At 39.7% G+C, this 1,057,500-nt stretch overlaps 11 protein-coding genes, 4 long non-coding RNA genes and 1 pseudogene across 31 annotated transcripts in view; 5 read left to right on the plus strand and 11 right to left on the minus strand.

Annotated features, from left to right (window-relative positions):
• Window positions 1-26,533, minus strand: part of Ahrr (aryl-hydrocarbon receptor repressor) — an 87,594-nt gene extending 61,061 nt beyond the window's left edge. For 2 of the 3 annotated variants that reach the window (XM_013123832.3, XM_040757748.1), the window contains exons 1-3: window positions 26,448-26,533; window positions 15,712-15,784; window positions 7,329-7,510 (exon numbers count right to left, since the gene is read on the minus strand). In XM_013123832.3, the coding sequence (XP_012979286.1) occupies window positions 7,329-7,510; window positions 15,712-15,776 (247 nt within the window). In that variant the 5' untranslated portion in view covers window positions 15,777-15,784; window positions 26,448-26,533. Of the gene's footprint in view, window positions 1-7,328; window positions 7,511-15,711; window positions 15,785-26,447 lie in introns of those variants that run through there. The other variant, XM_040757750.1, reaches the window with a different exon arrangement.
• An 11,022-nt stretch (window positions 26,534-37,555) lies between these two features.
• On the minus strand, window positions 37,556-54,046 carry Pdcd6 (programmed cell death 6). Of its 2 annotated transcripts, none has more exons than XM_005065425.4 (6): window positions 53,852-54,046; window positions 53,157-53,218; window positions 48,516-48,560; window positions 46,909-47,061; window positions 42,086-42,195; window positions 37,556-38,099 (listed from the first exon to the last, which is right to left on the minus strand). In XM_005065425.4, exons 1-6 carry the CDS (start codon window positions 53,950-53,952, stop codon window positions 38,001-38,003), a joined length of 570 nt encoding a protein of 189 aa, XP_005065482.1. In that variant the 5' UTR covers window positions 53,953-54,046; the 3' UTR covers window positions 37,556-38,000. The 2 variants fall into 2 exon arrangements, with proteins under 2 accessions (XP_005065482.1, XP_005065481.1); XM_005065424.4 differs by having other exon boundaries at window positions 46,903-47,061; window positions 53,852-54,045.
• A 38-nt stretch (window positions 54,047-54,084) lies between these two features.
• On the plus strand, window positions 54,085-56,061 carry LOC121144303. The gene is made up of 3 exons (XR_005881628.1): window positions 54,085-54,529; window positions 55,207-55,363; window positions 55,835-56,061. It is a non-coding gene; the product is annotated as an uncharacterized LOC121144303 (long non-coding RNA).
• Window positions 56,062-58,369: 2,308 nt separating this feature from the next.
• Window positions 58,370-85,676, minus strand: Sdha (succinate dehydrogenase complex flavoprotein subunit A). 2 transcript variants are annotated; one of them, XM_005065423.4, is made up of 15 exons: window positions 85,544-85,676; window positions 80,148-80,228; window positions 78,010-78,171; window positions 75,224-75,367; window positions 74,736-74,900; window positions 72,139-72,287; window positions 69,013-69,137; window positions 67,570-67,738; window positions 66,593-66,788; window positions 65,751-65,922; window positions 62,881-62,999; window positions 61,728-61,839; window positions 61,423-61,553; window positions 59,913-60,026; window positions 58,370-59,315 (listed from the first exon to the last, which is right to left on the minus strand). In XM_005065423.4, the coding sequence occupies exons 1-15, from the start codon at window positions 85,604-85,606 to the stop codon at window positions 59,229-59,231; spliced, it is 1,989 nt and encodes a 662-aa protein (XP_005065480.1). In that variant the 5' UTR covers window positions 85,607-85,676; the 3' UTR covers window positions 58,370-59,228. The 2 variants fall into 2 exon arrangements, with proteins under 2 accessions (XP_005065480.1, XP_040613686.1); XM_040757752.1 differs by lacking the exon at window positions 85,544-85,676 and adding an exon at window positions 82,635-82,655.
• Window positions 85,663-93,542, plus strand: Ccdc127 (coiled-coil domain containing 127). Its single transcript, XM_005065422.4, has 3 exons — window positions 85,663-85,786; window positions 87,230-87,360; window positions 90,917-93,542. Exons 2-3 carry the CDS (start codon window positions 87,240-87,242, stop codon window positions 91,576-91,578), a joined length of 783 nt encoding a protein of 260 aa, XP_005065479.1. The 5' UTR covers window positions 85,663-85,786; window positions 87,230-87,239; the 3' UTR covers window positions 91,579-93,542.
• A 635-nt stretch (window positions 93,543-94,177) lies between these two features.
• On the minus strand, window positions 94,178-99,078 carry Lrrc14b (leucine rich repeat containing 14B). Of its 2 annotated transcripts, none has more exons than XM_021235406.2 (2): window positions 97,576-99,078; window positions 94,178-95,836 (listed from the first exon to the last, which is right to left on the minus strand). In XM_021235406.2, the coding sequence occupies exons 1-2, from the start codon at window positions 98,460-98,462 to the stop codon at window positions 95,350-95,352; spliced, it is 1,374 nt and encodes a 457-aa protein (XP_021091065.1). In that variant the 5' UTR covers window positions 98,463-99,078; the 3' UTR covers window positions 94,178-95,349. The 2 variants fall into 2 exon arrangements, with proteins under 2 accessions (XP_021091065.1, XP_005065478.1); XM_005065421.4 differs by having other exon boundaries at window positions 94,178-95,995; window positions 97,576-99,072.
• An 8,686-nt stretch (window positions 99,079-107,764) lies between these two features.
• On the minus strand, window positions 107,765-127,219 carry LOC101826488 (zinc finger protein 420). 2 transcript variants are annotated; one of them, XM_040757754.1, is made up of 5 exons: window positions 127,034-127,219; window positions 119,990-120,147; window positions 113,216-113,342; window positions 112,616-112,711; window positions 107,765-109,783 (listed from the first exon to the last, which is right to left on the minus strand). In XM_040757754.1, the coding sequence occupies exons 2-5, from the start codon at window positions 120,002-120,004 to the stop codon at window positions 108,543-108,545; spliced, it is 1,479 nt and encodes a 492-aa protein (XP_040613688.1). In that variant the 5' UTR covers window positions 120,005-120,147; window positions 127,034-127,219; the 3' UTR covers window positions 107,765-108,542. The 2 variants fall into 2 exon arrangements, with proteins under 2 accessions (XP_040613688.1, XP_005065477.2); XM_005065420.4 differs by having other exon boundaries at window positions 119,990-120,258.
• Window positions 127,220-141,689: 14,470 nt separating this feature from the next.
• Window positions 141,690-144,245, minus strand: LOC121144368. The gene is made up of 2 exons (XR_005881721.1): window positions 143,230-144,245; window positions 141,690-142,975 (listed from the first exon to the last, which is right to left on the minus strand). It is a non-coding gene; the product is annotated as an uncharacterized LOC121144368 (long non-coding RNA).
• A 7,762-nt stretch (window positions 144,246-152,007) lies between these two features.
• On the plus strand, window positions 152,008-181,910 carry Tmx3 (thioredoxin related transmembrane protein 3). The gene is made up of 16 exons (XM_005065419.4): window positions 152,008-152,234; window positions 153,093-153,147; window positions 156,251-156,290; window positions 157,774-157,897; window positions 159,650-159,695; window positions 161,471-161,551; window positions 164,368-164,467; window positions 165,084-165,161; window positions 167,326-167,392; window positions 170,203-170,301; window positions 172,036-172,093; window positions 172,237-172,290; window positions 173,443-173,499; window positions 176,507-176,636; window positions 178,031-178,099; window positions 178,694-181,910. Exons 1-16 carry the CDS (start codon window positions 152,168-152,170, stop codon window positions 178,949-178,951), a joined length of 1,383 nt encoding a protein of 460 aa, XP_005065476.3. The 5' UTR covers window positions 152,008-152,167; the 3' UTR covers window positions 178,952-181,910.
• A 41,080-nt stretch (window positions 181,911-222,990) lies between these two features.
• On the plus strand, window positions 222,991-756,415 carry Sntg1 (syntrophin gamma 1). 10 transcript variants are annotated; one of them, XM_040757759.1, is made up of 21 exons: window positions 222,991-223,853; window positions 335,791-335,948; window positions 385,759-385,839; window positions 429,832-429,913; window positions 455,875-455,927; window positions 473,280-473,414; window positions 530,677-530,733; window positions 533,696-533,753; window positions 534,751-534,794; window positions 534,883-534,924; window positions 554,934-555,036; window positions 591,917-591,999; window positions 601,275-601,405; window positions 611,623-611,752; window positions 634,839-634,877; window positions 678,193-678,309; window positions 693,174-693,245; window positions 724,964-725,116; window positions 728,877-728,972; window positions 739,832-739,942; window positions 755,479-756,415. In XM_040757759.1, the coding sequence occupies exons 5-21, from the start codon at window positions 455,901-455,903 to the stop codon at window positions 755,635-755,637; spliced, it is 1,557 nt and encodes a 518-aa protein (XP_040613693.1). In that variant the 5' UTR covers window positions 222,991-223,853; window positions 335,791-335,948; window positions 385,759-385,839; window positions 429,832-429,913; window positions 455,875-455,900; the 3' UTR covers window positions 755,638-756,415. The 10 variants fall into 10 exon arrangements, with proteins under 10 accessions (XP_040613693.1, XP_040613689.1, XP_012979918.1 ...); XM_040757755.1 differs by lacking the exon at window positions 429,832-429,913; XM_013124464.3 differs by lacking the exon at window positions 429,832-429,913 and having other exon boundaries at window positions 728,877-728,969.
• LOC101825969 (calmodulin-1-like) lies at window positions 275,230-276,295 on the minus strand. Its single transcript, XM_021235385.2, has one exon. It carries the CDS (start codon window positions 276,227-276,229, stop codon window positions 275,801-275,803), a length of 429 nt encoding a protein of 142 aa, XP_021091044.1. The 5' UTR covers window positions 276,230-276,295; the 3' UTR covers window positions 275,230-275,800.
• Window positions 604,496-605,976, minus strand: LOC101825445 (annotated as a pseudogene).
• A 166,636-nt stretch (window positions 756,416-923,051) lies between the features above and the next one.
• On the minus strand, window positions 923,052-930,022 carry LOC121144372. The gene is made up of 2 exons (XR_005881727.1): window positions 929,663-930,022; window positions 923,052-923,367 (listed from the first exon to the last, which is right to left on the minus strand). It is a non-coding gene; the product is annotated as an uncharacterized LOC121144372 (long non-coding RNA).
• Window positions 930,023-951,327: 21,305 nt separating this feature from the next.
• Pard6g (par-6 family cell polarity regulator gamma) lies at window positions 951,328-1,014,803 on the plus strand. The gene is made up of 3 exons (XM_005065416.4): window positions 951,328-951,563; window positions 979,733-979,955; window positions 1,012,120-1,014,803. The coding sequence occupies exons 1-3, from the start codon at window positions 951,492-951,494 to the stop codon at window positions 1,012,974-1,012,976; spliced, it is 1,152 nt and encodes a 383-aa protein (XP_005065473.1). The 5' UTR covers window positions 951,328-951,491; the 3' UTR covers window positions 1,012,977-1,014,803.
• LOC121144305 lies at window positions 973,089-979,840 on the minus strand. Its single transcript, XR_005881630.1, has 2 exons — window positions 979,714-979,840; window positions 973,089-973,353 (listed from the first exon to the last, which is right to left on the minus strand). It is a non-coding gene; the product is annotated as an uncharacterized LOC121144305 (long non-coding RNA).
• A 7,772-nt stretch (window positions 1,014,804-1,022,575) lies between the features above and the next one.
• Window positions 1,022,576-1,047,070, minus strand: Adnp2 (ADNP homeobox 2). 2 transcript variants are annotated; one of them, XM_040757765.1, is made up of 4 exons: window positions 1,046,746-1,047,070; window positions 1,038,777-1,038,897; window positions 1,032,257-1,032,346; window positions 1,022,576-1,027,341 (listed from the first exon to the last, which is right to left on the minus strand). In XM_040757765.1, exons 1-4 carry the CDS (start codon window positions 1,046,904-1,046,906, stop codon window positions 1,024,063-1,024,065), a joined length of 3,651 nt encoding a protein of 1,216 aa, XP_040613699.1. In that variant the 5' UTR covers window positions 1,046,907-1,047,070; the 3' UTR covers window positions 1,022,576-1,024,062. The 2 variants fall into 2 exon arrangements, with proteins under 2 accessions (XP_040613699.1, XP_040613700.1); XM_040757766.1 differs by lacking the exon at window positions 1,046,746-1,047,070 and adding an exon at window positions 1,040,581-1,041,800.
• Window positions 1,047,071-1,057,500: the final 10,430 nt, after the last annotated feature.

Consider the following 1,057,500-nt stretch of genomic DNA (forward strand, 5'->3'; position numbering starts at 1 on the left):
TTCTCATTCCTTCTACATCTTAAAATACTCCATCTGGAATTTCTTCTCTTCTGTAGGACATATATCTGTTCAAATCTTCATTTAGTACTGTTACCTCTTGGTTCTTAATTTTTGGGTTGATTTCTTTCATTTTTGTCCTCGAAGTGTTTCTTAATTTCCTGTTAGCTCATTGATTCATTTTTATAATACTAAATCTTGCTGGGTTTGATAGTGCACATCTTTAATCTGAACACTTAAGAGACAGAAGCAGGTGGATCCTTACAAGTTCAAGGCCAATCTGATCTACATAATGAATTCTAGTCAGACAAGGTTACATAATAAGACCTTGTCTCAAAAATAAATAAGTAAAATACTTTATCTTGTGCTTGTGTCTGTCATCAGCAGAAGAGAAGATTGATTACCTACTGAAATGAAAGAGGTTGTTTAAAAGATTTCCCACAGTATACTATAAATGTTAAAAAGGCATGTCCATGACACCTTCCCCCACTCACATTATAAAGAATACTACAATGAATTATTTCCATATAAATTTTAACTGAGACCTCAAGACAGCTGACAATGACCATTCCCAGGTTCCACGGGGGAGATCCAGAGTGATGGCATAGGGGCACTGGTTAAAAGTTCAGGAAGGGGGCATGCTCTAAATCTCTCTCCACCAATACCACCAGAGAGTAGGGTTTCTTCTCCCCTTGTGCGCAGTCAGAGGTGCTTCAGAAGGACTCTGTGACAGTACTGTGCCTTCTGGGACCAGTATGGACTAAAGGCTGCTGTTCCTCTACTTAGAAATCTAAGAGGAAACGACTTTGGGAGCTCCTGTCAGGCAACAAGCCTCAGGTAAAAAGGACTATTCAGCAATGAGGTCAAAAGTATACAATTCCCATGGACCAAGTAGATCATGCTGTCTGTTTACTAGCCTGTGGTAGTAGGGTATAAAACCTGCCCAAAAGGAGACATGAAAGCAGACCACAGCAAAAGGGTGATCTGCCACCTGCGTGAAGGAAAGACATACAGTACCAGTTCTAGGGGAAGGACCACCTGTGCTCACCTCCAGAGTATGGGGGGTCTTTCATGAAATCTGATCCCATCCCAAGAGTCCCCCGGTATCGCATGCCTGCTCACAGACACGCCAGACACACGGGACAGTTATTGGCCTTCTTTCTTCTCTCCTTCTACTCCTACTAAGGGGACCGGGAACACCAGCATGCAGAGATGTAGGATTGGGGTCCAGCCTCCCACTTGAAGCTCTTTCCTTAGAGAGTTATGTTATGTTTTAATTATGTCACTAGATGTGTGCAGATATCCAAGCTAGCCTGCTTGAACAGCAAGATAGAAATACTAATATACCCTGCCTAGAAGTGACCAGCAAGGTCCAAGGCTGTCCCCGATCCTCTCAGAGGCAGAGGGAGAACCATATACAGAGGAGGTCTGCTGGGAAAGCAAGAAGGGAAGCCAAACCTCAGTTCCTTATGTCCTGGGAAGGAATCCAGAGACACGAGAGAAGGAAAGGAAAGAGGAATTGATCAAGGCTGTCTCTAATTGGTCAGGTTGATATTTTGAAATCAACGAAAAGAGGTAGGAAAATCATAAAATGATCAGAGTGATCTTTTCATACACTAACAATGTGATTGTGGAAGCTATTTGATCCCAAGTGTTAAGTCTTATCAACATGGACTGGAGAGATGGCTCAGCCATTAAGGGCTTGGCTCAAACCAAAAATATAAGTCCTATCAACATTTACTCTAACATCTAAAACTAAAGCCTCATCTCAGCATCTTCTGTTCACATGGGGAGATACCTAGATATGATAGGCCCACACACACACAGATTCCCCAGCTGTGAGTCTGTGGCTCAAATCAGGTGTGGGCATCTGAGACACAGTGGCAGAGTGCCTTGAAGAGGGATTCCAGTTTCAGAAGGGAGACATCAAGAAAAGAAAGGTGTTTATGCCACAAAAGGCTAAATCCCAGGAAGGTAAATCCAATTAGATATTGTATTTGAGAAATATCTTGGTTTCAAAGGTCTAGGTGGGCATCCTCAACCCACAGAAACTTTGAACTCTCTCTTCAGGTCATGCTGCCCCTTTATTTGTGGTAAATGCATGTTGCTAGCAGAATAACTCTGTTGTACTGCCCTGCCTCCTTTTGCTGAGATGGAAGCATCTTCTGATATACCCCTTCCCTCTTCCTCCTTCTGTGGTGGCTGATTAAATTCGTGGTTCATACCACACAGTTTCTTTAACAAGTGGTTGTTCAGCTGTATCCTCTCTTATTTGTCACAGTATGAGTAGACCAAGGATTTTCAACTCTTTACATTGGTTCCTTTTCTCTTAATTTCTTCAATTCATCCCTCCACATATTTTATAATGTGTAGCAAGGGAAAGCATCAAGGATCTTTTACTGAATGTCTGGCCTCATCTTTTTGCGGGCTCTACTCTGGTCAAAACACTAGGGCACAGGCTGCATTTTTGACAGCTTATGAAGAAGAATCCCATTTTTGTTGGTTTCTAGAACCATCTCTTTGCTCCTGCTGAGTTCTTAACAGAATAACTCATTAATGCTCACATTTCAGCTCTGTTCAATATAACATTTATTTTCTGAGATATCAAGAGACTGCCCTACACCGTCTCTTTTCTTTCTTAACATTCTAGAATCACCGTTAACAGCCATATTACAGCAAATAGATGCCCCTGCCAGTTGGCTCTTCCCAGCCCACATCTTAGAGCTCTGGCATCATCCATCCTCCATCATCCATTCCAGAGCTTTCCTCACACATCTCAGTGTTTGTCTCAATGGCATTCCACTTCTAGTATTTAGACAACTAAGCCTCCTTATAGCAAAATACCACTGACTGGGCGGGTTAGACCATGGAGACTTAGTTCTAGAGACTAAATGGTCAAAATGATAGCAAATTTGGGTTGCTTAAGGGGCCTTTCTGGCTTATAAACACACACCTTTCTGTGTCCTCAAATGGGTGGCTATTCTGGGTATGTGTCTAGAGAGGGTTTTTGTGTTCCTTTCATAAGGGCAATAACCCTGAAGGATCACAGCCACACCTTGGGATCCTCTTTAACTTTGATTACTTTACTTAGAGGCCCCATCTTCAAAAGCCATCACGCAGCAGGTTTGGGTTTCAAGATATGAATTTTGGAAGGACACAAATATTAACGCACAACAAAGACCATCAGGAAAAAGGTAATCCTTCAATGAGAACAGAAAAATGACACAGCTTAGTTTAATAATTGTTCACATCAGTCCTAATTATCCAAAATCATTAACAGTCTCAAGGTAACCTGATTTTCATATGCTAATGGATGTTGTATTCCCAAGTTCTGGGTCCCAGGTCGTACCTAGTGATGTCAAGGTGTGTTGTATTTGTACATCTGGGATTAACATGAAGCAGAGGAGCCTGTTCAGTTCAAGTAAACATGGTGGCCTGGACTGACCTTGGGCAGGAACTCTGGGATGGCCAGAAGTGTGTGTGGAGGTATGGCAGCCTGAGGAAAAAACAAAACAAATGAGCCAAAGGTCCCAGACACCATCCCAGGTGTGTATGGACCATGGAGGGGGGGGGACAGCAACAGCAGCAGAAGCCCAGCCATGAAAAACTCTCTAGGTTTTCATGAGAGGTGAAGCTAGGCCTCTCTGTCTCTTTTTGTTTTGGTTTTTAGAATTATCTCTCCTTTGTGTGGCTCTCCACACAAAAAAAACACATTTGCTTTCCTGATGGGTGTTGTCATCCTAGTGACTCATTGGATAGATGTTGCCCATGGGCCAGGCCTGGGCATGATTTTTACTGTCAGTGCCTGAGAATCTCTATTCCTAGTAGGTCTTCCTGGGCCTTGTCCTGGTGACAGCAAGGAGTCCCTGGGGAGGCACGGAACAAGCCAACCTATGATGCTTCTACACTGTACTAATGGCGCCAGGGTGTCTTGGACTTTTCTCGTTGGTTCTCAGTGCTATGTATCCAGAGATCCAGCCTAGTGTGAGCATGGGAGGAACCAACTCTGCTCCCTGCCCTGTAAAAGGACAAGATGGTCTCTTCTAAACACTCCCCAACTTTTTTCTTCACCCAAATTTCCCCTTTTGTGGATAGCAAAATTTATAAAAGTGGAAAATCCCAGCCCTGACCATTACCCACATAAGACGGTGGAAGTAAAGAACTGTGAAAATGTGAGGCCTCGCACACACACAGATGAATAACTGAAATAGTCCACTGCCTCGTACACACACAGATGAATAACTGAAATAGTCCACTGCCTTTTAACAACCCATGAAAGGCAACCCCAGATGTTCCAAACAGATTCTCATGCCACTGTCACCCTCTGAGTTTGGAGTTTCCAGTTCATGTCCTTTTTCAGGGGTGATGTTTTATAGCAATGTTAATGAAATTAGCTCATTCATTTGGGTCAACAAGCATAAACTAAAATCCAATTTTCGTAGCTTCACTTTTGTTTCCAGCCACACAGTTGGAAATGAGTTCAGGAAATTTTTTAGAATCCTTTCTCTATGTACAGCTTAAAGGGAATCATAGAATTCAGAAGCTTTGGTGAGAAGTGTGTAGTATAGAAATTCAAAAGGTTGTTTTCTTGCCCCCAGAAGCCACAGTGCTCCCAGGAAGCCTGTGGACCCTGAGAATTCACTTCATTCAGCACGGTGGATCCTCAGGCTGCAGTGATGTGGGGGCTGGCCAGCCACAAAGTACTGCTGCTTCATCCACAGAACCTTAAAAATGGTGACGAGACTGGCAGACCACTTCACTTGTAAGTTAGCACCTGGGCATTTACACGGACTCTTGGACTGTCTTTGGAATCAGCCAGAAACATTAGGAGCAGATCTGTGGGCCAACCAGCTCTGGCCTGGCTGGGTACATCTAGACCTGTCCAGGGAAGAAGTGAGTTGGCCTTGTTCTCTGATCTAATTAGCTTTACCTGTCAATTTGACACATCCTAGAGTCATCTGAAAAGAAAGCCTCGGTTGTCAGATTGGCCAGCGGGCATATCTGTGAGGGATCCTCGTGATTGTTAACTATATTGAGAGGACAAGCCCACTGTGGCTGGTACCATCACTAGGCTGATGATCCTGAAGTGTACACTAGCTGAGTACAGGCCAGTCTTCAAGCCAGCCATCCAGCAGCATCCTCCATGATTCCTACCATGCTTCCTTGGCTGTAAAATGAGTTGCTTGGTTGAAGGCAATGTTATGTGGAAGAGTAAGAGGACCTGCCTTCACATTCCCGCCTTAAGTTCCTGCTTGGTCTTCCCTCAAGGATGGGCTGTGACCTGGAATTATAAGCTGAATACACTTTGCTGTCCTCAGTTACTTTTGTCACAGCAACAGAAGGAAATTAGACCACTCCTCATCTCTGTCCCAAGGCCAAGTGTGTGTGTATGTGTGGTCATGTCAGTGGGAGGTCAGAAAACAACGCCATTTTTAGTTCTGGACAGGGTCTCAGGGCAGCAGCCCCAGTCTGATCTGAGTGTTCTAGACATGGGGGCTGCCCGTGAGGTTTGCTAACAGTGCCCATGAGAGCTGGGAGCTGACTTAGTCACACTACTCACTTTCAGGAACTTCGTAGAAAACAAACTCAGAGGCTTCGATTCCCTCCTAGCTTCCCACACCCATACAAGATCAGGATGACACAGCATGTTTTGAAAGATCTTCTCAATTTCTTCCCACCCTGATGCCCTGGAAAAGCACCCAAACCTCAGAGGCAAACTGAATGCAGCACCATGAGAACTAAGAGTTGCCCAGCAGGCAGCTCAAGTCTGAACCCCCAAAGTGATAGGGGTTCTATGGGAGAGAGCACTAGGGTGAAGGAAAAATCCATAAAAGCTGTTTGTGTGTAAAATTAGAAACCCTAGGGAGTGAAATGAAAATGTGTTGTCACAGCTCCACTGTGATATGGTATTCAAGGACTTAAGGGTACCTGTGGAAGACCTCAGGTAAGGGTGTCAGGGTGATCAGACATCAGGCACTATGTAAAATTTTCACTTAGCATCCTTCTGGTCTGGAATGCAAAACTTCACCAGGGCTCTGGGGATGTGCTAAGGGCAGCAGGGCTCTATGCTGAGAACACCCCACATGCCAAGAAAGACCCCTCTTGCCAACAGGACACTGAGGCGCGCAATCAGAGCCTAGCAGTACCGCCTACTCCATGAGAACATGTAACCCTGCTGTACCCAAAAACTAACCTGAGAAACCAGCAACTGGAAACCATACCATTTGGATTTCAGCCCTCTTTAAGACTATCACCTTGGGCTGCCACACAATGCAGAAGCCGGGAGAGTGTCACCCCCACCTTCTAACAAAGGGAGCTGCCCAGTCTTGTTTATGTCTTCAAGCCCTATGCGTTTATTCTTTAGTCCGTCTGATACCCAAGATTCCAAGAAAACCAAAACCTGGACATCGAAGGAAACAAGATGATGTGACAGAACATGGATATAATTCTCAATGCAGACCAAAGGGAGAAGCCATGGTCAACACAGAGAAGGGCTCTGTCCCTGACCACCCACCCCAATCCTTGGGCACTTTTCCCAATCCTTCACCCACAGGACAAAGCCAAATATGTCATGAAGGCCAGAATCCTGCTGCCCCTGAGGATTCAGTACAGTTAGTAGGAAGATACAAGATATCCCTAAACCATTGTGGACTGGAGCTTCAGGAGGCAGGGAGCCCAAAAGACAAGGTTTCATAAGTTTCAGGGGGCAGAAAGACTGCTAGAGCATGGTGGTAGGGGATCAGCCTGGCTGCCAAAACACACAAAGTTATCTCTGAGCCACCCTGTGATACCCAAGGTAGCACTATACAGAAAACGAGGTTAACTGTGGACACTAGGCCTCCTCCCTGCGGCAATCCTCCTCTCTCTCAAAACAGATCCCCTTAATCCCTGGATCCCCTACAGAGCTGTCCTATCACTGGGCATGGCCCCCATATTCCCTGAAGCCCCCCTTTGCCAGAGCTATCCTGGATCTGGCACTTAGAGAACCCAGGACCATCCTGGTAAAATGAACAGAAACCCTGAAGCAAGTATGTTTCTGTTGACCTGGAGCCAGAGGAGTCCCACAGACTGGTCAGCCCAGGCTAGCATAGGCACGGAAAGCTGCATGGTGGTATAACACATTATGCACATGTCATCACAGCTGGGCCAAAGTCAGACCTATCAGGTGGACCCAGGTAAGACCCACAAGAGCACAGGAGATACCCAGCTAGACTGGGAAGACCCAGATCAGACCTAGCAGGGCACAAACTGGACTCAGGTGGACCCATACGGCACAAGGGAGATTTAGTCAGGCTTAGATGGAGACAGTGTCCACAGGTTTAGAGTCCTACCTTGGAAGAAGCTCTTCACCCTGAGGTAACTAACGCTGAGGCGCAGGACCGAAAGCTTGTCCAGCTTGGAGATGATGTCAGGTGGAAATGGTAGCAGGCTGGCCAGGTGGTCCAGCTCTGTGTTGAGGCGGTCCCGGTGCCGTTTGGAAGGATTTGATTTCTCAGCCCCCATGGTAAGCCTCCTGTGGGAAAAAGGCCTTAGTCATATAGGGTCCCACCAGGAGCCACTGGCCCAGCAGGCAAGCAACCATTCTCTGTGGTGACCTTACTGGGACATTGAAGCTGCTGCCCAGACAGAAAATGTTTAAAGAATCAAAGATCACTCCTTGGTTGTGGGACAATGTTTTTGTGAAGATGTGTTGCTCTCATTGGTTTAATAAAGATCTAAATGACCACTAGCTAGGCATGAAGAGGTTAAGCTTCACTTGCAGACAGGGAGAGAGCTCTCTGGGATGCAGAAGGGTAGAGTTGCCAGCCAGACACAGGGCATGTACAAGATGAGGAAACAAGCCATGAGCCACATGGAAACAAGTAGATGGATAGAAATGGGTTAATTTAAGCCATAAGCACTAGTTAGAAACCAGCCTAAGCTATCAGTAGAGCATTTGTAATTAGTAATAAGTCTCTGTGTGTTTTTTGGGAGCTGGCTGGTGGAACAGAATAGTCTGCCTACACTCCTTCTGGAAGATGCATACCGAGGAACTGAAAAGACACACTAGTTAGCTATAAGCTAATATTTAGAGGGACGTGTGAAAAGTCTCAGTCAAGGATGAAGGACAAGGCTACTGCTGCATTTCTCAACCCTTCTGTGACAGGTTTCCTGAGAAGGGAGAATACCTGGCTAGGGCTGTCTGGACAAGAATGTGCATGGAAAAATATACTTTTATTTAACGTCCTTCAAAATCTCACAGCACCTAGCCCAAACCTAATATACCACAGGAAAAATACAAGTTCCCAGGCTAGAGTGGTGATAGCTTCCTGATCCATCAGCAATCCAAACAGTTCTTGGTCTATTTTTTTTTTTTTTGGTTCCCGGAACAATGAATTGTAGTTCAAAATTCAGACCTGAGAGTCCACACGTCTAGAAGAGGACACCAAGACCAGCCAGACATCACAGACAAGTTCTCAAAGTCAAAGCCTCCAGAGCCCCACCATCCTTTGTCCACCAGTTCACATAGCTCAGGGAACCTGCCGACTCGTAGATAGTTTCACCTGGCCTCAACTACCTGCCTGGAGAGGGGGCCTTCAGCGTCCCTTCACCTAACCTCTTAGGTCTCCCTCTTCTGACCCTCTTAATTGTGGCACAGAATAACCAAACCTTCCTAATTCTTTGTTGTCAGTGTCACCCACACTATGTCTCTAGAAGAGACAGCAGCAGCCAGAGTGGATCCAATGTCGGAAAGGTTAGGAGAGCAAAAAGGCTCCGTACTGGCAGATCTGCAAAAAGCAGCCATCTGCTTCAGCAGCCTAACACTTTCCGGGGTCTCAGGGAATCTCAGATTAGAGGCCCCTCTGGGTTTGAGAAGTTGTCCAATAGCCCAAATTCCCCAGTTTTCTGACAGTGTCTGGCAGCATCAAAGCCAGGAGCTGTTGCTTTTTAAAAGTGAGATCTATCTAGCACAACATAGTCAGTCCTTTAAAAGCAGCCAGCCTCCTTCATTTGCCGGTCATGACACTGCACATCTCTCCTTGGCCTAAAGATTTTTACTGATCAAAGGGAAGTTCCTCCCTCATGTGTGTTTTTCTCCTAAGCTCCTTACTTTTGTGTTTGAAACTGCTGACCTGCTTGCTACCCACGTGGGCTGACCTGTAATGGGTATTTCATCCGAATGTGCAGAAACACGAGTAACGGTGCTCCCACCCGACTAACCGCCTCCACAAAACAGGGTGCTTCCACGATGCGTTCACGTTGCAACGTGCATTTTGCTTCTTCATTCTTTTTTCATGGCTGAATAACATTCAGTACATAAATGGACCGCATCTTGCTGATCTTGCAACAACTAACCACTCTGGTGGTTTTCCACTGACGATCCCTGTGAATATGGCGGCTCTGAGCAGTCACTCAGGAGACTCTGCCTGAACACGTGCGACCGGAATTGCTGGACCTGTGTGACTCTTTGCTTTGCATTTTGAGGAGTCACTGGGCTGTATTCTGCACGTCTGCACCATTTCACAGACTCACCAGTTTCTCCACGTGCTTGTCTACACTGTACCGTTCCATTTTTACTACAGTCAGTGGATACAAGGTACTAGCTATGATTTGCACTTCCCTGGTGATTTGCCGTGCTGTGAATCTTCTCCTGTGCCTGCTCATTCACAAATCGTCTTTGAGAAGTGGCTATCCAGTCCTTTGACGCTCTTCAATTGGGCTGCCTTTGGTTTTGAGTTGTAAGAGTTATTTGTATGTGTGTTAGGTCTTCATCTGATACATGACTCACAAATATTCTTTCCTCTCTAGGGTTGTTCTTAGTTGTCTGTCTACTTCCATATTATTTTAAATTGCCAGCCAAAACTGAAATAGACTGGCAGAGAAGGCCTGCCACAAACTAGCAAGGAGTCCACTCTGTGAATGACAGATACCTGAGGACTCCCCACAAAACCAAGGGGACACCTGATGGGCAGATAGGGGTATGGTTAGAACCATGGAGGTGCTGAGTAGTGAGGAGACAGCAAAATCGTGGTGGGCTGGGGCATGTATAGGCACTTGGAAGAGAGATTTAGGATCCAAAGCAGTGTCTCTATGTAGTAGAATCTTGCCTAGCCAGTGAACTTATAGCAATGGCCACACCCTTTGGGTGTGGTTTCAGGTGCAGATGTGACCCATAGTAAGGTAGAGGAAAGGCTGGCTCGCACTCTCTTGGGTTCTGAGAGCATCGGAAGGGCAGAGACTTCATCTTCTGCAGCAGGAAGACCACGGAGGTTATTTACTCTTGTCTGTGTAAATTCTTCCCCAGTAAACACCTATTCATCATTTTTCTCAGGTCTGGTGAACTCATGTAAACCCCTGCCTTTATCTCTATCTGGGTGTTGGGTCCACATGGTGCTGTGTGCTCAGAGATCAGGTCTGTCCCCTTTACCATGGCTCTGGGCTCACTCAAGGACCTACCCAGCCTCAGGCATGTGTCTTTCCATTCACATTCTCCAACTCCAGTTATTTCCGCATACTGGGAATTTCTCAGCTGAGCAGAGACTCCCTAAGACATAAACCCAGCTTACTTTAAACCTCCATCTAGATCTACGGTAGAGGTGTCCTTGTCTCTCCATGCAGGATGCCTACACTAGCTCCAGCCATGACAATCAGGTCTTTCTATACAGAGCACATGAAGGGTGCAGCTTGCAGTAAGCTGGGTCCTTGCACTCCAAGCCTCTCTATCAGGCTCAGGGTGATGTTGTGCCAAGATCACAGTATACTTTGCTTTCTTCCTCTGGCTTTTAGGATACCAAGACACCCCTCACTGCTACCTATACTCTGCACTCTACTTCTCAATATCAGCTCCATGAAGCAGATGGTAGCCTAAGAAAGGATAGATGGTCAGGAGGGACAGTCCATGTAGAAAGAAAACAGTCCTCGTGGCTTGTGGTAAGTTCAAACCCAGGGCAAATGTGGAGTCCAGGGTAGAATTCTCACTGACTCCAGGGAGAGAAACAGCAAGACGTGAGTAGTGGCTCACTCAAGATGACCAGCAGCACAGAAGTAAGAAGTAACAAGGGAAAGAAGCAGTAAGTCAGCTCCGCTGAACAAAGTCACAAGTTAATTGTGGATTAACTTAACAAGAGATATCCAGGACATGCAGACAAAACTATAAAGTGTCACTGATAAAAATGTAATGAACCTAAGTAAATGGAAAGATATATCAAGTTCTTAGGTTGGAAAATAAAATATTGTTAAGATGTAACTCTTCACCAAATTGATCTACAGATTCCACTAAAATTCCAACATAGATGTTAATATGATTATAAAATTGATTCTCACATTTATATGGAAATCAAAGAACCTAGAATAGTCAATTAAAAAGATCACACCAGGAGGACTTACCTCCTGCTTTTAAGCCTTCCATAAAGCTCCAACATTAAGATGTATTAGTATTAGAGAAATCAGAAATACAAATCAGTGGAAAAGAATAGAGAATCTACAAATAGACCCGCATATTCTTCATCAAGTCAATTAACTAGCCCAAGATACTAAGTGCTTCTGGATCCACTGGGTAACCATAAAAACAGTAAATGCCAGCACTTACCTCCCACAGTACCTCAAGATGAACTCTAAATGAATCACAGACCCAAATGTAAAACCGAATATGAAACTTTATGGGAAAACATGTGCAAGAATCTTTGGGTAGTCGTGGGCCTCTTACAATAACACACACACACACACACACACACACACACACTAAACTTGTCTTCATCAAAAGTTCTTTAGATTACTTTTCTTTGAGACAGAGAATCATTATGTAACTAACCTAGGCTGGTCTCATACTCATGTCCCTGCTTCAGCCTTTTGAGTATAGTAATTATAGGTATACCACTATGCTCAGCTTAAAATGTCTGGTGAATGTATAGATGTGTATATTTGTGTGTGTGTGTGTGTGCGTGCGTGTTTATTAACTGGTGCAAATGTAAGGAGAAGACAGAGATTGATAATCAGGCTTGTCTACCTTAATTTTTGTGACATAGTCTCTTGCTGAGCTTGAAACTTACTGTTTGGACTAGACTGCCTGGCCAGGAAGCCTCTGAGATATAACTGCTTCCCTGCCTGCAGCTCTGAGGTTACAGATGAGTATTGCCATGATCAGATTTTATGCAGGTGCTAGGGAAATGGAGTCATGTCCTCATTGCCATTTCCCCAGCCTCCAAAATATCCTTTGAAAATCAGTATTAGAAAGATGAAAAAGTTATCAAAGGCTGGAATAAAATAACCACAAGTACTTGCTAGAGTATATAAAGAGTTCTCATGACATAATGAAACAACCACAAAAGAAAATAGGCAAATTATTTGAACGCTTTACCACAGAAACTGTGTGGATGAAAAGAAAGCCCATAAATATATATATATATGCAACATCATTATTCCTGAAGTCAATACAGAGAAACCCTGAAACTCTACCAACCCATGAAAGTGGCTGAAACAAAAAACTGGCAATGCAAGCACTGGAGAGAATATGGAGGGGTCTATGCCATGCTTCACTGTAGCTGGAACATAAGAGAATGCAAAGACTATAGAAAATGGACTGAGGTTTCTGGGAAAGATAAGTACACTGTTATGCAGCAACTGCCTCTTTAGGTGTTTACCCAAGAAGAACAGAAGTACCCAGCTCTCAAAGAATCGCTGTAGAACATCCACAAAAATTTTAACAGTCCCCAAACAGGGGACAATTCAGATGTCCACCTAACTTGGAATATCCCCACAGCAGAGAATATAAAAAAAATAAAGGAATCAGCTATTGATGCACAAACTCAGAGGAATCCCAGAGTCATTATGCAAGTCAAAAGCTCCAAAAAATGTCATTCCATTATACAAGACACAAGAAGAGAAAATCTACAGTGACAGGAAGTGGGGCAGAGGCTGCCTGGGGACAGAGGTGGTAGGGACAGCTAAGTTCAAAAGGAGACTTTTGGAGTGGCAGAATGTTTGGGTCTTGGCTACTGACGATTTCATGGGCAAAAGCTGATCAAGCTGTAAACTTTGTCAGTGTAACTGACATGCGTGTACTTCAATTATACTCCAGTAAAGGAAAAGCTGATGTGGACCAGTGAGATAGCTCAGTTGGTAAAGACACTTGATGCCAAGCCTATTGGCCTGAGTTTGATCCTGGGGACCTATATAATGGAAGGACAGAACTGAATTCCATACGTTGTTCTCTCTCTCTTACACACACACACACACAGACACATAAACACACATGTACACACACATACACAAACACACACACATATGCATACACAGACATATACACATACACCATACACTCACACAGATATACACACACATACATACACACACTCACACAGACATACACACACACAGACACACATACACATACACACACACACACACACACACACACACCTATTTTAGTGGGGGAGGAAAAGAAAAACAGATAAAGAACCAGGGGCTTGAGTACCACAACCTCCTCATTGTCATGAGATGAAGACATTGTTCCTGGGAAAGACTCAGGGATCCTACAGGATGAGATGGGGAACAAAACATGGTTCTGGTAACACCAGGTATTCGTTCCTGGGAAAAGTTATGGATTCAGAAATACCCATAGCTACTAGGTAGAACTTAGGGTTGTGAAGAAAAGAACACTCATACAAAATTACTTGCCACTTACAGCATGCAGGTGACACCAACATCAGGCTGCCTGTGTTTACCCACATTCCTTTGCTCCCTGGATAAAGGTGGAAAGGTGTTGACTGACGACATGTGTGCTGCAAACCTATGCTGCAGCTGGAGAACACCACAGAGTTAATGGACAGCAGAGGTCCGAGATAACACCTTGTAAAGCACACTGCACATCCTCAGGGTGTACAGCAGGGAAAGCGCCTGAGCACAGAAGAAAGACACACCCACCGCAAGGATGTCCCAGGAAGCATTCACAGACAGTGCTAAAAGCAGATGCTTCTTGAAAGAGGGCAGGGTGTGGACACAGTCCCTGGGTTGTGAACCAGACGCGCTTTCTATCTTTCCAGAGCATCCATAAATCAAAATGCCAACTGGATATGGTGGTGCTTGCCTTTACTCTTAGCACTCAGGAGGCAGAAGCAGGCAGATCTCTGTGAGTTCAAGGCCAGTCTGGTGTACATAGTGAATTCTGGACCAATCATGGCTACATAGTGAGACCCTGTCTCAAAAACAAATGAAACAAAATAAAATGTAAGTATCCAATGCCTCAAACATGGCCTCACTTTTGCTTTGGAGTAAGAATATTATGTAGACAAAAAAAAAACTCAGTCTCTTTCTGCAGATACTACTGCTTCAGCTAAGTGACAAAGTTATTTTCTTATTTATATGATCAATATTATGTAAACAAAATCCCTGTCACAGAGGAGCACATTTCTTCTTCTTTTTTTTTCTTGGTTTTCCAAGACAGGGTTCTCTGTGGCTTTGGAGGCTGTCCTGGAACTAGCTCTCGTAGACCAGGCTGGCCTCGAACTTACAGAGATCCGCCTGCCTCTGCCTCCCGAGTGCTGGGGTTAAAGCCGTGCGCTGCCTGGCTGAGGAGCTCATTCCTATGCTAATCTCATGGGCCTTACCCTCTCTTGAGTGTACTCAGCTTTCCTCCCAGCACTCACTTCTAATCAAAGACCCATACCCCAGCCTATCTCCAGCCTCACTGTTCGGTGGCTCCAGTCTCCAAATAACCACCTTCAAAGTCCAGCCTCACACTCAGAGCAACCTCAGCTTCTTGTCAGTGCTTGGATCCACATGGTCTTAAATCTACACAGGATCTTGTAGCCCTGGAGGCCAGCAGGGGTAGCTCTATCACAACAAAGAGGGTACACCTGGAAAGAGCTGCTGAGGGGTGTTCCATCAACACTCTGTTGAGTCCCAGTCTCACGTATAGCTGTATCATACACCAGCAGTGTCACATATCCACAACATCTAAACCCCTCTCGGTCTCTGTCTCTGTCTCTGTCTCTGTCTCTGTCTCTGTCTCTGTCTCTCTCTCTCTCTCTCTCTCTCTCACACACACACACACACACACACACACAACCACAGCCCACAGATGATGATGCACACAGCAGATTCTGCACCAGTGGCCAGAGGCAGCCTGTGGACTTCTTGTGGAAGCTGTAACTCAGCTGGTTTCCTGGAAAGTGTGCTAAGCCCTGGTTTTGCTGGAGCCGCCACACACCTCTCACTTTGACCACTCTGTGGGCTGCAGGTTAAGCCCAGGACTGGCAGAAAGACCACAGACAAGGATGACTGTATACCTGAGGGGCGGTGGGTCTGAGCCCTGAGCCCCCCATCTCTATACCTTCAGAGACCTTCGGTGGGGACAATGCACCCCAAGGAGGCTCTGTCATTTGCAGTGTGAGACCTAAACCTTAGGACACTTCCCACAGACAGAATGACTCATTGCTGAAGAGAACAAAGGTTCCAAACATACTAGTGACATATGCCTCACCCAGAAGAGACCTCCACCAATTCCAGCCAGTGCTTTGTGTCTAAGTCAGAAAAGCTACCTAAAGTAAACTTGCCTGCTAAAGGAAGCCACTCACACTTGCATGAGACCTATAGGCCACAGTGACCACGCCTCTCAGGAAGGTTCTCCAAAGCCTACCTTATACTGTGTTTGCCTATAACATCCCCTCTCCTCGGGAAGGCACAGTGTGTCCCTTACTCCCCAGGGATATCAGGATGGAGGGCATGATACTCTACCGCTTCTGAATGGGTTTCTTTCTCTTTCTACCGGCATATGTACACTCTCCAGATGGAATCATCATCTTTGATCCTAAAAAAGAAGGGGACATTGAGTTAATCACACAAAGAGACCCTGTGTGACATCCCATGTGCCTACTATAATGACCCAAAGCAGGAAGGGGGTCTGTCAAGGCCCGCTGGCCCTCGTGCAGGTTAGCCCTGCAGGCTGGAGTACTCACATAGTATTAGAGCACTATTGAAAACAAGGTGATGGCCTGTAAAGACCTCTATCATTTTTACTCTGAGCAGAATTGTTGCACAGGTTGTGGAGCAGGGTGCATGCTACTGAGCCTCAAGGAGCTGTTGTTTTCAGGATCATACGATCTACTTATCTGGGCAGTCCATCCTGCACCCACAGGCCCACATGGTTAACACCCTCCACACTCGTGTGTATTATTTCTTCTCAGTTCTATGCACTGGACTTCCACTATGGTCACTCATGCTCAGCCAACTCCAGCCCAACCAAAAGTGTCCTGTGGTGCTAAACACACACTTATGCCTCCCACAGAAGTCACTGAAGCATCCCAGTACATGCACCTCATCAAATGTAAGTACCCACTTTCATGTCGTAGAATCTTGATATTTCTAGTAGTGAGGACATCCGAGCCTTCACAAATTCCCTTAGACCCCTGTTGCAGCCCCATGCCTCAGTCGCCTGAGAATGTAAATAGATAGCCCTGATTTGACCTCCTGTGTGTATCATCTGGAAGAGGCACCATTTCTATACTTGGAAGTGACAGTGAAGCCGTCAGAACTGTGCAACTGATATCCTTTGAGGACTAAGAGGGGCAGGCAAAGAAAAAGAAAACTCATAGGAAGGATCTTCCACACAAACACTAACCACACACCTGGAGTAGCAACCAAGGCGTAAGACAAAAGAATGTCACTAGGGACAAAGAAAAACTAACAAAGTTGCCAAGTTTTAGAACATGGTTTATCACAGGTACTGATAAGATTCTCTAGGTGATCAGTTGTGGTGAGAGATCTATGATCAGCGCCACAGGTGCCTCTGGTAGATCTCTCACTGCAATCAATAGAAATAAATAGGACATCAGTACAGAATTCACAAACGATAGCTGACTGTAACTCAGGAGAGTACAAAACATATCCTTCAGCACCATCAAAATACACATTAGTCCTGTGCCCATGGGACATATACCCAGACACACTTTACTGTAAAATTTATGTACTCCTAATGAATCCTAAAATGACAGATACCTTACAAAGTGTGTTTTCTGGTGTAGTGGAATTAAGCTTGGAAAACTTGCAAGTATTTGGAAAGCAAAGAATTCATTATTTTAAAAACATATTTAGAAATTTGGCTCTATTTTCTAAATATTAAGCAACCTAGATGCCCCTCAACTGAAGAGTGGATAGAGAAAATGTGGTACATTTACACAATGGAGTATTACTCAGCAGAAAAAAACAATGGAATCTTGAAATTCACAGATAAATGGATAGCACTGGAAGAAACCATCCTGAGTGAGGTAACCCAGTCACAAAAAGACAAACATGGTATGTACTCACTCATATATGGATTTTAAACATGGATCAGGAGAGTGCCAGTCTGCACTTCCACTGACAGAGAGTCTGGGAAACAGGAAAGAACCTAAAAGACATAAATGGTACCCAAGAGAAGAGAAATGAGGCAAGATCCTCTGAACAGATGGGGAACACGGCGAGGGGTGGCGGGGGGGGACGGGGACCTGGGAAATAGAGAGATGGAGAAGTGGAAGAGAGAGTAGGACGTGGAGGAACAGGAAGGTGGACTGGGGGGGTTGGATAGAGGGAAGAGGGAATCATAGGTTAGAAGACAGATCAGGCACCATTGTGACCTCTAGTGATCTAAACGGATGACACCAATTGACAAGCTAAGCAATAGTGTAGAGACCACCTCGAACGCCTATTCCTGATAGTGAACTTGATGTCTATAACCATCCTGGAGCCTTCATCCAGTGACTGATGGAAGCAGAGGCAAACACCCACAGTTAAATACTGAACAGAACCCAAGGAACCCAGCGACAGAGAGAGAGGAGCGAAGAGCAAATTGGCAAAGAATGGGCTGGCAAAACCAGCAGAGACAGCTGATCTGAACAGGGGAGAGCTCTTGGACCCCAGACCGACAGCTGGGAGGCCAGCATGAGACCGATCCAGACCCCCTGAATGTGAGAGTCAATGAGGAGGCCTGGGCTACCTATGGGGTCCTGAGCTGTGGATCAGCGTTTATCCCTCGAATACTAACAGACATCGTGTGTTCATAACACAAAGAGGGTTGCTCTCTCTGCCTGGACTCTTAGGGAAGTGCCTGGACCCTACCCTAATGAAATGATAGACTCTAGATATCCCCTATGCGGAAGGAATTGGCAATAGGGTGGGAGGATGGGGGGGATGGTTGGGGGGGTGCGGGAGGAGGGGAGGGAGAGGGAACTGGGATTGACATGTAAAACAAGCTAATTAAAATAAAAAAATTTTAATTAAAAAATATATTTAGAAATTAATGAAAACACAAACATATCAAACTTCGTGAGACAGAGCAGAAAGTGCTTGTTAGAAAAAATAAAATGTATCAAATAAATAAACTGAGCTTTTAACTGAAATAGCTAGAATAGAAAATAAACTTAAATCAAGCAGGGTAGAGACAAGGTAGAAAAGGTATGAAACTTTTTTTTTTTTTTTTGGTTTTTCGAGACAGGGTTTCTCTGTTATGTTTTGGAGGCTATCGGTCCAGCCCAGCCTCGAACTCACAGAGATCCACCTGCCTCTGCCTCCCGGGTGCTGTGATTAAAGGCATGCGCCACCACCGCCTGGCTAAGGTATGAAACTTAAAACATAAAAATGAAGAAAAAATAATGAAACTAACAGTTGGTTCTTAAAAGATCAACAAAATTGGCAAACTTTTATCCAGAATGATCAGAAATATAAAAGATATAGACTACCAGAATCAGAAAGGAAACATTTCTATAGATCCCCAGCATTGAGAAGGCTAGAAGGGGATACTGCTATGTGCTGCACTGTGTCCCCCGAGATTCATATGTTAAAGTTACGACTCTCCACATGGACTTGGGCATGAGTGGGGGTGACTAAGGAAGTGAGGTCATTGGGTGTATCCTGTAGTTCCACGGAGTTGTGCTCTTAGGAGAGGAGCAAAGGACACTGGGACTCTTTCTCTCGCCACTTCAAGAAGACACAGGGAGAGCAAGGCTGTGCACCAGCCAGGAAGATACTCTCACCAGAAACTGAATTGAATAGCATCTTGGTTTTCCATGTCCATTCTCCAGGACTGTGAGGTCTGCTCTTTAATCTGCCCAGTCTGTGACATTTTGCCAAGCACACACCAGGACAAATAATTTCCCCATAAATTCTACAATTTAAATGAAATGCAGCAATTCCTTCAAGGACACGAATTATTAAAACTCACTCGAGAAAAATAAATAACTTAGATAGTTCTATGTCCCAATAAAGAAAACTCAAGCCCAAATAAACTCCCTGATATAATCCACTAATTTAAAATATAAATAAGACCAACTCCATTGCTTCTGGTAGAAAAACTAAACAATATTCGTGTGTGAGTTCAGCCTTGCTCTGCTATCAAAGCAAAGACATTAGAAAATAAGAAAATGTTAAGTCAGTAACCTTTGTGAACATAGATACAGAAATCCTCAAGTAAATATTAGCAAACAGAGTCCAGCAATACAAAATACATCAGGCCTCAATGGAATTTATCCAAAAAAGTCAATGTTTTTTTTAATTCTCAAGAATAAATCGCTACAATTCATTATATTAATATTAGTAAACTAAAGAAAATATGATCATCTTAATACCTACAAAAATCATCTGGTAAAACCCAAATCCAATTATGATCACTAAAAACCTCACCTGAAACTATGGATAGAAGGAATGCAAGGAACTCGATGAAGACCATTACCAAAATGCCTTCAGTTAACATCCTACCTAGTGGTGAAAGATCCAGTCGTCCCCCACAATCAGGAGCAAGCACATTTGTTGTATTTCTCTACTCTTATTACACATCGCATGTGTACTAGCCAGAGAAATAAGGTAAGAAAAACTATAAAAGTTATAAAACTTGGAAGAAGTAATTCAAACTTCATCTCATCACAGGCAATGTGATAGTATATATAGAAAATCCTCCAAAAAACAAAAAACACTTTTGAAAAACCTCCTGCAATCTGGCTTTGGTGGCACATGCCTTTAACCCCAGCACTGGGGAATCAGAGGTAGGCAGTTCTCTATGAGTTCAAGGCCAGCCTGGCATGCATAGCAAGGTCTAGGCAAGCCAAAGTTATGTAGTGAAATCCTGTCTCAAAACAAACAAGCAAACAAACAACAAAAAAACCCTTCATATAATTGACTATAAGTTAAGCAACATCAAAGAGCAAAAGTACAATATACAAAAGTTAATCATACAACTATATCCTGGCAATAAATCAATGGAATTTAGGGTTTTTTAAAGCTATAACCTTTAAAATAACACACAAGTGAAAATTAAATAGATATTTCTAAAGTCCTGATGTGTAAGTGGGCCTCTAAAGAACAGCAAAAGTTAAAGGGTTATCAGAAAAAATTAATAACTACAGATCCAAGAGGCTCAGTGAATCCCAAGGACAAATAACACAAGGAATATTACAATGAAGTATCCAAATTGCTTCATAGTCAAATAGATGCTCATAATCTGTGACAAATAGAATAATTTGGGGGGGTTCAAGACAGGGTTTCTCTGTGGCTTTGGAGGCTGTCCTGGAACTCGCACTGTAGAACAGGCTGGCCTCGAACTCAGAGATCCACCTGCCTCTGCCTACAGAGTTCTGGGATTAAAGGCGTGCGCCACCAACGCCCGGCTCAAATAGAATAATTTTAAGAACCAAATGCTACAGTATTTGATACAGTAAAGCTCAACAATAAAAGATAGCAACCGATTCCTCGCCTGAGAGAAGACAAGTGGAAAGATCCAGAAGCAACCAAGTTAAAGCTCTTAAAGAAAAGATGATAGAACTTAGACTTCTACATAGTGTAAGAATGCCTTTCAACATCTTTTCTTAATTTTTGAAATGAGATGCTGGAGAGGTAGATTAGCACTTAAGAAAAACCTTGCTGATCTTTCAAGAGGACCAGAGTTCAGTTAGCTCCCAGTACCCATGTCAGGGAATGTGTTACCACCTGTATTCCTAGTTCCAAGGGATCCAGTGTCCTCTTCTGGCCTCTGTTGGCTAGCATGCCCATGCATGCATGTATACACACACACACACACACACACACACACACACACACCTTAAAACTAAATAAATAAACAATAGTTGATAATTTAAACAGCAATCATGATAGTATATTGTGAAGTTTATGAGTTGTGTACACCAAAAGCCAACATGGAAGAAACCATCCATGAGGTGGTATAGAAATACCGGCAAACAATACTGCCTGTCCACCTGCTGTTTTTAGGTTCCAAGTCACCTTTGCCTGCTCTGCATGGAGTACTTCCTTTTAGAGTAAACATGATGTTACACCTGCTAGAAGAGGACACCAGAGGGACCCTGGAAGACAAGGGGTCCTGTTTTCGTTCTGGAACTAATTGTTCTCTTAGCTCTTGCTTAGCCACACAGAGGCTAGAAAACCCAGCAACTTCCTCTGCCATCTGGAGGGTTGAACCATTTATCCCAAAAGGCTTGAATACCATCTCTTCAAAAGTAACCTCCTTAGCTACTCTCTTGCTACACCAGGGTACTCTTCTGAGTTTGCTTGTCACCTTTATAGTTACTCTAGTGTTAGTTAACACTTTGTTAAAGTTAACCAAATTAAAGTTGAAAATTAAGTCAAACTAAGAAATGATCATACAAATACACATATTCTAGAAACACACACGGCATGCAAAGGATTCACTTCTACACAACTCTTTGGGATAGAAGTGGAGTCTAGATGGCTTGATTGGCAGAATAAGGCTCAAATGAAGCCACATCTGCCAGTATTGATGATTAGCCACTTGTGCTGGTTTGTATGCAAAGTGGGTTCATCATACAATTCTTTTCACCTTTGTAAAAGGCTTGAACATTTCTTTAATAAAGGGTGCAGAAGGGGCCACAGAAATGGTTAGGAGTGCTTACTCCTCTTGCAGAGGACCCAAGTTTGATTCCCAGCAACCACATCAGGTGAGTTACAAGCACTTGTAACCCCAACCCCAAGGAAACTGATTTTAAAAAGATATAGGAGCTGGCCTGGTCATTCACATCTGTAACCCCAGAACTTGGGATGGTAAGATAGAAAGAACCTGATCAAGGTCAGCCTCACCTATATAACAAGACCCTGTGCAGAACATAAGTAAGTTAACAAGCGAATTTTTTAAGTTTTAAGAAGAGAGAACATCCCTAAGAGAGATATGCATGGTGCCCCAGAGAAGGGGAATGAGGCAAGATCTCCTGAGCAGATTGGGAACATGGGGGGAGAAGGGAGAGGGAGTCTGGAAAAAGAGAGGGGAAGAAAAGGAAGGGAGAGGAGGACATAGGGGAGCAGAAAGGTTGAGTCGGGGGAAGAATAGAGGAGAGCAGGGTGAGACATACCATAACAGAGAGAGCCATTATAAGTTTGAGGAGAGATCTGGCACTAGTGAGATTTACAGAGATCTACAAGGATGACACCAACTGGCAAACTAAGCAATAATGGATAGGCTACCTTAAATGCTCCTCCCTGATAATGAGTTTGACGACTACCTTATATGCCATCCTAGAACCTTCATCCAATGACGGATGGAAGCAGAGGCAGAGATCCACAGCTAAACACTGAACTGAAGTCCTGGAACCCAATGACAGAACGGGAGGAGTGATGAGCCAAGGGGTCAAGACTGGGCTGGTGAAACCCAGAGAAACAGCTGACTTGAACAAGGCTGAGATCTTGGACCCCAGACTGATGGCTGGGAGGCCAGCGTGGGACTGATCTAGATCCCCTGAATGTGGGTGTCAGTGAGGAGACCTAGGCAATCAGTATTTATCCCTGGCACACAAATGGACTTTGGGAGCCCATCCCACAATAAGGGACGCTCTCTCAGCCTGGACTCTTGGGGGAGGGCCTAGGCCCTGCCCTGAAAAAAATGACAGACTCTGGATATCCCCCATGGAGGGCCTCACCCTCCCTCGGGAAAGGAGTGGGGATTGAGTGGGGGCTGGGGGAGCTGGGGGGGCGGGGGGAGGAGGGGAGGGAGAGCGAGCTGGGATTGACATGTAAAGCAGGCTTGTTTCTAATTTAAATGAAAAAACATTTTAAAAAAGAAAGAAGGGAGAGCATGTGGCCCAAGAATGGTCATACTGTGGTCAGCTGACTTCCAACTGTAGCTCCAAGCTTCCCCAATGAGGAAGACATAGTCTCTTCAAGAAATGAATACCCACACGCTAAAGAGTGAGACTGAGCCCCTACTTCACACCACTTGGGAAAAAAAATCACTCAGTATTCATTAAAGACCTAAATGTAAGAGCTAAAGCTTCAACAGTCTCAGAAACATAAGGATTACAACAAACAAAACCAATATAAGCCTTCATGGCCTTAAATGTGACAATATTCTTAGTTTCAGCATTAAAAGCAGAAGTAAAAAATTAAAAAATAGAGGATAAATTTGATTTCACCACAAAGAAAACTTTTGTCTCAAAATACCCCGGTAAGAAAGTAAAAGGAAGTGCTAAAGAGATGTTTCACTGGTTAAGGGCATTTGCGGTGCTAGCAGAGGACCTGGGTTTGGTTTCCAATACCACACGGTAGCTTACAACCATTGGTAGGCATGCATGCGGTGCTCATAAGTAACTACAGACAAAACATCCATCCACACAAAGGATAAAATAAAATACTCGTTTAACTTAAAAAGAAAGTAAAAGGATAATCACAGAATGGCAGTCAGCTGTGACAAGATGTATCACATATGGGCCTAGAAACTATGCTACAGCTTAACAACAAAACAAGCAGGGAGGGGAGAAAGCTGAAGGAGTGATGAGATCGGAGGAAAGTCTGCGGGCTGAATGGGAGCATATCTAAAGACGTGGGGATGGAGCAACAGGAAGGTTTGGACGGGTGGGTGGTGAGCAGTGGCTGTGAGCTGGAACACGACAGATACCCATGGGATGGGGTGAGGGTGTGAAATGTCATTCAGAAGGTTCACCTTCCCAGGAAGGCCTGTGAGATGCTGGCCTCAGCCTATGTCCAGGCACATGCCTAGTCAGGGGAACTCTCCAAGAAAACAGGTTGGGTAAGCAGTAGCTGGAGTCCAGCATGTAAAGCCATCTCACTGGGTCTGCAAAGGACTTCCAACTCATACAGGAAATTTCCAAGCCACACCCAGGCCTGGCCCCAGAGAACAGGCCAGGGATGCTTCCTGACACCCTCAGAGGACCACACACCACACACCCACCATCCACTAGACCACCCTCCAAGTCAAATAATGCAAAGGACAGGGATTACTCTTACATCCTAGAAGAGCCCAAGCCCCTGCACCACAAGCTTGACTAACCAACCTCATGGCCAAATGAGTCTCCGGGCAGGAAGAAAACTAGAAAGTTTGTATACGGAGCAACCAACAATGTGTAGGAGCCCAGAGGCCAGAGCGGAAGGCCACTATGAGCCATCCTTACTCTCCTACTTCATACAGCAGAAACTACAACAAGGGCTACAATCTGGGTGTGGCATGAGCTTGTCTAGACTAGTCTCAAATAGCCACTAGTTGGAGATCACTGCAGCCTAGGATATGTTCCTAGATGTCTCCACTGAAATGCGAGAAACAGTCCTGTGATGCAGGTTCTTGCAAAAAGTACCAGGAGTTGGTAAATGCTGCTTTATGCCCCTACAGCAGGGGGAGCAATAAGCAACTTGCTGGCATCCACAACCAGTCTCCTCAAGTCTTTCCAAACAACTGCTTTGAGTTTTGTCTTGCACTTGATTCTGCCTGGGTCCCCTGCACAGTGTTGGCATCACTGCAGCTGGCCGCTCTATTTTACCAAATGCTGTGTACCCTTCTCTAAAGGATCAGACCAACGTCACCCAAATGTCCCTTGTGGCCAACTACATCTCCTTTCCATATTTTAGGGGTAGATAGGAGCCATCTCTTCGATGAAGGCTGGTTGGGGAGACCCTCCACAATGAACTCTTGGTGGCCCAGAACAGGGCCTTTTTGGTAGCCAGGGCTGATCCATGGGGCCATCGGCAGCAGACATGTGAGTGCTCTTCATAGGAAAGCCCTATGCTGACATAGACCTGTGGACCTTCTACCCACTAAGACATGAGCTGACCAAATTTCTCAGGCAATAGTAACAGCCGTTCATTTTATATAACAGATAAGTAGAACGTAGAAATAAAAGCAGTCCCTGTGTGCATGGTGGCAATATTTCAGTCTTCTTTCTAGTCTTGCACTCACGATAATCCTGAGACCACGTTCAGACCACTGGGAAGGCAGGGCGGAAAGGACATACTTGTTTTGAACACAAACACTGCCCATCCTGCCAAGGCACAGGCAAATTGTCTTTTCCCACACCTTTTTCGGTAAGACGGTTGGCAACAACGGGGTGCTTTATTAAGCTGAACATGGAGCCCAGTCTGGAATAATCAGCACCTGCCGATGACAAAGACAGCCACTGCATACTGCAGCAGGGTCTCATACCAAGGCAGGGCACCTCCCCATGATAGGCAAAAGTGAACCAGGCTCTGAGGCCCAGAGTGTCTCCTACTATGGGTCCACTGACCAGACCAGGAGGAATCCAACAACACTGTCCAGTACCCTACACTCTGGGGTATAACCCCCAAAGTGCACACACAAGATTCTCCTAGAGCCGAGCCTTTAAGTTGAGCTGGACACAGACCTGAGGAGCCAAGCTACGTCTCCCACCCTTGGCAAGAGGTAACCACGTCTAGAAAGATCTCATGAACCCAACCCCTGGAAACAGCTGCAAAATAGAGCCTTTGTAGAGGGACCCATGTCAGAACTGTGCAAAGCCTGGACGTCCTCCAAGAGACTCCCTGAGGCAGTGGAGGGTGGGGGGCCATCGTCATCTCCAATGGGGAAAGGGCTCCGCAACTGGGATTACAACAACACAAGGGCCGAGGATTTCAGGGTTGGTGCCACTCAGATTTCCAGTAACACCAGGGCTCCTGCCCTTTTCTGAAAGAAGCCACACTCTGGAATTTTCTTCCACCCAAGATTAGAGGGAACAAATATTTCTGAAGCCACTAACTGGTGAATTCTTGGAATGGTGGAATTTCCTCCAAAGTGTGAGTCCCAGGTTACTGCCCTCTGATCTCCATGAAGGAGCTGGCTGCGCCACTTCCTCAGGCAGTGCCTGTGGTACCCCAGTCCTGCGGATGGCTGAGGCGGACTGTGGAGCGCCCCTTGCCAGCCTCTGCAAAAGAAACTTCTAAAAGATATTGGGTCCAGGGCAAAGAACTCCCTAACGTGGGACAGGTACATGCTTATTTGCATTCCAAGAGTGTAGGGGACCCGAATTGGGGAAATTGAGGTCCTCAAACCATGGGACCCTCGAAGATTCGGGTGTCAAACGGGACATCCCTGGAGTTTCCACCACTTCCAGCAATTCTGGGTCCTCCAGACGCCAACAATGAGTGGGAGAAGGGGCCCCGGACCAAGTAGGACAATCTCAGAGTGGCTGCTGCAGAGGCAAAGACCAGACAGAAATCCCTTGAATCCCAGGAGCACTTACCCGGGGCAGGCGGGGCGCGGAAGATCGGGCGCGCCCGCTGGGGGAGCCGCAGAGGCCAGGAGCTGTCAGCTCTCTCATCTCGGGGACCTGGCCTCGGGACTAAAGAAGGAAAGCCCCACCCCGGCACGCGAGCCGCCCTGCCCCGCCCGGAGTGGCAGGAGCAAGGGAAAAGCGGCAGGGGGCGCACGCACATCCTCGTTCCGGTCTGCCCCGTGCCCCTTGAATATCTGGAGTCCTCAGGTCTGAGTGCCTGGACAGGGTGGCACCGAGTGCCCTTTGAGTCCCCACGATCCTCCGAGGTCTTTCTTTGTACCTGGGCCTCTCGAATTCCCAGAGCAAGCCTCCAGTTTGTGCACCAAATCTCGCCTAGGCTTGAGGAGGTCCAGATAATCTCCTCCCTTTTGCAGAGTTGTGGGTTGGGGCTTTTTGACCCCTAAGGCTTGACGGTGAGAAAGAATAAGTAACCTGGATTTAGCTTGACTCTCCTCACCTGCTCTATGGAGTTGTCTGAAGAATCAAAAAGATTATTTACTTTCTGACACATAACTTACCTAATGAGATATATTAGGCACATGGGGGACATTCTCATCTGAAGCCTTTCAGGATACCACATGGTGATAGGTTCAGTCCTTAACATACATGTTCTGCTGTCCCGCCTGGCCTAGGTATCAGGACTCCTGCTAACAAGCACAAAGTACCTTTCATGGAGTCCCGGAAGTTCTCCATGTGGGCCATCTGCCCTCCGTGTTCCAGTCCCCATCCGGTCTTCCACTTAAGCAACCAGTCCTGATTTTGACCCTGCCCCTGTTTCCAGCTCCTGGGACACGCTGTCCCACTTAATGTCACTGCCCATTGACTAAGGTTTCCCGGTTACCCTTGCTTGCTTTTTTTTTTTAATTATTGATTATATCTTGATCTTTTTGTAATGTAAACTTTGCATAGAAAAAAATCAGTTTGCTAGAACTGGGATGATTTTGTCAATCCGAAGAAAGCAGAAGTCCAGGTATAATGGAGTGTCGGTGGCATCTGAGAGGATGAGGAGAGAGGCTCTGCTGTGCACAGCCTGGTGATGGGGAACTGGCATCCATAGGCATGCTAAGAATTTGAGCTTTGCTGACCCTTTCAGGACCTTTGGAACTTTCTAGAAAGAACTTCACTCCTCTTTCATGGGAAGACAACCTTTACATCTCAAGACAAATACAAGTCCCACCAAACTAACTTGTCCCCTCAGAACCAACAGAAAGGGGGCACTTCACTATTTCCTGGACTGGCACGGTAACTGAGGGTTGCTCTACCCAGGTACAGCAGAACACTTGGTCTTTGATACCTTCAGAAGTATAGGTCCTTGATCTCAGATTTTCCTCATATCATTCTCACAATCTCAAGTCTCTGTAGAGATGACCCTTCAAATGGAAGTACTACCTTTAAAGCCAAGGTCACAGCAGACAGAGAACCCATGTTAGGAGCCCCAGCTTTTAGGGTATCCCACATCAAGATGACTCAGGTCTCCTCAGCAGTGTTTCCTGGACACAGGGACTAGTCTGAATTTGCAACTTCCATTCATCTGACTATCCCGGGTCCCTGCATCCTTGAAGATATGACCACCTACCCCTTACCACAATGGCCAAAATCAAATGGATGCCCCCCAACCAAAGCGTCTTCTTTCTGCCTTGCAAAAAAAAAAAAAAAACACTATTGGGAGCCTTCTGCTCAGAACTCTTCCCTGTCCTCTCTCTAGTCGGGACCCCCAACTGGAATCAGAGATGCCATGCTACTGAGCTATCCCCACTCTAGTTTCTACCTGTTGGGTTCTAGCCCCTTTCATTGGACCACTTCCTGTTCCCTGGCTCTGTACGTGAGGGTTTGAGTACTGAGGGCTTGGGACTATAATGATCCACAGGTACCACAGCCATCCCTAGGAACTCTGCTCTGGATGTTTCAATTCCAGAGAGTTGCTGCCACACCACCCAGAGTTTGGCCACTGTACGATACCCAAGGTCAAACCCAAATCCTAGACCTGATGGAGGCATTTGGAAGTGCAGAGGAACAAAACTGCTTTCTCTATAGCTGAGTTTCAGTGGCAGTTGACTTCAACTGTCCCTGGCCTCTCCCATTCATACACTTCTAAACTGGGCAGACAGGACTGTGCTTTACCCTCTCTGGTGGTTTGGATGAAAATGGCCTCCATAGCCCCTGGCAGTAGGATCACGATACAAACCTGGTGCATGAGCTAGCTTGTTGGAGCCCATTCCCTAGGGTGGGATGTCATGCTCAGCCTTAATACATGGGAGAGGGGCTTGGCCCTGCCTCAACCTGTTGTACCACACTTTGTTGACTCCTCATGAGAGCCCTTACCTGTGAGGAGGAGTGGTGGACTGGGGGTGGGCTGGGGAGGAGGCAAGGGAGGGGGGAGGAAGGATGGGAGGAGGGGGAAGGGAGAATGATGGTTGGAATGTAAATTAAAATTTTAAAAAATAAATTAATTTTTTTAAAAAGCCACAAGACTGAGCCCATCTCTTATACTGCCTGTAGTGCCAGGATCCCGAGGTTGGGTGACCCAGAGACTAAGGAGAGCATGAGACACAAATGTTCAAAAAAAAGTCAACATAATGATGCCTAATCATATTCAGCTACACTCATAGATCAGTGGCTACCCCAATTGTCATCAGCCTTCACCCAGTAACTGATGAAAACAGATGCCTAGACCCACAATCAGACATCAGGCTGAGCTTTGGTAATCCTGCTGCAGAGAGGGAGGAAGGATTGTAGGAGCCGAGGAGTCAAGGACACCACAAGAAAACCCACAGAAACAACAAGCTGGGCTCATAGGAGCTCACAGAGTCTGAACTGACAAGCAGGGAGACTGTATGGGACTGACGTAGACCCTCTGCATATATGTGACAGTTGTGTATCTTGGTCTACTTGTGGGATTCCTAACAGTGGAAGCAGAGGATGTTCCTAATGCTTTGGCTGACTCATACTGGGTTACCTTGCACAGCCTTAATACATGGCGAGGTGCTTAATCCTATGGCAACTTGACATGACTATGCCTTGGTCCCAATGGGAGGCCTGAACAGAACAGAAACAGAAGAGGAGTGGATGGTGGATAGAGAGAGGGTATGGGAGGAGAGAAGAGAGGAGAAACTGTGGCCAGGATGTAAAATAAATTAATTTAAAAAGAAAAGAAAAGAAAATGGCTCCGTAGACTCTTCTATTTGAATGCTTGGTCCACAATTGGCAGAACTTTTGGGGAAGGATTAGGAGTTGTGGCCTTGTCAGAGGGGTGTCACATGGGGTGGGCTCTGACGTTTCAAAAACCCATACTGTTACCAATTAGCTTCCTCTCTCTGCCTACACCTTCTGCAAGATATAAACTCTCAGCCTCTGCTCCAGTGCTATGCCTGCCTGCTGCCATGCTCTCTGCAATGATCATGGACTCCCCTGTTGAAAACTCTAGACAAGCCCCCAATTCAATGCTTTTATTTGTAAGTCATCTTGGTCATGGTGTTTCTTCACAGTCGTAGAAGTAATAAGACACTTCTGAAGCCAGGTCAGGACCCTGCACAGAGTCCTGCAGCGGCATAGACAGCTCTCTTCACCGCGGTCACTTAGTGTCAGGCTTCTCCATTATGACTGTCATCTCCAACCCTTTTCTCTGCAGGACAGCAAAGGATCCGAGCATCGCTTGGAAAGCCTCTGGGAGGCCCCTGCTAGCCAGTGGCTGTGAAGTCTGTCCCTCCCAACCAACCCACCTGCGTCACAAACTGCCTCCAGCTAGGTGTGCACTGGGGAAGGCTATGCGGCTTCCTACTCCGTGGACACGCTTCCTGCCCTTGCAGCTCTCTGGGACTCTGCAACTGCAACCTGGAAGATGTAGAGACTACCCAGGGAAGGCTGCAGGAAGTATCCGAGAGACAGAGCAGTACAAGAGGCTCCACTGGATAGGACACTGCCTGCTGCCATGCTGTCTGTGTAAAATGTAGCTAAACTCTCAAGACCTTGGCTGGGACTGCTTGGCAGTGAGCATAACCTAAACTCAATGTACAAGTTCACCGCCCCTAGTCCTTTTATTTTTGCTTGTTTCTTTTTGTTTGTTTGTTTATTTGTTTTTGTTTGGTTTTTCCAGACAGGGTTTCTCTGAGGCTTTGGAGGCTGTCCTGGAACTAGTTCTTGTAGACCAGGTTGGTCTCAAACTCACAGAGATCCGCCTGCCTCTGCCTCCCTAGTGCTGGGATTAAAGATGTGCCCCACCAATGCCAGGCCCCTAGTCCTTTTCATTTCTCTTTCATACACACCAACATCTATCTCAATGAACATTATCTCTGTGACAAGAACAGAATTTTTTCAATTTCCTATATTTGAATCCAGCAGGAATAGAAACTAGTAGAAAGCTTGAGGTATGAGATGCCCATAGGGTGTAAAAGGTGCCCTTCACTCCATCTTCTGAAAGGGGTCAGATGAATCAGAAATACACGTTGTCTCAACTCCCCCAAACCTCTGAAGACTTTAACTACATCTGGGGTACTCTAGCTATGATAGGAGATGTCATCCAGTAAATCTGTCTCTTATTGGTTGTTGAATAAAGCACTGTTGGCCAATAGGGAAGCAAGATAGGTGGGACTAGGAGTTGAGGAGGATTCTGGGAAAGAGAGACACAAGCAGACACCATGTAGCCCACCAGAGGAGTAAAAGGTCTGAGACCCTTTTCTCCAGTAAGAGAAATACTTAGATTAACAATTATGGGTTAAATACTTAAGTCAGAGATAGCCAGTAAGAAGCCAAGTAAACGGCCAACAGCTTCATAATTAATACAGTGTCTTGTGTGTTATTTGGGGCTTCAGACAGCGCAGCAGGCAAGAAAAAACTACACTCTACACTAGCTGTGCAGCTGATTCTGGCAACCCTACCCACAGTCTTGACATTGCCTTAATCTAAAGACCCATTCCTGTGAGCTGAAACCAAGCAGTGGGCTGCAGCCGTGTGCTATAACATACTAGCGTGATAACCCTGCTGAGGAAGGAGGACTCCACACCCGATGGACAACAGGTACCAGAAGGGAGACAGGCACTGTTCACTATGGTAACGATGTCAAACACCGCTCATTCCAGTATGGCCTGACTCCATCATGACCTCCGATATCCTTTCTAGCATGCTTTTGACATGGCTCCCACTCTGACCACTGGCATTAGCTGGCTTCTGGAGCTTCTATTTTCCTCTTGTTTTCTTGGGATGCTGTTTCTATGACTGAAAGCTTCCTCTTCGCAAACCTTTTCTATCTTTATTGATTTCAGTGCAAAAGTTCCCCTATCAGAAGTCTTATTGGATTTATGCTTTGCCCCAGGACAAAATCTTGTGCACTTTAAGCCAAAGCTGAAGACAGAACATTGTGGGCACAGCACAGAGAGGGGAAAGCCAGCAGTTGAGGGGAATGTTGGGAGTGGAGAGAGGAGTGATGAGTTTTCTGTGATTTGTTTCCTCTCACAGGCCCTGCAGACTGAGCAGTGACTCATTTGCTTATTTTTCTGAGTCATTCTTTGTCCTCCCACATCTCAGACTCTGCAAGTGCTTCTCAGTGAATCTCCATTGTCCAGCACTGGGTTCTGCCTTAGCCCCACCCAATGCTTTCCCTCCAATGCTCACCCTGATTCCTGGCTATCTAACCTGTCCTCCTGCTCTATTATCTGAAGCATAGGGTTGGTTGTTTGTTTTGTGTTCTCACTGGATTTTTCTGGTGCATGCCTTCCAGAAGTTACCTAGATAAACAAGTAACAGAAAAGTTTTCAGGAAAGTCAGTGGTTCATATGTCTGACAAGGACGGGGCCCAGGGTAGAAAACAATTCGCTTGCATATACCTTAGACTAACTCTGGTGTTAATGCTGGGAAATGCAGCTGTTCCAAGTCTTGGTCTCCCATGACCTCTGCTGCCCTTGGAAGCCTTGGGAGTTTTTTCTACCCCAGGGATCAAAGGGCCCTAGTGTGACCATTATCTATAAACTGCCCCTCAAAATCATACTCTCACTGAGTTCTGAAAAAAAATCCCTCTTTTTTCAACCCATTCCCCCCAAATATTGTTCTACATCTGATTCCTGAGTTATTTCCTATTCTGTGACTCTAGAAGCTGATTCTGTTTCATGGATTACTAACTATCTTTTTCCACCTCTCTGAGACAATTATAGATTAAATGGGCTTTACAGTATCTTCTTGGTTCCAAAATTACCTCTTTTGCAAGTATAAGTTAAACCTTTCCAACTTGGGGGGGAAGGCGGTATCAGCGAGGCTTGCACCATAGAGGAGAGTGTTGGGGCTAGGCGATATGGAGTAGCATCTAATTCCCCAGAAGGAGGCCCTAAGAATCCGTCCTGTGAACGTGAAGTCTGGATTGTAGTGGAGTAGCAGAATACTGGAGATGCCAGAAATGTGGAACATTTGCTAAGGAAAGCTATAGCTGAGTGGGTCACGTGTCCCACAGGCAAACGGATCTAAAAGCACAGTGCTATCCAAAGCTACTAGGGCGCAAACAATGCCAAACAGACCTCCAGATGCTGAACACGAAGCTGCAGGACTCCCGGCATTTGCACTGCTGTATTTAAGCATAGATGTTCCAACTGCTAGAGGCATAGTGACAGCTTCCTGACGCTTGCGGTGGAGAATCAGACATTCATCAAATTCTCTTGCAATTTTCCCGGCACACTCACAGACACAAGCTGCATCCACATTGGAAAGAAGAAGCCCAGTACCACGGCACTTGCCCTCATCCAGCACTCTGTCAGGCTGTGAGAAGAGGAGAAGGTTATAACAGGAAGCCCCCACTCCTAGCTCCTCCTATGTTGGCAGGGAAGCCCAGGCTGCTTGGGTTGCCTGAAGATGTGGAGTCACAAAGGAGAACTACGGCAGATGCATCCTAGGTACTGAGCCCACAACAGGTAGAGCAAATCCCACATGCATTGCCCTGGAGCCCCCATCCTCCAGAAAATACCCCCACATATTTCCCACTGTACCTGCTCACATGTATCGGGGCAGGGGAGTGTACCTGGCTGAAAGGCTCTAGGGGTGCCTTTGTTTGTATGGTATGTATGGATGCACAACTAAGTGTGTGGGGATGCCTATCTCTGTGTGTGTGTGTGTGTGTGTGTGTGTGTGTGTGTGTGTGTGTGTGTGTGTGTGTAGGCCAGAAGTTGACGTGAGCTTTCTTCCTCCATTATTCTCCACCTCGTATTTCCTCTGGTGAACCTGAAGCTCACTGGTTGCTTTCACTGGATGGTCAGCGAGCCTTGGAGGCCTTCCTGTTCTTTCCTCTCAGCGTTTGGAGTCCTGATCCGCCACATACAGCCTTTTGTGTGGATGTTGGGGATCCAAACCCAGATCCTCAGGCACGGATGGCAAGCGCTTGATCCACCGAGCCGTCTCCCCGACCTCAAGGCAAAGCTGCACCAGAATCTTCTCAAGCAAACGGTGGACAGCATTGATGGTGGAGAACAGGCTGCCCCCGACAGAAGAGAGGGAAAACCTTTTGGGATTCTTCTGGGAAACTGCTGGGAAGTGAAAGGGACAAGTAACTTTCCCAAGGTATGGTGTTTTCCTAGAAACTCTTTCTTGTAAGTCATGGGCTAACGGCCATTTTGTCCTGGTGGACATGATGGTATTCCCAGTCTTTACAATGGGTAGAAGGAGGAGAGGGAAAGACATCTTTCCCATAGGTTAACCTGTTGTAACTTCTTGTCACCAGAGTGGTCACTCACTGTCTCGTCTGGAGGATAGGCGACCTTAGCCATTCTTCGTGTAGGATCCTCTGAAGTTTGAATCTGAGTGACAGATCAAGGGTCTCAAGCAGTTTCTTACCACGCAAAGCTGTGTAGTGTTTAACCCTGCATATACTGTTCATATGACGGGTCAGCGTGGGTGGAGGGTGGGTATCCTGGCCTCTTGCTTTCTAAGGCCGCCTCCTCCTTAGCAGGGCTTTGTCTACACTACGGCCAGCTCCTCATTCGTGCTCTCCTCTCCACTGTCCACTCACCACATCCTAACAAACCTGCAGGAAACTCCCTCCCGACACCCTCCCTTTAGCCAGCCCTAGGACTTCCGTTGCTTCTGCAAATGCCCTGGATGGCCGGGGCCTGTCTGTGATGTGACAGCACTGCCCCCATGTGGCTGGGCTGAGCAAACCCATGGGGGTTCGGAAAATAAACACTCTTCAGCTCAGTGGTTTCCCTACAGCAGGCTTCCTTGCTGTCTATGCCAAGGGCTGAGCCTGTGCTGGGCAGTTGGGTGTACTAGAGGCACAGAGCACCGCTTCTCTTACGGTGGGCACCCGACTTGCCATTGATGACCCCACACCCCACACCTAGCCACTTCCTTTCCTGGCCTTTGAAAGAACAAGGTCCTCACTCCACAAACAGCCCCCAGGACACTCATCACTCTGCCTCCCTGTTAGAACCCTGTGGTGATATCCACCTCCACACCTGTATCATTGGCCACACCTCTTTGGGCGTGGTCACAGATGCGGACATGGTGGCGGAGAGCATCTGGGTGGCAGGGTCTGCATGCTTGAAGCAGGAGCCTGCGACCGTCATTCGTTTCCTGTATAAGTTTTCTCCTAATAAAGTCCACTTCATCTTACTGGTCAAGCATCCTGATTTCCACGCGTAATACCTAGCTCCAAGCCCATTTTGAATTTCTGAAAGCAACCAGGCCAAATCATACCCAGCGCAGGTCAAGAATCAAAGCCTAGGCCTTCCTAACGACAGCACTGGGCCCTAGCTGGTACTCCACTCAGGGTTACGGCACAGACACACCCAGATAGGTGGCACAGGAGTGCTTCATTCTGAGGTGTGGCACACTCCTAGGTGTGTGGTACAAGCTCACACAAGTGCGATCAGGGCTCTCCATTCTCGGCATGTGGAGCAGGTAACCAGATGGGCAGAGCCAGTTCTCAGGCATGTAATGAAGGTATTCAGATACTTAACACAGAAACTCAGGCTTTCAGGTGTGCAGCACATGAAGCAGGTACTCAAGTTCTGCCGTGTGAATTCTCAGGCGGTGCGAGTACTCAGATGTGTGCAGCAGATCCACAGGTGTCTATGGGTGGGCGCTCAGACATACAGTACAGGTACTCAGCTATAGGGATCAGACACTGGGATGTGTAGAGCAGTTTCTCATTGTGTGGTGTGAGGGTACTCAGGACTATTGAGCAGGACTTAAGGTGTATTGTTGGTGCAGGTACTCCAACGGGTTTTTATTACTGTGGAGAGGCACCATGACCACAGCACCTCTTATGAAGAAAACACGTAATTGGGGTGACTCACTTAGTTTCAGACGTTCAGTCCATTGTCATGACGACAGGGAGCACGGCCACGAGCAGGCAGATGTGGTGCTGGAGCTGAGTGTTACGTCTTGCAGGCAACAGGAAGTCAACTGAGACACTGGGTGGTATCCTTAGCATAGGAAAACCCCAAAGCCTGCTCCCACAGTGGCACACTTACTTCAACAAAGCCATACCCACCCCAACAAAAACCACACCTAATAATCCCACTCGCTATGAGATTATGGGGGCCAATTACATTCAAACTACCACATACAGGTACTCAAGTATGCAATGCAGGTATTAAGGTACGCCAAGAAAATGTTAAGGTGTAAATGCCGGTACTCAGATATGTGGTACTCATATGTGGTGCATGTATACAGGAACAGGTGAACACAGGGAGACAACACTGTGGTCCTGCTGGAGGCTGTAGGAGAAAGGTTGCAGACAGGGCTGGGAGAGGCCAGCAATGACTGGTGGCTATAAGTGGCAGATGAACCCAGTCAGTAGCCTTTACACAGATGGAGGCATCATACACCACTGAACCCATGGACTTCACTGAGTATTGGTTGACCTCACTGAATAGGGTCATTTGCTAGTGCGGGTCGATGTCTGGGAGGTGACCAACATAGATGGATCCTCAGAGCACACCCAGAGACTCCCATAATGGGGGGGTCACAAGGTCAAAGCCCAAGAGGCAATACAACTCTGGCACCACAGAATATAGCCCCTTCCTTTTGCGGTCCCATAAGCCAGAAAGCACAGGAAACAAACTTTCAGTGGCATCCTCGGCCAGGAGAGAACCTCTCTGTGATGGGGGAAGTTCTGTGTATATGTCAATAAAGCACTGTTGGCCAATAGGGAACCAAGATAGGTGGAACTAGGAGTCCAGGAGGACTCTGGGAAGGAGAAACACAGGGAGTCAAGATGTAGCTACCATAGGGGTCAGAAGTCCGAACCCCTTTCTCCCGTAAGAAAAATACTTACATGGGTTAAATACTTAAGTCAGAGCTAGCCAGTAAGAAACAAGCAAGGCCAACAGCTTCATAATACAGTGTCCTGTGTGTTTATTTGGGACTGATGCGGCTCTGGAAGCAGGCTGGCGGGAAGGCTTCTCTCAAGGAAAAGGCTTCCCTTTACATCTCTGGATCTGTTTCTCATCCCTGACATCTCCCCAGTTGTCTTGTGCACCTTCCCTGAAGCACAATCTACTTCCTTCAGGCAGCGTTGACAGGCAGGGTACATGAAGGTGGAGGGCGTGGCTCCTATCTCCAGAGCTGGTGTAAGGGAATGTAATATGGTTCCTATCTCTGGTTGGTTAAAGTCACCTTCCTAGCCCATCCGTCCTGGTTGTCTGTCGGACATAATTTCATGTAGGAGAGTACATGTGAGACAATGAATTTAGGAGCCTAAGTGTTGAAACACAGTACATGATATGTGAGAATTCTGAGTGCCTGTAAGAAAACTCCAAAACAAAACAAGGGCCTTGTGATCTCAGTTTCTTCAAAACACCGGATTGTTCTTGAATGTGTCTTCGTGCTCCTCCCAAGTGTGGCAGAAAGGAGTGGAAAACATGTTTTTGCCGCATGTGGCTTGTCCTTGTGATTGAGCATCTTGCTCGTGTGATTCTTAACCTCAGAGTAAGTTGTCTGACGCTCTGAATAAAGTTGGCTATTGCATTAGACTTTAGTTCACCTCACTTTAGGCCCCAATCTCCTAGGTTCACATCCCTAAATAGAGCAGCAACAATGTGTACATTTCTTCCACCTGTTGGATTAAAAAAAAAAAAAAGCCAAAAGCAGGCCACCAGTCTGTATCATTACTTTATTGCTTATGTTACATATTCCAATGAATACATAAACTCTTTTTAAAAAAGTAAGGCACATGAAAAGCCTTCTGTGCAAGTTCCATATTATTTTAAAATTGTATTGGCTAATAAAAGCATTTTCAACTACAGAATTAGAGACATCTAGAAAACAACATGATAGCTTGAGAGCAGAATCCTGAACCAATATTAGGTTTCACCTCATGGCACAATTAGTCAGCAAACCCAGGGTTTGTATTATATAACAGTGTGGTGCCATTACAGAATCACAGTCAGCATATTCACATATGTACAGCCAGGTCCCCGAGTATAATTATACAGCCTACATGGAGAGCAGCTCTAACTGTACTTGTGCCCTGCTTTACCACAGCTAAGGGATTTGGCATTTTCAGTCTTTTTGCATGCTGTGCTTGTTGTTCACAGGGCCTGGTTATACGATGCTGAAGACCATGGAGAGATACTGCTCATAAGACACCTGAATCCAGCCATCCTGATCCGTGTCATAGCGTCTGAATATGTCTGTCAACCTCTGGGAGAAGCAGAGACATTGAGAATTTACTTGATAGAACAGTAAACTTAGATAAAAGACATCTGGAGACCCAATCTCAGAAGCACATGCATTTCCTTCATCTCTTAGGACACTGTAGTGGCATTCACACAGGAAAGCACAGGATAGTCTTGAGCACTAGTCAGTGCCTCTACGGGTAAAAAAAGCCTCTATGACAACAGAACGTATGACAGGCCTAGCAAACTATAACCCACATATGCCCTTCATCACATTTCATATCCATTTCATGGACCTGGTCTGGGTAGCCCAGAACAGAGACACTACAGTTTGGATCCTGACTACATGCCCAAAGGGCCCATGTGCTGAGGGTCGGGTGGGGGGGAGTCCAACTACATGCAGTGTATAAGCATCACGCAGGGCTCAGCCTCCCCAGCCCACCGCCTCTCCAGCAGACTTTGGACCCAGACAGGTCAGAAGTAGATGAGCAAGACCATTCTATTCCATTCATTTGGTTGTTGTTCGTTATATGTTTTTGAGACAGGGTCCCACTATGTAACCCTGGCTGGCCTGGGACTAGGTCTACAGACCAGGAGGCCCTTGAACTCAGAGATCCATCCACCTGCCTCTGCCTCCAGAGTTCTAGGAGCTGGGATTGAAGGCATGGTGCTACCATGCCCAGATTCCCTCATATTTTCTAAGACTAGGTTACATACAGACCAGGTCTGAATGAAAACCAAACCAAGGGAATTCCATGTTTCAACAGAAATCAACAGCCCCAGCACATCAAGACTCATGCCTACCTCCTGCTTTAGACATAAGTGTGGTAGCACACATTTGAATCTCAGCACTGAGGCCGAGGGAAGACTGCTTAAGACCATCCTGGCCTACATAGCAAGAGCTTGTCCCAGCTCCCTACTCTCCACAAAATACTATTATCATGCCGGGCAGTGGTGGTGCAGCCTTTAATCCCAGCACTTGGGAGGCAGAGGCAGGTGGATCTCTGTGAGTTCGAGACCAGCCTGGTCTACAAGACGTGGTTCCAGAACAGCCTCCAAAGCCACAGAGAAACCCTGTCTTGAACCCCCCACCCCCCAAAAAAATATTATTATCATAAACAAACTACAGTCATGTGGCCATAAAACTATGTCTTGGTCACTACAATCTGGACACTACAATCTGAATCTTAAATATCTACCAAAAAGGCCCATGTTTTGGAAGCTCTGTCTAAATGCACATTAGGGAAGTGGTGCCTTTTGGAATGTAATTACACCACTAGCGGTGTGCCCATGAAAGGGGGGTATCAAGACTCCAATCACCTTCTTCTCTGCCTGTCATAATCCTCAAAACAAAAGACCATGTCTGGACTAAGATCTCTAAAATTGTCAACCTAAATCTTATTTCTAATTGATTTATGTCATTTTTTAACATTAAGGAAAAGAGCTGACACAGTGGCTGTCGCACACAGCTCACGTGTGTAACTGGTTCTGCCGTCCAGAAAAGCACACTCACGTTTGCACAATAACCTCATCTAATAACACATCCTCCAAAACAAAACACATCTGTCAGGGACAAATGACTACAGAAAAGACTAAATTTGCCTAACCTGTGCAAGGCTCTGGTTTCAATTCCAGCACCATAAAACAAAATACAAAGAATAAGTGAATTACTGAGAGCACTAGTTCAAACCTGTAATCCCAGAACTTGGGATGGAGGTAGAAAGACCAGGAGTTCAAGGCCACCCTCAGGTACAGAAGGGAAAAAACTCAAAGCCAGCCAGGGCTTTTTAGAAAAAAAGAAACATTTCTGAGGCAACTTTTACCCATACTGCACATTGTTCTCTTTTCTTTTAGATTCTCCACCTTTCTAACATTTTCAGTCATTTTCCAAAGGTAAAATGATCCAAGAAACTGGCTGTCATCGCCACAGAGGTAGGGGGTGGGGGCACCCCTCCCCACCAGAGACAATACCAACAGAGTACAGAGTGTACAGAGTGGAGAGCTACTTCTGGAGTTGACTAGGTTACCCAGGAGACTGGGGAAAAAAAACCTTTGCATATCCAGAAATGTAAGGATCAGAACTTTACTTACAAATGTGAACTCTGACTGTAAAATAATTCAAACACAGTCTATGAGATTTCACATCAGATCTCTTTGTAAAGTGTTCATTCAGAGAACACTGCAGCATCCCTAACCTCATGGGAACTCACAGTGGCAGAGGTCGCCTCTTTCAGAGACTTGAAGCTTGAACTCTAACAGACCCATTCTCTCACAGCATGAAACACAGGGGTGGCATGCCAAGGTCTTTGCTTGCTTATTTAAGACAGGGCACTGTTATATAGCCAGGCTTGCCTAGAACTCATGAATCTTATTGCTTTAGGCTCCTGGGAAGCTAGGACTATAGGCCTACATCATATTAGGACCAGAATGATTTTTTTTAAGACTTATTTTTATTTTATGTGTAAGGGTGTTTTGCCAAAATGTATGTCTGTGTGCCAAGTGCATTCATTCCTCGTGGAGGCCAGAAGAGGGTACTAGATCCTCTGGACCTGGAGTCAGATGGCTGTTAGCCACCATTTGGGAACTGGGAATTGAACCTGGGACATCCAAAAGAACAGTCAGTGCTCTTTTTTGCTAAGTTATCTCTCTAGGCGCACACCTTTAATCCCAGGACTCGGGAGGCAGAGGCAGGCAAATTTCTATAAGTTCCAGGCCAGCCTGGTCTACAGAGCGAGTTCCAGGACAGCCCCCAAAATAATATAGAGAAACCCTGTCTCAAAAAACAAAACAAAACCCCAAAACAAAACAAAAACAGAAATGATAGAATACTGTAATTAGCAGTCCACTCAGAGGAGATGCACTTTTATTGACTTTTTTTGAACTAGAACACTAGGAGAATATTTACCAAAATTCTACATCGTATCTCAAGACTTAACACTGTCCACATCTCTCAATGGTTCTCCAACCAACACAACTGACCTAGATTCAATCTCTAAGGACTTACTCTTAGAGACAGGATCTACTGAAGTAATAATGAAGAAAACATTTGCTTTCTATGAACTGAATCTACTTTACATAAAGGGACTGGAGCATGGAAGTGTCACATTAAACCCACTTTGGACTAACAGCTGTTAGGTATGATCATTATACTGTTTACCTCTGTTGCTGATTTTTGTTTGAAATTTTCCATAGCAAAAATCTTAATATATGTAAGTGCTTATCAATGCACCTTATTTCCAAAGCTTAAACCTAGAGGCAATAGTAGAACCTGCTTCTTTGACAGAAACACGCACTGAGAAATCAATGGGTGTCTGCATACCCTTGAATTTGCTTATCATGCCCAGATAGCATAGGCCATCAAATGCTTAGCTGCTTGGCACAATCAAAGGGTCACAGCAAGGAAGGAAGGAATGTAGGAGACTTGTTGGTAGAGCGATGAGTGCTCTTTCCAGTACTTTTCAGTATTGTTTTAGTAAGTAGAAAGTATATATACTTTAGTGATTAAAAGGAAAGCATATGGTTCACAGCTATAATTCTATTATTTTGAAGGGTGAGCTCAAAGCCAGCATAGGCTACATAGTGAATTTAAGGCAAGGCAGAGGTATAGAGACCTTGTTTCTCAAAATAAGAAGCATAATATTACAGAGTAGTTCAATTATGTAAGCCAATTATTATTGCCAAGGATTATGTACTATATATAATCAAAGTGCTAGACTTATATATAGCATCCAAGTTCATCATACCAGCTTTACCATAAAAACGCAATGTCTTATGGTATGATGTAATAACAACCGTGACATCAAGAGGGAACAGGCATTTTCCAGGTCATTATAATCTTATGGGACAACTTTGCCTCACAGTGAGGCAAATGATCCTAGTTCAAGGGTTTAAAAAAAAGTTTCTTCTACCTCCAAAACTTGAACAGAAGGGAAGTACTCGCTCTGACGCTACCTCACTGCTACCCCCCACCTCTGCATGCCACAGCAAAGCCACATGGAGCTACTTGGTTACCTGCAAGACGATGCAGCCCTGGATGAAGTCATCAAATGCGATCTGCCCGCGTCCTTGTCTATCAAATTTGCGGATGAGGATGTCATGGAACTGATCAGAGAGCCGGTAGCCTTGGAGAGGGAAGATAAGAGTCAATACGAGCTAGGAGAGGAATAAAGCATGAATTACACTTTATACTGTCAAAACTTTCCTTTCTAAGACCCTAAGGCCTCAGCTCAAACAGTGACTGGGTGGGAATAAGAGAGAAAAAAGTACAAACTTACTGAAAGGCACTCTAAGTAAACATAGTATTCTGGAATAAATGTGTTGTCACACCTGTGAAGTGATCTTATATACCAGTATCAACTTGCAAGTCTGAGTAGTGACAGAATGTGCTGCTTGCCATCTTGCTTCCTAGGAGCTCAATGGTTTAAGTCAGCTAACTGTACTCATTCTGTCCGTGCCTAAGAAGACACCCACAAGGTCTGGTATTCCTGATACCTCACTTTGTTAACTCATCTAGACACGAATGTTCTCAGTGACTTGCTGTCCTTGGTCACTCGTCATTAGAAGATGCTATGAAAGCTAAACTGTCACTAAAGGTTCTAGTTACATGGGTCTCAACTTAAAGATGGGAGGCAACTGATGGGGACCCTACACAAATTAGTTCATTTGGGATCAGGGTTCTGAAAATACAGCTGGTCAGCCTCATAAAGGTTAGAATCAATAATGTGTCACTAGGCATTATGATTCTAAGTTTCTGAGACTACAGCTAATCAGCCTCATTGGAAGTTCAGGATCAGTAACAAATCACCTGGCATTATAATTTCATTTCCAAATTATTAGGTGTGTTTGAAAAGCAGGAGATGAGAGCTGTGAAGATGTGTGGGCACACCAGACATACTGACATGACCAGAAGCCATGTTTAAGGTCATGTCATCTGCTTCCTGCCCTTATCACCTTTGTGATCAGGGTATCCTTATTGATTCAGGAGACAAAATCCAGGTGCCCAAGTAATTTTACTGATTTTCAGTCTTGTTGGGAGCTTTGTAAGTACACCTATTGTCTGAATTCCACAGTAAATTCCTGTTTGAAGCATATATACTGATAAATGTTCAAACAAATAAACAAACAAACAAAAAAACGTTCACAGCACCTTCCAGAGTAGTTATGGGAAGTGGAGACAGGAACCTTATATTCTGCAACCATAAGCAAATGTGTAACACTGAAACTGCTACAGAAGCCTCCTTTCTTACAGATCAAGCAGAAGACAGGACAACCCCTCCCCCCATTAAAATCCGAAAGAGACAGCCCGTAGGAAACAGCCGACATGCCTCACTTCCTTATACCTAGTATGTTAAGCGCTGACCCTCTGAAAACAGAGCTTGGGCCCAGGTATAGACAGAGCAAGACAGGTACTGTTGGTCTCCTGCTAGGATAAGGAAAGGACCAATGAAATGAGAACAAATATATAAGAATTCTAGTTTGCGCACGGAAGCAACTCCATTGCTGCTAGAATTACCTTGCAATTTCTCTGACTATTGGCATTCCTGTAGGGAAAGCAAAGACGACAGGCAGACTAACAAAGTAAACTACGAAGAAATAAACCACAAAAAAAAAAAAAAAGCTCCCCAGAGGGGCTAAAATTTGGCAGAAAACTGTCCTCCAAAGACCTCCTTCAATACAAGGTCACGCAAGAATAGAGCTGCCTTAGCACCTAAGTGCTTTGTGTTCAGTCCTGAGGCCTGGTTAGGACTGACCAGTGAGATACACATAGACCCTGCCTGCTAACTGCCAGGCTGCACACCAACTTGTTTCTATCTAATAGGATAAGGTCACCTAGAGGCCTCCACTCTTGCACAAGCAGCAAGATCAGATTGTAATTCTCAACCAGGGAAGTGCCCTGGAGTCAGACTTGACCATCTCAGGACAGACCAGGTAGAATGCCATCACAAGAGGGCTGAAGGAACTGAGAGAGGTAGTATGAAGACATACCTAATCTTAACTCTGCCCCGAGTGTGTCAGGAATGTTCTTCTGAAGCCCCAGAGGTGAAACTCTCACTGAATGGAAATAGAAATACTCTATCTACTTCCAACAGCCAACACCCTTGGTGAGAGGCAAGTCCTTTTCTACCTAGAAACCAATAGAAGGTATGATGCCACCAGACAGATAACTCTATTGACACCACTGGTCAGGGCCACTGATCTGTGGCTAGGTTGGTCAGCACCAGGAAGTGAGCACCTGGACAAAAACATTCCACTACTAGAAGCAATATAGCCCCGTGCTTCCTGAGGAATCCCAATGCATTCACACACAGCCTGACTGAAATTTGTGACCTCTAATGGACAGGAATGATCTGCCTGGTACTAATATCTTTCCCCCAACCAGCAAATGGCATGAGAAAGGTATGTGGGCCTCACCCAATCTTAACTTAGGCAAAGCATTTTTAAAAACCAGTAACTTTGTGAAATGAGTCAATGATAAGCAACCATATTACTTGGAGGTCATGCTAGAGGCTTCAGATTTGCCTAAGCCTCCACCATATAGGAGATGAGCAGATGTAACAAGATTGAACATGGCTGGAAATATACTTTCATAAGTTTTTCTGATTAAAACAACAAAAACCAAACAAACACAAAAACCCAAACTACATAAGTTGCCAGAGGCTACACGGAAAAGTGTTGCTCAAAGATGTGCGGAGTTTGGGGTAAGGGATTATTCACTCCAAGTGTGCTGCCCACCAGAACAGATGGCTTAGCTGCAGGTGAAGTAACTAACAAGGAACCAAAGCCACACCTACAGGGCAGTGTACATGCCCATCCAGATCTCTGGACCTGGCCACAGAACTTTGCAGCAATGGTTTCAGCGAACAGAGAATCATCAGACTCACATGGGGTCCCATTAGAGCCAATAGGTATCACTGGGTTAGCCTGAAACACCACAGATTCTCTTATTCCCTACTAAGCTCCTGTTACCCAACAGCAACAACCATTTTGGGAGTCAGAATAGGAACTTTTGCTTCTAAAGCCAACTTCCTAATAGCTGCCACCAAAAATATTCTGATGGGGGGTGGATATCCTTCTTTATGCTATAAATATATGTTTTCCTCATTGGTTGGTGAATAAATGCTGACTGGACAGTCACCAGGCAGGAAGTATAAGCGGGGCTACCAGACAAGGAAGACTGGGAAGAGGAACACAGAGAGGGGGCCACCAGAGAAGGAGTAATATGCCTGAACATTACCAGTAAGCCAAAGCTTCATGGCAATACAGTCTAATATTAAGAAAGAACTAGTCAATAAGAAGCCTGAGCCATCGGCCAAACAGTTTATAATTAATATAAGCCTCTGTGTGTTTATTTGGGACTGAAGGGCAGCAGGATGGGGCAGGACAGAAAAAGCACAATAGGGCAGGACAGAAACTCTGTCTAAAATATTCCAAATTAGCATGCAAACAGAAAGACATTTCTTTTTCCTGGACACTTATGAGAAATGTATCAGGACAGCAGGAACAATCATGGCAGAACTACCACGAGAGTTCACAGGGGATTGTTGAGCTGAAAAAGGTTTGGAAAGTGAGGGAGATGCTGGCACTGTCCAAGATGGCCCACTGGCCCCTGACAAACACGCTTTCCTGGAGAAGACTCTGAAAGCCCATGGTCTGATCAAGACTCAGAGGGCGCTTATGCTTCTAACTGCCCCAGGACAAAGTGAGAAGAAAGAAGATGAAAGAAAAGGGGTGGTCATGGTCATGCTGGAAGGAGAAACGGCAGAATTATAGAAGCCATATTAGTAGGAAATAAAATACTTTAGGAAAGTGAAAGTCAAGATATTCACAATACATTAGATTATAATTCACTTTTTAATGAAACTTTTCTAGAAGACATCTATTATCAATCTTTTAAAAAATAAAATACTGAGCCGGGTGTAGGTGGCACATGCCTTTAATCCCAACACTCAGGAGGCAAAGGCAGGCGGATCTCTGTGAGTTCGAGACCATCCTTCCTGGTCTACAGATCAAGTTCCAGGACAGCCTCCAAAACAACACAGAGAAACCGTCTCGAAAAACCAATAAATAAATTAACAAATAAATAAATAAAACACAGAAGAGTTTGGTAAGGGCAAAAGAACAGAGAGTACTAAATGAAACTGTTCCATATTCGAATCTTGGCATAATCATGACAAGTTACAGATGGGATGCAAACATTTCAGTGATTCAGTTTTCTCTTGGGGCTCCAAGCTAGTTCTGGGAGCCTCTAATTATACTCTGGACAGGTACTATGAACATTTGTGAGAAACACAACACACTTTGCATGCCTAAGCCCACGCCAAACACACTCGTGCTAAACGCATTTGAGAATGGGTAAGCATACTTTATAATTTCCCACTGAAGCAAAATTTGGATGGACTGATAAATTTTATCATTAAGGAATTATTTCTAAGTGTTATTTTATCACTGTGTCTATGTACTTTGACAAACCACTATTTATAAGCTGTCAACTACTCCATACCACTGTATTTTCATTTTTCTACTTTAAATTTGTTCCAAAAGCCACATTCTCAATCTTGCTCATGACACCATCTCATTTCACAAAAAGTAAATGATTTGCATAGCCCTTATCTCATTTTGGATGAAACACTGTGTGAAAGACTCCATGTCACATATAAATCTTCATGACAAAAATAGAATCAAAATATGAACCTGTACAACATAAACAGAAATTTCACATGGACTGGGTTAAAAACAAAAATCAATAAACCAAACAAAGTAAAAGAAAGCTTGAGGGACTCCTATATTCCAAAATGAAATATGCTATACAATTAATACAAGTGAATTACCAAAACCTGAGAGTGCTTGCTTGAGCTCGTTCTTGTCAATCATCCCAGAGTTGTCCCTGTCATAGGTTCGGAAGACGTTCTGCCAGTCTGTGATGTACTTCCACACACCTGTAAATTCACTGAAGTTCACTCCAGCCTTGTTTTCCCGGTCAAACATAGCTGAGATGCAGAGGAACACCAGACACACATTACGATTGTATGTTCAACAGCAAAAGTGCAGAACTAACAGTTCCCACACCTCTGCGGCCTTCAGGTGCTGGCTTGGAGATACCAGCTGGCTAGTAAAAGTTAGTTTGTTGAACAAATTACTAGATTTCTAACAGTCTAGTCACCCCTGCCTGGGGTGAAGGGAAGTGTGGGGGACAGTAACCCAATACAGGTCCTAAGTAATGACAACCAGAACACACACTCACAGCGGTGTACATGGTAGATAATTATGAAAAAACAATGTTTTACACTTCAGAAAGTTCTGGAAAACAGAAGCACTAGAAGTACTCTTACCTTATCTGAAGGAAAATGGTATGCAAAAGTTAAAGCCCCCAATATCCTAGCTCCTAGTCCTGAGAGTAAATCCTTTCTCTATACTGCCCAGGCACATACCTCCAGAGGGAGGCTCAGAGGAGTTCTCCTAGGGCAAGAAATGCCTGTTTTAATTAGAAGATGTCCTAGTCTACGATCCTATTAACTTTGGATTTTATTTTTAAGACCTGAATTTTCATTTCTTAAAAAATCTGTTTAATTCTTTATGTGAGCTCTCAGCTTCCTGTTCATGCTCCCAGGCCTGCTGCCTACTGCCAGGCTTCCCACTATGAAGACCTTTAATCTCCTGAAACTGTAAGCCCTAGTAAGCTCTTTCTTCTATAAGTTGTCTTACTCATAGTGTTTTAACATAGCAATGGAAAAGAAACTAATACACAGGGAGAACCCAAACTGATAACCCATATCCTGGTAAGAAAGACATAATGAAGTCCTTCCTGGAGGACCCAAACACTAGCTTGCAAAACAAAGAAAAATTACTAAAACATGAAGGAAATCAATTACAGGCAGGAAGAATTATTAGATGTAGCCTGCCTTCCTACAGATTACTGAAGTCATCAGTAACACAAGGTAAAGTAGATATGAGTCAATATATGTAATATTTCTAAAAGCTTAGAAGACTATCACAAATAACATTTAAATAAAAGCCACTTTGAAAATGAATTTTTTGCCAGGCGGTGGTGGCGCATGCCTTTAATCCCAGCACTTGGGAGGCAGAGGCAGGCGGATCTCTGTGAGTTCGAGACCAGCCTGGTCTACAGAGTGAGTTCCAGGACAGCCTCCAAAACAATACAGAGAAACCCTGTCTCGAAAAAAAAAAAAATGAATTTTTAAAAAAGATACTACCAAAATAAGGCTTAAAGGGAACTCTAATGTGGAAATCTTATACATCTATAACCTCAGAATTAGAACTGGAAAGGACAGACTTAAGATGTAAATTTAAACTAACAAATAAGTAAAAGCATCTAGAAATAACAGAAGCAGGGAGGATAAAACCCAAGAGCCCACTTGATATGACTGGGGCTATAGTAGCACCCACAGAAACAACCACTTAGCTTGTCTGTATGGATACTTACAAATGATTGACCTAACAGTCACTGGATTAAATGGAGTCCAAGTACCTGAAAACAAATGACATAGTAGCAATCAGACAAAAGAAGATAAACTTACAAGGCGTTGTAAGTGCCTGGTCTATGACAGTCCATGAGACTCAGTAGTCTGCTCTGGAATAGAGACTGCAAGCAGGGGCCTGTACCTCAGGACACCAGAAGATCTGTTTGCCTTAGCCTGTAAGGAGCCCTGGACACTTCCATCAGCAGCTAGTCTGTACTTCCAATTTTAAAATATTTGTAATTATCAGAGGCTGGATGCTGTTTCTCTGTAGAACTTCAGTAGTGCAAATATTTGGGAAGAGCAGATATGTTAGGCTGTGCCCAGGGTCGCAAAGACCACCTTCAGACTTGACAACTCTCTAGGACAACACTCACCATAACAGCTCCTTACACAGAGGGGACAGAGTAAAAGTGGCAAGGGATAATTGGGTGGAAAACCAGGAATGGGCTCCTAGAATCAGTTAGAGACATACTCTACTAAATACACAGGCTACCAGCAGGGCAACTGTCCTGAGCTTGAGAGTCTTATCATTTTTCAGTAGTTAGCCACTAAGCTCCAGCCGTCCTGTGGAAAATAATGCTCTTTGTCACAAATCACATCTTTGCTGTAAACTGCCCATGCAAAGAAGTCAGACATGATGGTACATGCCTGTGATGCCAGTACTCAGGAGGCAGAGGCAGGAAGATAGAGAGTTGAGACCAACCTGGGCTACAGTGAGACCGTGTATCAAAAACCAAAAAGACAAACAAAAAACAACTTTTGGTGCTCCCGGAAATCCAGCTTTTGAGATACTCTCCCTGTCCAACTGTCAAAGCCACAAGTAGATCTCAAACTCCCTCTGTACCAACACAGGGCAACCCATGTAACTAGGCCAGTGGCGGGGAAAAGACATACAGCGACTGAATAATAATTTTACAGGGAATCATCTTGCTTATATAGGTGTGATTTCCCACAGCTCTTTTTTATCCTAAACTAGAATTCTATTAATAAAAATGTCTCCAAAAGAAAAAAAATTTAAAAGAAAAAAAAGAGACTATTTTCAAAGTATAATTAAAAACATTCATCTCAGCTGGGCGGTGGTGGAGCACACCTTTAATCCCAGCACTCAGGAGGCAGATGCAGGCGGATCTTTGTGAGTTCGAAACCAGCCTGGCCTACAAGAGCTAATTCCAGAACAGCCTCCAAAGCCACAGAGAAACCCTGTCTTGAAAAACCAAAAAGAAAACAAACAAAAATCCCAGCACTTGAGAAGCAGATGCTGGAAAATTACAATTTCAAAATCATCCTCAGCTAAACAGAAGTTTTAATTAAAGTCAGTCTGGGCTACACTTTACAAAAGACTACCCAACAAATAAGCAAACCAAAAAGGAGCCTGAGAAAAATTAATTTTTAATATATAACCCACGAAGTCCCAAAAAAGTTTGTGGCACATCATTTCATATAGGTAAGAGAAATCCTGTGATAGTTATCTTCATTGCCAGCTTGATTGATTGGATTTAAAAATCAAACACCTAGGAAATTAATAAGATATTAATAAGCCCAGCTAAAGGAACACCAGCAACCCCCTTTTTAGGCTCCCTAGCTGCCACGAAGTGAATGGTTCTGCCCTACCAAATGCCCGGCTTCTGGATGGATTGAACCCAAACTGTGTACCAAAACAAATTTTTCTTTCCATGAGTTTCTTCTAGCAGGTACTGTGGTTGCAGAGATGAAAAAACAAACCCTGTTCTGTGTTCTTTCTGTCCACTGACCACACTTCTACGTAAACAAGTCTCATGTCAACAAGTCTCACAGAGGCCCAGTGTACCCATAAACACTCCAAGCATGTTGTCAACTACACAGCAACCAAGAGGTCTTAGAAATGACTAAACTGAAGTGAGAAACCATGCTGTTTTTGATTTCACATTTCCTTCCATAACATATTAGTTAAATTTCCTAAAATAGTTTAACCTGATTCCAAAATCAAAGCAGAAAACCAATCCTAGAAGACTGACTGGAGCTCAAAATAGTTTAAATTCACAAGAACATAGCATAGTAGTGAGAATTCATATGCAACTATTCAATGATAAATGTCCCTGCACAATACAGCTGTAAACTTTCTTTATGAAGCTTATAATCTAAAAGCCAGAAAACGCTGAAGTTGGAAAGTTATTTCCTCTGAAACTGAAGGCAACATTTATTTGCTGTGGTTAACAGTATTAAAAGGCAGGTCCTTTATGGAGTGGTTAGGTCCTAAAAGCACCAGCCTTAGGAACAGGAGCCTACTTGAGAGAGAAAATGCCTAACAGTTGCCAGAAAGACACTAAGCCCTAATTCACGTCAGAATCACTTTGATTCCGTGCTCAAGATAAACAGGGAAAACCCTTGGCTCATGTTGGGAGTATAAGAACTGGCCCCATTCGTGCTGCACAGACCACAGCTTAACAATCTGTGTGTCCCAAGAAGCTTTGGTGACTGTTTTTGTTTGTTCCTTGGAAAAACCAAGATCATATTTACTGAATAGAATGCATGTTCCTCTTCACATTAGCTACTAAAATTTTTGAAATCAAATTTATGGCTTATTGTTGACTTTTCATCTTTACTGTCCATTTTCTACCTCTCAGCTATCATAATTAAATTTTACTCTATTTTGTTTTCTGATTATTTGGAAATACAGCAGATTGTCAATGAGCATAAACTCCGGTTCTTTCACAGCCTCACAGAGCAGGTGATAGTGATACCAGGGTTTTTGCCCTCATACCTGAGGTACTGTCACTTCCCTTCACTCTGAAGCTTCTGGGCTTTTCTACCTTGTTTGTATCCACCGGAGGTCACTAAACACATAAGCCAAACCACTAGGTACCCATTTTGCTGCCTACATGCTGCCATGGGCCCTAGGCTCCCCTGCTTCTCTTCATTGGAAGATGTACTTCATAACACACGGTTGTGGCTGCTCCTGCAAACTTTGCTTTTCCCCTGATAACCCCCCCTTTTTAAATCAATCAATCTATCTATCTATAATTTTATGTGCACTGGTGTTTTGCCATGGATATTGGATCCCCTGGAACTGGAGTTAGACTGTTATGAGCTGCCATGTGGGTGCTGGGAATTGGACCTCCTGAAGAGCAGTCTATGCTCTTTAACCACTGAGCCATCTCTCCAGTGCAGAGAACGATTCCCTTTATAACAAAAATAAGTCTTTTAAAATTTTCATATCTTGAAACTAATCCCTTCCCAAACTTATATAGCACACCTAGGGAGAAACAAGCTCTAAAATAAGCCTGGCGTTAGTGGCGCACACCTTTAATCCCAGCATTCGGGAAGCAGAGGCAGTTGAATCTCTGTGAGTTCAAGGCCAGGCCAGCCTGGTCTACAGAGCGAGTGCCAAGATATGCTACAAAGCTACACAGAGAAACCCTGTCTCGGAAAACTTTGTTGGTAAGGTGCTTGCCACTGTGCATGTAGTTCTAGGTTCTATTCTCAGTATGGAATAAACCAGCACTTAGTATTCAGGAGTTACAGGCAAGAGGATATCCAAGTTCAAGGTCATCCTTGGCTACACAGATGTTCCAGACCAGCCTAGAACACACGAGACTGTCAAAGAAAAAGAGAAAGAGAGAGAGGGAGAATGAGGGAGGGAGGGGGGGAGATGTTGGGGCTGGAGAGACTGTTCAGAAGTTTAGAGCACTTGCTGCCATTGCAGAGGACCCAGGATGATTCTCAGCAACTACATGGTAGCTCACAAGCATCTGTAACTCCAGTTCCAGAGGATCAGATGCCCTCTTCTATCCTCTGTGGGCAGCAGACATACATACACTTGCTTCACACACATACAAGCAGGTAAAATATTCACACAAATAAATACATCTTAAAATTAAAAAAAATTTTTTTTCAAGACAGGGTTTCTCTGTGTAGCCCTAGCTGTTCTGGAACTAGCTCTGTAGAACAGGCTGACCTTGAAGTCACAGAGATCCGCCTACCTCTGCCTCCCGTGTACTGGGATTAAAGATGTGTGCCAGCATTGCCCAGCTTAGATAATTTTTTTTTAAAGAAAAAAATCGTCTGTAATAGCTACCACTAAAGATTAATGATAGTGACGACTCCAGGGAGAGCTCCACACAGAGGCCACACTCCTCTTGATTCTGCTGGGACAGAGTTTCCTCACATTTATATAACTACCTCTCCATGATCCTGCTGACAGACTTGCCATATGTCTAGTTCCAAATCAGCCCGAGTTTTAGCTTACAGCAAACGTATTTCCACATAAGTACTTACGGACCATCTGGAAACTAAACAATTACTTCTAAATCTCACCTGACAATGCTTCAGAGTCCCTGAAGTAGGTCAAAGGCCTTCTAGATGACTAAGGGACCTCTGTCGAAGAGGTAGCCTTTTACCTCTCCCCCAAGGCTACCCTGTAGAGCCCATTTCTCAGAAAGCATTTTCTGAGGCTCCTCACATACATTTGTTCTGGAGCTTGGGGAGGCAACAATAATGATAATCAAGAAAATGTGGGCATGGCAGCTTAGAAACACCTTTACCTTATGCTGGTAATGGCAGGACCTTCCTGGAAATAATTCCAGGAAAGAAACTGCTTACTGTGAGTGGATCAGGCTTCAACTCACCATTGGATAATGCTTGCTGAAGCTCATTGTCTGAAATCACCCCACTTCTGTCTTTATCAACCCTACAAAAAAAAAAAAAAAAAGACCGGGTGAGTTGGTGATGAAAAATAAAGGAAAAATAAAACATCATTTCTATCAAATCTACATTAGGTCTGGAGCGTTACTCTGGCCAGACCTTTCTTTCTCTGAGGTCACATACCCCCAGGTGTGCCAGAGATTAAGGACCACTTTCTCTTAGTTCTTCAGGTCCGTCTAAATCTATACCTGCACCCGTTCATATTTTTCAGGTTAGGTAAGGATTCTCTAGGACAAATAAGTCAGTCATTCCTTGGCTACGTGTCAGTGGAGTGACAATCAGGCAATTCAGAAGGACGGCCAGCGACAAAAGACGCTGCAGTAGTAACCAGCTCTTTTTTACCGATGCTGTTTTCCTGACTCAAGATTTTTGCCCCATTCTTAAAGCAAGCACACCAGACCCTGTGGGGCGGCTGCTCCGCGCCCCTCAGCCCTGAGCCAAAGGAAGTGCCAACATGACCCTGAGCCTTGTGCCACTGAGAGGAAGCCGGGGATGCAGGGGGGTAGGGAGGGCTGCCAAGGAGGTCGGAGAGAAAGAAGGCAAGAGAGAACCGGCGAGTGGGCCCTGGAAACCGAGGACCCGCCCAAGGGCCGGAGGAGCCGGGCGGCGCCGGCCTCACCGCTGGAAGACGTTCCACAGGAAGCTCTGGTCTGGCAGCGCAGCTCCAGCAGCAGGCCCAGGGCCGGCGCCCGAGCCTGGGCGGTAGGAGTAAGCCGCCATGGGCTGATGCACAGCGGTAACGAGGACCAGCTCCAAACGCGGTGCTTCCGCCTCCGTCCCGGGCAAGACCAGGAGCCCACAACTTCCTGGGAACAACGGAAGCGCGTGCCTTTGAGTCACTCGGCAGGCGTGGTCAGTTGCCATGCAACGTCTGGAGGGCGGTGCAGCTAGTCTGGGCCCGGCCTCGTTCTCTTACTAGCGGTGTCCAGTGCCTTTCTGTCCGACCCTGCCCCGCCCTCCTTCCCAGCCTAGGTGCAGGTCTTGTCCGGAGCAGACCGCCCGGGGCCAACCCAAGCTTACACAACTACCTCGACCTGGGATGGGAAGTGGTGAAAGTTTCACTTGAGTTGATGACCTGCCGCATAGATGAGGATTGGTGCAAACGTGATGTATATCAACTGCGTGAAGTCCTTGGCGGAAACTTAAAGTGACATTTTAGGCGCCCTGGAGTGTGTCCACCCTCCCGCCTTATATCGGTTGAACCCCAGCCTCCCTGGGTTTACACAGTGACTTCATTTGTGAATGGTCCCTATAAGGTTTCATTTGTCTGTGACCTCTACCTGGACTTCTGTACTTGGTAACACTTTTGGTGCTAACTCCCATCATTCTGGATACTAATTCTATGATGTTTTGATAGTTGGAATGCCCCTGAATGGGGGGATGCACAGCACTGGGGCAACTATCAACCTGTCATGTCCACATTAACATGCTGCCAGGCCATCCTTCCACCTAGATCTGTGTGCTGTGTACAGGTCAAGATACTAACTACAGTTTTCCCAGTTCTGCCAAAGGGTTGTTCCAGCTTTCCTATTCCTCACCCAGTGAAGACTAATTATCATTATAACCGTTATGCTGTCTTTGTGGGTTTTTAGTTTACTTGCTAAGGCCGAAAAGTTCAAGGGCCAAGAATATGCCCTCGTATACCTGAAACTTGCTTCCATGTGGACAATCATCCATTATTTAGCACAGCTCTAGATCTGATTACCTCCCAACTGTATCCTTTTCTGTCCCATTTTTCTTGTTCTTGTCCATGAGATTTTCAAATTCTTCAAAGAAACTATCTCATAGCTTTGGTGTTTACTTCAAAATCTACCAAGTTCTCTAAGGTGGATATTCTTCCATGATTTAGTGAATTCTTTTTTTAAAATTTCTCATAAACTGTTCCATTCTCACTTGTTGAATAATCTTTCAGACTTTTCCAATTCTTTTATTTAGATTCTGAAATCGATCTCTGGTTCCTTTTCTCTTTTCCAGAAGTAAGAAAGTATTGAAAAGCATAGTTTTGCTACTTGATCTTGGAATTTTCTAGTACAAACTTCAGCTAGAAGCTGTTACTTCTGCAGACCTGAGGCCCCTACCTACAGAAGCCGGGACTCTACTGTTTACTGATGAGTCTCCAGCTTGGAATGAGGTAAAGGTCCAGTCCCAAGGAGATTACCTTCTCCAACAGCTTACAGACAGCTAGCTAGCTGTCTTCCAGGCACCATCATTTATCTCCTTACCCTATCTCAGATTCAGTTTCCTCCTAACTAGGCCTGTTCTAAGCTTTCCAGGAGTTGAGAATCAATGAGATAACACTGTCCTCCCCACTGTAATGTTAATCATATCCTGTGTCTGCATATTGAGCCAGTCTTTCCTTTAGCCTAATTTCTCTGAGCTACTGTGAAAGTTCTTGTTTTCCTTTAGAACTTTTCCAAACATTGCCCTTTTCTGGGAGCTGGGGAGCCTGATGCATTCTACAATGTCCACCCATGAAATGGGTGAGCCATTGTCTGTTCTATCCTTTACATAGATATTTTTGTGTATGCATGCATGTTTTTATACATATCTAACTTAGCAGTGTACCTCTAAGCCACACTGATGCCTGTGTTTACTTTCATAGGTTCATTGCAGCACTGGCCATTTGCACAGGGAAGATAAGTCCTTTTACCGTAACTTTTCCTGGGACAGAGCCACACGTGCTCAGCACATCCTTCTCTTTCTCAGATTAACGATGAAACTTCAGTCACTTGGCTCCGATACTCTTTGTATTTAGTTTGAAAGAGAACAACTAACACTTTTTATGTAACTCAGACTTCTTAGTGAGTATTGTTTTGTTTGTTTGTTTGTTTGCTTGTTTCAAGACAGGGTTTTCCTGTATAGCTTTGGAGCCTATCCTGACACTCACTCTGTAGACTAGGTTGGCCTCGAACTCACAGAGATCCACCGCCTGCCTCTGCCTCCCAAGTGCTGGGATTAAGGGCACGAGCCACTAATGCCCAGCCTTAGTGAGTATTGTTGAGTCTATCAAATGTGTGCTAGTTGGTGTGAGGACAGAAGCAAATACCCACACCTCACCATTGGCCAAGGATGGACTTGTTCTGATCTGCTTGGTCTGATAGCCACTTGCCACATGAGGCTACAGAACACTGAGATGGACCAGTGGAAATGAAGTAGTTTTAAATTTCAAGTTACTTTAATTAGTTAAAATGTAACTAGCTGCATTGCTCCTTTTTGTTTCTTTCAAGAAGCCATCACATCTGGCACCCAACTTATTTTATACATGATCTGTGTTTCATTTTGAAATTCCGAGACCTGCATTTTGAAAGATTCTGGTCCATGGCTCATTAGTGGAGTATAGACATTTACATTTGTAATCACGAGGAAGCCATCATTCAATTATGCTGCAGGTGACTCTTGCATTTTTAATTCCAGGACTAACTTTGAATACTGCTCTGACTCTAGCACTCTCACAGAGCTTTGCACATTCATTAAACCTTCTGAATGGGGCCAAGTTACTGAGTAGTCACCACTTTCTACTTGCTATCCTGTCTTTTGGTTGGACCATGTCATTCATCATTCTAGTCTTCAAATTCCCTTACATTCTACAAATGTAAATTCTTGGGTGTGACTAGAACCTTAGGAATTGCGGGTCCTGGTTGGAATGCTGCAGGCAAGGCCAATCTTCTGTTTCTCATTTCCTTTTTGTTTTTCCGAAGCAAGCAAACAAGCATACTCTTACACTGTATGAAGTATAATGCTGTGTGTGTTTCCTATACAGCACAAGCTGGGCTTAAACTTTCTTGTGTGTTTTCATTATTATGTGTCTATGTAGGTGTGCACCTGAGTGCAGGTGCCCAAGGAGAACAGAGGGGTCAGATACCCCTGGAAAAGGTAAAGTTATAAGCTACCCAATATGAGTGCTGGAGATTCAACTTTTAACCTCTGAGTCATTTCTCCAGTTCCCATGCCTCAAACATTTGACCCTCATACATTAGCCTCCAGTATACTGGGAAGACAGGCAAACACCACAACTAAGATCAAAATCTTCCTCATTCTTTCCTCTCAGCTGTAAGTACTTCCACCTTAGATGAATGCACCTATCCCTCAGCAATGAGCTGTTGTTTTTAATATTTAAAAGGCAAATTGTTTTCAGCTTTGTGATCATTTAAGACAGGTCCTCAAACTAAGATTCTAGGTTATAGGTATGTACCACCATGCCCTGCTTATCCTGTCTGAAGTCTCATCCTCCCCTCTAACTGCATCATGAAAAATATGAGCTCTACTTCCATTATCCTAAAGACTTGATTTTAAAGTTCATTTCATTTCTTAAGTAGAGCACTAGAGCTGTTGGGTCAAAGAGCAAATGCCTAAGTAGTTTTGTCAGATACTGCCAAATTCTATTCTACCATAGATGTAATGCTCTGTATCCCATTGGTTATTAACAAGAGTTCTTGCAGATCGTTACTTTGTGTGGTATGTAGGAAACAAACTCCAGGATGTTCACCAATTTTATAGGTGAGGAATTTTCTTTTCTTATTGTTTTCTAGTAACAGGGTCTTGCTATATAGACTTGGCTGGCCTCCAAGACGTGGCAATCCTTCTGCCTCAGCTTCCCAAGTGCTGGGATTTTAGGCAAGCAGTACTAAGTCTGGCTCTGAAAAATTCTTAGTGTATTTTTCTGTATTTTTTACTTTTTTTTTTAAAGTTTTGAGGTATAATGTGAGGAAAATAACAAATATAACCAGCACACAAAACTTCCCCCTTCTCCAAGTCTGAACAGAACTGCTGATCTGTTGTTACATGTTAGCTTGCAGTTTCAAGACCTCAAGTGTTATCAGTGTAAATGTTGACTTTCTACCATTGTCGGTAACACTGGGATCCATCCACGCTGCTGTGTACTCCAACAGCCCATCCTTTCTCACACTGATGAACACTGTGTGGACACAATACAACCATCTTTTCCTGCAGGTCAAAGCAACTTTCTGTGGCTACTTTTTGTAGCAAACACAAAACTAGGTCATTTTCAGTGACTAGATTTCTATCACCTTTCTTTTAGTTCTGGTCTGACAACCACAATATAAAGCTCTAGTCTCCACATAACAATGCACTATGCTAGCTTCATTTTGTTGTGATAAAACACTCTGACCAAAGCAACTTGGAGAAAGGGTTTATTTAGCTTACAACTTTTGGCTAACGTCCTTCATTTCAAGGAAGTCTTAGCAGGAACTTGAAGCAACCAGTTGCATCCACAGTGAAAAGTAGAGCAATGAATGAATGCACAAATCTTGAGTGCTCAGCTTGCACTTATACAGTCCAGGATTCACTACCTAAGGAATGGTGGTACCCACAGTAGGCTGTCTTCCCATTTCAATTAGCATAATCAAGATAATCCCTCAAAAACATGCCCAAGCAATTCTTTATTGAGACTCTCCTCCTAGGTGATGCTAGACTACGTCAAGCTGACAAAGCTAACCAGCACATAACCCCTCACATATACATGAACATATATATGTATATATGTCTTCCCACCAGGAACCTAAACGAGGCACTGGTTCTATACTTACACATTCAAAACTTTCTTCCCAATTATTAAGGGCCCCCCTACTTCTCAATTTTATTTACCATTACATCTTACATTCCCTAAAGTCTAGTTTAGTATATAGCACAAGAAACTTGGTACTTGATGCAACTGCTGGGACTAGACAGGGAAGAAAATTAATTTCCTTTTTCAGACAAATAGATATGCATAAAACCAAACACATGACTTTACTTAGAAATAAAGACTGCTCGTTTGTATTTAAGAATTATGCCGGTTTTATCACTGCACCAAAAAAGGGGGGAGGGGATGGACAAAATCTGGTGCAGCCGTCCGTCACAACAAGTACTAGCAAGCTTTGGTTAATCTATGAAGTGACTCATGAGAGTAGAATTTTAACACGACAAGTATGAGAGGAAAATCTATGTAAGCTATGATAAACAACCACATAAGCTGATCCTGTAGCTGCTAGGTTTTATCAGTAGGAACGGATAGCAGGGGGTACGGTGGCACAGTCAGCTTCATTCAAGGTCTTGTCAATGACAGGTCTGTACTCCAAAGTAACCTTAGAGAAAAGGGTCAGAGTGAATCAAAGCATGAAAATTCACAGTCATTTCTTCTGTGTCTTTTGTTATTCCTCCTACCTCATCTCCCTCTATAGTCTATTCTGACCTCCAACTCAAGTTCCTCCTGCCTTAGCCTCCTGCTATGAGGTGAACAGCTAGCTAGCTGCCTCTGTCATGACATTCTGCTTAAGTGAATGAGTCCAAGCAACCATGAACTTTCTGTAAATGGGTGAAAAAATAAACCTGTGATCCTTTATGTTATTCACATCAGGTATTTCATCACGTGATGCAAATGTACTAATAATTAGTCACCACTTCTTCCCTAACAGAGGCCTCAAACATCTATTCATTGCTCAGTACTCTTTATCTGGTACAGAAGATTAGAGAGAGCTGGCTCTAAACTAAAGGTCCCCCTGAACCACCCAGGCATTGGATTCTGTTTCCAACAAGAAACAAGACTCACATTATTCTATTTGGTGACATCTCAGATCTGTTAATAGCTGGTCTAAAACTAGGTTGTTTCCCAAACTAGTCAACTACCAAAGGCCAAATAAGAGTGGTTTGGCACATCCCTGGGCTGATGCATGCCCACATACCTTCCCAGTTTTGGTGTCCACATATGAAAGGGTGTGTTTCCTCCAGTGTTCCTCAAATGGCTTCTTCTGCTGCCCCTGGATTGGCTTGGAGTAATCATACTCATCAACTCGCACCTGAGTTAAAAATATACCTCGTCTGTCACCATAGAACATCAAAAAACACAGAGATTATTAACAGATGCACAGGAGACCAGCCCAGGAGGTAGGTGCCCTGGCAAAGAAAGGGCTTTTGGAGTCAGAAGTATAAGTATAGAACATCCATTTCTGCATATTCTCTTACAACTTTATAGACAGATATTAGAATTAAGTATCATTTATGCAATTTTTCCTTTGGCTCCATGCACTGAGATTTCCTCAACTTTTTTTTTTTAGCATTTTTAATTCAAATGGGCTTTTGTTTTGTTTTGAGACAGGGCGCACCACCACACCCATATTAATTTAGCTGTTTTCTAAGGTAGACTCAGTGCATGTGGGAATATGTTATATGAGCAAGAGGCTCTTTAAATAAAAACCAAGATCAGATACCTTGCTGTTTCTACTGAAAGCAAGTAAGGAGGAATGGTAGATAGGAGGTTCCTTACCTGTACCAGTGGGTTAAAGCACAGCCCTAGGTATACATTCCTAACTACAGCATAAGCCCGCCAAGAATCTACTTCAGCTGGGCGGTGGTGGTGCACGCCTTTAATCCCAGCACTCGGAAAGCAGACGCAGGTGAATCTCTGTAAGTTCAAGGCCAGCCTGGTCTTCAAAGAGAGTTCCAGGACAGTCTCCAAACCTACAGAGAAACCCTGTCTCAAAAACCAACAACAAAAAAGAATCTACTTCAAATCTTCAAGGCCTTATTTATCTCAGCTCCTAACAGTTAACGTTTAAGAAGCATCTAGTCTTTGGTACATATTGGGGATGTGCTTTCTCAGGTTTCTTTCCATCTACTTGACTACTGCAGGTTAAATCAATACATGTTCATAGCAAATGAAAACTTCTGCTTAGCTCACTTTCCTATTTACTCACCACCCTATAACTGTCCAGAACCAGTGTACTCATCATGGGAAGTCTTTGGTTGATGTATTCATCATGAACTTGGAGCTACACCCAAGCTTCTCCTCGTGTTTTCTACCATCATATGCAGAATTCAACATGTGTGCTCTGTACAGATAATAGTCTGCATAAAAACCAAGGTCAGGGCAGATCTCTAAGTCTTCTTCCAAGCCTCGGGATGTGTCTGAGCTGATGACTCACAAACAGTCTAACTGGTTATGGATGTACTTTACCCTTAACCCTGCTAAGATCCAGGCCTGTTCGGCTTACAGATGTTGTGTGGGCTGACTCAAAGCAAGAAAAAGATGCAGGGTTCTGAGAGTGAGAATATGGATTAAAAAAAAATTGAAGGAGAGCATGTTTTCCTTGGTTTACTTTTGGGAAAGAGTAAATGAAACAGAGAAAGTGAGTAGGAATGAGTAGAATCAGGTGTGAAAATGTCAGGTTAGTGTGATGTATCTTGAAGGCATACTTTATAATCTTCCCTGGCATGAGCTCCCCGTGATTCCTTTCGTGCCTCTGCACCATATATGGTCTGCAGTGCGCACAACATCAGGTTCTGCAGCTCCAGGGTCTCCACCAGGTCTGTGTTCCAAACCATTCCTGGGGATACACAAAAAACCCATGAAAGACAGATCGAATCCAGTCATGTAGGTACTGTGGACTTACTAAGAACACACGGCTATGAGGGAGAGACGGATGGACAGCAGACATGGAATAAGGTAATCCAGCATACCCCAAAGGAAACAGTGTCCCCTCAGAACACTAGTGACTCACCTCTGTCGAATGTCTTTAGATGCTTCAGTTCTCCATATAGCTGGCTAATTTTTTCACAGCCTTCTTGTAATACACTTCCCACACGGAACACTGCAGCATGACTCTGCATCGACTATCATAAAGTACCATTATTAACTTTTTTTTTGTTTTTGTTTTTTTCGAGACAGGGTTTCTCTGTATTGTTTTGGATGCTGTCCTGGAACTCGCTCTGTAGACCAGGTTGGCCTCGAACTCACAGAGATTCACCTGCCTCTGCCTCCCGAGTGCTGGGATTAAAGGCGTGCGCCACCAAAGCCCGACCATTATTAACTTTTAATTCACAGAAAAAGACAGGCAAAAACTCTCCAATCTTTAGTTTTTCAAAATTGTATATATTTACAAAATTTAAATAAAGTAGGAAAATCGGAGTATGAGTTAAATTTAAACGTAACGTAATTTTTTCCTAGAGAAAGGGTCTTATATGCATGTGATCCTCCTACTATAGTCTCTCCCAAGTATGCCGCTTTAAATTTTGATTAAACTTAAAAGATGTTTCCATACGCTTCATTATGTATGTATCTCACAACAATCTGTATACATCACATAACTATTTTACTTCTCTGGCAGCATCTGGAACACAAGTGTCCCTGAGTGCAAGTGGGTGCAGTGGTGGGTGCAGTGGAAGATCAGGAAGCTAAGAGGAGGAAAGCAGGGCCTGAGACGCCTTGGCTAGGCACTGCCCCACTGTCACAGGGTCTAGAGGTTAGCTCCTGCCCACTTCCCTCTCCCACTTTCTGATTTTGTTACAGTACAGTTCAGTCTGAGGACATCTCTTAATGAGAGCTGAGAGAAGCTAATAAAGTAACACTAGTTCTGGGCAATGAAAGGTGAGCAGGGTGCCCTGCTGGCTCCCAAGTGACCTGGGACTCAGTGCCGGATGCTCTTCTCCTTCCTACTGGCTGCAAGACACACACGCAGCACTGGCCTGAGGATGAGTGCCAAGCTCACACACAGGAAGGAGTGCTAGAGAAGCACTCCAATGCTCCATGCGGTTTAAAGAAACACAGTTAAGGCTCCCAATCACTCTTAACTCTGTCTGGGAAAATGAGGAACAGGTCTCCTGCTGTCAACCCCCAAGCACCCATGCAGGGTGGCTGTGGCTGTCTTCTCCTACCTTCTGCATGCTGAGGCGTAGTTCTGATGTTCTTATGCTTCCATCAGCAAATCTTAACTTGTCAAGATTCATAACTGACTCTTCTCCAGCATTTGCTTTAATTGGAGGAACTTTATCTCCTAAAAAAAAAAAAAAAAAAGCCAGAATTTAACTTTCAAAATCACTTGGGGCAGTTTAAATACCACTCCAATTACACCATTATTCCAGGAGTCTGAGAAGCACAGAAGTAATCTAACACAGCATTGTCTGGGCACCAATCTAAGGTATAAGATATTGACCAGAGTCAATTTTGTTGTTGTTTTTCCGAGACAGGGATTCTCTGTGCAATACCCCTAGCTGTACTGGAACTCACTCAGTAGACCAGGCTGGCCTCAAGTCACAGAGATCCATCTGCCTTGCCTCCCGAGTGCTGGGATTAAGGGCATGGGTCATTCCAAGAGTCAAGTTTTAAGAACATATACAGAAACAAAAACAACACAGCAGGCAATCATTTTTGAATCTAAGAGACCTATATGTAATCAGAATTGTTATTCTAATAAGGAAGCTGGACACCCTTGAGATAGTGAAGGGTCAGCTTCATACTTTTTCTCATGAAAGGATTAACAGATGGCTCTCCTGTGTGTCTTGAAAAGCTGCCTGTTGGTCTTGACTCTTGTGTCCTCTTAACTAAACCTCAAGATGATAACTTTTAGGCAGGGGGTACAACTTAGAAGTAGAGTACTGGCTAGCATTGGTAACGCCCCAAGTTTGATCCCCTATACTACACTGTCCTCTGCAAAAATGAAAGAATCCTCTCCACTTAAATAATAAAAAAAGTTCTGAAGTATTTAGAAAGTTGTTTTAGGTGGCATAGGCATTTTCTAATGAGAAAGCAGACAACAACTGCTTCTAGATACCTCCTCTCCAAGGAAACTAGGGAACTGGTTCTATGTGTCCTCCCAGGCATGTAACTAGTTCATTTCCCTTCCTCTTGAGATAACCCTGAACTTACTATATAGTCCAGATCAGCCTTGAACTAACAATCTTCTTACCTCCGTCTTCTGAGTATTTAAATCACAAGTGCATGAGTGCCTGGCTCCTTTTTAGTGTTTAAAAAAATAATCACTCAGTAAAACTGATTTTTTTGTGCTACACATTTTTACAAATTTCAACACTACTATAAACAGGATACCCTAGACTTAAACTTTAGAAATATTAGGCCATTACCATCTGGGGGAAAATATTATAAGTGTTTACATTTTTAAAATTAAAGAATTAAAGACATAGTGAATTTTGCTGGCTTTTTGTTGTTTTTTCTAGTAGGGCTTTTCAGGTTTTGGCAAGCAGAATTGTATTTAAGTACAATCAGAACTTGGACAGCCTAGCAACCATTACCTGTTTCTTCCTTACAGTTTGCTCTTTTCAGAATTAAAATCATATGCAGCCTTCTGATCTTACTCTAAGTACCCTGTCTGAGAACTTGCTGAGTACTACTTGTTCATAACTGAGTAAAAAAAAAATCTTAACATGTATTTGTAGAACCTTTGCATATAAGTATTTTTATAAAATGTTCTTTTTTTCACTCTCAAAGCAGGGCACTTGAATTTCTACTTTGCTCTAGAAGTGATTTTGATCCTCACTGCTAAGTACAAGGCTAGCAAAAAGCTACTTTTGGTGTCACAGAGGATACTCTGAACCCCTCCTGTGCAGCTGGCCAGCACTAAGGACCAGGACTTGTCTTCACATTTGAGCTTATACTGTGGCATGACTAGAAGTGAAGATGCAATATGTAAAACTGATGACCCACACCTTTCTACGTATCAGTGAGGCAAGAAGATGCAGAGTTTCTGTGTCATCATTACTGTTCATTAATAAAACATCCACTCTACATAAACTGTACAACTGACATCCACAGTTAACAAGAGGAAGAGTAACGGATGGACAGGAAGAGTCTCTATCCTCTTCCTCATGAGACATTCTCATACCACTATTCTAAGAAGATAGACACAACAGCTACCATGAAGTCTCCTTGGAGGTTGGAGCTCCAGTAACCTCCTGGTTCTGGTCTGTGTAAGCAGAACTACACTCCAACACAAGGCACATTTTTCTTTTACATGTTATTTTAAGCTACCATAAGTAGACATCAACTGAAATTAATTCTGCCTCTGAGGGGTAGCGGTTCATGTCATTCCTTTTTAAATGAAATTCTATTATACCTTGTTTTTAAAACAGGCTAACATTTTTCTATAATTACCAAAAAGTGACAGATTTCTTTTTACTATTAAAAATATTTCCCTGCAAAAGTAATTTATAATAGGTAAATAATATAAAATCAGCTTCCCCTCAAAACACCAATTTCTTAGTAGTGTCTTTTAAGGACACAATGACTGTTAAAAAAAAAAAAAAAAAGCAACCAAGCCATACATGATGGTATACACAATACTCAGAAAGCAGAGGCAGCTGGATCTCTCTGAGTTCAAGGCCAGCCTGGCTGATAGGCTGAGTTCTGGGCCAACCAGAGCTTTAAAAAAACATTTATGTCTTTAAAAAAAAAAAAAAGGAGCTGGGCATTGGTGGCACACCTTTAATCGCATCACTCGGGAGGCAGAGGCAGGCGGATCTCTGTGAGTTCAAGGCCAGGCTGGTCTACAGAGCTTCCGGGACAGCCTCCAAAACAATATAGAGAAACCCTGTCCCGAAACAAACAAACAAACAAAAAACCCTTACCTTCTTGACTGTTAAGATTTCCAAGAGTCTAGTCTCAACATTAATACTACACAATCTGTTTCTATGGGAAAAGCAGATTTCCTCTATGATCACTACACAAATTTCCAGTAACAAGACTATACGGTCTCCTAAAATAGCTTGAGGTTTGAAAAGAAAACACATACCAGGCCTGCAAGATTCTGCAATGCTCAGGGCACAGGCTCGGCCAAAGACTACGAGGTCCAACAGAGAATTTGCTCCAAGCCGGTTGGCACCATGCACCGAGGCACAGGCAGCCTCCCCACAAGCATACAGGCCAGGCACAACCTGATCCTGTCCATTCACATGCTTCAGCACCTGCAGGAAATATTTCAGATGAGGCATCAAAACATCTGTGGTTCCATGTGCCCGCTTCCCTACCGTACACCCCATGCCTGTGTAGAAAAAGTAAGGACTGCATCTTCTGTTTCACTCCTTAGTATACCCCAGGTCTCCATTTGCTCCTCAACTCTTGCTGTCTGTTACAAGCAGGTCAAAGATGGTTCCGGGTTCCTGAGTCTCAGTCCCTGGCTGATTTGACTAAGGAATGTTACAGGTCATGGAACATTAAAAGGAAGAGAAAAACTGAGGATCATCTGTGAAGTGGGGTAGCAATTCCTACCCTTGGTCCTGACAGGAGTTCAAAGCAGAAGGACCAGCAGATGAGCACCTGTGAACTGCTCATAACCCAAGTACCAATTATATATAGAGGTCACTAATTTATAAGGTCACTGTAAAAGTATCAAATTATATAGAAAAGCAATTGTAAAATGGAAAAGATATACAGTATTATAACCATGTAGAATTAACATTCTATTGGTTATTACCAAGTAGATGCAAACCCAAGACTATAATCTAGCGTCTCACTGCCTAGCAGAAATGGCATTTGATAATTAACTACCAAACGCACTGCAGTTTTGGAGGGAAAAATGCCTGTTTTTGCTTCTATGCCTCTAAGCCCTTTGTAAGGTGGGCTAGTCATCATCACCTGCCCTTTGTAGTTAGTGGGAATCCCACCCATGTTGTAATGCACAGTGGGGAGAACAGGGATGGGCTCCTTAGTGACATCCACGCCAGCGAAGATCATGGCTGTCTCTGAAATCCCAGGTAGACGTGTGGCCAGCTGCTCAGGGGGCAGATGGTGCAACTGCAGATAGACGTGATCTTTCTCTGGGCCACAGCCTCTGCAAATACAACACTGTAGCATGAGGCAAAGAACAGTAAGAGCCAACTAAAATCTCTGAAGTATGTGAGCCTGAACAATCTTTGATTGTGAGGAAAATTTCACCTTGTCTATGGTCTGTGTCTCATTAATTTTTTTTTCCTTCAAGTATTTTTGACTGTGTGTCAGGAACATTTCTATGCAGGGACACAAGCAAGAATACAAACCTGTACTCACCAAAGTCACATACTTATCTTGGATATCATGAGTTCCTGTTTTCCTTGGTAGATGTGTTACAAAGTCTCCTATAACCCACCAGACTCCTCTGTTTTAAATCAAAGTGTCAAACCCACCTAAGTCTCTGCATTAAATAACGGGGACAGGCCCTGGGAGCCTAAAGCAATCTCACTAAAGGACAAGTGACACACAAGCCCTGAAGGTTACCTGCCAAGACGCCTGTAGATATTGACTAAAACATAACTCCTAAGGTTCATGAGTATTAGCTGGGTGTGTGAATCTGATTCTCATACTGTGAGCACAAGATATGCTTACTCTTACACATTCACTGATGAGAAAGATTCTCAAAACGCAGGTCCTTAGGGAAATATCACAAACTAACAGATGTTAGCCAGAAAACAATGGGGTAGCTTTATTTTTGTAGGTGGGTGCAGGAGCACCTGCTGACAAAGGTAAACGGCTAAAATACAAAGATGTGACCTAATGACTACTAAAGAGAAGAGAAAAGCAGACACCAATTTGTCCACCTGCCTACACTCATGTATCCCTGGAGGAGAACCACAAACCTTCCTTCACGGATCTCAAGAGTCATGGATCGAGACACAACATCTCTGGATGCCAGGTCCTTGGCAACAGGGGCATATCTCTCCATGAACCTTTCACCTTGACTGTTGATGAGAATACCTCCCTCTCCACGGCATCCTTCTGTGATGAGACAGCCAGCACCATATATACCTGTAAAAATCCAGGTGATTAAATGCTTATAAAAGAATGATGACTAGGAAGCTATTTCAAATGACTAAATCCTTTTTTATAAACCACTCTTTGGAGGAAAGGAAAAGAGACACAAAGAGCATTAAACTCAAAATAATAAGAGAAGTCAAGTAGGAGGTACGTATGACAAGCAGGAGTGAAAATTAGAAAGCACACAAACAGATCCAGGCAGAAGCTCATCCACAAGGTTCTAACCCACATCTGAATAAACATCATGTATGTTTAGCAGACTTAATTTTTTAAATATACCTTTAAACCAAGTTTAGGCAGGAATAAACCAGCTTGGAGAATTTCTATCTAAAATATCCAAACAGCAAAACTGACAAATAATTTTAGTGGTTAATATTTATGTTTGTACCAATTCTAAGCATTCACTCATTTAAGCTCCATGATGGCCCCAGGGAATAAGCCTATCCTTACAGACAAGAAAGCTGAAGCTCAGTAACTCACCTAGTCACAGAGCTACTAAAAGGCAAAGCCCACATTCAAACCTGAGGAGCATGATGTAGTTGGGGTTTTTTTTTTCTTTTCTCTTCCTTTTTTTTTTAAAATTTAAATTAGAACCAAACTTGTTTAACATGTCAATCCCAGCTTGTAATCTGGGTTTTTATATGTTCCCTCAATATAAGGAAAAACAAAGTATATGTCAAGTACTGAATTTTAACAGAAGAGGCTAAATAAGTACTATTTTAAAGCTAAAATTTTCTTTCATTTGCCAAAGGGTTATATGCTCTAAAAGAATATAAGTTCTTATATTTCACCTGCTTTTCACTTTTCATAGCTTCAGAAACATCCTTTGAGAGTGTACTTCTTATACATTGTGAAGGAAGCATAAAAAAATGGGAGTGCTAAACAGTGTGTGACAGGAAATCCAGAGGCTCCGTGACACTTGACAAAAACTGAAGTAAGAAAACTAACACATTTATTTTTCTTCTCTATCTCATTCCATCTCTCTACTCTGGCTCAAGGCTCTGACAGGCACCGTGAGCTAATTTCTCCCACAATTAGCTCTTTCCCTCTTCCAAATTCAAACCCTAACTTTGGCATCAGGTAGAGTCTGGTCTGTTCTAACTTCACATTCCTCTAACCATGAGTACCTGAAACCAAATCTATACGAACTGCTTAAACTCTCCTTGAGTACTCAAGACAGGAGAAGTACACTAAAGTGCACTAATAGGTTTTGCATGCTTATAAGACACAGAAGAGCCCAGAGCCAGACAGGTACCCCATCCTACCTGTGGGGTGGAACTGAATAAACTCTAAGTCCTGGCAAGGCAAGCCAGCCCTGGTGACCATGGCTGTGCCGTCCCCTGTGCTGGTATGGGCAGATGTGCAGCTGAAGTAGGTCCGCCCATAGCCCCTGAAAACAGAAAAGTGACTATAAGCATATGTCAACACCAAACCTCTTCTTATGGAATCAAAGATTATATATATCGTGTAGCCTCTGGGGCACCAACCTTTAATCGCCTGTATTCTGACCCATGCATATGTATAAATGGCACACAATAAATACTGCGATGCTACATGTGTGATGCTGCTACCATGGATGGATGGAAGTTGGGAGACAGAAAACAGGAATTTTGTGGGGTTTTTTTTTTTGTAATTGGTACTCTGTGCTTTATCTTCAAAGAATTTTCCTGATATGGATATATTACTTTTATTATGAAAAAATGTTAAGTATTTATTGATTTGTTACTTTCTTTTATTATTTCTTCCCCAGCCTCACTGTTCATTTACAAGATGTCTACGTGATCTGATAAATGTATACCAATTTCAACAATCAATTTCATTAACACATCCATAACCTTACAAAATTATCCTTTCTTTGTGGTGCTGACATTTAAGACTCTTAGCAACTGTATCATTACTGTGCACAACATGCTATTTATCAAGTTTCAGAAACTGCTCATCTCATGACTCAAGCTGTTGTCTGAATACAGCTGTCCCTCATAGGCTCATGTGTTGAAAGGCTTGGTTCACAGCTAGTTGAATTGTTTGGGAGATTTATGAAAACTTTAGGACATGGAACTTTACTGGAGGAAGTAGATCTCTGGAGATATGTCCTTAGACCATATACAACCCTGGATTAATGTCTTTTCCTCTTTGCCAAACCATACTTATCACTAAAATATCCTGCTTAAACACATGAATCCATGTCACCATGCACTGAACCTGCTGAAACCATAAGTCAAAATAAACCCTTCCCTGTATAAACTGTGTTTGGTCACAGTGACAGTCTGGCTAATACAATCCCTGTATCTTGGCCACTGTGAATAATATTGCAGCAAACATTTGTATTGATGATATATTCATAATGTGATTATGCTGACTTTATGTTCTTTGCATAAGCAGTCACAGTGAGACTACTGCATCATGTCTGTTTTACTCTTAGGGTACATTTTTTTTAATAGTCTAAGTTTGATGTGACTGCTTGTCTATGAGTGTCTGTGTAGGCCTGATGTTGACACTGGGTATCTTTCTTGATTGTTATTTTATGGAAGCAGGGTCTCTTAATTAGGCCAAAAGCTCATCAACTATCTAGTCTGTGCTCTGGAATACCGACTCTGCCTCTTAAGTCATGGGGATACAGACAGGGCCATACTTGGGCTCTGGGTACCCAAGCTCGGACTGTCATGTGTGGGTGGCAAGTACCTTGTCTACTAAGCCATCTCTTCAGTCTTTAGTTTTCTGAGGAACCTTCACAATGACTACCAATTTATACTCATAGTCTTTAGACTTTTGGGCCACTTTTCTTTCTATCTTTTTTAAGATTTATTTTATTTATGTGTATGTGTTTGTGTGAATTATGCAATATGTGTGGTAATGCCCAAAGAAGCTACCTCAGAGCTGGAGGTACAGGCAGTTGTGAGTCTTTTGAAGTGAGTGCGGGGACCAGAATTCAGGTCCTCTGCAAGAGTAGCAACTCTTAATTCTGAACCATCTCTCCAGGCCATTGTTTTTGTTTAAATATATGTACATATATAAAATTATTGAGTATATATGGTAAGTGTGGGCACAGGCATTGTCGTGGCACATGTATGGGGATTCAGGGAAAAACTTTAAGAAGTTTGTTTTGTTCTTCTATCGTAAGTTCTAAAGATTGGACTCAGGTAGACTGTCACACTTCTGTGCTGTTTTTACCCAGTGTGATGGTTTGAATAAAAACGGCCACGACAGGCTCATATATTTGAATGCTTAGTTCCCAGTTGGTGGAGCCGGCTGAGAAGGATCAGGAGGTGTGTTACTGGGGGTGGGCTTTGATGCTTCTCTGGACTCTCTCTGCCTTATGGTAGTAGATCAAGATTGAACATTCAGCTACTCCTTTATTCAGCCATCACAGACTCTAGTCCTCTGAAACCAGAGCGCAGATTTAACACTTTCCTTTGTGAGTTGCCTTGGTAATGGTGTTTTATCAAGCCACAGAAAAGTAACTAAGACAGTTGGCCCCCTTTTCTCTACATCTTCATCAACACTATTATTTGTATCTTTACATTAACCATCCTCACAAGTGCAGCTGTTACTTGAACGTGCCAGATGTTTAATGGTGCTAAGCACCTTGTATAAACCTGCTGGCCATGTGTATATGCCCCCACTCTGGGAAAAACATTTATTCAGGTTCTATACCATTTAAAAACATTTAAACTTTTTCTTTTCTTTTCCTTTTTTGGGGGAGGATGGTGGTGGTAATGGAGACTGAATCTAGGACCACGTGCATTCTAGACAAGCAAATACTCTACAACTGAGTTATACCCTCAGCTCTTTTTAAAACGGTAAAAATGAAGTCATATCAAGTGAAAGTTACTTATTTTCATCATGTAAACAGTATTTCTTCATTCTAAGAATCATTATACATAGTAAATAAGAAAGCGGGAAAGTTTATTTGAAAATGCCATGTGACTATCCAGGCTTATTCTTTATGTAAGAACAGGCAGGGTGAGCTTTATATTCCCCAATTTTGCCCTATAATGCTTAGAGAACATCTATATTGTGATGAAGGTACCTTCCACATGATGTGACGCAAAGGCCTATGTCTGACCCATTGTTCTGAATTAGTTTTTTGTTTTTGGGTTTTTTTGTTTTGTTTTGTTTTGTTTTTTGAGACAAAGTTTCTCTGTATTGTTTAGGAGGCTGTCCTGGAACTTGCTCTTGCTCTACAGACTAGGCTGGTCTTGAACTCACAGAGATCCGCCTGCCTCTGCCTCCTGAGTGCTGGGATTAAAGGTGTGCGCCACCAATGCCTGGCTCTGTATTAGTTTTATTTAAGAAAAAAAGCAAATAAACCCTCCCTCCCCCTAATTGCTGAAACTCGATTTTTCTGTAAGAAATTAAACAAACAAATAAATAAATAAATCGGATCCTACCCAGTAGCAATGACAGTGTTCTTTGCTCTTATTCTGTGTATGGACCCATCTTCTATGCACAGTGCAATGACACCACGGCATTCCCCATTTTCCATCAAAAGATCCAAGGCAAAATACTCCACAAAATAGCTGGTGTCATATCGCAGAGACTGTAAGAAAGAAAGCCCACATTTCAAACGGTTTAAGATTAAGATTAAACCAACAACACTCAAAGTGTGAATGAAAACAGTCTAAAGGACTTGATCCAACCCTGTTAAGAAATGAAGTTTAAAAAATACTATGGTTTGTAATGAAGTTACATGAACTTATATTAGCATCAATAATGATAACAGTACAAAGCACAAAAAGTCACCCTATGTTTAGCAGTATATCCACAACAAAAAATGCAGAGAATAGAATGCAACAGGCCCTGAGCTGCTCACTTTTTAGTAACACCACTCTTATTTCTACAAAAGCTTAGGAGGCACTCTGGTTTCTCTGATGGCCATGTAATACTGAACACCTCTCAAGAATTTGGCACCCTCTATGAGGCCCATAGATGGGTCACAGAGTCATGATCCAGAAGAGTTACTAGCTATATGTGGACATCTGATTAATAAAAATAAAACACCCATCTCCTCCATTATTATCAACCACATCTGTACCTGTAGTGGCTACTTGGGGCTGGTAGTATGCAGTGCAGGTAAGCCCATTTCCATGCTTATAGGGCAATTGGCCCTGGATGCCACCAAGAGTGAATTTGATAGTCTTGATGGTGAATGCAAGGAGCTCTAGAGAGCTTAGGCAAACTCTCAAAATGACCATAGAACAAGCACACGCTGTTACATTTTCTCTGTGTACTTCGCCTAAAGGAAGCTACTGGTGTTCTGATATTTTCATGTTAATTAACCACTTGTCACTATTTTCTGAAAACAGAGTTCGGATTGTTGATTATCTGGACATGCCAAAGTAGGCTGACTATCTAGTGCAGTTGTCTTCAACCTTCCTAATGCTGCAACCCTTTAATACAGTTCCCCAACCATAAAATTATTTTTGTTGCTACCTCATAACTATAATTTTCTACTGTTATGAATCATAATGCAAATATGTGGTTTCCAGTGATCTTTTACGGGTCTCGACCCAGAGGTTAAGAACCACTGAGCCAGTGACTCCTGTCCCTCAAGGCTTCATCCAGTTTAACAGTGAAGTATTAAAACATACCACTCAGTTCAGGAACTCAGAGAAGATAAAAGCATGCTAAAATACTTCCTCTCTTCTTGGTATGTGATCACAAATGCAAGATAAGCAATGACTACCAATTCAACTTTCCAAAACAGACACAAGGAATAACATACTATAGATAGTTTTTCACAATATCTATTCAATACTTCAGATTAATAATTACTTAGGACACCTTACTATTTGTGTTAGTCAGTTTTTTGTCAATTTGGTACAGGCAAAAACTATTAAAGAGGGAACCTCAACTGAGAAAATGTTCCCATCTGACTGGACTAGCAGCAAGCCTGTGGGGGCTTTTTCTTTACTGATGATATGAAGGGGCCCAGCTCACTGGGGATGGTGCCATGGCTGTGTAAGTGATCCAGAGGTGTATAAAAAAGTAGGCTGAATAGCCAGGCGTTAGTGGCACACACCTTTAATCCCAACCCTCGGGAGGCAGAGACAGGTGGATCTCTGTGAGTTCAAGGCCAGCCTGGTCTACAAGAGCTAGTTCCAGGACAGCCTCCAAAGCTACCTAGAGAAACTCTGTCTCGAAAAACAAAGAAATAAAATAAAGTAGGCTGAGCAAGCCATAGGGAACAAATGCAGTGTTCCTCCAAGGGTTCCACAGCAGTCTGTAGCACAAATTCTAACTGGTCTTAATAAAAACTCAGATTGACTTATCATGGCGTGAAGTATCAGAGACGCAGAGCATTGAGTCACTAGAGTTCTTACCTCTACCAATGCTCAGACCAAAGGGGCGATCCTGTCCTCAGACTGCATCCTCACACTGACTGCTGTCTCTATGAAACCTGACTGCATCTACTCTCCTGTCTCCTCCCGCCTTATATTTCTCTCTCCGCACAGCCATATCACCCGTCTTCACCTTCCTAGTGCTGGGATTAAAGGCGCGTGATTCCAAATGCTGGGATCACATGTGTGAGCTCTAGTTCTCTTTTAGACAGATTCAATCTTGTGTGGCCCAGGGTGGCCTTGAACTCACAGAGATTCCTCCTGAACTCTGGGATTAAGGTATGTGCCACCGCTGGCTTCTATGGCTAACTAGTGTGGTTAGCTCTACATTCTGATTTTCAGGGAAATTTTATTTAATTGTACTTGTTAAATAAAAGCAAAACATCACTACAGCAGTCCTTGCCTCAAGTTCTTGCTCTCACTTCCCCTCATAATGAAGTAAAACTATAACGTGAAATAAGCCCTTTCCTTCCCTAAGCTGCTCTTGGTTATGCTCTTTGTCACAGCAATCAAAGGAGAACATTATTGTCTTGCTTTTTTTTAAGGTGCCCATGCGGTGATTGCCTCCTGTCCTATGCCATTCCCACTGTTAATCCCAACCCTAACCATCTATGTGTTCCATTCCTTTACCACCAAGTCAGCCTCACCCTTCCATACAAAGTGTGCAAGAGTGAGTGGCCTGTCCGATCAGCCACGCAGCAACACCGATGAGCCTGCCCGCCTTTCCCAAACTTGAGACTTTGTCCACCAAATGCACGCTGATAAATCTTCCCATCTTCAGTTCTGCTAAATGGCATGCCGTAATTTTCTAGCTGTGAAATACAAAACAAGAAAAAAATATGTTGCTTTAAACAAGTAAAAATATTCATGGTTAATTTGCACCAAACCTGAAATCTAAAATTTCCATACTAGCATACTCCATGAAAACACTGACAATTCAGGGGGAACTATGAAATGAACTGAACAGTTACAGAAAAAACTTCTTTATTACCAGGGATAGGATCCTAGAGCTTAACTGCTAGGCACAAACTCTCCAAGAGCCATATCTCCAGCCCCTTCTTTTATTTTTACATTGGTTCTTTTGTAATACAAGCAGAGCACATGCACAATGAACCAAGAGTTTCCCTTTAGTTACCTCGACCACGGAGGCAGGGGCTTGCTCTGTCATGTAATGGATGGCATCCTGATCCCCCAGCCAGTCAGATCCTTTCACGGTGTCGTAGAAATGCCACCTCCAGTTGTCCTCTTCCATGTTCCCCAGAGCAGCATTGATGCCTCCCTGGAAACACCATGCCAACTGCTTACTTGCTGTAACTGAGAGTCCCCAATTGTTTCTGCAGCCCATCTCCCCACTGAGGTCTGATTCACAGAAAGTCAACTCCTGACTCTTCATGAGGGTTAAGGAACAGTAAGACAGGCCCCAAGTCATGAAACTTCCCCTGACTACATGGACTAGACAGGTGACTTAATCTGTACCTGCGATGGGGATGTTGCTTAACCTTCATGCCTGTAAAGGAAAAATGTCCTTATACCTTATCCATTGCTTATCTAACTGACAGATACAGGCACTCAACGAGACTGTCTAGAAATGGTATGGTATAAGATGTTCTCAATGGCACTTGTATGTGAATTGAAGTACCCCCTATCAAGTAATGTGCTCCTCATTCAGTTAGATAATCCAGCACTACGGTTTCTTCAACTATTATATGACTATCACTCTATCTAACCTCTCAGAATCACAAAATAGGGCAGCACTTGGACCAATCTCTTTCCTTCTTTCAACTTATATGTCTTTTTTTGGAAACAGAAACAGGGTCTTGCTGTAATCCTTATCAGCTTGGAACTTTCTATATAGACCAGGTAGGCAGTCCTTGAACTTACAGAGATCTCCCTGCCTCTGTTTCTGCCTCCTTTGGTGCTGAGATTAAAGGCATGCACCACCACACCCAGCCTCCAACTTTCAAGTCATCCTTTTTAGGTAATCTTTTCATAAGAGAAAGCACCCTAGTATGACTTAATTGTCTCTCAATGGTTCATATACTGGAGGGAGACACAATCCACAGTGTAATGGTATTAAAAGATGGTGGAACCTTAGAGAATATGTTAGGCTTTGAGGGATGTATACCCTTGAGAGGAATTAAAGTAGTTTTTACTGGACTTTTGATAGTTTCTGGTTGTATTCCTGAAAAAAAGCAAGACTAACCCCTCCCATTTCCTGGTTTCTTCTATGGTCACATGACTTCTTCTCCTAAGAGCCCATGATACAATCTACCATGTTGTAGGCAAGGGAACCCTTACTGAAGACCAAATGAATAAGGCTACCCAATTTTTGGACTTTAAAATACTTTTTCTTCATATAGTACCAAACACTGGACATTGTTTTACAGCAATGGGAAATAAATACACATATCTTATTTCCTTCTCTTCTTGCCAACTGCTGTTCGGTAAGGTTTGAGCAGCGGACCTAAACTAAATTCCTTCCCTTCTCATTACTGTTGTGCTCTGGTATTCCTAGTTATGGTATTTTTAAGTTTGGATGAGGCACTAGGAAGAACTAAGAACCTTGTGGTAACTGAATAATGGTTAGTTACTTTCTTTTCTTTTTTATCCAACACCTCCAACTGTAAAGCCAAGATAATCCTGATAACAACCCTTAAGTTACATATTTGTAGCAGGATATAACAGCTACTTTGAAAAAAATGTGTAACTGATAGTAGCCATCACTTTACTGCTACATGAAAACCAGGGTCACAAATGCTGGTCCTCTGAGAACTCTCAAATCTTTTGAAACCTCTACAACTATAGTCTTACTCTACCTCCATTATCCTTAGTAACCAATAGCCAAACTTCTCCTTTCTCCTACTCTGTTACTACCACACTACCTTAACTTGACACTGTAACTTCTGTTCGGGTCTCCTTTTCCTACTAGATCATGACTTCTCCCAATGTGTTTTAATTCTTTAGCTTATAAACCACCTATTCAACTCAGTGCCCAAAGTATGTCCTACAGGCTGTTTTAGCAACAACAGAGATAAAGGTGGCTTTTCCAAGCTCCTAGAAGTCATCGAACTTTGCTGTTGGCTTAGAAAACAAAACAAAACAAAAACACCCCAGATACGAGGAAAGAGAGTCAAACACGAATTTGCTAACCATACAAAGATTAATATTACTTAGTGAGCCTAGAATAAAAATTATTCCAATTTTTCTCAACTTGAGAGTATGAAAGGCCAATATTTTCCTATTCTTCACATCCATACCATCAGAGTTCACTGTAATACACATTTAGCAAGGATACTAAGTGTGAATTTTGGAGGTCCCCCAGAAGGCACATGTGCTAAGGAAGTTATGGTACTACTGGTGGATGGAAGAACTTCTAGGAGCAGGTCTAACGAAGAGAATTTAAGCCATTGGACATGCCCTGGAAGGGGATTTGGCACCCTGTCTTCTCCCCATTTTTACTTCCCGGCTGCCTTGAGACGAGGTGATCAGCATCTTCTGCCACAAGCCCTTCCAGTATAATATATGCTGTCATATGCCCAAACAGCACAGCCAAATTACCAAGGCTGAAATCTCTGAAAGCATAAATCAAATCTCTCAGGTATTTGTCTCAGTGATTAAAAAAAAGCTGACTAAACTTAAGATCTGGCTTTTGCAAACATATTTTATACCAGGAAGAACTGTGGAGGAAACAAAACCATTATGGGAAAACCGGTAGGAGGCAGGAGAGCTGGAAAAGACCCACAGGTGAGAATAACAATGAGGTGCTGACCCCACAATGGTCCCGAGGAAGAAAGGGAGAATGAATGACTGATTAGATGATGGTAACTATGACTGGAGCTTGATGAGGCAAGAATTTGTCTTATAGGAGGAGTGGTGCTGTGCAAGATATGTAGGTATTGAAAAGAGGACTTTTTTTCTTACCTGTGCTGCAACAGTATGTGATCTGGTAGGAAAGAGTTTTGTAACGCATGCAGTATTAAACCCTGCCTCAGAAAGGCCAAATGCAGCTCGCAAGCCTGCCCCTCCAGCGCCTACCACCACAGCATCAAATTCATGATCCACAACTGGGTATTGAGTAGAAATCTGAAAAGGAAATTCATCTATTCATTACACATTCAACCTCATAAAACACTAATACTATAATTACACAATAATAAAAGGAAAGAACAGCTGCTGTACACAGAAGGCCTCAATCCTGTTCTGGGATGAGTATGTATTCTTGGTGTTCCCAGTGTGGTAGGAACAATGGACCAGCAATCAGATTTTATGGTCAAAAGAAGGTCTGTTCCCCTAACCCACCCCCCACCCCCTCCACAAAATTAATTACTTTTTGTTTTGTTTTCAGACATTGTACTGGGTGGTTTTATCTGTCAAAACACAAGCTGTTTAGACACAAGCTAGAGTGATCAGAGGAAGTAGTCTCAGCTGAGGAAATGCCTCTTTGAGATCCAGCTGTAAGGCATTTTCACAATTAGTAATCAATGGGGGAAGGTCCAGTCCATGGTGGGTGGTGCCATCTCTGGGATGCTGGTCCTGGGTTCTAGAAAAAGGTATGCTGAGCAAGTCAGTAGGCAGTTCCTTTCCATGGCCTCTGCATCAGCCCCGGCCTCCAAGATCCTGCCCCGTTTTGAGTTTCTGTCTGACTTCCTTCAGTGATGAACAGCTAACTGAAGTGTAAGTCTAAAAATCCTTTCCTTCCCAACTTACTCTCTGGTCATAGTGTTTTGTCGCAGCAATAGAAACACTAAGACAGGAATCTTACTCAGACTGGCTCAAAATTCACCATCTTCCTGCCTCTGCTTCCCAACACTTAGCTTTAAAAAAACAAAATGAAAGAGAAAACAAAAGTGTTTTGGGAGACACTTAAGATTCCAAAGCAAGGAAGTATTAAAGCAGATGAAAACATCAGTACAATGAGCTCTAATTATATCTTTTACTCAATGCTTTTACTCCTGTCCATACCATATCCATTTATCTGTAGGAGATTAAACATGCGCTAATAATGCTTCTCCACCTGTGGTGCACAAGTCTCTCTTGAAAACAATGTTGGCAAGGAGTTGGTAGTGCACACCTTTAATCCCAGCACTTGGGAGGCAGAGGCAGGCGGATCTCTATGAGTTCAAGGCCACCCTGGTCTACAGAGCAAGTTCCAGGACAGCCTCCTAAACAATACAGAGAAACCCTGTCTCGAAAAACAAAAGAAAAAGAAAAGAAAACAATGTTGTTTTTGTTGAAATCAGCATATTTCAGTTTTCCTGGGTACAGACACAACTATATTTCAGGTCTATAGGAACAGGCCCTATGTGGGTAGACTAATCACTGAGAAACTGTCAAGCAGTATTCTGTAACTCCTGCTAGCTCATATGATAAGAATTTGTAAGCAATGTACAGTTTTTAAAACAGAAAGCAAAATAGGCTAAATACAAAGGAACTTCAACTCCAGTAGCTACAGTCTTACTTTGTGCAGAGATTCCACTCTCCATCACAGTACATACAGTGTATTTTCTTTTCTTTTTTTAGTTTTTCGAGACAGGGTTTCTCTGTGGCTTTAGAGGCTGTCCTGGAACTAGCTTTTGTAGACCAGGCTAGTCTGGAACTCACAGAGATCCTCCTGTGTCTGCCTCCCAAGTGCTGGGGTTAAACGCGTGTGACACCACCGCCCAGTAGTGTATTTTCTTATATTGTTAGTTTACTGGCATTTAGAGGTTAGTTTAGATAGTTTTGCCAGCAAGAACATCAGTATCTATCTATGTAAGTATTTTTGTAAGGATTGTACTACACATATTTAAGCATATAGTCAATACCCAAGAAAACCTTTTTTAAAAAATGTACAATAGTCAAATATAGTAGAATGACTATAGATTACTATCCTTCAAAGCAAGAAAAGTTTACAAGCTGGGCATAATTGCACACACCTTTAATCCCAGCAGAGTCAGGTGAATCTCTGAGCTCAAGGCCAGCCTGGTCTACATACTGAGTTCCAGGATAGCCAGAACTACATAGTGAGACCTTACAAAAACAAAACAGAAAGGTTGTTTGCATTTGGGCAATGAACTTACCGAATCTGAAACTTTGGCAGATGCCTTCTTGCTCTCACCAACAGTGAAGTGAAAGCCACAGGTCTGTGTTTGGAATGGCCGCTGCAGAAATATGAATGGTGTTAAGGTCTTGAAGGAATACAAACAGAGGGAATTAATTAAAACTTTCTTTATAAATTGATAAGCTTCCTAGGTATCCAGTTGCTCTCATTCTTCTAAAAGTTCACCTGGGACCCTGAAAGACAGACCTAGGGGGCAAGGACTCAGGTCTCACCCCTTCTACTCTGAATTGGCATTCTAGGAAAAGCTTTTTCCAAAAAAGCCTGTTTCTCAGCAGAATACTACCACCGACACTTGCTTTGCACTATGTAACTCATTGAAGAATAGCAAAGAAACCTGTGTTGCTATTTATTTTGCAAATAATGAAACACGTCTACTGGATCCATCTTAACACTTTGCACACTGGCTCTCTGAATGGCCTTCAAGAATTCTAGTTCTTAAAAAAAAATGAGACTTATACTCTAGAACAGGCTACTGCTTATTGAAACAAGGTTAAGCCTATGCTTAGGAATGAATTAATTATCTCTTTATCCTATATACCAAGACTTTACCCATACCTCCTCTCATGGGTCAGGTCTGTTCTCCATGACTGGTTGTCCCTGGCCTTCCTCTGAAAACCTATATAAAATTCCCCACATCCAAGATTAAGATAAACATATACCCAGGAAGCCTAGTGTCAGTGAAATCAGTCTAGTGTGAATCAAGTCAGCCATTAAAAATGCATTTCCCATTTTACTTGCTCTATTTTAAAAGATCATTATATAATGAAGAGATTTGGACATATCCTAAGTAACAGTTCTAGGTAGTTAAGTTCACTTAGCAATTAAAAAGGGCAGCTCACAAATGATCTTAAGAATTCCATGATTTTGAAGAGATGTTATTACGTGACATGAAAAATATCTGTAAGACAAGTAAAGGGGAACTAGGGGAAAATTTGGCAACATAAAATGAATGACTTCTTTTTAAGTTGGAGGGCCTCAAGTCAGGGTAAGTCCTAACATTTACACCTATTTACTTAGTTTTTGATACAGGGTCTTACTGTGTAGCCTGGCTGGCCTTGAACTCAAGAGATCCACCTGCTTCTGCCTCAAGAGCGCTGATAGTAAAGGAATGTACTACTGGGGAAGACACATTTTTTAACCTTTTTTTTTTAAGCATTATTTCATAGTTGGTTAAGAGTGTGTGCATGCGCACGAGTGCTCCCAAATACATATACAAAAACCAGAGAAAGACGCTGTGTCTTTCTTGATCACTCTCTACCTCCCGTCTACCATGGGTTCTAGGAACCAAACTTTAGGCCATCAGGCTTATGCAGCAAGCACCTTTCTCCACAGAACCACCTTACTGGGTTTCCACCTTACTTTTTGAAACTGTCTCAATTAAGCTGAAGCTCATGATTTCAGCTAGGCTGACCAGCCAGTGAACTCCCAAGATACACTTGTCTCCATGTCCCAGCACAGGATCTACAGACACAAGAGGCTACATCTAGCTCTTATATGGGTACTAGAGATTGGAACTCAGGTCCTCTTGCTTCTCACAAGTGTTCTTATTCACCAAGACATTTTTTTAATTTTGAAACATGAATGTGAATGAGGAAATTTACCTACACTGTAACAAAAAGTCCACTTATGCCTCTGTCTAGTAGGACAGATGTTCTCATCAAGGAAGTTGGGGAAACAATGAGAAGAGCAGAGACTATTAATTATCTCCAAGAAGCAAAATGCCTCAATAACTAAGTCTAGTCAGTTGAAGACTGGTATAAATCATCTTCTGCACAAACCTTGCAATTATAAAATCACCCAATGAAGACCTAAAAATGGATGATACTAGGAAGGAAGGAAGTGGTTTAAGTGCATTGAAGTCTCCTATCATTCAGAAAACATAGAAATGGAGATAAATACTAGTGCACAATGACACAATTTAAAAATTGTTTCCATTACTGAACAGAATAGCTTATGACTTTAAAAAAAAACACGTGAAATCATTTTCATTAAGAATTTTCGTTTTTAAGGCCAGTCAATGACTCAATGGGGCATAGATGCTTCCTGTTGGGCTTGAAGACCCAAGCTTGATTCCCCAGGATGAACACTGTAGGAGAAGTTGTCTACTGACTTCTATATAGTGAGTGAACACACGCATATAAATGTAATAAGATTTCAAATTTTCAGTATTTTTTAAGTAGAGATGCTTAAAATACAGTTCACAGGGATAGGTATCCCTAACTTAGATGACTACAGTTCAAACTTTCAGAGGTTGCCCCACAAAATTCTCACAAACCACAGAGAAAAACTGAAGGTCAGTGGAGACTATGGACCCAGATCATGTACTTAGGAAAATCCCTGAGAAACTACAAATCCAGATTAAAATGCTGGTCATGAGTAAATGCTAAGTCACAAGTCTACAAATAACATACAGGAATAACATAACAAAGGAGGCGGTTGGACTTACCACCATTAGGCCCATTTGTCTATCAGAGAACATTCCTTTAAATAGGCAATTCTAGGAGGTAGCCCTGGGAGACAACCATCGTAAAGTGTGGTGAAAGGTGTAAACTAAACTCAAGGGTTCACCTCTAGAAGTAAAGGGACCAGTCTCTCACTCAGCCAGCTTTAGCAGCCATGACAGGTACAGAAAAGACACACAGGCCTCTGACACAAGGAAACTCCAGATTCTCTGGCCTCTTGGAGCCTAGGTTCAAAACTGAACACAAAGAAACTCCAGAGCACTCCCAGCCTCCTAGATACTTGGCTCCTAGGAACTGTTTGACCATAAAAGAAACTCCAGGGGAGACCAAAAACTTCCCTATAGTATCCAGGATATAGTTCTGAAAACTATTGGTATCTATGTACAACAGGCCTCCTGCAAGTAACAAGACAATGCCATAGAAACCACAGAATGTTCCCTCTCAGCATTGACCAATAAGAATAATTGGTACACAAGTATTTCATGCCAAAATATGGCTTTGAGAAATTCTCCTAATTGTTCCCAAATGTTAACCAATCAGAAACCAACCTGTACCTCCTGATGTAATCCTGTAACTTTTGTCTATAAAACCTATCAGAGACAGGGAACTTCACTCCCTTTGGAGGCCTGCTGCATCAGCTTGCTAGAAGGGGTCCCTGTTATGGTTGGATGAACAATTAAAACCTTGCTTTTGCAGTTTAGTGGGTCTACCTCCCTGGTGGTCTCTGGGGATCTTTGTGGCTTGGGCACAACAGTGGTATGCCATAAAGCCCCATTTCTCTTCTTAAGAAAAGCCTAATTCTGCCAGCTAGACAAAATGGCCATAAGTAACTAATTGGAAAAGAACAATGAAAGTATACTTAAAAATAATTCAGGCAACATGGATTATCTTTGCTGTATATGTGGCCAGAGTTATACAGTTTCCTGTCTCTGTCTAAATTGGTCAAAGTGTAAACTGGATCTGGGACCTGAAAGGAATTTAAGGATAACAACATACATGGAATGCATAAACCTAAGGTGTATGCAAGTTAGCAAAATCTTATTCTCTTTTCTTTTTTAAGATTTATTTACCTGCTGGGTGGTGGTAGTACATACCTTTAATCCCAGCACTCAGGAGGCAGAGTGCAGAAGGATCTCTGTGAGTTGGAGACCAGCCTGGTCTACAAGAGCTAGTTCCAGGACAGCCTCCAAAGCCAGAGAAACCCTGTCTCTGGGGAAAAAAAATGTATTTACTTATTATGTATACAGTGTTCTGCCTGCATGTATGCCTGCAGCCAGAAGAGGGCACTAGATCTCATTAGAGATGGTTGTGAGCCAACATGTGGTGGTTGCTGGGCATTGAACTCAGGACCTCTGGAAGAGCAGTCAGTGCTCTTAACTTCTGAGCCATCTCTCCAGGCCCAAAATCTTCTATTCTTGACTATCCTTGACTATCCTTGTTGGGGCCCCTTAAAGATGGCTCCGATTCATCTTGGCTCAAGGTCAGAGAGTTAAAAACTGTCCTTAGTAAGTCATAAAACCTTAAGGTCTAAGGTGTGACTACAGTAGGATGTTTGATCTTGGCCTTGGGTGTCTTATATAAATGTCAACAAACTTGGTATGAGGTGTGGTTATTTCTGACCCTCAAGGCCAGATAACGAGAAATTGAATCTAAGGTGTGGTTACCAAATCCTTGGAGAACTGAGGATGAATGTCTGTTCCATATACATGATACCATGTTCTGCTTTTTGGTTAAGGTATTTAAGAATGGTGAAGAATAAACTTCGGGTGTTCAGTATTCACTGGATTTGCTATCCTGACTCTATCCTGTGTCTTAACCTCTTTACCTACCCTTTCTCTATCCACACTCCCCTCTCAGATATGAACCGGGCAAGTCGGCTGACTCTGACGGTAGCCCCACAAACACAGCCTTCCCACATATCCTTTTTGAGCATTAGCCAGAGCTGGACTCAGACCATCATTAAAAGGTTTTTTTCTTTATTTTTTCCTGATCATGTGGACTAAATCCTGGGGGTGGGGTGGATTTACATATTTCTAATACAATACAATTCTATTATAATTGTAGGTTGTTAATCTGTTATTTACTGTAAAAGGCTTCAGTAATCAGTACTTAAAACCCTTGTAATTTAAGAACCCAAGGGATAGAGGTGGAGGTGGGAGTCTATGGCTTTAAATACAAATCATATAATTTATCAGTGTTTGAAAATGCCTTCTGGTCTTGCAAGGATAGCTGCCAACTAACCCTTGAACATTTAATTGAGCCTAATTTTTAATATCTATTTCAGAAAGGAGACAATTGCAGCCATAATTATAGGCACAATGCAAGTCAATACTGTTCAATGTCTTGAGGCTTTTATTTCATAATTAAATTATTAGGTGGGTAGGTGGGCCAGTTCATTTAGTGTGCTTTAATAAAACCCTAGAAATCTGACATATTAATTTATGCCATCGTCATTGTCAGACACAATCTGGCAATCTGTGAAAGTCAACAAGGACCTCTGCAGCCCGGGGGCATCCTGTGTCCCTCTTCCACTCCTAAGCAAAATAGGGGTCCCAAGGCCGGATGAACACAGAGAAAGGTCACCTGGTATTTAAAAACAGCAGCTGAGGCCTCTACACAAAACCTATAAGCTCATCACTTACAATGCTTAGGGTCAACATCCCCAAGCTACCAACTGTTACTGCAGACCTGGCCGCAAACACAGGCGGGTCCGCCCGTTGACCTTGGAGAACTTAGCCGGGCCAAGACAGGGAAGGCCCGGCTCCACTCCCGCGGCCGTGGGGTCGTGACCTTCGCCGGGAAGCCGTCCGCTCTGGCACAAACAGGGTGGGATAGCGGGATTAGGAGTACGCTCGGCATCCCTGGTGCCCGCCACCCCGAGGCACTGACTCACCGCCCCAGCTAGCGCCAAGCGCCGCCCGCGAAGAAGTCGCGAAACTGCTCCAATGCCGGCCATGTCTCCGCAGTCCCACAAGCCTCAGCGACAACTGCGCTTGCGCACCACGCTACGCCGGCTTTGAAAACGCTGCGCCTGCGCACCACGTCGGGCTCCCGGGAGAGGCGGTGCGCTCTGCAGACGCCCCTGGAGCGTCTTTGAGCTAAGGTGTCAGCTTCGCCGATGTGCTCTGCTCCAGGGGTAAGTGGGTACCGCTGTCTTTAAAGTGCTTCCGCGGGTAGTTCTTCGAGTCGGAGGATCTGGACAGATGGAAGTGGGGCCCTCGGGGCAGCGACCTCAGCGGGGTCTCAAGGAATGGGCGGGAGCTGCCGCCCTGGGCTTTTGGAGTGGGTAGGAAGGATCCCTTGGTGGCTGGACCAGGGGCTGCTGGGCTGGGCAGCGCAGAAGCCGGGCAAACAGTGCCAAAAGCTTCCGTCTCCATTTCAGATGCTGGGAACTCGGGGCCTGTCCTGTTGTCATCCCGAAAGCTACTTAGATCGTGTCTGGGACTAGCATTCCTTCTTGCAAACTCGGTCTGATTTGACCAGATTCAGATAGTATTTCTGTTTTCCTAGTGAAATAGCTGAGAATTTCGGCATAATTAAATGCTATAAAAAGTAAACCAAGCCTGGCGTTGGTGGCGCACGCCTTTAATCCCAGCACTCGGGAGGCAGAGGCAGGCAGATCTCTTGAGTTCGAGGCCAACATGGGCTATAGCGCGACTGCCAGGATAGGCTCCAAAGCTACACAGAGAAACCCTGTCTCGAAAAAACAAAAACAAACAAGCAAAAAAGTAAAACAATAATCGCAATCATTTTCTGAATTTTCACTTGATATTAGATTAAGTTCTTCCTCTTGATACGCAATGTTATGAACATAATTTTGTATTATTTTATTAAGTTTACAATGACTCGTTCCCATTTTATTTCTTATAATTGTTTTTATTAATGAACAAGGAAATGTGGACTGTATTTCTGTACAACACTTTATATATAGCCCAGAAATGGATGATATTTTTGTGGAGGGAATAAGTAATACAGCTGGCCCTCCAAGGGTGGGTTCAACCAATTGTGTCTGTTCTGAGTATGTGCAGACTTTTTTTTGTTGTTTTTTTGGTTTTTCGAGATAGGGTTTCTCTGTATTGTTTAGGAGGCTGTCCTGGAACTCACTCTGTAGACCAGGCTGGCCTCGAACTCACAGATCCACTTGCCTCTGCCTCCCCAGTGCTGGAATTAAAGGCATGTGCCAGCAACGCCCGTCCCAGAGTTGTTTGTTTGTTTTTCGAGACAGGGTTTCTCAATGGAACTTCCTCTTGTAGACCAGGCTGGTCTCGAACTCACAGAGATACTCCTGCCTCTGCCTCCCTAGTGCTGGGATGAAAGGCGTGTGCCACCAATGCTGGACTTGGTTTACTTTATAGCATTTAATTATTTTTTTTTCAACAAGAGGGGAATAAATCATGTCAACTACTTAAGTTCCTTTAAACCGTATTAGGTATTGATGATTTAGAGATAATCCAAAGTATTGAGCAGATTACATTCAAATATGCCGTTTTATGTGGGAATCTTGACTGTCTTCAAGGCCTCCCCCACAGATATCTGAGGTATGACTTATACAATTTATATCTTTTTCCTTTTCTTCAAGGAATAGCTCCATGAATAACTTAAATGACCCCCCACATTGGAACATCCTGCCCAATCCCAGGGCTGATGGAGGTGATGGAAGCAAGTGGAATTATGCCCTGTTGGTGCCAATGCTGGGATTGGCAGCGTTTCGTAAGTTATGATTGTATTGACATCTCTGTTTCCTGATCCAGAAGTAGGTTGCTGCAGGGGCTGGACACCCTAAAGATTATCTTTAGGACTTGACCAACACAGTGTAGTTTTACCCTTACAGCAGCTCTGACAGGGTTAGTGTAGTTGGGTTTTCTTTGGATCGCCAGTCCCCAAATAACAGCACAGAGACTTTTAATTATGAAGCTTGGCCTGAGCTTAGGCTTGTTCCCAGCCAGCTCTTCTAACTTAACCTGTTTCTATTAATCTGCATTTTACCATGTGGCTCTGTACTTGTACTCTGTTCTGTACGTCTGATGTGGGTGAAATCCTCAAGCCTAGATTCGTACTCTGAGTCCCTCTCTGCCCAAAAGTCCTGCCTAAACTCTCCTGCCTAGCTATTGGCCATTCAGCTTTGTATTAAAACAATCACGAAGATATAAATCCTCACACAGTGTAAGCAAAATATCCCGCAACAAATTGGCTTCTCTGATCCTGTTTACCAGTTCCTAGAAAGTAACCGACAAAAGCATTTGACATGGGTTAGTGATATAAGACAGAAACAACAACAACAACAATAAAAAATATATATATATAGGGACTGTCATCTGTGTATATTTGATTCTTTTCTAAAACTCTAATCTCCTTCATGTGTATTATCTTCCTTAGGATCGCCTTTCCCAGTATTCATACACATAGAAGTTTTAATAAGCTTCTGCTTTCTCTCAGTGCTTCACTGTTCTATGGTTACCCTTCTCAGGACTGACAGAAAAATTGACCTAAAAGAAAACCAGTTAGGCTTTCTTTCTATGCCTATATCGCTCCCACCAGCATGATGAACGTTCCTCAGACCCGCCGGATGTTCTGGAAGAAATGTGGCAAGCACCAGCCCCATAAAGTGTGGCCCAGTACAAGAAGGGCAAGGTCTCTTTGTACTGTACGCCCAGGGAAAGCAGCGCTGTGACCAGAAACAGAGTGGCTATGGTGGGCAGACTAAGCCTGTTTTCTGCAAAAAAAAAAAAAAAAAAAAAAAAAAAAGGCTAAAACTAAAGATTGTGCTGAGACTTAAGTGTGTTGAGCGCAACTGCAGATCTAAGAGGATGCTGGCATTTTTCTTTTGTTTTGTTTTTCAAGGCAGGTATTGTTTTGGAGGCTGGCCTCAAACTCACAGAGATCCTCCTGCCTCTGCCTCCGTGTGCCACCAATGCCTGGCTGAGATATAAGCATTTTGAATTGGGAGGCAATAAGAAGAGAAAGGGCCAAGTGGTCCAGTTCTAAGTTGATCTTGTTATGAAGACAATAAAATCACAATAAAAGAAACTCAAAAAGAAAAGAAAACCAGTTAGGATGCATATTTAGTATTTTAAAAGTCAGGTATTTGGGTGAGTTTGCCCAGGAAAACTACTTTGCAGGCTAGAAATCCTCATGTTTAAATTGACTAAACACCACTGAGACTCTTACCAGTCATGGACTACAATATATATGGGCATATGTGTGTTTGTGGGTGTAGTGAAAGAAAATTTGAGAAAACCCGAGCCCTTAACTGTGTTCCCACCTATGATTGATGATGTGGAAGAGTTGCTTTACATTTCTTCATGCCTTGTTCTGGTTGACCTCTAAAAATACGAGAAGCTGATGATTCAATAAATGAAAAGCAAGTACTGTGCTATATGTATAGTGATCATTTTTATACAGTAGCTTTTTATGTCTGCCATGGAGGAAGAAGAGGGATCTAAACGTTGTTGGTGCCAGTCTAGATCATCCCAGAGGGCACTGTATAAAAGCTCTTGCTTGTCACCCTCTTTCAGCGAACTGTTCACCATAAAAGGCATCTATTGCTGTGGTTCTTGAGTGGCTTGGAAGCCTTAAAAGTACACCTATTACAAGTAGACTCTCATCCAATAGTGGTGTTAGTCACTTTGAGTTAGCTTTGAGAACGGGAGAGGCCCTTTCATTTTCCATGTATTTTTCAGATTTGTTTGTAGCTTCCAAGATTCTTGCTTTTTCTTTTTTGATGTTCAAGTTGGTACTTTTTGCCCTGAGAAGGATTGAAAATTGTTTTATGTTTCTATATTGATTATCCTGGTTAAATAATGTATCCTGGTTAAATAAGGGATAATGTGTTTGTTTTTTGTTTGTTTGTTTGTATTTTTTGTTTGCTGTTGTTGTTGTTACCTTTAAATCAGGGTTTCACTGCCTATATTCACAACCCTCATGCCTCAGTTTAGGTGTGTGCAAGGACAGCCTAGCCTGGAGGTAATTTTTAACTTTGCATTCTTAGAAGGATTGTCTAAAAGTAAGTTGCTGCATGTTTGAGAAGGTGTGTTGTGACATGCTTGTGTTAACTATCCTCCATCATGATCTGGGAGTAACAGCAGATGGATGAATGCTTTACTTGATAACCTCTGAATGAGATCTACTGTAGTCTCTGAAGGTTTAAATCTCGTGGCCAACCCTCCCTTCTTCCTTTCTTCCTTCTTTTCATAGCTTTCAATACAATTCAGAACTGGTAAAGTTGTGCTTACCTTGAAGAATATCTGTCACTCTTTGGCAGGCTTAGATCTCCTTGTCTGTGTTGTGCCTTCTTTCTCATTCCCTATTTCTCTGTTCATTCTTCCCTTCTTCCTTTACCCCTCTCCCTCCCTCACCTTCTCTTGAATAGAAAAGAAACTGTCTTAGATCTAAAGTGAAGTGTCTGCAATACTGAGCTTAATCGCTTAGTACAACTCAGTTTAGTCAAAAGAGATGGTATTGAGACCACGTATAGTTGTAATAAGTGACACAGAGAGATTGGGTAGCCTTTTACTCAGTTCCCCCTAGTGGTTACCTCATGCAGACTCATGTGAGACATGGATCTTTATGGTTGACACAGGCAAGATAAGGATAACATCACATTATGACGGAACACCTGTTATTTCATAGCCAATTGATCCTTAAGGTTATATAACTGGAGGTATGAAGTCTCTGTTAGATAAATCTAAAATATCTGATCTTCCTGGGCTTTGGTATGACTATTGTGCTTTGAAACCTGCAAGTTTTGGATGTCCAAGCTGGCCTTGAGCATGGAATCCTCCTTTCTCTTAGCCTCCCAAGTACTAGAATTACAAGTGCTTGCTACCAGGTCCAACCTAAGTTGAACTTCATCTTATTTGTGTAAAACATAATAGCAAACCCACCAGACTTAGGCTATATACAGAAGAAAAGTAAACCCAAGTGTGACTTCGAACAGTATTTGAAGCCTACCCATATTAATTTTTTTAAACATTGGCAATAAGCCAATGGAGCACTGAGGCAGAGCAGTGATAAATTTTTCCAGCCATGGAAGTTAGACACCAGAACATGGACATTGAATGTGCTGCTTTAGGTTCCCAGCACTAGTGAGTTTAGGATAAGAACTTTGCCTACTTTGCTATCTATGAAATTTCAATGACTTAGTACCTTTGAAGTCTTGGGCTTTTACTGAAATGCTGTCATTACTGTGTTATAATTTTTTCTTAGATAGCCATAGGATTTTAATTGTGTCTCTAAATATGTCTTCCTTATCTCTTCCTCATGTCAGGTTGGATTTGGTCTAGGGAATCCCAAAAAGAAATAGAGAAAGTAAGAGAAGCATGTCATCAGAGAACAGCTGCTTTCCAACAGGATCTTGAAGCTAAATACCACGCCGTGATCTCAGAACATCGACGTGCAGTTGCTCAACTGTCTTTGGAACTGGAAAAGGAGCAAAACAGAACAACTAGTTTTCGAGAAGCCCTTATTTCTCAGGGCCGGAAGTTGGCAGAAGAGAGGAAGCTTCTTGAACAGGAACGCACTCAGCTGATGCAAGAAAAAAGCCAGTTGCAGCCTCTGAGAAGTGTCTACCTGAGCTGCCTGGAAGGAGAGGATGACTGGCAGAGCAGAGCCCGGGCTGTGCTGAAGGATGTGGGAGAAGCTTTAGTGGAACGCCAAAATATCTACTGCAGCCCGATCCTTCCCCGGAGTAAAAGGCTGGAGCTGGAGAAGAAGTTACTGGTGCGCTCGTCTGTTGATCCGGTGGCTGCTGACCTAGACATGGCAGCTGGCTTATATGACATATTTAAGCATGATAAGCATTGTGGAGATGTCTGGAACACCAACAAATGTAAAAATGGGAAGCTCATGTGGATGTATCTCAAATATTGGGAACTACTTATTGAACTTAAAAAGTTCAAGAGAGTAGAGAAAGTCATACTAGAAAAATAAGAGTGAAATGAAACTTAAGACCAGGTGGGGGCCATTCACCGTGGCAATCAACCTGCATTCTGGGCTCTCTGATATTTACTCTGTTCCTTTACCACCAGGTGTGACTTGGTGCAGCTACCGTTTTGCGAGAACTCAAGTCTTTGCACCCTTTGAACAGTGCAGTAGGGACTTAGCAGATGAGGTTTTTCTGTGATGCTCTGCAGACATCAGAGATTCACTTTTTCTGAAGCATTTTTGAGCTGCTAATATTTAGCAGAACAAGTACAACCATATATTTTAGTTCTAGGGTAAAGAAATAATTTAAAGCTCAAATATATTACTCTTAAGAAATGCTTTATCAGCCGGGCGGTGGTGGCGCACGCCTTTAATCCCAGCACTCGGGAGGCAGAGGCAGGCGGATCTCTGAGTTCAAGGCCAGGCTGGACCGACAGCCTCCAAAACAATACAGAGAAACCCTGTCTCGTAAAAACCAAAAAAAAAAAAAAAATGTTTTATCAGTTTTTACCTCTACTCCAATTACTGTCCTCCCTTCCCTGATTTCATCTAAAAGTTTTATTACCAAGATTTATCTTGTTTGGACCATTTTTTCCCCACAAAGAAAAAAACCACCAAGTGTTATGCTCAGCTGGTGTCCCAGTGAATGCTTAGAACTCAGTAAGCATGTTTATTAGCAATGGCACGCAGTCAGTAATATTTGTCATTTAAAATTGATGGCCTCACTTTTTATTTGTGTGATTCTTTACTGTTCTTTTGAGACAATGTTGCTACATAGTCCAGGCAGACCTCATATGTGCCATCTTCCTGCCTCAGGCTCCCAAGTGCTGGGATTACAAATGTGCGTCTTGGGTTGGTAATTTCACATGTATTGTCTCAGTTTTTAGCATTATTTGAAAAGTAGACAAGTACTTATAGCTTATTTACATACAGCTTATATGAGTTGCTCCTATGTATATAACTTATATAATCCTTACTCTGGTTTTATGAGCTAAGTGCTATTATTTATCTTTTAAGTGGTTATTTCCCAAGATACCCAGATTCTATGACTTACTCTGGTTTTATGAGCTAAGTGCTATTATTTTGTAAATGGTAGTTTCCCAAGATATCCAGAGTCTATGACTTGCCATGGTTTTCTAAGCTTTTACCTGTGATTGCTCTCAGGGCTAATATTTGTTGTAGCAAGAAATATAAAATTAGCAATGGCATGTTGAGCAAGTCTAGAGGGAACCAGATGGAGCCCCCAGGGTCAAATTCTATGGAATTACAGGGAATATTTTCTAGTTTAGGGGCAAGCTGTGACATGACAGGTTTCCAGGAAAGCTCACTGGTAACTTTTGATGGGTTAAGGGCTATTTATGTAACCCCTCTGACATATAGCAGTTCCATTCCTAGTGGAAGGAAAGTGGCAGACATCACTCATATTCTGCAAGCAGTTTAGGTGTGGTAATCCAGGTTCCCAGACACCTGTTAGGTACTAGCCTTGTGAGAGGATGCAGTCAGTATGAAGACTGTTAAGTGAGCTCTTCTACATAGCTTTATTTCCTGGAGGACAGAATCTGGAGCCATGATAGAGAGATGGTAATCTGCCGAGGTGATGGTTAGAATTTTATGGAGTGAGTCTGAACTGGGTGTTTGATTTCTAAAACTAGGAGCCTAGGTTTGCTTGTTTGTCAGTGGCCATGCAGGAAGTGAATGAAGTGGTTAGTTTGTGTATGGATCCTATATTCCACCATGTACATATCTTTCAGAATAAAAAATATGACAAACTTAAAAATGCTTATACAGAAGACAGTTCAGCTATGGAATGATTGAGGAACACTGGCGCTCATGTTTTTATCCCACATTAAGTTCTCAGAACCATCTTGGCAGAATTGGCAGCGGGCTCTGTCAGCTAAATCCAGCTGATTCCAGCTTCAGTTAAAGCTCTTCTCAATAAATACTTACCATGTCTTTCTGCTGTATTACCAGCACTGTCTCTGAGAAGTGATTTGTTCTAGTAATCTAAAAACCAGTTTTCTCAGGTTGTTTCCTATGTGTTAGATCCTTGAAGGAAGCCCCATAGTCTCTGGTTTCTGTTAACTCCACTGATCTGTCCGGTGATCTTGGACAGACCACTTCATGGCTTTCTCTAAGGTTTATCTTTTTGTTTGTTTGGTTTGGATTTTTCTGTCTAGCCTTGTCCTGGAACTCTGTAGACCAGGCTGGCCTTGAACTCACAGACATCCACTCTGCCTCTAGGGTGCTGGAATAAAGGCGTGCACCACCCCCACCCTAAGGTTTACCTTTTAAAATGAGGACACGCTTTCCATGGGAACCACATCAACTGTTTGTGTCTGCCATGGCCACTTTCCATCCTAAGTCTGCTCTCTCTCTTTAAACTGAGATTGTTAGTAGCATATTTTTATTGCTGTGGGGGGGGGTCAAAAGGAAGTACTCTGAAGTGGGAGCTTACCCAGGGGAGGAGATAGCATGGCAGACCCTTGGGCTGGCACATGGCATAGAAGGTTATGGAGTTAAGCTTTCATTTCTGTCCCAAGAAAATTTTTTTCATACTCTGAATTTTAAAATTCAGAATATCAATGAAATAAAAGCTGTACATAAGTTAAGCCACATTCCTATTTTATTAGCATTTAATTACATTAATAATTTTGCAAAGCAGATGCTGGAAATGAAGTCCAGGCAGGGTCTTCATCATTTGGTGATTTGCTCCTGAGAGGAGTTGCAAAGCTCCAGGTCTCAGCCACTCTGAAGAGCAGTGATTTGCACGCTATCATATACAAAGTGCATGCTTGAAAACTATAACTGAGTCAACAAATTTCATAAGCATAATCTGTCTTAGATAAGGTTATGGTTTTGTGGTGGGCAGCATTCATAGCTATCCTCTGACACCATGGCTACATGGACTGTTCAGGTTGGGCATGCCTGTCTTTTTTTGGGGGGGGGAGGTGTTCGAGACAGGGTTTCTCTGTATTGTTTTGGAGCCTGTCCTGGAACTCGCTCAGTAGACCAGGCTGGTCTCCAACTCACAGAGATCTGCCTGCCTCTGCCTCCTGAGTACTGGGATTAAAAGCGTGCGCCACCAACACCCGGCTGGGCATGCCTGTCTTAAGGTCTGTATGCAAAGCGGAAAACAGGGTCAGAATATTCCAAGAATACTAAGGACTATTTTAGTAGCTAGATGTCCTCAGTCACCAAACCATGGTGCAAACACGCTAAGATTGGAAACAAAGCCAAGACAGCTAAGGGCAAAAAAAAAAAGATAATCCCCTCTCCCTCACCTTTCTGTGTAGGCGGATCTCATCTGGTTAAAAAGTACAACAGACAGAACATAGCTAAGCTTCTCCTAGGCTCGGGTCCAGTTCACTTTTATTCTGTGTCTTTCTTTCTCTGGTTATGTTGTATGAGCTGCTGCTCTTACACATTTTCTGTGATGAGTTTTCTCACTTCCTCCTCACTGCATCAGGGCCAAGTTGACCCTGCCCCCACTACATCCCTGGTGTCCACATTCCCCCCCACTTTCTACCTTGGTGACAGGTCTGTCGCTCTAGGTGGCGTCCCCTTTATTTTAGGACTCTGCCGTGCTGACACACACCCATTTATATAGCTGGGCTTCCTCTCCGAGCATGTAATGAGTATGACTGCAGTTTTCACTAAAGAATTCTGTGGCAGTGATACTGCTGGTGACAAATGGCTGGGCCTGACCTGACCCAGGACTGACCTCAGGGCACCATGCTAGTTAGAATGCACAGCCTCTTGTGGTATGATTTACAGGGCCTACTCCATTTCTTCTAGTGCTCTGGAAAAGTTTTCCAAAGCGGTTTTGAAAGCTTGCAGCAAGAAAGTCCCGAGTTCATTGCTGGTTTCATGAATGTCTGGGTCGAAACTTCCAAAAAGGGGGGTGGAGGCTTGGATGTCCTCCCGGCTAGCTCGAAGCAGTACAGCTCGCAGATCCTCTGCAATCATGTCGTATTTCTGTTGGTCAAATTTGGACACAGACATCTCATCCTGTGGGTAGGCGGTGCCCTCAGGGTAGCAGTCCTTTGGCACTGGAAACTCAATGTGGCGGAGCCTAGGGAGTTCGCACAGTGCAGCAAATAGGCGCTGGAGAGCACTGGCTGACAGTGGGTTTCCAAGGAACTTGAACTCCTGGAGCTGGCTGCAAGGGCTGAGGCCCAGAATCATCATGCCAACATGGTTGTCTGTGATGTTGCATTCTTCAAGGGTGAGTACTCTCAGTGTTTGGGCAGCCTGGCTCAGCAGCCTGAAGAAGGAAGAAGGGTACAGATGGACCAGGTTGTGTCCACTGAGGTCCAGCACCTCCAAGTGGGCAGTGTGCTTACAATCTGCTAAGAAGGACATATCTTCATGATTAAGGGCACAGTTGGCCAGGTCCAGCACTCTTAGTGGAGTCTTCAAGGGGCTGTAAGGTAGGCAAAAACATCACAGATGTTATGAGGGTCCCCAAGTAAGATGGAGTTTGGGCGGAGGTGGACAATATATCCACTTTTCTATCTTAGGGACCACAGACCACAGCCAGCCAGGAACTCCAGCTGGCACTTCATGTCACATGGCTTCTAAGAAGGAATGATATTTTTAAGCAATTGGGAAAAAATCAGAATAATTTGTGACATGTAAAAGCCCTGTGTTTCTACTGGTAGTTTATAGCTGCTGGTTCTGCTGAACAGTCTATAATTGAACCTAAAATGGACCAACACCACCTTTCAAGTTGAGTGGGGATATTAAGCATATGGTCTCAGAATTGTCAGACTATGGACTGGGGACAGAAAAACACAGAATAAGTTTGAAAGAAGGCACTGTCACCCCGATGATAATAGGATCAATACAATTTCAGGGCTGGGAAGAAAAGCCCTGAATTTGGATTTCATATCCTGAATTCACTAGACATCCTGTATCAGATGGGGGAGGTGTGTCTCTGGAATAACATTTCCACCCAGGATTCATTAGAATATACATTTTCATGCCATCCCATATACATTTTCTGGGACCCTCCCTAGATCTTTCTGGGAACATACCCATCACTGCCCTTATTAAGCAAGGCAGTGTGTACTGGGGTCTTTTTCTTTGTCCCTTCTACTCTGTTCTTGCCTCCCTACGGCCTGACCACACATAGTCCCATGTGACAACCTACACTACTGGGACAGTACTCTTCACATGAAGCCACCTTGACTTTATCACTATGTCAGCTGCCCTTCTTCATAGCAGAGTGCTGAGGAGGCCATAGCAGTACCAGGATTTCAGGTGAGACTGTTTCACCTGACAGCTGACATGACATTCTCACTGTGCTTAGCGACATTCCCATTCCTGACCTAGGAAAAGGGTTTTTTGGGGGGGGGGTATTTTGTTGGTTAGTTTTTTGTTTGTTTTTTCCAAGCAGAGTTTCTCCATATTACTTTGGAGCCTGTCCTGGAACTCGCTCTGTAGACCAGGCTGGCTTCAAACTCAAAGAGATCCGCCTGCCTCTGTCTCTGAGTGCTGGGATAGGAAAATGTTTTAGGACACTAAAGGTTGGGTAGTTTGTTATACAACAATAGTCATCAGACGATCTAGTTGTGCCTCCTGTGTTGTTTACCTTCTAATTAATTAGTGCCCTCCTCCTCCTCCCTCCTTCTCTGGTGCTGGGAATTAAAACTAGGATCCTGCTGCTGCTTTATCACTGAACTATCCTATATGCTCAGCCCTTGTCTCTGCTCACTGAGATAAGGCCTCTTTGTAGTTGGCCTCATACATACAATGCCACTGCCTATGCCTCCTGAGTACTGGGATTATGGCCAAGCCCCCATGCTTGGCTTTTGTTAACTGAAAGGCGTCTTCTACATTGACTGAGTGCTCTGGTTCTTTCCTGGTGTCTTAACTCCTGTGGCCCTGACCAACACATCCCCAGAAAACGTTGCATAGACAGATCCCCTCTCTATTCCTATACCTCAGTGACTCCAGCCTGGTCTACTCCACCCAACCTGTGCCCAGTTATTTGAGACTTACCTAAGCAGTGTTTGGATCTTCCCAGTCAGTGTAGAGAAAGCTACACTTAGCTCGGTGAGCTTCTTCATCTGGCTGAGCTCCCAAGCAATAGAGTTGAGGAGGGGATCCTCACCCTCTGGAGTTGGGGCACAGGTGGGTGGTGCATCAAAGGCCTTGGTGGGTAAGGTGAGTGAGGTCAGCTGAGGGAAGCCCACCTGGGCAAGCAGCTGCTGTACATGGCCAACATGTAACCGTACATTGTGTACTACTTCCAACTTTCTCAGCTTGCTTGGCCCAGCTAGACCAAGCACTTGAAGGAGCTGCCCTGGACTCAGGCTATCTGCACGGAGGGAAGGGCAGCAGACTTGCAGAGGGGCTGGGCCTGTTGGCTTCAAGGCCTGCACCACCATGTCAAAGTTGCCTTCTGTGACAAAGAGGTCAGTGAAGACTTCAATAGGGTGCCTAGCTGTACAGGGCTGTGCTTGGAGCTGGCAGCAGATCCTGGCCAGCACCTTTGTGCGGCCCCACCTTCCCAGTGCCCTCCCACAAGGACATTGCTGCACCTGTACGTCCTGGATGCCTGTGAAATCAGCTACCCGAAGCCGGTGGCTCCCTCTTTGCAGCACATGGTCAGCAAGGCCCTGCATACAGGCCTCCAGGCAGGTCTTGCAGGCACGATCACGCAGGTCTTCAGGGTGGTCAGTGTTTGGTCCCAGCAGCGCAGCCAGCCGGAACTCCTCTAGTGGCCAGTGACTCAGCACAGCACGAGTTACTTCTGCCTGCTCTAGCAGGTAACTGGCCTTGAACACGAGTGGGTAGAGGTTGTAGGCTATATGGTCCAGGTTCTCCTGGGCCAGCTGGGGGTGGGACACCAAGGCTTCAGCAGAAATGAAACGGAGCGACCTCATTGTGTCCCTGGTGAGGATGGTGCCGTCCCTGTTGTTCCTCCCAAAGCATGTGGGTTTTGTGCCTACTTTTAGCTGCTGCTGCTTCTGGGCTCTGGACAGAATGTGGTAAACTCCCTTGTGGTCATCTGACTGCTATTTTGGTACTTGGACACTAGTTTGGCTGTGACTGTGCAGGCATCTGTTTCATGGCATCCTGCCGGTGAAACCAGAGCTGCTTGGTTTTGTTGCCCAATGTGGGACCGATAAGAGTTTGAGCTCAAGATACTTGCACAAATAGTCTAAGGCTTACAATACAAATGGATACTTGGCCCAGCCCTGGCCTATCCCAGTCAAAAGATGAGTGAAGCCAGATCCCGAGCTGCACTTGGATAGATGAGACAGTTGTCTTTGGATAAAGTGCATCTTTTCCTTATACCTCCGAGTCAGAGATGCAAGGGCCAGGATTATGGAGTCGGTATCTCATACAACTCTTCAAATTTTAAGAATACTGACCCATGAAGCTTCACCACCTCTTATTCCCAAGGTCCTTCTTTGCACAAGAGAAATAGTTTCCCTGTAGAACAGATATAGACTGGTGAAGTAGGTGGTGCTGCAAATGAATGCAGTTACCTATAGGCTGTGGATTTTCAGCCCTAGCACAGGTGGATGCTGAGTAACTGTTGATTGGTTAGATCCTGCCTCCTCATCTTCCCCATCACCAGGGCCAGGGCAGCACATCCTAGCTCGTAGGTCCCCATGGTGCCAGCTGTACAGGAGAGTCAGAGTAGAGAAAGAAAGGGAGAGGCAGGAGGCAGACAGTGAGCGTGCTGCATTCAAGTGTACCCCGGTTTCCCTGTGTGACCTTCTCTGACTTCTTCCTCCCGATCTAGAGTTTTATCTCTCCCAAGGGCTCCGCCATGGACATAGATGGGAGCATGCTACCATGGTGGAGCACCAGGCACTGCCAGGTGGGCAGGATCTCTATAGAGGGCAATCCATGACACAACTCAGTCCTAATGTCACCACTTGCCCCTGTCCCCAATCTTGGCTGTTGTTGGTTGTTTTTTACTCTTTACCCTTTGCTTTCTTGGGGTATCTGCCACCCAGCTCCCAAATAAATCACATGAAGGCTTCTTCTTTATGAATGCCCAGTCGTAGCTTTTTGGGGTTTTAAGGGCGTAGTGGAGGGTTAGCTTTTTTTTTTTTTTTTTTTTTTTTTGGTTTTTCGAGACAGGGTTTCTCTGTATTGTTTTGGAGTCTGTCCTGGAACTCGCTCTGTAGACCAGGCTGGTCTTGAACTCACAGAGATCCTCCTGCCTCTGCCTCCTGAGTGCTAGATTAAAGGCGTGTGCCACCACCACCTGGCAGCTTTTCTTAACTTAAACTATCCCAGCTACCTTTAGCCTCTGTGGTTTACCTTTCTCTATTTCTGTATATCTTTCCTTCTTATTCAGTGTCTGGCCGTGTGACTGGGTATCTGACCCCTTCTTTTCTTGATTCTTGATCTCTTATCCCCAGATTTCCTCTATGTATTCTCTCTGCCTGCCAGCCCCACCTGTTGTTTCTCTTGCCTTGCTGTTGGTCATTCAGATTAGACCAATTAGATGTTTTAGATGGACAAAGTAACACAGCTTCACATAGTTAAACTAATTCAACATTAAAGAATGCGACACGGGGCCTAGAGAGATTCAGAAGTTAAGAGCCCTGACTTGAGTTTAATTCCCAGCAACTACTTGGCAGCTCACAACCATCTATAATGAGATCTGGTGCCCTCTTCTGGCCAGCAGACATACATGCAGGCAGAATGCTGTATACATAATAAATCTTAATTTAAAAAAATGCAACACATGCTTGCATAATTAAACAAATATTGCACAGCATAGACAAATGTAACACAGCTTAATATTCTACAACATTTGCTTGGCCTCTTAACTGTTACCATGTCTGTTAAATGAGAATCCCAAACTAGTGATACCAACATCTATCCTTTAAGTGATGAGAGAGTTTTCTGTGATGGTGTGGATGTCCTTCTGAATGCTGTGAATATATGTTTCTCTTATTGGTTGATGAATAAATGCTGATTGGCCTGTAGCCAGGCAGGAAGTATAGGCGGGGCTACCAGAGCAGGAGAATAGAGAGAGAGAGAGAGAGAGAGAGAGAGAGAGAGAGAGAGAGAGAGAGAGAGAGAGAGAGCGCAGTGAGACGCCATGTAGCTTCCGGAAGATAGGATGCCTGGGCATTTTCCAGTAAGCCAAGATTATATGGAAATACTTAGACTAATAGAAAGAGCCATTAAGAAGCCTGAGGCATCAGCCAAACAGTTTATAATTAATATAAGCCTCAGTGTATTTATTTGGGACTAAGGGCTGCGAGACCAGGCAAGACAGAAACATCCATTTACAAATGGTGCCCCCAATGTGGGGCAAGAATTTCCACATAAAGCCTGACAAAGCTTAAAAAGAGATTCTAAAAGCAAAAGCATCTTGGTAGCAGCATTTTCTCAGGTGGGCTCTGTTTGCTAGAGGCAGGCAGAGACACAGCTGCTTTAAGAGGGCAAGCAGAGACACGGCTGCTTTAAGAGGGCAAGCAGAGACACGGCTGCTTTAAGAGGGCAAGCAGAGACACGGCTGCTTTAAGAGGGGCGTCCTGACTCAGCTTTAGCAGCAAAAACTGCAAGGCTCTTTCAAGAGCCCCCACCAAACAATTACATGGTGTTCATGAGCAGCCAGTGGGCATGCCTCTTGGTGCTGGCATGGACCTAGACACTCCACAGAGTTGTAGTAATGAGCATGACTTCAACCGCCATTAACCTAGACTATCAGAAAGCCAAGGAATAGGGTGGGGATAGCCACTGCTTTAATCTTAACCGTGCTGTTTAGCAGATTAAAGACTCATGGTTAGAAAAAGATAGATACAGCAAAGGCTGATTCAGATGAAGAAAAACCTCTAAAAACATATGTAGCCACGGGAAAGAAAAGAAAAAGGATCGAGAAAATCCTTAAAAAAGAAATAGAGTCACTGGGTGTGGTGGCACATGCCTTTAATCCCAGCTCTCAGAAGGCAGAGGCAGGCAGATCTCTGTGGTTTCAAGGCCAGCCTGGTTTACAGAGTGAATTCCAGGACAGACAAAAATACACAGAGAAACCCTGTTTCAAAAAAACAAAAAATAAAAATAAAAGAAATACATCAATTCAAAAAAAGCAATGTAGGCCAGACCCTTCTTGTCAATGAATACTCTAGAGGGACCTGGAGACTGCCATTCCTACCCTGCCCCTCCACCTTCCGGGGAGACGTGAGAGACAGGCCCTCCTCCAGCCATCCTCTCCCTCTTTGTTCCCTCTTTGTGTTCCCTGACATGCAGAGGCCACCAGACCCTTCCTGCCACCAAATCCTGCAGAGGGACCTGGGGGCTCCTATTCCTGCCATGTCCCTCCATACTCTTGGAGGACAGAGAGAGAGAGAGAGAGAGAGAGAGAGAGAGAGAGAGAGAGAGAGAGAGAGAGAGAGAGAGAGAGAGAGCGCTGAAGGCAACATCGGCTGCCATTCCTGTCTTGCCCCTGCACCATCTGGGAGAGAGGACAGATCCTTGAACCCATACCCACCAGAAGAGGGAGAGACCCCACCTATATCCACTGAAAGAAGAGATGGGTATACGACACTATAAGAACACATCTAACAACAGAAAGACTTATATGACATGGCCACAGTCTAGTCTAGGGACTCTAAACTAGCAAGACCTGAACATCCCAATGCAGATGAAGCAGAAGAGAATGACCTTAAAAACAACTTCATGAAAATGATAGAGGCCCTCAAAGAGGATATGGAGAAATCCCTTAAAGAAATGGAAGAAAAAACACATTTATACAACAAGGACATCTGTTCCACTATGTTCATAGCAGCATTATTTGTAATAACCAGAACCTGGAAGCAACCTAGATGCCCCTCAACTGAAGAGTAGGTAGAGAATATGTGGTACATTTACACAGTGGAGTATTACTCAGCAGAAAAAAACAATGGAATCTTGAAATTCCCAGGCAAATGGATGGTACAAAAAGACAAGCATGGTATGTACTCACTCGTATATGGATTTTAGACATAGAGCAAAGGATTACCAGCCTACAATCCATAACCCCAGAGAAGCTAGGAAATGAGGAGGACCCTAGGAGATATACATGGTCCCCTGGAGAATGGGAAAGGGACAAGATCTTCTGAGTAAATTGGGAGCATGGGGGAGGGGAGAGGAGAACATGAGGGAGCAGGAAGGTTGAGTTGGGGTAGGAATAGAGGAGAGCAAGATAAGAGATACCATAATAGAGGGAGCCATTATAGGTTTAAAGAGAAATCTGGCACTAGGCAAATTTCCAGAGATCTACAAAGATGACACCAACTAACAATATAAGTAATAGTGGAGAGGCTACCTTAAATGCCCTTCCCTGACAATGAGACTGATGACTACCTTATATGCCATCCTAGAGCCTTTATCCAGTGGTTGATGGAAGCAGAAGCAGACACCCACAAACACTGAACTGAACTCCTGGAATCCAGTTGCAGAGAGGGAGGAGTGATGAGCAAAGGGGTCAAGACCAGGCTGGTGAAACCCACGGAAACAGATGAACTGAACAAGGGGGAAACCAGCATAGGACTGATCCAGACTCCCTGAAAGTGGGTGTCAGTTAGAAGGCCTGGACAATCTATGGGGTCTCTGGTAGTGGATCAGTATTTATCCCTAGCATATAAAAGGACTTTGGGAGCCCATTCCACATGGAGAGATACTCTCTCAACCAAGATACATGGGAGAGGGCCTAGGATGGGGAACTGGGATTGACATGTGGAACAAGCTTGCTTCAAAATTAAAGAAAAACAATTTTAAAAAGAAAAAGAAAAAAAGGCCATGTAAAGATGGAAAATATACAGAGTCTAGATACTGCATTATTATGAAAATATCTTTTACATTATAACAGTAATAATATACTTTGAGGTCATTAAAGACTTAAAAGTTATATCCTACTCAGCTTGTTTTTTTTTAACCCACCTTTAAGAGAACAATGTAACAACAAACCTTACTTTGGTTGAATTTCCCATGTAAACGATTTTCACAACCTAAGGCAATGCATAACTATAATCTTAAAATACTCTTCCATTCCCTTGGCCTAGAGCAAGTGTGTGTGTTTATATGCACACTGTGATAATGATTTGCTGAATATATTGAGAGTAACATTTTAAAACAAATATCCACCAAGTGTTGGAAACAAAATATGGATATTGCTTGATAGCATTTATTTGTTAGCTAGGTCAATTGGAATCAACTTTTTTTTAAAAATGATTTTATTATGTATACAGTCTTATGCCTGCATGCCAGCAGAGGGCACCAGATCTCATTTAAGGTGTTTGTGAGCCACTATGTTGTTGCCAGGGATTGAATTTAGGGCCTGTGGAAGAGCATTCAGTGCTCTTAACCCCTGAATCATCTCTCTAGCCCTGGAATCAACTCTTAAAAATGTCTATAAAGAAATCTGTGCTGTTCAATAAAAGGGAGAGCCAAGCCTTTGTTAGGTACACAGAGACATAATGACAGACAAGATACCATTTAAGCAAGCACAGATGCAGATTCATACAACAGATGACATCATGGAAAACACAGGGAGAGAAAAAAAGGAAATGAAAATCTTGGCTCTCGCTTGGTTAAAATTACTACTCCAAGTGTAAATGCTTTTATTTCTTTTCTTAATGCAACCTTGATGCATTTGGGATATTCTGAGGTTACTACTAATGCATTCAAACCAATTCACATATTTTTATTAATCAAAATAGAAAAAGGAAATAATGACATTTGTAGGAAAATAGATGCAATTGGTATTCATCAAGGAAAATAAAGCAGTCTTAGAAAGGCAAGACATGTAGAAAAATGAAACTAGAGCCATACCTCTTACAGCACACCCCAGTTTAAAGTGGATCAAAGAGCTCAATGTGAGATCTGAAACTTGGGGACAGATGGATGAAATATAGGTAAAACACTTGAGAATATAGGCATAGGCAAGATTGTCTGAACAGAATCCTAATTCAGCATAAGAAATAATCCCTGAATTGGCAAATGGGATTATATGAAATTAAGAAACTCATGCACAGCAGAGCAAGCAATCACCAGGGCAAAAGGGCTCACATGACACCAGTAGCACAGACTCTGAGAGCAACAATGAATAAATGGGACCTCCTGAAACTGAGAAGCTTCTGTAAAGCAAAGAACAAGGTTAACAAGACAAAATGGCTCCCTACAGATTGGAAAAAGATCTCCACCAACCCCACATCTGACAGAGGGCTGATCTCCAAAATGTACAAAGAACTCAAGAAACTAGAAATCCAACTACCAAATAATCCAATTAAAAAGTGGGGTACTGATGCAGAAATATTAAACTACACAAAATATGGATGTCCTATGATGTTTTTGCTTTTGTTTTTGTTTTTTTTTTTTTTTGAGACAGGGTTTCTCTGTATTGTTTTAGAGGCTGTCCTGGATCTCCCTTTGTAGACCAGGCTGGCCTCGAACTCACAGAGATCCCCTGCCTCTGCCTTCTGAGTGCTGGGATTAAAGGTGTGCGCCACCAACGCCTGGCTGTTCTATGATATTTTATTGAAAGAGAAATCATTTACTTGAAAAGCCAAGAAAGCCAAAGGTCTGCACGCTGCTCTCTAGGTCGAAACTGAAACCCAAAGAGCAAGAGTATTCTCCCCCTAGCTCCATTTACCCCCATATATTCTACGTACCCGTGAACACACCCACATGGGGGTGGTTAGTGCTAAGGATATGTAAAATCTCTCCCTACAGGGTACAGATCGTAACAGAGAGTTCTCAACAGAACAATCTCAAATGGCAGAAAGACACTTAGGGAAATGCTCAACATCCTTAGCAATCAAGGAAATGCAAAATAAAACCACTCTGAAATTCCATCTTATACCTGTCAGAATGGTTAAAATCAAAATCTCCAATGTCAGTTTATGCTGGAGAGGAACACTCCTCCATTGCTGGTGGGAGTACAAATTTGTACAGCAGCTGTGGAAATCAGTATGGCAGATTTCTCAGAAAATTAGGGATCAATCTACTTCAAGGCCCTGCAATACCACTGTTGGGCATATACCCAAAGGAGGCACATTCACACCACAAGAACATTTGCTCAACTATGTTCATGGTAACATTGTTTGTAATAGCCAGATCTTGGAAATAGCCTACATGCCCCTCAACTGAAGAATGGATAAAGAAAATGTGGTATATTTACACAATGGAGTACTCGTTAGCAGTAAGAAACAATGACATCCTAAAATTCGCAGGCAAATGGACAGAACTACAAAAAGACCATCCTAAGTGAGGTAACCCAAAACCAGAAAGACAAATATAGTATGTACTCACTCACAAGTGGATACCAGACATAAAGGAAAAGATACCCAGCCTATAACCCCAGAGAAGCTTGGACCCTCTTCCAGAAACAGATGTAAGCAGATATAGAAATCAACAACTAATCAATGGGTCAAGCTCCTGGAGTACAATTGAAGTGAGGGAGGAGCGATAATATGAACAAAAGAGTGAAGACCACAATGGGGAAACCCACAGAGTCAGCTGACCCGAGCTAGTGAGAGATCACTGAGTCTGGTCTGACAAGTGGGAACCTGCATAAGACTGAACTAGACTCCCTGAATATAGGTGTGACTGGGACAATATATGAGGCCACTGGCAGTGGGTCCAAGATCTAACACTAATGCACAAACTGACTTAGTGGAGCCCATTCTATATGGAGAGACACCTTGTCCAGCCCAGACACAGGGGTGTGGGAGTGGAGAGGTGCCTTGGTCCTGCCTCAAGGAGACAATGGGCCAGATTTAGTAGATTTCCTAGGGGAGGCCTTACCCTCTCTGAGGAGCAGATGGGAGGAGGGAGGAGTGGGAGGAGAGGAAGGAGGTGGAACTGGGATTGGAATGTAAAAAATAAATTAATAAAAAAAGACTAAAAAAAAGGGCTCAAATGGGAAAAAATTGCCAATTGTGCACCAGACAAGTATGGATATACACTATACATGAAGAACTGCCAAAATTATCAAATAAGACAAAATCAAAAGAAAAAAATAAATCATCCAGTGGAAAAGGGGAGGGGCATCACTCGAACAGACAATTTCCAAAAAGAAATACAAATGACAAATACTTAAGTGTTCAACATCCTCAGTCATCAAAGAAATGCAAATTGAAAGTGCTTTGATATTTGACCTCATCTGAGGCAAAATGGCTATCTTCAAGAAATCTGACAAAATTAAGAGAGGATGTAAAGAAAAAGCTGGCCTTATTTACTACTGGTTACTACAAATTAACATAGCCATTATGGAAATCACTTTGTAGGTTCCTCAAAAGATTAAAAATTGAACTGTCATATAACTCAGTTATTTCGATCCTGGATGTATCTCCAGGGAAGTCTCTACCCTATCATAGAGACATCTATATCCCTATGTTCACTACTGTTTCATTATTATAGCAAGAAAATGGAACCAATCTAGTTGTCCACCAACAGATGACTGAATAATGAAAATATGGTACATAAATTTAATGCTATTCAGCTCTAAAGAAAAAAATGAAACCACAAAATTTCCTGGAAATGGATGAACTTAGAATGCATATTAATTGAAGTCACTCAGTCTCAGAAAGGAACTGTTTTCCCTAATATGTGGATCCTAGTTCACAATGTATACATGTATGTATGTAAGCAAATGTATATATGTACAACATGCAGAAATAAGAACAAAAAAGGATAATATTAGGTGACAAGAAAGGACAGAATACATGAATCATAAAAGATATAAAGTGAATTACTTTTCTAGATTTAGCTGTTAAGAAATTTTCTTGTGTGTCTAAGTAATGGATAAATGTATAAAAACTAATGTAATTTATAATGAAAGTGTAAAATCCAAAGCTAAAAGCCACCACTTCAGGAAGACTTGGGTCTGGGAAACTGCTTGCTTAAGTGGCTATGTTTTTTTACTTTTTTAAAGAACATGAAGTTAGGTAGGTAGAGAGGGAACTATCTCAGAGGAATAGAAAGAATAGGAAAGTAAAGAACAAAAAATGTCCAAGCAATTACAAAAACATTTGAAAAGATATATGCCATATAGAATAGTAACTTCCAAATTACTTGAAGGATATTAACTCTGGGCAAAGAATGACAAAATCATTCTACTAATTCCCAGCAATAGAGAATTAAAATGTGCTATCTGCATCTTTGAGTAAAGTGGACTATTTTAACTTGTGATAGAATCATATGTCATTCAATATACAGCAGAGACAATACATTAAGAAACACCTTTATTAAAACAACTAAATTTCACAATCTATGTTTCAAAATCTAACATGGTTTCTGAAAAAAAAATAACTTTCAAGAACCAGTTTTGTTCTTTTGATATAATCATTTGAGAGCTGTGTTTCATTCAGTTTAAAAAGTGAGATTATATAGTAAATTTGGTTTTACAACAAATTGATATCCTTACAAAGGTAAGTTATCTGCAGATTATGATGTCTGTGATATTTCTTTCATTATATCAAATAATGATGCCCTGTAAATTAAATTATGAGCAATCCTTCAAGGTTTTATTTTTCTTTTTCAGACAGTCTTTCTCTTTGTAGCTTGCTTTGTAGACCTCTGCCTCCCAAGTGCCAGGATTAAAGGCATGTACCATCATGTCTGTCTTCCTTCATGTTTTTGTGACATTCCATAAATTCATTGGCCTTATCTATTATAATAATTTCCTTATATTCGGTAAGATCTGAGTTGTCAGCAAAGGCTTGGCTATATTCTTATTATTTATGTTTTGTAGTATAAATACTTTGCTTTTCTGAAGTGTGAATATTATACTATACTCCTTCCAGTCATCACATGTATGAAGTTTCTACCTAATATGAATTCATTGATGGTTAATGGAAATCACATTTCAGCTGAAGGTTGTAAAACATTATATGTGCAAGCTTTCTCATCAAGACAAAAATCTCTGATGTTGTTTATGGCATGAAGAATTAAGGATTCGCCACATTATTCTAACTTGTAGGGTTTCTATTATATATAAGTTTTTGTTGCTATATAAGTGGGAAACAATTGTTAAATACTTTTCCACCCTGTTTGCATTTATAGGGTTCCTCTCCAGTTTGTATGGATTCTTTGGTATTAAGGGCTTTACAATTACTAAAAGCTTTGCCATAATCTTCATATTTGTAGAGTTTTTCTCTAGTATGAATTCTTTGGTGTTGTTTAAGATTTGAAGAACAGTTAAAACCCTGGCAACATTCTTTGCATTTGTAGGGTTTCTCCCCAGTATGAATTCTTTGGTGTTGACTAAGAGCTGAACAATTATTAAAGGCTTTGCCACATTTCTCACACTTATATGGTTTCTCTCCAGTATGAATTCTTTGGTGTTGAATAAGGGCTGAAAAATTATTAAAGGCTTTACTACATTCTTCACATTTGTAGGGTTTCTCTCCAGTATGAATTCTTTGATGATAATTAAGGTGTGAAGATGAGTTAAAGGCTTTGCCACAGTCTTTGCACTTGTAGGGTTTCTCTCCTGTGTGAATTCTTTGGTGATGAGTAAGGCTTGAACTATTATTAAAGGCTTTGCCACACTCTTCACATTTGTAGGGTTTCTCTCCAGTATGAATTCTTTGGTGTTGAATTAGGGCTGAACAATTATTAAAGGCTTTGTCACATTCTTTACATTTATAGGGTTTTTCTCCAGTATGAATTCTCTGGTGTCGAGTAAGATAAGAGACCATGGTAAAAGCTTTGCCACACTCTTGACATTTGTAGGGTTTATCTCCAGTATGAAGTATCTGATGATAATTAAGGTATGAAGAACAGTTAAAGGCCTTGCCACACTCCTTGCATTTGTAAAGTTTCTCACCTGTATGAATTCTCTGATGCCTATACAGGTGCGAAGAGCAGTTAAAGGCCAAGCCACATTCCTCACATTTGTAGGGTTTCTCTCCAGTGTGAATTCTCTGATGTTGGGTAAGGCTGGAAGACCAGTTAAAAGCTTTGCCACATTCTGTGCATTTATAGGGTCTCTCACCAGTATGAATCCGTTGATGCTTATACAGGTGTGAAGAACAGTTAAATGCCTGACCACATTGTCCACATTTGTAGGGTTTCTCTCCAGTATGAATTCTTTGATGTGGGGTGAGGCTTGAAGAACAGCTAAAAGTTTTGCCACATTGTTCACATCTGTAGGGTTTCTCTCCAGTATGAATTCTCTGGTGTTGAATAAGGAGTGAGTTCCGACCAAAGGCCTTGTCACATTCTTTACATTTATAAGGTTTTGATCCTGTTGAATAAATAATGAGGTATCAGTAAAAATGATAATCTATATTTATAATACTTATGGTTAACATTGTATATTTTTATTCAGTTACATTTTTATATGAAATTTACCCTCACAATGAACCATAAAATACAGTGTAAAAATATAATTCTACACCCCAAATCACTACAGCCTTACTCAGAAAATACCACAGGTGGAAAAAATTCTAAAATTCCATTGTACTGAAAGATGAAGACAACATGTAATACACAAAGGAATACTATTCAACCTTTAAAATGTAATCACATACTATCTACCATAAGGATAAGTCTTAAAGGTGCTATGATATTTGAAATAAAATCTATTACACAAAGACATATGACCTGAGTTAATTGAAGATTTTATAGTAATAAAACTTGTTAGACTGAAAGTAGAAAGCTGAATGGAATAGATTTATGGAGACAAAGGTACACAGTTTCCTTCATAAATATAGAGCTGTTTTCAAAAGTGAAAACATTTTCTAAAAAATACTGCATAACAATTTGAATAAACAACTCCATTGACTAGCATATTAAAAATATTCAAGATACTTTTATACAATTGAAATAAATTTAAATTATAAATTAATATATTTAAATTTATTTGTAAACCACTGAAGTTTCAGTAAAGGCAATGTGTCTTCATAAACAGATGATAAAATTAGCATTATTTCTATAAATTCTCATTTGGCAGGATAAAGCAACTATTGTGTATGATATGAAAACATGGAAATGGGTAAATAAAAATTAAATTATATTGGAAATATAGATATAGTTAACACATATTTTATTGTCTTATAGTGTCTTAACTGCAATCCAATCAGAATATGTCTAAACATATTATCAACTTATTTGTGAAAAACTAGACCAGAAAAAAAACACAGATAATGGGATTACAAATAAGACAAGGAGAATCTTGAACCCATGAAATCCTGAAAGAATACTTAAAAATTACTAAAAAAATTACTTCAATTATGTATCCTTTTTGGCTGGGACTATAGAAACATAAGCATTTTAGATACCATCTGACACCTGTCAGAATGGCTAAAATCAAAAACACCAATGACTGCTTATGTTGGAGAGGATGTGGAGAAAGGGGAACTCTCCTCCACTTTGGAAATCAGTATGGTGGTTTCTCAGGAAAATGGGAATCAGTCTATCACAAGATCCAGCAATTCCACTATTAGGCATATACCCAAAGGATGCACAGTCATACCACAAGGACATCTGTTCAACTATATCGATAGCAGCATTATTTGTGATAGCCAGAACCTGGAAACAACCTAGATGCCCCTCAACTGAAGAATGTGTAAAGAAAATGTGGTACATTTACACAATAGAGTACTACTCAGAGGAAAAAAAAAACAATGAAATCTTGACAGATGGCACTGGAAGAAACCATCCTGAGTGAGGTAACCCAGACACAGAAAGAAAAATATGGTATGTACTCACTCATAAGTAACTATTAGACATAGAGTAAAGGATTACCAGGCTACAATCTACAACCCCAGAGAAGTTAGGAAACAAGGAGGACCCTAAGAGAGACATGGACCTCCAAAAAAGCAGAAAGGGACAAAATCTCCTGAGTAAAATGGGAACATGGGGGGGGAGGGGAGGGAAGTAAGAGAAAGAGGAGTGGGGGAAGAGAACATGAGGGATCAGGAAGGTCAAGTTGGGGGAAGAACAGAGGAGAGTGGGGAAAGAGATATCTTAATAGAGGGAGCCATTATGGACTTTAACAGGAAATCTGCCACTAGGGAGGTCTCCTGGGATCCACAAGGATGATCCCAGCTAAGAATCTAAGCAATGGTGGAGAGGCTACCTTAAATGCCCTTCCCCTGTAAAGAGACTGATAACTACCTAAAATGCCATTATAGAGTCTTCATCCAATATCTGATGGAAGCTGAAGCAGAGATTCACAGCTAACCACTGAGCTGAACTCCTGGACTCCAGTTGCAGAAAGGGAGGAGTGATGAGCAAAGAGGTGAAGACCAGGCTGGAGAAACCCACAGAAACAACTGACCTGAGCAACTGCGAGCTCACGGACCCCAGTCTGACAGCTGGAGAACCAGCAGAAGACCGAATCAGGCCCCCTGAATGTGGGTATCAGTTAGGGGACCTGGGCAGTTTATGGGGCCTCTGGCAGTGGAACCAGTATTTATCCCTAGTGCACAAATGGGCTTTGCAAGCCCATTCCCTATGGAGGGATATTCTCTCAGCCTAGATACACAAGGGACGGCCTAGGTCCTGCCCCAAATGATGTGACAGACTTTGATGATCCTTATAGGAGGCTTTACCTTCCCTGAGGAGTGGATGGGGGGGTGGGATGGGTGGTTGGGGGGGGAATGGGAGGATAGAGAGAAATGGGATTAGTATGTAAAATAAGATTGTTTTTAATTTAAATGAAAATAATAAAAAAGAGTTTGAAAAAAATCATAAAAGTACATCCACAGAGAGCTCTGAGGAGACAATTTTAATCAATGAGCATATAGACAAATTAGAGAAACTCATTTGTGGCTATTATAAAGATTTAACACAGCAATGAAACATCTATCAGGATGTAGATCTTCATAGGCAAAAGAGATTATTTTGGTAGACTATGAATGCACGTAGAGATCACTGGAGGGGAAGAACATGACTCAGAGGATTTAAAAGTATGACAGACATTCACAAGAAATACCCTTGTTTGATAGTAAGAGAAATAAAGGAGACTCCTAAAAATTGTTTCCACCAAATAGCTTCTCGATCCACATTTTAAAAGCCTGGCATTCTGGTGGAGTTTTGGACCCCTCACCCGTGTCTTTTCATTCCTACATACCTGGGTATATGGCTACTGTTGCTTGTTGTTTCATATTCCAAGGCTGTTTTCTTTGTTCCAGAAATGTAATCAGATATGGCTTAGAGAAAGCAAGGCCTGTTTGTAGAAAAATGATGCTTTATGTTGGTCTCTGAGAAATCAGAATTTCTATCCTAGTATTTGCCTCTAAGAGATATAATAAAAGCTTGTAGGAAAAAAAAAACTATTTTCTCTAAGTCTTCCCTGATAAGTATATTAGAATATGAAAGAAGATTTTACAATTTGTATATCTTGAGCTTTACTTACAAATACAGAAAAGGGTGGTGTATTGTTTTGCTTTAAATGTGTATGGTATGTCTCATGCAACTGAATTTCTAAAATTACCACTAGAGTGAAGGATTCATAATTTAAAACAAAAGAGGTTAAAACAGGATAGAATAAGGCTTATCTAGTCTATTATTAACTAACCCCTATTTTTCCCTTAAAAGCAGAAATGTGAAATTTATTGACATAAAGCATAAGCTCCCATGAGATATTCTACAAAGGAAGGCAATTAAATGTTGAGAGTGAGTTAAGAATTGAGCAGGAAATGTTGACAGTGAGTTAAGAATTGATGCTCACCTAGAGAGACAAGGTTGCTGTAATTCTCTAGCATCACATCGCTATACAAATCCCACTGGGCAGGATCCAGGCATTCAGACTCCTCTGGAGAGAAATCAACGGCCACATCTCTGAATGACAACTGTCTCTGATATAGAAATAAATTAGTTGCATAAAGTAAGTAATTATCAATCAAATAGTTATCATATATTTCCTGACAGTTCTAATTTTACCAAAGATGAAAGGAGAGGTAGAAGTGGTTCTGATTTAAGTAATATATAATGTAAACTGAAGGATTCTACACTATACACAGTGTGGGCTAAATTTGTATTATACTATATAAATTGTTTATCTTTCCCATAGAGTATCATTAAGGATAAGTTAGAATACTATCAATCTTTTCAAATTTAATACAATTATGAATAGGAAATGTAATTAAAATGAATATTCAGATGCAATACCTCTGGGCTAAGTTCTGGGTTTCTGAGTATGTACAGATCTCAGTAGTGATGTCAATGACTGATCTGAATAGCCATTAAGTAGAACAATAAAGGAAGAATTCATAGATGCAATTGAATTTCAAGAATTTAAGTAAGTTACACATAAAAAATAGAAAGTACAGCAACAATACCTTTTGAATATTAAAATAAACTACATGTCGAGCCAGCTGCACTAGCCAGTCAGCAGAAAAGGCATCTGCAGGCAGGCTGCACCAACCCCCATATCAGACCCTGTAATCTACAAGTTCCACTCTGCCCCCAATCCCACCCATCACCTGTGACCTCAGTGTCTCCCTGAGACACAGACATCAACTGTTCAGAGAGGATCAAGAGAGAGGACCAAGAGACAGTGACTACATTGATTGGTCTAAGAGATGATCCCTGAGACAGACACCAACCACAACAATTGGACTAAGAGGCAAAGACATTGCCTGCACTGATTGGAGGAAGAGATAGGTAGTAACCAATGCAAGAATACATTCAACAACCTAACCTAAAGAGCAATATGGCACCACCAGAAACTAGCAGTCCTACAGGGAGACCTGAACATTCCAACACAGAAGAAGCAGAAGAAAATGACCTTTTAAAGATAACTTTATGACGTTGATAGAGACTCTTAAAAAGGAAATGAAAAATTCCCTTAAAGAAATTGAGGAAAAGACAAAAAATTCAAAGAAATCAATAAATCTCTTGCCTCTCTCTCCCCCCCTTTCTCCCTCCCTCTCTCCTCTCCTCTCCTCTCCTCTCTCTCTCTCTCTCTCTCTCTCTCTCTCTCTCTCTCTCTCTCTCTCTCTTGTTTTTGTTTTTTTGGTTTTTACGAGACAGGGGTTCTCTGTATTGTTTTGGAGGCTGTTGGTCCAGCCCGGCCTCAAACTCACAGAGATCCGCCTGCCTCTGCCTCCCGAGTGCTGGGATTAAAGGCGTGCGCCACCACCAATGCCCAGCCATCAATAAATATCTTAAAGAAAGCCAAGAAAAAGTGATCAAACAGGTGAAAGAAACAGTTAAAGGTGAAAATTGAAATAGAGGCAATAAAGAATACACAAACTAGGGGAATTCTGGAAATGGAAAACCTGGGTAAATGAACAGGAACTACAGATGCAAGCATAGCCAACAGAATGCAAGAGATGGAAGAGAGAATCTCAGGCATTGAAGATACAATATAGGAAATAGATTCATAGGCCAAAGAAAACATGAAAGTCAACAAAGTTACAACACAAAACGTCCAGGGAATCTAGGGCACCATAAAAAGACCAAACTTAAGAATAATAGGGATAGAAGGAGAAGAATACCAGCTCAAAGGCACAGAAAATATATCAGCAAAATCAAAGAAAAAACTTCCCCAATCTAAAGAAAGAAATGCCTACGAAGATACATGAAACTTACAGAACACCAAATAGACTAGACCCGCCCCCACAAAGTCTCCTTGCCACATAATAATTAAAACACAAAATATAAGAATAAATAAAGAATATTAAGAGTTGCAAAGGAAAAAGGCCAAGTAATATATAAAGGCAGGCCAATCAAAATAACACCAAACTCCTCAATGTAGACTCTGAAAGCCCAGAAAGTCCTGCACAGATGTTATGAAGACACTAAGGAACCATGGATACCAACCCAGACTACTATCCCTAGCAAAACTTTCAATCACCATAGATATTCCATGACAAAACAAGATATGAACACAATACCTATCCATAAATCCAGCCCTACCAAAAGCATTAGAAGGAAAACTCTAACCCAAGGATGTCAGTTGCACCCACGAAAGCACAGGTAGTAGATAATCCCACATCAGCAAATCCTAAAGAAGGGAAACACACCCACCACCACCCCCAAAAAAAGAATAACAGGAATCAACAATCACTTGTTATTAATATCCCTTAATATCCATGGACTCAACTCACCTATAAAAAGATACAGGCTTGTCAAGCAGTGGTGGTGCATGCCTTTAATCCAAGAACTTTGAAGGAAGAGGTAGGCGATCTCTGTGACTTTGAAGCCAGCCTGGGCTACAAACCAAGTGCCAGGACAGGCTCTAAAGCTACACAGAGAAACCTTATCTTGAAAAACCAAAAGAGAAAAAAGAAACAAACAAAAAAAGACAGACTAACAGAATGCATGAGAAAACAGAAACCCACCTCAACTTCAAAGACAGACATTACTTAGAGTAAGGTTGGGAAAAGACTTTCCAATCAACTGGCCCTAAGCAGTAAGCTGGTGTAGCTATCATAATATTTAACAAAATAGACTTCAAACTAACGATAGTCAAAAAAGATGAAGGACATTTCATATTCATCACAGGAAAAATCCATCAAGACTAAGTCTTAATCCTGAAACTATATGCCCCAAATACAAAGGCAGCCACATCTGTAAAAGAAACATTACTAGCTGGGCGGTGGTGGCGCATGCCTTTAATCCCAGCACTCGGGAGGCAGAGGCAGGTGGATCTCTGTGAGTTCGAGGCTGAGCTAGACCGACAGCCTCCAAAACAATACAGAGAAACCCTGTCTCGTAAAATCCAAAAAAAAAAAAAGAAAAGAAAAAAAGAAACATTACTAAAGCTTAAATTGCACATCAAACCCACATACTAATGGTGGGAGATTTTAACACTCCACTCTCACCAATGGATAGGTCTGCCAGACTTATTAAGAGAGAAAAAAGGGATCTAACAGATGTTGTAAGTCAAATGGGGTTAACAGACATCTATAGAACATTCATCCCAGCACACAGGAGGCAGAGGCAGGCGGATCTCTGTGAGTTCAAGGCCAGCCTGGTCTACAGAGAGAATTCCAGGACAACCTCCAAACCAATACAGAGAAACCCTGTCTCAAAAAAACAAAAAAACAAAAACAAAAAAAACCAGAAACAAACAAACAAAAAAAGAACATTCACCCAAATACAGAAAAATATACCTTCTTCTCAGCACTTCATGTTACCTTCTCTAAAATTGTCCACATACTTGGCCACAAAGCAAATCTCAATAGATACAAAAAAAATTGGAATAAACCCCTTTATCTTAGCAGATCACCATGGCTCAAAGTTAGAATTCAACAACACAAACTCTAGAGGAAAAAAGACATGTCATTTATCTCCTCAAACATTTATCATTATTTTTATGATCAAAAGCCTAAAACCCTATCTTCTAGCTTTCTGAAATGTATAGTGTATAACTTGTACCTGTGGTCACTATTCTGTATAATAGTATTCTTGTCTTGCTTCTCCCTAAATGTATAATACCACTAGCTCATTCCCTGATGTCATTATACCTCCAATTTCTGAGATCAAATTTTGATTGAGACCAAATAACATATTTTTCTCTGCCTGAATTATTTTCAGATTTTCCATCTTGTTATAAATGATAGAATTTCATTCTGTTTCACATCTGAATAATATTTCATTATAATGTATACCACAATTTCTTGGTTATTTTTTATTTTCTGACATACTTTTGTTACAAATCTAGACAATTATAGAAATAACATTTCAACTAAGTTTATGTAACCGCAAAAGTATAGAAAAAAGAATATTTTTAAAAAGAGCCAAAAATCAAGTGTTTGTGCTAAAATAATGTTTAAAATAGTTTCATAGCCAAAAAAAAAACTTTAGAGAAAACCTATTACAAAGTCAGCCAAACAAAATTGATCAAATAATATTTATATCTCATATATAATATGTAAAAATAGAGCTAAATATTAGGAAAAAGAAATTTTTCATTTCTTTGGAAATGAGGAATATGATAGTAAGGGCTGGTGAGTTTAGTCAGTAGATAAAGGACAGCTCGAGTTTCATCCCTGAGACCCACATGATGGAAGGAGAGAAAAAGTCTCTGGCATTATCCGTGGACCTCCAAATGTACTGCATTATCTCTCTCTCCCCTCTCTCATACACACGATAAACAAACAAACAAATAAATGTTAATAAAAAAGAAATATGAAAGGAGATAGAATGATAGGGGTACAAGGAAGAGGAGGAGAAAGGAGAATCAATAAATCAAATAATCCAATTATAAATGGGGTAGAGATTTAACAGAGAATTCTCAACAGAAGAATCCCAAATGGCCCAGAAACACTTAAGGAGATGTTCAACATCCTTAGCCATTAGGGAAATGAAAATCAAAACAACTATCTGATATTCCATCTTAAACTGGCTAACATCAAAAACACAAGTGACAGCTCATGCTGGAGAGGATGTGGAGAAAGGGGAACACTCCTCCATTGCTGCTGGGAGTGCAAACTTGTGTAGCCAGCCACTTTGGAAATCAGTGTGGTGGTTTCTCAGAAAATTGGGAATCAATCTACCACAAGACTCAGCTCCACCACTCTTAGGCATATACCCAAAGGATACACAATCACTCAAAAAGGACACTTGCTCAACTGTGTTCATAGCAGCTTTATTTGCAATAGCCAGAACCTGGAAACAACCTAGATGACCCTCAACTAAGGAAGGGATAAGAAAATGTAGTACATTTACACAAGGGAGTATTACTAGGCTTTTAAAACAATGACATCAGGAAATTTGAAGGAAAGTGGATGGAACTAGAAAAAAATCATCCCAAGTGAGGTAAAAAGACTGCTGGAAAAGGGGTACATTTCAGGGTCAGGTAAAAACCTGGTCGAGGGAATCTCCCACAAATCTACAAGGATGACCCCAGCTAGGACTCCTAGCAATAGCAGCTATGTAGCCTGAACTGGTCATCTCTTGTAACCAGATTGGTGCCTAGCTCAATGGTCATCAGAGAGGCTTCGTCTAGCAACTGGTGGAAATAGATGCTGACCCATAGCCCAACATTAGGCAGAATGTGGGGAATTCTGCAGTGGAAGGAAAGAGGATTGTAGGAGCCATAGGGATCAAGGACACCACAAAAAATCTCACAGAATCAACTAACTTGGCCTCACGGGAGCTCACGGAGATCAAACTGACAACCTGGGAGTCTGCATGGGACTGAACTAGGCACTCTGCATATATGTTACAGTTGTGTAACTTGGTCCTTGTGTGGGACTTGAAACAGTGGGAACAGTGGCTGTCTCTGACTCTTTTACTTGCTTTTAGGACCCTACTCCTCTGAAACAGGCCACCTTGCCCAGCCTTAACACATGGGGAAGTACTTAGTCTTCTGCAACTTGATATGCCATATTTTGTTGATATTTATGAACAGCTGCCTTTTCCTGAACAGAAAGGGAGGGGGAGTGTATTGAGGGGTGGGGACAGAGGGCCACAGGGAGACTGGAAGGAGAGGAGGGAGGGAAAGCTGTGGCCAGGATGTAAAATAAATAAATTTATTTAAAGAAGAAAATGCCAAAATGACACCCAATACTGTGTATGCTAATTAAAAAAGAATTGACTAATGTGAAAACATAAATGACACTAGACATATTTAAGAAAAGCAACCATAAATACTAAGTCATACATTCTTGATTATTTCATGTCATTTATTATTTATTTTGAGTTACATCTTACAATTTTTCTATTGTCAACTTGCTGATAACAATTTTTGCTTTAAACCTGGCATTGGTGGTGCACATCTTTAATTCCAGTACTCAAGAGGCAGAGGCAGGTGGATCTCTAAGTTCGAAACCAACCCGGTCTACAGAGTGAGTTCCAGGACAGGCTCCAAAGCTATACAGAGAAACTCTTGTCTTGAAAACCCAAAAAGAAAAGAAAAAAGAATTTTTGCTTTAATATTATGAATCACATTAGTATTTCACAGTACATTTATGAAGCCAAATATCACTGTTGTTTATAAAACTCAAAGCTGATACCCATTACATATTTTGTAAAACAATACATTTTTGGTTTTGATTTTTTTGTTTTGTTTTTTGAGACAGGGTTTCTCTATATTGTTTAGGAGGCTGTCCTGGAACTCGTTTTGTAGACCAGGCTGGCCTCGAACTCACAGAGATCCACCTGCTTCTGCCTCCCGAGTGCTGGGATTAAAGGCATGTGCCACCACCGCCCTGCTTTGATATTTTTTATAGTAAACTTTTAAATCACAAGCCTCAAGTATCTGAAAGGTGTTCCAAGGATAAATGTAACAGAATTGATAAAATCTAAACTAACTGTGAGGCTTCATGAGAGAAAGAGAAAGAATGGGAGAAGATTCTGCATACAGGAAAGATATTTTACAGAGATAACCTTGCCTGTCATAGGAATGGGAAATTCAGTCAGGAAGAACTGCAGAATAGAAAAATGATCAAAATTTTAGAGCAAATTGATAAAAGTACAGATCAGCATGTTTTAAATACAATGTATTTTGGGAGGAAAATTAAGACTATACCATGTCTTAGGCCATATTTACCTTAGAACTAGTCATTTCTTCTTCTTCTTCCTTCTGTGTTTCTTTCTGTTTTAACTCAAAAGACACCAGATCACGTAGACTTTCACGAACCTCTTTTTGTAGGTGCAAGACTGATGCTAGCTTTCATTCAGTTGAGGTATTTCTGCATCTCATTTTTACTAACAGTTTTAAATGAGACAGTATTCAGTTTAAATCCAGAAAAACACTCAAGATCAGCGTTTCTATCTATCTAAAGAAGGGAAAAATTATGAGGCATTGATATTTCATACCTAAAAAGGAACAAAAAGAAAATGTTATCTATAACTTTCAGAAAATATATGAATTTTATTTTTCAATGATAATAAATCAGTAAACCATATATGAATTGCCAATTCCCTCCCAAATGACTTACTATTAAACTTCAATGTCCAGGTAACAAGACAGAGGATCACCCATCAGAAGCTTTCAAAAGAGGATTCATTGTATTTTTGAATTATTGTAATAGAATTCAATTGTTACCTACTATATTTTCTTCAATTCTGCCCCTCCCCCCATTTTGCAGATAGAGATTCTCCCTATTTATTTTCTCTGGTGGCATTATCAGTAAAGCCACGAAATTCCATTCAAAGTCGCCTGCCAAGAAAAATAACCTGAGAGAGACATTCACTAATTGCTAAAGGAATGTAAAGTCAATGTTCTAGTTTGCTTTCTGCTGTTGTGATAAAAACCATGACTGATATCAACTTTGGCGGAGGAGAGTTTATATGGCTTATAGTTTACATTCCGTCACTGAGGGAAGTCGCAGCAGGAAATTGGGGGCAACAACCAAAGCAGAGATCACAGAGGAATGTTACACAAATATTGTGGGAGCAACCATCTACTCTGGTTGGATTTAAGGCCCACACCATGAAATGGAACCCAAACCTGACTCTGCTCTAGAGAAGAATCTAAGACTGGTTAGGACACGGGAAACCAAATATTGTCCTGTTAAAGGAACACAGCAATAAAATGACTCCTAATGGCATTGTCTAGCTCAACAATCATCAAAGAAGCTTCCTCTTCCAGTAAATAGGAACTAACACAAAGGCCCAAAACTGGACAAGGTGTAGAGTGTGAGAGACTTTGGAACACTCAGTCCTAAATGGGATGTCTTCACCAAACCCCGCTACTCTGGGCTCAAGGAACTGTATATGAAGAGGCTGAAAGACTATGAGAGCTAAAGGGAATGAATTACTCCAAGGAAACATTGTCTTCAGACACAACAGGACTGAGGCACATGTGAACTCAAAGGAACTGTACAGGGCCTGCACAAATTCAAGCCAGATAGTGTTCCAGTGTGGAGAAGGGTAGTGGACATGGGCTCCCACCCCAGCCAAGGAGATATCTCCAATTGGCATCGGCTTACAAAGGAAAATGGGCTTTCTTCAATGGACTCTCACTGTGTATATTAACTATACTTAAGGGGATGGCTAATACAAAACAAACTCAATGGTATTCTTGTAGACTTTTTCTCATATTGTTTTATTGGGGCATTATTTTGTCTTACTGGTCTTTTGCTTATCTATTATGGTTTCTGATTTTGTGTCTTTGTGGGATATGTATGTGTTCATTGTTCTTTTATTTTTGTCTATTTTTTCTAAAGAAAAGAGAAGAAATGGGGTGGACTTGGATGGGTGGGAGTATCTGGAATTGGTTGGAGAGGGGAAATTATGATCATAATATAATATATGAAATATTTTCCAATAAAAATAACTAAACATAAGTAAATAAAAGAAAAATTAAAGTATAATACACAAAAAAGTGCTTGTTGTTTAAATCCAGAGTTCTAAGCACGGGACCCACAGTGAAAGGAAAGAAACAACTTCCAAAAGTTGTCCTCTGACTTCCAACATGCAAGCCATGGCAAGTGCATGGCTGCACTCATACACAGACATCTTGTATGTACATGCATGCTCAAAAAACACTAACAATAATATGTAAGTTTTAATTTTAAAAAGGGCATCCAAGCGATAAAGAAATGGATAGAGATGCAAAATTAGAGGGCTGTTTCAGTCAGGAAGAACTGCAGAATAGAAAAATGATTGAAATTTTAGAGTAAATTGATAAGGAATACAAATGTGTACAATTCAGTTAAAAACAGAAAAAAGTGGTGGGATACACACACACACACACACACACACACACACACACACACACACAAACATGTAATGGGGAAAGGATCAGAAATTCAAGGTTATCCTCCACTACATACATACCCAACTAAGTGAGGTGGTACTTTCATTCCAGCACTCGGGGAGAGAGTTAGAAAGTAAGTTGTGAAGTTAATGCCAGCCTGGTCTACATAGAGAGTTCCAGATCAGCCAGGGCTAGATAATAAGGCCTTGTCTCAAAAACAAAAAGAAACCCAAGAACATTATAATAGAATGTCCTAGCCTTGTATGGTGGTTGTCTTAGTTAGGGTTTCTATTGTGATGAAACGCCAAGACTAAAAGCAAATTAGGAGGAAATGTGATTTTTTTTTTTTGTACACTAACAAATAAAGCTTTCCCAAAGACCAGAGAGCAAAGCTAGTCACTAGTTAGCCATAGAGTCTGGAGATGTGTTCAGATAGCCAGGAAGTGATACGACTGGGCGCAGAGAGTAAGGGAAGGCTGGAGGAGACAGGAACTCGGCCTCTCTTTGGCTGGGAAGTTGTCCAGGTACGGTGTGGCTGTGGCTTGCTCCTTTGTCTCTCTGATCTTTCAACATTCACCCCTATATCTGACTCCTGGCTTTTATTATTAACACCAATTAGAACTCATGCTACAAGGAAAGGATTTATTTGGCTTACACTTATACATCATAGTTCATCACTGAAGGAAGTCAGGATAGAAACTCAAACAAGGTTGGAGCCGGGAGGCAAGAGCTGATGCAGAGGCCATGGAGGAGTGCTGTTTACTGACTTGCTCATTTTGGCGTATTCAGCCTGTTTTAGTTACCCCGTACAAAGAACTCAGGACAACCACACAGAGATGACACCACCCACAATGCGCTTGGCCCTCCCTCATCAATCACTAATTAAGAAAATGTCCTATGCCCAGATCTTATGGGGCATTTTCTCAATCCAGATTCCTTCCTTTCAGATAACCCTAGCTTGTGTTAATTTTTGTGTGACAAGTTTATGTGACATAAAACTAGTGATCACAGTGTCTCGTGGCAAAAACTAATTAAGATAAGTATATAAAATGATAAATATATCATTAAATATGGCAGGAAATTCAAGCAAAGACTAGAAAGTAATCATTGGGTTTGAATATATTTTAGGCTATTGATAAGTCTTTAAAAAATAAACTAAATTAAATCACAAAGGAGAAGAATATATGATATTCTAGAACATATATATCCTAGTACTGTGCTGTGGGTTCTGCATGGAGAGATGAACTGAGAAAAATATGTGGAGATTATGTACTCGATGTTGACTCAGTTATCCAGATATTCTAAGTTTTCTTTAGTAAGTACTGCTGTACTTACTAGAGCTCAATCCACAATTTTTTAACAATCCTAGGAAATATAGTAGATAAGTTATGCTCTAGTAATAGGACAGGATTCTCACTATAAAACACTAAAGGTGTTTAATACCAAGTGAGTAATGATAAACATTCTACTATGTTGTATGTATAAACCAAGAAAATGTTATTTCAGACATTAGTGCTAGTGAGTCTTCATGTTCTATGAAAAGTTTGTAAGTGAACTCTCCTTTGGTTCATTTGCATCATGAAAAATTGTGCCTGCCATGACATCAAAAAGCCTAAGATAAATTTACAATCAATTTGAATAACTAGTTGTTACAATCTGCTATTGTATAGAAATTTGGAGTATTCTAAAGGGATGTAAAAACTTCCATTCTGGAGGGAAACTCCTTAAAGTCATTGAATTTTTGGTTATGAGATACTTTTTTTTACACTTATTGTATAAAGAAACAACAAAAATTTTGCTTGTTTAAAAATAAAAAACTAGAGCTGGAGAGATGGCTCAGAGGTTAAAAGCACTGACTGCTCATCCAGAGGTCCTGAGTTCAATTCCCAGCAACCACATGGTGGCTCCCAGCCATCTGTCATGAGATCTGGTGCCCTTTTCTGACCTGCAGGCATACATGCAGACAGAACACTGTATACATAATAAATAAATAAAATCTTTAAAAGAAGAAAACCAGGGCTGGAGAGATGGCTCAGCCATGAAAGGCTAAGTTAACAACCAAAACTAAAACCTATTTTATTCAGCATGCTGTGCACATTCTACAGTGCACTCATTTGACAGTTCCTGTCCTAGTGCGGGCTGGATCACAACTAAACCAGACGCTCTAGAGCCCTAACTGAGACTGGTTAGTTTAAGATGGCTCTCCTCGTGTGTGTAGTGGCTTGTGCCTACTCTTGCCTAGGGCATGTGTGTGGTGATATATTGTTTAAGATTTAATAAAGTCACTGAAGATCAGAATGCAAAGCTAGCCACAGTTGGAAGCTGGGCAGTGGTGGCACACACCTTTAATCCCAGGACTCAGGAGACAGAAGCAGATGGATCTCTCTGAGTTCAAGGCCACTCAGGGCTACATGAGAATGCATCAGTCTAAAAAAGTAACATAGTTCACGCCTTTAATCCTAGCACTAGAGAGGTATATAAGAAGCATAGTGTCTCATTGGAGATTTAATTTCCAGTCACAGGGAAGACAGGATCTCAGTTTCAGCCTTGGCAGAGGTAAGAGCTACTGGCTTAGCTGCTTTGCTTCTCTGATCTTCCAGCTTGAACCCCAATAACTGTCTCTGGGTTTATATTATTTGTGTTACACATGTTTCCTGACCATGGGTTTCTACATAGTCTATCTATGCCCAAAGTTATAACCAACAATGGAAGAATATATTTAAATCATATATTTTAATGCTTTTTGACCAAATCTAGTCAAAAGACAAAGTACAGTTCATTGTTGAAACATGTTGTGCAAGCATTCAGACAGTTTGTTCTAAGTAGAGGTGAAACAATCTACCCTGCAGGGAAGGAAGTTCCTTAACAAAAGCTTTAGGACAATCGTTCTCAACCTGAGGGTCACAATCCCTCGAGGTAGGGGTTGGGGGGGAGAATCAAACAATCCTTTCATATGGATTGCCTAAGACCATTGGAAAACACAGGTATTTATGACTCATAACAGCAAACTTACAGTTATGAAGTAGCAACAAAAGTAATTTATGGTTGGGGTCACCACAACATGAGGAACTATATTAAAGGGTTGTAGTATTAGGAAGTTTGAGAACCACTGCTTTAGGAATTCCTTCAAAGTGATCAGATACACTAGGCCCCTCTGTCTCAAGCATATATGTATGTATGTATGTATGTATGTATGTATGTATGTATGTATATACAGTAAGGACTGCTGAGAGACACTCTCGAACTAAACTGCCTAAAAGAGGCAGCTGAGCCACCTAGCCAGGAAGAAACAGAGACCATCTTAGCTACCTGAAATTGGCTCAGACCATCTGAGCTACCTGAACTGGGCTCAAGGTTTCCTGCTTTTATGGGGTTTTGGTGATGCAGCTGTCTCTGGGTTATTTCTGATCCTGTAAGTAACCCTTCACCCATACTCCAGTAACCAACCCTAGGGAAACTCATTGGTTCACCAAGTTGGGTTTCGGTGTTATTCTTTTTGATCTCTCATCAGTTCTCTATCTGGGGTAGGTAGGCACTTATTCAGTCTTCCCAGGAATACTGTGACACACACCTGCGTATGATTACATGTCAGGGCAGGTGGAGTGATAAAGAACTTGTTTGGTCCTAATCCCCTGCTCCTCCCATACATTAACTGGAAAGCACTAAAGTGCCCATGTGTGGGAAAATACAGCTGAAGTAGGTACAAAAAGGACTCACTGAAGATGCATCTATGAGTACAGTAATGGAGAATAGTATGTAATGCCACTTAAAGAGTTATTAGTTTAAGATGTTATATTAATTTATGATGTGGAATATTTGTTTAATGACACAAACGTGTTGCATTCTTTAATGCTGGAACTGTTTAACTCTATGAAACTGTGTTACTTTGCCACACCTGAATGGTCTAATAAATAGCCGAGTGGACGATAGCAAGGCAGGAGAGGGATAGGCAGGGCTGCCAGGTAGAGAGAATCTAGGCTGGAAAGAAAGAAGAGCTACGAGGGAGAAAAGGAGAGAAGAGGAGGATGCCAGGGGCGATTCACCCAGCCACGTGACCAGCCTTGGAGTAAGAAGGGAAGAAAGACCATGCCTATCTTTCTCAGTCCAACTCATCTCTCCTGAAAATTGGTTCAGAACTTCCAGCATCACACAGTCCCTGATAGGTATTGGACTATTTTTCACTCTAGAGTGTAGGAACAGTAAGTAATTCCTTGGACTAAGCAAATATAACGTGGTCCTCTTTCTGGAAGTTTTATTTCTATATGGAAGTGTTTCTATGAGAGTTCAGGTGAGAGGGGTAGTGTACTTGGGGGCTTTATCTTCAAAGGGGGCCCTTTTAAAATCTGTAATGATTTACTCCAAAGAAAATGGAACGACATTCCAATACATCAACTTCCCTCACAGAACTCAACCCCCAGAAACTGTTTTTATAAACTGCAACAAAGAGTATTAGGCAAGCTAGAGACTCCACTCAGTTAAATACGCCAAGAATCTCATAAGTACGACAGTCATGTAAGTCTCATTAAGCTGGTCAAATGACCTTCCCACGGCAAAGCTGGAAAACGATTTCATTTATACACCTCCCAAGACCAGGTAGTCAGCAGAAACAGCCCTGCCTGGAGCGGGAGGGGGATCAGTCTGGGATTCGGCTACCCGAGCCATCTTTCCAGTTCTTGGAAGCATACTGTAGACAACTGACAGCGCACTACATTCTAACAGCGATCTCTGAAAGCACTGTTCCGGTCATCTCCTCCCTAGACATGACCAACGCATCAAGACCCGGTAACCCAGCCTAGATCACCGCAAAACCCCCCACCCCAAAACGGGTTCTGTACGCTTTACATCCACCCACAATTCCGTTCTCGGTAAGCTTTGGACCCTCCCTCTGACCTGCAGAGTGCCTCCGGCTTGTAGAGCTCCTCTTTCCTCGCTAGCAGCTACCTGCAAGTCAAATAATCCAAACCCAAGCTTGTAGAACAGCAAACAGTGCATCCGCAGCACCGAAGTCGAGGGATGACCCTTGAGATGTGTATGCACACAAGGAATGCCAAAGCCGGGTTTCCATGGCCCTTGCTTGTGACGTCACACAAGGCGAGACTACATTTCCCACAAGTCTGTGGGGGGGATTTCAGCAACCCTTGAAAGGATTTGAATATTTCCTAGGTTTTTAGTTCTGTTTCCTGAGATTGAGGGTGTCATAGACACCCATGGCAAAACACCAATGCACATAAAATTAAGATGTTTCTTTTTAATTCCTTCAATGACTTCGGACATGGAAATGCCTACAGAAAGGATAACTATTCAGAAAGAACCATCAAACAAAGAAGAATTTGATTTATGGTACCAACATCTATTCTTAGTAAAAAATGTTTATATAAAAAATATATATCTCCTCCCTTCCTAGTACTCTGGTAGTCTCAATTTATGTAAAACAAATGCTGGTTTTGGAGTTGGATTTGGCTTTCCTTCTCTCAATTCAAGCATGTTGTTAACATTCAGAGTTTCTGTCTCATATTTTTAAAAAAAGCCAATTGCTGTAAGACAGAAGAAACAAAATCTAGGGACTGTTATTTGTCAAAAATCAACTAGCTTTTGTAGCAGGCTGGTCTGGAACTCCAGAGATCCACCTGCCTCTACCGCCTGAGTGCTGAGATTAATGGGATTAAAGGTGAGCGCCAACACCGACCAGCCTTTCTAAAATCCTAATTTGTCTCTATTTTCATCTTTATTGTTAACATTTTCAGTATGTATACCAATGAAAGTTAAACTTTCTGTGTTGATATTAATGTTTCAGTCTTCCACAGTGAACAATAAGATCTCCTAACCGCAATCATTGAAATCTCCGGAAAGAAGATTGGGTCCCAATTCATAAATTCCACTTGATTCAACTTGATGTCTTTGAACTAGTAAATACCACTCTAGGACCAGTTTGGAACTAATACTGCACTAGACAATTCCAAACTAGTTAGCTGTAATGGTGCACCTTCTTATAACACTCTGGTCAGAGCTTCAGATAAGAACTGCAGTCAAGCATCTACTGAAACTCAGAGACTAGTTACAAACGTTATAGTTAGTCCTCTTGAGACTTTCCGTTGCCTTATTTTTTCCCTTACAGGATCCCATCAAGTCACCATGGTCCAAATCCTAAGAAAAACAGGACCCCATTTCCCTACTGTAGGCATTAAGGGTATCATTAAGGGTATTCTCTCTCTCTCTCTCTCTCTCTCTCTCTCTCTCTCTCTCTCTCTCTCTCTCTCTCTCTCTCTCTCTCACCACTGAAATGGGGATAATTATCACCTACTTAGGGTTGGTTTTAAGTTGTGTAGACTTGGGTATGGAAGATGATGGTCAGAGTTGGGTATCCCTTTTAGAAAAGTTTAAGGCAATGGATGGGAAGAGTATGGTTAGGATGGGATATAGGTAAATTAACATTATTTTGGCAACTATTAGCTATAGATAACTTACATGATTAGATTCTTGTATGTTGACTGTGTAGTGTCTTCTCTCTGTTTACGATGTTTTGCACACAAATATAAAGCTATGTGTCTGTGTGTAGTATATTGATACAACATAGGATATTTTATCATGTTGCACTTTACAGTTCTACCTCTAGTCAAGACATTTCAGTTCTATCTCTGTTGTTGAGATTCATATATATATATATATGAATATTTATATGTCATATATATTTACAATTCTGAAGTCATTGTCCTTGAGCAACTATGTTTCTGAGAATTACAGATTATAGTTATCCATGCTTCTTATACCTATGATGTTAATCAGACATAGATATTTGATCTTTAAACATTTCAAAGCACTGAAGAATATGGCTTTTAAGTGTTTTAGTAACTAGTACTCTGTTGACACAAGACACAATTGCTCCTGACAGCATAGAGCTATTCCTGAGAGTATGTTGGGCACTGATGACACTCCATCTGGAGTTTATTCCCTCCTTGACTATGGGCCTTTTGAGCAAAGAACTGCTCCCACCTCTACTGCTGACCTTGGACATGCTGTCCTAACTGGGCTTGCAGGAGATAACCTTAAAGAAGACTGCTGAACCTTGCCAATTCAGGGTAAGACAGTTTTTCAATTTCCCTGCTTCTGAGATGATCCATCTGATACTTTAGATCTTAGACAAAGTTAGTTGCCCCCCGACATTGCTGTGAGACCTTGGGTGACTATCCAGGTAGCCTGCTGCTTCTGTCTCTGCTTGCACCTTTAGGAAGTTACACACTTGTACTTCCTGCCTACCCTACTATTTTTATTTTCCTTCTCAGGTCTTTGATGAGGTTGAAGACTAGACAGTCATAGCCATATCCTCTCTTATCTTAGATAGACAAGATTTAATCTGCCCATATTAGGACTGCTATCAGAGTAATCTCTGTTACGCCTTTGCCCTGACACTGGACATGTATACTGGACATGTAGTATATATGTATTGCTCAATGTTGCTCTCACTGCTAGTAAGTTTTAATTTGTGTATGTTTCCTTTTCCTGGAATATATTTGACATTTGTTATCACTGTATATAGTCTTTGCATCAGGCTTAAAACCTTCTTCTTTAGACTAAAAGGGGAATTGTTGTGGTCTTGCTGGTGAACCTGTAATGGTGGCCACACCTCTTTGGGCGTGGCTTCAGGTGGACAGAAGCAGAAAGAGGGAAGCTTGAGGCATGGCTTCTTTTGCACCATCTTTCTCTTGGGTCATCTGATCTGTTAGGAAGGGCAGAAAAGCACTCCTTCAGTTCTTTGTATTTTTCTGTGTAAGTGTTCCTCAATAAACACCCATTTTTCATTTATCTTGGGTCTAGTGAAATCATTACACCCACACCTTCACAAGACATAGCAAGCTATTTGGAAAGCAGAACAAGGCAAGGGATGGACATGCCAGTTGCCAGAGCAAGGTAAGGCAATGCATACCAATGGGCAGGCAATGCATGGCAAGGCAAGGCATGTGAATGACAAAGAAATGCAAGGAAAGCCTAGGAATGTACTTGACAAAGCAAGGCAAGGTATTCTGTCAAGTCAGGGTGTCAACTTCCCAGCTTCTGTGCTGGTCAGTCAGTGACAGTGCTAGGTCACAGCCAAAGCTGGTTGGCCCAATGCTGCTGTGAGACTTTGGGTGACTGTCCAGGTAGCCTGCTGTTTCTGTCTTCGCTGCAACTTTTGGAATCGCTCGCCTGCACTTCCTGCCTACCCGAGTATTGTTGTCCCCTTCTCAGGTCTCTGATGAAGTTGAAGATAAGACTGTCACAATTATTGTTCTCTCTTCCTAGATAGAAATATAAGGTACAAGACTTAAACTTTCCAGTTTAGGACAACTTCATAGTAATCTCTGTTATGCCTTTACCCCAGGACTGGACATGCGGTTCATGCCTATTGCTCTATGCTGCTTCACTGGCAGAAGGTCTTAAATTGTGTATGTTTTACCTTTGCTTCTCTTAGAGCACACTTGATATTTGCTATCATTGTATATAGTTTTGTATCAAGCCTAAACTTCTTTAGACTAAAAGAGGAATTACAGTGATATATTTGCCTGTGTACTTGTAACAGAGGCTATGCCTTTTGGGCATGGTTACAGGTGCGGCCATAACCAGTTAAAGAGAAAGAATCAGGGCTTGGTTGGGGGGGGGGCTTCAAGTCATGTAGAGCATCAGGGTGGCAGGTGTAATGGGAATGTTTCTGATCCCGCTGGGTCCCCCTGCCCTTACTTGATAACTGTTTTGTTATATATCATTTTACTACGTTAATGTTAAGACCATTCTTTTTATTTAGACAGAAAAGAGGAGATGATGGGGGAAGTCCTTCAGTGCATGTTTCTCTTATTGGTTAATGAATAAAACACTGATTGACTGATTGGTCAGGCAGGAAGTAACGTAGCTGGGCAGAATCAGATTATAAGCAGAGACAAACAGGAAATCGCTCTCTGCTCTTCTCTTCTCTGCGGATATGCTGAGCAGTTGACAAGTAGGACGCCAGAGGAGTAACAGGTCCCTGGACCTTTCTCAGGTAAGAGAAGAACAGGTGGAAATACTTAGATTAGCAGTTATGGGTTAACAATTAAGTCAGAGCTGGCTAATAAGAAACCATATCTAATGACCAACAGCTTTTATAATTAATATAGCATCTCAGTGTGCTTCTTTGGTGCAAAGAAAGGCAGTGGGACCTAGCCAGGTCAAGGAAACTCCCGTTACACTGCAAGGCATATAAGAAAAGTAAATCCAAGGAATGTAAATGTCAAGGCACGGCAATGCAAATAGTGAGCATTGCAAGCCAAGGCAAGGGATGACAAAGGAAGGCATTAACTTGGCATGGGAAAGCTAGGCAGGGATAGGAAATTCAATCACATGACAAGAAATGCAAGGCATGCAAATGAGATGGTGAGGCAAGGCAATGCACTCACATGGCAAGTCAAAGAAAGGCAAGCAGGTGCACAGCCAGACACGCCAAGGAAAGTCATAAGCATGGTAAAACACGCCAAGGGACGGCAAGGCAACGCATGTGTTTGACACGGGAATCCAAGGCATGGAAAGGAAAGGAAGAGAGGAATGCACATGGACACTCATCTATTTATCTAACCTTTAAAATATTCTTTGAAATGTACTGATTTACTTTTTACATTCCATCCAAGTTTCGCCTCCCACCCCTCCCCACTTTCCTGCACCCTATGTCCCATCTGCTCTTTGGAGAGGGTAAGGCCTCCCCTACTGGAAGTCTACAAAGTGTGTCCCATTATCTTCTTGAGGCAGGACCAAAGTGCACCCCCCCCGCGCCATATCTTGGCTGATTAAGGTATTTCTCCATTGTATCTATCATAAAGACAGGATCTTCTTTCTCCCCCCACAATGGATGGGGTTTCTCTGTGAAAGAGTCCTGGCTGTCCTGGAACTCACTCTGTAGACCAGGCCATAGATATGCCTGCCTCTACACCCCGATTGAGTGCTGATGGAACTAAAGATTTGCAGCACCATTGCCTAGCCTGATTCCACATGTTTCAATGAATTAGTTGGGAGAGGAGCCTCCGCACATAGCCTTGGAAATCACTACCTAGACCAGACCTGCCCGCAATTCAGAATTCCAAACCTGCCTCTGTCTCCTGAATGGCAGGGATTAAAGGCATGTTCTACCACACCCAACTTCCTTTAATTGTTGTGACTCCAGGAAGGTTTTTCTGTCTGCCTTTAATTTTTCTATTACTGCATTTTACATTAAATTTAGTTTCAAATTTTATTTATGTATCTCTGGGCATTCGTGTGTGCATGCATCTGTGTGTCTGTTTTGGCTAGGAACCTCACCGAGATGGAATCAAGCATGTGACGTACTTTTCAAGGTCCTTTTGTTCTCCGTTTCCTAGCCTCTAAAGGGTCAGAACTTAAAACCAATTTTCATGTGAAGAATTGTGAGGAGGTTCTTCTGATTGAGACAGCACACTCTTACATGAAAAGAAAAACACCATACAGGGTTAGCTTTCTCTCTGGGGTGAGGGTGAAATGAAAGAGAGAGAGAAAGAAAGAAAGAGAGACAGAAAGAAAAAGAAATGTGGATTTACAGATCAAGGGAAAGGGAAAGAAAAAAAAGAACAGGCTGGGTATTGGTGGCACAGGCCTTCAATCCCAGCAGCACTAGGGGGCGGACACAGGTGGATCTCTGTAAGTTCGAAGCCAGCCTGGCCTGCAGAGAGAGTTCCAGGACAGGGTCCAAAGCTACAGAGGAAACCCCTGTCTCAAAAAAAAACCCAAATAATAATAACAATAACAACAACAATAATAATGTTTACAAAGCTCATGTAATTATTTTATGCAAGTGCTCTGTCTGCACCTATGCCCTTTCACCAGAAGAGGGCACCAGATCCAACCATGTGGCTTCTGGAAAATGTAGAGACTGCGACCGTGTGTGTGTGTGTGTGTGTGTGTGTGTGTGTGTGTGTGTGTGTGTGTGTGTGTGTGTGTGTGTGTGTGTGCTGTGTGTGCGTGTATGTGTTGGTGAGAAAGTGAGCACCTGTATGATACTGCAGCATGGGCTGGGGGAAGAAGGCATCCAAACCCTGTGGGCCTGTGGTTCCTGCATTGAAAGCTCCATGCTGTTCAGGTCCCTTCTATTTTATTTATGAGAAAAAGGAAAGGGGAGAAAGAAAGACTCACTTTGCAGTCAGTCAGTATCCGGCATTCTTCTCATGCTGCCCCAAGTCCAGAACAACCTCCAGACTTGCTTTGTCCTGTGTATGTACTCACTGCTAGACTAGCTCAGCTTTCCAACCCATACCCAGGCCAGGTTCCCTTAGCTTTTATTCATTCCTTTTTCTTTTTTTTTTCTTTCTTTTTTTTTTTTTCTTTTTTTGGTTTTTCGAGACAGGGTTTCTCTGTTTTGTTTTGGAGGCTGTCCTGGAACTCGCTCTGTAGACCAAGCTGGCTTCGAACTCACAGAAATCTGCCTGCCTCTGCCTCCCGAGTGCTGGGATTAAAGGCGTGCGCCACCAACGCCCAGCTTTTATTTTTTTCCTTTTGCTGTTTTACTTCATTAATGGCAGGTTAATTATTTTAACTTTAATTATATTTTGTATTGTGTAGGGAGCAGAGGATTTGGATTCTTGGGAGTAGGCAGATATAATAGATAAATAAGATAATACATACATAGATTTGAAAGGTAAAATTACTGGGTGGTAGTGATGTATGCTTTTAATGCCAGCACTCAGGAGGGTTTGTCAAGGAGATCTCTGTGAGTTCCAGGTCAGCCTGGTCTTCAGAGCGAGTTCCAGGACAGCCTCCAAAACAATACAGAGAAACCATGTCTTGAAAAAACCAAAAAAAAAAAAAAAAGAAGAGAGGGAGGGGGAGGGAGGAAAGGAGGGAGAAAGAAAAGAAGGAAGGAAGGGACTAACGAAAATGCAGTTTGGAGTGGGGAACTTTGGCACACACCTTTAAAATTACCACTCTGGAGTCATGAAGATCTCTGGTTGATGGCCAGAGCAACACAGAGAAAACCTTTCTTGAAAAACTGAAGACTCTATCTCCTTGCACAAAATGGAACTCTAAATGGGAAGCCTTCCACACTGAAACTGTGAGCATCTAGGTAGGCAGGCAGGCAGGTGAGAGGCCCACACACAAAATAAATAATAAAGTAAAAAATAAAGAGATGACAAAAGTGCAGTGCTAAGCTAGAGAGAGACAAGTGGACTAACAACAGTTCAGCTGTTTAAAGATTCACAATAAATCCAGAATTACACACACAAGAGACTCAGCACCAATCTTTGTAAAGCTCCGCTGTCAGGGAAGTCCCCTTTGCTCTTTGACAGGACTGGATTTTCATGCATGTCTCTCCCTGTTTGTGCTATATAGTCACAGCAACAGCATCAGATAGATAAAGAGACAGACCCTGTCTTCAAAAACAAACAAACAAAAAAATCAAGTTAAAATATAAAGTCAACCAAATAAAGTTTTTTTTCTTTTTTATTCTCATCACAAACCTGAAAATGACTGAATTCATATGAGTAATGAGGCCTTCCCTACCTCCAACAACGTTTAACTGGAATGCAAGACTTATGCATATCTAAGTATTCCAGTGGAGCAGGGTGGTGGTGGTGGCCCACACCTTTAATCCCAGCAATCCAGAGGCAGAGGCAAGTGGATCTCTGTGACTTTGAGACCAGCCTGCTCTACAAAATGAGTTTCAGGACAAGCTCTCAAACTACATAGAGAAACCCAGTCTTGAACACGAAAGAATGAAAGAAAGAAAGAAAGAAAGAAAGAAAGAAAGAAAGAAAGAAGGAAAGAAGGAAAGAAGGAAAAGAAGGAAGGAAGTAAATGTGGATATAGAGACAGGAGAAAAAAAAAGACACAAAACAAAACAAAATGAACAAGATCACAGAGACCCTAAGGCAGAGCACCAACTGATTCCTGAGTTTGCTTTTTGTTACTATTTGATTTTGGTCCCATGGACTCAAGAACAAACAAATAACAAAGTCCCAACTTTGAGCCATAGATGTGTTCCAAGCATTCTGGAGGCTAAGAATTGACAGCCCACCTGGGCTACAGAGTGAGTTCTATCTGGTAAAGACATGGCTATGCAGAGAAACCCTGAAAAAAGAAGAAGACAGAAAGAAAGCCTGGCAGACTAGCAGTCAGCACCCAGGCTTCTCACCCTGCCCCGCCTTCCAACGACCACCAGAAATGACCCACTACCACTGGAATGGACAGCAGTGCTGGAGATCTGGTTTATGAGGGGACGGGTAAGCCCTGAGCCCCAGGCAGCTCCATGCCATTCAGGTCTCTTATATTTTATTTTTATTTGAGACTGTGTTCCTCAATGTGTAGAACTTACTGTCCAGGAATTATTTCAGTGTGCCAGAGAAAATGTGAACTCAGAGATCCAGCTGCCTCTGCTTCCCGAGTGCTGGGAATAAAGGTATGCAACACCACACCAGGGTTCCTTTTATTTCTTTAACCCCAGGAATGTTTAACATAAAAATAATGTAGGCACTGAGTCATGAACACACACACACACACACACACACACACACACAGAGGGGGAAGGAGGAGGGAGGGAGAGAAGGACATGCATAAAGAAGAGAAAGAAAAACGTGTGGGTTCACAGCTAATTTTTCTGAATTCCAGGGCTATGCAGAGAGACCCTGTCTCAAGCATAGGAGACAAGGTAGCTGCAGGTGTCAGTATTCAGTCATCTGTACTGGCCTGTCCTTGGGGTTCTGACAGAATACGTCCTCAGCTGCAGGCACTAAGAGCACAACCTGTGCACATTCATTAAGTTCCTTTTAAAAGGGCCCTGCCCACCTCCCATCTCTGTCTGTCTGTTTCTCTCTCTTTCTTTGATCTCTCCCCCTCTTTCCTTTATCCTCTCTCCTGCTGCTCCTGTCTCCAGAGGTCCCTCTTTCCCTTTCCCCTTTTTATGGTCCCTTTCCCCAATTTTTTTTATTTTTTTATTTTTTTTATTTTTTTGGTTTTACGAGACAGGGTTTCTCTGTATTGTTTTGGAGGCTGTTGGTCCAGCTCGGCCTCGAACTCACAGAGATCTGCCTGCCTCTTCCTCCCCAGTGCTGGGATTAAAGGCGTGCGCCACCACCGCCCAGCAACCCTCTGCTTGAACCCTGTCTCATGGCATCTTTTCCCCATGCGCTGCTTTTCCTAAGTTACAACAGCAGGGGCACAGTTTTTCTCATCCCTTGATGATTCCTATAGTTCTTTTTTGTATTTGAATTTGTTTATTTATGTATTTATTTATTTGTTCTTTGTTTAGGGATGAAAAATAAAAGTCTGTACTGCTGTATTTGACAAGAAAGACAGCCAGGACAAACTACAGCACTACATAGAGAAATCTTGTCTCAAGCAAACAAGGAGTCACATGTAAACGTAGAGTTAACCAAGTTTTAAAAAGAAAAAGAAAGGCTACAGAAAGGATACCTGTGGTAGAGATTTAAAAATGCAGTTTGACCCGTGGGTGATAGCACACACCTTTAATCCCAACACTGGGGAAGCAGGCAGATCTCTGTGACTTTGAGGCCAGTCTGGACTACAGAGCAAGTTCCAGGACAGCCAAGGCTACACAGAGAAACCTTATTTCAAACCACAAAAACAACAATAACAAAATAATCAGTTTTGAGCTGGGACTTTTGGCACATACCTTCAATGTCTGCGCTCTAGAGGCAGGAGGTCACTGAGTTGAAGGCCAGCCTGGTCTACAGATTGAGAGTGCTAGGGCTAGCTACACACAGAAAACCTGTCTTGAAAAACTGAAAGCGAGGAGGAGGAGGAGGAGGAGGAAGAGGAAGAGAGCCTCAGAGAAAGGACCAGGGCAGTGAATGTACAGAAGCCCAGTCATTCATCAATGAATAACCACTGTGGAGTGACTGACCAATTTTCCCTGGAAAGACAACTACACACACACATACACACACACACACACACACACACACACACACACACACACACACACCAATTTACCCTAGAAAGGGAACCCATAACCAACCAACAAACAAAAAATTCCTTTGCACCAGTGTCTAATTTGGAGGAACAATGCATTTTTCCTTGGTGTTATTAACAGTCCTATTGGTGAGGTGTTACAAGAAGCAAGGAGAAAGTGACTGTGTCCCTAGCAAGTGGCTTAGCAGCCAAATGTCTTTTTCTTTCTGGAGTCGTTCTCTGTTACCCACCACGATAATCCCCACTAGAGTTGGCTTCTTTTGGATAAGTGCAAATAGCTGTATGTTTATGCAGCCGACCACCAGCCTGTTGGCTAAGAGTCACCCTCTCTGTCGAAGAGACTCAAAGAGGATTAGGTGAACTTCCATCAGTCTCTCCAAATCTCCTTTTTCACCTGACAGATGGGGACAAAAAGTTGTCAGAGTTGTGTGATATCCCCTCCCCCAACCCACCTCAGTTTGATTCTTGGATCAATCCGAGCAAGTTAGACGCTTCTCCCCCACTCCCAGGGTGCTTAAGAAGAAAGCCTCAGTCAGTCTCTGTCTCAACCTAAGTAAATCATTGAAAGGAAATCAGACAGTTATCTATATCCCGTATAAAAATCGAACTCTAAATGTGAAACCTTCCACACTGGAGCTGTGAGCATGCATGCAGGCAGGCCAGCAAGCAGGTGAAACACCGACACACACACACAAGAAGTAATAAAGTCAAAAACTAACCAACAAACAAGAAAAATTCAGTGCCAAGATAGAGTGAGCCAAGAGGGCCAGCTAATAACAGACTCAGCATCACTCATCACACACTGAATGAGGAATGGGACAAAACAGAAATCTAGAATGTGTGTGTGTGTGTGTGTGTGTGTGTGTGTGTATGAGAGAGAGTGAGTGAGAAAGAGAGAGAGAGAGAGAATCCCTCAAGAAAATGAATAGAAAGCACTATGCAACTAGAAAATGAATAGAAAGCACTATGCAACTACTCCTGGCACACAGTAAAATCAGCCATATGTGGAAATTTATAGCTCTATTGCTCACCTTTAAAAATAATCTAAGTGCTCAAATAATTGACCTTAGTAACACCACATAAAAAATAACCAAATCAAACATTAGAAAGTACACCTTTCAAGAATTAGGAAAGCTGGGCAGTGATGGTGCAGGCCTTTAGTCCCAGCACTCACTTGGGAGGCAGAGGCAGGTGGATCTCTGTTAGTTTGAAGCCAGCCTGGTCTAAAGCTAGTTCCAGGACAGCTAGGGCTGTTACACGGAGAAATCCTGTCCTCAAAACAAAACAAAACAAAACCCAAACAAACAAATTAGGAAAAATATAAGCAAATCACACAGGTACCCACTACCCACTAGCAGGCAAGTAATAACAATCAAAGATGAAATATAAAATGTAGAAAGTGTTTGATGAAATCCAACAAGCCAGCACAGTGGTAATGGTGCACACCTTTTATTCCAGCACTTGAAAGGCAGAGGTAAGCTGATCTCAGTGAGTTCGAGGTGGCCTATGGGCTGAAGATGGATGCCCCAACGTTACAGAGGAACTTCGAGTGACTGTCCAGGTAGCTAGATGTCTCTGTCAACCCTAGTGTTTATATATTATCCTTCTGTGGTCTTTGATGGAGTTGAAGGCAGGTAGTTATCATCATAGTTTTCCTTAGTTATGATAAAAGATAAGCTACATATAAGACTTGAGACTCATACAGATAGGATAGATGATAAAATACTTTCTTTAAATCTTACTGTTAATGAACAAAATATTGTAACTTTATTCTTACTTGATGCCTTCTCTGTTATATATAATTTGATTTTGTTAAAGTTAAAACCTTTCTTTTTATTTGACAGAAAAGAGAAGATGATGGGAGATGCCATTCTGTAAATCTGTCTCTTATTGGTTGCTGAATAAAGCACTGTTGGCCAATAGGGAAGTAAGATAGGTGGGACTAGGAGTCGAGCAGGATTCTGAGAAAGAGAAATACAGGGAGTCATCATGTAGCCGCCATAGGGGTAAAAAGCCCGGACCCTTTCTCCAGTAAGAGAAATACTTAGATTATGAGTAAATACTTAAGTCAGAGCTAGCCAGTAAGAAACAAGCAAGGCCAACAGCTTCATTATTAACATAGCGTCCTGTGTGTTCATTTGGGACTGATGCAGCTCTTGGACCAGGCTGGCGGGAAAGCTTCTCTCTACAAGCCTAGTCTACAAAGTGAGCTCCCGGACACCTAGGATGGTTACACAGAGAAAATATGTCTGGAAAAACAGACAAAAAAATCCAACATCTTTAATCTCAGCACTTGGAAGGCAGAGGTTGGCAGATCTCAGTGAGTCTGAAGCCAGCCTGCTCTACAGAGTGAGCTCCAGGTCAGCTAGGATTGTTACACAGAGAAATCCTGTCTGGAAAAACAAAAAACAAACAAAAAATCCAACATGTCTTCATGATCAAAGTTGTACAGCTAGCTGGACTAGAGTGAACATATGTCTATCAAATAAAAGCTAGAATTTTAAAGCATTGTAAAAGATGAGACTCTTACAGTCAATATCATCCCAAATTGAGAAAAACTTGAAGCAACTCAGCAGGAGACAAACAGGTGCCCAGTGAACTCTTACTGTTCTTCACGCCCTCAGAGTGTCCCTGGGTATTTAGGGAACACCTAAAATAAAGTGTTTCTGTTTTTGACAACCATTCTATGCCCCTCAGAGGTCATTTGGACATTTGAAAGGATTTGTTTTTGTTTCAGGTAAGTAGGAGGCTTCTCTGACAGAACTCTGAAACAGTAATGTGGATTCTAGCCCATTTCTGTTCCCTCCTGTCTGTCATGTCTCTTGTCTTTTGTGGGGTCACCGTCCTACCAATAAGCAACTGACAGCCATCCATAATGCTAATTTCAGCAGACCCACTGCCTTTCTTCTGACTTGCAAAGGCACCAGGCACTGGCAGGGTTCACAGGTAGACTTGTGTATGTGTATGTATCGTAACAAGTATGTGTATACATGGATGTCACGTGTGTACATGGATGTTGCCCTCATCTTTCATGATGGGCCAATGGCACCATCACAGTGGGGTTGGACTCGGGAGTCTAAGACCCAAATCTCTGCTGGGTGGTGTGGTGAGCACAGGAAACCAGAGCCCTCCCCCGGAACACCCGTGCACCATCTCTCAGGCTCTCAGCTCCCCTGCCCAAGTCGTCTGGGTTCTCGGAGACAGTTTGGGATCTTTTGATTGTTGCTGCTCGGAGACAGTTTGGGATCTCTCTTTCTCTTGCTTGTTGCATATGAGGTGGACTGACCCTGGCGTTCCCTAAGATGGGAGCAAGTGGGCTGGAAGGACTGGCAGGTTGGGTGTACTCCCACCACTGCGGTCATCCAGTTCCTCTGTGCCCACGACTGGGACTGAGCCCTACACCTCTCTGCTTTTCAACAAGGGACCAGGTCCCTCGCTTGAGAATCTCCAGGAGGTGCCTAATTTTCTAGCTAGGGTGTGTCTAATGGCTTGCTGAACCTTGTGGAGAGGAAGAGGGCTGTCTGGGCAGCAGGAGGCAGGAGGAGCCTGTGAAGGCGAGCAGGCAAAGTGAGGATGAGGCTTTCATTTTCATCCCACCAAACCCCTTGCTTATAAATCAGATACTCCCAAGCACTGTTTCTGCTTGGTCCTTTGTTTTTTTCTATTCCAAGTTGCTTATATTGAGTTCACCTCCTCCTTCTCATTTTGAGACAGGGTTTTTCTGTGTAGCCTTGGCTGTCCTGCAACTCTGCCTTCTCCTCTTGAGTGCTGGGGTCAAAGGTATGCACCACCAACGCCTCTGCCACCACGCTTTATATTTCTATTCATTTATCTTATTGAGATGGGAGTAGGGGTGGGGATGGGGAACATCTCTGTACATAGCCCTTGAAATCATGACTCAGACCAGGCCTGCCTCCATTTCACAGACTTCCAGGCTCTGCCTAAGGGTGATGGATTAAACATGTGCATCTCCATGCCTGCCTGCCTGCCAGCTTCCTTTTATTGTACATTTAGTTTAATTTTAAATTTTGGTCAGGTCATGTGTTTCTCTTCTCTCTCTCTCTGTGTGTCTCTCTCTGTCTGTCTGTGTGTGTGTGTGTGTGTGTGTGTGAGAGAGAGAGAGAGAGAGAGAGAGAGAGAGAGAGAGAGAGAGTTAAGATATAAAGAAAGACACTTTCTAGGTCACAGTTCAAAAATTCTTTAGCAAAGGTGTGGTTGGCTCACCAAGGTGGAAGCAACCATGTGTAACCTCCAGGAAGATAAACCAGAAAGACATCACCATTTAAATAACCCGTATACCCACTGAACCCTTTATTGATCATAGTATCTCTCTCTTTTTAAAATTAGACCAAGGAGGCAATACCAGGCCTCTTAGATGGTCTGTTTCATTTTGTTTTTCTTAATATTCTCTTTGTGTCATGATACAGCAGTCCCTGAGTTCTTTTCAATGTCTGGGTCTGAGTGTATTAGCTTGTGTTTTTTGTTTCTTGTTTTTTTCCTCCAGTTAGTTGGCAGGCAGTCAGGCAGGGGCTGGCTGCCCTGAGTTGGAAGTGGCTGGGGATATGGCAGGGTGGGGGCCAGGATTTGAAATTAAAAGTCAATAAACAACCAGAAATTTTCATTCATTTATTTATCCATCCATCCATTTATTTATTTATTCACTTGTTTACATTATTGAGTATACAGTGAAAGAGGGCATATGAGTCAAGAGGAAGGAATGTGGCATGGACCACCACTTGGTGACCATTGCCATTTGACAAAGTTCCAACATTTCAACATTGCAAGCAGACCACACTTGTCCAGCACCTTTTTAACTTTCATTCCTAATCGTTCTTGATATCATCAATGCTTTTCCCTTTGGGAAATTTAGTGTGAGCTTTGGTAGAGGACAAAAATCGTGTATAGTGATAGCCTAGGCTCTCTAAACAAAATAATTCTTTGTGGGAAAAACAAAATCCCCGACACCAGGGGACCAGGAATTCCACTGTGCCCTCCTAATGAACAGGAATAGGAATGTTAGAAATTTACTAGACACGCCAGATGGCAGTGATGAAATGCCTACAGGGGTTAGAGTCCAAGGGAGCCTGAACCCATTAAAGGCAAGAATTCAGCTCACTGATAAACACAGTGAAATCAGAATGGTACATTATCCTAGTAGAAGACTGAGATGTCAGAACCTTCCCTTTTGGGTGAGTTAGCAGGGGAGAAACGGCAGTGTCATTAAGCGTCTGCTCCCCAGAAGTTATACTTCCCCGAGATCAGGCATTTGATAAGGGTCTCCATTCCTTCCTTCCCTAGGGAGGAACTCAATGGCCCTTCCATTAACATATGACTGGTGTTCCCAGGCAGGGGTGGTACAAGTCTTTAATCCCAGTGCTTGCTCACTGGGGAGGCAGAGCCAGGCATATCTCAGTGAGTCCTAGGCCAACCTGGTCAAACACAACCAAGTTGTTCCAGGACAGCCAAGGCTACACAGAGAAAATGAGTCTCAAAAACAAACAAACAAGCAAGCAAGCAAGCAAGCAAACAAACCCACAAGAAGCCAAAAATCAAAACAAACAACAACAAAGACAAAAATCTATGAAGACTGGTGCCTGTTGTTAGACCCTCAACCCCTGACGGCAAGCCACACCCACAGTACATATTCCCCTTGTCTCCCATTTAATCCTAGGTGCAACTATAATATAAGGTGGGATATTTTCTCAATGAAATGCTATTGGCAGAATCCTGACTCACCCTCAGATAGTGGCAGTCTCCTCCTCCACACAGTTTCTTAGGACCTGCCTGTATCCCCTGAGTGAAGCAGGAGTCTTCCTTCTTATGTTGAGGTGATGAAGTTCCTTCTTTTTTTGCATGTCACAGGCGGGCTGGTGTATAGTCCCAGAGGCAGGTGGATCTCTGATCAAACACAAGAAAAGAAAATGAATGAATTGCTTTATTTGAACAGTTTTAGGGAATATAGTGATTTAATAGTAGTCCTTTATTTACATTGGCTCACCAGGCAACATCTTCCTCACCACAATGCTATCGTGCGCGTGTGTGTGTGTGTGTGTGTGTGTGCCTGTCTATCTGTCCTGCCAGCACTGAAGGATACAAATAAACAAACAAACAACATCAAACAGAATGTTGAAGTGGGATGTGCCAACACTCACCTTTTAGCCCCAGCACGAGTGAGTTGGAGGCAAGCATGTTTTTCTCAGCCAGATGTTGCCAGGATAGCCAGGCAGGGCAAGAGAGATAGGAAAAATGAAAATAATTGACTCATATTACAAATAAATACATTTATAAATAAATAAATAAACAAGCTATACACAGGTTCAGGACTAGAAAAGCCCTGTCTGCTAGAAACCAAAATTCAAACAAGAGAGCAGGATATCCAGGAAAACCCTGCCTGTCTCGAAAGAAAAAAAAAAAAAAAGAAAAAGAAAAGAGAGAAAGAAAAAAATCCATCACTACCACCACCACTGATGAACAGACACATAGATTCAGAAGCAGAGCTGGTATAGTCTCATCTCATAATTCATGTGACCAAATCACAGGAAGCATAACCACAAATTTTGAATATCCCTAATATTCAAAAACAATAAAAAAATCCACAGGGTTAGTGTTAGAGGAAATCTGCCTCAACAAAAAAATAATAATAAAAGTAAAATAAAACTTAACAGAAGGAAGGAAAGAAGGAAGGAAGGAAAGAAGGAAGGAAGGAAAGAAGGAAGGAAGGAAAGACGATAAAGAGGAAATGGAAAAAGACAAAGCAGGCTGGTTGACAAGGCAGTTCCTGACAATTCCCTAGGATGTGATGCCCTCTTCTGGTATAAAGGTGTACATGCACATTGGTACACATCAAATAAATAAGTAAATGAATGAATGAATGAATGCATAGACAAAGACAGGAAAAGAAATAGATGAACAAAATTAATGAATGAGTGAAAAAACAAATAAATAAATAAATAAATGTGTGTGGGGTTCAGGACAACTGATGAAAGACCACCCCCCCAAAAAAAGAAGTAGGTGAAGTGTCTGTCCTTCCCCGTGATTTCATGCATTCACTCAATAAAGTTCAAAAGGTCAACTGGTCAACCTACATAAAAAAAAAATTCCACAGAGACAACTGGTCAACCTTCATAAATTTATATACATATATAATTATTTTTTTTAAAAAATGCACAGAGAAAACTGGTGGACCTCTCTCTCTCTCTCTCTCTCTCTCTCTCTCTCTCTCTCTCTCTCTCTCTCTCTCTCTCTCTCTCTCTCTTCTCTCTCCCCTGACCTATGGCCACCAGCCACCAGAACCTTCCTGCCACCGAATGCCCCAGAGAGACCTGGAGGCAGAACAAAACATCACCACCACCCTCCAGGAAAACAGTGAGTGCTGGGGGCTCTTGCAGCCCACCTTTCCCTCATTGAATTCTCTTACCTGTAGCCACCAAACCAATCCCACCACAGAATGCCCCAGAGATACCTGGAGGCAAAACAAAGCTTCCAGCATTGGCCGCAATCCCTGTCTTGCCCCTCCAGCCTCTGGGAAAGAGGAGAAGATAGAGCCTTGAGCCCATACCCACCAGGAGAGGGAGAGACTCCACCAATACCCACTGGAAGAAGAAATGGGAAGACGACAGTGTAAGAACACATTGAACAACAGAAAGACTTATATGACACCACCACAGTCTAGGGGTTCTACAGCAGCAAGACCTGAACATCTCACACAGATGAAGCAGAAGAAAATGACCTTAAAATCAACTTTATGAAAATGATAGAGGCCCTCAAAGAGGAAATGAGAAAATCCCTTAAAGAAATGGAAAAAATAAACAAAAAAATTGGAATAGAGGAAAAGGCAACCCCAAAATGAAAGAAATCAACAAATCTCTTAAAGAAAGCAAGGAAAACCAAGAAAAAACAATTGTCAGGGACCTCTGCCATAATCCTGCCAGAGCATTATCATGCTCTCCTCATAGAGAAGTATGACTCCAGGCCACACTGCAGAAATACCGCTTCTTAAGATAGGAAGCAAGTTCTGAGAAAACAGACTTGCGACTTATCCGCCTAGGGAAAATTACCAAGTCACTTGGGCGTAGGCTTGAGCAATAGAGGGTAGATTGTGAAAGACAAAGTTATAACCTGCAGTTAGGTTACCAGGCGACACAGGATGGCTTAACCCTCCCACTGACCTCGCTCCACCAGGCTCATCGCAGCTGCAGTTAACACCCCCATTCCCTCCCCTCCTCACTTCCCACCTACGGTCTTATAAAAATCCCTTTGGGATGAATAAAGGTTGTCCTGTTAATCAGAATCTTGTCTTGCTGTCCGTTTTGTACTCCCTGTCCATCATTTTCTCCTAGGTGTCCCCAGTCTTACGCTGACTGTTCCCCCCAGCATGGTCAAACAATCAAACAGATGAAGGAAACAATTCAAACAGTCCAAGACCTGAAAAATGAAATAGAGACAATAAAGAAAACACAAACTGAGGGAATGCTGGAAATAGAAAACATGGGTAAATGATCAGGAACTACAGATGCAAGCACACCCAACAGAATATAAGAGATGGAAGAGAGAATCTCAGGTGCTGAAGATAAACTAGAGGAAATAGATTCATTGACCAAAGAAAATCTTAAGTCCAACAAATCCTTAATACAAAATATCCAGGAAATATGGGACACCATGAAAAGACCAAACCTAAGAATAATAGGTACAGAAAAAGGCAAAGAAGCCTGGCTCAAAGGTGCAGAAAACATATTCAACAAAATCATAGAAGAAAACTTTCCCAAACTGAAGAAGGACATGCCAATGAAAGTACAAGAAGCTTACTGAACACCACGTAAAATGGACAAAAAAAAAAGTACACTCACCACATAATAAAGCACCAAACATAAAGAATAAAGAAAGAATATGAAGAGCAGCAAAAGAAAAAGGCAAATGACAGTGGGATGGGCACTGGGGGCAGTGTGGTGGACAAAGCAGACACTATGGTGGTACTGGGGGCACTGGGGTGGACACTGTGGATAGTGGGTTGGACACAGAGCACATTGGGGTTGACACTGGGGACAGTGGAGTGGACACGGGGGCAGTGGGGTGGACACTTGGGGCAGTGGGATGGACACTTGGGGTAGTGGGGTGGACACTGTGCATACTTTGATGGATACTGTGGACAGTGGGATGGACCCTGAAGACAATAGGGTTGACAATGGGGACATACAGGTGACACTGAGCACACCAAGCTGGAATCTGGGGACAGTAGGATGGACACTGGGGCAGTGGGTTGGAAACTTCGGACACTGTGGTGGAAACTGGGGACAGTGAGAACACTGGGGTGGACAATGGGGACAGTGGGTTGGACACTGTGAACATTGGGGTGGACACAGGACACTGTGTTGGAAACTGGGGAAAGTTGGGTGAACCCTGGGGGCAGTGAAGTGGACACTGGACGCAATGGGTGGACACTGCAGACACTGTGGTGGACACTGTTGGCAATGGGGCGGATCCTGGAGACAGTGGTGAGGACATTGGTAACAAGGGTGGACACTGGGCCCAGGTGGGTGGACATTGTGGACAGTGGGGTGGGGACAGAGGGGCTCAGTGGGTTGGACACAGGTGACAGTGTTGTGGGACACTGGAGTGACAGTGGTGTTGGGCACTTGGGACATTATGTTGGTATGCTGAGGGACGGTGGGTAGACACTAAGGATAGTGATATGGATACTGGGGACAGTGGTATGGACACTAAGGACAGTGGGATGGACACTGGGGATAGGGGTGGAAACTGAACAGTGTGGTAGGCACTGGGGACAGTGGGTGGATACTGGTGAAACTGACTTTGACACAGTGTCTCAGCACTCACATGCAGTGTCACAGCACTCACTCACATGCACAGTGTCACAGCACTCACATGCAGTGTCACAGCACTCACATACAGTGTCACAGCACTCACATGCAGTGTCACAGCACTCACATACAGTGTCACAGCACTCACATGCAGTGTCACAGAACTCACATGCAGTGTCACAGCACACACACAGTGTCACAGCACTCACATGCAGTGTCACAGCGCTCACATACAGTGCCACAGCACTCACATGCAGTGTCACAGCACACACACAGTGTCATAGCACACACATGCAGTGTCACAGCACTGACTCACATGCAGTGTCACAGCACTCACATACAGTGTCACAGCACTCACATGCAGTGTCACAGCACTCACATGCAGTGTCACAGCACACACATGCAGTGTCACAGCACTCACATGCAGTGTCACAGCACTCACATACAGTGTCACAGCACTCACATACAGTGTCACAGCACTCACATGCAGTGTCACAGCACTCACATACAGTGTCACAGCACTCACATGCAGTGTCACAGAACTCACATGCAGTGTCACAGCACACACACAGTGTCACAGCACTCACATGCAGTGTCACAGCGCTCACATACAGTGCCACAGCACTCACATGCAGTGTCACAGCACACACACAGTGTCATAGCACACACATGCAGTGTCACAGCACTGACTCACATGCAGTGTCACAGCACTCACTTGCACAGTGTCACAGCACTCACAGGCACAGTGTAAGAGATATTGTCCTTTTTCACAGAAAAGACAATGCACTTCATCTACGCATACTCACAATTTTACACTCATTGATAATTACAATAGCATTTGAACTAGCTTCTTTTCCGAGAGAAACAATGCATTTGTTTTAACTATTCTCACTACTCTACCGAAATTTCTATCTACAGTTCAAAGAGATTGTACTCTTTTCCTAGAAGAGACAATGCATTTCTTTCAGGATACATACTATTCTTTTTCAAGTTGATTGTATCAATGAAAGAGATGCTGCCTCCTTTCCTACAAAACAAAAAAGTGATTCTTGTGAACATACTCCCTCTTCCATTAACATTGCTAAATCAGTTTAAGAGTTATGGCCCTTTATCCCAGAAAATCTGTGCATTTCATTTAAGCCAGCTCACATTTATAGTCACATTGATAATTGCTGCAGAAGTTGAAGGGGGCCAATTTTCCAAGAAAGACAATGAATTTGTTTTCACCTTATTCACTATTGCATTCACCTATGCTCTCTATTGCTCTTATTCTTGGGAAGTTTGAAACAATTTGATAGCTACTTTGATGTGCCAAATTGCTGCATTAAAGCTTTTTCAGACAGGTATTAAAATGTTATTCTGCATGTGTCTGTGAAAATATTTCTGAAAGGATTTATTGACTGAGTAAGAAACTTAGGAAAGTGGGCAGCCTTCGCCAGGGTGGGTGGGCATCACTCACAAAAAGGTGATGGGAATGCAATTTGCAATGTCTTCAGGCCCTTGCCCAAATCCTTGAGAAGTGTTGTAGCCTGAGGTTGCTACAACATAAATCTGCTGCTACTGCCAGCCCTGAGTTTTTAGGATTCAGAATTATACTACTGGCTTACACTGATAAATAACATCATGTTACTTTTTTTAATCTTGTGAATCACCCTCAATAGATCTTCTCCTACTGGTTTTGTTTTGCTTGAAAATTATCAGTAATTACTGATTTTCTTAAATAAAAATAGAAAATACATCAGCACATTTTAGAAACTGAGTCTCCTGCTTTCTTTTTTTTATTTAAATTAGAAACAAGCTTGTTTTACATGTTAATCCCAGTTTCCTCTCCCTCCCCTCTTCCCCTGCCCTCTACCGACCCCCTATCCCATCCCCTTTCTGCTCCCCAGGGAGGGTGAGGCCTTCCATGTGGGATCTTCAAAGTCTGTCGTATCATTTGAAGAAGGGCCTAGACCCTCCCCTGTGTGTCTAGGCTGAGAGAGTATCCCTCTGTGTGGAGTGGGCTCATAAAGTCCATTCATGTACTAGAGATTAATAATGATCCACTACCATAGGTCCCATAGATTAACCAAATTGACATCCTTGTTCAGGGGTCTGGATCGGTCCTATGCTGGTTTCCCAGCTATCAGTCAGGGGTCCATGAGCTCCCCCTTGTTCAGGTCAGCTGTTTCTGTTGGTTTCTCCAGCCTGGTCTTGACCACTTTGCTCATTGATGGGGGCAGTCCTTCTGTGTATATGTTTGTTTTGTTGGTTGATAAATAAAGTACTGTTGGCCAATAGGGAAACAGATAGGTGGGACTAGGGGTAAAGGAGGATTCTGGGAAATGTAGTCAAGGGTAGAGGGTCGCCATGTGATCCTGGGAAGAGAGGATATGTCAGTATGGTGTCCTTGGAAAAATAGGTCCTTATAGAAATATATATATATATATATATATATATGTAGTCATGGGTTAATATTTAAGACAGAAGAAGCCTATGAGAAGCCATGGACATTGGCTGACATCATTGTAACTAATAGAGTCTCTGTGTGTTGTTTGGGGTTGACACAGCTCTGGGACCAGGCTGGTGGGAAGAATTCAGTAATAGCTCATCAATTCTCCCTCTCTGCAACTGGATTCCAAAGTTCAGCTCAGTATTTAGCTGTGGGTGTTTGTTCTGCTTCCATCAGCTACTGAATGAAGGTTCTAGGATGGCATATAAGGCATCTACTGCTTTCTTTATGGAATGATTTCAAATCTGAATTGATTTTTCTAAAGGCTAATTTTTAAATCTATTTCAATTTTGAATTTTTTCTTTACTTTTAATACCAGTTTTTAAGTTGTTCATCCTATTAATTTCTGCTACAAATACAGTTGTGTTAGTTACTTTCCTCTTAGCTGTGGTAAAATACTTGAAAGAGGCAACTGAATTAATATTTCTAATGCTTAGAGTGGGTATAGTATAACATAGCTGGGGAAGGTGCTGAGGCAGAGGCAGGTATAGGGCAACTGCTTACACTGGCAGTGAGAGAGCAGAGAGCTCACTTGCATGGAAACATGGAAGTCCTTATCCTGAGCCTCTGTTTCAGCTAGCTAGGCCCCATGTCCAAGTTTTAGAACTTCCCTAAGAAGCACTCCCAACTAAGGAATAATTGCTCAAATACATGAGCCTTTGAGGGACATTTCTCATATAAACTGAACAAAGGTAACTCGTGTTTATAAAATTTGAGAAGTAATATTTTACCTTTCCACTAAAAGTAAACATAGGTTTTTGTTTAATGTTTAGTTTCAAAAATTTTAAAACCCAATACTGAAATTTAAATTCATTTTTTACAAGATGAACACATTTTAGTAAGCAACACCAGAACAACAAAATATTTATCTGTATCCCTGAATTCTACTGCCCTTGTTTAACTTGTTTAAAGGTGTGGTGTGAAGCCGGGCGTTGGTGGCGCACGCCTTTAATCCCAGCACTCGGGAGGCAGAGGCAGGCGGATCTCTGTGAGTTCGAGGCCAGCCTGGTCTACAGAGCGAGTTCCAGGACAGCCTCCAAAGCCACAGAGAAACCCTGTCTCGAAAAACCAAAAAAAAAAAAAAAAAAAAAAAAAGGTGGTGTGTGTGTGTGTGTGTGTGTGTGTGTGTGTGTGTGTGTGTGTGGTGGGGTGGTTACAGGCATTCAGGGAACACAGAGCTTGTTACATGGTGGATGCTGGTATTTGTACTCTGGTCCTAATGTTAATCCAGAGAGCATTAAGGTCTTGGTTATTTTTGAGATTGTGAAAGTAATAGAGCAAGCACCATCTTTTTATTTGACTTCTCTTGCTCAACATTTATGACACACATCATCCAATAAATTTGCAAAAGTTAACTCATTGTTTTTGTTTTGTTCTTTATATGTATTTGTTTCTGAGCTTTTGGAACAGGGTCCTACAGTGTGGCCCAGCCTGACCTGGAATTCATGGCAGTCTTCCTTGCTCAGCCTCTTGGGTCCTGGAATCAAAAGCATGGGCTTACCTTTATGTCTCAGCCATTTCTTATTGCTATATAGTATTTTAGTCTAGGAAAACAACGCAAGTATTCTACTTTTAGACGTTGCAATCACTATCACTACAAACAGTTTTTATATGCTTTTCTGCTATATGTGTTTCTTATCCCCTCTCTCCCTCTTCTACTCCTCAGCCTTTGCATGCTCCGTTTCCATAACACAAATTCGAAGCAGTGGTTTAATCCAAATCCTCTGGTACCACATTCATATTTTTAAAATCCCATCTAACTCAGATGTAGTAACTGTCAAAGGGACCGACTATAAAAAGTCTATTATTTTATAAATCATTGTGTTGTAGGAAAGGATGCAGGCTACAACACATTTTATAGTAAGGATTTCAGTCTACAAATAATCAGGAAACAGCAAAAACATAACCAAGATGTTATAATTAACTTCCCTTTTTTAAAAAAAAAGTTTCAGAATAAGAGATTCTCTTATTTTTATTCTCACATTTTTAAACGTTATGATGAACTTGGGTAACTTTCACGACCCTCATCCTCCTCCTGTGTTACTGAAACTCTTGTTGAATACCTGAGTGTCCTTTGGTGTGGGGTGTGTGTGTGTGTGTGAGATCCACTGAGTTTCATTGTAACAGTTGCCTAAGCATGGCAACCTACCACTTAAAAAAAATGCCACACATCCCATCCGAGCAAGCATTAACTGTTGATAGCTTTCCCATCCATAATGCAATAGTAATGAACCAATTTATAATATTCTAAATAGGGTTTTACAGAGGTGTCAGAGCTCGGCAATCCAGTCTTTTATTTCAAAGCACGATCACAGTGTAAAAGTGTGTTCATCGAATTAACGCAGCAACCTTAACCCGTGACGAAACTCAAGCTCGCAGTGCAGGTCAGACCCTACCTCACCTCCAGCACTAAATTCACCGGACAGTGCCATACGTGCATTCCGGTAAGAGTCCCATGGCACACACGCGCCGTCTCAGGAAGAACCCCGCACGCGCGGACTACCACGCTCTTCAGAGCTCCGGGGGCGTGAAGGGTCCGTGGGAACCCGAATGCGCATGCGTACTGCCTGAGCGCATGCGTCGCAAAAGGCGCATGCTCAGAGGTTACAACCGCTGGGCTACCCGGGGCCTGAGAGAGGCCACCCCGCCCCGCCCGCCCGCTCGCTCGCCCGCTCCGGCCCGGAGCTCTTCTGCGTGCCGGGTCGTCCTCGCTTCCCTTCCAGCAGGCGGGCGCCCGGCGCCGGCGTTTCTGCGTCTCTGCTCGCGCTCATCGCGGGATCCATGCCGCGCTCCATGGCCAGGGCTGCGGGGCGGAGGAGCTGGGCGACCCTTCCGCTCTGCGCTGTGGGTGAGGAGCGAGCGGAGCGGCGGGGAGTGGCGGGAGGTTGTTCTGGGGATGGAGCCGAGTTGGGTTGGGGCCGCGCCGCGGGGTCCCTAGGGTACCCGCTAAGCCTCGGTGGGCCGGGCTTCCTCAGCGGGACTCTGCCTTCAGATGCCTAGAGGGTACTGCTGCCTTGGTTGCGAACAGGAAGTTTCTTTGACTCCACTGATGGACAAGGATGTGGAGCCCTCCTTGGTTGGTTCTGAGTCTTGTCACAGTGGTGGGCTTTCCTTGCATAAACCAAGAAAGAGATGACGCCCAAGGGTAGATCCTGGTCAGATAGCTATGTTATGAAGAGAGACCCCTTGTCTTTTAAACTGTCAGCACGGAGTATTTGGATTCTTCGTGGTTCACCCCCGACTGAGCCACCAACTTAGAGCCATGTGTGAACCAGGCACTGCCCTGTAATAAGTGTTAGAGCAGGAGCCCAGTTTTGCCTTGTTCTACCCATTTTGGGGAATTGCATTCGGACTTTGTACCGAAGGAATACATGCTACTGAGAAAAAAGAAAATTAAAATTATTTTTATCTCTAGGCCAGAAAATTAGGTTAGTGAAAAAGAAAACGAGAGCAGAAATATGTAGAACAGACAACTATGTATTATGTGTACTCACGTATTGCTCGCCCTTTGCAATATGATTATATACATTGCAGATTTTACTGAGTGGTTGAACTATGTTTGCTTTTGTGTTACTTAACACCGAGTAATGGATCATCAGCGAGCTTTTTGGTAAATTGTAAAAAATTCTAACATTTTATAGGCAATTTAAACCTAAGGTTAAAAACAATGACAAATCATTTATCTTCTACATTTTGTCCTTTCCAGTTGTTTTACTTGACCTGGCTGTCTGTAAAGGATTTGTAGAAGATCTAGATGAATCGTGAGTATACATACATGTGTAAAATACTATTTAACATCATCTAACTCTGATGCCATCCAAATATCTGCACAGAAATCTAATTTTTAATAATACGTGCAGTGGTGACTGATGTTAACATTGCCAATTTTCTTTCAGTTTTTTTTTTCTTTCGTTTTTCGAGGCAGAGTTTCTCTGTATTGTTTTTGAGGCTGTCCTGGAACTCGATCTGTAGACCAGGCTGGTCTCGAACTCACAGAGATCAGCCTGCCTCTGCCTCCTGAGTGCTGGGGTTAAAGGCATGCGCCACCGGCACCCCCTCTTTCAGTTGTTTTAAGTGCCATACACATGCAAAATGGAGGAATGCACCAGAGAATTATTTTGCTAATAGTTGTAAGGTGAAAATCCAGCAAACATTTCTATATTGTTTCTTTTGGTTTAATCATACTGAGTGAGTGCTGGAATTCAGTGTTTAATCTGTAGTATAACAGGTTTATTCACAAGAGCTTGCTCACAACAGGTTAGAAGTCTGTTCAATCTGTGTGCCTTGACTGCAGGGGATAGCAATCTTTTCTCCTGCAGGCCACATGGGTGCCTTTCCCACACCAGATTTGGTGTACAACGATTCTCTGGAGGGACTTGTAGTCAATGGCTCAGGCCTCCCATGACAACCAAGCTCATAAATATACCAGCACTACCAACCTATTTGTTGAATAATTGTTGGTGGCTTCACCTTTTTCATATACTTTACTACCAAAGTGTTGTTACTCAGATCTTTCATTTAATCGCTTTCCCACTTACAGAGAGGCAGAATTCTTTTCTTCTGTCTCCTCATCAGTGAGATGGATTTCCTTGTCTGTGCTACATCTGCCTGATGTTTCTATGGTACTGTTTCATAACAGAAGCAAACGACACCCATCCATACCTTTCACTGTTAACAGTAGATGAGTGAGGACTTGGTACCTCCAGTTTTGTGTGTGTGTGTGTGTGTGTGTGTGTGTGTGTGTGTGTGTGTGTGTGGCCTATGTAGGTGTTTGTAGTGTGTATGCACATGTGTGAGTACAACCTTTGCATGCGTGTTCAGAGGACAGATGATCACTCTGGAAGTACTGCTTTGCTGCTTTGTATCTTACTCCTTTGAGACAGGATCTTTCACTGAACCTGGTGCTGACCGGTATCTAACAAGCCCTAGAACTCTTCCTGTCTCTGTGTCTGTGAACTGAAATTGTGGGCATGGTGGCTGCTAGAATCTTAACCCAGGTCCTCTTGTTTGCACAGCAAACTCTCTTACTCACTGAACTGTTTCTTCAGACAGTTAATTTCAGTTTTGTTCCTTGTCCCCATCAACCATTTTGTCACCTGACTGTGTGATGGAATATTGCTGTAGGGAGTCAGTGATGATTGGAATACAGGTACTCCAGTGGATTAGCAACAAGTATGAACATCGCATGGGTCCTAGTCATAGCAGTGGGCCTTGAGAGTGTGTTTTAAGATTGCTCATAGAACGTGATTTTTGAGGAAAACTCATTGATAACCAGACACTAGGTTTATTTAACTCAGTGGTATCTTGGGGTATGTCACTATTAGCTACCTTTTCACACTGCTCTAATAATAGTAACTCTGCCTGAGGAGAGTTTCACTTCTATGTGGTTGCTTACCTGAAAGACTCTTCCCCTGGGGAATGGTAATGATAGGGTACCTTGCTTGCTGGCTAAATGAGAAAACTAAAATGTGTTTTGTAATGCAGATGTTGCCACTCAGATCCATAAATTTCAGACATGATCTCAGACTGAGCAGGGAATTCCATTGTGAAAAAGCATCAAAACAGTATGGAAAAAAAAGTCTCATTTTTTTTTCTTATCCCAGTGAAGGCTAAAGATACCTTACAGGGAGATTGCTGAAGCCCAAAGTCCTGCCATTTTCACCAGATGCCTGTAGGGCCCTGTGTGTTGTCTGTACTATTCCTCTGGCCCTGGCTGCCAGTGATGTGACACTGAGTTTGCTTAGTCATCCCCATGCTTTGTGCTGACTTGACCCATTCTGTCTTTGTCATTCATGGCATATTTGCTTCCTGTTGAGGTTATCTAAGAGCATTACATCTGATGGAGGCCCTGGAGTTTTGAATTAGCCTGTGCTCAGTGGGCTCCTTCAGGGGTATACAATTAATATTGTGCTGTGTCACACTGCTCCACAGGACGGGGTGTGTTAAGATGCAGAGTTAAAGGAGAAGCGTAGCTAGCTGATGCCATTTTAAAGGTTGATTATAGGCTGGAATATGAATCTCAGACCTTTGATCCCATTGTAGCAACTCTGTATTTGTTTCTTTTCATAAAAATTTTCAGGACTGCAAGTTCTTCACCAGGAAGTGATGGGACTCCTCCTAAAACCCATGCTCTTAATACAAACAAGGGGCCAATCTTGTAAGCAGAGTTTTCCAATAATAACCTTAGGTCACAGATTTAAAATGGAGTACAGGAGAGAAGAGCTTGGGAAATACACCATTGTTCCTCAGAACTCATGGAGATTAGTCCCAGGGTTTTCTGTAGCTAACCATTATATATATATATATATATATATATATATATATATATATATATATATATATATATATGATAACTTATTTACATGTGTCTTTACACATCTTCCTGTGTATTTTAACTCATCCCTAGGTTTTTTTTTTGGTAGCACCTAACAAAACATAATGTAAGTATGCTTTAACTGCATTGTTAATGTAAAATACAAGAGAAGTGAAAACCAATACTTGTTCAAAATAGAGAAGCCCCGTGCTCTAAGTGGAATACCAAATAAAGGAAGCATACTACATTTGTGGTTTCCCCCAAATAGTCTTCTTTCTTTTGCTGGACTTCTTAAATTCTTTGGACGGTTTTCAATTTTAATTCTCAAAGTGTTTAGGAAAAGGAATAGGAAAAGATTTAATAGTTACTGAGTAAAATTTTTATATAAAACTTTTATTCAGAGAATTTGTTCTGTGTTCTTGTATTGATCAGTTCAGTATTCTTAAGTTGCACATTTGCAAATTTTACTAGTTATGGTAATATACTGTTGTTTAGGATATTGTTTGTGAACATAGATATAAAAACATGTTTATTTTTCCTTTTGTTTTTAGATTTAAAGATAATCGAAAGGATGACATTTGGCTTGTTGATGTGAGTATGTAAATTTAAGTATCATTTTTAGTCACGTCTACGCAGAGAGACCGATTTGTTTTCTCAGATATAGCTACTTTTATTTCCATTGCATGTGTGTGCATGTGGTGTGTGTGCATGTATGCATGCATGTTTCCAAGTGTGCATTCACTTACATGTGCGAGTGTACATGGTGTTTATCTGGGCCCGTGAAGGCTGGAGGTTGACATTGTGTCTTCTTCAATTACTCAACACCTTATATAATCTGAGGCAGCTCTCTCACAGATCCCAGTTGGGACTCAAAATTTTCTCTCTTTTGGTTAAGTGTCTTACTCTGGGGATTCCCTGTCTCTTCCTCCTCTGAACTAAGATGTATGATCTTAGTTGCATATACCCACCTGGGCTGTACTTATGTTTTGGTGATCCAAATTCTGGTCCTTAGCAATGCATGGCAAGCTTGTTACCCTCTCGGCTATCTTCCTGTCCCTATTTAGACTTTTAGATTTAAATGACCCTGAGAACTTTCAAGCTTCTGGAAAAGGAATTTATTTTTGATGAAATTCTAGAAATAGGGTCACTCTGGGAAGAAGCTTGGACTATTTCTTATAATGAAGTTGTAGATTATATCTTAAGGAGATTGTTAAGATTTCAGTATAGACTTCACCCTTGTTTCTTTTTTTCTTTTTAAGAGATTGAGTTATATTAATATACAATAAAATAAAATATACTTTCATCTCAATACTGAGCAAAATTAAATTGGGGATGTTCTTTAACATGTATCAGAAAAAAAAAGTTTAACTCACAAAATGGAACAAGAGAGCAGAGTTGGTGACTGTTGAGAGTAGAAAATAGAGTCTGAGAATCTTCTGCTTAAGTCTTTCTCCTTCTATTTATGTTTTAACATTTCCATGGAATTACATTTAAAAATAAGTCTCATTTCATGAAAACATATAAATAATGTGTTAATACTATTAGAGTGCCTAATCAAACTCTGTTTGATGATTCAGAAATGTGAAGGGTTGTGGTTGTAATCAACCTGACTTGTTTCTATGTCAAATCTTTCAATGATCACCCAAAATCCTGCCAGTGAAAACAGTAGAACTCAGCAAATGTGCCTACCTCTGTGTTAAATTTTTGTGCTAGAATCAAATGTTTTCCATGAACACCATGGACACAGGTTGCATGTAGTATGGTGCATGCATTTATTTAGTGTTTTTTTTTTTCTTATTTAGAACATGAACACATTTGCACAAAATTAAAGACTTTGAATCCATCATGTTTCTATTCTAAATAGATATCAATAGTCATTTAAAATGAAATTAAAATACTAGTTTTGAGGTATGCCCTAAGAGGTAAACCATCTAGACATCTGTTTTATTTTGTTATATTGCCACTTAAAAACTATCGTGTCTGAAGTAGATCAACATTAGATTGCTTAAATAAATTTTTTGAATATTATGGTTGAGCTTCATAATAGTACAACATTTCTTTTCTTTTTGTGTAGTTTTATGCACCGTGGTGTGGCCATTGTAAAAAATTGGAACCGATTTGGAATGAAGTTGGACTTGAAATGAAAAGCATTGGCTCTCCAGTTAAAGTAGGAAAGATGGATGCTACTTCCTACTCTAGTAAGCTCATAGTTAATTATTTTGCTGTTCTAATAATGGAAATATTTATAACATTCAGGGTGAGTAGTAGAAGAGATGTCTATCATGTAAAGTTATCTTAAGTTACTTAATTCTAATAAGTATATTAAATTTTAACATACAGTGTGTGCTAATATTTTAAGCATGACATAGACATGCAAGCCATTGTTTGCTTCTAGGTGAGTTGAGTTGCTCCTTGTTGTACAGTCAGCATCCTCTGCATCATTGCATGAATAAACTTGGACTGGTTTGGCCAGTATCATTCCCATTCTTTGTTCTTGTTAAAGTATTAGTTTTGAAAATTTCCTTTCTAGATTACAAACTCTTTTTAATCTGTGACTATAATTCATGGTTTTTCAAACGTGTATTCTTGACATTTTGGACCAGCTATTTCTTTCTGACCTTATTTTCCCTTAGTGTGTGTGTGTGTGTGTGTGTGTGTGTGTGTGTGTTGCACGCGCGTGCGTGTGTGCTGTGCAGGTTATTTTCCATGTGTTCTTATCTCTAGATTGAAGAAAACCCCCTTGACAACTCAGTTCTTCCTCTGCCATGTGTAAATTAAAAGCATCTTTATCTACTCAAAAGTCATTATTTGTGCCATTTTCATGTTGGTCATATAGAGACAAAAAAATAGCAAGAAAAAAATACACACACACACACACACACACACATTTAGTTTCTAACTCTAACTCCCTTTTCAGTTCATAGATAGTTAGCAGAAAAGATAAATAAGATGAAAAGACTGATCTCACATGCTAAAATTGGAAGGCAAGTTAGGCCCAGAATCCAGGGTGATCACAAATGGCTTCTATGAAAGGATTGATACCAAGTTTGTATGTGAACCATTTTTCTTTAGTGTTAAAAGAAAAACAGGTCTATCAGACTGAGTTTCTATTTCACTCTTGCCTCCTAATTGATATTTTCACTCAAAGAAGATTCCAAGTGTTCCAAAGTTCTGTTTTATCTGAGATTGAGCCATTTTTTTTCTTCACACAGTATTATTTCGAACTCCATTTAAAGAGTATTAAAGCCGCCGGGTGTTGGTGGCGCACGCCTTTAATCCCATCACTCAGAAGGCAGAGGCAGGTGGATCTCTGTGAGTTCGAGGCCAGCCCAGTCTACAGAGTGAGTTCCAGAACAGCCTCCAAAACAATACAGAGAAGCCCTGTCTCGAAAAACAAAACAAAACAAAAAAGAATATTAAAGCCAGTTAAACTACTCCACCTCAGTACATATTAGCATCTGTACTGTGATGTGCAGTCAGATACCACTTAGCAGTGAGGTCAAAATCAGGGGTCAGGATTTGGATCTTCAGTTATGGAATTCTGTATGCTGAACTGTGATAGGTATTTTCCTATGTATGTATTCATTTAAAAATCCTTTTGCACACTTTCATGAGTCTTTAGAATTTTAATTTATATGTATGTATGTATGGGGATGTAGATCATAAAACTAGAAGACCATGAGAAGGAAAGAAGATAATAGAAGAGGGAGAACAACCAAGTATAGTCATTATTTTGACATTCACTTTTTGTCTTTTCAAAGTATTATCTCAGGTTCATATGTGAGATTATTAACTAATTATAGTAAAATTTCATGTTTTGTCTTCCTGAAATCTTAATACTTCACTCAGTTTTATATGAATACATTTTTCTCCTAAGTAAAAGGCTCATGTTAGCTAGTTTTCTCAGTTTAAAAAAAAACTTACCAATATTTATTCTTTTTCTTATCGAGGCATTGCTTCAGAGTTTGGAGTTCGAGGTTATCCAACAATTAAGCTGTAAGTTGTGTTGCATGTTTATGTGTGTGTTTTTAATCGCTCATTGTTCTAACGTTTATTTATGCTAGTACTTTCTTTGTAGGGTGATTGTGTAGTTTCAGCCATTGTTTTTTGTTTGTTTGTTTGTTTTTCAAGACAGGGTTTCTCTGTGGCTGTGGGGCCTGTCCTGGAACTCGCTTTGTAGACCAGGCTGGCCTCTAACTCAACAGTGATTCACCTGCCTCTGCCTTCCGAGTGCTGGAATTAAAGGTGTGCGCCACCAACACCTGGCTCAACCATTGTTTTTTTTTTTTTTTTTTTTTTTGGTTTTTTCGAGACAGGGTTTCTCTGTGGCTTTGGAGACTGTCCTGGAACTCGCTCTGTAGACCAGGCTGGCCTCGAACTCACAGTGATTCACCTGCCTCTGCCTCCCGAGTGCTGGGATTAAAGGCGTGTGCCACCAACGCCCGGCTTCAACCATTGTTTTTAATCCAAGTACGTGATCAAAGGTGAGATACTACACCTCTATGTCTTAATATTTTAGTGTGTAGTGTACAGGTAATTCAGTAAATGTGTTCTGAGTGCTTACAGTGAAGCATGCACTTACAGGACAAGGTATACATTCAAAAATTACAAAAGGTCTTCTCTGAAGGAGTCCCATTTTGTGTCCTACTTTGCAACTGCAAATCACATCTAACAGATTTCATTCTTGTATAATTAAAGAGACTTAACTTCATTAGCAAAAAAAGAAATCAAGAGAAGGAAAATTGATAGCTTAATTTTAATCAATGAGTATTGATCAAGTCTAGTAGAGCATTTACGTTGGAAAAATGGTATGGTGATTCTAAAGGGAATTGTTTTATAATGATTTTGCTGCATTTTCATTAACCTTACTTTGGCACTATTAGGAGCTATGCAGATTTTCTTTCTTTCTTTCTTTTTTTTTTTTTTTTTGAGACAGGGTTTCTCTGTATTGTTTTGGAGGTTGTCCTGGAACTCACTCTGTAGACCAGGCTGGCCTCAAACTCACAGAGATCCACCTGCCTCTGCGTTCCGAGTGCTGGGATTAAAGGCGTGCACCACCAATGTCCAGCGCATATTTTTTCAAATATTATTTTTAAATACGCTAGCCCCCACCCCAAGCTCCCCAAATTTTAAAATCCCAGATTTTACAGTGTTGAGTAAATAAATATATTATTCTGAGGTTTTGTATTGACATTTTTCCTTTGATTTTGAAAATGTTATACTTCTATTACAGTGTGGGTTAATGATCCTTTCTCTTTATTTTTAGGAGTTCTGTTTTTGCTTATTAATTATTTTTAAGTGTACAGTTGATGAGATAAATTTATTCATTAACAGATTTCTTAGATTATCTGTGTTTTAGGAAAGCTATGTTTATGTCTGATTCATGATGCATATTGGAGGTTTTATCAAGTAACTTGCATTATATTGCTGAAAATGAGCTTTGGCATCACCAAAATACTCTAGTTCCTAGTCCTTTTATTTACCACTTGATGGAGAGTCTAATTAAAACTACTCTGATTTAAGCCCTTGAATGTGAATATGTTCAGAGTAAAACTACACCACAGTGTAAAGCACATTCCTGTTGTGAGTGGAGTATAGCTTTTCTTACTCATCTGAAGGTGCTGTTCCTCTGAAGACAGTTGCCTACTGTTTTATAGTAAAGTTTCTCCTTATTTATTATATTATGCATTTTAAGCTTATATTTCATTAAAGGAAGATTGAGATTAAATATGAAGACAGTTAATTTCCAATTCTTATCTTTTATTTTTAAGATTAAAGGGGGACTTGGCATATAATTACAGAGGCCCTCGGACTAAAGATGATATAATTGAATTTGCTCACAGAGTGTCTGGGTAAGTTGAAAGAGCCTTTAATATATGATTTTAATATTTGAAAGAAAATATATTTTAACAGACACCATTGGACATACATATTTTAGTTATTAAATATGTTATATGCATTTATAAAAAATACAAGGTTATGTAGCATATGCAGTGAAATTCTGTAAAAACATACGTTGTAATATATGTTAATTTTGTGTTTAAGGACATTTTATGTGTTTTCATCCAATGAATTTTAAAACATTTTCAAAATTTTCATTATATAACAGCCTCTCCTGTTTATAAAGGACATCCTAAGCTTCCCACCTCCCACCTCACCCTCCACCCCAGCGATGCTTGAAACTATGCCTAGTGCCAGATCATATGAATGCGCTCTATTTCTTTCTCTCAGAATGTCTTGTACTTTTAACTTTTCACTTAAAAGAAGCACTTGATTTCCTTTCTTTGGTTTCTGGTATCACTAATTTCTGTACTTTGGGTCCATTGTTAAAGTAAGGATTGCTTTCACTTATATCCTGCAGTTCCTTCGTCAGTCAGTCTGGTAACTCGAAGGGCTATAATTGCTAATGGGCAGGTTGTGTGTACAACATTCATACACTGATCAAAGGTATGATTCACTGGCTTTCTAAGCACGCTTGAGGGATAATACTATACAGTAGGGTTTCATATTACTCAGAACAGTGTACAGTTTAACTAATGAACTGTTTCCTGTGAAAGTTCTATTTTTTTATTATCAGACAATAATTGTTATGGGTAATGGAAACATGGGGAATGAAATTAGGAGGATTTCTCTAGCAATTTTGTGAATCTTTTAAAAATATTTTCCTTATATTTCTTGCTCTCTAATTTTAGAGTCTTAAGAAAAGCCCAGAATATTCTTGTTCTGATAGACTTGGAATTCCATTCCTAGTTTGTGATTCTGAAAGTATTTTTATTTATTTATTTAATTTAATTTAATTTAGAAACAATCTTATTTTACATATCAATCTCAGTTCCCTCTCCCTTCCATCCTCCAATACCCCTCCCTTACCCCTCATCCCATCCCCCACCTACTCCCCAGGGAAGGTGAAGCTTTCCATGGAGGATCACCAAAGTCTGTCACATCATTTGATGGAGGGCCTAGGTCCTCCTCCATGTATCCAGTTTGAGAGAGTATCCCCCATGGGGAATGGGCTCCCAAAGTTCATTTGTGCACTAGGGATAAATGCTGGTTCCACTGTTAGAGGTGCCATAGACTGCCCAGACCTCCTAACTGGTACCCACATTCAGAGGGCTTGGTTTGGCCCAATGCTGGTTCCCCAGCTTTACGACTGGGGTCTGTGTGCTCTCACTAGGTCAGGTCAACTGTTTCTGTAGGTTTCTCAAGCACAGTCTTGACTGCTTTGCTCATCCCTCCTCCCACTCTACAACTGGATTCCAGGAGCGATACCCACAGCTGAAAATATTTCTTAGATACTCCTAGATTAATTTTTTTTACCATCACTTTTTTTTTAATGCCATCTGCAAAGTAATCTGTCAGTGTTTGGTTAGCAGATGACAGAGTTAGAGCCCAGTGAGCCATTTGCATTGGATGACATATCTTTGACTTATTGATGGTTGTGAAGTAGATCCTTCCACAAGCAGTTCATACTTATTTAAAAAAAAAAAAGCCTATGTCTTGCTAAGGGGTAGAGAATGTCAGTGTTTATAATTATATTTGTAATATGTTTGTGTGTATCTCTTTTGAAGGTTGTCAAGTTCAATTAATCTATAATGGCTTTAAAGTTCTAGGCACATCTTACTAGCTTGACAAGATATATTGGTAATTATGAATAGCTGTAAGTTAAACCAAGATAGTTTGTTGTGTAAAATGATGCCTCAAAATATTTGTGTAAATGCACAGAATTAGGGATAATCTTGGTTGAAATTTCTGATGCTTATATGTGTAATTTCCATTGGATTTTCTTGTTGTGTTTGGCAGTTCTAAGTTCATTTTTCTTTAACCCTAATAAGGAATTCTCTTGATGTGAGGTGCCTTTGGAGTAGGGGAGATTTCATGACTCAGTTCTAGAGTTGCATCACTTGTTGGTTAATTATGAAGGATTGAAGCGGAGGCTAGGGAGAGTGATGCAATGACCTAAGGAACTGTGTTGAAAGTGTTTGCCTTTGCTCAGTTTGTAGGGCTTGAGTGCTGGAAGTGTGATAATCTATAGCATATTTAAAAGAAGAAAGCATTTATTTTATTTCTTAACTGTATTTTATAAGTGATATGTTTTATAGTAACCTTTAGTATAATTGATTTATTTATTTTTGAAAAAAATGACTACAATAAATTTCATAGAATTGTTTTCTGTTTGTTCTAGTTTAAAAATTGCTTTGTTTTATGTTTCTGAAAATAAATAATAATATAAATTGGAAGTTTGGGGTTTTGATCTCCATAGGGTATTTAAGAAGAATGTGACATTTAAATTGACACATATTATATAAATACTAACTCTTGTTAACTCCTGGGATTCTGTTTCATGATCTGTTTCTGTAAATATGCTTTTGAAAAGAAAGTATCAGGTGAATTGTCTTTCTTTTAGCCAAGGACTGTGAATGAGTAGTCATTCTGTGTCTCACTAATTAAAAATATTATTGATGTTTTCTAAAGAGATGTATTTGAAACAGGCAGATTTAGTTCTGGGTACTACATAAAGTATTACTATGTACTACACAAGCACTATAGGCTGAAATTTTATTTGGGCAGATTATACATTGCTCACAGGTTAAACATCATCAGCTGTCATATAAATTGCAATGAATTGTGCACTGTCTTGTTCAGACCCATTTTTTTTCTTTTCAAATAGGGCTCTGATTCGGCCACTTCCAAGTCAACAAATGTTCGACCATGTACGGAAGAGGCATCGTGTATTTTTTGTTTATATTGGCGGAGAATCACCCTTGAAAGTATGAAATTATTTTTTTCTTCCACATAAATAGACATATTGTGATTTTATTTGCTGTACCACTATGATTTTACCAAAACTTTAAAGAAAATATTTTAGCTTATTTAAGTATTTTTGACAATGATGATACTTCCTTTAGTCTCCTTTTCTAAATTTGCCATTGTGAAATGGAAGTAAAATATTTGGGTAAATATTGCCTGCCATAGTAAATTTTATGTTACAGTTTAACACTTTTAAACACTTTAAGTGAAAGACTGGGAACTACAGTGATATGTTATCTTTTTAAAAGCAAAACACTGTGCCTAAGTTTACTTGATGTATATGGGTTTGTGCATACCTTCCCTACTATCATCACCATCTTCATCATTCATCATTGTTAATCCTCTGATAACTGGAATCGACTTTGAGTTATAACTCATCAATTCTCTTTGAAGGGGAAGATAGGAGCACTTGGTTGATGTGATTGTTTGCCTTCATAACAGTATATTTTGTTTGGTTATATTTTCTCCTTTCCCTAAAAGATAACAAGGTAGGAAATTCTTATACTGCTTATAAATGAGAACCAAATTTTGATCTTTGATATTCAAGATATCTTTTTTCTGTTTGTATTGCCATAGGAGAAATACATAGATGCTGCTTCAGAATTAATTGTGTATACATACTTCTTTTCGGCCTCAGAAGATGTGGTTCCTGAGGTAATATTTAGTATTTGCTTTAGGGACAAAAATTTACTTGTAAGAATTATTATTTGATTTTATGTATCTGGTTTATTTATAATGTTGTATAAGAAGAGAAATTTTTACTATTGTTATCATACTGTTTATAATTCATGAGGCAGTACATCCATGATCATGGTACATAGAGACTGCAGTTATTACATTAGTGACTTTTTTCTCTATCTGTGAGAACACTGGTGAGCAGTGTTACACATCAAACTCCGAAGATGCTTGTATGCTGCAAATGCAGCCTTCTCCTGGCCTGCCAAACCCAATAGTAAGTAAATATTACAGAAACACGTTTCCATCAATGCTAACAAAATAAATGGGCAGTTTGAGAGTTGGGATATGTAGGGATGGACAGCTGTTCTTCATTTTTGATTCAAAAAATAAAGGCAGGGAGGAAAGAAGAAGGGAGGTCAGTCTGAGTAGAAAATAATTGAACTGAAACCTGCCTGATGTGGAACAGCCTCACACAGGTCTGTGAACAGAATGTATCAGAAACAAGAAAGACATCGTACAGATACCCAAGGCAAGAGCATACCTTGCCTATTTGAGAAACAGCACAGCAGCCAGCGCACCTATAGTACTGTGAGAAGGGGATAGAAGCAATCAGAAAACAGTTCCTGCCTTGTACATCATAGTGTCTATAATGAGGTTGAAGCTTATTTGAAAATACTAAGAGCACAATGAATTGATCAAGTGTGGAAGTCGGTCCAGAGATAGGTTGACCTCTGAGCTTGAGAGTCAATAAGAAAGCAGGAGAATATGAAATAACTTAGGAGTCTTCACCTAATGCATTGCTTCTCAATTCCCTAATGCTGCAACCCTTTAATACAGTTCCTCATGTTGTAGTGACTCCCCACCATAAACCTATTTTCATTGCTACTTCATAACTGTAATTTTTCTACTGTTATGAATAGTAAATATCTGAAATGCAGGATATCTGATATGCTACCCCTGTGAAAGGGTACTTCAACCCCAAAGGGCCACAACCTATAGGTTGAGAACAACTGCTCTAGTAATATCTAGGTTCTTCTATTATAATGGGAACTCTGAAATGATTTGAGTTTGCAAACTGAAATCTACTCTAGTTTGCCTACTTTGTTGTATTTTTCAGAGCAGATAATGTTCATATCCTTAATTTGCAACCTCTCCTTTTTATATCCAAGTATTACTGTTTGTATTTTATAGTCAGATCCATTTTGGTGTTCAGTTGTATGAGAATGCAAATAGTTATATAACCACTACATCTTTGAAGCTGTTTAATTAGCTGGGCAGGATATTATATACCTGAAGATACAAGCAGGAGTTCAAGGCCAGCCTGGACTACATGAAACTTTGTAATTAAAAAACTAGCAAAAAATTAAAAGCTAGAGAACAGACCCAGTACCCCCAGCAATGTGATAGTGAACATCAGGGAATGTAGGAGACAGATGAACATGGGACTGGATTATCTGCTGCAGGTTCTTTCAGGAAGGGCAACTCTGTTGTTTGTAAGGAGGCAATGCCTTGTGCTGAAAATAGAACCTTTATGTCACTTTTGTGGAGGAGTTGCCAAGAACAGGTGGATCTACTCATGCTTGAAAGTTACTTTCATGTTTCATGGGTAATTGCTTAGCCAATTTTTGTCCTCTGATAGTCGTAATTTTATTCTTGAAATAAATAGAAGGAGGTACTTTTAGGTGGTTACTTATGAATGACAATTGTGTTTAAAAAGCAGTTTTGAGAGTTCTTCTTTCCTAATGTCATTCATAATTATCCTGTGAGGTAGATGTTGTCATAGGCTTTGTGTTTCTAGAATGAGGCAGTCGACCCCCTAGATAAAGTGGTTGCATATCATGTAACTGGTGAGTGGTGGGGAATGACATCCTTAGGTAGACTGTTGAAGTGTTGGTCCTGTTGTTTTCCTACCCAGAATGCTGTCTGTGGTCTTTTAGAAAGTCTTTAAGAGTAGTCTTTGGTTTTTCTTATGTTTTTGGTCAAACAGGGTGCTTCCAGGGAGGTATCTGAAAACATTCAGATAGAAAGTTGTACACATTTTAGTCTGTTGTTGTTGTTGTTGTGTGTTTCCTGATTTCTTTCAGTAGAAACTAATTTAATAGTTAGTGTTGAAACTTATACTTTTGATTTTTTTCTGCAGTATGTGACACTGAAAGAGATGCCCGCTGTGCTTGTTTTCAAAGATGATACTTACTTTGTTTATGATGGTAAGTTCCAAAGTTTTAATTCATATAAAGCCTTTCATGATTACAGCATTGTTACAATGAGGTATTTATAAAAGATTGTATAAATGCTGCCAGTGTCATAGTTCCTGGTGGTAAACTGTTTTTTTTTAACCATCAGTAGTTTTTCTATCAGTGTCCATTCATCCTTAGTTGCTTTCAGTGATTTTGTGTGTGTGTGTGTGTGTGTGTGTGTGTGTGTGTCTGTGTGAATTTATTTGCCAGTTTAAGAAATAAGATGTATGTGATTTCTATGCATTAAAATGTGCAGACTTAATTTTAAGAGGATAGTTAACATTTCACCACATACAGATAAAATAAAACATCTTCAGCAGAATGGCATCTGATACCCTCTCTAAGTCTTTCTCCCCCCTCTGTTTGAAAACACTTCCTTGAAGTGCATACTTAAGTTCAAATAAATTTTATCTTGCTATCACCCATATATCATAAAAAGAATGACATAAAACACCAGTACTCACAGTAATATTAGATGAGCAATTGTACCTTATGGTAGTTGCTTTGGTTTTATTGTTTCTCTTTTGAAGCATTTCAAAGCAAACTCTAAAGGCATTTTGTCACGATGTTTCATTATTCTTCTTCTTAAAACTGTTGAACTTTTTTTTTTTAAAAAACAGCCACTTGGTTGTGAATCACTAAAGACAAAGTTTTTTTTCATTGTTTCAATAAAAGAACATATTATTTTGATAATTGTGTTGATAAAGCTAAGCATCTCTATTTTTTTACTGTGTTTAATTGAATTAACTTTTAATTTCTTGATACATAGTTATCACTACTGTGCTTGCAGTTACTATACAGTAGGTGTACTGTGTTAATCCACTTAATGTTGCATTATTATTTTATCCTTTAAGGAATTTATGCAGTGGATTGTATAACAGATACATGAATGTCCTACATCATTAGAACATTAGATACCATGAAATACCAAGTCAGTTCATAGGCTCATTCATTCAAGGTTGGTTATTTAAAGTTTGCAGTTATCACCAAAAACCAGTCAAGTGTTTGCTGTCAAAGGAGCTTGAAAGGACCTTGCACACATAGAAGTGTGCAGTGTATACGCCACCATTGTTACTGTTTTATGTGCTTTTAAGTAGAGTATTTCTTTTTTTCTCCCAAGGTAGAATGCTTATTAGCAATATTTAAATTCAGCCTTCACATCTCTTAACTGTAGTTCTGCTAAGAGGTCCTTAATTCAGATAGCTTCCTTTTTTACTTTCTGGGGAAAAAAGTCATATATTTGTTTAGATTTTATATATTCTTTGCACCTACCTGAGAAAGTTCTTTTCCTTTTGTCTTGCTTCCTGCTTTGGATGTCTTTTGTGCTTGAGACTGAAGTAGTTGGTGCAGTTTCTGCAGGTGTTGTATTTTGAACCTGCCTGAAGTCTTCAGGTTGACAATAGGTTCCATAATGCCTCAGATATATACTCTGCTATGATTATTTGTGAATATGGAAGCATTAGTTTATCACTTGTAGTCTTTAGAAAATTTGCTCTGGGCGTGGAATTAAGATCCTTGCCCAGTAATCGACTGTAGTTCAGCAGCCTTTCCGTTCCAAATAAACACACAGAGACTTACATTAATTATAAACTGTTTGACCGGTGGCTAGTTCTCTCTTAATTATTAACCCATTTCTAATAATCTATGTATCTCTATGTGGTCTTGGCTTACCGGAGACTGCCTGGGCATCCTGTCTTCCTGGTAGTAGCTACGTGGCATCTTGCTGGCTACTCATTCTCTCCATTCTTCTTCCCAGAATTCTCCTAGTCTGGTAGCCCCTCCTATATTTCCTGCCTGGCTATGTCCTGTCTTTACATTGGCCAAAACGGCTTTATTCTTCAACCAATAAGAGAAACATACTCACAGCATACAGAACAACATTCCTCCATCAATTGACTTGTATTTTTAGGTTCAATTTTCTAATTTCTAAATTCAGCTCCATAAATATTTTCAAATTGAAATTTATTCTATCAGTTTGATTGCTAAAATAGTTTGTTTAGCTATGTAAGTGACAGGAAAAGCACACCTTTCAGTCAAGGGGTACATTTTGTCAAAACACTCTGATAGGCCTTTAAAGACCTATACTTTTTATGATTTCTTCATGCCATTATCATGTTCCCAAAAGTATTTCAAAACTCTACTTTTAAGGATGTAATAGTTCCCTTAAACACTGTAGTTCCTGTCAGTCTATAAAAGGAAGTATTTGATGTTGAAATAAAGCTCATGACCTATGTTTTATGTTTGTGTTTAAGTTGTTCATATGAGAAAGAATTGTAAACTAAGGTAAAATTTAATAAACAGAAGCAAAGAAATTACAATACAAATGATATGCAATGATAGGAACCAGGTTAATACCTTTGCCAGACTGTTATTGTATGAGTATATGTTTTCATTTGATCAGTCTGTAACTATCTTTTCCAAGTACATTTTTAAAATGAATATTCAAGGAGTAATTTCTGATTGCATCATAGTTTATGTATTATAAGTTATTTTTAAATTTATAAATGAAGTTTTTCAACACATTACAAAATGTATTCAGTTTTGACTTAGGGAATTTAAAATATTTCTTTTATTTGAATTATTCTTTGATAATTTTAGTGGTGCTATAGTAAATAATTGCATTGTTCATTAATTCTTTTCTTCATCTGATTGAATAGAATAAACAAAATAAGAACCAGCTTAACATTTTAAAATTATAAAAGTGTGTTAGTTACTTTATTCGCATTGCTGGATTCAGACAGTATAGTACTCTGGTGTATTTCATTTGCTTTGTTTTCAAGAGTATGAAGATGGTGATCTGTCTTCATGGATCAGTAGGGAGAGGTTTCAGAACTACCTTACTTTGGATGGCTTCCTTTTGTATGAACTTGGAGACACAGGTAACAAGCATATGGACATTCCTGTTTCATTACAGAATTTTTCTTTGATTGAATACTTAATTACTGGTTCTTTTAAAGCTGCATTTCCTAATTAAAGTATACTTGTGTTTACTAGGTCTGCTTTTAAGAATTTAGACTTATATATCCATGCCGCGTATATAAGTAAATATACTTACATATACATACTGTGGATATATACTTTCATATGAGGATCAGTGTAGCTAAAGAGAGGGTTTTTCTAACAGCTAATGGTGATGAGGAAGACAAGGAGCCTGGATGATTCAGGAATGAGGGGGGAAAAAACCAAAAACCATGAAGCTGCGAGTTAAAATGAAGATTTCTTACAGTCTTCTAAGGTCTGTTTTTACTTGTGAGTGGAATCAGTCATTTATTTCTTAAGACCATATAGAAAATGACAAATAAAGCAAGACAATAAATAGATATCAACTACACATAAATTGAAAGTTCAAAACTTGCAAGACACTTTTTTAGGAGAAAGTGTATATACTTAGACAATATTAAGGGGAACATCTATTTATTGTTACCACAATTTCATGGTCTTGTGTTGAAGTGCAGCTATAGAAAAGAGGCATTTGAAAATTAAATTAACACAGAATGAAAACTAAACATGCAATGTTTCAAGAAAAGAAATAATCATTATCGATTGATGTTTTCAACAAAAAGATAACATTGAGTTGAGAGTGTATCGATGTATTCTTCAGAGATGTGTTATGCAGGGCAAGATTAGGAAAAGTAGCAAAATAATATAGAATGATATACTTTGTTTTGTTTTATACTTAATCCTGCCCTTGTGAAATAATGCTCCAGTATGCTTAGGTATATAAGTTCGTTTAACTTCCCTCATAACTCTGAAAAAATGTTGCTTTCTTTCTTTCTTTTTTTTTTTTTTTGTTTGTTTTTTGAAACAGGGTTTCTTTGTGACTTTGACTTTGGATGCTGTCCTGGAACTAGCTATTATAGACCAGGCTAGTCTCGAACTCACAGATCCGTCTGCCTCTGCCTCCCCGAGTGCTGGGATTAAAGGTGTGCGCCACCACCGCCCCGGCTAAAACTGTTGCTCTCTTGAAGTTACGGTACTTAGTTAGTAAAAAGGTCCCTCATCTTTGTTTTCCCAAGGCTTGGTATAGTGCTGAGAATATGACCCCTTCAGCCCACATCAGCACCCCAGAGCACCACTGTCCTCTTATTCCTCATTTCACCTTCCCCAGCTCTGTCAGCATGCTTATCAGTACTGTTTTACTTCAGGAACAGTGTGGCGCTCAGTTTGATACTATGTGTCATTACTGGTGAATGGTGATCCATTGTAATTGAGAAAATTGCCATGCAAAAGCATCTTCTTCATGTTATAAACTATTGCTTTTTTTGCACCAACAATTTTTATTAATTTTTTTAAAATAAATGTTTTCTTTATGGTATAGTTTTTGACAAACTACTGTGCCAGTCTGTGGGTCACATAAAACATTTTAATAGAGAAATTACTACAAACTTATTATGATTTATCTCCTAGTGGAAGTTTACCATTTGCAGTTGATTATGTACCATAATATGTTGGCTTAATTTTGTGTAACATGTAAAGGATTGTTGGAATTAAAGTCTAGAACCATATTCTTATAGTCCCTAGTCACAGCAGAAGTAATATGTGATGAAGCATATGCAATGTGAGTGATGCCATTCTTAATCCCAGGAAATGAAAGCTGTCATTCTTAATTTCAGGCAAGCTTGTGGCCATTGCAGTTGTTGATGAGAAGAACACATCAGTTGAGCACACCAGGTACAGTTGCTGTGAAAAGATTTAAGCCTCAAATGTTATCCAGTTCTTGCTTTGTCTGTAGCCTTAGATAAGGTGACAAGTGTTAGAATGGGATAATTAAACTTTTTAACTGAAAGGTGAAATATTTACTTGTTCTTTTGCAGATTAAAGTCAGTTATTCAGGAAGTTGCTAGAGATTTCAGAGACCACTTCCATAGGTATGTGTCTGTTCTGAAAGGTTGTCTTTGTTTGAAAGGTTGTCTTTGTGTAACTTGGTGTTACAGTGAAGTAAATTTAAAACAGTAAGACAAGTTGAGTATCCCTAATCTCTAAATTTTAAATCTGGAATCCGAGATTCTCTAAAGTCTGAATGCATGGACTCTGATATCACACTCAGTGGAAAATTCCACAGCTACTTCACACGATAGTGGTCAGAGCACAAAGTCGCTTTTAAAGAATTGTATGAAATTCCTTCACGATCTGTGCATAAGGTATATGGGAAAAATGAATTTTGTACTTAACATTTGGGTTCTTGACCTAGGAAGCTTATTGTTTATGTGCAAATGTTCCAAATCATGAAAACTTTCAGAAATGTGAAGTACTTCTGGCTCCAGGCTTTTCAGAAAAGAGAATCCATCTCACATTTAGAAAGGTGAATCAGGAATTGCAGTAAATGACCTGGAGCTTCAGATTAGCATGAGGATAAATCTGTGTCACATCTGACAAGTTAGAGAAGCTGTATCCAGTCATTTTTAATTTATTCCATTCCTGCTTCCTGGGAGTGTTTGACATGTGTTTTATGATAGGCTAACTTGCCCATAGGCTTGCAAATTTGAAGTAGTTCAAAAGAACAGTCATGTGTCAGGTAGATGAGTATAACAAAAATTTAAATTAGCAGAATGTAAAAATTTACTTAGGAATGAGATTTTTTTTTTTTGCTGTATTCCAGATTTTTATGTTTGTTGCTTCCATTAGACACAGAAGTATAAACTTGCAGGATTCATTATTTTTTTCATATTTCAAATCTACTCTGAGTTCATTGTTCAGTTCTCATGTTATATGAGACCTTTACTGAGTGATCCTATCTCATGGTAAATTGGCTTTCCTTAAATGTATCATTTATTTTACTGGGAGCACATTTTAAACAAGATCATGAGGTGAAATGTCTTAAAATTTGTTGCCTCTGCTCATGTATTTGTTTATCAAAACACAGTAACACACATGCTTATGTATATATCATAGGGATTTCCATGTTAAGTATTGAAAGTTTATGTTCTTACCAAGTTCTCATTTGTGTTGGGTACCTTTTTTTTTTTTTAATCTAATATTGTGTTCTTTCTTTTCTCTCTGTTGCTGCTGGTGTCTGATAGAGATTTTCAGTTTGGTCATATGAATGGAAATGACTATATAAACACCTTGCTGATGGAGTAAGTAAAGTGTTAATGGTTTTACTAGCAGTTTTCCACTTTGGAATTTCGGATTTTGAGAGAAAGTAAAAGACTTAATTATCTGGGGAAAACATACCAAAAACAAACAAACAAACAAAAAAACCCCACATCATTTTCTGATGCTGACATTCTCTCACTAAATGTCTTAGTTTATAAATCCTTCATTTTTAATTTATTGAGATTCAGTTTTATTCTTCACTGTAGAAGATTATCTCCCACTTCTGCATTATAACATTCTCAAATCATTGTACAATATGTATACTTGTGGGATTTTATAATACATAATTTAATAATTATAACAGGTAATTATGGACTGGTAAGGTTGTTCACTGGGTAGAGGCAGTTGCACAAAGGCCTGACAACTTGAGTTTGACTCCAGTGTACCACAGAGTGGCTGGAGAGATTCCGTTCCTGAGTTGTTGGCTGGTTTACATATGTAGTTATGGAAGGCACATGAAGTATTTGACATTAGTATTTTAAAAATTCATTGACAGATTCATACTTGTGTAAAACACATTTTAATTATTTTCACCCCATTTCTTCCCTCTCTTCTCCACATTTCTTTCTGAAACCTTTCTTCCCAGCAGGTACCCCTTCTTTTTTATTACTAGCACCTGTCTAGTAGCTATAATCATCTATAACTCCAGGTCTAGGAGATCTGACACCATCCTCTGGCTTTCGTAGACACCAGGCATGCACATGGTGCGCAGACACATATGTAGGCCAATCACAAACAAAACATAAAGTAAAAACCTTTTTTTTTTTTTTTTTTTTTTTTAAGACTAGGCTGGCCTCAAACTCACAGAGATCTGCCTCTGCCACCCTGGTGTTGGGACTAAAGACATATGCTACCATGCCCAGCCCTTTTTTAAAATTTTATTTTACTTTTTTATTTTACCATTGTGGCTGTTTGTCTGTACATATGTCTGTGCAGTATGTGCATGCCTGATGCCCCTGGAGGTCAGAAGAGGGTGTCAAGATCCCCTGGAACTGGAGTGACAGATGGTGTGATCATCCATGTGGGTGTTGGGAATTGAACCCAGGTCCTTTGAGGAGAGCCAGTGCTTCTAACCACTGAACTATCTCTCAACCCTGAGCTTTCTTTTTCTTTTTCTTTTCAACTTAAATTAGAAACAAGCTTGCTTCACATGTCAATTCCAGCTCCCTCTCCCTCCCTTCCTCCCCCACCCATACCCCTCCTTTTATATCTTCTTTTAATGTGTGACCCAACTGAATTTAATGAGAGTTGTTTGCCTGAGTGTGTGGTAGATTGTTGACTGGAGCATTGGCAGCGTCGCTGAAGAAAATGATAACCTCCTGATCTGAAGGCTATTAACTGCCAGTAATCTCACAAGAAGGGATAGGACCTCATAGGCTCCTCCCCATTTGTGATGAAATGCTGACAAGCCCATGTTGTTCCCCAAGTGGCACTAAAGTTTTAATACCAAAAATAAAATATAGGGATGGAGAGATGGCTCAGCAGCTCTTCCAGAGGTCCTGAGTTCAATTCCCAGCACCCACATAGGGCTCACAACCATCTTTAGTGGGATCTGATGCCCTTTTGTGGCATAAAGTTGTACATATAGGTAGAGCACTCATTTACATAAAATAAATTTTAAAAATTTTACAAAAAATAGAAAAACAATTGTTTATATATTTCCTATTGCCCATAGAACAATTATTGTTTATAAAAATTGTAAGGGTGATCTTGTATAAAATAAAGAAGAAAAATATTCTGTATAATCTTTTAAAGAAGATACCCTATAATTGAAATATATATATATATATATCAAATGGACTTTGATAAGACCATTTCTTAAGTCTTTATCAGTGAATAGATAATGATTCATTAAGGAAAAAAATTGCCACATTACACAGCAATATTGTTCCAATAACTGGCATCATAATTCAAGATGATAGTATCAACAGTAGATAAACATTTCTAATACATAGTTTAATCGGTTGTGAGGTAGTAGAAAATCTGAGCTCAAACTAGACTCAGGAGAATATAATTAGCTTAAGTTGCTAGGTTTGAAGAGTATATTAGTTTCTTGTCTCTGACAATACCTGAGGGAATGATATTAAAGAAGGTAAGATTTATTTTGACTCTAGTTTATAGGTCTTAGTGTTGGTGGGCTCCATTGTTTTCAGTTTAAATTAGGCAGAGCATCATGGCAGTAAGTGTGTGTGGCTGATACTCCTTACCTTAGATGACTAAGATGCAAAAGAAAAGGGGACCAAAAAAAAAAAAACCCAAAAAACCAAAAGCAAAAACATTGAGAGCATGTTTCCAGTGACTGGTAAACATCTAGGTTTAGCTGTTGAAGAATCCCCTATATACCTAGATAATATCACCAGTTGCGGATTAAGCCTTCCACACATGAACCTGCCCAAGCCATTTCATATTCAAGCTATAATAACAGGACTTATGTGTTAAGATATGATCTGCTTTGATGAATGTTTAAGTATACTGGCAAAGATATATATCCTCTTGTTGGGTAGAATGACGAGACCACAGAGAATTCACAATACTGTTTATTCAACATGTTTAGTATGTATTTACTCAACTCTACAAGGTACCATGCTGAATGTTTAGCTTGAATTTTCTCATGTAATTGTTTAGAAAGTTAGGTACTATTGGTTTCCTTATTTTATAAGAAAAAAACTTCACATGTAAGAAGTTAACTTACTTGACTGACATCCTGTAATGTTGATAGAAAGCTCCAGATTCAAACACAGTGTGACTCCAGAGACTGTCCTCTTGCATGTGTGGGTGTTTGAGTGGCATATGAGGTAGAATTAGATGTTATTAGTACTTTATATAATACTGTGCAAGAAAAAATTGGAAAGGTTCTTGTAGACCACAGGGGTAAAGGTATTAAAAATCTCTTTTCTTCCCTAACTATAGTTACTAAGATCTAAATGAGCATTAGGGTATTTATTATTGCTGTGCTTAATATAAATTTTGATTCTAATTTTTTTTTAGTGAATTGACAGTCCCCACCATAGTTGTACTGAATACTTCAAATCAACAGTACTTTTTGCTGGATAGACACATCGAGGATGTCAGTGATATGGTCCAGTTCATTAACAGCATTTTGGATGGTTCAGTACCAGTAAGTACTTCAGATCCATTTTAGAGGGATGAAAGGGAGGAGGCAGAAGAGAAATTAGCAGATCTTTACCTCTGATCCTGAGAAAAATAGGTAGTCATTGCCTGGAAGGAAGAGGGAATCAGTTTCCACCCACTGCATTCTCTTGTCTCGTTCACTCAGTCTGTTATTAGAATGTTCTTCTAATAGAGGCTCATAGGTGCAAATGTCCTCCAAAGAGTTACCTGGAATACCTTTGTTTGTCACTGTGACAGGAAAAGTGCTCTTGACCTCTATTGTTGGATTAGAGATAGTAAGAGGTTTGTGATGTGGAATAATGCTCTTTAGAGAATTTTCATGGCACATAACACCCTTTTTGTTCAATTGAATTAAGGATAACTGGATTAAGTTAGCAGAAATAACTATTTCTTAAAAAGCTGTGAAAAACACTAGTTTACTAAGCAGTTCACAAATATTTTGAGAATCATAGCTCCAACAGGGAGTTCTAAAAATAATGTGAAGGAATAGTCATAAAAACTACATGATTAATTTTTCTAATTTTCTTTTTTGTTCTCTTTAATGTAAATCTTATTGAAGTATTTCTCAAACTAGATTGCAACTCATTAGCAGCTATGAAATCCTCAAGTGGAGTTCAGCTGTGATTAGCACACATCTTCATTTAGTGAAAATATCAGGAAGGATCTTGAAAATATCAGGAAGGATCTTTGTTGCTTCAGTGATATTTACTGTTTTCTTATATTTTTGTTTCAGTTTTACACAAACCTTGAAAAGTCAACATGCATACCCATCTTGGTTTAAAGCCAATAAGTTGGGGAAACTTTCTTAGTCACATAGTAGCAATATGATGTATGTAGAAATGATATTTATATTTGAACGAACTTATTTGTGGTAGTGAGAGCCCTTCTGTTTGTGATTTAGTGAGATCTGATCATACTTTTATAACTGAGATTGTGTTGGTCCTGTAGCTTAGGAATTTAAAGAGTGGGCCAGACTTCTGGGATGGCTAGATGCCCAGGTTTGATTTCCTCAAGTCTTTTCTGTTTCTCAACACTCCCTGTTGAGCTCCATCTGCGGGAGGGTGTCCCTACTTAGTGGGAAAGTGTTTTGCCACAGTGTGGCTAAGCCCAGAGAAATTCAAAGGTTGTACAAGTCTAGGGAGGGTTAGTCATCTTCCACTAAGATACAAGGATCATGAGTAAGGGAACAATGAGTTTTTAGGGTGTGTTAGCATAAGTAGGAATATAAGACATGAGGGGATGTAAATTTTTAACATAAATTTTGGGGTAATGTGGGTAATATTTTGTAAGTCAACTTTATGATCTCCAGGTACATGAGTATGTATCATAAAATTGATTACTAGTATGTGCATAACATATTTTATTCTTATTAAATTGAAGGCCCAAGGAGGTGATAGCATGTTGCAGAGATTGAAAAGAATAGTATTTGATGCCAAATCTACAATTGTGGTAAGTTCTGGCAGTTAATTTAGTATCCTGGGTAGCTGAAAAACTTGGGGTTCTCAGTCACCTCTCTTTCTTTGCACTTGCCTACCTTTCTTTTGTACTTTATTTCTTAGATGGCAGACTTAAATTAGAATTAAGTGTGACAGTGATTCTAACAATGTCTTCCTTCATGTATTCATCCCAGCTATCTTGCTAGCTGTTCCATGTGACTTTTCATTTGTTGAGCCCTAGGCCTCCATGAAAATGTAACTATCCTTCTTTATTGGTAAGGAGTTCAGATATAGACAATAATTATCTAAGAGATCTTCTTCATGGGAATGTGAGAAAAAGAAGGGTCTTTATTAAATACTCAGGCTGTTTGGTCCTTTTTCCTGTTGCCCCTAGCCAGTTCTGCATACATGTACATTCACATGTGCATGTAGGAGCATAGTTTTTATCTTAGAGTCTCTAACATGGTATGTATTGCTCAGGTATTGACATGTGTTTGTTGAAACTCCAAGTTCAGTAGCAGTGAGTGAAAATCTGTTGTGGCATAAATTTAAATCCTGCTTTGTATGTCAGAATTCTGTTCAAGTGCAACTGAATCTCTCCCCACAGTCTATATTCAAGAGCTCTCCACTTATGGGTTGCTTTCTCTTCGGCCTGCCACTTGGTGTCATCAGCATCATGTGCTATGGAATCTACACAGCTGACACAGATGGAGGCTATATAGAAGAGCGATATGAAATCTCCAAAAGCGAAATGGAAAATCAGGAGCAGATAGGAGAGAGCAAAGAGCAGGAGTCCATCAGTGGAGGATCTCAAGAGCCTACTGTGCAAGAGCCCAAGGATGTATTAGAAAAGAAGAAAGATTGAAACTTCACAGACAAAAACATATTTGATAGGATTTCAGATTATTAAAGAGTATTTATTGAATTTAGAGATTTAATCATGATCTATTTACAGAAGAGAACATGTTACTTGTATTTTGCTAATAACAACTGCATGAAATAAAGTAATCCTTCCGTAAGTGGGAAGATATTTGGAGCAGAGAGATGAAGAGTTTGTCCGAAACAAAGCCAGATCATTTTATCATTTACCTTGCCCATTGTGTGCACACTCCTGTGTGCATGTTTTTGTGACAAAGTTAAAAACTTGACAGAATGTTAACTTGACCATTGCGGTGGAAGATACGAGGATTAGCAAAGAGAAATAGTACTTTCACCTACTATATCAATTATCGTATTTTGGATAAAATTTATATAAACAAATTAAGTCTTTAAACTTTAGATGTTTTAAGAGAAACTAGTAGCTTTTCCATGTATAAAGTTTAAGATTCTGAGTTTAAAAATAGTGTGGTTTTTATATAGCATAGTGATTTTATTTTACTATCTGTTTTTAAAGGAGAAATGTTACTTTTTTACTTATATTCAGTTGCATTATTATGAGATTGGCTATGGTCCCATGAATTGGGACAAGAATCTTGTAATTGACCTTTGCAAAATGACCAGGGTATGCAGAGAGTGGTGACCTTAGTCCCTGCCTTATGCTGCTTAGCAGGGCACACTGTCCATCACTGCAGGAAGGAGAGGCCCTCTTAGTACACCTCACTTTTAGCCAAAGCAGCCTAGTATTTTGTTCTGCTTTATTTTTAGTTTATAGTTTGACATTACTTCTAAAATTTCTATTAGTTAAGAATGTTTTCAGAAGTAACATAAATCATGTTTTTATGATATGTAAACTAATAATTTAAAATTTACTGCCACACCTCTAGAGTGGGAGGCCATGTCATGTCAGTGATAGAATCAGCTCATTAAACTCAGATGTCATGAACAAAGGGAGAGATCCATGTTCCCTTCTCTAGCCTCTCAGCTTTGCCTCCATGACAGTCATGACCTCTCATCTTTCATCATAATGCAGTTGTGTCTATGAGTGGGTATTTTGTGATAACATGTTTCCTACACAGTAGTTAATTCTGAGGCCTTCATTTTAGCTAATTTCAGAATTTTTATTAGATAATGTTTAGGTGGCTATTTGCTGAGTAGTTTATGGGTTTATTGTAAGGATTTGATGAGCATTTGCAAATGTGACTGGCAGTTCTAACACTGATGTTACTTAGGGCTTCTGCTTTGGTTACCAGGGGAAGCTTCTGGTTTCTGACACAATACTAATCAGCACTGAATTGAAACTGTGTTTGTAGAGCCAGGGAATTGTTATTCATAGTTTGTGTCCAGGTGTTCTTTTCATAATTAAAAACATACTTAAAACATCCGTTTTTAATACTTAATCACCCATCATTACCTTTTTTGATAATGGTATAAATATACAGTCACGGGGAATTTCAGAAGATAAAAGAATACTTTCAAATGGAAATTGGAGACACACTGTTAATAGTTGCTGTGACAAGCAAACTCCTCCAAAGAATAAAGAAGACTCTTTGGGAAGGTTCATGATAGTTGTCCCAATGGTCAAGTTTTTTTGGCAGGAGGAAAGACTTGAAGTGCATATAGATGACTCATTCATGATACTGTATGGTAAGGAGAGAGACATGATGAAATAGGAAGTACCACTGATAATATTTTATTCATGTCACCACTATCAAATGTTATGTGTATTTTGTCTTATCAATCATAACTTGTAAATAGGTTCTCAGTAGGAAAAAAGAAAAAGCACAGCTTTCTATCAGTAAACAGAAACACAGAGGTAGTTTTTTGTATTTTGTTTTCTGGTTTTGTTTATTTGTTTGCAATACATTATGAACCAGTGCTTTGGTTCTCTGTTGTGAGACAACTTTATACTGATCCTCATTCTGTTTGTACTTGTAAAATGTGTTCATTGAGGGAAAAAAAAGCCCAAAGTGTGTAAGTGCTTTGTAAGTAAATACTTTTATTTCTTTTTGTACTAAACTTCTACTTTTTGCTTATTCTTGAGGATATTTTCATCTGCATTGTCAGGTTGCTCATATAACAAAATTTAAAGTTTGTTTACTCATATGCTTTTTAATGTGTTACCATTCTAAATGCTGTTTGCTTATTAGGAGAGCTTTAGAATCGAGGCAGCTCTCTTCATAATCTAGGAAAAGACTGAGCCTCTAATTCAATGGGAAGCCCCATGGTTAAATACCCACAACAATCCTTTCAGGAAATTGAAGTCCTCCTTTTCTTTGATGTGTAAAGTTCTGATTTCTGAAATTCAAAAATTTATCTGTTTGGTGCTCAAACAACATTTTAAGAGTATTCTAGAGAATGTTCATACTTAGTCCAGCATCCTTACCATCTCTGTCTGAAATCCTTCTTTGTTGTGTACATCAATATTTTTGTATCTTGTATTGTTTGAAATTTATTAGATGTATAAGTTTTGTTTTCTTCCTCACTTTAAAGGACTTCTGGGACCTGGTTTATAAATGCCAATTGAATCAAGGTGATGGAAAATGACTTTTGAAGAGCTTGAGCAATTGTGTCTGTTGTGTATGTTTAGTCAGTTTTATTGTCCATGATGTTTCTAATATTTTGAGTTGGTAGCTCTTGCTTTTAAAATGTTTTCATCAGTGTTTCCTGATGAAATGGACGGGAAAATGACTCAGCTATTCTTATGCAGAAATTGTTAAGCCAGTGTGAGATATAATATTTAAGTGGAGGGACTGAGTTTGCCATTTATTTTTACAAATTTATATTTTTTCTGAATGTTCCCAAGAATGAGCAAAATATTTTCTAGTTTGGAATTAGCTATAAAGGTTTTGAAAGTCTCTATTGCTACTAACTTGTTGAATTGTGATAATCTGCCCTGTGGCATCAATTGCACACCTTTGTTTTTCTAAAATAAAGTAATAAAAATATGATTGCTTAATTGTTACCTTTAATATGTATTTTTCAGAAGTTTGCCACATGACTAATTCTCTAAACAAAATCAGAAGCTACAACTAATATTTCATATATTTTCTTTTTCTTAAAACATTTTATTAATAATTATAGAAACACAATTTTAGATTTCAGCAGGCTTGGAAGTGAATGTAGCTTAATTCTTTATAGACTAAATCCCTAACACCCCATTTGTCTAATGTATTTTGATTTTCATAAAGCCTGTTTTTTTAATATTTTTTCCAAAAGAATACCTCAATTTTTCTACAAAAAGTTAGAACTGGGTTTGAATTTTGAATTATTAAGTTATAGTCCTGGACACAATACTCTCCTTACCTCTCATTTTCATTATCAGTGGACACAGAATGTAAAGTCTTTGGGGTGGGGGTGGTGTACTTTTTGTATTTGATTTTTAAGTATTTTGACATTGAGTAGAAAGCATATATTATAAAAACACAAATTTTATACAAAGTTATTTTTTAAATTTCTTACATCAAAGAGATGTGTTTTCATGGGGTAATAGGGACAAGAATAACAAGCGAGCCCAAAATGTGAGCTCACACTGATTCGCCAGTTATGAGCATAGACAGCCTACTGAGCTATGTGTGAGGGAGACATTCTCTGTTGGGGTTGGGGGGCATCATCTGTATGGGAGTCTAGTCTCACTTCATGCTTCTTTTTCTTGCTCCACCATTGTGAAGTTAGGAAAGCCAGTTAACCTCTCCCACTTCCGAATTACCTGTGATTTGATTGTAATGTTACCTATGTCTGAATTAGGAAGGTTAAATGGACCTGTGTCTGGTACAAGGTTATGAAAAGCCTGGCAGTTTCTTTCATATTAAGAGATGGCTGTGTGAATTAAATCACTAGTCTCTACTAAGAGCATCTTTCAGCTTGAGTTTAATGACTGAAGAGGAGCTGTGCAAATTAGATCTCATAGAAGTGTTTTCACTCTTATTATCACTCTGTTGCATTCCATAGGCTGGGTCCTGGATGGGGGTAAAACATATACATTTCATTCCAGAATACAAATCAGGTATTACTAAATGCATTGTCCTTGTCTTGACCAAGTCTTAAATCCAAGAAAGCTTAAAGAAGTTGAGAAATAATACAGCTTGATTATTCCCTTCAGGAATAAATAAATGAATATGCCACTGTGTTGCTGAGAATAAAAAATAAGCTAATAGTTATTGTACCAAGAGATGTGAAGTAACAGTCCAGTAAGTTTTTGTCATTTCCAGCTTAATTTTACTTGTCTTCTGGAACACTTAATATAGTTGATCTTGTTTTATATGTCTGTGTAAACATTTTGGTTGGTAACAAGTACACTAATATAAAACAAAGAAACATATTTTACACTTCTGTAATCCATTTAAAATATATTTGCAAATGGTCAAGTATTGAGTAGAGAGAATAGAAAGGATCAAGATAAATGGACAAAATTTTATTTGTTAGATGATATTTTTAGTGTGGGGTTTTTTGTTTCTTTTTTAAAATAATTTTTTTGTTTAAATTAAAAACAACCTTATTTTACATACCAGTCCCAATTCCCTCTCCCTCCAGCCCTCCCACTTTCCCCACCATTTTTCCCCCATCCACTTCTTAGAGAGGGTGAAGCCTCTCATAGGGGAATCATAAATGTCTGTCAGTCATTTGGAACAGGACTGAGGCCCTCCTCCCTGTATTCCTCTATAGGGAATGGGCTCCAAAAAGCCAGTTCATGCACTAGGGATAAATGCTGGTTCCCTGGCCAGTAGCCCCAGAGACAGCTGCCAATCTATAGTCTATGAGCTCCCCCTTGTTCAGGTCAACTGTTTCTGTGGGTTTCCCCAACATGGTCTTGACCCCTTTGCTCATCACTCCTCCCTCTCTACAACTGGATTCCAGGACTGTGTCTCAGGGAAGAGGGGAGAAGGGAGAGGAGAGGAGAACATGAGGGGTCAGGAAGGATAGAAAAGGAGAGCAAGGGAAGAGATATCTTGATAGCCATTGTCTGAGCTGGACCATAGCCGGTGAGACATTTTAGCAGATTCACTTTCTATATACGTAGATTTATTCTATAGTTGTGTTCCAGTAGAGGACCTTGACTAATACAGCTGGATTTTGTTTTTCTTTTGGTTTTTCATGTATTTGCCATGAAGACTATACTTTTCACTATTATTCATTAGTCAAGAATTTGACCTGAATTTAATGAATAAAAAGCCTAAAGCAATGGACCCCATCGGTCAGCCTTTTGGGGGGGGTGTCTAGAAAGCCCGGTTATCTTGCTAGTGATCTGATTTCTGCTTTTCTCTCATGGTTGTCTGAAGTCCGTGTGACAGCTGGGTTAAAATCGCATGCAGTGACCTCACCATGCAGTCACAGAACAAATATCTTTTGTGTCCTAAAAGTTGTCTAGTTTTTAATAATCTGGTCATCTGTCCACCCGGGAGAGGGGAATCACTCCACTCCACATTGAGTAAGCTGACTGGCCACGTAGTGTCCAGGAGGAAGAAGTGCCTATGAGGAGCAGGAACATAATAGGGTCTGCTATTAGATCCAGGGGCAAGTGCTGTTGAAAAGTGTATCTCTGCAGACCTGGAAAAAGTCTCTGTGTGGGTTATGCATGGCCAGAAAGTACAGCTTGTGCTGTAGTTGATGCACAGTGTAACCCTAAGGGAAGTGCTCTTGTCACTCAGGCCTCACTAGCTAGTCAGGCCCTCCAGGCCAGCTGCCTCCAGAGTGGTGCAGGGTCCTTCCAGTACTGCCTTTGAAGATGAGCTGGCACAGGCTTTTTTTTTTTTTTTTTTTTTTTTTTGGCTGTTGTTTTGCTGTGCTGCCATTGCTGCTACAGGGAGCTGAGTGGAGAGCTTGGGTGAGCTGGGAAACCACAACATGGTAAGTGGGGGGGGGGCGCGCTTCTGTTCCTGGATGGGAAGGAGGTGAGGTACTGGATCCAGTGTGGTGGGTCTTCCCAGGATCTGGGTTGGAACCTGCAGCCAGATTCCCTGTTCAGTGGGGTCCCTCGTGGTCCTTACAACTCCCTGGACTCAAGCGCAGGCCTGAATAACTTTGCTCTGTGGGCTAAATCTGCTCAGAGCATAGGGAGCAGGGAGCTGTGTGTAGAAACATCTTTCTAGTCAGCTTCAACATGCTTTTAATGCATCCTTGGAAATCGGGTTGCTAAACTCGGAGAGGCCTAGATTTTTCCAGTATCTTCTAGATGGTCTGCACTTTGCATGTAACCTGTAAGTTCCATTTGTAATCAATTTTGTGGAGGTTGTAAAAGGCATCTCCACTACAAAGCAGTGATGTAGAAGAGTAGAATTGGTGATATAAAGGATTTACCCTATGTTTAGTAGATAGTAAAGTCTTACAAAGTAGAATTTAGCAGAGGGAGGACTACCTCTAAAACAACCCAAAGATAAGTAAGTATATGCTAACCAGGCTGGTTAGAGATTAGGATGCTAGGACACACATTTTCTCACTGGGATTGTTCAGATGTTTGGCTACAAGCTATTACAAAGGAGCCACCCCTGATTTATAACCAGCCTCTAGGCCCAAAACTAAATCAACGAAAAGGCCTCTAGCAAGCTGCTCAAGGAATCATTGCAGGGTCACACCTAACCTTAAGTCCTGGTGTGTCATAAAGTTCCAGTTTTCTTCTGGAGAAAAGCATAGCTTTGGCAGATGGGCAATATGACACCAAGTGACAACTGTTTGAAAAATAAAACACTGTTGGGTTAAGGACTGGCCTGATCAAGCAAAGCTTTTGTTTAGGCCCTCAAGCAGGGAAGAGGAACATTCTTGGGAGAACTCATAATAGCCTAGGGCCTAGACATTGGGAAATTTCTCTAAGGGTTTTATGTATTGACAATAAAACAGCTCCTTCTCTAAAACCAGGAATATGCTTGGGAGTTCTGGTAATGGTCTGGGGTCAAGGCTTCTTCAGATCCTGAGAACCCAACTCTTCCCACCACCTGGAGCTATGGTTGTTGGTCCCAAGGCCACTATGGAGTTATTCAGTAATGATCTTGAGATAACCTGTGTTCTCCTTGTGCAGCATTGTTTGATTAGCCTCCTCCCTGAGTTTGTCCCACTGACTTTCTAGTGATTTCATAGAAGGTCCCCATTCCCTTCCATTTATCCCTGAAAGTAGTATACAAGATAGTCTTAGATAGTATTTTTCTTTCTTTCTTTTTTTTTTTTTTTTTTGGTTTCTTGAGACAAGGTTTCTCTGTGTTTTTGTAGCCTGCCCTGTAACTCTCTGTGTATACTATGCTGGCCTTGAAGTCACAGAGATCCATCCATCTGCCTCTGCCTTCTGAGCTGAGTGATGGGATCAAAGGTGTTCACTACCACAGCCCAGCTAAGATGCTATTTTTCCCAAGAAGCTAACTTGGCATAGGAAATAGCTTGTGCAAGATATCCCCAACCCAGCATTTATCTTTTATACCTTCTGCTTTTCCTGTCTTTCTCATCCCTGGCAGTTTCACCTCCTCATCCTGTCATTGAAGAATGTCCTGCTGTTTCTGGTCACTGGTGTACTTAAAGAGATAATTCTGGGAATATCTTTGCTGTGTAAGTCTCCCATCTGCCCAAATGGCTAGACATGCAGTTTCTAGTCTTTATTTAAATTGTTCAAAGTGTAACCTGGAGCATAATCCTAAAAGACACTTAAGGAATGGAAATCTGTGTAGGCTCTCTGTTTGAGCACTAGCTGGAGATGGATGCATTCTATCATTTAAAAGATTATTCTGTATTAATCTCCTAAGTGTGTGATTTCTCCCAGGCAAGGCATATTAATTCTAGAACAGTGGCATTTACAGCTTTTTAGATAAATGTTTCTGAGACAAGATCTCCTATGATGACTCAGGTAGCTTTGATTCCAATCTGTTGTTCTCCAGGGCAATGACCTTGTTGTTCTCTATACTGTACCTTCAAAATTCTTAAATTAATGACTGTACTAGCTCAGAATTTTAAAATTGTCCATTTGAGTCATGTAGTCAACTATCCATTGCAGTCACAGGGAAAGGACTCGAATGTGTACCATAGCTTCCGCCTTCAGACCAAAATAGGAGAACTATTTTATTGAGTACATTGCAAGGGGAAACAGGGTAGGCAATTAAATGTTGGAGTCACCATTAGGAAAAAAAGGACCTGATTTTGGTAGCAGGAGTAATTTTGTAATTTTCCAGCATGTTTTAACTCATGTCATATGAATGTTAACAGAGCAGATTGTGTGTGTGTGTGTGTGTGTGTGTGTGTGTGTGTGTGTGTGTGTGTGTACAGTTTGGGAAGATTAAATTGAGCCAGTGAATATTTAATTTTCAATTATGGAATTCTCCTATGCTGATATGTTCCATCCTGCTTGACACAGTTATGTCAGCTCAGAGATTTGAGAAAGAGGCCATTAACTGTAATTCTATGTGTCAGGTTACAGATCTCAGTAGCCAACATATGCATATGGGCAAATCAATCTATCTCTTATTAATGACATTCCTGCTACTAGGGAAGGGCCTACACTTTTTAAAAGCCTATATACCTAGGTTTGTTTTTATTTTAAAAATAATTATTTTATCTTTTAAAAGGTCACTAATTGATATCATTTTAAAATATTTTCTTTAATTGCATTCTTGCTCTTATCTATATTTCTGTTCTCCAGTGTTTCTAGGCCACTAATAGTTTGATTCTTTTTGAACTCCCAAGTGATGTTGATTATTGATTTCTGTGTAGATGAGTGTTTTCTGCTATGTAATTGAGAATTTTTGAAAACCTATCTTGCCTCTGCAACTCCTTCCATTCTAGGCCTTGACTAGTCAGTGAGAAGGAAAAATGGACCAGTTAATGAGTTCCTTCTCATCTCTTTGACTTTTAGTGGGAAATTATAAATGAAGAGGGACCTGTGCAAGAATTGAGTTCATTGGCCAACTTTGAAGTTGGTAGGGTCACAGTGCAGAAGGGGAGAGAAAGGACAGAGGGTGAGAGCTTTCCTGCTTCAACAGTAGTTGAGATTAGCATTGTAGAATTAGTCAATTTTAGATGCTTCATAAATGTCCTGATTACCATTCCTTGTGGTCCACAGACCAGGGCAATCAAGAATCTGGTTAAATCACTGACCTTATCATGAAACCAAATTGCTATAGTTACAGTAGTTCAACCAAAATAGATCTGAGTATAATGTTGTGGCCCTGCCTAACAGGATTGTTATTTCCTGGTTTAAGCTGTTAATCTTAAGAGAAAGGGTATGACAAATCTTTGATGTGCTCTAATACAAATCCCTAGACTCTGGAGCATATGGCCATAAAGCATGTTTCATCTTTTCAAAATAATTTTTGAGATTATAACTACATCAAAATGAACTCACACACAGGCACAGTGTCACAGCACTCACAGTGTTACAGCTTCCTCCCCCCCCCCCCAGGCCTGGCTCCAGTCATGGCTGGCCAGCTACACAGCAGCGCTCCCCTCCAGCCTAGGAAACCCCAGATCCTGCTGGCCCTGACATAGCTGGGCTCTTCCTGTAAGCCCTAAGAATCCCCAGAAGGGGCCACAGCCCTGCCCCTTTAATTATTTAGTTATTTAAATCGATGATGACATTATCCCTCATGAGTCAGGTTTGGGCGGGGTTGGAGTAAGGGGCGGGGTTAGTATTAGGGGCAGAGCTGGGATTAGGGGTGGGGTCAGTGTGGGAGTCAGTGATGATGAGGCAACATCAGGGAATGATTGACGTGGGAACCTCCGGCTGGGCCAAGCTCCCTCAGGTGTCCCACCGGGACATAGCAGGGCTCCCGCCAGGCCTACCAAACCCGGAAGAAACTACAGGCCTGCCTCTAGCCTGGCTCGGGACATAGCAGGGCACCTACCAGGCCTCGGAATGCCCAGAGGGAGCCTCAAGCCTGTCTCCAGCTATGTCCAGCTCAAGACAGCAGTGCTCCAGCTGACCTTAGCAAAGCCCAGATCAGCCACAGGCCCGCTCCAGCAGGAATAGTCTAGTCTGGTTCCCCCTTGTGGGAGTTAAGTATGTGACGACACCTCATTATTTAATTAGTTAGTTATTTAATTATTAGACTACATGGTTACATAATAGACAATGTCTTGAGTTTGGCGCCACCTTGTGGGAGTTAAGCATCCAAGATCATCTAATTGTTTAATTATTTAAATCTACCACTAAATAATTGATGATCGCTGGAGTTTGGCACCTCCTTGTGGGAGTCAAATATGACAGACCATCTAATTACTTAATGATTTAATTATTTAGCGAGGTGATGACCTCATCATATCCGGAGTTAATTATTTGACATCTCATTAATTATTCAAATAGATCATTACTTAATCGATGATCTCTGGAGTTTGGAGCCACCTACCTAATCAATTAAAATATTTATTTAAATCGATGATGACATCCTCCCTTGTGAATCAGGTTTGGGCCCAGCTCAAACACAGCAGGGTTCCCACAAGGCCTAGGAAACCCCAGAAGGAGCCAGCTACAGGCCTGGCTTCAGCCAGCAGGACCATGACATAGCAGGGCTCCCTCCCACAAGGCCTAATAAACCCCAGATCAGCCATAATGTGAGCTACCGCCCTTGGCCAGCCCAGGACACAGCAGTGTTATGCCAAGTTCACAAGACCCCCCCAAAAAATACTACCAAGGAGCCATCTTACTCACTGATGCAAACACATAAGGTTTAATGTTAAGTTACAACCCTCAGCAGGGACCCTGTCCAGAAAACTGGTGCAGCAGCTGCAGGGAAAGGGTGCCTGGCCTCATTGTAAGGGTTTTTTAAAGGAAAAAACTGCAGCAGGGTGGTATGCGCCTTGGCTGTTGGAGATTGGGTAAGAGTAGGAGTCATTGTCCTAGGGGCTAGGAAAATTTCAAAATTGTAACTAATGGTTGCCCAAGTAGACAGTTGTGATGAGAAGATGTCATTTACCAAAATTAGTCATTGCCTGACCACCTGGATGGGGTCACTTTGTCCAGGGTGGGCACAGTTTGGGTGCTCCTTGGAACTGTTTATGGTTCCTTGGCTGGCGCTGAATCAGCCTTGTGCCTGTTGTGCCCAAGTCGCAAAGAACCCCAGAGACCACCAGGGAGACAGACCCACCAAACTGCAAAAGCAAGGTTTTATTGTTCATCCAACCATGACAGGGACCCTGTCTAGCAAGCTGATGCAGCAGCCTTCAGAGGGAGTGAAGTTCCCTGTCTCCTGTTAGGTTTTAAAGACAAAAGTTACAGGATTTCATCAGTAGGTATGGGTTGTTTTCTGATTGGTTGACATTTGGGAACAATTAGGAGAATTTCTCAAAGTCATATTTTGGCATGAAAAACTTGTGTACCAATTATTCTTATTGGTCAATGCTGAGAGGGACCATTCTGGGGTTTTTATGGCTTTGTCTTGTTACATGAAGGTGGACTGTTGTTCATAGATACCAGTAGTTTTCAGAACTGTATCCTGGGGACTATAGGGAAGGTTTTGGTCTTTTGTAGCCAAACAGTTCCCAGGAACCAGTATCTAGGAGGCTGGGGGTGGTCCTGGAGTTTCTTTGTGTTCAGTTTTGGCCCTAGGCTCCAGGAGGCTAGGGGATCTGGAGTTTCTTAGTGTCATGTGCTGAGTCAGAGGTCTACATGTCTTTTCTGTAGCCTGTCATGGTTGCTAAAGCAGGGGACTGAGTGAGGGTCTGGTCCCTTCAGTGCCATGCAGGGAATTTCTCAAGATGGCTTTTTCTGAGGATGGAGTTAACTCTATCCTCTCCAGTTACCTTGCTCTTACAAACAGGGCTCAGGCCAGGCCTAGGAAATCACAGGGGGAGCAGCAAGCCCAGCTCTAGCCAGGGCCACTGTGGTTCTTTTGCTTCAGTTATAGGAGATGAAACATGAACCACAAGACTCAACAAACCTATGTGGAGTTTATTGGAGGGATAGGTGTTGGCTAACCAGGGAACAGAGATAAAAGGGGGGAAAGGTTGGGGGACCATGGTGGATTCCATGGAAGGCGAGGGTGACTGACGTGGAGGGACAAACACACCAGGCAAACAGAGTTTAAATGAGAAGTTTTATTAGAAAGGGGGAAGGAAAGAAAAGTAAAGAGACACAGAGAGAGGACAGAAGAGAAGAGGGAGACAGGAAAAGTCCTGTCTGTCCCAGGGGAACAGCGGGAAGTGATGGGGGAAATCTTCTGTACATATGGTTCTCTTATTGGTTGATGAATAAAACACTGTTGGCCAATAGGGAAGTAAGGTAGGCAGACTAGGAGACAAGTGGGATTCCGGGAAGTGTAGTAAATTTGCCGTGTGATCCTAGGAAGGGAGGACACATGAGTCTGGCATTCTTGGTAAGATAAGACTCTGTAGAAATACATATATTAGTAGTTATGGGTTACTACTTAAGACAGAGCTAGCCAATAGGAAATCCTAGCCAATGGCAAACAGCTTATAATTAGTATAGTGTCTTGTGTGTTATTTGGGGGCTCTGAGGCAGTTGCAGAATGGACGGGAATCTTGTCACAGAGAAGAAACAGTGGGAAGAGAGCTGGAAAAGAGCAGAAGGAGAGGGGAGTGGAGGGAGAGAAGAGCTGGAGAGAGAACAGAGCTGGAAAGAGAGCAGAAAGAGAAGAGAAGAGAAGAGGAGAGAGCAGAAAGAGAGCAGCTGGGAAGAGCAGAAAGAGAGCATGAGTGGGTGGAGGTCTTTCTTTTAAAGGGGTCCTTTGAAACTGCAGATGGACTAGTACTCATGGAACCCTGGGCTGACCAGGGTACTGCCTGAATGCATTCTGCCAGATGACGGGGCCAGATCAGCATAATGCCTGAATTGTTATATTCTCACCTTTGTTTATTATTAAAAAAGGTGAAAGCCGTGCGTTGGTGGCGTACGCTTTTAATCCCAGCATTTGGGAGGCAGAGGCAGGTGGGTACTATGAGTTAGAAACAGAGCGAGTTCCAGGATGGCCTCCACAACAGTACAGAGAAACCCTGTCTCGAAACTTCATAATTAATACAGTGTCTCGTGTGTTATTTGGGTGTTAAAGTGGCAGCAGGACCTAGGCGACTGTCGAGAAGAACACGTTACAAGAAAGTTTTAAGATTTTTTTTTGTTGGCTTTTTCTCCATGAGTGAGGCAGAAAGATGTGTGAAACCAACAGGACACCAGAGTCTAAGGGGCACAACATCCAGAAAGATCGCTGTAGGTCTGAGAAACTAATGCATCTGTTTATGGAAAGTGCTAGGGTACAAAACCCGAGAGACCCTTCATGGGTCTGAGAAATGAATGCCCTAGTCTGTATGAGCGGTGCTAGGGTACAAAACCTGAAAACCTCATTTGTGGGGAAAAACTGAAAAATAGAATCTCCAGAGCATCCTGAGCAGATGCTGCCTCAGGCCAGCCCACTGTGAGCCGCTGGCATCTGCACATAGAAGAAACAGGGAAGTAGCACAGCTGGATGGAAAAGAGGAACTCATCATCCCAGGCTGAATGGGTTGGCAGAGATAGGACAAAGAGGAGAGACAGAGAGAGAGAGAGAGAGAGAGAGAGAGAGAGAGAGAGAGAGAGAGAGAGAGAGGGAGAGAGGGAGAGAGGGAGGGAGGGAGGGAGGGAGAGAGAGAGAGAGAGAGAGAGAGAGAGAGAGAGAGAGAGAGAGAGAGAGAGAGAGAGAGAGAGAGAGAGACTTTGAACAGGAGTATAAGATGTCTAGCAGAACAGGACATTCTCAGGTGGAAGGAGGATCACGCCCTGAGAAAGGCCCGTGGGAGGCCGCAGGATGCCACTGTGGCAGATGGGAGAGTTTTAGCTTGCTGGGAAGAGGAGGGAAACAGAGCAGAGGTCACACTTGCAACTTTGGATCACTGGTAGAATGTAGGGTGCCAATAAGTAGGCACATGGTTTGATATGGGGGTCTCAGTTTTCATGAGTGAGGTAGAGAAGATCCAAAGCCTATAATCAAAACCAGAGACTAAGGGAGGATCAGATACGATTGGCACAGGCTGATTTTGTGGTCCATTGAGCACAAATCAGGGTCCAGGGCTCCTGGATCCCGAGAGATGTGTGGTCACCAAGTACTGGGACTTTCACCTGGCCAAAAAGGCGAGAGACCACAGTCTCCATACAAGCATGGGCAGAGGTAGAGAGGAAGGGGCGGCCTTTCCAGAGATGGTGGTGATGGATGAACGAATCCAGAGATCTTTAGCTGGAAAAGTGACCGAGTTGAAGGTTACAGGGTCCCGGCATATCTCAGACTGCCATGGGCAGGAGCAAATGCCAGGAAAACCTGTTGAGCCACTTTCACCAATGTTAGCAACTTTCTCAGGTTCCCCAAAAGATGGTCAACGCTCCCAGGTCAGATGGAAGCAGTCTTGATGATTTGAAGCCCATATTCCTGCCCTACCTGACACCCCCTGATTAATTTCTTAATAATTAAGAAATATTATTAAGAAAGGTGGGATTGCTGGTATCCTTGCATTATGCTGACCCTGTTCCCTGACAAAAGGCAGGGTATGCACACAGGCATTCAGGCAGAAACGTAGGCAGCTCAAAGGGCCCTGTGTTTTACTACGTCATTCATTACATGGCCTCATAAGGAGTCTGTACACGTGTGCAAGCTTCCCCTTTTAAGAGAGCATCTCCACCTATTTGCCCCCTCTTCTTCCTTCTTCTCCCTCCTTTCCTTCATCCCCCACCCCATACCCCTTCCATCTCTGTTCCCTGTTCCCCAACACTTATCACTCCAGTAAACTCCACATGGGTTTATTGGGTCATGTGGTTCATGTTTCATTGCTTATCACTGAAGCAATGGAACAACAGCCGCCCTGGTACACAGCAGGGCTCACCTCAGACACAAACCACAGACTTAGCAAACCTCAGACACAGCCACAGGCCCAGCTCTAGTCAGCAGGCTGGGCTCCCTCCCACCAGGCCTTGTTAGTGGCAAGATGCCTAGGGAGGCCATGAGCAGAGCTGCTGCTTCTGGTCTGGTCCTTCCATGCTGGCCCAGCCCAGATGACCCAGAGTTCCCTAGGCCAGATCAGCAGGGTTTGCTTGTGGGGAGATGGGAAGAGGCCTAGGCTGCCCCTCCCACACAGAGCCACAGGCCTGGCTGCCTCCTGCTGGGCCAAGGATATTGCAGGCAGTGCTAGTGCTGCCTCCTGGTGTGGAGATGAAGAGAGGCAGGGAGAGCCCAGGCAGTGCTGCAGGCCTGCTGCGGAGATGGGAAGGGACCCTTGGAGACCCAAGGCAGTGATGCTGGCCTTCTGGGGGGATGGTAAGAGACTCCTGGAGACCCAGCTCCAGGCCCTCCTGCCTCTCTCATTGCTTCCCCAGCATTGACACACAGTCCCAGGGGAGATCCCAGGCAGTGCTGCTGGCTGGGCGGGCAGATGGGAGACCCCAGGCCCAGCTCCAGTACCTCCTGCCCCTCTGCCTGCTGCTCCAGCACTGACGCATGAGCACAGATGTGGTAAATGCTGGTTGTGGTGGTGTTTTCAAGTGCTTTACCTTGTATGAATATTTCACATGGTGGTCATTTCTGATGGTTGTGGTAAAAGCGCTAGAGTGTTCTTGGGTTGTGGTACCCATCATTAGTGTTTTTCGTTGTAGGAGTATTCAACATGGTGGCCATCTTCTGATGGTTGTGTCATTAGTGCTAGTTGTGATGGGTGTGGTGGTGTTAGTGTTTAGGGTGGCCTTGCTGGTGTTATTTTCTTATTTTGGTAGTGATTTCTAGTACTTTGAATAGGACAGATATAAAAGTGGATATGGTTGTAAGATGATGGTGGTAGAAATTTATTTAATTATTTAATAAATCATTGTCTATTCCAGGAAGAGTCGAGTCTGGATTCACATTGTGAGAGTTAAGTATGCAGTATCATTTCATTATTTAATTATTTAATCGAACCTTCTTGTAGGAGTCAAGTATGCCAGACCATCCAACCAATTAATTATTTAATTATTTAAATAGATAATTATCTAATCGAGGAAGAGTCGAGTATAGAGAATCCTCTGAGGATTTAATAATTTAATTATATAACTATTTATATCGATCATTGCATCATCAACAATGTCTTGAGTTTGGCGCCTCCTCTGGGGAGTAAATTATGCGATATAATCTCTTTATTTAAGTATGTGATTATTCAAATCGATCATCAAGTAATTGATGATGATGACTAGAGTTTGGCACTACCTTGTGGGAGTTAATACGGAAGACTGTCTGATCATTTAATTATATGATAATTTAATTATTTAAATAGACCATTTTCTATTCCAGGAAAAGTCACGTTGTGCGAGTTAAGTATGTAATATCATCTCATTATTTAATTATTTAATTATTAGGATAGATGTATGCATAATCAACAATGAATTGAGTTTGGTGCCACCTTGTGGGAGTTGAGCATGCAAGAATATCTAATTAATTAATTTCTCAAATCTATCACTAAGTCACTAGAGTTTGGTGCCACTTTGTGGGAGTCAAGCATGCCAGACCATCTAATTACTTAACTGTTCGATGATGACGTCATCATCTCAGGAGTTAATCAGGCAACATTGCTGACCAGCCCAGACACAGCAGGGAGCTTGATGCCATGTACTTCTGAGCCAATTTTTCATCAAGAGTTCACAAGAAATCTTGATCACCTCCCAGACTCAACCCCTGGCTCTTCCCACACCTGAATGCCCGGCTTCAGGTGATCTTGGGTCCTTCTGGGGACCCATTCCCTACCCATCACCTGCTCCATTCCTCCTCCCACTCCTGGCATCGAGAGGACCTGCCCACACAAATAGGACTTGAGTTCTCCCAGACCCCACCCTCGGCTCTCCCCACACCTAAGTACCCAGCTTCAGGCCAGTTTGGGTCCTCCTGGGGACCCAATCCCCGTCCATCACCCACTCCCTTGATCTTCCAGGGCCTGCTCCTGGCATCGAGTGGACCTGTCCAGAGAGGAAGGAAATGAGTGTTGCCAAACCCCACCCTCAGCTCTCCACATATCCATACATCCAGCTTCAGGGAGACCAGTGGAGACAGAGAGACCCCACCTGCACCCACTCAAAGAAGGGATGGGAAGACGACAGTATATGACCACATTCGGCAATAGAAAGACCAATATGACTCCATCAGAATCTAGAGACTCCACACCAGCAAGACCTGAAAAGCACAACATAGATGAAGCAGAAGAGACAGACCTTAAAATTATTTTATGAAGATGATAGAGACCCTAAAGAAGAAATGAGGAAATCCCTTAAAGAAATACAAGAAAAAAACCAAAAAAATTGAAGAAATAAACAAATCTCTTAAAGAATCTAAGAAGAGTCAAGAAAAAACAAACAAGTGAAAGAAACAGCTCAAGCAGTCCAAGCCTTGAAAACCAAAATAGAAACAATAAAGAAGACACAGAATGAGGGGATGCTGGAAATAGAAAATCTGGGTAAATGATCAGGAACTACAGATGTAAGTATAACCAATAGAATACAAGAGATGGAAGAGAGACTCTCAAGTCCAACAAATCCCTAACACAAAATATCTGGGAAATATGGAACACTGTGAAGAGGCCAAACCTGAGAATAATAGGTGTAGAAGAAGGTGAAGAAATACAGCTCAAAGGTACAGAAAATATATTCAACAAAATCATAGAAGAAAACTTCCCTAACCTAAAGAAGATATGCCTATGAAAATACAAGAATCTTACAGAACACCAAATAGACTGGACTAGAAAAAGAAGTCCCCTTGCCACATAATAACCAAAACATCAAACCTACAGAATAAAGAGAAAATATTAAGAGCAGCTAAAGAAAAAGGCCAAGTAACATATAAAGGCAGACCTATCTGAATTACACCTGACTTCTTAATGGAAACTATGAAAGCCAGAAGATCCTGGACAGATGTCCTACAAACGCTAAGGGAACAAGGATGCCAGCCCAGACTACTGTACCCAGCAAAGCTTTCAATTACCATAGATGGAGAAAACAAGATATTCCACGACAAAACCAGATTTAAATAATACATATCCACAAATCCAGCCCTACAGAAAGTACTGGAAGGAAAACTTCAACCCAACAAAGATAACTACACTCACGAAGACAGAGGCAATAAATGATCCCACTTTACCAAACACACAAAAAAAGGGAGGGAAACCCACACACAATAACATCATCACCAATAAATCCAAAACAAACAAGAATCAACAATCAATCGTCATTAATATCCCTCAATGTCCATGGTCTCAACTTGCCTATAAAAAGACACAGACTAATAGAATGGATACGAAGACTGAACCCATCCTTCTGCTGCATACAAAAAACACATCTTAACATCAAAGACAGATGTTACCTCAGAGTAAAGGGTTGGGAAAAGTTTTTCCAATCAAATGGATCCAAGAAACAAGCTGGTTTAACAACCCTAGTATCTAACAAATTAGACTTTAAATTAAAATCAGTCAAAAGAGATGAAGAAAGACATTTCATATTAATCACAAGAAAAGCCAATCAAGATGAAGTCTCAATTCTGAACATTTATGCCCCAAATATAAAGGCACTCACATTCATGAAAGAAACATTACTAAAGCTCAAATTGCACATAAAATCTCACACACTAGTAGTAGGAGACTCTTCAAGGGAACTCTTACAGCTAACAAACACCTTCAGCAAAGTGGTAGGATACAAGGTTAATTAAAAAAATCAGTAGTCCTATTATATACAGATGATAAATGGGCTGAGAAAGAAATCAGAGAAACATCACCCTTTACAATAGCCACAAACAACATTAAATATCTGGGGATAATCCTAACCAAACAAGTGAAAGACCTGTATAGCAAGAACTTTGAGTCTCTAAAGAATGTAATTAAAGAAGATATCAGAAAATAGAAAGATCTCCCTTGGTCTTGGATGGGTAAGATCAACATAGTAAAAATGGCAGTCTTGTCAAAACCAATCTACAGATTCAATGCAATCTCCATCAAAACCTGTACAATTCTTCACAGACCCTGAAAGAACAATAATCAATTTTATATGGAAAACCAAAAGACCCAAGATAGCAAAATCAACTCTGTACAGTAAAGGAACTTTTGGAGGCATCACCATCCCTGGCCTCAAGCTCTTTTATAGAGCTATAGTCCTGAAAGTAGCTTGATATTGGCACAAAAATAGACAGGTAGAACAATGGAATTGAATTGAAAACCCTGATTTTAACACCCACACCTATGAACAATCGATTTTTGACAAAGAAGCTAAAATTACACAATGGACAAAAGAAATCATCTTCAACAAATAGTGCTGGCATAATTGAATGTTGGCATGTAAAAGACTGCAGATAGATCCATGTCTATCACCATGCAGAAAACTTAAGTCCAAATGGATCAAAGACCTCAACATACATCCAGCCACACTGAACCTCTTAGAAGAGAAAGTGGGAAGTACTCTTGAATAAATTGGTAAAGGAGACCACTTCCTGAACATAACAACAGTAGCAGAGACACTGTAGTAGAGATCAACAATTAATAAATGGGACCTCCTGAAGCTGAGAAGCTTCTGTAAGGCAAAGGACACAGTCAACAAGACAAAAAGGCAGCTCACAGAATGAGAAATGATATTCACTAAGCCCATATCTGACAGAGGGCTGATCTCCAAAATTTACAAAGAACTCAAGAAACAGGTGTCCAAAACACCAAAGGATCCAATTAAAAAGTGGGGTACAGAACTAAATAAAGAATTCTCAGTAGAGGAGTCTAAAATGGCTGAGAGACACTTGAGAAAGTGCTCAACATCCTTAGCCATCAAGGAAATGCAAATCAAAACAACTCTGAGATACCATCTCACTCCTGTCAGAATGGCTAAAATAAAAAACACCAATGACAATTTATGCTGGAGAGGATGTAGAGAGAGGGGAATCAGTCTATCACAAGACCCAGCAATTCTACCCTTAGGCATATACCCAAAAGATGCACATTCATACAATAAGGATGTCTGTTCCACTATGTTCATAGCAGCATTATTTGTACATACCAGAACCTGGAAGCAACCTAGATGCCCCTCAACTGAAGAGTGGATAGAGAAAATGTGGTACATTTACACAATGGAGTACTATTCAGCAGAAAAAAAACAATGGAATCTTGAAATTTGCATGCAAATGGATGGCACTAGAAGAAACCATATTGAGTGAGGTTACCCAGTCACAAAAAGACAAACATGGTATGTACTCACTCATATATGGATATTAGACATGGATCACCGGATTGCCAGACTCCAATCCCACTGCCAGAGAGTCTGGGAAACAGGAAAGAGCCTGAGAGAGACATGCATGGTACCCTAGAGAAGGGGAATGAGGCCAGATCTCCTGAGCAGATTGGGAGCATGGGGGGAGGGGAGTGGGAGCTGGGAAAAAGAGAGGGGGAGAAGAGGAGAGAGGAGATCATGGGGGAGCAAGAAGATTAAGTTGGGGAAGAATAGGGGAGAACAGAATGAGAAATAACATACTAGAGTGAGTCATTATAGGTTTGAGGAGATATCTGGCACCAGTGAGTTCTCTAGCGATCTACAAAGGTGACACCAACTGGTAATCTAAGCAATAGTGGAGAGACTACCTTAAACGCTTATCCCTGATAATGAGTTTAATGGCTACCTCATATGCCATCCTAGAACCTTCATCCAGTGACTGATGGAAGCAGAGGCAAACACCCACAGCTAAACACTGAACTGAATCCCTGGAACCCAGTGTTAGAGAGGGAGGAGTGATGAGCAAAGGGGTAAAGATATGGGCTGGTGAAACCAACAGAAACAGCTGACCTGAACAGGGGGAGCTCTTGTACCTTAGACCAACAGCTGGGAGGCCATCATGGGACTGATCCAGACCCCCTGAATGTGGGTGTCAGTGAAGATACCTTGACAATCCATGGGGCCCTGGGCAGTAGATCAGTATTTATCCCTGGCATACCAATGGACTTTGTGTGTCCATACCACAAAGAGGGATGCTCTCTCAGTCTGGACTCTTGGGGAAGGGCCTGGACCCTGCCCTTAGCGAAATGACAGACTCTGGATATCCCCTATTGGGAAGGGAGTGGTGATAGGGGTGGGAGGCTGGGGGGTCTATTGGGGGGCTGAGAAAGGAGGAGAGGGAGAGGGAGCTGGGATTGACATGTGAAGCAAGCTTGTTTCTAATAAAAATGTAATAAATAATAAAAAAGAAATCTTGATCATGCTAAGCAATGCTTTTGTGACTGCAACATCTCATACTAAAGGAATAAAGGATGACCAAGATAAAATGCCCTTTTAAAATTGGTCTAGGATGTCTCTCATAGTTTTAGATATATCAAAAACTAAATCTGTCTTCTTAATTACATTGTATCTAACCACTCATTAGCATCATGTCAAATTCCTATCAGAATAAGCTGATTTTTTCTCTCCATTAGCACTTAAATAGCATAGCAAAAGTTGCAAATAATAATCCTAGTATGATTATTAACAATAGACATATAATTGGCTAGATTAAAATTTCATTTCAATCAAAGGACAATAAAATGTTGTCGTGGTGGGTGAAATATGAGTAACTCCACAATTCTGAACCTTTTCTTTTTCCCTCTATTAAAGTCCAATGCATTGATGCTTCTGATTTCCACAGATAAGTTTGAGATAGTACAGTCCTTGAGTACTGAATACTAGCTGCAAAACTTTTGCCCATCTCCTCCTCACATACTGCACAGGTGCTTTAGCTACACATCACCTTCATAATATTGTTCCATTGTCCTAATGAGTTCTTTTCCCCCAAAGGGGAAGTCTCTGAGGCAACAGCAGAAATGAGTTTCGACTGGCAGCAATGAGTTCTATGTCCCAAGATGCAGTGTGGATAAAGTGATAGACACTCAGTCCTTGGCCGGACCCAGGATAAAATCTCACAGCGGTCTGGGAAGTTGACACAGGAGGTTTTTTGAGAAACTGGGAATCTCCAACCCTTCTCAGACTGTAGAATGATAACATCAGAGGGTCAGGAACCCGGCTATCACTTGATTCATTTGGGGGAGGGGCTCCAGCAGTCAGTATCATCAGGTCTGGCGTTCCTCTGCTCCACACATCTCACCAGTTGTTCTGGCAGCCATTGATCCTCATTTTCTTCCTTTGAGAAGACACAAACATGCCCTCGAACCGATATTAAAACAGGATCAGATCCTTTCTATAGTCCAGTGCAAAGATCTTTCCATTTGGCTTGAGCAAAAGTTGCTGGAGTACCATCATGTCAGAGTCTATCCATGGCAGTTGCTCATGGGCATCCACATTCTGAAAATTTAAAATGAAGAGCACATGATTTAATGCATTCTGTGGAGACAGGGGGTACAACTCCCTTTTACTTATTGTTTGAAGTTGTGTTTTCAAGGAGCTATGAGCACACTCCACAACTGCTTGTTCTTGAGGATTACAAGGAATTCCTGTTTTGTGTTCAATTTTTCATTGGGAATGAAATTGCTGAAATGCTTTATTAATGTATCCAGATCCATTGTCTGTTTTTATAATTTTAGGAATTCCCATGTAAGCAAAACGTTTTAAGTAGTGAGTTATCATATGCTAGTGACTTCTCCAATTTGTGCAATGGCAATTATGAAACCTGAATACGTTTCAACTGCCATAAGCACATATTTTAATTTGCCAAATTCTGCATTATGAGTAATATCCATTTGCCATAATGATTAGGAAGCAGGCCTCGAGGATTTATTTCTAAATTAGCCACAGGTAAATATTGTGGACACATAGCACATTGTGTGATAATTTCACAAGCAGTTTCTCTTGTTAAACCAAATTGTTTTCTTAGACTTCTATTATTTTGGTGATGAAAAGTATGTGACTGCTGAGCCAGTTCTACCTGGGATAAAGCGACCATCTTTGTTAATCTATCCGCTGATTCATTACCTTCAGCCAGTGGGCCAGGAAGGTTTGGATAAGCCCTTATATGACCCACAAAACATGGTGATTTTCTTTGATGAATGACATTTTGAATTTGCTGAAACAGTATTCTAACTTGACCAGGAGTAGAGGAGGATTCTGGGAAACAGAGGCACAGTCAGTCACAATGTAGGACACGGGAGAAGTAAGAGGTCCAGACCCTTTCTCCGGTAAGAGGAGATCACGTGGAAATACTTAGATTAGCAGTTATGGGTTAATAATTAAGCCAGAGCTAGCTGACAGGAAATCAAAGCAAATGGGCAACAGCTTCATAATGAATATAGTGTCTCATGTGTTATTTGGGGGCTGAGACAGCAGTGGGATCCAAGTGGCTGGTGGGAAGACTACACATTACACATTACACTTTTAAATAAGGCCATAACCATTGCATATTTTCCAAACCTCTGGACTTAATGCCCTATTTAAAGACTTCCAATCTTATCCACCTTTGCACTAAGAAATTTTCCCAATATACCTTAGGTAACCATTTAACATTGCCACCTGATGGTTAATTGGATCCTGACATTTTACAGGAACTTTCAAATTTCTGTCAGTGAATAGGCAAATAAGTTCCCCTACATTCAAACCTTTTCCTATCTTAGTTCTAAACCCGTTTGTCTGCCCACTCACATGCTCCTAGCTATCACCTGAAGTAGAGGAACCTCCTACAAGTACTCTGGATCCTTCTGATGAACCTCCACCTTTCCAATAACAGTAGACAACTGTCTTTGGCTCCTCTAGTCCATCCTGTCTCTCCAGCAACTGTTACTTTGGCTCCCCTGGCTCCTTCCTCCTCTCCAATATTGGTCCACTCCACCCAACTCTAGCACCCACTTTCACTCTTCCTGTCATGCGTTTAAATGTAGTCAGGGAAGTCACTGGTCCTGCGCTTGTCCTAATCCTCACCTCAGCCAATATCTGTCTGGCCAGGCTCTAGCTTCCAGCTTACTGTCTTTGTCTCTCCCTAAATCTAAACTCGTACAGCATGTAGATGATATTTTACTTTGTAGCACATCCTTTAAAATTAGCCAAATCAATACCTCTGCTCTTTTAAATTTCTTGTCCAGCCTGGGCTATTGGTTCTCACCCTTCCAAGGTTCAACAGTCTATTCCTCTGGTCACTTACTTGGGACTAACCATTACCCCAGCTCACAAGGCCATAACCTAATTCAGTCTCTTGCAGTCCCCTCTAGTAAAGAGGAGGTTTTATCATTTCTAGCAATAGCTGGCTTCTTATTCTCCTGTGTCTCCTATTTTTCTCTCCTTTCTTTCTTTCTTTTTTTTTTTTGGTTTTTACGAGACAGGGTCTCTCTGTATTCTTTCGGAGGCTATCGGTCCAGCCCGGCCTCGAACTCACAAAGATTCGCCTGCCTCTGCCTCCCGAGTGCTGGGATTAAAGGCGTGCGCCACCACCGCACGGCATTTTCTCTCCTTTTTTATCCCTTAGATGAGGCAGCTCTTGGCTCTCACCAATCTCTCCTTACTCCTGTTATTAAGCCCTTTCAGAGACTCCAACAGGCTCTTCTTCAGGCTCCAGCCCTTCATCTCCCAGACCTAACCCTCCCCCTCTCCCTCTATGTAGCAGAAAAAGAGAGATATGCTCTTGGAGTTCTAGGCCATCAGTTGGACTTTTTTTTGCTCCTATAGCATACCTGTCAAAAAAAGAACCTAGATTATACCACTCAACGATGAGCATACCACATATGTGCTTCAGCAGCTGCTGAGATCCTTATTTGTGAATCAAGGAAACTGACCTTTGGGTTACCCATCGCTATTTTCCTCTCACCCTAACCTGTCCCATCTCTTCACCTACACAGGCTTACAAACTCTACGTCCTTCCCAAGATCCTTCTCTGCATGTGACACTACTGGAAGAGGCCACACTTAGCTTCCAATTTTTTCCACACCTCCATAAATTCTGGCCTATTCACACCAGGCCTTTCATTCTAATAGTCAGAATCTGTCTCATTTTGTTAGTGCTCAACTCTAGCCCACCCCTGAGGACTTCAGTTCTGAAAAAATATCACTCTCTCTTGTAAACTTTGTCAAAGGTCAGACCCCAATTCCAAATATCATAGCTTCTCTTTTCCTAACCACAGGCCAGAGGATCCCTCCTGGAGTCTGACTGGCAAGTTTATTTTTTATTTTTTTAATATCATTTTTTATTTTAATTTTAAATAGCTTGTTTTACATGTCAATCCCAGTTCCCTCTCCCTCCCCTCCTGGCAAGTTTATTTTATTCATATGCCCACAGCTAAATATCTCCTGGTTCTAGTAGACATGCTCTTGTGCTGGATTGAGGGTCCACAACTATTCACAAAAGGGCTCAGTTTCTGACATCCTTCTCTGGGAAAATTTTCCCTGTTTTAGAATTCTGGCTTCTCATCAGTTAGACAATGGTCATGAATTCACCTGCCAGATTTCTCAAACCCTATCTAAAGTTCTCAACATCCTTTGGCATTTTCATATCCCATACTAGTCCTCAGGGAAGGTAGAATGAACTTACCTCTCCTTAAAAATCATTCTTGTTAAAATGTCACAGAAACTTCCCCTTGACTGTGTAAAGCTCTGCCTGTGTCTCTTTTCAGGTTCTGTGCTCTCTCCAAATGACCCTTTTCCATTTTTCTCTTTGAACTTATATATAGGCTACTGGTTCTAATGCTGTGTCTCTCGTCTGAACCCTCATCTCTCCCTGATTGTCTGCTTACATCCTTACTTTACACCTCTGTTCTCTCCTATGGAACTTTACTGATTACACGAGTTTGACCATGTGCCAATCCCTATCCATCTCCAATCAACATTGGGGGTCAGATCCTCCTCTTTCCTCCAGACCAATAAATCTCACTCTGTCCCCCTAAATGGAAAAGCCCCTGTTTCCCCCCTCAATATATGTTTTTACTTAAATTAGAAGCATGAATGCTTCACATGTCAATCCCAGCTCCCTCTCCCACCCCTCCTCCTGTGTCTCTCCACCAATCTCCCCAACCCCCCACCCAATCCCCACATCTTTCCCCAGGGAGGGTGAGGCTCTCCTTGGGGGGATCTCCAAAGTTTGTCATTTCATCCAGGGCAGGACCTAGGCCCTTTCCCATGTGTCCAGGCCGAGAGAGCATCCCTCCACGTGGAATGGGCTCCCAAAGTTCATTTGTACGCCATGGTAAACACTGATCTGCTACCTAAGGCCCCAGAGATTTCTGAGGCCTCCTCATTGGCACTACATTCATAGAGTCTGGATCAGTCCCTTGTTGGCCTCTCAGCCATCAGTCTGGGGTTCAAGAGCTCCCCCTTGTCCAGTCAGGTGTCTTTGTGGGTTTCACCAGCATGGTCTTGACCCCTTTGTTCATCACTCCTCCATCTCTATCACTGGGTTCCAGGAGTTCAGTTCAGTGTTTAACTGTGGGTATCTGTCTCTGCTTCCATCAGTCGTTGGATGAAGGTTCAAGGATGGCATATAAGGTAGTCATCAACCTTATCATCAGAGAAGGGCTATTAATGTAGTCTCTCTGCTATTGCTTAGTTTGCCAGTTGGTGTTATCCTTGTAGATCTCTGGAAATCTCACTAGTGTCAGCTCTCTCCTCAATCCTATAATGACTCGATCTATTATGGTATCTCTCATCCTGCTCTCCTCTATTCTCACCTCAACTCAACCTTCCTGCTCCCCCATGCCTTCTTCTTCCCTCCTCCTCTCCCCTTCTTTTTTTCCTGGTTCCCTCTTCCCTCCCCTGATGTTTCCAATGTGCTCAGGAGATCTTGCCTCATTCCACTTCTCTGGGGTATCATGCATATGGAAGAGCCCCTTTACAGCAATGTTTGTAACCCCCACAGCTGGTAAGCTTGAGGGTCATCCTCATTGCATTCAACTATCTCACCACAAATCCTGTACTTCCCCACCTCAGGATAATCTCCCCTCATTCACAGTGACTCAAATAGAATCCTGTTCTCTTAAGTTCCAGAGGACAACAAAATCAACTGCTCTGTCTCCAATTCCAGGAAAATGAGGTCTCACCCCACAATTGTAATTTAAAAAAAGTGGCTGACGAAAGAAAGACCCCATGTGACAGAGTTCAAGTGGAGTAGTCTTTAATTAGGGTAAAAGGGGAGTGGGGGACTGGTCTCTGGGGACAATAAGAGCAGGAGACAGGAGAGGCAGAAGAAGAAGAAGAAGAAGAAGAAAGAGAGAGAGAGAGAGAGAGAGAGAGAGAGAGAGAGAGAGAGAGAGAGAGAGAGAGAGAGAGAGAGAGAGAAAGGGACAGGAAGAAACATAGAGTGATGGAAGGTGGGCAGGCCCTTTTAAAAGGGAACAGCTGAGGGTGTACCTTGTCAGATCTCCAAAAGTAGGCCAATAAAAATGCCTAAATACTAACAACTGTACTCGATTCTACTGGGTTAAGAATTCCATATGTATTCTGATGTGGGATAATGCTCTTGTTCACTGTAAAGATTTGTCACCTATATTGGTTTAATAAAATGCTGATTGGCCAGTAGCCAGGCAGGAAGTAGATATGGGGCTTCCAGAGTAGGAGAATTCTGGGAAGAGGAAAGGCAGAGATGCAGTCAGTAGCCAGATGTAAATAAAGGCAGATGAGAATGCCTTACTGAAAAAGAGTACCAAGCCACATAGCTAAACATTGATAAGAATTGTGGGTTAAGGCTCTAGGATGACATATAAGGTAGTCATCAATCTCATTATAGCCTTCATCCAGTATCTGATGGAAGGAGAAGCAGAGACCCATAGCTAAGCACTGAGCCAAACTCCTGGAATACAGTTGTAGAGAGGGAGGAGTGATGAACAAAGGGGCCAAGACCATGCTGGGGAAACCCACAGAAACAGCTGACCTGAGCAAGTGGGAGCTCATGGACCATAGTCTGACAGCTGGGTAACCAAACCAGAACCCCTGAACATGGGTGTCACCTGGGAGGCCTGGATAGTCTATGGGGCCTCTGGCAGTGGAACCAGTATTTATCCATAGTGCATGAATGGACTTCAGGGGCCCATTTCCCATGGAGGGATACTGTCTTAGCCTAGATACATGAGTGAGGGCCTATGACCTGCCCCAAATGACTTGATAGACTTTGATGATCCTCATGGGAAACTCACCCTCCCTAGGGAGTGGATGGGGGATGAGATGGGGGTTGTCGGGGGACATAGGAGGTTGGGAGGGAGAGGGAACTGGGATAAGATTGTTTCTAATTTAAATAAAAAGAAAAAAAATTGTGGGTAAATTTAAGTTGGAAGAACTAGTTAGTAATGAGCCTGAACAATAGGCCAAACAGTTTATAATTAATATAAACTTCTGTGTGTATATTTGGAACTGAACAGCTACAGAATGGGGTGGGACAGAAACTTCCATCTACAATTTCCTTCCTGACTCCCCCTTCTGTTATCCTGCCTTTGCTGAACACACTCTGTTTCATCCATTTCTCCTCTGTGTCTCTAATAACACATTCAAATTTCTAACTACTCAGCTGTTGTTACAGGGACCAACATTAGCCACAGAACTGGGGGTGCAGAGACTATCATACATATGCAGAGATTCTTGTAAGCTCCAGGGAGCAGAATTGCACCTGCCCAAACAACATCTTATTGGGTCTAAGCTGTCAGGTCCAAGTAGCACTGGATGATTCTGCAGGGCTTAAACATCAGGAAAGACAACCAGGCACTTCAGAATAAGCCTGTTAGGGATGAAAAACACCCACCAAGTCAGCCTGAAGCCCTCCTACCTGCTATCCTTAACCCCTGGCTTTTATAATATAATAAAATCCTGGAGTTAGATATAGAGGAAAATGCTGATAGATCAGAGAGAAGGAGCAAGCCACCATCAGACCTTACCTCGTTAGTGTCTCGGCAGACAAAAAAGTGAGTTCCCTTTTCTCCCTGCTTATTGTTTCTCCCCAGGTAGCTCCATTCCTGTCTGTCTGTACAGACCTCCAGAAATCTATGGTTAGCTAGTAGCAAGCTCCATTCTCTGGCCCATTGGACAGGCTTTATTTGTACAAGCAAGATATCACTGTATATCCCACTTTTTTGTCTAAAATTATAAAAGGTTATAATTAATATAAGAAAAGCTATATACAAAATATACAGACAATAAGTACATCCAGAATGTCTGGTTCATTTGCATTTGACCAACTCAGACAAAATATTTCATTATCTATTCTTTCTTGATTAGTCCAAGGTCTTGTACCTAATTTACTTTCTATTCTAATTTGCATTATCAAATTATCTTTTAATGCCTTTCAAACCTTTTACGCTTAACACATCTTTATTGGGTTTCTTTACTGAGTCTTGCAAACAAAGAAAACTATAACTATACTATCTAGTCTTCAACTCCTTTAAAGACCCAAGAAGGAAATTATATTAACGGAGTAAATAAAAAGTGTGAGCAAGCCACTTTGAAAAAATGTGAGAAGTAATAGAAACAGCTGACTGCCTGCAAAGTCACACAAGATTTCTCTGCAACATTGGGGCATCCATCTTTGGCCTATAGCCCGCCATAGCTGATAGTTCAATTTCTGTGAACCAGTATATTATGAAGGACTGGCCCACCCCACCTTGTCTTGGCAAGGTTTGCAGTTACTCTTTCTGGTGTCCTGTTTGTCGAATTTGGACAGCATACAGTCAGCAGTTGAGGCAAGGGCACTTTCTTACACAGTGACTTACCTTTGCCACAAAGACAGTAAAGTACATATGGAGTTTCTTCAATCCCATAAGCTATCCCGATGTAGATTGGTGCTGCCAGGAGCAGACATGTCTCATTGTCATAAAAAAGAACCCATGTTATTAAAATATGTTAAGTGCCATATTCTTTAGATCTCTGAAGTGTTTGAAGATGACCTGTCTTTCAAAAATATCTGTTTGACCTTGTAAACATACCTAATGTGATTACAATTTGATTGTAATCATTGACTAATTATTGAACTACATTTTCTTTTCTTTTCTTTTTTTTTGGTTTTTTGAGACAGGGTGTCTCTGTGGCTTTGGAGGCTGTCCTGGAACTCGCTCTGTAGACCAGGCTGGTCTGGAACTCACAGAGATCCGCCTGCCTCTGCCTCCCGAGTGCTGGGATTAAAGGTGTGCGCCACCACCGCCCGGCTGAACTACATTTTCTTATTATCCCATATAGTTGATAATAAAAACTTTCAAGGACTAGAAATTTGTATTACATTATTAAATGAGCTGCATAGGTACAATACCTTGAACAATATTAGATAAATATGTATAGTATGCTTTAGCAAAATTAATCTCAAATTTGTATCAATATATAACATTTATAAATAGTATACAGAAGTCCAATCCAATGTAATATTTTTAAAACTAGTAGTTGATTTTCAAGAGTAGATTCAATGATCTACCTTTTCATCATATCATATCTATATCCTCCCTTTATTGTTTTCAGAGTAGACCCAATAATCTACCCTTTTTAATCCTATCATATCTGGATTTGCCTTTTTTCTTTCTTTTTTTTCAAAACAAAAAATCTTGATTATAATCCTTTTTGTTCAACTTTCTTCCTGATTGTAAGCAACAGCATTTTGTAATCAATCCTCTTAAACAATGAGAAATAACCATACTCAATGAGTGACCAAAAAACATCCATCCCACGTCTTGGGAATGTAGGTGAAGTATTCTTAAAGTTACTTCCTGCTGTTTGGGGGCAACCCCATCTATAGGGGATCCTGAAAAGAAAATTGGGGTTAATTGTCAAGCTGTATCATGTGTTGTCCAGTCTCTGAATAATGGGAAAGTATAGGACTTGTTTCAAAACCTGGCTAATGTAATATGTATGGCTGGATCACTTGTTAGCCACCTCAAACTAAGCAGTGTCTGTAAGGCTGTATCAGTTCAGCAAGTTGCCTTGAAATTGTTCTGAGCAATGTCTGTGAACATGTCATCATGATGTTGTGAGCAGTTTGTAGTCCAAAGTTTATCTTTAGTTGGTATTGTTCAGCATATTGGTGTTGTGATAGTCCTGGTGAAATGTCATTGTGAGGCCACATTCTCCTCTTGGAGACTTCAAAGGTCACTGTTAGGGATGGTCTTGTTTCCAATGTAGAAAAGGTGATACAGACTCAAATCAGAAATCAAGTACATGAAGGCATACAAAACATTTTTCTATAATTGGTAAGTACTGTATATGACCATTAGTATCATGAAAAAATTATGAAATTTGTAGTAATACAATAATCTGAAATACTAGTTTTTCTTCTGTTTCATATCAGATGACTCTTCTTACATGGGACAGAGAAATTGGATTTTACTTTAACAAGCATGCTTGGCTTTATAGAAGGAAAGAGCCGCAATCCAACTCCAAAGTCAGCTTTAATTTTTGATTGTACTAGAACTACAAAAAGACTATTTGTGTTATATTTCTGTATAGAAATAAGAAACATTTGGGAATATTTATGACAGTTTTCTTTGTTGTAAATGTGATAAACCAAAAGGCCAATTTATTCTTTCACTTGGGACTATTTTTCTAGATAATGTATCTATTTTCTTCAGATATCTCATTTGTCCAGTGGTCTCCAGATACCTTAGCTGGATACCTTTATCTTCCTGAAAATACAAAGAACACAAACCTTCCCCAATCCTAAATTTTGGGGAAGTTCTCCTTGGCAAGATATATCTGATCAAATCAAAAAAAATTTGTTAGTTTTATAGGTTAGTTAAGATTAAATGAGCATTCTGGTTGATGAACAATCTCTCTTCTAATTAATTGGTTCAAATCAATTCTTTATGAATTTTGATGGTATCCATATTTTTTCTTCATCTGTGGAAACAAAAGCAAAACATCTTCCCCAATGTAACACATGTCCTGGTTTTTATTTGGAGGTTAAGACTTCTTTGAAACATACTGATAAGTTTAATTCCATAGTGTTTTCTATTATCCAATTTCTCTCTGCAGCTATTGGTCCTTTCTCATTAGCATTCAGAAAATTCAAAGATAGTAAAGCACTAAGCAATTTATTGGGGTTTCTTTAAAAACCATTTTTCTATTTACTTAGCGTATCCTTTAGAGTTCAATTTGATATTTTTGTAACTGCCTGCCCTGTAGGATTGTGGGGTATACCTGTAATATTCTTTACATTATAATAGGCAAAAAACTGTTCCACTTTCTTAGAGAAATATGCCAGAACATTGCCTGTTTTTATTTGTGCAGGTATATCCATGATGCCTATAACATCTATTAAATGTGTACTCAATCAGCCTTTTCTGAATTCAAAGCAGGTGTCCACTGAAAACCTGAATAGGTACCACTTGTGTGGTGTACATATTTTATTTTGCCAAATTCTATAAAATGGGACACATTCATCTGCCAGATTTCATTCCTTTGGATTACTTCCTGCTGTAGTGGAGTTTGGTTGTATAAAGAACAAGTAGGATGTTTCCTTATAATTTCCTTGGCTTTTTGTCAAGTGATGGAAAGTCTTTTCTTGAAAAATTATGGTTTTTTAAATGAAATTCCGAAGCCTTTGGAACATTTCCTGCAAATAGTTGATCAATTTTTTAATTTAAATTAGAAACAAAGTTGCTTCACATGTCAATTCCAGCTCCCTCTCCCTCCCTTCCTCCTCTGCCCTCCTAATCCCCCTAACTTCCCACCCAATACCAGTTTCACTCTCCAGGGAGGGTGATCTCCAAAGTCTGTCATATTATCCCCGGGCAGAGCCTAGGCCCTCCCCTATGTGTCCAGGCTGAGAGAGCATCCCTCCATGTAGTATGGGCTCCCAAAGTTCATTTGTATGCCAGGGATAAATACTGATCTATTGCCCAAGGCCCCAAAGAATGCTGAGGCCTCCTCAGTGACACTCATGTTCAGGGGGTCTAGATCAGTCCCATGCTGGCCTCTCAGCTTTCAGTCTGGAGTTCCTGAGCTCCCCTTTGTTCAGATCAGCTGCTTCTGTGGGTTTTGCCAGCCCAGTCTTGACCCCTTTGCTCATCACTCCTCCCTCTCTGCAACTGGTTTCCAGGAATTCAGTTCAGTGTTTAGCTGCTTCTGTTTCCATCAGTCACTGGATGGAGGCTCTAGGATGGCATACAAGGTAGTCATCAATTACATTATTGGGGAAGGGTATTCAAGGTAGCCTCTTCACTATTGGTTAGATTGCCAGTTGGTGTCAACCTTGTAGATCTCTGTAAATCTCACTAGTGCCAGATCTCTCCTCAAACTTATAATGGCTCCCTCTATTATGGTATCTCTCACCCTGCTCTCCTCTATTTTTAACATTACCTTGTGCTAGAGGGCATGGCAAATCCATATGGGATTGGATGTGATATATATTATGTAAAACAACTCTTTCTGTATATTATGAGTCAGTGTCTATGTTGAGAGGTTCTTTGTGATCCATTAACACCATGAGAATGACATGTAATTGTGACCTTTGGAACCATAACTTGTCAATTTTATCATTAGTAAAAGGTACTAGAATTTCTGCCTTGTTGGAGAGTACAATTTGCTCCTGAAAAAATGCAGTCTCAATTTTCCTTTTAGAATCAACTCAGAGATCGTTTCCACATATGTTTTAAATTTTTTACTTGGTTTATGTGATAAAACATCCATTCAAAGATAATATCTTCCCTCTACATTAGAATTCCTGTAAGGGAATGCTTAGAGTGTAATATGACTGAAATGCTCTTAAGATTTGGATTCCCCATGACCCACATGTGAAATTTGTAATTGTCTTCCAATAATGCCAGTTCCTTCTTAGCTTCAGCTATTAGTTTCCTGGTATTATTTAAGTCCTTGTCTCCATCTAAGGTTTTGTTTAAATGAATCATTTGATCAATTTTTAATCCCAAAAAGTTTTGCCATAGATGGGAAACGTTTCCTAGAAATTTCTGTAGGTCATTAAGAATCTGCAATCAATCTCTCCTAATTTGCACCTTATGGAGTCTTTTTTTGTAAACCTATTTTATAGTCTAATTAGTTAATAGAAACCCCAGTTTGCATTTTTTCAGGAGCAGATTGTACTCTCCAACAAGGCAAAATTTTCTTTCCTTCTTCAAACATTCTTTCAAAATTATCTGTGGTGACATACTATTTATGATTTATTAAAGCTTGCCTGAGGATTCAGAAAGCAAAGACAGCCACAAGCTGTAGAAGTCAAGCACACACCTTTAAACCCAGCAGCCAGAATCTAGGAGGTGGTGGTACACACCTTTAATCCTAGGACTCAGGATCAAGAGATAGATGGATCTCTATGAGTCCAATGCCACCCAAATCTACACAAGATTGAATCAGTCTAAAAGAGAATTATAGCTCAACACCTTTAATCTCAACATTAGGGAAGTATCTAAGACAGAAGCAAGGTCTCAGAGAAGCATTCAGTTTTCAGCTACACTGAGGAAATGTTACAGTCTGAGGTTTAGTGAGAGCTCATGGAGACAGGATCAGCCCATTCAGCCTGAGGTAGAGTTAAGAAACTAGTGGCCAGCTCCTTTGCTTTTCTGATATTCAGATTGAAGCTTAAACCCCAATATCAGTCTCTGGGTCATTTATTCATTTGTGTTACAATTATCTACATTTGAATCAGATAATGAAATGTCATCCATGTAATGGTATATTATAGTTTGAGGAAATTACTTATGGATTCTTTCCAACAACTGCCTTATAAATATTGGCACTAGGTGGGGTTATTTAACATTCCCTGTGGGAGAATCTTCCACTGATATCTTTTTAGTACGTTGAGAATTATTGTAATTAGGCACCATGAAGTCAGTTTTTCCCCTATCATTTCCTTGTAAAGGCTTTTAAGTCAATAACTATAATAGGCCAATCTTTAGGTAATACAGAATGCAAGGGCATTTCAGGCTGTAAAGAACCCATTGGCTGAAGTACTTTATTAATAGCTCTCAGGTATGCAAGCATTCTTCATTTTCATCATTTCTTTTTGATAACAAATACAGGAGAATTCCAAGGGCTGATAGATTCTTCAGTATGTCCAGCATTTATCTGTTCCTGAACCAGCTGTTCTAGAGCCTCTGGATTCCATCCAGATAGAATTGTCAGTTAGCCATTATAAAGGTAGAACTTCTGGTCCCTCTATGAGGTCAACACTTGTTTCTTTCTGTTTTTGTACATCCTAGATAGTCAGTGTCTGTTTTATATATTGCCTTATATCATTTTTCCCCATAAACATGAGTTGGTTTATGAGTCATTTTTCATACTGGAGGAACGTTAACCTGGGTATTCCATCCTGCAACAGATCACAACTCCACAGATTTACTGCTATATTAGCCACATATGGCCTCAACCCTCTTTTCTGTCCTTCTGTCCCTATACATTCAACCCAACTTGTGCTTTGTTTTATCTGAGATATAGATCCAATTTCTAAAAATTGAACACCTACCTCCTGAAGAGGCCAACTTGGCTGCCTGGATTCTGGAGTGATAATGGTAACACCTGTACCTGTGCCTAGTAATCCTTTGAGTATAACATTATTTTTTTGTACTCTTAGTTTAGGTCTTTGGTTATTTATAGAAGTCTGCCAGAACATACATTTTGTTTGTTTCCTCACTGAATTTTTGATGCATCCTCCAAAGCTATTCTACCATCCAGACAAGTATGATTCCGTACAATAGGCACTGGATTTTCTAATTGTTCTGGGGAAGATTGTCTTCCACAGTGACTGGGAACAACTGAACCAATTTCAGCATGGGGGCCTTCAAGATGCCCCTGAAGGAGTTCCCAAGTGGTAAATTATTGCCTTGTTTGTCTCTTGTTGATCTACATTCATTGGTCCAATGTAAGCCTTTGCCACATCTTCTATATAATTCAGAAGTTTGGGGCCTTCTTTTTGGGTTATTCCCAGAAGAAGCATTATTTCTAGGAGTGCCTTGTCTACAGTTTCTTCTCAGATGGCCTATTCTACCACAATTAAAACATTTAGAATTTTGATGTCTCCTCATACCTTTGGAAATTGTTTCTCCTACCCAAGCCTCAGTGTTATAGTAAAAAGGTTCAACACAGGCTGTGTGCAGGATCCATTCATCCGTTGGTGCTGATCTGATCTTTAAGAGCTCAAGCACTTCTTTTGCATTCTAAGTTAGCATTTTCAAAAGGTGGAGATTCAATGAGTACTCATTCAGCTTTTGGATTTGCTACCACTATTTGTATAGCCTTATCAATCTTTGCAAAAAGTCACCACAGGGTTCTTTTTTGGACTTTATAGCCTTAGCATATGCCTCGAATCTTTTCCCTGCTTCTTGAATCTTTTCTTTTTTTTGGGGGGGGACAGGGTTTTTCTGTATTGTTTTGGAGGCTGTCCTGGAGCTCCCTCTGTAGACCAGGCTGGCCTCGAACTCAGAAATCCGCCTGCCTCTGCCTCCCGAGTGCTGGGATTAAAGGCTTGTGCCACCAATGCCCAGCTTGGTTCTTGAATCTTGTCCCAATCACTCAGGGCTACTGTACAGCATAGGGACAATTTGTGGTCATTGTATGTAGCTTGAGTATTTGCATTATCATAATGGCTCTCACCAAGATTTGGATCTTGGGAAGTTTCATAACCTTTGATTCTGCATGCATGTTCAAGGTCCTTGGCCTCTTCTCTCCAATATCGCCTTCACTGCAGCTGTGGACCAAGTTCTAGAACAGCTGAGAATAATCGAAGCCAGTTATTTGGAGTTATTCTATTTCTAGTAGCCCATGCATTTACTAACTTCTTTACAAATAGTGAACGCATGCTATAAGAAACTACTGCTTCCTTAATATCTTTTACATCTTTTATATGTATAGGCTCCCATATGAATTCTGTATATACTTCAGGGTGTTCATTATTTGCTGGCTTTTGAATAATAGTAACAGGATAGAACATAGCAGGTGATGGTGATGGTTAGTCATCTCTGACTCTGAAAGGTACTGGAGATGTTAAATATTTTTTATTCTGTTTAGTTTGTACCTTAATTCCTGGTGTATCAGTTTTAAGAGAGTCTTCTATGACCTGTAATCCACTCACAAGCTGAACTGTATAAACTTCCATTGATTTAATTAAATCAGCCAGTTTCTTGTTCTCATATTTCCATATGATTCCAGAGATTTAATATACTCAACCTTAGAGATTATTTGGATGGCATGCAGAGTGCCTTCCAAAAGCACTGTTCTATCTTCAAGCTCGTCATTACTATTAGACATGGAATGATTTTTTTTCTGTTAGGAGTTCACTACCATGTTTCATTTTGTGAATTCTGTTTGTCAAATTATGATTGTCATTTTCATTTGTATGAATTCTTTTTGCTAAGCTCTCATTATCAGTCTGTAAAGTCTGCAGCATTTCTACAAGTTCCTCATTCTTAGCTCTATTATTAATCCATTTCTCTAAGGATATGATATGGATTACCAAACTAAGAGTGTATACACTCCAGGTAGGTCATATACCTCTTTTACAATTCCATCCATAGAAGAAGCAAAAAGATTTTTAAATTTCTGGATGGTAATATTATCTACCATTGTAGTAGCAGTAGTTAATAATTTATAATACAATTTTTATTAATTAATTTATTTACTAGTCTAAAATGCAAAAATTTCCAGTAACTTACCTCAAATCAAGTCATCAGAAGTGGTCTTTGGGCTTACCTTTAAGTTTCAATGATGATGTTTGGCCAGCAGGTGTCATATGTGTATCACCAAAGCAAGTCCAAGGACACTGAAGCTCTGGTTTAACTTCTCCAATCTTTGGATTCTAAGCAAAATTCAAACAAGCTAAACCTAACGGATTTTTGTTAAAGAGAAAGGGAAAAAAGAAACATCCTGTGCGTGCTGATTGCCAATCACCAATCAGAATGCAGCGGGCTGGAACTGTGCAGCAGGCTGAAGCCGTGAGCTGGATGGATGTGCTGGTTCTGGGAAGTCTCAAGGTCTGGAGTGTGCCTTTTAAAGTCTGAATCAAAGCTGGGTCAAACCACCGAATTCAAAGAAAAGGTTATAGAGATTGCATCAGCAGCTGGCACGGGAGGAGGGGCGTGGCACAACCCACCTGACTGAGTGAGCCCATGGCAGCTGGCAGCTTTCTCAGGGCTGGACTGCGACCCTCGTGGGGGTGATTTACCCCTGTCTTGCAGCCAATGTTGTGGCCATGTGGGTGCCAAAATGTAAACGGAGTTTTTTAGCAGGTCTAGATAATAAACCCAGAGTCACACATAGAGGGAAATGCTGAGATATCAGAGAGAAGGAGTAAGCCACCCCCCACACCTTATTTCCTTAGTGTCTCTGCAGACAAGAGAGAGATTTCCTGTGTCTCCCTGCTTATATTCTGTCTCTGCTCAGCTATCTCTCTTCCTGTCTGTCTGCACAACCCTCCAGACCTCTATGGCAAGCTCCATTCTCTGTCCCTCACACAGGATTTATTTGTACAAGCAAGATATCAGTACACTTGGTAGTCCTTATCCTTTCCTTAAGGTTTAATCAAGTGAACACAGGGTGAGCAATATCTCAAAGTCATGTTGGTTTGTCACTTGAAAGCTACCCTAGAATGTGTGAGGTTCCACTTTAGAAAACAAACCAATACAAAAGCAATGGAATGGGAACAGATGAGATTTCTTTAGACAAAAAAATGTAGACTAGTAAAAGTAGAGGGTAAGGAGAAATTCTGGAGAAACCCAATGTTGAGAGGCTTTGACAATAAATTTTCAGCATGGTAGACAGAGGGAAACACGCTTGTGTATGAAAAGAATTATCTCAAAGAAGAGATGACTGATTCAGAGAGGAGGGAGTGACTGATAGACAACTCAAAAATAGATTAAAATCAGGAAGAATGCAGTGAACAGGTAAGACATAATAAGAGATAAAGTTTTTGAGCAACTGAAAACTGTTAGGGTCTATAACAGAGAGGTCAGATTAGAAAAGTATAAATAGGAAATGGAGTTCTAAGAGGCAAGGAAAAATAAAAGAATACAAGGCACCCTGTAGAAACCCTTTACCAAATTGTTTTTTCCCCTTTGAAATAAATCACTGTGACCTACCTGGAAATGTATCCCTAAATATTCACATGGCATTCACTTATTTTTGTTTATATGTATCTTCACAAACATTAGCATACATCCATGTATAGAAACACACATTTATGCATATACATGCTCACATACAGAAACACAAGAACCTTTTTTAAAAAGAAAGGATCTTTGGATAACAAATGATTACTTATTAGAATATAAACTGCTATTTATTCAAATAATTTAATAAGCATTTAATATAGCTTGGTAAAATTGGTAGTGTATGCTTTGACTAGAGATTTTTTATCAATTATTAGTAACTCATTGTTTATAATCTTTAAAGGCACTTCCATATTTCTTAAATCAATTCTATGTATGACATTTCTATCCATTTGTGCTTGGTGCTAAGGAATCCAAGATGTGCACGGAGGCATAGTTCCTGAAAAAGATTTGTGGAGAAATGCTTCTCTGCAGCAGTTTCCTCCACAATAAAGCCTTACATCTTGGAGGGAAACTTCGCAAGATATAGTACTTTCTAGAGTGGGAAACACATTCTACCTTGCATGATACATGATATATCTTTATGATTCAAGGTGCTCTAGTAGGAGGTGACATCCCTTCATTTGGGAAGGCTCAAGTATTACATAACTCAATGTCTGTAAGAATCCCTGGAACTGACAAAAATCATTCTCAAAGTTTATATAAGCAAGAGGACTATTGAGAGACACTTTCAGATAAATTTATCAGTCTACGAAACTCTCAGACAAGACAAACTGCCTGGAAGAGGCAGATCACCTGAGTTGCCTAGGAACTGCAGGGGATCAGCCGAGTTGCTTGGAAGAGGCTCAAACTAACAGATGTGCCTGTGAAAACTACTCTTCAAACTTTGAGATGCATACATGCTGAGCAGTGCATTCTGCTTCCAGCTTTTATGAAATGTTAGTCATGGTGGTTTGGGATTTTGGGGATACAACTTTTTTTCATCATTTCTGCTACTGTAACTCCTTATCCATGTTCCTGTAATTAAACCAAATAAAACTATTTGTTCATCAGTCAGGACTTGGATGTTATTCATACTTTGGTCTGTCCTCAGTTCCTTGCCTGGAGTGAGTAAACATTTGCTCATGTCTGCCCAGAAAGAGGCCAACATGCTAAAAGATACAGAATGTCCTACTGGCAGGTAGTTCATGGCATGGGCCCATGTGATATGTGATAACTGTATGAAGTAGGTTGCATTATTTCTATCTTAGGATAAAAATCACAGCTGACAAAACTGCTCTATGAGCAGTAAAGTGGCCATCACACAAGCCTAAGAACATGAAACCTCTACATTTGAAAAGATAGGCATTGCACTAGGCACCTTTAATCTTACCACTGGGGGTGCAGAGAATGGAGAACCAGGGAACACACTATCCAGCCAACTTATCTGACTAGGTCAGGACAAGGTTCAGTGAGAGAGTTTAAAACATTGGAGATGGATAAAAAAGGTCTGCTTGTCTACTTCTGGCTTCGTACACACACACACACGGTATTATGTACCTATAAACACATGCATATACATATGAAATACATCACATTAGAACAGGATTGATAGAGGTAACATGGAAATAAAAGAAGGCAGACAGTCTTCTACAGAAGCAGAATTGTTCTTTTAATCAAGACAACCGAAAGGACCAAGGGTTTCCTTGGAAGTGGAGACTGTGAGTGTGTGACATGCGCAGTCTTTGGGAACTTTGTAGATGGAAAAGTACATTTCAGGTCTGTTCCCCTGCAGTATATAAGTGGTGGGAACCAGTGAGTTTGGTATGTGGGTCTCCTTATCAGAAGCTACAAGAAGTGACATCAGTTAGGTCAATTTTCTTGTCTGAATCTTCTTACTCCACGTGAGGCTTTTAGGATATTAACTTATCACACACCAACGATAATAAAAAAAATGAAGAAAGAGACTAAAACATTTAAGCAACTTACTCAAGTGGTAGAAAATAGAATTATCTTTCAAGTGAATCAGCTCTCAAGTCAGAATTGTTTAAGAGAAAACATAAAAATAAGGTCATATGGAACGGGATCACATAGAGTTTGTTGGCAGCTGTAGTTTCATGCCTAATTTTCTCAGACTCACTGACTTTTACTTGTCACTTGCTCCCTTTCACACACAAACAACATTAAGCAAATTGGACTGAGTTTCATATCTCAGTCAAGGAGATGCTTTTGCCTTTATCTAAGACCAACTGTTATCACTGCTTCAAGCATAAGACTTCTTTTAGGCATACCTGATGATTGCTCAACAAAGAACATTTGATCTGATAAAAGGCAAAATCCCATGACCAGTCCTCACACAGAGAAGAAGCAAAGAATGCATCACACAACAACACTTTGTTAGAAAAACTTTGGGAGGACACTTTAAAATAATTGTTTCATTTGAGAAATAATTACCTATAGGTATTTTTAGTTGTATTTGATACAAGAGAAACAGACTATAATTAAAATGAAGACAATGAAACTGTAAGTTGAACATGTCGCCAAAGTAGACATTGTTCATTCGGCATCTACTCTAAATATGAAGTGAACACAGATACGTTTGCAAACATTTGTTGATGCAAATAAAGTCTCTAGTTTACCAATACTTGTGATCAAGTGTAGAAAAAACATGTAAAGGACGTGCCAAAGATAATATGTCTTTGCAAAAGTATGCAAAGTCTGAGAAGTTTTTACTTTTTACAAAATCAGTGGCTCTATATGGCCATGAAATCAAAATAGTGGAAAATATCACCCTTTCATCCTTGAAGCCAAGAAGACCAAAGGGTTAACACAGTTAGAAAACCTGTGCAGACACTAGCAAAGTCTATGGTATCATGTTCCATTTAACACTCACTTTGTACTGCCCATAAACTCCCTGATACAGATTCACATTGTTTCCAAAATGTGCGGAACTCTTCTGTTTCTAAGATCCTGGCTATGCAAAATGCAAAATGTGTGCTGGGTGAGGCTCTGTCTTAGTTTTGTAAATTGAGGATTGACTAGTTGAGGACTCTACTCAATGTGTGTGTGTGTGTATTCATACGTGTGTGTATTTATATGTATTATAGAAAGTTACTTTTAAATATATGTGTATATATACTTCTATGTAAGAACATTAAGAAAACAAAAGTAACTCTTAAGAATAAAAGTGATTGAAATTTTCTTCTTACAACTCTTATCCGATAGCAATTGTTTTAAAACTGATTTTCCCATCTGCCTCGGCCTCTCTATCCTTGTTTTATTTTCCTTACCCTGCATCTGCTCTTCGCCATCTTCAGGTCTACAATGCTTTGCACAGGTTAATAAGGAGAAACTTTCGACAGATTTGCTTCTTCAAGAAAAGACATCAAGCTGCCAAAATCTGTTAGTTCTGGCAGCTCCAGTTAATCCACCATTTCTTTTTACTTGGTGGTAACAGAGAGGGAGGAGGGAGGGTTTGAGAGGGAGGCTTTGTATTAGCCTCTGTGCTCTACAAGGAGCAAAGTGTCTCTGTGGTTGGATAATGAAATGCATACGCTTTCAATTAGTGGCATCTCTGTGCTTTATTTATAGGCTTTCATTTGCTGAGTTGATTCCCTGTGGTGATTCAAGTCTTTGCATGTACAAAAAAATTAAACAATTACTTGAATCAACTGAAATGAGCTTGTGACAGAGCAAAGAAAACAAACACAGACTGTAAATAAGTTGTTATCATCCTCTGACGAAAATAGGCTACCTTCTGAAATGTATTTGGGCAAACACGTGGTAGGAAGTGGAGAAAGAAATTTACCATAAGCTTTCCCCCCCAGGAACCGGAAAACAAAGGAATTCTTTAAATTAGCTCCCAAACTGCATTTTATCTATCCTGTGCTCAGGCACATCACCAGCTGCGCGACCTTGGGACTCCCAAATTGTAACGTGCCCCGGAGTCAGGTTACTTAAACTACCTGTAGTAAGCGAGCGCTGTCCTGGTCTTTTGTGCTTTTCCTCTGAGTGTACCCCGTGCAAGAATGAGGGCGGAGGTTGCCTGGTCCTTTCACATCTGGAACCAAGAGGAGCAGCGTGCAGGAGATGGGGCCCCAAGCCAGGAAAGCAGGCTTTGCGCTTAAGGAAGGACGCTCCGGTGCCTTTCTGCCGGACGCCATTTCCTCTCAGGGCAGCAGCCTAGTCCTTCGCGGTGCAGCCGCTTCCCGCCCTCATACAGCAGCCCAGAAAAGCCCGCAGAACGCCACCACCTGGTGACTCGGGACGACCCCTGGTCACCGAGCATCCAGCAATGGGGACTCGGAACCACACTGGGGGCGCGGGTGGAATCATCCCACGATTTCCCCGGTTTAGTCGGAGGTGGGGAGAAGCAAGAACCTGTGCGGGCCGGGAGCGGGCACCCAGCCACACCGGGTGAGTCCTAGTGCTTTCGCAGTGTTCCTGCCCTCGACCCGCCCAGCCCCCAGGATGGAACAAACTCCGGGTGCAGAAATGTGCGCTGCGCAGATCTTTGGCTGGAGCTAAGCACTTCCCTGGCTTGGGTCAGCGGACGCTTTGCAGCTTCACCATACCCCGAGCTCCGAGGGGTGCGGTTTTAAGCAGCTGACCCCATTTTCCATGCTGTAGATCCAGTTCCCCCGTCTCGCTCCATTGGTGGCAGCACCACTTGCCATGTGTGGGTGGCGAAGCCCTCAACCGCCTCCCATGAGGCCACGAACGCGAACCCGTGTCCAGTTCCACAGGAAGCTTCTCTGGTGGAGTAGAGTCTGCTCTGCACCTCCACGAGTCGGACTGCCGAGCTTAGAGGCCCGGGCATCTCGGGTCTGTGCCTAGGCCTTGCCTGTGTCTTTTAGGAATGGCTTAGCATCCGCTCTTACCAGATCAACTACCCTCATCCAGTCTTTTGTTCAGCGAGACTCCCCAGCTCCTGCGGGAGCCCAGGGAGTAGGCAATGTTGGACCGCAATCCCCTTGGGCTGTCCGCCGACGGGGCTTAGGCAGCCATAGTTAGAGCCCTGCTATAGCCCATAGGAAACACAGGTATCCCAAGCCTTTCCCTGTTCATTCCTCCTGTTTCCGCATTCTCTGGCAAGATTCTGTCTATGTGTGTGGGAACTGGGCATTCTTACTTTGTCATCTCGGTATTGCACTCAGGGCTTCAAAATGTGAATGTGTCACAGCCCTGGCTGGGAAGCAAGCTTGCTGGGCTTTCCAAAATAGATAGCCTTTCTCGTTTTACGTAATTAAAGACCCAGGATCTTTCCAAAGCACATCTACAGTTTCCACAGTGCTCAGTCCCCTCCTCCTCTCTCTTCTCCCTCCTCCTCCCCCATCTTTGCCCCATCTCTTTCTCTCTGCCGCCCACCCCGTGCGCGCCTGTGCGCGCGCCCATGTTGGTGCGTTCTTTTTCATTTCTACCATTAGGAAACCCTCTCAGAGCCACTGTGAACTCAGAAGAGGCTCAGGTCTAATTTCCCACGGATTCCTGACTCTCCGGAAACATTTATCTCATATACATAGGAGGGTATTATGCGGGAGAGACCGTTGATCCCTAAGAAATGAGATATGGAGGAAAAGCGGCAAGGCTGGAAGTCCTGGAAGAGGCCTTAGCAGGATCTGGGGTCGGCCACAGGGTCCTAGCAACCACGCGTCAGCACCGGAGGGAATGGACAGCGTCTCCCAGCTGGGCCGCAGCCTCGGGGACCCAGCTGTGCTGCTGCCTCTTCCTCCACGGCTGTCCTAGCTTCCACTGCCATGGACAAGAGGAGATCTTGGGAGCTAAAAGGCGGTGCCTCCAGTCCCCTTTCTTGATGAATGAAACCTCTTCATCCTCCTGTCAGTTATAGAAATCCGGCTCCACAGACTTTAAACTCTGGGTAGCAACTTCAAAACTTAATTTTCTGTACCGGTCTGGAAGGAATGCAAGCAGAAGAGTAGAGGTGAAGTTTTTAGAAGCACAAAGGAACCATGAGGGCTGCAGTACGAGCTGAAATGCTCAAAGGCCCACAGTTCTTTACATAAGAACTTCCCTGACTGGATTGCAGCTGTTGTGAAGACAGCTTTGTGAGAGGTTGGAAATCCTAAACTCCAACATTAGAGAAGCTGAAAAGATTTCAATTCCTCTGCTCATAAGGTATGTGATAATGGTATTATATCCATGTTTCATCCCACCCTAATGACTCTGAAAGATTTAACAGAAAAGGTACAAACATTATATGTTGAGGATTAAGGAAAATGAGTACTTCTGGTTGTTTAAAAATGATTATTCCTACATTAGTGCCTTAGAAAAATCCCTTCCTTGATAAACTCTGGAATTCTACTTTTCTGGAGTCTCTTATGTGATTGTGGTGACAACAATATGTAGGTGACTTACACTAGTATAGCAAACTTTTACTTTTATTTGGTCAATTTCTTACTGCTGTGTATGTCTTACTTAATATTATTTGTAAAACTAATGTGTACTGGTGTTTGGTGATCATATACATTCAGTTAAAAGTGATTCTGGTTGTGCTATATTGCATCTGAAACTCAAAAGTTGGAAAAGGCTCAATCACCTCTTCTAATATTTTTAGATGATGTTAATTTGATTAAATATTTACAGCCACAAAATTTGTACACATTAATATCTGATCCCTTTTATATTCAGAGATAGCTAGACCTGTATACTTATCAATAGATACCTCAATGCTATTCTGTCAGACTTGGCCCTCTAGAAGGCAGGAAGTGGGCAGTTTCTTGTGCCTCTTCAAGAGAGTGAGATTTTCTACATCATTCTGACTGATTATTTCTACAAGACACACTTGTTTCCAAATCAAGTAAGTGATAGAGACTAATCAGCTCACATGATAATTTTTTCTTGATACTTCTACCTAAACTCTTCTTCTAAAGCTTTAAAATTACAGCTTTTATAGTGACCTTGATAAGCATTGTGATTTTTTTGGAAAGGTTTTCAGTGTGAAAACAGTCATACATATGTATAGTCTATGCCTGGAATTTCCGGAAGGGCTCACCCAATTCCAGTGCTCACATTCTGCTCATCAGAGAGCTTTGACTCATAGGAAGAATTCACACAGGCATGATGGTATAAACTTACCCAAGCCTGTGGAATGAGTTTGTCTATTAGAAATACTGCAGGAGTTCAGAAGATTTTTTAAATTTTATAAACCATGGATAGCTGAAAATAAAATATCTTTACATCACAATCACACTACCTCCCACTTTCTCAATTTGAATACCTAATCCTCTGAGACAGGGTGCTGCTTGTTGGTGGACTAATGGCTGCCAGTTTTATATTGACTGAGATTAACAATTCTATTCCAAAGAACTGTCATGTAAGTATCACTGACCTCTCACCAAGAAGCAGCTTGTATCACAGATAGAAAGCAAAAACTCCTTGGGGGCACAGTTGCCCTAGATAGATAAGAAATGATCACTAGAAGACTAGAAGGCTGCATTAATTGATGTGTATTCCTTCATTGTACCCCTAAAGAATTGTTTTTTTCTAGCCCAAGAAAAATGAAATCAGATTGTCACATGGAAGATGTAATCACATTTTAGGAGAATTGCAGCATGTGATTAGACTAATTTTGGTTGTTAATTAATTAATATAAATGGACTCCCCCCATCAGTGGAGCATAAATGAAATGTGAGAATGTGTTCTGGAATGAAGCCTGTGTGTCTTATGACCGCAGTTCCCTTCTCAGTGGTGGAGGGGGCAGGCTTTCTCCATGTGGAGCAGAAACTGAATAAAGGAATAGTTACCTTTGCCTAATCCCTTTGCAGATTTGACCACCAAAGTAAATGACTCTAATTCACTACTACGGTATCAAGAAAATTGAAGCTCTTGCCAGCTTCTGTCTCTGGAGAAATGTAACACTGAATTACTCTGTAAGCCCATTTAATATCTGTCTAAAGGTTAATATCCAGTAACATCTAAATGAATAAATAAGTGTATGAACAAATATGTGAACCAATAAATGTAATTATAAATCAGCCTTCATTTTGATTCCACTCATCTCTGAAAAGAAATCAACACTATAATTGAGAAAGTGTCTCCAATGCATGCAAGCAGTGCCTGCATAGGTGGATATTTTGTTTTATATTGGAAAAAGGATGTCCAGGTTTTACAAGTATCAACACAAATAGTATCTTAATCTTAGAGATGAGTTGAATTTTCCTCTTTTTGTCTAAAGATGGAGTGATAAAAGGCTGTAAAGGAATTCTGACTCAAATCTTTACATTATTATAAAAACAGGACATGGATGCTGGAAATGATAAATAATAATTAAGATTTAAGCATTGAGAAGGATGAAACAGGAGGACAGTGTATAGTTGAGGCCCATATGTTATATGCAGTGAGCTACAAGTTTGCTTGGACAAAAACCTGAAAGCCAAACTCAAATACAAACTAAATCATAAGATCAAAAACTATTTGTCTAAATTTTTGTGTAGACTACCTAAATGTTAATTGACCTGCCAATTAATTATCATTAATTATAAGTCATTTACATTCGAGTATGTGGGGTTTGTCTTTGAAGTTGTTAATTTACTTCAGTTTTAACAAATTAAACATATTTAAAATATGAGATTATTAGTTTTGGAGTTAAGAAGGTCTTTTGATAGATTATTTTACTGCTTATAAACAATGAATCTACTCACTGCATTCTGATACATGAAGCAAAAGTTACTAATGAAGAAAAGAATATTGTTATCAAGAAATAGATCATCAGACCTCTCCCAATACCTATTCACGGAGCAAGAGTAGAACACTCAGATGGAAAGCACATTTACTTAGCACATTTCTTTCTTCATAGCTGAATGTGCTAAACATAGTATACTGAAGTATCAAACATGTTATATATTATGATGAAGAAAACAAGTGCTATTTGACATTAAAATGATCAGTCTTCCTAAAATGCTGATGTAAGATGAAGGATAAATCACTTTAATCATTGACCCTTGTGTTCTTCTCCCAAGTGGGGCAACTTTTCTCAGCCAATAAGAAGCAGATATTTCTTAAATGTTAACTGGTGAAATGATATGTATTTCCATATTTTATGGAAAATTATGAAGTGTAAATTTGATGATCTGAGAATCTCCTGGGAACTTCAGTGATATATCTGTTAATTCTTATGAGGAATTTCTAACACCATTCATTAACTTATGGAAAAGTTCCCTAAAAATTGCTGCACGTCAAGGATGTATATAAAAACTCTCTTGGTGACAATATGGAATTTCCCGATAATGTTTCCATTTTTTGCCTTGTTCTTGGTATAAAAATTCATACTAGGCAGATTTTTGTTTAAAAATATTTATCATTCAATGTTAGAGCCATGTTTTCTACAAGTTGGTCAAATTAAGGTCAACATGATCCCACTTCACTCTAATAACTTTCATTTTGACTGAAAAATTACCATCTTTGTGTCATGATTTTCTTTTCTATGAAGGATTAATATTTATCACTAATAGTATGGACTCTTATAAGACTATATAGAGTTTGAAACTATCTAAAAGCTCCTGAAGAAACCATTTAGTTTAACTTCTGATCAATGCTGATAGAGTGACATGCAGACTTTGTCAGGCTGATTGTTGGAAATAAATATCAGGTGCTGTGAAGGCACAGCATTCATGTACTCTGTATGTCTTTTCAAGAACTATCAATTTTCATCAAATATCACAATTTGTTTTTATCAGATGGAATTTTCTATAATGGCATACATTAATATTTTTACTTGTATAAGACTCTAAGCTACCACTAAGATATAGTGGTAGTAGGTATAAAAAAGAAATTATTTCTTGACATAACAGTCATTTCTAATAGGTTTTGTGTCAAAGTATTTGTTGATTGGTCCAGAACATAAAAAATGTAATTATTTGGGAGTAGAATTTTTAATTGTGACAATTGACTTGTTTCTTAGATAAAAGAGAAGGAATGGATGATAAAGATTTTAGGAAAAGAGTAGAAAGTAAGGATAGTTTCTTGTGCCTGAGAACTTTGTATTTTATCATTGTGAAGCTTGCACACACTTGTAAATATAATTAGAGATCATTCTTGTTTTTAATGACTTGACCTTCAACTTGCCAGCACACCTAGCGTACTGAAATTTATTAGACAGTAAAATCTTGATAATTATTTATCAACTGTAATGTACATACTTTCATACATTTAAAATAAAAATTGTAATGTAATTATAGGTATTTACTATATAATTATTAAGCTTAGTGAGTATATTGTTACCCATTCAGAATTTTAGCTAAGGATTTCCTTTTTTTAATGAATGAAAACTTAGTAATTATTCATAATAGATGAATAGGAGGGCAATCTTTTTGAAATTGTACCTGATCTTAATAGTAATGTGTTAAAAAGCTATAAAACATGTTGTAAAATGATTAAACAAATGAAAGAGGACAATGCATTTAAAAAATTTTATTTTTAAATTTAAATTAGAAACATGGTTGCTTCACATGTCAATCCCAGGTCACTCTCCCTTTCCCTTCCCTCCTCCCATACCCTCCCACCAATCCAATGCCCCCTCATTTCCCCAGGTCGGGTGAGGCCCTCCATGGGAGTGTCCATAGGCTGTCATTTCATCCAGGGCAGGGCCTAGATGCTCCCCCAAGAGTCCAGAGTGAGAGTGCATCTCTCATTGTTGGATGGGCACCCAAAGTCCATTGTATGCCAGGGATAAATACTGATCTACTACCCAAGGTCCCATAGATTGCGTAGGCATCCTCACTGACACCCACATTCAGGGGGTCTTGATCAGTTCCATGCTGGGTTCCCAGCCATCAGTCTGGGATTCAAGAGCTAACACTCGTTCAGGTCAGCTGTTTCTGGGGGTTAAACCAGCCCAGTCTTTAACCCCTTTGCCCATCAGTCCTCTCTTTCTGTCACTGGGTTCCCTGAGTTCAGCTCACTGTTTGGCTGTGGGAGTCTGCCTCTGCTTCCATCAGTCATTGGATGAAGGTTCTGTTTCCCAGACTCTCTGGCCATGGGATTGTAGGCTGGCACTCCCCAGATCTATGTCTAAAATCCATATATGAGAGAGTACATACTATGTCTTTTTGTGACTGGGTTACCTTACTCAGGATGGTTTCTAGTGCCATCCATTTGCCTGCAAATTTCAGGATTCCATTGTTTTTTTTTTCTGTTGAAGAGTACTCCATTGGAGGACAATGCATTTTATCATCAAAAATGTATGATAAGTAGTAAGTACCTAATATGAAGAAAATTTAATTATATAGGTGAGAAAAGAGTTTTTCATGATGGAAACTACATCAGGTACATACAACATCTGGTTCCCAACATGTTTTTATTCCATTCATGGTTATATAGTCTTGGGTGAATTAGTTTATCTGCTAGCTCATATGTCTTCTTGATCCTATAATAAAATCTCTACATGCCCATAAGGAAATTATATTAAAATCCATAGGTTTGTATGAAGTCACAACTCTTCCTCATACTCTAGTACTCCCATGCTGGGCAGATTGCAGGATTAAAACCTATCAGTCTATTCCTTACTATGCTATGCTATAGACAACTGGATTCAGGTGTAGACATCTTACAGTCTGGTCTTCATTTTAAACCAGAGCTTACCTTTACGACAAATTCCCTCACTCTTGTTTCTGCCTTTCTCTACCCCAGATTTGTCTTCTTTGGCTTTTTCTAGGTCACCATCACCTTTGTTTCAAATCCATGTCTCATGTTTTTTTTTTTGTTGTTGTTTTGTTTTGTCTTCTAATTGTCCAAGCCAGGGTACTTGCCTACCAAGACTTGAGTGAGGAAGGCTCCTCCAATACCATGCTGACTAAGAAGACCAGGTAATAATTAACTGACTACCCTGTACATTGGTCAGAAGAAAGCACAATATGAGATCTGGAACGATTGTGCCCTAAAATCCTGTTGATGACTCTAACAAATAGTTCATTTTGTTGCTATGTGAACACTCCACTGAATGCAATAAACTTAACATTGTTTTCTGTTTCTATCTACCAAGTTATTCCACAGTATTTGGCATAATGTTTATGACTACTAGAGTCTTTACAGAAGGACATTCATTACTGTTGTGCCCAAGTTGCAAAGTCCCCAGAGATCACTGAGATCACTAGGAAGACCCACTAAACTGCAAATGCAAGGTTTAATGATTGTTCATCCAACCATGACGGGGACCCTGTCTGGCTAGTTGTCACAGCAGCCTCCAGAGGGAGTGAAGTTCCCTGTCTACTGTTAGATTTTATAGACAAAAGTTACAGGATTACATCAGTAGGTATGGGTTGTTTTCTGATTGGTTGACATTTAGGAACAATCAGGAGAATTTCTCAAAGTCATATTTTGGCATGAAATACCTGTGTACCAATTACTTTCATTGTTCAGTGCTGAGAGGGAACATTCTGTGGTTTCTATGGCATTATCTTGTTACTTGCAGGCAACCTGTTGTATGTAGATACCAATAGTTTTCAGAGCTATATCCTGGAGACTACAGGGGAGGTTTTGGTCCCCCCTGGAGTTTCTTTTGTGGCCAAACAGTTCTCAGTAACCAAGTATCTAGGAAGGAGGGGGTCTGGAGTTTCTTTGTGTTCAGTTTTGGCCTTAGATTTCGGGAGGCCAGAGGATCTGGAGTTTCCTTGTGTCAGAGGCCTACATGTCTTTTCTGTAGCCTGTCATGTCTACTAATGCAGGGGACTAAGTGAGCGTCTGGTACCTTTATATCTAAATTATTATAAGTGAAGCTCTTGAGTTTAGTTTACCCCTTTCAATTACAAGTTTCAAATGGTATGACTGAAATTGAGTACAGGAAAATTATTCTAACACAGCAGTCAATATTGCAATTTAAGGATAAATTTTCATGTTTTTCTATTTTCTATTCGAAGCTTAAGACACACTCTCCCTTCCCTTATCTTGTTTACTACATTAGTCACTTTAAAATTATTTATATTGCTTTAATTGTGTATATATGTTTGTGAGGGATGTTGCGTATCTATGGGAATGCAAGCGCTTATGAAGGTCAAAAGTCTTATATTCTTTGAAACGGGAGTTACAAGAGATTGTGAGCTACACTTTGTGGTTGATGGGAAACCAAACCAGGTCCCTTGTAAGATTATTCTCTTCACTGCTCTGCCATATCTTCAGGTCACATGCTTACCATTTTCTGGTTGCGGTAATACTTTTTGTAATAAGCAAAACCAATGGCCACAAAAACCAATAATATTGTAACTGTATTTTACTGAGTTTACATTTTAGTGGTGAAATTGCTAGAGATATTGAGGTGTGCAAGGATCTTGAAAGAATCATGCACTATCCTGACTTTAACAACATGATCAAGTGTTGAAAGTCATAATTTAAGAACATCATACAGTCATGGTTGGCCAAGCTAAGTTCTTCTGCACAGCCCATGTCTGACAAGAGGACAACTACACACCATGAGGTGAAATTCAGAAGACTATTAATCAAAACCAGATGATTAGATGTCATCAGGTCACAAAAGAGAATCAAGAGTCAGAACCATCTGATACTTTGTATGCTTTGTACCTGCTAGGTCAATGCTAATATTTTAAACTTGCAAATATTTTAATCATTCAGAAGGATTTTAAAAAATTGGCAGGGATAGGAAGTTGCATTTCATCAGAAAGGGAAAATCAATACTTACAATACTGATGTCTGAATGGCAATACTACTGGATAGTGAGATTCTGTAAGCTATTTGATAAAATGTAAGAAAAACATGTGGATATATATCAATTTTTCATTAGATCATATATATAGCATATATATTATGCTGAATATATTTATATTGCATTGTATACTGATATATATATATATAAATACTGAATCACAAATATACACACACATACACAGAAAGGAATTTGTATTGTTTAATCCTAGTTATTAAATTCATTTTTAGATGATCATGTAAAATACACAGGAAAGATCTATAACTACAAATTTGTTTTGTCACTTCAGTGCTCACTTTAATAATAAGATGCAACATGGTATTGATTTGAGAGGTTGAAAGAAATATGAAAAAGTGATGTGTCTCTTTCTTATTACAGCTTCCCATTGTATATGCTATAGTTTTCTTCATTTTTGATGTGAAAAATTTAGAAAAATTCTGAACATACAGAATGAGCTCCAAAGGGGCTACCTATTAATTTTATTTCCTACATTTTTGCTTGTTTGCTTTAGAAATTTTACGGCTTTTATTTTATGTATTATTTGTGTGGGGACATGGGCATGCTCATGAATATATGTGCATGTACTGATGGAAACATGACACATGTTTCATTGGAAGTTAACGAACAACTTCACATGTCGCAACGGATTCTCTCCTGTCATTTGTATACCAATAACTGAAATGTATTGTTAGGTATGGTGCTAAACATATTTTCCCTGTTACCTGAAAGACCAAAAGAGGCTAATTTTATAGGGATAGGAAGGAATCCCCAGGTGGTTCAGGCAAAATGTTAATTTCTGCTTTCCAATGGTCAGGTTCATTCTCTGTGTAACTGCATGGCTTTATCATGTCTCCTGCAGGAGTAAATTATCTTCTTTTCTTAAGGCCAGTTATGTTTAATAAGTCAGCAAAGTACCATTTAGAAATTTACCTTATCAGCACACTAAAAGGCTCCCCAGTAATACACAGGAGTTAATTACCACGGATCAGTGGGCAATTCATTTCTTCTTTGCAGGGGGACAGACAGCTGAATGTAGAAATGGGAGCTGTTACAAAGTATCACTGTGGCGCACTAAGCCATTACCTAAGCCATGTAGACTGGAAAGGTCCTGATCAGTGTGAAATGGGCCAGGGAGGTGGTATGAGGTGCTGTGATCTGTATTTATCAGATCAGCAAGCAGCCAGTTCTCAGAGGCATCCCTATAGGTCATCTGTGCACATCACCTGTGCACATCTGCGTGTAGATAAGTAAAAATATCGGTGGCATCAAAGAATGATCTTTTTGTCGATTTACGTTCAAGTGGTTCTTTGAAATAACAGCACCCTTATTTTTCACATAGTGGCAATTGGCTATTAATGTCTTGACCATATTTGTGAAATGGAATAATTTATTCTTTCTGAATTAAAAATAATTACATGTAGATGATTGTACTAAATGTAATCCCTTTGAGTACAACCTTTTTATAAATTTATTTAAAAATGTAGTGACTTTATTATTTACTAATTTTTCTGATGGTATTGCCATTCTACCAGAAGAAGCTGGAAATCCAACTAGAAAAACGATTTTCAGTTAATTTTCCTTTTAAATATGGCTCTTAGTTAAAAAATGAACATAATATAAAGAATCTGACAATTGTAGGACATTGTCAGAATTATAAAGCAATGCTGAAAACATAATTTTTATGGCACAGGAACTTCTTATACTCAAAAGCTTTTTCTCAACAGTGAAATTTCTTTGGACTATCCTGCTTTCACTTTATTTGAAACTCTTTTGTGAGAGGATATGGGTACATAAGGTATATTCACAAAGAAGAAATTAATTAATTTCTAGAAACAATATACCTTGTACTTTTACAAGCTTATAAAGCTTTGAACCAGGGTATTTTTATGCTATAAACTAACAAAATTGCAAGTCACCTACTTTCCTCCTGTGCTATACTTTCCCAGAGCGTTTGCATAGGAGCTTCAGTTTAGTATGCTCAGATGAGACAATTACAATTCCTCTACCTGTAGAGCAAGATTGGTCCAAATGGGCAAAGTACATATTCAATAGGGAGAAGTATGATACTCTAAGACTTACACTTTTTAAAATCTGAATGCCATGTTGCTCCTAGGACTCAGCCTCTTAAAATGCAAGATGGCATTCAGATTAAAAAAAGTGTAAGTCCTAGAGTATCATACTTCTCCCTGTTGAATATGTACTTTGCCCATTTGGACCATGGAAATTAAACAAAGAAACAAACAAACAAAAAAAAAACGTTGGCACCTGATGAATTACCTAACATTTCTTTTTGTAAATAATAAAAGCTTCCTAGCTGGCAATGAAGCATTTGTGATCTGTATGGCAGTATTCATCTGTATGGCAAGTTTTTATAAATGCTGTTTTTGTATTTACAAAATGATTATGAGGTGCATTAACAGGTTTTAATGGCTTTTCTTAAAATATGGTACAAAATGCATTAGTGATATATGTCTAACAGATGAGAACCAAAGCATCATAAAACATCATTGTAAAGTATATATTAGTTTGTTAAAGTAGCATGTGTTCCTGGAATATTAGTAGTTTTGTAATTTTCTAAGGTATTTTGAAGAAAATTTCAACACAAATTTTATTGATTAAGACTAGTACAGAGATAAATCTGCTAAAAGCAACAGAGTTTTAAAGACATACAACAGATAAAGGGTTGAAGCACTCAAATTTAAATTATAGGTAGAATTATAAAATAATTTTCACATGTAATACACCAAAATATAATATTTTATCAGATTTTGCTTAATTAGTCTTTCATTAAGAAAAATGGATATGCTGCATAGGAGCAAATAACTTACATAAAATATCTGTTCAACACTTGTCTTGCATACATCCCAACAACTCTTGCTTTCAACACCAAGTGGCCAGAATAATAGTGAGATAGCAAGTGAAATTAATCATTGATAGATTTCCGTTTGTTATTTGTAGGTCACTGATCAAAAACTAAGCTTGGTCACCAACTTCAAAAAGACTAGAGTGTAATGAAGCTTAGCAAAGCCCAGATATCATTACCACGCAGAGCTAGAAATGTGCTTATTGATCGCTATTCAGTTGATCATCAGAAATACTCACTATTTGTTATGGTTTTAAAGTTTAGTTCATGCCTGGGTTTAAACAGAGCCATCTACTTAATGGTTATATTTGAAGAATGATGAGCGAATGCTACCTATGGGCACGTGATTTTAATTCTAGCATAGAAAAGGAAAATGAGTAAAGCAACTGGAGTAGAAGCAGGGCTGGGTTCAAGTTTTATTAAATGAGACACAGAAAGGTTGGATTTAGAATTGTGTGTGTCTCCCAAATAGTTTAGTTAGAGTTTATTTCAAGAACATAGGTGGGGCAAAGTATCAGTGGCTATACCACTGATGAAAATGACACCTCTTCCTCAACAACCATTAGGTGCCAATAGTCTCTAGAGAGGAGTGTATCCCCACAGGCTCCTCTTATGCCACGATGAACTATCAGCAGGCCCTGTGTGTTACAGATGTTGTACAGATAATGACTGCTAACAGCACTAGCCATGTCATGTCCAGAGACATTTTGCTGTACATCTCCCCATCATATGGTTCTTATAGTATTTCCACACCCTCTATCTCTAAGTTCCTTATACCTCAGAGGGAGTGATAAACTGCCCTGTTTAGTGAGGAGCACTTCATAATCATTTATACTTGGGTTGCTGCTTTAACTGTCTCCCACTGCAGGGGAAGAAACTTCTCTGGACCCTTAAAACAATGCAGTATATATCTATTGGTCTTGCTTGGTAAACAGAATTTTATAAGACCTTATTACTGAAAAGACTGCACATTTTGGTGATGAGACATTGAGAAATCAAGTTAGCTCTGAGCTGGAAATGTCTTCTTGACATGCATTTCATGACAGTATTCCCAGGAAAGCCAAATTCTATCACTCTATATAGGAAACAGACAACAACACATCAAAGTACAGATGTTATCAAAGTCCAACTTGGAATATTGGAGTTACTTACGTACAAGTACAGCAATTTCTTAAAGGCATCTTCATCACCAAGGCCCACCCCAGCAAGGGTAACAAAGTCTTGACAGCTGGAAAACATGAGAGTATTGCAAAACTTCCAGGCTCTCCATGTGTTTCAGTAGGTATCAGCCTCTTCCAGGCAGCTCAGCTAGTATTTCTTCTAGGTGGTTTGACTAATCTATTTCTTCCAGACTGCTTCACTATTATTTATTTCTTCCAGGTGACAGATTTGGGCCAGGCTTCTTTTAGGCAGTTCAGCTTGTCTGAAGGCATCACTCAGTAGCCCCAATTGTTTATATATACTTGGGGTGGAAGGACCTATTCAATCATCAGTTTCAGTGACTTTCTGAAGTGGTTTTACCTATTTACCTCCTGAGGATAAAAGGTTTCACTTTCCCCTAGGACATTTGGTATTTTACCTCACCAGTAAATATCCAGTCCTAAAATACTGTGTTTTCTCCTCTCTTTTCATACCCTTTGTCTTAAGGTGGGCTACTAAAAGATGTATGCCTTTAACCTTGGAGGGAACTGCTATGCCACCTTTATTGCCAGAGGGAGACATGTCACAGTCTTAACAAGCTGTGAACCCCTTTAAACATATGGCTGAGCATTGTGTGCCTTCTAGTACAATAGTGGCTTGACTATTGTGTCTTTGGTTTGGGGTCATTTATACCGAAATTTTGGTTTTAGTAAGTCAGAGGCTTTTTATTAAAAAGACGCTTGCCAGCACAAAACCAGAGGCAGTTCTCTAGGTAAATCCTCAGCTAATGTTATCCAAAGGATTATAAAAGGGAAGACCACAAGTTTTTTGGAGAGTCAAATTAACTCATCCTGTCTTGATGTTGGCAAGGCTTGATTTTGTAACAGATATCCAGAGAGGCCTCAATATCCAAGAAAGCAATCATTTTATGAAAAGGGAGATCTTAGCAATTAGCACGTTTAATCACCCTGAAGGAATATGGATGAGGCAGTGAAATATCTTGCAACCATCAGCAATTTTTTTAACATTTTTTATTTTAATTTTAAATAGCTTGTTTTACATGTCAATCCCAGTTCCCTCTCCCTCCCCCTCCTCCCGCACTCGCCTTACCCCCCACCCTCCCACCCTATTGCCAAATCCTTCCACATAGGGGATATCTAGAGTCTGTCATTTTACTCTGGGTAGGGTCCAGGCACTCCCCTAAGAGTCCAGGCTGAGAGAGCATCCCTCTTTGTGCTATAGGCACACGAAGACTGTTTGTATACCAGGGATAGACACTGATCCACAGCTCAGGGCCCCATAGGTTGCCCAGGCCTTCTCGCTGACACTCACTTTTGGGGGGTCCAGATCAGTCCCATGCTGGCCTCCCCACTGTCGGTCTGGGGTCCAAGAGCTCTCCCCTGTTCAGATCAGCTGTCTCTGCTGGTTTTGCCAGCCCATTCTTTGCCAATTTGCTCATCACTCCTCTCTCTCTGTCACTGGGTTCCTTGGGTTCAGTTCAGTGATTAATTGTGTGTTTGCCTCTGCTTCCATCAGTCACAGGATGAAGGCTCCCGGATGGTTATAGACATCAAGTTCATTATCAGGGATGGACATTCGAGGTGGTCTCTCCACTATTGCTTAGCTTGCCAATTGGTGTTATCCCTTTATATCACTCGAGGTCGCTCTGGTGCCTGATCTGTATTCGATCCTATGATTCCCTCTTCCCCCTATTCTACCCCCACCCCCTTAACTTCCTTTTCCCCCATGACCAACTCTCTTCCTCTTCACCCCCTCTCTTCTTCCCAGGTCCCACTCCCCCTCACCCCTCACCGTGTTCCCCATCTATTCAGGGGATCTTGTCTCCATCCTCTTCTCTTGGGTACTATGCATATATGCGTATCTTTTAGGTTCTTTCCTGTTTCCCAGACTCTCTATCAGTGGAAGTGCAGACTGGCACTATCCTGATCCATGTCTAAAATCCATATATGAGTGAGTACATACCATGTTTGTCTTTTTGCGACTGGGTTACCTCACTCAGGATGGTTTCTTCCAGTGCTATCCATTTCCCTGCGAATTTCAAGATTCCATTGTTTTTTTCTGCTGAGTAATACTCCATTGTGTAAATGTACCACATTTTCTCTATCCACTCTTCAGTTGAGGGGCATCTAGGTTGCTTCCAGGTTCTGGCTATTACAAACAATGCTGCTATGAACATAGTGGAGCAGATGCTCTTGTTGTATGAACTTGCCTCATTTGGATATATGCCTAAGAGTGGAATTGCTGGGTCTAGTGGTAGATTAATTCCCATTTTCCTGAGGAATCTCCATACTGCTTTCCAAAGTGGCTGTACGAGTTGGCACTCCCACCAGCAGTGGAGGAGTGTTCCTCTCTCTCCACATCCTCTCCAACATAAATTGTCTTCGGTGTTTTTGATTTTAGCCATTCTGACAGGAGTAAGATGGTATCTCAGAGTTGTTTTGATTTGCATTTCCCTGATGGCTAAGGATGTTGAGCACTTTCTTAAGTGTCTCTTGGCCATTTTAGCCTCCTCTACTGAGAATTCTCTATTTAGCTCTGTACCCCACCTTTCAAGTGGATCCTTTGGTGTTTTGGAGACTTGTTTCTTGAGTTCTTTGTAAATTTTGGAGATTAGCCCTCTGTCAGATGTAGGGTTAGTGAATATCTTTTCCCATTCTGTGGCCTGCCTTTTTGTCTTTTTGACTGTGTCCTTTGCCTTACAGAAGCTTTTTAGTTTCAGAAGGTCCCATTTGTTAATTGTCGATCTCAGTGCATGTGCCACTGGTGTTATGTTTAGGAAGTGGTCTCCTGTACCAACTCGTTGAAGAGTATCTCCCACTTTCTCTTCTAAACGTTTCAGTGTGGCTGGATTTATGTTGAGATCTTTGATCCATTTGGACTTAAGTTTTGTACGAGGCGATAAACCTGGATCTATCTGCAGTCTTCTGCATACCAGTACCCAGTTATGCCAGCACCATTTGTTGAAGATGCTTTCTTTTTTTCCATTGTACAGTTTTAGCTTCTTTGTCAAAAATCAAGTGCTCATAGGTGTGTGCGTTAAAATTAGGGCTTTCGATTCGGTTCCATTGGTCTACCTGCCTATTTTTGTGCCAATACCAAGCTGTTTTCAGGACTATAGCTCTATAATAGAGCTTGAAGTCAGGTATGGTGATGCCTCCTGAAGTTCCTTTATTGTATAGGGATGTTTTGGCTATCCTGGGCCTTTTGTTTTTCCATATAAAGTTGATTAATGTTCTTTCCAGGTCCTTGAAGAATTGTGATGGAATTTTGATAGGGATTGCATTGAATCTATAGACTGCTTTTGGCAAGATTGCCATTTTTATTATGTTGATCCTACCAATCCAAGAGCATGGGAGATCTTTCCATTTTCTGTTATCTTCTTTGATTTCTTTCTTTAAAGACACAAAGTTCTTGATATACAGGTCTTTCACTTCCTTGGTTAACATTATCCCCAGATATTTGATGCTGTTTTTGGCTATTGTAAAGGGTGATGTTTCTCTGATTTCTTTCTCAGTTACTTCATCATCTGTATATAATAGGGCCACTGATTTTTTGAGTTTACCTTGTATCCTGCCACATTGCTGAAGGTGTTTATCAGCTCTAGGAGTAACTTTGCGGAGTTTTTTTGGGTCACTTATGTAAACTATCATATCATCTGCAAATAGTGAAAGTTTGACTTCTTCTTTTCCTATTTGTATCCCCTTTATCTCCTTTTGTTGTCTTATTGCTGTAGCTAGAACTTCAAGTACAATATTGAAGAGATATGGAGAGAGTGGACAGCCTTGTCTTGTTCCTGATTTTAGAGGAATTGCTTTGAGTTTCTCTCTATTTAGTTTGATGTTAGCTGTTGGTTTACTGTATATTGCTTTTATTATATTCAGGTACGTTCCTGTTATCCCTGATCTCTCTAGGACCTTTATCATGAAGGGGTGCTGGATTTTGTCAAAGGCTTTTTCAGCATCTAGTGAGATGATCATGTGGTTTTTCTTTCGCAGATTGTTAATATGGTGGATTACATTGATAGATTTTCTAATGTTGAACCATCCCTGCATTCCTGGGATGAAGCCTACTTGATCATGGTGGATGATTTTTCTGATGTGTTCTTGAATCCGGTTTGTATTTTATTGAGTATTTTTGCATCAATGTTCATGAGGGAAATTGGTCTATAGTTCTCTTTCTTAGTTGTGTCTTTGTGTGGCTTGGGTATCAAGGTAATTGTAGCCTCGTAGAAAGAGTTTGGCAGTGAGCCTCCTGTTTCTATTGTGTGGAATACTTTGAGGAGTATTGGAATTCGCTCTTCTTTGAATTTCTGGTAGAATTCTGCACTGAAGCCATCTGGGCCTGGGCTTTTTTTGTTTGGGAGACTTTTGATGACTGCTTCTATTTCATTAGGGGTTATAGGGCTGTTTAGATTGTTTATCTGTTCTTGATTTAATTTTGGCAAGTGATATCTATCCAGGAAATTGTCCATTTCCTTTAAATTTTCAAATTTTGTGGAGTACAGATTTTCAAAGTATGCCCTGCTGATTCTCTTGATTTCCTCAGAGTCCGTTGTTATGTCCCCTTTTTCATCCCTGATTTTGTTAATTAGCATGCTCTCCCTCTGTCTTTTAGTTAGTTTGGACAGAGGTTTGTCTATTTTGTTGATTTTCTCAAAGAACCAACTCTTTGTTTCATTGATTCTTCTCAGTGTTTTCCTGGTTTCTACTTGGTGGATTTCAGCCCTCAATTTGATTATTTCCTGGCGTCTGCTCCTCCTGGGGGAGTTTGATTCTTTTTGTTCTAGAACATTCAGCTGTGCTATTAATTCTCTAGTATGACTGTTCTCCAGTTTTTTCATGTGGGCACTTAGTGCTATAAACTTTCCTCTCAGCACTGCTTTCAAAGTGTCCCATAAGTTTGTGTATGTTGTGTCTTCATTCTCATTGAAATCGAGGAAGTCTTTAATTTCTTTTTTTATTTGTTCCTTTACCCAGGGATGGTGCAATTGTGCATTGTTCAATCTCCATGAGTTTGTAGGGTTTCTGCGATTTGTGTTATTGTTGAATTCTAATGTTAATGCATGGTGGTCTGATAAGATGCAGGGGTTATTCCAATTTTTTTTGTATCTGTGGAGATTTGCTATGTTTCCTATTATGTGGTCAATTTTAGAGAAGGTTCCATGTGGTGCCGAGAAGAAGGTATATCCCTTTGTATTTGGGTGGAATGTTCTATAGATATCTGTTAAACCCAGTTGGGTCATAACTTCTATTAGTTCTTTTGTTTCTTTGTTAAGTTTCTGTCTGGAGGTCCTGCCTAGCGGTGAGAGCGGAGTGTTGAAGTCTCCTACTATTAGTGTGTGAGATTTTATGTGCATTTTGAGCTTTAGTAATGTTTCTTTCACGAATGTAGGTGCCTTTGTATTTGGGGCATAGATGTTTAAAATTGAGACTTCGTCTTGATGTATTTTTTCTTTGATGAATATGAAGTGTCCTTCTTCATCTCTTTTGATTGATTTTAATTTGAAGTCTAATTTGTTAGATATTAGGATTGCTTTGCCCACTTGTTTCTTGGTGCCGTTTGATTGGAAGATCTTTTCCCAGCCCTTTACTCTGAGATAACGTCTGTCTTTGATGTTGAGATGTGTTCCTTGTATGCAGCAGAAGGAAGGGTTCTGTCTTCGCATCCATTCTGCTAGTCTGTGTCTTTTTATAGGCAAGTTGAGGCCATTGACATTGAGGGATATTAATGACCATTGATTGGTGATCCTTGTTTGCGCTTGATTTATTGTTAGTGAAGTTATTTTGTGTAGTTTCTCCTCCCTTTTTCTTTTGGTGTTATAGGTCTATTTAAATTGCTTATCTGTTCTTGATTTAATTTTGGCAAGTGATATCTATTCAGAAAATTGTCCATTTCCTTTAGATTTTCAAATTGTGTGGAGTACAGGTTTTGAAAGTATGACCTGATGATTCTCTGGATTTCTCAGTGTCTGTTGTTATGTCCCCCTTTTCATTACTGATTTTGTTAATTTGCGTGTTCACACTATGTCGTTTGGTAAGTTTGGATAAAAGTTTGTCTATCTTGTTGATTTTCTCAAAGAACCAACTCTTCGTTACATTGATTTTTTTGTATTGTTTTCCTAGTTTCTGCTTTATTGATTTCAGCTCTCAATTTGATTATTTCCTGGCATCTGCTCCTCCTGGGTGAATTTGCCTCTTTTTGTTCTAAAACTTTCAGTTGTGCTGTTAATTCTCTAGTGTAACTATTCTCCAGTTTCTTCATGTGGGCACTTAGTGCTATGAACTTCCCTCTTAACACTGCTTTCAAAGTGTCCCTTAAGTTTGGGTATGTTGTGTCCTCATTCTCATTGAATTCTAGGAAGTCTTTAATTTCTTTTTTTTATTTCTTCCTTAACCCAGGAATGGTGCAATTGTGCATTATTCAACTTCCATGAGTTTGTAGGGTTTCTGCAATTTGTGTCGTTGTTGAATTCTAATTTTAACACATAGTGGTCTGATAAGGTGCATGGAGTTATTCTAATTTTTTGTATCTGTTGAGATTTGATATGTTGTCAAGCATGTGGTCAATTTTTGAGAAGGTTCCATGTTGTGCTGAGAAGAAGGTATATTCTTTTTTATGTGGATGGAATGTTCTATAGACGTCTGTTAATTCCTACTGGTTCATAACTTCTATTAGACCCTTTGCTTCTTTGTTAAGTTTCTGTATGGTATTCCTGTCTAGAAGTGAGAGTGGGGTGTTGAAGTCTCCCACTATAAGTGTGTGGGGCTTTATATGTGATATGAGTTAGTAATGTTTCTTTTATGAATGTGGGTGCCTTTGTATTTGGGGCATAGATATTCAGAATTGAAACTTCATCTTGGTAGATTTCTCCTGTGATGAGAATTAAATAACCTCCTTCATCTCTTTCAATTGATTTCATTTTAAAGTCTATTTTGTTAGATATTAGGATTTCTACCCCCGCTTGTTTCTTGGGTCCATTTGATTGGATAATTTTTTCCCAATCCTTAACTCTGACGTAGTGTCTGTCTTTGAGGTTGAGGTGTGTTTCTTGTACGCAGCAGAAGGATGGGTTCTGTCTTCGAATCCTTTCTGTTAGCCTGTGTCTCTTTATGGTTGAGTTAAGACCATTAATATTTAGGGATATTAATGGCCATTGATTGCTCATTCTTGTTTGTTTTGGAATAGTTGATAGTGGTGGAATTATATGTGGATTTCCACCTCTTTTTTCAGGCTGTTGGTAAGGTGGGATTATCTAATTTCTATATTTTTCTGGTTGTAGTTAACTCCCTTGAGTTGGGGTTTTCCTTCCAGGACTTTCTTTCGGGCTCGGTTAGTGGATATGTATTGTTTAAATCTGGTTCTATCATGGAATATCTTGTTTTCTCCATTTACAGTGATTGAAAGCTTTGCTGGGTATAGCAGTCTGGGCTGGCATCTGTGGTCTCTTAGTGTTGGTAGATTATCTATCCAGGACCTCCTGGCTTTCAGAGTTTCCATAGAGAAGTCAGTTGTGATTCTGATAGGTTTGCCTTTGTATGTTACTTCGCCTTTTTCCTTTGATGCTCTTAATATTCCTTCTTTATTCTGTATGTTCAGGGTTTTTACTATTATATGGCGAGGGGACTTCCTTTTGTGGTCCACTCTATTTGGTGTTCTGTATGCTTCTTGTAGTTTCATTGGCATGTCTTTCTTTAGGTTGGGAAAATTTTATTCTATGATTTTGTTAAATATGTTTTCTGTCCCTTTGAGTTAGATTTCTTCACCTTCTTCTATACCTATTATTCTTAGGTTTGGTGTTTTCATGGTGTCCCATATTTCCTGGATATTTTGTGTTAGGAATTTGTTGGACTTAAGATTTTCTTTGGTCGATAAATCTATTTCCCCTAGTGTATCTTCACTCCCCTGAGATTCTGTCTTCTGTCTCTTGTATTCTGTTGGTTTTGCTCGTATCTGTAGTACCTGACCATTTGCCCAGTTTCTATTTCCAGCATTCCTTCAGACTGTGTTTTTTTATTGTCTCTATTTCAGCTTTCAACACCTGCACTGTTTGAATTGTTTCTTGTAATTTTTTCTTTGTCTTTTCCTCTCTTTCTTGCATTTGTTTAATTTTTTGGTTTGTTGTCTCTTCCATTTCTTGCATTTTTTGGATCATTTTTTCCTACTTTTCTTGCATTTTTTGGATTGTTTTTTCCTTCATTTCTTGCATTTTTGGTGTGTTTTTTCTTCCATGTCTTTATGGTGTTTTCTCATATCTTCTTTGAGGGCCTCTATCATTTTCATGTAGTTGTTTTTAAGATGTTTCTCATCTGCTTCTTCTGCAATGGGCTGTTCAGGTCTTTCAGGTGTAGATTCTCTAGTTTCTGGTGGTGTCATATTGGTTTTTTTTGTTGGTGGTTTGCTTTATATTGTCTCCTTCCCATCTTTCTTCCTGTGGGTGCAGAAGGAGCGTCTTCTTTCTCTGGTGGTTATGCAACCACGGTTCCTTTGCATGGGTGGGAGCAGGTCCAATACCCTGGTGGCTTTCTTCTTGCGTGGATGGAGGCTGTCCTAGTATCGGGACCTTGGCAAACTCTGGGTAGGCTGGACCCTGGCCTTGCCTGCCCCTTGGGTATAGAATGGGACTTGGAAGCTGGCTGTCTCTGGGCTGGCTGAGTCCCATCGTGCTAGGATCTGGATCTGCTGTGTGCAGTACTCAGGTCTCCAGTGTTTCTTCACAGGCCACGAGAAGTTAGGCTTGCCTGTCCCGTGGGTGGAGAATGGGACTTGGAAGCTGGCAGTCTTTGGGCAGGTTAAATCCTTTCGGGCTGGGATCCGGATCCGATGTGCGCAGACCTCAGGTCTCAGTTGTTTCTGCTCATGTCACCGGAAGTTATGCTTCAGTTATTAGCTTTTATAAGATTAAGATTTAATAGCTTTATCTCTGTTGATTTTGAGCAGTAAAAATCACAATTTTTGCATTGAAGCTCCTTTTAGTATTAAAATAAAACTTTAAAGCATAGGGAGATTGGCAACTTTACTTTCTTGGTCCTTACATATTGTACTATTACAGATTATAACAATTTCTTATATGACTCACTTTGTCTAAATAGTTAAAGCTTAATAATGCTAGCAAAGACAAAGAGTTAGGAATTCTTTCTTAAACAAGTCTCTCTGTTAGACTGAATAGACGTTATGTTAGGAGAGACCCTCTGCCAGACTGTTTAGATTATTGTCTTGATGCATTTTAAGTTATGAATACCCCAGTTTCTGCTGTTTGGTTTTCTTTTTTAATTAATTAATTAATTTTTAAGTTAAGTTAGACACAAGCTTGTTTCACATGTCAATCCAAGTTCCCTCTCCCTACCCTCCTGCCCATCCTTCCCCACCAGGCCCCCCAGTCCCTCACCCAATCTCCACTCCAATCCCCAGGGAGGGTGAAGCCCTCCATGGTGGATGTCCAGAGTCTGTCATTTCATCCAGGGTAGGTCCTAGGCCATACCCCAAGATTCCATCCCCCTCATTGTGGGATGTGCACTCAAAGTCTATTTGTACACCAGGGATAAATACTACCCAAGGCTCCATAGATTACCTAGGCCTCCTAACTGACACCCACTTTCAGGTGCTGTTTGGTTTTCATAGCTGTGACCTTAATTTTTAGGCTGTATTTATTCATTTTTAAAGATGATATATCAACAAAAGCATTCTCTTAAGGTTTAAAATCTCTTACCTGTTCCCCGTAATTAAAAAAAGTAAGTATCCTTTTTTACTTAAAGAAGAAGGATACAGTGCACAACCACAACCTGGTAAAAGCAAAACAAGTTCCAAAAGTGGAAACAATTCAATGGTCAATATTTGGGATTCATTCATAAATTTCTGGGCTTTCCCAAGGGACTCAGTTTATTTATTTGGCCACATCCTTGGTTGCATAAATAATCTGTTTTACAGATCCCAGTCAGTTCAACCACATTGCAGCTGATGTTTCTGGTGACTATCTTGTGGCACCAGCATCTCCAAAATAGTTAGGCCATGTAGCACAAATAATACAAACCCAGAGACAGATATTGTGGTTCAAGTTGAAGATCAGAGAAACAAAGCAGCCAAGCTATGGAGTTTATTTTCTTAGTGGCAAAAGCAAACCACTGGATAAGAAGTGTCCTTGCCTCAATTCCTGACAATGTGCTGTCCAAATTGTACAAGCAGGACACAAATGAGAGTGACTGCTCTCTGGGGGCAATGGCATCTTTAGGGAATGCCTTGTTTACAACCCTTTTTAAGGTGACCTTGTTTGCCACAAATGAAATATTTGACATTTAGATTTTTCTGAAAACCTTTTGAAAAAAACCTCTCATATCCATGCAACATCATGAGCATTAGCTTAATATTAATTGTATCTTGGATCCATTCCTCCAAAGATGCTGACCTTGTCTTTAAAGGCCTAATAATGCTTTGACCTTGTGCATTAGCATTTTCAAAACCAGAGTTTCAATTATTTGTCTAGCTTGGGAATCTACTATTGTTGTATTTACTGCTGAATTCAATCTTTGTAAGAAATACTTGAAGGCTTCCTTTGGACCTTGTAAAACTTTAGTAAATGACTCAATTTTATTTCCCACTTCTCCAAGAATTCAAAGTTTCTGCATGGCATAAACTCAGGGCGCGGTCATCATATAGAGACCGCCTTTCTACATTAGCATAACCTCCTTCTCTAAGAATTTGATCTTGGGTGATTTCCATCCCTCTAGCTTTACAAAGTTCAGTGTCTTAGCCTATTCTCTAAACCAGGTACCCCATTGTATTTGTGGCCCGGGCTCTAAGATAACATTAATCAAGTCTATTAAAAATTGACCTCGAGTTTCACATCTGTTTCACAAATGATGAATGCATGCTATATGAGAATACAGCTTACTTGAATATCTTTAAATCTAACATTTCCACAGAAGTCCATTTAACTCTTTCTTTAACATCAGTCATTTGGCAGTTCCTGTAAGGTTATTGGGTATATTAAGGTAAATTGTCTAGAACCTTAGGCTGTTCCTCTCTAACCTTATAATGAAATGATGAAATTGGTTTTCCATTAAATTTCTCTGTCGGGATTAAAATATTTTTGTGATATGCTTTAATAAGTTTTTCTAAGGTCTGTATCTTGGCACTCACATCAACCAATTATTTTAGAGATAAACCAAGAATTATCACACTGACAACAAAGATTATCAAAATGACAATTAACAGTATGTCAACCATGGTTAAGTTATTTATCCCTTTGTTTAAGTGTTCCATTTTTAAATCTTGAATTGTATAATCATACAGAGACCTAAATCTCTTCATGGTAATAGTGTTTCCCATTTTTTATAGTGGGAAAAATTCTCTCTTTTAACTAATTCCTTCCTTTAAGAATTCCAAATTTTCTTAACAAATCTGGCGACAGTTATTAGTGAACTGTGAGGCATAGCATGGCAGCTAAGAGTGGAAGCCTGAGGAGAGGGGCTGTAGGGGAAAGAGAGAGAGAGAGAGAGAGAGAGAGAGAGAGAGAGAGAGAGAGAGAGAGAGAGAGAGAGAGAGAGGGAGAGGTGTCTTAAAAACCACACATGGGATTGTGTGGAAAGAAACCTGTGGTGGGTATGTCCTGAAGACAAATAGTTTAGAGCACAAAACTTCTGTGGCATTGGAGCTCAGGTTCTCCTAGCCGACCAGACAGGAACTCCAGCAGGAGCCCCACATGTAGCCCTGACCTAGGCTGGTGGCTTCAAAGCCATAGGTAAGTGCCTTTTTTTTGTGAATTTTTACCTTTACACTGGTGCTAATATACAGCCTGAATAATAAAAATCCAGTGAACGATATTGGTGTTCAAGCTGGGGAACAGAGAAGAAAAACATCCAAGTCAGCAGAGAGCTCTTATATCTACCAAGGATATAATGGGGATCCTGTCCTCAAGGTGAATGGAGATGAATTGCCAGAATCTGAGACCTTGCTTCTATCTTATACACCTCTCTAGAGCTGGGATTAAAGGAATGAGTTCTGATTCTCTTTTAGACTGATTCACTCTCATGTAGTCCTGGTTGAACTTGAACTCACAGAGATTTGTCCTGGGATTAAAGGTATGTGCCACAAATGCCCAGCTTTTATGGCTAAGTAGTGTAGCTGTCTTTGTATTAAGATCTCCAGGCAAGCTTTATTAGATCAAAAACAATATATCACCACAGGAGTCCTGATTTCAATTGGTCTTTCCTTAAGAACTCTAGCCAGGCTACGCATTGGCAAACCTCAGCTGTTCTTCATGACCCATTTATTTCTTTAAAATCAATACCATCCACATGATTCTAAGGTCCTAATCTTTGTCCACCAGCACAAAGTATGTTCTTGCTGATGAATGAGTGAAAGTACAGCTTAAAAACCTTATTAAGCAAGTATTGTCTTTTTACTCCATCATAATCCAAATTATCTTGAAACTTGTTGCTTATATCCCAAGACAGAGTCACACCTCATTGTTCCTTTTGATTACCTATGCATATATTTTAACCATCAGCCCCATATAACAAGTTTAAGTTAACTTTCCTTTTCACAGAATTTAAAAACTTTTAACCATAGTCAATAAATTTATAAGTCTTGAGGTACAGAAATTCATATAATCAACTAAATGATTAATAAGTTTTCACTTTTTTCTTTGAAAACTACATATTAGTCAACATACAATCAAGGGGATTAATATATACTTGTTGGCTAATTTTGGCCCATTTTGGAAGTGAAAGGACAGAGAATCACACCAAACAGAACATAAACGCCTTATCCTCCATGGGGAGCAGAAAGGGGATGGGATGGGAGTTGGCGGGGGGGGGCAGGGGAGGGAGAGGGAACTGGGATTGACATGTAAAACAAGATTGTTTCTAATTTAATTTAAACAAGAAAAAAATAGAAACAATCTCATTTACATATTAATCCCAGTTCCCTCTCCCTCCCATCCTCTCATGAACCCCTATCAATCCCAGTTCCCTCTCCCTCCTATCCTCCCATGCTTCCCCTCACATTCTCCATCTACTCCTTAGGGAGAGTGAGGCCTCCCATGAGGGATCATCAAAGTCTGTCAAGTCATTTGGAGCAGGGGCTAGGCCCTCCCCCATGTATCTAGGCTAAGAGAGTATCCTTCCATAGGGAATGGGCTCCCAAAGTCCATTTGTGCACTAGGGATAAATACTGTTCTACTGCCAGAGCCCCTATAGACTTCTTAGGCCTCCTAGTTGACACCCATGTCAGGGGGTCTGGTTCAGTTCTATGCTGGGTCCCCAGCTGTCTGGCTGGAGTCCATGAGCTCTTACTTGCTCAGGTCATCTGTTTCTGTAGGTTTCCTCAGCATGGTCTTGACCCCTTTGCTCATCACTCCTCTCTACAACTGGATTCCAGGAGTTTGGCTAAACAATGAAACCTTGAAATTCGAAGGCAAATGGATGGAACTAGAAGAAACCATCGAGAGTGAGGTAACCCAGTCACAAAAAGACAAATATGGTATGTGCTCACTCATATATGGATATAAGACATACAGCAAAGGTTAACAGTCTACAATCCACACTTCCAGAGAAGTTAAGAAATAAGGAGGACCCCAAGAGACATATATAGTTCCCCCAGAGAAGAGGAAAGGGACAAGAACTCCTGAATAAATTGGGAGCACAGGGGAGGGGGAAGGGGGAAGGGGGAAGGGGGAAGGATGGAAGCAGGTAGAAGAAAGAGGAGGGGAGAAGAGGAGAACATGAAGGATCATGAAGATTGAGTCAGATGAATAGAGGAGAACAAGAAAAGAGATACCTTAACAGAGGGAGCCATTATAGGTTTAAAGAGAAATGTAGCACTAGGGAAATGTCCAGAAAGCCACAAGGATGACCCCAACTAAGAATCTAAGCAATAGTGGAGAGGCTACCTTAAATGCCCTTCCCCTGTAATGAGATTGATGACTAACTTAAATGCCATCCTAGAGCCTTCAATCAGTAGTTAATGGAACCAGAAGCAGAGGTCCACAGCTAAGCACTGAGGTACAATACCTTAAACAAGAGTGGGTGCATATGTATAATATAACAAAAATAACATTAAATTTGTATCAATATATAAAAATCCATACAAATGGAAAGTATTTGAGATTATAGTTCAATGTAGAGTCAACAATCCATACTTTTTAAAATAAAGATTTATTTATTGTATACACACTGTTCTGCCTGTATATCAGAAGAGGGTTCCAGGTCTCATTACAGATGGTTGTGAGCCATCATGTGGTTGCCGGGAATTGAACTCAGGTCCTCTGGAAGAGTAGTCAGTGCTCTTAACCTCTGAACCATCTCTCCAGCCCAACAATCCATGCTTTTATCCTTTGATTCCTATACTATATCCCCTCTTTTTCCTTCATAAAGAGATCATTTCTTTTGTTTAGCTTTCTTTATAACTATGACCAATAACACCTTGTAACCAACCCATGTTAATGTGACAAACATCCATAACTCACCCACCCCAACTATTGGCAATATGGATGCCATGTTTTCTAGACTGTTTTCTTTCGTCTGGGGGCAATTGCATCTTTAGAAGACCCTGGGAAAATTGGGACAATGATCAAGTCCTGGGAGAGATAAGTGCATCATTTGTTGCCAGTCTCTGTGTGATGGGAAAGTGCAGGGCTTATCTGAAGTCCTACAGAGAGTAAGTAGTTTGTGAGGCTGGACCATCTCATCAAGCAGCTTTAAAGATGTTCTGCATGCAGAATCTGAAAAAAACGGCAAAAAAGGTATTCTGAGAGACTGGGTAACCTGGGCTACTTGTCATTTTTGGTATCTCATACTTTTTTTGAAAACGTACCTTAAAAAGTAACATATATATATTAACATGATTATGATATAGTATAACATATATATGTATATAGTGTGTACAAGTCAGTTAAAGATGAATCTGTTGTTTTAAAAGCCATCTTATGACCTTAAAAGTTTACTTGGACTTTATAACAAAATTATTATTTTTTTTTATTTTATTATTTTAATTTTAAATAGCTTGCTTCACATGTCAATCCCAGTTCCCTTTCCCTCCCCTCCTCCCGCACCCTCCCCACCATCCCCCCCAGCCTCCCACGCTATTGCCATTTCCTTCCACATAGGGGATATAGAGTCTGCCGTTTCACTCAGGGCAGGGTCCAGGCACTCCCCAAGAGTCCAGGCTGAGAGAACATTCCTCTTTGTGTTATGGACACATGAAGTCCATTTGTATGCCAGGGATAAACACTCATCCACTGCCCAGGGCCTCATAGGTTGCCCAGGCCTCCTCACTGACTCTCACACTCAGGGGGTCTGGATCAGTCCCATGCTGGCCTCCCAGCTGTTGGTCTGGGGTCCAAGAGCTCTCCCTTATTCAGATCAGCTGTCTCTGCTGGTTTTTAATAAAAATCCCTATTCATGCCATATGGGAATATGATATGTAATAGTAAGTCATGAGGACTCTGTAGCCAAGATTTACCATGTCCTGATCAGTCTTGGCACTGTGCTCACATCAAAGGATCAGCTTATATATCACCTGTCTTTAAGTTTATGTTTTGTTCCATTTTTATGTTTGTAGCCAAGATTTTTAGGTGGTCTCCCCCAGTCAAATATAATCACAATGAATTTTTAAGGAATCCATAACTTTTTATTTCCTGTGGAAACAAAAGCACAACCTCTTCCCTAACACAATACATTTTTAGACTTCCATTTTTAAATTAAGGCATTCCTGAAAAATCTCGGCTGGTTAAATTCAGCAGTCCTTCTAACAATTCCATGTCTCTCAGCATCTGCCATTTGTTCATCACCAAAATGTAAAGCCAACAAGACACCATACAGTATCCAGACTCCCTGCATATTTTCTATCTTTACACAGCTTATTATTATTATTATTATTATTATTATTATTATTATTTTTGGTTTTTCGAGACAGGGTTTCTCTGTGGCTTTGGAGGCTGTCCTGGAACTCGCTCTGTAGACCAGGCTAGCCTCGAACTCACAGAGATCCGCCTGCCTCTGCCTCCCGAGTGCTGGGATTAAAGGCGTGCGCCACCAACGCCCTGCACGGCTTATTATTTTATATTATTTCATTTTCTCTTTAAAGACTTGATTAAATTATTTTGAGCTGTTTATTGTAGCACGAGTTATAATTGGTATTATCAATATAACCCTGGAGTCAGAGGGGGGAAACTGAGAGATCAGAGAAACAAAGCAGCCAGCCAGTAAGCTTCTACCTCTACCTCAGACCAAATGGGTGATCCTGTCTCCGCAAGTCCTCAGACTGAATGCTCAGACTCACTGCCTCAGACCGACTGCCTAGACTTCCTAGGCTGCTCTCAGCCTGCTTTAGACCAACTGAGACTCAGACTGATGCCAGCTCTTGTCTCATCTCACCTTATTTCCCCCCTCTGCCCAGCCATTTGCCTTCCTGTCTCCACCTCCCCAGTGCTGGGATTGAAGAATTGTCACTCCAAGTACTGGGGTAACCTTTGTCTGTGATCTGTTTCTCTTTTAGACTGGATCAATTTTGTCTCACCCAAGGTGGCCTTGAAATATCAGAGATCTATCTGCCTCTATCTCCTGAGTGCTGGGATTAAAGGTGTGTACCACCACTGCCTGGCTTCTATGGCTAATTAGTGTGGCTTCTGGGATTAAAGGTGTGGCACCATTGTCTGACCTCTATGGCTAACTAGTGTGGCTAGGTTTGCACTATTATCTTCAGGTAAGCTTTATTTGTTAAATCACAAACTATCATCATAATTTATTTTTATGATTGTTTATACACATTTTCTTTGCTTCCGTTAGCATGTAAGCACATTTTTAAACATACTGTATTTGTTCAGAGGTTTACTCGGTCTAGACCTAAGCACCTGCAGCATTCTCTGGTGCATAAGCAAACCTTAAACTATTAACAGCTACTGTGTGTTAGGTGTCTCCCATTCCTCTGTTTTCTTAAGGTCTAGCTTGATGTTGGCCTTACCATGCCTGAATCACATTTATAACCCTAGCTCTGGGAATCTTCTGGGAACCACTAGCATGTGGTTTTTGCTAGTATACCTGCTGCTCAAGTGCTCTGATGCCTAGCAGGGCCTCTTAAATGATCCAAGCTTCTGTAAGTTTTGAGCATTGGGTATTGGTTTATGTGCTACATGGTGGGTGCCATATAGAGGTATTTTTCTTTGGGCCACAAGCTCACAAAAATGACATGGAGAATTATTATTAATTATGAGACCTTTTGACCTATAGCTTAGGTTTCTCACATGAGCTCTTGTAACTTAAAATAACCAACGTTTATTAATCTGTGTTTTACCTTGTGGCTTTTTACATATCTTCCAACTTGTACTTTCTCTTTCCTCTCCATGTCTTATGGCATTTCTCATACCTAGATCATCTATCCTTCTTCTCTCTCTGCCAAGAAGTACTGCCTAACTTCTTCATGCCTGGTTATTGGTCATTCAGCTATTTAGTAAAGAAGGTGTCTTAGCAAAGACATGTCATCACAGTGTACAAAAAGATTATTCCAGAATAACAAGATGTTGTAATTTTATATAAAAATCCATTTAAAATATCAATAATCTTGTTATCTGCCAATAAGAAACATTGTAGAAAAAGAGATCACAGAAAAATGCCATTCACAATAGCTTCAAATTTGTTTTGAAAATGTGGTAAAAGGTTTTAATTTTAAATTCTAGGAAGGAAGGGATTGAGGAAGACAATACAAGATGGAACAACTTTCATCCCTACTCATGGATTGGAAAAGTTAATAATTTGAAAATAACCATTATACTAAAAACAACTTAAAAATTCAGGATGTTCTCAACCAAAATTCTTGGAATATTCCTCACAGAAATAGAAACATTATAAAATTCTCAGGGAAGCACAAAATACCTTGTATAGCCAATGCAATCCCAAACAAAAGAACAATATTGGAGGAATCACTATATCAGATTTAAAGTTGTGTTAGTATATATCTATATACTAATAAGAACAGTATGGTACAGGCACAAAAACAGACACATAGATCAACTGAAGAAAACAGAAGACCTAAATAAATTTATATTATTTGTGGCTATAGGGAAGGTTGTCTTTCCCTGATGTATATAAAAATATATTGGAGAAATTCTACCCAAGCAAAGCAAAGACTTCTATGACAATAACGTCAAATCTTTGAAGAAGGAAGTTAAAGAAGATATAAAAAATGGTAAGACTTCCCATGCTCATGGGTCAGTAGGACTAATATACTAAAAAATGACTATCTTGCCAAAAACAATGTATAGATTCAGTGTAATCTCCATCTAAATTCCAATGCATTTCTTTACAGACATTGAAAGAACGATACTCAACTTCATATGGAAAAAGTAAAAAACAAGGATACCTAAAACAATCCTGTACAATAATAGAAATTAAGGTGGTAACACCATCCCTGATTTTAAGCTGAACTACAGAGCTATGGTAATAAAAATGCATGCTATTGACATAAAAGCAGACAGGTTGATTAATGGAGTCCAATGATAGACCTAAATTTAAGTCCACATAGCTATTGACACCTGATTTTTAAAAAATTTGTTTATTCCTCATATTTTTTGCATACAAACCAGTTTCCCCCTCATTATTTAATCCTGTTCTCTGCCAACACCTCCCTTCTACCCCCATCCACTCCTCCTCTGTGTCCATTCAGATTGGGTAAGGCCTGTCACGGGAATCAACAAAGCATGGCATATCAATTTGAGGCAGGACCAAGCTCCTTACCCTGCGTCAATGACAAAGAAGGCAACCCACCATAGGAAATAGGTTCCAAAGAGTTAGATCATTCATCAGGGACAGGTCCTAGTCTTAGTGCTAGGGGCTCCATGAAAGAGCACACTATACAACTGTCACTCAGAGGCAGAGGGCCTAAGTCAGGCACATGCCAGCTCACTAGCTGTCCATCCAGAATCTGTGAGCTCCCACAAGCTCAGGTCAACTGTCTCTGTGGGTTTCCCTGTCATGATATTGAGAACCCTTGTTCTCTCCCTCTCTTAAACTGGACTCATAGAGCTCTACCCAGAGTTTGGCTGTGGATTTCTGCATCTGTTTCCATAAGACACTGGATGAAGGCTGCATGATGACAATTAAGGTAGTCACCAGTCTGATTATAGGGGAAGACCAGTTCATTCACCCTCTCACTATTCCTAGGGGTCTTAGTTAGGTTCATCCTAATGTTTTCCTGGGAGCTTTTCTGGTACCAGGTTTCTTCCTAACCCCAAAATGACCCCTCTATCAAGATATCTTTTTCATTGTTCTCCCCTCTGTCCCATGCCCAACTCAAACATCTTGATGCTTAAAGGTCCCTTTCTCTCATCCCCTCCAAACTCATAGTTTACCCAGGGTGTCTCACCTATTTCTTCTTCTCAGGGAGTCCATGTGTCCCTCTTTTTTTTTACGAGACAGGGTTTCTTTGTATTATTTTGGAGGCTGTCGGTCCAGCCTAGCCATAACTCACAGAGATCCGCCTGCCTCTGCCTCCTGAGTGCTGGGATTAAAGGCATGCGCCACCACCGCCCAGCTCATGTGTCCCTCTTAGTGTCCTCCTTGTTACTAACTTATCTGGGACTGAGGACTGTAGTCTGGTTTTCCATTGCTTTACATCTAGTATTCACTTACGAGTGACTCCATACCATGTTTCTTTTTTTTGAATCTGAGTTACCTCACACAGAATGATTTTTTCTCTTTTTTTCATATATTTTTTATTTAACTTTTTTGTGACTTCAAGTTGGCAGTGTATTAAGAAGTATCTTTCCATGTTATTAATATTCTTTTTTCCATATATTTTTTATTTAACTTTTTGTGCATGTCACTTTCAGTTCCCTCTCCTCCTCCCCACCCCCAATCCTCCCAACCCATCACCCCCACTCCAAGGATGATTTTTTTTCTAGTTCCATCCATTTGTTTGCAAATTTCATGATGTTACTGTTTTTTTTTCTGTTGAAAAATATTCCATTGTGTAGATGTACATTTTATTTATCCATTCTTCAGTTAAGGGGCATGTAGGTTGTTTACAGGTTCCGGTATGAGCCTAGTTGAAGCTCCATGCTGGTATGAACATAGTTGATTAAGTGTACATGTGCTATGATTGAGCAACCTTTTATGTCCAAGAATTATGTAACTGGGTCTTGAGGTAAATTGAGTCCCAATTATCTGAGAAACTGCCATACTGATTTCTAAAGTGGCTGTACAATTTTTGCATTCCCACCAGCAGTGGAAGAGTGTTCCCCTTACTCCATATCCTCTCCAACATAGTTTGTCATTAGTATTTTTTAATTTGGCCATTCAGATAGGTATAAATGGCATCATACAGTTGCTTTGATTTGCATTTCCATGATAGCTAAGGTTGTTGAAAACTTTAATTGTATTTTGGCCACTTGAGATTCTTTGTTTAAATCTTTACTCCATTTCTATAGGGATTATTTAGTATTTTGATGCCTAGCTTCTTGAGTTCTTTGTATATTTTGGAGACAAGCCCTCTGTTAGATGTGGGGTTAATGAAGATACTTTCCCATGAGGTAGGCTGCTGTTTTCTCTTATTGGAAATGTCCTTTGCTTTACAGAAGCTTTTCAGTTTCAGGCAGTCCCAATTATTAACTGTCAATCTTAGTGTCTGTGCTATTGGTATTCTATTTAAGAGGTAGCCTCCTGTGCCAAAAGGCTACTCCCCAATTTCTCTTCTATCAGGTTGAGTGTAATTGGCTTTATATTGAGGTCTTTGATCCACTTGAACTTTCATTCTGTGTAGGGTGATACATATGGATCTATTTGTATTCTTCTACATGCAGACTTCCAGATATGCCACCACTATTTGTGGAAGATACTTTCTTTTTTCCATTGTATATTTTTGGTTTGTTTGTCAAAATGAGATAGATGTTCATAGGTGTGTGTGTTTATGTCAGGGTCTTCAACTCAATTTCATTGATATACTTGTCTACTTTTATGCAAATTCAAAACTTTTTTTGTTATTATAGAACTACAGTGGAGATTGAAGTCAGGAATGCTGCTACTTCTAGAATTCCTTTATTGTACAGGATTATTTTAGCTTTTCTAGTTTTTTTATATGAATTTGAGCATTACCTTTTTTCTTTTTATTATTTATTTTTAAATTTAAATTTAGATTAGAAACAAGGTTCCTTCACAAGTCAGTTCCAGGTCCCTTAGAAATTGTGTTTAGAATTTGATGGAGATTGCACTGAATCTGTAGATTGCTTTTGTAATATTTCCATATTTGCTATGTTAATCCTACTGTCAGTGTTCAGGCATCTGCACTGGCCTGTCCTTGTGTCATGGAAATCCTGTAGCTTTGGATCTGTAGGTCAAGGTCCCTCACATGCTCCCATAGTTCATAGATGAGTTAGGTGTTGGGGTTCTTGGTTTGGGTGGCAGCTGGGTTGGTCAGCATGCTGGCTTCCCCACATTGTCACCCAGGCATACTCTTCAGCACTGCTTTCACCCCATGAAACAGACAGCAAGAAGCAGGGCCAGTTCTATTCTCACACCCGCAGTTCCAGCTCACCGGCAGTCCCATCACCAGGGACAGCTCCACTCTTTTCCCCTTGCCAGATGCAGAGCCGGCTCTCTGGATTGCTGCACTTGGTGAGGGGCAGGATCAGGTCTTCCATTCTTATGCTCCTGGGAAAAGAAGCATTGGCTCTTCTGCCTGTTATAGGTGGCCATAGGTTGGGGCAAGGACTTATTGATGTCACCCTTGCCATCACATAGTTTACCGGGGAGGTGGCAGGGGCTACTCTCCTTCTCTTATGGCTATAGGCTTGGCATACCTGGGCCCCTGCCAACAGGGTCAGCTCTAATGTGCTGTCAAAGTAGATGTCATGCCTGCTATCCCATGTGCTGCAGCTGGTGAGGGGTAGGGCAGTTCTCCTATTCTCGTGGCTTTGGTGCTGACTTTCTCACATGCCACATGTGGCAAGGTGTGAGGAGATGGAGGACATTTTTCCTCACGCATCCTACCACATGGCACATGAAGGGGAAAAGGTCAGTCATTCTGTCTTCATTCCTCCCTGACCCTACTTAACCATGCCCCTGCCAACAGGGTCAACTCTACTGTGCTGCTCAGATAAAATGTAGGACCTGATCTACCAGTGCTACTGCTGGTGGGGAACAGCCAATTCTCCCACTCCAATGATCTCAGGGCCAGCTCTCCCACCCACAACAGACAGTGGGGATCAGGAGTGGCAGAGGTTATCTCTCCTTCTACCACTCCACCATATGACATAAGAAGGGTGAAGCCAGACCTCCTATGTGCATTCCAGGCACTGGATCATCTTTACTTCTGTCAACAGGGTCAGCTCTACTATGCTATTGGAGCTAGGTGCAGTGTGCACTCTCCCCTCTGCTACAGCCAGTGATTGGATCAGCTTACCTGTTGATATTACATTAGTTGTAGAAAATAGTATGTTTTCTACTGGTTTTGCAAATAATTAGTAGAAGTTACGACAGACTTGCTGGGATTTTGAAAATGGCATATAAAGGCATGGTGCCAGCAACTAGCCAGCACTTGGCAAGCCTGCTTTTTTCAGGAGCTCCAGTCCAGGGGATGTGCAGGAGAAAAGATAGTTTTATGGGGGTATTGTTGATACTGCTCAGGGAAGATGTTCAATGTGGCACAACATTCCACAGCTTTGACCAGAGGATGAGCTTAATTTCCTAATCAAAGTGGACTGGTTTGGGGACCCAAATGACAGCCTTCCTGGGACAATTGCAGTGGAAAAGAGGAAATTAATTCCAGACATCACAGGACACATTCACGTTAGACGCAGAGCAGGGTGGAACAGGAAGCAGCTTCTGTGCACTCTCTCTCTGTCACACACACTTCTGACACAACTGTGCAGGTAAAAGAGTCAGTGTAGTGTAAGTGGATGGGTAAATGACCTCGTCTCATGTTAGGGAATACCCTTCTTCCTCAGCCTTAAGTGCCCCCCTCAGGACACATGCCAAAAGAAACACTGTGAATACATTTGTGGAGCTTGAGTGACTGCTGGGAGGAGAATCAGTTAGGGAATACCCAATTCTTAGGCTCTTATCTTGGCAGTGATGATTTTGGTTTCATTTTATTATTGTACTTTTGATATTTATTTATTCATTAAAACATTTTAATTATTTGCATTGTGTGTTAGTGTGTTGGCACACACTATCACAGTTCATGTAGATGTCAGAAAGCAGTTTCTGTCTCTACCATATGAGCGGCAGGCGATAAACCCAGGTAGGTAGGCTTGGTACTGATAGTATTCAGGGATCTGTACTGTCCCACTCTTGGTTTTCTGACAGAATATGTCATCAACTGCAGCCATTAAGAACACTGACTGTGCACATTCACTCTGTTCCCTTTTAAAAGGGTAGGCAAATGGATGGCACTAGAAGAAACCATCCTGAGTGAGGTAACCCTGTCACAAAAAGACAAACATGGTATGTACTCACTCATATATGGATTTTAGACATGGATCAGGATAGTGCCAGTTTGCACTTCCACTGACAGAGAGTCTGGGAAACAGGAAAGAACCTAAGAGAGATATGCATGGTACTCCAGAGAAGAGGAATGAGGCAAGTTCTCCTGAACAGATTGGGAACACGGCGGGAGGTGGGGGGTGAGTGGGAGCTGGGAAGAAAAGAGGGGGAGAAGAGGAGGAGAGAGTAGGAGAAGAGGAACAGGAAGGTTGAGTGGGGGGTAGAATAGGAGGAGAACAGGATGAGAAATACCATAATAGAGGGAGTCATAGGTTTGAAGAGAGATCTGGCACCGGTGAGACCTCTAGTGATCTAAAAGGATGACACCAACTGGCAAGCTAAACAATAATGGAGAGACCACCTTAAATGCCCATTCCTGATAATGAACTTGATGTCTACCTTATATGCCATCCTAGAACCTTCATCCAGTAACTGATGGAAGCAGAGGCAAACACCCACAGTTAAACAATGAACTGAACTCATGGAACCCAGTGACAGAGAGAGAGGAACGATGAGCAAATTGGCAAAGAATGGGCTGGCAAAACCAGCAAGAGACAGCTGATCTGAACAAGGGGGAGCTCTTGGACCCTAGACCGACAGCTGGGAGGCCAGCATGGGACTGACCCAGACTCTCTGAGTGTGAGAGTCAGTGAGGAGGCCTGGGAAACCTATGGGGCCCTGGGCAGTAAATCAGTATTTATCCCTGGCATACAAATAGACTTTGTGTGTCCATAACACAAAGAGGGATGCTCTCTCAGCCTGGACTCTTAAGGGAGTGCCTGGACCCTGCCCTGAATGAAATGACAGATTCTGGATATCCCTTATGTGGAAGGAAGTGGGGATAGGGTGGGAGGCTGGGGGGGGGGGGGATAGTGGGTGGATGTGGGAGGAGGGGAGGGACAGGAAACTGGGATTGACATGTGAAGCAAGCTATTTAAAATTAAAGTAATAAAACAAAAATAAAAGGACCCTGCCCACCTTCCCTCCACCCTCTCTCTCTGCTTGTCTTTCTGTCTCCCCCTTTTCCCAATTAAAAAAAAACCCTCCACATGATTTCTGTCACATGGCATCTTTTTCTCTTATGCTACCTTTTAAAAGAAAATTACAAGATACCCTCTATGGGGTCTTGCTGGTCCTTGGTGTTTATTTTACTATTTTCATTCATGATCTTGTTTTCACTCTTAGTTTTCAAAGACAAGATTTATGTTGTGTCATTATTTGAATGCAGTAAACACTTGTGCCTCCCATCACCTCCCTCATTCCCTTGGGTTTCTGTTATTTAGTATGTTTTCTGAAAGAAATTAAGAGTAATCTACCTTGTTTATTTTCTGGAGAAAGTTTCTAAGTGACTTTTAATGTGAGAGAGGGACTCAGAGCCCAGGATTCAAGCTGGGGTTTCATTTGAGGTAGGTGTAGTTTCTGTGCTCTACTTTTGATGCTATTTGAGCTCACAGGCATGTCGTAGGGTTAAGAACAGATCACACTCTCTCAGTGATTCTAAAATCTCTGTAGTATGGTATCACAGCAACACTGTCTTCTACCCTCCTCCCCACAGGGAATATGAAACAAAATTTCATTTGTCAATTCTTTCAATAAAAAGTTGACTTCCCACAAATATTTAATTTCTAACAACGTATTTATGAAGATCAAAATGCTAAAACAATCTTCAGTTAAGTTAATTGCCAGGCTTTATGCCTCAGCATGGCTAAGTAGAACATGTGCTTCACATGTGCCATAGTACCGTGTTCACTGCTATGATACATCAGCCTGTCTGAGTGGCTTGAGCATTATTCCTAATATTTCCGTGAAGTTTTTTCCCTTTAACTCATTACTTTTTTGTCTCCTGACAACCTTTCATCATCTTTCCTGGGGACCAATATGAATCACTTTATTGAGATTTTATTCTGGCTTTTGTGGAGATTCTCAGCTTGAGTCTCTGTCCTCCTTACTCTTGCAGTTGAACTCCTGTGTGTTTTTGTATATCATTCCTCAGAATCTTCACCTCATCACATTCCCCTTAAATTATGTTGCAATTGTAAATTGGGTGGCTACTCACAATAGCAATTTTAATATTTAGCTGCCATTATCATGATTTCTTGTTGAAAAGCTTGTTTGCTCTTTATATGTTTAAATAATTTATTTTGTGGTTACTCCTGTGATAGATTTTGTGATAAATGAAGAGAATAAAGACTCTCAAAACTGTTTTTCTTACTACTTGGTCATGTTTTGTGTATGTTATTCTCTGTGAACCTAGCATACACTAAATGGTCAATGAACAAATGTGTTAAAATTATAGTTCATTGCAAAGAGATGAAATGTGGATTGTTTAAATTTAGTGTCACAACATGATAACAACAGATTCTGTTCATTATTTCTATAAACAATGCCAATGATTTATTGTGCTTCATTGAATATAGAGATGTACTTAGATGTTAAATGACCGGCTCCTATGCCACATACCTATTGAAATGGCGGAGACTGGCAGGAAGGATAATTGCCTTGCTTTAGTTCCATATTTTAAATGCTCAATCTATACTTCTGCCACATGCCACAGTGCACTCTTCTCATGCCCTGTTTTTTGTCGTTATACATCACAGCTGCTTATTTTTTTGTCATTTGTTCCACAATAAATATCTATTTTTTATTGCTATGATCCTGATAAACTGTCTTTGTTTAATTTTATTTCCAATAAAAATTCACTCATTGTTTGTTTTCATCGTTTTAAATTCATTATAATGTATGGACGTGTGTTTAAGATCGAAAGGGGTGAATGTAAGGATGCAATTTCATCAGATACAATTTCTGGGCATACTCATTCTTTCTTTGCCATGTTAGCAGAAGATGTTCTTAGTTCATCCTTTTCACTGGAATATCCTCCAGTGAGAACTGATACATGTTAATTACCACTGACAACAAGAATAGATCTCCTAAATGTTACATTCACCAAAAAAAATCACTGTGTTGGCATTTTGCTGAAAGGTTTTAAGCAAATACTATAAGAATCCTTTGTGGCATTTTACTATTAGTCCTTTGGCAGTTTGAAATAAAGTTCACCCATAGGCTAATAGGGAGTGGCACTATTAGGAAATGTGGCATGTTGTAGTAGATTTGGCACTGCTGGAGGAAGTGTATCACTGAGTGTGCGCTCTAAGGTTTCAGATGCTCAAGCCAGATCCAGTGTGGTATTCTCTTCCTGCTTCCTGCTGATCTGGATGTAGAGCTCTCACCTCCTTCTCCAGCATCATGTCTGGCTGCACACTACTATGCTTTCCATCATGATGGTAATGGAGTAAACCTTTGAAAGTGTAAGCCAGCTCCACTTCAATGTTTTTGTTGTAGTTTTTTGTTTTTTAGTGAATTGCCATGGTCAAGTTGTCTTCACAAATCAATAGAAACTGTAATCAAGACAGCATCTGTAGTTTATGAAGTGATAATTAAATTCTGGTTTGCACAGACACTTCCCTGCCATTGTCTATGTGGGAGGGCACTACTTTGCCTTTGTCTTTGTGTCACATGTGTCCTGTAGCACACACCCAAAATCATCCACTGATGGTTAAGTCTCTTGATATTCTTTATCTGTAAGAGAACATTCTTCATTTTATATGTAAAGAAATGATATGGTCCTGTCCCATGTGTATTTTCTTTTTCTTCTTTTTTTTTTTTTTACGAGACAGGGTTTCTCTGTTTTGGAGGCTGTCGGTCTAGCCTGGCCTCAAACTCACAGAGATCCACCTGCCTCTGCCTCCCAAGTGCTGAGATTAAAGGCGTGCGCCACCAACGCCCGGCTGTATTTTCTTTTTCTATCTGTAGCATTTTCTTTGGGAGCAAAAGTATCTCTGCCAAAAAATGGCTGATATACCCTTATTTATAGCTTATCTACATCTAGATCATATTTCATATACTCCTCATGAAACTGAAGATTTGAGATTTATTATTTATATTGGTGGCATTTAACAAAGCATTATATGCTAACTTCTAGAATGTCAGCACTATATTGTACCTACTCATCAAAGAATAGAGATTTTTCTTTTGTAACTTTTATAACTTTTTTCTTTTGTAACTTTTATAACTTAGCAATACCAATAAGACTCTCTCTCTCCCCCCCCACACCAACCAAACAAACAAACAATGAAAACAAAAACTTCCCCCATGGATGTAAACATAATCAGTGGCTCTAAATGATTTTCAATGGGAAAACAATGGCCATATCTTCATTCAAGACAACCTCCCACCATGGGAGAGCATCTTTATTCTTGTAATTTATAAGAATTTCATTCTTATTTAAGATTTATTGTAGCTGAGGATGAAAGGAGCTATTTGCGATTTTTAGATGACAATTCTTTGCAAGACAAGACTGACCTCAAATTTTATTATTCATTGTAATCAAATTGATATACATTTACTGATTCATGAGAACACTTGCAACAATCATGAGAATATTGCAGGATGGAAATGGGTGGTATAATGCATCATCTTATCTGTATAATGTCAAATTATGAAAAGGTTCATTGGTTTTGCCAACTCCAGTAATAACATCTCCATTTCTCACTTGAAAAAGTTCCCATGGCTGTTTGGTGAGGAGAAGAGTCTGCATGACATTGGGCAATTGTGAGCAACAAGAAAGAATTTCAACCACGTTTTACCCATCAGTTGATTCTATTGTAGGCTCTGGCGTGTGGCATCCTTTCAGAAGAATATACTTTCTGTTCCTTGTTTCTGCTTCATTACATATGCAAACCTTGGTGACTGTGCATGATATGAGTAGTGACTTCCTCTCAGGACACAAAAATTTGTGTGAGATGATTGTTTCTGTCCTCAAGCATCCAAAATAACCATTATCAGATTGTCTATGTTTTTAGAAACATAATATTCACATACATAAGTTCCAAATTTACACAGCTCTTCCATATCACTTGAGAACTTTTTGCTGCTCTAGATTCTGCACCTAGTGAGCACTGAGAAGAACTTATAAATGCTTATGGATCCAGTGTCCAACCTGTAAGAATTGGCAGCTGTGGTTAGGGAGTAATGCTAAGTAAAAGCAAAGTTGATTTAAAGGTACAAAAGATTCCCAGGATGCCAGTAGTACTGAGAAGGCATAGAAGATTCAGGTCCCAGCTTGCTGTAGAGGGGAAGAAACTGGCTGGGCATCAGAAGAAATAAAACTCCATGCATCATTTTTATGAGTCTCAGCTTTCATACAATATGCACCAATATATCATAAAGAATTCAAATAATTAAAGCAATGTCTTAAAATATATAAAACTTTGGAAACAAGAACATTCTTTCAAATGATTTAGCATTTATCAAATCACTTGAACTTAACACTTTAGAATATAAAATTTAGTGATGCAAAAGAACAAAGGAAAATTTATAGAAATTATAAATGCAAACACCATGATAATTCTGACCCCATTTGATAGCCTATGTGGATTTTGTGTTGCAGTCACTTCAGTATTTACATTGGCCCTCAGTTTTTTTTTATCTGAAATGTGAGAAGAATCTTGGCATTTATGTTGGTATCTGTAGCGCAATTTAGAAGAACCTGATTTCCTGAGAGCCTGCTTGGCTGCTTCTAGTTTGGATTCACTCATTTTATTTTCCAGTTCAAGCTTTTATGCTTACAATATTGTATATGATGCCCTCCAAAGTGACTGAATGTATGCTTCAAAATACCAATTGCCCTGCTTTTCTAACCCATAAGTACAACTCTATTGACAAGCAGAACAATAACTGTGGGTTGACAATGTTAATTACTGAAACTCATATTTTTATTTTTTTAAGGAGTGGAAGTAATTAAAACACTAGAGCCTTCAAATTTTCAGTGAGTGGACAGTAACACTTCCTGGGTTCATGCCATCAACAGGGCTGATATATTTTATTTACATCTTTGATCTTATTAAGAATTCTGAAAGATGCATGATTAAAACTCAAAAATTATTTGGCAGTCTGAAGAAGCTATATAACCAGTTTAATATACTTAACAAGGAGTAAAAATAACCTTAAATCTTTTGAGCTCAAATTCTGTATCTATTTCAGCAATGATGACCTGTAAAGTTAAAGGGTATAGACATCTGTATCAGATCAGCTCATCCAGCTGTGTGACATTTTGGTTATTCTTCATTGTAGAGTGAACATATTGAGCCAAATCTTTAATTATTTGCAGCTGTGGACTCCAATAATTCTACTCAAAATTGTTTCCAAAAATTGCAAATATATCATTAGAGTGTATTTCTCGAAGGCACAGTGTGCAAATATTGATATAAAAAGCAGAAAGGAATAGGAAGAGAAGTGGTTCTTCTGCTTTTAAGTGGTTTTTTATATAAACTTATTCAAGCCGAGCCACTTTCAAAAAGTAGACAGTTGGATGGCAAGTCTTACTGCTCATGATTTTGAGTTTATTTGTATTTCTAAGATATACATAAAGCATAGGTTATGGCAGTTAAGAAGGACGAGTAAGTCTATTTCCATTTCTTTGAAACGCACATCCTAGTGTATAGACTTGGGTAGATTTAATTAACCAGAAATAAACAGAGTTAGAATGCAGGTGATTAATGAGTATGTAGTATTATGTGGAGATTTTATAAATATTAGGCAAAAAAGAAGCAACTTAAAATTGTCGAGAAATCTGTATTTGAGGAGATGAATAAAAATTGTGATATAACTGACAGAACACAGCATCCATATGAGGCTTAGGGGAGAAATTAAGGTAACATAACACAAGCACCAAGGTGGTAGAGAGTCTATGGGTCAGAGGTAAAGGAGAGGCAACCTATGTCATGATCATCTGGGAAACTGAAAACCAAGAAAAGGAGCTGGACTTCAAGTCTTTTCCTATGTTGCCCTTATAATTCGACTTTGATCTTTCGGTCTCTTCCTTCCTTGCCCGTTTAGAGCTTCTCATCATACCTGTTGATTCAGAATCACTCGTTCTCTTATTATTGGGGAATCCAGTAAGTAGCTTTTCTTGATGCTTCTTGACTGTTACAGGATGGTCTGCTTACTCGCCTGTTTCCCATGTTTTCCTGTCTATAAATGGATGCTATGTTAGTTACATGGATGCTATATGTTCAGTCAGAGAAGCGTAAAGTATCCACATTCAGGTGAAGAGAGTGCAAGGAGAGGGGATCTTTCCATTTTCTGATATCTTCTTCAATTTGTTTCCTCAAATACTAAAAATTCTTTTCATACATGTCTTTCCCTTATTTAGTCAGTTACCCCAAGATACTTTATATTATATCATCTCTGCCAAGATAAGAACCTAAGAATTGCGCATTCCCTAACTGATTCTCCGCAGTCACTCAAACTCCACAAATGTATTCACAGTGTGCTGTTCTTTTGGCACGTGTCCTGAGTGTGTGTACCAAACAGGGAGGCACTTAAGGCTGAGGAAGAAGGATATTTCCTAACATGAGATTAGGTCATTTAACCATCCACTTATACTACACTGACTCTTTTACCTGCACAGTTGTGTTAGAAGTGTGTGTGACAGAGAGAGAGTGCATAGGTTTTTGAAGTATGACCTAAAGATTCTCTTTATTTCATCAGTGTTTGTTTTTATGTCCCTCTTTTCATTTCTGATTTTGTTAATTTGCATAATCTCTCTATGCTTTTTGATTAGTTAGGGTAAGGGTTAGTCTATCTTGTTTTTCTCCAAGAAACAACTCTTTGTTTCATGGATTCTTTCTATTGTTTTCTTTGTTTCAGTTTTTATTGATTTCAGCCCTGAGTTTGATTGCTTCCTGCAATCTACTCCTCTTGGGTGACTCTGCTTCTTTGACAGCAGTCACAGCTGGGACATGGACTCAGACATGCAAGGAGACACATTCCTAATACTGACTTGTCCTCTTCCATCTCCTGTTACTTGCCAATAGCTCTTTGATTAAGGTTATGTATCATATCCACCTCCCTTCTTTATGCTGAGGTTTTGTCTGATTTCCATTTACTCAGGTCTTGTACATGCCTTTATAGCTACTGTGAGTAGAAAAATTCCCTGTAAATTTCACTTGCTTCCTAGTGCAAGCTCCCCTGTTCTGTTCAGGGGGCACTGTTTTGTTCTTTTGGTTTTTTGTTTGTAGTCCTCTATCACCTCTGGCTCTTACAAACTTTTCAGCTGCACTCCCACAATTATCTGTGAGCCGCTGGAGGAAGAGATGAGATACAGATAGCCCATTTAGAGCTGACCATTTCGTAGTCGTATTTTATCTGGATTTTGGCCAGTTGTGAGCTTCTGCGTTGATTACCAACTGCTACAAACAGAACCTTCTCTGATGAGGATTGAGATATGTATCAATCTGAGTATAATGGTAAGTCACACGATCATGCTACTATTTCAGCAGTGGGAATGTCTTTCCAAGTTAGTCACTATTTCACTTAAAGGCTCATAACTGACAGACAGTTAGAATCTGAAATATAAAAATAACTCAAAAGTAATAGTCACCAAATTAACAACTCAGTTAAAAAGGCAGTATGGAGCTATAAACGGAATTTTCAGAGGATGAAATACAAAAGAACATTTTTAAATGTTCAGCATATTTAGCCATCAGTACAATGAAAATTGAAATTACTCTGAGAATTCATCTTACTACAAACAGAATGTTAACATAAACAAAACAAGTAGAAAACAATAACAAAAATTACAACAAGTAAAGGCCTTGGATATGAGGGAAGAGGCACACTTACTTACTGTTGGAGGGAATGCAAGTGGGTGCAGCCACTATGGAAATCAGTGTCGAGTTTCCTCAAAACACTGAGCACAAATCTAGCTGTATAATGTTCTTGAGCACACATCCAAAGTGTTTTGTATCTTCCTGCAGAGATGAGTTCTCATCCTGTCTGCTACTGTTTTATTCACAAATAGCCAGGAAATTTAAACAGCTCAGGTTCCTACCAACTGATGAATTAAAAAAATGACAGCATGGCTTATTTTGCCATGGAATATTATTTAGCTGTTACAAAAAACAAAATATGAAATTGATTGATTAGTTGATGGAGCTAGAAACAATCATTCAGAGTGGGGTAATCTAGAGTAAGGCACTTTGCAATTAAATTCTCCAGTCTCCTTATAGTCGTAACTCCTTTGTTGTTGTTGAATCTAGACCATTATGGTAGAACTTAAATCATGTTACTCATTTTATTTTCAACATTTAAAAAATTATACAAATAGAACCTCCTGACACAGGGAAGCTTCTGTAAGGCAAAAGACACAGTCAGCAAAACAAAATGGCAACTGACAGAATGGGATATTCTCCAACTCCACATCTGACAGAGGGCTGATTTCCAAAATATACAATGAACTCAAGAAGCTAGCCACCAAAACACCAAACAATCCAAATAAAAAGTGGGGTGCAGAACTAAATAGAGAATTTGCAATAGAGGAATCTAAAATAGCTAAAAGACACTTAAGAAAAAGCTCAACATCCTTAGCCATCAGGGAAATGCAACTCAAAACAACTCTGAGATATCATCTTACACCGGCCAGAATGGCTAAAGTAAAAAACACCAATGACAGTCTATGTTGGAGAATGGGGGACACTCCTCCATTGCTGGTGTGAGTGCAAACTTGTACAGCCACTCTGGAAATCAGTATGGTTATTTCTCAGGAAAATGGGAATCAGTCTACTTCAAGATCCATCAATTCCTCTCCTGGGCATATACTCAAAGAATGCACATTAATACAACAAGGACATATGTTCAACTATGTTTATAGCATCATTGTAATAGCCAGAACCTGTAAGCAACCTAGATGCCTTTCGATTGAAGAATGGATAGAGAAAATGTGGTACATTTACACAAGTGAGTACTACTCAGCTGTAAAAAAAACAATGGAATCTTGAATTTAGCAGGCAAATGAATGGAACTAGAAGAAACCATCCTGAGTGAGGTAACCCAGTCACAAAAAGAGAAACATGGTATGTACTCACTCATATATGGTTTTTAGGTATAGAGAAAAGGATTACCAACGTACAATCCCCACCACCAGAAGAGCTAGAAAACGAGGAGGACCCCAGGAGATAAACTCATGGTCCCCAGAAGGGAAGAGGGTCAAGAACCCCTGAGCAAATATGGAGCAAGGAGGAAGAGAGGAGGGAGATGGAAAGAAGAGAAGGGAAGAAGGGGGAGAAGAACTGAGACAGGGGAGAAATAGAAGAGGGCAAGAAAGGAGATGCCTTTATAAAGGGAGCCACTATAGGTTTGGAGAGAGATCTGGCACAGAAGAAATGGTAGGGGATCCACAGGAATAACCCCAACTAAGAATCTAGGCAGTGGTAGAGAGGCTGACCTTGATGCCCTTCCCCTATAATGAGGTTGATGACTACCTTGGTTACCATTCCTAGAGCCTTGACACAGTAGCTAACCCTAACCCTAGCCCTAACCCTAACCCTAACCCTAATCAAAGCAGAAACAGGCACCCATAGCTGAGCACAGAGCCATACTCCTGGAATTCAGTAGTGGAGAGGGAGGAGAGATGACCAAATGAACCAAGATGGAACTGGAGATAGCCACAGAAACAGTTGATCTGACCTAATGAGAGCACATAGACCCCAGTCATAAAGCAGGGGAACCAGCATTGGGCCAAACCAAGCCCTCTGAATGTGGGTACCAGCTAGGAGGCCAAGGCAGTCTATGGAACCTCTAACAGTGGAGCCAGGGTTTATTCCCAGGTCACAAATGGTCTTGGGGAGCCCATTCCCAATGGAAGGATTCTATTGCAGTCCAGATACAGAAAGGAGGGCCTTTGATGATCCCCTGTGGAGGGTCTCACTATCCCTGGGGAGTGGGTAGTGGGTGGGTTGGGGGTTGGTGGGGAGCAAGGGAGGATGGGAGGGTGAGGAAATGGGGGAATGGATATGTAAATAAGTGTTTCTAAAAATTAAAAAAATATTAAAAACAAACTATAGGGACACCATCTTGTTCAGGAATAGTTAGTTGACAAACAGACACACACAAAAGGAAAACACATACAAAGTAAAACTTACTGTCTGCATCATTTATGTGTCCTTTTAAGTGGTGTAATTATATTCAAATACCATACAAACAAATATTATCTCACATAAACCGGAGCACAATGAAGCATCAATTCTTCTTCTACCTTTTCCTGAGAAGCTCCTATAAATCTTGGTTCTGCTTTCTATCTCCATATATTTATTTTTGTAGGTAGTGCTCAGTGTGTGTGTGACTTCTTTTGGCCAAACAATCATTCTCTAATAAGCAATTGTACTCCAGGTACTACTAAGTTATTATTTCCCCCTGACAAATGCTCTTCTTCCCAAGTTCATGATCCCAGGTTTCATGCTTTGCCCTCTTTGCCTGGGCTTCTCTTGTCTATGTTAACACATGTTAAATTGAGTTCTTAGTCCATATGTGTGTTTCCTCTGCTCCTTGGCAATTGGACTCATAAAGCACAGCAAGTATGCTGGATTGTTCTTAGTAAAAAATAAAACTTACACTGATACACTTATTCCTGGAAGTTACTCATGCTTGCATATGGTTGAAATGGCACTAATTTCAGGAATTTATGAATGTAAAATGACTATGCATCTTACACCAAATAGGAAAGAGTCAATAAAAAATTATTTAGCAGAATGTGTTTCTGTACCATTTAGACAGACTTTACCTAATTTCTGGTGTTAGCTACCTATCCAGTATCCAAATATGGTAGACTCCTTATAAACATTGAATTAAGCTTCCCGTGTCTCTTTATCAAACCAGACTTCAGCACTGGAGGCAAATGTAACAAAAGTTCTAAAAATAAAGGGAAAAATAATCAACAGAGACCCCTCTTCATAACTGGAGGTGAACAGTGGCACAGAACCTTGCTTTAAACTGAAATCTTGGTCCCACAAGTTTTGAGCTCCAGAATTTTGCTCATTTCATTGCTGGACCTTAGAAGCGATCATTTTGTTTATATTACAGGTGGCTAGATTAAGATAATAGAGAAACAGAAGGGTAAATACACTTTCCTGGCTAGATTTATGTCAACTTGACACAAGATAAAGTCATCTGAGAGGAGGGAACCGCAATTTAGAAAATAATTCAATAAGATCAACTTGTAAGCAGGCCTGTAAGGCGTTTTCTTCATTGCTGATTGATGGGGAAGAACCCAGAAAGCATTGTTGGTGGTGACTTCTCTGGCCTGGTGGTTCACTCTATAATAAAGCAGGCTGGGAAAGCCATGATAAGCAAGCCAGTAAGTGGTTCTGCTCTACGCTTCTGCAGTATCTCTCACCTCCACATTCTAGCCCTGTTTGAGATCCTGTCCTGACTTCCTTTGATGATGAATATGGCAGTGTAAGGCAAAATCCCTTTCCTCTGCAAGTTGCTTTTGGCCATGGTATTTCATTACATCAATATAAAACACTTACTAAGGCAGACAATATAAACCAAATTTAGTACTCAGGGTTCTTTAGACATAAAACATAGTGAATTTTAATTTGGGATCTGGGTACAGCCTGATGCTTTATGTTCAAAAATATACATCAAGAAGTTCCTAAACTACAGGTGTATTGGTAGATATCTATAAATATTTTTCTAGAATTACTATTTTGCAGGGCTCTGATTCATATTTACTAGTTACTCCATTTCAGGCAAGGAATCTTATTTTATGTACCAACCACTTCTGCCTCCCATCCTCCCATGCTCCCTACTAACCCCCAACCTATCACCTTTCTGATCCCCAAAGAGGATAAGGCATTCCATGGGGGATCATCGAAGTCTGTCACATCATTTGGGGTAGGGTCTAGGCCCTCCCCACTATGTCTAGGTGAGAGATTATCTCTCTATGTAGAATGGGCTCCCAAAGCCCATTCTTATACTAGAGATAAATATTGGTCCACTACTAGAGGCCCTATAGATTGCCCAGGCCTCCTAACTGACACCCACATTCAGGGGGTCTGGGTCAGTCCTATGCTGACCTCTTAGCCATTAGTCTGGGGTCCATGAGCTCCCCCTTGTTCAAGTCAGATGTTTCTGTGCGTTTCTCCAGCCTGGTCTTGACCCCTTTGCTCATCACTCCTTCCTTTCTGCAACTGGATTCCAGGAGTTCATTCAGCTCAGAGTTTAGCTGTGAGTGTCTGCCTCTGCTTCCATCAAATACTAGATGAAGGCTTTAGGATGGCATTCTGATTAGTTATAATAATACATTTGATTTCTTATAAGATTTGAAGATAATTATGCTCAGGTTTGTGTATATGCACTGCTTAAATAAATGTATGCAGTTCTAGTTGTCAACTGGGCACATGTCCATAAACACAAAATTAAATCAGTGAATTAAAGAGACACCTTGGCAAATTATCGCATGTACATTCTTAGTTTAGATAATTTTCAAGTATCTTTGATTTTCATTTTTTCCTCCTCCACAACTTACCTCTAACAAAGAATCAATTTTCAGTTTTCACTTCAACTAATTATTAATTATTACAATTTGATTCAAGTAACAATTTAATATGTTAGACTACCAAATTGTTTTTTTTTCTTCCTTCACACCCCGAGTTTGTGTGGCTTGTGTATAAATTAACAAGGACTGACTCTGTGATGGCACATAGCTCCCATTTACCATTTGATTTGTTTGTCATGCTTTCTTATTTAGTATTGAAACTCCATAGAGTTTTGCTTTCTCATCCTCCATAGAATAAGAGAGGTTTTTCTGTGGTTAAGAGCACTTGCTGTTCTTCCAGAAGACCTGGGTTTTTATCTCAGCACCCACATGGCAGGTCACAGCCCTATAGTTCTCACTTTAGCCTGTGGCACCCGTTTCTGTAGCTGTGGACACTGCATGCATGTGCTACACAGACATACATGTAGGCAAAATTCATACATATTTAAGTCAAAAGTTAGAAAAATGAATCCTGTATAAGAACCATGCTAACCAGCTCTCTATGTCAAAAGTGCATGGTCATGTAAATTGGCAAATGTCTGTTGTCTTCCCCATAAACATACTGTTTAGGAAGTTGTGCAACCTGAGAATTGTCAGCATTTTGCTGGTAGTTTTGAGGTACCATTTCATTTCATTATGTTCTGGAGTCTGAGGACCACTTCTTGTTACAAATAATTGCCTATAGTTGATTTTTTAAATTAATTATTTTTCTAAAGAGTATGTATGGTGGGCATATGTACATCTGTATTTGTATGCAAACAGACACATGAATATGCATGTGTATGTTGAGGTGGAAGGTTGATTATTCCTTGATCAATTTCTGTTTTAGTCACTGACGAACACAAGACCTTACACTTGAAATAGAGCTCACTGATACAGCTGCTCTGGATGACTATCTTGCTCCAGGTATCCTCTTACTCTACTTTCTAAATATTTAGATTGCAGATGGCCACCATGATTGCCCAACATTTATATGGGTTTGAGCACCTTCCCTTGAATCATCATCTTGGCATCTGTTCTTGCATATATTTGCCTAAAAAACCATATGAACACTTTTTTGGTGTTATTTAATATTCAAAAATCCACAAAAGATTATTGAAGCCTACTATAAAATATATTACAGTATACTTGTCATTATTTTAAAAATAAGAGTATGTATAGCATACCGAAGCTATTTTATATTTCTTGATTCTCTTCCATTCCATTTATGCCAAATCTCTCAGGTAAGAGTACATTTATGATGATTTAAATGTTTTTACTATTTATATTTTATTCATTATTTGATAACTTCTTAGAAGGTATTTTGATCATGCTTACTCCCTAACTCCCTCCACATCCACACTCTGCACCATCACCCTCCTACCCAACCAAAAAGTTTTAGTTTCATTTTTCTTCCCTCATCTATGCCCATGCATTACAGTTGTGGCCTAACTCTTCTCTGTAGCGGAGATTGTCTTGGAATGTGGTCAACATATCTTGATTCATGCCATTGAAGAAACCCAACTCTTCCCCTTTCATCAATAGCTACTCAGCTGGTGGGAAAATTTACTACCCTGCTCACTCTATGCTTTGATTTTGTCTGGTTTGAGTTGTGCAGGTCTGGTAGGTAATTCCGTAATCACTCTGAGTTGTCATACGCAACTGCCCCATTATATACAGGAAAAAAACACTGTTCCTTCTTTAGTGATTTTATACTTTGTTTTACAGTTTTTCCACCCCTTTTCCACAAATTTCACTGAGACTGTGGAAAAGACTGCCCTATAGAGATGTAATTGAAATCTCTTATTCCCTACATACTAAGCAGCCAAGTGTCTCTATTGTTAATTGTAATCTGCTGGAAGATGATGAGGGCTAAGGGACATGCCTCTTCATGGGTGTAGCAATATGTCATTAGAAATAATTTTATTGATGTCTACATTTAGCAAAATAATAGTATTAAATTCTCCCCTAGTCTCATGACATATCTAGCCACAGATACTTGTCTCAATTAATACTGTCAGGAATAGGTTCAATTTCATGGAACAGGCCTTATAACCAATTGGAGAGTGATTAGTTACTTAAAGTTAGTGTCACTCTTGTACCAATGACCAGTGGTCATATGTTTCCAGGTAGGCAATTGTTATAGCTTGCAGGATTCAAAGCTAGGTAAAACTGAAGATTAGTTCCCCTCTTCTTAATCATCCTTAGCAAGTCCTACTACAATGATATGTATTCAGTAGGGATAATTACCAGTTTTATTTCTCTATGTTTAATACATCCATTATATTATATCATCAGTAATAAGATCTTATCTTCAATTTTGAAAGATAAACAGGAGCATTGAAAACAGCTTATATTGCTTGGGATTCTATGGAATCCCATTAGCCATCATTGTTTCTTTTGTTTGTTTCTTTATTAGCTATATCTTCATTTAGTTTTGTATCAGGGTAATACTAGTCTCATTCTAAAATTAGAACAATAACCCTGGAAAAATAGATAGCTTCGATTTGTCAGAATTTTGTTGTTTTTGCACCAACGTTCATGAGGGATATTGGTCTGTAGTTCTCTTTCTTAGTTGTGTCTTTTTGCGGTAAAAGGTAATTGTAGTCTTGTAAAAAGAGTTTGTCAATGACCCATCTGCTTCCATTGTGTGGAATAGTTTGAGGAGTACTTATATCAGTTCTTCTTTGAATTTCTGATAGAATTCTGCACTGAAACCATCTGGCCCTGGGCTTTTTTTGGTTGGGAGACTTTTGATGACTGCTTCTATTTTATTAGGAGTTATAATGTCTATTTAAATTGCTTATCTGTTCTTGATTTAATTTTGGTAAGGGTTATCTATCCAGAAAATTGTCCATTTCCTTTAAAATTTTGAATTTTGTGGAGTACAGGTTTTCAAAGTATGACCTGATGATTCTCTGGATTTCCCCAGTGTTTGTTGTTATGTCCCCCTTTTCATTTCTTTCCTTTTTTGGGGGGTAAATTGTAATTTCTTATTGGAAAACAAATATACAACTTTGAATGGATTTGAGGCAAATTGTGCTATAAGCAGATTTTCTTTAAGTGGCTAACCAAAGTTTAAAAAGCAAGTAACAATAAAAGAAAATGTTTCTGGTACAATACCAGCAGTGTACGAGTACCTGGATAAAACACCCGTTTTGCAATAGTGCAACTTTTAAGTACATATTGTTGACTGTCCACAGTCCATGCAGAGTTACAACTCCACACTTCAACAACAACATACTGACAGTTCCTAAAAACTACTTAAAAAAAGGCATAACCCAGATGTTCCCTCATTTGACCAAGTCCATCTAAGTTTAGATGTGCAGAAGGGCTTGGATATATCCAGAGTAAGGCACATGCAATATGCTACTTCATCAATTCTCTAAAATAAGGTTTGAGGACAATGACAGAAAATAATGGGAGAAAACATGGAGGAATCAAGTCCTAATTACTATACATGCATATTTTTGACAGTAGGGGAAACCTTTTACTGATAAGTTACAAAGAAAAGGCAAATAAACAATTTTGTACAAGAAATTTAACACATTCTGTACAATGTCTTCACTTTGCTGTCATCATTTGTACAAACTCTTCATAGTTTACCTGACTGTCGCCATCGATGTCCGCTTCCCTGATCATCTCATCGACCTCTTCATCTGTCAGCTTCTCTCTGAGGTCTGCTGCATTAATGTAGCCATTGCCATCCTTGTCAAATACACGGAATGCTTCTCTGATTTCCTCTTCACCGTCTGTATCTTTCATTTTTCTTGCCATCATTGTCAGAAATTCAGGGAAGTCAATTGTGTCATTATCATCTGCATCTACTTCATTAGTCATGTCCTGTAGCTCTGCTTCTGTGGGGTTCTGCCCAAGAGACCTCATCACAGCCCCCAGTTCCTTTGTTATTATAGTCCCATCACCATCCTTGGCCAATAGTGAAAAGGCTTCTTTGAATTCTGCAATCTGCTCTTCAGTCAGTTGGTCAGCCATGCTGCAAGGGCTACCGGTTTCCGAGACAAGACCACAAAACCACTTGGCTTGCCCGCTCCACTCGGACTCCCCCCTTTTCGTTTCTGATTTTGTTAATTTGCATGTTCTCTCTCTGCCTTTTGGTTAGGTTGGTTAAAGGTTTGCTTATCTTGTTGGTTTTTTTCAAAGAACCAACTCTTTGTTTCATCGATTGTATTGTTTTCTGTGTCTCTACTTTATTGATTATTTCCTGGAGTCTACTCCTCCTGGGTGAGTTTGCTTCTTTTTGTTCTAGATACAACTAAGATAGAGAATTATAGACCAATATCCCTCATGAACAATGATGCAAAAATACTCAACAAAGTACTTGCAAATTGAATCCAAGAACACATCAGAAAAATCATCCACCATGATGAAGTAGGCTTCATTCCAGGCATACAGGGATGGTTCAACATATGAAAATCTATCAATGTAATCCACCATATAAATAAACTGAAAAAGAAAAACCACCTGATCATTTCACTAGATGCTGAAAGAGTCTTTGGCAAAATCCAACACCTCTTCTTGATGAAGGTCTTGGAGAGATCAGGGATAACAGGAACATACCTAAACATATTAAAAGCAATATTCAGCAAACCAATAGCCAACATCAAACTAAATGGAGAGGAACTCAATGCCATTCCTCTAAAATCAGGAACAAGACAAGGCTGTCCACTCTCTCTGTATCTCTTCAATATTGTACTTCAAGTTCTAGATAGAGCAATAAGACAACATAAGGAGATCAAGGGGATACAAATTGGAAAGGAAGAAGTAAAACTTCCACTATTTGCAAATGATATGATAGTTTATGTAAGTGATCCGAGAAGCTTTACCAGGGAACTCCTACAGCTGACAAACACCTTCAGCAAAGTGGCAGGATACAAGATTAACTAAAAAAAAATCAGTAGCCCTACTATATATATATGATAAATAGGCTGAGAAAGAAATCAGAGAAACATCACCCTTTACAATAGCCACAAACAACATAAAATATATAGGAGGACTGAGACAGGGGAGGAATAGAGGAGGGCAAGAAAGGAGATGTCTTGATAGAGGGAGCCATTATAGATTTGGAGAGAGGTCTGGCACAAGAGAAAAGTTAGGGGATCAACATGGATGACCCCAACTAAGAATCTAGGCAATGGTGGAGAGGCTGCCTTTGAGGCCCTTCTCCTATAATGAATTTGATGACTACCTTGGTTGCCATTCATAGAACCTTTATCCAGTAGCTGATCAAAGCAGAAACAGGCACTCACAGCTAAACACTAAGCCATACTCCTGGAATCCAGTTGCAGAGAGGGATGAGCAAAGGAGCCAAGACTGTGCTCGAGAAACCTGTAGAAACAGTTGACCTGCCTAGTGAGAACATGGAGACCCTAGTCATTAAGCTGGGGAACCAGAATTGTACCGAACCAAACCCTCTGAATGTGGGTGCCAGCTAGGAGGCCAGGGCAGTTTATGGGATCTCTAACAGTTGAGCCAATATTTATCCCTAGAGCACAGATGGACTTTAGGAGCCCATTTCCCTATGGCGGGATATTATTGCAACCCAGCTACACGAAAGAGGGCCTAGGCCCTCCCCTAAATGATGTGAGGGACTTTGATGGTCCCCTGTGGAGAGTCTCACTATCCTTGGGAAGTCGTTGGTGGGGGGCATGGGAGGATGGGAGGTCGAGGGAATGGAGGATTGAGATGTAAAATAAGACTATTTCTAAAACAAAAATTTAAAAAAGAAAAAAATGGTACTGGTCAGACTGAATGACTGCATGTACAAGAATTTGAACAGATCATCAAAAAACTTAACTCCAAATGAATCAAAGACCTCAAGCAAAATAAAAATGATTTGCTGAACCTGAAGGAAAAGAAAGTAGGGATTAGTCTTGAATTTATTAGCACAATAAAAGACTTTTCTGAGTAGAAATCTGTTACACATGCATTTAGGTGAACAATTAATAAATGGGACTTCATGAAACTGAAACACTTCTGCATGGTCAACAACACAATAATTATAACCAACTGGCAGCTTACAGAATGGGGAAAAGATATTTTTTGCCAATTTCACATCTGATAGAATGCTAATATCCAAAATAATAATGAGAACTAAAAAACAGGATATCAAGAAAACAAATAATACAACTTAAAAATTGTATAGAGTAGTAGAGAATTCTCAAAAGAGGAAATTGAAATGGCTGAGAAATACTTAACGAAACATTCAATGTCCTTAGCCATCATGGAAATGCAGAAAATTATTTTGAAATTTTTTCTCATACCTGTCATAATGACTAAGATCAACAAAACATGTGAGTAATAAGGACTTGGTATAAGAGGAACAGTCCACTATTGCTGGTGGGAGGAAAAAGTTGTATAGCCACTAGGGAAATCAGTGTGGTAATTCCTTAGAAAGATAGGTTTCCATCTACTCTAAGATTCAATTATACTACTCCATGGCATATACCCAAAAGATGCTTCATCCCACCACAGAGACTTTTGCTCAAACATGTTCATTGCTGCTCTATTAATAATATTCAGAAATTGGAAACTGTCAAGATATACCTCAGTGGAAAATGCATAAAGAAAATATTGTACATTTACACAAAGATTTAAAAATAATGGCATCAATCAGACAATAAAAGGAAATCAAGGGGATACAAATTGGAAGAGATGAAGTCAAACTTTCACTATACACTGATATGATAGTATACATAAAAGACCCAAAAACTTCTATCAAGTAACTCCTACAACTGATAAAACATTCAGCAATGTGGCAGGACACAAGATGGACTAAAGAAAAACCAATAGCCCTCCTATATAGATGATAAAGTGGTTGAAAAAGAAATCAAGGAAATATCACACTTCACAATAGCCATAAACAACATAAAATATCTTGGGGGTAACTCTAACCAAACATGTGGAAGTCCTGTATGACAAGGACTTTAAGTCTTTGAATAAATAAATTGAAGAAGACATCAGAAAATTGAAAGATCTCCCATGCTCTTAGATAGGTAGGATTAACACAGTAAAAATGGAAATCTTACCAAAAGCAACCAATAGATTCATTGCAATACCCATCAAAATACTAGCAAAATGCTTCACAGACATCAACAGAACAACATTCAACTTCAAATGGAAAAGCAAAAACCCAGGATAGCCAAACAAACCTGTACACTAAAAGAACTTCTGGAGGTATCACCTTTCCTGATTTCAAACTCTAGAATTACAGTAATGAAAACAGCTTGGTATTGGCATAAAAACAGGCAGGTGGATGAATGGAACCAAATTGAAGACCCTGATATCAATCCACACACCTATGAACACATAACTTTTGACAAAGAAGCTAAAAGTATACAATGCAAAAAAGAAAGCATCTTCAACAAATGGAGGTGGCATCACTGGATGGCAACATGCAGAAGAATACAAATAGATCTATATATATTTCCATGCATAAAATTCAAGTTAAAGTTTATCAAAGACCTCAGCATAAATCCAAACTCACTGAACCTCAGAGAAGAGCAATTGGAAGTACATTGACTTCAATTGCAGAGGTGACCACTTTCTAAATATAACACCAATAGCTCGGACACTGAGAGCAACAACTAATAATTGGGACTTACTGAAACAGAGAAGCTTCTGTAAAGCAAAGGGCGTGGTCCACAAGACAAAACAACAGCCTAAACAATGGGAAAAGAACTTTGCCAACCCCACATCTGATAGAGGATTGACCTCCAAAATATGTAAATAACTCAGGACACTAGACATCAACATACAAAATAATTCAATTAAAAATGGGATATAGATCTAAACAGACAACTATCAACAGAGGAATCTCAGATGGCCAAAAGACATTTAAGAAGATTCTCAACAGTCTTAGCCATCAGATAATTGCAAATCAAAACAGCTCTGAGATACCATCTTACATTTTTTCAGAACAGTCAAGACCAAAAACACTGATGACAGCTCATTCTGGAGAGGATGAGGAGTAAGGGAGCACTCCTCCATTGCTGGTGGGAGTGCAAACTTGCATAGACATTTCAGAAATCAGTATGGTGGTTTCTCAGATCATTGGGAACCAATGAACCATAAGACCCAGCAATACCACTTTTGGTCATACTAATACCAGAAGGACATTTGCACAATTATGTTCATAGCAGCATTATTCATGATAGCCACAACCTGGGAATAACCTAGATGCCTCTCAATGGAAGAATGGATAAAGATCATGTGCTACATTTACACAATGGAATGCTACTTAGCAGCAAAAAGCAATGAAATCTTGAAATTTTCAGGAAAATGGACAGAACTAGGAAAAAACATCCTGATTGAGTTATTCCAGACCCAGAAAGTCAAGCATAATATGTATTCACTCATAAGCGGATCTTAGACATAAACCAAAGGATAACCTGCATACATTCCACAAGCCCAGAGAAACCTAGGCAACAAAGAGGATCCCAAGAGAGACACAAATGGATCCACCTAGGAATGAGATAAAAAGACAAAATATCCTGAGTGAATTGGGAATATACAGGGAATAGGGGAGGGTAGAAAGGGAGAGGGGAAGAGGAAAGGGAAGTGGGGAAAAGCATATAGATCAAGAAAAAGTTTAAGAAAAAGAAGTGGCATCATGAAATTTGCAAGTAAATGAATGCAAAGAGAAAAAAATCATCCTGAGTTAGGTAACCCAGATCCAGAGAGACAAATATGGTATGTATTCACTTGCATCTGTGCATTAAATATTGCATTTACACAGCACGGTTCATCACTGAAGGAATCAGGATAGGAACACAAATAGGACAGGAGCCAGGAGGCAGCAGTAGATGCAGAAACCATGGAGGCATGTTCTTACTGACCTGCTTCTTGTGTCTTGCTCAGCCTGATTTTGTGCAGAACGAGGACTACCAGCCTAGTGATGGCACTACCTACAACACGCTGTGCCTTCAGTCTCTAATTAAAAAAATTCTACTGGCTTGACTACAGCCTGATCTTATGGAGACAATTTCTCAATTGAGGTTCCCTCATCTCAAATGATTTTAGCTTATTATCACAAACTGACCAAACAATCCATCACAGCCACCGAGGCTGTTTAATCATACTATCTGTACTTCAAGAGTAGAATTTGAGGGCTAGGAATATGGTTCAGTGTTTAAGAGGACTTTTATATTCATAGTGGATTCAGGTTTTGTGTCTCAGAACCCACATGATAACTCCCAATCATCTGTACCTCCAGTTCCAGATGACACAAAGTCTATTCTGACCTCCATAGGCACTGCAGACATATAGTGCATAGACACACAAGCAAATAAAACATGCATACTCATGAAATAAAAAAATCTTTACAAAACAGGCATTGAGGTATCCTCTAGATGGAAATGATACCTTGTTATACAAATGCTCTTGCCCTTTTCTGTGGGTGGGAAATGTGGACAAACCAAGAAAGCTGTGGAGAAGGGGTGTTCAAAATATCTACAGTTATATGTACACAACGGTTACTGTTTCAGATGGGCTACTTATAATCACCATCTCATATTACTGCAGTGGCAATGAGGGTGATGAAACTGCTTTTTAACTTTATTGCAGAGATAGTCTCTGCTTAAAAATGTATACATTTTATTATAATTCATTTCTGGATAGGGCTGGTGATGCCCCAAATAGTTTTGATTGAAAACGTAGAGTGTTAGTCACCGTTAGGACCACATTCAGAAACACCAGGTTTGAACAGGGTGAAAGAGGATGAAAACTGTGGGTATATAAGTTCACTGAGATTTCTTCATGAAGGATCATGGAAGGAAGGACAGACCGCATCTGGGTCCACTCCTTCAGTCACTGAGCAAAGGAGCTTCACAGGTGTCAGGTATTGGGGCCTGGACCATTAGAGTAGGTGGGTGACCTTTCAGAGTATGAGTCTAGAAAGGAGGCAGTTGGCTGTGGAGCAGTTACTTTGCAAATGAAGAAGTGTTATCTCATGAATGGGTTGTTTATCATACGTGAACCCAGGGAGGACCTGGGCAGTCCTTTAAGCATTATTGCAGAGCCTCTGGTACTCTAGTATTCAATAGACAAACACAGACAACGTGGGCCCAAGAACTGTACCCCAGAAAGTAGATGTGGAATTAATTTGATTCATTAGTCACCATATTGCAACATTATAAATGTTTAATCCTGGAGGAGAAAAGCAGCAGTATTCTTTTTTTAATTTTATTTTCCAGTTTAAATTTAGATAAGAAACAAGGTTGCTTCACCAGTCAGTTCCAGGTCCCTCTCCCTTTCCCTCCCCTCCTCCCGTGCCCTCCCCCCATCCCCCCCCCGTTATCCCCTCATTCCCCCAGGGAGGGTGAGGCCCTCCATGGGGGTGTCCATAGTCTGTCATTTCATATAGGGCAGGGCCTAGACCCTTCCCCAAGAGTTCAGGGTGAGAGTGCACCTCACATTGTTCTATGGGAGTCCAAAGTCCGTGTGTATACTTGGGATGGGTACTGATCAGCAGCGGTATTCTTTAACAGAATGATGAAGTATTCAATAAGTGTACAAGTTGCAACTCTTAGGAAAAGATTTTCCTTCAATGAAGAAAACAGAGAATAGCAAATTGTATTTTGATTTATAAGAACATGTTATTTAAGAATATTTTTGACTTCTTTCAGCTTACTCATTTTTTCTTTTTTTTTAACTTTTTACACATTACTCTCAGTTCCCTCTCCCTCTCCCTCTCCCTCCCCTCCTCTCCTGACCTCCCAATCCTCATTTCTTTTTTAATTTGTAATTTTTTGTTTTAGTATATGTACAACTTTCAGAACATAGTAAAAATGGATAGTTATAGATTTTACGAAAATAATTCTCAAGATCAAACAAGTAAATATAATTTCTTGTAGTGGCATTTGTACTAAATTCCATAAAATGTTCCGATGTATTTGATATATTTTTCTGGAGCAATTATGAGCAGAAAAAGGTACATATTCATGAGGTCAAGTACTATATGGATATGCATACTAATGAAGGCAGGCACTGGGTCTAAAAATGCTTGCTTGAATGGTGAGGGAAGAAGGGTGTAGCAATTGACACACCAGTGGGGTGATAGATGTTATGACCAGATCATCCTCATGTCTGAAACTGCTTTGTGGAAACCTATCATTTAATGAACTAGTTCCAAGGTGTACTTGCCACCTATGCACATAACTGACACCAAAGAATTTGGACAGAATTATTCTGCATGGGTGAACAAAGATGCTTTCAGAAAACATGAGGTAAAAATTGAAAATTGCACTATAAGGCATGAAAGACTGCCCTATGTGTTTTGGTCAGGGAGGCTCCAGACGTGTCCAAAATAACCCAGCATATTACCATTGCCATTGATTACCTATTATAACTACGTGATATAAACATTACTGAAGACAGCACACATTTTGGCTTCATGTCATTGAGAAATAGATCTCTAATCCACAGGGAAACCTCTTTCTTTTTGTCTGAATTTCACAGTGCTGAAGATGCTGTGTGTGTGGGGGGGAGGTATCAATCATCATACCTAGTGCTTAAAACTACAAGCAGGAGAGATATGCCCTCTAGTGCAACAACGGCTTGGCTATTATGAAAATAATGACTTTTGGAGTTGTTATGATGCTAGCTCGATAGGAAAAACTACTGTATCTGATACTCTAGTCCTGTTCAAAGGCCTAAAGTTATGAAGGTCATAGACTCTAATTCATAAGTTCTTATTGTTATATTCTTAAATCACCATGATACTCAAATTTCTTCTAAATATTTGTGTTTATGCTCATGACATTGTCTGCTCTCGGCCTTATTCAGAAAAGTTTATTTGTTTTAGTTGTTTTTTCTGGAAGTGGACAAGTCAATGAAAAGATGTGTAGCTGATCAGAATGTTGAAAAAAAGGAGGTAGCATGTGTACCCCTGGATGAGACATTTTTATTGTTATCCTCACCACAAAATCTTAGGGGTTTGAAGAGGAAGAAAAGACAGCAAGATTGTTCATATCGAGGTTGGAGAGTAGTGCTGTGAAATTCTGTCTTCTGGAGATGATAAGACCTTAAACCATAAGCTCCCAGTAACTGTGGTTACCTGAAAAATAATAAGAATTCCAGCACAGATATGGGAAGTACTTTTTAGGCTCACCTCTTAGGAGAATTGATAGCTGCTGAAGAAGGAAGCACCAGCTTTTCTTGAATGTGTTCCAACTAGCAGCTTTCTATTGCTCCCCAATCCTTTCGCTCTTAGCATCCTCCTCTGTTCTTTCGTATCATATGTGTTCTATTATAATCCAGTCAAGTTACGGCATAGTAATCCTCCATAGATGTCCTTATTCAGCTTTCTTTTGGATTAGCTCTCCTCTCCACAGTCTGATTTTGTCCATATACTTGTCCTCTTTCTGTTTAAAGCTTTCTAGTCTCAGTATTCTACCTCTTTACTTTCATTTTACTTATGATCTGGTATCAAAGATTATCTTATGGGGGGGGCAAGATGGCATTACCCTTGTAAAAATGACTTATAAAATCATATATACTAGATTGCTTTTAGAAAATCTTATTTAACTGAGTGCAAAATACCTTCTTCTTGTGAATTATACCCTATTACTCTCCCCTGTTTCCCTTCCAAAGCCATCACTGTACATCTTACCTAGCAGAGCAAGTTGCATGTACTGGAATATAATATTTCATAACTTTTTCATGATATTGATTTAAAAAACAATTCAAATAATCAAAATCCAAACAAATATTTTATAAGTATTTGAAAATATAAAATACATTTATTGTTTATTTTCCCTGAAACAAAACAGAAGGCAATTTCAAATTAAAGAAGGCATATCCATGAATTTCATTATTTTATAATAACAAATTTTATCATTTATCTTAATCCTAGTTCTTGTAAACTTCTAACTCCTAGGTTTGCTTTTTTCACTACTCATTTTTGCTGTGCAATAATGTTTTTTGTCAAGTCATTCTATACTTAGAATTTAAATTTGTTTGAACAAAATTTATGGCGAGTAAAACATTTAGTTCTGTGAAATAGTTCTGAGCAAGAAGTGTGTTTTACCTTACTGATTACACTCACTAACATATAATATATTAATGTGGAGAACTATTAAATAAGGTTGTGGGAAGGAAGAAGGGGAGCACAGTCATACCAACAATAAGTCCTACAGATGGATAAAACTATCCAGATAGTTTTGAAGACTTAAGTAGCAATTGAAGCTTTCAAATAGTTTGCTAAACATTGTGTCTTTGTAAATCGTATCATATTAAAAATTACGCCAATTTCAGCATGGTTAAAGCAGTAAGTTCTCTCATCTCATTGGTGCTGTATGAAGCAACTTCCTCATTTATACATGGCACTCACTCCTATTCACAGGTTCCTGTTGTGCTGGGGAGAGGGCATGTCACTGGTTACACTGAAGTCACTAACTCCTTTTCCTACACTGACAAAATGACAGAATAGTGCTTATGTAAGTGAGCTTGCAGGCAGCCTGGGTTCCTCCCCAGAACTCTGTATTTAGGTTTCTGGCCCAGATTTTCTTGGCGTTTAGGCTTCTATATATTTAGAGTAGAATGCAAATGAGTTTCAGAATATAAATTTCCCAAAGTTGAACTGTACCAAAGTTCCACATATTTATTCTTGTATTTTACTTAATTCCTCCTTGTCATTTATAGTCAGCTTGGATTTTATTATGGGTTAATTAATTTAAAAACTCCATTACATTTTCCTGGTCTAATTTCAATTGTATTTTGATAGATGCATATTTTATCAAGTTTATTTTGCCTTATGTGTAGGATTTTATAAAAGCTTTTATGTGCAGAGGGTTGTAATATTGATTTTCTGTCTCTTGTCTCTGGGAAGATGTTTTCTATTTAATTTCACAGTGTCTTAAACTACTCGCTACGAATATGTGCAAAAGAACCTGACACATTTTCTTTTTCTAATTGAAACACCCTTGCCTGTCCCCAAAACTGCATTTGTGAAGCTTGTGCCAGAGTCAACATTGGACCCCCTGAAACTGGAAATGATTAAAATGTGCCAGAAATTGACTCTAAGTACTCTGGAAGAGCTGTCAGCGCTTATTCTTAACAGCTGATCCTTCTTTCCAGCTTCTTCCCACTCCCTTCAACAATAGAAGCTGTCCTACCTTTTCTATTTCTCCCTTTGTATCACTTATATACTATTTTCCTCTCTCTAGTCATCCCCCCGCCGTGCCCCAAGAATCCAGATTTTAAAGTTAAAACTTATGCTTCCCTGAATTTACTCAGCTTCTATTGACATGTGTCTTTTCCAACTTGAAAGTTCATGAATTTGAGTCCTGTCTTTCCTCTAGGCTTTTTGTTAGTTGGTTAGGGTGTGCCATACAACCTGAACAAAGGCACACACAGATGCATAGAGGAGAGTTTGTGATAATAGAGATACAGAATGGAGTAAAATATCCATAAACCAAGAAATGCCAAGGATATTTGGATGTTACCAGATTCTGGGAAAGATAAAGAAGGGCTTTTGTAGAGAATGTGTGTGTGTGTGTGTGTGTGTGTGTGTGTGTGAGAGAGAGAGAGAGAGAGAGAGACAGACAGACAGACAGAGACAGAAAGACCGAGAGACAGAGAGGCAGAGAGAGAGAGGCAGAGAGAGACAGAGACAGAGACAGACACAGAATGCCGTGTTATGCCCTGTTGATTATAGACTGTTAGCCTCCCTCTTTTTGAAGGGCTAAGGTTGCTGTATTGAAACTGAATGCAACTGTTAAATATTGAAATAGTGGGAACTTTAAAGTTCTATTTAGAGGTGAGATGCTTAAGAAGTAAATGGCTGGCCTCAAACTCGTGATTCTCCTGCCTCTGCCTCCTTCAGCAAATCCTCCCGGCATGCACCACCACAACTAGCAAAAGCTTAGCGAAAACCATCCTGAGTGAGGTAACCCAGTCACAAAAAGACAAAAATGGTATGTACTCACTCATATATGGATTTTAGACATGGGGCAGGGCATCCCCAGCCTGCAATCCCATCACTAGAGAGTCTGGGATGCAGGGAGGACCCTAAGAGAGAATGTATGCTAACTCGGAGAGGGGTTATGGGGTGAGATCTCCTAATTGGATGGGGCGGGGGAAGGTAGGGTAGAAGGAGATGGGAGAAAGAGAAGGGGAGAAGAGGAGGGGAGAGGAGGACATGGGAGAGCGGGAAGGTTGAGCCAGGGTAAGAATAGAGGAGAGAAGGATGGGAGACACCATAAAAGAGGGAGCCATTATAAGTTGGAGGAAAGATCTGGCACTAGTGAGATCTTCACAGATCTACAAGAATGACACCAACTGGCATTAAGGCTACCTTAAATGCCCTCCTATGATAATGAGAATGATGACTACCTTATATGCCATCCTAGAACTCCCATCCAGTGGCTGATGGAAGCAGAGGCAGACACTCATATCTGGGAACTGATTTGAACTTCTGGAACCTAATTGCAAAGAGGAGTGATGAGCAAAGAAATCAAGATCAGGCTGGCGAAACCCACAGAGGCAACTGACCTAAACAAGGGGGAATGCATGGACTCCAGACTGATGCCTGAGAGGCCAGCATGGGACTGATCCAGACACCGTCCCCCCCACCCCTGAACCTGGGTGTCAGAGAGGAGGCCTCGGCAATCTTTGGGACCTTGGAGATTAGAGCAGTATTTATTCCTGGCATACAGATGGATTCTGGGAGCCCATTCCACGTGGAGGTATGCTCTCTCAGCCTGGACACATGGGGGAGGACCTAGGCCCTGCCCGGGATGATGTGACAGACTCTGAAAATCCCTCATGGAAGCCCTTGCCCTCCCTGGGGAGCAGAAGGGGGATGGAGTGGGGGTAGGGATTTAGGAGGATTGGAGGGTGGGGAGGAGGTGAGGGAGGGGGAACTGAGAGTGACATGTGTAAAAAGTTAAATAAAAATATGAATAAAAAAGAAGTAAATGGAATTAGTCAAATCTTCAAGGTGGGATCCCCATCACTGAATCTTGTGGGATTTTTTTTAGTAGATCTATTTTTTTATTTAAATTAGAAACAAGCTTGCTTCATAGGTCAATCCCAGCTCCTCCACCCTCCCCTCCTCCCCCATCTCCCACTAAGCCCCCAAATCTCCCACTCAATTGCTACTCCCCTCGCCAGGGAGGGTGAGGTCCTCCATGGGGGATCTCCAAAGTCTGTTATATCATCTGGGGCAGGGCCTAGGCCCTCCCCAATGTGTCCAGAATGAGAGAGCATCCCTCTATGTGGAATGGGCTCCCAAAGGAAAAGACTGCCATGTAGACACACACATATTCAAATTCTCTGTCTCCTAACCTCTGGTGGCTTAGGACCTTGAGGTGCAAAAAGCCATCATGAAATACAATCCTTTGAAATCAGATGTTCAAAGCCAGGTAGAATGTAGTTAGCAATGAAATAAATGAATTTAAGGGAATATGGTTTTCTTTTGGTTTGTGGCCTTTGAGACAATAGACAAAATAGCTCTATATAACATTTTTCAAAAATAGAAAATTGAATTATTTGTTTCCCTATTCCCTACCTTCCTAATTCATCCGATCACACAACTAATCAATGTTGCATGTTCTAGTTTGATATAAATATAAAGTAAGAGAAAGTTACAAAACGAGTAGATATGTCTCCCATATCTTTCCCTTAGTTATTGTAATGGTTATAATTTAGAAATTGAGGTGTGAATTAACTATATCAAAAAGTCAATATAGCTCTTTGTTCTTTTCTTCTGTTGGTAAGTCTAACTATATACATCATTTTGTTGATACTTCTAAGGGAACAATTTAAATTTATTTTCTATTATTTCTCTTTCTCTACATATATATGTATAACAATTTTATTGTTATTTGTTCAGTTTAGTGCCTGTTGTACTGTTATTCTGATTAATTGTGCCAGGAGCTTAGAGCACGGGTTTGATGTTTCTCCTTTTAAATATTTAGGTACTACAAATTTCCCTCCCAGTGTTTCTTTAGCTGTGCATCACAGATTTTATTTGAGTGTTAGTTTTTCTTCAGTGTATCCATTGAATTATTTGAATTATACGTTTAATTTATAAGTATTTAGAGATTTTTCTCTTATTTTCTTGTTCTGGTGTATTTTTTTATTTTGAATCCACCTTTATCATATATTACTGCCTAATATTGAAACACTTCCAAATCTGTTTTATTAATTTTAAAAATATGGCTTACTTTGTTACATCTTTCACAAGTCCTTAAAATGGTTCTATTAAGAGGACATTTTTCAGATTATGCTACACTCATTTATCACATTCTGCTTCTTGATGACTTTGTCTCCAAACATAGATGTAATGACAGCTTGTCTATCAGGTTTTTAATACACTTCAGAGCAGTTGTTTGATGTGCACACAGAGGGAATGTCGTCTGTTTATTTTTTATGACACTGTCATTGGCAATTATTTTTATCTGTTGGTATCATAGTTACTTCTGTTCTATTTAAATTCCTGCTCTCATGACACCTCTTTTGGGGAATGGTCACAGTTTGGTAACTTTGTTGCTATCTTTAATTATACAACCTTACATTGTCTTTTGGTTTTGGAGAAATGGATTTATGTAATCCCATCTAGCTTCAAATTAGCAATGCAGCTAAGGATGAACTTTGCCTAAACCTTTACGTTTATCCTGTATTTTTTTATTATTAAAATTTTTTTATTTTTAAGTTTAAATTTAGATTAGAAACATGGTTGGTTCACAAGTCAGTTCCAGGTCCCTCTCCCTTTCCCTCCCTTCCTCTCATACCCTCCCCCCAGCTCCCCCATTATCCCCTCATTTCCCCAGGGAGGGTAAGGCTCTCCATGGGGGTGTCCATAGACTGTCATTTCATCCAGGGCAGGGCCTAGACCCTTCCCCCAAGATTTCAGGGTGAGAGTTCATCTTACATTGTTGGATGGGAGTCCAAAGTCCATGTGTATACTCGGGATGAATACTGATCTACTGCCCAAGGCTCAATAGATTACCTAGGCCTCCTCACTGACACCCACATTCAGGGGGTCTTGATCAGTCCTATGTTGGATTTCCAGGCTGATGCCTGGGATTCAAGAGTTAACCCTTGTCAGGTCAGCTGTTTCTGGGGTTAAACCAGCCCAGTCTTAACTCCTTTGGTCATCAGTCTTCCTGACTTTCTTGAGTTCAGCTCAGTATTTAGCCATGGGAGTCTGCCTCTTCTTCCATCAGCCACTGAATGAAGGTTCTGTTTCCCAGACTCTCTGGCCATAGGATTGTAGGCTGGCACTCCCCAGATCTATGTCTAAAATCCATATATGAGAGAGTACATGCCATGTTTCTCTTTTTGTTACTGGGTTACCTCACTCAGGATGGTTTCTTCTAATGTCATCCATTTGCCTGCAAATCTCAGGATTCCAGTGTTTTTTTTTCTGCTGAATAGTACTCCATTGTGTAAATGTACCACATTTTCTCTATCCACTCTTCGGTTGAGGGCATCTAGGTTGCTTCCAATTTCTGGCTATTACAAATAATGCTGCTATGAACATAGTGGAACAGACATCCTTGTATGAATGGGCATCTTTTGGATATATGCCTAAGAGTGGAGTTGCTGGGTCTTGTGGTAGGTTTATTCCCATTTTTCTGAGGAATCTCTATACTGATTTCCAAAGTGGCTGAACCAGTTGGCACTCCCACCAGCAATGGAGGAGTGTTCCCCTTTCACCACATCCTCTCCAGCATAAATTGTCATTGGTGTTTTTGATTTTAGCCATTCTGACAGGAGTGAGATGGTATCTCAGAGTTGTTTTGATTTGCATTTCCTGGATGGCTAAGGATGCTGAGCACTTTCTCAATTGCCTCTCAGCCATTTTAGACTCCTCTATTGAAAATTCTCTATTTAGTTCTGCAGCCCACTTCTTAATTGGGTCCTTTGGTGTTTTGGAGACTTGCTTCTTGAATTTTTGTAAATTTTGGAGATCAATCCTCTGTTAGATGTGGGATTAGTGAATATTTTTTTTCCCATTCTGTGGGCTGCAGATTTAAAGATTTTTAAAATTGTTTTTGTCAATCTTTATATATGGCATAAAATTTTGGTATTCAGCTGTAAATATTTAAATACAATATTGCATTAATTTTTCCTACTATAAATACTGAGAGCTAAATTTTAAGGCTTCATCAAATTTTCATATACAAAATAACAATTTTAACCCACATGTTAAAATGAAAATTGTGCCTTATCTGTAAGGTGTTAGCTGGCCTGTTGCATTCTTTTGAACAGAGGAAGTGATCATGATAATTCATGGTTTTATCCAGAGGCAACACCTTAAAGCCTTCTACAATCATTCATTGAATAGTAGGAAATTTTATTTACTGTTTTTGACAAAACATATTTAAATATACAAACTTTTAGCATGGAAAACCACCATTGGAAAGACAATAATTTTAAAACTAACAAAAACTCCTTACATTGTTTTGGGCATTTACTCATGTGAAGTTAATAAAAGTAACTCTATTAAATGATTTTCAAAGTTGTGTTATATGACAAAGTGGCTAGAGTGAAGTGTACTTTTTTATTTTTGATTTATTTTCAATTATGAGTTTGTGTTTCTGTGTGGGTGTGTCCATTTGGTACAAGTGCCCATGGAACCCAACAGAGCTCCTTGAGCTGAAGCTACAGGTAATAATGAACCACTCATCTTGGGTGTTGGGAACTGATGGCTCTCTCTCTGTAAGAACAGTATGTACTACAAATCTGATATTGAGGTTTTCTTTCCTGTTTATTTTAATTTTAAATGCTAATTTAGTGTTATTGAAGTTTTACATGGAAAGAAGTTCGTATTTACAGAAAACATGCAAGAAAAATGCTAGGAAACCCATATAGCCTATCCCTAACCTGGTTTACATAGTGCTAATATAGTTCAACATTGCTAACATTCATATACTGTCAACATTTGACAAGTGTAACATTTGCTTTTTCTTTTTCTCTTTCTCTTAGCCCTTCATTCTTCTGTGAGCACACACATACACAGTACCTTGTTATTTGAGAGTACTCCATAGACATTATTGTCTTAGTGTATCATGAAGTGTACTTTTGACTTAAGCTATTTCAACTGACCTGAGCAAAATTCCCAAATTCTAATTTTGTCCTTGCAGTTAAGACACTGAACAATCCCTAGATTAATTTATTGGCTGTCTCTTCAACAGCAGGTTTGAGGCTTCTATGGACCACACTGTAGAATGCTTATAGAATAGACTACAATATTCAGCGATAAGCACCAGTATGTTAATAGCATGCATTTGTGCACATTCCTCAGAGACCAGGACAGGACACCATCTTGAGCAAAGCAGATTTTCTACAGTCATGTAAGCCCAGGAAGACCTGCTGTGTCCTAGTTAGGGTTTCTATCATTGTGAAGAGACACTTTGACTATGGCAATGCTTATAAGGAAAACATTTAACCAGGGCTGCCTTACACTTTCAGAGATTCAGCACATTATCATCATGGCAAAGAGAATAGCAGCATGCAGACATATATGGTACTGGAAAAGAAGCTGAGAGTTCTACATCTTGATCCACAGGAAGTAAAAGGAAACTGTGTGTTATATTGGGTGTAGCTTGAGGTCAAAGCCTACCCCCATAGTGACACACTTCATCTTACCAGGCCACATTTACTCCAATAAGGCCATACCTCCTAACAGTGTCACTCCCTATGGGCCAAGCATTCAAACATACAAGTCTATGGGAGCCATACTTATTCAAACCACCATATTCCACTCCCTAGGCTTGTAGTCATGCATTTAGTGCAAATTCCAAAGTTTTCATAGCCTATCACAGTCTCAAGAATGTTTAAAAGTCCAAAGTTCAAAATCCCTTCTAATATTCACACAATCTCTTAATTGTAATATGTTGAAAATAAAAATGAAAAAAGAACAGATCATATACTTCTAACATATAATGGCACAGGATATATATTGCCATTCCAAAAGGGAGGAAAGGGAGTATAGTGAGGAAATACTGGACCAAAGCAAGACCAAAGACAGGTTGGACAAACTCTAAATTTTGCATCTCATTTCTGTTGCCAAAATGCTCTTCTGATTTCCAGTTCCTATTATCCTTGTTGACTGGAACATATTTCCTTTTCTTGGGCTGTTTGAACTTCCTGTTAGCAGATTTTCTAAGCAGACATCCCATGATTTGCATCTCCAACATCTTGTTGTTTCCAAGACAATTCCGTCTTCACCTTTACAACTTCAAGAAATGGGCTCTTTAGGCCTCTATTCAAGGATACTCCTGACACATGCCTGATGACAAGCAGCTTTCCTTAGTTATTAAGGAAAATTCAATGACTTCTTTCTTCTGTCCTTGACTCAAAATTCAGAACCTCATGAATAATTCTGCATACTTCTTCTTCTACCTGGGGCTGGAATTTGGCCCCCTATTTCAATTAAATCTTTACCGTCTTTTTGTTTCCAATGGTTTCCTTTTCCTTCACTGCCTAAGCTAGGCTGTCCTACACCTTACTTTGTATACCAGGCTGGTTTTGAACACAGAAATCTGTCATCTACTGTCTTCTGTGTTTTGAGATTAAGGCCATATACCATCACACCCAGTTCTAAGCTTTTCTTTAATTTCTTTTCACACATTAGCAGCTTAACTGGGTGGGGTCTTACCCAGAGCTTGTCACTCCCTTTATTCCATTTAATACTCTGCTCGTCTTTAAACTATTTATGTCCATGAACAAGGAATTTAGCTCCACTCACTTCCTGGTTCCCTTTGCTAGTTAATCTTTACATTGCTGAACTTGCTCCTTTTCATTATGAATCTTCATAAGAGTAAACACTAGTAATCACACGAGAGAGCCTATAGGAGGCTGCCCTGTGATTTCCTTTTCCAAAGCTGTTAATATAAAACTTTTAACTTTAGCCTCAGACAGACTTTTCAGACAAGGGAAAAAAGCAACCACATTCTTAGTAAAAAGTATCCCAAGAATAGTCTCTTATCCATATACTAGTAGACTCTCCTCTGAATCCTCCTGGACCAGGCCCTCATGGTTCAAATTGCCCTCCGCACCACTGTCTTCTATGGTCCTATTATTATGGCCCATTAAGACCTGCTTAAAGCATTCCACTGCTTTCCTAATCCAAAGTCCCCAAATCCACATTCTTCCAAACAAACACATGGCCAGGTCTAGCAGGGCACTACCCCATTCCCTCATACTAATTTCTGCCTTAGTTAGGGTTTGTTTTGATGAGAAGAGACACCATGGTCATGGCAGCTCTAAGAAAGGAAAATACGTAATTGGGACTGAAGGCTGAAGCCATATCTGATGGTAGCGGCAGATGTCCTAAAATCAGCACAACTGCTTGGCCAGGAGCTAGCAAAAATGAGCCACAAGATGGCCACTGCGTCACTTTTGGATTTGATTTCTGAATGTTCCGTACTTGGGGGAACTTTTAATTGTGCAATTTGGGATATTGGATTGATGGAAACTTCTGTATGAGTCATTTGTGCCTTCTCTCAGGAGTACTGCTTCTCAGTTTCTCCTGGAAATTCCTGAGCTTACTGCTCCTTCCACTTTTAGGGAGATATCCTTATCAATGTCAAGGTCTTACTTGTCACCATGTAGGTTGTGACCCACATAACGTTGCCTGCGATCTTTTTATGAGGCTCTGAGATATTTTTGAAATATATGCCCCTGTACTGACTCAAGAACAAAAAAAAAATCAAAAGGGAGTTTAAAATTGCCAATGTATTTCAGAGGGGTAGAGAACTTGGCTGCAGATAAGATTAAAAGCCTCTTCCCACTATATACTCAGAAGACTATGTGGCTTTTGTATGCCTCTATATTCTTAAAAGTTGGCGTCTGATCTTGATGAATAAACATGATTACAAAATACAACTCTTTACTAATGGCAACTGAACTTGAGGGAAAATGGTTGTAAAAGATAGTCTTTTCCAGAGGCAGGCGGATCTCTGTGAGTTCGAGGCCGTGCTGGACCGATAGCCTCCAAAACAATACAGAGAAACCCTGTCTCGTAAACCCCCCCCCCAAAAAAAGATAGTCTTTTCTCTTTTTTCCCCCCAAAGATTATTAAACTTATGACCCCAGATGTATAGGAAAAAAAGTTAAATAAATGTTGGAAGCAAAAATGATATGATTTATGTTTTGGAATAAAATAATCTATCCCTGCTTAGTGAATTCTTGTACAAGCAATGAAGCACTTTGACTGCAGTTAGTCAGACTGCTCAAGGATCTCAGCATTACTGTGCCCTGGCTCTCTTCTTGCATGTACACCTTGCCTCCTGTCTGGAACCTGTCGCCTGCTAGGGCTGGCCCGTGCAGCTAGCTGACATTTTCAGAGATTTAGTCCATTACCATTACTGTGAGAAACATGGCAGCATGCAGGTAGATATGGTGCCAGAACAGGAGCTGAGAATGCTATATCTTGATTCACAGACAGCAGAAGGAGAAACTGTTTTGCTTGGCATAGCTTGAGCATATGAGACCTGAAAGACGACCTCTACAGTTAAGGACTTCCTCCAAGGCCACACCTCCTGATAGTGCCACTCCTTATGGGCCAAGCTATCAATCACATGAGCTAATGGGGGTAATACCTATTCAAATCTTCACACCTGCTCTGTTTGAATTCATGAAGATTCCTTTCAGGCAGGCCTGAGGAACAGAAGCCATTTACCACAAATCTAGTTAAGTTAATTTTCTCATCCTGAGCACTGCCACCCCTATCTAACACTGAACTGACTTGTTAAAAAGTCAGTTTGAACCAGTATTTATCCCTAGTGCACAATGGACTTTGGGAACCCATTCCCCCATGGAGGGACACTCTCTCAGCCTAGATATGCCCTCCCCCAAATGATATGACAGATTTTGTTGATCTCCCAAGGAAGGCCTCACTCTCCCTTGGGAGTGGATGGAGGTGGGATGGGAGGTTGTGGGGGAGCACGGGAGGATGGGAGGGAGAGAGAACTGAGATTGATATGCAAAATAATATTGCTTATAATTTAAATAAAAATGACAAAAAATAAAATACCAAAAATAAAAAAGTCACTTTGAAAAGTTAAGGCAGGGCAAAGGACAACAATTCTGTATATCTCCTTATTAAGGAAAGAAATGGCTATAAGATTATATCAAGTTCATTGTTAATTTATTCAACTAATTAAGTTGGAAATGAGTACCTAAGTCTTGTTAATCCCAGAGCAAGAATAAGACCATTACCACAGTTTAAAGCCTAATTTGAAGTAAGCTTTAATTAAGTACTGTCCAAGTGGATTGGCTGTGGCCAGGTCCGTACCCAGGTTCCTGGGAAATGAACCAGAATCCGGTATGGCAAGGGCTTAAGAAGGAAAACAACAAATTCACTGCATTTCCCATCAGATCCAGTCAGGGACAAACATATATCCTGAATTATCTCCAGCCTGTGACCCTCCCATTCACGTGTAATCAACCACATCTGATGAATATGAGTCAAAGAAATTTGTTTATGGGAATGAAAAACATATGACTTGTTAGCTTCCATAAACAATAGCCTCGAGCATTTTATGAACTATCTGTCCTTGGGCAAGGGGTTTGCAGTTCATAGGCATTTTTGTTTCATGGATCTCTTAGGCAGAGTAATTAAAACTTAAAATGTAACTTTGGCTATCACAGTTTAAATGATCATAGAATTTTAAAGCAAGGAATCAGAGAATTCATGAAACCATCAAGAAGTAATAGCAATGCAAGAATTTATCCAGATAAACTTAAGGAAGAATCAACATCACCAACTGATACATTTTCCAGATAAAAATTCAATAATCGAGGACACTGGAGATCATACTTCTAATACCAGCTCTCAAGGGGAAGAGGCACAAATATCTCTAAGAATTCCACGCTCACCCGATTTCCAAACTGGTCAGGGCTACCAAGTAAGAACCAGTCTCAAAACAAAACAAAACAAAACTAAACAACAAACAAACACCAAAACTCAAAAAAGTCCTTACTTGTCTGAAAAGCACATAATAAAGTTACCTTGATACTCCCTAATGATGGACTGAGATAACAAAGTTAGACTGATAATTTGCTACTAGAGTTTGTGAGTGTTACTATTGCTTTGAATACAGCTCTCCATGACCTCCTACAGAATCACCCTATGATTCAGGGATTGTGATAAGCATTGAAGAATGTGCACTTATTAATAGTTTTGAAATACACCAAATGGACACTTATTTGAGAAACACAGGTTTATATAAAAGGGCTAGAATTATAGGCTTGAAAACTTTCTGCTGTCATAACATTAACCCTATTTATATTGAAGTATCCGATTTCTAAAATACAATCAACAAATTGTTCCATCATACTAGCCACTAAAGTATTTGATATTATAAACAGAGAAAGCACTGTTGAATTTTTAAGATCATCTGTATATTACAATTTAATAACGACTTTATGGCCATAAAACATTCTTATTTGATCATTTGACTAAATAAGAATATGCTTGTGAAAGAGAATACTTTCAAAACCAGACAGTATTATACTTTCAAAGAATGTTGCAAAGACATTACATAGACAGACAGATAGGTAATAAAAATGTAGGTAGATAGTCAGAGGATAAAATCTAGACTTCTGAAATAGTCCCAACAAATGGAGAGAAAAGGTGCAGAAGTGTTGAACACGAGAAGGCATTGAAGCCTCCAGCCAAACTTCTTACCTAGCTTGAGACTTCTTTTCATTTTGAAGCTGTTTTTTAATGACTTTTGCACAGAAAATAAAAATGATTATAATGCATATTATAATGATCAAGTTAGGCAAGTGACAAACTCCATTCCATGGCCCAGACAGTAGGATAAATACTGAGCAAGTTGCCACTTCAAGAATAACTTCTGTCACTAAGTTTCATTTCCGTGTGATTTTTTTTTCAGGACTAAAGAGATAAAGAGTTTACACAGTATGATAGAAGGTAGCTTTGGACAGCCAGGTTGGAAAGATTCTGACTCCAATCTTGGTAGCTATTGTTTGCATGATGTTTTCCCCATGGGCAAACAGCTTGGCAAGGATTCAACTTCATTTCTGGAAGTTGCAGCATGTTGGAAAGTTCAAGACATTTCTGAAAAATGAGGAATTTGGAAAAACTCCAGCCAAGGACCAAAGTGCTCATACTTTGAGTACAACAGAATATTTGTTGCAGTAATTTTAATTTACCACTCCTGGAAAAAGCAAGCCAGCATCCTGGGTTTCAACGAACTGCATAAATGAATGCTAAAATTTATGAAATATGTATTTTCATTAAATGGTTTCTTTTCATGTCCTTGGTCTTTAATATACAAATGTGTTGAAAAGTAAATAAATATGTTTTTAAAAAACACACAATAACAAAACCAAAAAAACCTTTCTTTACTTGCAGGCCATGAATAAAGTAGACAACACACTCCATTTGGTGTTGAAGCAGCAGTTAACTTAACTGAAGTACATAATTCTTCTTGTGTTCTAAATTCTGTTGTGACTTCAACTCATTCCAGCCTGATTTCTGCTTCTCATGACTACTTCAATATTTTACATATCTGTCTGGTATTTTTGTAAAAATCACCTGATGGTTGCAAGCTAATAATTTCCCAAGGGCAGTACACATTGCAGAATCACATTCTTCTATTTAACTCCTACACATTCATTAGATAACTGATGATCTTCATTGGAAAATTTTCCATAAATATAATCAAGCTCATGATAGAGTGAATATCAAAGATCACTTAAACAAGATAAAAGTAAATTATTGTTAAGTAAAATTCAATTAAGTAGTTAAAATCGATGCAATCAATATACACAAGCATCAAAGGTCAGATACACAGCATTTCTTTGGCTTAGATTTATCTTTTTATGTAAGCAGTTGGAATGCCTTTTTATCTCTTCCCGCACACCCCCACCAACCACAGACCCCCCAATCCACACTCTGCTCCCCAGGGAGGGTGAGGCCCTCCATGGGGGATCTCCAGAGTCTGTCATTTCATCCAGGGCAGGGTCTAGGCCTTCCACCATGTGTTCAGGCTGAGAGAGCATCCCTCAATGTGGGATGGGCACCCAAATTCCATTTGTATGCCAGGGATAGATACTGATCTACTACACAAGGCACTGTAGATTGCCTGGGCTTCCTAACTGACACCCACATTCAGGGGGTCTGGATCAGTCCCATGCTAGCCTCTCAGCCATCAGTCTTGGGTCCAAGAGCTCCCCCTTGTTTAGGTCAGCTGTTTCTGTGGGTTTCACCAACCTGGGCCTTGACCTCTTGCTTCAATACTCCTCCCTCTCTGCCTCTGGGTTCCAGGAGTTCAGTTCAGTGTCTGCCTATGCTTCCATCAGCCACTGGATGAAGGTTCTAGGATGGCATATAAGGTAGTCATCAAACTCATTATCAGGGAAGAGCATTTAAGGCAGCCTCTCCACTATTGCTTAGTTTGCCAGTTGGTGTCATCCTTGTAGATCTCTGGAAATCTCACTAGTGCCAGATCTCTCCTCAAACCTATAGTGACTCCCCCTATTACGGTAGGTATTTCTCATCCTATTCTTTCCTATTCTTCCCTCGACTCAACCTTCCTGCTCCCCCATGCCCTCCTCTCCCCTCCTCTTCTCCCCCTCTCTTTTTCCCAGCTTCCTCTCCCCTTTGCCATGCTTCCAATCAGCTCAGGAGGTCTTTCCCTATTCCCCTTCTCTGGGATACCATGCATATCTCTCTTAGGGTCTTCCCTGTTTCCCAAACTCTCTGGTAGTGGGATTGTAGGTTGGAATTCCCCTGATCCATGTCTAAAATCCATATATGAGTGAGTACATACCATATTTGTTTTTTGTGGCTGGGTTACTTTATTTTTTTTAACAGTCTCATTTTACATATCAATCCCAGTTCCCTCTCCCTCCTATCGTTCTCCCACATCCCCCAATGACGATTGTTTGAAAACCAATTTTCCAGCAGACTTCCACTTTCTCAGCTCTTACCATCCTTCTGTCTTATTTTCTGTGATGCTCACTAAGCTTTTGATGTAGGGGTAGTGTTGCAGATGTATTGATTAGGGCTTGACAACCCTAAATTGATCTCTGCATTTTGAGTGTTTTTTTCTGTGATGATCTCGATCTGTGGTAATGTGAAGCTTTATGAAGGACTACCCTTATTTATGGGTATAAGGATACATATTTAGAATGCATTTAAGTATTATATGGTGTTAGGAAAGTAACAGAAATAGGTTATCCTTGAATAGATTTCTGGTACCAGGGATTATTTCCCTCCTGCTGAGCAGTCTTTAAGTCAAATTAGACAGCTGTTGGTTACCACTAAGTTATAGGTGTCCCTATTTCACCCTTAGATATACCCTGTCCTGTTAGTCACAGTTGTGTCTCACTGGCATAATGCCTGGGTAAGACTATTCAAAGTCTTTCCTCCTTTACCTGCTTGTGTACTACTAGCTTAAATTCTCACAGTATTGTATCAGAAGTGTGTGCTATCTGAAGGAATAGAACTTACTTTGAACCTCTAGTAGTCAACCATGCGTAAAAACAATAGCCTATATTGTTTTTGGAGTAGCTTAGACTGTACTGTAATCGCATTTGTCATGCTTGGATTTTGTTACAGATTCTGACTGTTGCGGGTATCATTGTCAGTCCAAGTAGCATTAAGTCTGGGTTTTCTCACTCATATGATTTTTTCTAATTTTCCTCGAAATTTTGCAGTATAGTATTAAACTTGTGGGGGTAATATTGAGAGAGAAGCAATTATTATCACAAATACAGTACTACCTGGGCAAATTGCATGACATCTTCAGTATCAAATTTGGAATCTACGAAATGAGGATGTTCTTGAATGATGACAAATGCTTTAACAGATAAGTGATTAGGTATACTCTAGTCTTTGTCCTCAGCAATATTGCCATCTTGGGTGCTGTAATCATGTACTTCCTACTGTTCTGTTTTAGACTGAAGTTATTTTGTGGTGATACAGTGTCCTTACCTGCCGCCTTGCTCAGCAGCAATGCTTGTTCCTATCTACCTTGTGAATGTTGGGGAGCTATGATCCTATGCCAGTACCCATGATCACACCAGTTTAGGAAATAATTTATACAAAACACTTCTGATTGATGATGTGTCTGTCATTAAGATGATACCAACATATGTTGTTTCTTTCTAAACTGTAGGGTTGGATCAGCACATAATTTGATAATCACCTGCACATGTTGCAGAATGTGAGCCATAAGAAAATGCTGTTTGGAGACAGAATTATTATAATTATTATTGAACTCCTCATCCCAGAATTCTAGCTGTAAGAAAAACCTGTAAGATATTTCAGCCTATCTTATTAAATTTGCAAACAGTACATTGTGAGCACCAAGGAGTTGAAGAATTAGAGCAAGGAAGCCCTTGGCCACATGGAGCAGATGAGTAGTCCTTTTAAATCAAACACTATGCTTTATTAATATATCCATGTTTTTCGGGTCACTTATGTAAACTATCATATCATCTGCATATAGTGAAAGTTTGACTTCTTCTTTTCCTATTTGTATCCCCTTTATCTCCTTTTGTTGTCTTATTGCTGTAGCTAGAACTTCAAGTACAATATTGAAGAGATATGGAGAGAGTGGACAGCCTTGTCTTGTTCCTGATTTTAGAGGAATTGCTTTGAGTTTCTCTCCATTTAGTTTGATGTTAGCTGTTGGTTTACTGTATATTGCTTTTATTATATTCAGGTATGTTCCTGTTATCCCTGATCTCTCTAGGACCTTTATCATGAAGGGGTGCTGGATTTTATCAAAGGCTTTTCAGCATCTAGTGAGAGTTGCAAAAGACAAACATGGTAAGAAATATATGTCAATGTTTTCTTGTTATCAGAGAAGACTGAACATAGAACATCCAATGCTGTTTTAAATGAATTTGATAAGTGCAGAGACCCTTCCTTGCCTAATCCTTATTTATAGTGAGTCGGGCTGTATCTTTCACCATCGTGTAGATTGTTATCTTTTGGTTTTTGTATTTTTTCTTTCTTGCTTTAGTTGATTCAGCTTATTCCCATTAAAGATGTGATAAAAATTTTTTTGTAAAGACATCTTCTATTACATGAAATGATCATTTTTTTTCTTAGCCTGTTGACATAGTAGATATTTTATATGCAGAACCCATCTTGTAATACTGTAATAAATACCATAAATACCAATAAGCTTCACTTGTTGGTTCTATTTACATGTTGTTGGATTTAATTCAATTACACTTAGTTTAAACTTTATCTGAGGAAATTCATGGCACATATGTGCCAGATATGGGATATTACCTCTGAAGTCATTGGTCAAATATGTCTTAGCAACTCCCAAAATAATGCATTCTAACCCCGTTAACCTTTATTTTCCACTAGAACTTGTTAATAATCCTTGTTGTTAGGGTCACCTTGCACTTTGGGCACAAGACATGGATCATATAGAAAACTTCACTGGAAAAACTGAAAAATAAAATTAGCTTATATTTGTGCCTGCATGTAATGAATGGCAATAAGTAGCAGCAATGTTTGTGCGGGTTGTTTGCATATCTAATTTTTTAAAGACAAAGTCACTCTTGTGAGGTGTGTCCACTCTGCCTACTTGTCATTTTCCTTAGCCTCCCTCATAAAAATTCTCAGTGCCACCATACTTTGCATTCAGTGCCTTTTTTTCTTTCCTTTGTTTTCTGTTGTACTTCAGTGCTAGTCATTTGAAAGACATTTTACAGAGCTAAAAGCATTCCTATTTTCCATACACATGACTTTCATCAGTTTATTTCAAAATCCAAATTAATAACACTGCTTTAAAAAGACACCTAGTATTTTACACACATTTAATTTCCAACCATATTCTGAACCTATTTTAACATTAAATTTATCTTTAAGCAATTAAGTAAATAGATTAGAGTGAAAAATAATGAAGTTCCAGGTCTCTCTGTTTTGATACAGAATCCGATTTCAAAAAGGCTTGTTGGCTTAGCTCAGTGTGAATATAATCATTTTCCAAAACTACTCTCCCAGGCCTTACATTTTATAAAATCTTTTAAATCTTCTCTTTACCAATTTGCATTTTGTTTTTATTTTACTCTTTTATAAAAGCCATTTCTTTGTTCTTGACTCATGTTCTGTATTTCCTTGGTGGTATTCTTCAGAAGACAAACTTTCTGTCTCTGTCAGAGCTGAGTTTATCGCGTATGTCACCATGCAGTCTTGTATAGGTTCACCAACAATCTACTCACTGATGACTTTAGTTTGCACAATGTTCAGAGACCTCATTGACAATTGTGTATACTAGCCCACAGAGTTGTTCAAGGGATGGTGTGAACCACAAGTTATTGCATGAAAGTTAACTGGGATACCTCTAGAAATTTTCATCCTCTTCCCACATATAATGTCTGAGTACACCTAAATATTCCTGTCACTAAAGAAAGGCAAAAGTACATAGAAAAATATAAGGGACTAAATATTGGGGCTTTGTGTGACAAAAATTCAAAGCATTGATAAAGGTAATAAAGGTTTCAAAGAGATAGAAAATGCTCAACCATATCTCCAGGTACATTTTGACATGAGAATATTTCTGTATCCCAGTCATAGGTTTGATACAATTTGCACTGTGGTATCCATGGGGACAATGAGTATCATAGAGAAAGGTTTCATTCCTCTCCCATTTCTTTGGCATGGCCTAGGAGAAGCTCATGTGTGTCACATCACCCCGTATGACAGCTTCTCTTGACACTTGGCTTTGCAGCTTCTCTTAAATAGGAATGTGAAGCTCAGACCACTGCAGTCACAGTCCTGAGCAGAAGATTCTGTACAAACCCATCTAAGGAGTTTAGCATAGAGCAATTCTGAGGACTTGCTGTGTCTGTTATTAAAGTGTATGGATGCTCAGAACCCATCTCTGTCACCTTGGACAGGTTCTGGTCTCTTGCTTCTTATGTTTTTGCAGAAGCACAGATATTTCTTAACATGTTCTGTGCTACTTCATCATTTTTTGGTAGCTACACTCTCTCCCAGGAATGTTTGATCATTTTAGGTAGGTTCTCTGCAGTTTCTATAGTACCTGATGGTCATCACCTGGAAAATAAGTACACTTCTCCTGAAAGGCTGGCTTCTACTAACATCCACTGTCCCTTTCCCTCACTCCTTTCTGCCTTTCCTGAATGTATACATGAATATTGTAGTAGTTAATAATTGATACTTATATTTGTTCATTTTACAAAACCAATGCAATGCAGTTATTAGCAAAATAGAATATAGAGTACACATCTTATTTACTGATGGTGTAAATTTTTCCTGTTTTTTCCAATTGTCATCACATAATGTAAAGTTTTATCCATGCCTTCCTTCAAGCATCAGTTTTGAGGGAAAGTGTTGTATGGAATATATATGTAATGTTTGGGTATCAGTTTTCAATAAAAGAAACAAAGTTCGGGCTAACTTTAGAACTGACAATAACATCAATTCTGTGGGGCCTGGCTTGCATCAGTTCAGAAGAACAGTGATGCAGCATTCTCACTGAATTCTCAGGCTAATGGAACCCCATTGTTATTGAAATTAAGGAACACAACCCATGTTCCCAGTCACCTCTGGCAACTGGTCTTCATTAAGTTATCAAAAAGACCCAAATTAATAATGGAAGGAAGACAGTGACTTACATAATGTGGTTAAAATGTGCTGAAGAACAAAGAAATCCAACAAATATCTCAAATCAATTATGTGGTCTTAAAGTAAAACCAAATTATATATACAAGGTCAAAGATTTACACATCTAAGCAGTCCCAGCGAAAGTTCAATCATACCCACCTTTGACCCATTTCTATCCTGGCTTCAGTGTCCTGTATATGGTGGTATTAGAAGTTATTAGAACTGTTTGAAATCCTTTTCTGGAAGACAAGCTCATCCTCTGGCTGTTGCTCTTTTCTGCATGAGGTTCTTGGGGGAAATTACTACTTCTCAAGGGTCCATTCTTTAAATAGTCTGTAGACAGAGTTTTTGTCCTACATGGTTCCACAACAGTTTAGCCCCAAGTAAACACACATAGGTTTATATTAATTATAAACTGTTTGGTCAGTAGATTAGGCTTCTTACTGGCTAGCTATCTCTTAATTATTAATCTATGTATTTTTACATGGCCTTATTTTAACAGAGAATGCCTGTTGTCCTATCTTCCTGGTAGCTACATGGTGTCTCTCTGGAGGCTACTCTCTGCATCTTCTCCCCAGAATTCTCCTTGTTTGGTAGTCCTGCCTATACTTCCTGCCTGGCTACTGGCCAATCAATGTTTTTATTCATCAACCAGTAAGAGAAACGTATATTAATAGCATACAGAAGGACATTCACCCATCAATAATCTGATAGATTGGAAGAGTCAAGTGTTTCTTTATAATATCTTCATTTATGCCAGACCAGTTACAGATACTATGGCACAATTTCAATCACAAATATCACAAATGCTACAGATTAAGGGTCTGAATCCAGATATAGATGACCTTTTATTACTTTCCACTATTAATTTGGGTCTTACCTTGACTTTTTGAGGACGAATGGCCAGATATGACTGGAGTCATGATAAATTGTGAAATATTTACCACAAGGGTTTCCTGGATACCAATGAAATTAATTCAGTCTTTAGTTATTTTCATATACTATCAACTGTTGTAAAATTATTTTTTACTATAAAAATATTGTACAAAATTACACACTACTGAATTTGTATATAAAAACAAGTGCTTGCATTGTTGACTGTTTTTAAAAGTCAAAATCTTTCCCTTGGTTTCCCTGACAAGTCTGGGGCAATCATCGGGCCTCACCAGGACAATGAAGCAAAATCTAATAGTAAAAGCTGAACATAGAGAGGTGAGATTGGGTCTCCGGCAGGGACCGCCCACCCAACACCCATCCCCTTGATCTTCCGGGCCACTCCTGGCATCCAGAAGACCCGCCCACACAGGAAAGACATCAGCCATTCCAAGACCCCAATCCCAGCGAGTCCAGCTTCAGGAAAGACATCAGCCCTTCCAGGCCCCAAACTCCGTGTCAGCATCCCCAGCTTCAGCTGCAGGAAGGAAGGAGACCAGTGGAGATGGAAAGACCCCACCAGCACCCACTGGAAGAAGAGATGGGAAGAAGACAGAATAAGAGCTCACTCAGCAATAGAAACACCAACATGACCCCACCAGAATCTAGGGATCCAACACCAGCAAGACCAAAAAGCACTACATACACGAAGAGGAGACAGACCTTAAAAATTATTTCATGAAGATGATGGAGACCCTCAAAGAAGAAACGAGGAAATCCCTTAAAGAAATAGAAGAAAAAACAAACAAAAAATCCATGAAATGAGGGAAAAATTCAAGAAATAAACAAATCTCTCAAAGAATCTAAGGAGCACCAAGAAAAAACAACCAAAAAATTAAGGAAACAACTTAAACAGTTGAAGGATTGAAAGCTGAAATAGAAACGATAAAGAAAACACAGAATGAAGGGATGCTAGAAATAGAAAAGCTGGGTAAACGATCAGCAACTACAGATGCAAGTATCACCAATAGAATACAAGAGATAGAAGAGAGAATCTCAGGTGTTGAAGACTCATTAGAGGATATAGAGTCGTCAACCAAAGAAAATCTCAAAACCAACAAATCCTTAACACAAAATATCAAGGAAATATGGGACACCACGAAGAAGCCAATCCTGAGAATAATAGGTATAGAAGAAGGCGAAGAAATACAACTCAAAGGTACAGAAAACATATTCAACAAAATCATAGAAGAAAACTTCCCTAACCTAAAGAAAGATATGCCTATGAAACTACAAGAATCTTACAGAACACCAAATAGGCTGGACCAGAAAAAGAAGTCACCTCACCATATAATAATCAAAACATCAAACCTACAGAGTAAAGAGAAAATATTAAGAGCAGCTAAAGAAAAAGGCCAAGTAACATACAAAGGCAGACCTATCCGAATTACACCTGACTTCTCAATGGAAACGATGAAAGCCAGAAGATCCTGGACAGATGTCCTACAAACGCTAAGGGAATAAGGATGCCAGCCCAGACTACTATATCCAGCAAAGCTCTCAATTACCATAGATGCAGAAAACAAAATATTCCATGACAAAGCCAGATTTAAACAATACGTATCCATGAATCCAACTCTACAGAAAATGCTAGAAGGAAAACCTAGATCCAAGGAAGATAACTACATTCACAAAGACACAGGCAATATATAATCCCACTTTACAAAACACCAAAAGAAAAAGGGAGGAGAAACTACACAAAATAACTTCACTAACAACAAATCAAGCACAAACAAGGATCATCAATCAATGGTCATTAATATCCCTCAATGTCAACGGCCTCAACTTGCCTATAAAAAGACACAGACTAGCAGAATGGATACGAAGACAGAACCATTCCTTCTGCTGCATGCAAGAAACACATCTCAACATCAAAGACAGATGTTATCTCAGAGTAAAGGGTTGGGAAAAGATCTTCCAATCAAACGGTCCCAAGAAACAAGCTGGTGTAGCAACCCTAATATCTAACAAATTAGACTTCAAATTAAAATCAATCAAAAGAGATGAAGAAGGACACTTCATATTCATCAAAGGAAAAGTACATCAAGACGAAGTCTCAATTTTAAACATCTATGCCCCAAATACAAAGGCACATACATTCGTGAAAGAAACATTACTAAAGCTCAAAATGCACATAAAATCTCACACACTAATAGTAGGAGACTTCAACACTCTGCTCTCACCGCTAGACAGGACCTCCAGACAGAAACTTAACAAAGAAACAAAAGAACTAATAGAAGTTATGACCCAACTGGGTTTAACAGACATCTATAGAACATTCCACCCAAATACAAAGGGATATACCTTCTTCTCGGCACCACATGGAATCTTCTCTAAAATTGACCACATAATAGGAAACATAGCAAATCTTCACAGATACAAAAAAATTGGAATGACCCCCTGCATCTTATCAGACCACCATGCATTAACATTAGAATTCAACAATAACACAAATCGCAGAAACCCTACAAACTCATGGAGATTGAACAATGCACAATTGCACCATCCCTGGGTAAGGGAACAAATAAAAAAATTAAAGATTTCCTCGATTTCAATGAGAATGAAGACACAACATACACAAACTTATGGGACACTTTGAAAGCAGTGCTGAGAGGAAAGTTTGTAGCACTAAGTGCCCACATGAAAAAACTGGAGAACAGTCATAACTAGAGAATTAATAGCACAGCGGAATGTTCTAGAACAAAAAGAAGCAAACTCCCCCAGGAGGAGCAGACGCCAGGAAATAATCAAATTGAGGGCTGAAATCAATCAAGTAGAAACCAGGAAAACACTGATAAGAATCAATGAAACAAAGAGTTGGTTCTTTGAGAAAATCAACAAAATAGATAAACCTCTGTCCAAACTAACCAAAAGACAGAGAGAGCATGCTAATTAACAAAATCAGGGATGAAAAAGGGGACATAACAACGGACTCTGAGGAAATCCAGAGAATCATCAGGGCATACTTTGAAAATCTGTACTCCACAAAATTTGAAAATTTAAAGGAAATGGACAATTTCCTGGATAGATATCACTTGCCAAACTAAATCAAGAACAGATAAACAATCTAAACAGACCTATAACCCCTAATGAAATAGAGGCAGTCATCAAAAGTCTCCCAAACAAAAAAAGCCCAGGCCCAGATGGCTTCAGTGCAGAATTCTACCAGAAATTCAAAGAAGAGCTAATTCCAATACTCCTCAAAGTATTCCACACAATAGAAGCAGGAGGCTCACTGCCAAACTCTTTCTACGAGGCTACAATTACCTTGATACCCACGCCACACAAAGACACAACTAAGAAAGAGAACTATAGACCAATTTCCCTCATGAACATCGATGCAAAAATACTCAATAAAATACTCGCAAATCGGATTCAAGAACACATCAGAAAAATCATCCACCATGATCAAGTAGGCTTCATCCCAGGAATGCAGGGATGGTTCAACATTAGAAAAGCCATCAATGTAATCCACCATATTAACAAACTGCGAAAGAAAAACCACATGATCATCTCACTAGATGCTGAAAAAGCCTTTGACAAAATCCAGCACCCCTTCATGATAAAGGTCCTAGAGAGATCAGGGATAACAGGAACGTACCTGAATATAATAAAAGCAATATACAGTAAACCAACAGCTAACATCAAACTAAATGGAGAGAAACTCAAAGCAATTCCTCTAAAATCAGGAACAAGACAAGGCTGTCCACTCTCTCCATATCTCTTCAATATTGTACTTGAAGTTCTAGCTACAGCAATAAGACAACAAAAGGAGATAAAGGGGATACAAATAGGAAAAGAAGAAGTCAAACTTTCACTATTTGCAGATGATATGATAGTTTACATAAGTGACCCAAAAAACTCCGCAAGGTCACTCCTAGAGCTGATAAACACCTTCAGCAATGTGGCAGGATACAAGGTAAACTCAAAAGTCAGTGGCCCTATTATATACAGATGATGAAGTGACTGAGAAAGAAATCAGAGAAATATCAACCTTTACAATAGCCAAAAACAGCAACAAATGTCTGGGGATAATGTTAACCAAGGAAGTGAAAGACCTGTATATCAAGAACTTTGTGTCTTTAAAGAAAGAAATCAAAGAAGATACCAGAAAATGGAAAGATCTCCCATGCTCTTGGATTGGTAGGATCAACATAATAAAAATGGCAATCTTGCCAAAAGCAGTCTATAGATTCAATGCAATCCCTATCAAAATTCCATCACAATTCTTCATGGACCTGGAAAGAACAATAATCAACTTTATATGGGAAAACAAAAGGCCCAGGATAGCCAAAACAACCCTATGCAATAAAGGAACTTCAGGAGGCATCACCATACCTGACTTCAAGCTCTATTATAGAGCTATAGTCCTGAAAACAGCTTGGTATTGGCACAAAAATAGGCAGGTAGACCAATGGAACCGAATCGAAAGCCCTAATTTTAACCCACACACCTATGAACACTTGATTTTTGACAAAGAAGCTAAAACTGTACAATGGAAAAAAGAAAGCATCTTCAACAAATGGTGCTGGCATAACTGGGTACTGGTATGCAGAAGACTGCAGATAAATCCATGTTTATTGCCTTGTACAAAACTTAAGTCCAAATGGATCAAAGATCTCAACATAAATCCAGCCACACTGAAACTTTTAGAAGAGAAAGTGGGAGATACTCTTCAACGAGTTGGTACAGGAGACCACTTCCTAAAAAAACAACAGTGGCACATGCACTGAGATCGACAATTAACAAATGGGACCTTCTGAAACTAAAAAGCTTCTGTAAGGCAAAGGATACAGTCAAAAAGACAAAAAGGCAGTCCACAGAATGGGAAAAGATACTCACTAATCCTACATCTGACAGAGGGCTAATCTCCGAAATTTACAAAGAACTCAAGAAACAAGTCTCCAAAACACCAAAGGATCCAATTAAAAGGTGGGGTACAGAGCAAAATAGAGAATTCTCAATAGAGGAGGCTAAAATGGCCAAGAGACACTTAAGAAAGTGCTCAATATCCTTAGCCATCAGGGAAATGCAAATCAAAACAACTCTGAGATACCATCTTACTCCTGTCAGAATGGCTAGAATCAAAAACATCGAAGACAATTTATGCTGGAGAGGATGTGGAGAGAGAGGAACACTCCTCCACTGCTGGTGGGAGTGCCGACTCATACAGCCTCTTTGGAAATCAGTATGGAGATTCCTCAGGAAAATGGGAATTAATCTACCACTAGACCCAGCAATTCCACTCTTAGGCATATATCCAAATGAGGCAGGTTCATACAACAAGGGCATCTGCTCCACTATGTTCATAGCAGCATTGTTTGTAGTAGCCATAACCTGGAAGCAACCTAGATGCCCCTCAACTGAAGAGTGGATAGAGAAAATGTGGTACATTTACACAATGGAGTATTACTCAGCAGAAGAAAACAATGGAATCTTGAAATTTGCAGGGAAATGGATAGCACTGGAAGAAACCATCCTGATTGAGGTAACCCAGTCGTAAAAAGACAAACATGGTATGTACTCACTCATATATGGATGTTAGACATGGATCAGGAAAGTGCTAGTCTGCAGTTCCACTGATAGAGAGTCTGGGAAACAGGAAAGAACCTAAAAGATATGCATGTATGCATAGTATCCAAGAGTATAGGATTGAGACAAGATCCTCTGAATGGATGGGGAACACGCCGAGGGGTGGGGAAGAGTGGGAGCTGGGAAGAAGAGAGGGGGGTGAAGAAGAGGAGAGTTGGTCATGGGGGAACAGGAAGTTGAGTGGGTGGGGGTAGAATAGGGGGAAGAGGGAATCATAGGATAGAAGACAGATCAGGCACCAGAGTGACTTCGAGTGATCTAAAGGGATAACACCAATTGGCAAGCTAAGCAATAGTGGAGAGACCACCTCGAATGCCCATTCCTGATAATGAACTTGATGTCTATAACCATCCGGCAGCCTTCATCCTGTGACTGATGGAAGCAGAGGCAAACACACAATTAATCACTGAACTGAACCCAAGGAACCCAGTGACAGAGAGAGAGGACTGATGAGCAAATTGGCAAAGAATGGGCTGGCAAAACTAGCAGAGACAGCTGATCTGAACAGGGGAGAGCTCTTGTACCCCAGACCAACAGTGGGGAGGCCAGCATGGGACTGATCTGGACCCCCCCAAATGTGAGTGTCAGCGAGAAGGCCTGGGCAACCTATGGGGCCCTGAGCTGTGGATCAGTGTCTATCCCTGGAATACAAACAGTCATCGTGTGCCTATAGCACAAAGAGGGATGCTCTCTCTGCCTGGACTCTTAGGGGAGTGCCTGGACCCTACCCAGAGTGAAATGACAGACTCTAGATATCCCCTATGTGGAAGGATTTGGCAATAGGGTGGGAGGGTGTGGGGGAAGGGGAATGCGGGAGGAGGGGAGGGAGAGGGAACTGGTATTGACATGTAAAACAAGCTATTTAAAATTAAAATAAAAAATGATAAAAAAGCTGGACATAGAGATTAATTTAGATTTTTATTGTGTTAGGTTAAAGTAGAGGTTAAGTGTCTCCTTCTATCCATCTTTTTGGTGCTGGTATGAGTTTATGGTTGAATAGAAGACAGGAGATATGCATAATTAAGTAGTCTTCATCAGTGTGATGCTGCCAATCATTGCTCTATCATTGTATAGGCTAGGCTATATCCTGAAAGATAATTTGATAACGTGTAAGAATTGTTGTATAAGCTTCCTATCTTACTTTCTATGCCTTAGCCTTTTCTATTTCCGCCAAGATGGAAATTCCAAAGTTTTTGGTCCCATTTTTCTGGTCATTAGCTATCTAACCAAGGAGAAACAAGCATCTCTTTAGAATATCTTCACGTGAGTTCTAGGCCAATCAGGTCTACAGAATGAGCTCCAGGATAGCAAGAGAAAGAGAAACACTGTCTCAACAAATCAAAGAACAAAACAAAATGAAAATGCTTACTAAGACAGGTACACTCATGGGTCTCTTCAAAATTTGTAATTGGGTATGATGTTCAGTTTGTTTGTGCTGGTTTTGGTTTTCCTCTTTGTGCATATTCTCCTCCTTATTTATTTCTAGGATTCATTGTTGAACACCTCATTTGGCCTTGCCTGTCTTTTATCACTCACATACTATTTACTCCATGTATTGATTAGTGGATAATCCACTAGAACTCTTTTTGATGTGCTCAAGATTCTACATGCTGGCATAATACAACTTACCTCCTTATGTAAGTCTTCACTGGGGCTGCTCCTGCCTACACTCCCACAAGATCATGTGAAAACACACACACCACAAACACATGGAAATCATTTCAAAATTTGCTTTCCTGACAGTATTTATTGTTTTCCAACTTGTCAAGTTTTCCCCTCTGGTTGATAAGCATAAAGTTGAATCCTTGTATAGGATCAAAAATGCAAAGAATATTTGATAATGATTTTCAAAGTCATGAGCAATTAAAGGATGTGGTTGTAAGAATATACCTACTACAATAGTTAATGTTTTGTTCAAGTCTATTTTTTGAAAATAACATCAATCAGAATATAAAAATAGATATTGATACCCTGAAGTCACATCTGTGCCGGCGATTCTGCACCCTGACCAGAAATTTCACAATATGTAAATAAAATTCTACCAAACGAAAAACAAAATGATCCCACACTAGTATTGTATGGAAGGCCCATGATGTGATTGCCAAGTTCCATGTCTCTTAGCATCAGTTTGGGCAGAGACATGTAGATAGTAACAGACAAGGAGACAGTTTATTAAGGAAGATAAATGCTTTCAAGTTTAGAAACAAGATGGATCTAGGACAGAGTCAACCTCCAAAAGTTACGTGAGCTTTTTCCTGATCAGGGTCATTTAAATAATATGGATTTTTTTGTGCATGCTTTGCTTTCTTATATATAGTTTACAATGAGAGGGGTAGAGGACTCCAGTCTTGTTCTGCCGTTGTTGTTTTCATATCTTGATCTCTCTGAAATCTCCTTCTCCACCATGTTCTACCTCTCAAGTTTCAGTCTACTTAACAGCCTTTACAACTCTGTGTTGGTTCAAAAATCTGTATTAGTATCAAATAAAACCATTGTGGTGTGTTTACAGCAAAGACTAATGGCTTCCACAAATCCAAAAGCTAAGAAAGTCTTCTGGTAGAATATGAAACAAAAAAATGAAACCTACTTTGATTGAACCTAACTTTCTGACATCCCCAACAGCTTACTTTGTAAAATACATTGATTTGTGACATGGTTATTTTTTGACAATAGAAAGTTGATGTGAGTTTTTTCCTCACTTGAACATGTAGTTCATACTATTCTGAATCTATGTTCCTTTGGCCATAGTCACTCATTGTTTTCCTACTTTAAGCTAGAGCCCCCCTCTTTTTTTTTTACAAATAAATGTCTATCTAGCTATGAGAAAATAGTTAAGAGCCAGTTTTCCAAAATTCTAGGTAGATTTTGCTTTCCTTTCCATTTAGGAGTTGAGATGAGAAAACAAAATTACTTTTTTGCTGTTATCATCTGTAAATAATGACAATAATAAAATGCACCTCTTTAGTTGCTCAACATTTTTATGTTTTGAAAACTTAATTGAAAGTTAATCTGCACCCAAAGCATTTATAAGCTTCTTGTAAGCAAGTGAAATTATACATTCAATCCATTTTTCTAGTACTTATAACAGCATTAAATAAGACAATTGCACATCTAATCAGCCACAAATGACTGATATTGTAACATAAGCAGTCTCTTCAGTCAAAACCCAGGAATGCAGACTTGGTAGGAATTCCCAGTCAGAAAAAAACAACAAACCCCAAACAAACAGCACAATGTCTTTGGCTACATTCTGAAATTAACCTTTGAATATCCTAAGCAGTTTATATAATACTTTATAACAAGCTACATTTCCATGTTGCTTATCAAGACCTTCATCTACCAAAGTTGTGTGTCAGGAATTTAGGCAGGATATTGACAGTTTATTTCTGCTATCCTTTATTTTGTCAGTTACAATGAAAATAAGACAAGTTGGTGGCTGGCTATAGGTGTACTACAGCTTTGCTTTCATGTATGTGAGTCTACTAGAGAACCTGGAGTCTCCGTCTTTCTCTTTCTTTCTATGTTAATCTACCTCTGTGTCTCTTCCTCTCTGTCTCTGTCTCTCACTTTTCCTTGGAGATGCTGGTTTTCTTATTTAGCACACATAACTATAAGGGGGTGACATTTGAGAGATTGCAAGTGGAGAACATCTGTGTAGTCACTTTTATCACTCATGAATTTATCACTTATGATTGACTGCTTCCACAAATTTTAGAGCTGGGACAAATATATACCTGCCAGAACATTGTGCTCAACACAGCTGCTCACTTACATGGTATCTAGAATGGAAGAAGAATAAGGAGGAGGAGGAGGAGAAGGAGGAGGAGGAGGAGGAGGAGGAGGAGAAGAAGAAGAAGAAGAGGAGGAGGAGGAAGAAGAAGAAGAAGAAGAAGAGTCTGACAATATCCCAACAAGGGTTCACCAACAAAAAGTGTCTTCCTCAAAAAAGATCTTATATCCTAAAAATTAAAATAACACTCATAGACTACAGACTAACACCGGAGTACACGACTTTTGGAGAATATTTCATGTACAAATCATAACAATCATTAGTAGAACTTTGATGTTGTAGTAACTATTAAAACTTTCTTAGAGGAGTCTCAAACAGGCATTAAGAACCCTATATTGTACACGAGAGAAAAGATGAAGTATCCTGCTGCTTTGTGGAAAGCAGAGATTCTACAAGATTACTTGTATCTTCAGTTGAGAAGATGTCTAAGAAGATGAGCTTCATTTCTTGTTCCTTATAGGAAAAACGAAGAAATATGATAAATTGAGGATTAAACCTTTAGAAACATACCAGTGAAGATGAGTTGAGGAGTTCTCATCATAGCCAGAAATTCTCCTTGTATGTAGGAATTATTCCAAACTTGTGATTGGACTATGCCCTTCTAAATAGATTATATCAATAGTTTTATGATAAACCAGGAATGGAGACATAATTATCTGTAGAAGACTGTCTTTTTGATCTATTGAATTCCTGAGAATTGCAGTGGGGAACAAAAGAGTTCTGAGAATTTTGAACACGTGAAAATGCTTTGGCCTAGCTGAGGGATATACAAATTGAGGGTTAAATAAAGGGAAATAACTTGAGGGCCAAGTCACAAATGTGGAGTTCTGGATCAATGGGATTTATAGAGTTTAGAAATGCAGGACTACCTCCTAATGGACCAAGGATTGGTAAGTGCAATGAATCAAATTATTATTGTCATGCCTTGAAATCTAGAAGACGTTTAACTATGAGATGTTTATTAGACTTTCAGAGATATGTGACCTGTTTTATTTTTCTCAGTTCCTAATTTGAATATCAACTCCATTCAGCTCCACCATTCAGAAGCAAATTACTTGTCTAACTCTGTAAGGTCTCTGATAAAATATTTGTCTAGATTAAAGCACATTCCAAGTAACACTCAAAACTAATGAAAAGATTCCTGATCAAGTTTGATTTTATATTTTATGAGTTTAGTACATTTAGATGAATTTGCACACTTAGATTTAGTTTTGCATTGGAGGGACCTTTAGACTGGTTGACAAGAGTTTTCATGTAGGAGAGCATACATTTTGAGAAGCGGTGGGTGGCCATCCTCTAAAAGATTACTGAAGTCTCAACTCAGCTACATTTGGCATATAAAATTCAGAAAAATAAAACATGTATGTACCTTACTCAGCTCTCCATATCTGCCACTTCATAATAACTCTGTGACTCTGCTTCACACACATTTTTCCCTTAATGACAGAGAAGCTAATCACATTGGATTAATACTAAAGCAAATGACTTCATATTAACTAAGTTCCATATTCAAGATTCTATCTCCAAATAAGAAAATGTCTTATATACTATGGGTTGATCTTCAACTTATCTTTTTTGGATACACTCATAAATATTATGTCTTTATATGGAATGGAGTACTCTGGTTTATTAGGTCAAGTGCCAAGTTTATATTCCTTACCTGGTCTTTCTCCATCATAAGATAATCTCATCTTTCAGGACAATGTCCTTTGGATGACTGCTATCACATCTCCATATTATGGTACCTCAGACCTTAAGCACATAGAACAAACTGAAGAAAACCCTAACCCCATCACCTTCCATCACCCTCAGACTCACTAAAGACAATTTAAGTCATCAATATTCTCTCACTATCTCAATTTCACTTGTACAAACATTTTAGATTCTGCTCTTGGATTAGCTATTTTCTTGAAAAGGGATTTAGAACAGATCTGCTTGGACTGAACTGCTGATGTTTTAGAAAGTTATCCTTGACCAACGTAAAGATTCCCATATTGCTTTCTGAAATGTAAATAAATGCTCATCTATGAAGGCTCCTTGGGCCACTGCAGGCTGATGAATTTCCCTGAGACCTCAGTTCATGAAGCTACCATCAACCTGGGCTTGTGTTAGTTAGCAATATAGATCAATTGAGTTAGATCACCTGGCAATGAATGTTCATAAAAAGCATACAGAAAGGAGAAAATTTGGGGGATATTTGAATTTCGTGTCAATGCATTGAAATATTATCATTCTTGAATATTAGAAAACATGGCAAAATTTAAAATATACAAAACATGCTACCAGCAGTATAAAAATCAAGAACTGATTTTTGTCTATAGACAACTTTAAACTGATTTAAAACAGTCTACAAAATCATATTATCTTAATTACATTAAAATAGTAATAAAATTACAAGAAAAAATATAACACAAGAGTAGTGAGGAGGCCTGGGCAACCTATGGGGCCCTGGGCAGTGGATCAATGTTTATCCCTGGCATACAAACCAACTTCCTGTGTCCATAACACAAAGAGGGATGCTCTCTCAGCCTGGACTCTTAGGGGAGTGCCTGGACCCTGCCCTGAGTGAAATGACAGACTCTAGATATCCCCTATGTGGAAGGAAGTGGCGATAGGGTGGAAGGCTGTGGGGGATGGTGGGAGGTGCAGGAGGAGGGGAGGGAGAGGGAACTGGGATTGACATGTGAAGCAAACTATTTAAAATAAAATATTAAAAAAGGAAAAAAAGATTCAGTGTGGTAGAGGAGTTGACAACAACAACAACAACAAAGAATAAAAGTGAACCTAATTTTGGCTTACAAATTACATGACAAAATCACTAAAATTTCCAAATGTGTAATCAACCACCTTGAGACTATCATGGTCTTATTTGAAGAATCATTTCTTTTTTTTAGCACATTTTTTTTCTGGAAGCTATAGTATAAGTTCTCATTCACTTCTAGGGTACAATATTTGGGTCCCTTGGAAAATAAATTTTCATATAAGTGCTTAAATTATTAAGCTTTATTATGATATATTCTGTATTTAAATTTTAAGTTATTGTAATTCAGGAAATTTATACTACAACACTTTAGTGCTTTCTTTAAAATATTTAAATTAAAATTACCTTCACTCGATATCAGTCTTTAGGATGAAAATGTGAACTAGGTGATGTCCTCAGTTGAAGGTGGATTTTCTGTTCTGCCAGTACCATAAGCTGTTTAATTCCAAATAAACACACAGAGGCTTATATTAATTATAAACTGTTTGGCCAATGGCTCATGCTTCTTATTGTCCATGTCTGTCTCAGTTATTAACCCATGTCTATTAATCTTTGTATATCCTTGTAGCCTTGGTTTAGCAGTGATGCGGAACTGTTTCTTGGCAGCTACACTGAGTCTCTTGTGACTCACTCTCTGAGTTCCATTTCCCAGAATTCTCCTAGTCTGGCATCCCACAAATACTTCCTGCCTGGCTACTGATCAATCACTATTGATTCATCAACAAGTAAGAGAAACATATCTTCCCAGCATACAGAATGACATCCCTTATCATCTCCTCTTTTCTGTCTAAATAAAAAGGAAGGTTTTAATTTTAGCATAGTAAAATTATGTATAACAAAAGAGTTATCAAGCAAGAACTATAGTTTACAATATTTAGCTCACTAACATTTGGCATAATATAAAGAAAATATTTTATTATCTATATCATCTTTGTGAGTCTAAAGTTTTTTTTCATGATGTTCGGCAAACAGTAAGTGTTCAAATAAGTATTTATTTTTTTATTTTCCTTTTTTTAATTTAAGTTAGAAACAAGCTTGCTTCACCTGTCAATCCCAGCTCCCTCTCCCTCCCCTCCTCCCCTGCACTTCCCACCAGGCCCTCCAATCCTCCACCTAATATCCACTCCGATCCCCATGGAGGGTGAAGACTTCCATGGTGGATCTCCAGAGTCTGTCATTTCATCCAGGGCAGGGCGTAGGCCCTCCCGCAAGCGTCCAGGCTGAGAGAGCATCCCTCATTGTGGGATAGGCACTCAAAGTCTATTTGTACGCCAGGGTTAAGTACTACCCAAGGCCCAATAGATTACCTAGGCCTCCTCACTGACACCCACATTCAGGCGGTCTGGGTCAGTCCCATGCTGTCCACCAAGCCATCAATCTAGGGCCTAAGAGAGCTCCCCCTTGTTCAGGTCAACTGTTTCTGTGGGTTAAACCAGCCCAGTCTTAACTCCTTTGCTCATCAGTTCTCCCTTTCTGTCACTCACTGGATTCCAGGAGTTCAGTTCAGTGTTTAGCTGTGGGTGTCTGCCTCTGCTTCCATTAGTCCTGGGGGAAGATTGTATTTCCCAGAGTCTCTGGCAGTGGGATTGTATGCTGGTACTTACCTGATTCATGTCTAAAATCCATATATGAGTGACTAAATACCATGTTTGTCTTTTTGTGACTGGGTTACCTCACTCAGGATGGTTTCTTCTAGTACCATACATTTGCCTGCAAATTTCAACATTCCATTGTTTTTTTTTTACTGAATAGTACTCCATTGTATAAATGTACCACATTTTCTCTATCCACTCTTCAGTTGAAGGGCATCTAGGTTGTTTCCAGGTTCTGGCTATTACAAATAATTCTGCTATGAACATAGTGGAACAGATGTCTTTGTTGTATGAATGTGCATCTATTGGGTATATGCCTAAGAATGGAATTTCTGGATCTTGTGGTAGACTGATTCCCATTTTCCTGAGAAATGTCCATACTTATTTCCAAAGTGGCTGTACAAGTCATCACTTCCACCAGCAGTGGAGGAGTGTTCCCCTATCACCACAACCTCTCCAGCATAAATTGTCTTTGGAGCTTTTGATTTTAGCCATTCTGACAGGAGTAAGACAGTATCTCAGAGTTCTTTTGATTTGCATTTTCCCGATGGGTAGGGATGTTGAGCACTTTCTTAAGTGTCTCTAAGCCATTTTAGCCTCCTCTACTGAGAATTCTCTATTTAGTTCTGTACCCCACTTTTTGATTGGATTCTTTGTGTTTTGGAGATTTGCTTCTTGAGTTCTTTGTAAATTTTGGAGACCAGCCCTCTGTCAGATGTGGGGTTAGTGAATATCTTTTCCCACTATGTGGGTTGCCTTTTTGTCTTGCTGACTGTGTCCTTTGCCTTACAGAAGCTTCTCAGTTTCAGGAGGTCCCATTTATTAATTGTCAATCTCAGTGTCTGTGCTACTGGAGTTATGTTCAGGATGTGGTCTCCTATACCAATTCGTTCAAGAGTACCTCCCATTTTCTCTTCTAACAGGTTCAATGTGGCTGGATTTATGTTGAGGTCTTTCATCCATTTGGATTTAATTTTGTGCATGGCAATAGACATGGATCTATCTGCAGTCTTCTACATGCCAATATCCAGTTAGGCCAGCACCATTTGCTGAAGATGTTTTCTTTTTTCCATTGTAGAATTTTAGCTTCTTTGTCAAAGATCAGGTGTTCATACATGTATGGGTTAATGTCGGGGTGTTCAATTTGATTCCATTGTTCTATCTGTCTATTTTTGTGCCAATACCAAGCTGTTTTCAGGACTTTAGCTCTGTAATACAGCTTGAAGTCAAGGATGGTGATGCCTCCAGATGTTGCCTTGTTGAACAGGGTTGTTTTGGCTATCCTGGGTCTTTTGTTTTTCCATAAAATGTTGAGAATTGCTCTTTCAAGGTCTGTGAAGAATTGTGCTGGGATTTTAATGGGGATTGCTTTAAATCTGTATATTGCTTTCGGTAAGATTGCCATTTTTACTATGTTGATCCTACCTATCCAAGAGCATGGGAGATTTATCCATTTTCTTGTGTCTTCTTTAATTTCTTTCTTTAAAGACTCATAGTTCTTGTGATACAGGTCTTTCATTTGTTTGGTTAGAGTCATCCCAAGATATTTATGTTGTTTGTGGCTATTGTAAAGGATGATGTTTCTCTGATGTCTTTCTCAGCCCTGTTGTCATGTGTATATAGTAGGGCTACTGATTTTCTTGAGTTGATCTTGTATCCTGCCACTTTGCTCAAGGAATTTATCAGCTGTAGGAGTTCCCTGGTAGAGTTTTTTGGGTCACTTATGTAAACTATCATATCATCTGTAAATAGTGAAAGTTTGACTTCTGCTTTTTCATTTTGTATCCCCTTGATCTCCTTTTATTTTTGTATTGCTCTAGCTAGGACTTCAAGGACAATATTGAGCAGGTTTGGAGAGAGTGGACATCCTTGACTTGTCTCTGATTTTAGAGGAATCGTATTAAGTTTCTGTCCATTTAGGTTGATGTTGGCTGTTGGTTTGCTGTATATAGCTTTTATTATGTTTAGGTTTGTTCCTGTTATCCCGGATCTCTCCAAGACCTTTGTCATGAAGGGGTGTTGGATTTTGTCAAAGGCTTTTTCAGCATCTAGTGAGATGATCAAGTGATTTCTGTTTCTCAGCTTGTTTATATGGTGGATTACATTGATGGATTTTTCCTATATTGAACCATTCCTACATCCCTGGAATGAAGCCTACTTGATCATAGTGGATGATTTTTCTTATGTGTTCTTGGATCCAATTTGCTAGTATTTTATTGAGTATTTTTGCATCAATATTCCTGAAGGATATTGGTCTGAAGTCTCTTTCTTAGTTTTGTCTTTGTGTGGCTTGGATATCAATGTTATTAAAGCCTCATACAAATAGTTTGCCAAAGACCCTTCTGCTTCTATTGCATGGAATACTTAGGGAAGAATTTGTATAAGCTGTTCTTTGAATTTCTGGTAGAATTCTGCACTGAGACCATATGTCCCTGGACTTTTATTTTTGGTTGGGAGACTTTTGATGATGCTATTTCCTTAGGCGTTATAGGTCTATTTAAATTGTTTATTTGTTCTTGATTTAATTTCAGCAGGTGATATTTATTCAGGAAATTGTCCATTCCCTTTAGATTTTCAAATTGTGTGGAGTACAGGTTTTTGAAAGTATGACCTGATGATTCTCTGAATTTCCTCAGAGTCCATTGTTATGTCCCTCTTTCCATTTCTGATTTTGTTAATTTGCATGTTCACGCTCTGCTGTTTGGTAAGTTTGGACAAAGGATTGCCTACCTTGTTGATTTTCTCGAAGAACCAACTCTTCGTTGCATTGATTCTTTGTATTGTTTTCCTAGTTTCTACTTTATTAATTTCAGCCCTCAATTTGATTATTTCCTGGCATCTGCTCCTCCTGCCTTTGTATTTGGGGCATAGATGTTCAGAACTGAAACTTCATCTTGGTGGATTTCTCCTGTGATGAGTATGTAATGACCTCCTGTATGTCTTTTAATTGATTTCATTTTAAAGTCTAATTCGTTAGACATTAGGATTGCTACCCCTGATTGTTTCTTGGGTCCATTTGATTGGAAAATATTTCCCCAACCCTTAACTCTGAGGTAATGTCTGTCTTTGAGGCTGAGGTATGTTTCTTGTATGCAGCAGAATGATGGGTTCTGTCTTTGAATTCGTTATGTTAGCCTGTGTGTTTTTATGGAAAAGGTAAGTCCACTGATATTGAAAGATATAATGACCATTGATTGCTCACTTTTGTTTGTTTTGGAATGGTTGATGGTGGTGGAATTATATGTGGATTTCCACCTAATTTTCTTTTGTCTGTTGGTAAGGTGGAATTACCTATTGCCTTTGTTTTTCTGGTTGTAGTTAACTTCCTTTGGTTGGAGTTTTTGTTCCAGAACTTTCTGTATTGCTGAATTAGTGGATACATATTGTTTAAATCTGGTTTTGTCATGGAATATCTTGTTTTCTCCATCTATAATTATTGAAAGCTTTGCTGAGTATAGCAGTCTGGGCTAGTATCCATGGTCTCTTAGTGTTGGTAGAATATCTATCCAGGACCTTCTGGCTTTCAGAGTTTCCATGGAGAAATCAGGTGTGAGTCCGATAGGTTTGCTTTTGTATGTCACTTGGCCTTTTTCCTTTGCTGCTCTTTATATTCTTTCTTTATTTTGTATGTTTGGGGTTTTTACTATTATGTGCCGAGATAACTTCCTATTGTGGTCCACTCTATTTGTTCTATAGGCTCTTTGTACTTTCATTGGCATGTCTTTCTTTAGGTTGGGAAAGTTTTCTTCTATGATTTTGTTGAATATGTTTTCTGCCCCTTTGAGGGTGGTTTTCTTCAACTTCTCCCATACTTATTATTCTTAGATTTGGTCTTTTCATGGTGTCCTATATTTCCTGGATATTTTGTGTTAGGGATTTGTTGGACTTAAGGTTTTCTTTTGTTGGTGAATCTATTTCCCCTAGTGTATCTTCAACACCTGAGATTCTCTCTTCCATCTTTTGTATTTTGTTGGTTATGCTTGTATCTGCAGTACCTGATGGTCTACCCAGCTTTTCTATTTATGGCATTCCTTCCGATTGTGTGTGTGTGTTTTTAAAATTCTCTCTATTTCAGCTTTCAATCCTTGCACTGGTTGAATTTTTTCTTGTAATTTTTGCGTTTTCTTTTCCTCTCTTTCTTGCATTTGTTGGATTTTTTGTTTGTCTTTTCTTACATTTATTGCATCTATTTTTGTTTTTTCTTCCATTTCTTGTATTTTTTTGCATTTTTTGGTTTGTTTTTTCTTCTATTTCTTTAAGGGATTTTCTTGTATCCTCTTTGAGAGCCTCTATGATTTTCATGAAGTTGTTTTTAAGGTGTTTCTTATCTGCTTCATCTGCAATGGGCTGTTCAACTCTTGTGGGTGTTGAGTGTCTAGTCTTGGACGGTGTCATATTGGGTTTTATGTTGCTTTGTGTGTTTTTTATATTGTCTCCTTCCCATAATTTCTTCATTTGAGTGTAGAAGGAGTCTCTTCCTACCCTGGTGTGTGTGTGACTATGGTTCCTTTCCAGTGGGTGGGAGCAGCTCCAATACCTTGGTGGCTTTCCTCTTGCATGGATGGAGGCTGTCCTAGTTTCAGGACCTTGGCAATCTCTGGGTAGACTGGACCCTGGCCTGTCCTCACCTGTCCTGTGGGTAGAGAAAGGGACTGTGGTGCTGGCAGTCTTTGGGCAGGTTGAATCCTGTCATGATGGGTTCTGCCTTGAGCAATCCCCTGGTCTCTGGTGGTTCTGCTCAGTACCCTGGAAGGCAGGCTGAGACAGTCCCATGTTTACCTCACCTGCTCCATGGGTGGAGAATTGGACTTGGAAGCTGGCAGTGTTTGGGCTGAATCCAGTTGGGCTGGGATCTGCTGTGTGCAGTCCTCAGGTCTCCAGTCAAGTCTAAAGTTTTACATGTAACTTATCTTTATCAAAATTGACTTTAAATTTGTATCAATACACCAAAATCCATATCAATGTGTTAATTTTATCTCATATTCCCTTTTTCTTTAGAAAGAGATTGACTGTGATCATTAACTCTTCATAACCAATCCCATTTAAATGAAAAAAAGCATGTATAGACAATATTTTGGACTAAATATTTTAGTTGTAATTTGCCAGTAGCCAGGTGGGGATACCAAACTAGTATAATTCTGAGAAGCAGAAGGCAGAGAGAATGAGTCATGAAAGAGACTTCATGTAGATGCCAAGAAAGAGGCCTAGGTATCATCAGTAAGGCAAGACTACATGGCAATGCATAGATTGACAGAAATGGCTTAATAATTAAGAGTGAGCTAGACAATAAGGAACCTGAGTCATTGGCCAAACAGTTTATAATTAATAAAAGCCTCTGTCTCTTTATTTGGGACTAAATGGCTGAGGAACCAACAGGACAGAAACTCCTTCTTCACTCAAATATACTGAAGTTTTGTAAAAATAAGATGATCATTCTTCCTACATCTGGATTTAATTTGTACATTCTGCCTTACCCCATGCTTCTGGATTTCACCTATTGACAGATTACAAAAGCTCAGCTCAACAATCAGATACATACTTTGTCTACAAAGAAGTGGAGACCAGAATGAAGTATTGAAAACTCAACTTAGCCACCATGTATAGAATCATTCTTGAACTTTCTCTGGATTCTTTCCAGAACTGATAGGCTATGGCTATCATAGAACCAAACATTGTAATTAAAATATCCTGTTACTAACATTAATAGAATGTGGTATGCTTTGTAGTTTTCTATCCACAGACATGCTGATAGGAGCAGTTCTTTTTCTTGAGAAGAAGTGTTGTCACCCACCTCATACTTTGAGAAAAACAATTCTTATCAGCCTTAACCTTCTATGACATGATAAATTCCAGTATCATTGTTAGATTTTGCTACATGAAACATTCTGAGATACAGCTATTCAGTGTTTATAAGCTATATTTAATTTGAGATATTAATTACCTATTGCAGTGGTCAACTCATGAAATTAAATGATTTTGTATTGTGTTGTGAAAGAATGAGATTTGAGATTAATTCAATCATCTTTAGTTTACCTATGCCTATTCTTAGAAAATCTGTACTCACAATGCCAAGTCTTTGGTATATGTATAAGACTCTTTTCCTGGATAAACACTACATTTATTTCCTCTGTGTGTGTATATGTATTTATATGTGCATATGTGCTGTGTGTGTGGTACTGTATGTATGCTTTTTTCTCAAACTTTTATAAATTTAGCTCTCTTCTTTGTTATTATTTTTAAATGGATTGTACTTTGTGTGCATTGATTCAGAATGTTTTATATATTTGCAAGTGTGTGTGTGTGTGTGTGTGTGTGTGTACTGAAAGAATGAAAGAATTTATCTTCATGAAATCATCATTAAACCTTTGGAAAAAGGCATTTGAAAATAACCAAGAGATCATTGCTGAACTCAATTCTGATTACACACTTTTAATTTTAGAAGAGACCAGTTTCTGTTCCTACAGTGAGAGCAAGCTTAATAACTGAAGAATATGCATTCCATATTTATTCACCTCAAAATTGCTTTCAAGTTCTACTTCTCTGAAATCACTTTTACGTTTTCATTTCACAGTGCCAATGTCTGTGCTTGGAGTAGAAACTGCATTGGTTCTGAGGGTGCAATCGCTGAGGAATACACTCAGGAATCCTTCATGAACAGAGGAACATTTTGTGTTCATTTCAGTTTTTCTTGATCTGTGTATTTTAGTGTATAACTCTTATGCTTATTTCCTGGTATTTTGTAACTTTGTTGCTATGATCATTCATCACTGCAATTTGCAAATTACCTCTATGGTACTCTATGAAACTAAGACCTTACTAACAATGTTTACTAAAGTTTTATTGTGAATTCTATGGCATTTCCTGTATTCTTATGTCACACTAGCAATTAATGGTTATGAAATGTCCTGTTTTATCTTATCTTAAATACTTATTTGATATGGGTGAAACTGCTTCTGGTCTCCAACATCTGTACCACTTTCCATCCTTTCATCTTTAACCCTCAATCTGTTTATGCTCTTTGATATAAGCTGTGTCTCTCCTGTATGATATCTAATGACATCTTGCTTTTCTGATGGCAGCATCCATTCTGTGACCATGATCACTGATCCACTTAAAGTTAACATGTTTAATTCTACAATTTCTCCCTATTTTATAAAACCAAAACATGATTTTCCACCTGTAACTCTATTTCTCTGTTTCTGCCTTACTTTCTACTAAATTAGCACTTTCATTGTGTCATTTTAATTTCTCTACTTATAAAGCATACAAATTATTTTGGCTTGTTTTCTTTAATGTCTGTGGAGGATTGTCAACCATTTCTGTAAAGGAAATGTTGTTACAGAAACTTTAAATGTTGGAAGAGATGCTCATGTCTCCACTGATCAATTATATGGCTGTGGTAGGAAGAGTTCTCCAGAGAAGACAAGAGCAAGCCCTGCTCCCTCTTCCTGGTAAACATTTTGCAAAAGGCTGCAGACTATCTTTTTCTAAGAACCATGGTTTCCTGTCGTGTGGCACAATCTACTGCTGAATCATAATGACTTAATTTGGGTTACATACGCAAATTATGCTTCAAAATGGCTGCTTTTTCTTCTAACTTATTTGGGATAATATTGACATAAATAGAAAATTGTTATATTTCTATTATGTAATCTCCAATATATAGTGTTGTAAGTATTGACTTATATCACATTATTTATTTTAAATAAGTTAACAAAATATAAGAAAAATATAATATACTTTGTTTAGTTTACATTAAGGAGCAAGTGTATTCTGATTAACTTTTACCCTGAAAGGTTTCTTTTAGTATTTTTGTATGTTAACTATTAGCATTATTTTTTTGTGTTTCTTTGACTTTGATTTGTTCCCTTGACTACAAAATTCTTTACTGGTGATTCTTTTCTGCTGCCAATTTATTAGTGCACTATTTTCTGTTTTATTGTACAGATGTCAGACATCAATCATGTTGTATATGATTATCAGCATCTCCTAATACCCCTCTCTCTCTTTCACATTCCAGAAACTCTACTGTTGTGTGTGTGCATGTGTGTGCATAATTTCTTTATTTCAGTTTTATTTGGACCTATTGGGCTTTTCTGTCTTCAGCCAGAACATTCTGGTGAGATTTTACATATTTTCATTTCTTCACCTTCCTTTCCCTCTACTTTTTCCCTCTCTCTTTAGCTGTTTCATGATGTTGCTGTGCTTTGCATTTTCTCCTATGTCATGGAAGCTCTGTTGGATTTTCTTAAACTTTTCCTTGTTTCTGAGCTTAGGGATTCAAATTCATGCTAAACTTCCCTAAATTTAATTTATTTTTCCCATTATCTTCATTCTTCTTCTTTTTTTTTTTTTTTGGTTTTTATGAGACAAGGTTTCTCTGTGTTGTTTTGGAGGCTGTCGGTCCAGCCCAGCCTCGAACTCACAGAGATCCACCTGCCTCTGCCTCCTGAGTGCTGGGATTAAAGGTGTGTGCCACCACCGCCTGGCTCTTCATTATTATTTTAAACAAAGTATATACCTTTTGAGACTGCTGGATGAATCACAGTGATTTGCTGCCATTTAATCCCTTAGAAGTGTTTTACACTCTTTGAAATAGACATGTCTCTTCTCCCGTTTTGAATTCACCATTTGTTGAGAGAGATAGTATTTATGGACTTTATCTTTGCAAAGATCAACTATCCTTTCTTGTCTGCTTCTAGAATTTGGTATCAGGAACATTTCAGCGAATGAATTCTGAATTCAGACTTTATCTCTGCAGGTTGTCTCATTTATTGATTTATCTAAAACATTACAAAGCCTTTCCTTCCTTCCTTCCTTTCCTTCCTTCCTTCCTTTCCTTCCTTCCTTCCTTCCTTCTTCCCCATCTCTCTTTCTTCCTTCCCTCCCCTTTTCTTTCTTTTTGATTATTTGATTATTAGATATTATTATTTTGTGTGTAGTGGTGTTTTGTTCGCATGTATGTATGAACAACATGTTTTTGCAGTATTCTCATATGTAATAAGAGATCATCATATCCAGGAATTGGATTTACAGATGGTTGTGAGCCACCACATATGTGCTGAGAATCAATCCAAGCTCTCTGGAAGGGAGGCCAGTGCCTTTAACAACGACATTATTGCTTCAGTTCCACAAAAGTTTTCTTTACTGCAAAATGGGAGCTTGGATATTTCTCTATTTTCCCCAGGTTTGTTTGTGGGGGGTTATACAATGAGAGACCACAGTCTGTCTCTTAATGCCTTCTCTGCACATGCAGTCAGGCTTCCATTATCAGGGAACTTTGGACATGTAGGCTCTGATAGTTTCCACTAGGTATATAAATCAAGAATATATAGACAGCATACAAAACCCACTGTAGTTAGCTAGCTCTTGACATTGCTTCTATTAAATCTACACTGTTTCTGAAGTCTTCTGAGATGGTATGTACAAACTTAGCGTGACCAGCTCTCCTTATGTGGGGAATTGTGATTTCTCTTGCATCAGTGAGCATGAAGGTACTACTATGACAGAGTCACAATAGAATATGGGCTGTTCTTAATCAAAGCCCAGAATGTTGCATGGAATAGAACATTCCTTCACTGTGTGATACCAGAACAACTCCAGAATCAGGATGGTAACTGATTGTCCAGTTTGGCCACAATTTTTGAGGCCACAAATTTTGTCCTGTGTCAGAACATATATGAATGCTTATATGGAAAACCAAAGTCATTTAGATATCTTTTCAAACACACTGCTCAATAATAGGAGCCAACTTTGTACACACAAACTTATTAATGATAGCTACAAGAAACATAACTGAAACCTCTCAATAAAAACAAAACAAACAAAATGGGTTTTTTGTAATATAAAGGAAAGAAGGTAACTGGAAATTTGTGCAAATTAAGATTTGAAATTTGTGAATTGTGCACAAATCAACATGATATTCTAGTAACATTATGTTCATCAGAATTATTATATATGTATGAAAGGTTGATGAAAAGAATTATATCATTCATGTTTTTGACATAAAATTCAGTTCTATCCTGTGTATAACTTTGTCAAGATAAATTAATATTTCTGGTTTTCAAAACACATCAGTCCCTGGGAAGATGGAACTCTTTCGGTTCTCTTTTCAGTGTGCCACATTTTCTCATTACTTAAGTCAAAAGCTGTGCAATATCAGCTTTGTACGAGACATGAATATTTACCAGTGAAAATTGCTACAAAGATTTCTTGTTTGGTATTTTCTATAGAAATCAGCATAACAGATTTGTGAGATGGCTTAGGGGCTAAGATCACTGGTTGCTGTTCTGGAGGACACAGGTTTGAATCTCAGCACCCACATGGCAGATAATAACCTTCTGTAATGTCAGTCCCAGCAGGGTACTCCATACTACTCAGATTCTATAGACAGGTGGTACATAGATGTACACAAGGGAGAAATACTAATACACATAAACACAAAAATGGGAGTACTTTGATATATAGAATGGATTTTGATGTCAATTTATCCTGAACAAACTGCACTTTCAAATTTTGTTGAGGGTTCAGACAAACATCACAAGGCCACAAATGCAGAATAAGACCCAGGGTGAACGAACATTGGCAGTTCCACTTGGTTTGAAATAAGTAGGTGATGATTATGTGGCTTGATCTGTTTTGTGGTCACCTAGCAGTGGGACCAGAACTTTTTCTGGGTGCACGAACTGTCTTTTAGAACCCATTATCTATGGTGGGATTTGTTGTTCAACCTGATTTTTTTTGCGGGGTGTGGGCTTGGTCCTGCCCCAACTTGTTATCCCAGACTTTGGTGACTCTCCACTGGAGACCTGGTCCCCTCTGAGGAGTGCATGGAGTTGGACTGGAGGATGTAGGGAGGCAGGAGAAGGGGAGGGAAGGAGAACTGGGGTTGGAATGTAAAATGAAAACAATTTAAATTAAGTAAACCTAAATAAAAAATGTAATGGGAAGGTTTAAGGCAGTTTGTCAAAATCAGAACTCCAGTGTTTATCCTTTACACTAAGGTCAGGGGAGAAAAAGTTGTAAGTGGGAAGCTGTGGGTACAGATTTCATTATGAAGGACAATGCATTGAACTCATACATTGAGAAAAAAGTAAGAGGTTAGGCCGTATACAGGAAAGATGACTAGAAAAATGACCAATAATATATGCAATCATTGGGTAGTGTTACTGAACATGAATACAAAAACAAAGTTCATGAGAAGGTGGCAAATTTTCTCTTCAAATAGTCAAATGTGTACCCACGTCATTTGTGAAGACAGGAAGTATAAAGGTAGAGATGAGCCTGCAGGATAAAATCAAAGGTAGTGATTTTAGCTTAGATCAAGTTTTCGGGTCACTCTATGGGTCTGGGTCCAGAGGAAGTGTGGCGAGTCACGGACAGGAACTGAGCATAGAGAAGATGAAGACATCTCTGTTTTGTGCAGACATTGATGAAAATATGGGCATAATACCTAACAGTAGAATGAAAACAACCTGGTTTAAAAGAACCTGCAGGCTTATTGTACATCATAAGAAGTACGAAGGGCTAGGGAAAAAGTAAAAAAAAAAAACACTAATGGCAGGTTTTAATGTGGCTGTTGCTGGGACTGGATGGGATTATGAAACTGGAAATACGCAATGTGTTGAGAATACTCTGTTCTAAGTGTGCTGGATAGCTCACAGTTCCCAAGTGGGATCATTGGTGCTGGCTTTTTTCTATTTTTTAAATAATTTTTTTTATTTATCTTTTTACACATGTTACTTTCATTTCCCTCTCCCTCCCCTCCTCCCCCTGGCCCTCCAATCCTCCCAATCCCCCACCCCACCCTATCTCTGCTCCACTACCCAGGGAGGGTAATCCATGAGGGATTTTCGGAGTCTGTCATATCATCCTGGGCAGGGCCTAGGTCCTCCCCCATGTGTCCAGGCTGAGAGAGCATCCCTCCATGTGGAATGGGCTCCCAGAGTCTATTTGTATGCCAGGAACAAATACCGATCTACTCTCCAAGGTTGTATAGATTGCCGAGGCCTCTTTGACACCCGGGTTGCGGGGGTGGGGGCGGTGTCTGGATCAGTCCCATACTGGCCTCTCAGTCATCAGTCTGGGGTCCATGCGTTCCCCCTTGTTTAGGTCAACTGCCCCTGTGGGTTTTGCCAGCCTGATCTTGATTCCTTTGCTCATCACTCCTCTTTGCAACTGGGTTCCAGGAGTTTAGTTGGGATTTTAGCTGTGGACATCTGCCTCAGCTTCCCTATAAGGTAGTCATCAATCTTATTATCATGGGAGGGCATTTAAGGTAGCTTTAATGCCAGTTGGTGTCATTCTTGTAGATCTGTGAAGATCTCACTAGTGCCAGGTCTGTCCTCCAACTTACAATAGCTTCTGCTTTATGGTATCTCTCATCCTTCTCTCTTCTGTTCTTACCCTGGCTCAACCTTCCTGATGCCCCGTGCCCTTTTCTATTTTATTTTATTATTCAAAGCAATGTTTAAATTTAAATATCTTTGATCTTATTTTATCCCTTCCACAAATCTTTCTAGATCTGCTCCCTCTATCAACCCAATTTTAATTTTTTTCAAAAACCCAATACAAGCACAAAACTCCCCCAAACCAAGAAAAGAAAAAAATGACAAATAAAACAAACAAGCAAAACCCCCACCAAATTGTAAACAAATGAAAGTACATGTACAAAAAAACCGAGAAATCCATTATATGTTGGTCATTTTCTCCTTAACATGATGGTTACCCTGGGATGATTGACATACCTAGTGTCACTCCATTGTAGAAAACTGATTTTTCCATATGGTAACAGTTATAAATGACAGGTTGGTTATTATTCTTTACTGCAATGGTTATGTACTCTTCCATTCATTCATTTTAAAATATAAAACAAACTATAAAATAAATAAGATAAATCAAAAACTATCAAATTGAAGTTGCACAAATGAAAGTAATAGAAGGAAAAGTGTCCCAGGAGAAGGCACAAGACCCACTCATTTGCACTTCAGGAATACCATAAAAACACTAAGCTGGAAGTCATAACATATACACAGAAGACCTGGTACAGACCTGTGAAGGCCCTGTGCATGCTTCTTCAGTCTCTGTGAGTTCTAATGAGCTTTGATCATGTTCATTTAGAGGGCATTGTTTTCTTGGTGTTCTCTATCCTCTTTGGTTCTAATACTCATTTTGCCTTCTCTTCTGCAGGTTTCCTTGAGCTCTGAGGGGAGGGATTTGATGGAGATATCCATTTATGGTGGAGTGTATCAAGGTCACTCACTCTGCTCAATGCCTGACTGTTGGTTTCTATATTTTTCCCATCTGCTACAGTAGGATTCTTCTATGATGATAGCTGAACAAAGCACTGTTATATGAGTATAGAAGAATATTAGGAGTAATTTAATCACACTTTTTCCCCTTAGTTGACTGGTAATATTTAGTTTTACCCTAGGTCCCTGGACTATATAATCTCAAGTTCTTGGTTACTTAAGCAGAGTTGGTCTTAAGTCAAATCAGTTATTGGTTGGTCACTCTCTCAAGCATTGTGTCACCATTGCACTAGCCTATCATACAGGCAGTACACTATTGTAGATAAAAGGTTTGTGGCTAACTTATGTTTATATTTCTCTTTTGAGAGCATGCAGAGTATGTTTCTGTACCAAAGATGCATGAACATAATGTTGAAAGATCTAGGTAGGCACTAGCTCAGTCTTTCCATGTTCAATGAGTTGTGTAGGTATTAACTTTAGCAATGTGGACATGCTATCATTTCGTTGAGCTCAATCCAATTTATAGTCTTGCCAATAACCTGGGTTGTTGGGCAACTCCCTTGGAGCTCCTTTGATCAAAAACTGAATCAGATATAACTCAATCTAACTGATACTGGAACTGTCTTTTGTGACAACACATGGACAGCTGGGGCTATCTCCTCCATATTATTTGGGATTTCAATTAGATTGTCTTCACATATGTATATATTTATAACATTTCTACTCTACTAGGTTTACACATTATTCTTCAAATGGGCTGTAATATTAGTTGTCTCTCCTTGTATTCTCTTCTAAAACTTCTTTCTCCTTCTTTTCTTATTTGATCTTCCCACTCCATCACCTCCCCTTCCATTCGTTTCTATCCATTCTATTTATTCTATTTCCCTCTAGCTCCTTATCCTATACCTGCCCTCTGTGGTTTTGTGGGTTATTGGTTAGTTATCATTGACTTAATACACAATAACCACATATAAGTGAATATATGCCATATTTGCTTTTCTGAATCAGGGATACCTCACTCAAGGTAATTTTTTCCATTTTCATCCATTTACCTTCACATGGCATGATGTAATTTTTTAACATGGTAGTAATACTCATGTGTAAATGTGTTACATTTTCTCTATCATTATTCTGGTAAGAGACATCTAGATTATTTCCAATTTCTGGCTATTATGGGTGAATATAGCAACAATGAACATGGTTGAACAAGGGACTCTGATAAGCATGAAAAATTATTTGGATATATGCCCAATATACACAAGTGGTATAGTTGAATCTTGAGGTAGATTAATTCTCATCTTTCTGAGATAACTGATTTCCATCATGGAAAGTTTTCTGATATTGTTTTTTTAACCTCCATAGTAAAACTTTCCAAATCTTGTTCAGTGAAAGAGTACTTTGTTGTATTACACAATTATTTCCTAGGTAGCTTTTATAAAATAAGTGAGAAATTGTCATGTCTAATGTTTGTTTGTATTTGTATACTTTCCTCTGTGGTTGAACTATAGAACATGTTTAGAAAGACTCAAAAGTTCTTGTCTCAAAAGTTTCCATTGTGATCTTGTGGAGATTAGAATTTGCTCTAAAATAGAAAACTTTGCCTTTATTGCAAACCTGCTGATGGAACATCTCTCTATCCTCACCCCACTCTGGTATCCCTGGTAGATTACATCCCAGTCCTTGAAGGTTTGGAGGTTTTAGATACATTAGAGTTTCTACTATGGTATACTGATTTTTTTCTGATATATCCCAAACATCTCTACATGTCATCAAATAGTCAGGGTCTATTTTACATGTTTGGCTTCCTTAATATCTCTTCTTCTGTTTATTTTTCATTTTGTATGTGTTCATACACACAAACAAACACCCAAATACACAAGGGCCTGATAATCTTTTTTTTATTTAACTTTTTACACATGTCATTTTCAGTTCCCTCTCCCTCCCCTCCTCTCCGACCCCCCCAATCCTCTCAACCCTTCACCCCCACTCCGTCACCCCTCTCCTCCCCAGGGAGGGAAAGGGCCTCCATGAGGGACTTTCAGAGTCTGTCACATCATCCTGGGAAGGGCCCAGGTTCTTCCCCATGTGTCCAAGCTGAGAGAGCATCCCTCCACGTGGTATGGGTTCTCAGAGTCCTTCTGTATGCCAGGAATAAATTCTGTTCCCCTCTCCAAGGACCCACAGATTGCCAAGGCCTCCTCTCTGTCACCAATCACTTGTTTTTCAAGTTAAATGATATGAAAGAAAAGGGTTGAAGTATATATAACTTCTGAGTGTCTAAGAAAATACTCTAAATTATATAAATACATGTTGTAAAGGTTTAAGGAAATCATTTAAGGTATGTGAAAACTGAAAAACTTTATAAAATTTTTCCCTCTCTATGCTATTGTTGGATTAATTCTTCAAAAATTCAGAGTTTTAACATTAATCAACAAAGTTCTACTAACCGTAATGATACACTGACTCCTATGATTATAGCTGATGATCTCAGCATTTTTAATTTCCTATGTTGCTTTGTAAGTATAGACTTGAAAGTGCTTTTCATTGTCCTAAAACCATCTCTGTCCAATCTATTTATCCAGGCCTCCAGCCAGGGGGAAAAGAGCATTAATACTTTTAAACTAGAGTAATTTTTTGGCTCCCCAAGCTTTTACTATGACTCAAAGGTTTGAGTATAGTAATTTTTCTTCAATGTGGATTTCAGTATGGATTATAGACAATGGTGATACTAACATATCTAAAAGTTTAATCTTATTCTGTAAACTTTAACAATTCTTGTAACCTTCATGGAGTTGTGAGACTTGGATATGCTTCAAATAGGTCAAAAGAGCTCCATATAAGTACTCCTGTCAATCAACAGTATACGCTTTCCCCCATACTGCCTATCTCTGAGGGTGGACTCCTGCTTTCCCTGGTCTTGAGCCTTTTCTCATTCCCCATTCCCCAACTATCAGGACCATGGGCCTAAAAGTTTTAAGTGTGTACTCAAGATAAATTTTCCTCTAAGCTCCTTAACTATTCCTTTTGTCCATAGTCTTCATCTGTCCTCTCAGATCTCCAATCAACTGAAGACTGAAATCTGTTCCAAATGTGCCTTCCCTGGGTGCTTCTGATGGGATTTATGACTAGCCTGAGCCTCCGTGTCCCAGTCTGCTACAAATCAGCTAGCCACAGATGGTCCTTCAGAACCTGGTCAGTGAACAAAACATATGTACCTGAGCTTTCACTTCTCTCTCACTTCCTAGCTTTGACCAACATTTCAACCTTCTCCGCCCCAAGTACAACAGGAAGCAGTTACAGAACATGTTGTGTCACTCTTTATCATCTGAAAAAATAATGTTTGAAGTATCAGGTCTCCAAGAAACATGGAAAGCATATTTAATAATTATTTGAACCATTTTGCCCTTGGAGACTTTGTTTACTTACTCAACAATGAAGTCTGCAGAATGTAGGTTTGGCTATTGTGCAGAGCTGTTTAACATCTAAAAATAGATGAGGTTTTATTTGGAATTTAAGATAAAAATTGCAAAGTTTTAAGAAGCAAGTATGTCACAAACATTATTTGTTTACATACAATTAAAATATAACTAGTTATATTAAAATCTATCTATCATCACAATCATCATCAATCAACCATCTAAGTAACATATTGGGTCCAGTTAATATTTGCATGCATTTAATACTGACCACTGAGAATTGAGATCTCATCCCTGAAAAATAAAAGAAAAGTGACAAAAACAATACACAATGACTGTCTGTAGCTCTTCATTTAGGAGTGAAGCTTTGGTTAAATTTTTCTTCATCCATTTTGTCATGTCTATCTGGTATGGTATTGCCGGTCTATACAGGCAGTCTTTTTGCTGAAAGTTCAAGGAAGTAATATCCCAGTCCTGTCCAGAAAATCCTGTATCACACAAGTCATTGCATTCCTTAGGCTAATACAACTTTTCTAGCCCCCTTTCTGCAACTATCCGCAAGCACAAGATAAAAGTGTTGAGCCGTGGGTATCTCACTTGGGGCTAGACAACTAACAGTCTTTTTCAGACATTTTGTCCAACTGTTGACCCAATAGACTTAGTCTGCTATAAAAAGAAGGTGCTTTGGTGAGATGAGAGATCAGCACATATCTATGAGTATAAGGATGACTACTTAGAAGGTATTTGGAATTCATATAATTTAGTAATTTGCCAGTAGGTTCTACATTATGGCCTATGACATCTCCACCCATAGGTTTTAGGATAGGCTTACAGTACCAGGCATGAGTCCCAGCCTATTGATCTAACTTTAGCTCAGATTAGACAGTTGTTATTTGTTCTCTACATAAGTAATGCTATTGCACTCTTGGGGGAGTATCTGGCTCTTTCCATCATTGTTTCCATTTTCAGGCTTACCAGCTGGATGAAATATTGATAACATTTCTTACTTGGTAACTTACATAGCACCTTCTGATATTCTGTTACTATTATTCAAATAGACTAATGCATAAACTCCATTGAAATTTTAATAGTTAGAAGACGAATACAAGTATAAAATTCTAAATATAAAAATACTAGAATCTGAGATGACTCATGAGGTAAAAGTGCTTACCATACGTATGTGACTACCTGAGATAGATACTCAGAACTAATGGTGGAAAAAGAAATGCAACTCTATAAAATTGCCCTCTGACCTCCATACCTACAGACAGACAGACAGACAGACAGACAGACAGACAGAGACACACACACACACACACACACACACACTAATGTTTAGGAAAATTCAATTTTAAAGGTTATGTTCTCATTTCACAAGAACAGTGAAAGACATATTGTAATGTACATTCTTCCCACCAGTCGTCTGGGATATATCAGTTCCAAATGAACACTCAGGACACTACATTAATTATGAAGCTATTGACCTTTTGCTATGGTTTCTTAATGGCTAGCTCTGACTTAATTATTAACCTATAATTACTAATATATGTATATATATATTTATAAGGACTTATCTTTCTGAGGACATCCTCCTGATGTGTCCTCTCCTCCGAGGAGATCACATGGTGACTCCCTACTCTTGACGACATTTTCCAGAATCCTCCTCGACTCCTACTCTCACCTATTTTGCTTCCCTATTGGCCAACAGTGCTTTATTATCAACTAATAAGAGAGACATATTTACAGAATGGTATCTCCCATGAACATATTATACCATTCCAAGCAAAAATACTTCAAGAATTAAAAAATACAAGTGAAAGAAAGACTGGACAGAGAAGAAACTCTAAGATCAGATAACAGAAGTGAAAATGAAAAGCTAAAATTTTAAGGGAAAAATAAAACTATGGAAAAAATAAAATGCATATAGAAGGTAAAGTTTTTCAAAGAAAATAAGTTATAAGGGGTACTATAGCAATAAATTTAAAAAAGTATTATTCCTAGAAATAATATTCATCAAAATATATACTTCCAATGGTTTCTATTGATGCAATGAAACATCATGTAAAAAAGCAAGTTGTGAAGAAAATGGTTCATGAAGTTTAAACTTCCCAATCATAGGCCATCATTACAGGAAGTCAGAACAGGAATGTAACAGGACTGTAACCTGAAAGTAGGAGCTGATGTAGAGGCCATGGATGGGAGCTGCTTATTGGCTTGCTTTACATGGCTTTCTCAGCCTACATTTTTATAGAATCCAAGATCATCTGCCCAGGGATGGCACTACCCATCATGGTCTGGGCCCTACTCCATTGATGAGTAATTGAGAAAATGCTTTATACCTGGATCTCGTGTAGGCATTTCCATAACTGAGTCTCCTTTCCCTCTGATAACTCTAGCTTGTGTCAAGTTAACACACAAAAAAAGCCAGTACAACTGACCCCTGTCAACTTGACACACAAACACTTTACTACTAAGCCACAACCCTTCTATCTTATTTTGGGTTTCTATTTCTGTAGAGAAGCCATGGTTAAGCCTTATAAATGAAAAACAGGTAATTGGGTGGCTTATATTTCCATAGGTTTATTGCATTATTATCATGGTGAGACATGGTTACCTGTAGGCAAACATGGTTCTGAAGAAGTAGCCAAATGTACTCCATCTTAACATGCACACAACTGGAAGTGGTTTGAGGATTTGCTGTGGCTAGAACATTTATGAAACTTCAAATCTCACCTCCACAGTGACACACTTCCTCCAAAATTTCTGCACCTACCACAACCAGGCCTCCCCTCCCAATAATGCCACTGCCTTTAGGAGCCATTTTCTTTCAAAGGACCACATTCTACTCCCTGACCCCCCAAGACTTGTAACTAAGTCATAATGTAAAAATGCATTCATTCCAACTTTAATGCAGATTTTGTAGTTTGCTAACCTGGTTTTCAGTTTTGCTTTAGTCGAGTAGTTCCTCCACATGTTCTCTTTCCTATGTTTCTGTGAAGAAACAACAAATCTTATAAAAGGAAAAATTTTAATTGGGGTGGTTTACATTTTTAGAAGTTTAGTGCACTGTAGTCATGATGAGATATGGTGGCATGCAGGCAAACATGCTTCTCAGAAGTAGCTGAGTGTTCTACATCTTAATTTGCGTGTGACAGGAAGTGGTCTGAGACACCTGATGTGTCTTGAGCATTTATGAGACCTCAACACCCCCCCCTATAGTGACTCTATTCCTCCAGCATGGCCACACACACTCCAATACAGTCACACTTCCTAATAATGCCACTCCCTTTGGGGGCTATAATTTTTCAATCCACAACAATACATAAGGGAAGAAAACTTTCATAATAAAATAATGATCAGATATAAAAGATAAACATTGCTTTAAAAACACACATTTTCCAATGAATTTGATGTCACAGACGGACAGAATAAAATTTCCTTTATGTAACTAAGATATGTCTAAATGTGCACATTATTTAATGATATATGCAACAATTCTATTTTAATACAGTAAGTTAAAAGGATATGATATTACTCCTTGAAGGTTCATATGGATGATTCAGTAGTAAACATATTGAAAGATATATGCAAAGGTACTCCAATTCCCTGTATTCCAGAAAGCTAATATAATGTAAAAATACAAAACAAAGCAAAGAAACAAACAAACCAAACCAAACCTGAATACAGATCAGCTGTGGCCAGGAATAAAGAATAAAAATCTTAATTCAAAGACTGATTCATAAAAGAAAATGCTATCAAAATAATTTTAGAGAATTATCAAGTATTTAATTCTCAGTATTCACATTTGACTCAAGTATATAGATTGCATCATAGGAAAAGTCATAACATATAGTACAAAAATCTCCAATTGATGAAATTGCAGAAAACAGTGGGTCGTTTGTTGCCTCAATTTGCTGCGAGGTTGAATCTCTCAGAAGTGGCAGAGAACCTGTGAAGTCTCGTCAACATGACTGCTTAAATAAGGCCTAAACAATACAAACAGATATACTATTAATTCCTTTCCTTATCCTCTTCCTTTTATGTTTTACAATTTTAATGTAATATATTTTTATAATATTCTTTCATGTCACCAAATTCCTTAAACACTTTCCCCAGCCAACTTAGTAAGAAACCATGAAACAAAATTTGAAAAATTTGAAGAGTAGTTGATATATTGTCACTCAATTGGAGAAAACTGATTTTCACTTTCCCAGAAGATATCAATTACAAACATTTTTTTGATTATGGGTGGGACTTTATGCTCAGTTCCCCTTCTTAGTGTTAGAAATTTTGTCTAGTTTGAGCCTGTACAAGCCTTTTGATCAGTCTCTGCAAGTTCATATGTATATCAGTATGTCTGGAAGATGAGGTTTCGAGGATCTTATGGTCTTCCCACCTCTTTCTCTGCACAGATCCCTAAGCTTTCAAGGGAGAGCTTCATAATGACATCCTGTTAGCACCAAGTACCCCATGGTTTTTCACTCTGTACACTGTTCTGTGTCTCTGTGTCAATTTCCAGCTACTTTCAGAAAAAATTCCTTTGGTGAGTTTTGAGAGATGCAATGAGTACAACAATATATCATTAGGAGTCATTTTATTGCTATGTTCCCTTAGAAGAATAATGGCAGTAGGGTTTCCTCTAGGGCCATGACCTAGCTAGTCTCAGGTTCATTACATATCATTGTGTGGGCCAAGCAATTAAATCAGGAAGTACTTGGTTACTCCTATTACATTTGTGCCGATGTTACACCAGCAGACTTTTCAGACTGGATTCTGTTGTAGGCCATATTATATTGTCTTGGTAAATGGGCAATATTGATAGTTATCTTCCTCCTATGCTAATTTTCAGAAAACCTTCCAGCATCATAAACACTAGTGAAAAGGAGTAAAGCTTCTAGTTAGGTACCAGTTCAATTTCTCTATTTTTCACAACATAAGTAAGCATTGTGGTAATGATAGTAACCAATAGGCTTTATGGTAGTCTGTGAAATTTTAAGGGGTGATTGGGATCCCTTTGGTCAATGACTTAATGAGATATAACTCATTCCCAATCCTGGAGATTTTACTTAGTGGTATAAGATGTCTTGCTGAGGCATTGTATTCCACAAGTATAAAGTGATTACATTTAAATTCCTTTAATATATGTATATATTTTAGGACACTTCTAAAGTATTAGGTTTCTATGTGTATTTTCAGTAGTCCTTTAAAGTTAGTTGTCTATCTCCATATTTCCTCTTTTACCTGCCCTCTCATTTCCTGTCACCTTTAATCATCTTTTGCTAGTTTCCCATTTTCTTTCTCCTTATAATGCTGTGTTATGATTCCCCTTACTTTGAATATCTCTCCTCATCTGTGGTTCCAGACTAGCTACCTTACTTACCTCTGTGGCTATTTTGTCTTAGAATACACATAATGAAAGCTTAAAAGTTAACATCCACATATAAGTAATACCTCATTCAGGATTATGTTTCTAGTTCCTCCATCTAACCTGCAAATTTCAATGTTTAATTTTTCTTACCAGTTGAACAATATTCCATTGTGTAAGTACATCACGTTCTTATTATCCATTCAGTAATATTAAGACTTTCTATTTTGTGGCTATTCTGAATATAGCAGTCAATGACTGGGAATAGATTTGTTTTTTTCCTTTTATTATTATTACTTTTATTTAGAAACAATGTTATTTTACATTACAATCCCAGTACTCTCTCCCATCCTCCCATGTCCCCCACCTGTATCCCATCCCACCCTCTTTCCACTTCCCATGGAGGATGAGGCCTTTCGTGGGAGATGATCAAAGTCTGTCATATCATTTGGGGGAGTGCCTAACCTCCCCCATGTATCTAGGCTGAGAGAGTAGCCCTTCTTGGGGAATAGGCCCCCAAAGTCCATTTGTACAATAGGGATAAATACTGGTTCCATTGTCAGAGGTCCCTTTGACTGCCCAGACCTCCTAACTGACACACATATTCAGAAGGCTTGGTTTGGTCCAATGCTGGTTCCCCAGTTTTCCAGCTGGGATCCCTGTGCTACCACTTGGTCAGGTCAGCTGTTTCTACAGGTTTCTTCAGCATGCTCATCACTCCTCCTCTCTACAACTGGATTCCAGGAATTGGCTCAGTGCTTAGCTGTTGATGTCTGCTTCTGCTTCCATCAGCTACTGGATAAAAGCTCTATGATGGCATTTAAGGTAGTCATAAATATCATTATCAGAGAATGGCATTTAAGGTAGCCTCTCTACTATTGCTTAGATTCTTAGTTGGGGTCATCCTTGTGGATCTCAGGACGTTTCCCTAGTGCCAGATTTCTCTTTAAACCTATAATGACTCCCTCTATTATGGTATCTCTTTTCTTGCTCTCCTCCTTTCTTCCTCTGACTTAATCTTCCTGATCCCTCATGTCCTCCTCTCTCCTCCTCTTCTTCCCTTCTCTTTCTCCTCCCTCCTTCCCCCTCCCCCATGCTCCCAATTTGCTCAGGAGCTCTTGTCACTTCCCCTTCTAAGAGGGACCATATATGTCTCTCTCAGGATTCTATGGAGGTGTGGATTGTAGACTGATAATCCTTTGCTCGATGTCTAATATTCATATATGTGTGAGTACATACCTTGCTTGTCTTTATGTGAGTGTTACCTCATTCAGGATGGTTTCTTCTAGTTCCATCCATTTGACTGCGAATTTCAAGATTTCATTCTTGTTTTGTTTTTGTTTTCTGTTGAGTAGTACTCCATTGTGCCACATTTTCTTTATTCCATCTTTAGGTTGCTTCCAGGTTCTGGCTATTACAAATAATGCTGCTATGAATATAGTTAAACAGATGTCCTTGTTGTTTGAAAGTGCAACCTTTGGGTATAAGCCTAAAAGTGGAATTGCTGGATCCTGAGGTAGACTGATTTGTAATAGGCATTCTAAGTAGAGCTTTCCTAAAGCTAGTAGCTAAGGCGCTAAATGTCAAAAACACTTCAGTGATGCTACCAAAATTAGTTTGTTGTCAGGCAGGAGTTCTCAATGATACGAGACATAGGGAATCTTCTTTCTCACTGATAAAATAGCTAAATTTGAGGCAGAGATAAATGTGATGCCTGAAGGAAGCATTGAATACAACAGTTGAGAAGAAAGCTGCATTAAATGTTCACTAAAATGCTTAGTCTGGCCAATGGCAAGGAAGGAAGATCCCGTTTTGCTATTTTGCTGGAGTAGGTCCCGTAATTTTCCATTAGTCATTAAGATTCTATTTTTTATAACCAATGTTGTATCTTAAGAGATTTTTTTCTATTCTAAATGTTATAGAATAGCATCTGTTCATCTGTGAAAATTGCATGACATTACCCTTATCTAATTGTTTCCATCTTTGTGATTAAAAACAGGATATTGAAGAACATGTTTCATGTGTAGTTGATAAAACAAGGACTTTATTTTATTTGTTTTTATTTATTTATTTTAGAGCATTTACCTGTCTGTTTTCCCATGTTGACTTTATATGTAGTATGGGAAAACAATAAGGATGAGAACTAATGACAGTTATTCCTGAGTAATATTGAAAACACCATACTGAGGAAAAAAACTGTTACTTCTGTCATGTAATTGTATACCCAGAAAGTAAAAAACTCAATCAGAATTGTATTTGGTGATTTGAAAAAGTAGCTGTAAAGAACATAAATATTTAAATTATATAAATTAAATTATACACAGAGCTCACACAAGTTAACTGGGACAAGGAGATGGTTTAATCATGTAAATATGCTTTTCCTTAGAAGCCTTACCATTGGAGTTTGATCCCTGGAACTGGGGGTAGAAGTAGAAAGCCAACTCTATAGAGTCTACGATTGCTCAGGTAAACACACAACAATAATAATAATTGGAAAAAATCAAAAGACTAATTGTGTGGAATAATGAAGAATATATGGCATCTTTAATTCTTCCAAAATGACAACCACAGAGAAGCTATTTAAAAAACAAAGAAGTCCTGGTATTTAGGACAACATATAGCCCAAAGGGCATCATGCTAAATGTAATAAGCCCAATACGGAGAATATTTTATAGCCTCACTTAAGGCTTGGAAACAGGATAAGATTTGTAAAAGCAGTAGTTGTCAGGATCCAGCATGTAAGAAAGTGAGATGTTGAAGCGATTGTAGGAAAAGAGACAGATGTATTATTACCCTTTTGAGTACATTAGCAATGTACATAATTTATGTTGATATTTAAATCTTTACAAATTTAATATTTCAAAATCAAACAGGTCAACAAAAATAATAAAAGAGCAAAATAAAATTTTACTGGAAGTTTACCCTAACGATATTTTATGTCTATGTTTGAAATCTTGTATATGAAGTGAAATCTGTTATATTAGAGTTTGATTTTTTTTCCTGAAAAATTGAGGTAGTCAGCTGGAAAATATGAATGAGTTGTACTTTGTGGTTTTGTTACTGATGTGTCTGGGTTCTTCTGTAATGCAGTGCCCAGATTCTTTGAGTCTTGTGCAAATGGAGAAAAATCAGAAGAACAGCAATGTTTGTGTAGCTTTATTAAAAGTGAGAAAATGGAGAGGCTTACACAATGGAAGGGCCAGCAAGCATGTACATCTACAAATGTGCCTTCCTTTTTATTTTACTTTTCATGGCTGTATACAGAAGGAGGAGCAAATCTCAGGACCAAGGAGAGATGTACCCTTACCTCTTATCTAACTTTGGGTCATCTGTACAGGTGTGGGCCATATATCCCATGATCTTAAGCATATGAACCCCTCGTCATGCATAACTCTGAGATAGTAAATAGAAACTTTTTTAAAGAGGTCATTTAAAGGATAGACTTGCCTTGCATGCAAGCTATACTAGTGGGAAATGGATTTCCTCCCTCTTTCTGCCAGGATGTGTCTAAGCACTAACTATTGTCAGGAGAGAAAATGCTGGGTGTTGCTCTGGGGGAAGGAGTAAGTGAGTGAGTGTGTGTGTGTGTGTGTGTGTGTGTGTGTGTGTATGTGTGTGTGTTTTCAGGGGAGAAGAACTTAGAGGAGAGACCTCATTTGCTGTTCCTATATAACGATGAACAACAAGTTATTAAGGATTAAGGAAAAATGAATGCTGAGAGATAAAATGAAGCACGGGAAGGGTGTTGATATTTCCCATTTCTCTTTCCAGCCTCTTTGTAGAAAGTAGTTTCTGACAGTTTTAGACTTGTCATATTGTCTCTTTTTTCTTCTGTTTGAGTGTCAGCCTGGAAACAGAGGAGGATTGTATCTAGAGGAGGTAGTCAGGGAAGCTAGCATGAGTGGAGGGAGGGAGAACTGTGGTCATGATGTATTGTACAAGAGAAGGAACTTTTTTTTTTAATTAAAAAAACAAGTCATAGTGAAACAATAAAAAAATGAGTAGGGTTTAGTTTTTATTCTATCCATATCAAATTACTGTTTTTATTCCAAATTTTATGTCAGAGGAAGTACCATGAGAGCAAACATCAGTAATTACTAGTTAAATCTTGTTGATTTAAATTTTACATGTCTCTGTGAGTATACGGCACATAAGTACCAATGCTCACAGTAGGCAGAAGTGGGTATCAGTTCCTTTGGAGCTAGAGGTATGGGTATTCATGAGCCACCTAACTTGGATGCTGAGAACTGACTTGGTCCTTTGAAAGAACATCAAGTGCTCTTAACAATTGAGCCACGTCTCCATTTCAACTTCCAGTCTTAAATCGCTCAACTTCATTATAACAGTTTCCAGATCCCATGCTCATAATCAGTCTGATACTTGGTATCATTTTATACTTCGCAAGACACAGGTGAAACAATATTCTCCCCATGATGCCATGAAATTTAATTTCACTGCGTTCTTTTTAGTGCAGTATCAGTCTTTCTGACTGACCCTCCCAGATTGAATTTTCCAATCTTTACTCTTAGTTCTAGGAACTCTGGAATTCTTCTTGCCTTTCATTCTACATTGTTTAAAGCTAAAATGCTTAATTAACTCCCACAGGATGAGATTCTTACCCACATCTTTATCCTCACTCTGTAGCCACTTCTAAGTTTCAAAGCATATAAGGACTTTGGATTATCACTCCTTATAGAACAGGGATGCAACTGGAGTGTGTGCTGATTTAAAACTTTCAATTTTTAAATATTAGTGTGTGTTTACTTTTATTGTAAAGTTAGGTTGCCATTCCATGTTTTATTTAAGACTTAATTCCTCTTAGCATTTAGCCAGAGGATTAATATGACTGCTGCTCCTATTCCTACTCAGATGCCAATATCATATTTTATTATAAACAGAGCTCTAGGCAGCTCACTTTGGAAATTTATATTAGACCCTCCATGAGCATGCATTAGAATGATACTTTAGCAGTGTAAGTTATAAGCACTGGCATATTTCTTTTACAGAACACAGAGGTTTCTACATACTTCTTATTTTAATTTTCTACTTGGAGTAATTTTTTAGTGGTAGGTCAATGAAGTCTATGAAAAACACTGTATTTTGTGACTTTTTCATGAATTTCCACAGTATTTTTTCTTTTTTATGTTTTTTAATTATTTATTTTTAAATTTAAATTTAAATTACAAACAAGATTGCTTCACAAGTCAGTTCCAGGTCCCTCTCCATTTCCCTCCCCTCCCACCCCCCCGTGCTCTCCCCCAACTCCCCCCAATATCCCCTCATTTCCCCAGGGAGGGTGAGGCCCTCCTTGGGGGTATCCATAGTCTGTCATTTCATCCAGGGCAGGGCCTAGACCCTCCCCCAAGAGTTTAGGGTGAGAGTGCATCTCACATTGTTGGATGGGAGTACAAAGTCCATTTGTATACTCGGGATAAATTCTGATCTACTGCCCAAGGCTCAATAAATTACCTAGGCCTCCTCACTGACACCCACATTCAGGGAGTCTTGCTCAGTCCCATGCTGGATTCCCAGGCATCAGCCTGGAAGCCAAGAGTTAACCATAGTCAGGTCAGCTGTTTCTGGGGGTTAAACCAGCCTAGCCTTAATCCCTTTGGTCATCAGTCCTCCCTCTCTGTTACTGGCTTTCTTGAGTTCAGCTCAGTGCTTAGCTGTGGGAGTCTGCCTCTTTTCCATTAGCCGCTGAATGAAGGTTCTGTTTCCGAGACTCTCTGGCCATGGGATTGTAGGCTGGCACTCCCCATATCTATGTCTAAAATCCATATATGAGAGAGTACATGCCATGCTTCTCTTTTTTTGACTGCGTTACCTCACTCAGGATGGTTTCTTCTAGTGTCATCCATTTGCCTGCAAATCTCATGATTCCATTGTTTTTTTCTGCTGAATAGTACTCCATTGTGTAAATGTACCACATTTTCTCTATCCACTCTTCAGTTGAGGGACATCTAGGTTGCTTCCAAGTTCTGGCAATTACAAATAATGCTGCTATGAACATAGTGGAACAGACATCTTTGTTGTATGAATGTGCATCTTTTGGATATATGCCTACGAGTAGAGTTGCTGGGTCTTGTGGTAGGTTTATTCCCATTTTTCTGAGGAATCTCCATACTGATTTCCAAAGTGGCTGAACCAGCTGGCACTCCCACTAGCAATGGAGGAGTGTCCCCCTTTTACCACATCCTCTCCAGCATACATTGTTGTTGGTGTTTTTGATTTTAGCCATTCTGACAGGAGTGAGATGGTATCTCAGAGTTGTTTTGATTTGCATTTCCCAGATGACTAAGGATGTTGAGCACTTTCTCAAGTGCCTCTCAGCCATTTTAGACTCCTCTATTGAAAATTCTCTATTTAGTTCTGCAGCCCACTTTTTAATTGGATCCTTTGGTGTTTTGGAGACTTGCTTCTTGAATTCTTTGTAAATTTTGGAGATCAACCCTCTGTGAGATGTGGGGTTAGTGAATATCTTTTCCCATTCTGTGGGCTGCCTTTCAGTCATGCTGACTGTGTCCTTTGCCCTACAGAAGCTTCTCAGTTTCAGGAGGTCCCATTTATTAATTGTTGATCTCACTGTCTGTGCTAGTGGTGTTATGCTCAGGAAGCTGTCTCCTGTACCAATTCGTTCAAGGGTACCTCCCATTTTCTCTTCTAAGAGGTTCGTTGTGGCTGGATTTATATTGAGGTCTTTGATCCATTTGGACTTAAGTTTTGTACATGGTGATAAACATGGATCGATCCTCATTCTTCTACATGCCAGCCTCCAGTTATGCCAGCACCATTTGTTGAAGATGCTTTCTTTATTCCATTGTATATTTTCAGCTTCTTTGTCAAAGATTGGATGTTTGTAGGTGTGGGTTAATACCCAGGTTTTCAATTCGATTCCATTGGTCTACCTGTCTATTTTTGTGCCAATACCAAGCTGTTTTCAGGACTATAGCTCTATAATAGAGCTTGAGGTCAGGGATGGTGATGCCTCTGGACCTTGCCTTGTTGAACAGGGTTGTTTTTGCTATCCTGGGTCTTTTGTTTTTCCAAACAAAATTGATTATTGTTCTTTCAAGGTCTGTGAAGAATTGTGTTGGGATTTTAATGGGGATTGCATTGAATCTGTGGATTGCTTTTGGCAGGATTGCCATTTTTACTACATTGATCCTACCTATCCAAGAGCATGGGGGATCTTTCCATTTTCTGAGGGCTTCTTTAATTTCTTTCTTTAAAGATTCAAAGTTTTTACGATACAGGTGTTTCACTTGTTTGGTTAGCGTTACCCCAAGGTATTTTATGTTGTTTGTGGCAATTGTAAAGGGTGATATTTCTCTGATTTCTTTTTAAGCCCTTTTATCATCTGTATATAGTAGGGCTACTGATTTTCTTGAGGTGATCTTGTAGCCTGCCACTTTGCTGAAGGTGTTAATCAGCTGTAAGAGTTCCCTGGTAGAGTTCTTTGGGTCATTGATGTAAACTATCATATCATCTGCAAATAGTGAGTTTGACCTCTTCCTTACCAATTTGTACCCTCTTGATCTCCTTTTGTTGTTGTATGGCTCTGGCTAGAACTTCAAGTACCATGTTGAAAAGGTATGGAGAGAGTGGACAGCCTTGTCTTGTTCCTGGTTTTAGAGGAATTTCATTGAGTTTCTGTCCATTTAGTTTGATGTTGGCTTTTGGTTTACTGTTTATTGCTTTTATTATGTTTAGGTATGTTCCTGTTATCCCAGATCTTTCCAAGACCTTTATCATGAAGGGATGTTGTATTTTGTCAAAGGCTTTTTCAGCATCTAGTGAGATGATCATGTGATTTTTGTTTTCCAGCTTGTTTATATGCTGGATTATGTTGATGGATTTTTGTATGTTGAACCATCACTGCATCCCTGGGATGAAACCTACCTGATCGTGGTGAATGATTGTTTTGTTGTGTTCTTGGAATCCGATTTGCCAGTATTTTATTGAGTATTTTTGCATCAATGTTCATGAGGGATATTGGTCTGAAGTTCTCTTTCTTAGTTGTGTCTTTGTGTGGCTTGGTGATCAAAGTTATTGAAGTCTCATAGAAAGAGTTTGGCAAAGACCCTTCTGCTTCTATTGCATGGAATACTTTGAGAAGAATTGGTATAAGCTGTTCTTTGAATTTCTGGTAGAATTCTGCACTGAGGCCATCTGGACCTGGACTTTTTTTGGTTGGGAGATTTTGATGACTGCTTCTATTTCCATAGGGGTTATAGGTCTATTTAAATTGCTTATCTGTTCTTGATTTAATTTTGGCAAGTGATAGCTATCCAGGAAGTCATGCATTTCCTTTAAATTTTCGAATTTTGTGGAGTACAGGTTTTCTTTCTTTTTTTATCATTTTTTATTTTAATTTTAAATAGCTTGTTTTACCTGTCAACCCCAGTTCCCTCTCCCTCCCCTCCTCCCGCACTCCCCTTCCCCCCCCTCCCTCCCACCCTATTGCCAAATCCTTCCACATAGGGGATATCTAGAGTCTGTCATTTCACTCTGGGTAGGGTCAAGGCACTCCCCTAAGAGTCCAGGCTGAGAGAGCATCTCTCTTTGTGCTATAGGCACATGAAGACAGTTTGTATACCAGGGATAGACACTGATCCACAGCTCAGGGCCCCATAGGTTGCCCAGGCCTTCTCACTGACACTCACTTTTGGGGGGGTCCAGATCAGTCCCATGCTGGCCTCCCCACTGTCGGTCTGGGGTACAAGAGCACTCCGCTGTTCAGATCAGCTGTCTCTGCTGGTTTTGCCAGCTCATTCTTTGCCAATTTGCTCATCACTCCTCTCTCTCTGTCACTGGGTTCCTTGGGTTCAGTTCAGTGCTTAGTTGTGTGTTTGCCTCTGCTTCCATCAGTCACAGGATGAAGGCTCCCGGATGGTTATAGACATCAAGTTCATTATCAGGAATGGGCATTCGAGGTGGTCCCTCCACTATTGCTTAGCTTGCCAATTGATGTTATACCTTTAGATCACTCGAGGTCACTCTGGTGCCTGATCTGTCTTCGATCCTATGATTCCCTCTTCCCCCTATTCTACCCCCACCCACTCAACTTCCTGTTCCCCCATGACCAACTCCCTTCCTCTTTACCCCCTCTATTCTTCCCAGGTCCCACTCCCCCCACCCCTCGCCGTGTTCCCATCATCAGAGGATCTTGTCTCCATCCTCTTCTCTTGGGTACTATGCGTATATGCATATCTTTTAGGTTCTTTCCTATTTCCCAGACTCTCTATCTGTGGAAGTGCAGACTGGCACTATCCTGATCCATATCTAGAATCCATATATGAGTGAGTACATACCGTGTTTGTCTTTTTGCGACTGGGTTACCTCACTCAGGATGGTTTCTTCCAGTGCTATCCATTTCCCTGCGAATTTCAAGATTCCATTGTTTTTTTCTGCTGAGTAATACTCCATTGTGTAAATGTACCACATTTTCTCTATCCACTCTTCAGTTGAGGGGCATCTAGGTTGCTTCCAGGTTCTGGCTATTACAAACAATGCTGCTATGAACATAGTGGAGCAGATGCTCTTGTTGTATGAACTTGCCTCATTTGGATATATGCCTAAGAGTGGAATTGCTGGGTCTAGTGGTATATTAATTCCCATTTTCCTGAGGAATCTCCATACTGATTTCCAAAGAGGCTGTATGAGTCGGCATTCCCACCAGCAGTGGAGGAGTGTTCCTCTCTCTCCACATCCTCTCCAGCATAAATTGTCTTCGATGTTTTTGATTCTAGCCATTCTGACAGGAGTAAGATGGTATCTCAGAGTTGTTTTGATTTGCATTTCCCTGATGGCTAAGGATGTTGAGCACTTTCTTAAGTGTCTCTTGGCCATTTTAGCCTCCTCTACTGAGAATTCTCTATTTAGCTCTGTACCCCACCTTTCAAGTGGATCCTTTGGTGTTTTGGAGACTTGTTTCTTGAGTTCTTTGTAAATTTTGGAGATTAGCCCTCTGTCAGATGTAGGGTTAGTGAATATCTTTTCCCATTCTGTGGCCTGCCTTTTTGTCTTTTTGACTGTGTCCTTTGCCTTACAGAAGCTTTTTAGTTTCAGAAGGTCCCATTTGTTAATTGTCGATCTCAGTGCCTGTGCCACTGGTGTTATGTTTAGGAAGTGGTCTCCTGTACCAACTCGTTGAAGAGTATCTCCCACTTTCTCTTCTAAAAGTTTCAGTGTGGCTGGATGTATGTTGAGATCTTTGATCCATTTGGACTTAAGTTTTGTACAAGGCGATAAACATGGATCTATCTGCAGTCTTCTGCATACCAGTACCCAGTTATGCCAGCACCATTTGTTGAAGATGCTTTCTTTTTTCCACTGTACAGTTTTAGCTTCTTTGTCAAAAATCAGGTGTTCATAGGTGTGTGGGTTAAAATTAGGGCTTTCAATTCGGTTCCATTGGTCTACCTGCCTATTTTTGTGCCAATACCAAGCTGTTTTCAGGACTATAGCTCTATAATAGAGCTTGAAGTCAGGTATGGTGATGCCTCCTGAAGTTCCTTTATTGTATAGGGATGTTTTGGCTATCCTGGGCCTTTTGTTTTTCCATATAAAGTTGATTAATGTTCTTTCCAGGTCCTTGAAGAATTGTGATGGAATTTTGATAGGGATTGCATTGAATCTATAGACTGCTTTTGGCAAGATTGCCATTTTTATTATGTTGATCCTACCAATCCAAGAGCATGGGAGATCTTTCCATTTTCTGGTATCTTCTTTGATTTCTTTCTTCAAAGACACAAAGTTCTTGATATACAGGTCTTTCATTTCCTTGGTTAACATTATCCCCAGATATTTGATGCTGTTTTTGGCTATTGTAAAAGGTGATGTTTCTCTGATTTCTTCCTCAGTCACTTCATCATCTGTATATAATAGGGCCACTGATTTTTTTGAGTTTACCTTGTATCCTGCCACATTGCTGAAGGTGTTTATCAGCTCTAGGAGTGACCTTGCAGAGTTTTTTGGGTCACTTATGTAAACTATCATATCATCTGCAAATAATGAAAGTTTGACTTCTTCTTTTCCTATTTGTATCCCCTTTATCTCCTTTTGTTGTCTTATTGCTGTAGCTAGAACTTCAAGTACAATATTGAAGAGATATGGAGAGAGTGGACAGCCTTGTCTTGTTCCTGATTTTAGAGGAATTGCTTTGAGTTTCTCTCCATTTAGTTTGATGTTAGCTGTTGGTTTACTGTATATTGCTTTTATTATATTCAGGTACGTTCCTGTTATCCCTGATCTCTCTAGGACCTTTATCATGAAGGGGTGCTGGATTTTGTCAAAGGCTTTTTCAGCATCTAGTGAGATGATCATGTGGTTTTTCTTTCACAGTTTGTTAATATGGTGGATTACATTGATGGCTTTTCTAATGTTGAACCATCCCTGCATTCCTGGGATGAAGCCTACTTGATCATGGTGGATGATTTTTCTGATGTGTTCTTGAATCCGGTTTGCGAGTATTTTATTGAGTATTTTTGCATCGATGTTCATGAGGGAAATTGGTCTATAGTTCTCTTTCTTAGTTGTGTCTTTGTGTGGCTTGGGTATCAAGGTAATTGTAGCCTCGTAGAAAGAGTTTGGCAGTGAGCCTCCTGCTTCTATTGTGTGGAATACTTTGACGAGTATTGGAATGAGCTCTTCTTTGAATTTCTGGTAGAATTCTGTACTGAAGCCATCTGGGCCTGGGCTTTTTTTTGTTTGGGAGACTTTTGATGACTGCTTCTATTTCATTAGGGGTTATAGGTCTGTTTAGATTATTTATCTGTTCTTGATTTAGTTTTGGCAAGTGATATCTATCCAGGAAATTGTCCATTTCCTTTAAATTTTCAAATTTTGTGGAGTACAGATTTTCAAAGTATGCCCTGATGATTCTCTTGATTTCCTCAGAGTCGTTGTTATGTCCCCTTTTTCATCCCTGATTTTGTTAATTAGCATGTTCTCTCTCTGTCTTTTGGTTAGTTTGGACAGAGGTTTATCTATTTTGTTGATTTTCTCAAAGAACCAACTCTTTGTTTCATTGATTCTTCTCAGTGTTTTCCTGGTTTCTACTTGATTGATTTCAGCCCTCAATTTGATTATTTCCTGGCGTCTGCTCCTCCTGGGGGAGTTTGCTTCTTTTTGTTCTAGAACATTCAGCTGTGCTATTAATTCTCTAGTATGACTGTTCTCCAGTTTTTTCATGTGGGCACTTAGTGCTATAAACATCCTCTCAGCACTGCTTTCATAGTGTCCCATAAGTTTGTGTATGTTGTGTCTTCATTCTCATTGAAATCGAGGAAGTCTTTAATTTCTTTTTTTATTTGTTCCTTTACCCAGGGATGGTGCAATTGTGCATTGTTCAATCTCCATGAGTTTGTAGGGTTTCTGCGATTTGTGTTATTGTTGAATTCTAATGTTAATGCATGGTGGTCTGATAAGATGCAGGGAGTTATTCCAATTTTTTTGTATCTGTGGAGATTTGCTATGTTTCCTATTATGTGGTCAATTTTAGAGAAGGTTCCATGTGGTGCCGAGAAGAAGGTATATCCCTTTGTATTTGGGTGGAATGTTCTATAGATATCTGTTAAACCCAGTTGGGTCATAACTTCTATTAATTCTTTTGTTTCTTTGTTAAGTTTCTGTCTGGAGGTCCTGTCTAGCGGTGAGAGCAGAGTGTTGAAGTCTCCTACTATTAGTGTGTGAGATTTTATGTGCATTTTGAGCTTTAGTAATGTTTCTTTCACGAATGTAGGTGCCTTTGTATTTGGGGCGTAGATGTTTAAAATTGAGACTTCGTCTTGATGTATTTTTCTTTTGATGAATATGAAGTGCCCTTCTTCATCTCTTTTGATTGATTTTAATTTGAAGTCTAATTTGTTAGATATTAGGATTGCTACGCCCGCTTGTTTCTTGGGGCCGTTTGATTGGAAGATCTTTTCCCAGCCCTTTACTCTGAGATAACGTCTGTCTTTGTTGTTGAGATGTGTTTCTTGTATGCAGCAGAAGGAAGGGTTCTGTCTTCGTATCCATTCTGCTAGTCTGTGTCTTTTTATAGGCAAGTTGAGGCCGTTGACATTGAGGGATATTAATGACCATTGATTGGTGATCCTTGTTTGCGCTTGATTTATTGTTAGTGAAGTTATTTTGTGTTGTTTCTCCTCCCTTTTTCTTTTAGTGTTTTGTAAAGTATGATTATATATTGCCTGTGTCTTTGTGAATGTAGTTATCTTCCTTGGCTCTAGGTTTTCCTTCTAGCATTTTCTGTAGAGCTGGATTCATGGATACGTATTGTTTAAATCTGGCTTTGTCATGGAATATTTTGTTTTCTCCATCTATGGTAATTGAGAGCTTTGCTGGATATAGTAGTCTGGGCTGGCATCCTTGTTCCCTTAGCGTTTGTAGGACATCTGACCAGGATCTTCTGGCTTTCATCGTTTCCATTGAGAAGTCAGGTGTAATTCGGATAGGTCTGCCTTTGTATGTTACTTGGCCTTTTTCTTTAGCTGCTCTTAATATTTTCTCTTTGCTCTGTAGGTTTGATGTTTTGATTATTATATGGCGAGGTGACTTCTTTTTCTGGTCAAGCCTATTTGGTGTTCTGTAAGATTCTTGTACTTTCATAGGCATATCTTTCTTTAGGTTAGGGAAGTTTTCTTCTATGATTTTGTTGAATATGTTTTCTGTACCTTTAAGTTGAAGTTCTTCACCTTCTTCTATACCTATTATTCTCAGGTTTGGCTTCTTCATGGTGTCCCATATTTCCTGGATATTTTGTGTTAAGGATTTGTTGGTTTTGAGATTTTCTTTGGTTGACGACTCTATATCCTCTAATGAGTCTTCAACACCTGAGATTCTCTCTTCTATCTCTTGTATTCTATTGGTGATACTTGCATCTGTAGTTCCAGACCGTTTACCGAGCTTTTCTATTTCCAGCATCCCTTCATTCTGTGTTTTCTTTATCGTTTCTATTTCAGCTTTCAATCCTTCAACTGTTTGAGCTGTTTCCTTAATTTTCTTGGTTGTTTTTTCTTGGTGCTCTTTAGATTCTTTGAGAGATTTGTTTATTTCTTGAATTTTTCCCCCATTTCATGGATTTTTTTGTTTGTTTTTTCTTCTATTTCTTTAAGGGATTTCCTCGTTTCTTCTTTGAGGCTCTCCATCATCTTCATGAAATAATTTTTAAGGTCTGTCTCCTCTTCTTCATCTATGTAGTGCTTTTCGGGACTTGCTGGTGTTGGATCCCTGGATTCTGGTGGGGTCATGTTGGTGTTTCTATTGCTGAGTGATCTCTTATTCTGTCTTCTTCCCATCTCTTCTTCCAGTGGGTGCTGGTGGGGTCTTTCCGTCTCCACTGGTCTCCTTCCTTACTGCGGGCTGAAGCTGGGCTCCCTGGAGTTGGGGTCTTGGAGGGGCTGATCTCTTTCCTGTGTGGGCAGCTCTTCTGGAAGCCGGGAGCGGCCCCGAAGATGGAGGGGGATGGGTGATGGGCGGGCGGTCCCAGCTGGAGACCCAATCTCACCTGAAGCTGGGCTCGCTGGGTTGGGGTCTTGGAGGGGCTGATCTCTTTCCTGTGTGGGCGGCTCTTCTGGATGCCGGGAGCAGCCCAGAAGATCGTGGGGGGATGGGTGATGGGCAGGCGGTCCCCGCTGGAGACCCAATCCGAGTACAGGTTTTCAAAGTATGACTTGATGATTCTCTGGATTTCCTCAGAGTCTGTTGTTTTGTCCCCCTTTTCATTTCTGATTTTGTTAATTTGCATATTCACTCTCTGCTGTTTGGTAAGTTTGGACAAAGGTTTGTCTATCTTGTAGATTTTCTCAAAGATCCAACTCTTCATTGCATTGATTCTTTGTATTGTTTTCCTAGTTTCTACTTTATTGATTTCAGCCCTCAATTTGATTATTTCCTGGCATCTACTCCTCCTGGGGTAGTTTGCTTCTTTGTGTTCTCGAGCTTTCAGCTTTGCTGTTAAATCTTTAGTATAACTATTCTCCGGTTTCTTCAAGTGGGCACCTAGTGCTATGAACTCCCTTCCCCCGTAGCACTGCTTTCAAAGTGTCCCATAGGTTAGGGTAAGTTGTGTCTTCATTCTAATTGAATTTGAGCAAGTCTTTAATTTCTTTTTTTTGTTTCTTCTTTGACCCAGGAATGGTGCAGTTTTGCATTATTCAATTTCAATTAGATTGTAGGTTTTCTGCAATTTATATTGTTGTTGAATCCTAATTTTAAAGCATGGTGGTCTGATAAGATTCATGGAGTTATTCCATTTTTTTTGAAGCTGCTGAGGTTTGATATGTTGCCAAATATGTGGTCGATTTTTGAGAAGATTCCATGTGGTGGTGAGTTGAAGGTATATTCTTTTTTATGTGGATGAAATGTTCTATAGATATCTGTTAATCCCAGTTGGGTCATTACTTCTATTAGACCCTTTGCTTCTTTGTTGAGTTTCTGTCTGGTATTCCTGTCTAGTGGTGAGAGTGGTGTGTTGAAATCTCCCACTATAACTCTGTGGGGTTTTATATGTGATTTAAGTTTTAGTAATGATTCTATTACGAATGTGGATGCCTTTGTATTTGGGGCATATATGTTCAGGATAGACACTTCATCTTGGTGGATTTCACCTGTGATGAGTATGTAATGACCTCCTTCACCTCTTTTGATTGATTTTATTTTAAAGTCTAATTTGTTGAATATTAGGATTGCTTCCCCTGCTTGTTTCTTGTGCCCATTTGATTGGAAAATTTTTTCCCAACCTTTAACTCTGAGGTAATATCTGTCTTTGAGGGTATGGTGTGTTTCTTGTATGCAGCAGAAGGATGTGTTCTGTCTTCGAATCCATTCTGCTAGCCTGTGTCTTTTTATGGGTGAGTTAAGGCCATTAATGTTGAGGGATATTAATGACTATTGATTGCTCATTCTTCTTTGATTTGGAATGGTTGTTGTTGTTGGAATTATCTGTGGAATTTCACCCCTTTGTTCTTTTGGCTATTGGTAGAGAGGGATTCTCTAATGCCTATGTTTTTCTGGTTGTATTTAACTTCCTTGTGGTTTTCCTTCCAAAACTTTCTGTAGGGCTGAGTTAGTGGATACGTATTGCTTGAATCTAGTTTTGTAATGGAATATCTTGTTTTCTCCATCTATTGTGATTGAGAGCTTTGCCGGGTATAGTAGTCTGGGCTGGCATCCATGGTCTCTTAGTGTTGTTAGAATATCTATCCATGATCTTTGGCTTTCAGAGTTTCCATGGAGAAGTCAGGTGTAATTGTGATAGGTTTTCCTTTATATTTTACTTGGCCTTTTTCCTTAGCTGCTCTTAATATTCTTTCTTTATTCTGTATATTTGGGGTCTTGATTATTATGTGGCGAGGGTACTTTTTTTCTGATCCACTCTATTTGGTGTTCTGTAAGCTTCTTGTACCTTCATTGGCATGTCTTTCTTAGGGTTGGGAACGTTTTCTTCTATGATTTTGTTGAATATGTTTTCTTCCCCTTTGAGGTGGTTTTCTTCACCTTCTTCTATACCTATTATTCTTAGGTTTGGTCTTTTCATGGTGTCCCATATTTCCTGGATGTTTTGTGTAAATGATTTGTTGGACTTAAGATTTTCTTTGGTTGATGAATCCATTTCTCCTAGTGTATCTGCAACACCTGAGATTCTCTCTTCCATCTCTTATATTCTGTTGGTAATGCTTGTATCAGTAGTACCTGACCGTTTGCCCAGCTTTTCTATTTCCAGCCTTTCTTCAGATTGTGTTTTTTTTAATGTCTCTATTTCAGTTTTCAACTCTTGCACTGTTTGAATTGTATTTTGTAATTTTCGGTTTATCTTTTCATCCATTTGTTGCATTTTTTGAATTTTTGGTTTTTTTTTCTTCCATTTTTTGCATTTTTTGGTTTGCTTTTTCTTCCAGTTCTTGTATTTTTTGGTTTGTTTTGTCTTCCATTTCTTGCATATTTTGATATATTTTTTCTTCCATTTCTTTTAGGGATTTTCCTATATCTTCTTTTAGGGCCTGTATCATTTTCAGGAAGTTGTTTTTAAGGTCATTCTCTTCTGCTTCATTTGCATTGGAATGTTGGAATCTTGCTGATGTGGACTCTCTAGAATCTGGCGGTGTCATATTTGTTTTTCTGTTTTGCTGAGTGTTTTTGTATTTTCTCTTTCCCACCCCTTCTTCTAGTGGGTGTAGAAAGAAACCCTTACTGGTCTGGTGGTTATGGGACCAGAGTTCCCTTTCGGAGGGTGCAAGCAAGTCCAATACTCTGGTAGTTCTCCTCTTCTTGGTCCTGGCCCTGGTCCCGTGGGTGTAGAAGAAGACCAGGAATCTATGGTAGGTAGATAGGCTGCCACCTGTAGGGGAGACTCAGTGGCAGTCTCCAGGGGTTGGAGCACAGGGCCCAGAAACAGACCCCAAATTGCCTGGTCCCGTGGGTGGAGAAAAACACAAGGAAACTGATGTGTGTAGGCTCGCACTGGGAGGGAAGGCTCACTGGTGGTCTGCAGGCACTAGTCCAGTGGTTGGACAAGAAGTCCAGAAAACTGGGGTGCGTATGCTCCCACCGGGAGGGGGAGGCTCTCTGGCAGTCCCAAGGACTGGAAGGCAGGCCCAGAATCAATGCCTGGTTTACCTGGTCTCCTGTTCCTGTTGATGGAAGAGAAGACCAGGAATCTGGGGTGCATGGCTCCTGCCAGCATGGGAGGCCCTGTGGCAGTCCCCAGGCACTGGAAGAGGTTTATATTTTAATACATTTTAAACATAAATTTCAAGCACAAAGGTTTAGAGAAAGGGAGATGCTTTGGGAACGAATAAGACACATCCAACTATGAATATAATTTTTCTAAGGGAGATTTACAATTCAGTGATGTATAGCATTTGCTGTACACAACACTTTGGTTTCTCAAAAGATTGACAAGAAACTTCCCTGTCTCTGCCTCTCTATCTATTTCTCTCTTTCTCCTCGTAAATGAAATTATAGGATTGCTCTGGAGGTACACTGAGTATGATTGCAATCTGATAAAGAAAACACAGGATCCACCAGGGGTTTCTGGTGAAATTTCTACAACATTGCAGGTTGAACACTGGAAAGGGAGACGCCTTAAGCAAATGTGAATTGTGTGAAAGAATTCTTGTTTCTCACCTCAAGGGGGCCTTCACTCTAACTTCTGAGTCAAGAGTCCTTTCTCCCCCCATGCTCTTTTCATTTTCCCTGTCTCTCTTATCACCCCAAATCCTGTGCATCACTATTTCTTCTGATGCCAATGATTCTCAGATCATCAGTCTCACACTCATATTACCACTGCCGCCAAACTTCTGTCACTTTCGTGTCCAACACCACTGAGAGCAGCAGCACTGCCACACTGCAGTGACAGCCCATTCTGCTAGCATCCCAATCATACTGCTATGGCAGCCTCTTCCTTTGTTACTGCTAAAAGCTTGTACCCTGTTGACCGACTGCAACTGCTTCCCTTACTGTATTTCTCTCATATATATACTACTGGGCTATAACCGTCTCTGTTAATATAATGATGAGCTTCCTTCAGGCTTACCATATTCTAATAGGGCTTCATTTCCATTATGTTCTTATTTTTATCCCTGGAATTTCATGAAGTCTAAGAGCATCTGGCAATTTTGAGCATATTCAACAATGGTAGAGAAGTGACAGACAGATTACGTACACAGACTGCAGTAATTTTAACCAACTGCGTCCCTTCTGGTTTCATATGGATATATTACAGGGGAATTTGACCTTTTGGAAACACCGAGTTGCACCCTCATCCCTCACTGCCTCCCTTTCTGGCTTTGTTTCATGAACACATTGATCTCTACAAATTGAAATAATATGAATATTTTCACTTATTATAATCTGATGATATTTGACTATCCTCTGGTTTTATTATATCTATGATATATAAAGAATTTCCAATACTATTATTTCACTTGAATGTAAGCCTAGTGTAATACTTAGGTTTCTATTTCTGTGAGAAATCATCATGACTAAAAGCAACTTGGAGAAGAAATGATTTATTTGGATCATATGTTATAGTGCATCATCAGTATTAAAGTAGGAATTCATTATGATTGATATCTGAACCTCCATTTTAACTTCAGTGTACTATTTTTTTTGTGAAATTAAGTATGTTATAAGCTTATAGTCTTTGTTTCAAATCTATGAGAAAAGACTCTTCAACTTGATGTTTTTTAAAGCACACTGGACTCTCCCCTACATATAATGCACAAAAATAAATCATTCTTCTCATTATTTTATCAGATATTTTAGTACTTATTAGACATGAAATATATATGTATACATATTCATAAACACTATAAACTGGTTTCTATTTAAAGATAAAGCCACATATATGACTATGTCATATTAGCCTTATTTAGGCAACTTAAGAGAAGAAAGGTTTGTTTCAACTCCCAGTTTCAGAGAGGCTTTAGTCTAACATGTAAGAAGGCCTCCTTCAAATACAACATGATACAGGAGTCAGCCTGTGGTTAAGATTTCTAAAAACTTGGTGAACCAGGAATCAGAGTTCAGAGAAAAGAAAATGGGCTGGTTATAATTTTGAAGGCTGAACTCTAATGGACTACTTCCTGAAGCAAGGCTTTACCTAGTAAGTCTCCCCAACTCAATTTCCCTAACACACTTTAGCACTGTGTTAGTGGAACAAGCACTCAGAGCAAAGGCTTTTGTGATGAGTTTCATATTCAAACTCTAACAGAGACCTACCAACATTTTTATATTATGAATAAATGTTAATACACATTCATTACTAAATAATTAGAAGTCATAATAAACTCTTAAACTCTTAAATATTAATCCAGAAATATTTAGACATCTCTTTAATTTTGCTTTTCTCTGTTGCAATTGTCCAAATACTAGGCTCTTTGCACTAAACCAGTGTGACTGCAAAGGGAACACACTTGATGGGGATTATAAATGCTCTACTACTTGATAGCACATTATCTGTAAGCAAATGGAGGCCTTACCTCTGTTCTCAGACTTTTGATGATCTGGGTAGAAGCTAAAAGAAGCTACTCCATTTCAGTAGGTTAAAACTTAATCCAGAGTAGAACTCTCTCTCTCTCATTTCTGTGAAGCTGAGGGTCAGGAAACCAGTAGTATCTACTTACTGTATTCTTGTGTGGTGGAATGGATAATATTAAGGACAGTGACTCCATCTGAAAACAGCAACTCATTTACCTTTCCAATGGCCCAGTTTCTAGTGTCATTACCTTTTAAGCATAAACATTTTAGAAAAATGCAATTATTCAGAGAATTGCAGTCATCTAACACCCTCTGTTTTAACTCAGAGAAGCTATCTTTCTTACTGTCTGACATCATATTTTAAATTATGTTTTAGTATGCATATTTACAAAAAATAAGAATAGCATGTTCAAAGTATGGTACAATTCTCTGTGAATATGAATAAGAAAAAGATAGGTTTTTCTCTCTCATGTGCGTGTGCGTGTGTGCGTGCATGTGTGTGTGCGTGTATGTGTGTGTGTGTGTGTGTGTGTTCAAGACTTGCCATCATGACATTGATAAAGAAGAAAGAATAATGCCAAGAGTTCATTCTGGGGCTTACTACATAATTCTTTGCTGCCAAACTTTAAGAATTCTTGTGTGAGGATGACCCCAGCTAAGAATCTGAGCAGTACTGAAGAGGGTATCTTAACTGCTCTTCCCCTGTAATCATATTGATGACTATCTTAATTGTCATCCTAGAACCTTCAGTCAATAACTGATGGCAGCAGATGCAGAGATTCACATCTAAGCACTAAGCTAAACTCCACGAGTCCAGTCATAGAGAGGATGAAGGTATAATATGAGCAAGGAGCTCAAGAACATGATGGGGAAACTCACAGAAACAACTGACCAGAGCAAGTAGGAGCTCACTGACTCCAAATTGAGAGCTGGGGGATCTGCATAAGACCAAACTAAATTCTCTGAATGAGGGTAACAGTTGGTGGTTTGGGCAGTTTGTAGGACCATTAGCAGGGGAACCAGTATTTATTCCTACTGTATGAACTGATGTTTTAGAGCCCTTTACCTGTGGAAAGATAGCTTGCTCAGTCTAGATACAGTGGAGAGGGCTTTGGTCCTACTGCAAGTGATGTGATAATCTTTGTTGATTCCCCATGGGAGGTCTTACCCTCTCTGAAGAGTGGATGGGGAAAAGGTGGGGGGGGGGCTGTAGGAGGACAGGCAGGAGAGGGAACTGGGATTAGTATGTAAAGTAAGATTGTTTTAAAAATAATAAAAAGAAAAAGTCTTGTGTGAATTCACAAAAATGTGTTCTGTGGAAGCTAGCTTTGGTTAATAAACTGGATAAACACTAGAAGAAGAAAGAATTATAATAGTAAAAAAAGGCTTTAATCTTCAAGGCAGCTCACATATCTACATTACTCAACAAGGAAAATGATCTTAACGTTTGGAATGACAACATAAATAAATACTGAAGACTAAGAAGCAACATTTGTAGACTCACACTGATTAGCCTCAACAAACTACAATTTTATGAAATGATTTACAAAAGGAATTGCAATACAAGAATGGAGATAAAAATGGGAGATTTTTCTCAATAGTTCTTTAAAATGTATGTATTTAAAAATAGTAACAACTAATGAAATAATAGTAATTGTATTAGTGTATCATTTTTTAAAGTTTGGAATTGTTGCAAAAAGGATGGGAGTTAATAAGAGAGGACTGCCACGGCATCTATTATGGCATCTGTTACCTACGCTCTCCCTCTCCACCTTCTGCTCTTCTTTGCAAAGTGTCTTCCATCTGTTTTCTGTCTCTATATGTTTTACATATATCTCTTTAATAGATGACAATGTTGACAGTAAGACGGGTTATTGTAGAGAAGTTTATATAACAGACATTATTAATATTTCAGAATAAATAACAGAAGTATCATGTTTGATATAAAGTTGAGTGAAAACTAAACTATTCATAAACTAGCAGGACTGGAAAAATATAAAGTTTCATGATAAGTACAAAAGTCAGGCCATAAAATTTGAGACAGTAGAGCTCATATGGATAAGGTAGTTTTGAATTAATTACTATATTTTGTATCATGACTGTGTGTTAGAACATCTACATTGATAAAATTTAGGCATTAATGGATTGATAAAGTTAGAAGATGTTGACATAAAAATATCAGAGAGAATGTAATATGACTTGATTCATCACATGACAAATGCTTATAAAAGTTTGAGAGGGATCCTGGGAAACATGAAAGGAGTAATTTTTAAATACAAAAATGGGAACAGAAGTTCAATACCACTTCTCAGGTTTTGAGACCCATAATCTATTCAACTGAAGCAATTTGTAAATCTTTTTTTAAATTTTGTTTCCTTTTGCATACAGGTATAGACAATCTGTGAACTACTCCTAGAAGTGTATTCCATTTTCTCAGGCATCAATAGAGTTGGGCTTTAAGTGTGTGCCACTTTACCTGGCCTTGCCAATATTTTAATTGTAGTAAGATGGCACCAGTAATGACGTATAACAATGTAGTGAAATAACATATTCCACTAACTTCAACCTAAGTGTTGAAAAGAGAAACTATGTTAATTGTCTTGTTTATTCTTCAGCATTCCATGAGGTAGAATCAAAGAAGAAGAAATAAAATTCTTAATTTGTTCAAAGACAGAGTGCTATTGAGTCATAGTATAAAGTATTAGGGGGTGAATTATTGTAGGATAGTAATATTACATTAAACACATTTTAATGCTAGAGGTATATGTGCTTATCATGAATTCATGGTCTTAATTAGAAATTATAAACTCATTCAATATCTTAGGTGTAAGATTTTTAATAGAACAGTTTTTGCATTTGCAAGATAAGGAGGTATAGGATCAGCAACAGAAATCTCTGAGCTTTTCTCAGCAGTGAAATATATTTAGATTTCAGTTTCATTAGGTCTGTTGATAGCTCTGTGGTTTCTTCAGATAAGCCTCCTGAGTTTTTTGTGCTTCTTCAGATAGCAACAATTAAGGCATTTAATGAGCATATCCCTTTGTGAACAGAAAGGAGCAGAAATGGATTGGGATTTGGGAAGAGGGGAAATGGGGGAAGGAATGGGAGGATAGGAAGGAAGGGAAACTTCAGAAAATAACTAACTAGCCAAAAAATACTGACCACTAATGCTACATTTTAGTATTTAATAACACTCCCTAACTAAGCCTATAGTGAAAGACTATTTGTAGCTTCTTGAGTAGCCATAGTAAGATGATCATAATTCAAGGCTAGCTTGGGCTTCAAGGAACTTAAGGCCACCTGTAAAACTGTCTCAAAATAAGCAAAGTAAAAAGCAAGCTGAGATATAGTTCAGTAATTGTCTTAGAGTTTCTACTTGCTTCACTTGTCAATACCAGCTCCCTCTCCCTCCCCTCTTTCCCCGACCCCCATCAGCCCCCCTATACCCCAATCCATCCCCCTCTGCTCCCCAGGGAGGGTGAGACCCTCCATGGAGGATCTCCAAAGTCTGTCATGTCATCTGGGGCAGGGCCTAGGCCCTCCCACATGTGTCCGTGCTGAGAGAATATCCCTCCATGTGGAATGGGCTCCCCAAGTCCATTCATGTACTAGGGATAAATACTGATCTACTACCGGAGGCCCCATAGATTGCCAAGGCCTCCTCACTGACACCCAAATTTAGGGGGTCTGGATCAGTCCCATGCTGGCCTCTTAGTCATCAGTCTGGGGTCCATGAGCTCTCCCTTGTTCAGATGAACTGTTTCTGTGGGTTTCACCAGCCATGTCTTAACCCTTTTGCTCATCACTCCTCCCTCTCTGCAACTGGATTCCAGGAGTTCAGTTAGTGTTTAGCTGTGGGTGTCTGCTTCTGCTTCCATCAGCCACTGGATGAAGACTCTAGGATGGCATATAAGCATTTACCTTACACGTCCACATCATATTCCATTAAATAGGTCAGGGCAGGAACCTATTTGAATGGGACAGAAACCTGGGGGCAGTACTGATGCAGAAACCGTAGAAGGATGCTGCTTACTGGTTTCCTCCTCATGACCTGCCCAACCTGCTTCTTATATAATAAATAACCTGTGTGTTCAACTCAGGCATTATAACTTTGCCCCTTCTTCCTATATTTCTTTATTTGGTTATATGCCTAATATATGAACCTGCCTGCCAGGACATTTTTGGTATTCTCTCTCTCTGAACATCCCATCTTCTTTATAGCTGCTCACAGATTATTGTTGAGCCTCTCTTCCTCCTTGACATCTCTCTATATAAGAGAGCATCATTCCTTATCTTATCCATCTTTTAACTTGTGGCAATTGCCAACATCTCCAACTTGCCTGCTCTGTAGGTTTTTCTCTCTGCCGAACTTAATAAAATTTTTACTTGTGTTTCCTTCTGACCTCTCTTTTCATTCTCTTATCTGTATACTAAGAAATTGTTTCTTGGTAACAACTCTATTATGTTTCAACAGTAGGCAAGCTGGTGAACAGGCTTTCCAAGGAGAGACTATTTCAGATACAAACTGTAGCTTATTCTGAAGAAGTTACTCTTTTCTAGTGTCTTGCTATATTCCTTTGGCAGATCTGATTTCCATTTGTGTAATCCTATACTTCCTTAGTAAAGTTTGATGCTATATGTTCTAAATATTCTGGCAACCTCTCTCCTGCTCAATGTAGCAATCCCTCTGTGCCCCTGCTATGAGATGTATGTCAGTAAATCCTTGAACTTGAGATTATGTCATTTCAGACTTAAAAATAGCAATGCTCCATGGTGAGAATCTGGATAAATGTGGGTACAGACATTAAAGTGAAGGATAACAAAAGACAGAGAAAAGACATAGAAGACAGGGAAGGGAGAAGGAAGGGGGAATGGGTCCTCGCATTTCAATTATAGAATAATCCTTGCAGAAGAAAGAGATAATAAACAAGGGCTATGTAATTATCCTAGCCATATCAGAATAAGCAAAGCAGGAGGTACTGTCTATACACAGTGCAAACATGAGCCAGAATACTAGGGGCAGAGGAAGGACTCACTCACCAAGAAATAGAATCTCCATGGTCAGACATTATTTTTAAAGTACTCAGTATACTAATCTTTCTGAATAATAAAAGTTTCTGGATATCAGTTGTTATATTTTATAGTTTAGAGATAACTGTTGACTTTGAGAGTTGTAATTTTAACATAATATAGAGACTTCCTTTTCTGTGAGTTTTGTTTTTCTGTTATCTGAATAAAACATTAATAGCAATGAAAAATTTTAATTATTTTTTAATAAACTTTTATTTAAATTAAAACAATCTTGTTTCACATACCAATCCCAGTTCCCTTTCCCTCTCATCCTCCCATTCCACTCTCCAATCCCTCATTCCACCCCTCATCCACTCCTCAGGGAGAGTGAGGCTTCTCATGGGGGATCATCAAATTCTGTCACATCATTTGGGGCAGGGCCTAGACCTTCCTCCATGTATCTAGGCTAAGAGAATATCCCTCCATAGAGAATGGACTCCCAAAGCCTATTTGTGCATTAGGGATAAATACTGGTTCTACTGCCAGAGGCCCCACAGACTGCCCCAGCCTCCCAATTGACACCCACATTCAGGGGCCTGGTACATTCCTATGCTGGCTCCCAGATGTCTGGCTGGAGTCCATGAGCTCCCACTTGCTCAGGTCAGCTGTTTCTGTGGGTTTCAAGAGCATGGTCTTGACCCCTTTTCTCATCTCTCCTCCCTCTCTACAACTGGATTCCAGGAGTTTGACTCAATGCTTGCCTGAGGATCCCTGCTTCAGCTACTGGGTGAAGGCTCTATGATGGCATTTAAGGTAGTTATCAATCTCATTATAGGGAAAGGGTATTTAAGGTAGTCTTTCCCCTGTTGCTTAGAATCTTACTTGGGGTCATTCTTGTGGATCCCTGGACATTTTCCTAGTGCCAGATTTCTCTTTAAAACTACAATGACTCCCTCTATTAAGGATCTCTTTTCTTGCTCTCTCCTTTGCTATTCTTCCCCCTACTAGATCTTCCTGATCCCTCTTGTTCTCCTTCCCTGTCCCATTCTCCCCTCCTTTTTCTCCTATCTCCCCCATCCCTCCCCCATGCTCCCAATTTGCTCAGGAGATCTTTAAATATTTTTATTTTTAAATTAAAATTTAAATTAGAAACAAGGTTGCTTCACATGTCAATCCCAGGTCCCTCTCCCTTTCCCTCCCCTCCTCCTATGCCCTACCACCAACACCCCCAGTACTCCCTCATTTCCCAGGGAGGGTGAGGCCCTCCATGGGGTGTCCATGATCTGTTGTTTCATCCAGGGCAAGGCCTAGACCCTCCCCCAAGAGTTCAGAATGAGAGTGTATCTCTCATTGTGGTATGGGCACCCAAAGTCCATTTGTATGCCAGGAATAAATACTGATCTACTACCCAAGGCCCAATAGATTGCCTAGGCCTCCTCACTGATGCCTACATTCAGGAGTTCTTGATCAGTCCCATGGTGGATTCCCAGCCATCAGTCTGGGATTCAAGAGGTAACCCTTGTCAGGTCAGCTGTTTCTGGGGGTTAAACAAGCCCAGTCTTAACCCCTTCGCTCATCAGTCCTCCCTCTCTGTCACTGGGTTCCTTGCGTTCAGCTCAGTGTTTAACTGTAGGAGTCTGCCTCTGTTTCCATCAGCCATTGAATGAAGGTTTTGTTTCCCAGACTCTCTGGCAGTAGGATTTTAGGCTGGCACTCCCTAGATCTATGTCTAAAATTCATAAATGAGAGAGTACATATCATGTTTCTCTTTTTGTGACTGGGTTACCTCACTCAGGATGGTTTCTTCTAGTGCCATCCATTTGCCTGCAAATTTCAGGATTCCATTGTTTTTTTCTGCTGAATAGTACTCCATTGTGTAAATGTACCACATTTTCTCTATCCACTCTTCGGTTGAGGGGCATCTAGGTTGCTTCTAAGTTCTGGCTATTACAAATAATGCTGCTTGAACATAGTGGAACAGACATCCTTGTATGAATGTGCATCTTTTGGATATATGCCTAATAGTGGAATTGCTGGGTCTTGTGGTAGGCTTATTTCCATTTTTCTGAGAAATCTCCATACTGATTTCCAAAGTGGTTGTATGAGTTGGCACTCCCACCAGCAAAGGAGGAGTGTTCCCCTTTCTCCACATCCTCTCCAGCATAAACTGTCATTGGTGTTTTTGATTTTAGCCATTCTGACAGGAGTGAGATGGTATGTCAGAGTTGTTTTGATTTGCATTTCCGTGATGACTAGGGATGTTGATCACTTTCTCAAATGCCTCTCAGCCATTTAGACTCCTCTATTGAGAATTCTCTATGTAGTTCTGTAGCCCACTTTTTAATTGGATTGTTTGGTGTTTTAGAGACTTGCTTCTTGAGTTCTTTGTAAATTTTGGAGATCAGCCCTCTGTCAGATGTGGGGTTAGTGGATATTTTTTCCCATTTTGTGGGTTGCCTTTTTTGTCTTGTTGACTGTGTCCTTTGCCTTACAGAAGCTTCTCAGTTTCAGGAGGCCCCATTTATTAATTGTCAATCTCAGTGTCTGTGCTACTGGAGTTATGTTCAGGAAGTGGTCACTGTACCAATTCGTTCAAGGGTGCCCCCAACTTTCTCTTCTAACAGGTTCAGTGTGGCTGGATTTATTTCGACATTTCTGATCCATTTGGACTTAAGTTTTGTCCATGGTGATAGACATGGATCTAGCTGTAGTCTTCTACATGCTAGCATCCAGTTATGCAAACACTATTTGTTGAAGATGCTTTCTTTTTTTCTACTGTATATTTTTAAATCCCTTTTAAGCTTTTGTCATTCTACATGGAAATTCATGCCACATTTTGAGGGTGCCATTGTGTAGAGTGAATATTTCCAGCCCTGCTCTTTTTGCCACCTTTCTCTGCCCCTAAAGAAACACACAGATGTTATAGTAATTATAAAGTTGTTTGCCTTTAGCTATGGTTTATTGTTTGCTAGCTCTGACTTAATTATTAACCATAACTACTAATCCATGTATTTCCTCGTGGCTTTATTTTACTGGAAGAGATCTCATTACTGTGGTAAACACTATAGCCAAAGGCATTTGGACAGAAAAAAAACTGATTTCACCTTATGGCTTATATTCCATCATGAAGTGGGACTGAATAGAGAGCTCCCAGCTGTTACAGCTTAAGGTCCATAATCATCACGAAGGGAAGTCAGTGCAAGAACGAGAGGTGGAAAACTGGGTATGAGAACTGAAGCAGAGGCCACAGAGGAGGCCTGCTTGTGGGCTTTCTCCATTTGGCCTGCTCTCCCTCTTTTCTTATGTAGCCCAGAGCCATCTGCCTTGGGTTGGCACCACCCACATTTGTCTGGGCCATTCTACATCAGTCACTAATTAAGCTAAAAGCTGACAGACTTGCCTACAGGACAATATCACTAAAGATTTTTAGATACCTCTATTTCCAGATACCTCTAATTTATGTGAAGTTGAAATAAAATTAATCAGTACACGAAGTTAAGAACTATAGATAAATCTCATAGTTATTTTTAACATGGATAAATATCAAATACAGACACATGTCTCAGTGGAAGAAATTATTGACTTTAGTTCTATTTGTTTGTTCTATATTTTGGAGAAGAAAATTATAATTATTATTTTTGGAGAAGAGAAATGTTTAGTATGCTAAAAATTTACTTGTATAATAGTTCCCTCGTGGCTATTTATTATGCAAATAAATTAAAAGCAAGGCTAGTAAATATTTTCAAACCTTGTTGAAGTCAGGGTTGAGCAAGTGTAAACAAACATGAGTGTAAGCTTTCAGCACCAAAATGTGAGTGTGTTACAGCTCTGGAGCTGCAAAAGTGTCCTGACTTATCAGAAATCCAGGCCACCTAGAGGCAAAGTTCTGGAGGTGTAGAGATGCAATAGCACAGCTCATTTCTAGAAGAAAAGGTGTCTTGACTTGTCAGAAGCCAGGCTACCTAGGACAGCTCTGGAAGCTGGGCTGCAATGGACAGCTCAACCCTGGAGGGAAAGGAATCCTGAATTTTCAGGAAGCCAGGCTACCTGAGGATGGAGTAGAGTGGGTGATGGTCTCCTTGCAGGATGTAGCAATCCTGCTCCTCTCCTAGAGAGGGCCATTACAGCTGAGCTCTGCTCTGTTCCCCTACGGGAATGTCCCAGCTAGGTTTTTCTCTTCTGTGCCTGCAAATGAAGATCTTCCCCGAAGACTCTTTTGACAAAGAGACTGATTTGGGAAGGAGTCCATGAGAGTTGCTGCCTCTGCCAGGGTGGTGAAGGACAGCCCACAACTGAGCAGGCAGATGGGCTCATAACAGGGCTTCTTGGGGGCAGAGATTTCCCCAGGAGAGGATTTTCTGCCAGGAATTGGTTAGTTTTCCTGCTCTGGATTTGTTAGCCTAGTGTGTAAGGCTCAGAGATGGCTCTGATTTCAGGGCAAACTGTTTCTTTCACTGCTCCTTTTTAGTCTTTTGGGTCTAATTGTAGGGACATGATATATTTCTTTTACTGGCTCTGATTCTTGGTCAAAGTGTATTACTTTGGTACTGATTTTAAAGTCAGGGTGCTTTCCTTTGGTTCTGGGTCCAGGGATAAAGTGTTTTTTTCCCACTGGCTCAGGTTTCAAATCCTGGGTGTGTTTCTTTCACTAACTATGGGTTCAGAGTCAAGGCACTCAGGGATTGGTTGGTTTTGTGTTTCAGTTGGTTATGGACAGGTTTGGCTTTGGTGTCAGTTGGTCAAAGTGGATTTTTTTTGGTTGACCCTTTTACCCTACAGCAAGAATTTAATAAAAATGTTGGAACCCATTTACAAATGTACTGAGCTTGGACTTATAGGGGTGCAGCCTGAATACCTACACTACATTAAAGTCATTAGCTAAGGTACGGCTTTAGAATTTTATAGAGAAACTAGTGTTATGGCACTCCAGATAAGTGTATGGAAAGAATAATTGAAATATTCTGTTTTAATATTTTGTTGATTGAAAATATATTTTCTCATACAAAATATCTTGATTATATTTACTCCTCCTTCTAATTCTCCCAGTCTCCTCTCAACTTTCCTCCCTTCCAGAATCATTCCTTTTCTGTTTCTCATTAGAAAAAAAACAGGCTTCTGAGAGACAACAAAGATGAAAAATACAATATAATAAGATAAAGCAAATAGCATTGCACCAAATCTGGAGGAGGCAAACAAACAGAAGGAAAGGTGCCCACAACAAGCACTAGAATCAGAGATCCACTTGCTGACAAATTCAGGAGTCCCATAAAAATTCTAAACCAAAAGCTGTAATGCATACACAGAGAACTGAAGAAGAAGATCCAGTCTGTGCTTCGTATTTTAGTCTCTGTGAGTTCATATGAGGTTTCCTTAGTTGATTTAGAAGACCTGTTCTCCGGGTAACCATCTACTCCTCTGACTCTTAAACTAGTTTCCTCTTTTCTTCAGGTGTTTACTGAGCACTGAGGGGAGAGACATCATGGAGACAGCCCATTTAGATCTCTCTCTCTCTCTCTCTCTCTCTCTCTCTCTCTCTCTCTCTCCTTATCTCTCTCTCCCCTCTCTTTCTGTGTAATGTTTGGCAGTTGGTCTTTGAATATATTCCCATCTGCCTCAGGCAGAAGGCATTCAGATGATTGCTAAATGAGGCACCCATGGGTGTAGTAGATTATCAGAAAATTTCCAATTTGATGGCTCTAGATGACACTGTACTGCAAGCCTAGTGACTAATAAACATAGAACTTTTTGACATTATCACTGCGTTCTCCTTTCTCTGCTCTTATCTTGGGTCCATACTTTATTAGATTATTTGATTTTTTGTTATTTTCAGAGGGTTTTTGTTTATTTAAATGCTTCTGTCATTAAGTTGGCTTTATTGTATTTATTTTATATGACTTTATTGTTATCTACATTCAGTTTTGTTTGTTCAGTGTTTTCAGAGACATTAATTTCTGCATTTCCTAGCTTTATGGGAATTATATGTTGTAGTCATTTTGTTTCTGCTCTTAGCCAGCTGTGGCCCTAGGAAATATCTCAGCATCCTTCAGTTTCCTAGAGAAGATTTTCATAATTCACATGAGTTTAAAGTTCCAAAATTTTGTTCTACTATTTTGTGCCCTGTGAAATGTCTTACTGCATCTCAGAGACATTTTAAACAATGGTAAAAGAAGCTGTGTGAGTTCATTCTATAGTACCATACTTAGATGCAAAGCACTTACACTGCTCTGCATTTTCCCATGATTTCTAAGACATAAAGGGAAAAACCATGGCTCAAAAAACCCAACTGTCCTGATCTGAGATACTGCTACTCAAGAAGGCCCAAAAAAATGAAAGCAACTTTCAGCTGCTTCTCTCATTGAAAAAGTTGTTCTCACCTAAAATTATAAACTTCCCAATAATAGAAAATCAGCTGGGAGCAATTTTAATGAAAACAACAAAAACAATCTACAAAAATTGTGTATTTGACATTGACGAAGCACAGTGTGTTAAACGTTTTGCTTCAGTTTGCTCTTAGTAATTCGAGAATATTTATTAATCTTTAGAATTGTGAGACTTGTTTCTAGATACATGTAGTGTTATGAAATTGAATTCATTTGTTGACTTATAAACTTAGTTTCAGCAAATTGGCTTTCAATACTATATGAAATTTTTATGTGAAAGAAGTGACTTAAAATATCTGCTCTAAAGGGAACCACAAACATTTTGCTGACTTCTGAAACATATTTTCCAAGAAAGTCTATTTCTGTTCAATGAAAACATTACCTCCTTTCCAGGTGAAAATCTTCCTGCTTTCCTTAAGAGTCATAAAGATTACTCAATATTAGCCCCACTTAAACAGTTAGGTACTCTAATATGTATTGTTTTTCTTGTAACACTTAAATTTTACATTGCAGACTGAAGTGCTATTTAGACTTTATATCTCATGGAATGCGGAATGTGAATAAAATAGCATTCTATTTTTTTATTTCTAAAAAATGAAAAGTATTGTTGGTGATTTCTTTAATAACAGGGTGACTATCATATCTCCCTGACAAATGATTTATCTATCTTACAAAGACTGCTACTGAGTGGTCTTATGTGTTGAAGTATATATGAGCTTACTTTGTTGATACTTACTGAACTGTTGCAGAAGTACACACTAGATGAAGTATTTCGGAAATACAGCCTGAGAATGGGACATACTGAGTTCCTGGTGTAATTTTAAAGAACAAGTAGGAAGAAGCCCAAGTGAAGGAAATAAATCTGGAGGTGCAGGCACAAAGTTCAGGTAGACACACCAAAATTATAAAAAAGAGTCCTGATGCTAACAGGACTCTTAGCGGAAATGACCAGAGAAAAGTAAGGGAAAAAAGGAAGGGAAGAGGATGGGGAAGAGTAGGAGCGAGGGAACAGATGCCTGAGTGGTTGTTCTATGCTGTGGAAACAACAGGAAGGAAGGTGGGGAACAGCTGAGATATTTAGGATAGTTTTGTCAGAGAGTTAGTAAGTGTAGTTCTTATTGGGAAAGCTCAGTGAAGAACCTCACAGTGTGGAAAATGAGGATTCCCTGTAGTGGCCTCTACCCCTACTAGTTATTTAAAACCAGATGTTCACTAATAGAAATTTACCCATGTCACTGGTCTTCTCTAAAACATGTTCAGTTCCTAAGTTTCTATTGTGTAGGAAACCAGGAATGAGAAAGAGCATTAATATCCCATATATGAAATCAAATACTCACAATGTGATGAGGTGAGTCTGACCATTCCATATTACTGAAGCAGTTTCTGCCACCGGCCTCACTTCCCCAGAGGAAGAGACAATTGTGACAGCTCAAACACAGAATTTTTCTCACATACTCCACTACAAGAAACAGGCAAGTTCTTCAAAAATTTGTGATGACTGAGTTAAGGGGATGAGTAAAGGGAGTATATGAGTAGGCTACTTTAGGTTCTGTCATATCAGTCTCCATGTCATCAAGCTGATTACAGATTCAACTGCAAGATTCTTATGACTCAGTCCTCCTCGGAGTTTGCAATGCCTTTCCTTGTCTTTCAGTTTTTGATAGGTCAAATCATGGCAATAGAGAATAAAATTTTTCTCTGTGCAACCTACTATTGCCCTTCAGCTTTGAATCACACGTTCATTTTGGACAATAGACTTATATTTTATAGTTTTGCTTTTTAATGCATTTATACCTAGTTGTAAATTTTGTTTTCAAGGTGTTTTTCTCTGTGTTTCTTCTGTTATTAGTAGGATCCATAAGCAGAATTTTTCTGAAGCGTGAATCTTCATTTCTTAGAGATAAGTATACAAAGTTTGTTTTTCAGGTTTCCTTAAATTTGTTGGTCTTTTCTCTATTTTATATTTTTATGGGCTTTGGAGGCTTTAGTAGAGTCATACAGATTGTTTTTATTGCTGTATATGCTCACTGGCTTGCTGAATATGCTTAAATAGCATCAAAAGAAAAAAATCGTAGAACATGTGTCCCAGACAGATACTCCACATGAGTAATCCAAGGAAATGTTCCTTTGAAAAGAGTGCCATTGTGCAGTTACAGTGCTGTTCATCCAAATCCTTTGTCTAAAATATGTGTTTTGCTCAAAAAAGGCCCTTATCTTCAAGTCCTTGGAGGCAACCAAGGGCTATAACAATATTGTACCACTGGATATTATCTCAGTATTCACTCTGATCAATAAATCAAATGTAGGTTTCCTATGTCTTACATAAAGATGTGGTTAGTCTATAGATATTTGGGAAACACTGGTAGCTAGCTCTCTTAGTATACTAATCTAATAGACAAGCTGGCAATGGAAAAAAAATCCATCAATAGTCCTACCTATCTGAAGAGCCTATGAGCGGGTAAATATTTCCTGTGATGGAATAGGCACCTTTATCTTGAGGTTAACGAAGAGCTACCTAATTGGCTTTAAGTTTCATTCACTCAGTAGGAAGACATTCATGTCTGATGTTTATAATCATGGCTAAGAAAGGCACAGAGAAGTACCCACTACTGCGAAGGCTCAAATATAGGTTAAATATAATTTATTTCGGGAGAAGTCACTTACACAAGAAGCAGATGGCTGCTGCAGGTTACTGCTCTAAGGATCCGCACAGGCTGCTCCTTGTGACCCAACCAGCTGCAAGAGAGCCACCTGCCTGGACCCCAGACCTAAAACTCACTCTGTGTCATGTCCGCACTTGTGACCACGTCCAAACAGGCATGGTCAGAACTACGGGTGCGGGTGGGGTGGATATCTCACTACACACTACTGCCAGTTTTCTAAACAAAAATGATTTCTGTCTTTATTCTATGTACTTATTTTTATGCTTTTTTATTTTTAAATTTAAATTAGAAACAAGGTTGCTTCACATGTCAATCCTAGTTCCCTCTCCTTCTCCCTCCCCTCCTCCCAAGGTCTATTTGTATGCCAGGGATAAATACTGATCTACTACCCAAGGCCCCAAATTCAGGGGATCTGGATCAGTTCCATGCTGGATTCCCAGCCATCAGTGTGGTACATTTATACAATGGAGTACTGTTCAGTGGAAAAAAAAACAATGGAACCTTGAAATTTGCAGGCAAATCGATGGCACTAGAAGAAACAATTCTGAGTGAGGTAACGCAGTCACAAAAAGAGAAACATGGTATGTACTCACTCATATATGGACTTTCGACATGGATCAGGGGAGTGCCAGTCTACAATCCCACTGCCAGAGAGTCTGGGAAACAGAACCTTCAACCAATGACTGATGGAAGCAGAAGCAGACACCCACAGCTAAACACTGAGCTGACCTCAAGGAACCTAGAGACAGAGAGGGAGGACTGATGAGCCTAGGGCTCAAGACTGGGCTTGTTTAACCCACAGAAACAGCTGACCTGAACAAGGGGGAGCTCTTGAACTATGTGCTATTTTATACCTACATGTAAGCGTAGCTCTCATCCCTCATCAAATAAACATCATTTTACAACAGATGGAAGTGGTTAATGAGACCCACATCTGGTAAAAGTGCAGAAAATTTGTGACTATGGGATTCAGAACCTGAGTTAAGAAATCTACAATGAAACCTCAAAATTTAGGATAAGAGAAAATTAAAGAAGAAATTGTGGAAAGGTTGTCAAGAATCTTGGGAACAGGATATCTGCTTCTAGGTAGTATCTTCTCGACTTTCAAAACTATAGTTGCCTAGACAAAATCTGTATAGTTACAATACCAATTTACATGTCAACATGGATTGTGGAAATCGCATAAGGCCCAATACCTAAATAAATGAATAGTTACAGGAAAACAGTGGCTAATGAAGGAGCAAAAATTAATTTTCTACAGGGAAATTCTATCTGATTGGCTATCATTTCCCTAGTAGTCAATCCTAAATTCAAGGACATGCACACAGCAGCAAAGGGGCTCAGTAGATTGTGTATGTAAACAAAGAATAAATGGTCATGGAAATGACACAAGAAGATTTGGAAGTGAGAGAGGAAATAGTTAAAATGATTTAAATACAGTACTTGTATGAAATTCTCAGAGAACATAAAAATTTAAATAGAATAGATTATTACACATGGAGATTCTGCTTCAGTGTCAAGATGTTAAAGAGATGCCTGTCTATCATACAACAATAGTGGTAATCTACACTGGCAGGTGTCTATCTGCGTAAAGACATAATTTTCAGTCATTAAGAGAATTAAAACTGTTGCATTTTAACTGAACCACAGTGATCGATCGCATGTTAGTCACTGGGTGATATTTGGTTACAGTTTTCTTTATGGCATATCACATAATACATGCCACAAAATAAACCTTATATTTATTTTGTTCTTTGTCTCTTTTCTTTATCTGCCCCATCACAGAATCCCAGTTCCCCAGTAGACATGTTTGCCAGTGTGTAAGTAGAGAAAGCCATTCAAAGTACATAAAATATTTCATCTTTCATTCCTTGGCTGTATTAAAAGAATGGTGTTATGACATTAAGGATATACATTAATTTTCTGAGATTTTCCTATAGCATTTTGACCAAACAGTGAATCAACTTGCCTTCATGTATTTTTAATTTGCCTAGACCTCTTTCATGTGTGCCAGGAATTAAGAAATTAAAGATTTTTACAACTTACCAAATTACACACCCTTTTTAACCAGGAGAAAGTAATTATTTCCTTATTCTTAAATATATTGGAACACTGTGCAATTTATAATGTGTAGCATAAAAGAAAAATACATAAGGTTTTGCTCCAAGGAGCTTTACAGGTGTGGGGTTTACTGAAACGGAGGCAACTGGCTTAATATTGCAGATTTAATTAAAGAATTCCATTCATCAGTTCCTACTAAACCATGCAAATCTCACAGGGACAGGAATGAGGCTAAAGTGATTGATGAATGGATGGTATGAGAGCAATATGCAGGGTCTGATAACTCAAACAAGGGTCAGATCAGGATACTCTTGACTACTTTGCATGTAATAATTTATGTCTTTTTTATTACTACCTTAATAAATTTTACAAACAAAAATATCATATTTGGTTATGTAGAAAATATTATAGGTTTTGACAAGAAGAATGCTATTAAATTATCGATGGTATGGTGATTTACAGCAATATCTGTGGCACATTAATTTTCTTTTTTATTTATTTTTTATTTATTTTTAAGTTTAAATTGAGATTTGAAACAAGGTTGCTTCACAAGTGAGTTCCAGGTCCCTCTCCCTTTCCCTCCCCTCCTCCTGTGCCCTCCCCCCAGCCCCTCCATTATCCCCTCATTTCCCCAGGGAGGGTGAGGCCTTCCATGGGGGTGTCCATAGTCTGTCATTTCATCCAGGGCAGGGCCTAGACCCTCCCCCAAGAGTTCAGGGTGAGAGTGCATCTCACATTGTTGGATGGGAGTCCAAAGTCCGTGTGTATACTTGGGATGAGTACTGATCTACTGCCCAAGGCTCAATAGATTACCTAGGCCTCCTCACTGACACCCACATTCAGAGAGTCTTGATCAGTCCCATGCTGGATTCCCAGGCATCAGCCTGGGATTCAAGAGTTAACCCTTGTCAGGTCAGCTGTTTCTGGGGGTTAAACCAGCCCAGCCTTAATCCCTTTGGTCATCAATCCTCCCTCTCTGTTACTGGCTTTCTTGAGGTCAGCTCAGTGCTTAGCCATGGGAGTGTGCCTCTTCTTCCATCAGCCACTGAATGAAGGTTCTGTTTCCCAGACTCTCTGGCCATAGGATTGTAGGCTGGCACTCCCCAGATCTATGTCTAAAATCCATATATGAGAGAGTACATGCCATGTTTCTCTTTTTGTTACTGGGTTACCTCACTCAGGATGGTTTCTTCTAATGTCATCCATTTGCCTGCAAATCTCAGGATTCCAGTGTTTTTTTTTCTGCTGAATAGTACTCCATTGTGTAAATGTACCACATTTTCTCTATCCACTCTTTGGTTGAGGGGCATCTAGGTTGCTTCCAAGATCTGGCTATTACAAATAATGCTGCTATGAACATAGTGGAACAGACATCTTTGTTGTATGAATGTGCATCTTTTGGATATATGCTTAAGAGTGGAGTTGATGGGTCTTGTGGTAGGTTTATTCCCATTTTTCTGAGGAATCTCCATACTGATTTCCAAAGTGGCTGAACCAGTTGGCACTCCCATCAGCAATGGAGGAGTTTTCCCCTTTCACTACATCTTCTCCAGCATAAATTGTTGTTGGTGTTTTTGATTTTAGCCATTCTGACAGGAGTGAGATGGTATGTCAGAGTTGTTTTGATTTGCATTTCCCGGATGGCTAAGGATGTTGAGCACTTTCTCAAGTGCCTCTCAGCCATTTAGACTCCTTTATTGAAAATTCTCTATTTAGTTCTGCAGCCCACTTTTTAATAGGGTCCTTTGGTGTTTTGGAGACTTGCTTCTTGAATTCTTTGTAAATTTTGGAGATCAACCCTCTGTCAGATGTGGGATTAGTGAATATTTTTTCCCATTCTGTGGGCTGCCTTTTTGTCCTTTGCCTTACAGAAGCTTCTCATTTTCAGGAGGTCCCATTTATTAATTGTTGATCTCACTGTCTGTGCTAGTGGTGTTATGTTCAGGAAGCTGTCTGGCACATTAATTTTCTGAAGAAAAATGTTAATCCTTTTATGCTCCATAGGTTGAATATTACTTAGTTTTAGGAAGATCATGTCATGCTCCCATCATGCCAATAGCAGGTGCAAAGAATGAGCACTCAAACCTCCAATTGAAAACTAGAGAAGGACCGCAGTTCTGACAGAGTTGTTGTCTCTCCTTAACCTGTTGTCATGACAGTCCTTCCACAGTATGTGACAAGACTTTTTTAACATATGTTAATTCTTAGGAGTGATACCTCAAATCTAAACATTTTATGAATAATGTTCATAAGACTAACAATGTTACCATGTCTTCCCTTTCAGATTTCCCCATCATTTCTTTAGTCATTCATACATCCTATGGTGCTGGACTGGAGTCACTGTCCATTTCATTCAGTATTATGTAGAATAACATGGTAGATATTTACTAGTTCTCTTTTGCCGTTTAACAAATAAAATTAAGACTATTAAAACTACACATGCTTATTATATTACAGCCCCTGTGTTTCATACACTTGGAAGGATCTAACTGGTTAGCTTGGATTTGATGTCTCAAGACATTATAGTCATCGTTAGATAGATATTTAACAGAACTTCCAAATTTCCATGAGATGATGTTAGAAAGATTATTTTTTCAATAGATCTGATCTATAGACAGCATTTATTTGTCAAATAGGCCACTACAGGACAGCAATGAATCTCTTCAACACGGGCTGGCACGTGACAGGTAACTGATGAAAGAGAGAGGAGAGATACCACAGGTCGGAGAAGTGGTCTTTTCTTGCTTCTTGCTTTAGAAATCCATGTCATTGTGCCATATTCTATTTGATATTCTATTTTAGCTCCTTGGTACTACCATAACAAAGTGACACAGACCATATAACTCATAGTGAAGAAAGTTAACTCAAAATTTCATGCAAGACCAGGTGGCATACAGCAAATGCTTTCCTGCAATATGTAATTTGGCAGGGAGTGTGAAGGTGAGAGAGAGTGAATCCAAATTTTTCCTTTTGTGGGGCACAGTCATAAGTGCTAGCAACAATCCATTCATGTTAACAGCGTTACAGTCTCCATTAGTTTTCATAATTATATTTGAACGTACTGATGTTCAAATCTGTCTTTTTTTAGGAACTCTGGTTCATTGATGAAGGTGAAAGTCAGAAGATGAGGTTATCTTTGAGGGAAATCTTGAGGGGTTCTTGTGACCCTCTGCTATAACAGAACAAATTTCTATTTAAGCAAGTAATTCCATCAAAGGTAGAAGCATTATTATATCTCAGTTTCACTTGTTACAAAAATTTGTGACACTTGCGACTTTTGACACTAGTGAGTATTTATTTGACAGCCATTGAATTTAGCATAGGTTTTTTTTAAAGACAGCTATTTTTTTCAAACTAAAATTAATGAGTAAGAACTAGGAAGCCTAAGCTATCTTAGAGTTATACTTACTCTGTCAGTTTTCCTAAGAGTCAGTGATGCTGTAAAGTTACATACAGTAGAGTTATTAAGCACTGGCAGATCTTCCTTCTTGTTATGTGCATGGTTCCTGTTGGATCACTTTAAACCTCATCAGGCATTGTTTTTACATACTTTTTATATTTGTGAAACTGATTTTACTTTCCAACTTAGTCAGCACTTCAAAGGACACTGCCATGAACATAAGATTGATTGGACATTTGAGTTTTGTACTCAAACTAAATATTATTCAGTTAAAAAAGAAAAAACAGAAAGTGAGCCAGGTGATGGTCATGCACACCTTTACTCCCAGCACTTTGGAGGCTATGAGTTTGAGGTCAGCATGGTGTACGGAGAGAATTCCAGGACAGGCTCCAAAGCTACACAGAGAAAAACTGTCTCAAAAATTTTTTAAACGATGAAAAGAAAAAAGAAATAAAAACAGAACATGTGCAAATGTTTTGTTAATACCACACATATAATACATCTTAAATAAAGTAGCTATCATGACTTGTGTACTATCTTTCCAACAGAAGGTCAGCCAAATGAGCATAAATGAGAGAGCAATTTATGAAACCCCATTCCTAACTGAAGAGCTATTGACCATAGATAAACACTTGGGAAAGGATCATAATTATTCTTATAGTGTTACTGGCTCTTGCTAATCTCCATGATCTTATGCCTATGAACATATAGGCAACACTAAATTGACAATGTACTGTATTTTTTCTTTTAGATTGTTTTTATTCTTTAATTCAGATTTGCTTAAAAAGTTACATTGAGGTCACAAATTTGGGGATGCTAGGGCCTCAGGGGTGGATTTATGATGAATAAGGACTTGAGTTGAGGGTGGATACACTCAAAATACATTGTGTTAAATTGAAAATGTTTATATTTCAAAAATTAAAATGTAGTAAGATAAGACAAGTACCATTGCACAGAAGCTAGAGGAAACAACCCACAGAAGAAAAAAGGCCCCAAGAAAATTGACTAGAATCAGAGAATCACTTGTTGACAAACCCCATGGTCCCATAAAAATATTAAACCGAAAGCCATAGTATATATGGTTACTGGCCAGATACATACAAAGGACTTAGTGTAGACACGTGTTGGTCCAGTTCTTGCTGCTTTAGACTCAGTGAGTTCATATGAGCTTTGCTCAGTTGGTTTAGAGGATGTTCTCCTGGTCCCCTCCAAATCCTCTGGCGTTTACACTATTTTCACCTCCCTTTTACAGGTGTTCCCTTAGATCTGAGGGGAGGAATAGCATTGAGATATCTCATTTAGAGCTGTGTATTCTAAGGTTTCTCTCCTCTCTCTCTTTATCTCTCAGTCTTTGTCTCTGTCTCTTTCCATGCATCCATGGAATCTTTTCCATTGTGTTTTCCATTCCCTTAGAGATTCATATGTCCCTCCTAATCAATTTCTCTAAACATGACTTGTATGATACTATAGATTGCAATTTGTTTATCATTTATTTCAAAGCTAATAACCATATATAAGTGAATACCTACAATATCTTTCTCATTTGGGGTTATTTTTCTCAGGGTGATTTTTTTCTAATACTATCTATTTTCCTATAAATTTAATGATATCACTTTTTTTGAAGAGATGAGTAATACTGCAATGTGTAAATATATCATATTTTCTTTACCCATTCTTCTGTTGTGTGATATTTAGGTTATTTATAGATCAAGTGCCCATTTAATAGGATGAGTTGCCCTTTTAATATATGTACAAAAATGGTTTAGCTGGATCTTTAGGTAGATTGATTCTCAACTTTCTGAGGAATCACCATATTGATTTCCAAACAGGCTGTACAAGTTTGCATTTCCATCATCAATGGAGGAGTGTTCCCCTTATTCCACATGCTTGCCAGCATGAGACATCACATATGTTATTAATCTTAACCATTCTCACAGGGGTAAGATAAAATTTCAAAATACTTTTAATTTTCATCTTCCTGTTGACTAAGAATACATTTAAGTATTTCTTAGCCACTTGAGTTTCTTCTCTTGATAATCCTCTGTTTAGATCTGTACCCCATTTTTCAATGGGATTATTTAGTTTTTTGATATGAAGTTTCTTGAAATGTTTATGCATCTTGGATATTAGTCCTCTAGTGGATGTGGAGCTGGGATTGAGAGTATTGGGAGTGGAATAAAATGAGTGATGAACATCCACATTGGGACTGTTTCCCTGGCAGGATTGGCTTTTGCATTAACAGGGATTCCTGTTGAAATTCCATACTGGAATAAAACAAGGAATGGGGAACGGAAGTGAGGAGAGGAATAACAGTGGGATCCTCAGGAGACGAGTTTAAGGCAGAAGGAAAGGCTGAAGCAGATGTTTTGTTGCAGAGCTGTGAGTGAAACCAAAGGGCTGTGTCTGAAGGAGAGAAAGGTGAATATCTGGTCTACCCAGTTCTCTGGCAGAAGTCAAAGATAATTTTTTATTGTGTACCTAAGAGAATGGAAGTAGACCCTTTAAATGAGTATACATTGGGAACACATCTAGGGTTGAAACAAAATGCTGTATTTTATCGACAAAAGGCAGCCAGTCGCTTGTAACTTTTGACAAAGATGCTTTTGTGAGCTCAATACCTGGAGTAGTAAGCTAGATTCTAGTGAGACTATTTTAAATGAAAGCTACCAAAAACATAGAAAATCTGTGGTATCTTAGACATCCAATACTAATAAGCATAGATAAGGTACATTAATAGTCTTTGTTTACTTAACAGTGTTAAATTGCATATTAATTTTTATGTTATTATAGCAGATACATTGAGTTTTTTCCTTAGAAACTATATTTACTTTTTGCTGGTGTTGGCCATATCAACAAAAATATGGACTACTTCAAGAATTTGTACAGTATCCTTGCACAGGGACCATGAAATTTTCTCTGATTCAGTCCAGTTTTAGCATTCACTCATTTATAACTTCTTAAAACTATGAATTTCATGTATGGGGTATGTCTTCCTATAGGTATGTTGAAGTGTTAGAGCACAGAACTGCAAGAGTGAAGCACCAGACTTCAGTCCCAAGGGGAGCGTCTCTGGCCAGGAAGGAAACTGCTGCATTTCCAGTGCCCTAAATAATAATAATTTGCTATTGCAGAGTCATTGGGTCAGAGAAATGATCACAAATAAGTCCGTTTGCAGTATCTTATAAGGCTATACTTTCTGTGTCACCTAGGTATCTTATCACCTGGAGCTTGCGTTCTTTCTCAAAGTTTGAATTATCAACTGAATGTAGCTCTTTACTTTCATGAAGATGAGACACATTTTGTTCCTGTGTGATTAAAAAGAATTCTCTGAATATCTAGTTGCCAGCTTTTAAAATTGTTGGGTATGTGGTCATATCTAGAATATCTGCTTATCTCCTAAGTCTACAAAAGATTATATTTCCTCCTTCTCCTGGGAAGATTACCACCTGACTACTCATGATAATGTCCTATAAAATGATGGTCACAAAATTAGTATTCAGAGTTTACCATGCTATTTAAAATAGTGTGTATTCTTGCCCTCTGCATGAATCTGTTCAATAGTCCATTTCAGAATGTCTTTTCCATATGACAAATATTTTTGCAAGCCATAGAAGCAGTCTTCATGAAAAAAGAAAAACAATCCAAACTAATGCTCACCTGTGCTCTGTTGTGATATAGACATCTCCCATACCCATCATTTTACAAAGTAGTAGATTTTTCAAAAACTATAATTGATTTCAGGAAAATAAAATGCACAAATAGCAACATTAAAACTTATGTGTCAAAAGTAGAAACAGTTTTATTATCTGAAATGAGTAAGTTGTTGCCAATCCTTCAATTACATTACTGTGTGGGATCAATCCTTCTCCTTCCACAAGACTGAGTCAATACGTAAGTCTTACAAACACATCAGAAATGGCTGGCAGTATGTCAGCAAACCATTCTTTTTAATGAAACCTTAAAAATGTCACTGTGAATTTGAAATTGGGTGATCATTCTCAAGGTCTCTCTGTAGGTTGGCAGTTTAGATCCAAGAGCCTGTCCCTTGCAAAGAAAAATGTGGGCATGTTATAGTATATTTGCTTGTATTTTGTTTAAAGATAATTTCCCCAAATCTTGTTCTCCAGAACTTAACCTTATACTATTTTAGGGATACTATTGCTAAGATGAAACACTGTTATCAAAAAAAAAGTTTTGGTGGAACAGTTCACTTGATTTATACTTCTATAACACTATTTATCAATTAAAGAAGTCATTGCAGAAACTAAAACAGGACAATAATCTGAAGGCAGGAGCGGATGCAGAGGCCATGGAGGGGTGCTGCTAACTGGCCTGCTTAGCCTCCTTTCTTATATAAGACAGAACCACCAGCCCAGGGATGCCATAAGCCGAATGGATTTGCTTTCTCTCATCAACAATTAATTAAGAAAATTACTTATAGCCAGATCTTAAGGAGACATTTTTCTCAATTGAGATTCCTCCTTTTCCAATGATGACAGTGTGTGTCAAGTTAACATAAAACTATCCAATAGGCATTGATATATTGGAAATACTACATTTTTTTCTTGGTTATCTCAGGGACTTGGATTCTGATTGATGTGTATATCAATATATATGCTAACCTCTGGGAAATCTAGTATGTTCAATGCATGAATCCATTGCTTCTACTTTGAATGTCTTTGAAGACTTCTTCTTTATATTATTTTATTTTTCTATTTCAGCTTCTAGTGTGCTCTCCAGGATGCCGAGATTGCCCAAGAAGTAACCCTGCAAAGGATAGATATCATTCTATCTAAATTCAAGTAAGACATTACTTGTCAATAAAATATCATCAGTAAATTTGAGTTAATGAAAAAATTACTATTTTCTATGTCTCCACAAGACAGTTACTTCCTTAGATATTATACTTTTTGAAATGCCATTTGCTATTTTGGAAATATCTGGGGGTTTGGAGCCTTGTTCTGGTGTGGGAAAGAATGCAGTATTCTGAACATGACCAGATTTTAGTTGTAATGAACAATTGGATGAATCTCTTGAGAAAATGATATTGGTTACCTCTTGTTCTTCTTACATATCATTTAGTGTAAAAGAAATAACTGCTAGTTCTATATATGTGCATATATGTATGTAGCAGCAGTGCTCAACCTGTGACTTACAATAATTGTAAAACAAATTTCCAATGATGTTAGAAACTGAGACACTATTCAGTAGCAAAATTACAGTTATGAAGTAGCAATGAAAATAATTTTATGGCTGGGAATCACCACAATATGTGGAACTGTATTAAAGGGTCACAGCATTAGGAAGTCAAGAAACACAGAGGACAGAAAGCAGAGGCCACAGAGTATTGGATTTGCTTGCACTCACCAAAAGGGAACCCTGGTTGCCTACCCACCAGGAGAGGAAGAGACTCATTCTAAACCCACTGGAAGATGTGATGGGGAAGAGGCAATATAATAACACACTCGGCAACAGAAAAACAAACATGACACCACCAGAGTCTAGAGATTCTACACCAGTAAGACCTGAATGCCCCAATGCGGATGAAGCAGAAGGGAATGACCTTAAAAACAACTTCATGGAACCTCCAGAGATCCCAGCTTCAGGGGCCCACTCTTGGCACCCAGAAGACCCGCACATACAGGAAAGGCATCAGCCCTTCCAGGCCCCAACCTCCGGCGACCCCAGGTTCAGGAAAGGCATCAGCCCTTCCAGGCCCCAACCTCCAGTGACTCCAGATTCAGCTTCAGCTTCAGTGTCAGTGCCCCCATCTTCAGGTTCAGGAAGGAAGAAGAACAGTGGAGACAGAAAGACCCCACCTGCACCCACTGGAAGAGGAGATGGGAAGAAGACAGGATAAGAGCTCACTCAGCAATAGAAAGACCAACATGACTCCACCAGAATCTCGAGAACCAATGCCAGCAAGACCTGAAAAGCACTACATAGATGAAGCAGAGGAGACAGAATTTAAAAATTATTTTATGAAGATGATAGAGACCCTCAAAGAGGAAACGAGGAAATCTCCTAAAGAAATAGAAGAAAAACAAATAAAAAATCCATGAAATGGGGTAAAAATTCAAGAAATAAACAAATCTCTCAAAGAATCTAAAGAGTACCAAGAAAAAAACAACCAAATGAATGAAGCAACTCAAACAGTTGAAGGATTGAAAGCTGAAATAGAAACAATAAAGAAAACACAGAACAAGGGGATGCTGGAAATAGAAAAGCTGGGTAAATGATCAGGAACTACAAATGCAAGTATCACCAATAGAATACAAGGGATAGAAGAGAGAATCTCAGGTGTATAAGACTCATTAGAGGTTATACAGTCATCAACCAAAGAAAATCTCAAATCCAACAAATCCCTAACACAAAATATCCAGGAAATATGGGACACCATGAAGAAGCCAATCCTGAGAATAATAGGTATAGAAGAAGGCGAATAAATACAGCTCAAAGGTATAGAAAACATATTCAACAAAATCATAGACGAAAACTCCCCTAACCTAAAGAAGGATATGCCTATGAAAATACAAGAGTCTTACAGAACACCAAATAGGCTTGACCAGAAAAAGAAGTCACCTCGCCATATAATAATCAAAACATCAAACCTACAGAGTAAAGAGAAAATATTAAGAGCAGCTAAAGAAAAAGGCCAAGTAACATACAAAGGCAGACCTATCCGAATTACACCTGACTTCTCAATGGAAACTATGAAAGCCAGAAGATCCTGGACAGATGTCCTACAAATGCTAAGGGAATAAGGATGCCAGCCCAGACTACTATATCCAGCAAAGCTTTCAATTACCATAGATGGAGAAAACAAAATATTCCATGACAAAGCCAGATTTAAACAATACGTATCCATGAATCCAGCTCTATAGAAAGTGCTAGAAGGAAAACCTAGACCCAACAAGATAACTACACTCAGAAAGACACAGGCAAAAGATAATCCCACTTTACCAAACACCAAAAGAAAAACAGAGGAGAACTTACACACAGTAACTCCACAATCAATAAATTAAGCACAAAAAATAATCATCAATCAGTGGTCATTAATATCCCTCATTGTCAATGGTCTCAATTTGCCTATAAAAAGACACAGACTAGCAGAATGGATACGAAGTCAGAACCCATCCTTCTACTGCATCCAAGAAACACATCTCAACATCAAAGACAGGACCTCCAGAAAGAAACTTAACAAAGAAACAAAAGAACTAATAATAGTTATGATCCAACTGGGTTTAACAGACATCTATAGAACATTCCATGCAAACACAAAGGGTTATACCTTCTTCTCAGTGCCACATGGAACCTTCTCTAAAATTGACCACATAATAGGAAACATAGCAAATATCCACAGATACAAAACAATTGGAATAACCCCCTGTATCTTATCAGACCACCATGAATTAAAATTAGAATTCAACAACAACACAAATCGCAGAAACCCTACAAACTCATGGAAATTGAACAAAGCACAATTGCACCATCCTTGGGTAAAGGAAGAAATAAAAAAAGAAATTAAAGACTTCCTGGAATTCAATGAGAATGAAGACACAGCATACACAAACTTATGGGATACTTTGAAAGCAGTGCTGAGAGGAAAGTTCATAGCACTAAGTGCCCACATGATGAAAATGGAGAAAAGTCACACTACAGAATTAATAGAACAGCTGAATCTTCTAGAACAAAAAGAAGCAAACTCACCCAGGAGGAGCAGATGCCAGGAAATAATCAAATTGAGGGCTGAAATCAATAAAGCAGAAACTAGAAAAACAATACAAAGAATCAATGAAACAAAGAGTTGGTTCTTTGAGAAAATCAACAAGATAGACAAACCTTTATCCAAATTCACCAAATGGCAGAATGTGAACATGTAAATTAACAAAATCAGAAATGAAAAGGGAGACATCACAACAGACACTGAGGAAATCCAGAGAATCATCAGGTCATACTTTGAAAACTGGTACTCCACAAAATTCAAAAATGTAAAGGAAATGGATGACTTCCTGGATGGATATCACCTGCCAAAATTAAATCAAGAACAGATAAGCAATTTAAATAGACATATAACACCTAAGGAAATAGAAGCAGTCATCAAGTCTCCCAACCAAAAAAAGCCCAGGGCCAGATGGCTTCAGTGCAGAATTCTACCAGAAATTCAAAGAACAGCTTATATAAATTTTCCTCAAAGTATTCCATGCAATAGAAGTAGAAGGGTCTTTGCAAAACTCTTTTTACAAGGCTTCAATAACATTGATACCCAAGCCACACAAAGACACAACTAAGAAAGAGAACTATAGACCAATTTCCCTCATGAACATTGATGCAAAAATACTCAATAAAATTCTGGCAAATCAGATCCAAGAACACATCAGCAAACTCATCCACCATGATCAAGTAGGCTTCATTCCAGATATGCACGGGTGGTTCAGAAAATCTATCAATGTATTCTACCATATAAACAAGCTGAGGAACAAAAGTCACATGATCATCTCACTAGATGCTGAAAAAGCCTTTGACAAAATCCAACACCCCTTCATGATAAAGGTCTTGGAGAGATCTGGGATAACAGGACATACTTAAACATGATAAAATCTATATACAGCAAACCAACAGCCAACATCAAACTAAATGCACAGAAACTCAAGGTGATTCCTCTAAAATCAGGAACAAGACAAGCTGTCCCCTCTCACCATACTTCTTCAATATTGTACTCGAAGTTCTAGCTAGAGCAATAAGACAACAAAAAGACATCAAGGGGATACAAATTGGAAAGGAAGTGGTAAAACCTTCACTATTTACAGATGATATAATAGTTTACATAAGTGACCCAAAGAACTCTATCAGGGGATTCTTACAGCTGATTAACACCTTCGGCAAAGTGGCAGGATACAAGATCAACTCAAGAAAATCAGTAGCCCTGCTATATACAGATGATAAGAGGGCTGAGAAAGAAATCAGAGAAACATCACCATTTAACAATTGCCACACACAAGATAAAATACCTTGGGGGTAATGCTAACCAAACAGAACTTTGAGTCTTTAAAGAAAGAAATTAAGACACCAGAAAATGGAAAGATCTTCCATGCTCTTGGATAGGTAGGATCAATGTAGTAAAAATGGCAATCCTTACAAAAGCAATCTGCAGATTCAATGCAATCCCTATCAAAATCCCAGCACAATTCTTCACAGACCTTGAAAGCATAATTCTCAACTTTATATGGCAAAACAAAAGACCCAGGATAGCAAGACAACCCTGCTCAACAAAGCAACATCTGGAAGCATCACTATTCCTGACTTCAAGCTTTATTATAGAGCTGTATTCTTGAAAACAGCTTGGTATAGGCACAAAAATAGACAAGTAGGCCAGTGGAATTGAATTTAACACTCTGAGATTAATCCACACACCTATGAACAGCTGATTTTTGACAAAGAAGCTAAAAATATACAATGGAAAAAAGATAGCATCTTCAACAAATGGTGCTGGCATAACTGGATATTGGCATGTAGAAGACTGCATATCCATGTCTATCGTCAAGCACAAAACTTAAGTCTAAACAGATCAAAGACCTCAAAATAAATCCAGCCATACTGAACCTGTTAGAAGAGAAAGTGGGAGGTACTTTTGAACGAATTGGTACAGGAGACCACTTCCTGAACATCAGTAGCAGAAACACTGAGATCGACAATTAATAAATGGGACCTCCTGAAACTGAGAAGCTTCTGTAAGGCAAAGGACACAGTCAGCAAGACAAATAGGCAACCCCCAGACTGGGAATAGATATTTACTAACCCCACATCTGACAGAGGGCTGATCTCCAAAATTTACAAAGAACTCAAGAAGCTATTCTCCAAAACACCAAAGGACCCAATTAAAATGTCAGGGACTGACATAAATAGGAATTTCTCAATAGAGTAGACTAAAATGGCTGAGAGATACTTGAGAAAGTGCTCAACATCCTTAGCCATTAGGGAAATGCAATTCAAATAACCCTGAGATATCTTACTCCTGTCAGAATGTCTAAAATAAAAAACACCAATGACAGCTTATGCTGGAGAGGATATGGAGAAGGGGGAACACTCTTCCATTGCTCGTGGGAGTGCAAACTCGTACAGCCACTTTGGAAATCAGTATGAAGATTCCTCAGGAAAATGGGAATTAGTCTACCACATGACTCAGCAATTCCACTCTTAGGCATATACCCAAATGATGCCCATTCATACAACAATGATATCTGTTCCACTATGTTCATAGCAACACTGTATGTAACAGCTAGATTCTGGAAACAACCTAGATGCCCTACAACTGAAGAGTGGATAGAGAAAATTGGTACATTTACACAATGAAGTACTACTCAACAGGAAAAAAAACAGAATCCTGAAATTGAAGGTAAATGGATGGCATTAGAAGAAACCATCCTGAGTGAGGTAACTCAGTCACAAAAAGACAAACATGGTATGTACTCACTCATATATGGATTTTAGACATGGATCAGTGGAGTGTCAGCCTACAATCCCAGTTCCAGTGAGTCTGGGATACGGGGAGGTTCCCAAGAGATATGCATTATACCCAGAGAAGTGAAAAGAGGCAAGATCTCCTAGGCAGATTGGGAACGTGGGGGGAGAAGAGAGGGAACCAAGAAAAAGAGAGGGGGATAAGAGAAGGATAGAAGAAGCCATGGGAGAGCAGGAAGGCTGAGTCGGGGTAAGAATAGAAGAGACCAGGATGAGAGATACCATAATATTTGGAGTCATTATAGCTTTGAGGAGAGAGCTGACACCGGTGAGATTTCCAAAGATGTACAAGGATAACTCCAATTGGAAAACTAAGTAATAGCGTAGAGACTACATTAATAGCCCCTACCTGATGATAAGGTTGATGACTACCTTATGTGACATCCTAGAATCTTCAACCTGTGACTGATGGAAACAGAGACAGATACTCACAGCTAAACACTGAACTAACCCCCTGGAACCCAGTAACAGAGTTGGAGGAGTGATGAGCAAAGGAGTCAAGACCGTGCTGGTGAAACCCACAAAGACAGCTGACTGGACAAGGGGGAGCTCTCGAACCCTCGACTGATGACTAACAGGCCAACAGGGAACTGAGCCAGTCTCCATGAATATAGTGTCAGTGAGGAGGCCTCAGAAATCTCTGTGGTCTTGGGTAGTAGACTTGTGTTTACCATATCATACAAATGAACTTTGGGAGCCCATTCCACATGGAGGGATACTCTCTCATCCTGGACACATGGGGAAGGACCTAGCTTCTGCCCTGGATCAAATGACAGACTCTGGAGATTCCCCCCCCCCAAGGAGGGCCTCACCATCCCTGGGGAATGATGTGGGTATTGGGCTGGGGGTGGGAGTGGGGCTGGCGGAGGGAGAAGGGGGGAGCTGGGATTGACATTTGAAGTATGCATGTTAAAAAGCCTGATTCGTTGGCTAAACAATTGTAATTAATACTAATCCTCTAAGTTATTATTTTATAAGCAGCTGCAGGTTCCACCATGACACAGAAAAGCCTTGGTTACATACAATGAAATATATTGGAGTCCCATCTGGCAATGTGTCAATCAGTATTGAATAAGAGAACATACACAATTTCTTTTGGGAGGACATAGGAAAGCCATACCCTACATGCTCCATATCAAGGGAAAGTGGGAACACTCATTTGTCTAGTGATTATTTAGGACAAAGGGTACAAGGACAAGCCAGTGGAAGATCAATTTGGCACATGATCTTATGCCAGGATAAATGTCACCCTGTGAAGGAATCACATGATACTTATTTGAAATTGTAGTACCTTAGGTCTAAAGTTGAACTGTCCAGTGTGCTTATTTTCTTAGTAAATCATCATGGTGTATTTGAATGCTTTCTTTGTTTAGTATAAATAACTTGTATGATATTAATGACAATCAGGGAACTTATTGCTCCATGTTGTATTTCAAGGTGTGCTAATACTGAAAAATGTATTGTATATGTAGAGGTGCAAGATAATTCTTTAGATATACAATTGAAAGAATATCTGAGTGTGTGTCTTCATGTTATGGAAATCATACAAGGGTTGGAGAGATTGCTCAGGGGTTAAGATGGGAAGTTCATGCTTCAGGCTTTTTATGAGTCCAGTACCCAGTATGAACTCCCATAGGTCACAGTCAAATTCAGAAATGCATGAGATTAAAAGCTACCAGGACTCAGCCTACTTTGTTTAACATCCTGAAATTCTTGAAAGATACCAAATATCTGTTGGATTTGGAAGAAGTGCTGGCCTATGGCTTTTTGATGACTCCTCTCTAAAGAAGTTAGAAGTTGTCCCTCATTTATCAAAATCTACATTTTCTTTTTCTATTTTAGTTATCTAAAATCCACTATATTCAAAATAATTTTCCAGAAATAAGCAATTGGAGAATGTAAGAGACGTGGTCTTTTGAGTGACTACTTGTTCCTTCTGAGCAAAGGTCATATCTTCCATCCAACACTCACATAGTGAACCATCAGAAACTTAGTCATTCCACAGTCATCTCTGTGTTGAGGGTGACCTTTGAGATATGAGAATATATGATAAAGAGGCATTTTTATTTTAAAATTAATAACTACAAATTAGAAGAACACTGATGCTTTTGATTTTATTTGAGTGTACTCATCCATTTTCTAATATATTTCAGTTACTGTTAATTTCTTGCTCTGTCTTATTTATAAATTCTACTTTATACTTAACCATGTAAGGGAAAAAAACTGGCATGGGTGAAGTTTCACACATCAACTGGTTTCCAGACCCCTATTCAGATGGATGAGATGATGTTAGAGATGTAAGAATTGTGAACAGGGAGAGGGAAGAAAGAACTGTAGGGAGAGTTGGACATATTCACTTGGTGACTATTCACATCTTCAAAAACATTCTGACAAGTATGAAAAGACAGCTAACATTTTATTGCTGTCTACTCTCGTGGGATGAATCTCAAGTGTTCTTCCCAACTTCTAGTGTACCCTGAATGCACATGTTTAAGTTCTGATCCCATATACTCATCTGCAAAACCAGCCGGCTTCAATTCTTGGATGGGGAATGTATCCTGTACAGTAATTAGTAACTATTTGGCCAAGTTGGCAATTGATGTGCATGGTGCCTGACCTTTTTGTTCTCACTGTGCTTTCTGCTTGTTGAGAGGGTCACGCTGATATCCTCAGCATCTTCATGTTGCCTAAACAAGATTATGGTATGTATCAAGTATAAAATTTGAGGTTTCTCTTCTATTTTCTGTGTTATTGGGGGGTGTTTGCAGCACATATATTTTCTTTTGTTTGGCATATCACAATCTATTTTCTCTGTACATGAATCAGCTATCCACAGAATATATTTCCCCTTTACCTATTTTCTACTGGAATTGTTCAAGTTTCTGGTCTTTTTAGACATGTTAAAGATTATAGAAATCACTGGTTTTCCTGAAAAAATATCTCTATTTCTAGTCTTGCTGGCTGCCTATTCATCTTCAATAAAGTGGCATAAATTTAATGCAAGCCAGTTTAGCTTACTTTAGTGAGTGCTCACCTTAAGCAGCTGTAAGCAAATGTGAGTGCCAGGTTTTGGAACCAAAATGTACAAAAGTGTGAGTGTTACAGCTCTGGAGCTGCAAAGGTGTCCTGACTTATCTTGAAGCCAGGCTCTTTAGAGCCGCAATAGGACAGTTTTGGAGGGGTAGAGACACAATAGGACAGCTTTGGAGGCTACAGCCTCAGCTCTCCAGAGAAATGTGCCCTGACTTATTGGGAATCCAGGCTACCTGAGGCCTTTACGACTGAGCTCTGCTCTGTCCCCTAAGGGATGGTCCTAGCAGAGTTAACAGCTTCTTCTTAGGCCCTTCTTCCATTACAGTCTTCTAAAGGGGAAGTCCCTGCAGAAATGTGGCCATTTTCTCGGTCTCTAATGAAAAGTTGTTACTTTTCTGCTACAAACTTGATCAGCCCCTTAAGAAACATCCATCAATGCAGTGATGGTTCAACATACGAAAATCCATCAACGTAATCCACCATATAAACAAGCTGAAAAACAAAAATCACATGATCATCTCACTAGATGCTGAAAAAGCCTTTGACAAAATACAACACCCCTTCATGATAAAGGTCTTGGAGAGATCTGGGATAACAGGGACATACTTAAACATAATAAAAGCTATATACAGTAAACCAACAGCCAACATCAAACTAAATGGACACAAACTCAACGCAATTCCTCTAAAATCAGGAACAAAACAAGGCTGTCCACTCTCTCCATACCTTTTCAACATGGTACTTGAAGTTCTAGCCATTGCCATACGACAACAAAGGGGGATCAAGGGGATACAAATTGGGAAGGAAGAGGTCAGACTTTCACTATTTGCAGATGATATGATAGTTCACATAAATGACCCAAAGAACTCTACCAGGGAACTCTTACAGCTTATTAACACCTTCAGCAAAGTGGCAGGCTACAAGATCAACTCAAGAAAATCAGGAGCCCTACTATATACATATGATAAAAGGCCTGAGAAAGAAATCAGAGAAACATCACCCTTTACAATTGCCACAAAAAACATAAAATACCTTGGGGTAACACTAACGAAACAAGTGAAAGACCTGTATCACAAGAACTTTGAATCTTTAAAGAAAGAAATTAAAGAAGCCCTCAGAAAATAGAAAGATCTCCCATGCTCTTGGATAGGTATTACCAATGTAGTAAAAATGGCAATCCTGCCAAAAGCAATCTACAGATTCAATGCAATCCCCCTTAAAATCCCAGCACAATTCTTCACAGACCTTGAAAGAACAATAATCAATTTTGTATGGAAAAACAAAAGACCCAGGATAGCCAAAACAACCCTGTTCAACAAGGCAACGTCCCTGACCTCAAGCTCTATTACAGAGCTATAGTCCTGAAAACAGCTTGGTATTGGCACAAAAATAGACAGGTAGACCAAAGGAATCGAATTGAAAACCCTGATATTAACCCACACACATATGATCATCTGATCTTTGAGAAAGAAGCTAGAAATATACAATGGAATAAAGAAAGCATCTTCAACAAATGGTGCTGGCATAACTGGAGGCTGGCATGTAGAAGAATGAGGATCAATCCATGTTTATCGACATACACAAAACGTAAGTCCAAATGGATCAAAGACCTCAACATAAATCCAGCCACACTGAACTTCTTAGAAGAGAAAGTGGGTGGCACCCTTGAACGAATTGGTACAGGAGACAGCTTCCTGAACATTATACTAGTAGCACAGACAGTGAGATCAACAATTAATGAATGGGACCTCCTGAAACTGAGAAGCTTCTGTAAGGCAAAGGACACAGTCGGCAAGACAAAAAGGCGGCCCACAGAATGGGAAAAAATATTCACTAATCCCACATCTGACAGAGGGTTGATCTCCAAAATTTACAAAGAATTCAAGAAACAAGTCTCCAAAACACCAAAGGATCCAATTAAAAAGTGGGCTGCAGAACTAAATAGAGAATTTTCAATAGAGGAGTCTAAAATGGCTGAGAGGCACTTGAGAAAGTGCTCAACATCCTTAGCCATCCGGGAAATGCAAATCAAAACTACTCTGAGATACATTCTCACTCCTGTCAGAATGGCTAAAATCAAAAACACCAACAACAATTTATGCTGGAGAGGATGTGGTGAACGGGGGACACTCCTCCATTGCTGGTGGGAGTGCCAACTTGTTCAGCCACTTTGGAAATCAGTATGCAGATTCCTCAGAAAAATGGGAATAAACCTACCACAAGACCCATCAACTCCACTCTTAGGCATATATCCAAAAGATGCACATTCATACAACAAGGATGTCTATTCCACTATGTTCATAGCAGCATTATTTGTAATAGCCAGATCTTGGAAGCAACCTAGATGCCCCTCAACCAAAGAGTGGATAGAGAAAATGTGGTACATTTACACAATGTTGAGTACTATTCAGCAGAAAAAAACAGTGGAATCCTGAGATTTGCAGGCAAATGGATGACACTAGAAGAAACCATCCTGAGTGAGGTAACACAGTCACAAAAAGAGAAACATGGTATGTACTCTCTCATATATGGATTTTAGACATAGATCTGGGGAGTGCGAGCCTACAATCCCATGGCCAGAGAGTCTGGTAAATAGAAACTTCATTCAGTGGCTGATGGAAGAGGCACACTCCCAAGGCTAAGCACTGAGCTGAACTCAAGAAAGCCAGTAACAGAGAGGGAGGACTGATGACCAAAGGGATTAAGACTGGGCTGGTTTATCTCCCATAAACATCAGCCTGGGAATCCAGCATGGGACTGATCAAGACCCCCTGAATGTGGGTGTCAATGAGGAGGCCTAGGTAATCTATGGGGCCTTGGGTAGTAGATCAGTACTCATCCCAAGTATAGACATGGACTTTGGACTCCCGTCCAACAATGTGAGATGCACTCTTACCCTGAATTCTTGGGGGAGGGTCTAGGCCCTGCCCTGGATGAAATGACAGACTATGGACACCCCCATGCAGGGCCTCACCCTCCCTGGGAAACTGAGGGGATAATGGGGGGATTGGGGGGAGGGCACGGGAGGAGGGGAGGGAAAGGGAGAGGGACCTGGAACTGACTTGTGAAGCAACCTTGTTTTTAATCTAAATTTAAACTTAAAAATAAATAATAATAATAAAAAAAAATTAACTATAAAAAAGAAAAGAAACATCCATCAAGTATCTTCTGTTCTGCACCAGCAAATGAAGATCTTCCTCCAAGACTCTTTTGAGAGAGATTTATCTGGGAAGGAGGATTCCAGGAGAATGACTGCCTGTGCCAGGGTGGTAAAGGACAGCCCACAACTGAACAGGCAGATGGGCTTATATAGGGCTTCTCGGGGGGAGGAGGGTTGAGTTTACCCAGGGAGAAGTTTATCTGCTAAGGAATAGGTTAGTTTTCCTGCTCAGAGATTGGATAATTTAGTGGGTCAGGGCAGAGATAGCTCTGATTTTGGGAGAAAATTAGAGCCAGGCAATATTTCTTTCACTGGCTGTGATTCTAGGGACAAAGTGAGCTTCTTTGGCACTAGTTTCAAAGACAGGGTGTTTTTTCTTTGGCTCTGGGACTAACGATAATATGTTCTTTTCAATGGCTCAGGTTTCAAATCCGGGTGTTCTTGTTTCGCTGGCTGTGGGTCCAGAATCAAGGTGCTCAGGGATTGGATGGTTTCCTGCCCAGGGTGCTCAGGGTTTGGTTGGCTCTATGTTTCAGTTGGTCAGGGACAGAGTCGGCTCTGGTGTCAGTTGGTCAAAGTGGGCGGGCCCATTCTGGCTGGGCCCTTTACCCTATAGCAGCTTTTCTTCCCTATTCTTCTCTTCATTACTCCTTCCTTCCTTTCTTTTTTTTTTAAATTTGTTTGAGACATGTTTTTTGTGTCACTCTGTAGACTAGACTGGCCTCAAGCCCAGAAGTCTGCTTAATTTCCTAATCTGTTTTAAATAACAGATGGTATTGACTAAGCTTCCTATAGGTAATACAGGCACAGCTCCAGGTCAGGTTGTCAGCAACTAGAATTAAAGAAACTGAGTTGTGTTTCAGCTCTTCGTTATATTTTATACCCATGAAATTTTAAAGGTAGAAACCTTTGTTTCTCTCTGTGACCTCAGGACTTCCCACTATCCAGAACACATAGAGACCCAACTAACATTGCAGAAAAAAACAAAGAGCAATTGTAACATATTCATAGCTATGTTCTATGCATTTTAAAGATTTTCTATCAAAATTGAAAACACAGACTATATATAATTTTAAGCATGATTGTTATTTCGCTCCCAGAGTCTGTTGTAGTGAACTTTTTAAAAATTCATTGTGTTTCTTCCTTCATTTAGCAGATTAATATAGGCTATTTTGGACTTGTTAAATTCCACTCTTTTCATTAAAAATAAAATTGCAAAGAGGAGGTCTACGCAGTTAAATATACTGACAGTTTTTGGGAACAACAATGCTCTATATAAATAACTATATATAGGGTTTACAAGAAGATCTTTAGGTCATGATAACACACTTTTGATAATATAGGAAAAACAACTAAAACTGGCATTTCCCAAATTTCTTCTCATAAATATTTATGGCGATATATTTTAAAGCTTGCCCGAGGATTCAGGAAACAAAGTCGGTCACAAACCATAGATGTCAGCAATGTTGGTACACACTTTTAATCCCAGCAGCCTTACTACCTAGCCAGGAAGTGGTAGCACATACTTTTAATCCCAGGACTCAGGAGATAAGCAGATGAAACTCTCTGAGTTCATGCCCACCCTGTCCTACAGAAGAGTGAAGGGTACCAGAGCTCATACCTTTGATAGCAGTATTTGTGATCACAGGCCTTTAATCTCCACACTAGAGAGGTGAATACAGGCATGATATGACTGGGGGAAGAAAGGAATATAAGGAAGAGAAGACAGAAACTGAGAACTTTTGCTTCTGAGGTTTTGTGGAGACAGGATTGCTGTGTCAGTTTGGAAGAAGTAAGATCTACTCACTTAGTTGCTTTGCTTCTCTTATTTTCAGCTTGAAACTTGAACCCCAATATCTATTTCTATGATTTTATTGTTTGTGCTACCAATATTACATTGAATGTTGGCTCAAGACTCAGAATTTAATAGCAGAATTAGAATAAACAGTGGAACAAGCAAGTAAAGTGAGAAACATAGAGATTGTTTTCCTGTGCCTGAGGACCAGTGCTTCCTTCTTCCACCATCCACCTCAAATGTTTGCTGATTAGAGTGATAATACACACGATAGTTCTGTCATCATGCCGCCTCGCTGCAGTAAGCCTTCTTGTCAATAATTTATTTTCGTTTTTACATTCTAATCACAGTTTCCACTCCTTCTTCTAGTCTTTCCCCAGCTCCCTTCAGTCTTTCACCCATCCATTTATTCTCAATTCCTATTCAGAAAATGGCTGTAGATATTCACAAGCATATCAGGATGTTAACAAGTTTATCAAATTGTAGTTAAGACCAAACACTCCCCCTTACATTAAGACTGGGCAAGGCAACCCAGTATGAGAAACAGGATTCCAAAAGCTGGCAGAAGACTCAAAGAGACTCCTTGCCACCACAGTTAGGAGTCCCACAGGATGACCAAGCTTCACAACTGGCATATATATGTAGAGGGCCTAATTTCCATGCAGGCTCCCTGGTTGTAAGTTTAGTCTCTGCTAGCTCCAATGAGCCCAGGTTGTTTGATTCCTTGGGTTTTCTTGTGATGCCCTATACGTCTTTGGCTCTTACAGTCCTTCTTCCCCCTCTTTAACAGGATTTCCCAAGGTCAACCTAATGTTTGACTGTGGGTCTTTGCATTTGTTTCCACTAGTTGCTGGATGAAGGCTCTCTGGTGACTACTGGGCTTGGCAACAACTTATGAATATAGCAAAATATCTTTAGACATCATTACATGATTTTTTTCTTCAATAGTGTTTGGTTGTATTCTAGGTCTCTGGATCATCCAGCCTCTGGGTCCTGGCACTCCGGGCAGTATCAGGAATGGGCTCACTCTCTTCTTGTGGGACTCAGTGTTTGGTTGACCACTCCCACAATCTCTGGGACACCCCTATCTCAGTACATCATATAGATGGACAGACAGTAATTCAATGATTATGTGGTTGGATTGGTGTCCAAATCCCTCCACTGGTAGTCTTGCTTGGTCACAGGAGATAGTTAGGTCAGCCTGTGTATCCTCTTCTGCTCAGTCTTAGTTGGAATCATCCATGTAGATTCCTGAGAGTTTCCCTTGTATCAAGTTTCTAACTGATCCTGAAATGGCACCACTTTCAAGTTAGCACTTTCCGTACTCTTCCACTGAGCCCATCTCCACCTGATCCCTTCTGTACCCATCCTTCTGACCCTCAGACTGCCTACACAGTCTATTCTGTTTTCCCTTGCAATGGAGATACAAGTCTCCATGGATCACTCCTTATTACCTACCCTCTGCATATGTGGATTTAGCCTGGTTGTCCTGTACTTTACACCAAATATAGTGAGTGCATGTTTGTCTTTCTGGGTCTCAGTTACCTCACTGAGGATGAATATTTTAGATCCATCCATCTACTTTCAAATTCATGATGTCGTTGATTTTAACAGCTGAGTAACATTCCATTGTGTAAATGCTCCACATTTTCCTTATCCATTCTTCACTTGAGGGATATCAAAGTCATTTCCAAGTTATGGTTAGTATAAACAAAGCTGCTATGAACATAGTTGAGCAAGTGTCTTTGTGTTATGATTAAACATCCTTAAGGTATATGCCCAAGAGTGGCACAGCTTGGACTTGAGATAGATCAATTTCCAAATTTCTGAGAAACCACCATATTAATTTCCAAAGTAGCTACCCAAGTATTTCATACATGCCAGAATGAGCTTTTGCTTGTGTTTTTTATCTTAGTCATTCTGACAGATGTAAAGTGAAATCATACAGTCCTTTTGATTTGCATTTCCCTGATGGCTAAGGATGTTGAACATTTCTTAAAGTATTTCTCAGTCATTTGAGATTGTTCTGTTAAGAATTCTCTGTTTAGATCTGTTCCCCAGGTTTAATTGTACTATTTGGTTTGTTGCTATCTAGCTTTTGGAGTTCTCTATATATCTCTATATATCTTCCAAGGTCCACTCCTCCTCTGTTTTCCCTTCCTAGGGTTATCAACAGAACATGGCATACCAAGATACAATAAGACTAGTCACAAGTCACAAACCCTCATATCAAGGCTGGACAATACAACCCAGTAAGAGGGAAATTCTAATTTCCTGACTAATAAGAATCAAAAAGCAAGCATAACAGAAAATACATACATCTCTTTGTAGTATACTTCCCACTTCTTAGACCTTAATTTTAAGTGTTAAGTTTTGTTTGTTTGTACGTTTCAGGCATGTCTTTAGTAATTTTTAAATAAGGAAACTGCCATCTCCTCCCCTCCAACTCCTGCATCATTCCTTTAATTTTACCTACACACTTCATGTGCTATTTTCTTAAACCCATGGGATCCACTTAGTGTTTCTGTATGTACATGCATGTATGACAACAGTATTTCATGGGTAATCTTTCAAGGATCACATTTCTGAAAAAAACTGATACACCTCCCCTCTGCTGCCATCAATTTCTAATGGCTCCAAAGCTAGGGGTGGAACTTAGTAAATGCCTCCAACCATGTTGCATTGTTGAGTGACTTTATCTGGTACAGGTCTTGTGCATGTCATCAGAGCTATTGTTGAGTTCATATGTGCAATGGTCTGGCTATGTCAGAAATCACTGTATAGCTGCAGATGTCTACTACCTCAATCTTTTAACTTAATTTTCAATTTCCTCAGTGATCCCTGAGGTTTGCGGTAGGTGATGTGCTATCGATTCTGTATTTTAAAATTAGTCTCTAATTCTGTGTATGTTGACTAGTTGTAGGCACTGTATTAATTGCTTTCTATCTAGTATTGCAAAAAGAACCATCTTTGATGGGGGTTGAGAGATGCTGTAATCCATGGATATAAAATTTAGAACATAGGGGGCAGCTTAATTATATGTCCAATAAGTGGGATAATGGTAATAGATTCTATGCTAGCTTCTATGACCTGAATAACTAGGATGTTTATTACAGTTAAGTTTCCAAGTCAGTACAAGTTTAACTTCTGCATTTTCTATAATTCAAGTATGTAGTGTCTTAAGTCAAGCTCTTATAATCTAGACTTAGACAATAGCCTTTAATGTTTAGGGGTTTATGGAAACCCTATAACCAATAGCTAAATAAGAGGTAGTTCATACCCATCACTTGGAAGGTTTTTTTTTGATAGCCTATTTTGTGTCTTGCAGAGGCATTTTTCTATGTATCATAGGGCAATTCAATTTGAACTCCATATATATTATGTCATAACATATGTAATAGTTTTATATATATATGTGTGTGTGTTTATTTATATTCACAATACATGTTTTTTATTTTATAGATGGTCTACAATTGTAGGTTTCCTTGTGACTTTTTCAGGGTATTGTGATGCTATTTATGCTTCTTCAAACTCTCTGCTCTAGCTTGGCCTCCCATCCCCCACCTCATGTAGCCCTCCCAGTTTCTTGTTTCCCCTTCCACCTTAATACCAATTGTGTTCTATTTTTATGCATCAGTAATCCCTCCATGAATCTATGCTAGTTTTCTGACTTCTACAGTTACTCTAATTTAAGCATATCTATTCAAAATATTCAAATTCACAGTTCACATACACAAGACAACTTATGTTATCTCTTTCTAGGTCTGGGTAACCTTACTGAGAGTTACTGCAAAATCTATTTATTTAAATAAACATTATTTGCAACTTAAAAGTAATCCTTTTTGAATATATTTTGCATTTTAATGATTACTTCTTCTAGAATGTTTCCTGGCTATTGTCACTAGAGCAGCAATGCACATGGATGAACATATATCACTTTTTTTTGAGATGATGGCATTAGGATTTTATTTCCCATATTTTTATAATAAATTTTATTTAACTTTTTTATACATGTTACTCCCAGCTCTCTCTCCTTCCCCTTCTTCCCCTCCCCCCAGTCCCTCCAATACCCCACTCTACCCCCTCCTCTCTCCAGGGGGGGTAAGGCCTTCCATGGGGGATTTTCAAAGTTTGTTAGATCATCCCAGGCAGGACCTAGGCCCTCCCCCATGTGTTCAGGCTGAGACAGCCTCCCTCCATGTGGAGTGGACTCCCAAAGTCCATTTGTGTGTCAGGGATACTGATCTACTATCTGATCCCCATAGATTGTTGAGGCCTCCTCTCTGAAACCCAGGTTTAGGGGGGTCTGGATCAGCCCCATGCTGGCCTCTCAGTCATCATTTTGGGGTCCATGTGTTCTTCCTTGTTTAGGTCAGCTGCCTCTGTGGGTTTCACTAGCTGGGTCTTGATTCCTCTCCTCATCACTCCTCTTTGGAGCTGGGTTCCAGGAGTTCAGTTCAGTTTTTAGCTGTGGGTGTCTGCCTCTGCTTCTGTCTGCCACTGGATGAGGGTTCTAGGATGGCGTATAAGGTAGTCATCAATATCTATCAGCGGAGGGCATTCAAGGTAGCCTTAATGCTAGTTGTTGTCATTCTTGCAGATCTCTGAAAATCTCATTAGTGTCAGATCTCTTTTCGAATCTATAATGGCTCCCTCTATTATGATATCTCTCATCCTGCTCTCCTCTATTCTTACCCTGACTCAACCTTCCTGTTCCCCCATGTCTTCCTCTCCCCTCCTCTTCTTCCCCTCTTTTTCTCCCATCTTCCACTCCCCCATGCTCCCAATCTTGTCAGGAGATCTCGTCTCATTCCTCTTCTCCTGGTTACCATACATACCTCTCTTAGGGTCCTCCCTGTTTGCCAGACTCACTGGCACTGGGATTGTAGGCTGGCACTCCCCTGCTCCATGTCTAAAATCCATGTAAGAGTGAGTACATACCATGTTTGTCTTTTTGTGACTCTGTTACCTCACTCAGGAAGGTTTTTTTCCAGTGCCATCCATTTGCCTGTGAATTTCAAGATTCCCTTTTTTCCCCGCTGAGTAGTACTCCATTGTGTAGATGTACCACATTTTCTCTATCCACTCTTCAGTGCCAGCTTTCCTTTATTCAAGGTACTGAGGGAATTTCATCATTCAAACTTCTAAAGATATCCTATCACATTAATAATTGTATGTACATATAAATGAAGTGATATTTTTCATAATTTATCATTGAGTTTTATTTGCTCATAGTTTATCATTGGAATTTTGTTTGCCTATTTAAATTTTATCTTCTCTAGGTCTATTGTTTACTTGAAACTTTCAGAACATTCAAACAAAAATGACTATTGAATGTCAACAGTTCTGTTGACTGTACATATTACAAATTTGTTATCCATTGCTTTGAGTCCTTTTTTACTTTTTCTGACTTCTCAGGTTTTGGACACACATTTTACAAATGATTCAGTTTTCCTCTCTTCTCTAGTATACCAACAACATCCTTCGTTTATAGAAGTTTAGTGTATGTGATAGAATTTCTAATTTATGCGTGCAATAATTTCACAGGATGAAATACCTTTGATTTACAGATCTTATACTGTATAGCAGTGCCCCCTTCTTCATACATGACCCTCAAGATTCATATTGTTCATTTTGCTTCTTTATATACTTTTGCTTTAACTGAATTGCTAAATATTTTTTCCTACAATTACATTGGAATAAATAATCAAGGGTTAAGTAGAAAATGTGATCCACCTCCATGCTTCGTTGGGGAATTTTTCCTTGTCCTGTTTCTTTTTCACCTGACCCTCTTATAATACCCTGTACAAGACAGTTGTCCCACATTTAATTGAGTCTCTTCTTGATTTGGTCTTTGTAATCTCCCTTTCAAGCAGTATGTTTATCTTTCATTCACATTTGAAGTAAACATTTCCTTGCTATAAACACACAAATTTTACATTTTTTAAAAACACTAAATACGCTGGGCGGTAGTGGCGCATGCCTTTAATCCCAGCACTGGGGAGGCAGAGGCAGGCGGATCTCTGTGAGTTCGAGGCCGGGCTGGACCAACAGCCTCCAAAACAATACAGAGAAACCCTGTCTCATAAAACCAAAATAAAAAATAAAAAATAAAAAATAAAAATAAAAAACACTAAATACACCAGATGCCAATAGTAATACAAAATTTTGTTTGAAGAAGAAAACAAACTTGGAAGGTTTTTTTTTTGATAGCCTATTTTGTGTCTTGCAGAGGCATTTTTCTATGTATCATAGGGCATTTTACCCTTGTTCTTAATGACAAGGCCTCCTTCTGCCTCCCACTCACAGCTGTTTTCAGTTCCTTCCCTTTGTTTGGTGCTTGAGATTTCAAACGCTGCCTAAAGGTAAATTTTATTTTTTTGTCTTACTGTGTCTGCTGTGATTATTCCTGCAGCTCTGTGTATCAGTAACTGTGAACAACCCCCAAGTATTTGGTTACAGATCTTATTACTTATTTAAAAATCACTTATTCTCTCAACTACACACTTTTGATAAGTAGTCATAGGCTTATTTATTCGTAGGGGTTGGATCTGACATTTCTTTTGATTATTTCTTGTATTTTAAAGGCTGTGCCATCTCTCTAGCACAATCATTTGATTATTTCTTAAAGTTTGATTCTGTGCATCAGGGACCTATCTATAAGCCCATGCTGTCCAGCTTCTCTTTAGAGTCAAGCCTTCAGTCCACCAGTGTCCACTCCAGCTGGGTTTGTGTTACTTGTTCTTTGTATCTGCCCATCTCTCTAACTTAGAGAGGCAAAGGCACAGACGTCTCATTTTTGAGATGGTCCAGCAAGTTACTGATTCTAGTCTGCTTTATTACTCTTTCAAGGATAGATGGGATTTCTAAACTTTATGCATGTCATAGCTCTAATATTTTAATTATTGGCTATTTTAGTAATATTTCACATAAACGTCTACCATAAAAAGCATCTAGCTGCTAATATAATGAGTTTATTTTATTTTATATTATTATTTTTTATTTAAAAATTTGACTTTTCAGTTATTTTTTATTTTATTTCTGAAATTAGAATTATATCATTTTCCCCTTCCCTTTCTTCCATCCAAACTATTTCATGTACCCTTCTTTGCCCTTTCTTTCGAACACATAGCCTAGTTTACATTAAATGTTGTTATATCTACATATATATACATGTATCTATGTATATATACTTATACATACATGCATGTACATGTAGTCTTCTCAGTATGAATAATGTTACTTGCATGTTTGTTTTTAGGGTTAACCATTTGCTATTGAATAATCAATTTGTATGTTCTTCTCCAGAGAAGACTATTCTCCTACCCTTAGCATTCTTTTGTTTCCTTTAGTTTTTTGTGCAGAGTTGAGACCTCCTGGGCTCTCCTTTTTCACATAAGCATGTCTATTGGTTTCTTCCTTATTAAGCTAATGTTTAGACAGCCATGTTGGTGACACTTTATGAGTATAGCTCCTGACATTAGTTGCAGGTATAATCTCATAGCTACTCACTGCTCCCCTGGATCTTGCAACCTTTTTTTCCCCAGTCTTCTGTAATGTTCCCCAAAATAGAGGTAGTGTAGACTTTTGTAGATGTATTCACTGAAATCAAACTCCAGGACTCTGCATTTTGACTGGCTGTGGTTCCTTGTAATGTTCTCCCTCTGTTTCAAAAATGTCTCTTTTATGAGGACTGCACTGATCTGTGGGTATAAGGACAAATATTTATAATGGAATTAGGGATTATTCTGGTTAAATAAAATATCAGCTGTGAGTTCTCCTCCTAGATCTATGATTTATCTAGTCTATGTATTTGGCCAGATTTCTAAGCCCAGGCATAATTGCTTTCTTTTTGAATGGGTTGTAAGTCTATTGCTTGTAAAGAGCTATTGGTTACTGCAAAAGTGGTATTCATGCCATTAATGCATCTATGGGACTATTTGCCATGATGTTTAATGTTGTGGTTCACAGGCATCATACCTGGGCAAAACAATTGGTGGTCTCCCTCATTTGGAAGCTTGCCTGTTGCCTTCAGACACTATGAAAGCTAATACTCAGGGAGGAAGCACTCAGGTCAGTTCCAGCTTAGTCCTCTGGGACCTTGTACTAAGGGCATGGTGCATGTTGAACTAAACAATTACCTTCCACAACTTTTGGGAAATCAGAGGCAATAGCAATAAGGGGTATGTTTTGAAATCTCTTGAACAACTGTGGTCAACAGCACCAATAAAGGATTCTTTGGCTGGTTTGGAGTTTGTGTTAGTTGGTCTTCAGCTTTTGGAGGAAGTGCTGTCAGTCCAAATGAAAAAAGTTAATTTAAACTGTGTGTGTATATTTATACACAGACTTAATGTGTTTTCCAATAGTATTATTCCTTATGACTTTTCTGGAGAGCCATACTGTTATATCACCCTCCTCTCTTCTTCTAAATTTAGCTTCCTCTTCATTCCCTAATTAAAGACCTTTCTTTTCCTATTTCCCAGATCAGATCAACTGTAGCCTTTTATTTCCTTCATTATTGCTACCCAACCCCTTTACCTGGCAATAATCTCTGTGTACCTTCTTTGTTTCTGTAGTTACTCCATGCTGTGTCTACCTCTTATGTTTGGAGCTAGAAGACTCTGATGAGAGAGAACACATGACATTTGTCCTTCTGGGTTGAGTTATCTTACTCACTATGATTTGTTTCTAGTTCCCTTTACCTGCAAAGTTTATGACTTTAATTTTATTTCTAGCTGAATAGTATTCTGTAGAGTGTATATACCACATTTTCATTATCTGTTCAGCTGTGGAAGAAAATTCAGGTTGTTTCCATTTCCCAGATATTACGAATAGCGCAGCAAGGAACATGCCTGTGTAAGTATCTGTGATTCTGTGGAATAGGATGTTAAGTCCTTTGAGAATATGCTAAGGAGTGGTGTAGTTGTGGTTTTTAATAACAGCATTTAGACTTATTTTCTGAACATATTCTGTCTGTAAAACCTAAATGTTATAAATGCACAACATATACATATCAACCAATATTCTGTTGATTCTTAGGATCAGAAACTCAGGATTCATTTAGGGATAATTAAAAATTTCATTTCATTCATTGCGTTATCCTTCCCATGCTATCTGGTGGATATGTATATATCTGTTTGCTACAAATTATATATATATATATGTATGATACATGCATATTATTTATATTTATAACAGAATCTTATAATAATAATTGTAGTGAATAATATCGTGACATTTTTATCTTAAAAATTAACTATAGTTCACTTAGACAGTATCTTGGACCCTCAAAACACCAGCAGGCAAGAAGAATGCAAGCTTGGGTCCTTCTGCCTAGGCTGCTGGAAAGACAGCCTTACATATCTTGCCACCTGGGTCCAAGGTGACAGCAATGATGAGGGACAACTGTTTGATCTCCCTTCCTCCACACACACCATGGTGATGTCTATATAAGGCCACTGCCAAGGGTTGTGTCTGGTACTTGGGTTCTACAGCGACAGGGATTGTTTGGATATCCATAACTCCTGTTGCCATCAAGTGACATGCTGACTTCAATAGGTTGGACTGCCTCCTGGGGCCAAGTTTATGCCCACAAGCCATGCAGCCACTGGGGTTGTACTGATCTGAGTGGTGTTTGCTGTCACCTGGGGCTATAATGCCAGCGAGGCCTAGGATGTTGCTGAGGATTAGGTCTGGGTTCATGGCCCTACAACAGCTGAGGTCTATTTTGATGTCTTGTCTCCATGGTGCTACCAAGGGCCACATGAAGCTTGGGATATGGGCCAATTCTTGTAACCTTGTATGTTTCCAGGAGCCATACTACTATCAGAACTATCCTGATCTGAGTCCCAGGAGCTATCACTTGGAGCAAGGATGTAGACCAGACTGAGCTTCTGCCTGAGGCCATGTCTGGGTCTGTAGCCCAGCTAGGGCTGGAGTCTGTATTGAATTCTGTGGCATAAGTTACCATTAGGGCCCATACAGAGGCCCAGAATCTGGGCCAGAGCTTGTGGCTTGGGTGGAGTTGGGTGCCATGCCATAGGAGGGACCATGAAGATATGGGTGGCCTGTGCCACAGTGTCATCTGTTCCCAGGCTGCAGGTTTAGGGTTAGGACTCAGGTAGCTGATTTAACCCTGGGCTGCTTCATAGCATCTGGTGCCACAAGTGCCAGTCAGGATCCAGGATCCTAACTTCTACAGAGTCATTGACCCAGACATGGCCCAAATATTCAATAAAGATATTAAAAGTAAATTATAGAAGGAAATAAGTTGACTAGAATATTTACATGCTGTCAATATAATTTTATAGCAAATTTATAGTTTTCAATCTAAGAAATTTGTTCTTATTAATGATCTTTATAAAGCACAACCCCTTCATTGATAGCCTTTTAGTTTGAAAAGATTCTGAATATTAAGTGATATTCCCATGGGGGGAAAACACCTGCTGTATTTTGTATATAGACATAACACTGAAGTTAATTCAATGATATTTTAATACATTAAAGCAAAAAATGTGTCTGAAATTCCCAATTTAAGGTTGTACGATCAAGTAGCAATAGACCTTGTAAATTACTTGTAAATGTCCACAGTTGACATTTATTTCAATGAGGATACGCTAATTTTTATATTTTATATTTAATTCTGTACTAGGCATACAAAAGATAGTCTTTTGTTGTTAAGTGAATGCAATTTTTGTTCAAAAGTATTTGATTTTCATTATTCTTTCATTGTGAAATTTAATTTAAATGTTTCTAGAACATTTTCATTGTCACCTTTTGTTGTTTAAACCAGGCAGCTCTGTTTTGTGGGCAACACAATTCCTCTCTGTGTTTATCCCATTACAGATGGGCAGAGAATGAAATGGGATCTTCTGAAAATAGGAAAATGGTTACCCCTTGAACACTAAGCACTCCTGAAGCAAGCATCAGATGATGTGTAAATTCACAGAAACACACACAAGCCATGCTTCCCACAGCTTTATGGTATAGTAGGAAAAAAGAAGGTCAAACACAGGCTGATAATAGTTCCCCCACCAAAATATTGTTTTACTGTTGCAGTGTGTCAGAATGATGTTCATTCACATATGTGTAGTCATACATTTAATCACCAAAACCTGCTTGTAAATATGTGCGTGCATGTGTGTGTGCATGCGTGTGTGTGTGTGTGTGTGTGTGTGTGTGTGTTACGCATGACCCCACATGTCTGTATATGCTTTGTGGAAGAAAATTTCAAATTCTAAATGTATGTTAAGTGGAACAGATGATAGTCAATGAGGCTGCTTGGTTGGCCAGGATTCAAAAGCATATTCCCTGGTTTTGAACATCTGTTTTGTAAAATCAAACTGACCAATTTGAATAGAGCTTTTCTCTGGAAAATTCTCAACTATGTCGGCCAAAGGATGTGTGGTCAGCTTTACAAAGCTTAGGTGGCTGACAGGCAGCAAGGCACATTCCAATGATGCCTTACCACACTTAAATCAGAAACAACTTGCCTGCCACTCAGTTTTGTGCTGCACTGATTAATGTCTAGTCCCACATTCCTTTGTGAATTTGAGGTATGCACATATAGGTTTTCACAGGCAAAGTGTGTATGCCATAGGAATTCAGCAATACCACAACTTGCACCTACATGAAAGCTATCCAGTGTATAGGTGAAAGAAAAAAGTGGCTATGCACACACACAGGTTCCAACTCCTTAACAATTAAATATTAATTTCTTTCAAATAGATTTGTCTTACTGAGCTATGTTTGCTGATTAGATGTCCATAGATAAAAGCAAATTCAAAGGGAATATGAGTAGAATTGATATGCTAATTAAAAATTAGGTAGGCTAGCTCTTTAAATGAAAGAATGAAAAAACACTTATGGCTGTTTAAATATGAAGTCAGATCCTGACTGGATTTGCAGGTATGACTGGAGTCACTACTGTTTCCAAATCACAGTTGACTGGTTTCTGTGGCATTTTAAAAGATGAAGACATCATTCCCAATGAGTCCTGACGTAGAGAAATAAGATTTCTGAGACTTAACTATTCTCGTTGCTATAGGTTTCTTTAATTACTACATCTAGCATTTGCATAACTGTTGAAATGCCAATTGGAACAAGAGTCTCATGTAGAAAAGGGAAATCCAAAGTCAAGAATACGTTTGGACAAAAGGTTTCCCAGTTAGAAACTAATTCTTTTTTTTTTTATCATTTTTTATTTTAATTTTAAATAGCTTGTTTTACATGTCAATCCCAGTTCCCTCTCCCTCCCCTCCTCACGCACTCCCCTTCGCCCCCACCCTCCCACCCTATTGCCAAATCCTTCCACATAGGGGATATCTAGAGTCTGTCATTTCACTCTGGGTAGGGTCCAGGCACTCCCCTAAGAGTCCAGGCTGAGAGAGCATCCCTCTTTGTGCTACAGCCACACGATGACTGTTTGTATTCCAGGGATAGACACTGATCCACAGCTCAGGGCCACATAGGTTGCCCAGGCCTTCTCGCTGACACTCACTTTTGGGGGGGTCCAGATCAGTCCCATGCTGGCCTCCCCACTGTCGCTCTGGGGTCCAAGAGCTCTCCCCTGTTCAGATCAGCTGTCTCTGCTGGTTTTGCCAGCCCATTCTTTGCAAATTTGCTCATCTCTCCTCTCTCTCTGTCACTGGGTTCCTTGGGTTCAGTTCAGTGATTAATTGTGTGTTTGCCTCTGCTTCCATCAGTCACAGGATGAAGGCTCCCGGATGGTTATAGACATCAAGTTCATTATCAGGAATGGGCATCGAGGTGGTCTCTCCACTATTGCTTAGCTTGCCAATTGGTGTTATCCCTTTAGATCACTCGAGGTCACTCTGGTGCCTGATCTGTCTTCTATCCTATGATTCCCTCTTCCCCCTATTCTACCCCCACCCACTCAAATTCCTGTTCCCCCATGACCAGCTCTCTTCCTCTTCACCCCCTCTCTTCTTCCCAGGTCCCACTCCCCCCCACCCCTCGCCGTGTTCCCCATCCATTCAGAGGATCTTGTCTCAATCCTCTTCTCTTGGGTACTATGCATATATGCATATCTTTTAGGTTATTTCTTGTCTCCCAGACTCTCTATCAGTGGAAGTGCAGACTAGCACTATCCTGATCCATGTCTAACATCCATATATGAGTGAGTACATACCATGTTTGTCTTTTTGTGACTGGGTTACCTCACTCAGGATGGTTTCTTCCAGTGCTATCCATTTCCCTGCAAATTTCAAGATTCCATTGTTTTTTTCTGCTGAGTAATACTCCATTGTGTAAATGTACCACATTTTCTCTATCCACTCTTCAGTTGAGGGGTATCTAGGTTGCTTCCAGGTTCTGGCTATTACAAATAATGCTGCTATGAACATAGTGGAGCAGATGCCCTTGTTGTATGAACTTGCCTCATTTGGATATATGCCTAAGAGTGGAATTGCTGGGTCTAGTGGTAGATTAATTCCCATTTTCCTGAGGAATCTCCATACTGATTTCCAAAGAGGCTGTATGAGTCGGCACTCCCACTAGCAGTGGAGGAGTGTTCCCCTCTCTCCACATCCTCTCCAGCATAAATTGTCTTCAGTGTTTTTGATTTTAGCCATTCTGACAGGAGTAAGATGGTATCTCAGAGTTGTTTTGATTTGCATTTCCCTTATGGCTAAGGATATTGAGCACTTTCTTAAGTGTCTCTTGGCCATTTTAGCCTCCTCTATTGAGAATTCTCTATTTAGTTCTGTACCCCACCTTTTAATTGGATCCTTTGGTGTTTTGGAGACTTGTTTCTTGAATTCTTTGTAAATTTTGGAGATTAGCCCTCTGTCAGATGTAGGGTTAATGAATATCTTTTCCCATTCTGTGGCCTGCCTTTTTGTCTTTTTGACTGTGTCCTTTGCCTTACAGAAGCTTTTTAGTTTCAGAAGGTCCCATTTGTTAATTGTCGATCTCAGTGCCTGTGCCACTGGTGTTATGTTTAGGAAGTGGTCTCCTGTACTAACTCATTGAAGAGTATCTCCCACTTTCTCTTCTAAAAGTTTCAGTGTGGCTGGATTTATGTTGAGATCTCTATTCCAGGGAATTTGGCTTTTAATAGCTGACAAATCTGGGAACATAGCTATACTGCAGCTGTGGTGGTTTTGTGGGGTGAGTATCTCAGGTCGTAGACTGACTTCTATGGCTTGTGACTGACTTTGCTTTCTGAATCCTCAGGAGGCAACCTTTAGAAGTCAGTTCTCTCCTTCCAATATTTGATCCAGAGATCAAGTTAAAGTTATTAGGCCTGGGCACTAAGTAGATTTACCCAGTAATTCATCACACTGACAAAGTTTCAGTACCTGGAGAAGCCATATGCTGAACCCGATGACTAATATCACTGAAAGGTAGCCATTTTGAAATTATAACTCCTCTTTAATATTAAACAGCAACATTTACATTTTATTTTTCTTTTTTCACCTCACTTAGACAGCAACATCTTATTGAAATTACCGCATTGCACTTCTCTGATTTCCTTTAAATATACTATCTTCTTGAGTGAAGATGCCATTATTGTTTATTGCACTGATAATCGAGGCTAAAGCTCTTTGAGGGTCTTGGATAGGATCTTCCTGAACTAACAGGCAGGACTGTCTCTTGATTACTGAGTGAATGTGCTATGGATATGTCTAGGTTTAGCTACCTATACTCTTCTAAAGCCTTGTATCAACCAGTATAGACATTCAGATATTATTCAGTATGTCATTATATTCTTATTGTTTCACTTTTCTTGGGTATACAGAACACTGAATTGTTTTTAATTTGTATTTTCATTTGTTTTTTTGTTAAAAATATTTTAACCTTTCCAGTTTCTATTTTGTCCCAAAGAACCATTAATACTATTTATATTTGAGTATTTCCTTAGTCATTACTTTGAAAACACAATATATTTTACTTATAATTACGCTGTTTTATACTTTAATCTTAGAGTATATCTGTAAGGTACATCATATTGTTAAGATGTTTTATTTAATTTTGGAATATTATCCAATCATTTAAATATTTTCTCACATGCCCTGTGCCACTACACTCTTATTGAGGATTATTAGATTTTTTTGTTATTTCTTTATAACTGGTTTTCATATTTTTGGATATAAATACAATTTTTTCTGGTACTTACATTTTAGATGAGATTTAGCTTTTCATGAACTTCCGGGAAGGAGAATTTTTGAGTTTGTGGGTCAAGAGAAGCTTCTGTTCATGAAGGTGATACTCACTGAGATGCCCTGTCTACTTTTCTGTTCTCATTTTTTCATTCGATCACTGAGGTTTCTGAGAGGTCATGGACTGACCTGTGAGAAGTGCTCCTAGTACTGAGGTGGTTCCAGAAGTCAACATTTACACTAATCTTCAATTCTTCATTTTTTTTCACTATTGGCCACACATCAGTCACTCTGATTTCCTGTGAACTCCTGCTATCCATTAACATTTATCTTTAAAATTTTTCAGAGTTACTAGAGCTTTGTCTGTTTCTCTGTTTCTTCCATAGATTTTTTCCCTCACAGTTTTTGGTCCTTTACTGAGTCTGATCAAGCTCAAGCTCAGGAAATGAAGAAAACCCACTACTTTTTGTTGTTGTGATATGGTTAGAAGTTCCATAGGTTTAATAGTCATGTCCTTTTCTACATCTCATCAGATAATATATCAAGGTAAGAGGGAGAGCATACACATTCTTAAGTCATTTTTTAAAGGTTATAAATAGTAGAGAGGCTATCTTAAATGCCCTCCTCTGATAATGAGATTGATGACTACCTTATATGCTATCCTAGAGCCTTTATCCAGTGGCTGATGCAAACAGAAGCAGACACCCACAGCTAACACTGAACTGAATTCCTGGAACCCAGTTGCAGAGAGGAAGGAGGGATGAGCAAAGCAAGGTCAAGATCCAGCTGGTGAAACCCACAGAAACAGCTGACCTGAATAAGGAGGAGCTCATGGACCTCAGACTGATGTCTGAGAAGCCAGCATTGGACTGATCCAGACCCCCTAAATTTGGGTATCAGTGAGGAAGCCTTGGCAATCTATGGGTAGTAGATCAGTATTTATCTCTGGCATACAAATGAACTTAGGGAGCCAATTCCACATGGAGGGATGCTTTCTAAGCCTGTACACAAAGGGGAGGGCCTATGCCCTGCCAGGGATGATATGATAGACTTTGGAGATCCCCCATGGAGGGCCTCACCCTTCATGGGGAGCAGAATGGGGGTGGGGTGGGGAGTTGGGGGCTTGGTGGGGGCCAGGGGAGGAGAGGAGGGAGAGGGAGCTGTGATTGACATGGGAAACAAGCTTGTTTCGAATTTAAATAAAAAAGTGAAAAAAAGATATAAAAAATGTTTAATGGGCCATGCCTCGTTTTCATTAGTGGCGAAAGAAAGAGTTCTATCAAACTCTATTTGTTATTCCAAAAAGAGGAACTTGGGAGGTTTTTCCTTCTTTTGTCCATGTGGGATATGGCAGAGTTACTGTTGGGGAGCAGAAGAATTTGAAGTTAGCTGTACAACAAGGCATTTGTGCTTTAAGGAGAATTTTCACATGTGAACTACACTTATTCATTCATTTATTCACTTAGGACAATTATTTTGGGGGTGATATAAGAATTTAAAAAGCTATAAGTTAACAGGGGACAATTAAATCTGGAGCAAGTATTCCCCATCATCTCCTAAAACTGAGCATCTATTCTCAAAACAAAAAAGTAACATGGGCTCATAAAAGAAGATCTTGGAATATAAAGCAATTATACACCTAACACACTTAACCAAAATATCTTCTCTGAAGCATTAGATGATAAGAGACAAAGAAATGTAATACTTCATATCATATATAATAAAACTTTAAAAATCCAGTACCTTTCATGTATGAATTGATTGCCCACAAAGTTTTGTTTTTGTTCAGAATCTATGAATGTCATAAGTTTTAAATTCATACAATAATCTAGAATAGATCATTTAGAAGTTTGTCTTACTATATTAAAAGTGAAAATTCTGTGTAACATGTGTGCAAGCAGACAAGCCATTCTTTTTATGTGCATCAGTGGAACTCTATGGTCAATTTGTTCGACATAGTGAAGGCCAGGGAAGGTCAACCTTCAGGCATCTCACATATTGGAGGAATTAACTTATTCATGATTCACTACATTGGCTGAACAATGAGGATTATATAAAAAAGACATTAGTATAAAATACTTGTTTCACATATGAAAATGAGTATATGTGGTATGTATGATGGATCTATGTACGTGTGACATGTAGTGTCTGTGTTTGCGTGTGATGTGTGTATGTGGTCTATGTGCTCACACTAATTCACAATTGAATCATGGGTCATAAAAAAACTAAGTCCTACAACTAATCAATTTCAACTCTCAATAATTACCTCTGACACTTAGATAAAAAAGAACATGATCAGAAAGTTTTTTTCTAAGATCCTGATTACTGGAGACTCAGAGTTAAGAATGCTGTAACTTGTGATTTATCATTCTCTTAAAGAATGCTTCTTTTCTAGAGGAATTGTTCTTTAACTAACAATTACAGCATCTCAGTTTTGTGAATTCACAATCACCCCATCTAAATTTGGTGAATGCCAATGTGTTTCTCTGACTTTATCAGTGGATAGTTACAGTTTATGGACTCTCTGTTCTCACTCACTGACTCCCTTGGCTGAGACTGCAGTCTTACCTGATTAATTAGGTACCAAAAGGCTGCCTTCATTGTCATGGACTGCAGGAGTCCAGGAAGTTAGCCACTTTAGCAAAGGTTATGATTCTGTTGTGGAAAGCAGTATGTGTGCTAAGTAGCTTTTTAAATTTATGTTAAAAAGTACTTTTAGTGATTTCAATGTATGCTTTGAATGTGGTTGTTTGAATGAAAATGAATTTACTCTCTTATTAACTGGGGACCTTTAAGTAGTAACAGTGTGTAGGCTCCTTGCTTAGAAAATAACCTTTCCTACTTAAATGTCATGTTTTAAAAATACACCCTTGTATATGCACAGTGAGAGTGGGAAATAATAATCATTATCACCCAGGTGCACTTGGTAACCTAAAAATACACTCCATATTCCAAAATTCCTATTCAGGCAATTGAGTCCTTTCCCCTTGTGGAACTCTAAATGCACTTTATAAAGATATCATCTTCAAAACTAGGTAAGAATTGAGCACTATTCATTTTAAAGTTATTGTTTAAAATCTGTTGTGGAAAATGCGCATGCCTTTTGAATTACTGAAGAGTAATATATTCAATTAAGCATGTTGACAGGGTAACAAAGTCCACATTTTGAACTTTATTTCTTTTGTTCAGTTATTTGACATTGTATACCACCTGTACTCTAGAGATCACCTGATGAACTCTGTGTCATCCCCATTAATGGTGAGAGCTGGATGTATCTTCTAGATAAAAGCAGTGGTTTTGGAACATATAATATGCCTCTTCTAGCTGTATGATAATATACATGCTGCTTTATCCACACAGGGACTCAGTCTGGTGTAAGTGTTCATATCTGAAAGTGTGCTCATTTAATTCCATGTTAATTACAAAGTTATTATGATATATATAGCCTGCAATTGCAGTGTTATTATGAAAATATTAAATGAATCCCAATTATATCTCCAGAATAGAATATATTTAATGATTTAGTTCAGAATAATTGAAGAAGATGGTTTAATAGATTTTTCTTAAAATTCTTAATAGATGTTTAGTGTTGTTTTCTAATTAGACAAAATTATTTTTTCAACTCTTAAAAAAGTTAGTACTCTCAGTTTAGGAGTCTAAAATATAAAAATTTACATATATAATATAAAAATTTCTGATGCCATGACATTATTTTTGCTCACAACAGACTTCATATGCAAGGTGAACAAGAAAGGGACAGAAAAAGTAAAGCAAGAGCTGGCACCTGGTTTCAGCTGCCACTGTAGAATGAGACAGACAGGACCTTCTACGTGCTTCCCAAGAGTGAGTTCAGAAGCACTGTGATTTATACCTCAAATATATATGAAAATAGGGGACCTAGTTTAACATATGACTATACTTTGTCACTGACCTAAAGAGCACCATATTCTTCTTGTAGGGAGCCTCTCCATTCTTTTTTTAAACTTTTTATTTAAATGAAAAACAATCTTATTTTACATACCAATCCCATTCTCTCTCCTTTCCATCCACTTATGTCCCCAACCAACACCCCATCCACTCCCCAGGGAGAGCGAGGCCTCCCATGGAGGATCATCAAAGTCTGTCACATCATTTGGGGCAGGACCTAGGACCTACCCCAAGCATCTAAGCTGAGAGAGTATCTATCCCTCCATAGGGAATGGACTCCCAAAGCACATTTGTGTACAGGAGATAAATAATGGTTCCTCTGTCAGAGTCGCCATAAACTGCCCAGACCTCCCAACTGACATCCACTTTCAGGCGTATGCTGGTTCCCAAGATGTCGGACTGGGGTCTGTGAGCTCCCACTTGCTCAGATCAGCTATTTCTGTCGGTTTTCCCATTGACCCTTTGATCATCCTCCCTCTCTACTAATCCCAGGAGTTCAGCTCAGTGCTTAGCTGTGAATCTCTGCTTCTGCTTCCATCAGGTACTCGGTGAAGACTCTCTGATGGTTTTTAAGGTAGTCTCATTATACAGGAAGGGTGTTTAAAAATCTATTGTTTAGATTTTTAGTTGGGGTCGTCTTTGTGGATTCCTGGACATTACCCTAGTGCCAGATTTCTCTTTAAACCTATACTGCCTCCCTCCATTAAGGTACCACTTTTCTTGCTCTCCTCTTCTATTCTTCCCCCAATTCGATATTGCTGATCCCTCTTTCTCCACCCTCTAGACTCCTCTCTTCTTTCTCCTCCCTCACTCACACTTCACCCCATGCTCCCAATTTGTACAGGAAGTCTTGTCTCTTTCCCCTTCTCTGGGGGACCTTGTATCTCTCTTTGGATCCTCCTTGTTTCTTAGCTTCTCTGGGGTTGTGCATTATAGGCTGGATATCCTTTGCTCTATGTCTAATATCCACTTATGAGTGAGTACACACCATGTTTGTCTTTGTGTGTCTAGGTTACCTCATTTAGGATGGTTTCTTCTAGTTCCAATCATTTGCCTGCAAATTTCAAGATTTCACTGGTTTTTTTTTTAGCTGAGTAATACTCCATTGTGTAAATGTAACACATTGTCTTTTTCTATTCTTCAACTGAGGGGCATCTAGGTTGCTTCCAGGTTCTGACTATTACAAATAATGCTGGTATGAGTATAGTTGAACAGATGTCCTTGTGGTAGGAATGTGCATCATTTGAGTATAGGCCTGAGAGTGGATTTGCTTCTAATTGAGGTAGACGGATTCCCATTTTCCTAAGTAACTGACATACTGATTTTCAAAGTGGCTGTCCAAGTTTGCATTGCCACCAGCAATGGAGGAGAGTTCCCCTTTTTCCACATCCTCTCAAGCATATACTATCATTGTTGTTTTTTATTTTAGTCATTTTGACAGGTGTATGATGTTATCTCAGAGGTGTTCTGATTTGCATCTCCCTGATGGCTAAGGATGTTGAGCAATTGCTTAAATGTATTTCAGTCATTTGGGATTCCTCTATTGAGAATTCTCTATTTAGCTCTGGACTCCATTTTTAAATTGGATTATTTGGTGTTTTGGTGACTAGCTTCTTAAGTTCTTTGTATATTTTGGAAATCAGCCCTCTGTCAGATGTTGGGTGAAAATCTTTTCCCATTTTGTGTGCTGCCGTTTTGTCTTTGTGACTGTGTCCTCTGCCTTATAGAAGCTTCTCATTTTCAGGAGGTTGTATTTATTAATTGTCTATCTCAGTGTCTGTGCTACTGGTGTGATGTTCAGGAAGTGGTCACCAGTGTCAATGCTTTCAAAGGTACTTCCCATTTTCATTTCTAAGGGGATAAGTGTGACTGGATTCATGTTGAGGTCTTTGATATATTTGGACTTAAGTTTTGAGCATGATGATAGATATGGATCTATCTGCAATCTCTACATGTCAGCATTCAGTTATGTCAGCACCATTTGTTGAAGATGCTTTCTTTTTTCCATTGTGTAATTTTTGCTTTTTTGTAATAAATCAGGTGTTCATAGGTGTGTGGATTAATATCTGGGTCTTCAATTCCATTCCATTGGTCTACCTGTCTGCTTTGTACCAATACCAAGCTGGCTTTATTACTGTAGCTCTACAGTAGATGTGAAGTCAGGGATGGTAATGCCTCCAGGGTTATTGTTGTTTTTCTACATAAAGTTGAACATTGTTCTTTCAAAGTCTTTGAAGAATTGTGCTGGGATTTTGATGGGGGATTGCATTGAATCTGTAGATTGCTTTTGATAAAATTGCCATTTTTACTATGTTTACCCTACCTATCCAAGAGCATGGGGAAACTTTGCACTTTCCGTTATTGTCTTTATTTCTTTCTTTAAAGATTTAAAGTTTTTGTCATACAGGTTTTCCTTTGTTTGTTTCAAGGTACCTCAAGACATTTCTTGTTGTTTGTGGCTATTGTTAAGGGAGATGTTTCTCTGATTTCTTTCTCAGCCCATTTATTGTCTATATATAGAAGGGTTACTGATTTTCTTTTTAGTTCTCTTGTATCCTGCCACTTTGCTGAAGGTGTTTATCAGCTATAGGTGTTCCCTGGTAGAATTTTTCAGGTCACTATGCAAACTATCATATCATCTGTAAGTATTGAAAGTTTGACTTCTTCCTTTCTAATTGATCTCCTTTTGTTGTTTTATTGCTCTAGACAGAAATTCAAGTACAATATTGAACAGACAAGGAGAGAATGGATAACCTTGTCTTATTCCTGATCTTAAAGGAATCAGATGGAGTTTCCCTCCATTTAGCTGATGTTAGATGTTGGCTTGTTATATATTGCCTTTATCATGTTTAGGTATGTTCCTGTTATCCCTGATCTCTCCAAGACCTTTACCATGAAGGGGTGTTGGATTTTGTTGAAAGCTTTTTTGGCATCTAGTGAGATGATCATATGGTTTTTCATATTCTGTTTGTGTATATGATGAATTACATTGACAGATTTTCATATGTTGAACAATCCCTGCATAACTTGGATGAAGCCTGCTCAGTCATGTTGGATGAATTTCTGATGTGTTCATGGATTTGATTTTCCAGTATTTTATTATTTTTGCATCAATGTTCATAAGGGAGATTGGTCTGCAGTTCTTTCTTAGTTGTGTATTTATGTGGCTTGGATAGCAAGGCAATTGTTGCTTCATAAAAAGAGTTTGGCAATGCCCCCCTCTTTCTATTGTGTGGAACAATTTGAGGAGTATTGGTATTAGCTCTTCTTTGCATTTCTGGTAGAATTCTGCACTAAAACCATTTGGCCTTGGACTTTTTTTGGTTGGGAGACTTTTGACAATTGCTTCTATTTCATTAGGGACTATAGGTTCATTCAAATTGCTCATCTGTTCTTGATTTAATTTTGGTATGTGATACCTATCCAGAAAAGTGTTCATTTCTTTAAAAATTTTCAATTTGGTATAGTACAGGTTTAAGTATGACCTGATGATTCTCTGAATTTCCTCAGTGTCCATTATGTTTCCCTTTTCATTTCTGATTTTGTTAATTTTCATGTTATCTCTCTGTATTTTGGGTTAGTTTGGATAAAGATTTGTCTATTTTGTTGATTTTTTCAAAGAACCAACACTTTGTTTCATTGATTCTTTGTATTATTTTCTTTATTTCTACTTTATTGATTTCAGTCCTCAATTTGATTATTTGCTGGCATATACTCCTCCTGGATGAGTTTGCTTCTTTTTGTTCTAAAGCTTTCAGGTGTGCTGTTAAGTCTCTAGTGTGACTATTTTCCAGTTTCTTCACGTGGGCACTTAGTGCTATGAACTTTCCTCTTAGCACTTCTTTCACAGTGTCCCATAAGTTTAGGTATGTTGTGCCTTCATTTTCTTTGAATTCTAGGGCAGCTTTAATTTATTTCTTTTTTCTTTATTGACTCAGGAGTGCTCCAAGTATTCATTGTTCAATTTCCATGAGTGTGAGGGATTTTTCCAATTTTTGTTGTAGAATACTAACTTTAAACCATGGTGATCTGATAAGATACAGGGGGTTATTTGAGTTTTTGTTGTATCTGTTGAGGTTTGATTTGTTGCCACGTATATGGTCAATTTTAGAGACGGTTCCATGTGGCACAGAGAAGAAGGCATATTCTTTTGTGTTTGGATGGAATCTTCTATAGATGTCTGTTAAACCCAATAGGGTGATAACTTCTGTTGGTTCCTTTATTTAAGTTTCTCTCTGGTATTCCTGTCTATTGGTGAGAGTGAGGTGTTGAAGTCTCCCATCACAAGTGTGTGGGTTTTTTGTGTGTGATTTGAGTTTTAGTAATATTTCTTTATGAATGTGATTGCCTTTGTATTTGGGGCATAGATGTTCAGAATTGAGTCTTCATCTAGATGGATTTTTCCTGAGACAAATATGAGACGGCCTTCTTCATTTCTCTTGAGTGATTTAGTTTGAGATTATGATACCTTATTATTTCTTAGGTCCATTTGATTATAAAATCTTTTCCCAATATTGACGTTACTCTGAGATAATGTCTGTCTTTTAGTTAAGGTGTGGTTCTTGTATGCAGTAGAAGGATGAGTTCTGTCTTCATATCCATTCTGTTAGCCTGAGTCTTTTCATAGGTGAATTAATGTTATTGATATTGAGGGATATTAATGACCATTGATAGTTAATTTTTGTTTTTCTTTGGATTTGTTGTTGTTGGTGGTATTGTGTGTGGATTCTCACCCCCCTCTGCCCCTTTTTGTGGTGTTTGGTAAAGTGGGGTTATCTATTTCCTTTGTTTTTGTGAGTGTAGTTACCTTCCTTGGGTTGGAGTTTTCCTTCCATTACTTTCTTTAGGGCTGGATTTAAGGATATGTATTGTTTAAATCTGGTTTTGTCATGGAATGTCTTGTTTTCTTTATCTACAGTGATTGAAATCTTTGCTGGTTATAGTAGACTGGGCTGGCATGAATATTCTCGAGGTGTTTGTAGAGCATCTATCCTGGACCTTCTGGCTTTCAGAGATTCCTTTGAGAAGTCAGGTATAATTTGGATAGGTGTGCCTTTGTATGTTACTTGGCCTGTTTCCTTTGGTACTATTAATAGTCTTTCTTTATTCTGTATGTTTGGTATTTATACTGTTATGTGGGAGGGAACTTTGTTTTTTTGGTCCACTGTATTTGGTGTTCTGTAAGCTTTTTGTACTTTAATTGGCGTGTCCTTTCGGTTGGGAAAGTTTTCTTCTATGATTTTGTTGAATATATTTTCTTCACCATTGACCTGGGTTTCTTTGCCTTCTTCTTTACCTGCTATTATTAGGTTTGGTCCTTTCTATGTTTCTCATATTTCCTGGATATTTTGTGTTAGGGATTTTTTTGGACTAAGATTTTCTTTGGTTGATGGATGAATCTATTTCCTCTAGTATATCTCCACCACCTGAGTTTCTCTCTTCCATTTCTTGTCTTCTGTTGTAGCCAACAAAATGCTTGCATCTGTAGTTCCTGATCAATTACCCAGCTTTTCTATTTCCATGATTCCCTCAGTCTGTAATTTCTTTATTGTCTCCATTTCAGCTTTCAAGTCTTGAATCTTCTGAATTGTGTCCTTCACCTGATTTATTGTCTTTTTTATGGTTATTTATTTATTGCCTTTCCTTGCTTTCTTTAAGAGATTTGTTAGTTTCATGCGTTTTTTGGCTTATCTTTTCCTCCATTTCTTGTATTTTTTGGATTGTTTTTTCTTCCATTTCTTTAAGCGATTTTCTCATTTCCTCTTTGAGGGTCTCTATCATTGTCATAAAGTTGTTTTAAGGTCATTCTCTTATGCTTCATCTCATTGGAATATTCAGGTCATGGTGGTGCAGAATCCCTAGACTCTGGTGGTGTCATATTAGTCTTTCTGTTGTTGAATGTGATTTTCCCATCCCTTCTTCCAGTGGGTCAGATGGGGTCTCTCCCTCTCTAAGCAGGTTAGGGTAAGGGAAGGTGAGCCAGAGAAGGCCCTGCACTCATGTTTCCAGGTGGGTGCAGGCAGATCTAAGACTCAATGGAGGCAGAGGCTGGGTGGTTTTTCTGTCCCAAGGTCTCTCTCCCAGTGGGTACAGGCAGGTCTAAAACTCCAATGGCAACAGATACTGGATGGTTCCTTCTTCCCTCTGGTCTCTGGGAGATGTGGTAGGCAGGATGGGACTACTGTATGCAGTCTCTAGGTGTGGAGGCTCCAAGTTGTGGGTGCTGGGCAGGAGAAGACTCCACACTCAGGTCTCCTTGTTGTTGCAAGCAGGACTAAGACTCCAATCACCCACAATGCTTTTTGTCCATGTCTGTATTGCCTATGAAATGTTAAAGAAAACTGAAAATCATTCCCCAATAAAATAGGAGTGCTTATCTTTGAATGTGTTTATCTAGATAAGAGCAGGACAGAAAATGCTTGCAATTTTCGACAACATATTTTAATTTTCAAGTGGAATTTAATTTATTTAACCACAATCTTCACATATGGGGTTTCTTCAGATAAATTTTTTTTGATGATGGCCTGTTTTGACTTTGTCTTATTTTATCTCAGATGGCATTTACTATCCCAAACATAGTGATTTCAAACTTCATCCAAGCCACTCAGAGTTAATAGACATAAGAATTACATAATGATTATCTGAACGTTCATAATTTTGTCATTACATGAAGAATGACAAAAGAATATAACTGTTTTTGCTCCACAGAAAAGTAAGCAGTTATTAAAGGCAGTTTTTCTTTTACTTATTTTATATAATTGTGAAAGAACTGACTTGAAACCTTCCAGAAAGATTTCTATCCCTTTGCAATTGTAGAGCACTACATTGTAGAAGATACTGTGAATCTGTGCAGGCAGATGTGAAACCATCACTCTTCAACTTTATATATATGAAAATTTAATAGAAAACTCAATATGATGTAAGTAGATAATAATAGCTTGTTTTTTAGTAGTGCTTTAAACACAAAAAATACTCATAGCTAACCTGAGCCTTTATTTTCTGTATTCAATAAATACTTGTTTATATATAAGTCAATGAATAAGAAATGTTTTTCTAAGTTAGGAAAACAAGAATTAGATTTAGAAACATATATAGCCCTAAGTATTTAAAACACATCTACTGTTTTAATCTTAAATAGCTCAACTCTGTTCTCTTCTAAGGTATCTTAAGTCTATCACCCATATTCCTGAAATGAAATTGAGGGCATAATATGGTAATAATACCCTATATATGGTTATTTAAAAGAGTGACTTCTCTACACATATATAAGTAAAACACAGCATTTAAAGAAAAACATAACTCATCCATGGTGGTGTTTATTTCAAAATAAGTTTACTTATCTTATTTCATCTGTGTGTATGTGTGGTGATTCCCCTGCAGTCCCTACAATAGGCAGGGAAAAATGATCAGGGTGAGGTAAGACTGAATCTCTGCTGAGCCTAATTCACCTGCCCTGGACTAGGAATTCTAGAGTCTGGACCATATCATTAGTCAAGTATCTTTACCCATAAAGTAATCTTGCCAGCATTGTTTTAATTTTATGCCTAAGGAAAATGAGTCCTAAGATACATATCCAAGCTATATTTAAGCACAGTAAAGTTTTGGAAAAATAAACTCAGGTAACAATGAACTCAGTACTAAATGTACAACAATTTTCCCTCAATATATGTTTTTATTTAAATTAGAAACATGAATGCTTTACATGTCAATCCAAGCTCCTCTCCCACCCGCCCTCCCTTGTCCCTCCACCAGCCCCCAGTCCCACACCCCATCCCCACATCATTCTCCAGGGGAGGCAGAGGCCCTCCTTGGGGGGATCTCTAAAGTCTGTCATTTCATCCAGGGCAGGACCTAGGCCCTTCCCCATGTGTCCAGGCTGAGAGAGCATCCCTCTATTTGGAATGGGTTCCCAAAGATCATTCATACACCATGGTAAGCACCGATCTACTACCCAAGGCCCTAGTGATTTCTGTGGTTTATCGTTTTGTGTCTGGGTTACCTCACTCAGGATGGTTTCCTCTAGTGCCTTCCATTTGCCTGCAAATTTCAAGATTCCATTGGTTTTTTTTTTTTTTTTTTTTTTTTGGTTTTTACGAGACAGGGTTTCTCTGTATTGTTTTGGAGGTTGTCGGTCCAGCCTGGCCTCGAACTCACAGATATCCACCTGCCTCTGCCTCCCGAGTGCTGGGATTAAAGGCGTGCGCCACCACCGCCCGGCGAGATTCCATTGTTTTTTTTTTCTGTTGATTAGTACTACATTGTGTAAATTTACCACATTTTCTCTATCAACTCTTCAGTTGTGGGGCATCTAGGTTGTTTCCAGGATTTAGCTATTGCATATAATGCTGCTATGAACATAGTGGAACAGATATCCTTGTTGTGTGAATGGGCATCTTTTGGGTATATGCCTGAGAATGGAATTGCTTGGTCTTGTGGTAGACTGAGTCCCATTTTCCTGCGGAATCTCCATACTGATTTCCAAAGTGGTTGTATGAGTTGGCACTCCCACCAGCAATGGAGGAATGTTCCCTTTTCTCCACATCCTCTCCAGCACAAACTGTCATTGGTGTTTTTGATTTTAGCCATTCTGACAGGAGTAAGATGATATTTCAGAGTTGCTTTGATTAATGCACAACAATTTAATATATGTTTATATTGAACCTCCTTGCAAATTACATATATCTTCATCCATAAGATAGTGTCTCATTGAGTTAGAAGTCATGCTCAATAGTGTCCGGGGGAATGACTGAGGTAAACCCAATGTCTGTGAGAATAAGGATTCATTTGGCTCTAATAACATGGAAGTCAATTAGGCTGTTGTAGAGGACAAGTGATATTATTCCCAAGAATGAGTCTTGTGGCCTAGAAGTAATACTCAAAGCTTTAAAGAAAAGATGTTTATTATAAGTGAAACATAATTGCCAGTAGACACAGGCTGAGCCTGTCTCATCAGATAGCAAAGGAATACTAAGTTGTAAAATTGGACCACACCAGGCTTAGCAGGAAGAGTAGCCATGAACCTCATTATATTGGAGAGACAAGATGAGTGTTTAACTTTCCTGTCTTCTCTATTACTTATCTGTGTACACAAGGTCTTTTTGACCTTTACATATATGTAAAATTCCTCCACAAATACAAACAGTTCCAGTATAATTGGAATGTGGTCATTTAGACAGCCTCCTACTGTGGCACTAAAAAGAGTGTTACTTAGTATATTTCTTGATTTTCATAATCTTTAAAAATATTTATCCCTCTCTGTGGGTAAGTATATGTTTATATCATGTGTGTGGAGGGTACAAAACAGCTTTTAGGAGTTGGTTCTCTCTGTCTAACATGTATAACATGTGGATCTTAAAACTCAAATCATTAGACTTGGGTCAAGTATCTGTAACCATAGAGTAATCTTGTCAGCATTGTTTTTATTTTTATACCTGAGGCAAATGAGTCCTAAGATATGTACCCAAGTTGACCTAGAGATCCCTGGCAAACTTACCAGTTCAATATATTGATTTTTATGTCAAAACCAACCACAAGAGAAATTCTAGGGAATTAATTTGGAAAAACAGGCAAACCCACAGAAATATATATATATATATATATATATATATATATATAAATTGTCCTTGAATTTGATATTTCTAGCTTTTGTAAAAATCAAAAGCAGTAGAATTTGTATTCAGTCAAATTTGAAAAAGATTAACCACAGCAAGTGAGAAAAAGCATTTTAACCCATCCTGGAAAGTAAAACAACATACCAGCTCTGAGATCCCCTGATTGTGAGAGTCAGTGAGGAGGCCTGGGCAACCTATGGGGCCCTGGGCAGTGGATCAGTGTTTATCCCTGGCATACAAACAGACATCGTGTGTCCATAACACAAAAAGGGCTCTTAGGGGAGTGCCTGGACCCTGCCCTGAGTGAAATGACAGACTCTAGATATCCCCTATGTGGAAGGAAATGGCAATAGGGTGGGAGGCTGGGGGGGATGGTGGGGGAGTGCTGGAGGAGGGGAGAGGGAAGTGGGATTGACATGTAAAACAAGCTATTTAAAATTAAAATAATAAAAAAAGAGGAAAGAAAAAAAAGAAAGTATACTTAAAATTAGAAAATCCTTTATGAACTAAATACTAAAAAAGATTTTAGTGTTGTTATTCTTGATTTTTATGTAATTTTTTTCTTTGAGGATTTTGTTCAATCAGTTTTAATAACATTCAACCCCTCTTTCATCAACTTATAGATCCAGCCCCTTTCCCTAGTGACTTACTCTTTTGTCCTTATTTTTTCTCTTCTACCTATCAAGTTTACTTTGAGCTGCCCATATAGTCATGGTTGTGTGGTCTTGCAATCAAGTGTCATTTATCTACCAGATGAAACAGTCTTGAAGACTGGCTCTTTTTTGGAAGCAGCTATCAGTTGCCAAGAGTCCCCTGGATAAGGGTGGGAGTTTGTGTCCACAGCCTTTGTTCATGATGGGATTTGGTTTGGCTCGAGGTTGCTCAGGGCTTTTCCATACAGTCAAAACTGCTTTTAGTTTTTAAGTGCAGCTGCTCTGCTATGTCCAAAAGACAATGTTTGCTTGTAGTCTTTCTCTGACTCTGGCTCTTGTATTCATTCTGCCCCTCTGCTTCAATGATCCCTGAACTTGGTAGGAAGAGGTGCAGTACAGATGTACTTTTAGGACTAAACGTTATACAATCTTTATTCTCTACACCTTGTCACTGTGTTAATCATCATCTATTGAAAATAGAAGGTTCATTACAGAGATCTCAGATATATGTTAATCTACGTGCACAATTTGTTGGGATTCAGTTTAATACTATGCCCATTTAGTCAAGAAATAGTCATGGGTTGTTTATAGGTCCTAGAACTGTCTACCTAAGAATTTCTGGCCTAACAATAATACCTAATATTAGTTTTTAACTTGTTGAACAGTTATAAATTTGATCAGAAAAAGCTTGGTTATTTCCAGTTGTGTGAGCCACCAGGGGAGATATGTTGTCAGTCCATTATTGCAGCATTCACTGATAGGTAAGAGGGAATATCAGTTTTCTCCTCCAGTAGGTTTATAGTACATTGTGGCACTATAAAAGTTAACAAATATGAATAAGGTTTCCTGGTCAGGACAAGCTTAATATCTCAATACTCAAATATAATATATTCAGTAGTATGGTCTTACTATCAAATTCTGAAGGGAAACCAATAAGATTGGTAATAGCCAGTAAACTTTGTTTCCTGACAGGTGTGGAATCTTACTGGCCAATGACTCCAAAAGGAAAAACAAATCTGCACTCAACCTTTCATTTTACAGCTCTCTGTGACAGGTAGGGGTATACTGTTCAATTAAAGAGTAAGTCAACTCAGGAAACTTCTACAGTGGTTGGTGGATTTCCATATGACTTTTTTCTCAATATATTTTTTAACTAGAAAAATGAATGTTTCACATGTCAATCCCAGCTCCCTCTCCCACCCCTCCTCCTTTGTCCCTTCACCAGCCCCCGGCCCCCCACCCAATCCCCACATCATTCCCCAGGGAGGGTGAGGCCCTCCTTGGGGGCATCTCCAAAGTCTGTCATTTCATCCAGGGCCAGACCTAGGCCCTTCCCCATGTGTCCAGGCTGAGAGAACATCCCTCTATTTGGAATGGGCTCCCAAAGATCATTCATATACCATGGTAAACACTGATCTACTACCCAAGGCCCTAGTGATTTCTGTGGCTTCCTCACTGAGACTGCATGCATGGAGTTGGCCTCTCAGCCATTAGTCTGGGATTCAGAGCTCCCCCTTATCCAGTCAGCTGTGTTTGTGGGTTTCACCATCATGGTCTTGACCCCTTTTCTCATCACTCCTTCATCTCTGTCACTGGGTTCCAGGAATTCAGTTCCGTGTTTAGCTGTGGGTATCTGTCTGTGCTTCCATCATCACTGGATGAAGGTTTTAAAGAGAGGTTATTAATGTAGTCTCTCCACTATTGCTTAGTTTGCCAGTTGGTGTTATTCTTGTAGATCTCTAGAGATCTCACTAGTGTCAGCTCTCTCCTCAAGCCTATAATGACTCCATCTATTATGGTATCTCTCATCCTGCTCTCCTCTATTCTTACCTCAACTCAACCTTCCTGCTCCTCCATGCCTTCTTCTCCCCTCCTCTTATCCCCCTCCCTTTTTCCTGGTTCCCTCTCCCCTCCCCTGATGTTCCCATTCTGCTCAGGAGATTTTGCCTCATTCCACTTCTCTGGGGTACCATGCATCTCTCTTGGGAACCTCCCTGTTTCCCAGACTCACTGGCACTGGGATTGTAGGCTGGCACTCCCCCTGATCCATATCTAAAATCCATGTATGAGTGAGTACATACCATGTTTGTCTTTTTGTGTCTGGGTTACCTCACTCAGGATGGTTTCCTCTAGTGCCTTCCATTTGCCTGCAGATTTTAAGATTCCATAGACATTAGACATAGAGCAAAGGAATATCAACCTACAATCCACACCACCAGAGAAGCTAGTAAACAAGGAGGACCCTAAGAGAAACATACATGTTCCCCCAGAGAAGAGGAAAGGGATAAGATCTCCTGAGCTAATTGGGAACATGAGGGGAGGGGAGAAGGGGTTAGGAGAAAAAGAATGGGAGAAGAGGAGGGAGAGGAGGACATGAGGGAGCAGGAAGATTGAGTCAGGGGAAGAATAGAGGAGAGCAAGAAAAGAGATACCATAATAGAGGGAGCCATATAGTTTTAAAGAGAAATCTGGCACTAGGGAAAAGTCCAGAGATCTACAAGGATGACCCCAACTAACAATCATAGCATTTGTGGAGAGGCTACCTTAAATACCCTCCCCTGATAATGAGATTGATGACCACCTTATATGCTTCCTTAGAGCCTTCATCCATTAGCTAATGGAAGCAGGACACCCACAGCTAAACAGTGAGCCAAACTCCTGGAATCCAGTTGCCCAGAGGGAGGAGTGATGAGCAAAGGCATCAAGACCAGGCTGGAGAAACCCACAGAAACAGCTGACCTGATCAAGTGGGAGCTCATGGATTCCAGACTGATAGCTGAGAAACCAGCATAGGACTGTTCCAGACCCCCTGAACATGAATGTCAGTTTGGAGGTCTGGTTAATTTATGGGGCCTCTGGTAGTAGATCAGTATTTATCCCTAATATATGAATGGGGTTTGGGATCTCATTCCACATAGAGGGATAGTCTCTCAGTCTAGACACAGTGGGGACGTCCTGCTTCAAGTGATATGACAGACTTTGAAGATTCCCCATGGAAGGCCTCATCCTCCCTGTGGATCAGAAAGGGAATGGGGTGGGGAGCAGGGGAGGAAGGGAGGGAGGGGGAACTGGGATTGGCATGTAAAACAAGCTTGTTTCTAATTTAAATAAAAATTTCAACTCCAGAAAAAAAGACATTTCTATTTTAATTATTAGTTAATGAACATCATTTAGGCTGGCTTCATTCCCTGGTAGTTGTGAATAAAGCAACAATGAACAAAAATGAGGAAGTATTTATGTTATAGGACGTAGTCATTGTTTTATATATACTCAAGATTTCTGTAGGCTGTTAATATTGTGTATGTGTCATTAGGTTAATAACAAACCTTTGTAGTGATTTTCATAGTGATTTCACCAGTTTTTCCTTTCACCAGCAGTCATAGGCCTTCCCCTTTCCAACATTCACCTCAGTTTTCTGTGATTCTTTATTGCTGTTTGTTTTCTTTTAAATTTTAGCTATTCTGATTAGGGTAATATGAAAACTCAAGGGAATTTAATTTGTCCTTTTCTTTTTTTTCTTTAATTTAAATTAGAAACAAGCTTGCTTCACATGTAAATCCCAGCTCCCTCTCCCTCCCCTCCTCCCCACCCCCCATCGACCCTCACAACCCCCACTCTGTTGCCCAGGGAGGGTGATGCCCCTCCATGGGGGGTCTCCAGAGTCTGTCATATCTTCCAGGGCAGGGCCTAGGTCTTCTCCCATGTGTTCAGTCTGAGATAGCATACCTCCATGTGGAATGGGCTCCCAACGTTCATTCACATGCCAGTGATAAATACTGATCTAGTACCTAAGGCCCCAAAGATTGCTGAGGCCTCCTCACTGACACTACATTCAGGGGGTCTGGATCAGTCCCATGCTGGCCACTCAGTCATCATCAGTCTGGAGCCCATGAGCTCCCCCCTTGTTCAGGTCAGCTGTTTCTGTGGGTTTCACCCACCAAGTTATGACCCATTGCTCTCTGAATATGAAAGCCAGTTATAAACCTGCAAATGTCTGTGTGGAAAATAATATCAAAAACACTCCAGAGTATTTCTGAAAGAAACTAAATTTTGAGGCTCTGGGGCAATATTTTCATCAATACTGTCTTCTTCAAATTCTCATGTTATTTCTGCATCAAACAAATACAAAGTGGCTAAATGTCTCTGAGTCCATGGCTTTGGTTAAAACCACCCAAAACTACTGGTTTCAACAGATTTTCTAATGTGAGGTCCTTAACTTGAATGTGATATTAGAGTTACACATCAAATCAAATAAACAAGTAATAAATAAATGACTTCTGAAAACTTTGTAACCAAATATATGTTCTAAGTACATTATGCAGTGAATCAGAATTCATGCTAGTGTTCACCTGTTACATTGGACAAACTCACAGCAGACTTGGTTACCAGAAGACATACATCTGTTGTTCTGTAAAGGTCACCAAGGAAGGCAATGTCAACAACAACTACCTGAAACTCCTCATAGATTTAAGATTATTGTATGCTATTAATGTGCGGGTTTTATGTGCATACAAAGATCTTTGGCCCTATAGAAACATAATTTCATTATGTAAGAGAAAGACACAATATTCCTTGTTGTCATTTTCAGTGTACCAAATAAGTGTATCTTTAAACTATATTGTATTAAAATGCTTGATTTCAGAAATTTTCATTTTTTCTGTTTGAATTTCATAAAGTATTGTTTAGTAAATGCATTGGGAATGGAAGAGAATTTCTGACAATTTCAAAAATGGCCTTTAATATACCTATGCCCAACATTTTAGACTATATATTTATTTGAAGTGGCATTTTTTGATAATTGGAGTTATCAAAATTGGATAATTGATAGTTGGAGATGTCTCACAATATCAAATATTAAAGCAATATTATATTATTTCTAGAAAAATAAGGAACTACAGTCATCCCATTAAATGTATTTGATTTCATGATTAATAAGTAGCAAATCATATGAAAATCAAAAACTTGTTTTGAACTAGATCTTTTCATTATTCATTACAATTAAATGTTTAATTTGCATATTTACTTATTATTCCCACATATTTGGATTACATTAAGAGTTCTGAAGGCAAAAGGGATTGTGAGTGGAAAAATGTGTAAGAAGCCTTGGCTTTCAACAATTACAGGAGAGTTTGTTTTTCTCAGAAATCTCCATTTTAGCCAGTCAATATTTAATTGAGTCAACTCTTTTTCAGTCCTTGTGAGTAAGTTGAAGCATGATGTATGCAAGTGTGACAATCATTTCACTTGTGAGTCTTCCTAGGGACTTACCTTGAGTATAATTGGAATGACAGTGTGTGGCTTTTCTATGTGGAATTACATGCTCACAGCATGATGACTGGCTTTGTGTGGCAAGTATGAGCTGAGAGCAGAGAGAGAGAGAGAGAGAGAGAGACAGACAGACAGACAGACAGACAGACAGACAGACAGACAGAGATAGAGTCAGAGAGACACAGAGAACTACCAAATCATGAGGTATCCTAGGATGGCATACAGCATCCTATTTGCCTTATTGTTTCATTCATTCGCTCTTTCCTCCTTCCTTCCTTTATTTCTTCTTTCCTTCTTTTTTCTTTCTTTTTTTGCTTCCTTTTTGTCTTCAATACAGGATCTCACTCTAAGAGCTCTGACTGGCCTCTTGGTCTGCAGAAATAAAATGTTGCACTATAAAATTCTAAATTAAGTGATTGCTAGGTTAAAGAGAACTCTCATAAGTAATTAAAGCTGTAGCTTTCAAAATAGAGGGACAGTGGATTAATAATGTTTATCATGGAGAAATCCCACTTGAAATTGATGCTGAAATGTGGCATATTGAGTGCCTTCAAGGTAAAAGTTCCATGGTCCTAGGAAAGATAGGAAAGAACACAGCTAGTCATGGAGGGGGAATACATGGTAATGTCTGTGTGGAAATCAGAGGACACCACAAACATCTAAGAACAAAATAAGATGTCATATATTACGATATATATATTATGATGGCCTTCAGAATAATTTTGTCACCAGCACTTCTTTTTCTGTTAACCCAAGAGTGCAACTTAGCCAAGAGTTACACCAAGATCAATTTTCTAGATTTTCAGTCATCTGTTTCTTATTTCCATTTTAGATTGCACCTGGATATTTTTTTAACATTCATATTTTCTAACCAAAGTGGAAATATATATATCTATAGAATATTATATGTAATTTTTGTAATAAAATGTTGCAAATAATAGTAATAATAATAATTAATAATAATAAACCATGAGATGGGCCAGTTCACAAGTCTATACATCTCAAAAACTGTAAACATTTAGAATCCTCGTGTCTATAGGGCCAGGTAATAGATGTAGTAACTATATTATTATTCAAGTATGGGGAAGATGGCCTCCTATGTTATTTAGAGCTTCTGGTAGATACTTACTTATTGCCACAGGATCAGTGAGCATTAATTTTTTTCTTGCTCCAGAAGATAAAACTGTCCTAGAGAACTAGGCATTAGTAGGGTTATTTTGTTAGTAGGACAAGAAGACAAATAGCCTTATCAATGAGCCTTAACAAATAATGAAAACTTTCCTCCTAGGTTTATTTTTTATTAGGAACACATCACTAATTTTTTCTTAGAAGTGCAAAGGTCTATATGATGTCTGGAAGCACATAATATGTCTGTTGTCACAGGATAATATTTGGAGAACATTTTACATTATCAATTGTCTTGGGGTTTTCATCACTATGAAGAGATACCATGGCCACAGCAACACGTATAAAGAAGACATTTAATTGGAGTGTCTGGCTTACAATTTCAGAGGTTTAGTCCATTATCAACGTGGCTGGGAACATGGTGGCATTCAAGCAGATGTGGTGCTGGAGCTGAGAGTGCTACATCTTGCAGGGAACAGGAAGTTGACTGACTGTCACACTGAGGGAAGCTGGCCCTCCACCAGCGACATACTTCCTCCAACAAGAGCAGAACTACTTCAGTGAAGCCATCCCTCCTAACCCTGACATTTTCTTTGGGAGCCGTATTATTTCTAGCCACCACATGCACATATATGTAAAGACTAATAGATATTGAATTTCAGCAATATTTAGATGAAACTTTGGATGCCAAAACTGATGCTGAGTGAGTTATAACTTTTTGGGGTAGCTAGGTGAGAAAAGGGGGAATCATAATTGGGCAATAGTAGTATGGTTTAAGAGTATGAAACTATCATTAAGTGCCTCTTTATCACATGAGAATTCAGGGAGAAGGAGGCCACCTGTAAGCAGGGAAGCAAGACCTCATAGATGTCAAGGCCATTTCCTGCTTCATGGTTTCCAGACTCCAAAACTGTGAGGGATTTATTGTTTTTGTATTTTAATTCTCACAGTCTTTGTCTTTTATTAAGGTATTCAAAGTGAACTGATATGAATTACAATGCCAAAATTCATTCTATGGAATGAACTGTGGAGATGTATTTCTAATTGCTTCTGGTACAGGGATTGGATTTAAAGATCAGATTTAAAGACTGGATTTAAAATTGCTAATGATGGTATTTTCAGAAATAAAGAGAAGACAAATACCTCATGTTTGGGGTGAGGAGGCACATATATAGAAGATCAACAATGAGCACTCCAGACCAACCACTGCTAAGAAGAGATTTCTGAGTGTATGAAGTTTCTGAAAGTTTTTGGGAAAATTATTAATATAGAGATACTGGCTGATGGTGGGAAAAGAAAAGGTTGTGGTCAGGAGCTTAAATAAAATCTATGGGCTGTATAACTGATGTAAGAGTTACTAAGGCTGTGAATCACAGGGCTGAGACTGCTCACAGAACGTTCAACATCACCCAGCACACCCAGCGCAGTGGCTGAGCTGCAGGGTATCTATCTCCCTGTCACATTGAGGATATTGATTCTTAAGAAGTAACATTATGAAAGTTAACTTGGGAAACATCCAGGTGTAGCTATCCAACTTTTAAATTTTGATTACTCTGCATTGACAGTGACGAGTTCTCACAGAGGATATATCGCACCATATCCTTGATGGTATTTGTCTCATCATCCCTCCACCTCTGCCTAGAGGCAAACACTTGGGATTAATAATCTGTGCTCAGGCAGGTACTATGAAAATAATTCTATTCATCATATTCCAACTTTCTGGTGTCTCTTTGCTCATATTTCTACATGAAAACTCTAATCCATGCTTGATTTGGAAAATAAGAAACAAAGTGTTCACGTTCATCTCCGCACTACAGTGCAGTGCCAGCGCTCCTGAATTGGCCTCACAAAACCATGACCCAGCTGCCGCCCTGCATTGCTGAAATTCGCAAGGGAGCAGAGCGCCCTTTGCCCTGTGGACAAGAGGCTACAGCAGAAGCTGATGACCTTCATGATGTCTGATGACAATGGGATTTCTGCCTTCCCTGAATCAGACAACCTGTTCAAATGGGTGGGCACCATCCAAGGAGCAGCTGGCACAATATATGAAGACCTGAGGTATAAACTCTCACTAGAATTCCCTAGTGGGTACCCTTACAACGCACCCACCGTGAAGTTCCTCACACCCTATCACCCTATCATGGACACCCAGGACAACATCTGCCTGTACATCCTCAAGGATAAGAGTGTGTTGGAACACAACTGCTCATTTTGAACTGGGTACTAGCTCATTTACTAAACATCAAAGTTGACTGTTTTTGTACCTACTTCATGAGCATCAAAAGAATCACATTACTCATGCTTTAGATTGTAACCAAGGGTTTTTAATGTAGCCCATGTGATTTTACATCCCGAATCCCTATCTCCTCTCAGTGCATATATTTAAACCTAATCACCAATGGGACTAGAACCTAGTCTCTGGAACAGAGCCCTTATTAATGGAATTTATTTTATAGAGAAGTGTATAAGATAATCTGTCTTTGCCATGTTAAGGTGCAGTTCAAGGCACCCCTCCTCAAAGTAATGAAAAAATCTGTCCTAGTAATCATTCCAGAACTGCAAGCAAAGCAATTTTTATGCCACCTAATAGGTATCAAGATCAAGGCTGCCACAACAATGTTTATAAACCATACTCACCTCAGAAGTTTTCCAAAATATGATGTCTATCTGACTTAATAACATACCACTGAACTTTCAATCTCTGCAGCTTTTCTAATTCAACAGCTACTTCATTTTTCTTTAAAAAGCATTTATTTATTAATTCTAAGTTTCATATATGTATAGAATAAAACTGTTATTTTGATCTCTGTACTCTTGTATTCTTCACCTTCTTCCACTGAACCATTTCTTCTCAAGAATCCCTTTACTTTCATATATTTTGTATCCCAATGATTTTTAAATGGGCTTGTTTGCATGAGTGTGGATGGGAGATTACTTAGCAGAGCATAGATAACTTTTCAATAGTGTGGTTCAAAGCCATAAGAAAAGAGAAGTAAAAGGAATAGAAAGAGGTAAATGGGAAGATAATGTATTACTAGTTGCAAATCCTGTAGATTAAATGCACTCAAGATTCCACAAGAAAGTCCTAGATCTGATAAACACTCTCAGTAAAGTGTTGAGTTACAAAACAAATAGCAGTATATACCAATAACAAACTGAGAAAGAATACGTTTATTCAAAATAACACCACAAAGTAAAATACTTTAGAATAAAGCTAGCCAAATAAGTGGGATCTTGAAATGAAAACTAAAACACTTAAGAATGCAAATGAAGATACTAGAATATAGAAAGATTATCCATGCTTATGGACTGAGGTAGTACTTGTGGTGTGAAAATGGCCATACTACTAATATCAATTACATATCCAGTGAAATTATAAATAGAATTTCAATGTGATTATTTACAAAAATAGAAAGAATAAATTCATGAAACAGTGAAAATAATTGTATTAATATGTGGGGAATATATTTCAAGACACAGCCATGAAAATAACTTCATGAATCATATTCCAATCACACATGGGATAAACAGTAATAAAGCATGTATAATTAAAGTTTCTGCACAGCAAAGGAAACTTAAGTGCCATGAAACATCTGGAGGATCTGGAGGTCATGGCCATTGCTTTCTTTCTATCCACAAATTAAGTCAGTAGTAGGATTCCATATTACTATTTTAAATTTTCTTTAATGCTATTTATGGCTCCCCTTATTTCCTCTTCTAACCTGCTCTCCTCTCCTTCATTCGACATATCTCTTCTGGTTCTATCATTCTCTTTGAACTCTTATATACCACTATATTAAATCTCTGATCCCTTGATATGACCCCCTAGTAATTTCCTGAACACTTTGGATATTCTCAATGGAACACTAAGTTCTGATTATTCAAAGCTGACAGCCACAAATGAGATAAAACATAGGACCATTGTCTTCCTGCGTCTGGATTACCACACCCAGAACTACTCAATTGGTTTGTTTGCTTGTTTGAAATCTTGCCATTCTTTAAAATCAGAACATTTTTTCAGTTACTTCAGTTCTTGAATTTCCAGTTAAATCACCTGTACTATTAAATTCATCTAGTGTGTTTCCATTTTAAATCCATAACTTTATTTCAATAAAAGAGAAAAGATGAATAAAATATCAAAGATTGGATGTAAGGGCTAAATATAATGCCATGCTAGTAAAAGTATTCTTGCTATAGAAAACTTGGATAACATTTGTTTTAAATCAGGTGATAATATTTTCCTTTGTTAGGTTAATGTTTTATTAGTCAAAATATAAGTGTTGTTATTTTCACTAAAATGATGAAACAATCACATTAGTAACCAAATTCCATCTACCAAAATTATATCAATACTTTCAAACCTAATAAGTACCATTCATCAATTAATTTTACAATTGCAGAGACTGGTGAATTAGGTTTGATGGAGGTTTTCATGCAGAACACACATTCATGTGAACTGTTCCATTGTAGTAAGTTCAACAAAGGGTCTTGAATTTTTTGACTTTCTGTCATGTATCTCAGAAGACCAAAGAAGTATTCACGCCAAAGTGCTGATTAGATCTCTGTAATGAACAGTTCTCTGCTCTTTAAATTTCTGTCAGGAAAAGCAGTCTCATTTACTGGAAAAAGAAGTAAAGAGGAATAAATCAAGTCTTCTCCTATGTCCCCATATCACAGCAAACTGTTTAGCATTTATATATTTTTCATCTTTTATGTCAGCACTGCATTTAGATGACACAAATCTTCTGTGGTTAAACATATAAAATTATCTTGGTGATTTGATGTTTTGCTTAGGAGATGAAAAGATATGTTAGGAATTTTTCTCCCCCCAAACAAAATATTTCATAGTGAATAACAAAGGTGAGGTGCTCAGACTTGTCCCTCACTGACACGTGAACTAAAAAGGAATAAAAAGGAAGGGAATTCTAACTTTTAAACAACCTTATTAAGATTACTTTAATGCTGGGATTGTTACTAGGGATCCCTAATTAAAAGAAGCTTGGAAATGCATTTGGGAAAAAGAAGCATGCATTCCATACAAATTCATTTCAGAGGAGCATGCCCCTGTCCTGTACCATTCCATCTCTGATTACTGTGCATACAGTCTTGAGTTCATTTTCAAAGTCTTCTTAAGCCTGTGAGTGAGTGTGCTGCACACAAGAGCATGTGATTTTTCAGTGGTACATTGACATCTTTTCCTAGTGTTGAGCTATTGAGCAGTACAAAGAAAAGTCTGCTTGTTGCACAAATTCAACTTGCAGAAGAACAGAGAGGCAAGACAATGAGTGATAGAGACTAGTGCCAACAGACACACAGGAGTAAGCTTGGGTGGAGAGGAACAGTGCTGACTGACCAGTCTTAAACACGATGGACTTTGAGGGCAATAATTAAAGAAAACACTTGGCTTTAATCATTTAATTAATATAGAGTGACATCAGCTACTTGAAATTGTAGCATGTGAGTTTTAAGGCATTATTACCATTTACAGTGTGTCTTCAGAATCTTCTTAAAATTTGGTGGATAATCAGAATTTCATATGATACTCTACAAATAACTCATATTGGTTCTTGTTGAGCTGAGCATTGAAACAAAAGACTAGTTAAAAATAGAAAATAAAGTGATATATTAACATGCAGACACATAATGGAACTACTGAGAGAATGAACCATGCTGAAAGAAGCTGTTTTGGTTCCAGGTTATATAGTATGTCAAAAGAGAGAGAATGAAGTGAAGTGGGAATACAGAGGGAGAGAAGGATAGAGGGAGGGAATGACAGAGAAAAGCATAAGTTTGATAGAGAAGTGTCAGGGTGACAAAGCAGGGTGTGGACTTTTCATCTTTATGACTGGCATGAGGGGAGGAAGGCCGGTGAGCACTGGTAGATAACATGACTCCTTTACATAGATTCTTAGGAATACTTTGCAAAACAGTGAGTCTCTGAGCTTTTCTGTATTAGTCTAAGGCAGTTCTCCCAGGAGAATTTGGAGGCAGGATGGCCTTTGCCTTTATGAATCAATGTCGCATTTAGCACATTGAAAGAAGGCAGAAATTATCCTTTGATTTACATCAAAAAGCCACTTATAAGCGAATACATACAGTGTTTGTCTCTCTGCCTCTGGGTTACCTAAGGATGGTGTTTTTCTAAATCCACAGCTCCAGAGAAGCTAGGCAACAAGGAGGACACTAAAAGGAAAACATGAATCACACTGGGAAGGGAAATTAGATGATACCTATTGAGAAAACTCAGGGCAGGGGAAGTAATAAGGGGAAGTGTAGGGGAGATGAGAACAGGAGGGTAAAAGATAGCTTAGGCAGGAAGGGATATAGTGGATGAGAAATTGAGGAGATATCCTTATAAAGAGAGCCACTATGAGATTAGGGAGAAACCTGGTGCTAGGGTAACTCCAAAGAATCCACAAGGATACCAGCTAAGAGAAGATGCTTGACTTGGCCTATCCTTGTAATCAGACTGATGAATACCCCAACAATTATCATAGAGCCCTCAGCCAGTAATTGTTGGAACCAGACCCAGAGATTCACAACCAAAAACCAGGCCAAACTGTGGAAATTCAGTCGAAGAGGAAATATATGAGCAAGGGAGATCAAGATAATGGTGGAGGTATCTATGGAGGCAGCTGAACCAAGCTTGTAGAAACTCAAGAACTCTAGATATACATCTGTGGAGACTCCAGGGGACTTAACGAGGCCCTCCATATGTGGGAGATGGTTATGAATCTTGGACCATCAAAGGGACCTCTGGCATTAGGACCAGGATACAAACCTGGTATATGAGCTAGTTTGTTAGAGCCCATTCTTTAGTGTGGGATGCCATGGACAGTGGAAGTAGGAACGTGATTCAATGTTGGTACATAGGGTCACTTGTTGGAACTCATTCCCTATGGTGAGATACCATACTCAGTCTTAATTCATGGGAGAGGTGCCTTGCCCTGTTCAACTTCTTGTTCCAGATTGTGTTTAGTCCTCATGGGAACCCTCATCTGTGAGGAGGAATGGACTGGGATGGGCTAGGAAGGATGTGAGGGGGATTGGAAGGTAAAATTCATTCAAAAAATAAAAAAAATGAAAAGAAAAAAGACAATCAATAAAGAAAGAAGACAGAGAGCTTTTTACATGATTCTGCTTTGTTTCTGTTCTTCGTTCCCCCATATCTTTTTTCAGACTTCCTTTTTGCTGATTTCCTTTCACATAACTACAGCTCAAAGTTTACAGAACTGTTTTTATTCTTCTAAATGAAAGAAATAGCTAAGGGCTACCCTTGAAGCTCCTCTCACTGGAAGAAATTTACTCCTTACAGTCTGTTTGACAAGGATCTCTTGGATATAGGTAGTAGTGCTACAGCTGCCTACTTTTATGTTATATCTGTCTGTGGTGAAAAATTAAGTATAAATCTGGTTAATATTTATATCATCAGAGTGAGATTTTTATGAGACTGCAGGTAGGCTTATGTGGAGAAGGCATTGAGGTGTGTTAGCGCAAATGAAGGTCATGGACTGTTGAGCATCTTCATGATATAATTTTGATTCTATAAACATTTTGAACTAATATAATGTTATCAGCAGTCATAAATGCTGGGCATTTTCAGACTCAGAGAGTATTGTGTTTAGAGAGAGAGGTGTCATAAATTCTTTAGTTAGTGGTCAGTTTACTTTAAATCTTTTAGAAACAGCTCAGTCAGCAATTCCCAAAGCATAGTGACACTAATGGTGCTTTAAATCTCAAAATGTACTTTCTGTCCTGCTTGTGACTCAAGACCATAAAAAGGTAAATTGTGAATCTTTCCAGGCTGTAAAGGCAAATTATTTTCTGTAGCACTGCCCAGTTAGAAAACCTTTCCCTGTGCTGTTTCTGAAGCCATTTTTGTTTCTAGACCTTAGTTAACTGCTCCCTGACTCCTGCACAAATTCAGGTCCCAACATTTTTATATATGGAGGACAGTTAGTTGACTGAACTATGAGTCTTCAAGTTACATACCCATGTCAGAAAATTGAAGTTAAGAATTTGTGTAGAGAGTTAATCATTATCCTAGGTTATCAGACAGACCTAGCAGGAGAACTACATGTAGCAATTGGGTTGCTTTATACTTTTAAATCTGGCTAAACAAGTCATACAGCTCAGCTATATCTTTTTGTAAATTTCGATTGCTTCTCAGAGAATAGTTTATCCTAAAAAACATTAGCAAATCATCAGGTCTACTCTCTGTTTTGAAGCCTTTTAACAGCTAATAGTGCACAACTATCTCGGCAGCTGGGAAAATACACCGTTTTCCTAATCATCAACCTGAGCTCTGATCTAAAGCAGATACGAGGGGGAATACAGGGGCCTTGATTCTGCAGCATTTCTTTGTCTTCATTTTTATTCATCCAAACTCTGTAGAAGCTAACATTATTAATATCAATTAGACAATACAGATTAACGAGGGGTCTTTTCCTTCACAATTCACAAATAAATATGCCCAGTAGATTGAGGTATATTCATAAATAAACTATGATACAGGGAAAAATTGCAACAGCACATGTGAAGTTGCAGATAGAAGCAAAAGATATTCCAGAGTCTATAGCTTCATGGCCTTTCCTATGGAGATTTTTCACATCAGAGAATTTTCCTCCTGGTGTGCTGACACCTTGAATCTTAATTACCGCCTGCTGTTCCTAAGAAATGACCCTTGGCACACTAGACTCATTGTAATTTCACCAGAGGACAAGGCTCGGATTTTTGGCAGATTTATGCCCTAACTTCAAGGATGCAAATACCTTAACAGTAAGGTTAATGTGCTTTGTGCTTCTAATTCACTAGACCCAAGACTTATATCACCTGAGTAATGATGGAACAGTGTGGTGCCTTGTGTAATGGTAAGGTAATCTTCAGGTTTTTATTCCTTCTTGGGGTCAGTACTTCACTTAGGAAGCACTATTTTCCCAGGTACAAACTATTATTCCATATTCTGGGGAATCAACTTGAGCATCCTTTCAGTTTCTTATCATGTATAGCTCTGATATATATTCATGAGCTAGGGAAATAACAGAAAGAGTTCTGTTATTCTGTTCATGGGCCCACTAGACCACTGTGAATTGAGCTTGAGCTAAAATTCAGATTCTCAACTGACTTATATAGCCTCTGATATATATATATATATATATATATATATATATATATAATTCTCAGTTCAGAACCATTTAAGAGGACTATTTAGCTCCTTTTCTGTACTGCAATTCTCTTTGATAATAGGATATTTGTCACTGTGTTCAAAGTCAGAAGAAAACTAATAGTGTAAACATGTGACCAATTATGAGTGTCTACTTTCAGGAAGAGCTCTTGGGCTTGTTAATTGACTTATTTTCAGTTGAACTAGAGCTTTTCTTTATAAAGATGAAACAGTTCACCTGATGGTATAAGTTATCGGCCTGCCTCACATTGGGCCTCATAGAGGTAAATTGTTCTGATTATTCTTTTGATTCTACACAGGATCTGAAATCATCACTGTATTTTAGGGTTTTATCTCAGTATCAGCGTTTGTGCTGTAAAGAACAGAGTGAATAGAATCCCAACACGGGGTTGGGCTTCACATATAGATTCATTCCTCATAATCACACAGAAAGATGAGTTGTCCTGCTCTTTTTGAGATGAATGAGAGGTTTAATTGTAGCAAATCCCTCATAACAAACTAGCAGTTTCAAGGTGATTCTGGAACTTCTGTCACTTGATGTAGGTTCTCCAAGTAGGATGGTTAGGACATACTCTACACACCCTGAGATTAACTCAAATGTCTTCATTTAGTTAAATCATGCCAGTAAAATTGGCCTGATCCAAATTTGTATCTCAGTATCATCTACATCATTAATAACTATTTGCACAGATATTTTCTGGAATTTTGCCTGTATACATTTAAAAGAACAATGCTATCCTTTTGGAATAGGTATACCTGGGCATGGGCTTCATCATGCATTTTTTTCTTGGGACCTGTTGCAATTTAATTCTGCCTTCAGGCACAGAAGCAAAGACAAATGATATAAATGGATACTGACAACAAGAAGCATTGTCTTTTGGGACAGCTGTTTCATTGGAGATGGTAAATATGCTGACAAGGGAGACTCAGAATGCACAGTCTTACTATACTTGGTTTTATTTCAGTTGTTACATATATTACCAACCCAATATTTAATATTATTTGTTTCTGAACAATGTCTTTTTTAACAGAAAATACACTAGGATTTTAAAAATTCAATTCGAGGTGTAAGTCAGCAATTGGATGGATCAGACCCTCACTTCACTACATGGAAATCTTAGTCTTGTGTCTATTGAGATAACAGTTTGTTTTAGAACAGGTATTGGAATGCCCAGATCATTTACCAGTGTTTAATCTGGAAAATTAACATCTGTTGTTTACTTTTGTTCTTCTTTATGTTTCTCTCTATTTACACAGTTTATATTTTATTACATTTGCTTTAAATGTCTCAATTAATCTAATACATCAACACAGAGAAAGCACCTTTGAAGGTTATTTTATTAATAATATACTTTAATGACTACAATGCATCTCTATCATCTCTCCATGCTATGGCATATCAGTGTTGTAATTATTCTTGAAATAGTGTTTCAAATCTACCTTTAAATATAATTAGATTAAAAGATTGGGCATGGGGGAGAAAGTACTTGGAGAGGTGCCTGGAAATGGAGGTCATTTTGGGGGCTTTGTGGAAATCTAGCAATGTGGAAACTCCCTGGAATCTTCAAGAGTGATTCTAGGAAAGACTAATACTGGAGCAGGAAATGGTCTTCGTCTATAACCTGGAAAGGAGTCCAGCAGTGGTACTGTGACAACAACTCACACATAAAACCTTTGACCTACAATTTCTCCTACCTCCAAGAAGTGATGGGGCTAGCACAGACAGTGAGATCAAGAATTAATAAATGGGACCTCCTGAACCTGAGAAGCTTCTGTAAGGCAAAGGACACAGTCAGCAAGACAAAAAGGCAGCCCACAGAATGGGAAAAAAATTTCACTAACCCCACATCTGACAGAGGGCTGATCTCCAAAATTTACAAAGAATTCAAGAAACAAGTCTCCAAAACACCAAAGGATCCAATTAAAAAGTGGGCTGCAGAACCAAATAGAGAATTTTCAATTGAGGAGTCTAAAATTGCTGAGAGGCACTTGAGAAAGTCCTCAACATCCTTAGCCATCTGGGAAATGCAAATCAAAACAACTCTGAGATACCATCTCACTCCTGTCAGAATGGCTAAAATCAAAAACACCAACGACAATTTATGCTGGAGAGGATGTGGTGAAAGGGGAACACTCCTCCATTGCTGGTGGGAGTGCCAACTTGTTCAGCCACTTTGGAAATCAGAATGGAGATTCCTCAGAAAAATGGGAATAAACCTACCACAAGACCCATCAACTCCACTCTTAGGCATATATCCAAAAGATGCCCATTCATACAACAAGGATGTCTGTTCCACTATGTTCATAGCAGCATAATTTGTAAAAGCCAGAACTTGGAAGCAACCTAGATGCTCCTCAACCGAAGAGTGGATAGAGAAAATGTGGTTCATTTACACATTGGAGTGCTATTCAGCAGAAAAAAACAATGGAATCCTGAGATTTGCAGGCAAATGAATGGCACTAGAAGAAACCATCCTGAGTGAGGTAACACAGTCACAAAAAGAGAAACATAGCATGTACTCTCTCATATATGGATTTTAGACATAGATTTGGGGAGTGCCAGCCTACAATCCCATGGCCAGAGAGTCTGGGAAACAGAACCTTCATTCAGTGGCTAATGGAAGAAGAGGCAGACTCCCACTGAGCTGAACTCAAGAAAGCCAGTGACAGAGAGGGAGGACTGATGACCAAAGGGATTAAGACTGGATTGGTTTAACCCCCAGAAACTGCTGACCAGACAAGGGTTAGCTCTTCAATCCCAGGCTGATTGGGACTGATCAAGACCCCCTGAATGTGGGTGTCAATGAGGAGGCCTAGGTAATCTATTGAACTTTGGGCAGTAGACTAGTATTCATCCTGAGTATACAAATGGACTTTGAACTCCCATTCAACAATGAGAGATGCACTCTCACCCTGAACTCTTGGGGGAGGGTCTAGGCCCTGCCCTGGATGAAATGACAGACTATGGACACCCCCATGGAGGGCCTCACCCTCCCTGGGGAAATGAGGAGATATTGGGGGGCGGGGGAGGGCACGGGAGGAGGGGAGGGAAACGGAGAGGGACCTGGAATTGATATGTGAAGCAACCTTGTTTTTTATTTAAATTTAAAAATAATAATAATAATAATAATAATAATAAAAGAAGTGCTGGGGCATAATATGTGGTATTGGCCAATCAATGCTGGGTCCAACTTGAGCCCCATGTGATAAGAGGGAGCCCACATATGACACTATGAGGATTGAAAAGAACCAGAGTTTTGATATATCTGGAACTCAGGATAGAATTAAAGATGGCTGGGAAAAAATTCAAAGAAATTGCTCTTTTCTACATTGTGACAGGACAACAATATGAATATTTTTTCGATATATGGGATTATACAGTTTGCTATGTTAATGACAGGTTCTCACTGTTGAATAAGAACTCAGAAATCAAGGAGAGATGAATAAACAGCCCTGAAGTGAAAATGGGGCTAAGAATGGCAGTTCATTATACTAGAGCTACAAATGGTTATGCATATACATGTCCATACATTACCAGATGTGTAGGCTTAAATGATTAAAAAAATGGGAAAGACCAGATATACATACTCTACAAAATAACTCCAAAGACCTAAGCACATCAACCTTGCAAGGATGTTTCTCCAAGAAGTAGAAGACAGAGAATTAGAAAAGAAAAACTTCTAGAGAAGAAATCCATACACACTATACATGCTACTTGGTTAGGTGATTTGTGATGTCTCTGACTAGAAAGGATGAAAATAGTATAGCACTATGTGCTCTTTTCCCCAGTAATCAAACATAAATTTAATTATGGAAACATTCAGTAAAACTTTCACTGGGATTGCTCTGGTAAATTCATGGGTAATTCTCAGCATTGTCATGTTCTTTTAGAACAATGAAAGTGTGAGAAAAGATTTGGCCAAGAGAAGATTGAGAAGATAGGAGAAAGAAATGTAGTTTAATATTCTGGATGGAACTTAGGAGCAAAGGAAAGTAAAGAAGTACTAATACCATATTAGGTAGCAGTGCGTCAGCATTTCAGAAAATATAATAAATATGCCATGCTTATGAAGATGTTAATATCATAGCTTAAAGAATTTATCTAAGTATAGAAAATCTACTAATTTCAAATTTCCCTACAAATACAAAACTGTTTAACTCCACAGTCATTAAAGTTTATGTAATAAAATACAAGGAAATATTTTAAATGTTTCAATGCATTTTAGTCATTTTAAACTTTATAATCACTAAAAGTAGTTTAATGAAAATATAGCATCATTACATAATAATTAAAAGGTTGGTGATCTCACACTAATCTTCTGAGTAAAAATAACTTTAATTAACACCTAGTGTTTGGATGAAATATGGTGGAAGACTTGAATTTTATAAAGCAAGATATACATTCCTGCCAAGGAAGCATGTAGGCTAACTGCAAATCATCTCTCCCTCCATTCCTCCGTTGCCAAGCCCCCAGTCTCATTTCAGCTCTGCAACAGATCACCTTCACCAGCTTCCTCCTGTCTCTTGTTCAAAGATCCATCCAAAGATCTTTGGTTCCTAAGCACCATTCCCTGGTTCCTTGCTTTGTCCCTCCTCCCACTGTTGTAAGCACTACTTATTAAAACTCAGGCCACTCCAGTCAGGGAAGTGACTAAGCTAATTGGAAATATTCATCTCTCCTTATTCTTCCCTAAGTTAAACATCCAATCTCATTCTAGCTCTGCAGCAGAACATCTATTGCAGTCCTCTTTCCCTTTCTGCACCCATCTTTACTGGAACACACAGATCTTCACCTCCAAGCTTCCCTTCCTTTCTCTCACTCATGGCACTGTCCTTAGAAGGCACTCCCTGGGAAACCACAGGCCACTCTGACCAGCGAAGCAAGCAGGATTATAGCAGATCCTTACTTCTCCCTCTGTTTCTCTAGGTCCAATACTCCAAATTTTAATTCCCAGATCTGCGCAGACTAACTAGTGTAATACCCTGCTTTCCTCCCTCCTATGAATCAATTCCACTGCCCCAAGCCCATCCCCATCCTTCCATCTCAGGACACAATACCCAGAAACATTTTATCTGCGGCATCCCAGTGCCCACAAAAATCATGTCCCAAGAAGCAACACATACTACCAAACTTTTCTAAGAACTGAAGAAGAGATAGAAACCAAGAACGAAACAAAAAGAGAAACAAAACAAACAAACAAAACCCATTTAAAAAACAAACAAAAAACCATGAATCCAACAATGACAAGACCATATATCAGCACATAGAATTACAATCATTACAAATCATGGTGCATAAACACCACAGTAAAATGCATTCAGTAACAACCAGGATATGTTACTCCACTAGAATTCAGGAACCCTATAATATCAGGCCTTGAATATTCCAAAATAACTGAAGCATAATTAAAAGACCTCAAAGCAACCTTTATGCATCACCTCAACATAATGAGATGGAAAAGTCACTCCAAGCAAATGAACCTAAGAAACAAGCTAGTGTGTCATTTTAATATCTGACAAAGCAGACTTTAAACCAGAATTAATCAAATGATATAAGCAAGAATACTACATATTCATCCAAGAAAAAAGCAACCAAAATGGTATTGTAATTCTTATGGGTCGATTTCCCAAATAAAGAGCAGCAACGTTTATAATACATATTTTAACATCTTAATCTACATACTGCCTCACACACTGATAGTGGGAGACTTCAATGTCCTGCTCTTAACAAAAGAGAGGTCATTCAGACAAAAACTAACAAAGAAATGCCAGAGATAAGGTTTGAAATCAAATGGTTCCAAGAGATACTTACAGGACATTTCACCCAAAACACTGGCTCATGGTATCTTCTCCAAAATTGGCCACATACCCAGACATACAAGAAAATTGAAATATTACCATGTAACCTATCTGATCAACACAGATGAAAGCTGGATATTAACAAAAGAAATCTCACAAACTCATGAAAAATGAAGAACTCCCTACTAAATGAAAAATGCATCAAGATAGAAAGTATTTTCTAGAACTGAGTGAAAATGAATACATAACATACCCAAACTTACAGGAAAAAAGAAAGCTGTTCTAGGAAGAAGTTCATAGCATTAATTACCTACATCATTAAAAAAGGAGTTATTTCATACTAGCAACTTAATAGCACACCTGAAAGTTCTAGAAAAAAAGAAGAAATAATGCACAAAAGGTGTAGATGCCAAAAAATAACCAAACTCAGAGCAGAGAACAATTAAATACAAACAAAACAATACAAAGAAATAATGAAATAAATAGTTGGTTCTTTGTGAAAATAAAACAACTGTCAAATCCTTAGTCAAATTAACTAAGACATAAATGCAAAGGATCCTTGTTGACAAAATTAGAGTACAAAATGTGAAGCTAATTACAGATACTGAGGAAATCCAAAGAATCACTAGGTCATACTTCAAAAACCTGTACTCCACCAAATAGGAATATCTAAGAGAAATGGACAATCTTCCTGATGTGTTCTACTTACCAAACTTAAATCAACATTAGATAGGCAATTTAAACAGATCTATATTCAGTAGCGAAATAGAAGCTGTAATTATAAATCTGCCAAGAAAAATAAAAAATCTCAGAACCAGATGTCTGGTCCTAACAGATATTCAAAGAAGAGTTATACCAATGCTTATGAAATGATTTCACAATATAGAAACAGAAGGAACATTTGCCCAATTCATGTTATGAAGTTAGTCACTCTAACACCCAAACCACATAAAGATACAATGAACAAATAGAATTACTGACTAGTTTCCTTTATGAACATGTAAAGATATTCAAGAATATTTGCAAACCAAATGTAAGAACACATCAAAAATATCATCAGCATAATTGAGTAGCCTTATCCCAGAGATACAAAGATGAAGGTTCATGATACATATGTCAGTAAATGAAATTCACTGTATAAACATCTGAAAGACAATATCCATATGATTATTTCATCAGATGCAGAGGAGGCTTTAGAAAAAATCCAAAACTGTCATGTTAAAAGTCCTCTAGAGATTAGGGATACACGGGATATACCTAAACACAATAAAGTCAGTGTATATCAATCCCACAGACAATATCAATTGAAATGGAGAGAATCTCAAAGAAATTTCACTAAAATCAAGACAGGGTTGTACATTTTCTTCATATGTATTCACTATAATAATTGAAGTCTTATCTAGGGCAATAAGACAACTGAAGGAGATAAAGAAATACAAACTGAAAACTAAGAAATCAGAGTTTCCTTATTTGAAAATGATATGATGGTATACATTAAATGACCCTGAAAATTACACTGGGAAACTTCTACAGCTGATAGAAACTTTCCTCAAAGTAGCTGATGAAAAACTAACCTCCAAAAACCAGTAGTCTTCCCATATATAAATAATAACTGTCTGAGGAAGAAATCAGGGAAACAGTACATTTCATAATAGCCTCAAACAATATAGAATGTCTGTGGGAAAATCTAACCAAGCAAAAAAAAGACACATATGATAAAATCTTCAAGAGACAGAAGAAAAAATGAAGATGTCAGAAGTTTGAAACATCCCACTCTCCATATCAGTGGCAGTATCATAGAAAACATGGATATCCTACTAAAGTGTATATACAGCTTAAAAGCAATAAGCATAAAAAAATCACAATAGAGTTCTTCACAAATCTTGAAGTGACAATTCTCAGCTTCACATTGATCCATGAAAAAACCCAGGACAGGTAAAACAATCACAAATGAGAGAAAAAGTTTTGGAGTTATTCCTAACCCATTTTTAAAGTTGTACTACAAAGTTATAGTAAGAAAAGCACCACAGTACAGGAACAAAAACAGGCATGTGGAATTGAATTGAAGACCCAGACATCAGTCCAGACACATATGAACATCTGCTTTTTGATAAAGAAGTCAGGAATAGACACTGAAAAAAGGAAAAAACCATGAACAAATGGTGGCTCTCAAGCTGCATGTATACATTTAGAAGAATGCAAAGATATCCACATTTTTCAGCCTGTGCAATGGAAATGGAAATCAACATAAAACCTGATACATTAAACATGATGAAAGAGAAAGACAGGAACAGAATTGAAGAGATCACTGTAAGCTTAAGCAGTAAGATCAACTATTAATTAATGACACCTCATGAAATTGAAAAGCTTCTGTAAGGCAAACTGTACTATCATTAAGAAAAAGTAGTAGCCTACAGAATTAGAAAATATTTTTAGCAATTCCACATCCCATAGAGGACTAATATCTGAAATATATAAAGAACTCAAGAAACTAGATAACATGTAAACAAATAACCCAGATTATATGTGGAGCACAGCTCTAAACACAGCTATCAAAGGAAGAACCTCAAATAGCTAAGACATACTTAAAGGTATGTTCAAACATCCATGTTATCAGAAACCTGCATATGAAATTTACTTGGGTTATTGATCTTATACCCATGAGAATGTTAAAGATCAAACGAACAAATAACAGTTCATGCTGAGTAGGATGTGGAATAAGAGGAACCATCTTACGTTGTTAGTGGGAGTACAAACACCTACAGCCACTATGGAAACCAGTGTGGTACTTCCTCAGAAAGAACTGACTTGATCTGCCTCAGTATCCTGATATAGTACTGTTAAGCATACACACAAAGGATGTTTCATCCTATCTCAGAGATACTTGCTCAAATATGTTCATTTCTGTTCTATTCACAATAACAAGATTTTGTTGACAATATAGATGTCCCTTAACTGAAGAGTGGATAAAGAAAATCTGGTACACTTAGACAGTAGAATATTATTTGGGCATTAAAAATGATATTAAATTTTCAGGCAGATCAATGGAACAAGGAAAAAACATTTGGAGTGAGGAATCACAAACCCAAAGATAAATACAGGTATGCATTTGCTATCAATGACAACCAAGTGGTAATCCATAGAACCACAGAGGACAGGTATAGAGTAAGGGACTAAGATTTTCAGATATATTACATTCAGAAAGGGAAATAAAAATAACAGATATGAGTGGAATGAGAAGCTGGAATAGGAGGATAAAATGTGAGTTTAGGGCATGTTTTGCAAAAAAAACACAGAGAGAGAGAGAGAGAGAGAGAGAGAGAGAGAGAGAGAGAGCTAAATTAGTATCCCTTTGTTGGGTAGTATAGGAATTTAACACTATGTGTGTATGTATGTATATATTTGCCAAATAATGGGGTAAACGCAGTTCCAATTGGTCATCTCTTGTACCAGGACTAATTGAGAAAATGCCTAAAGGGCCCCATGGGAATTCTCAATCAACCTGGGCTATTGCTAATAATATAGTTTTTCTCCAGAAACTTACAAGGCTCCATTGCTGAATAGAACACTTGCATTGAACATGGATAAATCAAGTTGGTGCCTATATAGATTCTTCACCCCTGTGTTTCAGCATCTTTGGTACTGTACACACTACTAATAGAGAAATGTAAACAGCAAGCCATTCTCAAAATCTTCATCTACAATTGTGTCTTTACTGAAAGATATGCTAGGTTTATTGTGTCATAGAATTTGTGGGAGTAATTTACCAATAACTGATTATACCCAAGGCCCACTCCATGAGATGGAAGCCATGTTCAACATTGCTTGGGCAATCAAAAACCAGAGACTAGATAGCCCAGAGACCTAGGGCAATACCTAATAATATTTGTCTAAAAAATGGTAGTGATTAAATGACTGCTATACTCACAGATTAGTGCTTTGTTCTCCTATGATCAGAGAAATTACCTTCTGCAGCTGATGGGTAGAAATATAGAGACCTATAGCCAGACAGTATCCAGAGACTGAAAGACACTGGAAAACTCAGCCATAAATCTGATGTCTCCATTAAATCCTTAACCCTAGAGTTCGGGAAACTCCACAGAGGAGGAAGTGGAGAGATTATATGAGCCAGAGGGGAAGGATATGCTTGGCTTCCTGAAGTTTAATGTATATTGTAAACAGAATGCTAAGATAAAAGTTTTTATTTATTAATTATGAGTATTCATACATATGTTTGTACAGTTTCACTTCTATATATGTGTGTATGTTGGCTAGAGGTCAGTACCAAGTTACTTTCTCAATTACTCTCTAGCTTATTTCTTGAGACAAGCTCGCAATCTGAATTTAGAGCTAATTGATTTGGCTTAGCTTGCTAGTGCAGCCCAGGGATCTATTTTCCCTGCCTCCATGTTCCCATTGTTGGATAGAAATACTGTTTTCTTCTCCTTTTTCTTATACGTGTGTAATGAGTTGAACTCGGGTCTATATGCTTCTCCTTCTGTTTTTATAAGCCATGCAAGTTTTCTTTTCCAGAAAGGAAAGCTTTTTTATCATAAGGCTGTTTTTTAATGGCTAATGATTTTTTGTTGTTTAAGTATATGGCAACCAGTCATCATGTGTATTTTAGTAAAATAAAATTAGGTTGACAATCCAACCCACAAAAATATTTTGCATATATTATATGTTATGTAAAATAAATAGCTTTTTTTCTTCTGGAAATGGCTAGTTTTGCTTGTGTGGGAGCCGGACAATCACTGACAGTGAAGGCTCTTCCCATCCAGCTTTTCTGCACTTACTTAATTAAGCATTCCTTGATCTCCATACAAGAAACTATGACACAGGAAGAAGAGCCTTACTTTTTCAAAGGTAGTAAGTTGTGTGTAGGAGAGAGTGTTTTATTTCAAAGACTACACATTTTTCTCTGAAGTTTTGTTTGTGCAACCATTAAACTTAGCTGGACACTGTTTTGTTTTATAGTATAGAGATGGTTTTTGGGGCAATGCTTGGCTTCCTGAAGTTTAATATATATTGTAAACTGAATGCTAAAATAAAAGTTTTAAAACATTATATGCATTTAAATATGTCTTCATCACTTAGTTATATAGTCACCTCTAGGTTAAAGTTTGTTGAATATGTTTATTTCTAATTATCTTATGCAAACTGATGATTAACTTGCTTTATTGTGCAGCAAGTTTTCTGAATAAAATTTAAGTTTCAGAGAGAATTATTCATGCATGCAGCATTTAAATTACAAAGAGTAAGATTGATCAGCTTCCATTCCAAAGATAAGAAGATGAAAGAAAATATTTAATTACACTTTTTGAACTTCTCCCTCTCAAAAACTGAGGTTTCAAAACAAGTGGTACAATTGAGGAAGAACCCGAGGCAAGAGTTTAGTAACACAGCCATGCATCCTGTAAGAAGGCAAGTGGAAAGGATTGGGATATTCTCCATTACACTAGATGACTGGAAGTTTTCATAACTAACCAAGGTTGAGATGAGCATTTAATGTCTTCTTTTCCCTAATGTTTCGTTGCTTATAGCTGGTAATTTTCCCCAGCGGTATTTTGGTTGCTACTGCTATGTTCTGTGTTGAGATCTATGCTCCATGTAATGAATCACTCTTTCTGTCTTTATAGACCACAACTTCATAGTGCCACAGCACATGGATTTCAGAAGTACCTGTGAGGAGGTAAGTCAAAAGATTTTCTGCTTATTATTGTTTGTAACCAGGAAACATCTGGCCAGACTCTATGAACATGATGCATCACTTTTCCTAGAGAATGAGTAAAGGATTCATTACCACAAACATAAGTTATATTCCTTAAATATAGAAAACCAAAGTTGCACCTGGGCAGTTGTGGAACATGCCTTTTACACCTTTAATCCCAGCACTTGGGTGGCAGAGGCAGGCAGATCTCTGGGAGTTCAATGTCAGCCTGGTCTACATCTTGAGTTTCAGGACAGCTACATGGAAAAATCCTTTTCCAAAACACCCAAAACCAAAACTAAAAAAAAAAAAAAGAGAGAGAGAGAGAGAGAGAGAGAGTGGGGGGAGCGAGGGAGGGAAGGAGGAAGGAAGAAAGGAAAGGAAAATAAAGGAAAGGAAGGAAGAAAGAAAGAATGAATGAATAAATGAAAGACAAGGTCAATTGGGAAATCTTGGATCTCAGACATGGCACTATAATATCCCGGCTCTTCTCCATAAGGCACGCACTGCACAATGGGGCAGAGGAAAGATATTCAAAGATTCTGTTGGCACATAATCAGTACCACCTTGAAAGATATTTGTGCTTCCTACCATCACTAATACACTCGGATTTTGTAATCTTAATCCTAAATTTTTCAAGCAATTGGAATTGTGTGCAGCACTGCCCTTAAACTTTGGTATAAGTAAATGATGCATTCTCTTTTCAGAGTATGAGAGTCTCAGTCCATAATGAATACATTTGGGCCTTAAGGAATATAACATTATATCTTAGGAAAAAAGACTAGTTTTTTCTCTATGATTCATTCAAAGAATTATTTTTTTTAATTTCAGGCAAAATGCAAGCATTGATAGGTTAAAAATATTTTGCATTTGCCTAGAAATTTAAACTATTTTATTCTGTAAAGAGAGACCCCCTGAAATCAAGAAGAGTTATAACTCAGTGTCTGTGTTAGTGTTAAAAACAAACATAAGGGTAAATTATATACTTCTTATTTTCTTTATATTTGAAATGGTATATAGTTTAATTTCTTTCATGAATCTGTGGAAAGCAATTCCTTATTCTACAAAGAAATTGCAAATGTACCTGGCAAGAAAACTTTAACAAGTGGTAAAAGCAAAATATAAATGTGAAGTCTTTCTGAAAATGATTAAATTGACTTTACTATAAAATCTTTGTTTTTCTATTTTCAAAAAAATATAAACAGGATCTCATTTTATACAAATATATGCCATCTGACATGAGCAATTAATTACAAACATTTGCATAAATGCTTTACAAACAAGTTTAATTCGACTCAGAGTAAGCTATAATGCCAACATATAGTTTATTCATGTTTTGAACTTAACACCTCAAGGTCATAAATTTTACTTCTTGAAAGAATATTGTAAAAAATGCATGTATATCATTCTAAAATTTTTCTTTTTTATTTACATTAGAAAGAAGCTTGTTTTACAGGTCAGTCCCAGTTTCCCTCTCTCCACTTTCCTCCCTTGCTCCCCACCAACCCCCTATCTCACTCCATTTCTGTTACTCAGGAAGGTGAGGTCATCCATCGGGGTTCTTTAAAAGTCTGTCATATCTCTTGAAGCAGGGCTTAGGACCTCCCCACTGTGTCTAGGCTGAGAAAATATCCCTCTATTTGGAATGTGATCCCAACTCCATTTGTATACTAGGAATAAATACTGATACACTACCAGAGGTCCCATAGATTGCCCCCAGGCTGCCTAACTGACAACCACATTCAGGGAGTCTGGGCCAGTTTGGAGGTCTGGTTAATTTATGGGGCCTCTGGTACTAGATCAGTATTTATCCCTAATATATGAATGGAGTTTGGGATCCCATTCCACATAGAGTCTCTCAGTCTAGACACAGTGGGGACGTCCTGCTTCAAGTGATATGACAGACTTTGAAGATTCCCCATGGAAGGCCTCATCCTCCCTGTGGATCAGAAAGGGAATGGGGTGGGGAGCAGGGGAGGAAGGGAGGGAGGGGGAACTGGGATTGGCATGTAAAACAAGCTTGTTTCTAATTTAAATAAAAATTTCAACTCCAGAAAAAAAGACATTTCTATTTTAATTATTAGTTAATGAACATCATCTAGGCTGGCTTCATTCCCTGGTAGTTGTGAATAAAGCAACAATGAACAAAAATGAGGAAGTATTTATGTTATAGGACGTAGTCATTGTTTTATATATACTCAAGATTTCTGTAGGCTGTTAATATTGTGTATGTGTCATTAGGTTAATAACAAACCTTTGTAGTGATTTTCATAGGTCCAGTGTGGCTGGATTTGTGTTGAGGTATTTGATCCATTTAGACTTAAGTTTTCTGCATGGCAATAGGCGTGGATCTATCTGTAGTCTTCTACATGCCAATATCTAGTTATGCCAGCACCATTTGTTGAAGATGCTATCTTTTTTCCATTGTATAATTTTAGCTTTTTTGTCGAAAATAAGGTGCTCATAGGTTTGTGGATTAATCTCAGGGTTTTCATTTCTATTCCATTGGTCCACCTGTCTATTTTTGTGCCAATACCAAGCTGTTTTCAGGAATATAGCTCTATAATAGAGCTTGAAGTCAGGGATGGTGATGCCTCCAGACGTTGCTTTTTTGAGCAGGGTTGTCTTGGCTATCCTGGGTTTTTGTTTTTCCATATAAAGTTGAGAACTGTGCTTTCAAGGTCTGTGAAGAATTGTGCTGGGATACTGATGGGGATTGCATTGAGTCTGTAGATTGCTTTTGGCAGGATTGCCATTTTTCTACATTGATCCTACCTATCCAAGAGCATGGGAGATCTTTCCATTTCCTCATGTCTTCTTTAATTTCTTTCTTTGAAAACTCAAAATTCTTGCAATACAGGTCTTTCACTTATTTGGTTAACATTACCCCAAGGTATTTTATGTTGTTTGTGTCAATTGTAAAGGGTGGTGTTTCACTGATTTCTTTCTCGGCCCTTTTATTGTCTGTATATAGTAAGGCTACTGATTTTCTTGAGTTGATCTTGTATCCTGCCACATTGCTGAAGGTGTTTATCAGCTGTAAGAGTTCCCTGGTAGAGTTTTTTGGGTCACTTAAGTAAACTATCATATCATCTGCAAATAGTGAAAGTTTTACCTCTTCCTTTCCAATTTGTATCCCCTTGATCTCCTTTTGTTGTCTTATTACTCTAACTAGAACTTCCAGTACAATATTGAAGAGATATGGGAAGATGGGACAGCCTTGCCTTATTCCTGATCTTAGTGGAATTGCCTTGAGTTTCTCTCTATTCAGTTTGATGTTTGCTGTTGGTTTGCTGTTTATAGTTTTTATGATGTTTAGGTATGTACCTGTTATCCCAGATCTCTCCAAGACCTTTATCATGAAGGGGTGTTGGATTTTATCAAAGGCTTTTTCAGCATCTAGTGAGATGATCATGTGATTTTTGTTTTTCAGTTTCTTTATATGGTGGATTACATTGATGGATTTTTGTATGTTGAACCATCCCTGTATCCCTGGAATGAAGCCTACTTGATCATGGTAGATGAGTTTTCTGATGTGTTCTTGGATCCAATTTGCCCATATTTTATTGAGTATTTTTACATCAATATTCATGAGGGATATTAGTCTGAAGTTCTATTTCTTAGTTGTGTCTTTGTATGACTTGGGTATCAATGCTATTGAAGCCTTGTAAAAAGAGTTTGGCAAAGACCCTTCTGCTACTATTGCATGGAATCCTTTGAGGAGAATTGGTATAACCTGTTCTTTGAATTTCTGGTAAAATTCTACACTGAAGCCATCTGGGCCTGGGCTTCTTTTGGTTGGGAGACTTTTGATGACTTCTTCTATTTCCTTAGGTGTTATAGGACTATTTAAATTGCTTATGTGTTCTTGATTTAATTTTGGTGATATTAATCCAGAAAGTTGTCCATTTCCTTTAACTTTTCAAATTTTGTGGAGTACAGCTTTTCAAAATATGACCTGATGATTCCCTGGATTTCCTCATTGTCCGTTGTTATGCATCCCTTTTCATTTCTGATTTTGTTGATTTGCATGTTCATATTCTGCCATTTAGTAAGGTTAGATAAAGGTTTTTCTATCTTGTTGATTTTCTCAAAGAACCAACTCTTTGTTACATTGATTCTTTGTATTGTTTTCCTAGTTTCTACTTTGTTGATTTCAGCCCTCAGTTTAATTATTTCTTGGCATCTACTCCTTTGGGGTGAGTTTGCTTCCTTTTGTTCTAGAGATAGTATCCTTTGCCTTACAGAAGCTTTTCAGTTTCATAATGTCCCATTTATATAAGTTGATCGTAATGCCTGAGTTTACAAAGTTCTGCTCAGAATGTATTCCCCTCTGCCAATACATTCAAATCTATTCCTTGTATTCTTTCAGGTTCAATGTATCTGGTTTCAGGTTTAGGTCCATCTGGACTTGACTTTAGTGCAGGATGATAAGTATGGATTCACTTGCATTCTTCCCCATGCAGACATGTAGTTTGAGCACCACAATTTGTTGAAGATGCTTTCTTCTTCCAGTGTATTTCTGGTTTCTTCATCAAAAATCAGATGTTCTTATGTATCTGGACTCATAACTGGGTCTTCAATTCAATTCCACTTGACAACATGCCTGTCACTGTAACAATAATGTGATGCTTTTCTTATTATAGCCTTGTAGTACAAATTTAAAAATTGGATGGTTACAACTCAACCAGTTATTCTGCTGTTTAGACTTGTTTTAACTCTCATGGACTTTTTGAGTTTCCATATGAAGCTGAGAATTGTCATTCCAAGATCTGTGAAGAACTGTATTTGAATTATTTATAGGGATTGCCTTCAAACTGAAGATTGCTTTTGGTAGGATGTCCATTTTTATTATGATAATACTTCAGATCCCTGAGCATGGGAAATCTTTCCATCTTTCGATATCATTTAAATTTCCTTCCTCAAATTTTTGAAGTTTTTGTCATGCAAGTACCTCACCTGATTGATCACATTTGCCCCAAATTTTAGTATTGTTTGAGGCTATTGTCAAAGATGTTGTTTCCTTGATTTTTTCCTTAGATCATTTGTCATGTGTATATAAAGGAGGGCTACTGACTTTTGTGAGTAAAGTGTTTAACCACTGTAGGAGTTCCCTAGCACAATTTTAGGATCACTTATGTATACAATCATATCACATGCAAATAAAGATACTTTGGCTTCTACCTTTGCAATTTGTACACCAATGTTCTCCTTCGGCCATCTTATTGCTCTAGCTAAGACTTCAAGTAATGTATTGATTAAGCATATACAGAATAGACAACCATTTTTTTTTGTTTTTGGTTTTTTTTTTTTACTTTAGGTGAATTGCAGCCTGTAGTTCTTATGTTTAGGTGTATTATATGTAACCTTAATCTCTCCAGGACTTTTGTCACAAGAAGGTATTGGGTTTTGACAGATGCCTTTTCTGCATCTAGTGAGATAATCATGCACTTTCTTACTTTCTGTTTGTTTATATGGTGGATACATGACTGATTTTCATATATTGATCCTTCCCTGAATCATTGGAATGAAGTCTACTTGATAATGGTGGATAATCTGTCTGATGTGTTCTTGGAGTTTCTTTGCAAATATTTTATTGAATATTTTTTCATCTATTTTTACAATGGAATTTCATCTGTAATACCCTTTCTTTATTGGGCCTTTCTTTGGTGTGTGTAGCATAGTAACAGTGGCCTAATAAAATGAATTGTGTAATTTGTCTTCTGTTTCTATCTTTCAGGAATATTAATGTTAACACTTTTTTCAAAATCTTTTTGAATTTTGTACACAAACTATCTTTTGACAGGCTTTTTAGTGTTGGGAGATAATTAATGAATTATTTTACTTGGGGTTATAGATTGGTTTAAATTGCTTATATCATCTGGATTTTGCTTTGGTAAGTGGTACCTATTAGGAAAATTATTCACTTCCTTTAGATTTTCAAGTTTTGTGAAGTACAGGTTTGTACAGTAAGCCCTGCATTTACTTGGCATTAATTGTTTGGTCCCTCATTTTGTTTCTGATTTTGTTAATTTGGATATTTTCTCTCTACATTTTAGTTAGTATCCATAATGGTTTGTCAATTTTGTTGATTTTTCTCAAAGAACCAACTCTTTGTTTCATTGATTCCTTGTATTGTTCTTTTTCAGTCTATAAAATCTCTGAGGAACCTTTTTGTTTTCTAGCTTCGCTGTGGTTGTAGATTGTGGGACTAGATAGGGGTGGGATTAGTTGATGGTGAGGGTAATGGGAGGAGGGAACTGGGATTGCCATGTAAAATAAGATTTCTTTAATTAAAATAAAAAATCTATAAAATCTTTTATTGCTGTTAGCTCTGAGTTTTATTATTATTCCTCATGTGTGTTTACATGTTTTGTTTTAGAGCTTTCAGTATACTTTTTACTTGTGGTTATGAGATTTCTCCAGTTTTTTTATTTTAGCAATCACTTAATGCTATGAAATTTCTTGTTATAACCTGTTTGCGTCCCATACGTAAGTGTATATTGTATATTCATTTTTGTTGAATTCCAGATAGTCTTAATTCCATTCTTTATTTCTATCTTGACCCAGTTTTCATTTGGTACACTGTTATTCACTTTAAATGAGTTTATACGTTTTCTGTCGTTTCTGTTGTTTTTAATGGAGAGTGTAATCCTCTTCGTCTGATAGAATGCAGGGAGTTATTTCAATTTTCTTGCATTCATTGAGACTTGCTTTGTGTATGTGGTTAATTTTGGAGAAAGTTCTAGGAAGGTATGAGAAGGTATATTCTTTCATATGTGTGTGAAATTTCCTATAAATATTTGTTAGGTTCATTTAGTTTATAAAACGTGTTAGTTCCAGCAGTTCTCTGTTTAGATTTTTTCCATTTTTTAAAAACTTTTTGATTTCTCTTCACATTCCAACAACAGTTCTACCCCAACCCTCCTCTTACCCTCTCACCTTCTCCCACTCCCCTTCATCTCCCACCGGCAGTCCACTTCTCCTCACTGGTGAGGTCTCCCAAGAGGCCTGGGGCAACATCAAGGGAGTAGTCACAAGCCTCAGACCCAGGAGCAGCTTCAGAGGTAGGCCTGAACTTCAGGCCCAAAGGAGCATCCTCAGAGGGAGCTTCAGGCCCCCAGTATTGCCAAGGGAGCCATGAGCCCCAGACCTGGGAGTACTATCAGAGGGAAGCTGCAGCTTCAGGCCCAGGAGTAAGAAGTGATCACCATATGAAACAAAAGAAATGTAAATTTTTACATTTTTTAAATTTAAATTAGAAACTAGCTTGCTTCACATGTTAATCCCAGCTCCCTCTCCCTCCCCTCCTCCTCTGCCCCCCACCAGCCCTCCCACCCCCACCCAATACTTACTGTACTCCCCAGGGAGGGTGAAAACCTTCATGGGGGATCTCCAAAGTCTATCATATCATCCTGGGCAGGGCCTAGGCCCTCCCCCATGTGTCCAGATTGAGAAAGCATCCCTCTAGGTAGAATGGGCTCCCCAAGTACATTTGTAAGCCAGGCATAAATACAGATCTACTACCCCAACCCCCATATTTTTCTGAGGCTTCCTTACTGACACCCAAATTTAGGGAGTCTGGATCAGTCCCATGCTGGCCTCTCAGCTATCAGTCTGGGGTCCATGAGCTCCCCTTTTTTCATGTCAGCTGTTTCTCTGGGTTACACCAGCCTGGTCTTGACCCCTTTGCTCATCATTCCTCCCTTTCTGCAATTGGGTTCCAGGAGTTCAGTTCAGTGTTTAGCCTCTGCTTCCATCAGCCACTGGCATACAATGTAGTCATCAATCTCGTTATCCAGGAAGGGCATTTAAGATAGCCTCTCCACCATTGCTTAGTTTGCCAGTTGGTGTCATCCTTGTAGATCTCTGAAAATCTCACTAGTGCCAGATCTCTCCTCAAACCTATAATGAACCTCTATTATGGTCTCTCTCATCCTGCTTGCCTCTATTCTTCCCCTGACTCAACCTTCCTGCTTCCCCATATCCTCCTCTCCCCTCTTCTCCCCCCTCACTTTTCCCCAGCTTCATCTCCCTTCCCCCCATGCTCCAAATTCTCTCAGGACATCCTGTACCATTCCCTGTCTCTGGGGTACTATGCCTGCAGCACCCGCGCCACAAGCAACTCCGAGGCATCAGGAAAAGAAAGACTAGATGTCCAGCTGTTTGTACTAAGAAGTGTCTTTATTTTGCAAGTGCTAAGAGGTCTCTCTCTTGTAGGAAGGAGCAGTCTTATATATAGTCTTACAACACAGTAGAAAAACCTCAGGTAGAAAAGAGCATGTTTTCCTCCTGCTAGATGTTGATGTCAGTGGGGGCAATGCGGGGGCAGTAAGCCAGGACTAGAAAACAGGATGTACCTGTGGCTATCAGCTGACAAAAAACTCAGAGACGCTGTGGGGGCTAGGCCCCAACAATGCCTATCTCTTTTAGGGTATTCCCTGTTTCCAAGACTCTCTGGCAGTGGGATTGTAGGCTGACACTCCCTTGCTCCATGTCTAAAATCCATATATGAGAGAGTATCTACCATGTTTGTCTTTTTGTGACTGGGTTACCTCACTCAGGATGGTTTATTCTAGTGTCATCCACTTACCTTCAAATTTCAAGATTACTTTGTTGTTGTTTTTTTCTGCTTAGTAGTACTCCATTGTGTAAATGTACCACATTTCCTCTATCCACTCTTCAGTTGAGGGGCATCTAGGTTGCTTCCAGGCTCTGGCTATTACAAATAATGTTGCCATTAACATGTGGCACAGATATCCTTTTTGTATGAGTGTGCATCTTTTGGGTATATATCTAAAAGGGAATTGCTGGATCTTGTTGTGGTAGACTGATTCCCATTTTCCTGAGGAATCTCCATACTGATCTCCAAAGTCACTGTAAGAGTTGGCACTCCCAGCAGCAGTGGAGGAATGTTCCCCTTTCTACACATACTCTCCAGCATAAACAGTCTTTGCTGTTTTCAGTTTTAGCCATTCTGACAGGAGTAAGATGGTATCTCAGAGGTGTTTTGATTTGCATTTCCCTAATGGCTAAGGATGTTGAGCACTTTCTCAATTGCCTCTCAGCCATTTTAGACTCCTCTATTGGGAATTCTCTATTTAGTTCTGTAGCCCACTTTTTACTTGGATCGTTTAGTGTTTTAGAGACTTGATTCTTGAATCCTTTGTAAATTTTAGAGATCAGCCCTCTGTCAGATGTTGGATTAGTGAATATCTTTTCCCATTCTGTGTGCTGACTTTTTGTTTTGTTGACTGTGTCCTTTGCCTTACAGAAGCTTCTCAGTTTCAGGAGGTCCCATTTGTTAACTGTTGATCTCAGTGTCTGTGCTACTGGTATTATAATCAGGAAGTGGTTTCCTGTACCAATTCATTCAAGAGTACCTCCCATTTTCTCTTCTAACAGGTTCAGTGTGACTGGATTTATGTTGAGGTCTTTGATCCATTTGGACTTAAGTTTTGCGCATGGTGATAGATATGGATCTGTCTGTAGCCTTCTACATGACAGCATCCAGTTATGCCAGTACCATTTGTTGAAGATGCTTTCTTTTTTCCTTTGTATAATTTTAGCTTCTTTGTCAAAAATCAGGTGTTTGTAGGTTTGTGGGTTAATATCAGGGTGTTCAATTCTATTCCGTTGGACTACCTATCTGTTTTTGTGCCAATACCAAGCTGTTTTCAGGAAGATAGCTCTAAAATACAGCTTGAAGTCAGGGATGGTGATGCCTCCTTTGTTGTATAGGGTTGTTTTGGCTATCTTGGGTCTTTTGTTTTCCCATGTAAAGTTGAGAATTGTTCTTCCAAGGTCTGTGAAGAATTGTGCTGGGTTTTTATGGGGATTGAATTGAATCTGTAGATAGCTTTTGGCAAGATTACCATTTCAAATACATTGATCCTACCTATCCAATAACATGGGAGATCTTTCCATTTTCTGTAATCTTTTTCTTTAAAGACTCAAAGTTCTTGCAATGCAGGTTTTTCACTTGTTTAGTTAATGTTACCCCTAGGTACTTTATGTTACTTGTGACAATTTTAAAGGGTGATATTTCTCTAATTTCTTTCCGAGTCCTTGTTCGTGTGTATATAATAGGGCTACTGATTTTTTCGAATTGGTCTTGTATCCTGGTGCTTTGCTGAAGGTGTTTATCAACTGTAGGAGTTCCCTGGTATAGTTTTTGGGTCATTTACATAAAGCATAATATCATCTGCAAATAGTGAAAGTTTGACTTCTTTTTTTGCAATTTGTATTCCTTGATCTCCTTTTGTTGTGATATTGCTTTAGCTAGAACTTTGAGTGCAATATTGAAGAGGTATGTAGAGAGGGAACAGCTTTGTCTTGTTCCTGATTTTAGAGGATGACTTGAATTTCTGTCCATTTAGTTTGATGTTGGCTGTGGTTTGTTATATATGGCTTTTATTACGTTTAAGTATGTTCCTGTTATCCCTGACTCTCCAAGACCTTTATCATCCCAAAGAAGGGAATTGATTACACAATGCCATCACCAACAACAAAAACAAAATAACAGGAACCGGCAATCACTGGTAATTAATATTCATTAATATAAATGGTCTCAATTTACCTATAAAAAGAACAGGCTAACATATTGGACAAAACAAAAGCAGAATTTATCCTTCTGTTGCATAAAAGAAACACTCTTAAACCTCACAGGCAGATATTACCTCAAAGTAAAGGGTTGGGAAAATTTTTTACAATCACAGGGACCTAAGAAACAAGCTGGTGTAGCTACCCTAATATCTAACAAAATAGACTTCAAACTAAAATCAATAAAAAAGATAAAGAAGGACATTTCACATTCATCACAGTAAAAATCCATCAAGAGGAAATCTCAATTCTGAACATCTATGCCCCCAAACACAAGTTATCCTGCATTTATAAAAGAAACATTACTATATCTTAAGTTACAAATGAAGCCCCACACACTAATAGTGGGAGACTTCAACAACCCACTCTTACCACTGGATAGATCTGCAAGGCATAAACTTAGCTGAGATATAAGTGAACTAACAGATGTTATGACTCAAATGGACTTAATTGACATCTATTGAACATTCCATTCAAACACAAAAGAATATGTTTTCTTTTCAGAACCTCATGGAACCTTCTCAAAAATAGACCACATACTTGGTAACAAAGTAAACATTAACAGACACAAAAAACTGGAAAAAGGCCCTGTGCCCTATCAGATCACAATAGCTTAAAGTTAGAATTCAACAGCAACATTAATTTTAGAAAGCCCACAAACACATGGAAATTGAACAATGATCAACTGCACCACCACTGGGTCAAGGAAGTAATAATAAAGAAAGAAAAGCCTTCTTAACATTTAATGAAAATGCCCACACAACATACCCAAACTTATGGGACACAATGAAAGCAGGCCTAAAAGGAAGGTTCATAGCAAGAAATACCTATATAAAGAGGCTGGAAACATCCCACACTAGTGAGTTAACAGAATAACTGAAAGCATTAGAACAAAAGAAAACAACCTCACTCAGAAGGATGACAAGAAACTGTCAAATTGGGGCTAAAATCAATAGAGTAGAAACAAAGAAAACAATACAAAGAAGCAATTAGACAAAGAGTTGGTTCTTCATGAAATTCAACAAAATAGACAAAACTAACCAAAGACACACACAAAGAATATCCAAATTAACAAAATCAGAAATAAAAAGGGGACTTTACAACAGACACTGAGGAAATTCAGAGAATAATCAGGTCATACCTCAAAAACCCATACTCCACAAAATTGGAAAACTTTAAGGAGATGGACAATTTTCTAGATAAATACCACTTACCAAAATTAAATCAAGAATAGATAAACAAATATAGCTATAAACCCCAAGGAAATAGTAACAGTTATTAATAGTCTCCCAACCAAAAGAAGCCCAGACCCAGATGGATTCAGAGTAGAATTCTACCATATATTCAAAGAAAATCTAATATCAATAGCCCTCAAATTATTCCACATAGTAGAAACAGTAGGGACATTGCCAAACTATTTTAGTGAGGCTACAGTTATATTGACACCCAAATGACACAAAGACACATCTAACAAAGAGAATTACAGAGTAATTTCCCTCATGAACATAGATGAAAAAATACTAAATAAAATACTGGCAAACAAAACTCAAGAACAAATTAGAAAAATCATCCACCATATCAATTAGGATTCATCCCAGAGATGCAGAGATGGTTCAACATATGAAAATCCATCAATGTAATCCACCATATAAACAAACTGAAAAACAAAAATCACATGATCATCTCACTAGATGCTGAAAAAGCCTTTGACAAAATTCAACACCCTTTCATGACAAAGGTCTTGGAGTGAATAGAGATACAAGGAAGATATCCAAACGTAATAAAGGCTAAATGGAAACTCAAAACAATCCCATTGAAATCTGTAACAAGACAAGGCTGTCCTCCCTTTCCATATCCATTAAAGTTCTAGCTATAGCAATAAGAAAACAAAAGGAGATCAAATGGATACAAATTGGAAAAGATGTCAAACTCTTGGTATTTGCTGATTATATTATAGTTTACATAAGCTACCCCCAAAATTACAGAGAGCTTCTACAACTGATAAACACCTTCAATTATGTAACAGGATACAAGATTAACTAAAAAAAAATCAGCAGTCCTCCTATATACAGATGACAAATGGGCTGAGAAGGACATCAGTGAAACATCACCATTTACAATAGGCTCAAATAACATTCTATTAATGTGTGTATGTCCATTTGGTTTTGCCTTGCCAGAGATGCCTGACCCTCTTTGTTTCTCAGTAGCTATATGGCATCCCTTTTGACTTACTCACTGGCATCCTTTTCACATAATACTCCTAGTCTGGTGGCCCTGCCTATACCTCCTGCGTAGCTACAACCTGTCTATCCATTGGCTGAAATAATTTGATTCATCAATCAATAAGGAAAACATATATTCACAGCATACAGAAGGATATATCCCATCAGACTTGGAGGGGAAGAAGTATTAGTAAATGTATTCAGTTGGTTTTTCTTTTTCTTTCTTTCTTTCAGTAGATATTAGCACTTTTATTTAATTATTTTTATCTTTTATAAATTTTATACATTTTTATTTTTAAATTTAAATTAGAAAAAGGTTGCTTCACATGTCAATCCCAGGTCCCTCTCACTATCCCTCCCATCCTCCCACACCCTCCCACCAACCCCCCATTATCCCCTCATTTCCCCAGGGAGGGTGCGGCCCTCCATGAGGGTGTCTGTAGTCTGGCATTTCATCCAGGGCAGGGCCTAGACCCTCCCCGAAGAGTCCAGGGTGAGAGTGCATCTCTCATTGTTGGATGGACACTGGACATCCAAAGTCCATTTGTATGCCCGGGATAAATAACGATCTACTACCCAAGGCTGAATAGATTGCTTAGGCCTCCTCATTGACACCCACATTCAGAGGGTCTTGATCAGTCTGATGCTAGATTCCTAGCCATCAGTCTGGGATTCGAGAGGTAAGCCTTGTCAGGTCAGTTGTTTCTGTGGGTTAAACCAGCCCAGCCTTAAACTGCTCATCAGTCCTCCCTCTCTGTCACTGGCTTCCTTGAGTTCAGCTCAGTGTTTGCTGTGGGAGTCTGCCTCTGCTTCCATCAGCCATTGAATGAATGTTCTGTTTCCCAGACTGTCTGGCCATAGGATTGTAGGCTGGCACTCCCCAGATCTATGACTAAAATCCATATATGAGAGAGTACATACCATGTTTGTCTTTTTGTGACTTGGTTATCACACTCAGGATGGTTTCTTCTAGTGCCATCCATTTGCCTGCAAACTTCAGGATTCCATTGTTTTTTTTTCTGCTGAATAGTACTTCACTGTGTAAATGTACCACATTTTCTCTATCCACTCTTCGATTGAGGGACATCTAGGTTGCTTCCATTATAAATAATGCTGCTATGAACATAGTGGAACAGATGTCCTTGTTGTATGAATGTGAGTCTTTTGGATACATGCCTAAGAGTGGAATTGCTGGGTCTTGTGGTAGGCTTATTCCCATTTTTCTGAGGAATCTCCATACTGATTTCCAAAGTGGGTGTATGAGTTGGAACTCCCACCAGCAATGGAGGAGTGTTTCCCTTTCTCTACAACCTTTCCAGCATAAACTGTTGTTGGTGTTTTTGATTTTAGCTATTCTGACAGGAGTAAGATGGTATCTCAGAGGTGTTTTGATTTGCATTTCCCTAATGGCTAAGGATGTTGAGCACTTTCTCAAGTGCCTCTTAGCCATTTTAGACTCCTCTATTGAGAATTCTCTGTTTAATTCTGTAGCCCACATTTTAATTGGATCCTTTCGTGTTTTGTAGACTTGCTTCTTGAGTTCTTTGTAAATTTTGGCAATCAGACCTCTGTCAGATGTGGGGTTAGTGAATATCTTTTCCCAATCTGTGAGGTGCCTTTTTGTCTTGCTGACTGTGTCCTTTGCCTTACAGAAGCTTCTCAGTTTCAGGAGGTCCCATTTGTTAATTGTTGACCTCACTGTCTGTGCTAGTAGTGTTATGTTCAGGAAGCAGTCTCCTGTACCAATTCGTTCAAGGGTACCACCCACTTTTTCTACTAAGTGTTTCAGTGTGGCTGGATTTATGTTGAGGTCTTTGATCCATTTGGACTTAAGTTTTGTGCATGGCGATATACATGGATCTATCCACATTCTTTTACATGCCAGCCTCCAGTTATGCCAGCACCATTTGTTTAAGATTCTTTCTTTTCTCCATTGTATATTTTTAGCTTCTTTGTCAAATATCAGATGTTCATACATGTGTGGGTTAATATGAGGGTGTTCAATTTGATTCCATTGGTCTACCTGTCTATTTTTGTGCCAATATCAAGCTGTTTTCAGGAATACAGCTCTATAATAGAGCCTGAAGTCAGGAATGGTGAGGCCTCCAGACGTTGCTTTGTTGAGTAAGGTTGTTTTTGCTATCCTGGGTCTTTTGTTTTTCCAAACAAAATTGATTATTGTTCTTTCAAGGTCTGTGAAGAATTGTGCTGGTATTTTAATGGTGATTGCATTGAACCTGTAGATTGCTTTTGGCAGGATTGCCATTTTTACTACGTTAATCCTACCTATCCAAGAGCATGGGAGATCTTTCCATTTTCTGATATCTTCTTTAATTTCTTTCTTTAAAGACTCAAAGTTCTTGTGATACAGGTCTTTCATTTGTTTAGTTAGCTTTACCCCAGGGTATTTTATGTTGTTTGTGGCAATTGTAAAGGGTGATGTTTGTATGATTTCTTTCTCAGCCCTATTATTGTCTGTATATATTGGACTACTGTTTTTCTTGAGTTGATCTTGAATCCTGCCACTTTAATAAAAGTGGCAGAGTTTTTGGATCGCGTATGTAAACTATCATATCATCTGCAAATAGTGAAAGTTTGACTTCTTCCTTTTCCAATTTGTATTCCCTTGATCTCCTTTTGTTGTCGTATGACTCTAGCTAGAACTTATAGTATAATATTGAAACGGTATGGAGAGAGTGGACAGCCTTGTCTTGTTCCTGATTTTAGTAGAATTGCGTTGAGTTTCTGTACATTTAGTTTGATGTTGGTTGTTGGTTTGCTGTATATAGCTTTTATTATGTTTACATATGTTCCTGTTATCCCAGATCTCTCCAAGACCTTTATCATGAAGGGGTGTTGAATTTTGTCAAAGGCTTTTTCTGCATCTAGTGAGATGATCATGCGGTTTTTATTTTTCAGCTTGTTTATATGGTGGATTACATTGATGGATTTTCATATGTTGAACCATCCCTGCATCCATGAAACCTAATTGATCATGGTGAATGATTGTTTTGATGTGCTTTTGGATCCGATTTGCCAGTATTTTATTGAGTATTTTTGCATCAATGCTCATAAGGGATATTGGTCTGAAGTTCTCTTTCTTAGTTGTGTCTTTGTGTGGCTTGGGGATCAAGGTTATTGAAGCCTAGTAGAAAGAGTTTGGCAAAGACCCAGGGCTCTGTCTTTTCATCACTTTGGCTAGGATATTTTGTTATAAAATATCACCAGATGCCAAAAAACATTGCAATCATTCTGTATCCTGAAAACCAATATCTGGCTGAGATTTATTTCTTTGTAAAAAAAATAAACACATCCATCTGTTTATCATATCCCAAAATGTGTTTGTATAAACAGTATAGGACAGTCAATGAAATCATACCAAGATCAAGCTTGACATTATTTATTTAACTATACCCTTTGCTTAAATAAGATGAATACTCATACCCATGTATTAACCCATTAATCAAAGTATGACTCAGTTATTATTAAAGAAAAGGAACCTCTTTTGAAGTAGTCATTGGTCCTGTTGACTTTTTGATTAACAATAAGATAAGAAAAATTTAGAGGTCCTCAATCTGCTCACATAATTTCCAAAAATGTGTCAAGTAAAAACAAATGTTTGCCCATGGAGAGCCTCACCCTCCCTGGGGAAATGAGGGGATATTGGAGGGATTGGTGGGAGGGCATGGGAGGAGGGGAGGGAAAGGGAGAGGGACCTGGAATTGACATGTGAAGCAACCTTGTTTCTAATTTAAATTTAAATAAAAAATAAGAGTTTGCAATAAAACTTTTCTAGTTTATAAAAAAGTATGTTTCTAAATATTTTTGTTCATTCATGTAGTTTCAAAGTTGTGTGTGTGTGTGTGTGTGTGTGTGTGTGTGTGTGTGCGTGTGCGCGCGCGCACCCACAAATGCAAAGATGCATATGTGCTCACAACTAGAGGTGATAACATGGTGGAAATCTAAGAAACCCTAAGCATATAGTTCCTGTTTCAAATTTTATGCCAGAGACAGAAGGTGGCTAAATGTTCAGTGAGAGGATGAGTCATGGATGCAAGATTTGCAGGACTGTTCTTTCTTATGGAGTAATCAGAGTTACTTGAAAATGATTATACACTTGGTCTACAGTCCTGAATATATGTGCCCAAAATATGACTTGCAAACATTAAAATTTTGACTTCCATGCAATATAAAATGGATCTCAAAGTATCTCTTACTTTCATATTTTAACTATTAATATTTTCATCATTTCTCAGTGTAATGCCACACCTTTGATGCACTCTTTGTCCCTGTGTCTCAGTAGGTCTTTCTGGCATGTCCGCCATTACCTAAACTTCTACATTCCTTAATGTGATTATCCACTCTTTAGTGTGTCTGTAAATTCATGTGTGAGTCAGGGAAGGCACTGCCCTTAGCTCTCAAGTGTTATACATCTCATTTTGCTGTAAGTAGTTCTGAAAATTATAAACCATGAATTGAACGATTTTTTTCTTGCTCTTTTTATCAAAAGACAAAGACAGGAGTTTGCTTGCTACAAGATGATAATCAGGAACCTTTTAAAGTCCGGTTGCATCTTGCCAGAGACCTTCTGATGCTACAGGAGCAAGATGTGCTGTGTGTTTCTGGTGAGCCTTTCTATTCTGGTGTAAGTATCTCTTCCATTGGTATTTTCTGCTTGTGTTTTGATGATTGAATTGCTTCTTCATTGAAAATGTTGAACATGTTTTCTCTTACTTTGGAACTTGTCAATGATCCTGTAGATAATTTGTGTTTACACTGCTCATTATGCCATGCAGGCCCCCTCTACTTTTTGGTTTTTCCAGGCAGGATTTCTCTGTGTATCTTTGGAGTCTATCCTGGCACTCGCTCTGTAGACCAGGCTCACAGAGCTCTGTCTGCCTCTACCTCCCATGTTTTGGAATTAAAGGCATGTGCCACCAATGCCCAGTTGCTATGCCCCTTTTTGAGGACACTGATTATGTCATGAAACACTATAGACCTTCTCACTTTGTCTACTCAGTCCTTGCTGTAATATGGCATGCAATGCTATCTCTATTTTCTGATTATGAGAGAGAACAGAGCTGATTTTCAGTTATGCAACCTAAGACCCTCTGTCATGGTCTTATTATGATAATGCAACTTTCTTGTTTGGTGTTGATTGTGATGATAGACATCACCTTCCAGTGTCCTTGCAGAGAGAGGGTCAAGGTAGTACTATCTGAATTCAATGTGAATTATTGTCTCCCTAGACTGTATGAGAACAAGTCTGTAGACATCCAGGATAAAATTAGAACAATTAGCAATGGCCATTTACTGTTCTAACAGATGTGTGATGTTCTGTTGAATCCAACCTCATGAAAAAGCCAAAAACATAAATTGTTTCATAAAGTCAATTTGTATACCTTTTAGTAAAACATCACTCTGTGGAAGATATCCTTAGCTGGCATTGCATTTAATTTGATAAAATGTCAGTCATAAATCAATACAAGTTGTATAGTTTTTGATTGATTGTGTTCCATTACTGAAAATACCATCACATCCAGAATAGGACTGAACAAGGCCCCCTGAATGTGGATGTCAGTTGGGGGCCAGGGCAGTCTATAGGGTCTCTAGCAGTGAAACTGGTATTTCACTAGTGCATGAATGGACTTTGGGAGCCCTTTACCTATGGAGGGATACTCTCTCAGCCTAGACACATGGGGGAGGGCCTAGGCCATGCTCCAAATGATATGACAGACTTTGATGATCCTCCTTGGGAGGCTTCACCCTCCCTGGTGAGTAGATGAGGGGTGGAGGTTGGTGGGGGACACAGGAGGACAGGAGGGAGAGGGAACTGGGATTGCTAAGTAAAATAAGATTGTTTTAATTTAAATTGTATGTATGGAAATTTCCAGTCAAAACAGCTAAAACACATAGCTCCACAAGCTTTTCCATGTGAATTGCAATATAAACTAATTAGAGATGCCAAAAAGATTTCAGATTTAAGGAGAAGTTACTCATAGTAATGTTGATAAATGCAAAAGAAGATATTTGGAAAATTAATTAACCATGTATAAGAAATACTTCCAGCAAAAATAATGTTTCTGGTTATTTAAGAATGAAATAAGTTGAGAATCAGCATGAATCTCATTTTGTCTGAAGTCTCTTCTGAGTGTTCCAGCAGAGACAGAAATTCAGAATGTGGGTACAGAATATGCTATTTGTAAGGGAGCAAGCAGAACTGATGTATTTGTACATTTATGATTTGTTACAGAGAAAACTCTAGGAAGTCTACAACAGATGGACAACTCAGAAATTTGCAACACTTAGGGAAAAAAGAAGTGTCTCAAGACAGATATATTTCCATAGCTAGCAACAAGCAATTAGAAAATGAAACAAAAATGTAATCTACAATTTACCAAACTAAAATTTATTTGAAGATGAATTTGGCATGTTCATAATGTCTATCCCAAAGGCTTCAGACCATAGCAAATATTAATTACTGAAATAGGAAATGGAAGAAAAATAACAGTGACCAAAATGAATTAGAATTACATATTGAGCAGATATTCTCCCCAGTACTCCAAATTACACTAAGGTAGAACATATTTTGGTATCTACGTATAAATACAAAATGTTTATGATAGTCAAAATCATCTAAACAAGGACAAAAATATTGTAATGCTTATAACTTACTGATTTCTAAACCAATGATGAAGTTCTCCTATTAAATACAATATAAGATTCCCTAAGTTAGTAGTACATATTATATAATCTAGACATAGGATCATGCTTTTCTGCTCAGCTAACCTTCTTATAAATTATTATGCATAGTATGAGACCTACTCCTGTATCCATTTCTAAGTGTATTGTTAAGTGCCAGAGTATATTTACATTGTAAAACTAATGGTAATATCTACTCCAAAAGTTTTTCTTTTGTTTTTTCGAGACAGGGTTTCTCTGTGTAACTTTGGAGTCTATCCTGGCACTAGTTCTGTAGACCAGGCTGGCCTCGAACTCACAGAGATCCACCTGCCTCCCAAGTGCTGGGATTAAAGGCATGTGTCACCAACGCCTGGCTCAAAAATTTTTTAATCATGCTACACTGAAACTGTGTACCAAGTCTAACCTCCAATGTCCTCTTCCTCTATGTCACTGATGACCACTCTTAGACCTTTTGTTTAGTGACAATTCTAAGCTAATCACACACAGTCACTATCTTACAATGTTTTATTTTGTTTATTTTGGTGATTTCTCTCAGCTTAATGTCTTTAGTATTCATCCATATTGAAACATGCATAAGAATTTCTTTCTTTTACAAGGTAAAACAGAATTCCATAGTGAGAACACACAACATTTTACTTATTTGTGCACCAAATTATGGGCTTTCAGATTGCTTCAAACTTTTGATACCCATTAAAAATGCTTCCATTAACATACAGGAGATACCTTGGCTACCACAAGTCAATTTTTTATGTGTAGCCTTATGTAAACAATGTCAAAATTGCTTGATGAAACAATACTAATATTTCTTCTTTGCCTATACCTTAAGGGATCACATCATAGAGCCATAATGTTAAATATAAGCTACGATACCTTATATTTAAAAAATTGATAATCAAGCAATTTTTCCACACATTGTAGAGATCAGGGATAACAAGTTCATACCTGAATATAGTAAAAGCAATATACAGTAAACCAACAGCTAACATCAAACTAAATGGAGAGAAACTCAACGCAATTCCTCTAAAATCAGGAACAAGACAAGGCTGTCCACTCTCTCCATACCTTTTCAATATTATACTTTAAGTTCTAGCTACAGCAATAAGACAACAAAAGGAGATCAAGGGGATACAAATAGGAAAAGAAGAAGTCAAGCTTTCACTATTTGCAGATGATATGATAGTTTATATAAGTGACCCAAAAAACTCCTCAAGAAAACTCCTAGAGCTGATAAACACCTTCAGCAAAGTGGCAGGATACAAGGTAAACTCAAAAAATCAGTGGCCCTATTATATACAAACGATGAAGTGACTGAGAACGAAATCAGAGAAACCTCACCCTTTACAATAGCCATAAACAGCATCAGAAGCATTCTTTATTTTATGATTTGCCTCATGTCCCTATAAACTCATTGCTATGCTAACCATATATGGCTTTAATTTTTCTATCTGTCCTTCTGTACCTACATACGCTCAATCTACTTTGCACTTTGTTTTACATGAGATAAAGTTTTTTTACATGAGATAAAGTTTGAATCTCTAGAAGTTGAACATTTGCCTAATGCAGAAACCAATTTGGATGCCGAAATTTTTGTGAAATTTTTGTTACAACTGCAGTTGTGTGTCTTAAACCCTTAAATTCGATCCCATTTATTTGTAGTTTCAGCTTTGGTATCTGATCATTTATAGCAGTTTTCCAAAATACTTTTTTTTTGTTGTCTCTCCTGAACCTTTTGTTGAAGCCATGCTGGGTTGTATTCTATCCCGAGCACGGTAGTTTTTAACAACAGGTAGTCAGTCTTTTAATTGTTCTGTGGATGAGCTTCTTCAGCATTGACTTTGAATGATTGAATCAAAATTTGATATTGGGGCCTGTAGGAGGATCCTCCGGTAATTCCACAACAGCAAAGATTACCTTGCTTGTCCCTTGTTGATATGCATTCCTCATTCCAGGGCCAGCCTTTGCCTCACCTTCTCCATACTCCAGAAGGCTGAAGTTTCTGTTTGGATTATATCTAGAAAAAAATATTGTTTCTAGGAACAACTTGCCTAGAATCCCTTTTCAAATGATGTTGTTTACCACAACATCTGACAATTTCACTTTTCTTAAAAATTTTAGAAACCACTTCTCCTTTCCAAGTGTGAGATCCAATATCAGCTATATTTCAAATTCATTTACCTATTTGTATTGATCTTGCCTTTTAAAAAATCATGCCTTTGCATTCTGAATTATAAGTTTCAAAAACCAAAGATTCAATTGATATTTGTCTACCATCTGGATTTGATATTGTTCTATTTACAATTGAAGTCAATATTTGTAAAACATCAGTGAAAGCCTTTTGGGGAGCCTAATTTAACTTCAGTAAATGAAACAATCCTTCCTCCTGATTGTTTAACCTTTTCCCTGCCATTCAAAGCTGGTACACAGCATAAAGCCAAAGTGTGATCCTCAAATTCAAACTGTTTGCAAATCAGCTGACTGACCTTTACTGAGAAGCTGGTCTTGAGAAAGTTCAATACCTCTATCCCCACTTCATTCTTCTATGACCCTAGATTCCTCTCTGCACCATATTTTTCTTTGTAACTGAGGATCAACTTCAAATACTGCTGTACTTAATTGTTTCCAATCTTGTGGCCCAGAAAATCTAACATCTGCTTTGTAGAGGCTGATTGCATACCACAGGACATTATTGCTTCCTTTAGTTTCTTCAAAAGAATCATTTCTACCAAATCCTCCATAACTTCTGCAATAGCCCTGGGGGTGCCTATCATCTCATGGTCATTTTTTAGTGGTAACTGAACATGTTATATCATTTTTCTAATAACCTTAGGCCATACCTCTTCAGTTTCATAATTCAATGATACAGTTGGTTTTGCTCTAAATTCCTCAGTCTGTGTCTGGGTATTTTTCTTATTTTCATTAGCACGTCTTTCTAAGGCTACAATAGTAAATGCCAAATTTTTCTATTTTCATTAGTAAGCCATTCTAGGGATTGTGTGTTATCAATGATAGGCCGTCCTAAAATGTGTATATTATCATTACCAAATCCTTTGTAGATTTGTATCTTATGAGTCAAAATTTTCCCATTTTTATTAGTAAAACTTTCTAAGGCTTGTATCTTATCAGTAGAAAGTCTTTCTAAAGCTTGTATCTTATCAATAGTAAGTATTTCTAAGGTTTGTATATATCAGTTAAATTGTCATATTTACACGTTTATTAAACCACTTTTAAGGATAAAATATGAATTACCAAAATGATAGCAATTATAATCAGTATTATGCCAATTTCAGCTAAGTGGTTTATCCACTCCTTTATTTGTTTCCACTTGCAAATCATGCATAGTACTATTAGGCAGAATTCTTACTACCTGTATTTTGATGTATTAAAATGGGAACTATTTTTCTTTTAAAAATTATTTAGCTCTCTCCTTAAGGATTTTCCAAGACTCCACAAAATCTGCTGAGTTCTCAGTTTGTCTGCAGCAACAATACCATCAGTTGGAGGCATGAACCCCTCCTGCAATATTTAAAAGTGAGCCACCTTTCTGGATTCCCGAGAATACTGACCAATTGCTTGGAGAGAGGCTCAGATAGCATGTGACATCTCCATCTGTATGGCCCTGCCATGAGTTGGAGTGCCAAATGATGTTTTTCTTTGGATTAGTTACTGCACATGAACCTACTTATATATTAATTATCATCTGAAACCCCACAAACCTGCAGTCACTCAGGCCACAGCCTGGCATGGATACGGGTTCATCAGCCCCATCTCTACCACAGCTGTCATATGTATGTTTATATTAAGTCTCTATTATTCTATTTGCCAATAGAATAATAATATCAATAATATCAGAGAGGTTGATTAGCAACTAACTGACCTTGCTTTTTTTCCTGAAGATATCAAAAAAAATCTTTCTCCTTGTTACAGAACCAACAGGAAGCTCAAAATCTAGTCCCTGTCCTTTTCTTTGTTTGTGTCTTCTCTATACAAATTGCTGACTTCTCAAATACCAATCAACTAATTGCTAACCCCATACCATTTTTCACAGTAACTTTATTGACAGTCCAGTGTGGCAAAGTGTGATTTAAATATCCCACAACAGAATTCTCTCTTGTTTTCAAGCATTTCATGATTCATGGCTCTCATGTAATTCACATTTAAGAACAAAATATTCAGATTTAACCTTTCATAGTAATCTTTGTATATTGTCAAAGTGTATTGCAATTATTCTTCTTTGCAGTAAAAATTTCAATAAGCAGTTAATTGGAACAGTTGAGAGTAAGGGAATAAGAAAATGGAACTTTCAAACTTGTGAGAGCAATAAATATCAACAGAACTATTGTATACATAAATCTGATTCCGTTCAGTTTGTGATATGGTTAGGAAAGAGTTTCAAGGGCAATTTGGGTAGGAGGTGGTAGATGCTCATTAACTGGTGAGTCAAACTTCATGATGTCATTTTTCCCTTTTTTATTTAAATTAGAAACAAACTTCTTTTACATGTCAGTCCCAGTTGCCTCTCCCTTCTCCCCTTCCCTGCTCCCCACTGAGCACTTTCTTAAGTGTCTATCAGCCATTATAGACTCCTCTGTTGAGAATTCTCTACTTAGTTCTCTACCCCACTTTTTAATTGGATCCTTTGGTGTTTTGGAGACTTGCTTCTTGAGTTTTTTTGTAAATTTTGGAGATCAGACCTCTGTCAGATGTGGGGTTAGTGAATATCTTTTCCCATTCAGTGGACTGCCTTTTTTTAAAATTAAGTATGCTTTTAAATTTAAATTAGAAATATGCATGCTTCAAAAGTCAATCCCAACTCCCCCCTTCTCCCTCCACCAGACCCACCCACACCCACCCACCCCAGCCCAATCCCCATATCCTTCCCCAGGGAGGGTGAGGCCCTCCTTGGGGGGATCTCCAAGAGTCTGCTATTTCATCCAGGGCAGGACCTAGGCCCTTCCCCATGTGTCCAGGCTGAGAAAGCATCCCTGCATGTGAATGGGCTCTTAAAGTTCATTTGTATGCCATGGTAAACAATAGTCTACTACCTAAGGCCCCAACTTGCCTCGGACACCAGGGTATTTGCCCTTCAGGAGGTCTCTAACTAACCCATGTCACTAGGAGAGGATACAGCATAGGTTTCCCTCTATATCTATCTTAGACCTAAAGAAAATAGTACATCCATGCAAGTCATGCCACCCCTTTCTTTGAGCCCTGCCTAGCCAGCTGGTGGGAACAAATCCCAGAGGGCTCAGGCCAAATACTATTTGGCAAACTGATGTTACCCACTTTTCCCCTTTTTGAGAAACCAGAATACGTATTCATGTCTATAAACCCTTTCTCGGGAGCCTGTTGGGCCCCACTGCTCATATCAGAGAGAGAGTCAGACATGCCCATTCACACTTCCTACTATGTTTTGCCATTCTGGGCATACCTACTCAAGTTAAGACTGATAATGGTCCATGTTTTACCAGTCAAGCTTTACAAAGCTTTTTCAAGGACTGGAATATCTGACATATAACAAGTATACCCTGCAATCCTCAGAGACAGGCCATAATAGAAAGACATAATCAGAGTCCGTTGTTATGTCCCCTTTTTCATTTCTGATTTTTTTAATTAGCATGCTCTCTCTCTGTCTTTTGGTTAGTTTGGACAGAGGTTTGTCTATTTTGTTGATGTTCTCAAAGAACCAACTCTTTGTTTCATTGATTCTTCTCAATGTTTTCCTGGTTTCTACTTGATTGATTTCAGCCCTCAATTTGATTATTTCCTGGCATCTGCTCCTCCTGGGGGAGTTTGCTTCTTTTTGTTCTAGAACATTCAGCTGTGCTATTAATTCTCTAGTGTGGCTATTCTCCAATTTCTTCATGTGGGCACTTAGTGCTATGAACTTTGCTCTCAGCACTACTTTCAGAGTGTCCCATAAGTTTGGGTATATTGTGTCTTCATTCTCATTGAATTCCATGAGTCTTTAATTTCTTTTTTTATTTCTTCCTTTACCCAGTGATGGTGCAATTGTGCATTGTTCAATTTCCATGAGTTTGTAGGGTTTCTGTGATTTGTGTTATTGTTGAATTCTAATTTTAATGCATGGTGGTCTGGTAAGATACAGGGGGTTATTCCAATTTTTTTGTATCTGTGGAGATTTGCTATATTTTCTATTATGGGGTCAATTTTAGAGAAGGTTCCATGTGGCGCTGAGAAGAAGGTATATCCTTTTGTGTTTGGATGGAATGTTCTATAGATGTCTGTTAAACCCCGTTGGGTCATAACTTCTATTAGTTCTTTTTTTTCTTTGTTAAGTTTCTGTCTGGAGGTCCTGTCTAGCGGTGAGAGCAGAGTGTTGAAGTCTCCTACTATTAGTGTGTGAGATTTTATGTCCAATTTGAGCTTTAGTAATGTTTCTTTCATGAATGTAGGTCCCTTTGTATTTGGGGCATAAATGTTTAAAATTGACACTTCATCTTGATGGACTTTTCCTTTGAATAATATGAAATGTCATTCTTCATCTCTTTTAATTGATTTTAATTTCAAGTCTACTTTGTTAGCTATTAGGATTGCTATACCCGCTTGTTTCTTGGGTCCATTTGATTGGAAAATCTTTTCCCAACCCTTTACTCTGAGATATCGTCTGTCTTTGATGTTGAGATGTGTTTCTTGTATGCACCAGAAGGATGGGTTCTGTCTTTGTATCCATTCTGCTAGTCTGTATCTTTTTATAGGCAAGTTGAGTCCGTTGACATTGAGGGATATTAATGACCATTGATTGATGATTCTTGTTTGTGCTTGATTTATTGTTAGTGAAGTTATTTTGTGTAGTTTCTCCTCCCTTTTCTTTTGGTGTTTTGTAAAGTGGAATTATATATCGCCTGTTTCTTTATGAGTGTAGTTATCTTCCTTGGATCTAGGTTTTCCTTCTAGCACTTTCTGTAGAGCTGGATTCATGGATACGTATTGTTTAAATCTGGCTTTGTTATGGAATATTTTGTTTTCTCAATTTATGGAATTTGAAAGCTCTGCTGGATATAATAGTCTGTGCTGGCATCCTTGTTCTCTTAGTGTTTGTAGGACATCTGTCCAGGATCTTCTGGCTTTCATCGTTTCCATTGAGAAGTCAGGTGTAATTCATATAGGTCTGCCTTTATATGTTACTTGGCCTTTTTCTTTAGCTGCTCTTAATATTTTCTCTTTATTCTGTAGGTTTCATGTTTTGATTATTATATGGCGAGGTGACATCTTTTTCTGGTCCAGCCTATTTGGTGTTCTGTAAGATTCTTGTATTTTCATACATATTTCCTTCTCTGAGGAAATCCAGAGACTCATCAGGGCATACTTTGAAAATCTGTACTCCACAAAATTCGAAAATTTAAAGGAAATGGACAATTTCCTGGATAGACATCACTTGCCAAAACTAAATCAAGATCAGATAAACAATCTAAACAAACCTATAACCCTTAATGAAATAGAAGCAGTCATCAAAAGTCCCCCAAACAAAAAGAGCCCAGGCCCAGATGTCTTCAGTGCAGAATTCTACCAGAAATTCAAAGAAGAGCTAATTCCAATACTCCTCAAAGTATTCCACAATAGAAGCAGGAGGCTCACTGTCAAACTCTTTTTAGAAAGCTACAATTACCTTGATACCCAAGCCACACAAAGCCACAACTAAGAAAGAAAACTATAGACCAATTTCCCTCATGAACATCGATGCAAAAATACTCAATAAAATACTAGCAAACCGGATTCAAGAACACATCAGAAAAATCATCCACCATGATCAAGTAGGTTTCATACCAGGAATGCAGGAATGGTTCAACATTAGAAAATCTAACAATGTAATTCACCATATAAACAAACTGCGAAAGAACAACCACATGATCATCTCACTAGATGCTGAAAAAGCCTTTGACAAAATCCCGCACCCCTTCATGATAAAGGTCCTAGAGACATCAGGGATAACAGAAACATACCTGAATATAATAAAAGCAATATACAGTAAACCAACAGCTAACATCAAACTAAATGGAGAGAAACTCAACACAATTCCTCTAAAATCAGGAACAAGACAAGGCTATCCACTCTGTCCATATCTCTTCAATATTGTACTTGAAGTTCTAGCTACAGCAATAAGACAACAAAAGGATATAAAGGGGATACAAATAGGAAAAGAAGAAGTCAAGCTTTCACTATTTGCAGATGATATGATAGTTTACATAAGTGACCCAAAAAACTCCGCAAGGGAACTCCTAGAGCTGATAAACACCTACAGCAAAGTGGCAGGATGTGGAGAGAGAGGAACACTCCTCCACTGCTGGTGGGAGTGCCAACTCATACAGCCTCTTTGGAAATCAGTATGGAGATTCCTCAGGAAAATGGGAATCAATCTACCACAAGACCCAGCAATTCCACTCTTAGGCATATATCCAAAGAAGGCAAATTCATACAACAAGGGCATATGCTCCACTATGTTCATAGCAGCATTATTTGTAATAGCCAGAACCTGGAAGCAACCTAGATGCCCCTCAACTGAAGAGTGGATAGAGAAAATGTGGTACATTTACACAGTGGAGTATTACTCAGCAGAAAGAAACAATTGAATCTTGAAATTCGCAGGTAAATGGATTGCACTGGAAGAAACCATCCTGAGTGAGGTAACCCAGTCACAAAAAGACAAACATGGTATGTGCTCGCTCATAAATGGATTTTAGACATGGATCAGGATAGTGCCAGTCTTCACTTCCACTGACAGAGAGTCTGGGAAACAGGAAAGAACCTAAAAAGTATGCATGCTACCCAAGAGAGTAGGAATGAGGCAAGATCCTCTGAACAGATGGGGAACCCAGCAAGTGGTGGGGGCAGTGGGAGCTGGGAAGAAGAGAGGGGGAGAAGAGGAAGAGAGAGTAGGTCATGGGGGACCAGGAAGGTTGACGGGGGGGGGGGTAGGATGGGGGAAGAGGGAATCATAGGTTAGAAGACAGATCAGGCACCAGTGTGACCTCTAGTGATCTAAAGGGATGACACCCATTGGCAAGCTAAGCAATAGTATAGAGACCACCTTAAATGCCCATTCCTGATAATGAACTTGATGTCTATAACCATCCTGGAGCCTTCATTCAGTGACTGATGGAAGCAGAGGCAAACACCCATAGTTAAACACTGAACTGAACCCAAGGAACCCAATGACAGAGAGAGGAGCAATGAGCAAATTGGCAAAGAATGGGCTGGCAAAACCAGCAGAAATAGCTGATCTGAACAGGGAGAGCTCTTGGACCCCAGACCGACAGCTGGGAGGCCAGCATGGGACTTATCTAGACCCCCAAATCTGAGAGTCAGTGAGGAGGCCTGGGCAACCTATGGGGCCCTGAGCAGTGGATCAGTGTTTATCCCTGGAATACAAACAGACATCGTGTGTCCATAACACAAAGAAGGATGCTCTCAGCCTGGACTCTTAGGGGAGTGCCTGGACCCTACCCTGAATGAAATGATAGACTCTAGATATCCCCTATATGGAAGGAAGTGGCAATAGGGTGGGAGGCTGTGGGTGGATGGTAGGGGGTGCGGGTTGAGGGGAGAGAGAGGGAACTAGGATTGACATGTAAAACAAGTTATTTAAAATTAAAATAATTAAAAAAATCTAAAAAAGAAAGACATAATCAAATTCTCAAAGAACAGTTAATCAAACAAAAAGGGGGAACTAGCCCCCATGTATAGTTACAAATAGCAATGCTTGCTATTAATATTTTAAATTTTTAAAAGGATAAACCACAAAATAGATTCCACAATCATTGGGGAAACAGGATCCAGGAGCCAAGTTGTTTGCATGATTGAAGGAGCCTCTGACTTTACAATGGAAAGGACCAGACCCCCTCCTAATGATGGGATGTGGGTGTGAGTGCATCTTCCCTATAAGGGAAAGCTTGCCCCTATGGTTATCAGCATGAAATATTAAGATTTTGTCCACCCTCACAGATCCTTGGGATGCCCAAGTTGACCAACAAACAGACAAAGAGGATTTGGTGGAACACCAGGGTCTCCTGCAAACTGGAGGCCTAAGGAGAGAAGGTCTAGCATGTGCCTTTTTTGAGCAGCAACAAATCTAGCCTGTTCCTATTTTGCAAAACCACTCCAGCTAGGGAGTCTAAAGACTTTTGTAAATACTTCGGGCTAACCTCTACCTTATCCAAGCTGACTCATATTTGTGTCCTTAGTTCTTTTAATCCCTTGTCCTGTAGTACCAGTGAGGTAGTTTCCAGAGCAGAGCCCATGGCCCCAAGCTCAATGAGGGTTGTTACCTTGAGAGTGGTTAGGGGCTCTCTTTTCTGACAATGGTTTGGCCTCAATGATGTGTCATCATCTGTCCTATAGAGGGCATGGGGGGAGAAGTGTAACCCTGGTTATAAGTAATGGCCCATATAGTCAGGGGGTGAGCCCCTTCTTCTCACATAGCCAGAAGGCTCCTTTTGCCTGTGGCCTTAACCACTGAGGGGAGTATGCACTTGGAAATTGTTATGCCACATTGATGGGTAATACTTTTCCTGCCCTGCAGATTTTTACTTTAAGAGGGCTCTGCTGTTAAACAATAAACGAGATCCTGTTTGACTCAATTCCCTGTAGCATCTGATTGTCTCTGGGTTCCAGGGAGGCTGTGGAAGAGGTGAACAGCACACTCTACCCACTCTGGCCTCAACCCAGGGAGCCCCTAGAGACCCCAACAAACCTGGTCTTCAACCCCAAATAGTGGAAATAAGATAAGATTTATACTTAAAGTTTCCTAAAGTTAATGGTCTTCTCATCAGTTTGGGGGATACTACATACTGAATAATGGTTGATGTAGCCAAGGTGATGACCACTTTTGCAAGGTCTGTGTAGTCTTTAGTCTAAGGATATATCAGCTGAGCACTAGGGGTAGAGTTTCACTGTGCATCTCTCCTCAGGAACAGGGTCTTCAGCATGTATTTCCGGGAGATGTTACTGGGGTTAAAGGCAAAAAAAAAAAAAAAACAGGAATCAAAAATCATTGGTCAGTGATATGTTACCATAATTGGTATCAATTCCCCAATAATAGGACACATACTAATACATTGGATTCAAAAACAGAATTCATCATTCTTTTGCATCTCCCCCCAAAAAAACATACCATAACATTCAGGATAAATATCATCTCATAGTCAAGAGTTAGAAAACGATAGTCCAAGCAAATAGTCCTAAGGAACAAGCTGGTATTTCCATTTTAATATCTGACAAAATGGACCTCAAACCAAAACTAGTCAAAAGATATTGAGAAGAACACTACATGCTCAACAAAGGGAAAAACATTTAACAGAGAAAACATTTCAATTCTCATCATTTATACTCCAAACATAAAACATGTTAAAAAAGTTTGTTTAAAAAAAGAAAATAAAACAAGCAAGTGAAAAAATTATTACAGCTTAAATAAAATATTTACCCTCATTCATACTGATTACTGGAGACTACAGTAAACCACACTTTCCAATAGAGAGGTCATTCAGACAAACTAAACAGAGAAATGTGGGAGTAAATGGACATTATAAAACAAATGGATCTAACAAGTACTTAAAAATAAATGAATATATTTTCTTCTCATCACCTCAGCAAATTTTCTCTAAAACTGGACATGCAAATACCAATAGATACAAGACAATCGAATTACGTTCTGCATACTATATGATCACCACTGATTAAATCTGGATATCTGCAACATAAGAAAGGCTACAAACTCATAAAAACCAAAAAACTCTCTACTGAATGAAAAGTAGGGAAAGACAGAAACTAAGTATTTTCTAGAATTAGACATAAATGAGTATACAATATACCGAAATTTGTGTAGCAAGATGAATGCTGTTCTAAGCAGTAAGTTTGAAACACTAAGGGAGTACACAATAAAAACATGGTGCTGTCTCATACTATCAATTAATAATACACCTGAAATCTCTAGAAAAAAGAACCCACAGACAAAAGGAATAGGCAGAATTAATCAAACCCTGAGCTGAAATTAATGAATAGAAATGAATTAAAAAACATAGTCAAATAAACAAAGAATTCACTCTTTCAGAAAATCTATAAGATGACAAATATCCTATCCAAAGTGATGAAAAGACAGAGAGAGAAAATTCAAATTAACGAAATGAGAAATGAAAGAGTGACATATCAGACGTTGAGGAAATTCAGAAAACCATATGAACATACTTTAAAATTGTATACTATCAAATTAGAAAGTAGTGCCATATGTACAGCAAAAAGCACTTTGAACTGTGCTGATCCCTTAACTGGCATAAACCCCATTGAGATTAGCTCCTCCTGATCTTCACAGAAGCCTACAAAGGCCACTCCCTGTCTACCCCATCAGTAAATACAAAGGGAGCTTGGGGAAGAAGGGTAGAAGATACTAAGGCAGGTATTTGTAGTGGCAGGCTAGAAAACAGCTTGGGCCATTTGATGGTCTTAATGGTAAGAGAGGGTGACCATAAACCCCTCTAGGACTATGGCTATCCAGCTATTGTTCCAGAGGACCCAATCCATATCCTCTAGCCTGAGGGGGGTGATGGTCATTGTGTCTATGCCATGATCTCTATAGGTGGTCTGCCTTCCAAGGACAATGCAATCTGCCAGCTGATCAGCCATGGAATAGACCCTTGGGCTCTCCCTGTAGAGGGATGGAGCCAATGTAGATGTTTTCCTTTTTGGTTAAGACTGTGGTAAAAAGGAAAGGTCCCCTTAACACCCAGAGCTCTAGGGGAAACTCAGCCGAGTACCTGGCCAGGGAGATTGTATCTCTCAAGGCCTGAATCTGCTTTATGATTAGGAAGTGCTCTGGTCCTAATTTTAGGGTTTGGGATGGGCTCTCCTGCTGGAGCATCTCCTTTGGGATGCTCAGCCGGGGAGTAAATCTCTCTCATTATCTTTTGGAGATCATTAACCAAGTGGGAACGTGCAATTGTGGTGTAAGAGATTAGACATAGACCAGAGTCAGATGGGCCCTCATGATTTTAAAAGGGGGTACCCTCTGTACTTTGGTTGGCACCACTGTAAACCCTTTGGTCTGTAAGGTGTCAATGACCTGGTTTAATAACCTTTCTAACCTTTAGGGTCCTCATGTTCCAAAATTAAATCATCCTTGTACATGTATAGAAGGGCTATGTCTCCCTGTCGACAGGTACCAAGATTTCCATTAAATGTTTGGCTGCTCCTGAGTCCAAGAGGAAGAGGAATCTCTTACCCTCTATAAACATGGTCATCTTAGGCTGTAGTCCTTTGACTACTGGAATAGTCCATAAGGTAGAAGTACTTCTACCCCGGCCATCTGCCTTCCCCTTTTGTTTTAATGGGATGGGGGAGCGCCCCTGCTCTAGTTTAAAGTCTTCCCCTCAATATTAAATTTAGAGTGCAGTCCCACTGCCAGTAATAGCCCTTATGGCATCTAGATGTCGGTGGCCCCTTTTGTTTGTCCCCTGGGGGTTTTCAAGTTTCCCTCTTGAAGTGTCTGGGCTGGCCATACTGAAAACAGGCCCTGTTAGGGGTCGACTTACTGAGCTGTACTGTTAGTGCCTGGGAGTAGGCCTCTTTAAGCACCTTGGTTTAGGCCTATATGGCATTAGCCAGGGTCTGTGACTGCTGGTAATGTGTGCCAATGTCCTGAGTGGCAATTATCCATTGGCTTATAGAATGATTCTTTAGACCTGGTCATGCTTCCCTGGGTTCAGAGCTCATCCCATCCCAGACCATGAGCTTGACAAATTGGTCTCTCATTTCCCCCGGGAGGCATCTTGCACTGAATGCTTTGTTGTACTCTATTCATGAACTTGGGGAGGAGTTCCCTGGGTTTTTGTGTTAGCTCACTCAAGGGTGACTCAGTAGGAGTCTTCTGCCATGCTTCCATCCCCTCTTGCCTCACTTTATCTCTGTAAGAACCTGCTACCTCTGCTTGTTGTACTTTCATGGAAGACCCTTTGCCTGTTCCCGTAAGCATCCCATAAGTGATGGGTATGGCAGGGTTGGTTCTAAGGTTAATTTCAGTCCGTACTCTGCACTCCTCCTTAAAGAAGGCCATCCATTTGATCAACTGGGTACCACTAAAGCAGACCCTAGACAAATCCATCCAATCTTTGGGCACACAAGGATTATAGGCGATATCTTATAGGAGCATCAGGACACAAGGCAAGTTAGGCCTGTCTTCTGTACAAGTCTTACAGAATTCCTTGAGGTCTTTGGCTTCCCATGGGTACCATTCATAGGGTCTCTCTGGCCTAGGGATGAGGTTAACGGGAAAAGCGGGCACCACCCGGTCTTCGCATATAGGCATCTGTTTATACATGCTTGGGGTCAGAAGTGTCCGCTTCAAGGAGACCATAAGGCCTAGGGTTCCTAAGTTCCTGTCTCAAGGATGTATGGGGAGGTTCTTTCTACAGGGGAGCTAGAACGTTAAGGCTGTGTCCCCTTCTCCTGTTGTCTCATATAGGGAGGGGGCTCCTCCCCAGATGGAGCTCATGGCTCCACGCAGAAAACTCTTACTTTCATTTTTACTTCCACTGATTATATTGTAGCAGGAGATTCCCGCTACCTCGTGAATTTTTCCCAGTCATCATCCTCCTTTTCCTGCGTGGTATTCCCCGAGGCTGGGAGGTCTCCCCTTCAGGGCCTGATTCATGGGGTCTAGTACACACCAGGAGAGGGGGGGAAGGGAGTCTAGATGAAAGGTGGACTTAAGGGCAGATATTGCCAGATAGAAACCTAAGGGAGGGACTATACCAAAGTTTTTTTCCCTTTCTCTCACTAGTTTCTCTACTTGTTCCCATGTATGGGAAGAAAAGAGGTTGGGGGTCTCAATCCACAGGGCAAGGGTGGTGACATCCTGCCGGGTTTTTTGTGCCAAAGAGTCCATCAGCTCCAATCTACATGAAGTGAGCATGAACCTCAGCACTTTAAGTGCAGGGCTGGAGGACAGTATGTTACCCATGCTTAAGGTCTCACTTGCCCAAACAACCGATTAGCTCCACCCAAGGATAGATGGGGTCTTCAGGTACCTGTTCAGGTTCCAGATGTTGGTGGGGTCTCTAGGGATCCCCTGGATCGAGGTCAGAGAGGGTAAACTGTGCTGTTTACCCATCCCACAACCTCTCTGGAACCCAGAGATAATCAGACACAACAGGGAATCAAATCAAGCAGAATCTCGTTTATTGTTTAACAGCAAAGCCCTCTTAAAGTAAAACAAACAAACAAACAAACCAAAAAAAACAAAACCTGCAGTGTGGGAAAAGTATTATCCAATAATTTTAAAGGTATTCCTCTTATGTATCTAGTGTCCTATCCCCTCTTGGGCATGCTCTGCTAGTGTGATGACCTCATCTGGTGTGAGTTTGGACAGCCAATTGTTTTTCTTATTGAACACCTGAAGCCTCTCCTCTGTAGGTTCCTCCCAGTGCCATCTTGCAATGGTGCCAGTTGTCAACATGGGACACTCCCTCTTCTGGAGGTACATGATCTATGTTCTTCCCCTCACTTTGGGGAACTGGATCATTTAATTAAAAGTGACACATTAAAGTAAACTACTCCTAAATGCCACATGAAAGATGTTTGGGTCATGAAGAAAACAAATATATAATTATTGGAACAAAAGAAAACTTTAATGCCAATAGCATAGACACATTTACCATAAGACAAAGAAGAAATTTTCCCAAAACCAAGGCCAAAAGACCCAATTATCAAGAGAAAAGAAAGACACAGAACTCAAATTTGGGCCAGAAAAGAATTCTTTAGGTCATGTTATAGTCTGATCATATGAAACAAAGAGAGCAAAATCTGAAAGCTGCAGAAAAGGGCAGAACCAAAAATATAAATGGTCATTTTGGTAGATTCACTAGCAGGACTTAGACATGTTTGATTCTACAAGATCGCCATTGTGAACCACAATATTATACCCACACTAACTATCTGTGATAATTGAGGAAAAATAAAACTGTTCCCTAATGTCAAAAGGCAAAGAAGTATATGTCTCCTAAGCTACTAGATAGAGGATACTATTAAAAATATTGAAAGCAAAGAGAGTAATAGACATGCCAAATAATCTATGGGAAAAAAGATTAAGCAGTGCTTAGTAAATGGTTAAAAAAGAGGAGAAGGCAAATACCAAATACAAAATCAACAAAATGACAGGAATAAAAGTACACGTTTCAATTATAACTCTAAATATTTTTTTTATTTTGTTAATAGTTGCATTTCTCCAAACAAAAGGCACAAACTGTCAGATTAGATTAGAAAAAATGTTTCTTTTTTACATTGTTCAATAAATACATTTTCCCATGAAACACAGATATTTAAAGCTAAATAAGGTTACCACCACTAAGACATACCACAGTGGAAGGTGGAAAGTTCATGAATCCTCAACCCTGCACAAAAATCTGGAAACATCTAAGAAATGCTGAATATAGGAGAAATAGTCTTCAATGAAAGAGTAGACCAAATAATTACCCAATATCAAATAGCCAGGTAAGAAATCATACATATAAGTAATATTACAGATATTGAGCTGGTTATATTTAGAAATATATATGTGCATACATATGTATAATATTTGCATGAAAAAACATTAATGAAAAAGAGCCAATAGATTTGTAAAGAATGAATGGTATATGGGAGAGTTTGAATGAGAAAGGTGATAATTATGCAGTTATAATCTCAAAAATAAATACACTGTACCAGTGGAATATAATACACAAGATATGGCAAATACTCCCAGAAACAAACTGGTTCATCTATTCTATTATCTGACATAAAAGACTTCAAACTAAAACCAATCAGAATAGACAAAAAAGCTTCATACTCATTAAAATAATCACCAAACATTTGTAAACATTCTCATAGAATACAAATGATCCCAGTGTCATGAAACACAATGGACTCCATTGTGTAAATATACCACATTTTCTCTATTCACTCTTCAGTTGAGGGGAATCTAGGTTGCTTCCAGGTTCTGACTATTACAAATAATGCTACTATGAACATAGTTGAACAGATGTCCTTATTGTATGAATGTGCTTCTTTTGGGTATATGCCTAAGAGTGGAATTGCTGGATCTTGTGGTATCTGGTACATACTCACTCATATATGGATTTTAGACATGGAGCAGGTGATTGCCAGCCTACAATCCCATCGCCAGAGAGTCTGGGAAACAGGAAGGACCCTAAGAGAGATATAAATGGTACCCTGGTGATGGGACCAGGACAGGATCTCCTGAGCTGATTGGGAGCATGGGGGGAGGGGAGAGGAAGCTGGGGGAGAGAGAGCGGGGGAGAAGAGGAGGGGAGAGGAGGACATTGGGGAGCAGGAAGTTTGAATCAGGGGAAGAACAGAGGAGAGCAGGATGAGAGATACCATAATAGAGGGAGCCATTATAGGTTTGAGGAGAGGTCTGGCATTAGTGAGATTTCCAGAGATCTATAAGGATGACACCTACTGGCAATCTAAGCAGTAGTGGAGAGGCTACTTTAAATGCTCTTCCCCGATAATGAGATTGATAACTACCTTATATGCCATCCTAGAAGCACAGACAGATACCCAATGCTAAACACTGAACTGAGCTTCTGGAACCCAGTTGCAGAGAGGGAGGAGTGATGAACAAAGGGGTCAAGACCAGGCTGGTGAAACCCACACAAATATGTGTCCTGAACAATGGGGCGCTCATGGGCCCCAGACTAATGGCTGAGAGGTCAGCATGGGACTTATCTAGACCCCCTGAATGTGGGTGCCAGTGAGAAAGCCTTGGCAGTCTATGGAGCCTCTGGCAGTGGGTCAGTATTTATCCCTGATGTACTAATGGATTTTGGAAGCCCATTCCACATGGAGGGATGTTCTGTCAGCATGGATGTGTAGGGGAGGACTTAGGCCCTGCCCTGGATGATATGATGATGATATGACAGACTTTGGAGATTCCCCCATAGAGGGCCTCACTCTCCCTTGGTAGTGGAGAGGGGATGGGCTGGGGAGCTGGGGGCTTGGGGAAGCAGGAGAGAAGAGTCAGGAGAGGGACCTGGGATCTCTCCTACTTAATATATTTCCTGAAGTCTCAGCAAGTTCAATAACAAGAAAAGGGGTGATCCAGATAGGTAGAGACATCAAAGTATCATCATTTGCAGATGATAAAATTTTCTCTTTCTATTAAAATGAAAACATTATCAGAAATTACCCACCCTTGATAAATATTTAAGCAAAAGTGACAGAATACAAAATTAAATTAACATATAAAAGATAGTGGTCTTCCTGTATGTTAAACATATGAAGAAATAATTAAGGAAAAAACTCATTGACAGTTACATAGAATTTTTTTTGTTTTTATGAGACAGGGTTTCTCTGTATTGTTTTGGAGGCTGTCGGTCCAGCCCAGCCTCGAACTCACAGAGATCCGCCTGCCTCTGCCTCCTGAGTCCTGGGATTAAAGGCGTGAGCCACCACCGCCCGGCAGTTACATAGAATTATTAAATGAACAAATGAATAGCTAAGAAAGTTAGTTTCCAATAAATCCAATCAAAGACCGGAAAGACTTCTACAAATGAAAAATTCAGAACACTGAAGAAAATTGAGGTATATGCTTGTATATGGAAAGACTACCCTCCTCCACACTCATGGATTAAAAGAATCAATGTTTTGAAAATCCTACCAAAAACAAATTAAGCCTCCTTATTTTTGAAAAAAGATTCTAAAAATGCATACCAGAGTGAGCATAGCAACTTTTTCAATTACTGGCTAGAAAATAGAATTTCTGAATTTATAATAAGTAAACTAGATCTTTGTATTTTGTCTTACATAAAAACCAAGTACATGTGGATTCACAAACCCTCCACCTGAAACTCAAAAAGTAGAAGAAGAAAATGTAGGGAGTAGAGTACAATGTACTGTAGGCTTAGGTGAGAATTTTATAAATAGTAATCAGTGAACTCGGAAAAAAGGCCTCTAGCTGACAAATGAGACTTTGAGAAATTATAAATCTTTTGCTCAGTGGAAGAAGCTGTCAGTTGAGTGAAGGAGAATTCCACATAATTGGAGAACAAAAATAGCAGCTATAGATTTGACAGAGGATTAACATCTGCAATATGGAAAATGTATTATGAAAGCAAAGTAAGCTAAAATTTTATATAAATCTGAGTGGATAGTTCACAAGGGAAAATAAAACTATCAGGATACATATCAAACCAGTCTTTATTGCGATTGTAAAGAAAACAAATGCTGTCAAAGCTGTGGAAAGGGAAACTTTCTTTATTGTTGGTAGAAGTGTAAATTCATCCACTTTGGAAAATCAGTTTGGGTGCTTTCTCAAAATGTTAAATATATAACACAATATAATCCAGATAGTCTACTCCTGAACAGCTGTCCAAAGAACCTGCTATCTCAATGCTACGTTCATTTCCATATTTGTTGCTACTATACTCAGTAGTTGACAGGTAGTGAAGTAGTTGTCTGTCAACAGATTGTTGGATATTTAAAATATGGTACATGTACATAATATAGTTTTATTCTTCTACAAATAAAAATAAACTTAACAGGCAAATACTAGACTCAGAAAGAGAAACAATATATGTTCTCTGTCACATATTTGAAGCACAAATTCAAAAATTAAATAGCCATGTTTAAGCTAAAGTAAGAACAAGTAAACTGAAGAAAGTAAAAGAAGAACCATTTCAGGTGTGTGTGTGTGTGTGTGTGTGTGTGTGTGTGTGTGTGTGTGTTTGGGTGGAGGTAGTGGGGTTTAGTGGGAGATAGAAAAACACATATGATATGAAAATAGATGGGGATATACTAATCATAGAAAAACAGGATTTGGGGAAGAAGTGTGAGGAAAAAGTGAGTGTTGTGAGAACAGTCAAAATTATGGGTGAATGGGAAACATGAAAACTTAATATTTTATAATCTATCAAATAAATAGAGGTAGTCTTTTTCAGATGATAATGTTGCTCACAAAAGCTAAGCATCTCATCTCAGGTGTAGTACACCTTCCTGTGATTGGTATGGAATGTTGCTGGTCCTCTTGGTTTCTCACAAGAATTAGAGAGTGACCTGTAAGGCTTTGTGGTGATGAGATCATTAAAAGGACAATCACAAACACTGACTATCTTGAGTTTGATAGGCCATGTGCTTTTAGAGAAGTGCACAAATAGCAGCCTGGAAATTTGTCATATTTATTTTAAACATCTGAATCAAAGAGGTGGTTTATTGTATATAACTGAATGAAGTAGCAGGGTTATAGTATAGAGATGAAAAAAGAGCTAGATTTAAGTAATCTCTGTTGGAAAAATCTGTAAGTGAGCAGTGTGAGGCTATAAATATCCATGAGGAGAAATCTGTGGTGATTTTTTGGTTCATGTTGTCAACATCTGTGCAAGGACATGAGTTTTTAGCATTGGGGCCCTTGACACAGATTTGTTTATGAAATAAATACATATTCACTCAAAAATTCATTGATTCTTATGACACTTACCAAGGATTCCTTCCTCAGAATAAACTAAAACTCTGTCTGTTGCTGAAGATACCACACATTTTGGATACAGGACCCATAAAAATCAAATTGGAAGTGAGTGGAAACATCTCTCTGCTGGCTAGCATTAATTGACAGAACATTCCATTCAGGCTACTGGGATAGAAAATTAAACTATGATTTTTCCCACATGTGGACCCAGGATGGTTTAATAAGTTCCATTAAGGCAAGATATATCTACTGATATAGTTCTGGTATGACTATAACAACTAGTTTCTGATAGGATCTGAGAACACATATATTCCTACACTATAAACCTGAATAAAGCCTGATGGGTAGATAGGGAAGAGATCTTATGATAAAACCATCTACTGATGCTTTGCTGAATGATCATGTAACAAGTCTGCCTTGCCAGGCAGCTCCTCAAAAGTGACAAAGACATCTTATTAATTGTGAAAGCTTGGCTCATAGCTTAAACTTGTCCCTAAATGGTTCTTACAACTTAAGTTATCTCATTTCTCTTAACCTACCTCCTGCCATGTGGCTCATGATTGTCACTTCTCCTCCTGCATGTACTGTTTCCTCCACATCTGGCTTACAACCCCAACTTGCTTCTTCCATAACCTTAGAATGGGTGATATTTTTGTCATCCTTTTTCACACAGGATACGTGTATCCCACAACACCGCCTTCTAAATATGTATATTTACATCCGTTTATTATAATGTTGCTTTGGAGAGGTCTAGCCATCCCTTCACAGGGTCACCTGCAACCATCAGAAAACACGGATATTTACATTAAGATTTATAGTCATCACAAAAATAGTTAAACTAACAATGAAAATAATTTTATATTTGGGATCACCATATGAAGACTGTATCAAAGTGTTGCAGTTTCAAAGGTTGAGAACTACCACTCTAAACTTCGATTACATTAGTGATAGTCAATGCAGAGATTCCTCATACATCAATAAGTGCCATCTGAGGACTTGTCTATCAGGATGACAGAAAGATCACCTATTCCAAGGCTTTGAATATAGAGTGGAAGGTAAAGGAGAATATTGTAAGAACAGGAGATTAGAAAGTAATATTTTAAATTTCTGCCTTCTGCCCCTGATGTGGTCATTGCAACCACAATTAAGGTTGTTGGGGTTTCCTATATAAGACCTGCATAGAAGACATAAAAGTAGGAGGTAATTCATGGGGTAGGAGGATACTGGCAGGATTCAGAGATGAGTTAGAATATAATATGGAAGTGTGGCTATCATCACATTATAAGTTACATTGCACATATGCATAAAATTCTTAAAATAAAATATGAAAACATATATTACTGGGTCTTTTGTTTTTCCATATAAAGTTGAGAATTGTTCTTTCAAAGTCTATGAAGAATTGTGCTGGTATTTTGATAGGGATTGCAATGAATCTGTAGATAGCATTTGGCAAGATTGCCATTTTAAATACATTGATCCTACCTATCCGAAAGGATGGGAGATCTTCCCATTTTCTGGTATCTTATTTAATTTCTTTCTTTAAAGACTCAAAGTTCTTGCTATACAAGTCTTTCACTTGTTTGGATAGCATTACCCCAAGGTATTTTACGTTGTTTGTGGCAATTGTAAAGGGTGATATGTAGGAGGAAGCCGTGTGCCGCCATTAGTCATGTGACTTACTAGAGGCTCATACAGATGAGGTAATAAAAGAGCAGTTTACCACACCGCTAAACACACCCACTTTAGGCATGACTATACAGATGGACGTAAAGACATATATGGACATAGGCGGTGAACTACATCAGTAGCCAGGCCCACTTTTGGGCATGGCTAGGGGTGTTACGGGGGGAAGGTATAAAAGACTGAACAATGGAAGTCTTGGTCTCTTTTGCCGGCTTTCGGCTTCCAGTTCGGCGGTGGAAAACTACTCGGCTCATCTGGGTTACTTGTTTGGTCTCTTGTGAGTAATTTCTATAATAAATACTTAGTTTTACTTTCAGTAAATGTGCTGTTTATCGTTGCAGCATCTATTTCCCTTTTAGTCTAAAAAGGATATTTAAACTTAAAACAACTTACTTGTGTCAATGAACAAAATGTATCAAACATCTATCCCATCTAAACCTAAACTTATCTGAAAGAAACACCCAAGTCTGAACACCTCCTTCCAATCCGTTTCTCTGATTTCTTTCTAATCCCATTTATCTTCTGTATATAGTAGGATACTGACTTTTTTGAATTAATCTTGTATCTTGGCACTTTGCTGAAGGTTATATCAACTGTAGGAGTTCCCTGGTTGGGATTATTGGGTCACTTATATAAACTATCATATCATCTGCAAATAGTGAGAATTTGATTTCTTTTCCAATTTGTATCCCTTTGATCTCCTTTTATTGTCTTATTGCTCTAGAGACCCAGGATATCCAAAACAACCCTGTACAATAAAGGAACTTCAAGAGGAATCACCATCCCTGACTTCAAGCTCTATTATAGAGCTATAGTCCTGAAAACAGCTTGGTATTGGCACAAAAATAGACAGGTAGACCAATGGAATCGAATTGAAAATCCTGATATTAATCCACACACCTACTAACACTTGATTTTTGACAAAGAAGAAAAATTATACAATGGAAAAAAGATAGCATCTTCAACGAATGGTGCTGGAATAACTGGATGCTGGCATGTAGAAGACTGCAGATAGATCTACCACCATGCACAAAACTGAAGTCCAAATGGATCAAAGATCTTGACATGAATCCAACCACACTAAACCTCTTAAAAGAGAAAGTGGGAGGTACCCTTGAATGAACTGGTACACGAGACTGTTTCCTGAACATAGCACTAGTAGCACAGAGACTGAGATCGACAATTAATAAATGGAACCTCTTGAAACTGAGAAGCTTCTGTAAGGCAGAGGACACAGTCAACAAGACAAAAAGGCATTCACTAACCCCACATCTGACAGAGGGCTGATCTCCAAAATTTACAAAGAACTCAAGAAGCATGTCTCCAAAACACCAAAGGATCCAATTAAATAGTGGAGTAAAGAACTAAATAGAGAATTCTCCATAAAGTAATCTAAAATGACTGAAAGACACTTAAGAAAATGCTCAATATCTTTAGCCATTAGGGAAATGCAAATCAAAACAACTCTGAAATACCATCTTACTCCTGTCAGAATGACTAAAATCAAAAGCACCAACCACAGTTTATGCTGGAGAGGATATAGAGAAAGGGGAACACTCCTCCAGTGCTGGTGGGAGTGCTAATTAATACAGCCACTTTGGAAATCAGTATGGAGATTCCTTGGGAAAATGGGCATCAGTCTACCACAAGACCCAGCAATTACACTCTTAGGCATATACCCAAAGAAGCACATTCATACAACAAGAGCATCTGTTCCACTATGTTCACAGCAGCATTATTTTTTTTAATATTTTTTTATTTTCCATTTTAAATTTAGATAAGAAACAAGGTTGCTTCACAAGTCAGTACGAGGTCCCTCTACCTTTCCCTCCCCTCCTCCCGTGCCCTCCCCCCATCCCCCCCGTTATCCCCTCATTCCCCCAGGGAGGGTGAGGCCCTCCATGGGGGTGTCCATAGTCTGTCATTTCATATAGGGCAGGGCCTAGACCCTTCCCCAAGAGTTCAGGGTGAGAGTGCACCTCACATTGTTCTATGGGAGTCCAGAGACCGTGTGTATACTTGGGCACAGCAGCATTATTTTTAATAGCCAGAACTTGGAAGCAACCTAGATGCCCCTCAACTGGGGATTTGATAGAGAAAATGTGGTACATTTACACAGTGAAGTATTATTCAGAGGAAAAAACAATGGAGTCTTGAAATTTGCAGGCAAATGGCACCAGAGGAAACCATCCTGAGTGAGGTAATCCAGTCACAAAAAGAAAAAAACATGAGCCTTCATCCAGTGGCTGATGGAAGCAAAGACAGACACCCACAGCTAAACACTGAACTGAATTCCTGTAAACCAGTTGTAGAAAGGGAGGAGTAATGAGTGAAGGTGCCAAGACAGGCCTGGTGAAATGCACAGACCTGTCAGTGAGGAGCCCTTGGCAATCTTTGGGGCCTTGTGTACTAGATCAGTATTTCCCCCCCTGGCATCTGAATGGACTTTGGGAGCCCATTCTACAGGAGGGATGCTCTCTCAGCCTGGACACATAGGGGAGGGCCTAGTTCCTGCCCCAGATGATATGATAGACTTTGAAGTTCCCCCATGAAGTACCTCACCCTCCCTGGGGATTGTATGTGGGGTTGGGGGGTTGATGGGGTGGGGTGGGGAGAGGAGGAGAGGGAGAGGAAACTGGTATTGACATGTGAAATAAGCTTGTTTCTAATTAAATTAATAAAGTAAAAATTAAAAGCTTTTCTTTAGTCAGTGAATCTATTTCTCCTAGTGTATCTTCAACGCCTGAGATTCTGTCTTCCATCTCTTGCATTTTGTTGGTTATGCTTGCATATGTACTTCCTGATCATTTACCAATCTTTTCTATTTCCAGCATTCCCTTAGTTTGTGTTTTCTTTATTTTCTCTATTTCAGTTTTCATATCTTTAACTCTTTGAATTGTTTCCTTCATCTGCTTGATTATTTTTTTCTTAGCTTTACTTAAGACATTTGTTGGTTTCTTGTATTTATTGGTTCGTTTTTTTTTCTTCCATTTCTTTAAGGGATTTTTCTCATATCCTCTTTGAGGGCCTCTTTCATTTTCATGAAGTTGCTTTTAAGGTCATTCTCTTCTGTTTCATCTGCCTTGGGATGTTCAAGTCTTGCTGGTGTAGAATTCCTAGACTTTGGTGGTGTCATATAGGTTTTTCTGCTGTTGAATGTGTTTTCATGCTGTCTTTTTCCCATGCCTTCTTCCAGTTAGTGCAGGAGTAGTCTCTTCCTCTCCTGGTGGGTATGGGATCAAGGTTCCCTTGTGGTGGGTGAAAGCAGGTCCTATACTCTGATGGATCTCCTCTTCCAATGGATGGAGGTGGGACTAGTATCAGGGCCTTGGCAGTCTCTGGGTCTGCTGGATTGCCAGGATGGGTTCCCCAGTATGCAGTCCCCAGTCCTCAGGCAACTCTGAGCAGGGCACTGGAAGGCAGGCCCAAGCTTATTTTGTCCTGTGGACAGAAAAAGGGACTAGGATGCTGGCAGTCTCTGGGTGGGCTGGACCCCACTGGGATGGGATCCACAGTGCTGAAAGTTTCATAATCAGTACAGACTTAATTTCTCCATGTGATGTGACCAAAGTATATGGTAACTTTAGCAATGGAGAACTAACATCAAGTTTTCATGGGCAACAAAAAGTAATGGCAATAACCTATAGTTTTGTTTGTTGTCTCCAGGGCACCAGTAACAAACATTCTGAGAGGAGCTATCTCACAAAAAGGACTGGGATTTTATTATATACTTCAAGGATGAGCATAAACAATGTATAGGATAACTTTAGTTAAACTCTTTCATATGAATATGTATTTAGAAAGTGTCTTAGTTGGGGTTTCTATGGCTGTGAAGAGACACTGTGACCATGGCAACTCTTATAAAGGAAAACACTTAGTTTGGGTTGACTTACAGTTCAGATGCCTAGTCTGTTATTATCCTGGAGGGAAGTATGACAGAGTAGAGGGAGACATGGTGTTAGAAAATGGCTGAGAGTTCTATATCTTCACCTTCAGCCAGCAGCAAAGAAGAGTTAGTGAGCCTCTGGGCCTGACTTGAGCTTCTGAAACCTCAAAACCTACCTTCAATTGACATACTTCCTTCAACAAGACCACACACACTCCATAAGACCATACCTCCTAACAGTGCCAATTCTGATAGGGCTATGGAGGCCATTTTCATTCAAGTCACCCCAGAATGATAATAAAATAGTATGTCTGTTACAAATAGATTTAGAGTTAATTATCCCTCCCCAGCTGTGACCTCTATTCTGCTCTTTATTCGTCTCCCTCCAAAATTGTTCCTCCTTATTATTTCTTTTTACACTTTCATATCATCTATATCTTGATATTTATGTTTTCTTAATTCTTTGTTCTTTCCTCTAACTGTCCCTTTCTAGTTTCCTTCATTCTGTAGGTATTACAAAATAATCACACAAACCTAAATAGTCAACGGTAAGAAAATTTGATGTCTGTCTTTCTGGTTCTAGATTATCCTACTCAGAGCACTATTTCCTGTTACTTTCACGTTTCACAGTTTAAGCTTGCCTTACATCTGAGTAGAATTCATCCTACATACCACATTTTTTGTTATCCATTCATACATTAATAGATATCTAAACTCTTTATACACCCTATCTACTGTGCACAGGACAGCTATACACATGGATATGAAATGTTTGAGTGTGTGCCCAAAGGTGGCATAGTTAGTAACATAGTAGATATATTTCTGCTTGTCTGAGGAACTAATGCACTGATTTTCACAGTGATTGTGCCTATTTTCACTCCCACCAGCAGTGACTAATCTCCTTGCTCCACATCCCCAGCATGGCCAGTTGCATTTTGTTTTCTTAATCTTGGCCATTCTGATTTGAAAGGATAAAGTCCTAAAATGCCTGATGTCAAAACTAATTTTTATTCATCTGTGTATTTTAATTTTTTAGAACATGTTGTTCTGTTCACAGCCTGCTGTTTAAATGGGTTTCTTGTTTTCTCAGAATTTGGTTTTATATTTTAGTTTCTTGTGTATTTTAGACATAAGATGTATATCTGGAAAATATTTTGTTTCTCTTCTATGACCCACTCCTTCAATTGATTAACAGTACAGAAGATTTTTTAGTTTCATGAATTCCCATTTGGTGATTCTTTTCTTAACAGCTAGAGTCCTAGTCAAAAAAGCTTATGTGATCTTATATCTAGAAGGGGGTATTTATTATTATTATTATTATTATTATTATTATTATTATTATTATATTATTTCTTCTAGTAATTTAAAATTTTGGGGTCAAACTTTGAGATCTCTAAGTGGGCACATAATCTAGTTTAAAGAAAATAATTTCTACTGCTTTACAGTTAAATAGAACTCAATTGTGTATATCTATCACAGTTTAAGTACTTATTCATCATTTAAAGAGTATTTAGATTGTTTCAATTCCTTGCTATTGTAAATATAGCAGCAATGAACATGTCTAAATCTCCGTAGAGTAAGCTATCAAGTCTTGTGGGCATAGGCCAACCAGTTTTATAGCTAGGTTTTGTGGTATATGTATGTTTAGCTATTCTAGAATTTTCACATTGATTTCCAGAGTGGCTGCACTAGTTCAAAAGTCTACGGACTGTGAATGAGGGTTCTACTTTCATTACAACTTCACTGGCATTTGATGTTCACTTTTTGTTGCTGGTAATTTTAAACTTTCTGCCTTCAGTGAGGTAAAATGCAGTATGTATTACACACTTCCCAATTTGCTCAGAATGATTAAAATTTTGAGACAGATCTTAACCATTTCTATTTCTTCTTTTGAGAACTCTGTGCTCAGTTTCATTTTTAAATGAAAAATTAAAACAGCATTTTCTGATCACTTATACCCTTTCTCCAATTCTTTCCAGCTCCTTTCTAATTCCCCATTCACCTACCACACCCTACCCCTTTTCTTTCTTTTCTTTAGCAAATAAACATACAAAAAAACAGGAATTTGAGACACAAAGACAAAAACACAGGAAACACACACACACACACACACACAAACCAAATCTATAAACACACAAAATCAGAAACTATAATATACAAGCAAAAGACCAAAGACAAAAAATATTCCAATGAAGCAATGTGAGGTGAAAAGTCTATAAGCATAGTATTCTTTCTTTTGTGTTGATCACCTACTGCTGGGAATGCAAACTACTCCTAAGTGTGTTCAATATAATACCTACTAAGGTAATGTTGGAGAAAACTAAATTTTGCTTTGCAAACAGATGTCAGTCGTATAAAGCTTCTAGGTTACAGTTGGACCCAGTGTCTATTTCCTCCTTTCAGTGCTGGAATCCTATCTGGCCTGGAAATGTTCAAAATCTGTATATGCTGCTACCCTATCTGGAAGCTTATATATGCATCAATCCTGTTGTGGCAGGCAGGAATAAACTCTTTCCTTGGAGTCATCCATCCATGACTATCTGCTCAATCTTTCTCTTTTTCTTCCAAATAGCTCCCTGATCCCTTGAGAGGGATTTGATGAAGACAAATCATTTAGGACTGAGTGTCTCAAAACCTCTCATTCTCTGCACATTGTCAAGTTGTGGTTCCCTGTGCTAATCTGTTGTGATACCTTGTTTATACAAATAAATAGTTTCTGAAGATCAGACAGTGGAGCTTGCCACTAGGGAAGCATACATGTCTGGAGGTCTGTACAGACAGACAGGAAGTTTGATGGCTAGGCAGAGAAAGGATTATAGGCAGGAGAAAACAGGAACTCGGTCTCCCTCTGCTGGTAACCTAGTGTGGTGAAAGTAGCTTTGACTTGTTCCTCTGTGATCTCTGAGCATTTCACCCTATATCTGACTTGGGGCTTTTATTATTAAAACCTGTTAGAACTCATATTGCATTAATCCTTATTTACTATAAGAAAGAAACTCTAATAATGTACTGAGCAAGTCACTGATGTATGGATACAACGGAGTGCCACTAGGAGTTTTTCTTTTTAGTTGTCATGCATAGATTTATTATCTTTGGACCAGTTTTACTTTCATTTGCTCCATTTTTTTCTATTTTTTAATTGAAAACATACTTTTTTCATATAGCGTATTCTGCTTATGGTTTCGCCCTCCCAAGTTCTTCTCTACTTCCCCACCCGTCTGATTCTATTCCTTTTCTGTCTCTTCTTAGAAAATATCTAGACATCTAAAGAATGATTGTGTAATGAATTAAGGTAAAGCAAATTGGTGTAGGACAAAAAAAAAGAAAACAAGACAAAGAAAAAGCACAAGAAACACATATACAGAGAGAAACACACACATTCACACACAAAGGGATCATATGAAAATATAAAAGTAGAAGCCATCATGTATAGACAAAGGACCTGTAAAGTCTAAAAATAAAAAAATTCTTCAAAGATTCTGTTTTTGTTTTTTGTGTATTTTTTGTTTTGTTTTGTTTTTTGGTCATCTGCTGCTGAGCATGAAGTATGCCCTTAAAATTGGTTCATGTCCAAAGTGAGATTTAATTGGAGGAAACTAATATTTCATTTGTAAGTAGTTAACGATTGGAGATAACTTCTGATGTAGAACCATACAGGCACTACCCATCTGGCCACAGTCTCTTTGAATACCCATGTTTGTTCTACTGTGTTTAGAAGGCCTAATTTTCTTGGTATCCTCAATCCCTTCTGGCTATTATACGACTGCGGAGTCCTGTATTTTTACCCTTCTACTGCAGGAAGAAGCTTCTTTGATGATGGTTGAACAATACACTGATCTATGAATATAGCAGAATATTTTTAGGAGTCATTTTATCACTAAGCTTGTTTAGTAATATTTAGTAGTAATAGTAACAAAGGCCTATGACCCAGCTAGTATTAGGTTCTTGACTATCCGAGCCATGCCAGCTGTGGGTTCCAGTTCATGGTGTGGCCTTAAATCCAATCAAACGTTTATTGGTTACTCCCACAAGCTTTGTACCAGCTGGTCACCATGCCATTGTAGATCAGAGCATTTGTAGCTGTGTTGTTTCTTACCTTTCTGCTTTGGTAGCATGCAGAATACCTCCCAGTAGCATCAACATTTGCCTGGGAGGTAAAGGCTCTTGGTAGGGATCAGCTTAAGTTCCCAATTGCCCCAACCCGCAGGACATTCAACGTGGGTCTTCAGGACACCTAGGAGAAAGATGGTGATCGGGTGATACAAGAAAAGGATGCCAAGACAAGTGTCTGATCAAGGCGACAACTTTATTTCATCCCATAGGGATTTATATAGGGGAAGGGAGGAGGAAAAGGGATGGAGGGTGTACTGCAGCTGCAATGAGCTTGGCAGAGCAAAGGTCAGGGGGAAGGGTAGGCCATCCTGAGTCCTCTGGTAACCTAACTGCAGATTCTAACTTTCACATTCTTCCTTCTGTTGTACAAGCCTACCTCCTAGACTAGGCAGATAAGCCGCAGGTCTGTTTTCTCAGAACTTGCTTCCTATCTTAAGAGGTGGTATTTCAGCAATGTGACCTGGAGTCCCGTCTTCTCTATGAGGACGTGATAATGCTATGGCTGAATTATGGCAAAGGCCCCCCGGCACGCAATGTTCAGTGAGCTATGTCGATGTAGTCTTTGCTTCTATCACCTTCATGTGTGAGTATATACATGGCAGCGTCTACTGAATCAGTTTTCCATATGAGTCCTTAAATGACCCTCACTTTTAGATCTCTCTCCTCTTATTCCTCCTTCTCTCCTTTCTTACTTCTCTTCCACATTTTTAATCTGTAAGTATCTATTCAAATATTAAGGAGATCTATCCCTCCCCTTTTCCCCTTACTCAGCAATTTGATGAGATGTTGAACATTTCTTTAACTATTTTTCAGCCATTTGGGTATCATTTTCTTAGAACTTTCTATTTATTTCTTTAGCCGTATTTTAATTGGGTTACTTGCATTCTTGATGACCAGTGGGGCTTTTTTGTCTTTTTAAAAAAAGTTCTTTATGTATTAAATATTAAAACTCTCTTTACATAGTCTACTTATTAATCCTCCTTCAGGATTAATTAATTATTAATCCCAAAAATTTAGAAGGTTTTTAGTTTTATGAGGTCTCACTTGTCAATTGTTAATTCCTGAGGAATTCAGAAAATACTTTTCCTGCAATAATGCTTCATAGAGTTCTGCCTAATTTTTCTTCAAGTAGTTTCAGCTTTTTGTGTTGGAATTCATTTTTGTGCAGGATAATACTTAATACTGAAATTTCATTATTGTACATGTGGACATCCAATTTTCCTAGCGTAATTTCTTAAAGATACTTTTTTAGAGTTTTTTGGAGTATACATCAAATATCATATATTTATAGTATGTGCACTCATGTTTATGTCTTCTTTTATGGCCATTGGTCTGATTCCCAATTTTTTCTGAACTCTATGGTAATGTATTATTAATAAAGTTATGTAATATGTCTTACAATGTAAATTGTCCACCTTTGCTTGGCGATGGATAAGAAGTTTATTGACAATCTTTAATTTTGGTGATCTCATATTAATTTGAGGATATTTTCTGGTTGTATGAATAATGTATTTGGAATTTTGATTACATGGGAGATCTATAAATAGCTTTATTATTTTTTTTTTTTTTTGGTTTTTTGAGACAAAGTTTCTCTGTATTGCTTTGGAGCCTGTCCTGGAACTCGCTCTGTTGACTAGGCTGACCTTGAACTCACAGAGATCCTCCTGCCTCTGCCTCCTGAGTGCTGGGACTAAAGGCATGCACCACCACCACTCGGCTATAAATAGCTTTTAATAGGATGGCAAGCTGCATGGTATTAATATGACTAATTTATGAACATGGAAAATTTTCCACTTTCTAGTGTCTTCCTCAATAGTGTTCTTCAGAGACTTGATGCTTTCACTGTAGAGGTGTTTTACCTCCTTTGTCAGGCTTTTCCTGGCTGTAATTTTGAGGCCATTGTGGATGAGAATGTGATAATTGTTGCTTTCTCAGCCAGATTGTTGTTGATTGTGTATTCCAACATGTTGGTGCAAATTGATTGTGTATTCCAACATGTTGCCCCAAACTGAAAGTTTCCTCTAACTTTCTGGTGAAAGTTGAGGTGTGGTATACAAATATAAATAATTTGACTTCTTTTCCTATTTGTATCTTTTTAATTTCCTTCACAGAAGGCAGTGTTTCAAGCATTTTATTTAAAAGGAGTATAGTGTAAAGACTGGCTAGTACTTAATTTTAGTGCAGTTAATTTGAGATTTTCTCCATTTATTATAATGTTGATTGTAGGTCTGCCATATATAAACTTTATTCTGGTGAGGTATATTCCCTACTGTTCTATTTTGTCTAGGACCTTCATCATGAAGACATGTTTATATTTGTAAATACAGTATATTTAGATTGTTACGTGTCTATTGTCTTTAAGTACATTTATATGATTTATTGCATTTATTAATGTTTATATGTTGACTCCTCTATCACTGGGATAAATCCAACTTGGTTATAGTGTGTGATATTTTTAATATGTGCTTGTATTTGGTTTGTAAGTATTTTGTTGAAGGACCTGTTTCTGTATTCATTTGGCATTGTAACCAATTCTTTTGCTATATGTGTCTGTGTGTATGCGTTTATGAGAGAAGAAAGAGTAGTATATCTGGTTTTAGTATGAAAGAAAGAGTGGATTCATAGGAGAACATTGAAAAAGTTCACTCTGTTTTTATTTTTTTTAAATAGTTCAAGAAGTGTTGCTTTTAGTTCCTTAAAAGTCTGGTAGAATTCTTCTATGAATTCATCTTGTCCTTTTAATACTTTTAGTAAAAAGGATGTTTATTATTGTTTTAACCTCATTTTTTATAGATCCATTTAGGAGGCTGACCTTTTCCTGACTTAACGTTGGTGGTTTCAATGAATCTAATTTTTTAGATTCTATAATTTAACGTAGTAATCCTTTATAAATTATTCCTATATAAACTGTTAAATTTGTTGTTTGTTTTAATGGTTAGTCATTTACATTTGACTTTGTTAATTTTTGTCCTGTCTTTCTTTTAGTTAGAGTCTGTCTGTTCATGTTGTTTATCTTCTCAAAGAAACGGTACTTAGATTTGTTGATCTTTTGCATTGTTGTCTTTTTTCTATTGTAACTTCTGTTAATTGATTATATTATTTTTTCTGTTACCTGTATTTAAACTTGGTTTGTCACTTTTCCACATACTTAGTTTTTATCATTAATTTATTTGTGGGTTTTTTCCTGACTTTTTAAAGTATTAACTTACAGCTTTAAATTGTCCTCACATGAAGGGTACTCTTAATGTGTAACACAGATTCATGTTGTGTTTTAATTTTTGTTTATTTCTAGGACTTTTTAATCCTTTAACTTAATCCTTTTCATGTTCATCATTCAGCTATGAATGGTGTAAACTCATCAATGAGTATGTCTTTGCTAAACTTTTGTGTGTGTGGTCAGTTTTAAGTTTATTACATTTTGATCAGATAAAACTGGCTTACTTAATTTTTTTCTGAAATTGTTAAGATTAGTTTCACTTCCTAGGATATGGTGTATTTTAGAGAATCTCCCATAAATTGTTGAGTACAATATACATTCTTTGATGTTTGAGCAGACTATTTTAAAAATACTTACTTATTTAAGCCCATTTGGTGAATGATGTCAGTTTATTCTGATCTTTCTCTATTTCATTTGGTAACATAACTTTCCTCCCAGAGAAAGTGAACTATTGAAGTCATATAATGGTGGGTTGGTGTCTTTAATTCTGCATTATAGAAAACAGCATATCAGGGTTTGGTTCATGTTTGTTATGGAATATAATTTCTTCTTGGTTAATTGTCCCCTTTATTAGGATGCAGTGTCCCTCTTTATCTCTTATTAGCTTTAGTTTAATGTCTGTTTTGTCAGATATTAGAATAGTAATGGTAGCTTATTTTCTGGCTCTATTTGATTGGGGTATTTGCATGTATCTTTTTACTCTAAGGTGGTGTCTGTCTTTAAATCTAAGGCATGGTTCTTGTAGACAACAGATATGAGGTGATATATTATTTATGATTTATTAAAGCTTTTCTGAGGATTCAGAAAGCAAAGCCAGTCACAACCTACAGAGTTCAGGCAGTGGTAATACACACCTTTAATCCCAGCTGTCATACTAGCTAGCCAGGCAGTGGCAGCATGCATCTTTAATCACAGGACTCAGGTTAGCTCAAGATCAAATTGACCACACAAAATTGATCCGATCCAGTCCTTAAAGAAACAGCTCACACAAAGGTGATCTCACCACCCAGGATCACATGTCTTTAATACCAGAACTGGGGAGAAGAGACAAGAGTGATATGGCTGAGTGGAGAGAGGAATAAAAGCAGCAGGAGACAGGAACCGACAGCTTTGCCTCTGAGCATTCCTGGAGACAGGATTGCCATTTCAGCTGGGTACAAGTAAGATATACTGGCTTGGATGCTTTGCTCCTCTGATCTTCCTCTTGAATGTTGAACCTCAATATCTGTCTCTGAGTCTTTTATTTTTCATGCAACACAGATAGATAGCTTTTGTTACTGACTCCGTATTTTTATTAGAGTTGAAGCCATTAATATTTAAGTTACTATTGAAATTTTTATGTCGCTTCAGTAATTTTGGTTGGGATTTTTGTGTGTTTCTTCTTTATGGTCTTATTGAGCTATGTATTTCAGTAATTACTGATGAATTTGTTTTCTTTCCATTTTCTCTTGACTTCATTCATGCTTCATTATTATCTTTTGGGTTGTTGTGGTTCACTAGAATTCTTTAAGCCACTTTGTTTTATGGAATTTTCCTTTCACATTCATTTTTTGCTGGTCACAGTAGCCTAGGTTCCCAATCATAGTATTTTGAATATTGGAGTACATTGTTCCTGGCCCTTCTGGCTTTTGGTTCCTTTAATATTTAAGCTATATTCTGTTTGTTTTTTTTTACTTTATGGAAATCTTTTTTCCTTTTTAAAAATGTAAATTAGAAACATGCGAATCCCAGTTCCCTCTCCCTCTCCTCCTCCCCTGCCCCCCAACGATCCCCTATTCCTTCCCCTGTCTGCTCTCCAGAGAGAGTGAGGCCTTCAGTGGGGGAATCTTCAAAGTCTGTCATATCATTTGGAGCAGGGTCTAGGTCCTTCCCCATGTGTCTAGGCTGAGAGAGTAACCCTCTATGTGGAATGTGCTCCCAAATTCCATTCATATGCTAGGCATAAATACTGATCCACTGCCAGAGGCCCCACAGATTGCCCAGGCTTCCTAACTGACACCTACGTTCAGGGAGTCTGGATCAGTCCTATGCTGGATTACTAGCTCTCAGTCTGGGGTTCGTGAGCTCCCCATTGTTCAGGACAGCTGTTTCTGTGGGTTTCACCAGTCTGGTCTTGACCCCTTTGCTCATCATTCCTCCCTCTCAGCAACTGGATTCCAGAGTTCAGCTCAATGTTTAGCTATGAGTGTCTGGTTCTGCTTCCACCAACTACTGGATGAAAACTCTGTGTTGACATATGAGATAGTAGTCATCGATCTCATTATTGGGGAAGGACATTTAAGGTAGCCTCTCCACTATTGCTTAGATTGTTAGTTGGGGTCATCTTTGTAGATCTCTGGACATTTCCCTCATGCCAGATTTCTCTTTAAACCTAAAATGGCTCCCTCTATTATGGTATCTCTTCTCTTGATCTCCTCTATTCTTTCCCTGACTCAAACTTCCTGCTCCCTCATATCTTCCTCTCTCCTCATCTTCTCCCCTTCTCTTTCTCCTGACTCCCTCTCCCCTCTCGCCATGCTCTTAATTAGCTAAGGAGATCTTGTCCCTGTTCCTTTCTCTGATATGTTTCTCTAAGGGTCCTCCTTGCTTCCTAACTTTTCTGGTGGTGTGGATTGTAGACTGGTACTCCCGATACTCCTTTTCTCTATGTCTAAAATCCATATATGAGTGAGTACATACCATTTTTGTCTTTTTGTGATGGGGTTACCTTACTTAGGATGGTTTCTTCTAGTTCCATCCATTTCAGGCAAGCTTTTTTTTTTTTTAGCATTAACCAACATGTTGTCATATTTTCCATTTTTATCTAAAATTAAAAGGAAGGTTGTAACTAATATAAGAAAAACTATATACAATATGTACTATAACTATATGCAATTTACTCAGGTAATCAACACATCAATGATGTCTATATAGTAATTGACAAATGCAGAGAAAAGACTCCATATCTATCCTATCTTCATGAGTCTAAATGGCTGTACCTAATTCACTTTCTATCCTAACTTGCATTTCCAACATGAAATGACATTTTTGTATCTTTCAACTTTATATACATTACACATTTTTAGTGAACTTCTTTTCTGAATCTGGTAACAAGAAGAACTATAATATATAACTATAAAGTCTTCAAGTCAATCAGAGGCCCAAGAAGGAAAATTTTTAGTAAGCAGGAAGTACAAGCAAATGACTTCCAAAAATGTGAGAAGTAAGAGAAACAGCTGGCTGCCTGGACAGTTACCCAGGGTTTCTCTGCAACATTGGGACATCTGTCTTCAAACAACAGGCCTAGCATATCTAACAGACTTTTCTGTGAATCAAGATATTTTGAAGGGCTGTCCTATGCTATCTTGGCCAATTTTGCCAGTCCTTTCTTTTGTGTCCTGCTTGTTCAGTTTGCGCAGCATATTGTCAGCAGCTGAGAATATATATATATATATATATTTTTTTTTACATCATTATTTGGAAGTATGTACATACTATTGTTTTTGTTGCATAGTTGATGAAGCTGAAGACTATGTGGTTCTTTTTAAGGTCTAGTCAACTTTAAACAAAGACTGTGACACTAAAATTCAATCTATAAAAATTTACTAAGTTGAATTAGAATAAAGCAGTATATCAGAACTTGTGGGATTCATATAAGAGTTTATGACTTAGAAGGATGTTAGGTTATCAGGATTTTCTCAGGAAAAAATCCAAAGGGAATGATGTAGCTTGTTTGAGCAGAGGTATATATTTCAAGCAGAAATATGTTCAAAGTACATTTCTCTTACTCACTGGACATTTGTTAAATTATTTGGGAGGGTGAATTAAATCCCTTACTTTTCTTAGAAGGAATACTATTAGTTTCTTTGAACTAGGGTTCAGTTATTAAAGATATTATTCATTTAAAAATAGCACAAAGTCCTACACATCTCAGTCACACTAACTGATCAGAAGGAAAGGCTTCTGCAGGCAGCTGTACCAACAACCTCCACCAGACCCTGTAATCTATAAGTACCTACCCGCTAACATCACACAACCCCTAAGACCTCACAAGCTCCCTGAAGCACAGATATTAGCTGCACAAGGTTGACCAGGAACAGCTTCCTGAGACACAGACAGTGACCAAACCAATAGGTCCAAGAGAGGTTCTCTGAAACATAGACACTGACTGCCAGGATCTGACCAAGAGGTAAAGACACTGCCTGCACTGACTAAAGAAAGAGATGGATAGATAAATTACAGGCAACTGGAATCCAAGAACACAACAAAAAATCATGTAAGTGACTAATTAGACTTCCTCCTGGAGATACAGGGTTGACTCAACATGTTAATATTGATCAATGTAATCCACCATATAAACAAAATGAAAGAGTAAAAAACTCATGATCAGAGTCTGTTGTTATGTCCCCTTTTTCATCCCTGATTTTGTTAATTAGCATGCTCTCCCTCTGTCTTTTGGTTAGTTTGGACAGAGGTTTATCTATTTTGTTGATTTTCTCAAAGAACCAACTCTTTGTTTCATTGATTCTTCTCAGTGTTTCTCTGGTTTCTACTTGATTGATTTCAGCCCTCAATTTGATTATTTCCTGGCGTCTGCTCCTCCTGGGGGGAGTTTGCTTCTTTTTGTTCTAGAACATTCAGCTGTGCTATTAATTCTCTAGTATGACTGTTCTCCAGGAAATCCAGAGAATCATCAGGGCATACTTTGAAAATCTGTACTCCACAAAATTTGAAAATTTAAAGGAAATGGACAATTTCCTGGATAGATATCACTTGCCAAAACTAAATCAAGAACAGATAAACAATCTAAACAGACCTATAACCCCTAATGAAATAGAAGCAGTCATCAAAAGTCTCCCAAATAAAAAAAAGCCCAGGCCCAGATGGCTTCAGTGCAGAATTCTACCAGAAATTCAAAGAAGAATTAATTCCAATACTCCTCACAGTATGCCACACAATAGAAGCAGGAGGCTCACTGCCAAACTCTTTCTACGAGGCTACAATTACCTTGATACCCAAGCCACACAAAGACACAACTAAGAAAGAGAACTATAGACCAATTTCCCTCATGAACATTGATGCAAAAATACTCAATAAAATACTCGCAAACCGGATTCAAGAACACATCAGAAAAATCATCCACCATGATCAAGTAGGCTTCATCCCAGGAATGCAGGGATGGTTCAACATTAGAAAATCTATCAATGTAATCCACCATATTAACAATCTGCGAAAGAAAAACCACATGATCATCTCACTAGATGCTGAAAAAGCCTTTGACAAAATCCAGCACCCCTTCATGATAAAGGTCCTAGAGAGATCAGGGATAACAGGAATGTACCTGAATATAATAAAAAGCAATATACAGTAAACCAACAGCTAACATCAAACTAAATGGAGAGAAACTCAAAGCAATTCCTCTAAAATCAGGAACAAGACAAGGCTGTCCACTCTCTCCATATCTCTTCAATATTGTACTTGAAGTTCTAGCTACAGCAATAAGACAACAATAGGAGATAAAGGGGATACAAATAGAAAAAGAAGAAGTCAAACTTTCACTATTTGCAGATGATATGATAGTTTACATAAGTGACCCAAAAAACTCCGCAAGGTTACTCCTAGAGCTGATAAACACCTTCGGCAATGTGGCAGGATACAAGGTAAACTCAAAAAAATCAGTGGCCCTATTATATACAGATAATGAAGTGACTGAGAAAGAAATCAGAGAAACATCACCTTTTACAATAGCCAAAAACAGCATCAAATATCTGGGGATAATGTTAACCAAGGAAGTGAAAGACCTGTATATCAAGAACTTTGTGTCTTTAAAGAAAGAAATCAAAGAAGATACCAGAAAATGGAAAGATCTCCCATGCTCTTGGATTGGTAGGATCAACATAATAAAAATGGCAATCTTGCCAAAAGCAGTCTACAGATTCAATGCAATCCCTATCAAAATTCCATCACAAGTCTTCAAGGACCTGGAAGGAACATTAATCAACTTTATATGGAAAAACAAAAGGCCCAGGATAGCTAAAACATCCCTATATAATAAAGGAACTTCAGGAGGCATCACCATACCTGACTTCAAGCTCTATTATAGAGCTATAGTCCTGAAAACAGCTTGGTATTGGCACAAAAATAGGCAGGTAGACCAATGGAACTGAATCGAAAGCTCTAATTTTAACCCACACACCTATGAACACTTGATTTTTGACAAAGAAGCTAAAACTGTATAATGGAAAAAAAGAAAGCATCTTCAACAAATGGTGCTGGCATAACTGGGTACTGGTATGCAGAAAACTGCAGATAGATCCATGTTTATCGCCTTGTACAAAACTTAAGTCCAAATGGATCAAAGATCTCAACATAAATCCAGCCACACTGAAACTTTTAGAAGAGAAAGTGGGAGATACTCTTCAACGAGTTGGTACAGGAGACCACTTCCTAAACATAACACCAGTGGCATAGGCACTGAGATCGACAATTAACAAATGGGACCTTCTGAAACTAAAAAGCTTCTGTAAGGCAAAGGGCACAGTCAAAAAGACAAAAAGGCAGGCCACAGAATGGGAAAAGATATTCACTAACCCTACATCTGACAGAGGGCTAATCTCCAAAATTTACAAAGAACTCAAGAAACAAGTCTCCAAAACACCAAAGGATCCACTTGAAAGGTGGGGTACAGAGCTAAATAGAGAATTCTCAGTAGAGGAGGCTAAAATGGCCAAGAGACACTTAAGAAAGTGCTCAACATCCTTAGCCATCAGGGAAATGCAAATCAAAACAACTCTGAGATACCATCTTACTCCTGTCAGAATGGCTAGAATCAAAAACACCGAAGACAATTTATGCTGGAGAGGATGTGGAGAGAGAGGAACACTCCTCCACTGCTGGTGGGAGTACCAACTCATATAGCCTCTTTGGAAATCAGTATGGAGATTTCTCAGGAAAATGGGAATTAATCTACCACTAGACCCAGCAATTCCACTCTTAGGCATATAACCAAATGAGGCAAGTTCATACAACAAGGGCATCTGTTCCACTATGTTCATAGCAGCATTATTTGTAATAGCCAGAACCTGGAAGCAACCTAGATGCCCCTCAACCGAAGAGTGGATAGAGAAAATGTGGTACATTTACACAATGGAGTATTACTCAGCAGAAAAAACAATGGAATCTTGAAATTCGCAGGGAAATGGATAGCACTGGAAGAAACCATCCTGAGTGAGGTAACCCAGTCGCAAAAAGACAAACATGGTATGTACTCACTCATATATGGATTTTAGACATGGATCAGGATAGTGCCAGTCTGCACTTCCACTGATAGAGAGTCTGGGAAACAGGAAAGAACCTAAAAGATATGCATATATGCATAGTACCCAAGAGAAGAGGATGGAGACAAGATCCCCTGAATGGATGGGGAACATGGCGAGGGGTGGGGGGAGTGGGACCTGGGAAGAAGAGAGGGGGTGAAGAGGAAGAGAGTTGGTCATGGGGGAACAGGAAGTTGAGGGGGTGGAGGTAGAATAGGGAGAAGAGGGAATCATAGGATCGCATACAGATCAGGCACCAGAGCGACCTCGAGTGATCTAAAGGGATAACACCAATTGGCAAGCTAAGCAATAGTGGAGAGACCACCTCGAATGCCCATTCCTGATAATGAACTTGATGTCTATAACCATCCGGGAGCCTTCATCCTGTGACTGATGGAAGCAGAGGCAAACACACAATTAATCACTGAACTGAACCCAAGGAACCCAGTGACAGAGAGAGAGGAGTGATGAGCAAATTTGCAAAGAATGGGCTGGCAAAACCAGCAGAGACAGCTGATCTGAACAGGGGAGAGCTCTTAGACCCCAGACTGACAGTGGGGAGGCCAGCATGGGACTGATCTGGACCCCCCAAATGTGAGTGTCAGCGAGAAGGCCTGGGCAACCTATGGGGCCCTGAGCTGTGGATCAGTGTCTATCCCTGGTATACAAACTGTCTTCGTGTGCCTATAGCACAAAGAGGGATGCTCTCTTAGCCTGGACTCTTAGGGGAGTGCCTGGACCCTACCCAGAGTAAAATGACAGACTCTAGATATCCCCTATGTGGAAGGATTTGGCAATAGGGTGGGAGGGTCGGGGGGGGAGGGGAGTGCGGGAGGAGTGGAGGGGGAGGGCACTGGGATTGACATGTAAAACAAGCTATTTAAAATTAAAATAAAAAATGATAAAAAAACTCATGATCATCTCATTAGTTGTCAAAAAAGCCTTTAACAAAATTGAACACTCCTTTTTAATAAATGTCTTGGAAAGACCCTGGATACAAGGAACATATCTAAGCATAATAAAAGGAAAATACAGCAAGCTAACAACCAATATCAAATTAAACACAGAAAGACACAAAGCAGTTCCAATAATATCAGAAGCAAGACAAGGCTGTCTACTCTCTTCATATCTATTCAATGCAGAACTTGAAGTTTTAGCTAGAGCAGTAAGACAATAAAGGGAGGCCAAGGGAATACAAATTGGAAGGGAAGAATTTAAGCTATCACTACTTGCAGATGATATGATAGTATACATAAATGGCCTCAAAAACTCTAGCTGAGAACTCCTATAGCAGTTAAACTCCTTCAGCAATGTGGCAGGATACATTGTTAACTCAAAAAAATAAGTAGCCCTCTCATATTCAAATGATAAACTGAGAAAGAAATCAGAGAAATACCAATCTTTACAATAGCCACAAATATAAAATAAATCTTGCGGTAATGCTAACCAAATAAGTTCAAAACCTGGATGATAAGAACTTTAAGTCATCAGAAAATTCAATGCTGTCCCATGATTTTGGATAGGTAGGAACAACATAATAAAATGGCAATCTGATTAAAAGCAATCTACAGATTCAGTGCATTCATCAGTTAAATCACTACAAAATTGTTCACAGGTCTTGTAAAAACAATGCTCAACTTCATATAGAAAAAAAACCTCCACGGAATAGGTAAAAAATGATCCTGTACAATAAAGGAACTTCTGGAGGCATCATAATACCTGACTTCAAACTCTACTATAGTGCAATAGTAATAAAACATCTTGCTATTGGCATAAAAACTGACAGGTGTGACAGGTGAGTCAATGGAATTGAATTGAAGAACCTGACATTAATCCACACACATATGAACAACTGAGTTTTCACAATGAAGTCAAAATGGTACAATAGAAAAAAGAAAGCATCTTTTTTATTTTAAATGCATACATTCCTCATAATAAACTATATTTTGAAATATTGTGATGTTCTTTGAATCTAAGGTAAACATCTTTTTAAAAAGATGATGGCATAACTGGATGTCAACATGCAGAAATTACAAATATATCTCTATCACCATGCACAAAACTCAATTCCAAGTAGATAAAGGGTCAAAACATAAATCCAGCTACATTGAATCTGATAGAAGAGGAAGTGGGAACTAACTTTGAAGCCACTGGCACAGGAGAGTACTTCTAAATATACTGCCAGTAGCACAGACACTGAGAGCAACAATCAATAAATGCCCCCCCGAAAATGAAAACCTTCTGTGAGACAAAAGGCAATGCGATAATGAGCCTAAAATGTCAGCCTACAGAATGGGAAAATTCTTCAACAACTCTACATTATGAGAGAGGTCTGATCTCCAAAATACATAAAGAACTCAAGAAACTGGACACGAAAATACAAAATAATTCAATTGAAAAATAGAGTACAGATCTTATCAGAGAATTCTCAGCAGAAGATCTCAAAAAGACATTTAAGGAATTGTTCAACATCCTTAATTATCAGAGAAATGCAATTAGAAATGGCTCTGAGATACAATCTGATACCTGCAGAATGGCTAAGGTAAAAAATACTGAGGACTAATTCTGTTGGAGAGGATATGGACTCAGTGGAACACTCCTCCACTCTAGTGGCAATGAAAACTTGTATAGTCACGTTGGAAATCAGTGTGGCAGCACTCAGAAAATTGTGGCAGACTTTGTTGATCCCTCATGGATTTTAATTTTGAGATAGCTAACAAACATTGTCTGAACATTTTAGATGACTGATTCTTTTCACAATTACTTGGGGAAATAAAAGTACTTAATTATTGCTGAAAAGAATTAAGCAGCTTATTCCCAACTTCAATAGGTTTACTTTGTTTCATGGATGGTTTTGCAACAATTTGCCCACCTACTTTATGTGAACAAATATCACTAATTATTGATTGCTCTCTCAGGTCTGTAATATTTGAGCTCTTGAAATATAAATATATGTAAGTTGTAGAGACACTATTGTGATATTTACTGGCAATTAGAAAAATGAGGCAAGATCTTCTGAACAGATGGGAACATGGCAAGGGGTGGGGGGAGTAGGAGCTGGTAAGAAGAGAGGGGGAGAAGAAGAAGGGAGAGTAGGTCATGGGGGAACAGGAAGGTTGAGTGGGGGGTAGTATAGGGGGAAGAGGGAATCATAGGTTAGAAGACAGATCTGGCACCAGTGAGACCTCTAGTGATCTAAAGGGATGATACCACCTGGCAAGCTAAGCAATAGTGGAGGGACCACCTCGAATGCCCATTCCTGATAATGAACTTGATGTCTATAACCATCCGGGAGCCTTCATCCTGTGACTGATGGAAGCAGAGGCAAACACACAATTAATCACTGAACTGAACCCAAGGAACCCAGTGACAGAGAGAGAGGAGTGATGAGCAAATTTGCAAAGAATGGGCTGGCAAAACCAGCAGAGACAGCTGATCTGAACAGGGGAGAGCTCTTGGACCCCAGACCAACAGCGGGGAGGCCAGCATAGGACTGATCCCGACTCCCCGAATGTGAGTGTCTGTGAGGAGGCCTGGGCACCATATGAGGCCCTGGGCAGTGGATCAGTGTTTATCCCTGGCAAACAGACTTCATGTGTCCATGACACAAAGAGGGAGGCTCTCTCAGCCTGGTCTCTTAGGGGAGTGCCTGGACCCTGCCCTGAGTGAAATGACAGACTCTAGATATCCCCTATGTGGAAGGAAGTGGCAATAGGGTGGGAGGCTGGGGGGGGGGGAAGGTCGGGAGGTGTGGGAGGAGGGGAGGGAGAGGGCACTGGGATTGACATGTAAAACAAGCCATTTAAAATTAAAATAATAATAAAAAAGAAAAAAGAAAAATTCCTATGCAGAATTATGAGGGTAATTCCCAAGAATCCCTAAGACTCATAGCAATAGTGGAGAGGATACCCAGTGAGGCCTGCCCCTGTGTATACGCCAACTATCATCATAGAGCCGACATCTAGTAATTGATGGATTCAGATGCAGAGATCCACAACCAAGTACCAGGACAAGCTCCAGGAATCCAGTCAGAGAGAGGGAGGAAGGAATATGTGAGCAAGGGAGGTCAAGATCATGATGGATGAATCTACAGAGACAGTTGAACCATGCTCATGGAAACTCATGAACTGTAGACTAAAAGGTGTGGTGAGTCCATGGGACCAACCTTGGCCCTCCATATGTGGGAGACAGTAGTGAAGTTTGGCCTGTCTAAGGTCCCTCGCAGTAGAAACAGGATCTAACCCTGGTACATGAACTAGCTTGTTGAAGACTATTCCCTACGGTGGGGTGCCCTGCTCAAATTTAATGCATGGGAGAGGGGCTTGGTCCTTCCTTTAATTAACATACACTAATCTTCATTAAAAAGCTTAATTTTCTCTTTTGAAATTAGCAAAACCAAAAGTCAATAATTTGTCATTTATGATGTAATCATTTTGTTCTCATCATTATTTTATTCATGAATAGTTTTATTTGATAAAAAAGCAAAACAATGCTTTGCCAATGTGGTGATTTTTTATTTCTTTTTAAAATTATTCTTTCATATATTACAACCTGACCAAAATTTCTCCTCCCTCCTTCACCCCAGATTATATCCCTCCATCTCCAGTTTTCCCCAGATCTATGCCTCCTCCATTTGCCCACAGAAAAGGTCATACCTCATAATATGCTACAATAAGTGCAGGTTCATACCATCATTTTAAAGGTAGGTAAGGCAACACAGTAGGAGGAAAGGGTTCCATAAGTAGGCAAAAGAGTAAGTGTTCTCTGCTCTTCAAACTGTTAGAAATTCCCCAAGGACCACAAAGCTACTCAGCCATACATATATGCAGAGGACTGAGGTTAGACCTCTACTGCACTGTCTTAACCCAACCACAGAAGGCTGAGCTGTGTCCGAAGAACTGTAAGTGCACCACTCACCTGTTCTCCAGTCTCCAGGATCCTGGAGACAATCAGATGCAGCAGTGAGGAGTCTAGTCAAGCAGGAACTTGCTCCATAGTAAGACTCTTTTAAAGCAAAAAACTGCAGAGCAGGAAATAAGTCAGCCAATGGTTTTAAAGGTCCCATAAGACTGGCCTATTGAAAACATGTGAGCAGCCTGGATATGGGGGTTCAATACATGTGGCAGGTGGCACCCCTGCAACTCTCTGCATTCAGACCATTCCTGAGAAGAGGAAGTCAGTCTCCCATGACCCAAGATCCTTAGGCCAGCCACAGAGATTGAAGAAGAGTATGGGCCACCAGGTCTTGGGGACTGCTGTTGAGGACACCTCCATTGGTGGCATTGATCACCATCCATGTCACCTTTTCGGGATTATTAGGGCTCTGCTGAGTGGTCACTGGAGCAATCAGCAGCAGCAGCAGGAGTGTTAGAGCAGTCAGGAAGTGGGGCATCATCTGTAACTTTTAAAGAACTTAAGAACTTCTCAAGGGTCCGGCACTCTTGGGCATGGTTATTGTTTTATTGACCCTCTTATTATGGAAGATGAGCCTTGACCATCATTGTTGTTTCCTCTTCTTGTTGGCTAACCTGTTCTTTGTCATCTACCTACATTTTGGCAAGAATTTTAGATTTCTGGCTGGAAACCAGATGGGTGTTTCCTTCCCTATGAGGAAGACACATACAAACTGTCTGACCTTTGTAATTAAGGTGTCTGTGCCCCTACATTGAGATGTTAGAAGGTCTTTCCATTTGACCTTAACTTGGAGTTTGGGGTCTAGGCAGCCCCAATATTTTTGGAACTTAGATTCAGTTGCTCCCTTAGAAAAATTCAAAATATTAATAGTAAATAAAGCTATTCCTAGTTGTAAATGGGGGCTGATTCTCCCTTTTTGTTTCAAAAGTTTTTCTTTAAGACATTGATTGTTTCTTTCTATAGTTGTTTATCCCTGAGGGTTGTAAGTGATTCCTGTATTATGTTTGATGTGCTGTCTATTGAAAACTTCTACCATGAAATTACTAGGAAAGCAAGGGCATTATCAGTCTTAACCTGTGTGGGTAATTCTAGGGTTGTGAAACACTGGAGGAAGTGGGCTTGAGCATGTTTGGTCTTTCCCCCCTATATGTGCAGTGGCCCAACAGGTCCCTGAATAAGTGTCTATGGAGAACATATTTCTGTTTGCCAAAAGCTGGAAAATGAGTAACACTGGCTTGCCAGAGTGTATTGGGTCGTAGGCCTCTAGGGTTAATTCCTGGTGCCTATAGAGGAGGAACTCTTAGATATGGTTATATGTTTTGCAGATGTGAAGTATCCTTTATAGTGATCATTGGGAATCTATTATGTAGTACCCTCCAATTGACATGGGTCATATCATGCAATTGGGTGACTTCCTGTAGGGTTAGTGCCTCTGAGGCTGTCACCAGTCTATCTGCCCATTCATTACCCTTAGTCAGGAAGCCTGGGAGGCTGGAGTGCCCCTGAAGATGGTGAAGGTAAATTGGTGACTCTCAACCCTCTAAAAGGCCCTTATGAGCCAACATGAGGGGGGATATAGGGTTATTATCTAACGGGATGTGTACTTGTGGGATATAGGGAAGTAAGTTAACCACCTAGAGACTGTCTGAAAAAGAATTGCAGGGCTCAGAGATGTCCTGCAATACCAGTGTCACAGCCAGCATTTGCTTATATTGGGTAGAACCTTGGCAGGGTTGAAATCTTTGGTGGCTTGGTGTCACTTGGTGTCTGCTAAAGGCAACGTACGTAGAATTTTTGAAGTTACCTATATGTACTGTTATATCATCTTTATATAGCTATATGTTGCTTTCTTCCTTTCCAATTTTTATTCACTTGATCTTTAGCTTTCTAATTGGTCTAGCTAGAACTTCAAGTACTATTTTACATAGCTATGGAGAGAGTGAACAGCCTTGTCTTGTTCCTGATTTTAGCAGAACTGCTTTGTGTTTCTTGACATTTGGTTTCATGTTAGCTATATGCTTGCTGCAAATTGCCTCTAGTATGGTAGGTACTTCACTTGCATCCCTAATCTCTTCAAGACTTCTGTCATGAAGAGCTGTTGGATTTGGTCAAAGGCTTTTTAAGCATCTAATGAGATTACAATGTGGTTTGTCTTCTCTCAGTTTGTCTATGTAGTGGATAACATGTCAGATTTTCAAATACTGAATGATCCTGGCATCAATGTGATGAAGCCTACTTGATTATGTTGGATGATCTTTTTGATGTGTTCGGAATTGTTTTGTGGGAATTATAACAAGTATTTTGCATCAATATTCATGAGGAAAATGGGTTTGTAATTCTCTTTATTTGTTGATTGTTTCGTTTGTAGTTCGTATATCAGGATGGCTATGGCCTCATAAGAGAATTTGGTTGTAAGAGGAGGATTACCATACATGGGATAGGGATGTAGTATGTTATTTTATTAGGGAGAAATGACTTACATGAGAAACTGATAAATTAAGCTCAGTGCTCCAACGGTCTCCACTGCTCTCTGAGATCCAAAAACCCCAAAAAAAGAGAGATGCCTCTCCCCAGGTATTTATCCCACACATCACATATGCACCTGGTGACCACACACATGGGCGTGGTCAGTGCCGTAGGTGCCCAGTAAGATCTCTCCCCACAATTCTCCTTTTAGTCTAAAGAAAAGATTCAGACTTTATACAAAACTATATACAAAGATAGCAAAATTCAAGTTCGAGGCCGGGATGGACTGAGAGCCTCCAAAACAATACAGAGAAACCCTCTCTCGTAAAACCAAAAAAAAAAAAAAAAAAAAAACCAAGATGGCAAAATCCAAGTATTCACTAGGAAAAGGAGAAGTACAAACATACCTCCTCAACATCTAAAACCAGAAAACAAGAGCAAATGGCATATATTACATATCCAGTTTTAGAGTAAAGGCATCACAGAGATTATTATAGGGCTGTACTAATCTGGAAAGTTTAAGTCTAGTACCTAATATTTGTATCTAGGGAGAGAGAACAATAATTGTAACAGTCTAATAATCAGCCTCATCAAAGACCTTAGAAGGAAGACAATAATACTAGGGAAGGCAGGAAGCACAGGTGAGCAACTTCCCAAGGTGCAGCGAAGACAGAGACAGCAGACTGCCTGGACAGTCACCCAAAGTCTCAAAGCAGTGTAGGGGCAACCAGCTTTAGCTAAGGTCTAGAGTATCAGACTGACCAACACAGAAGCAGGGAGGTAGAAAGGCTGTCTTACCCTAACTTGGCAAGGTTCAGCAGTCTTCTAAACTGTATCCTGCAAGCAGAGTAGGACAGCATGTCCAAAGTCAGCAACAGAAGTGGGGGCAGTACTTTGCCTGAGAGGTCATTAGCTGAGGAGAGAACAGACTCCAGAAGGAGTGTCATCAGTGCCCAACATTTTCTCAGGAAGTTTGGTGCTGTCAGGAACAATTAAGCCTCATGTCAACAGAGTACTAATATTAAACATTTAAATGCCATTTTCTGTAGGTCTATGAAGTGTTTGAAGATCAAAATGTATGTCTGGCCAGGCATTGGTGGTGCACACCTTTAATCCCAGCACTCAGGAGGCAGAGGCAGGAGGATCTCTGTGAGTTCCAGGCCAGCCTGGTCTACAGAGCAAGGGCCAGGATAGGCTCCGAAGCTACACAGAGAAACCCTGTCTTGAAAAAACAAACAAAAATCTATGTGTGACTAATCTAGAAATCAGAATATGAGTAAAAATATCTGTAATTCTCAGGAACCTAGTCGTACAACGGCTTAAGCTTTCTAAAATAATTTAACAAGCACCAAGATTACAGCAATATAACTATATATACATATATATGTGAATCTCTAAAACAGATGAAGAGTTGAACTTTATAGTGCAACATGATAAAAACATACAATTGTGTCAATATACAAAATTTCTTAAACACATGTAAAAGCATATATACATAAATTATGAAAAGGATATTTGTATACCAAACATCATATATGGAAAGAAGACCTTACACATTATGACAATATGCAATATACAAATTATCCAAGAAAGGAATACAACTTGATTGTACATAAGTTACAACATACAAGAATCTATAACGATGTAATTTGTATATAGCTAATAATTACTGATGTAAATCACAAGAAAATATATTAATCTATCTGTATCACATCCTTACCATATCTTTCCAATCCATGCCCTAAACTTATCTAAAAGAGATACCCAAGTCTGCACACCTCCTTCCCTACCCAACCTAAACAGCTGAAAACCACCCCTAAACAGGTGTAAATTATCACTTAACGTCAACAGTAGGCAAAGGGGGCATTATATTCTAAGAATTACTTCCTGATGAAATGGGATGACGATAATCTCATGGGATTCTGTAGGAAGAACATTTTTAGAGTCTCAAGAAGATGCTGGTGCTGGCTGCAACACCAGCGGCGGGACTGCAGCAAATAGGAAAGAAACCCCCTAGTAACTCGGGAGGGAGTATGGGCATGTCTTCAGGGGCATGGGGGTGGGCCAGGCAGGGGCTGAAACCAGCAGTTACTGTGAGCTCTTGCCTTTACCCCCCCCAAGTCCCATGAATATCTCACTCCTGACACCACATATAAGGGGAGATTACCAGTATAGGAATGCTGTGTGTTATTTTACTAGGGAGAAATCACTTACATGAGAAACTGGTAACTCAAAGTCAGCACTCTGAACATCTCTGCTGCTCTCCAAGATCCAACCAGAAACCCAAAAGAGATAGAGCTGCCTCTCCCCAGGTCTTTATCCCACATCCCACGTATGCACATGTAACCACGCTCAAACAGGCATGGTCAGCTCCGCAGGTGCCTAGTAAGTTCTCTCCCTACATTTGGTAATGTTTCTAAAGTTTCTAATTTATAGAACAATTTGTGGAATATTAGTATTAGGTATTCTTTGAAAGACTTGTGGAAGTCTGTGCTAAAACCCACCTAAATTTCTTTTTGGGGTTTGGGAGACTTTTGATGCCTTAGGGGTTAGATATGTATTTAAATTGTTTCCCAGATATTAATTAACTTCAGTAAGTGGTATCTACTGGAAAATTGTCCATTTTTTTAAAATTTCCAATTTTTTTGAGTATTGTTTTTTGCAGTATCACCTAATGATTCTTTGGATTCCCTTTGTCTCTGTTGTTGCATTTCCCTTTCTTTTTTTCCTGATTATTTTAATTTGTTAATCTCTGTCTTTAGGTCAGTTTGGATAGGGGTTTATCTATTATGTTGATTTTCTCAAAGAACCAACTCTTTGATTCTTTGTATTGTTCTTTTTCTTTCTATTTTATTGATTTTAGCTCCCATTTTGATTATTTCCTGCCTTCTACTTCTCTTGTGTATGTTAACTTCTTTTTGTTCCACATAGTCCTGTTAAGTTCAAGTGTCCTGTTAAGCTGTACGTATGAGACCTCTGTAATTTCTTTATGAAGGCACTTAGTGCTGTGAACTTTCCTCTTAACACCACTTTCATTACATCCAATACGTTTGGGTATATGTGTGTTCAGCTACCCTGAATTCTAGATAGTTTTTAATAGAATCAGTCCTGCTTTGACTCTGAGGTGTGCTTCACTTATGTAGGAGAAGGACTTACTCTGTTTTGATATCTAATCTGCTAGCTCATATCTTTTAAGTGTGGAATTGAGTCCATTAGAATTGAGAGAGATATTAATGAACAATGATGGTTAGTTATTATTTAGTTTTTGTGGTGGTAGTGGTTGTGAGTGAGTGTGTGTGTGTGTGTGTGTGTGTGTGTATGGGTGTATTTCCTTGCCTTGGGTTTTGCTGGTGTGATTTTATTTATTGTCTATCTTTTTGTGGATGTAGTTAACTTCCTTTGGTTGGAGTTTTTCTTCTAGTACCTTCTGTAGAGATGGACTTGTGATTGATTATATATTGTATGAATTAATTTTTTCAGGAAATATCTTGTGTTCCCCATCGATGGTGATTGAAAGTTTTGCTGGGTATGGTAGTGTGAACTAGCATTTGTGTTATCTTAGGGCTTTAAGATATCTGTCCATTCTCTTCTGGCTTTTAGAATCTCCATTTAGATGTCAGATGTAATTCTAATAGTTCTACATTTATATATTAAGTAGCCCTTTTTCCTTGTAACTTCTAATCTACTTTTTATTCTGTATGCTTTATGTTTTGATAATAATGTGACACAGTGACTTTCTTTGATGATTTGGTGTTTGGCATTTTGTAAGCTTCTTGAATCTTTAATAGGCATGTCTTTCTTTAGGTTAGGGAAATTTTCTCATATGATTTTGTTAAATATATTTCCTGAGTTTTTGAACTGTAATTCTTCACCTTCTATTCCTATTATTCTTATATTTAGTTTTTACTTAGTGCCCTAGATTTCCTTAGTGTTTTGTGTTAGGTTGATTTAGATTTAATATTTTGTTTGCTGATAAATTTATTTCTTTTATCATATCTTTAATACCTGAGAGTTTCTCTTTCATTATTTATATTCTGTTGTTGATGCTTATATCTGTAGTTCTTCTTCACTTAGCCAGGTTTTCTATTTCCAGATTTCCATCTCTTTTTTTTTGCTTCTGCTTCAATTTTCGGTTCTTGAGTATTTTCATTCACCTGTTTTTTTAGATTTCTTTAAAATATTTTTCCCTCCAAAACAATACAGAGAAACCCTGTCTCGAAAAACCAAAAAAAATTTTTTTTCATTTCCTCTTTGAGGATGCCATTATCTTCATGAAGTTGTTTTAATGTTTGTTTTTCTGTTTCTTAAATGCATTAGAATATTCAGGTCCTGATGTAAGATAGTTGAGCTCAATTGTTGTTGATTGTATTCTTTCTCTGGCATCTGGGTTTTGGATCATTATAGGTATAGGCGTTGAGTTCTGAGTTTGTCTTTGTTGGATGGATGTTTTATTCCTTAACTTTAATTTCATTTTTGGTGTTTTGTCTTCTTGTCCTGGATTTCTGAGAGCTGGCTTGACCTCTGATCTAGTAGCGATTCTCTCTCACAAAGGTGTCTGGCATCCTGGCAGCAAGCTTGGCCTTTCTTTTACCAGGGGGTCTCTGTACTTCTGACTGGAGTGACCTACACCTGTTCTTCTGAATGATGTGTAATGTGCCAGATCAGTGAAAACTAACTGCATTTGGAGGTAGAGCCTGTTACTGTGGTGGGCAATAAATTGGGAGGCGTAGGTGGTTGAATGGATCATTGGGGACAAAATCTAGGGAATGAGGCCATTCAGATGGCAGGCAATTCACCTAACTGCTCTTCTGATTAGTCAAGTGATGAGTTTTTATTTCATACCTTTAAGGATTAACTTTTTTCTTATTTGTTTGTTCATTCGTTTCAAAACAATATTTTCTTATTTTACATACAAATTCCAGTTCCCATTCTCTCCCCTCCTCCAGCTTTCCCTATTGTCCCTCAACCCTACTCCCCATCCAATCCTCAGAGAGGGTAAGTCTTTCCATGGGGAGTCAACAAAATCTGCCACATTACTTTGAAGCTAGACCAAAACCCTCTCCACTATGTCTAGGCTGAGCAAAGTATTCCTCCAAAGAGAATGGGCTCCACAAAGTCATTTCAAGTGCTAGGATAAATCCTGGTTTCACTGTCATTGGCTCCACAGACTACCCATGCCACACAACTGTTACCAACATTCATAGGTTCTAACTTGGTCCTTTGCAGGTTCCCCCAATGTCTTTCCAGAGTCATTAAGCTCCCACTAACCCACTCAGCTACTTCTTTGGGTATATCCATCATGTTCTTGACCCCTTTTCTCATATTAACACTCCTCCGTTTCTTAAACTGGACTCTGGGAGCTAGGCTTGGTGCTTAGCTGTGGATCTCTGAATCTGCTTCCATCCATTGCTGGATGATGTTTTATGATGATAAGTACAACCACTTTGGAAATAAGTAAGGAGCTTTCTCAGAAAATTGGGAATCCATCTACATCAAGAACCAACATTACCTGTCTTGGGAATATACTCTAAGCATGCATATTCATACCACAAAGACATTTTTTCAACTAGTAATAGCCAGGACCTGGAAAAAAATCTACTTGCTCCTCAACCTAAGAATTGATAAAGAAAATGTGGTAAACTTACACAGTGGAGTACTTCTCAGCAGTAAAAAATGACAACATCTTGAAATTTGCAGGCCAATGGATAGAACTAGAAAGAAAATATCCCAAGTGAGGTAACCCAGACCCAGAAAGGTGAACATGGTATGTACTCACTCATAAATGGATAGTAGACATAAATCAAAGTATAATGAGTCTACATTCTATAGATCCAAGGGAATCTAGGTGACAAGGAGAACATTAAGAAAGACATGGAAAGGGAAATAGACAAGATCTGAGAAAATTGGGAGCATGTTGAGGGGGAGAAGGCAAGGCAAAAGCAGAAGAGGAGGGGAGAATGGGATGGAGGAAGAGAAGACGAGCGAAAGGGATGGTTGAGACAGGGGTAGGGCAGAGAATGAGAGCAAGGAAAGGGATATCTTCATTGAGGGAACCAACATGGAGATAGCAAGAAATCTGGCAGTAGGGAAATTCCCAGGAATCCACAAGGATGATACCACATAAAACTCCAATCAATAGTGGAGAGGGTGCCTGAACGGGCCTTCACCTGTAATCAGATTAAGGATTAACTCTTAATAAAAGCTACAAAAGTACAGATTTTATATTTTCTGTTATAAATTTTTTATTTTAATTCAAAATAAATGAAAATAAAAGAGAGAAAGAATTCATGTAGAAGCAGAACCATATTTGCATTTGGGAAATGAGATGACAGGTAAATGAATTGGAAATTTATGGACATACAGGCACAAAATCACAAACCTCTCTTTTACATTCAGAGGATAGGGCAGATGGTGAGAGATGGCTGATGTAAATGATCCAGTTTATAGATACAGCTTCCTACCCTTCAACTGTCTTCCAGAATATGTATAATGCATAGATAGTTTCCTTAAAACTCAAAAGTTTTCATTTTCTGATTGCAAGTTTAAAAAAATGTCCAGATATGATTCATGTGCCACCAAGGCAAGGTCTCTGAATTGGTAGTTTTATAGCTGAATTCTAGCTACACTATGGAGAAGTAGTGGCATACATTAACAATACAACTATCATTATAAACATGTCAGTTCTTTTTTATAACATGCAAATTAAGACAGCTTCAGCTTCCTCATCATGTAGCTCTCAGACATCACATGGTCTCTGAAGTGCTGGCTATAGAGGCTTTGCAAGTTAGGTCTTGAATCACCAATCTATGACTTGGTGGTGCAGCAAAGGCCTCAGATGGAGCATGCTTTTGATTGGCAGTGAGATACTGTTAGGCTACACAAGAATGTGCAACATGAAAATGAGAGTATAAAAATGCTAAAATTCTTTTCAAAATGTCACTAAAAGGATTTTACAAACATGAATTTGGTAGCATTGATTTTGGCAAATGAGTTATTAACCTTTGATTCAAACTGTACAATGTTCCATTAATTGAAATATTTGAGGTTTCTTTTTCTGTCAAATATTTTTCTTCAAGTTTTACACAGCAATTGAAGCAGTCACAGGAGAAAAAAGGTGTTTAGTCTAAAGAAACACTTACCACTCTTGAATCTCTTATCTTTCAGGAAAGAACGGTGATGATCAGAAGGCAGACAGTAGGAGGATTTGGTTTAAGTATAAAGGTAGTCCCCTTTCCAGTCTATCTTTGCAAAGGCTAAACTTTAAAGGCTAACACTTTGTGTACATTAAAATGTTGATGATTCATAATAATATAAAAATGTCTCTGTGATGTTTGGAGCACGTTAAAATCTGGGATGTTCTTATAGAACCTATCATTATCTTGTGATGTAGACATTACAGGAAAAAACTGGGGAACTTACCTAATGTTAAGTAGAACTTGGCAGCTTTCTTTATGAATCTTCCAATGAATGTGAACTATGTTCATGGCAAGAAGCTTTCCTTTCTCTTCCAGCAGCATGGAAAATTGTTGATTAGAATGAGGACAATTCTCTATGGAAGAGAACTATGGAAGGGAACAAGTGAGACATGGGTATATATATAGTGTATATGTACATATATATGATTTTGCTTGATTTTCACTTTGTTAAAGGAATTGCTAAATTTCATTTATCAAATCCAAGTTTTGGATATGATACTTAAGTTTATTAATCTATCCAGAGCTATCTGTTTTGACTGATAAAAACGATCACTCTTGCAATTTATCATCATTGTAATGATTGAAAAAAGTGAGAGAATTAGGTTAAATGTGAATAATGAAGACTTAACCCAACACTTTTAATTGTGTTATTAATCTGATTATCTGAATTGTTAAATGAAAGTTGTTAATCACAGTTGTTCAGTTTGCATTTACTTACTTAGTATGTTTCATTTTTAATAAAATTTTAAAGACATTTTGCCCAGTTGCTGTTATCTTTGTCAGAAAATGGGCATTTTGAATTTGTGACTATCACCTATTGTCATTTCTCAAAATGACTTAATAAAATGGCAGTGTGTGTAGTGCTAAGAATCTCAATATTCAAAGTATTTGTGCTAAAATAAACTTTATGTGTATTTTTCATTAATTCAGCCAAGGGACACATACAGAATATATTATGGGATATTGAAATTAGCCCATGGAAACATACAATTTTCTGGGTTTGCTTCAGTTAAATAGAAAATGTTAGCACACACTGGAGACAGTCAGATTTACTAAAGGGAGGTTCCTGTCTTAACTGAGGATAATAGAAATAAAATACTGTGTTAGTCAAATGTGAAGGTATCTTAAGTAGAGTAAATATTAGACAGGTTTTGGCACATACTTGTTCTGATTCAATACTTGATTCCTGAGTTTTAGCTGAAAAAACCTTTTAAAATATATTGGTAGCAGGGTACCAGGCTGTATGTTTGGAAAACCCCAAACACACATTATTAGAAGTAAGAACTAGCTGTCTCTGTCCTAGTAGCTGCTAAGAGATCTGAGTGTCTTACTACAGTGCCTACTACAGTGTTCTCACCATGCAGTGTGCAGATGACCCCTTAGGCCTCACTGTTGTTTTCCCCACAGCGCACTCTCTTTAAATTATCCCTAGAGCCTCCCTTCTATAGTCCTCAGTGAGTGCTATGTGCAGACAGCCCCTTGATCTGTGGTTCCCACTGTGTAATATGGGAACAATTTTTCCATTAAATTTCCCTGCCAGGGTCCCCAGGACATGCTCTTTAGCAGATGTCCCTACTCTAGTCCTCACTATGCAGTGTGTGAATGAATCCTCAGCCCTTGCTCTTGTGGGTTCCACTGTGCATTGAATGTGCAGGTATCCACTCAGCTCACCATTTCGGGGTCCATTTTCTAAATTCAATAGGCAGAAATACCAGCAACACTCTATTGTCAGTCTTTTTCCCAACACTTTACCAATGAACCTTAGATAGGATTGGCATTGTAGGCATATATATATATATATACATATATATATATGTTAAATAGTTGGTCCTGAGTTAGGACCATAACGGTCTATAGCAATGCCTCTTTTTGCACTTGGTGGAGGCTGGGGTATATGGACTAGGGATGGTTGGTAGGAAATATTAGGTTTAAAAATGAGCTGATTAGTGACTTTGAAGATCAACTTAAGTAAGGTTTTCACTTTTACTCTTATTTTCCCCTTTCTCAGCAATAAAAATATATGAAAGCTTAGAATTAAAGTTGAATACTATTTTAAGTGACTTTCTGTCTCATATCTAATTCTACTCATTGGTGGAAATGAATGCCATCAGTGAGCATGTTCTAAAATGTTGTAATTATACTGATATGCAGCTTAGGGAGTTATTTATTCTAAAGACAGAACACCATCAGTGACTCTGGATGGCCCCATTCAACTACCTGTGCTGCACATGTATACTCCTTCTCTACACAACACTTTATATATGTCCTTGGTTTATCACCTACCACATCCAAACTTCTTACACTGTTGGGGTGAAACAGTATTTTCTGGCAATTATTCTAAGAAATTTTTATTTGCTTTTATCAAATTTTTGATTCCTTATTGCACTTTCTTCCTTTCATATTTGAGCCAAGGGCCACTGTTGGACTCTTGAATGATAATTGGTTAGCCTATGCTTTTACACACAGGAGTCTAATACTAATTGGGAAATACAGATAGTTCTCTTCCCATCACAACTATACTCTTCAAGATCCTGTTTATCCATTTGTGTAGGTAGAGGGGATCTCTGGTTATTTAGCACTCAAAATGAATTACTGAAAGAGTGTCTGTTTTCCAGAATAGAATAGTCAGAGTATTGAAATATATAAATATCTGATGTGTGGAATCCTACATAACAAATGTAAGATGCCTTGCATTTCTATAATGGATTTTGAAGAGAATGTCACTACTAACATTATTAATTTTATTTAAGAAATAAAAATTTCATAGTCAGTTGTTACTAATTATTAAATGTCATTACAAAACCTCTAAATATTTACCCAAGCTTCATGGAAATGATACTTCCTTAAAAGAAATTCTACAAATTCATTTCAATTATTCCTAGTATTCATTAGATGCAATCTTTATAGTTTGAAGTTTTTTATTTATTTGTTTTTAATTTTTTGGCTAAAAATTGACTTAAAAATGACATATGACTGTCTTTTTCTAGGGAGGTGCAGAACATAATATTCCAGTTGTCATTTCCAAAATCTCCAAGGAGCAAAGAGGTAATGTGCTTAGCTAACCCTGTAGTGGTCAGTCCTCTGCAATCCCATGCTCGTTGCCTGGTGTGGAAGTGGCTCCCCTGGATTCCAAACCTCATAGAGTGAGAAGTCAAATCTGGCTCTTCAGGTTCCTTCAGTCCTCCAACAGGGCAGAAGGGGAAAATGATTGATTCGCATAGTCCAAATGACCATATAAGAATTGACCATATATGAAATGACACAATTAAGACGTAACTGAACTGTTGGTTAAAGGTAGAAAAGTCAAGACACATTTAATGAACAAATCCACATGCGATTTTTTTTTCAATTTTGTTCACTTCCTGTGAGGCTTCCTCTAAAAGCTATCATAAATAGAGAAATCAAGTGTTTATTGACAGTTATCAAGAAAACAACAAAGTAATTCCCCAAAAGCATAGATCACACAGATTGAAAGTCCAAATCTCAGATATTTTCATGGAGATATTATATTGTAAGTGCATAAAGAAAATTGGTCATCCATTAAGAAAAGTGATCAAATTTTAATGGAAATTAATATATATGTACATAATATGAATACATCACACACATATATATTAGTCATATATGTATATATTAGCATGCCTTGATCACATTCATCCTCATTCTTCCAAATTTTCCTAGATCTAGTTACACTTTGAGAAGTCAACCATGCTAAAGTGGAAAGCCTCACATCCAAAGATATTTGGGCAGCCCAAATTGTCATTTTTGAAAAAGGAAAAAAGTTACAAAGTTGGGAGGAGACTTCCCATGTTTTAAGAACTGTAAGGTTATAAACTGCTAGAACTAAAAAGAAATGTCTGCATATTTCAGCAATTGAAAAAGCTAATCATATTAATATTTCAAGTTTACATTCTGTGTGGCCTCTATAAAATACTAACCATATAAAAGACTTATAGCTTGTTTATAGTTTTATCCTTAATTAAGACAAAAACTTGATTTATTTGACAAATGCCAAGGTGTATCCAATTTTTCTTATTCACAGCGGAGCTGTCAGGACTGCTTTTCATTGGAGATGCAATTCTACAGGTATACATCCCATTATTGTCTTTGTAGATGCAAACAAAAGCCAATTTCCAATACACTACGTGAAACTAAAGACTTTCTTTCATTGCAGATAAATGGAATTAATGTGAGGAAATACAGACATGAAGAAGTGGTGAGTTTACTTTTTTCTAATACTACCATTTCTCAGATTCAAATTAATTATGAAGGTACAAAATTATGTAGCATATTACCAATCTTTAAATGCCTTTCAACCAGTTTTTACTCTTAAAAATACACTTATAGGTACTGTCATGATGAAATGTATTTCAAATTGAAATATATATGTAATTTTTTCAAATGCTTGAAGGTCTATGAGAAAATATTTGATTTCTGTAAATTTTTAAACAGCATTGGGACAATTGGCTGTGTGTGTGTGTGTGTGTGTGTGTGTGTGTGTGTGTGTTTGTAGAGAAGGATGTACAAAGGAGAAGGAAGTGATAAAGGGACAAGGAGAGGATTTACCCAAATTTTCATTATGGCAGTTTCTTGCATGATTTTACATGTGTGGTGGAGCATATACAAACATTCTAATTTAATACAGCTGGGATATAGAAGCTGAGTTTCAGCAACCATTATAAATAGTTAAACAGTAGATGTCTTCTAATCCACACTTTCATAGATAGTTAGACCTTAAGGGTATGAATCCTCTAAATGAACTTTGGGCTTGAATATTTTATTGGGCATTTCACGTTACTCCTGTTTAACTAAACATGTCCATACCTTCCTGACCTTTCTCCTCTCAATGTCTTCTTGTAAAAAGAAGTTGCAATCTCAGAGTTGTTGCTTTTAATTTCCTATCCACCTATATCTCTCAGTCTATTTAACTTTCCTTATGAAGTAAGATTGCTAACAACCATATCACAACTTACTGTAATAGAAACTCCAGGGAATCCAAAGCATTTAGACTGCGAATAAAACTTTGCTTGAATGCACATACCTACTGAATGACAGCTTTTTTGTATATAATTGAAAATATAATAATAAATATCTTTTAAAAGAAAATATAAATCAAATGGGGGTCATATGTGTAATTTTCACTCTCAAGTGTAACTCGGAAGAAGTAAAACATATGAATCCTTGAGATTTTAAGAACTTTATCATGGACCTTAGCTACCCAAGAGGTTTCTGGAACTCCTACCTAACTTTGGGGTTTACTCGTACTTTTACTATTGTTTTCTGGAATTCTAGGCTCGGAAATAATTTTGTATGCCTCATGTATTGAAGACGATTTATACATAATTCTGACCCCAATTTTCACAATCATATATATATGAGAATAAAAAGGAAGCAAAGCCCAAATGGTCTATAAGAAATCCATGTATAGATGGAAAGCCATATAAAGACTGGAATGCTGACAGTTTTAATCAATACTGATTTTTATGGCATTTCTTAGACCATCTCCTAGTTCTTTTTTTAAAAATGACATCTGGGATGCCACAGTACATTTTGGGGAAATGTGTTAGAGATATGGCCATTGAGTTTCTGAACCATCCCAGCCAGGATCACACCTTGCAGTTCTCTTTTGGATAGAATAGAGTATAAACAAAAAACTTTTCTTACCCAATCAAAATTAGTTATTAAAACATAAATCCAGGGACTTTTAAAATACACTTTTAAGAACTCCGTGCAAATTTGCAAGTAATAAAATGCTTTAATATCTTTTCTTTCCTAAAAGAAATTAATGAATATGACATATAATATTTTAATTTAAAGGTTAACATATAATGAGAGATGGCATTGAGCAAGAGTTGCTAGACATTTTATATGAAAGCAGTCATTATTGAGTGGGGACTGTCATGGAACCTGTATGCAAAGCCAGAATCCAGCAACAATTCCAAGGACTATCTCAGAGGGTTTGAGATATTGGGCTTGTTAAAAGGCAGAGTTGAAAGAGATACTGAGTTGGAGAATATGGAACAGAATTCAATCCCCGAGGCACAGGCAAGGAACTGAGGGACTTGTGTACATTTGCATCTAGAACACACATTCTGCCTTTGTGTCTGACATTTCTGTCCTCTCAGAAAATCAGCCAAGATTGCTTTACCTTTTTGTTTTTTTTATTAAGTGATAACATTAGAAGACTTTCATTGAGCAAAACTAATCTCAGAGAAATAACCAACAAACAGTGTGTTATTAGACTTTCCAATGCATTTTGATTTCCCACTGAGAACATGACTCAGCTGTCAATTTTTTATTCAGAGCCTCGCTCTTCAAATACTCCAATGATCATTCATATTTGAAGAAAAGTATCCACATGTTAGGCAGGTCTGAAGCAGATAGAGAAAAAAATAGACCAGAGTCCCCAAAGTGGGGTAAAGACCCAAATTAAGCAAGCTGATTGAAAAAAGTTGAAGGTGAGCAACATTAAGCAGTATTTATAACAGAACAATAAAATTAAAGAAGAGGATGCATGAAGTAAATAAGTAAATAAAGGATACATTATCAATGGGCTTGGAGTATACGTTTTCAAATACAAGCCATGAAACATCAAATAAACTGAATCAAATTGTGTATGTGCCACAGTTTCTTTGGATATACATTGTGATATGGCTATACTTTCTTTTTCCATTCACCAAAAGAAGAAAATATCTTTTGTATTTAATAGTAGATGTTCTTGCATGTCTTATGTTAATTGTGCTGACTTCCTATTTATTTTTAAAAGTTTGTGCGTGGTGTCTACAATTCAGACTTATAATACAGAGTATGGCCTTATCTCAATTTTCCTCATACTGTCCTCTGAAGCTTAATGATTGTGATTCTCATGACATGTTTTGACTATTTTGTTGTTGTTGGCCATGAATATTCAATATATAAAAGAGTTGTATTTATATAAGTTGTGAGGGTCTAAGAAAAGTGATTTGAATTGCAAAATTTAAAACTGTATAGGTTTAAGGAAGAGATATAAAGTATGTAGAAAAGAAGAAATGTTTCAGATTACTTACATTCCCACTTTGCTATTGTTACCTTAAGTTCTCAAAAGTTAAAACTTTTAACATGATAACCAATGGAGTTCTTATAAGCTATTAACCTTGCTTTCATAAAGCACTGACTGCTGTCATTAGAGTCACAAGCTCAAAATTTTGGGTTTACTCTGGTGTAGACGTAAATGTGCTTCTCATTGTGCTGAAATGAAAATATCTCTCTTCTCTCTCTCTCTCTCTCTCTCTCTCTCTCTCTCTCATTTCCATCCAATCATTTATGATGAGAGACAAGCGATTGATTACTAATAGCAGTTATTAGGAAATGAATAATGAAGTAACAGTAAAAAGTTACGTTGAAACTTGCTTTGTGAATTTATTTTTTTTTTTCAGTGTGATGTCTGCCAGCAAAGAAAACTGTCTTTGTCTTTCTTTTTAGGCAGACAGCCTAGCAGCTCTACAAAAAAAACCTGATGTCTGCTTTTTACATATGAAATGAAATAAACAGAGAGTTTCAGCCATGAGTGAGAATCTGTGTGTTTCTCATAAAGCTACAGTTAGCCATTAACATTACCACAGATCTCAGCAGGATAAATTTGAGCAAAAAGTATAATCCCAATGTCCTTTGTATCAATTAAAATGATAAAGACTTACTTGTTCCCTGGTTGGTTACCCTAGGTTCCTAAATGTTCCTCCATAGTAATCTTGATTTTTTTGGGGGGGGGGGGGGAGGGAGGCAGAGGTTGTTGGTCTTCTGGCTGTCAGATAAGACAGCATTAAGTCCTCAGCTATGAAACTCAGAAGTTTTAATTTTCCTGTAGAATATGAACTTTAAAAAACTGGCCTACATTGCTTAGGCAGAGAAGAGCAGTCAACACAACAATGTTCACAATTTTGGCAAGCCCGTGGTATGGTAATAACTTGCTTGTACAAATAAATCCTGTCTGGAGGTCAGAGAAAGGAGCTTGTCACTAGCTAACAATAGAGGTCTGGAAGTCTGTACAGACAGACAGGAAGTGAGGTAGCTGAGTGTCAATAGCATATAAGCAGGGAGAAACAAGAACTTACTCTCTTGTTTGCTGAGATGCTAAGGAGGGAAGGTATGGCTGTGGCTTCCTCTTTCTTCTCCTTGATCTCTCAGCATTTTCCTCTATATCTGATTCTGGGTTTTTATTAATTAGACTAATTAAGAACTCCATTTACACTCTGGTGTTGGGCAAGTCATGGAGCAGTTCTTTGCCCAATGGTTAGCATTAACACTATCCAGGTAGAGTTGTCTGCGCCCCATTTTCTTCTTTGGTGACAATTGGGTAGCTGTTAGGCATCATAATTTCTATAATGTAACTTTGTTCACTAACTACATAAACTGTCAAATTCAGCATATTTCTGGAGAGTTTATGGACCATTATCTATGACGTATATGTGATTTTATACTTCACTTCTCGTTACTTCTGTTAGGCTTAACCTTAAAAACATATAGAGAAGTCTTTTTAATAAAACATGTCCCCATAAAATAAATTACGCTTGTACTTACCATGACTACAAGCATAGTTCTGAACACACTGAAGAATTTGATAATTTATAAAGTGAGTATTAACTACATTTACAAGCCTTAAATATCTTTAACAGTTTACAAATTGGTAGCTTTTATAAGATTAGGATTTTACAGTTTTATCCTGGTTAAGTTTGAGCTTTAAACTTGAGTTGATACTTCAACTGAAGATCCTTTAACACCAAAATAAAGTTTTAAACCATAAATAGTACAAATTCTAAACCATAAATACAGTCCATATGAAGAATGGGTACTTTACTTTCCTGATCCTTTTATAGGGCACCATTATGTAATATCACAGTTTGTTGTATGACACCGTTTATTTATTTATTCTAATACCTAATTGGATAATATTTGAATATAGAGTGTACATATGTATCTTCAATAAGTAACTGTTAACCTAAGTAGAACTTGGGAATTAAAAAAATATCTTATTCAAACATACATTGTTCCTTATTTAACATTTTCTAGAAGCCTGATATTGAACACAATTAGCAAAGACAGAAATGTGACATATACTTCTCAAACTCAGTTTCTGTTAACCTTATTATACTTTAATAACCTTACAAATTTATCGTCATATAAAAATCAATCCTAGGCTCCAAAATATTTTCAAGACATGCTGTTGCCTCCTTAGTCTAGGGAGATACAATGATAGGCTCGATAGGGCTAATAAAATATTTAGATGATCCCCTAGTGGGTTTATAACATGTGGTCATCACAATCAAGATGATGGTTAAGTTAAATAATAGGTGATATCCTTTAAGCTTTGTAAAGATCACTGGTATCCACATGAATACTTCTATAATGATGAAATCTTCAGTCAAAATAAAATCAAGTCACATAGATTCTATTTAAAACCATCCATTTTCCTAAATAAGAGTTGAATATAGTTATATACATAGTGTGCTGCAATGCATATATTTTTCTGAATAATATTTGAATCACATACAGTAGGCTGTATCAAATTAATAGTATCTATGTGTAATTCTTAAACTACAAATATTTTGTTTTAAGTTTTATTTTATAACTTTACATTTTAATTTTTTATAAGTTTTGGTTATACATTTTATAGGGTTTTAACCTTACCCAATGAACTTATACAATCCTGAATTAGTTCATAGGATAGTCCTAGGAGATTTTTTCTGAGAGCAGAGAGCAAAGAAAGCACTGATAAGAAAGATGTTTGAGAGTGGAAAATAGAAAAAACTTAAAGGTAAGAAACTTTTGGAATCATTTGATTGTGCAGCGATAAAAAATGTTACTTCTATGAGAATTTTTAAAACAAGTATGCCATTTTTGGTCATTGAGCTGTACTGAAGCCTGCTGTTTGCAGTAAAACAGCAAGGCTCTAATGAGATCTCTAAGTCTGAGGAAGAAACTGAGGCCAAGAAGGAGAAATGGATGAACAACAACCTGCCAGAGGGGATGTAAGATTCCAATAAGGTCCAAGAGGTACCTGAGAGACAGATAAGAACATGGTCACGATCAGTAATAAGGAAGCTGTGGAATTTCTGCTCCTATGGGGAGGCAAGGTAGTTCTAAGAAGAAGCTTAGACAAAAGGTTGGGAGCAAGATCATCAGTGATCTATTGACAAGAATTTCAATACATGGTGTTCCCCCAGCATACTGAGAGTCTTATCAGAAATAAATGGTCCAAATGATGTGGCAGAGGCATACCTTTTCAATGATGAGGGTCCAGAAGTGCAAGAGAAGCGTCATGATACACAGGTATGGCTTTTGTAGTAACATAGATAAAGGAGGCAGCTACAGTAGGTGAAAGATGGGTAACGCTGAAGAGGCTGACTGAGAAGCCTTTCAGGAAGATAGACAGTTCCAATAGAAGGAAAGTGTTAATTGTGTTAGCAAAGAGATGCCCAGTTATCAGTAGAATTCATTTGTTCAAGCATTCAAAGTGAAAAAAAGGGTTTTAGTCTTAGGAAGGTTGAAAACACTGGCTTACAGATTTAGTCCATCATCAAGGGACACCAGAGCAAGAACTAAAGACAGGAACCTCAAGGCAGACACTTAAAAAGAGGCCTTGTAGGAGTGCTGCTTAGTGGCTTACTCTTCAGACCTTACTTAACCTGCTTTCTTACACAATAAATGACTACATGTCCAGGAATGATTTTGTCCACAGTGGTCCCATATCAATCATTTACCAATAAAATGACCTATACACATTCCAACAGACCAATCTTCTGAAGGCAATTCTGCAACTGTGGTTCTTTCTTTTCAGGTATGCCTAGTTTGTGTTAAATTAGCATAAACTAACTACAATTCACTCCTTGCTACAGGACACACACAAATATTAGACTATAAACTTTTATGTTTATCCCTAAGATGTCATATTAATATCACAATATAATATAGTATTACTTTAAACATCTCATGGTCTTTAAAAATTCAAACAAGTTAATAGTTTCTTTTGTTCATTAGTATAGCATAGCAATTTAAAAATGGCAGAACACATCCATTAACTTATAAAAGAATAATTTTATTAATAAAAATTGAACCATAGATCAAGTGAATTTAATAGACATTTACAATGTTTTCAGTACAGTTAGCTGTGAAATAAACATTTATATAAGAACCATATTGGAGTCTGCTGATATCCCTGGGCTATTCCCACCAGCATTCAAAAGAGAGGTGAGCTTGGGGCATTGTCTCAGGCTCAATGACTGCTTGACTACTCTGTGATCTCCTGGCCTGGGGACTACAGGCAGGTCGACTTGCCCCCATTAGACCAAGCAACGGTAAATCTGCTGATATTGCTGGGATATTCCTCCCTCGCTCAGGGGAAAGGTGAGCTTGGGCCCCTGTCTCATACCTGACTTCTTCTTGTCCACTGTGGTATCTCCTGGCCTGGGGAATTTAGGCAGGGCAACTTGCCCATGGTGGACCAAGCAACTGTAAGTCTGCTGACATTGCTGTGTTAGTCCTGTTCCCACCCAACAGGAGAGGGAGTGCCTCAGACACATCTGAACCAACTGTGAGACCCACCAGAGTATTGGTCCTGCTTGCACCCACTGGAAGAGAACCTTGGACCCATACCCACCAGGAGAGGAAGAGACCTCACCTGCAAACACTGGAAAAAGGGATGGCAAGACAACAATATAAGAACACATTCAACAACAGAAAAATGAGTATGATGCCACCAGAGTATAGGGACTCTACACCAGCAAGACCTGAACATCTGAACACAGCAGAAGCAGAAGAGAATGACCTTAAAATAACTTCATGAAGATGAGAGAGACCCTAAAAGAGGAAATGAGAAAATCCCTTAAAGAAATGGAAGAAAAGGTAAATCAAAAATTGCAAAGAATTCTAACAGTGCAAGGTTTGAAAGCTGAAATAGAAACAAAACAAAACAAAACCCCACAGTCTGAGGGAATGCTGGAATTAGAAAAGATGGGTAAACAATCAGGAAGTACAGATGCAAACACAACCAACAGAATAAAAGAGATGGAAGATAGAATCTCAGGTGTTGGAGATACACTAGGAGAAATGGATTCATTGACCAAAGAAATTATTAACTCCAACAAATCCCTAACACAAAATATCCAGGAAATATGGGACACCGTGAAAAGGCCAAACCTAAGAATAATAGGTATAGAAGAAGGTGGAGAAACCCAACTCTTAAGGTGCATAAAACATATCCAACAAAATCACAGAAGAAAACTTTTCCAAAATAAAGAAAGACATGCCAATGGAAGTACAAGAAGTTTACAGAAATCCAAATAGTGTGGACCACAAAATGTCCTCTCCCATATAATAATCAAAACATCTAACATAGACAATAAAGAAAGAATACGAAGAACAGCAAAGGAAAAAGAGCAAGTAACATATAAAGGCAGACCTATAAGAATTAAACCCAACTTCTCTCAATTGAAACTCTGGGAGCCAGAAGAAGGTCCTAGACAGATATTCTAAAATCACTAAGATATCTCAGAAGACAGTCCAGAATACTACACCCAGCAAAGCTTTCAATCACTATAGATGGAGAAAACAAGATATTCCATGACCAGATTTAAAAAATACATATCCATTAACCCAGCGCTACAGAAAGTTCCGGAAGAAAAGCTCCAACCCAAGGAAACTAACTACATTCTCAAATAGACAATAGATAATCCTTCTTTACCAAAAGCCAAAAGAAAAAGTGGGGTAAACCCACACACAATACCAACAACAACAGCAAATCCAAAATAAATAAGAATTAAGATTCAATGGTCCTTAATTTCTCTCAATATTAATGGTTTTAACTTGCCTATAAAAAGATACAGGCTAACAGAGTTGATATGAAGACAGAATCCATCCTTCTGCTGCATACAATAAACACACCTCAAATACAAAGACAGACATTACCTCACAGCAAAGGGTTGGAATAAGATTTTCCAATTAAATGAACCCAAGAAACAAGCTGGTGTAGCTGTCCTAATATCTAACAAATGAGACTTCAAACCAAAATCAGTCAAAAGAGGTGAAAAAGTTCATTTCATATTTATCACAGGAAAAATCCATCAGGAAGTTTCAGTTCTGAATATCTATGTCCCAAATACAAAGGGACCCATGCTCATAAAATAAACATTACTAAAACTCAAATCACACGTAAGACCTCACACAGTTATAGTGGGAGACTTCAATACACAACTCTTTTATATATTTTATTTTTTATTTTTAAATTTAAATTAGAAACAAGGTTGTTTCACATGTCAATTCCAGATCCCTCTCCCTTTCCCTCCCCTCCTCCCACCCCCTCCCACCCCCCCCACTATTCCCTCATTTCCCCAGGGAAGGTGAGGCCCTCCATGGGGGTGTCCATAGTCTGTCATTTCATCCAGGGCAGGGCCTAGACCCTCCCCCAAGAGTCCAGGGTGACAGTGCATCTCTCATTGTTGGATGGGAGCCCAAAGTCCATGTGTATACAAGGGATAAATACTGATATACTACCCAAGGCCCAATAGATTTCCTAGGTCTCATCATTGATACACACATTCAGGGGATCTTGATCAGTCCCATGCTGGATTCCCAGGCATCAGTCTGGAATTAAGAGCTAACACTCGTCAGGCCAGCTGTTTCTGGGTGTTAAACCAGCCCAGTCTTAACCCCTTTGGTCATCAGTCCTCCCTCTCTGTCACTGGATTTCTTGAGTTCAGTTCAGTGCTTAACCGTGGGAGTCTGCCTCTGCTTCCAATAGCCATTGGATGAAGGTTCTGTTTCCTAGACTCTCTGGCCATGGAATTGTAGGCTGGCACTCCCCAGATCTATGTGTAAAATCCATATATGAGAGAGTACATGCCATATTTCTCTTTTTGTGACTGGGTTACCTCACTCAGGATGGTTTCTTCTAGTGCCATCCCTTTGCCTGCAAATCTCAGGATTCCATTGTTTTTTTTCTGCTGAATAGTATTCCATTGTGTAAATGTACCACATTTTTGCTATCTACTCTTCAGTTGAGGGGCATCTAGGTTGCTTCCAAGTTCTGGCTATTACAAATAATGCTGCTATGAACATAGTGGATCAGACATCCTTGTTGTATGAATGGGCATCTTTTGGATATATGCCTAAGAGTGGAGTTGCTGGGTGTGGTAGGTTTATTCCCATTTTTCTGAGGAATCCCCATACTGATTTCCAAAGTGGTTGTATGAGTTGGCACTCCCACCAGCAGTGGAGGACTGTTCCCATTTCACCACGACCTCTCCAGCATAAAATGTCATTGGTGTTTTTGATTTTAGCCATTCTGACAGGAGTAAGATGGTATCTCAGAGTTGTTTTGATTTGCATTTCCTGGATGGCTAAGGATGTTGAGCACTTTCTTAAGTACCTCTTAGCCACTTTAGACTCCTCTATTGAGAATTCTCTATGTAGTTCTGTAGCCCACTTTTTAATTGGATCCTTTGGTGTTTTGGAGACTTGCTTCTTGACTTCTTTGTAAATTTTGGAGATCAGTCCTCTACCAGATGTGAGGTTAGTGAATATCTTTTCCCATTCTGTGTGCTGCCTTTTTGTCTTGCTGTGTCCTTTGCCTTACAGAAGTTTCTCAGTTTCAGGAGGTCCCATGTATTATTTGTTGACCTCAGTGTCTATGCTACTGATGTTATGTTCAGGAAGCAGTCTCCTGTACCAATTCGTTCAATAGTAGTACCCACTTTCTCTCCTAAGAGGTTCAGTGTGGCTGGATTTATGTTGAGGTCTTTGATCCATTTGGATTAAGTTTTGCGCACGGCGATAGACATGGATCAATCACATTCTTCTACATGCCAGCCTCCAATTATGCCAGCACCATTTGTTAAAGATGCTTTCTTTTTTCCATTGTATATTTTTAGCTTCTTTGTCGAAGATCAAATTTTCATACATGTATGGGTTAATATCAGGGTCAACACCCCACTCTTACCACCAGACAGAAACTTAACAAAAAACAAAGGAACTAACAGAAGTTATGACCTATTTGGTTTAACAGACATCTATAGAATATTCCATTCAAACATTAAAGAATATACCTTCTTAGCACCACATGGAATCTTCTCTAAAATTGACCACATACTCGGCAACATAGAAAACCTCAACAGTTACAATAAGGTGGAATAACACCCTGCAATTTATCAGACCACCATGCTTTAAAGTTAGAATTCAACAACAACACAAATTGCAGAAACCCTACAAACTCATGGAAATTGAACAATATACAACTGCAACATTTCTGGGTCAAGGAAGAAATAAGGAAAGCAATTAAAGACTTCTTATGTTCTGGATCCTTTTCTGGTACGATAAGACCACATGGAAATACTTAGATTAATGTAAATGGGTTAATACATAAAAGAGAGCTAGCTAGTAAGAAGTCCTAACCATTGGTCAACAGTTTAGTAATTAATATACGTCTCTTTGTGTTCATTTGGGGCTGAGGTGGTGGGATCTGGTGGGACAAGAAACTCCACCATCATTTGAGACACAATAAAGGTGGTTCTAAGAGCACAGTTTGTAACTGTTCATGCTTTCATTAATCAATCACAGCTCTCAAAGTAATAATCTAATGGTACCCTTCAATATATTAGAAAATAAGAGAAAACACAGAAAAAATAACAAAGAACACAGCAAAAATTAGTGCCATGTAATCTATAGGAATACAAACAATAAAATGGAGTTTGTCCTTAGAAAGGTAAATATAATTGCAAACTATTAGGCAAAATTAGGTGAGAAAGAATGGTAGAGGAAAAATACATTTCTGTGATGAACACCCATATAAGAACTATTGAAGTACTTTTGAACTGAATGCATTCTTTTGGCCAAATTGAACTTCTTGCAGATGTATTAACTACTGATTATATTGTTGTAACAAAATACCTGACAAAAGTGATTTAAGGAAACTAATTAAGACTTACAGTTCCAGGATTTATGTTCCTTGTGGAAAGGGAGGAAATGTGGCTGTTCCCATTGAATCCACCCATTGTCAATAGGCAGAGAACAAATGCTAATTCTTATTCTCTTTTTATTCAGTGCTAGATATTAGATTGTGGAATGGATCTGTGTACATTTAAGTTCGGTCTTGCCTTTTAATCTAACTAATATAGATAACCCCTCACACACATGCCCAGAGATTCAACTCCTTCATGATTCTAAATAACATCAAGTTCTTAATGAAGTTAACATAGTTTTTCAACACTTTTTCAACTTGATATTTAACACACAGTAACCTCTCGGGTACTCTGACACTGAAATATCTGCAATCAATAATTCTCTGGAATGATGGCACAAGACTCTGCGACACCTAAGAGTAACTTACGTTTTATGGCTAAAAAACCAGCATGATATGGATGATGCAGTCAAGCCCTAACACTAACTCAGGATGGAGCCCAGTTCCTTGGATCTAAGTTTAATTACTTTCTCACTGAGGAAATGCTTCCCAGTCATTTGATTTTAGGAGGTTGGAATGCATTCAGCACTTTTCTCAAATTAAACTCTCTTTTGTCAAATTAATTTACATTTTCAAAAGATTAAATCTTTCATGAGGTCTTGCCGCAGGACACCAATCCTTTCATATTGGTGAAAAGTCATCAATTTTTATTTAATGGTATTCAATCTCATTAAAGATCTCAGCTGTTTTCACAAAACCAGACTTTACCTCAACTTTAAGCTACCACTTTTCCTTACAAAATTGCACACTTTTTTCATATTTCCATTGCCTCTTTATTGCTCTCTCTTACTGAATAATTGGATGAGGCTACTTGAATGCTATCCTCTTTTGATATGCTGTAAGCCAAATATACTAGTCCCATACATTTAAATTCAAAATCAGTTAAGTTCTTAGGACATAAAAAGATGTAGACAGAATGAACGGGGTTGGGATAATATCTTTCAAGGTTATTGCTTCATATTCAAGGAAGCTAAGTAAACTCAGAAGTTGAAAAGAAAAAAATCAAGGAACATTTTTAAAAGGAAAGATACACATCAAAGGAGCAGCAGGTAACAGTAGTGAAGGAACTCAAAGGGCCTTCATATGTCTTAGTGCTTCTTTCTGTGGGGCTGAGGAGAAGGATGAATTAAAATTGGGTTACTAAGGGATGTAGTACGAGTGGCTCTTGTTTTGATTGTTAGATCAGGTCACACATTTATTTTTCAGTGCATGTATTCCTTGCCATGTTGCATCTGATTTTAATAATGTTAATTTCAAATCATGCATAGGCATAGGGTAGTGAATAGAGGATTTTCCCTAAAAGTTTCACTGAGGACACCATTTTACCATATTTTTATATTAACAAAACAATTCAATAATTGTTATCTACTGTATACCAGGATGCATATGGAATAAGTTAAATAGAGACTGTCTAAGTTTAAAGGCTATTAGGGAGAAAAGAAATTTACCTTCAGAATTCAGAGGCTTTATTTGTGTAGCTTAATGCAGGTGGTGACCAAGGTGGTTGGTGCATTGTTTGAAGAAGGTTTATAGTCATAGTGGATGTGGGTTAAAGAACTAGCCTCTCATGCTCATTCTTAATACAAGTGTTTGTGTGGCTATGCAAACTAAGTACAACCTAAGGTTACTAAATTGTTTTCTGTGCTTACCTAACTCAAGATTCTTTGCCAGAAGAGCATTCCTGGATGTCAGTGACTATCAGGTTAATGACCCCTTGGAAAGTTCACAATAGAGTCCTTAATCTTCTCTGAATTCTTAGGGGTCTATATTTCATTCTTTTCTTCCAAATTCACATCCGAATGGCTCATTAAGCTCAATTTATACTATAAAAATCATTTCTAAGCCGGGCGTTGGTGGCGCACGCCTTTAATCCCAGCACTCGGGAGGCAGAGGCAGGCAGATCTCTGTGAGATCGAGACCAGCCTGGACTACCAAGCGAGTTCCAGGACAGCCTCCAAAGCCACAGAGAAACCCTGTCTCGTAAAACCAAAAAAAATCATTTCTATCCCAAACTTCTGAAATCATACACATACACCACCCAAAAATCCTTTACAAAGGTCTAACAGCCTCATTTTCAGATTATTTTAGCAAAGTCCCAAATCTTGGTACCATTTTTTGTATGTGTTACTTGTTTCATTGTTGTTACAAAATATCTGATTAATGAACAATGATAAAGGACATATTTAGGTTTACAGCCTCATGGAGTCCAGTGTATGATGACATGGGCAATATGGCAGCACAATGTCATGAATCACATTGCTTTCACAGTTACAAAACAGGAATTAACTGATACTTGTACTAGTTTCAGGTTGTTCTTTTTATTCAGTGTGAGTCCCCATAGTGAAAATAGTATTAACCATAGTCGGGGTGGTTCACCCACATAAATTGGCTGAATCTGCAGAATCTGCCACTGACATTTCCAGAGGTCTATTTACATGGTGATTCTAAATTTCAACAATTTGAGGCTATGGATTCAGGATTATTCAACATATCTAATAAATAAAAGCAATAAAAACAATGCAGCTCATAAAAAGGAGCAGGAATCATAAGACAATCTAAAGAGATACACAAAACACCTCTGGTTCAACATTGCTTTATAATTAAAGAAACTCCAAATAGAGATATGTTACTGCAATATAATGAAAGCTGTATTATGTATGACAAGTTTATATCTAACTGTAGTTGGTTGTTTTTATTATTTTTTCTATAGAGGCCCAACACTCAGCTATAAAATGAATACACCAAGGCTATTATTATTTATGAATTCCCAGCCTTTGCTTGGCTTGTTTCTAGCAAACTTTTCCTAAAGTATTCTGTGTACTTTTGTCTCTGGGCTTTTACTTTTTTTTTTTTTTTGGTTTTTACGAGACAGGGTTTCTCTGTATTGTTTTGGAGGCTATCGGTTCAACCTGGCCTCGAACTCACAGAGATCCTCCTGCCTCTGCCTCCAGAGTGCTGGGATTAAAGGCGTGTGCCACCACCGCCCGGCTGGGTTTTTACTTTTAATTGTTTCATATGTTGTTCTTTCCTTCTTATATCTTTTCTAGTTGACTCACCCTATAGTCCTCTCTCCTCACCTTTTCTCCCTTTTCCTCACTCTCTAGATTTCTCCTATTTATTCTTTCTGCCTCAGAGTCCTGTACATTTCTATTTCCTGCCCAGGTATTGACTGTTCATCATTTCATTAGACCAATCAGGTGCTTTACACAGGCAAAGCAAAACAGCTTCACAGTTAAGCAAATGCAACACATCTTTGTATCAGTAAACAAATATTACACAGTACAAAATAATGCAACATGTCTTTAACTAGTATTCTGCAATATCCAATGCTTTATTAAATGGTAAATAGTAAAAGAATTTTGTGGTGATATTTTGTTTATGCTACAATAAATAGATATTGCCTGAAGATCAGAGTGCAGAGCTAGCCACACTAGTTAGCCACAGAGGTCAGGAAGTGATAACATACAACTTTAATTCCAGCACTTGGGTGTCAGAGGCAGATGTATCTCTGTGAATTCAAGGCCACCTTGGGCTACACCAGATTAAATTTGTCTAACACAGAAAGCAATTCACACACCTTTAATTGTAGCACTAATGAGGTAGAGACAGGAGTGGATTTGACTGGAAACAGAGAGAAATATAAGACAGAAAGAGACTGTCAGAGCACCAGTCAGTCTGAAGCAGTCTGAGAAGTCAGTCTGGGCAATCCATCTGAGGATGCAGTCTGAGAAGGCAGTCTGAAGACAGTGTTGTCTATTTGGTCTGAGCATTGGAAAAGGTAAGAACTCTAGTGACTATCTGTTCTACTTTTCTTCTGATTCAGTTTTCACTCCCTGATAGCTGACTCTAAATTTGTGTTAAGATCAATAAAAATTCATGCTACATAAGGCATCCAACTTTTGAAGTATGAATTCATGAAAAAGCCATTTGCTGATGGTTCTGCAGACACAGGCATAGGCCAAAGCTACACGTGTTCAGAGTCATCATCATGCTGGATAGGTTTTCCTTTCTCCTCTCTTGGTGGTCAAAAAACAAAAAAAACCAATGGCATCTTGAAATTTGAGTGCCAATGGATGGAACTAAAGGACACCATCCAGAGTGAGGTAACCTAGACCCAGAAAAACAAACATGGTATGTATTCATTCATAAGTGAATATTAGACATAAAGCAAACAATAACAAGCCTGTGACCCATAAACCTAGAGAAGCTAGGTAACAAGGAAGATCCTAAGAGAGACATACATGGTCCACTGGAGAAGGGGAAAGGGACAAGTTCTCCTGAGCAAACGGGAAGCGTGGGGGCAGAGGAGAGGGATCTAGGAGAAATAGAAGGGGAAAAGAAGAGGGGGGAGGAGGTCATGAGGGAGCAGGAAGGTTGAGTCAGGGAAAGAATAGAGGAGAGCAAGATAAGTGATACCATAATAGGTGAGCCATTATAGGTTTAAAGAGAAATCTGGCAGTACAGAAATGTCCAGAGATATAAAAAATGACACCAACTAACAATCTAAGCAATAGTGGAGTGGCTGCCTCAAATGCCCTTCCCCAATAATTAGATTGATGACTACCTTATATACCATCCTATAGCCTTCATCCCTCAGCTGATGGAAGTCTAAGCAGACACCCACAGATAAACACTGAGCTGAACTGGAACCCAGTTGCAGGAGAATGATAAGCAAAGGGGTCAAGACCAGGCTGGTGAAATCCACAGAAACAGCTGACCTGAACTAGGGGAAGCTCATGGACCCCAGATTGATAACTGGGAAAACAGCATAGGACTGATCCAGACCCCTGATGATGGGTGTCAGGGAGGAGGCCGTGGCAATCTATGGGGCTTCTGGTAGAAGATCAGTATTTATTCCTATCATACGAATGGACTTTAGGAGCACATTCCACATAGAGGGATACTCAGCCAAGACACATGGGGGAGGGCCTAGGCCCTGCTCCAAAGGATAGGACAGACTTTGAAGATCTCCCTTGGAAGGCCTCACCCTCCCTGGGGAGCAGAAAGGGGATGGGATGGGGAGTTAGTGGGGGACAGGGGAGGAGGGGAGGGAGAGGGAACTGGAATTGTCATATAAAACAATCTTGTTTCTAATTTAAATAAAAATAGCAAAAACTAGTCTTACATGTTTATTTTATTTTATCATTATTCATAACCATCAAGAAATAATAGTATACTAGATGCATATTAAAGATGATTAAATAAATTGTGGTACATGAACACCATGAAGTTTTACTATTCATTTGTTAAGAATAATGGTATATCTTACTTTTAAGAAAGTGAATGGGACTAGAAAGATCAAGCCATCCCCACAAAGTTAAAAGTATCCAGAAACACAGAGCCTAGGTGTTCTCTCAAGAGTTCAGGCTGGATGTTCATAACAAGTGGTAGGGTTGACTAATGATCGGGATCTGGAGGCAAATGAATCAGTTGATGTGTGTATTATTCTTCCAGGGGTTTCTTATTTTCAAAAACAAAATTTGCTTCCCTAAAGTTACCTCCAAAAGTTTCTCTCCAGAAGTTCTCAAAAGTTCTCTCAGATTCCCAAATATTTCCTTTTCATATACCCACACAGACATAATTAGTTAGCAATTCTCTGCCAATATCAAGTATAACATATGAATATTTCAGGGCCACGAGGGCAGATAAAACCTGACCAAATCAGGCACCTCATGCGTCAGAGGAGACATTTCTTGTAAAACGTCTGGGAAAACTTAAAACTCAGAGGGGACAAAGCTTGTGAAATGTCCTGGCACTGCTGAATAGGCTGTGGGGATTAATGTAGTAACGGGCTGTGATTTCTAGGATGCGAAAAGGAATGTTAGTATGTAAAATTACAGACGTGTGGTTAGTTGAACTAGAAGTTTGTAGTTGGTAACTGTGAATGTTTCTCAAAATCAATTTGACGATTTCATTAAAATTGTCTCTGCTACAATATTTTTCAATTTTTAGGCTATATAATGATATAAATCATATTTTAACAATATAGCTATTGCTTTTATTTACATATGGTTTTATCTATAAAATTTTTATATTTTATTGCAAGCTCACAGAAATGCAATTGAATGTGCACTGATCCCATATCATTAACCGTATGACTTGTTGCTATCATAATTTTAATTCTAACAATTGCCTAACATTTGAATAAATCATCATGCCATCTGCAACTGAAGAGGGTTCCATTTCTCTCTTTCGAATTCTGATTCCTATTTTTTAACTCAGTGTATTGCTCTGATTTAGCATCTTCATTAAAATATTGACTACAGTAATTATCATGGATATGCATTTTTTTCATAAGCCTGGAGAATCCTGAATCTGTTTTTCTTTAGTTAGGATAATGCTCTTCACAGTTTCTCAAAAATTTGTACTCATCGGTTCTATGAAGTTCGCTTCTGCTCTTATTCATTATTTATTACAGATTTGTACTTAATTCTGTCAGCTCAATATTCTGGGTGAACTTAATTTTTCAACATGATTATTTGTACAAATTTGGTTTTTATTGCTAAATAATGTTGCATACACAAATTTAGCATCTTCTGATCAAGATATACTATCTTTGAATATTTTGGCATTTTGTTTATTTAAAGGCATGTAAGAACGCTCACATATGTGCATGCCTACCCATCATTGGATCTCTTTCCCCTGGTGATTCAGTTTTCCTTTTTTCCAAGCACTATTATCCTCTTCTTTACCCTAGAAATAATTCTACTTATATCATTTTTCTGTTCTATGAATTCAGTTAATTTTTTCATAATTTGGCATTTCTTTGTGGAGTGTTTATGATATTTCAACTGAATTGAAACAATTATAATTTCTTGTCAGCTATTATAAAGTTTATTTTATGTTCCTTGCTCTATAATTCTAAGATTTGGTGTACCTTGTCATTGGTTGGTAGTTGCACTCTCTTTTAAATTGTTTTTTGCTTTAAATAATTTTTATTTCATCTTTACCAGCTTTTATAAGTTGTGTTACATATTTTTAATAAATATTCTGCATTAGTTTCCCATGTTTCTTTTTAAATAAGAGATTCACCGCTAAACTCACAGGTATGGCTGTGCATCGTTTTAGACTATGTAGTTTATTTGCAACATTCTGTTCTTGTTGATATATCTTTTTTCACTAGAAATCCCACTCTTCTCTGCTTGCTTGTCTTAAAGAGATGAAAGAGCTTTCCAGAGAAGCCTTCTGATGTCCTATTTTGGAAAGGGATCCTTTACTTGGAGATTTCCAGTCAGTTAGGTCTTACAGAGGAGCAGGGATCAAGTTGAGGGGAATGATAGGCCTTATCATCCTAGGCTTTTTCTACATGGTTGGATTTCTGGAGTGGCAGTATGAGAAACTCTGATATGTGTTCTGGTTGCACAGCCTCTCTGTTTGTGATAAAGGACTTACAAAACCACAGAAAATTCCTAACAGGAAGGAAATTGTCTGCCTGCCTAAGAGCAACGTATGTTTTTGTATTTCTTTAACTAATTCTTCATTAAAGATTCCTAATTGTACATGTGATTTACATCAAAGTTTATAATCATACCCATATTTGTTTGATATGCTACAACTACATTGTGACTTATACATCTCTGATTCAGCTTTCCTTTCATTCCTTTTTTGAATTGATTTTCCGTAAATTACTTTCAATTGCTTTTCAAGGAATTCAGGACTGTTTTTGGCTGATAAAACTTGACCTATTTATTCTATATTTCAAGTGCTGAGAATTACTGATGATACCAAACTCCCTAGGTTTCTTAGCTTTACATGGAATGGAAAATACTTAGTGAAGGTTTGAAGAAGGATTTGATAAATTGATGAAGCCTTACAAGTATTCTTTGGTCTATTTTCCTTTTACCATTAAAGATTGCTCAACATAGATCCACACTACAAAATAGATCCAAAATAAACAGTGATTAAATTAACAGACATAACAACTCCAATACTACTTAACATCTGCCATTCTGTGCACCTTGTGATTTCATCTCTAACACTGCTCAAGAGGTATTCCAAGGATGTGAGTGGGAGGTTCTCAGTGCAGCCTGTAAGACTGCAGCAAAAGGGTATAAGCATGAGGAGTGTTGGGTCTATGACAGCACTCTTGAAGTAATTGTCCTTTTATCTCTCACAAAGTGTTTCTGACAACCAGGAAAAACCAAGAGGTGGAAAAACTATCAATAATGCTCAGGGCTGTTAAGTATAAGAAATTGCATATCTAGTGATGGCTACATTGTTTTAATCTTTTGTAATTGCAGGTTCAGGTGCTTCGGAATGCCGGGGAAGAAGTGACCCTGACAGTGTCATTTTTAAAAAGAGCACCTGCTTTCCTCAAACTCCCACTGAATGAAGACTGTGCATGTAAGCATTTGTAGAGTGGAAAGAATAATCACAACACTGCATTGCTCTCCATCGCACATTGGTTTCCAGCAAGCAGTTGGCCTTTTTTCTTAGAGTACAATATAATATGTTGATACAAGCATGCAGTCACCAAGTCATGTGGAATTAGCTTTTCTTGCAAGTCAAAACTATATAGTTTCTCTTATGTTGAAAACATTCAAACCTTTCTTTTCTGGTTATTATGTAATATTCCACCTAATTGAGCAGTGTTTGTGGTCCAAAGCTTGTCCTGGGAAAATTATTGTGGGTTCCATCTTACTTTGTTTTGTTGTTGTTGTTGTTTTTGTTTGTTTGGATTTTGAGACAGATTTTTGCTCTTTTAACAGTTCTCGCTGTCCTGAAATTTACTTTGTAGATCAGTCTTGACTGAAATTATTGAGACCTGCTGACATTTGCTTCCTAAAGTGGTGGTATTAAAAGTATGTATGACCTCCACCTGGCTTGGATTCACTCTTCTTTTTGGAGACTTCCAAGATAATATTAGGTCATATTATTTCTCTTCTTGGTATTTTTTTCTGGGTAGTTCCCCATTCTTCTTTGGATGCTTATTTATCCAAATGTCTTAAGATGGTTATTTTTATTTTCCTGGAAAGACAAAAACAAAACCCTTCCCCAGCCCTAAATTTGGGGAGAGTCCTAATCTAATCCTTATCAATTTTCATCTATGGTTTCTCCTGAATTTTTTATTTGAGCTTCTAAAACTCTTCTTTCATCCAGAACAATATGTTTTCTTTTAATAAGCATAAGGTTACTTAACTGTTCTGGGAAAGAGTATCATCCACAGTGGCAGAAAATAAATGAACCAGTTTTGGCATAGGGCCTTTTGAGTAGTCACTTGGGGCTTTTCAGTGGCAATATAATAGTCTTTAAATATTTGCATTCTTCTGTTCCATATCAGGTGCCTCTTCTGACAAGAGACAGGTATTTTTGATTTTTCTTTACCAAGTATTATTGGGTTTAGAAAAGGAGAGAACCACACTCCAACTCCAAAGCAGGTTTAATCTTTAATTAGACTGGGACTAAAAAGAACCATTTGCATTATGTCTGTAGAGAAAAACAGAGACAAACATTTGGGAAGATTTATGAAATTTTATCCTGTTGGAAGTGTGATATACCAAAAGACTAATTTACTCCTTTCCTTGGGACCAATTATTCTGGATTATTTGACCATTTTCTTCAGGGGTCTCATTTGTCCAGTGGTCTCCTGATTTCTTAGTTGGATACCATTGTTCTTCTGAAAAGATAAAAATAAAACCCTTCCCCAACACTAAATTTTGAGGAGGTTCTCCTTTGGCAAGTTGAATCAAATGAGAAACATTTTTTAGTTTTTATATATTAGGCTAGATTAAACAGTCATGCTGCTTGATGAATTATCTCTTCAAATAAAACGGTGTCTTGTCCAAACTGAATCTTTATCAATTTTGATGGTATCCATATCTTTTCTTCACCTATGGAGACAAGAGCAAAACCTCTTTCCCAATTTAGTACATGTCCTGACTTCTCTTAGGAGGTAAAAACATCTTTAAAGTATATTGGCTGATTTAATTCTGTAGTTTTTTTTCTATTATGCAATGTCTCTTTGCAGTTTTTGTTCCTTTCTCATTAGCATTCAGAAAATTCAATGTTAATACAGCACTATGTAATCTATTTTAGGGTTCTTTATCATCCATTTCTGTTTATTTAGCATCTCCTTGATTTGATCATTCAAGAACTGCCTGTACTATAGGAGTGTGTGGTATACCTATATTATGTTTTATATTATAATAAGCAAAATGCTTGTATTTTCTTAGAGACACATACTGTCTGTCTTTATTTGTACAGGTATAGACACTATGTCCATGACTTCTAGCAAATGTTTAATTACCGAATCAGCGTTTTCTGATCTCAAAGCAGTTGCCCAATGAAACAAGGTTGCTTCACATGTCAATCCCAGGTCCCTCTCCCTTTCCCTCCCATCCTCCCATGCCCGCCCACTAAGCCCCCCAATACACCCTTCTTTCCCTAGGGAGGATGAGGCCCTCCACGGGGGTGTCCATAGTGTCATTTTATCGAGGGCAGGACCTAGAACCTCCCCCAAGAGTCCAGGCTAAGGGTGATGGGTACCCAAAGTCCATTTGTAAGCCAGGGATAAATACTGATCTACTACTGAAGGTCACATAGATTGCCTAAGCCTCCTCACTGACACCCACATTAAGGGAGTCTTACTCAGTCCCATGCTGGATTCCCAGCCATCAGTCTGGGATTCAAGAGCTACCACTTGCTCAGGTCAGCCGGTTCTGGGGGTTAAACCAGCCCAGTCTTAAGCCCTTTGGTCATCAGTCCTCACTCTCTGTCACTGGATTTCTTGAGTTCAGCTCAGTGCTTAGACGTGGGAGTCTGCCTCGGCTGACTGAATGAAGGATTTGTTTCCCAGACTCTCTGGCCATGAGCTTATAGGCTGGCACTCCCCAGATCTATGTCTAAAATCCATATATAAGAGAGTACATGGGGTACATGCCATGTTTCTCTTTTTGTGACTGGGTTACCTAGCTCAGAATGGTTTCTTCTAGTGCCAACCATTTGCCTGCAAATTTCAGGATTCCATTGTTTTTTTCTGCTGGATAGTACTCCATTGTGTAAATGCACCACATTTTCTCTATCCACTCTTGGGTTGAGGGGAATCTAGGTTGCTTCCAAGTTCCAGATATTACAAATAATGCTGCTATGAACATAGTGGAACAGATGTCCTTGTTGTATGAATGTACATCTTTTAGGTAATGCCTAAGAGTGGAATTGCTGGGTCTTGTGGTAGACTGATTCCCATTTTCCTGAGGAATCTCCATACTGATTTCCAAATTTGATGTACAAGTCCGCACTCCTACCAGCAGTGGAGGAGTGTTCCCCTTTATCCACATCCTCTCTAGCATAAATTGTCATTGGTGTGTTTGATTTTAGCCATTCTGACAGGAGTGAGATGGTATCTCAGAGTTGTTTTGATTAGCATTTCCCTGATGGCTGGGTATATAGAACACTTTCTCAAGTGCCTCTCAGCCACTTTAGACTCCTCTATTGAGAATTCTCTATGTAGTTCTGTAGACCATTTTTAATGGGATCCTTTGGTGTTTTGGAGACTTGCTTCTTGAGTTCTTTGTAAATTTTGGAGATCAGCCCTCTACCAGATGTGAGGTTAGTGAATATCTTTTCCCATTCTGTGTGCTGCCTTTTTGTCTTGCTGACTGTGTCCTTTGCCTTACAGAAGCTTCTCAGTTTCAGGAGGTCCCAAGTATTAATTGTTGACCTCAGTGTCTGTGCTACTGGTGTTATGTTCAGGAAGCAGTCTCCTGTACCAATTCGTTCAATAGTAGTACCCACTTTCTCTTCTAAGAGGTTCAGTGTGGCTGGATTTATGTTGAGGTCTTTGATCTATTTGGAATTAAGTTTTGTGCATGACAATAGACATGGGTCTATCTGCATTCTTCTACATACCAGCATCCAGTTATGCCAGCACCATTTGTTGAAGATGCTTTCTTTTTTCCATTGTATTTTTTAGTTTCTTTGTCAAAGATAATATGTTCATACATGTATGGGTTAATATCAGGTTGTTCAATTCGATTCCATTGGTCTCACTTTCTATTTTTGTGCCAATACCAATCTGTTTTCAGGACTGTAGCTCTATAATAGAGCCTGAAGTCAGGGATGGTGATGCCTCCAGATGTTGTTTTGTTGAATAAGGTAGTTTTGGCTATCCTGGTTCTTCTTTTCCATACAAAGTTGATTATTGTTCTTTCAAGGTCTGTGAAGAATTGTGCTGCTATTTTTTCTTTTTCTTTTTTTAAATTATTTTTTATTTTAATTTTAAATAGCTTGTTTTACATGTCAATCCCAGTCCCTCTCCCTCCCCTCCTCCCGCACTCCTCTTCCCCCCCACCCTCCCACCCTATTGCCAAATCCTTCCACATAGGGGATATCTAGAGTCTGTCATTTCACTCTGGGTAGGGTCCAGGCACTCCCCTAAGAGTCCAGGCTGAGAGAGCATCCCTCTTTGTGCTATAGGCACATGAAGACTGTTTGTATTCCAGGGATAGACACTGATCCCCAGGTCAGGGCCCCATAGGTTTCCCAGGCCTTCTCGCTGACACTCACATTTGGGGGGTCCAGATCAGTCCCATGCTGGCCTCCCCACTGTCAGTCTGGGGTCCAAAAGCTCTCCCCTGTTCAGATCAGCTGTCTCTGCTGGTTTTGCCAGCCCATTCTTTGCCAATTTGCTCATCACTCCTCTCTCTCTGTCACTGGGTTCCTTGGGTTCAGTTCAGTGATTAATTGTGTGTTTGCCTCTGCTTCCATCAGTCACAGGATGAAGGCTCCCGGATGGTTATAGACATCAAGTTCATTACCAGGAATGGGCATTCGAGGTGGTCTCTCCACTATTGCTTAGCTTGCCAATTGGTGTTATCCCTTTAGATCACTCGAGGTCGCTCTGGTGCCTGATCTGTCTTCGATCCTATGATTCCCTCTTCCCCCTATTCTACCCCCACCCCCTCAACTTCCTGTTCCCCCATGACCAGCTGCTATTTTAATGGGGATTGCATTGAATCTGTAGATTGCTTTTGGCAGGATTGCTATTTTTACTACATGGATCCTACCTATCCAAGAGCATGGGGGATCTTTCCATTTTCTCATGTCTTCTTTAACTTCTTTCTTTAAAGACTCAAAATTCTTATGATACATGTCTTTCACCTGTTTGGTTAGCATTACCCCAAGATATTCTATGTTGTTTGTGGCAATTGTAAAGTGTGATGTTTCTCTGATTTCTTTCTCAGCCCTTTTATCATCTGTATATAGCAGGGCTACTGATTTTCTTGAGTTGATCTTGTATCCTGCCACTTTGCTGAAAGTATTTATAAGCTGTAGGAGTTCCCTGGTAGAGGTTTTGGGTCATATCACCTGCAAATAGTGAAATTTTGACCTCTTCCTTTCCAATTTGTATCCCCTTGATCTTCTTTTGTTATCTTATTGCTCTAGCTAGAACTTCAAGTACAATATTTAAATGATATGGAGCCTTGCTTGTTTCTGATTTTAGTGGAATCACATTGAGTTTCTGTCCATTTAATTTGATATTGGCTGTTGGTTTGCTGTATATAGCTTTTATTATGTTTAGGTATGTTCCTGTTATCCCAGATCTCTCCAAGACCTTTATCATGAAGGGGTGTTGGATTTTGTCAAAAGCTTTTTCATCATCCAGTGAGATGATCATGTGATTTTTGTCTCTCAGCTTGTTTATATGGTGGATTACATTGATGGATTTTTGTATGTTGAACCATCCCTGCATCCCTGGGATGAAACCTACCTGATCATTGTGAATGATTGTTTTGATGTATTTTTGGATCCAATTTGCCTGTATTTTATTGAGTATTTTTATATCAATGTTCATGAGTGACATTGGTCTGAAGTTCTCTATCTTAGTTGTGTCTTTGTGTGGCTTGGGTGTGAAGGTTATTGAAGTCTTGCAAAAAGAGTTTGGCAAAGACACTTCTGCTTCGATTGCATAGAATACTTTGAGAAGAATTGTTATAAGCTGTTCTTTGAATTTGTGGTAGAATTCTGTACTGATACCATCCCTCCCTGGGCATTTTTTTGGCCGGGAGAATTTTGATGACGGCTTCTATCTCCATAGGGGTTCTAGGTCTATTTAAATTGCATAAGGGTTATAGGTCTATTTAAATTGTTTATCTGTTCTTTATTTTTATCTTTTTTATTACTTTAATTTTAAATAGCTTGCTTCACATGTCAATCCTAGTTCCCTCTCCCTCCCCTCCTCCTGCATCCCCCACCATTCCCCCCCCAACCTCCCACCCTATCCCCATTCCTGCCACATAGGGGATATCTAGAGTCTGTCATTTCACTCAGGGCAGGGTCCAGGCACTCCCCTAAGAATCCAGGCTGAGAGAACATCCCTCTTTGTATTATGGACACACGAAGTCCGTTTGCATGCCAAGGATAAACAATGATCTTCTGCCCAGGGCCCCATAGGTTGCCCAGACCTTCTCACTGCCTCTCACACTTAGGGGGGCTGGATCAGTCTCATGCTGGCCTCCCAGCTGTTGTCTGGGGTCCAAGAGCTCCCCCCTTGTTCAGATCAGCTGTCTCTGCTGGTTTCCCCAGACCAATCTTTGTCAATTTGCTCATCGCTCCTCTCTCTCTGTCACTGGGTTCCATGGGTTCAGTTCAGTGTTTAACTGTGGGTGTTTGCCTCTGCTTCCATCACTCACTGGATGAAAGTTCTAGGATTGCTATAGACATCAAGTTCATTATCAGGAATGGGCATTCAAGGTGGTTTCTCCACTACTGCTTAGCTTGCCAGTTGGTGTCATCCCTTGACATCACTAATGGTCTCACTGGTGTCAGATTTCTCTTCTAACCTATGATTCCCTCTTCCCCCTATTCCACCCCCCCCACTCAACCTTCCTGTTCCCCCATGACCTACTCTCCCTTCCTTTTCTCCCCCTCTCTTCCTCCCTGGTCCCACTCCTACCCCCAGCTCTCGCCTTGTTCCCAATCTGTTCAGGAGATCTTGCTTCATTCCTCTTCTCTGGGGTACATGCATACATCTCTTAGGTTCTTTCCTGTTTCCCAGACTCTCTATCAGTGGAAGTGCAGACTGGCACTATCCTGATCCATGTCTAAAATCCATATATGAGTGAGTACATACCATGTTTGTGTTTTTGTGACTGGGTTACCTCATTCAGGATGGTTTCTCTAGTGCCATCCATTTACCAGTGAATTTCAAGATTCCATTGTTTCTCTTTACCACATTTTCTCTATCCACTCTTCAGTTGATAGACATCTAGGTTACTTCTAGGTTCTGGCTATTACAAATAATGCTGCTATGAACACAGTGGAACACATGTCCTTTATGTATGAATTTGCATCTTGTGGATATATGCCTACGAGTGGAATTGCTGGGTCTTGTGGTAGATTGATTCCCAGTTTCCTGAGGAATCTCCATACTGATTTCCAAAGTGGCTGTATGAGTTTGCACTCCCACCAGCAGTGGAGGAGTGTCCCCTTTCTCCACATCTTCTCCAGCATAAATTGTCTTTGGTGTTTTTGATTTCAACCATTCTGCCAGGTTTAAGATAGTATCTCAGAGTTATTTTGATTTGCATTTCCCTGATGGCTAAGAATGTTGAGCACTTTCTCCAGTGTCTCTCAGCCATTTTAGACTCCTCTACTGAGAATTCTCTATTTAGTTCTGTACCCCACTTTTTTTTTTTTGGTTTTTCGAGACAGGGTTTCTCTGTGGCTTTGGAGGCTGTCCTGGAACTCGCATGGTAGTCCAGGCTGGTCTCGAACTCATAGAGATCCGCCTGCCTCTGCCTCCCGAGTGCTGGGATTAAAGGCATGCACCACCAACGTCCGGCCTTGTACCCCACTTTTTAATTGGAGCCTTTGGTGTTTTGGAGAGTTGCTTCATGAGTTCTTTGTAAATTTTGGAGATCAGCCATCTGTCAGATGTGGGCTCAGAGAATATCTGTGGACTGTCTTTTTTCCTTGTTGACTGTGTCCTTTGCCTTACAGAAGTTTTAGGAAGTCCCATTTATTAATTGTACATTTCAGTGTCTGTGCTACTGGTGTTATGTTCAGGAAGAGGCCTCCTGTACCAACTCGTTATAGAGTATCTCTCACTTTCTCTCCTAAGAGTTTCAGTGTGGTTGGATTTATGTTGAGGTCTTTGATCCATTTGGACTTAAGTTTTGTGCAAGGCAATAGACATGGATCTATATGCAGTCTTTTGCATGCCAATATCCAGTTATGCCGGCACCACTTGTTGAAGATGCTTTCTTTTTTCCAATGTACAATTTTAGCTTCTTTGTCAAAAATCAAGTGTTCATAGGTGTGTGGGTTAAAATCAGGGTTTTCAAATTCAGTTCCATTTGTCTACCTGTCTATTTTTGTGCCAATACCAAGCTGTTTTCATGACTATAGCTCTGTAATAGAGCTTGAAGTCAGGTATAGTGATGCCTCCTGGAGTTCCTTTATTGTATATGCTTATTTTGCCTATCCTGGGTCTTTTGTTTTTCCTTGTAAACTTGATTATTGTTCTTTCAAGATCTGTGAAGAATTGTGCCGGAATTTGACTCTGTAGACTGCTTTTGGAAAGATTGCCATTTTTATTATGTTGGTCCTACCAATCCAAGAGCATGGGAGGTCTTTCCATTTACTGGTATTGTCTTTGATTTCTTTCTTTAGTGACTCAGAGTTCTTGATATACAGGTCTTTAACTTCTTTGGTTAAGGTTATCCCCAGATATTTGATGCTGTTTATGGCTATTGTAAAGGGTGAGGTTTCTCTGATTTCTATCTCAGCCACTATAACATCTGTATATAATAGGGCCACTGGTTTTTTGGGGTTTACCTTGTATCCTGCCACTTTGCTGAAGGTGTTTATCAGCTCTAGGATTTCCTTTGTGGAGTTTTTCAGGTCACTTATGTAAACTATCATATCATCTGCAAATAGTGAAAGCTTGACTTATTTTCCTATTTGTATCCCCTTGATGTCCTTTTGTTGTCTTATCGCTCTAGCTAGAACTTCAATTACAATATTGAAAAGATATGGAGAAAATGGACAGCCTTGTCTAGTTTCTTATTGTAGATGATTTGCATTGAGTTTCTCTCCATTTAGTTTGATGTTACCTGTTGGTTTACTGTATATTGTTTTTATTATGTTCAGGTATGTCCCTGTTATCCCTGATCTCTCTAGGACCTTTATCATGAAGAGGTGCTGGATTTTGTTAAGGGCTTTTTCCGCATTATTGAGATGATCATGTGGGTTTTTTTTCGCAGTTTGTTTATATGGTGGATTACTTTGATAGATTTTCTAATGTTGAACTATCCCTGCAATCCTGGGTTGAAGCCTACTGGATCATGGTGGATTATTTTTCTGATGTGTTTTTGAATCTGATTTGCTAGTATTTTGTTGATTATTTTTACATCAATGTTCATGAATGCAATTGGTGTATAGTTCTTTGTTTGTGTGTTTGTGTGACTTGGGTACCAAGGAAATTGTAGTCTTGAAGAAAGAGTTTGCCAGTGAGCTTCCTGCTTCTATTATGTGGAATATGTTGAGGAGTATTGGAATTTGCTCCTCTTTGAATTTCTGTTGAATTCTGCATTGAAGCCATCTGGACCTTGGCTTTTTTTGGTTGGGAGACTTTTGATGACTGCTTCTATTTCATTAAGGGTTATAGGTCTGTTTAGATTGCTTATCTGTTCTTGATTTAATTTTGGCAAGTGATATCTATTCAGAATATTGTCCATTTCCTTTAAGTATTTGAATTTTGAGGTTTTCAAAGTATAACCTGATGATTCTCTGGATTTCCTCAGTATCCATTCTTATGGCCCCCTTTTCATTTCTGATTTTATTAATTTTCATGGTCACACTCTGTGGATTGGTAAGTTTGGATAAAAGTTTGTCTATCTTGCTGATTTTCTCAAAGAACCAACTCTTTGTTGTGTTGATTCTTTGTATTGTTTTCCTAGTTTCTACTTTATTGATTTCAGCCCTCATTTTGATTATTTCCTGGCATCTACTCCTCCTGGGTGAGTTTGCTTCTTTGTGTTCTAGAGCTTTTGGCTGTACTGTTAATTCTCTAGTGTGACTGTTCTCCAGTTTCTTCATGTGGGCACTTAGTGCCATGAACTTCCCTCTTAGCACTGCTTTCAAAGTGTCCTATAGGTTTGAGTATGTTGTGTCTTCATTCTCACTGAATTCTAGGAAGCCTTTAATTTCTTTTTTATTTCTTCTTTGACCCAGGAATGGTGCAATTGTGCATTATTCAATTTCCATGAGTTTGTAGGGTTTCTGCAATTTGTGTTGTCATTGAATTATAATTTTAACACATGGTGGTCTGATAAGATGCATGGAGTTATTCCAATATTTTTTTAACTGTTGTGTTTTGATATGTTGCCAAGTATGTGGTCGATTTTTTAGAAGGTTCCATATGGTGTGGAGAATAAGGTATACTCTTTTTTATTTGGATGGATTGTTCTATGGATGTCTGTTAATCCCAACTGGGTCATAACTTCTGTTAGTTCCTTTGCTTCTTTGTTAAGTTTCTGTCTGGTATTCCTTTCTAGTGGTGAGAGTGGGGTGTTGAAGTCTCCCACTATAAGTGTGTTGGGCTTTATATGTGATATGAGTTTTAGTAATGTTCCTTTTATGAACATGGATGCCTTTGTATTTGGGGCATAGATATTCAGAATTGAAACATCATCTTGGTGGATTTCTCCTGTGATGAGTATGAAATGATCTCCTTCATCTCTTTTGATTGATTTTATTTTAATTTGTTAGATATTCAGATTGCTGCCCCTGTTTGTTTCCTTGGTCCATTTGATTGGAAAATCTTTTCCCAACCTTTAACTCTGAGGTAATGTCTGTCTTTGAGGTTGAGTTGTGTTTCTTGCATGCAGCAGAAGGATGGGTTCTGTCTTTGAATCCATTCTGTTAGCTGGTGTCTTTTATGGGCGAGTTAAGACCATTGATATTGAGGGATATTAATGACCATTGATCGCTCATTCTTCTTTGATTTGGAATGGTTGGTGGTGGTGGAATTATGTGTGGAATTTCACCCCTTTTTTCTTTTGGCTGTTGGTGAAGTGGGATCTAATTCCTATGTTTTTCTGGTTGTAGTTAACTTCCTTGGGTTGGAGTTTTTGTTTCAGAACTTTCTGTAGGGCTGGGTTAGTGGATATGTATTGCTTGAATCTAGTTTTGTCATGGAATATCTTGTTTTCTTCATCGATAGTGATTGAAAGCTTTGCTGGGTATAGTAGTATAGACTGGCACCCATGGTCTCTTAGTGTTGGTAGAATATCTACCCAGGATCTTCTGGCTTTCATAGTTTCCATGGAGAACTCAGGTATAATTCTGATAGGTTTGCCTTTATATGTTACTTGACCTTTTTCCTTAGCTGCTCTTAATATTCTTTCTTTATTCTGTACATTTGGCTTCTTGATTATTATGTGGCAAGGGGACATTTTTTTGTGGTCCACTCTATTTGGTGTTCTGTAAGCTTCTTGTACCTTCATTGTTATGTCTTTCTTTAGGTTGGGGAAGTTTTCTTCTATGATTTTGTTGAATATGTTTTATGCCCCTGTGGGGTTGTTTTCTTTACCTTCTTCTATACCTATTATTCTTAGGTTTGGTCTTTTCATGGTGTCCCATATTTCCTGGATATTTTGTGTTAGGGATATTTTGGACTTAAGATTTTCTTCGGTCGATGAATCAGTTTCTCCTAGTGTATCTTCAACACCTGAGATTCTTCTATGTCTTTTATTCTTTTTTATTACTTTAATATTAAATAGCTTGCTTCACATGTCAATCCTAGTTCCCTCTCCCTCCCCTCCTTCTGCACCTCCCCACCATTCTCCCCAGCCATTCCCCCTATCCCCACTTCCTTTCACATATGGGAGTCTATCACTTCATTCAGGGCAGGGACCAGGCACTCCCCTAACAGTCCAAGCTGAGAGAGCATCCCTCTTTGTGCTATGGACACACGAAGTCCATTTGCATGCCAGGGATAAACACTGATCTACTGCCCAGAGCCCCTAGGTTTTCCAGGTCTCCTCACTGACTCTCATACTCACAGGGTCTGGATCAGTCCCATGGTGTCCTCCAAGAGCTCCCCCTTGTTCAGATCAGCTGTCTTTGCTGGTTTTGCCAGCCCCTGCTTTGCCTATTTGCTCATTGCTCTTCTCTCTCTGTCGCTGGGTTCCATGTTTTCATTTCAGTGTTTAGCTGTGGGTGTTTGCCTCTGCTTCCATCAGTCACTGGATGAAGGTCCTAGGATGGCATATAGGATAGACGCCAAGTTCATTATCAGAAATGGGCATTTAAAGTGATCTCTCCACTATTGCTTAGCTTGCCAATTGGTGTCATTCCTTTAGATCACTAGAGGTCTCACTTTTGCCAGATCTGTCTTCTAGCTTATGACTCCCTCTATTATGGTATTTCTCATCCTGTTCTCCCCCTATTCTACTCCCCACTCAACCTTCCTGTTCTCCCATGACCTACTCTCTCCATCTCTTGTATTCTCTTGTTTATTCTTGCATATGTAGTTCCTGACCATTTGCCCTTCTTTTCTATTTCCAGCCTTCCTTCAGATTGTGTTTTCTTTTATTATCTCTATTTTAGTTTTCAACCCTTGCACTGTTTGAATTATTTCTTGCAATTTTTGCTTTGTCTTTTCATCCATTTGTAGCATTTTTTGAATTTTTTGGTTTGTTTTTCTTCCATTTCTTGCATTTTTTGGTTTGTTTTTTCTTCCATTTCTTGCATTTTTTGGTTTGTCTATTCTTCAATTTCTTTGAGGGATTTTCCCACATCCTCTTTGAAGGCCTCTATCATTTTCATGAAGTTGTTTTTAAGGTCATTCTCTTCTGCTTCATTTGCATTGGAATGTTGGAGTCTTTCTGGTGTCTAGAATCTGGCGGTATCTTATTTGTTTTTCTGTTGCTAAGTGTGTTTTTGTATTGTCTCCTTCCCTTCCCTTCTTCTAGTGGGTGCAAAAAGAGCCTCTTACTAGTCTGGCGGTTAGGGAACTAAGGTTCACTTTCAGTGTTTGCAAGCAAGTCCAATACTCTGGTACTTCTCCTCTTCCTGGTCCTAGTCCTTGTCCCATGGGTGGAGAAGACCAGGAATCTGGGGTGCTTAGGCTCCTACGGGGATGGGAGACTCAGTGGCAGTCTCCAGGCACTGCAGCACCGGCCCAGAAACAGATCCTGAATTGCCTGGTCCTGTGGGTGGAAAAGAAGACCAGGAAACTGGGGTTCATAGGCTCCTGCCAGGATGGCTGTGGCAGTCCCCAGGCACTGGTTCCGTGGTTAGATAAGACCAGGAAACTGGGGTGTGTAGGCTCCTGCCGGGAGGGGAGGCTCTTTGGCAGTCCCCAGGCAGTCCCCAGGCACTGGAAGGCAGACCTGGATACAGGTCCTGGTTTACCTGGTTCCCTGGTTCCATTGGTAGAAGAGAAGACCAGGAATCTGGGGTGAGTAGCCTCCTGATGGGAGGAGAGGCTTTGTGGCAGTTCCCAGGCACTGGAAGGCAGGCCAGGATACAGGGCCCAGTTTACCTGGCCACAGTGGTGGAAAAGAAGACCAGGAATCTGGGGTGCAGACGCTCCCATCGGGAGGGGAGGCTCTGTGGTGGTGTACATATTTTAATTTTCCAAATTGCATAAAATGGAACACATCTATCTGCCAGATTTCATTCATTTGAATAACCTTTGGTAAATGCCTGCAGGTAGTAGAGTTTGTTTGTATACAGAACAAGTAAAATATTTTCTTATAATTTCTTTGGCTTATTACCATGTGACAGAAAAGCCATTTTTCAAACTTCTACTAATGACACGGTGATTTTTTATGAAATTGTGAGGCCTTTAGCACATTTACTATCAATAGTTGATCAATTTCATGATTACCTTGTGCTAGAGGGCCTGGAAGATCTGTATGGGATCAGAAGTGTGTTACATATATGGAATGACCAGGTCATGTAACTGAATAAATAATAAAGTCAATTCTGTATCATCTGGTATAAGTTCAATGATTTCAATATGTAAAACATCTCTTTCTGCATATTGTTAATCAGTAACTATGTTGAGAGTTTCTTTATGATCTATTAACACAATGAGAATAGCATATAAATTCTGACGTTTAAAATTATAAGGACTTAGATGCACTTTTGTCCCGACCCACAGGACATTCACATGGGTCTGATGGACACCTAGGAGAAAGATGGAGGACAGGGGATACAAAGAATGGATGCCAAGATAGGATTCTGATGAAGGTGACAATTTTATTTAATCACAAAGGAATTTATATAGGAGAACTGAGGAGGGAAAGGGGGAAGGTGTACTTGCAGCTTCAGGGGCAAGAGGTCAGTGGGAGAGGTGGTCTGCTGCATTGCCTGGCTACCTTATCTACAGGGTAAGAGGTCAGGGGTACGAACTCCTATGTTGCTTGGTAACCTGACAGCAGGGTCTGATCCTATCTAATACAATTTACTGTTGCTCAGGCCTATCTCCTGAGGACAGTTTTCCAATTAAGCTAATCTTTAAATGACAGGTAAATCACAGGCTTGTTTCTTGGAATTTGCTTTATGTCAAAAGAGGTGGCACAGTGGTCTTAGTGTCACATCTTCTCTATGAGTACGTGATACAGCCTAGCTGACTGATGGCTGGAGATCCCTGACACATTTTACTGAAGTATTCTGATTTCTAACCTGCTTTTCCTGATTTATTTGCATCAGTTTAGAATGTAAGGACTCCATGTATTGGTGTTTTCATAGAATTCAAGGAAGGATCAGTTAGTTTTCTTTGTAAGTTGAATTCTCTTGCTTTTGGAATAATTGTTACCCTTTGTTAAAAAATTACTACAAGCTCTTTGCCAGGGTTCACTGTCTACCATAATTTGTCAATTTCATCATGAGTTAAAGATACTATAGTCTCTGCTGGATCTGTTCCTGCTAATTGATGAAGTCTCAATTTTCCTTTCAGAATCACCTCATAGATCTTTTCCACATATTTTCTTTAATTTTTATTCAGTTTATGTGGTAAAAATATCAATTCTATGATAATTTCTTCCCTCTGCATTAAAATTCCTGTAGGGGAATGCTTAGAGGATAATAAGACTAGGATGCAGCTAAGCTTTGGATCCATATGATCCTCATGTGTACCCTGTAGTTCATCTTCCACTAATACTAGTGCTTTAGCAGCTTAAGCTGTTAATTCCCTGGGATTATTTCAGTTCTTGTCACCATCTATATTTTGTATAAACTAATCAGTTAATTGGGTTCTATTCCAACAATGTGCCATAAATGGGACATGTCTCCTAGCAATCTTTGAAAATCATTAAAAGTCTTTAATAAATCTCTCCTAATTCTCAACTTTTGGGATCTAATTATTATAAACCTATTTATAAGCGAAATAGCAGAATCTCCTCTTTGTATTTTCTGAGGAACAGTTTGTAATCCCCCAAAATCAAAATTTTCTTTACTTCTTCAAGCATTCTTTCTAAATTATCTACATTTGAATCAGATAATAAAATGTCATCAGGGTAATGGTAAAAATAGATTGAGGAAATTGCTTTGTATTATTTCCAAGGACTGCATTACAAAATATCGGCAGAGATATCACTTAGAAGCCTGAGCAATATTATTGGTAGGCACTGGGAAAGTAAATTTTTCTCTGTCCTTTTCTTGTAATGGTATACTAAAGAAACAATGTTTTAAATCAATAGCTATGATAGACCATCCTTTAGGCAGTAGAGAAGGCAAAGGAATTCCAGACTGTAAAGAGCTCATTTGATGTATCCCTTTCTTAACAGCTCTTAAATCTGTTACCATTGTCCATATCTCTTTTTAACAATAAATACAGGAAAATTCCAAGGGCTGGTTGATTCCTCTATATGCTAAGCATTTAGTTGCTCCTGTACCACCTCTTCCAGAGCCTGCAGCTTTTCTGTTGTTAAAGGCCACTGCACAATCTATACAGGTTCATCTGTCAGCCATTTTCAATGTAAGACTGTTGGTGTTTTGGCAGGATAGCAGCTGTTGTGTCATGTTCTTATATACCTGAATGGTTGGTGATTGTTCTTTTTACCTTCTTATAAATTTTACAGAACTGTAGATTAATCTATGTTTGGATTCTAATTTGGGGAATGTTTATCTGAGTATTCCTTTGCTGTAATTAATCATGTCCCCACAAATTCATTACAATATAACAACATATGGCTTTAATAATCCTCTCTATATTTCTGGCCCTATACATTCGAGCCATCTCTCCTTCTGTTTTACCTGAGATAAAGTTCCAGTTCCTAAGAGTTGAACATTTACCTCCTGAAGAAGACAATTTGGATTCCAAGACTTTTATGATATGCTTGTTACATCCACACCTGTGTCTACCAAACCTTCAATGATAACATCATTTATTCCTACTTTTAATTTTGGTCTCTGCTCACTTATAGACATTTGCCAATATACTTTGAATTGTGAATTTTTCTAATTTTTTGTTCTCTCTTTTGATCTTGGGAGGTATCTATAACTCTAGCTTTAGACTTTTGTTCAATATTCTTAACCTCTTCTCTGAACCAAGAAGTCCATTATAATTGTGGTTCAGACTCTAGGACATCTTTAATCATATTTATCCAGTCTACCAAGATAATCATATAACAAACAGATATGTTTATCACCTGCTTCACAAATGGTGAATGGGTGCCATATAAGAATACAGCTTCTTTGAATTTCCCTAAATCTAATATTGACACAGGCTTCCAAGTAGCTCTTATAGAATCTCCTCTATTTGGTACTTGTGATAAAGTTACTGAATATATTGTAATTAATTTTTATTTAAGTTAAAAACAATTTTATTTTACATACCAATCCTAGTTCTTTCTCCTTCCTGTCCTTCATCCCACACTATCTCCCCATCCTATCCCCCAGTAAACTCCTCAGGGATGTTGAGGTCTCTCATAGGGGGTCATCTAAGTCTGTCACATCATTTATGGCAGGACCAATGCCCTCCCCCTGTATCTAGGCTGAGAGAGTATTTCTCCTTAAGGATTCAGCTCCAAAAGCATGTTCATGCACTAGGAATAAATACTGGTTATACTACCATCATCCCCATAGCCTTTCCAAGCACCCTACTGACACACATGTTCAGGAGGACTGGTTTGGTCTTATACAGGTTCCCCAGCTGTCAATCTGGAGTCCATTAGCTCCTACTTGTTAAAGTCAACTGTTTCTGTGGTTTCAGCATGATCATGACCCCTTTGCTCATCACTTCTCCCTGTCTGTAACTGGATTCCAGGAATTCATTCAGTGCTTAGCTGTGATTCTTTGCTTCTGCTTCCATCATCTACTGGATGAAAGGTCTATGATGGTATTCAAATTAGTCATCAATCTCATTATAGTGGAACGGCATTAAAGGTAGTCTGTCTACTACTGCTTAGATTCTTAGTGGAGATCATCATTGAGTATTCCTTGGAATTTCCCTAGTACCATGTTTCTCGTTAAGCCTATAACAGCTCCCTCTATCAAAGTATATCTTTCCTTGCACTCCTACTCTGTTCTTCCCCCAACTTGATCTTCCTTATCTCTCATGCCCAACCCTTCTTTCCTCCTCTTTCTTCTACCTCCCCCTCCCTCCAAGTTCGCAATTTACTGAGGAGATCTTGTACTTTATCCTTCTCAGGGAGCCCATGTGTGTCTATCTTAGGATCCTTCTTGTTACCTAGCTTCTCTGCATTTATGGATCACAGGCTTGTTATTGCTTGCTCTATGTCTAATATCCACTTATGTGTGAGTACATACCATGTTTGTCTTTCTGGGTCTGGGTTACCTCACTCTGGATGGTTTCTTTTAGTTCTATCCATTGGTCTACAAATTTCAAGATGTCATTTTTTAAATCACTTTGTAGTACTCCATTGTATAAATGTACCACATTTTCTTTATCTATTCTTCAGTTTAGGAGCATTTAGTTTGCTTACATGTTCTGGCTATCACAAATAATACTGCTATGAACATAGTCAAACAGATGCCCTTGTGGTATGAATGTGAATCCTTTGGGTATATGCCTAAGAGTGGAATTGCTGGGTCTTGATGTAAATTTATTGCCATTTTCCTGAGAAACCACCAAACTAATTTCCAAAGTGTCTCTACAAGTATGTATTCCTACCAGCAATGGACGAGAGTTCCCCTTTCTCCACATCCTCTCCAACATAAGGAGTAATTGGTGGTTTTTATATTATTATTTATTTAAATTAAAAAAATCTTACCATACCATTTCCAGTTTCCTCTGCTTCCATTCTCCCACTTTCCCTAACACTTCCCCATCAAATACCTGTTTTGTGGTCTTTCTTTCATGTCTCTTATCTCCATCCCTAGTCCTTAGGTCTCTCACTCCAGGTTGGTGTCTTTTAGATCGGGACAATGAACAAGGGATAAATACTGGTTGTACTGCCAGAGATTCCATAGACTTCCCAGGCACCCCAACAAACACCTACATTCAGGCGGCCTGTTTTTTTCTCAAGCAAGTACCTCAGCTGTCAATCTGGAGTTTAGGAGCTCCTACTTGTTCAGATCAACTGTTTCTGTGGGTTTCCCCTGCATGATCATGACCCCTTTACTCATCACTTCTCCCTCTCTATAACTGAATTCTAGGAATTCAGCTCAGTACTTAACTGTGAATCTCTGCTTATGCTTCCATCAGCTACTGGAAGAAGACTCTACTATGACATTTAAGGTAGTCATTAATCTCCTTATAGGGGAAGTACATTTAAGTTAACCTCTCCACTATTGCTTAGATTCCTATTAGGGATCATCCTTGAGGATTCCTTGGAATTTTCCTAGTGCCATGTTTCCTTAAGCAAATAACAGCTCATTCTATCAAAGTATCTCCTTCCTTGCTCTCCTTCTCTGTTTTTCCCCCAATACAACCTTCCTGTCCCTCATGTTCTCTTCCACCCCTTATTCCCTCCCCTTTGATTATCCTCCATGAGAGGCCTCACTCTTCCTGAGGTATAGATGGGGGTGGGCGAGATGGAGGCATGGAAGGGGGAATGGGAGGACAGGGAGGAGAGGGAATGAGTATCAGAATGGCTAATAAGATTATTTTGAATTTAAATAATTTTTTTTAAAAACTTCAAGCTATAGGTTGAACAAGAGGGAAAAATGTGGATATCATTATTTTTCCTGGTTTTGGAAAAATGCTTTGCATTTTTCTGTTCAGAATAATGTTGCTTTTGGTCTTGTTGTAAATTGCCTTTATTATGTTGATAAGTATTTCTTACATTCCTATCTCTCTAGGAATTTTATCATAATGGGTGCTAACTAGATATTGTGAAAAAAACTTTTCTACATTTTTCATTACTATTTTTCATTTATTTTACATGCTGACCATAGTCTCCCCTCTCTCCTTGCCTCTAGTCCAGCCCCTACCTCCCATGTACCCAATACTCATCTGCTCCTCTTCCACTGCTTTTATTCAGAAAGGGGCAAGCCTCCCATGTGTAACATGAAAAAGTAAAAGACCCAGAGACTGATATTTGCATTCCAACTTTAAGCTGAATATCAGAAAAGCAAAGCAGCCTGTTATTAGCTCTCACCTCTGCCTCAGGTTGAAAGGGCTGATCCAAACATGAGCTCTTCACCAAGTCTCAATCTGCTGCCTCTCTTCTGTGTGTCTGGAAAACTAATGCTTCTATATTCAGTGTGGCTGGAGAATGAATACCTCTCTGAGACCTTGCTTCCGTCTTTTATAACCCACTGTGCTGGGATAGACTGGTTCAAACTCAAGTACTCCTGGGCAGTGTTGAACTCAGAGAGATCTATCTACCAGAATGGTAAGATTAAAGCTGTATACCACTAGGTTCTGGGTGCTGGTAGTAAAGGTGTGTGCCTGGCTTATAAGACTTGTGGCTGACTTTGCTTTACTGAGTCCTCAGTCAAGCTTTAAGAAATCATAAATAATAAATCACTATACCTAGGGGGCTTGAAACTAGCATGGCACCTCAAGTTGGGTCAAGATTGAGCTCTTCCCCCTGTATCATGACTGGGCAAGATAATCCACCATGGGAAACAGGGTCCCAAAAGGCATCTAAATGACAGGGACAGGTATTGATCTCACTTCTGGGAAACTTACAAACAGAGCAGTCTACACACCTGTTACTCACATGCAGAAGGCTTAAGTCAGTCCTATTCAGGCTACCTAATTGTTGGTCTAGTGTCCATGAGCTACCACAAGCTCAGGCCAGCTGTCTTTGTTGGTTTACCCATTATGATCTTGACACCCTGGTGTAATGCTAGTTCTAATAGATATTAATAATAAAAGCCCATAGTCAGATATAGGTGTAAAAGCTGAAAGATTAGAGAGATGAAGGAACAAGCCACAGCCACACATTAACTTGCTAACTTTCCAGCAGCCTATATCCTTTCTTCATCCAGTAATCTCACTTCCTGTCTCCATCTCACTAATGCTGGGATTAAAGGACTGTACCACCATTACCTGCCTCTGTGGTTTGCAAATGGCAAGCTCCACCCTCTGGTCTTCAGACATGCTTTATTTGTACAAACAAGACATCACCACACCTGGCTTGCACATTGCCCCATTTCTTCAGCAGGACTTCCAGAGCATGGCCCAATGCTAGGTTGTGGATCTCTGCATCTGCTTCCATCAGTTACTGGATAAAGTCTCTGTGATTAGTGTAGTCACAACATGAATACAGAAGATAGCCAATTCAGGAACCATTTCCACTATTGTTAGGAGTCTTACCTGGGGTCAAACTAGTGGACTCTTGGGTGTTCTCCTGGCACCATGTTTCTCCATACTCCCCAAATGCAGCCCCAATCAAGATGATTTAATGATATGATCATGTGTTTATTTTTCTTGGGAATCTATGTGCTGCCTTATAATTATTAATTTATATATACTGAACCATCAAAACATCTCTGGAATGAGTTCATGAATTCAGCTTGCTAGTATTTAAATAAGAATTTTTACATTGAGGGATGATGGGGGATGTCTTTCAGTATGCTGTGAATATGTTTAATATGTTTTTCTTATTAGTTAATGAATAAAGCTGTTTTGGCCAATGGACATAGCTAGACAGGAAGTATAAGCATGGTACCAGACTAGCATAAGGCTGGAAAGAGAAATAGAGAGGGTTGCCAGGGAACACCATGTAGCTGCCAAAGGTGTAACAAGCAGGAGCCATGCCCTCCTATGCCCTCTACTTGATGTGAGTGTGGGCTCTACTTGGGGCTAAACTCCCACCATCCCTCCTTGGAATTTCTGGGTCTGCTCTGCATGTAGTAGTACCATCCCAGCAGGACAGACCACCCGAAGTATGGCCACACCTCATTCTTGGCCCTACCTACACACTCCTCTTCAGTGAGGCAAACACCAAGAGAGGCCAGATCATCCAGAGTTGCAGACACTGAAGTCTTGGACCACCTACAACACCAGAAGAGGAGATGAGAAGAGAGGGAGAGACCCTAACTGCACCCACTCAAAGAAGGGTTGGTGAGATGACAGTAAAAGAACACATTAAACGATAGAAAGACCAATATATGGCATCTAGGGACTCTACACCAGCAAGACCTTAACATCCCAATGCAGATTAGGCAGAAGAGAAGGACCTTAAAATAATTTTATGAAAATATTAGAGTTCCTCAAAAAGGAAATGAGAAAAATCCCTTAAAAATGGAAGAAAAAACAAAAATACAGGAAATGGAGGAAAAGACAAAGCAAAAAAAAAATCAATAAATAAACAAATCCCTTAAAGTATCCAAAGAAAGCCAAGAAAAAAACAACCAAACAAGTGAAACAAACAATTCAAACAGTTCAAGGATTAAAAACTGAAATAGAAACAATTAAGAAAACACAGAATGAGGGAATGCTGGAAATATAAAAGCTGGGTAAAGGATCAGGAACTATAGACATAAGTATAACCAACAGAATGCAAGAGATGGAAGAGAGAATCTCGGGTGTTGAAAACTCACTAGAGGAAATACAGTCATCAACTAAAGAAAATCTCAAACCCAATAAAGCCCTAGTAAATATGGGACAACATGGAAAGAACAAACCTAAGAATAATAAGTATAGAAGGTGAAGAAATACAGCTTAAGGGTACAGAAAATATATTCAACAAAACCATAAAAGAAAACTTACCCAATCTAAAGAAGGATATGCCTATGAAAGTACATGAAACTTACAGAACACCAAATAGACAGGACCACAAAAAGAAGTCCCCTTGCCACATAATAATCAAACACAAAACTTAGGGCATAGAGAAAAAATATTAAGAGCAGCGAAGGAAAAAGTCCGAGAACACATGACTTCTTAATAGAAACTTTGAAAGTCAGAAGGTCCTGGATAGATGTTCTACAAACGCTAAGGGAAAATGGATGTCAGCCCAAACTACTATACCCAGGAAAGCTTTCAATCACTATAGATGAAGAAAACAAGATATTCCACGACAAAACAAGATTTAAACAATACATCTCCACTAATCCAGACCTAAAGAAAGTACTGTAAGGAAAACTCCAACACAAGGAAGATGACTACATGCACAAAAAAGGCAATAGATAATATCACTTTATCAAACACAAAAATAAAAGGGGAGGGGAATCTACACACAATACCACCACCAACAATAAAACCAAAACAAATAAGAATTTAGAATCAATGGTCATTAATATCCCTCAATGTCAATGATCTTAACTTCCATATAAGAAGGCACAGACAGATGGATATGAAGACAGAATCCATCCTTCTGCTGCATATAAGAAACACTTCTCAGTGTCAAAGACAGACATTACATCAGAGTAAAGGATTAGGAAAAGATTTTCAAAGCAAATGGACCCAAGAAACAAGCTGGTGTAGTAATCCTGATTTTCAAAGCAAATGGACCCAAGAAACAAGCTGGTGTAGTAATCCTAATAATTAACAAATTACATTTGAATCTAAAATCAACCAAAAGAGATGAAGAAGGTAATTTCCTATTCACCACAGGAAAAATCCATCAAGATTAAATTGCAATTCTGAACATCTATATCCCAAATATGAAGGCATCCACATTCATAAAGCTCAATTCACACATAAAACTTCACACACTTATAGTGAGAGAGTTCAACACCTCACTCTCACCACTAGACAGGACAACTAGACAGAAATTTGTCAAAGAAGCAAAGGAACTAACACAAGTTATTACCCAATTGGGATTAACAGACATCTGTAGAGCATTCCATCCAAACACAAAAAATATAACTTCTTCTCAGTGCCATATGGAACCTTCTCTAAAATCAAACACATACTCAGCAATATAGCAAATCTCAATAGGCACAAAAAATTGGAATAATACCCTGTATCTTATCAGACCGCCATGCTTTAAAGTTAGAATTCAACAACAACACAAATTACAGAAAGACTACAAACTCATGGAAATTGAACAATATGCAATTGGACCATTCCTGGGTCAAGGAAGAAATACAAAAATAAATTAAAATCTTCCTAGAATTCAATGAGAATGAGGACACAACATACCAAAACTCATGGGACACTTTGAAAGCAGTACTAAAAGGAAACTTCATAGCACTAAGTGTCCAAATGAAGAAACTGGAAGTTAGTCACAAAAGAGAATTACCAGCACAGCTGAAAGCTCTAGAGCAAAAAAGAAGCAAACTCACCCCAGAGGAGTAGACACCAGGAAATAATCAAATTGAGGGCTGAAATCGATAAAGTAGAAACAAAGAAACAATACAAAGAATCAATGAAACAAAGAGTTGTTTTTTTTGAAAAAATCAACAAGATAGACAAACATTTATCCAAACTAACCAAAAGGCAGAGAGAGAGAGTGCATGCTAGTTAACAAAAATCAGAATGGAAAAGGGGAATGTAACAAGAGACACTGAGGAAATCCAGAGAATCATTAGGTCATATTTGAAAACCTGTACTGCACAAAATTTGAAAATTTAAAAGAAATAGACTTCTGGATAGATATAACTTACCAAAATTAAATCAAGAACATATAGGCAATTTAAAAATACCTATAACACCTAATGAAATAAAAACAGTCATCGAAAGTCTCCCAACCAAAAAAATGCCCAGAGCCGGATAGCTTCACTACAGAATTCTAGGAGAAATTCAAAGAACATCTAATAACAATGCTCCTGAAATTGTTCCACACAATAGAAGCAGAAAGGTTATTGCCAAACTGTTTTTATGAGACTACAATTACTTTGGTACAGAAGCCACTCAGTAACACAACTAAGAAAGAAAACTACAGACCAATATCACTCATGAAGATTGAGGCAAAAACACTCAACAAAATGTGTAAATAAAATCCAAGAACCCATCAGAAAAATACTCCACCATGATCAAGTAGCCTTCGTCCCAGGGATGCAGGAATGGTTCAACAAATTGTCAATGTAATCCACCATATAAACAAACTGCAAAAGGAAAACATGATCATTTCACTAGATGCTGAAAAAGCCTTTGGCAAAATCCAACACCCCTTCATGATAAAGGTCTTGGAGAGATTACTCTTAGCAGGAACATACCTGAACACAATAAAAGCAATATACAGCAAGCTAACAACCAACATCAAAGTAAATGGAGAGAAACTCAACACAATTCCTCTAAAATCAGGAGCAAGACAAGGGTGTCCACTCTCTGCATATCTCTTCAATACTGTACTTGAAGTTGTAGCTAGAACAATATGACAAAAAAGGGATATTAATGGAATACAAATTTGAAAGGAAGAGGTCAAACTTTCACTATTTGCAGATGATATGCTAGTTTACATAAGTGACCTGAAAAACTATACAAAGTGGCAGTATAGAAGATTAACTAAAAAAAAATCAGCATCCAAAAATAATCAGCATCCCTACTGTATATAGACCATAAATGGGCTGAGAAAGAAATCAGAGAACCATCACACTTTACAATCACCACAAACAATATAAAATACCTTGGGGTAATGCTCACCAAACAAGTGAAAGACCTGTATAGCAACAACTTTGAGTCTTTAAAGAAAGAAATTAAAGAAGATACCAGAAAATGGAAAGATCTCCCATGCTGTTGGATAGGTAGGATTAACATAGTAAAAGCAATCTGCAGATTATATGCAGTCTCCAACAAAATACAGGCACAATTCTTCACAAACCTTGAAAGCATAATACTCAACTTTATATGGAAAAACAAAAGAACCAGGATAGACAAAACAACCCTGTGAAATAAAAAAGCTTCCAGAGGCATCACCATTCCTGACTTCAAACTCTATTATAGAACTACAATCCTGAAAACAGCTTGTTATTGGCACAAACATAGACAGGTAGACCAATGGAATAGAATTGAAAACCCTGATATTAGCTCACACACTTAAGAACACCTGATTTTTGACAAAGAAGCTAAAATTATGAAATGGAAAATGAAAGCTTCTTCAACAAATTGTGCTGTTATAACTTGATGCTGATATGCAGAAGACTGAAGATAGATCCATATCTAACACTGTGTGCAAAAATTAAGTCTAAATGGATCAAACACCTCAACATAAGTTCAGACACACTGAACCTCTTAGAAGAGAAATTGGAAGTACCCTTGAATGAATTGGTACATGAGACTGCTTCCTGAACATAACACCAGTAGCACAAACAATGAGATCAACAATTAATAAATGGGACCTCCTGAATCTGAAAAGCTTCTATAAGGCAAAGGACACAGTCAGTAACACAAAATGGCAGCCTACAGAATGGGAAAATATCTTAACCAACCCCACATCTGATAGGGGGCTGATTTCCAAAATATAAAATGAACTAAAGAAGCTAGCCACCAAAACTCTAAACAATCCAGTTAAAATTGGGGTACAGGACTAAATGGAGAATTTTCAATAGAGGAATCTAAAATGGCTGAAAGACACTTAAGAAAGTGTTCAACTCTTCGGCATTGGTAGTGGACGCCTTTAATCCCAGCACTCAGGAGGCAGAGGCAGGTGGATCTCTGTGAGTTAGAGGCCAGCGTGGTCTACAGAGTGAGTTCCAAGACAGACTCCAAAACAATACAGAGAAACCTTGTCTCGAAAAACCAAAGGAAGAAGAAGGAGGAGGAGGAGGAGGAGGAGGAAGAGGAGGAGGAGGAGGAGGAGGAGGAAGAGGAGGAAGAGGAGGAGGAGGAGGAGAAAGAGGAGAAGAAGAAGGAGGAGAAGAAGAAGAAGAAGAAAATGTTCAACATCCTTAGCCATCAGAGAAATGCAGATCAAAACAACTCTGAGATACCATCTTACACCAATCAGAATGGCTAAATCAAAAACACTGATGACAGTCTATGCTGGAGAGGATGTGGAGAAAGAGCAATGCTCCTTCATTGCTTGTGGGAGTGCCAACTTGTAAGACCACTTTGAAAATTAGTATTGTGGTGGAGAGTCTATCTTTGATCCTTTGATCCCCTTCCCCTATGATGAGATTGATGACTACCTTGATTGCCATTCCTAGAGTCTTCATCCAGTAGCTTATGGAAGCAGAATCGGGCACTCACAGCTAAACACTGAGCTATACTCCTGGAATCCAGTTGAGAGGGAGAAGGGATGAGCAAAGGAGCCAAGACCATGGTGGAGAAATTTGCAGAAACAGTTGACTTCACCTTGAGAGAGCATGGAGACCCTAGTCATAAAGCTGGGGAACAAGCATTGGACCAAACCTCTGAGTGTGGGTGCCAGCTAGGAGGCCAGGGAAGTCTATGGGACCTCTAACAGTGGAGCCAGTGTTTATCGCTAGTGCACAACTGGACTTTGGGAGACCATTCCCTATGGAGGGATACTTTTGCAGACCAGATACATGAAAGTAGGCCTAGTCCCTCCCCCAAATTATGTGATTGATTTTCATGTTCCTCCATAGAGGGCCTCACTATCCTTGGGGAGTGGGTGGGGGTAGGTTTAGGGGGTCAGTGTGGGACATGGAAGGACATTAGGACAAGGGAATGGAGGAATTTATATGTAAAATAAGATTGTTCCTAAAATAGAAAAATAAAGAAGAGAAAAAAAAGGTAAGCCATAGCATCTTAGCAATACATAACTTAATAGAAATGGGATTATAACTAAGAGAGAGCTAGACAATAAGAAGTTGATCCATTAACAAAACAGTACATAATTAATATAAGCCTCCTCGTGTTTATTGTTTATTTTGGACTAAATTACTGTGGTCTCTGGCAGCACAGATATATACCAATATACAAAGGATTGTCGAATTTCTTCGTGTATAACTGTCTTTTATTGAGCTTTTATCTGATTTTGTTATCAAGGTAATAGTAGTCTTATAAAATGAATTTGGAAATTTTTTCTTGCTTTCTGTTTTATGGAATATTTTGTGGAGTTTTGGTGTTGGTTATTCTTTGAAGATCTACTTGAATTCTGAGCTGAATCCATCTGACCCTGATCATGACAAATTTAAATTATGACAAATTTAATTGCTTACTTTATCTCTTTAGTGTTATTCATCTTTTTAAAATATTTTCTTCCTATTGATTGAACATTGGTAGATGTTATTGTATATGGATTGTGTATGGTGGAATACAAGATTTGTATGACCTTATAATTCTCTGAATTTCCTTGGTATCTCTTAGGATGCTTCCCCTTTAAACTATAATCATATTAATTTAGATTTTTCTCTTTTTATTTTGGATAGTTTCTTTAAATATTTGTCAATCTTCCTATATTTTTCATAGAAGCATATCCAAATTTTATTATTTTCTTGTATGTTTTCAGTCATTTCAGTCCAGATTTTGATTATTTCTTACCAAGAACACTTTAGGGTCATTTTTCTACCTGTTTTTCTAAATCTTTCAAGTGCATCTTTAATTTATAAATATGAGATCTTTCAGTATCTTGATGTAAACACTTTGTTCTGTACACTTTACTCTTGTGACTACTTTCATGTCTTTTCATTTTAGTATAATTTTTTAAGTTAATAAATCAACTCATTTTCAGCATGATATACATGGGGGCCTACCCTTTCTGAATAGGGACAGAAGAGGTATAGATGGGGGTCAGGGGGGAGGTAGGGAGGTGGGATTGAGAGGAGAAGATTGAGGGGAAATTACAGGCAGTATATAAAATAAATATAATTTTAATAAAAATTAAACAAATTTAATAAAAAGTTTAATGTAATAACAAAAATTTAATAAAATTAATACAAAAATGTATAAATATAGATAATTGGAAATTTTGAAAATATTGACAATAGAATTTTGAGGAACATGCATAAAATACATACATTACATAAAATGTGGGTAACACATCATTGCAAATAAATCAATATATTTTTGAGATAAATATAGAAGAAAAAGAAAATTAGAGAAAGTTAAATAAATGAAAAAGGTATATCTGTTACAGTGGTATGTTAAATGCCTATAGATGTAATCCTCTCTTGTTAAAAATTCTAGTATGCTTTTAAATAAATTAGTTTGCCATTCCCTATTTTGTGGTAGAAATGATAGAAGAATGTCAAGCAATCTAAAAATAATTATAGTTAATAGCTAAGCAAGCTAGTATGAAGACATAAAAACATCTCACTAAATCAGCAGCATGAGTTAATGAAAGCAAACACATACAATGCTGGTAGAAAAAAGTAAGAAAGTGATTAAAATATGTCTAAATATATAGAGTTATACAACACACACACATCTGGATTCCTATCTCATAGCATGGGTCTCGGGCTGGAGCACTCATTGTTTTGCTAAACCTGCAATATCTGTGCAATCATTTCCTCAGCAAATTCCATTAAGTGGACAGACATTAGTTCAAAATTTGGTTTCTCAATACTTCTGTTGATAGAGGGATTGGTTTTGTCTGGTCACAGGAGATGTGCAGTTCAAATATGTGTTCCCTTTTGCTAGGAGTTTTATTTGGGAGTACCCTGGAACATTTGTAGGAGTTTCCAATGTACCAGGTTTTTAGCTGACCTTCTAATAACTCCTTTCCCTGTCATCTCTTTTAGTAATTTTCCCAACTACCATACATCCATCTGATGCCTCATGTTCCCATCCATAACCAACCCCAGTCCACCCACAAAATCTATTCTACTTCTCCTTCCCAGGAAGAATCACTTGTCCTTCTTCAGCCATCCTTGTTAACCAACCTCTCTGAGTCTGTTAACTGGAGCATGGTAATCCTTTACTTTACAGTTATTACCTACTTATAGGTGAGTACATAACATTTTTGTCTTTCTGGGTCTGAATTACCTCACCCAGGATGATTTTTTTCATTGATATACATTAGCCTTTTAATTTCATAATGTTATTGTTTTTACCAGCTGTTAATACTCCATTGTATAATTGTGTCACAATTTCTATATTGATTCTTCACTTGAGGGACATCAAGGATGTTTCCAGTATCTGGCTACTGTGAAAAAAAAAGCTGCTATGAACAAACTGAGCTAGTGTCCTTGTGGTATGACTGAGCATCCTTTGGGTTTATACCCAAGGGTGTTATACCTGGTCTTGAGGAAGACAAATCCCCAATTTTCTGAGAAACCTTCATATAAATTTTCAAAGTGGCCACACAAATTTGCACTCCCACAAGAAATGGAGTGTCCCCTTTGCTCCACATCTTCTCCAGTGTGAGCTGTCACTTGTGCCTTTGATCTTAGTGTTCTGACAGGTGTAAAGTAGAATCACAGAGTTGTTTTGACTTGAGTTTTCCTCATGGCTAAGGGCATTGATCATTTTTCTTGTGTTTCTCAGCTACTTGAGATTCTTCTGTTGAGAATTCTCTGTTTAAATGTGTACCCCATTTTTAACTTGGATTATTTGGTTGTTTGAGGTCTAGTGTCTTGAGCTCTTCACATATTTTGGAAATCAGTCCTCTGTGGGGATGGTTAATATATTTTCCCATTCTGTAGGCTGCCATTTAGTCTTATTAACAATTTTCTTATTGTTACAGAAGCTTTTCAGTTTCATGAGGTCCCATTTATTAATTATCTATCTTATTGTCTCCACTGTTGTTTTTATTCAGAAAGTTGTTTCCTGTGAAAATGTGTTCAAGTCTATTCTACACTTTCTCTTTTATGATGTTCAGTGTATCTGGTTTTATGTTGAGGTCTTTGATCCACTTGGACTTGTTTGTGTTTTGTGCAGAATGCAAGAAGATATGGTTATATTTGCATTGTTCTACATGATATCCAGCATAATTTTTTTGAAGATGCTTTCTTTTTCCATTGTATTATTTTGGCTTTTCTATTTAAAATTAGTTGTTCATAGATGTGTGGTTTTTTTTGTCTGGATCTTTGATTCAATTCCATTGGTCCACATGTCTGCTTTTATGCCAATACCATGCAGTTTTAATTACTATAGCCCTTTAGTAGAATTTGCAGTCTGGATGGTGGTACCTCCATAATTTCTTTTATTGTTAAAGATTTTATTATCTATCCTAGGTTTTTCATTCTTACCTATGAATGGGAGTATTGTTCTTTCAAGGTCTATAAAGAATTTGGTTGGAATTTTAATGGGGAATACTTTGCATCTGTGAATTATTTAGGTAAGATGTTCATTTTTCTATGATAATTGTACTTATTCATGAGCATGGACTATCTTCCCATCTTTTGATATAGTCTCCAATTTCTTTCTTCAGAGACTTGAAGCTATTACCATGAAGGTCTTTCATGTGCTGGGTTAGAGTAATGAAATTTATTTGATATTATTTGTGGCTACTGTGAAAGATTTTTTTCTGGTTTCTTTCTTAGTCCTTTCATCATTTATACATAAGAGAGTTATTGGTATATTTTTAGTTAATCTTGTACCTAGACAATTCCCTATAGTTGTCTATCAGCTGTATCAGTTTCATGATAGAGTTTCTTTGGAGTCAGTTATTCATAGATTCATACCATCTGCAAATAATGATACTTTGACTTCTTCATATCCAATTTGCATCCCCTTGATATCGTTTATTTTGCATATTTCTCAAGCTAGAACTTCCAGCCCTATGTTGAATGAATATGAATATATATAGTCTATTTCCTGATTTTTAGTGGAATTGTTTCATGTTTCTTACAAGATATTTTATATTTGTATCTGTTGGAACAGGTGATGTTTCTCTGACTTCTTTCTCGGTCCATTTATCATTTGTATCTACGAGGGCTACTGATTTTGTTTTAGTTAATCTTGTATACTGCCAACACTTGTTGAAGGTGTTTATCAGATGTAGGAGTTCCACGTACAGTTTTGGTCACTTATATATACTATCATATCATCCTTTCCAAATTGTATCCCCTTGATCTCCCTTTATGGTCTCATTGGTCTACCTAGAACTTCAAGTACTATATTGAATAGATATGAAGAGAGTAGACAGCCTTGTCTTATCTCCAATTTTAGTGCAATTGCTTTGAGTTTCTGTCTGTTTCATTTGATGGTAGCTGTCAGTCAGCGTCCTATAAATTGCTTTTATTAAGTTTAGACGCTCCTTGCATCCCTGTTCAATTTGAGACTTTTATCATGAAGGGGTGTTGGATTTTGTTGATGATCATGTGGTTTTCTTCTTTCAATTTGTTTATATGGTGGATTACATTGACAAATTTTCCTATGCTGAGCTATCCCTGAATCTCTGGGATAAAGTCTATTTGGTCAAGATGCATGATTTTTTGAGTGCTTTTGAACTTTGTTTACCAGTATTTTATTGAATACTTTTCCATAAATGTACATGAGGGATATTGGTCTGTAGTTCTTTTTGTTTGTTGCATCTTTTGGTGGTTTATGTATCAGGGTTACCACTGTGTCATAAAATGAGTTTAGCAATATTTGTTTTGTTTCTATTATGTGGAACAACTTGAAAAGTATTGAAATGAGCACTTCTTTGAAATTCTGGTATCATTTTGCATTGAAGCCATGTGGTCCTGGGGAGCTTTCTTTCTTTTTTTTACTTAGGGGCTGTAGGTTTATTTAAATTGTTTATCTAGTCTTGGTTTAATCTTGGTGTGTGGAACCTATCCAGAAAATTGTCTATTTCTTTTAAATTTTCCAATTTCATTGAGTACAGGCTTTTAATTATGACCTAATGATTCTCTAGATTTCTTCAATATCTGTTGTTATGTCCCCCTTTTGGCTTCGATTTTGATAATTTGGATATTCTCTCTCTGCTTTCAGTTAGTTTGGATAAGGGTTTGTCTATCTTGTTGGTGTTCTTGATGAACTGTTTGTTTCATTGATTCCTTTTATTATTCTCTTTGCTTCTATTTTGTTGATTTCAGCCCTCACTTTGATTATTTCCTGTCATTTATTCTTCCTGGGTGAATTTGCTTCTTTTTATTCTAGAGCTTTGAGGTGTTCTGTCCCACTAGTGTGGGATTTTTCCACATACTGCTCTTATAGTATCCCATAGTGTTTTGCACTCATCTTCTTTGAATACTAGGAATTCTTTAATTTCTTTCTTCATTTTCTTCCTTGACCAAGCTATGTTTCACTTGTGCATTATTCAGTTTCCATGAGTTTGTAGGCTTTCTAGAATTTTTGTTGTTGAATTCTAACTTTAAGCTGTGTTGATCCATTAAGATAAAGGGGGTTTATTCCAAGTTTTTGTCTATGTTGAGATTTGCTTTGTTACTTGGCATATGGGCAATTTAGAGAATGAGGTGCTGAGAGGAATGTATATTCTTTTGTGTTTCGGTGACATGTTCTATAGATGTCGGTTAAGCTGATTTGAATCATAACACCTCTTAGATCCTTTATTTCTCTGTTAATTTTCTGTCTGGCTGACATATTCATTGGTGAGAATGGAGTGTTTAAGTGTGGTTTGATGGGCAATTTAAGCTTTATTAATATTTCTTTTACAATTGTAGGCACCCTTGTTTCTTAGGCATATTATGTTCCGTGTTGATACTTCATCATGATTGATTTTTCCTGTCTTGACTATGGAATGTCCTTCATTCTCTCCTTTAGTTACCTTTAGTTTGAAGTCTATTCTGTTATATGTCAGGAAAGCTACACTAGCTTGCTTCTTAGGTTCATTTAATTGGAAAGTCTTTTCCTAACTCTTTCTCTGATGTCTGTCTTTGAAGCTGAGGTGGGTTTCCTGTATTCAACAGAAAGATGAATTGCTTTTTCATATCCATTCTATTATCTTGTGTCTTTTTACAGGTGAATTGAGTCCATTGGTATTAGGGGATATAAATGACCCCCAATTGTTGATTCCTGTTATTTTTGGTGACCTCTATGTGCTTCTCTTTTTCAGTGTTTGCTCATGTGGGATTATCTATTGCCTGTACTTTTTTGGGTACTGCTAAAATCCTTGGATTGAACTCTTCCTTCTAGAGCTGGATTTGTAGATAGATATTGTTTCAATTACGTTTTCTCACGGAATATCTTGTGTTGTCCAACTATGGTGTTTGACATTTTGCTTGATATAGTAGTCTGTGTTAGCATCCATGATCTCTTAAAATCTTTATGATTCCTTTCCAGGCACCATATTGCTCTTTATGTTTTTAATGTACTCTTGCATTGACATCTACCCATGTCTTCCTCCAGTCCATGCAGATACTGTCTTTGCCTCTTGGTCCAACCTTTGCGTTCAATGTCTGTGTCTCAGAGATACTCTCTTGGACCAATAGATGTGGTCACTTTCTGTTTCTCAAGAATCTACTTTTGGTATTCTGTGTGCAGTCATTGTCTGTACCTCAGGGAACCTATGAGGTCTCCAGGGTTGTGTGAGTTTGGGGGTAGTAGAACTTGCAGATTACAGAGTCTGATGGGGAGATGTTGGTGCAGCCTGCCTGCAGGAACCTTTCCTAATAAACTCTTTAAAGGTTAGTGTGCCAGAGATAGGTGGGGGTGGGGCAGGAATTTTCCCTGTGGCCTAGGACCTAGAGGGTATTTGGTTCTGACAGGAGGCTTGTCACTTTGGTCTCTTCTGTGTAGTCAATGTATGTGTCTCATGGAGCAGCTTGTTTCACAGGTGATGGGTAGGTTTGGGGGCTGATTGGGACTTGTAGATTACAGGATCCCATGGGGAGTGTTGGTGCAGCCTGCCTGCAGGAGGCTTTCCTGCTGACCAGCTAGTTAGATTGAAGCAGTTGAAATTCTTATAAGTCTGCCTTATATAATACTTGGGCTTTTTCTCTTGCAGCTTTTAATATTCTGTTTTTGTTCTGTATGTTAAGTGGTTTGATTATTATGTGATGTGAGGATTTTCTTTTCTGAACCAATTTCTTTGGTGTTCTGTGAGCTTCGTCTACCTTTATAGGCATATTTGGTTAGGGAAATTTCATTCTATGATTTTGTTAAATTTATTTTCTGGCATTTTTAAGCTTGGAATATTCTCCTTCTTCTATTCCTATCACTCTTAGTATTGGCTCTTTCATGGTGTCCAAGATAATTTTTTAGAGCTAACATATTCTTTGCCAGAATAATCTATTTCTTCTATTGTGTCTTTAACGCTTGAGAGTCTGTCCTCCATCTCTTGAATTCTGTTGGGAATGCTTGTGTCTGTAGTTCCTGTTCACTTCTCTAGATTTTTCATTTTCTGAATTCCTTCAAATCATGTTTTCATTATTACTTCCATTTATATTTTAATGTCTTGAATAGTTTCCTTCATGTGTTTTTGTTTTCCTTGCCATTCTTTAAGGGACTTGTTGATTTCCTTCAATTTTGTGGTTGTGGTTTCCTAAATTTCTTTAAGGGAGTTTTTCATCTCTTCTTGAAGCACCGCTATCTTCACCATAAAGTTGGTTTTAACATCGTTTGTTTTTTCTTCAGCTCTTGGAATATTCAGAACTTCATGGAGCACGAAGGGTGTGTTCTGATTGTGAAATATTGCCGTGACTGTCATTTTTTCTGTTTTTACACTTACAATTTGAGCATCTGGATATATCTAGGCTCCAATTTCTCGATTATTTTTGTTTGTAAGGTAGGTAATTTCTTTTTTTAGCTTCTGTTTCTTCTCTGGCCTGTGGTTAAGTAATGGGCCTCTGCCTGTGTAGGGGGCTGGACTACTGATGGCCTGGATGGCATCTGATCCAGCACAGACTTTCTTTCTAAGTTTGGGGTTGATGTTCTGGATATGTATGTGTGTGGCATCTAATCTGCTAGCAGTCTTCTGGGATTCTGAGGCAGTTCTGATTTCTGCTGTGGTAGGAGGCTCCTTTCTGGTTTTCAGGGACTTGGCCTGGTCTCTAGGCATCAGGATGCTGGTATAGCTCTTGAGTACAGGGATTATGGCCTGACCTCTGATGTAGTGGAATCCTTGTGTCACATATGTGGTCTGGGATATGATGATGAGGATACAAATGGCTACTGGAGTTATGTTGGGCAAGTGCAGCTGTGTTGGAAGGAAGGTGGTCTTACCTGGGATTCAGGATGCTGGCCTGGCCTCTGGTGGAAGAGGAAGCTTCTGCCACAGGTGTAGTCTATAATGTGGTTCCAATTATTTATAGTGAGCACAGAAATTATATTAATTTTTAAATACTAATATTTACTATGATGTGTCATGATTTTATTAATTCTTAGTATCGATTTTAGGATGGAATATTAATTTTAATATTTTGTGTTTGTCTCCAGAATGAATTCAATGTTTTTGCAGTCACTTTTTTATAAAATTGACCAGATTCTTTTCATGCTACTATCCACTTCAGTGAAGATGTTAATTTATATATGTAACTAACTCATCAGATCCTTTCATTATTTGCATTAGTGTCTATTAGTGTATTAGATGCTTATAATTTGTACTTTTTTCCTTTTTCTAGATGCTTCTTCTCATACACTTAACTATGATGTAACTTTTGTTTTACTTTTTATGTTTTACTTTTTGCTTCTTTAATTGAAATTTCTCTTGCACTACATTTTTATGATATCAGTATATTTGAATTTTTAGCAAGTTTATTTTTGTATATTCATCTAAAATTTTGTATTTTCTTCTGTGATATTTTAAAATATAGCCACAGAATCTGATAGTTTGTGTTTTCAAAAAACAGGTATCATTTGCTGCTATCACACTTAAATATGTAAATTTAATCAGCTTAAAATGAATATATTTTAATATAATGATATTAAAATAATGCTCTAAAAATAAAAATCTGTTTAAAATTTACATGAAATAGCAAATAAAGTATAAATTTTTAAAAAGAGTTTATTATTTATTCTTTGTGTGTGTGTGTGTGTGTTTAGCATTTATCTAAGTGCACCATGAGCTTGTAATGCTCCAGAAGGCCAGAGGATGTTGTCCATAGTCTATGGAACTGAAGGTACATCTAGTTAGGAGCTGCCATAGGGTGCTGCGAACTAAACCCAGGTCTTCTGCAAGAACAGCATATGTTCTTAACCACTCAGCTATCACTCTAGGCCATTAACTGCAAAACTTTGTATTGAGAGAATGGGATAATTTATTCCAGGGAAATGACTTCTTAGTTGTAGGAAAACAGTAGACATTTTGGTAATAAAAAATAGAACAAGCCTCGAATATAGCATATTTGGAAGTAAACCTTTTTAAGAAATTTGGTGCTTAAACTCAACTGTGACCTTTCAAAACGTAATTGGTTGTTCAAATACTTTAGAAACTTCAATGTAATAATGTCTGGTCACAGTGAAGAATCAGAAGTCAGGTAGCAAGTGTTCAATTTATGACACTAATAGTTTCTCTACAGTAACATCTTTGAAAATTGTGAACCTTTAGTATGTTATTCATTGGCTTAAATAGATTAAAATGATGGATTAAATTAATTATCAATTAAATTTAAAATGTGTGTTACTATATTTCTAAAAATGCTTGAATATAATTTTTGCCTTGTAATGTCATGAAATTGAATATATTTGATGAGGAATTTTTAATACATACTGAGTACACATGAAAAACTATACTTTCTACTGGTAGAATGGGTTCTTACTTTGAAAAAAGCATAAAATAGAACTTTTGAGAGTAACAACATATTTCAATATTAAAAGTTCTTTGAGAGGGATTAAAGAAATGGCTCAGCAGTTAATAACACTAGCTCCTTTTAGAGGACATAGATTTTATTCTTAACACCCTGTTATGCTTCACAACCATGAATAATTCCAGGTCTAAGATATTTTCTACCACCTTCTAGCTTCTTTCAACATGAGAAATGGAAGAAAATACAATGTTTGTAAGAAACTCTTGTGTTGCTAAAATTCAAAATAGCTTCATTTTTTCGTACTAAGACTAATGGCCACTTATAGTACTTTCCAAGTCCTGGTTTTGGTATAATTCAAATTTCTTTGTGTTATTCCCCAATTTCATATTATTGAAAATAATTAGACAGAGACATTCGAGAACAGCATGACTTTGTAACCTGTAAAATGTTATGCTTTTGTCTCCTGTAGGTGCTCCAAGTGACCAAAGCAGTGGTACCTCTTCTCCTCTTTGTGACAGTGGTTTGCACCTCAACTATCATCCAAACAATACAGTAAGACAACTGGACACAGTTAAGACTAATAAGGATGAACTAAGAAAAGAATATACCTATGTTTGCAGTTTGCTACACCACTGCCGAGTCTGATTTTTCTGACGAACCTGTACTTCTTGATGACTTCAATACAATCTAAGTGTTAAAACAAGCCAAAAGGAAAAATAAACAGCCAGATATTTCATGTGACATTCACAGCCCAGGCCTGTGTTATTAAATCCTCTGTAAGTGCTGGAGCCTTTGGACTAGGACACTCAGAGTAATAGTAAGAGTAATAGTAATAGTAATAGTAATAGTAACAGTAACAGCAATAGCAATAGTAATAGTAATATATTATGCCAGAGCATTTCATGTCAGATACAGTTTCAAGAACTACATGATTTGACATGATTTTTATGGCTTTTATTTCTATAGCAGTTAGCTAAATATAACCATCATTTGTTATATTTTGTCAACTTTTTGCATATCGTGGAATTAATGCTAGGAGAGAAAAAAATCTAGAATATATATTATGATAAAGAACAATTAATGTTAAACTATATGTATATTCAATAAAACATGCATTTAACACATTAGTTTTAATGAATTTAACTGAATTTTAGTGTTTATTTTTCACATTTGTTTTTTAAAAAAATGAGTCATCATTATTAAATATTTTGAAATTTCTTTTATTTATTTATTTATTTTTCTTTTTTACTATTTATTTTTAAATTTAAATTTAAATTAGGAACAAGGTTGCTTCACAAGTTAGTTCCAGGTCCCTCTCCTTTTCCCTCCCTTCCTCCCATGCCCTCCCCTCAACCCCTTCCCAATGTCCCCTCATTTCCCCAGGGAGGGTGAGGCCCTCCTTGTGGGTGTCCATAGTCTGTCATTTCATCCAGGGCAGGGCCTAGACCCTCCCCCAAGAGTTCAGGGTGAGAGTGCATCTCACATTGTTGGATGGGAGTCCAAAGTCCATTTGTATACGCGGGATAAATACTGATCTACTGCCCAAGGCTCAATCTATTTTTGAAATTTCTTATTTTAACACTGAAAGCACACATTCTAAAAAAGGAAAACTGGTTACAAGTAGATGTAAGTATTTGCTGGCATAGCTGACATGCTGTATATATTTATTTGGCTGATTTCCAATAGAACACTATTCATAATATTAGAAATCACTGATATCATTATGAAATTTTATTTTAAAAAGATTGCCTTTGAATATTTACAAGTCCAAACAACTTTTGTTGTCCCTGTTTACATTGAGATCATTCCATAGATAGATGACATAGGTTTCTCAAGTTGATTGCCATATTTATTTATCCAATCATTTTGTATTGAGGAATGTTTTTAACTTGAAATATAGCATGAAAGAAAATATTTCAGTTTCTTTTTTAATACATAATATTTATAAACCACAAGGAGTTTTATTATAACATTCCCATACATGTATATGACATTCCATGATCACATAAATCCATCTCTCAAATTTTATTATTCTCTTCTCCATCATTTTTTATTATTCCATAGCCATAATAGTCTCCCCTTTATCTTCACACCTTACGACTCCAGATTCCATATATGAGAGAAAACACACTTTAGATATCTGTGTGAAACTGACTGATACTTAACAAGATGGTCTGTAGTTCCATTTTCTTGAAAATGTTATAATCCCTCAAGCCCAACCCATTTAAAGTTGAATAAAACTCCATTGTGTATATTTAACAAATTTTCTTTATTCACTACTCCTTAAATTCTCTGTTAAGGAATCTTTTCTTGTACTAGAGATGTCAGACAGCTGTGCATTTTAATAGCTGATAGCACCTTTCAAGTATTTACCTGAGATTCAGAGACCTCTGAACTTCAGTTCAAGTATTCTGTGTGATTTGATACGGAAGGAACAAGGAAGGCCTCCTCTGGTTGGCCAGCAAAGGAGATGTAACAAATCTTTGGCAAGGTGTTGGCTACATCATCCTGTGCTCCCTCCAATCTTTCAGATTTCCTCTGAGGTCCCCCATGAATTCAGAGCTAGAGAAAGGTAGTTGGTAATGTTTTTAATCTGGATTTGTCTAAAGTCTTCTACCACCTCTGTAGTAATGGCAAGTAGAGAAGTCAGGGTGAATGGTTTAAGGGAAGGAAACATTATGGTTTGTTTTCTACTCATTGCATTGCTTTCTATAAGAATGTCATTTTTTAGAAACCTATAATTAGGGCATACCAGTTACTACTACTGCTTCAGCCTCACAATTTTTGACATATACAGTTGTATAGAATTGTTGTTACCAGATGCTATATACATCCCCTACTGCCATAGGTTCATTCACATTGTTTGCATCATTAATATTGAAATATATTTTTACATTTTGGGTATTCTTTAGTATGATAAAAACTTACAATTGTAGTTTAAAAAAGAAGAAACGACTTGCAAATTCAAGTAAAGCACATTTATAGTAAGAAAGTGTTTGTGTATTTCCATTAAATGAAGTCTGCCTGAAGTCTATATAGGCTTATAATATGGAATATTATAGGAGTGCTTAAGTATGTGAAGATTTAAGGAAATAAATGACTGTGAAGAGTTTGAACATGGAGGTAGTTGAGATCCAAGAGTTGGAAGACTACAAAGCAGATGTGGCCCTGCTCCACTTGGGGGGATCTGTTTATTCTGGGTACAGCTGGCTCAACACAATTTCCCTCCCATGCTGAGGTTAAGATTCAATACAGGAGGGCAGGCTCTGCCTATTCACAGATTTCCACTTATCATAACTATTGTTTAAAAATAACACTGTTTTCCCCTGGAGGTGAGATGAAGAAATTCCTTCCAAGCACAGTGGAAAACAACAAATATTCAGAGTCAGATAACACAATTTGGAAGCACTTTCCTCGTCCTTATACCTAGAATCAGTTTTCTGTTCCAACTTATTTTTAAAAATAATATCTAGATGGACATTTTGTTTCATGAGTACTTCCTTTTGGGCAATTTGGTTGTTTTGCAAACCCATCATGTGATGTGTTGGAGAAAATTCTGTCATAAAATTCAGTATGTAAATGCTGTCTGTTCCATGCACCTGGTTTCTATTTAAAGAAAGCAATATTCTTGGCATTGTGGAATTAGTTTCGGTATTTAAAATTCACCTGTATTGATAATTACATCTTTTCATATACTAAACAATATTGTCAAACCATGGGTTAGTTAGGAATGTATTACAAAATTTCAAAAGACATACATACATACATATTCCTCTACACACCAGCATCCAGTTATGCCAGCACCATTTGTTGAAGATGCTATCTTTGCTTCCATTGTATAAATTTAGCTTCTTTGTCAAAAATCAAGTGTTCATAGGTGTGTGTGTTAATATCACAGATTTCATTGATCTGTTTTTGTGCCAATACTAAACTGTTTTCTTTACTATAGCTCTATAGTAGACCTTGAAGTCAGGGATGATGATGATTCTGAAACTTCCTTTATTTTACAGGGTGATTTTGTCTATCCTGAGTCTTTTTTTCCATATAAAGTTGAGTATTGTTCTTTCAATGTCTGTGAAGGATTTGATGGGGATTGCATTGAATCTGAAGATTGTTTTTGGCCAGATTGTCATTTTTAATATGTTGACTCTGTCTAAGAACATGGGAGATCTTTCAATTTTCTGCTATATTATTTAATTTATTTTTTAAAAGACTCAAAGTTCTTGTGATATAGGTCTTTCACTTGTTTAATTAGCATTCACACAAGATATTTTTTGTTGTATGTGACTATTGTAAAAGATGATGTTTCTCTGATAGCTTTCTCAGTCCATTTATCATCTGTAGGTAGAAGGGATTCTGATTTTTTAGTTAATCTTGTATCCTGCCATTCTGCTGAAGCTGTTTATCAGCTTTAGGAGTTCCATGGTAGAGTTTTTGGGTCACTTATGTAAACTATCATATCATCTGCAAATAGTGAAAGTTTGACCTCTTCCTTTCCAATCTGTATACGCTTCATCTCCTTTTTGTTGTCGTATTGCCCTAGCTAGAACTTCAAGTACAATATTGAAGAGATATGGAGACAGTGGACAGACTTTTCTTGTTCCTGATTTTAGAGGAACCACGTTGAGTTTCTCTCCCTTTAGATTCTGGCTATTGCTTTGCTGTATATAGCTTTTATTATGCTTAGGTATGTTCCTGTTATCCCTAAACTTTCCAAGACCTTTATCATGAAGGAGTATTAGGTTTTGTCAAAGTCTTTTTTCAGCATCTAGTGAGATGTTCATGTGGTTTTATTTTTCAGTTTGGTTATATGGTGGATTACATTGATGGATTTTAATATGTTGAACCATTCCTGGATCCCTGCCATAAAGCCTACTTGATCAGAGTCGGTGAGATTTGGATTTGATTTGCCATTATCTTATTGAGTATTTTGCATCAATATTCATGAGGAATATTAGTCTGTAGTTCTCTTTCTTAGTTGTGTCTTTGTGAGACTTCGGTACCAAGGTAATTGTAGCCTTGTAAAAAGAGTTTGGCAATGACCCTTCTGCTTCTATTGTCTGAAACAATTTGAGGAGAAATGTTATTAGCTCTTCTTTGAATTTCTGGTAGAATTCTGCATTGAAGCCATCTGACCTTGGGCTTTTTGGTTGGGAGACTTTTGATGACTGCCTCTATTTCAGGAGGGGTTATAGGTCTTTTTAAATTGCTTATCTGTTCTTGATTTAATTTTGGTAAGTGATACCTATCAAGAAAAGTATCAGTTTCCTTTAAATTTTCAAATTTTGTGGAGTACTGTTTTCAAAGTATGACTTGATGATTTTCTGAGTTTCCTCAGTGTCCTGTTGTTATGTCCCCCTTTTCATTTCTGATTTTGTTAATTTGCATGTTCTCTCTGCCTTTTGGTCACTTTGGATAAACAGTTTGTCTATGAACTCTTTGTTACATTGATTCTTTGTATTGTTTACTTTGTTTCTACTTTATTGATTTCAGCCCTCAATTTGATGATCATAGTGTTACTCCTCTGGGGTGAGTTTGCTTCTTTTTTGCTCTGGAGCTTTACCTTGTGCTGGTAATTCTCTAGCTTCTTCATGTGGGCACTTAAGTGTTATGAACTTTCCTCTTAGTACTGCTTTCAAGTTCCATAAGTTGGGGTATGTTGTATCTACATTCTCATTGAATTCTAGGAAGTCTTTAATTTCTTTTTTCATTTCTTCCTTTATCCAGGATTGATGCAATTGCACATTGTTCAATTTTCATGTGTTATAGGGTTTTTGCAATTTGTGTTGTTGTTGAATTATAACTTGAATTCAACCTATTGAGGTTTGATATATTTGCGAATATATGGTTTATTTTAGAGAAGGTTCCAGTGGTGCTGAGAAGAAGGTATATTCTTTTGTGTTGGGATGAAATGTTCTATAGCTGTCTGTTAAACCCAATTAGGACATAACTTCTGTTAGTTCCCTTGTTTCATTGTTAAATTTCTGTCTGTTGTTCCTATCTAGTGAGAGTGGGGTATTGAAGTCTTCCACTATAAGTATGTAAGATTTTATGTTTAATATGAGTTTTAGTAATGTTTCTTTTACAAATGTGGATGCCTTTGTATTTGGGGCATATATATTCCGAATTGAGACTTCATCTTGCTGGATTTCTCCTGTGATGAATTTGAAATGACTTTCTCCATCTCTTTTGATTGCTTTTAGCTTAAACTCTAATTTGTTAGATATTAGGATTGATACACCCTCTTGTTTCTTGGGTCCATTTGATTGGAGAATCTTTTCCCTACCCTAAACTCTGAGGTACTATCTATTTTTGAAGTTGAGGTGTGTTCCTTGTATGTCTTCCTCTCTATTCTGTTAGCCTGTGTCTTTTTATAAGTGAGTTAAGACCATTAATATTGAAGTGTATTAATAACCATTGATTACTAATTTTTGTTTGTTTTTGATTTGTTGGTATTGTGTGTTGATTCCCTCCCCCATTTTTTCTTTTGGCTGTTGGGAAAGTAAAATTAATCTATTGCCTCTGGTTTTGTGGGTGTATTTAACTTCCTTGCATTTGAGTTTTCCTTCCAGAACTTTTTGTAGGACTGGACTAATGGATATGTATTGTTTAAATCTGGTTTTGTTATTGAATATCTTGTTTTCTCCATCTATAGTAACTGAAAGCTTTGCTGGGTATAGTAGTCTGTTTTGGCAAACATGGTCTCTTAGTGTTTGTACAATATCTACCCAGGACCTTCTGGCTTTTAGAGTGTCCATGGAGAAGTCAGGTGTAATTCTGATAGGTTTGCCTTTATATGTTACTTGGCCTTTTTCCTTTGCTTTTATTAATCTTCATTTTTTTATTCTGTATGTTTCAGGCTTTGATTATTAGGTGGCGAGGGAACATTTTTGTGGCCCATACTATTTGGTGTTCTGTAAGCATCTTGTACTTTCATTGGCATGTCTTTCTTTAGGTTGGGAACATTTTTTTCTCTTATTTTGTTGAATATGTTTTCTCCACCATTGAGGTGGACTTCTTCACCTTCTTCTATACCTATTATTCTTAGGTTTGGTCTTTTCATGGTTTCCCATATTGCCTTGATATTTTGTGTTAGGGATTCACTGAACTTAAGATTTTCTTTGCTTGATTAATCTATTTCTCCTAGTACATCTTCAACGCCTGAGATTCTCTCTTCCATCTCTTGTATTCTGTTGGTTTTGCTTGCATCTGTAGTTCCTAATCTTGTACCCAGTTTTTCTAATTCTAGGGTTCCCTCAGACCGTGTTTTTTATTGTTTCTCTTTCAGCTTTCAAACCTTGCACTGTTTGAGTTGTTTCTTGCAATTTTTGGTTTGTCTTTCCCTCCATTTCTTGAATTTTTTGTTTGTTTTTCTTCCATTTCATTAAGGAATTTTCTCATTATCTCATTGAGGGTCTCTATCATCTTCATAAAGTTGTTTTTAGGGTTGTTCTCTTCTGTTTCATCTGCTTTGAAATGTTCAGATCTTGCTGGTGTGGATGCCCACTCTGGTGGCATCATTTTGATTTTTCTGTTATTGACTGTGTTCTTATATTGTCATCTTCTCATTCCTTCTTCCAGTGGATACCTGTGTTGTCTCTCCCTCTACTTGGTATGGGACCAAGGTTCTCTTTCAGTGGGTTCAAGCAAGTACAATACTCCAATGACTCTCTTCTTCCTGTGGGTTGAGTTAGGACTAGTACTGCAATATTTGCAGTCTGGTTGGGCTGTTCTGCCGGCATGGGTTATCTCTTGTGTAGGCCCCAATCCTCAGGAGGCTCTGAGCAGGGAACGAGAAGGTGGGCTATAAATAGTCCCACACTCACCTCCTTCCATAGGTGGAGGCAGAACTAGCACCTTGATGCTGGCAGCCTCTGGATGGGCTGGTCTGCCGGTTACACATTTTGCAATCCCCAGGCCTCAGGAGGGTTATAGCAGGGCACCAGAAGTGGGCTGGAAACAGGTCCATGCTTGCCTCCTCATGTGGGTGGACACAGGACTAGTACTGCTACTTCCCCAGACTCTGGATGGGCTGGTCCACCAGGATAGGATTTCCTGTGGGCAGTTCCCAGGCCTCAGGAGGGTCTGAGCAGGGCACTGGAAGATGGGCCAGAAACAGGTCCATGCTTTCCTCCTACAGTGTGTAGAGGTGGGACTAGGATGCTGGCAAACTCTGGATAGCCTGGCCCACTGAGACAGGCTCCCTTGTGAGCAATTCCCATGCTTCAGGAGGCTCCCTCAGTGAGACATTTTAAATCACTTTACTTTATATCCATGGGAATAGAGTTGGATTTTATGAATTTTGGATTCTGACCAGGAGGATTCTTGTTCTGCTTTGCAATTTAACCCCTCAAACACTTGTTGCATTTTATTTACCTGACATCTTATCACATGTTGAATACCTGAGTATACAGCATGAGATCATATACTAACCATCTGTAGCAACTGAATAAGTAACTGTGCCCTTGTCATACACTGATACCCATAACATTCCATTTTCTATTGTCACCTGATAGTTAACAATTGAAGAATGGATTCTCATAAAAGAATGTGTATTCTAGATGTGGGGACCTCATAAGTCACCTATATGGACACCCCTGTGTGACTGGTCACTCTAATTTCCATAGTATTTCAAACAGCTCTAAGCACCTAGTATCTTTGAAATATTCTTGTTTCTTCTTAACCCACTGAAATGAATTAATAAATAAACGTAATTCCTAATTCTAGCATTGGTTCATGATATTGACAGGTGGCAAATCTTTTAGTGTATCTGGGATGCAATACTGAGTGGAAAAGCTTATTTTAATCAAATACATTTTTTCTTCAGTATATGAAAGAAGATACCAAATCCTAATGTGAAAGTTAGGAAGCTTACAAGGCCTCCACCCTAGAAAAAGAACTACAGGCAACTAAGGAATGCTGAGAGCAGGAGAAATAGTCATTTTGAAAAAAATTCACTGTTGGCTATCTAGTACCAAGGAGCAATCCCTGAGAAAATATGCATTCTTGGAATATAATATGAACAGAACAGATTGTATCTATGTTTTTAGGAATATACACATATATACAATCACACACAGCAATAAAGAAAAAGAGGATATGAATTTGAATGAGAGAAGGGTGGAGAGTATGCAGGTGAGTCTGAAGCGAATAAAGGAAAGGTGAAAATTATATAAATGCATCATAATTTCAAAAATTAACAAAAATGTTTTTAAAATCCCTAACAAAACTAGAAACACCTATAATATTAAAGAAGTATCCATAGCATTGAGATGACACAAAAGTGATATCAAAGAACCTAAACTTTTTGAAAACAGAGATCAAGACTTCCCAACGCAACATGTTTAAGATTCAATTGCAGGAGTGTTCACTCTTAGAAATATTTTCAAGATTAATAATGAATGTGCTCAGTCTGTGTTTACGCTTGTGACCTATAAAAGGTATTTTCTATTATGATGGTATTTGGACACTTGCAGGTACTCAAAACTCTTGGCCAATTGGTCACTTGTTAGTGACTTCATCTTCTATGAGGTGTTTGTTGCTTCCATGTTTTTCCCATGTCTTCAATTATTGAACAAATTCTACTTTGTCACAGTTTCAAGTTTTCTTCCATTTCACACATATTTTTCAGGTATTTTTCTTAGTGAGTCTTTCCTAGTCTTCAATTGTTAGTTCTTCTAACATTGACATTTTGCAGTGGAATTCTAGGCTGAAGATTATTTAGGCCTATAAAACTATTCAAACAATAAGAAAAAAATTAACATCCCAAAGTGATAAATTTGAGAATATAGAGAGCACAAACCTTTTGAACATGTTGCTCTTTTCAGGACACACTTTCCTGTTCATCATGGCCAACATCTCCAGGCCTCCGGTGGGAAAAGCGATGGTGTGACCTCAGGCTCATTCCGCTACTGCATGCCCGCTTCTCCCAGTACCTTCCCGGGACTGACCTGAGTCGGTGAGTCTGTTTGTAGATTCTAATCTTTGATTGAAAACGGTCAATGCTCAAACTCTCAGCATAATATGCCACATCATTGATATTTTAGCATGTTTGCAAAAGTACAAAAGAGGCATGCAAAGGAATGCTCTTCCACTGTGGAACATGACAAATAAGAGGCCAAAGCCAGTGGAAGCCCTGATGCTGTCATAAATTCTTGCAGTGGATCTGATGTGTATAGTATCCTAATTTTACTGGTCTTTATATGTCGAGTTAATTTTAATGAGTTTTTATTTTCAAAGTAGTTGTGTGGCTTATTCCTTTATCTTTTTGAGTGATGCTAGGAATCTTACCAAGGGCCTTGAATAAAACTTCAGACCTTTGTACATTATCATCTGTGATTCTCACATTCTTAGTTTTGTATATGAGTATATAAGTTTACTTCTCATCTTTTTATCATGCTCAGTATTGTTAGGGATGTTGTTCAATAGTATATTTGGGGCTTTGTGGATTTTTTTTTCATAGAATTTATATAAAAAATGTCTTCGATTTTTTCTTGATTTTTTTTGTTATTGTTATTTCTTGAGTCCTTTGGTTTGATATTTTGCTGAAGCATTTCTATTTTGAGATAGATTCCTCAGGTACTAAGAAACCTCTCAGGAAAGAAGGTCTTTCTGTTTGTTTCTATTGAAGTCTCCTGACCAGCTCACATAGAAACACACAGACACACAGACACACACACACACACACAGACACACACACACACACACACACACACACACACACACACACAGCTGGCAGCTGCTCACTAGGTCAGTTAGTCTCCAAAATGGTCTTTTGGTTGGTTTACCTCCTTTTGTCCTTGACCTCAGAGATTTTAACTATGTGATTTGTGGAATTCCACTGTGGGAGCCATCTTCAAGACTGTCCTAGGGATGTGTAAGATAAGGAAACCCCAAGGAACTACCAAATAGTCACTACTCAACTCCAAGATCCCTCCATAACCAATGATTAGCCTTTCCTGGACACCTCTCAGTGACTGCTTGTAGTCAAGTTCTTCAGCTGAGGTAAAGGACCTCAGAATTATGCTGCCAGTTTTTCTTTGTCAATACTTATATTGATAATCATGTCTTTTCATGTACTAAATAATATTTTCAAGCCATAGGTTAGATAAGAATGTATTACAAAATTTCAAAAGACTAGGAGAGTTGACTTGCTGTTTTGGTTTGGTTTTCTTGAATGATTATTTCATGTTGGATAATTTCAATTCTACAATATTTGATGAACAAAAGTTTTTCTCAGATTGTACATTATTTGAAGAAATATTTCAGGGTTCTCATATAAGCACAGACATCATCATTTCTTTACAGAGATACACATATTTCAGATTGAGTACATTCATTTATGAGGAATTTTGATCCCCTGTGTTATAAGTGATATTTTTTCCTATGAATTATAAGATATGCAGTGGATGAGTTAGATACCATTTTGATTTTTATGATAAATACAAGTATTCCTACTTTTAGTTTGTCTGAATTTGTTCTATATATTTAATTTTAACTTATAGATTAAAAGAGATTTACAATTTCTATAGCTACATTTATTTTTGTTAAAACTTCTATGTTTACTTCATTTTTCAAATATAGTTCTCTATATAACAGCTATGTTTATAAGAATATTAGTATTGGTTACTAAGGGCCTGTACAATCCCACGTCTTTCAAGATTCCTACTTTTCTATAAATGTCTCTCCACACTACAATATGTTTGAGTTTTTCCATTGTTTTCTATGTTTATTGGAAATAAACAAATTTCATCATATAAATGGATTATTTTGTATTACATCTCCTGTTTTTCTATATGACATAGTATTTTGTCATTACAGAATTTGTTTTGAATAGACTGTGGAGTAACATTCAGTTGGAGGAAAGGTTTCATAAGATTTGTTGTACTTTTAACCATTTTTATAGTATAATAGCTTTCAAAATTTTAGTGTGGTTTCACAGCCAGAAAATTGGCATTTATAGCATCATCTGCATTCCATTATTATTTTGTGTGAGTATCTTAGCTTTAGGGGATTGTTCTGGAATAGTCAAAAAAGCCGCGTGACATTCCTTTATACTGTGGGATGTTTGTTTAATGAAGCAAAGATACGTTGCATTCTTTTATTCTGCATTTGCTTAACTCTGTGAAGCTTTGCTGCTTTGCCTGTCTAAAGCATCTGATCAATCTTAACAAATTGCTGAATGGCCAATATTTAGGCATGAGTGAGGATAGGTGGGCTATAATGCATAGAAAATAAATAGAGGAAGATCAAGAATAAGGCAGAAATAATTTTAAAAAAGGAGAGGTGGATGGCATGGGCAAGAGACCTAACCACACAGCTAGGCATCCAGTAAGTCATAGAGAATGGTATAAATAATAGAGGCAAAAGGTAATTGGGATGATTTATGTTAACAAAAGCTGGTTGGAAATAAGCCAGGCTAAGGCAGGACATTCATAAGTAAGAGTAAGCTTCTGTAATTTTTTGGGATCCAGTGTTGGGCCCCCAAAGAGAAAAGAAGTTAACAAAACAAGAATATGAAATGCTATGGTCCGTTCATTTCCTTTCATGTACAATCACAATTGACATGCATCTTCTTCATCTACGAATCCATTGTTGTCCTTCATGACACAGTTGCATTCCTTTGGCCTGCTACCTTGACTGTTTCTAAACCCCAGCAATTGCAAATCTGTTCTTTCTCATTTCCTCATTTTGATGACATTGTGTTATTGGACTCATTTACCATGGAGCCTTATTTGTTTTAATGTTGCTTAGTAGAATTCCTTGGACATTCATCAAGGTACTTCCTTTTCAACTGTTTATACCCCTTTTTTCTTTTTCTTCTCGAAGAAGTTTGAATCATTTAAAAAACTAATCCATTTTTAAAACATTAGGTTGTGTGTGTGTGTGTGTGTGTGTGTGTGTGTGTGTGTGTGTGTGCTGACAATTTATTGAGGCTTGTCTATTTGGAGCTTGCATGAATGGACATATAACATCAGGGCTTTTTTGTAATAAAAGACAATTCAAAATAAATATGTGTTTAGAAAACTATGTCAAACACTAATGAATAATCGACATTTACAAATTTTAAGAAATCGTTTAGGATTAATAATTTTCATTTCCTCCACAAAATAAATAGCTCACTTAACTCTCATTAAGCAGGAGGAAAAGAGTCAGACAGACATAAAGTCAAGCCCATGACAAAGTCATTGTGTTATTTTCAGTAAGAAGAATATTTACCAAGAATAAGGCACATGAAGTATCTGAGGAGAACTCTGGTACTGAATCGTCCAGAACCTGGGAGAGCATTCAGGGAAAGAGAACAGGTGGCAAAGTTGAGAGAAGCTTCAGATGGAAAGTCCATACCCTTGAAAAAATTAATAAACACCCACAAACCTACATTTTCAGGTTTTCAAATTAGTCTATCCACCACTCCCAAATCCAACCAAACACCGTAACAATTAAGTTGACAATAGGTCTAGCCAACCCTGTTTAGCCTTAGATGCCTTTCCAGTCAATGACAGGAATGTCTGTGGTGTGGATGGAGCCAGAGGGAAAGGAGAATGACGCCTCGTCTCTCTGCTCAGCATGTGCATCTCCACACTGTCCTGTGCGAGGACTCAGTGCTTGTGTGTGCTCTTCAGGCCCATTACGGTGAAGGTAGCAGCTGTCAGTTTCTCGAACACAAGGAACATGCGGGCAGCTGTGAGCACTGTCTGGAGCAGCTTGGCTTCCAGGCCTTTGTAAAGTCCCATTATTCCAAAGCGCTTGACTCGCTGGTGAAGAAGATAGAGAACATTCCGCAGACTTCCCAGTGTTCTGTTTTCTGGGTTTAGTCTATGACGTCCAAACCGCAGAATCGACTGTACCGTCTGCACGGGATAGGTGCCTGTGGTGGCAATCGCTTTGGCTATTGCACCAATGATGAACATGTCGAGAAGAGAACTTCATCTGCTTCGTTAAAAGCTGCGTTTTAGCCTTCGTAGAACATGAATTGGATGGCAGAGTTGAAGACCAGCAGCAAGGAGGCAAAGGTGCCATTCCACAGAGCCAAGATTCCTTCATCTCGAATAATCTGGTGGAATGCATCGATAATGCCTTTGTAGTTAGTTGGTATAATGTCTTCATTCCGAAAATTTGCCCCTTGCAGCTTCAGTGTGGTGTTTACCACCCAGAGTGGAGTCGTTAGCAACACATTCACCACTCCTGCAACAAATCCAACCACCAGATCTTTTCCTGTAGAAGAACGTTGACCTTTGACCCATACTGCTTTAAGGCTATTAAAAGTGTAGAAATAGACAAAATTGGAGCAGCAGAGACTTGAAATAACTGGAAACCACCCTCATTATGGTGCCAGGAGGCCTTCTTACTTAATCTCCAGGAGCACTACGGGCATAGTTTTTTACTTTCTTTTTCATCAACCTGAAGTCGAAGTGTAGCAGTATCCAAGGTAAAGAACACGGTCATGGCAGTCACACTTCCTACCACTCCTCCCACAGCGTGAACCAGGCTTTCGTAGGACAACACAGAGGCCATAGCACCATGCTTTCCCCATTGCCACAGGGGGAGGACTCCTGAAGGGACAAAACATTAGGCTTTTAATAACTGTTAAATAACATAAATGATATGAATAGTGGTGTAGAGAATTCACAGATATTAATTTGAAAAACATTGGCTGGGAATTTTGTTTGAGAGATCACTAGTTCTTGTATCATTGCTAGCAAATTGCTTTGTCCTTACCTTATCTTCCTTGTGGATGTGAGGTGGGGTGGGTGGTTTTTGGTCATCCAATGGGTTTTGGATAGTTGTCATTGTGTAGGGCGGTTGGTTATAAGTTATTTGTAATTGTCAGGAAAAAAAGTTGACAAAGGAGATTAGATTTAGAGTTCTAGATTTGAAATGAAAAAAAGTGATATAGATATGACAGGATATAAAAGTAGAGTATGGAATCTACTCTGAATAAAAGGGAATATAGAAATACCATAAAAAGTTAGATTATTAAAACTATTTTTATATCCAAACCTCAACTACTAGTTTTAAATATTTTACATTACTATGGAGTTTTATATATTGATAAAATTTTAAGATTATTTTTGTTAGAACAACCTGTACATACATTTTTAATCTTGTTCAAAGTATTATACCTATGCAACTAATTTGGCAAGGTAATACAAATGTTTACCCCTACCAGCTATTTAGGATAATAAGGAAATGCAGGTTAGTAACTAGTCAACTGTTACAATTGAACTTCTAGTCATATTAGGTGTGATTTGAAGTAAAAAAAATTTAGATAGACATTAATCTTCCAACATTTCAGAGATCTACAGAATATTCCCCTTAAGATGATTTAATGACATAGGTTCCTCTCTTTTTTGACAATGAACCATGTTTGCTCCTGGCAGCAGCAATCTCCATTGGAAAAGATGATGGGAATCAAACTACATATAGATTTTGTTTTCTTTGTGGTAAAAATAAGCCACTGGGCAATAAAATGACTTTGCCTCAACTGCTGTCAATATGCTTTTCAAATTGGACAAGAGGACACAAAAGAATAGAGGCAAGCAGGATGAGAGATACCATAATAGAGGAAATCATTATAGGTTTGAGGAGAGATCTGACACTAGTAAGATTTCCAGAGATCTACAAGGATGACACCAACTGGCAAACTAAGCAATAGTGGAGAGGCTACCTTAAATGCCTTCCCCTGATAATGAGATTGATGACTACCTTATATGCCATCCCAGAGTCTTCATCCAGTGGCTGATGTAAGCAGAGGCAGACACCCACACCTAAACACCAAACTGAACTCCTGGAACCCAGTTTCAGAAAGGGAGGAGTGATAAGCAAACAGGTCAAGACAAGACTGGTGAATCCCATGGAAACAGCTGACTTGAAAAAGGGGGAGCTCAGTTCAGTGTTTAACTGTGGGTGTTACTGAACTGAACCCAAGGAACCCAGTGACAGAGAGAGAGGAGCAGTGAGCAAATTGGCAAAGAATGGGCTGGCAAAACCAGCAGAGACAGCTGATCTGAACAGGCGAGAGCTCTTGGACCTCAGACCGACAGCTGGGAGGCCAGCATGGAACTGATCCAGACCCCCCCGAATGTGAGAGTCAATGAGGAGGCCTGGGCTACCTATGGGGTCCTGAGCAGTGGGTCAGTGTTTATCCCTGGAATACAAACAGACATCGTGTGTCCCTAACACAAAGAGGGATGCTCTCTCAGCCTGGACTCTTAGGGGAGTGTCTGGACCCTACCCTGAGTGAAATGACAGACTCTAGATATCCCCTATGAGGAAGGAATTGGCAATAGGGTGAGAGGCTGGGGGGAATGGTGGGGAGGTGGAGGAGGAGGGGAGAGAGAGGGAACTGGGATTGACATGTTAAACAAGCTATTTAAAATTAAAATAAAAAAATAAAGATTAAAAAAAAGAAAAAGGGGGTGCTCAAGGACCCTAGACTGATATCTAGGAAACCAACATAAGATTGATCTAGACCCCCTGAATGTGAGTGTCAGTAAGGAGGCCTAGGCAACCTCTGGGGCCTCAGGTAGTAGATCAGTATTTATCCCTGGCATATGAATGGACTTTGGGAGAGGATTCCACATGGAGGAAAGCTCTCTCAGCTTGGACACATGGGGGAGGGTCTAGGCCCTGCCTGGGATCATATAAAAGACTTTGGAGATCCCCCATGGAGGGCCTCACCCTCCCTGGGGAGCAGAGGGTGGATGGGGTGGAGGGTTGGTTGGGGGGGTGGACAGGAGGGGAGGGAGAGGGAGATGGGATTGACATGTGAAGCAAGCTAGTTTCTAATTAAATAATAAAAAATAGAGACTAGCAAAAAAAAAAAAAGAAGAAGAAAGTTCACACTGAAGCAATCATAGCAGTCTGAAAAAAAAGGTGTTAGAAGTAAACTTAAGTCTAGATTCTGGAAGAAGACTTGGGATATCTGCATATAGGGTTGGTGAATTTCAAGTATTGAACGTAAGTGGTTGATATATATTCTTATGAGGGTCAAGACACTTTTGTGTTTCAATAGAAAAAAAAAAAGAGGCCCAAAGTTTAATCAGGATGAGAAGAAAATAGACCTGCTACCTGTGATTTGAGAACTTCAGTTCATCGAGAGCTAGAGTTCTCTTTTTGTTTTTCTTTCCTTTGCATTCCTCCAAATTAACTAATTTTCTAATCTAGTAAATTGTTATTATGTTTCAATCAAATGTCTCTTCTGCATGCATAAAGCCTCACTCATTATGTGTCTTAAGTCATTCAGAGAATCATCAGTCTGACAATGAATAAAGTTTAACAAAGTAGATACTCTTAAGTGCATACCAGTTTCAGTTCTACATCTGGGACTCAGGATTCTTGACTGAAGCATCTAGCCACCCCAGTCAGGGGTTAATAAGGGCAAAAATACAAAGTTACTTTCTGTTCTCCTTTCCTGAAAAAGAAGCTTTAGTTTATGGAAGCAAAAAAAATAGCAGTTAATTTTATGGCTTTGAATAAATAATAGTTTTGTAAAAATTGTACAAGGCCAGGAAATTACAAAAATCAACCCTAAACAGCCATCAACATTTGGAAGCCCATTTTTGCATTATAGTTCTCTTAAGCACAGTAATTTTAAATTTTTAAGTGTAAAGTTGGCCTTCAATATAATGTTAGCCATCATCTCACAACTGTTTGTCTTGAATATTAATGTAATGCCCTTGTCTTTCTTGACCTTCATTTCCCTTCTCTATACCTATCTTTCTACTTATCTATCATCATCATCATAATCTATTTATATTTTTGCACATAATAGTTGCCACAAAGATTGCAAGTGCAGATACGTTATTCAAATACTGAAGTGTTGCCATGGCTATTCCTGACCTAAGGATAAAGTAAACATGTGTGGAATTATTTACAAGAAATACAATAACAAGGCCTTATTGTAACATAACTAGCAACCAGTCTTTCTCACAACACAACATGCTTTTTAATCCCCACATGTTCGTTTTTGGATTTCTTACTTCTATGTAAGATTTATTTTGCCTTTCCTGCCACAGCTGTTCTGCTATTTAGAATGAAAAGCCTGGAGTTATTTTGGTTCTGTTCTCACTTACTACCCTTTTAAATCATGGATTTACTGAACATCATCCATTCAGTTGTTCAAATTCAACTGTGTGCCTTAGAAGTTCTCCCCAGTCATATTAATTTCCCTAATGGTAGGCCTAAAAACACTGCTAATCTACCCACGATACTTAGAAAAATCCTTACAATGGATTTATGACAGTTTTTCCTTGCCAGGAAGACCTACAGGGCCTTTCTCAATTGTCTCTGCTTATTCTATACCAGGCTTCTACTCATAGAGATTGTAATCAAGTCACAATAATTTTGTATAATTTATTTTCTGAAATGCTTGTTTCTAATGCACAAAAATCATTCTTTATGTCATTTCTCTTATTCAGCCCTGACAAAGAAAGCAGACATATGACATAGAATCAATTATGAATCAAAATAAGAATAATTAACTTCAATAATTAGAAATATATGTTTTTACATGAAATACACAGATTCAAAAAACTTTTACATTAATATTCAGGACTGGAGTATAAAAGATTAGTCTTTCAGATTTATGCTATCAGGGGCTGTATATAATGTAATAACACATAAATTTCAGAATTAATCAGTTAAAACTATATAGATGATGTGCTCTTATTTTAGCTCATGTAGAAATGTTTATGATAATCACAGAGTGAAAAAGATTCACATTGCTATGCTCATTTTTTTCTACATTTTCCATAAATGGTTGTGCTTCTGTCTGAACATTTAAAAATATTTACATGTATGAATGTTTAGTCTGCGTGTATGTCTGCACAGCATACTTGATTATCTCAGAAGTCAAAAGAGGATGTCTGTCTCCCAGGGTCTGTAGTTTACAGATGGTTGTGAGTCTCCATCATCGTGTTGTGAATACAGTCCAAGTTATTTGAAAGAGGAGTCTGTGTTTTAATTGCTGAACCATCTCTCCAGCCTTATGCCTGGATATTGTAAACGCATTAATCACCGTTGAGCATTACAATTAAAGGTCAGGGCTAGAACAATGAATTAGCCATTAAAGGATAGGCTCACACCCAAAACTATATTAAGCACCACATACAGGTGTATTTTGAATATACCTTTTCATGGAGCATATTTTTTTATCACAAGAAGTTTAAAATCTCCTTGTTACTAACAGAAATCTATTTTTTAACAGAAAATTAGTGATGCATGTTTGAGCACTTTTCTGTTGTCATTATAAAGTGTCAGATATGGTAACTAGTTTCTCTAAAACTGTTAAAATTTTGAGTGTAAGAGTGCTTTGGATAGCAAAACAGGCTTCAGGTATTCCATATAGAGACTGGATCTTTTCTAGAGAGAAAATAAGTGGACAGAGGCCTACACATGACACTGAGCCAGATGCGAGCTCCCTACATTTTCCTTTGTTTCAGGAAATTCTTAATATCTAATATCCTTAACTGCCCAGTTGTGAAACTGACAGAACCAGGAAACGTGTATTTCGAGATAATATGTGAATACATGAAGTTTGCGCCCTATTTTGAATGTTCACTTGTGAAAGTTTTCTATTACCCCAACATTGGTGGATTTAAATATGACTTGTAAATTTTCTAAAGGGCCTCACATTACACAAACATCTAATTCTCGGGGCCAGGGCCTTTGGTGTCTCCTATTCATGCTGCAGTTTCATGTACTCGTGCCCATTAAGACTATATTCAAAGAACATCAAAGAAATTAACATGAGGTTTACCATGGAATATTTAATATTTGTTTGTCTTTGACATCATCACACTGTAAGTCAGAAAATGTAATAACACATGGTAAAAGATCAGAGATGAAATCATAGGCTGGGTATGTTTGAACAAAGGTAAAAGAATGACCTGAGTTAAGTTGTTCAATATGACACGCTTTGTTTTATATTTCAAAGGTTGTCCAATTTTTCCTAAATTTAAAAAATATTTTCTAATTTTTTGGAATTACATAATATCTTGAACTTTTTGTTGCTCCATTTTAAAACTGATATATCTATAAAGAAGGTAATCGAATTTGAATATGGAAGCAGTTTGTCATATTGTATGAAGTAAGAGCTCTTCTACAGGTACCGGACAGAGTTTAAACCCCTATATAACAAGGTGTTTGGTCTGTTCTGTTCTAATGCACCTATAGGCAGAATGCTTTCCAAGTTGTTGCTGTGGATGGAGTCTGCAGTGGAATTATTCAATGCCTCTCTGCTGAAGACTGCATGGATTGGTTGCAAGCATTAGCAGCTAATATTTCAAACCTCACAAAGCACAATGTAAGTACTGATTCAAGGAGTAATTATATAGCCAGAATGTTTTTCAGCATTCATAGGAGAAAGTCTTTCAGCATTCTTAGGTTTATTCAGTGCCATTTAACTTTTCATCCTTTGCTAAGTGCTATTACAAGAAGAAGCCTCCTTCTACTTCCTTGGAAATAAAGCACCTCACCATGACATAAACTGCTGCTTTAAATAAACATGAAAGTGAATTTGTCATGGGAATGGTATGTTTACCTAAGTGCATCCTAGCCAAATAGGCTACTGAATTTCAAGGAAATGTTACTTATTTGTTATCAGTGACTTCAGGACTGCAATGAAAGTAAGTAAATATGGAGAGTGGCACAAATTCCAATTGGTCTTAATAATAAAAATCTGGAACTATATATAGGGGCAAATGCTGAAAGATCAGAGAAGCAGAGTTCCAGCAACTAGCTCTTACCTCTACCAAATCCTGAAACGGAATCAGGCAGGAACCGGTCTCCATGAATCTTCAGATTGAAAACTCTCTCTATGAAACTCAAACTGAATGCATGGTTTCCTGTCTCTTCCTGCTTTATATTGCTCACTCTGCCCAGCCATATCCTGTCTCCACCTCCGGCTGTAGGGATTGAAGGTCTGTGATTCCAAAGTATTAATTAAAGCTGTGAGCTACCACCACTTAAATGCCATATTCTGTATATCTCTGAAGTGTTTGAAGATGACCTGCCTATCTAAACTATATCTCTCTGTGACATTGAAAACATACCTAATATGTTTATAAGTTTGGGAGTAATAGGTGACTAATTACAAATCTACATTGCCTTATTATCCTAAAGAGTTGGTAATAATAACTTTCATGGACTACAAATTTTCATTGCATTGTTAAATGAGCTGTATAAGTAGAATATTGGACATGATTAGAAATGTATGTATAGTATATTCTAATAAAACTTATCTTAAATTTGTATCAATATACAAAATCAGTATTAATGCAAAATATATATAGTAGTTGCTATTTCTGTTAAAAGTAGATTCAATAATCTAGCTTTTTATCCTACTTATTTGGGGGGGGTTGTTTGTTTTTCTTTTTTTCTTTTTAAATTTAAATTTAAATTAGAAACAAGGTTGATTCACATGTCAATCCCAGGTCTCTCTCCCTTTCCCTCTCCTCCTCCCATGCCCTCCCACCCCCCCCCCCAGTACACCCTCCTTTCCCCAGGGAGGGTGAGGCCCTTCATGGGGGTATCCAAAGTCTGTCATTTCATCCAGGGCAGGGCCTAGACCCTCCTCCAAGAGTCTAGGGTGAGAGTGCATCTCTCATTGTGGGATGGATACCCAAAGTTCATTTGTATGCCAGGGACAAATACTGATCTACTACCCAAGACCCCATAGATTGCCTAGGCCTCCTCACTGACACCCACATTCAGGGGGTCTTGAACATTGTTTGAAGATGCTGGATTCCCAGTCATCAGTCTGGAATTCAAGAACTACCCCTTGTTCAGGTCAGCTATTTCTAGGGGTTAAACCAGCCCAGTCTTAACCCCTTTGCTCATCTGTCCTCCCTCTCTGTCACTGGGTTCCTTGAGTTCAGCTCAGTGTTTAGTTGTGGGTGTCTGCCTCTGATTCCATTAGTCATTGGTTGAAGGTTCTGTTTCACAGACTCTCTGGCTGTGGGAATGTAAGCTAGCACTCCCCTGTTCTATATATAAAATCCATATATGAGTGAGTACATACTATGTTTGTCTTTTGTAACTAGGTTACCTCACTCAGGATGGTTTCTTCTGTTATCCTATTTCTATATCCTTCCTTTTTCTTTTCATAGTAGATTCAATAATCCACTCTTAATGTCCTATCATATCCATACCCCGTTTAACCTTTCAAAACAAGAACCATGAAACTAAATTTTTTGTTCAACTTTTCCTGACAATTACCAATAACATTTTTTTACCACAAACCCTAAATGATGACAAATATTCATAACCCATTGAATGATCAAAAACCATCCCTCTGACCTCTTGGGAATGTGGGAATCCTGATCCTAAATTTATTTCATGCTGTCTGGGGCCATGGTATATTTAGGAGCTACTTGATTGTCAAGTCCTGTGAGATGTAGTTGTATCATTTGTTGTTCAGTCATTCACTGCATAATGGGAACATATAGAGCTTATCTCAAGTCCTGGCTAGAGTAGTCTGTGAGGCTGGTCCCTCTCAGCTAGTCAAATTGAAACTGTTTTGAGCAGTTTGTAGTCAAAAGCCAATATGAAGGTGGTGTTTGTCACCTTAGTGGCTTTGTCATAGTTCTGGTGGAATCATCACCATGGGGCCCCATCATCCTTTTAGAGATTGTAAAAGTCACTGTTAGGTATGGTCATAGTTCATTGCAGAAAACTTAAACATTTTATTTATTTATTTTGGTTTTTCAAGACAGGGTTTCTCTGTGGCTTTGGAGGCTGTCCTGGAACTCGCTCTGTAGTAGAAACATTTTAAATGTCATATGCAGCAGATCTGAAAATGGTTAAAGGACCATATTTTGTTACATACATACAAAGTAAAAACACTAATTCCTACTTTTCTGGTAGACTTAGACATGAAATCATGTATGGGAAGGTGTGTAAAGCCTTCTTCTAGAACTAGTGCTCTATGTTGCCATTAATATCAAGATAAAAATTTTAATATATGTATGTATATGTTAATCTTAAAATTTTTGAGGTTGTATTTATACCTTAAAAAGCTGTTAAAAGTCAAAATAAAACCAAAGGATTATGAGATAAGTGGTTAATAGAATTTTTCTTAAATTTTTGTTTTTCTTCTGTCCCATATTAGTTGACTGTTTTGACATGAGGAAAAGATTTTTTATTTAACAAGCATTCCTGGGTTTAAAGAAAGAGAAAGTCATATTATAACTCCATAGTCAGATTTAATTTTTAATTAGACTGGGACTACAAAAGAGATCTTTTGCATTATATGTCTGTAGAGAACAGTCAAAGCAAATATTTGGGGAGATTTATAAAGTTTTATCCTTTTGAAAGTGTGACATATCAATAGGCCAATTTACTCTTTTTCTTGGGACATTATGTTGGAAAATTTGTGCTTTTTTGATGTTTCATTTGTTCAGTGGTCTTCAAACTTCTTACCTGGATGCCTTCATTCTCCTGAAAAGACAAAAACAAAACACCTCCCCAATCATAACATTGGGAAGTTCTTTTTAGCATGCTTTATCTAATCAAGTGATAAGTACGTGTTAGTCTTATAAGTTAGTTTAGATTGAATGACCACCCTGTTTGGTGAAATATCACCTTTTCAAGTGGTCTCTCCTGCTCAAGATGAACTTTTATCAGTATTAACAGTATCAATAAGTTTCTTCTACTGTGGAAAAAAATGAGAGCCACTTTTCCAAAATAACACATATCCTAGCTATTATTATGAGGTCATGACACCATTAAAGTATACAGGCTTATGTATTTCTGGAGGGTTTTTTTTCTATTAGCCAATATCACTCCACAGCTGTCATCCTTTCTCATTAACATTTAGAAAACTCAAAGTTAATAAAGTATTAGGCAATGTATTTTGGGGAATCTTCATCTTTTCTCTCTGCTTACTTAGCATATCCTTTAGATTTTGATTTACTCTTTCTATGACAAACTGCCCTGTAGGATTGTGTGGTGTTCCTGTTACATGCTTTAAATTGTAATAAGCAAAAACTGCTTCATTTTACTAGAGACATATGCTGAAACATTGTCTGTCTTTATTTGCACAGGTATGCCTGTGATGGCCATAACACATTCTAGCAAATGTGTGATTACAAAATCAGCCTTTATCAAACTCAAAACTGTTGCCCACTGAAAGCCTGAGTAGGTATCAATGGTGTGTTGTACATATTTTAATTTTCCAAAGTCTACAAAATGGAACACAACCATCTGACATATTTAATTCCTTTCAGTACATTTTGGGTTAATTCTTGCAGGTACTGGAGTGTAGATGCATAATGAACAAAAAAAGGTATTTCCTTATTTTTTCCTTGGCTTGTTGTCATTTATTGGAAAAATCTTTTTTTTAAACCTTTGAAATTGACATGATTATTTTATGAAATTCTGCAGCCTCTAGCATATTTCTATCAACAATCTATTAATTTCTTCATTACCTTATTAAAATGGGTGTGGCAGACACATATGGGATCAGATGTGTGTTTTAGGTATGGGATGCTACCGATTACTAATTATTTCTAATAAATAACAAAATCAATTCTGTATCAACTGAAATAAATTTGGCAGTTTCTCTTTTTCTTTTCTTTTTTGAATTTAAATTAGAAACAGTCTTATTTTACATTATTAATCCCAGTTCCCTCTCCCTCCTATGCTCCCACACTCCCCACTAACTCCCATCCCATCCTTCTTCTGTGCCCCAAGGAGGGTGAGGCTTTCCATGGTGATCATCAAAGTCTGTCACATCACTTTGGGCAGGACCTAGGCCCTCCACCGAAATGTCTAGACTGAGAGAGTTTCAATATTCAAAACAACTCTGCATATTGCAAACCAGTGACTGTGTTAAGATGTTTTGGAAAATCCATTAATAACATGAGAATGGCATATAATTATGAACTTTGGACAGAAACATAAGTGCTTTGAGACACTTTACTTAAATTTTCTGTTTTGAAACAAGGCTTTCCTAATTTATTTGCATCGGTATATAATTTAGGAGCTCCAGATATTGGTGTTCCCTCGACAAAGTGAGGAAGGATCCAGTTAGTTCACTTTATAAGTTGAATTCTCTTGCTTTGGGGATATTTGTTGTTAATCTCTCCTAAAAAATTACTGCAAGTTCTTTGCCAAGTTTTACTTTATGCCTATAATCTTTAGTTTCACTATTAATAAAAGTTACTACAATTTCTGGTCTATTCCTGCTAATTGATGAAGTCTCAGTTTTGCTTTTAGAATCAACTGTGAGACAGTTTCCATGTAAGTTTATAATTTCTTACCCTGGCTCCATTCTCAGATGCTATCTTCCCTCTGCATTAATATTCATGTTGGAGATTGCTTACAGGGTAAAATAACCAGAATTCAGTCAAGCTTTGGATCCAAATACTACACATGTGCATCTTGTCACCCTTTAAAATTCTGAGCAAATTACTCAGTTCATTTTTTTCTGCTCTAATAGTGGGTCATAGATAGGAAATGCTACTGAGCAATCTTTGAAAATCATTAAGAGTCTGTGATCAATTTCTCCTAATTTGCACCTTTTAGGTCTAATATTTTATAAGCCCATTTTATATCCCAAATATCTAATAGAATCTATTCTTTGTATTTTTTTTCAGAAGAAATTTGCAATCCCTAGCCAGGCAAAATTTTCTTTACTTCTTCAAACATTCTTTCTAAACTATGAATATTTAAATTAGCTCATAACATGTTATCTATGTAATGGTAAGCTATGGATTGAAGAAATTGCTTATGTATCATTTCCAATGGCTGCCATATAAAATATTGGCACACAGTGAGGCTATTTAACATTCCTTGTGGAGAACCTTCCATTGATGTCTTTTAACATGTCTTTTAACTACTTATTTTAAGTAGTCACCATGAAGAAAAAAATTCCTCTGTCTATTTCTTGTAATGGGTATAGTGAAGAAACAATCTTTTAAATTAATAACTATAAGAGGCCATCCAATAGGGTATAGAGAAGGCAAAGGAATTCCAGACTCTAGAGAGTCCATTGGTTGAATCATCTTATTAACAGCTCTTGATCTGTTACCATTCTCTATTTTACAGATTTTATTTTAATAACAAATACAAGAGAATTCAAGGGCTGGTTGATTCTTCAATATGCAGAGGATTGAGCTGTTCCTGTACCAGCTCTTGTAAGGCCTGCAGTTTCTCTGTTGTTACAGGCCATTGGTTAACCCATACAAGTTTGTCTATCAACCATCTTCAAGGTAGGGCTCTTGGTGACTTTGAAAAATCAGCAGCTATTGTACCCTGTTCTTGTACAACATGAATGTTGTTTACAACCTGATAGTTATTTATAATACCTTCCAATAATTTTCCATGAAACATACATTAATTTATGGTTTGTTTCTGAAATTAGAGGAGTGATAAATTGAGTATTCCATTGCTGTGACAAATCATGTCCTCATAAGTTCTTTGCTGTGTTGCCCACATAGGCTTTAATTTTTCTATCACGGAGGTTCAGTAGGAAAGTGTTAACTTAGGGACTGAAAGTTTCCCATGAAACTCTGCAGGAACAATGGCAGTGGGTAGATGCCATTATGAGATGCAAGAACTTGTGCAGCACAGTCAGATATCTGTCATTAGAAATAGCTTCTCTCTCAACCTGTCTTTCTAACACCCTTTCTTCTCTTTCTGTCCTGTGTGATTTTGTAGCTATCATTTCTTTGTTTCCAATACATTGAAACAGTTTATCATTTCTCAGTATTAATTCTATAAATGTAGTCCAACACAATTTGAAATTATAAACTAGAGAAAGTAGAGAGCTTAGCCTATAAAATTCTTCCTCGGCAAACAGCAGAACCTGGGCTTGATGTCAAAATCTAATATGAAAAAGCATATGTCCCTACATAGTTAATCAGCACTGGGGAGACAGAAACAGACAAACCACTGGCATTCATTGTCATTCACTGGCCAGGAAGTCTAGACAACTTGCCAAGTTTAAACCAGCTGATACTTGGAAAAAAAGTTGGTACTGATAAGTAATTACCAGAAACCAGGTTTGGTGGTTTGGGTTGAGGGAACCTCAGGTACCAATGAGGAAGTGTGGATTTGGTGAAGAGGAGGAAATGGACAGGACCTCAGAATGGACCAGGATGGCTACCAACGTGTTTATTGAAAAGGAACACACCTTTTGTACTCTATAGTTACACATAAGATTAAATGGGTAAGAAAGGACATGTGAGCTGGGGTGTGCCTTGAGATCAGAGACTGAGGCAGCTAGTATTGATCTTGATGTGTTAATATGAACCGGTTATACATTAATGGAAATGCCAAAGTTTTCTCTGTTGGGGAGATAAGAGTGTTTCCCTTTTGAGCACACAGAAATTTTGTCAAGTCCCTGAGGGAATGGAGGCCCTAATCCAAATGCCTGAGCTTGGGAAAAAGACTTTTTGAGACCAGACACTCCACTGCAATTTAAAAGGAAATTTTATTCCTCAAGGGGTATGATGTGCCATTTGTGCTAAGCTTTTCCCTGTTCGTGTTCCTCTGTATCTTACTATATAGGCCTGGTCCCCTCATATGCTCCCAAAAGGGAAGGCCCTAATGTCTTTTCTCTTTTCCCATTATAACATCATTCTGACTTCTCCATATCATTAACTGAACTGTTGCCCTTAATAGCCTCAGGTTCTGGATCTTTAGTATAGGTGTTTCATCCTTGGGATTAGGTATATCTAGTAAATCTCTAACTTTTCTGTTCTTGGTTTAATTAGGAGGACACAACGGGATTTTCTGACTCTGAGGTGTCAGTGATTTTTGTGAAAGAGATTATTTTGTTTGAAGTGACTCCTCTTCTATACTTTTTCATCCTTCAAAATCTGCACAAAATACTTCAAAGGAAAAAGCAAAAGGGAACTCTCATAACACATAGTTAGAATCATAAAAATTAAAGCAAAAAAGTGCTGCCTGCAAATTTAAAATACTGTAACTTTGTTAAACCACAATGGTCACCATGCAGTCCAGCCAAATAACATCTGATGTTACTTTCTAGGATCTATAAATATGCATGTACACCTGCATATGAACACACAGGCATATGCACAGCCACATACATCCATTATTGTCACTTAATTAAGTATGATAGTATTATAGGCCACTCCATATTTGTGAAAAATAATCCTGTGTTCACCTATTCCTTTGTCTCTGTTCCTTTCTATTCCTTCATTTGTTTCATAACATACTGTAATGTACATAGAATGACAGGTAATTATGATAAAGCTACAGTGGGAGATTCTTGTACACAACATCTCCAGATAGGTCATCTAAACTAAAATTCCTCAGAGACACTTCAAATTGAATTATTCCATGTGTTAATTATATATATATGTATATATATATATATATATACCCAGTAAAGAAATATCCACTATTGTAAAACCTTATAGAAATTTGCCTAAAAAGATTGCATTCTAAACCATAAAGCAAACCATCATAGCTTCATAAAATGGCATAATTTCTTATAACTTATCATATCCTCATGGGATCAGTTATAAAACAATGGAAAAAAGAAGTCATAAACTCTATGGAACTTCTTAGAGGCTGAAAGAATGCATTCTTGGGTGACCAGTGAGTTAGTGAAGAAAAGAGAAATTCAAGCTTAAAATATTCAAAAATTAAACAAAGCTAATTTATGAACAAAGTTTACATGTGTGTTTTATTAAAAATTGAGATATCTCAAATAAAAAACTTAATGGTATGTCCCAAGAAATATAAATAATATCTAAAATACTAGATGGTAAAAAACAAAAAAAGAAACAAAAGATCTGGGCAAAAAAGCAATGAAATCAGTGAAAAAAATGGTAGAATTGAAAAATGAAAGATTATTACTTTGAGAAATAACCAAGATTTATGAACCAAGGTAATAAAAAGGAAGAGAAATGTTGAAAATTGGAGATTAAAAAGCAATTGATACAATAGACTAACACAATCCAGGGAGTCAAAAAAAATTTTTGAAAACATATCTCCATTGCTAGAATAATATGAAGAAATAAATTCAATTAATTGATACAGTAGATTATATTATATTAAATCAAGAAAATATAGACAACTTACACATGTGCACAACCAGAAACAAAGAACCTTCAGATACAGCCCAAGACCAGAGAGAATTACTGTTGAATTACAAATTACAGCTCTCAAATTATTTTAGTAGTAGAAAGAAAAAGAAAAGAACAAGGCCAAATGTATTTCATGAAGTCATTTTCATAAGGATTGTAGACAGATGTAAGAAAAAAAGAAAAAATAATTATTATTATTACTGAACAGTTGTATTGAACAATTAGCTGAAATTCTCCATGAAACCCTTGGAATCCAATTCAGCACATTAGTTAATATAACATGCTATGTAGGAGGGAGAACTGTGATTGGAATATAAAAAAACTAAAAAAAAATATTATATAAAAAAGATAACGTGCTATGATCAAAACAGTCCTATTTCAGGAATACAAACATGTTTTGGCATACACAGATCAATTAATATGACACAGCACTCCAACAGACTTAGGAAGGAGGAAAAAATAGTTAAAAAAAAATAGAGGCCCTGACTTTCAGAGAGAACAAGGAGACATATGGAAAGTGTTAGGGGCAGGAGGGAAGGGAGGACAATATATAATATATTTTAATTTCAAAAGTAAAAAATATATAAAGAAGAAAACATCATACATTGTATTCATAATTGCAGAAAATCCTTTCTGAGTTTAACAATCCTTCATGAGGAAATCATAACAAAACTAGAAACAGAAACTGCAAACCTCACCAATATAAAGCATGTATACAACCAACCTACATCTGAAATTATAGAAGATATTAAAATTGAAACATATCCTCTAAAACCATGAATGAAAGCAGGGTCTCACTGCACTTTTATTCAGTATGGTGCTTGAAGTTATACACAGAACAATAGAATGGAGAAAGACAAAGACTATATATCAGAAGGAATAGAGTCAAACTAATTAACATGGTAATCCTACAAATGCAACCTATCAGAAAATCTTTATATATCATTGACTTAGGGGTTCTATTGCTGTAAAAAGACACCATGACTATGGCAACTGAGGGGAGGGAAAGGGAGAGGGACCTGGAACTGACTTGTGAAGCAACCTTGTTTCTTATCTAAATTTAAACTGGAAAATAAAATAAAAATAAATAAATAAATAAAAAAGAAAATATTTAATTTGGGTGGCTTGCTTACAGGTTCTGAGATTGAACCCATTATCACTGTGACAGGGAACATACAGGAGTGCAGGCAGATGAGGTTCTGGAATAGTTGAGAATCCCACATCTTGCAGGCAACAGGAAATCAAGTGAACATAGGAAACCTCAAGCCTGCACCCACAAAGACGTGCTTCCTTCAACAAGGCCACACCTACTAAAACAAATCCGCAGCTTCTATTAATGCCAATCTCTTTGAGAATATGGGATCCATTTATATTTAAACTACCAGAAACATAAAACCTTCAAGAAAGTGGTGGGAGAAAACATCAGTACTCACATCTTAGGAATTTTCTTTATGCCAATAAAGGGTTTGTCAAGAAAGAAATCAGCAAAATTACTCTCATTGATGATAATCTCAAAGACAAAAGTTCTTAAGATAGCGTAAGGCAAGAAAAACTTCTGTGGTAAAGGCTCTTACTCTCTAGGAAAACAATGAAGATGGCAATAGGATGGGGGGACAAAGCCCAAATGAGAGGGGGGAAGGGGGGAAGGAGAAGAGGGAAGAAGGACAGATGGAAAGAAGAAAATGAGAAAAAAGTTGATGAAAATGTAGAGAAAGGAATTTTAAGCACTAATTAGTAATTTGAAACTGTTACTGTCACTATAGAAATCAAAATGAAAATGTCATCATTTAGTTCTCTAAATACTAAAAATACGACTACCATATGATTTGGGTATATACTACTTGTATATAACAACAAGCATAACCCAAAGCCAGGCATTTAGAACAGTGGACTGCTATAAAAACATAGAGCTATCCTGAGATTGTGGTCCAGAGGGCCAAGACATCTTATAGAACCTCAGAAGCTACAGCTGTTGGCCAAGATACCCAACAGCACATGAACTCAGTGGTGAGACTCTCTGTCTTGAGAAAACTCAGCTGGAGCCCCGGCTACAGCAAGGGGATGGAGCAATGTTTTTCCACTGGGAGAAGGCAGAAAAGAAGTTTCTAGGGGACCTCCTCAGTACCTACTGGGTGCCCAAGGTAAGGGGAGAGCTGTTGCTAAGAGCTCCAAGGCTTAGCTGCAAAGGATAGAGCCTGGGCTGCTGAGAAGGGTCCCTCTTGTCTAAAACTGGACATGCTCAGAGAAGAGGGTACAGAGGAGAGCATGGAGGGGAGGGGCTTATGGATGGAGGGGGTTAGAGAGCCCTCAGGATTGAAAACAGAAGGGGCAAGGGAAAATTTACTTTAAACAGGGGAGTTTTATTCAGTCATGAAGAAGAATGAAATGTTACAAACACTCCCAAAGACATAAACTTTAAACTTTATTCACTACTATTCATTATTCTGAAAACATGCCATAAGTTAATCTTGGTAAAAGGCCAAACTATGTATCTTATGTTTAAGCAAATTTTTAATGAGAAAACATGGTTCTTTCAATGATTACACCAGTTGTGACACTCAATAACACACCGCTAGCTAAACAATTCACATAAAGTACAGCTTTTAAGACAGAAATAAAGTTGTCCTTACCTTCCTTACAAGAATACAATGATATTAAAATAAGGTACTTATGTATTTGACAAATGTTAGTTCACAAATTATTGCTTTTTAAAAGTCAGTGATTTGTTTACATTTATGAGAAGCTAATAAGTGTCTCACATCTTGAGAAGAATGTTACACAACAATGACTTCAAGTATAGTTGTTAGTATATCTACTTAACATTCACAGACTTTAAAAGTAGAATTTCTTTCATTATTTAGTTTCTTACTATCTAATAAAACCTTTCACAAAGTCTAAGTTTGAAAGAAGAAACTGCAGTAGAGTCTAGAAGTGAAATTTCACAGACAATAGTCAAGAAAGTAACCAAGAATAGCAGCAGTGAAGGTTGACACCCTGTTTATGTGAGATTTGATAAAAGTGATAACACGACTACATGGATACCTCTTAAAATCTGTAATTACCGCTTCTGTCTGAGAAAACATAACACAGATCCTACCAGATGAGCATTTTGGATTAATAGTTCTACAACTTGTAGGGATTTAAATTTTCTTCATGAAGAAAATCATTTTGAGAAGATTTTCTAAATAACTAGAATTGGAAGAGCCATGGTAAAGTGTGTTCTCTGGAAGTGGTCCTGGAAAACAAACAGATATTTGCATGATCCACAAAATGGAAATAGCATATAAATTTCACTCATAAGTATTGCTTTACCATTGACTCACAGTTCTGCTTAATAGTCTATAATAAAGCAATACATGGTGTTCCAGTAATCAAAATATTTGTGGGAACTCTTTCTTTCATGTATACATTTTTTCTATAAAGCTTCTAATGTCTAAGATAAAATTTTATTTAAGCTCATATATGTGCATTAGTCATTATATTAGCATATTTTATATAATTGTTGGCTTTTGGACCTCCTTTTACATACTTATGCATTCATGGTTTTAGAGACCTATTACATGGACATGTTCAGTGCCAGGAAGTAATACTGAGTAAAAATAGGCCAGCTCTTCTCTTGTTGTTCAAGAAGCCAAATGAAGAAGGGATACATGAATCAATTAAGTACATAAAGGTGTTTGCAATTTCTGTTTTGTGGAGTGGAGGATTATGAGAGGCTGGTTGTAGGTACTTCTGAAGGTTAGGAAAGATACAATGATACTTGAACTGTGAGGGTGGATGATAGTCATCAGTGAGCAAGATAAGGGCAAAGGCAGTAATAACATGTATCTATTCACAAGTGGCAATCAATGGGTTCAGTCAAAAATAAATATTTGTAAATGCAGACATTTTGGCCAAAATGGGCCAAGATAAACGTGTTTACATTTTCACAAGTTAGTGTTTCAGAAAAAAAGCTTTTCTTAAGGATTTAAATTATATATTGCCATTAGATTTATGGCTTTAAGCATTTCCTCATGAAGTAATATTATTTACTTGGTATCCCTCTTTAATAAAGCAAAGCTCTTCATGAACAGTGGTATGAATTTTAAAAGCTTTAGTGCTCCAATGTTAGAGAAATATAACTGAACTAGAATCTTATGGACAACAACCTAGCAGGTCTGGAATCAACCAAAAGTAGCTAATATCTTTGAAATTATTAACACCAACTCACTGAATTCTGGATTTTGAGTGTGGCAGTGTAATACTATGAAAGGATTGCTTTTATTTGAAAAGATATTAACTTTTGCTGAACCACCCAGTCAGATTAATTAACAAACCTGTGGGTTACTTAATACTTAGACTGCTATCTCACTGTGTATTCAGCCTGTTTGTTTAACTTGCATTTAAGAGAATAATTTAGAAATAAACTTAATTAATCAATATTTAATAATGTACTTTTCCATGCCCCAACTTAGAGAACAGGGTGTATATGTGTGCATGAAAGTGACTATCGCAAGAGGCTTTTCTGTCATCCTACCTTATCCTGCTGCATTTCTAAATAATCACTCAGAGAATTAATAGTAAGTATAATGATTTGACTGATTAACCCATTTCTATTAATCTGTGTATTGCCATGTAGCCCATGGCATTCAGTTGGTGCTCTGGCATGCTGTTCCTTGGGAGGCTGCTGGCATCTCTCTCCACTATGCCTTCTTTTTCCCATGTTTCTCTGCTTGGATTTCCCAGCTATCTATATTCTTCCCTGACATATACCAAAGCATCTGTATTCATCAGCCAATAATAGCAACACATTCACACCATACAGAAGGATATCCCACATCAAGTGACAAATAGGTTGAAAAGCAACTTTATATAATAAAGGTGCACCATAAATGACAGAAATAACATTTGCCTATTACTTGGTAATTTCTTGTTTGTTATATTGGTCAGTTGGAATCAATCACTTGTAAAACTCTTTTAGAGACTTCTATAAAGGAGACTCCTTCATTCTGTAATGCTTTCTATGCTGTCACATATACAAGGAGTGAAATGACTGTTAGGGGCAGATACAGAGACAGGGATAGACATGGTCCAGGGAGCACCCAGACTCACCACACAGATCAGCGGGGGAGGGAGACAACGGAAGATGCAGAGAGAGAAAAGTACAAAACTTAAAGCTGAGAATGCATTGAGTAAAATTACTCCAAGGGAAAGTACTCATTATTTACATTCCTTAGTGTAAAACTGATGTATTTTGGGGTGCTCTAAGTTTATTACTAATTCTTTCAGGCAAATAAATGTGAGGAATGTATACTGTCATTAGTAGACTAGAAAACATATTTTAGAAAACAACGCATCTCTATCAAAAACTGTTCTCTTATCTTTACATTATGAGTAATAATGTGTACTCACTGTAACTACACATGCACACACTTTAACTATAGTAGAAAAACACATATTTGTCAAGTAGTATGGTGGCGGAAATTTGAGGCTTGTAGGATTGAAGTTGTGTTGTAGAAAAACATGAGATTTCATACCACTACATTTGGTCAAAATCACAAGTTCTCTTAATCTTAGTGTAAATTTGAACTCCTTAAAGAAACTGAGAAAACTCCTTAAAAAGTAGTGACTTAAGTGTCGAGAAGATGCAGGTCTGCATCCAAGTTCTTTCTTATGTAAAACAAAGGAGGGGGCAGGTAACACATATACCCATCCTACTTTTAGTGTCATCTCTCAGTTATTTCCAATAGTTCTTTCCTCCTTCAGTTTTGAAATGATCACACCAAAACTATTCTGAAAGAACCAGTCTTACATAGCTGTTTAACCACCACAGGAAAACGGGTCATCTCTCTTAGCCCACATTCAAACACAAGTGTCCCATTCTATCCATGTATTGTAATGAAATGTTTCACCTTTATATGAAATTTGATTGTAAACATGCACATGTAAGCTTAACAGCATACATATACAATAAGGACACAAATGGTCTGTTTTTAAACTGAAAGAGATACTATGTATCAACTAAAAAGGCTTTTTCTTTCTGCCTGATGAAATCTTTCTGGATTTCACTTGCTGATGACTGTCTCAGTGGTTCTGGAACACCTTCAAGAACCTGCCTGACATTGAACAGTGCTATTTTCCTCTACTATTTTTGTAGTATTATTTTTATATATAGTATAGATTTCATATAATTTATAGTATATAAAATTTATAGTGTAGTTTTGAGACTGTACCTAATATTACATGTTATTGCTTCATCTTCACTACCTTCAGTCATGTCACAGCTGGCCTGCAATAGGTCAAACCAACACTTCAGTGTTTAGGGTACAAGCAAAGTGGATAAACACAGCCAAACATACCTGCCTTCATTTCATTAAGGAAAAATAGTATTTCCCAGAAACTCACATTACATTCTTAGAACATAATTCCATGAAAATCCTCTGGCTTAGGGAAGAGGTGGGTATTCACTCTTCTAGCACCTGTGATAGGATAAATAAACTGAATAAAGTTTCTAAATAGTGACTGAAAAGTGAGTCAACAACTACTACCTTCTTTAATAGGGAAAATATGCCATTGCTAAGGTAAACTATGAATAATGTAAGCCCTCACAGGTATAAGCAGATCCCTTTAGTAGTCACAAATACAAGTTGGAAAAATAAAAAAAATGTTCATAGAGATATTGGTTGGAAAACGCTAACATAAAGGCATGTAATGCAATGGCCTTATAGGTGAATTGAAAGCTGTGGTAGAATAAAGTCTCACAGAGAGCAGGTTTCCTTGAAGATGACCTAAAGTCTGTATTCAGAGGCTACAGAAAGTTTTTGACATCCAGGACTGTCACACAAATTCTTCCTTTTTGTAGCCATGAACACATTGTATCTTCAGATGTACCCATTAGCTAATGTGTTGTTCTCTGTGACTGTCAGACATGTAGGTGTCAGATATGTCAAGTGAAATCAAATAAGTACAGGAAGTCACTTAGGTAAGAGTAAAAAAATAGTGAGTTGGGTGATACATTGGGTGCAAACAGTGGTAGTTATATTTTTATTCTTTTTAGCAACTTTGTCAGAATGTGTTTTAATAAATTATACCAACAGAACTCAAGTAAAGCCAACGTGAGAAGTTCAAGTTTTGCTCTTTTTAAACAAGTTTTTATACTGGAAGTTGACATGTCTTTGGAAGATTGAACCCTTGATCAGTTGGCTTAACATCCCTTTGCCCTCTTTCTAGGCAGTTAGTATAACAACATACAACTCATCAGTCTCAAAACTGTAAACACTGTACAGTGGCCTCCCTCAATCTCCTAATACCTGGAGCTCTACTAAAATATGACTCACGGTGTATTCACAATGACAGGAATATATTTCAGTAGAACATAGTCCCTATTCGACACCATCTGGAGGAAGTGACCCTCATGTGAATTCCATATGAGGACAGGAATAGCACTGAACAGAAGCTGTATCTTCTGATTAGAGAGACAGAAGATCATGTGGAACCCACGACAGAGATCTTTTAGGTTTGCCAGTTACTCAGCAAAGGAGGTCAGTTCCAAATCATGCAAAGGTTACCATACACACAGTTACAAGTAGAACATGCTGAGTCCATTTTGTTGTTTGTGTGTGTAGGATTTCAAGGCTGATTGCTCTATCAGAAAAACTATTTTTTTCTCCCCACAGACAATAATTCCTTTAGTTATTCATCTAGGTATGAAACCCCATGGAATTTCCCCCATTCCATGTTAATATATCTGATCTGTTCTTATTTATGCAGTCATTTCTAGTAGATGCTGTTTTACAGCAGACTTTCTGGTATTCTGGCTCTTATCATCTTTCTCTTCTCTCTTCCACAATGTTTTGTAAGTCGGGCATTCAGGATCTATAATGCAGACATATCTCTTGAGCCTAACTCATTGATCTCTGTGCTGTGTCTAATTGTGGTTTTACCTGATTGTCCCCATTTACTGGAAAGAGATTATTCTTTGAAGATACATATAATATATATATATATATATATATATATATATATAGAGAGAGAGAGAGAGAGAGAGAGAGAGAGAATTATGCTGATCTAGCACAGTGGTGATAATAGATTCTGTTCTAAGATCTCTGGCATCACTGGTCCCAGAGGGGTGGCTAGGTTTCTAGTACCAGGCTTGATTTCCTTTTTGCTAAGGGTTCTCAGTCCAGTTAGTTACTTGCTATAGACATATGGGTACCACCTCCAGCACCTTTTTACAGTCTAGCATGCTGATCAGTGTTATAGCTCATAGGTGTCACAATTGGGTAGGCCTGTTTAATTGCTTCCATTGCTTGGCAGCTTGCATAATAATTTCTGATCAATGAAAGTTACATCATATGAAAGAAGCTTTGATGTTACAATCAGCTCTATTCATTGACATCATATGTCCAATGTGTATTGGTATCTTCAGCAATAAAGACTGATGCTCAACTCTAGACAGGCAACCAAAAGCCACTTAGATAATCCATATTGTTTTGGGAATCATTTGGAATATTCTGATGAAGTCACCAAAAAGAGGTTTCTCATTCCTGGAATCAGAGTTTGTTGGTCTATGGTTCTTTTGGGGAACAGTGTCCATCTATGAGGTTGAACTTTCTTTCAGTTATGTATGTGTAGTGTATAATTTTAGGTTTAAGTACAAAATAATATGATTCCTTGGAACCTTAAACAATCCTGTTTTAATTTGTACCTCCTCCTCATGTATTGACCTGCCTCCACTTTCCCCAGTTGAAATGCTCTACTGTTAATTCTGTTTCCCACTTTATTATCACCAAAAAGGTAACTTTTATGATATTTTCTAGAGCCCATTATCAAACACTATGTATGTGCACTATATACATGCAGTTTCTCTGTTTCAATTATCCTATAGATGATTGGTATTTTTGCTCTGAGATTTAGGATTATTTATTACATGCATGAACATTATAAAAATAACCTTCATCATAACCCTCCAAATTCCTGCATGTCAACATTCTTGATATTGGTTTCACCAATAAAGATGAGTGCTTTAAAGTTGACCTTCAGTACAGAGGTTGCTTTTAGCCTACTAATCAAACTGATGTGTTTCAGTGTAGGGAGAGATCTTACTAGGTACCTGTGGCGCTGACCACGCCTCTTTGAGCATGGCCACAGGTACATACAGGGCATGTTGGATTTAGGCCTGGGAAGAGGCAGGTGTGCACTCACTCTCTTGGGGTTCTGATTGGATCTCCGAAGGCAGCTGAGATTGGATGCTCGTAGTAGTGACCCTGGGTTATCTCTTTCTCATGTAAGTGACTTGCCCACAATAAAATTAACCTATGTCACCCCATCCCGTGTATGGTAACCTTATTCCAACACTTCAGTGTGAGTCTGAGTGTGTATGTGTGAGTATGTGCATGAGTGTTTGAGGGAGTGAGTGTGGAAATGTGCGTGGAAGAGATTTTGTGAGTGATTATGTGTTACTAGATGAGCATATGTGAATTATTAGGTATGCATTTTTATGAGTGAATATATATGTATGTATGAGTGTTTGTTACTTTATATGTATACAGTATGACTGTATATTATAAACGTGTGTGGGTGTTTGTGTGTGTGTGTGTATGTGTGTGTGTGTGTGTGTTTGTGTATAGTGATCATAAAGGTGGCAACTGAAATAGATACTACTGAAACATTTCCCAAACCAAGAAAAACTTTTTGAGGACAGTTGCTTCATGGATTTCAGAGGGTATCTAGACCATCCTCCATTCACCCATATGTTCAATTGTGAGCCCATATCCAATGGCATTGCCAATGCTTTATAACAAAGTCAAAATCAATTCCTGGGATTCTTTTAGAAAGGGAAAATGAAGAGCAATTTCACCTATCATATCATAATTACAAGGTACCTTATCAAAAAGCAAATAAAACATAATAAAATGTAAGCTGTCAAGCACTACTGGAATAACTTAAAGACAATGTAAATATATTTTCTTTTCAATTTATTCATGTGATTGTGGCCATTTAAGATTCCCTATGAATTTAAGTGTTTTTACTTTGTGCTTTTTCCAGTGCAGAGGATCATAGCCAGACTTTGCTCTAGGATTTACTACATCTCTGACCTAAATACAGATTGACAAAAATTTTCTCTTCCAAGAGAAAAAATCTATATAATAGATTTTCAATGAACCTATATAATTAGTAAGATATTGCTCCTGAAATAGGGGGTAATAAAATCCATTATAAAAGTATGGTTTCACATTTCTTTACATTTTCTTTAATTTATTTTGATGACATTTAGTAGCTGCATTATCTATTTCCTTTCTTAATGATACTCTCTAAGTACCTTATTTGCCTTTATTACAACATAGTAGAATCACTTTAATTTTCTATTGTCTTGATCCCCATTATAGTGGAAAGATTCAGTCTTTCCCTATTGAGTATGTTTTATTATGAATTTATCATCTATCACTTTATTGGTTATAAAGGTCCTTTTTCTCACTACTCTTTTTTGAAACACTTTTTATTATATATTTAATTTAGAAACAAGCTTGCTTCCCGTGTCAGTCCCAGCTCCCTCTCCCTCCCCTCCATGCCTTCTCCCCCCACCAGATCACTGGAACCCCATCCAATCCCCACTCTATTCTCCAGGGAGGGTAAGACCCTCCATGGGGGATCTCTAGAGTTTATTGTTTCATTCTGGGGAGGGCCCAGGCCCTCCCCCCAAGTGTCCAGATTGAGAGAGGATCTCTCATTATAGGATGGGCATCGAAAGTCCATTTGTGTGCCAGGGATAAATACTGATCTACTACCCAAAGCCCCATAGATCACCTAGGTCTCCTGACTGACACCCACATTCAGGGGGTCTGGATCAGTCCCCATGCAGTCTGGGGTCCAAGATCTGCCCCTTGTTCAGGTCAGCTGTTTCTGTGGGTTTCACCAGCCTAGTCTTGACCCCTTTGTTCAGTTTTCAGGTGTTTGTAGGGTTTCTGCAATTTGTGTTGTTGAATTGTGAAGCAACCTTGATTCTTATCTAAATTTAAACTGGAAAATAAAATTTAAAAAAATGAATTGTAACTTTAAAGCATGGTGTTTTGATAGCATACAGGGGGTTATTCCAATTATTTTGTACTTGTTGAAGTTTGCTATATTGCCAAGTATATGGTCGATTTTAAAGAAGGTTCCATGTGGCACTGAGAAGAAGGTATGTTCTTTTGTGTTTGGATGGAATGTTCTATAGATGTCTGTTTATTCCAATTTGGTCATAAAGTCTGTTCATTCCTTTGTTTCTTTGTTAAGTTTCTGTCTGGTGGTCCTGTCTAGTGATGAGAATGGAGTATTGAAGTCTCCCATTATAAGTGTGTGAAGTTTAATATTTGATTTGAGTTTTAGTAATGTTTAGTAATGTTTCTTTTATGAATGTGGATATGTTTGTATTTGGGGCATAGATGTTCATAATTGAGACTTCTTGATGGACTTTTCTGGGATGAGTATGAAATGACCTTCATCATCTCTTTGATTTTAGTTTGAAGTCTAATTTGTTAGATATTAGTAATGCTTGTTTCTTGGGCCCATTTGATTATAAAATCTTATCCCAATTCTTTACTCTGAGGTAATATTTGTCTTTGACATTGAGGTATGCTTCTTGTATGCAGCAGAAGGATGGATTCTGTCTTCATATCTATTCTGTTACACTGTGTCATTTCATAAGCAAATTAAGACCATTGATATTGAGGGATATTAATGACCATTGATTGTTGATTCTTGCTTGTTTTGGACTTGTTGGTTGTTGTGTTATTGTCTCAGGATTCCCCCCACACACACACAAACTTTTTTTCTTTTGGTGTTTGATGAAGTGGGATTATCTTTGTGAGTGTAGTTATCTTCATTAGATTGGAGTTTTCCTTCCAGTTCTTTCTGTAGAAAAGGATTAGTGGATATGTATTTTTTAAATCTGGTTTTGTCATGGAATATCTTTTTTCCATTTATAGTGATTGAAAGCTTTGCTGCATATAGTAGTCTGGACTGGCATTCATGTTCCCTTAGCATATATAGAACATCTATCGAGGACCTTCTGGCTTTCAAAAAGTTGGGTGTAATTCTGATAGATATGCCTTTATATGTTACGTGGCTTTTTTCTTTTTCTGTTCTTAATATTTTTTCTTTATTCTGTAAGTGTGGTGTTTTGATTGTTATGTGATGACAGAACTTCTTTTTGTGGTCCAGTCTGTTTGGTGTTCTGTAAGCTTCTTTTACTTTCATGGGCAAATCCTTCTTTGGGTTGGGGAAGTTTTTTATATGATTTTGTTGAATATGTTTTCTGTATCCTTGAGCTGTATTTCTTCACCTTCTTCTGTAACTATTATTAAGCTTGGCCCTATCACGGTGTCCCATATTTCATGGATATTTTGTTTAGGGATTTGTTGGATTTGAGTTTTTCTCTGGTTGATGACTGTATTTCCTCTAGTGGGTCTTCAACACCTGAAATTCTCTCTTCCATCTTTTATATTCTATTGGCTATACTTACATCTATAGTTCCTGACCCTTTACTCAGGTTTTCTATTTCCAGAATCCCGTCATTCTGTGTTTTCTTTATTGTTCCTATTTCAGCTGTCATGCCGTGAAATGCTTGAATTGTTTCCTTCACTTGTTTGGTTGAGTTTTTTTTCTTGGCTTTCTTTGGATTCTTTAAGAGATTTGTTTATTTCTTGAATTTTTTGGTTTGTCTTTTCTTCTATTTCAGGTATTTTTGTTTGTTTTTTCTTCTATTTCTTGAAGGAATTTTCGCATTTCCTCTTTAAGGGTCTCTCTCTATCATCTTCATAAAATAGTATTTAAGGTCTTTTCCTTCTGTTTATCTGTGTTGGGCTTTTCATGTCTTACTGGTATGGAATCCCTAGATTCTGATGATGTCATATTGGTCTTTTGTTGTTCAGTGTGTTCTTATATACTGTCTTCCCATCCCTTCTTCTAGTGGGTGAAGGTGGGGTCTCTCCCTCTTCTCTAGTCTCCTTATAGCATAAGTGGGCCAAGACCTCAGTGTCTGCTACTCTGGATGATCTGGCCTCTCCTGGTGTTCTCCTTACTCAAGTGGAGGGCATAGGGTGCCAAGACTCAAGTGGAGGGCAGAGGTTGGAAGGCAGAAGGCCTATAGGGGGCCAAGAGTGAGGTGTGGCCAGACTCAGTGTGGTTCCTCCAGCTGGAGCAGGTCCACTCTATGTGTGGAGCGGACCCAGGAAGATCCAAGGAGGAGGTGGTGGATGGTGGGAGTTGGGTCCTGATCGGAGCCCACACTCACCTCAAGCAGAGGGAGTAGGGCAGAGGGTGGGCCAAGACTGAGGTGTGGCCAGACTCATGGTGGTCCGTCCTGTTAGGGCAGGTCCCCTCTATGCATGGAGCAGGCCCAGGAAGATTCAAAGAGGGGCGGATGACAGGAGTTGTGCCCCGATCAGAGCTCACACTCACCTCAAGCCGCAAATAGGCTTCTAATTGACATTTCATGTTCTTTGGATAATTAAAACAAGTTGAAAAAGAAAAAGAAGTATCAATTGCTTAATTTATCATATAAATAATCTATATTTAGACTGATCTAAGTTTATAGCATAAAAACCTGGTGCTTAAATTTCTCCATATACCTGATGGAGAATAATGGATTTAGTTAGTCTTTGTACTGTTTGGTGCATGTGTTTGTTATCTATAAACAACTGCTTTCATTTGCTTTTTCAAGTTTATTTCCATCAATTACTTCAAAGGAGTTGTTTCTGGAAATTTTAGATTCTTATACAATATATTTCATTAAATTTTTAAAATAAAAATTACTCTGTGTTTAGATGCTGACTGAAAATGTATATATTATACTATGCCTCCTATGTTCTCTTGAGTAATAAAGAAAATTTGATGCCCTATGATTTGGTATTAAGATGTTAAATAGTAAGCCTACTTTCTTTAGATTCATGGCAGATGCTGTTTTAAATCACAGGGAAGTCATATTCATTACTAATAAATAAAAAATTATTACTAATTTCTCAAATTCTTTACATAATCTGTAATTAAAATGGGTTCAAATGTTACAATTTTTAGGATGTTGAGATATCTTTTAGTATAGTGCAACCCATTCTCAGACATGTTTTTGAGACAGGGACAGGTTATACCTATGTAGTACTGGCTGCCAGGGAACTCATTGCATAAAGCAGGCTAGCCTTTACTTCATAGAGATTAACCTGCATCTGCCTCATAAATGCTAAAAATAAAGGTCTGTGCTACCATACCTGCATCATATAAAATAACTCTTAAAAGTAGAGCTTAGGGATATTCAGGGACAGTTTTCTAATCCTCTTTATTCTCACTGATTTATTGATTAATTTATCATTGCAGATCAAAAAAATCAACAGAAACTTCCCTGTAAACCAGCAGGTAAGACCAAGTAACACTTTAAACACTGAATCATACCTTTTCAATGTGTCTTTTATAGAAGCTAATCTTGGTGCCACCTGATTCTTCTACAGAAATAATTAGTATTATAAGCTATCTTCAGGGGAAATTAATTCAATGATTATTTTAATATTATCTCCTTCACTGAATACATGCGGAATAGGTTTTAAAGATGTGTAATCTAAGACAAAAACCACTTTTAACAAAAATAGGCATGTTGATTTATGTACAATTCTGAAGATCTAGACGTAGCATTTTTATAAGATAGCTTTAGTATATCTTAAATTACAAATTATTTTATGTATTTTCTCTTTATTCTTGTGCATGGAATACATTCAGAGAACACAAGTTGGTGTCAAGGCCCTAGAACTGGATTTTCAGATTGTTATAATTGTCATATGGGTGCTGAAAACTGAACCCTCATCCTCTAGAAGAACAACTGTTCTTAACTACCGAACCCTCTCTCCAGTATCTAGTGTATCTTAATATTTAAATGACCCCTTTAAATTGATCTTAGTGTCTAGTGGGTTAATATACTTCCATAAGAGTTTAACTGAATTCATAGGATAAAAATAATGTCCTATTGATCCAAGAGCTTAATTCTCTCATTGCTCTTCATATGCACTTTTATTTATAGTCATCCCTCACACTCTAAATATGCATTACTCTTAATATGTTAAAATATTTTAACAATATTTTGCTTGCAAAACTTGTAAAGAATAAATTTCTGTTATGCAACATTTGTTTAAAAGATACTTATTTTTAAGTTCATTTTGAATATTCTTTAACTTCAATAAATACCCTTATTATCACTAGAATAGTTAAATTCTTAAACATAATTTGTTCTATGGCAGCAGCATTTGTTTAGTATAGACTATGCTATTAGTGATGGTTCTGACCGAGACTAACTCATAAACCTGTTCATAAAGGAAATAGCATGAAATAGTTCATCTCTGGAGCTTTCTGTGAGTCCACAAACATCTGACCAACAACTTTCATTCTTGCCTACTTACACAGACCCTCATCCATGAGCCTATTTGCTAATCAATAAATTCATATAATGAAAATTGCAAAAGTTAGTAATTCTGTAATGCACATTTGAGGCACTTGATTTCAGTGATGATACAAAAGCATGGAGTCTCCGGTTACTAACAGTAACAATATCTAGGATGTTCCCTGTATGACCCTGTTCTTCTCTCATGGGCACAAGAGACAACTTCAGAAGGAATATCAATGATTCCATAGACCTGTGTTAGGGGAAAGGACATTAATGAGAAACTGTTCGAATATAAAGAAATAGCCTTGGAAGAATGCCAGAGTGGCCATTATTAGGTAGATCTCTTTAGTTGTAAGATAGAAAAAAAGTGGAAATTTGTAGGTTTTGTGTATCTTATAAAAATGAAAAAGATAAATATTTCTTTGATCTCTGAGTGGATTTAGAACATTTCCAGCCTTCCTCTTTCTAACCTCAGTATGTGAGTCTGAGTCAAAAAGCTAATGTACTACACTTCATCATTTAAATAATCCTACAATCTTTCTTTTCTTACAGTGATAACTACATTTTAACATGCCTTCTAACAGTAAAATAAATTTACCAATTTATTTTAATGAAACACTTCATAATGGTGAATGGTAAAATGCAGAATGGAAAGAAATGTTTGCTTCTGTGTAATAATGAATATGCTTTATTTGATCTATCTTATTTGAAATCCATAGTTACATAACAACATTCTTGGCCAATGATGATTGAATGAGCTTAAGTTTTGATTTTCTTTAACATAAGTTTTTATAGTGACTAGATTAAGTTGGCTCATATTTATGGAGATAAATCACCTAAGGTTTTTTTTACTTGTAACACCAAACTTTAACACAGTGTAGTTAGTTTCCCCATGGTAGATCTTCTCATTATCTCTATGTCTACCCAGGTTTGAGTATTTCAAAGCAAATTAAATAAGAATCACATATAGGGAACTTGAAAGATAAATCAGACTATAAAGTAGTTACCACAAACAAGAGGGCCTGAATTCACTACCAAGAACCACCATTAAAAAGTACAATTCCCATGTTACCATTTCAATTGGTATCATGATTCAAGTCAGCCATATTGGTGGGGCTTCTACTTATAGCATTCCTATAAGGCTCAATTTCACAGCAAATTGTATCATCCTCTGTCTCTTACAGTCTTTCTGGTCAATCCTTCCTCAATGGTATCTGAACCTGACATGCAGAAAATGTGTTGTACATGTCTTTGTTGTGACTGGATCCAACAGTATCTCTTGTTCTCTGCATTTTGATAGGTTGTGGTTTTTTTCTGTAATGATTTCTGCCTGTTTCAAAGAGATGTCTCCCAGATCAGTGATGAAAACTGTGGGCATAAGAATAATATTTAGAATGTAGCTTGTGATTATTCTGGTTTATATCAGAAGGTGAGAGTTGTATATTTTCCCATGAGATCTATGACTTTACTAGCCAGGATAACACCAATGACCATGTTAGCACTCAAAGGAGAAAGAACTAAGGATAACTGGGTAATCCTAAGAAAGGAAGAACTTTTTTCACAGAAAGAGCCACCTCAAGTGGTTATCCAATACAAACTTGTCAGTCTAAGATCACATACATAATACAGACAGGTAAGACTATAGGAAAAGATGCATATATATATATATATATATGCACGTACATATGTTTCCATATATGTGTATGCATGTATATTCATCCATCTATGCATGCATGTATATATATATGCACATATATGACAATAATAAAAAGGATATAAATTTGAGAAAGAACAAGTGTACCCACAGGAATCACTGGAGAGAAAAGTAAAGGGAAAAAGACATGATTATATTACACTTTCAAAATTAAAAAAAATATATTATATAAAATACATAAAGTACCTGGACATCATGAAATAGGCTTTTAATTCCAATGATGGGGATATATATGTTGGTAGTTCCCTGGGACTCACTGTCTTTAAAGCATGTTTAATGATATGACCCTCAAACCAATGGATAACTTGTCTCAAAAATCAACACAGGTGACTTCACAGGAACACCTAAGACTGAATGATGGCATTTATATGCAGGTGCACATACACACATATATGAAGTCACTTGTAGAATAATCAACAGTATTGATACTACATACATACTGTTTTAACATGTATCATCAATTTTAGACACTTATGTGAACTAGTGTAGATAATGATTCTTTTTCCAGTAAAAAGTCATGTGGGTAGAGTGTAGACAGAAATTTACTTAGCTCATTCTTTTAAGGCTGGCCATCCCATTGATTCAGTCTCTGTTGAGATTATACTTGTTTAGATGATATGGAGAAAGATGATGTCATGTCAGCAACAGGTTTATGAGTGAGAAATATGTCAACCTTACTTTTCTTCAACATTACTGTCAAAAGAACTAATTATTGCTCAAGAAGAACTTCATCAATTGCCTTTGAGGACATGGTCTCCAATGACTTAATTACTTCTCTTTTATGCCACATCTAAAAGAATTTTCTGACCTCTCAACAAGCTCTTTTTGGATAAAACCTAGGGGACATAAATGTACCAATTTAATTCATGGTAGAATTCATATGTTTTTCCCAGTATTTTAATATTACATATAATACTGATACTTTATGTCAAACCTCAGCAACCCAAAAATATAAAATATCCTAGTTTCCCAAGATTGTGACAAAAACAAATAAGAGTTAACAGATTTTCTTCTTATTACACTTCACCATATGAAGGAACAGTTTCAGAAGAAAAGACTGGTTTGATCTTCCATGTTTATCTTTATGCAGATAGGAATCCTATTTGTAAAGTGTGACAAGGTAAACTTGGCACTCATTTCAAAGGGAATACAGTTTCATTCTCAAGTAAATGTTAGTAGCCATGACAGAAACACAGATGGGGTATCTGAATGATTTGTACAGTCATAAATCAATTCACTTGCCAAATTCATTACTGAAAATTTAGAACACAGGCTATAGGAAAACAGGAAGTCTGATCATATTCTTAGCTTCTGGCTTGTTGGAAGCTCCTAGTTTGATAAGATAATTCATTTCACATAACATAAACTATGTTAGATACAGATATGAGCTATAAATGTCTAGGAAGAGAATTAAAGATATATGGAGGTAATTTGGCTATGAATGAACAATATTCCACCTGTCTACTGTCATGACTGTCTAATCTGTCAGCCTTCATAAACTTTTGTACAAAATTGGAGTTTTCAAGGAATTGCAGATGCCCAAAACAAAGCCTAAAGGAAGATAGGTAATTCCTGCATAATAAAATGGGAGAACTTAAGGAACTGAGATACGTGCATGACATTCCACACCTTTAATGTTCACACAGAATTTTTTCCTTAGCCTTGAACACGCTGAATTGTTTTCATCTCAGTGTTTCCATAACTTGATATTCCTGGTGAATTTTCAAGCATAGATTCAATGTAAATCTTTGTTGCATGCATAAATGTATGTGTGTTCATAAAATGTCTTTTGGGGAGAAATGTGATTGAAATTCCACCTTCTATTTCTGAACTCCCACCTACTAGTAAATAAAATGAAAAAAAATGTAATTAACTTAAGATACCCATGATTGGAAAATCTCTGTGTCCTGTGAAATTTGGTTATAAATACATCCTTCAATTGTATTTTCCACCCATCAGAGGAGCGCAAAAAATGGAAAGGCCATAGAAAAAGAGAAAGCAGCTGTTTCCTAGCAGAGACTGCTGTTGGTCTCTCCCATTTCCAAAGGACTTTCAGGATTCCTCTCTAACCCAGACCCTGAAAAAAAAACTTACAAGTCATATAGGAAATAACAAAAGATGAATCCATAATCTTTTATTTAATAGGAACAAGACTAGGCATCAAAATGTGGATTTCCAAATGATACAAATAGAAGATAAGTAACAATTATGTTAATAATAATAATAATCTAATGACCATCAATCAGTTGTATCTACTCAGTTGTTAATGCCTGAAATTACCGTGTTCCTTTTGGGCTCAAATTTTTTTGTTACCTTGTCATAACTTGGTGTAACTGGTCAGATCCACTCAGTTGTATCTTTAGATAAGTTCAGGTTCTTTTAGGCAGAGAACATCTTAACATTCAACCCCCATGAATAATGGAAAATAAGGTAGATGTGTGGCTGGTAAGTTCAGTAGTGCACACAGTACTTCATAAATGAATGTATATAGAGTCTAGTAATCACAAGAAAATACTCTTATTTTCCTGTTCATAATCGCTTAGACACACTTACAGATGCAAGACTGGGAGGCAGCAGACTAGAAGGCAGGCTGCTAGATTTTAATAGAGAGAGATCAACATTAGAAGAGCACTACAAAAATCTATTTTTAACTCTCATGGACACAGAAAGTAGTAAGTAGTAAGCAGTTTGAATAGCTGGCTTTGCTGTTAGAAGCAAACATGTTATTTTAAAAATAATTTGTCAAAATGATCAGAATTAGCTTGTCCTGGATGCTGAATTCATGGAGGTATGCAAGTTTAATAAACAACTCTTGAAAGCAACCATTAACATGGAAAGAAGACAGAGTCCTCTAGTGCTGTAGCTTAACCTAAAACAACCTGCTCCTTCTATGCCACCTTATTCATTGTATTTCCTCTGAGGTATGTGTGCATCTGTTTTTCATACTATTCCTGAACAGTGGTTTTTGGATAATGGTTGCACTAACAGTCATATATGCACACACTTGATAGTGAATATTCGGATTTCTGTAATTTCAGATAATTCTGCCTAAGCATTCTCTGGTATGGCACCTGCTTTTTTTTCCTTTTGAGTAGTGGAGTGGGTAGATAGTTCATGTTAGACACGCCTGTTGGATATTTCAGAAGTTATAAAACTATGTTGGAAAGTGTGTAACATTGAATATCCACATTAGCAATATAAGGATCATCTTGTGGTATATACACATTGTGGTCTGTCCAAGCTTGCATTTTGCAGACTCATAGTGATGCTTACCATGCTGTTATATTCTTATTAGCCATATTATCTTATCTTCTCTATGATGTCCAGTCAATGTAATTGAAAACCAGGAGTTCCTAATTATTATGAGGTCCTGTTTTCAAATGTGATGGCATACTACAAGCCATATATTTGATAAAACTTTGTCTATCCAAGGATAGAAATTTTCAGTGATAACATCTCCTAGTTGCTTCATAGATGTCTTTTAAATGCATTTTACATATGATCACTTTTGTTGGGGAAGTCCTGTGTATATGTCAATAAATTACTGCTGGCCAATAGGAATCTAGATAGGTGGGGCTAGGAATCCAGGAGGATTCTGGGAAGGAGAAACACAGGAGAGTTCAAGATGTAACGCCATGGGGTAGGAACCCGGAGCTATTCTCCGGTAAGAGACATACTTAGATTAACAATTATGTGGTAATTATTTAAGTCAGAGCTAGCCAGTAAGAAACAAGCAAGGCCAACAGCTTCATAATTAATATAGCCTCCTGTGTGCTTATTTGGTACTGGTGCGGCTCTGGAACCAGGCTGGCTGGAAGGCTTCTCTCAAAGAAAAAGCTTCCTTAACACACTTTGGTATAGAAATTTGTATTAATTCAGTTTTTTATTAAAAATAATTTTCCTATAATTTCCTTTATCATCTTTGATATTATAGGATGATTACATCATGTTCCCCTTCCTTTTTCTCCTTGTAAAACCTCTCCCATTCTTTCCATTGTTATTCTTGACATTTGTGGCTTCTTTTATCCTTAATGGTTGACAAATACATATTTTTACATATATATATATAAATTACTAACTATGTAAGTGCAACATACTTAATCTAACTAATGTTGCTTGTATATTATTTTCAGGGATTAAATTTGATATTGGTTGAGGGGCATCTAGGTTGCTTCCAAGTTCTGGCTATTACAAATAATGCTGCTATGAACATAGTGGATCAGATGTCCTTGTTGTAAGAATGTGAATCTTTTGGATATATGCCTAAGAGTGGAGTTGCTGGGTCTTGTGGTAGGCTTATTCCCATTTTTCTGAGGAATCTCCATAATGATTTCCAAAGTGGCTGAACAAGTTGGCACTCCTACCAGCAGTGGAGGGGTGTTCCCCTTTCACCACAACCTCTCCAGCATAGATTGTCCTTTGTGTTTTTTATTTTAGCCATTCTGACAGGAGTAAGATGGTATCTCAAAGTTGTTTTGATTTGCATTTCCCTGATGGCTAAGGATGTTGAGCACTTTCTCAAGTGTCTCTCAGCCATTTTAGATCCTCTATTGAGAATTCTCTATGTAGTTCTGTAGCCCAATTTATAATTGGATCCTTTGGTGTTTTGGAGACTTGCTTCTTGAGTTCTTTGTAAATTTTGGAGATCATCCCTCTGAGAGATGTGAGGTTAGTTAATATCTTTTCCTATTCTGTGTGCTGCCTTTTTGTCTTGCTGACTGTGTCCTTTGCCTTACAGAAGCTTCTCAGTTTCAGGAGGTCCCATGTATTAATTGTTGACCTCAGTGTCTGTGCTACTGGTGTTATGTTCAGGAAGCTGTCTCCTGTACCAATTCATTCAAGGTTACCACCCATTTTCTCTTCTAAGAGGTTCAGTGTGGCTGGATTTATGTTGAGGTCTTTGATCCATTTGGACTTAACTTTTGTGCATGGCAATAGACATGGATCTATGCGCATTCTTCTACATGCCAGAAACCAGTTATGCCAGCACCATTTGTTGAAGATGCTTTATTTTTTCCATTGTATATTTTTAGCTTCTTTGTCGAAGATCAGACGTTCAAACATATATGGGTTAATATCAGGGTGTTCAATTCTATTCCATTGGTCTACCTGTCTATTTTTGTGCCAATACCCAGCTGTTTTCAGGACTACGGCTCTATAATAGAACTTGGAGTCATGGATGGTGATGCCTCCAGATATTACTTTGTTGAGTAAGGTTGTTTTGGCTGTCCTGGTTCTTTTATTTTTCCCTACAAATTTCATTATTGTTCTTTCAAGGTCTGTGAAGAATTGTGCTGGGATTTTAATGGGGATTGCATTGAATCTGTAGATTGCTTTTGGCAGGATTGCCATTTTTAATATGTTGATCCTACCTATCCAAGAGCATGGGAAATCTTTCTGTTTTCTGATGTCTTCTTTAATTTTTTTCTTTAAAGACTCAAAGTTCTTGTGATACAGGTCTTTCACTTGTTTAGTTAGCATTACCCCAAGGTATTTTATGTTCTTTGTGGCAATTGTAAACAGTGATGTTTCTCTGATTTCTTTCTCAGACATTTTATCGTCTGTATGTAGTAGGGCTACTGATTTTCTTGAGTTGATCTTGTATCCTGACACTTTGCTGAAAGTATTTTTCTGCTGTAGGAGTTCCCTGGTAGCATTTTTGGATCACTTATGTAAACTACTATATCATCTTCAAATAGTGAAAATTTGACCTCTTCCTTCCCAATTTGTATACCCTTGATTTCCTTTTGTTGTCATATGACTCTAGCTAGAACTTCAAGTACAATATTGAAAAGGTATGGAGAGAGTGGACAGCCTGGATAACCAACTGTTCTGTTCTTCTCTGGAAAGAGTATTTCTCCTGAGCTCAGTATTCCTGTTGTCCTTGTTAATCTCATGTTCAAGCTATCATGTTGGTGAGACTTTATGTGTGTAGCATCTGACATGACTAGGAGACACAATCTCACAGCAAAATCCCTGATCATCTGGCTCGTAACACTCTTTCCACCTCCAGTTCTGACTTTATACATCTTAGGCTCAGGAGTTGTATTGTAGATATATCCTTTGGGACTAGGCTTTACACCTTTGTATTTTGAATGGTTGTAGAAGTCTGTAATGGTCATTGTCTGTTGCAAAAAGAAATTTGTTGGTGAAGGGTGAAGACCACACTTACCTGCGGCTATAAGGACACAATGCATCACTCAACCATCAGAGAAACATCTTACTGCAATTTATTAGAATTAACACAGTGAGCTACAATTAGAGAACGTGTAGAGACTGAGAGACTTTGGAATATGAAATTATAAATAGGAGGTTTTCATCAAGGCTCAAGATTGATGCAGAAAATGAAGGAGAAAAATTACAAGAGCCAGGGGTGCTTCCAAAGAAATTGTGTCATCTAGATACAAGAGAAGTGATGCACATATGAATTGACAGAGACTGTATCAATATGCACAAGACATGCATATCTTGTCTCAGTCATGTCAGTGTCTTACTACTAGGAGGGGAAAGTGGACATGGAGTTCTATTCACAACAAAAAGGTTTGTGAAACTAATACCTCCTGGCAAAAGAAAAATCAAATTGCTCCAATTAAATGTCAATGGGTGTATTAATCATAATACTTTGGGTTAGGCAGACTTCATGTCTACACATAGGTGGACAACATCAATTGAACTCAGTAGTGTTTTGTGGACTTTTTGCTTTGTTTTAGCTGTCTTTGTGTCTATGAATTATATGTTGTAAAGTTTCTTTTTGTATTTGTGTGCAGTTCTGTTTTTTCATTTTTGTTTTTTTTTTGAGTATTTTTTGGATGGTGGAAGAGGAAAAAGGAAAGAAAAAGCTATAGGCAAAAATAGTAGCACAGTGTGAACAAACACATACACATACACATGCACAAACACAGAGATACAGAGAAAGAAATGGAAGAAAGATGGATGACTATGGAGCTGTGGAAGATATGGAAGGAGACGGAAGTTGATAAAACACTCAATGCAAGCATAAGGTAAGAAAAATGATTAAAACATTTCAAGGAATTTAGTATAGTGAATATAATATATGTAAAGATAATAAACATCTGAATGATGCCCAAGGAAGCACAAAAATTATGAATATGATGCAGAAAATTTAGAAGTTGAAACAAATTAACAAAGATAGAAAAATTTAAGAATATTCATTCTGCAATGAAGATGGAGTTAAAGAACCCAATTAGAAAGCTCAAAAAAGAGCTTTCTAAGTAAGGTGAATTAAGCAGAAGATAGAATATTATGACTCAAAGATAAAACAGGACCAGATAAAGTAAACAAAGAATATGAAAAATATTTTAAAAACAGGAAAGAAACATATAGGGAATGTGGGACAAAATTAAGTTTATTGACTTTTCTATTAGCTTGGAGAGATACAATGACCATGCAAGATATAAAACAAAATATACATCAGAGCAAACATTTCCAGAGGGTTAGAGTCATGGGAGAAATAATGGCAACAGCAGGAATGATTCTGGAACAGTGGCTGAGAGCTTATGTCCATGATCCACAAAGCACAAGACAGGAGCAAGGGGAGAAAGAAGACTGTAGTGCCAACACCCATTGAAACTCCAAACTCTGTCCCCAAGAAACACACAAGACAGGAGCAAGGGGAGAAAGAAGACTGTAGTGCCAACACCCATTGAAACTCCAAACTCTGTCCCCAAGAAACACACAAGACAGGAGCAAGGGGAGAAAGAAGACTGTAGTGCCAACACCCATTGAAACTCCAAACTCTGTCCCCAAGAAACACACAAGACAGGAGCAAGGGGAGAAAGAAGACTGTAGTGCCAACACCCATTGAAACTCCAAACTCTGTCCCCAAGAAACACACAAGACAGGAGCAAGGGGAGAAAGAAGACTGTAGTGCCAACACCCATTGAAACTCCAAACTCTGTCCCCAAGAAACACACAAGACAGGAGCAAGGGGAGAAAGAAGACTGTAGTGCCAACACCCATTGAAACTCCAAACTCTGTCCCCAAGAAACACACAAGACAGGAGCAAGGGGAGAAAGAAGACTGTAGTGCCAACACCCATTGAAACTCCAAACTCTGTCCCCAAGAAACACACAAGACAGGAGCAAGGGGAGAAAGAAGACTGTAGTGCCAACACCCATTGAAACTCCAAACTCTGTCCCCAAGAAACACACAAGACAGGAGCAAGGGGAGAAAGAAGACTGTAGTGCCAACACCCATTGAAACTCCAAACTCTGTCCCCAAGAAACACACAAGACAGGAGCAAGGGGAGAAAGAAGACTGTAGTGCCAACACCCATTGAAACTCCAAACTCTGTCCCCAAGAAACACACAAGACAGGAGCAAGGGGAGAAAGAAGACTGTAGTGCCAACACCCATTGAAACTCCAAACTCTGTCCCCAAGAAACACACAAGACAGGAGCAAGGGGAGAAAGAAGACTGTAGTGCCAACACCCATTGAAACTCCAAACTCTGTCCCCAAGAAACACACAAGACAGGAGCAAGGGGAGAAAGAAGACTGTAGTGCCAACACCCATTGAAACTCCAAACTCTGTCCCCAAGAAACACACAAGACAGGAGCAAGGGGAGAAAGAAGACTGTAGTGCCAACACCCATTGAAACTCCAAACTCTGTCCCCAAGAAACACACAAGACAGGAGCAAGGGGAGAAAGAAGACTGTAGTGCCAACACCCATTGAAACTCCAAACTCTGTCCCCAAGAAACACACAAGACAGGAGCAAGGGGAGAAAGAAGACTGTAGTGCCAACACCCATTGAAACTCCAAACTCTGTCCCCAAGAAACACACAAGACAGGAGCAAGGGGAGAAAGAAGACTGTAGTGCCAACACCCATTGAAACTCCAAACTCTGTCCCCAAGAAACACACAAGACAGGAGCAAGGGGAGAAAGAAGACTGTAGTGCCAACACCCATTGAAACTCCAAACTCTGTCCCCAAGAAACACACAGGATTTCAGCTGGAGTTGAGGATTTGTGGAAATCCATTGTATTTTCATTTACTTCTTGCCAAAATTGCTTTCATAGTGTTCCTCACATAGCAGGACTAAAACAGTTGGATTCTTCATTTTTGGCCACTGGTACCTTCTCAGTTTTAAAATTAGTGCAAATTGATGCTCATCTTTTGAGTTCTGCCAAGAACTATGTGATTTCTGACTTCTATAATGCTGTTCTGTTTTAATTCCTATGTCTTTTTTGTTTTTGTTTTTCTAGACAGGGTTTCTCTGTGGCTTTGGAGGCTGTCCTGTAACTAGCTCTTGTAGACCAGGCTGGTCGAACTCACAGAGATCCACCTGCCTCTGCCTCCTGAGTGCTGGGATGAAAGGCATGCGCTACCACTGCCCGGCTACTATGTCTTTTTTTTTACCATTTTTTATTTAAATTAGAAACAATCTTGCTTCACATGTCAATCCCAGCTCCCTCTTCCTCCCCTCCTCCCCTGCCCCTCTTCCAACTCCCCAACCCCCTACCCAACCCCTACTCCATACTCCAGGGAGGGTGAGACCCTTCATGGGGGATCTTCAAGTCTGACATATCATCCAAGACAGGGCCTAGGCTCTTCCCCATGTGTCCAGGCTGACACAGCATCCCTGCACATGGAATGGGCTGCCAAAGTCCATCTGGATGACAGGGATAATTGGTGAGCTATTGTGAGGCCCCAAAGAATGCTGAGGCCTCCTCAATGACACCCATGTTCAGGGGATCTGGATCAGTCCCATGCTGGACTCTCAGCTATCAGTTGGGGTCCATGAGTTCCCTCTTGTTCAGGTCAGATGTTTCTGGGGGTTTCACCCGCCCAGTCTTGACCCCTTTGTTCATCATTCCTCACTCTCTGAAACTACTTTCCAGGAGTTCAGTTCAGTGTTTAACTGTGGGTGTCTGCCTCTGCTTCCTTCATCCACTAGATGAAGGCTCTAGGATATCATACAAGGAAGAATTCAATGATATTATCAGGGAAGGGCATTTAAGGTAGCCTCTCTACTGCTAGTTAGATTGCCAGGTGGGATCATCCTTGTAGGTACCTGGATATCTCACTAGTGCCAGATCTATCTTCAAACCTATAATGGCTCCTTCTACTGTAGTATCTCTCATCCTGTTCTCTATTCTTCTCCCGACTCAAACTTCCTGCTCCCCCATGTCCTTCTCCCCCTTCCACTATAACCCTCTCTTTCACCACCTTCTTCTCCCCCCCCACCCCCAGTGCTCCCAATCCCCTCAGCAAATTCTGTCCCATTCCCTTCTCTGGGGTACCATTATATCTCTCTTAGGGTACTTCCTGTTTCCCAGACTCTCTGGCTGTGGGATTGTAGTATGGCATTCCCCTATTTCAGGCCTAAAATTCATATATGAGTGAGTACATACCATGCTTGTCTTTTTGTGACTGGGTTATTTCACTCAGGATGGTTTGTTCTAGTGCCATCCATTTGCCTGCAAATTTCAGCATTCCATTGGTTTTTTGTTTTGTTTTGTTTTGTTTTTTCCGGCTCAGTAGTACTCCATTATGTAAATGTACCACATTTTCTTTATTCACTCTTCAGTTGAGGGGCATCTAGGATGCTTCCAGGTTCTGGCTATTACAAATAATACTGCTATGAACATAGTGGAACAGATGTCCTTGTCGTATGAATGTGCATCTTTTGGGGATATACCTAAGAGTGGAATTGCTGGATCTTGTGATAGACTGATTCACATTTTCCTGAGGAATCTCCATACTGATTTCCAAAGTGGCTGTATGAGTTGGCACTCTCACCAGCAGTGGAAGAGTGTTCCTTTCTCTCCACATCTTCTCCAGCATAAGTTGTCATTGGTGTTTTGATTTTAGCCATTCTGACAGGAGTAAGATGGTATCTCAGAGTTGTTTTTATTTGCATTTCCCTAATGGCAAAGGATATTGAACCCTTTCTCAAGTGTCTCTCAGCCATTTTGACTCCTCTCTGTAGCCCACTTTTTAATTGGATCCTTTGGTGTTTTGGAGACTTGCTTCTTGAGTCCTTTGTAAATTTTGGAGATCAGGCTTCTGTCAGATGTGGGATTAGTGAATATCTTTTCCCATTCTGTGGGCTGCCTTTTTGAATTGTTGATGGTGTTGTTTGCCTTACAGACCTCAGTTTCAGGAGGTCCCATTTGTTAATTATCAATGTCAGTATCTGTGCTACTGGTGTTATGTTCAGGAAGCAGTCACCTGTTCCAATTTGTTCAAGAATACCTCCCACTTTCTCTTCTAAGAAATTAAGTGTGGCTGGATTTATGTTGAGGTCTTTAGTCCATTTGGACTTAAGTTTTGTGCATGGTGGTAGATATGGATCTATCTCCATACCAGCATCCAGTTATGCCAGTACCATTTGTTGAAGATGCTTTCTTTGTTTCCATTGTATAATTTTAGCTTCTTTGTCAAAAATCAAGTGTTCTTAGGTGTGTGGGTTAATTTAAGGGTTTTCAATTAGATTCCATTGGTCTACCTGTCTATATTTTAGCCAAGACCAAGCTGTTTTCAGGACTATAGCTCTATAACAGTATTTGAAATCAGGGATGGTGGTGCCTCAGAAGTTTCTTTATGTACAGGGTTGTTTTGGCTAACCTGAGTCTTTTGTTTATCGTTATAAATTTGATTATTGTTTGTTCAAGGTCTGTGAAGAATTGTGCTGGTATTTTGATGGGAATTGCATTGAATCTGTAGATTGCTTTTGGCAGCATTGCCATTTTTCCTATGTTGATCCTACCAATCCAAGAGCATGGGAGATCTTTCCATTTTCTGGTATCTACCTTAATTTCTTTCTTTAAAGATTCAAGGTTTTGCTATACAGGTCTTTCACTTATTTGGATAGCATTATCACCAAACATTTTATGTTGCTTGTGGATATTATAAAGGGTGATGTTTCTCTGTTAACTTTCTCAGTCAATTTATTGTCAGTATATAATAGGGCTACTGATTTTTTTAGTTAATCTTGTATTCTGCCACTTTGCTGAAGGTGTTTATCAGCTGTAGGAGTTCCTGTTTAGAGTTTTTCTGGTCACTTATATAAACTATCATATCATCTGCAAATAGTCAAAGTTTGACTTCTTCCTTCCCAATTTGTATCACCTTGATCTCCTTTTGTTGTCTTATTGGTCTAGCTAGAACTACAAGTACACTATTGAAGAAATATGGAGAGAGTAGACAGTCTTGTCTTGCTCCTGATTTTAGAAGAATTGCATTGAGTTTCTCTCCATTTAGTTTGATGTTAGCTGTGGGTTTACTGCATATTGCTTTTTTTTGGTTTTTTGAAAGAGGGTTTCTCTGTATTGGTTTGGAGGCTGTCCTGGAACTCACTCTGTAGACCAGGCTGGCCTCGAACTCACAGAGATCCACATGCCTCTGCCTCCCAAGTTTTTGGATTAAAGGTGTTTGCCACTGACACCTGGCCTATATATTGCTTTTATTATGTTAGGGTATGTTCCTGTTATTCCTGATCTCTCAAGGACCTTTATCATGAAGGGGTTTTGGATTTTGTCAAAGGCTTTTTCACCATCAAGTAAGATGATCATGTTGTTTTTCTTTTGCAGTTTGTTTATGTGATGAATCACATTGATAGATTTTCGTGTGTTGAACCATCCCTGCATCCCTAGGATGAAGCCTACTTGGTCATGGTGGATGATTTTTCTGATGTGTTCTTGGATTCAATTTGCTAAAATTTTATTGAGTATTTTTGCATCAATGTTCATGAGGGATATTGGTCTGCAGTTCTCTTTCTTAGTTGTATCTTTGTGTGTCTTGGGTACCAAGGTAATTGTAGCCTTGTAAAAGAGTTTGGCAAAGAACCTCCTGCTTCTATAGTATGGAACACTTTGAGAAGTATTGGAAATAGCTCTTCTTTAAATTTCTGGTAGAATTCTGCACTGAAGCCATCTGGGCCTGAGGTTTTGTTTTTTGTTTTTTGTTTTTTGTTTTTTTTGTTTTTTTTTTTTTTGGTTGGGAAACTTTTGATGACAGCTTCTATTTCATTAGGGATTTGTAAATCTATTGAGATTGCTTATCTGCTGTTGATTTAATTCTGGTAAGTGATATCTATCCAGAAAATTGTCCATTTCCTTTAAATTTTCAAATTTTGTGGAGTACAGGTTTTCAAAATATGACCTGAATATTCTCTGTATTTCCTCAGTGTCCATTGTTATGTCCCCCATTTCATTCCTGATTTTGTTAATTTGCAAGTTCTCTCTCTGACTTGGTTAGTTTGGATAGAGGCTTGTCTATCTTGTTGATTTTCTCGAAGAACAAACTGTTTGTTACATTGATTTTTTTATATTGTTTTCTTTGTTTCGACTTTATTGATTTTAGTCCTCAGTCCGATTTTTTCCTGGTATCTACTCCTCCTTTGTGAGTTTGCTTCTTTTTGTTCTAGAGCTTTCAGTTGTGCTGTTAATTCTCTAGTGTGACTATTCTCCATTTTCTTCATATGAGCACTTAGTGCTATGAACTTTCCTCTTAGTACTGCTTTCAAAATGTCCCATAAGTTTGGGTATATTGTGTCTTCATTTTCATTGAATTTTAGGAAGTCTTTAATTTCTTTCTTTAATTCTTCCTTGACCCAAGAATGGTGTAATTGCCCGTTGTTCAATTTCCATGGGATTGTAGGTTTTCTGCAATTTGTGTTGTTGTTGAATTCTAACTTTAATGCATGGTGGTCTAATAAGATACAGGGGGTTATTCCAATTTTTTGTACCTGTTGAGGTTTTCTATATTGCCAAATATACGGTCAATTTTAGAGAAGGTCCCATGTGAAGCTCAGAAGGAGGTATATTCTTTTGTGTTTGCATGTAAAGTTCTATAGATATCTGTTAAACCCAATTGGATCATAACTTCTGTTAATTCCTTTGTTCTTTGTTAAGTTTCTGTCTGGTGGTCCTGTCTAGTGATGGGATCAGAGTGTTGAAGTCTCCCACTATAAGTGTGTGAGGTTTTATGTGTGATTTGAGTTTTAGTAATGTTTCCTTTAGGAACGTGGGCATGGTTTGTATTTGGGGCATAGATATTCAGAATTGAGACTTTGTACTGATGGATCTCTGATGAATATGAAATGATCTTCTTCATTTCTTTTGATTGATTTTAGTTTAAATTCTAATTTGTTCGATACTAGGAAAGCTACACCAGCTTTTTCTTGGATCCAAACTGATTTTGTCATGGAATATCTTGTTTTTTCCATCTACAGTGACTGAAAGTTTTGCTCGGTAGAGTAGTCTGGGTTGGCATCCATGGTCTTTTGTGTCTGCAAAATGTCTGTTCAGGACCTTCTTATGAATTTCAGGGCCTCCATTGAGAAGACTGGTATAATTCTGATGGGTGTGCCTCTATATGTTACTTAGCCTTTTTCCTTTGCAAGTCTTAGTATTCTTTATTTACCCTGCATGTTTAATATTTTGATTATTATTTGGTCTGCTGATTTTTTTCCTCTAGTCTATTTGGTGTTCTGTAAGCCTCTTGCATCTTCATAGACATGTCCTTCTTTAGGAAAATTTTGGGAAGGTTTTCTTCTATGGTTTTGTTGAATACATTTTCTATGCCTTTGAGCTGGAATTCTTCTCCTTCTTCTATCTCTACTATTCTTATGTTTGATCTTTTCACGGTGTCCAAGAGTTCCTGGATGGTTTTTGTTAAGAATTTGTTGGACTTAACATTTGCTATGATCAATGAATCTTTTTTTTATTGTATGTTCAATACCTGCGATTCTGTCTTCTATCTCTTATATTCTGATGGTTATGCTTGCATATATAGTTCCTGTTACTTTACTCAGATTTTCAATTTCCAGAATTCCTTCAGTTTGTGTTTTCCTTATGCTTTGATTTCAACGTTCTAGTCTTGAATTATTTCCTTCACCTGTTTGATTGTTTTTTCTTTTCTTTCTTTAAGGAATTTATTGATTTCTTCCAATTTTTTGTTTGTGTTTTCCTCAATTTCTTTAAGGGGATTTCTCATTTCCTCTTTAATGACCTCCATCATTTTCATAAAGCAGTTTTCAAGGCCGTTTTACTCTAATTCATCTCTGTTGTTATATTCAAGTTTGCTGTTGTAGAGCCACTTGGTTCTGGTGGAGCCATATTGCTCTTGATGTTGCTGAGTGTATTCTTACATTGTCATTTACCCATCTCATCTTTAAATTGGTGTGTGTGGTACTTGTGTCTCTAGGGGCTGCTGATCACTTCTTCCAGTTGGTTCAGGCTGTGCTTATTTCTAAGGACTGCACTTTTTCTGATTGTTTCAGGCCATGCTTGTATCTCTAGGGGCTGGTTTTCTTCCAATTAGTTCAGGTAGTGCATATGTCTCTAGGAGTTGCTTCCCTTGAGAGAGGAATTGGCCAGGGGGATACTGATAAGAGTCAGTGGGAGTGAGTCTTGTACATTATAGTGTACAGTGTGTAAGAACAATGGTGGAAGAGCCTGCCAGTGGGACTCTTACTTGATAGATGGCTGCTGGGATTGAGATGGGAGGGAGGAGTGTTGAGAATATGACCTGGGCCTTAGGGCCTAGGGATTGGGGTAGTTTAGCTTGGAGATGAGTCACTCTTCCTTTTTCAGTTTGGTTCAGGCAGTATTTGAGTCTCTAGGGGTTGCTGCTCTTGCAGGGAATGTTTTGGCTAGGGCAAAAGTGATAGGTTTAGTGGGAGTGAGTCTTGCAGGTTATAGTGTCCAATATGTTATTTTTTATTTTTTGAAGTCTTTTTTTATTTTTTTTACAAACATAATTTCTTTATTGAATCTTTGGGACTTTCACATCATGCACCCTAATTCTGCTCACTTCCCAGTCTCTCCATATCCTCCCCTCACCCCTGTAGTGCTTCCCCAAAAGAAAATTAAGACAACCAAACCAAAACAAGCCAACAAACAACAACAAAACACCTCTTTGCTCCTCTATCTTTTCTGTCTTCCTGACACTTCTTCATTTGTCCTAGTGGCATTGGGAGCCTCTGTGTGTCATATAGTACAGAGCACACTTTTGTCCAATCAGCTTTTCTCGAACATGCTCATTGCAGTCATCACTGGTCTGGTTCAAGGTCTCTGGTTTCTTGTACACCATCATCACTGGACCTTCACTGAAATTCCTCTGGGCTATACTGTCCCCCCCCCCAAGTCATGGAGATCCTGCAGGTATCATTCTACAGCCCAGTCCCTTCAGGCACTCCAGCAGGTCCTAGATGGGTAGAAGTCACAGTGGACCAACCCAAGGCCCGGCTGTGGGTCTGGGTACTAGTTGAGCTGGTCAGCCTAGACCGCTGGGGCTGCTCCCCTAGGTGAGGGCCAGCGCTCCCCTATGCCCATGCCATCGGGGTCAGCTCGCCTTCTCCTGCAGTGAGGCTTGGGGCCATCTCTCCCGAGTGCAGGAGGTGGGGCAGCTCTCCCATGAGGGCTGGGACAGCTCTCCTGCTGCAGTGTTCATCAAGGGGCAGGGCCAGCTATCCCAGGGCCAGTGAAGTGTGGGGCTGGCTCAGCATGGCCTTCTGATTTGATAACTCATGGTGCCTGTGGCCCCTTGAGGTGACACAGACACAGCACAGACATCAACACAGACCCCAGCTACGGTAGGACCACGGACCCACACATGCTCAGGTCAGGATGGCTAAGGTGGCCGCACAGCTCCTGGACACCAACAAGGCCACGGGTTATGGCCCTGACCTCCAGCTTCTGTGTAACCTTTGGTAGCAGCACAGGCCTCAGACTTCAGCACAGATCCCGACTGCAGTAGGACCATGGACCCAGACGTGGTCAGCAGCAGCAGCCTGGTCTGGATGTCACCATGGCCTCAGATGGCAGTGTAGACCACTTAGATCAGCACAGCCTCAGCACAGTGTGACCCTCGACACCAACACGGCTTCCGGTCTCAGGCATTCACATGACCTTCAGTGGTAACATAAACCTTGGGCATCAATCAGACCTTGACTGCAGTAGGGCCGTGGACCTAGACACGGGCCTCCACTGTTGCTCTGACCTGGGTATCACCATGGCATCGGGTAGCAGCACAGGCCACTCAGATCTTCCAGGCCAGGTTAAAGCCTGGCCCTTGGAGGAGGTTTCACTTCTAAAGATAGTGACTTCCATGGCTGGCAGAGAATGTGGGTGGCTGGCATCTTGTCCTGTAGTCTCCAAAGCTTGAGTCCTCACAACATGACCACCAGCTTTCCTAGGGCAAGGATACACACGAGAGCAAGGCAGGAGGTGTGTACCCAGGGTGTGAGTGCTCCCTTGCTCACACCGGGCCTTCCTCAAGGCTCAGGGACAAAGGAAGCCGCCACGCCTCCATGGTCTCCTCCTCCTCACCTGTGAGCAGCCCTACTTTGTAGACTGGGAAAACAGAAGAACCCCCTAATACTAGAAATCAGTACTCGGTAAACGGTTTTATGAGTGAAAGGGATGCTTCCGAGTGCCAGGGCATTGCTAGAAATGAATGCCCGTCTGGTGAGAGCCTAACCATCAGCCTCATCCCTCTTAGCTGCCACGGTTTGGAAGACAGAGTAGAAGGATGGTGCAGGCACAGTTGAGGCTTCTTTGGGGAGTGGTGGACTGAGCTCTGTTGCTGTCAGGGATCTTCTCTGCGGCAGACTTCCTGGTTCCTCCCTCATTCAGTCCACATGGTGGAGGGAGGTGGGAGTTCACACACAGGTGTTCAGTGTCATGGGAATCTGTTAAGAGAAGCTTTTTCTTTGCTAGCCGCTTTGGTTTATCCCCCGCCAGTCGCCTGGGCTCTGCCGTGCCAGCCTGGTTCTAGAGCCGCATCAGTCCCAAATAAACACACAGGAGGCTATATTCATCATGAAGCTGTTGACCTTGCTTGTCTCTTACTGGCTAGCTCTGCCTTAAGTAATTACCCCATAATTGTTAATCTAAGTATGTTTCTTACCGGAAAATAGTTCCCGGCGTCCTACCCCCATGGCGTCGCATGTTGACTCTCTTGTGTTTCCCCTTCCCAGAATCCTCCTCGACTCCTCTATTTTTTGAAGTCTTATACATAAGAGCTAATTTTAAAAATTTAAAATTGTAATCTGCAATATTAAAATTAAGGAATATTCAGTATGTACCAGTGTGTGACAAGTTATAAAAAGGTCACGATCTTCTGTCTCCTCCTGTATTTTATCCACATATTTCTTCTTATATCCTCACACCCACAATAATCAAGTAAACAAGAGTTTGTGTTTATGAAAGGTGTACAAGTTGGCATCCCAGAGTCAGAGAAAGATGGCAAGCATCAAAATGAATCTGGAGGTGTACTGTGGAAATGTAGGATGCTTCCTAAACTATATCTGATTCCATTTCACTCTTCAATCATAAAAATCAATTGAGAATTTCTTTTAGGAAACAAATCTGTAGCATTTATGCATTATGACAGATTCTATGTGATGCCCTATATATTCTTCTTTTTACTGCTGGGTTGCCCTTACGTTTCTGCAGCATGCTAAAATAAAATACAACATATACCGATACTTTTTGTTTATCTTTGCATTCTGTTGTATGCCCTTTATGTATTTTTTGGAAATCTTTAGAATCATTATAAGAGAAGAAAAATCTGACCTGTAGCTTCATATACTTTAAACTCACAGATAAAATAGAAGCTTAAACCTGTCAACCAACTTGGTAAAATCTTGATCACTGCATTAATTCTCAGAAGTTAAAAAATGCACCGTTTACTCAAATCAATGATTTTCTTATTAGAAGGCACTGAGCTTCGACTAATGACAGGGAACTTACTATTCTATTTTTCATGGATCCTGTAATATGGTTGGTTATATATTACAAAATAATGAGTTATTGTCAGCTATTCATGTGAAATGAATATAACAATAGAAATGAAATTGGAGGTTAGAAGATTAGAAACAGAAATTTGAATTATTCTCCTGGATTTCTTTATGACATTTCATATGGCCATTTATTTTGCTTGGTTATATAAACCTAACTTACCCTCTACATTCACTTGACTTTGAAAACAGAATGTGTAACTGCATTAGAATGAAGTTGAAGTGGGAATTTTCTTCAAGTACCAGAGAATAATCTTATGCACCTACACAATTCCTGCATTTGAGTGTACAGGAGCATTCTTGTCTGATGGAACTTATATATCAGGCTGTGGTTATCTATCTTGCAGCAGGTGCTTTTCAGAGATGAAAAAATCAGTCAGACTCAGAATTTAATTCATGGAAAGGATAAAGGAAGAGACATTTGAAGAGAAAAATAAAACAGCAAGCATTTGTTAAGGCTGTTCTTTAGGTACACAAAGAAAGAAAGACACACAGAAATTAAAATTACAGAAGAACCTATAATATTCTAAATCTAATATTAGACAGGAAGACTAAGTTTATGGCAGTACTAATTTTGGCTTTTGTCATCGGTTCCATGACTTCTCTATGAGGTGTATACTTGGAAAGCAGGCCTTTAAGGGTGAGTTATGAAAGTCAGCATGCATATGGAGCATGCATGTGGTTCACAGTTCCTCACATTTAGGGTTATTTTACTTGGAAATGTGGAACAAATGTAGAGGCTGTCTTTTGCAAATTAATTTAAAATGTCTTCCTAGAGCAAATACTATCAAAGACATGACTGGTTTAGTTATGTTTAAATAACACATTTGAAAATTTGTATTTATAGTTAGTTTAAGAAATGTGTTTGAGATTCCAAAGAAACTTGTGAATTTAATTGTGTATAATTTCACTGTGGGGAAGTGTAGGTGAGGAAACAAAAATGAGGCAAGAAGTGTTCTAACTGTGCTTGATCACACACTAATGAACAATGACTGCATATAGGACAAAGCTACAGGTATCATCATCTAACCTAAAATGATTGATTTATATTTATAAAATATAGGATTACAAAAGTTTGCTTTAAGACAGATACATGTTCACATATATGTATAATTGTAAAATTAAAGTGTCAACAGAAATTCTGACACAACTAAGAAAGAAATATAGACCAATTTCCCTGCATGAACATTGATGCAAAAATACTCAATAAAATACTAGAAAATCAGATTCAAGAACACATCAGAAAAATCATCCACCATGATCAAGTAGGCTTCATCCCAGGAATGCAGGGATGGTTCAACATTATAAAATCTATCAATGTAATCCACCATATTAACAATCTGAGAAAGAAAAACCACATGATCATCTCACTAGATGCTGAAAAAGCCTTTGACAAAATCCAGCACCCCTTCATGATAAAGGTCATTGAGAGATCAGAGATAACAGGAACATACCTGAACATAATAAAAGCAATATACAGTAAACCAACAAATAACATCAAACCAAATGGAGAGAAACTCAATGCAATTCCTCTAAAATCAGGAACAAGACAAGGCTGTCCACTCTCCATATCTCTTCAATATTGTACTTGAAGTTCTAGCTACAGCAATAAGACAACAAAAGGAGATCAAGGGGATACAAATAGGAAAATAAGAAGTCAAGATTAAACATTTGAAGATGATATGATAGTTTACATAAGTGACCCGAAAAACTCCACAAGGGAACTCCTAGAGCTGATAAATACCTTCAGCAAAGTGGCAGGAGAGAAGGTTAACTCAAAAAAATCAGTGGCCCTATTATATACAGATAATAAAGTGGCTGAGAAAGAAATCAGAGAAACATCACCCTTTACAATAGCCATAAACAGCATCAAATATCTGGGGATAATGTTAACCAAAGAAGTGAAAGACCTGTATATCAAGAACTTTGAAAAGTTCTTGAAAGAAATCAGAGAGGATACCAGAAAATGGAGAGATCTCCCATGCTCTTGGATTGGTAGGATCAACATAATAAAAATGTCAATCTTGCCAAAAGCAATCTACAGATTCAATGCAATCCCTATCAAAATTCCAGCACAATTCTTCACAGACCTTGAAAGAACAATAATCAACTTTACATGGAAAAACAAAAGGCCCAGGATAGCCAAAACAACCATATACAATAAAGGAACTTCAGGAGACATCACCATACCTGACTTCAAGCTCTATTATAGAGCTATAGTCCTGAAAACAGCTTGGTATTAGCACAAAAATAGACAGGTAGACTAATGGAACCAAATGGAAAACCCTGATTTTAACCCACACACCTATGAACACTTGATTTTTGACAAAGAAGCTAAAACTATACAATGGAAAAAAGAAAGCATCTTCAACAAATAATGCTGACATCACTGGATACTGGTATGCAGAAAACTGCATATAGATCCATGTCTATTGCCTTGCACAAACTTAAGTCCAAATGGATCAAAGACCTCAACATAAATCCAACCACAGTGAACCTCTTAGAAGAGAAAGTGGGAGATACTCTTCAATGTGTTGGCACAGGAGTCTGCTTCCTGAACATAACACCAGTAGCACAGACACTGAGATCGACAATTAACAAATGGGACCTCCTGAAACTAAGAAGCTTCTGTAAGATGAAGGACACAGTCAGCAAGGCAAAAAGGCAGCCCACAGAATGGGAAAAGATATTCACTAACCCCACATCTGACAGAGGGCTCATCTCCAAAATTTACAAAAAAAACTCAAGAAGCAAGTCTCCAAAATACTAAAGGGCCCAATTAAAAGGTGGGGTACAGAGCTAAATAGAGAATTCTCAATAGAGGAGGCCAAAATGGCCAAGAGACGCTTAAGAAAGTGCTCAACCTCCTTAGCCATCAGGGAAATGCAAATTAAAACAACCTTGAGATACTATCTTACTCCTGTCAGAATGGCTAAAAGCAAAAACTCCAAAGACAATTTATGCTGGAGAGGATGTGGAGAGAGGGGAACACTCCTCCACTGCTGTTGGGAGTGCCAACTCATATATCCACTTTGGAAATCAGTATGGAGATTCCTCAGGAAAATGGAAATCAATCTACCACAAGACCCAGCAATTCCACTCTTAGGCATATATCCAAAAGATGCAAATTCATACAACAATGACTTCTGCTCCACTATATTCATAGCAGCATTATTTGTAATAGCCAGATCCTGGAAGCAACCTACATGCCCCTCAACTGAAGAGTGGATAGAGAAAATGTGGTACATTTACACAATGGCATACTACTCAGAAGGAAGAAAAACAATGGAGTCTTGAAATTTGCAGGTAAATGGATGGCACTAGAACAAACCATCCTGAGTGAGGTAACCCAGTCACAAAAAGACAAACATGGTATGTACTCACTCATATATGGATTTTAGACATGGATCAGGATAGTGCCAGTCTTCACTTCCACTGACAGAGAGTCTGGGAAACAGGAAAGAAACTAAGAGAGATATGCATGGTACCCCAGAAAAGAGGAATGAGGCAAGATCTTCTGAACAGATTGGGAACATGGCAAGGGGTGGTGGGGGGAGCTGGGAAGAATAGAGGCGGAGAAGAGGAAGACCCTGCCCTGAGTGAAGTAACAGATTCTAGATATCCTCTATGTGGAAGGAAGTGGGGATAGGGTGGGAGGCTGGGGAAGATTGTGGGGGGGGGTGCGGCAGGAGCGGAGGGAGAGGGAACTAAGATTGACATGTGAAGCAAACTATTCAAAAATAAAGTAATAAAAAGGCAAAAAAGGAAATTCTGTACAGTATAAAACTGAAAGCCCATAACTGCCCTACCAGTTTATGATAGATAACATGGATATTTCAGTCATACTATGGATGTAGACATGCCAAAATGCTTACAAAGGGATTTGAATGTGACCCAGAGACTGTCACAGCAGTTCAACGGTTTAGCATGTGCAGAAACAAAAGTTCTAAATTAAAGTAAGAGCGGATTGAAAATTACTCAGACAGATTATTTTACATATTTATAGACACTAGTTTTCAAGATCGAAGATGGCATCTATAGAGGTAGAAACTGATGATACTGGAGAGTAGCCTGGAAAATTTCACTTTCTCATATACATTTGTTTGCACAAATTATTTTGGTAAGGATTTAAATTGTTTTTACCTTCTAGTGAAATTCCATTTTTCTTATGCAAAAGAAGAAGCCTACATGGCATATAAGTTTTTCAAACTTAAACTTCTAGCAATGTGAGAAAGTTTCAACACTGAACTATATTATTTTAAATTATTATGTATATTTGAGGCATAAAAATAGCATTTTATATTCTTAAACCTAGTGCACATTAATTCCTTCTAGAACAAGATGTCAGACATTTCTGTAGTAAGGGAATTTTGCTGTTTGTTAGTTTCTTTCACCAAATAGAGATTTCTTGGTTTGTTAAATTTTATTTATTCCAACAAATGAAATGACCTGACTATTGGCAAAATAAATTTGTTAAACAAAACAATAAATGTTGACAAATTGACAGAATGTATATGTCACAATAATATTTGGTATCAGTTTTAACTATTCAATGAGCTATAATCTATGATGAAAATTGCTTTTTAATTACATAATTCAATTGATTGAAGCATGAGTGAATTTTAATCACAATTTTAATAACGGGCAATTTTTGCAATAGGACTAAATTGCATCTGCTTAATATGTGTTTGTTTTAATAACCAAAAAAATTTAAGATGTGGCTTATTTGCATTTCTAACAATATATAAAATAAGGGGTTTAGTTCTGTGAAAACCTATAAGTGTATTATACATATTGAATATACATAAAATATTATGAGATAACTATGACTTAATAAAGTATTATAACTTTGACTATAATGTGTTTTAAGAAAGCAGAGTCCTTGAGTACTTTTCTCTAAGGAAAATGATATAGCAGTTAATGACATTGAAATGTTATGATGTCTTAGAAAGAGTTTCAAAGAAGGATGAGCTGCAGAAGAAACACAGAAATTAATTCCTTAGATATCATCATATTTTTAAATTTTTGAGACAGTTTGTTTTCTCTGTATTAACAGTCCTGGCTGTCTTATAACTCACTTTGTAGACTTTTTAGACAAGACTGTCCTCAAACTCATTGAGATCTTCTTATCCCCACCACCCAAGTGGTGGGATTAAAGGTGAACACCACCATCACTCAGCTGTGATTTCACTTTATTTTTGCAGACTTCTAAGATCACATTAGGAAAGATTATTTATTTTCTTGGTTAATTTTTTTCTTGGTAGTTCACCCTTCTTCTTTACATGCTTATTTGTTCAAAGGTCTTAAATTTCCCCAAGATGGTTGTCTTTATTTTCCTAAAAGGACAAAAGTAAAATCCTTCCCCAACCATAACTTTGGGGAGGTTTCAAATCTGAACCTTATCATTTTTGATCTATGTTTTCTCTTGAATTGTTGTTTTATCATCTCTTACCATCCAAAGGAGCAAATTTTCTTACAATTGGCATTAGGCTTTTGTAAAGGGAAGCCTTTTCCTTGTGAGAAGCCTTCCCGCCAGCCTGGTTCTAGTGCCGCATAAGTTCCAAATAAACACACAGGATGCTATATTAACTATGAAGCTGTTGACCTTGCTTGTTTCTTACTGGCTAGCTCTAACTTAAGTAATTACCACATAATTGTTAATCTAAGTATTTCTCTTACCGGAGAATACTTCCGGGCTTCCTACCCCATGGTACTACATCTTGACTCTACTGTGTTTCTCCTTCCCAGAGTTCTCCTGGACTCCTAGTCCCACCTATCTAGATTCCTATTGGCTCAACAGTACTTTATTGACATAAGACTTCCCCAACAGGCTTTTTAATTGCCCTGAGAAGGAGTTTCTTCTCTGATGACAGGAAATTACTGAACTGAATTTGGCATAGGGGCTTTGTAGAGGATTCTGAAGGCATTTCACCATAGACAAAGCAAAACAAAAAAAAAATGAAGACAATGAAACCCCACAAAAACCATTTCTCCAGGACTATGACAACACCATTAAGCCAAAAACACAAACTAAAGATCATCTTTGGGTTACAAACTGTTTAGAACTAATTTGAGGAGGCAGCTAAGATGATGGAGCCTCAGAGACACTGCTTAGAACATTTTCAAGGAGGCTAGCTGAGATGATGCAGCCATAGAGACTACTTCAGCTAGTACTTGAGACAATTCCTGCACTTTCCCATCATGCCAAGAGTACACAAAGTGATACGACTTGACAGTTAACCCAATTTATTCTTTTCAGGATGCCCTAAAGATGCCATTGCCCCCAGACAGCATTAAGTAACTTTAAGAAAATTATATACACATTTCCAAGAAGTAGGGGAATTGCTATTTGGTGACTCATTAGGTCATGGGTATTTGTCATTGTTAAGGTGAATTGGTTACAAAATGTTGTTATTAAATCAGGCAGAAAGTTGAACAAAGGGTATTATATTCAAGGGTATTTTTAAAGGGATACAGATATGATAGGATAAGAGGGTAGAATACTGAACTTACTCTGAAATAAAAAAGAAGGGATATAGGTTATAGACATAAAGATAGTTTTAAATATTTTTACATTGGGTTGAACTTTTGCACATTGTATACAAATATTGCATATTAATACAAATTTGAAATTGGTTAAAACATTTGTGTATACCTTTCTAAGATGTTTCAAGGTATTGTATCTGTATAACTCATTTAACAATGTAATATAAATCTCTAATCCTTGAAAGTTATTATTACTAACTATATAGGACAATAAGGTAGTATAGATGTATTTTAAATAGATAGGTTGTCTTCAAACATGTCAGAGAGCTACAGAATGTGGCATTTAAGATGCCTTAATAACATAGGTTTTTCTTTTTTACAACAATAAGTCATTTCTGCTCCTGGCAGCACCAATCTACTTCAGAGAAGATAATGGGAATAGAAGAAATTCCATAGGACGTTTACTTTATTTGTGACAAAAGTAAGACACAGGGAAAGAATCTGCCCTTTCCTCAATTGTCAACAGTATGTGTCATAAATGGCCAACCAGGACAATAAAAAGTTTGGCTGCAAACCTTGCCAAGAAAAGGTGGAATGGTCCTTCATAAAATTTTGCTTCTTAGAAATGTCTGTCTGATATGGTAAGTGTATAGGCCTAAGATGGATGCCCCAATGTTGCAGAGCAACCTGGATGTCTGTCCAGGCAGCCAGCTGTTTTTGTCATTTCTCATATTTTTTTAGATGTCACTTGTTCACACTCCCTGCTTACTCAGTTAATACTATTCCAGTCTTGGGTCTCTGAAGGAGTTGAAGACTAGATAGCATAGTTAGCTTTCATTGTTTACAAGACTCGTAAAAGAAACTCATTAAAGGTATGTAAAGTATAAAAAGTTGAGAAATGGAAGATAATTTTATAATGCAAATTAGAATAGAAAGCAAACTGGGTAAAAGATTTTAAACTTGGCAACATGGAACAGACAATGGAGTATTTTTTTTCTGAACTTCTCAAAAGCAAATGGACTAGATCTTATTGAGGAAATTACTGCCTTTATATATTTTGTACTTATTGTACTTACTCTATATAATTTTTCTTATATTAGCTTTAGCTTTGTTCTTTTTGTATATAGACAGAAAAGGAGAATTGTGGTGATATATTATTTATGATTTAATAAAGATTGCCTCGAATATTAGAAAGCAAAGACAACCACACTAGTTATCTGTAGAAGATAGGTAGTGGTGGCACCCACTTTTAATTCCAGAATTGGGAGACAGGCAGATGGTTCTCTCTGAATTCAAGGCCACCCTGGCCTACACAAGAGTAACAAAACTGGTGGCTTTGATCCCAGAAAGTGGGATCACATGTCCTTAATCCCAGCACTAGGGAGGTAGAGACAGGAGGATATGACTGGGCACAGAAGGGAATATAAGGAAGAAAAAAAACGGGAATTCAGAGCTTTTGGCCTCTGAGGTTTTATGGAGACAGGATTGGGATTTCAGCTTGGTAGAGATAATATCTATAAGACTACTTTGCTTCTCTCATCTTAAGTTTTAAGCTTAAACCCCAATATCTGTCTCTGGATCTTTTATGTGTTACAGGGCTTTATTCTGATGGGTCTGCTTACATATGTTACTTGACCTTTTTCCTTTTCAGGTTTTAATATTCTTTCTTTGTTCTATATGATTCATGTTTTGATTATTGTGTGGTGAGGGGCCCTTTTTTCAGTGTGTTGGGTGTTCTGTAAATTGCTCTCATTAGGTTGGGAAGGTTTCCTTCTATAATTTTGTTGACTATATTTTATGTGCCTTTTAGCTGGTATTCATCTCTGTGCCTCCTGATTATTCTTAGGTTTGGTGTTTTCATGGTGTCCCAGATTTCCTGGGCATGTTGTGTTATACTGTTAATGGTTTTAATGTCTTCTTTGACTGAATACTATATTCCCTCCACTGTATCTTCAATACCTATGATTCTCTCTTCCATCTCTTACATTCTGTTGGTTAAGCTTGCATCTGTAGTTCCTGTTCATTTGCCTGGATTTTACACTTGCTTAATTCCCTCAGTTTGTGTTTTGTGTATTGCCCCTAATTCAATTTTCTAGTCCTGAACTGTTTCCTTCCCCTGTTAAATTGATTTTTCTTGGCACTATTGGTTTCTTTAAAGTTTCTGTTTGTCTTATCCTCGATTTCTTTAAGGGAATTTTGATCAGAGATGTCCTTCTGCATGCTTATTGTTTGATGAATAAAGATGTTTCTATTAGTGGACAGGCAGGATGTAGTAAGGCAGGAAGTACAGGCAGGGCCACTAGATTAGGAGAATTCTTGGAGAAGGAATGCGGAAAGTGAGTCTCAAAGGAGATGCCACATAATGGTTGAGGAGAAAAACACCCAGGCATCACCAGTAAGACAAGACTACATGGTGATACACAGATTAATAGAAATGGGTTAATAATTAAGAAAGGGCTATCCAATAAGGAGTCTGAGTTATATGCCAAAGAGTTTATAATTAATATAAGCATCCATGGGTTTATTTAGGACTAAAGGGCAGTGGAACTGGACTGGACAGAAATTTCCATCTACATATGGCATACATACGTCTCTGTGTCTTTTATTTGTCATGTTACAGAACTTTTCAATTCCTTTAAGGGCCTATATATCTTCATAAGGTTGCTTTCTTCATCATCTGCTTTGGGATGGTCTTCTCCTGCTGTTGTAGATCCACTAGGTTCTGGTGTTGCTGTATTGCTGCTCAACCTGATGAACATATTCTTGCATTGCTGACTACCCATCTCTTCCTCTAATTGATGTAGGCAGTACCTGTACCTTCAAAAGCTGCTTCCACCATGGAAGGAATTTGCATTTGTGGAGAGGGGTGAGAATTGTAGAGTACCCTGTCCAGTGGTGGGGGTGGTGAAGCAGCCTATCTGCAGGAATCTGACCTGCTGTCCAGCTAGTGGGGCTATCGAGGGCCTAAAGACAGGTCTGTCTGGCCAGGAGACAAGTTACCACTTCTAATAGGTGGTTGGTTTTTGTTCAACACCACAAAATTTTATTGGCATGTCTTAGTCCCCAGAAAAACCTATGCTTCATGAGGTGATGATTTAGAAAATATGGTGAAAAGGGCAAGTTATTATAATGGAGTAAAGGGGGCATATATTTAAATCTACATTATCTACAAAACAACTGTTAATCTTAAATATTTTACATCGGTATTGATTTTACTTTATTGATACATTTTTAAATGAACTTTTTTTAAAAATTTCATTATTTTTTAATGTTGATTTCTCTATGTTCATTTTTTTAAATTTATTTTTCAGTTTAAATTTAGATAAGAAACAAGGTTGCTTCACAAGTCAGTTCCAGGTCCCTCTCCCTTTCCCTCCCCTCCTCCCATGCCATCCCCCAACCCCCCCATTATCCCCTCATTTCCCCAGGGAGGGTGATGCCCTCCTTGGGGGTGTCCATAGTCTGTCATTTCATACAGGGCAGGGCCTAAAGACCCTCCCCCAAGAGTTCAGGGTGAGAGTGCACCTCACATTGTTCGATGGGAGTCCAAAGTCCGTGTGTATACTCGGGATGAGTACTGATCTACTGCCCAAGGCTCAATAGATTACCTAGGCCTCCTCACTGACACCCACATTCAGGGGGGTCTTGATCAGTCCCATGCTGGGATTCCCAGGCTGATGCCTGGGATTCAAGAGTTAACCTTTGTCAGGTCAGCTGTTTCTGGGGGTTAAACCAGCCCAGTCTTAATCCCTTTGGTCATCAGTCCTCCCTCTCTGTTACTGGCTTCCTTGAGTTCAGCTCAGTACTTAACTGAGGGAGTCTGCCTCCTCTTCCATCAGCCACTGAATGAAGTTTCTATTTCCCAGACTCTCTGGCCGTGGGATTGTAGGCTGGCACTCCCCAGATCTATGTCTAAAATCCATATATGAGAGAGTACATGCAATGTTTCTCTTTTTGTGACTGGGTTACCCCACTCAGGATGGTTTCTTCTAGTGTCATCATTTGCCTGCAAATCTCATGATTCCATTGTTTTTTTCTGCTGAATAGTACTCCATTGTGTAAATGTACCACATTTTCTCTATCCACTCTTCGGTTGAGGGACATCTAGGTTGCTTCCAAGTTCTGGCTATTACAAATAATGCTGCTATGAACATAGTGGAACAGACATCCTTGTTGTATGAATGGGCATCTTTTGGATATATGCCTAAGAGTGGAGTTGCTGGGTCTTGTGGTAGGTTTATTCCCATTTTTCTGAGGAATCTCCAAATACATACCAATCCCAATTCCTCCTCTCTCCCCTCCTCTCACTGCCCCCCATCTTCCCAAACCCCAATCCTCAGAGATGATGAGGCCACCCATTGGGAGTCAAGTATCATGTTGAGGCAGGAACAATGCCTTACCTCCTGTATCTTGGCTGAGCAAGGTATCCCTCAACAGGGAATGGTCTCCAAAAAGACAGTTCATACACTAGGGATAAATCCTGTCTTTGACCCCACAAACTGCCCAAACCAGGCAAATTTCATCCACATTCAGAGTGCCTGGTTCTTTCCTATGCAGGTTATCCAGCTGAGAGTCCACAGTCAGTGAGCTCCCACTAGATAGGGTCAGCTGTTTCTGTGGGTTTCTCCACCATGGTCCTGATCCTTTTGTTCATATTATTGCTCCTCCCTCTCTTCAACTGGACTCTGAGAGTCCAGCGCTTATCTCTGTTTCTCTGCATCTGCTTCCATCAGTTACTAGATGAAGGTTCTATGATGACAAGTAGGGTAGCCATCAGTCTGTTTACAGGGGAAGGGTAGTTCACGAAACCTCTCCACTACTGCTTAGAGTCTTAGCTGGGTTCATCCTAGCGGATTCTTGTGAATTCTCTAGTGCCAAGTTTCTCTCTAACACCATAATGGCTCCCTCTAGAAAGATATTTCTTTCTTTGTTCTCTATCTCTGTCCCTTCCCCCGTCTGGAAATACTGTTCCTTCATGTTCTCCTCATCCTTCTATCTTCCACTCCTCAACCCCTTCTACTCTCCCCCTTCCCACAATGCTCTTGATTCACTCAAGAGATCTTGTCTATTTCCTCTTCCCAGGGATATTCATGTGTGTCTCTCTTAGAGTCCTCTTTGTTACCTAGCTTCTCTGGGGTTTTAGAATGTAGGCATGTCATACTTTGCTTTATGCCTAATATCCACTTGTGAGTGAGTACATACTGTCTGCATTTCTGGATTTGGGTAACCTCACTCAGGATGTTTTTCATTCTAGTTCCATCCATTTGCCTGCAAATTTCAAGATTCCATAGTTTTTTACAACTCAGTAGTACTCCATTGTAAAATGTACTACATTTTCTTTAGTCATTCTTTGGTTGAGAGGCATCTAGATTGTTTCCAGGTTTAGGCTATTACAAGTAATGCTGCTGTGAACATAATTGAGCAAATGTCCTTGTGCTTTGATTGTGCTTCCTTTGGATATATGCCCAAGAATAATATTGTTGGGTCTTGAGGTAGGCAGATTCCCAATTTTCCAAGAAACCACCATACTGATTTCCAAAGCAGCTTTAGAAGTTTGCACTCCTACTAGCAATGGAGAAGTGTTCACCTGACTCCAAATCATCTCCACCATTATCTGTCATTCATGTTTTTTAACTTAGTCATTCTGACTTCTGTAAGATGGTATCTCAAAGTTGTCTTGATTTGCATTTCCCTGATGGCTAAGGATGTTTAGCAATTCCTTAATTGTTTTTCAGCCATTTGAGACTCCTGTGTTTAGAATTGTTGTTTAGATCTGTACCTCATTTTCAACTGGATTATTTGATGTTTTGATGTCTACTTCTTTGTATATGTTGGAGTTCAGACTTCTGTCAGATGTGGGGTACGTGATTGTATTTTTCCATTATGTATGAAGTCAGTTTGTCTTAAGTGTAGTTTGCCTTACAGAGGCTTCTGAATTTCAGTAGTTCCCATTTATTATTTTTTCTCTCAGTGTCTGTGCTAATGGTATTATATTTAGGAAGTGATCTCCTGTGCCAGTGCATTGAAGGCTACTTCCCATTTTCACTTTTAAGAGATTTAATGTGACTACATTTATGTTGATCCCTTTGAACTTGAGTTTTGTTCAGCAAGATAATACAGATCTATTTGTATGCTTCTAATTGTTGATATCCAATTATGCCAGCACCATTTGTTGAAAATGCTTTCATTTTTCCATTGTATAATTTTAGCTTCTTTGTCAAAAATCAGTAGCATAGATGTGTGGATTAATATCAGGGTCTTCATTTAGATACCATTGGTCCACTTGTCTGTTTTTGTGCCAATACCAAACTGTTTTCATTATTGTGGCTCTGTAGTAGAGCTTAAAGTCAGCATGTTGATACTCTGGAAATTCCTTGCTGTACAGGATTGTTTTGACTATCCAGGGTTTTTTGTTTTTCCATATGAGGTTGAGTATTGTTATTTCAAAGTATATGAAGAACTATTATGGAATTTTGATGAGAACTGCATTGACTATGTAGATTGCTTTTGGTAAGTTTGCCATTTTTACTATATGATAGCTAGCTATCCAAGACCAAAGCAGATCATTTCATTTTCTGATATCTTCTTTGATTTCTTTTTCACAGACTCAAAGATCTTATCATTCAGGTCTATAAATTGTTTTATTAGAGTTACCCAAAGATATTTTATGTTGTTTGCAGTTATTGTGAAGGATAATGTTTCTTTCTGATTTCTTTCTCCCACTTATCATTTGTATATAGGAGGGCTACTGTTTTTTTCCTTTTTTTTTCAGTTAGTTTTTATCCTGACATATTACTTAGTGTGTTTATCAACTGTAGGAGTCCCAGGTATTCTATCATTTCATCCATGAATATCAATAGGTTGAGTTATTTCTTTCCAATTTGTATCCGCTTGATCGCCTTTTGTTATCTTTTTGCTCTTGCTAGAACTTCAAGCACAATATTGAATTGATATGGACAAAGTAGACAGCCTTGTACTGTTCCTCATTTTAGTGGAATCCCTATGAGTTTCTATCTATTTTGTTTCATGTTGGGTGTTGGCTTGCTTATATTGCCTTTATTATGTTTAGGCATGTTCTTTGTATTCCTGACCTCTCCAAGACCTTTATCATGGATTTTGTCAAAGGCTTTTTCAGCATCTAATGATATGATCATGTAGATATTTTTCTTTAATTTGTTTCTGTTAGAATATATTGAGAGATTTTCATATGTTGAACCAACCCTACATGTCTGAGATGAAACCTACTTTATCATGTGGAATAATTTCTTATGTGTTCTTGAATCCAGTTTGCCAGTATTTTATTGAGTGTTTTGCATCAATATTCATGATGGAGTTTGGTCTGTAATTCTCTTTCTTAGTTGTGTCTTTTTGTGGTTTGAATATCAGGGTAGTTATCATGTAAAAACAGTTTGGCAATGTTTCTTCTGTTTCTATTTTGTGGAAGAGTTTGAGAAGTAATGATATAGCTCTTCTTTGTAATTCTAGTAGAATTGTGTGCTGAATCCATTGGGCTCTAAGTTCTTTCTGGTTGGGAGATATTTGATGATTTTTCTATTTCCTTATATTTAAGTGGTTTATCTGGTTTTAATTTAAATTTGGTTGGTGGAGACTGTAGAAAAAATTTGTTCACTTCCTTTAAATGTTTTAATTTTGTGAATTACAGGCTTTTGAAGTATGCCCTGATGATTCTCTGGATGTCCTCAGTGTTTGTTTTTATGACCCATTTTCATTTCAGATTTTATTAATTTGGATATTCTCTCTCTTCCTTTTTGTTTGCATCTGTAGTTTGTGATCATTTAATCCAGATTTTCCATTTCCAGAATTCCCTCAGTTTGGTTTTCTTTATTGCCTTGATTTCAATTTTTCAAGTGTTGAACTTCTTCCTTCACCTGTTTGATTTTTTTCTTGACTTTGATGGCTGTATTTAAGGGATTTATAGACTTCTATTTTTATTTGCCTTCTCCTCCACTTCTTTAAGGAAATTTTTCATTTTCTCTTTAAGGGCCTCCATCATTTTCATATAGTTATTTTTAAGAGCTATTTCAATTTCTAGCTACTGAACAGTTTTATTAATTTCCTTTAGTTGTTTATTTTTCTTGGCTTTCTCAGCTTTCCTTAAGATATTAATTGATGTCCTCTTTGAGGATCTTTATTATCTCCAAAATATTGATCTCAAGGTCACAGCTTCATCTTTGTTATGAATATTTAGGACTCAGTAGAGTAGATATCTGGTCTCTAGAGTGACACATTGCCTTGGCTGTTATTGATTATGTTCTTACACTGGTATCTAAGCAACTGGATTTGGGATGGATATATAGCTAAGTGAGGATTTCTGAGTCTCTCTTTTTTTGATGGCTGTTTTCTTCCTTGGTTTCTTATTCCTTTCTGGTCTTCTGGTTTGTGTGGTGTGTGACTGAGCAATGAGAATCCACCTATATTTGGGGATGATCTTCCGAGGTCAGTGTGGCTTCTGGTTGGGAAGGGATTTCTGCCTGAATTAGTATTTGGGTCACAATAATGAAGAGTGGTTTGCAGATTGGAATAGGATGAGGGGTAACTGAGAGAGTGTGGAGGATTCTAAAATCTTGATGGTGCTACATCCTCTGGATGAGGTTCCTCCACCAGAGATGTGGGCTGGGATGTGGTAAAGATGAGAGACGTGGTTGGAAGATGGCTGGACAGGCACTCAGCAATTGGGAATTTTCTGTCATGGCCTCTGGTCCAGAAGAGAGCTTCTGCTGGAGTATCAGGCAGAGATGAAGTGATGGAATGATGAGGAATAGAAGAATGTATAGGGATAAGCTGGTCTGGCAGGAAGATAATGGGAGCAGTGAACAGGCTGGGTGGCTACATGGAGACTGGCATGACTTCTGGGCTTATTCATAAATTTCAGTGGAATATAACTCATACTGCATAAAATTTCATCTCTTTAAAATGGCCAGTTTGTAAATTCAGTATTTCTTGTTTTGAAATTTATGTAAATCTTTTATTTCAAAGAAATGTGAAAGATGTGTATATAATACATGCATCATAAAAAATTTAATACATTTTAGAATATATGATAATTGTCTTAGATAATTTTTGTTGTTATAACAATATGCCTAAGACTGGTAAATTACAAAGAAAAAACTTCCTGTAGCATCTAAGTCTGATTTCAAGATCATTACTTCCTACTACCCTGAAATGTAAGAGAATGGCAGATGATCTGTTACAGAGAATAGGGAACAATCTGAGAGAGACAGACTAACTTCTCAAAAATGTGTTCATGGTAAACAGACAGTTTTCAGAGTTCTATGGCACTATCATGGCATGAGCATCAATTCCTTCTGAAAATACTGCTCTCCATTGTTTCATTGCCTTCTTGTCCACATTACAAAGATCTCACGAGCACTCACTTTTTGTAATACCAAGGGCCATGCTTTTATAAATACACATAAACATATGTGCATGGTGCATAGTTAAATTATTAAAAATTACACCCTCCTTTGATGAATGCTGAATGTCTAACCTTCAAGGTGCTTTCTTTCCTTTTCAGTCTTCCTTAGTTACATATACACTGCTGTCTTTTGTAGCTGTTACACTAATAATTTGTCTATTGATATTCTTGTTTTTTAATGTTCCATCTTTTTACAATAGTGAATTTACAATCACTATAGTTAACATTTAATAATTCATGCATATGTGTTGCCATAAATAAAGTTCTTGCTACTAACATATTTCACCAGTTGAATAGAATAAAATCTTACATTTGGCTCTAAGACTGTTTCTGAGTAGTCATCTCTGTTAGCAGTCTCACCACACTGTGGTATCTTTGAGTTTGTTAAACATCTGCCCATGTCCTTTTGTCTTTTAAATTCTCCACTGAAAAGATAGTTGTTATTTGAGTATGCCTTCATTTTTATGCTATTGTTTTCTTTTTCCCTAGAAGCTTTTTTTTTCCTTTTTTATTATTTTAATTTTAAATAGCTTGTTTTACATGTCAATCCCAGTTCCCTCTCCCTCCCCTCCTCCCGCACTCCCCTTCCCCCCCTCCCACCCTATTGCCAAATCCTTCCACATAGGGGATATCTAGAGTCTGTCATTTTACTCTTGGTAGGGTCCAGGCACTCCCCTAAGAGTCCAGGCTGAGAGAGCATCTCTCTTTGTGCTATAGGCACACGAAGACAGTTTGTATACCAGGGATAGACACTGATCCACAGCTCAGGGCCCCATAGGTTGCCCAGGCCTTCTCACTGACACTCACATTTGGGGGGGTCCAAATCAGTCCCATGCTGGCCTCCCCACTGTCAGTCTGGGGTCCAAGAGCTCTCCCCTGTTCAGTTCAGCTGTCTCTGCTGGTTTTGCCAGCCCATTCTTTGCCAATTTGCTTATCACTCCTCTCTCTCTGTCACTGGGTTCCTTGGGTTCAGTTCAGTGATTAATTGTGTGTTTGCCTCTGCTTCCATCAGTCACAGGGTGAAGGCTCCCGGATGGTTATAGACATCAAGTTCATTATCAGGAATGGGCATTCGAGGTGGTCCCTCCACTATTGCTTAGCTTGCCTAGAAGCTTTTAACATTCTTTCTATGTTATGTGAGTTTAGAGTTTTAGTTATTATATATTTGGGGGAATTTATTTTCTTGATCCAGACTATTTGGTGGTCTATATACTTCTTGAAACTTGATAGGCCCTTCCTTTTTAGGCTAGCTGAGTTTTATTTCACGATTTTGTTGAAAGTGTTCCTGTGCTTTTGAACTAGCTTTTTTTTCTTCTCAATCATCTTCCATAATATCTTCTATTCCCATCATTTGTAGATTTTTGTTTCATACTATTCCACTTTTCCTTGGTGCATGTGTCTGGAGTCTTCTTCAGAATTAACATTTTCTTGTACTAAGATATCCATTTCTACAATCTTATCTTTAATGTCCAAGATTCTCTATTCCATATTTTATATTCTCTTGGTAAAGCCTGCGTCTGAATTTCCAGTCCAGGTTCCTAAATTTTTCATTTCTAGTTTTACCTAACTTTAGGCTTTCTTTAGTGGCTACATTGCCACTTTCATGACTTGAAGAGAATTCTTCACTTCCTTTCATTGACTGTGTTTTCATAGATTACACTAATGAATATAGTCATATTGTCTTTAAGATAGTAGAATGCATTCATAATAACTATTTTTAAGTACTTCTCCTGTCCTTCAGCTATATTTCACTTTCAAGGCCTACTCATTGTGGCAGGTCTGTTGGGCTCTAGTGGAGACACACTGCCATGGCTCTTATTCATTTTGTTTTTGTGTTGGGGTGTAAGCCTGGGGGTTTGGGATGATTGTAATTCCAGGTATTGATATCTGTTCATGCTTTTGTTTAATGGACTTTGGGTTATTTTGTTTCTGTTGCCTTATCCAGTTGTTAGGAGAGTGTGGTGACTGTGAGTTACACAGTAGGGTGTGCTTCTGTGTCCCTGCCAAATGCCACTTGGGGTCCTGGGTATAATGTTTTACTATGTAACAGAGATGACTTGAAAGAATGGGATAGTGCTAGAAGGGTATGGGAGTGAGAGAAACTACAAGAGAGAGGAATGCTGGTTGTGACAAGAGAATCTGTATTTCCCATCGAATTGGAGGAATAGCAAAAAGGCAGGCCCCTGCTGATGATCTGCTACAAGGAAGGGGATAAGACTGGGGAATTATATTTGGATAATGTAAAGTTCAGATTTCCTTTCTTATTCCCTCACTGGGGTAATCAGTTGATTTTCAGGGAGACTGCCTCTGGTGTTGGTGCCGGAGACAAAGGAATAGCATGAGAGAAGGAGGTTATATGATCTCTGGAAATCTCAATAGTGTCAGTCTCTCCTCAAACCTATAAATGACTCTCTCTATTATGGTATCTGTCATCCTGCTCTTCTCTATTCTGTCCCCCTCAATCTTCCTGCTCCCCCATGTCCTCCTCTCGCTTCCTCTTCTCCCCCTCTCTTTTTCCCAGCTCTTTTAAATCTCTTTAAAATATTCAAAGTCTCTTTCAAGCTCAAAATCTGTCACCAAAGTCCCTTTCAAAGTTAAAAGCCTGTATAAAATATATAAATCCCCTAAAAATATATCCAAAACCTCTTCAAAATTCTAAAATTCCAAAGTTTCTCTAAATTCCAAAGTTTTTTTTCCTATACGATAAGAACTAAATACAGAACTTCTTATTACAGGAATCATCAATCAGGGCATGGGCACACCCAAATGAAAGAAAAACTAAAATTCAAGTGTCAAAATTTCAGTGTTTGACACCTGGAACTGAATCATGATTACCAGGGCTCCAAAGGGCTTGACTGTAGATGAAAGTTTCTGTCCTGCATGGTCCAGCAGTCATTCATTCCTAAATAAACACACAGAGACTATTAATTATGAACTGCTTGGTCAATGGCTCAGGCTTCTTATTTGGCTAGCTCTCTCTTAATTATTAACCCGTTTCTATTAATCTATGTATCTCCACATGGTCTTGAGTTACTGGAGAATGCCTGGGCATGTTATCTTCCCAGTAACTACATGGCATCTCTCAGGTGACACATTCTCTGTTTTTCTCTTCTCAGAAATTTCCTCATCTGGTATTCTCCACCCCCCACCCCATACTTTCTGCCTGGCTACATCCTGCCTGTCCATTCACCAAAACAGCTGTATTCATCAACCAACAAAAGAAACATATATTCTAGGGATACAGAAGGACATCTGCCATCATTTGGCTACTTCTCTGACCCTGGCCTATAAAGCATATTGCTTGTTTCACTGCTTGGCGCCATTCCACATCTTTTCTTGTCCTTTGAAGTCATCCATTTATACTGGTGTCTCCAAAGTGCTGTGGTCTACCTGGAAACTGAGCTACACCATCATCAATAACTTCTCTCCAAGCTATTGGCACCACCCTACCATGTGGTACCAAGCCTTGCCTTCTCTCCATGACTTGAGAGTTCTATTTAAACTGTGACTGAACCTTCATTAATGCCCTCTTTTGACCTGTGAGATGCCAAGCCTCCACTGCTCTTCATGACCACTTTAAGTTTTCAAAACTGGTGCTACCTGGAAAACTCTTACCCTTTACCATGTTTGGCTAGTGCAATGAGGTAAATCCTTTGCCTCTCTAGACCACATGTACTCTGTGCTTACCCTGAGGAAGAACTTTCCAGAAAATTTTTGCTTTAATGATGCTAGATTCTTGTTAACCACAGCTGAGTCTTCTGCTCCAGTTGATCAAAATCAAAGAGTCTAGTCAAAATACTAATCTGACTGCTCTCAAGTTTAACTTATTTCCCACAACACTAAACACTCAGATGACTTTTCTAGCCCAAAGATCCAAAGTCCTCCTACAAAGTCTTAGTTAAACACATTCAAGTCTGTCACAGCAATATCACATATTTCTGTAAACAATTTCACTATTAGTTAGAGTTTCTACTACTATGATAAAACAACATGACTAAAAGAAACACAGGGAGGAGTTTATTTCAGATCACACTTCATAACTGAGAAATACCAAGGCAGGAACTCAATGCATCTGGAAGCAACAACTGACACAGAGGCCAAGCAAAAACACTGCTTGCTCATTAATTCTTCCTGACTTGTTCAGTATGTTTTTTTTTATATATCATCCAGAAACATCTGCCCAGTGGTCGCATCATTCATTGCAGACTGGACACTTCTACACCAAGCATTAATTTAAAAATGCTCTACAGATTTGCCCTCAGGCCAATATGCTTGGGAATTTTCACAGTTGAAGATCCTTCTATTTAAATGATTGTAGCTTATTTCAAGTTGGCAAAAAAAGCAGAAAAATACTATCTAACTGTATATATTTTTAAACACAAATGTTTATGCATAAATATATATTATATACATATATGTGTACATATATATGTGATTACAAATATATGCTTAAGTATGTATGTATATATACAAATATATACATTTGTTTAAATATATACATAGCTAAATGTTATTATGATGAAAGTAGCTTCATTATTTTCAATGCTTGATATCATTCTATTAATTATAATGGATAGTATAAAAATAAATCCAAATAACATTGTACTTGGATCTTATGGTGCCATTAACCATTGAAAGGTCTATGAAGAGTTCAATTATAGTATAAATTTTAAAAAATTAATACTCTAAGAACACAAAAATCAGAATTCCTAAAGGAATTAAATTTGAGCCTTTATAATCACAATGGGATTATTATATAAACTAAGGTAATGGACACTCCAGTTCATTTTAGATAGTAAAAATAATGCAATGGGAAGTAGATGTCACCTGTTTGTAAGCAGAAAGTGTTGTGCACATCCATGCATTGCCACTCTTCAACTGCTACCATGGATGCTGCATAAACACCTGCCTCTTACACGCAGGTGTGGACATGAGAAAGAACCCATCCTCTGGAGTGAGCTGTATTTAGGCATTGGCAATTAGATAGTCATGACACAGGAGCTGAGAGTTCTGCTACTCTCACCATTACACATGGCTGGGGTGTGGTGGTCACTAAGCCAATCTTCACTTTGTCTTGTGTTTCATATTCCATCGGTCATAGCAGATATTATAGCAAAGAAAAAGTTCATAAATAAGTATCTTATAAATCATTAAATCAAAAAGTAAATTTGTGAGGTAAGAAGTATCTTCAAATATGGAATCAGTGAAGTGTCTTGTGGCAAAGCTATAATATTTAATATATTTGTGTGTATTTGAGTCTCACAGAAATTAATTTGTGGAGCATGAGGAGCAGTGCATAGCACATAACTTTCCTTTAGAAATGGATCTCTCTTAGTCAACAAGACCCAGAACTATTATCAGTCATTGAAAATTGATATGTGAAAAATGAATCTCAAAATTTCTTTTAAGCTTTAAAAAAAACGATAGCATATCCTCTACCACCTGAGGCAAGTACTCAGAACAAGGACACTAAACATCCTATCTTATGACGCCAGAGAATGTGGTGCTCCATCCTAGTGGAGAGATGGCAGAAAAGGCATTTCATCGCTCATTTTCATGCTTTATGTCATGAGCACATTCAGCTGTAACAAATATAAATAATTAGAAAGTTCAGCTAATAGCACAAATAAAACATTTTAAGAGCAGATAGAAGGAAGGAAGGAGGGAGGGAGAGAGGGAGAGGAAAAGTAGCTCATGCCAATTGGTGTGACAAATACACAGAGACAAAATCCTTTGAGTAGTTCATATCCACTACAGATGGGAAGACTGGTTTAGTGGACTTTGGAATTAATCAATCAGGTAATTTTATATGAAATTATAACAGCACAAGACACACAAATATTCTACAATATGTAAAGTGTAGTTTGGCAGTTAACAGTACTTAATTTCTTGCAGATAGTCTACATGGGTTGGTGCGAAGCACGGGAGCAGGAATCCCTCCAGGATCGTGTGTACACACCTGTCTTTCTTGCCCTGAGGGGCTCCTGTCTTTACAGATTCCCATCACCTCCAGTAAGTGATTGTAACCAAATGTTTGCATGTACCATAGCCATCTGATGTTGCCTGAATGACAGTTGTTTATCAATGAAATCTGAAAATGAGGGACAGGACAGTTAGAAAATAGTTAATGTCTATCCAAAATAATTTGTCAAAAGAAAGGTTTTGAAGAAATATTTGCTTAATTGGAACAATTCATAATATTGTTAAAAAATTTCATGAAGTTGTGGGAAAGCATTTAAGAAAGGTCAATAAATTAGTCAATTTAATGAAAAATTAAAGAAAGGATGATAGGGTAAAAGATTTAAATTTTATTGTATATTTAGGAATGTTCCCTACATTTTGTATTTGTGGACACTTTGAGAGTCCTTAGTATGTATATGGAGTATTTCATTGTCACAGTAAAACTTGATGTTCAACTTGAACCATCCCTGAATCCCTAGGATGAAACCTACTTGATCGTGGTGAATGATTTTTCTGATGTGGTCTTGGATTCCATTTGCCAGTATTTTATTGAGTATTTTTGCATCAATGTTCATGAGGGACATTGTTCTGTAGTTCTCTATCTTAGTTGTGACGTTGTGTGGTTTGGGTACTAAGGTAATTGTAGCCTAGTAAACAGAGATTGGCACTGATTCTTCTGCTTCTATTATGTGGAACAATTTGCATAGTATTGGTATTAGCGCGTCTTTGAATTTCTGTTATAATTCTGCACTGAAACCATCTGGTCCTGGACTTTTTTTGGTTGGAAGACTTTTGATGGATGTTTCTATTTCTTTAGGGGTTATAGTTCTATTTAAATTGCTTATCTGTTCTTGATTTAAGTTTGGTAAGTGATAGCTATCCAGAAAATCATCCATTTCTTTTAAATTTTCCAACTTTGTGGAGTATAGGTTTTCAAAGAATGACCTGATGATTCTTCTCTGGGTTTCCTCAGTGTCTATTGTTATGTCCCCCTTTTCATTCCTGATTTTGTTAGTTAGCATGTTCTGTCTTTTGGTTAGGTTGAATAAATATTTGCCTATCTTGTTGATTTTCTCAAAGAACCAACTCTTTGTTTCATTGATTCTTTGTTTTGTTCTCTTTGTTTCTACTTTATTGATTTCAGCTCTCAATTTGATTATTTCCTGGCATCTAATCCTCCTGGTTGAGTTTGTTTCTTTTTGTTCTAGAACTTTCAGGGGTTCCATTAATTCTCTACTGTGGCTATTCCCCGGTTTCTTCATGTGAGCACTTAGTGCTATGAACGTTCCTCTTATAACTGCTTTCAGAGTGTCCCACAGGTTTGGGTATGTAGCGCCTTCATTTTCATTGAATTCAAAGAAGTCTTTGACTTCTTTATTTTTTCCTTTACCCAGGAATGATGCAATTGAGCATTCTTCAATTTTCATGAGTTTGTGGGATTCCTGCAATTTGTGTTGTTGTTGAATCCTAATTTTAAGCCATGGTGGTACAATAAGATACAGGGGGTTATGCCAATTTTTTCCTATCTGTTGAGGTTTGCTTCATTGTCAAGTATGTGGTTGATTTTAGAGAAGGTTCCTTGTGGTGCTGAGAAGAAGGTGTATTCTTTGTGTTTGGATGAAATGTTCTTTAGATGTCCGTTAAACTCTATTGGGTCACAACTTCTGTTAGTTCCTTTGTTTCTTTGTTAAGTTTTTATCTGGGGGTCCTGTTCAGTGGTGAGAGTGGGATGTTGAAATCTCCCACTATAAGTGTGTGGGGTTTAATGTGTGATTGAGTTTTAGTAATGTTTCTTTTATGAATGTGGGTGCCTTTGCATTTGGGGCATAGATGTTCAGAATTGAAACTTCATCCTGATGGATTTTTCCTGTGATGAATGTGAAATGTCCTTCTTCTTCTCTTTTGATTAATTTTAGTTTGAAGTCTAATTTGTCAGATATTAGGATAGCTACACCATGTTTAAATTTTATTAACTCCTAATACATAAAATCTCAAAATAATAAATCAATATTAAGTCTAGGCATATAAAGCCAAATTCTACGATGTTAAAAGTTTGAATGAAAAGCAGCTGTGATGGAGCAAACCTGCAGTCTTGAAGTCAGGGAGGTTGAAGGAAAAACCAGGCGCTTAAGGCTGTTCAGGTGCACATAGTGAGACTGCCTTAAGACCTGTTATTTAACAAAGCAAAACAATGATAAACTTAAAAAAAACTAAAGAGTTCAATGCAATTACCTTGGGGGGAAAAGATATATATTCAGAAAATACATTAGATTTCTCTACCATAAAAATTGTGTAGATATATCAACCACTAAATAAAATAAGGTTATCTTGTATAACAGTATCACAGGATTCGATACTTGGCCACACAGCCATGCTTTCCTTGTTTGGAGCAGCATTGTACAATATGGTTGGAATACAAATCAGGGGAAGATGCTCACTTTATGACAACCAGGATATAGAGAGAATAGAAAGACTTGGGTTATTAATACTCCATGGAAATTCATGTCTCTGGTGATTAAACTTCCTTGGATCACAGATCAACTTCTAAATATTCTGCCATGTCCAAAAATATAATTGACCAGAGCCATCTAGTCAATATATGTGTCTTTGTGGATATTGAAATTCATCTACAGCATTAAACTATCACTTACAATTCAACATATGGCTATCTATAAGGTGTAGTTATTCTATAACCTAATCCATGCTATGTTCATGATATGTTATATTGTATATTCTATGTACACTAAATATGTCTGCACATCTGTTTTCTTGAAAGCCTTGTATGGATGTATAGAACAAGATTCAAGGAACTAGGCTCAATATGGGTTAATATAACTTTATTTGGGGAGAAGGCACTTATATAAGAAACAGATAACTGCTACAAACTCCCACTCCAAGGATCCACCCAGGCTGCATTCTAAATCAAGAGAGAGCCACCTGTGTCCCAACCCCAGACCTAAAACCATTCTGCATCACATCACATCTACACCCGTGACCATGCCCAAACTGGCATGGTCAGAGCTACAGGTACAGGCAGGGCGGATGTCTCACTACAATTCCCCTGTTAGTATAAAGACAAGAATCAGGCTTTATACAAAACAATATACAAAAATGGCAAAATTCAACTGTGCTCTAGGAGAAGGAAAAGTAAGAACAAACACCCTTAAGACCTATTGCCAGTGAAGCAACAGGAGCAAATGGCAAGAACTACATATCCAGTCCTAGGGTAAAGACATAACAGAGATTACTATAGGGCTTTCCTAACTGGAAAGTTTAAGTCTTGTACCTAATATTTCTATCTAGGAAGAAAGAACAATAATTATGACAGTCTAATATTCAACCTCATCAAAGACCTGAGGAGGATAACAATATTAGGGTAAGCATGAAGTGCAGGCAAGCAACTTCCAAAAGGTGCAGGGATGGCAGAAACAGCAGGCTACCTGGACAGTCACCCAGAGTCTCACAGCAGCATAGGGGCAATCAGCTTTGCCTAAGGCCTAGAGTATCTGACTGACCAACACAGAAGCATGGAGGTTGAAAGAATGTCTTACCAAGGTTCAGCAGTCTTTAATGTTTGTCTTCTGTAAACACAGTATGACAGCTTGTCCAATGTCAGCAGTCAAGGTGGAGGCAGCTCTTTGCCAAGAGGCCAATAACTGAGGAGAGAATGAACTCCAGAAGGAGTGTCATCAGTGCCCAACATGTACTCAGGAATAGCTTGGTGCTGTCAGGAGCAATTGTGTCTCATGTCAACAGAATACTAATATTAAAACATTTAAATGCCATATTCTTTAGGTCTATGAAGTGTTTGACAATCAAATCTATGTCTGACTAAGAAATATGGGTGATAATAATCTGTAATTCTCAAATTTGTAGTTGTACAATGGCTGAAGCTTCCCAAAATAATTTAGCAAGGACTTCAAAAAATGTAATTATATACATAAATATAATTCTCAATAATAGAGATATAACTAAAATGTCTTGACTAGAGGTAGAACTGTAAAGTGCAATATGATGAAATATCCTAAGTTGTATCAATATACAAAATGTATATACAGCAGGATAGTTTTATATTTGTGTGCAAAACATTGTAAACAGAAAGCAGTCCCTAAAGAGTCAATATACAAGAATCAAATGATTTAAGTTATCTATAGCTAACAGTTTCTAAAGTTAGTTCACTAGAAAATATGTTAATCTACCTATATCCCATTCTAACCATACCTTTCTCCTCCATACTGTTAAACTTGTCTAAAAGAGATACCTGAGTCTGAACATCACCTTCCATACCCAACCCTATATAACCTAAAACCAACCCTAAACAGGTGAATTGTATCTTTTGTAGCAATGAGAGAAAAGAAAGAAAAAATCCAAAATACTCTTAATGCTAACAGTAGGGAAAGGGGATGTTGTTTTCTTAGGATTACTTCCTGTTGAAATGGGATGATGATGACTCCATGGGATTCTGTAGGAAAAAAATTACAGCAACAAAAAGTCTTGAGAAGACTTGCTATAAATTTGTAGGTAGTCTCTGTGTGGCGAGAGATGCTTGACTAAAGTTCTTATCTGAAGCTCTGGCCTGGATGGAATAAGAAGGTACACTGTTTCAGTTAACCTAGTCTGAAGTTGTCTAGAGCTTTATAGTCCCAAAGCGGTTTTAGGGTAGTGTTTTCTAGTTCAAAAACATCAGGTTGAAACAAGTGGAATCGATGAAGTGGGGCCCCATCTTTTTTCTGGAGAGTTCAAAGATTGCTGTTAGAAAATTTTTCATTCACTGGGAAAGATTTAAACATTAATATCAGCACATAAAGTTTAACTTTAATAGATAAACACAGAGGAAAAGGTAACAATAAGGATGAAATTAAGTATGAGGACAATTATGATTTTAGAGAAAATAAATTTAAGACAATAGTAGTCCTAGATTTTGTTTTCTTCTGTCTTACACCAATGGCCTTTTGATATGAGACAGAAACTCTGAATTTTATTTCTAACAGCATTTTTGAATTTGGAGAAGACTGGCCAAGTCCAACTTCAAAATCAGGTTTGATTTTTATGTGAATTGGCACTACGACTGAACTGGGAAGTAAGAAGATATGAGTTTAGTATAAATATTTTACTGTACATCAGATTCTTCTTTGTATGATGGTTCTTTCTAGATAGCTATCCTGTCTTCTTTAGGCATCTACTCGATTGTTGTCATTTGGCAATTTGGAGATGGGTTCTTTCCTGTTTTCCTGTAAAGACAAGAACAAAGCACTCCCCCTACCTTTATGAGGTCTCCATACAACTCATGGAATATATCCTGGTGGATTACCTATCATTTCTCCTCATCAAAAGGTTTCTCCTGTTCAAACCGAATCTTGATCAACTTTGAGAGGTGTTCCTCTGGGTTGGTCAAGTGACCCCAACTGCATTCAGGTTCAGGAAGTGGGTGCCAGATATGGATGCACAGATCAAAATTCATGGGACTAGACTCAGTATAGATTAACATAATTTTATTTGGGGAGAAGACACTTACATAAGAAATAGATGACCGCTACAAGTTCCTGCTCCAAGGATCCACCCAGGCTGCTCTCTGTGACCCAGCGGAAAGCAAGAGAGAACAACCTGTGTCCTGACCCCAGACCTAAAACCACTCTCCATTATGTGGGCACCTGTGATCATGCTCAAACAGGCATGGTCAGTGCTACAGATGAGGGTTGAGTGGGTATCTCACTATAGCATTGCTTTAGAAACATGAACCTTATGGAAAAGTAACGAACAATAAATATTTACTGACTCTAAACAAAAAATGCCATACTGCTCAAAGACATGATTAGAGTCAGTGAATATTTAATTTTTATGCCTACACAAAGTTCATAGTACTAGAAATATGTTTATATTTCTTGCTATAATCCTACCGTGAATGCTTTCTTCTGCTTGGAGAGAAAATATTTCAAAATTAGAAATGGAACTAACTTCACAGATGTATTGACATCTTCCAAATATCTTAAAAATGTTGGGATGCTTTTAAATATTGATAACTTATTTTAAAATTATTGAAATCAATATTGATATTCTGTCCTTCTCTGCATAACGCTAAGGGAAACTGCATATTTAGTACTTTGGTACTTAAGGAGAACCTCTGAGTTCCAGCCTTTGTGTTCTCTTAGGATCTAGGCAAGAGGCTAGACAACAAGCAAATAGGACTGACTCAACAGATCTGAGGGTGAAGGAGATGAATAAGCTCACACACATATTCCTCTCATTCCTCTTTATTCTTCAAAAAAAATTATCCCCAGTTCCACCAGGCTTCCAGTTTATATATACATAATACAGATACAATAGCAAATCTTGTACAATAACAAGGCTATGCGGTATGCATAACTCTCAATACCAGGAATGTGACCCAGAGGACCAAGCAACCAGAAGCCTGCTAAGAGTGCAGGTCTACTTCTGTCCACACTTAAGGCAGAGGTGAGCTGCAGCCCTCACCTCGGACCTACTTCCTTCCACTTGCCCTTTCCAGAATCTCTGGGCCTGGAAACTGAAGCTAGGTCAACTCATCCCAGAGGAGCAATCAACCAGGAGCCTGCTGACAGTGCCTGTCTACTCACACTCCCACTCAGAGCAGAGGAGAGGGAGTGCCTCAGACCTTCCTGCACCCATCAGGAGACCCATCAGAGTATTGGACCTGCTTGCACACACCAGAAGAGAACCTTGGAACCGTACACACCATGAAAGGAAAGACCCCACCTGTCTCCACTGGAAGAAGATATGGGAAGATGACAATATAAGAACATATTCAACAACAGAAAAACCAATATGATGCCACCAGAATCTAGGAACTCTACATCAACAAGAACTGAAAATCCTAACACAGATGAAGAAGAAAAGAGAACTACCTTAAAAACAGCTTCATGAAAATGATAGAGACCCTAAAAGAGGAAATGAGAAAATCCTGTAAAGAAATGGAAGAAAAGACAAAACAAAAATTGCAAGAAATAATTCAAACAGTGCAAGGTTTGAAAGCTGAAATAGAGACAATAAAAAACACAGTCTTCCACTGACAGAGAGTCTGGGAAACAGGAAAGAACCTAAGAGATATGCATGGTACCCCACAGAAGAGGAATGAGGCAAGATCTTCTGAATATATGGGGAACACAGCGAGGGGTATGGAGGAGTGGGAGCTGGGAAGAAGAGAGGGAGAGAAGAGGAAGAGAGAGTAGGTCATGGGGGAACAGGAAGTTTGAGTGGGGAGTAGAATAGGGGGAAGAGGGAGTCATAGGTTAGAAGACAGATTTGGTACCAGTGAGACCACTAGTGATCTAAAGGGATGACACCAACTGGCAAGCTAAGCAATAGTGGAGAGACCACCTCAAATGCCCATTCCTGATAATGAATTTGATGTCTATAACCATCCGGGAGCCTTCATCCAGTGACTGATGGATGCAGAGGCAAACACCCACAGTAAAATACTAAACTGAACCCAAGGAACCCAGTGACAGAGAGAGAGGAGCAGTGAGCAAATTGGCAAAGAATGGGCTGTCAAAACCAGCAGAGACAGCTGATATGAACAAGGGAGAGCTCTTGGACCCCAGACCGACAGCTGGGAGGCCAGCATGGGACTGATCCAGACGCCCTGAATGTGAGAGTCAGTGAGGAGGCCTGGGCAACCTATGGGGCCCTGCACAGTGGATCAGTGTTTTTCCCTGGCATACAAACAGACATCATGTATTGATAACACAAAGAAGGATACTCTCTCACCCTGGACTCTTAGGGGAGTGCCTGGACACTGCCCTGAGTGAAATGACAGACTCTAGATATCCCCTATGTGGAAGGATGTGGGGATAGGGTGGGAGGCTGGGGGGATGTGGGAGAAAGGGAGGGAGAGGGAACTGGGATTGACATGTGAAGCAAGCTATTTAAAATTAAAATAATAAAAAACAAACAAGCAAAGCAAGCAAAAACAAAAAACAAAAAAATAACCACAGTCTGAAAGAATACTGGAATTAGAAAAGGTGAATAAATGATCAGGAACTACAAATGCAAGCATAACCAACAAAATACAAGAGTTGGAAGAGTATCAGGTGATGAAGAGTCACTAGGAGAAATAGATTCATCAACCAAAGAAAATCTTAAATCCAACAAATTCCTAATGCAAAAGATCAAGGAAATATGGGACACCATGAAAAGACCAAATCTAAGAATAATAGAGATAGAAAAAGGTGAGGAAAACCAAGTCAAAAGTGGCAGAAAACATATTCAACAAAATCGCAGAAGAAAACTTCCCAACCTAAAGAAAGGCATGTCAATGAAAGTACAAGAAGCTTACAAAGCATCAAATTGAGTGGACCACAATAAAGTTCTGTTGCCACATAATAATCAAAATCCCAAACACACAGAATAAAGAATGAATATTAAGAGCAGCAAAGAAAAAAGGCCAAGTAACATATAAAGGCAAACCTATCAGAATCACACCTGACTTCTCCACAGAAACTCTGGAAGCCGGATAAATGTTCTACAAACACTAAGAGACCATTGATGCCAGTCTGGACTACTATACCCAGCAATGGTTTCAGTCACTATAGATTGAGAAAACAAGATAATATAAAAAAAACAGATTTAAATAATACCTATCCACTAATCCAGCCCTACAAAAAGTACTGGAAGGAAAAGTTCAAGCTAAGAAAGGTGATTGCACTCATAAAAAAATAGGCAATAGATAATCCCACTTTACCAAAAGTCAAAAGAAAAATCTGGGCAAATCCACAAACAATAACACCAACAACAACAATTCAAAAACAAATAAGAATTAACACTCAATGATCCTTAATCTCCCTCAATATTAATGGTCTTAATTTGCAAAGGAAAAGACATGGGCTAACAGAATGGATACAAAGACAGAATCCATCCTTCTACTGCATACAAGAAATACACCTCAGAGTCTCCCCTCCTGGCAGGAGCCAAGGCACCTAAGAGTCCTTGTCTTCTTCTGTACCCATGGGACCAGGTAAACCGGGGTCTGTTTCCAGGTCCGCATTTCAGTGCCTTGGGACTGCAACTGAGTCTCACATCCTGGCAGGAGCCAGCACAACCCAGCTTCCTGGTCTTCTTCTCCACCCACTGACCAGGTAAACTGGGACATGTTTCTGGGCCACATTCCTGTCCCTGGGAGGTGCCACTACAGCTCCTACCCCAGTGGGAGCCAACACAACCCAGCATCCTAGTCTCTTTCTCCACCCATGGGACAAGTACTAGGACCAGGAAGAGGAGAAGTACCAGAGTATTGGACTTGCTGGCACCCACTGAAAAGGAATCCTGATCCCACTCACCAAACAAGGAAGAGGTTCATTCTGCACTCACTGGAAGGAGGGAAAGGAAGCAAACATTAAAAAACAACCACACTCAGCAACAGAAAAAAAATGACAATGACAAAGTCCAGAGACTCTACACCAACAAGACTCAAACATTCCAATACAAATGTAGCAGAAGAGAATGACCTTAAATACAATTTCATAAAAATGATAGAGGTCCTCAAAGAGGATATGAAAAATACCTTCAAGAGATGGAAAAAAAAACCAAAAATGCAAGAAATGGGAGAAAAATAACCAAAAAATTCAAACACTGCAAGAAATGGAGGAAAACAAAAAGCAAAATTTGCAAGAAACAATTCAAACGGTGCACAGGTTGAAAGTTGAAAAGAAGACAATAAAAAAACACAGTCTGAAGGAATGCTGGAAATAGAAAAGGTGGGCAAATGGTCAGGTACTACAGATGCAAGCATAACCAACAGAATAGAAGAGATGGAAGAGAGAATCTCAGGTGTTGAAGATACACTAGGAGAAATAGAGCCATTGACCAAAGAAAATATTCAGTCCAACAAATCCCTAACAAAAAATATCCAGGAAAGATGGGACACCATGAAAAGGCGAAGTCTAAGAAGAATAGGTATAGAAGAAGGTTAAGACAACCACCTCAAAGGGGCAGAAAACATATTCAAAACATCATAGAAGAAAACTTTCCCATCATGAAGAAAGACATGCCAATGAAGGTACAAGAAGCTTACAGAACATCAAATAGAGTGGATCACAAAGAAAAGTCCACTCGCCACATAATCATAAGCACCCAAAACATATATAATAAAGAAAGAACATTGAGAGCAGCCAAGGAAAAAGGCCAAGTAACATATAAAGGCAAACCTATCAGAGTTACACCTGACTTCTCCATGGAAACTCTGAAAGCCAGAAGGTCCTGGATAAATATTCTACCAATACTAAGGAACCACAGATGCAAGCCCAGACTACTATGCCCAGCAAAGCTCTCAATCACTATAGATGGAGAAAACAAGATATTCCATGACAAAACTAGATTCAAGCAATACGTATCCACTAACCCAGCCCTACAGAAAGTTCTTGAAGAAAAACTCCAACCCAAGGAAGTTAACTACAACCAGAAAAACATAGGCATTAGATAATCCCACTTTAACAATAGGCAAAAGAAAAAAAGGGATGGAATTACACACATAATTCTACCAACAACAACCATTTCAAATCAAAGAAGAATGAGCAATCAATGGTCATTAATATCCCTCAATATTAATGGCCTTAACTCACCCAAAAAAAAAAAAAAAAACAACGGCTAACAAAATGGATTCGAGGACAGAACCCATCCTTCTGCTGCATACAAGAAACACACCTTACCCTCAAAGACAGACATTACCTGAGAGTTAAGGGTTGGGAAAAGATTTTCCAGTCAAATGGACCCAAGAAGCTATCGAGGGTAGCAATCCGAATATCAAACAAATTAGACTTTATAATAAAATCAATCAAAAGAGATGAAGGAAGTCATTACATACTCATCACAGGAGAAATCCACCAAGATGAAGTTCCAATTCTGAACATCTATTCCCCAAATATAAAGGCATCCACATTTGTAAAAGAAACATTACTAAAACTTAAATCACATATAAAGCCCCACACATTTATAGTGCGAGATTTCAACACACCACTCTCACCACTACACAGGAATACCAGACAGAAACTCAACAAAGAAGCAAAGGGTCTAATAGAAGTAATGACCCAATTCTGATTAACAGACATCTATAGAACATTCCATCCACATAAAAAACAATAAACCTTCTTCTCACCACCACATGGAACGTTCTCAAAAATTGACCACACACTTGGCAACATATCAAACCTCAGCAGATACAGAAATAACTCCATGCATCTTATCAGACCAAGAAGCGTTAAAATAGAATTCAACAACAACACAAACTGCAGAAACCCTACAAAGTCATGGAAATTGATCAATGCCCAACTGTACCATTCCTGGGTCAAAGAAGAAATAAAAAAAAAGAAATTAAAGACTTCCTAGAATTCAATGAGAATGAAGACACAATATATACAAACCTATGGGACACTTTGAAAGCAGTGTTATGGGGGAAGTTCATAGCACTAAGTGCCCACATGAAGAAACTGGAGAATAATTATACTAGAGAATTAACAGCACAGCTGAAAGCTCTAGCACACAAAGAAGCACTTCCCCAGGAGGAGTAGACACAAGTAAATAATCAAACTTAGGGCTGAAATCAATAAAGTAGAAACTAGAAAAACAATACAAAGAATCAATGCAACGAAGAGTTGGTTCTTTGAGAAAATAAATAAGATGGAAAAACCCTTGTCCAAACTTAAAAAACAGCAGAGTGTGAACATGCAAATTCACAAAATCAGAAATGAAAATGGGGCCAGAACAACAGACGCTGAGGTTAATTCAGAGAATCATCAGGTCATACTTTGAAAACCTATACTCCACAAAATTAGAAAATTTAATGGAAAGAGACAACTTCCTGAATAGCTATCACTAGCCAAAATTAAATCAAGAACAGATAAGCAATTTAAATAGACCTATAACCCCAAGAAGTAGTCATCAAAAGTCTCCCAACCAAAAAAAGTCCAGGTCCAGATGGCTTCAATGCAGAATTCTACCAGAAATTCAAAGAACAGCTTATACCAATTCTTCTCAAAGTATTCCATGCAACAGAAGCAGAAGAGTCTTTGCCAAGCTCTTTCTACAAGGCTTCAATAACCTTGATCCCCATGCCATACAAAGACACAACTAAAAAAGAGAACTTCAGACCAATATCCTCATGAACATTGATGCAAAAATACTCCATAACACACTGGCAAATCGGATCCAAGAACACATCAAAACAGTCATTCACCATGATCAGGTAGGTTTAATCCCAGGGATGTAGGGATGGTTCAAGCTATGAAAATCCATCAATGTAATCCACCATATAAACAAGCTGAAAAACAAAAATCACATGATCATCTCACTAGATGCTGAAAAAGCCTTTGACAAAATCCAACACCCCTTCATGATAAAGGTCTTGGAGAGATCCGGGATAGCAGAAACATACCTAAACGTAATAAAAGCTATATACAGGAAACCAACAGCCAACATCAAACTAAATGCAATTCCTCTAAAATCAGGAACAAGACATGGCTGTCAACTCTCTCCATACCTTTTCAACATGGTACTTGAAGTTCTAGCTAGAGCCATATGACAATAAAAGGAGATCAAAGGGAAACAAATTGGAAAGGAAGAGGTCAAACTTTCACTATTTGTAGACGATATGATAGTTTACATAAATGACCCAAAGAACTCTACCAGGGAACTCTTACAGCTGATGAACACCTTCAGCAAAGTGGCAGACTACAAGATCAACTCAAGAAAATCAGTAGCCCTACTATATACAGATGATAAAAGGGCTGAGAAAGAAATCAGAAACATCACCCTTTACAATTGCCACAAGCAACATAAAATACCTTGGGATAACGCTAACCAAACAAGTGAAAGACCTGTATTGCAAGACTTTGAATCTTTAAAGAAAGTAATTAAAGAAGCCCTCAGAAAATGGAAAGATCTCCCATGTTCTTGGATAAGTAGGATGAATGTAATAAAAATGGCAATCCTGCCAAAAGCAATCTACAGATTCAGTGCAATCCCCATTAATATACCAGCACAACACTTCACAGACCTTGAAAGAACAATAATCAATTTTGTATGGAAAAACAAAAGACCCAGGATAGCCAAAACAACCCTGTTCAACAAGGCAACGTCCAGAGGCATCACCATCCCTGACCTCAAGCTCTATTACAGAGCTATAGTCCTGAAAACAGCTTGGAATTGGCACAAAAAATAGACAGGTAGACCAATGGAATCGAATTGAAAACCCGGGTATTAACCCACACACGTACGAACATCTGATCTTTGACAAAGAAGCTAAAAATATACAATGAAATAAAGAAAGCATCTTCAACAAATGGTGCTGGCATAATTGGAGACTGGCATGTAGAAGAATGCGGATCGATCCATGTTTATCGCCATGCACATGGATGGAGATTTGGAGGGGGTTTGTTGGGGATGGGGGAGGAGAGGATGTAGAGGGAGCTGGGATTGACATGTGAAGCAACCTTGTTTCTTATTTAAATAAATTAATTTAAAAAGAAGACCAGGAATGCAAAAAAGGTCTTGACAAAAGTAGACACCTCACATCTCAGAGGATGCATGACTTGTAAAATATCTGGGCAAAACTTAATAGATGGGGAAGGGTTAAATGGAGTAAGGGGCTATGATTTCTAAGAAGGGAAAAGGAATGTTCTTATGTAAAACTACATTTATGTAGTTAGTTAAACTAGAAGCTTATAATTGATAATTGTACTCTCTCAGAATTTTCTTCTGCTACCCTGGTCCCTGGGAGCACAGTAGCCATGGCAGCCAGCATAAGCTGTGAAAAGGAAATGGGTGGCTTTTAATCCACACTTGCATATTTGCCAAATGTTAGCAAATTCTCCCAGAACTAGATCAAAAGGGAAGGTTGCAAGACTGCAGGCTGCTGTTTCCAGCCACAGGCTAAGTTTAGGTGGGCATTCATACCACTAACAACCGAGTAAAAAGGAATTCCTTTCTCTGGGACTGATTAAGCGATCTCATGCTTTTTCCTGAATCTAGGTTTAAAGGCAAAAAAACATTTAGTTTCCTAGATTAATATCTTGTATCAGCAGAACTGAGGTGGAGGTGAGTATTTGTTCAGCCTGTTAAGGTAGAGCAGGGGCCAGTAAGCTGCTCTCTTCTGAGTCAACTCTATTACAAGAATCAGGATCACCCAGCCCTGCATATCAATGGGGAAAGACATGCCCTGTCTCCTGCTCAGTGCCTGTCTTTTGAGACTTTAATGTGGTCTATTTGCAAGGCTTCTCTCCTTGTCAGATGTGCTGTGTAGGGAGATAGCTCCTAAGTTATATAGATTTGAATATGAGAACAAACGTTTCCTTGAGTATGTGAATTCTTTTCACACCAGGGCTCCATGATGTGGGGATAGGTTATTCACTTTATCAGTTCAAGAGATAGTTGTGTCCAATAATTGATTAATACACCTCTGTGGTTTGGGGGGATGAATGCCACCATGAAAAGGGGGAAACAATGTGGTTTCACATGGGTTTTACAGGGATGACAGACACTATTCAAGAGATAGGTTATCCCCAAAGCTTTACAAGTAGGGGTTTCCTCCAGTGGGATACATGATGAGGATACTGATGGGTTAGCCTAGTGATTTTTGTCACTATATGATCTTGTGACCTACAGTCTATACTTAATACCATGTTCAGAGAACAAACAAATCATTTTAAACACACCAAAAATTGCCAAATGGAAATTTTAAACTGGCAGTATAAACGGTTTTCTGAAAATAGAAAGACAAATGGTGATAAATTTTGAATAAACCAATTGGTGTAGAAGGAACTTTTAGTGAAATGAACTCCATCACAGATGGAAAGAAAGAGTAAAGAAACATATCTGTGAATATGTCATTATCCAGGGGAGAAGAGCTGCATTACTAGAACAAAATAACTGTTACTTCCTTTCTTTCAAAGGTGACCACCTGGGACTGGACACGCGCAGAGAAAACTTTCTCTATTTGTGAGATCATGTGCAAGGTTCTCAAGGTATGTGTAACTAGGACAGGAGCTTTCATTTCATGTATCATACAGCATCAGGGTCTGAGCTCATAAACAGTCCATGAATATAAATAATGAATAAGTAAAAGAGACTATGAAGAGAAAAATAAAATAAGTAATAAAGGAGGGAAACAGGGATATATATAAAAACAAACAGGCACTCAGAGAGTAAGTCTTTGAAAGTAGAAAACATGAAAATAAATATAGAAAATAATTATTTGTTTTTGGATCTGACAATCACTGTATACCAGAGATCAATTCATTTCTATTTGACACAAAGAATGACTTACACAGTCTACAGGAAGAATTAAAGTGGGCTATTTGGACAAACCATCAATGCAAGTTTTCTTTTAAAAATTTTACCATGCAGGTTTAATGTCTACAATATGACATTATGGAAAACATTGCATATAGTAATATATTTTATATAGAGAGACATGATACTAACATGAAGCAAACATACATTTTCTTTCACAGGTTAACTTTAGTTATCAAATAAAGACAGGTATTTTCAAATTTAGCAACAGTAATTTATGAATAGAAACATTCACATTTCTTTCCAGTAACTATACCTGGTATGGTGGCACACACCTTTAATCTCAGCACACAGGAGACAGAGGCAAGTGAATCTCTGAGAATTTGAAGCCAGTTTTGTCTACATAGCAAGTTATAGGTCATCCAGGGCTATTAAGTGAGACCATATTTCAAAACCTGAATTCTTCAAATAATGTATAGATTCTTGTAATTATTAGTCACCCTACTGTGGTATAAAATAGTTTGAGGCATTTCTGAACCCCTTAAGTGTGCTCTGGTACCATCCTCTTCCTCTTTGTAGTTCTCAGTCTCCACTAACAGCTCTTCAGCTCTGTTCTCCTATGTGATCCACACAGGAGAGAGAATGTGCAGCATTTGACTTGTGTGCCTGTCTTTCTTCATTCCGTATAACACTTTCCAGTTCCACCCATTTTTTCAATTTTATCTAATTTTTCATAGATTAATAAAATTCCATTGTATATGCACTGTGCATTTACTATTCATTCAACAACTGGTGGACATCTAGGCTAATTCTTTTACCTTGGTATTGCAAATATAATGATAGGAAACTAGGATGTGCAAATGTCTGTAGAGTAGGATGAAGAGACCCATGTGTGGGTAAATGCCTAGAAATGGAATACCTAGGCAGGATGGAACATTTTTCTAAGTTTCTGAGAAACTTTCACATCAATTTCCATAGGAACCACCATAATTTTTACTTCCATCATTGGTGTATATGGACTTCCTGTTTCACATACACTGCCAGCATTTTTTTTCATTTGATACCCGTTAGAAATTTAATTTGCTCCATTTAATTTGAAGTGGAATATCAAAGAAGTTTTTATTTGTATTCCTGGTGACTAATGATGTTGAACATATTTTGAAAAAATATTTATTAGTTATTTGTATTTCTTCTTTTGTGAACTCTCGGTTAAGTTTTATAGCCAAAGTTTTTAATGGGTAGTTTGTTTACCTGATAGCTTGTATTCTGAGTTCTTTGTATATTCTGGATGTTAAAACTCTGTGGTTTATAGTTCTCAAAACATTTCACCCATTCTACAGGCTTGACGGACTATTCTCTTTGCTGTGAAGACATTTTAAATTTCATGAGGTCACATTTGTTAACTATTGATCTTGATTTCTGTGCCACCAGAGTCCTATTCAGAAAGTACTACCGAGGCCTATAAGTTGATGTACACTACATTTTCCCTCTAGAACTTTCAAAGTCTTAGATCATATGATTAAGTCTTTGATCCATTTAGGGTTGAGATTTATACAGGGTGATAGATGAGGATACATCTTCATTCCTCATATTCTGCTCTCTTAGCAACCATTGAAGACACTGTAATTTGTTCGATGAATCTTTGTAAAAATTCAGATACAGGGTATGGAGCCTTGTACCTGGATCATGTGTTCTATTGCAATGATCTACTTATGTGCTTTAGGACTTCAGGGCCTGAACAACAATACTTTTGCTATTATAAATGTATAGTGTAAACAGAACAGGTGTGGTAATCTTCTGCAGCAGTATTCTTTTGCTCAGATGTGTGTGTGTGTGTACATATATATATTTTCAAATACATAAAGATAACCTCAGTCTTGTATATATGTTTCTAGGACTGACTGTTTTGTTTTGGATAACCAACTGATGAGTCTCTGGGGAAGACTATTTATCCTGCTGTCACCATTCCTTAGTTGACTGCAGTTCTGAGTCCTCAGGGTCCTTCCCTCATCAACTTTAGCATGTCTATTTTTGTTGCCCTAGTTCAGAAAAATATTTGGCAGTCATTCTGGTGATATAGCTTCTGATATTATTAGGAGATACTTTGTCACTGCCAACGACCTTCTCTTAAAATATTTCCACACCTTCTTCTGCAACATTACTTGAGTCTTAGGTGTGGAGTTATTTTGCAGACATAACTGTTGGCACTGGGTTCCACAAATAGTTAATTTCATGGTCTCTGTTACAAAGAGACATTCCCTGGATGAGGGTAGAGGACTTCTGTTTCTTTGAAGAGTGAGTTGGCATTTTAATTGTGATTGCATTAAGTATGCAGATTGATTTAGGCAAGATGGTTATTTCAGAATGTCATTTCTGCTAACCCAGGACTACAGGAATACTATCTTCTGGGGTGTTCTTCATCATTCAAGATTTCATTGTATAGATCTTTCAGATCCTCAGGTGTATATAGAGGTGGTTTTGTTTTTCTTTTTGTTATGAGGCTGCTATAAAAGGGACTGTTTGCAAAACCATCAGTATTTCTGTAACCAATGTATAAGAAGGCTACTGACTTTTGGATATTAATCATATACCACATTGCTGAAAGTCTGTCAATATGAACAGTTTTCTGGTGAAGTCTTAAAAGTCTCTTTTACACAGAATCATGTCACCTGCAAGTAAAGATACTTCTATATCTTCTTTATAGCTTCTTATTTGTATTTTTTGTTTGTTTCCTTTACCTTATTGTTCTAGCTATGACTGTCAGTACTATGTTGAATAGAGGAGACAGTGAGTACCTTTGTAGTATTCTTGATTTTTTTGGAAATGTGTGGAGGTTTTATAGATTTAATGTAATATTAACTATAGGGATTTTTTTAAATATTTTTGGTTGTGAGCCTAGCATTTAATGGCTGAGCCATCTCTCTAGCTCAGGTTTTTTTTAAATATAGATTTTACTGTGTTCAGATATTTTTCTTTCATCCAGAGTTTCTTAAGTACATTTATCATGAAGAGATGTTGGACTTGATCTAAAAATCTTTTCTGAATCTTTGGAAATGATGATGTGATTTCTGTTCTCGAGTCCATTTATGGATATTTTAGATGTATTAATTTGCATATTTTGATTTATTGCTGTATTAAGCCAACTTGATCATGGTGAAGAACCTAAATTTTAATATTTTTATAATGTAATATAATTATATCATATCCTCCTTCCCTCACCTTGTCCTTTTTTAAACTCCTTGACACTTGTACTTTACATACTAATCAGTCCCTATACTTTTACTTTTATAGGTTGAGCCTTACTTTATAGGTTGAGATTTCCACAAACACATTAGCATGTCTATTGTTGTCCTTGTTACTGACTCTTTATGATGTGTTTTTTTTAATTCAGCTTGCAAGCGTTTGGCTGAAAATTTTGAATATGTGGTTTCATTGGAACATTGGTCGATCATTTTATTTTCTATTGTATCTTTATCTGGGTATAGTAGCAAGACTATACTAGTTTCATAAACATTTGGAAACTTTCTTTCCCTACTTTATGCAGCAGTTTGAGAAATTTTGTGTTATTTCTTAATTAAAGATATGTTGAAATTCACTATAGAATATACCTGCCTAGGCTTTGTCTAGTTGATTGCTTGCTATAGATCTCTTTAATTTTTAATTTATGTATTTAATTTATAAAGAGTCTTATTTTGTATCTCCATACCACCTCCCTCTCCCTCCCACCCCATGACTCCCCAACCCCCAATCCCACTACCCACCCACTCCCCAAGGATGGTGAGGCCTTCCATGAGAGATCATCAACATCTGTCACATCATTTGGAGAAGGGCTTAGGCCTGAAAGATTATCCCTGCAAAGGGAATGGGCTTCCAAAGTTCATTTGTGCACTAGAAATAAATACTGGTCCCACTGTCAGAGGTCCCATAGCCTGCCCAGATCTCCTGTCTGGCATTCTGAGGGCTTGGTTTTGTCCAATGCTGATTCCCCAGCTTTATGACTGAGGTCCATGTGCTCTCACTTGGTCAGGTCATCTGTTTCTGTGGGTTTCTCCAACATGGTCTTGACCCCTTTGCTCATCCCTCCTCCCTCTCTACAACTGGATTCTTGGAGTACGGCTCAGTGCTTAGCTGTGGGTGCTTACTCCTGCTTCCATCAGGTACTGGATGAAGGCTCTAGGATGGCAATTAAGGCAACATCAATCTATAGATGTCTTTAAATAGTTTATATCATCTTGTTTTAAATAACATATGTTATATACACATAGTAAATTATTCATTTATCTTAGATTTTCCAGTTTAGTATAATAGAAAATTTACATATTTTATATAACCTAATGATTTTGTGAATCCAATTGGTATCTATCTGTCTTTTATATAAATGTATTTTTGAGACAGAGTTCCACTACATACCTCTGGCTGTCCTGAAACTCATTATGTAAATGAGGCTGGCTACAAACTCAACACAATATATCTGCTTCTGCCTCCCAAGTGCTAGATTTAATGGCATGAACCACCACACCGGGAAACTTTTTTAATATTTATTTTTAGCATTTTAATTATGTATATGGGAAGTATATTCACATGAATTGCACATAAATGCAAAGAGTGCTAACACAGGTCAGAGGTGTCAGATTCCCCTGGACCTGTGGTTACAAGAATTTGTAAGCTACCTGATGTGGATACTCAAAATCAAATTCAGTTCCTTGGGAAGAGCAATATGTACTCTTAATCACTGAGCCTTCTCTCCAATCCTATTTTTTTCTGTCTACTAATTTGGTATTTATGATTCTTTTCTAGAGCAATAGACCTGCCTCATTGTAACATAATATTGGTATGATGTCTTTTCATTTTCTTTTGATTCTAGGATTTTTTAATTTCCTTCTTGATTTCTTTAAGTTCCCATTCATCACACAATAGTATGCTATTTAATCACCATGGTCCTGTTTTTTGTTTGTTTGTTATTCTATTAATTTGTAGATTCATTCCACTGCAATCAGAGAGACTACAGTGTAATTTCAGTTTTCTTACTTGCTTGGTGGTCTAATATATGATATATTTTAGAGAAAGTTCTGTATACTTATGAGAACAAAGTGTATTTTATAGGTTTGGGTGTAACATTCTGTAGATTTCTGTTAAGACTGTTGGATCAGTAGCATTAGTTAATTCAAATATTTCCCTGTTTCTTTTGAGTCCGGAAGAACTGTAGGTTGGTGTCAGTAGGGTATTGAAGTGATCCATTTTAATTTTGTTCTAGTGTTAATCGACGATTCACATCTGAAAGTATTTGTCTCATGAAATGAATGCCCTTTTGTCTAGGACATATATGTGTGAAATGGTAATGCCTTCTTGGTAAACTGTTTCTGAAGTCAGGATGCTTTCTGTGTGAATTTGCTTAGAATAGCTTTATACATCTTAATGTAACATTTGTCCACTGTGATGAGGCAAATTTCTTGGAAACAAACAACAACAACAAAAAAAACATGGTTCTGGGAAACAACCAGACAAACAAAATGACCTTGTCTTTTAATTGTGAAATTGAGATGATAATTATACAGAGTTATTTGTAAAAGACGTATATTGGTTTATGTCATTTTCAGCATTTTGTTTCAATTCTTCTTTTGTTTTGCATTATTCTTGCAATATTATTCTTTTCTGTGGATTCTTAAATGAATTATTTTTTTCTTTCATATGAATGATTCATTGAAGAAGTTTCTGTATGACTGGCTTAGAGGTCATAAATTGGGGGCATCCTCATTCAAACTACAGCAGTAGCCATGGATTTCACATGAGCAGAAAACTGTTATGAATATAGTTATGGTGATCTATTTGCATAAGACTTATTTTTGTTGTGTTAGTGTGCTGACATAGAGTTTTTCTTATATACTAAATGTTATTTTATTTCAGAGTATGTTCTTAGAACAAATTCTATAAAAACTAGCTGAGAGAAAAATTGGTGACCCAATAATAGCATGTACAAATGTCAGGTGACCTAGGTTAGAATTCTGGCATTTGTAGTAACCACAGCGTTTTAAAAAGTATTTCCATTTTCTTTTTTATTTTAAAATCTTTATTCATTTTACATACCAACCACAGTTCCCACTCCCTCCCCTCCTCTCTGTTCCTCCCATGTGGAATCAACTAAGCCTGTAATGTCAAGTTGAGGCAGGACCAATTGTTCCCCACCATGTCAAGACTGAGCAAGTTTTTGCACCATAGAGAATGGGTTCCAAAAAGCCAGTTCATGCACCATGAATAAATCTTTATCCCACTGCCAAGAGTCCCACAGACCTAGCTATGAAAACATCATCCATGTTCAGAGGGCCTAGTTCATTCCTTTGCAGGCACCCTTAGCTGTCAGTCCAGAGGTCATGAGCTCCCAGAAGCTCAGGTCAGCTGACTGATTGTGGCCTCCCCTTGTTCAAAAATCCCACTTCCCTCTCTCTGACTGGACTCCAAAAGCTCAGCCCATTTCTTTCCTGTGCATCTCTGCATCTGCTTCCTTCAGATACTAGATAAAGGTTCTGTGATAACAATTAGAGTAGTCACCAATCTGATTACAGGAGAAGACCAGATTCGGCACCTTCTCCACTATTGCTAGGAATCTTATCTGGGGCCAAACTTATGGATTCCTGGGAATTTCCCTAGCACCAGGTTTCTCACTAATCAAGTACTAGCGACCTTACCTCTATCAAGATGTCTTTTTCATTGGTCTTCATTCCTATCCCTCCCCATCTCAACCATCCTGATCCCTCATGTTTTCATTCCCCCATTGTCCCCCCATAGTCTCCTGCACCCATTTTCAAAAGAGATTATTATCTATTTCCCCCTCCCTAGGTCAATCCACATGTGTCTCCAGATTCTGACTATTCCAAATAATTCTGTTATGAACATAGTTGTGCAAATTCCTTTGTGGTGTGATTTAGCATCCTTTGGGTATATGACCAAGAGAGGTATTGCTGGGTCTTGAGGTAGATTGAGTCCCAGTTTTCTGAGAAACCGCTATACTGATTTCCAAAGTGACTATACAAGTTTGCACTCCTATCATCAATGGAGGTGAGTTCCCCTTACTCCACATCCCATCCAAAACAGGCTGTCATTAATGTTTTTTTTATCTTAGCCATTGTGACAGGTGTATGATGGTATCTTAGATTCATTTCAGTTACATTTCCTTGATGATTAAGGATGTTGAGCAATTCCTTAAATGTCTTTGAGCCATTTAAGATTCTTCTGTTGAGATTTTGAAGATCCCCCATGGAAGAGCAGAGAGGGGCTGGGGGGGGCAGGGGTGGTGGGGAGGGAGACAGAACTGGGATTGGCAAATAAAACAAGCTTGTTTCTAATTTAAATTTAAAAAGAAAAAAGATTCTTCTGTTGATAATTCTGTGTTTAGATCTAGACCCAATTTTTTATTGAATTATTTGGTATTTTGAGATCAGTCCTCTGTCACATGTGGGGTTGGTGGAAGATATTTTCCCATTCTGTAGGATTCTGTCTTGTCCTATTTTTCATGTCTTTTTCCTCATGGAAGCTTGTCAGTTTCATGAGGTCTTATTTATTAATTGTTCTTCTAAGGGTCTATGCTACTGTTTCTATATTTAGGAAGAGGGCACATGTGCCAATGCATTCAAGGCTACTTCTCACCTTTGCTTTTGTCTGTGTCAGTAAAACTGGATTTATGTTAATGTATTTTATCCACTTGTACTTGAAATTTGTGTGTGGTGATAGTTATGGATCTATTTGCATTCTTTCACAAGTTGACATCCAGTTGTAACAGCACCATTTGTTGAAGACCGTTCTAGAGTTTTCTTTGTCAAAAATCAGGTGTTCATAGATGTGTGAATTAATGTCAGGAGCTTCAGTTCAATTCCATTGATCCACATGTCTGTTTTTATGCATAAACTAAGTTATTTTATTACTACTAGCTCTATAATAGAGCTTTAAGTCAGGGTTGGTGATGTCTCCAGAAGTTCTTTTATTATACAGGTTTGTTTTATTTATCCTTGGCTTTTATTATCCCTCATGACGTTGAGTACTTTTTTGAGGTATGTTAAGAACTGTGTTGTGATTTTTATGTGGATTGTATTAAATCTATATATTGTTTTTGGTAAGATTGCCATTCTTATAAAGTTAATTCTACCTATCAAAGAACACTGGAGATATTCCTATTTTCTGATATCTTCTTCAATTTCTTTCTTCAAAGACTTGAAGTTCTTGTTATACAGGTCTTCCCCTTGTTTGGTTACTTATCCAAATATATTTTATTTTATTTGTGGATAATGTAAAGTGTGTTGTTTCTTGGACCTTGTGCCATTTCTATATGGAAGGGCTGCTGCTTGTTTTTCAGTTACTTTTGTATGCTCCACATTCCTTAATCAGTTTTAAGGAGTTCCCTGGTAGAAATTTTAGGATCACTATCATATCATCTGTAAATAGCAAAAGTTTGACTTCTTCCTTATATTTATCCCTTTTATCTGTTTTTTGTTGTCTTATTGCTTTAGCTAGAACTTCAAATACTATTTTGAATAGATATTGTGAGAGTGGACAGCCTTGTCTTGTTCCTGATTTTAGTGGAATCATTTTGAGTTGATCTCCCCTATGTTAGATTTTGGCTGTTGATTTGCTGTATATTGCTTTTATTATGCTTAGGTATGCTGCTAGTATCCTTTGTCTCTCCAAGCCCTTTATCATGAATGGGTGTTGAATTTTGTCAAAGCCTTTTTATAGCATCTCATGAGATCATAATGTGGATTTTTAATTCATCTTGTTTACAAGTGATTTACATTGGCAGATTTTCATATGTTGAAACACCCTGTATCTCTGGGATGAAGCCTACATTATCATGGTGGATGACTTTTTTATGTGTTCTTGAATTCAGCTTGCCAGTATTTTATTGAGTATTTGTGCATCAATGCTCATGAGTGATTTTGGTCTGTAATTCTTTCACTGTTGAGTCTCTTGTGGCATAGGTATCATACAAAACAGTTTGGCAATGTTCTGTCTGTTTCTACTGTGTGGAAAATTTTAAGAAGAATTGGAGTTAGCATTTTCTTGAAATTCTGGTAGAATTCTGTGCTGAAGCCATCTGGTACTCAGTTTTTTAGGGTTGGGGGATTTTAATGACTGCTTTTGTTTTCTTAAGTGTCATAAGACTATTTAAATTATTTATCTGGTCTTATTTTAATTTTGGTATAAGGTACCTAGCAAGAAAATTGTGCACTTCTTTTTAGATTTTTCCAGTTTTGTGGAGTACAGGTTTTTGAAATATGACCTGATGATCTTCTGGAATTCCACAGTGCCTATTTTTATGTCAACCTTTTCATTCCTAATTTTGTTAATTTAGATATTCTCTCTGTGTCTTGGTTAGTTTGGATCAGTCTTTGTCCATTTGTTGATTTTCTGGAAAAGCCAACTATTTGTTTCATTGATTTTTCTATTGTTCTCTTTGTTTCTATTTTATTGATTTTTAATTTCAATTTGATTTATTTCCTGTTGTCTACTTCTCCTTGGGCGAGTTTCCTTCTTTTTCTTTTAGGGCTTTCTAGTATGCTGTAGGCACTTAGTGCTATGAACTTTACTTGTAGCATTGTTTTCATTGTGTCCCATAAGTTTGGGTATATTGTGCATTCATTTTCATTGAATTTTAGGAAATCTTTCATTTCTTTTGGTATTTATTCCTTGATCCAGTGGTTAATCAATTGAGCATTATTCAATTTCTGTGAGATTGTAGGATTTCTGCAATTTGTGGTCCAATAAGAGGCAGGAGATTATTCCAGCTTTTTTTTTTTGCATCTATTCGGATTTGCTTTGTGATGGAGTATGTAGTTAGTTTAGAGAGGATTCAGTTTAGAGAAGTTGGTTATTTCTCTTCTAAGTTTGTCTCTGACAGACATGTCCATTGGTTAGAGTGGGGTGTTGAAATTTCTTACTACTAGTGTTTCGCACCTGCTGTGCGGCCTGCATCCAAGAATGTAGCGAGGTGGTCGGGATAGATGACACAGAGACCGGTCGGTTGCTTTAAGAAAACTTTATATTTCCCAAGTCAGCTTAGGAGTTGACCCCAGTCCGCTTAGGAGAGCTCTCAGGCGAAATCTCAGGAGAAGTCTCTGGCGAAATCTCTGGAGAAGTCTCTGGCGAAATCTCTGGAGAAGTCTCTGGCGAAATCTCTGGAGAAGTCTCTCCAAGAAAAAGGGCTTCCCTTTTTAAGGACTTTTGCCATCCATTTACATACCATTCTTTCCACTTCTCACCCTCCTGGCTGGTGGTTTAATCTCAGGCCCCAGAATCGGGGAGACACCACAGGGGGCAGGAAGAGGCATCTAGCCATAGGAGGTGTGGAAGGCATGATATTTCAGTGAGCCAGCCCTTATCTGAGCCCTATCAAGCTTTAAAGCACTGAATTGTTTTCAATAAACATTACATAGATGCCTGCTCCCAGGCCGAAGGGGAAGTGGGTTTCTGCTCAAGGTCTGGTGTCCCCACACTAGTGTGTGGCACTTAATGTGTGATTTAAGCTTTAGTGATGTTTCTGTTACAAAGGTGGGTGCCCTTGTATTTGGGGCATAATTATTCAGAATTGAGACTTCGTCTTGTAAGATTTTTCCTGTTGAATATTAAATATCTTTTTCCATCTTATTTGATTAATTTGATGTCTTTTTATTAGATATTAGGAAGCCACATCAGCTTGTTTTATAGGTCATTCTAATTTAATATATTTACCCAAACTATTATTCTGAAGTAAATGTCTTTCTTCAAAGTTGAGATGAATTTCTTTATACAACAAAAGGATGGATCCTATTTTTGTATAGGTACTATTAGCATATCTCTTTTTATAGGTGAATTGAGTCCATTGACACATTAAGGGATATTAATGACCAGTGGTTATTAATTGCTGTTTTATTTTTGTTTTGTTGGTGGTGGAGGTAGTGAGTGTGTGCTTCCCTCCTGTAGCATTTACTTGTGTGGATTATATATTGCCTGTGGTTTTGTTGGTGCAGCTAACATCCTTGGGTTGGTATTTTCTATCTTGTGCTTTCTGTAGGGTTGAATTTGTGAATAGGTATTGATTAAATCTGATTTTGTCATTGAATGACTTGCTTTCTTTGTCTATGGTGTTTGAAAGATTTTCTGGGTCTAGTGGTCTAAGCAGCTGGCATCCATGGTCTCTTACTGTCAGAAAAATGTCTGTTCAGGAGTTTCTTGCTTTCAGAGTTTCCATTGAGAAGTTGGATTTTATTCTGATTGGTCTTCATTTATATGTCACTTGGCCTTTTTCCTTGCTTAAGCATAATGAATACAGAATTTTTCATTAATATAATATAATACTTGGTCATTATAGACATTTTTAAAATGGCAGGAATGAAGAGAATTTACACACAAGTGAAGAAAATAGAAAGTATTAGTTCAGATACAAGTCAGAGCTCTGCAGTTCACTCCATTTCGTCTTTATTTTCTAACCTTATATAAGTTAAAGCATTTCATTGACATATGCTCATGTTTGCAGTGACTACAAATCATTAAATTATGCAACTTTTATGTGCTTGTATTTAATGTATAACTTGTTTTTCTTCAGAAGAAATTCTTAAAAGTAACAATTGTGACAGGAAAATGAATTTTAAATATATATTTTAATAGTTTCATTATTTTGTAAAAAAAATGAAAGAGCAGAGCCTAAATTTTAGATTTCTGCTGATTGCCCTTTTAATTTACTCTGTAGGTGTTTTCAAGTATTTTCAATTCATTCCATTCAGTTATTTTATAAGGTAAAGACTTTGATCTTCTGCAGCACTCATATTTGTATTCAAAAATTTCATTTACTGCCTTCTAGATGTCTCTATATGGATGCTTAACAAAATTTGCCTCTACATCCTAAACAAGCAGCTTTACCGATAGCCATCCTCATTTTCCAATTACTTATGTCTAAGACCTTAGAGTCATGTCTGAAAACTTTTGTTATTATACCTTTGTTGTGATTCCTCAGCTCTCTCCCATGCTGAGATATGTTCAGTCCATCCTCACACCTAAGTTGTATCAGTGCCATTGTTGAACATTTGTTTCCTAATTGGGTACACATATCCTATTAAAGGAATAGCAAGTTACTGAACGTTGTGTAGCCTCTCTTAGTCCACCAAAACTTCAGAATTACTGTTTGCTCTGAAATGGAATCTTCCTTACCAGGTATCATAGACCTTTTAGTCTTCCTTGTGAATATTCTTATAGCCCACCCTCAGTCTGTAGAAGTGGCAATGAGCTTTGAGGTGGGTACTCTCTGAAGCTTCCAATAAGTTCTATTATTGTCTACCATTTTCAAATTCTTGTATTTTTATTGTTTGTCTTATTCTCCTCAAACCAAAGCTCCAGAAAGTGTAAATGGAACATGTTTATGGGTAGTAAATATTCACACCAAGACAGTGTGTAATACAGAGCAGCCATGCAGTGACTTCTTTGCAACTGTCAACTATTTGCCTGCGATAGATACTGTTGTTGTCCAGTAATAAACCACTTACTTTGGTAGTTATATATAATCTTGAATGCCAAAAGAAAGTGTCCCTACAAGTGTATGAATTTGTCTAAAATGTATAACAACTGTAAAACAATGAGCAGATGAGGAAACTGTCATGGAAACGGCTCCCTGAAGCCCGGAGTCTTTTTTTAGAAAGGGACTATGAAGCCAATTCAAAGATAGCACAGTATGTACTAATGAGCACTCAGCAAATACTTTGATCACAAAATATCCTTTCCATCAAAATGCAAAACAGTAAATAAATGCATTTTGCAAGAATATTTTAGCTTAGTAATTGCAAAAGTACCTTCACCCCCAAACATGGCATTAATACCTAACATTAATACTCAGGAATAGCACTGGAAAAGAGGGAATTAAAAAGTTCCTCCCCATATTCAATATTACCTGAATGCACTACAGGAGTCCTTTCTACTCAGTCATGTCTTAAAGCCTTTAAAAGATTCAGAACAAGTTGAGATGGTGAAATATTAAGATAATTACATGCTAAAATAGCAAAACATGAGGAACTTTAGCATACTATGCTATATTAAGCCTTGTACAGTAGAATCTGAGAGATGACCTAATAAGTATTAATATAGAAAAGGATTACTATAAATAAACTGTTGCCCACTTCTCTTTATTAACATCTAAAGAGGTTGTAAATGGAAAAGTCCACAGAACTGGAAAGACAGTATGCAGTTAAGAGTTCTCTTCTGAAGTTACCAAGGACTTATGTTTGATTGCAAGTGATACATCACAACCACCTATAGCCCAAGTTCCAAGTAATCCATTTTATCTTCTTGCCTCTTCAGGAACAAAAACTCATGAACATAAGTAAAAACTAAAGCTCACACAAGCTTCTTTGCAGGAGACTGTTATAAAAAAGTAATAAATGTAAGAATATTAGATAATAAATGTCACACAGCATACATTAAACACTAAGAATTATAATTCCATTCTTTTTTGTTTGTTTGATTTTGTTTTTCCATTGTTTTTTAAATTTTTATTAGAAAAGAGCTTGTTTCATATGTCAATCCCAGCTCCTTCTCTCTCCCCTTCTCCCCCCGCCCCCTTTCAACCCTCCCCCAAACCCCAACCCAATTCCCACTACACTCTCCAGGGAGGGCAAGGCCCTTCATGTGGGATCTCTGAAGTCTGTCATATCATCCATGGAAGGGTGTAGGCCTCCACCATATGTCCAGGCTGAGACAGAATCCCTCCACATAGAATGGGAACCCAAAGTCCTTCTGGATGCCAGGGATAAATGCTGGTCTACTGCCCGAGCACCCAAAGAATGTCGAGGCCTCCTTACTGATACCCATGTTCACTGGGTCTGGATCAATCTCATGCTGACGTCTCAGCCATCAGTCTGGGGTCCATGAACTCCCCCCTTGTTCAGGTCACCTGTGTCTGTGAGTTTCACCCTCCAAGTCTTAATCCCATTGCTCATCACTCCTCCCTCTCTGCAACTGGTTTCCAGGAGTTCAGTTCAGTGTTTAACTGTGGTTTTCTGCCTCTGCTTCCATCAGCCACTGGATGACGGCTCTAGGATGGCATACAAGGAAGACGTCAATCATATTATTGGGGAAGGGTATCTAAACCTCTTCACTAATGGTTACATTGCTAGTTGGTGTCATCCTTGTAAGTCTCTGGACATCTCACTAGTGCCAGATCTCTCTTCAAACCTAGAATGACTCCCTCTATTATGGTATCTCTAATCCTGCTCTCCTCTATTCTTGCTCTGATTCAACCTTCCTGCTCCCCCATGTCCTCCTCTCCCCTCTCTTCAGCCCCGCTCTTTTTCCCAGCTTCCTCTCCTTTACCCCATGCTCCCAATCCCCTCAAGAGATTCTGTCCCATTCCCCTTCTCTGGGGTACAATGCATATCTCTCTTAGGTTTCTCACTGTTACCTAGACTCTCTGGCTGTGGGATTACAGACTGGCACTCTGCTGATCCATGTCTAAAGTCCATATATGAGTGACAACAAACCATGCTTGTATTTTTGTGACTAGGTTACTTCACTCAGCATGGTTTCTTCTAGCTCCATCCAATTGCCTGAAAATTTCAAGATTCCATTGTGGGTTTTTTGGCTGAGTAGTACTCCATTGTGTAAATGTACCACATTTTCTTTACCCACTCTTCAGTTGAGGGGCATCTAGGTTGCTTCCAGGCTCTGGATATTACAAATAATGCTGTCATTAACATAGTGGAACAGATGTCCTTGTTGTATGAATGTGCATCTTTTGGGTATAGCAGCCTAAGAGTGGAATTACTGGATCTTGTGGTAGACTGATTCCAATTTTCCTGAGGAAGCTCCATACTGATTTCCAAAGTGACTGTACAAATTGTCACTCCCACCAGCAGTGGAGGAGTGTTCCCCTCTCTCCACATCCTCTCCAGCATAAACTGTCATTGGTGTTTTTGATATCAGACATTCTGACAGGAGTGAGATGGTATCTCAGAGTTGTCTTGATTTGCATTTCCCTGATGGCTAAGGATGTTGAGCACTTTCTCAAGTGTCTCTCAGCCATTTTAGACTCCTCTATTGAGAATTCTCTATTTAGTTCTATAGCCCACTTTTTTCTTGTACCCTTTGGTGTTTCAGAGACTTGCTTCTTGAGTTCTTTGTAATTTTTGATGATCAGCCCTCTGTCAGATAAGGGGTTAGTGAATATCTTTTCCCAATCTGTGGGGTGCCTTTTTGTCTTGTTGACTGTGTCCTTTGTCTTACAGAAGCTTCTCAGTTTCAGGACCTCCTATTTGTTAATTGTCAATCTCAGTGTCTGTGCTACTGGTGTTATGTTCAGGAAGCTGTGTCCTGTACCAATTTGTTCAAGAGTAACTCCCACATTCTATTCTAAGAGATTCAGTGAGGCTGGATTTATGCTGAGGTCTTTAATCCATTTGGATTTAGTTTTGTGCATGGCAATATACATGTATCTATCTGAAGTCTTCAATGTGCAAACATCCAGTTATGCCAGCACCATTTGTTGAAGATACTTTCTTTTTTCCATTGTATAATTTTAGCTTGTCAAAAATCAGGTGTTGGTAGGTGTTTGGGCTACTATCAGCGTTTTCAATTTGATTCCATTGGTCTACCTGTCTATTTTTGTGCGGACACTAAGCTGTTTTCAGGAATATAGCTCTATAATAGTACTTGAAGTCAGGGGTAGTGATGCCTCCAGAAGTTCCTTTTTTGTAGCTTATTTAAAGTCTTTATTGTACCTGTCTGGGACTACACTCAAATATTTGGAACCCAATTGTATCCCTGAGCATTTAGAGCAAGGGGCTTTTTTTTGGAATTGATTTTTTATTTTAAAATTTAAATTAGAAACAAGGTTGCTTCACATGTCAATCACAGGTCCCTCTCCCTCTCCCTCCACTCCCCCCATGCCCTTGCACCAACCACCTATCCCCACTCCCCCAACCCCAACTCCTTTCCCTGGGGAGGGTGAGGTCCTCCATGGGAGTTTCAATCATCTGTCATTTCATCTAGGGCAAGGCCTAGGCCCTCCCAAAAGAGTCCAGGCTGAGAAAGCATCTCTCATTTAAGGATGGGAACCTTGTATGCCAGGGATAAATACTGATCTACTACATTTTGTACAGGGTTGTTTTTGGCTATACTGGGTCTTTTGTTTTTCCATATAAAGTTGAGTATTGTTCTTTCAATATCTGTGAAGAATTGTGCCTGTGTTGGGGACTGTGTTGAATCTGTAGATTGCTTTTGACAAGATTGCCATTTTTACTATGTTGATCCTACTAATCCAAGACCATGGGAGATCTTTCCATTTTCTAGTATCTTCTATAATTTCATTCTTTAAAGACTCAAAGTTCTTACTATACAAGTCTTTCATTCCCAGATATTTCATGTTGTTTCAGGCTATTGTAAAGGATAATGTTTCTCTGATTTCTTTCTCAGCCCATTTATTGTCTGTATATAATAGGGCTACTGTTGTTTTTTAGTTAATCTTGTATCCTGCCACTTTGCTGAAATTATTTATCAGCTGTAGGAGTTCCCTTGTAGAGTTTTTTGGGTTACTTAAGTAAACTATCATATCATCTGCAAATAGTAAAACTTTGATTTCTTCCTTGCCAATTTATATCCCCTTTATCTACCTTTGTTGTCTTATTACTCTAGCTAGAACTTCAAGTACAATATTGAAGAGATATGGAGAGAGTGGACAGCCTTGTCTTCTTCCTGAATTCAGAGGAATTGCCTTGGGTTTCTCTCCATTTAGTTTTATGTTAGCTGTTGGTTTACTGTATATTGCTTTTATTATGTTCAGGTATGCTTCTGCAATCCCTGATCTCTCAAGGACCTTTATCACGAAAGGGTGCTGGATTTTGTCAAAGGCTTTTTTCAGTATCAAGTGAGATGATCATGTGATTTTTCTTTTGCAGTTTGTTTATATGGTGAACTACATTGATAGATGTTCGTATGTTGAATCATCCCTGCATCCCTAGGATGAAGCCTACTTGATCATGGTGGATAATTTTTATGATATGTTCTTGGATTTGATTTAGCAGTATTTTATTGAGTATTCTTGCATTAATATTCATGAGGAAGATTGGTCTATAATTCCCTATCTTGGGTGGGTCTTTGTGTGATTTGGGTTCTAAGATAATTGTAGCCTTGTAAAAGGAGTTTGGCAGTGATTCTTCTGCTTCTATTGTGTGGAACAATTTGAAGAGTATTGGTATTAGCTCTTCCTTGAATTTTTGGTAGAATTCTGCACTGAAGCCATCTGGTCCTGGATTGTTTTTGGTTGGAAAACTTTATAAGGCTGCTTCTGTTTCTTAGGGGTTATAGGTCTGTTTAAATTGTTTATCTGTTATTGATTTAATTTTCATAAGTGATATATATCCAAAAATTGTTCATTTCCTTTAAATTTTCAAATTTTGTAGAGTACAGGTTTTCAAAGTATGACCTGAAGATTCTCTGTATTTCCTCAGTGTCCGTTGTTATGTCCCCCTTTTTCATTTCTGATTTTGTTAATTTGCATGTTCTCTCTCTACCTTTTGCTTAGTTTGGATAGAGGTTTGTCTGTCTCATTTATTTTCTCAAAGAACCAATTCTTTGTTACATTGATTCTTTGAATCGTTTTCTTTGTTTCGACTTTATTGATTTCAGCCCTCAACTTGATTATTTCCTGGTATCTACTCCTCCTGGGGTGAGTTTGCTATTTGTGTCCTAGAGCTTTCAGTTGTGCTGTTAATTCTCTAGTGTGACTATTCTCCAGTTTCTTCGTATGAGCACTTAGTGCTAAGTTTCCTCTTAGTGCTGCTTTCAAAGTGTCCCATAAGTTTGGGTATGTTGTGGCTTCACTTTCATTGAATTTTAGGAAGTCTTTAATTTCTTTCTTTAATTCCTCCTTGACCTAGGAATGGTGCGATCACATGTTGTTCAATTTCCACGAGTTTTCAGGGTTTCTGCAATTAGTATTGTGGTTGAATTCTACCTTTAAAGTTTGGTGGTCTGATAAGATACAGGGGGCTATTCCAGTTTTTGTACCTGTTGAGGTTTGCTATGTTGCCAAGTTTGTGGTAGATTTTAGAGAAGGTACCATGTGGTGCTGAGAAGAAGGTATATTTTGTGTTTGGATGGAATGTTCTATAGATATCTGTTAAACCCAGTTCCTTTGTTTCTTTGTTAAGTTTCTGTCTGGTAGTCCTGTCTAGTGGTGAGAGTGGGTGTTAAAGTCTCCCACTATAACTTTGTGATTTGAGTTTTATTAATGATTCTTTTATGAATGTGGGTGCCTTTGTATTTGGGTCATAGATGTTCAGAATTGAGACTTCATCCTGATGGAGTTTTCCTATGATGAATATGATACGACCTTCTCATCTCTTTTGATTGATTGATTTTAGTTTGAAGTCTAATTTGTTTGATACTAGGATACCTACACCAGCTTGATTCTTAGGTCCATTTGATTGGAAAATCTTATCCCTACCCTTTACTCTGAGGTAATGTCTGTCTTTGAAGTTGAGGTGTTTCTTGTATGCAGCAGAAGGATGGATTCTTTCTTCATATCCATTCTGTTAGCCTGTGTCTTTTTATAGGCAAATTAAGGCCATTAATATTTAGGGAGATTAGGGACCAATGAGTGTTAATTCTTGTTTGCTTTTGATTTGTTGGTGGTGATGTTATTATTTGTGGATTTACCACACTTTTTCTTTTGTCTTTTGATAAAGTTGTATTATCTATTGCCTATGTTTTTGTGAGCCTAGTTACCTTCCTTAGGTTGAAGTTTTCCTTCCAGTACATTCTGTAGGGCTAGATTAGTGGATAATTATTATTTAAATCTGGTTTTGTCATGGAATATCTTGTTTCCTCAATCTATAGTGATTGAAAGCATATAGTAGTCTGGGCTTGCATCTGTGGTCTCATAGTGTTGGTAGAATATCTATCCAGGACCTTCTGGCTTTCAGAATTTCCACGGAGAAGTCAGGTGTGATTCTGATAGGTTTGCCTTTATAGGTTACTTAGCCTTTTTCCTTAGCTGCTCTTCATATTCTTTATTCTGTATGTTTGGGGTTTTTATTATTATGTAGTGAGGGGACTTTGTTTTGTGGTCCACTGTATTTGGTGTTCTATAGGTTTCTTGTACTTACATTCACATGTCTTTCTTTAGGTTGGAAAAGTTTTCTTCTATGGTTTTTTTTAATATGTTTTCTTCCCCCCCTTTGAGCTGGGTTTCTTCGCCTTCTTCTATCCCTATTATTCTTAGATTGCCCTTTTCACAATGTCCCATATTTTCTGAATATTTTGTGTTAGGGATTTGTTCGACTTAAGATTTTCTTTGGTGGATGGATCTATTTCCCCTAGTGAATCTTCAATGCCTGAGATTCTCTCTTCTAACTCCTTTATTCTGTTGGGTATGCTTGCATCTGTAGTTCCTAATCATTTACTCACCTTTTCTAATTCCAGCATTCCTTCAGACTGTGATATATATATATATTTTTAATTTAAATTAGAAACAAGTTTGCTTCACATGTAAATTCCAGGTCCCTCTTGCTTTCCCTCCCCTCCTCCTGCACCCTCCCACCAACCCCCCCCCAATATTCCCTCATTTCCCCAGGGAGGGTGAGGTCCTCCATGTGGGTGTCCATAGTCTGTCATTTCATCCAGGGCAGGGCCTAGACCCTCCCCCCAAGAGTCCAGGGTGAGAGTGCATCTTTCATTGTTGGATGGGAGCCCAAAGTCCATTTGTATACCCAGGATAAATACTGATCTACTACTCAAGGCTCAATGGATTACCTAGGCCTCCTCACTGACACCCACATTCAGGGGGTCTTGATCAGTTCCATGATGGATTCCTAGGCATCAGTCTGGGATTCAAGAGCTAACCCTTGTCAGGTTAACTGTTTCTGGGGGTTAAACTAGCCCAGTCTTAACCCCTTTAGTCACCAGTCCTCCCTCTGGATTTCTTGAGTGTCTCGATTTCAGCTTTCAAACCCTGCACTGTTTGAATTGTTTCTTGTAATTTTTGGTTTGTCTTTTCTTCCATTTCTTTAAAGGATTTTCTTATTCTTCTTTTAGAGTCTCTGTCATCTGCATGAAGTTGTTTTTACAGTCATTCTCTTCTGTTTCATCTGTGTTGTGATGTTCAGATCTTGCTGGTGTACAGTCCCTAGGCTCTGGTGGTGTTATATTGGTTTTTCTGTCATTGAATTTGTTCTTGTATTGTCATCTTCCCATTCCTTCTTTTAGTGGGTACAGGTGGGGTCTCTTCCTTTCCTAGTGAGTACGGGTCCAAGGTCCTTTTCTATTATGTACAAGCAGGTCCAATACACTGATGGGTCTCATGTGGGTTCAGATGGGTCTGAGGCACTTCCTCTCCCGGTGGGTGGGAGCTCTGCCCTCTGCACTCTGCCCTCTGTTCTGAGTGGGGGTGGGAGTAGGCTGGCTCTCTAAGCAGGCTCCTGGTCACTTGGTCCTCTAGGGGCCGAGTCAAGCCTGCTGCAGTTCCCAGTCCATGAGATCCTGGAGAGGGCGAGCAGAAGGACCATAATTCTATTTTTTTGGAGGGAGGGGGCGGTTCGAGGCAGGGTTTCTCTGTGGCCTTAGTGGCTGTCCTGAAACCAGCTCATTGTAGACCAGGCTGGTCTCGAACTCACAGAGATCCGCCTGCCTCTGCCTTCAGAGTGCTGGGATTAAAGGCATGAGCCACCACAGCCCGGTGTGTCATTGTATTCTTGAGGGTTATGTTTTAAAATATATGGGATTGCTTCTAGTATGTTTTCAAGGAAGGACATAATGGCCACATAGATATTTTATTGCTTTTTACCCTAAAATGTCCCCATTCATGGTTTCAGGTAAAACAGTTTCTGCATATGTATATGTATATATAAAGCTATATCCCCTTAGCCATTGTTTTTGGAAGTAGAATATTAGAATTGAAATAAATAGATGATTCTTTGATTTGAATGTCATTAAATTTAATAATTTTGTCAAAGATTCATCATACTGTTTCGTCTTCCTTATTTGTTTGTTTTCTAGTTCTAACAATGTTAATTTTGACAAGGCTTCTAGTTCCCTGTAGCAACATCTCACAGAAAATTTCTTTGTATATCAATCAAAATAATAATGAAACTAGCTGAAGTATATTAAATAAGAACTCAAGAATGCAAATAAATGATAATAATGTAAAACTTCATTATTAATTCTCTTCATTATCTTGCCACTTTAAATAACTAGCTCCCATTTGAATGCATAGCACACATCCCCACATTGATCAGATACCTTTGATGTCCAGAAAATAACACTTCACTCCACTAAGTAAAATGGGAGGCAAAATCAAGGACATTAATTCAGATAAGGAGCTTAAGTCATTACGATATAAGCATTATCAAAAGCATAATTATCAATGTCATGTAGAGAAGGGCAACAACAAAAGGTGGTAAGTTGTTGGCCAATTTACACTCTACATGTTGCCATGAAAATGACCTTCATTTTATTTCAAGTAATGAGTTAATGCAATAAACTGTAGTGATTTGATTTGCTGACAATTTGCTGGAAAACTATTCTGGGGGCTCCTGTTAGACTATTAATTTCAACTTGAAAAATCTGCTAGTATTAATTACATTTTTAAAAACGTATTGTACTTATATATTTTATAATGTATGAGTGTTCCATGTAATTTCCTTCAAGTCTCTTAGACTTTCATTTATTTGCTTGGCTTTTCTTACTTATAACTACATTTACTGCTTCAAATGATCTCCAAAACCAAAAAAAAAATATAGTTCAATATGTTTGGGAAATATGGTGTTTCAGTAAATCTACACTTAGGCTAGTGTTTAAGTCAGGGTAAAAATTTATCTCAAATATTTATATTTTTTAATTTAAGGTTTTTGATTTTTTTTGAGAATTTCAAACATGAGTACTGTAATTATATTTTCTACCACTACTGTCCCTCAATTTCATGACAACTTCTTTTAAACTCAGTGTTACACACACACACACACACATATGATATATATATATATATATATATATATATATATATATATAAAGAAAACCACCTGGTTCCATTTAGTTTTGTTGTAATGTATACATTTTTAGGATGGTTCATTTGGCATTGCATAACCTTTTCCATCTCATAACCATTTTTTCTACAGATTTTCTTCTTGTGGTAGAGTCTTGTGAAATTTCCCCAATCCATGTTGGCATGTGGACTGGTGTCATTATGCAGACCTTTTTCTGGGATTTCTCAGATATATTTGAACTGTCCTACCGAGAAAACAACACATAATGCAGACACACTGGTTCACTAAATCTTATAGTCTTTTATATCAGCTTCTGGATGTTCACTGAGTCATATGTATAAATTATAAATATGCCAATTGGGGCTAGTTATGCCATGATTACTCCTTATCTGCACTTAAACCAATTAAGGATCTCTATAATAGTCCAAATTTGTTGAGAAAAACGCTTCTATGGTAAGGGAAGAGAACTAAATTTATTTATGGGTACATGGATTAGTATTTAGAATTCAGTTAAATATTATGCTGAGTAGGGAATATGATGATAATAGGATTGCCTCTACAGCTACAACCACTCCAGCCATGAGTTGTTAGCTAGGTCTAAAATACTAGAAATGAATGCTCTTTTGTTGAGCTTGAATTAAGGTCCATTGGACAACTGTTGATTATCACTAGGATTAAAATGTCACTACTACATTCTTGGGAATATTATGCAAGGCCAGTCATTACTAAGCTTCATATGCTTTTCAGCTTGGTAGCTATACAATTTATGGTAGTTTGAGTGAAAATGCCCCCCATAGGATCATAGGGAGAGGCACTATTACGAGGTGTGATCTTGCTAGAGTGGATGCGGTTTGTTGGAAGAAGTGAGTCATTGGGGTTTTTGAGGTAGCAGAAGCTCAAGATAGGCCTAGTGGCTCTGCAGCATCATGTCTGCCTGTGTGCTACCATGCTTCCCATCATGATTTCTGCCATGATGATAACAGACTAAACCTTGGAAGTGTAAGCCAGCATCAATTAAATGTTCCCTTATAACAGTTGCCATGGTCATATTGTCTCTTTGCTGTAATACAAACAATAAGTAAGACAGAAGTTGGTACTAGGAATATGGTATTGCTATGATAGGTAGGAAAATGTTTTTGTCTGTAAGAAAATCAAACACTTTGATACTTTGAATTAGAAAAGATTCTGAATAATTAAAGTGTATTTTAATGAACCATATGAGTAGGAGCATGGAAGACAGTTTTACTGAAGGTGAATTGAATTTGGGGGCCCAGTTCAAGAGGTTTCAAAGAAGAAGAATATTAATATGTGACTTAGAGTTCATTCTTGTGATATTTTGGTGAAAATGTGTATGCTTTCTACCCTTTTCTAAAAATATCTGTATGAGGTCAAATTGACAAGTTATGCATATACCATTTAGGCATAGGACATTTCCAAGCAACTAAGCATTGACTGTGTTGTGTGGTATTAGTGGTCACTCTTATGAATATTTAAAATAAAAAGGAGCAAAATGAGCAAGTAAAATTACAAAATGTACAGCTGAAGAAGAACAGCAGGACCAGTAAAGGTAAACAAATTAAAGGGAAGCCTGATGCTAAGTATAATATAAGGCAAGACACACCCAACTAAAATTCCAATTTGTGAAAAAGAATTGAAGAAAAGATCAGGACCTAAAATAGTGGTACACAGCTTTAAATCCAGCACTATGGAGGCCGAGGCCACCAGATTTCAGAGTTCAAGGCCAGCCTTGAACAAGTATCAGGATAGCCAAGATTAGGCAGTGAATGAAACCACTGGAAACAGAAAGCTTGTGAAAATATACTTAAATGAGGAGGTCATGTTCTGGTTCCAGTAAATAGCAGAACTCAAGGCAGCTTCAGTCACATGGTTCTAGTTTTAGAGTCAGTATACAAAAAAAGTGGTATGGAATCTTCCTCCAAGAATTAGGAAAGGCACTGAATCCAGGCATATATCACAGGTGTCCCTGCATGAAGTCCTTCATTGCATGAAGCTGTGTAAGTGAAGCCAAGGTTATAATGAAGATCCCAAAATATTAGAGATTTCAGAGTCATGGGATACCTACCAAGAATAGCTGCTAGCAGGAAATGAAACTAACACAACAGAAAGAAGTATGTTTCAGTCTTCATCAAAGTTGAATAAAATTGGCATTCTAAAAATCACATTGACTTCAGGCATGAAGACACAGGGTGGAGAATTTGTCCAGCAAGCTTGACCTTTCTCTTGATTTGTTCCTATATTACCTCACTTTTCTCCTTTTCTTTGCTTTTGAATACCATTTTATATCGGAAGTGGTGGTTTACTTTTGAGTTTGTTTTTTACAGGGATTCCAGTTAAGAGGTTGAATGAGTCACAAAATAGATTTTGAACTTTAGATTTTTAGATGTTTGAGGCTGCTATAGACTATGGGGACTTTTGAAATTGGACTAAAAGTGATGGGGGATGTCCTTCTGTATTCTGTGAATATGTTATCTTATTGGTTGATGAACAAAGCTGTTTTTGTTAATGGACAGGCAGGAGGTAGCCAGGCAGGAAGTATAAGTGGGGCTACCAGACTAGGAGAAGGTAGGGAGGTAGAACATGAGAGTGAGTGGAGAGAGAGATGTCATGTAGCCACTGAAGGAGTAAAATGCCATTATGGGTAAGCCACAGCCTCTTGGTCGTACATAGTTTAGTAGAAATAGGTTAATTATTAAGAGAGAGCTAGCCAGTAAGAAGTCTGAGCCATTGGCCTCTATGTGTTCATTTGGGACTGAACAGCTTTGGGACTAGGCAGTACAGAAACCTCCATTCACATAAATTTATTTTGCATTATGATTTGTCTACAAGGCTCCAGGGGCCAGTGAGTAGAATGTGATGGTTTGAATAAAAATGGCTCCCATAGGCCCATAGTGAGAAGAATTATTGGGAGGTGTGTCCTTGTATCACAGGAGTAGATGTGGCTTTGTTGGAGAAAGTATGTCAGTGGGGGTAGACTTTGAGTTCTCAGAAGCTTATGCCAGCGCTAGTGACTCACTGTCTCTTCCTGATACCTGAGGATCTAGAGAGAGAAGTCTCAGTGACCTCTCCAGCACCATGTCGGCCTGTGTGCTGCCATGCTTCCCACCATGCTTCCTGTTATGACAATAAAGCATAAAGGATTAAACATTGAATTGTAAGACAGCCCCAATTTAATTATCCCTTTTAGTTAGTTGTTGTGGCCATGGGTGTGTGTGTGTGTGTGTTTGTGTGTGTGTGTATCTTAATCTTACAAAGTCATGATTACCTATCATTTTCCAACTCTCATTGTGATATATCTCTTCCTCCTCACTTTCCCTGTTTATTCCATTTCTTGCACTTATTTTTCCTTTCTCTGTTCACCTGTGTCCATCTATATTGGTTATTCTTTTCCATCTGTCACTGGATCACCCAGTGTTTTTCACTTTTTTATTTAAATTAGAAATGAGCTTGTTTTACATGTCAATCCCAGTTCCCTCTCCCTCCCCTCCACCCCTGCCTTGGGAGGATCTTCCAAGTCTGTCACATCATTTGGAGCAGGGCCTAGACCCTCCCCCGGTGTCTAGGCTGAGAGAGTAACCCTCTGTATGGAATGGGCTCTCAAAGTCCATTCAAATACTAGGAATAAATTCTGCTCCACTAGCAGAGACCCCATAGATTACACAGGCCTCCTAACTGAAACCTACATTCAGGGGGTCTGTATTAGTCCTATGCTTGTTTCCCACCTATCAGTCTGGGGTTCAAGAGCTCCCCCTTGTTCAGGTCAGCTGTTTCTGTGGGTTTCTTCAGCCTGGGCTTGGCCCCTTTGCTTTACTCCTCCCTTTCTGCAACTGGATTCCAGGATTTCAGCTCAGTGTTTAGCTGTGGGTGTATGCTTATGTTTCCATCAGCTACTGAATAAAGGCTCTAGAATGAAATATAAGATAGTCATCAGTCTCATTATTGTGGGAATATTTAAGGTAGCCTCTTGACTATCGCTTAGATTGCTTGTTGGGTTCATCCTTGTAGATCTCTGGACATTTCCCTAGTGCCAAATTTCTCTTTAAACCTATAATGGCTCCCTACATTATGGTATCTCTTTTCTTGCTCTACTCTATTTTTCCCCTGACTCAACCTTCCTTCCTGCTCATATCCTCCTCTCCCCTCATTTTCTCCCCTTCTCTTTCTCCTAAATCCCTCATCCCTCCCCCCATGCTCCCAATGACAGTTTATGCTAGAGAGGATATGGGGAAAGGGGGACACTCCTCAACTGCTGGTAGGAGTGAAAACACTTTAGAAATCAGTATGGCAGCTCCTCAGGAAAATTGGAATCCAGAAATTCTACACCTAGGCATATACCCAAAAGATGCACATTCATACAACAAGGACATCTGTTCAACTATATTCATAGCAGCATTATTTGTAATAGTCAGAAACTGGAAGCAACCTGGATGCCCCTCAACTGAATAATGGATAGAGAAAATATGGTACATTTACACAATGGAGTACTGCTCAGAGGAAAAAAAGAAAACAATGGAATCTTGAAATTTGCAAGCAAATGGATGGAACCAGAGGAAACCATCTTGAGTGAGCTATCCCTTTCACAAAAAGACAAACATGGTGTGTACTCACTCATATATGGATTCTAGATATAGAACACAGGATTACCAGCCTACAATCCATACCACCAGAGAATCTAGGAAACAAGGAGGACCCTAAGAGAGACACACATGGTCCCCTCGAGAAGAGGAAAGGGACAAAAATCTCCTGAGGACCCTACTTTCTTCACTTTGTGATTTCTTTAGTTCATGAATCCAAATCAAAGGATTCAGAATTCATATCTATGTGTAAGAGAGAATTTTAACATTAATAGAAGTCCCCATAAAGAGACTGATTAACAAACAGGTTTAATATGTGTCACTGCATGTATATATTAACACCACATAGTTTGATTTTTAATTGACTTACAATATTTCAAATGTCAAGTTTTTATTTCAAATTATTCAGAAATCTTACTTTAAATGATGAATTATGAAAACTGCATTTAATTTACTTTTTTCAAATATTATCAACCCTGAGATCATATAAATATACATGATATTAAATGGGTCAAGAACTTATATTTGTGTACTTAGGAGTGTGTGTGTGTGTGTGTGTGTGTGTGTGTATAAAAACAAGGGGGAAAAGCCATGAATTTGAGAGTAAGGTAAATACATAATAAAGTTTAGAGAGAGAAAAGGGAAGAGAAGAAATGAAGCAATTATAAACTCAATAACTAAGGAGAATTAAAATATTCAATAATTTTATCTTTCAGGGAAGCAATTTGCTCATAAGTTGATAAATTCACAGGCTACATATTGAATATTAACTACAATAAGGGTAGTAGCTGACATTTAGCATAAAACATGTTTTCTATCTTGGTGAGCAGCCATAGCAATAAACTAGGAGATTTTTAATCTACTTTGTTAGAGAATGGGGCCAGAAAATGTGGCAAGGTCACAGCAGAAAATCTGCTACAGAGCTGGGATGAGACTAAAGGATCAGACTTGGGAGAATGGAGGTAGAGGCAAAGGTCTGCATGCTGTCTGCTTCCCTGGATGGAGTGGTCTGTGGGTTCCCAGGGAAGGTCTGCTTGGTTTGAGGGCTGGGATAAAGCCAAGAGAGGGCTTAGGGAAGTTTGGAAGGGAAATCTGTGTGATCCACCTGAGATGGGTCCCAGGGGGGAAGGAAGTGTACAGCAGCAGGTGTTCTGCTACAGAGATGATGAGGGAGTTGTGATCTACTGTTAGGTTAACTGCTTCCCTGGCTGGTGTGGCCTGTCAGGAAATATTTTTAAAATATTTTTATTTGTTAAGATGGCATTAGATGTGCAATAAATATATCAATATAATGAGTGAGGCAGGGTCTCATTAGTCAAGGCTGTCCTGAAACTCACTATAAATTTATAAATAATCTTGAACTTCTGACCTTCCTTTCTCTATCAATAGAGAAGTTTGTTATTTTCAGAAAACATAAGGGTAATGTTGGAATTTTATTGAATATATATTTCATTTATTTGACCAGATATCAGTTTGATCAGCTAGTTTGTACAGGTGATTTTTCCATGAAACCTGTTAAATTGGCCACTAGTTTCAATTTAAATAATGTGAATTTGCTAGTGTGATTTCTTATATCAGTTACAACAGTTATAATAAATGCAAGGAGGATGATGGCAGGCATTAACTTCAGTGGAAGAATCTTGTATGCCTGGTAGTCTGACTGGCTTATGTAGTCAGTAACTAATCATATGATCATTGTCTATAGAAAGATTTGCTGTAACTTGAAGTGAACACTTTAACCAGAGAAGCCACACTTGAAACAGAATGTTAGTGCCCATGATATGGTTACCTGTTTGTATTAAACCAGCATTATTAAATTGTAATTTCCAATTAACAATAAGGCATATCCAGACAAATTCAGAGCAATGTGTCTCCAGAGCCAATTTTATAATGAAAAACCCACAGATACGTTTTACTGCATACCAACCTTGATATCTGGTATTAGTAAAGAACTACCATCATAAAAAACTAAGTTAAAATATAAATAATTTTAAATATAAATGCATCATTATTTGTAGGTGTTCAAAGAAGATACAGTACAGAGAGAAAAGATAGAAATGCAATGAAAATATGCATTACCTTCACTGAAGGTCACCACTGTTGAAGCAAACCTATATTGGGGGGGTGCTATGGACAGTTCCATTAACCTGTCAGAATAGACCCTCAGCTTTTGACTTTCTGTAGCTCTTCCCTTCTTGACTTCCTATGCACTGCTCTCTGTAACAAATTCTGCTCATTCTTGACCCCCTCCTGCTTTTATTCAGCCGTAGTGCAGGATTCTTGTCAGAATGCTAGCATCTTCTTGGCTTGTGATGCAGTGACAACCTAACCTGACTTTATTCTTGATGACATTACAGGCTTTTCTTAGAAAACATTCTTGTTTCTTATATTCTCTCCTACCATTTTATTGACTATTAAATCACAGCATTCTTACAGTGTTTTTTGCTATTTTCAGCTACATACCTAATGCTCATATGCCCACAGAATTATACAGTATGAGATATTTTGCAGATGCAATTATTCAGAATTGCTGAAATGTTGTTTGCCGGATTGCTTAAAGACACATTGTTCTTAAAGGGCTTAACACTCAGAAATAAATGCTGCTACATATAGTTTAAAAAGGGTTAGGTATTTAGATTTCATCAATAGACTATAAAATATGTCAGTGAAAGTCCCTTTAAGATTCTGTCCTCATTATGAGAATAAAGAATGCCTGAATAGCAATTCCATAGATGATCGTTTCTGATAACAAAAGAATTGGGGATTGGGTCTAGGGAGATAGCTGATAAGGTAAACTGCCCACTGCACAAACATGAGAACAACATTCAAGCAAGGATGTTAATACCTAAGAAATGGTGTTAACATCAAAATGCATAGTATCCTAGCAGTGAAAAGGAGAAGACAGAGGATCCCTGGATGAGCTGGCCCTACAGTGATTTTTCTAGCCAATAGTAGAACTTGTCTCACAAAGCAAAACAAAACAAAACAGAAAAAGTCCACATAAAAAGAAAATTGAGGTCACCAGCTATATGACATTACTGGTAGATGTAAACATTTTATTACATAAGGAGGCCAGCGTCCGACCCATGTTCATAAGAGCACCACAAACCCCTTCCAACACATGCCAAAAGAAGTTAAGACCAAAATAATAAATAATAAAATTGACAAATTCTGAGAAGTGAAATGCTATTAGCAATTTTGTGCCAAGGTTATTAATTTTTAGAAGTTTAATTATAAGATAAAATACTGGCAACATAGATACATGATATCAAGAAACTTTGTTGATAGTTTCTAGTTCAAAATTAGTGCCTGACAAATAGACCGCATTTCCTATCCTGAAAGGTCTTGGTACATTTCCTAGGGGACTTTGGGTGCCCTAATACTCATATGCTTTGGGTTTCTGCAAAAAGCTTTCCCCTTTCTGAAACAACAATACTGAATTTTATGTTAACTGTTAATCTCATTTTTCAGACACTGTTAAGTTCAAGTTTCTTATAAAATCCATTCATATGCACCACACAGTACAGTTTTGTACTTGTACTCATAATGATTTCTCCAAATCACCAAAAGTACCTTGTCACCTATTGCAGAAATATTAAACTACACAAAATATAGATGTCATATGATATTTTATTAAGGGAGAAATCACTTACGTGAGAAGCCAAGAAGGCCAAGAACCAAAGGTGCGCACACTGCTCTCCGGGATGCAACCGGAACCCAAGAGAGAGTATCTCCTTCCCCTCAGCTCTTCTATCCCGTACATTCTACATATCCGTGACCACGCCCAAATGGCCATGGTCAGCGCTATGGGTACTTAAGATCTCTTCCTGCAGTCACCTATCATCTCTGTACTATGCTCACATTGTCTTGTTAATTTTTTTTTGACAAAGCCTATGCCATCTTCTTAGCTCTCTGAAAGTTTTCAGGCAGCAAGAGTCAGAGTTAATTCTATAATACTGGAAGTAACTGCCTTTATTCCTCCAGTATGTACCTACAAGAATCAAATTGGAATGCAAGGAAGTTAGATATTCTGTTTTAAATCATTGCCAAAGCCAAGGATTCGATGCATTTCCACAGTTTAGTGATGGTACATCTGCATGCATTCCTCTCTCAGCAGCTTGATGCCAGTGACTAGCCTCTCAAAAATTTTCAGTACACAGAATAAGTATTTCAAATTATGTGTCTGAGAATGTAGTACAGACTGTTGTCCTCTACTTTTTCATATATAACATATCTCAATTTTCAAAGTGCCTTGGAATTGAAATGTTTTGGATTAGGTGAACACCTTAGTGAAAAATTTGGGACCTAACCAAGAAATTTCTAGGAGCAAAATCTTTGGTACAATGAAATGAAATTACACGTATAAATAAAATGCTTGCCATAGGGGGATATACAAAGTAATTGGTGTAGAAAAATTGCACTAAGTTTTTCCTAATTTTCTATGGGGTCATGAATTTAACTATTTACAAAAAAAATCATTTCAGTGAAAATTTCTCATTGCTGTGAAAGATGCCAACACCATCACAAGCACTATTACATCTCAGTGCCCAGACAGTTGGCAAGGAAATCAGGGTGTTGTGTATCAGGCCATTTTGCAATCACAGATTCTTTGTGTATGTACATTCAGCACTGTAGTTATTCCTTTGTTACTAAGAATGATGGATGAGCATCAGTAGTTACAAAATAAAATGGAGTCATATGTGGAGTTTAAAATTTATTTGTAGTGACCATTCTGATTTAAGATTAATGACAGTACAGAATTCCATGCGTATTATGAAATCTACCCATTTGTATCAAGCAACTTGGTAGGCATTTGCTATGCTGAGTAAGAATTGATGTATGCCAGCCTGTGTAACTCCAGGTTTTCATCAGGACAGTGACCTGCTGGATCGGCGGAAATATTGCTTTACTATGCAGTCTGAGTGTGGGGAGGACTTCTACTTCTCTGTGGAGTTAGAGAGTGACCTTGCCCAATGGGAACGAGCCTTCCAAACGGCCACCTTCCTAGAAGTGGAGAGGATACAGGTAAGAGACTGTGGAGGGCTTTGTGTGGTATCTGGGGACATCTAACCACTCACTGGAGTTCAGGAACTATATGAGCACAGTTCTGTGAGGTTGTCTTCCATTTCAAATGATTCTAATTGATAGCCTTTTTTGAAAAATGAGTAAGTAGGCATATCCAAATAATCACTGAAGTTTTTCCATTAATTTGCTTTCCTAGTTTACTTCCTATTAAATATTCCTATGATTTGAATCTCATATAGAAAACACTCTTGCTGTTGTTCCCTATTTATGAGGTTGTTTCCTTTCTGCAGACTTGGCCACCTAATTTCTATATGTATCCCTTTCAACTATGCCTTTCAGAACAATGCACAGTATGCAAAGCTTTCTTCAAAGATTCCTTCATCCATGGGCCTCAATTTCTATGTATGCCTTCTTCCCAGATTCCTTTCACAACAGTTCTGCTGATTCTCACTGTAGCAAAAATTCCATTCACTGTTTTCTTTCACTCAGTGTTTCACTGTTTGCTTCAGATGACTTACATCATAACATTAAAAAAATACTGTCATAGGTTGCTTATTTCATTCCTCTATGTGTTGAAGTCTAAGATATTTTGCAAGTCACAAGTGGGCAGTGGGTATTTACTGAATTGTTCTCGTGTATAAAGCTATATCAAACTCATAAACCCTTTAACCACTCAAATTCATGAGTATCTAAAATGAGATATATCACAGAATTGGTTCTGTGATTGTCCTGGAATAAGATATAACAAAATTTAAAGTTAATTAGGTTCTTTCCCCTTGGAATGGATTTATATATCAAGCACTAGAATGCATGGACACTTAGTTTTTTAAACACATATTATAACTGAAATGAAAGGAAAATATGTGGATTATACTCAACTCTTGGATTGACTTATATTTTATAATTTCTCTTTTTTAACTACACTAGGAATGGGTAAATTAGTTAAAAGGATTGGAATTTCATTTTCACATTTGAGAATGTGAATGTACTAGCAGGAAAATATTGTTTAATTTTTGTAGAATGAATATCTCAGTTTCCTTAAAGTTGGCCAAAATTAATGATAAGGACCTGGCAGTACATGCCTATAATCCCAGCAACTGGGAGGGAAAGGTAGGTAAAAAAGTTGAGTGTCATCCTCTGCTATGAGACCCTGTCTCAACACAGCAAAATACAATAGGAAAACATGAGCTAATGAAAAATAAGCTTAAAAGAAGAAAACTAATACCTTAATTAATACTATTGAAGAAGCCATAAAAGAAGCCATAAAGAAGCTTTTCTTTTGAAATATGCTTGTATTACAAGTACTACAAAGCAATGATTTCTACCTGCAAATATATTTATTTAATTATTTATGTTTTGTTTTGAACTTGTAATAAACTTAGAATAAGAGGAGAGATCTACAAGGATAACACCAACTAGAAAACTAAGCAATAGCAGAAAGACTACATTAATAGCCCCTACCGAATGATAAGGTTGATGACTTCCTTATATGAAATCCTAGAACCTTCATCTACTGACTGATGGAAGCAGAGACAGATACTCACAGCTAAACACTGAACTGACCCGCAGGAACCCAGTAATAGAGATAGAGGAGTGATGAGCAAAGGGGTCAAGACCATGCTGGTGAAACCCACAAAGACAGCTGACTGGACAAGGGGGAGCTCTTGAACCCCAGACTGATGGCTAAGAGGCCAACAGGGGACTGATCCAAACTCCATGTAGTGTCAGTGAGGAGGCCTCAGAAATCTCTGGGACCTTGGGTAGTAGATTAGTGTTCACCATGGCATACAAATGAACTTTGGAAGCCCATTCCACATGGAGGGATGCTCTCTCAGCCTGGACACATGGGGAAGGGCCTAGGTCCTGCCCTGGATGAAATAACAGACTCTGGAGATCCCCCCAAGAAGGGCCTCACCCTCCCTGGGGAAAGATGTGGGGATTGGGCTGGGGGTATAGGTGGGCCTGGGAGGGAGAAGGGGGGACCTGGGATTGACATTTGAGGCATGCATATTTCTAATTTAAATTAAAAAAGAAAAAAAGAATAGAATATTTATTTGAAACAATGATCCATAAAAGCACATATTTTGTGTACATTGCACAGTCTCATTTAAATTTTTAATCTTTAGAAAATACAGTGAATATTGAAACACAAAAGCACTTCTTAGGTAAACAATATGTTACATTTCCTGACTTAGAAGAAATAATATGAGATGTAATTCATTTAGGCTAATTTTACTGGATTTTTTCAGTAAAGGATACAGTTGGTTCATAAATATTTACTAACCAAATTAAACAATTACCTCTTTTAATAGGAGGTTTTGGAGAGTATGTTAATTAAAAATACTACAAATATTTTAAAGTATTTTTGATTAATTTCATGTGTGTGGTTATCTACTGGTAGAAACTGATTTTCAGAGGTTCTTTAACATATTTTTCCAGCCGGGCGTTGGTGGCACACGCTTTTAATCCCAGCACTCAGGAGGCAGAGGCAGACAGATCTCTGCGAGTTCGAGGCCAGCCTGGTCTAAAGTGTGAGTTCCAGGACAGCCTCTAAAACAATACAGAGAAAACCTGTCTCCAAAAATCAAAAACAGCAACAATAAAAGATATTTATCATATGTATATTTTACCTGTAGATTCTGTATAACATGCAAAAAGTATGCAAAAATCTTGTCAAGTGATTTATGTTGGAGCTTCTATAAAAGGATATTTTTGGTTATCACTTTTTTCACACTGAAATAGCTTTTAATTACATAAATGTAGCAATTACATAATAAACAAACATTTTCATATTTAAATATATTAAGTGCATTCATTATATTTATTGACATTTAAGGTACAGAATAAAATAAAATAGTGGATCTCAACTTATACAATTCTTTGGTTCCACTTAATGATTACTGGCAATGTAATTTGGAATGCTGAACTTAATGAGAAAATTCTAATGCATTATAACAAATGGAATTGCAACTGGAATCTTCCTTTTAATGGCTGTAGAAAACAATTAAGTTTAAATAAAAAGGAAACAATGGAGGCTTAAGCACTCCTTAATGTTGATACTAGTTTAAGTGAATTACTAATGACTGAATGTAGCTATCTAAAATGTCTGTATATTAAATAAATATGATTGCACCCCAGCATGGATTTCTTTTATACCAGTTAAGTTTGTCTTCTAATCTATTTTAACCCCAAATATGCATTTGTCATTTTTATAAACTTTTAATGCCGATTAGGCTTTACTGATACGTACATAACATTCTGATGAAAGGAATTTGATACGCTTACCTATAATTATAGCCATTTGTGATACTCATTATATTTTGTATAAATATTATAAAACAAATACAATATAAGCATTGTTTTTAGAAAATTTCTGAAGGAAAGAAATAGCTACTTGACATGAGAATCATAATTATAGTTCATCCAATATAGTAATCAAGCTTTAAATCAAATTTAAATAAAACTAGAAAACTAGACATAAAATGTGTCATGTTGTACATGAGGTCTAAGTTATTTCATATCTGATTTAAGTCCCTTTTATATGTTAGTATCAACATTTATCTTCTAAAAATATTTACAAGTAAAATTACAATCCAGGGGATCAAATCCAGGGTCATATTCCTGTTAGGAATGTATTCTAATACTGAACATCACTCAAGCAGATACTAAGTATTACATGCAGGGAGGTCATGTTATATTCCCCTTGACAGTGAGATTATATCAGTCACATGGAAACTAACAGTTTCTCCATTTTTTCCAGTGTAAGACCTATGCATGTGTGCTGGAGAGTCACCTAATGGGTCTCACTATTGACTTCGGCACTGGCTTCATCTGCTATGATGCGGCAACAAAGGTAATATGTACCAGGTGGCATGAGAAATAGGATGGCAATGCTAGCAATTGAAAATGAGTGAAAAACATTTGAATTCCTTGCTGAATTCAAAATAATTGTATGTGCGATTAGGATCTTAAATCAAACATACAATTTTTATCGCCCACCTTTTGTCTGTTAACTATCATCTATGATTTATTCACATATTATCCATAGTCTATCTCCCTACATATCTATCTCTGTCACTATATATACATACACCCGCACACACACATACACACATATATATGGACTGAGCGATGCATGTATATATAAATTCACTTCAGTATATTATTTCCATTAGTTACTTTTTATTAAAAACTTTATTAAAGTCCAAAATTTGAAAAAAACAAATTAAAATGAAATTTATGTTCCAGGAATAAATTTATCAATAAATGAAACTGATTTTTTAAAGTCTATTTTTTTTTGGTTTTACGAGACAGGGTTTCTCTGTATTGTTTTGGAGGCTGTCAGTCCAACCTGGCCTCGAACGCACAGAGATCCACCTGCCTCTGCCTCCCGAGTGCTGGGACTAAAGGCGTTTAAAAGTCTATTTAAAATGGGAAATTTTGTGCTTATTTAATATGAGTGAATATAGTCAACAGTCTATACTCAGTTATGTTTTAGTATCTAGGATATATTTTACAAATGTGATCATTTGCATGTTACTGCTGCTATGAAGAGTAATAGCCTCATTGAAATCTAATGTACATACTATATTCTTCAGTCCTATGCTGCAGGTTAGTGGCTTTAAATACAATTACAAAATAGTGCAACCATCACCAAATCCACTTTAGAAATTTTCTCTATTCAAAAAAGAACATTTTTATTAGTTAGTGGTTACTCTCTGTATCAGTTACTTTTTTAGAATTAAAATTTTATATATTTATTTTATGTGTTTGCACATTTTGCCTACATATACAATTATATACCACATGTATGCAGTATTCATGGAGAGAAGAAAAAGGTATCAGATCCCCTATAACTCAAATTATGAACGATTGTTGGATACAATATGGGTTAGGGAAACAAACCCCATTTTTGTGTTTGTTTTGTTTTTGTCAGAACAATAAATGCCCTTTAGAATTGGTCCATTTTTCCAGCCCAGACAATATTTTTAATTAAATATTATAAGATCATTTACATTCTCCCTCTTCTCACTCCATCCACACTTAGCCCCCCCATTTCCTGTCAAATTCATGGTCTATTTTCATTAATTGTTATTGTTTTACACATACACATGCATGCATGTACATAAATTTATAAATATATAAATACACCTGCTGACTCTGTATAGTTTGCATGTGTGTATATGTTTTCAGGGTCAATTACTTGGCATTGGATAATGAATTAGGGTGTTCATGCCTGGAGAAGTTTTTAATTGCCAGTACCATCTCTTTGTATAAGGATGGATTTGGATCTCCATGAGATTTTCCCCCTTAGCATGTTTATTGATGTGCTCTGATCTTGTTTAGGCAACCATTTTTCTTGATATTATTATTCTTTGTATAGATTCTGTGTCATTTATAAGAGACACAAACTTGAAGCAAACTTCCTGGTCCTCTGGCTCTAACAATCTTCACACTTGCACTTTCATGATGTTTCCTGAGTGTATGGTTGCTTTGTAGATGCATCAGTTGGAGTTCTCAACATTTTAACCAGTCATGCTTTTCTGTAATGGTCTCTGCCTGATGCACAGAGAAATTTCATTGATGAGAACTGAGAGATGCACTTATTTGTGAGTGTTAAGATAAGAATTTATAACACAGTTATGGATTAAACTAGTCTAGTAAAGGGAAAGTACTGTGTTCTCCTCTAAGGTCCATGAATTCCCTAGCATTGAATAGTTGGCTAAGTTTCTAATACAAGACATCATTTACCTAATGTTGAGTGGGTCTTTGGCCCTTTAGATAGAGTAGGTTACTACTAATATATGAGTGTTACTACTATCTCCTTAAGGATATTTCCAAGCTGGTCATTATGGTTCATGGTTGTCATAGCCGAAAATATTGGTTGTTTTCTACTCATAAAAACTTGTGTAGAATCTTTTTGTACTTTGAAATCTAGTCCTCATAGAGGAAACTTTCAGGTCAGTCAGAATGTAATGCATATTGAATTTATACTATGGAAGGCTGCTCTGACTGAGATACAGAGAACATTGGTGGGTGTATATTTGCTTTTCTTGTCACTGATACTAAATATCATTAAAACATGTTTTTGAATGAAAAAAAATTTTAATTGTCTCTGTATCTAACAGCGGACAACTGAACCCCAATAATTAACCTGAACATGCTGCCATATGGGAACCCAGCCCTAAGGCTTACAACCTACTCTTCCTAAAGCACAGGAACATTTTACAGCCAAGAGTAAATACTGAGTAAATATATTGATAAAACATAAATATCCAGGGCAATGATTTAAAGAGCAGAAGTCTTTACTCTTCAACCTGGTTAAAAGTTTAAGTCATGTGTTATCTGTCATTGATATTTCCCTGGGATCATCAGCTGTCAAACATTGCCTTAGTCTGTTAGGCATTCATTATTGTTGTTGATGCTAGTACATCAGGCTTGAAGTATAGTACGTGAATAATGCTAACCAATTTTTGATAAGAGATATCCTATAGCCAAAAATAACCTATAGTATGTTAAAATTATATCTTTAAGATGATAATTAGCTCATATCTTTTAAAGTAATAACCATGAAAGATTAATAACATTTGTAGGGATTAATTAGTTCTGTTGTTAAAAGCTAATATCGTAATCTTATGTTCTTCCTATCTTTATTATTAATTTTCATCAGATATAAAATATAAACACTAGTTTTGAAAATCTGTAAAATACATGTCATGTGTAGTACCTCTAATTTATGGAACTTGTACCTTATAAAATAAAATATGTCTGGAACATGACATACTTCAGATAGATGAAGCCAAGCTGGAACTGACATGTAACCCTACACCCAGAGGTGACACTGTTTGTTATAGCACTGGAAATTTCCGAGAGACAAAAACAGTCAATAGTCTTTCTCAGCTAAAAAGTCTACAGACTGCAATATCAATCCTGAAAGGAAATATCCAACAATGCAAAAGTAGTAAATATGAAGAAATAGTATAAAATTACTAACCAAATCTGTCTGATTGGATTAAGATCTGCTTAACTAGGGGGTGGGGGAATCCATCCCTGATAATGTATACCTAGACTACTATTTGTAACTTGAAATTTCTGCCCCAAGTCGTGAAGATTTGTTAAGCATTTCTGCAAAAAGTAAGTAATTTCCTGTTTGCCCCTGCTCATATTCTGATTCTGCCTAGCTGTGTCACTTCCTGTCTATCTGTGTAGACCTCCAGACATCTATGGTTAGCTAGTGGCAAGTTTCTTCCCTGCTATGTCACTTACTGTATGGCCACTCTGCCAATTGATGTTTTACCCATTAACCACTAAGAGAAACATATATACAGAAGAACATTGCCCATCAACTCTTAAAGGTGGTGAGGTCATAGACCCTAAATACAAACATACTACTTCCATTTTCTGAAATCAGTAGAGTTTCTAACAGTATTCTAAACAATTATCCTTATACTCAGAGACAAGATTATCTCTCATTCTTCAATAAAGAAATTTTTAGTAGGTGAAGGCCAAGACAAATAATCTTACCTGGTCAAAATGCAGAGAATAGGTAAAAATGGGATTCACTGAATGATTTGTGTATAACACAACCCTTAAGTCTCAGAGAACATCCCCAAGTGACAGAGTTAACAGCCAGAGTAGCAGGACTTCTATAAATGACAGTGTAGCTGTCCTGTGAAATCTCAAAACTGTGCTTGTTTAAATAAGACCAACATAATGACAATACCAATTAATATTTCAATGTGAATGGAAGAAATATCAATGTGTGTTTGTGTATATGTATACTTTGTGTGTGTGTGTGTGTGTGTGTGTGTGTGTGTGTGTGTGTGTGAATTTGAGTAGAAGTTGGGAGGCATGAGGTGGGAAAGGACAGGAAAATTGACATAAATACTGTATTCACATATAGATGACATGACAGACTCTTGAAATCCACCATGGAGGGTCTCACTCTACCTGGGGATCGGAGTAGAGATTGGGTGGGGGACTGGCGGACCTGGTAGGGAAGAATCTATTTCTCCTAGTGTATCTTCACCGCCTGAGATTCTCTCTTGTATTCTGTTGGTTATGCTTACATATATAGTTCCTGATCATTTACCCACCTTATCTAATTCCAGAATTCCTTCAGACTGTGTTTTTTTATTGTCTCTATTGTAGCTTTCAACCCTTGCACTAAACTGAGAAGTATATATACACAAAGGGCATGGGAGAGACTCTTTATACCCTATTTTGCGTCTTCATATGAGTTCATATGAACTTTGCACAGTTGATTTAGAGAGTCTTGTTATCCTGTTGTCCTTCATTCCCTCTTGATTGGACACTCGTTCTACCTCAATACCAAAGAAACAAGAACATGGATAAATGTTCTATGTAGGGACCAATTCTAATTCCCCACATTCCATGATTTGTATGGGCATTTTCTTCAGCAATGGGGCCTTGCAGTCAGTTTGTGAAGAACAACCTATTTTGGTGGCAATAGACTAGGTTTTGTAGATTTCCATGAGGCCTCTTTGGCCAACAACTCAATTGGATGTAACACAGTCCCAGTACTGGAAGCTTTGTTTAGTGACATGGCATGGTGAGTTGGGGCTTTGTCTTGTAGTATTTTTTAAAACTTCCTTACAATTGCTTTAATACATTTTAGTAAGTTTTAGCTTCTAATGGCCCTCAATTCTAGTACTCTCTATTCATATTCTCTCACTCAACCCCAGCTATCCTCTCACATTCCATCTGATATTTCCTTTTATGTCCCACCTCCAGTCCCAGTTCTATTTATATGTTCACATCCCAAGAAGATCTATGCCTTCTTCCTCTATTCCCTTCCTGGATATCTAACCACTTGTATGATGGGGGATGTCCATATATATATATTGGTTGGTGAATAAAACACTTTTAGGCAAAAAGAGGTAGGAAGACAGACTGGACTAGGAGGTGAGGAGAACTCTGGGAAAGGTAGGCAGAGAGATGCCATGGAGGAGCCAAGAGGATAGGTCATGCCAGGTGTACTCCGGTCAGATAAGGCCATGTAGAAATACATAGATTAGTCGTTATGGGTTAATAATTAAGACAGAGCTAGCCAGTAAGAAGCCCTAGCCAATTACCCAACAGTTTTATAACTAATATAGCATCCATGTGTCCATCTGGAGCTGAGAAAAGCAGCAGAAACTGGGGGGGACAAGAAAACTCTAGCAACAAAATGGTGCCAACACACAGATCAAGATTTTTTACAGAAAATCTGACAAAAACTTTGAATGGGATTCTAAACAAAAGAGCAAAGTCAAGCATGGCTTCTTGATAGCAACGTTTCCTCTGGTGGGCTCTGTTTGCTAGAGGTAAGCAGAGGCTTGCAGATGCTTTAAGAGAGGCTTTCTGACTCAGCATAAGCATCAAAAACCACATGGTTCTTTTAACAGGCCCTTCTACCAATTGAATGGTGTGTGCAAGCAGCTGGAGGCAGCAATGACCACATCTCTAAGCCATTAGTATGCTGCTTGATGGTCACATAGATCAAGGCAGTGAGCATAGCTCCCAGTGCTGGCAGTAAACATACTCCCGCCATGTTGGAAAGCCAGCAGCTAAAACACCCTCTTTAATTCTAACAATACTGTTTATCAGATAAAAGATTCATGGCAAGAAAAAGAGATATATACAGCAAAGACAGATTAAGATGAGGAAAAACCTCTATAGGGTTTTACAGTGTGTTTAAAAATATATGTAGGCTTGGGAGAGAAAAGAAGAAAAAAGGATAAAGTCGTTAAAAAAGAAATAGAATGGCTGGGTGTAGAGGCACACACCTTTAATCCCAGCACTTTGGAGGCAGAGGCAAGCAGATCTTTGTGATTTCAAGGCCAGACAGGTATAGAGAGTGAATACCAGGACAGGCAAAAGTATGCAGAGAAACCCTGTCTCAAAAAATGAAAAATAAAAGTAAAGAAATAGAGTAATAAAAAAGCCACATAGAGATGGAAAGTATACAAAGAGTCTGGATTGTGTTGTCTTTGAATTGTTTAATTTTTGAGGAAAAGCAACAGCTGCTAACAGACATTTGATTATAAATGCTGCTGGATTAACCCAACCTATATATTTTGAAAATGCTTTGACTTCAAAATTTAAGTCTAAGGACAGGTTACTTTGAAAAGAGATTCTGTTTTTGTTTGACAGAAAATGAAAAGCTGTGGATTCCATCCAGACTAATATGGTTGGATCAAGCAAGATCCTCTGAAGCAGTGGTCCAAGCAATCCAACATCCAAAACAACTGAGATGATGCAGCCTCAGACTAAGACAGCTAGTATTTTGACAGGTTTCTGGGTTTTCCCAAGATCCCCATGGTACTGACAGCACTCCCAAATGGCAAGAAGCAGTTTGGAGGAATGACACCCAAATTTCCAAATATTGTTTATAAATGTTTGTTTAATTTAGTTGGGGTTGGTTATAATGGTTAATGAACACAGTCAATCTTTTAAAGGAAAAAAAGGGGGAATATTACTAGAATGGATTTTGATTATTGATACAAATTTAAGGTCGATTGTTATGTGTATATTTCTCTTCTTGTGTAGATATTATGTTTATACAGTTTTTTATTTTAATTTTAAATAGCTTGTTTTACATGTCAATCCCAGTTCACTCTTCCTCCCCTCCTCCTGCACCCCCCACCATCGTAATGTATAATTAAATACAGATTATATTCACCTATTGTAGTCGAAACTTATAGTTATGTTAGTTAATTTTTCTAGACATACAGAGATATATTTGAGATGGATAGATTGTCTTTAAACCTTTCAAAGACATATAGAATATGTCATTTAAAATGGTTTAGGGTTTTTCGTGACAGTGAGATACAACTGCTCCTGGCAATACCAATTACGTCAGAGATGATGGGCATCGAAGAAACTTATTATAGAGTTTCAATATGGCAAGACTAACCATTTTGGTGAGAAATTGTTCTTGCCTAGACTGTTTGACTGTATGATGTATAAATTGGAAATGCAGGACCCACAGAAAAGAGACTGCTGAACTTGATAAAACAAGATTACGGTTCCTGCTCCATGGGAAGAGTGTGTCAGACATTCTGCAGGACACAGAGAAAAATGACTGGCAAACTGCCAACACAGACAGACAGTTTTAAATTTCCTGCTTTGATGAGAAGTCTGCCAGACATACTAGGCCTGTTGGCTGAAGATGGGTGCCCCAACCTTACAGAAGAACGTCAAGTGACTGTCCAGGCAGCAAGATGACTTTGTCAGTTCTGGAGTTTATATATTGTCCTTCTGTGGTCTTTGATGGAGTTGAAGACAGATAGATTTAGTTATCCTTAGTTATGATAAAATGTAAGTTACATATAAAATTTTAGACTCACAAAGATAGATGATTGATTATTTTCCTTAAATTTTGCCAAACGTTAATGGAGTAAATATTGTCAACTAAAGTTCTTACTTGATAACTGTTTTGTTATATGTAATTTTACTATTAAAGTTAAAACCTTTTTATTTAGATAAAAGAGTGGAGATGATGGGAGATGTCCTTCTGTATATATGTTTCTCTTATTGGTTGATGAATAAAACATTTTGGCCAATAGAGGCAGGAAGATAAGCATGACTAGGAGATGAGGAGAATTCTGGGAAGGTAGGCAGAGAGAGATGGTAAGGAGATGCCATGAAAGGACCAGGAGGATAAGACTCGCCATGCATTCTCCTGTAAGATAAGGCCATGTAGAAACATATAGATTAGTAGTTATGGGTTACTAATTAAGATAGAGCTAGCCAGTAAGAAGTCCTAGACAATAAGCCAACAATTTAATAATTAAATTATTAGCTTTTGTGTGTTTATTTTGGGGCTGAAAAGAGGGCAGCAGGACCTGGTGGGATAAGTGGGGGTGATGGGTTGGGAGGATTGGGGGATGGGGGAGGAAGGGAGGGAGAGGGAACTGAAAGTGACATGCCTAAAAAGTTAAATAAAAAAATATATGGAAAAAAAAGAAAACTCAAGCAATACTGTGTCTACAGATTAGAACTCTGTTATGAGTTATTTAATGCATAATATACATGTGTAGGTGAATACATGTCATATTTGTCTGTCTGCATTACTTCACTAAAGATGATTTTGCATCAGTTTTAATTTGTACAGGTATTCCCATGATGATCATGACTTCTAATAGATTACTGAATCAGCCTTTTCAGAACTCAAATCAATTGCCCAATGCCATTCCAAAAATGAACCTACTGTATGTATATATATTTTAAATTTCCCAAATCTACAAAATGAAACACATACATTTGCCAAATTTCATCTCTCTGAATACTTTTAGGGATACTTCCTGTAGGTAGTGGAGTTTGGTTTTAGAAGGAACAAGTAGGACTTTTTAAAAGATTTCCTGGGCTAGTTGCCAAATTACAGAAAAATCCTTTTATTAACCTAGGCTATTTGCATGGTAGTTTTTTATGAGATTCAGAGACTTCCAGTGCACTACCTGTTAAGAACTGATCAATTTCATCATTACATTATGCTACAGAGGACCTAACAGATCCATAGGCGATCTGATGTGATGTGTGTGTGTAAGTGTGTGTGTGTGTGCATGCGTGCGTGCGTGCGTATGTATGCATATATATGTATATATATACATAAATATATATATGATTTTTATTCCTGACTATTTGCTGTAATTGTATAAAAAGGTTAATTCTGTTTATCAGGAATAAAGTCAGCAGTTTCAAAATGTAAAAACAAAACAAAACAAAAAACTCTTTGTGTATATTGAGAGCCAGTTAACTATATGGAAAGGTTCTTTATGATCTATTAACACCATAAGTATCCCATACAATTCTGACTTTTGTATAGAGAGCTTTGAGTCACTTTGCTAAAATTTCCTGGTTTATATCCTACCTTACATGATTTATTTGCATCAGTACAGAATGTAGGGACTTTAGAGATTGGTGTTCTCCATACAGTACGTTGAAGAACCCAATGGTTGTTTTTATGAACTTAATTCTCTAATCTTCCCCCAAAATTATAAATTTCCTTATTAGTTATATGTACTACACTTTCTCCTGTGTTCATTCCTTCCAGTTGACAAAGTCTTAGTTTTCCTTTTAAATATCAAATCAGAAGTCTTTTGAAATATGACTTTAGTTTATTACTCTGATTATGTAGTAGAAATATATATTCTAATATCTTCCCCTGCATCAAAATCCCTGTAAGGGGTTGCCTAGTGTATACTACAACCAGAATGCACTTAAGCTTTTGATATGCATGATCCACATTTAAATTCCATAGATTTTTTCCATAAAAGCCAATTCTCTTTTAGCTTCAGCCGGTTATTCTCTTGGACTCTCGAGGTTCTTATCCCCATCATCTACAGTAATGATAAGATTGCTCAGTCCATCAGATTTTATTCCAATAATGAGTTGCAAATAGGAAATCTCTCCTAATAATCTGTGATTGTCACTAAGACTCCATAATTGATCTCTCCTGAATCGTACATTTTGGGGGTCTAATTTTTCATAGACATTTTATATCCTAAATAATTAAATACAATCTCCTCTTTCCTCTTTGTATTTTTTTTTCAGGAGCAATTTTTAGTACTAAGAAAGGCAAAATTTTCATTACTTCTTTCAACATTTTTTCTAAAGTATCTACCTTTGAATCTACTAATAATATATCATCCATATAAGGGCCAATTATAGATTGTGGAAATTGAATTTTTTCCATGGTTTTTGCACATAATATTGGCACAGGGTGAGGCTATGCCCGCCCACCCCTTTGATGTTATAGTCATATTGATATCTCTTGAACAATTGTTGTTATAATCCCACAACAGTGTTTCCTAATTCCATCTATTTGCCTACAATTTTCATGATGTCGTACTTTTAAAGAGCCTAGTAATACTCCATTGAGTAAATGTACCACATTTTTTTATCCATTCTTCTTTTGGAGGACATCTAAGTCATTTACAATTTCTGGCTATTGTGAATACAGCAGCAATAAAATGACTGAGCAAGTGTCCTTGTGGCAAAATGACACACACCTTGGGTATATACCCAAAAGTGATGGAGATAGATCTCGAGGTAGACTAGTTCTCATTTTTCTGAGGAACTGTCATACTGATTTTCCTAGTGGCTGTACAGATTACACTCCTAACAACAATGTAGGAGTGTTTCCCTTGTTCCACAGTGGATTAGTATTCCAACTAAAGAGAACTAAATAAATAATATTGATTGCATATTGTACATATTTACATGTATAGTTTGGTAATAAATAAATATTTTATGACTTGTAGTTATGTATTCTTAGTTGTACTGTTGAAATTTTTACTAATCTTATTTTCTCAGGACCAATGTTAGATAATCATAGAGGACTGACATTTTTTTATGAGACAGGGTTTCTCTGTATTGTTTTGGAGGCTATCAGTCCAGCCCGGCCTCGAAGAGGACTGACATTTTTACCAGGGACATTTTTTACTTTGCTAGGAAGGAAATAGTACTACCTCACTGAAGATTTCCCTTAAGATATGTCTTTTGAGAATCATTAGTGGCAATGATATATATATTAAAACACAGAGTGAATATTAAAAGATAGCCTTTGAAAAGTATATTGAATTTACATATTAACAATGTGGCATATTACTAAATAAGATTAACTTTTATATCTAAAATATGTAATTTCTTGAATTGAATTCAGTCATTAATTTTGTCGACTTACAGGTTTCCCTTTCTGTCTCTTTTTAGGCTGTACTTTGGAGGTTTAAATTTTCTCAGCTTAAAGGTTCATCTGATGACGGCAAAAGCAAAATAAAATTTTTGTTTCAGAATCCAGATACTAAACAAATTGAAGCAAAGGTAAACAAAAGAAAACCATTGCATAATACATTTCTAATTACATCAGTGCCATGAAGATGAAACGAGGAGAACTTTTAGGACTAATAACCACAAGTTTCTCTGCTTACCCTGAAATATCCTTGTGATGCTAGACTAATTTTATTGTAAGACTTTTAGTGACAGATTTTCACTGAAAGGCATCACCTCAGATAAATTATATTCAACTGATTCTGAGTATCAATTTTAATGTAGCATGAACTGGAAATATGTGAAATTAGAACATCACAAGACCTGAAGGTGCCATATGGCTGTTTCTTAATTTAAAAAATAATTTTAAAATCTATCTGCTTCACAATAATCAATCAAAATTTTAATATCAGTATAAATTTGCAAAGAAAATGGTTTTAAACAAATCCTAAGTAATTTCTAAATAATTACTCTTTGAAGAACATGAATTAGTCAATGAATTTTCACATTGATATATGTAAGTTATAGTAAACTGGAATATGATAGCTATGTTGTTAGCTCAATAAAAATTTTAAACAATTTTATATGTTTAAATATTAACACCTGCAAAAATTCAAAATTTAATTTGCTCCCATTACACCGTAATGAAATTGATAGTAAGACTGTTTAAATAAATCATAAAAATATTATTCTTCTATGGGAAAAATAAATAATACTAAATAGAAATTTTAATCCTGTGACATAGAAACCCAATATACCTTTTCTTCTGTGAAGTCAAGTTGCCACAATTTATTTTTTAAAGCTTACCTAGCTTCATCAAGCGTAACTCAGTTTACCATGCTGTACACTTTCTGTTTGGAAGCATTCATTTTACCAAGGTGGCCCTGCTTTGTCTTGCATATATGTCCATGCCTTTTTACTCCCTTCCTTTTTCGTGGCTGCATCTTTCTTGAGAACTCTCTCCTTCGTTTATATTTGTCTTTGTTGAAGTGGAAACTGTAGTCCTAGCTTTCATGTACTCATTCCTGCTCTTTCACATCTCCAAAGCGTGGGTGTAAGCACATTCTCGCCTTGCATTCGATTGGAAAAGCACCTTTTACACAGGCTTTACTTGTGGCTTAGTTTCTGGGCCCATACTCTGCTGTCCCCTCCTCCCTCCACAGTCCTTCCCTTTGTTCCTTGCTCTTTTTTTTTTCTCCCCAGATACCAGAGAATCATCACAGTGCTAGCACTTATGCAGCTCTTTAAAGTGGTTTTTGGTGTTTGTGTGAATGCATATTAATGTAATTTTACTTACATTGTTTGACTTTCTTAAGTTTTAAAAATTCTGCACACATGTGAGAGTTTGCAACAGCAGTGCAATATTTGGCTTTTAGTTGTTACTTTTCTACCATTCTTTAACAATTTAAGAAAAATACTTACCAAATGAGTTAGAATTGTAAAATTCATTCAGTAACTGCTACTCAGTTTTATTCTTCAACTTAACATACCCAAACCTATGGGACACCTTGAAAGCAGTGCTACGGGGGAAGTTCATAGCACTAAGTGCTCACATGAAGAAACAGTAAAACAGTTATACCAGAGAATTAACATCACAGCTAAAAGCTCTAGAACACAAAGAAGCAAACTCCCCCAGGAGGAGTAGAAGCCAGGAAATAATCAAATTGAGGGCTGAAATCAACAAAGTAGAAACCAGGAAAACAATACAAAGAATCAATGCAACGAAGAGTTGGTTCTTTGAGAAAATCAACAAGATAGACAAACCTTTATCCAAACTTACCAAACAGCAGAGAGTGAACACGCAAATTAACAAAATCAGAAATGAAAAGGGGGACATAACAACAGACTCTGAGGAAATCCAGAGAATCATTAGGTCATACTTTGAAAACCTGTACTCCACAAAATTCGAAAATTTAAAGGAAATGGATGACTTCCTGGACAGCTATCATTTGCCAAAACTAAATCAAGAACAGATAAGCAATTTAAATAGACCTATAACCCCTATGGAAATAGAAGCTGTCATCAAAAGTCTCCCAACCAAAAAAAGTCCAGGTCCAGATGGCCTCAGTGCAGAATTCTACCACATATTCAAAGAACAGCTTATACCAATTCTTCTCAAAGTGTTCCACACAATAGAAGCAGAAGGGTCTTTGCCAAACTCTTTCTATGAGGCTTCAATAACCTTGATCCCCAAGCAACACAAAGATACAACCAAGAAAGAGAACTTCAGACCAATATCCCTCATGAACATTGATGCAAAAATACTCAATAAAATACTGGCAAATCGGATCCAAGAACACATCAAAACAATCATTCACCACGATCAAGTAGGTTTCATCCCAGGGATGCAGGGATGGTTCAACATACGAAAATCCATCAATGTAATCCACCATATAAACAAGCTGAAAAACAAAAATCACATGATCATCTCACTAGACGCTGAAAAAGCCTTTGACAAAATCCAACACCCCTTCATGATAAAGGTCTTGGAGAGATCTGGGATAACAGGGACATACTTAAACATAATAAAAGCCATATACAGTAAACCAACAGCCAACATCAAACTAAATGGACAGAAACTCAACACAATTCCTCTAAAATCAGGAACAAAACAAGGCTGTCCACTCTCTCCATACCTTTTCAACATGGTACTTGAAGTTCTAGCTATTGCCATACGACAACAAAGGGGGATCAAGGGGATACAAATTGGGAAGGAAGAGGTCAAACTTTCACTGTTTGCAGACGATATGATAGTTTACATCAATGACCCAAAGAACTCTACCAGGGAACTCTTACAGCTGATTAACACCTTCATCAAAGTGGCAGGCTACAAGATCAACTCAAGAAAGTCAGTAGCCCTATTATATACAGATGATAAAAGGGCTGAAAGAGAAATCAGAGAAACATCACCCTTTACAATTGCCACAAACAACATAAAATACCTTGGGGTAACGCTAACCAAACAAGTGAAAGACCTGTATCGTAAGAACTTTGAATCTTTAAAGAAAGAAATTAAAGAAGTCCTCAGAAAATGGAAAGATCTCCCATGCTCTTGGATAGGTAGGATCAATGTAGTAAAAATGGCAATCCTGCCAAAAGCAATCTACAGATTCAATGCTATCCCCATTAAAATCCCAGCACAATTCTTCACAGACCTTGAAAGAACAATAATCAATTTTGTATGGAAAAACAAAAGACCCAGGATAGCCAAAACAACCCTGTTCAACAAGGCAACGTCCGGAGGCATCACCATCCCTGACCTCAAGCTCTATTATAGAGCTATAGTCCTGAAAACAGCTTGGTATTGGCACAAAAATAGACAGGTAGACCAATGGAATCGAATTGAAAACCCGGGTATTAACCCACACACGTACGAACATCTGATCTTTGACAAAGAAGCTAAAAATATACAATGAAATAAAGAAAGCATCTTCAACAAATGGTGCTGGCATAATTGGAGACTGGCATGTAGAAGAATGCGGATCGATCCATGTTTATCGCCATGCACAAAACTTAAGTCCAAATGGATCAAAGACCTCAACATAAATCCAGCCACACTGAACCTCTTAGGAGAGAAAGTGGGTGGTACCCTTGAACGAATTGGTACAGGAGACAGCTTCCTGAACATAACACCAGTAGCACAGACAGTGAGATCAACAATTAATAAATGGGACCTACTGAAACTGAGAAGCTTCTGTAAGGCAAAGGACACAGTCAGCAAGACAAAAAGGCAGCCCACAGAATGGGAAAAAATATTCACTAATCCCACATCTGACAGAGGGTTGATCTCCAAAATTTACAAAGAACTCAAGAAGCAAGTCTCCAAAACAGCAAAGGACCCAATTAAAAAGTGGGCTGCAGAACTAAATAGACAGTTTTCAATAGAGGAGTCTAAAATGGCTGAGAGGCACTTGAGAAAGTGCTCAACATCCTTAGCCATCCGGGAAATGCAAATCAAAACAACTCTGAGATACCATCTCACTCCTGTCAGAATGGCTAAAATCAAAAACACCAATGACAATTTATGCTGGAGAGGATGTGGTGAAAGGGGGACACTCCTCCATTGCTGGTGGGAGTGCCAACTGATTCAGCCACTTTGGAAAGCAGTATGGAGATTCCTCAGAAAAATGGGAATAAACCTACCACAAGACCCAGCAACTCCACTCTTAGGCATATATCCAAAAGATGCCCATTCATACAACAAAGATGTCTGTTCCACTATGTTCATAGCAGCTTTATTTGTAATAGCCAGAACTTGGAAGCAACCTAGATGTCCCTCACCCGAAGAGTGGATAGAGAAAATTTGGTACATCTACACAATGGAGTACTATTCAGCAGAAAAAAATAATGGAATCATGAGATTCGCAGACAAATGGATGACACTAGAAGAAACCATCCTGAGTGAGGTAACCCAGTCACACAAAGAGAAACATGGCATGTACTCTCTCATATATGGATTTTAGACATAGATCTGGGGAGTGCCAGCCTACAGTCCCATGGCCAGAGAGTCTGGGAAACAGAAACTACATTTAGTGGCTGGTTAAGTACTGAGCTGAACTCAAGAAAGCCAGTATCAGAGAGGGAGGACTGATGATCAAAGGGATTAAGACTGGGCTGGTTTAACCCCCAGAAACAGCTGACCAGACAAAGGTTAACTCTTGAATCCCAGGCATCAGCCTGGGAATCCAGCATGGGACTGATCAAGACCCCCTGAATCTGGGTGTCAGTGAGGAGGCCTAGGGAATCTATTGAGCCTTGGGCAGCAGATCAGTACCCATCCCAAGTATACACACGGACTTTGGACTCCCATAGAACAATGTGAGGTGCACTCTCACCCTGAACTCTTGGGGAAGGGTCTAGGCCCTGCCCTATATGAAATGACAGACTATGGACACCCCCATGGAGGGCCTCACCCTCCCTGGGGGAGTGAGGGGATAACGGGGGAGGGATGGGGGGAGGGCACGGGAGGAGGGGAGGGAAAAGGAGAGGGACCTGGAACTGACTTGTGAAGCAACCTTGTTTCTTATCTAAATTTTAAAAAAAGAATAAAAAAATCATTATTGATTAAAAAAAAATGAAAAAAAATAAAAAAATAAAAAACTATTATATGAGAAACAAAGGAGATTCACTTTCTTGTGCATTGATTAACTCTCAGCTCCATACACACTACTTATAATCAGAATTCCTATGTTTTCAAACATAATTGTAAATGTAATTCTTTGTGTGCAAATTTTGAAAAGGATACTTGGTTGGAAATTATTGTGAAATACATCGAAGCCATTCTGTACTGAGAAGAGGAAAAGGTACAATTGGACTTTGGAGTTTGGCAAATAGATGAAGTTCTTTAATGTCAACACCTTCCATAATTGAAAATAGTATTTCTGTAGAGAACACTAAAATTATCAAGTAGAATTAGAAAAGAAGGAAATAATAACACAGTCAGAGTGACAGGTTACTAGTCAGCAATGACAGAATGTCTAAGTCTAGACTGTAACAACACAGCATCTACCAGATTCATGACAACTCTTCTAAAACAAGGGCAGTGCTGTGATTTGACTTTCATTTCCCCAGGTGATTCTAACATAAACAACATTTGTTGTTCTTATAATTCTATTGTTTTATGTAAAAATAATTTATAGATTGTTTTCATATTTTATAATACATAGACTACTTCATTTGTTGGGACTTCTAATTTTCTACAGAATCACAGTAAAGACTTCCCAACAAAACAACATTTCCTCATTGACTTTTTACATGTGTCATAGACTCTTCTTTAATTATCATTTCCCTTCTCATTTGTAATTGTTTTGTTCATTATGCTACTTTTATTTTTTAACTTAAAAATTCTTCAGAAATTTAACATTTAAAGTCTAAATATTTGGTAATATACCTTATAAATGTTTTGTCTATTTATCTTGTGGCAAAAAAATATAGTCTGTATTTTCACTTTCTGATACACTATATGATTTTATTGCTTTTTTTGATACTCAGGGTATGGATTCATTCAACTTGACAAAGGACGCACTGATACATTCCTTTTTTCCTTATATGTTTATGCCAGACAATAACATTTCAAGACCATGAAAAGCCATAGTGACTAATAATACCACAAATGTAAAAATTGACCAGTTCAATACAGTATTGCACAAGAAAGAATTCATATGTTTTCATTTAGAATCAACTGACTTTCAACAAAAAGACAGTTAAATGGTAACCACTTTTCAGAGAATGAGACTGAGACCTTTTATCTGAAATCATAAACAGAATAAAGTCATAATCGATTAAGTTTTTAAATTTAAGATAAGAACTGTAATACTATATGAGAAGCTTATCAGATTTATTTCTTAGACAACACATTTTATATTTCAACCCAAAAGAAAAACCAACGAAAGCAAAATCAAACAAATGAAAAATACATCAAAGAAAATACACTGTACAAAAAAGGAAATTAAGAGAGTGGAGAGTCAACCTACCTAATGGCAGAGCGTGTTTTGTTGGTGGTGGTGGTGATGGTTTTTGTTTTTGTTTTTTACCTGAAACATTTTTTTCTTTTTTGTATAAATAAAAAGGAAATGTTTTTTTAACTCAAATACCAGTAAAATCATGTACATTAAGAATAATTATCAGGTAAGAATTACATTTGCAATATTCAGTCCATTTGTTTTTGACAAGTTTGGAGAAATTACTCTATTATCTATCCTATCTTGATGAGTCCACAGCTTTATATCTAAACCACTTTCTCTTCTAGCTTGTATTACCATAAAAAAATACCTTTTTAGACCTTGAAACACTTTCTTAGATTAAACAACTTAAGCTTTTATGTCCCTTAACTTTACGAACTTTACATCTCTTTTGTAATTTTTTTTTAATTTGGTAACAAAGAAAATGATAAGAAATAGAAAATTTCTAATCCCACCAGAAAACTGAGGATACAATATTGCCTGAGTAAGCAGGAAATAGAGAACAAGCAACTTCCAAAGCTATAGAAATAACAGAGACAACTGACTATCTGGACAGTCACCCAGGTTCATCTGCATCCATCTTCAGGGTACAGGCCTAGAATAGCTGACATTTTTTTCTATGAAGCAGGAATTTTGAAGGACTATCCCACATTGTCTTGGCGATGTTTGGCAATTGCCTTCTTTTGTGTCCTGCTTGTCCAATTTGGAAAGCATACTGTCATCAATCAAGGCAAGGGAAATTTATGCCCAGTGGGTAACTTTGCCACATAGAAAGGCAGAGCATATTTTTAAACCATATAAATGATAAAGGTCTCATATTCAAAGTAGATAAAGAAACTAGGAAGGTAAATAGCAAAAAAGCACAAATTAATGCATTAATTACAGGCAAAGGATACACACAGATATTTGTCAAAAGAGTGCATGCTAATACCAACAGTTACATGAAGACAACGTTAAAAATGCCACAATGAGATAATGCCTTACAAATGTCTGCTTTGAAAATGACTAAAGTTAAATGTCAGTGAGGATGTAATAAATCAGAATCTTTGCACATCTTGGTTATAATGTATATTACATTTGCATACTTATGATTTAAAAATTAGGATGATGTATATATACACTCACATGTTTGTTACATTGTAATAGATAAGTTGTGTGCAGGAATGAACCTAAATATCCCTCAACCAATTCATAGGTAAATGTGTTTACACATGATGGAGTAACATTTAAACATTGACAGAAGTGCTTTTTACAACAGAAAAGGCAGGAGTTGTATCTAATACCACTCATACATTGAATGTAAAGTAATGTAAGGGTAGGAACAGAACATTGTATGATACAGGTAAGACAAGGAATCAGAGCAGCAAGAAGATCCCCCAACAGAATTATGTTTCAATGATCAAGAAGGATGTATAATATATTTGTGTGGTTGGTAAACAAGGCTATGGGCTTTTAACTAGGTTTCTGCTGCAGAAATAGATGCAGAACTTTGCTAATGAAGAGCAAATACTATATCAGAGATTTCTGAAGTGACAAAACTACTTTGCTTTCTGGTGTGCACCCATTGGTAATTAGGGTTTGAAAGAATCAGTTATTGGAAAATGTAATGCACAGAAAATGTCCAGGGAATTCGTCACTGCTGTTTCTTTGTTCCTGAAAATTGAGTGTCTCATTGGGACTCTCTTTTTGTGATTGTTGTGTATATCCTTTGGGATCATCTCTAACTTTTATTTGGGGAGAGGCACTGTCAAAAGATGCTACTCCACCATCCTTGCTCCTTTAAGTACCATTAACAATAATTCAAAACCAGCTACTAATTCTGTTCCTTTTTGCTTTTTTTATATTTTACTTTTAAATTTAAATTTAAATTAATAACAAGGTTGCTTCACATGTCAATTCCAGGTCCCACTCCCTTTCTCTCCCCTACTTCCGTGACCTCCTACCAACCCCCCAATATCCCCTCATTTCTCCAGGGAGGGTGAGGCCCTCCATGGAGGTGTCCTTAGTCTGTCATTTCATCTGGGTAGGGCCTAGACCCTCCCCCAAGAGTCCAGAGTGAGAGTGCATCTCTCATTGTGGGATGGGAGCCCAAAGTCCATTTGTATACCCAGGATAAATACTAATCTACTACCCAAGGCTCAATAGAATACCTAGGCCTCCTCACTGACACCCACATTCAGGGTGTCTTGATCAGTCCCATGGTGGATTCCCAGGCATCACTCTGGGATTCAAGAGCTAACCCTTGTCAGGTCAGCTGTTTCTGGGGGTTAAACCAGCCCATTCCAACCCCTTTGGTCATCAGTCCTCCCTCTCTGTCACTGGATTTCCTGAGTTCAGCTCAGTGCTTAGCTGCTGGAGTCTGCCTCTGCTTGCATCAGGCACAGAATGAAGGTTCCTGTTTCCCAGACTCTCTGGTCATGGGATTGTAAGCTGGCACTCCCCAGATCTATGTCTAAAATCCATATATGAAAGAGTACATGCCATGTTTCTCTTTTTGTGACTGGCTTGCCTCATTCGGGATGGTTTCTTCTAGTGCCATCGATTTGCCTGCAAATTTCAGGATTCCATTGTTTTTTGTTTGTTTGTTTGTTTCTTCATCCAATGATATGATCAGGTGTTGTTTTTTTCCTTTCAATTTTTATAGGGTGAATTTCATTTACTGATTTTCATATATTGAACCATCCCTGCATCTCTAGGATGAAGCCTGCTTTGTCGCGGGGGATGATCTTTTTTAAATATTCTTGAATTTAACTTGTGTTTATCTGGTGTTTCTACATCTTTGTTCAAAGGGTAAATTGGTTTATGGTTCTATTTCTTGTTTGAGTTTCATTTGGGTATGAGGTAAACTGTGTCCTCATAAAATGAATTTAGCAATGATCCCTCTTTTTCTATTTTGTGGAATAATTAGAGAGGTATTGGCATTAAACACGTCATTGAAAATTTGATAGAATTCTGTTCTAATACCAGCTAGCCTTGAATGTGTTTTTTGTGATTTTTTGCTTACTTTGGAAGACTTTTGATGACTGCTATAGGTCTATTTAAATTGTTCATCAGATCTTGACTTAACATAGGTAAGAGTTGTCCATTGAGAAAATTATCTATTTCTTTTAGATATTTAAATATGCATGTGTGCAGTTTTTTTAAAGTATGTCCTTTGGGTTCTCTGAATTTTCTCAGTGTCTGTTACTGTGTTCTCCCTTTTAATTTCTGATTTTGATAGCTTGAGTATTCCCTCTCCATCTTTACTTAGTTAGGATAAAGATTTGTCTATTTTGTTGATTTTCTAACAGTACCAAGTCTTTGTTACATAGCTTCTTTTTATTGTTCTATTTGTTTGTATTTTATTGATTTCAGCCCTTAGTTTGATTATTTCCTACTGTCCCTTCCTCTTGGGTGTGCTTGTTTCTCTTTATTCTAGATATTTCAGGTGTGCTGTTAAGTTGCTATTATAAGGTATCTCCATTTATTTATGTAGACAGTTAGTTCTATGAATTTTCTCTTAATACCACTTTCATTGAATCCCATATGTTTGGGTATGTTGTTAATTCCATTTCATTGAACTCTAGAAAATCCTTTGTTTTTCTTCCTTTCTATCTTGACCCATTGTTCATTCATAGAGAATTGCTCTATGCCCATGAATTTGTCAGCTATCTTTTGTTTCTGTTGTTGTGATATCTGTGTATTGCTGTTGATATCCGTGGTGCTCTAATAGGATGTAGATAGTTATCTCAACTTTATTGTATCTGTTTTGACTTCCTTTGTATATAATTTTGTGGTTAATCTTGGAGAAAGTTCCATAAGGATATACTCTTTTGTGTTTGGGTAAAATATCTATTAGGTCCATTTGATGTATAATGTCTACTAGCACCAATATTTCTCTGGCTATTCAGCTTTTTTGTTTGTTTGTTTGTTTGATTGTTTTGTTTTGTTTTGTTTGGTCTGAATGATATGACCATTGGTGGGAGTGTAGTATTGGGCTCTCCTACTACTGTTGTCGGGTCAACATGTGATTCAAGCTATAGCATTGTTCTTAAACAAACTTGGGTGCTCTTGTGTTTTGGGCATAGATGACAAGAATTGAAGTGTCACTAGACAGTTTTGGTATAAGTTTTTGGGAGGCAGAGGCTGGTGGATCTGAGTTCATGACCAGCCTGTTCTGCAGAGTGAGTTTCATGAAAACCAAGGCTACACATAAAAAATCTGTGTCAATAAAACAAAATAAAATTGAAGTGTCATCTTGGATTTTTCTTTTGATAGGTAGGTAGTGTCCTTGTATATCTTTTTTTTAGTTTTAGTTTGAAGTATATTGTATTAGATATTGCAATGACTATACCAACTTTCTTCTTAGGCTTGAAATATATTTTACCTTTGTCCTGAGATAATATCTATTCTTGATGTTGGGGTGTAATGCTTTGATTCTTAGAAGGATGTGTCCTGTTTTTCCATGCATTCAATTAAAGTGCCTTCTCATTTACTTGTTTTATTTATTTATTTATTTACTTACTTACTCACTTACTAAGAGATATCAGTGACAAATGGTTGTTTCTTCCAGTTACTATGTTTTGTTATTTTTGGTAGTAGTGGTGATGGTGGTGCGTGTGTTCCTCTCTTATTTTGATTTTGTTGGTGTGTGATTCCTTAATTCCAGTGTTTTTATGAGTGTAATTAACCTCCTTATGTTAGGGTCTTCTTTGGGGCACATTTTGAAGGACTGGATTAATAGACAGATACTGTTTAAAATTGACTTTATCATGGATTATCCTATTTTTTCCTTCTATAGTGATTGACCATTTTGCTGGGTCTAGTAGTCAGGGGTGGCATCTGTGCTTTCTTAGAGTCTGCTGCACATCTATCTTTCCTTTTGCCTTTTAAAGTCTCCATAAGAAGTAAGGTGTAATTCTAGTAGATTTGCCTTTATACATTAATTGGTCTTTTCCCCTGATAGCTTAAAGAGGGCCTTTGGGGGTCCAGACCTATGGTCCTCTTCAGGATTCAGATCAAACATTACAGCAAAGGAAAGGAACTTATTGTATCTGAGGGTGAACAGACTTACACCATAATGTTCCAAACAAGTCTCTTTCTTCTTCTGCCTCTATTCTAATTCTCCTGTTTTAATTCTAATTCCTCCTAGATTCTTTTCTTCCAGCCTAATAACCTATTGAAAATGAGGCTGGAGCAATAATTTAAAAAAATTACAAGAGTTACCTCTCATTGTCAAAAGCACATTCCTTTGGGTGAGCAATAAGGGCAGAGGCCTTTACCATGCCAACATTTTCAGGTTTTGGGGAGTTTTATCCATTTACTTTACCCTTTTCTTTTTATTTTCTTGGCTATCTTTAATTGATTTATTCATTTTCTCTAGTAGTTCTCTAATAATTCATTTTCCCTGGACTTTTTAAAGGGTTTTTCTCATTTCCCCCAAATACTTGTTTGTGTTATCCTGGATTTCTATAAGTGATTTATTCATTTTTTAAAAAAGAGATCCAACATCTTCATATAGTTGATTTTAAAGTTACTCCAATGTGCTTCATCTATGTTTGATATTCAGGACTTTCTGTGATAGAATTGTTGCACTCTAGTAGAGACATACTTCCATGTCACTTAACAATTTTGTTCTTTTTCTAGTAGTAATGTTTTAAAATCCCGGTTAGCGAAAAGTTTATTGGAATGCAGCCACCAATGATACAATAAGTTAATCAGACTGAATTAGTAAATCCAGGTTTAATCTGAATAAAACATTCCTGGGTGGCCCCAGGGGAACAAAAAACAAGGAACCATGAGGTGAATCCAGAGGTAGGGTCTCTTAATGCCCTATGGGGGTGGAGCCACCAATGGCAGGCTTTTTAGGGATGGAGTCTAGACTGAGGTGATTCCCTGGGAGGGCCTGTCCTTGGCACCTTGAGGGCATGGTTTGGAATGAGCTACCAAACACGGATTTCTAGACATCCGTGTTTAGGATGATAATAAATCAAGGTACTAATTTCTAAGTTTATCTTGTTTGGGTGGATTTTTTTCACCTTGTTTTACCTTGTTTTTTAACTTGCTTCTGGTTCCTCTGTGGATTTTTGGAGAGTGTGATAGCTGAGTGTTGACTGTTTTACTGGCCTGCTAAGATACTATGTTCACAGTGAATGCATCCTGGAGTTGGAAGCTGGAATGCAGCAAAGAAGGGGGAGGAAATTAGGAGGGAATGTCAGTGGAATCTCCAAGAGATGTAGGCAGGGTAGGAGAGAGGATAAGGTTGATGTTCTTTTGCAGAATTTGAGGCAAAGACTGAGGGATTGGTTCTACAGGAGCAAAGAAAGAGATAGTATAGAAGCAGTCTATCTGATTTTCTTCTTTCTAACTGTGGTTGAGCAAAAGGTGACTGAGTTTGGGAATGAGATACAGTGACAAATGTGGGGGAAGGAATTTAGGAAGGGATGATTTATGGGATCCATAGGAGATGTGGGTAGGGAGAAAGAGAGGTTGCTCCTGGTTATCTGTTGCAGCACTAGGGATATGACTGAGGAATTGGGTCTGCAGGAACAGTGATTGATATTTATTCTTGATTTGCCTTATTGGTTTGTTTCTCTACTTTAAAAGGAGAAACCGGTGTTCAGTGTGAGATTCTCTTGCTGTCTAGAGCCTTTACTAGTTCTTCATAATCTTTATAATCTTTTCTTCATTTTTTTACAAAAGTCCTTTTTTTATAATAAAAAAGATGACATCACAGTGGTCTATTTAAAGCACCACTATACAAGGCAGTCTGATTTTTCTCCCACTCAAGCAGGGCTGCAATCACTTGATTGTCCTATTTATTATTTCTGTGTAATTTTGGATTCCATACAGGAGATCATAGTCTTTCTTCTATATACAATCTATACCTTGAGCTCATCTAGAAAACAATCTTATCTGTCATTTACAAGCTGATAGATACAAACTTTGCACTTTTTAAATCTACATGAATCTTATGGCCTCTCCCTTGTATATTTAATGTGATCCCAAATGCAATGCATAAAGAAAAGAGTGTTATCTCTGGTAGAACTGTCCATATAGTGTCTCAGCATCTATAAATGGTAACTTTTCTGAATTTTAAAGCTGTACTTTAAAAACTTTCACCTTTTCTTAATGAAAAATTTTCCAGTTTCTCCCTCTTTTCAATCCCACACAACTCATTTTAGCAGTATAGCCATGAGCCCATTTTAATAAATATATCATTTCTCACCTTTATCACATCTTAGTTCAAAAGCATCTTCTAATGTTCACTGTAATAACCATAAAAACATGATGACATTGTTGTCCCTCTGAGTTAATCTTCTACTCATAACTTCTTTATATTATATATTTCATGTCTAAAATCCTCCTAGAATACCTCTACATCATTCATAGGATTATATTCCTCCTCTCTGGAACAGTTTCTAATAAACATCACAATGGTTCAATCTGGTATCCCTTCTACAAGGCAATGAGGACTTGCTGTCCTACAACTTCTTAAGTGCCCGCTCACAACCTTGGTTTTTTCTGAAGTACCACCAGTCCTTTATTGTCTATCTTTCTTTGTAATAAATGTTTTCAACAGAAAGTGAAAGACTGAGATGAATTATTATTGAATAATAAAACATTTAAAATTTGAAATTAGTTTTTACTTAATAAGGTTCATGGAAGAAAAAATGTTAGGAAAGCTCTGTTATAAGGGAACAGCATACAAAGCCCATGATTGTTTTAAAATAAAAGTCTAAAAAGAATGGAAAATTGGTAGAAAGGTGAGACTATCTTCTGTGAAATCATACAAGCAGGAACAAGAAAGCACAAGCCATGGGTATGCCTGCAAAAGCTGGTCATGGATGAAGAGAACTGAGATGATGTTGAATTAGGACCAAATATGGATTTATCCTACAATCTCTTCTCAATATCTCTTTCTTCCAATAATCCACTACAAAGCCCAAATTGGTAAAGATAAAAAAATTGTAAAATCTTGCCGGCCGGTGATGGCACACGCCTTTAATCCCAGCACTCAGGAGGCAGAGGCAGGCGGATCTCTGTGAGTTCGAGGCCAGGCTGGACCGACAGCCTCCAAAACAATACAGAGAAACCCTGTCTCAAAAAGCCAAAAAAAAAAATGTAAAATCTTAATAAACACCAGCCTATTGGAAAATAATGCACAAGATATGTAGAACAATTACAAGCCTTGATCTGCATAAAATGCCTAGGTAATTAGGTAAGCAGAGAGCTTTAAAAACAAGCTATAACCTTCAACTTAACAGAAATAATTTTGAGACGCATTGCTTTTATATTTATGTTCAATGACATTCAAAATTATTCATTTAAATGAATTCAACAGAACAAATATGCACATGTAAAATATATATAACATATAATGTAATAACATAATAATGAGTGAAGATGAGGGCATGGATTTAAGAGGGATGGTTGTCATGGTTAGATGGAATGCAGAGAATGGGGGGAGGATGTGGTAGGTACTGAAGAGAAAAGAGAAAAAGGAAGGGGGAATTAAATAATAGTATTTTAATTAATTTTTATTAGAATAATGTAAATCTTAGGTAATTATGACAATAAAAAAGACTTACTTGCTAGAAAAGATTTGGGGAATTAAAATAAAGAAGTGAATAGTTTTTAGTAATTTCTTTTTTCGTCATTATAGTACTCTAACTGTAAACTATTAAAAGGTGAAAAACAACTCTTGAGACATCAATGAATCCTATTGTGTTCTACTGCAAAGTTCAAGAAAACACACGAGGCCTGTTAATTTTCTTTTGCAGTTCTCTAATGTATTACAATGTGTTCTAATAAGCTGAATATCATTGTGCAAATTGCAAACATCAGGAACAGTATGCAAATTAGCTATGATTCTTCATCCTTCATCAAAAATATATAATCAAATAACAATGATTAATTAATTTCAGTTGCTTACTGAATATGAGTTATCCTTAACAATCTCCATATCAGTTTCATTAAATATATAAAACTATTAATCAGCTTTCAATCTTCTTGGCATGATAAAGTTTATTTTCATATATTATATAACCTTGATTCCAGATGTTTGTTATACATAAAAATGACAACTTGTTGACAATTTTGTGAAGAAATTCCTTTTCCCCTGATCTATTTATTTCTTTTTCCTTCCAGGAGTTGGAGTTTTCTAATTTATTTGCTGTCCTTCACTGTATTCATTCATTTTTTGCTGCCAAAGTAGCTTGTTTAGACCCTCTGTTTTTAGGTAATCAGGCTGCTGCTTCTGCTGCTGGCAGCTCTGCTCCTACAAGCAAAGCAAAGCACATGGCTTGACATCTTGAGTTCTGCCTGACAGTCTCTAGGCTCACTCCTCACTTTCACCCAGGAGAGACCATGCTGTCACCAAGTCAACAGTGAAGTAAAACTGCAACTGCAGCACGGGAAAGGTCAGGAGGTATCAGCAGCCTGTCTCACCCTAGCAGGCATCTACAAACGGCCCTCCATGGGCAGAGACGCCTATTCTTTCTCTTCTGATATTTATCAGGACACATCTGTCACCATGTATGGTGATGAACTATTGGTGTAAACAGTGTAAATAATACAAAAATTGTAATCTATCTATAAATAAAAATACTAATTAAATGGTTATTTCTCTATTTTAGATTATTTTGTATTGCAAATGCATATTAGGCCAGATCATGAACCAATGTTATATCATTGTATTATGAGTGTAAATAAGTTTAAAAATGAAAGCAGAGCAAGTAGCATGTAAAAATAATAATATTAAAAAATAAATACCTGAAAGAAGAAGTACCTTAACATACTCACATGAGTTACTCTCGAAATTTCCATCATGAGGTTCCACATGAGCACTCCAGTTGTGTTTATCTGATTTTAAATATTCTGCAGAATAAAGCCAATTACATATTCATTAAAGTAAACATATGGCAAACTATTTTCATAATCATTAGAAATATCAATTCATTTTGTAAAAGGTTATGTGAAATCTTATTAGGAGAAGTGAAAAGTGTACGGTTGGATCTAAGATGCCTTTCCAGAAAAACAGAAAAAAATTAATAATAAAGGTTTATATATTCTGCTCTTACAACAATCACATTGGAATTACTGCTTATGTTATCAATTAAACATTAAAGCTGTGGTACAATTTGAATATGACCAAAATCTGAGTTCTGACTTTCTAGCATAAAAGAGGAGGAGTAAAGATGGATACACCTTACTGTCTCTTCGGAAACCTCTGCTACTAACCATGGTGCAGCTACATGGTGGGTGACCTGGCCTGTAGTGCATGTCAAATATGATAGTCATCTGATACTAAAATAAATAAGAAATAACCTGTGGCTTACCACTATAGAGAGGTCTTCTGAATTAACTCAGCGGTTAAGAGTTAGTAATGCTTTTGCAGAGGACCTGGATTTGGCTTCAGCACCCACACAGTGACTCACAAACATCTGTAACTACAATTCCAAGGGTTGTGGTACCCTCTTCTGAAATCAGTAACATTAGGCATGCATATAGTGCATATAAATACTGCATATGCAGGTAAAACAACACATAAAATAAAAGTAGGTTTTACAAATATTCACTTAAACATAGAAAACAAATTGTGTCTTTTTTGTTGTTGTTATACCAAATGTGCTACCAGTGCTCACCTTGTGAAAACAGCAAAAGTATAAGATGAGATCTCCGTATATAGAGCTCATGTCCTATATGTACTTACAGACACCCTATGTGTACTTACGATGTAAACATATATATAGACAAGTATAAAATATGGAGCTTAATTATAATGAAAGAAAATTTTTCACATACATATGTAGCATGACTTAAATTCATCTGTAAAGTGTTTCTTGAGATCTATTAGAAAAAAAACCTTAGTCTCATTGTTTTTTATAATATTGGCTAAAATAGTACCATTATGTTTAACACTATTAGTGAGACAAGCAACAATTAGAAAAATACTGCTCTAATTTTCATCAGCGTTAGTGTTTAGTGCTTTCTTTATAGTGTTATTAAACATTATTATTGTGATATGAGCTACTTGATTGGGAAAGTTTAGAAGTAAATCAAAATACAGATATCAGTTTCCCAGTAACTTAGGTTCACATATAGAAAATGTGTCTAAAACTCCTAAGTTTGAATATTAAGTATATGAGAATGCTTGATGATGTGTTCAGCCCTCCAGTGCCTTGGTGGATGTGTATGCACATACATGCATATGAGTAAAAATTAAAGGGCTTATTACAGTATACACCGTGTAAGGTTAAAGAGAAATGTAGTTATGTGAGTTAGAGACAGGAGTTTAAAACCACTTGAAAACTGCCAAGATGAGAATGTCTTTTATGTCATAAAAACAAGTCATGTGGACTGAAATGTGTCAAAGCAGGGGCATTTGAATTTGTTATAGTGCAACTTCAAAAACAATTTAATAGATGATTTAAACATAACAAACACCCCAATGCTTCCCATCAACACTTACTTTTAAAGAGCAGGATGAGCTAGTAATTTCTCACCCATATTTCTGGCATGAACTGACTAGTTTCAAAAGCCTTTGCTTATAAAACTTACTCATTAATAAGAAAGGCAATTAATGTCTAGTCAATATTGGCAAAGGGAGAAATCACTTACTATGCTTTTCCTCTGGACACATTAGCTGATGAATCTACACATCCTTCATTTATGGTAACACAGGTTGTTCATAGTAGAGCCAATGTCAAATGCTGGGCTTAAGTGAATCTTGAATTATCATTGAGGAAAAGTGATTGTTAGAACCCGAAGTGTGGAGAAGCTTCGCCAGGTCAAGGGCAGATGTATGCTTAACTCTGTAAGGTAAGTGTCTGTGCTCCAACTTAATGATAAATATTTTTCTCCTATTGATATCAATGTGCTCATGAGTTTAAGGAGTCTCTCAATTCATAGCTCTAGAATTGCTGTTTGTATTCTGTTCTGACTCTTTAACACTCTAAAATCATGCCATTTTTCATTATAGCTTACCTTTAATGATTAATAAAATATTATAAATGTTATAGATTATGTACATATTACAATGTAGTGAATAGAAAGATAAAATGCAAATATATTTATTTTCTTTTTAAATGTTGGGTAGGTGTTTCTAAAATGTAAATTCAGATCAGTGACAATTTGCCTTTCTGCCTTTGATTTCATCAATGAGTCATTCAGAAAAAAATCAAACACACAAAAAAAATCCCCTTTTTAATGAAGCATGCTAGAAAATAAAAATGGAAGCTTTTACTGCTTTCAATTTTGTATTTCTTTGTCTTGTTTGGATCTGTAAGTTCCATACAAATTTAAGCAAAAATCCTGACAGAATCAACTAAATATAAAAGGCAAAATAAGATGCTTCTACCAGGAATAAAAACCAGAAACACATTCTTTTCTGACTTATTAATATTCATGAACAGTTGCTTTCTGAGCTCTGAAAGATAGCAGAAACCTAAGGAAGATATTTGCCAAATTACTGAACCAACCAAGGAGTTACAACTTTTTTCCAAAAAAAGTTGTTTAGGTAACAACTTTGTTACCTAAATAATGGTCCATTCGGAACAGAATCTATATTGAAAAGCTAGGTCAAGGACATCATTGTCTTGTCCCCAATAATTGAGGAACAATTATTGTAGTATCATGTGACTTCTGTCAAGACCACAATTATGATTCATGTGAGCACATTGTCATAAAAGCATGCTCACAATAATCACTTCAAAACAGCTCCAATATTCATATTGTCCTTGTTACTAAATGAACTTTACAACTTTTCCAAATTGCTGCTGTTGATTCTTCTTTTTCAGTTTGAAAAACAATACACAAATCGGCATTCCTATTTAAAAAATAGTAAATAACCCATTATATATAATTCCAACACATGAAGAAAAAACCACAGTAAGTCTTAACACCACTAAAGTAAACAAATCATATTAGATGAATGATTTCATCAATCAATGTCCACAAACATGCATACTAAATGTCTTTATAAAAACAATTAGATAGGTTTAGTAATTCAGCAGTTCAGTGCTGATCTAGCATGAATAATGTTATTGGTTCTCTCTCTAGTAGAGCAAACAGTAATTTAATTAATATAGTAACAAAACACTCGAGTATAGCAATATAAAACAGTTTTTGGAAGAAATATATAAAAACTAGCATAATTTGTATTTTTTCTTTCAAGGAGTTTTATTAATCCTTTAAGAATGCCTTATGCCATATTTTTTATCATGTTCAGTTCCTCATTTCAACTCCTTCATGATCCACTCCTGTTCCTCTACAAAATAATAATTTTTGAGAGGGGGACAATCTCTTGGATCATGGTTGATCTACAAGGATTCTACCCTTAAAGAAAACTAATTCTGCATTTCCCATCAGCTCTCAATTGCCAATAGCTACTCAGATGGGGTGATGTTTTGTGCCCAGTTATCGTTTCTATTCTAGGAATTTGTTTGACTGGAGCTTCTACATTTCTTTTGCACATTGCCATAGTTCCTATGAGTTCATGTGTGCAACTGTTCTGTTGGATCAAGAAGAGTTTCTTTGTTGTCATCTGCCATCTGTGGCTCTTACAAACTTTCATACCTGGGATTTGGAAGAAGAAAGAGCATATGATATAGATTTTTAATTTGTGGCTAACAGATTTTAGCTTGAGTAATAACTATGATATATTTACTACATGGAATTTATACTTTCCAAAAGAGAAGTAGATATAAGCAAAAATGGAGGTGCACATTTATTTCAAAGAGTCGGGTGTTATGAAGAACTTTAAAGTTTTGTTTTATAATAAGTTCTTTGAGTTTTGATAAGTAAATATAGCGTTGTATCAAGATTAAGATTTAAAGCAATTTCTCTCCCTCCCTCCTTCCCTCTCTCTCTGTCTGTCTGTCTCTCCATCTCTTTGTCTCTGTCTCTGTCTCTTTCTCTCATGCACACTATAAATATACAAATAGCCTCCCACCCTCCCTTCCTTCTTTCCCACTTTACTTTACTTTTTGTCTTCTGTAATTTGCTCTGTAGTGCATGGTAGCCTCAAGCTCACAGGTATCTGCCTGTCTCTGCCTCCAGAGTACTAGGATTAAAGGAGTGTGCCACCACCACTCTCTGTCTCTTTATTTCTTTCTTTGAGTTCTATATGCCAGAGGTATATCGAAGGTAGGTGTCTGCAACTATCTCTCTGCAGGCTAATTTTTGAAGCAGGGTCTTACTCTGAATCTGATTTTCATAAAACAGCTATACTAGTCAGTTAGTATACTCAGAGATCTATCTGTCTGTTACTAACACACACACACACACACACACACACACACACACACACACACACACTGTTAAGTTTATATACATAAGCTGCTGAACCAGGATTTTTCATGGATTTTTTGGAATCAAAATTCACTAAGCTATCTTGCCAGCCGACGGTTTTCCATTTTCAAACATACAGAGTGCTAATATGCAACAGAACACCTTTATAACATGGCAGCTTTCTTAGTGAAAGTGCATCTGACTTCCTTTCCCTATGCCCATCAATTTGTGTAATTTCATCATGGGAAATTTTCTCTTGTATCTGGATGCTCTAGGCCTTGTGCTTTCTTAAGCTCACATGAGGGTTCCTTGCTTCCAGTTTTTGGTGACTACATAAATATCACTCTACAGCCTGTGGTACACAGACTTGTTTGTGGTGATAAATTTACATTTTCCATTATTAAGTCCCTGGGATACTATTGTTATACCCCAAGGTAGGTATATTTTTAATTAGTTTCCAAAGTACCTCCCTTCTTTCTTACAACCTTTAAAACAGTGTACAAACTGTTCCAGATATCAATACTACTTTGCATCACCATTTTCTTGATGATATTATGAAAGGAGCATAGAGGCTAAATTTATCTTTTCCTATGCTGAATGTCTTTTCATATGCTAATTTGACACAATTACTTTTGATTTGGTTTTCCTTTCTAGTGAGGTCTCTTTCAAAATCCTTTAGCACTACACAGTTTTATATAATAATATTCATTTTATTTATCTATAAAAAATTTGTATTTTATGCATATGGGTGTTTTACCTGTTAACGTGTTCGTGCTATGCTATGCCCGTGGAAGCCTGAAGAATGTATTGGTATGTCCATATCTGGAGTTACAGACAGTCAATAAACACCATGTGGGTATCAGATCCTGAACTTAGGCCCACCAGAAGAGCAGCCAGGCCTCTAAACCACTGAGCCACCTCTCCATCTCTTAATCACAATTACTTTTAATTATAAATTTTGTGTTGTTACATAATAGTTCTACATAGTATTTAGGTTCATAAACACATTTTCATTCAAGCAAATTATGTACTTGGACCACATAATGCTTTACTTTCCAAGTTTCTCATTGTTCCACTTCAAATATTTACATCTGTTACCCAAAAATGTCTCACTTCCAATATCATGTCACATGTAATGTTTAAATATTAAATATAATATTTAACATTATAATTAATTTACTAATATATATTAACATAGCTAATATATTGCATTGAATTTGGAAGTTGTATATATGCATTATATATGCACATATGTATGTAGGACATAAATCACACATACACTTTTATGTATCATGAAAAATATAGAATTCAAAAAGTGAAAATATGCAATGTTTGTCCTTCCTACTCTGATGTATTTTATTTAATATGATGATCTCTAGCTGCCTCCATGTTCCAGCCAACAGCACATTTTCCCTTCTATTTTATGGCTGAATACAGGCAAGGACTTTTTGTATAGGGTTACAATTGTGAGAAATAAAACTGAGCACCATGAATGGATCACAGGAAGTAAAATGGCTTCTGTTAAGTCAACCAGTTGATGAAAAGTACAGTGTGCAGAGCAGGAGACCGTCTGCTGCCTGTGCATAGGAAGATGATTCCTACCTAACAGCAGACATAGTGGTATCTTCCTGAGTATGGAAAAATTATAATCATGATGGGAGTGCTTTACTATATAAATGTGAGTCAACCTCTGCAACCCTTATGTCTTCATTTTCCTAGAAATGTTGACTAGGTGATCTGAATCTAATTATATATGTATATATATAAAATTTCTTTTCCTTTATTGTTTGATATTGGTATAAAACACAATTTATATCTTAGAAATTAGTTTTAAACAGAGATCTTAATTTTTCTATATTCATCTCAAGAAGTCTCTATATTCTAGTCTTTAGCTTCAGAAATAGACTTATCAAATATTTAAAAGTGTGTGTATATTGAAGTTCTCCTTTTGTTTTCAGGTAGATACACAACTGTTTAAGTAATGTTTGCTAAATTTTATTCTTGGGCTGAAAATGTAGTTCAGTGGCAAAGCACCTGCCTAGCTGTAGAATGAATAACAAAAACCCAGAGGCAGATATTGGGGATCAAGCTGAAGGTCAGAAAAGCAAAACAGCTAAGCCACTAGAGAGTTTTTTTATCATTTTTTTATTTTAATTTTAAATAGCTTGTTTTACATGTCAATCCCAGTTCCCTCTCCCTCCCCTCTTCCCGCACTCCCCTTCCCCCCCTCCCTCCCACCCTATTGCCAAATCCTTCCACATAGGGGATATCTAGAGTCTGTCATTTTACTCTTGGTAGGGTCAAGGCACTCCCCTAAGAGTCCAGGCTGAGAGAGCATCTCTCTTTGTGCTACAGGCACACGAAGACAGTTTGTATACCAGGGATAGACACTGATCCACAGCTCAGGGCCCTATAGGTTGCCCAGGCCTTCTCACAGACACTCACATTTGGGGGGGTCCAGATCAGTCCCATGCTGGCCTCCCCACTGTCGGTCTGGGGTCCAAGAGCACTCCCCGCCACTAGAGAGTTTTTAACTCTACCAAGGCTCAGACCAAAGGGGTGCAATCCTGTCCACAGAGTGACTCCAGACTGCAGTGTTCTCCACCAAACCGCAGACTGCCCTCTGCCTGCACTGAGCTCCTGCCTTATATTCCTCTCTAGTACTGTGATTAAAGTTATTTCATCCCAATTGCTGAGATCAAATGTATGAGCTCTGTTCTCTTTTAGACTGATTCACTCTCATGCAGCCCAGATGGCCTTGAACTCACAAAGATCCATCCACCTCTGTCTTCCAAGTGTGGCCACCACAGTCTGGCCTTTATGGCTAACTATTGGCTGTGTGTGTGTGTGTGTGTGTGTGTGTGTGTGTGTGTGTGTGTCTAACTAGTTGCTTAGCAATTAACTAGGTGTATCACTAGCTAGTGGTTTAGCTCTGCAGTCTGATCTTCAGGCAAACTTCATTTGTTAGATTACAAAAAAATATCACTATACCTAGTATATGCATGGATGAGGCACTAGTTTAAATTTCCAATACTAAGGGGAAAAAAGCAAACCAACAAAGCTTTCTATGGGTCTGAAAAGATAGCTCATTCTTAAAGAGTGCAGGCCCTTGTAGAAGACCTGAGTTCAATTCCTAGCATCCCATCAGGTACCTCACAAATACCTGTAATGCCAATTCTGTAAGGACCTGAGATTCTGTAAGAACCTAAGATTCTGGTCTCCATGGGCGGGCACACACACACACACACACACACACAATCTAAAACAAAACAAAAATCAGCCAAAGAAAACAAAAACAAAACTTCATCCTGGTTTAGAAACCAGTATGATACAGACATTCCTGAAATTAATGCTAGAAGTTGAAGATAATTCTAGACTAAAAAGGTAGATACTTTTTTAAAACAAGATTAAAGGGTTGTAGAGATTTCCTGTGGTGAATGGAACTAGTTGGCCTTACTGAGCATCAAGGTTTGATTCCCAGCACCCAAACAGTGGCTCAAAATTGTAAGTAATTACAGTTCCAGTGCTTGTTTCTGCAACTCTGCAAGTACCTCATACATTTGGTTCACACATGTATATGCAGACAAAACATAAATACAAGCATAAAGTATTAATGCATTTTTAAAGCAACAATTAAAAAAAAAACCACACATGGTGGTGTGAAAGAAAATGGCCCACAGAGAGAGTAGCAGGGTTAAGGGGTGTGGCTTTGTTAGAATGGGCGTGGTCTTGTTGGAGGAAGTGTGCATAGGTGGGTTTAGAGGTCTACTTTGCTCAATCTATGCTCATTGTGACACAGTTGTTCTGCTAAATATGGATCAAGATTTGGAACTCTTAGCTCCTTTTCTTGCACACTGCCATTAAGATAATGAACTAAATATCTGAAACTGTAAGCCATTCCTAATTAAATGTTTTCCTTTATAAAAGTTGCTCTGGTAATGCTGTCTCTTCACTGCAGTAGAAACTGGAAGACACTATATTATATCAAAGTGCCTTTGAGAATTTATTTCTCAGACAACATATTTTTCCATTCATATAGAATGTGTATAATTCCCCAAATAATATACCCTCTTAATGAAAGTTTGACACTTAAAGTTAATTATTTCTTGGTAATCCTGAGTTGTAATAGTTTAAAATATCAAATTACTTTAAATTCTATCATAAGCTTTAGAAACACTTGTGAAATTCATAACATCTGATTCTAAATCATAATTACATTGATGTACAGAAAGCAATGTTTATGAAAGCATAGGTTGCCATAGAAGCTTAAGGAATATTTCCAAATTCGCATACATATTTTATCTCTAAAAAACAATGAAAGCAGAATTATCTAGGGAAGCCATAGAATTAATCTGACTGACTTGAACTTTCTCGGTACAGAATTCTTTGGAATTTAAATAATGAAAAATTGAGTCTTAGTTATATAAAAAAAACTACTATTGTATAGCCAACACGAAGGTACTAATAACCATGCATATCTCCCTTAGGGTCCTCCCTGTTTCCCAGACTATCTGGTGGTGGGATTGTAGGCTGGCAATCCCCTGCTCCATGTCTAAAATCCATATATGAGTGGGTACATACCATGTTTGTCTTTTTATGACTGGGTTACCTCACTCAGGATGGTTTCTTCTAGTGTCATCCATTTGCCTGACTTCAAGTTTCCCTTTTTTCCCACTAAGTAGTAATCCATTGTGTAAATGTACCACATTTTCTTTATCCATTCTTCAGTTGAGGGGCTTCCAGGTTATTACAAATAATGCTGTAATGAATATAGTTGAACAGATGGCCTTATTGTATGATTATGCATTATTTGGGTATAAATGCGTAAGAGTGGAATTGCTGGATTTTGTAGTAGACTGATTCCTATTTTCCTGAGGAATATCCATACTGATTTCCAAAGTGGCTGTACAAGTTTGCACTCCCAGCAGCAGTGGTGGAGTGTTCCCCTTTCTCTATATCCTCTCCAGCATAAACTGTCATTGGAGTTTTTGATTTTAGTCATTCTGACAGGAGTAAGGTGGTATCTCAGAGTTGTTTTGATTTGCATTTCCCTGATGGCTAAGGATGTTGAGCACTTTCTTAAATGTCTCTCAGCCATTTTAGACTACTCTATTGAGAATTCTCTATTTAATTCTGTACACCACTTTTTAAGTGGATTATTTGGTGTTTTGGAGACTAGCTTCTTGAGTTCTTTGTACATTTTGGAGATCAGCTCTCTGTCAGATGTGGGGTTGGTGACTATTTCTTCCCATTCTGTGGGCTGCTGTTTTGTCTTGTTGACTGTGTCCTTTGCCTTGCAGAAGCTTCTCAGTTTCAGGAGGTCCCATTTATTGGTTGTCTATCTCAGTGTCTGTGCTACTGGCGTTATGTTCATAAAGCAATCTCCTATACCTATTCATTCAAAGGTACTTCCCACTTTCTCTTCCAAGAGATTCAGTGTGGTTGGATTTATGTTGAGGTTTGTGATTCATTTGGATGTAAGTTCTGTACACGATGATAGAAATGATCTATCTGCAGTGTTCTACATGCCAGCATCCAGTTATGCCAGCACCATTTGTTGCAGATGCTTTTTTTACAGGATCTCCTGAGCAGATTGGGAGCATGGGTGGAAGGGAGGGGAGAGGGAGCTGGGAGAAAGAGAAGGTGAGAAGAGGAGAAGAGAAGAGGAGGGGAGGAAAGGACATGGGTGAGCAGGAAGGTTGAGTCAGGGGAAGAATAGAGGAGTGCAGGATAAGACATACCATAATAGAGGGAGCCATTATAGCTTTGAGAAGAGATCTGGCATCAGTGAGATTTTCAGATAGCTACAAGGATGACACCAACTGGTAATCTAAGCAATAGTAGAGAGGCTACCTTAAATGCCCTTCCCCATTAGTGAGATTGATGACTACCTTGTATGCCATCCTAGAGCCTTCATCCAGTAGCTGATAGAAGCCAAGGCAGACACCCACAGCTAAACACTGAACTGAACTCTTGGAACCCAGTTGCAGAGAGGAAGGAATGATGAGCAAAGGGGTCAAGACCAGGCTGGAGAAACTCACAGAAACAACTGAAATTGATTCATCAACCAAAGAAAATCTTAAGTCCAACAAATCCTTAACACAAAACATCCAGGAAATATGGGACACCATGAAAAGACCAAACCTAAGAATAATAGGTATAGAAGAAGGTGAAGAAAACCACCTCAAAGAGGCAGAAAACATATTCAATAAAATCATAGAAGAAAACTTTCAGAACCTTAAGAAAGACATGCCAATGAAGGTATAAGAAGCTTACAGAACAACGAATAGAGAGGATCACAAAAAAAGTTCCCTTGCCACATAATTATAAAGACCCCAAATATACAGAATAAAGAAAGAATATTAAGAGCAGCTAAGGAAAAAGGCCAAGTAACATATGAAGACAAACCTATCAGAATTGCACATGATTCTCCATGGAAACTCTGAAAGCCAGAAGGTCCTGGATAGATGTTCTACCAACACTAAGAGACCATGGATGCAAGCCCAGACTACTATACCCGGCAAAGCTCTCAATCACTATAGATGGAGAAAACAAGATATTCCATGACAACACTAGATTCAAGCAATACGTATCCACCAACCCAGCCCTACAGAAAGTTCTGAAAGGAAAACTCCAACCCATGGAAGTTAACTACAACCAGAAAAACATAGGCATTAGAGAATCCCAATCTACCAACAGCCAAAAGAACAAAGGGGTGAAATTCCACCAACAACAACCATTCCAAATCAAAGAAAAATGAGCAATCAATGCTCATTAATATCCCTCAACATTAATGGCATTAACTCACCCACAAAAAGACACAGGCTAGCAGAATGGATTCGAAGACAGAACACATCCTTCTGCTGCATACAAGAAACATACCTCACCCTCAAAGACAGACATTACCTGAGAGTTAAAGGTTGGGAAAAATTTTTCCAATCAAATGAACCCAAGAAACAAGGGGGGTAGCAATCCTAATATCTAACAAATTAGACTTTAAAATAAAATCAATCCAAAAAGATGAAGGAGGTCATTAAATACTCATTACAGGCAAAATACACCAAGATGAAGTTTCTATCCTGAACATCTATGCCACAAATACAAAGGCATCCACGTTCATAAAAGAAACATTACTAAAATTTAAATCACTTATAAAGCCCCACACACTTATAGTGGGAGATTTCAACACCGCACTCTCACCACTAAACAGGAATACCAGATAGAAATTCAACAAAGAAGCAAAGGGTCTAATAGAAGTAATGACACAACTGGGATTAACAGACAGTCATCTATAGAACATTTCATCCACATAAAAAAGAATATACCTTCTTCTCACCACCACATGGAACCTTCTCAAAAATCGACCACATACTTGGCACCATATCAAACCTCAGCACTACGAAAAAATTGGAATAACTCCATGCATCTTATCAAATCACCATGTGTTAAAATTAGAATTCAACAACAACACAAATTGCAGAAACCCTACAAATACATGGAAATTGAATGATGCACAACTGTACCATTCCTGGGTCAAAGAAGCAATAAAAAGAGAAATTAAAGACTTCCTAGAATTCAATGAGAATGAAGACACAACATACACAAACATATAGGACACTTTGAAAGCAGTGCTACGGGGGAAGTTCATACCACTAAGTGCCCACATGAAGAAACTGGAGAATAGTTATACTAGCTGAAAGCTCTAGAACACAAAGAAGCAAACTCCCCCAGGAGGAGTAAATGCCAGGAAATAATCAAATAGAGGGCTGAGATCAATAAAGTAGAAACTAGGAAAACAATACAGAGAATCAATGCAACGAAGAGTTGGTTCTTTGAAAAAAACAAGAGAGACATGCAAATTAGCAAAATCAGAAATGAAAAGGGGACATAACAACAGACTCTGAGGAAATTCAGAGAATCATCAAGTCATACTTTGAAAACCTATACTCCACAAAATTCGAAAATTTAAAGGAAAAGGATGACTTCCTGGATAGCTATAACTTGCCAAAATTAAATCAAGAGCAGTAAGCAATTTAAAAAGACCTATAACCCCAAGGGAAATAGAAGCAGTCATCAAAAGTCTCCCAACCAAAAAAAAAGCCCAGGTACAGATGGCCTCAGTGCAGAATTCTACCAGAAATTCAAAGAACAGCTTATACCAATTCTTCTCAAAGTATTCCACACAATAGACGCAGAAGGGTCTTTGCCAAACTCTTTCTACGAGTCTTCAATAACCTTGATTCCCCAAGCCACACAAAGACACAACTTAAAAAGAGAACTTCAGACCAATATCCCTCATGAACATTGATGCAAAAATACTCAATAAAATACTGGCAAATCGGATCCAAGAACACATCAAAACAATCATTCACCACGATCAAGTAGGTTTCATCCCAGGGATGCAGGGATGGTTCAACATATGAAAATTCATCAACGTAATCCACCATATAAACAAGCTGAAGAACAAAAACAACATGATCATCTCACTAGATGCTGAAAAAGCCTTTGACAAAATCCAGTACCCCTTCATGATAAAGGCCTTGGAGAGATCTGGGATAACAGGAACATACCTAAGTATAATAAAAGCTATATACAGAAAACCAACAGCCAACATCCAACTAAATGGACAGAAATTCAACACAATTCCGCTAAAATCAGGAACAAGACAAGGCTGTCCACTCTCTCCACACCTTATCAATATTGTACTTGAAGTTCTAGTGAGAGCCATAAGACAATAAAAGGAGATCGAGGGGATACAAATTAGAAAGGAAGGGGTCAAACTTTCACTATTTGCAGATGATATGATAGTTTACATAAATGACCCAAAGAACTCAACGAGGGAACTCTTTTTTTTTTTATTAATATTTTTTTTATTTTCCATTTTAAATTTAGATAAGAAACAAGGTTGCTTCACAAGTCAGTTCCAGGTCCCTCTCCCATTCCCTCCCTTCCTCCCGAGCCCTCCACCCCCCCCGTTATCCCCTCATTACCCCAGGGAGGGTGAGGCCCTCCATGGGGGTGTGCATAGTCTGTCATTTCATATAGGGTAGGGCCTAAACCCTTCCCCAAGAGTTCAGGGTGAGAGTGCACCTCACATTGTTCTATGGGAGTCCAGAGACCGTGTGTATACTTGGGATGGGTACTGATCTGCTGTCCAAGGCTCAATAGATTACCTAGGCCTCCTCACTGACACCCAGATTCAGGGGGTCTTGATCAGTCCCATGCTGGATTCCCAGGCTGATGCCTGGGATTCAAGAGTTAACCTTTGTCTGGTCAGCTGTTTCTGGGGGGTTCAACCAGCCCAGTCTTAATCCCTTTGATCATCGGTCCTCCCTCTCTGATACTGGCTTTCTTGAGTTCAGCTCAGTACTTAACCAGCCAGTAAATGAAGTTTCTGTTTCCCAGACTCTCTGGCAATAGGATTGTAGGCTGGCACTCCCCAGATCTATGTCTAAAATCCATATATGAGAGAGTACATGCCATGCTTCTCTTTTTGTGACTGGGTTACCTCACTCAGGATGGTTTCTTCTAGTGTCATCCATTTGCCTGCAAATCTCATGATTCCATTATTTTTTTCTGCTGAATAGTACTCCATTGTGTAGATGTACCACATTTTCTCTATCCATTCTTCGGGTGAGGGACATCTAGGTTGCTTCCAAGTTCTGGCTATTACAAATAAAGCTGCTATGAACATAGTGGAACAGACATCTTTGTTATATGAATGGGCATCTTTGGATATATGCCTAAGAGTGCAGTTGCTGGGTCTTGTGGTAGGTTTATTCCCATTTTTCTGAGGAATCTCCATACTGCTTTCCAAAGTGGCTGAACCAGTTGGCACTCCCACCAGCAATGGAGGAGTGTCCCCTTTCACCACATCCTCTCCAGCATAAATTGTCATTGGTGTTTTTGATTTTAGCCATTCTGACAGGAGTGAGATGGTATCTCAGAGTTGCTTTGATTTGCATTTCCCGGATGGCTAAGGATGTTGAGCACTTTCTCAAGTGCCTCTCAGCCATTTTAGACTCCTCTATTGAAAACTCTCTATTTAGTTCTGCAGCCCACTTCTTAATTGGGTCCTTTGGTGTTTTGGAGACTTGCTTCTTGAGTTCTTTGTAAATTTTGGAGATCAACCCTCTGTCAGATGTGGGATTAGTGAATATTTTTTTCCCATTCTGTGGGCTGCCTTTTTGTCTTGCTGACTGTGTCCTTTGCCTTACAGAAGCTTCTCAGTTTCAGTAGGTCCCATTTATTAATTGTTGATCTCACTGTCTGTGCTACTGGTGTTATGTTCAGGAAGCTGTCTCCTGTACCAATTCTTTCAAGGGTACCACCCACTTTCTCTCATAAGAGGTTCAGTGTGGCTGGATTTATGTTGAGGTCTTTGATCCATTTGGACTTAAGTTTTGTGCATGGCGATAAACATGGATCGATCCGCATTTTTCTACATGCCAGTCTCCAATTATGCCAGCACCATTTGTTGAAGATGCTTTCTTTATTCCATTGTATATTTTTAGCTTCTTTGTCAAAGATCAGATGTTCGTACGTGTGTGGGTTAATACCCGGATTTTCAATTCGATTCCATTGGTCTGCCTGTCTATTTTTGTGCCAATACCAAGCTGTTTTCAGGACTATAGCTCTATAATAGAGCTTGAGGTCAGGGATAGTGATGCCTCCGGACGTTGCCTTGTTGAACAGGGTTGTTTTGGCTATCCTGGGTCTTTTGTTTTTCCATACAAAATTGATTATTGTTCTTTCAAGGTCTGTGAAGAATTGTGCTGGGATTTTAATGGGGATAGCATTGAATCTGTAGATTGCTTTTGGCAGGATTGCCATTTTTACTACATTGATCCTACCTATCCAAGAGCATGGGAGATCTTTCCATTTTCTGAGGGCTTCTTTAATTTCTTTCTTTAAAGATTCAAAGTTCTTACGATACAGGTCTTTCACTTGTTTGGTTAGCGTTACCCCAAGGTATTTTATATTGTTTGTGGCAATTGTAAAGGGTGATGTTTCTCTGATTTCTCTTTCAGCCCTTTTATCATCTGTATATAGTAGGGCTACTGACTTTCTTGAGTTGATCTTGTAACCTGCCACTTTGCTGAAGGTGTTAATCAGCTGTAAGAGTTCCCTGGTAGAGTTCTTTGGGTCATTGATGTAAACTATCATATCGTCTGCAAACAGTGAAAGTTTGACTTCTTCCTTCCCAATTTGTATCCCCTTTATCCCCCTTTGTTGTCGTATGGCTATAGCTAGAACTTCAAGTACCATGTTGAAAAGGTATGGAGAGAGTGGACAGCCTTGTTTTGTTCCTGATTTTAGAGGAATTGCGTTGAGTTTCTGTCCATTTAGTTTGATGTTGGCTGTTGGTTTACTGTATATGGCTTTTATTATGTTTAAGTATGTCCCTGTTATCCCAGATCTCTCCAAGACCTTTATCATGAAGGGGTGTTGGATTTTGTCAAAGGCTTTTTCAGCATCTAGTGAGATGATCATGTGATTTTTGTATTTCAGCTTGTTTATATGGTGGATTACGTTGATGGATTTTCGTATGTTGAAACATCCCTGCATCCCTGGGATGAAACCTACTTGATCGTGGTGAATGATTGTTTTGATGTGTTCTTGGATCCGATTTGCCAGTATTTTATTGAGTATTTTTGCATCAATGTTCATGAGGGATATTGGTCTGAAGTTCTCTTTCTTGGTTGTATCTTTGTGTTGCTTGGGGATCAAGGTTATTGAAGCCTCATAGAAAGAGTTTGGCAAAGACCCTTCTGCTTCTATTGTGTGGAACACTTTGAGAAGAATTGGTATAAGCTGTTCTTTGAATATGTGGTAGAATTCTGCACTGAGGCCATCTGGACCTGGACTTTTTTTGGTTGGGAGACTTTTGATGACAGCTTCTATTTCCATAGGGGTTATAGGTCTATTTAAATTGCTTATCTGTTCTTGATTTAGTTTTGGCTAATGATAGCTGTCCAGGAAGTCATCCATTTCCTTTAAATTTTCGAATTTTGTGGAGTACAGGTTTTCAAAGTATGACCTAATGATTCTCTGGATTTCCTCAGAGTCTGTTGTTATGTCCCCCTTTTCATTTCTGATTTTGTTAATTTGCGTGTTCACTCTCTGCTGTTTGGTAAGTTTGGACAAAGGTTTGTCTATCTTGTTGATTTTCTCAAAGAACCAACTCTTCGTTGCATTGATTCTTTGTATTGTTTTCCTGGTTTCTACTTTGTTGATTTCAGCCCTCAATTTGATTATTTCCTGGCGTCTACTCCTCCTGGGGGAGTTTGCTTCTTTGTGTTCTAGAGCTTTTAGCTGTGATGTTAATTCTCTGGTATAACTGTTTTCCTGTTTCTTCATGTGAGCACTTAGTGCTATGAACTTCCCCTGTAGCACTGCTTTCAAAGTGTCCCATAGGTTTGGGTATGTTGTGTCTTCATTCTCATTGAATTCGAGGAAGTCTTTAATTTCTTTTTTTGTTTCCTCTTTGACCCAGGGATGGTGCAGTTGAGCATTAGTCAATTTCCATGAGTTTGTAGGTTTTCTGCAATTTGTGTTGTTGTTGAATTCTAATTTTAAAGCATGGTGGTCTGATAAGATGCATGGAGTTATTCCAATTTTTTTGTAGCTGCTGAGGTTTGATATGTTGCCAAGTATGTGGTCGATTTTTGAGAAGGTTCCATGTGGTGGTGAGAAGAAGGTATATTCTTTTTTATGTGGATGAAATGTTCTATAGATATCTGTTAATCCCAGTTGTGTCATTACTTCTATTAGACCCTTTGCTTCTTTGTTGAGTTCCTGTCTGGTATTCCTGTCTAGTGGTGAGAGTGGTGTGTTGAAATCTCCCACTATAACTGTGTGGGGCTTTAGATGAGATTTAAGTTCTAATAATGTTTCTTTAACGAATGTGGATGCCTTTGTATTGGGGGCATAGATGTTCAGGATAGACACTTCGTCTTGGTGGGTTTCACCTGTGATGAGTATGTAATGACCTCCTTCATCTCTTTTGATTGATTTTATTTTAAAGTCTAGTTTGTTAGATATTAGGATTGCTACCCCTGCTTGTTTCTTGGGTCCATTTGATTGAAAAATTTTTTCCCAACCTTTAACTCTCAAGTAATGTCTGTCTTTGAGGGTGAGGTGTGTTTCTTGTATGCAGCAGAAGGAAGGGTTCTGTCTTCGAATCCATTCTGCTAGTCTGTGTCTTTTTATGGGTGAGTTAAGGCCGTTAATATTGAGGGATATTAATGACCATTGATTGCTCATCCTTCTTCGATTTGCGATGGTTGTTGTTGGTGGAATTATGGGTGGAATTTCGCCCCTTTGTTCTTTTGGCTGTTGGTAGAGAGGGATTCTCTAATGCTTATGTTTTTCTGGTTGTAGTTAGCTTCCTTGGGTTGGAGTTTTCCTTCCAAAATTTTCTGTATGGCTGGGTTAGTGGACACATATTGGTTGAATCTAGTTTTGTCATGGAATATCTTGTTTTCTCCGTCTATAGTGATTGAGAGCTTTGCCGGGTATAGTAGTCTGGGCTGGCATCCATGGTCTCTTAGTGTAGGTAGAATATCTATCCAGGACCTTCTGGCTTTCAGAGTTTCCATGGAAAAATCAGGTGTAATTCTGATAGGTCTGCCTTTATATGTTACTTGACCTTTTTCCTTAGCTGCTCTTAATATTCTTTCTTTATTCTGTATGTTTGGGGTCTTGATTATTATGTGGCAAGGGGATTTTTTTGTGGTCCACTCTATTTGGTGTTCTGTAGGCTTCTTGTACCTTCATTGGCATGTTTTTCTTAAGGTTGGGAAAGTTTTCTTCTATGATTTTGTTGAATATGCCTTCTGCCCCTTTGAGGTGGATTTCTTCTCCTTCTTCTATACCTATTATTCTTAGGTTTGGTCTTTTCATGGTGTCCCATAATTCCTGGATGTTTTGTGTTAAGGATTTGTTGGATTTAAGGTTTTCTTTGGTTGATAAATCCATTTCTCCTAATGTATCTTCAACACTTGAGATTCTCTCTTCCATCTCTTCTATTCTGTTGGTAATGCTTGTATTGGTAGTGCCTGACTGTTTGTCCAGCTTTTCTATTTTCTGCCTTTCTTCAGATTGTGTTTTTTTTAGTGTCTCTATTTCAGTTTTCAACCCTTGCAGCGTTTGCATTGCTTCTTGCAATTTTCTGTTTATCTGTTCGTCCGTTTGGTGCCTTTTATGAATTTTTTGGTTTGTTCTTTCTTCCATTTCTTGCAATTTTTGGTTTGCTTTTTGTTCCATTTCTTGGATTTTGTGCTTTGTTTCTTCTTCCATTTCCTGCCTTTTTTGGTTTGTTTCTTCCTCCATTTTTTTCATTTTTTGCTTTGTTTTTTCTACCATTTCTTGCATTTTTTGCTTTGTTTCTTCTTCCATTTCCTGCCTTATTTGGTATGTTTCTTCTTCTAATTCTTGCATTTTTTGCTTTGCTTTTTCTTCCATTTCTTGCATTTTTTGCTTCATTTCTTCTTCCATTTCGTGCCTTTTTTGGTTTGTTTTTTCTTCCAATTCTTGCATTTTTTGGTTTGTTTTTTCTTCCATTTCTTGCATTTTTTGGTTTGTTTTTTCTTCCATTTCTTTGAGGGATTTTCCAATATCCTCTTTTAGGGCCTCTATCATTTTCATGAAAGTGCTTTTAAGGTCGTTCTCTTCTGCTTCCTTCGCGTTGGAATATTGGGGTCTTGCTGGTGTGGAGTCTCTAGAATCTGGCGGTGTCATATTTGTTTTTCTGTTGCTGACTGTGTTTTTGTATTGTCTCTTTCCCATCTCTTCTTTTAGTGGGTGCAGAAAGAGCCCCTTCCTGGTCTGGGGACCAGAGTTCCCTTTTGGTGGGTGCTAGTAAGTCCAGTAATCTGGTGGTTCTTCTATGCCTTGTCCAGATGCTGGTCCGTGGGTAGAGAAGAAGAACAGGAATCTGGGGCGCTTAGCCTCCTACCTGGTCCCCTGGACCCTATGCTGGGTCCTGTTGTACCTGATCCGGAAGAGCTACTCCCCTGGTCTCCCTGGCTCCTGTAGTTTCCTGGTCTCTTTGGTGGGAGAGAAGATCTGGAGTCTGGGGTGCTTGGCTCCCGCCGGGATTGGGAGCTCTGTGCAGTTCCCAGGCGATCTGCAGGCTCTGGAACACAGGCTGGGAAGCTGGCCTGTTTCGAGGGAACTCTTATAGCTGATTAACACCTTCAGCAAAGTGGCAGGATACAAGATCAACTCAAGAAAATCAGTATCCCTATTATATACAGATGATAAAAGGTCTGAGAAACAAATCAGAGAAACATCACCCTTTACAATTGCCACAAGCAAAATAAATACCTTGGGGTAATGCTAACCAAACAAGTGAAAGACATGTATGGCAAGAACTTTGAATTTTCAAAGAAAGAAATTAAAGAAGTCCTCAGAAAATGGAAAGATCTCCCATGCTCTTGGATAGGTAGGATCAATGTAGTAAAAATGGAAATCCTGAAAAATCAATCTACAGATTCAATGCAATCCCCATTAACATACTGGCAAAATTCTTCAAAGACCTTGAAAGAACAATAATCAATTTTGTGTGGAAAAACAAAAGACCCAGGATAGCCAAAACAACCCTGATCAATAAGGCAACGTCTGGAGGCATCACCATCCATGACTTCAAGCTCTATTATAGAGCTATAGTCCTGAAAACAGCATGGTATTGGCACAAAAGTAGACAGGTAGACCAAGGGAATCAAATTGAAAACCCTGATATTAACCCACACATGTATGAACATCTGATCTTTGACAAAGAAGCTAAAAATATACAATGGAATAAAGAAAGCATCTTCAACAAATGGTGCTGGCATAACTGGATGCTGGCATGTAGAAGACTGCGGATCGATCCATGTGTATCACCATGCACAAAACTTAAGTCCAAATGGATCAAAGACCTCAATATAAATCCAGCCACACTGAACCTCTTAGAAGAGAAAGTGGGTGGTACCCTTGAAGGAATCGGTACAGGAGGCAGCTTCCTGAACATAACACCAGTAGAACAGACAGTGAGATCAACAATTAGTAAATGGGACCTCCTAAAACTGAGAAGCTTCTGTAACACAAAGGACACAGTCAGTAAGACAAAAAGGCAGCCCACAGAATGGGTAAAAATATTCACTAATCCCACATCTGACAGAGGGCCGACCTCCAAATTTTACAAAGAACTCAAGAAGCAAGTCTCCAAAACACCAATGGGCTACAGAACTAAATAGAGAATTTTCAATAGAGGAGACTAAAATGGCTGAGAGGCACTTGAGAAAGTGCTCAACATCCTTAGCCATCCGGGAAATGCAAATCAAAACAACTCTGAGATACCATCTCACTCCTGTCAGAATGGCTAAAATCAAAAACACCAATGACAATTTATGCTGGAGAGGTTGTGGTGAAAGGGGAACACTCTTTCACTGCTGGTGGGAGTGCCAACTTGTACAGCCACTTTGGAAATTAGTATGAAGATTCCTCAGAAAAATGGGAATAAACCTACCACAAGACCCAGCAACTCCACTCTTAGGCATATATCCAAAAGATGCCCATTCATACAACAAGGATGTCTGTTCCACTATGTTCATAGCAGCATTATTTGTAATAGCCAGAACTTGGAAGAAACCTAGATGCCCCTCAACCGAAGAGAGGATAGAGAAAATGTGGTACATTTACACAATGGAGTACTATTCAGCAGAAAAATCAATGGAATCCTGAAATTTGCATGCAAATGAATGGCACTAGAAGAAACCATCCTGAGCAAGGTAATCCAGTCACAAAAAGAGAAACATGCCATGTACTCTCTCATATATGGATTTTAGACATAGATCTGGGGAGTGCCAGCCTACAATCCCATGGCCAGAGAGTCTGGGAAACAGAAACTTCATTCAGTGGCTAATGGATGCAGAGGCAGACTCCCACAGCTAAGCAATGAGCTGCCAGTGACAGAGAGGGAGGGATGATGACCAAAGGGATTAAGACTGGGCTGGTTTAACCCTCAGAAACAGCTGACAAGGGCTAGCTCTTGAATCCCAGACTGAGGCCTGGGAATCCAGCATGGAACTGATCAAGACCCCCTGAATATGGGTGTCATTGAGGAGGCCTATTGAGCCTTGGGTAGTAGATCAGTATTTAATCCGGGTATACAAATGGACTTTGAACTCCCATCCAACAATGTGAGATGCACTCTCACCCTGAACTCTTGGGGGAGGGTCTAGGCCCTGCCCTGGATGAAATGACTATGGACACCCCCATGGAGTGCCTCATGCTCCCTGGGGAAATGAGGGAATATTGGGGGGGTTGGTGGGAGGGCATGGGAGGAGGGGAGGGAAATGGAGAGGGACCTGGAATTGACATGTAAAGCAAACTTGCTTTTAATTTAAATTTAAATTTAAAAATTATATATATACATATATATATATATGATAGCCTATGATGTCAAAAATAATGCCAGATACATTTACACATCATATTCTATATTTCATCTCCTCTTTTTTATTTTAGATAACATACATGAAAGCAATGAAATTTTGGGTTAACATCTCATCTGCCACTTGACTGGAAGTCCTAATTCTACTCATAGCATCTTGAAATTATGATCCAAGTGCAGTCACAATGCTTTGTATATTCCAGGTTCCTAATGGATGAGGAATATTTGCTGATTTAAAAAATCCATGAAGCTCAAATTTTCATCACTTTATGTATTCTCTGCACAAACCAGCAGAAAGATAAATTCATCATTTCGAGGATGGAGAATCTGATGCTTCTGGCAAAAATATCATTCTCCTAGGATTTCAGCAATTTTGGAATAGAAATTCAAAGAACCGTCACAACTCTCAGAAAGTGTGTTTGTTTTCTCCCCCAAGTAACATGTTCTTATTGAAATAACAAAAATTAAGAAAAATGTCCCACATTCTTCAAAGTTATAGCACAATATCAAAATTGCAACCACATAGAAAAGTAGTTTCATTATAAGTAGGGGTTGAATTAGAGAATGGAAAGCTTTGGTGAGCACACATCTAAAAGATACAGAAAAATCCGTCGTTTCTATCTAAGTTCACCTGAATCCTAGTAGATAGGGTTTGTGGCGTTCTTCATCAATCAGAGTTTAAGATTGTGTGAGTCTGTGCCTCATCTGTTCATATTTTTAGTAGGTATTCTGTATTCTTCTCATATCCATTTTTCTTAGATGCAGTCAAAGAAGTTTCTTAGACATATTTCTCTAGGTTTCCTTTTTCTAGAAAGTCATTAACTCTCCTTATACAAGCTTCTTATTTTGATTTTTAATTTAAATTAAAAACAAGTTTGATTCACATGTCAATCCCAGCTCCCTCTCCCTCCCCTACTCCTCTGCCCTGACCAACCATCCCAACCACCCACCCAATCCCCACTCCACTCTCCAGAGAGGGTGAGGCCCTTCATGGGGGATCTCCAAAGTCTGTCATATTATTGGAGCAGGACCTAGACCCTCTCCCATGTGTCTAGGCTGAGAGAGTATCCCTCTATATAGAATGTGCTCCCAAAGTCCATTCATGTACTAGGCATAAATACTGATCTACTACCAGAGGCCCCATAGATTAACCAGACCTCCAAACTGACATCCACATTCAGGGGTTCTGGAACAGTCCTATGCTGGTTTCCCAGCTATCAGTCTGGGTTCCATGAGCTCCCCCTTGTTCAAATCAACTGTTTCTGTGGGTTTTTCCAGCCTGGGAATCAGAAGCCTGGCAGGCTTCCAAGAGAGAGCTTCCTTCTTCCTTCACTTCCTTTTATCTTCACCTGTGCTAATTTCCTTATCTCAGCTCTTATGGGCATGAAGAGTTTTGTGGGGCTCACCCCTACAGGTGGCTGTGTCTCATATGCACAGCCTCCCTGAACAAGTTCACGGAATTCCCTGGCCAGGAGTGAGGATGTTGACTCCATTACTTGTGAACACTAAATGTCAAGAAGCAAAGGGCAATGACAACAGCTGGACAGTTCACAGCAGCAAAAATAAAGCAACCTGTGGCCAGTGGGGGCTTATTATACCCTTATGCCCCAAACTATATGAGTATATTAATAGAAAATTAAGTCTTAACAAACATTATTTCCCTTATAAGTAATGTTTTAAAACATCCACAAAATACAAGTATGGGAGATTGTGGCATATGCTGAAGGCACCGTTTATCAACCAGTTACCTTTAGAAGAATTTATTTGAGAAAGCAAGCAAACAAAGCCATTTTCAAAAATAAGCAGCAAAAATAACAACAAATATCAAACACCTCCCAAACAAAAGCAGAAGGTACTGATTTCTCATCCACGTGACAACAACAGTTAAAAAACAGATGTGAAATGTGGAGGCAGATTGATGACAGTTTACTTGTCAATTACTTGCAAAGCCTTCTTAAGTATGCAATGCTCAGCTATTAACTCTATTTATTTAGTATATATTTGTTTTCATTTGGGATACTAGCAGTCATACAGAGTACTAATTAAATTTAGAAATAAGGCTTATCTAGCTTCCAGTATGTGTTTTAGGGTTTGAGTCTGAAACAGGCAATTAGGAACAAAGTTTGTGTAACCAGAATCAGAATGTACTCAATAGATTATGGTCCAATAACCCTTTGGAGATCTGCTGTATATGGCATTTAAAATATTTAAGCTTTCTGCAGTGAACACGACCATTTGTACGAGCAGCCTTTGAGATCTCCAAAAAGATGACAGGGTTTTTCAATAACAAATCCACCTGGACTGTGGTAAGGCCATCAGGCTGACAAACAGCACCCAAATATCAGCTTCAGACTAGAAACTGCTCAGGACAAGTTCAAATCTGCAAACTGAGAGGGTCCGGCCTCACAAATTTTTCTGGCCAGTACTTCAATTAAGAACTGCACCTTCCCAACACACCAAGAATGGACAACAATGATATGGCTAGCTCTCCCAGGACTTGAACATTAACCAAATTTCTGAGGCCCACTATTTTATTAATTAAAATTATTCATTTATCTTACATCCCAACCACAGTTTCTCTTTCCTCCTCTCCTGTCATTTGCTCCCCCCACCACAGCTCCACACACCCCCACAATTCACTCTTCCTCTGTTCTGTTTGTAAAAGGGAATGCCTCCCATGGATATCACCAAAGCATGGCATATAAAGTTGAAGTAACACTAAGCACATCCCTTTGTATTAGGCTGGGCAAGGCAACCCATTGTGAGAAATAGGTTAACAAAAGCCAGTCAAAGTGTTAGGGACAGCCCCTGCTCCCACTGCTAGGAGTCCTACACATAGATCAAGCTGTACAGCTGTCATACATGTGGGTGATGGCAATTGGTAAAATACATTATAAATGCAATCAGAAAAGAAAAACAAAGACAAAAACAAGCAAACAAACAAAAAGTCTGAAGGAGTCACCTTAAGGAAAAAGCAAAACAGGCATTAGCTGTTTGCTGAGTCATCTTTCCCTGTCTTGTTCTCTAGTCTGGGCAAAGGAAAAGAGAATAAAGCCCACGGGTTCTCAGCCATCATTCTAAGAGTTCATTTCATCTGTTCAAAGACAAAGTATTAGGATTCAGTTTCTCTGTGGATACGCAGGGCATAGCTCTCTTAATTGAGCATGGTACTTTACTTTGAAGATAGCTCTCAACATCTCATTGATTCTGTGTTTGTACTGAACTGACATCTTTTACTATTTTTCTTCCTATTATCTGACTTAAAATATTCCCAGAATTTGTGTTTTTTGTAATTTAATATATTTGAACACTTGAGTTTATTGGAATATTTATGAACTTATGGAATCCACTGGGAAAAAATCAGAATTGAAAAAGCTGTATTTCTGTGCTTAGCTAGTTCCCCTAGTATTTTCTATTCATTCACATTATGGGTTCTTCTGACCAAGGTCAGATGTGTATTTTACATGACAAAATCATGTTAGGAAGCTTATCACAAAACAAAACAAAACAGAACAGAATCAGCGATTAAAAATAGGGGCATCATGGGGATAACTAGCATTCACATTTCTGTGGAAAACATGAAACACACATTGTTGTAAGAAAATACAAGATTTATCACATCAATCTCATTATTGTTCATAAAAGGGTCTGGGAAAAGAAAGCTCAGTCTGTGAAAAAATAGAATAAAATGAGGATAGAGATAAAGGTAATTCAAGGTAATGATCACACAGAGAAAACAGAAAGCAAATTTCATCTCAAGTGGTTCAGAAATACTGGGTAAGGGAATTTGAGCTATCATTTCTAAACAAGTGCTGGCATATCTGCTCACAAGAAAGCAATCTACAGAGCATGAAGTAACAAGGCAAATATGCACAAAACAAAACCATCTACAGACTGTACAATTATAAGACAAAACAAAGTTTTCACTACCTTCTTGTCACACACAGATAGATGATAATTTTAACTCAAATTGCAAGGTCTGCATTTGACTAAATAACCTATAAGACAGGCATAAAATCAAATTTTTACCAGAGTACAGAGTGCACTTCAAGGCCACCACCTAGAATCTAGATTTTAGATGAGCATAAAAGTTAAATTTTAATAGAATTAGTAGTGGGACCAAGACTTTCATCTCTGTTTCATATATGTGGACAGGACCAAGAGAGATAGATCCCTTTAAGAACAAGTTAAGAAACAAGTGAGGGACTAGAGAAATGTTACAATAATTAAGAGTTATTTGGCTTTGTCTTCAGAGGATCCAGGTTATCTCTAGCAGCTTCAACTGCCTGTAATATCTGCTCCAACAGATATGATTCTTTTACATAATATGCATATTAGACATGTACACATAAAAATAAACCTTGAAAATAAAATTGCAAAATAAATTCCAAATTGAAGAATGAAGTGAATTATTTTAACACTTACATTATTTAAAGATAGCTTTAACTTGGTCTCCATTTCCTGCTCCACTTTCTACTTATTGTGCAAGAAACAACTAAAGGAATCCATTAAACAGGTATTGTATCCTAAGGCGTCGATTAAGGTTGGTTGCTTTCTGCCCTCAACTTCTGAATATAATTTCAGAATATGTTCTATCTTCATTCTGTTATTGAGAGTTCCTCGGACATAATTACTGAACTCATAACCTCACTTAGTGACTCACTCTTGCCATGCTACCAACACAGTTCAGCTGTCTGTGTTCTGTGATGCCCATCACACAGCTTGTTCAGATAAGGAGTTGGTGAAACTCTGTGGAACATTAGCTTTCCTTTCCTCACAATGAGCCATCTGGGAATTCCATTTAGAATTGATCATTTCTTATTTTAACTCACCACTCTGATTCCTGAATTTCATGTCATAATATAAAAATTTTTATTTTTTATCATCTTTAAGAGAACGTTCAACATAGAATGAACATTCCAGCAACATTTTCCATTGCTCTACTATTATGAAAAAATATATTATCATTTTCTATTTTTAGCACTATAATAGCACTAATCTGTTATTCTAGTATTTATGCTTACAAAATGTAACCCACTGCCTAGTGTGTGTGTGTGTGTGTGTGTGTGTGTGTGTGTAACACAATAATATCATTAAATGTGCACAATATGCCAGCGTCCTCAGTGGTTTAAATTGTTGACTTCACACAGCCTAAACTTATCTGAAAATAAAGCCTCAATTGAGGAATGCCTACATTATACCAGTTTATGAGCATGTCTGTGGGTCCTTGTATTTAATACTAATCAATGCAGGAGGGGCCACCCATCTCACATAAGGAAGCACCAGTACAAGCACCAGTAATTATGGGCTATATGAGAAAGTTAATTAAACATGAACATTTCTCTATGGTTTTTGACATCAAGCTTCTGCCTGAGTTCCTATCCTCATTTCCGTGCATGATGAACTGTAACCTAGAAATGTGATATACGTTATTTCCCTACATTTGCTTCTGATTGCTGTTTTATCATTGCGATGGAAAGAAAATTAGAAAAACAAGTAAAGAAACTGAGAGCTGATAAAATTTCCATGACTTATAGAGCCTCATTTTTACAACAACATTGATACATCTTCTCCTGGATCTTAGATCCTGAAAGATGGGACCTTGTCACAACCTCACAACTGTAAGAAAGGAAATGGAACCCAGAATTACTTTGTGAATTTTATTGGAAGCAGCCATGAAAGGCAATGGTAAAATATATGATATCATTGCAGAACCTATCTTGCATGTAGAGCAGTAAATTTTCACAGGTATACAGTGGTATTTATTCCCATGGAAGAAAAGCTATGCTGCCATGCCAATGTACAAGATGCATTTTCATCTTCAGAAGACTGTAAGTTAATGAGAAGTAACTCCACCTTACACTGTTGTGAAAATTTCACAAAGGAATTTCTAAGATGTTTCTAAAGGATAACATTACTATTTTTAAACTTTTGTCTTAGTTTTAGCCATTTCTTTAACATCAATCCCTGCCCTATTGCCTAGGCTGTTCTAAAACTCATGATCCTAATGCCTCAGTCTCCCAAATTCTGGAATTACTAGGAAGTACCACCATGGTGGCTGACATTTCTTAACTTTGTAAGAGTGAAAAGGTGTTCCAGTTTGGTCATAAATTAATCTTCGTTTGAAATGCACTACTCATAATTTAAAATGAGTTTAATTTGATACACCGTATTACCTTTCTAAAAGTCAACATATTATTTCACATTTTCGAATAAATTTTAAAAGTATCAACATTTACAATGTGATGCGAGAAAAACCCATTACCGAGCATGCCCTGCATGTATAAAATGCACACACGTGTATGTTCATTTTCATATTGCTTATTCTAAACATAAAGAAAGCAATTGCACTATTTTTAGAAACGCCTAAGATGAAAATATCAACCAGGTCTATATTCAGCATTGAGAGAAATGATACATTCCTATCTCTATCTACTGAATTCACATCAGTATCATGAGAACAGCTATACTGAGAAGACTGCTGCTTTTGCTTTTAAGATGCTGAGTTCTATCCTCCAATACTGTGGTCTATGAGGGGAAAACTAGCTGCGAAAACATTATTCTTTCTATTTGTTTGTTTGTTTGTTTTTGAGACATGGATTCTCTATGTAGCTTTGGAGCCTGTCCTGGAACTCACTCTGTTGACCAGGCTGGCCTTGAACTCACATAGATCCACCTGCCTCTGACTCTCACATGCCAGGATCAAAGATGTAAACGACCACCACCCAGATGATAACATTATTCTTTAGGACAGGATTCAGGGGTGTGTGTGTGTGTGTGTGTGTGTGTGTGTGTGTGTGTGTGTGTGTGTGTGTGTGTGTGAAACAAAGCTTCAATATTCAATTCTTCACTCTAAATCCTTGATGTCACATTCCTTAATGGACAGAAAGTCATGTACAAACAGAGAAAGAGAAAGAGAGAGAGAGTCCTTCAATCCAATAGATACTTCTGAGTGTCCCTTGCCATAGCCTGCTGTTTGTATGTGTGTGTAAACCTCTGTTGTCAGGTTGGCAGATGAGAAGCAAGACATTTTGCAACAACTTACAGATAAGATGATGTAGAACTCTCAACAAGTGCCTTAGTCCCATACCACCTAATCATCTGAGGACTTAGAAACCAGGTAAGGACAGTGGTGAATGGGATACTTAAATTTTGAGAACTCCTCAATTTGGCAAATGAGTGATTTTTTTAAAACATGTAATGTTGTCCAGTTGGATTGTACAAAATAGTTAACATTCTAAATTTTGTCAAGTGTTTTTTAAATCATTGTCTTCGGGTTTCTATTGCTGTGAAGAGACACCATGATCACAGCAACTCTGATAAAGGAAAGCATTTTATTGCAGGCTGCTTACAGGTTCAGAGGTTTAGTCCATTATCATCATGGCAATAATCATGGTAGTGAGCAGGCAGACAGTGCTAGAGAAGGAGCTGAGAGTTCCACATCTTACTCTGCAAGCAACAGAAGAATACTCCATGCCAGACTGGGAGTAGTTTGACCATTCAAGACCTCAAAGCTTGCTCCCAAATAGTGTCATACTTTCTCCAACAAGGCCATACCCCATAAGTTCCACTCACGAAGGGCCAAGAATTCAACCACTGAGTCTATGAGGGTCACTCTTATTAATACCACCACAATCATTTTATCAAATTGGTTTGGGAATGAAATTTGAAATATTCTATTTGAGTTTTATCTGAAAGCAGAATTACTAGAATTTAATTTATTATGAAAAAGAGAAATGGGACCTGGGAAGTTAATTTGGAAAAATAGGGCCTGGGAAAGTGGCTTAGTGGATAAATAACTTCCCAAGAACACAAAGGATCAAAGTTTATATCTCCAACATGCATCTAAAAACAGTGTGGAGAAAAGCTGGCCTACAATCCAATGGCTCAAGAAGTTGAGATGGGATCCTCAGGGCAAGAAGGTTGGCTAGACTAGCTAAATGAACAAGCTCAGATTTCACCAAGAGAACCTGTGCCAGGAAATCAAAGTGGAAAACAATCAAGGAATATACCCAGTATCAACCTCTGACCTCCACATTAAACACGCATCTATCTATGTGTATACTCATACATATGCAAACATGCTTACACACACATACACAGCACAAGCAAAACACACAAAAAAAGAAAGGAAATAATGATGTAGAAGCCTATCTGCGTAGACAGTGGCATTGCCTTATACAAGATGTTTTAGAAATGTTTAATTTTGGTTGGGAAATGTTCTGAAAAATGTTGCATGAGAAAAATTCTAGATAACCCATCATTTATATAATCAAATTTAAGGTGTTATTTGAGAAACATAGGGAGATAACATGGATTCTTGTACTAGGCAATTCTTTTTTTTTAACCTTTCATGTTAGCATTTTATTTAAACCAGACAAGCACCATGCTTTCCAAAAGACTCCAAAATAAACATCCAGTATGAACTAGTAGAGACTGAAACCACAGCTCAGGAGTAATGCCAGTTGTTGTTCTTCTTAAATAATGACAGAGAACTGTTAAAGTCCACAAGACTAAACCACCAATGCTTCAAGCCTCCTGAATAGATTATAGTGGATCATCAAAGTCAATGGGACTTGCCCTGGCATGTTAGTGATCTCGAATAATACTCAAGTATTTATATTCTAAAAAGCAAGAAATCGTTCCTATTACAAGCTTAATGTAATTGTTTTAAACATTACAGCAATATGATCACTGATCTGAAATGTCAAATGGTTTAACAAGAAACATTTTGTCTTGGAACCACCAGCATGAAGAGGCCTAGGAGATTATTTACATTCTTCCAGAAATACAAAATAAGGCTCATCCATAAATGTTTGCAACATTTCTTTACATAAGTTGTAAAGGCTCAAACTTTATGGACTCCATTATTATCGGTCTACAGAACAAATAAAGAGTACAGCCATATCAACGCTCAATAGAACTAATAGAATATACTCTACTCTCTATTTCCCAAATATTGGCATTTCAACCCTTATGAAAATATCTATTCACTAGTTCATATACAGATTGATGTTTTCACATGAGTTCTAAAGCATCTGAACATTTATTTCTTCTGTGCATCTTAAATGAGATCAGAAATTTCCGAACCAGTGCTGACTTAGAAAACAAAAGAGGTTCCTGGAGAGAGTGGTTTCCACAAAGGAAAAATCAAGATTTAAGGCTGAGTGGGAATATTTGTTCCAGAAAGATATGGGGTGTAAAAGCTGGAATTAAGAAATCTGGACAAGCTCTTTATGGAAAGGCACAAAAGGAATAATAAATTTAGCTAAAGGGAAACTTACATAAATATTTGAGGAATACTTTGGAGCATAGGACTTACAAACTTGCCTAAGGACAGACAGAATAAAAATTTTGTTCTATTGATGCCCCAGTCCAATGTGCTGCCTTACAAAATGCACACTTATTGGGAAGACTGGACAAGCTTAAAAAAGAAAGCTGCTGACCACCCCGTGTTGCTGCTAGAGAGCTGGACATAGAGTTCTGTGTATGGCAGGTCAGTGCCATCAACCTGACGGAAGACTTCAAAATTTGCAAAACTAAGTTAAATATGCACGCCAAAAGAAAGAACCGTGTTTAAAATGTACACTCTTGTAGCACTACTTTCAACAGCATACTTGTGCAACCAGGTAAATTAAAACCTTATTTGTTTTATTCAAAATATTAAAGTTACTCTCTACTTGGATCTCATTTGCTTTCTGTAGGATTATAAGCAAGCAATTCTCTAGCCCGTAACAAAACACCTGTATAGTAAACTCTTAAACGTCTTGGGTGGAGTTTTCTCACTCTCTGAAAAAAAGGAGCTTTTCCATTCATGAGCCAATGCAAACACCTCCTCTAGCACTTGCAATTGCTTCCTGCCATACAGGTTGGTGAACACAGGCTATTCCACTGACAAATCCAACTCTTTCCTCCAGTAAAGCTGGCAGAGCCCTAAACAAGACGAATACTATGCAATGAACACATAAAAATGTTTTTCTTATTTTGAAATGATTTTTTGTTTGTTTTTTCGAGACAAGGTTTCTCTGTGTAGCTGTGGCTATCCTGGAACTTGTTGTGTGGGCCAGGTTGGCCTCCAACTCAGAGGTATGCCTCTGCCTCCCAAGTACTGGGATTAAAGACGTGTCTACTACCACTGCCCAGCTCAAAATGACTACCTTCTTAATATAAGAATTTGGTTAGCCTCTAGAGTCTCTCTACTTTTCTTTTTAAATCATTTTATTAATCAACAGTTTCTTACATGTTTTCTTAAGTATAATATAATAACTGCAAGGAGATTATAATTCCTGCTTCCTAAGCATAGTGTCACCATCTAACATGACTGGCTTTGTACATTTAGAATTTCTTCTGACATTTAGGATAAAAGTGGGACATCTATTATGCGTTATTATTAACTATGGCCAAAGTATTAAATAATGCTTACATAGAGCACAAAACTAATAGTAAATATACCCCAAATTATAACACTCACCTCCATATATTCATAACTTTGGGGCAAATAGTTGGATTTTTAAAAATAACAAGTTGGTTTTATTACAAACTTCAGTTACACATATTAGAAAATTATTTTACTTGAACCCTTTAAAAAATTATTAATTTCACCAAATCTAGAATACTGGCAGTGTAGAGGTCTTAAGCTAATGTTAATGCTGACAAGTCAAAGGCACAGTATTGACATATTTCAAACAGTGCTCACAAGACATTAGGAGGTGCTTTAGAGTGTCACCAAGCTACATTCTAAGCTCCCTATTAGGGACATAATCAGGAACAAAGCCCTTGATTATATAACTCACCAGTTTCTAAGACTAGGATTCTATTTCCCATAAGAAAAAAAAACCTAATAATCACAACTGTAGCATAAAATTGAACTCCCAGACCTTAAGAATGAGATACAGGACACCAAGAGAGAATGAAAACTTATGGAAAGTGCAACAGAGGTTCTACTAACTCACTACACTTGGCTCAAAATCAGTCATTTTAAGACTTTAGCCCCAAATGAACCTCAATGATGTGACAAGTGATAAAATGCTCTTTGCACTTGTAAACTGCCAGTACCCAGTAGTGGTCAAAGGAGGAACTGTTGTCTATCACAGTCTAATACCCACCTTTCAATAGTGTCTGCAAACAGTAAATTTTCAATCATAAATTATAGAAATTAGTCACAAGGGTGCAAACCACCCTGGAGGAAAGTGGTCCACCTAACAATGACAAACACAAGGAAACACTTCACAAAGTCCCATTACTATGAAGATGATTTCCCCTTTGTTCAAACTGCACAAATGACAAAGTTGTCTTTACTACAGGAAACAAACTGTAAGTAACAGTGCATTTTTAGGCATAAATTAAGTATTTAAGTCTGGTTCCAGTATGGTCAAGTTAATGCATAAGCACTTTAGAAACACAGACGTTCACATTAGTGGAAAAATCCAAGTTTCTCCCGTAGCCATTCTTCAGTTAGTCTTCAGTGTTTCTTATTTCAAACACCTTGGTTAGCTCAGCTGTCTGGACTAGCTTGTTCTTACTCCCAGCGTACATCATCTGCTGCTCAGGCATGCATCCAACAGGATCATTTTCCTTCCGGCCAGCCGTCAGCGGCTCGTCGCCATGGGATCTCTCAGGCCCCTTTAAGAATGGCTCCACAGCCGCCTCCCTTCCTGCCTCGGCTGGCGCCCGGCTCAGCCCTCAATTCTTAATTTATAGTGAAATGGAGGTAAAGGCATCTTACTTCATCACCTAACATTTATAAGTAAAATTCAACAGGAATATGTCTTACTGTATATTAAAAAAACTGAATGTAAAATTTATGAAATTTTAATAACATTAAAGTGGAATATTATAAAATTTCCCTGAATTAAATAATGTTTCCTGGTTTGATGTTAAAACACATTGAATATAAATTCAAATTAAATATCCTTAAATAAGAGTGATGTTACCAGAATATTAGTTGTGTTGTTTTCTTTTTTATTTATATTTCTACACTTGGTTTTGTTTTGTCTGTTTTCAATAAAATATCAGAGTTGGAAGGTTGTTTCTTTATTTTGTAGACTCTATATACAGTTAATAAATGAAAATCAAAGTTTCATGGAAGTAGTATTGTTGTAACTTTTGAAATTTTTCTGAAAACAGAAGTTTAAGAGAAAGATGAGATCATCCAGAAGCTGTACAGTCAATGGAGCAAGCCTACCATAAACTAAAATTCTAAAAGATCAAATATAATATGAAAACACTGAGTTCCAGACAACAGCAGCTCCTTAACAGTAAATTTGACAGTGAATAGTAAGGAACTCATGCCACTGGTAACATATCACAGTATACTTTCATGTCAGAGAGATCAAGAAAGTCCTATGCACCTTTGTGCATTATACTGACAGTTCTACAGGTATCTGTTTCTCCTTTTAAACCGTCCCCTCAAACAACTACTTCATCAATAATCAATAATTGTCAATATTTGTGAATCTTTATGACAAAAAGTAAATTGATATTTCTTAAAAATTGCAATTGAAGAAATAAGCTTTAATCAAATAATCAAACTTGGTTTTATATTTCTGACTAGTCCATGGTTTCGTCGATATGTATTGACGGAGATTTTATAAATGAAGATACTGGATAATAGCAGTATCATTAAACCACACATCCCTTGTAGTCCTGTTATAAGCAGGAAAGGAGTGCTACAGTTCAGGGCACTAATAATTGTCTCTCCCTTGACTTTTAGACGGATAAAATTTTAGAACCGGTTTATTTGTAAGCACTAGAATAGTCGAAGTCACATGTATAAAACCTAAGAACAAAACCAGTGTACTGACGTCACAGGTCTGGAGAACTATAGAGGAGCAGAGCGACCTGTGAGACTGCAATGACAGACTAACATGGCAAGTGCTTTCTTCCATTATTTCTCTGCTACTATAATCTGATTTTAATATATAAAAATAGTATGAATATTTTTGAGGAATTCCACAGAAAGCACAATAAATTGTAGGGAAAGGATTGAAAAAATGTATTCACTGTCTTAGCTTTATAATGCATTCATACAAGTTAGTAAAATACTTCTAGTTCTTAAAAAAAAAAAGACCTAAGTAGGCTGGAAAAGATTGCCCTAAAGTTGAGATGGGTTTTTCTTCCAGAGAATCAATTCCTAGTAAAAGCAAGATGACTCATACTGTCTTCTGTAACTCTAGTTTGGCAGGATCTGACATGCTCTTCTGGTCTCCAAAGGCACTGTACACAAGTGCTACACACACATACATGTAGACAAACTACCCATACACAAAAAATAAAAATAAAGAAGTCATTTTGGAAAAGAAACTGTATTTTAATAGCTCCCACTTTTAGTTGATAGTTTTCTTGAGTTAGAATTGATGCTGGGCCCAGGAGAATACACTGAGGTTCCTTCAAAATCTTAATGGGAATTTTCTTTTCATTTTTTTTTGAGTGTGTTACAACAAACAGTGGCTTTCACAACATTGATCTATTTTGGGAGACAAATTGTGTCCCTTAAAACTTACATGTTGAAATCCTAATCCTTTTACCTCACAAAGCAAGTTTATATAGCTGTAGTGTCATCACAATATTTAGCTTAATAGAACCACACTAGAATAGAAAAGTATTGCTCACGACTGATGCCCATACAAATAGAGTCAGTGTGAACGCAGGCGTGTCCTCAGGAAGCATGCCTTATGGAGGGTTCTTTACTAAGACTCTCACGCGGCCGATCAGTCGGGTATGTTCTGGGGAGGCTTCATCACAAAAGAACATGCCTGTTAGTCCTTAAGAGCACTTTGCTGCTGAGTTATATTGTCGGGCACCAAATATGATATCTCAGTATTGGTCTCAGCTCAATTCCAGGAGCTCGAATCTCCTATTATTTCGGATGATGCCTGCATTAGCCTAGAGACAAAATTCTGAAATAACCCCTCAGGGTCTTTGCCTGCTCTTTATAAAGCTTTTAGCCTGTGTCCTAGTGGCTGAAAGTTTTTTCCAAGTTCTCTTGGCAGCTGTGCCAATCTCTGTATAATACATTGCTATCTCATAACCTAACTGCTGAACTATATCATTGTATTGCCCTTCCTCATCAAGCATCTCCCAAGAAACAGGAAGATTTGGGGCTCTATTCTTCTCAGCTGTGATCTGACACTGCTCTGTAAATTCTGCTTTCCACAACAAATAGTTCCCTTCGGGTAGGCAGGCCTTGGCTCTCAGTTTCCAATCTCCTGGAGGTTTCTACAGCAATATTCTCTATCAGCGTCTGGGTAAAAACTGCTGTTGGTCTATATTGAATACGAGTCATCTTGAGTTCCCTGAGCTATTTAAATGGTATTGGCGTACACACTCTGCCTATGATTCCCTGAGCATCCCTATGCTCTATCCTAGGAAATGTCTGAAATCCTTGTACATCTTCTTTGTCCGCCGCTTCTCTAACACTGGCTTGCACTAGAGATACCTGACCTGCTGCAATTGTCTGCCATGACTTGAAGGGTGCTTGTACCTTAGGCTGATCTATGCTTGATATTGTCATAGACAAAGGAACATTTCTCTGATCCGAGGAAACCTGTAAGGCTCTTATCTCCTGTGAGACAGCCCTGGGTTTGACCCTGATTAGGGGAGTGTGGATCAGAGAAGTTCTAGCTACCCAAAGGCTTAAAGAATCAGACAGAGACCGCTTGTCATTTCAGGAGGGCTCTCAGTCCATGCTGGAGACACCTGTTTATTCAAGCATCCTCTTAAATAGCTTTCTAAAAGCTGGGGTACTCAGGAGAAGACATCTATTATCATATATATAGGGCTGACTAGAAAATACTTCCTTTAACCCTCAAACCGCCCATAACACACATCTCACGAATCTTCAGATACATCTCACTGACCCTCAGGCATGTCCCACTAGCCACCATGATGGTAGGGGGGGACCTAGGTCCATTGTTATGCAAACTAGAAGTCATTCTCCACTGTGGCCAGGCCATTCAGAAGTAACCAGCCAACATAGGAGATTCGAGCTCCTGGAATTGAGCTGAGGCCTATATTGAAATAATATTATATATCAATTTCCCATTATTCTTATTCAGATTCCATTAACATGTTAAGTATTATATTACATTTCCATTGTCTTACTGACAAACATATTTATTTGACCAAATAATTTTTAAAATTACTAAGAAAAAACTACTTTTGGAGGATGGGGGAAATGTGTGTTTGTGTGTGTTATATGAATGTGTAAGTGTGGTAGAAAATTGGAGTCTATGTGAAGTTTGCTCTTGCAAATTTCTTATTTCCTTTGAGTGAGCATTTGAAAACTGAAAGACTTCTCTATTAGTCATTAAAATTAAGTATAGTTTTCACTTATGTGGTACAAAGTTGGACATATTTTTAATAGGTTGAAAGCACTAATGGCATTACAATTCCATTAAAGAATGCCAGTTAAATTGAGCCTTGGACAGCAGATCAGTACCCATCCCAAGTATACACACGGTCTCTGGACTCCCATAGAACAATGTGAGGTGCACTCTCACCCTGAACTCTTGGGGAAGGGTCTAGGCCCTGCCCTATATGAAATGACAGACTATGGACACCCACATGGAGGGCCTCACCCTCCCTGGGGAAATGAGGGGATAACGGGGGGGGGATGGAGGGGAGGGCACGGGAGGAGGGGAGGGAAAGGGAGAGGGACCTCGTACTGACTTGTGAAGCAACCTTGTTTCTTATCTAAATTTAAAATGGAAAATAAAAAAAATTAATAAATAAAAAAAAGAATGCCAGTTAAATGCTAATTTATTTCTAGAAAGACATGGAGTAAATCTGTCTCAGTGGATAACTTGCTAAAATTTAACCTTTTTTAGTATGATGACTTTTGTGTTTACTTCTATCTAATACACTTCAAGTCAAAGTAAGTTCATATGTTTGATTTTGTTCTTGATATATTGTTCAATATTATCACATGTAAATTGTGTAAAGGTTTCATTTAACCAAGAAGTTGCATGTAACAATGAGTTTATGTATTAAAATCTCAACCACATCTATCAATTCATATTTGTTTAATGTTTCCTTCAGTTTCTGCATATTTGATGCCCCAAGGATCTTTTCTCTTTGGGGCATTTATTCTCTTTTTACTGAATATTTTACATTTCACGGGAGCACATTTGAAGTAAAAATTTATTAACTACATTTGTGTTAGTGCAATGGCAATATAAATAGCTCTAAATTTAGTGGTAGTAGAAATTTTATAGTGATAATTCAAGGCACCATCTGATGGGAAACAAATTTCTAATTTTTAAACCATTTTTTTCTACTAAAAAAAAAGCTGAAGAAAAGCTGCTCATGAATTACCAACTTCTGATGGGAAATCATTTCCATGTAGACTATCACAGACTGTAAGGAAGTACAGAATGCTGCTTTGATGACAATTTACTCTCAGAGTATAAGTGCAGGGAAAGAGTGTTTGCACAATGATGTCCTGCAGTCCATGGAAAACCCAAAATCAAGAGTGGGGTTTGATCATTTCCTCTCTCTCTTGTTTCTTATCACTTAGGCTGGTTAAGACCATTTCTCTATTGCAATGTTTGTTTTGGTGTTAAAACCAGCAAGGCTTTTTTTTTAATTGTTGTTGGTTTTGTTTTGCTTTTCTTTGCTTTGGGGTTTTTTGTTGTTGTTGTTTTGCTTTGTTTTGTTTTTCAAGACAGTGTTTCTCTGTGTATCCCTGGCTGTCCTGGAACTTTTTCTGTAGTTCAGATTGGCCTCAATCCAACAATAAGTTTTTATATGCCCTATCAGAGACAAGGAAAATCAGAGATTGTCTTTAGGGTGTCCTATTTAAAATAGCAACAGCTTCTAAAGGCAAACCTAAGGACACATGCAAGTTAATTGGCTCACTAAGGCATTAAAGAAGTTACTGAAATTCTCTTTCTTTTCTAATATTCAGAAGTCATTTATAAGCTAAAAGATAGCTGCACACCATTGTGAAATATTGCAGCAAAAAAATCAATCACTTATGGAGGAAATCAAAACCTCACAAGTTTACAAGCATAAGCACAATTGATTTGAGAGACACTCATGACTAACTGTACTGTGCTTATAGTTACTAGATGCTTGAAAGACAAAACTTAATGTGGAGCTTTCAGCTGATGTGACAAGCCCAGATGGTCAATAAATCCCTGAGTTACAGGCATCTATTGACTGTGCAAGTCTTTTATCTGAAGGAAGTTATATTTAATTAAGTGCCATGGTGCCTTGACATAGCCCCTTTTTTATCTTAAGGAATGTGCCACTTGTTTAATTTTTTTGTTTCTGAAATGAACAGTGAGTCATTTTCTATTGCACATTTAAAGAATGTTTTGTACTTTATGCAAAGTAAGTTCTATCAATATAATTTTGATTTGATTTATGATACAAACACATGCAAATTATAGTTTCCTGAAATAACAGGTTTGTAATAAGAACTTTGTGGACTCTGTGATGCCTTACAGTGTTAGGCAGAAATGATTGATCTAATGATCAGCTGGTTCTGAATAGTAGCTTGAGTTGACGTCAAAATGACAAGGATGTTGCTCATGTAATTCCTCAGCACAAGATTCTAAAAGGAGAAATCAAAGCAAAAGAGACTCTTTGAATATTACAGATTGTCAGAATTCAAAAATAGTAGTGACATGACAAGGCATGATAAGAAAAAATTCAGAGTTAAAGGTAAGGTTAGAAGAAGGAATTTGACTTCTATAGCTGTTAGTTGTTTTATATTTATGTGGTTTTTTGGTGCTGAGGATGGAAACCAAGCCCTACACTTGCTAAGAAAGTTCTAGACCTGAGTTACATTTCCTGCCCTCTGCTAATAATTAAGTGAAATCATTTCACTAATAAAAGATATAAAATGGTAATACTCAGAAAATAAACTTTCACTTTTGGTTGGTCCTTTGTGTTGATGTGATTATTCCTTTTACATTACATTTTTTCAGCAGTTTTAGTCTTGACCAGTATTCATACCATGAGGATTCCCTTTTTCTTTTTCCTGAGAAATCAACTGAAATCAGTTCACATTGTGAATGCTTCCTGCTTCAAGGACTAGTGCTGAATGTTGAGATTACTCTTTATATTTATATTTCTTTATATTTATCTCCATAGTTTCAATGTGCAATTGTTCTTTTCCACTGTAAATGGTATGTCCATAATATCAGCTCATTGCTTTCCTTATGGCTAAGAGAATAATCTGTAATAAACAATTGCTTTAGCAGACCAATAACCCTAACCAATATGCAACTTTTGTAAGCAACTTGTGAGTTGTTTTGATTTAATAACGTCAACATAGTGTCAGATAGAAGGATTTTCCTCCAGAATTCAGAAAGACAAACCCTGCATGGACAACAAGTCTCCACTGAGCAGAATTTCTAATCCTTGGAATCAGAATAGTACACAAAGCTACCTTCTCAAAATCCATATTCCAAAATACTAAATCTTGCACCTGAGATGTTGACTGTTTCCGGAGACTGAACTTCTCTAGAGACACTTTGGTTAAATCACAGCATTTGGGCGAGCCTTAATCCAGTATGAATAATGTCCTTTAAGAAGAAAACATGCTAAACTAGATTCACATACAGAGGACCACATGAGGAAACAAGGTGAGGTATATAACTAAATCTAGGAAAGGGAATTTCAGTAGGAATGGTTTCTATCTGAGAGTGCTAACTAACAGAGGTTGAAGAAAAAAATCAGTCTCTTTTATTTAAACTCTACTCAGTCTCTCCTCAGGAAAATGGGAATCAGTCTACCACAAGACCCAACAATTCCACTCTTAGGCATATATATACCCAAAAAATGCACATTCATACAACAAAGAAATCTGTTTCAATGTGTTCATAGCAACATTGTTTGTCATATCCAGAACCTGGAAGCAACCTAGATGCCCCTCAACTGAAGAGTGGATAGAAAAAAAAATGTGGTATATTTACACAATGGAGTACTATTCAGTGGGGAAAAAAAAATGGAATCTTGAAATTTGCAGGCAAATGGATTGTACTAGAAGAAACCATCCTGAGTGAGGTAACCCAGTCACAAAAAGAGAAATATGGTATGTACTCACTCATATGTGGATTTTAGGCATGAATCAGAGAAGTCCCAGCCTCCAATTCCAAGGCCAGAGAGTCTGGGAAACAGATCCTTCATCCAGCGACTGTTGAAAGCAGAGGCAGATACCCATAGACAAACACTGAACTGAACTCCTGGAATCCAGTGTCAGAAAGGGAGAACTGATGGGCAAAAAAGTTAAGAGTGGGCTGGTTTAACCCCCAGAAACAGTTGACCTGAACAAGGGGGAGCTCTTGGACCCCAGATTGATAGCTGTGTGGAAAGCATGGGACTGACCCTGACCCCCCGAAGGTGGGTGTCAGTGAGGAGGCCTAGGTAATCTATGGGGCCTGGGGTAGTATTTATCCCTGGCATACAAATAGATTTTGAGTGCTCATGCCACAATATGGGATGTACTCTCAGCCGTAACTCTTGGGGGAGGGCCTAGGCCCTGCCCTGGATGAAATGACGGTTATTGGAGATCCACCACGGAGAGCCTCACCCTCCCTGGGGATAGGAGTGGAGATTGGGTGGGGGACTTGGGGACCTGGTGGAGAGGGCAGGTGAGGAGAGGAGGGAGAGGGAGCTAGGATTGACATGTGAAACAAGCTTGTTTCTAACTTAAATTTAAAAAATGGCAATCATGCTGAAAAACAATCTACAGATTCAATGCAATCCCCACCAAAACCCCAACCCAATTCTTCACAGACATTGAAAGAACAATACTCAACTTTATATGGAAAAACAAAAGACCCAGGATAGCCAAAACAACCCTGTGCAATAAAGAAACTTGCAGAGGCATCACCATCCCTGACTTCAAGCTCTATTATAGAACTATAGTCCTGAAAACAGGTTGGTATTTGCACAAAAGTAACCAGGGAGACCAAAGGAATGGAATTGAAAACACTGATGTTACCCCACACTCCTACAAATGCCTGATTTTTGACAAATAAGCTAAAATTATACAATCGAAAAAAGAAAATACTTCAACAAATAATACTGGCATAACTGGATGCTGGCATGTAGATGACTGCAGATAGATTCATGCCTATCACCGTGCACAAAACTTAAGTCCAAGTGGGTCAAAGACCTCAGCATAAATCCATCCACACTGAACCTCTTAGAAGAAAATGTGGGAGGTACAGTTAAAGGAATTGGTACAGGAGAAATCTTCCTGAACATAACACCAGTATCACAGACATTGAGATTGACAATTAGTAAATGGGACCTCCTGAAACTAAGAAGCTTCTCTAAGCCAAAGGATACAGTCAACAGGACAAAACGGCATCCCACAGAATGGGAAAGGATGCTTACCAACCCCACATCTGACAGAGGACTCATTTCCAAAATACACAAAGAACTCAAGAGGCTAGTCACCAAAACACCAAATAATCCAATTAAAAAGTGGGGTACAGAACTAAGTAGAGAATTCTCAATAGAGGAGTCTAAAATGGCAGAGAGGCACTTAAGAAAGTGTTCAACATCCTTAGCCTTCAGGAAATGCAAATCAAAACAACTCTGAGATACCATTTTGCTCCTGTCAGAATGGTGAAAATCAAAAACACATGACAGTTTATGCTGGAGAAGATGGGGAGAAAGGGAAACCCTCCTCCACTGCTGATGGGAGTGCAAACTTGTACAGCCACTTTAGAAATCAGTATGAAGATTCCTGAGGAAAGTGGGAATCAGTCTATCACAAAATCTAGCAATTCCACTCTTAGGCATATACCCAAAAGATGCACATTCACATAACAAAAACATCTGTTCCACTATGTTCATAGCAACATTATTTGTAATATCCAGAACCTGGAAGCAACCTAGATGCTCCTCAACTAAAGAATGGATAGAGAAAATCTTGTACATTTACAAAATGGAGTACTACTCGGTGGAAAAAAACAATGGAATCTTGAAATTTGCAGTCAAATAGATGGAACTAGAAGAAACCATGCTGAGTGAGGTAACCCAGTCACAAAGTGACAAGCATGGTATGTGCTCACTCATATATGGATTTTAGTCATAGAGTAAAGGATTACCAGTCTACAATCGCCAGAGAATTTAAGAAACAAGGGTAACCCTAAGAGATGCATACATGGTGCTCTGGAGACAGGGGAATGGCCAAGATCTCCTGAGCAAATTGGGAGCATGGGAAAGGGGAGAGGGAGTTAGGAAAAAGAGAAGGGAAGAAGAGGAGGAGAGAGAAGGACATTAGGGAGCAGGAAAGTTGAGTCAGGGGAAGAATAGAGGAGAGCAAGAAAAGAGATAACCATAATAGAGGGACCCATTATAGGTTTAAAAAGAAATCTGGCACTAGGCAAAATGTCCAGAGATCTACAAGGATGACCCCAAGTTACAATAAGCAATAGTGGAGAGGCTACCTTAAATGCCCTTCACCAATAATAAGATTGATGACTACCGTATATGTTATCCTAGAGCCTTTATCTAATAGCTGATGGAAGCAGAAGCAGACACCCACAGCTAAACATTGAACTGAACTCCTGGAATCCAGTTGTAGAGAGGGAGGAGAGATGGGCAAATGGGCCAAGACCAGGCTGGAGAAACCCACAGAAACAGCTGACCTGAACAAAGGGAAGCTCATGGACCCCAGACAGATAGTTGGGAAACCAGCATAGGACCAACCCAGACCCCTTGAAAGTGGGTATCAATTAGGAGGCCTGGGAAATCTATTGGGCCTCTGGTAGTGGATCAGTATTTATCCCTAGTATACGAATGGACTTTAGGAGCTCATGGCCTACATCGTGTTCCAAATGATATGACAGACTTTGAAGATCCCCATGGAAGGCCTCACCCTTCCTGTGAAGCAGAAAGGGGATGGGATGTGGAGCAGAGGAGTAGGGGAGGGAGAAGGAACTAGGATTGACATGTAAAACAAGATTGCTTATAATTTAAATAAAAAATCTGAAAAAAACCTGTTAATGCTTAATGCACATGATGATGAGACCATGTGGACCAAAAGATTTGTTTTAAGTTTAAATTACTGTCCATAAGAGATCTATAAAGCAAAAATGCTGATAGCGTACAAGCTCCACTTGTCCAAGGAATGATAGGGGCTGCTTTTTATGTAAAACAGTAAGCCATGTGTTTTCATATCTGTAAAAAGCTTGGTTACCTCTACTACACTGGGTATGCTTGATCACTCAGTATATATGCAGCAGATACATAAGCATGGAGTACATCAGGTATATGCTTGTGCCTGAGTGGATGAAGGCAGAATGTCTATAGACTTGTAGGATACATACATTTGAAGCACCAGATTAATGTAATTTGTGGCCATTATCTGGTAATTTCAGGTATGGACCTGGCCAATGTCCATTGTTCTGGACTGTATTTAATAAAACTTACTCCAAATTTAGTTCAAAATATGTGGTAGTGTATTTATTCTCAGCTTGTGGAATGAACAATCTCAAGCATGCTTAGCTATACCACTCTTCTTCTATCTATGGTAATAAAGTACAACCCAGGCCCAACACTCCAGTTGGAGCTACCCTAACAGTTAACCTTAACCTCATACATTAAACATTGTGCAAACTTCTTCTGCCCCTTGCTTATTACTACCTGTGTCACAAACTTGTCTCTTCCTAGTCAACATACGCGTTAGATTTGCACATTTTAGTCATGGCACAGAGCAAACTCTCCTCACTCACTTTTTATAACCATTAATTTTTCTGGAGCTGCTACACTGTCTTGCATGCACGTATACCTTTTAAAACCTTCTCTACACCATGACAGTATTGTTGAAAAGTACCCTGATTTGATTCTCTATCCTATTCTTCATGCATGTTTGCGAGGCTTTCTGTGTGAATTCCAGGAGCCCTCCCACACATTCCTCATGTGAGCAAGACTGTCTTCCATACCAAGCATATGAAATGTTTTACATGAACTGTTTCAGTTCTGTAAGTCATTGCATATCAGCTGCAATACCAACATTTTCCACCTTGCAGAAAACACACCTTAAGAAACATATAAAAAAGTACTCATCTGTGAATCAACAAAATCTGACTAACAAAAGCAGACAGGTGGTGTGATTCTTTTTAGGCTAGGCTGACTGGCCAGCAAGCCCTGGATCCTCTCTTCTCCTCCTCCCCAGCACTGAAATTCCAAGTGTGTGCCATGCTCAACCTATTCCTTTTTCTGCTGGTGTTGGAAAACGAACTCAGGTTCTCTCACTTCAACTCCAAAACTGAATTTTTAATTTGTTTAATTTTAGAGACGTTTTAGGTTCATTCACAGCAAAAGGGAATAAAACTAATGGGCAGTTACTTTATATTCCAAGAGCTAATTTTTTAACTATATAATAAAAATACTGTATTCTGCATGAGTAAAATTAAATATACAAAATATGAGAAATAATGAGCAATGGAATTCAGTTTAGCTGAGCCAAGTTTATCTCTACAACTTGCTGAATGCACAGAACAGACATCAAGTAGGAGATTTTGGAAGCCAGACCATTGACATTTCTCAGATGGTATAATTTTGGTTTTGTGCTCTACTGGAGTCTGGCCTATATTATTCCCTCACTGCAGGGGCCATCTATCCTGGACTGATGTCTTTGGGGCTATGATCAGTACCTGCTGAACAGCTCTGGGTCTGACCCTGAGTGTAAGAGTGTGGATGAGGGAAGGCCTAGCTACCCAATGACGTTAAGGATGAGACAGAAAGATCTGGTCATATCTGTAGGGCTCTCAGTCAATACTGGAGGCCATGGTTTATTGAAGCATAATCTTAAGTAACTAGTAGGGGCAATGACAGAAGGTATCTATTATCATGTATATAGGACTGAATAGGAAATATTTTCTCTAACCCTAGAGACACTCCTAAGCAGCATATACTCAAGCCCTCAGACACTCCATATCAGAACATCTCACTAGCCTTCAGGGTGGGTGTAGACTCGCCCAGGCCTGGGTCAATTGTTACACAAAATAGGAGCCATTCCCCCATCTACAGGTTATCATTTGACATCTAAAAGACAATAGAAGTTCTGAACTCCTAGAATTTGTGGATGGGCCTACCATATTTCTGAAATATTACACTTGGGCCCTGACAGTGCACTTCAGTCCTTTAACATTGATCTGATTCTCACATTTTAAGTGATTAATTAATTAAGCCAAACATTAAGCTTTCTCATTCCAAGTAACTTCCAAGAAAAGTTAGGAGCCTTTCTTTTGCATTTTTAATTAAAGAAATTATTTTTCATTTTATATAACAACCCCAGTTCCCCCTCCCCTTCTTTTGCCCCCTGTCACCTCCCCTTTCCACCCTCATCCTCTCCTCATAGGTGGTAAGGCCTTATTTAGGGAGTCAACAAAGTCTGGCATACCAAGATGAGGCATAACTAAGCCCTCCCCACCCCCTTGTATCAAGGCTGAACAAGGTAATCCTCCAAAAGAAGTAGGTTCCAAAAAGCCAGTTCGTGCCTCTGAAATACCACTGCCAGCCCCACCACAAAAGATTAAGCCACATAACTGTCACCCACATTCAGGGACTCTAGTTCAGTCCCTTGAAGGTTTCTCATGAGCTCCCACTGGATCAGATCAGCTTTCTCTGTGTTTTTCCCCATCACGGTCTTGACCCCCCTTGTTCATATGATCCATCTTCCTTCTCTACAACTGAACTCCAGGAGTTGAGTCCAGTGCTTGGCTGTTGGTCACTGCATCTGCTTCCATCAGTTACTGGATATAGGTTTGTATTTGTCTTTCAATGAGATTTATTAGTCTCATACTGAGTAACTTATAGTATATAGTATGTGTCATGGAAGATGAATTAATGTCAACCTCCTCAGAGAGGCATCAGAGATCCATCAGCTCTCAAAACACCCATCCATTTATCTGCATTGCTCAGGAGAATGCCAGTTCAGCTTCTTAAACGTTTTCTATTATAGATACTATTCTATTGTGGTTACGATTTGTCGTTGATAAGAATACAAAGCAGTTCTTTTTAAAGCTTTTGTTAGATCTAAGCAATAGTGGAGAGACTAAATTAATTGCTCCTCCTTGATGGTAAGGTTATTACTACATTATATGCCATCCTAGAACTTTCATCCAGTGACTGATGGAAGCAGAGACAGATACCCACAACTAAACACTGAACTGAACTCCTGGAACCTAGTGACAGAGATGGAGGAGTGATGAGCAAAGGGGTCAAGACCATGATGGTGAAACCCACAAAGACTGCTGAACGGATAAGGGGGAGATCTTGAATCCCAGACTGATGCCTGAGAGGCCAATAGGGGACTGATCCAGACTCCATGAACGTAGTCTCAGTGAGGAGGCCACAGAAATCACTGGGGCCTTGGGTAGTAGATCAGTGTTTACCATGGTTTATGAATGATCTTTGGAAGCCCATTCCAAATAGAGGGATGCTCTCTCAGCCTGGACACATGGGGAAGGGCCTAGGTTCTGCCCTGGATGAAATGACAGACTTTAGAGATCCCCCCAAGGAGGGTCTCACTCTCCCTGGGGAATGATGTGGTGATTGGGTGGGGGGCTAGGGGACTGGTGGAGGGACAAGGGAGGAGGGGTAGGAGAGGGAGCTGGGATTGACATGTGAAGCATTCATGTTTCTAATTTAAATAAAAACATTACAAAAAATAAAGCCTTTGTTAGGCCGCTACATTTGAGACCTTTCCTCCACAAAACTTATATGTAACATTTGTTCCATAATGAAAAGTTGCAATCCACTGGGTGTGTTGGTTAATTTCAGAGTTTAGAAAGAAGGTCATGGCAAGTTTGAGGCCACCCAGGGATATATACTGAGTAATAGAACAACTCAGGACTACAATGAGCGACCCTGTCTCTATAACAACAGAAGCCTAAACTGTAGTTGTCCAGGTACTAGGAGGCTGAATCAGAAAGATTAGGAATTCCACATCAGACTGGTCTACATAATAAGACCCACCTCAAAAACACAGAAATCAAACCAAAACAGAACTAAGTAATTCCACAGGAAGTAGAACAGTCATAACTGAAGTTTCACCACCTGAGGTGAACTGAGAATCACTATTTCCTAAGGCAATCTGACAGCACACACTATAGCCTTTGTCTAAATTTTGGGACCACAGCTGTGCCAGGTTCCAGCCAGTATCAGTCCTAGGCTGCAAGACATCTGGACTGATGTCTTTAGGGCTATGTTCAGAACCAGCCAAACAGCCCCAGATCTGACCCTGAGTGGGGGAGTGTGGATCAGGGAAGTCCTAGCTAACCAGTGGCGTTAAGGACGAGACAGAGACATCTTGTCATTTCAGGAAGGCTCTCAGTCAATACTGGAGACTATGGTTTATTCAAGTATCCTCCTAAATGGCTTTCCAAAAGCGGGGGTACTGGCAGAAGACATCTATTATCATGTATATAGGGTTGACTAGGAAACACTTCCTTTAACCCTAGAGATGATCCTACAATGCACAATGCACACACACAAGCCCTCAGACTTTCCATAATGGCACATCTTACCAATCTTTAGACACATCCCACTAGACCCCAGGCACATCCCACTAGGCCTCACGATGGGTTTGTAGCCTAGGTCTATTGTTACACAAACTAGAAATCATTCTGCACCATGGCCAGGCCATCAGGAGACAATAGGAGATTCAAGCTCCTGGAATTGAGCTGAGGCCTATATACAAAATATCATATTCAGGGCCTGACACAGCTGCCCTGTAAGTATGCCATCAGGCAGCACTGCCCAAAGCCACCATGAAACACTCATCATAAATGTCATTTTGCTAATGTAACATTGATCTGGGTTTAAATTTGCACTCCTGTCTTTTTTGTCATAGGTGAAATTATGGGATAAGCAGGGTCACGACACATTTAAGGATGGTGCTTCTTTAAGTATTTTTGATGTATACAACTGAAAGAGAAAATTTTAGACCTGAAAACAAGCTATTTCATGCCATAAAGGCTGCAATATGAATCTGTACCTAATTTCATAATGACAGTTTGACTTACAGTTGACCTTAGCAAGATGGATAATAAGAACTTCCATTCAGCAGGCTCACCAGAAAGCAAGTGGACAAAACGCTTCTACGGACATTTGAGCTACACATACTTACTGAATTAGTCAGATAATGTGGCATTCTACAATTTTGATGAAACCATAAAACCCATTTCCATAAATATGAAGTAATGGTTCTTTGTGATAAGAAAGTTTTCAGAGACATTTCTGAGTTCTCAGAACAAATAAGGTTATTTAGTGGCTTTTAGAGAGGAAAATATACTTGAAACATGCCCTTCAAATAAGCAAAATACCCTTGTGCACACTCACAACATAAGATTTCTTCTGCCTCAGGATACATGCTTCCATTTAGAAGAAGATGATGTTTTTTATCTGAGAAATAAAAACAATGAGGACATTATCCCCAATAGCACATCAGCAGCTCAGAAACATTGAACAAAAGAACTTTATGATTCTTTTATATGTATACACACACATAGATACACATACAGAGAGACATATACACAGAAAAACACACATAGATCAACATAAACATACAAGGATACACACACACACACACACACCAGCAAAAAGGGAAATGAAACTTTAAGTCATTACTTTGTGTAAAGTGCCAAAACTTTTTTTTTTTCCAGTTTAAATTTAGATAAGACACGAGGTTGCTTCACAAGTCAGTTCCAGGTCCCTCTCCCATTCCCTCCCCTCCTCCCGTGCCCTCTCCCCAGACCCCCCCGTTATCCCCTCATTTCCCCAGGGAGGGTGAGGCCCTCCATGTGGGTGTCCATAGTCTGTCATTTCATATAGGGCAGGGCCTAGACCCTTCCCCAAGAGTTCAGGGTGAGAGTGCACCTCACATTGTTCTATTGGAGTCCAAAGTCCGTGTGTATACTTGGGATGGGTACTGATCTGCTGCCCAAGGCTCAATAGATTCCCTAGGCCTCCTCACTGACACCCAGATTCAGGGGGTCTTGATCAGTCCCATGCTGGATTCCCAGGCTGATGCCTGGGATTTAAGAGTTAACCTTTGTCTGGTCAGCTGTTTCTGGGGGTTAAACCAGCCCGGTCTTAATCCCTTTGATCATCAGTCCTCCCTCTCTGTTACAGGATTTCTTGAGTTCAGCTCAGTACTTAACCAAGGGAGTCTGCCTCTTCTTCGATCAGCCACTAAATGAAGTTTCTGTTTCCCAGACTCTCTGGCCATAGGATTGTAGGCTGGCACTCCCCAGATCTATGTCTAAAATCCATATATGAGAGAGTACATGCCATGTTTCTCTTTTTGTGACTGGGTTACCTCATTCAGGATGGTTTCTTCTAGTGTCATCCATTTGCCTGTGAATCTCATGATTCCATTATTTTTTTCTGTTGAATAGTACTCCATTGTGTAGATGTACCACATTTTCTCTATCCACTCTTCGGTTGAGGGGCATCTAGGTTGCTTCCAAGTTCTGGCTATTACAAATAAAGCTGCTATGAACATAGTGGAACAGACATCTTTGTTGTATGAATGGGCATCTTTTGGATATATGCCTAAGAGTGGAGTTGCTGGGTCTTGTGGTAGGTTTATTCCCATTTTTCTGAGGAATCTCCATACTGATTTCCAAAGTGGCTGAACCAGTTGGCACTCCCACCAGCAATGAAGGAGTGTCCCCCTTTCACCACATCCTCTCCAGCATAAATTGTCATTGGTGTTTTTGATTTTAGCCATTCTGACAGGAGTGAGATGGTATCTCAGAGTTGTTTTGATTTGCATTTCCTGGATGGCTAAGGATGTTGAGCACTTTCTCAAGTGCCTCTCAGCCATTTTAGACTCCTCTATTGAAAACTCTCTATTTAGTTCTGCAGCCCACTTTTTAATAGGGTCCTTTGGTGTTTTGGAGACTTGCTTCTTGAGTTCTTTGTAAATTTTGGAGATCAACCCTCTGTCAGATGTGGGATTAGTGAATATTTTTCCCATTCTGTGGGCTGCCTTTTTGTCTTGCTGACTGTGTCCTTTGCCTTACAGAAGCTTCTCAGTTTCAGTAGGTGCCATTTATTAATTGTTGATCTCACTGTCTGCTACTGGTGTTATGTTCAGGAAGCTGTCTCCTGTACCAATTCGTTCAAGGGTACCACCCACTTTCTCTTCTAAGAGGTTCAGTGTGGCTGGATTTATGTTGAGGTCTTTGATCCATTTGGACTTAAGGTTTGTGCATGGCGATAAACATGGATCGATCCGCATTCTTCTACATGCCAGTCTCCAATTATGCCAGCACCATTTGTTGAAGATGCTTTCTTTATTCCATTGTATATTTTTAGCTTCTTTGTCAAAGATCAGATGTTCGTACGTGTGTGGGTTAATACCCGGATTTTCAATTCGATTCCATTGGTCTACCTGTCTATTTTTGTGCCAATACCAAGCTGTTTTCAGAACTATAGCTCTATAATAGAGCTTGAGGTCAGGGATGGTGATGCCTCCGGACGTTGCCTTGTTGAACAGGGTTGTTTTGGCTATCCTGGGTCTTTTGTTTTTCCATACAAAATTGATTATTGTTCTTTCAAGGTCTGTGAAGAATTGTGCTGGGATTTTAATGGGGATTGCATTGAATCTGTAGATTGCTTTTGGCAGGATTGCCATTTTTACTACATTGATCCTACCTATCCAAGAGCATGGGAGATCTTTCCATTTTCTGAGGGCTTCTTTAATTTCTTTCTTTAAAGATTCAAAGTTCTTACGATACAGGTCTTTCACTTGTTTGGTTAGTGTTACCCCAAGGTATTTTATGTTGTTCATGGCAATTGTAAAGGGTGATGTTTCTCTGATTTCTCTTTCAGCCCTTTTATCATCTGTATATAGTAGGGCTACTGATTTTCTTGAGTTGATCTTGTAGCCTGCCACTTTGCGGAAGGTGTTAATCAGCTGTAAGAGTTCCCTGGTAGAGTTCTTTGGGTCATTGATGTAAACTATCATATCGTCTGCAAACAGTGAAAGTTTGACCTCTTCCTTCCCAATTTGTATCCCCTTGATCCCCCTTTGTTGTCATATGGCAATAGCTAGAACTTCAAGTACCATGTTGAAAAGGTATGGAGAGAGTGGACAGCCTTGTTTTGTTCCTGATTTTAGAGGAATTGCGTTGAGTTTCTGTCCATTTAGTTTGATGTTGGCTGTTGGTTTACTGTATGTAGCTTTTATTATGTTTAAGTATGTCCCTGTTATCCCAGATCTCTCCAAGACCTTTATCATGAAGGGGTGTTGGATTTTGTCAAAGGCTTTTTCAGCATCTAGTGAGATGATCATGTGATTTTTGTTTTTCAGCTTGTTTATATGGTGGATTACGTTGATGGATTTTCGTTTGTGGAACCATCCCTGAATCCCTGGGATGAAACCTACTTGATCGTGGTGAATGATTGTTTTGATGTGTTCTTGGATCTGATTTGCCAGTATTTTATTGAGTATTCTTGCATCAATGTTCATGAGGGATATTGGTCTGAAGTTCTCTTTCTTAGTTGTATCTTTGTGTTGCTTGGGGATCAAGGTTATTGAAGCCTCATAGAAAGAGTTTGGCAAAGACCCTTCTGCTTCTATTGTGTGGAACACTTTGAGAAGAATTGGTATAAGCTGTTCTTTGAATTTCTGGTAGAATTCTGCACTGAGGCCATCTGGACCTGGGCTTTTTTTGGTTGGGAGACTTTTGATGACAGCTTCTATTTCCATAGGGGTTATAGGTCTATTTAAATTGCTTATCTGTTCTTGATTTAGTTTTGGCAAATGATAGCTGTCCAGGAAGTCATCCATTTCCTTTAAATTTTCGAATTTTGTGGAGTACAGGTCTTCAAAGTGTGACCTAATGATTCTCTGGATTTCCTCAGAGTCTGTTGTTATGTCCCCCTTTTCATTTCTGATTTTGTTAATTTGCGTGTTCACTCTCTGCTGTTTGGTAAGTTTGGACAAAGGTTTGTCTATCTTGTTGATTTTCTCAAAGAACCAACTCTTCGTTGCATTGATTCTTTGTATTGTTTTCCTGGTTTCTGCTTTATTGATTTCAGCCCTCAGTTTGATTATTTCCTGGTGTCTACTCCTCCTGGGGGAGTTTGCTTCTTTGTTTTCTAGAGCTTTCAGCTGTGATGTTAATTCTCTGGTATAACTGTTCTCCTGTTTCTTCATGTGAGCACCTTGTGCTATGAACTTCCCCTGTAGCACTGCTTTCAAAGTGTCCCATAGGTTTGGGTATGTTGTGTCTTCATTGTCATTGAATTCTAGGAAGTCTTTAATTTCTTTTTTTATTTCTACTTTGACCCAGGAATGGTGCAATTGTGCATTATTCAGTTTCCATGAATTTGTAGGGTTTCTGCCATTTGTGTTGTTGTTGAATTCTAATTTTAACCCATAGTGGTCTGATAAGATGCATGGAGTTTTTCCAATTGTTTTGTACCTGCTGAAGTTTGATATGTGGTTGATTTTTGAGAAGGTTCCATGTGGTGGTGAGAAGAAGGTATATTCTTTTTTATGTGGATGGAATGTTCTATAGATGTCTGTTAATCCCAGTTGGGTCATTACTTCTATTAGACCCTTTGCTTCTTTGTTGAGTTTTTGTCTGGTATTCCTGTCTAGTGGTGAGAGTGGTGTGTTGAAATCTCCCACTATAACTGTGTGGGGCTTTAGATGAGATTTAAGTTCTAATAATGCTTCTTTAACGAATGTGGATGCCTTTGTATTTGGGGCATAGATGTTCAGGATAGACACTTCATCTTGGTGGGTTTCACCTGTGATGAGTATGTAATGACCTCCTTCATCTCTTTTGATTGATTTTATTTTAAAGTCTAGTTTGTTAGATATTAGGATTGCTACCCCTGCTTGTTTCTTGGGTCCATTTGATTGAAAAATTTTTTCCCAACCTTTAACTCTCAGGTAATGTCTGTCTTTGAGGGTGAGGTGTGTTTCTTGTATGCAGCAGAAGGAAGGGTTCTGTCTTCGAATCCATTCTGCTAGTCTGTGTCTTTTTATGGGTGAGTTAAGGCCATTAATATTGAGGGATATTAATGACCATTGATTGCTCATCCTTCTTCGATTTGTGATGGTTGTTGTTGGTGGAATTATGTGTGGAATTTCACCCCTTTGTTCTTTGTTTTTATTAAATGGTTTATTATTATTAAAATTATTATTATTATCATTATTTTACATTCCGACCATAGTTTCCCCTCCCTCATCTACTCCCAATCCTACTCCCCACTTTTTCTCACCTACTATCCATTCTTCCTCTGTTTCTTTTCAGGAAAAGGCAGAGCTCCTATGGATATCAACCAGATATGGTATATCAAGTTGTATTAACAGTAGGCATCTCCCTTTGTATGAAGGCTGGAAAAGGAAACCAGTATGAGGAATAAGGATCTAAAATCAAGCAAAAGAGTCAGAGACAGCCCCTGTTCCCACTGCTAGGAGTCCCACAAGAAGACAAACTACACAACTCTAACATGTGTGCATAGGTCCTAGGTCAGTATGATGCAGGATCCCTGCTTGTTGGTTCAGACTCAATGAGTCATCATGAGCTCAGGTTAATTGATGCTGTGTTTTTTCTTGTGTTGTCCTTGACCCCTCTGGATTATACAATCCTTCATCCCCTTCTCTACAGGATTCCCCAGTCTCTGCCTAATGTTTGGCTATGGGTCTCTGCATATGTTTCCAGCATTGCTAGATGAAGCCTCTCTGATGACTATTGGTCTATGCACAAATCTGAGTATAGCAGAATAACTTTAGGCATCATTACATTGGCATTGTTTTGCCAGTCATGTTTGGTTCTATCCTAGGTCTCTGAGCCATCCAGTTTCCGGGCCCTGACATTCCAGCCAGTGTCATGGATGAGCTCCCTCTCATGGAATGGGTCTCAGAATAGTCATCGGTTAACCACTCTCACAAATTCTAACCCACTTTTACCCCATCACACATTTTAGGCATGATAAATTGTAGGTCTAAGATTATGTGGCGGGGTTAGTCTCCAAATTCCTTCATTGGAAGTCTTGCCTGGCTACAGGAAATGGCTAGTTCAGGATATGCATTCCCTATTGCCAGGAGATTCAGCTGGAATCATCTGAGACATTTCTAATAAGAATATTTGTTAAGCCAGTTAGAAGTAATCTATGATTTTCTTTTTATGTGTCAATCAGTAAATGCCTACTTGTAATGGAAACCTAGAGAGAACAGGCAAATTGCATAAAATCACTATTTTTTGTAAACTACATTAAACTCCAGTATATAATCTCATGTCATAATATCTATACTTTTTTCATATTGATACAGATCAGCCAAATATAATTTCTTTAGCCTGTAAAATTTCTGTTATCCTCTAAAATTATGTTTAAATGTTTTCTGTATATTCTATGTATTTTGAACAATAATGGCTGTTAAAGTTTTCTTTATGTATTAAAACATATAAAACACAGGAATTGCTTTCTCTGGTTCCTACTAAAAATGAAGAAAGAATAGATCCAGTCCATTAGGATTCATCATTGTTTGATGAGATTACAAGTTATCATAGTTTGATGAGGTTGAATGTAAAAAAATCACAGATTTTCAACAATGACAGTACTACTATTTGTATTATGAAGTGTGATAGTCATAAAAAATTAATAGCAAAGATAACTTAAATATAAAAATAAAAGTTAAAATTATATAAACAGGTATAGATATTATCCACTGAGAAAAAAGAGGTACATAGTTATAACGTACCTTGAATGACATTTGTGCATTTGAAAATCAATTCTCTGTTTGCATTTTAGAATATGGTCTTCATGCAGATAGTGTGCTCCCCTGAAAGGGAAAGGAGAGTGCTGCCAGCTTGAGAGTCAAGTTTGCTCCCTTTGTTCAAAGTGTGTCTTTCATTTCTTGGAAATGATTCTGCACATAATTGGGGACTCCAGCTCTTTGAAATGTGGTATTTACATGTGCAGTTAGCTTTGAAAAATTTGGCTGCTTGACATGCATGAAATGATTTCGTCTTGTTACATGGATAAGATGGTTATACACATACTCTAATTTTAAAGAGGAGACTATAAGACAAGGGAAGCTTGCTAAAATCTAAACAGTGTCTATGAGTCCCTAAGGTTTACCATCAAAAACTTTGGACCTACTTTCCTATGTTCTGTGTTTTTGTCCCCAATTCCCTTTTGCTGTATAACAAGAATGAAATCAATGCAAAACAACATTGGGAATGCTGAGCTTTGCATAGTGGCTATATGCCATACCCAGTCCTCAAAAATGTCCTTAAGATTCTGAATGTTAACTTCCATTACAAAACAGACCATGGACATGATTCAGTGAAAAAAAAAGCTAAGATTGAAAGAGCACTAGCTTTTTAATTGGTGATCTAGGTGTGACTTTGAAAGTCCCTAAACATGAAAGGAGAATAGAAGTATAATGGGAGTAGATTCTAGGGATAGAAAGGTAAGGGAATTAATAATTTCTTGATGGCTCCATATATGAGTGCTCTCTTGGGAAGCCCTGATACAAGTCATTGCAGACGTCATACTTCTAAAACTATAAGATAATAAATCTAAAATGTTTCAAGGACCTACTTCTGGAAATTAGTTATAATAGCAAAAAATAACTAGAATGAAAAGCTAGTAATCATAGATTCAGCTCAAATTTTTCATTCTCCAGTTGCAAACAATATGTCCTTGGGAAAGTTAATAAGAGTTAACAAGATAATGTCAAAGAAAGCAATAATTTACCGTTCAATGTGGAAAAGGTATTTCTAAACTATTTTGTTCAGGTTTTAGCACAAGAAACCCATTTGTTAAATGTTTGTATTATAAAATGACAAGAGAGATTCTCACTACAATACTTCCTTTGTGGAACTAACCCTAACAAAACTGAAGAAATTCTATTAATATTAAGTTGAAACAATTCCCATAAAAACTTATAGATTAATAAAAAGATACCATCTACTTGAAGATATTTTTGACACATATCTCATTTTGAGGTGTGAAAATCACATCTCCAGTGATGAATACCATCATCACCACGTCTTGAATAAATTAGAGAAACACTGCAAACAACGTCATTCCTCAATTGACCATTCTGTAGGAAAAAGCATCAACACATGCCCCTATAAAGACTGAGAAGTCCTTGCTCTGCCCCAGAATCTACAAAGAGATGTCATCCATTCCATTTTACATGTGCTCATTTACCTTGAAAAGATTTCTACATTGCTGGAGTTTTTCTTGTCCTGCCAGGTTCCACTGCCACTTCAGACCTAAATGAACACAGAGAGAATTATAAAACTGTTGGCCAACGGCTAGGACTTCTTATTGGCTAGTTCTGTCTTAATTATTAACCCATTTCTATTAATCTATGTATTTCCGCATAGTCGTGGCTTACTGGAGAAGGGTCTGGACCTGTTATTCCTTCCTTGGCTATATGGTATCTCCTCACAGTCTCTCTCTGCCTACCTTTCCCAGAATTTTCCTCATCTCCTAGTCCCACATATCTTCCTGCCTCTATTGACCAAACAGTATTTTATTCATCAACCAATAAGACATATATATATATATATATATATATATATATATATGGACATCCCCCATCAGGAGTCAGTGGTTGTTCTATATTTATTTTGTAGTCTGTAGTGGAGCAAATGTATCTCCTCAGTAATCTATCAATGTGGTATGTTGCTAATTTTATGTCAACTTGACATAAGTTTTAGTCATTTTGGGAAAGAGAATCTTAATTAGGAAAATGCCTCAACAAGATTAGCCTATGGGCAAGTTTGTTGTACATTTTTTCATTGATGATTGTTGTAGTAAGGTTCACTAACTCTGGGTGGTACTACCCCTGGCCAGGTGCTTCTGGGTGCTATAACAAGGCAGGCTGAGCAAACCAGGAGGAGCAAGTCAGTTAGCAGCCTCTGAAGAAGTTCCTGCCTTCAGGTTACTATCTTGAGTTCCTGTCCTGACTTTTCTGGATGCTGGACCCTTTCCTCCCCAAACTGATTTTTGTCACAATATTTTAGCACAGCAACATAAACTCTAACAAAGTTGAGGTGACCAGTGTTATGACAGGAAAGCTGCTGATTATTTCATATGTTTACACTCAGAGGGAGGTCACTAGATTATTGAGGGCACTGCCTAAGTAAATTATCCCAAGACCAAGTTCTTGTGAAAGCATGGGCATGAATGACTTAGTACAAAGCCTGAATCTCCCTCTGACTTGCTGTCTGGGATGGAATACTTTATGCCATTTATTCCTGACATTGAAATTTGCTATGATGTGATATAGGCAAAAAGTTCCTCTCTAGATATGAGCCAAAGTCAGAGACATGCCATTGAAACTGCAAACTGTTCAACTAAAAATTCCCTTTATACTCTTACTATTCCCCAGTTTTTTGGTTATAGCAACCAAAATTTGACTAATAATTGGCATCCTAAGTAACAAATATGCAGACAAATTAGCAAACCTGAGAGGTATGTGCTTAGATAAAGAAACAGTATTTATGCAGGTTAAATATGTGTCTAAGTTGTGTAGATATCTACCCAAACCAAGACCTATTAAGAAACAAGGGACCGTAACTATTTCAAGCCTTAGTCATGGATAGCTCTCCTTTGGTCCTAGAAAACATTTGCAAAACGCTCACTATGATACCAAGTGGATTATGTGACATAGAAACTTCAGGCTTTCCCTGACTCTGTAGACATTATCTCAGCACTGAGACAAACTAGCCTTCATGTGTGAGATAAGATGAAGCAAATTTTCTGCCATCACCCTGGTTATGCACACTTTCAATGGCTCTAAATGTAGGTTATCTTTTTGCTCCAAACTTTTCTTCGTAGCAGTATCTTAATAAATTCTTGCCAACTAGAGTACCAAGAATTCTACTAGGACAGAAAATTCATGAAATTTCATGAGGGATGAAACAAAATTACATAAATTAAATCACAAAAAGAAAATTTAAAAATCAAGAAGATAAATGAACTAATAAAAACTTAACTTTTGGTTATGTGTGCTGTGTGTGTGTGTGTGTGTGTGTGTGTGTTTGTGTGTAGGTTCATTTATGCCTGCTGCTATACAAGGCCCAGATGAACATATTGGGTTTCCTCCTATATCTCTTTTCACTGAACCTGGACCTCAAAATTTTTCAGCCTGTCTGGTGGCCAGTGACCTCCAGAGATTCTCCTACCTCCACCTCTTGGTTCCCAATACTGGTTTATGTGACCATGCCTAGCTTTTTATGTAAGTGCAGTAAAATTCAAGCATGGGTCTGCACACGTAACGGCAAGTGCTAATGAATATCTCCCCAACCAAAAATTACATTTTTGTTTGTTGGAGAGAGAGAGGGAGAGAGAGGTGTGTGTGTGTGTGTGTGTGTGTGTGTGTGTGTGTGTGTGTGTGTGTGTAGTGTGATGTGTTTATGCGTATGCCTGTTCTGTAGAAGTAGAAAGACAAAGTGTGGAAGTCCATTTGCTTTCCACTATGTATGTTCTAGGGATTTAATTCATGTTGTCAGGTTTGTAGCAAGTGCTTTCATCCACTGAACGAACTAAAATTTTTGAAAGTATTTATTTTATTAGAAAGGGAATTAGAGAGGCATATAAGTGAGTAACAGCATCATATATTTTTATGTGTTTTGATTATGTTCATAAATGTTTGTCAGCGAGCAATGATGGTATAGGAAGCATAAACATCAGTGATCCAGAAACAGCACATAGACTGTACAGTTTATTTTCTAGAGAAACAACATTAATAAGTAATGACAGTAATGTGTGCATCAGGCATGTTTTTAAAAGGACAATCTTTTATGAAAAAAATAAATAAATGTTTGTCAGCTTTGTTCATGTAGTTATTATACACTGGCTTCTAAACATTCATTTTTTAAAAAACTGTATGTTCATCATTTGCATTTATTTTCTGAAGTGGCATGTCGTTTGCATACATTTGCAGTTTCTTAAAAAGGAGGGGGTACTGTGGAATAAAAGATGTGGAAGAGATAGAGTAAGTGATGTAATTTATTTTAAAAAGAATGCAGTGTTACAGGATAATTAAACAAGGCTTGAAAAGAAATCATCTATAGAAAGGGGTAACAAAAAGCTTGTTCTTTCTCCAGTATCTCTTCTTCATTTTAGCAGAGGAAAATGTCTTTAGAAAACTATTTTTAAAAATCTATTGCTACCTAATGAGACCTGTACTTCGCTTCAAATTACTTTCTAGAAAGTTAATCTGTCACCTTTTGATCCACTGCGTGATGATGTTGACTAATTGAGCCGTCACAAGACAGGACCACAGCTACCCACTGCTCCTTTCTTGGTTTTCTAAGAAAACATTATTGCAGATTGTAGCTAATGTATGGCTTCCCATTCCTCTCCTACGACAAGTACTGGCACTAACTGATCTCAGCTCTACTTGGCTAAGAAATAAATGGATTTTGTAGACTGGCAATAAACAGGGACACTGCTGGGGAAATCCATATAAGCAGGCCACCTACAGTTCCTGGGGGAAATGGAGCAGTTAACATGCAGATCGTGGCTAAAGCATTCATTCAGGTATAATTTGTGATCAAGTTGGAAAGTTACAGTTTCTCATTCTACATATGAATGAGAGCCACCCAGTTAGCAGCAAGGCTATACATTGCGTGTGAGACCCTAAGTGGTCAAAGGTGCTGTAGACTCACTGGCCTCAGTGCTACATGATGCACTCAGGAAGAGATGCCGAAACACTGACTATATGGAATCTTACACCCGTCTTAACAAATTGGCAAAGCTGACCATGGAGGATGATGGTTATAGTCCTAGCACTTGGGAAGTGAAAATAGGAAGATCAGGAGTTCAAAGTCAGCTCACCTTTATAATGAGGCCAAAGCCAAATCCAAAATGACAAAAACAAACAAAATAAGTGCTTGGTAAATGTCTGAAAACCCATTTACAAGTTAGTCAATATACCACAATGTTAATGTAGCAGCAAAAACTCCACTAAGCATACCTTTTTCACAGCCCATAATAGAAAGATTTTATATTTTCCTTTTACTAGAGGAAGGAAAACTAAGGATTTGATCATGTATTTTGCTTCTTACTACTCAATTTTTTGCATGACAAATACCTGGAAAGCTATTGCTGACCTTCGTTCTCAAACATTTGGAAGGGAATTCTTGGTCTACTTCTCTAAACCACTCTTTGCATATTTCTCATGAATGGATTAATAAATCTTTGGCTTGACACACAGGGTCATATGTGAAAAATGAAAACAGTGAAAGTAAATGTAAAAGCTATTGTTTGGGATGGTGTGACATATGGTATGTTCTTGGTGATTTTCTAAAGGGGACTCCACTGACGCCCTCAAGGTGCTTATCACAGGAGACAGTACTACTATCCACATGGCACAACAGCTGCTGTTCTCAAGGTGAGTGTATAGGGACTGTGTGATTGCCCTCATGGTGGTGGTCTACAGGGACTTATTCTATCCTCCTGGAGATTATCTGTAAGGTACTATTTGCTGTCCTCATGGTAATAATCTATAGGTAACTACATTCCTCTCTTCATGGGGATTATACCCTGAGGACTGCTCTTATTCAGCAAAAACTCATAAAAGAAAGAAAATATAAACTTGTCTAGTAGAAGTTCAAACCCTCTCTTAGACCCTATGATTTACACATATTTAGATTTTTTAAATGCCTGTGGTGTTTTTTTAACTTTTTGCACATGCTATTCTCAGTTCCCTCTCACTTCCCCCTCCCCCTATCACCCAACCCTCCCAACCCCCCACCCCACTCCATTCCCTTTCCTCTCCCCAGGGAGGGTAAGGGCTTCCATGAGGGATTTTCAGAGTCTGTCATATCATACCGGGCAGGGCCTAGGTACTCCCCCATGTGTTCAGGCTGAGAGAGCATCCCTCCATGTGGAATGGGCTCCCAGAGTCTATTTGTATGCCAGGAATAAATACTGCTCTACTCTCCAAAGTCCCATAGATTGCCAAGGCCTCTTCTCTGACACCCAGGTTTGGGGGAGGGTGTCTGGATCAGTCCCATGCTGGCCTCTCAGGCATCAGTCTGGGGTCCATGCGTTCCCCCCTTGTTTAGGTCACCTGCCTCTGTGGGTTTCGCAAGCCTGGTCTTGATTCCAGTTGCAATGAGGAGTGATGAGCAAAGGAATCATATTTATATTTTTATAAGTAGTTTTTTATTAGTTTTTACATTCCAATCCCAGTTTCCCCTCCCTTATCTCCTCCCGCTCCCCCCAATTTACCCTTCAACTCCAATCTGCTCCTCAGAGAGGGTAAGGCCTTCTCTAGAAAATCTACTAAGTCTGTCCCATCATCTCCTTGAGGCAGGACCAAGGCACATCCCCACCCCCCATGCCCCTGTGTCTAGGCTGAGCAAAGTATCTCTTCATATAGAAAGGGCTCCACGAAGTCAGCTTGTTCGTTAGAGTTAGATCTGGGACCCAGTGCCAGTGGCCTCACATATAGTCCCAGCAGCACTCTTGTCACCCATATTAAGGGAGTCTAGTTCAGTCTTATGCAGGTTCTTCATTTGTCAGACCTGAGTCAGTGATCTCTCACTAGCTCGGGTCAACTGACTCTGAGGATTTCCCCAATGATGGTGTTGACTCCTTTGTTCATATTACTCTCCTCCCTCGCTTCAAATGTACCTTGGCAAAATGGTTGGTGGTAGATTTCTACATCTGCTTCCATCTATTTCTGGAAAAAGGTTCAAACTTCTCTGGGGTTGTGACTTGAAGGCTGGGTATCTTTTGCTTTATGTCTGGTATTCACTTATGAGTGAATACATACTATAGTTGTCTTTCTGATTTTGGATTGCTGAACTCGGGATGTTTTTTTCTAGTTCTGTCTGTACAGTTTTGTGAATTTTAGGATGTCATTTTTTTTTACTGCTGAGTAGTACTCCATTGTATAAATGTACCTAGTTGAGGGTCATCTAGGTTGTTTCCAATATCTGGCTATTATGAATAATGTTGTTATGATCATAATTGAGCAAATGTCCTTGTGGGTTGAACATACCTCCTTTAGGTGTATGCTCAAAAATGGTATTGCAGGGTCTTGAGGTAGGTTGATCCTTAATTTTCTAAGAAATCACCATACTGATTTCCACAGCAATTGTACAAGTTTTCACTCCCACCAGCAATGGAGGAGTGTTCACCTTTCTCCACATCCTCTCCCAAAATAATCTGTCATTGCTTTTTTTAATCTTAGGTATTCCTGTTGGTGTAAAATGGACTCTCAGAGTTGTTTTGATTTGCATTTCCCTGATGACTAAGGATGTCGAGCATTCCCTTAAATCTTTTTAGAATGTTCTGTTGAGAATTCTCTGTTTAGATCTGTACCCCATTTCTTACTTGGGTTATTTTGTAGTTTGATGTCTATTTTGGAGTACAGATTTTTGAAGCATGACCTGATGATTCTCTGGATTTTCTCAGTGTCTGTTGTCATGTCCCCCTTTTCATTTTTGATTTTGTTAATTTGGATGTCTTTTGGTTACTTTGAAAAAAGCTTTGTCTATTTTGTTGAATTTCTCAAAGAACCAACTCTTTGCCCCATTGGTTCTTTGTATTTTGTTTCAATTTTATTGATTCCAGCCCTCAATTTGACTATTTCTTGTCGCCTACTCCTTCTGGGTGAGTTTACTTGTTTTTGTTCTAGCACTTTCAGTTTCTCTATGAATTCACCAGTGTGGGACTTTTCAGCTTCCTTATATACATAGGTACTTACTTCTTTGAACTTTCCTCTTAGCACTACTTTCATTGTGTCCCATAAATTTGGGTATGTTGTGTGTTCATTCTTATTAAATTTTAGAAAGTCTTTTATCCTTTCTTTATTCTTCCTTGTCCCAGTGGTGGTTCAGGTGATCATTGTTCAATTTCCATGTGTTTGTAGGCTTCCTAAAATTAATGTTGCCATTGAATTCTAACTTTAAGCTGTGATGATCTGATAGGGTACAGGGGTTAATTCTAATTTTTTGTATCTGTTCAGGCTTGCTTTGTTACTGAGTATGTGACCTATTTATGAGAAAGTTCCATAAGGTGCTGAAAAGAAATTACGTTCTTTTGTGTTTGGGTGGAATGTTCTATAGATGTCTGTTAAGTCCATTTGAGTCATAACATCTGTTAGTTCCCTTATTTCTCTGTTAAGCTTCTGTCTGACAGATCTGTCCAGTGGTCAGATTGGGGGGCTGAGGTCTCCCACTATTAGTGTGTGGTGCTTGATGTGTGATTTAAGCTTTAGTAATGTTTCTTTAACAAATGCAGGATCCCTTGTGTTTGGGGCATAGATGTTCAGAATTGTGATTTACTCCTGATGTATTTTTTCCTGTGATGAATGTAAAATGCCTTGTTTTATCTTTTTTGATTGATTTTAGTTTGAAATTAGTTTTTTAGATATTAGGCTAGCTATACACGCTTGTTTCTTAGGTCCATATGAGTGGAAATTTTTTCTAACCCTTTACTCAGAGGTAATGTCAGTCTGTGAGTTTGAGGTGTATTTCTTGTATGCAGCAGAAGGATGGATTCTGTTTTCATATCCAGTATGTTAGCCTGTTTCTTTTTATAGGTGAAATAAGACCATTTATACGAATGAATATTAACAACCAGTGATTGCTAGTTTCTGTTGTTTTTGTTGGTGGTGAGAGCATTGTGTGTTTAATTCACTTCTTTAGGATTTATTACTGAAAGCTCACTTATTTCATGTGTTCTTGAGAACAGAGATGATTTCCTTGGGTTGGTATTTTCCTTCTACTACTTTCTGTAGGGCTGAGTTTGTACATAGGTATTGCTTAAATGTGGTTTTTATCATAGAATATCTTGTATTCTCCAACTATGGTTATTGAAAGCTTTTCTGGGTAAAGTAGTCTGGCCTGCCATCCATGGTCCTTAGTGTCTGCATAACACCTGACCTGAATCTTCTGGTTTTCTTTTTTTTTATTTTATTTTCCAGTTTAAATTTAGATAAGAAACAAGGTTGCTTCACAAGTCAGTTCCAGGTCTCTCTCCCTTTCCCTCCCCTCCTCCCGTGCCCTTCCCCCAACCCCCCCCCCGTTATCCCCTCATTTCTCCAGGGAGGGTGAGGCCCTCCATGGGGGTATGCATAGTGTGTCATTTCATATAGGGCAGGGCCTAGACCCTTCCCCAAGAGTTCAGGGTGAGAGTGCACCTCACATTGTTCTATGGGAGTCCAAAGTCCGTGTGTATACTTGGGATGGGTACTGATCTGCTGCCCAAGGCTCAATAGATTCCCTAGGCCTCCTCACTGACACCCAGATTCAGGGGGTCTTGATCAGTCCCATGCTGGATTCCCAGGCATCAGCCTGGGATTCAAGAGTTAACCTTTGTCTGGTCAGCTGTTTCTGGGGGTTAAACCAGCCCGGTCTTAATCCCTTTGATCATCAGTCCTCCCTCTCTGTTACTGGCTTTCTTGAGTTCAGCTCAGTACTTAACCAAGGGAGTCTGCCTCTTCTTCGATCAGCCACTAAATGAAGTTTCTGTTTCCCAGACTCTCTGGCCATAGGATTGTAGGCTGGCACTCCCCAGATCTATGTCTAAAATCCATATATGAGAGAGTACATGCCATGTTTCTCTTTTTGTGACTGGGTTACCTCACTCAGGATGGTTTCTTCTAGTGTCATCCATTTGCCTGTGAATTTCATGATTCCATTATTTTTTTCTGCTGAATAGTACTCCATTGTGTAGATGTACCACATTTTCTCTATCCACTCTTCGGTTGAGGGACATTTAGGTTGCTTCCAAGTTCTGGCTATTACAAATAAAGCTGCTATGAACATAGTGGAACAGACATCTTTGTTGTATGAATGGGCATCTTTTGGATATATGCCTAAGAGTGGAGTTGCTGGGTCTTGTGGTAGGTTTATTCCCATTCTTCTGAGGAATCTCCATACTGATTTCCAAAGTGGCTGAACCAGTTGGCACTCCCACCAGCAATGGGGGAGTGTCCCACCTTCTGGTTTTCATTGTTTCCATTGAGAAGTCAGATGTAATTCTGTAATTTCTTTATTTTTTTAATTTCTTCCTTGACACAGGGATGGTGCAATTGCACATTGTTCAATTTCCATGAGTTTCTAGGGTTTCTGCAATTTGTGTTGAATTCTAATTTTAAAGCATGGTGGTCTGATAAGATACAAGAGATTATGAAATTTTTTTGTATCTATGGAGGTTTGCTATGTTTCCAATTATGTTGTCGATTTTAGAGAAGATTCCATGTAGCTCTGAGAAGAAGGTATATTCTTTTGTGTTTGGATGGAATGTTCCACAGATGTCTGTTAAACCCAATTGTGTCATAACTTCTGTTAATTCTTTTGTTTCTTTGTTAAGTTTCTGTCTGGAGGTCCTGTCTAGTCGTGAGAGCAGAGTGTTGAAGTCTCCTACTACTAATGTGCGAGATTTTATGTGCAATTTGAGCTTTAGTAATGTTTCTTTCATGAATGTGGGTGCCTTTGTATTTGGAGCACAGATGTTCAGAATTGAGACTTCATCTTGATGAACTTTTCCTGTGAAGAATATGAAATGTCCTTCTTCATCTCTTTTGATCGATTTTAATTTGAAGTCTAACTTGTTAGATACTATGATTGCTACACCAGCTTGCTTCTTGTGTCCGTTTGATTGGAAAATATTTTCCCAACCCTTTACTCTGAGGTAACATCTGTCTTTCACATTGAGATGTATTTCTTGCATGCAGCAGAAGGATGGGTTCTGTCTTGCTATCGATTCTGTTAGTCTGTGTCTTTTATAGGCAAGTTGAGATCGTTGACATTGAGGAATATTAATGACCATTGATTGTTGATTCTTGTTTGTTTTGGATTTATTGGTGGTGATGTTATTGTGTGTGGGTTTCCCTGCCTTTTTCTGTGTTTGGTAAAGTAAGATTATCTATTGCCTATGTCTTTGTGAGTATAGTTATCTTCATTGAATTGAAGTTTTCCTTCCAGTACTTTCTGTAGGGCTGGATTTGTGGATATGTATTGTTTAAATCTGATTTTGTTGTGGAATATCTTGTTTGCTCCATCTAAAATAATTAAAAGCTTTGCTTGGTATAGCAGTCTGGGTTGACATCTTTGTTCCCTTAGCATTTATAGGACCATCTGTCCAGGATCTTCTGGCTTTCATAGTTTCCATTGAGAAGTTGGGTTTAATTTGGATAGGTCTGCCTTTATAAGTTTCTTTGCCTTTAGCTATAGTCCTGAATACAGCTTGGTACTGGCACAAAAATAGACAGGTAGACCAATGGAATCTAATTGAAAACCCTGATATTAACTCACACACCTACAAAAACCTGATTTTTGACAAACAAGCTAAAATTACATAATGGAAAAAAAGAAACCATCTTCAACAAATGGTGCTGGCATAATTGGAGGCTGACATGGAGAAGACTGCAGATAGAGCCATATCTATTGCCATGCACAAAACTGAAGTTTAAATGAATCAAAGACCTCAACGTAAGTCAGCCACACTGAACATCTTAGAAGAAAAATTGGGATGTATCCTTGAATGAATTGGTACAGGAGATGGCTTGCTGAACATAACATCAGTAGCACAGACACTGAGATCCACAATTAATAAATGGGACCTCCTGAAACTAAGAAGCTTCTGTAAGGCAAGGGACACAGTCAACAAGACAAAAAGGCAGGCCACAGAACGGGAAAAGATAGTCACCAACCCCACATCTGACAGAGGACTGATTTCCAAAATGTACAAAGAACTCAAGAAACTAGTCACCAAAACACTAAATAATCCAATTAAAAGGTGGAGTGCAGAACAAAATAGAGAATTTTCAATAGAGGAGTCTAAAATGGCTGAGACACTTGAGAAAGTGCTCAACATCCTTACCCATCAGGGAAATGCAAATCAAAACAACTCTGAGATACCATCTTGCTCCTATCAGAATGTTTAAAATAGAAAACACCAATGACATTTTATGCTGGAGAGGATGTGGAGAAAGGGGAACACTCCTCCACTGCTGGTGGGAGTGCAAACTCATACAGTCACTTTGGAAATCAGTATGGCAGTTCTTCAGGAAAATGGGAATCAGTCTACCACAAGATCCAGCAATTCCACTCTTATGCATATATCCAAAAGATGAACATTCAAACAACAAGGACATCTGTTGAACTATGTTCATTGCAGCATTATTTGTAATATCCAGAACCTGGAAGCAACTGATATGCCCCTCAACTGAAGAATAGATAAACAAATCATTCCTCTGTCAGATGTGGGGTTGGTGAATATCTTTTCCCATTCTATGGGCTGTCAAGGAATATTATTAACTTTGCCTATGAGGTCCAGCAAAAGTTCCAGTCTATTAGAATATAAGAAGTGCCACAGAATATCAACATGGAAACATCACACAGACATTAGTGATTTCTGAGGGAAAAGTGGGAATGTATGGACAACAGGCTAGCTCGAGTATTTTGCATAGGCTTTGTGTGAGGGAGACCATGTTGAAAGGAAGGTAAAAGAAATCTCTGAATTTGGGAGACTATTAGCCTTAAATTTCCAACTGACACTGGTTTCAGTGACTGTTGGGAGCAAAAAGGTAGACACCATAACAAAAGCTGTATTTTGTTATGCTGAGAGTCCCATTCTAAATCCCTAACTGTGATCCTGGGTGTATCTCCCCAAGGCTGATCACCTGTGTAACATATCTTTTTTTATAATTTATCTATTCTTTTAGATTTATTTTATATTCCAACCACAGTTCTTAGCTGAAGGCCAGGCCCAGTCTCTAACAGATGTCTCTGATGTGATGGTCAGGATCCTGGGGAAGATGCACCAGCTGCAGGGCAGATCAGGGTCAAGTCTTTCCAGGTGTGCAGAGAAGAACATTGCTCTTGGTTGCAAACCAAATCATAGACCTTTGCAACAGTGTCTTTACTGCATGCTCCATGAAGGCTTCAACCTCGTATTTGACATCTATAACATTACCATGGGCATCTTGGACTCTACTTTTTCTTAGTCAGAATCTGGTTGTTTGACTATATACATGCTACTAGAGTTATAGGTCATTTCTCAGGATAGGTAAACATGTCCAAGATCTCTATCCTAACATTTTAACATAGATGTTTTTTGATTCAGGTATCCTAATTGCATATAAAGATGTGAGGTTGCCTTCTTTGATTCCACAGGATTTTACATTATGAGGAAGAAATTTAACTCTTCAAATTGGGGTTCTTTGTGTAGAGCTCCTGCACGTGATATGTGGATGATAGGCTTGTGAACCACAAAGACTCCAATGCCCCATTCTGGATTTGTTTGTTTCCTGGATTCCAGTTTGGAAACATCCATACATTCAGTTTTCCACGCATGTAAGTTTCTCTGCCCAGCTTTTTTTTATGATGCTTTGGTACAAAGGAGTAATAGGATCTAGAGCATTCTCTGGTTATAAATTGTATCATACACACTCTTGGGCTGAGTTATCAATTTGGTAGCTGACATAAATACAGCCTGGAATTCAACAAACTTGAACCAAGTTTCCATACTGTGGGAGGAAACAACTGTGTGATGTCCCTGGCATGCATATTCAGAGGAACTGGGAAGTCTATCACTTCATTGTTGTGGAGTGTAAGCATGATATCACAATTCTAAAAATTCTTCCACATTTGACAAACAGAATTTCTAGTTTTAAAGATGGGTTCCAGTGTATTATTGATTATCAGTAGAGTCCCTTGTTCCTTTAGTTTCATAATTCTCCTTTAAAATATTTCAGTAAGGTGGGCGTTGGTGGCACACACCTTTAATCTCAGCACTTGGGAGGTAGAGGCAGGTGAATCTCTGTGAGTTCGGGGCCAGCCTGGTCTACAGATCAAGTTCCAGGACAGCCTCCAAAACAATACAGAGAAACCCTGTTTCAAAAAGCCAAAATAAAAAGTAAAAAATAAAATATGTCAGTAATTGTCAATCTGTAAATATTCTGAGAGTAGTGTATAAAAAAGACTGGTAGGTATCTTCCAAGATTTAGACTTATTATATTGTTGGTGGTGCATTAAACCTTGTATGGTGGTGACCCAATTGATGTTGGAGCCATTGATGGACTGCTAGGAAATTTGAATGGCCTTTCCCATACAGGTCCAGTCTGAATTGGGTGATTACATTGAGAAATCATCCCCTATGCAACAGGTGACATTAGCCAGTACATAAGTTCAATTTGCATTAGTTGGTACCCATCCCAGACATTTTATTTTAAAGGTTGAGGACTTTTGCATCAAAAATTATGGTGGTATGTATGCTGTGTCTGTACAAAATATGGTTGTCTTGCTAAGGTGTAGTCTGAACTCTGTAGGATACCATGCAGGAACATTGTATCTGATTTTCTATATGGGTTCTTTCCAGGTGGTGGAGCTTCTTATAAGATGTTAAAGGTTGTGACAGTAGGTCAGGAAAGATCAATGGAAATCTGTTATGTTGTTTCCACAATGTTACAATTTCCAGTCAGCAATTAATAGGTGAAAGTGAATCATTTTCTGCCTTCCATATCACCCATCATACCATAATTTGGAAATTTGGGTACACACAATACAATCACATTTGGTCAATTTAGGCATAGTCTAAAAAGTGAATTTGGGCATTTGAATCTGTATGATATGCTATGTTCCTATTAATGTCTGGGTCAAAGGTACAATTATGCCAAATCATGGGCTCACATTGGTTTTTTGTGATTGATGTTGATGTCTCTTCAGTCAAGTAACCAGGATCCTTACTCTGGTCCCAATTCTGATCATCATATATACATGTTCATTTGCAATCCTGGTAGTTTTATTGTACTGGTAGCCAAACTCAGAGTTCATCCGCCATATTTATGGGGAGAAGAATGCTGAGAGAAATTTTGTGTTTCCTTCTTTTTCACAGTCCATTCAAAGTGTAGTGGGGTGAGTCACCAAAATAGTACTTTATACTTGGTTTATTTGTTGCTGTGGCTGTTGGAATGGTGGTTGTTTCATTCATTGTTCCTGTTGCTATATATATGGTTATTGATGAAGGTGATAATGTCCCTAACTTTGACCATCTCAGTGGTGGTGGTGATAGTGTAGCAAGCACTGGTGTTGTCAAATAGCCTGAATTTGACTCATTTGGTAACGTTAAGCTTACAGAATTAAGTAAGAGGGTGCCTTGGGCCAACATATCCACACCATGGCTTTGCTCCATCTTGTGTTCTCTTTTATTTTCTTGTTAAATTTTCTGTGATGTAGCCGGGCGGTGGTGTCGCACGCCTTTAATCCCAGCACTCGGGAGGCAGAGGCAGGCGGATCTCTGTGAGTTTGAGGCTGGGCTGGACCAATAGCCTCCAAAACAATACAGAGAAACCCTGTCTCGAAAAACCAAAAAAAAATTTTTCTGTGATGTATAAGCTGTAATTTGTTATGGCACTGCCATGCCATGCACTATTTCCATATTTTTTTCTGGGCAGAATGTATAATTCCCAATCAGCATCAGTGCTGAGTAAATAATCCTAAATCTATTACTATCCTTATGAAAGTGCAAGCCCAACATATTATGTTACGTTATAGACATATTATGCTTGTAGATCTCCTAATTTTTGAAGGTTCAGATTTCCCTTCTCATCTGAGGTCCAGATTGTATTCTTTCAGAACCCATAACTTCTGTCTTCTTTAAGTCTTGAGTATTTCTGTCTCTGTAAGTGCATTTATTGGAAATTATTCTGTGAGGTATGGAAATACCTGGTCATTGTTCAGGCAGTAAGTCTGATTCAATTACTTCTTCTAATAAAAGGCTTTATTCAATCTTGGTCTAGCATTTATCTCAGGGTGCAATTTCAATATCCTTTTTCGGGAGGGGTAACTTTGAGTTGTAATAACTTGATTGTAAGCAGTCTAGTCTGTCTTTCTATATTTCTGGATACAGTTGGAATATGGAAGTTCCATTGTATGGCCATAGTCTGGGACTACCTCTGGATTTTAGATCCTGAAATCATATTCTTTGGTCTGACTCAATAATTATTGGGTAACCCATCTGTCTATTCAACACCAGAGTGTATATATTGTTGCCAACTCATCTTGTCTATGATTTTCTTTAAATAATCCAAAAACAAGGATGCAGGCCTGTCGGTCCCTGTGAGTATGCAATGGCCCAATAAAATCTGTCTGTAGTTTAAAATTAAATTGTTCAGAAGGCCATGTTGCAGTCAATGTCTGAATGCACTTTTAAATTCTGGACAAAGGTTGAAGTTTCTAATGACTGCAAAGATACCTTAAGGTTCTCTTACCAGATCATAGGAAGGAAGCTATATTTGCCTATATGTCCCAATGTTTCATGTAATCCTAGGATGTCTTACATATTGATTATGCTATTTTAGGTTTCTTAATTTTCTAATCTAGGTTCTGTTGATAGTCAATGTCACAATGCCGTGCTAATTTAATTTTGTTTTCTATTTCCCCTCATTTTTAAGTGTTAGAGTTAAACTTCCAAGTTTACCAACTGTGTGATCTACCTTATTTGATAATTTAATATGAATCTTTTCCTTAGTAAGTTTTAATAGTTTAGATTTAATTGAACTGTTGACAATCTGTCCACTATTTCTTTATTTTTTATTCAAATTAGAAACAAGCTTGCTTCACATGTCAATCGCAACTCCCACGGCCCCCCAATCTCCACTCCACTCCCCAGGTAGGGTGAGGCCTTCCATGAAGGATATCCAAAGTCTGTCATATCATCCATGGCAGGCCTAGGCCCTCCCCCATGTGTCCAGGCTGAGAAAGCATCCCTCCATATGGGATGGGGTCCCCAAGTCCATTCTTGTGCCAGGGATAACTACTATCTAAGGCTCCAAAGAGTGTTGAGGCCTCCTCAGTGCCACCCAAATTTAGGGGTTCTGAATCAGTCCCATACTGGCCTCTCAGCAATCAGTCTGGTGTTCATGAGCTCCCCCTTGTTCAGGTCAGCTGTTTCTCTGGGTTTCACCAGCCTGGTCTTGACCCCTTTGCTCATCACTACTCCTTCTCTGCAGCGGGGTTCCAGGAGTTCAGTTCAGTGTTTAACCATAGGTGTCTCCCTCTGCTTCTAACAGCCACTGGATGAAGGTTCTAGGATGGCATATGAGGTAGTTATCAATCTCAGTATTAGGGAAGGGCATTTAAGGTAGCCTCTCCACTGTTGCTTAGATTGCCAGTTGGTGTCATCCTTGTAGATCTCTGGAAATCTCACTAGTGCCAGATCCCACCTCAAACCTATAATGACTCCCTCTATTATAGTATCTCTCATCCTGCTCTCCTCCATTCTTCCCCTGACTCAACCTTCCTGCTCCCCCATGGAGGTCCCTCTCACCTAACCCCATGCTCCCAATATGCTCCGGAGATCCTGTCTCATTTCCCTTTTCTGAGGTACAATGATATCTCTCTTAAGGTCCTCCCTATTCCCCAGACTCTCTAGCAATGGAATTTTAGGCTAGCTCTCCCCTGATCCATGTCTAAAATTCATATATGAGTGAGTAAATACTATGAAAGTATTTTTGTGCCTGGATTACCTCACTCAGGCTGGTTTCTTCTAGTGCCATCCATTTGTCTACAAATTTCAAGATTCCACTGTTTTTTTTTCCACTGGTTAGTATTCCACTGTATCAATGCACCAGATTTTCTCTATAAATTCTTCAGTTGAGGGGCATGTAGGTTGCTTCCAAGTTCTGGCTATTACAAATAATGCTGCTATGAACATTGTGGAACAGGCATCCTTGTTGTATGAATGTGCATCTTTTGGGTATATATATATATATACAGATATATATATATATATATATATATATATATATATATATATATATATTCCTGAAAGTGGAATTGCTGGGTCTTGTGGTAGACTGATTCCCATTGTCCTGAGGAATCTCCATACTGATTTCCAAAGTGGCTGTACAAGTCGGCACCCCCACAAGCAGTGGAGGAGTGGAAGTTCCCCTTTCTCCACATCCTCTCCAGCATAAACAGTTTTTGGAGTTTTTGATTTTAGCCATTCTGACAGGAGTGAGATGGTATCTCAGAGTTGTTTTGATTTGCATTCCCCTCATGGCTAAGGATGTTGAGCACTTTCTTAAGGGTCTATCAGCCATTTTGGACTCCTCTACTGAGAATTCTCTATTTAGTTCTGTACCCCACTGTTTGATTGGATCCTTTGGTATTTTGGAGACTTGCATCTTGAGTTCTTTGTAAATTTTGGAAATCAGCCCTCTGTCAGATGTGGGGTTAGTGAATATCTTTTTACTATTCTGTGGGCTGCCTTTTTGTCTTGTTGACTGTGTCCCTTGCCTTACAGAAACTTCTGTTTCAGGAGGTCCCATTTATTAATTGTGGATCTCAGAGACTGTGCTACTTGATGTTTTAATTATTATGTGCCAAGGGGACATTGTTTTGTGTTCCTCTCTGGTGTTCTATAAGCTTCTTGTGCTTTCATTGGAATGTCTTTCTTTAGGTTGGGAAAGTTTTCTTCTGTGATTTTGTTGACTATGTTTTCTGTACCTTTGAGCTGGGTTTCTTCACCTTCTTCTATACCTATTATTCTTATGTTTGCCCGTTTCACGTTGTCCCATATTTCCTGGATATTTTATGTTAGGGATTTGTGGGGCTTAAGATTTTTTGGTCGATGAATCTATTTCTTCTAATGTATCTTCAATACCTGAGATTCTCTCTTCTAACTCTTGCATTCTGTCGGTTATGCTTGCATCTGTAGTTCCTGATTGTTTACCTGCCTTTTCTGATTACAGCATTCCTTCAGACTGTGAGGTTTTTTTATTGTCTGTATCTCAACTTTCAAACCTTGCACTGTTTGAATTGTTTCTTGCCATTTTTGTTTGTCTTTTCTTTCATTTCTTTAAAGGATTTTCTCAATTCCTCTTTTAGGGTCTCTATCATCTTCATGAAGTTGTTTTTAAGGTTGTTCTCTTCTGCTTCATCTGTGTTGGAGTGTTCAGGTCTTGCTAGAGAGGAGTCCCTAGACTCTGGTGGTGTCATATTCGTTTTTCTGTTGTTGAATGATTTCTTATATTGTCATCTTCCCAACCTTTCTTCCAATGGGTACAGGTTGAGTCTCTTCCTCTCATGGTGGGTACAGTTCCAAGGTTCTCTTCCAGTGGGTGCAAGCAGATCCAATATACTGATAGGTCTCAAGGTGGGTACAGGCAGATTTGAGGCACTCCCTCTCCTATTGGGTGGGAGCTGGATTAGTACAGTGTCATCAAAAGACTCAAGGTTGCTTGATTTGCCAGGGGCAAGTTGACCTGCCTGCAGTCTCCAGGCCAAGAGATCCCAGAGTGGGCAAACAGAAACTATTTCTTTATTTTTAGATGTTCTGTCGTCTTGCCTGTGTGGGTATCTACATGGGCTACATGAATTTTGATGTCTTTGCTAAGCTGTGCCATTTCCTTTCATACCTCACTTCACCAAATATGTTTTACATTTATCTACCAGTTACCTGTTTTCTATTTTGATGGCCATGTACCTACACCATTATACACAAACCATGAATCAGAGAAGAAACAGATTTTCTCTTTCCCTTCTTTAGTTGTTTGTCTTATAGCCAATAGTGCTGCTATTGCTTCAGTGTGTTGTGTTGATTTGGCAGTTCCTTCCTCAATAACAGCCATTCTATTCCATGGTCTATAGGCTACTGATTTTCATTTAGTTTTGGTTGTTTCAGTGGTTAATGAGCCATCAGTAAACTATGTATTAGTCAAATGTTGTGGCCATTCTTTTGGTCCCCACAGTCCAAATCTCTTTTCAGGGAGGAATGAGCAGTTTAGGAATAGGGATTATAGGCACTGAGCTAATTCCTCAATGCAGAAAGGCACAGACCCCTTTTTCTACCACATCCTGGTAATAAAAGAATTCAGATAGATACCATTTACACTGTAATATCTTTTCTTCCAAGGATAAGCTTATAAAGGGATCTGCCCTCAGGCAGATCCAATCAATCATAGGAATGGACATCCTTATCATCCACTGGCAATGACTAAGTGTAGGGTTCTGTATGCCTCATAAAATGTCCAGATTTGTTTCTCAAAGAGGTAGTATTTGTTCTCCACATATGGGAAGTGTTTGCAATAGGAGTCAACAAGTAAATTAGGCAGACTCCCTTTCAGTTTATAAAGAGTACCTACCTGCCATATTCAGCAATAAATATGAAATCCATAATTAAGATATCATCTGATTCAATAGTAGCCAGGATTACATGTTCAGAGATAAACTTACAGTCTCTCTTAAAAGCTTCTTTTTGCCATATTCAGCAATAAATATGAAATCCATAATTAAGATATCATCTGATTCAATAGTAGCCAGGATTGCATGCTCAGAGATAAACTCAGTTTTTTTTTGTTCCGGTCCCCATTGCAAAGTAGCTGCCTTTCTAGTGACCCTATAGAGGGGTTTTATAATAATCTGAAGATATGGTATATGATTCTTCCAGTATGCAAATATATCAGTTAGGTATTGCATCAGAGTTTGTTCCTTATGTAAGGAGAAAACTTAAAATTTGGGTTCTTGTATGTTTAAAACACACCTAGACATTTTATTGAAATATCTGGCCCTTTCATCTTATCTTTGTTAATGATCCAGTTATCATGTACCAGGAAGTCAATTACTGCTTCTATATAGTTTGAAACAGTCTCCTTATTGCATTCTGTAATCAAAACATCATCTGTATAACTAATGTGGTTAATCTGATTTAGATAGCTTTTCCAGGGACCATGTTAGTGTTGACCAGACCATTATTATAACCATGAGGCACATTTTTGTTATTCCTGGTATAATTAATAATGTCTTTAGAGTATACATGGAGTGGTATGCTAAAGAATATGCCTGATAGGTCTATAGTGCCAAAGAATTTTGGGTCGTGTTTCCTAATATTTAAGAATATATATTCAAAACAAAAAGAAAATGAACATATCTCTACATCAGGTAAATTTCTTGGCATTTGTGTAGAAAGTTGATTAATGTTCCTATAGTCTACCGTGAATGCCCATTGACTGTTTGGCTTCTTTACTGTCCAAACAGTTCTATTGAAGGTGAAGGATTATGTGGGTTCAATAATATCTTCCTTCAAAACTTATTTACAAAGTCAGTGATGGTTTTATCACCTCCCTTGATAGAGTATTGCTTGGTAAATAACCCCTTAATTTTATGGAGTTCTATAGGAGGAATTTGTACTTATACAGTGTTATAGCCAAAGGCTTTAATTTTTTGATGCAACAAAAATGGGGAAATAATTTGGGCATGATATCCATTCCAAGCAAATAGTTAAGTGTTGGAGTGAATATTGTAGGACTATTTTGAGACAAATTATAGACTACTAATTTTATATTTTTTTGTTTCTGCTTTAACTAGCTTTCCTATTGCTCCTTCAAAACATAATTTTAGAAGTTTAATAGGGATGGGTGAAGATTGCAGATAGCTCATTTTCCATATCTATCAGCCAATTTATCTGTTTGATCATTCCCCCATTTTTGCTTAGATCTATATAAATGGTCTTGGGGTCTTTGCTTAATTCTGAGGCTGTCAATTCCATCCATTCTTTGGTCTTCCTAGGAATTTGTTTCTGAATCCTCTTCCTTGGGACTGCTGTAATCTGATCTCATCATCTGAATGGTCTTCTATCCCTGATTTTAAGAGAATGTAGTGTTGGATCTGGGAAATGGCCTTGCCCATCCTCTGCCTAAAAAAAAAAGGTCATCTTTTGGGTGAGTTTTTTGATGGTGCTGGTTTGGTTCAATTTTGTACTTTAGACCAAGAGTCTCTAGTTCCATAGTCTGCTTGAAGAAGTTAGTATGTTCTCCAGAGTCGATGATGTCAATGTCATTCTCAAATATGGAGATATGTCCATAACTAGAATTTTCCTGATTCCAGGGTGCAGCAGTGAGGCCTCTAGTGTTGGAATGTTATGGTAAATTAAGGTGTATTCAAATTTGCTTCTTTCAAATTTTCATTGTCCTTCTACCTGGAAAAGAGTTAGAACAAGTATGGAGAAAGCCTGCCTCCATGACGTTGTTATCCAATCCAATAAAGGGTGGATTTCCCCTCCAGTCATATCTAAATTTGTTTCAGACCTTGAATATGTAGGAGTTCTTTTAGAATTCCGTTGACTCGTTCATTTCTTCTGAGGTTAACATTACTGAATCAGTTCTCTTTTCCCATAAGTAGGCTACAGAGGATACACCTGTGTCTCCTCTTCATGTAACACCTTCTTTGCTGAAGTTCTGTACTTGTAAATAGTCTGTATTCTTCTTCAGTGGTAACATGAGTATGATTTGTTAAACAAGTAGGAGTAGTCTGAGCCTTGCTGCCAGTGACTGGTAGAGAGATCTTGGTGTCATTGAGGTATCTGACTGGGCCCTTATCCAGTACTTCCAAGTCCTCTCTGAATGGGTTGGTTCAACACCTTTCTGTGAAGTTGCTAGAAAGCTGTTTACCTTTCATTCTATCAGAGTCAATGTCATTAATCAAGTTGATGTGTCTCATAAGAACCCAGGGACCTCTAAAAGATCTTCCATCTGTAGCAAGGGCTCAGGACCACTGGGTGGACAATGGAATATAAACTTCAGGTTCCTTCTTGAGCCTACGTAGCTTTTATTGTAGCAAGAAACATATTCTGTCTCATCTACCCTCAGAACAGTTCTCATCTTTTACATCCACTTAATTCCTCTTATTGATCTCTGCATTTTGTCAGTTTGTTTACCAAATAACAGAGGAATTTGCTTTTCTTTTTCTGAAGTACCAGTTTAGGTTGTTGGTGGAATAGGCCTGATTTGCCAGCTTTTCAGATTTAAGATCTGTCCTTCTAACTATTCCTGGCTTCCAGTACTTTATTTTACTCCCACAACCCATGCCTTCATGGAAGTTAATTCCTGCCACAGAGCAAAACTCAGTCAGCCCCCAAAAGGCCTCCAAACAGCAGAGTGACAGAACTCACAGCCGCTTCAGTTTTTTTATTTATTTATACCATATGCTGAATTTTTTTAATTTTCTTTTTTTATTTCTCGGCATGATTACTTTGAACATGCACTTGAGCATGTTGTATGACTGTGAGCATTTGGAGAATATACTAAATTTGGTTTATTTGTGCCTGTTGCATCTTTCATAAAAATCTTAAAATATTACTTTTTATATAAATTATGCATTTCCCAAGTGTTTAGACAACATAAAATTGAACTTCATGGGTTTTTTTAAAAAATGGAGAATAGAAAGTTGGATGGGGAGGTGGTGATGGCCCTGGGAGGAGCTGAGTGATGGGTTGAATGGAATCAAAACACTGTTCTATGATAGCCTCAAAAAATAAATAAAACACTAGTTTTAAAATGTCTTAAGCTTTAAAATCTTACATGGGATGCAAAGATTTTGATAATAATTTTTTCTAGAGTAGGTTGTAGAAGAAAAATAATCATGGGTAAAAATAAAATACTAGGAAATAAAAATGCTTTCTTTAATTAAAATACTCCTTTGTGATTTACATTAGTTGATTTTTGTGTTTGTTTTTTGGGTTTTTTTCCTTTATTTATTTTTTTACACATGTTACTCTCAGTTCCCTCTCTTTTCCCTCCTTCCCCAGCCCCCCAACCCTCCCAAACTCCCACCCCACTCCATCCCTTCTATGCTCCCCAGGGAGGGTAAGGGCTTCCATAAGGAATTTTCAGAGTCTGTTATATCATCTTGGGCAGGGCCTAGGTCCTCCCCCATGTGTCCAGGCTGAGAGAGCATCCCTCCATGTGGAATGGGCTCCCAGAGTCTATTTGTATGCCAGGAATAAATACTGGCCTACTCTTCAAGTTCCCGAGGCCTCTTCTCTGATACCCAGGATTTGGGGGAGGGGGGTCTGTATCATTTCCATGCTGACCTCTCAGTCATCAGTCTGGGGTCCATGTGTTCCCCCTTGTTTAGGTCAGCTGCCTCTGTGGGTTTTGCCAGCCTGATCTTGATTCTTTTGCTCATCACTCCTCTTTGCAACTAGGTTCCAGGGGTTCATTTCTGTTTTTAGCTTTGGGTGTCTGCATTAGTTGATTTTTATTACATCAATTGCTAAAGATTTTTTCATAAATATTTTAATACAAAATTGTTAAATATAATTTCCTTGTTAAGGCTATAATACATGTAAAATGATGGACATACATATTTGACAAAGATCTTTATGCTAATTTTTCTTTTCATAATAGAAATTAGAGGCTAACCCAAGCAAACGGTAATATTCTCAGTATGTAATAACAATGACTGTTATTAAGCCTTAAGATAATAATGTGGGGTGTTGGCACGCCTTTAATCCCAGCACTCAGAAGGCAGAGGCAGGTGGATCTCTGTGAGTTTGAGACCAGCCTGGTCTACAAAAGCTAGTTCCAGGACAGCCTCCAAAGCCACAGAGAAACCTTGTCTCGAAAAACAAAAACAAATACAAAACAAAACAACAAGATGATAATAACAAAAATCTTACTTTATAAAGATAAAGTATAATTCATAGTTATAATATGAGAATATACTTTTGCCTATGTTCTCTTTTGAAAACAGGTTTTACAACATTCTTTTTTGACAAATTTAAACAAAACAAAAAATGGTAATTTTAAAACCTAGCTGTTAGTACTTGCCTAGCCTCTTTAAAGTCTTTTTAGTAGTCAAGTCAGGCTCTGCATCTTTAAAATTGAGTCCTATACCTTATATTACAAGCTATGTCTTTAAAATTACGGATTTTAGATTGATTGATTATCTAATGCTATGGAGAAAATAACAATAGACAGTCTGACTTTAAACCTGACAATGATAGATATAATAAAAGCTATAAAAAACTTTGTGTTTTTAAAATCACTATATACGATTGTATATTTATTATTAAATTTTATGTGCTAACAAATTTGCTTTTAAGTAAATAGCTACATAAATTGTTAACTTAGCTCAGATTTCAGGCAGGAATGGTACACTCTTTAATCCCAGAACTTGGGAGGCAAAGTCAGGTGGACCTCTAAGTTCAAGGCCACTCTGGTCTACAGAGTGAGTTCTAATACAACCAGGACTACACACACACACACAACACACACACACACACACACACACACACAAAACCCTATCTGAGGAAAAAAATTCCTTTTAATTCAGAGCATAACTTAAATTTTTAAAGAGGAAACAATGTAAATTTAATTACATATTCTTAGTCAATATGTTATTTATTTGAGTATTCTCTTAAAGTAGTTTCATAAGATTCTAGAGCTCCTGTTGCTCAGGTGAAATCAAGTGACTCTTAGGACATAACTCCTGCAGCAAGGAAAAAGTTTACACTCACGAGTAACTATTCTCATTCCAGTTTGAGAGTGCTGGATTCTACTGTTCCTGAAATTGAATACTCAAGACAATGGCTTATTTAGCTTATTTCTGTGCTTTTAATTTTCCTTAAGTAATTAACAAACTTACTTTCAGAATAAATGGCTGAAAGAAAAAACGACACACAAATTGAAATCGCATGACCAGAACTTTATCCTGCTTTGATTGCCTTAAGATCTCCAATTAAAGGCAAATGGTTTGCAACAAAAGCAGTTTCTAAATACTTGTTATTGCAAGGCTTGGAACTTTAACAAATTACAAATTTAATTTCATTTGTTAAAAATAAATCACCAGTATTGTTAACGAAACAAAAGATCATATTCTCAAGAACCCACAACACAAGGATGCTTTCCTGGGACAAACATAGGTCATAGCTTTCCTGGCTATTGCCCTTTCTTTGATCACCAATTGACATAATCATATTACTCTTGCTTCAACTTTGTGTCTTAATCTTGTAAAATTTTCTGGCTTCTACTTGATACAGAGCAATCAAGCTAGAACTGAGCTGGAGGGATCTTCCTTGCTGGCTGGTTTTCATAGAAATGAAGAAGCTTTACAGACAGCTGAGAGGGAAAAGGCATTAATTATTTTACCCAAATGTGAACCCCTGAGCTGTAAGAGCAATCTGCCAGGCAAAATGTGCCCATTAGTGCAGTAGTGTCCCTAGCATGACTGGGATAAGCAACTCCTCTCAGGTTAGATGTGAGGTCTTATCACCTGGAGAAATCCATGTCTGGTGCTGCACATTTGGTAAAGAAACCATAATGGGAGAGATAATTAGCCATAGTGGTAACTAAACACACATTTTAGCAAAATTCACTTAGTGCCTTCTAAATATTTCCATTTGTATGCTTAGCCTTAAACAGAGAACCCTCTCATTCCAGTGGTGAATGTAGAGACTCCTGGCCACACAATGCTGATGGTAACAGGTGGGTGCTCAGCCCTAAATGGGACATTTGTAGTATTGCTCGTAAGGTTCAGAAAACTTTGGAGCCAGAAGATAAGCAGAGTTTCAAAGTTCAATGGTAAATTTCTTGGCAAGAAGCTTCCATTGCAACCACAGACTCATAGCAGCTGTGGATGCATTCACTGGGTAGGGAAAAGAATGGGTCTTCCAACATTCAGGCATGAATGAAGGGAGAGGGTGAGGGGAGATTTACTGCTAAATTACTTGCTATGGACAGATTCAGGGGAAAGGGTGTGGGGAGCTACCTTCAGTTGTTTAACCATTATTGAATGTACCAGGCTCCATGAGATCATCTGAATCCATTGCTTATATAGATGCCCCTGGTTGCATTAAATGGATTATGAATCCAAATTAAAACTCTTGAATCAGGTAAAGTGATTGCTATGGATAGGGTAAGGGTTTATATGTATGAGAGGGAGATAAGGAAGAGAGAATAATCAGAATATATACATGTATGAAATTGTCAAAGAAAAATAATCCATAATTTTAATTTTTGTGTCCTCTAAGATACAGGACAATTCCAAACTAATATTCTTATGATGCACAGCTTCCAACAACTCCTAAAGAATACAAACCCAAAGCCCTCTTTCTCCAGCCAATAGATGAAATGGAAAATGAGTCTTGTAGCCTCTCAAGAGGAGGGGCCCCACATCCAGGCCTGCCTTCCAGTGCCTTGGGACTGTCTACTGACAGTCACAGAGCTTCCCATCCTGGCATGAGCCAAGCACCCCAGAGCCCAGGTTTTCTCTTCCACCAACGAGACCAGGGGACCATCAGGGCAAGTTAAACAATACACCACATCCAGGCCTGCCTTCCAGTGCCTGGGGACTGCCTACTGATGGCCACAGAGCCTCCCATCCTGGCAAGAGCCAAGCATCCCAATTCCCAGGTCTTCTCCACCAACAGAAGCAGAGGACCAGCTGTGAGACTATGCACCCCAGATTCCTGGGCTTCTTCTCCACCCATGGAACCAGGAATAGAAGAACTACCAGAGTATTGCACTTGCTTGCACCCACCGAAAGGGAACTCTGGTCCCCTAACCACCAGACCAGTAAGGGGCTGTTTCTGCACCCACTAAAAGAAGAGATGGAAAAGAGACAAAACAAAAACACACTCAGAAAAAGAAAAACAAATATGACATCGACAGATTCTAGAGACTTCACACCAGCAACATTCCAACATTCCAATGCAAATGAAGCAGAAGAGAATGACCTTAAAGACAACTTCATGAAAATGATAGAGGCCCTAAAAGAGGATATAGGAAAATAGCTCAAAGAAATGGAAGAAAAAAACAAACCAAAAAATACAAGAACTGGAAGAAAAAGCAAACCAAAAAATGCAAGAAATGGAAGAAAAAAACAAACCAAAAAATTCATAAAGTGCAACAAATGGATGAAAACACAAAGCAAAAATTGCAAGAAACAATTCAAACAGTGCAAGGGTTGAAAACTGAAATAGAGACAATAAAAAACACAATCTGAAGGAAGGCTGGAAATAGAAAAGCTGGGCAAACAGTCAGGTACTACAGATACAAGCATAACCAATAGAATACAAGAGATGGAAGAGAGAATCTGAAGTGTTGAAGATATACTAGGAGAAATTGATTCATCAACCAAAGAAAATCATAAGTACAAAAAATACCTAACACAAAACATCCAGGAAATATGGGACACCATGAAAATACCAAACCTAACAATAATAGGTATAGAAGAAGGTGAAGAAATCCACCTCAAAGGGGCAGAAAACATATTCAACAAAATCATAGAAGAAAACTTTCCCAACCTGAAGAAAGACATGCCAATGAAGGTACAAGAAGCTTACAGAACACCAAATAGAGTGGACCACAAAAAAGTCTCCTTGCCACATAGTAATCAAGACCCCAAATATACAGAATGAAGAAAGAATATTAAGAGCAGCAAAGGAAAAAGGCCAAGTAACATACAAAGGCAAACCTATCAGATTTCACCTGATTCTCCATGGAAGCTCTGAAAGCCAGAAGGTCCTGGATAAATATTCTACCAACACTAAGAGACCATGGATGCCAGCCCAGACTACTATACCCTGCAAAACTCTCAATAACTTTAGATGGAGAAAACAAGATATTCCATGACAAAACTAGATTCAAGCAATACGTATCCACCAACCCAGCCCTACAGAAAGTTATGGAAGGAGAACTCCAACCCAAGGAAGTTAACTGCAACCAGAAAAACATAGGCATTACATAATCCCACTTTACCAACAGCCAAAAGAAAAAAGGGGTGAAATTCCACACATAATTCCAACAACAACAACCATTCCAAATCAAGGAAGAATGAGAAATCACTGGTAATTACTATCCCTCAATATTAATGGCCTTAACTCACCCATTAAAAAAAAAACCACAGGCTAACAGATGGATACGAAGACAGAACCCATCTTTCTGCTGCATACAAGAAACACATTTCACCCTCAAAGACAGATATTACCTGAGAGTTAAAGGTTGGGAAAAAGATTTTCCAATCAAATGGGCCAAAAAATAAGCAGGGGTAGCAATCCTCATATCTAAAAAATTAGACTTTAAAATAAAGTCAATCAAAAGAGATGAAGGATGTCATTACATGCTCATCACAGGAGAAATCCACCAAGATGAAGTTTCAATTCTGAACATCTAAGCTCCAAATACAAAAGCTTCCACGTTCATAAAAGAAATATTACTAAAACTCAAATCACATATAAAGCCGCACACACTTATAGTGGGAGACTTCATCACCCCACTCTCACCACTAGACAGGAATACCAGACAGAAACACAACAAAGAAGAAAAGGTTCTAATACAAGTTATGACGCAATTGGGATTAACAGACATCTATAGAACATTCCATCCACATAAAAAAGAATATACCTTCTTCTCACCACCACATGGAACCTTCTCAAAAATCAACCACATATCAAACCTCAGCAGGTACAAAACAATTGGAAAAACTCCATGCATCTTATCAGACCACTATGGGTTAAAATTAGAATTCAACAACAACACAAATTGCAGAAACCCTACAAATTCATGGAAATTGAATAATGCACAATTGCACCATTCCTGGGTCAAAGTAGAAATAAAAAAAGAAATTAAAGTCTTCCTAGAATTCAATGAGAATGAAGACACAACATACACAAACATATGGGACACTTTGAAAGCAGTGCTACGGGGGAAGTTCATACCACTAAGTGTCCACATGAAGAAACTGGAGAATAGTTATACTAAAGAATTAATGGCACAGCTGAAAGCTCTAGAGCACAAAGGAGCAAACTCCCCCAGGAGGAGTAGACGCCAGGAAATAATCAAACTGAGGGCTGAAATCAATAAAGTAGAAACTAGGAAAACAATACAAAGTATCAGTGCAACGAAGAGTTTGTTCTTTGAGAAAATCAACAAGATAGACAAACCTTTGTCCAAACGTACCAAACATCAGAGTGTGAACATGCAAAATCAGAAATAAAAAGGGGGACATAACAACGGACTCTGAGGAAATTCAGAGAATCATCAGGTCATACTTTGAAAACCTGTACTACACAAAATTTGAAAATTTAAAGGAAATGGACAATTTTCTGGATAGCTATCACTTGCCAAAATTAAATCAAGAACAGACAAGCAATTTGAATAGACCTATAACCCCTAGGAATTAGAAGCAGTCATCAAAAGTCTCCCAACCAAAAAAAAGCCCAGGTACAGATGGCCTCAGTGCAGAATTCTACCAGAAATTCAAAGAGCAGCTTATACCAATTCTTCTCAAAGTATTCCATGCAATAGAAGCAGAAGAGTCTTTGCCAAACTCTTTCTACGAGGTTTCAATAACCTTGACCCCAAGCCACACAAAGACGCAACTAAGAAAGAGAACTTCAGACCAATATCCCTCATGAACATTAATGCAAAAATACTCAATAAAATACTGGCCAATCAGATCCAAGAACACATCAAAACAATCATTCACCACGATCAAGTAGGTTTCATCCCAGGGATGCAGGGATGGTTCAACATACGAAAATCCATCAATGTAATCCACCATATAAACAAGCTGAAAGACAGAAATCACGTGATAATCTCACTAGATGCAGAAAAAGCCTTTGACAAAATCCAGCACCCCTTCATGATAAAGGTTTTGGAGATATCTGGGATAACAGGAACATACCTAAACATAATAAAAGCTATACACAGCAAAAAAACAGCCAGCATCAAAATAAATAGACAGAAACTCAACGCAATTCCGCTAAAATCAGGAACAAGACAAGGCTGTCCACTCTCTCCATACCTTTTCAACATTGTACTTGAAGTTCTAGCTAGAGCCATACGACAACAAAAGGAGATCAAGGGGATACAAATTGGAAAGGAAGAGGTCAAACTGTCACTATTTGCAGATGATATGATAGTTTACATCAGTGACCCAAATAACTCTTCCAGGGAACACTTACAACTGATAAACACCTGCAGCAAAGTGGGAGACTACAAGATCAACTCAAGAAAATCAGTAGCCCTACTATATACAGATGATAAAAGGGCTGAGAAAGAAATCAGAGAAACATCACCCTTTACAATTGCCACAAACAACATAAAATACTTTGGTGTAATGCTAACCAAACAAGTGAAAGACCTGTATTGCAAGAACTTTGAATCTTTACAAAACAAAATTAAAGAAGCCCTCAGAAAATGGAAAGATCTCCCATGCTCTTGGATAGGTCAGATCAATGTAGTAAAAATGGCAATCCTGCCAGAAGCAATCTACAGATTAAATGCAATCCCCATTAAAATCCCAGCACAAGTCTTCACAGACCTTGAAAGAACAATAATCAATTTTGTATGGAAAAACAAAAGACCCAGGGTAGCCAAAACAACCTTACTCAACAAAGCAACATCTGGAGGCACCACCATCCCTGACCTCAAGTTCTATTATAGAGCTGTAGTCCTGAAAATAGTTTGGTATTGGAACAAAAATAGACAGGTAGACCAATGGAATCCAATTGAACACCCTGATATTAACCCACACATGTATGAACATCTGATCTTTGACAAAGAAGCTAAAAATATACAATGGAAAAAAAGAAAGCATCTTTAACAAATGGTGCTGGCATAACTGGATGTGGCATGTAGAAGACTGTGGATAGATCCATGTGTATCACCATATACAAAACTTAAGTCCAAATGGATCAAATACCTCAACATAAATCCAGCCACACTGAACCTCTTAGAAGAGAAAGTGGGTGGTGCCCTTGAACGAATTGGTGCAGGAGAGAGCTTCCTGAGCATAACACCAGTAGCACAGACAGTGAGATCAACAATTAATAAATGGGACCTCCTGAAACTGAGAAGCTTCTGTAAGGCAAAGGACACAGAATGGGAAAAGATATTCACTAACCCCACATCTGACAGAGGGCTGATCTCCAAAATTTACAAAGAACTCAAGAAGCAAGTCTCCAAAATACCAAAGGATCCAATTAAAAAGTGGGCTACAGAACTAAATAGAGAATTCTCAATAGAGGAGTCTAAAATGGCAGAGAGGCACTTGAGAACGTGTTCAACATCCTTAGCCATCCGGGAAATGCAAATCAAAACAACTCTGAGATACCATCTCACTCATTTCAGAATGGCTAAAATCAAAAACACCAAGGACAATTTATGCTGGAGAGGTTGTGGTGAAAGGGGAACACTCTTCCACTGCTGTTGGGAGTGCCAACTCGTACACCCACTCTGGAAATCAGAAAAATGGGAATAAACCTACCACAAGACCCAGCAACTCCACTCTTAGGCATATATCCAAAAGATTCACATTCATACAACAAGGACATCTGTTCCACTATGTTCATAGCAGCATTATTTGTAATAGCCAGAACTTGGAAACAACCTAGATGCCCCTCAACCGAAGAGGATAGAAAAAAATGTGGTACATTTACACAATGGAGTACTATTCAGCAGAAAAAAAAAGCAATGGAATCCTGAAATTTGCAGGCAAATGGATGACACTAGAAGAAACCATCCTGAGTGAGGTAACCCAGTCACACAAAGAGAAACATGGCATGTACTCTCTCATATATGGATTTTAGACATAGATCTGGGGAGTGCCAGCCTACAATCCCATGGCCAGAGAGTCTGGGAAACAGAACCTTCATTCAGTTGCTGATGGAAGCAGAGGCAGACTCCCACAGCTAAACACTGAGCTGAACTCAAGGAATCCAGGGACAGAGAGGGAGGACTGATGAGCAAAGTGGTTAAGACTGGGCTTGTTTAACCCCCAGAAACAGCTGATCTGACGAGAGTTAGCTCTTGAATCCCAGACTGATAGCTGGGATTCCAACATGGGACTGATCAAGACCCCCTGAACGTGAGTGTCAGTGAGGAGGCCTAGGTAATCTATTGGTCCTTAGATAGTAGATCAGTATTTATCCGGGGTATCCAAAAGGACTTTGGGCACCCATCCAACAATGAGAGAGGCACTCTCACCCTGGACTCTTGGGGGAGGGTCTAGGCCCTGCCCTGGATGAAATGACAGACTATGGACACCCCCATGGAGGGCCTCACCCTCCCTGGGGAAATGAGGGGATATTGGGGGTGTTGGTGGGAGGGCACAGGAGGAGGGGAGGGAAAGGGAGAGGGACCTGGAATTGACATGTGAAGCAACCTTGTTTCTAATTTAAATTTAAACTTAAAAATAAAAATTAAAAAAATAAAAAAGAGGCAGGGGCTACAGCCCTCATAGCATGGAGGAAGTTACAGAAGATTGACTGATCATCACCAGTCTGCCTCCCAAAATAACCTTTGAGAACACAGATCTCAAATGAGAGTTGTAGTTACAGCATTATAGAAGAAGAAAGAGAATATCATACTGACAGAGAAAGATTGGAAAACTCCCTTCACCTGAACTACATGTAGCAGACAGAGGACACATAGGAAAAGCCTGAGATACACAAAAGAAGAGAAAATCAGTGCTAGAAGATGACCTAGTAAGGGTCATGACGCTTGTGGCCCAGTGTTTTGAGAGCACACCACTCCCAAACACACTAACCAATCCTATTCTCTAGAACACTTTTGTCTTTCCTAATTGTCTCTGTCTCTACTACCTTATTGTGTTTCCCTGGTACAATTCTCATTCCTAGAACACAAGAAGTTGGAAATTTCTGCCAGTGTTCCCTAGACTCAGACCTGCTTTTAATAGCAGCTATCAATATTTACAGCTTGCCTCTCTAAGATACAGTCCCTGAGCTCCCTCCTAAGCCTACGTATAAATCTTTTCATCAGTGAGACTGAGAACTGAAAAAGAGAAATCATGGTTCTGCAGTAATACATGTCTTCCTTAATTACGTGGTTGAGACACAAAACCTAGACATCAGTCATGTCACAGAATCTCCAAAAGTCCCCTTGGATAATGGTAACACTTAAAATTCTTTTAATTCATTTCTTGTTTCTCTTTTCTCCCCTTTTTACACCACTTCCTGAACAATATCACCCCGTGTTGTAGCTGTAACATTTAGACTATGAAAACCTCTGAGTTTATTTCCAGTCCTCACATCTCACCTTGAACTTCATTGTTATGCAACAAAGAAAAGTACATACCTGAAATTTTACTGTTTAGTAGATATCTCAAACGTAGCCTGAAAAACTTTTACCCCTTTTCAATCATACCTCTTTGTCCTCTCCTCTTCTACTTTATCTCGGGTGATAGCAGCCCCATCTTTCTAAGCATTGGGGCTATTTCAGTCTTCACTTTCTCACAGTAGAAAAAAAACATAATTGCTGAATAAAAGAATCACTTACTTACAAATATAATATTGCCCTTACCTTATCTCTATCTCGACTACCATTAGAGAATAGTATCATTTCTCACCTGAACCACTGGACCTTACTTTCTTTCCAGCGTGAGTGAGTCTACTGCCAACATGAAAGGAAGCAATCCTTTAGCCAGGCTTGGTGGCACATACCTTTAATCCCAGCACTCAGGAGGCAGAGGCAGTCAAATCTCTGTGAGTTCGAGGCCAGTCTTATGTGCAGAGTGAGTTCCAGGACATCCTCCAAAGAAACCCTGCCTCAAAAACAAAAACAAAAAAAGGAAGCAATCCTATAAACATGCAACCAAATCTTGCTATCCTAAGTTTAAAACCTCTTAATGTCTTACAACCTTGCATCTCATACAAAACCAGTAATGGAGCTGCTCTTACAGAGGACATGGGCTTATTTCCCAGCACACACATGGCACCTCACAAACATCTGTAACTCTAGATTCCTTGGCCTCTGCATGCACATGATACATACACATACATGCAAGCAAAAACACTTGTATGCATAAAGTAAAAATAAATAATCTTTTTAAAGGTATATAAACCATCCACTGTCAGGTCCAAAAGGAACTCTGGGCAAAGGGCTAACAGTGGTGCCTATTAGCATATCAAAATGTTTGCTGCCCTCCAGATTCACTCAGTGCTTGTGGTTCCTCTCAGCTCTTCTCACCATCACCCCGACACACAAAACCCTAAACTTCTCCAGTTCATGGGCTTCCCTTCTCCCAGTTTTCTATTCCTTTATAACCCTTTCATCATTCCTATACAACCACCTTGCAACCCCATATAAACATCCCATCACTCTCTTTGCTCTCTGGGTCTATTGGCCCTTTCTTTTTCTTATCTCTGTGTGTCTCTCCCAACCCACATGGCCTGGTTCAGTCTACTGGCCATGTTTAGTCTACTGCTTTCTCTTCCTGCTCTGGACTCTTGCAAATGCCTCCGGCTGTACTTTCTACAATAAAAACCTTCTCCTCAAGCATGCCTTTAAGCAGTCAGATATTCTCTTTGCATATTTGTTACTAAAATCCCCACTTTATGTATCTGGTGCCAACCCACCTCCCCACTTTATATACCCACAAAATCATTTGTTTGTGCCCTGGTAGCAGTGCAGCTAATTACCTCTACAATTTTGCAGGTACAATACAATAGTCCATTCCACCTCCTAAACTGAAATGAATGATGAAGGCAGCTTTACAAGAAGAGAAATCCCCTGCAGTCCCTCACCACTGGAGACAAGATCATTACACAATGCTTTGCAAACAAAAATGTAGGTTGGTATGCACTTGGTGACACTTCCTTTAATCTCACCCTGAAAGTTAGAAAGGAGGAGGAGAAGCAGCAAGGACATATGACCCCTGATTTCCAGAAGTTGACTAAGAAAACAGGCATTAGCTGTGTAATCTTTGTGCCTTGTCATGGAGAGATATGAAATAATATTTGCATGTCTCCAAGTCCAGCTTGAAAAATCAGTGAGTTTATTGGGACTACTTATATTTACTTACATGAGTTTGGGTAAGGAGGTACTTATAGAAGCATGGCTAACCCAAAAGCAGCTGCTTCACTTATAAAAAGCCCCACCCCAGCCTTGGTACCAGGCTAAAGAAAGTTGCATTGCGGATTCTGGCCCTCAGTAATCCTCTCAAAGATGCAAACACACCTTCTCACCAAGGCAGAACCTGGGTGAGACAGGAGAAAGAGGCTTTGATTCTAGATGAGGATTAGGTGACCTCTCTCTCTCTCTCTCTCCCTCCATCCCTCTCTCTCTCTCTCTGTCTCTCTGTCTCTGTCTCTCTCTCCCTCCCCCCTCTCTCTCCTGTTACGAAGTGTTAATAGCTTCTGAACTGTGTCCATAGAACTAGCTTCACTGTAACACTTTGCTCAGTTCCTCAGCATGACTATACACCAGGGGATTCTGTAGCTCATCACAGCAGCCTGTGATCCAGGATAGCTATGGTCCTGTAACGTCTCCAACACACCTCATTCATACATTCACTAAACAGGGAATCAATCCTTTCCAAGGTCTCTCTCCCCTGCCCCTAGATAAGGTCCTTGAGAGTTACAGGTTCCTCACCTTCACATTCTGCAGCTTTTTAATATTCCTTATCACAAATGTACTTACACTCAGTATAAGTGCACATCTATCACATTGTACTTGTGATTATTCTGCTGTGTCTTTATTTTGCTTTTTTGTTATTTTAGTTTTTTATGTTAATTTTTGAGACAGTGTCTCATGCTTTAACGCACACTGTCCTGGAACTAACTCTATAGATCAGGTTGGCTCTCAACTTACAGCAATACTCCTGCTCCTGCTCCAGCTCCCCAAGTGTTGATTCCAAGCATACACCATCATGTCTAGCTTAGTAACTGTAATCATTCTCTTCATTTTCTTAGTATGGATTTTATAAAATTTTTAAAATCTCATTCAGTTCATAGGTTTCAGAGAATAAAGACATTTATTAGTTTTATAAAACCCTGTAAGTAACTTGAACCACTAGGATGGGAAGCTATAATTCAGGATTATAACTGATGTTATAATAAGACATCTTCTTTCTAACAGTGAAGCAATGAACAGGATGTAAACCCAGATTTCAGGGTATTTTCTTTATGTTTCTGACTAGGAACTAGGTTGTACTAGAGCTTATTTGGAAATGAAATTATGTAATTTTAAGAAGGTACAATTTACATTTATAAAGATTTTTCTTAGATGAGCAATAGAAAATATAATTTAAATAAAAGAAACCTCCCTGAATGTGGGTGTCGGTTAGGAGGCCTGGACAATCTATGGGGCCTCTTGTAGTGGATCAATATTTATCCTAGTACATGAATGGACTTTGGGAGCCCACTCCACATAGTGGGATGCTCTCTCAGGGTCTAGGCCCTGCTCCAAATGTGACAGACTTTGAAGACTCCCCATGGAAGGCCTCACCCTCACTACGGAGCAGAAAGGGGATAGGATAGAGGGCCAGGGGGAGCAGGGGAGGAGGGGAGAGAAAGGCAACTGGGATTGACATGAAAAACAAGCTTGTTTCTAATTTAAATTTAAAAAGAATTAAAAGTTAAGGTACAGAATTTTTTTTTAAAAACGTGTCTCTTCTACTGAAGTTACATAAACTATTTAAGACAGAGAGCAGAGTTCACTTGGGAAAATACAGCATAGCCACTTTGGATTAGAAATATAAACTTAAGTCAATTCTAAAAAGGTAATTTTACCCCCTGCCTACACTACCGATAAACTGGTATTTAAGTCAAAGCCCTGTGACAATCTTGGCTTTGACAGACATAATTTGTAGTCTTTCCAAGAACATACTTTCATTTATATTTCCTCACTAAAAAAGAAAAAACAAAAGGATTGTTAGAACACCCATCATGATAAAAAAATTAAATTTTTTCATGCCTCCTCTTTCTACTTTAAATTGTCATTCTACCCCCAGAATATTGCTTGATAAAATAATTTTTAAAATATTAGCATTCCTGGGAGAGTCTCCTATTATTCTCATTTGTCAGAATAAGATGAGAACTAAGAGGAAATTACATGACTTTCCTGAAGCTATACAATCATTTTACCCTGGCCACTAACTGCCTTCTGATTCAATCCTTCATAATAAAGTCTTCAGCACTATTTAACTGTTTCCTGACACTAGGGATTGATGAAGCTGTAAAACTGTGAGTTAAGTAGATGTTCAGTGACATAAAAGAGTTAAAATGCCTTTAAGGCCCCATTTCAATACTAAAGCATCACAAAGCAAAGAACTAGACACTGTCAAAACCATGGGATCTGGTACTGTTACTCCTTCTTATTATCAATTCCAGCCAGCAATGTTTCAATGATCCAGCTTCTATTTTGGCTAAGTAAGTCTGCCTCTATTCTATTTGAAAACATTTCTTAAAACATGGATAAAGCAATGTTATAAACTTCATTTCAATTTTATGTAGATTTTTATTATTGATTCTCATCAGGGGTGAACATATTTGCTTTCTTTTAGTGTAGAAACCAAACACCAGTTCAGAGAGAATCCAATTTGATGATGCTGAATAAGATAGATAGTCAATACTTTCCACAAATTCTATAGATGATTATTTTATGAACCTTTGGAGGAAAAATGTTATTTATAAAATTTTAAACTGATTCTTTATCACATCTCAATTTACTAAAATATATTAAAGCACTTTCTAAAGAATACATAATAGACATACTCAATGTGCCTTTATTGTGTGCAAACAAATATGAAACCAGCAAGTTAAATATTTACAGTAAACGTTAAATATTTACACTCAGAGAGCTTAATGAATTGATCATGAAACCCATTCCCATCTATTTTAGGTTGAAATGGCTATAGCTTGTTCATGGTTTTAATGTATCCTCTAATCTTTTCCCAGAGCAGATGTATTTTAATATAGTGGAGCAAAATAAAATTCATCTTACAATCTCTGTATGGTACATCAAAGTTGAGTAAGAATACTATTACATGTATAGGTCATTCTTATATGTTTTATCAAGGAGCAGTTTTAAACAAATTTGTTCTTTGCCCTTGATGGTGACAAGTTGGCAACCAGCTTTGGAAAGAAATCTGGGGTTAACTTCAGTCTAGCACACTGTAACTGCAGCTTTCCCTTTGTGAAGATCAGTCTCCCATCAGTGACATATTACAACTGTGTTTTAGACCATCTTAACAAACACATAAAGGCAAAACTTTGCTTCTGCTCCCCTTGCTACTCCTTTACAGATGGGTGTAATATAAAAGACACCTGTAATTTTGTTTTTGCTTAATTTTTTTAGTTTCCCAATTAATCTTCATGTAATGTCAAAGCCACATTTCTGACACATCCTCCTAGGGCTCTGCCTCTTCACAGGATTCTTGTCTTAAATACAAATAAGAAGCACATGGCAAGTGTAATATAAAATGACTAAGGGTTTTGTTATATTATTGTTACCCTTGCAGAAACACTCAACCCCTTAATATCAATTGACCTCTTTTGCACCTGAAACCAAATGGTGTACGTTACTGATATTCCAGCCAAATGCTGTCAGTCTCTATCATTAGTAAACCCAACACCTATGAGAAACAAGACACATACCCAAAGTAATCATGATAAGAAACATCTAACTTGTTCTAAACAGTGGCTTAGTGATGGGTGTTTTGATAAATAAGATATTCTGGGCTGAAGATATCAACAGAGATATAACTGTTATCTTTGTTGAGTCTTTAAAATATTGTCCGAGATGATGACATGGGACAGAGATTAGTGATAAGAAAATAGCATAAATCTTAGCATAAATCAAACTAGCTTCACTAAATTCTTACAGGAATTATAGAAGTAAAAGGATGTGATGCATGTGTGATTAGATCCTGAGAATGAAGACTGAGAGAGTGTGGCATCATCTCACTAGAGGGCATGGAACTACATAGTATTGAGAAAGAGTGGCTGAGAGTGAACCCAGCAGAGATCAAAGAATGAGGGAGACAGAACTGTGGTGATTAAAAACCCCAGTGGCAGCTGTAGGCATTTGTTATGAAGGAAGGTTTGGTAGAGGACAATGTGGAAGAAACAGAAAAACTACAAGCTGACAGAAAAGATAAAAAAAGATGAGGGAGTGAAGTTTATTCTTAGATTTTAGTCAGAAATTTAAAAAATAAAACTGGAAATTTTGGAATAAGGGATACATTTAAACTTTAAGAAAGTATCAGTGCTGAAACTTTTGATTGTTTTTCCTTTTAGAAGAACCCTATGTAGATGAGAAGAAAGGAAAGCAAGAATGGTCCTTGGAATTTTCGTTAAGGAGGAAGAGAGGAAAGGAAATGATAGACAGGGAGTAAAGGGGTGGGCATGTAACAGGTGGATATGGGGAGGAGAGGAGATGCAGTGTTTCTTGGTTGTAAATACAGGTACCTTCTCTGGTTTATTCCACATATCCAGAGATAAAATGACCTACAGCAGAGGCATGTTCCTTGTGAGTAAATTTCATCATAAGGAAACATTACTTCTTTGACGTCTCTTTGCAAAAAGCTTCCAGCTCCATTAACAACACATGTAAAAAATGGAAGCTGGCATCCAGGAATCTTAGTTGCCATTTCTTTTCAACTTTGTCAGTGGTCACATGTCTCCAAGTGTCCTGCCCATGTATGTTAAGATGGCCAGCTCTGCCTCCAACACTCTGTAAAAGAGGCCCCTCATAACTGGAGGAAGACTCAGCAACCAAAACATTCTAATTAGTTTAAGATTAAACTAGAGAAGAACATTTTGTTTTCAACTCATTGAATAGCATGAGAAAATCATTTTCTTAGGAATGAAAATGGTGCTGGAGAAGGAAACTCTTAGTGTGCTTATAGAGAACAATGGAAGAAAACATGTAAGATTCACATCTAATGCCATGAGCACTAAATCATAAAAAAATTTCAGTGGTGAAAGTATCATAGACATTGTCTACAAAATTCAGTGCATGCAAATGGTATGAGACTCCACCAAGACAAGCTGCTGCCTGCATGAGTGTGTCCACTTGGTCCCTCTGGATTTCAGGTGGTCCTGACTAGAACTAAGCAACTGATGTGCAAACCTGTGTCAATTAAAAACACATTGGTACAGGCTGAAAAAGAATCTCCCATACATGAACTTTATTTGACTCTTCTAAAATGCAGTCTTTTCTTGTAAAGAAAACATATAAAAGCAAGGCTACATAATGTGCATGCAATAAATACTAAGTATTTTTAAATCAGTAAAAATTCTTATTCATACTGAGAAGTCGTAAAGCTCAGAAATATTTTTTCAAAGCCAGGTGGTAGGGTACAGACAATTAGATCAGTGCCTGGGTTCTTTTCTAAATGGTTAAAATTTTTAGAATCTGAGTGTGGTAGTTTGAATAAAAAATGGCCCCCAACAACCTATAGGGAAAGCACTATTAGGAGGTATGACTTTGTTGGAGGAAGTGTGTCATTAGGAAGCAGGTCATGAGGTCCCACTACATCAAGTGTGGCAATCTCCTCCTACTACCTGAAGATATGGATGTAGAACTTTCAACTAACTCTCCAACACCATGTCTACCTGCATGCTGCCATGTTCCCACCATGATGGCAATGGACTGAAACACTGAACCATAAGCCACTCCCAGTTAAATGCTTCTCTTTATAATGGTTGCAGTGGTCATGGTGTCTCTTCACAGCAATAAAAACTGTAACTAAGACACTGTGTTCCTTAAAAATTATCTCCTGAATACCTTTATCAGAAATTTTGTAAACATCATAACAACTTCTAACATACATTCAAGGATAGCACAAAAATGAATAGCATGGTGTGCTCACAATGTCATGATGAACTCAAAAGATGACTCCATTAACATAAATTTCTCTACAAATTCTTGTCCATAAAAGGTACTCTTTGGTCAATCTGGATCTGTCCCTAAAACTCCATGTGTCTAGGCAGAGAGAGTATCCCACTATGTGGAATGGACTCCCAAAGTCCATTCCTATACTAGGGATAAATACTGTTCCACTACCAATGTAGGGAGAGATTTTAGGTGACTGTGCCACTGACCACACCCAATTTGGGTGTGGCTAGAGGCACATATGGATGTGGTAATAAAAGGTGGTGCAGGAGAGACACATGCTCTCTTTCAGGCTTCCGGTCCAGTATGGGAAAGCTGCTGACTCACCTGGGTTGCCAGTTTCTCTTGTAAGTACTTTCCACAATAGTTACCTATACCCTCATCAAGTGTGCCGTTTATTTTACAGTTTAGTGTCAGAAGTAGGATAATTGTGCACATTAGCAGACCCATACAGAAAACAACACACAAAAGCTTATATACTATTTAAAGTAAGTAACAGCTCAAAATATAAAGCATATGAAATACTATGCCTACTCCAAGGTTAGCCGACCTAGGACAAAGCAACATTTACTTCTTCAGACTTTTCCTTCACCACTGTTTAACAGTGGCAACAATAAAACCCAAAATCTAAAGGTCCAAATACAGATCAGTCACTCTGCACGTTGTGCCCCACCCCCAACAACAGAAGTCTTTCACATTTTCTTCCCCTTCCTTTAAAAAGTGGGGGGAGTCTGACTAGAAAGCCATGTCATAGCAACCATGGCATAACACTGTATCTCCTCAGAGAACTACAATTGCCAAGATTTTAATGTGCTTCAGGGGAAATCCTGCTGGAATAAACAGCAATGGCTGTTTTCCAGTAAATATGGAATGAAAGCTAATTTTTACCTCAATCTGAGAAAGAATCTCAGTGCTTAGAGACACAACTGCTGCACATCTGACAACTGCAACAACCACCCAGAACACATGAAGAATGCCCCCACAGTCGGCCACAACAGGATGAGCATCCTTCAGAGTTCATTGTGGTTTTTTGTAAGGTCTTCCCCGTAATTGGTAGCCTGGCTTCCCACAAACATTCTCCAGTTGTCTAGAATCTCCTCCATGGTTAGCATCTCAGCCTTGTTTTCCTCTGACTTGTAAACCAGGTGCCAGGCCTCAGCCTGTGCACAGTCATAGTCCTGAGGGAGGATCATGTGGCAGGTACTTTGGCCATTAAAAATAAGATTGGCACCATTGGAGGAATGGGTCCTATATACACCTAACCTTGAATATAAAAGTCAGGATACAGAAGCTTGTGTAAGAGAAGCGATTTCTACAGCTCTGAAAAGGCACCAAGATGCCAAATGCCTTAACCGTGATGATATAGAAGCTTGGGGAGGAGAGGAAATCTCCAGAGGTTTCAAAAGACATAGAAATAGTAAATGCTTTAACTGTGGTAGACTAGGACAACTTAGTAGGAACTATAGACAAAGCATTCCTAGAAATAATGCTTTTCCCAGAAATACTTCAAACAGAAGGCCTCAGCCTTCTGGTTTGTGCAGGAGGTGTAGAAAGGGAAGACACTGGACCAAGGAAAACTGGTCGACCACAGACAAACAAGGTAACCCTTTACAATCGAGAAATTCATCGAGGGGCCTCTCAAAGGTCTCCATGTCAAAAGTAGTCAGGTCATTCCCAGTAACAGTGGAAGACAGCCTCTCCCAGGACAATTAGAAGATACACTGCCTATTGTAAATAATACAGCACTAGATGATATGTTAGCTACAGAGGATGAAACAAATGTAACTGAAGGAAATAAAAAAAATTCGATTCAGGATCACAGACTCAAGTTATCAGTTAAAGTGAATAATAAGGTGATTACCGGAATTTTAGGCACTGGAGATGATGTCACCATCATAACTCAAAAGTGTTGGCCCTCGTCGGGTGGCGGTGGTGCACACCTTTAATTCCAGCACTCGGAAGGCAGAGGCAAGCGGATCTCTGTGAATTCGAGGCCAGGCTGGACTGACAGCCTCCAAAACAATACAGAGAAATCCTGTCTCGTAAAATCAAAAAAAAAAGTGTTGGCCCCTAAAAGACATAAACATTCAATTCTTAGGGATTGGAACCCTATCTCAAGTAAAACAGAGCACAAGATCGGTTGTCTATATTGGGCCAGAAGGACAGAAAGGAAGATTGAGGCCATATGTCGCAGATATTGCTAAAAATATCTGGGGTCGTGATCTATTACAGCAATAGCATACACAGATTAACATTCATCCTGTATCAGATATGAATCATAAACAAGCTCTTGGTGGTAGAAAAAAAATATTGTAAGGCACTACAGAAAACAGATGCCAAACATACAGGCTGTAAAGAAACACGATGCTAGTGCCACACCTACAGAGGGACCAAAAGCTCTACCCTTAAAATGGCTAACAGATGAACCTTTCTAGGTAGGTTAATGGCCTATGACCTCTGAGAAGTTAGAGGCTTTGGAAAAGTTAGTTCAGGAACAGCTAAATGCTTGACATATTAATGAATCAACCAGCCCAAGGAATTCCCCTGTATTTGTTATCAAAAAAAGTCTGGTAAATGGAGAATGCTTACTGATCTGAGAGCCATCAATAAAGTAATTCAGCCTATGGGCTCTCTACAGCCTGGGATTCATTGCCTTCTATAATACCTTAAGGATGGCCAATTATAGTAATAGAGGTAAAAGACTGCATCTTCACTATACCTTTAAAAGAAAAACATAGAGAAAAATTTGCCTTCACAGTGACTATCTAAAACAATTCTCAACCAGTACGAAGATTTCAATGGAAGGTGTTGCCACAAGAAATGTTAAATAGTACAACTTTGTGCCAGTATTTTACGCAAAAACCCTTGGAAATAATTTGTAAACATTTCCACAATCATTAATTTATCATTATATGGATGACATATTGCTGTCTGATTCAAATAAAGGTACAATGGAAAAGATGTTTGAAGCAGTAAAGGAAACTTTGCCTCACTGGGGATTACAAATTGCCCCCCCCAAAAAAATGCAAAGAGGAGATTCTATTAATTATTTAGGTTATAAAATAGACTTACAGAAAATTAGACCACAGAAATTACAGCTCAGAAGAGATCATTACCATACTCTTAATGATCTTCATTTGAAACACCATGTTAACAGCAAAAGTTTAAAGAAGGATTTTTCTTTCATCAGGCAACAAGCCAAAGAAATAGTAAGAAATTGCCCCACTTGCTCATTTTACAATCAAACTCCATTATCAGCAGATTGTAATCCTAAAGGTGTTCACAGAAATGAACTTTTGCTTATGGATGTATTTCACTTCTCAGAATTTGGCAGTTTGAAATATGTACACCATACCATAGACACATTCTCAGGCTTACACTGTGCTTCTGCCCTCAGCTCTGAAAAGGCTGATTCTGTTATTACACATCTCTTAGAGATGATGGTTGTTATGGGTATACCTGAATAAATAAAAACTGACAATGGTCCAGCATATGTCTCCAGTAAATTGGAACAATTTTTCAAATATTATAACATAAAACATGTAACTGGTATACCTTACAATCCCACAGGACAAGCAGTGGTTGAAAGATCTAACCGAACCTTAAAAGAGATGCTTCATAAACAACCAGGGGGGACAAAGACCCCCAAACATGGGTTACAGAATGCTTTACTAATGTTGAATTTTCTTAATGCTAATGAAAAAGGACAAACTGCAGTTGAAAGACACTGGACTACAGAGAAGACTTCTGAACTGAACCAACCGGTGTATTTTAAGGATGTTATGACCTCATTCTGGAAAACAGGATATGTGTTATGTTGGGGAAGAGGTTTTGCTTTTGTTTCCACAAGAGAAGAAAAACTTTGGGTTCCATCGAAATTAATTAAGACTCAATCAGAACAGAAGACATCTCAGGGGGAGGAAAGATAACAGCTCATCAACAAAATCATATTCTACCATGGGTAAAGTGACCTCATAAAAGGAAAGAGAAGTGTTTTGGTTTTTGTCTTCACAGGTAAACTCAGCAAATAAAACTGGAAGTATGGATTCCTGAAGAAGAGTGAATAGCTACCCTGAGGACCATCAAACAAACAATAACTCACTGTGTGGTATCAAAGTCTAAATCTCTCTTTATTGTTTTTCATAGTATCTTTTATCTTTGTTTTTTCACATACTTCAGTCCCCATTCATTTAACTGGAGCTGGCTTTGGAGTTGGATTGGCTCTCCTACTCTAAATTCAAGCATATTATTTAAACAAAATTTAGAATTTCTGTATTATATCAAAGAGCCATTGATATAAGACAGAAGAAATTAAATTGGAGACTGTTATCTATGGATTTCTTTTTCTGAAAAGTATAATTTACTTCATGATTACCATCTTCCCTATTGTCACCTTTTCAAGTATGCATACATATAAAAATTAAAATATTTCTTTGTTAACATTCCTGACAGCAATCTTCAACTGCTTTGGAAAGAGAATGAGGATCCACTTCCTTGACTCCACCTGATTCGACTGGATGCATCTGAACTGCCCCATCATCAACAACACATGACAAGCACCATTCTGAAACAGGCTTTAAACAATATCACTCGACACAACTCCAGACCAAGGAACTGAAACAGCACATCTTCTACAATCTGGCCAGAGCTTCATACGAGAGCTTCAATCAACACTAGATGTCCAGTCAGGAACTTCAATCAAGCATCTCCTGCCAAACAGAGATTGTCTAATCTACTTAAGATTTTATTACACCAACATTTTTCTTCTCACAGACCCCATGAGATTGTCATTGTCCCATCTCAGCAGGAAGCAGTTTTGAGAATTCCATGCCCCCTCTCCCTACTATTAATATTATGGGATAGTTTACACCTTTAGTGTTAGTTTTCAGTTATTTTAGAGTTGGGACTGGAAGGAGGTGTTCAGACTTGGGTGTTGTCTTTCAGATAAGTTTAGATTTAGATGGGATATATGTTTGTTACGTTTTGTTCATGACATAAGTTAGATTTGTTTTAAGTTTAAATATCCTTTTTAGACTAAAAGGGGAATTGTAGTGTGAAATTTGGTACTCCGCCATTAGCCATGTGGCATATTAGAGGCGCATACAGATGAGGTAATAAAAGGGTGGTTTACCACACTGCTAACCACACCTACTTTAGTCATGACTAAAGACGTACATGGACGTAGGTGGTGAACAATGTCACTAGCCACGCCCATTTTAGGGCATGGCTAGGGACGTGTACGAAGGAAGGAATAAAAGACTGAGCCACAGAATGTCTCGCCCTCTTTTTGGCTTCCAGTTCGGTGGCGGAAAAATACTCAGCTCATCTGGGTTGCTTGTTTTTCTCTTATGAGTAATTTCTACAATAAACAGTTAACTATACTCCCAAAAAGTGTGCCATTTATCATTGAAGCAACATAATGGTATCAGCATATGGGATCGAATTTCCACGTAGAATGACAAAAACTTTAAAGGAATTTTAGAAACAAAAGAACGGAGAAAAGCATGGGTTCTTGGTAGCAGCATTTTTCTCAGGTGGGCTCTGTTTTGATAGAGACAAGCAGAGACTCATTCCTGACTCAGCATAAGCAAAAAAACAAAAACAAAAACAAAAACAAACACAAAAAAACAGCAAGGTTCTTTTAAGAGGCTCTGTTAACAATTAAAAGGTATGTACGTACAGCTGGAAGTGGCAGTGACCACATCCCCAAACCGGCAGCTTTTGCTGGATGTCAGCATAGACTGAGACAGTGAGCTGGAGTCATGCTTACACCCGCCATCTTGGAAAAACTGCAGTTTAAACAGCCACGGTTTTAACAGATAAGACACGTGGCCAGAAAAACATAAAGATTTACAGTAAAGTCAGACTTGTATGAAGAAAAACCTCTAAAGGTTTACAGTGTGTTTAAAACTATACATAAGATTGACAGAGAAAAAAGAAATGGTATAGTGGTAAATAGAGAAGCCGGCAGAGGCAGGCAGATTTCCAGAGAAACTCTGTCTCAGAGAAATAAATAGATAAATAAAAGTAAAAGAAATTGAGTAACAATAAAAGATAAATAAATAAGCCATGTAAAGATGGAAAATACGCAGAGAGTCTGAATACTGTATGCCATTGTGTTTTTCAGTTTTTTGATTGCTAAACAAGGAAAAACTGCTAAAATACACTTGATTATAAATGCTGCTGAATTAATCCAACTTATATATTTCAAAAATGCTTTGGCTTCTAACTTTAATTATAAGGACCAGTTACTTGGAAAAAGAGTTTTTATTTATGTTTCCACAGAAAATGAAAAGCTGTGGATTCCTTCCAGGCTTCTGTAGTTTGATGAATCAAGACCCCTGGATGCAGTGGGCCAGGTGTTCCAACAAATAAGACAGCTAAGATGATGCAGCCTTAGAGACCACAAAAATAAGGACTTAAACAGGTTTCTGAGTTTTATCATTATCCCCATGGTATGAACAGTGTCCCCATCCAGCACGAAGCAGTTTGGAATGATTGACGTCCAAATCTCCATATTGTTTATAAATCTTTGTTTCCATTTGAATGGGTTGCTTATAATTGGTTAATTATCACAACCAATCTCTTTTTAAAGGAAAAAGGGGATTATGGTATGGAAATGAGTACTTTGTATTAGTATGGTTTTTCATTTATTTATACAAATTCAAGGCCAATTTTGTGATGGGTATATTTCTCCTCTTGATTAAGTATTGTGCTTATACTGATCTTTTAAAAAGTAACGCGTAATTTGTTAAGAGAAGCTTTTTCCTTGCTAGCCGCTTTGGTTTATCCCCCGCCAGTCGCCTGGGCTCTGCCGCGCCAGCCTGTTTCGAGATCCGCATGAGTCCCAAATAAACACACAGGAGGCTATATTAATTATGAAGCTGTTGGCCTTGCTTGTTTGTTACTGGCTAGCTCTGACTTAAGTAATTACCCCATAATTGTTAATCTGAGTATGTTTCTTACCGGTGAATAGTTCCCGGCTTCCTACCCCATGCGGTTACATCTCGAACTCTCTTGTCTTTCTCCTTCCCAGAGTTCTCCTGGACTCCTAGTCCCTCCTATCTAGGTTTCCTATAGGCTCAACAGTACTTTATTGACAAATGCACAGGACTTCCCCCAACATCTCCTCTTTTCTGTTTAAACAAAAAGAAAGGTCTTAACTTTAACACAGTCAAATTGTATATAACAGAACAGTTATCAAATAAGAACATAGTTACAATATTTTAGCAAAATTTAAAGAAAATATCATCTATCTCATTCCTGTGAGTCCAAAGTTCTATATGTAGCTTATTTCTTATCATAACTAAGGAAAACTATAATTATAACTATCTGTCTTCAACTCCATCAAAGACCACAGAAGGATAATATATAAACACTAGGATTGACAGAAACATCTTACTGCCTGGACAGTCACCCGAAGTTCCTCTGTAACGTTGGGGCATCCATCTTCAGCCCATAGGCCACAATGTGTCTGGAACACTTCTCAGCAAAGCAGGAAATTTCAAACTGTCCATCTGCGTTGGCAGTCTGTCAGTCATTTTTCTTTGTCCTGCAGAAAGTCTCGTAGACTCTTCATCAAGCAGGAACCCTGTAAGACTGAGTTCAGTAGTCACTTTCCTGTGGGTCCTGCATGTCCAGATGATACAACAACAGTCAAGAAGTACAGGCAAGAGCAGTTCTTGCCCAAATGGCTAATCTTGCCATGTTGAAAGCAAACTTTATAACGAGTTTCTTCGATGCCCATCTTCCTCTCAGACGTAATTGGTGCTGCCAGGAGCAGACATTTCTCATTGTCAAGACAAACCCTAAACCATTTTAAATGCCATGTTCTGAAGGTCTTTGAGAGGTTTGAACTGTCCATCTCAAATATATTTCTGTATATCTAGAAACCTAACTTATGTAACTAGAAATTCTATTATAAGTAACTATCTATAGTCTGTATTCAATTATGCATTACGTTGTAAAAGATCAGTATAAGCACAATACTTAATCAAGAGGAGAAATATAAGCATCACAAAATTGACCTTGATTTTGTCTCAATAAATGAAAAACAATACCCATACCATAATTCCCCTTTTTACCATTAAAAAAGATTGGCTGTGATCACTAGCCAATTATAAACAATCCCATTTAAATGAAAACAAAGATTTATAACCAAGATGGGAATTGGGACGTCGCTCATTCCAAACTGCTTCCTGCTGGAAGGGGGCGCTGTTTATACCATGGGGATCATGAAAAAACTCAGAAACCTGTATAAGTCCGTATTTTCGGGGTCTGTAAAGCTCCATCATCTTAGCTGGCTCAATTGTTGGAACCCCTGGTCCACTGCTTCCGGGGGTCTTGGTTGGTCAAACCACAGAAGCCTGGAAGGAATTCTCAGCTTTTCATTTTCTGTAGAAACATAAATGAAAACTCCTTTTCCAAGTAACATATCCTTATACTTAAATTTTGAAGTCAAGGCATTTTTAAAAGATAGAAGTTGGATTAATTCAGCAGCATTTATAATCAAGTGTACTTTAGCATTTGTTCCTTCCTTAGCAATCAAAAAACTGAAAAACACAATAGCGTACAGTATCCAGACTCTCTGTGTATTTTCCATCTTTACATGGCTTATTTATTTATCTAATATTACTTTATTTCTTTCACTTTTATTTATTTTTCTCTGAGACAGGGTTTCTCTGTGGAAACCTGCCTGCCTCTGCCTCTGGAGCAATCCTACCGGCGTGTGCCACCACACCCGGCTTTTGTATTTATTTACCACTTTGCCGTTTCATTTTCTCTCTCAATCTCACGTATATTTTTAAACACACTGTAAACCTTTAGAGGTTTTGTTCATCCAAGTCTGACTTTACTGTAAATCTTTACGTTTTTCTGGCCACGTGTCTTATCTGTAAAACCGTGGCTGTTGTAAACTGCCGTTTTTTTTTTTTCAAGATGGCGGGCATAAGCTTGATTCCAGCTTACTGCCTCAGTCCATGCTGACATCCAGCAAAAGCTGCCACTTCCAGCTGTACGTACACACTTTTCAATCGTTAGCAGAGTCTCTTAAAACAATCTTGCTGTTTTTTTGGTTTTTTTTTTTTATGCCGAGTCAGGAAGACTCCCGTAAGCGAGCCACGTGAATCTCGGCTTGTCGTTAGCAAAACAGAGCACACCTGAGAAAAATGCTGCTACCAAAAATCTGTGCTTCTCTCCGTTCTTCTGTTTCTAAAATTCCTTTAAAGCTTTTGTCATTCTGCATGGAAATTCAATCCCACTCCTGATCACCATTATGTTAAGAGAAGCTTTTTCCTTGCTAGCCGCTTTGGTTTATCCCCCGCCAGTCGCCTGGGCTCTGCCGCGCCAGCCTGTTTCGAGATCCGCATGAGTCCCAAATAAACACACAGGAGGCTATATTAATTATGAAGCTGTTGGCCTTGCTTGTTTGTTACTGGCTAGCTCTGACTTAAGTAATTACCCCATAATTGTTAATCTGAGTATGTTTCTTACCGGTGAATAGTTCCCGGCTTCCTACCCCATGCGGTTACATCTCGAACTCTCTTGTCTTTCTCCTTCCCAGAGTTCTCCTGGATTCCTAGCCCCACCTATCTAGATTCCTATTGGCCAGACAGTGCTTTATTAGCATAAGACTTCCCCAACACTCTCAGAAAATTAGACCGCAGAAAGTACAGATCAGAAGAGATCGTTACCAGACTCTTAATGATCTTAAAAAACTATTATGAGAAATCTCTCAATTACAGACAATTATCAGTGTAGAAGGGCATGATTTAAAACACCTGAAAATGGCTTTAAAAGGAGATAAAGACCTAAACAGCCCACGAGTACTATCAGCTGAGGCTGAAAAAGAATTAGAATGGGTACAAAAGAGAATATTAGAAGCACATGTGGACTGTGTGGATCCAAATCTGGACTGTATTCTGGTTATTTTACCATCTAGAGAATACCCCTCAGGAATATTAATGCAGAGGGACGACATCATTATAGAATGGGTATTTCTGCCACATAAACAGAATAAAAAATTGAAAACCTATATAGAAAAGATTTGATATTAAAAGGTAAATTAAGGCTTCGTCAACTGACTGGGAAAGACCCAGCTGAAATTATTGTACCTTTAACGAATGAGGAAATTTCCTCCTTATGGAAGGATAATGAGTATTGGCAAATAGCTTGCAGTGACTTTTTGGGAAGTATTAGTAATAACTATCCCAAAACTGAGAGAATCAAATTCATAAAGAAAACAATTTGGATTCTTCCACGTATCGTGAGGCAAACACCTATTTCTGGAGGTCTTACCTTCTACACGGATGCAAACAAATCAGGTAAGGCAGGGTATAAATCAGAAAATATAAGTAAAGTAGTTCAAAGCCCTTACAACTCCGTACAAAAGGCAGAGTTATATGCCATTCTCATGGTACTTAAAGACTTTACAGAGCCTCTCAATATAGTCACGGATTCTCAGTATGCAGAAAGAGTTGTCCTGCACATTGAGACTGCAGAATTTGTTCCTGATAATACAGAATTAACCTCATTGTTTTTACAATTGCAGGAAATCATCAGAAACAGGACTCATCCTATATATATAACACACATCAGATCCCATACAGGTCTGCCAGGTCCTCTGGCACAAGGCAATGATGAAATTGATCGTTTATTAGTAGGTAATGTGTTGGAAGCTTCAGAATTTCATAAGAAACACCATGTTAACAGCAAAGGTTTAAAGAAGGATTTTTCTATCACCTGGCAACAAGCCAAAGAAATAGTAAGAACTTGTCCCAGTTGCTCATTGTACAATCAAACTCCATTACCAGCAGGTTGTAATCCTAAAGGTGTTCACAGAAATGAACTTTTGCAAATGGATGTATTTCACTTCCCAGAATTTGGCAGTTTGAAATATGTACACCATACTATAGACACATTCTCAGGCTTCCAATGGGCTACTGCCCTCAGCTCTGAAAAAGCTGATTCTGTTATTACACACCTCTTAGAGGTGATGGCTGTTATGGGTATACCTAAAACAATAAAAACTGACAATGGTCCAGCATATGTCTCCAGTAAATTGGAACAATTCTTCAAATATTATAATATAAAACATGTAACTGGTATACCTTACAATCCCACAGGACAAGCAATAATTGAAAGGTCTAACCGAACCTTAAAAGAGATGCTTCATAAACAGCCAGGGAAAACAAAGACACCTAGACACAGGTTACACAATGCTTTACTAACGTTGAATTTTCTTAATGCTGATGAAAAAGGACAAACTGCAGCAGAAAGACACTGGACTACAGAGAAGACTTCTGAACTGAACCAACCGGTGTATTTTAAGGATGTTATGACCTCAGTCTGGAAACCAGGATATGTGTTACGTTGGGGAAGGGGTTATGCTTTTGTTTCCACAGGAGAAGAAAAGATTTGGGTTCCATCAAAATTAATTAAAATTCGATCAGAACAGAAAACATCTCAGGAGGAGGAAGATAACAGCCCATCTACAAATTCATAGTCCACCATGGGTAAAGGGACCTCCTAAAAGGAAAGAGAAGTGTTTTGTTTTTTGTATTCACAGGTAAACTCAGCAAAGAATACTGGACTTATGGATTCCTGTAGAAGAATGAATAGCTACCCTGAGGACCATCAAACAAACAGTATCTCACTGTGTGGTATCAAAGTCTAAATCTCTCTATATTGCTTTTTCATAGTATCCTTTTATCTTTATTTCTTCACATACCTCAATTCCCATTCATTTAACTGAAGCTGGCTTTGGAGTTGGATTGGCTCTCCTACTCTAAACCCAAGCATGTTATTTAAATACAATTCAGAATTTCTGTATTATATCAAAGAGCCATTGATATAAGACAGAAGAAATAAAATGAGGGACTGTTATCTGTGGATTTCTTTTTCTGAACAGTCTAATTTCCTCCAGGTTTTCCATCTTCCCTATTGTCACCTCTTCTGTATGCTTACATATGAAAGTTAAAATATTTCTTTGTTAACAGTAATGTTTGAGTTTTCCAGAGAACAAGGGATTTCCTGACAGCAATCTTCAACTGCTTCCGAAAGAGAATGAGGATCCACTTCCTTGACTTCACCTGATTCGACTGGAGGCATCTGAATTGCCCCACATCATTGACTCCACCTGACAAGCACTATCCTGAAACTGGCTTGAAACTACATCACTCTACACATCTCCGGACCAAGAAACTGAAACAGCACATCTTCTACAATCTGACCAGAGCTTCAAGATAAGAGCTTCAATCAACACTAGAACCCTAGTCAGGAACTTCAATCAAGCATCTCCTGCCATACTGAGACTGTCTGATCTACTGAGATTTTGTTATACTAACATTTTCTTTTCACAGGTCCCCATGAGATTATCATCGTCCCATCTCAGCAGGAAGTAGTTTTGAGAATTCCACGCCCCCTCTCCCTACTATTGATATTATAAGATTACACCTGTTAGTGTTAGTTTTCAATTATTTTAGAGTTGGGATTGGAAGGAGGTGTTCATATTTGGGTGTTTCTTTAAGATAAGTTTAGGTTTAGATAGAATAGATGTTTGATACATTTTGTTCATGGACACAAGTTAGTTGTCCTTTTTTAGACTAAAAGGGGAATTGTAGGAGGAAGTCTGATGCCGCCATTAAACATGTGACTTACTAAGTCTATGCCGCCATTAAACATGTGACTTACTAGAGGCGCATACAGATGAGGTAATAAAAGGGCGGTTTACCACACCGCTAACCACACCCACTTTAGGCAGGACTAAAGACGTATACGGCTGGACGTAAAGACGTATACGTACGTAGGCGGAACTACGTCACTAGCCAGGCCCACTTTTGGGCATGGCTAGGGGCGTTACGGGGGAAGGCATAAAAGACAGCGCACAGGAAGTCTCGCTCTCTTTTCCTGGAGTTCGGCTTCCGGTCCAGTCGCTAGCTGAGATCTGCTGGGCTTCTCTGGGTTTGGTAACTTGTGAGTAATTTTCTACATAAAATACTTAGCGTTACTTTCAGTAATTGTGTGTCGCGTATCGTTACAGCGTCCATTGAAGCCAACAGTAATTGAATACAGACTATAGATAGTTACTTATAATAGTCAGAACTTATAGTTAGGTTAGTTAGGTTTTCTAGATATACAGAAATATATTTGAGACAGATAGACAGTCTTCAAACCTTTCAAAGACCTTCAGAAAATGGCATTTAAAATGTTTTAGGGTTTTCTTGACAATGAGAAATGTCTGCTCCTGGCATCATGAATTACGTCTGAGAGGAAGATGGGCACCAAAGAAACTCATTATGGAGTTTGCTTTTAACATGGCAAGATTAGCCATTTGGGCAAGAAACTGCTCTTGCCTGGACTGTTTGACTGTTACTGTATAAACTGGACATGCAGGACCCACAGGAAAGTGACTGCTGAACTCAAACAGTCCTTCAGGGTTCCTGATTCATGAAAGAGTCTACAAGGCTTTCTGCAGGACACAGAAAATTGACAGACAGACTGCCAATGCAGGTGGACAGTTTGAAATTTCCTGCTTTGCTGAGAAGTCTTCCAGACACACTGTGGCCTATGGGCTGAAGATGGATGCCCCAACATTACAGAGGAACTTCAGGTGACTGTCCAGGCATCAAGATGTCTCTGTCAATTCTAGTGTTTATATATTATCCTTCTGTGGTCTTTGATGGAGTTGAAGACAGATAGTTATCATCATAGTTTTCCTTAGTTGTGATAAAAGATAAGTTACATATAAGACTTTAGACTCACAAAGACAAGATAGATGATATACTCTTTAAATCTTACTAAATGTTAATGGACAAAATATTATAACTATGTTCTTACTTGATAACTGTTCTTTTATATAAAATTTGACTATGTTAAAGTTAAAACCTTTCTTTTTATTTAGACAGAAAAGAGGAGATGATGGGGAAGTCCTGTGTATATGTCAATAAAGCACTGTTGGCCAAAAAGGAAGCAAGATAGGTGGGACTAGGATTCAAGGAGAACTCTGGGAGGGAGAAACACGGGTAGTTACCATGTAGCCGCCATAAGGGTAAGAAGTCTGGAGCCTTTCTCCGGTAAGAGAAATACTTACATGGGTTAAATACTTAAGTCAAAGATAGCCAGTAAGAAACAAGAAAACAGCCAACAGCTCCATAATTAATACAGCGTCTTGAGTGTTATTTGGGGACTACAACATGGCAGAGCCCAGGTGACTGGTGGGGAAAAATCAAAGTGGCTGGCAAGGAAAAGGCTTCACTCAACAGTGCATTATTCAATTTCCATGAGTTTGTAGGGTTTTTGCAATTTGTTTTGTTGTTGAATTCTAATTTTAATGCATGGTGGTCTGATACGGTGCATGGAGTTATTCCAATTTTTTTGTACCTGTTGAGGTTTGATATGTTGCCAAGTATGTGGTCAATTTTTGAGAAGGTTCCATGTGGCGCTGAGAAGAAGGTATATTCTTTTTTATTTGGGTGGAATGTTCTATAGATGTCTGTTAATCCCAATTGGGTCATAACTTCTATTAGTTCCTTAGCTTCTTTGTTAAGTTTCTGTCTGGTAGTCCTGTCTAGTGGTGAGAATAGGGTGTTGAAGTCTCCCACTATAAGTGTGTGAGACTTTATATGTGATTTGAGTTTTAGTAATGTTTCTTTTATGAACGTGGATGCCTTTGTATTTGGGGCATAAATGTTCAGAATTGAAACTTCATCTTGTGGATTTCTCCTGTGATGAGTATGAAATGACCTCCTTCATCCCTTTTGATTGATTTTATTTTACAATCTAATTTGTTAGATATTAGGATTGCTACCCCCACTTGTTTCTTGTGTCCATTTGATTGAAATGTGGGCAGTTTCTAACACCTGGGACAGGGAAGAAAAGAAGTGGATCTTAGGAAGAGGTAACTGAGAGGAGTAGAAGGAGGGGAACCTGTGGTCTGGTTGTATTATATGAGAGAAGAACAAAAATAAAATAAATTCTGCTCATCCCTACATTCTTACCCAGATGAAAGTAAACCTAATGTTAATATAGGACCCAGAAATCAAGAGAAGCCTAAAGTTGTCAGTCTCCATTTGGATTAATACCTTTTCTATAAGCCAATTTGAGTTCTTTATGCTTAAAATAGACTACATGCTTACTATGCACAAAAAACTCTGCTTGATTGAACATCAGCTCAAAAAATATATATGGTTCCATAGAGAGAAAATGTGAGCTTATTACAAAAGGAAATGGGAAGAAAGAATAGGGAGCACCAGAGGAGGAATGTTTGGAGAAGGCATGAGAGACACAATGCAGACCACAGAGGAAGTGGGGATGCCTTCAAATGAGGCAAAGAGGCTGACAGAAACCCGAAGTCTTTTTTAAAAAGAACAAAATATGAACATATTCATTCTTTAGCATTTTCTATTCTTCTTTGGAAAATCTATCCTGATTTTATATCTGAATATTTGCTACAACATTGAACAATATGGAATGTGTCTGATACCTCACTGGCTTTCCTGCAATGGCATCAGTAATCCACGCAGCTTTGTGAGACAGTGATGCCAGCACACAGAGTACTGGCTGTCAGAGTAAAGTACACAAACAAGATGACATTTCATGATTTCATTTAGGAAGCTATGATTTTGTACTGGTTGTAGACATCATTTTAGCCAAATTTTATGGGCTTGTTTGGCACAGCTTTTATGTCAGATCAGTATAAACCTGAAATAATAGGTCTTATAAATTATGGTAATGGATCTTCTGAGAGGGATATACAGAGAATGAAAGCATAAATCCCCAGGAATAATACTCAGACAACATTTCTAGGAGGTGTAAATTCTGCGAGGTTGGGAAAATGATGACTAACTCTGGTTGTACTTCGGAGATCCTGGGATCTTACTAAGAACTGCCACCACTGGCATCCTCCTAATAAAGTCCTGGTCATTGGAGATAGTGGCAAGCAGTTTGGCTCTGTAAGTCCTGGAGGATGCTCTGAGACTAACAAGTTGAGAAACTTCTGGTTGGGGACACCAATTGGCAAATTATCACTCATCTACCACCTATTGTCTTAAAGCACAAGGAAAAAAAGGACCTTCAAATCAAAACTCACAGAGATTATTTGGCAATGGTAACTGTTTGCAGAATCACCTAAAAACACCCCAATGCATGAATCCCAGTCTCCTGCAGTACCATTTTCAAAATAACAGGGCTTGCAATTGGACCTGGGTACCAGTGTCATCTGTTCCCAGTCAGTCACTAATGTGAGCAATCGATAAGCGACAGAGGAGTGACAGAGGGGCTCAGTTCTATCCCCAATGGCACATGCAGGGATAAGCCTTTCACAGGAAACTGGAGCACTTTAAAGGACATCAGAGCATTTCTGACATTAGCATCAAATTCCTATTGAAAAGCAGACAGGCATTAGTCTGAATTAGTCTGTTACTCATAATAGGGTTTCAAATCCTGCTGTTTTCACTATATGTAAAAAGAGATTCACAGGGTTAGTTTGGAATGAACTGAAAAAAATCACTTCCATTTGACCTGATGTATCTCAGTTTGCAGTGAGATATTCTCTGTAAACAACAGAGAATACTGAATCACCACTTTCTTACCAAATGAATCTCAGACATTGCACGCAGACATTGGAAGAAAAGGGTTAAATGTGCAAGATCAGAACTATTCCTAGGAAGCAGGTTAGCAGTGGGATCTACTTGACTATCAGTTGTAGCCCTCAAGAGCACACCAATCTACTCTCCCGTGCTTGGGCTCCCAGGTAAGGTGACTAGTTGTACCCAAGATAAACAAAAGGCTCCCTGCTGACAAAATGTGCTGTAATTTAACCCCAACTCTTTAACTGGCTAATGTTCCTAGTTTGACATTGTTAACCAATTACATTCTACCTAGTCTGTACATATTTATATTATAGTCAATGATAGAAGTTTCAACAAATTTTTAAATAAATTTAAGAATTTCTAACTTTGTGGTTCCTATTATTATTGTTTTTATTATTGTTGTTATTGTTGTTGTTGTTGTAGTTCCTTGTTTTCAATGCCTTAGCACAAACAGATTGACAAAGTTTTTCATGTCATGATGATTGACCAGTTTTGGAAAGCCTTGTCAAGTTGACCCGATTTTTCAGAAGATCTTTGTAGTCTGTTGGGTTGAAAAAAACTGTCACACACTAGGAACGTAAACCTTATTTCACCTAATAAATACAAGTACAAACATTAAGATTCTGGGAATAGTTCTAGAAGTTGAATAATAAAAGGAATGAAGGCTTTATTATTTTTAATTATTTAACACATTGAAATCAATAGTGAAAGCAGAAATGGGGGTATCAGCCTCTAGCAATTATTACTATTTAGATCAAAATAAAAAATTTCCCTCCCTCCTCTCCTCCCAGCCCCTTCCACTACCTCTCCTTTACCCCACCCCATCCACTCCTCCTCTATTTCCATTCAGAAAAGGGCAAGCCTCCTATGGATATCAACCAAACATGACATATCAAATTGCAGTAAGATTGGGCGGGAAGTCCAGGGAAGCATCTGTTCCTCAGGCAGCATCAGGTAAACAGGCCGGCTTCCCGGCCTGTGTTCCAGTGCCTGCAGATCGCCTGGGAACTGCACAGAGCTCCCAATCCCGACGGGAGCCAAGCACCCCAGACTCCAGATCTTCTCTCCCACCAACGAGACCAGGAAATCAGAGGAAGCAGGGAGACCAGGGGAGTAGCTGTTCCGGATCAGGTACAACAGGACCCAGCATAGGGTCCAGGGGACCAGGTAGGAGGCTAAGCGCCCCAGATTCCTGTTCTTCTTCTCCACCCACGGGACCAGCATTTGGACAAGGAATAGAAGAACCACCAGATTATTGGACTTGCTAGCACCCACCAAAAGGGAACTCTGGTCCCCAGACCAGTAAGGGGCTCTTTCTGCACCCACTAGAAGAAGAGATGGTAAAGAGACAATACAAAAACACAGTCAGCAACAGAAAAATAAATATGACACCGCCAGATTCTAGAGATTCCACACCAGCAAGACCCCAACATTCCAGTGCGAACGAAGCAGAAGAGAACGACCTTAAAAGCACTTTCACGAAAATGATAGAGGCCCTAAAAGAGGATATAGGAAAATCCCTCAAAGAAATGGAAGAAAAAACAAACCAAAAAATGCAAGAAATGGAAGAAAAAACAAAGCAAAAAATGCAAGAATTGGAAGAAGAAACATACCCAAAAAAGCAGGAAATGGAAGAAGAAACAAAGCAAAAAAGGCAGGAAATGGAAGAAGAAACAAAGCACAAAATGAAAGAAATGGAACAAAAAGCAAACCAAAAAATTCAAGAAATGGAAGAAAGAACAAACCAAAAAATTCATAAAAGGCAACAAACGGATGAAAAGATAAACAGAAAATTGCAAGAAGCAATGCAAACACTGCAAGGGTTGAAAACTGAAATAGAGACATTAAAAAAAACACAATCTGAAGAAAGGCAGAAAATAGAAGAGCTGGACAAACAGTCAGGCACTACCAATACAAGCATTACCAACAGAGTAGAAGAGATTGAAGAGAGAATCTCAAGTGTTGAAGATACACTAGGAGAAATTGATTTATCAACCAAAGAAAACCTTAAATCCAACAAATCCTTAACACAAAACATCCAGGAAATATGGGACACCATGAAAAGACCAAACCTAAGAATAATAGGTATAGAAGAAGGAGAAGAAATCCACCTCAAAGGGGCAGAAGGCATATTCAACAAAATCATAGAAGAAAACTTTCCCAACCTTAAGAAAGACATGCCAATGAAGGTACAAGAAGCCTACAGAACACCAAATAGAGTGGACCACAAAAAAATTCCCCTCGCCACATAATAATCAAGACCCCAAACATACAGAATAAAGAAAGAATATTAAGAGCAGCTAAGGAAAAAGGTCAAGTAACATATAAAGGCAGACCTATCAGAATTACACCTGATTTCTCCATGGAAGCTCTGAAAGCCAGAAGGTCCTGGATAGATATTCTACCTACACTAAGAGACCATGGATGCCAGCCCAGACTACTATACCCGGCAAAGCTCTCAATCACTATAGACGGAGAAAACAAGATATTCCATGACAAAACTAGATTCAAGCAATATATGTCCACTAACCCAGCCCTACAGAAAATTTTGGAAGGAAAACTCCAACCCAAGGAAGCTAACTACAACCAGACAAACATAAGCTTTAGAGAATCCCTCTCTACCAACAGCCAAAAGAACAAGGGGGTGAAATTCCACACATAATTCCACCAACAACAACCATCACAAATTGAAGAAGGATGAGCAATCAATGGTCATTAATATCCCTCAATATTAATGGCTTTAACTCACCCATAAAAAGACACAGACAAGCAGAATGGATTCAAAGACAGAACCCTTCCTTCTGCTGCATACAAGAAACACACCTCACCCTCAAAGACAGACATTATCTGAGTGTTAAAGGTTGGGAAAAAATTTTTCAATCAAATGGACCCAAGAAACAAGCAGGGGTAGTAATCCTAATATCTAACAAACTAGACTTTAAAATAAAATCAATCAAAAGAGATGAAGGAGGTCATTACATACTCATCACAGGTGAAACCCACCAAGATGAAGTGTCTATCCTGAACATCTATGCCCCAAATACAAAGGCATCCACATTCGTTAAAGAAACATTATTAGAACTTAAATCTCATCTAAAGCCCCACACAGTTATAGTGGGGGATTTCAACACACCACTCTCACCACTAGACAGGAATACCAGACAGAAACTCAACAAAGAAGCAAAGGGTCTAATAGAAGTAATGACCCAACTGGGATTAACAGATATCTATAGAACATTTCATCCACATAAAAAAGAATATACCTTCTTCTCACCACCACATGGAACCTTCTCAAAAATCGACCACATACTTGGCAACATATCAAACCTCAGCAGCTACAAAAAAATTGGAATAACCCCATGCATCTTATCAGACCACCATGCTTTAAAATTAGAATTCAACAACAACACAAATTGCAGAAAACCTACAAACTCATGGAAATTGAATAATGCTACTGCACCATCTCTGGGTCAAAGAGGAAATAAAAAAAGAAATTAAAGACTTCCTCGAATTCAATGAGAATGAAGACACAACATACCCAAACATATGGGACACTTTGAAAGCAGTGCTACGGGGGGAAGTTCATAGCACTAAGTGCTCACATGAAGAAACAGGAGAACAGTTATACCAGAGAATTAACATCACAGCTGAAAGCTCTAGAACACAAAGAAGCAAACTCCCCCCAGGAGGAGTAGACGCCAGGAAATAATCAAATTGAGGGCTGAAATCAATAAAGTAGAAACCAGGAAAACAATACAAAGAATCAATGCAACGAAGAGTTGGTTCTTTGAGAAAATCAACAAGATAGACAAACCTTTGTCCAAACTTACCAAACAGCAGAGAGTGAACACGCAAATTAACAAAATCAGAAATGAAAACGGGGACATAACAACAGACTCTGAGGAAATCCAGAGAATCATTAGGTCATACTTTGAAAACCTGTACTCCACAAAGTTCGAAAATTTAAAGGAAATTGATGACTTCCTGGACAGCTATCATTTGCCAAAACTAAATCAAGAACAGATAAGCAATTTAAATAGACCTATAACCCCTATGGAAATAGAAACTGTCATCAAAAGTCTCCCAACCAAAAAAAGTCCAGGTCCAGATGGCCTCAGTGCAGAATTCTACCACAAATTCAAAGAACAGCTTATACCAATTCTTCTCAAGTGTTCCACACAATAGAAGCAGAAGGGTCTTTGCCAAACTCTTTCTATGAGGCTTCAATAACCTTGATCCCCAAGCCACACAAAGATACAACTAAGAAAGAGAAGTTCAGACCAATATCCCTCATGAACATTGATGCAAAAATACTCAATAAAATACTGGCAAATCGGATCCAAGAACACATCAAAACAATCATTCACCACGATCAAGTAGGTTTCATCCCAGGGATGCAGGGATGGTTCAACATACGAAAATCCATCAACGTAATCCACCATATAAACAAACTGAAAAACAAAAATCACATGATCATCTCACTAGATGCTGAAAAAGCCTTTGACAAAATCCAACACCCCTTCATGATAAAGGTCTTGGAGAGATCTGGGATAACAGGGACATACTTAAACATAATAAAAGTAAACCAACAGCCAACATCAAACTAAATGGACAGAAACTCAACGCAATTCCTCTAAAATCAGGAACAAAACAAGGCTGTCCACTCTCTCCATACCTTTTCAACATGGTACTTGAAGTTCTAGCTATTGCCATACGACAACAAAGGGAGATCAAGGGGATACAAATTGGGAAGGAACAGGTCAAACTTTCACTGTTTGCAGACGATATGATAGTTTACATCAGTGACCCAAAGAAATCTACCAGGGAACTCTTACAGCTGATTAACACCTTCAGCAAAGTGGGAGGCTACAAGATCAACTCAAGAAAATCAGTAGCCCTACTATATAGAGATGATAAAAGGGCTGAAAGAGAAATCAGAGAAACATCACCCTTTACAATTGCCACAAACAACATAAAATACCTTGGGGTAACGCTAACCAAACAAGTGAAAGACCTGTATCGTAAGAACTTTGAATCTTTAAAGAAAGAAATTAAAGAAGCCCTCAGAAAATGGAAAGATCTCCCATGCTCTTGGATAGGTAGGATCAATGTAGTAAAAATGGCAATCCTGCCAAAAGCAATCTACAGATTCAATGCAATCCCCATTAAAATCCCAGCACAATTCTTCACAGACCTTGAAAGAACAATAATCAAACAAAAGACCCAGGATAGCCAAAACAACCCTGTTCAACAAGGCAACGTCCAGAGGCATCACCATCCCTGACCTCAAGCTCTATTACAGAGCTATAGTCCTGAAAACAGCTTGGTATTGGCACAAAAATAGACAGGTAGACCAATGGAATCGAATTGAAAACCCGGGTATTAACCCACACACGTACGAACATCTGATCTTTGACAAAGAAGCTAAAAATATACAATGGAATAAAGAAAGCATCTTCAACAAATGGTGCTGGCATAATTGGAGACTGGCATGTAGAAGAATGCAGATCGATCCATGTTTATCGCCATGCACAAAACTTAAGTCCAAATGGATCAAAGACCTCAACATAAATCCAGCCACACTGAACCTCTTAGGAGAGAAAGTGGGTGGTACCCTTGAACGAATTGGTACAGGAGACAGCTTCCTGAACATAACACCAGTAGCACAGACAGTGAGATCAACAATTAATAAATGGGACCTACTGAAACTGAGAAGCTTCTGTAAGGCAAAGGACACAGTCAGCAAGACAAAAAGGCAGCCCACAGAATGGGAAAAAATATTCACTAATCCCACATCTGACAGAGGTTTGATCTCCAAAATTTACAAAGAACTCAAGAAGCAAGTCTCCAAAACACCAAAGGACCCTATTAAAAAGTGGGCTGCAGAACTAAATAGAGAGTTTTCAATAGAGGAGTCTAAAATGACTGAGAGGCACTTGAGAAAGTGCTCAACATCCTTAGCCATCCGGGAAATGCAAATCAAAACAACTCTGAGATACCATCTCACTCCTGTCAGAATGGCTAAAATCAAAAAAAACCAATGACAATTTATGCTGGAGAGGATGTGGTGAAAGGGGGACACTCCTCCACTGCTGGTGGGAGTGCCAACTGGTTCAGCCACTTTGGAAATCAGTATGGAGATTCCTCAGAAAAATGGGAATAAACCTACCACAAGACCCAGCAACTCCACTCTTAGGCATATATCCAAAAGATGCCCATTCATACAACAAAGATGTCTGTTCCACTATGTTCATAGCAGCTTTATTTGTAATAGCCAGAACTTGGAAGCAACCTAGATGTCCCTCACCCGAAGAGTGGATAGAGAAAATGTGGTACATCTACACAATGGAGTACTATTCAACAGAAAAAAATAATGGAATCATGAGATTCACAGGCAAATGGATGACACTAGAAGAAACCATCCTGAGTGAGGTAACCCAGTCACAAAAAGAGAAACATGGCATGTACTCTCTCATATATAGATTTTAGACATAGATCTGGGGAGTGCCAGCCTACAATCCTATGGCCAGAGAGTCTGGGAAACAGAAACTTCATTTAGTGGCTGATCAAAGAAGAGGCAGACTCCCTTGGTCAAGTACTGAGCTGAACTCAAGAAAGCCAGTAACAGAGAGGGAGGAATGATGATCAAAGGGATTAAGACTGGGCTGGTTTAACCCCCAGAAACAGCTGACCAGACAAAGGTTAACTCTTGAATCCCAGGCATCAGCCTGGGAATCCAGCATGGGACTGATCAAGACCCCCTGAATCTGGGTGTCAGTGAGGAGGCCTAGGGAATCTATTGAGCCTTGGGCAGCAGATCAGTACCCATCCCAAGTATACACACGGACTTTGGACTCCCATAGAACAATGTGAGGTGCACTCTCACCCTGAAATCTTGGGGAAGGGTCTAGGCCCTGCCCTATATGAAATGATAGACTATGGACACCCCCATGGAGGGCCTCACCCTCCCTGGGGGAATGAGGGGATAACGGGGGGGGGGGTTGGAAGGAGGGCACGGGAGGAGGGGAGGGAAAGGGAGAGGGACCTGGAACTGACTTGTGAAGCAACCTCGTTTCTTATCTAAATTTAAACTGGAAAATAAAATTAAAAAATACAAAAAAAAAGATTGGGCACCTCCCCCATATTAATGCTAGATAAGGCAACCCAGAAGGAGGAATTGGTCCCAAAAGCCAGTGAAAGTGTCAGAGACATCTCCAGCTACCACTGTTAGGAGTCCCACAAGAAGACCAAGATACGCAATTGAAGCATACATACAGAAGACCTGGGTAGTCCCATATAGGTTCCCTGGTTCTTGGTTAAGTTTCTGTGTGCCCTTTAGCCTAGGTTAGTTGATTCAGTGGGTTTTCTTGTGATGTCCTTGACCCCTCTGGCTCCTACTTCCCTCTCTTCTACAGGATACCCGGAGATCCACATGGTGTTTGGCTGTGGGTCTCTGCATCTGTTTCCTTCCATTGCTGAATGAAGCCTCTTTAGTGACAACTAGGCTAGGCACCAAACTATGAGTACAGCAGAATAACAATAAGAATCATCTCATTGACTTTTTTTTGGATAATCATGTTTGCTTCTATCCTAAGACTCCGGAGTGTTCAGCCTCTGATTCCTGGCCCTCCATGCAGTGTCAGCGTTAAACTCCCTCTCATGGTAAAGGTCTCAAACCAGACCAGTAATTGGTTGGCCACTCCCACAATTTCTGCTCTACCTTTATCCCAGCACATCTGTAAGCAGGACAAATTGTAGGTCAACAGTTATGTGGCTGGGTTGGTATCCCAATTCCTACACTGGAAGTTTTGCCAAGTAACAGGAGATGGCCAGGTCAGGTTCTGTATCTGCCATTATTCTAGGAGTCTTAGCTATGGTCACTCTCGTAGATTCCTGAGAGTTTCCATTGCACTAGGTTTCTAGCTCAACCCAAAGATGCCCCCTGATTTCAGTTGTCTTGCTCAGTACTATTTCTCCCCATCCTTCCTTCACCTGATCCCTCCTATTCCCTCTCTACTCCCAACCCCCTCCACCCACAGTGTCTATCCCATTTCCCCTTCCTAGACAGATACAAATCTTCCCTTGAGTTGTCCTTTGTTACTTAGCATCTCTGTGTCTGTAAATTGTAGTATAGTTATTCTTTACAGCTAATATCCACTTACAAGTGAGTACATACCATGTTCATCTTTCTGGTATAGGTTACCTCATGCAGGATATTTTTTTTTTCTGCTTCCATCCATTTGTCAGAAAATTTCATTATGTCACTGTTTTTAACAGCTGAGTACTACTCAATTGTGAAAATGTATCACATTTTCTTATTCATTCTTTGGTTATGGATGTCAACATCTAGGTTTTTTCCAGTTTCCGTCTATTAAAAATAAAGCTGCTATGAACATGGTTGAAGAGGTGATATGATATTGCAGTATGATTAACACTCCTTTGGGTGTATGCCCAAGAGTGGTAGTACCTGGGTTTTGAGGTAGATTTATCTCCAATTTTATGAGAACTGCATATTGATTTTCAAGGCGGTTGTACAAGTTTGCACCCCCAATAACAATGGAGAAGTGTTCCCCTTGATGCACATCCTCACCAGCATGAGCTGGCACTTCTGTTTTTAATCTTTCCATTCTGAGAGGTGTACAATAGAATCTCAGAGTCATTTTTATTTGCATCTTCATGATGGCTAAGGATTTGGAACATTTCTTTTAAGTGTTTCTTGAATATTTGAGATTTTTCTATTGAGAATTCTCTATTGCGATCCGTACCCCATTTTCTAATTGGATTATTTGGTTTTTTATGCCTAGTTTCTTGGTTTCTTCATGTATTTTGGAAAGTAGTTAATTGTTGTTGAACTCCAGCTTTAATTTGTGATGGTCTAATAAGGTAGAGGGGGTTATTTCAGTGTTCTTGTATCCATTGAGGCTTGGTTTGTTACCAAGTATGTGGTCAATTTTGCATAAGGTTCTATGAGAAGTTGAGAAGAAGATATATCCTTTAGAGTTTTGGTGTAATGTTCCATTTGAGTCATGACACATGACAATTCCATTATTTCTTCTATTTGGTTTCTATCTGGATGACCCGCCCATTGGTGAGAGTGGAGTGTTGTTGTATCCCACTATTAATGTGTGGGATTTGAAGTGTGATGTAAGCTTTAGTAATCATTCTTTTGCAAATATAGGTGTCTTTGCATTTAGGGCAAAATACATCTTTTAAACAGCATATTTACTTCTGTTTTTATTTTGTAATACTGGGGATAAAATTTAGTATCTTATACATACTTAGCCTTAAGATAGTTGCTTTTCTTGATTGTTCAGGTCTACTATTCACATTGTTACTGGACTGCCCATTACTTAAAATTTTTAGAAATGCTATACACATTCTGGTTGTCAATTTTTATCAGATTATAAGAATATATAATTATAAATTAGTATATGTTATATATTACTACATAATGTATTTATAATTATATATTACTTGATATATAGTCATATATACATAATTATTTGGTGCACATTAGATATTTCATCCAATTCTATGACAACACAGAATCTCTTTTTTTATACATTTTATTTAAATTAGAAGGAATCTTGTTATACATATCAATCCCAGTTCCCTCTCCCTCCCACCCTCCCATGCCCCCCCACCGACCCCCATCCACTCCCCAAGGAGGGTGAGGACTTCCATGAGGGATCATCAAAATCTGTCAAGTCATTTGCGGCAGGGCTCTATGTTATTCTTTTGTTTAAATTACAGACGAAATGGAATATGAACCACGAGATTCATTAACCCCGTGGAGTTTATTGAAGGGAAAAGGAAGACGAGAAGGGGGCAGGGGAGAGAGAGAAAGAAGCAGAGAAGAGGGGAGTGAAAAGCACAGTGAGAGAGGAGCAGGAGAGAGAGAGAGAGCATGTGGAGGTGCACACTTAAAAGGGGAAGCTTGCACATGCATACTGAGTCCTTATGCATCTCCATAACTCAGGAGGTAACCATGACGCGGTGACACAACACAAGGCCCTTTGAGCTGTCTAAGTATCTGCCTGAATGCAGATACATGTGCCCCACACATTGTCAGGGTGCAGGATCAGCATCATGCTGGGTTCCAACACCTAGGCCCTTCCCTGTGTATCTAGGGTAAGAGAGTATCCCTCCATGGGAAATGGGCTCCTGAATCTATTCATGCACCAGGGATACATCCTGGTTCCACTGCCAGAGGCCCCATAGATTGTCCAGTGCTCCTAGCTGACACCCATATTCATGGGGCCTGGTTTGGTCCTATGTTGGTTCCCCAGCCGTCATGCTGGGGTTCATGAGTTCCCACATGCTCAGGTCAGCTGTTTCTGTGGGTTTTCCCAGCATGGTCTTGACCCCTTTGTTTGTCACTCCTCCCTCTCTGAAACTGGATTCCTGGAGTTTGGTTCAGTGCTTAACTGTGGATCTCTGCTTCTGTTTCTATCAGCTACTGAATGAATACTCTGAGATGTCATTTAAGGTAGTCATCATTCTCGTTACAGAGGAAGGGCGTTTAAGGCAGCCGCTCCACTATTGCTTAGGTTCCTAGTTGGGGTCATCCTTGTAGGTCTCTGTACAATACCCTAGTGCCAGATTTCTCTTTAAACATATAGTGGCTCTCTCTATTGATGTGTCTCTTTTCTTGCTCTCCTCTATTCCTCTCCCCACTCAATCTTCCTGATCCCTCATGTTCTCCTCCCCCTCCTCTTCTCCCCTCCTCTTTCTCCTACTTCTCTCCCCCTTCCCTCTATGCTCCCAATTTGTTCAGGGGCACTTACCCCTCTCCACTTCACTGGGAAACTGTGTATGTCTCTCTTATGGTCCTCCTTATTTCTTAGCTCCTCTGGAGGTGTGGACTGTAGGTTGGTAATCCTTTTCTCTACGTTTAATATCCATATATGAGTGAGTACATAGCATGTTTGTCTTTCAACATAGAATCTCTTAATGATTTGTTCAGTATGCAAAAGCTTACAAACAGAACATCATTGCCCAGTTTACCAGTATTTGACCAGTTTTCTTTCTTGTCTTATTCTGAGTCTTAAAAGTAAAATGTTTTTAAAAGTTTCACATTAGTTGCTATTTGCCACAGGATTTTTATGAATATTAATTATCACATTATTCTTGTAGTCCTAACTTGCTGAGTATTTTATCACAAGTGAATATTGAATATTTCAAATATTTTCTATGACTATTAATATGATTTTATTTGTTGTTACCTAAGAATTATAGTGGCAATTAATTTTTAAATAAAACTAACCCTTTAAATGAACCTGGATATTACCTTAGTTTTCTTTCAGTTGCTTTGACAAACACCATGGCAGAATGCAACCTGAAGAGGAAAGGGTGTGTTTCCACTCACAGTTGTAGTGTATCATGAAATCAAATCAAGGCTGAAACTCTAAGTAGGAGCTTAGACGCAGGAATCGAGTGGAGGCCATGACTGGCTTTCACATCCTCGTTTGCTCTTTCTTACACATAACAGGACTTATACAACACTCGCTCTACTCTTTCTTTTTATTTTTTGTTATTAAAATAAATTGTCTTAGAAACATTCATGTATGCCTCACTCGTAAGTCCCAGCTCCCTCTCCCACCCCTCCTCCCTTGTCCCTCTACCAGCTCTCCTCCAGCCCCCCACCCAATCCCCACATCATTCCCCAGGGAGGATGAGATCCTCCTTAGGGAGATCTCCAGAGTCTGTCATTTCATCCAGGACAGGACCTAGGCCCTTCCCCATGTGTTCAGGCTGAGAGAGCATCCCTATATGTGGAATGGGCTCCCAAAGTTCATTCGTTCGCCATGGTGAACACTGATCTATTACCCAAGGCCCCAGAGATTGCTGAGTCCTCTTCACTGAAACTGCATTCATGGAGTCTGGATCAGTCCCCTGTTGGCCTCTCAGCCATCAGTCTGGGGTTCAAGACTTCCCCCCTTGTCTGATCAGCTGTCTTTGTGGGTTTCACCAGCATGGTCTGGACACCTTTGCTCATCACTCCTCCATCTCTGTCACTGGGTTCCAGGAGTTCAGTTCAGTGTTTAGCTGTGGGTATCTGTCTCTGCCTCCATCAGTAACTGGATGAAGGTTCTAGGATGGCATATAAGGTAGTCATCAACCTTATCATCAGAGAGGGGCTATTAATGTAGTCTCTCTGCTATTGCTTAGTTTGCCAGTTGATGTTATCCTTGTAAATCTCTGGAATCTCACTAGTGTCAGCTCTCTCCTCAAACCTATAATAACTCCATCTATTATGGTATCTCTCATCCTGCTCTCCTCTATTTTTACCTTGACTCAACCTTCCTGCTCCCCCATGCCTTCTTCTTCCCTCCTCTTATTCCCCTCTCTTTTTCCTGGCACCCTCTCCCCTCCCCCGATGTTCCCAATCTGCTCAGAAGATCTTGCCTCATTCTACTTCTCTTGGATATCATGCATATCTTTTGAGAACCTCCCTGTTTCCCAGACTCACTGGCACTGGGATTGTAGGCTGACACTCTCCTGATCCATTTCTAAAATCCATATATGAATGACTACATACCATGTTTGTCTTTTTGTGTCTGGGTTACCTCACTCACGATGGTTTCCTCTAGTGCCTTCCATTTGCCTGCAAATTTCAAGATTCCATTGTTTTTTTTCCACTGAGTAGTACTCCACTGTGTAAATGTACCACATTTTCTCTATCCGCTCTTCAGTTGAGGGGCATCTAGGTTGCTTACAGGATCCAGCTATTACATATAATGCTGCTATGAACAGACATCCTTGTTGTGTGAATGGGCATCTTTTGGGTTTATGCCTAAGAGTGGAATTGCTGGGTCTTGTGGTAGACTGATTCCCATTTTCCTGAGGAATCTCCATACTGATTTACAAAGTGGCTATACAAGATTACACTCCCACCAGCAATGTACGAGTGTTCTCCTTTCTCCACATCCTCTCCAGCATAAACTGTCATTGGTGTTTTGATATTAGTCATTCTGACAGTGAGATGATATCTCAGAGTTGTTTTGATTTCATTTCCCTAATGGCTAAGGATGTTGAGCACTTTCTTAAGTGTCTCTCAGCCATTTTAGACTCCTCTATTGAGAATTCTCTATTTAGTTCAGTCCCCCACTTCTTAATTGGATCCTTTGGTGTTTTGGAGACTTGCTTCTTGAGTTCTTTGTAAATTTTGAAGATCAACCCTCTGTCTGATGTGGAGTTAGTGAATAACTTTTCCCAATCTATGGGGTGCCTTTTTGTCTTGCTGACTGTGTCCTTTGCCTTACAGAAGCTTCTCAGTTTCAGCAGGTCCTATTTATTAGTTGTTGATCTCAGTTTTTATGCTACTGGCATTATGTTCAGGAAGCAGTCTCCTGTACCAATACATTCAAGGGTATCTCCCACTTTCACTTCTAACAGGTTTAGTGTGGCTGGATTTATGTTGAGGTCTTTGATCCATTGGACTTACGTTTTGTGCATAGCAATAGACATGGATCTATCTGCAGTCTTCTACATGACAATATCCAGTTATGCCACCACCATTTGTTGAAGATGCTATCTTTTTTGCATTTTAGCTTCTTTGTCAAAAATCAGATGTTCATATGTTTGTGGATTAATCTCATGGTGATCAGTTCGATTCCATTGATCTACCTATCTATTTTTGTGCCAATATCAAGCTGTTTTCAGGACTATAGCTCTATAATAGAGCTTGAAATCAGGAATGGTGATACCTCCAGACATTGCTTTGTTGAGCAGGGTTGTCTTGGCTATCCTGGGTTTTTTGTTTTTCCATGTAAAGTTGAGAATTGTTCTTCCAAGATCTGTGAAGAATTGTGCTGGGATTTTGATGGGGATTGCACTGAGTCTGTAGATTGCTTTTGGCAGGATTGACATTTTTACTACATTGATCCTACCTATCCAAGAGCATGGGAGATCTTTCCATTTTCTGAGGGCTTCTTTAATTTTTCTTTGAAGACTCAAAGTTCTTGAGATACAGGTCTTTCACTTATTTTGTTAGCGTTACCCCCAAGGTATTTTATATTGCTTCTGGCAATTGTAAAGGGTGATGTTTCTCTGATTTCTTTCTCAGCCCTTTTGTCATCTGTATATAGTAGGGCTACTGATTTTCTTGAGTTGATCTTGTAGCCTCCCACTTTGCTGAAGGTGTTAATCAGCTGTAAGAGTTCCCTGGTAGAGTTCTTTGGGTCATTTATGTAAACTATCATATCATCTGTGAGCTGTTCATTTTACTCTACTCTATGTATATTTGGGGTCTTGATTATTATGTGGTGAGGGGACTTTTTGTGGTCCACTCTATTTGGTGTTCTGTAAGCTTCTTGTACCTTCTTTGGCATGTCTTTCTTTAAGTTGGGAAAGTTTTCTTCTATGATTTTGTTGAATATGTTATCTGCCCCCTTTGTGGTGGATTTCTTCACCTTCTTCTATACTTAGGTTTGGTCTTTTCATGGTGTCCCATATTTCCTGGATATTTTTTGTTAGGGATTTGGGGACTTAAAATTTTCTTTGGTCAATGAATCTAATTCTCCTAGTGTATCTTCAACACCTGAGATACTCTCTTCCATCTCTTGTATTCTGTTGGTTATGCTTGCATCTGTAGTACCTGACCATTTTCCCAGATTTTCTATTTCCAGCATTCCTTCAGACTGTGTTTTTTATTGACTCTATTTCAGATTTCAGCCCTTGCACTGTTTGTATTGTTTCTTGCAATTTTTGCTTTGTCTTTTCTTCCATTTCTTGCATTTTTTCTATTGTTTTTTCTTCCATCTCTTTAAGGGATTTTCTCATATCCCCTTTGAGGGCCTCTATAATTTTCATGAAGTTGTTTTTAATGTCATTCTCTTCTGGTTCATTTCTGTTGGGGTGTTCCAGTCTTGCTGGCGTAGGGTCTTTGGACTCTGGAGGTGTCATATTGGTTTTTCTGCTGCTCTTTGTGTTTTTATATTGTCTCCTTACCATCTGTTCTTAGCAGTGGGTTCCAGAAGGTGCCTCTTCCTCCCCAGTGGGTGTGAATCCAGGCTTCCCTTCTGGTGGGTGTAGGCAAATCCAATGCTCTGGTAGCTCTCCACTTCCTGGTCTCATGTGTGGAGAAATAGACTAGGATGCTGGGATACTTTGGATCCCACTGGGATGGATGGGAGCCACAGTGGTATACCCCATGCACAGGAGTGTGGCCTGGAGACAGGCCCTGATAATCTTAGTCACATGGGTGGAGTAGGAGACTAGGATGCTGGGGTGCGCTGGCTCCTGCCACCTGGATGGAAGCCACCATGGCAGTCCCCAAGCACAGGGAGTGCTCTGCTCTTTCTTATTCAACATAGGACCACTTGCCCAAGGATGTGACTGGTCACAATATGTTGGGTCCTCCCACATTAGTCATGCATCAATAAAATGCCACACCATCTAGCCTACAAGCAATCTGATGGAAGCATTTTCTCAGTTGATATTCCCTCTTTCCAGATACCTTCAGCTTATGTCACATTGACAAAAAACTAGCCAGCTCAGGTTTCAAGATATTATTCCATTTATAAATTAGTGTGTAATTAGCATGCATCCTCTGTGATAGATGGCAGACCCTTAATTTTGAACTTCTCCCCTTTTGTGTGTTAAATACTATAAATTTCACTCAACAAACTCTTTTCTGTGAGGTCAGGTTTCTACAGGAAGGGGAAGAAAACAGCCTAATAATTTACATATAAATTTGCTATTAAATTATTAATTATAACAAAGAATTGCATGCCAAGTTATAAAGAGAATGCTAATGAACATGGAATAGAAAACACATGGATCAAATATCACTTTCAAGAGCTAAGGAAGAACACTCATGGGGAAATCTTCGAGTACCATCTGTCCTATGCAATATGATTCAAGAGAGGATCCATAGCTCATTGGGGAGTCACTGACTGAGAAGTTAGGTTGGTTGAATTTCTCGAAAGCTACCATCTGAGATGCCAGAGAAAGAAGATGTCCATAACAAATACATGAGGTATCTGCAGGACATATGTGCTTGGGAAAAGCATCCTGGGTTCTGGGAAAGCTGTTGGTGAGGCAGCACCGCAGTAGGAAACTCACTGGGAGGTTCGCTGGTATTCAGCTCAGAGCTAATTTCTGTTGCAGATGGTTCTTCCCACCAGCCTGGACTCACAGGCACAAATAAACACAGAGATGCTATATTAATTATGGAACTGTTGGCCAGGAGCTTGGGGTTATACTTTTATCTTTTTCTTTCATTTAAAATTAAGTTATACTGATAGTGAACTTGATGTCTATAACCATCCTGGAGCCTTCATCCAGTGACTGATGGAAGCAGAGGCAAACACCCACAGTTAAATACTGAACAGAACCCAAGGAACCCAGCGACAGAGAGAGAGGAGCAAAGAGCAAATTGGCAAAGAATGGGCTGGCAAAACCAGCAGAGACAGCTGATCCAAACAGGGGAGAGCTCTTGGACCCCAGACCGACAGCTGGGAGGTCAGCATGGGAGCGATTCAGACCCCCTGAATGTGAGAGTCAATGAGGAGGCCTGGGCTACCTATGGGGTCCTGAGCAGTGGATCAGTGTTTATCCCTCGAACACTAACAGACGCCGTGTGTCCATAACACAAAGAGGGTTGCTCTCTCTGCCTGGACTCTTAGGGAAGTGCCTGGACCCTACCCTAAGTGAAATGATAGACTCTAGATATCCCCTATGTGGAAGGAATTGGCAATAGGGTGGGAGGATGGGGGGATGGTGGGGGGGGGGTACGGGAGGAGGGGAGGGAGAGGGAACTGGGATTGACATGTAAAACAAGCTAATTAAAATAAAAAAATGTTAAAAAATTAAGTTATAATACAAACCATTGTCTCATTGTGGCACATTCATATGTCATTTTAGTTTGTTCTTATTTGTCCCCATCATCAACTATCCTACCCTTCTCATTCTGTCAGGTCCCTCCTTCTGGCAGCCAGTCCCCTCCTTTGCTTTCTTTTTTTTATTAGCTGTTGCAAGCATAGAGAGTAATAAGTTTCATTGTGGAATTTTTCTACACTCCTTGTTCTCTTCACTCCCCTTCCCCAAATTCTTCCCACATCCCTCTACTGCTCTTCTTCTGGTCCCTCTCTTCCATACCAATACTACCCCTTGTGATTTCATACCACATGCATTCCATGACCCTCTCTGTTGTTTAGTAACCATTCCTACCTTCTTTAAGATGTCCCATGGCATTCTCCCCAGTTTTGTGTGACATTCATTTTTCACGTTACTGCAACAAAACCTCTGACAAAAGCAGCATGAGGAAGGAAGAGTTGCTGGCACTTACTGCTCAAGGACACATTCCATGGTGTCAATGCAGTCCTGGTGGCAAGAGCTTGAGGCAGCTGTCCCATTGCATCCTGAGTCAGGAAGCAGAGAAATGAACACAGATACTCAGCTTTCTACTTCTTATTCAGTCCAGGGCCTCAACCCACATCATAGCACCACCCACACTTAAAGTGGGTCTTTCCTTTCTTGAAATTTATTCTTTCCATTATCTTTTGAATTTTTATATTTATGTGTATGAGTGTTTGCCTGCATGTATGGATATGTGCCATGTGGGTGCCTAGTGTCTGCAGAGGTAAGAAGAGGGGTAAGTCCCCAGGAAATACAATTATGGGTGAATGTGAGCCACCATGTGGTCTGCTGCAACTTTTTATTGAGATTTTCATTTTCAACATTTCATTTTTGTGTTCATTTTTTCTTCCTGAAATTTTCATTCACATTGCTGACTCTTTCATCCAAATTGCCGATTTTCCAATTCATTTTGATGACTGTTTTCTCTATGTTGGTTGACTTTGCTCACCAAGTCCTGAATTGAATTTGTCCTCTCATTTTTATACTCTTTTACATCATTAATCCTTTTTACTGTAAACTTCTGAGGTCTTTATCTGTGCTATGTTATCTATTTTATAACCTTGAATTAAGTTGCTGAGGACTTATGGTATCTTAGAAGCATGGTGTTGCATTGCTTTTCCATGTTTCTTGTTTTTCTGTTTTGGATGTCTTTTGAGGTTTTATTTGGAAATTTTATTGAACAACCAACTGTGTGAAGAACTAAATCCCAATAACACTCAGAAAGAAGAAAAAACTGTGAGACAATGTCAAATTGTATAAAATATAAAAACATTAAAATCACTTAAATCTCACCAATTATATTAGCAATTCCAAAAAAACAGAAAATGCCCAAGAAAAGTTTGAATGTCCTGTGAAATTAAATTTTTATAAATATAAAAATAGTAAATAAAAGGAGTCAGGGAAATAAAAACAATAGATGATAAACTAAATAAAATGATTAAAAATGAAAATAAGAATAGAAAACAATATTATGGGACAGAAGACAAAAATAACAGATTAGAAAAAATGAAAAGAAAAAAGTTTTTTAATATTTTCAATAAGATGACAGTTGAAAAATAAAATCAGATAAATGTAAGAGCTGAATAAAAGATTAGAATGTAATATTTTTAAAGTAAAAGTAGGAACTAATAGCATAAAGCCAATAAATGCACAATATAAAAAAAGAAGAAAATGAAGACATTAGGTAAAAAGAACAGGAAAACAGAATGGTACCAATGGCCTATGTTGTCTTGGGTGTCTCTGGGACCTCTTGCCCAATAATTTCTAGAGAAGCTAGAGAAGTATCCTGAACCAAGCACTCATTAAATAGTCATTAAATAACCCACATCTTCTGGGAGCAGAATTATCCTCATGCTGAATAGCGCTGAGCAGTCTTCTTTGTATTTTTTAAATTAGCCTGCACAGTAGTGGATTTCCATAAGACTTACTTGTACATCCTTAGTTTTGGTTCACGCAACCCTACTCCCTGGTCTCACCATCTCCCATCCCACACCCACTTACACCTTTAGCCCCAAGTGCTCCCTTCATAGTCTTCCATGTATCCTGTGTTCTACAATCCTTTGTAATTATATTTTTTCTTCAGTTGCAATATTGTCAATATTCAAAAGAGCTGTTCATAACCCTTCATTTTGATTAAGCCTTCTTCATCTCCTCATTTCCCCATTTTGAGCCCCTTCAATGTTTGAATCTTCCCACCCTCGGGATTTCCTTTCTCCACTTTCATTTCATCTATAGTTTACTGTCTCCTTCCCCTTAATAGGTCCACTCCCAATGGTCCACTCCTTATCATCTGGATTCCACAGATACTCTAATTACAAACAAAACAAAACAAAAGAGTCACATATAAAAGAGAGCACGCAGAGTTTGTGATCTTATTAAGTTTAATTTTTTTCTAGTTCCTTCCATTGTGAAATTTACAGTTTGTTTTTCTTTAGGTAAGTAATGTTCCATTGTGTATATGTCCACATTTTTCATATACATTCATCTAGATTGATTCCATACAATCCTATTGCTGAAGACACAAACCACTTTGGCTGCAAGACATTAAGAAACCAATCACAAACTGACTGGGAAACTCTCTTCCTCCTGGATAGATTAAAGGGTACTAGAAGATGCTTCCTAGGCTGCTGGGGTAGGAAAGGCATTAGTGGCTTTAGGTAGCACTGGACCCTGCAGGCTACAATGCAGACCTGGTAGGCAACTTGTATTTACTGGTGCAATGGTGACATGTTGATTATAGGGGTAGCCAACAACTTTCTGATTGAATTGGAAGTATTGTCCACAACACAAATAAAATGACTGCACAAAAACCCATGACTGGAGATTTCATAGGGCCTGGCAGAAGGGAACTAATGTTGTTATTCCTATATATGCCCCTGTTGTCAAAATAGCTTTACTGGTTATGTTTGTACCCATACATCTGTGTTGTTCCCAACCTTGATATTGAAACTCTGTGTGTGTGTGTGTGTGCGTGCGTGTGTGCATGTGTGTGTGTGTGTGTGTGTGTGTGTGTGTGTGTGTGTGTGTGTGTGGTGGACAATCACTAATATGCTACACATAACCGATCTAAGTGCCGAAAACAAGTGAGTGCTTGTGGCCAGTAATAAATAAATCATCCACATCAATTTCCCTTCATCCAAAGCTCAGAAAACATCCATAGAGACTTGTCAGATAGAATGTAAGAGCCAGAAGAAGAGAACTGTGAAATGCTACCCTCTGGATACGACATGGCTGATGCACACAGTAACTCACAGCACCTCGCTTGCCTGCACGAGAGCAAGTGGATCAAAATTTAACACAAATGTGGGAATAACACACAAGTCTCCACTCCTACAGAGGAGCTATCAGCAGATAATGGCTACTGAGGAAACATGAATCACTTTTCTTCGTGGATGTAACCCCTGGAAGGTGCCCATGGGAACCCATCAGTGATGGTTCCACACATCCATAGATGACCATCACTAATTGGCCTTATTTGGCTACTAATAACAATTAAAAGGGAGAGGACATGAAGTCAGGAGATAGACGTCTTGATGAGTGTTTGGAAGAACTGGAGAAAGTAGCTTTGGGTGGATAAGGTCAAAATACATTGTATGCCCATGCTGCATGGCATTTTCAAAAACTAAAAATATTATTTTAAAATGGATATCATGAATACGAAGGAAGATAAAAATGGGTAAAGAAAATTAAATGAATGCATGAGAGAAAATAAAAACATAAGCACAGTAAGGTTTTTTTAATTCAACAAAGTAGAAATATTTATTGCTAAAATTACAGTAAAAGATGAGGAAAGAGATAAAGTGTGTGAGAGAGAGGCAAAGGAGAAGGGGGGATGCTAGAGCAGTTTCTTACTTCTCAATAATTGGAGATCACCAGTTATGTGTAAACTGGTGGCGATCAGTTTAATGTGTGACGTTTATCTTCCTTATGTTTTATGCAGTTATTGAACTTGTTTTGGAAAAGGATCTAATCTCCACCAAAACTATGTTCATTTTATTAGAGTATCTTTTTGTGTGCAGTATGATTCCTGACCCATATCTTTGTAATCATGTAGGCAAACTCATTCTCTTGGGGCTCCCCAGGTGTGACCCCTTGAAGATGGTTAATATTCCGCTTATGGAGTTAAACACTGCACTGGGAGGGAGGAATAAGTACCTATCACTTTACTAAAGGAATGTAGTTATGGATATCAAATATTCAAATGGAGCCTCAGTTTTCAAAATTTGCACCAGTAAACAGCAGATAGGTGGCCCTAGATGTTGGTCTACCCGCAAACCCCAGGCTTAGAGCCGCCAAACCATAAAGCTACTCCCCAGTGATGAGGTTGGCTCCTGGCCACTGTCGGTGAAGCTACCCTCTTCTGTGTACTTGACTGCCTCCAGTAAGTCTCCCACAACCTGTATTTTTGGGCTTGTTGGTGGTAGGCCCTCTATCTCTCCACAGCTGCCTCCCAGGAATCTTTCTCACTGTCGGACTGTGATCAATTAAATTCAGGTTCCCAAACTTGTAGTTATTCCTGTTTTCATGTCCTTAGGGTAGCTTACAATACATTGCATCTCAAGATGGCTCCCAGTCACAAATCTGTGAAGCAATCTAAGTCACAAGATGGAATTCCTGTCAACTGCAGGCCCACTGTCTAGAAGAATGGCTGTCTCATTAAGACCTGCCTGTAAGGGCGACCGGCTGGTCATGTGATCAGAACTGCCACCTGGCCTATCTTTTGAGTGAGACTTCAGGTTTCTTTCCCCTTGCTCAGGAACCATGTGGCTGAAGTTGTGTTGAACATGGCCTCCTTTCTGTCTGTTGCCTGCCTTACACTCAGCGATTTTCTGCAGTTCTATTGCTACCTTGGCGAGTTTCTGAAGCTCTTGCCCTTCCTTATTTTACAGTACCGTCTGTTCTTTGTTACAGGTCTCCTCTTCTCTCACATGAAACTATTTTACATTGATTTAATTCTACATGTGTGAGTGTTTTGCCTGTGTGTGTGTGTGTGTATGTGCGTGTGTGTGTGTGTGTGTGTGTGTGTGTGTATACTATGTTCATGTTTGGCACCCACAAAAGAGGGTGTCCGATCCCGTTACTAGAGCTGTAGATGGTTGTGCAGCACCATGTAGGTGTTGGAAGCTGAACCTGGGTCCTCTATAAGAGCAGCAAGTGCACATGGGAGCCATCAAGACTGACTGTTTTCTAAATTCCCAGGTCTAAAGTAGTATCATTCTGCTGCATATGATTTTGTGTAGCTTCTTGAGGGACAAATGACTGGTGAGCAGCAAATATCTAGGTGAGGCTCAAAGTGACTCTGGTAGAAAACAAAAAGACTGCTGTCCTGAAGGACGGTTCCCTTATAATGATCTGGCTGCTCTTCCTAAAAACACTAGGGTTGTAGGGTCAGTGGGTGCACAGATTCCTACAAAGCCCTTTTGCCACCTGAAAAAGTGGCTCAATAAGACTGGCTAATTAATGATGTCAGAGGAGCTTTATGTATCAGAGTGACAATGATGAACAAATTTCATGAGCCTCAATTTGATCTGAAACCAACAAATGCCAAAACTGCATATGTACAAACTGTAACTAAAAAGCCTGCTATTCATTCTGTTCCTCGGTGTGACTACAAATATTTAATTATCTGCAGTCTTGAGCAGCATTTGGGATAGAAATAAGGATGGCTGCATAATGTAGTTCCAACAATCGTATCCAGAAACAAATATATGGGTGAGTTAAATCAATGTCTGTGCCTCCTCCCACATACACAAACACAGACACACAGACAGACATATGATGGGGGAAGTTCTGTGTATATGTTGTCTTATTAGTTGATTAAATAAAGCACTATTGGCCAATAGGGAAGCAAGATAGGTGAGACTAGGAGTTGAGGAGGATTCTTGGGAACAGAGGCATAGTCAGTCATGACGCAGGACACAAGAAGAGTAAGAGGTCCAGACCCTTTCTCTGGTAAGAGAAGGCCACGTGGGAATACTCAGATTAACAGTTATGGGTTAATAATTAAGTCAGATCGAGCCGATAAGAACCAAGCAAATGGCCAACAGCATTATAATTAACATAGTGTCTCGTGTGTTATTTGGGGACTGAGACAGTGGCAGAGATCCAGGCAGCTAGAAGGAAGACTACACATTACAGACATATGGTAAGATAAGCTCACTTATTTGTAGCTAAGTATTTACATTACCTGAACTCATAACTGAGAGATCTGATTTCTATCCTGGCATATTGATATGCCAAGACCTAAAGATGATACCAAGTAATCAGAACTTTCCTTCTCTTCCTCCACCAAACACACGAGCAAGGGAACATAGACAACAACAGAAGCCCAGAATCCAAAGAAAACCAGTGATTGTTATCTTTCCTTTGGCTTTTGTGTGTTAATTGTATTCTTTCTTATTTGAACAACTTGGGAACTCAGGTTTTGGATAAACACTATTATGTCTACATTAAGGCTTGCCTCCTCATCTCACAACCTTTTTACTTTCATGGTCATTTTAAAGACATTTGTAGAGTTTGGCAAAGTATGGATGACTGTTAATTAGAATAATGTGAACATTCAAATGTAGTCTGGCTTCCTAATAAATCTGGATTCAGGCTGAACCTGCTTGAGCATTTTCCAGATTTGCTGCAGAACACTGCCATCAAGTGTAGAGTCGCAGAGGCAATTTGTAGAGATGGCAGCAACAGATGTGGTAGCATAACAGTGTCTCCATGGACATTAAGCCAAGTGTTTGTACTTCTCAATCTTTGACAGGTTTCAGCAAATAGAAAATGCCTTCTGGGAAATGCTAAACAACATCTCCCATTGCTGAAGCCCTTTACCCTATATATTAAATTTAAATATACTATTCTGGGGGCAGAAAGTTATGACTGTGACTCACCTGTTTATTTGGGTTCTGACTCATGGGCTAATAGTCATGAATGGGCACATGCTGACTTTACTGAGTATAATGACTTTTTTCTGCCCAGTTTTCATTAGGAAGAAGCATTCTACTTTCTGTCTTCAGCTAATTTTCAATTAATTTAAATAAATGAACATGCAAGCAAATAAACCCTTTCTTTGTCATTTTTAAGCATGTGATCTGTATTACAAATGAACCCACCTTATCTTCCAAAAGGTGCTGAGCTGATTGCCAGCACAAAATCAACAATCAAAGCCTATGTATTGAGTGACAGTAAAATTAAGCGATAAAGCTCACCCTGTCATTTAAAATGTAAAAAAAGTACCTTTCTAGAATAGAACCTTTCCAACAATGAGCACTGTATTGTTCTCACTGAATAAAGCTTGTATTGCAGCCAACACTAAAGAGCAACATTAAAAATGTCATGTTTCATTGATTTTTTAAGTACCATTTCCTTATTTACTATATTCTTCATTTCTAGTTGTGTAGACAAATATGCACTAAATATGGACTCTTTTAACCCTAACTCAAATTTCTTGACACAAAATTGAAGTGACTCTTTCTCATCTTTCCCTCTCTACAGCACTGAACTAGTTTCACATTTTCTAAAGTTCAATGAATATATCTACAAAGTTGTAAACTATTTAAGACAAGATTTTTAGATGATAATTTAATTGATCAAAAATAATAAAACGTTTCCCATTGATGATACAAGAAAAGCAGTGTTTGTCTCTACCCACAGACATGGGCAGTCGGGTACATTCAGCCCAATATGCTTCATTTCCAGATTTTTCAGGGTTTTTGTTTGTTATTTGTTATAAACAATGACTTTATAGACAATCATTAAAATGGCCAGCATACACTGTTGGATTTGTTACAGACAGAGGGGAAAATTATTAAAGATTGACTATTGACTAATTGCTTAGGCACAGTCTTTCCCACAGAAGTCTCTTATTCTCTTCAACTGGTGTGAAAGATAGACACGTGATCTAGAAATCCAAATGTTAAATGCTCCTTGAAATATGGCTCAGAAGCTCATTTCACAATCTATTTGTATTACTATCTTATCACCTTGATTATTTTGATGCTTCCTGTTTCTCCAATGCTTAAATTTTACATGTATGTATGTGGGTTTCAAACTGGGTTTCTCTGTGACTTTGGAGGCTGTCCTGGAACTCTCTCTGTAGACCAGGCTGATCTCTAACTCACTGAGATCCACCTGCCTCTGCCTCCCAAGTGCTGAGATTAAAGGCATGCACCACCACCACCCATATGTGTGTGTGTGTGTGTGTGTGTGTGTGTGTTTAATATGGACTATTAAATGTTCCTTGGTTCATATATGTCTAATCTACCTTGTTTTCACATTTCTTGAGCACTGATGCCAAATAGGCTCCCTCCAAAGCAGTTTGTGTCCATGGACACTGCAAACCTAGTGTTTCCTCACATGGTTGTCTTCTGCCCAAAACAAACTTAAGCTACTTGAGCCCTAACCCATATAAATCCAGCTGTGACAGACCCTTCCTTGTTTGTTTGTCTTTCCCAGTTGAAGCAGTTCAAATGTTGATTATTCACTGATTATCATGGTTTCTTGCAACAGGCCATTACTATGGACCCATCTTTCTGTATTAGAGGTCAGACCCAAGAGCATCCTCACAATGTTACAATTATTATCCAATTGTTCCAGTGAGGTATGCACTGTGCACAAACAGCAATTGAAGTTCAGAAAACATAAGGGATATCCCTAAATTCATGCACTCAATTATGTAAGTGTTTAAACTCAAACCATTGATAATATTATTCTGATTGTGACTACCTCTGGCTATAGGAATGACAATTTTGCTTCGGTATTGAGGTAGGAGTCTTCTCTTTTGAAACCTCATAGATGATTTAGTTTTTGCTTCAATCTTTCTGAATATGGGAGAAAAAGACAGCTGGACTTTTTTGTTTGTGTTTGTTTTGTCTTTTTCTCTTCCAAAATGATTTCTGAAAAACTTGCTATCCTCCCAAAAGGTTTGACCTCAAAAGGGTGAGATGAGATCTGTCTTCTGAACATGATATAGCTGATGCATACACATATTAACTCACAGCAACTATAGTTGTCTGCATAAGAGTCTCACAAGAACAGCCATTCAAAACCTAGCATGAATGGAGGAAGTGCTTCCAAGGCTCCACCTCTAGATGAGAATCAGTTGATGGCTTCTGAGGATAGTCACTTTTCTTTGAAGGGCTTATCTGTGGTAGGTTGCTCACTCCACATTAGATGGTCCAGCACCCATTCACATATGATCAGCAAAGTTGGTTTCAGTGAGAGGAGAACCAACAGGAGGAGAAAGAAGAAGAGGAAATGTTCTGGAGTTATGAGCAACATTTCTATATATCCTCTGTCTGAAAATGTGTTTCTTTCCAATCCTTGGGGCAACAGAATGTCATTCTATGACTTCCTCACGTTAATACAAGTGTTTCAAACCACAGAGACTTCTCTAGAAAATGTGAGACACTTATTTTGCAATAACAATGATTTTTTATTATTTAAGATAATTGATATAAATGAAAGCTTTCTGTCTGTTAGGTGCTGATGAAATAAAATGAGTTTGTCTCTGCAATAAGAGATTATCTGTAGTGGGATGCTTAGAGAAATCGAAAGGTTGGCATTTTAATCACTAAATAAAAGTTACCACTCATTCAGTTGGTTTACAAAGGATATGTATAAACCAGAAAATTTAGCTATAATATTTTTCTTCACATTATGAGTTACCTAAATTGGTTGCCAAAATTAGTAAGGATCAGCCTTTGAAAAGCTTGAGTGATGTGTACTCTTGTAATCTTGGATATTTACTTGGATCAGTGTGTACTTTACCCAAGTAAATGAGAATCATTTCTCCCCTCCTGGTCCTCCACCTAATTACTGAGCCAGCACTTGCAGATCTACATTTAGGTGTCATCCTTGGAGCAGCTTGAGCTATGACTGAGACAGTTCATATTCCTCTTAATGTCTCATCCTTTTCCTGTCTAGAGACATGTGTAGTGGACACATAAGGAATATGTATGCCATGTAACAAAATTCAAAACTAAAATAAAACGTGACTATGCTTCCCAAAAGAGCATGAACATATACTAAATAATCAATCAATATCAAAATTATTGTAGAGTCAATACTTGACTTCCCCTTAAATTGCTCCCTGGACACACATAAAGACTTCTATTAACACCCTTTCTTCTAAGAGCTATGCTAGGGGAGCAAAGGCGTTACTCTGTAAACCATTTGTTTCCTGCACACAGGGTAAACCATCAGTCCATGAGAGAGGGTGTTTACCATTCTTTATCGGAGCCACTCAATTGATTTCAGTGGTTCAAACTTGGCTTTGCATGCATACTCTCTCCCAATCTTTCTCTTCATCCTTTACTTTTCTTTCTTGTAATAGAAATGTGTTTCTATTTCTGTATTTTCTAGAGTGGATGAGTTGATTCCAATTTTAGATTAGAGGACAAGCTAGGTATTTACCTGGAACATTATCTAGTTATAAACTCTACTTCCAAGGAAGCTGTAGTAATTTAATGAATAGTCAAGTAGTAAGTGGTTTAGAAATTTACCTTTAATATTATAATGGTAATCCAAAATATTCATCAAAAATGAATTTAAGAAATAAAGTAAGAATCATAGTAGATGTAAGATGAGCCTGAAAGGGAAGGCAAATTATGGATAGGTAAAAAAGAATATAATTTAAGAATGAAATAAGGGAAACAGTTATGAATTCATGTCCTATATTGGAGGGCTATAACTCTTGGATGTAATTTTATCATAATTTTATAATAATCATTAATGAATATCCATATTTATGCAAATAAGAGTTAAATGAATTACTTTCATAGAGTTCCTTTTATATTTATGGCTCTTTTACTAAATCTGATTTTTAAAAGTTTATGCACCTGTCAATACGTTCTCCTGTGACAGTCGTTCAGAGCATAGAAATTCTGGTAACTGGATTATCACTCTTGAGACTCACTTGAGATTGTCCCTTACTTTGACATCTGACAAGTCACCCTAAAGAAAAGTTGTGTTGTGTTGTGGGGTATTTTTCTTTATTGCAACGTGCATTCTTCCCGCCAGCCACCTGGGTTCCCCCCACTGCTGTCTCTGCCCACAAATAACACATGAGACACTATAATAACTATGAAGCTGTTGGCTGTTTGATATGATCTCTTAATGGCTAGCTCTGACTTAATTATTAACCCATAATTACTAATATATATTTCTATAAGGACGTATCTTTCCATACACCATCCTGATGCACCCTCTCCTCCCGGGATCACATGGTGACTCTCTACTCTTAACTACATTCCCCAGAATCCTTCTGGACTCTTAGTCCCACCTATCTTGCATCCCTATTGGCCAACAGTGCTTTATTTATCAACCAATCAGACAAACATATGCACAGAAGGTCTTCCCTCATCATTTTGCTTTCATCTCTATTTATATTCTCTACTGGAAAGCAAAACAATCCTGGTGTATGTTGAGTTTCAAAGGAGGGATTCATTTCAGGTTGTTTGGAGTCTATTTTATTTGATATCATGTCTACCAGGCCAATCAATGAGTTATAGTCATTGCCTGGAAAACTAGACCAAATATGAGACAGGTCGTGCACAAGGGTGTAAGTGTATTGAAAGCCCAGCCTTGCCTTTCTTCATCCTTATGGAGTAAGAATGACCAAGACAGATGTCCTGAGCAGTGTCTCTTCCCTCAAGAATTCCCAGAGAGCATTTATCCTGCACAGTAGTGCGCTAAATTTAGATGAAGGTGCCCTGAGCATATTTTACTGCTAAGAGAATGGATGGAAGAAGCACATTTTATATCCTTTTATATCTTATTGATTTTCAGTGAAAGTAACATAATCATCAGAAGATAATGTCTTTCTATTAATTCACGCATAATAGATATATAATTTCCAGACCTACACCTTCTTACAGTCATCATGGTGATAATGGAGTAGTACACAAAATTATGGACGGTACATAGTAGTTTTACTAAACCTTAGAATACGTTTTCATGTTCCTGGAGTATGACAACCATAAAATGGAACACAAATTCCCATTAGAGAATGAATGGGGATTTTAAAATTCAGAAATAGAAGTGCAGTCTGAAACTGTTCAATATTCCTATTTTTTCAAAATTGCCATGAGCTCATCCATAAGAAAGAGAAGGACCAATTACCCTGATCATCTATAGGTTTATTTATAGAACTGATGCTAGACCCTATTATGTCACTTCTACTGGTCCACAATGTAGTCAGTTGTTAGCAATCTGAGAAGAAAGAGTAAATCCAGACCACAGAGGCCGCTCCACACTCTGCACCCAGAGTGACCCATCGCTCCTATTATCTGTGCAACAAGAGATAGGCTCTCTTTGTTCTCACTCAGCTTAAACATTTTAATCGCACTGCTTACTTAATCAAATTTCCATGTTTCTGTCTAATCATCTACTGGCCTTGTATTTATTATATGTATGTCCAAAACTATTCACACATAATATGTATAAAAAGTGACACCTATTATGAGTGGAACTTTCTTAAAAGACTTGATGTTAAACATTACAAATGATTAAAAATGTCCTTTTTATTTCTTGTTCAGTTTTTTATTAGAATACAAAGTAATAGGTTTCATTATGGCATTGTAATACATAGTTTGTGTTGATCCTTCTTCCACAGATCCTCAAACAAAGTCTTTCTTTGAAAGAATAAGGGAGTATCACTCCAGACTCCTAGTGACCCAAGTCAGGTGGTTCTGATCTGAGCCAAAGCAGAATGGATGTCTCCTGGCACTCTGATCTTGAAAGAAATTTGTAAATAATTGGTATCTGGAATCCGCATGTCTTAAATCCTCTTACTTAATATTGAGCAAGTTATGAAGCATTTATGGGGTAAAAAATTGCCTGTTTACCTGTGTAGAAAGAGTAGTGGTATAATTCCCATTAACTAATGCCTCTTAACAAAAAGTTTAAAGAGACTTGACTGTGGAGGAAGCAGCAGGATGACAAAATAATGGAGGATATTAACATTGACTTTTAACCTTTATGATGTTGTTTGTGACATTTTATAGGAGAAACAAATGATATGATTCCCTATAATATTTCTTAGTTGACATCTACAAGTGTAATTTGATTTTTCCATATGACATTGATGTTTATTTCTGAAAATGTCTTACATTTGCAACAGAGGAAGCTGAAAAGTATGAAAGCCTGCACAAGCTAGTCTTATAAGTCAACCTGACAAACTATAATTATCTGAAAGGAAGAGACAATTGAGGAAACACCTCCCTAATATCTGACTTCAAGGCATTTTCTTAAGTAGGGATTAAGGACCCAAACCATTGTTTGTGGTGCCATCCCTGGACTGGTGGTCCCGGTCAATAAGAAAGCAGGCAAAACAAGCCATGGGGAGCAAGTCTCTGCACCAGCTCCTGCCTCCAGGTCCCTGCCCTGTTCAAAGTACTTGTCCTGACTTACTCTGATGTGAAAGGTAAGCCAAACAAACCCTTTCTCCCCCAACTTGCTTTTTGGTTATGGCATTTCATTGCAGCAATAGAAACCTAAGGAAGGCCTGGAAGTCTCTAACCTTTAATTAAGGAAACTTGCATTGTAGATGACATCCTCTTAGCAAAGTGGAGGGCTGTTAAGTTTTATAAGGGCACAGAAGGTGCAAATGAAGTAAATAGCTAGGTGCACTGTGCTGGACATCTACTGACTTACTGTTTATAAGAACACTTTGAGATTATTGGGGAATTATTTTCCTTCAGTCATCACATGCAAAGGAAATGTCCTAAAATTCACTTTAGTCTCCTGACTGTTTAAACTAACAGTGTCAGGAGGCAGGGACATTGAGGGTTTTCTTTCTTTTTTTTTTTGTCTTTGTTTTTGTTTTGTTTTATAAAGGTTTTTTTCTGTTTTCCTCTCTTCAGTAGTCATTTCTGCCAAGTGAAGAATCCTTAAAACTCACTTTTGCTTCCTTTAAAGTTATGATACATTTTAATTAGGCTTTCATAACTAAATGAGTCTAAGCAAGAATTCAATCTGAAAATGTTGTCTCTCTGCCCTTGGTTTAGAGGCTGAATAGACAGAGAGCTTGTTCACTAAAAACAGACAATTGTTGTACTGAACCTTCATAGAAATGTCACTTCCATTGAATAGTAACAAAAGGAGCTCTCAGTGTAACCCAGGGGTTTCATATCCCCCAGCAATAACTACAGCATGTTTGCTAGACTGAGTCCACAGCACAGCTAAGTGGTGTTGTGACTTGCATGCATTCCAAGTGGAACATTCTGGTCTCTTTGTCCTAGTTAATACCCCTTAACAATTTTCTTTTTTTAATTTTTATTATTTTAATTATGTGTTTGAGGGGTTATATGTACATGAATGCAAGTGCCCACAGAGGTCAGAGGTGTGAGATCCCCTTGGAGCTGTGGTTACATGCAGTTGTAAGCCACCTGATGTGGGTAGGAATCGAACTCATGTCCTCAGGAAAAGCAGTATGTGCTCTTAACCACAGAGCTATCTCTCTAGCCCCCACTCCCAATCATTTTCTATTCTGATTAAACCAGCTACATTGGCTTGCAGTGGTTTCCATTAAGACTCTTACCTGACTTAGCTCCTATGTGCCAGGCATTCTGGCAAAATGTTTCTCATTCCAACCCATACCTGCTTATAATACAGTTCATAATATTAAATATTGAAAAACAACACTAACTTACCGGTACTTTTACTTGTGATGGTTATTAGAAAGCTTGCATGAAAAATGACAAGAATTTCCCCCAAAGGTATAATTGCCCGGCTTATTAGATTTGTATTAACCATTACTGCTGTAAATGAGAGCATCAAAAATGTAACAATGAATCCTCCCTGATCTGAGAGATAGCTACAACACTGTCCTCAGAGTGATGGGCATAAACCACTGCCACCGGTTACAGTGACTTGTTCTGTCTGTTTCATCTTATTTTTACTGGACTGAGAAGTCCAACGAAGCCACATGATAGGTCTGCTTCTAGTTATCTGGAACTTTTACTATAGTCTCTTAAATTTCTTAAGTTAGTGTGTGTAATTAGGTTTTCACAAACAAGAAGAAAATGTTCTACAAGTAAGGGACTGAAATTCTAATGAGAACCAGTCCTTCTGTAATCTAGTCCTTGAATTCTAGTAAAGGGTGGTTTATCACCACGTGGTGTTTCCAAGATACATAGAACTGTCTTCCACTATCCAGTTTGTGCTGTGTAAGACAGACATTATTAGGTCTTTTAAAGATATCAGTTATGACCACATCAACACATTTTGCCCCTAAAGAAAGGTACTGGATTTACCCAAGGCTCAAACCATTCATCCATTCATTAATTTTAAGCCTTATAAACAGGACCTAAGGATTAGGGTCAGAGTGACTGCACAGTCATCTATCTCTCCATGTATCATATAAACAAAGTAGCCAAGTCTCAACTTCAAAATATCACTTTAAGTAACCTACTTGGGACCAAGAAATCTTATCCTGAATTCTTGTCAGAAACTGAATCTTGAGAGAATAGTGGATACTCAAATATATAATATGAGCCTCTAGAGATCAAGTCCCATGTGTATGTATTGATTATCACTGGTATACTTTAGACAGGAACTTTAATGCATCAAGTTATCCTGTTTCTTGGCATAGACCTTCTTTGTGTCCCACAGAACACTCATAAGCTCCAGCACTTGGGCAAGAATAACCTAGAGGTGCAAAACTGTTGATCTCTCATAAGATGACTTCTGAATCATGAAGGATGATAAATAAAATGCTTCCCTAACTCTTTCCCTGATAGAAAACCTCTACCATATTGCTTACATTTCCTGGATCTGTGGGTAAAGTTCTAATCGTTCATAATGTTGGCTGACTCAACCCAGTACTTCTGTGTTTACTTTGTTTCCTTGATTGATTCCAGAATCATCATCCCCGATTTCTAGACAGAAACTCTGGTCTCACAATCGAATTTGATGGAAATTTAGGCTAAGACATTCAGAAAGAAGAATACTCACATTTCTACAAGGTTTGTGAAGAACAAATAAATTTTTGGTTACTTGCTCTACCAGGCTGGCCTCAAACTTGCAAAGATCTGCCTGCCTCAGTCTCCTGAGTGTTGGGATTAAAGGCATGTGCCACCACTTGCTGGCATCTTTAATATTTTAATATATTAAAGCAAATCTGACTTTGGTTAACACTGCTGGTATTTTTCCAGTCTGTAGCAAAAAAAAGAGGAGGAATTTGATGAAATTATATCACCTAACTCTAATTGTTATTCTAAATGCAGTTTTTTTTAAATTATTGGTCCTTAAGGAACAATACAAACAGATGAATAACAAGATATAAGTACTACAGTAACTTTTACATGGCTGAAGTTTTTATTTTTAAGTTATCTTCAAAGTATAAACACTTTTGGCAATAAATTTTCAGTTAAATGTTTTCTTAATTAAAATATACTGTCGTCTAAAGACTCTCCAGACGTGTGGCATTACTGACAGCAGCAGTATCAAAATGGCTTAGAGACTATGAATGTTACACCTTAGAACCATGACAAATAACCTAGTTAACTGTTAGTACTTAGAAAAATAAGTCAAGATAAAGTAACTGATTCTGGGATCAGAACCATCCTGGTTTATAGTTCTGTGTTACCTGGACTAACTGTTACCTTCCATATCTGAAGATCTTTTGAAATACTTCAATGTTTCAACTAATCCTTTAGTTTTGTGGTTCTATTTGTATTTGATAGATTCTGTCCTTTCGTTCCCTGAAGCAGATAGTAGTAAAAGGAACCGAGTGTCAGAAAAGGGGAGTGACAGAGGGCTGAAAGGAGTGTGAACATGTTCCATGTTCAAATGCATTTCAGATACTTTCCACTGGCTAGCACTGGTCGCTAATCAGTCCTGTGGGAGACATCATTACAGATATTCCCATGGGAAAATCTCTACCCACTTGTGGAGATGTCAGAGGCTGCTTTAGTAACCTTCCAAGTCCAATCATCTCCCACAATGTGCATTGGACAATTTTTCTCCAGTCTGCTTGGCCTGGCTTCCTGAATTTCCACTTGAACTTCACATTCTAGTCTGGCTAACAAGTCTATACACACAATTCTACTACACAGAAAAACATGCTCCTAGTTAAATGTAAAGACAGCCCATTCTTCTTTACTCATAGAAGACTATCTGAACATGCAGGTGCTATTCAAGTCATCTAAAGGTCTGTCATTCACAGTTCAGTCCATTGTTGTAACAAGCAACCTTGGATACAGAAGATAAAATATTTAAAAGCTGACTCCTTAGCTGTGTTATAGGTGCAGTTCAAATCACCATATAGGAATGGGGATCAGGGTGATGATGCTGTTTATAGTCACCCAGGCTCCAAATAGCCTGCTTTTGTGGTCAGAGACTGCAAACAGGAGCATGAAGAAATACAGAGTATCAAATTTTTCTCTGAGAAATGATACTTGTCTTATTTCCAGTGGGAAATATAGAGATGTTTAAATATTTCATAGACCTGGCTAATGACCATCACAACCTCTTATGATCCAACCCTCCACCATACAGAAGATAGAGTAAGTGGGATGACATAGTCTCTGGTCTACATCCTATAACTGCTTATTCTGAGTTTGCCTTTTCTTGTTTCAGTCTTCCCTTCTAGAACAGTTTCCAGTAGCATGTGCATATTTGGCATGCCTCTAGCAATTGTCTTATGCTCCCTTTGAAAACACAGATATCTGCAACCTATAGAAAAATACTGTATCATCTACGACAAACCCTGATCCAGAATCCTAGCTCGTACAAAGCACTGTAAGTCCATGATTGTACAAAGTGATCATCCTAGGGTAAATTGAGAAAAGGATAGCATTGAAATCAGCTTTGAAGAAAACTCTGAAATATATAATCATATAAAGAAAAAATAACAGACCAAATTGTTTTAACTTTCAGCATAAAATAACTGGAAAATGTTGGATGTGGTGGCACAAGTACTCAGGAGGTTTCAGAGCTAATCTGGTCTATGGAGTGACTTCCAAGACAGCCAATTTAAAACTGTGAAACCCTGCCTCAAAACACCAAAAGGAGGGAGGGAGGGAGGTAGGATCTGAGAGATATCAGAAAGCTATACAGTGATCATGAGGTCTTCATTCCCTCATGTAAAAAGATATTATTGGGTAAACATCTTTTTTTTATCCTATAATTTATTTTTTAAAAACTTGGAAATAAATAAAACACCACATGCCAAAACTAACCAGATCCAAAGACTATGCCACATAATAAACTTCTATACAATTAGAATTAGCCACTGGTAAGTAGCATTAACATTACAATGAGCTTTGGTCTCTGTTTAGTCCTAGGGGTCTTCAAGCTCAGAGGAGGTTCTCTCTAACTACTTTATTTTAAAAAGACAAAAAGACTAATTTGTAAGTTGAAAGAATATTTTGAACTTCATATAAGAAGGGATAAGATAGCAATGTGAAGATTTTAAAGTGAAATAAAATCCTGGTTAATACTTGGACTACAAAATAATAATAATATCTTACGTTTAGATGAGGACACTAAATAAACAAAACAATGAAAATGTTACTTCAAGAAATTTAGGCCTGAAACCTAGAAGGAGATCACTGCCATCATAGCCAAGAAAATATATTAACCTTTTATTCATAAAACATTACAACATGTAAGATCTTATTTTTTGTGGTTAAAATATATCATTTCTCCCTTCCCTTTCCTCCCTCCAAACCTTCCCATATATCCCCTTGCTCTCTTCCAAATTTATTTCTTGCCCTTTTTCTTTAAATGTTATTGTTGCTGCTGCTGCTGTTGGTAATAGTGATGGTGGTAGTGTATGCATATATACAAAAATACAACCTGCTTATTCTGTATAATGTTTTTATATGTTTTCAGGGCTGACAATTTTGGCACTGAATAATCAACTGTCTGTTCTTCCATGAGAAAGACTGTTTCTCCCCCCTTTCAGTATTTCTAGTTCCCCACAGTTCTTTGTGTAGGGTCCTGAGCTTTCCTCTGTCTACATTATCATGTCTATTTGGGATTGTCCTTGTAAGGCCATATTTAGGCAACCATGTTGGTGAGACTTCGTGGATGTAGATTCTGACATTTCTAGAAGATACGACCTCAAAGCAAACTCAGGTTCATCTGACTTTTAAAATCTTTCCTACCCACATTCTGCAATGACCTTAGGTGAAGGGTTATGTTGTAGATATTGGGACTAGGCTCTACAGCTACATTTGGATGGGTTATAGTTTTCCATGATGGTTCCCATCAGTTGCCAAGAGAAGTCTCCTTGATGAAGGGTGAGGACTATACCTATCTGTGGGTATAAGAACAAATAGTTATAATGTACACAGGGATGATACACATTTAATCAAGTGGCAGTTGTAGGTTCTCTTCCAAGATCCATGACTTCATTATCCATGGAAAATTGGCTGGATTTCCAATATTAGGAATGATTTCCTCTTGTTGAGTATGTCTTCAGTCCAATTAGAAAGCTGTTGGTTACCACTAATGTACCCTTGGAGTTACTGTGTCATGTTGGTCATTGTTGTGGTTCCTAAGTATCACAGCTGTGTAGGACTGTTGGGTACCTCCCTCCTTTGGAAGCTTCTATGATGCCCTCTGGTACCCTGAAAGCTAGTCCCTCAGGGAGGAGGTATTCGGGCAGTTCTAGCTCAGGGGTCTCTCAGTCTTGTGTCTGAAGTGCATGGTGTCTTTGACAATAGTGACTTAGCTTCCACCTCCAGTGGGCAACCGAGGGCAGTAGAAGTAGACTATAATATTTTGGGAGTCTTTTGAACAACCATAAAGAACAACTCAAAGGGAGGCTTCAAAAGTGGTATATCTGGGTAACATGGTAGATTTCATTTTTAACCTTTTGAGAATTCTCCACACTGTTTTCCGTAGTGGCCAAACCAGTTTTCAATCACACCAACAATGAATGAGGGTTCCCTTTTTCACAAATCCCATCCAGCATTTGTTGTTGGCTATTTTTTTCATCTTTGCCATTCTAGCTAGGGTAAGATAAGTGGATTTGTGTTTCCTTAATTGCAAGATACGATGAATAGTGAGGTTTGGTTGTTTTTGGTTTGGGTTTTGTTGTTGTTGTTGTTATTGTTTTTTGGTTTTTTGTGGGAAGTGAAGTAGTTTTTTTTTTTTTTTTTGGTTATTGTTAGCTTTCTTTCTTCTTCTTCTTTTGAAAACACTCTGTTCAGATCCCAGGTCTACTCTTTTTGAAAAGGTCATTTAGTTGTCTTCATTTTTTGACTTTTTATGTAGTCTAAATACTAACTCTCTGTCAAGTATAGATCTGGAAAAGATCCTCTCCCATCATGTGGGACTCTTTGTTTTAGTTTTGGCTGTGCGGTAGGTTTTTGACAAGTCTCACTTGTCAATCGTTGACGTTAGTTCTTGGACAAAGAGTCCTACTTAGAAAGTTCAATCCTACACATATATCATGTAGGGGACTGCCCTACATGCTCTCTTCTAGCAGTTTTTTTAAACCGTTTCAGGTTTCACACTTAGTTTTTGTACAAAGTGATGGGTATGGGTCTAATATCATTCTTCTGAATATGGACATCCAGTTCTTCCCGCACTATGTGTTGAAGATGCTTTTCTTCCAATGTATTTTTGGCATCTTTGTCAAATATTAAACAGCTAAAGTCACATGTACACATGTTTTGGCCTTTGATTTTGTTCTATTGATCTACATGTCTGTTTTTGTGCCAGTACCAAATTGTTTTTATTACTATGTGTAGTATAAGATCTGGGATGGTAATCCCTCCAGGGCTGTCCTTTTTGCTTAGGGTTGTTTTAGCTACCCTAGGATCTTTTGCAATTACATATAAATTTTGTGATATTTTTTCTATTTGTGTGAAGAATGAGATGGAAAGTTTGATTGGGATTGTATTGAATATGTAAAAACCTTTTGGCAAAATGGTCATTTTTCACAATCTTAATTCTACCTATGCATGGGTTGCTGGATCCATCTTCCCAATGAGACCACATTGAATAAATCTTTTCCTGTTTGCCACTATTTTAATTAGCTGATTGAGAAGTGGAAGCTAAACCTTGTTTGAAGCACAGGCTGTGACCCCAAAATTTGATAACATACTCACTAGTGAGCCCAGAAGACTCTCATGGTCAGTTCCAAATTCAAGGTCACATAGATAGCTCTAAAGGGACATCAACTTAATAGGATTGGCTCAAGAAGTTCTCACTTTAAACATTTCCTCTGGTTATGAGGGTGGAGCCTCATGAGATTCAGTAAGTCAGCAATTCACAAATCTCAAAAGTTCCTGAAACTAATAAGTCACAAGGGCCCTTTTCAAGGGTACAGAAACAGTAAACAAGTTCAGAAGAAAAGTACCAAGACTAGAAGAGATGCTCTGACCTCTCAGGCTGTCTGTAAGATGCACAAAGAGCTCTGGTGTTGCAGTTTTCGTGAGTCCTCGCCCACACTGGGGTGGGGGGAGTTTCCAGAGACACAGCTGAGTTTAAACTGCCCCTGACCTATAAGTAATGCCTGAGATTGGGAAACGAATTCACACACGATGTCTCCAGAAAAAGTATCACTAGACACCCTCTAACTCTAACCCTAGTTCTCAGGCCAACACAACTAACCCTCAAATCCCTAACTCTAATCCTCGCCATAAACTTTAACCCTAACCCCTCCCAGCCCCACCCAAGCCACTTACCAGTTCAAGGTGGGTTGAGGCTGCAGAGTCGGTGAACAATGTGGGTTGATGTGTGTGAATGTCACGGGGTCTGAAGGCTGCAGGTGGCTTGTGACAGTCTGCATCACAAGCGTGGGCCTCGGCTGTGAAGAAATGAAGGATGCCATTCGGCAGAGCACAGTTCTATCACAGCCTGGGGGTGAGACTTGCCTCCAGCACTCTTCACCCACCAAGTGGGCACTGAGCCGTGCATAGTGCGTTCTGGGATTGGTAGTTTTCTCCCTTGAGGATGAGCTCCAGGGAGGAACAGGAGGCTCCGTGGACTACAAGGCCCAGCGTCCTTTGCTGGATGGATGGAAAGGCACAGGGCAGGAGAGCCAAGGCTTGTTAGCAGTTCTTTGGCTTCAAGGTGAAGGGGCATGTTGGTGTCCTGGCTGGGGTGAAAGCTGGCCTCTCAGCCGAAGCCCCGACATAGTTGCTCTGGGGAGAGACGCTCTGGTCCCAGCGCCCTCGTGGACATCCTGGTGTGGCCGCAAGGGGGTTGAGGAGTGTCTTTGGCTAAGCTATCCAGTCCTCCTGGGCTGGGCCTGGTGATAGCAATGGAGGGTACCATGCAACAGCAGCTGGAAATATGGCAAGTGCTAGTTCATGCTTCTAGTCCCGATGGTTCCCCTCCAACAGGATTTTTAATCACGTTTTCAATCACCTCTGTTCCACTGACAATCACGTTTCCTTATGTTGCCTTTTGAAAGTGTTGCCACCATTCCCTCACCATCGTGGACTCTGACCCTCTGAAACCTGAGCCAAATTAAAATGCTTTCTTTTATAAGTTGCCTTGATCATGCTGTAGTGATTCAACACAGTAATAGAAAAATAACTAATAAAATAGGTGAACAAACTCAGGAGAAAAGTGATGAGATTTTTCTTTTAAGGCAGAGTGTCGCTTGAGTTCACTGACTCACTGAGAACTCACTAGATAGCCCAGGTTGGCCCCAAACTCAAAGGGACTCTCCTACCTTAGCATCCTTGGTGAAAGGATTAAAGATCTAAGAGACCACACACACTCCAAAAATGATTTTGTTTAAGGTTAAAAACACTCAGCATTCAACTGTTATTTCCTCCATAAGCTTACTATGCACATGTTTATTACACACACACACACACACACACACACACACACACACACACACCTTTCAGACCAATTTCCATCCGGTTACTGCAATGAGAAAAGGACCTGACCCACTCATAAAGTGGAAGTGACACTCTTTGTTATGACCAGGACCCTAGCTAGTACTCAGTAGAGTTAAGGCTTGACTAAGACTTTCCCACAGTTTATACAGACTGGGCTATAACATTGTAAACTTATGTGCTTTTATCTATGAACGGGTTTCAAGTTCCTGCCCCAAGTAACATCTTCTTGACCAATTAAATGAGTTTACAGACGTAGAGAAAACCTGCGGGTTTTAGTTATCTTTGAGTTACATTTTTCTGCAATTAGGAGGCAGAGAAAAACAGTCATGGTTATCTTAAAACAAATAAGATGTGCTCTCTGAGCAGCTGGTGACAAGGCCATATCTTCAAGGCAGAGGGACAAACATCTGCCTCTTCTGATAAGAGGAAGGAGCATTTAATGAGAAAATGGCCCAACTGAGCAAGTTTGTAACAGTAAAACTTCAGCAAACTTAGATTCTAACTGAATCAGAACTGTAAGTATATTTCCTTTCTGCATTATCTAGAAGAAGCCAGTTACTGAGGCACCTGTCTTAAAGTCATCCTTGAGTAACATTGAGACATAACTGAAAAGTTTTTGCACCCCGAAAAGCCTCTCCACCAACGCAACAATCCAAATCAGACCAAATCAAGCCAAATTAGAAAAAGTCCAGGTTTAACAGATACACCTCTCCCGGGTGATTTTCCGGTCCCACATAGAGAAGACAGGGGAGACTAGAAAACCAAATGTCTATTTTCTGGGGGGCAATTTAAATATCCTGTGGGAGTAGTCTTGAGCATCTCTGGAGGAAGGGTCATATTGTATGGGCTTTCTGAGTTGCAGCAGGGTTTGGGGAGAGAGAGATGGGGGAAGGAGCTTGAGGTAGAGCTTCCACAAGAACATTCCAGGAGCTGGGGTAAAGCTTTCACCAGAACAATAACCCCCCCAAGTTTAATTTATTATTTGTATGTAACTCAATATTTCTTAGTAAACTTATTATTATATCCTTTTAAATTACATTTTAATTAATGTTGTATTTTTTTAGTATTTCTTACCCTCTTCATGGAGAATGGGCATTACCATTTGAATGCGGAGATGCCCTGGAAACCATTAAAAGTTTAGGGAAAAGTTTGTAGTCCTTGAAAGTAGCACACAAGAGGCAAGATTGTGGGCAAACACTGGCAGAAATTGCCTGGCCACTGCTGTGTGTAGCAAGAAATTCATTCATGGCAGAGATGGAGGCCAAGCAAGAGCTTGTTTGTGTGAGGAAAAATTACAAGGAAGAGAGATGCAACCGTGTCCTCCATGTTGGCCTCTGATTTGCAAGTGAATTAGAGGATCAGGTAGAAAAGTTGGCTAGGCCAAAAGAAAAAAGAATGCAAGTTATATCTGTACTGAGAAGCCATTCCTGGTGTGGCAGTCTGAGTGAAAATGGTCCCCATAGACTCACAGGAAGTAGCATTATTGGAGGTGTGGCCTTGTTAGAGGAAGAATGTCACTGGAGGGTGGGCTTTGAGGTTTCAGAATGCCTGTGTGTCACTGTCTCTCCCTGCTGCCTGTGGATCCAGATGTAGAACTCTCAGCTCCCTCTCCAGCGCCAAGTCTGCCTGCATGCTGCCATGATTCCCAACATGATGATAATGGACTAAACCTCTGAACTGTAAGCCAGCCCCAACTAAATGTTTTCCTTTATAAGAGCTACCATGGTCATGGTGTCTCTTCATAGCAATAGAAACCCTAAGACACCTGGGATCCAAGAACTTGAAACCATAGGAAGAACCAGAGAGTAGGGAGGAACAGAGCTAAGTGAAAATGAGATGGTGACTCAGGAGTTTGCACTGTTGTTTTGCCCATCCTCTGAAGAAAAAAAAAGTTACATTGTATATAAATAACACAATGATAGCTTTAAAGTGTTTTACTGATTCAGAGAGCAATTGAAGAAATAAATGTATGACCGTACCTAAAGGCTCAAGGATTAGAAAAGCTGTCCACAAACAGTAAAAAGGATATCTCATAGGAAAAACAAATGTTCTCCAAAAGGCTTAATGATGTTGATTGAAACTCCTAGCACCAGGGCTCAGACATGTCCTAGAAGCTTTGGCCAAGGAGGCCCTGAAAACCCAGAAAATATAAAGTCATTGCCACCATTGTTGGTTGCATTGCAAAACTGAATGACAAGGCCCTATTGCTGAAGATGGTATACATGTTTGTTGCAGGTCTTAGAGAAATAAAGCTAATACTGGGCCCAAATGGTCCCCTCCCTGTGGGCTAGCTTCTATGGTACCAAAAGTCACTACTAATGATGCTGGGGAGGATTAAACCCAAAAGTCCAACTTAGCTGTGAGTACTGCATGTTTCATGATGGAAGTACCATCTACAATGGTTATGGCTAAACCAGCTTTCTTACTGAACATAAGGCCTGTTCTACAGGGGGAAATTCACATCTGATACTGAGAACTTACACAAAAACCTATGCCTGAGGTAGTCTTAGGCCCCAGTGGAAAACCACCACTATTGTATCATTAAATGTATGTGATATGTTTGTCAAACTAGACATAAGCTGTTAAGTCAATGATAGCCAAGTGACAATCCATAGAACCACAGAAGATAGGTACAGAGTAAGGGACTAGAGGAACTAGAGATATTTCCCTCTTTAGGAGAGGGAAGTGGAATTGATAATTATGAATGGATGGATTGGTGAGGCTGGAATGGGAAGATTAGGGAGGAAGGGAAGGGGAGAGGAGATTAAGAGAGGGAATATGGAGAGAGAGAGAGCTAAAGTTAAGGGACATATAAGGGGTAGTTTGAAAACCTAATACAATAGAAGCATATGAGGGATAGTTTGGAAACCTAATTCAATGGAAGTTTCCTAAAATATATACATATATAAAGGTTATCTAAATAAAATCACCAAATAATGGGAGACACAGAGTCCCAGCTGGCCATTTATGTCACCAGAGGATGCTTCCAATACCATGATTGGGTTGCATCTAACTGAGTTGTTGACCAAATGGGTCGCATGGGAGTCCCCAAACAAGCCAGTCTGTTGCCAAGACTATAGGTTTCTCTCCACAAACTGACAGCAAGGCTCCATTGCTGAAAACAACACCTACATAGAGTCTCCACCCCTGCATTCTAATGTCTTTGGTTCAGGAAGGTATTCTGCAGGCCACCAAAGGAGAAATGTAAACATATTTACAGAACACAAACTTGAAAGAGTCTTGAGGACCCACACAGCAGTGTAAAGAGGAGTAAATACTTGCTGGGGCTGGAAACTGACCAGCCATTCCCAAGCAAAGCTTTGTAGAGCTCTTCAGGGTTGAGGTTTCCAAAAGTCGTCACCATATTAGGGTATTCTCAGTGATGATGCAGCTGCTTTTGAGTCGTGCCTGTTCCTCGTTAGTAACCCCAGTAAAAATTCATCAGTGCTCCGAGTTGGTCAGTGATGCAGTGGTTACTTTGGTCTGTTGAGAGTTCCTCTCTTGGGTAAGTAGGTGTTTGGGAGGGTGTAAAGAGAAGCTTTTTCCTTGAGAGAAGCCTTCCTGCCAGCCTGGTTCTAGAGCTGCATCAGTCCCAAATAAACACACAGGAGGCTATATTAATTACGAAGCTGTTGGCCTTGCTTCTTTCTTACTGGCTAGCTCTGACTTAAGTAATTACCTCATAATTGTTAATCTAAGTATTTCTCTTACCGGAGAATAGTTCCAGGCTTCCTACCCCATGGTGTTACATCTTGACTCTTGTGTATCTCCTTCCCAGAGTTCTCCTGGACTCCTAGTCCCACCTATCTAGATTCCTATTGGCCAGCAGTGCTTTATTGACAAATGCACAGGACTTCCCCCCAACAGGAGGGGGTGTGGGTGTGGGTGTTGAGTCTCTCCAGGAAAAGCCTGTTGCATACAAGATGCAATGGATATCTCAAATGCTCATTTAATCTGGAAATGTAGGCTACTAAGATATAATCTCATACCTGTCCTCATATCCACAGTAAGTTTAGTTCTCACTCCACATCTGCCATCAAAGAAGCTTTTCTTGTCAGCAGACCAAGACCACTACAGAAATCCACAAATGCTGAAATGCCCAGAACAACAGACCACGTTGATACACCCCATCTACAGTACAACCCCTATACCTAAGGATCAATGAGCATCACCAGAGAGGAGGGGGAAAACCTTGTAAGAGCCAGAAGGGCAGGAAGTCTGCTTCCAGATAGTGCCTTCTATACATCTATGATGGAGAAGCTGCTCCTATAAAATCTTGACATTGTCATTGCCTAAATAAGACCTGCATAATGACTACATAGAGACTTTTTTACAAAGTACATGTGACCATGAGGGTGGCTTCTATAGCTAACAGGCCTCATGGTCACATTGGAAATACGTAAATTCTCTTTTATGTTATATGGGCTCACTATCCAGAGAGTACTCAAATTTCAGAAGAGGCACACTTATGCCTTTGAACATAATTGGAATCACTAAAGACCATGGGAACTTTCAGAGTCATGCAGTATGCATTGTTAGATGACCATGAGTTTAGGGGGACTCTGGATGAAAGATTTTAACTTAACACCTTAGAGTGTTATCTCTGTGAGTCAAGTTGACAAGGGGTAGGCTTGTATGGTTAATATCAATAGTCAATTTGATAGGATGAAAAATCACCATGGAAACAAATCTCTGGGCATGCTTTGGGGGGATTTTCTAGATTAAGTTAAAGTAGAAAGAATCTTAAATATGGGTAACACCATTCTATGGGATGGGGTCCCAATCTATATGAAACCTTCTAAAAATGTCACTTTCATTTTGATTGTGGACTCAATCTGACCAGCTGTCTAATGCTTAGGATACCATCCATGCCTTCCTAAAAATGATGGACTGTATTCCTGTAACTATAAGACAAAATTAACCCTTCTTTTTAAAAAATTGCCCATTTTGAGGGGTATTTTATCACAGCAACAATCAAAGTAAGTGATACAACTAAAGATTCTGCAAGGCTGATTGATTAATTTGAACTTTGTGACTGTGGATAGTGGAGATATTGTAGACTTAGAGTTAAGTTTATCTTGAGCTGTCTTTTGTCTCCTTAACAGACATTCATTGTCACCTCTATGCTTGACTTAGCATCTTTCCAACTATAAGAGGAAACTTTTGGTATGTATCCTTATATTAGTAGCTTTCAGAGTATTGGCAAATATTATTAAATTTTTTCCAGTGCTGAATTAGAAGTCTTAGGCAATAGAACTGATGGTAATAAATAAGTAGCCTACTTAGTCTGAAATATAGAAACATTCAAGTAAAGAGATGGCTTAAATATTAAGAACACTTGTTTTCCTTACAGAAGACACAATTTTGGATATACATGGCGTCTCACAACTATAATTCCAGTCACAGGGGGTGTAGTGTCATTGTCTTCTTCTTCTTCTTCTTCTTCTTCTTCTTCTTCTTCTTCTTCTTCTTCGTCTTCTTCTTCTTCTTCTTCTTCTTCTTCGTCTTCTTCTTCTTCTTCTTCTTTTTCTTCTGTTGCACGCACCACCACAGTACCAAGCATACATGTGGCATACATGTGTGCATGCAGACAAAACCCTCAAACACATAAAGATATTGGTAGACACAATTTCTAGACTTAAACAAATTTTAGGACAAAAATAAAGATGAATTCTGTAGAACCAAAATTGTATGCATTCCTTCCTCTGATCTATTCTTTTCTACATTTACCTCCACCCAAACAAACAAACAAAACAAAACAAACTATAAATAAATAACAAACCTCCAGTTTCCTCTCATGTTCTATCCTATTAAAACCCCAAATCACAAAATTCTATATAAAAGGAAACAATTGTTATGGAACATCTTAAAATTAAACCCAGAGGCAGAAGTGACTCTACGTTATCCAAGCTCCCTGGAAAATAACCACACTTAAATTTTATGGCATTTCTTGAGTTATATCAGGACTCTCTGAGACTTGGGGTCTGCCAAAAAATTTGAATCATCCTTATGACACACAAAATAGGATTTTCTGATTTTTATTTAAAACTTTCATTTGTAAAGTACTTTTTCCTCTCTTCTGAATAATTATTAAAATTTGTAACATATTAACCTAAATATGCATAACAGACTTCCCATTTTGACTTTTGTGCCCTTGAATGTATTCTTATAATTCAGAGGTATAGAGATGCAAATTTTCTCCTTTCTTTTGACTGGGCGCATTGTGGTTTAATGTAGTTGTTATGTGTGTTCTTTTCATGTAATTGTTTATGTGTCATTTTGTCTGTTAGGCCATGTATGTCTATAATTAATGCTCAAGTTCTCTAAGTGAAGTCCACTATAACTGAAGTTCAGAGCTATATGTGACAATTGTCAAATTGGCTTGACATTTTAAAAAAATCTAAAAGAAACATGACTACCTAAGTCAGTAGTTCTCAATCTTCCTAATTCTGTGACCTTTTAATACAGTTGTGGTGACCCCGACCACAGTTATTTTTTGTTGCTACTGTAATTTTGCTACTGCTGTGAATCATAATATCTGTTTTCTGATAGTTTTAGGTGACCCCTGTGTAAAGGTCGTTTGATGCCCAAAGGAGTTGAGACCCACAGGTTGAGAACAAGTGACCTAAGTTATTTCATCACCTTTGGAAGCTGAAGCAGAGATAAGTCATTATGTCAAAGTTGTAACTACCTAAGATTTCAGCAACAGTAAAGTGCCCTGAGACAAAGACCATCCCTCATGTGATGACAATTATCCATGGTGTGGGGTTGCTACAGTTATCTAGGGATGGGACCTTGTGAGATTTAACCCCATTCACTCTGTCATGTCAACTGGTTTGTCATTGTGCAGCTCACTAAAAAAAAGACACAGAGACTTATTATTAATTATGAAAGCTCAGCCTATAGGTTAGACTTGACCCACTAGCTCTTGTAACTTAAATTAACCCATTTCTATTCATCTACATGTTGTCACATGACTCGTGGCTTTTACCTTTCCTGCATGACTGTTCGTTCTGCATCCAGCTGGAGACTCCTCCTTTCTTCTTCCCAGAGCTCTCCGTCCCCAGGAGCTCCACCTATACCTCCTCTCTAGCTATGGACCATGCAGCTCTCTATCTACTAAACCAGTCACAGCCACACATCTTCACACAGTGTAAAGGAATATTCCACAGCAAGTAACAAACCAAGAGACAAATGGGTTTTCCTGTTAAGTATCCCTCTGCATTTGATACAAATATATAGGCATATCATTAACTTAGTAACAAATAGTTAAGCAAGAGTCTGTCCACTACATGTTTCCTTTTTACCAATGGCTGCCTACTTTAATTATTTTTATACTCTTAATATCTGTATTAGAATAAACTGTTCTGATAAATGCTTAATTTGGTTTTCAAATATACAGATTGCCACTTCAGCCCTGTCGGTCACCACCCATGAACCACAGACTAGTAACTATTTATTCCTGGAAATAGAAATGGAGCTACCCTGAAAATTTATCATGTAACTTGAGACTGAGGGGTCACATGGAAGTGTTCAAATCCTATCAGGAAAGTCCAAGAACTCCTCAGCTACTTCAGATCAAGGAAAGAGTGTAACTGCTCCACCTGGACTGCGTTGAGGGGGGTACCCAGCACTGTGGTGACAAAGGCTCATCCGCCTGTCATCTGAACACAAGGTGTGATGAAGAGACAGGCCAGCAGAAAACTCTTCCTGATCACTGGGGCGCCACTCAGCTTCACCCCACTGTAAACACGGGCTGACTGAACTGCCTGCTTATCCTGTTTACCAGCCTGGAAATGCCGTCTATTTCAACCACACACACACACACACACACACACACACACACACACACACACACACACACACACACACACTTGTGTGGATCAGACCCTGCCCTTTGCTTTCCTTGCTCCAGGAGCTAACCTCTGATCCTGCTGCCTGGTTAAGGCCAGCAGGCAGAGCTGTCATTTGAGATTTTGCAACTAGGTTGAAGATATTATCTTGTCAGTATAGCTTCTATTTGCATTCTGTCAGCTTCCCTGTTTCTCATGATCTCTGAAACTCTTGAACCCTACTGTAACCCTTAGTTCATCATAGCCATTCTGTAACTTTCGCGTCTGTGTGTGTGTGTGTGTGTTCACCTTTCCTAGGTCAAAATAATTGATGTGCTACTAAAACTACTAAAAGAAAAAATTTTAGTAAAATTTTATTTAAAAATAAAATAAACCAGTAGAGCTGGAGAGACGACTCCATGGTTAAGAGTGTCACATAGAACTGTTATATATTCTTAGTGGATTGTTCATTTAAGGAGTAGGTAATGACCTTCCTTATTTCTTCTGGCTAGTTTTGGATATAAAATATATTTTATTAGGTATTTTACCAGATATTACAATGGTTACATCTACTTTTTTCTTAGTCTCATTTGTTTTGGAATACCTTCTTTCATCCTTTTAAGCAAGACAGTGCCTACTGTTAGATGGTGAGGCATGTTTCTCGGAGGAAACAAAAAGATAACTCCTATTTGTTAATCCAACCTGATAGCTTCTGCTTCTTTACCTAAGAACTAAGACAGTTAATGTCAAGAGTTATTGTGGGTATGTTCATAGCAGCATTATATGTAACGACTAGATCCTGGAAGCAACCTAGATGCCCCAGAACTGAAGAGTGGATAGAGAAAATGTGGTACATTTACACAATGGAGTACTACTCAGTGGAAAAAAACAATGGAATCTTGAAATTTGCAGGCAAATGGATGGCACTAGAAGAAACCACCCTGAGTGAGGTAACCCAGTCACAAAAAGACAAACATGGTATGTACTCACTCATATATATATATATATATATATATATATATATATATATATATATATTAGACATGGATCAGGAGCATGTCAGCCTACAATCCCAGTGCCAGTGAGTCTGGGAAACAGGGAAGTTCCCAAGAGATATGCATGATACCCTAGAGAAGTGGAATGAGGCAAGATCTCCTGAGTAGATTGGGAACATTGGGGGAGGGGAGAGGAAACCAGGAAAAAGAAAGGGGGATAAGAGGAGGGGAGAAGAAGGCATGGGGGCAGGAAGGTTAAGTCAAGGTAAGAATAGAGGAGAGCAGGATGAGAGATACCATAATAGATGGAGTCATTATAGGTTTGAGGAGAGAGCTGACACTAGTGAAATTCCAGAGATCTACAAGGATAACACCAACTGGCAAACTAAGCAATAGCAGAGAGACTACATTAATAGCCCTTCTCTGATGATAAGGTTGATGACTACCTTATATGCCATCCTAGAACCTTCATCCAGTTACCGATGGAGGCAGAGACAGATACCCACAGCTAAACACTGAACTGAACTCCTGGAACCCAGTGACAGAGATGGAGGAGTGATGAGCAAAGGCGTCAAGACCGTGCTGGTGAAACCCACAAAGACAGTTGACTGGACAAGGGGGAGCTCTTGAATCCCAGACTGATGGCTGAGAGGCCAACAGGGGACTGATCCTGACTCCATGAATGTAGTGCCAGTGAGGAGGCCTCAGAAATCTCTGGGGCCTTGGGTAGTATATCAATGTTTACCATGGTGTACAAATGATCTTTGGGAGCCCATTCCACATAGAGGGATGCTCTCTCAGCCTTGAAATATGGGGAAGGGCCTAGGCCCTGCCCTGGATGAAATGACAGACTCTGGAGATCCCCCAAAAGAGGGCCTCACCCTCCCTGGGGAATGATGTGGGGATTGGGTAGGAGCCTGGGGGAGGGCTTGTTGAGGGACAAGGGAGGAGGGGTGGGAGAGGGAGCTGGGATTGACATGTGAAATATGCATGCATGTTTCTAAGACATAATTTATTTTAATAAAACTTTTTAAAAAGGAAAAAAAGAGTTATTGTGGGGTCATGAGTATTAATCACTGCCATTTTGTTGTTTTGTGATGTTCTCCTAGAGTTTTTTATTAACCATTCTGGCATTGTTTATTTATTCCCTGTAACCTCTTGAGTGTGCCAACATTTTATACTTATTCTTTCCCAGTAAGAATATGAGATAAGTACCCTCATTATTTCATTCCACTGGGGGAAATTAGAAAGGCAAACTGCCTTGCTCAAAATTCTACTGCAGAAATTCTCAACACATCTCTTTCTTAGCTCAGCTGTCTTAACCTCTGCATTATTTATTACTTCCCACTTACATCCCAACTACTCAGTTCCTTGCAACTGCATGTTTTCTTTTTAATATTTTTAGTTTTGTTTGCCAAGGAATAGGCTTCACTATGACATTTTCACACATACAAATCATTGTACCTTGTGTTCCAGCTACCCCTCTTCAAGCACACAAGTCCCCTTCTGCTTTTTTGTTACACGTGCACACAACATGGCATTCACGTGTTGGCTAAAAGGACAGATGGGTAGATTGACAGCACGTTTTCTTTACTCACGCATCTGTTAGTGGACATCTGAACTGGGTCCTTGTCTTAGCACTTGGGAATAGTACAGCAACAAACATGGATATGGAAGTGTCTGCGTAGGATGCTGAATTAGATCCCCTTGGGCATCTATCTGAGAAGTGGTCTAGTTGGACCACAGAGGCATAGTTGGGACATTAGTTATAACAAAGCCAAGAGATTGAATGCTCCTCTTCATGGGAAGGTGCCCTTACATTGTTGGTTGTCACTTGTAGAGTGAAGTCTTCCCACTAGCCTTGTTCCAGAACCGCATCAGTCCCAAATGAACACACAGGATGCTATATTAACTATGAAGCTGTTGGCCGTGCTTGTTTCTTACTGGCTAGCTCTGACTTATGTATTTAACCCATAATTGTTAGTCTAAGTATTTCTCTTACCGGAGAAAAGGGACCTCTTACTTCTATGGTGGCTACATTATGTCTGCCTGTGTCTCTCTTTGCCAGAATCCTCCTCAACTCCTAGTCCCACCTATCTTGCTTCCCTATTGGCCAACAGTGCTTTATTGACATATACAAAGGGCTTCCCCATCAGTCACTTACTCCTGATGACTTGTCTCCTGCTGAGTAAGAATGAATTCTTACTGTTTACTTTGTCAGAGAAGAAGGAAAATTCTCAAATAACTGACAGATGCCAAGCATATTTAAGTAAATATGCTTTGATTTGAATGTTTGTTTCTTGTCTTTAAGTTGAGTGTCTAGATGACTGTGTGGTAAACAAGGTCTTCTCTACCTCTACGATTTTTTTATATTGCAGCCAAAATTCAATAAAAATATTTTTTCTCTTAGAAGGCGTTTGTCCTTTGGATCCTATGCTTTTCCAACAATTCAGGAACAAATTTTATCCATTACTTTCCTTTTCTTCGGGTTCTTGTATGGGACTTGATATTCAATTTTTTTTATAAAAATAGTGCAGTATTTTCCTGATTAAATTTTATTTCCATTGATGAATTAGTTCTCTGACATGAAGAGGTAAATATCCTTGCTGACATTCCCTTCAGTGTTATAAAGAATATTCTTCTCTATTTTGGCAAATAATGATGAAAAAGAAAAATTCTATAGAATACAAAGTCATTTTAGGCAGATTATTTTTTAATGGGTACTATTAACTCATTTGAAGCCATTATCTCTTTGCGTGGCCCAAACTCTCAAGTACCTGCCTTTTGGGGAGGAAGCTTGGAAACTGAGATCATAAAATTCAACAGAAAGTAGGAATATCTGACAAAGGAGTGTCCCGAAAGGGTGACAGGACTTTCATCTTAAGTCAAGCAGTCTCTTCACAGCACAAATTCTATCTGTGAAAACAACTGATAAGGGGCTAAGTCTCTTTCTGTGTGAATCAGGGGGAGAGGGTCTGTTTGCAAAGAGGAGTGTCTATGTTGTAACTAGGGTTATAACTAAGTTTTCATTCCTTGATATGTTCAGGGATCCTTAAACCACACTGTTACAATGGCAATCCAGTTATAAATACTGGAGGATGTCACAAAAAACAGAAACATGGCATGTACTCTCTCATATATGGATTTTAGACATAGATCTGGGGAATGCCAGCCTACAATCCCATGGCCAGAGAGTCTGGGAAACAGAACCTTCATTCAGTGGATGATGGAAGAAGAGGCAGACTCCCAAGGCTAAGCACTGAGCTGAACTCAAGAAATCCAGTGACAGAGAGGGAGGATTGATGACCAAAGGGGTTAACACTGGGCTGGTTTAACCCCTAGAAACAGCTGACCTGACAAGGGTTAGCTCTTGAATCCCAGGCTGATGCCTGGGAATCCAGCATGGGGCTGATCAAGACCCCCTGAATATGGGTGTCAGTGAGGAGACCTAGGTAATCTATTGAGCCTTGGGTAGTAGATCAGTATTTATCCCAGGTATACAAATGGACTTTGGGATCCCATCCAATAATGAGAGATGCACGCTCACCCTGGACTCTTGGGGGAGGGTCTAGGCCCTGCCCTGGATGAAATGACAGACTATGAACACCCCCATGGAGGGCCTCACCCTCCCTGGGAAAATGAAGGGATATTGGGGGGGGTTGGTGGAAGGGCATAGGAGGAGGGAAGGGAAAGGGAGAGGGACCTGGAATTGACATGTGAAGCAACCTTGTTTCTAATTTAAATTTAAAAATAAAATATATATAAAAATACTGGCGGATACATTTCTTGCTTAATATAAAAGGAAGGCCAAATGATTTCAAGATTTCTCACATTCAAAAATAACTTTTGTTTTTTTTTATATTGCAAAAGAATTCATATCCTTCATGGAAATTTTAATAATAAGGAAAAAATAAATAAACACAACTCTAACCCCACTGTCATATAAAATGGTAATCTTTATGTTTGCTGGAGACAGAGAGCACAGAGTAGCTCCTTCTGAATGTCCCATGGGCTTGGGCTCAGAGCTTTGCACAGAGGAAGAAGGTCATTGGCTTGGTCTTTAAGAGTCTATGACCCACGGGTCACTAAGTCCATAAACAGGATGTGTATCCATGAGGTCTACTTCATATCTCTTACCTCACTTTTCCAGCGGTGGACTAGACAGTAGAATGCCACAGAAACGCCCTGATTTTGCCAAAGTTCCAAAGTAATGGACATAGTAATGAAAGAATTTTTAAGTCAAATTAATGGCTTTGACAAAAAGCCAATGTAAAAGTGGCCTACAAACAGGATACAATAAGCTTTTCCTAACTCCAAACTTGCTTTACTTATGTTCTGTAACACTAAAAACCAACAGGGACTCACCACACATAGAATGTAGGGTTTTACGCCTTAAAAGTTCAGCTTGAGTTTTTCTGAACAAAGAAAGCTCCATGATTGCACTTAATGACTCCATTCACAGGTCTTAAGGGTGGTTGTTCCATGTATCATTTATGCAGAAGGGACTCACGGGGGTCAGGGGAGCCCACCCCAGCGAGTAAGAAGCTAGACGTTGCCATTTTGTGGTTTATTTATGACCTCTTATTCCTACTCCAACAACCTCAAGTGTTATCTGACCCCTGAATTTTCTCACACACACCACACCAAGGTCACTTTAAGTGCTATTTAGGGACTGTCACAACAGTATCTCTGGCTATTTCCTGCTGACAACATGAGCAGCATGGAGACAGACAGCAGTCACAGTGCTCAGAAGAGGAATACATAAGAAGCCAAGGTTGAACTTGGTAGATAACAGAGCTCCAGAGATGAAGGACAACCATCCGATGACATCGTGTCCCTTGGTGTACACTACATGGGTGAGGTAGCATCTGTAACACAGAAAATGAGATTATAACTACTGTTTTAATATGTCACTTCTGCTAAAAGCAAAACAGTTGGAGCAGTTTTTCCTTTATTAGAGGAAGAGTACAAGCAAGGAAACCACCCAAAGAACCCTTTTTGTTTGTTACAAGAATCAATGAGGTTAATGATATCTTCACCATCATCGTCCACTGTGAGTTATGCATTGTGAAGAAGGCTGTCCCACTCGTCCCACAAGTACAAGCAGGGAGCTCTTAGGACAGTGCTCTATATTACAATGACCCTTATGTAACTGATCAGGTTCTTGACCAGGAATGAAGCTTATAACCAGTTAGCCATCCCTGACGTGGGAATGGGGGCAGTATTCATTGTATTGGCAGTAACAGTTTTGGTCTTTAAAATGGGTACCATCCCAGACGAGATTAAATGGAGTGGTCTTGTTGCTGTCAAGGCTAAGATAGGAAAGAATTCCTGAGAAGGATTCTTTGTAAAGGTCTAGGGTTCTACTGTTTCATTTCAGAGTAACAATCGTCCCCATACTCACGCAGGTAAGAGTGAGGAGTAGGGCTGAAAACCTGTAGGTGCCTCTCAGTAGGGATTTTTATTGGAATACATCCCGCAATAGCACCGGAATCCATGATGTTATAAGCATCACTTCCATCAGCTACTTCCCTGTAGCTTGGGGCAATGAAATCAGAATTCTGGGGCCATGATTGGGGAGAGGGCTTGGATTATAAGAGGTTCTTTCTGAACTACAAGAAAGTTTATTATTGAGGGGAATTTCACCAGTGAGTATGTTGGTGCACACTTGGTAAGCAAAGGCATAACTATGCAGAGTCAGAAAACTACAATGCCTCAGCAGAATGGCTCCATCAAGGGGCCCTCTTTGGGTTTGTATAACACCTGTGTTTGAAAAGCCACCTGAGGTTCTGACAGGTTTAACTGGATTTTCCAGTTTCTGTAGGGTCAGCTATAACTTCAGGGGAGAAGGTAGCAGTACACAGGTTGACACACGATGTGATAAAGTCACAAGTCTCATCCCATGGATAGGCAAGGATCCGGCACCTTGACTGGCACTAATTCCCCAGGACAGAAAAGGGGAATCTTTTTTGTTCTTCCCTGGTAAGTCCAGCCTGAAGTCCTGACAAAATCTGGTAAAATATTGCCAACTGGGTGATATGAACCACAAATCTGACTGTTTCAAGATCCAGTACAAAGTCATGTGGAGAAAGGCCAGCCATGCAGACCTCTAAAATAATGAGACCTTGAAGAATAAGTGTATTTCTAAGCTTGAGAAGGGTCGAGGCAATAGTCTAACCCACAGATACTGGGTTTCTTGAACTAGTTTCTTTATTATTTAAATCAAATTTTTGACAAAGAAACTAAAATTATACAATGGAAAAAAAAGCATCTTCAACAAATGGTGCTGGCATAACTGGATGCTGCCATGTGGAAGACTGCAGATAGATCCATATCTATCACGACGCACAAAACTTAAGTTCAGTTGGATCAAAGACCTCAACATAAATCCAGCCACACTGAACCTCTTAGAAGAGAAAGTAGGAGCTACCCTTGAACTAATTGGTACAGGACACTGCTTCCAGAATATAACACCAGTAGCACAGACACTGAGATCCACAATTAATAAATGGGACCTCCTGAAACTGAGAAGCTTCTGTAAGGCAAAGGACACAGTCAACAAGACAAAATGACAGTCCACAGAATGGAAAAAGATATTCACCAACCTCGTATCTAACAGAGGTTGATTTCCAAAATATACAAAGAACTCAAAAAGCTAGTTACCAAAACACCAAAAGATTCAATTGCAAAGTGGGGTACCATAGAAACGGTTGACCTGAACAAGGGGGAGCTCTTGGACCCCAGATTGATGGCTGGGTGGACAGCATGGGACTGACCCAGACCCCCTGAATGTATTTGTCAGTGAGGTGGCCTAGGTAATCTATAGGGCCTTGGGTAGTGTCTATCCCTGGCATGCAAATAGACTTTGAATGTCCATTCCACAAAGAGTCTCAGCCTGGACTCTTGTGGGAGGGCCTAGGCCCTCCCTGGATGAAATGACAGATTCTGGAGATCCTCCAAGGAGGGCCTCACCCTCCCTGGGGATCGTAGTGGAGATTGAGTGGGGGACTGAGGAGTCTGGTAGGGAGGAAGGGGAAGGAGAGGAGGGAGAGGGAGCTGGGATTGACATGTGAAACAAGCTTGTTTCTAACTTAAATTTTAAAAAGGAAGAGAAAAAACAAAACATAAAAAAGGTGGGGTACAGAACTAAATAGAGAATTCTCAATAGAGGAATCTAAAATGGCTGAGAGACACTTAAGAAAGTGGTCAACATCCTTAGCCATCAGGGAAATGCAAATCAAAACAACCCTGAGATACCATCTTACTCCTGTCAGAATGGCTAAAATCAAAAACACCAATGACAGTTTATGCTGGAGAGGATGTGGAGGAAGGGGAACACTCCTCCACTGCTAGTGAGAGTGCAAACTCATACAGCCACTTTGGAAATCAGTATGGCAGATCCTCAGGAAAATTGGAATCAGTCTACCACAAGACCCAGCAATTCCACTCTTAAGCATATACCCAAAAGATGCCCATTCGTACTACAAGGATGTTTGTTCCATTATGTTCATAGCAGCATTATTTGTAATAGCCAGAACCTGGAACCGGTTTCTTTAAGTGTGTCATAACACATCCTTAGCTTTTCCAACCTTCCAGAGGAAATTTTTCCAGAGAGAAACACCCTGATCATTTCTGTGGCTCTGTTTCCCCAGGAAAGCTGTTGTCCATCCAGTAGAAGTGTCTACCCAAACTAGAAGGTTCTTGGAACTGGATTGACTAGCCATGTGAGTGAAATCCAGCTGCTAGTCCAGGGTAAATGACCTGCTTCTGAGTGCCTAGAGACTAAAGATGCCTATTGAAGGAGGGGGATGATTTTCTGCTATGTCACTGTAACACTGGTTAGATAGTTTCTTTTAAGCTCCGTGCTGTGAAAATACCAAGACAATGATGTTCTTCTCATCCAAGAAATGCATCTGATATAGGAATTTTAAGATGTTCCATTGTAGGACCTTTGGTAATGACAGTTTGTCATTAGGTGTTAGCCACCATCTTCAGGGGGTTGGTCATATCTGATCTTAGAGGCAAAGGCCACTTTATCTAAAGAATATTTGGGTTTCTTGAGATGAAGCAATTATTCCACCCAGAGAATGAAGCACTCCAAGGAAGCCCTCTTGGCTTCAAAGTTAACTATCATTTTTTTCCCTTTGCCACCGAGTCATCCCCTCTGGTGCCCATGACAGTAGAACCCAGACACCTGAGTGAGCAAAACGAGTCCATATGGAAGCTTGGGAATGCTTGGGAAATGCTTGTGGAGTCTAAGCTACAGTGAGGTGGTCTCTTTCTTTCCCTATGGCCGCATGGCCGTGGAGGATGGGAGTCAATACAAGTGGGGTCTGTACAGACACTGACTCTTGTTTCCTGCAGCAGTTCCAAGGCTTGAGTGGGAGCCATCAGCTCTGCTAGCTAGGCACTGGAGTTTTCAGGTATTGGCCCTGAGGCGAAAACATGAAAGTTAGTGACTCTTGCATATCCTGCATAATGGATGTCTTCTTTTATAGAGACTCCCATCTGTATAAAAGACCAGATCAGGGTTTTCTGAGGGCTGACCTGAGATATCAGGATGGGATGTGTAGCTTTTCATGAAGACGTCTCCAGAGGAGTGGAGAGCCTTCCTTCCCTTCCTCTGACAGATAGCTGGATTCAGGTCTTGGGAGAAATCCCTGATACTTGGGTAACCTGCTGTCAGTCAACCACAGATTTTCCTTTGAATTTAGTACAACCTCTGTGTCATGGAGCGTGTGGACCATGAGAGGGCGCCCAAGCATAAACTTTTGCTACTCAGGGTTCAGAGTCTAGCAGCAGCAACATCCAGGTCATCCATCTCTTTGCTCCCTGGCCTAATTCCTTCCTTAGGTGACCTGCGGGCTGTAGGAAAACACCTGTGAATTGTGTCATTACTCAGTTACATACACACCTGTGGAACTTGGGCTGGATGGGCAGGCCCAAGACAGGGGTTAACCACCTTTTAAGTTCTAGGAAAGCTTGTTTGGACTTGGGAGTCCTTTTAACCTCCATGAGTCCCTGAGTCTGACCTTCATTCAGCACTCAACACATAGGTGTAACTAACTCTGTGTAAGCAGTTCCAAATTATACAATACCCTCTAACTTCCCGAAATGCTCTCATCTGTTGAAGTGTTTAGGGGAGCCTGAAGGTCAAAATGGATGGGACTCTTGCAGCCCTAAAGATCTGGTTCCTTTTAACAAGACAAGACCCAAGTAGATTTTGCATACTTGGGCTTTTTCATAAGACACCCTGCAGTCCCTGCCAGCCCGGAAATCAAGGAAGAATTCTGTGCTTCCTCGGAAATGATTTCTGCTGTTGGTCTACATAAGACATCGCCCACATATTGAATAGGGATGATCACTGGGTGAATCCATGCCATCAAATCTTGAGGAAGAGCTCTGCCAAACAAATAGAAATGTCTCTAAACCCTGGTGGGAGAGCAGTCCAGGTGTCTTGTCCACTCTACTACAGGAGGGGGGTCTTAAAAAGCAAAGAGAAGCTGTGTAGTGGCATCTTGCCTTGCCAGGGTTTAAACCCCGTCTTCAAAGCTGTGTGTTTGGTGGAGCAGAACACAAAAGAACTGTCTTTGAGATAGTGTTGGGGGATCCTGAGTGGGAAGAGTACACAGACTAGGAACTACTGGGTAGAGTGGGATCAACATGCCATTAATCACACTGAGGTCTGAGACTAACCTTCATTTGTTGGGGTCCTTGCTAACCCCAAGAACATAACTGTTGTATGGACTAGAGCATTCAACCAATAATCCTTGTTTCTTTAGTCCTTGAATGATGTGGACTGGTCCCTGACTGATTGAGGCTTAAGGGGATATTGTTTCTGATGTATGACCATAGGACTGGTTGTTTTAGACCTCCCTATCATGTTGCCATTTGTCTGGATTGAGGCCTTAACATGGCTTTTTATTAGAGGAAACCTCAGTGCCGCCCTGGACGAAGAAGCATTTGGCTTTGAGCTTTGATAAGGGGTCTTTTCTCAACAGAGGGGTCTGGGAACTATTTAAGAGAATAGCAGAAGTGGAAGTTCCTCCAGGAACAAGCAAGCAACATTTTAAAGTGAGCAAAGGAACGTTTTAGGGACTGACCCAATAAGCCTTGAATGGCTGTGGTTCTTTGAGATCTGGGACCAGGGGCAGAAGACAATGCCAGGAACCATGCCCTCAAATCAATCATAAGGGTCACATGGTCCGTGTGGTGGTTTTAATGGATATGACCCCCATAGACTCATGTGTTTGAATGTTTGGCCCATAGGGAGTGCCACTCTTAGGAGATGTGTCCTTGTGGAGTAGGTGTGGCCTTGTTGAAGGAACTGTGTCACTTTGGGGGTGGTCCTTGAGGTCTCCTATGATCAAGCTACACTCACTGTTGGACCTTACTTCCTGTTTCCTACCAATCAAGATGTAGAGCTCTCAGCTGTTTCTCCAGTAACATGTCCTCCTGCACGCTGCCATGCTTCCCGCCATAATGATAATGGACTAAACTTCCGAAACCGTAAGCCACCCCAATTAAATGTTTTCCTTTATAAGAGTCACTGTGCTCATGGTGTCTATTTTCAGCAATAGAAGCCCTAATCAAGACAGCCCTCTACAGTCAAAATTGCCTGGGAATCCTCTAGATTGATGGGCATAATGGGAAACGATACAGGAGGATAGTTGTGGAGAAGGTGATGACCTGGAACTTGATTGGTTCTAGAGTCACCAATTCTTCTAATGATTCCCCCTAGAAAATATGCAGGGCTCTAAGGGAGGTGCTGGTTTCTGAGGGGAACCGCAAGGGATTCATGTGGATGGGAGAAGTCCATCCACAAAGCAATCAATTGCTAGGCTTAAGCTATATTCCTTAGAGCAAAACCCTTATCAGGTTGGCCCTCTGTGGCCATTAATTCCCCATTGTCCTTTTTCATTATTTTTCCTGGTCCTGGTTATAAAAGTAGGGATCCAGCCTGGACAAATGTGCCCAATGCTTTGGACCAGCTTTTAGAATGTCTGGGTCTGACTGGGTCAGGAGTTTGTCTCTCAGAGGTACCTGTCCCTGTGATCCTGATCCTAGGTCGGTGGATCCTTGTACTTATTTGAGGAAAAGGATGAGTCCTTCTTTCTCTTCTTGGAGTGTATGGGATAACTGGGAGTACGTGAGGAGTTTTACCTTAGCCTTCCTGAGAACAGGTCCCCGAGTGGGAACATTTCAAGCTTGCCCATGCTTGTGGTCCCTGTTGTTTTCCCTTGTACACTAGAGATCTCTGATGCTCCCCCACCAATTCCTGAAAATACATCGGTTCTCTTCTGACTTTATCCATAAACAAGCAAGAGTCTGAGAAGAGTCTGTCAGTCTGCAAGAGAAATTTTCTTTTTTTCCGGAAGGTTGTATAACGGCTTAACGTTCTCTTGTGCCATAAGGCGGAAACCCACTGAGTCAGCTGACCGGAACTCGAGGGAGCTCACGACTCTAGACAGCCAGTTGGGAATCCTGCGTGGAACTGAACGAGGCCCTCTGCATGTGGGTGATAGCTGTGTATCCTGCTCTGTTTGTGGGTCTCCTGGCTTAGGACCAGGATGTGTCCCTGGTGCATGAACTGGCTTTTTGGAGCCCATTCCCTATGGCGGAATGCCTTGCTTAGCCTCGATGTAGGGGGAGGGGCTTGATCCTGCCCCAACTTAGTGTGCCAGGCTTTGTTGACTCCCCATGGGAGGCCTTACCCTTACTGAGAAGGGGATGGGGGAGGTGATGTGGAGGGGCGGGAGGAGAGGAGGGAGGGGAAACAGTTTGAGTGATGCATGTTAAAGTGATCATCACTCATGGGTGTGGGGGGGGGGGGCCCTGGTGCGTCTCAAACAATAGCCTGAACACATAATTAAGCAAAAATAAGGCAATGGCCTCCAGGCCAGTTCTGAAAGTCCCCAGCTAGCCAAGGGAAATGGGGAAGGTGTGTGATGTCCACAGAGAAACAAATCAGGGAGAAACTTCTCCAACCATGAATCTCCCTGCTTCCATGCCTAGTTCCCCATTGGGTCCCAAAAGGTTACAAGGAAAAGGCAGAATATACACACAAAAAGAAACCAATGCTCTCCGGCTGCTTCCAAACTAATGCTGTCTGTCCACGGATCTCTAAGGAAAGTTGTCCACTTCTGCCAAGCACGGGCAATAAAGACACAGGGTTTCCCCTGAACAGTCCTCCTTGTTGTGAAATCCAGTAGAGGGCGCTACAGAGATCCTCCTTCGGAAGATTTTCTCTAGATCAGCTCCCTAAGTCCCCCAAGGCGTTTCCCAGCATTCTTCTCAGGTCATGCCAAATTCAGGCCAGTAGGGGGAGGTAGTTAATCTCTATTAACCAGCCTCTAGTAGGGGTGGCACATGGCATTTACACTACCAAGCGGCTTAATCTGCTTAAAGAACTCTTGTATATTTTTACCTGCTTTGCTAATGGCCCCGTTCTGGTTTAGTTCAGCGAGATAAGCGGACAGAGGGACGATAAGAGACTGACAGACTCCTGCTGCTAGTTAGAGAAGACTATAATTAGCAGGATAAGGGTGAAGACTTAAATCTCACGGGAGTAAAGGTCACGAAGTCTCCCTGGAGTCAGATAAGAGATTTTCGACTTCATTCGAGGAGTGGTTGCCAGCATGGAAATTTGGCCAAAACCATCTTGCGGGGAGGGGGGTATATCTTGGTCTGTGATACAAAGCATTGGAGGTAAAATCTTTCAAAAAGTGTCCCTCCCTGTCAGAGAAAGGGGCGAAACAACATCGCCAGTCACACTCATCTTGGCGAAGAGGATTCCCCTATTTTAGGATGAAAGAAGCCCTGGACAATCAATGGCGTCTTTCTCCCTCCCTTTCATGGCTTGGTTTGGTGCATATGACCTTAATGGGCCCTTGATCCTCGAAGGAAATCTTGGAGGATACGCCCCCAAGAATGCTACTGTCTAGGCGATCTTCTTGGAGTGGGTCAGTTTTCTCTGCTGATTTAAGGAGTGAAAAGGCAAGAGAAAGATTGCAGTCACAGCAAGCAAACAAGCTTTCTCAAACGCACAGGAATACGGGTGCGCGCATGCACATGCACACACACACACACACACACACATCACAAAGAAACAGACAGACTATCCACAAGTGGGGAGGAGATTTGGAAATCCAAGTTCATTTCTCCCTGGAGGACTGGATTCTTTAGTGTTTTAGTGGCCTCCCTTAGGATTGCTCAGCTTATACACAGAAGAGTGAGCTGATTGACCCCCCAGCTCATGTCCAGAGCCTGCCTAGGACCATCCAGGCAGGTCAGCTGGAAGGAGTCCACCTGGAGAGAAGGGAAGTCCCAGTCTTTGTCTTGGTGAAGTTAAGAAGCCGGAAGTATGCCATCCCGTTTAGTTATGGCCCCTTCCCCCATTTGTCTGCCTATCAGGGTGCTGGATGACTCCACTGCTTCCTCATAGTCACCTGGTAGCTGTAGCAGGAAAATCCAAGGCAGGTTCCCTGAGAGCTCATGTGCTTTGGAGGGAGGAGAGACAACCAGGCTCAGATGGGAGCCTGGGATGGCTGTGCCTTGAAGTTTCGCATGGAGTGTCAAGGCATGTATCCCTAACAACTTCTATGTGACTTAATTCTGTCCGTGCTGCCTCTCAAGCCTCTAAGCTAGAAACCACATGTTAATACAAGGGTCACATGATCACTACCGAGGAGGCTACCAGAGTTTGTAAGGGCTAAACATTGCTGCTGTATACTCTAGGTTGAAGGGTCCTGTGGCCAACTTCGTATCTTGGGAGGACCCAACACAACAGCATGAGCATCAGGAGGCATGCAGTTCGTGTGGGGTTATCATGGGATCTATGCACATTACCTGTTATGTGCTTTAATGACCAGGCAGGCTGGTGCACGTTATATATCTGCACCATCTAGAAAGCAAGTCAAAACATTATTTTACTCAAGTATAAAATCATAGCCTCCTCACGGAGATCATGGCAAAGAGCACTACAGGGGCGTGGCCATGGAGATTTGTAGAGAATCAAGTGAATAGCCAGCTTACCTGTGATGCTGACGGGAATTAGATCATACTAACATCGGATTTCAACTCATGAGTACAGATATGCTTTGTTCCCACTTTGACAAACATGATCATATTAAGGCCTCATTAGAACACCATGAAAACAATGTATTAACATATGAGTCAGAGCAAATTGTCAGGGTTACAGAACGTTAGAGTTTGGGAGTCTTAGTCATTTGTCATACCTCTACCCATGCTGGCTCACTTAGCATTTGTGCCTATGGCTTTGGATATGGTGCACCTGTGGAGGGACCCTTCTACTTTGGGTGCCTGGGCATCTATTTCCTAAATACAGCTCAGATAATTTCTTCTCAAAGGCCTTCTCTGATTGTCTCTTTCTCCATTACTAAGGCTTGAACTCTCTCTTCCCTTCTTAATAGCTAGCTTATATATGTTTATAGTACATATACAGTCTATGTGTGTGTGTATGCTTCTAGTATGTATACTATATATGTGGATATATGCTTCTTATATATATATATACATGAATATATGTGCTTCTAGTACATATGCTATATATATTTTATGCTTGCATATATTTCTAATTATAAGTGCTTAGTTCTAAGTGTAACCTTAATAAGGATCTATTATTTGTTTCTCTAGTTGAGTTAAGCTTCAATAAAAACAGGCACTTGAAAGAAAAAATATTTTCACCCCAGTGAAAAGTCCAGTACCAGGTAGTTAATGATTTCATTAATTTGAGAATTATGATGGTTAAATTGAGTCAATTTGACACAAACTAGAGTCACCGGGGAAGAGGGAGCCTCGGTTGATGAATTACTTCAGTGAGATTGGTCTGTTGGCATATCTCTGCGGCGTTTTCTTGAGTAATGATTGGTGTGGGGAGGTGCACATCACAATGGGCGGTGCTGTCTCTGGGCAGGTGAGCCTGGCCTGTGTAAGAAAAGTAGCTGAGCAAGCTAGAGGAAGCAAGCCAGGGAGCAGCGCTCCTTCATGACTGTTGCCTCAGTTCCTGCCTCCAGGTTCCTGCCTTGACTTCCTGCCTTGTTTTCCCTCGGTGATGCTTGGCTGATGTGGAAGTAGAGCTGAAACAAACCCTTTTATCCCCGAGCCAGCTTGGGCCAATATTTTATCACAGGAGCAGAGAAGCAAACTAGGGTAGGAATTGGTACCAGGGTGAAGTCTTGCTGTGATGGATCTGACCACGTTGTTTTAGAGGAGGATTATGTTAGGATTCGGGAGTTTGGGGATGGGAAAAGCGTTGAGTGCTGGAAACGTATTGGGTTGTTGTGGGAACGTGGGAGATAATGTTGAGAGAAATGCAAGTAAAGAAGGCCGGGCTCATAAAGTTTCAGAGGGAACCGGAAAATCCTATCAGGGCTGCTTGAGATCTACCCGAATCAAGACTCTGTGGGCATGACACCTTTGCTTTGCTGGTACAACAAATGCTGTAATTAACAAGACTAGCATCACTGAAGTCTTCTGCAACGTTTTTCCTCGGGGTCAGCACACAGAAGTGTGGTCTAGGGTGTGGCAGGAGAGACAAGGCTATACCTCAAGCTGGCTACCAAACTTGGCACTGGTTTCGGCAGCACGACAGCTGCACTGTTGAGAGGGTCAAGGATAAAAGGTGAGGCTTGGCACCAAGTGGCAGGCTTGGAGATGCAGAAGAGAAGACAGGAGGTCACTGGTGAAGAAGGTGCAGCCTCAGCTGCAGTGGAAACCCCAGTGTACTGGAGATGCTTGGAATGTGGGGTGGTGATGAAGGGCAGCAGCAGATACGGCATGGAGCCAGCCTGAGCCTGCAAGATGATCTGCGTGCCCTGAGGATCCAGAGCCAGAGAGGTTGGGGTACTCAAGCCACTTGGAGCATAGAAGACAAGGTGTTGGATGGAGCCTCTCTGATGACGGCTAATGGCTTTTCTGTCCCTTGATAATAGGGTTCTGCAATCTGAGAGATCAAAGCTAGAGAAGCTGCATGCCGGAACTAAAGCAGGGAGATTATACCGCTTGTAGTCAAAGGGTGATGGCATGCCCACCACAAACTAGGTTTGTGCTCAAATACAATGAAAAGCTGAATGTTTCGATGGGGACTTGGGCTGCTGGCAGCAACTGGGGAGGAAGTTGCAATAGTCTCCAGGAATTCGGAACTTGACTTTGTCACACCTTTTCTCTGTTCAGAGACTCTCTAGGAGAGAGAGACAGGAATGGGGCTTTCTGAATCGTGCAGGGGTGAGCTGGAGGTTCCAACCACACAACGGCTATGCTAGGTTCCAGTCTATGAGTGTAGCACAATATCACCAGGAATCATTTCATTGACTTTTTTTCTTTTTGCCAGTTCTGTTTGGTTCTGTCCTGGGTCTCTGAGCAGTCCAGCCTCTGGCTCCTGGCCCTCCAGGCAGTGTCAGACATGGGTTTCCTCTCACGGCTTGGGTCTCAAGCTGGACCAGTCATTGGTCAGCCAGTCCCACAAGTTCTCTACCACCTTTACCCCAGCACATCTTGCAGGCAGCACTAACTGTAGGTCAAAGGTTTTGTGGCTGGGTTGGTGTTCCAGTTCCTCCACTGGAAGCCTTATCTGGTTACAGAAGATGGCCAATTCAGGCCCCCTATCCCCCATCAAGAAGAGAGCTGCCGTATTAGTCTGCTTACTGCCTGTGATGGGGTTTCATTCAGTCACTCTGAGCTTGGTTTCAACCACATAGATCATGCTGTAGTTGTAACAGTTGCAAGAAAATATACCAGTTGGTCTATGGACACAGGGTGGTGGTTTACAGATCAATTTATTTTTAACATTATTATTATTATTGTGTGTGGGAGTGTATGAGTATGTTTTAGTGTGTGTGTGTGTGTTTGATGTGTATAAATGTGAGAATGCATATGCCGTGAGATGTGTGTGGGGGGGTGTGGGTGTGGGTGTGGGTATGTGTGTGTGTGTGTGTAAACTAGAAGAAATCTTTGGAGAGCGGTTTCTCTTTCCACCTTTACATGAGTCCTAGGAATTGAGCTCAGGTCTTCAGGCTCAAGCCAGAAACACTTTCACCAGCTGAGCCACCTCAGCAGCCTCTAATTTGGTTTTAGAGTTTACATATACAGTTTTAACTCTTGAAGTAAATTTAGCCCAGACAATTCCTGGAAGTTTTAGACAAATGAGCTGGCTAGAGACCCACCCAGAAGTCAAGAGTGATGGTTTTAAGCTGATTATATCTACTTCAGACTTATGGCAATCAATAAATGGTACTTTCACAACCCTATAAATAAATTATAAAACTCTCTCACAAGCGATACTGTTTTTAGGGATCTAATCTTGCTTAGGCAGCTGAATTGCAGGACGGTCAAACTAGTGCAGTACGAGAGAAGCAACCAGTCACACCTGTTTATTTTGTTCTAACACCCACTGTTTTTACTCCTCCTATCACTCGAGGTTATAAATTAACTTCTATTAATTAAGCACAATTTATATTAATCAAGGCACCCTTTATAGTATTCTTCTTGCCAGCTAAGGTTGCAGTAGACCTGTGTTTTCATTTTGTTCATAGCTATGGCTGCACTAGTAGCTCTGTAGAAGTCAAAGGACTTTCCTAGCCTGATAGACTCTGGGGTTCTTTGGAGAAATGCAAAAGGATTCACTTGGCTTTGTTCTGTGTCTATATTTGGGACAGAGTCTGGATTCTTATCTCAGACTGGACTTAAATGCACTGTACTCCTGCCTCAGCCTCGTGAATGCTGGGATTGTAGGCATGTGCTGTCACACTGGGTTCCATAGGGCTTTTATTACATGAAAAATTTAAGTGGAGTTGAGATTAGTTCTGTCCAGAGTAAAATCCGTGTTCAGATATTATGGTCTGGAAGTGAAACTGTGCTTCCTCTCTGGTAAGGTTGTAAAACTTTCTTTTCATCGCTGCTTTGTCAAGGAAAGCAGATTTCGTGAATGCATGTAGAACTTAAAGATCTTAAAGATGGTTGTAATTTTTTAAATTCCTCAAGGAGAAGTCTTGCCATACAGTAGGACTCACATAGGAGGCTTATTGGAAGCAGAGAGAGAGGGGGGAGAAAAGGAGCAGAGAAGGGGGTATAGACCAATTCATGGGGACAAGAGTGGTGGAAGAGAAGGAGAAAGAAAGAAGGAGGAAGAGAGAGAGGAGGATGGGAGGCAGGCAGGGACCCTTTAAAAGGGAACATAGTGAATATGCACAGGTGGTGCTCTTAGTGGCTGCAGCTGAGGGTTTATCCTGTCAGAACCCCAAGGGCAGGTCAGTACAATGCCTGAATAATAACAAAGATGACCTCACTATCAGAATTTTCCATCTCTAGAAGTGTATGCCCATTGTGAACTGTGGATGTTTCATATCACTTACAAACAAACAAAAAATATCCATTACTGAATTTCTTGAGGAAATGACCATCACAGGCCACCAGGTTTTTTTTTAAATAAGGTCACAACAGACATAGCTTGAGAGTTAAGAAGAATCCCTACAACACATTTAGGAATCATTCCCCTAGTCAGAGTAGTAGCCAATTAACTCAATAGAGATGCTCTTTAGTGGATTGTTCTTTGGTTGTCCCCCCCCAACCGTGTGTGTGTGTGTGTGTGTGTGTGTGTGTGTGTGTGTGTGTGTGTGTAGAGTTAAAGAGCTGGGTGACTATTCCAGAGGGGACAGTAGAGTAGATTCCACAGAAGAGTTATGTCTACTGAGAGATCTCACTTGAGACATGCTATGACAAACAAATATGCAGGAGGACCACAGTCAGACTGAACACTCACTGATATCTTGCAGATAGCGCTCAAGTGAGAAACTACTATTGTTACTTCAATGTTCTCTCATCCTAAGAGTTTTCTTCTATTTCAGTATAACTTACTTGGACAATGTATGTCACTCAGTTTAGAGAACTAATGGTAACGGTGTTTAAATAGGACATTGAAACAATGCAGGCTATTGCAGTTGCCCTTAGTTGTCTCCCAGAAATTGCAGGTAGGTCCCTATTGCTTAAAACAACAAGTACTTTGGACACAGGGCTCAGAGGAATCAACCTCGATCTGACTCAAAAACCTCCTCCCTGAGGACTAACTTTCATAACGTCAGAAGGTGCTATGCAAGCTGCCAATGGAGGAAATAACTCAATAAGCCTACCCAGCTGTGGTACCTATGAACTGAAACAATGAATAAGATATCCCTAATAGTGCAATAGTGGCACTCTCCATGGTAACCAACAGCTGTGTAATTAGATTTAAGGACTTCTCACGGGAGAATAATCATGCCTGATGCTGGACCCTAGTCAACCACTAACTACATTCTAAACCTTATCCTTATGCCCACAGATAAGTAAGCCTCTCATCCCTTAGCAAAGGGGCTTATTTTCACAGCAAATGGAGACCATTCCATAAAGACACAACTGTGGAGGGCTACTGGCCATGTGATCCCAGGCCCAGCTGATACATCTACAACACAGCACTTACACATGAGGCTGAGGCAACATCACAGAAGAGGCCGGATGTTTGTAAGAATCAGATGATCAGGAAGTCACTGCATGGTTGAGTCTTCTAGATATGATAGGAAAACTAGACTCATGGCATCTCAACAATATGGCTACTTAAACAAGCCGTGAAATGGCAACACCGATTGGCCTTCTAGTGTGGATGGGGGAGACTACACCCCTAGATGAAAAGCTACAGGCAGCTAATGACTGCTGAGAGAGGGAAAATTCATCTTCTTCAATTCTAATAGGGTGACCACAAATGGTCAGTCCTGAAAATATATATACATACAAGCAGCACTAAACAAACTTAGCAGGATGCATTTACATATTTATTTGTGTGTGTTGTGTATGTGTATGTGTGTGAGAGAGAAAGAATAATAGAGAATAAGAGGCAATGAAATTGGAAGGGAGAAGGAGAAGGAGGGGGCATTGAAGAGATTGGAAGGAAAGGGGGAAATGATGTAATTATATAATTTTCTTAAACTTAAAAAATAAATTAATTTTTAAAAATAGCATCTTGGGGGCTGGAGATGAGGTTCAGTGGTAAAGTGATGACCTAGAACACATGAAGACCTGAACCCAACCCCCCTGCACTGTAAAACAAACAAAATGTTCAAAACTATCTCTTACTGTTACAGTTCAATTATTAATGAAGCTGGATATTTCTTCGTACTTGGTAGGCATTTGGATTTCCTCTTTTGTGAATTGCCTCCCTGTCTCCCTTTTCCATTTACATACTGTTTTTTTTGTTTCAGTTTCTCATTGATTTTTAAGGATTGTTTTTATAATACAGGCAAAAATAACATTTGTTAATTTTCACCATTAAACATGACCTTGCCCCTCCCCCCACCAAATACATCCATATTCTTACACAGAGCTATTGTTTAGGATTTCATGAATAATGTGTTTGCTCTGTCTCTCTAGACTCCTAGAAAGCCCATTTTCTCCATTAGCATTGGTCCATTAGGTTTACATGGTTCCTCTATCCTATTAGACTGTGCAGTCATTGACAAAAAGTAGAAAACTGCAAAACTAATTCCCACAAGCTCAGCGTGTTGAAAAAAATTAAATTTCACTGAAATTAAAATTAAGGGATTAGTTTTTTCCTTAAATGGCAAATAAAAATTACTTCAATACACAATTTGAGAAAGTTTGGGCCCTGCACTATTTAGGCATCCTTACTGGCCTGCACTTTGGGGTTCTAACAGGATAGGCCCTTGGCTGCTGCCACTAAGAGCACCACCTGTGTATATCCACTATGTTCCCTTTTAAAAGGGTCCTGCCCACATCCCATCTCTCTCTGTCTCCCTCCCTCCTTCCCCCTCCTTCCCTCCCTCCCTCCCTCTCTCCCTTCCTCTCTCTGCCTTTCTTTTCTCTCTCCTGCTGCTCCTGTCCCAGGAGGCTGGTCTCCCCCTCCCTTTTCCCTTTTTACAATCCTTTTCCCTTAATAAAAACCCCTCCACTTGAACTTTGTCACATAGTGTCTTTCTCTCTCAAGCCACTTTTTAAAAATTATAACAAGTTCTATTTCAGCCTACGGTAAGTATTCATGAGAAATGACTTAACATCTTGACAGCAATTCTAGAGTGCTAACACCTGATACTATTATTTTGAGAAACAATCTAATATCATGTAAAAGTTTCACAGGGTTCATAAAACAACCTTTCACCTGAATCTCTGGTCTCCAGACTTTTGAATGTATGCAGTTTGGTAATAGTTCCCCAACTAGAGTGTTGTTGCTGTCTTCTAGACTTCTCAACAGTGCAACTCTGACTGATCTCACTGATCAACACCTCTGGCTTGGATTCATCCTCCAAAATTTAATAATTCATACATCAGGTGTAGAGCAAACAGATCTTAAGAAAAGTGTAGGTTCCTGGAAGAGCCTGGGATAACCCATTGGCTTTTCATTTGCTTTCAGATCCTGGCAACCAATTTGAATACTAGGTGATTCAGAAGTTCCAGGATACTCATGCACCAGAGGTGTTTTCCTTTTTTAAATCCTTATTCTTCTTTCTTTTGCAAAATGATTTCAATCCACGGAACTCACTAAAGAGCCACAAATGTCAATAAGTGGCTAAATGTGTCCCATCACTGGGCTGTAGAGTTAGGCCCATGACATGAAGAGAGCATGAAGTACATTGTCTGCCATAGACATTGGGTAGGTTCATCTTACTGGGGTCCAGAGACTTGACTTCAACTATGCATGAATGTGCACTGTTAGACTGTCTGGATTCAAGTGCTGCAGTAATAGTCTCTAGCACAATCTTGGGCATGTCATTAAACTCTGTGCTTCATTTTAAACTTGAAGAAACTAATAATCTCACAATGGCTATATGGATTGAACAAGTTAATGTGTGGAGAACATTTTTGAAAAGTTTCAAGTATACAAGAAGTTCCTGGGCTGGAAAGAAGGCTCAGAAATTAAGAGTACTGGCTGCTCTTCCAGAGGTCCTGGACTCGAATCCCCAGCACCCACATAGCAGCTCACAACTGTTTGTAACTCTTAATTCCAGAGGATCCAACACCCTCACACAGACACACATACAAACAAAACATCAATGTACATGAAATAAAAATAAATTAAAACTTAAAAAGAAGTTCCTCATGCTTGTTGACTCAACATACCACTCTTGTCCTCTCTCTGTCTGTCTCTCTCTGTCTCTGTCTCTCTCTGTCTCTGTCTCTCTGTCTCTGTCTCTCTCTCGTAGAGATATTGCTGTCTGAGCTTTTTGTAAGTATATCCAAAAATTGGTATTTTTGTTTTTGAGTATTAAACTGATAAAATATTTGAATGATAAAATGCAGAACAGAATAAAACATACACAATGTGAAGTAAGTCCTGGGTATAGTAATACCTTCAGTTCCTAGAAGGCGATTTCTCCATTTCTTTGTTTCAAGGTTTGAGGACACGTTTTTTAACATATAGGTAAGGCTTTAGAATCTGATGGCTGTCTTCCTGTCAACTTGACTTCACGTGAAATTAAATAAAACCCAAGGGGCTGGGTATACCTGTGGGAATTTTTTTCATAATTAAATCTCTTGAGTTGGGAAGATCCATCTTTAATCCCAATAGTTTAAAGTGGGGAGATTTACCTTTAATCTGGGCCACGCCTTCTGGTGGCCGCCTGTGTAAAGGACATGGAAGAAGGAAGCTGGGTCTCTTTTCCTGGTTGCCCTCACTCTCACTGGCAAGTTTATTCTTTCACTGGCATTAGAGCAGACTTCTTCAGGAATCTGATGTATACTGAAGACCAGCTGAGACATCCAGCCTCATAAACTGAACAACTATTGGATCCCTGGGCTTACCATTGATAGACAGTCATTGTTGGACCAGCTGGGCTACAGCCTGTGAGTCACTCTAATAACACACACACACACACACACACACACACACAATCCGTTCTGTTTCTCTAGAGAACACTGACTCATACAGAAGTGTTGACTAAAAGAACAAATGAAAGCAGGTAGTATTTGCCTATGGAGGAGATTTCGTTTAACAATTTATGGCATGTGACTCAGTAGCACAATTGCAGATCTCCAGAGTTTGAGAATTCAGAGGTAGAAAATGAGCAATTCTGGGCTGCTGCACACATTCGCAGGCCTCTAATCACAGGGGGTTGTGCTGGTGACATAATGTCATGGGCACTTCTGAAGTGCATATCTGAGCAGAAGCCGCTAAGAAGTGTCATGTTTACTTTGATTTGTTGTGTTTTGAGTGTTTTGTCTTTGACTCCCTAGAAACTGACCTTACTAGGCATTCTAAAAGCAGCTTCTTGATTCTTTAAATAATTTATCTGTTTTTGAGGAGGGAGATTGAGTATTTGGGAACTACAAGCAAGATATACAGACGGTTAGAGATGGAAGGAGTTTAAATGAACTAACAAAACTACACTAAGTGAAGGACTGTGAGGGACTGTGTTCTCTAGTTGTCTTCCATGGCAGTGGCTCTCAATATTCCTAACGCTGTGACCCTTTAATACAGTTCCTCATGTTGTGGAGACCCCAACCATAACATCATTTCTGTTGCTACTTCATAACTGTAATTTTGCTACTGCTATGAATTGTAATGTAAACATCTGATGTGCAGGATCTCTGACATGTGAGCTCCCAAAGTGATTGAAACCCACAGGTTGGGAACTGCTGCTCTAGGTACAAATGATATTGACAGAGCACTTTAGTTCTGAAGGAAGCTTTGGGGCACCATGCAGGCCTTCCTCCTTTTCCTCTTCTTCCTCTTTCCCTTCCTCCTCCTCCCCTTCTTCTTTTGACTTTCATTCAGACAATAGCCTTTACGATTTTGTCATGTGAAAGTATAATTAGCTGTTTAGGGCATAGGGCTGCTAGTATTTTGCCCATGCCCTAATGGATGGCCACATGGCCATGTATATCTGGGCAGCACTTGCTGGATTCAGAGGCTTATTAATAACAGACATTAATTAAGTAATAGGAGGATGTGTACCCAGATGTACCCAGGAGAGAGAGGTTGGAAAGACCAGGAAGAGTTGGAGAGAAGATCTGGATGGATATGAACAATATGCATTGTATAAATGTGTAGAACTTTCAAAATAGTTTTTAAAATATTATATATTTTAAAGCAGGCTTAACCCTCCTAGATGGCAGTAAGAAAATGGCTTTATCATCCCCCCCTTTTCTTAGAGCATTCACGTTAGAAACCTTGTGACTGTGAACTCTTCCCTTGTCTGTTTGAAATGCAGGCAAATCTTCTGGAAGTTTAAGAAGTGTTTTGGCAGAATGTCCACTAAGAAGCCTGGGAATATCTTAAGATTTTTCCAAGTTCAGTAGAACAGTTGAAGGTAAAAAGTTTATTAGTGGATGTCAGCGTTTCATATACTTGCTGAGTTGGGCAGAGATATGATATTGGGTCTCTGGGGAGTTGGTGGGTAAGAGGCGGATATAATCAAGACACATTGTATGCTTGTATGATATTTTCAAAGGATAAATAAAAATTAAAATATAAACAAGAATTTTCGTTTTCCAAAATCATTTCTAAACTCAGATACTTAAAAGTTTGGGTAGAATCTGTGCACGTCACTTTAGGGAGAGGTGTTCTGGGTCCCTATCATTGCTTGGCTGAAGAAGTCCTTATTCTCTGTAGAACAGAAATGAGGTGAAGAGCCTGGAAGAAAGCAGTTGGGGCAAGCAGGAAGAAGGGCAAACTGGGCAGGGGAAGGAACCATGTGCTTACCAGAGGCTGCTTGAATCAACACAGCCTTTCAGAGTAGCAAACACAGAAAGGACCAGTAGTACTGAGAAAATAGAGACAGCTCCCACAGGAACAGACAGAAGGAGTATGGGCCTAATGCATGCTGGGAGATAGGGGCAGGTGAGAGGCCTCCATGTGGAGAGAGTTCCGGGTGGTATGCTGACATTAGAGACCTATTGGGAAAGAGGAACAAGGGCAGAAAGAGTGAGGTCACCACCTATCAGCAGCCTCAGCTCACGAGGGTCCAGAACGATTGCCTAAGAACATAACTTAAGATCTGTTACGTATGTGTGGGCAGAAAAGAGAGGAGACCGTGTTTCTGGACCTTTCCTAACACTTGAGTTTGCAGCTTCTCTCTGCAGTTAAGTCATTCAAAGACACCAGAAGAGGGTGCAAAATGTGGAGACTGGAAAGGGAACCACGAGACAGAAATCCTATCAGGAAAATGAGCCGGGGCATGGAGAATTCCCCAGTTTGTCCTGAGACTGGACAACACCCTTGAGGTTCACAGTGGGGTGCTTGAGACCAACGCTGTCCTGTTAGCTTTGCTGTATCTTCTGTGTTTCCCTTGCCTTTCACTGTTCCCTGTCACTTTGTGTTTATTCCTATGTCTGTTTTACTTCATGCTAGTCTGGTATCCCCAGCACGGTCCAGTGGACTGGCAGACAAGTAAATGAGTTCTGCGTATACAGACTATGGTGTATATATATTGAGGACAGAAGGGCTTCCTGGCTGGAGGGCTGGGTTGCAAACTAGTTATTGCTTCTTTTCCCTTGGACTAAGAATGGTTATAGGATGTCAGGCCTGGTGGCATACATCTTCAATTCCAGCATTCAGGGTTAAGGTTATGGAGGTGTAGCACAAATTCTAATCAATATTAATCATAAAAACCTGAAGTCAGATATTGGGGTTAATGCTGAAAGATCAGAGAAGCAAAGCGGCCAGCCACTAGAGAGTTCTCACCTCTACTAGTGCTCAGACTGCAAGGGTGAGCCACCGAACCGCAGATTGCATCTCCAGACTGCATGTCTCCAGCAAACCTAAGACTGCACTGAGCTCCTGTCTCCTCTAGACTTATATTCCTCTCTAGTGCCAGGATTAAAGGCTCTGTTTCCCTTTTAGACTGGATCAATTTCTTGTAGCTCAGGGTGGCCTTGAATTAACAGAGATCTGTCTGCCTCTGTCTCCCGAGTGCTGGACTTAAAGGGGTGTACCACCACTGCCTGGCCTCTGTGGCTAACTAGTGTGGCTAGCTCCTCACTCTAATCTTCAGGCAAGCTTTGTTTGTTAGACCATAAACAAAATATCACCACAGGGAGGTAGAGGCAAGCAGATCCCTGAGTTCAAAGCCAGCCTGGTATACAGAGCTAGTTAGGAATGGCTACATAAAATTTCTTGTTCATATCTTCTGGGTGAAGGATATTAGACACACAGTCAAGTGATTTGTAGCTTCTAGATTTCTCCTAACCTGAAAGTGAAGATCTGACATGTTGGTGCTAGAGCGAATGGACTCTGCATGCCTGGCTACAGAGTTATTATTTAGCCCACAGCCAGAGGGCATGGAGGATTCCAGGCTGTTTGAGTAACCAGCAGACGGCACCATGGCAAAATCTGACAAATCAAACACTGTCTCGGAGAGTGCCAGAAGTTGACCCACCCCAAAGCTGAGTTGACGTTGATGAGAGCAAGCAAGCACCCCATCTTTTCCTCCTACAAGGTCTTCAAGGAGTTCAAACCTCCCAGGTACCCTGTGGGAGTGCCAAGGGATGACTGTTCTAGTAAACAGAAGCTCCACCACTGAGCTGGCTACATCTCTCTGCCAGAATATCACACTCTGTTGAATTTGCCAACTCAGCAGAATAAAGCTTCAGGGATTTCCCCCCAGCACCTCCACCCCCCCACACACAAACTTGAGACTCTGATCCATGACTAGTGTAATCCTCGCAATGAGATTTCATCTCATGCCCCAGGTACTTTTGTTTGCATTTTGAAGATTTGCTTCTGAGCTTAAGAGCAAAGCCATGCGCAAGCAGGCTGACCCCTGCCTTTCACTTTGGACACATGCGCACAGCCTCACATGGACCAGTCAGTGTGCTCCAGGCTGAGGTGCCGGCGCTCACTGGTTCAGGGACTTTCAGCAGAGCCACTTTGGAGGATTTGGACAGATGTGAACAACAATTTCCACATGGCTCTGGAATGTGGGGAATGTATTCTTTTGTGGCTGAGAGTTCTGCCTGCAGACGGAGTCGCTACTGGGTCTTTGCTATATAGATCGTCCACACAGGCCAGATCATCCTCACCACAGAGGCAGAAATGTCCTCGGTGAGCAGATAAAGACCAAACCCTGGGAAGGTGTGCACCTTTAGACTCGGATCACAATGGCGACCAAGCGTTTCGATGACACTTGGCTTATTTCAACTGTAATAGGTGTTTTTTACTGCCTTGTCTCACCCAGCATGGCACAAAGCTTGCCACGCATCCAAAACCATACCTTAGGGAATGCTTTCCTGGGAAGTTGTACCTCAGCAACCTGAACATAAAACCACCCCTCTTTGTTAGTTGTCAATGACAATAGATCCTATGAGTGATGATTAGTGGAGCTGGAGCTATTAAACAGTAATATTGCTTAAAATGCAATCTACCTACACAAACACTTCACATTTTAGGAGAAAGATCAAAGAGATCTGGCATGTTCACCTGGATGTTTTCTACAGTGGCTTCGGGAGGCCTTCTTCTTCTCACCCCCCACCCCCGACCTGAAGCAGGAGTTGAACAGAGGTCTACTCTTGAGTGGCAATCCTTACTGATTCTCTCTGTGTCACCTCTTTCTTTTGTATACAAATGTACTTATTATTTATTTTATGTGCATTGGTGTTTTGCCATTGATGTTGGGTCACCTGGAGCTGGGGTTACAGACAGTTGTAAGATACCATGTGGGTACTGGGAATTGAACCTACGTCCTCTGGAAGAGCAGTCAGTACTCTTAACCTCTGAGCCATTTCTCCAGCCCCTGCCACCCCTTTCTCTTGAGGGTCTTCAAAATTATGATCTGTAGGTCTGTGTTCTGAACTGCTTCTTTTGGGGTGATCATGCTGCATCTTCCCTTTGGCCTTAACGTTATACAGTCTCCATTAGAACCTGTTACAGCTAAAAAGAAAACAATGAATCTTCACTGGAAACCAAGCACTTACTCTGGTGCCAGGACACATTACCTGTTGGGTGGTGACATCAGAACATCCTCCATCAGGAAGGACCCTCAAGTCCTGGATCTCCTTTGTCTCCTGTACTTCATCGAGGACCATTCATGGTACCAGAGACCCCTAAGCCTGCTATTCAACAGGACCCAGAACCTATTTAGTTATCGGCCAGTCCATTGGGCCATCCTAAGGATATCAGTCTAATAAAGTACAACAGACATAGGAAATGAATACAGTGTAACTAGTCTTGTGACTGGATGTTAGAGATGCCAGGAAAACACTGGAAATAGAGCTAAAGCAAGGGGGGGAGGGGATGGGGGGGCGAGTCTCCAAAATGCTGTTCCTGGAGTTTTTTTTTTTTAAAGAAAGAAGTACGGTATCACCTCTTTGAAAACTTGAGAATTTATGAAGTAAAAATGAAAATACACAGAAATACATCAGACAGAGTAAGATAAAGTAGACGATCAAGACTAGGGTGGAGAACAGGAAGCAGTTCAGGCAGGAGATGAGCTAAGAACAGCCAGTGGAGGGACAGTGACCGGATGATGAGAGGCAACAGGAGGCTCAGCAGCGCCCACTGGTCCAGGCCACTCCCATTTGACATTCTCCCCGTCCTAACACTGAAATAGACTCTGGCACAACTGTGGGCAGGGCATACTTGGCATTCACCCAGGTGCCACACCCCATCCCCAGGGTACTGACTGATCTCAGGCCTTGTCCACATAACACCCAGGGTGTCCAGTACCCTCTGAACTGTGACCTCAGACTTCCTCCTACATACACGGATGCCTGAAGAGACGCAGGGGGAGGCTGCACTCCAGGTCCTTTGCTGTAAGAGGAAATGGAACTTGACCCACACAGTGGATGGTTTGCATTTATAATTTTATTTTATTTTCCACACACTTTCTCAAGAGCTTTTACAACAAAGTACCCTTTTGAAAGAAAAGGTCCCATAATGAGATCTCCAGTGTTTCATCTTTTGTACCCAGATGTGACTTGCATCGTTTGCCTCCCTTTGAAGTACCCAGGAGCCCAGTGCAAAGCCCAGCCTGATATTTATTTTCATTGGTCTCACAGCAGGCTAACTTTCCCCAGTCTTTATCACCCGACCCAGAGACCAGAAACACGGGCAGCTCAGGTCTCCACACTTCAAATGTGCAGAGTTCTGCAAACTAAGGTTCCTACAGGGACCTACGGTAAAGATGGAGAATGGTTGGCAGGAAGCTGAGGATGGGAAACAACAGCCCTGGAACAACTGCTGTTTTGTCTGGGCTAGATCCCTTTTCATAATAAGAGCTGCCCCCCTCGGCATCACTGGTGTCTGCACTAAGTAGCACACCCTGCCTTCCTCACAGTGCATGCTTCTAGGCAGTGGCAGGTCTTGGGTGGGTGGAGGCTGGATGGTTTGTTTAAGAACCACTGAGCATACCCGGTCATGGCCACTCCTGAGGGCTCTGGTGAGCTGCTCCATGGTGTGCAGGGCTTATTTATCTCCTACCCAGACCACTCTGGCTGGCACCGACATCTTCTGTGTAGCCGACAGCATGAGCTCCACTGCCTGGATAATCTATTAATTCCCAGTACTGTTTTTTTTTATTATCTGTGATCCTCAAAAGAGTTCATGGGTGGGGTCGTTATTCTAAGAGCTGAAAAAGCAATCAAGGTTGTTAATCTCCTTTCTTTCTGATAAAATGTTCTTAGCTGCCACCTATCTAGAAATCTTAGATTTTGAAGCTCTGTGCTTTATCCCTTTCAAGGACTGACAACCTTCCTAGTGCTGCGACCTTTTAAGACAGTTCCTCATGTCATGGTGACTTCCAACTGTAAAATTATTTTTGTTGCTACTTCATAACTGTAATTTTGCTACTGCTATGAATCATAATGTAAATATCCGTGCTTTCTGATGGCCTTAGGCGACCCTGTGAAAGGGTAGCTCAACTCCCCCCTAAGGGTCATGACCCACAAGTTGAGAACCACTGACCTAGAGGCTCCATTTGGGATCTAATCTACATTTACTTACCAGGAGTGGGTAAGTTGGTTGTTTTGAGAGAGTCTTACTATATTGCTCAACTGGTTTGAACTCCCAATACTCCTAGTTTGACCCTGAGTAACTGGGACACTCAGTTAGGGTTGCCAGTTTTGATGACTCTTTGAAGCCAAAGCTTGAGGCCTGTCTATCCTTGTTTTCTTTGGAAGGTCGAGGGATCCCTAGAGAGCTGCTGGTCTTCAGTCTGTGTTAAAGGCCCAAAGAAATTGACTCTTATACTGGCTAAGTATGCTGCAGCAACAGGGTAGATGAACACACCATGGAGAGTGAGGGCAAACAGGCAAAAAGCAGTTTTCTTTTTCCCATTATCCCTTTATCTGAGCTTCCGCCAGAAGCCGCTGTTAACACTTAAGGTGGGTCTTTCTGCTCCAGATAATCTGGTCAAGAATCAATATATTTTGTTTTCTCTTGTTTGTTTGTTTGTTTTCCAAGACAGGTTTCTCTGTGTAACAGTCCTGGCTGTGCTAGAACTCACTCTGTAGACCAGGCTGACCTCCATATCATAGAGATTCACCTGCCTCTGTCTCCCCAGGGCTGGGATTAAAGGCATGCACCACCACCACCACCACTACCAGGCTAAGAGTCGATATATTTTAAAAAGCCTCAGAAACAAATGGGTTTAGGATTTAGGGATGAGCTCAGCATTTATCCCTCGCAGGAGTGTTATAGTTGATTCCAGAGGGAGTCAAGTGGACAACCAGGATTAGCCATCAGGGCAGGCCAGTCAACCCTCAGGAGAGCCTCTCCCACCCACACCACAGTCCCTTGGAAGGAACAGTAAGCAGCAGAACTGTGGTTTTCCACAAGCCCAAAAGACTGTTCTGTTAGTCGTCTTCCCGTAAAATAAAGCCATCATGAAGTCCTAGGTCCCATACCCAGCCCTGTGTAAAACTGGACATGTAAGTCTGCAATCCCAGCAGGATGCAGGTGGAGGCAGGAGGTTGGGAGTGTTAAGGGCATCTTCAGCAAGTTTGAGGCCGGCTGAGGTTATGTGAAGGCTGTGAAGGAGAGACACAGGGAAGGAGAGACGGGGAAAGAAAGAGCTCTGAGAAGGAATGGGTGGGAAAGAGGAGGGAAGAGAGGAGCCAGCGCTCCGTCCCTGCTGCTCTCCAGTGCATGCTGCTGCTCTCCAGTGCGCATGCACCCCGGTGTTCTGCAGACTTGTTTCACAAGTGCCTGGGAGGCTTCTGCTGTGTCTGCCCCTCTGAGCAATCTGCAGTTTGTTCTAAGGGAAGAATTCTAACTCTAAACCACTGTGACCATAGGCCTGTGACAAGTACACAGCAAAATTAAATTTAAAAAATCACAGTTTGAGGAATACAAGTTGGCAAACTGTAGGAAAAGCTTTAGAGATACATGCATTTTATGATCTGATTACATTTTAGGAGTCAGTATTTTCTAAAGTCTCAGAAGTAAGTGAAACCTGGAATTCAACACTTAAATATTAGTATGTATAAAACGCAAACATAACCAACAAAATGGAACCATTGGGAGTTATACCTTTAGTCACATAAGCAGTTTTAAGAAAATTTTCTAAAAACAATGGATGACAATGTCCATTGTAATCCAGGTAGACAAACTGTATGGTCACAATTCTATAAAGTACATTACTTTAGGCTGGAGAGACCCACAGAAATAGCTGACCTGAACAAGGGGGAGTTCATGGACCCCAGACTGATAGCTGGGAAACCAGCATAGGACCGATCCAGACCCCCTGAATGTGGGTGTCAGTTTGGAGGCCTGGGCAATCTATGGGGCTTCTGGCAGTGGATCAGTATTTATCCCTAGCATATGAATGGACTTTGGGAGCCCAATCCACATAGAGGGATACTCTCTCAGTCTAGACACATGGGAGAGGGTTTAGGCCCGCTCCAAATGATATGACAGACTTTGAAGATTCTCCATGAAAGGCCTCACCCCCCCCGTAGCAGAAAGGGGATGGGATAGGGGGCTGGTGGGGGGGGACGGGAGGGAAAGGAAACTGGGATTGACATGTAAAACAAGCTTATTTCTAATTTAAATTTAAAAAATAAAGTACATTACAATGCACACAAGAAGTAAACAGAAATAAAATATACCCAAAGGTTAGCAGAGTTGGCTGCTGAGTAGCACCACTGTGGATAATCTCACTTACTTGTATTTTCCACTTCTGTGTGGTGACTTTATGATAATTTTAATTCTTTAATTGAAAATTACAAAATATGTGTAAGATATTTTTAGGTAGTTTTTAAAGCCTGTGTGTCTCTCCCTAACTTTTTTACAAACTCTTTAGGGGGCAGGTTGCATCTTGGGTTTCTTCTCCCCTCTTTCTAAGCGTTCTCTATTTTATTAACAAGTCCTCTGTGGTATAACTGATAATCAGTTCCATCCCACTCTGAACCTATCCTATTTTCTACCAACTGCCACAGAAAACCCTCGCTGCCCCTCAAAACAAATGTTAGCTCTTGTTGTCAATACTACGTGTTGGACTTAACATTAACTACTTCATCACAATCTGGGACTGGTTTACTATCCTGTAGCTTTCTGTCCTGCTTGTGCTGGACTGGCAACCTGGCAACTAAGGCAGGCAGGTGGAGGCCGGTCGGATCAGGCCTGGGGAGCTTCTTCTTGGCGTGCTAGTTCTAAAGAATTAACCAGAATCCCCTTTCCGGGGCCGACCGCTGTGGGGAAGGCAAAAACATGAGCCCAGAGAATGCTTTGGAGCTTCCTTTGGAATGGTACCAGGTGGGGGCGTGGCGTGGGAGGGTCCTGATTGGAGGCGGGGCGCTAGAGGCGGGGCCCAGGGGCGGGGCCCTGGAGGCGGGGCTCGGGGGAGGCGTCCCATAGCTCCTCCCGCGCGCGGCCCCTGGAGTCCCCGAGGCGCGCGGCCAGCCCAGCTCCGGCCCGCCTCACACCGTGCAGCCGGGCGCCCTTAGCGAGCGCGGGCCCGGCGCCGGGCCCGGGCAGACGGCCGGGGGCGTCTCCGCCGAGACTCTTCTCTGTGGCCCCTGAGCGGCGAGGGCGAAGGCGAGGCTGAGTGGGACCGAAATCATGAACCGGAGTTTTCATAAGTCTCAGACCCTACGCTTCTACGACTGCAGCGCAGTGGAAGTCAAGAGCAAGGTAAGTATCCGAGGCCCACCGTGGCTGTGCGCACTCGTTCCCCTGGCAAATGAATGGGGCACCCCGCGGAGGGAAACTGGAGTGGTGTGGGAGGCGACCGGCGTCGACAACTTTGGAGCTTGGGCGCTGCATGCCTCTGCGCAGGGGTCCCTGGGATGTGCTCTCGGACCCCGGCGGTCCTCCCTGCGCTCTGTGCGAACACAAAGCCCGGCGGTCGAGGGCCATGGGACAGTCAGTGCAGGCTCTGAACCCGCTCCACGAGAGCTGCTCTTTTGTTCCACGAACTAGAGACGACCCGGGCGCGCCACACGTTGGAGGGGAGGGCTGTGTTTCCGGGGCGATCTAGGAGCTGAGGCTGCTGAGTTTCGGGTCGTGGAGGGGTCTTTTGGGGGGCCAGAACCAGGAGGGGGGCCTGGCTGCACCGCCTATTTGGCTGTAAGGAGCAGACTGGCGGTCGGTTCCCAAATCAGGGCCCTAGCCCAGCCCCCAGTTTGGCGCTGGGTACCAGACCCGGAGCCCCAGGCTCCTTCAATCCCCAGGCCCAGACCCCTTGATCATATACCTGGCCCAGGTCCAGTCTTCCTCGACCCAGCCCTGAGCACCCTCCCTATCCAGACATCTTTCCCAGACGCTCCCCGGGTTTAGATTCCCCCACGGCCCTGGGGTACCGGAACCCAGAAATTCCCAGGTGGGTGAGCCCCCGGACCAGACTGCAGTCCGCTGCGGGGCGCGACCCCAGCGCAGACTCAGACCCCCTGGGCGCGCCCGGGCCCCTCCCGCTGCTTGTGCCTAGGCAGAGCGTGCCCGAACTTGCGGGTCGCCTTGTGTCTGGATAATTGGCTGATAGGATCTGGCGCTTTTCCCCTCTGCGGGGGCGGCTCCTTCACTGTAGACGCTTTAGTCTGAGAGGGTCTACAGTGTGGACCCTGCGGGATGGAGATGGAGCTGCTGTTGCTCCAGGTCCAGTGGGAGAAGTCGAGCCTCTCACTGACTAGGAGATAAGTAGCCCAGTTGTCTTCTGTGTGAAGAAGGCGGAGCTGCGGAGCTGCGGGAATGGTCCAGGTCACCAAGGGTGAGTTCTCACCAGTGCTTCTTATAGGCCTGAGACCTGTGATCTATTCACCTGGTCTCCTGGGAGGTGGTGCCTCGACAGACTGAGCAGCCCCCAAAGAGTCCTTTGGTGTAAGAATTTTAGGTTGTCTGTTGAGACCCGGGGAAGGGGTGGTCCTCAGCAACAACAGCAGGGCACAGCCGCAGACCTACTTTGATGAAGTGTACGGTCTCCTCATTTGGGGGCCTCTCTTACTTATAATGAGACCCTATCCTGTTTCCAAATGCTGATTCCGTGGCCCTTGCTCCCCACCCATCCCTTCTGCTGCCCAGGAGTGCTTCCAAACTCCCAGATTCACAGAGCTGTGACGTTAGGGCCCTCCGTTCAGTGAGCCGTTGAGACGATTGCCCGTTTCTTCAGTACTGCAACATGGCAGCCACTTCATTCCCTGAAACTTTTCGGAGATGGTTGTACATTCACAAGCGGATGCCAGAGAGAATACCGAAATCTGAGGTCACTTGGCCCAGCATGTTATGACGCTGACCTCCTGTTTAGGGGGGTCTTACTAGGGTTTTGTGTGATCACTTGTGTGTGCATACAGGTATGTCCATGTGCAGGACCTCCAACACAGTGATGGTTCGGAGCCACCCATCCCAGGATTCTTCCTGACTACTGAGTGTGGACTAATTGGTACTAAAAGCTCAGTTCTGGTGCTGGGCAGCTGCGTATGGCACAGCACATTATCCAACTCCAAATGAGGCCGTGGGACAGGTCTGGAGGAAATGCCCTCCCCAGGCCTTATCCTGCAGTTCTGGGCTGTGGTCCATGCAGGCTGTTAGGGGAGGAGAGGCCACCTGCCTTAATTTCCTGGAGCGTTAGCTCAGCTGCCTCCTCCAGCTCCGCTTAGCAGACAAATGCCACTCCATGCCCCCTTGGCTTCCAGCTCAGATGCTGCCTCCAGGGGAATAAATGGCAAAGCTGAAGTTTGTTTGAACTTGGGAGACTTTGGAGGGCCCAGGCTGGGACGGCTGCCACACACTCGCCACCCCACAGCTTGGCATCCCCGTTGCTTGTCCAGAATGTCCTGTGTGGCCCTCTTCCTTCCATAGCCTCCCCTACTCCTCTCACGTTGTAGTTGATGTGTTACTGTGGAGTCCGTCTCTGCAGGGCAGGGCTTTTGTCACAGTGCTGGAGGCAGAACTTCATATCAGTGAGGACTTCGTCCAGCTTGAATGTAGAACTACAGGATCATGGTTTTGCTTGGTGACATGGCAGCCAGGGAGCCTGGAGCAAGCCATTTAGTTTCCCTGTGTGGGTCATTTCATCTGTAGCGTGGGTGCTGTATCAGAACCACTCGCCCCCGAGACGAAGTGAAGCAGTACCTGAGGGGCACACTGGAAACTGAGCACGCCCACAGTCGCAAGCATCCAGCACCACACCTCGAGGTCTTGTACCGTTGTAAGATGCCTGACCTGGAAACTGCTACACATCCTCCCAAAATTGTGACCCTTGGTTACCTGCCACAGCTGGCCACTTTGCAGAGGGCACAGGTTGTCGGCCTGGCGGCTGTCCCGTTTTATGTCCCCTTACACTTACTCCAGCTCCTCGCCTCTTCCTCTCCTGATCGTGTGCACTTCGGACTTCCTGCTTCTGCCTGCCCTTCTCTCTCCATTTTGACTTTTGCCTCTCCTCTTGTAAGACCTGCAGCCAGAAGGGAGAGACTGGAGATGCGTAGGAAAGGGTGTTTCAGACCGAAGGAAGAAGGGCAAACGCCTCTGCTGCTCTGAGGGCTAGCAAGAAGGCCCCTGCTGTCGGGGTGGGGTGGCAGGGTCAGAGGATGCCGTCTTCATCCATCGTGTCCTTGGTAAAGCCTTTGCCTCCTCCGTATCATCAGTGGCATTTCCATCTGCTTGGAAACCTGAAAGGAGAAACAGGTTCTCTTTCCCACCTCGGTAGTGTCTCCACTGCAGAGCTAAGGGAGTTATGCTTCCAGGTTCTCTTCCACACCGTGTGGTGTCAACCCACACCCTAAACAGGAGTCTGTCTTTTCCCCCCACCTGAGAGCCCGTCCTCTGCAAAGTCATTCTGAAGGTCCCCACACCAAACCAGGCTCACTCTGACCCCCTTTCTACTCCTTTTAAGGCAGCGATCACGATGCCCACTCTGTATTCTGTTTGGGACTGAAGGCTTCTGTCTTGTTCGTGCCTCTCTAAAGAAAGTTGAAGCTGGGAGACGGATAAATGCCATTGGTAATTATGTCCCCAGATGACCTTCTCTTAAATGTTGCCTCGTGGCCTTCTGATGGCACGTGTGTGTGCAAACGTCGCATTACGGTTTCTAGAATTAGGACCATAGAGACATATCATGTAGTCTATTTTCAGTCTGGCAATATGTTATAAATGTCTCTTCATTAGTATTTCTAGAAGACTTTTTAAAAAAAATGACTGCATAGTATTATTACATCTCATATCTAAACCACAATTAATTTAACCAATGTCTTGTTTGAGTGTCTGCCTGTTTTTCCCTCAGTTTTTCCCAAGCTGTGCTGTGAAGCATATTGAAGTATTTATATAAAGCTTAAATAGAATACACAACATAAGGCAAGTGAAAGCTATTGGTTTATTAAATCAGTACAGAACTCTGAGGCTACCTGAGAGAAAGATGAGCATATTTTTACAGCTTTGAGTACATAATTAGTAAATGTTTAGGCAGATGAGGTAGCCCAGTGGTGAAGGCACTTGCCAAGCAAGCCTAACCTCGATTCCCAGAATGCACATAAATCTGGAATCAGAGAACTGACTCCACACACACACACACCATGGCATGCACACCACATGCATTCTTACAAACACACACGTATCATGCACGTGCAGTAACTTTTTAAAATTAAATGTTCTGAGAAATCTCTTCACCTATTAGACACACACACGCACGCACGCACGCTGTTTTATCCTGTATCCCACCAGAGCAGGTGAGACTGATCTTCCAGGTTCTGAGTGGAGTTGGTGTCCTTTCTCAAGTATAGCATAGCACAGACATTAACCTGGGCCGCCTGGGAGGGCCTGTGTTTGAGTAGCACCCTCATGGCCCGGATGATCATATGCTGGCAAAGTTCTGCTGTGGACAGCTGGGCACACGGTTTTTTCTGTCAGCATGTCTCCTCTGATCCCCAAGATCTTATCTCTGGCTGAGCTTGTTGGCTGCCATGGCCCTGCAGGGACCCACCCTTCCATCTGGCATGAGGCAGCAGGTGGGATGGAACGTGGGCCAGGCCTCCCTGTTGCATGGCTGAGGACTCGCCTCCTGTGGGCCAGTTGAGAACTGCCTGGACACGGTTTGGCTCACCTGTGTGTCAGCTACACCCTTTGGAGATTCTGGTTTGTTGTATTTGCACATATGTGTTTCAACAGGTTCTGGGACTTGGTTTGAGAAGTTGCCTTCAGAAAAGGCTCTTGACAGGGACCCAGGTTGGATGTTAGCTTGGGGAGCATGGATGGTGTCGCAGCCTCCAGAATGTTCCCCACCTCTTCAGGGTGTATGGCCAGAGGCAATTAAATCTTGCTGAGGAGTCAAGTCATTGCCTGGGCCCTGGGTGCTCCAGATACCGGGCTGTGGTTCTTCAAAGTTTAGAGAAGGGAAGGGTGTCAGAAATTGGGAGATGGAACCTTTCAGGGTCTCGGAAGCTCTGGCATTTGTGAAGTACGTCTAGATTGGCATAGGGCGGTGCAGCACCCTGGCTTAAAACGCTGGTCCTTCATGGGCACCATTACGGGACAGCAGCGGAGCACACAGACAGGTTCGTCCAGCTGACTCTATGACAAACCCACATGCCTGCTACCTCCCCACTCCTTTTCATCTGTAAATTAGGGACCCAAGGAGCATTGTTACACTCATTTGTAGCCCCTCAACTTCTAAGCCCTGCTCCAAGGCTAAACTGAACACACTGGGGATGTAAAACACGGCGCAAGTGCGGCGCGGCCCTCTGTGAGAAGGGCCCCACTCCGAAGCATTTAGCATTCATCTAACATACCCAACATGTATGTGAAATATGTGCCAGACATGGTTCCAAATACTTTGAAGTTGCAAGAAAAAATCCATTAGTCCCCATCATGGGCCATAAAATGGGCTCTCCTATTTCTTCCACTATGCACAAGGGTCTAACAGAGGTTCTGAAACCCAATCGATGCCATGACAGCTCATGGCCACCAGTGGGGAAGGGTCATGGCTCTTGTTAGGGATTGTCAGGTCATGAAATTCAGACCAAGATACAGACACCTCATCCCAGTGCCCCCATTTAGTATAAGAGACCCTAGCTCTCTGGGTACCGGCACAGTGTTCTAGTTTCCCACTCGGGACCAGAGGTCCTAGCTCTCCAGGTCTATAGCTCATGGGAACAGCTGGGAATGTGAGTCTTTTGATCTTAAGGTCAGCTGTTTTCTTTTCCTTGCATTGTGGAAGAAGGTTCTTGATGCATGTCCTCAAGGGAAACCTGTATTCCGGAGCTAGCTACAAAATGCTGATCCTGCTGCCACCCCACCCATTCTTTTGGGGGTAAAAGTTGTTCTTTTACCAGGCAAGTGCTGTGTGTCAGATATGGAGACCATGTTGGGATACAAAGGCGAGGGAGCAGACACCGTGTTCACTGTTATCAGCTGAGGGCAGATTTGGGTGAGGTGGCATGTGTGTGTGTGGGGGGGTCCTTCATCCTATTATTTGAAGTGTCACAGTCCCCAGCCTCACATTTATGTGAAGCCAGAGGTCAGCAGCCCAGCTGTCTTGTCACTTTGCTTGGCCTCCAGGAATGCCCTCATCTGTTCCTTGCTTCTGTGGGGGTTCTCTGTATCAGCTCTTGACTACGAAGCTCTTGTACTGTTGTTTGGAGTTCTTTACTTCTCCCATCACACGCATTTCAAGTTGAGCATTTTGGAAGACCAGCCCACAAAGTTGCTTGCAAATTACATCTCAATTGCAATTCAGCATTGGCCAGTGAAGTTTTGCATATAGTACACAGACAATAAATGCTTGCTGGTTCAGATGAGAAACAAATGGGTTTTCCTTACTGATATGACTCCAGTAATGGCTTGTGGGACTACTTTAGAAAGTCTGCTTTCTGAAGACGGCAAATGCGTGATTGACAGCCAGCTTTCCTGCCCCCCACCCCCACCCCATGCCTGGAAGATGCTCATTGCTCACAAGATGGACAGGAGTAGAGACGCTAAACAAAGCAGAGAAAAGGGAAATTAAAAGTCCATTTTGCTCCTCCTACTCTTGATAACTTCAGGTTTCCACTGTGTCTCCGAGATTAAGCCACCCCACAAGCCCATACCAGGTCCACCCAGTACTCCCTGCAGTGGGTGTGTTGGCATCACCTGTGACTGCTTCCTCCCGACCTCTCCTGTCTCAGGCCTTTGGCTCTGAAAACTAGCTTGGGTCCCACCCCCACCCCACCCCCAAGTCAAGATCTGTGCTACTGGTGAGGGGAAAGCTTGCTTTATGGAGCATTGGAAAACGCCCACTGTGAAGCAGCATCTCATCCCAGATGCAGGACCTCCTGTGTGGACCACCTACAACCAGCCTGTGGCTTGCCTGCTACCCTGACCCATCCAGTGACCTCCCAACAAACCAAAACTGTGCCAGGTGAAAAGTTTCCGCACCCCAGTAAGGCTCTCTGAAGATGCAGTAATCCAGATAGGACCAAATCAAACTGAATTAGGAGAAAACCCCACGTTTAATGGATAAAACCCTTCCCAGGTGATTTTCCACCCCCCCCCCAGCCAGAGAGGAGACAGAAAAAAGAGACTGGAAAACCACATGTCTGTTTTCTAGGGGGGGGGCAGTTTAAATACCCTGTGGGAGTGTTCCTGAGCATCTCTGGTGGAGGAGGAGTCATCATTTGGCGGGCTTTCTGAGATGCGGCAGGATTTGGAGAGAGATGTGGCAGGGGGCTTGTGGTGGAGCTACCACCAGAACATTCCAGACTCTTTGGGTATATGGATGCCAAGGGCTGGGGTGAAACTTACACCAGAATACCAGGTGGCGAGGCATGGGTTAGGGCTATCCCTCTCCCCTACCCGGATGTATAAAATAATGGTGCTATGTGTGCATCACTGGTTTTACTGCTTCTCAGGTTTTGTCTGACACACCACAGTTCTGAAGTTCTGAGGAACTGAACTACATCTCATTCAGCATTTGTTGACTGATCAAAGTAAATCAAGAAAAGTCTGTATTTTTGCCGAGTTTTGGGTACCCACTGCTGATATGTGAGCCAGGAGGCTTTTGCTAAGCCTCACTGTGGCTGTGGTCACTTCTGCTCTTGGATGTCTTAGCTTCCCATTGGTTCACAGCAATCGGTCATTCAGAGACCCCTGTGGCTAGCTAGCTGAGTGTTGTGGCTGGATGTGACATGAGATGAATGAGGATTAGCCTGGGCCACATACAGCAGATCATAGGCCATCTCTGTAGTATTTATTCTCCATGTATGGGGAAGATTGAACCCTCTCCCTTTCAAAAAGGAAGTCGCATATGTGGGATGAAGGCTCCATATCAGCTTCATGCTTGACAATTCATGGAACCTGTAGAGCAAAGATTTTGCACTCCATCTTAATTACAGGGGTGAGCCAGGGTCTCCCTGGACATCATCTGTACACACTTGAGGATGTTGAGGTACCGTGGGATTTCTTTGCTGCTCATCAAAGTTCTGGCTGTTGATTAAATACATGCTTGTTTTGTTTTGCTTTGTTTCAATTTATCATATTATTATGCTTGTCAAAGCTAGATTTGACATTCCGTGATCACAGCTCTCCCTCTCTGCCTCTGCTTCTCAGACAGAATAGATGAGACAGGTGCCAGTGCCCAGGCCAAGATACCTCCCCTCAGGTGACTTTTTGAAGGCAGCGTGTGTTGCTATAGAAAAACCCTCTGAGCGGCTATTACGAAAGAGAAACTTGAGGGCCTCATGTGCTATTGTTTTTAGGTGGTCAGCTGTTGTAGAGGAATTTAGCAATGAAAGTAATACTAGTATCCTGTTCTCCATGGCTCAAGGACCTAAGCCACTAGCCGCCCCCACCCCCGGACAGCCAGCGTGGCCTCACTCCCTCAGTGTTCTGAAATAGCAGGATGTTGCTATGGGACAAAAATCTTGTCTGCCTGCAACGTGGTTGGTTCCTTGCAAGGAAGAGGAGGTGCACCTGCTCATGACACCATACCAGGTCGGTCAGTGCCATTGCTGGCAGAGATGAGCAAGGAAAGAGACGATGTGGTCCCCCCCTGAGGTTGAGCCTGAGAAGTTGATACTGAATGTAGGGGCCTGTGTGGAACCACCTCATATGCTCAGTTTGGTCTACAAGCTATACACATGTGCTCCTTTTGTTGAAGACGGGAGTATTTGCTAGAAGGTGACCCTCCTGAGTTGGAACAGGCAGTCGCCTGACCTACCGCTATTTCCTAGGGTTGGGACCCTACTGGGGGTGGGAGAGATGGAGCTAAAAGAACATAGAGGTGCCTCTGTCAGTAGTCACAGCCTAGCCCAAGATTAATGCCTGGTGCTTAGTGGATATAACCTGCTCCAGGAACATGATCAAGTCTGTGGGAGAAGCTGTTACATAGACACACACATATGCAAAGTCTAGGCATGGTGTCACAAACTCCAGCTTGAATGAGTCTGGTGGTTATAGCCTTGGGTAACATCTGTGCCAGGCCTCATTCTGGGCACTTGGCATACAGGATTCTGTTGATACTCAAAACACTTTACACAGTACTGTTTTTCCACTGTGGCGATGAGGACCCCGAGGCTCAGCAAGGACATGAACTCATGACAAAACCATTACGCCATGTGTGTTCAGGTCCAGAATTTGAGTTGCAACATCACCCTGAACCATCCAGTTCCACGGTCTATGATTCCACTTCCTGGGGAACATACAGCACCTGCCTGCTGAGGTCAGTATCCACCCACCTCCCTCCCTGCTGCCTCCCGGACATGTGTTCAGGGCTGGGCTGCTTCCTAAATGGCCTCCTGTATCCTGTGAGGTCCCCTCTCCTCAGCAGCCTGAACCTTTGATCCTGCCTGCTAGCACAGCATGGGTACTTCAGCCCTGTGTGCAGTGTGCCTGGCGGATACAAGACTTGGAGCATCACCCATTTCCTCCAGTGGTACTACGGCAGGCTGTCTGCAGCAGTATTCCTGGGCCCTCCAGGCCCTGACTTAGCAGAGGCCCATGGAATCACACGGCTGGGAAGAAAGGCCAGCACCCACCCAAAGCTTTAAGCTCTGGTCTCTCATGGTATTACTTAAAAAAAAAAGAAAAGAAAAAGTTATTTGGTTTTGAAAAACGGCCCTGAAGAATAGCTACTTTATAGCAATAGAAGAGACAGGCCTAATAAGCCAGGCTTTTCCCCAGAAGTTGAGCTGATAAAGAGCAGTGCCCAGCCCGTACCACAAGCATCTCCAAACGGTCTGCCCTAAATGCTGCAGACGTTTGTAGGTTGGTTCATGAGGCGGGCTGAGTGACAGCCCTGTGACAGCCTCGAGGTGCTGTTCACCTTCCTCAGGCCTGCAGAGCACGAGCTGCTCCGGGAGGCTCGCTCTCCTCCCACCCTGTGGGCACAGAACAAGCCTTCCAACTGGATTCTCACAGACCCTATAAAGAGCTTACCAAGGAGTCTAAGCCCCAGAGACATGCAGTAGACTGCCCAGTTACGAAGCCGGTGCGGAGAGCAGAGCTGGGAGCTGGTGTGCTCTTGATTCTGGTGCTTTCCAACTCGACTCCGTCGTCTGCGCCTGTGTCATGAGTCACCAGCGCCAGTCCGCATCCCCGTGCAGCTCCCAGCCTGCAAACTGCCTGACTCCTGCAGACTCTCCTCTGTGACTAGGTTCCCACTGTGGATTTACAGTGCAGGAAAGTTCCGTGGAGCTGGAGACAGACGAGCAGCTACATTCACACTCCACCTACCTAGAGTCTGTTTGCCAGCTCCCAAGCAGCCCACGTCCTCCCTGGCAGCCCCTCTTGCCCATGCCAGGCCATCGCTTCAGACCTCTCTTCCCACCTACGCTCTTCTTTGTCTCTGACTGTCCCATTAGAATTATCTCAGTCCCTCCTGTAATTTGGCCTCAACTCCTTCATTACTGGCCTTAGGAGTCCCTCTAGATCAGCGGTTCTCAACCTTCCTAATGCTGTGACGCTTTAATACAATTCCTCATGTTGTGATGACCCCCAACCATAACATTATTTTGTTGTTATTTTGTAACTGTAATTTTGCTGCTGTTATGAATCATAATGTCAGTAGCTGATATGCGGCCCCTGTGGGGGTCACAGCCCACAGGTTGGGAACCACTACTCTAGGTCTTGCTCTCCTGGCCTGTAAATTGGGACCGTGCTGTGTCTCTGCGTAAGCTTGCTGTCAGGATTGAAGAGTACGCAGGGCTGCCTGGCAGTGACTTAGTCACCTGTCCTTCTTGTTTGTCTGTGGCATGCGGTTGCTGTCCTGCCTGCATTGGATCCCCAGGGTAGAGCACCTGGGTGAGCCAGAGTGCAGGCCTTCCCTCAAAGGTGCATGGCCTCCCAGGTGGAGTCCAAGACAGTGAGGGTTCTTGGTCCCGAAGTCACTCTGGGCATTCTCATGCACCCTGTGGTGCTGGTCCAGGCAGTCATGCAGGTGTGACAGTTGTGCCGTCATCACCCTGGGTGGCGGTGGGAGGGCTGCACACAGGAAGGGACTAAGCACCACCCTGCCTGACTCACAGACTTATGGCCCAATTTCAGATATGTCCCAGTGTCTCATCCAGAGCATCATCTAAAGTGTGTCTATCTATTATATCCCTATTGTCTGTCTGTCTGTCCGTCCGTCCATCCATCTATCTATCCAGTTTATCCCACCCTGCTTCAATTTGGAATACATGAATATGATCCAGGTTCTTTCTCCCTGACAAATCCTGTTCTGGCCATGTTTCTTACCAGTCCAAGGCAAGTCTCTGCCATAACCGCAGTAGAGCCGTCATTGATCCTGCCTGGCCCCTTCCTTTGGAGTTCAGTTGTTGTGACTCTGGGTCCCATCTCCATGAACACTGGGGCCATCAGAGAAATCCAAAGAGCCTCAGCTTGTGCTGACGTCTGCCTTCCTGTCCTTTCGCTATGCCACCTAGCACAGGCAGGGTCCCCTGTGTCTGTCCTTTCGCTATGTCACCTAGCACAGGCAGGGTCCGTGTCTGTCCTGCACTGCACCGTGGCTCGCGCTGTAGATGAAATGTGTATCCCCAGTCTCCTTACCTGGTGATTTTCTTGCTTTACACACCCAGTTTAAGTGAAGGCCTGGGTTCTCACATCCCTGGCATTTCCTAGTGTGTAATTACGCGCTGCATGTGTGACTACTGATTGACAGCCTGCTGGTCAGCAAACCTTCAGCCACATGAAGGCAGGTTGTTCATTCAGCACCATATACTCACCCCCAGCTCAGGGCCAGACATTATGTGAAATTTTCTCAAATGAACAAATACTGGAAAATGGACTATAGCTGTGACTGGCTGTGGACAGCCGTAGTTGTCCAGCCTTGAAAGTACAGCAGAGGGCTTGGATATAGTTGAGATGACGGTGTGATGGCATGGTGTGTACAGTTTGGGTTTGATTCTCAGCACCACCTAAGCCATGGTGGTCCATGCCTATAATCCTAGCATTGGTAAGTGGAGGGAGGAGGATTAAATACTCAAGGTCATCTTTGGCTACATAGCAAATCCAAGGCCAGGCTGGGATACATGACATTCTGTCTCAAAAATAAAGAAAGGAAAAGAAGAATGTACCTGAGTTGACTCCTACAGGGCTGCATTGTTCCCGTGGACCTGGATGCTGATGCTGTTTGCTCGGCATCACTCCCAGGAGCAGGGGTCAGTCCATCCTAAAAGCTTCCCTGGTTTGCTGCATCTTTCTCAGAGATATGTAGGCCAGACTTTTTTCCTTTGTTGTTTTGTGTCAGGATATCTGCTAGTGATCAGAATCACAGGGTGCATTCAGCACTGAGTTCTCTTTTCCTTACATATTGTAAACAAGCCCCTGAATTCTTAAATCCCTTTAAAACATCACTTGCATTTGGCTTCATCTGGTATTTCTGTCCGTGGATATGACTGTTTTGGTCTGTTGTAAGTTTGTTCGTTTACTGGTACTATTTTCCATTGCTGTAAACATTTTTTAGTGAGTCGTTTGTGGGAATTTCTAGATGCTTCTGGTTGCACAAGATTGTCCTTATTTACAGAGCCCTATAGGGGAGTACCTGCACCAGGTGGAGCCTACTGGGGTGAGTCTTGCCAAGAGAGGCCTGAGGGGAAAAGGCTGGTAAAGCAGGCCCGTGGACAGCTCAGCCTTACAGGGTGGGTCCTTGCAGGACCAGGCCATGTAGGGTTCGGGCAGGAACAGCCTCCAGAGTTGTAGGACAGATTTTTGCTTAGTTTACAGAGTTATTCTTGTGTGGAAAGATGGAAGAGGTTTCCATTCACAATAAACCTTGTAGTTCAGGATAGTGAGTCAGGCGTCTGCCTGCTCCGGTCTTGGATGGGATCAGAGTGAGAACCACATAGGTCCCTCTAGGGTAGGGAGGAATTTGATGGCAAATGTCTCAGTGAGACCAGGTGGCCCCCACCCCCTCAGGGTCCAGAGCAGTTGGTGGAAGAGACTTAACTAGGAGGCACTTCCAGGCCCTCTCCCCTGTCAATTGCTCTGCATTCCCCTGTGCCTGAGAGGTCCTAGCCTGCAGAGAGACCCTCTGTGGGAGCCTGAAGTCCTTGGCTCTAGGTGGTTGAATCTAGGTAGAATTTAGTTTCTAGGTACTGAATGCTGGAGAGGAAAGAGGCCCTTTCCTAGCTTTGCCAGGCCTAGGTCACAGATGTGCATTCCAACACCTGCCTGCTGTAGCTTCCTGCTTGGCTACCCCACGTCTGCCATCTTATCCCTCTGGTGCTCTGTTGGGTACACAGGTTAGCAAGTGCCATTACAGCTATGTTGATGCCCTCCTGCTCCATGCTGGGACAGATACAATGAGAATAATCTCAGTCAGAGAAGACCTGATAGCTAGGACTCTCAGAGGTCCCACCTCAGAGGTGGGAGGGAGGTTAGGGAAAGCGGTACAGGGAGCCAGAGAAGGCGTCCACAAGCAGGCAGCACTTCAGGTATCTTGGCAATCTGGACACTGTGAGCAACACCCTGTCCCAAGTAGGAGAGACAGATGGGACCGTGGCTCACAGGTACAGTTTGCTAAGGCGAAAGCCAAGACTGCTGGAGAAACAGGACTGAAGAGAAGGCCACAGGTTTGGGGAGAATGGGTTCCTTCCTAGAGAAGCAGTTGTGAAGGACTGGGAACCTGAGCCATTCCTGGAGAGCCAGTTTAAGGGGCTGGAGGACATTCTAACGCTTGTGGCCTCAAAGACCATAGAAACTTCTGTTTCTTCCCATGATCCCTACTGGCTCCTAACTCACACAGAGCTGGCTATCTTCCTCTCCATGCTGCCTACCTTCTGCGGGTTTCCTGAGGGCTGGCGTTTCCTCTTTGAGGTCTTTCATGTCCTAAGTGTGTGGGATGGTATCTGGCCACAAAGGTGCCCTGAGAATATTCACCAGGAGAATGCATGTAGGGATATGCAATGCATCCTTCCTTGATTGTTCGTTCGGCAAATATTCTTAGATGCTGCTGCACATTAAGTCCTGTAGTGGTTAAAACGGAGACCGTATTTCTCCTTTAGGATTCTGAAGTACAACACAAGAAGAAACAGGCTCAGTGTGTAAGCTCCTGCTTATAGTTTGAAGGGGTTCAAATAAACAAAGGTGTGTACCCCAAAAGGACATTCTGTGATAGTTCCCTGGCCCTCCCTCAGCCCTGACAGCCCAGTGGTTTCCGCTCTGCCCTCTGATGTAACGTCTTCAGGTGCTCTCTTCCTCTTGTCTGGTCAGAACACGGGGCTGTGGTGGAAGGAAGAGTTCCCAGGAGAGTCCTGCCTGCAGCCTGTCTATGACACAATCCACAGTGCAGGGTAACCTGGGGCCGCGACTCGAGTTAGCCAGAAGAAAATGAGAATGCCACAGTGAGTCACTCTGCTTCCTTCTTGGGTAATTTTTGGAAACATGTCCCCCCTTTTTTTCAGGTAAGTACCCAATACCTCCAGGTGGCTCGGAGGTATAGCTGTAGTCACTTGGCTCTGTTTCTAATTATTCTTTGAAGCATTGCCTCCTGGTTTTTGCCAGCATATTGGCTGGTGTGTGGCTTCAGAAGGATGGAGGATACTTGTGTACCCGGCAGGGCTAGTGGAGTCCATTGCCCGTGAGAAACATAGACCTGTTTCACAACTTTCTCACCCCATCTTGCTTTACGACCTTCTAAGCCAGCGCCAGCTTGCAGGCTTATAGACTTTTTGACTTAAAGCTCATTAGCAGGCTTGATTGACTGTTCAGTCAAGATCTGTGCATCTGCTATATGCTTCTCTTCAGCGGTGAGTTAGGGTAGTTTCTAATATAGATTAATTTTTAAAATGTGTGGCTGCTTGGGTTTGGGGGGTGAACTGGTCCCTGAGCCTGTACCTGGCTGCTATAAACTGTTCACTGATACCCAGACCGTCAACAAGCCTTCACCAGTCAGTATGACATAGATGATGTCCTGTCCTGTGGGCACCTTAAGAAGCCAGCAACCAAGGAAAAATAACCCTTTTCAAGTTGAAGAGCGTGTATCAGTTGGGATGTCTCCTCCATAGCCCTGTAACACCAGGCAAAGAAGCGTTTTCACAATGGAGCAATTCAGTGAGGAAAGTGTGGAGTATAGTCTTGTGGGTGGACACTCTGCTACTATTGTTTAGAAAAGAAGGCTGGGTGAGATAGCACCTGCTATAAGCCCAAGATTCCAGAGGTGGAGGCAAGAAGATCACAAATTCAGGACCAGCCAGGGCTGCATCACAAGACCCTGTCGAAGGGAAGACATGCAGTTCACTTGTTTACTATTCTTTAGTAAAATCTTTTGAAGACCACATCAAAGCTGGAATCATTGATTGCTTGGGGAAGAGGACATGAGTGGCAGGGAGTCCTGAATCCCTTTTGAGTTTAGAATTATATAGTTGTATCCCTATTTAAACCATAAAGGAATGCAAACCACATAGTGTGTGATCTTCATTTTAAAGAAGTGTGCTTGTTAGACACACCTGGGAGAGGCATTTTGGCCGTACCCATAGGGCATTTCTGTCTGGCTGGTGATGTCTCTATCAGTCATACACCTCTGTGGGACCCTGAGAGCCAGCAGGGACAGCCTAGGCTCAGGTACATGTGAGTCATGTGATCTCCAGGATGTGCCTTGGGGCGGCAGACATTAGACTGTCCTTCAGTAGGTATTTGAATGAAACTGGTTTCTCTGGATTTACCCAAAATGCCTGTGCTTTAACACGTGTGGACCACTTCTCTGACCAGTTCAGAGACAAGCAGCGACTTCACTTGGGGCAGAAGGGGAAAGAACATTTTTCAAACACAGAAATATTTTGAGTAGATGAACGACAAAGGATAACAGAAAGCCTGTCAGAAATTCGTGCCTTTTGATTTGTATTCTGCCTGTCTGTGAAATCCGACTTGAAAAGGGAGGTAATCTCCTGGACAGCCCAGATTCTGGCAGAGAATGAGGGAGCAAAGGTGAGTCCTTCCGCCGCTTGAGTTTTCATTGCCTATCTCTATAAAGGAGATGGTATTTCTCCCTGTCAGAGCCGGAGAGCAGAGGGGCGGTGTGTGTCTCCTCCCGTGAATAGCTATTTAGAATAGGACAACCACATGACAGACTTGGTAGAAGACCTTCCTCCTGGGTCACCAAAGGACCCAGTGGGCTCGGACCCCAGCAGCCTCCATCATTCACGAGACAACAGCGTGTAAGGCCAGTGCTGTTGCCAGTTTTCATTCCTGTGAACATGGCAAGGAAGGCACAGTCAGGGCTCAGCCTGAGGGTGGTAGCCAGCCAACTTCCCATAGATGCCAAAACAGGGACATGCAGCTCACCAGGAATGGTATCCAGCCAAAGGTGCGTTTTGTTCAGCAAGAAGTGTTTTTTATTATTATTTTTATTATTTTTAAGTGTGTGTGTGTGCGTACAGGTGCCTGCAGAGGCCAGAGGCATTGGGTCCCCCTGGAGTTATAGATGGTTACAAGCTGCCAGATGAACTCAGGTCCTCTAGAAGAGTAGTATATGCTCTTAGGGTCTGAGGCACCTCCCCAGACCCTTAGCAAGATGTTTTTCAGTGAAAGTACTATCCGCATGAGTTTGATACAAAGTCTGTGGACCGTGTATTAGTTGCTCTTTTAACACGGTGTTAAAATGCTTGAAAAACAACTTTAAAAGAGATGCCATTTATTTTGGCTCATGGTTTGAGAGGATTTAGTCCATGCTGGGCTAGCCCTGGACCTGTGGCAGGGCAGAGCATCATGACAGATGGATGGGGCAGAATTGCTCACTTTATGGCACCTAGGGAGCAGAGACACAGAAAGAGGAGACACACAGGACAAGATAAACCCTATAGAGGGACGGTCTTGATGAACTGTTCACCCTAAACAGGCCTTCATGACCAGTCAGCTTAAAAAACAAAACAACAAAAAAACCCAAAAAGCATCTATTGGCAACCAAGCCTTTAACTCATGAACCTTAGGGGGCCACTTTTGGATAGTTTTCTAAACCTATGTTTTCTTTAATAAGAGAAATGTGTGGGCTGTTGTTACTAGTGGCCACAGTCTATGCTTCAGAATAAAGAGTCAAGAATTAATAATTCCATTTCCACCCAGCCTGGAGTCAATCACTTTGTAGCCTTGGGCAAGTCTCTCATGCTGTCTGAGCCTTTGGCAGAGGGACTTGTAAGGTAGCCTTCTGAGAGGTGAGAAGCTTACAGTTTAATTCAGGCCATAAAGATAGCTGAGCAAACTTGAAGAACACATTGCAGTGGGTCCAACTCTGCTGATCAATGCTAAGACACCCACATGTAGATGACTCTAGAGCCATCCATGCTCTAAATTAGGTGTGTGTAACTGTATGATAAGTCAAGAAAAATCAAATCACAATAATGTCTTTTCACGTGGAAAGTAAGGAATTGCATTGGCAATGATGATTATTTACCCCCGGGATGTATTCGAGTAATGAAAATAGACTTAGATGACCAGAGCCCTCTGTCTCCAGGAACACCATTATACACATTCGTTTCTAAATGAGAGAAGACCAGAGGAGCTTGTGCAGTTTGGGGTCAGGGTGGAGACAGAAGTGTGAGGGAAAAGGCAAGTTCCACCCTGTTAGGAGCACCTGTCCTCCGACCTCCTTTCTATTCAACACCCTAGGACCCATTCAAACTGGAAAAGCTGGCCTTGCCAGCTGAACTGGCCTAAGCCTCACAGCCCATACCTCTTTCCATAGGCCTAGCAGCCATAGGGCCTGGCCTTCCCTGACATCGTAACTGTGCATGTTTTCTTGATTGTGTGCTGACAAGGTCTAGACCCCAGTCTCCTGGGGTTTCCTGTTTACTGGAAAAGAACCAGGGCCTCCATGTACAGCACCTGTCCAGTGCCTCCCTACAGATCCCATGCTTCTAATCACAGCTTCCAGCGAGCCTTTCTAATCTGGAACATAATCTTTAAGGTGAGCTCTTTGAAATAACAGCTGTAGACACTGTAATTAATATGAAGTTCACACCTATAAATTGTAAAATTCAGTGGTTTTTAATAGTCTTAGAGCTGTACAGTCATTACCACTATCTAATTTTAGAACACTCTTCACCCAGACAGAAAAACCCTATGACCATACCTCCTAACTCTTTCTTCCCTTCAGCCCATAGAACCATTCCCATATTACACTTTCTGTCTCTACTGACTTGCCTATTCTGGCCATAACATGAAAGTAGAATATACAATAAATGACCTTCATGTCTTTTTTCCCCTCTCAGAATAATAATTTCAAAGTTCTCTGGCATATAACATACATTGTATGCCCCTGTCGGTCACTTGATAGACACGTGTTATTTTCGTTTTCAAAACTGTGTTGTTATAAACATTTGTATACAAAAATTTTTTTTTGCACAGGCATGTGTACTGGTCTCTTCGAGCATATACACCTAGGAGGGAAATGGTGTGATTCAAGGAGCAACTCTGTTTAACCCTTTGTGGAACAGCCAAACTGTTTGCCAACCATTGGGATCCTATCAAAAATGTACAAGGCCTCATATTCCTCCACATTCACACTAGTATGCTTTACCTTTATTCATTATTAATTATTAGAGTCATCTACGTAGTTGTGAAATGGTAACATATGGAGTTAGATTTCCATTACTATCATCAAATGTTTGAGGCAAATCATTTATAAAGAAAAAGATTTACTTTGGTTTGTTATACTGGAAGTTCTGACCCAAAATCATGTTCTGAGCCTATAGTGAGACATGACAGGAGCATATGGCAGTGTAAACACTCACCTCATGAACCAGAAAGTGAAAACAAGCATCTAGGGGCCTAGAGTCTCTCCTAAGGGGGTGCCCCAGTGAGCTAAGGCTCCCTTGCCAGACCCCACCTCCTTCCAAGTTCATGTGGGCCTTTGGGGGACAGCCACCATCTAAACCATAGGAGTGACTTGTTACAGTCTTTTTCAAGGTTGGAGCTTATTAGTAAATGGCGCATGCTTAGATTTAAGTGCAGGCAGTTAAGAGAGACGCTCAAGAAAGGAAGGCAGTGTGCATGCCAGAGGACTCCTGGGCTTGGGAGAGCTTCCCTGTGCTTTTGGTCCACATTTCCCCAGTGACTAGCAATGCTGTGCACCATCTGTTCCTGTGTTAACTGGCCATCTGTAGATCTCCTTTGAAGAAATGTCTATTCCAGTTTGTTGACCATTTCTTGTTGTTTGGATGGATGTCTTTCTGTTGTTGAGTTACGTTGTTTTGTTTTGTTTGAGATAGGGCCTTTCTATGTAGCCTTGGCCTGAAGCTCTCTATGTAGACCAGGCTGGTTTCAAAAGTCACAGAGGTCTGTCTGCCATGCATTGCCCCACTGCATGCATGTGTCACCATGCCTGGAAGCCCGTTGTTGAGTTTTTAAAGTTCTTTTATACTCTTGATGTAATTTCATAATCAGGTGTTTAAATTGCAAATGTTTTTTCCCATTCTGTAGATAACCTTTCCACTTTCTTGAGAGTATCTTTTGATGCACCAAAGATTTAAATTGTAATGAAATCCAGTTGGTCTATTTTTTCTTTTGTTGTTTATGCCATGGGTGTCATATCTAAGTAATAATTGCCTAACCCAAGTAATAAAAATTTAATTCTATGTATTCTAAGAGTTTTTAAAATACCTAGCTATTGTGTTTACCCCCTGATTCAATCTGAACCAATTTTTGTGTCCACCTTCAGTGTTCTCACATGGATGTGCAGTTGTCCCAACACTATGTTGAAAAAATTATTTCCTCTTGCTTAGGATTGTCTTGACATTCTTAACAGAAATCAATTGGTCACAAGTCAGGTATTTTATTCCATGTATGTGCCTTGATTCTATTCCATTAATCATATATGTACTAGTCAGACTTCAGGTTACTGTGACAAAATACCTGCATGAGCAGCTAAAAGAGGGCAAGATTTACTCTAGTTACTACTTCAGTCCATCATGAGTACAGAGGCCATGACAGGGCAGAGCAGTTCATATCAAATGGCCAGAAACCAGAGGGAGTACATGCCTATTCTGCTGAACTCTTTACTGCCTCATAGGATGGTAGCACTCACGCAAGGCCGGTCTTCCCAATTCAATACAGTTGACACGATTAATTATTACAGTGTATCAGTACAGTGTGAATCCTCCAGTTCTTCTTTTCAAGATTGATTCTTTTCCACATTTTGTGTCTTTCACATTTCCAAATACTTTTAGGACCAGCTTGGCAGTTACCATCCCAAAGGCAGTGATTTTGATAGGGGTTGCTATGAACCTGTAGAGGGAGCATTTACAGACATCGAGTTCTGTAATTCATGAACATGGAATGCCTTCATCCATTTGTAACTTATTTAATTTTTCAACAACATTCAGTAGTTTTCATGTCTCTTGTTTACTTTATTCCTAAACGTTGTATCTCTTCAATATGTTATTAATAGAATTGTTATTTGTTTTTAAACTTTATTTCCAGAATGATTGTTCATTGCTAAGGTATAACAATAAAATTTGTTTTGTGTAGTGATACTGTGTCCTTAAACTGCACTGAACTCATTCATCGGCTCTAGGAAATTTTAGATAAATTCTGTCTATGAATAGAAATATTAGAACATCCTTTTCCTTTTCTTACTCGCATGTTTTCAAATGTGAAAGTGAACATTCTTGACTTCTTCTTAATTCTGGAGCAAACTAGTCTGCCTTAAACTGTTAAGTGCAGCATTAGCTGGGGTTGTCCTAGTTAGTTGAGTTCTATTTTACTGTCTTTCATGATGTGATGATTGTGTTGCTTTTGGCCTTTAATGTTGTTTATTACAATAATTTATTTTCAGATGTGAACACCTGTAGTTCACTTAGCTGGTTCTGGTTGTGTAGTTTCTTTTTTATATTAATGATTATAGATTGATGACATTTCTAATGATTTTTTGTCCTCTTCATGTTGGATTTGGATCTGTAGATTTTTTATGCCTTTTTTTTTTTTTTGGTGTTGGTATCAGAACAAAATTGGCCTTATAGGAAAAGGTAAGATGTATTCCCTCATATGTTTTGAAGAGTTTGTGAATGATTGCTATAAATTTCGTGAACATTTGGTAGAATTCCTGAGTGAAGGCATCTAGACCTGGAGTCGTCTCAGTGGGCATTGAGAAATTAATTTAATTCAAGTAATTCAATAAGTTACTCAGAGTTTCTCTTTGCTTTTTAGTAAGTCCTCACAGTTTGTATCATCCTTGGAATCTGTCTATAGCATCTAGGATATCCAGTATTCATCATATGGTCACTCGCAGGATTTGTATATAATCTTTTCTTAAAATTTTACTTTAGATTGATTAACTATACCTACATTCACACCCACATAATTACACACATCTAAAAATTAGAAGCTAAGGTCTGCATATGAGAGAAAGCATGGGTTTTTTTTCCTTCTGAGCCAGTGAGTTAATATGATATTTACGGTTCCATCCATAAAACCTTAGAAAAGGGCCCATGAGACAGGATGGGGGACGAGGTGTAAGTATGGGTGTGGGGACAGTAACAACACGCATAGCATGAAAATGAAAAGGTGAGCACGAAGAGCAGAGGGGTGCGGGAGGGGGGAGGGGGCACTGTGTGAAGAACAAGAGCAGATAAGCCAAAACCCAGTAGAGATGAAAATGTCACAGAGAGACCTGCTACTTTGTAGACTGATACAAAAATGTTTTAAATCATTTTAGGACAGTTTTAAATTTACAGAAAGATTGCCGTTAAGATACGGAGGATTCCCATACATACCATGATTGTTTTCTCAGTTCGGGGCATTTTTGTAATGAATGAGCCGATGCTGATAGACCATAATTAGCTGAGGCTATACTTTATTTGGATTTAGTTTTTCCTGAGTGTTCTTTCTAACCTAATGTTCCAAGACGCAGGAGAACTCATTCTGCTTAGCTGTGATGTCTCCTGCATCCCTTTTCATTGTGGTTACTCCTCACTCTCCTCGTGTTTTGATGACCTCTTTGTTTTTGAGACTACTGGTCAGTGTTTTACAGGCCGTCCCTTGATGGCGATCTGTTCTTTGTTGTGCTTCTCATCATTAGACTAGGATTGTGACTCTGAAAGGGAAAACAACAATGGCTGTGTACCGTTTCTACCCATCATACAGGCATCCACACTGGCCACGCTGGCTTACCATTGCTGATGATCTTGATCCCTAAGCAGGGAAGTGTGTCCAGATACCCCACTGTGGGGTCCTTCTTCTCCCTTTCCACAGAGCAAATTCCTTACGTAGAGCCTATCTTTAGAAGGTGGGGAACCACGCGGCCCCTTCCTGAGGGTGATGTATCCAGATAAATTATTTAGTATTCTTCTGCATGGAAGCTGTGTCTACCCAACTATTTATTCTGGCATTTGTTTGTATCTGTGTGGACTCGTGGATGTTTATTTTGTGCTATTTTGTTTTGTTGCTCAAATTGTTCCAGCTTTGGCCCCTGGCATGTTGCCCAGTTGGTTCCTGTCTCCTTCAACATGCTCCATGTTTGTGGGGTTTGTTTTGCTTCCTGGCTTTCTGCTGTTCTGAAATGGCCAGGCTCATCTCACATGTTTCCTGAGCCATATCCTAGAATCAGATATCTCTTGCAGGGATCCAGGCTCCTTATCACAGTGGCCATTGCTAATGGATACTCACAATCCCTTGTCCATAAGCATCGACAGCATTGTCCTCCCTTCCATTTGTGATTTGGATCATTTGAATTGCTTCTTTTTTTCATCCTACCTAAAGATGTGCTGATTTTGTTGGTCTTGTCAAAGACTCGACTTTTTTCTTTGTTTCTTTCCCTATTTTTTTTCTAATCTCCAGTCCATTCTGCTTGTTTGGATTAGGTTTGTACTTTTTCTTAGTTTCTAATAATGACTTTCCTTTTAGGTTTTTATACTCATATATTTCCCTGTTTGTGCTGCTTTAGTCTGTATGGTTTTGGTATATTTTCATCAATGTCTATGTGTATTTGAATTTCTCTTATAATTCTTTCTGTCTGTGTGTGGTATGTTGGTATGTGTACATGGTTGAGGGGGGAGCATACATCTAGAGGCTGGGGCAGGAGGATGTCTTCCTTTATCACTCTCTGGCTTATTGCCTTGAGGTAGGACCTCTCACTGAACTGGAAGATCTCCATTTCAAGAGATGGGGGAAGGGAGGAGAGATAAGATGGGAAAGATAAAAGATATATGTGTATATATATATATATATATATATAATCTCAAATAATGTGTATCTTTTTTCTAACTGCATAATCATAAAGATGTTGTTATTGTTGAGTATACATTAAAGGGAATGAAAATAAATTCCATTTTTATGTAAATACTTTTTTTGAGACAGTGTCTTTTTATGTAGCCCAGGATGTCCTGGAACTTGTGGTGATCCTCCTACCTCAATCTCCTGTGTACTAGGATCACAGGCATGAGCCACCGTGCCCAGCTGAGGATAATGTACTTTCACTTACTGGTCTAAGAATCTTGTATTGAGATTCATTCTCTTTTGAGCTTTAAAAGCTAAACCTGTCCACTTCCCTCAGTGTTTGCTATCTTGCTGCAGAGATAAAGACCAAGATTACCTACAGAGTGTGTTAGTGTTGTCCAAATAATGGAATGACAGTTTATTTTGCTTAATGTTGTGGATACTAAGGAGTCACACACATGTGAGTTTCCCAGTGACAAGTATTCTTCCTTTAAAAAGCACTTGATTCTTGCTCTTTATTTGCCAGTTTTCATAATAATAGACAGATTCCCTCGCACTCTCTAAAAGGTAGTAATCTGTGTTAGTGTAAGCAGTTGGTCCCATCCATCATGTGTTGATGGCTCAGGACGCGAAAGACCCATGGCTGCTGGGAGATTGCTCTGGCTACTTGCTCCTTTCTTTCCTAAGTCTGTTTCAGGAAAGGTGCCCTTCCTCAGCTCGTGTATGTGTCCTCCCCTGTGTCTAGAATTAATTCCTCCAGGGAAAAAGCATACTGCCTCAGTTTAGTGCTCTATGCTGGTGGGAAAGGGGGCCTTTGATATGTTATTCACTAACTTGTCTCCTGGCCTAGCTAGGCCCAGCAAAGCTGCTGTGGGAGGCTGGGGGGGGTGCGAGTGCTCACCTGCCTGTGTGCGTGTCACCACACCCAGCCGAATCTAGCCAGTGAAATCTGGTTTCGTATTCCCATTACACATTTTAAAATAGGATAAACAATCGTTTTTAATGGTCAGAAAGTTTACATAATCCCTTTTCTCTGGAATTTTTTCATCTATTACTATCCAAATAATTTTTCTTCTATTCTTCTGTCCTACTAACTTATGCTTGATTGTCTGTCATTCTTCTGTATAATAAGAAGTTTACATAAGTTAAAGTTGAATTTTTTTCATATGGTTATAAATCTGTTAAAATTACTCCTAAATTGTTGTTCAATGGTATTTTCGGCTTGCAAAGTGGGAAGAGCTCCAGAGATAGGGACACTGGGTTCACACTTGTAACGCTATCACTCAGGAGGCTGAGTTAGGAAAATTTAAGTCCATGAGTTCAAGACCAGCTTAGGTGACACACACACACACACACACAGCATTGTGAGAGGGGGTATGTAGGCACATTTTAGATGCAGTGTAATTATCACCCTGAATTGTGTAAAACGACTAAAATGAGGCAGCCGTGGCATTGTCATACTTCTGTAATTACCTCTTACCAGGCCAAGGCAGGAAAATAAGAACTGAGTCCAAACTGGACTACATAGGAAGACCCTATCTGAAAAACAAGCAAACAACGTGGCACATGTCAAGAGAGTGGCTGCTGATGAGCTGTCTGCGCAGGCGTATAATCACGTGTATGTGCGTGCGGCAATGCTTCCAGAGGAGGAGGACAGGAAGGGAAGGGTGTGGGAGTGAAGACTTAGGCTGGGTGTGATCAAATAAAAGTTATATATAAGCATGAAATTACAAAAGAATTAGAAATATTTAAATAAAAATGGCTAATGTGAATTAGAGAATTTACCCTTTAAAGGTTTTAGATTGAGTTGTGACAGTGTTTATTAAATTATGGTCAATTGTTGATGCTGATACCAATATTGATAAATAACTGTGGTCGTTCAGAATAAGTACCTTAGACATCCTGCATTCAGTGAAAGGTATCTATTGCTCGGTGACAGGAAGTGTCTGGGGGTTTTTTGGGTTGTTTTTGTTTTTGTTTTTGTTTTTTACGGTTATGCATGTCAACACCAGCACGAGCTTTGTCACATAAACCAATCAAATGCCGTGTAAGAGAGAGTAAAGCCAGCGAGGGTGGGGCTCCCAGGTGAGCAGGGGAGTGAAGAAGGGCTCTTGGGCCGTTCCCTGCTCCACGTGCCAAGAGTAAGTCAACCATCAGCATCATTTAGATGACTGTCTGCTGCAAGTTCAGTATGAGCAGCTTCTGAGTTTGCTCAAAGTAGACAGAGGAAAAACACTTGACGTCCAAGACTCATCATCTAGTCACCAGAGCCACACATCCAGTTTCCAGAAGGTAGAAGACCTTGGCTTTACCAAGAATTCTATGGCATTGAGTTGCAACTATTAATTCCTTCATTTGGAGCCCGCTTGTTTAACCTCAAGTTAAGTGGAGAATAAGAATTTTAAATTTTTAGATAAAACGAGTTTATTACATCACGTTTTCACACCTCTGTTGGAACTCTGGACCTTATTAAACACACATAACAGGCTCTGTAAGTGGCAAACCTCACATGGTCAGGCACAAACCAGACTTTTTAACCTTAAGAAAAGTCTGGATTCTTTTGTCTTTCCAAATTACCATAGGAAGGTACACATTTTAGGAAAAGTGTTTAATACTGAGAAACACTTTGAGCTGCATGTTGATTAGCTTGGGTATTTAGTGTGGGTGCTGACTCTGCAGTGGAGGGCTGTAAGCACACCTACAAGGGTGTTCCTCAGGTGAGTGTGCAGTCATGCATCCTGCTGAGGATACCCAAACAAGGCCTGGACATGAGCAAACTGCTCCTGGGGTTACATTACTCATCGTTACAGCTCTCTGTGTCTTCATCAGGAAGAAAGGGGCATGTGCTCACGGACTCAGCAGAAGGCAACTACACAGATGAGAAACATGGAGACTGCCCAAATAAATATGTTATGATTTGATTGGATGAGTAAATGGGAAAAAAGCCATACAGAACATGGGTTGTAGGCTTTATCTCTTTAAAACTGTATCTTACAGTTTTTCCTCCCCAGTGGGTGAAGACCAGCATGTTCCTCTCAGGCCGTCTGTTGCTGGGGCACCCTTTGTAAAGTGCCGAGAAGAAATGATGTGTTTTCCTGAGTAATGGGAGCGGGGTGAAAGTCTAATCTGCACCTCTGACACCAGTGGAGACAGGAGAGAGCCCTTTCCTCTGCTCTCTCCAGGGCATTAGCCGTTCATAAATGTGACTAGTCAAACCTGAATTTAGGGGCCATACTCCTTCCCCCTTACTGAGTGTGGGGGCCATAGTTCTCCCCTTACTGAATGTAAAGGGTATACTTTTCCCCTACTGAGTGCGTGGGGGACATAGTTCTCCCCTTACTGAGTGTGGGGCCATGCTTCTCCCCTAACTGAGTGTGGAGGCCATGCTTCTCCTTACTGAGTGTGGGAGCCATGCTTCTCCCTAACTGAGTGTGGGGGCCATGCTTCTCCCTACTGAGTGTGGGAGCCATGCTTCTCCCCTAACTGAGTGTGGGGGCCATGCTTCTCCTTACTGAGTGGGGGGCCATGCTTCTCCCCTAACTGAGTGTGGGGGACATACGTTCTCCCTAACTGAGTGGGGGCCATGCTTCTCCCCTAACTGAGTGGGGGGCCATGCGTCTCCCCTAACTGAGTGTGGGAGCCATGCTTCTCCTTACTGAGTGTGGGGGCCATGCTTCTCCTTACTGAGTGGGGGGCCATGCTTCTCCCCTAACTGAGTGGGGGGCCATGCGTCTCCCCTAACTGAGTGGGGGGGCCATGCTTCTCCCCTAACTGAGTAGGGGGCCATGCTTCTCCCCTTACTGAGTGTAAAGGGTATACTTTTTCCCCTACTGAGTGTGTGGGGGACATAGTTCTCCCCTTACTGAGTGTGGAGGCCATGCTTCTCCTTACTGAGTGTGGAGGCCATGCTTCTCCTTACTGAGTGTGGAGGCCATGCTTCTCCTTACTGAGTGGGGGGGCCATGCTTCTCCTTACTGAGTGTGTGGGGGACATAGTTCTCCCCTTACTGAGTGTGGAGGCCATGCTTCTCCTTACTGAGTGTGGAGGCCATGCTTCTCCTTACTGAGTGGGGGGCCATGCTTCTCCTTACTGAGTGGGGGGGGCCATGCTTCTCCTTACTGAGTGAGGGGGCCATGCTTCTCCTTACTGAGTGGGGGGCCATGCTTCTCCTTACTGAGTGTGGGGGCCATGCTTCTCCCTTACTGAGTGTGGGGGCCATGCTTCTCCCCTTACTGAGTGTGGGGGCCATGCTTCTCCCCTTACTGAGTGGGGGGGCCATGCTTCTCCCCTTACTGAGTGTGGGGGAGGAGACGGTAGACTTCTGACTAGTCACTGGATGTAGCTTTCCCCAAGCCAGCATTTTGAATTGTTCCTTTGTTAGGTATCCTGGACAGTGTAGGTAGGTAAGAGGTTAAATTTGCTCTGGGGAACCTGTAAGAAGTGGGGACAGCAATTACTACCTGGACAAGTGGGTCTTCACACGAACCTCTGGACATTGATTCCCTTAAACCACTGCTCCTCGGAGTGTAAGTCCCAGACACTAACATTAGTTACTTCTGAGGACCTGTTAAAAACACAAATTCCCGGGCTACATCCCCAAATCTGAGAACTTTGTAGATGATTTTTGACCCAAACCTTAGGAACTTGAAATGATTTGTCCAGTATGACACCCAGATGATATAGTGGCTATTCATGTGTAACATTAAACATTTAATCTCTGTGTATGTTAGAGCCCACTCATTTACCTCTTAATTATACTGAAGACTATGCTAAGCCAAGACCCTCAGGCCAGATTGACGATGGCCATTTCCTTGCCACCTTCAAGAGGTGTCCAGTATGCTGTGGGATGGGGTCCTCTGCTGTGAGCATAAGCTCTGTGTGCAGCTCCATGGGCAACCAGGTTGGGGCTGGAGAAAAGCAGTTGGCCCTGGGCATTAGCATTTGTGGTGCCGCCACTTACCGTAAATTCTGTGAGTGGAAAGGTTTAAGCAGGGAGGGGTAGGAAACTTGGAGAGGATTAATCAAAATAAAGGGGATTTTTTTCTAAAGGCTACCTGAAAACCTACTACTTTAAAACCAAAATTAAAAACATACTTTATATATTTTAAATAGGATTTGACTTGCTCAGTCACAAGACAGTAGCATGGGGCAGCTCGTGGCTCATGGGGGCTTAGTTACTACAGGGTTCCATGAACACACTGTACCTCCTTCTCACGGATTCTTCCCAGTGTTCACTTACCTCCTCTCTTGCCTTGTAGTTTGGGGCCGAATTCCGAAGGTTCTCCTTGGACCGTCATAAGCCTGGGAAGTTTGAAGACTTCTACCAGCTGGTCGTGCACACCCACCACATCTCTAACACCGAGGTGACCATCGGCTATGCTGACGTACATGGGGACCTGCTGCCCATCAACAATGATGACAACTTCTGCAAGGCCGTCTCAAGTGCAAACCCCTTGCTTAGGGTCTTCATCCAGAAGCGAGGTATGAGGCAACTGCACCGCCCTGCTCACCCAGCAGTCACTTAGGGCAGAAGTAGGACACTTTGCCCTCTCTTGGTATGGGACACAAAGATTCGGTTTTTGGCCTGTAGTAGAGGACTTTAAAGTTAATTTTCAGATCAATACTAATTGCTTAAAGGTCTTAAAAGTAGCTAAATTGCCTTTTCCGCCTTAAATAGCATTGACCTCTGCCTTTTAAAGATGTAAGAAAAATAGTACAAATACTTTGAGTCTTTTGTGAAGAGTAAATAATGCCGATATTTTTAGCATTTTAACTAGAAGCAAGTGAATTCAGTAACAAAGGGGCGTTTGTCAGCATCTTAAGAATTACACTAGAGGACCATACTTGGTATGTACTTTTCACATCTCTGTGAAACTAGGGAAAATATTGGCTTTAAATTGTAACTTTGGGTAACTCTAACCTCTAAAATCCCAGCATTTGTAAGCAAACACCATTTTGTATTGAAATAAGTTACTGGCACAGGCAGGTTGGTGACAGGCTGGCCAGGCAGCTGGGAACTCATCCTGTTTGCCCCTCAGAAGTGCACCTCAGATTTCGTTTTCTCACATCTAAGCTTGGCAGAGCCTTGTCACTTAAAAATATTAGGTTAATGGAAAGAGCCAGCTGCAGGGGGTGCTTAGAAGTAGAACGAGGGCTTTTTATAGTCGATTTATTAACTATTATCCTTCTTCCTGGGGCAAACCTACCTTGAGCATTGCGAGCACTGGCCGGGAGAAGGGCAGACTGAGGAGCCAGTGGAGACCCTGCAGCGCCAGGCAGCCCCAAGCCATGCCTGCTGTGAACGGCTGCACCTTGGGTGTCTTTTCCCTCCACCCTTTCAGTATTATTTCATGCTCCCTTCTTCCTCTTCCCTGAGTGGCAGCATGGCCACTGTGTGAGCACGTCCGTCATGTGAGCTCAGATCCTTCTCGTGGGCCCCACCATCCTTTCTGGGCGTCATGGAAAGAGCCAGAGACAGCCACTGTGGTGTGCTGAGTGAGGAGATGGAAGAGCCAGGGTGTGATGCTGGCCGTGGGGCTCACAATTGTTAGCCAGGCCTTCTTAGTGTCTTTGTTTGCAAAATATGAGTGACAGTGGCACCACTCATCCAGTTACAGTGAAGTAAAACGTCGAAAGACAGCAGTCTGTGGCCTGTAAATATTGATCTTTATTATTCTTACTCGTGCTGATGGCAGACGGTAGGAAACTCCTGACCTCACTTCAGTCCAGTTCTCTGGCACAAAACCAGAACATGTTGGCGTCTGTATTATCGTAGAACCTGCATGTTGCTGATGACGCAAGAGACCAGTAGAGCTGCCCCTTCTCAGAGTGATTCGGAGACATAGGAAATCAAGACTCTTGTGCTCCCTGTAGCTCTTTGTAGCCCAGAGTGTCCCTCTTGTCCCTCCTCTGTCGTCTGCAGTAGCCATAGCTGGTCCTGATGTACACTCCTGCATCTTCCTACCCCATCCTAGAACTCTGCCCATCACACCACTGGAAAATCCATCCACTGGCACTCTCTGCCTTCTTTCTCAGTGTCAGTTCTAATTAGCTCATGTTTTCCTCTGCCTGCCTGTCCTCTTCTTCTTTTCTCTTGATGTCACCCATTACAGGTTTTTAGGGTGGCTTGTGGTTCATCTCCACCAGACTACAAGGCCCCTGGTGCTGGTTCCTGGCTGTGCCACAGTGACCCCAGCTCATGGCCTTGCTCCCAAGGGGCAGGTAAAGGGGTGAAGGTCCAGCTTGAGTGAGGTATGCCCCCCACCATGGAGCGGCTGAACCTGGAGTCAGACTGGGAGCTCAGGTCGGCATGCTGCGGGTGGGACTGCACCAACCTCCCCACAGCTGGAGTGGCTTTCCCTCCTTCAGCATGCAGTCTGAGGCCCAGCGCCCTCCCAAGGTTATTTATTTTTCCTTGCTCTTATTTTTCCTCTGCCCTGAATAGCTGTATGGCATTGCAAAGCTGGCTTTTTCGTATTATATAAGCTCGGATCCTTCTTGTGGGGTCCTGTATCCTTTCCAAGGTGGGAAAGTTCCTGATTATTGTTGGGTTCCCATATCTACGAACTCTTTGCTGGGCCCATGTGCACTATCCTGGCCCCTCTTTATACCTCTGGATAACTCAGAACCTTCTCTTCACCCTCCTCATGGAGTTCTGACTGGAGTAACTGTGCCAGAGAGGCAGATCTATGCATCTGTACATCTGTGGACATCTGGGCACATTTGTCTGCAGGATAGCCTTGCTGGTACATAACCATGCAGATCTTGTGTCCATGTGGCTGAAGACTACCAGGGGTCAACACTCATAGTCCATTTTCTTTCCATGACATTGGCCTAGAGAGGCCAATGGGTTCAGTGAGTCCCAGGTGGTTCCCATATTGACACAGACTTTTTTAAAGTTGGTTGATGCGTGTGAGTGCAGTGCCCATGGAAGCCAGAAGGTGTGGGGTCCCCTGGAGTTGGAGGTACAGGTGGTTGTAAGCTCTCTGATGTGGGTGCTTGTAACCAAGGCCTAACCCTCTACAAGAGCAGCACTTGCTCCTAAATGGCAGCCAACTTCCCAGCACTGACTGACACAGATTTTTAGGGAGAAACTCTATTACCACACCAATGAAAAGTAAGCATTCTTCATAAATGTTGAAATAAACCGTCAACTATGCTTAAAACTGTCCTGGCCCTTACAGTAATGTCTGCCCTCAAGCCACATGAGGACATAACAATAAGATGACAGGCAAGTATCCCTTTCAACTAGAATTCCCTGCAGAACCCAAGTGTGTGGGTACACATCCACATAGACTTGCACAGTACCATTCACAACAGCCTAAGAACTAACAGAACCCAAGAGTCTACCTTCCAGTGAACAGATCCATGCAAGCGAATATTACCTGCCGTAAGAGAGAGCTAAGTATTACCTCATGGCAGTGAAGGTCACAAACAGTGTGCTGAGGGACCTACGCCAGGACCCAGGGCCACTTACTGTGATCCCATTATTCAAGGGCTCTGTAATTGAAAGCTTATCTGCTTCTGCTATTGTAACCCTAAGTCAATATTAACGGTGGTTTTCTGGTCGTTGGAGAACATGCACACAGAGTGGAGACGCATTGAGCCACTCGCTGTGTACATTCTTGGCTGAGAAGGCAGCACAGCAAAGCGCTTCATGCTGTGTTTCTCTTACCAGCATCCATCTCTCACACGCGTCCAATGACGCCATTATCGCTTTTGCTTATTTGTCTTTTGTTGGTGATTTCACTCTTTAAAGTGGCCGAGGGCTGAAGTGGTATCTAAGGAGGTTGTAGTGTGCCTCGTGGAGATGTCATGTAAGAGAACCTTCATTCAAGCCCCCTGGACACTGGCTTAGTAAATACCAAACATTGTCTTTAGACAGAAGTCACGTGATGTAGTGACTGGTTGTTGAAAGTGTTCTGATTGGAGTCTTGTGGTAACCTGAACATATATTTTTCCAGGGGTCATGGCTCTGGATTTATTAATTCATTATTCTTAGTGACTTTATAGAACCCTTAATAATGAGTTTGCTGAATGTGAAAAGCCCAGGATAAGCAAATTTGTAAAGACAAACAGTTGATTCGGGCTAGGAAGATGCCCCAGGCAGTGAAGTGCCTGCCACACAAGCTTGGTGTCTTGAGTTTGGACCTCTAGCACCCATGTAAAAAGCAAGGTATGGAGATGTGTCTGTTGTTGTAATTTTTAAAAAGTGGAGCAAGAAAGATGTCATGCCACAGGGTTCAAGTGGAGGGGTTTTTTATTAAGAAAAGGTATCATAAAAAGGGGAAAGGTGAAGGGAGAGAATGGCCTCTAGGGACAAGAGCAGTGGGAGAGAGGAAAGAGAGGCAGAGGAAGAGAGAAAAACAGACATGGAGAAAAAGGAGGGAGGGAGGGAGGGAGGCAGGGAGGGAGGCAGGGAGGGAGGATGGATGCGAGGTGGGCAGGGCCCTTTTAAAAGGGAAGGTAGTGAATGTGCACAGGAGGTGCTCTTAGTGGCTGCAGCTGAGGGTGTATCCCGTGAGTACCCCAAGGGCAGGCCAGGACAGATGCCTGAATACTAACATTGTGACCCACTGCTGGGGTCGGGTAGAGACAGACAGGTATGTCTTAGGTTTCTATTGCTGTGATCAAACACTGCGACCAAAGCAACATGGAGAGGGCCTCTTAGCTTACAGTTCTGCACCACAGTCCACCACTGAGGGAAATTCATGGCAGGAGCCTGAAAAGGCCGGGAACTGGGAGGCAGGAGCTGATGCATAAACTATGCAAGAGTGCTCTCACTGGCTTGCTCAGTCTGCTTTGTTATATACCCCAGGACCTCCTGTTCTTCATTCACCATGGGCTGGGCCCTCCCGCATCAGTCACTAGTTAAGAAAATACACCACAGCCTTGCCTACAGGCCAGTCTGGCATGAACATTTACTCATTGAGGTATCCTCTTACCAAACTCCTGTTTGTCAGCTTGAAGAAACAAAAACAAACAAACAAACCCATAGCTAGTACAAGGTGGATCCCTGAAGGGCAACCAGCCTAGCTGAATTGATATACTTCAGTGAGAGACTTTTTTCTCAAAAAACAAAGCTGGAGAGCAATCAAGGAAAGACATACACCGTCAGCCTCTGGCCTAAGCATAAACATCCACCTGCACTGCTAGTAAGCCCCACACATACCCACACACACATCACAGGGGTGAGAGGTGCCAGGGTTAGAGACCTCCGTGAATACGAAACTGCACTTTAATAATGCAGCTTCGTGAGCTGTATCACAGCAAAGCTAACAGCAGTCACAGTGCCCTTCTGACCTGAGATACAGGATCCCAGGGTTTTCTCCAGTCTTCACTTCCAGAATTCAGCCATCCCTGCTACGTGTGGCCACTTGTGAGTTTCCCCACTCCCAAGGGATGGGGTCATGGACATCAGAAACTGTAGTCTGTAAATGTGGATCATCCTGTCCGGAATATTTTGACTTTCTAATTAACATATTCCCTGATAGTCAGAAACTTTCTGGGTGTTTCTTCCAAGCCTCAGGTGTGAGCTATGCCCAGGTACGATCTGTGCCTGGGTATGAGCCATGCTTCAGGTATATGCCATGCCCCAGAGTCAGCTGTACTATGGTGTGGCCTAGGCCCAGATAGGAATGTGTCCTAAGTGTGAGTGTTGTCCAGGTAGAATATTTGACACTCTTCTGATAAAGTGTATCACAGCATTCTTATGGCAGGGCTAATGGTACATGCAGGTCCAAGGTCTCTCTTACAGAAAAGGCTGCATTTGGGGCCCAGACAATCAGCCAGGAGCAACTAACTGCCTTTTGTCCTACTGGGTCCTCATCGGGAGATGTTTTCTTGAAGACTGCCACACAGCCTTTCTGTCCATGGAGGCTTGGGAAGGGCGTATGGCAGGCCCTTGGTTTCAGTCGCACCAACTTCTTTCTTCTACATTTGTCGGCTTCTGCCATCATCTTTCTAGGGCAACTCTTAGCAATCCTGGGCCTTTCTCTTTGGTAAATAACAGCTTCCATTCCACTCCTCTTCAATTAATGCTCAGTCCATGTGGGTAAGGACTACAGCAGGCCCGGAACAAAGGGCTCAGGTTGAGGAGTTTGCATGCCTCGGTTGCAGCCTTGGTGAGTTTCTGTGACTCATTTTTCTACTTGCCTGCCTTTTCCTCCCGCCCTCCCTAGTGGGAGCTGCTGATAGTGAGAGAACAGAGGACTGAGGACCTTAAAGACCCTCAGAGTGTCTCTTATGTTTAGCCCAATAAACAGGAAGTAGACACTAGCGTTGTTACCACTAATTCATCAAGTGAGTCCTTCAAACACAGGTGATGCCCATAATTTTGTCTACCTACAGGCCCTGCCCAGAGCAAGGTGGGCTAGGGCAGTGGTGGGGTGAGGGTTCCTAAAATAAATGTACATGTTGCAGCTAAGCATGTGGCTTTTAGAATAAACAAAACACATTTATCGGAAGTTGTGTGAGGTTACATTTGCTTGTTTTTCAATTAATTGAGTTGCTGTGAAAAATAAGTAAGTAGGACAGTTGTGACTTTGGTTACAGACCCTCCCAGTTTTAAAGTATCGGGCACAAGAATGGGCTCACTTGGCTGTTTTTCTTGGATTCTTATGTGTTGGCTCTTGGTAGGAGGCTTACTTAGCAGGAAACATCAGTGAGCGGTCAGAACTCCCCAAGTTACTCTTTCCTCAGAGGCTGCGTGATACTCCTGTAACATACATTTTGCTGCATGGGCCCCATTATATCATTATATTCCTGTGCTGTCAGGGACGGGTGTGGAGCTGGCTCTCACTTCTCTGGTGGAGGGGCCCCTCTACCTAGTATGTGAGCTTTGGTACTGCCATGGATTCCCAGAAGCTCTCGTGTATGGGAAATTTCCCTTCTCTATCTTTTTCTATGTTTTTGTTTTGTTTCCTTTTGCTTTTTAAAAAGGCCAAAAGGGCCTCTGACACAGCGGCGTGGGAGCATGAAGGAAACGACAGGCCTGCTGCCCCTGTCTTAGAGTAGGCGTGGAGAGAATGTGCTGAGGTAGCCAGTGAGAAGCCACACACCAGCGGTGCCCACCACCCGGAGGAACGTGGCTGTCTGGGAACCACTCCCAGCCACCCTTGAGCCTCAGCTTGTTGTCTGCCTGGTGTCCTTGTGCCTTTCTCGTCTAGTTTGTCATTGATTATCATCTAGCAGTCCCCACAGGGACCTGATGTGCAAACCGGGAGGTGTCACGTCAATGAGCGGATGCCTTTTTCCTTTCTGACCGCTTTTACACAGTCAGTCTAGTGTGTTTGTAATTGGGTTTCGTGCTTTCTAAGTGCCATATGTCATAAATACACCTGATTGTGAAATGCTTTATAAAATGTCTTTTTTAAGACTTGACTGTTTGTGACATATTTGTGCAAAGAAATTCAGGTGACATGGAAATAACTCCCTGCCCCAAGACATCGTTTAGCATTTGGCAAACTGGTTGCAGACCTTAGATGTGGTAAACAGGTCGTTGTACCCATGCCATGGAGGTTGCCTTGGCCTGGCATTGCCCTTTTGTCCCTTTGCAGCTCCGTGAAGATAAACATCACCCTGCCATGATGGACATAAATGCCACCAGTAACTGTGTAGCTGATCTCCCAGTCTTTCTTCCTTCTAAGCCATGTTGTGCCGTGTTACAGAGCTGTCAGTCTCTCTCTTGGGATACATGGATAAAAATATTGCCAAATTAGATGGTAGGTTTGAGCAAAGTCCAGGGTTCCTGCCCTCGGTAGGCTCTCGGTGTGATATCTGAAGCATCTTTGAACATGTCCTATGGAAACTTGTGGCCTTTAAATTTGTCTTCTTGAACACAATGGCAAATGCCATCCCTCCTGCCAGAATGACTGGAACTACCCAGATGACGGCCATCCCTGGGCCTCTACAAACCCTGGGATCCTGCCTGCCCTGGAACCTGCTGTTTATTGACGTTCCTGTAGGCCTCACCTTTGTGAGTGTAGAGTCTGACCTTTTGTCACATGTCATCTGGCAGTGTGGATACATCTCATGTGAGCAATTCACATGATGGGGCAGTTAATTTGCTGTCACTTTGACCAATGTATTGGAAGTCTCAAAACATCTTGTTTCTTCTCTGTGACATCAGAGTCACTCACTGGGCAGCAGTACATAGGTTTATATATAAATTTAAGCTGATGATAACATGGAGCCAAAGTGATTGGTTTTCAGACTTATTTCAAAGACATCGTGTTTTTGTTAACACGTATCTTTGTTAAACAAAAATAATGTAATAGATAATCTAGGAGGAGTATGTTCCTTTGCTTCCAGAGTAAAGGTCATGGCATGTGCTCCTGGCTAGTTTAGATGTGAGGAATTCTTCAGCCAGCTACAGTGGCTGCTGGCTAAACCTGTACTCCACCTACACCACTCAGACACTGCAATACTGTAGTGACTATCATACTACCAATAGAGTCTTGTCTGATGGTGAACTGTCTCAGGCATGCTAAACTGGAACGTTCATCCATTTCCCCAAAAGCTTGGTGGTCTCTCGTAGGTACTGTGGCAAGCAGATCAAGTATGGCTCCAGCTCTGTCAGCACGGGTCTCTGCTGATGGAGGCCATGTGCTAAGTGGAAACTGAGCAGTGTGGTTTCAGTAACGGGGGTTAGGGAGAAAAGCAGGCATACTGTCATGCATCTCTGGGGACCACTTGCAGATGAATGCTTGAATAAGGCCTCCTGAGAGACCAGCAGAGGCTACTTATGTAGACAAAGAAGGCGCCCAGAGGCGGTAGGCAGGGCAGGCTGCGAGCTTGGGCCTCCCCGCAAGGCATGTGCTGTCCAGAGGTTTCCAGTAGGGGCTCTAGAGCTAACTGACAGTGCAGGGGTCCCCCAAGCAGGCCTGCCGCGGACCCCACTCACATCCATTGGTGAGGTTTGGCAGAGACTTCTGCTGGCAGGAATCAGTGAAAAGGCAGCGTGCCTCCTTTCAGCAGCCCCTTTGCAGGCAAGGGGACTGAGATTCTTAGATCCTTGCTGGTCGCTCACTCGCCACAGGTGTTGCCTGGGGCCATTTGCTTCAGCATAGAGATTTTAGAAACATGATCTCCCAAAAGTCAGTCTTGTTTTGTTCCTTTTGACCTGGATGACTGCCAGGTCAGCCAGCTCAAACTTTATACCACAAAATCTAGAGCCCTCCACAAAATTCCCAGTGTCTTGGCCTTCATCATCACATAACAGAGCTACCACCACCACCCCATCCCCCACCCCACCCCCCACCCCACCCCCCACCCCCGCTGCCCCCTCAATGTTTACTCCACCTCCAGCACCACTCTCCATTAGTACCCAGAACTTTGAGGAGTGGTCAGTTAGATACTGGGTTACAGAACCTCCTTTCTTATTAGGCACCTACTGTGTGCTCGGAACTCTGCTGCCTCCTAAGGATACGAGGTCAAGGCTTCTGCCCTAGAGTGTCCTATGCATAGCCCCAGGAGTGCAGTTTTTCCAGGTGACAGGTGCTGTGCTCATGATGAGCAGGGCATGCTGGGAAGGAGGGATTAGAGAGAAGGCTACAGCTCAGAAGGCTTGGTGAGGAGGCAGTGTCTGTGTCGCTGGAGAGTGGACTAAGGAGTGAGAACACGGGCATCTGGGACAGAGTCATGTAGAACGTCAAGGGGGGAAATAAAGTGAAAGTCAGCTCTGAGGTACCTGCAAAAGTGTGCACTGGGAAGACATGGTAGGAATGCTGGGAGTTGCCGTCTCCATGAGTACCTACAAACAGCAGGTGCTCACTAAGCCCTGCAAACAGGAGGTGCTCACTAAGGCCTATAGACAATAGATGCTCACTAAGGAGCTGTTGCATGGGTTAGGGAGCCTTGGGGAGAAGCTAGTCTTCACAGGCGGTCTCAGAGAAAGCAGAATGAGTTCCCACAGCAGGTCAGTAGGAATTAGGGCCAGGTCTCCAGGAAAACAGGCATCTGAATTATCTTGATTGGCATGGTCATAGAAATTATGGGTAGGCATTGATCTTATTCTGTGTTCTGTTAAACATTTGGCATCTTTGTCAGAACAACATTCTACATATTTATGATGGCAAGGTTTTCCCTCTCTGCCAGAGCCTCCCTTATAATACGCACCTGTGTCTGGTTGCTGGGCTACCAAACTCAGGAGCCATTCACATAACAACCAAGTTACTGGTAATTCTGAATCCAAAGCTAAAACTGCTAGAGAGAACTGGGTCGGTACTCTCTCCACGGTCAGCCTTATGGAAAGAGATGGACACTGTCCCCATGCTGTGCCCACTCTCTGCAAAGAGTTTATGATGTCAAAGATACCTTGGTCAGGTGATAGCAATGGAGCTGCAAGTCAGTGGAGGTACAGCCAGGCCCATGCACATCTTATCCTGCCGTCCGCCCTGCTCAGGACTCATCAGAGAGAAGGATATCGTAAGAAGCCATCGGGGGCAAGGGAACACTGCCTCAGACCATGGTTTCCAGATCCCTGCTTGAAACCACCTAACTGGTACCTTTATGCCTTCTGATGCTGGGCTTGAAGCGCCTGGGATCTGCATGTCTTTCCCCATTTTTCTCTCGTCAGTTCCCAGACTCCAGCCTGTCTTCCAGCGTGTGGACAACTCCCACATTCCACCTGGCTTCGCTCCTCTAGATCCCCAGGATAGTGCTGGACCGCAGCTAAGCTGGACTGGTCTCACTGTCACTTATTTCTCCGAATGTCACACAGCTCATACCCAATAGGAGTATCACAGCCCCAAGTCTCTTCCAAGAGAATTCACTGAGCACATCCCAGTAAGTGCCCACAGGGTCCTCAGAATGCCTTACCTCAGTTTCTCTGCCCATCCATGTCATCGTCATCTTCCTGTGCACAAATTCTGACTTCAGGGACCCTCAGACCTCACACCCTGGGTGTGGCCTTATGTAATCGGGGTTCACCCCACCTCTCAGGCCCAGGAATCTTGGGACATAGCCCGTGGCCCAACTTCTCCATGACTCAGCACACTGAAGGCTCTAGTCTGTCACCTGAAAGCATAGAGAAGCCTTATTTCTGTGCATCATGTTAGGAACTTCATTGCCGACATGATTTACATCTGGTTTAGAGACCAGAGATAAAAATTTCCACCATGAACTCTTTTTTCCAGAAACGTAAGGGAGAGTTGGATTTCCTCTTACACGGCACTTTTCTCTTCCTGTTTTGCCCTTATCTCTGTGTTTCCCAACCCCCTGGGGGAACGGGGTTCAGCAGAAGGGTCACCACCTGTGCGCCAGTGCTCATCCCCCAGCCATGCTCTTGCTGTTAACAAACACATTCAGAGGGTTGGGGTGGGGACTCATTAACCTCAGACTGTTTGCTACAGTGTTGTTTTTTGTAGCAGTGATCTGGGGTATGCTCACCCTGGCTGTGTCCAGCCACATTTTAGCCACATGGAGCTGGCTGTGGGGTGTGTAAGGGCCAGAGATCGTAGCCTTTATGAAATTATAAAGGAGTGTAGTAATACTGAATTGTATATTGTAAATTTGTCATCTTAGCCATACCTGTCCCAGTGGCATTCAGCTTGTCTACATTATTAGGTAAACATACCACCACCCACCTCAGAACTTTTGAGTCTTTGGTACCTCAAGGTACAGATTCCTATAAAATGTCAGTGGAACGCTTTTATAATTGCTACCTGTCTGTAGCCTCATCCGACATTCTACAGCAAAGGCAAGGAGTTACATTTTGTTTTCAAAAAGCCAACCACTTGAGAAATAACTATCTCATGCTGAAAAGCCACTGAGTTCCTCAGGACCCCGGCCCTTGCCCACTGACTGTGGCCACCTTGCCTAGGGTGCCTTATCCCTGGCCCTGTGTACAGACACTGCACAGAAAAGGCGTAGGAACTATGCGACTGGCACCTCTGTGATGGACTGGGCTTTACAGTGTACACACTGAGACCAGGAGGGCGCTTCCCAGCTCCTGTCAGGACATGCAGAGTGTCCATCATCTCCCGGGCCTTTCTGAGCCAGAAAAACATCCTCTCTATTAGGAAATGAGTTCTGGAGATTCCAGTATTCCACACTCAGTTTGCTAGGAGCAGGACCCAGAACTGACAGCCCTGTTAGCCCTGCTCCAGAAGGAGCTATAGAATCCATCCCTCTACATCATTCTCCTCCCTCCCAGATGGGAGTGAGGGAAGACCACAGCCAGACCACAGGTCAAGTGCTCAGGATGGGGCCTGTGCAGGCTTGCGGGTTTCAGGTAGCTGGGGCTGGGTCCCTGCCAGGTGACTTCAGTGGGGAGGGAAGGCTCAGAGACTGCCCTTAGCTGTGGGAATGGATGGAGGATTCCATGGTGTTACTTGGCCCCTCTGTAAGAGGCACTGCATCGAGTGTTGTGACCTCTACATCTGCCAGGATGTTTCCCCCAGTACTAGGGATAGAACTGAAGTTGTGTATGCAAGGGAGTGCTCCACCCCTGAGCCAAATCCCAGCTGTCAGGATTGTTAATGACCCCTTCAAGATCAAATGGAAACATTTGTGTGGCTACACTGACTTTGCATAAAAGGATGTGAAGCCGCATGTTTCTGGTGTTCAGGATAACCACTGGTGCACACTGAGACACAGATGACGATGTTTAGACTCAAGGCTTAGATGGTTGGGGTATACATGCTGGAAACAAACCTAAATTTGAAGTGAGTCTTCCTGGTGTGAGCTTCCACAGCAAGCGGCTCTTCTCCCCTTGAGGTCTAGTGTCTATACCTACGCACACCTGTGCTTAAGAGTGCCTGTAAGTGCTGAGCCTCCTGCTAGCCAGAATCAGGAAACTGAATTTCTAAGAGGTTAAGGGTCATCTAAGCCGGCTTGTTTGTTTCCCGGAGGGAGCTGAGACCTAGTGAGGCTGTGCAAACATCTTCATGCTGTACACCCGCATGTGTAGACTTGGCTTTCTCATAAACCAAAGTTTAAATGCTTTAAGTGTCTTTAAGGAATATTACTTGAGGGCTAGAGAGATGGCTTGGTGACTAAGAGCATGACTGCTCTTCCAGAGGTCCCAAGTTCAATTCCAGGCAACCACATGGTGGCTTGCAGCCACCTGTAATGAGATACAGTACCCTTGTCTAGCCTGCAGGGACACATACAGGCAGAATGATGTATCCACTTAATAAATAAATAAATAAATGAATAGCTTCGTGGATATTCATAAACTATTTTAAAAACAAATATTACTTGAGCATAGACCAAAGAACCACTCAGTAGCTTATCCTGTGACAGAAGTCCTGTTGGCATCACCTCAGGAACTCACGTGGAGGCTGCTGCCGTCCATGACTGCAGTATGGAACTGGGTGTTTCAAGTGATGGTTTGTTCTCATCTCAGCGGAACAAGGTTTCCCTCTATGAGTGAAGCTCGAAGAGCGGTGTACAAGGGAGGGAAAGCAGACGAAGATGCCACCGTGGAAAGGAAGTTCAGCTCTACAGTGCTCAACAGGGCCGCCTGAACTCTGCCAAGGCAAGGAAAGAGACGGCATAGACAGGGGTCTTAGTCCATAGCCCACTTGCAGGGGTGTGTGCAGCACCGGCACTAGGCAAGAGAGCTGTTCTGTCACCCAGACCAGTGGCATAGAAGGCGGCTTTGCCTGTGCTGGTGCCCAGCTCTTCCAGGACGGTCTTTCTTCTGACCGGCTCCAGCCAGGGTCATGTGACCAGCAGCTTCCATGCACGTCTTAGAGAGGAGTTAATAGATTTGTTTCTCTTGTCAACCTTTGGGCTTGCAAAAGAAATCCTTGGGATAAGCTTTCACAGACCTTTCCTCCATAGAGGCATGTCTCATATTAAAACATGTGCTTTGCTCTGCTTAGTTGGTCAGTGTCTGTCCAGGCAATGCATCGCACCCATTTCTCACCCCCATTTGTGTGGCTACTTATCACACCCATTTCCCACACTGTATGGTTATTTTACAGTGTAAGACAGGAGGGGTAAAAATACCAGGACACAGGAGAGGTCCATAGGTGGCGGCGTTTCAGAAATCCTACCTTGTGGAAATGGGCATGCAATTACTAACTGTTGTTTTAGGCACAGGCAGGGAGGGGATGGTAAGGAGTTCTGCCTCTCATACGTGGATGAGTTTTGTTGGACAGCCAGAGCCGAGGATACTACCAAGGGATGCCAGGACGCCGTCCCTGCAGGCTCTGAACACACTCCCCACACTGCTGGCTTCCACCTACATTCTCCTGGAGTGCAAGGCTTGCACACTTGCAGTCTAAGAAGTGGAACTGCTCCTTTCACAGAGGACGAAACTAAGTCCCAGATAGGCCATGAGACTTTGTAGAGCCATGCAGCATCAGGGGATGAGCCAGGATTGTGCTGAGCCTGTCCCAACGTCTTCACTCCCTCCACATCCTCTCTATGTTGGTCTTAAAATTGGAGAACACTAGACCCGTGTACAAATGAGTCCTGGTGGCTGGAATTTCATTGGATCAAATGTTCATGGGTTGTACAATGCCCTTTGGGTGACAGTCTGCACAAGAGACAGACATAGCTATGGCCATCCCTGGAGGCTGCCTCTTAGAACCCTATCCCTGTGGACTTATACGTTTGCATCTGGATTGCCGTTTTGTACTAAAGACTTCTTAGAACAGCAGAAATATGGCTTACTCAGATATTAAAACCCAGGGTCTTTATGGTATTAAGTGGAAGCCCCAAGATACACTACCCTAATAGCAGAAGGAGAACCCGGGTCCACATGCACACTGGTTCCTACTTGTGTAAATAAACTCTAAAACAGCCCATCAGCCAGAAAAATATCGCAGCCTGGGGTGGCTAGCTAAGGATAGGGGAGGGTACCCAGAGCCCTGGGTTTCTTTTAGGGGTGATGGAAACACTCTGGAATTACACTGTGGTGGCAACTCTGAAAGCCACAGAATTGTATGAAGTGAAGTTGGTAGACAAGTCATGTACTATAACTATATGATATCACCACCTAGTGATTGCCAGATGCTTTTGTCAGCAGGGTTTCTGAGCTTTTGGCCACTGAGGCTTCCTTTACTGTCTTCACCCTGGGAAAGGTCTGGTCTCCGAGAGATGAGAGAAGAGCCTGGAAGTGAGGCCTTTGAGAGGACACACTTGTCTCTTACGGGATAGAGTGTCTGTGGGTTACCAGGGAGTGGTTGCAAGTCCCACCTGAGTACTGTAGAGCCGGAGTGGCCCGAACGCCCCCATAGTGAGTTTCTGATGTGACAATGGGGGAATAATTCAAAAGACTTCAAAGTGAGCAGCCCTCTTGAAGGAGAGGAAGAAAAGGGACATTCTTCCCTCCAACACATCCTGCTGGACAGTCCAGGGGTGTCCCCTGTGTAGCAGAGCTTAGACAGTCTGCTGGTGTCCCCTGTGTAGCATGGCCTGGGCAGTCTGCTGGTGTCCCCTGTGTAGCATGGCCTGGACAATCTGCTGGTGTCCCCTGTGTAGCATGGCCTGGGCAGTCTGCTGGTGTCCATTGTGTAGGATGGCTTGGACAATATGCTGGTGTCCCTTGTGTAGGATAGCCTGGGCAGTCTGCTAGTGTCCCTGTGTAGCAGGGTCTGAACAGTCTGCTTTTGTGTTTGTCTTGGTCTCTCCTTATCAGAGGAGATCCAGGCCCACAGCTAAGGATGGGCGGGGCCTGATGGCCTGCCTTCTGAGACCTTGTTGGCACTCCTCATTCCTTTGTGGGACTTCTGCAATCTGTCTGGAGTGGTGACTTCATAAAGCCCTGGGAATTACTGAAAGAGGTTTGCCTTAAATATGGGCTTTTCTGCCAACAGTTATTTTCAGTTTTTTCGATTATGGCTGTGCTCTCTGGTAACCACTGCAGTATCTCATAAATACAGACTGAATCACAGCCAAGCTGCGGGGCCAACCCTGGGGTGGAGACAACATGTGGATGGCCTGGAGACTGTCTTCTGCCCACAGCCTGGGAGTGTCAGGTCAGGCAGCCCACTGAGCAGGCCAGGGCCAGGTAGTCCCAGCAGCCACATACTGGCCACCGTGTCACTTCTCGAGTACTTCTTGTTCTCACCTGAAGTTGCAGGGCCCTGAGGAGCCTCCCATCCCAGATTGCGGGGTGCATTCTATTTTGACCTTCCCTGACTGTGAGTCTAGTTTGACTATTCCCCGCTGTGTTGTGCCCAAAGGGGCACACTAGCCAAGGCCCTGCCTGCCTCTGGCTTCCATCTCTGTAAGAAATGAGAGGCTCATGTTTCCTTTATTTTCTAATTGGTGAACAAGGAACAGTGGGAGGCAACCGTTCTTGGGCAAAGAGAGAGCCAGAAGAGGCTGAGGGTCTCTGGTGCTGCCTGTGCATGGGAAAGGCAAGCTGCAGGGTCGGCTGGTGGATCTCAAAGCCTAGGGCAGGAATTTGGGGACGGGTCAGGTTAGCATGAGGAGGTACCTAGCTCTCAGAAAACTGCTTCTACTGGCCTCTCAGTTATGAGTTACAAATAAAGAGGAAAGGGGCGAGTTGTGTTAGAAGAAGCACAAACTGTGGTCTCCAAATTCCTTTTCCCCAGACATCCACATGGGTGCAGTATGCAGACCTGAGTACCCAGTAAGGACCCTTGGTGCCAGGCATCAGGGCCGGGACACAAGGGTGTGTGCCTTGTCCTCCACAGTGCCTCAAGTCCTATCATCTAATTAGACATCTAATTAAAATGCAGCGGAGACTGGGAAAGGATGGGGAGGAACCTCACTGTTGCATGTTTTTGGTTAAGCACATTGTCTAAGAACAGCACTAGAACTTGAGTTTTCCAGATTCACATCCTCAGAACTGCAACAGTCCTAGCAGGCATGAAGCCTGGTGACTGACTCAAAGTCCTGCTTCATAACTCAGTAGCCATGAGGCCCTGATCAGTCATTTCAGCTCCCTGGTGCCTCAGTTTCCTTAGTTGTTAGCTACCGGTCTGGGAGGATTAACTCAGTCCAGGCACCAAGCAGCTGGGCGGAGGCATGTCTGTTCTTTGTGTGCCAAGCTGGAAGGGGCTAGGGTAACCTCTACCGCTTCCCGCCACTCCCACAACGCCAGGCTCGGCAGCTGACTGACCAGTCAACCTGCCAAGGAGGAGGGAGGTCCTGAGACTGCTTTGCAGTAGTTTGTATGTCTGGCTCACACTCAACTACCTGTGGATTTCAGTCCACAGCATGTCGTATTCTCACACTTTCTATCTTGAAAAGCTAAGCTCCGTCCATTGTGAAGCAAATGTCTAAAAGCCATGAAAGCCTCTTGTCTCTCAGACTGGTCCTCACAAGAAAGAGCCTGATCTGATGGCGCTGCCATCACCTTACTACAGTAGGAACAGGATGCAGGCCGTGGAGGGCCACATACATCTTGGAGCAACCCATCTTACGTATTTTGGGGAGAGAACTTCTGTATAGAAGTCTCTTTGATGTCTTAAATTGAATCTAAGACCAGTGTTTTTGTTTGTCTTCCGTTGCTGTGATAAAGACCACAAGCAGCGTGGGGGTAAAGGGCTTTTGTGCTCGCCCATCCCTGTCACAGTCCATGGTGGAGGAGGGCAGGGCAGGACCTCAAGCATGAGCCTGAGGCAGGAACTGAAGCAGAGTCTACAGAGGAACACTACTTTCTGACTTTCCTGCTTATTTAATCAACCCAAGACCACTTGCAGGAGTGGCACTGCGGGGTGGCTGGGCCCCCCATCCAATCATTAATCAGGAAAGTGTCCCACAGAATTGCCTGTCGGCCTATCCGGTGGAGGCATTTTCTCAACTGAGCTTCCCAGGTGACTGTAGATTGTGTCACACTGACAGAAAATGAACCGGCACAGCCAGGAAACATAAAGACGCTGGTTGAGGAGATCCAATCAAGAATAAGTTTTTATGTGTTGCTTCTGTTGTTTTGAGATAGGGTCTCATGATGAAGTGTGGGTGATCCTCCTGCCTCCACTTTCTGGTGCTGGGCTTACAGTCATGAGCCACCATTCCTGGCTGTTGTGTGCTGCTTTGTAAAAAGCAGGAGGAAGAGACAGGACTGAGAGCAGCAGCAAGAGTTACTTCACATGCAAGTACACTGACCATGTATGCAAGGATGTGGGTTCATACGTGTACACTGCAAGAGTATATATGCGCCTCTTTACACACATATGTAAAGTTTGCATGTGCATGCAATTTGTGAGTACATGTGAGAGTGTGTGTGAATGAGGGTGTGTGCACATGCTTGTCTCTGTATGTATGCTGTGGTGTTTGTTTATATACCTAGAATAACTACCCTTCAGGGTGCTATGACATTCAGGTAATTTTGACTCCCAAGTTTGGAAAAAAAAAACCCAATAGAGCTAGTGTACTTTCATCAAAATGAATTTTAATCAGTTTACAATATATTACAATTTGTTACTTTGGGAGGATCCAGTTGACTGTTGAAAGTGAATCTTTTAAGAACAAGGCCACACCTTTAAGCTTGTGAGTTCACCTGACCCAATTCTTACTACTCAGAGTGCAACATTCGGTGTTTAGCTGGAAAATGCTTGAGTTAATGAACCTAAGCACTGCGAGGTGTCCTGTTAAGCTACTAACTCAACACTTCCAATAATGCACTAGAAAGAATGCATATGTAAACATCGCACTTGGAGCAGGAAGCTGAAGAGGGCAGGTATGAACTTCGCACACATATGTCTGTATGCAGGGCTGACCTGGCCTGTGTTCTTGGTGTATATCTAGCTTCCACATGAAGCCCATTGCTACCAGTTCCAGCTGGACAGCTTGAGAGAGTGACTGAGGAAACATGCCTAGCAGCCATCTGGGTTTGACTTTCTAGCTGTCAGAACGCACCCCATTAGCCGGAGCCCCTCTGTGCTGTCACCTGATTAGGTCTTAGCATAATGCTGATTGGAAGCCAAGAGTCTCCACAGCAGTGTCGTGGTTTCACAGACTCCTACGTGGGAGAGAGGGGGCCATGTGCAGGACTCTGTCGGGGGAGGAGTCTTGTAGGCAGGGTGAGTGGACACTACTCTTCAGTCACCTCCCCCCTTTAGGGGTCCCCAAGGTGGCGGGACTTCACTAAAGTATTGTGTCCAGAGTTAGTGAAGAAATGTTTTCCATGTTGAATGTATATTTGAATTCCAACTCTTTCCATGTTGCCTTTGTGTAGCTTATTTGTCTTACACAAAAAGGAGGTGATTTTATTCATCATTATCTGACAGGGTGTGATTGGCACGGGGGATGAAACAGTGATGGCAGGTTCTTGCGTGGCAGAGAAGCAAGCCCCTAGGTGCATGCGCACCGTGTCACCGAAACGGCAGTGGTTAGCAGCTCCTTGTGTTCCTTTTAGTCAAGGGTCTGGGGTTAGCCCTCACGACTGTGCTTTGCTGGGTACAGCTGGGCCCAGCAGTTTCAAATTGCTAAAAGGCCATTGTAACCAAAATAGAAGCAATTGAGAGCGGACAGAATAAAGAACCCTCAGCAGAAAGGTACAGCCATTGTCAGTTTGACTGGAATTCACAGACTCGCCATGTCTGCCACCAGACCCTGGGTAGAGGTCCCCTTTGGGACTCAGGCCACCCCTCAGGCCATTGGCGCATCTTCCTGATCTTGGGAGATAGCAGACCTGCTTAAAGATGGAGGACAGGCTATCCTAAGGTAAGAGGCATATTCGCAACTCATGCTCACTGGAAGAGGGGTGGAGCGAGGCTTCCAGGTTTCCAGTTGTTAATGTTTAAGGAGAGTGTGGGCTAGAAGCAAACCGTGGACTCCCTCAGATCTCTCAGACATATGACACTGCAGCAGGTCAGGACAAGCCATGCAAAAGCTTTGTCACTGGCCTGTCCAGAGTATCCCATTGGCCGGATGTCAGTGCAGCCTCTGCCACAGTGAAATTTAGAACATTTTCGTCACCCTCCCCCCAGAAAAGACTGCTGTGTAGTCACCCTAATACTTTGCATGCCCTGAACACCACTAGTCTACCTTCAAACTATAGGTTTCCCATTCTGGACATTTTGTATAAACGGACCCTACAGTTCATGGTCCTCCATCACTCAGCTTGTCATTTTCAAGGTTTGTCATGTTACAGCATGTACAGTGTTTCTTGTGATGGAAAATGATCATTGCGTGGGTGGGGCACTGTCTGCTTTGTTGGCCCTTCTCAGGGGGCAGGTGCTGTTGTGACTGGGAGCCTTCATAACAGACGTGCGTTTGGCCTTGTGCGCGCCTCAGGTAAGCTTGCTGGTAATGGGCTCCAGTGTAGCCCAGCAGTCCCACTCCCAGAGAGTTTTACTGCTCTCCTGGATCCGCTTCCTTTCCTTTCCTTGCTTAGTTGCTAAGGCTAGCAGTAAGGAGAGGTGCTCTCACGCCATTCCTGACCTCATGGGTCCTTGTGAATGCCATCTCTGGTTAGAGGCCTGGCACCCCGATCTGTCAGGAAGGATTCCCTCAGGTAGACCAACTTCACCCACACCCACACCATGTCAGGAGAAATCCTCTCAGGTAGACCAACTTCACCCCACACACACACCATGTCAGGAGGGATTCCCTCAGGTAGACCAACTTCACCCCACACACATGCCATGTCAGGAGGGATTCCCTCAGGTAGACCAACTTCACCCCACACACACACCATGTCAGGAGGGATTCCCTCAGGTAGACCAACTTCACCCCACACACACACCATGTCAGGAGGGATTCCCTCAGGTAGATCAACTTCACCCACACACACACCATGTCAGGAGGGATTCCCTCAGGTAGACCAACTTCACCACACACACCATGTCAGGAGGGATTCCCTCAGGTAGACCAACTTTACTTTGTTAGGAGAACAGGAAAGGCCAAGGAAAATGAAGACACTTGACCACTGACATATTTATAAACAGTCACAAGAAACACAAGTTCAGGGCTTTTATGTGCTGCCCCTCCCACATACACGTTTACACCGGTCTTTATTTCAGCAGCACCCACGTGTGCACACTTTGCCCTGCGTGCCGTGTTCTGTGGGTGTCCACAGCTCCTCTCCCACCAAAAGATTTCAGACTGAACTTGAAGGTTTCACTTATTTTATCTTCCCTTCTTTACTAATTAAAATTTTATAGAGAGTGTTACAGCCACTTAGGAACAGAGGAATCATTGTGACTGATTTTGCTGAATTTAGACGATTGTGGTCTGGAAGGCAGTGAGAGCTGCAGCCAAAGGAATGCCTAGCGGAGTAAAAGATGGTTCTCCCATGCAGCGACCAACAGAGCAATTCCCAGCCTGCTTGGCAGCGGGGAGAGGTCTATTGTGGGTTCCACTGAGCTGAGGCTGGTGTGCTCTCTCCCTCCCTCCCTGCCAGTGGGAACTGTCTGGTTCACTTTGAGAGCAGCTGGAAAGACAGGCACATACTCCTGCCCTGCCTGTGTGGCGTTTCCTGCCCGCTGCACACTTGGCTGCTTATTTGCAATACCCTGGTTCTGTCTTGTTCTCTTCTCTTGATTTGCTCGACCCTCTCTAGTTTCCCTTCAGAACCTAATTCAGAAGGAAGCAGGTTCCCAGCTCACGGCCTCCTTTCTCATTATGCTTCCGTGGTGGGGAGCAGACTGTCTGCCAACAGGCCCCGTGTAGGCCGGAGGCAGCTCCTTCCCTGTGGGCCGAGGGGGTGAGGAGGATGGCTGCAGGACTGCTGTCTGACCAGCTGGGCTGTTGCTTAAAGCTTCAGTCAGATGAGCAACCCTGTGCCCAGAACTCAGAACTGAAACAGAAATGTTCATTAAAAGGGCCTCCAGGACCTAGGTAATCTATTGAGCCTTGGACTTTGGACTCCCATCCAACAATGTGAGGTGCACTCTCACCCTGAACTCTTGGGGGAGGGTCTAGGCCCTGCCCTGGATAAAATGACAGACTCTGGACACCCCCATGGAGGGCCTCACCCTCCCTGGGGAAATGAGGGGATATTGGGGGAGGCTGGTGGGAGGGCACGGGAGGAGGGGAGGGAAAGGGAGAGAGGGACCTGGAACTGACTTGTGAAGCAACCTTGTTTCTAATTTAAATTTAAATTTAAAAATAAATAATAAAAAAGAAAAAGAAAGAAAAAAATTTTTAAAAGGCCTACAGGAACATTTTCAATTTATCAATCAATCAGAAGTCTAGAAGCCCTGGGAATGCGCTTCATGGGAACTGAGGTGCCAGACTGTGGATAAAGGGTAGGGTTACTGGACCTTTCCTGTTTTGTTATTTAATCTAGTCTGTTTGTCACTGTGTCACCCCATGGGAGCACCAGAGTTTGGTCCTGCAGGCACATTCCAGCCTACAGCCTCAGTTTCCCTTCTGTCAAAAGAAGGCAGCCACAAAAACCATAAGAATCAATGAGGAACTGAATAGACACCTCCCACAAGCCCTCTGGAGTTTTGCTGGGAAAGGGCCTGGCCATGATCTTGCTTAAGTGCCAAATCCAATTCAGATCTAGGGTTCTGCAGAAACCCTAGACGCAGCATAGCTAGCATGGTCTCGGGTCATGGTTGTCATAACAGGGCTTAGACATGCTGTCTTAGGATTTCTTTTGCTATAAGTAGACATCATGACCACAGCAACTCTTGTAAAGGAGAACATTTATTTAGGGCTGGCTTACAGTTCTAGAGGTTTAGTCCATTATCATCATGGTGGGACATGGCAGTGTGCAGGCAGACATGGTGCTGGAGAAGGAGCTGAGAATTCTACATCTTGATCTGCCAGCAACAGGAAGTGAACTGTCCCACACTGGGCACATCTTGAGCATAGGAGACCTCAAAGCCTAGTCTCACAGTGATAGACACACTTCCAACAAGGCCACACCTCCTAATAGTGCCACTCTCTCTGGGCTTATGGGTACATTCAAGCTACCACACATGGCAAGCCGTTCCTCCAGGCCAGCAGACTCCAGCGCACTAGAAAGTGACTCCTGACTTGACCGAGCAAGTGAGCCTTTGCACCCAAGGCCTAGAAGCTGAGAACATGCAGCAGTGTGCTTGCTCAGCACCTGGGATTCTGACTCCACAGAGAACTTGGGGTGCTAGACCCAAGATGTGTGGCAGCACACTGGCATAAGCTTCAGGAGCCCAGAGCCCTCTCCCCAAAACCCAGGCATCATTTTCTTTCTGCAGAGACAGGGTTGTCAGCATTTGGTTTTCTTTTCACTTTGCAACTTTCAAGAAAGAGTTGTTTAAAGAAACGTATTTAGTGTGGGGGGAAATCACCTGTTTTTGCTTTCTTCCCCTTTCTACAAGTGGACATCTCTGGGCTATAACTGTCCCTCCCTATGGCTGTGGTCTATTCCAAACAGGTTGTTTGGTGCCAGCCATAACCATACACCCTGCCCCGGATGTTCCGCAGATTTCCATCTTTCTACCTGCCTGGTAGATGCTCTTTGTTATGATAAAATGCGAGAGGGGAACGTTGGAGGATTCCATGGCAAGTGAGGGTGACCCAGGTGGGGGACAAACATGTCAGACAGACAGAGCTTAGTGAGAAGTTTTATTAGAAAGGGAAGGGGGAAGGACAGAGAAAAGAGATAAAGAGACACAGAGAGAGAGGACAGAAGAGAAGGAGACAGGAACAGTCCTGTCTGCCCCATGAGAACAGGGGGAAAGAGAAGACAGTGGAAAGAGAGTGTAAGTGGGGAGGTCTTTCTTTTAAAGGGGTCCTTTCCCCTGCATGCAGACTGTACAACCATGCATGGAACCCTGGGCTGGCCAGGATACTGCCTCAGTGCATTCTGCCAGGGACAAGGGCAGACCAGCATAACGCCTGAATCCTTACACTCTTCAGCAGCCCAAAGCAGAACCCTTGCTGATGTGCAGGATGTCTGTGTAAAGTTGGGCGAGCGGGTGGCCCCTCGTGGTAGTGCTTGTTCTCTAAGATTGACCCATTCAATTTTACGTCGTGCCACTTCTGTTAGCGCTGGGCAGAGTGGAACCAGCTCTCTAAGGCAGAGGGAGAAGCAAAGAGTGATGATGCACTTCTGTTTTCATAAACCGGAGCAGCAATTATTGTGTTTGGGACTTAGCGCTGTATGAGAACATAGACTTGGATCTGGAGGTGTATTTTTAAAGGAGGATTTAATTGTGGCTCATGGCTTGAGAGTACGGTTCCTTGTGTTGGGAAAGGCACGGTGGCAGCAGTTGCTTTGACTATGAGGTGGTGGGTCGTGTTTAATCCACAGACAGGGATGAAGGCTAGTTCACTGGAGATTATTTCTTTAATACGACACACACACACACACACACACCAGGATTACCAATGACTGTAAAGTTTGTAGGCATGTGTGTTTGCAACAGCACCCTTCACAATAGGCAACAGCAGAGATAACCAAGTGAATATGGTTGGCTGAGTGAACACATGAATGCGGGCATCTTCAGACAGGAATGGAACTCAGACATGAGAGGAAATTAACTTGGTCATCGTGGATGAAACTTAAGGAAAAACTGGGAAGTGAAAACATTTCGTGGCACAAAAGAAGCCAGACACAAAGAACTGTGTTGCCTGTTTGTGTTCGTGGAAAGTGTCCCAGGCAGGCAAATCCCTAAAGGAATCACTGAGCGATTATCAGGGGCAACAAGACGGGGGCATTAGTAGTACAGGCTTCTTATGGGGTGATAGAAACATCCCATAGCTAGGCAGTGACAATGGTTCTGCAAACTAAAAGTCACTAAATTGTATACTCTAAAAGTGGTTTTAACCAACAGGTATCTCACAGAAGAGCCGCTTCAGGGGACCCATAAGGCACCTGATCCTTACACACCTCAGGGCACGTGCACCCAGCCTCCCTCATTGCAATGCACCAGTCACTTCCCCGTTGACCAGGACGTTCTAACCCTGGCTCTGTTGGATCGGTGGTATAGAGCTGTCCACTGTGGGGTCATCAGGGACCCTGAGGAACCCTCCAAGGGCCTGTGACACGTAACATAAGGCAGGCTAGACCTTCCTTGCCCTAACCTATCTTCTGAAACCTAGCATCGCACATTGTACAGCACGGATGAGCCTCCTTTCCCAGGAGATGGGAGGATTGAAACACGTGCTCTGGGTATGTCCTCCTGTTTTCACTAGCCTGTGGAGGGGCGCTGGGCACCGCCAGCTTCGGGGAAGCCCAGCAGCCCAAATGCCTAATGAGCAGGGCAGACTCGTGGAGGGGCAATCCCACTCCAGAGGCTCCTCACATGAGCAGTTCTCGGGATGAGCAGGCACCCAAGGTGCTGTCAGCTGGGCGAGCACTTCCAGCTCCTCAAGCCACCAGCATTCCACCAGGAAGTTCTTGGGAGCCGCCATTCCCTCCCTGGCTTTGAGTCACTTTTTTGTCTGGGTTGTTTTGTTTTCATTTTAAAGACAGGGCTGCTCTGTGTGGCTCCCTCCTGCTGGCCTCAAATTCCATCCTCTGTCTCAGTCTCTCAGTGGCTACGATTGCAGGTGGACAACACTACACAGCAGACTGCCCCTTGTCTGACTAGAAACAGCCCTGAAAACGCGGCCACGGTGCAGGAAGGCTTGTAGGACATGTTGTTAGACATGCAGCCGTCATGTGTTCCCAGAAGCCCTGGGCTTTGGATGCAGAGTCCAGCAGAGCTGGGGACGGTCGTCTGTCATAGTAAAGACACTACAAATCCTGACCCACAGCAGTGACCCTGTGCCCTTGTTTCCTCATCGTTGGGAGAGCACAGGTGGAAACAACCTTGGCCTGAGCGTGACACTGCATGCAGCCCTGAGATTGCAGGGTCTGTGTGCTGGCGCGCACCAGGCCTGCCCCAGGTGCTGTTCGTCCAGGTACCCACACAAGGGAATTTCATAATGTGCTTTTCTGCACTGGTATCACCTGGGGTGCCCTAGAGGCTAGAGGCTGAGGAGAAAGTAGAGGAAGGAAATAAGTCTTAAACCTTCGAGACAAAGCTGTGGAGAGAGAGAACTGCCAGAGAATTGGGGGAGGGTCCCTTCTTAACACGTGGCACATTTTACTTTTCAACTTCTCTGACAGGCTTTAAAAAGTTGATGTCTCTTTTGTTGTTAGAAGTGGGATCTTGCGCCAGCTTGTTTTGTGCGCAGTGGTGTGGCTCCTCTAGATGTTTCCTGTGCGTCTACGTCTGAGTTAGCTGTGTGGGGAGGAAAGCCGGCTGCCCACAGACAAGTTGAGGCTGGGGGACACACTTGCATGGGCATGCTGGCCAAGCAGTCAGGTCTTGCAAGCAGTCCATTACTCTGATGTCCTCCTCAGAACAAAAAGCACGCTCTGTCTTTGTTTCCTCCCTTCTGTCTTCCATTCTTCTCACTTCTCAAAAGCATGTCTTTTTCAGCCAGCAGCCTCTTGCTCACCAGCAGGGACGCCGTGTGACGGTCACTCCCTGTGCCACAAGCACACACCAAATTGATTCATAATTACAGACTGACACTAGCATTGGTGATGCTTTCTGGAATTCGTTTCTGTGGTTCAATCAGGACATATAGGGCCCAGCATAACTTTGAGTAGCTAAGATAGATTATTTTATACTATTCACAGAGGGGCTTGTGACAGAGACTTGCCTTCAGGACACACTCGGTGACATACACAGTTCAAGCTGTCAGATGAAACTGAAATTTAACTAGATGTCTGACAACAGGGTGAGTTAAAGAAATCCAGGGAATCTCATACATTGGAATCCTACTTAGCCATTAAAAGTTTTCAAAGTGGCATGTTTACTTATCAAATATCCCCAATCTAAGCATTAATGAAAAAGCATCATACTATGTGATCCACACACACACAAACACTGACATATCCGTGCTTTTATCTCAAATTGTGAGGAACCAGGTGACGAAATGTGACCCTGTGTGTTCATCACTTAGAAAAGACAATGCTGAGCATGCTTGGTAGCACACACCATTAATCTTAGCACTTGGAGGCAGAGACGGGTAAATCTCTGTGAGTTCAAAGTCAGCCAGGGCTACATAGTTGAGAGCCTGTCTCAAAAGTGTTTTCATTTAAAATTAATTATGTCATCTAAAACATGTATCACTGAGACAAGCAGCTGTGGGAAGAGCATGCCCTTCCAAGCAAGGGCTGTTCTGAATGCCTGCTGGACCCAGGAATGTGACCAGGAGCATGAGGCAGGTCATGGGGGACAGATTTCCTCACCATCTTCCCCAATATGCCCCCACACCTGCTCCTTGGTGCCTTGTGGTGAGTGACAGCGAGACAGTTCTGTGTGCTGTGCCGACATGTGGCAGACGCTCCAGCAGTCAGTTTCCAGTTGTGTACCCACCAGGCTGCTCACAGACACTCATCGTGACAGCCCTGCCCTAGCTGTGGCTCTGCCCCAGCTGCAAGAGCATCTTGAACAAACAGCTGGGCTCAGAGCTCTCACCAGGGGACACAAAAGCCCCTACCCCGTGTGTTCTTCAGTGTGGATGGTTGGTATTCCCAGTCTAGGGGGCATGCAGACACATGCTCAGGCTGCTGCTCTCTGGGAGACTTAGCAGAACAAACAAAGGGCAGAACTGATGTCATCCGCTGTTGAGGCGGAAGGTCCCCAGGATGAGTGTAGAGATCACCGTGTACCTGTCTGGCCTGCCTGTTGCTCCTGATGGATAAGAAATGGCTTGCCTGTGTTTCTGTTTCCTCTGGGAATGGGAATACCAGGGATACACTTGTCCACAGCAGGGGAGCATTGGAAAGCATCCCGAACAAAGCACATGACCTGTGAACATGGAGCTCTGCTGAGAGCAGAGGTCATGGAGCAGATGGTCCTGCTTCACCCTGGTGAAGCTCCCGAGGCAGAAGCTCCAGAGCCTGTGTCCTGGCCTGAAGCTCCCCGTTGCTTAGAAACGGCCTGTTCAAACATGCAGGTGCTCCAGGGCCTGGAGCAGCAATATTGGCGATTCCAGACATCTCATCTCTGTCTGATGCAGCCAAGACTCCCAGGGCAGTGGAGGCTCAAGTGGTCAGGTGAGTCTCCTTAGGAGCCAACAGGCAGTGTAATCCTCTGCAGCTGCTCACATACAAGACTGCTGCCTGGGGCTGCCAAGCTGCTACGGGCTGGTGACCTGGGTTTCGTGGCACAGGTCGTGGGTGGCTCAGTGCCAGAGCTGGGACCTCTCTAGCATCCGTTGTTAGATGTGGGATCAATGAGTCAGCTTCTCTTGAGTTTTCTGTCTACAGCCATGATACACAGCAGTGATCTGAGGTGAACTTTGACATAGATTCTGATCCTCATCCAAAATCCCAGTCTTCATGCCAAGACCTCAGCAGGCCCGGCGGGACACCAGGCTTTGGGTTTCCCTGGGCCGAGAAGCAAACACTTGCATACCTGGAGGAGACCCGCACATGAGGAGGGGCACCTTCATGTTCTTGCCCTGTGACAACATCCAGTAAACAGGCGCTGTCCAGGGGCACAGCCCTGAGTCCTGAAGGAGGCAGCTTCCTCCTCATCAAGAAAAGGCTTGGCTCAGCCTTAGGGACAGTTTAACCACAATATAAGGGGTTGTCTGTAAGAAAATATCTCTTTGAAAATCTGTAGCCACCAGAGTCTTAAGGGTCAGACTTCCATTTCCTTCCATGTCCTCTTATTGAGTACATCTTGAAACAGAAGTTTAAGAAAGAGACAGACACACAGAGAGAGAGAGAGAGAGAGAGAGAGAGAGAGAGAGAGAGAGAGAGAGAGAGAGAGAGAGAGAGAGAGTGAGAGACAGACAGACAGACAGACAAAGACAGAGAGAATATGAGGGAAAACAAGATATATCCAGCTCAAAAAATGAAATTCTTTTAATTGTTTACTTGTAGAAAATAGAAAGTTTAGCATGTTGCTTGGTGAAGAAGCTATGACAATTTTGCTCTTTTGAAAGGTATTCATTTCAGAAACCAAGGTTGGAATTTTAGGAATGGGGCATTCTTTAGAACACTTTTGTTTTTAGAGAGTTTGGGAATTTTTGCAAATAAAGACCATATGTGATGGTTTATACGCAAGAGATAGAAACACATTGCTGTCTGCAACTCCTGCATGCCAGCCTGTGGGCTGCAGCTCACCTCTCTCCTTCACTGCAAGTCCTAGAGCAGCAGGCAGGGAGTGTGTGTTCTCCACTGCAGTTGCTAGGAGACAGTCCATGTTAAGTCCACAGTGGACCATTTCCCCAAGAGTTCAAAAAGTACCAGTCACACACGCACTGTTTCATCTCATGTGGCATCTGCCTGTTTCCCCCCAGAACACTTCACTATTTTACTTCCTGTCTGGAAGCCAGCATGCCCTTTCCTTACACAGCCATTTGCCAGTGCTAAACCTGGTCTCCAACTTCCCAACTCATGGTTCTCAGGATGAGGCTCTAACCTGGAGCACAGTCCCTCCTCACTGCATGGGTACTGGAGCTGGACTAGAGCTCTGGACCTGCTTAGCTGGTGTCGGAACATGGCCAGCCTGTAAAAACTGCTACACAGAGAGCTCAAGTCCTGCTCTATGGGCCCCTGATCACGTTGCTGTGGTCACACTCCCCACAGACAGCATCTTGAGAGCATCTGAGACAAGCCACCACCCATAGTGGGACTTGTTTCCAGAACTGGCCTGAGGGAAGTCAGTGCAGAAATGCCAGGGAGCAGTACTGGCACCTGCTCCATCCTCGGGGGAGCCTCTTCCAAGGGCTCCTGGATATCAGACAGTGGTATACCATTCGGCTATCCAGCCAACCTTGCCTTTCATGGGGCTCTACACAGGATCTGTCCACTCTGTAGACTGTTGAGTGAAGCCTTTTCCTTGCCAGCTGCTTTGGTTTTTTCCCCACCAGTCACCTGAGCTATGCCACGTTGTAGTCCCTAAATAACACACAGGACACTGTATTATGAAGCTGTTGGCCATTTGCTTGTTTCTTACTGGCTATCTCTGACTTAAGTATTTACTCCATAATTGTTAATCTAAGTATTTCTCTTACCGGAGAAAAGGGTCCGGGCTTCCTACCCCATGGCAGTTACATCTTGACTCCCTGCGTTTCTCTTTCCCAGAATCCTAGTCCCACTATCTTGCTTCCCTATTGGCCAACAGTGCTTTATTGACATATGCACAGGACTTCCCCATCAGTAGACTTTGTCAGGAGCACCAGCTCCAGGCTTGCTGTTCTGAGATGTGTGATCTCCAGCTGGTATGTCTGGGTGTACCTTGTCCCCAGCCCTTCATTTCACAAATGACACAGCCGTCTTGGGAGCTGTGGTAGAGCATGGCCCCTTAAGTTCCCATGGTCCCACTTGTTCACTTTCACTGTTACTGTAGCCCAGTGTCTCTCTGAAAAGCCAGAATATTCTGTTAGTCATCATGATGGGCCCGAAAGGGAACAAGCTGCCGTGTCAGAACCTTTAGATCTATGGGAAATTCTGATGCATAGTTAAATGAATTTGAGAGCTAGAAATACAGACAGGGCCAGGGCCAGAGAAGCAAGAGCTGGACACTAGGGTCTAGCCAACACCACAGAAACCAAGTTAGGGAACCTGGTTTGTTGAAACTCACTGCTTACAATTTCAGGGTCTCTGTCATACGAGGCACACAATGCATTAGTGCCCCAGTCCCTGCTTTACAGGAGATGCAAAAGTCCCACCTTCAAACAGATAATAACTTAGAAAAGAGATAAAATGTGCCCATTTAATTAGGTTCTTGGTAAGAAATCAGAGCATGAGTTCATGGGCACTTTCCACTGCAGGGCTGAGGACCGGCTTTAGGTGTGGTAAAATTTGCAAGTCTACAGCTTCCATTGACTCTTGCTGTGCAATAAGTTCACACTGCCTTTTCCAGGTCTTAGGTCTCACCTTACTGACTTCCTTAGCTGCTGCTTGATACAGCCTCGGTGTGGTGTCTGGGGATGGTCACATCACAGACACTGGTGTGATAGGCTTCTGGGGTGTTCTATGCAGAGGAACTCAGCTGAGGGAAGGAGTTGAGTCACACACCACAAACCAATGCTTGGCTTCTTCTAGAAACCCACTCCAAGCTCTGGCTCAGTGACTGTGAGGCTCTCCCTGAAGGAGCAGGCTCATGGTGATCCCATGTGCTGAATGCAGGGCTGGCCATGCTCCTAGCTTCAGGCATTGCCTTCTGGTGATGGCAGTTCTTGAAGCTTAGCCATGAAGGAGCCACCATTCTTGTCACCAGCTGGTATGTGGCCATAGCGGGAGTATTTTCTTCTGGGCCTGAACTGAGCAGGCGAGTGCTTCCTCTTGCGTGTGGCGATGGACACATCTGCCTCAGGAGGGCCTCAGATGCAGCAGGCTTCTTTCTTGGGCTTTGTAACCTAGATGTTGTCCTCTTTGGCCCTGTCCCTAGCACTAGCCCTCTTGGCTTTAAGTTTCCTGTCCATGTCAAGCTTCTGGGCTTTCACACCAGCCTTCTTCCAGAATGAAAGACAAGAAGTTTCCCTAGGTGTTAGAACTGTCTTACCACTCCCGGGCTGTTTCCACTCTGCTCTCCTTTTCTTTTCTCTCATCCATTCTTCCTGCCTGGGTTCTGGTTCTTCTGATTCCATCAGTCTTCCATCTTTTACAGACATGCAAGTGAGAAAGCCCATGTTAGAAAGGCTGTTGGGAGACAGGGCGTGAGCAGGCCACCTCTCGGTATCCTGCTCATAAGGGCGTGGGTCTGAGAAATGGTCAGCTTTTGAAGAGAGGGGGACTGGGAAGAGAAATGTCTCCTAGCTGGGTTTTTGTTGGCAAAGACAGGCACCATACCACCCCAAGTCCATCCAGAGGAGACCACCATGAGGCACAGACTCCACAGGAGCAGTGTGTAGAACAGACACATGTGTATCCAGGGAGGTGAGCCATGGGGACTGAGGCCTTTGATCTGAGTTCGATGTGCTTTCTTTTATAGCCTCACGTGTCAAATGAAAGACTTAATATGAAAATAAACGTCCTGTTTTTCTAACCTGAGTGATCTCTTCAGCATTTCCAAACACCAGTCTACTCTGCCTCTCATCTTCTAAAAACTGTGCTTTAGACCAAGCTACTCAGCCTATGCCTGGCCAGCTGATTCACCCAAACATGTCTTGTCTTGCAGTGGCCTGTCACCCTACTGGTGCAAGGTGCTGTGTCACACCTCATCAGCCACTGTTCAGAAAAACAAGCAAAAACAATTCCCTAAGAAACGCCTTCTGTCCGGGCTTGAGTGCTGCTGACACCACGATGCTTACAGGGGGAGAGGAGAGTCTGTTTTAGGGATCGACCTAAGACAGAACAAGTTCTCTGCCCTAACAGCTGGAAGTGAGGCAACAGGGAATCATCTAGGGACTTGGTTGGATGTTTGAACCCCCCAGTCCAGTCATCTGTCTGTGGAAGCTCTCTGCAGCAGGCTGTGCTGTGGTTTAACCCATGTTTGCAGAAGTTTCTTGCAGTCAGGCCGTGCTGTGGTATGACCTGTTCTCGATTTTGCTAGACTCCCACGTTTAACCCTTCTTTCGCTAATTCTCTTCATTGTGGGTTCTTCATTCTACCGCTCATCCTCTATGTATTTGGTTTCATCCCCTGGGGCCAGTTTGGAGATATCCACAGGGAAGCGAGGTAACCCCCAGTTACCCCAGTGTTTCTGGGCATCAAGTCCCAGATACAGTACTTCTGGGACTCAGACTAGGGGGTGGAGTGTAGTTGGAAGGCAGGTAACAGAATCTGAGGCAGCAGACACAGGCTTCTCAACACTGCAGAGATTACTAGTGCTTTCTGGCTGCTTGTGATCTGCCTCTCACTTTACTCTCCGCACTGTTTCAGAGGAAGCAGACCACTACAGCTTTGGAACAGGCACTCTGTCAAGGAAGAAGAAAGTGCTGGTGACCCTGAGGGATGAGGGTCTGCGCCGGCGAACACACCTCAACATCAGCATGCCACATGACTTCCGCCCAGTGTCGTCCATCATTGATGTGGACATCCTCCCCGAGACACACCGCCGAGTGAGGCTCTACAGGCATGGTTGTGAAAAGCCACTGGGCTTCTACATCCGAGATGGAACCAGCGTGCGTGTGACCCCCCATGGGCTAGAGAAAGTACCGGGTATCTTCATTTCCCGAATGGTGCCTGGGGGCCTTGCAGAGAGCACTGGGCTGCTGGCTGTGAATGACGAAGTCCTGGAGGTAAATGGGATTGAGGTAGCTGGAAAGACATTGGATCAAGTCACAGACATGATGATCGCCAACAGCCACAACCTCATTGTCACCGTCAAGCCTGCCAACCAAAGGAACAACGTGGTCCGCAGCAGCCGCACATCCAGTAGCTCTGTCCAGTCGACAGACAGCACCACCAGTCACCACAGCCTGCCAGCCACCCATGTTCTGCAGAATTTCCACTCTGAAGAGATGGAGAGTGATGAGGAAGCCGACATCGTCATTGAGGGGGCTCTGGAACCTCAGCACATTCTCAAGACACAGGCTGTACCTCCAGGCAGCCTCTCGAGGGCCAATGGTACCAGCCTTGCCCACAGGCTGCACAGGGACATGGTCCTGCATAGCTCTGGGAGGGAGAGCAATGGCAGCATCCACAGGTTTCTCAGCTCCCTGAAACCAGACCCACGGCACAGCCTGGTCCTCCCTCAAGGAGGTGTGGAGGAGCATGGACCAGCCATCACACTCTAGGGCTTGAGCCACTTGGACAGGCTGAGCTGCCAGACACACTGTGAGGAACAAGAGCCATGGGTGGCAAGTGTTGAGTAGTATGTAGTACTATTAGATGTCTAGTGACTCCAAAAGGAAATACTTTACTTTTTTATGTCAATTTTAAAGTCAGAAAAATAATTGTGTACTTCATCTTTTTCTTTCGTTTTTTCATCATCATTCCTACAACCCTACTCTTTATTTAAGCTTTTGGACAAGAATACTGTCTATTTTTATAGGATTTTTTCACAGAATTTAAAAATATACACACCTGCACATATTCTGAGCCAGGCCTCAGGGCATGTCCAGAACCTTTGCAGAGTAAAACAATGCTAAAGTACAGAGTTTTTAAAGTTTTTAAAAATACCTGTTTTTAAAATAAATCTTTATGGATAACTTTTTTAAATAGTACAATTCATGTTTTTAATTCATTCATGTAAAAATCTCGTAATGCCTGAACACTCCACTGACCAAGTGTGGCTGTGACAGGAAGCGGAAGCTGTCTAAGGATAGGTCTCCTTACAGGAAGAACCTGTTTTCACACCACTTACAGCCAGCCCAAAAAGCCCACTGGCCTATACCCAGAAGCCATTGGGGTTACAGCGGCTGCATCTGCAGATGTCCCAGCCTGGACAGGCAGGCAGGCAGGCAGGCAGTCACTGCCATCAGCCTCTTACAGTGAGGCTAGAAGGTGAGGCCCGGTGATAGCCCATGGATTAAGAGCTGATGTTTACATCAAGGTTTTCTTTGGGTTGACTGAATGGGACAGTTTTAAGATGACTTCAAGAGAAATGGAGATGAGCACCACAACAGTACGTGTTAGCTTTGCTTTTAAAACAGCTGCTTGCTTTTATAAGGAAGATGAGAGCATGTCAGTGCACATTCCTACACCAGTGGTCACTGGCAGGAGTCCTCTTCTTTAAGTAGAAACAGTCACACGCAACTTAAAATAGTTGTGACAGATCACTCTTCTTAGAGGCCTATTACTGTCTTACTCAAATTGCACACGAATTGTGTTTTCTGTTTGGATACAATGTTGCAGAGAGAATGGCGCATTTATTAACTGAGAACAAACTGACCAAGTGAATCTTTAATGTAAATACAGGTTTAAAGTGTCTTCCCAGCCTTCCAGGTTGACAGCCCCACCTGCTGGTCAGAAGCAGAACTGTCCTGACTTTGTGAATGTCACAGAGGAAACTGCATCCCTGTGTTGTCCCTTACCCAGAATTTATTAAGAAGTTGGTTTTTTTCCTTTGGAGAACTGTTTATTGGGCAGATGTAACTTTTCCTGAGGAACTGTTTGCTGGGTCTGTGTCTCAGTTGTGTGCAGAGGATGATCCACCGTCTGTTCGTGAGCATAAGGTAAGATGCATCTCAGTGCTGACCAAGCATCTCCTGTGCTGCTGCAGTAGTTTGGAATGTGTTTTTCCTACAAGTATTACAGAGCCAAAAAAACTGATGACCGGTTACTACAAGAATTGTTCTCAGCTAAGCTGTCGCTTGGTATATTGTGCTGAATACACTGGGTTTGATACCAAGATGGAAAGTTGTTTCTTACCGTGCTTAAGTTGTTTGGCAAATGTGAATCGGTTTATGAATCAATTTATTCAAGGGAACTTAATGGCTTTATCTGACCTTTGTGAGCTGTTGCATATGAGAAACTACATGTGTTTAACAGATACCTGAGTGTATTTTCTAAGTAGAACTCTACTCCTACATTTTATTTCTTCCTTCGGAAAAAAATCTATGTCATTATATATTAAATTTTTTTGGTTTTATATATCAGAAAATAAACTTTTTTGCTTTTGAGTTAATGTGTGTTGCTGATAGTTGCTGATATACTTCTGTTACTGTCTATTGCTGTAAGAGACACCATGACCAAAGTAACTTATAAAGGCATTTATAAGTTATGGGGACTTGCTTACAGTTTCACAGGGTAAGTCCATGACTGTCACAGCAAGGAGCAGGCAGGCAGGCATGGCACTGGAGCATCAGTTGAGAACTTCCGCCTGATTCATAAGCACGAGACAGAAGCGAGAGTGAGAGACAGAGATTGGGGGTGGGCGGTAGGACTGGCATGGGCTTTTGAAAGCTCAAAGCTCACTCACTCCCAGCGCCACCCTTCAACAAAGCCACACCTTCTAACCCTTCCCGAACAGTTCCACTGATTGGTGACGAAGCATTCAAATACGTAAGGCACAGAGGCCATTCTCACTCAAACCACTCATCCATGTCACACACCCAGAGCACAGATGCTGCCTGGGAGCCACCTTCCAGCCAATGAAGTCAAGCAGATTATTTAGCATTTTTGGTTTTACATGAAACAGTCCTAGGGCATCTACACAGCTGAGGAACGAAGGGTTTGCAGGCAATGTAGATCTGACTGATGCCCGCAGTTTCTGGAATTTCAGTTATCAACATGGGTAGAAATTGTTTATTATATCACTGGTACCTACCTATTTTGTGAAGATTATTACAATCCTGACCATTTACTCACAAATTATTTCCACTCCAGAGATATCACTAGTAGTGTGTTTGTTTTTTAAGATTTGGTGGCATGATCATTTTCACAATATTAATCCTACTGTCCTGTGAACAAGGGATGGCTTCAATTTTCTTTCTCAATCTTTTCAGAAATTCAAAATTTTTCATTGTAAAGGTCTTTTCCCCCTCCTTGGTTACTTTCATCCCAAGATATTTTATTGTGTTTGAAGGTACTGTAAATTAGATTGAGCCCAAGATCTTTATCAGTATTTGTTGTTGGTGTATAGAAAGGCTATTAATTTTTCTAAGTTGATTTTGTATCCTGCCACTTTGCTGAAATCATTTCTGGAAGTTTTCTGGTAGAATTTTTAAGATCTCTTGTGTATAAAGTAGTATCTGCAAATCAAAATAATACGACTTTTTTCTTATTTCTATACCTTTACCTTATTGCTCTAGCTAGTTCTTAGCACTATATTGAAAAGAACTGGGAATAGTGGACAGCTCATCTTATTCCCGACTTTAATGGGATTGCTTCAAGATTCTCTCTGTTTAGGATAAAGTTGGCTGTGGGCTTCTCTTAGATAGCTTTTACTGCTGAGGTACATTTTCACCAGTCCTACTTTCTAGGAGTTTTATCATAAAAGCATGTTGGATTTCTGTCAAAGGTGTTTTTTTTTTTCCTTTAGCTATTGAGATAATCTGTGATTTTTATCTTCAAGTCCATTTATATGATTTATTATATTTAGTGACTGAAGTATGTTGAACTATCCCTGAATTTCGGAGATAATAAAGCTAACTTGAACACAGTAGATGATCTTCTTGATATGTGCCCTGTTTTCAGTTTACTAGTATTTTATTGAGGATTTTTACATCCGTATTCATCAAGGACATCAGTCTGCAGTTTTTATTCTTTTGTTGTTTTACCTGGTTTTGATATTAATGTTAATACTGACTTTATACATTGAGTTAGGGGGTATTGTTTTTCTTTCTTTTTAATGATATGGATGTAGATCTTCGGAAGTCTAGTAGGATTCTGCTGTGAATCCATCTGGTCCTGAGCTTTTTTAGTTGGAAGGCTTTTTATTACTCTTTCAATGTCCTCATTTGTTATGGGTATGTTTAGACTTTTGATCTCTTCTTGGCTTAACTTTGTTGGTTTGAATCAAGAAATTTATCCATTTCTTTTAGATTTTCCAATGTAATGGAATAGAGGCTTTTTTAAGAATTACCTTACAATATTCTGAATTTTATTTATGGTATTGTAATGTTTCCTTGTTCATTCCTGATTCATTTGGATCATGTCTTTATTTGGTTAATTGGGCCAAGAGTCTGTCAATTTTGTTTATCTTCTCAAAGAACCAGCTCTTTTATTCAAGGATTTTGTTTGTTTGTTTCCATTTCATTAATCTCTGCTTGGACTTATACTTCTTGCCATCTATTGATTTGGGTTTGGTTTGTTCTTGTTTTTACCTGTTCTGTCTGTCTATGATATGGTCTATGAACTCTTCATGTAGAACAGACAGGTCTCTAACAGATTCACCTACTTTTGTCTCTCGAGAGCTGGGCATGTAGCAACCACACCCCCATTGTTTTTCCAAATACTTCAGTTGCAACATTAAGTTATTTATCATGCTCTTTCCAAAAGGTTTTGTTCTGTTGTATTTCCATTTTCATTTAGTACCAGAAATTATCTTATTTTTTATTTCTTTGACTCAGTCTGGATTCAGTAATGAATTGTTTAATCTCCATGAGTTTATGTACTTCCAACAGATTTTCTGCTGTCAATTTTAAATTTTGTTTCATGATAGTCAGATAGGGTGTATGGAATTATTACAGTTTTTCTAATTTAGTAAGTTTTGTTCTGTGGTCTGTGTTAGATTCACAGGTTCAATGCTATCCCAGTCAAAATACTTACAACATTCTTCACTAAAATAGGAAAGGATTAATCCAAGCACTCAGGAGGCAGAGGCAGGCAGATCTCTGTGAGTTCGAGGCCAGCCTGGTCTACAGAGCTAGTTCCAGGACAAGCCTCCAAAACAGAGAAACCTTGTCTCGAAAAACAAAAGCAAAATAAAATAAAATAAAATAGGAAAAGAATCCTAAAAGTCCTCTGGAACCAGAAAAAAACCTTAGATAGCCAAAGCAATCCTGAGCAAAAACAATAACACTGAAGGAACTGCCATTTCAAAATATACATATTATAGAGTTGTATTAAAAAACAGTATGATAATGGCACAGAAACAAACATATATGCCAATGGAATAAAATAGAAGGCCCAAACATGAGTACATGTAACTATAGCCATCTGGTTGACATTTGTCAATAATGCCAAAAATACACTCAGAAGGCAGCATCTTCAACAAAATAGTACTGTGGAAACTGGATACCCACATGCAGAGGCATGTAATTAAATCCATATCTATCATCCTGCACAAAAATTAACTCCAAATGGATCAAAGACTTCAATTTTAAACCTGAAATGCTAAAACTTCTAGAAGAAAACATAGGCAGAACCCTGCAAGATACAGATGCAGGAAAGCATTTTTGAAGTAAGACTACATTCTACCCAGCAATTAAGGCCAACAATTGACAAATGGTTTTCTGTATAGCTAAGGCAACAATAAATTGGTTGAAGAAACCAACAGAACAGGAAAGAATCTTTGCAGCTGTATGTCTGTCAGATGATTAATATCCAGAATATACAAAGAACTCAAAAAACAAGTCATTAAAACAGTGATCCAATTTTAAAAAATGGGCTATGGATCTGAACAGAATTCTTAATACAAGAAATTAAAATGGCTATGAAACACCTCAAAATATGTTGACCATTTGTCCTAGCTAGGGTTTCTGTTGCAGTGAAGAGACACCATGACAACAGTAAGTCTTATAAAAGAAATTGTGGTGGTTGGCTTACAGTTCAGAGGTTTAGTCCATTACATCATAGAGGGAAGCATGACAGCATGCAGGCAGACATGGTGCTGGAGAAGGAGCTAAGACCTACATCTTGACTCACAGGCAACAGGAAGTGGTCTGGAAAACTGGGCAGTATCTTGAACATAAAAGAGATCTCAAAGCCCACCTCCACAGTAACACACTTCCTCCAACAAGGCCATACCTAATCCAACAAAGCCACACCTCCTAATAGTGCCACGCCCTTTGTCAGCCACCATACAATTGGTGAAATGCAAACTAAAACAATTCTGAAATGGCCTCTCACTCCAGTCAGTGGCTCAGATAACAAAACAACTAACAACAAATGCTGGAAAGGACGTGGAGAGAAGAAAGCCACATATACTGTTGTTGGGAAAGCAAACTGATATGGCCTCTCTGGAAATCAGGATGGAGCATTCTCAAAATCTGCAAATAAACCTACCACATGACCCAATTCTACCACTTCTCAGCATATGCCCAAAGGACTCAACATCATTCCAGAAGGACACTTGTTCAACCATGTTCATTGCTGCCCTATGGCAATAGCCAGAAAATGGACACAAGCCAAATGTTCTTCCACAGATTACTAGATAATGAAAATGTGGTACACATACACCCTGGAACAGCATTCAACTGTGAAGAAAAAGACAATGCAGTAAATGGATTATCAACTAAAGATTATATGGAGTAAGGTAACCGAGACCCAGAAAGACAAACCCTGTACGTTCTCCTCTGCAATCCCGGGCTCCAAATCTTCAGGCATAAGAAGGTAACATGAAGCAGCTGTAGAAACCAGGAGAGCAGAAAGGTACTGTGGGGGGAGGGGGAGGACTTCAGAGAAGAACACAAGACACCAGTGATACGAGTGGAGACATGGGAAATGGGAGAGGCCAATATAGCAGGTGGGAGGGAGGGCACACAAACAGCACCAAGGTAAAAAGCTTCAAGGGATCGCTTTGTATTTACCTGAAATTATACATTATACACAATATATATAAATCCTATATGCAGATATGCATACTAAGTGAAGATACGACACTTGGGCTGACAACGCTCCCCACAAGAGCCTTAAGACTAATAAAAACTCTGGTAGCGCTGGGCAGTGGTGGCGCACACCTTTAATCCCAGCACTTGGGAGGCAGAGGCAAACAGAACTCTATAAGTTTGAGGCCAGTGTGGGCTACAAAACAAGTTCCAGGACAGCCAGGACTGTTACACTGAGACACCTTGTCTCAAAAAACTCAAACGAAAAACAAGCAAACAAAAAACTTCCAGTTCCAGACATGAAAACCTTTATTTGAGTGGTTGGCCAGGGTAGTCCAAGTGACTCATTCTAGATTACCGCTGCTGCCCTTGGTTGCCTCTCAAAGACTGAAGGTTAATCCCTATTGCTGAAGACAGGAGGACTTAGGACACGTGACTCAGATTTTTCAAGGTGACCTAACCTGAAAGCCTCCTTCCTGTGATCTAGCTTCCATAGTACCCTGCAAGGGAAGGGGGTGAGGGAATTATTAGTCCTATCCAGCTACGATGCCTGTCAATCACAAAGACCAGCATGGTCACCACAGGTATGTGGCTTGTTCATTAAACGGCTCAGAAAATGGCAAAGATCCATGCTGCATATCTAGTGTGATTACGTGGAGAACCTCTCTGGAGACACACAGAAGGAACCCCATGAGCTGTTTTATAGGTGGAAAACAGAGTGGGAAGAGCCTGGCATGGGTTCTGAGATCCAGAGCAGGGTCAAGCAGGTCATATCTAGGGCTTAGTGTCCACGGGTTATATGGGAGATTTTGTTTCAGTTACACTAAGTCCAGAGACACTGGCATATTTTGATTCTAGGAACACGATGTGCTGTACTAGGACAATAATGTGCAGCTCTAAAGATACATGGAAGAATGTTGTAATTGAACTCACTTAAGAATTTACAGAGGAATCTCCCTAGATGTCCAGATTTGTAACTGAACAGACCCTAAAGTCAACTGTCCACAACCATATAGACATTTTAATAAGCAACATTATCTACCTTTATTGTCTAATTTATTCAACTCTTAGCTGTGCTTAGGAATTGAATGCAAAACTTCCCAAATGCTAATAAAGCACTCTACCACTGACTAAATGGCATTTGTATCTCAACTTTTCTCCTTTTTCATTAAGACAGCTGAATATGGAATATTATGTAGAATCCCATGAAATGATGCAAACAAGCAGCAGGCATATATATGGCTAGGAAACATATGATACTGGGTATTGCCAGAGGTGTATGCTGCTCAGTTCTGAATGTATAGCTTTCAGGTAACACCAGCAGTAAAGTAGATTACACCAGAAGTCACCATCCCTGCAGCATAGAGTTCAGGATAGAGCTGTCGATTTTCTAGCAGGTAAAGTTGGCTTACACAGAAGGCTTGGCTAACTTGATGTTTCCTAAGTACACTTCAAAACCCTGGCCATATGTCCTGGTCATGTATATTGTCATGACAAATGTATTTAGTCTGGTCATTTGAAAGCACATCAAACAACTAGACAAACAGCTTTTAAAAATAAGTTATCTTCAGGACAAAATTCCTTCTTTCAAAAACAAAAAGAAAGAAAAAATGACCTTCTGTAAGTTGTTGTGGTGGCACAAGTCAGAATTCCAGCAGTCAAGTTGTTGTGGTGGCACAAGTCAGAATTCCAGCAGTCAAGTTGCAGGGCCAGGATCGCCATGAGTTTAAGGCAGCCTGGGCTACTCAGCAAGACCTTGAAACTAGATCCTTAGCATTTGTGGATGTTTAGGCTCGTAGTTAAGTCGGGACAGGTATTGGAGGTCAGACAGTTTGGAAGCATTTGTGGATGTTTAGGCTCGTAGTTAAGTCGGGACAGGTATTGGAGGTCAGACAGTTTGGAAGCATTTGTGGATGTTTAGGCTCGTAGTTAAGTCGGGACAGGTATTGGAGGTCAGACAGTTTGGAAGCATTTGTGGATGTTTAGGCTCGTAGTTAAGTCGGGACAGGTATTGGAGGTCAGACAGTTTGGAAGCATTTGTGGATGTTTAGGCTCGTAGTTAAGTCGGGACAGGTATTGGAGGTCAGACAGTTTGGAAGCATTTGTGGATGTTTAGGCTCGTAGTTAAGTCGGGACAGGTATTGGAGGTCAGACAGTTTGGAAGCATTTGTGGATGTTTAGGCTCGTAGTTAAGTCGGGACAGGTATTGGAGGTCAGACAGTTTGGAAGCTGGAGCATCTGTTTGCTTGCCTCCTGAGGAGCTAAGGTGGGCCACACTGTAACTGGTCAATAGCACAGGCCAACAGTGATGTTCTCAGAAAAAAGCAGAGAATGACAAGTACAAAGACCCGGAATAAAAGGATACAATGGGCCTGACCTGGAACCTGAAATTCTAGCAGCATTTCACTGGTGGGAGCTTCTGTTTTAAGTAGTGATGTTCTGGGCTGGGCAGTGGTGGCACACGCCTTTAATCCCAGCACTTGGGAGGCAGAGGCAGGTAAATCTCTGAGTCCAAACCAGCCTGCTCCACAAAATGAGTTCTAGGACAGCCTCCAAAGTCACAGAGAAACCCTGTCTCGGAGAGGGGGTGGGGGGAGGCAATGTCAGATGGAACTGCCTGAGTTATGACTGGCATCATTATGTATAACAAAACCTTTCTGTCTTGCTATCCTAACTTAACAGAGCTTCCTTTCACTTTTCATTACTTGTGGGTACCCAGACTTAAGAGTGGTCCTAGCACACAGTTAAGTACTCTAATGAGCTCCAGATGGCTTTTATCTCCAGAAAGATGTCTCACATCAAGATGTTCTATATATCTTAATATTTAAAGAGCTATATAGAAGCCTAGACACAATGTCCAACCTTGGGCCAGTAACTCACATTTAAGAGAATGACAAACTTGTCCCATTTGATGTTCTACTTTTAGCACCAATCCAGGGAAATACCTTGAATCCTGAGCAGCCTGGACCACTGGTTGCTTATATGAGCCTTAGCTTCTGCCTCTGTAAGACACAAGTTGCAGAGTAACATCTACATGAAAGGATATGGTACGCTTATACGCGGAATGCAGTAACACAGCAGTCAGGCACACAAAGCCCCCACTGGAATAGCTGGGACCATGAGTATGCTCCACCCTGTCTGAGGATAGGAATGTTTAATGTAACAAAAATTAAACAGTTCTATTTTCAGTGGTTTAACAAATTTTAATTCAAAATAGACACTCTGGAAATAATAAAAAAAAAATAAAGTCCAACAAGCTCTGAATTTACAACAGAGTACATCAATAGTCACAAACAACTGCCTCGAAATGAACATTAGAGCAATTACATGCAAGTATTGTATTTTAAAAACTATATATAGCAACACTGCAGTGCTTCCCAGAGGCCGGCATCCCCTCTGCTTGCTGTGCATCACTCAGAGGGGTGATTTTGACCAGAGTTGGCTGGTCCCCATTACAGTTCTGGTGCTTTACATTAGTTCATAGTATGTTAAAAAAAAAATTGGCATCCACAGGACTGTGAAGATTCATCAGTCCACATTCCATTCATCTCAACACCTGGGCCTGAGGAAAGCGTGTTTCTCCAACTCTAACACATCTATCCCACGCTATTCTAATCAAAGACAGAGCCTGGTCTGCTGAAACCTGCACTCCACCTCAAGTTGTGTTCTGGCACTCACTCTGTAGACCAAACTGGCCTTGAACTCACAGAGAGCCACCTGCCTCTGCCTCCTGAGACCTGGTATTACAGGCATGAACTACCACGGCCAGCTTTCTTCATTTGTTTTTGTTTTTGAGATGGGGGTCACACTACATAGACCAGACTTGACTAGAACTCAGAAATCTGCCTGGATTAGCTGTGTCTATATACAAGGGCAGGAACCCCACTTGAGGCATGGTCCTTCCTTTCTACTAGTTTACCAGCAGTTCCAAGGAAGGAGGCATCGAGGTGTTTTCAGTTATTCTAAAGGCACTAAAGACTTGTCTCACTTTCAATGGAGGACGGACTGGCCATCATAGCACAAGACAGTCTGCTCTGGGGAGCACTTCTATTCCTGCAGAGATTTTACTCATAAAGCAAAACTTGATTATTCACTAAACACCAGACTTCAGGCTCAGGGTATTTTAATAAATGGAAACATTTGGTTTTTTATGGATTACGATATATTTTTTTAAAATAGCTATTAGGGAAAACCTAAAAGATGTAAATCAAATGTGTAGTCTTAAGCAGACAGCATTCCCAGCATCAGCAGAAGTTAATGCTTACAAGTATGTCCTCAGGGCCCAAAGACTTCAGAGTGCTTACTTCTCTTAGACATGGACATAGTTGTTGTCTGTCAACTGAAGCTGAGCAATGCTTTCATTTTCTATTAATCAAGTATTCTCAAACAAGCAGAAATTTCCTTAAATGAAAAACAAGTATTTGTGGACTCCAGGTTGTTACTATTGATACTGACACTCCTGGGAAAACAAGGCGTGCATGAAATACCAAAGATTTAATTTACATGGCAGGAAAAAACCGAAACAGTTGCAAACCAAGCTGCAGGGAACAGCCCATCTGTGGGACTGTGTGCTTCTTTACCAGGCTTTCTGAGCACCTGGAACGCCTTGCAGGGCCTCAGACACTTAGAACAAAGCCAGGGCACATCCAAAGTCATCCAGACTCCAGACCTAGTCTTCTACAGGTGGTGAGTCACACTCAAAGTTCAGTCTATGTTTGACATTTTTTAGTTCAGACATATCAAAACCTAGCAGTACAGAGGGCTTATGAGTTTTTATTGCTTTCATGCAAATATACCTTCTTTTCCCAAAAAATGAAGCCACGTCGATTTTCCACACCCATAAGAGTGAAGTCAGTAGCTCCACTTCTTTTCTACTAGGATATGGTCTCTTGTGGAAATAGTCTCTAAGAAACTGTTTTTTGTCCTCATAGGAGCGGCTTCCATACTTAGCGGGATCCAATGCTAACACCTGCAGAGAGTCATCACTGGCCCCTGGTCCCTCTGTCCTGCTTTCATTCTTCTGTCTCTTCAAAGGCACAGCACTCAGCCCTCTCTCTGCACCCGGGATTGCAATGGTGTCTAGAGAGAGCTGGGGCTTGTCCCCATCCCTCTGGTCTTCAGCCCCCAGGTGGCCTTCTGGCAGCTTTCTCTTCACAGCAAAGGTGGAGTCAGGGATCACTTCCCCGTTAACCAGCAGCAGTTCACTGCTCTCAATAAAGCCTGGCTGGACTTGCAGGTCTGAGCTGCTGTCCTTGGGAGCACTTCTACAACGGAGCAAATGGACAGCAATGGCTCCTAAGGTCATGTTTCCAGTGTAGACCCCACAGCAGTGAATGCACTTAAAGGCTGGAGACCTGAGCATTGTATGAACTGTGGGCATGACATGGTGCCTCTCCTTCAGATGCAGCTCATAGGCATCAGCAGTCAAAAATGTGCCAAAACAAAAGGGGCAGGTCAGCTTCTGTTTGCTAGGCATCTTTGGTGAAACCTCGGGTTGAGGCCTCACCTTAACATACACGGGTACCAGTGACTTGGAGTGTATTCCAGCAAGGATAGCCAGGTATACCTCTCGCTCTCCAAGCTTCTCTCGTGGCAGTATGGTGATGAAATCGAGATGGGGGAACAGCAGGTTCCCATCAGCATCCAGGTCCAGCTGGAAACCTCTGTTACTGTAGTCCATAGACAGCCTCTTCTTGCCCAGGTGCTTAGTCCTGCTGTGCTCCACAAGGCCCCGGACATCATGAAAAGTGCAGGGACAAAACAGGCACCCCAAGCCATGCATGAGCAAATGGTGCATCAGCTCCTCCTGCGAAACCAGGCACTTACAAGAGAGGCAGCGCACGGTCTTCTCCCTCATCCACTTTAGAAATGGGGCACATGCAGCAAGCTTTTCAGGTTCAAGTTTCTCACCAGACTTGGACTCGCCCTGCTTGTGAACGACTTCCATGTGAACCTGGTAGACGTTAGCGGGGAAGAGCTCATTGCACACCTGGCAGAGCTGAGACTCGCTCTGCTTGTGAGCCACCTCCATGTGAACCTGATAGACGTTGGAAGGGAAGAGCTCATTGCAAACCGGGCACGTTTTCCACTGCTTGGCCTGTCTGAGCGCCTGATTTGCATCTGCCACAGGCGAGGTAGCCTGAACAAACACACTAGGGGCAGGGCTCACTAGCACCTGTGGGGAGGGCAGGCTAGGCAAGGAGCTAGCCATCTGTGTGCCCGAGCTTGAGGGCAAGAACTGCACTGGCACCTGGGGTGGTGGTGCAACAGCCGCAAGGCCTCCCCCAGAGGACACAGGCAAAGTGACAGACACTGGGGCCAGCGTATAGGTGGGGATTCCATTCACCTGTTTCCCAGTCGGAATGAGCTGTCTGAGAATAGAGCCGGAAGTGAGGAAAGTAGTGTTTTGTGAGGTTCCAGCTCTCACCGCCTGGCTCACAGGCAAGATGTTGGTGCTGACAGACGGACTGAGTTGCAGCACACCAGGCCTCACAGGGGGGCCCACAGGAAGAACTCCTGATGTTACTGGCTGATTGAGCTGAATAACACCAGAGCTCATACCCTGATTCACAGGAACAACAGTTGAGGAGACAGTCTGGTTTGAGGAAAGCAGCCCAGGTGATACCACCTGGGCTGCAGGGAGAACCCTCAAGGGCACTGTCTGGCCAGGAGGGAGAACACGAGATGGAGCTGTCTGGCCAACAGGAAGAACTGATGACTGGACCACTTGACCAGCGGGTAGGACACCAGAAGTGGCTGTCTGGCCAGGAATCACTCCTGCAGGGGTCACCTGGCCTGCAGGAAGGACTCCTGATGGAACTGCCCGACCTACAGGAATCACCCCTGAAGAAGCAGACTGGAGAGCCCCTGAGTTGACAGGGGGACTCACAGGCAAGACACCAGGCCCAACAGGTCTGTTTATGGGCCCCACGGGCCTACTTATGGACCCCATGGGCTGAGTGAGGGGTAAAACTCCAGGACGGACAGCTTGATTCATAGGAAGGATGCTTGCTCCAACAGACTTAGTCACAGGCAGCACAGAGGTGCGCACAGGCTGATTAAGCGGGACGCTGTGAGAGAGAAAGACGGGCGGGGGGGCTGATGGCTGCAGGGTGAGGCTACTCTGGCACACAGGCAGAGGGCTGGAGACCAGAGCTACCTGAGACTGGGCAGTGGTGGGGGGGGAGTGTGGAAGGCTTCCAGAAGAGCCTGGGGCCACAGACACTGGTTGCACAGTGCCAGGGCTTTGACTGTTCTGTGGCAAAGCTAGGTGGAAGCAAGGTGAAGGGGCTGGGAGGCTCGGGGCGCTGCTGTTTGGCGGTAAGGCCAAGTGGGTCACTGGTTTGGGAGCAATGTGCATTTGCTTCAGAAACCCAGTCCTCTTGATGTGCTCTGAAATCACAGACCTCAACTTATTCTCCAAGTCCCTATGTACATCTGATGTCAAAATGTGATACATCAGGGCATCCTGACTGCTGGCAATAGCGCTGCATTTTTTACAGTAGTATTTGTCAAGTGTCAGGGTCTTATCCACAGAAACAGGGTCACTTGCTTTTGGTTGCTCTGTTTCCTCGGTTCGAAAACCAAAGTAGGAGTTAATTAAGTAATGGAAATGGGCCACCAGCACATGCTTCTTCATGCTGTAGTACAAGGTGTTGGAAAAGTTACACTTTAAACACGTGAAGCTTATCACGTCACTCCTTGATGTCTTCGCCTCACCCAGAATATTCACAGTGTAGCTCTGGACTCTCCGAGCAGGTGCATGGAACATCCTGAAGTGCTTGCCCACCACCCTGGGCTGTGAAGCAAACGGACAGTTGGGGCAGGGGATCATCAGCTCTTGGTCGGCCTCATCTTCATGGTAGCGATGCAGGTGGTTTTTTAGGGAGGTGAGCACCTTTGTTGAGTACCTACAGAGACTACAGCAGTACGGCTTTGTTCGGTATCTCTGTCAAAAGAGGAGAGAGGCATAGGCAGAGTGACAAACTGCTAGGTTTCCCTTCCTCACTCTCCCTGCCTGTGTGATTCCCTACTAACATTGGAACTCCAAGGAGCACCATGTACTCCCAGATGATGCGTTCGCCTGGGAAGCCATGCACGCAGTACCGTTGGCCTTGACTTTGCCACCACAGAAGGTTCATGAGTAAAAAGCAGTTTCTACACAGAGCTGTAAGCAGTTTCTACATAGAGCTGTGCCCCAACATAACATTTATAAGTACTTAATTTTCCCATATCCCAAATAGTATTCTTTTTGCTTGTTCCCCTCCCAACCCCCAACCGAGACAGGGTTTCTCTGTGTAACAACTCTGACTGTCCTGGAACTTTGTACAAGCTGGCCTTGGGCCCATAGAGATCTCCTGCCTCTGCCTCCCAAGTGCTGGGATTAAAGGTATGCACCACCACCACTCGACAGAAATGTTTCTTTTTTAAATATTTATTTTTGTGTGGTGGTGGCACATGCCTTAAATCCCAAAACTTGAGAGGCAAAGGCAAGCAGATCTCTCTGAGTTCAAGATCTATAGAGTTAGTTCCAGGACAGTGAAGGCTACGAGGGAGGGAGGGAGGGAGGGAGGGAGGGAGGGAGGGAGGGAGGGAGGGAGGGAGGGAGGGAGGGAGGGAGGGAGAAGAAAATTCAATAGTTCAATATTTGCTCTTTAGTTATACAGACAAAACTCCTTGATATTACTGCGATTCATCTTGCACAGTCCAGCTTTATGGGGGGGCAGAGAGATGCAAAAATATTGGGATGAAGATTATTAAAATAAGGATGTCAGCAAACATTGTCAAATAAGGTAAATTGGAGAAAGCATGTTCATTCTCCAATAGTACTGCTGCATTTGCTGGTCCAGCAATTCAAGAAAGCATGCTGAATTAATGTACCTGTAGTTATGATACACTGGAAAGCCCTAGGTTTCTCATTGTCAGATCAAGTGTGCACAAGCTGTACTTCCCACTGTTGCTCCGGAGACAGACAAACTCTGTATGTATGTGTGTGAGTATGTAACACGCTCATGTGTGTGCACAGATGGCCTCAGGAAGCTGCTAGGTGTCCTGTCATTCTCTGTCTCAATGAACCTGAAGTCAGACTGGTGATCAGCAAGGCCCAATGACCGTCCTATCCCTCCACAGCACTGGGGTTACAAACCTGCACATAGCCACACCTGGCTTTTATGTCAGTACTAAGGATCCAAACTTGGCTCTTGCTTTCACAGCAAACTTTCCCAAAAACTCATCTCCCCAGCCCATGTCCTCAAACATTTTGAACCTGGCACTAATTTGGATAGCTATCAATGACAGGCCATTTAGACATCTGTTTCCATAGAGAAGTCTTTCTTTAAGGCAATGTGACCATACACAGTATTTACAGATCTCAAACAATTTACAATGGGACATCCAAATGGGACACTATACATGTTACTTTAAAATACTCAATGGAAATCAATCCATTTCTATCACTATAATAATAAGAACTTGCAGCTAGCTCTTCAGCCAGTATGGAAGAGGGGTCATTTCATAAAGACTATCCTCAGGCTACAAGATGGAACAGTGGGAAGAGACTTGTTGCCAAACCTGACAACCCAAGTCCATCCTTTGGATTCCACAGGGTCAAAGGAAAAAGCTGATTCCCACAAGCTGTCCCCAGACCTGCACATTACGTTAGTGCCCACACACATCTAAATATACAAACAAAGGTTATAAACAAGAACACAACTCTCAAGAAGAGAGAAGTCTGAGGGACTATTTTTTAAACATTTAGAAAACTATTTCCTGACCTAGACAAAATCTTCCTGGCTTTCTGTGGTTAACAGCTGATCCTTTCTGGAGGACATCACAGTGTTTCTGTTTGTCCAAGGCATATGGAGATGGAGTGTGGCGTTCACATACTCTTGGATATAGGAGCCTGGTTTCAACACTCCTTTAACTGTGGATCACCCATGAAAAGAGAGCCTCATGCTTGATCAGCAGAACACCCCCCACCTCCCCACCACACCTCCACACCCCTGTTCTGGATCAGATCTGAAAACTGAATCCACACCCCAAGGTACTATAGTCCTCAGGTAAGTGATTTTACATGACCCTCCCAGCTTTACTTCATGGAAGCCACCTCCCAGATCATTTTAACTTGCATGCCCCTCCCCTCAGAAAACCAAACTGATATTGCTCCCTCTCTGGGCAACTTAAGTAATAACAATGAGATCTTGTACAGTTGTATGAGAACCTAGTTCTGCTGCTGCCCTATAAATTCAGTATTTTAGCTTACAAACAACCAAAAATAGATTTCTACAGTCTATGTATAACAAAAGAAATTGCTAGACCTAGAAAAAAAAAGATTCTATATTTTGCATTAATCACTAAGCAACGCAAAAAAATAAGTTTCAGAACTCAGAGAGCCCAGTGGTCAACACAGGCTCACAGCTCAGAGATCCCTAGAGCTACAGTGGCACTTGAACACTTCCTTCAACCCAGTCAAAAGCAAAGACAACAATCTGCAAACTAGATTGCAGCAATAGTAGTAACACCAGAGACTACAATTCCAGTTCCACATCCAAACCAGCAATTTCTTGTTCACACAGTGGGGTATTAACCACACTTTCTTTTCCATATTTGTCTTCTAAACCAACAGTGCATCACATGACTCCAACAAAAACCAACATCTTCATCAAATACAACTGCAGTGGACCCTCTGGCCAACAAGCTAGCCAATGTGGTTGCTACTGGCTGGAAGAGGTTCATTTTCTGAGTTTGCCTACACTGGGGTTCCTGGTCAGTCTGGAAACTCAAGTGAGCCATCATCTGCCTCCCAGCTGCATCCGAGCCTACAGATGCAGGGTGCAGGATGCTGCACGCCAGCGTGGCACTGCACAAGCTCAGTGCCAGTGTCCCTGAGCTGAGGCAGCACGGAACTTCACATAGGTGCCATCAAGGGAGGTTCCCTGTACTCAAGGTTTGCTCTGACAAACAATTTTTCTCCACAACTGATCCACAGAACCCCCCCCCCAAATGTTCCCCTGCCTTTATACCAGTTCTTATAGACTTACCACTCCCACTTTATATAATGAATATTGACTCCTGGATCACTTAAAATACCCAAAGCTTGCAATAAATTTAACACCGAATCGGATCTTTGCTTTGCTTTGGGGATGGGCTGCTTTTGTTGCTTTTGTTTTTTGAAGCAGGGTCTCATAGTTCAGTTTCACTCACCTCCTGATTTCGCTGTTTCTACTACCTGCATACTAGAGTTACAGGTGTGTGTCCACATCACACCCAGACTGATCCAACCTTTTTGTAAACATCACAAATAAACTTGTTCAGCTGTGATTGTCATGGTGTCATGACAAGAGAGAGGTTTCTGATCAGGGCCTTTCTGGATGTTTTGAAATCTCAGTGTCATCAATAATATAGATCCTCTAACAACTTCTTTCTACTGTTCTTTTAAGAAAGATAGCATACATTAAAAGAAAATACCTGGTATCATCATTCCCCGGAAGTCTCTAACCCCCTTCTTCCTGATCTTGTCACCTAGTGAATACACCTTGTGTATAAAAACTACTGCCCCTTAACTCAAATAGACCCCCCTTCTAATTCAGATCCTCTTTAAAACTTTTAAATCTAGATTCAATATGAAAGAAAACATTCAATATGTGTTTCTGAGTCTGATGTTACTTATAAAATATGAACTGTTTCATGGCTGATGTGTGTCATCCTTGCATAGTGGCCTGTTAGTATTCTATCTTTCCAATTTTACTGCATGAACTCCTGAAGATAGCACCATCGCTTTATTCCCATGTAGAATCCAGGTATGAGACATGCCTGACTGGTTAGCAGTTAACTATTACCAATTTGCCATCTTCATAGTATTTAGTTACTTTTATTTTGTTTCCAGGCTTCTTAATGGTAATCTTAGCAATGTCTTTATGTATATGTAGGGGCTGCAGTGAACAAAACAAGCATAAGGAAAAGCTGAAAGTTATCAAGTGGCAGTATAAGACAAGATAAATGAAGCTGCTGTCCTAAGGGCACACATAGATCTACAGTAAACCTAACAAAACACTTGGAAATAAACACAACAAATTAAAAGGTAAAGCATATGAAATACAGGTATAAGAAAAGAATATTTTCATGCAGACGTACAATACTTGGATTTTAAGCCAATTCCTTATTTTTCAAAAGTAAAAAAGGTTAAACTTATAAAGTGAAATATTAAACTAAGGTTAACTATTAAGGATTTTTGTTGTTGTTGTTTCAGACAGGGTTTCTCTGTGTTTACAGCCCTGGTTGTGCTGGAAGTCACTGTGTACTGTGTAGCAAAGCTGGCCACACACACACACACACACACACACACACACACACACACACACACACACACACACACACACACACACACAGATCCACCTGCCTCTGCCTCCAAGTGCTGGGATTATAGGCATGTGCCGCCACCACTACCCAGCTTTGCAGTACACTTCTCTATGTAATCTTAACAGGTTGCAAGATTAGTATTACCACAAAAATTCAATACATCACACTATGACCTAGACAACAGGTATTTTCGGTTCCATTATAATCTTAAATAATCACCTTTGTACAAACAGTCTCCTACTGACTGGATGCTACAGCATTTATTCAGAATTACTACATCAAGGGTTCTTATACAGTCGTCACTTCTAATAGCAAAGCTGGGCTATGTCACCACACTGTGCATGTGGAAACTGTCATCAACAGTCCTGCAATGAACAACTCTGAGCTCTGCTTCTTTCCCACTCATGAACAGACCCTCCAAGTGACCAGCAGTCCTAGTAGCCATGGTATGTGGCATCAGGCTACTTCACTTGCCCCTAATGAAAACATATTACAAAAATACATACCGCTTTCTTTCCAGAAGGTTCCCAAAGAGAAACATCTCCCCATGATGTATTATAAAAGTACTTCTCTCCTGGATCAAAGCCTTTAAGATCCTTAAGGAAAAGAAAGAAGAAAGAAAGAAAAACCATTATGTGACAATTTGTGAGTTACAGAAATATGCCTATAATCCCAGCTACTCAGGAGACTGAAACAGAAGGATCCCAAAATTCAAAGCCAGCCTGGGCAACTTAACAATACCTTATTGCAAAACTAAGGTAAAAGGTTAGACTACGAGGCTCAATGGTAAAGCATTTGCCTCATACGTCTAAGGCCCTAAGTATAATCCCCTCCTACCAAAATTAAATGCATGATCAAGTAATCTGGCACCTAAAACATCTTTGTGGTCAAAAAGAAAAATAGGAAGTACAGTCATTAACAAATGTTTACCTTTAAAGTATGAGTATCAAGAAAAAGGTTTAAATGATCCACATTACAACTACATTTTACAAGAGATAAACAGAGATCTCCCAAAAGAAAATATCTACATTTTATACATGTAAGCAAAGCCTAGGTGCACATAAGAGTCTAAAACTCATGTAGCTTTGTAAGTCAAAGAGAAAAAAAACCAATGTCTACGCTCAACAGTCCTTTCCAATAGCACTTTACCACTATCCAATCTGCTTGTGGAACATAAAGAAGAATGTTTCTTTCTTTCCCTTGGTCATCTTTGAGGGTATACCTGTTAGCCAGGATCTAGACATACCCAGTGTCTTCTCTTTCTAAGACAGAAGTCGTTTCCTTGTCTTTTTTCTTTAGTTTTATGTTACCTGTAGGTGCTCTGCCTGCTTGTCTGTGTACCACATGCATGCCTGGTGCCCAGAGGCCAGGAGAGAACACAGTCCCCAGAATCAAAGTTAAAGATGATTGTACTAGGTAGATGCTGAGGATTGAACCTGTGTCCTCTAGAAGAACACTCAGTGCTCTGAACTGTTGAGCAACAGAACCACCTGCATGCTGTAACCTTTTGGCATCAAAACACAGAGAACAGAAATTTACTACAAATGGGAAGGCCAAAGTCAGGCTCAGGACAACCTGAAGAAAAGGAGTGTCATGACTCACCATCTAGAAAAATCACTAGCTACTTTGAAAGCTGACATTTCAAAAGGATAAACAACCTGTGTCCATTAAGGACCAGATGAGCCTCAGTCAATATTTGGGAGCCCTGAATGTAGACCAGTTGACAACACCAGGGTAACTAAGAAGCCAGCAAAGTCACCATGCAATACAAGCATGGGGAATACACCCTATATGCAAACCCTACAAGCAAAGAAAAAAACCTCAACAGGGTATTGTAAGTCAACCTCTCTGAATGTGGCACTTAAATTTCACTTTCTACACAACAATTGGTTATATTTTATAACATTTACAGTTTACACTACTAACCAAAGGTTACCTTTAATAATCAAGAAGGAATTAGCTGAATCAGACCAATGGAATACAACTGCCTTCACCTACACCAATGCTAGTACCCTGACTCATGGCTTGCTCAGCCTGTTTTCTTATAGAGCCCAGGGATGGCACTACCAACAAGGGGCTGGGCCTTCCCCCCATCAATCACTAATTAAGAAAATGACTTACAGGCGGATCTTATGGATGCATTTTCTCAATTGAGGTTCCCTTTCAAATAACTCTAGCTTGTATCAAGTTGATATAAAACTAGCCAGCACAAAAAGAGACCACAAAATCCAGCAATCATAAAACTCATAATGTTCAGTATCTAGTCGAAACATTTTAGCTATCCAAACAGCAGTAAAATATTACCCCAAATCAGGAGCACAAGCAATGATAGGTAACTCAAATGTATGTGCCAGAGACAGCTGAGCACGTAAAGGTAGGTGGAAGGAGAAGGGTTGGAGAGAGAGAGTTCAGTAGTTAAGAGTACTTGCTGCTCTTCCAGAGGACCCGGGTTCGCTTCTCAACACAAGGCAGCTAACAACCGTCTCTAACTCCAGTGCTGGCAAATCCGACACACACTCAGAATTCTGGCCTCACAGACCACAGGCACACAAATGGTTCCCAGCATACATACAAAATACTCATACACATGTAAGAAAAAATAAACATTCAAAAAAAGATGGACAGAAGAGATGGCTCAGCAGTTAAGATCAGTTGCTCTTAATTCCCAGCACTCATTAGTGGCTTCAGCTCCAGGGCATCCAATGCCCTCTTCTGAGCTCTATAGGCAACATGCACACACGGTACATATACATACATGTAGGCAAAAGATTCAAAGACAAAGTATAGTTTAAAATTCTAAAACACATAATAAAAAGGGGGAAAGGTGGAAGGAGAAAACTGTCCCACAAAGTCCTCTGACATCCACATATACCTGCACATATACATACAATAACAAAAATCAAATTGTAAAAAAGAAAAGACGGCTGGAGAAATGATTCTGTGATTAACAGCCCTAACGCTCGTCCAGAAAGCCTAGTTCAATTCCCAGCACCCACATGGTGGCTCATAGCAGCCTGTAAATCTAGTAGTTCCAGAGGCTCTGGTGCCCTATCTGGCCTCCTTAGGTACAGGCATGACTGTGACACAGATAATACAGATGCAGGCAAAACATTCTTATCTATGATCGTTTTAGTTTGTTTTTATTTGGGGGGTTGGGTTTTTTGTTTTGGATTTTTTTTCTTTTTTTCTTTTTTTTTTTTTTGGTTTTTTAAGACAGGGTTTCTGTGTAGGCTTGGCTGTTCTGAAACTCTAGGCTAGTCTTGAACCCAAAAATTCACTTGCCTCTGCCTTTCGAGTGCTGGGATTAGAGGTATGCACCACCATGACCTGGCTGATCACTTTAATTTTTAATAAGTAAAAAGTAAAATAAGGAGTTACAGAGAATTCTTAGGACATTTTTATTTAAAAAAGAAAACATGACCTGAAGGGGTTGAGGCTGCAGCTCTATGAATTTAAGAGCAGATTTGAAACTACACAAGAAAAGACTGGGAAATGTATTTATTTATAGACTGGCTCTCACTAGGTAGCCTAGGCTGGCCTCAAACAATCCCCACGCCTCAGCCTCCCAAGTCCAAGTGCTAGGGTTACAGGCATGAACCATCATACCCAACTTGGCCTGGGAACCTTGATACAACAAGTGAGGAACTGCAGAAACCCAAAGAGCTCTGAAAATGGAGTCTCAGGAACAGACGAGAATAAACATCAGAAAAAAGAAGTCACTACATCCTCCAAACCCAGTGAAATATATAGACCAGAGGTTCTCAACCTGTGGGTTCCAACACCTTTAGAGTCAAACAACCTAAGGCCATCTGCATACCAGATGTTTACATTACAATCAGTAACTGAAACAAAGTTACAGTTATGAAGTAGCAACAAAAATAGTTTTATGGCTGGGGTCACCACAACATGAGGAACTATATTAAGAGTCACAGCATTAGGAAAGTTGAGAACCACTGTATTATATGCTCCAGTTCAGGAAATTCTGGAGACCCAGTCAAACCAAGTGAGACCACATTACCATACATCAGAATTTCAGTGCTGGAAACATGGGTGCAAAGACACCAGCTAGGAAAAGAAAACGGACACTAGAATTTTATAACAAAGATGTCTAGTTAGGCCAGGCACTGGAGGGGCAGGACTTTAATCCTGGCACTCCAGAAGCCAAAGCAAGCAGATTTCTGTGAATTCGAGGCCAGCCTCATCTACACAGTAAGTTCCATGTGGCAAACAATGAGACCATCTGCCTAACAACACTGGAGACATAAAATGCTTCACAATGAAAATCTGGCTAAGAGAACCAGGAAATTTGCTGCAAGATAGAGTCTCCTCGATATAGCAGAGAAAAGAGAGCTTGCAGGCAACGCTGTCTTCACAAAAAAAAAAAAAAAAAAAGGCAGAAAAAAGTGAAAACTTGGAAAGATAAATTAAAAACAAGCTTCAAAATGACGTTTTAACCCAATCAGATTAATAGTAACAGGGATTAGCAAACCTTTTCTACAGAGAACCAGGTTACTGGTACACTGTATTCCAGTAACCAGAATCTACAAAAATAAGAAGCAAGACTTACAAAAGGGACCAGTAAAAACTGTGCTTTGTGACACATGACTATAATATTAGCACTGCACTTTCAAGGCAGAGACAGGAGGATTAGAGTCTGAAATTAGAATGTGCTAAACTTGAGACCTAATCTCCAAATGGGAATCAATATAGTCCAGAGCAGACAATTTGCCCATGCAAAAAGCCCTGAGCTATACCCCAACGTCAAAAAAAGGACATATCCTGTATATATGTCAATAAAGCACTGTTGGCCAATAAGGAAGCAAGATAGGTGGGACTAGGAGTCAAGGAGGACTCTGGGAAAAAGAGGCAGAGTTAGGCACGACGTAAGCCGCCAAAGTAAGAGGTCCGGACCCTTTTCTCCAGTAAGAGAAATACTTAGATTAACAATTATGGGTTAAATACTTAAGTCAAAGCTAGCCAGTAAGAAACCAAGCAAATGGCCAACAGCTTCATAACTAATATAGTGTCTTGTGTGCTATTTAGGGACTGCAACTGTGGCACGGCCCAGACGGATGGCAGGGAAGGCAACACATTACAGACCCCAAAATATTTACAAACCATACCACATATTCCTAAGAACTGGAGCAATGTACTGTTCGAGCACAGAATCAGAACACTACTTTGAACAAACATTCAGCCATTTCTATAATTGTAAACATACAACAACCTCATAATTGCACATCTAAGTTTTCGTTCTAAAGTCAAAGTAGACACCCACAGAGTTTCATAATGGTGGTTAGGACTGAGTGAGGAATGGTGAGTGCAGTGTTCTGGAGGCTGAGCCAGGCAGAGCTCTGTGAATTCCAGGGCAAGTTTCAAGTCAGCCATGGTCAAACAGTAAGACCCTCCTGTCTCCCCTCCCCCCCAAAAACAAACAAACAAACACAAACAAACAAACTTAGGACAGGGGATGGCAGAGACCTTGGTTTATCTGCACAAGACCCAGTTCAATCTCCAGAACCTCCCAAAACAAACAAAAACACTCAGGAGGGCTGCATTCCAAACAGCCAAAAAAACAAAACAGATACAGCCTAAATGTCTGAGCACCAAGAGTAAGGAAACTGCATTTTTTTTATTTGTATAATGGAATATTAGCAGCAGGCAGGACCCAACACAAATGTAATGATACAGAAAATCTCCCAGAGACAGACAGCATACAGCTTTCTTTTCCATAAAATGTACAAGAGGCACATATAATCTGTAGTGAACTACTTTGGAAATAGATAACCAGTGGTACAAGGGCAAGGATTCACTGAAAAAAGGCATACAGGGACTTTATGGTGTGATTGGATTGCTGTACGACCTGACAGGAACTTAGACAACATGCACATGTATGTCAAAACCCACAAAGCACACCAACAGGTCAAGAGTGAAATGCAGTGTCTCTCTCTGAAAACAAAATAGGATGGAACCTGAGTAGAGAGACGTAAGATAAGCAATAAACCAACCACTGTAATAAAGTATCGCCAATTTCACAGATCTCTCTGAGAAAGGAACAGAAACTGCTAGGGTCTCTACAAGAATTACTCACCTAGTTTAAAGCAAAGACAGACTGTTACAGTTAGGAACAGTTATTCTCTACTAGATTACCAATCATAAATAAAACCTGATTCAAAGCCTGAAATCAAATATTAAGAAACTGGCCTGGAGATATAGCTCAATGGCTGAACAGTTATCTAGTATTCATAGTTCTCTGAACCAAATTTTCTATAAAATATAAAAGTAGATACTTTCTACCAACACTCAGGAGGCAGAGGCAGGTGGACCTCTGTGAGTTGGAGGCCAGCCTGGTCTACAGAGAGATCCAAAACAGCCAAAACTACACAGAGAAACCCTATCTTGAAAAACAAAACCACAGCAACAAAAAAAGTAGACACTTCCTCTATTTCCACAGCCTAGAATGAAGCAATGGCTATGAACAGACACCAGCTCCTGTTTAATATTTCTTTAACTATGTATGTCATCCACATAGTCTCAATGTTATGACAATGAACCACTGAGAAGCAAACTGGCCAATAAATCTTGTGACTATGACTTTAACTTTGAAACTTTTGGAAGACTGCACATATTTAGTTCATATAGCAGTCTAAAACAAAAAAAAAAAAATCAACCTTACATCATGTTTGCAATCCACTTGATATATCTAATAATAATACTGGGAAATTAAATTCATCTTCTTTTGCTGAAACAAATCATTCAGCACATTACCCCAAACAAACCAATTTTTTTAAAGAATAACTAAACAGTCTAAAAGCCCCTTCCTAAAGCAGATATGGTGGCACACTCCTGTACCCCATCACTCAGGAAGCTAAGCCAGAAGAACATGAAGAGCTGACATAGCTCACTTAGAAAGACAAGTTCTAAGGATGCCTCCATGCAGACATAGAAGCATCAGAAAATCCATTCTCGACTCTCTAATGTCGCCTCCAGCCTTACTGGCCTCATCTGTCACTTGTGCACACTTACCTTCAGCAGCTCCTTGCAGCTGTCAAGTCCAATGTCCACCAAGATGCCTTTCACCCTCTTCCTCACCTTCCTGATGTTGTCAAGATTCTGCACAGGAACTTGAAACATTTTTGATACTTTCCTTAAAAAAGAAAAGAAAGAACTGTAACTAATATGAATACACACAAATAGAATTTTAACAGGCAGCAAGTGGTACTGAGGAAACTATACAACCAACATGCAAAAGAATGACACTTGACTCTCCTTACTGCATCATAACCCTGGCATGAAAACATACGCCAAACTACTGACTCTTAGATAAAAACCTAGGCATAAACTTTGATGGCTTTGGATACAAGCAGCACCAAAAAAGCACCCACAACAAAAGAAAAAATATATTAGGCAGACGTTAACAAAATTAATGTCTCTGGGGCACCATCAAAAAAAGCAAAATTTCCATAAAATGGGGGGAGATTTTTTTCAAATTACACTTCTGATATATCCAGAAAAAAACAACTCAGAAGAGTTGAAGAGACAGTTCAGTGTTTAAGAGTACGTGTTACTCTTGCAGAGGACTCGGGTTCAGTTATCTGAATTCACATGGCAACTGTCTATTCTGCACATATGTGATGTTCAGACATACATGAAGATAAAATACTCACATAAAGTAAACATACCTTTACAAACAAAAACAACTCAATTTGAATGAGCAAGGGATGTAAACATACTTTTCCAAAGCACAGGAAAGCACGCTGCCTATCTTCGTCAGGGTAAAAAACAACAGTACTGGCAGGGGCCAGGGAAACCACAACTGGACTATAGTGCCAAGGGTAAGACACACAGGTCAGCCAATTCAGAAAGCAGTCTGAATTCCTCAAGGGAACAAGCATGGAGACGCCCCCTGAGCTAACAGTTCCACCCAAGAGAAAAAGTTGGGCAAGGATATTCAAAGAATTATTCAAAAACAACTCCAATGTCCACCACATAAGACAGTTATGTACATTTGTATTTTGAACCATAAAGAGAAGTGCCAATACATGCTGTAACTTTAGAAACATTCTGATGAGAAGCCAGACACAAATTTATATATAATTATGATTCCGTTTTTACATAAAGTGACAGAATAGACCTATCTAGAGATAACAGCAGTTGCCTTCAGTCAGAGAGAGATGGTAAGTGGTAGTTAAGGGAACTGTTTGTTTTTTGTTTTGGTGGAAGGCACAATGACAACTTTCAAACATCATCTGTGAATAAGGGTAATGTTATATGCCTGTAACCACAAAATTTGGGAAGCTGATGCAGGAGGATCACAAGTTGGAGGCTAATTTAAACTAAACAAAACTCTGCCTCAAAAAATGAAGTAAATCCAGGCAGTGGTGGTGCATGCCTTTAATTCCAGCAATAGGCCAAACCAATCAAGTATGGCGGGAACAATGCCATCAAACGAACTCCAAGACTAGATGGTAAAAATAGCACATCTCACTCTTAAAGAATACTCGTGGAATCCAACCACATTTGTGCCCACAAACTCAAGAGACCACATGAGAAGTGCACATCCTTCAACATGGAGTGAAGACACCTCCAGGAAGTTTTGGTCCCAGATACCAAATCACTGCTGATTCTCAATCCCCTAACACAGCAGAGGGCGAGCCATCTACCCAGTCCCTATAAATGTCAAAGTCACAGACTAGTGAACCTGTTAAAATGTTCTGCTCTACAAAGTGCTCTTGAGGTGGTCTGTAGTAACAGAATACACCCCCATAGAATATAGAGTCAAAGCCATACTGATATAAACTACAAACATGATAAAGACTGGGACATATACCTCTTCACAATAAGTCTGTTAATAAGCACGGCATCACAGCACAGGTACAATCTCACCTGGGAAACCAAAACAGGAAGCTCATAGTTCAAGGCCAAATTGGACTATATAGTGAGATGCTGTCTCCAAAAAAATAAATGAAGACAGAGAACAGGACAGTGGCGGTTGGGGGAAGAAAGCAAGAGTAGCAGCTAATTTTAGAAACATGGACACAATTCAATGTCCATCAATTGGTGCAAGGATAAGCAAATGTGTTATGTCCAGAGAAAAGGAGTTGATGCAAAAACATCATGCTCTGTAAAAAGATGTTGGATGAAAGAGCCCTTCTGTCATCTGGCTCCAGTTCCATGAAATGTCCAGAAAAACAGCCTCTGGAGGTGACAGCAGATCAGCAGGTGGCTGTCTGAGGTCAATAAGTAAACAGACTTGTGGGGAACTGGAAATGTTCTAGTATTAGACTCTGGTGATAGCTGCACATATACATTTTCTTTGCAGAACAATGAATTTTGCAGGATCTCCACGACACAGGACAGCAGGATATCCAAGAGGAACCCCAGTGAGAACCCATTATCGGTGTAGTGGAGGCCAGAGGCCTTGAGCCAGAAGGATGACTTGTGGCAATGAAGACTTGCATGTGAAAATGAAGGAACTAAAGGGTAAACTGTGTGTCTCATTGGGCCACATTACAGCTTTCACGACAAGATGACGATGACGATTCCTTCTGTTTCTGTGGGGTTTTTCTTTTAAATGTGGTTTTGATTTGGGGGGAGAGGGCAGACATGAGACAACAGGGTAGGATCAGAATGATGAGAAATCTGTGAAGAATAAATAAAAGTTGAGGGGGGAAATATGAGGTTAAGTCTACCATTGCCACCAGAACCTCAAGAGCATGAGAGAAGCCTGTGGCTTGCACTGGGGAAGGGGCTGAAACTTGGGAGGGGGGCCGGGTAGCGCAGGATACACAATATGGCCAAAGCAACCACTTGTATGCTCCTTTATTCTGCTTAGAAATAATGTCCTGAGAAATTTCATCACTTTCTGTATTTAACAGCTGCACCTTTGAGTAAAACTGCAATTTTGTCTTTTGGTTGAAATAAGAAGTGTACTGTCCAAACATAAAGCAGTTAATTATTTGACTTTTATGTAAATAAAACCATGAGGGCTAGTAAGGTACCTGCCACCAACCAAGGCAACCTGAGTTCAATCCCTATAGAAGAGAACCAACTCCTGCAAATTGTCCTCTAACTTACATACACACTTACACATTTGTGCAAATATACAAACTCACAAACACAAAATTATTGTGGCTAAAAAAATTTTAGTTCCGCCAGGCGTTGGTGGCACATGCCTTTAATCCCAGCACTCGGGAGGCAGAGGCAGGCGGATCTCTGTGAGTTCGAGGCTGGCCTGGACCGACAGCCTCCAAAACAATACAGAGAAACCCTGTCTCGTAAAACCAAAAAAAAAAAAAAAAAAAAATTAGTTCCATAAAAGGAAAAAAACTAAGGAATTATTCCAGAGTGAAGGACCCTAAAGATAACTAAACAATGCCATTCTAACTTTCATCTTCTTTTCTACAAATGACATTACTGGAGTGATAGGTAAATCTTCAAGAGTCTGAATAATTAAAAATATATTGCCCTCTTGGTTTTGATAACGTATTACAGGTATATAGAATGTTCCTGCTTGCAAAAACCATTTGGGAATGATGATCTATTTCATTTGACAACTTCATCTCAAATGACTGGGGGAGAGGACTTCTTTGTATTGTATCTGTGACTCTTCTGTGAACTTGTAACTATTTCACAAGTATTTTTAGGGCCAATAAAATGTCTCAGCGAGTTAAGGTGCTTGCTGCCAAGCCAGACAGATCCAGGAACCACATGGAAGGAGAAAACTGACTTCTTTTAAGCTGCCCTCTGACCTCTACTGTACAAGCAACACACACAAAAAAAACCACACAAACATAATTTTTAGGTTATTTCTAATAGTATAAGAAAATTTTATGAAATAGTATGAAAATTTTAAAAAGTATTAGTTAAATTCAAGTGGTAAACATTTGTTATTAACTTCACAACTAGAAAGACCATATAAAAGTCAACTTTTTATAACTTATTTTTAAGAATTGATAATTGCAATAGAGTGATAAATTATTTGTCTGTTTAAAAGCAATTTGGTACCATCTCTCAAAACTCAACAGCAGTTCCTGGGTCATCCATCCTGACAGCCCTTGTAACCCCTATCTAAGGACAAGAAGGACACCTCCTTCACTAGCTCCCGCACTGAGCTGCAGCCACCTATTGGCTATTTCCTTAATGGACTGAACGTCATCAAGGAAAGAAGGTCACAAAACATTACAAATGCTAAAAAATTAAAACTTAAAATTTTTTTTTATTTTTTTATTTTTTTTTGGTTTTTCGAGACAGGGTTTCTCTGTGGCTTTGGAGGCTGTCCCGGAACTCACTTTGTAGACCAGGCTGGCCTCGAACTCACAGGGATCCGCCTGCCTCTGCCTCCTGAGTGCTGGGATTAAAGGCTAAAACTTAAAATTTTAAGAAGGGTCAGAACCACATACAGATACAAATCACCACTCAGGCTTGTATTGTAAAGAGGGAAAGCATGTGGCTGGAACCAGATTGGGGTCCATCACATTCCAGGGTAAACAGGTCACATCAAAAATACTAGTGGCACACTCCCAAAAGTACCGTTTAAGCAAAAATTAAGAAAAAAATATAGCCGGGCGTTGGTGGCGCACGCCTTTAATCCCAGCATTCGGGAGGCAGAGGCAGGCGGATCTCTGTGAGTTCGAGGCCAGGCTGGACCGACAGCCTCCAAAACAGAGAAACCCTGTCTCGTAAAACCAAAAAAGAAAAAAAGAAAAAAATATAAAACTCTTTGGAGGAGGCAATGATTTGTTAGAGCATCATGAAAGATTTAAGATTTATTTATTTATTACGTATACAGCGTTCTGTCTGCATGCAAGCCTACAGGTCAGACAAGGGCATCAGATCTCATTACAGATGGTTGTGAGCTGCCATATGGGTGCTGGGATTTGAACCCAGGTCCTCTGGAAGAGCAGCCAGTGCTCTTAACTGCTGAGCCATCTCTCCAGCCCCAGAAGAAATATTTTTTTTAAAGGATGGATTAGTTGGACATCATGGGAGGAAAAAAAAAGTACTTTAACAGAAAAAAAAAATACCAGTGACGGAGAGGAGAGAATGCCCCAACCTTTAACAACTGTCAGGATTTTATCCTTTCATTTTGAGCAAGAACTTTTCTTTCTCGACTATAAGTGTCCCCCTATTCCTTCACTGTTATTGTAGTTTCCAAAAAATAAGCACACTAATACTTTACTTTATAAGAACAATCATGAAACAGGCAATTATAGAAGGTTTGTAACACGTGAGCAGCCCTTCCAACATCCCTGGTCTACTGTAGGCAACCACTCTGGGGAGGGCAAGGTGACTTCTATCCACACATTTTAGCCATCCTAAGACACAAGATTCCATACAGAATGCCCACTGGATCATCCGAGGGACAGGGTGCTCTGTTTTCACATCTGTACATCCTCCTCCTCACCACTGCAAAGAGTAGCTGGTCAGCCAACTGAGCTTCCCTACCCACCTGTACACAGGAACTTGTTTTTCAACTGTTTGTTCCAGAAGATGAAATATCTCAAAATATCCAACTCCTGCATAAAATAACATTTCCTAAGGAGATCCTTTTATTTCTTTTGTTATCATGCCCATTTAGGGATAATTTTGAAAATATGTGTACTTTAATAGTTTTATTTTCTGATACTATAATGACATCATTTCTCCCTTCCCTTTCCTCTCTTCAAACCCTCCCACATTCCACTCCTTTTCTCCCAAAGTCACACATTTTTCATTAACTGTTGTTACACACATATATGTATATGCATACATACTCCTAAATAGAACTTGCTCAGTCTGTATGTATGTTTTCCAGACTGACCATGTGGTATTTGATAACCCATCAGTATGCTCTTCTCAGAGGCACCCCTCAGTAGCCTGTAATTCTTCATGTGAGTTCTCACTCTCCCCATCCACTTTTGTTATGTCTAGTGCTGTCCTTGTCCAGCTCATGTCATTCAGGGGCTGGAGAGATGGCTCTATGCTTAAGTGCATGCACTGCTCTTGCAGAGACCCAGGTTTGGTTCCCAGCACCTCTGTTGGCTGGCTCACAACCACTACTGCCAGGGAACCCGACACTGTCTTCTAACCTCAACAAGCACCTACACTCATGTGCACATACCAGCACACAGGCACACACACAGTTTAAAAACATATTTTAAATGGTCAGATGATGATCCTTTTAAGAAAAAAATCTCAATTCCTACAAAATCTAATTTTCGAAATGATTTATCTTGAGCCGCAACACAGCAATGGTCACCAGCACAGGTTCTGAAGCTTTTTCCTGGGTGAAATCAGCTCAAGAGATTTTTAGCTGAGTAAACTTATCGAATCACTTAATCTCTCTGGGCTTCAGTTGTCTCCACCTGTGAAACCGTGCAAGGAATTGACTTAATGAGCAGCTATCAAGATGACAACACCAGTAAATCATCAGGAATTTACTATAATGTAAACCAAGAACTAAGTGAATGTCCCAACTATTAGGACACAGGACTTTCTTTTAGCAACTTCCAGACATTATAATTCAGAAAGTCTGGCTCAACTCACAGGGAAACTCCTTCCTAGTCACCTGACCTTCATCAATCTGCTGCCTCTGAATAGCAGATTGGCAACAGTCAAAGGATTTGGTACAAAGTGGAAAAAATAAGCTTTACCTTCCCGGAGTATGGGAACCACCAATGCGGCAACAGTACATTGCAAACTTGATTGCAAATAAAAACCCGTCAAAATCCCAAGACAACTTCAAGCTAAAAACTGCCTTAACTGCTATCCTCTGAAGCCAATGATCCAGACCTCTTTCCTCCCATTTCTCAACCAGATGCCTAAAATAGCCTAAAATGACTTCATTTCCTGCCTATCCTTTCTAAGTACAGATCTATGCTTAAGGACCTTAGGACCACTGCGTTTCTAAGCAGGGCCTCCATCTACCCAAAACATCGGTATGTGACCACCACCACCTATGATCTCTCTAGTCAAAATGCATGCACAAGACTCCAACTACAGACGAACATCGTACTTTTCATAACTACTTTTTTACACACGCTGTCTCCCATTCACATCAGACTAGACCGGTCGAAGCCACCACTGATCAAAAACCCTTCAGGCAAAAAGATTCCATCGGTCCCAGTTACACTGTGGGTTATCTGTATGTGTGATCGCTCATCCCACTCGCATGAACTTTAAGCACCACACTCAAGCGAGTTTTGGTTCAAATTCAAGCATACTTCGAAAAAGCAAGCGTTGCTCCACAACACACTTTCAACCTGCACTTTCCTTCTTTCTTTTATGTTCTTAGATTTTATTCATACATTTTCTACAAAGGTTTCGCCTATTTCAATCACTCTAAAATGGCAGAAGCAAAGTTAAAGTTTACGTTCGGCATCTGCTTAGCAAGTCACGAACGCGGCAGTATCGGGGATAAAGGGACAGCTATTTGCCCTCGGCGGTGCCTTAAGCCCGCCTCTCCTCCGGGAGAGAACTCGGCGCTTCAGATGTGACCACGATCCTGCCCTGCATCCCGCCATCCTCGCCAACCGGCTGATCCTCAGGCTTCGGCTTGGTGCCGGGTCGCCGCAGAGGGGCGCCCTGCGCGACAGCGCGACGTCCGCCACCCTCCCTTCCCTCCAACCACTCTCACTCGCCACGCCCGGCGTCCTGTCCCTGCCCCGCCCCCCGCCCCATCCATTCCCCGGCCTCTGTCCCCGGTGCCGGGACTCTGCAGGTCCCCCGTCCCTGCCGGCTGCTCTCCCGCGTCCTGCCCGTCCCCCGTCCCGCTCCTCGCCCGCCCCAGAACGGCCCCGCTCCCACGTGACCCGCGAGCGGGCGCGGAGGGGACCCGAGCCGCGCACTAGAATGTCCGGATTCCGAAGGCACTGAGGTAGCGACGGCGCGGCAGGCCACAGTGGGGACAGCGCGGCGGACAGCGCTGGGGACGTCGGGGCGGACCCAGGAGTGGACGGCGGGGTGGGCGGCGGGGAGGGCCGGGGGCGGCGCGGGCCGGGCGGGCCGTACCTACCGCGGGGCACGAGGAGCGCCGCGTCCCGCCGCCGTCGCAACACCGCTGCGTCCTCCGCCTACGCGGCGGGACCCCCGCCCCGCGCCCGTCCCTCCTCCCGCGCGCCAGAAAGAGAAGATGGCGCTCAGCTGCCTCAGGAAGTGACGTTGCCTCATTTGCATGCCGGCGAGGCCAGCCAATGGGTGTGGAGTGTGCCTGGGGACCCCCTGGGCACTTTCCACGGGCCCCTCCAGGCCCCTGGACCCCGTGGGCCTCGAGGCCCTGGAGGGGGTGGGGCCTGCCGCGACCCCCTCCTCTGGACTCAGGGGGGCCAGGGGGACAGCCTGTCAGCTCTCCCACAGCTCTGGGCAAGCTCTCGAGAGAGTTGGCCTGGTGGTGACGTCATTAAGGGGGTGGGGCGAGCCCGACGTGTCCCACGTGACCGATCACATGGTCTCACCAGAGCTCTGACTTCTTTTGCATGGGATGGGGGCGGAGCCAGTGGCAACCAAGTGGGTGGCCCCGCCCACACCTACAAACCAATGGGAAGCCAGTCCTGAGGATAGTGTCTTGCCATTGGAGGATAGGATTTAAACTCTAGGAGCTTGGACCAGTGTGCCTATGATTGACATATCTTGGTGAGCCAACGGGGTGGGATCTCCTGACTCATCATTCTTGTTAAGAAAAATTGGTGTCACACCTTTTGGGAATTTTCATGCTAAAGTTACATCCATACCACACTGTGTAAGAAGAGGGTTAATTGCATGTATTTGCATAATAACAGAATATTTCTTAAACTGGGTGGTAAATGGAGGAGTTTTCAAAGTGGTTTTCTGAGTCTCCATCCATGGAGAGTTCAAGCCCTTTGTCCGCTGCAGATGCAGCACGAGTTGAAGACCAATAGAAACACTTTCTAAAATGCTTTGCAGTTCTTTCAACAGACTTGTCCACCCTTTATGGATCCCAGAGATTTCCCAGTCTAGCAACTCTTGGCCTCATCCACCCTCCTTTTCCACAGAAGGTCATGTGTCTGTCCATAAAACCAAACCAAGACTTGGGTTCCCATCAACCGCCATCACCGCATGTCTACTACGTTCTACCCAGGCTGATGGTGTACACCATGTTCACTCTGCCCAGTCTGAAACCTGTATCCTCCTGCCTCAGTTGCGCCATTTTATACTATGCCTTCTGTTCAGTTTGGTCCAGTTACTAGAAATGGTAAGCACTCAGTAAGTGACCACATCGGTTTTTAAGTTTGTCCAATGTTGGACTGATGATACTGAACCATAATCTGCTTTTATTTCCTATGTGAAGACAAGTCATAATTGAATTACTGTTTTTTCATAAGTTGTAACTTAATCTGATTGGGAAGCTACAGCAGCAAGTGAGCAGGGTGTCCCTGTCCATCTCCCTTGAGAAGCGGGGTGAAATGAAAAGTTAGCTAGAGCCTTCCAGTCTTCCATCAGGCAAACTGATGCTTGCAAATGTCTCATCTCATTTCTTCCCATTCCTCTATGTCCCTTCTCTTCGCCATCCTTGACTCCTCAAGCTGAGGCACTGCCTCCTCAGGACCACCACACTGCAGAAACCTTTTGGTCACCAGTGATTTCCTAGTTGTTGAATCCAAGAACAGACTGGTCCTCACCTTCTTGGACCTGTCTTTCATCTGTAACCACTATGGGAACTCTTCCTGAAACCCTGAACTCACAAAGCTTGCTATTCAGTCTTCTCCAGCCTCTGTTCCACAGGTTCCTCCCTGCTGAACGCCAGTGTTCACAGAATCTGCCTGTTTTTCTACATCATTCAACACATAATTCACAGGTCATCTCCTGTGCCAGGTAGTGTATAAGATACTGAAATCCATACCTTCCATTCGTTTGCATGGTCTCCCACTGTTAAGCTCAACTACAAACCTCATTATTTCAACTTCAAATCCTTATCTTACCAGGTGTAATCAGGCAGACCACTAATCCCAGTACCAGAAAGGCTGAGGTAGGTGGATTACAAATCAAGACCAACCTTGTGTCAAAAAACAAAATAGGAGGAAAGGAGAGAGAGACTCCTCCAGCTCCGAAGTACAAGTGGGCGGGGCCCATTGCGCTCCTGAAAACCCCTCACCACAGGCAGGATGCTGCCCTCTTTCACTCTCCCCCACATTCAGCTCCCCATCCACACCATATCCTACCTGCTCCTCACGTGCTTCCTCACCTGCAGCCCCGCCCACTGCTGCGGGTGGTAAACTAAGCCTGTTTGCACACTGGCAGGCTCCTGACCAGCCTCCAGCTTGTCCCCCAGGGACTTTCCCCAGTCAGTCATCTTTGTGATGAATCAACAAGCAGGTATGATCGGGCAGATTGTGTCATGCCCTTGTCCCCATCTTCAAAGAAAGGAAAGGACTAGAAGAAGCCATCTGGCAGCAGGAGAAAGACCAGGATCACCTTCTGAGATTAAGGGGCACAGAAGAAATGGCACCTGGACGTGGGACAGTCAGTCTCCACCTGCAGTCAATGTGCACTGTCACAACTCAGTACAGGGGAATGGGAATTTTCCTCCCAATAGAAAGTCTCAAGGGACCCGTAGGTAAAGATTGGCCGTGGCCCCTCTTTTGACTTAGAAAGAAGGAAGGTAACAGATCTGACCTAAAAGGCTGACACCAGTGCCGGGTTTTGCTTGCTGAGTAAAATGCCGGGCCTCACTCTTAGCACTCGCTTGTTGGGAATTCAGGAAACACAATGTTTTATGGCCCTGGGCCATAAAAAGGTAGAATGTATTTGGGGAAAGAAACCTGGCATCCAGTTTTCCTACTTTTAACTTATAGGAGTCTTTGGTTCCTTAAAGTTTTCCAGAATTGGCAGGTGGTCAAGGTAGAGTGGCTTTTGATAAGAGGTGGCACGAGATCTTAGTGACAGCCCCGTCGTGTGTGTACCTTGATCACTCAGTGTGAAAGTTGGCGTGTTCTAACAGGGAAACACAAAAGCAAGTAGGTTTTTAGCAAGTGTAAGGGCTGTGGCTTAGGGGTCAATGCTCCATCCATCCTGAAAACAGTCATTAAATAAAACATATTCAAACCCATGGAAGGAGCAAATTGGACAAAATCTACCTGGAGGTGTTGAAATCACCTTGGTACTTACCTTGGTAGACTTTTGTTTGATTATATTGTGGAACTAGATATAAATTCAACTGTGTTTTTCCCACCAATGCTGACTTAATGTATGACCAATTTTTCTTGACTGTGACAAATACTTTCATTGTGTTTTTGATGCCACCTGGTACCACTAAGTGTCTTTCTGGAAGTGTCACAGATTGACTAAGTGGGAGCCAGGAGATTCTTCCTAACTTCCTTCTCAAACCTATAGCTAAAGATGCCTACACTGACCCTCAGGAGTTTAGTTGGTATCATATTATTTGTAAAACTGACTGGCATATGACCTTTTGTTGTTGGTGGTGGTTGGTTTGGTTTGGTTTGGTTTTTAAAGACAGTGTTTCTCTGTGTAACTTTGGAACTCACTCTGGAAAACAGGCTGGCCTCGAGCTCACAGAGATCCACCTGCCTCTGTTTCCCAAATTCTGGGATTAAAGGCATTCACCACCAGTCATATGACCTTCTAAAGAGCATCTCCTTCAATTACATGGAGTCTCTTTAGGTGGACTCCATCTTTGTGACAGATGAGCACACCTCAAGGGTGGGAACAATGGGAAAGAAGTGAGAAACTCTCTTTGCTTCCAAAGTATTGCAAAGTGATGTTCTAACAATGTGGGGGCAAGGGGAAACCAGGGTTTCTTTTTTCTATTCTCCTTTTAGCAATCTTCACAGATGGTGATGGTTATGTTTCTTAACCTCTGGTCACCAAGAAATGTGGCAACACTTCTCCTAGCCAAACAATTATGTAGTGGATACCAGCTAGCCTCAGATCCAACTGGGTGTCCTCAGATCCAATTCAGTTTTGACACTGTCGTCCGGGAGATCATCCAGTCTCACAGCGCTTGTTCCACTTTCCAATAGTACATTGTCAGTCACTTCATGCCCACTTTGGAGGGTCCAGCAGCCCATCACTGCCTGCACCTTCTCCTTGGGTTAAGTTGATTTGGAATGGTGGTTGTAAGAACTTGAGGAACATGCTTGCTGGATTATTTATAGAATACTACAGGGAGATGCCCAGGAATATGGGAAGGGAGCAGCCCTATGCTCCCAGCAAGAGTGTGAGAGTCCAAGAATCTCCACACATGCTCCACTATCAAGATGCTCCCTGAATGCAGCCTTCGATGATGGCCCCTTCTTCAGGAAGCATCATTGTGTAATGGGATAGACTGACTCATTGACCACTGATGAACTTCTCAACCTCCAGCCTTCATCTTCTCTAGGGTTTGAGGCTGAGAGTCAATTCTAATCCAGACTTACATCAGTTCCCACCCTGAAACTCCCTGGAGACCACCTGGCCAGGTACGGCACCACCCACAATGGGCCGTGCCTTCCCATGTCAGTCACTAATTAAGAAAATGCCTTACAGGCTTGCTTACGGGGACCAGGATTTCTGCTCCAAATAGTATTTTCAGTACGATAGTACGATGGGAAACCTGTACCCATGAGATCTCAACAATATGGCTACCTAAGCAAGACCTGAACAGTAATAGTACCGGTTAATATGCCAGTGTGGATGGGGGAAATCTCACAGGGCACCAACCCTAGATGAAGAGCTCCTCGCAAATAATGATTGCTGCAAGAGAAAGAGTTTGTCTTTGCCAGGAATGAGCCTCATAACTGCTTATCTAATACCAAATTGTCATCCTGAATATATGGACATACAAGCAATAGTAAATGACCTCCGCAGGTTGTACTTACATATTTATATATACGTGTGTGTGTGTGTGTGTGTGTGTGCATGGCAATAATAATTAAAGAAAAAGAGCCCATGAGTGGGAAGATGTGGGAAGAGTTAGAAGGAAGAGAGGGAAGGGAAAATTAATGTAAATACAATACTTGTATAAGAAATTCTCAAAAACAAGTTAGTTGACTTTTAGAAAAAGAAAAAGAGAGAAAACATGGAAAAGAATAAGCTTGGAGCAGTCCCCAGAGGTGAGGTATACTGTGTGATCCATGAAGCGGGAAGATAGGCTGAAGAGGGAAGACCTACCATCAGTGTAGACGACATTCTCCAATAATGGATCAGATATAAGGGAATGTGAGGGGAAAGCAGTATGTGTGTGTGTGTCCATGCATGCATGTGTTCTAGCCTTTGTTTCTTCTTTCTGAGTGAGTGCTGTCAATGGTGATGTGATCCTTCACTCACAATAGTTTCCAGTGTCTTTGGTCTTCAAACGTGAACTCAATACCAGTAACTCTGCAATCCCCCAGGCTTTATGATGTGATGCTGTAACGATAAACGGTACACTTACTGAAAGTAAAACTAAGTATTTATTGTAGAAATTACTCACAAGATACCAAACAAGTAACCCAGATGAGCCCAGTAGTTTTCCGCTGCCGAACTGGAAGCCGAAAGCCGGAAAAAGAGACCAAGACATCCGTTGTTTAATCTTTTATACCTTCCCCCGTAACGCCCCCTAGCCATGCCCAAAAGTGGGCCTGGTTAGTGACGTAGTTCACCGCCTACGTACATATACGTCTTTACGTCCGTCCGTATACGTCTTTAGTCATGCCTAAAGTGGGTGTGGTTAGGGGGTGTGGTAAACTGCTCTTTTATTACCTCATCTGTATGCGCCTCTAGTAAGTCACATGGTTAATGACAGCATTGTTTTCCTCCTACAAAGATGTGCAACTGAGGCATAAAACTTCTTAGGCTGAGCAATTAGGTTCTCAGTCTCTCCATAAAACATAAAGCCTCTATCATGTAAGACAATGTAATATATATATATATATATATATATATATATATATAATTTCTATTTGTTCCTTGCTAAACTTATCATAGGTGAATTCAAAATCTGAATGGAGCTGAGCGGTGGTGGCACACGCCTTTAATCCCAGCACTCGGGAGGCAGAGGCAGGCAGATCTCTGTGAGTTCGAGGCCAGGCTGGACCGACAACCTCCAAAACAATACAGAGAAACCCTATCTCATAAAACCAAAAAAAAAGAAAGAGAGAAAAGAAAAAGAAAACTATATTCTGAATAGAAGGAGGGGAAGTATCAGAGATTAAGAAAAGTGTGATGCACCCCCATGGAGGGCCTCACCCTCCCTGGGGAAATGAGGGGATAACGGGGGGGGGGAGGACTCGGGAGGAAGGGAGGGAGTGGGAGAGGGTCCTGGAACTGACTTGTGAAGCAACCTTGTTTCTTATCCAAATTTAAACTGGAAAATAAAATTAAAAAAAAAATACTAAAGAAACGTAAAAAAAAAAAGAAAAAGAAAAGTGTGATGTTTTGTTTTGTTTTTCTTTTGTGTTTCAGCATCTATATGTGCTTTCTCTTTGGCTTTTTTTCTTGTTTATTTATCTTTTTATTTTATTCTGTTCCAGTTCATTTGTTTTTGCTTTCTTATCTTATTTTAATTAATTTTCTTATTGTTCTTAGATGGCAGTTTGTTAGATTCTAATGAGAGACAGAAATGGTGTGGATTCAGATGTCAGGGAGGTGGGAGAATTTAGGAGGAGTTGGGGGAGAGGAAACATCAATCAGAATGTATTGTATGAAAGAAATCTACTTTCAATTAAAGAAAAATAGAAAAAGATTATTCAGAGTGTAGTGGGTACTCTTGTGATATTGCATTCTGACAATAAAGTTTGTTTTGAATCAGAGGGCGGGGCTAGCCACTAGCCGACCAAAATTAACAATAGAAGTTTTGGAGGACTGAGGACAGAGAGAAACAGGAAGTAGTGAGGCGGGGCTTGGAGAGGATCTTAACCCTTTTTGGATGGAAGAATGGAAGAGATAGAAAGTGACTGATGGCTTCTCTGCCACTTCTATGATCATTCATGCTCTTACCCTCATATCTGACTCCCTACTTTTTATTGATAAAGAATAATTAGATAAACAAATCAAGGTACTTTCCTCACTAGTGTGATAAAATAGCTGAAAGAAGCTACTAAGGTGAGTAATGATTAATTTTACTGGCAGCTGTAAAGAACTCATTCCATGTGGTGGAAGGCATGGTGGCAGGGTCTGGCTCACATCTGAGCATACCAAAAACCAGAGAAGGAGCAAGAAGCAGAACCAGGTTCTAGGCCAAAGGTTCACCCCCTTCACTCAGGGTTTCTTTCCTGGAGTCCCAGTGCCAAGTATGTCATTTTGCTTTAATGGGCTAATTGCTTTAACAATTACAGATGCACTGTCTATATACACTATGTCTGCAGCTTCAGGCTTATTCATTCTTTTTTCCTCTCTCAATGCAGTTTTCTCCTATTCTTGCTGATTTTAATCATTATAAACCTGGCTAAGAGAGGTCAGTAGTAACTATGTCACATCCTCAGTACTACACTATAGTGAAATTTCCTCTGCCAAACAACTTAATCCATTATTTGTTAATTGGATCTCACTGAAATTTTCAAGACTTTCACAGAACACAGCCAGATTATTTCCATAATGTAACACTAATGTTGTCTAGTTCAATTCCCAACAGAACCCTCATTATCCTATGAAATCTCCATTGGCTGAATTTCTTTTGGTGTTCTGATCTCCCACAGTCTCACCAGAATAGCCCATTAAGTTTTGCCTAAGTCTCCTCAGCCCCCATTTCCAAAATCTTCCACATTCCTCCAGCAAATCAATTCCAAAGACCTATAACCACAGTCATGTTACCGCAGCAATTCCCCCAGTCTTGATACCAATTTTCTGTCACTTCAATAAAATACTTTTTAAAAAGCAACATAGTGGAAGAAGGGCTTATTTTGTCTCACAGTCTAAAGAAATACAGTCTGTTATGATAGAGAACACATTATGGCAGGAACTTGCTCACAGCTAGACAGATCATAAAACAGACTGGAAAGGAAGCAGCTACTGTCTATAAGCATTGTATTCTGTATTGGTGAATATTAAGCTACACAGGGTAGGAATATCACATATTTATTCAGGGAGAAGCCAAAAACCTAAGATCAGCGCTCCACTGCTCTCCGAGACCCGACCAGAACCCCAAGAGAGAGCTCATCTCCTTTCTCTCAGCTCATTTATCACCCATACCTTCTACGTACCTGTGACCAGTGCTACAGGAATGTGAGATCTCTCCCTACAATCCTGTCCCTAGTGACCCACTTTCTTCAGTGAAGTCTCTCCTAAAAATTCCACACTCTCCACAGTCAGCACCAGCTGGGATCAAGTGCTATGGGCTATGATTCACATTCAAACCATATCTCAGAAACAAAGATCCAATAGTCTATATCTCTGGTCCTGGTTCTCTTGGTGCAGGGAAACCTGAAGCCACAATCATAAGAGAAGGCTGGAGAGTTCTGCACCAGATGCAAGAGAACCTCGCTTCCCACATAAGCTTCAGACCCATTGTAGAGTTTACTCTGACAGTCACTGCTAAAATCTGTGGTATCTCAGGAGTAAAAGGAGACTCCCCAACCCATAGACCACAAAAGCTAGTTGGATCCCAGCAACACCTCCTGAAACTCAAGAAGAGCTGCTTCTAAAGTAAATGTCCCTGACGACATGCCCTTCACTGGCTGAGGGCTCAGCTCCCATAAAACAACATGAACTGCTACCATGGCAACATGCAAGGAAATGACAAAGACCAGCTATCTTGCACTGCACTTCCCCCAAGTCCAAACCCAGGTGTGTTCTGTTCCCTGAGAGTGAGGAAGCAAAACAACACTGCATTGTATACTAGAGACGGACAGATGAGAGAACCAAGCACTTTGCTTGCCAATGTGAGTCCTTTTAGACCAGCAGTAGACCACTGCATGAGAGTTTTTCCATTTTTTCCAAAGTGTGTGCGTGCATGCATGCGTGCATGTGTGTGTGTGTGTTTATGCACACGAGAGTGTATTCCATGTGTGTGAACGTACCTGCAAGGACCAGAATAAGTCATCAGATTCCCTGGAGCTGATGTGAGTACTGGGAACCAAGAAAATTGTGAAGTGATCCAGAGAGGATTCAAATAGATGAATGAAAAAAAAATGAGACTTGGATGAAAGAATCAGTAACTGGGTGGAAACTTTAGCAGTGAAAGACTACTAAAACTAAATAACTAAAATAAACTAATAGACTCCAATAAAAGGAGATAAACTAAAGTTATAGAAAACTTACAGAATGACACTATAGCAGAAAGTTCCCCAAATCTAGGAAGAGGAATAACTATCCAGATATATGAGATATTTATAGCCACAAATAGTTAGTACCAGAAAGGAGCCTGTCTACTTCCTATTATGCTTATAACGACAACACTACATAATAAGGAAAGAATACTAAGAGCTGAAAAAGACAAGAGTCAAGTTACTTATAAAGATGATTCCTACATGGTAACAGCAGAAATCTCAATAGTCAAGAAAGCAAGATTGGATGGATCTCAAGCCTGGAAAAGAACCTGCCAAGCAGAATGACTACACCTAGCAAAGATATCCTTTAAAGAAAAAATGAAGGAGAAATAAAGATTATTCCTGAAAAGTATAAGCTACAGCAATCATGACCACTAAGCCAGCATTGATGAGGACACTTAGATGAATACTACACAGAAAAGGAAAGGATACACAACTGTGAGAGCTTAGGAAAGGATAAATCTCCCTGGAAGAATAGACAGAAAATTGAGCATTAGGAAAGTTTCAAACGTTATTTACACAGTAACCAGCAAATATCTAGGATGAATAAGGAAGAATTAATAGATACCTTTCAAAAAGAGCTCTAATTTTAAATGGCTTGCATGCTACAATTAAAGGATGGTAAAATAAAAAAAATGTTTCCTGTATGCAAGAAACTGGTCCAATAACAAAATACATACAGAATGTAAAAAGGTCATTCCAAGCAAAAGGAATCAAAGCAATGAGTAGTAGCTATAATCATATCTAATACAAGAGACTCAACTCACTGACAAAGCCAGGCACAGACTGAAAGAGTGAAAAATATTTCAAGCAAAGGAATCAGAAAGCAAGAAGAGGTGACTAAATGCTTATCTGACAAATCAAATTTTCAAAATTAATCAGGAAAAATAAAGGCCGTGACATATTAGTAAAAGGAATGAGCCATTAAGAAGATATAATGCAGTAAATGTGTTCAATTTCATATATCAAGTTGGTGTATGAGAACCAACATTCCTTGATAAAGAGAGACAGATAGGTCCAAACACAAAAATAATGACTTCAATAGTCTATTCTTATCAATGGATATATATCTAAACAAAAACAAAACTGAAAAAGAAAAAAAGAAACTTCACAATTAAGCTACAGAATAGATTAAATAGAACTAACGGTATCTACAGAATATTGTCCCATACAACTTTCTCCAAAATAAAACACATAGTAGGCCATAACGCATTTATCAAATATAAATAAAACATTCAAATAAATTCTTGTGTCTTATCTGATTACTATGCAATTAAACTAAAAGTCAAGACCAAGAAGGGCTAGAAAGAAGGATCAATGGTAAAGAGCATTTCATATTTTTTCACAGGATCTGAAGTCCCAGAAGCTACATTAGATGGCTGTAACTCCAGCTCCAAGGGATCTGACACCCTCTTTTGACCTCTGTAGGCACCTGCACACAACTGGCAAAACAGATGTATATATATATATATTAATCCTTATTTTTAAAAATAACAAAATAACTAGTAAACAAATACACATGGATTAAACAATAGATTGTGTGTGTGTGTGTGTCTGTGTGTGTGTGTGTG

This window comes from Mesocricetus auratus, unplaced genomic scaffold, assembly GCF_017639785.1.
Source record: "Mesocricetus auratus isolate SY011 unplaced genomic scaffold, BCM_Maur_2.0 Super-Scaffold_100015, whole genome shotgun sequence".
Taxonomy (NCBI): domain Eukaryota; kingdom Metazoa; phylum Chordata; class Mammalia; order Rodentia; family Cricetidae; genus Mesocricetus; species Mesocricetus auratus.

Bases quoted from the DNA above. Each gene is read 5' to 3' on its own strand.
- Pdcd6 (XM_005065424.4), bottom strand. From the start codon at position 53,952: ATGGCGGCTTACTCCTACCGCCCAGGCTCGGGCGCCGGCCCTGGGCCT. The intron at 53,219-53,851 runs GTGAGGCCGGCG...TTTTTTTTGTAG, and splicing joins CTGTGGAACGTCTTCCAGCG to GGTTGATAAAGACAGAAGTG. The intron at 38,100-42,085 runs GTAACCAAGTAG...TGCTTCTCCCAG, and splicing joins AGGGCTGCATCGTCTTGCAG to AGGTTGACAGACATATTCAG.
- Sdha (XM_005065423.4), bottom strand. From the start codon at position 85,606: ATGGCCGGCATTGGAGCAGTTTCGCGACTTCTTCGCGGGCGGCGCTTG. The intron at 72,288-74,735 runs GTGAGGCTGACT...TCTTTCTTACAG, and splicing joins TGCACACTTTGTATGGAAGG to TCTCTGCGATATGACACCAG. The intron at 65,923-66,592 runs GTGATGATGACT...TATTTCCTGCAG, and splicing joins CCACTAACTACAAAGGGCAG to GTGCTGAAGCATGTGAATGG.
- Ccdc127 (XM_005065422.4), top strand. From the start codon at position 87,240: ATGAATAACTTAAATGACCCCCCACATTGGAACATCCTGCCCAATCCC. The intron at 87,361-90,916 runs GTAAGTTATGAT...TCCTCATGTCAG, and splicing joins GCTGGGATTGGCAGCGTTTC to GTTGGATTTGGTCTAGGGAA.
- Lrrc14b (XM_005065421.4), bottom strand. From the start codon at position 98,462: ATGAGGTCGCTCCGTTTCATTTCTGCTGAAGCCTTGGTGTCCCACCCC. The intron at 95,996-97,575 runs GTAAGTCTCAAA...CCTACCTTACAG, and splicing joins AAGATCCAAACACTGCTTAG to CCCCTTGAAGACTCCACTAA.
- LOC101826488 (XM_040757754.1), bottom strand. The intron at 112,712-113,215 runs GTGAGCATCAAT...TTCTACAAACAG, and splicing joins CAGCAACCTTGTCTCTCTAG to GCCTTGCTTTCTCTAAGCCA. The intron at 109,784-112,615 runs GTATGTAGGAAT...TTTATTCAACAG, and splicing joins AACAGTAGCCATATACCCAG to GATCAAAACCTTATAAATGT.
- Tmx3 (XM_005065419.4), top strand. From the start codon at position 152,168: ATGCCGCGCTCCATGGCCAGGGCTGCGGGGCGGAGGAGCTGGGCGACC. The intron at 157,898-159,649 runs GTAAGCTCATAG...TTTCTTATCGAG, and splicing joins GGATGCTACTTCCTACTCTA to GCATTGCTTCAGAGTTTGGA. The intron at 172,291-173,442 runs GTATGTGTCTGT...GGTGTCTGATAG, and splicing joins TTCAGAGACCACTTCCATAG to AGATTTTCAGTTTGGTCATA.
- LOC101825969 (XM_021235385.2), bottom strand. From the start codon at position 276,229: ATGGCTGACCAACTGACTGAAGAGCAGATTGCAGAATTCAAAGAAGCC.
- Sntg1 (XM_040757759.1), top strand. From the start codon at position 455,901: ATGGATTTCAGAAGTACCTGTGAGGAG. The intron at 473,415-530,676 runs GTAAGTATCTCT...CTTATCTTTCAG, and splicing joins GTGAGCCTTTCTATTCTGGT to GAAAGAACGGTGATGATCAG. The intron at 555,037-591,916 runs GTAAGCATTTGT...TGTCTCCTGTAG, and splicing joins ACTGAATGAAGACTGTGCAT to GTGCTCCAAGTGACCAAAGC.
- Pard6g (XM_005065416.4), top strand. From the start codon at position 951,492: ATGAACCGGAGTTTTCATAAGTCTCAGACCCTACGCTTCTACGACTGC. The intron at 951,564-979,732 runs GTAAGTATCCGA...CTTGCCTTGTAG, and splicing joins CAGTGGAAGTCAAGAGCAAG to TTTGGGGCCGAATTCCGAAG. The intron at 979,956-1,012,119 runs GTATGAGGCAAC...GCACTGTTTCAG, and splicing joins GGTCTTCATCCAGAAGCGAG to AGGAAGCAGACCACTACAGC.
- Adnp2 (XM_040757765.1), bottom strand. From the start codon at position 1,046,906: ATGCAAATGAGGCAACGTCACTTCCTGAGGCAGCTGAGCGCCATCTTC. The intron at 1,032,347-1,038,776 runs GTAAGTGTGCAC...CTTTTCCTTAAG, and splicing joins GCTGCAAGGAGCTGCTGAAG to GATCTTAAAGGCTTTGATCC. The intron at 1,027,342-1,032,256 runs GTATGTATTTTT...CTCTTTTGACAG, and splicing joins AACCTTCTGGAAAGAAAGCG to AGATACCGAACAAAGCCGTA.